At 38.8% G+C, this 1,035,140-nt stretch overlaps 6 protein-coding genes, 7 long non-coding RNA genes, 1 other non-coding gene and 5 pseudogenes across 47 annotated transcripts, besides 63 other annotated features; 9 read left to right on the top strand and 10 right to left on the bottom strand.

Moving 5' to 3' along the window:
- Positions 41,173–41,818: an enhancer, noted in NCBI's record as "NANOG-H3K27ac hESC enhancer chr4:124521451-124522096 (GRCh37/hg19 assembly coordinates)". NCBI's record gives its function as "activates a minimal SCP1, AML or CMV promoter by ChIP-STARR-seq in naive H9 embryonic stem cells {active_cell/tissue: H9 hESC(naive)}" and the evidence as "EXISTENCE:reporter gene assay evidence [ECO:0000049][PMID:30033119]".
- Positions 41,786–42,080: an enhancer, noted in NCBI's record as "tiled region #12612; K562 Activating DNase matched - State 5:Enh". NCBI's record gives its function as "activates a minimal TATA promoter and a strong SV40 promoter by Sharpr-MPRA in K562 cells {active_cell/tissue: K562}" and the evidence as "EXISTENCE:reporter gene assay evidence [ECO:0000049][PMID:27701403]".
- Positions 53,233–53,282: an enhancer, noted in NCBI's record as "active region_21881". NCBI's record gives its function as "activates an Ori minimal core promoter by ATAC-STARR-seq in GM12878 lymphoblastoid cells {active_cell/tissue: GM12878}" and the evidence as "EXISTENCE:reporter gene assay evidence [ECO:0000049][PMID:35858748]".
- Positions 56,554–57,071: an enhancer, noted in NCBI's record as "NANOG hESC enhancer chr4:124506198-124506715 (GRCh37/hg19 assembly coordinates)". NCBI's record gives its function as "activates a minimal SCP1, AML or CMV promoter by ChIP-STARR-seq in naive H9 embryonic stem cells {active_cell/tissue: H9 hESC(naive)}" and the evidence as "EXISTENCE:reporter gene assay evidence [ECO:0000049][PMID:30033119]".
- Positions 76,908–77,409: an enhancer, noted in NCBI's record as "NANOG hESC enhancer chr4:124485860-124486361 (GRCh37/hg19 assembly coordinates)". NCBI's record gives its function as "activates a minimal SCP1, AML or CMV promoter by ChIP-STARR-seq in naive H9 embryonic stem cells {active_cell/tissue: H9 hESC(naive)}" and the evidence as "EXISTENCE:reporter gene assay evidence [ECO:0000049][PMID:30033119]".
- Positions 93,893–94,476: an enhancer, noted in NCBI's record as "H3K27ac-H3K4me1 hESC enhancer chr4:124468793-124469376 (GRCh37/hg19 assembly coordinates)". NCBI's record gives its function as "activates a minimal SCP1, AML or CMV promoter by ChIP-STARR-seq in primed H9 embryonic stem cells {active_cell/tissue: H9 hESC(primed)}" and the evidence as "EXISTENCE:reporter gene assay evidence [ECO:0000049][PMID:30033119]".
- On the top strand, positions 95,598–113,961 carry LOC105377405 (uncharacterized). Its single transcript, XR_939171.3, has 4 exons — positions 95,598–95,869; positions 101,832–101,934; positions 105,579–105,750; positions 108,256–113,961. It is a non-coding gene; the product is annotated as an uncharacterized LOC105377405 (long non-coding RNA).
- Positions 105,614–105,814: a silencer, noted in NCBI's record as "peak5100 fragment used in MPRA reporter construct". NCBI's record gives its function as "represses an SCP1 promoter by STARR-seq MPRAs in K562 erythroleukemia cells {active_cell/tissue: K562}" and the evidence as "EXISTENCE:reporter gene assay evidence [ECO:0000049][PMID:32103011]".
- A 570-nt stretch (positions 113,962–114,531) lies between the features above and the next one.
- Positions 114,532–120,195, bottom strand: LINC02435 (long intergenic non-protein coding RNA 2435). 2 transcript variants are annotated; one of them, XR_001741811.2, is made up of 3 exons: positions 120,001–120,195; positions 115,613–115,751; positions 114,532–114,930 (listed from the first exon to the last, which is right to left on the bottom strand). It is a non-coding gene; the product is annotated as a long intergenic non-protein coding RNA 2435 (long non-coding RNA). The 2 variants fall into 2 exon arrangements; XR_001741812.2 differs by lacking the exon at positions 120,001–120,195 and adding an exon at positions 116,535–117,169.
- A 12,997-nt stretch (positions 120,196–133,192) lies between these two features.
- TRC-GCA2-1 (tRNA-Cys (anticodon GCA) 2-1) lies at positions 133,193–133,264 on the top strand. Its single transcript has one exon. It is a non-coding gene; the product is annotated as a tRNA-Cys (tRNA).
- Positions 135,726–136,573: an enhancer, noted in NCBI's record as "OCT4-NANOG-H3K27ac-H3K4me1 hESC enhancer chr4:124426696-124427543 (GRCh37/hg19 assembly coordinates)". NCBI's record gives its function as "activates a minimal SCP1, AML or CMV promoter by ChIP-STARR-seq in primed H9 embryonic stem cells {active_cell/tissue: H9 hESC(primed)}" and the evidence as "EXISTENCE:reporter gene assay evidence [ECO:0000049][PMID:30033119]".
- Positions 139,931–140,432: an enhancer, noted in NCBI's record as "NANOG hESC enhancer chr4:124422837-124423338 (GRCh37/hg19 assembly coordinates)". NCBI's record gives its function as "activates a minimal SCP1, AML or CMV promoter by ChIP-STARR-seq in primed H9 embryonic stem cells {active_cell/tissue: H9 hESC(primed)}" and the evidence as "EXISTENCE:reporter gene assay evidence [ECO:0000049][PMID:30033119]".
- Positions 176,815–179,841: an enhancer, noted in NCBI's record as "VISTA enhancer hs1582". NCBI's record gives its function as "enhancer in: hindbrain (rhombencephalon)[6/8] | midbrain (mesencephalon)[6/8] | facial mesenchyme[4/8]" and the evidence as "EXISTENCE:transgenic organism evidence [ECO:0001131][PMID:17130149]".
- Positions 205,975–206,474: an enhancer, noted in NCBI's record as "H3K4me1 hESC enhancer chr4:124356795-124357294 (GRCh37/hg19 assembly coordinates)". NCBI's record gives its function as "activates a minimal SCP1, AML or CMV promoter by ChIP-STARR-seq in naive H9 embryonic stem cells {active_cell/tissue: H9 hESC(naive)}" and the evidence as "EXISTENCE:reporter gene assay evidence [ECO:0000049][PMID:30033119]".
- Positions 223,250–223,807: an enhancer, noted in NCBI's record as "OCT4-NANOG hESC enhancer chr4:124339462-124340019 (GRCh37/hg19 assembly coordinates)". NCBI's record gives its function as "activates a minimal SCP1, AML or CMV promoter by ChIP-STARR-seq in naive H9 embryonic stem cells {active_cell/tissue: H9 hESC(naive)}" and the evidence as "EXISTENCE:reporter gene assay evidence [ECO:0000049][PMID:30033119]".
- SPRY1 (sprouty RTK signaling antagonist 1) lies at positions 238,354–245,319 on the bottom strand. Of its 6 annotated transcripts, none has more exons than NM_001375410.1 (3): positions 245,182–245,319; positions 243,601–244,503; positions 238,359–240,577 (listed from the first exon to the last, which is right to left on the bottom strand). In NM_001375410.1, exon 3 carries the CDS (start codon positions 240,520–240,522, stop codon positions 239,563–239,565), a length of 960 nt encoding a protein of 319 aa, NP_001362339.1. In that variant the 5' UTR covers positions 240,523–240,577; positions 243,601–244,503; positions 245,182–245,319; the 3' UTR covers positions 238,359–239,562. The 6 variants fall into 6 exon arrangements, with proteins under 6 accessions (NP_001244968.1, XP_047305448.1, NP_001362339.1 ...); NM_001258038.2 differs by having other exon boundaries at positions 244,258–244,503; NM_001258039.1 differs by lacking the exon at positions 245,182–245,319 and having other exon boundaries at positions 238,354–240,577; positions 243,601–243,728.
- Positions 243,335–243,884: a silencer, noted in NCBI's record as "silent region_15667". NCBI's record gives its function as "represses an Ori minimal core promoter by ATAC-STARR-seq in GM12878 lymphoblastoid cells {active_cell/tissue: GM12878}" and the evidence as "EXISTENCE:reporter gene assay evidence [ECO:0000049][PMID:35858748]".
- Positions 262,751–263,469: an enhancer, noted in NCBI's record as "OCT4-NANOG hESC enhancer chr4:124299800-124300518 (GRCh37/hg19 assembly coordinates)". NCBI's record gives its function as "activates a minimal SCP1, AML or CMV promoter by ChIP-STARR-seq in naive H9 embryonic stem cells {active_cell/tissue: H9 hESC(naive)}" and the evidence as "EXISTENCE:reporter gene assay evidence [ECO:0000049][PMID:30033119]".
- Positions 290,151–290,652: an enhancer, noted in NCBI's record as "H3K4me1 hESC enhancer chr4:124272617-124273118 (GRCh37/hg19 assembly coordinates)". NCBI's record gives its function as "activates a minimal SCP1, AML or CMV promoter by ChIP-STARR-seq in naive H9 embryonic stem cells {active_cell/tissue: H9 hESC(naive)}" and the evidence as "EXISTENCE:reporter gene assay evidence [ECO:0000049][PMID:30033119]".
- LOC124900774 (uncharacterized) lies at positions 290,893–292,960 on the top strand. Its single transcript, XR_007058263.1, has 2 exons — positions 290,893–291,900; positions 292,397–292,960. It is a non-coding gene; the product is annotated as an uncharacterized LOC124900774 (long non-coding RNA).
- Positions 291,564–292,094: an enhancer, noted in NCBI's record as "NANOG hESC enhancer chr4:124271175-124271705 (GRCh37/hg19 assembly coordinates)". NCBI's record gives its function as "activates a minimal SCP1, AML or CMV promoter by ChIP-STARR-seq in primed H9 embryonic stem cells {active_cell/tissue: H9 hESC(primed)}" and the evidence as "EXISTENCE:reporter gene assay evidence [ECO:0000049][PMID:30033119]".
- Positions 301,486–301,780: an enhancer, noted in NCBI's record as "tiled region #14026; HepG2 Activating non-DNase unmatched - State 6:EnhF". NCBI's record gives its function as "activates a minimal TATA promoter and a strong SV40 promoter by Sharpr-MPRA in HepG2 cells {active_cell/tissue: HepG2}" and the evidence as "EXISTENCE:reporter gene assay evidence [ECO:0000049][PMID:27701403]".
- On the bottom strand, positions 313,658–315,385 carry LOC124900772 (uncharacterized). Its single transcript, XR_007058261.1, has 2 exons — positions 315,296–315,385; positions 313,658–313,935 (listed from the first exon to the last, which is right to left on the bottom strand). It is a non-coding gene; the product is annotated as an uncharacterized LOC124900772 (long non-coding RNA).
- Positions 315,386–315,598: 213 nt separating this feature from the next.
- On the top strand, positions 315,599–316,455 carry LOC105377404 (uncharacterized). The gene is made up of 2 exons (XR_939169.1): positions 315,599–315,675; positions 316,036–316,455. It is a non-coding gene; the product is annotated as an uncharacterized LOC105377404 (long non-coding RNA).
- Positions 322,681–719,036, bottom strand: AFG2A (AAA ATPase AFG2A). Of its 20 annotated transcripts, none has more exons than NM_001438322.1 (17): positions 718,809–719,036; positions 714,356–714,480; positions 712,917–713,074; positions 708,617–708,675; positions 707,376–708,017; positions 706,271–706,400; positions 705,958–706,014; positions 703,865–703,988; positions 694,626–694,881; positions 689,844–689,915; positions 662,728–662,882; positions 613,719–613,928; positions 585,674–585,727; positions 584,826–584,905; positions 551,409–551,535; positions 385,934–386,098; positions 322,681–328,226 (listed from the first exon to the last, which is right to left on the bottom strand). In NM_001438322.1, exons 1-17 carry the CDS (start codon positions 718,969–718,971, stop codon positions 328,050–328,052), a joined length of 2,754 nt encoding a protein of 917 aa, NP_001425251.1. In that variant the 5' UTR covers positions 718,972–719,036; the 3' UTR covers positions 322,681–328,049. The 20 variants fall into 20 exon arrangements, 17 of the variants coding, with proteins under 17 accessions (NP_001425251.1, NP_001424842.1, NP_660208.2 ...); NM_001437913.1 differs by having other exon boundaries at positions 714,356–714,477; NM_145207.3 differs by lacking the exon at positions 689,844–689,915.
- On the bottom strand, positions 616,024–618,380 carry COILP2 (coilin pseudogene 2; annotated as a pseudogene).
- Positions 696,266–696,792: an enhancer, noted in NCBI's record as "H3K27ac-H3K4me1 hESC enhancer chr4:123866477-123867003 (GRCh37/hg19 assembly coordinates)". NCBI's record gives its function as "activates a minimal SCP1, AML or CMV promoter by ChIP-STARR-seq in naive H9 embryonic stem cells {active_cell/tissue: H9 hESC(naive)}" and the evidence as "EXISTENCE:reporter gene assay evidence [ECO:0000049][PMID:30033119]".
- Positions 696,793–697,320: an enhancer, noted in NCBI's record as "H3K27ac-H3K4me1 hESC enhancer chr4:123865949-123866476 (GRCh37/hg19 assembly coordinates)". NCBI's record gives its function as "activates a minimal SCP1, AML or CMV promoter by ChIP-STARR-seq in naive H9 embryonic stem cells {active_cell/tissue: H9 hESC(naive)}" and the evidence as "EXISTENCE:reporter gene assay evidence [ECO:0000049][PMID:30033119]".
- Positions 718,675–719,044: an enhancer, noted in NCBI's record as "active region_21880". NCBI's record gives its function as "activates an Ori minimal core promoter by ATAC-STARR-seq in GM12878 lymphoblastoid cells {active_cell/tissue: GM12878}" and the evidence as "EXISTENCE:reporter gene assay evidence [ECO:0000049][PMID:35858748]".
- Positions 718,675–719,373: a biological region, named in NCBI's record as "NANOG-H3K27ac-H3K4me1 hESC enhancer GRCh37_chr4:123843896-123844432".
- Positions 718,837–719,373: an enhancer, noted in NCBI's record as "NANOG-H3K27ac-H3K4me1 hESC enhancer chr4:123843896-123844432 (GRCh37/hg19 assembly coordinates)". NCBI's record gives its function as "activates a minimal SCP1, AML or CMV promoter by ChIP-STARR-seq in naive H9 embryonic stem cells {active_cell/tissue: H9 hESC(naive)}" and the evidence as "EXISTENCE:reporter gene assay evidence [ECO:0000049][PMID:30033119]".
- NUDT6 (nudix hydrolase 6) lies at positions 719,146–749,537 on the top strand. 2 transcript variants are annotated; one of them, NM_198041.3, is made up of 5 exons: positions 719,146–719,313; positions 724,410–724,613; positions 729,491–729,546; positions 744,436–744,490; positions 748,889–749,537. In NM_198041.3, exons 4-5 carry the CDS (start codon positions 744,445–744,447, stop codon positions 749,284–749,286), a joined length of 444 nt encoding a protein of 147 aa, NP_932158.1. In that variant the 5' UTR covers positions 719,146–719,313; positions 724,410–724,613; positions 729,491–729,546; positions 744,436–744,444; the 3' UTR covers positions 749,287–749,537. The 2 variants fall into 2 exon arrangements, with proteins under 2 accessions (NP_932158.1, NP_009014.2); NM_007083.5 differs by lacking the exon at positions 719,146–719,313 and adding an exon at positions 719,517–719,779.
- Positions 735,006–735,300: an enhancer, noted in NCBI's record as "tiled region #4593; K562 Activating DNase matched - State 5:Enh, and HepG2 Activating non-DNase unmatched - State 23:Low". NCBI's record gives its function as "activates a minimal TATA promoter and a strong SV40 promoter by Sharpr-MPRA in K562 cells, with weak activation in HepG2 cells {active_cell/tissue: HepG2 | K562}" and the evidence as "EXISTENCE:reporter gene assay evidence [ECO:0000049][PMID:27701403]".
- FGF2 (fibroblast growth factor 2) lies at positions 743,878–815,432 on the bottom strand. Of its 2 annotated transcripts, none has more exons than NM_002006.6 (3): positions 814,762–815,432; positions 765,690–765,793; positions 743,878–749,903 (listed from the first exon to the last, which is right to left on the bottom strand). In NM_002006.6, the coding sequence occupies exons 1-3, from the start codon at positions 815,336–815,338 to the stop codon at positions 749,718–749,720; spliced, it is 867 nt and encodes a 288-aa protein (NP_001997.5). In that variant the 5' UTR covers positions 815,339–815,432; the 3' UTR covers positions 743,878–749,717. The 2 variants fall into 2 exon arrangements, with proteins under 2 accessions (NP_001997.5, NP_001348594.1); NM_001361665.2 differs by having other exon boundaries at positions 814,762–815,283.
- Positions 756,834–760,239, top strand: LOC124900773 (uncharacterized). Its single transcript, XR_007058262.1, has 2 exons — positions 756,834–757,745; positions 758,872–760,239. It is a non-coding gene; the product is annotated as an uncharacterized LOC124900773 (long non-coding RNA).
- Positions 794,617–795,129: an enhancer, noted in NCBI's record as "H3K4me1 hESC enhancer chr4:123768140-123768652 (GRCh37/hg19 assembly coordinates)". NCBI's record gives its function as "activates a minimal SCP1, AML or CMV promoter by ChIP-STARR-seq in naive H9 embryonic stem cells {active_cell/tissue: H9 hESC(naive)}" and the evidence as "EXISTENCE:reporter gene assay evidence [ECO:0000049][PMID:30033119]".
- Positions 795,130–795,643: an enhancer, noted in NCBI's record as "H3K4me1 hESC enhancer chr4:123767626-123768139 (GRCh37/hg19 assembly coordinates)". NCBI's record gives its function as "activates a minimal SCP1, AML or CMV promoter by ChIP-STARR-seq in naive H9 embryonic stem cells {active_cell/tissue: H9 hESC(naive)}" and the evidence as "EXISTENCE:reporter gene assay evidence [ECO:0000049][PMID:30033119]".
- RPS26P23 (ribosomal protein S26 pseudogene 23) lies at positions 801,424–801,765 on the bottom strand (annotated as a pseudogene).
- Positions 813,327–813,852: an enhancer, noted in NCBI's record as "OCT4-NANOG-H3K27ac hESC enhancer chr4:123749417-123749942 (GRCh37/hg19 assembly coordinates)". NCBI's record gives its function as "activates a minimal SCP1, AML or CMV promoter by ChIP-STARR-seq in naive H9 embryonic stem cells {active_cell/tissue: H9 hESC(naive)}" and the evidence as "EXISTENCE:reporter gene assay evidence [ECO:0000049][PMID:30033119]".
- Positions 813,751–813,800: an enhancer, noted in NCBI's record as "active region_21879". NCBI's record gives its function as "activates an Ori minimal core promoter by ATAC-STARR-seq in GM12878 lymphoblastoid cells {active_cell/tissue: GM12878}" and the evidence as "EXISTENCE:reporter gene assay evidence [ECO:0000049][PMID:35858748]".
- Positions 813,841–813,980: an enhancer, noted in NCBI's record as "active region_21878". NCBI's record gives its function as "activates an Ori minimal core promoter by ATAC-STARR-seq in GM12878 lymphoblastoid cells {active_cell/tissue: GM12878}" and the evidence as "EXISTENCE:reporter gene assay evidence [ECO:0000049][PMID:35858748]".
- Positions 813,841–814,620: a biological region, named in NCBI's record as "Sharpr-MPRA regulatory region 10032".
- Positions 813,853–814,378: an enhancer, noted in NCBI's record as "OCT4-NANOG-H3K27ac-H3K4me1 hESC enhancer chr4:123748891-123749416 (GRCh37/hg19 assembly coordinates)". NCBI's record gives its function as "activates a minimal SCP1, AML or CMV promoter by ChIP-STARR-seq in naive H9 embryonic stem cells {active_cell/tissue: H9 hESC(naive)}" and the evidence as "EXISTENCE:reporter gene assay evidence [ECO:0000049][PMID:30033119]".
- Positions 814,326–814,620: a silencer, noted in NCBI's record as "tiled region #10032; K562 Repressive non-DNase unmatched - State 1:Tss". NCBI's record gives its function as "represses a minimal TATA promoter and a strong SV40 promoter by Sharpr-MPRA in K562 cells {active_cell/tissue: K562}" and the evidence as "EXISTENCE:reporter gene assay evidence [ECO:0000049][PMID:27701403]".
- Positions 814,661–814,740: an enhancer, noted in NCBI's record as "active region_21877". NCBI's record gives its function as "activates an Ori minimal core promoter by ATAC-STARR-seq in GM12878 lymphoblastoid cells {active_cell/tissue: GM12878}" and the evidence as "EXISTENCE:reporter gene assay evidence [ECO:0000049][PMID:35858748]".
- Positions 814,961–815,440: a silencer, noted in NCBI's record as "silent region_15666". NCBI's record gives its function as "represses an Ori minimal core promoter by ATAC-STARR-seq in GM12878 lymphoblastoid cells {active_cell/tissue: GM12878}" and the evidence as "EXISTENCE:reporter gene assay evidence [ECO:0000049][PMID:35858748]".
- Positions 814,961–816,424: a biological region, named in NCBI's record as "FGF2 promoter region". NCBI's record gives its function as "regulatory_interactions: FGF2 | LOC116158507".
- Positions 815,106–816,073: a promoter, noted in NCBI's record as "-650 to +314 promoter; NsiI/XhoI fragment". NCBI's record gives the evidence for it as "EXISTENCE:reporter gene assay evidence [ECO:0000049][PMID:7929563]".
- Positions 815,242–816,424: a promoter, noted in NCBI's record as "-1001 to +179 promoter; HindIII/BamHI fragment". NCBI's record gives the evidence for it as "EXISTENCE:reporter gene assay evidence [ECO:0000049][PMID:1764264]".
- Positions 815,262–815,293: a protein binding site, noted in NCBI's record as "+130 to +159 HoxB7 probe". NCBI's record gives the evidence for it as "EXISTENCE:protein binding evidence [ECO:0000024][PMID:8756643]".
- Positions 815,474–815,497: a protein binding site, noted in NCBI's record as "A1; -74 to -51; site E". NCBI's record gives the evidence for it as "EXISTENCE:protein binding evidence [ECO:0000024][PMID:8702507, PMID:9178905]".
- Positions 815,474–815,497: a protein binding site, noted in NCBI's record as "A1; -74 to -51; site E". NCBI's record gives the evidence for it as "EXISTENCE:protein binding evidence [ECO:0000024][PMID:8702507, PMID:9178905]".
- Positions 815,574–815,594: a protein binding site, noted in NCBI's record as "A2; -172 to -151; site C". NCBI's record gives the evidence for it as "EXISTENCE:protein binding evidence [ECO:0000024][PMID:8702507, PMID:9178905]".
- Positions 815,574–815,594: a protein binding site, noted in NCBI's record as "A2; -172 to -151; site C". NCBI's record gives the evidence for it as "EXISTENCE:protein binding evidence [ECO:0000024][PMID:8702507, PMID:9178905]".
- Positions 815,650–815,686: a protein binding site, noted in NCBI's record as "TRE (TPA responsive element); AP-1 binding site". NCBI's record gives the evidence for it as "EXISTENCE:protein binding evidence [ECO:0000024][PMID:7499402, PMID:7622586]".
- Positions 815,673–815,694: a protein binding site, noted in NCBI's record as "proximal Hoxa10 site; -287 to -266". NCBI's record gives the evidence for it as "EXISTENCE:protein binding evidence [ECO:0000024][PMID:22493287]".
- Positions 815,836–815,857: a protein binding site, noted in NCBI's record as "distal Hoxa10 site; -448 to -425". NCBI's record gives the evidence for it as "EXISTENCE:protein binding evidence [ECO:0000024][PMID:22493287]".
- Positions 815,940–815,978: a transcriptional cis regulatory region, noted in NCBI's record as "GFRE (growth factor response element); -555 to -512". NCBI's record gives its function as "stimulates expression in response to carbachol, growth factors" and the evidence as "EXISTENCE:reporter gene assay evidence [ECO:0000049][PMID:9582440, PMID:9693381]".
- Positions 815,979–816,049: a transcriptional cis regulatory region, noted in NCBI's record as "PKC/cAMP stimulation region; -624 to -556; includes DSE (dyad symmetry element) from PMID:16739027". NCBI's record gives its function as "stimulates expression in response to cyclic AMP" and the evidence as "EXISTENCE:reporter gene assay evidence [ECO:0000049][PMID:9693381]".
- On the top strand, positions 825,997–826,332 carry RPL34P12 (ribosomal protein L34 pseudogene 12; annotated as a pseudogene).
- Positions 842,808–844,007: an enhancer, noted in NCBI's record as "MED14-independent group 3 enhancer chr4:123719262-123720461 (GRCh37/hg19 assembly coordinates)". NCBI's record gives its function as "activates an origin of replication core promoter dependent on BRD2, BRD4, P300/CBP and CDK7 cofactors, and independent of MED14, by STARR-seq in HCT116 cells {active_cell/tissue: HCT116}" and the evidence as "EXISTENCE:reporter gene assay evidence [ECO:0000049][PMID:35650434]".
- Positions 842,808–844,344: a biological region, named in NCBI's record as "MED14-independent group 3 enhancer GRCh37_chr4:123719262-123720461".
- Positions 843,177–843,760: an enhancer, noted in NCBI's record as "H3K27ac hESC enhancer chr4:123719509-123720092 (GRCh37/hg19 assembly coordinates)". NCBI's record gives its function as "activates a minimal SCP1, AML or CMV promoter by ChIP-STARR-seq in primed H9 embryonic stem cells {active_cell/tissue: H9 hESC(primed)}" and the evidence as "EXISTENCE:reporter gene assay evidence [ECO:0000049][PMID:30033119]".
- Positions 843,761–844,344: an enhancer, noted in NCBI's record as "H3K27ac hESC enhancer chr4:123718925-123719508 (GRCh37/hg19 assembly coordinates)". NCBI's record gives its function as "activates a minimal SCP1, AML or CMV promoter by ChIP-STARR-seq in primed H9 embryonic stem cells {active_cell/tissue: H9 hESC(primed)}" and the evidence as "EXISTENCE:reporter gene assay evidence [ECO:0000049][PMID:30033119]".
- Positions 844,726–845,020: a silencer, noted in NCBI's record as "tiled region #4773; HepG2 Repressive non-DNase unmatched - State 23:Low". NCBI's record gives its function as "represses a minimal TATA promoter and a strong SV40 promoter by Sharpr-MPRA in HepG2 cells {active_cell/tissue: HepG2}" and the evidence as "EXISTENCE:reporter gene assay evidence [ECO:0000049][PMID:27701403]".
- Positions 852,777–853,704: an enhancer, noted in NCBI's record as "OCT4-NANOG-H3K27ac-H3K4me1 hESC enhancer chr4:123709565-123710492 (GRCh37/hg19 assembly coordinates)". NCBI's record gives its function as "activates a minimal SCP1, AML or CMV promoter by ChIP-STARR-seq in primed H9 embryonic stem cells {active_cell/tissue: H9 hESC(primed)}" and the evidence as "EXISTENCE:reporter gene assay evidence [ECO:0000049][PMID:30033119]".
- Positions 854,633–855,560: an enhancer, noted in NCBI's record as "H3K27ac-H3K4me1 hESC enhancer chr4:123707709-123708636 (GRCh37/hg19 assembly coordinates)". NCBI's record gives its function as "activates a minimal SCP1, AML or CMV promoter by ChIP-STARR-seq in naive H9 embryonic stem cells {active_cell/tissue: H9 hESC(naive)}" and the evidence as "EXISTENCE:reporter gene assay evidence [ECO:0000049][PMID:30033119]".
- Positions 854,633–856,030: a biological region, named in NCBI's record as "CDK7 strongly-dependent group 2 enhancer GRCh37_chr4:123707239-123708438".
- Positions 854,831–856,030: an enhancer, noted in NCBI's record as "CDK7 strongly-dependent group 2 enhancer chr4:123707239-123708438 (GRCh37/hg19 assembly coordinates)". NCBI's record gives its function as "activates an origin of replication core promoter dependent on BRD2, BRD4, P300/CBP, MED14 and CDK7 cofactors, with strong dependence on CDK7, by STARR-seq in HCT116 cells {active_cell/tissue: HCT116}" and the evidence as "EXISTENCE:reporter gene assay evidence [ECO:0000049][PMID:35650434]".
- Positions 855,658–855,717: an enhancer, noted in NCBI's record as "active region_21876". NCBI's record gives its function as "activates an Ori minimal core promoter by ATAC-STARR-seq in GM12878 lymphoblastoid cells {active_cell/tissue: GM12878}" and the evidence as "EXISTENCE:reporter gene assay evidence [ECO:0000049][PMID:35858748]".
- Positions 856,803–857,798: an enhancer, noted in NCBI's record as "H3K27ac hESC enhancer chr4:123705471-123706466 (GRCh37/hg19 assembly coordinates)". NCBI's record gives its function as "activates a minimal SCP1, AML or CMV promoter by ChIP-STARR-seq in primed H9 embryonic stem cells {active_cell/tissue: H9 hESC(primed)}" and the evidence as "EXISTENCE:reporter gene assay evidence [ECO:0000049][PMID:30033119]".
- Positions 874,946–875,240: an enhancer, noted in NCBI's record as "tiled region #2230; HepG2 Activating DNase matched - State 5:Enh, and K562 Activating non-DNase unmatched - State 5:Enh". NCBI's record gives its function as "activates a minimal TATA promoter and a strong SV40 promoter by Sharpr-MPRA in HepG2 cells, with weaker activation in K562 cells {active_cell/tissue: HepG2 | K562}" and the evidence as "EXISTENCE:reporter gene assay evidence [ECO:0000049][PMID:27701403]".
- Positions 892,261–892,402: a transcriptional cis regulatory region, noted in NCBI's record as "candidate enhancer chr4.2649 targeted for multiplex CRISPR interference". NCBI's record gives its function as "positively regulates BBS12, FGF2 and SPATA5 gene expression with high confidence in K562 cells {active_cell/tissue: K562}" and the evidence as "EXISTENCE:mutant phenotype evidence [ECO:0000015][PMID:30612741]".
- BBS12 (Bardet-Biedl syndrome 12) lies at positions 897,175–941,672 on the bottom strand. Of its 5 annotated transcripts, none has more exons than NM_001178007.2 (3): positions 909,230–909,410; positions 908,023–908,210; positions 897,175–900,231 (listed from the first exon to the last, which is right to left on the bottom strand). In NM_001178007.2, exon 3 carries the CDS (start codon positions 900,219–900,221, stop codon positions 898,089–898,091), a length of 2,133 nt encoding a protein of 710 aa, NP_001171478.1. In that variant the 5' UTR covers positions 900,222–900,231; positions 908,023–908,210; positions 909,230–909,410; the 3' UTR covers positions 897,175–898,088. The 5 variants fall into 5 exon arrangements, 3 of the variants coding, with proteins under 3 accessions (NP_001171478.1, XP_011529982.1, NP_689831.2); XR_007096379.1 differs by lacking the exons at positions 897,175–900,231; positions 908,023–908,210; positions 909,230–909,410 and adding exons at positions 928,811–933,144; positions 935,415–937,710; positions 941,548–941,672; XM_011531680.3 differs by lacking the exons at positions 908,023–908,210; positions 909,230–909,410 and adding an exon at positions 941,548–941,672.
- LOC727709 (DNA damage regulated autophagy modulator 1 pseudogene) lies at positions 901,395–902,741 on the bottom strand (annotated as a pseudogene).
- Positions 908,951–909,160: an enhancer, noted in NCBI's record as "active region_21875". NCBI's record gives its function as "activates an Ori minimal core promoter by ATAC-STARR-seq in GM12878 lymphoblastoid cells {active_cell/tissue: GM12878}" and the evidence as "EXISTENCE:reporter gene assay evidence [ECO:0000049][PMID:35858748]".
- Positions 909,521–909,740: a silencer, noted in NCBI's record as "silent region_15665". NCBI's record gives its function as "represses an Ori minimal core promoter by ATAC-STARR-seq in GM12878 lymphoblastoid cells {active_cell/tissue: GM12878}" and the evidence as "EXISTENCE:reporter gene assay evidence [ECO:0000049][PMID:35858748]".
- On the top strand, positions 909,656–911,925 carry CETN4P (centrin 4, pseudogene; annotated as a pseudogene). Its single transcript, NR_024041.1, has 3 exons — positions 909,656–909,695; positions 909,921–910,062; positions 911,479–911,925. The product of NR_024041.1 is annotated as a centrin 4, pseudogene (transcript).
- Positions 926,446–926,740: an enhancer, noted in NCBI's record as "tiled region #12847; K562 Activating DNase matched - State 8:EnhW". NCBI's record gives its function as "activates a minimal TATA promoter and a strong SV40 promoter by Sharpr-MPRA in K562 cells {active_cell/tissue: K562}" and the evidence as "EXISTENCE:reporter gene assay evidence [ECO:0000049][PMID:27701403]".
- Positions 952,958–1,023,131, bottom strand: IL21-AS1 (IL21 antisense RNA 1). Its single transcript, NR_104126.1, has 11 exons — positions 1,022,622–1,023,131; positions 1,021,949–1,022,146; positions 1,021,043–1,021,246; positions 1,020,793–1,020,919; positions 1,017,397–1,017,444; positions 1,015,301–1,016,898; positions 1,013,118–1,013,229; positions 993,886–994,013; positions 993,272–993,386; positions 992,403–992,490; positions 952,958–953,577 (listed from the first exon to the last, which is right to left on the bottom strand). It is a non-coding gene; the product is annotated as an IL21 antisense RNA 1 (long non-coding RNA).
- Positions 1,020,762–1,021,961: an enhancer, noted in NCBI's record as "CDK7 strongly-dependent group 2 enhancer chr4:123541308-123542507 (GRCh37/hg19 assembly coordinates)". NCBI's record gives its function as "activates an origin of replication core promoter dependent on BRD2, BRD4, P300/CBP, MED14 and CDK7 cofactors, with strong dependence on CDK7, by STARR-seq in HCT116 cells {active_cell/tissue: HCT116}" and the evidence as "EXISTENCE:reporter gene assay evidence [ECO:0000049][PMID:35650434]".
- Positions 1,021,048–1,032,006, top strand: IL21 (interleukin 21). 2 transcript variants are annotated; one of them, NM_021803.4, is made up of 5 exons: positions 1,021,048–1,021,270; positions 1,021,378–1,021,413; positions 1,026,277–1,026,432; positions 1,029,186–1,029,263; positions 1,029,354–1,032,006. In NM_021803.4, the coding sequence occupies exons 1-5, from the start codon at positions 1,021,103–1,021,105 to the stop codon at positions 1,029,402–1,029,404; spliced, it is 489 nt and encodes a 162-aa protein (NP_068575.1). In that variant the 5' UTR covers positions 1,021,048–1,021,102; the 3' UTR covers positions 1,029,405–1,032,006. The 2 variants fall into 2 exon arrangements, with proteins under 2 accessions (NP_068575.1, NP_001193935.1); NM_001207006.3 differs by having other exon boundaries at positions 1,029,186–1,029,486.

The raw sequence follows: 1,035,140 nt of genomic DNA, 5'->3' as shown, positions 1-1,035,140 counted from the left end.
AACCTGGGAGTCAGAGGTTGCAGTGAGCAGAGCTCATGCCACTACACTCCAGCCTGGGCAACAGAGAGAGACTCCGTCTCAAAAAAAAAAAAAAAGTAGTTTATAAAAATAATTCTAAAAGAAAACAACTTATATTAATACTTTTAACAATAGGAAATTTGTTCAGGCATTTCATTAAACAAATTTTTTGCACATATACCACATCACAGTCTTCTGAAAATACAATAGTAAATTTTAAAAGTTCTTTACTTTTAAGAGTAAAAGTAAGGAAAACTCAAGCGAGGAAAACAGACAGAATTTAAAATACGTAATTTATAAAGAGAACAGGAGCAGTTGATTCTATTGATATGGGATTTAAGAGAGGATTCAAGTGTGAGTGTGAAGCTTTTGTCCTGAGCAACTGAGTGAACAGCACTGGTGAAATCTCTAAGAAAAAAAAATAATCACTTTATCTGACCCTGTGCTGTACCCCTGGGAGAAGGGACGTAATGAAGAGCCTAAAGACGTTTAAGGGACTCTAAAGAAAGAGGAAATGTGGGCCTAACTCCCCAAGGAAGCTGGAGGAAACACTAAGGAATCCAGCACACAGAAATAATAACCACGGAGCTAAGGTGGCTGGGCCAGGCTAAGCCCATCTGGAAGCGGGGAGCAGAGGTAGCCTTTGGGCCGCCAGAGATGAGTTTCTGAGAAAGAGTAGGGAGGCCCGACAGAGTCTTGTGATCCAGAAAAGGGGGCTATAGAGTAACTTAAGAAGGCCTGGTGACTGGGCGTCACAGCAGGAGGGCTGTGAACAAATCAAAAGAAACCCGTTAGAGGTCTGAGAACAGAGTGGGCTGGAAGTCTGTTGCCCGCTAGTGTCATGGCACAGCTTCCAGTGTTCAACACAAAAATAAAAGATAGGGAGGTGGGAGCCTCAACTATGCTTACTCCCTGGAATGCTGGATGTTACGGAATTGACAGTGTACCAGAAAAAGATCAAATTTACCATTCAAAATAAAGGCCCAGATAAGTCCAGGTTGAGTTATAGAAAAATTAATATTATTCCTTTTCCTTCCCTCCTTCCCTCCCTCCCTCCTTCCTTCCTTCCCTCCCTCTCTCCCTCCTTCCTTCCTTCCCTCCTTCCCTCCCTCCCTCCTTCCTTCCTGCCTTCCTTCCCTCCTTCACTCCCTCCCTCCTTCCTCCCCTCCCTCCATCCCTCCTTCCTTCCCTCCCTCCTTGCCTCCCTCCTTCCTTCCTTTCCCTACCTTCCTCCCTCCTTCCCTCCCTCCTTCCTTCCTTCGTTCCCTCCCTCCCTCCCTGCCTCCCTTCCTTCCCTCCCTCCCCCTTTCTTTCCTTCCTTCCTTCTTTTCTTCCTCACCCCTTTCAGTCTTTTTTACTTTTTGCACACTGGAGTTTGAGACTGATAAATCCATACCCAAGATATGAAACCCAAATATCATCTAGGCACTCTAGCTTGTGGGCCCTGGGAAAGTCCTGCTTGATAATTGTCCCCTAACACTTCTGGATTAATTGCTGTACTTTCAAGTGACAAAATTTGAGCCCACCTCTATCTGAGACTTGGGGACTTCCCAAGGAGGTGAACACAGGTGGCTCTGCAGCCAGGTGCCCTCACCACACCTACCCCACTGACCTGTCTAACCCACTTTCAATTGGCCAGTGTATGTGCTCAATTGTACATGTGCTACTGATGAGGCAATGTTTTAATAGAAGGAAATTTTCATGACTCAATATTTGAAAAAAAAAATAGACTGATTCATAGGAAGAAAGCATCAACATCCTTAACACTGACTAAAAGGTATTTCTTGCAAATCAAAACCACAATGAGATACCATCTCACACCAGTTAGAATGACAATCATTAAAAAGTCAGGAAACAACAGGTACTGGAGAGGATGTGGAGAAATAGGAACACTTTTACACTGTTGGTGGGACTGTAAACTAGTTCAACCATTGTGGAAGTCAGTGTGGCGATTCCTCAGAGATCTAGAACTAGAAATACCATTTGACCCAGCCATCCCACTACTGGGTATATACCCAAAGGACTATAAATCATGCTGCTATAAAGATACATGCACACGTATGTTTATTGCTGCATTATTCACAATAGCGAAGACTTGGAACCAACCCAAATGTCCAACAATAATAGACTGGTTTAAGAAAATGTGGCACATATACACCATGGAATACTATGCAGCCATAAAAAATGATGAGTTGATGTCCTTTGTAGGGACATGGATGAAATTGGAAATCATCATTCTCAGTAAACTATCGCAAGAACAAAAAACCAAACACGGTATATTCTCACTCATAGGTGGGAATTGAACAATGAGAACACATGGACACAGGAAGGGGAACATCACACTCTGGGGACTGTTGTGGGGTGGGGGGTGGGGGGGAGGGATAGCTTTGGGAGATATACCTAATGCTAGATGACGAGTTAATGGGTGCAGCACACCAGCATGGCACATGTATACATATGTAACTAACCTGCACATTGTGCACATGTACCCTAGAACTTAAAGTATAATAATAATAAAATAAAATAAAAAAAGAGAAAAAAAAAAGGTATTTCTGCGCCTAGAGCATTTTTCCTACCTCTGTACCGGGAATGTCCATGGTGAGAAGGATAATCATGACGCTATTATGGGTTAACAGAAATTTCCCCTGAAAAACCCAAATGCTTTGGTTCTAGCTCAGTCCTAACCTTGTCAGAGGCAAGATATGTCCCAGGGTCAGATGTGTCTCCAGTTATACATTAAAAAATGAGATTCTGATTTTTCCCTAAATCCCTAGTAAAGCCAGTGACTATGAACAAATCCCGCAGAGTGAGAAACATCTGTGAAGATGAATACCAAAATGACCCACATCTGTCTCAGCAGTCAGGCTTACTGGTACTTCACAACAGATCCTTTTTCCTAAGATGTTTTTGGAAAGGAAAGGTAAGTGGAGCCTGCTGGAACACCACCTTGAAAGTACAATTTTACCTATAAGCCCCTAACTGGGGCTGCTGCCTTTATTTCAGAGATGCCCTGCCCAGAGAGGAGGTAGTTTTCCCTCACAGTGTAAACAAAGCCCCCCCGGAAAGTTCAGACTGGGCAGAGCTCACTGGAGCACCACAAAGCCACTGTAGCCAGACTGCCTCTCTAGATTCCTCCTCTCTAGGCAGGGCATCTCTGAAACAAAGGCAGCAGCCCCAATCAGCAGCTTATAGATAAAACTCCCATCTCCCTGAAACAGAGCACCTGGGGGAAGGGGCAGCTGTGGGTGCAGCTTCAGCAGACTTAAATATTCCTACCTGCCATCTCTGAAGAGAGCAGTGGATCCCCCAGCACAGTGCTCAAAGTCTGCTAAGGGACAGACTGCCTCCTCAAGTGGGTCCCTGACCCCAGTGACTTCTGACAGGGAGACACCTCCCAGCATGGGTCAACAGACACCACCTCATACAGGAGAGCTCCCGCTAGCATCTGGCAGGTGCCCCTCTGGGATGAAGCTTCCAGAGGAAGGAACAGGCAGCAATCTTTGCTGTTCTGCAGCATCCGATGGTGATACCAGGCAATCAGGGTCTGGAGTAAACCTCCAGCAAACTCCAACAGACCTGCAGAAGAGGGACCTGACTGTTAGAAGGAAAACTAACAAACAGAAAGCAATAGCATCAACATCAACAAAGAGGACGACCATGCAAAAACTCCATCAGAAGGTCACCAACAGCAAAGACCAAATGTAGATAATTCCGCTGAGATGAGGAAAAACCAATGCAAAAATGTTGAAAATTCAAAAAGCCAGAAAGCCTCTTCTCCTCCAAAAGATCACAACTCCTCACCAGCAAGGGAACAAAAATGGACGGAAAATGAGTTTCACAAATCGACAGAAGTAGACTTCAGAAGGTGGGTAATAACAAACTCCTCCAAGCTAAAGGAGCATGTTCTAACCCAATGCAAGGAAGCTAAGAACCGTGATAAAAGGTTAGAGGAATTGCTAACTTGAATAACTAGTTTAGAGAAGAACATAAATGACCTCATGGAGCTGAAAAATACATCACGAGAACTTCGAGAAGCATACACAAGTTTCAATAGGTGAATCAATCAAGTGGAAGTGATTGAAGATCAATTTAATGAAATAAAACGTGAAGACAAGATTAGAGAAAAAAGAATGAAAAGGAATGAATAAAGCCTCCAAAAAATATGAGACTATGTTAAAAGACCAAACCTACATTTGATTAGTGTACTTGAAAGTGATGGAGAGAATTGAACCAAGTTGGAAAACACACTTCAGGATATTATCCAGGAGAAGTTCCCCAATTAAGCAAGACAGGCCAACATTCAAATTCAGGAAATACAGAGAACACCCAAAGATACTCCTTGAGAAGAGCAACCCCAAGACACATAAATGTCAGATTCACCAATGTTGAAACGAAGGAAAAAATGTTAAGGGCAGCCAGAGAGAAAGGTTGGGTTACCCACAAATGGAAGCCTATCAGACTAATAGCAGATCTCTCTGTAAAACCCTACAAGCCAGAAGAAAGTGGAGGCCAATATTCAACATTCTTAAAGAAAAGAATTTTCAACCCAGAATTTCATATCTAGCCTAACTAACCTTCATAAGTGAAGAAGAAATGAAATCCTTTACAGATAAACAAATGCTGAGAGATTTTGTCACCACCAGGCCTGCCTTATAAGAGCTCCTGAAGGAAGCACTAAATCTGGAAAGGAAAAACTGGTACCAGCCACTGCAAAAACAAACCAAAATGTAAAGACCACCAACACTATGAAGAAACTACATCAACTAATGGGCAAGATAACCAGCTAACATCATAATGACAGGATCAAATTCACACATAACAATATTAACCTTAAATGTAAAGGGGCTAAATGCCCCAATTAAAAGGCACAGATTGGCAAATTGGATAAAGAGTCAAGACTCATCAGTGTGCTGTATTCAGGAGACCAATCTCATGTGCAAAGACACACATAGGCACAAAATAAAGAGAAGGAGGCAGATTTACCAAGAAATGGAAAGCAAAAAAAAGCAGGGGTTGCAATCCTAGTCTCTGATAAAACAGGCTTCAAACCAACAAAGATAAAAAAAGACAAAGAAGGGCATTACATAATGGTAAAGGGATCAATGCAACAAGAAGAGCTAAGTATCCTAAATATATATGCACCCAATACAGGAGCACCTAGATTCATAAAGCAAGTTCTTAGAGACGTACAAAGAGACCTAGACTCCCACACAATAATAGCAGGAGACTTTCACACCCCACTGTCAATATTGGACAGATCAACGAGACAGAAAATTAACAAGGATATTCAAGAGTTGAACTCAGCTCTGAACCAAGCAGACCTAATAGACATCTACAGAACTCTCCACCACAAATCAACAGAATATACATTCTTCTTAGCACCACATAGCACTTGTTCTAAAATCGACTACATAATTGGAACTAAAACACTCCTCAGCAAATGCAAAAGAATGGAAATCCTAACTGTCTCTCAGACCATAGTGCAATCAAATTAGAACACATGATTAAGAAACTCACTCAAAACCACACAACTACATGGAAACTGAATAATCTGCTCCTGAATGACTACTGAGTAAATAACGAAATTAAGGCAGAAATAAATAAGTTATTTGAAACCAAAGAGAACAAGGACACAAAGTACCAGAACCTCTGGGACACAGCTAAAGCAGTGTTTAGAGGGAAATTTATAGTACTAAATGCCCACATGAGAAAGCGAGAAACATCTGAAATTGATACCCTAACATCACAACTAAAAGAACTAGAGAAACAAGAGCAAACAAATTCAAAAGCTAGCAGAAGACAAGAAATAACTAAGATCAGAGCAGAACTGAAGGAGATAGAGACATGAAAAACCCTTCAAAAAAAATCAATGAATCCAAGAGCTAGTTTTTTGAAAAGATTAACAAAATAGACCATTAGCCAGACTAATAAGAGAAGAGAGAAGAATCAAATAGACACAACAAAAAATGATAAAGGGGATATCACAATCAATCCTACAGAAATACAAACTACCATCAGAGAATACTATAAACATCTCTATACAAATATACTACAAAATCTTGGAGAAACGCATAAATTCCTGGACACATACACCCTCCCAAGACTAAACCAGGAAGAAGTTAAATCCCTGAATAGACCAATAACAAGTTCTGAAATTGAGGCAGTAATTAATAGCCTACCAATCAAAAAAAGCCCAGGACCAGATGGATTCACAGCCAAATTCTACCAGAGATACAAAGAGGGGCTGGTACCATTACTTCTGAAACTATTCCAAACAATAGAAAAAGAGGGAGTCATCCCTAACTCATTTTATGAGGCCAGCAGCATCCTGATACCAAATCTTTGCTGGCAGAGACACAATAAAACAAGAAAATTTCAGACCAATATCTCTGATGAACATCGATACAAAAATCCTCAATAAAATACTGGCAAACCAAATCCAGCAGCACATCAAAAAGCTTATCCACCATGATCAAGTCCACTTCATCCCTGGGATGCAAGGCTGGTTCAACATATGCAAATCAATAAACATAATCCATCACATAAACAGAACCAATGACAAAAACCACATGATTATCCCAATAGATGCAGAAAAGGCCTTTGATAAAATTCAACACCCCTTCATGCTAAAAACACTCAAGAAACTAGGTACTGGTGGAACATATCTCAAAATGATAAGAGCTATTTATGAAAAACCCACAGCCAATATCATACTGAATGGGCAAAATCTGGAGGCATTCCCTTTGAAAACAGGCACAAGACAAGGATACCCTCTCTCACCACTGTGATTCAACATAGTATTGGAAGTTCTGGCCAGGGCAATCAGGCAAGAGAAACAAATAAAGGTATTCAAATAGGAAGAGAGGAAGTCGAACTGTCTCTGTTTGCAGATGACATGATTGTATACTTAGAAAACCCCATTGTCTCAGCCCAAAAACTCCTTAACCTGATAAGCAACTTCAGCAAAGTCTCAGGATACAAAATCAATGTGCAAAAATCACAAGGATTCCTATACACCAATAATAGACAGAGAGCCAAATCATGAGTGAACTCCCATTCACAATTGCTACAAAGAAAATAAAATACCTAGGAATACAACTTACAAGGAACATGAAGGACCTCTTCAAGGAGAACTACAAACCACGGCTTAAGGAAAAAACAGAGGACACAAACAAATGGAAAAACATTCCATGCTCATGGATAGGAAGACTCAACATCGTAGAAATGCCCATACTGCCCAAAGTAATTTAAAGAGTCAACGCTATTTCCATCAAACTACCACTGACTTTCTTCACAGAATTAGAAAAAACTACTTTACATTTCATATGGAACCAAAAAAGAGCCCATATAGCCAAGACAATCCTAAGCAAAAAGAACAAAGCTCGAGGCATCACACTACCTGACTTCAAACTATACTACAAGGCTACAGTAACCAAAACAGCATGGTACTGGTACCAAAACAGATATATAGGCCAATGGAACAGAACAGAGGCCTCAGAAATAACACCACACATCTACAACCATCTGATCTTTGACAAACCTGACAAAAACAAGCAATGGGGAAATGATTCCCTATTTAATAAATGGTGTTGGGAAAACTGGCTAGCCATATGCAGAAAACTGAAACTGGACCCCTTTCTTACACCTTATACAAAAATTAACTCACGATGGATTAAAGACTTAAGTGTAAAACCTAAAACCATAAAAACCCTAGAAGAAAACCTAGGCAATACCATTCAGGACATAAGCATGGGCAAAGACTTCATGACTGAAAAACCAAAAGCAATGGCAACAAAAGCCAAAATTGGCAAATGGGGTCTAATCAAACTAAAGAGCTTCTGCACAGCAAAAGAAACTATCATCAGAATGAACAGGCAAACTACAAAATGGGAGAAAATTTTTACAGTCCATCCATCTGACAAAGGTCTAATATCCAGAATCTACAAGGAACTGAAACAAATTTACAAGAGAAAAACAAATAACCCCATCAAAAAGTGGGTGAAGGATATGAACAGACACTTCTCAAGACATTTACGCAGCCAACAAACATGAAAAAAAGCTCATCATCACTGGTCATTAGAGAAATGCAAATCAAAACCAAAATGAGATACCATCTCACACCAGTTAGAATGGTGATCATTAAAAAATCAGGAAACAACAGATGCTGGCGAGGCTGTGAAGAAATAAGAATGCTTTTACACTGTTGGTGGGAGTGTAAATTAGTTCAACCATTGTGGAAGACAGTGTGGCAATTCCTCAAGGATCTAGAACTAGAAATACCATTTGACCCAGCAATCCCATTACTGAGTATATACCTAAAGGATTGTAAATCATTTTACTGTAAAGATACATGCACACATATGTTTATTGCAGCACTATCCACAATAGCAAAGACTTGGAACTAACCCAAATGCCCATGAATGACAGACTGGATAAAGAAAATGTGGCACATATACACCATGGAATACCAAGCAGCCATAATTAAGAACGAGTTCATGTCCTTTGCAGGGACATGGATGGATGAAGCTGGAAACCATCATTCTCAGCAAACTAACACAGGAACAGAAAACCAAACACCACATGTGTTGAACTCATAAGTGGGAGTTGAACAATGAGAACATATGGGCACAGGGAGGGGAACATCACACACTGGGGCCTGTCGTGGGGTGGGGTGCAAGGGGAAGGATAGCATTAGGAGAAATATCTAATGTAGGTTATGGGTTGATAGGTTCAGCAAACCACCATGGCACATGTATACCTATGTAACAAACCTGCACATTCTGCACGTGTCCCAGAACTTAAAGTATAATAAAAAAAATGAAATATAGAAAAGAATGAATGCTAGAATACTATAGATAAGATGTCCATCTTCCAGTAATCCTCACTACATTCTCACTAATCACATACTTACAATTAATACCTTTGTGCCAGGTGATGCCTTTAGAAGGAAACAGTTCATTATAAATCACTAAACTCTTTTTCCAACCCAATATGAGATGTTCAACCACTTTATTTGGAGTGGGGTAGCGATATTTTCTTGGATTGAAAATTTAGTTAAGATAGTTCCTTGTATAGAGTACCAATTCAGCTGAACTTTTTTTTTTAAGTAGAACTTTCCACATGCCTGTTTTTGAGCTCCTGAAAAAATGGAAAATAGGATTTGAGGCTATGATATAACTATCAGGAATCCAAAAATCACTTTGTATCTATGCAGCGCAATCCTTGGAAGTATTCAGTCAGATAGTCTGGTCGAGGTTATAAGACGCTACAAACACTCAGCACAACCATCTGAGAGTTATGTGCTGTTGTGTGGTCTTAATTACATCACAACCATAATAAGTTGCATGTAGGTCTTTTGTGTTTGTTTGTTTGTTTTTTTCTACCTCTGCTCTAACTTTTCATTTAGAGCCAAATAAGAACATCAAATTAAAACATTAACTCAAGAGACAGAGCAGCAGGAAATTCCGAGGTTAAGTTTCTCATTGCAATTTTAACTTTCCCATGATAGACATTTTCTGTGCTGGTTAGCATCTTACATGTATAGCTTTGTATAAAGAGTCAGATTCTAACTTCAGTTACACCCATTTTATTTTTACTGAAAATGTAAGGGGGAGCAATGAAGAATCAAAGTAGTGCCAGAGGTGAGCAGGTTGGAAAGCAAATGCTGAAGCAGACAGTTATGGGAGGCCCACAAATAGGGGAGCCGGAAAAGGAAATACGAGGCACAGATGGAGTTGTGTTTGTGAATACGCGATTGCATTTCAAGATTTCTTCACATGCATGTTTTCGTGTACTTCTTTTCAAATAACTGTTAAACAACAATTTGAACCACATTAATTTTATTTATTTTTTATTTATATAGAACTTGAGTGTTTGGTTCACTTTGATTTCACCTCTTGCTTATAAATCTTCTGACCAGTCATTAACTGCTTGTAAAGTCCTGGCACCTCATATATTGTCACTTAATTATGTTATGCTACAGTGGGCTTCCTAGGAGGCAAAAATTCCACACAAAAACACTTATAAAGAAAGCCAGGGCAGACAGCCTGACTAAGCCAGTAAGAATAAAAATTGTTGCTGACAAGGGAATAGAATTGACAACTAAAGCTTTCTGAACCAAAGGGGAAAATGAATAGCCAAGACATTTGAATTGTTGAAGGAAAGGATGTTTCAGATCTAGGCGAGGGGGAGGAACACAGCATAAAACTGGAAATAGAAGATTAACCACTAAGCCTTCTCAGAATGAATCATAAAGAGAGAAAAAGGATTATTAGCCAAAAGGATCTAGGCAGGAAGGGCTCAGGGCAAAGCCTCCTGGTGCATCCTGTCTTCAAGCCTAAGATGTTGGAAACCGTTCCTTGTTGGAAGAAGCACCTCATTGGTAAAGTCTGCCCAAGACATTAGGGAATAAAAAAGAACTGAAGAAAAACTCATTTGAATTTCAGGACACTATTAAATTTTTTAAAACTCTTTATTTCCATGATAATACTTGATACCAGTGAAGATGTGGTAAAACTGGCACCCACATATTACTGGGAGTAGTATCAGTTGATATAATCCTTTTGAAAAATAATTAAACAATATAATACAAATCCAAAGCCATAAAACTGTTAATAGCTTTAATGTAGAATTTTCTTTTCTGGTCATCTATTCTATAGAAATACTCTAAATATTAAAAAGTCTCTATTCACAGAAATATTCGTGACAACACTCGATATGAAGTGAAAAAACAGTAACAAGCTAAATATCCAATAATAAAAGAAAACTTTAGTAAAAATATGCTTGTACATTCACTCAATGAAATAAAAATCGATCACAAAAATCCTGATTATTGAAATACACAGCACCACCTATGAAGTATTCCTGCCTCCCCACAACTCCCACAAAACAGTAAAACTTTAATCAAACTTTTCAATGAAACTTCTAATTTATAGGAAAAACCAGATTGAAAGGAATAAGCCAAACTGTCCATAAGTAAGCAACTCAAGAACTATGGAAAATTGATTTAGCTTCTTTAATAATTTGGTGATCTAGGGGAAGGGAAGAAGGAGTTCATCTCTCGAAGAGTTCCCTGTTTCATTGAACGTTCGGCGATGACGGAAATGTTCCGCATCTGTGCTGTCCAAATAAGGCGGTCACTACGGAGCACTTGAAATGTGGCTAGTGTGACTTATGGTCTGACTTTCTTAATTTCATTTCATTTTAATAATTTAAATTTAAAAATCCACTTTTGGCCAGTGGCTACCATACTGGATGACACGGTTCTAGATTTAAAAGATTTAAGAGACACACAACTATATGCGATGTGTAGATTTTGTTGGATTCTGAAGCAAATAGACTTGGAAAGACCTATCTGAGTCTTTCAGGGAAATTTGAATACAGCCTGAGTTAGATGTTAATTCTGTTTACTGTAATAAAGGTATTGTGGTGGTTATGCCATAAACTTAACTGATTTTTTAGAGACTCATGCTGAAATGTTTAGAGATAGAATGTCAAAATGTCACAATGCCTGGGATTTGCTTTAAGATGGTTCTACCGCCAGGCACGGTAGTTCACACCTGTAATCCCAGCACTCTGGGAGGCTGAGGCAGGTGGATCACTTGAGGTCAGGAGTTCAAGACGAGCCTTGCCAACATGGTGAATCCCCATGTTTACTAAAAATACCAAAATTAGCTGGGTGTGGTGGCGGGCACCTGTAATCCCAGCTACTTGGGAGGCTGAGGTGAGAGGATCGCTTGAACCTAGGAGGCAGAGGTTGCAGTGAGCCAAGATCACACCACTGCATTCCAGCCTAGGCGACAGAGGAACAGTCTGTCTCAAAAAAAAAAAAAAAAAAAATGCTTCTACCAAAGAGAGAGAAAAGAGAGGGATGAGTAAATGTTGTAAAATGTGGATAACTGTTTAATCTGGGTGAGGTGTATGTAGTGTCATTATAGTTTCCCTTTTTGTGTGTATATTTGAAATATTTTTATAATAATAATTTCTAAAACTCATAATTACATAAAAAATGCTTATGAAAAATATTAAGTGAAAAGGCAGAATATAAGCTTGTCCATTCAACATTACTATGACCATTAACTAGTGATGCATTAACGTGTTGATGCCGAGTTGCAAGTCATCTGTTAAGATGTTCAAATTTGCAATGATTTTACTTATATTTTAGTGAAGAGCTAAAATACAGTTTGATGCTAGAAAATGTTTATGGGACTATTTTAAGCATGTTTAAGTGTGACAGGAAAAAGAAAGTGTGAGAATCACTGTAACAAACACATACACCTATCCATACACACCCATATACCATTAAAAAAAAAAACCCATTACATACAAACACATAGTATCATTTATTCCATAATGGTGGTTTGGTTTTGTTCATGGGATTGAACTAGATAAAGAACAGACAAATTTTTGTAATGTGATTAGGTTACTTTTAGAATAAGATTAAAACCACATTTAAATTAAATTTAACTTTTTAAAAAGTGAGATCTGTGGTTTGATATATGGAATTATTCTTAATAGACCCCCAAACGTTTATTGCCAAGACCCAAATCTATTTCGCCAGAACCCTGCCCCTTTTTCAGAGGCATATGAATAGAATAGGATAAGGATATTCACATATTTGCAAATTTAACGTCATATAAAGATAAATATAATGCAATGTGAAAAGAAAGGGGATGTTTATATTACCTTAGAACTCAAAACAAATTCTTCCTTCTGACCTTAGTGGTAATATTTAATGATAAAAATAACATCATTTAAATAATGTTTAATATAGCCAGGCATTGTTTTAAGCACTTTATTTATGGTAACTCATCTAACTCTCACAGCCCTTTGTGGTATGAAATATTGCTGTCTCTATATTAAAGCTGGCAAAACTAAGACACAGAGAAGTTAAGTAACTTGTCTAAGATCACACAGCCAGCAAGTAGTGAAGCCAAGATTTAAACCCAGAATTTCTGCTCCAGAGTCCATGCTTTTAGGCACTATGCCACACTCAGGTAATAGTTCCAATGACTTCATTCACTCACAAGTTGAGAATCAAATATCTGTTTCTCACTGCCATGTGCACCCCTCCTCATGCAGGCCAGGGAGCCATGGACTTTCTATCACCTCATTAAAACAAAAGTAGCTGGGTGCAGTGTCCCATATCTGTAATCCCAGCACAATGGGAGGCTGAGGCAGGATAACAGCTTGAGCCCAGGAGTTCAAGACCAGCCTGGGCAACATGGTGAAACTCTGTCTTCACAAAAAATACAAAAAAATTAGCTGGGCATGGTGGTGTGTGCCTGTAGTTCCAGCTACTCAAGAGGCTGAGGTGGGAGGATCGCTTGAGCCCAGGAGGTCAAGACTGCAGTGAGCTGAAATCATGCCACTGCACTCCAGCCCATGCAACAGAATGAGACAAAAAAAAGTAGTTGAGCCAAAGAGAGGCATGTTAGCCGCCATTATTGCTATTACTATATTATTATATTATATTATCACTTACATCTGAGCCAAATTCCCACTCAGTCCTTGGTAACTAAACCTCCCCTCCATGAATAATGAATCATTCTCATAGTCTCACACTCAGTGGGCTTCAGTTACCTTTGAAGACAGATCAGTTCAGGTGATGCAATATTGGTTTGTAGGGAAGCAAACTAATGATTTCTAACCTAGTCATGCAACAGATGCTTTACATGTGGTGCTTTTAAAAGAACAAGTAAGGGTCTTCTTTCTGCTAAGTTAGTTTTTTGAATACTTGAAGTTCAGTCTTTTAAAGAGAACCATTTTGGGGATAGGGAAGGGGACATATTTCTAACTGATAATAAACAGAACACTGTCCTGTTAGAGTATGTGGAGAATAGTAGAATCTTATTTTACTGTTGAGGTCATTTTAAGACAGCAATCATAGCACCTTGCTACTTCTTGGATCAGAGAGACATGTAGAGTTTTTTGGCCCTGTATATATGGTCTTAGGTAGCTGTGCTTTTTGAGTTCCCACACTTATCTTTTTAATGATAGTCTTCTGGTGTCCTCAATGGAGTTCATCAGTTGTCACATCTGTTGACGTTCTTAATGCCCTTTGTCTAGCAATCATCCCTCTCCTAATTTGTGGCTTCTAATTTGCTACAGTTTGGAAAACCACTCATGCCATAAGTATGAATCTATAAATGTACTTATGCATAAATTTACAAATGCATATACACTTATCCCTTTCCACAAAGGATGTATGGCAGCTTTTTAAAATTATGCAATTACAAAAAATAATTTTTGAAGGAATTTGAACAAAAGGAAAATAAGAATATATTAAAGAATAAGAAAAATAATAAAGCCAAGGTAGGTAACACACGCAGACTGCATGCTCTGTACCTCTCTGTAATTGCTAGTGCTAGGTAGCAAACAGCTCTGGATTTCCTGGAAGCCAAAGCAAAGATAAAAAGGCAATCCATTAGTTACAGGTTCACAATGCTCAGAAAATAAAAACAAACCAGCTATTCAGAAAAAGTACTACCACTCTTAACATTAAGACCTAAGAGAATTTTTTCATCATATTCATAAAGAAGGGTAATATAGGATAGAATAATGTCTTCAATGGCATTCTGACAATAGCTAATGTGATACATTCCAAATAGTGCTTGTTATGAAATCGCTTTAATATAAGCCAAAAGCAAAAACCCAAGCAAATAACATCTTTAAAAAGCAAGCATAGTAAGGAACTAAGAGACTTTTAGTAAGTAAAATGCACAAACTTCACTATATGGGCTGTGTAGTCACTATTTTCCTTGATGGAAGGCTGTTGGCATATACTTCCTAATTGGTGGCCATATTCCAGATATGTAGGTTTATAAACATGTATACATATTTTATGGATAAGTCTATTTCTTTTAGTTACTATCCATTTAGAAAACATTAAATACTCCTAGCCACTAGATTTAGTTAGTCCTCAATTCCAGTCTCGTTGCTATCTTCATTTTATGAGAAGGGACAAAGAAGTTATCATTTGAACTCTTGTTATAATCGTCAGATTCCAAACCTTCAATAAAAAGATGACTGCCAGTTTACAAAGAGAATTTCTAAATTCGTAAATTAGTGAAGTGAATTGAAGAGAAGACATACTCTCATTCACACGGTAACTAGGAGATATTCTTTCATTGTGAGCCCTTCTCTGAAGTGAATTTAATCAAAGTTTATTCAATGAATTTCAAAGCAAATCCACCAGCCCACTTTACCTTCCATTTAGGTCCCTAACAACGGGATTTGAGGACTGCTCTTTACTTTAATTCTTTACTTGTGCGGTACCTACTGTATGTAGAGAATGTTTGCATGTTTGGAGTCTCTGAACAACACAATGAATTCCCTACATGATACCACAACACAATTTCTCGGCTATCAAGTAAAGCTTTTTTATCCTGCTGAGTTCAAAGTTCAAAATTTATTTCTTAGCTTAATGCAATGCTAGTGCAAGTGTGTTTAATATATTCATTCTAAATGCCATCAGAGGACGGTGGTGTCAACATTTTGGCTTTGTTTGGACAGCTTTTGTGCAAGTGCAAACACAGAGTGTATGAAATCTAATGAGATTAGGCGCTTACTGCAAAATTAAAGGCAGGCGACTAGACTTCAAAGACATTACCGCAGTTCAAATCCCTGACTATATTTCTTGGGCCACTTCAGCAAACTAAAGTTTGAGAATCACCTTTACCAAAAGTTTTTCTTCATAGCAACCCTTTATTAGAATACTTAATATTCAACACCTTCCAAAAAATACATGGTTTCTTATGTTTCTTTTTTAAAATCATCATTCAAGAACACTACAATTAAGGAGGATGAAATTAAATCAAGATGAGCAAGAATTAACCAAAAGTTTTTCATAAACCCAGAATTAAACATAAATCTTTTAAAAGCTGTGGGTTTTGAGGTGTTTTTATTTTTTGGCAAAAACATAGAAAACAATAAAAGAAATCTGACCTCATCACAAGATGATAATGAATTTTCTGATTTTTTCAACATTATTAACAATTAATAAGGGCTTACTACGTCCCAGACACTATTCTAAGTGATTTGTAGGTATTAAATTAATCTTAACCACAGTCTTATAAGATTGTTAATATTATTAGTACCAATTTACAGATTTAAAAACCAGAGCTTACCAAAATTAAACTGTGGCTTATTGAAGTAGAATAATAAACTGAGGGTACAATAGGAGATATAGGCCAAAAAATCAAGTAAGAAAATAATCTAATCACAAGCATTTTAACTTCAAACAAGAGATGACAAAAGACTCTTCAAGGAAAGGACAATGAACAAACCAGTACTACCTAAGAATCGCTGCTTCAGAGCATACATCAGAATATAAAAACGGGCATGCAAGCTTCATTATGGCAATCCAGGGATAGCATGGTTAGGAAGAAGAAAAAAAAATCAGAGATCAGTTAATAGCCTTCTCACTTACAGGAGAAATGGAGGTATGAACCAAGGAGGAAGATGTTACAGATGACTCCAATATCATAAGCCTGGTAAACAAGTGTCCAGAGTTGTCAATGATAATAATAGGCTAGTTGGGGAAAATGCAGGTTTGGAGAAAAACAACTGACTTCAGTTTGGGAACATAAATATTAGGTTGTATCATATACAATTGCCATTTAACCATTAAATTAATAATTTCATATGACACAACCTAAGGTTTTGGGTGGAGAGGCTTCTGATAAGTGGTATGTCAGACATGTGTCTGCTGCACTAAGAGGTGTATATGTGGATTTAAGAGTCATCTAGACAGGGCTGATAACATGGAACCATGTCAGAGGTTACATTTCCAAGGGTAGCAAAGAGGAGGACTGTCAGGGATACTCACTGCTAGAAAACAGAAAGAAGCCAGTGACATGAGGATAAAGAAGAAGCTCTGCCATCACTGACACTGAGGCCATAAATGACTAATGTTTCAGAAGGCAAAATCGAAAGCAAAAACATTGGGTACAGACCATGGTATAAGTGGTTACTGTCAAATGGCAATTGCAAGGCTGAGGCTGACAGGGATTGGGGGAGCAGGGGGTAAGGAAATATGGGTATAAAAATGTATATACATGTTCCATGAGTTTATCCTTGAAAAGAAGATAAAGATGCTTCCTTTTCTTTCTTAATGAGATGACATTATAAATAAATGGGAGTGGAGACCACTTGGTACTTTCTTAAAGAAAGAGACACAGGTATTTTTAATAGCAACAAAAAAAAAATCAGCAATAGAGCAGCAAATAGTACCAAAGAGAAAAGGGTAAGAACACAGTATCTGTTTACAGGAGACAGGATAACCCCCCACCTAATGAGAACTCACAGCCCTAGAATGAGTGGAAATACTGCTGGATGACTGAAGATTCCCCAGGAGTGGGGGTATTTCTGCTCTGTGACTTCATGGTGCCGGAACTTTAAGAAAAATGTTTGACAGAAACTTCCAGTGAAAACAATCTGTCCTTTTCCTTGGGTACTTACATTCTCAGAAATTATTATAATTGATAACGTCCATTAGGTAGTCTTGCTCCTGTGTGCAGGTAGAAAGCAGAAGACAGTTCAGATGAAGGAAGGAGGAGTAATTGATGGTCTTAACAGACTCCCTGAAAATAGGTGGGGGATGAACCTCTGTTAGAGGATGACCAAGAGTTGTAAGAGGTCACTGGAAATTTTCAAAATTCAGTGAAGTTGCTGGGAGAGAAACTCTTAAAGGACAAATGGTAAATTACATGCCACTAGCAGGAAGCGTAGAGACAGAGCAAGTTAATAATCATTAGTAAAAATCATCAAACTCTACTTCTACCACTTCTTTTATCCCCATCGCATGTTACTTACATACACACACACACACACACAGAGGGCCAGAATTACTTCTTATTCATATTTCTATTTTGCCAAGGACTCAGCACAGTGTCTTACACATAGTAGATGTTTAATAAAAATATTGGATGAATGGGGCGAAATCCTAGGAGGTTACTAGGTTGATAGTTAGAATTTATAACACAATGGTTTTAAAACAGATTAAATGATTAATGAAATTGAGCCCAATAATAACTAACATTTTGAGAGTACTTACTATGGGCTAAATTTTTTACATCAATTGCCTGATCTAATCTCCACAATGATCCTAAGAGGTAGAGATTATTATCATACTTTTACAACTGAGAAAATAATGAGGCTTAAAGAGGTTCAATATACTTGCAAAGTCACATTGCTATTAAGAGGTAGCAGAAGGATTCAAACTGGGACTCTGTCAACGTCATCTTATCTATAAAACATCTGGCCAAGTACCAGGCTTCTGTGAGGTGTGAGCTTCTTTACATAGATACTGTCACATAGTACAATGCAGGTCCCAATATGACAGCTAGCCTGCAACCTGGCATTCACACTATGTGGCTTTATCTGAGACCCTTCACCTTTCTCTTTTCTTATCTGCATAATAATAAATTAGACAACATCTTTAAAGTAGCTTTCAGGTCTGAACTTCTGAGACTTTAGATTTATTCCTAATAATGGAATTAAAGATGGTTAAAATTCTTGGCCCATCTTGGTTGGCTAACACCCAAAAGCACTGATAATCATATTCCACAAAACAGAGAGGTCTGAAAAAGCGTGAGCCTTAGAAAAGTTAGTTGCTGGTCTTAGAAATTTTTGTCAATCTCAGACAACTATTAATGTCACCAGTGGACAATAAAGCAAAGATTCTATAAAATTGTATGGTTTTCATTTGTCCAAACAAGCAGAGTACAAAGAAGTAGCCATAGAGAAAGTATATGTCACTCTCACCATATCCTCTGGAGGAACAGAATCACACATGAAGTAAAACTGGGGGGTCTAGGCCAGGAGCGGCGGCTCACGCCTGTAATCCCAGCACTTTGGGAGGCCGACGTAGGTGGATCACTTGAGGTCAGGAGTTCGAGACCAGCCTGGCCAACATGGTGAAACCCCATCTCTACCAAAAATATCAAAAATTAGCCAGGCGTGGTGGTTCGCGCCTGTAATCCCAGCTACTCAGAAGGCCGAGGCAGGAGAATCGCTTGAACCCAGGAGGTGGAGGTTGCAGTGAGTCAAAATCATGCCACTGCACTCCAGCCTGGGTGACAGAGTGAGACTCTGTCTCAAAACAAAAAAACAAAACAAAAAAAAACCTCAGGGGTCTAATATGTATGAGCACCTGTCCCCAAACAGTCATGAATTCAGTGATGCAATTTAGACAGTTTCTCTTATGAGAAGGCATACATTTTTAAAACCAAGGGACTCATATGACAACAGTATTTTAAAACATAATACCAGACACCTATTAAACTACCTCCTTCCAGCCACCAGGAGGTAGAGGCACAATATCCTGTCACCTAAATACAATATACTTGGACAGAAAAACACTTTCTTCACCCTTGGGCTAGTCAGAACATCAATTATCTAATTTTTCACAGCTCTCTACCACAGTCTTTCAAATGATGTTCAAATACTTCACAAGACTGGAACAATAAATAGGAGACGTAACTCTTCAGAGGAAGCAATGCACCTCCAGCCAAGAAAGTGGGAAAATCAAACTCAAGTATCCAGGCGCTGTAGGTTCACACTTAGTTACAGAATCCAGTCATTGAAAAGGGGTCATTGCACTTTAATATAAAATAAAATGGGTGAGTGGATTCTGTTTAGTTTGCCCTGAGGAAATTGGTCCCCCCCAATAAAGAGTGTCCCCCAAAGATAAAGTTACTTCTTATTTTGGGTATTTTTTTCTCTTTTTTTTTTTTGTAGACAGATTATCTCCCTGTCACCCAGGCTGGAGTGCAGTGGTGTGATCTTGGCTCATTGCAGCCTCCACCTCCTGGACTCAAGCAATCCTCCCATCTCAGCCTCCCAAGTAGCTGTGACAACCAACGCACACCACCACACCTGGCTAATTTTTGTATTTTTTGTAGAGACGGGGCTTTGCCATGTTAGCCAGGCTGCTCTTGAACTCTTGAGCTCAGGTGATCTACCTGTCTCGGCCTCCCAAAGTGCTGGGATTACAGGCGTGAGTCACCATGCCCAGCCAGGGAGGGTAGATGGCTGCAGGAATTCTTATAGCAACTGATTATATATTGATTGCATTTAATATGTATTGAAGCAGATTGTCATCAACTAGAAAACTATTATTATCCTTGTTGTTTCTCCCTCTTTTAGCCTCTCCAGATAAACTCAGTCTGACCCAAACCTACAAGTTGCAACAAATTTCTCTTTCAGGAATTCTAAAGCCTTTTTAAATGATAGATTACTTCTTCTGTTTATTAGTAGAAGGGGGAAAATCCTGCTCTTCGCCAAATCCACCAAAAAGTATTTGGTAAATCACTATAAAACACCAGAGAAAATGTAATGACTTCTCATCTTCAGAAACTAATTAGCACTTTGCTTTGCAGTTAAACCATAGGGCATTATTTGCAGAAGCGAATAAGGATGAATAGTCTATTTTCTCATTAACTGATAGAGGGAGAAATGTAACAGCTCCCATGACCATCTGAGTGTTAAATGAAAGGAAGTCTCACTTTCACAGGAAAACCGCCCTCAGTAATAAAGATGATGACTCTGACCCACTAGGTTGGCAGCTGGGTCCGGATTCTTGGGAAACCAGCCCCTGTGGTTCACCTCACTCCCTGATAATGACAGGCCCTTGCTTTCCCCACAAGCCTGAAAAGGAAATAAAGGAAAAAAAGAGAACACTCTAAAAATAAGAAAGAAAAGGAGAGTAGTGTCCTTGCCAATGCTAGTAACCAGGAGGCCTAGAAAGAGATCACTGGATACCCTGCCATTTATTGCCCATTTCCAACCATAGGAAGCTGGGAGGCAAGCTTGCCAAAGGGAGAAAAAAAAAAATGTTCTCCATCCTTCCTGTTGACAGGAATAGAACAGAGTCACGTACCTCATTCCAGCTCCATTATTTTTCCTCTGCTGCGTAGGGTAGCTTTTTTAGGTCAAAGTTTTTAAGAAAAAGAATTTTAATTATATCTTCAAGTTTTAAACCCCCACCTTTTATGTATCTTCTACTTTCTTCCATTACCTCAAATGAATTTATAGAAATAAAAGACTGTTTTAATCACCTAATCTAAGAAGTCATGTTGTCTTCCTTAAATGGATCAAAGTTAAATAATTAGAAGTTCCCTTCGTCCACTATTCCAGGGTGAGCCAGCTATTTCTTGAGATTGAGCTTGCACTTAAAAAAACTAAAACACACACAAAAGAACCCACTTCTTCCCATAGGGAAAATAAGGTCAAATTCCTAGAATAAGAAACCATAATAAATTTAACTTTACTAAAAAAGCCAGTGGTTTGAGGAATGCTCAAACCCAATCCCCAATCCACTAATTCATTACATCTCTAAAACAAAGAAAGTAAACACTGTTATTAATACATAATTATTTGTATATTCTTCTCTAAGTAGAAATTTTACAAAATAGAAGGCTTTCCCTAAAAACAAAAGCTTTGACTTATTATACACTGGAAATTCTGCAGAGAGATGAGGTGCTGTCAGGGTGCACTTTCTCAAAGCTTTTTATATACAATACTCAATAATTTCCCCCACTGTCTGCAGGCTCAGCATTCCACCCTCTTCTCAGTCGCTGCAAAACTTCTAGATCCTTTCTTCCTTTCACCACACTAATCCCTCTGCCTGAATCAACCCTTCTTCTTCCCTCATCCACTCTCTTTGCTTCTCCAACTTGATCTCATTCTTCATGTTTTGGTGGAAATGGAAATTCTTGCTTGAGAAATTCTTCCCTGAATTCCCAGTCTACATTTTAAAGCCCACTCTTACCCAACTCCTCACCATTATTTGCTCTCATGCACTCTAACTTGTGTTTCATAGCCCTTAAAACTCTCATTTTGTGGTAAATTCATTCTTTGTATAATCATATATTTAATGGCTATGTAATTTTTATGTAATGCCTCCCTTCTATGTTTATACATTCAAGATAGTAGGAGCCATATCCTTCTTGGTCACCACTTGAGCATAATGTAAATACTCAATGAAATGTTTTGAATGAGTGACTAAAGATTTGTTGAAAGGTTACTTATTGGGTACAATGTTCACTATTTGGGTGATGGGTACACTAAAAGCCCAGACTTCACCACTACACAATATACCCATGTACCAAAACTGCACTGGTACTGCTAAAATCTGTAAAAACAAAAATTAAAATTAAAAAAAAATTTAAAGATGTGCACCAAATGTTCATTACCATTCTATCAACTCCATATTATTTTTTATTTTCTGGAAGCTCTACAGAATGAAGATTGGAGATATTTCATCAGAAATCATACTGTCTGAAGCAATAAAATTAAAAAAGGAAAGCAGTCAATAAATCTCTGACCTGTAAAAAAGAAAACAGTAAATAAAATAAACTTTACCAAATAAAGAGCCACTGATTTTGCTGGACACTAAATCTAGAAAGGCAAGTTGAAAGGGTGAGAGGGAATCAGATTATGGAGAGTTAAATTTGGACTTTAATATAGTATAAACAATCAAAAGTATTTGCATAATAAAGTGACATGATAAAGTTGGAGATTATTCCAGAAGTAAAGTTCAATACTGATTCAAGGGGTAGAGCAACCGATTGGGAAACTAAATAGTCTAGGCTTTATGTAAGTAAGGCTCAGTTATTGAGATAAGAGTGGAAATGGGAAAGAAAGACTCAATTATCAGAGATCATGAAAGAGGATTGATAAGACTAGGTGCAGGAGAAGTGCTCACAATTCCTAGGGATATCAAGCCCAGGTGAAATAGGCAGAGAAGAATGGAGAGGGGCCCACCATAAAGCAGGGTCCTTCAGCTACCAACTCTTTGAGTGACCTTAAATAAATCCCTTAACCTCTTTAGCCTCACTTTCTTTATCTATAAAATGAAAAGGGTAGACCAGATGATCACCAAAATTGAGCATTCTCTGAATGTGGGTATTCATGGAAACCAGGGAGTCAGCAAGAGCCTTTGATTGGGGGAAAAAAAAAAATGTGTTTCATGCTGGATATTGTGAAATTGTGACATAATAAGAAATATATATATATATATGCCTTGTTTCTGGCTCCTGAAACAGCTCTGGAGCTCATTAAGGTGAAAGTAGCATCTTCTGTTTTTCAGAACAAGCCCCTTTTAATCACACCTGAGTTTATGTTAATAAAGTAACTTTTGGGAAGTCCATAAGGGGTGTGGGGGAAGCTGTTTGCCAGAGGAACTAACCAAGTGATTAGAGAGTTGCAACTTTCAGCCCTACCACCTGACCTCTGGGGAAGGGAGAGGAGCTGAAGGTTGTGCTGATCACCAATGGCCAATGATTTCATCAGTCATGCTTATGTAAGGAAGCCTCCATAAAACCCCTAACTGAAGGGATTCAGAGAATTTCCAGGTTGGTGAATAAGAACAAATCCCTTTGTCGAGAGGCTGATGCATCATGAGGACAGAAGCTCCTGTTCTTGGGACCCTGGCAAACCTCACCTTATGTATCTCTTCATCTCATTATTCATTTATATCCTTTAAAATATTCATTGTAATAAATCTGTAAGCATAAGTAAACTTGTCCCTGGGATCTGTGAGCTGCTGTAGTAAATTATTAAACCTAAGGAAAGGAGTATAGGAACCTCTGATTTGTAGCCAAGTCAGACAGAAGTCGTGGGTAATCTGGGGACCCACCACTTATGATTGGTGTCTGAAGTGGGAGACGGTTTTGTGGGACTGAGCTCTTAATCCGCGGCTTCCATGCTAACTTGGGGCAATTAGGATCAGAGTCAAGTTAAATTTTAGGATACCTAGTTGGTGTCCACTGAGAATTGGAGAATTGGTTAGTGTGGGGGGAAAAAAACCCACACATTTGGTGTTAGAAGTGTTGAAAGAGTATACAAGCAGAAACAGGAGTTTTTCATTTGAATCTGTTGAGTTTGAAGCAAAATGAGACATCCAGAAAGAGCTCTCCAGCAGGCAGTTGGAAATACAGGACAGCTGAGCCCAGAAGAAAAGCAGGCTGGAGACATAAATTTGAGAATCAGAGGCCTCAGGATTTAGCTGAGATGATGGGGGTGCATAGGATAGCAGAGTGAAAATGTGAAAACAGAAGCACATGTGGTCAGCTCACACCCCTTTAGTCTAGGAAATTCTTGTGGCCTTACATCTCCCTGGGGGTACAGGGGTTCATTTATGGTCCAGGACAGGGCTTCTGATCCAACGGCACACTTGCACCTTCTTTATTTCAGACTGGTGGCAAACTGTAACTGGTAAGGTGGGAATAAAGGGAGCTAAGAGCTTTTATTCCCCATTGGTTCCTTTGGCAAGTGGAGAATACCTGAAGTTGTGTTACAGAGGTCTTAGGTCTCCACTTAAAAGCCATTTACCTATTACACCCCCCGCCCCCGCCCCATCCCGTCCCAATGCCTCCCTGCCCTGGACCACTTGAGAGTTACCCAGAAGCAAAACTGACCACAACATTCATGCAATGCTGCAGTGGCCGACTTGAGAGAGACCCTGGTCCTCTGTCTTTCAATCCAATTCTCTTTGCCAGTAATCACCCCACCTATTAAAAGCATATGTGCGACACCTTTAAAATTCTCTTTGCCCTTAACTGTGAATAGTGTTTCATTGTCTGCTGCCATCCTACCAGAGAGGGAGCATTGTGTAGTCGGACAAAACTTACACCCCTGAGCAGCAGAGAGCTCAGTTTCCTCTAATGATCCCCAGGCAGGCGAACATTGCCAAGGGCATGATTGTATATGGGTTCTTCTGGAATTGCATATGGGAATACTGTTGCTATGTGACCTGAGCCAAACAATCCTAGAGTCACCTGACATCCTCCATCCAACATTTAGGAGTCATCAAACTTAATTTCCCCTTTGTGCAATAAAACACCAAGAGGAAGCTTTAATAGATTGTATTATGTAACGGTTCTATAAAAATAGCAGGCCAGCGCTGGAGCACTTCCTTCCTGGGGCCCAGTAACCTATGCTGAAAGGATACACACTGGTTGCCCAGGCAACCATGAGAGATGACACTAGGGAAAAAAAAACAGCAACAAAAGGACCATTTTTTGGCTCCGTCAAATGAGGTCTGGTTTCAAGCTTGTGATACAGTGAATACAGACGGCCTAGCACAGAGCGAGGGAACCAGTTAGTGATTCTACTCAGGCATCAGTAGCCTTGCAAAGCTCCCCCTGCTTTCATGGTTTTTTTTTTTCTCTCTCCCTTCTTAAAGAGAGGGAAAAAAAGCTTTCCCCTCGCAATTTCATTTTTTATTTAAGCAAGCAAAATCTTTTAGTGATTTTGAACTGTAGCAATCAGGAAACAATGTTTATTCTAGTCTTTCTTTCTCTTCCCAGGAGTTTGAAAAATAATTTCAGTTACTTGCAATTGTCTTTTATTTTCTCCTAGTTTGTTTGGGGTTTGGTTATGCAAGAAGAACTGGTTTAAAGGCAATAACCTTTATAAACAACAAAAATAAAAAAGTAAATCACAGATGCTCAAGCAATAATGCATTTTAAAAGTAAATAATAACCATTTATGAGATCCCTCTTCACAGCAGACATCAAAGGACTTTGTTTTAATAGATTGAAATCTTCTCTCTCCTGCTGTACTGAATTAGAACCCCTAAGTTTTATTACCAACATCATCATCATTATTATTGCCTTGCAAAATGGACTGCCATTTTAATTTCAGAAAATTGGTTTTCCCAATATACTGAGAATAGTGGCAGAAGGTTTTTAAATTCCTGACATGTGCCTAAACATTTTTCCTCTCACAGGGAGGAAAAAGACCCTCAGGGATTTACAAACATGATTTGGAACCTCAGAAAAATAAAATCAAGGATGAATCAAATGAGATTAAGTTCCAGATCTCTAATATAAAGCAACATCAATAGTTCTTTCAAAGCGATTCTTGAAATCAGTGCTCATAAATATGTAATGCACTTTTTATCTAAAAGACCTGTTTAAATCCTCATATAGTAAATTATTTATTTCAAGATTAGGTACTCAGCACAATGCAGACACCCTCTGATCAAGTGGGAATAAAATCTGTGAAAGCAAATGGTAAGGCATTATGCAAATGTAAACTGCTGTGATTATGATTATCCTGTGAATGGGTAGGTTTGAAGGAAGAAAGCCAAAAAAAAAGAATCAATTATGTATTCTTCAGAAAAAAAAAAAAAAATCTATCCTGTCGCTTCAGGCCCTGAGCCTGCCTCTTGTGCCTCTCACAAGTGAATTTAAACCCTCACAGCATCTTTTAATCATTTGCTTGCTGGCAATTAACTAATATTAAGACATAGACCAAAGGGAAATGGAGATTAAGAAATTATTCATTTATTTTTATCAATGTATGTTGCCAAATTGGAGGTTCTGGTCTATGAAAGATCCCATTTAAGGCAAAACTCCAGTCCTTCCCCATAAAATTGGTCTGATCATCTATTTACCAAATCTGGGGTCTCCTCAAGACAGATTTAGAGATAAATTAATCCATAAATATCAAATGCTGTGTGAAACACCAAACACCCTTTATTATCAAAGTTGCAAACACAGGCTTGGGACCCTGTGTCTTTGGAGAGAATATATGCAGAACATATGTGCCCTAAAGTTACGGGGCCTTATTTTCCTTTTGTGCAAAAGGTTTTGAAATACACAGGACTAAGTTACAGATAGTTGGGTTTTATCCAGATCTTTATTTTGACTCTAAAAAAGGACTGAAGAAGTCTTTGATAAAACCAACTAGAGATAGCATCAAATAGTAGCTCAACTCGAAGGGAGAAGCCTGACTTCGAAGAAATAGAATGTTATCTTGCGTGGTCGGCAATGTATCTTTCTGATCTGTGATTTTAACTTACTGATGCTTAAGTACATGGCACAAAATAAAGTATACAAGAGTTACGAAGCATGATATGTGCCATTTAATGGAAAAAATACTAAATAAAATTAAGCTTGGGTAAATATTTCCCAGGCTGAAAGTTCTGATTTAGCTTCCTGCATGAACTATATCAATATGAACAATGAGATAATCATGTGGTCATTCCTTTTAGAGGTTGAAGAGTATACAGTACTTTTTATATATTTATATATGAGGAAAGGTACATAATGAAGTATAAGTACCAGTGTTCCTTAAAGCTTGCTATACACAAGGCTGTTCTGCCTTGTAGGAACTTACACTCTAGATTGGGGTTTAACACATAAACTTTTACAAAAATAATTACCACTACTAAGCACTGGGTAAGCACTGCCGCTAACAAATACAAGAAGAGATATTCCTGTGACAGAGATCTCTGTGAGCTAGACAGACCAGGAAAGGCTCCACAGAGGAGTGGGAACTGAGGTCCTCCTGAGAAAACAAGTAGGATTTAAGCATATAGAAAAGAGTAAAACAGAAGGGCAAAGGTGTAGCCAAAGAGGCCCAGATAATAACATCCACAGCATGTTCAGAGGATCTTGAAGAGATAGCGGGATTGGAGGTGAAAATAGGGTCCGAAGGAGAGAAATGGTGGATGGCAAGGCAAGAAATATCATTATTTGGATATATAGGAAAGAAAATATAGATCACTAAACATGAAATGTTGAGTTACAAGGAAATTTAAACATCATTTTCACGTGATTTGGGGCAAGACACTTCTTGCCTCAATTTCCTTGTAAAATGGAGATAATAATAGTAATAATGACAGTAATGTACGATGCTTTACACAAATTATTAGTTGTCATCTTGCTCAGCTCCCTCGGTTTACATTTTAATTTCATTTCATATACCATTTCTATGTTGATTTATTTGGTCTCAAGTTGTGATGTCTATTTGGGGAGATTAGATACCGCCAATCCAGGTCACAGCCATGTCTTTTTTTTAAAGATCAACAGAGGAGTCGAAGACGTAAATTCTCTCCCACTGCCCAGAGGCAGGAGAAATGTTGAGTCATAAGCAGGGTTATCTCCAGATTGAGTCAGTCCCCAAAAGAGATCCCATCATTTACCCCTTTACCTTCTCATCCATGGGTGGCCAAGAGGAGGATAGCGTCGTGGAGTCAGATCAAAGGGAATGCCCACTGGCGCCCTCTCCCCATGGCTGCCAGCTCTCCAACCTACTTCTTGAGAAGTCTGATTAAATGCATGAAAGGTAAAGGGTACCTGCTACCAGACACCAGTTTCTCAGGCTCCTAGAATGGCTCTGACAGCAACAAAAATGACTCATTTTCCAAACTTGATACTCTGTCTAGCTCCTGAACAATAGGGGAGATTCTCCCCCTTTGCCTATTTCTTTCAAAGTATCTTGATTTTCCATAACACCTCTCTCATCCTTGTTGCACGTCAAGCCATAAACTCATGGAACCGCTTACTTGTGGCCACTTCATTTTGTTTACTTAAAGATTGTTTTCGTGACTTTTAAAAAGCCATGCCTGCATCTGGAATTTGTAATTCTAAGTCACAGAAAGACAGTTGTTATGTATTGTTTAAAATTTGTTTAATAAAAAGGAATTTCTTTGAAAACATCAGGCCAAGCTTATGATGTAAATTTACTGTCTGTAAATTTACAATGTAGTGACAGAAACTATAACACAGTATGTTAATTGATCAGTGCTGTAAGAAACATTCACTACAACAGTGAAAGAGTAGATGATATTTCGTTTAAAAGACATTAATCCAAGACAGGAATTAAGATGTTTTTCTTATAGGTAATTTCTCCTTTTACGGTGCTTTTTTTTTTCTTTTCATTCATCTGTATTTGCTGACTTTTCTATAAAAACAATATAAATGTCTTACATAATTAGAAAAGAAAAAGCAAGTAAGATGTTGATATATGACTTCAGACTATTCAGTAGGTGATTTTCAACTAAAAATCACTTAACACCAAAAACTTTCTTTTTTTCCAGCCCTTCCTGCAGATCCAGATACATTGATTTCAAGCATATTTCAGAGGCTGATCAAGCCCAAGTTCTGAAACAATGTGCTCACCTCTTCCTGAGCCATATTGTTGCTTAAAACAAATCAGAAATCGATCCTGGCCTTTGACTATGGTTCTTTAGAAGAGGAAAAATGAAGCATTTAAAGAGTAGGCTCTCTTAATACCTCCAGGTTCACAGTTGATATTTCCATATGGGCTCAAGCAAAAAGACAGCAGGAGATGATAAGGTCCTTTGCAAGACCTTACCTTGATTTTGAGTTACATTATATATATTCTACTAAAGACTTTCCTGGATACAAAAATTATATATATCCTGGGAGCAGAAACCTAAGTTCCTCTCCAACACTTGGGGAAAAGCCACTTGGGGTAGTACTCTGTTCACCTTATGTACCAAAACATTAACTGAGGACCTGTCCTGATCACTACGTGGCAGACAGGGTAGTGAACTCACTCTGACTCCAAGGAGGCTATGCTGTAGAAGGACAGATAAAACTGGAAATGTACCATAAGAAAGTTGCCAAAGAACACAAGTTGTGATATGGTCACCATTAGCACCATTCCCTGATGTTTCTGGGCCTTGTTCTTTGGAGTATGTGGTAGGATTGTTCTTCCCTGCCCCTTTGAAGTTAGCTGTAGCCATGTGATTTGCTTGGCTAATGAAATGTGAGAAGTGATGTGCATCACTTTTAAGCAGAAGCTTTAAGAACCAACACGATTCACTACAACCCCTTTCGCCTGCCACAGTGACCTGCGTTATTCCAGACAGTGAAAGCTCTGGCAGACGAGGACCCTGAATATGGACAATATGGAGCAGAGTTCCTGCCAGCCTGAGATGGATGTGCAAGAAATAAAGTTTTGTAGTTTTAAGGTACTAAGATTTGGGGTTAATTTTTACTGGATCATAACCCAACCCATCTTGATTAACACATAGTTAATTCTCACACCAATTCTATATTAGTTACTTTTATTATCTCCATTTTACAACTTAAGAAATTGAGCTGCCGGGCGTCGTGGCTTATGCCTGTAATCCCAGCACTTTGGGAGGCCGAGGCGGGCAGATCACGAGGTCAGGAGATCGAGACCATCCTGGCTAACATGGTGAAACCCCGTCTCTACTAAAAATACAAAAAAAAAAATCAGCCGGGTGTGGTGGCACGTGCCTGTAGTCCCAGCTACTCGGGAGGGTAAGATGGGAGAATCGCCTGAACCCGGGAGGCAGAGTTGGCAGTGAGCCAAGATCACGCCACTGCACTCCAGCTTGGGCGACAGAGCGAGAATCGGTCTCAAAAAAAAAGAAATTGAACCATAAGGAAGAAAAGAAGCTTGTCTGTGGTAAGTCAAAGGGAATAGTTATATATCTTACCCATTTTCTACTTCAGGAAACTGAGTCTTATATGTAAAGTGACCTGCTTAAAGTCACACAGATCATAGGTAAGGAGGTCAGACCTGTTCTCTTTTCATGATTCTTTGCAGTAAATGGTTATGGCAAGCAATTGGATTAGACAATAGGAAGTGGCCTAAATGGGAGAGATCTCTTCACCTCAGAGCTAATAGGAGTGGCTTTCAGAGAAGAGCTAACATCAGCATTGAGCTCATGATGGTCAGATTTGTTAAGTTCCAAACCGGCAGAAGAAATAGCATCATGCACAGGTGGAGATAGAGAACACTGGACCCAGGGTCAGATAGGGGAGTAGTGGCAGGTGATTCTAAAAAAGAAGGTTGGGTACAGATTGTATACATTCTTGAGTGCCATCCTTAGACATTTTGACATTTTGACTTATCTGTAGGCAACTGAAAGACTGGATGACAGTGAAAATGGTGATTAGATATATTCATTTAGCCACCTCTCTCCACACGGTCCAGACTCGACAAGGACCAGTTAACAGTTCAAGTGATAATTTTTTTTTTTTTTTTGAGAGAGAGTCTACAAAAAAAAAGAGTGCAGTGGCACAATCTCGGCTCACCGCAATCTCCAACTCCCGGTTCAAGAGATTCTCCTACCTCAGCCTCCCAAGTATCTGGGATTACAGGCACATGCCACCACGCCCAGCTAATTTTTGTGTTTTTAGTAGAGATGGGGTTTCACCATGTTGGCCAGGTTGGTCTTGATCTCCTGACCTTGTGATCCGCCCGCCTCGGCCTCCCAAAGTGCTGGGATTACAGGCATAAGCCACTGCGCCCGGCCTCAAGTGAAAAATTTTAAGGGCATGAATTGCAATTTAGCCCATACAGCAGACAGGAGAAGATGAATCTATCATATCTCATAAAGGAATAATTCCAGGACCAGCTTAGCTGATTGATAGGGGACAGGCCAATGGTGATGGACATGTAAATATATATGTTAAGAATAATAGAATGCTGCTTTACAACTGTATGTGAGGAGTTTGCTTAAATATCTGATACTATAAATTTGACAAATATCATACATTTCACTATCAGCAAAGACCTAGCGATGCTAGAAAAAATAGACAGTAGTGGTGTAGTCAGAAGAGCACGGACTTTCAAATAAGATTGGCTTACCACTTACTACCTGTGTGACCTTGGGAAAGTTGGCTAAGTCTTTCAAAATCTCAGTTCCTTCATCAACCTCAAAGGATTAAATGCTCCAGTGTATATTAAGAAATTTGCAAAGTGCCTAGTTCATAGTGGGCACCCAAGAAACATCAGTTTCTTCCATTAGCATTCCAAACTAGATGCAGATACGTATTATACAATGTTGTTTAATAATCCCTGAGAACACCCAGTGTGCATTTATAAATCCTAAATTAGCTAAAATACGCTGCAAACACATTTTCTTATTTTTCTCAATATATCTTTTCCAAAATAACTTACCATTAAATTATGTTACTATCTGTACTTTAAAAGTTTTTAAACCTGCTCCCTGGGTGACATTGAAAGAGCTGAATTAAGAACCATAAAGTGACTTTAAGCCTTTCCCCCAGTTTAGCAGACACTCCATACCGAACAAATATTAATCATCCAGAGCAGAATGAAGATTTAGGAGAAGATGATGGAATTTCCATAGCTTCCTTCAGCTACTCATTCAAGACTAACAGCATTCATTTGTCAAAGATAGCTATCTCTCTTATATTTACGATAACCTCTGTTACTGTTTGCTCCTTCCCCAACCCTGACAAACATAAAGTTGGACAGAGAAACATTTAAAAGAATGGTTGGCTACAGCATATCAATCCTGGCTCACCCTCTAATCCAACAGCAATATAATCACAAACAAAGCCTCTTTCCAAGGATGTGGTACCTGGGGAAGATAGTCTTTCAACAGTAGAAATATACCTATCCAGGAAGACACTAAAGCTCATTTACTAAAGACAGAATCCAAGTTTATATGTACTAAGTACTAAGTAAATATACATTATAAGTATTTTGTGTTCCTGTGCATTTTGTATTACACATAATAACATCAATAAATAGTTGTTATACATGTTTTAGAAACTACTTTTAGGCCAGGCGTGGTGGCTCATGCCTGTAATCCCAACACTTTGGGAGGCCGAGGCGGGCAGATCATATGAGGTCAGGAGTTCTAGACCAGCCTGGCTAACATGGTGAAACCCCATTTCTAACAAAAATGCAAAAAATTAGCGGGGTGTGGTGGCGCCCATCTGTAATCCCAGCTACTCGGGAGGCTGAGGTAGGAGAATCACTTGAACCCAGGAGGTGGAGGTTGCAGTGACCTGAGATCACGCCATTGCATTCCAGCTTGGGCAACAAGAGCAAAACTCCGTCTCAAAACAAAAAAAAAAGAAACTACTTTTAGCTCTTACAAAATAGATGTATTTTTAAATTCTCTGGCAATGTAGGAGGGAATTCTAGATACATTGCTTTGTTGTATCAAGTATAACTTTCTTAAAGCCATGAGAAGTTCTCAGCTTTTAGTTTAGGGCTATAGCGTAAAATAGCTCCCAAGAAATATTACAAACTTAATTCATATTTGAGCCATCAATTGGCATCAAGAAGTGAATAATTTGGTAAATACGTATTTTTTCTACACAATTATTTTTCCTCCAAAGGATCCTCATGCCAGAAGTGAAAATGGTCAATGAACAGGAATGGTACATGCATTCAGAAATGCATCATGTGCACCTTACATATTAGAACTGACCTGCAATCTGGTCTTTCCTAAACATAACAACCTTTGCTTCACTAGACCTTGACATGCTCAAGAATAAGAATCAGGATAGTGTATCTTTTGAATATGAAAATTTCACAGCCTAATCACTCTTGTTCACTGTGGTCCAAAGCATAGTTAAAAACACAGTAAATTCTATCAGTGTGGCCGGGCATGGTGGCTCACGCCTGTAATGCCAGCACTTTGGGAGGCCGACATAGGTGGATCACTTGAGGTCAGGAGTTCAAGACCAGCCAGGCCAATATAGAGAAACCCCATCTCTACTAAAAATACAAAAAAATAGCCAGGCACGGCGGCAGGCACCTATAGCCTCAGCTACCTGGGAGGCTGAGGCAAGAGAATCGCTTGAACCCGGGAGGCAGAGGTTGCAGTGAGCTGAGAGCATGCCACTGCAGTCCAGCCTGGGCGACAGTGAGACTCTGTCTCAAAAAAAAAAAAAAAACAAAAAAAAACTTCTGTCAGTGTTTCTCTCAGACATTAGTGTCTTCACTCCTTAAAAGAATTAAACTGTCTCAACCTAGAATTTAAATGACAGCAAAAACAATATAGTTCTGAATAGCCAAGCAAGTTATTCAATATCCTTATTTTAAAAAAAATAGAGAATCTAGTTAACTGGGGGAAGAGTATGTTTTTTAAAAAGTAAGATTCTTTTGAATAAACCAATTGTAATTTAATGAGGTTTCCTTGTAATTCACTTTCACTGAGTTTATTATAAAAGAACATCTGGCCGGCAACAGTGGCTCACCCCTGTAATCCCAGCACTTTGGGAGGCCAAGGCGGGCAGATCACTTAAGGTCAGGAGTTTGAGACCAGCCTGGCCAACATGGTGAAACCCCATCTCTACTAAAATACAAAAATTAGCTGGGTGTGGGGACACATGCTTGTAGTCCCAGCTACTTCAGGAGGCTGAGGTGGGAGAATCGTTTGAACCCAGGAAGCGGAGGTTTCAGTGAGCCGAGATCACACCACAGTGCTCCAGCCTGGGCAACAGAGTAAGACACTATCTCAAAAAAATAAAATAAAATAAAAGAACATCTGCAAAATTCTGACTTTTAAGAGTTTGACTATTCTTATCACTATCATATTGGTTGTTTGTTATCACAAGTTTGCCATATTTTTTATGAAAAATAACTACAATACAGTTGGTTACTAGGAAAGGGAATGGGGAAAAAGTCAACCATGGGACTAAAGATTTGTAGCTAACTAACAGCATTATTACTAATAAAGCATACAAGAAGGAAACCAGAAAATATCTTGTTAATTAGAATTGCTTCCAAGTAAGAATGTTCCAAAGGATATCATAGGCCTCAATCATGACTGGTTCTTAAATTATATATGTTTACACGCACTGTGGTATTTTTTAAAGTTTACCAATAAACCAAAAATCTCTGGGCACATATACAGAAAAATAAAATAACCACAATTAAATTAGATTTCACGGTAAAAAGAACATCTAAACCTTAAAATACCTCATAAAAGAAGAGGAAGAAAACAAACTCAGCTGGATTGTCACAGAATGCCAAACCAAAACTATATACTTTTGTCTCATGCCCTGAATGTCAAAGAACTTGAGATAAAAACAACCATAACTGAACATCATGCCTCCTTCCACCTTACAGAGCCACATGATTGGCATACACACCCTCCAAATGGTGTTGCAGAAATAATCTCATGTATAAGCCTGGTCAATCATTTTTTCAAACATAGGAATGACCTTTAAATTTTATCCCATTTTCTCTCATGAGAGAGACAAGCCCCAGATCTGAAACCACACTCTAGCCACTTTCTATCTTCAAACACCCTGGCCAGCAAAACCTCTGGGAAATGAGCTAAATGGTTACGAAAAACCTACAACTTCAACTTCCTTCTGTGGTCCAGTCATTTACCAGACCTAGAACCAAGTAGCAAAATTGCTAAAACTCAAACTGGTTTGAGTTGCAGCGTTTTTTGATTTCCCTCTTGCACCATCTGGTAGAAATGATATTGAGCAGTCAAATATCCAAGAGGCAGCCATGCTGATCTCCCTTCAATCCTGAAGAGATAACTGGGGCTCCTGGAGGAAGCAGAGAACATAAGACACACAGGTTCCCACAAGAAGAGCTAAGCCACAGCTATAGCAGGACTCGAAACACTTTGTGGAAGACATTATGTTGTAGTACTGGATATCTAAAGACAATAAAATATATGCATTCTAAATGCCTACAGTCCTTTTCAATATCAGATCATAAAGCAGCCATGGCAGGACACATTTCATCAAAGTACCTTGGAGCAGAGGATATGGAGAAACAGAGTGAAAAAATCTGACAATGAACATACTTTTTACATCTATTTTTCATTTTTTTCTTTTTTTCAACTTTTAAGTTCAGGGGTACATGTGCAGAATGTGCAGGTTTACACAGGTAAACGTGTGCCATAGTGGTTTGCTGCACAGATCATCCCATCACCCCAGTAGTAAGCCCAACATCCATTAGCCATTCTTCCTGAGGCTCTCCCTCCTCCTACTCCCCATGATCCAACAGGCCTCAGTGTGTGTTGTTTCTCCCAATGTGTCCATGTGATCTCATCATTCAGCTCCCACTTGTAAGTGAAAACATGTGGTATTTGGTTTTCTGTTCCTGTGTTAGTTTGCTGAAGATAATGGCTCTCAGCTTCATCATCCCTGCAAAGGACATAATCTCATTCCTTCTTACAGCTGCCTAGTATTCCATTGTATATGTACCATATTTTCTTTATCAAGTCTGTCGTTGATGGGCATTTAGGTTGGTTCCATGTCTTTGCTATTGTGAATAGTGTGGCAATGAACATACACATGCATGTGTCTTTATAATAGAATGATTTATATTCCTTTGGGTATACACCCAGTAATGTGATTGTTGGGTCAAAGGGTATTTCTACCTCTAAGTCTTTAAGGAATTGCCACACTGTCTTCCACAATGGTTGAACTAATTCACACTCCCACCAACAGTGTAAAAGCATTTCTTTTTCTCCATAACCTTGCCAGCATCTGTTGTTTTATGACGTTTTAATAATAGCCATTCTGACTGGTATGAGATGATATTTCACTGTGGTTTTGATTTGCATTTCTCTAATGATCAGTGACGTTCAGCTTTTTTTCATGTTTTTTGGCCACCTGTATGTCTCCTTTTGAGAAGTGTCTGTTCGTGTCCTTTGCCCACGTTTTAATGGGGTTTATTTTTTTATTTTTTTCTTATAAATTCAAGTTCCTTGAAGATGCTGAATGTTAGACCTCTGTCAGATGGATGAATTGCAAAAATTTTCTCCTGCTCTGTAGGTTGTCTGTTCACTCAGATGAGTTTCTTTGCTGTGCAGAAGCTCTTTGATTTAATTAGATCCCACTTGTCAATTTTTGCTTTTGTTGCAATTCCTTTCATACATCTATTTTTCTAAAGTATACAAAGAACATTTTTACTTGATGTATATCATAATAAATAAAATAATGTAAATAGGAGTATACCTAAGAAATAGTGGGGGTTTAGTTTCAGACCACTGCAATAGAGTAAATATTGCAATAAAGCGAGTAACAGGAATTTTCCCAGTGAATATAAAAGTTACATTTACACTACACTACAGTCTAAGTGTGCAATTGCATTATATCTAAAAAATGTACATATCTTAATTTTTAAAATATTTTATTGCTAAAAAATTCTAGCAATCATCTGAGCCTTCAGCGAGTCATGATCTTTTTACTGGTAGAAGGTCTTGACTTGACGTTGATAGCTGTTCCTTGTATAGGGTGGTGACTACTGAAGGTTGGGGTGGTTTTTTTTTTTTTTTTGAGACAGAGTCTCGCTCTGTCACCCAGGCTGGAATGCAATGGCGCGATCTCGGCTCACTGCAAGCTCCGCCTCCCTGGTTCATGCCATTCTCCTGCCTCAGCCTCCCGAGTAGTTGGGACTACAGGCACCCGACACCACACCCAGCTAAGTTTTTTGTATTTTTAGTAGACGGGGTTTCACCATGTTAGCCAGTCTGGTCTCGATCTCCTGACCTCATGATCTGCCCGCCTCGGCCTCCCAAAATGCTGGGAGTGAGGTGAGCCACCGTGCCTGGCCAGTTTTGGCAATTTCTTTAAGACAATAATAAATGTTGCCAAATCAATTAACTCATCCTTTCGTGAAAGATTCCTCATAACATGAAATGCTGCTTGATAGCATTTTACCGCAGTTGAACTTCTTTGAAAATTGAAGTCACTCTTCTCAAACCCTGCTACTGCTTTATCAACTAAGTTTATATAATATTCTAAATCTTTTGTTGTCATTTCAACAATGTTCACAGATTTTTCACCAGAAGTAGATTCCATCTCAAGAAACCACTTTCTTTGCTCATCAATCCACAAGAAGCAACTCCTCATCCATTAAAGTTTAATATGAGATTGTAGTAATTCAATCATATCATCAGGCACCATGTCTAATTCTAGTGCTCTTGCTATTTTCATCCCACCTACAGTTACTTGCTCCACCCAAGTCTTTAGCCCCTCAAAGTCATCCATGATGTTGGAATCAACTTCTTCCCAATTCCTGTTCATGACATTTTGACGTCCTCCTCTGAATCACGAGTGCTTTAAATGGCTTCTAAAGTCACGAATCTTTTCCAGAAGGTTTTCAACTGACTTTGCCCAGATCCATCCAGATTCCCTCAGAGGATTCACTGTCTATGGCAACTATTGCCTTACAAAATGTATTTCTTAAATCATAAAACATGAAAGTCTAAATTACTTCTTGATACCTGGGCAGCAGAATGGGTGTTCTATCAGCAGGCATGAAAACAAAATTAATGTCCTTGTACATCTCTATCAGTGCTTTTGGGTGGTCAGGTCCATTGTTAATGAACAGTAATATTTTGAAAAGAATCTTTTTTTCTGAGCAGTAGATCATCAGTATACATAAAATATTTAGTAAACCATGCTGTAAGTAGATGTGCTGTCATCCAGGCTTTGTTGCCCCACTTATAGAGCACAGGCAGAGTAGATTTAACATAATTCTTAGGGGCCCTAGGATTTTCAGATGGTAAATGAGCATTGGCTTCAACTTAAAGTCACCAGCTGCATTAGCCCCTAACGAGAGAGTCAGCCTGTCCTTTGAAGCTTTGAAGCCAGACATTGACTTTTCCTCTATAGCTGTGTTAGCAGCTGCAAATCCATTTGGGTCTGCAGCAACCTCAACTCTCACATCCTCAGAAGACTTCGACCAAAAGTCAAAACACAGAGTAAGAGACTAAGTCGAGTTTTAGAGCAGGAGTGAAAGTTTGTTTAAAAGTTTTAGGGACCAGACGCGGTGGCTCACACCTGTAATCCCAGCACTTTGGGAGGCCAAGGCAGGCAGATCACTTGAGCTCAGGAGTTCGAGACCAGCATGGCCAACATGGCGAAACACTGTCTCTAGTAAAAATACAAAAATTAGCTGGGCATGTGGTGTACACTTGTACTCCCAGCACTCAGGAGACTGAGGCAGGAGAATCGCTTGAACCCAGGAGCCTGAGGTTGCAGTGAGCCAAGATTGTGCCAATGCACTCCAGCCTGGGAGACAGAGTGCGACTCCATCTCAAAAATAAATAAATAAATAAAAATAAAAGGAAAGAAAATAAAAGTTTCAGGGCAGGAATGAAAGGAAGTACGCTTGGAAGAGGGCCAAGTGGGCAACTTAAGAAAATCAAGTACGTGGTTTGACCTTTGATTTGGGGAGTCATATGTTGGCATGCTTCCAAGGCTGCATTACATCTCCCATTTCTTCCCTTGGGCAGGCTGTCCGTATGCACAGTGGCTGCCAGCACTTGTGAGGGACTGCATGCACGGTGTGTTTACTGGAGTTGTATGTATGTGTGCTCACTTGAGGCGTTCTCTTACCAGTCGAATGTTCCTAGAAGGTCAAATACCAGTTAAACTCCAATATTTTGCCTCTTAGTGCATATGCTTGAGCCCACTCACCCAGCCCCTAGATTTTATCAGGAAGCTGCTGATCACCAGTTTCAGATATTTCTATCTATTGGGAGACTGCCTTTCCCTGGCGCTGGCTGCAATCAATTATTATTTTAGAGAGACTGTTAACAACCACCTGACCATCACCTGATGGTAGCCTGACATTCCTGTTGGGAAGGAGGCCCTCTCCTGACCTGCTCATGTCTGCCTGACTACCTACTGTAACACTGTGAAAGTCCTAGGTGGCATCTTCTTCCAACTGAAGGCTGTTTTGTCTATAGTGAAAGCCTATTGTTTAGTGTGGTCACTTTTATCAATTAGCTAGTCCTTCTGGATGACTTCTACATCAGCACTTACTGCTTCACTTTGCACTTTTATGTTAGGGAGAGGGCTTCTTCCCTAAAACCTCAGGAACCAACCTCTGCTAGCTTCCAATTTTTCTTCTACAGCTTCCTCACCTCTCTCAGACCTTCATAAAATGGAAGCGAGTTAGAATCTTGCTCTGGGGCTTTGGCTTGTGGGAATGCTGTGGCTGGTTTGATCTTTTATCCAGACCACTTAAACTTTCTCCATATCAACATAAGGCTGTTGCACTTTCTTTTCCTTTCTTTTCTTTTTAAATAGAGACAGGGTCTCACTATGTTGCCCAGGCTGGTCTCAAACTCCCAGGCTCAAGTGATCCTCCTGCCTTGGCCTCCCAAAGTGCTGGGATTAGAAGAGTGAGCCACCATGCCCGGCCTCTGTTGTGCTATCTTATCATTAATGTGTTCATTGGAATAGTACTTTTAATTTCTTCAAGAACTTTTCCTTTGCACTCACAACTTGGCTGTTTGGCACAAGAGGCCTACCTTTTGGCCTATCTTGACTTTAACATGCCTTCCTCACTAAGCTTATTCATTTCTAAATTTGATTCAAAGTGAGAGACTTGCAACTCTTCCTTTCACTTGAACACTTAGAAGCCATTGAAGGGTTATTCGTTGGCCCCATTTCAATATCGTGTGTCTGACGGAATAGGGAGGCCCCAGAGAGACGAGAAAACCATTGGTATGTGGAGCAGTCAGAACACACCATCTTGTATGGGGGCAGTTCATGGTGCCCCCACCAAAATTACAATAGTGACATCAAAGATCATGATTACAGATCACTATAACAGATATAATAATAATTGCAGCAAACCACCATGGCACATGTATACCTATGTAACAAATCTGCACGTTCAGCACATGTATCCCAGAATTTAAAGTAAAATTTAAAAATATATATAATAATAATGAAAAAGTTTGAAATATTGTGAAAATTACCACAGTGTGACACAGAGACACTAAGTGGGCACATGCTGTTGGGAAGAATAGGGCTGATAGACTTGCTCAATGCAAGGTTGCCACAAACCTTCAGTTTGCAGAAAACGCAGCACCTGTGAAGCACAATAAAACAAGGTGTGTCTCTAAAGCTCTAACACAGATCCTGGCTTGGGTAGATGGTTAGTGAATTATATCAGCTTGATTCATTCATTCTACAATTCTGACAGAGCACTACTATCTACCAGTCAGTATCAGCTTTTCTGAAAGATTAGGGAAAGATCATTAACTTTTAGTGAGTGTTTTTTTCTTTTTTCACATCATAATGGTCCTCAAGATTCAGAATCAGCCGCAGTTGAAATTTAACAAGGACAGTGAACCGACTTCTTCTCCAAAGAGGCAGTTGTATAAAGAGCAGCATTGATAAAAGTCCTGACCGTCTCATTCTCCACAAGGATTTCTACATAGGTCTAATTTTCATTTTCACAATAAGCCTCAGTATTCACCACATGCAAGTATTTAACTTCGAAACCTCAAAATAATCAATCTCTATCATATTATTGTTCTTAAGCAGCCAGAAATCTCTTCAGAGACTTTATTAGAAATGTTGGTAATCCTTCAAAATGCCAATTGGCGTCTTTTTCAAACTGTTCTGTAACATCATCTCTATCATCATCCTCCACAGATACCTCCAGAAGGATTCTAGTCAATAAGTTACTTAAAGTGTTCACCACACATGTGGGATTAGATACAGATGAGTGGTTGTAATATATTTCAGAGGTCACTGTAAATGCAGAAAGGAAATAGCTGCATATTCTATTTCCTCAAGACAAAATTTGTTTATAGGAATTATTGATTAAAAACATTAAAACAATTTCTGTGTTCACAGAGTACCTTCCTTTCAGTGATTGCAGTCACCAATAAAATTTGTGGTTAAAATATGTCTTAAAATATGTACCACATTTAGATTTGAAATAAGCAGAGAAGGAAATGTTGAATTGTTTTGAGAGGAGAGAAAAAGAAAAAAAAAACAGTAAAACGGAAGCATAGATGGATTTCTTACCTTAACTGCCAAAAATGAGACTGAGTCTCAAAATCTTTTTCTTTCTATAATTTACCAAAGTGAAGGGAGTCAGAGAAATTAGGACTCAATTATCCAGATTCCTAAACAATGGGTCCTGCAGTCACCAGTTAATTGTTTAAGCCTCCACTTCCTTTTGTCTGTGTTTTCTGGGGTGGGAGGGAGGAAAAGAGAAAGGAAACACATAGAAAACAGATGTGGAAAGAAATATTTATCAACAAAAAGTCTTGGTAAACCACGATTTTTATATCGCCCTTGCACTATATTTTCCAAGTTTCCTAGTTTTCTCAAACCCCAAAGAATTTGTAGCTAGAGAGGAAAACCAAAGCTTTTTATATGTTTTCCACAGGATTAGGAAGGCATATTTGGAGAATTCTGATGCTTTTCCCTTAACCTAATATTAATACATGTTTTTGACTCAAGGAATTTCTGTCAGAGAATGGGAGAAATAAAAGGTTCATTTAGCTGGTTTGTTCTGTCCTTGGACTTCCAGGCAGAATAAACAGCACCTTGTGACAAAGGCGGGCCACACGCTGGCTGAGCTCCAGGCAGACACTGGGGGATGCAGTCTGTTTATCAGACAGCACATTGTCTTAACCAGGATGTGGTTGGCTTTTGTAACAAGAAGTATGCAAATAAGTTTCCCAGAGACCCAACACCCTGTTCCCCACCACACTTGTTCCTTCAGTAGACACATGCTAATGGTGGCTGCCCTGAGAACAGAAGAGAGAGCCACAGAAAGAGGAGAGGAAGAGGAAGTGTCCTGAATTAGCCAGATTAGCCAATGGATCTTTTCAAGAAATACACCACAAAGAATACAACTCCAAGCCACCCTGATTCCCAAAAAAAAAGCATTCTAAAATAATATTGAATATTTTTTAATGTTCAAAAATGTTAAAACTTCTGAATCTGGGTTCATTTATTCTCAGTACAGAGGAAGGCAATGAGGCTTTGAAATGCTGCATGTTCTCTCCAGAAAAATTGCATCACCAGACTCTTCATCAAACCTCTGCCAAAAACGTCTTTCTCAACTTCAGTTGCCTCATATATAAAAAGGTGCTAATAATAGTACCTATGATGTATGGTTGCTGGAAGGATTAAATGAGGTAATTAATAGAAAACAATTTAGCACAATGCCCAGCACACATCTGGGCTCTGAAAATGTTAGCAGGTTGTATATTATGCTTTATTGAGCTGTGTATCATAAAAACACAAAGAATGAAAGAAAAGTACCAGAGGGAAAGAACTTGAAGTGGTAAACATAATTACTGAGAAGGAAGAACAGTATCCCACTTGCTACTAGAAAGAGTTTAATGAATTACTAGTTTCTATAGACTTTGGAGTCAGACAGGCCTGGTTTTACATAACCTTGGGAAAATTTCCTAATCCTATCTGTGTCTAGGTTTCTTTATCTGTAACATGAGTTTAACACCCACCAAGCAGGGTTTTAGGAGTAAATGAGACAATACATGAAAAGGTTCACCTTCTTTCAGTCTCCTCACATCACCTTTACATGAAAGTGACTAACACAGCACCAGGCAAACATAGTCACTGAATAGTGGTTATTATGTGTTTGCTTTATTTACACAATCGTACGGTTGGGTTTAAATTCCAGCTCTGCCACTTTATTGCTGTGTAATTTTAGGCCAGTTGCTTAACCTTTCTGGGCTTCAATTTCCTCCACAGTAAAATGGGGCTCCATAATAATACCTATCTCAACAGGTTTGCTGTGAGGATCAAGTGAGCTAATTCCTACAAGGCCCTCAGAACTAGCTCATGGCACTAAATAAAGACTGGCCACTATTGGTTGTAATCATAGTCTTACTACTTGATGCCAACAGTTAATTTCATTTTACTGCTACATTCTGTAAGGCATGGAATGGCTATTTGGCATAACTGTAATCAGACTGCCATTTCTGGCCATTAGAATTGCACTGGATATCTTTGCAAACGTTCATATAATCCAAAGCACTGACATTAATTATGTCTCATTATTTCAAAACGATTTATTCAAAGTAGGCAAAGAATGGTTTTCTCCTGATGGTTGGGTTCACCTTCTTTCAGTCTCCTCACATCACCTTTCATTCATGAAATAATCTCTCTCTTTGCCAGGGCAAATGAATGGGAAATCAATATCAAAATGATTTCAGAAAAAGAATTCAGTCTTACAGACTTCAGTTACTCAATATACTTTAAACTGGAAAATGTTTCATTTGCTACTTCCACATTTCTACAATTTCTACTCCTATATAAGCAAATGCAGATGACCCAGCAGTGGCCCTCCTCCGATGCCTGTAATATGTAACTTAGGTTTTGTTGTGATTTTCCTTTCACTTGCCTGTCTTCCCAACTGTTGAGTATTTGAAAGGAGTATTACTCCTCTCTTTCAGATCTGTAACTTCTGTAACTAACACATAGCACTGTGGTGTCTGAAGCCACTTCACCTGTGTTCAAATCCCAACTTTAACATTTAATAGCTTTGTGACTATGGCTAAGTCACTGAAATTCTCTATGCCTCAGTTCTTTATCTATAAAAATAAGGATGATAATAACAACCTCATGAGATTTCAGTGAAGATTAGAGATCCTAATACATGGAAAGGGCTTAGAACAGAGTCAGACTGAGGAATCATAGTTAATACTGTATTATTTTGCTGTTATTAATATTGGTGATAACTGGCTGGCATGTTCTTACTCTCATACAGCTTATGTATCACTGCTTGAGGCAAATTAATGAATATATCAATAAAATTAATCAGGTAATAATATGTGCTGTGATTGATATAGGAAAGGGTACTGTGATAAAGTGTGACTGAAAGACTACTTTAGATTGGATGGTCAGAGAAGGCCTCTCAAAGGATATGATGATTGAAGGTAAAACCAGGAAAAAGCCAGCCTTAAGAAGTCATGGAGAAAGAGCATTCCATAGACAGAGAAAACTACCCAAAAGCCTTAAGGCAGGAAGGAGCTTGTCTTGTTCCACAGCAGAAAGAATGTCAGTGTGGTTTGGCTGGAGTGTAGTCAGCAAGGCAGAGAAGGATAGGAAATGATGCCAGAGAGGTAGGCATTGGCTAGAAAATATAGACACCTAGAACCTGAGAGAGAATTTAAACGTATTTCAAGTATAAGGAGTTACCTTTGTTGAGTCTTGCAAATTTACATGATCTCATTTATATTTTCAAATAATCACTCTGGCTGCTATGTAGATCGGAATCAAGGAGATAAACTTGGAGGCTCTTGCAGTAATCCAACCAAAACAAAACAAACAAAAAGAGGAGGTAGCTTATATTAGGATGGGAGTGGTGGAGACAAAAAGTAGATGGAGTTGGGATAGGTTTTGAAGATAAAATCAACAGGATGTGCTGATGGATCAACAATATAGGTAATTGAGGTAAATATGCTTTCTAAAGGAAAAAGATGTTCAGATGATGCTGCACCTTTTTAATGCAGTCATGCGTCACGTAATGACAAGGATGCATTCTGAGAAATGCAGTGTTGGGCAGTTTTGTTGTTGTATAAACATCATGAAGTGTGCTTACCCAAACCTAGATGGTATAACCTACTACACACCTAAGCTGGTATCGCTTGTGTGTCCTGGGCTGCAAACCTGTAAGGAATGTCACTGTTCTGAAGACAGCAGGCAATTGTAACACAAGATGATTATTTGTATACCCAAACATATCCAAACATAGAAAAGATACAGTCAAAATATGGTATTATAATCCTATAGGACCACTGTCACATATGCAGTTCAATGTTGACTCATATGTCATTATGTGGCATATGACTGTACTGTGCTTTAGATTTAGCTCTAATTTAAGGCATAAAATGACTTATAAAAGTTCTAAAATGGACATAAAAAGGGATAGGACTATAAAAACTTTCCAATAAGTATGGAGGAAACCTGAAAACATCACGGCTAGTAGCCCTCTTCCTCCACACAGTCTGCAGAAGGCTGCAAGCCGCTAGGGAAAATCCTTCTCACTGCTTAGTGCCATATCAGTATGATAAGAAAAAAAAAAAAATAGGCAATATGAACTGACAGAGGGGAGGAGATGCGCTCATGAACCTGGGCTAGTAAGTGGGTCCCCATAGCCCATGTGCAGTTTGCAAGGGACCCAGAAGGTCATATGTGCCATAGCACTGGACCCCAATGAGCAAGACCACCTGGTGGAATAATACAGACCTGACATCAGAAAAAATAATGAACACACAATGTGAGTATTTCTCAACCCCATGCCAGAACACCTGAAAGCCCAGATAGGATCTGTTCTACCTCAACAGACACGGCACAACAGAGACCAATAAGGAACAGGAGAATGGTGTCAGATCCTGCCGTGTTACTTTAACCAACCTCATACACTACAATGTCATCTTGAGGAGATGCAGGGAGAGGAGAAGGAATTCAAAAAACCTCTCTCGAAAAGAGAATAAGTAATCCAAAGGATATGGATACCATTACTTGGCAAGCTTCAGTTTGTCTTTCTTTTTCTTTCTTCCTTCCTTTTTCTTTCTTCCTTTCTTTCTCTCTTTTTTTTTTTTTTTTTTTGACAGAGTCTCACTCTGTCACTCATGCTGGAGTGCAGTGGTGCAATCTCAGCTCACTGCAACCTCCACCTCCTGGATTCAAGTGATTCTCCTGCCTCAGCCTCCCAAGTAGCTGGGGCTACAGGCGCACACCACCACGCCCAGCTAATTTTTGTATTTTTAGTAAAGATGGGGTTTCACCATGTTGGCCAGGATGGTCTCGATCTCTTGACCTCATGATCTGCCTGCCTCAGCCTCCCAAAGTGCTGGGATTACAGGCGTGAGCCACTGCGCCTTGCTAGTTTTCTTTCTTTCTAACAAGGTAAAGGCTTAGGAAGAAAATTAGCTGTGATGTAAAAAATATAGAAGCTACATTTTCTTTACTCATCTAATTTATAATTATTACATTTGTAATAGTATCATAAATTCAGTTCACAGTATTAATATTGGACAAGGCTAAATTCAAGCAAAAGTGTTAAACAAAACAAATAATAAACTTTATGATATAGAATATAATCCACAATGAGATTATAACTTTCTTGGTGCACAAAAGTTATATTAATTTCATAATGCAGAGACTATAGGGAATGCAAGGGAAAATAGACTACAACATAAGATTAGAAAACTCTAAATCATAATTTTAGTCCATGGAAAAATCAATTAGAGAAAAAATAAGAATGTTTGATATCAATTCTATAATTGATTAATATTAACATAATAGATATGTAGAAATTGCTATCCTAATAAAAATAATTCACCTACTTTACAAGAATTCGTGGTACCTTTATAAAATTTTGACTATAAATCAAACCAAAACAAAACAACAACAAACTAGAAATGCATAGAACACTTTATTGACTATAACCCCATTGATAAACTATAGATGAAGAAGAGGAGGAGAAGGAAGAGAAGTCAAGAAGGAAGAGAAGGACATGAAGAAGAAAATCAACCACATAAATGTTAAGAAACTTGCTTTTAATCAATACTTGGATCAAAGAAAATATCAAAACTAAAGTTTCAAAATATCTACAAAATAATAATGAAATGCATTACATATTTTAAAATATGGGCCAGGCTGAAAAAACTACTTTGAATTAAACTCATAATCATGAGCACATTATTAAGATAAGAAAGAAAAAAATAAATTAATATTCAAGTCAATACATTAGGAAAAAAACAAAATTAGAGAAAGTGGAAGGAAGGAAAAGGAAGAACAAATACTATGAATTAGAAAAATAAAATCAGTTAATTATACTAAAATACAAAAAAGTATTAGTGATTAATACAAAAACTGATTTATTGAAATAATTAATAAAATAAACCAGTAGCAGGCTTAGTCCAGACAAAGAACATTAACACAATTATAAAAAAGAAATAGCCACAAACATGGAGGAATTTAAAACAATCATTAGAGACACTCAGATAAATATGTTTTTATCCATAATTTTTTGGAGTTGATCTAAAATACTCCATTTCTTTTTGCTGTTCATAATATCAATGTCAAAAAATGTTATAGCAAAGCAAGTGAATTTTAACGTTGTTAAATCATGAAAATCTTCAAGACTGTTTAACTAAAACATCTATAGATTTTGGGTTTCCACTGTCGTCGGTGGCAATTTTTTTTTTCTCAGGGCATCTCTCAGTGACTGGGCTCATTATTTCATGACCAAAACAGTCACTGGGGCTTCATTTCTTAAGTGATTTTATTCTGAATATAGAACCTTCCAATAGGGGCTAAATCTTAGCATTAGCAGGAAATTATAATGTTAAGTATACTTTCATGCCTCCAACCATCCCCAAAACTACCAGTCAAGTAAATTTCACAAATTTACTCTAATTAAATCTAAAAAGTGTCATATGTGCTTTAAATGTCAGTCAATTTTGACGTAATTATACCTGAAGGCAGGAATCCATCAGGGACTCTTTTTTAATAATTAATCTCAGATGGGAAGTGAGGGAGTCAAGGAATATTTGCAGATAATTAGTTCCATTCCTATCTTTCTTGGCTGACAGTGAAAGTATAGGTGCATTTTGGGAAGGATACATAAGGATGGTTTTGTTTCTGTCATCTCCATTGCATTTTTTTCAATGGGGTCAATTTCATCGTGAATTTATAAAAAACTGAGATTTAATTTGAGAAAATATGCAACCTACAATACAAGAATAAACCTTCACATGTGTAGAATGCTTTTGAAGGGGCTCAAGATATGCCATCCGAAAATATGCCACTTTAGCATAAGAATTATTTTTATCTGAAGGCAATTGGGAATCAATAGACATAAGAAGAGTTCTCTGCTCTCCTCTTATCTGCCTAAAATCAGGGCCAAGATTTCGCTTTATGAGGGTGCACCATTACCACCACCACCACCACCCTTACCAGGAAAGGAAGCACAGCTCTTATCATTGAGATGCAGAGTCAACATCAAAATGAGTCTGCATAAACAGATCTTACTAAAATATCCCTTATCTTCCATTCATTCTCCCATCTATTTCCTAGTCACTTCCCACAATTTATCACCCCTTGAATCCCAAATGCTTTCCTTTGTTAAAAAGGTATATAAACCGCTAAGTCTAACTACTTCTTTGAGTTTCACTTCTTTTTTATGAATTTCCAGGCATGTGAATATTAATAAAAATTGTGTGTCTTTTTCCTGTTAATCTGTCTTTTGTTAGTTTAATTCACAGGTCCCCATGTCTTGAACCTAAGATGATAGGGGAAAAGTTTTTTTTTTTTTTCCTCTCCAACACTTTATAGTTCTCAAAATGCTTTCACAGTTACTCTCTCATTCCATTCTCACAACAGGTCTCCAGGTAAGTAGGCCAGGTATCATTGTCTTCATTACAGATAAAGAAATTAAGGATTAGATATCAAAAAACTTGCTATAAGATTGTACCTCAACCAGAACTAAGCAAATTTACTGGGCATGCACAATGACTTCCCCCTCGCACACCTATAGCAGACATCACTAATTCATCAAAGTACTCTTTTCCCTGAGGACAAACATCTCCAGAATCCTTCCCAACACAGTTTCCATGAAACCACTTTGCTATCCCTGAACTGTGACTTCGTAGTGATATCCAAGAATATTGGTAGTTTTCTACCTTTGCTCCATGGATAGGCTTCTCCGGCATCAGAGTATCTCTGAATCCCTTTCTTCGAGAATCTTTACCCATATTACCTTTTTCTAAATAATTTTCTAAAATTAAAAACAAAATGTTCCATACATATAAACTTTCTGATACTTCATAGTCTTCTCTCTCAGAGTCTGCAATGGACCCTTTTCTCAGGATCAGCATGAGACAAATTCATGGACTTTGTCTCTTTGAATCACCCTATTGCCTGGCTGACCATTCTTAGTATTAGCCAGAGTACACTCTTAACTTCTGGGGAAAACTAAAGTGGTCTGGCAAACACTCTTTGCAGTGGGAATTCTCCCTTGAGTACATGTCAATTTGCACATATCCCAGGGTTCACCAGCAAAACAATCTTAATATCTACATCTCAGTTGCCACAGCAATTTCCTCAATACAGGAGAGCTTAGGGAATGAGAAAAAAAAAAAATGAATCAGACCTGAGAACTACTGACATGGTTTCTTACTGCAAAACTGTTTTATCTTTAAATATACTACATAAAAAGGTCAAATAAAGTTCATGTAACCTTTCCAATCATTCCTATTTTCTTGGTATGTTTTGACTGGCCATCAGAAAAGAACTTTTCTCCAGTAAGTGTAAGGTCTGCCATTCACATTGCTGAAGTTTCTCTGCATCAAGATTATACATGCTAAACACAAAATTTGATAAAATAAGGCAATTGATTATTTTTAACTTAATATTTTTATTTGAGCAGCATGTTCCCGAGAACACACATTGAGTTTGCTGCAGAAGCTTTGTATATTTGGTGTTATCGAGATAGAGGGAGAAAATGAGATCATAAGAGGGAAAACAAACTGCCCCTTTTTCCTTCTCTTTAAAAGTATCTTTCTGGGGCCTCATTCCCTTAAGACCCTGTCTCTACTGGCCATGATATCAACAAATGTGTGATGAGAAGTTAATGGCTGATAATACCCCTCTATCATATAAAATACCTTTATTTTAATAGGCCCAAAGGCAAAGAAGCAGGTTTTCCAAACACTAAAGAAAAAGGATAATATTGCACAATAGATGCTTTTAGCACCCCTACATATCTGCCTATGTGTGAGTCTATCTCTCACTCCTAAAATTAGAGCCTCGCTAGAAGCTAAAATGTCAATAATCAAACTCATGAACCACACTTTTACTTAGCTTTCTACTAGGAAGGACAATTGAGAAGTCAAAAACAAAGCTAAAAATGAGCAGTTATAGTAAGACGACAAGACCACCCATCTCCTAAATTTTCTAAAACAATGTGAGTTGGATTTTGTCAGTTTACCAGGGAAAACTAGATGTTAATCTTGAAAGTAGAAATAGGACAAATGGATCTGATAAAATTAGTCTTACCTCATCTTAGGTGGGGTCAATCCTATGATACTAAAGAAAGAAGTTATATCTATACCCTCATTTTCACCAATATTTGCTTACTCAAACACACATAAACCATAAGAAAAGCCATGGCTTAGCTTAGAATGTCACTTAGAATGTAGATGTCACTCAACATCTTGGGATTTCTAAAGCATTCTATAGGACCAACAAGATACTCCCAAAAGAGAGTTTAAATAGAGGAGTTTGATTTTAATTTCAGAAATTTGTCTGTCGTAGAGTGGAAAATAAGAAAAGGCATGTGATAATTAAAAAGAAACATATACCTGTGAACACTTAAAAATTTGGGTTACAACTGAAGAGTACACCTGAAGAATAAGAGAATCTGTCTTGAGCATCATACTATATAGTACTGGTTTTCTCTTTTAAAAACTGCTCTTTATTTGATAGGTAAAGTTGACGCTGATTTGTGGCCCACAGGTGTCAAGTTCACATCCTTGTCTTCTTAACATTAACACTGATCCCAACTCCACCAAAGATCACAGGGGTCCAATAAATATTTCTTATTGATGTTAATAATGATGTGGATGGGCCGGGCACAGTGGCTCACACCTGTAATCCCAACACTTTGGGAGGGTGAGGTGGGCAGATCATGAGGTCAGGAGTTCGAGACCAGCCTGGCCAATATGGTAAAACCCCGTCTCTACTAAAAGTACAAAACTTACCTGGGCATGGTGGCATGCACCTGTAGTCCCAGCTACTTGGGAGGCTGAGGCAAGAGAATTGCTTAAACCCAGGAGGCAGAGGTTGCAGTGAGCTGAGATCACACCACTGCACTCCAGCCTGGGTGACAGAGCAAGACTCCATCTCAAAAAATAATAATAATAATAATAATGATGAAGATGATGTGGATGATCAAAATAGACCAGGGTTCAACAAACTAAGGCCCAACAGGCCAAATCTGACCCACTGCCTGTTCTAGTAAATAAAGTTTCATTGAACACAGCATATCCATTCATTTGCATGTCGCTTATGAGTGCTTTCATGCTATAAAAGCAGAGTTGAGGCCAGGCGCAGTGGCTCACACCTGTAATCCCAACACTTTGGGAGGCTGAGGTGGGCGAATCATGAGGTCAGGAGTTTGAGACCTGCCTGGCCAACATAGTGAAACCCCATCTCTACTAAAAATACTAAGAATTAGCTGGGTGTGGTGGCAGGCGCCTGTAATCCCAGCTACTTGGGAGGCTGAGGCAGGAGAATCAATTGAGCGCAGGAGACAGAGGTTGCAGTGAGCCGAGATCACGCCACTGCACTTCAGCCTGGGCGACAGTGTGAGACTCCGTCTCAAAAAACAAAAAAAAAAAAACAAAAAAAAAAAACAAAAAAAAAAATGCAGAGTTGGGTAGTTGGGATAAAACCACATGACTCACAAAACATAACATATTTACTATCTGTTCCATTACAGGAAAAGTTTGACAGCTCCTCATTTAGAAGATCCCTAAGGAGTCATTAAGTGGTAATTGTCACAAAGTTTTCACGTGTAACAAATATTCTTCAGAATCTGCTGTCGTCTTATAAATCCACCAATCTCATTATCAACCCTCCCCTGTGACTGAGGCCCTGATTTCTTTCTTATTTGCCATTTCTCCGTGTCTGCAATTATTCACAAGATAACTGGGGCATCTACTACCATTGATTCTTCTTCTTTAGTAAACACAAAAAAATGAATAATCAGAGAAAGATGTGGTAAAGACTCTAACAATGCATTCAGAAGTCAACAGCAGGGATTGTAAGCAATCTCTCGTTGTCATTTTAGTTGGGGTATTTGACATAACCCATAAAGCATCCCTCAGTGACATACCTGAAGGCTGTTACTTGGAAAGTTGAGCCAGTAAACTCAAAGAAGAAATATGATATATAGCACAGCTTATTATCAAAAAGGTTTGCACCTCTGCCTTAACTAACATATCCCAGTCAAATGAATGATAGTGAAACTGAAATAACATGAAACAGCCAAAAATATATTGTTTATCATTTCAAAGTAAAATGCTAGACAAGGTCAAGGATAATGTATAGTATCTCACAAGAAATATTATCCCTAGAGCATGACGATTTTCCACATGATATTCTGGAATTTTAAAAAAAATTAAAATATTGATTATATGGGTCTTCTTTCCTCTGTAGTTGCTGTTTCATTTGACATATGATTAGAATTATGCAATTTATCTTTCTTCCTTCCGAGAAGTTGAGAAATATCAGAATTTTGAACTGGAAGGATCTTAGTTCAACCCTTTGAATTTTATTGGATGAAATTGAGGCCCAAACCACACACCCAACGGAAGAAAAACTGAACTAAAACTAAGATCTTCTGACTCTTAGTCAAAAATTCTTTTTTACACCATGATGAGTCCATTTATCTTCACCTGTTGGATATGTCAGTAGATAATTACTTGGTGAAGAAATACTAAGAGGAAGCTTTGTTGTATATACTTCCTTCGTGGTGATTTAAGTTAAATTCTGAGGCCCTAAGCAAAACTTTTAGAAAAGGTCCCATCACTGTTGATTAACTGCAGAAGAACTGAAGAGTAAACAGCTGTTCAAAGGAAAGTCCTCATCTTAGTGAGGTCAGTCCCACTTGGGCTGACCTCACTAAGACGCAGGCACCGCTCTGCTCAGGCAGTAGTTACGACCAACCGCCTTTGGAAAAACTTGTAGTTCTTTTTTTGGTTACTCCCACTGCCCCTCCTGTTCCCTAGAGTGCACAGTAAAGACTAGATGGCTTCTGTATAATGACTGTGGTCAGCTATAAATATAAGGAAAATGAACATGCAACGTCTTGATGTCAAGCTAATTTTAGCTTAACAGTTTCATTTTAAGTATGCCCAACCAAGACTGGACACACCATGGTTCAAGTTTTAAAAATAGAAATTACAAAACCACAGCGTGGAACCCAAATTGTTCAGATTGTAGTAACAGTGACTGAAATGCTCTTGGTGATGTTGCCAACAGGAGGCCCTTCAATGCACAGTGGTGAGCTCCCAAACCACATGGATAAATAGATTCGGTCACCCCTATGAGGTGAACAATAGACCCTATGTTGTGGCTTCGGTTCTGTTGTCATGAATGTAAATAATTTCTCATCATTCATATGTGGACAATGCTCTGTGTGTTACAGAACACATTCTGTGGGCAGGTGTGGAAAAGTTTTCTTACCAAGTTTTATATACTGCCATCTCAATCTTTTACCTTACCTTTTGGAGTTAGCAGCGTGTCTGACTACTGTTTCAATCCACAGAACAGCTACAGAATCTGTCTGAAGATTCCAGCCTGCTATTTTTCTTCAAATCTGGGTTTCAATCTTGGTTAATGTTTGCCCAGAAATATGTAATTGCGGACTTCCTCCTCATAAACCCTTCCAGAGTGTAGGCTGCCAGTCTAGCATGCTATTATTATCTCTTTGCCTCAGGGCTAACGCAGGGTGTGCCCTCGTAGTCACAGGATAGATGATAACCTGCTCCCTGCCAGGAAGCCAGGATGGTTAGCAGCTGCCGCTAAGAAAAAACACATCTTGCATGTGTCCAGTATTGTTTGTATTTCTTCTCCTTTGGATAAACAAATTTTAACTGGTTTATTAAAAACTCACAGGCTGGGCACGGTGACTCACGCCTGTAATCCTAGCACTTTGAGAGGCCCAGGCGGGTGGATTGCCTGAGCTCAGGAGTTTGAGATCAGCCTGAGCAACACTGTGAAACCCCCATCTCTATTAAAATACAAAAAAATTAGCTGGACGTGGCAACATGTGCTTGTAATCCCAGTTACTTGGGAGTCTGAGGCAAGAGAATTGCTTGAACCCCAGAGACGGAAGTTGCAGTGAGCTGAGATCACGCCATTGCACTCCAGCCTGGGCAACAGAGTGAGACTCGGTCTCAAAAAAAAATAATAAAAAGTAAATAAATAAATAAAAATAAAAACTCATGCTCGCCTTTTTCTTTCTTTTTTCTTTTTCTTTTTTTGAGAACTCATTTACTCTATTCACATTAGTGACTGTGATTTGGATGTGCCTGTTCTCTGTTCCTCACTCAACCTAACTTACAGAGGAATTATTTTCCATTCATTGAATGTCACTTCCTTGTGAGGCTCTGTTACACACCTGCCCCCCACCCACCTGCCCCCAGAACATGAGCACACACATACAGACAATATTAGAGTTTAAAGCAATATTTTTTGTTTTTGAGACAGGCTCTTGCTTTGTCACCCAGGCTGGAATGCAGTGGCACGATCATAGCTCACTGCAGCCTTGACCTCCTGGGCTCAAGTGATCCTTCCACCTTGGCCTCCTGGGTAGCTGGGATTACAGGTGTGTGCCACCATGCCCAGCTAATTTTTGTAGTTTTAGTAAAGATGGAGTTTTACCATGTTGTCCTGGCTGGTCTTGAACTCCTGGGCTCAAGCAATCTGCCTGCCTTGGCCTCCCAAAGTGCTGGGATTACAGGTGCAAGCCACTGTGCTCCACTTACTGCAACCTTCTTTAGGCTACCCTAGTACTGTATTACATCTCTATTATAAAATACCATGGGCTGACTTGTATTATATTTGCCTATGTCCCTTCACATTTACTTCTTCAGCTAGATTGACCTTCTTATTGATCTCTGTATTCTCAGGGCTTACCAGTTAGTTCAGGCCTAAAATAAACTTAATTAGTAATGTCTTTTGTACTAAAGTATGATTTACATATGTCAAATTCTCCCTTTTTCATGTACAGTTCCGTGAAATTTGATAAATACATGCAGTCATGTAACCACCACCACCACAATCAAGATATAGACAAGTTCCATTACCCCAAAACATATCCCATCCTATTGCAGCTAACCCCTTCCCCTCAGCCCCAGTCCCTGGCATCCCTGTTTTCTGTTCCTATGGTCCTGCATGTTATATATATATGAAAGCATTCAGTCTGCAGTCTTTAGAGTATGGCTCCTGTCACTTAATATAATGCATTTGAGATCCATCCAAATTATTACTGTTATTACTGTAGCAGTAGTTCATTCCTTTTTATTGCTAAGAAGTATTCCATTTATAAATCTGCCACAGTAATTATACCCATTCCCAGTTGAGAGACATTTGAGTTGTTTCCAGCTTGAGGAGATAGTGAATAAAGTAGCTATAAATAATCACATTCAGCTTTTTATGTGAATACACATTTTTATTTAATTTGGATAAATAACTAGAATAGGATTACTGGGTCATAGTAAGTACAGGTTTAACTTCATAAGAACCTGCTTAACTGTTTGCCAGAGGCTATATTTCCTTTCACATTCCCAGCAGCTATCTATGAATTCTAGTTTCTCTACATCCTCACCAACACGTAACATAATCAGTTTCTTTGTATTTTAGCCATTTTAATAGATGTAATTTTAATTTTCATCTCCCTAGAAATTAATGATGTTGAGCACATTTTAGTGTGTCTATTTGCCGTCCATACTTCTTTAGCAAAATGTCTACTCAAATATTTTATTCATTTTGGGGGGGTTGTTTGTTTTCTTGGAGTTTTAAAAGTTTTTTTGTATAGTCTGGACATGCATTCTCCACCAGATATGTGAATTACAAATATTTCTCCCAATCTGCTTAATAAATATTTTTAAATAAAAAAAAGTAGAAAAAAAACAGTTCTTTTGAAAAGGGTTTATGAGATTTGAATGCACAAATGATGCAGATTTATACCTTCACATCTACAAATGAGTATGCAAGATGCTTAGAATAAGGTAATAAAAAATGGTAATAGCAAATCTAAACCTACTACTGGGAAATTATTTAAGTGTAGCACACAGGGAGATTTGTTTTAGAGGGTATGCACATTTCTCAGATTGCTTTAAAAAATTATCATTTAAAAACTTTTTTTAAAGAAAACCATAATAGAAAATGTGTTACATACATTTTAATGGGAAAATCAGATATTAGTCTTTCAAATCATTGGGTTTTGTTGTTGTTGTTTTTTGTTTTTGAGACAGAGTTTTGCTCTTATTTCCCAAGCTGGAGTACAATGGTGCGATCTCAGCTCACTGCAACCTCCGCCTCCCATGTTCAAGCGATTCTCCTGCCTCAGCCTCCCGAGTAGCTGGGATTACAGGCTGGGATTACATGTGCGCGCCACCAAACCTGGCTAATTTTTTGCATTTTTAGTAGAAACAGGGTTTCACCATGTTAGCCAGGCTGGTCTCGAACTCCTGACCTCAGGTGATGTGCCTGCCTCAGCCTCCCAAAGTGCTGGGATTACAGGCATAAGCCACCACACCCGGCCCAAATCATTCTTATGATAGATAGCAGTTATTAGAATAGGTATGTATATTTACCAAGACAAATCTGACAGGTAAACTGTTCAGTACCGAAAGCCTCCTCCTGACTCCCATTGAATTAAGTCTGTGAAAAGCATATTAAAGGATTATGCAGTCAGCCTTTGTGTGTGGACATTCAAAGAAGGTTCTTTACTATGTAGACTGTGAACCTAACATTCCTAAGAGGATCTTCAGTTCCATAATAAAGTGTTTCATTGTCAATCCTATTGAAAGCAAGATTTTACAGGAAGGGAGAAAGTTTTGTTACTGTTTCTACAAATGAGGTATTCTGACTTCAAGTGAACACCAACTTGGATCAAAGGATCCAAATATACCAAATGTTGCATTTTTTAGGCATACTTATTCTCAACCAATCAATGAATATGTACTGTTTGCACCATTTTATAAACATCACAGAAGAAGTACTAGATATGGTTGCTACCTTCCTCAGGAATTCCTTCTGTTAAAGAGACTAGAAAATACAAAATAATAGCCACAACACAGTATTGACTATCACATAAAAACCAAAGACATAACAAGAAGGACAGGTTGGATGGAAAAAGAGGAAGCTATAAATACTCACTGATTTCTGTCTTGTAGGCTATTTCTCTATTAACTATCCAAAAATGCCACCAAATACAATGTTAGCTACAACAGTTTATGGGCACAATAAGGGTCAGGGCTAATGATATGAAGTCAACTTCTGAATATTATATTTTCACAACTCATTCTGGCTGTAAGTAATGCTCAGAGGAGGGATAAAATGAAAGACTAGCAAAGTCAGAGAAAATTCCACAGATGAAATGGGATATAAACTGAACCTTAAAGGGTGGGTAGATTTTGCTTAACAGAAGAGAGAGAGAAGAAAAATATGAAAGAACCAAAAGAACAGTTGTGGAATTTGTCACTCTTTGGCCTCCTGGGTAATCTAATGCCCTTGTCCATTGTGGGAACTAAGATACCAGATATTTGCATTCTAAGTCTCCCTGACAATTAGTCTAACACATGACCTAGGTTCTGCCAATTGGAATCACCTGCCCTAGACTTGAAATCAATGTCCAGTGCCATGTCGGGAAGAAGCAAGGAGCATGCAGCATGCATGTGAACCATGGATAACTGGATCTTCATCCCAGAGGCAGCCAGGGCAGGGGCTCAAGAAGCAGGACCCATGTCATAGGGGCCCGCGGTATAGTCAACAGCACAGAAATATCTTCACTGGGTCTGTTTTGCCCTGTAATATGGGGCATTATTCCTGGATACATGACCTCCAAGTCCCAAATCTTTCTGGAAATTCTATGAGCCATCTAGTATATTTTTAATGTTTCTTTTCTGCTTAAATCAGCTAAAATTCATTTTAGACTAGTGATAGGTATTGCTGTTTATAGTAAGAACCTCTTTATCGAGCCTCATATCCTGGTATAATACATCAATTAGCATCCTATCCTCACTTTTCTTAGCAGGTAATGTAGCATAGGAGTCAGGGCATGGTTCTGGAATCTGATGACCCTGGGCTCAAACCCCAGCTCCATGTGAAAGCAAATCTACAGGGAAATCTGAGGCCCTCAGCCAAGTATATGATCACACCATACACTTCCATACCTTCCTCACCCATGGCCAATAAATATGTGATTGTTGAGTGTGAATTCTAGGGTCCAAGGTCCTTTCCTAAGTCTCATTAGAATCAATATGGAAGCACTTCGAGAGGCCAAGGTGGGCAGATAGCTTGAGCCCAAGAGTTCAAGACCAGCCTAAGCAACATGGCAAAACTCCGTCTCTACAAAAAAATACAAAAGTTAGCCAGACGTCACTCATCCGTAGTCCCAGCTACCTAAGCGGCTGAGGTGGGAGGATAGCTGGAGCCCAGGAGGCAGAAGGTACAGTGAGCTGTGATCACACCACTGCTCTCCAGCCTGGGTAACAGAATAACACCCTGTCTTTAAAATATATATATATATATATATATGGATTTTCTGCCTCTGAGTTACAGAATTATAAGATAACAAGGTAAAAATCAATGACCTTTTATATAACCCACATTTCTAAGCTCATAAAAATATAGCCCAGGTTTAGCACCCATTAGCACATCACATTTCTTCTTACGGTACTTAACGTTTTGTTTGCTATTTAACTTTTCACCAATTGCCTCACAATAAACTTGTCTTCTGGAGGACAAAGACTGTCTTTATCTGTATCATACCACTATACCCAACACAGAGCTGGGCATGTAGCAGCTCCTCAACACATATTTCTTGAATGAAACAAAGCCTGTGGAAGTGCCTCAGTCACTGTGAAATAAACTAAGTTGCACTCACATGCTGAAAAAAAAGTATCTATTCCTGTATTTGTGCCACTTATGTTTCTCAGCCTAAATATGCAGCAATAAAGGACTTGTTCAATGCATTGTGACAGCCACATAATGGGATGTTTCTCAGCCATGCATAATTACCTGCTTAGGTAGCCACATAGAAAGTGGCAATGATACATTAAGTTTAAACAAAAGAATATAATAATGCATGCATATAGATGAGCACTGTTAGAGAACACAGTGAAATGAAAGCTTCTTACTTGTTAAGGTAAGATGATTTGATATTATCTTTTTCATTATTTAAATTTTATTTTAATGTCTAAAAAACATGCCAGTATCCCTAAGAAGAAGGACTTTGTGTATACAGATCCTTTAATTCCATAACAATATTTGGTCCAATAAATAAAAATAAAGAGAAAAATGTCCTTCTAAATAATATTTCTGTAAGGTAAGGCGAGCATAGTACAGTAGACACTGTTGATGTCCAGCCATATTCTCTCACCCTAATCCTGGCCAGATTTCTAATGGCCAGCACCTGCATTTCTTTGCCTACAGGCTTTCTCTGACTGCCTAAGCCCACTTTTTCCACATGTGCAGCTGCCCAGAAATACCAGGATATTAGTACCCCCAGAAGCAGCTCTTTACCTATGACAGTATCGATACCCAAGTTCCCTCATTGCTTAGGGGAATAACCCTGAAATGTATTTTAAATCATGTCCCAGAGTCTTCTGGGATTAGGCTGCAGATGCCCAGAATGGAAACTGGCTCAACAATGTACCCGTTATTGCTCCCGTTCTTCTCTATTTCATATCTGCACTCTCCTATCAGTATCTTCTGAGGTCACCCTCAAATAAACCACACTTGAATCCTTGAGGTTGATTGTGTACAGGCCTTGGAAACAGGCTTAGGTTCTACTCCTGTCATTGCTGCTTATTAGCTGTGCAGCCTTGGATACATTTCTTAAAGTCTAAGCCTCAGTTCCCTCATGTATATAATGGGGATGATATTATCTATATTGCAATGTTATCATGAAAATGGAGTTACATGTGGCAATGTATTTAAGTCGCTAGCACATGGTACAACAAGTGGGAGCTCTCCTCAGGTTTTGAGAGGTAGTGACGTAATAGAAGCAGTAATAATAGTGATCAGTAATGCTGAGATCAGCATTCCTCCAACATTAATGTTCATTGGTATCTCTTGGGATCTTGCTAAAATGCAGGTCCTGATTCAACATCTGGGGTGGGATCTAAGATATTATTTTGCTAACAAACTCCCAAGTAATACCAGTGCTGCTGGTACTCAGACCACACGTACTCTGAATAGCAGGGATTTAGAGTATTATCTTCTGGAGAGTAAAAAGTAAAGAAGACAAATCATCTGTATAATAATTCACTCTAGAGCTCGTCTTTAAGAACTATATAACTAGTACTACTACTACTACTGCTACTGCTATACACACACACACACATACATGCACTTCTTCAAGTTTTTTCAGATCAGTGGAGACATTTCTCTGTGCACCTAGACATCACTCAGGTACTACTTAACCATTAATGCATAAAGACTTCTGTCAGGGAGGCACGGCTGAGCAGGCAGCTAGGCCTCCTGTGAGGATGAGCCGGACCCCAAGTGGATGCTTCTCGATCAGGCCTCTGGGGTTGACCAGCTGCTGGCTGTGAGCTCCAGACTTAGCTGGCCACTTGCCATGTCCCAGGTAAACCAGCAGGCGGCCAGTGGCAGTCCCAATTTAGGGTGTGGCACAGGGATGCGAAGGCAGTTATCCCTGTTCTCACACGGGTGGCATTCCCCCACCTCAGCCTTCGGTGTGAAATTTTTTCTACTTCTAGTACCAAATTCTGTTCAACTTACCCATTTCCAGTTTGTACAACAAACTACCTCCAAACTTTGTGCCATTTTATTATCTCACAATTTTGTGGATCTATAATTTGGGCAGGGCTCAGCTGGGTGATTCTTCTGTTTCATGTGGCATCAATGCAGGTTATTTATTGATATTCAACTAGTAACTGGACATGTCTGAAGAGTCCACAACAGCTTCACTTCCATGCCTTGCACCTCGGCAGGGATGGCTGGAAGACTAAACTCAGCAGGAACTATTGACCAGAACACTTACTGGAGGCCTCTCCAGGATGATGGCCTCATGGTGGTCACCTCTTCTATGACAGTGCAAGGTTCCAGAGCAAGTATTGCAATGAACAAAGCACAAAACACTCAGTCTTCAATGACCTTATCTTGGAAGTCACACAGCATCATTTCTGTCATACTCTACTTTTTAAAGTAGTCATAAGCCTTCCCAGATTCAAGGACAGAGGACAAGACCCATCCACCTCTTAATGAATCTGTAGCCATGTTTTAAAATTGCCACAGTCCTACCTCTGGCCACAGATTACTAACATTCCTCCTACCTGAAACATAGACTCACTCTCTCCCAAGACCTGTCATTATGGCATCTAGCTGTGGCTTAGACTCTGGATAGAAGTCCAGGATCTCATCATCCAAATTAGATCCTTATCAGATGTTTCCTACAAGCAACTGACTGACAAACCTTAAATCCTGTTTCTGTGAGTTCAGTTGAAAGTCAGGAATTAAGCTGTAAGTTAAACTTGGAACTACATATTAAGAAAAAAGATGGGAGACATTAGAAAGAAGTAATTCAAGGAATGCTTTCAATTTACTTCAAATAACATATCAAATATTACAAACGATAAAACTCAAGGAGCTAAGGTCTCCCCCAGGCTTTGCCATAAATGAGGCACTTAGTAAAGCACAGTGATTCTCAAGTCACTAGGGGATCATTTAATGTTCCATTTTAGGCACATTCCTAAGCATCCTTCTTATTCCCAGGAACACTGTTCAACTAACATTTATTCAGCATTTAAAGGTTCTGACCTGTCATTGGAAATGCTACAGGGGTTCACTCAAATATGTTTAATCTAAACATGCCTACATTCTCTTCTTAACTCAATGCCAACAACAATGAGCAAGTAATTTATGATGCAATTCTCACTGTCATTAGAAGAAACAGAAAACAAAAAGGTTTGGTGGATGATTAACATAGCCTTGATGAAAATGGTGAACGGGCCACATTAGTAAACAAATTCATTTTGTTGCGCATTAATGGGTCATCAAGTACAGCTGAGGAAGCAGGCTGTGGACAGGGCCCCTGTAAGCAGAGATTCAGGGTCTGGTTTCTGTCACCAGTATGCTCTGGGAAAATTACTTAACCTCGTTTTGCCTCAGTTTCTATAAAATGAGGATTCTAAGAGCTACCTTATAGAACTACTGTAAAGACTAAATTCCATTTTTAAAAAGTGGGGGATCAATGTTAAAAACTGTGATGTGCTGAATAGAGTGTTATTAGGCTTTGTTGGCTTCAATAATCATCTTTCAATTAAATCTCTAACCCAGATCTGTGAATTTGTGGTAGCAACTTCTCTTCACACCCACCTAACAAACATGAATATTTCTTGAGCACATTTCTCTCTTAGCCTTGGACTTAATGTAAGGCCTCTGTTATTTCTATTAATAGGTTAATTTATTAATAGGATCTTTCAGTGACATATGTCACCTTGTATCACAAGCATATAAAGTATAATGTGGCAAAATTAAGATAATCTGTCATTATGTGCTTCCTGTTGTCACTGCTACCCTATTCAAACCTTATCACCTCTCCTCTAGGTCACTCCAGGGGCCTTCTTAGAAATTTCTTGAACATGTGTTTTATCAGATGAAAATGGATCCACATTGCCTAAAAATTAAAAACCAGGAACTCAAAGCCTTCCAAATAGGTCCCCAAAACACCTTTCCAATATTATTTCTCAGAGAACCCCTAGATACAACCTAGACTCCAACCAAACTCATCATCTTGCTTTTCCTAGGACACGCTCTGCCTCATTTTCTCCTTGCCTAAGCTGTCTGCTCCACTTGAAAACCTCTGCACCTATCTCCATTAAAATATGACCAATACTTTAAGGCAAATTTCAAACATTTTTGCATGTAAAAATGAAGTCACATCAGGAACAATAATGTATTACACAGAAAGTCACAGGAACTAATTTGATGTGCCAGGGAAAGACCACAACTTATAGATATCTATAAAGTAGGAAGAGAATGTCAGTCTCTGTTACAGCAAAAGTTTGTGTCGTTCCTGGCATAAGAATTTTGGAAAAGCTTCTGACCCCTGGGACTTTACTATACTGAACAACTAGACAGTACCCAAAAATCTGTCAACTACGACAATAACTGGCTGTCTTTTATGTACAGTTCTCATCACATAAGCTCAATCTAAATGGTGCCAAAACAATCCATCATTTTGTTTTAGTTGGTATTTTAATGCAAAACAGGTCTCCTGAAAAATCTATCCAAAAGTCGTATTTTCCAGACCTTTGACAGAGACTTCTTAATTGTTTCATTTTGTTTTTATTTCTTTTGAAACCTTGGTAAAGCAATTGCAAGCACATATTATCTTGTATCTTTTATCTTCACAAGGGCTTTAAAAAATTTAAAATTTCTTGGCTTTATAAAATGTGAGCAAAGAATCCATAAGCAAGAAAAAGTAAAGTTAGATTTTAAACCATCTATTACTCAAAGAGAAGTTGCCATATATTGCCCAAGACAGATTTATTTTCCAAAGCTTTCATTGGCTCCAATCATTTAAAAGTATGCTAGCACTGAGTGGTTGACTCAATACATGAAGTACTACAAGCTCACAAAAGAAACCCTCAAACAGAGGCTACATGCAAAGGGCTATCCTCTGAGGTTAACTAACCAAAATCCACAGAAGATGGTTGGAATTAACCATCAACTGCTGAGCCACTCAACTGCTGAGGAGGCAAAGAGAGTCCCAGCAAGAACTACTGTGATTTTTATGTCCATAAAACTTCCCAATAATGACAATATAACAACCACTGCCCTCCTCATAAATGAGTTTTTCTTTTTTTCTCTCTCTCTGTGTTTCTCTGTCTCTCTCACTCTCATTGTAGCTGCTACAGGCAAAAGATTTAAAGGTGCTAGTTTACAAGACAATTTTCCAATAGCAATCCGTTATGCAGTGTGATTTGGAAATAATTTGCCACCAACGTGAAGAGTTTTGTCTATATTATCAAGAAAAAGGCCACCTAAAACGAGACAATCTACCCAGTGCTTACTGTGTATAGTGCCTTACAAAGAAGATCAGACAAGACAAGGCAAAGAAGTCGACCTGTGTTGAGCACTTGGTACCAGGTATTCAGCCAAAAATGCTTTCACTAATTAGAAGAGTTTTGTCTATATTATCAAGAAACAGGCCACCTAAAATGAGACAATCTACCCAGTGCTTACTGTGTATAGTGCCTTACAAAGAAGATCAGACAAGACAAGGCAAAGAAGTCAACCTGTGTTGAGCACCTGGTACCAGGTATTCAGCCAAAAATGCTTTCACTTCTACCGTAATTACTCAATCCCCAGGAAACCTTGAGTTAGTTATTCATCTGTTTACAGATTAAGAAACAGGGTCAGAGTAATTAAGCAATTCTCCCAGATCACACACATGCACACAGATTATGGTCAAATTAAGCCACAATTTGAACCCAGGACTCTCTACCCCAAAGCCCATACCTCTTCCAGTACACTGTGACTGCCTGAGACACCGCTCTTGCCTTCAGGGAATTTACTGCTTGCTACATCTGCATTTTTAGAGAAGCGTAACATATAAAGCACGTTGAAATGAAATCATTTGGTGCTATAATGATGTAAGCAGATGAACCTTAAGTATAGAAGAGAGAGGATGAACCTTAAATATAAGAGAGAGAGAAAAAAGAGAAAAGAAATGTAGTCGTGTTTTGCTGACACTGTCAATGAAAGGAACCCTCTTATACCTCCCTTGGGGCTAATTAAAACAGATTGCCTGTTTGGAAAGTATTTCTTTTTAGTGGAGAAAAATGATTCCAGAGAATAGCACAAATAAAAGAAAATATACTTTTAAGACCATCTATTGAAACTTACTCAAATCATATTTACTATAGTTCTATTCTAAGTCAGTTCCTCAAATAGAAATGCCCTAGCCAGCTAACCCAAACATTGCATTCATAAAGAGGTAGATTTTGCATAGTAAATTCATACATTGGCTTTTCTTAAAGTAACATTTAGTCTCTTAAAAAATATTTAAGATTCATATGCCCCTGTCCCATTATCTCTGGAGGAAATAATAAAACCAAATATCCGTATCTGCCCAATGATGACCTTCACCAAAGCACAGCACAGACTCAAAACTGCAGCTTTGCTGCTGCAAAGCACAGAAGTCTAAGCACCACCACCAGACAGAAGGCCAGCCTCAACTTCCTTGCTTCCCTTGGCATTGTCAAGGTACCCTGTGGAATCTAATGCTCTTTCTGTTTGCAGGGCCACATTCATGCACAAAGGGACAAAAATCACCTTCTAACAAACATCCTAAGAAACCTGAGGAGTGTGTATGACTTAAAACACTCTCGGTGAGGGAGTAAATGCTAGGAGACTTTGGATTGTGATCTAAATCAGGATACTCTAATTTTCTTGTCCAATAGAGTGCATTTTCTCATCCCCTTATAACAATGTTACTTAACTGTATTCACTCTTAATTTCACACTCAAGGAAGCTTGGATCCATTAATGACAAGGACAGCTGCTAAATGTATTTTAAATTATAACATATCTTCAAATGGTTAACTATGGGCTATTTCATATGATTCAACCTCCACATTTCATATGGCTAATAGCCAATAGTTAACCATTTTTTAACATATGAAAATAGCAATTTCATATGTATCAAGCTAATAAACAAACAATTCCAAGGTTTTCTGGTATATTCAGATGTCTTTAAGCAGGACTCTTTCTCTCTTTAGGGGTTTCGATGTTTTCCTGAAAGATGTCTACAGGTTCCTTCCCAACCCTATGTCTATACGTCCCATGTCAATCCTGTAATTGCCTTGGGAAGTTTTGTGTCGGAGAAACTATAAAGCAGAAAAATGCAGCCTTCTTTCAGTGGATAACTCCAAATCCATAAGAAACAAACAGGGGGGGAAACAGGACCTTTTAACTTGTGAAGGCAATAAAAATGTGTTCCAAGTATAAACAATTTAAGACCGTATAATACCTGACTCTTCTACCTCAGCAAAGGAGTCAGTTCCATCTCTGCTGAAGAAAATCTCCATCAAGACATTACAGGTGATTTAGCTTCCAAACTAGTTTGGTCCTGTATGATCTCCACCAAATTGTATTTATGGACTTCCATAAAGTGAAAGCATCAAAGACGCTTCACCTAGGTCCCCAGGCTGGGCTGGCACGAGGGCCAATGAAAGCAAATGCCTGATCCCTTAATTCACAGGGCCTCCCTGTTCTCCAATCGGTGCATCCTCACCTAGCTGGGAAGTGTAAATGAAGGGATTTGGTTTGATCCCCCAGGAGGCACAGTACAAAGACACAGTATAAAAATAAAGTATGCAGGATAATATGCTTACTCTTGGGCATAAAAATGTTTACAATACACTGCTCACAGCAGGTCCTGCTCTTCCTCTTACATGGTCTCTCTGAGCTGGCGTCCAATGGTGCTGATTAAGAAGCTAACCCAGGCTGTCTCTTGCAATAGCACAAAAATAAAGTTCATCTTCACAAGAACATGTAGTGGAAATGCACATATGTGGATACATACATGCGCATAAGAACATGTGTGCACAAGCCTTTTTCTCTAGGCGACACCCATTCTGGCCAGCATTATGAAGTTTTACTTATTCTTCAAAGAAAAGGCAATGGCAAAGAGGGTAAGAGATCTGGCTTTCCCCAGATGAAGAAATGAGCATTAAGTAGCCATTAACGTCACAAACAGAAAGACCACAGACACTAAGCACCACTTTTGGATTTTTCTTGCTAAAATAAATAATCTATCCTGAAGGGGATCAAGTCTCTAAATCTAGCTACCAGTTCACAGAAAATAGAGGGGGACAGAGAAACAGAAAGTTGAGTGCACAGCCACAGATGTAGGTAAATGGATACATTTGATGGTAGCAGCATGTAGAAGTTCTTTTTTAACTTTGGGCAAAGTAAATTCCCAGTGCTTGAGTCCATTTACACCTGCCCTGCCATGTGGTCACTCCCTCATTATCTCTAGAGGTACCTCACACTTGGACAGATTCAAAACCATCTTTTTCTTTCTCTTTCATTGTGTAAAATTCTCCCTCTGTTTTGTGCTGGGTATGCTGTAGTCAAGTTGGTTAGTCTGGTAAGGACATCTCTCATAATTCCTTTCCCTCTAGGATTGTGTCAAGAGTAGCCAGGCCAGGCATAGTAGCTCATGCCTGTAATCCTGGCAATTTATGAGACCAAGGTGGGAGGATCTCTGAAGTACAGAAGTTCAAAACCATCCTGGACAACATAGTGAAACCTCATCTCTACAAAAAATGTTTTAAATTAGTCAGGCACAGCATCATTTGCCTGTAGTCCCAAGCTACTTGGGAGGCTGAGGTGGGAGGATTGCTTGAGCCCAGCAGCTCGATGCTGCAGTGAGCCATGCTTGCACCACTGTACTCCAGCCTGGGTGACAGAGTATGACTCTGTCTCAAAAAACAAGAGTTGCAGAAAAGGAACTCAGGCAAGATTTGAGACAGAAATGAAGACTTCATTCTCAGACATACTGACAGAAAGACGCAGAGGAGTGTGGCAGGATCCACGTGGTCCTCTCTCTCCTCAGACCCATATTTAGTGCTTTCCAATTATTAGCCCTGCTGACTAGCAGCTGTCCACTACCAGTCACTTGGGTACAGATTCTCAGTAGCTCCCCTGAGGTTACAAATTCTCAGTAGCTCCCCTGAGGCAACAGCTTCCCAAAGACACTGCACCGATTCTCTCTTCACAGTCCCATGTCAGCAGCTGGAAGGGTTCATCTTCTCAGATTTTCCTGCAAGCTCCAGCTTGCCCACCCAGGCCAATGCTTCAGTCATGTCTGAAATGAATGACTTCCACTCTGATCCTCCAACTCCCCTTTCTGGGCCTTCCTTTCCCCGATCCTCCCACAATTGAGTAAGGTTTAATTCCTATAATAAATATGTCAGCCCACACTCAAAGTGGCACTGCTTCCCTGCCGAACCTGGATGACACATCTCTATCACCTACTAGTGCTGGTTCTGCTTCCTACAAAACCTCCCAAGATTGACGGTTCTAGTACTTCTAATGACAGCCTTTTGAGGACTGGAGGTTGATTTCTCGTAGCAGAACTCATTCCTGCTGGCCGTCACACCTGGCCCTTCAGTGTTTCTGCTGGGTGTGGCTTCAAGCCCTCTCACATCTGGGCACTCTCTCTCATAAAAGCACATGGGATATTTAATCAGTTTCGTTTGTTTAAGTGGACCTCATTAATACCAGCTTTTGAAATCATTTTTCTTATTCCTTTATTCCACATATTCAGTATTTCTTCCAAATAGTCACATTTGACCCTATGCCTTTAATATCTTCATCTGACACAGTGATCCATGGGAAAACGGCAAAGACAAATTGCTGCTATTACAGACTTTTTTCCAAAAGGTGTCTTTGGGGTATGATTGTCATGACCAAGTTTTCATGTGGCCCAGGTAAATCAATATCTAACCTAGGAGACTTGGTCAAATTAGATAGCACAAAGGCTAAATAAATAAATAAGGATATAGCACCAGTGGCTTTAAACCTGGGAGAATGGTTCCATTATTGAAAATAGGAATAGACAATAGGGCAGATGTTTTCACATTGTATGCAAAATATACAAGATGATGCATTTCATTTTAGATGACTTGGGCTGGAGGTGCCTGGAGATATCCCTGAGCTGAAGATGATTATTTTGAAGTCATCTGCATATAAGTGATATTTGAATGCACAAAGGTAGATTCATTCTTTAAAAGATAATAAAGACATTTTTATTAAAAAGATAATAAACATTTAAAAAGATAAATATTTAAAAGATAATAGATAAATAAACAGAGGGGCCAAGAATAGTACAGTCCTCCCTACATATCTGTGGGGAATTGGTTCCAGGACCCCAACAGATACCAAAATCTGCCCAAGTCCCTTATGTAAAATGAGGCAGTATTTTCACATTACCTATGCACATCCTCACATGTACTTTTTTTTTTATAATTGCAACTTTTATTTTAGATTCGGGGATACCTGTGCAGGTTTGTTATATGGGTATATTGGTGAGGTTTGGGGTACAAATGATCCCAAATAGTAATGCTGAGGTTTGGGGTACAAATGATGCCATCACCCGGGTGGTGAACATAGTAGTCAATGGTTTTTCAACCCTTGCCCCTCTCCCTGCCTCCTCCCTCTAGGAGTCCCCAATATATATTATTGCCATCTTTATGTTCATGTTTACCCAATATTTAGCCTTCTACTTATAAATAAGAATATGTGGTATTTGGTTTTCTCTCCCTGCATTCAATTGCTCAAGGTCATGGGCTCCAGCTGCATGGTGCTGCAAAGAACATGATTTTGTTCTTTTTTATGGTTGCATAGTATTCCACAGTGTATATGTACGGTATTTTCTTTATCCAGTCCACTGCTGATGGGCACCTAGGTTGATTCCATGTTTTTGCTATTGTGAATGGTGCTGCAATGAACATATGAGTGCATGTGTCTTTTTGGTAAAACAATTTTTTTAAATATATATACCCAGTAATGGGATTGCTGGGTCAAATGGTAGTTCTATTGTAAGTTCCCTGAGAAATCTCCAAACTTCTTTTCACAGTGGCTGAACTAATTTACATTCCCACTCAACAGGGTATAAATGCTCCCTTTTCTCCACAGGCTCGCCAGCATCTGTTATTTTTTGACTTTTTAATAATTTCTGTTCTGACATATGAGATGGTATCTCATTGTGGTTTTGATTTGCATTTCTCTGATAATTCATGATGTGGAATATTTTTTCATGTTTGTTGGCCATTTGTGTGTCCTCTGTTCATGTCTTTTGCATACTTTTTCATGGGATTCTTTGGTTTTCGCTTGTCCCGTTATTTAAGTTCCTTACAGATTCTGGATAGCAGACTTTTGTCAGATGCATTGTTTGCAAATATTTTCTCCCATTCTGTAGGTTGTCTATTTATTCTATTGATAGTTTATTTTGCTGTGCAGAAGCTTTTTAGTCTAATTAGGTCCCACTTGTCAACTCTTGGTTTTGTTGCGATTGCATTTGAGGACTTAGTCATAAATTCTTTCCCAAGGCCAGTGTCCAGAATGGTGTTTCCTAGGTTTTCTTCTAGGATTCTTATAGTTTGAGGGCTTACATTTAAATATTTAATCCATCTTGAGTTAACTTTTGTATATGATGAAAATTGGGGTCCAGTTTCATTCTTCTGCATATGGCTAGCCAGCTATCCCAGCACCATTTATTGAACAGGGAGTACTTTCCCCACTGCTTATATTTGTCAACTTTGTGAAGAACAGATGGCTGTAGGGGTATGGCTTTTCTTCTAGGTTCTGTTCCATTGTTCCATATAATTTAAATCATCTCTAGGTTACTAATAATACTTAATACAATGTAAATGCTATGTAAATTGTTGTTAAGCATGTTTTTTAAAATTTGTATTATGTTTTGTATTTTTTATTGGCTCTTTTTTTGGAAATACATTAATCTGCATTTGGTTGAATTTGTGGATGCAGAACCAGAAGATATGAAAGGCCAGCTGTCCATTGGTAATATTTGTGTCATTTAAGCATATGAGCTTTTGAAAATTTAGCTACTCCTAGCACATTACCATCTACACATGAAAAGTTAAGGTCAGGGAAACACACCAATCTGAGTATTCAGGACTAAGAACCACCTGGCTAGTTAAAAATCCACATAGCCTTGATTCTCCTACTGTTGTTTCCCTAAGCCTGGTATTATTGAACAAAGAAGATTCTCTTATTTTATACATGCTATGATGAATAAGAGAATACAACCCAAACTGTAGAAGTCATTTTATCTAATTTTGCCCCTTTGCTGGAATTAGACTTTTATCCAATGTAAATGTCTTTAGGCTTTGGTCAGTAGATACAGAAATCTTTAAGTGAGACTTGAAACAGCTCAAATGTCCATCACTTGGGGACTGGTTGAATAAACTACGCAACTTAAAAGGGATGAGAGATAGCTGCACCTGCTGCTAAGCAGTGAATGCTGAGATAAATTGTATAGTTAAAAAAGATAAGGTGGAGGAAAATGTGTATAGTAAACTTACATTTATCTAAGAAAGTAGATGTGAACGAGATGCAAGTATCTATACATATTTGCTCCTGTAAAATAAAATTGAAAGATAAACCATGAAGTTTTTAAAAATTACCTATGGGAGAGGGGAGACAGAGATTGGAGGCCAACTTCTCTGAATATACTTTGTTTTATATAACTTTAAAACAAAAGTAAGGCTATTATCAAAATGATGAAAGATTAAGTGTTGGTGAGGATGTGGAGAAAAGGGAACCATTTTGTACTGTTGTTGGGAATATAAATAAATATAGCCATTATACATAAACAGTATGGAGGTCCCTCAAAAAATTAAAAATAGAGCTACCATATGATCCAACAAGCCACTACTGGGGTATATATCTAAACAACATAAAATCAGTATATTGAAGAGATGTCGTCAGCCCCTGTTCATTACAGTACTATTCACAATAGCCAAGACATGGAATCATGGTAAGCGTGCATCAAAGAGTGAATGGCTGAAGAAAATATGGTATGTGTGGCTAGACGCGGTGGCTCATGCCTGTAATCCCAGCACTTTGGGAGGCCGAGGCGGGTGGATCACGAGGTCAGGAGATCGAGACCAGCCTGGCCAACATGGTTAAACCCCGTCTCTACTAAAAATACAAAAAATTAGCCAGGCATGGTGGCAGGCGCCTGTAGTCCCAGCTACTTGGGAGGCTGAGGAAGGAGAATGGTGTGAACCCGGGAGGTGGAGCTTGCAGTGAGCTGAGGTGATGCCACTGCACTCCAGCCCGGGTGACAGAGCAAGACTCCATCTCAAAAAAAAAAAAAGAAAAAAGAAAATACGGTATGTGTACACAATGGAATACAATTCAGCCTTATAAAAAAAGAAAATTTTCTCATTTGCAACAACATAGATGAACCTGGAGGACATTGTGATAAATGAAATAAACCAGGCACAGAAAGACAAATACCACATGACCTCACTTACATGTAGAGTATAAAAAATCAGTCATATAAACAGGAGTGAGGCCGAGGGGTGGAGAAATTGGGGAGATGCTGGTCAAAGGAAACAAAATTTCACTTAGACAGAAGGAATAAGTTCAAGAGATGTATTGTATGTCATGGTGACTGCAGCTAATAACAACATATTGTATATCTGAAAATTACTAAAAGTAGATTTTAAGTGTTCTCACCACAAAAAATAAGTATGTGAAGTAATGCTTATTTAAAATCGCTTAGTCATTCCACACACGTATGTGTGTGTATATATATACATCATATTGTACACCATAAATATATATACATCATATTGTACACCATAAATATATACAATTTTTACTTGTCAATTCTAAAAAATAATTAAATTTTTAAAAACAAAATTAAATAAATCTAAAATAACTACACTACAATGCTAAAGCAAAATGAAGCAAATAAATTTAACTATTTTTTTCAAGTGACTTTAAAAGACAATGATTTCTACATCCCTATTGGTATATACTCTAAAGATGAAAAGAACTGCAAAATAAATTCAAACGGTTGTTTTACAATTGTATTTTAATAATATTTTATATTATTCTAAACCTATTATTAATTAGACACAAATTTATACAGAAAGATAAAACAAGTAAGTAATTCTCAGTAAGAACTAATCATTTATTTTCTCTTTAAAATGAAAGAAAAAGAAGGAAGAGAGGAAGGAACGGAGGAAGTGAGAAAAGAATGGAGGCAGGCTAAAACATAAACCAATTCAGTATCAATGAGCAGTCGTCATATCTAGGTTGTGGTTTCTAAAAAATACCATTTCCCATAAGGAAACTCAAGCTCCTTGGAAAAATAGCTAATTTCTGGTTTAGGGCCAGAAATGTACAAGATAAGCCTAGAACATCCTGTCATACCAGAAAATTAGAGAGCTATTGAAGATGACTGAAAGATTTATAAGCCTAACTTGAAAAGGCTCCCACTGGCTTCTTGGAGACAATTTGAGCATGGATTTTTTAAAAGATGCATCAAATAAATTCAAATAGGTTTAAACATTCATAACTTCATTACGACATTTAAAAACTAAGTGACTGACTTGGCCAATGTTAAGAAACCAACTCACTGAAACTAGTTTTAAAAAAGGGAGTTGGTGGCCGGGCGCGGTGGCTCACGCCTGTAATCCCAGCACTTTGGGAGGCCGAGGTGGGTGGATCATGAGGTCAGGAGATCAAGATCATCCTGGCTAACACGGTGAAACCCCATCTCTACTAAAAATACAAAAAATTAGCCTGGCATGGTAGCAGGCGCCTGTAGTCCCAGTTACTCGGGAGGCTGAGGCGGGAGAATGGCGTGAACCCAGGAGGTGGAGCTTGCAGTGAGCCGAGATCACGCCACTGCACTCCAGCCTGGGCAACAGAGCGAGACTCCGTCACAAAAAAAAAAAAAAGGGTGGGGGGAGTTGGGGGTCAATATAGATCTAGCATCCATCTGGCCTTCCCTATGCAAACTGTCCCTCAGAATAATCAAACAGCTAATATGATAGAAAGTATTCCAGCAAATAAATGGAGAAGAAATGATAAAATGGAATACCACCAATCTAGATAATAATCATCAAAGCTACTAATGTCACAAAATGGAGAAATACAGATATTATGTGCATTCTATGAAGAAGAGTGTGATTCTTTTTAAGTCTTTTTAGCAATATTTACAGAAATATTTATAAATAATATGACAGAATATCTGTGTGTTGTGAGGTAATGACATAACAAAAAAGGAAACTACAGACTAATATCCCTGATAAACATAAATATAAAAATCCTCAACAAAATACCTGCTAACTGAATCCAACAGCATATCAAAAAGATAACACACCATGATCAAGTGGGTTTCATACCACGAATGCAGGGATGGTTTAACACATGCAAGTCAATAAATGTGATACATCACATAAACAAAATTTAAAACAAAAATAATATGATAATGTCAATAGATGCAGAAAAAGTATTTGACAAAATCGAGCACCCCATTATGATTAAAACCCTCAGCAAAATTGGCATAGAAGGGAGATACCTCAAGGAAATAAAACTCATCTATGACAAACACACAGCCAACATTATACTGAATGGGGAAAAGTTGAAAGCATTCCCCCTGAGAACTGGAACAAGACAACAATGCCCACTTTCACCACTTCTATTCAATATAGTACTGGAAGTCCTACCCAGATCAATCAGACAATAGAAAGAAATAAAGGGCACCCAAACCACTAAAGAGGAAGTCAAACTGTCAGTGTTCGCCAATGATATGATTGCATACCTAGAATACCCTAAAGACTCACGCAAAAAGGTCCTAGATCTGATTAATGAATTTAGTAAAGTTTCAGGATACAAAATCAATGTACACAAATAAGCAGCACTGCTATACACCAACAACAAGCAAGCTGAGAAACAAATCAAGAACTCAATTCATTTTACAACAGCTGCAAAATAAAATAAAATAAAATACTTAGGAATATACCTAACCAAGGAGGTAAAAGATCTTGACAAGGAAGTCTTCAAAACGCTGGTGAAAGAAATTATCGACGACACAAATAAATGGAAACACATCCCATGCTCATGGATGAGTAGAAACAATATTGTGAAAATGGCCATACTGACAAAAGCAATTTACAGATTCAGTGCAATTCCTATCAAAATACCATCGTCTTCATTCACAGAACTAGAAAAAACAATCCTAAAATTCATATAGAACAACAACAAAAAAAAGCCCACATAGCCAAAGCAATACTAACAAAAAGAACAAATCTGGAGGCATCACTTTACCCAACTTCAAACTATACTACAAGGCTATAGTTACCAAAACAGCATGGTACTGGTATAAAAATAGACACATAGACCAATGGAACAGAATAGAGAACCCAGAAATAAAGCCAAATACTTACAGTCAACTGATCTTTGACAAAGCAAACAAAAACATAAAGTGGGGAAAGGACACCCTATTGAACAAATGGTGCTGACATAATTGGCAAGCCACAAGCAAAAGAAGGAAACTGAATCTTCACCTCTTGCCTTATACAAAAATCAACTCAAGATGGACCAAAGACTTGAATCTAAGACCTGAAACTGTAAAAATTCTAGAAGACAACATTGGAAAAGCTATTCTACACACTAGCTTAGGCAAAGAGTTCATGACCCAGAACCCAAAAGCCAAATGCAACAAAAACAAAAATAAATAATTGGGACCTAATTAAACTGAAAAGCTTCTACATAGCAAGATAAATAATGAGCAGAGTAAACACACAACCTACAGAATGGGAGAAAATATTTGTAAACTATGAAGCTGACAAAGGACTAATATCCAGAATCTGCAGCAAGAAAAAAAACAAATAATCCCATCAAAAAGTGGGCAAAGGTTAAGACTAGACAATTCTCAAAACAAGATATATAAATGGCCAACAAACATAGGAAAAAAATGTTTAACATCACCAATTATCAGGGAAATCCAAATTAAAACCACAATGAGATACCATCCTACTCCTGCAAGAATGGTCATAATTTAAAAATCAAAAAATAATAGATGTTGGTGCGAATGTGATGAAATAGGAACACTTTTACACTGCTGGTGGGAATGTAAACTAGTATAACCACTATGGAAAACAGGACGGAGATTCCTTAAAGACCTAAAAGTAGAACTACCATTTGATCCCTCAATCCCACTACTGGGTATCTGCCTAGAAGAAAAGAAGTCATTACATGAAAAAGACACTCGCACACTCATGTTTATAGCAGCACAATTTGCAAATGCAAAAATATGGAACTAGTCTAAATGCCCATCAACCACCCAGTGGATAAATAGAATGTGAGATAGATAGATAGATAGATAGATAGATAGATAGATAGATAGATAGATAGACAGATAATGGAATACTACTCAGCCATAAAAAATGAATGAAATAATGGCATTCACAGCAACCTGGATGGAGTTGGAGACTATTATTCTAAGTGAAGTAACTCAGGAATGGAAAACCAAATATCGTATGTTCTCACTTATAAATGGGAGCTAAGCTATGAAGATGCAAAGGCATAAGAATGATATAATGGATTCTGGAGACTTGAGGGCAAGAGTGGGGCAGAGGTGAGTGATAAAAGACTACAAATTGGGTACAGTGTTCACAGCCCGGGTGATGGGTGCACCAAAATCTCAGAAATTGCCACTAAAGAACTTACTCATGTAACCAAAAACTACCTGTAGCCCAAAAACTATTGAAATAATGACCAAAAAAAGGGGTGTGTGTGTGTGTGTGTGTGTAATAATCCAGGAAAGGGGCTGGGCAACCAGGGAAGTAGGTAGAAATATAGATAAAATAAGATTGGCCATGAGTTAATGATTGCTGTCAGTGTGGGAGATGGGTAAATGGGGAGGTCCATTGCACTATTCTCCTATCTTTATGTATGTTTGAAATTTTTATTACTAATAATAAATTTTTAATTGATTAGGCTTTGGAGCCAAATTGCCTGGGTTTGAATCCCAATTCAACTATTTAATAGCCATATAACCTTGAGCAAATTAAAGCAAGTTGTGAAACCTCTCTGTAACTCAGCTTCCCTATCTATAAAATAGGAGTGATACAAAGTCATTACTTCAATGGGTTGTTATGAAGATTAAGTGAAGTAATGTATGTAAGGTACTTAAAACAATTCCTGACATATAGTAGACACTTAAATGCTAGCTATTATAGTGTTCAGGGTCCACAAAATTGGTTGAAACCCTGACTTAGAATTTCTGGGCATTCAAACCCGTAAGACTGGCTCATGAGAAATCATTATTACTTCTCAATGAGGAGCACAATATAAATCCAACAACTTCCTTCTCTCACACACAACAGCTAAATAAGACTACGAAGACTGGTCAATCTTTCAATGCTCAACATTTTGACACTCTCTGCTGCTCCCAGTAGAGGCTTCAGGTCAATGTCACATTCTTATCTGTACTCCCCATGAAACGGCTGGGTTTCTTCTCTCACCACCACCTTTAGGGGGCAGCCCATAAGTATCTCGCTGAGACCTCTAGTGGTTGTGTTGGTTAGCAGAAAACACAGTGGACAGGAGTCAAAAGCCCTAGCTAGATTCTTATACTGTCTTTGTTCCTGAATCGCTGTATGACCTTGAAGAATCGCTTGCTCTTCCCAGAATTTAGATAACATAATGTTGACAACATTTTTGGAACTCTTGTCTGAAAATTCTCTTTAGAGACTATTAGAAAATTATTTGGAGCACCTTTTGCTAACGGCTAAGTCTTCAGCCTTTGAGGGTAAAATCATACTTACAGACAAGATCATTTGAATGAAATGCACAATAAAGCTGTCTCTGGTTTAAAACCAGGTGTAACTATTAATAAGGGAGACAATTTATTTTAAAAAGCATAGATTGACTTTTTAAAACATTCTAAAAGAAAGGCAGTAACAGAATTCTCAGATCAAATGTAAATAGTTTCTTTAGAAGATGTCTGCAGAGAACTTTTGGGGGGTGATGTTTATTAATTTTTCTTTAAACCAAGTTCATTAGTTTTAAATCTCACCTTAAGCAGAATCATAGTCTTTCATTTACAAAACACTTGGATGTATGGGTTTTGTCCTTTGTGCAGATGTAGTTATATAGGTTAAATTACAAATCAAAAATCATCAAATTATTTGTATTTCAATTAAACAGCTTAAAGAAACTCATAGGTACAAGTAGGAGCTAGGGCAGTTGTGTTGCACCCTGTGTGAAATGGAACTAATAATAGTGTCTCTACGGCCGGGCACAGTGGCTCACACCTGTAATCCCTATGCTTTGGGAAGCTGAGGTGGGAGGATAAGTTGAGCTCAGGATTTGGAGACCAGCCTTGGCAACATAGGGAAGCCAAGTCTCTACAAAAAAGAAAATGTAATAAGCCAGGTATGGTGGCATACACCTGTGGTACCAGCTACTTGGGAAGCTGAGGTAGGAAGATTGGTTGGGCCCAGGAGGTCAAGGCTGCAGTGAGTCATGACTGTGCCACTGCACACCAACCTGGGTGACAGAGTGAGATCCTATCTCAAAAACATTTTAAAAATAGATAGGTCGTTGAATGTGGGCTAATTTTTTTAATTTTTTAAAAATTAAAGGTTTTTTAAGGATTAAATGAGTTAATATATATAAAGTATTTAGATAGCTTATAATAAAAGTCAAGTAAGTATTAACTACTATGAACTTTATGAATATTTCACTGTTTCCAGTTCTCAAAAATGTAAATATCTCATTTAGTTTCATTTTTCATTCATCCTGCTTATGGCAAATGTGGATTCATATCACTGAGTGCACACACATTTTTGAGGATTTGAAATGCTCTTGAAGTTTTTTCCATACTTAGGCAGAGCATTCTTATCTAGATAGATAAGCTTGTATGCAAATAAATTGGTTTCTACTAAAGGGCTCCAACCCATCCATTAATCATGGGATAACTATATACTTCCAGTTTTCAAGAAAACAGCTATAAATATCTATCCATCAACAAATATTCACTGCATGCCAGCTATATCCAAGGAACATGTTGGGAGCTGTGGAAATACAAGGAAGGAAAAGTCATGAGCCCCATCCTCAAGAAGTCTGCCAGTTGAAGAAAGGAGGAAAATTTGCATACGGAGATGAATGGCTGTTTAAGAGAGCACATGGTAAGTGCTAAGTGACCAGGCACAGCGTCCATCCATAATGATATATTTAGTAGAAGACAGGCACGTAGGTAAAGAAATCCCTGAAGATTAGGGTGATTCAAACATCCTTTCAGAGGAGATGGACTTAAGCCAAGGATTAAGGGATGAGTAAGATTCCAAAAAAGGAGGGAGAAAGGCATGAACAAAGGTGAAGATAGATTTTTAGTTGACAAGGGGAGGTCTACACTGCCAAGGCAGAGCTGGTTTAAAGAAATTGTGGGAGAGTCAGCACAGGTATTGAGACTCTTGAAGACCAACCTAAAGAATTTCGACTTTATAAGTGATATGGAATAGCGGTTTTTGAACAATGCTTTGACATGAGTAAAGTGGTATTTTATTTTATATTTTTTAATTTTTTTTTGAGATGGAGTTTCACTCTTGTTGTCCAGGCTGGAGTGCAATGGCGCAATCTCGGCTCACTGCAACTTCCGCCTCCCAGGTTCAAGCGATTCTCCTGCCTCAGCCTCCTGAGTAGCTGGGATTACAGGTGGCTGCCACCACCCCCAGCTAATTTTTTTGTATTTTTAGTAGAGATGGGGTTTCACCATGTTGGCCAGGCTGGCCTCGAACTCGTGAACTCAGGTGATCCACCAGCCTCGGCCTGCCAAAGTGCTGGGATTACAGGTGTGAGCCACCTCTCCCAGCCATAAAGTGGTATTTTAAAACTTTTTCTAGATTTGGGGTCCATATAGTCTCCTATGGCTGAATCATCTGTGGATATAGGTATTTATATTCCCTTCTCTCCAATTTTCAAGAATTTTGTGGTCCATTTGCCTATGTTTACAGCACCTTTGGTTCATATAATCCCTCAGATTTGAGTTCATCTTTCCAAAACAGGAGAAGATTAAGGTAACAGACATGAGATTTGCTGCAAACTCTCTTCCCACACCCAGATTGATATACCTAATATATATCTTCCATAAATTTACGCTCTTATAAACACAGCAATCATATACATATATATGAGATTATTTTATTATCATTGTCAGATTTACAAAAGCAACATGCAATACATGTGCTTTACCATTGTGTGTTGGCCACTAACTTATGCACCATGAAAATGCCTCCAAGTGATTTTTAAGTCATTCTCTTTACTATTTCATGAAGTAATAATAACTACTATTTATTGAGTTACAATGTGCCAGGCACTGTTCCCACATGTTACCTATATCATTTCATTTGAGTCTCACAAAACCTTATGAGATTGGTGTCATTATTGTCCTCGTTTTATAGATGAGAAAACTAAGACACAGGGGCTAAACATCTTCCCCAGGACCATTCATTGTATGTTTAAGATGAACACAGAAATGGATTACAGCCCAGGCATCCGACACTAAAGCCATACCATTAACCACTGTGCCACACCGCTTAGCCCAGTAGTGGTGTAGGTCCTAATCAGCCCCTCACTAATGGACATTCTCTTTGATTCTGGATTTTTGCCACCATAATACTGCTGCAATAAATATCCTTGGTCATACATCCTGATCTATGGGTGTTTTTATTTCTTTCATTCAACTAATATTTACTGAATGCCTCATCAGTGCCAGGGACTATTCTGGATGCTGGAGTTCCAGTGATGAATAAGACAGATGAGGTCCTTGTTTTCACAGAGCTCACATTCTGGTGGGAAGACAATAAATGAATGAATCAATCAACAAATGAGGGAATAAATGAAGAATATGAAAAATAGGAGATAATGGTAAGTCATATACAGAGAGTTAAAATAGGGTAATGCAATATAGGCAGCCACTTGGTAATAACTATAGATATTTTTAATATGATATAGACCTCCAAATATGAGATTGCTAGGTTGAAAGGATATATTTTCAGTTTTTAATAATTACTGTTACTTTGCTTTCCAAAAGGCTTAATAATTCTCATTTCTACCAACAATAAAAATACAGATTTTATTATTATTTCTTTTTCTTTCTGGACACAGAGTCTTGCTCTGTTGCCCAGGCTGGAATGTAGTGGCACAATCTCAGCTCACTGCAACCTCCACCTCCTAGGCTCAAGTGATTCTCTTGCCTCAGCTTCCCAAGTAGCTGGGACTACAGGCACGTGCCACCACCCTCCATTAATTTTTTGTATTTTAGAAGAGATGGGGTTTCACCATGTTCGCCAGGCTGATCTCAAACTCCTGAGCGCAGGCAATCCACCCGCCTCAGCCTCCCAAAGTGCTAGGATTACAAGTATGAGCCATGGCGCCTGGCCAGAAATATAGAATTTTTAAATAAACTTTTTTTGTCTTCCTTCTATGATACTAAGAGAACTTGAAAAAATTCTTCCTTCTCAATAACTATACTGACCTATTTCAAATTCAACATAAATGTATATCAGCTACAAGGTAAATCTCATTTTCTATACATATATATATATATGAAATCAAGAATGTGCATCTCACTGAACACTCTCAAAGAAATGTATGTGCTTGCTGCTTGTCGATAAGTCGGGGGGGTAGAGAATGGTCTTGTCTCATGTTCTTAGTACAGACAGTGGAAGAGTTAACATTTCTTAAAGATAGTGGATCACATTTAATTTTTAGAAAACAGCAAGGAAGCAAGTCTAATAAGTTGAAAGGGACTCCTATAAAGAAAAATCTTGATAAACATTAAAAACAACCCTTGAGAGGCTGAAGTATTTTCAGGAGTAGCCATCAAAAGAATACCACAGAATCTATCTTTCAGGAGTAGCCATCAAAAGAATACCACAGAATCTATCACCCATAGCCTACGCAGTTAGACTTTCCCATCACATCCCCTTTCCTTGTTTATAGACCTGCCTGGTTATCACCAGTTCTAGGGGACTGTCATTATTTCAAGGACTCGTAAATATGCAACAGGTATTTCATGGGAGAAAATGCAACTGAATAACTTCTAACCACCCTAAGAAAGAGACAGGAGAAAAATGCAACTGAATAACTTCTAACCACCCTAAGAAAGAGACAGGAGAAGCGTCTGTCTGGCTCTCACCAGTCTCCCGACCCCTTCACCCATTCTAAGGAAAAGCAAGGAGGCAGCACTCAGACCTGGCTTCTCTGCAGAATACCCTGCCAATCCAGAGAGAGGGGATGACAGCATCCATATCTAAATCTAACCTCTCACTTTAAAGGTCTGCACGTTTTTTGTGTGCAGGAAGGCAGGGTTTTATTTTAACCATGTTTCACAAGCAAAAGCAATGGAAAGAATTCCATGCCTAATCTTTGTTTTTCCTCCCTTGAAATTTGATCATATTCCTAACTTTAGTCATACTGCCTGGTTTCCTTTCCTTAATGGAGTGAAATTTATGTCTGTGATTAGAGAATTGGCTTGGGAAAACCATTTGCGTTTTAAAAGTTATATGTTTTAAGAATAATAGATATGGAAATCCTAGAAGAAACCCAGTGTGCTTTGGATGTTAATACAGACATCATAATGACTTGCTATTTCTATCCCCAGTTAGTAAGTAATGGGCGTATTAAATTTATTGAGGATGGGGAGGAGGATGAAACTTTGAATTGAAAAATTTTCACAAAGAGCATAGTGATAAATTTAGTTATAGCCTACATGTACAGCTTTTTGACTAAAATATCTGAGGATTATTTTGAAAATAAAGAATAAGGTGACAGTCATTAAAAAGTTTTGCTGGAAGTGCATTTACTGTGTGATCCTTGAACTCTAGCATTCATAGTCACAGGGAAAAAGTAATCAGATGTTCCTTGCTTTATGCCATAGATATAGTCCTTAATTCAAACACATTTTCAATGTATCAGGGAAAGTCACTAAAAATGAAGCAATGTGGTCCGTCCTTAAGGGGACAAGGGACAAGGCAACAAAATGACCTTCACCAAATCACAAACAGGCTAAATTCCCCCTAGTTGGAAGCTGCAGGGAAGGAGCAAGAGCTCCGTCCTCATAGCTGCACAAACCAGGGTGTAAATCCCTCTACATTCTTGCTGTGTGGCTTAGAGCAAGTTACCTAATATTCCTGAGCTTCATCTGCAAAATGGGGTGTTATCAGTACCTCACTTCTGAGGGGTTTATGAAGGTGAAATGAGATCATGTATGTAAAACAGGGAAGGCATTTATTTCATTTTGGTTCCCTCCTTCTTCCCACCCAGTTTTTAGCCTGGCTTTGAGATCACTGAATCGGAAGAAAGGAGCCCAACAGAAAAAAAAGAGTTGGATATGGGGTAAAAATGAAGGGCTGCTTGGGAGTGGTCAGTACTGATTTGGCAGAACAAAGAACCAAAGAAATGCCACCCATACCTGAAACACAACCTGCAGCCAGCCCTCTGCTGCAGAGAGAAAATGCTTTAGTAATATGAATAATTGGCTCCTAATGCTTTTCATTTCTGAGTTTTTCTAATCAAGACACACCCATTCATTTACTACCTGCTGCATATAGCTTTGTGCTACTGTAAATATACTGTTTGTCACTCACTTCAATACTGATCATTTAAATGTTAAAGGTCTGTGATAGTCCTTACCCAAAAAAAGTCAAAATATTTATTAATTTTTTTACAACATGATAGTTTCAAAAATATGGTCCATGATATCCTAAGCATAACAAAAAAGAAAAACTGTATGACCCCAAGCAGTTCATGTAACATAAAAATTTTCAAATTTTCAAATATCACTATCACATAACATCCTCTTCCTTATAGGAAAGTATATTTGAAAAGTCTAGGTGTAAGTGACCCTGTAGGTTTTTGTTCTTTGTTTTTTTTTTTTTTTTAAGAGACAGAGTCTCACTCTGTTACCCAGGCTGGAGTGCAGCAGTCGTGCAATCATAGCTCACTGCAACCTTGAACTCTAGGCTCAAGCAATCCTCCCACCTCAGCCTCTCAAGTAGCTGAAACTACAGGCACTCGCCATCATGCCTAGCTACATCTTATTTTTTGTAGAGAGGGGGTCTCACTATGTTGCCCAAGCTGGTCTCAACCTCCTGGGCTCAAGCGATCCTCCCACTTTGGCCTCCCAAAGCACTGGGATTACAGGTGTGAGCCACTGTGCCCAGCCTTAGGCCTGTTAATAAGTTAATGAAATTTAAAATACAGAATTTAAAAGTGTGTAAAAATATTTTCTCACTAAGAACTTTCATATCTTCAGCCTTCATTTGTCATTTCCATCGAAGAAAGTCAAGTGACTTTGTTTAGAGGTCACTTTTCACAAAGGAACCAAATGTTGATCACTCCAGCAGAGTACTGGCTGCATCTATCAGGATGTGTGAAGAACAACAGTTGTGCTGAGGTGTGACCACTAAGGTGGCTGGGTAGTTTATTCACTGCACAAGGGCTTGCTGCCACACACAAGATGAAATTTCAGAGTTTTGGGTGCCATGGATATTGCAAATTATAATATGATGGACCTTTAAGGATGCCTTATGAACAGATGAAGCTGCCAATGTTATCTCCATAAATGTCAAATGCCTAACATTATAGATATAGGAGGCAGGATGCAGTTAATCTTATCCCCCAATCACGAGCACATACAGGAACTGGCAGGAAGTAATACATGCTTTAAACCAATTTTAAGGCCACGATCTTTTGCAGATAGATGTCTGTATTCTTCTGAACAGAGATGTGTAGTAGTCAGATATACGTTGGGAAATCCATGTCCCTCCTCAAGAGACCTGTCTGATGATGAGAAAATTGTCTTTACTCAAGAATCTAAATTACCCAATTTCATTACACCATGGTGTGGACCATCAGCGGCCAAGTATAATTTTTAAATTCATCTTTCTTTGCTCTCCTTTTCCCTGAAACCTACCTACAGAGTCAGCTAGGTGCTTGGTTTTATAGGCAATTTGTCACAGTTTTTTTTTCATAGCTAAAGATTACTGAAATATTTGAGACTTTTTTTTAGACAGGGTCTCGCTATGTTGCCCAAGCTGGCATGCAGTAGCTATTCATAGGAACGATCACAGCAGCCTCAAACTCCTAGCCTCCAGTAATCCTCCTGTTTCAGCCTCCCAAGTAGCTGGGACTACAGGCTCACTCTGCACCCAGCTGAGACTCGTTTTTTAACTTCACATTGTAAAAAGCAAATAGTCAATTCATTCACGTAGGTTTTTTAAAAGCCAATTAAGTACATAAACCATTATTTGTGTAATACAAGTTCAAATAATGAAAAAGTCTCCTTTTTTAAAACCTTTAACTAGTTCTTTTGGCATCACAGATACATATATAGATGGTTTCACATGGTTCCAATCCTCAAATAAAAATATTTAAATAAGATTTCATACTAACATGGCTTTATCCTGGCATTTCTTAAACAGATGCAGAAAAATTCCCTTCTAATAAATTATCTGCTCCCACTGCCGCCAACATCCACTCCATCACTACCACCAGCCCCAAATTGCTTTATTGCAGTAGAATTATGTTATAATGTTAAATTGCTATAATTCGGTTTCCAGGCTAGAGGAAAAGCAGCACATATAGTCAGTCTTTCAGAGGCACATTAGCGAATGAAAAGTATATTGCAGGAGAACTAAGGAAGTAAGTCAAGGAACTTTGTCGGGGAAGAAGGAAGTAACTCCTACAGGCTATTTACCCCTTTTACGCCACCCTCTTTGTGTATTCCTGGGGTTTGCTTTGGTTTGGGTATACAGATGTTTGAGGTAGTGAGTGATCATAATAAAAGGTGACTGCAACTTGATGACAGGGCTAAAGAATCTTGGAGAGTTCAGCTGTGCTCCACTACCTCTCTGTTCTCTCCCCAATTCCTAATGTCTTTCATGCTCAACTGAGTCCTTTCCATGTAAAGAGTGACTGATATGGGGACCACAGCAAACATTTTTGCAACACAATTTCTTGCTGTAGAAAAGCAGTTGTAATCAAAATCAATAAAGCACTATTCCTGTGAGCCTCTACGAGACATAGAAACGATATCATTCTACCCAACCCTTCTTTGAAGTGAGATTCCACCACTACCTACCCCTTCATTTAATAAAGATTCATTTTGAATTATTATGCATCGAGTCCTCTGATAGACACAGGGCAGGGAGAAGGGGAGAGACAAAGAGGAAATGACAAGAATGTGGGCCTTGCCATCAGTGTTCTGGGAAGGGGATGGTTGAGGGAATGAGGCATTGTAAGAGAGGAATGTAAAAATCTAACTTTTTGCAGTTCTTTTTCCCCTTTAATCAAGCCCACATGTTTAACACCAGGAACTAAATGTGGTGAGGAGAGAAGGATTATAAAAATGTTCACTTTCATCCTACAGATATGAGAAAACAAGAACATATTGCCATTACTCGACAACTTTATAGCTCCAAATAATGCTAGCATGCAGTAAATCAATGCAGGCTTTCGCTGGCTCATGGAATGCATACCTCACGTTTGCTCTGAGAGGGAGCCCGTGTGATTCCATCTAGTGCCAGGCTGCCAATGGCCCTAGACGGGATTGAGGAGAAGGGGCTGGGGTTGACAGGGGGAAGTGGGGGTCCGATCTGCTCTCAGAGCCAACAAATTCTCCAATCCCTAGTCCCTCAACAACCTTCCTTCTCTTCTTAAGGAATGACAGAAATCAGGAAATATTACTTCGGCTTGCAGGCTTCTGTCCTGGCCTATCAAACCCACAGAGAAGTCTCAGCAAATTACTGGAAACTGCACTTTGAACTTAGTCCCTGGCAAGCAGCCCAGTCAAACAGAAATGTAAAAGTTCCTTTCCTCCGCGGGGCCCCTGCACCAGGGTGTCCCTATAGACACTCTAGAGCTGATTGCAACAGGTTGGAATGAGGCCCCACGCCAGGAAAACAAGCCCTGACCAGTATGATTTCCTACTGCCTGTGTTGTTTCTTAAAAAGGTTTTTTTTGGCTTGTTCTCCCTCGTTTTGTTGGACTAGGTTACAGGCTCAGGTCCCATCGAGGAAAAGACTGGCACCATTTTCACAAAATGCTTAATCCTTGTTTAGTTCGAAAACTGCTCCATCAGCGCCACCAGTAAGTGTAGTCATGTTGGGGGGCAGCTGGGGGAGACTGGTCAGGCCAGTTGCTAAGCAAATTCTTAGAACTCCCAGGGAATCGAGAAGTAATTAGCTTGTAAACCCTGCAGATATTTCTACCTCCGACAAGGGAGACAATATTTCTCTGCCCACAAGGCTTCACTACGTGGTACTAAAATAAACCAACAACAGGGACTGGCATGGAATGAACAGCCTCAGCCGTGCCCGGTCCCATAGCTACTTCTCCTTCATAAGGGGAAACAAAACATTGGCCTCTTTCTAACTGTTATATTTCTAAGAAAACTCAATTTGTACAAGCAAATAAACTGACTCATTATAAAACTAAGAGGTCAACAAGAGGCAGATAAAACTAAAGGTTAGACAGCTGGAGAAACAAGCCTCTCTTCCAGCTGTAATGGGGAGCTCCTTTGGAGGAAGCAACAAGTGCCTTGGGGGATCCATCGTCAACCTGGGAAGAGGAGGGGGCAGGAGAAGAAAGAGGAGCTCTGGCACACTCAAAGCCCATTTTCTGTTGGATCAAACATTCCTTTCGGAAAAACTAAAACTGATGCAAATCATAGCCAGATCTGGCCAGCAGTGACCTAACTCTCTTAATGTGCAATTATTTTCACTGCTTTCTCATAATGGGTTATTTTTCTACATTTGTATTGTTGCATATGCAAAGTGTAAACAGGGCAGTGATCTACTCTTCTGATAATTTTATAAAGAAAATTTCCCAAATGTGTTTTTTAAAGCCCTACATTCTCCCTAAAGGTTTCACATGGATTGGTAGAACCGCTTGTTTCATCTCTCAGCCCACAGCTTACCCCTTCCCTGCCTCCCTGACCTCCAACTGACCCAGTTCTGTAATAATCAACAGTCAATGAACACCACACAATTCAAAAAAAAAAAAAGAAAATGCTATTGGGCAAAGTTGCAGTTAGGGCACTCCTGGTTAGCCCTGTCATTTTTGAGGGAGGTTCCCACAGGTTTTTTATTCTCATTGTTAATGCAGAACTTTTGCACAGCATTTTTCATCTCTTTCCCCCTCTCCTGCCTCCCAGTGGTTCTAGTAGAAGTAAGGTAAGAAAGAACAACAAACCCAAGTTTCATATCAAGTCTACAAAGATAGTATATTCAAGGTGAATCATTCTCTCATCCAAGTATTCAATGTACATTTATTATTATTCCCTCTAACAAAGCAAATATCACCATACATATATCCCTCTTAGTCTCTATGTCCTCATTTACAAAATAACCTGATACAAAAATACCTACCTCCTGGGGATGTTGTTCCAAGAGATGACAAGTGTGGGTGGTCACACCCAGCATGCAGGAGATTCCCTGGGAATAACTGCAAATAGAAGGCTGGATGCTAGATAAGAGGTGGGAGCTGGAGGGGGGCCTCTGGGTAGCAGAAGAACAAAGCCTGCTGGAGAGTATGAACTCCCTAAGAGAAAGGGCAAAGGGTGTAAAGCAGAATCAGGAACTTAGCTGGGTGGGTATCAGGAATTAGAGCAGTGTGAGCCGGGCACAGTTGTTCTGCCTGTAATCCCAACCACTCAGAGACTGAGGCCGGACAATAGCTTGAGGCCAGGAGTTCAAGACCAGCCTAAGCAACATAGTGAGACCCAGCCTCTAAAAGAAGAAAAAAAAAATTAGAGCAGTGCCTCTTGAACTCTGGTGAGAGAATCTCCAGGAGGGCTTGAAAAACAAACAGACCCCTCTGCAGCTCCCACCCCTTTCAGATCCAGTCGGCCTGGCCAGACCCCAGGTGGTTCTGATGCGGGACATCCACAAACCCCACTGAGAAACACCAAATGAGAGAGTGCGAGAAAGAGGAAGAGGGTTAGGGTGAAGTGGAGGGGGATGGAAGGCAGCAAGAGACACCCTAGGAAATGGGCGAGCCTGGTGTGTAATAGCAGCACAGGCTCAAAGGAGGAGAGCACTTGCTAAGGGGCTGGAGTTGGGTTAGAACCAGCAGCCACAGGGAGGGCAAGAACACAGGACTCAGACAAGGCCTTGACTCTCTACAGGTTCAGTGGAGAGGTGGAAGGAGAAGATTATTTTGGTTTATGTTGTTAAATGCTAAAATTCTATTTAAAAAATACAATACCCAAGCAAGCATTTTAAAATTTGAATTATGCTGACAGGATATTCAAATGAAAGTACTCTGAAATTCAGATGAATCCAAGCTCCTTTCAGGAAAGAAGCTTCATTCAAGTAATTTAGGTGGTTGGCTGCCGAAGCCACACAACCAAATCATCATGATCTACATAGATCTAAAACCACCCTATGTACACTACTAACAACAGGTTATTCATTTGTAATCATCTACTTCTTCAATTTCTTACTTACATTACTGACCCAAAACATGAACTTCTGTTCTAAGACACAGAGAAACAGAAAGCTAGAAGAGCTCAGGTTGCAAAGAAGGCCTCCATTTCATTTCAGCAATCCAAGGAGCCACTGAACTTCAGTTGTGTCAAATCACATGGAAAACTAGAACCATGTGGGTGATGACTAGCTACAAGTGAGGGGAAAATTCAGAATGCTTCCAAGTCAAACTTTCCAATTCCCATCTCCACTCGTGGGGGACCATAGCCATCCTTCTGATAACAATAGGGGGAAAAACTGCATTTATAAGGCAACTTAAAACCTTATAGAGAAGGCAATACTAAGATCCTCAGAATAAAAGGAAAAGGGATGAAAATTTGGAGAAAAAAAATGTCTAGGAGATGCAGCATGTGACTAACAGGATTCCCAGAAAGAGAGAAAAGACGATATCATGGAAGAAATTATCAAAGAAATAATGTGAGAAAATTCCCCATCAGGCCAGGCACACTGGCTCATGCCTGTAATCCCAGCACTCTGGGAGGCCGAGGCAGGCGGATCACCTGAGGTCAGAAGTTCGAGACCAGCCTGGCCAACATGGTAAAACCCTGTCTCTACGAAAAATACAAAAATTTGCTGGATATGGTGGCACACGCCTATAATCCCAGCTACTTGGGAGGCTGAGGCAGAATTGCTTGAACCCAGGAGGCAGAAGTTGCAGTGAGCCGAGATCACACCATTGCACTCCAGCCTGGGTGACAGAGCAAGACTCTGTCTCAAAAAAAAAAAAAAAAAAAAAGAAAGTTCCCCATACCTAAGAAATATGAGTGAGGGTCCATTAGGTGGAAAGTATAATGAATAATAAAAGATTTACAGCAAAGCACTTCCATGTCAAATTGAGATGGTCCTGAAGCTTCTGAAAGAGAAAAAAGGCCACAAATAAAGGACAAGTAGTCAGATTGCTATCCCACCCCTCAGCAGCAATACCTGGAGCCATCAGGCAAGTGAACAACATCAGGCAAGCAAAATTTGAATGCCTTCAAAAATCTGAAGGAAAAGGCTATTCCAACCTACATTGGATCTATAGTGTTAGTATCTAGGATCTATAGTGTTATTATCTAGGCATACTAGTAACTAACACTATACATTACACACAGACTGGGCAGAGACTACTCTCTCTTCTCTTGCTGAACATGTCTTTTTTGAGGCCTTTCCTTGGCATTATCTGACCCAGATTTTCTCACTTAAGGAGCTGCTTTTACCTAGGCAAGATACACTAGAAGATTTCTCCATAATGCCCCATGTTCATGGACTTAAAGTCTGCTGCCAGAGCTCAAGAGCCCTTGCCTTAATTCTTAGTCTCTTGACCACCATTACTATTAACCTTGCTATGTGTCCCCAAGCCCCATCCAATTTCACCCTCACTTCCATATTTCCATTATAAGCTTTTCTCCTGGACCTAGGGATGCTGACTATGACTCTCTACTTACATCCCTCTTTAATACATGGGGCAGCCCTCACTTAGTCTGTTGCACTCAAACAATGGGTCCGAGACAGGAAAGATCAAGTGGAGCCAGGTTGAGGCTCAGAGCAAAAAGGAAATAAGGGATGCTACTAAGAAATGCCTCTGGACTACAATTGAAGAGCTTTCTGCTTTGTTCACATTTGAGCTCATTGGGGTGGAAGAACACATAGGTATTCTGGGCAAAAGTCCTTTTAAGAAATAGGCATTTTCCTGGAACATCATCTTTGTCATGACTCTCAGGATCCTTAAGCCCAATGGTGGGAAAGAAGTTCTCTGGAGTTTGGGTCCAGCAGAGAAGAGAAAAGGTAAACCTATTGCCTTACTCCATTATGATTAACAGAGTCCCCTAAGTAACAACTTATGAAGCCCAATAAAGCATCTGAGACATTAAGATTAAAAAAAGGTCAACTTTATATTTACTTAGAAATGTACAATACAAATTTCCCCAAGCTCCAGTCCTGGTGCAAATAAACTGCAGTTTGTTGGACAAACTCAACATGTCCAAAACCTAATTCATTACCTTCTTCCCTAAAACTCCAACGTCCTTACTTTAGTCAATGGCATCACCAGCATCCTCTTCACATGGTTCCCAAGCTAGATGTGATTTTTGTATCCTCCCACTCCCTCACGCCAGCTGGCAAATCCCATCACACCTGGAGAATCCTGTCGGCCCTCCTCTGCATTGGCTTTCCCTTCTGTAACCTACCCATGTTCCCATGGTCACTCCATTTCAGGCCCTCATTCCCTCCAGGTAGACCATAGTTTTCCATCTACTGCCACTGAAGAAATGAATCCAAAGCTGAGTTCCAGTCATTTCTCACCTGTATGGGAGACCCCAGAACAGAACTCTTACTTTCAACTGAGTCACACTGCTGCTCATAATAAAGTCTATATTGGCCAGGCGTGGTGGCTCATAATCCCGGCACTTTGGGAGGCCGAGGCGGGTGGATCACCTGAGGTCAGGAGTTCTAGACCAGGCTGGCCAACATGGTGAAACCTCGTCTCTACTAAAAATACAAAAATTAGCTGGGCATGGTGGCACATGCCTGTAATCCCAGCTACTCGGGAGGCTGAGGCAGGAGAATCACTTGAACCTGGGAGGCAGAGGTTGCAGTGAGCCAAGATTGTGCCATTGCACTCCAGCCTGGGCGACAGAGCGAGACTCTGTCTCAAAAAATAAATAAATAAAATAAATAATAACATCTATATTGTGACTCACATTCTGGCCAATGAAATGTAAAAATAATAATAATGATAACTTTTTTATTTTGAGATGAAATTTCACTCTTGTTGCCCAGGTTGGAGTGCAATGGTGCAATCTCAGCTCATCGCAACCTCTGCCTCCCAGGTTCAAGCGATTCTCCTGCCTCAGCCTCCTGAGTAGCTGGGACTACAGGCATGCGCCACCACGCCCAGCCTTCTTCCTCCTTCTTCTATCCTGCAATGCAAGCATGGTGGGTCGGTCCAGCAGTCATTTCAGACCATGAGGTAACTGAAGTTTAAAGCCTGTTCCACTAGAACAGAAAAGCAGAAAAATAGGAGAAGCCTGGATCCCTGCATGACTGCATGGAGCTGACACACCTGCTCTGAACTGCCCAACTCCAGAGTCTTGTACATGAGAATAACTTATCTGTACTTCAGCCACTATTTCTCAGGTCCCTGTACTCACAGCTGCATGTAAAACATAACTGACAAAATTTTGCTCTCAAAAATCATTGGTGGCTCCCAAATTCCAATGAAACAATGCCCAGATTCCTGGTCTCACAGCACCATAGCAATCCCAAATCTGGACTTAAATTTCATTTCCAATCTTGTCTTCCACTCCTTTTCCTCTTGCAATTAATAATCTAGCCAAATGAAACAACTGTGATTCCCAAGGCACATGGCTATCACCAACTGTGTTAATAGAATTGCAGATCTTTCAAGCTGAAGAGGAACAGGACCTCAGCAAGCCTCTAGAGCAGGGGCTTTATGACAGTGTTTATCAGTGAACTGTAAACTAAAACCTTACACAAAACTCCAGATGTAAAAGATTTTTAAACAGCAGGGTACTCTGATTTTAAAACCACAGGTCTGGTCCAAATCTTATTTTATTTCCTTATAGGTGAGGAAACTGAGGCTCACATGGGTGGAAGTGGGTATAATTGGTCCAAGGCTGGTTAGTAGCAGGCCTAGAACTAGAAAACAGGCTTCCCAATACCTACTCTGTCTTTTCCATTATTTTTAGTAATAAATGATGCCAAGAGAGGTGCTCAAAGTAAAACTTAGTAGCAAGTCTTCCAATGCCCATCTTTCCAGTTAAGAGAAGAGGGACTTATAGTAAATAGGGATTTCCAGGCCTTTTCAATTTCTGCCAACTAGGGTAACTAGGGATACATCATAAAGCATCCTGGGGTTAAGTCCTATCAATCTGGAATTTTTCAAACACTAGAACATTTCCAATTTAGACCCATGCCCAGCGGAGCTGATGTAATTAGCCCAGCATCCAGAGAAGTGAGATTATATGCCAGGTCAGAGGATGCGTCTCCCCATGATACTCATAAAATCCTATTGGCAGGTGTTCACACTATTAAAAAACATCAAAATGTTGCCTTGCCTGGAAAAACCAGGCAAGTTTGGTTCTTTAGTCATCATGAGGGAGTTCAACAACCATATGTGGCAAGTTGAGCTGAAGATGCCTGTGCCGTCAGACCTGCCAAAGGGTACTGGGAAAACCTTGATTCTACCTGAGTGCATGTAAGGAAAGTCACTACTCTATGTAAATCAGAGGATGAATGTATCATTGAAGACACTTTCTTCAGTGAATCATTCAAGAAAGGATTTCAGAGAAGATCAAGACCCATTTCAACAAGGTGAAGTTCTGCTTTGATATTTATCTGTTTCAAATTAGGTCTCTTCTCTCCACTTGGATTATAAAACCACAAAGGAGAGGACAAAGTGTATGCCACAAGATAAACATTGTCTAAGGAGAAATTAAATGGGACGCGTTGTTGAGGACAGAACAGAGGAAGGGGAAGAAACAGAACTTCTGTAGGGTACCTGGGGGCAACGGTGGCTGATGAAAGTTCTCACATGTGACCCTCGACAGTATCCCTGCTTCTCAGAGAGAGGGCAAGGAGAACTGAGGCAGAATGAAACCGGCCGCTCACCTTCACTGAATAGTACCTGATTGGGGCATGCACAGGCTGCTAGTTCCTCTGGAGTCTGACAGATCTGCATCATAACCTGACTGCTGCACACTATGTGACCTGGGGAGAGTGACCTCTCTAAAACGTCTGTGAAATGGAGATGATAATATAGTACCTACCCGATTGGGTTGTTAGGAGGAATAGCGCCTGGCACACGGGAAGTACTCAATGCATCCCCAATACATGCTAACTACTGTCATGATTTACACTCATATATCCATCTCCCCAGATAACCCATAAATACCTTAAAAGCAGACACCATGCCCTTACTTCCCCACAGTTCACAGAATCCATACTAGATGCTTTAAAAGTGTTGGTTGATTAATGGACACTGGAAGAGGAGACTGAGCTCCTTAGATTACATGTGACAGCATGTTCCAGTTCTCAAAGAAACTCCCTACAAGCCCTTTATTTGGGCAGAAAGCAGCAAATTCTTGCACCCTTAAAGTATATCAAAGTGTCCCCCACTTTCCCCATTTCATAGATCAAAGAAGAAATCTGTCAGGAACAAACGAGGGACCGCGAGAGCCAGGGAAATGGACAGGAGGGACAGGCTTCCCAGCCGAGGCCTGCAGCTCGGGCTCCTGCCAGGGCGGCTTTGCCCTCCCCGTGTGCAGCCTCCGCGTTCAGACTTGTGCAGCAGCTCCCATAAAACCCGCTCCGCCTTTTCCTCCTGGAGATCGTCCTTCCTTTGTCTTGCAGCTCAGTTCACGCCATAAAACCCCATGGCCAATCGTGCCTTTTCATTTGGAATGATCAAAGTGGTAGCTGTCTGATGTAGAAGCAAGCACCTTTTAAATAAATACATGTTTTTAATTCTGATTCAAAACACTACCTTGGGCTCACCTGTCCCCTAGTTTTCTGAACAAGGTATGCATTTCCCCGGTGCAGGCAGGAAAGGTCACGTGGTCGCGCCTTCGCAGCAGCAGGCCGCCGCCTATCCCGTCTGGGGAATCAGGTTACCTAGAATGTCGGGCCACTTCTCAGAGTCTGGGTAGAGGCCAGAAGGACTGGGTGCGGGGAGTGGAGGACTGTGGGGAGACTGGGTGAAGAAACCAGAAACCTGGGAGGAGGAAAACAGGTTTCCCTTTCTAGGGCGCCTGTGCTGCAGGCACATGTAGTTGGGGGCTGGAGGGGGGAGGGCGGGGTGAAATACCAGTTACTTTTGTTTGTCTTGAAACAAAGAAAGAAGAGGAGGGAGGTGCATTTTTTGCCTGCAAATATATGTGAAATGCACACCTGAAGTTGTACTGGGTGAGGACCTAAGTCATTGGCACCCACACCGTAGTGGGACAAATCAGAAGGGTCATTGTATAAGCAGTGGCTACTGAGAATGGCTGTATAATAGGCGTATTATAAAATGCACACCTGGCTCCTGCAACACTGGGGAGTGAAAAACTACTCTCAGAGAGCCATCGAGTGAGCAATAGGATGAAGGTCTTCCGTTGTGTCAGAACAAGGTTGTGCACAATATACAATTCCAGGCATTGTGCAAGTTCTTCACAGAGCCCCACGTATGCACAAGTGCGCCTGCCAACCATTTACCAACCACCAAGTCATCTCAGTATCCCCACGATTTTTTCTTAAGACAAAGGGGGAACAATTTGCACTCTGCCCTACAGAATTTGTGAAAAATCACACGCTAACAGGGAAGTTCCTCCATGGTTTGCTTCTGAGTTTACCGTGGACAGTCTGGACTAAGGCAAGGGAAGAGTTTACCCTTTTGGGAAGGCAGATAACTCTGCAGGGGAAATAGGGGATCTTCAAGATTAATCCTTAACTGGAAATGGAAGAAAAATCAGATAATATCTTTTCTGCCGTCCCCTGATACCTTCAGGAGTTCAAACGTTTTCCAAGCCCGCGGCACTTGGCAATTATAATTACACAGTAAAATACCTAAGGTTAATGAATAACCTCTAAAGGAAGTTACTTCACATAATGACAGCAATTTCTCTGAACTAAATGTTAATTAATAAGGCCTGTAATACTATGAGAAGGAAATGGTGGCAATTGGCAAATGGAACTCTGTTGCTTGGTAACAAAACCTGAGGTATGAACATTTTCTTTACCTGACGGGAAAGGGGTGGGTGGAAAGATTACAGTTCCAGCCTGAACAGTTTGAAATGCAGGCAGCTTTATGAAGCCCATGGCTGTCCTGCAGCACATAAAGTGGAAGCATATGTGGCAGATCATTTTGTTAGCAGAGAGAAGTTGGAGGGGGAATAATTCCCTAAGAATTACTTAGCAGCACAGTAAAGGAAATGGGGTGTAATCTGTAAAGAGACTGAGGGCAACTTAGTTCACATTACCTGGTACAAATCACTGCTCAACAAATAGAACATTTCAGCAAAATCCACCTAAGAGCTAAATCTTCTCCCCTGCCTCTCTGCTTCAGTTTGTTCCAATGGAGACAGACACTTTGATCCTCCTGTTTGCTTTTTTCTGTTTTAGAGCAACTGTGGCATTTGAGAGATGAATTAGAAAAGGAATGCAATTAAGACAACCTAACAGTGCAGTGTTCCTTGTAGAGGAAAACTTTACGCATTTGAACTGCAGGCGCAGATTTAGTTGAGTAATTATTGGCAGGCTGAATTGAAAAAGCCTAGAGACAACTTCTTCCAGCTGGTCATTAATCAACAGGAAATAGCCTACAACAAGGTCATTATTACCTTAAACCATTACAAGAGCATATTCAGTGAGAGGCTAAGATAAAATTGAGGGCTTTAAATCCCTGTTTGTTTTATGGCAGTGGTTTTCAAATCTGCCAGAATATCTACATCACCTCAACAGCTCTTTTTAAAATGCAGATTCTGGGGCCCCACTCTTGGAAAGTGATACAGTAGATCCAGGATAGGTGCCTGGGAATGTGTACTTTAAATTCTCCATGGTGTTCTCATCATCAGCCAGGTGTGGAAACTGTTGCTCTAAATTATGTTAGCAGTAGAGTTTTTTGCTTTGACCAAAGATAGAAAGTGAGAGTGAATACTCTTTTGCACTTGAATATATTTTCATTTCTGCTCTAAGAGAAGTTTATCTATACAATTAAAGATAAATATTCTAAGTGCATTATTTTTTCATTTTTTAATATTAAAAAAGTGTTAAAACTGAATATAATACCAAAAACAGTTGACTTTCTGACTATACCATCATTTAATTAAAAGCTATTTTCTGTAACTTGAGCATCTTCCTAAGCAGCCAAATAAAATCATCTGCCATAGGAGTCTTAAAAGGCTCACCCTTTGCCCACAAAATGGGCCAAGTTTGTCCCCTAATCTTGGTTATTTTTTCATGGTGTTCCCTATGAAGCATTGGCCAATGCTTTTAGAAGCCCTTGGTAGACTTCTTTCTTCCAATTTTCGCTTCACCACATGCTACCTCTGAGTTCTCTCTCCAATTCTTTGATTTCTTTAAAAATAATAATCTGCTATTATTTAGCTGTGGGTCTTAATGGACTAGTATTATTTTGGCCAAATAACACAAGTAATAGACAAATAACTAGGTGGGTGGGCAACTTGATTCAAAGGAATGACTCTTGAATAGCAAGATGTTTGGGACAGATTAAAATTCTGGTCCTGAAAATGATAATATCTTATACACAGATGGCATTCTGAATCTTTAGGGTCTCTGCATTCTAAAGATCTTTAGGATCACTATGCACAATGTAGGGAATTACATATTAATAAGGCTTTCTAACTATATTCAAAGAAATTAAAAGCCATCATCACAAGGTCAAGAGATTGAGACCATCCTGGCCAACATGGTGAAACCCTGTCTCTACTAAAAAACTACAAAAATTAGCTGGGCGTGGTGGCATGCACCTGTAGTCCCAGCTACTTGGGAGGCTGAGGCAGGAGAATCGCTTGAACACAGGAGGTGGAGTTTGCAGTGAGCTGAGATTGCGCCACTGCACTCCAGCCTGGCAACAGAGCAAGAAAACGTCTCAAAAAAAAAAAAAAAAAAAAAAAAAAAGAAAAGAAAGAAGAAATTAAAAGCCATCGACTAAATAAATAAAAGAAACACCATCAAAATAATTAAAAATAAACACTACCAGAATGTGTAGATTGCCTGAGCCACAAGAAATGGGTGCCTCACAAAGGGTAGAACTGATGACAAAAGCTATTCCCATTTTCCCCAAATCCCATACAAGTCCTTAACATGGACATTTAGAAGCCAGAATTAGGTTCACCTTAACCCCAAATCCTAATTTATGAGAAAGTTCTTTAAAAGAGATAAAGTCTCTACCCTTACCGCCAAACTCTGGGACTAGCAGGAACTTCTGAGTACCTCCACTATGGTACTGATAATTCTCTGGACATTTAGAACAACTCTCTTCATCCCCAGTCCTGCCCCAAAAGACATACAACACCTTAAAGATTACTTAGAAATTCTGATTCACCAACCTGCTTGAACTGAGGCTGCCCAACATTGTTGAAAGCTGGGAGAGCTGTTTACCCTCACATCTTGCAGTTCGAATGTGAGCCTTACGGAATGTGATTGGCCAGGCAGAGAAAAGCTACTCTTCCCTGAACACTCCTGGCCACTCCCAACAACCTCCCTTTGCTCTCACAGGACTTTTGCGGGTAATCCCAGTGACACCTTTCATGAGGCATTGTGATAGTGTTGACTTATCTGTCTCCTACATTGGAATATAAACTCTCTGAGGGCAGAAAGTGGATTTTACTCAATTACTTTCCAGGGTTGAGCTCAATACCAAGTATATTAAAGGGTTAGATACTGATGACTAATAAATGCATAAAGATTGTCAAAGAAAACCAGAGCTAAAAAGTAAAATAATAAAAAGAGATTTTATTCAGGACTATTGCAATCTGGAAAAAGTACAGAACTCAGTATAGAACGATGCTCAATTCTTTTTTTTTTTGAGATGGAGTTTCGCTCTTGTTGCCCAGGCTGGAGTGCAATAGAGCGATCCCAGCTCACTACAACCTCCGCCTCCCAGGTTCAAGCAATTCTCCTGCCTCAGCTTCCTGAGTAGCTGGGATTACAGGCATAAGCCACCATGCCCAGCTAATTTTGTATTTTTAGTAGAGATGGGGTTTCTCCATGTTGGTCAGGCAGGTCTTGAACTCCCAGCCTCAGGTGATCCACCCACCTCGGCCTCCCAAAGTGCTGGGATTACAGGCGTGAGCCACTGCACCCGGCCGATGCTCAATTCTAAATACAGCATGAGGAAGTAGGAATTTATAGCCAAGAAGACTGGAGGTTGGAGGATAAAAAAATTACTAAGAGGAATATCAGGGCTAAGGGGAGATTCTGACCAAACTAACCTAACAGCATTTTGCTGAGGCAGGCCGGGGTGATCAGACATCACCTGAAAGATGGTGGAGGATGAAGAACCCATCTAGGCATAGAGGGTGGTCAGACATGGAGGATGGGAGATTCATGCTAAAGTTAGCAGGCTTCATGCTAAAACTGGATTTTATAAGGAAGTGCACAGATGGGCCTAGGAGAAGTTTCAGGAGCCTGACTAAAATTTGATCAAGCAAATAATCTTTGTCAAGATCTATGCTGCTAAGGATTGCTTTCTCTGTGTTAACCATTATCTTCTCATTTCTCTTTTTTTTTCTTTTTTTGAGTGACACGCTAGAGTGCAGTGACATGATCACATGTCACTGCAGCCTCAGCCTCCAAGGTTCAAAAGATCCTCCCACCTCAGCCTCCCGAGTAGCTGGGACTACAGGTGTGCACCATATCCAGCTAATTTTTTAATTTTTTGTAGAGACGAGGTCTCACTATGTTGCTCAGGGTGGTCTTGAACTTCTTAACTCAAGTGATCCTCCCACGTTGGCCTCCCAAAGTGCTAAGATTACAGGCATGAGCCACCGTGCCTGCCATCATTTTTTTTTTTTAAAGAAGACAAAATACTAGTGATGCACTTAGTCACTGATACATTAATAAGAATTGTTACAGCTGGTGATTCTTTTGCAGATCAGAAACTCTGGTGGACTTGAGAATATAGTCAGAAAGGCACACAAAAGTCAGAGTAAATAATAATGGGAAGAGACCTTTTTGCCAATATTTCACCCTGTCCACAGGTTGATCCCAAACAATTCATTTTTCCCACCCCAGGGGACAGGCGGCTGTATAATGCTTGGTGATTTGCTTGATATGGGTTTGTCCCATAACCCACCACTAGGATACTGAAGACAAAATATGTACCCTACTTGAGGCCTAAAATGGATAGTGATAATTTCTTGGTAAATTACTTACCTGGTACAAAAATGCACTACTCAAAATAAACTTATGGCAATTCTGACACTAACCTATAATAGATCAGCAAGGAATGTAAGATAGGTATGAAGAAGGTCTGGAGGTTTAATCATGGAATCTGGAGTCAGAGAGACCTTTGTTAAATTTCTGGTTCAGTCATTTTACAACCTGCATTTCCTTGAGCTGGTAACCTAACCATCAGATTTCTCATATGTAAAATAGTAATAGTAACACCCCTACTTTCTCACAGGATTGTTTTGGATCAGCAATAAAACAACTGGCCACTGGCATATAACAACAGTAGGTTTGATGCTTTTATCATGTGCTTAATAAATGTTAATGAAATAAAACGGAATGGAATGGAATGTACTAAGACAGCATAGCCCATGGTTTTTCCTCCTAGGATACACAGCCTACTTTAGACTCTTCATTATTTCTTTTATTTTTTATTTTTTTTGAGACAGAGTCTCGCTCTGTTGCCCAGGCTGGAGTGCAGTGGCATGATCTCGGCTCACTGCAACCTCTGCCTCCCGGGTTCAAGTAATTCTCCTGTCTCAGCCTCCTGAGTACCTGGGATTACAGGCACGCACCACCACGCCCAGCTAATTTTTGTATTTTTAGTAAAAATGGGTTTTCACCATGTTGGTCAGGCTGGTCTCAAACTCCTGACCTCATGATCCGCCCATCTTGGCCTCCCAAAGTGCTGGGATTACAGGCATGAGCCACCGTGCCCAGCCAACAATCTTTATTCTTAGTGCACAAGAGAGTATTAGGATTTGCTAGAAGTTGAGTCCCCATAACACAAAATGAATGAGAGATTAAATTGTTTTCCAGTTAATTTGATCACTAAACATTGTTAAACTCCATAATTTTTTTATTTTTATTTATTTAATTTAGATGGAGTCTCGCTCTGTCGCCCAGGCTGGAGTGCAGTGGCACGATCTCAGTTCACTGCAACCTCTGCCTCCCAGGTTCACACCATTCTCCTGCCTCAGCCTCCCGAGTAGCTGGAAATACAGGCGCCCGCCACCATGCCCGGCTAATTTTGTGTATATTTAGTAGAGACGGGGTTTCACCGTGTTAGCCAGGATGGTCTCGATCTCCTGAGCTCGTGATCCACCTGCCTCAGCCTCCCAAAGTGCTGGGATTACAGGCGTGAGCCACCGCACCCAGCCAAACCCCATAATTTAAATTATCATACTTCTTGGTTTGACTAAATGTGTATGCTCAAAACTGTAGAACTGCTTCTACTGGTGCGCATCAAGGACATAGTATTATGAAACCTTAATCTTTAAAATCATGGACCTTGAAAAACCTGCCCTTTTTAAATCTCATCAGGGATTACAAGTCAAAATGAAATAGCTTTAAGCTGAGTAGGTTAAAGCAGCATAGCTTTGGTCCAAGAGCCAATCAACATTATTCCCTACTTCTGTTAAGAGATAATAAAGGCCGGGCGCGGTGGCTCACGCCTGTAATCCCAGCACTTTGGGAGGCCGAGGCGGGTGGATCACGAGGTCAGGAGATCGAGACCATCCCGGCTAAAACGGTGAAACCCCGTCTCTACTAAAAATACAAAAAATTAGCCGGGCCTAGTGGCGGGCGCCTGTAGTCCCAGCTACTTGGGAGGCTGAGGCAGGAGAATGGCGTGAACCCGGGAGGCGGAGCTTGCAGTGAGCCGAGATCACGCCACTGCACTCCAGCCTGGGCGACAGAGCGAGACTCCGTCTCAAAAAAAAAAAAAAAAAAAAAAAAGAGATAATAAAAAGTTTTCTCTTTTCTTTTAGAAATAATCAAAACCCTCTGCACTCACTCAGAAGTGTCCATAAGTCCTGTTCAAGTAATCTTAAAAGAGACTGTTCCAATATTCGATCTGCCTCGTTCAACAAGGTAAATTTAGCCTTTTCCCCTAGAATTGACAGTCTGTTTATCTGAACAACAAAACCCATAGTATGTGTAGTCCTTAAAGCCTCTTTGAGGAAGAAGCCCTGATCTGAATGTCCACTTTTAGGTAACTTTATGCCATTACCATTGGAGAATTGAGGCTTCTCTTTTTTTTTTTTTCTTTGAGACACAGTCTCGCTCTCTCGCCCAGGCTGGAGTGCAATGGCGCGATCTCGGCTCACTGCAACTTCCGCCTCCCGGGTTCACGCCATTTTTCCGCCTCAGCCTCCATAGTAGCTGAGACTACAGGCGCCCGCCACCATGCCCGGCTAAATTTTTTTGTATTTTAGTAGAGATGGGGTTTCACCGTGTTAGCCAGAATGGTCTGGATCTCCTGACCTCGTGATCCGCCCGCCTCAGCCTCCCAAAGTGCTGGGATTACAGGCATGAGCCACAGCGCCCAGCCGAGGTTTCTCTTTTAAACCCATGTTCCTTAAACATTTTTATTCCTGTAGGGTACTTACCCCTGTCTTATGTCCTCTAAAACGTAGCATATGTGGTTTCTGCTCAGAGTAAATTCTCAACACTGGTGATATCAAAGGATACAAATTGGGTATCTCCAGGTGCCTGGGATTTTTGAGTTTGACTTGATGAACACCGATCAGAATGTTAATGATCTGTCCAATGCCTATTTCTGGTTCACCTTCAAATTGACTTCTCAGGGACTAATAGTTCTCTTACTGTGTCCGGAATTGGTGGGTTCTTGGTCTCACTGACTTCAAGACTGAAGCCGCGAACCCTCGCGGTGAGTGTTACAGCTCTTAAGGTGGCGGGTCTGGAGTTTGTTCCTTCTGATGTCCGGATGTGTTCGGAGTTTCTTCTTTCTGGTGGGTTAGTGGTCTCACTGGCTCAGGAGTGAAGCTGCAGACCTTTGCTGTGAGTGTTACAGCTCTTCAGGCAGCGCGTCTGGAGTTGTTCATTCCTCCCGGTGGGCTCGCAGATCTTGCTGGCTTCAGGAGTGAAGCTGCAGATCTTCGCGGTGAGTGTTACAGCTCATACAAGCAGCGTGAACCCAAAGAGTGAGCAGTAGCAAAATTTATTGCAAAGAGCGAAAGAACAAAGCCTCCACAGTGTGGAAGGGGACCTGAGCAGGTTGCCCCTGCCGAATAGGGCAGCCTGCTTTTATTCTCTTATCTGGCCCCACCCACATCCTGCTGATTGGTAGGGCCCAGTGGCCTGTTTTGACAGGGCGCTGATTGGTGAGTTTACAATCCCTGAGCTAGATACAAAGGTTCTCCATGTCCCCATCAGATTAGTTAGATACAGAGTATGGGCACAAAGGTTCTCGAAGGGCCCACCAGAGCAGCTAGATACAGAGTGTCGATTGGTGCACTCACAAACCCTGAGCTAGACACAGGGTGCTGATTGGTGTGTTTACAAACCTTGAGCTAGATACAGAGTGCCAATTGGTGTATTTACAATCCCTGAGCTAGACATAAAGGTTCTCCAAGGTCCCACCAGAGTAGCTAGATACAGAGTGTTGATTGGTGCACTCACAAACCCCGAGCTAGACACAGGGTGCTGACTGGTGTGTTTAAAAACCTTGAGCTAGATACAGAGTGCCGATTGGTGTATTTACAATTCCTGAGCTAGACATAAACGTTCTCCAAGGCCCCACCAGAGTAGCTAGATACAGAGTGTTGATTGGTGCATTCACAGACCCTGAGCTAGACACAGGGTGCTGATTGGTGTATTTACAATCCCTGAGCTAGATGTAAAGGTTCTCCACGTCTCCACCCGACTCAGGAGCCCAGCTGGCTTCACCCAGTGGATCCCGCACCTGGGCTGCAGGTGGAGCTGCCTGCCAGTCCCGTGCCGTGCGCCCGCACTCCTCAGCCCTTGGGTGGTCGATGGGACTGGGCACCGTGGAGCAGGGGGTGGCACTCATAGAGGAGGCTGGGGCCGCACAGGAGCCCACGGAGGAGGTGGGAGGCTCAGGCATGGCGGGCTGCAGGTCTGGAGCCCTGCCCCGGGGGAAGGCAGCTAAGGCCCGGTGAGAAATCGAGCGCGGCGCCGGTGGGCTGGCACTGCTGGGGGAACCAGTACACCCTCCGCAGCCGCTGGCCCGGGTGCTAAGCCCCTCATTGCCCGGGGCCGGCAGGGCCGGCTGGCTGCTCCGAGTGCGGGGCCCGCCGAGCCCACGCCCACCCGGAACTCCAGCTGGCCCGCAAGCGCCCGCGCAGCCCCGGTTCCCGCTCGCGCCTCTCCCTCCACACCTCCCTGCAAGCTGAGGGAGCCGGCTCCGGCCTTGGCCAGCCCAGAAAGGGGCTCCCACAGTGCAGCAGTGGGCAGAAGGGCTCCTCAAGTGCCCCCAAAGTGGGAGCCCAGGCAGAGGAGGCGCGGAGAATGAGCGAGGGCTGTGAGGACTGCCAGCATACTGTCACCTCTCATTACTTCTCATGGCCCCAAAGGGTGAGGGTAGGGGAGATGGGGAAGGAAAACTCTTTGTGCCTGAATTCCAGGCCTACCCCTTGATTCTGATTAAAACCAAATTCCTTCCAGCCACCCAAATCCAAACTCTGGGGCTTTCTGGATTCCACTCCCTTTTTCATCTTCCTGGGCACAGAGCCCCAGGTCTGTCACCATGAGCTGCCTCTGCTCCATAGCTTCCATGTGCAATCTCCGAACCCACCATCGTCTGTCAAGCTTCAAGTCCCCTACCAGCTCTGTTCCCCATACAACTTCCTACTGTAACCTACTCTAAAACCTTATCTAAAGTTTTAGTCTTACTTTTTTTCTGACTTTTGGCTATCACCTCTTGTAAACTCAACATCTCTCCCAAGTACCATTCTTAGCATAAATTTCCAAAACCAATCACATTTCATTACTCTCTGAGGATGGGGTAAGGCTCTATCTCATGATTTTGAAGCAAAGCCAATATCCTGCCTTGTCAAATTATCAATGGGATTTTCACTTCTTTTCTGGGAGCCCCCCACTTATCACCTCTGGGTGTATGTGAAATAAACTATTTCTCCTGTTAACTTGTCCTTTGTAAGTATAATTCACAGGCTCCAATCACTGACCCTAACTAAGAAGGTAGAGGAAAAGTTTTTTTTCCTTCTTCTATGCATAGCTTACAGTGTGCTGCATACAGTACATGCTAAATAATTTTTGAGGAGATAAAATTATTTCATTTAGTCAATCTTGATCTCAGTTATGTCCAGACTAAGTGGAAATCCAAAAACATTTAGTTAATTTTAGCAGGTGAATGGTCAAATTAGATAATACAGACACTGCAAATGAATTCAGTTTTGGTATTTTGCTGCTGTATCTGGGATATTACCTGAAACTACCAACCCCAAAGAAGTGGTTAGATGCAGGAGCTTATGTATTATCTTAACAAAGAGTGGTGAGGTGTGGAGAAGAGACTAGACAAATGAATGGTGTTGGGCCTCTGAGGTGGGGATAAGTTGTGGAAGGTAATTATAAACTATATGGTAAATAAGGTTTATTTTGCAGTTTGAAGTCCTCTTAGGTAATAAAAGGCATCTCCAGATGAGGGGAGATTTACAAATTGTCTATATAAATACAAATTTCATTTACAAATGTAAATTTCCTTTACAAAAGGAAAATTTCTGCCCTGATTTTAGGCAAAAAGGTGAGGAAGCAGAGAATTATTTTTGAATGGCTACTGCTTAAAGAGTTGCCTGCGTGAGGTTTGGTGGCAAGAAGCAGAAGTCAGAGCCTGTGGTTCCTGTTGCTCTTCGGCGGTATGAAAGAGAGAAGAAGGCGTGCTTCATTATATGAAGCTTTGCTCCTAAGGTACAACTCTTGTAGACCTCCCGGACTCACCCAATTTCCTCATAGGCTTTTGCATTATCTTAAAAGATGTTTCCCTTAGTAATATGGAGGAGACAAAATCAATAATGTGCAATACATTTAATCAACACGAAAACCTGATTCTATCAGGAGAACAGATTAAAGGAGTCTTGCTTAGACTCCAGGGTAATTGACAGTTTTTCTGCCTTATATGTGGAATGATTATAACAAGTTGTAATTCAGATAATGAACTTCTTAATGCAGGAAGTTCTTCATTCAGGAAATAGAAGTTGGTGAAATTGAAACAAATTTATTAAGTAAATAAAGGGAAAAGCACAAAATACTTAGTGGCTAGAGTATTATCAATTGTAAAGAAGATTTGGAATAGAACAGTTAGGGAGCTATAATTCTTCAGTTTTTATACTGTTCTACCACTCTAGTATGTTGCTATAATTCTCTGAATTAATTTTTTTAAAAATACAACAGCTGTCTGGAGAAACCAATTTGATCTCACTTTTATTTTATTTTTTAAATGCATTTGATTATGTATATTTGAGGTTTACAACATAGTGTTATGGGATACATATAGTAGTAAAATGGTTACTATAGTGAAGCAGACTAACATATCTATCATCTCACATAGTTACTTTTTTGTGACAAGAACAGCTAAAATCTACTTATTTAATAAAAATCTCCAATACAGTATAATTTTACTAACTTTATTACTCATGTTGTACATTGGCTCTCTAAACTGCTTTGTGCTGCTATTTTGATCGCTTGACCTACATTGCCCCCATTTCCTTTCCCTCCCACCCTGCTCCACATCCCCACCCCCATCCCACCCATGGTAACCACTGTTTTGTTCTCTGTATCTGTGTATTTGAGCTCTTTTTAAATATGTATATATTCTACATAAAGGTGAGATTATATAATATTTTTCTTTCTGTGTCTGGTTTCTTTCACTTAGCATAATGTCCTCCAGGTCATATTGTGGTAAATGGCAGAATCTCCTTTTTAAGGTTGAATAATATTCATATATATATATATACCATGTTTTCATTATCTGTTTATCCACTGATGAACATTTAGGTTGTTTCCATATCTTAGCTATTGTGAATAATGCTGCAATGAATGTGAGAGAGCAGATATCTTTACAAGGTAGTGACTTCATCTTCTTTGGGTGTATACCCAGAAGAGGGATTGCTGGGCCATATAATAATTCTATTTTTAATATCTTTAGGAACTTCCACACTGTTTTGCATAAGGGCTGTACCAGTCTACATTCCCACTAATAGTGTACTAGGGTTCCCATTTCTCTACCTCCTTGCCAACATTTGTTATGTCTTGTCTTTTTTATAATAACCATCCTTACAGGTGTGAGGTTGATATCACATAGCAGTTTTAATTTGCATTTCCCTGATGATTAGTAATATTGAACATGTTTTCATATTCCTCTTGGCCATTTTTATGTCTCTTTAGAGAAATGTCTGTTCAGGTCCTTTGCTTATGTTTTAATTGGGTTGTTTTTCTGCTATTGAGTTATAAGAGTGCTTTACAAATTTCTGATATTAACCCCTTATCAGATATGTGGTTTGCAATTGTTTTCCTAGTCCATAGATTGCCTTTTCATTTTATCAATTGTTTCCTTTGCTGTGCAAAAGATTTTTGGTTTGATGTAGTACCATTTATTTATTTTTGTTATTGTTGCCTGAGCTTTTGGTGTGATATCCAAAAATTCATTGCCAATACCAATGTTCAGGAGTTTTTCCCCTGTGTTTTCTTTCAGGAGTTTAATGGTTTCAGGTCTTAAATTTAGGTCTTTTATTCAGTTTGAATTTATTTTCATGTATGGTGTAAGATAAGGGTCCAATTTCACACTTTTGATGTAAAAAATCCAGTTTTACCAGCACTGTTTATTGAAGAAATTATTCTTTCCCCATTATGTCCTTTCTGTGCTCTTGTCAAAAGTCAGTTGATCACATGTGCTTAGGTTTATTTCTGTGCTCTCTATTCTGTTCCATTGGTCTATATTTCTGTTTTTATGCCAGTACCATACTGTTTTGATTACTATAGCTTTCTAATATAATTTTGATTCAGAAACTGTGATGCCTTCAACTTTATTTTTCTTTCTCAGCATTTCTTTTACTAGTCAGAGTTTTTTGTGATTCCATGTGAATTTTAGTATTTTTTTCTATTTCTGTGAAAAATGCCATTAGACTTTTGATGGGAATTGTGTTAAATCTGTATATTGCTATAGGTAATAAGGACATTTTAACAGATTAATTTTTCCCACCCATGAACACAGGATAATTTTCCATTTATTTGTGTCTTCTTCCATCTCTTTCATCATGGTTTTATAGTTTTCAGTATACAAGTCTTTCACTCCCTTGGTTAAATATATTCTTAGATGTTTAATTTTTTGCTATTATAAATATGATTGTTTTCTTAATTACTTTTTTGGTTAGGTCATTATTTGTGTATAAAAATGCTACTGATTTTTTTTTTCAGGTGGAGTCTTGCTGCATCACCAAGGCTGGAGTGCACTGGCACAATCTCGGCTCACTGCAACCTCCTCCTCCCAGGTTCAAACAATTCTGTCTCAGCCTCCCAAGTAGCTGGGACTACAGGTGCCTGCCACCACGCCTGGCTGATTTTTGTATTTTTAGTAGAGACAGGGTTTCACCTTGTTGGTCAGGCTGGTCTCAAACTCCTAACCTCAAGTGATCCACCCGCGTCGGCCTCCCAAAGTGCTGAGATTACAGGCGTGAGCCACCGTGCCCCACCAATGCTACTGATTTTTGTATCCTGCAACTTTACCAAATTCATTTTTTTGGTTCTAAATGTTTTTTGTGGATCTTTGAGGCCTTCTACATAAAGGATAATATCTCAAATAGGGATAATTTTGCTTCATCTTTCTGAATTTAGATGCCTTTTTTTCTTCTCTGATTGCCCTTGTTAGTACTTCTAATACTACATTGAATAGAAGTGGTGAGAGGGGGCATCCCTGTATTGTACTGATCTTATTAGAAAAGCTTTCATTTGTACCTGTTGATTATGATCTTAGCTGTGAGCTTTTCATAAATGGTCCCTATTATTTTGAGGACCTTTCCTTCTATATCTAAACTGTTAAGAGTTTGTATCAAGAAAGGATACTGAATTTTGTCAAATAGTTTTTCTGCATCAATTGAGAGGTTCATGTGGTTTTTCTCTTTTAGTCTTTTAATAGATGTGTTACATTGATTGACTTGCATGCCATGCATAAATCCCACTTGTACACCACAGGGAAATCCCACTTGGTTCCGATGTATAACCTTCCTGATGTGTTGTTGAATCTGGTTTGCTAATATTTTATTGAAGATTTTAGTATCAAAGTTCAAGACTTATTGGCCTGTAGGTTTTTTTTACTTGAAGTATCTTTGTCTGGCTTAGGTATCAAGGTGACACTGGCCTCATGAAATATATTTGGAAGTATTCCCTCTAGCTCTATTTTTTTTTTTGGAAGAGTTTAAGAAGTATTGGTAATAATTCTTTTTTAAATGTTTTGTGAACTTCTTCTCTGAAGTCATCTGGTTCAGTGCTTTTCATTGCTGGAAGGTGTTTAATTACTTTAATATCTTTGTTATTGGTTTGTTCGAGCTTTCTATTTCTTTTTGAGTCAATTTTAGTAGGTTATATTTTTCTAGGAATGTATTCATCTCTTCTAGGTTATCCACATTGTTGACATATAATTTTTCATAATAATCCTTTATGATCTTTTTTATTTCTGAGGCATCTGTTGTAATGTCTCCATTTTTATTTCTAATTTTATTTATTTGAGTCTTCTCTCTTTTTTTCTTAGTCTAATTAAGGGTTTGTCAATTTTGTTTTTTTCCTCAAAGAATCAACTCTTGGTTTTATTGATTTTTTTTCTATGGTTTTTCTGTTCTTTATTTGATTTATTTCTGATCTTTATTATTTTCTTCTGCTAACTTTGGGTTTGTTTTTAGCTTCTTCAAATATAATGTCAGGCTATTTATTTGGGATCTTTCTTCTTTTCTAATATAGGCGTTTTGAGTTTAGTTTGTTCTTTTTCTAGCTTCTCAAGGTATAATGTTAGGCTATTTATTTGGTATCTTTCTTCTTTTTAATTTTTAATTAATTTATTATTTTATAAAGACAGTGTCTCATGTGTAATCCACGTCAGTGATGACCATGAGTGCCTCAGAGGCCTAGGCTGCAGGAGTTTCTGGCAGCAGTGATGGCAAGGTAGATTTTGTGAATTCCTAGTGGTAAGGGATCCTCCTGTTCTTATTTTCCCCAATAGTGGAGAGACTTGGATGAGGGGATCCCTCTTGGCCTTGGGTCTGACATGAGCCACAGGCAGCCACAGCAGTGCTGTGTTCCAGGGCACAAGTGCTCAGAGTGGCTATGGAGCTGAAGTCCTGAGCTGATCCCAACCAGGGAGACGGTATGACAGAGGCAAGGTGTTCTGCTCCCTTCTCGATGTGGCCATCTTGAGTTTCTGCACCCTGCAGGGTTTCTGCCACACCCTTGCTATGCTCCAGCACTCTCTTTTAGTCATTCGGGTTGAAATGTAGTTGTTTGTTCATTGTTTTAATCCATCTTTTGAAGGAGAGTGATAGTCGACCATCTCACTGACATCAATTTGACCTCTGTTTTTAAACTTTTCTCCAAGATTTAGCTACAAGCTAAATTTAATTGCATAAACTGGTCACAGCCTACATAATGGACAAGGCTTATATTTACCTTCATAGCACCATATTTTCCAGTCTTCTGGGACTGGCCTCCCTCACTTCCTATAAGGAAAAATAAAACTGGGCTTCCCTGCATTTTGATGGGTCTATGTATTCTACTGGTCTGGCTCTCCCCTTGACCACAGGGAGGCCCATGACTAAGGCCCAGGTAATTGGAGTAACTCCCAATGGCTCTATCAGTTGGTCCGGGAGTGAGCACCTGCCTAAAGGTAAGCCTTTCTGAGCCTTTCTTTTCTGGAGATTTCCCAAATGAAGCTGGAAAAAGGAGGTTTCTTTCCTTTGGCATTGCTAAGCCTTCCCCCAGGAATTGCCTTGTAACTTTGGAGCTGCCTACAGCCATCTCCATTCACAAAGTCATTCGAAGTGATGGAGAATGAGTGATCGCAACAACAGAAGAAAGATTTAAGGCAGAGAAATGGAAAGACAGTCGTGATGCTTCCAGCTCTGCATCCAAATGACTCAGAAGCCCACCCCATCTCTTCCTCTCCGATTATAACAGCCACCAAATTCCCCTTTGAGGGTAAACTTATTTGAGGTCAGAATGCATTCTGACCAATACACCTATATATCCAACAGGATTGGCAAGCAAACTATGGTACAGTCATAGAGTCAAAATTGTATGGCCATTAAAACGATCTTACCAAAGTATAGTTTTCAATAAAAGTTACATGAACAGATAGTATGCAAAGATGATCTGATATATTAAGTGAGAAAAGCTAGTTACAAGGCAATATTCATTGTATTATCTAATTTTGTTAAAAATAGTTTAATAACTAGAGACAATAAAATTTTAATGGCTTTTTTCTGGATGGTGGAATTACACATAATTTTTTATATTTTATAATTTTTACTTTTATGATAAGAAAAGCAATGCTAAAAACCAAGCCTTTGGCCTAATCTTTTTATAGGCCTATGTACAAATTAAAACTTAATCGCCCACTCATTCATTTGAATTTTACCATGCCCCTTTCTTTCTAAATAAGTTTCCTTTAACATGGTGACACATCATCCCTTTCCTTTTTCAAGCATCGGCACTTTAAAAGATGACATTTATAAGGATAGTAAATTATCAACACCTTCCGTCAGCATAGTTTATGGCTTTTTAGCTAGTGTAGGAGTTCACAAAAGAAACATTTTCATCTAAATGAAGTCACTCATTTAGAAGTAACTTTCTAATTATTTTCTCCATGGTAACACATATAACACATATAAAATATGAAAAAAATATGTTTATTCAAGTTTTTTTCTCTTTCATAACTATTTCAAAAAGCCTTAAGTGTGTTTTATACCTCCTTAAAAATTTCACCCTGTAGATGGGGTTCATTTTAACACTAAAGTCTGGGGCTTTGCACCAATAACCTGACTCTATTACTGCATTGCATTCCTGATGAAACGCACTAAGAGTTTAAAGTTTCTTTATTAAAATTTTTTCTCAAGAAAATGACTCTGAGCTTTGGAAAGCACTTCTAAAATAATGTCATATGAAAAGTGAACCTTTTATTAGACCTCAGACCACAGAAGAATCCCATGGAATTTTTTCTAATATAATTAACCCCTTCATTCGAGAACATAAGAGCTGGAGTATGGTTTAATAGGTAGATTTAGAGGCTTCTGTGCTTCCAGTAATCCTCCTTTCATCAAAACAATGGCTATAATTAATATTTATGATTTTGCCTTTCTCCTCAAAGGACTTTACAAATTGTTACCACTTACTAATGACACTTACTAATGAAGTACTTACTGCTCAGTCCAAAAGAGAAATTTACAGTCTTCTCAAGTTTGTTCCACAATGATGTGGCTACAAAGGAGGGTTGGTTGTGAGTTGATGGATTCAACTCCCCATTACCAAAAGAATGAGTCAGGAATGGGAAACCAATCAGTCAGTTCCAAACTGATTCCCCAAAGTTTGTGTGGCAGGATCACTGAGGATCACTGTTTTGATTTGTATTGTTTTATTCAGGATCTCCCACTATGATGTCCTATAGGGGTAGGTAAATTACAGCTGAGGGCCTGTGGCCTCAACCTAATTTTATAGCTACCCTTCTCCCTCCACCTCTCCTATCCCACCCACAGTGAGTTACTTTTACATTTTCAAATGATTGTTTAGAGGACAGAAGAAGAATATGTGACAGAGACTGTATGTGACCTGCAAAGCCCCAAGTATTTATTATCTGGTTCTTTAGCGAATAAGTTTACTCCTCCCTGAAAATCTAAGGCACAATAAGAAAAGTCGAACTGTAAAGCTGTTGCAATTCCAGCTATAAACATTGTCTAACATTCATGAAAGTGTCATTTAGAAACTTGGACTTAGTGTACAGAGATAAATATACTTTGTGGAAGCACATTTCAGGTGTCAGCTTTTTTTGGAGTCAGCACATTACTCTGGACTGACAGGATATAGACCTAAAAAGACCAAGTTCATGTACCAACATGCATATAGGAAACACTATACACACACAGGATATTCATCTACAACTTGGAGCTAACATCAAATAGGCTTGTTGGACTTTAGCACCACTCAGCAATAGTACTGAAAGAAAAGAATAAAAAGGAAGAGAAACCCAGCTCTTGGTGCACAACAATTTGGGAAGACCTACAGGCAAGACTGAGCCCATTCAGGCCAAACAGAGTCAGCACAATAGCAGCATGACTGTCCCACTGTATACCATTTGCATAGACTTCTACTTAGTTTTAGTTTTATCAGCAATTTGTCTGTTATTTATAAGCCATACCTCTTCTTAGCAACAACAAAAAAGGTAACATTATTAGATTCCCAATATATTAGCAACAAAAGCTACTTTTTGTGTGAGACACTGTCCTAAACTTGCTACATATATCATGCCCTTTGAGCCTCCAGTAAGACAGACATTGCTCTCCTCATTTTACAAGGGCTCATAGTGGCACGCCCCACATAATGGAAGCCATCTGAAGTAAGGTTAGTGAGGCTCATGGGAACAGCCTCTGGTTCATGTCAGCCTTTCTGCCAAGTTCATTACTGAACGCAGATCCCGTGTGACAGACTTTTCCATCAAAAATCCAGAATCCTATTGGAAAATGAATCAGATACAATTCAAAAATTGGTCTTTGTTGTCCCTATCTTTGGAAGGGGTAGTTAAAAACTAACCACAAAAATGTACCCCAATGTGGTGACGACACTATTTACAATATGATGCAAAAGGCTACCTCCTCTAACCCCACAGTGGGTACCTGAGCAGATGGCTAATGGTGAGTGGAAGCCAGAAGAAACCAAATTAAACGCAGGGACCAGACTTACAGAATTCCAGAACCAAACGATTGGAGCTGCTCACATGCCTTGGAAAGGGACCTAACACCATGAGATTGTGGGTCTGAATGAATGCCACTGGCCCTCCCAGTTGCTGTTGTTTCTTCTACACAGAGATACAACAACATTCACGTACATGTTTGCCACTCATCTGGCTAGCACTTAGCATTTTGAAAGCGTGATCCATTTCTTTTTTTTTTTTTTTTTTTTTTTTTTTTTTTTAATGAGACGGAGTCTTGCTCTGTCACCCAGGCTGGAGTGCAGTGGTGCAATCTCGGCTCACTGCAACCTCCGCCTCCCGGGTTCAAGCCACTCCCCTGCCTCAGCCTCCCAAGTAGCTGGGACTACAGGCACATGCCACCACGCCCAGCTAATTTTTTGTATTTTTAGTAGAGAAGGGGTTTCACCATGTTAGCCAGGACGGTCTTGATCTCCTGACCTCGTGATCCGCCCACCTCAGCCTCCCAAAGTGCTGGGATTACAGGCGTGAGCCACCGCGCCCAGCCAGTGTGATCCATTTCTTACTTTGGCACTCTAAGCCAGTCTTTGTGCTTTCCCATGTGTGTGTGCTACCCAATGTGACATCTAATATGGTATTTGACCTGTTTTCAGCACCTATTGGGTAGCTTTTCGGTTTTATGAGGAATTCATGCAGAGATAACAGCCCCTTCAGTAGCATTTAGATTTTGGGGTTAGCACCCAAATTCCTATTTTATCCACAGTTTAGCTGTCCAAGGAAACTACAACTAGAAGCATGAATGTTTTATTCTTAGAATTAAAGTTGCATGGCTCAAAAAAGAACAAATTTGAAAAGGGGAAAGATTTTTCCCACTCTTTTCTAGACATTGAGGCCGCTTCCAAGGAAAATTCTAAAATGGGTGGAGTTTACTTTAACAGCCACACAGCATCCTTTCTACAACCCTGTTCCAATTTCTGAACACAGAGCGAGCCTCCTCAGCCCACTGCCTCTTTAAGGCTGCCATGCTCTTCGAGTGTTCCCTTCTCCTTCCCACTCACCAGAGCTCCTCAGGAACAGACAGGGAGTCTCACCCACCTTGCATCCCTGAGACCCACCACACCCACTGGCACGCCATAAAATGTATTTCCGTGTCTATGCTGTCCTTCAATGCTGGAAATGTCATTCACCTAGATGGAAGGGAAGGTGAGCAGATAACACTTATTAAGTCCATTTTGTACTAGAAATGGAGTTAACATTTTTAATTTACTGTCTTAGTTAACTCCCTTTTTACTTCTTATTGTGGAAATTTTTAAACATACACAAAATTAAAGATAATGACGTAATGTACCTGCCCTACCCAGTACCCAACCTCTCACAAACCATCAACCCATGTCCAAAATTGTTTAATCTGTACCCTTCACAGTGGTTATAATCTCAATCCATCTCTACTTTGGTTAGAGATGATATTTTAAAACATGATATTTCTTCTTTTCCTTCCCAGGCCAAGTCCTTTAACCTCATGACCATCCCATTTCTGAACCCATACATTTTCCAGGAACTCTCAGTTTTTCACTGAGAACAGCAAGTGTGGCAAGAATAAAGAGCACAACAGTTGCCGTGAAGGCCATCCCCACCACGTGGGTGTTTCCTGAGTGAGATGACTTGCACACACAGTGCCAGGTAGGAGGAGAGAAAAAACCCTCATTAAACAGCTATCACTGACAAGGATTCAAGATAATAGGATTCTCACAATGAAACTACCATTCAGTCATCAAAGCTGAAAGCACTGGAGGGGAAATATCTGTCACAAAGGAACTAATATCTTTAAAAGATTAGATTTATTTATGCATCTAATTTGAAGTTTATTACCTCAAAGCATCTGCTCCATGGTTACATCGTGAATCCTAGACTGGCTCAAAGGCCAAAAGTTGGTAATAATCCAAATCCATCAACAATAGAAGGATTAAAATTTGTGGTACATTCATCTTGTGAAATGTTATACAGCTACCTGCAACCAAATGGATGAATCTTACACAACATTGAGCAAAAACAGCAAATCAGAAGAATAATTCATTGTGATTTCATTGATATAAAATGTAAAAGCAGGCAAAACTAAACAATGGTAGAACAAGAGGGAAAAGGAAGGAAATGATCATCTTCGAGTTATAATGATGGTTACCGTTCTGTGGCAAGAACAAGATTGAAATTCCATAAGGATAGGTGGGAAAGGGTGGAGATTTTCAGGTGTTGGCAATGTTCTATTTCTTAAGTTGGATGGTGGTCCCATAGAAGTCCAATTTTTTTAAGCCTTTTTTTTTTCTTTTTTCTTTTTTTTTTTTTTTTTTGAGATGGTGTCTTGCACTGTCACCCAGGCTGGAGTGCAATGGCGCGATCTTAGCTCACTGCAACCTCTGCATCCTGGGTTCAAGCGATTATTCTCCCTCAGCCTCCCGAGTGGCAGGGATTATAGGCACCCACCACCATGCCCAGCTAATTTTTGTATTTTTAGTAGAGACAGGGTTTCACCATGTTGGCCAGGCTGGTCTCAAACTCCTGACCTCAAATGATCCACCCGCCTCAGCTTCCCAAAGTGCTGGGATTACAGGCGTGAGCCACCACGCCTGACCATTAATGTTTTCTTCTTTAATGTAAATATATACGTATTATGTTCTTTTATGAAAGTATTTTATATTCTACAATGTAAAATGTTTAATTTTTTAAATTGCATGATAATTTTCCCATAATTTGGTTTTATAAAGCTCTAGAGAGAAAAGGAAAAGAAGCAACTTACTAAAAATATTCCCAAGGCAAAGACAAGGAACTGTGCCTCCACTCCTTCCTTTAGCTTGTAAGTTGCTTTGGGGCCCTGGGTTGCGATTCTTAACCCACAGTGGATGTTAAATAAATATTTGATGGTGTTGAGGGCTTAAGTAATGGTTTATGTAAACATCAAGAGCTGCTGCTCAGAACATATTCTCATGGCACAATACTAAATTGACCAGAGAGATTTCACTGTGGTGTGCCTCAGACTGTAGAATATAAGGAAGTCTCATTAACTTGTCAAGTTGACAGAGTTTGGGAATTTGTTTTGTTGTTGCAAACCCACTGTTTGCAAAATGAGTATTCTCATATATGGTCAGTAGGTCTGTAAAATAGCACATGTAAGAAGGGCAATTTGGCAATACTCATTAAAAGCCTTCAAAATAATAGTCTTGACTCAGCAATTTCACTTCTAAGAATTAATCGTAAAGAAGCCATCATGGAGTTTGTATGTAAAGATTTAGCTATAAGGACATTGTTTGTAAGAGTAAAAAATGGGAAGCAACATAGTTATCTGACAACATGGGACTTGTTAAACAGATTGTGGTACACTCCAGTTGAATTCCAGGCTGGGCGCGGTGGCTCACGTCTGTAATCCCAGCACTTTGGGAGGCCTAGGCGGGCAGATCACCTGAGGTCTGGAGTTCAAGAAGAGCCTAGCCAATATGGCAAAACCTCGTCTCTGCTAAAAATACAAAAATAAGAAAAATTAGCCGGGTGTGGTGGTGCGTGCCCGTAGTCCCAGCTACTCAGGAGTCTGAGGCCTGTGATGGCTTGAACCAGGGAGCCGGAGGTTGCAATAAGCTGACGTCACACCACTGAACTCCAGCCTGGGCAACAGAACAAGACTCCGTCTCAAAAAAAAAAAAAAGAGAATTCCATGTAACCATTAAAATTGATGTTGTACAGAAATATTTTAAAACATGCAAACATGTTTGTAATATACAGTTATTTTTTAAATCAGATTACAAAGCTATGTGTATAATTTAATAGTGAGAGAGGAAGGAAAGGAGGGAGGAAGGGAGGAAAGGAAGAAAGAGGAAGGGAGAAAGGGAGGCAGGGAGGGAACCAAACCACCCCAAAACTTAGTAGCTGAAAACAACCATTTTATCTCATGTTTCTATGAGTTGCCTGGGGTTACTGGGTTCAGATGGTAGAAGACTACCATAGGGTGATCAACTCTTCCCACTTTTCCGAAAACTTTCCTGGTTTTAGCACCGAAAGTTCCGTGTCCAGGAAACCGCACTCTGTCCTGGGCAAATGGGACCATTAGTCTCAGACTAGCCGCCACTTATGTATATCCAAAATGACACTGACAGTAAGTCGTGGGATTGTGGATAAAATATATTTTCCTTTACTTCATTCATCTGCATTTTCTATATTATATCTATGTATGCTTCTGAAACAAAATACATTTTTTAACTAAAACCTCATTACTTGCCTGTAATCTCAGCACTTTGGGAGGCTGAGGTGGGTGGACCACCTGAGGTCAGGAGTTCGAGACCAGCCTGGCCAACCTGGTGAAACCCCGTCTCTACTAAAAGTACAAAAATTAGCTGGGCATGGTGGTGTACGCTTGTAATCCCAGCTACTTGGGAGACTGAGGCAGGAGAATCACTTCAACCTGAGAGACAGAGGTTGCAGTGAGCCAAGATGGCGCATCTGCACTCCAGCCTGGGTGATAGAGTGAGACTCCATCTCAAATAAATAAATAAATAAACCCTCATTACTTATAAATTCAATTATGTATAACCATTTTAGTTCAGCAGCTGACTGAAGCTTACTTTTATACCACATATAAGTAGTTGAATAATAAAAATAAAATTGTCTGGAAGATGTTTTAAAATCTCACAGTTTAGGCCAGTAGTTTCCAATCTTGTTTCCTGCCCCACCCAAATGCAGATTTGACACACTCCCATCACCAGCAGCTCACCTGGCAGTGATTTTAAACCAGGTGTGGAGGGTGGAGCACTGTAGACTCAAAAAAGACCCCAAAGTCAGTCTGATGTGTTCCCTCTCATGTCTGGTTAAGAATAATTAAAACTTTTTTTTTTTTTTTTTACAGTCAGGTTTAAAAAAAAAGTTGGGTTTTACTATTCCATGCCAAAGTTGTTCTTTCTTAATTTAAATCTATGAAATTTTGCTTGGTTTAATATGCTCACACATTCATTTCAAACCTTCATGTCCTACAATTCAAGTCCATTAAAGAATAGTGTAACGTTTCAGTCACATGGGCTGACTGCGGTAAGGGCTTCGAGTCTTTTCTATAGTCTAGCATACTTGTTACATACATTCTTCTTTCACCAGTTTGAAATTATCCTGTTTTCACTATTCATTAGTTGAGCAGCCACAGGCTAGACTTATTTCCTTTCCATAATGAATGTTCTTATAACTTTAATCAGTCCAAGTTGTTGATTATATAGTCAGCTGCAGTAATTAAGATGATAAACTTAGCTAGCATAATCCTCTTTTAGCAAACTTCAGTCATGTTTTTCTCCCTTTCGGAATTGCATGTACTCAAGTATATACACACAGGATTTTGTTTTCTGGGAACTTGCCTTTCTGCATAAAATGTTTCTGCCATAAAAGATTCCCTAATGCCTTAAGAGAAATGCAATAAGAGGTGAATCATAAACTGTGATGGAGACGGGGAGAAAGGCAGGCATAATATTCTGGTTCTACTAGTGAAATAATTGTTTTACAGTATGTGAGCAATTTGATGCTAAAGCCATAGCCTGTTCAGAATCAACTGTTTCTCTTCCTGTGCCAGCAAGTTCTCATAAGTTACTGTAAGCCAGTAATTAAAAAACTAGCAACAGAGCTCTTCCTTACTAATGAGGCCGTGTAATTCTTATTCGTGGGGCAAAGACATGAGTCTTTACATTCAATGTTATAAAATAGAATATTCTCTTCTTCACGGTTCACAAAAGAATGTCATTCCAGAGGCATTATTAGCTTCACTGGGGTTATATTCTTATTGCTGGGGAAGTAGAAAGTTAAATTAGAAAAAAAAAAGTATTTTCTTAAGTAGCATTTGATTCTCCCTTGTTGAGTTTTATTTTACATTGCCATGTCTTATGGATTTAATTTCCACTAATACAGAAAAGAGGTCCTAGCCTTCTGGCAAGGAGCAAATAGAGGAATTATATCTCTGTCCACATGGGCTTTGGCAGGACAGTCTGGAATTGCTCAGGCTTAGCCCCGCAACCTCCTAGGGTCTCTGAATCAAATCCTCTGCCATTGCTATTGGGTGTAACTAGAACTAAGCAAGAGAAAACCAATACTTTCTAAAGCAAGCAGCACTTTCTCTTTATTTCACAAAAACCTTCTGATTAGTTGTCAGTGGATCTGCCTCATCCCTTTTCAGGTGGTGATTTGACACAATGGAAAGGAGGCACGTTTGGCCGTAACACACTGAGCTGTTTTATAAAGCTTACCTCATATGCCTTTAGACTCTGTAGAACATGTGGGAATCACATGTAAGCAGGAGAAATACAGACTGTGAAGAGTGACACAAACTCACTGGAGGGACAACTAGGAACAAAGAAGAATGGCTAAAACATTGGTTTCCTTTATAAGAGACTTTCAAAAGAAGTTTTCTTTTAATTGATTAAGTTTGATATCATGAGGTCTTTGAAGACACATATATATCTGTTTTGTAGGCTCATATAATCTTAGAGTTTAAAAAGATTTTATAGGTCACCAAACTCAATATTTTACAAATATTGGTACACACCAGCCACCTAGGTGAGCTTGGTCAAAATACAGATACTCTTGAGCCAAGATATCTGTATTTTTAACAAGCTCCCCAGGTGATTCTGTGGTATCCCAACATTTGAGACTCACTCATCTAGTCTAAGTTTCTATCTTACATAGGCACCTCATAAGTTACTGATATACCATTCTCCGTTGTCTCAGGCAGACAGCTTCAAATGTGAAATAATATTGGGCTGCTGGTAAATAATAGAGGTTCACAAAGTAATGTGCACGGTAATGTATGTATATGCCTAATGGCTGCATATGCCTTTTTCCTATGACTAAACAAATAGAAAAGTATTAAATAAGTAGGAAATACATAAGTTGCTTTCAGTTTTATCTTGATTTTCTTTTTTTTTTTTTTTTGAGTCAGTCTCGCTCTGTCACCCAGGCTGAAGTGCAATGGCACAATCTTCAGCTCACTGCAACCCCCACCTCCTGGGTTCAAGCAATTCTTCTGTCTCAGCCTCCCAAGTAGCTGGGATTACAGGTGCCTGCCACCATACCTGGCTAATTTTTGTAGTTTTAGTAGAGACGGGGTTTCACCATATTGACCAGGCTGGTCTCGAACTCCTGACCTCAGGTGATCCACCCACCTCAGCCTCCCAAAGTGCTGGGATTACAGGCGTGAGCCACCATGCCTGGCCTTTATCTTGATTTTCAAAGCAAATCTGTTATTAGGATTTGCTAAGCATGCCATACTTGGATAAACAGCAAGATCCATGAAAATCATCCAACCTTTCATTTACCACACACTTCTAATCAATTTAGATATTCTAACTTATGTAAATTAGCCTAATAGAAACCTAAAAAATTGGGGACTTTTTCAGTTATTCATCTCACCTGTGAATAACTGTTAGTATTTGTTCTTTAATTCTAACACAGATTTACATTAAGTAACTGAATATAGTTCTTGCCCATGTTAATTAAACCTTGTATGAATTCTGAAAACTATTTTGATGATTACATTTTTGTTACATAAATGAACTATTGTTTGTTTTAATAAATGGGTTTTTTTCTTTTTTTTTGAGAAAGGTCTCACATTGTCACCTAGGCTGGAGTGCAGTGGCACAATCTCAGCTCACTGCATCTTTGACCTCCTTGGCTCAAGCGATCCTCCAACCTCAGCCCACCAAGTAGCTGGGACTATAGGCAGGCGCCTCCGCACCCAGCCCATTTTAATAAATGTGAATTTAAACACGTGAAACGAGAGCAGGTGTTTTGTGGTCACTACTTGCAGATCTGACAATAGTTGTTAATCATTTCAGCAGAAATCCCATCTGTGAGTCTACAAGCTGAAAGTTTTCCTTGCTCTTTATGCTATCTGGCTGCTATTCACTTGTTCCAAAACACCAGCAAACTCTTCAATGGCAATGCTGCTTTGCAGATGTTCAGAGGCTACATGTATATGTTGGGAAGAACGTGCTTATACAGGGCTGACATTTTGACTTTTTTTGATGATGCAGAAAAGATTCTTATGAATTTTTGTTGCTTTAACATGGAAGAAATACAGTAAAAATTCATGAGTCCCACACTTGGCTTTCTCATGGATTCAGTTATGTTGCAAATCAAATCATATCCCCAAGTACATAGTGGTGTAAAGTGAGCCCTCTCATTGTGACAGAGGAAGCCAATAATATGGGTGTTTTCTCATCTCTGGACAACAGGTTACAATGGGATTCCACTATCTCAGCACTAGTTGTTTTACACTAGAAGTCCTGGTTAAGCACAGGCTTAGAGCTGGGCCTGATTTTCCTGACCACTAGCTCTTTAGGTTTGCCTTCATAGCTACGCACCAGAAGACCCTATATGCCCGCAAAAGAGCAATGTATTTTTCCATGGCATTCAAATAGGACACAACATCTGTTAGCAGTAGCTCTGATTCTGTCACCACAAGCTCTTGCCTCTGTCAACCCATCTCCTGTCCTCCAGTATAACCTACTTCATGATAGCCAAGTAAAGTCAACTAGGCTTTACTAATAGCCACAGAAGAGCCTGAACAGAAAGTGCTTTCCCAGAGTGGGTGGCATGGCTTGGCTTTCGAAATGTGACCTTCTAGAAATGGCATCCAGCTTCTGGAGTATAATGTGGAATACTGACACTAAGCATGTACTTAGGGGCTATAGAGTGGGAGAGGGAAGCACTGTGAAAAATCATTAAATTAATGTGAGAGGTGTCGGTTAAGCAGAGGTTTGTACCATCCCCTAGATCATAATCCCACTCCTGGTGTTATACTTCATATTACACTGGTGAAAGATAGCTAACTTTGAAAGGAAATGTTAGGACTAAGTAATGAGGGTCTTGTCCTTTGGAACCATCTTCAGAGTTTGCCTTTGGTCTGAAATGGTAATACCCACCACCATTCATTTTAGTATTTTCCTTATTCACCTAAGATTCTTGGTTGTTTTAAAAAACAGAACCTACTGCCATAGTATAGAAATGTATTCTTATTTAGGACATTCATTTATTTGTTCATTTATACATTTCTTCATTCACCTAATCAGCAACTGCTTAATGAATACTTACCAGTTGCCACAGGCACACATACATGAGTAAGTCCTTCCAAAAGGAACACACAGTGCAGTAGAAGAGATAGACGTGCACACAGCTAATTAGAGTACAAGAAGACACAGGTCATAATCAAGATATAAAATAAATACTATTTATGGGAACACAAAGGAGGGAGCAATAATTTAGCTTGGGTGGTTAGAGAAGTTTTATTGAGATGGTAAATCTAAATATAAGCTTGATATAGTTAGATGAAGGTTATACTTAAATGTCAATAGGAAGAATGATAGAAAAGAAAATAATTCTAAGTCAAAGTAATAACATAAATAAGGACATTAAACTATAAAAATACATAGGGGTAGAGGGACAAGACAATTTAATGGGGGAAGAATAGTCTTTTCAGCAAATGGTGCTAAGACAACTGGAAATCCACATGACAAACATGAATTTGGACCCCTAACTTCACACCACACACAAAATTAACTCAAAGTGGATCATAGACCTAAATAAAAAATCTAAAACTATAAAACTCTTAGAAGAAAATTCAGGAGTAAATCCTTGTGACCTTGGGTTACACAATGATTTTTTATATATGACACCAAAAGTACAAGCTACCAAGAGACTGGTAAGTCAGGCTAAATCAAAATTAAAAATATCTGTGCTTCAAACGACACTATTGAGAAAATGAAAAGAACCCACAGAGGGCAATAAAACATTTGCAAATCATATATCCAGTAAGGACTTGTACTCACAATATGTAAAGAAGTTTTAAAACTCAATAATGAAAAGACAAATAGCCTAATTTAAAAATAGGCAAATGATTTAAATAAACATCTCTTTAAAAATATGTAAATGGATAATGAACATATGAAAAGATACTCAACATCACTAGTTATTAGGAAAATGCAAATCAAAACCACAGTAAGATGCTACTTCACACATTGAGATGGCTATAATCAAAAAGACCAACAACAAGTGTTAATAAGGATGTGGAGAAATTGGAACCCGCAAGCATTACTGGTGGGAATGTAAAATGATGCAGCTGCTCTGGAAAACAGTTTGGCAGTTTCTCAAAATGTTACACACAGTTACCATATGACCAAGCAATTCCACTCCTAGGTATATACCCAAGAGAAACAAAAACATACAGCCCCACAAAGACTTGCACACTAATGTTCATAGCAGTATGATTCATATGGAGGGGATAGGGAGAAGAAAAGCCTGGAAAATAGAACAAGACCAGATGGTAGAAAGCGCTGACCATCACGTTAAGGGATATGGTCACAGGAAAAAGATCCCTCTAGCAACAACAAGAAAAATTAATTGAAGGGGTGTAAACTGGGCATAAAACCAGTGAGCAGGCCAGGCACGCCTGTAATCCCAGCACTGTGGGAGGCCGAGGCAGGCAGATCACAAGGTCAAGAGATTGAGACCATCCTGACCAACATGGTGAAACCCCATCTCTACGAAAAATACAAAAATTAGCTGGGCGTGGTGGCACGCACCTGTAATCCCAGCTACTCAGGAGGCTGAGCCAGGAGAATCACTTGAACCCAGGAGGCAGAGGTTGCAGTGAGACGAAATTGCACCACTGTACTCCAGCCTGGTGACAGAGCGGGACTTCCTCTCAAAAAAAAAAAAAAAGTGAGAAAATGTTTCCATATTCAAGATTAAGAGATGCTAAGTATCTTAATTAGGGCATTGGCCATGGGGTGACCAAAAAAAACTGATAGACTTAGGAAATATTTTGAGATAGAAAGCCTGAAGGTGTTTCTTAAAGAGGAGTTCCAAAAAGAATCTTCAGTATTGGCAGCATCACTGAAATAAGTATAGAGCTTCCCAAAGTCACTCCTGTGGAAGAACACATTCCATTCCCTTATGTCTTCTACAGACTCTGCACCACATGTGCTGGGCTGAACGTCTGCAGCCCAGGGACGTACTCCCTGAATGTGCTCACTTCTTATGAAGTTATTTGTTTTTAAAGGCTGACCTGTATTGTTCACGTTTCTGCATAGGCTCTTGTCAGAGAAATGGAGGAAAAGCAGGTAAACAGTGGTCCAAGTGGATAAGTTTGATAGTGTTTTTTTGTTTTGTTTTGTTTTGTTTGATTGACAGTGTGGCCTAAAACTCAGCTGTCTGAAATCGTTTACCAAAATCTTCCCTAAAAGTAGGAGTGGGAGTGAACTTCCATTGCTATGGTTCTCAGCAATTAAGAAAACAACAACAACAAAAAGCTCTATTTGTGTAAAATTAATCAGATTTTAAAATTTCATAATAATGTAAACCAAGTTGTATCATCCTTATATACTATCAATAACTTTACCTGAAATAAATTGTAACTATGAGCTCATGTAAGTGGCTTGCACAAACTTAAGGCATACCTTAAATCAGATCACCTGAGCACTTATTGAGAGCCAGAGGATATGAGAAAAATGATTAACTACTCCCCTGGCAGATAGGGATCAGGGGCTAGAACTGGAAATAAATGGACTCAGAAGAGAAATCAATGAACCAAATCATCTCCCTCCTTCCATCTCCCTCCTCCTTTCATTCCTAGCCGGGCTATGGAATGAAATCTTTGCCCCAGTCGCTCATAAACTCCTTTGCTTAAATTAGAAAGTTTAGACTCTATTCCCAGCCAAAAGACACGAAGGGTTTAAAATAAACAAGGTAAAAAACAAAATATCTGTGTTTTTGATCCTATTATACAAACAAACGATGGGAAAGACTGATAATGCAGTGAACACGATGCAGACGCCCCCAAGGTTACAGGCCTCTCTTCATAATCTGAGCTTCAGGCAGTGTGCAACATCTTGTATTAGATAATCATAGGGGATTAATCATGTAAAATGCTTGAAAGGTTTGTGCAAAATTTATGGATGTTTAGAAGGCCCCACAAAATACATTTTTAGTCAAACTGAGCTGAAGATGTATTTCACTATTACCAGTTGAAAGTGTAAGAAAAATTTGTGGAAAAGGGATGGTGGCCAGCTGTTTTTCATCTCCACCAAGAGAATAGGTTGAATTCGTGTTTAAATACTAGGGTTGGACAAAAGAAAGAACTTTCCAGCCATAATATTCCATCTACTGCTAAAATGGCACATGAAAGATGTTGTCTATCTCCATTAGAGAGTTTTAAAAGACAAATATGTTAGCTTGTTAGATGGATTATCTTTGCATAGGAAGGGAAGAATTTATCAGGCATGAGAAACATGAGGCTATGAATTCTGTCCTGAGAAACTAGAGTGATTAGCTTAAAAATGTGACTGTCACTGGACATCAGCTATTGATGTGGTTTCTCCATTATCTGGTTACTCTTAAACTAGCAACTAACCAACTTCAAGATGCGAAAATTATAATTAAAAAACGTTCTGCTTTTTCAAAGATAATGTTCAGTATTGCATAATTACTCCAATTAAAACTCTTAAAGGGATTTTTCTATTAATATTAAAAATCAACATAACATTCAATACCAAAATATATTTAGGAAAATAATCATGGACAAAGCTCAGAGAACATTCTGGGCAGTGGGGGTTGAGGGGGAGTGTAACTGAGGGAGTTACTGGTACAGGAATGGATATGTAAATCAAGAGAACAAAATAGAAAACAGGAACTATATCCAACTATTTGTTAAAATTTAATATATGACAAAGTAAATTTTTCACATAAGGGTGTAGAAAGGACTTTTTTTTTTTTTTTTTTTGAGAGATACAGTCTCACTCTGTTGCCCCGGCTGGAGTGCACTGGCACAGTCAGGGCTTACTGCAGCCTCAACCTCCTGGACTCAAGCAATTCTCCCACCTCAGCCTCCCAAAATGCTGGGATTACAGATATGAGCCACCTTGTCCAGTCAGAAGGATTTTTTTAAATGATGTTGGAATAAATAGTAGGCAAGTAAAAAAAAAGTCATTTAAGATCTATATTCTATCCGATATAACAAAGTAATATTTAGATGAGTTTATACACATTCAACAAACAACATGGAGCGCCAACTGTATACTGGGTATGCAAAATGAAAGACCCAGTTTTTGTCCTCAGAGGTGCTCACAGTGGCATGGGGGAGAAAGGTAAACAGAAAATTACAAAACAGTTTGATAGGCAAGGAAGTTCAAATTGCTCCTTCCACTGAGGTTGAACACATAAGGAGAATTCGGCAGGCAATGGTAAGGTACAGCTGCATTTAAGAAGATAGATGTTTCCCACTTGATCATGGTGGATAAGCTTTTTGATGTGTTGCTGGATTCGGTTTGCCAGTATTTTATTGAGGATTTTTGCATCGATGTTCATCAGGGATCTTGGTCTAATATTCTCTTTTTTTGTTGTGTCTCTGCCAGGCTTTGGTATCAGGATGATGCTGGCCTCATAAAATGAGTTAGGGAGGATTCCCTCTTTTTCTATTGATTGGAATAGTTTCAGAAGGAATGGTAACAGCTCCTCCTTGTACCTCTGGTAGAATTCAGCTGTGAATCCATCTGGTCCTGGACTTTTTTTGGTTGGTAGGCTATTAATTATTGCCTCAATTTCAGAGCCTGTTATTGGTCTATTCAGGGATACAGCTTCTTCCTGGTTTAGTCTTGGGAGGGTGTATGTGTCCAGGAATGTACCCATTTCTTCTGGATTTTCTAGTTTATTTGCATAGAAGTGTTTATAGTATTCTCTGATGGTAGTTTGTATTTCTGTGGGATTGGTGGTGATATCCCCTTTATCATTTTTTTATTGTATCTATTTGCTTCTTCTCTCTTTTCTTCTTTATTAGTCTTGCTAGCGGTCTATCAATTTTGTTGATCTTTTCAAAAAACCAGCTCCTGGATTCATTGATTTTTTTGAAGGGTTTTTTGTGTCTCTATCTCCTTCAGTTCAGCTCTGACCTTAGTTATTTCTTGCCTTCTGCTAGCTTTTGAATGTGTTTACCCTTGCTTCTCTAGTTCTTTCAATTGTGATGTCAGGGTGTCAATTTTAGATCTTTCCTGCTTTCTCTTGTGGGCATTTAGTGCTATAAATTTCCCTCTACACACTGCCATAAATGTGTCCCAGAGATTCTGGTATGTTGTATCTTTGTTCTCATTGGTTTCAAAGAACATCTTTATTTCTGCCTTCATTTTGTTATGTACCCAGTAGTCATTCAGGAGCAGGTTGTTCAGTTTCCATGTAGTTGAGCGGTTTTGAGTGAGTTTCTTAATCCTGAGTTCTAGTTTGATTGCACTGTGGTCTGAGAGACAGTTTGTTATAATTTCTATTCTTTTACATTTGCTGAGGTGTGCTTTACTTCCAACTATGCGGTCAATTTTGGAATAAGTGCGATGTGGTACTGAGAAGAATGTATACTCTGTTGATTTGTGGTGGAGAGTTCTGTAGATGTCTATTAGGTCTGCTTGGTGCAGAGCTGAGTTCAATTCCTGGATATCCTTTTTAACATTGTCTAGTTGATCTGTCTAATGTTGACAGTGGGGTGTTAAAGTCTCCCATTATTATTGTGTGGGAGTCTAAGTCTCTTTGTAAGTCTCTAAGGACTTTATGAATCTGGGAGCTCCTGTATTGGGTGCATATATATTTAGGATAGTTAGCTCTTCTTGTTGAATTGATCCCTTTACCATTATGTAATGGCCTTCTTTGTCTCTTTTGATATTTATTGGTTTAAAGTCTGTTTTATCAGAGACTAGGATTACAACCCCTGCCTTTTTTTGTTTTCCATTTGCTTGGTAGCCTGGTTCAACATACGCAAATCAATAAATGTAATCCAGCATATAAACAGAACCAAAGACAAAAACCACAGGATTATCTCAATAGATGCAGAAAAGACCTTTGAAAAAATTCAACAGCGCCTCATGCTAAAAACTCTCAATAAATTCGGTATTGACGGGACGTATCTCAAAATAATAAGAACTATTTATGACAAACCCACAGCCAATATCATACTGAATGGGCAAAAACTGGAAGCATTCCCATTGAAAACTGGCACAAGACAGGGATGCCCTCTCTCACCACTCCTATTCAACATAGTGTTGGAAGTTCTGGCCAGGGCAATCAGGCAAGAGAAAGAAATAAAGAGTATTCAATTAGGAAAAGAGGAAGTCAAATTGTCCCTGTTTGCAGATGACATGATTGTATATTTAGAAAACCCCATCGTCTCAGCCCAAAATCTCCTTAAGCTGATAAGCAACTTCAGCAAAGTCTCAGGATACAAAATCAATGTGCAAAAATCACAAGCATTCTTATACACTAATAACAGACAAACAGAGAGCCAAATCATGAGTGAACTCCCATTCACAATTGCTTCAAAGAGAATAAAATACCTAGGAATCCAACTTACAAGGGATGTGAAGGACATCTTCAAGGAGACCTACAAACCACTGCTCAACGAAATAAAAAAGGATACAAACAAATGGTAGAACATTCCATGCTCATAGATAGGAAGAATCAAAATCATGAAAATGGCCATACTGCCCAAGGTAATTTATAGATTCAATGCCATCCCCATGAAGCTACCAATGTCTTTCTTCACAGAATTGGAAAAAACTACTTTAAAGTTCATATGGAACCAAAAAAGAGCCTGCATTGCCAAGACAATCCTAAGCCAAAAGAACAAAGCTGGAGGCATCACGCTACCTGACTTCAAACTATACTACAAGGCTACAGTAACCAAAACAGCATGGTACTGGTACCAAAACATAGATACAAACCAATGGAACAGAACAGAGCCCTCAGAAATAATACCACACATCTACAACCATCTGATCTTTGACAAACCTGACAAAAACAAGAAATGGGGAAAGGATTCCCTATTTAATAAATGGTGCTGGGAAAACTGGCTAGCCATATGTAGAAAGCTGAAACTGGATCCCTTCCTTACACCTTACACAAAAATTAATTCAAGATGGATTAAAGACTTAAATGTTAGACCTAAAACCATAAAAACCCTGGAAGAAAACCTAGGCAGTACCATTCAGGACATAGGCGTAGGCAAGGACTTCATGTCTACAACACCAAAAGCAATGGCAACAAAAGCCAAAATTGACAAATGGGATCTAATTAAACTAAAGAGCTTCTGCACAGCAAAAGAAACTACCATCAGAGTGAACAGGCAACCTACAGAATGGGAGAAAATTTTTGCAATCTACTCATCTGACAAAGGGCTAATATCCAGAATCTACAAAGAACTCAAACAAATTTACAAGAAAAAAAATGAAAAACCCATCAAAAAGTGGGCAAAGGATATGAACAGACACTTCTCAAAAGAAGACATTTATGCAGCCAACAGACAGATGAAAAAATGCTCATCATCACTGGCCATCAGAGAAATGCAAATCAAAACCACAATGAGATACCATTGCATACCAGTTAGAATGGCGATCATTAAAAAGTCAGGAAACAACAGGTGCTGGAAGGCTTGTGGAGAAATAGGAACACTTTTACACTGTTGGTGGGACTGTAAACTAGTTCAACCATTGTGGAAGACATTGTGGCGATTCCTCAAGGATCTAGAACTAGAAATACCATTTGACCCAGCCATCCCATTACTGGGTATATACCCAAAGGATTATAAAGCATGCTGCTATAAAGACACATGCACACATATGTTTATTGCGGCACTATTCACAATAGCAAAGACTTGGAACCAACCCAAATGTCCATCAATGATTGACTGGATTAAGAAAATGTGGCACATATAAACCACGGAATACTATGCAGCCATAAAAAAGGATGTGTTCATGTCCTTTGTAGGGACTTGGATGAATCTGGAAACCATCATTCTCAGCAGACTATCACAAGGACAAAAAACCAAACACCGCATGTTCTCACTCATAGGTGGGAATTGAGCAATGAGAACACTTGGATACAGGAAGGGGAACGTCACACACTGGGGCCTGTCGTGGGGTGGGGGGAAGGGGGAGGGATAGCATTAGGAGATACACCTCATGTAAATGATGAGTTAATGGGTGCAGCACTCCAACATGGCACATGTATATATACGTAACAAACCTGCACGTTGTGCACATGTACCCTAGAACTTAAAGTATAATTAAAAAAGAAAAAAAGAAGAAAAGATAGATGTTTCTAGCAATTCCAAGTATTCCGTAAGGGAGCACAAAGACTATGTGTTGGCTGGGGAGGCAGGGTAGAACACAGGGGCAGGAAAAGAAAGGAAGTAGGCACAGGAGGCTCAGCAGCAGATCACAAGGGCCTTCTCATCTACAAAATTTGGATTGGATCTTCAAACCTATGGGGCTATGTGGAAGGAGAATAAGGTAAAGAAGTGGCATGATCAGATGTGTGGTTTAGACAGCTCCCTTCACAGCAACATGGTGGAAGTTTCCAACAGAAAAGGCAAAGTATTTGCAAGATCAGTTGAAAGGTGAAGGCAGTTTTCCCTGGAGGCAGGGAGGAGGGCCTGAATGAGAGGGCAGGACCCTAGGGATGGAGATGACCAGGGCAGAAGTTATTTCCCGAGCAACTTGGCAAGCCTGAGTTACCACATCTCTAGCATTTTGATCTGAGCTGCATGTAGGTGCTATTCATCTGAAAAGAGAATTCAAATGGGAGGTAGGTTTTTGGCAGCAGACGGTATTAAACGCAATTTTGGATATGCTGAGTTTAAAAAGCTTGTGGGGCATCAAGGGGAGAGGTCCATTTACAAACCTTGTTTTTGCAAATTTGAGAGCCATCAATAATATGAATGGTAGCCATTTATACATTATATTTAATTAAATATAAACATATACTGAATACTGACTATGTCCTGAGCTGTTCTAGGCTCCAGGGATACAGCAAAAACTAAAACAGACAAGGGCCTGCTCCCACAGGGCTCACACTGTCATGGCGTGGGTGGGGCAAGGGTGGGGAAACAGACAGTGATCAATTATGTACATATGTTAGGGGGTGATAACATCTGTGAAGAAAAATAAGGAGACTGGAGAGTGACTGGGTACAGGGCCAGATGGCTTAGGCAAGCGAGGTACTCAGGACACTAAATGTAGAGAGGCACTCATTCTCAGGTGCTCACCCTGCCCTTGCATGAGAGTGGGTGCCTCCTTAAATTCTGTACCCTGGGTATCTTGCTTGCCTCCGCCTAGTCCCAGCCCTGACTAGATACCTGCTATTTTCTATGGATAACCAGGAAAGCCTTCGTCTAAAGGTGACACTGGAGAACTAAACAACGAAGCAAGCCACATATCGCCATATGTGAGGAAAGAACATTCTAAGCAGACAAAATCATATGTGCAAACGCCCTGAGGCAGGAGAGTAGAGGTGTGTTCAAGAAATATTTCCCAGAAAGCTCACCAAGGGAGAATGTAGGAAAGAGTTCTCTCCCAATGAGAGAACTTCTCAGAGAGCACAAGTAAGGGATGGGCAAAGGGGAAAGGCCAAAAAAGACTAAGAAGGACAGGCCATGGAGGTAGGAGAAAAACAGGAGTGTGTCCTGTCACCACAGACAAGGGAGTAACTTTCCAAAGAGGTAGCAGTTGATACTGGCAACCACCACAGATACCAGATAAGATGCGACAGAAATCTTTCAGAGGCAGCAACTGGGGCTCTGTGCTGACTTTGGGGAAAACAGATTCTGACTTGGAGAGCTTTCCTAAACTAATTCCACACCTGAATGCAAATTTTGGTGTGCACTTGTAAATAATCTTCTTTCTGGTATGGAGAATCACCATAATTATTTCCATTTCAAACCCAAGCAAGCAATGCAGAAACTAAAAATTACAGTTCAATTTGAACACTTTCAATCCAGACATAATAGTCTTATGGGAACTGATTCATAATTAAAGCCTTTGAATTCATGTCCCAGCTGGCCGAACCCTCTCATAAGTAGAGTCAGTTGCTAAAGTATCCCTTCCCTATGGGAATACATAGTCTCATTCTCTGACCTTTAATCGAGGTCCCACATAACACACTGGTCTTAGGCACTCTAGGAATTCTTCACCCCATAGAATGTGAGCATCCCCAATCTCGTCCCCTTGGGCTAGATGAATGGGCATTATTTATTAACTATGAATGAACACAAAGCTCCGGGTTCAACTAAAACCAAAACTCTTCGCTGGATGGAGTAGTTTCCTTTTAACTGAATTCCAGTGCTTTAGGGAATTTGTGGCTTCATAGTCTCATCACCAAAACTTACTTACTAACCAAAACAAAGTAAAAAATATCAGTGAGTGTGTGAGGTTTCACGGTTTAATCAGAAACAGAGGGGGAGGCCATCACTGTAATGAAGTCCAACAAAAGACACATTACATAAAATCAAAAGAAAGCCAAAGAACATAATATGCTCAAGCTCACACCTGTCCATGGAATAATAACATTGTGTTCCATTTTTCACTATGCAAAAGGAAAAACCTATAACATTTTAAAACTACAAGCAGTGGTGGGGGTATAGCTCAGTGGTAGAGCATTTGACTGCAGATCAAGAGGTCCCCGGTTCAAATCCGGGTGCCCCCTCTGTGCTCTGGAGTTTTGCCGGGCGCGGTGGCTCACGCCTGTAATCCCAGCACTTTGGGAGGCCGCGCCTGTAATCCCAGCACTTTGGGAGGCCGGGGCAGATCACGAGGTCAGGAGATCGAGACCATGGCGGTGGCGGGCACCTGTAGTCCCAGCTACTGGGGAGGCTGAGGCAAGAGAATGGCGTGAACCCGGGAGGCGGAGCTTGCAGTGAGCCGAGATCGCGCCACTCACTCCAGCCTGGGCGACAGAGCCAGACTCCGTCTCAAAAAAAAAAAAAAAAAAAAAACTGCAAGCAAAGCTGTCTCAGGTTAACATTTGTATTTCTAAGCAAATTGTTTACCAAGCAACACTTAAGCATGTTTTTTTTTTTTTTTTTTTTTTTTTTTTTAAGACAGAGTCTTGCTCTGTTGCCCAGGCTCGAGTGCAGTGGCGCGATCTCGGCTCACTGCAAGCTCTGCCTCCCGAGCTCACCCCATTCTCCTGCCTCAGCTTCCCGAGTAGCTGGGACTACAGGCGCCAGCCACCACGCCCGGCTAATTTTTTTTCTTTTTTGTATTTTTAGTAGAGACAGGGTTTCACCGTGTTAGCCAGGATGCTCTCGATCTCCTGACCTTGTGATCCGCCCGCCTCAGCCTCCCAAAGTGCTGGGATTACAGGCGTGAGCCACCGCGCCCGGCTGAGCATGTATTATAAGAAAAAACACTGACCCTCGCCACTCCCAAATTTTTTATTTTATTTTTATTTTTTTCTTTAGAGATGGGGACTTACTCTGTTGCCCAGGCTGGAGTGCGGTGGCCTGATCACAGCTCACTGTAGCCTCAACCTCCTGGGCTCTAGTGATCCTCCCACTTCAGCCTCCTGAGTAGTTGGGCCAACAGGTGTGCAACACCACACCCAGCTAATTTTTTTTTTTTCCTGTAGAGACAGGGGTCTCACTTTGTTGCCCAGGCTGGCCTATCTTTTTTAAAAAATTTATACTAATAAGTTAACTTTGAAACCAGCTTAGACAGATTTTTTCCCCTCCAAATGATGCTTCTGTGAAAAATATGAATTATGAGCCACACCTGCTGGCTGACACCTGCTTCTGGCTTTTTCCTGCTCTAAAATGGCTGAGTGAAATGGAAATGAAGCAGGAATTCATAGTTAAGGGTCAATTCTTGGACCAAGGCCGTGATGAAAGAATGTACTTGGATAAGAAACAGAAGATCCTTGCACTTGGCCACTTGGAAAGCTTCTTGGTGGTAGCCTAGGCAGTAATTAATTCACAGATCCAGGTGTTGTATGTATGTTGTGTGTGCTCTCAGAGCATGTCAGGACAACTTGAGAGCAAGAAGTCTGCAGCCACGTGGTTGGGAAGAGAAAGTGCCTTTTAAGAAAAATAAAAAATGGATGTGAGCATTTCACATAGTCAAGTGTTTGCATTAGAGACCAAACAGACATCTACCTCTTTACAGAAATGTATTAACATGCCCGACACTGAAACACCTAGATTAAAATACTTCAACATCTATTTTATAATGTGTCCTCTTTATTTTACCTTCAAAACCACAAGACAATTACCTGCTTCCTGTTTAATATGTACTGAAAATGGAAACGAATTTGATTTTTACCTGACAGCTGTCCCTTCAGATTTTTCCTTTGTTTTGTATTACTATGGCTAGAACAGCCCAGCAGGACCATGACTGTATTTTTTTTTATTGTTTTTTTTGAGACAGCTCACTCTGTCGCCCAAGCTAGAGTGCAGTGGCACGATTTGGGCTCACTGCAACCTCCGCCTTCTGGGTTCAAACGATTCTCCCATCTCAGCCTCCTGAGTAACTGGGATCCAAGCCCGGCTAATTTTTGTATTTTTTAGTAGAGACAGGGTTTCACCGTCTTGGCGAGGCTGGTCTCAAACTCCTGACCTCAAGTGATCCGCCCGCCTGGGCCTCCGAAAGTGCTGGGATTACAGGCGTGAGCCACTGCGCCTCGCCTGACTGCATGTTTTAAACAAAAACTGAGACTTATATGTGTGGACGGTTGGTTGAATTCATTTCAGACTGACTGGGGGTGGGATCTGATGGTCCTAGTGTATCCCCAGTCCCGCTGCAAGTGGAGTCCTCCATGTCGTTAGGAAGATCAGAAAAGCTATCTTGTGAAATGTCACCATGCTCCAGGGCTCTATGGGCAGTCTTCCACTTTTCTACAATACCCCAAACCTATGTGTACCTTTCCCCAGCCTGATGTTGAACACACTCTAAATTACAGCTGTGGACACAGAAGCACAGGTGCGGCCCAGCTGCAGTGGCCATCCTGCCCATCAACCTCTCTGCTTACAAGCCCAAGAGGTCAATGCGAAGCAGCAGGGCCCCCTGAGGACAAGACGTCTCCCTTTTCCCGTAGTTGCACGGGAAGCAACCCGAGACCTCCGAACTTGATGTTTAATGTGAAAAAAGGAAAGAGAGGGAGCCCATGAAAAACAATCTTGCAAGAATTCTGAACACACTTCTTTCGGCTACTCTCTGCCTAAGTGCAAAGGGCACCAAAAGGGTACGTGGGGTCTCCACTGTACTCATGGCTCACCAAAAGAGGCGACTCCCTTCCAGCAATTACTTTTTCTTAATACGGAGGCGCTTCGGCAGGGCTGACCAGACCCATGAGTCTCTCATGCCCTCTCCTTGACAATGCAGCAAGGGGGAATAGCAACAGTTAAAAGAGCGGACCACCTTAAGTAAAGGAAAAAGCGTATTTCCATATTCTTAAACAAAGGGGTTCTGCACCATCTGTCCCTGTCTGGGTGCCTCCGCTCCACACTGAGAGGATTTGCGAGGGATTCAAGTGCACCTTATAGATTAAATAGTCACTCGGCTGCTTAAGCCCGGTTGCCCAGACAATGGCCGCGCAGAGCGCCCCTTCCTCCTTCCTTCCTGTCGAGCGTTCTGCCTGACTACACAAACTCAATGCGCGCGGCTCCCCCGATGCAAGAAGTGGACTTGACCGGAGCTAAAACCAACAAAGGCAGATTCTGGTGGGAGCTGCGGAAGCGCCGGGCACTGAGTCAACAAGCGGGTCGCATTGAAATGCAAATGGCGCGGCCGCGGCCCCGGCGCACCACCTCCCGCTCCTTAACTTCTCAACCCCCGGGCCTCGCCGGGCCTTGAATGGCTCCTTTGACGCGCGGTGGCCGGCTCGGGCCGTGGTCGCGGCCTCGGCGGCGGCGGCGGCAGCGCTGCGTCCCTGCGAACTCTTTTTTTTTTTTTTTTTTTTTTGCCGTAGTTATAATTGCCCTAACTCATCATCACATCATCATCATCACCCTTCCAGACTTGCGGGTGTACACAGCCTGAAGCGCAGAATTCCCTGATCAGTGACCGAGGAACTGAAAATTTCAGCCTGCTGCTAAGGGGGGAAAAAAGTTCCAAAGTCCAATTGTGGCGGTTAGGTTTTGTTTTTTCTAAGAATTTACTCACTTAAGTATTTACTCACTTAAATCCTGTGCGCTTTCTTTTATCCAGAAAGAACCAGACTTAAATTTTTTCAGGTGCTAGATGACATATTTAGCTTAGAAGGAAGTTCTCGCGGATGCTCTGTAAACGTTTAAGTAAAAACAAATCCCGTTTGGCACTTAGTTACCGCCCGCCGTCTCTCCCCACGCCTCCATCCCTTGTTTTACTTTGGCGAGATAATATTATCAGTTTGCTGTTTATTTTGTGCTTTCCCTAAGGTCTAAAGTTAATGCATGTCCTGTTAAAATTCCTACAGGACAGTAAAGGGAGAGTAAAGGTGAGTTTTCTTTACAGAAATAAAAGGCTAATTTAATTTTTTTAAACGATGAGTTACTAGTAGTAGTTTAAAGCTACGTGGTAATTAAAAGTCACCTGAAAACCTAAGATGACCTTCTACAGGAGCTATATTTGGCTGCTATTTCAGACTGTTAGGAAATAAGGACTGATATATCTATAACAAATATAATGAAGTAAATAATTTTTCAACTCCTAATTTTGTAAGTTAACCAGAATATAATCGTATTTGAACATCTAATAGTTGTGTAATTCACTGAAATACACAGATTATTTTGCTAAAAAGCAACTAAAGAAACATGCTACCATCTTTAATTTTGCATAATTTTTAATTTATTTGGTATAACAGAGTCGAATTTAAGAAAAACTTTCATAGTTGGCGTGGCTTAAAATCAGAATACTTTATGCTTTTTGAAGGTAGGTCTTTTCTTTTGGTAACACCTCCCTACCCAGCACACAGGTGTGTGTGCAAACACACACACACACACACTTTGGCCTATAAAAAATAATTGTTGGATTGCGTTGAGCTGAGTTGAGTAGACTTAAAGAGTCGAGTTGCTCTACAAGGCAAGATTCAGAATTACAGTAATGGCATTACTTTCTGTAATGTATATCCAATAGTTCTGCTTGCGCATCCATTCTCCCTTATAGAAGGTGAACCTAATTTTCATTCAGAGGACTATCCCTCTCCCACTCACAGTCTCAGTGGTTCAGTGAGGCCGACCCCATCCACATACATGGCTCCAGGGCCACAGCTAGTCCATACAATGTCTTCACACAAGTTAGAAAAATGCACTGCTTCCTTCAGGCAAATGAAGTCCAGCACCAGAGCACCAGCCTTGCCCAGAAAATAGCCAGGGTTGCACTGCCTTGTCAGCTGGGGCTTTGTACACTTCACATCACATGCAGTCCTTCCTATTTCCAGCAGTAAACATGTGACTGCCATCAGCCTATTCAGTCTATAGTGGTAAGTTTCAGGAACAGGCATATGAACCAAGTTGATCTCATGATAGCCGGGAACTTTTGCTGAAATTATTAGAATAAAGCCATTCTTGCTTTCTAGTGGAACTGAATAACTCAGGGGTTCCCAACCCCCAGGCCACATACTGGTACTGGTCCGTGGCCTGCTAGGAACTGGGCCACACAGCAGGACACTGCTCCCCATTGCTCACATTACCACCTGAGCTCCGCCTCCTGTCAGATCAGCTGTGGCATTAGATTCTCATAGGAGAATAAACCCTATTGTGAACTGCACATGCAAGGGATCTAGGTTGCCAGCTCCTGAGAATCTAAAGCCTGATGATCTGTCACTGTCTCCCATCACTCCCAGATGGTCCCATCTGGTTGCAGGAAAACAAGCTCAGGGGTCCCACTGATTCTACATTATGGTGAATTGTATTGTTATTTCATTATATATTATAATGTAATAATAGAAATAAAGTCCACAATAAATGTAATGCACTTGAATCATCCAGAAACCATCCCCCACTCCCAGGTCCATGGAAAAATTGTCTTCCACAAAACCAGTCACTGGTGCCAAAAAGATTAGGGACTGCTGGAATAAGTGGTAGCATACAGACTTGGGGCTGCACTCTACCATCCTGTCATCAGTGAGGAACAGTCATCCATAGGAAAGAAAGAGAAGGAGAGTGAGAGATTAACCATATCATATGAGCACCCAGATACAGCCATATCTAAATCAATCACCTTTTCAGTGATGTAAGCCAATAAATTCCTTCTTTTAAATAAGCCATTTTAAGGCCGGGTGTGGTGGCTCACACCTGTAATCTCAGCACTTTGGGAGGCTGAGGCGGGTGGATCACCTGAGGTCAGGAGTTCGACCAGCCTGACCAATATGGTGAAACCCCCGTCTCTACTAAAAATACAAAAATTAGCCAGGCCTGGTGGCACACACCTGTAATCCCAGCTACTCAGGAGGCTGAAGCAGAAGAATCGCTTGAACCGGGGAGGCAGAGGTTGCAGTGAGCCGAGATTGCGCCACTGCACTCCAGCCTGAGTGACAGAGCGAGATTCCTTCTCAAAAAAAAAAAAAATAAAGTAAAATAAATAAGCCATTTTAATGATTTTTCTGTCATTTGCAATCCAAAAGAGTTTTGACCAATACAGTTGCCGCAGTAGGAAAATGTAAATCTCACAGTAAATGATAAGTATGTAACCGAATTAATGTTGGGGTTTGATATCACTGCACTTGATAATTATTTCAGTAACAGGTAAATCAGTGTAAGTCAACTTTTATAAACAACCATTCTATTTCCCCTGCCTTTTTGTCTTCAATATATAATATATTAAATTAAAATATATAAATGAATTTTATTTTCTTTGGTGGTTTGAACGGTTTTCTCTTGGCAGTGCCCATTGTTGAAAACAGTTTGAGTACTGAATGGGATGTTTAGACAGAAAGGTTGAAAACTACCCAAGGAACAAATCCCCTTGATATGTTTAATTCTGATTGTAAGTGGAATTTTTAAAAAAAATCTTTTCACATCTATTGAGCAGTCTAATAAATCTGAAATTATATTAGTAAATAAAAGAACAAACCACATAGGATATAAGAACTTAAAAAAAAAACAGTAATCCCTGGATATCAGCAAAATTTTACTAAGAAAGAGTTATACCAAACTACATTTATTTATCATTTGATGACCAAGATGGCAGCTTGCTCTTTGTTCCCAGAAATAGTCAAGTGGAAGATAGAAGATGAATCGTTTGTTAGGGATACAGAAGAAATTCTGCCTGCAGGGAGAAGTTCAACTGGTTTCTAGGTTTCTTTTAATTTTCACATCTTGAGTTTATAATTCTAACATTTTGTACATAGCAGATATGAACTTTCCCCCAAATTAATTACTATCTTCTCATCTCTTTACCATGTTGTCCTCCCCCCTCACTTATCATTCATGATTATCATTTCATTACTTTGAATTGCATTTATTTGAACCTGAAAAAATTAAATTTTGTTTTCAAAAAAGTATAACAACCTGAATTGTTTCCAGTTTTAGCCCAAAGCTAAGTTCCTGTTGCTGTTTTTATTTGAATATACAAGAACAGAGGATTTAGATATGAATGAAAATTAAGAGAAACTGCAATTCATTTTTTCTAGTTCCTGTTCTTTGTTATTCTTGGCTGCACCATTGTCATACCTTAGGAGATTGAAAAGAAATGCCATTAGTTCTTTGTTTTGTAAATACGGACTTCTTTTCCTTTTTTGCTGTAATGTCTGACACATCTGCTTTCTATTTTTATATCATAATTACAAGTACCTCTTCCATAGCTCCACTCTTCCTTTGAAATTCCTCATCTTTAAGAAGAAATCACTCACAGCTAAAATGGCCTCTCTGACTCCCACCTGTGACCTGCCTATACTATCTGCTAAGTTTCATTAAATGGAGAATAGGGCCAGAGGTTTGACAGCTCCTGTAAAAGTGAACAATGAGTTGTGTTCCTCAGCATTTCTCTTTTCTTTTCTGTGTTTTTTTTTTTTTTTTTTTTGAGACGGAGTCTCACTCTGTTACCCAGGCTGGAGCGCAGCCGCACGATCTCTGCTTGCTGCAACCTCTGCTTCCCGAGTTCAAGCAATTCTCCTGCCTCAGCCTCCCAAGTAGCTGGGACTACAGGCACATGCCACCATGCCCAGCTAATTTTTGTATTTTTAGTAGAGATGGAGTTTTACCATGTTGGCCAGGCTGGTCTTGAATGCCTGACCTCAGGTGATCCACCCACTTTAGCCTCCCAAAGTGCTGGGATTACAGGTGTGAGCCACCATGCCCAGCAAGTTCCTCAGCATTTCTAGACCCTCTTGTAGCTTGACTTCCTGTGCTTCACAGGCCAAAAGATGAACTCCACACTTTCCAGACTCCCTTGCAGTGAAGGTCCGTATGAAATCTAGCTTCTGCCAAGCCAACATGACCACACAGAACTCGAAGGTGGAAGTGAACAAGGTGAGGAGATCAAGTCTCCCGGAAAGCAGAAACCTCCAATTCTTCTTGGGCAGCTGTGGAAGAGTTTCTGAAGCTCAGTTCCTAGAGTTGTAGGTTCCAAGTGACCAGGAGGCAATGCCAGGAGTGTTTTGCTCAAAACAGTCCTTTGTTGGACTTAGCAAATTTCTCAGGGCTGCTCCATTCCTAGCTGTTGTAGCAACCACTTGGGCATAGTTCTTTGGCCTCCTTCTTTAACTACCAAGTATCTGGTATCTGCTTGAACCAATTAGAGTGAATTCTGCTGCATAAAGTAATTGGTAACAGAGGTACTTCAAGTGAGGGAAATAGAAATCTGAGATTGGTTGTCTGACTTGGTTGGATGTGAAAGCACTGAGGATCTGGTTACTATTGGGAGGGAGCACAGTGATGGAGGTTGCCTAAACCTTTACTGGCAGTCACCAGAATACAGTCACTGGGACCACCAGGATGCTTCTTAGTGAAGACAAGGTTTTACAGACCAAGTGGCCACCATTATAGAACAGAATGGAGGGACATAAGCCAGACTACTTCCATTGTACTGGAGCACTTAAATAAAGAAAAGGATGACATCAAGGTTCTTAGTTCTTGTTTAAGGCCTGATCAGAGACCAAGGAATTACTATAATTACCCTAAAGACATTTTATCTTTTGTCAGCCACATTTTTTGTCTGACATAGCCAAAACTGAGATATAGAGTCTGATTCCATGAGTCCCTGAATTATGACATAGATGAATTTACATTCATATTAGGTCTCTTATGTGAAACTTTGAATCGCTTGTTACACTGCCAACCCCACCCTTAACTGGAATGGAGATATCTGGGAGGATTTAGCTGCAATGAGTGTCTAAACTGCCAAGCTCTAATGCACTAGTTCAGCTTAATCGGCTCCTCCTCTTCTGTATGTTGAAGTTGTAACTATCTTTCTTTAAGAGTCTATAACAATCTCACTTCACATAAATAACTTGCAATGAGTACCAATTCTCCTTATCCTTCTCTTCTACCACCATTCATTGCCTCAAGACTTATAACTACAGTCATATTCCAGCATTCACTAGATTATAAAATTAAACCAAAGAGAGAAAGACTCAAACACAATTGTATCATTTTTCTAATTTAGAACATCAAGAACATAGATTATATGTGTTGGAACAGACTCTAAGGTTTCTAAACAAAAGAGAGGGTAAATAATTTTAGATCAGGTTGAATTAATCAACATGGCTGCAGTTATCAGTGATTTCATCTTAAACAATTGGCGCTTGTTCCATTTGTTCACTTGGTTTTCTGAAACCTAGACTCAGAGTTGTTTCAGATGCCAGAAATTTCTTGATACCATGTAGAGGAAAGAACCTAAAGACTTAAAGAAATAGCTAGGTTGAGACATATTTTCATGTGCAGTCTGCTTACCCAGTTCCTAACTACATATACCAAGAGGGCCTAGAGGACACTCATTGAACCTTGACATTACATAATACATTGGCAAGGGTAAGTACCAACATTTTTTTTAATGGAGTGGTGGCTTTCCTTTGTAGGTCAGTAATGAAGGTCAGTAGTGAAGATTCCTCTTCAAAGGAAGCTTTAAATAGTCAGGTTATTAAGATTGCCTGTTTTCTAGATATTGGTTTGTTCTCTTTACTTAGCTATGTTTAGTTGGCTTATGAAATAAGAGACTGTAGGTATGGGGTTATATATGGGCTCAACATGGATTTTTCTCAACCACAGCTAAACTATCTATCTTCTGCAGTTTCTAATCTGCAAGCAGCAGAAAATCAATATTGAGCCTTTAATAGAGCAACCTGACCATGAAGGAACTAGGCAGTCATCAGGTAAGGTAACTTACATCGGATCCTTTCATCCTTTCATCATAGAGGGAATAGTTATTGTCCTCACAGATAGTTTGTTTTGGATATGGATTTGACCACCCTACTGCAATTGCTTCTTTATGCAGTAATTTACTTGTGCCAAATGAATGCCTTATTCACCAACATGGTCCACTACATACATCATTTCTTCTAATCAAGAGGATAAATGCACTGAAAAATAAACGTAAGGCAATGGTCACATGCCCATAGACTTCACTGGTTTCATTATCTACTCCACCCCTAAATAGTTGACCTGACAAAAATAATTGTGGAATGGCTTGTTAAAGACTTCATTACAGTCTGGCTGAAAGATATTTTGGAGATATATCTATCTCTCTATATCTATCTTTTGGAGATATATCTATCTCTCTATATCTATCTTTTGGAGATATATCTATCTCTCTATATCTATCTTTTGGAGATATATCTATCTCTCTATATCTATCTTTTGGAGATATATCTATCTATCTCTATATCTATCTTTTGGAGATATATCTATCTCTCTATATCTATCTTTTGGAGATATATCTATCTCTCTATATCTATCTTTTGGAGATATATCTATCTCTCTATATCTATCTTTTGGAGATATATCTATCTCTCTATATCTATCTTTTGGATATCTATCTATCTCTCTATCTATCTTTTGGATATATCTATCTCTATATATATCTTTTGGATATATCTATCTATCTATATATATCTTTTGGATATATCTATCTATCTATATATCTTTTGGATATATCTATCTATATATCTTTTGGATATACATATATCTATATATATCTTTTGGATATATATATATATCTTTTGGATATATATATATATATATCTTTTGGATATATATATATCTCTCCAAAGTATCTATATCTAAAAGATATATAGATATATATATACAAAAGATGTATATATATTCAAAATATATATCCTATATATATAAAGATTTATATCCAAAGGTATGTGTGTATATATATCCAAAAGGTGTATATATCTCCAAAAGGTATATATGTGTGTGTATATATATGTATATATATCCAAAAAGGGGGTGTGTGTGTGTGTGTGTGTGTGTATATATCCAAAAGACCTGAAAGCAAGAAGTCAAAGGTCAAAGAGATACTTGTATGCCAGGTTCATAGCAGCATTCACAATAACCCAAAGATGGAAACAGCTTAAGCATCCATCAACAGATGAATGGATAAACAAAATGTGGTATATGCCTGGAATGGAATATTATTCAGTTTTAAAAAGGAATGAAATTCTGATACATGCTACAACATAAATGAACCTTGAAAACCTTATACTAAGTAAAATAAACCAGACACAAAAGGGCAAATATTGTACAATTTCACTTATATAAATAATCCAAAATATGCAAATTCATAGAGACAGAAAGTAGAACAGAGGTTACCAGGGACTAGGGTGGGGAGAGGTGGAATGGGGGAGATATTGCTTAATAAGTGCAGAATTTCTGTTTGATATGATGAAAAAGTTCTGGAAATAGATAGTGGTAATGGTTACACAACATTGTGAATATGCTTAAAGTTACTGAATCATACACTTACAAATGGCAAATATGGTATATTTTATGTTGTGTATGTTTTACCACAATTAAAAAATAAATCCGCCCGGAAACCATAGAAACCTCATACTAGTAGGGTCGCCAAGAGTTCAGACCCCTCAGGCACAAAAATGATGATTGTTTCACCAGGAAAAGAACTCAGGCCAGCTGAGATGTTGAATGAAGGCACAGTAAACATTGAATGGGTAGTAGAGGAAACTATAAACGTCCACAATAAACTTGTGATCAGTTCAAAAAGAAGAGGATGGTTGGTTACAGCGGCTTATCATTTCTTTCCTCGTTTTAAAAATCCATTTTCATTATCTTAAATAGGGTGAATTGCTGGTGTTACTTTTATCATTTTAATCCCTAGGATACAAGCTAAGAAGATGGGATTGTGACTAAATTGGAGTAGAAATGAACATCACTCAGAGATAGATTCAGTGACTGACTTTTTTACTCCCTTTTTAGGGAGAGGGTGAGAATGTATTTGTAGGAGGATTCATTGCATTATGTTTGTCAGGCGCATGTTGCTCTTTCTGTTATTATTTGTATGGAAAGAATAAATGATATAGGGTACGACTGTGGCAGATATTGTAAGTTGTCTTACCCAATTTGCACCCATCCAAACCCTCTTCTAGCACAACATCCTCTATTATAAAGGTTGGAAAACTAAAAGCTAAATTTCGAAGACTCCCTTTACCTACAGTTCTTCCAAACAGACACACCTACCTGAGGTTTACATGTAGAAGTGAGCAGTGTTAGGTGGTGGCCATACACAGGATATCAGATCTTCTGGCAAGGACAGTGGCCCATCTGGTTCTTCTGGGCAGCTGCTAGCATCAAGTCCTGTTTCAGGTTTCCCCAGGAAGCGGACTCGAAAACGGAGGTCAGCATGGAGAATGTTTTTTAACAAAGCACTCTCAGGATCAACACCTGTGGAGGAAGGGAAGGCAGTAAGATTGTGCAGAGGGCAAAGTAGGACTGCAGCTTAGTCTCATGAAAGGCCTCAGTTGACCCCATGGGAAGCCATGAAACTGGGATGGCCCTGGAGAGTTGTCCTGAGTTGAATCAAGAGGGCTGGGTACCTTCAGTTGGAGCAAAGGTAATTTCCAGACAGTGCTGACAGTTGAGCAACACACCCGGCAGCACTTCCAGCAGATAGTGGAATAAGTCCTTCCATACTCACCAGGGGATCTGGGTGGCATATCACAACATCCACTAGAGTATACCCTTTGCATTGCTTGGATCCACAGCCTTCACATACCTTCCGGAAGTAACTCCTCCAGGACTATGGTGGCCTCTTTTCCTGGGACAAAATTCTAAGAAAAAGGTTAGCGGTGCAAGCTAAAGTCCCCACCACTGCAGTTGGTCACGTCGTATCTCTCCTCTACTCCATATTCTAGATCTCTCTAACCTTTAGGTAGCTCTTCTGGTTTGAGTAAAGTGTCTGGTTGGATGGGGCTGTCATCAGTAGATTGCTGAAAAATATTCCACAACCAGTTCTCCAGGGGAGAAAAGAGTCCTGATTTACAACATTTGCTGCTTTCTGTAGTGACAATAGTCCTACTGTGGCCATTACAAGCTCCCAGTGGGATATCTGTGTTGCAGGATTGGGTAGAGATGCATACATTCAGCACTCAGAAGCCTGTGTGAGCTACCTTCAGCACACCTCTGGCTATAATGCAACCACTGTACATTTTCAGTTTGCATCACGTTCCAGGGTGACTCAGGTAAACCAAGCTTGAGTTCTATCCTCCTTCAGCTGGCCGTATAGATCCCCAATACGGCAATAGGTTCACAGTTGTGACCCAAGAAAAGGACACTAGTGTAACATGGTAGATACCTGGGGTTCTCTTCTAGCTGCTCATGCAGCTGCCTTGTGCCCATCAGCCCTCATGTGCCTGATCCTGAATGTACTATTTCTGTCTTAAATGGATTGCTTAAATGGATTGCTTGTCTTGCCTGACTCATAACTCTTGCAGAACTCAGTTGATGACAGGCAATTCTGGCTTCATGGTCACTTGATGACCCATGGTCAGGTGTTCTATCTCTACCAGGACTTAGTTGCCAGTCAGCAGCTGATTTTCTAATGCTATAAAATCTTTGCTTCAGAATCCTAGAGGTTTATATTGTGATTCCCCTATTGGGACTTACTTTCATCTCCTCACAACATATTTTCCCACCACAGATTCCTCCAATATTATAGGTTCTGCTGGACTGTATTGCCCAGATGAGAAGGCCACTTGCTTTGCAGCCTGGACACACTGCAAAGCCCTTTTCTGCTCTAGATCCCACTTACAGCTGGAAGCATTTGGAATCACCCCAAATAGGAACAATATTGCCAGATGTGGACTATGATGCTTCCAAACCCAATTAGTTCTACCTAGTTTTGTGCTTCCTTCTTTGTGATAGGAGGTGTGAGGTGCAGTCATTTGTCCTTTGCTTTGTAGTTGGTACAACCAAAAGTTGTTTCAGCATGTCCCAGACCACTGGATTCCTAAAAGTGTTACTGATAAAGGCCAGCCCCTGATTTATCAGAGTGTTTATCTTCTACCTCCTGGAGGAAATTTTTCTTATCAAGGTTTCCAACATATTTGCCACTTACTGACCACCAAGTCCAATTAGCTGATATCCCCCTAGAGTCTCCATGTGCCTCCAGTCTCACAGGGAAGCCATAACAACTCTTCAAATTTCTGAGTATCAATGTCAAGTTGAAACAGCTCTTGAAAGGTTGGGTGTTCCCCTTTCCTCGGTGTATGTTCTTCCAGGTAAGTGACTATAGACCCCTTGGATAATAACTGGGTGGGAATCATTATCATGTATGTTTACCACCTTGTTGCAAGGTCTTTCTTCCTTAGGATCTGTTCCCTCTCCCCTAAGACTCCCCTACACCTCGCGTAGCTAGCTACTACTCATCTTTGAAGACTCAACTTGGACATCATTTCTTCTGAGAAACCTTTATTGAAAGATCACACAAAATTTCCTCTATCTCAATGCAAATGAGTCCAAATAAGGTACTCCCTAGCTCCCAGTCTATTTATGTCTGAAATATATCACTTATCAAAAGAACCTACTGGTGGGAATCAAATTATCACCTTTCAGAAAATAGTGTGCTGCTATATATTATGAGCAGTGGATCACTTCCTATAGCTTTTTGACCAAACAATTATCTCTCTGTAATCTTATCTCAGGGAAAGAGTCAGACACGTGGGCAAAGATTTTGTACAACAGTGTTTAGTTAGGCTCTGTTTTATATTGATGGGCTAGAACTACAACGAATCCCTAGAAAACATATAAAATATATTTTAACATAAACATGCACAGTCAAGAGACAAAACGTAAAGAGGAACTCAGCGAATCAGAAACTGAAGGCCACAAAATTGAATAGAAGAAGGAAGACACAGGCCAGAACGTGGTCAGGGAGCTACTACTTTGGAATGAAACAGCAGCCTCCTGTTTGGAAGTATAGGAAGAAGGGTCAGCCTGCACAGTGATGGACAAATTGGGGCACTGCAGTGGGCCATCCAGACAACATAGACAAGGATGGGTGGGCAACAGAGACAAGGATTTCTGCCTCCAGGTAGAAGCAGTGAGTGTGGGGTTTGTGTTTTAGGATGAAAAGAAAAAAATGATAATAAAAGTAGCTGAAAAAGTCTGGGCAGGCTGGGCCACGCGCAGTGGCTCATGCCTGGATTCCTAGCACTTTGGGAGGCTGAGGCAGACGGATCACTTGAGGTCAGGAGTTCAAGACCAGTCTGGCCAACATGGCGAAACCCCATCTCTACTGAAAATACAAAAATTATCTGGGTATGGTGGTGCATGTTTGTAATCCCAGCTACTCAGGAGGCTGAGGCAGGAGAATCCATTGAACCCAGGAGGTGGAGGTTGCAGTGAGCCCAGATTGTGCTATTGCACTCCAACCTGGGCAACAGAGCAAGACTCTATCTCAAAAAAAAAAAAAAAAAAAAAAAAAAGTCTGGGTGGACTGAAAAATTCTCCAACTGGCAGATACTTGTCTAGTTAAGCCTGGGATCAAGGTCTATTCTACATATTAATACCATTGGTGTATACCACACATACCCAGAAACTGGGATTTATATGCTACTGACATAGTCTTAGTACTCAAACCATGAAATTAACATAGAAATTGGACCCCTGACTTTAAATCCCTTGAACTTCTGGCAGGATAAATATAAAATCTGTGGAGTAATACACCTTCAACTCAAGATGCACAAACTTCACATAGATACAGCCCTTCTGAAAATGGTCTCACACAATTCACAATTATATAAGGAATCCACCACATTTAAGAGTTAGCAAACACAACCAACAACAGAATTAAGCAAAGAATTAAAACAATTATAAACTCTAAGATAATATCAAATAAGTATATTTAAATTGATTAAATACATTTAAAAGCACCTTATGGGAAGACTACTCAGAATTCAACACAGAGAGAAAGACATTTTTAAAAAATCAAAAAGCTTCTAAGAGACATAGAATGTGGAAAGAGAAAGCCCATAAGAATTCCAGAAATAAACAGAATGTGGAGAAGTAACATTTGATGATCTAGCGGCTTAGGCTTTTCCAGAATGAATGAATGACATGAATTTTCAGGTTCAGGAATGTGGTGTCCTGAACAGTGTAAATAAATATAAATTTACATCTAGATGAAGTGGAACTCATAAAAGCAAGTAAAGACAAAAGCCAGCTACCTAAGAACAATGATAAACAGACTTATCTCAGCCTTATTAATGAAATGACTTGACAATTTAATATCATTTCAATACGCGGCAGAAAAATACCAGATAACTCAGAATTCTATTCCCAAATACATTTTTATTCAACAGTAAAGATAAGACATTTTCAGACACACAGAAAATCAGAGCCTTAATATTAACACACTCTCAATGGAAAACTTCTAAAATATGTATTTCAGAAAGAAGATATTTAACCCAGAAGGAAGAAATAAGATGCAAGAGATAATTTCACGCCAAGAAATGATAAATATGTGTGTAAATCTTAAAAACATTTGTTAGTATAAGAGTAAAACTTATAGAACTAAAATGCTAACGCAAATGTAATACGTGTGTGTGTGTGTGTGTGTGTGTGTGTGTCTGTGTGTGTGTGTGTGTGAATGTAGAAGGCAGAAGGCATTATTTCCAAACCAGAATTGGTGGAGAATTGGGGGGGAAATTCAATCAAGTACATAAGGCAGGAAAAGTGATGGGAGAAGGAAAGGAAAGGAAAGAAAAAAAAAGTATAGTAAATAAAAAACACCAAATAATAGGTAGAAATAAAGGCAGATATGTCAACAATCATATTGAATATAAATAGATTAAATTCATCTATTAAAAGACAGAGATTTTCAGATTAAACAAAAGATGAAATCCAATTATACACTGATTTCAACAGAAATACATATAATTTAAAGACATGGAAACTTAAAGTAATGTGGTAGAAAAATATATCAAGTAAATATTAACCTGAAGGAGGCTACTGTAACTGGATTAATGCCAAATGAAATAAAGTAATAAATGAAATTAATAGCAAATGGAATAAAGACCAAGGGCATTTTTAGATATAAAGATAGATTGCACATATTGAGAAAAATAATTTTTAGCCTTCTCATTTTAATGAGGCAATGAACAATTTGCCTCTAAAATATAATAATTTCAAACTTGTATGTACTTAATAAAATAGCCACAAAATATGTAAAGCAAAAAATTACAGTATTACAAAGAGAAATCAACAAAACCACAATCATAGTGGGTGCATATTTATATTTATGTCTCTCTGAAACTGATGAGTCAAGCATACAAAAATCAATTAAAAAGATGGAAACAAGGGTTACCAAAAACAGAAAGGTTTCCTTTCCTTCTCCCATAACTTTTCCTGCCTTTTGTACTTGCCTTTTTGAGGCAAAACATTCTAAAGCTGTACTGTAGTGATCATTGCACAACTTTGTAAATTTACTAAAAACCTTAAATTGTACAATTTAAAAGGGATGAGTTGTATAATATATAAATTACACTTCAATAAAGGTGTTAAAAGAATATAGAAAACCTTGTGAGCCTATATAGTATCCTGAATCCGCTAATTAGGAAAAAAAAATTCAACTCAAGCACAAATGAAATGTTTAGAAAATTTGACTTCACATGAAACCACAAAGTAAATCTCAACTAATAAGAAAGAATTAGCCTGGGCAACATGGCGAAACCCCATTTCTATAAAAAATTCAAAAATTAGCCAGGCATGATGGTATGTGCCTGTAGTCCCAGCTACTCAGGAGGCTGAGGTGAGAGGATCAATTCAGCCCAGGAGATACGACTGCAGTGAGCCGAGATCATGCCACAAGAAAGAATTGATATCTGGTAGATTATATTTCCTGAATATAATTTAATTAAAAGTTAAAAGTGATTTTTAAAACTCATGTCTGAAAATGTTAAATGTTTCTAAATCATGGGTTTAAGAAGAAATAACAATGTAAATTTGGAAATACTTAGAAGTGACAGAAAAATAAAAGTGCTGTCATTTATATCAAAATACATGGGATAAGCTGAGGTAGGTACTTAAAAGGACAAATTAGTTTTAAATGTTGATATTAGGAATACATGAAAAGGGGACATAACTACAGATACAATGGGAATTTTTTAATCCTAAGGAAAAAATATGAATAGCTCAATTTGAAAACTTAGGCAAAATAGGTAATTATCATAACAGACCCCACAAGAAAGAGAAAATCTTATAAGACCTATCAAAGAAACTGAATCAAGTTAAGTATCCATACACAAAATGAATACCACCACATTCAGATGTATTTATAGGGCAGTTTTACCAAAAGAATAAAAAAAATACATTATTCAAAAATTACACCAGCTTTTCCAACTTTGACCAACTTTATAGCAATTTTGACAGAAGTAAGAAAAATGAGAATCACTTCCCATAATATTTTATGAGGGTAATATAACCCCAATATAAAAATCAGACAAAGATATACAAGAAAAGAAAATTATAGGCCAGTCTCACTTGTGAACTTAGATTCCAAAATCCCAAATAAAATACTAGTCTATTGAATTTAGCAGGAAATTAAAAAGAAATGCTAGCAAGTACAGTTCATTGCAAGACTGTTTTAACATTTGAAAACTCCTGACCACATACCAGATTAAAGAAGAAAACTCGACCGGGCGCGGTGGCTCACACCTGTAATCCCAACACTTTGGGAGGCCAAGGCAGGCGGATCACGAGGTCAGGAGATCAAGACCATCCTGGCTAACACAGTGAAACCCCGTCTCTACGAAAATGCAAAAAAATTAGCCAGGCATGGTAGCGGGCACCTGTAGTCCCAGCTACTCTGGAGGCTGAGGCAGGAAAACAGCGTGAACCCGGGAGGCGGAGCTTGCAGTGAGCTGGGATTGCGCCACTGCACTCCAGCCTGGGCGACAGAGCGAGACTCCGTCACAAAAAAAAAAAAGGGCCGGGCGCGGTGGCTCACTCCTGTAATCCCAGAACTTTGGGAGGCCGAGGCGGGCGGATCACTTCAGATCAGGAGTTCAAACCATCCTGGCTAACACGGTGAAACCCCGTCTCTACTAAAAATACAAAAAATTAGCCAGGCATGGTGGTGGGCGCCTGTAGTTGCAGCTCCTCGGGAGGCTGAGGCAGGAGAATGGCGTGAACCCGGGAGGCGGAGCTTGCAGTGAGCAGAGATCACGCCACCGCACTCCAGCCTGGGCGACAGAGCGAGACTCCATCTCCTGGGCGACAGAGCGAGACTCCATCTCAAAAAAAAAAAAAAAGAAAAAGAAAAAAAAGAAAAATCATCACCTCAATAGATTCAGGAAAAACCTTTGGTACAATTCAACACTTGCCAGGCACAGTGGCTCATGATTGTAATCCCAACACTTTGGGAGGCTGAGACAGGAGTTCAAGACCAGCCTAAACAACATAGGGAGACCATGTCTCTACAAACAAAGAAACAAACAAAAAATTAGCCAGGCATGGTAACACACGCCTGTGGTTCCAGCTATTCAGGAGGCTGAGGTTGGGGGATCACTTAAGCCTGGGAAGTCAAGGCTGCAGTGAGCCATAATGAAGCCACTGTACTCCAGCCTGAGTGACAGAGTAAGATCCTGTCTCAAGAAAAAAAAAAAAAAAAGAAATCAACTCTCATTCATGACAGAAGCTCACACAAAACTAGGAGGACAAGGAAATGTCCCTCACATAATGATGACTATTCTAACAAAACCCATCAGCAAACATGGTTCTTAATGCCAAAGCAGTTGAAGCAGTCCCTTTAAAGTTAAGAACAAGATAAAAAATAATGCTCCCTATCACTGTTTTTACTCAGAATTATGAAGGATTTCTAGATTGTGCATAAAGTATGAAAAACTGGTTGTAGCAGTCAGGCTGGTGGTAACATACAAACCCCAACATCTCAGTGGCTTAAGACATTAAGTTTGCTTTTGCTCAAAGTTCATTGTAGATCTTGCTGGTGATGACTCAGTTCTAACAAGTGTCCTTTGTGGCTGTACTTCTCAAAATGGGAACTCCCGGTTATCGTACAGAGGCAAGGGAGAAATGAAGGATGACACATCAGCTCTTTATTCCTTCAGTCTCGCAGTGACATACTTCTCTTCCACTTCCACTCTATTGGCTCAAACAAGTCACACGGCTTTAACTGTAAAGGGACTGGAAATGTGGGGGAGCACAGGAATATTCAGGGAGCTGCGAATGTTCCTGCCACAACTGGAAAGGAAAAAAAATAAATTGTCATGGCTTGCAAATGATATGACTATATAAAAAATTTAGGAGAATTTATACTCTATTAAACTGATACAGAATGTACTCTTAGAATATGCTAGCAAAGTTACTTGTAACAATATCCCAGAATCAATTTCATTCCTACTCACCAGCAATAACTAGTAAAAAAAATGTAATTTCTTAAAACACAATTTAAGAGACTTTGGAATAAACGTCATAAAAGATGAGTAAGACTTTTGTGAGGAAAATTTAAAACTTCATTAAAAGGCATAAACTAAAACCTAATTGTGTGTGTGTGTGTGTGTGTGTGTGTGTGTCTAGTATAGACAGAACTATACAACATCAGAAAAATATTAACTTTCCCCAGAATAATCTGTAAATTTCATGCAATTAAAAAAAATAAATTTTTGAGCCAGGCGCGGCAGCTCATGCCTATAATCCTAGCACTTTGGGAGTCCTAGGCAGGCAGATCACGAGGTCAGGAGATCCAGATCATCCTGGCCAACATGGTGAAACCCCGACTCTATTAAAAATACAAAAATTAGCTGGGTGTGGTGGCGCACGCCTGTAGTCCCAGCTACTCAGGAGGCTGAGGCAGGGGAATCACTTGAACCCAGGAGGCGGAGGTTGCAGTGAGCTGAGATCGTGCCACTGCACTCCAGCCTGGTGACAAAGTGAGACTCCATCTCAAAAAAAAAATAGATTTCTTTCTTTTTTTCCTTGATGTACATGTGTATAACTTCTTAAGCTGTTACTAAAATTCATATGGAAGAGCAAAGATCCAAGAAAAAATTTTTAAGTCAAAAGATAACAGAGAAATACCAGGATTATGTTCAGCTACAGAGTAACAAAGAAAAGAAATCATCTACAATGGCTTAAACAATAGGGTATTATTTGCATCACATAACAAAAGAACATTCACCTATAATGAGAAAAGATAAAAATATGCTAGTTGGATATTTCCAGGTAGCATTTGTTGTTCTACCTGCCTTCTGAATTTGTTCTACCTGCCAATTATTGGATTTGTTCTACCTGCCTATTATTTCTTTTATTTTTATTGAATTTTATTTTTTAGAGACAGGGTCTCATTCTGTCACCCATGCTGGAGCACAGTGGTATGATCACAGCTCCCTGTAGCCTCAAACTATTGGGCCCAAGCAATCCTCCTGCCTCAGCCTCCTGAGTAGCTAGGACTACAGGCACACACCACCATGCCCAGCTAATTATTTCTTTTTTCTTACTTTTTTTTTTTTTCCTTTAGAAACAGGGTCTTGGCCGGGCACAGTGGCTCACACCTGTAATCCCACCACTTTGGGAGGCTGAGGCAGGCGGATCACAAGGTCAGGAGATTGAGACCATCCTGGCTAACATGGTGAAACCCCATCTCTACTAAAAATACAAAAAATTAGCCGGGTGTGGGGGCAGGTGCCTGTAGTCCCAGTTATTCGAGAGGCTGAGGCAGGAGAATGGGGTGAACCCAGGAGGCAGAGCTTGCAGTGAGCCGAGATCGTGCCACTATACTCAGCCTGGGTGACAGAGTGAGACTCTGTCTCAAAAAAAAAAAGGAAGAAAGAAACAGGGTCTCACTCTGTTACCTAGGCTGGAGTACAGTGGTGCAATCATGGCTCACTGCAGCCTCAGCCTCCCAGCTCAAGTGATCCTCCTGCCTCAGCCTCCCAAGTAGCTGGAACTACAGGTGTGTACTACCATGCCCAGCTAATTTTTTTTTAAATTTTTTGTAGAGATGGGGTTTTGCCACGTTGCCCAGTCTGGTCTCCAAACTCCTGGGCTCAAGCGATTCTCCTATCTCAAGCCTCCCAAAGTGCTGGGATTACAGGCATGAGCCACTGTGCCCAGCAGCAATTATTTCTTAATGTTAATTAATAAACTGATATTGTGGTTATACATCAATCTGTATGATCTTGACTAATGAGTCAACTCCTACAGAAGGAACCATTTTACCCAGTGATAAATTTTAAGTTTCTGATTCTATAAGATCAGATTACTATGAATTCATGAAAGTAAAGACCATCCTGTGAGGCCACCTGATAGACAACCATTTGATCTTCTTCAGGAAGCTACTCTTCTACTTTGCCACATTTGAGCCCTTCCATTTTAAAACTAACTCCCCTTATACCAATTCCATGATTATTCACTGTCCTTCTGATTTGAAACTCAGCTTCCCATATTAATCTACACAAAGGAAGATTATTTCTTCATCTTGTATGGTACTTTCCAATCAAAATTCCTAACTATGTGCTAGACACTGTTCCAAAGTTGGGAGGCCAGGGAGTGTGAGTTTTTACATGTCCTAAAGAAAAAAGAAAGAATATACTAGGTAACTAAATGATCACTGCCATTCCAGGGTTCTGGGGGTTGGTGCTGTTTTCACAGTAGCATGTGGCAGTATGCTTTGCCTAGAGTAGATGCCTGATAAATATTTTGATTAATTGGTTATCACAGCAAACAATAAAACCAGTACTCCATAATTTTTTGATATTAAAATTCCCCAGAATGTGTCCTTACCATATTACCCCCATCATATGCCTGGTAGAGACAAATTAAGTCAAGCCAAATGAATAGGTTAAATAGTTCAGCATGGCTCAATGAGACACGCAGCACAGGGATGCAACGGCCTACTCGAGTGACATGCTGCTTTTGTGTCTAAGGTGATCTTTTTCAGCATAATTATCAGCACATCTTAACATGACACTGAGAGGTAATTAAATGCACTTTGGACTGAAGTAGGGAGAAAGATGTGGGAGAGGGAATAAGCTTTTTTTCTTTCACAGTCAAAAAATCAAAGAAAACCATGGTTTAATGCTCCAAGACCCTCTCCTGGTGGCATGGAGGGAGCTCTTGCGGCTCTCCCAGACTGTCTCTTCAGTCTGAGACAGATTTTTCTTCTTTAAAGATACTACATAAATCACTGATGGGAAAATAATTTACAGCCACAGTGGAAGAAAGGAGCAAAAAACCAAGAACATGTCTTCTGGATTACAATGAGAAGACCTGAATTTTCAGCAGGCTTTATAAAGATGGAATCAGGAGCTGGGGAAGAATCTGAGCCCTTCTGTGCCCAAACAGATTTCCCATCTTCAGGCTGCCGCTGGGATCCATCTGTTCAACACTGGCTGCAACACAGGCTGGGGCAAAATGTGCCATTAACAGCTTTGGGGAGGTGGGAAGTAGGAAGGGGAAATGGTGAAACACAGAAAGGTCCCTTAGAATTAGCTGGCTTCTAACTACCAACATTTAACTATATGTTGACAGGCAGCAGTAAAATTTGCTACCTAGTCTCCCCTGTCAATCTGGGCATCAAGACTGTTTCTTACCAAAGGGACTCAAACACAGGGAGAAGACATAATTTGGGATAGGTTTCTTGTTTTGTTTTGTTTTGTTTTTTGAGATGGAGTCTCACTCTGCTGTCCAGGCTGGAGGGCAGCCGCACGATCTCGGTTCACTGCAACCTCTGCCTCCTGGGTTCAAGCAATTATCTTGCCTCAGCCTCCCGAGTAGCTGGGATTACAGGCGTGCGCCACCATGCCTGGCTAACTTTTGTATTTTTTAGTACAGATGGGGTTTCACCGTGTTGGCCAGGCTGGTCTCTAACTCCTGACCTCAAGTGATTCGCCCACCTCGGCTTTCCAAAGTGCTGGGATTACAGGCATGAGCCACTGTGCCTGGCCAATTTGGGATAGGTTTCTATGGAGAGATACCCAAAAGACTAGAAACTTAACACTTGGCATAGTTTCCCTTGCGATTATTTCAATTTTGATAGAATACAAAAGAAGAGTAAGAAACTGTAAATCTCATTTACATCTGTACAGATTCTTAAGCCAGTAAGAGGACATGATTAGCATGATTCATTATATGATCTGCTTTTTGGGAAGATATGGACTTTCAACATCATCCCCAAAAGGTAACCTTGAACAAACCTATGTTTGTCCTACTCATCACTTTTGTCCTATGGGTCATTTTCTGAAAGTTAAACAATTACTCCACTAATAGATTACTGCAGTCAATGTAGACCTTTAATTTGAATAACTTAAAAACTAAAATATTTATCTCTGGAATTTGTGATGAGGTTTAATTTTCCACATGTATCTTTTTTGAGGAGCATGCTGCTCAGGGAAAACCTCTCTGAGAAGATAACCTTTCTGTAGAGATTGGATGGATGCCAAGTGTAATGTAATCCTAGTTGCATATATTAATTGACATGTTTTCCCTTCTGATAATCCTGTTACCCCTGACCCTGCCCTTTTCAGGCAGTTAAACTGGAGAAATCCATCCCCTCAAAGGAGGGCGGCTTTATCAGAACTCTTAGAACCAGAGTGTCAAGGCCTAGATCCCAGCTATCAGACAAAAGAATCGGAGGGATCTGTGCCCAGTCCCTACAATGTAGCCTTGTCTACATAAGCAGTGAATCACATGCAAAACTAAAACAGTCTGCCATCTGACTCGTATGAAACCACCTGCCTATGTTTGGAATTCTGAACCGTGGGCCACATCTGTACAACTAATAGTTACTTGGTGCCTACTGTCCTACTCTGTACAAGACTTATAAAAAATATAGTTATAAGTGATCTATCTTTCCTGTTCTCCAAGAGCTTAAAACCTCACAGAGGAGACAAGAAATATATCCAGATGGGGCCAGGCACGGTGGCGGTGGCTCACGCCTGTAATCCCAGCACTTTGGGAGGCTGAGGCAGGCGGATAACAAGGTCAGGAGATCAAGCCCATCCTGGCTAACATGGTGAAACACCTGTCTCTACTAAAAATACAAAAAAAAAAAAAATTAGCCAGGCGTGGTGGCCGGCGCCTGTAGTCTCAGCTACTCGGGAGGCTGAGGCAGGAGAATGGCGTGGACCCGGGAGGTGGAGCTTGCAGTGAGCCGAGATTGCACCACTGCACTCCAGCCTGGGCGACAGAGTGAGACTCCATCTCAAAAAAAAAAAAAAAAAGAAAAGAAAACAAATATATCCAGATGGCCGGGGGCGGCGGCTCATGCCTGTAATCCCAGCACTTTGGGAGGCCGAGGCCGGCGGACCACGAGGTCAGGAGTTCGAGACCAGCCTGACCAACATGGTGAAACCCCGTCTCTACTAAAAATACAAAAATTAGCCAGGCGTGGTGGTGGGTGCCTGTAATCCCACCTACTCAGGAGGCTGAGGCAGGAGAATTACTTGAACCTGGGAGGCGGAGGTTGCAGTGAGCCGAGATCACGCCATTGCACTCCAGCCTGGGTGACAGAGCGAGACTCTGTCTCAAAAAAAAGAAAAAGGAATATATCCAGATAAGTTTAATACAAGGAACTATGAGAAATAGTTGCCAGAGAGCTGCCACTCCATCCAAAACGCCCCCCATAGCCCCTGTGTCCTTCATATCATCAAAAGCTATGATTATTTTTGAGGGTGTTACTTGTATATTCACTGTCTCCCCAGGTAGAATAAGCAGGGATGAATCTATCTCTACACAATAGTTTTCCCAGTACATACCACATAGCCCAGCTATTCAAAGGATACTTTGTTAAATGAATGAATGAGTGAAGGAATGAAGTCATGTTGGGGTCTATTTTTGTTCAGTGATTATATCACATTTCATTTTTCTGTGAGAGTTTAGAGAAGCAGGCCTCGTTGCTGGATAGTCTGCTGCTAACTTGGCACCACCAACACCCCCTCCTAAGTGTGGAAACTTCTACACAATCGTCTTGCAGAGTCACTTCACGGGAGAAGACTTGGGGTAGATGTGGAGTGTGAAGCCTATTCTCTGGAGGCATTTGTACACAAATGCACAGGCAAGGTTGCACAGCAGACTGAGACAGCGAGAACTTCTCAGAGGTTCTCAAGAGGTGCAGCAGCTTGCAGACAAGCTTTTGAAAATTACTCCAAGTGTTTGGAGCTGTAGGCTTCAGTGTCAACCACTCTGACCTTTGGGGCTGTTCCCCTGATCTTCAGGGGTAGTTTTATGACCTGTGCACCAGTGCAGCCCTCCCTCCCAGCTATTCAAAGGTTGCATGAATTCCTAATTCTCAATTAAACTCTTTATATCTGGAATACATAGAGTGGCTTCTGTATTCCTGAGCAAGCCCTGATTTGTCCACTCGTTTAGGAAGTGTGAGTTTACCCTGTCCCTGCATCTGACCACACTCACCTGAATAGTCTCTATCTCTGGGACAATTCATTTGAGTGATTTCAGATTACCTTTCCTTTGGTACAAAAAGAAACCAGTGGACATAGAGAAATCCTTTTTGGTTTTTTTTGAAATGGAGTCTCACTCCGTCGCCCAGGCTGAAGTGCAGTGGCTTAACCTTGGCTCACTGCAACCTCCACCTTCTAGGTTCAAGCAATTCTCCTGCCTCAGCCTCCCAAGTAGCTGAGACTACAGGCCACCATACCTGGCTAATTTTTGTATTTTTAGTAGAGAGGGGGTTTCATCAAGTTGGTCAGGCTAATCTCAAACTCCTGACCTCAAGTGATTTCCCGGCCTCAGCCTGCCAAAGTAGCTGGGATTACTGGCATGAGCCACCACGCCTGGCCGTGGCTTTTTATTTTCACATAAGCCAAGTGATTTTCAGTCAACTATTCTTCAAGATATAAGTTTGTAAACATTCTATACTTTTGAAAATCATGCATTTTAATTTTAAGATGATAGGTTTTGGAGCATCTCCAATAACTTAAAATGATACCTCTTACCAGGTATGTTTTTACTCCCATTTATAGGTGGAAAAGCTTAGACTTGTAAGAGCCAGTTGTAGCTCTGTCTGATATATCACATTCTTTACTTTGGAACATTTAAAAACCAACATCATTTGAAATAGAAAGTTTCAAAAATAATGGCAATTTTTTATAGCCAGTCTCATGAATGTTACAAGGGGCCACACCTTGAAACTCAACTTTAAACTTAAAAATATAGGCCACACATATTCAAGTGATTAATTTTAACTTTCAGGAACATTTTATTGTACTTTCCTGAAGATTTTTACTCAAATTTTCCACTTCTGGTTTTTCCCAATGCACGCTGGTCCTAATCTCTGCCAAATTCACTAAGATTGCTCACAGATAATGCCAAAGGTGCAGCAGTAGCAACAATTTTTTTTTAAGACGGAGTCTTGCTCTGTCTCCCAGGCTGGAGTGTAGTGGCATGATCTCGGCTCACTGCAACCTCCATCTCCCAAGTTCAAGCAATTCTCCTGCCTCAGTCTCCCAAGTAGCTGGGACTACAGGCATGCACAACCACGCCCGGCTAATTTTTGTATTTTTAGTAGAGACAGAGTTTCATCATGTTGGCCAAGCTGGTCTTGAACTCCTGACCCCAGGTAATCTGCCTGTCTCGGCCTCCCAAAGTGCTGGGATTACAGGCGTGAGCCACCGTGCCCGGCCACAACAATTTTTTAAAAAGAAAGATTACCCCAAGTTAAGAGCTGAGTGGCCTTCCCATCATGGATATCAGAAGTAGGCTTCTCCAAGCAGCATGTCAAGAACACCAGGGTGTTATAAACACACAACAGTGCAGCGATGAGAACCTGGCTTTTCTGGAGTCCACACTGGCCTCTTCTCCAAGGGAGCTGCTGTATGACAACAGACGGCTGCTGTGTTCCTCACCTTCTTGTCGTAGGCTCTGCTGTGGTTTATTCCCCATGTATATGATTCAGAGCTCCTTACCAAGCACCTCTGTGGCAGCCAAGGCTCCACCACTGATGAGTTATGCCCAAGTTATTCACTTTCTTCCATCTCCATTATGCTCAAGCAGAGCCCATTTCAGCCCCAACAGGCAACATGAGAACAAGGAAAGGAATCTAACATTTAGTGAGAGAGGCAGGTTGGTGTTCCTAAATGTGGTATAGTATATGAAGCATCAGAGTTACATTATATGACCCAACTCCAAATGAGAAGACTCTGTCTGGGGGACATAAGTCTCAGTTTCCTCTTCTGTTGTAATTAATGCCAACTCTTGCACTTGTGGTGGATATTGAGATAACGTACATAAAGCACCAAGCACAGTGGCTGGCACATGGAGATAACAACTATAATAGCTGGGTGCGGTGGCTTATGCCTGTAATCTCAGTACTTTGGGAGGCCAAAGTGTGAGGATCACTTGAGTCCAGGTGTTCAAGACCAGCCTGGGCAACAAAGTGAGACGCTGTCTCTGTAAAAAATAAAAAATGGGCTGGGCACAGTGGCTCACGCCTGTAATCCCAGCACTTTGGGAGGCTGAGGCGGGTGGATCACCTGAGGTCAGGAGTTTGAGACCAGCCTGGCCAACATGGCGAAACCCCGTCTCTACTAAAAATACAAAAAATTAGCCAGGCGTGGTGGCAGGCGCCTGTAATCCCAGCTACTTCAAAGACTGAGGCAAGAGAATCACTTAAACCTGGGAGGCAGAGGTTGCAGTGAGCAGAGATTGAGCCATTGTACTCCAGCCTGGGCAACAAGAGCAAGACACCATCTCAAAAATAAATAAATAAATAAATAAATAATAAAATAATTAAAAAATAAAAAATAAATTAGCTGGGCGTGGTGGCACACGCCTTTAGTCCCAACTACTTGGGAGGCTGAGGCAGGTGGATTGCTTAAGCTGGGGAGATCAAGACTGCAATGAGCCATATTTGTACCACTGCATTCCAGCCTGGGCAACAGAGCAAGACCCTGTCCCCGAAAGCAAAACAAACAAACACAAAAACCAACCACAATAATAGACACTAGCATGATTAAGCAATAAATGCTTTTTGCAGGAAAGTAGACTTGCTATGCCACTTACTAGCTGTGACTTAGACCAAACCCCTTCACCTCTCTGAGCCCTTGTGGTGGCCTCTTCTGTCAGCTGAATCTAATAACACTTGTGCTGTTTACTCATGGGCTATTGCGCAAGTCAAATGAGAAGACCTATGTGAAGGTGCACTGTAAGTTGCAAACCCCTAAATGAAAAAGATCCTGTGTAAGTCATTCCCTTACCAACCAAGCTTGCTTTGGTCGATTGGAAATTTTACAGGGCCACAGGATAAAATGTATTAGGAAGAACTGGTGTACAATCGTGATTATCGATTAACTTGTATTCAATCGTAATGCCTTAAACCAACTCATTTTGAAAACCTCTAAATACAAATAAATCAAGGCAAAACCAATCAGCATTTTTGTCAAAAAGAAAAAAAAAGATTGGCAGGAAACAAAAGCTATACCAAATATAAGAAGTTGCACATGCCTTCTTAATCTCCTACTGGGAGCAGGAAGTGAGTGAATGAAGGTTCATACTCCTGAGCACCCAGTTTCCCCAGCTATATGCACATCATAATATCCCTCAAAACTCCATTAGCTACTCCTCTGTTACAATTCCAGAATCACACAGCAGTTCCTATGCTCCTATATAGTAATTCAAAAATACAGACCTTTGGTCATTTCTCAGCCTTTTGGCTAAGATCAAGTGCAAAAATATACACATTTTACACACACACACACACAATTTAAGAACACATTGTAGAAATCGATCACAGCTATTACTCCTTTTTTTTTTTTTTTTGTTAACAATTCAATAGAATTACAAGAGGAAGAAGGAATGTCATTATGAACCTGGGTGTCTGAGAGGGCCAGAGAAGGACTGAGGGCAAACAGAAAGCTATGCTATCAGGAGGAATTTACACAGGTAGTCAGGTTTCTGAGTATGCAGAGGAAAGAAGTTTCAGTTGGATCACATTCAACAGGACATGAGCCCGGAAGGACTGCTTTAGTCTTATGATGTAAAAAGAAGTTATATAAGTTGAACAAATGCTCCTCTCTTTCAGGAATGTCTTACACAAGTTGCACAAACTGTCAGAAGCCTCAGGGAAATAGCCAGTGGTAAAAATGTTTGTCCAGCACTCAGCTGACAGGCACGCATTGCAAAAGTGTCCCTGGTATTTATTACCCTTGCCCTGCCCCCAACATATGCACACCACAGTACAGCAACGGGGCTGCAAGCGAACCACATCAAAGTGGAGCCTCACTCCCCTTTTGCCCTTCTGAGTTCCAGCCAGCCGATCAGGCCTGCTGTGCGGAGGTGAGCCTTTGAGAGGTCTTCCTCGTTCCTCCCTAGGCTAGACCTGTTCTAAACACAAACAGAGGGCTCCATCTCCACCACGGTTCATCTGATAAAAGTCACATTGTTCAAAGCCACACTCAGAAAAGCATTATAAATTGTACTACAGGAATAGCTCCTCATCAGCAGAAAGATAGCTTAAATAACCTAATAATTCCTATCTCTAATGCTGTGATTCTTTAGAACTGTTCAAGGGAAGAAATTCCCATTGGGCTGAAAAGATGGAAGGCATGGAGAAAAAAATAATAAAACATCTTTTCAAATCATTGGACCTTGTATATTTGCCCCCACCCTAAAAATTGGATCTTCGTTTACAGAAAATGACTATGGAGCATGCCACAAGTGAAATCCAAATTACCCTTTCCAGCTTGCTTTGGTGTGATAAAACGCATTCCAATTTTTTGTGTTGTAAAAGTCCAGAAAGATTACCACATTTCCCTCACAAGTGTCATCCAGGATATATTTGCACAAGTGTTATTTAAAGGTTGAGTTGATTGGATTAATGGAGCAGGCACCTCCACCATAAATGGAGGGCTTGTTAATCTAATCCTTACCTCCTCCTTCAAAAAGGCTACTGTTTCTGTCTTGTGTGTCTGAGAGAATGGTCCACATGAAGAGAATACCAACAGTAATAACAACCTGTACCGAGCGCTCCCTATGTGCAGACGCCACTTTATGCATCCTGCATTGATCAAATCCTTTACTCCTCACAGCAGCCTCAGAGGCCGGGCTGTTGTTGGCCCCATGCTTCCTTCCTGTGCACGTCTCACAGCTGGTGACACACGGTTTTTCCCTCATGCAGTGTTCTCTCTGTGGCCTGGCATCTGTGGCCATTGTTCACAAGGACGTCAGCCACCACTTCTTCACGTCACAGGATGTAATGTCTCTGCTTCTAAACCACAAGGTTTCCCCACTTTTCTATTTTTGTAAGTCAGTACAGATGCTGCCTTTCTGGGAGTTGTTTTTCTGGGAATTTGGACCTTCTTTTTTCCTAGGCTGTACTCACATACTGTTGTCATTCATCTTCCAGCCACATCTAGTATCTAGTGCAGCTGGATGAATGAGTTTTCCAACTAGTGGCTAATTGTGCCCTAGGGCAGCATTTTATAAAAATAGGGAGTGTGTGTATGTGTGTGTGCGTGCACACACGCATGCATGCATTCTCCAAATAAAGCTACTATAGAAGCTGCTATAGTGTATAAAAACATGAGCTTTGGAATCCAACAGTTCTAGGCTATAATCTCAGCTTCATCACTGGTTTCTCGGGGCCCTGGGAAAGATGACTTAACTTCCTTGAGCCTCAGTTTTCTTATTGGTAAAATAGAATAATGGCAACACCTACCTCAAAAAAAGTTATAGACTTTAAATATAATTTTATATAATATACAGTTATTGTATTAGGCTGTTCTTGCATTGCTATAAAGAAATACCTGAGACTGGGTAATATATGAGAAAACAGGTTTAATTGACTCATGGTTCTGCAGGCTGTACAGGAAGCAGAGTGGCATGTTTCTTTCAGGGGCATCAGGAAGCTTCCAATCATGGCAGATGGCAAAGGGGGAGCAGGCACATCACATGGCGAAAGCAGGAGCAAGAAAGAGTGGGAGCAGGTGCAACATACCTTTAAATGACCAGCTGTGAGAGCTAGAGCTCACTTATCACCAAGGAGATGTCCAGACCATTCATGAGGGATCTGCTCCCATGATCTAAACACCTCCCACCAGGCCCCACCTTCAACACTGAGGATTACATCTCAACATGAGATTTGGAAGAGATATCCAAACTCTATCAGTTATCATCACTTTAAAAGTGCTAGCTACTACTATTGCTATTTCTTCAAACTTTCACTGTGTAATTATCAACATCATCATTCACTTAATAGTATTGTGTTATATGACCTGACAATTCCATACTTAGCTGGATTCTCCAGGGAACTTTCCCTTATTTGCACAAGGAGACCTTTACAGGGATGTCACTGAAGCATTGTCTATAATAGTTGTGTGCTGAAATGGGTCCCCAAAAATGTGTATGTTGAAGTCCCAGCTCCCAGTACATCAGAATGTGGCCCTACTTGGAGATAGGGCCTTTGAAAGGTAATTAAGTTAAAATGAGGTGATTGGGGTGGGCCCTAATCCAATATCAGTGGTGTCCTTATAAGAAGAGGAGATTAGGACACAGGCATAGAGGAAAGACCATGGGAAGATGCATAGAAGAGACATAGCCATCTACAAGCCAACGAGAGGCCTCAGAAGAAACCAACCCTGCCAGTATTTTGATCTCAGACATCTAGCCTCCAGAATCATAAGAAAATAAATGTCTGTTGTTTAAGCCACCTAGTCTGTGGTACTTTGTTATAGCAGTCTTAGAAAACTAATACAATTACCATTTTTAGTATCAATCTGTTGTGCATTAATTTGATTAATCATGATCATTGGTTTATGGCACATATTATCATTGGGCTGTGAATGTTCAACTTATATTTAATTATTAACTTACTTTAAAAAATGTAATAAGCATCTGTGTACCTCTCTCCCAAAGCAAAAACAGGACCTGAAAATAACTCACATGTAATCACACATTCCACCACCAACCTCACCCATCTCCTAAGTGCACATCAATTTGAAAGTAGGTAAATAAATTACTGTATATTCATATAGTGGAATTCTACACAGAAGTGAAAATAAACGAATTGAAGCCATGATTGTTAACATGCATAAACCTCAAATACATATCACCCCTGGGGAAGAGGGAAGATGAGAATAGGATTGGGGTGGATATAGAAAGAGTTTCCATTGTATTTCTAATGTTTCATTTCTTAAGCAAAATTCTGGAATGCCAATATTTATTGCAAACTTGTCCAACCCATAGCCCGTGGATCACATGCAGCCCAGGATGGCTTTGAATGCAGCCAAACACAAATTCATAAACTTTCTTAAAACATTATGAGTTTTCTTTGTGAAGTTTTGATTTTTAGCTCATCAGCTATTATTAGTGTTAGTGTATTTTATGTGTGGCCCAGGATAATTCTTCTTCCAATGTACCCCAGGGGAGTCAAAAGACTGTATACCCCTGATTTATTATATTATCTATGCTTTTCTATATGCCTAATCATTTCACAATAAGTTTTAAAAACATAGTTTTTAAGGTACTTTTTCTGCAGCTTTAGTGTCATCCTCAATTATTAAAAAGAGAAAAGGAACAGGTGTTGTGGCCTGGAAGGGACCCCACTCTTCACTGCTATCCCCACCACCATGACCCCTTCTGAAAAATTAGGGGGATTCTATAGCTTTAGTATCTGTGACACCCCTACCTTGAAACTGGTCATGGCTTTCCTGGTGGATCAGCAGTCAGGCTGTTTAGAAGTCGTATTTCAGATCCTACTGGTTGATCAGTATTTTTCCATTTGCCATGAAAGGTGAACATAGGTAGGTTACTCTATGTGAACCTCAGAATTCTATGTAACCACCGTGACATACAAACAGAAGACTGTCATTGCTCTGAGAGTTAATGAAAAGTAAATACTGCTGAAGTGAAAGCATTAATGACATGCTAAAAATGCTAATTCTAATATGCCTGATCAAGCTAAGAAAGAATCAACTGAGCTTTTATTCTTTTAGAAGAGTTAAACAAAACTACATTGTGTAGCAGAAAGAGCTCAGGGAGATCTGGAGTTGAATCCAGCTAACGTATACACACTATTTGACTTTGACAAATTCTTTAACTTGTATAAGTCTCAATCTCCTTTTCTTAATATGAGAACAATGATCACCGCTTGGCAGGGTTTTTGTAGAATTCTATGAAGTAATACACGTCAAGCACCTTGGACAGTGCTACCACATGGCATGCTCCTGGCATATATAAATATGTCCCATCTCTCTCTGACAGTTAAATCATCCAAGATAAACAAAAAAACTGCAGCTATTACAGGGATCCCCTTAGAGTCTTTAATACTGCATCAAAGGTGAGAAATAAATGTGAGGGAATAAGAAGGGAAAGGGGTTCATGACAAACAGCGGAAATTTCTGCTGCAGGTTCCTCCTGATGCTTCTTAAGGTACAGTTAGCAGTACAGTTTCAAGGGAGAAAATAACATTTAAAAATTGGTAAAATGTTAAATCATAAGAAAAGAGTAAAATAAAGTTATTAGTCTTATAAAAGAGATGGCTAATGTGATTTTAATAGTTTCTCCATATTTTTCTCTAAGGAAAAGAGTGTTGAAAAATATTCTTATTCATAACTTTAAAGACCAGACAAGAAGACATGGATTTAAATTTGGAAGATTTCAACTAAACTTAAGAAAAAAAACATAGCTAGAGTGGCTATGTTAATTTCAGACCAAGGAGATTTCTACTAAAAGAGTATTATAAGAAATAAAGACATTATATGTAATAATAAAAGAAGAAATCTGTCAGAAAGACAACCATCCTAAATGTTTGTACCTAATAACAGAACATCAAAATTCATGAAGCAAAGACTCAAAGGGGGACAAATTCATACCCCTCTCTCAGTGTACTTATAGAACAAGTATAAAAAATCATGATACATAAAAACGATCTAAATATACAACTGATCAAATTAACTTAATTGATGTTTACTAAACGCCACACCCAACAACTGTTAAACATATTTGTTTTCCAGTCCACATAGAATGGTCACCCAGATAGGCCATATGCTGAGCCATAAATATGACTCAATAAATTTCAAAGGATTTAAGTCTTAAAGCACATATTCCATGACTACAATGGGGAAAAAATTGGGTAATTATGTGGGCAGATAATGAGAAAATCCAAGACAAGTGTTTCTAGGAAAAACACAACACCAAGATTAGGATAAACAATAAAAACAATCAATGAAGGTGAAAAAAAAGAACTAAAAAGACTGGGGAGTCTTCAAATGGAAAAAATTGTAGCAAATAATCAGAAAGTAAGGTATTACAAGGCACAACAGCCATTATTTTTATTTTTCTTAAAATTGATCCTAGTAGTGAGACAGCTGATGGCAATTTAGGTCACCGGATCCTCTAGAGTCCTCAGGAACACCTGTTTTAGAATAGCTTTGAAGTTTAATCCGTGTTCCTCAACTTTTATGGGCATACAGAAGACATGGGGCTCTTGGTAAACTGAGGCCTACCATTCATTACATCTGGGTTGTGACCTAAGATTCTGCACTTCGAAAAGGTCCCAGATGATGCTGACACTGCTAGTCTATAGATCATATTTTGTGTAGCAAGTTTTAGAAGAGACCATGTCATCATGATCTGCTCATCCAGTCAAGAAAAATAAAATAAAATTGCATAGTCAAGACCAACAACTTTTTCCCATTTCATAGCCCTTTAATCACTCACTTTAAGCTGATTTCATAAAAAGCATAAAATATTGTTTAATGCACTTGAATCTTTATAAGCAATTTTATCACAAATAAAAAAACAGGAAAGACATGCGGAGGAGATAGCTGAGCATGAAGCAATTGGTAAAACAAAGATAAAGAAGGAAGCTAGGTGAAGAGCTTCGCTTCTTGCATCTTGTAATAGGAACAACACTGTCTGTATATTTTTTAGGGGAAGAGAGTATAGTAAAAGACTTTGGGTTCCTCAATTGGCAATTCCAAAGTAATTTAAAATACTTAAAATGTGCTCTCATGAAATACGTTATAGGTGAAAACTTTAATAAAATTGTAAAGAAGTTGTGACCATAAGAAAAAAATTACCCATTTCCCCTGGAGAGAAATCTGTGAGCTACTAGGCTTTTTCAAGATTGATGACCAACTGAGTGAGCCTTCAAAAGAAAAATCCAGCCGGGCACAGTGGCTCACGCCTGTAATCCCAGCACTTTGGAAGGCCAAGGCGGGAAGATCACCCGAGGTCAGGAGTTCAAGACCAGCCTGGCCAACATGGTGAACCCTGTCTCTACTAAAAATACAAAATTTAGCTGGGCATGGTGGCGGGCATCTGTAATCCCAGCTACTCGGGAGGCTGAGGCAGGAGAATCACTTGAACCCAGAAGGCAGAGGTTGCAGTGAGCAGAGATCTGTGCCACTGCACTTCAGCCTGGGCGACAAGAGCCAAACAGTGTCTCAAAAAAAACAACCAACAACAACAACAACAAAAAATCACACAAAACAAAAGAAATCCTTTGAAACTCATAGCACAACAAAATGAGGTATACAGTACAATAAACTTGGTCACTAAAAGACTTAGTCAGTGACCCTGCTTATTTTTTCATATCCATTACCATGGAATTTGAAACCAAAATCTAAAGTAATTCAACACACCAGTTGTATTCTTTCATTCAGTCAGAGATCATTCAACCGATATTTAATAACACCCAGTGGTTTTAGCATATTTTTTCTATGACAGCATTTATCTAAGAAGAGTTTATGGTCCCCAGAAATCAATCTTTCTCAAGTAAGCTAATTTTTATATTTGAAAATAAATTTGGAAACAAATTCAGACTTAATGGAAAATAAATTCAGACTTATTATTGTTTAGAAATAAGTTCAGACTTAGAGAAAAGTTGCAATAGTACAAAGAACACCCATATGCCTTTTACCCACATTATCTTGTTAACATTTTGCCTCATTTTCTTTATTATTCTGTAAAATTTGAGACTAAGTTGCATTCATCATGGCCCTTTACCCCAGCTTCAGTGCATATTTCCTAAGAATAAGGATATTCCCTTACATAACCACAGTGCAGTTACCAACTTCAGTAAATTTAACATTGATGCAATACTTCTATCTAATCCATCACGTGTATTCCAGATTTGTCTCTTTACCCCAATAATATCTTTTATAACATTTTTTCCTTTAGAATTATATCTAGCCTAAGATCAGGTCTTGCATTTTGTTGTCATGTCTCTTTAATGTCCTTTGATTTTGAAAATTCCCTTAGCTTTTCTTTGTCTTTTATGACATTAGCTTATTTTTTTCTTTTTAAAATAGAGTCTCACTCTGTTGCGCAGGCTGGAGTACAGTGGTGCAATCATAGTTCACTGCAGTTCAAACTCCTGGGCTCAAGCAATCCTCCTGCCTCAGCCTCCTGAGTAGTTGGAACTACATGTGTGCACCGCAACACCTGGCTAATTTTTTGTATTTTTTATAGAAATGAGGTCTCCCTTTGTTGCCCAGGCTCATCTCAAACTCCTGAGTTCAAGCAATCCTCTGACCTTAGCCTCTCAAAGCTCTGGGATTATAGATGTGAGCCATCACGCCTGACCAACATTAACATTTTTGAAGAATTCATTCTCTCTTTCTTTCTTTTTTAAGTGGACTGTTCCTCATTTAGAGTTGTCTGATATTTTCTTATGAACTCAGATTATGCATTTCTGGCAAGAATTCTACATAAGTGATGTTACATCCTTCTTAAGGTATCACATTTAAAAATAATGATTTTATTTTAGGTTAGAGAAAGTTCATAGTGTCTTCATAAATTAAATGTTCAATTTTAAAATAAGTTCTTGTTAATTTAATATACCTTTACTAAATTAAGAGAAATGTTTTTATTAAATAAAATAAATGTTTGTTTACAACAGATAGATAAGCCATGCTACATTTTATGCGTATATTTTCTGAGGCACATATTTTCTGAGCTTTTCTGCTCATTGCCTTTTCTATGATCTTGTATAGTGGTCAGGCATTCACTCCAGGCTTCAGTAGCCATGGAGAGAAATGTCCAGAATCATCTCTATAATATTCATTAAAACACTTCAAATGAATTTTCAAAAAGTCTGTCCTTTGTAAAATATATTTGCAACTAAGACACTCCAAAATGTAATATTTGCATTTGGCCCCATGTCACTTGCTTGAATCATAATCTTCACTGAGTTAAATGAGATATTCAGGTCTTGTTGCAGCAAGCATCAATACTTATATCTCTGAATTAATGCTAAAACAACCACTAAATATGGCACGATTTCCGGAGACTTAAGTGCTGGTTTACTACACTTCTGTATTACAGATGAATTCTAGAGAAAAAGTACATCCTGACAGCTGTTTTCAGTTCATTGTATTTTTTTGAAAAAAACATTTGTTTTCAATTTGTCTATAAATAATGGAAGAAATCACAGCTGAGGGGCCCAGTGTGATTTTTATAGAAGGTTCATTTTTGGAAATCTGATAAGCTTATAACCACATATGTTTAAAATAATTCTAGTATAAAATTCAGAAACTTGAGGTGGGGAATTCCTACTTGTCAGGCAACTCAATGTTTATTTTATCCATCTATTACCTAGCTCAATTTGTGAAACATTTTGTGTTTTTAGAAATTTTAAAGCAAAAATTTTAAATACATGTTAAACTTCACAATGCTCATTACAAAACTTTAGCATGTAGATGTAGTATATTGATTCTACTTTGAGATTATAAGTACATGAGCAAATAAAAATGATAAATGTATGAATTAACAATGTAGAATGAGATAATTATGCACGTGTACATCTACCTACTGGAAGTATAGCAACATATGTGCACATGTGGGCTTACTGACTGGTATATTTGTATCATTACAAGGATCTGTCCTATACTATTCCTCTAGAAGGGTACAAACTTACCAATACAAAACAAGAGATGTTAAAGGGTCTTTAAAATATACTTTTTGTTGGGCAATAATCTGGCCAACAGGATTTAATTTTATGGGCGTTATAAATTCTCTCTCTTTTTTTTTTTCTTTTTTTCTTTTTGGAGACAGGGTCTTACTGCTGTCACCCAGGTTGGAGTGCAGTGGCATAATCATAGCTCACTGCAGCCTTGACCTCCCAGGCTCAAGCTATCCTCCCACCTCAGCCTCCTAAGTAGCTGGGACTGCAGGCACTCTCACACCACTATGCCCAACAATTTTTTTAAAAATTTTTTTGTAGAGATGGGGTCTTGCCATGTTGGCCAGGCTGGTCTAGAACTCCCGGCCTCAAGTGATCTGCCCGCCTTGGCCTCCTGAAGTGCTGGAATTATAGGCATGAGCCACCAGGCCCAGCATAAATTCTTAACTAGATAACAGCTGACCAAATCCTTATATATGCCAGACATAATGCTCTGGTTTGGAAACTCAACAAGCAACTTCCAACTGATATAAGTTTTCATATGTATCAGTCATTCTGTAAGTTAGTGTGAGCAATTAAAATCAGTGTCCTTAAATGAGAATGAACTGAATTTTGAACACTGGCTTAGGTATTTAAGAACATTTGATAAAATGTAAACTATAGCTTTTAAAAGTCTTAGAGAATTATTCTTTTACAAAAAATTTTATTAATATTATGCCTCCTACAGTCCAGTCTATAAAGGCAGACTTTCACAGATTATCATGACAAAATACAAACTTTACATTAATGTTCCATACTGAATCTAAGTCTCTCTTAGTCATCTCTGAATAATACACTGAAGACAGGAAGAAGCCATCAAGAGTTATTTGTTAGTCTGTACTTATTGATGTGAGAAACTAAACATGAGACAGTATCGCTCCTTCAGAACTACTCCAGCGTGTCTTCTGTTCTTTGAGTATACAAATGTGAAGATAATCCAACGGTAATATCTCTTCCAATTTAAGTCCTAGGTAAACATGACATGCTTCATTATTCTTTTGATAAGGAATTATTTTACAATGGTCAGCAGATTAAATTCCTTTTTAAAAGATTTCACCAATGCCATTTCTAAAGCCAAATGAGGGGAAACTGGTCAAAGCTGAAAGAGGGGAAATCTGACAATGCGCAGACTTAGCCTCGCTGTTGTTTATGGAAAGACATATGAAGGCAGCCTTTGTCATCGTAGTTTTCTTTAGGTTTTGAACATTTTTGCCAAAGAATCACTGAGGTACAAATGTCACATAAATGAGTAAGAAAGAGGATTTCCTTCTGAACACAATTGACAGGACAGGTGTAGAATAAAAGGAAATTTATCTGACCACCAAGAATGGATGCACTTCAGATTTGTTAAGGGTTGCTCATATTTCTCATCAAACACTAAGAAGCTACCTATACCATAACATCAAAAATGTCAGAATTTGGAGAATGGCAAAGTAGTTAGGAATGTGGACTTACAAGCCGACCATCAAGTGTACATTCTAAATTTGCCACTAATTTGCTGTTGCTCTTGGGCATGCTACAATACTTAACTTCTTTTGTCCTCAGTTCCTTATCTGTACAACAGGAATCATGATAATACAGCACTTACTTCTAGGGTCCTTATGAGGATTAAATGAACTAGAGCATGTGAAGTACTTAGAACACTGCCTGACGCAAATAAGTACTGTTCTCCAAAATACTCATAATTATTATCTTCCTTCCTAGAGCAACACAATATAAGGGAGCAAATCAGCCAAAAGTCTTGTTTCACCAAAGACTGGCTATTTGATTTCCTGCAGTTGGTTGGATCCAAGCATGTCTATTAAGCCAGATTTTCCTTCACAAAGAGCCTTATCATTATTATTATTATTATTATTATTATTAATTAAATCTTCCTTTGGCTTAGTAGCATCTTAATAGGTAAAGTGCATCAACACCAAAACAATGTTGGATTTAGTTAGCACAAATCTCCATTTTAATATCAGTTCCCACATTGTTTTGTGTTGACCATTTCACAAGCAGTCATTAAGTGTTGAATGAGTCCTTAATACTTTGTAAGGCACAAGGAGAGGCTTCCAATCTTGTTAAAGAGACTAGATTTAGCAACCCGAAATAATTAATGAATATCCCCATCAATGCAATTGTCCTTGGTTATACCCTCCTCACTTAATCTTCTTCTATCGTATCAGGCACAAAGCCTGGATTTCCACTGTTTTTGCTTGCTCTATTCTTCTCAGAGTTGTAGAACATACTACCTCGGGTTTAAGCAAGATGAAGCTCACTCACCTTCACTTGACCCTTGCTGCTGCTAAATATTTGTCTTCATCTCTCAAATCCTCTACACACTTCCTACAACTACTCTAATAATGGGGCATACGGAAGGAAGTAGGTTTTGTAGTCAAGAGACTTGAATTTTAACATGGGCTTATAAATAAGTGTATAGCTATTTCAGCCTCGGTTTTCTTATCAGCAAAATGGGAATAATCCTAACAACTTCCTAGTGCTTCATTGTGGGTTTCAAGGAAGTGTATGCAAAGTGCCTATTCAGTACCCTGCTCATAGAAGACATTCAACAGCTTTCTTCAGGCCCTGCTATCTCTCCTACTCAGAAAATCTGCTTGGATACTACTTTATTAAAGAAATAGAAATCATCTTGCCTGAATAGCCTCTTCCTTTGATTCGAGTTTTTAAAATTATATCTCTACAACCCTCTCTTCTCCTGCCTTGCAGGAAGGCGGGGCTCGCCTCCTCTCCAGAGCTAACCCCCAAACACACACTCCCTCCCTAATTTATTTAGCAGGCAATATTGATTGCTTATTATGTGCCAGGAACATATAAGGTATTCTGATTCAGAGATGAGTGACTTAGGTTTTGAGGAGCTCACAGTTATTTGGGGGAGATCAGATTGGCAAGGAAATGGACCATCACCACACAGTGAGGTACGCATAAGAAAGTAGGGGAGCATAAGAGAACCAAAAAAGCAAACTGAGATTCAACATGATGTTCTGTCCTTCCATCGTATCTCACCCAAAAGACAAAATCACTTACAAATGAAATTTTTGCCTTTGAGGGTCGTCCACTCACTCAGATTCTGTTTGCAGCCTAAGGACACATCAGACTTGCCATTGTCACAAGGCACTAAGAACTGGCATCTGTAGGTACAAATGATGTCTTAACTCTCTTCAAAGCTTAGGAAACCTGCTCCACCTATCATTAAACATTCCACAGTGATTTGTGCTACCATCTCAGTTGAATTTTAAAATAAGTTCCTGGGCCAGGCCCGGTGGCTCATGCCTATAATCCCAGCACTTTGGGAGGCTGAGGCAGGAGGATCACTTGAGGTCAGGAGTTTGAGACCAGCCCTGGCAACATAGGGAGACCCCTGTCTCTACAAAAAAAGAAGAAGAAGAAATTTAAATTAGCTGGGCATGGTAGCACATGCCTATAGTCCCAGCTACTTGGGGGGCTGAGGTGGGAGGATCATTTGAGTCTGGAAGGTCAATGCTGCAGTGAAGATGTGGTCATGCCACTGTACTGCAGCTTGGGCAACAGAGGGAGACCCTGTTCAAAAAACAAGCAAATAATTTGCTTGACTTTAATATGAATTTAATATGCTTTTACTAAAATATACACACATGCACCCCTGCAAGGACATGCCCTGCCAAATTTCAATAGTCACCTCAAACATCACATTCATTCAGTTACTCATATGCAGGAAACAGTCATTTATTCATTCCTGCTTTCTCAACCCCATGCCTCTTTCTCTAACGCTTTCAGTCCTTCACTTCTCCTGGCTTTCGATTCTCTGCCTTTTAACAGTAACATCCCTGCCCCATCTGATGTCCTTCACACAAACTGGGTATCCTGCCCACCCCCATTTTTCTCCCTCCATTTAGCACAAAAATTCACAAGTTTTTACTGTATCCCCCTCTGCTTTCACATGACACATTGTCTCCTCAACAACTTGCAATGTGGCATCAGGCCCCACGCTTTCAAAAGCCAACTATGGTCTTTCAGTTTACAAACCCAGCAGGCTGTCCTCAGGCTTCATTTGCTTTACTGTGAACTTCTCTGTAGATCTGTGTTCTTTGCTGGTGTCATCCTCCTTTCTTCCACTGTCTCCCCTTTGCTTTTATAAAACAATCTTCACCTGGGTTGTACCTTACTCATCTTTCCTTGCTTTCTCCTTTTTCTCCCTCATCTCATAAATAAGAGTACTAGCCAAAATCTAGTCATTGTTGAGTAATTTTATTCATTTCCAAGGCTTCAACTAGCACTCAATTAACGTGGCTCTCAAATGTACATTTCTAGCCAGGACTGTCGCTGGAACTCCAATCCTGCATCCCAAACTGCATACGTGACGTTTTCAAGGAAATGAACTGCAGCTATTTCAAACACCATATGTAAAAACCCATCACATACTCACAAAACCTCAGATTCTTCTCCTGGCTGCTCTTTTTCTCCTAGTCTTCAAACCTGAAATTCTAGAGTAAGTTTTTAATGCTTCCCTCATACCTGTTTAATTTCCTAATTCTCTAAGTAATTTCTTCCCGGTATCTCCACTTTTCTCGTTGCCTTCACCCTAATCAGGACCTTAATACACACACCTAGATTACAGCAACTGTCTTCTAACCAGTTTCTCTGCCTCGGGCATTCTATCCCTGTCTTCTAACCAGTTTATCTGCCTCCGGCCTTCTATCCGCAGCCAGTCTGTCCTGTACATTTCCAGTGAGTGAGTCTTCCTAGATGATAATATCACTACCCTGCCCAAACATCTTTCATGGCTTCCCAAAATCCAGAGGACAAAGATGTGTAAACGGATAATCATGGCCAGCCACAAGCAAATCCTAACCTACTTTTTAGATTCATCTCCTATGACATGCCATGCTAGCCAAACTGCTGTATTAGCCATACTCGAAAATGCTTTTATGTCTTTGGTCACTGTTCCCTAAAAGAGGACACATGCTCCATTGTCACTTCTCACCAAATACTCCCATTTCTTCAAGGCTTGTTTCAAGCCCCACCTCATCCCAATTCTAGGTCACTCTCACTTCCATTGCTTTCTGAAGCTTTCTGGGTCATGGCACTCCCTATCTCTACATATTTTCATTCAATCTAGTTTGATTATGCCTTATCATAATCAATTATACATTTATATTTAATTTCGGGTTTGGAGGTATTTGAGGAAGAGTGTCATATGATCTCTTAGAATGGTTACTCTTGTGGTGGCACACAAGAAACTATTGCAGGATCAGAATATAAGGTGATGAGGGAAAAGCAGAGATACGTGTATGGAAGCGCTGTGTACCAAACCAGATTGCGGAGCATGGTACAAAGTAAAAGAGAAAATACACTTGGATTTCAATATGAGAAAACATCACTAAGGCTTTATTTCATATGAAAAAGTGGGAATTAGCATGATTTTAGGAAAAACAGTGAGAACATTAATGCGGCCAGAAAAGATTGTTCCCTTAGGAATTTTGTGGTGAGATATTGTCAGATAAAACTGTTGATAACGAACTTCAGTGAGAAACTACACATTTAAATATGGCTATGTTCCAACACAAAATTATTTAATTCCCTAATAATTTCTGTGATGGGAAATTATAATTCAACCGAAGCACTGGCAAACAGAGCTGACTTTTATAGAACATTATCTTTAAATGATAATAAGCATGAGCATACAATCCCTTTGCTATTCAAATTGTCTACATTCATTTACTGCTTAATTCAGCTCTGCTAAGCATCATTATTCAAAATTCTACTTTAGGAAATGGAGAAACCAAACCCAGTTACTATAATAATCTGAATTTCCTCCATTATATTTCCCACAATTTTTTATGTTAATAATTTTTTCCAAAGGTGAAATGTCAATGACACTGATTTTAGCAGCCTGTATTTGCTAGAGCTGGTCTTTTTTCAGAGCCCCTATCTCATCAGCTTAAAAGTTCAAGGGGGTGTTAGTCTTGATATTTGCAGCAATGAAATGCAATGTTCCTGCACGTTTATTCTTTTCCTCTTTTCAGGTTTGCTTTTTTTGTGTTTATTTTCTCATGGTTTCAAAACTTACTCTGCCAAATTGTCAAGTCTGGAATTATTTTCTAGCACTGCAGTCATTGAAGCATAGTATTGTTTTGTTTGCCATCCGGAACATCCTCCAGTTCTACTCAGAGGGGAAGAAGAGGAGAAGAAAGGGGTAGCAGGTGCTGAAGTTCTATTCACAAGGGCACTGACCCTTGGCAGGGGCGTGACAGGGCTTTAAAATAGGATTAGACACCCAAACAAGAAAAAGGTCACACTTGACATTTCCACTGGAAATACCAATGCAAATAGAGCTGATCCTAGGGACATTTTTCACATACACACACACACACACACACACACACGAAATTTTGAGTTGGTTTAAGAGAAAAATGATAAATTTCAATGAATTTTTTTTAAACGCTTAAACAAGCAACTATAGGAAATAGAGCACAATAATAGCAACAAACATGCGTCAAAAATTCATGAGAAATGTCTTCTGTCTTCTGTTGTTTGTTATTTTTAAGGGTTCATTCTTTATTTTGTCATAAGAAGAAAACCAAGGATGGAGTTGATGGGGGAAGTGACATGAAGATCTGGACATGTTGATTTTGATAGATATATAAATTCTCATTATTTTTAAAAACTTAGTCCCTAATCATTGTCATCCCCATTTCTACTTGCAAATTGTCCCATCTGTCTCCTGAATAATAATAGAATAATGATAACATTTTATCTTCCAATTTTTCATTTCATATTAAAGTAGCTGGCCAGGTGCAGTGGCTCACACTTGTAATCCCAACATTTTGGGAGGCCAAGGCTGGAGAATTTCTTGAGCCCAGGAGTCCAAGACCAACCTAGCCAAAGAAGTGAGACCCTGTCTCTACAAAAAAAAAAATTAAAAATTAGCCAGGCATTGGGGTGTACACCTGTGGTCCCAGCTACTCAGGAGGCTGAGGAGGGAGGATCGCTTGATCTTGGCAGGTCAAGGCTGCAGCGAGCCATGATTGTGCCACTGAACTCCAGCCTGGGCAACAGACCAAAACCCTTTCTCAAAAAAATAAAAATTAAAAATTAAAGGAGCTGACCAAATCATCTGATACCAAACTAACATTTGGAGGCACCTGGAAGAGGAAATCTGTCACAAGCTGCTTCAATATCCACCAATCCCTCTTGAAGATTTCCACATCATCCACCAAAAAGGAGACTGTCCGTAAACCCACTGCATAATTCTGAAAAGTCATGAGCCTTCCAGCTCCAAAATTTTGTGCCTTCGTTCGCACAACTGAGACATGTATGTCCATTAACAACATTCCCAAAGTAAGCCAGACCAACACAGGTTTATTCCCAAAACAAAGAATTCTTAGAGGAGTAAATAAATTCTAGAAGCGTGCATGATACAGTTATTCAAAGAAGTCCAAGAAAAACATATCTGCTGTGTAGATTTCAATTTTAATATATTAGACATATATGAAGGGAAGTTCCATCTATACACAAATTGTTTGTTAAGATTCTTGAATGTGTGACTATGGAAAAAATAAAAATCAAATCTACCCTAGAGAAGCTAAAACTCCTGAAGTAAAGAACTGTCCTGAAATGGTATGGTGGGACATGAGGTTTGAGGTAGGGGCAGTAGATTCTACTTCACTCTCGTCCAGTGACTACAGGTTTTAAAACTGCCTACCATATTGAAATGATGTAATTTGCAGTATTTTATTAATCACAAGTCAACCAAGTTGTCAGAGTGTCTGGTATAAGATTACCTTGAGTTTTAACCAAAATCAAAAGTAGAGAAAAACAAAAAAGCAACCCTCCCCGGGGAAATATATGATTCCATTAAGTTATTTGAAATTATTGCAACACATTCAAAGACACTTATAAATACCTAGGTAAGCACCTAGGGACCCTATATCTCAAACTGTTAGAGCTTCTATAAACAGAAGCAACAACCACAAAGTTTGGCTGCACTGAGCCTAGAACATGCTTCACCACATTCCATTCTCACAAATTAAGTGTAATATAGTCATGCATTGCCTTATAACAGGGTTATGTCCGGAAAGATGTGTCATGAGACTGTTTTGTTGTTGCATAAACATCAAAGTGTCCTTACGCAAACCTAGAGGGTGTACACCCTACTACACACCTAGGCTACTGCTCCAAGGCTACACACCCGTACAGCATGTTACTGTACTGAAGACTGTAGGCAGCTGTAACTCAATGGTATGTGTGTTATCTAAATGTAACTAAATATATAAAAGGTACAGTAAAAATAAATATAAAAGTATACAGTGTTTTTAGAAAAACAAAACAGAAAAACAGGCTGGGTGTCGTGGTGGCTCACACCTGTAATCCCAGCACTTTGAGGGGCTGAGGTGGGCAGATCACAAGGTCAGGAAACTGAGACCATCCTAGCTAACATGGTGAAACCCCGTCTCTACTAAAAATACAAAAAAATTAGCTGGGTGTGGTGGCGTGCACCTGTAGTCCCAGCTACTCGAGAGGCTGAGGCAGGAGAATCGCTTGAACCAGGAGGCGGAGCTTGCAGTGAGCCGACATCGCGCCACTGCACTCCAGCCTGGCGATAGAGCGAGACTCCGTCTCAAAAAAAAAAAAAAAAAAAAAAAAAAGTATAAAATGGTACACTTGGCCAGGTGGCTCATGCTCATAATCCCACAGCTTTGGGAGGCCAAGGCAGGTGTATCTCTTGAGCTAAGATGAAACTTACCAAAGTTCAGGAGTTCCAGTGCAGCACGGGCAACATGGTGAAACCCCACCTCTACAAAAAATACAAAAATTAGCCAGTCATGATGGCATCTATAATCCCAGCTACCCGAGAGGCTGCTGAGGTGGGAAGGTTTGAGCCTGAGAGGCAGAGGTTGCAGTGAGCCGAGCTCATGTCATTGCACTCCAGCCTGCCTCAAAAAAAAAAAAAAAAAATAGGTACACTTGTATAGGGCAGTTACCATGAATGGAACTTGCAGGACTGGAAGTTGCTGTGAGTGAGCCAGTGAGTGGTTAGGTGAATGCGTAGGCCTAGGACATTACTGTACACTGCTGTAGACTTTATAAACACTGTACACTTAGGCCACACTAAATTTATTTAAATTTTTTTCTTTAATAATAAATTAACCTTAGCTTACCATAACTTTATAAACTTTTTAACTTATTAAAATTTGACTTTTTTGTAGTGACACTTAGCTTAAAACACAAACATACTGTACAGTTGCATAAAATATTTTCTTTCTTTCTATCCTTATTCTATAATTTTTTTTCTATTAAGATTTTTTCCTTTTTAAACTTTTTTGTTAAAAATGAAGACACAAACATACACATTAGCCTAGGCCTACACAGGAACAAGGTCATCAATATCACTATTTTCCACCTCCACATGCTGTTCCACTGGAAGGTCTTCAGGGGCAATAACACGCATGGAGCTGTCATCTCCTATGATAACAATGCCTTCTTCTGGAACACCACCTGAAGGACCTGCCTGAGGCTCTTCTTGAGGAGGTGTCACTCTTCTCAGAAATACATCCATGGTGGTTTGCTTGGTTTGTTTCTTTTTTCATGACAGATTTGCTTGTAAACAGATAATGATGCACCAAAAACATTCTTCTCTATGAATGAAAACCTTCCGGCATTGGGGGTCTATACTTTCAAATGCTTTAAGGAGTTTGTTGGAGTCTGCAAAAGCTTCTGCTAAAGGCTTCGCTGTGAATTTTCATGTGGGTTCTTCTTTTTCTTCTCCTGCAGTTTTCTTTTCTCTTGCCTCTTCTTCAGCTATGGGTTCCTGCTCCATCACAATCTTATGTATGGGACCACCATCATATATGTGATCCCACCTTGAAGTGTCATTATGCAGCAGGTGGCTGATATCTAAATTGTTCCTTTATCCTTAATGAAATCCAAGAGCTTGTAGAGGAAAATATCTTTTATTAAACATCAGTTTTAAGGTCATAGTTGCTATCTTTTTAACTACATGATATCCAGATTCTGTGGATATTAACTGTAATGGACACCAGGAAGAAAGTGAGAAATTGACTTTAGATTAAACTGAACTTTGGTAAGTTTCACCTTAGCTGCCATTATTGAGATTTACCAGTCTGGAAAAAGAATTTGTGTAAATTACCTTTAAAAATATTCTAATAGCAATAACTAATTTTGGATATTTGCCAAAATAATCTCACCTAAGTATTTATGTGACTATTATCTCTGGGATCACTTAAGTGTTTAGCTGAAGACACAATATTTAACTGAAATGTGAGTTGAGAACTCTTGATAATCATATTATACAATGCAGTTAAAGCAAAAATTCATAATTATATGATTATCATTTCTTTTTCTTAACTGAAGCGTTATAGGACTTTATGAGAAAATGTAAAACATGTCTTGGGAGATAAGGTGAAAAAAACAGAAAAAGAGAGATCATAGCACTTAATCACAGCCCTTAAATTACAAGGAAAGGGAAAAGAATATTCCTTTCACTTTTTTTTAAGACGGAGTTTTGCTCTGCTGCACAGGCTGGAGTGCAGTGGCGCAATCTCGGCTCACTGCAACCTCTGCTTCCTGGGTTCAAGCGATTCTCCTGCCTCAGCGTCCTGAGTAGCTGGGATTACAGGCACATGCCACCACACCCAGCTAATTTTGGCATTTTTAGTTGAGACGGGGTTTTACTATGTTGGCCAGGCTGGTCTGAAACTCCTGACCTCATGTGATCAGTCCGCCTCAGCTTTCCAAAGCGCTGGGATTACAGGCATGAGCCACCATGCCCAGCCATATTTTTAACTTTTAAATATAATGTTCAATTGTTTTTCCAATTATAAAAGCAATACATGCTGAATATGTAAAATTTGAAAAATACAAAACTTAAAATCCCAATTATCTATATAATAACCACTTTTTCAGTGCTTTTACCATGCATATGTGCACATATATAAATAAATAAATACACTCATTTTTCAAGGGGGTTATACTGTTTCTGTAATTGTGCATCCTAGTTGCTTCCCATACACTTTCCAGTCCATCTCTGATCATTCCCCTGGGAGGAGAAATTACTGAGTTAAAGTATATAAACATTTTTAGTGTCTTGCTACCAAAAGTGCAATTGCTTTCCAAAAGTATTATCTATGTATATTGCCTCATTTCTTACTAATAATGCCTATTAGATATTTTATATTTAGATACATATAATGTATAGCTATCATATATCTATATATTTTAAAGGCATAATTTTTGCTTTAATCTGAATCTTTTTGATTACTATTGAGACTGAAATATTGTATTGGTTTCATAGTCATGGTTTTCTTACTGATTTATAATGTCCCTTTATATTCTTTTTATAACTAACATTGTGACAGTATGTTTTTTGCAAATATTTTTCTTATTTCATCATTTTACTTATGCTTTTTAAACAAAATTTCCATTATAATTTATTCCATTGCATTTACTACATTGCTTTCATGCTTAAAAAGTTCATCCTTTGCTGGGCAAGATGGCTTATGTTTGTAATCCCAACGCTTTGGGAGGCCACGGCGGGAGGATGGTTTGAGCCCAGAAGTTCAAGATAGCCTGGGCAACATAGGGAGACCCTAGCTCTTCAAATAATTTTTAAAAATTAGGTGGAGGTGGTGGTGCACACCTGTGGTGCCAGCTACTCAGGAGGCTGAGACAAGAAGATTGCCTGAGCCTGGGAGACTGAGGCTGCAGTGAGTCATGACTGTGCCACTGCACTTCAGCCTGGGCAACAGAGCAAGACAAGACCCAATCTCAAAAAAGGAAAAGAAAAGAAAAGAAAGTTCATCCCCATCTCAAAATTAAACACATACATTTTTCCTCTGGAATTTTTATAATTTTAATCTAATATTTATTACACTGTATAGTAAAAGAATGAAACTATTTTTTTCTCCAATTACTTAACCAGGTCTCTCAACCAACTTGAACTGTAGCCAAGGCTTTTTTATTTTTTATTTTTTTCTGAGATGGAGTTTCGCTCTTGTCACCCAGGCTGGAGTGTAATGGCGTGATCCTGGCTCACTGCAACCTCCACCTCCTGAGTTGAAGCGATTCTCCTGCCTCAGCCTCCCAAGTAGCTGAGATTACCGGCGCCTGCCACCGTGCCTGGCTAATTTTTGTATTTTTAGTAGAGATGGAGTTTCACCGTCTTGGTCAGGCTGGTCTCGAACTCCTGACCCTCAGGTGATTCACCCACCTCGGCCTCCCAAAGTGCTGGAATTACAGGTGTGAGCCACCGCGCACGGACTCCAAGGCTTTTTTTATTTTTTTAATTATGAACTATCATTATAAATATGAAGAACTTTTTCAGAGCTCTCTACTTTACTATTGACTTGTTTATTCTTATTTCAGTACCTAACAGTTTAAGTTTTGTCCCTCCTCTTTGGAGAATTACAAAGTCATTAGTCACTCTTTTTAAAAAAATATAAGTCATGACATTTTCACATGTTTAGTCTTCTAGAAAAACTTTGGAATAATTTGGTCAAGTTCCTAAAGGAAACTATGTTGGCACTGTGATTAGGAATGTATTAGATCTATAAACTAATTTGGAAATGACTGTCAACTTCATCATATTCAGTCTTTCCGTCCAGAAGTAGAGTACATCTTTATGTTTCTCTAACATTCTAGAAAATATTTTTATTATTATTATTGATTAAATATTTTCCCCTAGTATATCTCCTTGGTGGTTATTGCTGCAAAATAGAAAGTCTATTGATTTTGGATTGATTCATTACCTGGCCACTTTATGAAAATTTCCTATATTAAATATTTCTAAGTTGATTCTCTGTATTTTTCTAAATATAAGAAATTATTATTATTATTATGTATTTATTTATTTATAGATGGAGTCTCGCTCTGTTGCCCAGGCTGGAGTGCAGCGGCGTGATCTCGGCTCACTGCAACCTCCGCCTCCCAGGTTCATGCCATTCTCCTGCTTCAGCCTCCCAAGCAGCTGGGACTACAGGCGCCCGCCACCAAGCCTGACTAATTTTTTGTATATTTTAGTAGAGACGGGGTTTCACCGTGTTAGCCAGGATGGTCTCGATCTCTTGACCTTGTGATCCGCTTGCCTCAGCCTCCCAAAGTGCTGGGATTACAGGCATAAACCACCGTGCTCGGCCTATAAGAAATTATTATTATTATTATTTTTGAGACAGTCTCACCCTGTCGCCCAGGCTGGAGTGCAGTGGCACAATCTTAACTCACTGCAACCTCCACCTCCCGGGTTCAAGCAATTCTCATGCTTCAGCCTCCCAAGTAGCTGGGATTACAGGCACGCACCACCACGCCTGGCTAATTTTTTGTATTTTTAGTAAAGACACGGTTTTGCCATGTTGCCCAGGCTGGTCTCAAGCTCCTGAGCTCAGGCAATCCGCCCACATCAGCCTCCCAAAGTGCTGGGATCACTGGCATGAGCCACTGCACCCAGCCAGAAATTATTCTTATTTCTTATAATAATAACTAATATAATTATTATAAGAATTATTATCATAAATAATAATTTGGCCTCTTCCTTTTCTATATACTTCCCACTTCTACTTCAGATGAAATAATGCTAAATAGTGAGTTATTGATGCAACCCTTATCTTATTCCTGATTTTCTTCCCAGTGGTTTATTGTTAAACTCAATCTTGATTTTAAGTTAGGATGGATTTTCTTCATCATTTAGGGTTTCTGACAGATTCAGGACCAAAACTCAGAAAAGTCATTATGTGGTGTTAAACAATATTCATTCTATGATGGTATCCAACTTCACTGTCTGATTTATATCAGGCCTAAAAATCTCATTTTAAAAACTAAACCTTGTATATAATTGAGGCTAACCATATACAAATATACTTGAAGGACTGGATTGGGAGGAGGAAAAGTTAAACAACAGAAACTCAATTTCAGGGAGAGACAGTAGGAGCCCTGAGATTAAAGAAACTCGGCCAGGCGCGGTGGCTCACGTCCATAATCCCTGCACTTTGGGAGGCTGAGGCGGGCAGATCACCTGAGGTCAGGAGATCGAGACCAGCCTAACCAACATGGTGAAACCCCACCTCTACTAAAAATACAACAATTAGCCGTACATGGTGGCGTGTGACTGTAATCCCAGCTACTTGGGAGGCTGAGGCAGGAGAATCATTTGAATCCAGGAGGCAGAGGTTGCAGTGAGCAGAGATGGTACCACTGCACTCTGGCCTGAGCGACAGACTGAGACTCTGTCTCAAAAAAAAAAGGAAACTTACAAAGAGGAAGCGTGAGGGCCGAATTTAATCACAGTCTATGAGGAAAAGGAATCGTGGTTCCACCACAAAATAAAACTATTCTTGAATAAAGTATTTATTATAGTTCATTTATTTTCTTTCTGTTTATAACAAAAGCAATTTAAGATTATGAATATGCCTCATTATATAGCTTTGTTCATATACCATCATCCTGATAGCAGTTTTGCTTCTTTTTCTAATAATTGGTAAATTTTTCATTTTCATTTTACCTAGAAGTTAAAGTATTTCATGAATTGTCAAACACACTTTTTTGCACATTTTACAACTCTGAAGTTGAGATGCATCTGAAAATCAAAGGTGTATCCATTTCACAGATAACTGGTATTTATTGCCATTACAATTAATCCTTTTTTTCTCTCTCTCTCTTTTTTTGAGGCAGGTCTCACTCGGTTGCCCAGACTGGAGTGCAGTGATGCAATCTCGGCTCCTCCTGGGCTCAAACAATCCTTCCACTTCAGCCTTCCCCATAGCTGGGACTACAGGCACACACCACCACATCCAGCTAACTTTGCATTTATTGTAGAGACAGTGTTTCACCATGTTGCCCAGGCTGTTCTCAGAACTGCTAGGCTCAAGTAATCCACCCACCTCAACCTCCCAAAGTGCTGAAATTACAGGTGTGAGCCACCACACCCAGGCAATCATTTGTTTCAGGTTTTGTGTTTCATTTTTATTTTATGGCATTGAGGTTAGACAATCTGGTCTATTCAGCTTCTACTTGGGAAGAACTTAATGAGATTATCTTTTCTCAATGTAATCAATTTTTGAAAATATTTCACAAGCATATAAAAAGTGTGTTCTCTGGATTACACAAAGTTCAACAATTAACTGTAAAGTCAACTTAATTACATGCAAAATTTCCATGTCTATATATCAGCTACTTGATTTGTCAAAAGCTCAAAAAAGGTGTATTATATTCCATAATAATTTATTTGTGTCCACTGCTCTATGCATTTCCAGTATTTTTTACTTGATATGGAGTTTGACTCCTATTATTATAATACCTATATGATTCAGCTTATGCAGGTTTATAGATTCTTTTTCCATAGCACAAGCAGTACTTTTTATCAATGTAAAATGACCCCAAATGACAATTTGATTCCTTATTTTGCTCTATAAGTTTTGTGGTGTTTGTAAATTCCTCCCAGATTCTGGCAATAGGATGGCTATTAGTCTTATTTTTCAGTATTGCTAAAGAGATTTCATTTTATTTTGGGCCTCTGGGTACATGTTTTTCATGGAAATTTAGAAGAGGCTAAGTCAAATTTAATTTGAAACAGAAGCCATCCCAGAACAAAAGTATGCAGAATGCCTACAATCTACCAATCTCTGTGCTAAGTACTTTACAAACACTAGCTTATTTAAACATCTCAGTAACTTCATTAGATGGACAGGTGTGCGTCTAACATCTGCAGGCGGGAGCCACTGCACAAATGGAGGTCCCGTTCCCACACCCGGCTCTGTCCAGTGCCACAGGCATCTCGCACACAGGAGTGAACACTGCAGCGCAGCTCTGCTCCATCTAATTTCCATCCTCCTTTGCTGACCCCTTCTCTCAGTGGCACCATTATGGCACCAGGGCCCACCCTGTGAAGACAAACCTGAGAAACAGTCCTATACTGGCCCTGAAAGTAGGCCCTGCTGTTTGGGTCCAAAATTCTGGGTTCCAGAATCCCCAGAACATGGGGAGGCACAGGCCTTGGGAGGATGGGCCATATCTCCTTGGACTTGCAGACTCCCAGCCCCATAGGAAAGATGAAGTCAGAGAAGGGGAGGCGCAGGGTCCTCTAAGGCAGGGAGGGGCAGTGCACCAGGATAAGGCCTGGTTGCCTAGGTCTAAGGACGATACTGGAAGTAGATGGTGTCCCCTGCCAGTGTTAGAGACCTGCATCATTAAACCTGTATTTGTCCAATCCTAAACCCATTCTTTCTAACTTTAGTACTTTAATTTATGTGGATTATAGAGGTACAATGATTTCAAACAATGGGCTATAGTATTCTGAAAAGGACCTTGAGATTTCTGAAGTTAAAAAAAGAAGATATAGAAAGCAGTTCTCCTCCTTATACTGGTTGCCTTATTTCGCTGAGGAAGGAAACTGAGCTACCAAATCTACTGTTATTAAATTTACACTTATTTACCTTCATTCAGATGTCGTCCTATGAACTTAGATTTTAGATGGACTCAGAGAAGTACCCCGATTGCCTTTCCTGTCAGAAAGCAACATTGGAAGTAAGTACACAAGGTGCTGCACTGCCAGGCAATGCCTTCTTGTCCATCGTCACGGTGCCTAGGAGGAACTGGGATTCCTTGTCCCAGGGGCCAATTTCTCAAACCAAAAAAAAAAAAAAAAAAAGATTCTAAATAGGTTTGCCTCCTGCCTCCCGCAAGGGAGACTGGCACACAGCTAATGGGCTCCAGCAGGACCCTCAGAGCCTGAAAGATGTACCATAATTTCCCTTTTGTGACTAACAGCAGTTCCCTGGTGCGTCACACAGCATTTTACATGTAGCGATGAATGGTTCATTAGCTCATTCCTCATCCTCTAAGCTGTGTGTAAGCTGGATTCCTTCTTCAGTGTGTTCATTTAACTTTTCTTCTTTTTTCCTCAATTTTTCTTTTCTTTCAGTTTCATTTGGATGCCTTTAAAAAAAAAGTCATTCTGTACTTTTGCCATTCTAAAGTCACCACAATCTCTCCATTCTCATTGTTTAATAAAGCCATTTTCCTTCTTGTGAGTCTCTCCCCTTCAATTATTCACAACACTCTCCTGTAGGATGATGTGTGTCACTATCAGCTGACCTGACCTCACTGTGGTCATCTTTTTTACTCCATCTGCCTTGTGACTGAAAAACACTGTAACACCTAAATTACATTATAAATTATAGATGGAGACAATTGAAGATTGTGATATAGGCTAGAAATAAGCCTTTGTTTGTTTTAGCTTAGATGGTCGTGGAGGGGTGGATGGGCTTATGATGTGTAGTTAAATCAAACATCCAAAAATGCATGATAACAACTGCAAAGACTGAAATAGAAGCTCCAACAGACCAGCCCACCTCTGAGGAGAGCCAGAGAAATGAAGGGATCAGAGAGAATGGAGGAGGATGAAAATACCAGTGAAAGAGCTGCTTCTGTTTATGTCTACTCACCAGATATACAAATTACTAATGATGAGCAACACTACAAGCAAATCTTTTAATCATGCCTTTTTCTAGCTACCAGTGATGACAGCAGCATTGGCAAGTCTCCCAGAATGGCACATGTGAGAGTTCCTCTATCTGATAGTAGGTAGTGTGGATATCAAGTACTATCTGATGTAGCAAAACTTCTTTTAATTTAGGAAATTATCATTTAATCAGACACAGTTTGTTCCATTCTGAATGGTTGTATTTTGTTCTTGGTTGAGTTCATGGATTAGAATAACCCAGGACATGAAAACCTAACCCATGATAAGATTTAGAATTGCTTGCTGTTAAGGATCTTCAAAAAAGTTTCACCTACTTTGAATGTACCTACTTTGAAAATTTAAAACACAGGAAAATTAAAATTAAGTATACAAAGTAAATATATATAAAAATTCTTTCCTGCAGTTACTTTCATCTGAGTTTTTTCCCACTGAACTATACATGGATTCTTTAATTTTTTTTAACTTAGGAGAGTTTAGTAATTATGAACTATGAATTTTTTCTTCCTTTTTAAAAAAAGTAATTATAATTCAAAAGAATCAGGAAAAAATCCACCAGCAAATAGAACTGAAATATGTTCTAAAAGATTAATGTTACTTCTCCAACATGTTTAACTATTAATGTGATATACAGTTTAAATTAATTTATTTCACCTCTAAATTTTGAATATTTTAAAATTACTCTTTGTTCACTATAACTAATAGTAGCTGCTGGCATTTCCTTCTCCAAACATCACTAGACTTTAAAGTTCTAGTGATTCAGACAAGGCTTTTTTCTCTATTTGAAAATACCAAAACTATTTGCTCCCTGAGAGAGGGGATATTGTCTTACTCATTATCTGTCTCTAGTACCACCTAATTCAAAGTGGATAGTCAATAAATATTTTTTGAAATCAAATGAAAATTTTTTTAAAGACAGGGTCTTGCTCTGTCACCCAGGCTGGAATGCAGTGGTGTGATCAGGGCTCACTGCAGTCTCAATCTCCTGGGCTCAACTGATCCTCCCACCTCAGCCCCACTAGTAGCTGGGACCACAGGTGTGAACCACCATGCCCAGCTAATTTTAAAATTTTTTTTGTAGTCAATGTATTGCCCAGGCTGGTCTCAAATTCCTGAGCTCAAGCCATCCTCTGGTTTTGGTCTCCCAAAGTATTGGGATTACAGGAGTGAGCCATGACCAGGCCAAATGAAATTTAAAATCAACTTTAAGCTCTCAAAATTTGCCACTTGTGAATAGCAGACTAAAAAAACAAAAATAAAACCTCATTCTCCCTATGACAATGGAAACCCAAATGCCTAGCATCACCAAAATATATTAACATCTTAAATACCTAATTTATTATTTAAGGCATAACTCAGATACCAAAGGAATATAGTGTTCTGGTAAAAATAAGATCTTAATAATTTAGGCCAATAAAGGAGCCTACCAGCTTGACTAAGTACAATGGCGCATTATTTTACTACAGTACTGTTGTTCTAATTTATTCAGCATCTACATATGCAGACCTTAAAGGTGTTTTAATGTATAGCAAGTGTAACTTCCTAACTTTTTAGAGTTTGGTTGATTTGGATATATCTTTAAAGGTCATTGGTTTAGTGAATAAAATAGTATCTCATTTATCTAGTAGTATCAGAAATAAGATATTTCAATTTTGTATATTTTGAGAGAACTCTTTCTAAATCTAAATCTAAAGTGACCTACACACTTCCCTACCTTGTTAAGGAAAGTGAACATAATTTAATTTTCCTGATGGCTCAGAGATTTCCTCATGAGCCTCCATCCCTACACAATTTCACTACAATGGCTGTAGGACCCAGAGCAGGTAGGCTGCTTTTCCCTTACATAACACCATGTATGTATGTGATATTACACAGTTCACAGAATTGTTATGAACACATCAGTGCATTTAATTTGTATTAAGTGGTTCCAGACTGCCATACTTTTTAGTTTCTTCAGCAGTTTTTCTACGTTCTAATTTGCTTTCAGATTGTTTGGCTGTCACTGCTTGCAGCTAATAGTGCCTCCTTTGGGTTCCTCCCTACAGATTTCTAATTATCAGTCTCCAGTTTCATATAACTTAAATAGGAGATAGGCAGATGTGTTAAAACTGTCTCTAAAATAGGCTGGGCATAGTGGCCCATGCCTATAATCCCAGAACTTTGGGAGGATAAGGAGGGAGGATCACATGAGGCCAAGAGTTTGAGAACAGCCTGGGCAACCCAGCAAGACCCCATCTCTGTAAAACAGTAAAATTACCCAGGTGTGGTGGCATGCCCTTGTAGACCCAGCTACTCAGAGGCTGAGGCAGGAAAATTCCTTGAGCCCAGGAATTTGAGGCTGTAGTGAGCTATGGTCTCATCACTGCACTCTAGCCTGGACCACAGAGTAAGACCTTGTCTCTAAAACAAACAAACAAACAAACAAACAAAATTATCTCTAAGTGAACTTAGAGTTGAAGTGAAGCTTTGGGAAATTCTATAAATATTAATGTTCATAAGCCATGGCACGTGGATTTTCTGATAGCCCTTTAGTCTTCACAAAGCCAGTATTCTTAAAGCTATTAATCATATTCCATCCATCCATCCAAATAATACTTACATGCAGAGTGCCTCCCAGAGTCAGAAACTAATATATAACAGGATTACAATGATTAATAAAACAAATATGGTCATTACCCTAATGGAATGTACAATTTAGGAGAGAGAAAGGCAATAAACAAGTGAACAAGCAAATAAACACTTAACTGCAACCCTGGTATGTATGTTCTCATTGTGATTATAGTAACCACAAATCCCCAACATGATCACTGTAGTATAATTACCTTCTATTTATACTGCTTAGTACTTCGTGGCATTTTCATGTTAACCACAAAAGTTAGGAAGTGAAAGCCTTGACAAACAGGAAACTAAGATTCAGAGAACTTTATAAGGTCAGTGGTCCAACCAGAGCTTGAACAAAGTAAATCTGATTCCCCCAACCCCCATCTTGTGTTCTTTCCATTTGATGAAAGGACATAGCTTGGAACAAGCTCCATAGAGGAGCTATCTTTCCTTCACTATCCCTAGGTTTTATCACCTACAAAGCCCACCGCAATCTTTCGAGGCTGGTTCATTAACAATTTGACAAGTTTGTATTCGTTCTTTAAAAATTCGACCTCTACCCAGCAAGTTATTGAATACCCTTAGCAAAGTCACTCAATAAACAATGATAGTGGTTAGAATAGGTTCTCATGGGAGATAAGGTTTCATTTCAGGGATGTTTTCTTTCAGTCACCAGTAAAATATCTGAGCAGCACCATCTTGCAGAACAAGATACAAGGCACTCAGAGGGGCAAGGCAGTAAAGACATTTTAGTGATTTTAATTAAGAAGGTAGTGAATTTTAGTCGTGAATACCACAAAGGAGGGGTAGCAGAGGAAAAGGACAAAGAACAAGGACCAGGACTTGGAAGTCATCAGCATTAATAGGTTATAGAAAGTACAGTGCTCAAGAAAGACCCCTGTGAATGTGTGAGCTGAGTTATATAAAGAGGCAGAGACCCTGGTGCTGGTAGGACCAAAGTCACATGCCTGAAGACCAAGAGATCTGAGATTGTGCCAGCAAAAGAATTTCAAGAACTTCAGAGAGCCACATTTCAGTCAAGGGAATTAAACTCAAATTTTAGGGTGGCATAGGTGAAATTAAATATTAGTAAATATTGGCAAATATAATAATTCAACAAATGTCTTGTTTATTTAATGACAAAACAAATATCCAGTTAACTGAAGACAGCCATTGCCATATGATAGTTTACCATGGCTTTATTTATTTATTATTATTATTTTGAGTTGGAGTTTCACTCCTCCACCTATTGTGTTCAAGCGATTCTCCTACCTCAGCCTCCCAAGCAGCTAGGATTACAGGAAAGTGCCACCACGCCCAGCTAATTTTGTTGTTTTAGTAAAGATGGGGTTTTGCCATGTTGGCCAGGCTGGTCTCGAACTCTTGACCTCAGGTGATCCACCCGTCTCAGCCTCCAAAAGCACTGGGATTACAGGTGTGAGCCACCACACCCAATCAACTTTCAATAAATTTTTAAGAAAATATTTTAATGGTCTTCCTAATTAAAAGAATCTGACCAGGCGCTGTGGCTGTAATGTAATCCCAATTCTTTGGCATGTCAAGGCGAGCAGATCACTTGAGGCCAAGAGTTCGAGACCAGCCTGGCCAACACAGTGAAACTCCTTCTCTACCAAAAATACAAAAATTAGCCAAGCGTGCTGGCACGTGCCTGTAATCCCAGCTACTCCAGGGGTTGAGGCAGGAGAATTTCTTGAACCCAGGAGGCAGGGGTGATGGTGAGCCGAGATCATGCAACGGTACTCCAGCCTGGGGGAAAAAGCAAGACTCTGTCTCCAAAAGAAAAAAAAATCTACTTTGGCTTACTCTAATTATTTTTTGTGATTATATACATAATAATCATCAAATTGGTTTTGTGGCCTTTTATTACCACACCTCTGTGCTCTCTTTAAGATTAACCTCATCGGTAATTTACTATTATATTATGTTTTTCAGTGAAAGAATAATTTTATGTTTTGTATTTACATATCATTCCCTATAAAAGTGAAAAGTAGACATTGCTATCTTAAGTATGCAAAAAATTAGCTTCCTAGGCATGACAAGAAAAGAATATATTTTCATTTTTAACATATATTTAAACTTTATATAGCATTGCTATACTAATATGCTAATAATAAGCTAATAAATGTTTGTTGACTTGAGCATCACAACTACATAGTTTTTTGTTTGCATGTTTGTTGTCTTTTTTGTTGTTGGTGGTGGTGGTTGCCAGAAATATGATACAATACATCCAACTAACTGCTTTAATAACCAAGTAAATTAGGGGAAGGTTTTTAGCCCCTTTTGGAAATGATCAACAGAAGAATCTTGGTCTCCAGAGTCCTATCTCTACTCTTTTTTAGTTAATATATAAGCTAAATTCTTCTAATAAAGAATTTACTATTCTATATTCCCATGAAATAAAAAGAGAAGCATTTTCAGAAAGGAGGAGTTTAAGGAAAATAAAGTTGGGCTCAGTAGCTCCCTGCACTTTGGGAGGCCAAGGTGGGAGGATTGCTTGAGCTCAGGAGTTCAAGACCAAGCCTGGGCGACATAGTGAGAACTCATCTCTATAAAAAATAAAATTCTCTACAAAAAATAAAACTCATCTCTACTAAAAATAAAATTAGTCAGGCGTGGTGGTGTATGCCTATAGTCCCAGCTACTTGGGAGGCTGACGCAGAAGGATTGCTTGAGCTGGTGAGACTGAGGCTGTAGTGGGCTGAAATCAGACCACTGCACCACTCCAGCCTGGGTGACAGGGAAAGACCCTGTCTCAAAAAAAAAAAAAAAAAAAAGGTAGGGGAAGGGAGGGGAGGGGAGGGGAGAGGAGAGGGAAGAGGAGGGAAAGGGAGGGGAGGGGCACTGCTATGACCCAGTCTCCTGTTGTCTGTAAGTCACAAAGATAAACAGATTCAGTATTTTCATTGCTACCCACCCAAAAGCCCCAAAGGAGATTTCCAGTGTCCTCCCTTGTCATCCATGCAGGCCGACCGATTCTCAAAACAGTCCCAAAGCTAAGGACACCCTTGTTTGAAAAAAAAAAAAAAAAAAAAAGTCGAAGAAGAATGCCACACCATTTTGGCATTTTTCCAAAACTCAATTGCTACCACTCACATTAACACCACAGCCCTACAGAGACATAAAGAAGTACGCCCCTGCTAACAGGAAGATGCATTGAAACCAAACGAAATCTACCAACGCTTGAATGGCATGTTTTCATTTCACTCAGTGATCTCTGAACATTGATCTTCCCTTGATCATTTCCCAATTTCCTAGGCTCAACCAGGGAAACCCACTGAATAGCAAGTAATCTAGCAAATTCTTTACCTTCTCTGTTAGTATAATTGATCAACAATATCCATTGCTCTTTTAAAACACATGGATGTAGATGTATATATATATACACATTTATGTATCACTGTATTCTTTTTTTTTTTTTTTTTTTGAGACGGAGTTTTGCTCTTGTCACCCAGGCTGGAGTGTAATGGCTCATTGCAACCTCCACCTCCCAGGTTCAAGTTATTCTCCTGCCTCAGCCTCCCGAGTAGCTGGGATTACAGGTGCCCACCACCACACCTGGCTAATTTTTGTATTTTTAGTACAGACGGGGTTTCACCATGTTGCTTGGCCAGGCTGGTCTCGAACTCCCGACCTCAGGTGATCCACTCGCCTTCGCCTCCCAAAGTGCTGGCATTGCAGGCATGAGCCACTGTGCCTGGCCTATCACTGTATTCTCAAAAGTATTTTTAGAAAATTTGGCATGTTTCATGCTGATTTTTTGAGAGAAATATAGTTAACTAGTAAAGCACAAATTAAAATTGAAAAGGTAGAGCACACCAATCATTTTTCTTTGTGATATACACACATGCATAATATTTATGAAAACAACCATTCTTAAGCATTGAAACAAGGCCATTGGGAACCTTGGACTTGGTTTGGGTACATCTAGAACATTTACATGATGGTGAGTTCCTGCTGCTTCATCTCTAAAATGGAGCTGGTAATACTCACTCTGCAATTTATATCTTTAACTTCCTTTGTGTATAGGCTAATGTACATATTTTCCACATTGTGTAGCAAATATAGCCCCCCTGTGTGACACTGAAAAACAATTGTGATTTTCCCCACCCTCCCCACCCACAAAAGAGTCAGTACCAAGTAGACTATGTCCTCAATTCTCCTACCTGTGATTTTTAAATTTTTTTTTTTTTTTTTACTACTGAGTAATCACCAACTCTCTGTTACATCCCAACACTGCAAACCTATGAAACAAAACACGGACCAGAACTTCTGAAATAAAGCAGAAAGGTAGAATTCATTTTAAGCCACCACAATTGGCAGGCCAAGAGTTAAGAAACAGTGTGGACATTAGCATTAAGTATTACCTACAACAAAAATTTAGGGTTGCGTGGTCTGTAGGCATTTTCCCCCTCACATGGAGAACTAAGAAACTTCAAATTTTTATTTTTATTTTTATTTTTTTGAGACAGAGTCTCACTCTCTGTCACCCAGGCTGGAGTGCAGTGGCGCGATCTCACTGCAACCTCTGCCTCCCATGTTCAAGCGATTCTCCTGCCTCAGCAAATTTTTATTTTATTTTATTTTGAGACTGGGTCTCATTTTGTTGTCTAGGCTGGAGTGCAGTGGTGCAAACACTGCTCACTGCAGCCTCAACCTCCCAGGCTCAAGCAATCCTTCTGCCTCAGCCTCCTGAGTAGCTGAGACTACAGGCATGTGCCACCATGCCCAGCTAATTTTTTATTTTTTGTAGAGACAGGGTTACCCAGGCCGGTCTCAAACTCCTGGGCTCAAGCCATCCTCCCACCTTGGCCTCCCAAAGTGTTGAAATGACAGGTGTGAGCCATCGTACCTGACCAAAATTTTAGATGTTAATGTTAATAAACTTTTAAAAGAATCCCAAAATGCTGCTATGCCTGTATAGCAGAATATTCATCTCCTGGGTGAAACTGAAGGTGTTAAAACAAAAATTTCAAACTCACCCACTCTACTAGTTCTGGCAGATATTCCTGAGAATTTTAAATCCAAAGAATTTAAGGACTATTATGAAAGATACAAAGTCACAAATACCGTTTTACCTAGGAAGCATGTAAAGTCATGAATATTTTTCCCTAATTTTTAAAATAAAAAATGAGTTAGCTTTCAATAATTAAACTCATTCTTTGTTATATGTTTTATTATTATATTTGTTACTTAAAATAATTGAGACCTGGAAAATTGCTGTGAGAAACTCAATAGTCCATTTGATTAATATTCTAATGTAAGGTTATATTCAAGTCAGTTTAATTGTAATAATATTTGTATGCTTAAATAATATATACTGAAACCCTGGAGTAATCTTCTATTCCTCTGAAATACATGGTTATTAAGGAATGAGTTAAATATGTACAAGTGAATTTTTTAAAATGCCATTTGTTTTTCAGTTTACTAAAGAAAATGTATTTTTGCAACCAGGATCCACTGGGCTGCTTTATTCAACCCCGCGTCTCCCCGCCCCCACCTGTTCCACATGAGGCCTGAGCTATACTAAAATTTTGCAAAGCCTTGCATTGTTCTCCCTGACACCGGATCAGCCCACACAAAAAAGCAACTGCCCGCTCAAAAGCAATCCGGTGATGGAGCCTGGTGCTATCTAATCAAGGGCAAAAGGTCACTTCCGAACAACTGGGCAATAAAAGATTATTTCTAGCGACAAAACAGGGAGGCCCAGTGGTGGGGGGTAGAATGTGGGGAGGAGCTGGGGAGGAAGGAGGGCAAAAGGGCTCCAGTCTGTGGGAGGAAGTGCATTGACTCAAGGCAGCAGACGGGAACCATCTGGCTCCTTCTGAGGTCTGTTTTTTAAGACAAGAGAGAAAGCCCCCTTTAAAGGGGACAGTGACTCTGGGCTGTGCGATTCACACTTTTGCATAATATAAAACCAGCTTTCCCAGACCTAGAAAAATCAGGGAGAGAGGGAAGGAGGGAAGAAATCTTTCCCAAATGGAAGGATTTGTCTTAGCAAATGTTAACCAGAGGAACTGCTGCTTTTGGTCTCAGCAGATCAGTAAATAAACTCTCTTGATAAGCACTAAGTAGACGATCCAGCAACTGGTGTTTAATTATTATTTGAAGTTAACCTTAACTTAAAACACATGCACACACAGTTTTTAAAGAATATAAAATTCCGTTTTGGTGATACTGCTGTGCTAACATCTTCCGTCCTCCCAGGAGCTACTTCTGCTGCACCACTCCCTTCCCCCATCACCAATCTTCTGGCTTCCAGAGTCTTTTCACTTGTTCTTATTGAAGCACCTTTGAATGGGTGCGAGGAAATTAAAGGGCCTATTATATTCAGCCTAGTTGCTTTGGTCTGGGGAAAACTAGAATTACAGATAGTGTACCCTATTTTCCCCACCCTCCCCACCCACAAAAGAGTCAGCACCAAGTAGACTATGTCCTCAATTCTCCTATCTGTGATTTTTAATTTTTTTTTTTTTTTTTTTTTTTTTTTTTTTACTACTGAGTAATTACCAACTGAAATAGAAAGTGCCCAGGCTGAGAGATCACCGCTGGCTGTGTGGCTGCAGACATGAGATCCTGATTACAGTAATTCAAAATCTACAGAACAGGAAGCCTGATCATCTTCAGACTTGTTTCTCTTTTTTGAGGGGGTGGAGGAAGAGAAGTGCAGCATGGCTAACAGACCAGCAGATCTGGGACTGTTCAGGGTGGGCCACTGTTTGATATTCATGTTTTTCAATATAAGCATCTTTTTTTTAAATGGCTGTGTCTGAAAATTGGAATTTGGAATAAATATCTGCTGACCAACCCAGCAGCACTGCTAGGAAGGAAATAGAGCATTTAAATGTCTATTTCTCTGAGGACAACCAAACCTTTGTCCCAATAGAACACATTCACAAACTGTTCTACAGAGGAAATTTCATGTAAGTAGGAAGCAGAAATGGAGATAAGGAAACTAGAACTTGCTTTTTGACATCCACATAAGCATGAGAAAATATTATGACAGAAAAATAATAAAATGACATTATAAATGTCAATAACTTTTATTACTGTCTACTACATATTGGTCACTGGACATTAGGTATAATGGGACTGCCACAGAAAGGTACCTAACCATTTTCTCAAGGTGTTTATAATCTAAAAGTGGGTAGGATAAACCCACTTGGAAAACATGCAAAAGAATATATACATCAGTCCAATACTAATTGTTCCTTCATGCTTAAGGGATACTGGAATAAAATGTTCTTAGATTAGGCTGGGTTACTTTGAGAAGACTTTAATGGTGAGATGAATTTCAAACAGAATTTAAGAGAAGGGTAGCCAAGCGTGGTGGCTCACGCCTGTAATCCCAGCACTTTGGGAGGCCAAGGCGGGCGGATCACAAGGTCGGGAGTTCAAGATCGGCCTGGCCAATATGGTGAAACCCCGTCTCTACTAAAAATACAAAAAATTAGCCAGGCGTGGTGGCACACGCCTGTAGTCCCAGCTACTCGGGAGGCTGAGGCAGGAGAATGGCATGAACCCGGGAGGCAGAGCTTGCAGTGAGCCGAGACTGTGCCACTGCACTCCAGCCTGGGTGACAGAGCGAGACTCTGCCTCAAAATAATAATAATAATTAATTAATTTTAAAAAATAAAAGAAGGGTAGATATGCTTTGGGAGAGTGAAAAGAACATAACAGTCTCTCCCAGCCAAGCAAGTTTAAAGGTGGAATGACAAATTCCGAGTCTGCTCAGTAGTATTTGATGTGCTGAACTGAAGAGATTAACAGATGAGGACATTTCAGGGAGCAAGGAACTGCCACACACAAAGGTTACGAGCTCCAAATGCAAATCAAAAACCACAAAGAGATACCACTTTACACCCATCAGGATGGCTATTACCAAAAAAAAACCTCACCAAAAACAAAAAACCTGATAAAATAACAAGTGTTTGTGAGGATGCAGAGAAACTAGAACCCTTGCACTGTCAGTAGGAATGTAAAATGTTACAACCACTATAGAAAACTGTATAGAGATTCCCCAAAAAAATTAAACACAGACTTACCATATGATCCAACAATTTCACACAAAAGAATTGACGACAGGGAACTTGAAAAGAATGTTCATTCAACCATGTTCACATCAGCATTATTCACAATAGCCAAAAGGTGGAAACAACGCAAATGTGTATCAATGAATGAATGCATAAACAAAATGTAACAGATACATACAACGGAATATTATTCAGCCTTAAAAAGGAAGGAAATCCTCACACATGGCATGACATGGATGCACTTTGAAAACGTTATGCTAAATGAAGTAAGCCAGACACCAAAGTACAAATATTATATGTTTCTACTTATATAAGATACCTAGAGTAGTCAAATTGTTAGAGACAGAAAGTAGGATCCTGATTACTAGGGTCTGGGAAGGAAAGGAATGGGAGTTATTGTTTAATGGGTACAGAGTTTTCATTTCAGATGATGAAAAAGTTCTGGAAATCAATAGTTGCACAACAATGTGAATGTACTTAATGCCAGTGGACTGTACGCTTAAAAATGGTTTACATGGTAAGTTTTACATTATGTATATTTTAACACAAAAAAATACACTAAGATTTTGTTAAAAAGAAGAAAAAAAAGAGGATAAGCTTAACATCAGTGAGGTTGGCTTTAACTACTATTTCTGCCACTTAATAGCCATGTGATGTTAGTCAAGGTACTTACTCCTTAAGGCTAACTTTTTCAACTATGGAATTAGGGTAATGACATTCACAATCCAGCCTATAAATACAAGAAATAATGTAAAATGGCCGACAGGAAAAGGATTAACTAGGATTCTTGAATGCAAGAAACAGAACCACAAACTGAAATAGGTCACAGAATTTATTGGCTTATTAAAGCAAACCAAGGACTTCCATTTCTTTCAATCTAGCTTATCATTTCTACATTGTAGTTTCTGTGACTGCTAGAGACGTAACCAATGGGATTCCAGGCACACATCCCTACATTTTCACAACTAAACAGGGAAAAGCTCTTCCTTTGATCCTGTTTGAAAAAAATCCTAGGGAAAGATTCTGATTAGACTATCCATGGTCACATGCCCCCTCCCTTGGACCAATCACTGTGGCTAGGCTAGGAAAGTGAGAAGACCCCTCATAAAAAAGTATGTGTTAAAGAGAGAGGAAAGTAATACAGCCACTGGGAGAATAGATGTGAACCAAGTAGACATGTTATTGGGCGACTATTACAGCAAACTCTGGAAACGGCAAGCTAGATTTTTATGCACAAGATTAACAGAAGCCATGTTAGATATCTGAGCAGAGAAATGATCATTTACCCAAGAAATATACATTTTATATTATTTAGAACTAATTGGTTAATTCAGTAGTTCATTTATTAATAATGTCTTAAGTTTCTACACATAGTACAATTTTCCAAATAACTGGAATTTACTCTCCCAAGTAGTAAACTTTTTATTCTTTGAATTTTATCTAAAATATATTGTATTCTTCTTATGATAAAAAACAAAAACAAATTTTTGTAAATTCAAGATCATTATTATTAAAATTAAATATCATACTATGTCATACTACACCAGTAATTTCAGGAACACTTTTGGTGCTTAAAACTGCTGAAATCCTGGCCAGGCGCAGTGGCTCATGCCTGTAATCCCAGCACTTTGGGAGGCCAAGGCAGGTGGATCACCTGAGGTCAGGAGTTTGAGACTAGCCTGACCAACATGGAGAAACCCCATCTCTACTACAAATACAAAATTAGCCAGGCGTGGTGGCACATGTCTGTAATCCCAGCTACTAGGGAGGCTGAGGCAGGAGAATCGCTTGAACCTGGGAGACAGAGGTTGCGGTGAGCTGAGATTGCACCATTGCACTCCAGCCTGGGCAACAAGAGCGAGTCTCAAAAAAAAATAAATAAATAAAACGCTGCTGAAATCTTTTAATCCAAGGCCCAGAGTGTCTGCTTCCAAAATATCCTCTCTTTTCTATCGTCCTTCATCCTGCCCCTAATTGCTGAGTAACAGACATCTAGATAATTAATTACTCTAAATAAAATAAGACTCTCATGGTGTATTTTATAGGAAAAAAGTGGATTGACTCTTGTCCAAATAATGGTTAGTATAGATGTTCAAGGATTTGTTCTCTTTGGGTTCACAACAGTGTTTAGGAAAGTTGCAAGTCAATCTCTGCCTGAAACCCAGATGCTTCAGAACATTAAGTCACGAAGTTTTCAACTTTGTGATAGAATCAAAGATGGCTAAGGCATTAAAAGTTTTTTTTTTTTTTTTTTTTTTTTTTTTTTTTGAGACTGAGTCTCGCTTTGTCGCCCAGGCTGGAGTGAAGCGGCGCCATCTCAGCTCACTGCAACCTCCGCCTCCTGGGTTCATGCCATTCTCCTGCCTCAGCCTCCCTAGTAGCTGGGACTACAGGCGCCTGCCATCACGCCCAACTAATTTTTTGTATTTTCAGTAGAGACGGGGTTTCACCGTCTTAGACAGGATGGTCTCGATCTCCTGACCTCGTGATCCGCCCGCCTCGGCCTCCCAAAGTGCTGGGATTACAGGCGTGAGCCACCGTGCCCGGCTGGCATTAAAAGTTTTTAATATGGTTATTGAAACATATTTTATGAAAATGAACTATATGGAGATTATCACCAGGTTTTTTTTGTGTTGTTGTTGTTGTTTGATTTTTGTCTTGAGACAGTCTTGCTCTGTCACCCAGGCTGGAGTGCAGTGGCACAATCTTGGCTCACTGCAACCTCTGCCTCCCAGGTTCAAGCAATTCTCCTGCCTCAGCCTCCTAACTAGCTGGGACAACAGGCACAGGCCACTATGCCTGGCTAATTTTTGTATTTTTAGTAGAGACAGGGTTTCACCATGTTGGCCAGGCTGGTCCGGAACTCCTGACCTCAAGTGATTCAGCCTCCTCGGCCTCCCAAAGTGCTGGGATTACAGGCGTGAGCCACTGCACCCGGCCGTCACCAGGTTTTAAACTGTGAGTTTTGGATTATAGATATAATAGGAAATCAGAAGAAATTTGTTTGAATATTGACAAAGTGAATTCATTTGGCTTAGGGTTTATTGGCTATTGAATTTCTCAACTGCATATTCTGAAGAAGTATCAGTCAGATTAAGAATTTCTTGACTCTAAAAGAGGTCACGAAATTAGCTGGGCATGGCAGCGTGCACCTGTAGTCCCAGCTGCTGGGGAGGCCGAGACAGGAGAATGGCGTGAACCCGGGAGGCGGAGCTTGCAGTGAGCCGAGATCACGCCACTGCATCCCAGCCTGGGCGACAGAGCGCAACTCTGTCTCAAAAATAAATAAATAAATAAAAATTTAAAAAAGAGGTCATGAATTGGCTTACAAAGTAGCAACTAAAACAAAGAAATCTGTCATAGTAGTACAGTAATCCTTATTAATACTTAATGATTTCCTCAATTTCTCCACAAGATGACTCTAATTCTGCTACTCACCAAAGTACTGATGGTACAATAGCAATGTGTCCAAAACAAAACGACCCAGAAGAAGCCTGGAGAACATGCATGCTTTCTTTTCTTGTTTTGCAGTCATCAGGAAGATGTGTGACATTATCACCCCCACCCAGTATTTTCAGTAGCAAATGCCCAAATACTTAAAAATGTAATCAAATCAGTGATTGCACATTCTCGACAGGAGAACAGTGTGTTAAAGGGAAGATCAAGAAGGGCAGGAGAAATCCAGGGGAGCTTTTTTTTTGTTTCTCTTTCAGAAAGGCCAATAGTCATCTAAATTATTATTTTCTCATGTCATTAAAAGAAACAAGTGATAACATAGAGTAACAACAGGCAAAAAGAACACAGTTGATACATATACTAACTCCTGCCACTCTAAGAGGGCAAACCCACAGATAAAACCTGGTGCTGCTGCCAAGGCATTGAGTCTCTCCAGCTATGTAAACTGTAAAGAGTTTGCAAAGGAACAAATCCACGACATAACCCCCTTGAGAACAACAAAAGGGATACTTGTCCGGACATTCACATTGCATCATGCCACTTCACAACTTATAATGAGTCTAGAGAAAGAAGCATGATTTTGGCATGGCCCAGTCCTGTTGTTCTCATTCCATAAGACAAGGCAACCATATCCTTATTTTCTGGTTTACGTTTTATCTGTTTGAATCCACCTAGTGAGGCATTGACAAACCTGTTAAATCAAACTAAGCCAAGTCAATGCAGTGCAGCCAAATAGCTTACAAAACTTTTTTAAAAAACAAAACAAATGTTGCTATAAACTGAAAAGCATATTAGCAATCAATCCAGGCCTGATACTTTACTTTAGGGGTTTATCTAAGCACCTTTTCCTTTCCTTCTCCCGTCCATCTCACTGATAACTGACTTCTAATATAAAGAGCCTAAAGGCTTTTGTGATGCTTTCTATGTATTCAGTTGACACTACCCTAGATGCTTACCATGTAAAATATTTTACTACTTCACAAATACTTAAACCCAAACCTCTCATGGTGAAAACAAGAATTTTTCAAATAAAAATTTTGATTAGATACACAATCAACATGCCTTTGGCCACCATGAGATATAGGGCATAATCTTCTACTTCTAAGTCTTCCATTTTTTAGCTATCAGACCAAATATTTATAACCTGCACATTTAAAATAGCTACTGTACAAAGGGCCATACCTGACATTCATAAAGTTAATAATGCAGTATCTAAAGTGTCAAAACACACCAATTACATGAATTTCTCCCCCGGAATTCTTGAGTTTGTCTAAAAACATTGCCAGATTTAACACAATTTTAGTTCCAATTCTGTATATATTTTGATTCAAATTCTTTTTCGTTTTCTTTTTTTTTTTTGAAGACAGGGTCTCACTCTGTAGCTCAGGCTGGAGTACAGTGGCACAATCTCAGTTCACTACAGCCTCAACCTCCCCGCTGAAGCAATCCTTCTGCCTCAGCCCTCTGAGTAGCTGGAAACACACGCACGTGCCACCACACTCAGCTAATTTTTTGATTTTTTATCAGTAATGCGAGATAAGGGTCTCACTTTGTTGCCCAGGCTGGTCTCACACTCCTGAGTTCAAGCCAAATTGTTCTATTTGAGGTACATTTGGGGAAATTTTCCCCAATATCAATATTTGTAATATAAAGTAGTAAAGGCAACAAGTTATAAGATTTTTAAAAACATAGTATAAAGGATCTCTTGTACATTGTTTATTCTTATTTCCTTTAACCTATTAGTTAAAAGATGAGAGAATAATTAAGATGACCAAAAGAAATCTAAAGTCATAACCTCTTGACTATGAACTGCTTTTACCTGCTTTCATCTCTTTTGTCTAACTACTTACATTGATAAAAATATGGGAGGAAAAATAAACTATTCACCATCTTAGTACTTGAACAATACGGAAGACATGCAGTTCAATAATCTGATGTTTTTATCTCCTGCTAAATAGTGAAATGTGATATTTAGCAAGGTGAAGAGTAGTTATGCATGGCTCAGAGCCATTGATGGGAAGGAGTTTATAAGCTCGTTGGAGAGGTAAGACTAACCTACAGCACACATTACAATGCTGACTGAAGGCACCGCCATTTGCTTTGGAAGTCAAGAGTGTTGGGAGGGCTGGCAAGCTCTTAGTGATAGAGGCAGGAGACAGACAGATTCCTAGGCAGACAGGGACAGTACCCTGGTAAACCTGACTTTCACGACCAAAACAGCCTGAAGCCTGAAAACTGAGCTGCCAGTTCCAGGTGGAGTCCACAACCCTGTGAGAACTTCCTCAATGCCTTTTAGCCAATTGAATGGTGCCTTTTCCAGGCCTGCCCATGGACCAGTCAGCACACACTCCCCGATTCTGAGCCCATAGAAACCCTGGACTTGGCCTCACAGACCTGCTTTTGGGCCCTGCTCACACAGAGAGCTACCCACTTCCGGTTCCCACTCATTGTTCAGAGCTTTTCTATCGCCAATAAAATTCTTCTCTGCCTTGCTCACTCTCCAGTGTTCATGTACCTCATTCCTCTTGGTTGCAGGACAAGAACCCAGAACCTGCTGAACAGCGGGTGTAAAAGAGCTGTAATACACGTTCCTTCTCGCCACGCTACCGGAGTGAAAAATACTGCTGGGCACCACACTCCCGTTTACCGAGCAGGCAGTGGGACCAAATGAGTGTGACACTTCCTGGGGGCTCAGATCTTCAGACTGGACTCCTTGAGTGGGACTCCCTGAGCAAAAGCTGTAACACCCCTTGTGGCTCCACCATTGCTGGTGAGAGGTGACAGCGTGCTGGCAGCCCTCCCTCGCTCTGGGCGCCTCCTCGGCCTCACCGCCCACTCTGGCCATGCTTGAGGAGCCCTTCAGACCGCCGATGCACTGTGGGAGCCCCTCTCTGGGCTGGCTGAGGCTAGAGCCGGCTCCCTCTGCTTGCAGGGAGGTGTGGAGGGAGAGGCGTGGGTGGCAACCGGGGCTGCACGCAGCACTCGCGGGCCAGCGCGAGTTCCAGGTGGGCGTGGGCTCGGCAGGCTGGCACTCGTAGTGGCTGGCAGGCGCTGCCCACCCCAGGCAGTGAGGGGCTTAGCACCTGGGCCAGCAGCTGCAGAGGGGGCACCAGGTCCCCCAGCACTGCCGGCTGGCCTGCGCCACACTCGAATTCTCGCCGGGCCTCAGCTGCCTGCCTGCGATGCAGGGCTCGGGACCTGCAGCCTGCCATGCCCAAGCCCCCCTCCCTTCCCTGCCTGGTGGGCTCCCACACAACCCAAGCCTCCCCGACGGGCGCTGACCCCTGCTCCACCATGCCCGGTCCCATCGACCACCCAAGGGCTGAGGAGTGCAGGTGTGCAGCCCAGGACTGGCAGGCGGCTCCGCCCACGGCCCTGGTCGGGGATCCTCTAGGCGAAGCCAGCTGGGCTCCTGAGTCGGGTTGGGACTTGGAGAACTTTTATGCCTAGCTGGAGGATGGTAAATGCACCAATCAGCACCCTGTGTCTCATTCAAGGTTTGTGAATGCACCAATCAGCACTCTGTATCTAGCTAATCTGGTAGGGACTTGGAGAACCTTTATGTCTAGCTAAAGGATTGTAAATACACCAATCAACACTCTGTGTCTAGCTTAAGGTTTGTAAACATACCAATCAGCACCCTGTGTCTACCTTAAGGTTTGTAAATGCACCAATCAGTGCTCTGTGTCTAGCTAATCTAGGGGGGACTTGGATAACTTTTGTGTCTAGCTCAGGGATTGTAAACGCACCAATCAGCACCGTCAAAACGGACCAATCAGCTCTCTGTAAAACAGACCAATCAGCTCTCTGTAAAATGGACCAATCAGCAGGATGTGCGTGGGGCCAGATAAGGGAATAAAAGCAGGCTGCCTGAGCCAGCAGTGGCAACCCACTTGGGTCCCTTTTCACACTGGCGAGGCTTTGTTCTTTCACTCTTTACAACAAATTTTGCTGTTGCTCACTTTTTGGGTTTGCACTGCTTTTATGAGCTGTAACACTCACCGTGAAGGTTTGCAGCTTCACTCCTGAGGCCAGCAAGACCACAAACTCACCTGGAGGAATGAACAACTCCAGAAGGGAGGAACGAACAACTCCAGACACGCTGCTGTAAGAGCTGTAACACTCACCGCGAAGGTCTGCAGCTTCACTCCTGAAGCCAGTGAGACCATGAGCCCACCAGAAGGAAGAAACTCTGAACACATCTGAACATCAGAAGGAACAAACTCCGGACACACCACCTTTAAGAACTGTAACACTCACCGTGAGGGTCCACGGCTTCATTCTTCAAGTCAGTGAGACCAAGAACCTGCCAATTTCGGACACACTGGCATCTCTGAGTTTTTGGGCGCTGCCACATCCCCCTCATCCAGACACCAGCGCCCAATGTGGAAGCTGGTTGTGCCATACCTGGAGTAGCTGTGGGCCAAGCACACAGCCATGGCGGGCAGGGGCTCTGGGCTGGTAGCACGGGCCGAGCGCAGCCTCCCAGATTGTGGGTGGTGCCAGCCCAGCAGGCTCAGGTGAAGCCGGGACAGAGGCACTGCTGGCTATGAGATTTCCAGCTGGCGAAGTGGCACCAAAAGAATCCTGTGTCATTAGGAAAGCAGAGGAGCTGCCAGGTGGATATGTGATGTGAAGCCAGGTCTGCATTCAGTTAAGCCGCTGAAGGTACTTACAGACCAAGAAATCCTTATGATAAAGCTTGAAGGATTATCATTTATGTAACTAATTCTGAAGGCCATATTGTACTATTCTGCTAGAATCGTCATAACAAAACACACCAAACTAGGAAGCTTAAACAACAGAAATTTATTTTCTCACTGTTCTGGAGGCTAAACGTTCAAGATCAAGATGCCATTGGGGTTGGGTTCTGGTGAGGCCTCTCTTCTTGGCTTGTAAATGGCCACCTTCTCACTGTGTCACTGTGTCCTCACATGGCCTTTCCTCTGTGCTTGTGCTGAGTGTGTGTGTGTGCATGCATGTGTGAAACAGAGAAAGTTCTTGTGTTTTTTCCTTCTCTTATAAGGACACCAGTCTATCGGGCAATCTGCCCCGATATTCACGTAGGTTCTTTTCTATTTTCCTTAAGCGTCGGCCAGCTTGAGAAATAAAGGGACAGAGTACAAAAGAGAGACATGTTAAAGCTGGGCGTCCGGGGGAGACATCACATGTCAGTAGGTTCTGTGATGCCCCACAAGCCGCAAAAATCAGCAAGTTTTTATTAGGGAGTTTCAAAAGGGGAGGGAGTGTGCGAATAGGTGTGGGTCACAGACATCAAGTACTTTACGAGGTAATAGAATATCACAAGGCAAGTGGAGGCAGGGCGAGATCACAGGACCACAGGACCGGGAAGAAATTAAAAGTGCTAATGAAGTTTCGGGCACTATTGTCATTGATAATATCTTATCAGGAGACAGCGTTTTGAGATCAACTGGTCTGACCAAAATTTATTAGGCGGGAATTTCCTATTCCTAATAAGCCTGGGAGCACTATGGGAAACTGGGGTCTATTTTACCCCTGCAGTCTCGACCATAAGAGACAGGTGCACCTGGGGGGGCTGTTCATAAGCCTATACCTCCAGGTGCGTATTCTCTTTCCCAGGGATGTTCCATGCTGAGAAAAAGAATTCAGCCATATTTCTCCCATTTGCTTTTGAAAGAAGAGAAATATGGCTCTGTTCCACCTGGCTCACCAGCGGTCAGAGTTTAAGGTTATCTCTCTTATTCCCTGAACAATTGCTGTTATCCTGTTCTTTTTTCAAGGTGCCCACATTTCATATTGCTCAAACACACATGCTGTATAATTTGTGCAGTTAATGCAATTATCACATGGTCCTGAGGCGATATACATCCTCCTCAGCTGACAGGATTAAGAGATTAAAGTAAAGACAGGCATAGGAAATCACAAGGGTATTGATTGGGGAAGTGATAAGTGTCCATGAAATCTTTACAATTTATGTTTAGAGACTGCAGTAAAGACAGGCATAAGAAATTACAAAAGTATTATTTTGGGGAACTAATACATGTCCATGAAATCTTCACAGTCCACATTCTTCTGTCATGGCTTCAACCGGTCCCTCTGTTTGGGGTCCCTGACTTCCCACAACACCAGTCCTATCAGATTATAGCCCTACTGTTATAACTTCGCATAACATTGATTACCTCCTTATAGGTCCCAGTTTCCAAATACAGTCACATCGAGATGATCACTTCAACATATGAACATTGAACTGACAAAATTCAGTCCGTAACACATACCATAAGTTGAGCTGTAGAAGACTACAACTACGAGAAGACAATGATACTTGGGCCACTACGTTTAAGCCCTTGTAAGTTCCCTTGAAAAAAACTCAGTTCTTTTCGCAAAAATATGCTTTGCTTTTATATCTTTGGCTTTTTATTGGTTTACTACAAGGACATAACCATATGAATTATCCACCTTTTTCGAGGACACTGTCCATCCCCAATATTCAATACCCTTTACATAAGCTCTGAGTGAGAATCATCCTTAAGATTTTAGTGCTGGGGCAAAAATTATCTTCCATGAGCGCAACCCATGATTTCTAAAAATGCTAAGAACCTCATCCTACAATATTTTCACTTTTTCTTCTAGTCTGGTGAAAATTTTGGATCATATTGGAAACTCAAACCCAACAAATTTATTAATTTCAGAGATATTTACAACCGTACTATTACATTTTTCTTTTCATCCTGATCCCTATTTATGTTTTAGTAATACTTCTCTCATTGTTTTTTAACTGTGCGAAAACACTTTTTTATAAAAGAGATAGTGTCTAAATAAATACCTGGCACAAGTTCTTCATTAGACTAAAGCAAATATTTAAAAATCAAGTAGCAGCCATTGATTTCTGTGAAAAAAATACCTAGATAACAAAAAAGAGTCACCACCAAAAAAGAGAATCCTAAATGCCCCTTACATTTTCATTCGCCATACCCAGGAGAAGGAACACCTGGCAATGAATATGAAAATAAAACTTCAGAAGTTTTAGCTGGGCGAGGTGGCTCACACCTATAATCCCAGCACTTTGGGAGGCCAAGGTGGGCAGATCACCTGAGGTCGGGGGTTCGAGACCAGCCTGACCCACACAGAGAAACCCCATCTCTACTAAAAATACAAAATTAGCCGGGCATGGTGACGCATGCCTATAATTCCAGCTACTTGGGAAGGCTGAGGCAGGAGATTCACTTGAGCCTGAGAAGTGGAGGTTGCAGTGAGCTGAGATCGCACCATTTCACTCCAGCCTGGGCAACAAGAGCAAAACTCCGTCTCAAAAAAAAAAAAAAAAAAAAAGGATAATTTTGAGCTATTATATGCAAATTAACTTTCAGACTGGCTGGTAGATTTTGAAGTAAAACAGCATTTTAGCTAGCAACAATTGCTAGGGAATAGATAAGCTTTACCCTGCTGTTGATGAGATCCAACTGTTTTCTGCACGGGCTCTCTTAAGAGGTGGGGTGCTACTGGGTAGTGCAGTTTGAGGATGAAATGAAAGAAGCAGCAGCAGCAGCAGGGCATTTTGTAGGAAGAGGACAGAAGGCCCTTCTGATTCTACACATTTGCTAGGATGTGACTTCAAGGCCTCTCCCTGAGAAGGTTAATGCCTAGGGAAAGGAAAGGTCAAAGAAATCAGGAGCAAAAATATTTAGTTATTTTATTATGGCACAAAAATAGTGCACTGAAATAACATGTTGCATGAGGTAAAAGCCCAGAGGATACATGTACAAAATATCAGCAACAAGTGTTAGGATAATACTTAAAATCCATCAATCATGTATGGATGTTGGAAAAAAAATATGTTATTAGATTTGCTAACTCAAAAAATTGAGTAAGGTCTTCCTGAAATTCTTCACAAATATAACAGACCTCCATAAAAACTCAATCTTGTATTGTAGAGTCAATTAACTGGGGAGAAATAAGTAAAGCAACATTCTGATAGGGGAGTGATAAGAGGTCTCTGGAGAAAGAACTTTGCACCGAGTAGGTGGAGCAGGAGTAGGCTAAACCTTATATGGAAGGTGAGATCAAGATGGGGACTGAGCACAGGTATCTACCTTCCCTTCTACCTAAAACCTTTTGAAAGAATAGAAAAGATAGTATGGGGAAGGATAACTCCTGAAGCGTTATTAGAGTACAAGAAAGGATAAAACTGACAGAACTGTAAGTAATTTCTTAAAGAAAAATCAAGAGGGTTTGGATGGACAGAGAAGACACAGCTTAAATGCTGTAGGCCCAGATGAAGAAATCGTAAAGACTGTGATCCCCCAGACTTCCCCTCCCTGGAAGAGACCTAGACATATGCCTTACAGGGTTTGAATACTTGTCCCCTCCAAATCTCAGGTTGAAATGTGACTCCCAGTGTTGGAGGTGGGGCCTCGTGGGAGGTGATTGAGTCATGGGGTGGAACCCTCATGTATGGCCTAGCACCATCCCCTTGGTGATGAGTGAGTTCTCACTCAGTTCATGCTGAGTTCTGGCTGTTTAAGAGGTCTAGGACCTCCCCCTTCTCACTCTTGCTCCTGCTCTAATCATGTGACACACTGGCTCCCCTTCACCTTCCGCCATGAGTGTAAGCTTTCTAAGGCCCTCGCCAGAAGCAGATGCTGGCATCACACTCCCTGTAGAGCCTGCAGAACTGTGAGCCAAAATGAATCTTTTTCTTTATAAATTGCCCAGCCTCTGGTATTTCTTTATAGCAACACAAGAATAGACTTACATAATGCCCTATGGAAAAGGAAGGGTAGGGACTTCCCAGATAGCTTCCACATGGAATATATATACAATTATTGATATGGTTTGGCTGTGTCCCCATCCAAATTGAATTGTAGCCCCCACAATTCCCACATGTTGTGGGAGGGACCTGGTGGGAGGTAATTGAATCATGGGGGCAGATTTTTTCCGTGTTATTCTCATGATAGTGAATAAGTCTCATGAGATCTGATGGTTTTATAAAGGGGAATTTCCTACACAAGTTCTCTTCTCGTCTGCCACCATGTGAAAGTGCCTTTCACCTTCAGCCATGATTGTGAGGCCTCCCCAGCCAAGTGGAACTGTGAGTCCATTAAACCTCTTTCTTTTGTAAATTGCCCAGTCTCAGGTGTGTCTTTATTAGAGGCGTGAAAACAGACTAATGCAATTATTTTTCCATATGTCACGATAGGAAAGACAAGCATCCCAGAAAAAAAACTGTTATTCATCTGTTTTAGCATGTTCATATCACACATTACTTCCATAGCACCATGGCATTAACTATAGCATATTATCATTGCTTGTTTATAATTGTCTGTGTCTCTACTTAGAGCATCAGCTCTGTGAGGGAGAGGACTGTAGCTACCTATTCACTGTTGTATCACCAGAACTCTAGCAGAAACTTTATAAATGTGTTGAACTAAATGATCAAATCCAACTGAAGTGAGGAGGAAGTGCCATATCTGAAAGAGTGGTGATAATATCCTGTAGCCATCTTCCCTCCACTTACCCTAGTAACCCAAGTCAATTTTTTTTTTTTGAGATGGAGTTTCACTCTTGTTGCCCAGGCAGGAGTGGCAGGAGTGCAATGGTGTGATCTCAGCTCACCGCAACCTCCACCTCCCGGGTTCAAGCAATTCTCCTGCTTCAGCCTCCCAAGTAGCTGGGATTACAGGCATGCACCACCACGCCTGGCTAATTTTGTATTTTTAGTAGAGACAGGGTTTCTCCATGTTGGTCAGGCTGGTCTCGAACTCCTGACCTCAGGTGATCCACCTGCCTTGGCCTCCTGAAGTACTGGGATAATAGGTGTGAGCCACCACGCCTTACCCCAAGTCAATATTTTATAAGTGAGTTTACCACCTAGCTTACTGCCCTTCAGAGAACATCAGTGATCCCTATTTGATACAGGACAATTTGGTACCAGGAGTAATAAGCATGCTAAATTAATCTACATATGTATATTAATTTTGCAATAGCTTTCAAAGAAGAAACAGAACACCAGAAATAAAGAACCAAGCTGTATATACTCTGTAGTTTCCCAGTATTCCTTTACCTGGCAGTACGGAAAGCCCAGGGATCAGTTAAGCAATGTTTGAGCATCACACTATGTGAAGCTTTAGAAAATATCTATTTTGGTTAGAATGTTTTTTTAAAAAAACCATTGGTAAACTTCTGGAAAAAGCACACATGTATGGGTATGAAAGGCGTCTTGCACTTGTTATTAAAAAGTCTTGAGATTGTGTTTCTTTTTCTATAGCAGAGGATTATTTGGAAACTGAAGATTCAGGTAGATCAGGAACAAAAAATTCTGGGCCAAATTCAACCACAGAAAAGATTGTGAAGGAAGTACCATCTGACTGCTGTGTGATAGTAATCCAGGTGAAATGGTTTAATGGTTCCAGTCTAGTTTCCAATTGATAAGGGGCAGCATCTAAAAATCATGCTTGTGTTTTTTTACAAAGTATCCAAACTTCAGTAATTGCCCACCAAAAAAAAAAAAAAAAAAAAAAGCTTATGCATAGTGCATAGAAAGAAAGTACCTTTCCTGTATACGGGAGGGGTGGGTCTTACCCTTTTTTTGGGTCAAAGATTCTTTGATAATGTGAATTGTCCTCAGGAAAGAAGCACACACACACTTTTTTGCATATCGTTCAAAGGTTCATAGGTCCCCTGCAAGCACTCCATGAATGACTGCACATTTGGTAATTAGATCCGTGGTTTTACCACTATTCCTAGGGGTTGTGGGGAAGGAAAAAAGGAAAGGCTGAAAAGGTCAGGGAAAAAGAAGGGTTCCCCAGTACCCCTCTTTCTTCAAGTGGAGTGACTACATATTAATCTCTTTCATATACTGACTTTCAGGTAATACCATTTGGTCATAAATTGTTCTATTAGAAAATAGGTTTGAGAACCTCTGCACTGGGCCAAGGGACATTAACCTGGTTGGTCATGGGAATTATCTGGGGAGCTTTGTTTTAAAATCCATACTTCCCTAGAAATGAAAGATCTCTGCAATGAAAACTATAAAACATTGATGCCAGCCGTGCGCGGTGGCTCACGCCTATAATCCCAGCACTTTGAGAGGCCGAGGCAGGTGGATCACGAGGTCAGGAGATCAAGACCATCCTGGCTAACACGGTGAAACCCTGTCTCTATTAAAAATACAAAAAATTAGCCGGGCGGGCGTGGTGGCGTGTGCCTGTAGTCCCAGGCTGAGGCAGAAGAATGGCGTGAACCTGGGAGGCGGAGCTTGCAGTGAGCCGAGACTGTGCCACTGCACTCCAGCCTGGGGGACAGAGTGAGGCTCCATCAAAAAAAAAAAAAATTGATGTCAGAAATGGAAAAGATACTCCATGTTCATGGATTGGAAAAATCAATATTGTTAAAATGTCCATGCTACCCAGAGCAATCTATAGATTTTATGCAATCCCTATCATAATGCCAATGACATTCTTCACAAAAATGGAAAAAATAATCCTAAAATTTATATGGAACCACCAGAGAACCAGAACAGCCAAAGCCAAAGCCATCCTGAGCAAAAAGAACAAAACTGGAGGAATCATATTTTAATCATAATTTACCTGACTTCAAATTTCCTACAGAACTATAGTAACCAAAACAGCATGGTATTACCATGCAAACAGGCAATAGACCAGTGAACAGAATAGAGAACCCGGAAACAAACATGTATCTATGGTGAACTCATTTTTGACAAAGATTCCAAGAACATACATTAAAGACAGACTCTTCAATAAATGATGCTAGGAAAACTGAATATCCATATGCAGAAGAATGAAACTAGACCCCTGTTTCTCACTATATACAAAAATCAAATCAAAATGGATTAAAGATTTAAAACTAAGACCTGAAAATATGAAACAACTAAAAGAAAACATTGGGGAAACTCTCCAGGACATTGGTCTAGGCAAAGATTTCTTGAGTAATATACCCAATGCACAGGGAACCAAAGCAAAAATAAACAAATGGGATCACATCAAGTTAAAAAGCTTCTGCACAGCGGCCGGGTGCGGTGGCTCACGCATGTAATCCCAGCACTTTGGGGCGGGCGGATCACGAGGTCAGGAGATCGAGACCATCCTGGCTAACACGGTGAAACCCTGCCTCTACTAAAAATACAAAAAAAATTAGCTGCGCATGGTGGCGGGTGCCCGTAGTCCCAGCTACTCGGGTGGCTGAGGCAGGAGAATGGGGTGAACCCTGGAGGTGGAGCCTGCAGTGAGCCGAGATCGCGCCACTGCACTCCAGCCTGGGCGACAGAGTGAGACTCCGTCTCAAAAAAAAAAAAAAAAAAGCTTCTGCACAGCAAAGGAAACACTCAACAAAGTGGAGGGGCAACACACAGACTGAGAGAAAATATTTGCAAACTATTCATCTCACAAGAGATTAATAACCAGAATACATAAGGAGCTCAAACAACCGTATAGGAAAAGATCTAATAATCGTATTTTAAAATGGGCAACATTTCTAAACAAACATTTCCCAAAAGAAGACATACAGATGGCAACAGGTATATGAAAAAGTGCTCAACATATTGATCATCAGAGAAATGTAAATCAAAACTACAATGAAATATCATCTCACCCCAGTTAAAATGGCTTATATCCCGAAGATAGGAAACAACAAATGCTGGTGAGGATGTGGAGAAAAAGGAACTCTCATACACTGTTGGTGGGAATGTAAATTAGTATACCTACTATGGAGACCAGTATGGAGGTGTCTAAAAAAACTAAAAGTAGAAATACCATATGATCCAACAAACCCACTGCTAGATATATACTCAAAAGAAAATAAGTCAGTATATTGAAGAGATAGCTGCACTCCTATGTTTACTGCAGTACTATTCATGATAGCCAAGATTTGGAATCAACCTAAGTGTCCATCAACAGATGAATGGATAAAAGACAATGTGGTATATATATATATATATGCAATGGAGTACTCTTTAGCCATAAAAAAGAACGAGACCCTGTCATTTGCAGCAACATGGATGGAAGTGGAGGACATTATGTTATGTGAAATACACCAGGCACAGAAAGACAAACTTCACATGTTCTCACCCATTTGTAGGAGCTAAAAATTAAAACGGTTGAACTCATGGAGATAGAGAGTAGAATATGGTTACCAGAGGTTGGGAAGGGTACTAGGCAGGGGGTGAAAAAGTGGGGATGCTTAATGGGTACAAAAGTATAGTTAGAGTGAATAAGATCTAGTATTTGATAGCACAACAGCATGACTACAGTCAACAATAATTTGTTGTACATTTTAAAATAACTAAAAGAGTATAATTGGAATATTTGTAACACAAAGAAATGATAAATGCTTGAGGTGGTGGATACCTCATTTACCTGATGTGATTATTATGCATTGTATGCCTGTATCAAAATATCTCATATACCCCATAAATATATAGGCCTACTGTGTACCCATAAAAATTAAAAATTAAAAGATAAAAATACATACTTCACTAGATGTCATACCATAACATTTATTGGTTGTTGTCTGTATATTGGTCTCCTCTCACTCAATTAGATTGAAGACTCCTTTAGAGCAGTGTCTATTTATTCAGCTAATATTTTGAGTGGCAACAATGCTATAGTCCAAGCACAGTTTTAGGTGTTGGAGTTTCAAAAGTTAATGAAGAAAATCCCTACTCCCACAAAGCTTACTATCTAATTGTTGATTCTTCATGGTTCCTTATATAGTTTTCAGGAAATGAACTTCAATGTTATTTACTGACTAGCCAACTATTTGCATGATCTTAGATACTTCCCCAGAGTTGGGGTTAGCCATTAGTAAAAGCAAAGGCGGCCAGATGCAATGGCTCACACCTGTAATCCTAGCACTTTGGGAAGCTGAGGCAAGAGGACCACATGAGATGAGAGGTTTAAGACTAGCCTGGAAAATAAAAGCAAGACCTTGTCTCTACAAAAAATAACAAATTAGCCAGGTGTGGTAGCACACACCCATAGACCCAGCTACTTGGGATGCTGAGGCAGGAGGATCCCCTGAGCCTAGTAGTTCAAAATTGCAGTGAGGTATGGTTGATGATTGCACTAATGTACTCCAGCGGGGGCAACAGAGTGAGACGCTGTCTCAAAAATAAAATAAAATAAAAATAAAACAAAGAAAAGAAAAAAGAAAAGAGAAGGCAAGTGGCCTACATAAAGCTCATATAATATAGCACAGTACAAATTTAAATCAGAATCAAAATAAGCCCTTTCATGGTCATTGCTAGGCTGGAAAGATCAGCCATCGTCCAACCTATTCCCCCATCTCCCATCACGGTTGGATGGCTCAACTCAATTTTAGAATCTTATTAAACCTGGTATCATTCTGTATCAACAAAGTTAAGACATTATCCATTTGTATTAATAAAAGATACTTTAAAATTTACCCCTTTCCACCCACCCATCATCTCCATCCCCAACCCAAGGAAGTACAGGCCAAAGTACAAAAACACATTTGCATTGTTTTTAAGTTAGGAAAAAGGAAAAATGTTAAGTCCTTTTAAAATAAAAGATACAATCATTCTCGTTTTCATTCAGAGTTGGTCTTTGTTTCTTGATTTCTGTTTTCGTAGAAAAGTAGCACTGGCCACTCTCCTAGAAATTTGTGGCTACAGCAATCGGAGGTAGTTTGTAAGCTCAAATTATGCACAGGCTTTGCAGTCAATTAACCACAGTTAACATCCTGGTTGGCTGTGGGAACCTGGGCTAGTTATTTCACTTCACAGTGCCTGGGTTTCCTCATCTGGAAAAGAAAATAATAATGCTAGCGACCTCATATGATTTTTGAGAAGATCAAATAAAATAATTCATGTAAAGTTCTTAGAACGGTGTCCAGCTACTCCTGGGTATAATAAGCTCAGTGTATAGTGAGCTAGAATTTTGGTGAAAGGATAGAAAAAGAGAGACCTCAAGCCTTTGGGGGAACTTATAATACAGTGAGAAAAACAAACCATAAGTAAAGTAAGTTATCTGGGACTGAGTATTAAGTTCAGGGAATGGAGATTACAGAAACAATCCTAGCAGCCTTTGGTTGAAGAGGACTCAATCACAAAATAAGCAGGAGTTCAAATCCCATGTTTTGGCACTAAGAATTGACATGACAGGAACCCCAGCTGACGACTGCACTACTTGGTGACCTGGGCTCCTATGTGGAAAATGGGAAATGACCAGACTTTTTGAGTTTCGTAGAATAAACAAATCTCACAAGAGAAAAATCTCTTTCCTCTCTTAAGGGAGCAATATCTGGAATACAGAGCTAGGAGGGTACTAGTACTGAAAATACGAACGTTCCAAAACGGTTTTCTGCCTATGTAATTAGGAGAAAAGAGGAGAAAGGACTGTAAACTCCATGTCTGTCTTGTTCACTACCATACACCGGGAGCCTGGCCCACAGTCTCCACCCACCCTCCCCTTCCCACCCTCCATCCTGCCCCCAACCACGTTTGCTCCCTCCACTCACCTCAGGAAATGACCATTTGTTCCTCCAAAGGCTCAGGTATTTTAGATTGCTTCTCTGAGAGAATTTAGTGCATCCTAACTCCTTATTATGGGTGTATATAGATCGGGCTTACAAAACATTTCTGTTAAATTGCTCATTTAAAATTCTTATTTTCCGTCTTTAAAAATTACTGTAATTTATCATTTCAATTTAACAGTCATATATGTATCACTTCCTCTCTAGGAACTGAGTGTAACTCTTAAGAATTATCAGTGGTTTGCATGGATCTCAGAAGTATCTTCTTTTCTGTAGAACCGTTTGTTGTTGCTTTTTTAAAAAGTAATTAAATAATATGTACACATACACAAGAGTTATGTGTAGTGTCAAATATCTTTTCTTAAATTCCCTAATAATTGAAAAAAAGTTTCAGTATTTTTTCTTTATTTACCACATTATTAAACATCCCAGTCCCACCTTCACTATCACCACTAAGTTCTAAATACAAGTAATTTATTGAGCCTTAAAATTTAACTGTACCTTAAATTTCCCTTTCTCAATTGAGAACATGAAACACAATTTTGCCAAGACACAAACTGCTACATTGGTTGTGATTAGGGAGGAAAATTTTTTTTTTAAATGCTGAGAGCCCTTATGAGTGAGTGACAGGCTTAATTAATGATCTCCATCATTCAATTTCTCCCATTTTCACTTTTCTCTTTCTTTTAGGGGATAAGTGGGAGGGAAAGCGTATGTTTGTTTGGCTCATCAGTATTGTGGTTTTAATTCCCTTATATAATTTTAAAAAGCCACTATGCTTCTGAGACTTCTTTTCAGGGGCTTTTTGTCCCCAGAGTTTCAAAACTCACGGCAAATAGTTTTCTCCAACCCTGCTTATTTCAAATATGAAACAGGAAACTGTGATGTCGTGTCTAGTAAACCATCAAAAGCACTCTGTTTAAAATAGAGAAATTAAATGAGCTCATTGCTGCTTTAAAATACCTTAATTTTTGGCAGAACACCTACCTATCTAGGAGTAAAAGGTTAATTAAATAAAAAGATCGTCACTTCTTCCTAAGTACATCAGTTGTTTTAGCAAATGAGTTCTTTCATCGGAAAAGATGAAAGATGTCATCGTTCTAGTACGAGAATGATGTGCACTGAAGACACTACTTACAACTAAAAAGTTCGTTTAATGCATGGAACAAGAGAATAATAGAACTTGAGCATTCTACTGATATCATTTTCATATTTTTTAATATCAATAACTATGTGGATATACGCATAGCCAATCACAACTGTATGTAACTGAGCAGCCATTTAGAGCACTTAAGGAGAACAGAATACTTCTCTGAGGCTTTGACATGATAAACATATAAGTTCACTATCTAAACATTAAGTCATATTTTAAATGGATACTTTAAGCAATCGCTTCCTGTACAACCAGAATGAGATATATGCTGATTTTAATGACAGTGATAATAAAGTTGGTTACGTAATTCCAACCCAGTCACTGGGTAAAATGATGAGCATTAGTGTTCAGAGGCAAAGTTTCTTAAGGGAAATTATTATCATGATTAATGTGGTTAACATAAAAAGTGGTAGGCTAGTGGGGCGCTGGGAGGGATGGAACAGCTGCTTGACTCTCACAGCAAAACAAGGTTCACTTTTTTTAAAGTTTTTCTTTACGAGGTTATTTTGTCGTAATTGTTGGCAATATTAGATAGTAATAGTTTCTTTTAAATAGAAAACATATATTCTTGCCACTGAATTTCTACATTTTCACTGGCAATCCAAACTTCCTTAGTGCTCTTTTGCTTATCATCAGTGTTAGTTTTCCTGCAATAAATGTGCTTAGCTAGATAAGTACTAGAAAGCTTAAATGGACGAGTTGAGTTTTTCTCTTTTTCAACTCTCTGAAAACAACTTCACTTTATTAAGAAGATAGAAAGGTGGGAAGTAAATGAAACAAAACACAAATTTTGGTCTTCAGAGTGACTGTTTCCTGAAAGATTACTAAAATCCTCAATTCTAAAGATTCAATGAGTTTTAGAAGATCATAAAAAATAAAAGTAGAGGAGTGTTCCCCTAAATTTTTATTTTAGAAAATACAAGACATGGCTGGGCGCGGTGGCTCACACCTGTAATCCCAGCACTTTGGGAGGCCAAGGCAGAAGGATCACGAGGTCAGGAGTCTGAGACCAGCCTGGCCAACATGGTGAAACCCCGTCTCTACCAAAAATATAAAAATTAGCCGGGCGTGGTGGCGCACGCCTGTAATTCTAGCTACTCAGGAGGTTGAGGCAGAAGAATTGCTTGAACCTGGGAGGCAGAGGCTACAGTGAGCTGAGATCGCACCACTGCAGTCCCGCCTGAGCAACAGAGTGAGGCTCCATCTCAGACAGAAAAAAAAAAAAATGGAAAAGAAAGTTCAAGACACTAGGAGACAGGTAAATAATGTATCCAAATGATTGTTAAAGCCCATTTGTAACTAAGAAATGGGTAGCAGGATTATGTGTCATTTTTAATTCATTATACTCATCTGCATTTTCAAAAACAATGTTACAATAAACATGTTACTTTTATCAGCAGATAAGAGGATTTAAATGCTTTCCCATTTCCGGCTGCCAGGTCAGCCTCCTGATCCAGCTCTTAGTGGAGATCAAGAGCTTATACTTTTTTCCTAAATCCACACCACTGGCACAGCACTGAACGCGTCCCAGGTGCTCAGCAAGTCTGGACTGACTAATTAATTGATGTAGGGGTCCTTCACCTTTGTACACCTCTGTACTTAAAACACTGTTCTCAAGGGTGTCTAAACACACTTAGAAAAAGCTGCTCTGGTTTTAAACGACATATAAATTCCCTACTAAAGCAACTTCTCTCTGTTCATCATTACTCAAAAGCAGATGAGTAAGGTGACATTTCACGTTGCTAGTTAGAAGTGGCTTGGAACAAAAAGCCACTAACTTCTGGTTTAGACTTTGTTCACTCTAAAAATAAGTTACTTGGGGTATCAGATATGACCTAGTCTTTCCTTTTTTTTTTTTTTGACGGAGTCTCGCTCTGTCGCCAGGCTGGAGAGCAGTGGCACGATCAAGGTTCACTGCAACCTCCACCTCCAGGGTTCAAGGGATTCTCCCGCCTCAGCCTCCCAAGTAGCTGGGACTACAGGCACGCGCCACCACACCCATCTTTAGTAGAGATGGGATTTCACCATGTTGGCCAGGATGGTCTCAATCTCTTGGCCTTGTGATCCGCCTGCCTCGGCTTCCCAAAGTGCAGTGGCGTGAGCCACTGCGCCCAGCCTAGTCCTTAACGTTTTTATCAAGAGTGCTGCCTACACATTTCAATTGTAGATGTATTAAAATTGAGATTACTCATTTTTTCCAAAGAATGTGGGAAAGCGATTGCCATAATCTCCTTAAGGACAAGGTCTCCATCATCCTTCCACCTCTAGTGCTGGGGCCAGGATGTGGGGCAGAGTAGGTGCTTGGTAACTGTTGAGGATTTAATGAATCAATCAATCAGTACTCCTACACACCTACCTTGTCACAGGTGGACACAATATGTTTCACAGAGAAGAGTGGTCTAAAAATATTTATTCCAAGTATTAAGGTAAACACCCTATCACTACCCAAGACACAATAAAAGGGCAATAAAACATTGTTTTCTACACGTTAAGCACCTGAAATCTTTTTTTTTTTAATTTGAGTTGGAGTTTCACTCTTGTTGCCCAGGCACTTTTGTTGCCAGGCTGGAGTGCAATGGCGTGATCTCGGCTCACTGCAACCTCTGCCCCGCTGGCTCAAGAGATTCTCCTGTCTCAACCTCCCAAGTAGCTGGGATTACAGGTGCCCGCCACCACGCCCAGCTAATTTTTGTATTTTTAGTAGAGATGGGGTTTCACCATGTTGGCCAGGCTGGTCTCGAACTCCAGACCTCAGGTGATCCACCCGCCTTGGCCTCCCAAAGTGCTGGGATTACAGGCATGAACCACAGTGCCCAGTCCCTAAAACCATTTCATAAGAATATTTGTGGCTAATGATTAAATGTAATGGGAAATAAAGCCTTTTTAAGCTGAAGCTATTTTAACAAACAGGAGAATTCTAGAGTTGAATTATGTGTAAAACACAAAAAGACCTTGAATAAATGTCAACAAGTTATGAAAATTGTTCACCTCATAAAACATATAGATTTACAGCCTGAGTCAAAATGCATGGCTTAAAATGACGCTGTTTCTCTAGCATCTTCCAGGGAGTGCTTTCTTGGTTACTCTTCAGTGTTTTAATAATACTCTTTTTTCTTCTGCTTTTTAAAACTTTTGTGCTGTCAGATATATATGATACTCCATGCCACCTTGCTAATGCTAAGACAGCTATTGTATCCATAAAACCACTGCACAGTGTCTAAATCAGGAGCTGAATATGTTCTTCTACCTTTTATCGGCTCTAAAAAATGCAGAGCAAACATTATCTATTGTTAATTACCTGTAAAGTAGGGCTTTAGCCACTTCCCCTGTTTCTAAGAGCCCTGAAGTGAAACCTAAAAGAAGTCACCCATTGTTTTCAATTGTGCAAGGGCCAGGAGCAAACAGGGCTCAAATTGCAGCTCTGAAAGGCCACAGGAAATTGGCATACCACTAATCTGCACTCAACTATTCAAAGAAACAAAGCCTGCATTCCTGCTGAAAAACTCACCAGCAGAAACCCAAGGCAGATCTGTTCAGTAAGGACCACAGAATAAATCTGCAGAAATAAAAGTTTTTAATTAGAGTGCCATGAGACCTGGCTCTAGTTTCCTAGCTCTGAGAGTAACACACATCGTTTAGATTTCTACGTAGTCTTCCCAATTTTCTCCAAAATGAGACTACATAATTAGAATCCTTCCTGTTTAATGATGTCAGCAGGGATGGGGTTGGAGGAGATAATAAGAGGTCAACTGTTCACTATAGATAGCTGAGTTATAATAAACTAGAGTACTGAAATAATAAAAATGTAAGGGGATTTAAATTTACTTTTGTGTATTTGGGCTTTAAACATTCCCTGTAAACACAACAACGTTGTTTCTAAAGCATAGGAGTTGAATACAGTTAAGAAATTGGCCAGATTATCTTTCATATGGAACAGAGCAATTTAAAATGAGCTTCCTATAACATTCAAGTATGAAAATAAGGATTGTTTTTTTCAACTGGATATTCCATCACAGCAAAAGTCATGAGCCAAACCCTGATGCTTCAGCTGGTTTGGCCCATCTGCTTGATCTTACATAGTGAGAGCAGAATGAACTAACAGAATCAGGGAGTTTAGGTTCTAGTCCTAACTTTATCAATAAATGTGAAAATCATAATCCTCCCTGTGTTAGATTTTATCTGCAAAACTAGGCTAATAACTTGGCCCCTCTTTCACTCGTAAGTATGTCAAAAGCCCAATATGTTATAACCTAGGTACTTACAGAAAATGTGTGCAATATACAATCTGAGATATTACTGTATTTACTAATAATAGTGCTTTGAGTGATAGATTCCATAATATTATAGATCTATCCCCAAGACCATTCAAAAGTATTTACAGCCATAGTACATATGAAAAAAAAGAATGTTTTGAGGGGTTTCATGCCTATGCCAAGTTCAGCAAGAAGAGTAAACAATAGTTTAGTATCCAGGAGAAAGAGCATTAGCATCTAAGAAGCTGGGAAGGGCCCTGGCATTTTTTTTTTTTTTACTTTTTTAATTACTCTTAAGGATACTTTGGACGCTTAACAGAGAAGACCAAGTGGTTTGCATTATCAATAACTAAAAATACATTAGTAAAATGAAGGAGGAGTTGATTCCAGGCATTTCCATGTCAGGCCTATCTATTTGGGATGTTATAGAAAGGATGCATTATTATATCCCGTGAGAGGTGAGCCAATTCCACAGCCTTGAACATCTGTCTCCTCTAGTGCCAGAGGTTTTACTGCCACAATTCTTAAAATTAGTCTCCCCTGGAAACCTTAACATGATCAATGATATTACTGAAATTCTCTGCAGCAGATAATTACATATCTTTTTTAGAATTCTATTTACTAGTATTTGCTAGACAAAAATGACTTTAGGCAGGAGACACATCATGTCAGAATATATATTTTATTAATGCAGTGAATGGCCCTCTGGCCAGAAAAACAGAAGCCAAATATGGGCTTTTATGACTCGATTGTAAAATGCAGGGAAAAATATCAATGAATATTTATTGAGTGCCTACTATGGGCAAAGCACCTTAGGAGTACAGGTAAATCTACAACATAAACCCAGTCTGAAAGAATTATAATATGGAAGGGAGACAAGACATAAACACTAAAAACTCAACATTAAAAGTAATGATCAGTTTACAGAATGTTGTTACTAAAGAATTTCTGAGAGAGATTATTTTGCCATGATCCAGTCAGAAAAGTAGGATTTAAACCTTGTTGCAAAGAATAGGATTGAAAAGGCAAAGACAGTGTCTCAGGTCTGGAGTTGAAGGTGTGTTGCAGGGACAGAGAGCGAACCAATTCCACTGGATAGAAGATTTATGTTTCAGAAAAGTAGGAAAGAAGGGTGAAAGGGCAGGGTAGGAGTCTGAAAGCGCAGCCACAAATACGCAGTGCATGAGTTTTAACTTAATCCTAGACTTAATGTAAAGAGTGACTGCAGGAAAAGACGGCAGGGCAAGAGGCAAAGACAAGACTTGGGGTGTCAAAAAGACATACAGTCTGATGAACTGGAAAAGATTAATTTTTAATATGGTTATTTGTTATGCAGTCATGCTGTAGACCAGTAACATCATATGATAAATGACACAAATGTTTCCAAGTGTAAATCATCATATTCCAAGTAGGCAGCCACCAGTAGACACACATTTTCCATTGGGTCAAAAGGACCCAAAATTTTATTTGCACACAAAAGTATAGTTGTGTGTTTTTTCCCCTTGAGAACGGATCCCATAGGTAACATCTGAACAGCCCCCATCACGAAATCGCCGCTCTATGCTCCCCGCTGCCTGCGGTTGACTTAGTCATTTGTTGTGCCATAGGAAGGAGGTGACAGTTACTGCTTGGATATGTTTGTAGGGCATAACCTCAAAGGAACTTCCTCACACTCTATAGTAGAAAGAAATAAATGTTTGTTTTGAAAGATAAGTATGGGTAAGTAGAAAAAAATGCTCAAGGGCAAATACTTTTAAAAAAATGCTTTATGAAAGAATGTTGGGTTTTGTTTTTTTTCAAAAAAGGCAAGTTCAAGCAGACTATTTTTTTCCAAGAGTACTGCCTGCTTTTCTTCTTTCCAAAATTTGCCAGATTTTACAATCCACACAAAGCATATTTTCCCTAAGGATTAAGAGATCCTTTCTCCCTCATTAAAATTTTTATTTAAGAAATTAAGGGACCACAGGGTACCATATCCCATTATTTACATAGAGTGTGAAGTAATTTTGGACTCTCACACTTGACTTTTTTTTTTTACCAAACTTTGGAAATCAAGCAATGCCAGGTTCCTCAAATTCAAGTTTTGCTATTTTATAAAGATCACCTTAAAAAATTTTTTTTCCCAAGTCTCTACATGTGCCTCGTATATACCACCTATAAAATAGAAAAAAATTTAAATTCCAATACTATTATTTACAAGTATTTCAAATTAAAAGAAAAAAAAAAATAGCCGGGCGCGGTGCTCACACCTGTAATCCCAGCACTTTGGGAGGCCGAAGTGGGCGGATCACGTGAGGTCAGGAGTTTGAGACCAGCCTGACCCACACGGAGAAACCCCATCTCTACTAAAAATACAAAATTAGCCAGGCTTGGTGGCGCATTCCTATAATCCCAGCTACTTGGGAAGGCTGAGGAAGGAGAATCGCTTCAACCCGGGAGGTGGAGGTTGCGGTGAGCCGAGATCGCGCCATTGCACTCCAGCCTGGGCAACAAGAGCAAAACTCTGTCTCAAAATAAAGAAAAAAAATGACCAATTCCAAACCCAAACTATTTTGCCCTTCTTCTGTGTTGCTTCTGTAAGAATTCAGGTTTTATTGGATCTGCCTATCTTTATGCTATATTCTCTTCAGGAATTGTAAATTAAACTCCCAAACTTCAAGTACAAACAAGGTCCACATAATGAAAACAGTACAGGCCTTTAAAAGTATTGTTCATGTCTTTTTCTCATTCAGTTGGTTCTATTTCCTACTAGATGCTTATCCTTGAGCATGTCATTTCACCTTTCTCGGGTTCAATTTACTTTATTTTATTATTATTATTTTGAGACGGAGTTTTGTTCTTGCTGCGCAAGCTGGAGTGCAATGGCGTGATCTCGACTCACTGCAACCTCCACCTCACAGGTTCAAGCGATTCTCCTGCCTCAGCCTCCCAAGTAGCTGGGATTACAGGTGTGAGCCACCACGCCTGGCTTTGTTGTTGTTGTTGTTGTTTTGAGACGGAGTCTCGCTCTGTGGCCCAGGCTGGAGTGCAGTGGCATGATCTCGGCTCACTGCAAGCTCCGCCTCCCGGCTTAACGTCATTCTCCTGCTTCAGCCTCCCGAGTAGCTGGGACTACAGGCGCCCGCCACTACACCCAGCTAATTTTTTATATTTTTAGTAGAGACGGGGTTTCACCGTGTTAGCCAGGCTGGTCTCGAACTCCTGACCTCAGGTGATCCGCCCGCCTCGGCCTCCCAAAGCGCTGGGATTACAGGGATTACATATTGCCCAATCACCTTCCTTCCTTTCTCTATCATCATCACCACCACCAGCAGGCAGAGAAAAATACAGGGAATAAGGAAAACCAAGACTCTTTATGTTGCAAACATTTTTTTTCTTTTCTTTTTTTTTTTTTTGAGGCAGAATCTCGCTCTGTCGCCCAGGCTGGAGTGCAGTGGCGAGATCTCGGCTCACTCCAAGCTCCGCCTCCTGGGTTCATGCCATTCGCCTGCCTCAGCTGGGACTACAGGCGCCCGCCACCACGCCTGGCTAATTTTTTAATTTTTAGTTGGGAGGGGGTTTCACTGTGTTAGCCAGGATGGTCTCGATTTCCTGACCTCGTGATCCGCCCACCTCGGCCTCCCAAAGTGCTGGGATTACAGGCGTGAGCTGCCGCGCCCGGCCTGCAAACATTGTTTTTCAGGATACTTCAATGATTCAAAATGTAATGACTGGATTAGGAGGGTGGAGTAGGGGAGTAGTGGAAGAAATGTTTTAGCAGTTAAAGAGAAAAAGGCTGAATTGGTGAATTTTATTTTTTTGAGATAGAGTCTCACTCTGTCTCACAGACTGGAGTGCAGTGGTGCCATCTCAGCTTACTGCAACCTCCACCTCCTGGGTTCAAGCGATCCTCCCACCTCAACCTCCTGAGTAGCTGGGATCCATGCCCAGCTAATTTTTGTATTTTTGGTAGAGACAGGGTTTCACCATGTTGGCCAGGCTGGTCCTGAACTCCTGACCTCAAATGATCTGCCCACCTCGGCCTCCCAAAGTGCTGGGATTACAGGTGTGAGCCACTGTGCCCCACCAAGCTTGGTGAATTTTAAAGTTCTGGAACTTGGGTGTTTCTGACAACAAAGTTCAGATACATAAGTCACTGAAAAGTGTATACAGTGAAGCTGTATACAGTGAACTCTGGGAGGCTGAGGTGAAAGAATGAAAAATTTAGTTTCTGTTTGATTTACAAAGCCTTTGCTTCTTTCCTGTCTTCTTGCTTCCTGCCTTCTGTCCACTTCATTACTCATTAACCATTCCAGGAGAGATGGGGGTTGGGGGGTTGGGGGCGGGGAGAGACTCTTAAATCTGCACAATTAGTAGAATGTTGAGTGGGGAAAATTTTGATCTCCTTCTATATTTCATTTACACAAATGTCTCTGCCTTCCATTACCAGAGATGAGTTAACCCGGTACCAAATGGCCAAGACTTCTCCTCCCCCACCTTCTACAACCAATCAGATCAAGCTCACAACCTCCTTTCAGCCTCTACTGTCCCTGTCACATTAATCACCTTGGCTCCTATATTATTTATCCAGCTGGTCTCCCTCTTGCCCCCCAGTCCATCAGCAGCATGCAGTGTTGCCTAAGTATCCTTCTGAAACTCTAATCTGTTCATGCCATTCTCCTTATTATCATCTGTCAATGACTATCACCCACAGGATAGAGCCTAAACTTTTAAACATGACATTTCCACTTTCCATGACTGGCTCCTCTTTTCCCCACAGGCATCTTACACTCCAAACATACTAAATTACTTGCAATGTTCTCATCATGCCATGATCATTCCCACTTAACATGCCTTTGGACTTTTCCAAAATGCTTTTCTCTCCCTTGTCTACTTGACTCATTACTACTCATCTTTCAAGGCTTTTTTTATGAAGGCTTCTCTGATTTACAAAGACAGATTTGGCTGCCTCCTCCCAGAGTGTTTCCATGGCCCCATTTACCGCCAGTGATAGCATCATTCACATTGCTAAAAAGTTACGAATTACTATTCAAAGATACAGTTGTTAAATTGATGAATGCATAGTTGACAAAGCCAAGTTCTTATTTTCTCTCAAAAATTGCCAATATTGTAGACATTAGAAATGGTATCAAAAGACCCTGCAAACATTAATCTCAGCATTTTTCCTTATTCTGAAGCTTTTAATAAATCTACAAAGTTGATCAACAACAAATATTTACTGAGCTCTTCCTCTGTTGTATAATCACGATTCCAGGTACTAGATAGCAAAATGTTAAAACCGATAAATGTTGGTTTCATCCTTTTTTGTCTTCCCTAATTGAATTGTTTCTGGTACTAAAGGGTAAAACCTAAAAAGGCAGACACAAAGGGGAAATTATAGGCAATTCAAAGAACAGGTTTACAAACCACAAAGTGACAAGTTAAAGTTTCACATGCTCTGTAAATAACTCTGACACCAACAGTTTTCTTTATAAAGATAGGCCTCTCTACATTTAGAGTAATAGACAGATTCTGGGTGGCCCAGAAGAATAAAATGTACTTCTGTGAGGGAATCAAATTTACTCACAGCTTCCACTGCAAATCTGCAACGTGCAAACTCTGTGAAGCAGGCAAGACTAAGATCTTGGACTGAATCTCTTTGCTTCCTCAAGTGCCTCTGAAGTGCACAAAAGCTGAAAGAAGGGAATGTGGAAAGCAGAAGGTCTTTTGGCTGTGTGTATTATTTTGACTGAATTGACAGGTCAATCTATTTCATGTAGATATTTTCTTTATTCAGTAACAGATTTTGTTAACAGATCGTTTGTGCTATAAATGGAGCACATCCGTTACAATAAATTCTACTCCACTAGTTCATTTCTTATTAAAATTATCCTTATTAAGAAATCCTACATTTTTATCAGCTCTTGTAATCCATTAGTTTAGAAATAAGTTAGAGCACCTAAAAATATTCCTCCCAAACATAAACAGCTTCTAGATATTTTTTTCTCCACCTATCATTCTAGCATTTTTTTTTTCTTTCTGAGACAGGGTCTTGCTCTGTCACTTGGGCTGGAGTGCAGTTGTGGGAACATGGCTCACCACAGCCTCAACCTCCTGGGCTCAAAGGGATCCTCCCACCTCAGCCTCCTGAGTAGCAGGGACTATAGGCACAAGCCCCCAGGCCTGGCTAATTTTTTGTAGATGTTTTGGCCAATGAACGTTTTTCACTATTTTTTTTTTTTTTTTTGGAAGACAGAGTCTCACTCTGTCGCCCACGGTGGAGTGCAGTAGCACGATCTCGGCTCACTGCAACCTCTGCCTCCCAGGTTCAAGCAATTCTCTGCCTCAGCCTCCCAAGTAGCTGGGATTACAGGCACCCACCATCATGCTCAGCTAATTTTTGTATTTTTAGTAGAGACGGGGGTTTCACCATGTTGGCCAGGCTGGTCTTGAACTCCTGACCTCGTGATCCACCCACCTCAGCCTCCCAAAGTGCTGGGATTACAGGCGTGAGCCACTGCACCTGGCTGTTTTTCACATTTTATGTAGACATTTATTTTCACATGTATCTTGACATTCCCTGCAGCTCATTGTGGGGGGCAATTAAGGCAGAGAATAAGTGTTACCTGCGGCCAATAAGAAATAATGAATTTCTGGCCAGGCGCGGTGGCTCACGCCTGTAATCCCAACACTTTGGGAGGCTGAAGCAGGTGGATCATCTGAGGTCAGGAGTTCAAGACCAGCCTGGCCAACATGGTGAAACTCTGTCTCTACCAGAAATACAAAAGTTACCCAGGCATGGTGGTGGGCACCTGTAATCCCAGCTACTCAGGAGGCTAAGGCAGGAGAATCTCTTGAACCCTGGAGGCTGCAGTGGGCTGAGATCGCACCACTGCACTCCAGCATGGGCAACGGAGCAAGGCTCCATTTCAAAAAAAAAAAAAAAGAAAGAAATGATGAATTTCTTTTAGGGGCCTTCCAATTTGCCCAGGCTGGTCTCAAACTCCTGAGCTCAAGAGATGTTCCCAAAGTGTTGGGATTACAGACCACCGCCCAGCCAACTTCCAATATTTTAATACCTAAATTAACAACTCTTCTAACACATTGGCCTCCATTTTCTCCTTATCTTCATCCTTAGTTCCATATATCTCTAACTCTTATCACCTGAGCTACCTGTTAGCACAGAGAAACTCCAGGTTTCCTCAGCATTTAAAAATGGCCTGCCTGGCCAGGTGTAGCGGTTTATGCCTGTAATCCCAGCACTTTGGGAAGCTGAGGCAGGAGGATTGGGACCAGCCTGGGCAACATCATGACGCCCTGTCTCTAAAAAAAAAAAAAAAAAAAGTTTTGTTTTTTTGTTTTTTTTAATTAGCTGGGTGTCGTGCTGCATGCCTGTTGTCCCAGCTACTCAGGAGGTTGAGGTGAGAGGGTCATTTGAGCCCAGGAGTTTGAGGTTGCAGTGAGCTATGACTGCACCACAGCACTCCAGCCCTGGCAAAACAGCGAGACCCTGTCCCAAAACAAAAAGGCCCACCTTCTAGGGTCTTGACTTGGAACTGCTCCTATGTCCTCAGCTGTCCTCAGTTTTCCTATTGCCTTGCTCTCAGTAAACCTGTATCTCACCCTCGTTGAGATACAGTTTTTTCTGGCTAGCCATTTTAGCAAACACTCAGGCTACTGCCCTAAAATCCCTGAGCTCTGTGAAATTCACCATTTCTTACTGGCCCCAGGTAATAGTTATTCTCTGCCTTAATTGCTCCCCACAACCAGCTGCAGACAATATCTAGATAAAATCTGAAAATTGGCTCCTAAAACATTCCCTGTCTCATGTGAGCTTGAGCTCTCACTATTCTTCACTTCACCTGCTTTGGTCTGTTGACTGAGCCATGAGCAGTCCCCATCTCTAGCCATTCTAGACCTCTGCCCTCAAGAACCAATTTGGGTCTGTCATGTGTCTTAACTATCAGTAGAAGACCATCCTTCTATTTACCAAAAACAGGCTGTGTTTTGACAATTTCCTCCTCTCTCTTAAAATTCTATTACATCTGTTTCTTCCCTCTTATTTTTTCCTTTACTCTGGGAGAAGAACTGTCTTGCCAAGGTTAAAGTTCCCCTTTGTGTTTTCTCTTCCATCTCCTCCTCCCTCTTCCAGGATTGTGACCCTCCCGCTCTTCCCTCTTCTCCCTTTCAACTGCCCATGCTGTCTTTCTGCAAAAAGGCTCAAGTTTCTGTTATTCTAAAAATACTCTCAGCTGTTTACCTGCCTCTAGTTACTTTCCCATCATCTCAAAATGTCTAGAGTGAACAGCCTGAAACTGTTACCCTGCATATCCTTACTTCCCACTCATTTCCTAATCCCATGCAATCTGGTTTTCATTACAACTTCACCTAAATACCACTCACTAAATTTAGTTGGGAGTTTCTGCAGCTTTTGACATTCGATTACTAATTTCCACCTTAGAAGTCTTCTCCTTTAGATTCTAAAACATACCAATCTCTTGGTGCCTATGCTTCTTCGACCATCTCTCTTACTGATTGGCTCTATATCCTCTCTCTGCTCCCTAAATGTAGGTATGTTCCTCAAGGTTTGTCTCTAGCCTGCTTTTAATTCCATTGTTTTCCTTTGGGATCTACACTGTGGACCTCCTATCACTTGTATGTGAATGATGGGCCGTCACTAACCTCTCTTAAACTCTAGACTTTTTTTCATAATTATCTGTTTATCCCAATAGAACTAATAACATTTCCTACCCCACATACCCCAAACAAATCCCACTCATTTAATGGAACTGTCATTTTCCCATTTGCCTAAATCCAAAAGCTCAGTATCAATTCTTTCCTCCAACTGAAATCCACATACAAATAACCGCAAAGTCCCATAGATTCCCCATGGACCATAGTTCTCTCATTCACACCCCGCCCCCTTTCCCTTCCTACTAACCTACAAGCTGTGTCAGGACCATAATACCTATGGCTTTCTTTTTCTAAATTGGCCTTCCTATCTTAATCTCTGCTATTTTAATCTCCCACAATTCCCCTATACATACCTATGATCTAACTCAGAGGGTTTCGACTAGCTGTAGAATCATCTGGGGTGCTTTTAAAACAAAGGAAAGCCAAGGCCCACTCTCAGAGATTCTGATTTAACTAGCTTAAGGCGGGGTCTAGGCACAGACTTTTGTTCATTGCTGAGGGTGGTGTCTTTTGCTCTCAGCTGCTTTTAATGTGCGGCTAAGGCTGAGAACCACTGCTAGCCAAACTGGAACTGAGTTTTCTCAGACTTGCATCTTGTTTGCTTTGTCTGGCTCCCTCCTCATGGCACTTATTTCTCTGCAATGGACTATCATTAATCCATTGTGCTTTAACAAATGTGTTCAATTTTATAACACAAATAATCTGAAATTTTGTTCAACCTCCACTCCCCTTAATCAACGTCTCTTTCCTTCCTTCCAGCCATTTACCACGTGTACAAATGCAGCAAGTAGTTTTTATTTTTATTTTATTTATTTATTTTTTTGAGATGGACTCTCGTTCTGTTGCCCCGGCTGGAGTGCAGTGGCATGATCTCGGCTCACTGCAACCTCTGCCTCCAGACTTCAAGAGATTCTCCTTCCTCAGCCTCTTGAGTAGCTGGGATTAAAGGCGCACACCACCACGCCCAGCTAATTTTTGTATTTTTAGTAGAGACGGGGTTTCACCATGTTGGTCAGACTGGTCTCGAACTCCTGACCTCCTGATCCACCTGCCTCGGCCTCCCAAAGTGCTGGGATTACAGGCATGAGCCACCGCGCCCAGCCCAGCAAGTAGTTAATACAATTTACTTCATTTTCACAAATAGATCATGACTTTAGGCAAGTAACCTCTCTTAACCTGGACTTCTCATCTCTAAAATAAAAAGACTGGATTAGATGACCTTTAAGTTTCCTTCTACTAGGAAGGAAATAATGATTCTATGATTATTTTATCATAAAAATTACTATTCTGATTTTATCAAATTATAATTTTGATTATTTTATATCGACTAAGTAGATTCTTGGACTAAAATATTATTGGACTAAACAAAGCATCATTGGTGAATGATGCTTCTAGTATACTGTACCTAAATATCCAGTTCAAACAGTTCTAGCTTCTCTGATAGTTTCTGCAATAGAATTATTGCCATATCTATTGTGATTCTGTCTGCAAGACGACATCCATCTCTTTAATAATGCAAAATATACAATTTAAAGCAGCTTCTAATCACTGTAATCTTACTGCAGCCAGAAAAATGATAAGAAATACCATCACATGAGTTCTTAAATCTAGATGCCAAGTTACTGTTCCTTTCACAAACTGATTAAATCCATTTGTTCTATTATTACCATATAAACCCAGCCAGAGGAAACACAAGCTCCACTTTCAAACTGTTAATTTTAATATTAACATATGAAAAATAATCACGGCAATGAAGTCATTTACTACTTATTCCTGATAGCTAAGCATGAATAATATATGCAGAAAAACATTTCATTTCCTAAATTATGGTCAAATATATTATGAAGGAAAAATTTTCTGGTAAAGAGGATGGAATAGTAAGGGCTAATTGCAGCAGAAAGACACTGATTGAGTTGGCTGCTGAGAAATGAGGACAGGTGCAATGGCTTGCGCCTGTAATCCTAGCACTTTGGGAGGCTGAAGCAGGACAGCTTAAGCCCAGTCTGGGCAACATAAGGAGACACCTGTCTCCACTAAAAAAAAAAAAAAAACCAATAGCTGGCCATGGTGGCGTTTGCTTGTGGTCCCCGCTGCTTCACAGGCTGAGGCAGAGGAGGACTGCTTGAGCCTAGGAGGTTGAGGCTGCAGTGAGTGGTGATCAAGCCACTGCTGCACTCTAACCTGGGTGACAGATCGAGACCTCATCCCAAAAAGCAAACAAACAAGAAATGAAGAAAATCCTGTGTCAGATGAAAGAGTTCAGGCTTTACCCTTGCTAAAACATGGACAGTTTTTCTTCTCAAGCCATGACTTTGTTTGTACATCTTCAAAATGAAGACAGTGAGCTACATAAATCAGTTCCAAAGTTGCCTGATACAATCACCCAAAAAGCTTTTTGAAAATAACGAATACCAGGCCCCCACCCCCGGAGATTATTCTAATACAGGTCTGAGCTATGACACACACTTCTGAATTTTTAATTTTTAAACTAGATATCTATTTCTTTTCATACATGATTGAGAAACATTAAGATAAACTCTAAGATATATTTCTAGTTCTAGAATTCTACTGTATACAGAATAATGCCCCTATGAGGTGTTCAATAATAGCAAAATGGCTTAGTAATAATCTGAGAGACTACTATAAGAATCAATAGCTATCAGGTAAGTATATACATGGCTATTTTGATTATAGCTAATCAGTGAAGTAATGGAAAAAACAACCATCCAACCATCAATTAGCCAAAAGGACTTAAAAATTTTGTTTTCAACATATTTAAAAACACCAACACTCTTGCCAATTAAAAAGAAAATGTATAGTGAGAGTTTAGGATGAGAACTGCTTTTAGACACTTTTCCAGTTTGTTTCAATATTTCAATATATTTCAAAAGGGATTGTTTTTTAATGAGATATCTATCTATAGATATCGATAGATAGTCTGCTACGAAATACACCACTCCATTAAAAAAAGATTTAGGAAAAATGGATAATTTCAAAAATTAAATCCTCTGGAAATTAATCACCTGAGTCTGGTTTCATTATCGATTTTAGGATAAAAACATAGTTTTAAACTTATTTTTCACTTTAAAGACCATTATTTTTAAAGCTTTAATTTTTATTTTTTAGTAATAATGGAAATATTTTGTGGTTTGAATTTTGGAAACCATGTAATTATAATCCTATATTTGCAGATTCACTTTAGGTCTTCACACACAAAAAAGTCTACTTTTTCACATTCCATTTTTTCTGCTAGGTTACATTTTATAAACTCTGTAAACAGGAAACTACTCAATTACAAAAGTCCTATGTTGGTTTATTCACTATTAAACTATCTAAATAAGGCTTGTTTGAAATGAAAAAATTGGCAGTCAGAAAATATACTGGAAAGGAACCAGGTAACAAAAACATCCATTCTGTCAAGCTGTACTAGTAGGGGAAGAGGGACAAATGTGTGGAATAAAAAGGTTATCCCATCTGTTTGGCATGTTGTTTTTCATTCAACAGTATTAAATAAGTGGCAGCGGCATTGTAAAAAATTTCAGCTGATGCTTTCAAAGTCTAAGCACTTTAAAATGATGATCAGCATTAGGTTCAAGAGCCTAGGGCCCATAAGCTCTTATGAGGACACACTCTTATATTTCTTCTTCCTAGGTTTAAACCATCACAAAGGAGGACATTTCGAATCAGTGTTTATGCTTTGCCACCTGACAAGCCTCTTAGAAATCTGAACCTCTAACCGATCGTTCCTTCCAAGTACAGACTTGCCATTATGCCAGAGTTCATATACAGTCCTCGAAGCAGCAGACCAGCATCTTAATATTTTTCATGTATTCTGCATATATATAGCCAGAAGTTAAAACTCCACAGCATACTTCATTCTCATAAAAGTTATAAATTTCTTTCAGTAAAAGCTACTGCTTCTTAGTCTGGTTATTACAGCTAAAGACAGCTCTGACTCCAACTAATTATACTAAGGGTCTGAATAATACCGGAAAAAAGCCCCAAAGAGTATTTTGAAGAAGTCTGTGTTCATATACTTCATTAAGAAGCCACATCTCAATGAAAATACTCTATAAATATGAAAGGACCAGTGATAACATCACATAACTTGAATATCAGAGGAAAACACTCAAGTTCACATTTTTAAGTGCTACAGATCATGAAGTAGCCTCCAAAACAACTATTTACTTTTAAAAATCCTCCTGCTTTCAAAGCATAAAGGAAATATTTGATGGATTAAATATCACATTGCCAACTAATAGGTTTAGCGGCTTGATGGAAAAGGACTAAAACAAGTTTCTACCAATTATACCTTGTCTATATAAAACAAAGTCAAAGCCTATTTACAAAGAACAAATACGTAGTCTTAAACTAACAGCCGAGCCATCCATGAATAATGACCAAAACAAAAAGCTGGATAAGAGCTTTGATAACCTGGGTTCAAATTATGTCAGTATCTTATTCTCAAATGCAAAGAATTATTTTCAAATGCAGATAATGACTGATGTATCACTTAGGGAGTTAGTGAGACTGAGGACTCACATGAATAAAATTTTATCAAACTTAAAAACGGTGTATTCTGAGGACTCAAATGACCAAATATTTTATCAGACCCAAAGATTCCAGCTATGTAGTGGTTTCACCAGCCTAAAAAATAAGATTTAAAACACTTTTTCTACGTAAAATTTTAGGCCTTCAGGTTTCTTATTGCACAGGACTTGATGAGGTGTAATTTGGTCAGGCCACATTAGACTTACGAAACAAGTGAAAAGACAGGGACAGGAATGTTTTTGAAATGTCTCTGATACTGTGAATTATTCCCTTGGTAACTTCTAGAATGCTTTATTAAAGTGACAGTACCAGCGACTCCTAGCATATCTACAGAACTAAGTTCATTAAGTCTAGCTGATAAATCTAACTTTTTATTAACTTAAAAGTTAGGATAAACATTTAAAAAAGCTTCTACTGTAGATATGCCCCATTTCAAGAAACTATAATATACACAAAACCTCATGCTTACAAAATAGTCAAAGTAGGGAGAGAGTATTACAAAAAATTTTTACTGTACAAAATAACTCACTTGAGCATTTGTTAAAAGATAATTTGGATTACAAAATTTTGATTAATGCACTTTCCAGGAAATACTAGGTTGGTGCAAAAGTAACTGTGTTTTTGCCATTAAAAATGACCCAAAACTGCAATTACTTTTGCACCAACCTAATTATCCAGTTCATAATTTGGGCTCACCTATGTCTAGATTCAACATCTATAGGGAAAGAAGTAAAATGGGTGTGTAAGAAGAAAAAGTCAAAGCAAATAAGCAAAAATCATCATAATAGTACAGGCTAATAAATGAAGAAATCGAGAGACAGTTTCATTAATTAATATATTTTCTGCATTATAGTTAACATATGTACTTTCTTCGTGTCACCTTATTTTCCGTTAAGTATTGATATTTTGTTATATTCAAACATGAGTACATTTCAACAGTCTTTTGCAATAAATACCATAAAATAATAGAGATTCGCATAATAAATATTCTTTACAATAAAAAAGTTTAACAGACTTTTGTCTTAAAAATAGTCAGAATTCAACTTTGTGATTTATACATAAAATATACAAAAAGCACCACAATTTGTGGTTAAGGCAAGGAAAACACAGAAGAGATTAGAATTACTCAGCTGTTAACTATCCAAGGGGCCAAAAGGACCATTAAGGAGCCAAGATCACTTTAGGCAGCATAGTTCTGTGACACATATAGATTGATCAGCTATAAATATCAACTTGAGTTATCCAAGTGCCCTCAATGACAACAAAAATTTGGTGAGAAGCATGGGGTGAAGAAGGAAGGTGGCTGAGTCCTTCACAAATACGAAGGCTAGAGTGAAGATGGGCAAGGTCCAACCAATATTATCTCCAATGTGAAGATTTACATTGTAAGGCGAATCTAAAATTACATAGAAAGAAAAAATACACTTGGCATCTCCAGAGTAAGACAACAACAAAACTGAGGGGGAAAGAACCTTGAAGGAGAAAGAAGGAGAGGGCAGTGGTTAAAGGAAAATTTTTACGTTATAGCAAAAAATATATCCCCCATGCTACTTAAGGGGCCTATGCTAGGAAGATAGCCCTAACTGGAGACAGATTTAATACATAGCTTATTTAAGCAATTAAACAGTTGCTTTTTAAAAAACCAATTTCCCTGCTCCCACGGTACCCAATCAAAACAACTCTAAATCACTGTAGTCTGGATGTGGGTGTATGTTCATGTACACAACTTTAGAAAGTTGCTTGCAGAACAAAAAGGCTACACAAAAGCCCACTGGCTCTCAATACCCTCAAGTGGATGGCAGAGGCTCTTGTTGAAAGTGGGAGCCAGGTGCAGCTTCCCAGTCCACTCTTGCTGAAGATCATCCATGAGGAAAGAGAAAAATCCATGAGTTAGACCTTGGCAACAGGGGAAGAGAAGGTGGGAAACAGGGAAAAATTCTAAAGAAAACAAAAACAAAAACAAAAACAAAAAACAGCCACAACTTGAAAGCTAAAAGTTCAGGAGGTACAACCCACCTCCAAAAATCATGATGGTTTACCCTGACCCCGGGAGGGGCAGCTCTCCAGCTTACAATAGACAGTGTTGGAGTTCTTACATCTGCACCCTGGGCGATGGATCCAGTCATAACACCTCCTGCACAGCTTCAGGCATCCTTTAGCAGGAGGATAACAGAGTAAGCAAGGTAAAAATAAAGACATGGCTCCCATACACAGGTATCTAGAGCAGCAGTGTGATTGTGAACAGGAGCAAGGATTATCTGAATAGGAATCCCCTTCGTCGTCATTGGAGCAGTGGTAGAAGATGCCCTTGACTAAGCACATGCAGGTTCCATATTCCACCATGCTCTCAGCAGAGCAAAGGCACTGCCGGTTACAGGCCAAACAGGATGGTAGGGTCCTGGGAGCAGTGCATTCTCCACACTTGCACTTCCCACACTGTTCACAAATGAACTTGTGCTGTGTCAGGTCCTCTTTCAAGGAACCCTTCAAGTCATCCACAATCAGTTGCTTGGGCTGGGTCCGGATTGCCCTTTCAGACCTATGACCAGGGACTGGTCTGGTTGGTGGTGACCTTCCTAACAGTCCCTGTTCAGAAGAGGCACTGCTGTTGCTCCCAGAGCTGGCTGCACTTCCAGTGCTGGTTGATCTGCTCAAAATGGGGCCCCTGGCATTACTTGGGAGTACTGCATGTCCCAGGTGGCTTGTGTGTCTGTGCTCGTAGTTATTATTCACATTAATTGGTATGATTTCATGAGTCCTTTCATGCTTTTCTTGTCTTGGTGCTGTCCGAGGAGCAGGTCTTTTCACCACCGAAGGCCCTTCTGTGTATTCATTGCTGCCTCTTATGGCCTTGATCTGGTCTAAGGACAAAATAGCAGTAGGCTGAATCTCTCTCTCATAGTCTAATCTCTGACGGCTATCCAAAGAAGGCTGCTGGATCACAACTAACGAACTGCCACTGCCATGTTGATTTTGGGGATCCATGTGTAGTGATCTCGAGTTCTGGCAATCAGTGGAAACCTGGCATGCATCTGAAATCCTAAAACGAAATCAAAGATGAAAAAAACAGAAAATAAATGACAGGAAGCATTTTTTTTGGGGGGGGGGAATCCTGTCAAATCACAAATTGCCTAAACCGCCTAGTAATGACCTCCTTCATCAGTGGATTACAATGATGCTGGGGTCCTGGCCAGAGTCCAATTCTAGGAGAGGCTGGGGACCACATCATAGAGGAAGACTATAAACAAGAGACCCCATGCCATGAACATTATAAGTTTTTCCAACTTTTAAGAAGCAGAATCAGGAGAAAGTAATGCCTTCCTGTTTGTGAATCTAATAATTAAAATGGAGCATGCCTTCGCAGGGAATACTGAGTATAAGCAGGAGAATAACTCTCATCTAAAGAAAGCTCAGTTATCAGTTCATAGGTGGCTTCCATAAAGGAAAATGTCTACCTTTTAAGAAATTGAGAATGGCTTTGGTGCTACAGCCTTTTTGTTGTGTGCTGTTATATGCATTAGATTAATGATGAAAAAAATTAAGGCATTAAAAAATTGAGACTCTTAAAATGAAATCGCAAAATAATAGGTAATTTTCTATATAAATCAGAATTTTAAAACTACCTTATTATTCATCTATGAGATGCAAAAATAAATGTATCAGGTACACAACGATTCTTGGTGTTTTGGAGCTACAAACACACACACACACAAGACTCAATGTATAGTCCAGTGAATGATATATAACAGTACTCATATTTGAAATCCTGAGAGGATTTTTTTTAAGCTGAAGGGCTCACTCACAAAACAAAGTAAGTTTTATGCACAAATAAGTGTGAGGCCTTTAACGCAGTGTAGGGAAATCCTGGCAGTTTTAATTATCTGTATTTCCTCTGATTTAAAAATCTGTATTTACATGACAGACCTTGATTTTCAAACGCACTGCCAATTCTGATTCAACGTTCTTCTTGTAACAAAATCAGCACACTAATATCCAGATAAAAATAAGCAGTTGTGTTTCCATACTAATAGTAAGTTATTTCTAATTTATGTGTTCTTCACAAACTGCCAAAGATGAAAGTTTCTGCTTTCAGTGGTGAACTAGAGTATTTTTCACACAAATTCCTTCTAAAGTCTACAGAGTCGACCCAATTCAAGAATGAAAAGAAAAAGAAATGTCCATTCTCCACTACCAACCTGAGGCAAAAAACATGGTTTAAGGAACAACGCAGAAAGAAGTCCATTTCCTATATTTCCTAAACTAATGTCTCTAAACTATGTCTTACATGTTAACTTCTTGGAGCTCCCCCTCGTTTTCACAACTCAGCTCTCTCGAGTTTCTACTTTATTCTACCTTCTTTGCGCATGAGGAGTAACACATTCATAACCTGCGGGGATTTAGTCTCGGAGTCCTCAACATCTAATCCTGACTCCTGCACAATTATTCCTCTTCTTCAAGAACTTCTTAACTCAGTGCTTTCAAAGCAAAAGGTAGCTAAAAGTACTAAGCCAGATTCACAAAACCGCAGAGGATTTGAATAGTGTAACCCATAACACCAGGCACAACTTCAATTTGCATTTCCAATGATAGTTGTAACAAACTTCATACTGGCTGGGAAATAAAGTTGCCAGACAAAAAAATTAAAAGCAAAGAAAATTCGCCACCTCCGATCCGAAGAAAAGCCCATTTTCAAGCAGTGACAGTCTTGGACAAGCCCCAAACACGCTCACACGCGCTCGGCACACTGCCTTCCCCAAGAAAACGCGAATGGAAGTAGAATACCTTTTCGGACAATCCCATCACCATATTAAGGATCACCGTGGATTTCCAACACACTTTTTGGGTGGCCCACCAAGGTTTCTGAGAAATCATGAAGAGCCTTCAGCGTCCACGCGGGAGCCCAAAGCAAGCCCACGGTCTGGCTGACCCTAAGCAAGGATTTGTCTATGCTTTAAAGGAAAAGCTGGGTTCACCGAGGGCCGAGGAGAAAGAAGCCAGCGCAGGGGCGGCCACATTGCAAGTTACCACGGTGGAGCTGCGCCCTCTGCAATCCGCACTGAATAAATAGTTGACGGAAGAAGGAAAAGGAAAAAGTTATGAATGAAAACAAGTTCTTTCTCCCTCTCTCTGTGGTAGGAGGAGGGGAGGAGGCTGAGGTTACCATGAGCTCAGGAGGGCGGACTTCCCCACTTTTTTTTTTTGAGCCGGAGTCTCACTTTGTCTCCCAGGCTGGAGTGCAGTGGCGCGACCTTGGCTCACTGCAACCTCCGCCTCCCGGGTTCAAGCGGGTCTCCCGCCTCAGTCTCTCGAGTAGCTGTGACTACAGTCGCGCGTCACCACGGCCGGCTAATTTTTGCATTTTTAGTAAAGACGGGGTTTCATCAGTTGGTCGGGCTGGTCTCGAACTCCTGACCTCAGGTGATCAGCGCGCCTCGGCCCCCCCAAGTGCTGGGATTACAGGCGTGAGCCACCGCGCCCAGCCGACTTCCCCACTTTTAAAGTGGCAGTGCCCTCTCCCTTCCCCTGTCTTTGCACTGTGCTCCAAACCAGAAGAAAGTTGCGGCTGGCTTTGGGGCTGCCTAATTCTATCGAGGGGGTAATCGGCGAATTCCGGGGATGTGCCTACACACACACACGCACACACACAGCCTTTGTCGTCCCCCTGCTTGAGGCACACTCCTCCAAAGAGGGCCTCCGGGGACATCCCCAGAGCCGCCTGAAATCCCCCTTGGGCGTGAAGGGCTCTCCGAGAGGACAACCTGGGCCACCGCGCCGCCGCTCCGGGTAATCGGGGATGGAGGAGACCCTGTCCTGTTACGTTCCGCAGCCGCAGACCGTCGCCCACCCCGCCACCCAACCTTGAGCCCCCAGAAGCCGCGGCCCCCAGGGGGCAGGGAGCGGCGGGAGGGGCCGCGCCGAGCGAGGTCGTCCCTCCCCTCCCCTCCTCTCCCGGAGTCCTGGCTCGGGCAGCAGCGCCGCCGAGTCCGCACCTGCCGCGCCGAGCGAGCCCCGCCCGCGCGCCTACAGCCCAGCGGGCCGAGGGCGGCCGCCGCACACACTCACCTAGGCCGAAGCGGTGGCCGGGGGCCAAGCCGTGCGACCCGGCCCAGGTCCTGGTGCGGGCGGCGGCGTGCACGTGCCGCATCAACCGCGGCGGGGAGGGCGAGGCGGCATCGCCGGAGTTGGAGCGCCTCGGCTCGCGGCCTCCCCCGCCCCCGCCGCCACCGGCCAGGAGCGCTCCCCGCGGCCCCCTTCCGGCTGCGGAGGGCAGTTCTCCCGCGGCTCCGCGCGGCCGGGCCCGGACCTGTCACGGCTGGTGCTCGCCGGGCGGCTCAGTAACATCCACCTCGGGAGGTCTTCTGCAGCCCCTTTCCAAGAACCAGTTTTTACAAATCCTTTCAGGAAGGCTTCCCAAGTCTCAGAAAAACAAGTAGGGGAGTGGCGGAGTCGAGTGCGTGACGGGCCAGCTGACGGCACGGTGTGCTCAGAGAACTCGGGTTCTAGTCGCTCCTCGCAAGGAACGAAGGAAGGGATGGCGGCTTCCTGACGAGCGAAAAATCCACGTCACGGGCGTTCGAGACTCCGCAGCGCCCGGGTCGGGGCCCGAACCGCCGTCGGCGGGTGGGTCACGGAGCCGCGCAGTACCCCGGCGAAACCTCGGAGCACGCGCCTGCCAGGCAGAGGCTGCCGCGGCCGGGAGGGGGAGGGGGATTTTTTTACCCTTTTCTTTTTTTTTTTTTTTTTAGCGGGGAGGAGTGAAGAGAGTGAGGTTTGGGGATCCTTCTCGGAGAGAGAAAGGCGGGCGTCGTCCCTTGTGCCCCGCGCAGGCCGACGCGCTTAGCCGATTCCGCACGTTGGGCAAGTGGGGGCACAGCGTCCCCGGGCACTCCGGTCCCGGCAGGTCAGCCTCTCCCGGGCAGCGCTCACACCCAGTCCTCCGAGCCTGGGGTTCCACGGCCGAAATGCCTGCGACAGAGAATTAGAGATAGAAGCTCGTGAATGTCCCTTTCTTCGAAGGGCTGGGACCCCGGGCGGGCCGCTGGCCAGCTCGCCCGCAGCCCGTTGCCATGTGCTCCCTGTTGCTGCTCCCGGTGATTGACAGGCCGGCGCACAGTCGGCGTGTCAGCCGCGAACCAAAGTAACATGCAGTCCTGCACGTTTTTGCCGAGGTGCTTTTGCCCCCTGGAATGCCTAGGAGTTCAAACAACGTTCAAGCAACGCCTCTGCGCGTTAGGAATCAATACACAGAGACGGGAAATTCAGGTTTTAAACCAATGCTTCACTCGGGATTCGGTCGCCAACAATGCCTAAACAAACACGCATTTGGTCCACACACCGAGTGCTAGCCCCTCTTCGCATAAAGGCATTAACGGCTCTGTGTTTCACAAATTCGATCGTTTCAGACTTTAAACGTCTACTGTTCGGTTAAGGAAAGGTGAAAGGGACCCTGCTTTTTCTTTTAGCGGTAGCATTTACTTTAAGAGCATTAGTTTTAGCAGTGGGAATGCTACCGGTGTTTTGAAATGCAACCAGTAACCTTAGCTGGAAAGCAAGTTCAAATAAATAAATGTTCAGTTCCTTGCAAAAGTCAACATTTCTCACCTTATCTTTCCTAAAATGTCTACGGAAGGAAACGGTACTTACCTAATGCAAAGATTGCAAATTGCTTTTCAGGCACATTTAACAGCGACTGTAGCTGTTCCTTATCCAGGGCAGGGAACTGTGCTGATAATCACTCTGCAAAGCACGCAGTGGTTTGCAGAGCGGTCTCACTCCGGCTACGCAGAATTTCAGCTCCTTGCCTCCACCTCCACCTCCACTCCAGGACACGCCTCCGGTGATATCATGTGTCAATCACTCGGGCTGCCCGAAAACCTGGAACAGGATTTCCTTAACTATCGTTTCCTCTTTCGTTTATGTGTACCAACTTGGAAATGTTGCCCTACAGACTCGTGTAATAAACATCCTCTTAAAACTTCGGGAGTGCCTCTAAAAATTCTGCAAATGCAGTTTGTCATAGAGGAATACATTCGGATTTAGTTAGCAATCTTCAGTTGTCGATCTCAATTAAAAGGATTGGTGGACTCTACTCTTAAGTTGAATTAGAAAAGAATTGTGAAGAATAAAAGAAAATGAAAAAAGTTGTATGCCAAGCCATCACTTCTGACCAACTAGAGGGAAAACGTATATTGACACAAAAAGATGATTATATAACATTACAGTTCCTATTTACAACAAAGTTCAGAATATGTGAAACCTAAAGTTCAAAAGGTGGCACTCCTTACTGCAAATGTAATATAAGCATATGTAATAAAGGTGAAATTTTCTGCTGTGGGTTTTTTAAATAATTGCTTTACCTTGGCTTGTTATATGATTTCCCAAAAATCAAGCACATGGAGAAAAAACCAAATTCTTTCAATTTTGTAATATAGTTGTATAATTTTGCAAAAAATACAAACCCGTATATTTTTTAATTAGCTAAAAGTCAATTAATTAGAATAGAAAAAATTTATCAAGAAGTTTTATAATTCTTAGTAATAGCTGATATGACTGGAAAAAAAACACTTTAAGTAGGAAACTTGATTTCTACTTTCTTACAAACTATGGGATTTTAGGCATTTATTATCAAAGTTGTGCCTTTTCATGCTGCAGTGAGGATAACTTTTTGTGGAATTGAAGGTTCCGTAGAAACTTTTAAAAGCCACCTAAAGACCAAAAACTTAGTGGAAAGGAAATATTTTTCCAGGTACTATATATCAGGAGTAGCTTAAAGTCTGGCAAAACAAAGCAAACAATAACAAAACTCTAGAATCTAAATCATATAAACATATAAGTATGGAAATTTTTAGTTCAAAGTACATTTTTAGTCTCATTTACAATAGCAAGTGGTTCTGTTGAAACTATAAATATATACATACATAACACACACGCACACACACAGGACTTTCAAATGTCTGAGCACTTTCAAAAATTAAAGTTGTGTTTGGAATTGCCTCTGAAGAACACAGAGCATTGTTAAGAACATGAATAACAATAAAAAAGCATCATTAGAAAATAGCATAGAATAAGAATCAAGCCAAAAAGCTACATATTCACTCTTAATATTATGAATTGTATTAAAATAGGCTATTTAAAAGAATAAAATTGATTTCATTGTATTTTTTTCATAGATCTCATTAGATTTGGGGATGTAATGAAATTTTACTAGTGATGGATAGGTTTCTTGTGAATGTATTTGGAATAGACAAATCAAAAATAGACTATCCTATCAGAGTATCTTATTTGGTTCTTCAAAACTATTACCACAGTTGTGAGCTGAGAGGTCAGTTCACCAATATGATAAAACCTGGAGAGGGAGCACTGAACATTCTACCTTCATAAATCCTACAAAATATATTTGAAAGATTTCTATTGCAAATACACTCTATTTCAACCAGAAATGTATTAAAATAATTTTCATTAGATCAAGTATTTTTAAATTATAATAATCAAATCCATGAGATTTTTATCTAAAACACCATCACCATGGGTCATGTTGTATTAAGAAATTAAATATGCTGTACAGAGTTGATCAATAACCCTCCATGTCATTTAGCACTAAAATGCATTAATATGTTTTTCTCTAAATATTACATTACAAATAAATGTACGTATAGCTCTGTCACCTTGGTTCTAAAAGACATTGAATGAAACTTGCCTCTCCTGATTCCCCGCAACTATAAGACTTTGTAGAAATTCTAAATTTTTAGCTTAAAGTATACATTGTTTTTCACTTGGTAAGTTTAATTACATTGTAACTTGACTAAAAATGGATAACGGAAGTATGAAATTTTTCCAAAAATGAAAAACAATGCAAATATCAATGGGAAAAATCTTATAATAATTTTTAGTTTATTAAGATATGTCTAAATAAAGTGGAATGGAAAGTGAGCCCTGACTTGTCCTTAATTTTCATGTGAAAACAAGATTAGCCATCGCTTGTGTTAATTTGAGTTTTGAAAAAGAATAAAGTGAAATGAAAAAAATTCAGTAACTCCTCACAACTTCTAGTGATTAAAAAAAAAAATGGCCAGGCATGGTGGCTCACGCCTGTAATCCCAGCACTTTGGGAAGCTGAGGTGGGCTGATCACCAGAGGTCAGGAGACCAGCCTGGCCAACATGGCGAAACCTGGTCTCTACTAAAAATACAAAAAATTAGCTGGACATGGTGGTCTGTGCCTCTAATCCCAGCTACTCAGAAGGCTAAGGCAGGAGAATCGCTTGAACCCGGGAGGCAGAGGTTGCAGTGAGCCGAGATCGCGCCACTGCACTCCAGCCTGGGCGACATAGCTGGACTCCGCCTCAAAAAGAAAAAAAAAATTAATACAGTTATAGGAAGCTTAACTTATTCATGTATCTACTTTATTTGCCAAAATAAAAATAACAATCATGTGTTCCAAGCTTTTGAAAAATAATACGTTATTAATTCTCCTAATGTTTCTGTGAAGTCATGATAAATAAATGTATCACAGTCTTTTTATCTTGTTGAGAAACAAACACACAAACTAAATAATCACAGACATTGATGAGTTAGCTTATAAGCATGTCATAAATCAATGAAGACCGGTAATGGAAACTAAGTTCTCTTTACTTTCCTTTTAGGGCAATAGTCACTATATTACTATACTTCCCAAGAAAAGCTGGCAAGGATAGGCCATTTTATTTTCAGTTTCCTTTTGTAAACAATCTTTGTAGTTGACAGAAATAGACCAACCTATTCTGTAAATTTTCCATAAACATTCTCTTCATTTTCATAAGCGTAATTCTCATCCTTCTGCCTTATTTGAAATACGAATGTTCCGTATTGGTTTCAAATTCTGGAAGTGGGCAAATCAAGCAATACGTTGAGTAAATTACACTGAATGATTTGTAGTTTGTGTCAGCTCTATAATTCAACTAATCATTTGTGTACTTTGTCACAGGCGATTCTATTTTTCTGCAAGTTGTCAGAAAAGAAAGAAATATACCTGGACGTGTCCTAAATTGGTGCGCTTTATTTCTTAAGTGCCATATTCCTTTGGAGAGAATAAAAGTGACAAGAGTTCAGATAAACTGCATCCCTACTATATATTAAAGATTTTACTAATTAAACCCACATGGTAAGATTGTCTAAGGAAACATTTTTGCCCTACGTACAAAACAGTCCTCATTCTTACCTAGCTAATTGCAAAATAAATCCTGTCTTCTTTCCTCTTCCAGTGATGTCAGATGTTCCCCCCAAGCCTTGACTTGTTCTTTATTTTCATGAGAAAACAAGATTAGCCATCTCTTCCGCTGATTTGTATTTTGAAACAAGAAGTGGAATGGCCCTTATAATGATCACCTGGTATCATCTTTGATTCTGGTCAACAAAATTTATCAATCTCTCATTCCCACAACTACCTACTGCTATCTTAATCTTCAGAGACAAGCACGTAAGAATCTACGTTAAGTTAAACTTGTAACTGTCCCCCAAAGATAGCACAGTAAGAAAATAAAAGTGTGTTCTCATTAAAACAAAAACAAAACAAAAAAAGCATCTCTTAGGGCTTCCTCACTATAATATTTCCTATTGAAATAACCTACGTCAAAGGCTACAGTTTATCCTTTATTTGAACGGAAAAAAAAGTAGAATATTGATTTGATGAAACAACTATAGCCATACCCTTTAAGAACAGAGAATGACTAATATTGAAAAAAGAAGGCTGGACACGGTAGCTCACGCCTGTAATCCCAGCAGTTGGGAGGCCGAGGCGGGTGGATCACCTGAGGTCAGGAGCTCGAGACCAGCCTGGCCAACGTGGCGAAACCCTGCCTCTACTAAAAATACAAAAATGAGCCGGGCATGGTGGTAAGTGCCTGTAATCCCAGCTACTCTGGAGCCTGAGGCAGGAGAATTGTTTGAACCCGTGAGGCAGAGGTTGCAGTGAGGAGAGATCGCACCACTGCACTCCAGTCTAGGCGACAGAGCAAGACTCCATCTCAAAAAAAAAAAAAAAAAAAAAAAAAAAAGAAAAAGAAAAAAAAAAGAAAAAGAAAAGAAAACATAAAAAACTTCCCAAAAGAGTTTTTTTAAAAATATGTTTGCCAGGTGCGGTGGCTCACGTCTGTAATCCCAGCACTTTGGGAGGCTGAGGCGGGCGGATCACGAGGTCAGGAAATCGAGACCATCCTGGCTAACACGGTGAAACCCCGGTCTCTACTAAAAAAATACAAAAAAATTAGCCGGGCGTGGTGGCGGGCGCTTGTAGTCCCAGCTACTCGGGAGGCTGAGGCAGGAGAATGGCGTGAACCCAGGAGCCGGAGCTTGCGGTGAGCCGAGATCGCCCCACTGCACTCCAGCCTGGGCGCAGAGCGAGACTCTGCCTCAAAAAAATAAAAAATTTAAAAAAGTTTATACTTAGAGTTTCCCTTGATTTGTAATTTTCTTGTCACATTTCTAATAACTCCATTTATATAAACATTTCAAGTGGTCTATAATAATTGATAGGATACATGTATTGAAGACCTGAGTTCTGACGATATTATCCTTGTATATCATGGTCTATAACTTTAGCTTATGTGTCATATTTAATCATAATGCCCCTATGTCCAGTATTATAACTAGGAAAATAGCATGGTATTATGAAAAGAGTACCAGATATAGGATCAGATGATATGAAGTCCCAACTTTGCCACTTTCTAGCTAGGTAACCTTCACTTAATTTCTCTGAACCTGCTTTCTCATCAATAACCTGAAGTTAATAAAAATACTTGCTCTTCCCAAATCCTAGTGCTACTGAATGACTCATTATATATGCAAGGACTTTATAAGCTTTAAAGTTCTGTACAAATTATTAGTTATCATTGCCTCAATCACATTGTATGATGAGGAAATGTTTAAGGCCCCCTTTTTCTAGGTTCTTCACCCCAAATAATGATTTTATTTGCCTTATAACTGTTTTGAGGCAATTCTATTTTACTTTTGTTTTTCTGAGCCTGAGAACTCTGATTTTAATAATAGTATTGCTGTATGTGTGCATGAGGGGGATTTTGGACCAGCTATCTGCTAATAATTTGAGATTACACACCTGCTGAGCCCTGCTCACCTTATCATTTATCTGGAATTTTCAATCATTAATATTGTACTTCTAGTTAAGATAGAGATCATTATAAATAGTAAAAATCCCTTCTATAAAATTTGTAAACTCTTTGTGATCATTGAGTAAAAAAAGCAAATGCATATTTTAAAAAGTGATTGAATAACATTTATAAAAGTTGAAAATAAATAGAAAAGTAAAAAAACAGAATCCTACATATTTTCAAAAGGTATATTTACTGCTGCCTTTTTTATAATCTCTTAGAATGTTAGTTTTGATGCTCCATAAATACGGTAAGTTTAATAGCAATAGTTTCCATTACTTACCAATGTATTATATGAATCAGTGTTCTTGTATTAACTTAAAAAATTGATAGCACAGATATATTTCATATAGCCAGTGCATTTAACCTCACACACAAAAAAACCTGTGAAGCGCCACCTATTGTTAAAAATAAGTCATTTCAAATTTCAAACAAAAAATGTACTTGAGTCTAGGAACTGGGTTTTCACAGTGATCACCGCTTTACATTAGTTTCTTTTTTCTTTTGCAATACTGCCATATGGTTTAGAATAAGCTTTTAATAAAACTGCAAAAAAATTCATAATATATATTGGCTACTTTTTGAGGAATCTAAAGACATGAAAAGGCTTTATCTGTCTATAGGAAGTTACAGTATTGATGGAGAAGATAAAGTAGTGGGGACATTGAGTTTTAGCTAATATATAAGAATTAATATATCGATAAAGGTGTTTGCCCTCTTGAAGTAGTTACTTAGAAAAGGTACTTATTCCAATAATACTACAACTGTACAAATCTCTCTTTATATTCATATTGTATAATTGTATGTATATTGTGTAATTGTAAATATATATTTACAATACGAGTCCTTGTAAATATTCCTTGTATTGTTAATATCATCTGGGCTTACATCACATTCTCTCGAAATATCTCAATATTGTATATCAATATTGTATATGGGATATTGTATATATGGTAAATAATCTCAATATTGGAAAATGTCTCCCTTTTCAAAATGGATTTGGATTTTTCTAACACATAAATCAATAGAAGCCATGTGTATGGAGTAAGATGAGTGCTCAGGCTGAGTTAAAGTCTGGGAAGAAAAACAAAGCATCAATTTACATTTTTACATATATTAAATAAGACAACCAGCCTCCTAGAGGAAGACACAAAAGAAAGAGGACAGTGAGTAACAGGGGAAATTGTAAGCAGCTGAGAATAACAGGAATGTCTTCTACTTTGGCTTGTTTCCTTCACTGGCTATGTTACTTTCACAAATCTCTTTCCCTCCCGAATCCCAAATGGTCACCTGTGAAGTGGCTACACTACACAGAATTAGGTTTGGAGATCAAACCTAATTCAGTTTTTTAATTCATACTCTCAATAATTTATGCATTTGTTTAATAAATATTTACTAAGCACCTACATCATGCCAAGGAAGATGAATGCATTATGAACAAGACAGAAAAAGCCCCTGTCCTCATTCCTTATGAGAGTTCACATGTAGGAGGAAGAGACAGGCAATAAACAAACTAATATTTTGTGACAGTAATGGTAAGTACTGCCATGAGAAAATGAAGCTTGGCTGGAGTGATAGGGGTTGAGAGGTGATGACTGCTTTAGCGAGGGTGGCCAAGAAGGGTCTCTCTGAGGAAGTGAGATTTGGGCAGAGCCATGATGAGGTGAGGGAGTGAGCCACTAGTGGGGAAGCAGGAATCCAGCAGGAGAAATGGCCAGTGAAAAGGCCCTAGGAAATATCACGTGGAACTAGGGAGAGGAAACATGGTAAAGAGGAGGTCAGAAAGGAAGGCTACAGCTATATCATTTAGAGCCTTGTAGCCCATAATAAAGACTCTGGATTTTTTTCTAAAGTCATAAGAGGTTTTGCAGCTGATGGTTATCTGTTCAAAATGTTTAAAGATCTGCTATGGGCCGGGCACGGTGGCTCACACCTGTAATCCCAGCACTTTGGGAGGCTGAGGTGGGTGGATCACCTGAGGTCAGGAGTTCAAGACCAGCCTGACCAACATGGCAAAACCCCATCTCTACTAAAATACAAAAATTAGCCGGGCGTGGTAGTGGGCACCTGTAATCCCAACTGCTCAACTACTCAGGAGGCTGAGGAAGGAGAATCACTTGAACCCGGGAGGTGGAGGTTGCAGTGAGCTGAGATCCTGCCACTGCACTCCAGCCTGGGTGATAGAGCGAGACTCCATCTCAAAAAAAAGATCTGCTATGAAAGATCTGCTATGTTAAATGTTAAAAGGGTGCTGTAGGGAGAATTAAGACCAAAGAGAAATATTTATGTTAACACATAGCATAAATTATATATTGCTATAAAATATAAAGTATTAATCATTATAGGAAGAAGAACTTGAAACTTATCCTAAAATAAATAGGATTCGTAGAAGAGGAAAAGAAAAAGACAGCTTACCCTTAGTGCATGGCACAAGGAAATACTGGAATGTGCAAATAGGTGTAGGCACATCGTGATTGTGGTCAATTTACAAGACTTACATGAGTGGAAGGGAAGATTTCTTGTCAAAATTGGATAAGTAAGCTAAGGACGAATTACAGAGGGACCTTAATGCCAACATGATGATCTGGGCTTGATCCCAAAGACAATAAAATTGATGAATCTATATTCATCAGAAAAGTTAGAGGCATTGCAATCTCTTCCATTCACTTCTGTTCAATTTTGAAAGAAGTAAGAGGAGAAAAAAAGCATTTTTAGGGAGAAAAGTGTGCATAAGAGATCACTAATATTTTATAGCTATGTCTGGCCAACTCAAGGAATGGAATATTGATTATAATTTGCTGCTGTGGCCCAGAGATATCAAGCAGTATTTATGTTCCATTAAAGAGTTAATCAATTAGACCATCAAAATGATTGCTGAAAAATTCCCCAGTGAAGATAATGTATAGATACTAAGAAACCTTAATCCATGAAAAAATTGCAAATACTACACTTATAGAAAATTGAGATCAAATATTTGTAATAGCAAGTAAGGTAGGGATGCTATTGTGATTTGAAAAAAATTAAAACTTTTCAATTCATTGTCCAGCTCTATATGGTAAGTGAGTCATGGACTTCACTTGCTTCCAAGATCATTTTGGTTCATACACCCATCAATCTAACAACTGCGTATTGGTACTAGGTGTGGTACTGTGCTAAGTATTAGGGATACAAAGATGAAAACAAATTCATGGGCTAGCTGTAGGCAGTGCCTCAGTTGATGGGAATAGGGATGAGCTCAGGCTCAAGATCTAACGACAGCCAATCCATAGCCTAGGCCATAGCCTAAAGATGTCTTGGTTTCTCTCTCTCTCTTTTTTCTTAATTAAAAAAAAAAGACTGTTAGAAAAAAAGAATGAGCTGGTCCAGCCTGGAAATTATGGAAAGAATAAGGCAGTTACTTTATGAAATAGAATCTTCAAAGTCATGAAGAGAAGGGCGATGCGGGACCATGAGTTAGTAAAAGTGATGACTAAACACAAATCCTTAGGTAATAATAACAAAAATATCATCTTTCTTGTTTCTTTTTTCTTTTTTTTTTTTTTTTTGAGACAGAGTCTCGCTCTGTCATCCAAGCTGGAGTGTGGTGGCACAACCTTGGCTCACTGCAACCTTCGCCTCCCAGGTTCAAGGATTCTCCTGCATCAGCCTCCTGAGTAGCTGGGATTACAGGTGTGCGCACTACGTCCGGCTAATTTTTGCATTTTTAGTAGAGACGGGGTTTCACCATGTTGGTCAGGCTGCTTTTGAACTCCTGACCTCGTGATCCGCCTGCCTTGGCCTCTAAAGTGCTGGTATTACAGGCAGGAGCCACCGTGCCTGGCCAAATATCACATTTCATCAAATCTAAGATGTCAATTGTATGATGCATTTTTCTTTTATGGACTACTACGAAATTTTTTTAAATGCTGCTAATTCACTCTTGACACAATGCTTCCTTATCACTTATAGTTTTACATTAAATACTTATTAATATGGCTTTTTAATGCTGATTTATGCACAGATTTTGTCACATATCATTCTTGTGCACACCTGAAAAGAAAAATGTAAGCAAAATAAATATATTAGGGTCCCTAAAACTACTTCAGAGTCTGATTCTTCTGAATTACTTTTTGACTCAGTCATTAATGCTTGTGTTTTTCTTTTTTTTTTTCCTTTTGGCACGGAGTCTCGCTCTGTCGCCCGAGCTGGAGTGCTGTGGCACAATCTCCGCTCACTGCAAACTCCATCTCCTGGGTTCAAGCAATTGTCCTACCTCAGCCTCGTGAGTAGCTGGGATTACAGGCGCCTGCCATGACGCCTAGCTAATTTTTGTATTTTTAGTGGAGATGGGGTTTCACCATGTTGGCCAGGCTGATCTCGAACTCCTAACCTTAGGTGATCCGCCTGCCTCGGCCTCCCAAAGTGCTGGGATTACAGGCGTGAGCCACTGCGCCTGGCGATGCTTGTGTTTTTCTGTAGAAGATAATCTTATGGCCATCAAGAGCATTGGGCAGCATTTCTTAAAAGATGTAGCAGTTCTTAAAAGACTGCTGCATCATTGTTCTCTGGATTTTTTCCAAAACCTATTCTGTGTTTTGATACTGGAATGTTCTTGATCTTATCAAAAAGTGTCAATAAAAGGTTTTCAGACAGCAGCCAGGACTCATAGTCCTGCCTCAAATAGTCCTTAAATAGTTTCCTGAGTCAAACATGGAGAGGCTGCAGTTGTTCAGTCATGCAGCCAGGAATAACAAGCACGTTTGCACATGGACAGGCAATAACAACTACCTCACAACTTGACTCCTGTCTGCCAGACAGCAATTGTAAAATCCAACCCGACTTCAGAGGTATTAAAATGTGGATGAAAATGTGCATTTGGGAGTTGATGGAATACAATAGCTAACATATTCTCCTTCGATAATCTTATGCTTTTCCTATCTCACCTTTGTACAGATGACACACAAAGTGATTTAGTAGTTTGCCCAAGATTATATAGCCGGCATGTGGGAGAACAAGGATTTGAAATCAGGTATACAGAGTAGACGGTGAGGAAGTTATTTGGTAGAAAGAAGAGAAGTAGACAGAAAAGGATAGCTGAACTGCTCTGACAATAACAGGATATTCCATTGAAGATCCACCCCCAGCCTGTTGCTTGAGGTCTCTAAAGCTCTTTGACACTTCAGGTGGCACAGTCTTATGATGGTTTATTTTTGTTGATTCTCATGCAATTCCTATCTCTCTTTTATCATATTTGATGGCTTGACTCAGTTTCTGCTCCTTAATAAGCAATAAGCCTGATAAATATAAGCATCAAAGTCTGTCTGGGAGAATTGGGAATATTGCACAGAGAAGGGCACACTGAGCTTAGCTTTGGTGGATGGCAGACAACATTGGTGGTGGGTGGAGCTAGAAGGAGGACATTCTAAAAGCTAATTGAGTGTGCAAAGGTATAGAGGGCAGAATGGTCATGGCACATGATATGGTTTGACTGTGTCTCCACCCAAATCTCATCTTGAATTGTAGTCCTATAATCCCCACGTGTTGTGGGAGGGACCTGATGGGAGGTAATTGAATCATGGGAACAGTTAGCCCCCTGCTGTTTTTGTGATAGTCAGTGACTTCTCACGAGATCTGATTTTCTTTTCTTTTCTTTTTTTTTTTTTAGATGGAGTCTTAATCTGTCTCCCAGACTGGAGCACAGTGGCACCATCTCAGCTCACTGCAACCTCTGCCTCCCGGGTTCAAGCAATTCTCCTGCCTCAGCCTCCTGACTAGCTGGGATTACAGGCGCCTGCCGTCATGCCTAGTTAATTTTTGTATTTTTAGTAGAGATGGGGTTTCACCATGTTGGCCAGGCTGGTCTGGAACTCCTGACCTTGTGATCCGCTCACCTTGGCCTCCCAAAGTGCTGGGATTACAGGCGTGAGCCACTGTGCCCGGCCGGATCTGATGGTTTTTCCCCGTTTGCTCGGCACTTCTCTTTCCAGTCACCATGTGAAGAAAGACATGTTTGCTTCCCCTTCCGCCATGATTTTAAGTTTCCTGAGGCCTATTCCCTAGCCGCACTGAACTGTGAGTCATTAAACCTCTTTCCTTTATAAATTACCCAGTCTCGGGTATGTCTTTCTTAGTAGCATGAGAACGGACTAATACAATATATATGGAGTTCAGAGAGTAAGAAGGTAGAAGTGAAAAAGGGAAGGCTAGATAGGAAAGCAGAGATCAGATCACATTCCATGTAAAGAAGTTCTATAGTATCCTGTAGAAGAGTGGTTTTCAAGCTTGTTTAGCAGTGACCTATTTCCCCCTGCCCTCAAAAAGTGCTGTTTGAAAACCTAGACTATAAAAGAGATAAGATGGAACTGCACTGAAGGAAGCAAGGATGGGTCAGTGGGGCAACTGCACACAACACAACTTTAAATACATTTCTAGAGCTAAAATGCATGCCTAGCTGGGCACGGTGGCTCACGCCTGTAACCCCAGCACTTTGGGAGGCCGAGGCGGGCGGATCACTTAAGGTCAGGAGTTTGAGACCAGCCTGGCCAACCTGGTGAAATCCCGTCTCTACTAATAATACAAAAATTAGCTGGGCATGGCGGTGCACGCCTGTAATCACAGCTGCTTGAGAGGCTGAGGCAGGAGAATTGCTTGAATCCAGGAGGCAGAGGTTGCAGTGAGCTGAGATCGCACCATTGCACTCCAGCCTGGGAGACAAGAGCGAGACTCTGTCTCAAAATAAATAGGTAAATAAAAGTAAAAATAAAAAATGCATGCCCTAGGAGTAATAGGAGAAAGATCACCTTGGCAGTAGGAAAGAGGATGAAGGGGCAGAGGCGGTCATTTCTCTCAGCTGCTAGGAAGCCACGGCAGTCATCTGGGCGAGAAAACTGAGAAATAAGAAATGCCATGTGTTAATCATGGTTAGATTGCAAGGTAAGTTTAGGTGATTCTTTTTTTTTTTTTTTTTTTTTTTTTTTTTGAGACGGAGTCTTGCTCTGTCGCCCAGGCTGGAGTGCAATGGCACGATCACGGCTCACTGCAAGCTCCACCTCCCGGGTTCAAGCTATTCTGCTGCCTCCGCCTCCCAAGTAGCTGGGGCTACAGACATGTACCACCATGCCCAGCTAATTTTTGAAATTTTAGTAGAGACGGAGTTTCGCCATGTTGGCCAGGCTGGTCTCAAACTCCTGGCCTCAGGTGATCCGCCCACCTCAGCCTCCCAAAATGCCGAGATTACAGGCATGAGTCACGGCACTCGTCCCGGGATTCTTATAAATGTACAGTAGACAACCACACAAATATCTAAGGCTAGAAAACGAAGTACAACTAGTTATACACAAAGTGGAACTGGGAAGACACAAAATGGCTATAGATGTCTTTTTTTCTGTGCATGTTTTCTGATGTGTTTATATAATGAGATGACAATGGATATTTAAAACATTATTGAAAAAATGCTCAATATTCCACTGTAAGAATATATCACATTTGCTTAAATATTCTAGTCCCAAATTTTAAGAAGAAAAAGCACTAATTTCTATAGTACTGGGTCTCACCTCTGATACCAAGCTTCCATGGGACTGATTTTCACTGTCTTACCAGGGCCCTCCCCACGTCCTGCTTGCTAAGCCACATGTAGCAGAAACAATAATGTCTTTGGGAATGGCAAATCTCTCACATCAAAGACCACGCACCTGGGGCTTTGGTTCTTCTGATTTTTCGTGTACACCTGCTTCTTCTGCCTTGTGCATCACAGGGAACCTTCAGAGAATTTCACATGCAATCTTCTTGTGAGGCAGATCCCAAGTACAACCCACATTTCTGAAGATATCTTATTCCTATTCAGTGCTCATAACACACATGTGTGTTAGTGGTTGAAATATTGTACTTAAGGCCCCAAATTTATCTTTGAATTGGACACTATTTTTGTGGGACCTAATACAGAAAACAATCAGAAAGTTTCAATCAGGACACATGAAGGTAAAAATAAAGGAGTTATTCCCCTTATTAATTAAATCTCTTCACTAGGCTGGGCGCTGTGGCTCACACCTGTAATCCCAGCACTTTGGGAGGCCGATGCAGGTGGATCACTTGAGCCTAAGAGTTCGAGACCAGCCTGGGCAGCACGGCAAGACTCTGTCTCTGCAAAAATTAGCTGCGGATGTGCGCCTATAGTCTGAGCTACTCAGGAGACTGAGGTGGCAGGATCACCTGAGCCTGGGAAGGTCAAGGCTGCAGTGAGTGGTGATTACACCACTGCACTCTAGCCTGGGCAAGAGTGAGACCCTGTTTCCCATTCCATACACACAAAGCTCAAGTGTAAATATAGATCAGTGTTGATAATCAGATGCAGAAAATTATGAGCTGCCTTAAAGTTTTTTTCTGCATGGCAATTAAATGCATAAGAAACCTGTTTTTTTTTTCTGACTAAAAGGTACACCGTATAAAGCTCCTTTTCTTGTGCCATACTACTTACTAGTGGTGTCTTGATGAAGATGTGTCCAAAGAAATGAAATATTCAGCATCCCCTGTAATATAGAACTTTCCTCCCCCCATCTTCAATTTCCCACATTGTCACCAGGAGCAAAATCTTCAAGCATTTAGAGCCATTGCATTGGCCTTGAAATGTCTTGTATGATTTGTCAAGCAAGAAACATTTTCAGCCTCCAAGGGATTTATGTGATTAATAAAATTTTTCAAAGAAAAATGTTTATTAAAAATAAAGAAAAATCAAATGCCAGGGAATTTTTTTTTTTTTTTTGAGACGGAGTCTCGCTCTGTCGCCCAGGCTGCAGTGCAGTGGCACGATCTCGGCTCACTGCAAGCTCCGCCTCTGGGGTTCACGCCATTCTCCTGCCTCAGCCTCCCGAGTAGCTGGGACTACAGGTTCCTGCAACCATGCCTGGCTAATTTTTTGTATTTTTAATAGAGATGGGGTTTCACCACGTTAGCCAGGATGGTCTCCATCTCCTGACCTTGTGATCCGCCCGCCTCGGCCTCCCAAAGTGCTGGGATTACAGATGTGAGCCACCACGCCTGGCCCAGGGAATGTTTTTACATGGACATGTGGCTTCACTTTTTAACATGCATTTGTACCTTATTCAAGCTTTACCTCTAATTTTATATAGAAAACCTCATTAATACAGTGTAGATTTGCCTCCTTGCTACCTTAACTTTCTTTGCCTGTGGATATAGGTGAGTGTGTGTCTGTGCCTGTGTGCACTTGGGGATTTGAGGTTTGTGGGTGAAGGTATTTTGGTCACAGTCATTTAACCAGTCTCTAAGAGATTCCAAACATTCCATCAGCTTCCCGTCTTCTTCTGAGCCCACGAAACTCTTCCAGCGTCTGCCTGTTACCCAGTTCCAAAGCTGCTTCCATATTTTCAGGTATCTTTATAGCAATGCCCCACTGCTCGGTACTAATTTTCTGTTAGGCCGTTCTTGCACTGCTATGAAGATATACCTGAAACTGGGTAATTTATGAATATAAAGAAAATAAGTTCAATTTGCTTATAGTTCTGCAGGCTTTACAGGCAGCAAAGTGCTGGCATCTGTTCAGCTTCTACGGAGGCCTCAGGAAGCTTACAGTCATGACAGAAGGTGAAGGGAGAGCAGGCACATCATATGGCAAAAGCAGGAGCGAGTGAGAGAGCGGGAGTAGGGAAGTACAAGTGCCACACGTTTTTAAACAACCAGATCTCATGTGAACTCAGAGCAAGAGCTCACGTACCACCAAGCATGCATGAGGGGTCTACCCCCATGATCTAAACACCTCCCACCAGACCCCAACTCCAGCACTAGGGATTATACTTCAACATGAGATTTGGGTGGGGACACATATTCAAACTCTATCAAGGGGCACAATTAATGATTGTGCTGGGGCAATGGGTGTTGACTAGGACTATCCCAGGCACACTGGGATCTATGGTCATACTGCTCTGTCATCTTCTGTCACACCACACTGTCTTTCTAAGTGATCTCAGCACTCCCATGGCTTCTTTTTCATAATCATAACCAAATATCTCCAGCCTGGATTTAACTTTTCAGCATCAGACCCTCATAAATAAGTGCTTATTCTGTTTAGATGTTTTACAGTCACCTGTAACTTAGTAACTCCAAAAGAATACACATGATATCCTCTCTTCACATACACACTAAAATCTCCTCTTCTAGTGTTTCCTGTCTCTGTATAAGACACTACTGTTTACCCACTTGCTCAAATCAAAAACCTTCTCCTTACTCTTCATACCCCATCAGTTACCAAGATGACAGTTCTACTTTCTGTATCTCTCACAAGCTCTCCAGTAACACCACTGCCACAAGTCATATCAATGCTTACCCGAACTAGTTTACATGCTGTCGATAGTGTGATATTCCTGAAACACGAATCTGATCACTATTTTTTTTTTAACATAAAAACTCTTCAGTTGCTTCCCACTGTCTGCAGAATCCAATCCCAACTTGGTAACATGGCCTCAGATCACTGTGATCTGGCCCCTGCCTCTCTCTCCAGCCACACCTCAGTTCTTTATGCTGCAGCTGCATTGGAACTTTTTCAGTTCCTGGAGTGTGTCAAGGTTTTTCTAACCTCAGAAACTTTGCATGATATGTCTCCCTCAATGATATGATTATTAGATACTTTGTACTTCTTTGTAAAATTTTTCACAGTTGCAATTAATTATTTATTTAGAATAATTTGTTTAAAATCTGTCTTTCCTTCTAGACTATAAGGCTCCAGGATGCATCTGTTGTGTTCACCATTATACCACAGTCCCCAGCACAGTGCCCGAGGCTCAATCCATGTATGTTGTGTAATTAAACAAAGGATCTCTCTAATTCCTGGACTGAGTGGGGAAATTCAAATTACTTCTGTTTTCTATAATGATCAAGTCAACAAAGTAGCAACAAGAATTGTTAGTATATTTCTCTATTCAAATACATTTTTATGTCTTTTTTGGATGGGCTCATTGTCCCATCAGCAAAATAAGAGGAAGAATATCTAATACCTTCCCATTACACGTTATTTCCTCATTTGAATAAAGTTAAAAACATAAAGGTAGAAAGTGAGACAAGTCACAATCTAATTTCCAGATACTGAATTTTCACAAGCTGGAAGAATAAGATGTAACACGGTGATTTAGTAAGTCAGCTGTTTCCTTCCAGATTAGAGACAAATCACAAGAGTAAATGCTAAGAAAATTTTCCAATCAAATATTGCTAATCCTGTTGATTTCTAACATTCAAGAAGCCCAGAAAAAAAATCTAACAGTGGAGTTCTTTGTGTTTCTTCTTTAATGAGTATTTGGCAAAAAACAATGAAGTTGGGGAAAACATTTTTGAAGGCACAGAATCCAGTGTCCCTTGCTTACAAAGCAACCGTTGGGACCTGAAGTGATTGAGCATCTGTTTTCAATCTTGGGTCAAAATTTCTTTTAATCCAGGATGCAATTAAATCTCTAGTATGTGCAGAGATATCTATTTCACATATATAATTCCCTAGATGTTTAATTATAAAGTAGTTGCAATCATTTGCACAAATCAGTTCATATTATCTTATTTGACATCAGTTTACATGTTTGGGAAGGAGATAGATGTATGGAGCTCTGAGGTGGTGCTGGGCTGGGGGAGGACTTGTTTAATATCTAGGAGTTTGTCCCATTTCCTTCTTTTTCATCTCCCAACAAGGCTGGCTCTCTATCTTGCTTTTTCTTCTGGTACTAAGATAGGAAGTGGTAATTTTGTCAAATGTATGCATACTGTATTTGTAGTCACCCTAGCTAGGTCTGAGTTCTAAGGGAATTTCTTAAATTCTTTGTTAAAATATGAGAATTATTTTCCTTAAGCTATTAGTTATGCAGAAACAAACATTTACTTTAAAAATGAAAATTCCTTAACCCTGAGTAAGACAGGAGGAAACAGATTATATTCTCCATGTTACAACATTTATTTCATGTAATTTCCTCCTGTGAACTATTGTCAAGTATCTCGGGTTATTTTCAGAAGAAGAAAAACCTGAGACTGTTCTTCCTAATTTCATTTTCTCTAAACCCAAAGTGACATAAAGATATATATCCTCTATTACCACCTACATATTCCATAGTTATATCTTGGTATTCTACACTGTGGAGGCCAAGGCCCTTGGCCCCCTAACAATTCACTAAAAATCACTGCCACGAGTTAGACTGACTAAAAAGAGAAAAGGTGTACAAATTTATTTAACATGCATGAGAGCCTTCAGAATGAAGACCAAACTCCTCAATGAAGTACAGAAGCTTATATACCCTCCTGAGCTTACAGAAAGAATGCTGGCTCAGAGCATGGCCAAAAACAGTTGTTAGTGGCAAGACAGGTTATGGGAGGAAGAAAAGAAGAGGCTTGGTTAGTGAAGATGGCCTTGTTATGTAGATGAAGCCTCATAGGTAGCAGCCTTCAGAGAGTGTAGATGGTAAATGTTTCTTTTCAGACCTTTAAAGGTGTCAGACTCTTAGTTAATCTCTCCTACCTCCAGGAAAGGCCTAGAAAGGGAAAGTCTGGCTGCATTAATGGAGATTCTCTACTGATGCAAATTTCTCCCACAAAAGATAGCTTTGCAGCACTCTTCAGTCTGCTGGCCACGTGGCAGCCATTTCAAAAGATGTCAAAGAAATGTATTTTAGGGTAAAATATTTTGATTTCACTCAACACAAAGGTACAGAATCAAACAATATAACTGTGATTGTAGTAAAACTAACAAATAATAAAACTAAGAACCAGATATATTTCTGCTTGTGTTTGAAGCAGCAGCAAGAAAAAATGGAAATAGCAGCAAAAAATTCTTTTGCAAAGACAGTATCATCTGAAAGTCTCATTATACATTCTGTACACAATTATTTTATCTTGGTAAGGGATCTAAAATATCAAGTGAGCAGAGTTTTTATGAATACACTTTTCTAATTCCTGGTGAAGTCCTGAAACTCCGGAAGAAATAAAACAGAATAAAACAAAAAAAATTTGTGAGAGGGCAATTCATGAGCCTTGGCAAGAGATTGGACATGTGATTCGAAAAAGAGAAAGGCAACATGAAAGTTTTGAGCTAATAGAAGGTAGAGACAGTGTTAACCTGAATTTTAAACAGGGCTTATTTGGCAGGAAAATTTTAAAAATTATATTTGGTACACAGTGAGTCTGAAATTATATGGTGAATCCCATGAGAATGAGGTCTCTCCAGCAAACGCCAAAAATTTGGGAAAGTGGTAACACGTGATATTTGAGTCCTATGCATAGAGCAAAGTTGGATAAATCAGCAGAACCCATGAAGCAGAAAACAAAAGAAGTTGAATGCAAATCTTTAGGATTAAGGGGCTGTTCGTATATTCAGCAAAATACTGAGTGCCAAGTTTGCTCCAGAAATTGTGCTAGGCATTGAGGATATAAAGTAAATAAAAACTCAATCCCTACTTTCATGTACCTTACTGGTCTAATGGAGATGTTGTACAATAAACCAGAGTTTATAGCACAGTGTGGAAACATTGTTAGCAGGGTGCAAAGGGTCCTAACGGAGACACCAGCATCTGCAATAAGAATCATAGGGCTAGGGGTTTGGAGGGAGGAAAAGGAGAGGGAGGGGGCAGGCTTTCCTGATTAAGCAGAAGGGGCCAGAGAGTGACAATCTAGGAAACACAAACATGTTCCAAGTCATGCAAATTTGAGAAACCTTGATGGATTTCAAGAACTCTAAGTAGCCCAGTACTGCTTGTGAAAGGGAGTGTGTGAGATTTAGTGCCAAGAATAAAAAAACTCTTGAAGTGAAGACAAATGCTTATTTGCAGCAGAGAAAACTAAGCTGAGGTTAGCATCTTGCACAGTGCCTGGCACATTGTTAATGCTCAATACATATTAAAAGAGTGCATTAAAATTTGCAAAACACTCTTACACACATCATGTGGTATACAGAATCATGCTGCACCCCCAAAGAGGTCCATGTCCTAATCGCCAGAACCTGCGAATATGTTATGCTATATGGCAAGGGAGAATTACAGTTGCAGATGGAATTAATGTTGCTAATCAGTTGACCATAAAATAGGGAGACCATAATATGGTCAATAGGAGTTTACCATAAAGCTAGGTTTTGTAGTTGGGAGGGAGGGTGTAGTGTATTCAGAAATATCCTGGCCGGGCACGGTGGCTCACACCTGTAATCTCAGCACTTTGGGAGGCCAAGGCAGGCAGATCATGAGGTCAAGAGTTAGAGACCAGCCTGACCAACACGGTAAAACCCCATCTCTACTAAAAATACATAAGTTAGCCAGGTGTGGTGGTGCACGCCTGTAATCCCAGCTACTCAGGAGACTGAGGCAGTAGAATCACTTGAATCCAGGAGGCGGAGGTTACAGTGAGCTGAGATTGCATCACTGCACTCCAGCCTGGGTGACAGAGCGAGACTCCGTCTAAAAAAAAAAAGAAACTTCTTTAAAAATGGAATAGGGGCACAGCAGAAGAGGTCAGGATGATGCAACGTGAGAAAGATTCAACCAGCCTCTGCTGGCTTTGAAGGTAGAAGTGGCCATGAGTAAAGGAATGAGGGAAGCCTCTAGAAGCTAGAGAAAGCAAACTGATTGCCCTCTAGAACTCTCAGGAAGCAATACAGGACCCTGACACCTTGATTTTAGCCCAGTACGATCCATTTTACACTTCTAACCTCCATAACTGTAAAATATTAAAAGTATTAAGCCACCAAATTTGTGTTAATTTGTTACAGCAGTAATTGGAAAGTAATACAATCATCTTGTTCCACAGATAAGAAAATTAACATGAAAAGAAGCATCCAAATATGAAGATCAAAAGAAAACACACAAACCGTCAATATTGTAAATAAAACAAGAGACAAATGGGATTTATTCCAGGTTTGCAAGACTGATTTAGCATTTAAAAATCAATCAATATAATCTAGGCTAAAGAAGAAAAATTACATGATCTATCAATCAATGCAGAAAAAGCATTTGACAAAATCCAATACCCATTTATGATAAAAAGAAAAAACAAACAAAAACAGAAGACAAAAACACTCTCAGCAAGTTAGGGATGAGAAAGTTAGTAAAGAGCATCTATAACAAACCTACAGTTTACATTGTAATTAATGGTGAAAACTGAATGCTTTCTCTCTAAGACTGGAAACAAAGCAAGAAGGTCCACTCTCACTACTTTTGTTCACACAGTTCTGAAAGTTCTAACCACTACAATAAGGTAAGAAAACATAAATGAAAGACATGTAGATTAGAAAGGAAGAACTAAACCTGTCCTTATTTGAGGTGACATGATTCCCATCTGGGATTTTTAAGGAATCTACAAATAAACTCGTAGAACTAATAAATAAGTTCATCAGAGCTGCAGGATAGGACACAAGATTAACACACAAAAATCAATTGCATTAATATATACTAACAGTGATGTGCAAAGAACAATTTAAAACACAATACCACTTAAGAGTACTCCAAAGAAAAATTAAAGGCTTGGGTATAAACTTAACAAATCATGTGTAGGATCTGTATGTTGAAAATTACAAAATGCTGATGAAAGACATCAAATAAGACCTAAATAATGGAGAGACATGCCATGTTTTTGGACTTAAAAACACGACATAGCAAAGATGAAAATTCTCCCCAAATTGACCTATGGGTTTAATGTTATTCCTATGAAATTTCCAGCAAGGTGTTTTGTAGATATAAGCAAACTTATTCCAAAATATATGTGAAAAGGTACAGGTCCTAGAATAGATCAGATATTTAAAAAGAATTATAAACTAGGAGGAATCACTCTAGTTGATATAAACATCTACTATATAGCAATTATAATTAAGACAGTAAGGCATTGGCAGAGGGTTAGACACATAGACCAATGCGAAAGAATAGAGATCCCAGAAATAAACCCACATAAATATACCAAACTTGATAAAGGTGCAAAAGCAATTCAGTGGAGGAAGAGTAACCTTTTAAACAAATGATGTTGAAATGATTGGACATTCATAGGCAAAAAATTAAAAGTGAAAAACAAAAAACCTAAACCTCACACCTTATCCAAAAATTAGCCGAACATGGTCATGGACTTAAATGTAAAACATAAGACTTTTAGAAAAAAAATAGGAGAAAATCTTAAGAATCTACAGCTAGGTAAAGAGTTGTTAGACTTAACACCAAAAGTATGATTCAAAAGAGGATTTATTGATAAATTGGACCTTATCAAAATTAAAAACTTGTACTTTGTAAAAGTCCATGATAAGAGCATAAATAGGCAAGTTATAGAATGGAGAAAGTATTTGCATACCACATATCTAACCAAAAACAACGAGTATCTAGAATATATAAAGAACTCTCAAATCTCAACAGTAAAATACCAAACAATCCAATTAGAAAGTGGACAAAAGACATGAACAGACATTTTACTAAGGAGGGAACACAGATGGCAAATTAGCACATGAGAAAATGTTCAGCACATTAGCCACTAGGGAAAGGCAAATTAAAATCACAATGAGATCACTACTACACACTTGAAGGAATGGCTAAAGTAACAAATAGCGACAACACTAAATGCCAGCAAAGATACAAAGAAACTGGATTATTCATATATTGCTGGTGAGAATGCCAAGTGATACAGCCACCAGAAAACAGTTCAGCAGTTTTTCATAAAACGTAACCATGCAACTACTACATGACCCAACAATTGTATTCTTGGCCATCTATCCCAGAGAAATGAAGACTTCTGTTCACACAAAAGTCTGTACAAGAGTGTTCAGAGAATCTTTATTTATAGTAATCCAAAACTGGAGACAATCCAGAGGTCCTTCAACAGGCAAATGATTAAACAAACTGTGGCACATACTTAGCATGGAATACTACATGGCAATGAAAAGCAATGAACTATTGGTAACACAACTACTTCAGAAAGAAATTATGCCAAGAGAAAAAAGGAAGGTCTTTATCAGGATTAAGAGACATTATAGTTCATCAGTCTCATGGTTTTTACAGATAAGGACACATAATCCCTGAAAGTCTACATGAGATAGCTTTAGGGGCATACAGACTAGAGCCAGATTTGAAACCCATTTCTGGCATCCACTATCTGAGTGATCTTGGCAAGTGACTCATCTCTCTGAGTCTTTGTTTATAAAATGGTGGCTTTGTTTATAAAATGAAAAGATTAATTATGCCATTCTTCTCAGAATTAAATTAGGTATATGTGTAAATTGCCTGAAATACATATTATAAGTGTTCAATAAATTCTTATTTCCCTCCTCAGCAAAAATAAAACTTTCTTACAGTTATTCAACCAGTAAGTATCAAAACTGGGATGAGACCCAGTTTCTGAATCTCAGTACAATGGTCTTTCTAGTCTTTTAAACCAGAATTTCTAAATTTTAGGTATAAAAACAAAAAGTTAGAACAGAAATTATAACACATAGAAAATGTTCAAGTATACTGCCTTGCTGATCCATGAGAGACAATCACATAGTAACTATCCCATATTCACTAACTATGTTTATAATTTTAGGCATTATTTATCAAAATTAGAAGACTAAATTGACATAGGTATTAGTGTATTGTCACACTGCTATAAAGACATACCTGAGACTGGGTAATTTATAAAGACAAGATGTTTAATTGGCTCATGGTTCTGAAGGCTGTACAGCTTCTGCTTCTGGGGAGGCCTCAGGAAACTTCCAGTCGTGGCGGAAGGGAAAGGGAAAGCAGGCCCAGCTTCACATGGCTGGCAGGAGAGAGAGCGAAGGGGAAGGTGCTACACACTTTCAAACAACCAGATCTCCTAAGAACTCACTCACTATCACAAGAACATCAAGGGGAAGTCTGCTCCCATGATCCATTCACCTCCCACCAGGCCCTTCCTCCACCATTGAGAATTACAATTCAACTTGAGATTTGGGTGGGGACACAGACCCAAAACATATCAACATGCATGCTTTTCCTTTCTTTTCCCTTCCCTTCCCTTCTTTTTTCTTTCATCTTACTCTGTCGCCCAGGCTGGAGTGCAGTGGCGCAATCTCGGGTCACTGCAACCTCCGCCTCCTGGGTTCAAGCAATTCTCCTGCCTCAGCCTCTCAAGTAACTGGGACTACAGGCATGTGTCACTATGCCCGGCTAATTTTTTGTATTTTTAGTAGATAAGGGGTTTCACTGTGTTAGCCAGGATGGTCTCGATCTCCTGACCTCATCATTACAGGCATGAGCAACCATGCCCAGCCTTTTTCTTTAAACTTAAACAGAAAGCCAGCCAGCCTTCCTTCCTTCCTTCCTTCCTTCCTTCCTTCCTTCCTTCCTTCCTTTCTTCCCTCCCTCCTTTCTCTTTTTCTTTCTTTCTTTCTTTCTTTCTTTCTTTCTTTCTTTCTTTCTTTCTTTCTTTACTTCTCTTCTTCTTTTTCTTTTTCTTTCTTTTTCTTTTTCTTTCTTGAGACAGCCTGTTGCCCAGGCTGGAGGGCAGGGGCATGAACATGGCTCACTGCAGCCTTGACCTCCTGGGCTCAAGCAGTCCTCCTGCCTCAGCTTCCTGAGTAGCTGGGATTACAGGCATGAGCCACTACGCCTGGTCTTTCAACTTCTTAAATGTAGAGTGGGAGTCTTGTGTGACCAATAAAGTCACAGATGAAATAAACCTTTGCCCGTTGGAATGAAATAGTGTATTTTATCCATGGATAGCAAAAAGGAGATTTGTTAATAGTTTCTAATTCCTTTAGCTCATTTGATTAAAAACCAATGGGTGATTTCATATTCTCATTTCCTAACCTTAATAAACTATCTTTCACAGATCTTCATTTTGCAGTCATTTTAATACATTATTTAGTAGTGTCACATTTACAAACACCTGTTATTTCCCTTTTGCTAGAAGTTAAACATTTATTTCACTTTTGCCAAAATTTAGAACAATTAAAATACATACTTAACTAAACTTAAACTAAATTACCTAAGGCTTCATGCACGGTCTTGTTTCCATCGCTCAATAATGTGAAAGCACCTCAATTTGTTTGGCAATTACTTACTGTAATTTTTAATTTAGTTTAATTTAACTAATTTATTTACTTTGAGATGGAGTCTTGCTCTGTCACCCAGGCTGGAGTGCAGTGGCACGATCTTGGCTCACTGCAACTTCCGCCTCCCAGGTTCAAGCGATTCTCCTGCCTCAGCCTCCCAAGTAGCTGAGACTACAGGTGCACACCACCATGCCTGGCTTTTTATTTTTTTATTTTTTAATTTTTTTATATTTTTGGTAGAAACAGGGTTTCACCATGTTGGCCAGTCTGGTCTCAAACTCCTGAGCTCAGGTGATCCACCCACCTTGGCCTCCCAAATTGCTAGGATTACAGGCATAAGCCACCACGCCCAACCTGTTACCTCCTTTTAAATGTAGGTTTTAGTACTAGAGAAATGTGCTCATTTAATCTAAATCTCCTCTAGGAAAAGTACATGAGATCCACGCTTATGACAATACAAAGCATAAACTGTGTTCTCAGCAAATTTTAGCTGAGAGTCACTATTATTATTCCTAAGAAGGTTTGTTAGTATTAAATTCATTTTCTCCAACATCCATAGGGCAGAGATAAGAATGTTTAAGATTCACAGACCCCACTCCCAGAGATTATGATGATGGTGGAGGCACAAGAATCTGCATTTCTATAATAAGCACATCCAGAATTTGGATGCAGGTAGTGCACAGTCAACTTCCTGAGACAGAGCGGCAACCCTCTTCCAGAGCTGGCATCCACCTTCCTATGCCGTGGGGCCTGGTGTGCTCAACTGGGCATTGTCTTAATCCATTTGTGTTGCTATAAAGGAATACCTAAGACTGGGTAATTTATAAAGAAAAGAAATTTGGCTCACAGTTCTATAGGCTGTTCAGGAAGAATGGTGCCAGCATTTGCTGCTGGTGAGGCCTCAGGAAGCTTATGATCATGGTGGAAGGCAAAAGTGGAAGTCAGTGCATCACATGTCAAGAGAGAGAGTGAGAGAGGAGGAGGAGGTACCAGGCTCTTAAAACTAGCTCTCGTTTGAACTAATAGAGTGAGAATTCACCCATCACCAAGGGGATAGCACTACCACATTCAAGGGCATCCGTCCCTATGATCCAACACTGCCCACTAGGCCGCACCTCCAACCCTTGGGATCACATTTCAACATAAGATTTGGAGGGGACAAACACCCGAACTATATCAGGCATCTTTATTACAGGACTGTCTTATTCTTAAGTTTCTAGCTGCAAAGACTCAAAATACAGCTCATTTGACAGTGTCCAGACTCCACCCCTATTTAATTTGAGTCTCATCCTACTGATTGACTACTACAGACACTGGTGCTGATCATCTGTTTTGTATACATATGTATTTGTATTAGTCTGCTAGGGCCGCCATAACAAAATTCCACAGAATGGGTGACTTAAACAACATAAATTTTTTTTCTCACAGTTTTGGAGGCTGCAATGTCCAAGATCCAGGTTCTGGCAGGGTTCAGTTTGTGGCAAGGACTCTATTCCCAAGCACCTACTTGGTGCTTCCTCACATGACCTTTCCTCTCTGTGTGTACATGGCGGGGAAAGAGAGACAGAGAGAGAGCTCTTTTCTTCCTGTTATAAAGTCATTGATCCTATCAGATAATGGACCCTTCCCCATATGACTTTATTTAGCTTTAATGATCTCCTAAAGGCCCTGTCTCCAAATACAGTCATATTGGGGGTTAGGGCTTCAACATATGATTGATTCTGGGGGGATACAGTTCAGTCCATGGCAGTATTTATAAACAAACCATGGGGGTGTATATCAACTTATTAAAAAGTAGATGAATATGGATATGTAAAATAGAGTTCACATAATGTTTACTGATATTCACAATTATTTTAAGATAATGTTTAATCTTCATATTCCATCAAGAGATCCATACCTTACAGTTAAACTTCCAGTTATAATTATTACTAAGAAATACTATATCTGGGCCATAGACTCTTATCATAGAAGAAATAAATTGCAAAATGATATGCTATGAAGAAGATTGCCTTTTCTGGAAAAAATATTGTTAATCTGTGCTTCAATCTAGCATCACATAGCAAATTTCAAAACTTTATAGTTTTTTTAGAAATTATTTTTTACATTTTTTGACTGGGTAATATTTTTACGTGTCAAAATTAAAAAGTATTAAAACATACAAAAATTCTTCATCTACCTAGTTCCTAATCCTCTCAAGAGGTAAAAAGCAACCACAGCTATTAGGTTCTTGAGTGGCCTTTCAAAATTTTTAATGTTCAGACCAGAAGTTATTAATATATGCATTTTTCAATTTATTCCACCATTTTAATATAAATGGTAACATATTCTGCTTTTTTACCTTGTCTTTTTGACATAATATTATATCTTGGACATATTTTCACATCAGCAGATAAATATCTTCACTCCTGTTTACAGCTGCACAGTATACTGTATGTAGTTCATAATTTATTTAACAGTCTCCTACTTATGGGCATTTAGGTTTTTTCTAATCTTTTTCTATAACAAGCAATGCTTCAATGAGTAAACTTCCTCACTGTTATATGAATGTATCTTCAGGATAAAATCCTTGAAGTGGATTGGCCAGGCTTATGTTGTCATTTTGCTATCTCTATTTCCAAATGCCCATCTTTAGGCATCGTACAATTTTTCACAGCCATTAGAACAGTTAAAGACAGTTTATTTCCCCAAAGCCTGACCTACACAGTGCAACATCAAGTGTTTGAATGTGTGTCAATCAGATAAGTAAAAAAATGGTACTTCTGTGTGGTTTTAATTTACATTTGTCTTGTAGTAGTACAAGAACATATTTTGAGATTATATTAATGATCATGCATATGTCCTTATCTGTGAACAAATTGTTCAGCTATCAATTTGTCTATTTTATTCCATTTATCGAAAACTCATTTTGAATGTATTTATATTTGTTGTTGTTTTCTGCTTTCCAATTTATTATTTTCTACTTTTATTTTTCTACTTATTTTATTTTATTTTCTACTTTTGCATTTCTCAGTATATCGTCTTGTTCTTAAGACAATTTATAGTCACTCTTTTTTTGCTTAATGATATAAGCATTTAAGGATAGGATGTTTCACTCTAAAAATTGTTTTAGCAGCCGGGCGTGGTGGCTCATGCCTGTAATCCCAGCACTTTGGGAGGCTGAGGCGGGCGGATCACAAGGTGAGGAGATTGAGACCATCCTGGCAAACATGGTGAAACCCCGTCTCTACTAAAAATACAAAGAAATTAGCTGGGTGTGGTGGTGGGCGCCTGTAGTCCCAGCTACTTGGGAGGATGAGGCAGGAGAATGGTGTGAACCTGGGAGGCGGAGCTTGCAGTGAGCTGAGATCGCGCCACTGCACTCCAGCCTGGGTGACAGAACAAGACACCATCTCAAAAAAAAAATCGTTTTAGCTGTATCACCTATGTTCTGATATGTAGTCTTTCTAATCTTTGTATTTTCTATATATTTTCTAATTTTCAGTTTGTATTGTCTAATTTTCAGTTTGTATTTTCTCTTTGAGCCAAGAAGTGCACATTTTATTGCTTTCTGCTTTTAATTTCCATGTGGTAGAGGTTTTTATTGTTGTTAATAAATGAATTGTTTTCATCAAAATTGGACAATTTTATCCATATTCTTTTTTTTAAATTATTATTTTGAGATGGAGTCTCGCTCTGTTGCCCAGGCTGGAGTGCAATGGCATGATCTCGGCTCACTGCAACCTCCGCCTCCCAGGTTCAAGCAATTCTCCTGCCTCAGCCTCCCAAGTAGCTGGGACTACAGGCACATGCCACCACCCCTGGCTAATTTTTGTATTTTTAGTTCAGATGGGGTTTCACCATATTGGCCAGGTTGGTCTCAAACTCCTGACCTCATAATCCACCCACCTCAGCCTCCCAAAGTGCTGGGATTACAGGTGTGAGCCACCGCACCCAGCCATATATTCTTTAAACTTTTAGGAATTTATTGAGGTTTCCTTTGTGGGTTAGTATAAGGTTTCAGTTCAGAGCACTTTAAAAAAAGATATGTTCTCTATTCTTTTTTTTGAGATGGAGTCTTGCTCTGTCACCCAGGCTGGAGTGCAGTGGTGCAATCTCAGTGCACTGGAAGCTCCGCCTCCCGGGTTCACGCCATTCTCCTGCCTCAGCCTCCCAAGTAGCTGGGACTACAGGTGCCTGCCACCATGCCGGGCTAATTTTTTTGTATTTTTAGTAGAGACGGGGTTTTACCGTGTTAGCCAGGATGGTCTCGATCTCCTGACCTTGTGATCCGCCCACCTCAGCCTCCCAAAGTGCTGGGATTACAGGTGTAAGCCACTGTGCCCAGCCCGATATGTTCTCTATTCCTAGGAGGGAAAGCTTTATATATTACAGATCTATCTACTTATTCATTATATTATTTAGGTCTTCTGTACCTTTTCTCTTTGGAATTCTTGATCTCTTATGAACTGAAAGCCAACAAATCTACTAGTAGCATACTTCCATCAACTTTTTTGAATTTTTTATCATTTCTGCTTTATGAAAGTTGAGGCAATGTTATTTGGTATAGTGAAGCCATGACTCTGAGGGCTTTATTCTGAATTGTACTCTGTAGTATTCCTCTTTGCCTCAAATAATGGTTTTGTCTTGAATTCCTTCCCCTCTGATGATTGCACCTGTGCTTACCTTGCATTTTCCTAACATGTCTTTCCTCATCCTTTATTTTCAACATTTTAAAATCATTTTCTTTCAGATATATCTCTTGCATATAGCATGAAATGGAATTTTGCTTTGTGGTTGTATTTTTTGTTGTTGCACAACAACGTAGAACTTAGAAGCATATATATTTATTATCTGATGGCTTATGTAGGCCAGGAGTCAGCTGTGCCTAGCTGGGTACTGCGCTTAGCATCTCATGGGGCTGCCCTCAAGGTTGTTGGAGCTGGAGGCTTGATTGAGGAAGCACGGTCTCCAAGCTCACTTAGATTATTGGCAGAATTTGTATACTTGTGCTTATAGTACTGAGGGTTCCAGCTTTTTGTTGGCTGGAGCTGGAACCCGCTCCCACTCCTAGAAGACAACAGTTCCTAGGGGCTGCCGAGTGCAGAGATCACAGGGGCTTTCCCGACATGGCTGCTTAATTCATCAAACCAGTAAGAAATGTCTCTAGAGAGAGCTGGCTAGCAGGATGGAGTCTTATGTAACTTACGATTAAGAGAGTTACATCCCATTATCTTTGCCATATTCTACTGGTTAGAAGTAAATCATATTCCCCTTTCTCCCAAAGTGGCAGGCACTATACAAAGGCATGTATTCAGGAGGCAGAGGTCACAGAGGGCCATCTTAGAGTCCATCAACATAGTGACCAAATCAGAATCTCTTTTTCTTTCATTTGTAAGTTTAGCCTATTTTTGTTTGGGCATTATTCTGAAATATTCCTTTGTGTTTTTTGTTTTCATTGCGTTTTTAGGTGCGTGTCTCTCTCTCCCTCTCTCTGTGTGTGTACGTGGGTGTGTGTGGCTTTTTTTTTAGAGACAGGGTCTCACTATGTTGCCCAGGCTGGCCTTGAAACCTGGCTCAAGTGATCCTGCCAATTCAGTTTATAGTGTTGTTGGAAGTCTTCCATTATGTGAATTCTTTGTTTTGTGTTTTTTTGCATGTTATTCTTCTAGCATTTAGAAAGGTTCTTATTTTTGTTGTAGTCTTTTGATTTTTGTTATTGTTACCTCATTTACTAACCTTAGTCTTTTATTCTTTAGACAACATCTACTGGTGCCCTACTATAGGCAATGGTGAAACGAGTATATTTCCCCTTAGTTTTCCAGGCTAGTTGCTGCCTCTCTGCTGCTGCTGCTCTAGAGATAGATAGACTTCTTCCTGCACACGTGGCTTTTTGCCTGTAACTATCTTTTCTGCTCTTCTGAACCAACCCGGATCCAAGGAGTCTCCTGCTACAAACCCAGCTCATCATAATCACTGTACCTCCTATTGAAAACATTTGTATCAGTTTGCATAGGCTAGGTTATGTTGTGCTAACAAATGTCCCCCAAATCTTAGTGACTTATAAAAAGGTTTATTTCTCACTCATTTCACTGCCATTGAAGGTGACCTGAGGGTTGACTGTGCTGTATGACGCAGCATCTTTATTCAAATACCCCTCTCTGGGACACTGCCGGTCTTTGGCAGGAAGAGAGGGGGTAGAATCATATGCTGGTTCTTTAAAGCTTCTGCTCAAAAGTGGTACCTGTCACTTCACTCACTTTTCACTAGACAAAGCAAGTTTCATGGTCATGCCTGAGGCGATTGGGGTGGGAAAGATCAATCTTTAGCAAGGATATTTCTGTCCATGGAGGGGCAGAAGGGCCAGGATGACAGGAAAGAGACTAGTGGGGTGGATCAGTCAATATGTTGAGCAAATAATACAATCTATTACACAGGGGGAAAGCTTTCACCCCTCAGGATGTGCTTCTCACCTTCAGTAAGTGTATTTTTGCTGGCACTAACTTAGATCTTTCACCCTGGGCCCTCTTACCCAATAAAGTTTCTCTCTACTTTTCCCCTTCTTCCTCCTACTAACAGCTGCATTTGGTGGCCTTTTACATATTTTAGAGTGTGGAGAATATACCTGTCTCCTAGTTTCACCAAAAATGGAGCATGCTTTCTTTTTTCTTTTTTTTTTTTCATTCTCCTTGTTGCCTTTGGATGATTTCCAGGAGGCAAGGGGGGAATGCTGATGAGTGCAGCTACATTCACACAGAAATCTCCATCTCTTCTTGAGCTGCGTTTCTTTGACATGGCAGGGTATAGTGGAATATGAAAGCCCACAAACTGTAACTTGACCAGTGGATTACATACATGAAAACATTTAAAAATAACTAATGAGTACTAGGCTTAATACCTGGGTGATGAAATAATCAGTACAACAAACTCCCATGACACAAGTTTACCTACATAACAAACCTGCACATGTACCCCTGAACTTAAATTTTTAAAAAAAGAAGAAAGAAAGAAAATTGTATAGTTTTATATTTGTAGAGTAAAGTCAGGCCTTTCTTTTTAGGTGAGTAGGAACTGGTAACTTCACTCTCTTACATTTTCTTGTTTGTACAGTTGGGATATTTGCGATAGACCAATACCACGATGGTTCTGTGATTATAGCAAGACTACAAAATATCCAGGAAAAATGATTACCAGCATAAAGTCAATTACTTGTCCCTCTTTTTTTCCCATTTTTTGTCTGTCCTCCTAGTCCTCCCCTCCAGTTTTGGTGAGTAACTGATGCCACTGGGTTTGCATAGTTCACCTGGGCCATCCTAACACCTGTGTGCCTTTCATAACACCATCATCTCCACTCAGCCTTGACTGCCAATCGCTCTGGGCTATGAGTCAATCTTCTGGATGTTACCTCTCATGTTCACTCATTCATTCAATTAACAAATATTTACCCTATGCCTAATTTCTTCAGCAACTACCTTTCTCTCACTACAACCACATATAGACAGGCATTCAAATAAAAAAATTGTAACGTTGGACGGAAAGAAATATGGCATATTTTTATCTTCAGCTCATTCTCAAATAAAAGCTTTAGAGCCTGGTATAGACATAGATGGATTCAGATTTCTTTCTCAGTTGTAATCACTTTGCAACTATAAACTCAAGCAATAAAAACAATCCTTAGGACATGAAAACACCCAATATTTTAATGAGTAAATAATAAATATGAATATTGTGCCACAGATCATGGCAGACAAGATGATTCTGTGCATCCGTCCTTCTTCCTGCTCCCACACCCCACCCTGAGGATGCTTTACTTTTGCCAAATCACTTCTCATTGAGTGAAGCTGCAGGTGCCAGACTTTTTAACATATTTCAAATATCCATCCTACTTTAAAATCTCAAATTTACTAATTTGAAAAAATAATCTGTCTCAGTTAGGCAGGATTTTTGTTATGTAGGGACTGCAGAATTAATTGGTTGGTAAGCAAAATACTTTTTATAATAATTAGACAATTCTTATGGGGTAGAGGAGGCAGGTATGATGAACAAGAAACTAGAGATATCTGGCACTAACAATAAAACAAAGTGTTGCGGCCGGGCGCAGTGGCTCACACCTGTAATCCCAGCAATTTGGGAGGCTGAGGCAGTCAGATCACCTGAGGTCAGGAGTTCGAGACAAGCCCGACCAACATGGAGAAACCCCATCTCCACTAAAAATACAAAATTAGCTGGGCGTGGTGGCATATGCCTGTAATCATACTGAGGGAGGCTGAGGCAGGAGAATCACTTGAACCCAGGAGGCGGAGGTTGCAGTGAGCTGAGATCACGCCATTGCACTCCAGACTGGGCTTCAAGAGCAAAACTCTGTCTCAAAACAACAACAACAAACAAACAAACAAACGAAAACAAAGTGTTGCATGGGGAAAATGTCATGAGGACATCTTAGGCTGCAGGGATGAGGCAGGCAGGTGGCGAACACAGGTGAAGGGCCCCAGGTATAAGAAATACACAGCCCTCTCAGTCTACTTTCACTTCTCTTTTTTCAGAGATATGGGTACTGAGATGGTTTTCTATTCTAACAAAAACAACATGAGCATTCTGATAAGTGACAGTTCTGCAGCCTCAAGGTAAGTTACCTAATCTGGAGTGATGGGGCCTATGGTGAATTTGAATATGCCTTAGTCTGCTGTCTAAAGGAGGCAGCTGCCACCAGCTCCTGCTGAACACCATCTTGTGGGAATATGGGCCCAGTGTGGGCAGGAAAAAAATGTAAATTAAGGTTACTACTAAGAATATTGCACAAAAAAGCTTCTGTGGGCCCAGGCCCCTTTACAAGGATGGGGCAATTTATTGGCTCTGGCCTTTGGTGAGCAACCTGTGAAATTATCTTCCTAAAGATCACAGTAAGTACCTGGCTCTAATTCCCCACTTGCAAGCATAATGTTTACAATGGGGCAAAGGGTGGTTTTATTTGAAAGAGAAGAAAACTCGCCATCTTGCATTTTTGGGTATCAGACAATAGCAGTCAAAAGTTGCTCTGTGCTCCAAGTGCCCCTCATGGGCCAGGGGATACTCTCTGTTTAAACAGGAGCTTCCCTAAACTTTCAGTCCTGGGCTGGAGGAACTGCTCCATCAGAGTGGATTGGGTGGTCTCCCAGGGACGAGGGGTGTCCATCATGCTCTGCCCCAGTCTCCTGCCAGCTTTCTCTGCAGCCTCCGGGTTTACTTACTTCTTAGCAACTTTTGCTCCATTCTCTCTGCTTTCAGATGTCTTTCTTGGTTTTGGCATTTTACAGGAAGTCTTGGGGGCTCCTCCTGAACAATGCCACTGGGGGAATTATATGCAAAGGTTGATCCTATTTCTTTCCCTGAGGTTTACCAAAGACTGTTTTCTTTACATGATGCTGATAAAATAGGCCATCCTTTTGAATCTATCCTCTCTGCTATTTGCAGCCCTCTCCTTTCATGTCTTCTGGTTTCCACCACCCTGGGGAATTACATTGTTTAGCATTTCCGAGCAAAAAAAGAGCTGTCCTTTTGTTAGATTCTGCCTGTCACTAACCCCACACAGAATGCATACAAATCCATCCCAGCCCTGCTGTCCTTCTACTATGGCCTTCAATGGCCTATATGCAAAGCATGCCCTTTATTTTTCCAGAAACTGTCAGAGTACCCTAGTTCTCCTCCAAGTTAATTTCACATTATGTTACAAAGTGGGCAATGCCAAGTTATCAGAGACTTTGTTACCCACAGCTCTATGGAAGCTGTACCTTATATAAAGGAATTACCTGCCTGTTCCAAACTAGCTCTCTACAGCCTCAGGAAACATGGAATTTACATGTTATATTAGTCAGAGATCTCCAGAGAAACAGAACCATAGGATATTTATGTATTTATTTATTATGAGAGATTGGCTCCCATGATCATGGAGGCTAAGAAGTCCCATGATCTGCCATCTGTCTGCAAGATGGAGGCCCAGAAAAGCCAGTGATGTAGTTCCAGTTCAAGGGCAGAAGAAGACAGATGTCCCAGCTCAAAGAGAGAGTGAATTTGCTCTTCCCCAACCCTTTTGTTCCATTCAGGGCTTCTTTTCTAAGTCTACTGATTCAAATGCTAATGTCTTCTGGAAATACCCTTCCAAACATACCCAGAAGTAATGTTTTACCAGCTATCTGGGCATCCCCTAGTCCAATCAAGTTAACACATAAAATTGACCACTACATGCATAATACCCATTCATTTAACTAGATTAAAAACTCCACTGAGGAAAGAATGATAACATACACAGATTTTTTTATACTAGATCATTTAGCAGAATACATGCATGATTCACGGCACTCAGTAGATTTTAGCTATACTGCTTATTATAAAAGCAAGGGTTATGATTCTGATCATTCAAAACAGGATATGGTTGCAAAAAGTTAATGGAGTCTTTCCTAAATGAACACTTTGATTAACTAAACCTAACAGAGTGAAATTGATATAGGTTGAAGGATACCTAAATGTTCTTATTTCTGTGTTCTGACCGATTCTGACTGTGGCTGTTTGGAGCTATATAAATTAATAATTTGTAAAAAACAAAACCTTCAAATTTGTCTTCTGGATATCCTTCATTTGTCCTTTCTGGATAATTCTTTTTTGGATTCATACAATTTCCTTATTTTGTACAGGATGATTAAGATAACATGTGTTTGGCATTTGTTTACCATGAGTCATGTACCATGATCTTCCTGTCCAATTCAGTTTATTTTTTTTTAAGTAGAAAATGTTCAGACAGCTGGAACTTTTAAGTTCTATTTTTTTCTTTCAGTCCAAGGAAACTCACACATTGAGGCAGTTTTTTAAAGCTTCTACAAATGATCCCACAGTAAGGAAAAAGCTGATAACTCATGCTACTTGGCCAGTGGCCAGATTTGGGCAATCTTTGTAGGAAATTAAATATCTACATGAAGAATGGTCAACTTCATGGCAAAGATGTCTTGTGGGGTCACCTTGCTGTAAGAACTGTTGCTACCATGTCACTTTATCAAGCCCAGGAGGTAGTGTGTGAATTCTGGATGTCTTAATAGTCAAACTAGCAGCCTACTCCACACTCTCCTGGAGGCTAATCTTTTTTTTTTTTTAATGTTTTTTTTGAGACAGAGTTTCACTCTTGTTGCCCAGGCTAGAGTACAATGGCACAATCTCAGCTCACCACAACCTCCGCCTCCTGGGTTTAAATGATTCTTCTGCCTCCGCCTCCTGAGTAGCTAGGATTATAGGCATGTGCCACCACCCCTGGCTAATTTTTTGTATTTTTAGTAGAGATGGGGTTTCTCCATGTTGGTCAGGCTGGTCTCGAATTCCTGACCTCAGGTGATCCGCCCGCCTTGGCCTCCCAAAATGCTGGGATTACAGGCATGAGCCACTGTGCCTAGCCTCTGGAGGCTATTCTCAAAGAGTGGCCAGCCCTGACAGAGGTGGGTAAGGAAGTAGCTCTAAACTTTCAATAGAAAAATAAGAATTCAGGAAGCCCCAAACCATTATAGAAATTCGAAAGGCATCGATGCATTAGAGACTCACCCCCAAAAGCCAAGTGTCTAAGAAACTGAGCATAGACACAGTCAGATATAAATCATGGCCACCACTGGTGGTATTTAGAAAGGGGAAATGCTGGCAAGTGTGTGTCAACAATATTACCCAAATGGATGGCTCACCTGCCACTGACTAGGGAAAACAAGGAGAGTCATAACACTTATGTTTAGCCAGCCACGGTGGCTCTTGCCTGTATTCCTAGCTACTTGAGAGGATGAGGGGAGAGGACTATTTGAGCCCAGGAGTTCAAGTCCAGCCTGGGCAACATAGTGAGACTCCATTTCTTTAAAAAATTAGTAAAATAAAAGCACTCATATTTATATATTGAGGTTTCTTTTATCCTATGAGTTCAAGTATTCACCAATATGGTTTCAGTCATCTTCACAATATTAAAGCTAACATTCCCTTTAGTCAACTTAAGCCATCTCTCATTGCTTGTTCTTAATAGAATTTCATTTTCATAACGTCAGAGCTGCAGGCCTTCCATGTTTCAGCCACCTAAGGGAGGAAGGAAACTGACACTATGGGAGCATCTTCCAATTCAGGCCCCCATACTAGGCACGGTTACTGTTCTGGCAGCTTAGAAGGCCCCCTAGATTTATGCAACCATGGTTTTCTGCTCATGACCAAGATGGCCCACCAGCAGCTGCATTCTTGGAGATTGTAGATGAAACATTTTGTCTGTGGTAGGAAGGAAGCTTGTTGCTGCCGTCTGGCAGGATCATGCTGTTACAGTGTTCCACCTGCTTAGCAGGCTGGTCCGGCTGCAGCAGCTATTTGCAATTCCTCATGTCACTCATGACCTGCCACTACCTCAATTCACACTGCATGGACCTCCCCTTTCCTGCTCTGGGACTTCTGGTTGCCACTGAGCTGTGAGATTCAGTGATATCTCTTGGTGCCCATGCTCTTGCAAGAGCTCATCTGGCCAGCCCATCATGCTGCAGACTGCAGAGAGGCAGGTAGGGAATGCTGATGACTTTTTGTGGCTCACATTGCGGAGCCTCTTGGGTCAGCTTCTAGAAAGATTAGGTCATACACCCGGAAGTGCAGAAAGCAGACACCCTGTGGGCAAACTTTAACCAATGAGAGTGGTAAATAATGTGTCCTCCCTTCCACCACCCAGACAAACCATACTGAGAGTAGGAGAGCTGCAGATGGTTGGGAGGCAGAACTGTGAGAACAGGTAGGCTTGGTTGTACCTGATAGTGAGCTGTGGCTCTCCTGATGATGCACTCTGGTGTGTCTGTCCCCTTCCTTCCCGACCTCTCTGCCCTTTAACCCCCACACATGATTTCCTGGATTGCACTCCCCCATACAAATGTAAGTACATAAGCCTTTGCCTCAAGCTCTGTTTCCAGTTATACACATTATCTCAAAAAAAAAATCCTCAAACAGTTCTAGGAAATAAGTGGTTATTATCTTCACTTATCTGGATGATAAAAATGGAAGTAAGGTGGTAGATAACTTGGCCAAGCTATTAAAAAGCTGAATCAGAATTCACCCAGATCTGACATGACTGTATACAGAATTTAGAAAGCTGCAACAAGCCCCTACTAAACCCAGAGCTGATGCTTGCTTTCTTTGAGTCCAAATTCTTCCACCTGGAAAATGGAACCATAAGAAGTATACTCTGTACTCTACTTAAAAGTAGCCGTTTGCATCTATTTTTTCCCTCCATCACTACTGACATTGCTATTATCTTATGTTGCTCGTATAGATTATGCTGGGCCACATAATCAAGTATCAGATGCACTGTTTCCTGCAATCATTATGAAAATATGGGGAAAATATACTGTATTGAATTACCTACAGCTTAGAATATGAAATAAGTCTATATTCAACCAAATGCATGTATTGGCCTGAAAATTAAAAAATATAAAGTACAGGACAAAGACTTTCCATGTTACATGTGACAGAAACCTAACTCAAACCAACTTAAGCAAAAAGGAGAACTTTTTGGAAGGGTAGCTTATGGAATGAAAGGACAAGCTACAGGAACCTGAAAGGTTAAGTCTTGGGAAAGGCCTCGAACCTCCCTTGGATGGGTCGAATACTCATTCTTGGCCATTCTCTGTGGCCAGGGTATTGGGGTTCTGTAATTGACCCAAACTGGGCCTTGTGTTCACCTCTGTGGTCTGGGGGAAATGTTAGGTGGGATGAGGTGACAGGTATATTTCTAGAACAAGTGGGGAAGGAAGTTTGTTGGACATCCACACACAAACACAACAATCCTACAACACAGAGAAACCAAACGAAACACATGAAACAATTAAGGCCTGATTAAGCGCTAAACAGATCAAAATGTATAGGCATTTGCAGGGAAAAAAAAGGTAGTGTGAGGGAGAACTTTATAGACCAAATGAAATTTCACTTATTTATTCAAATATTTATTTAATGTTGTTCAATATCGAATATGTTAAATATTGAATATTGTTCAATAATATATATTGAATATTGTTCAATAATATTTATTGAATATTATTCTAGGTCCTGAAACTATAGCAGTGAACAAAATAGTAAAAACCAAAAAATAAAAAATAAAAAAAACAACAGAAAAAAGTCCCTGCTATCATGGAGCTTCCATTCTATGGGGAGAGACAGACAATAAACAGGATGAATAAATGAAGTACAGCACAGGGTGCAGTGGCTCATGCCTGTAATCACTATGCTTTTGGGGCCAAGGAGGGTTTCTTGAGGCCAGGAGTACGAGACAAGCCTGGGCAGCAAAGTAAGATCCCACCTCTACAGAAAAATTTTAAAAAGTAGCTAAGCATGATGGTAAACACCTGTAGTCCCAGCTACTTGGGAGGCTGAGGTAGGAGGACTGCTTGAGCCCAGGAGTTTGAGGCTGCAGTGAGCTGTGATTGCATTACTGCACTCCAGCCTGGGTGACAGAGTGAGAACTCATCTCTTAAAAAAATAAATAAATGGCCTGTAATCCTAGCACTTTGGGAGGCTGAGGCAGGCGGATCACCTGAGGTCGGGAGTTCGAGACCAGCCTGACCAACATGGAGAAACCCTGTCTCTACTAAAAGACAAAATTAGCCAGGCGTGATGGTGCATGCCTGTAATCCCATCTACTCGGCAGCCTGAGGCAGGAGAATCACTTGAACCCGGGAGTGGAGGTTGTGGTGAGCCAAGATAGCACCATTGCACTCCAGCCTGGGCAATAAGAGCAAAACTCCATCTCAAAAAAATAAATAAATAAAAATAAATAATTGAATAAGTGAAGTACAGTATATCATATTAGATAATGAGAAGTGATGAGAAGAAGAAAATGTAATTTAAGACAGTCTTTGGAGTTCTTTTTTAAGTAATGAGAAAGGAAGAAGGAAAAGCAGGAGGGGAGAGGAGAGCCTAACCTAATGTTTTTAAAAAGCAAGGACCGGCGGGAAGTGTATCATAGTAGGGAACAGGAGAGATGCAGGCCTCGGCGCTGGGAGGAGTGGGGAATAGGCTGGGGCTGGGTTTCAGGAGGATTTGAAAAGCAGACAGAGGAGTTTGGATTTGATTTGGAAAGGAACACGTAGGCTTTAGAGATGCCCAAACAAGGGAGGGGCCGGTTGAAAGTGAAGTTGTAGGAAGATCATCCTAACAGCAGCAGGCAGAATGGGTTGGAGGGGATGCTGAGGGCCACAAAGAGGAGGGAGGTTGGGGAGCCAGCTGGGGCGAGGGCGGCGGGACTAGAGAAAGTGGGACCAAGCCTGACTGCAGAAGGACCGGCAATGTTTGGTGGTTATGAGAGATAAAGGAGGGACATGCCAGAAAGAGCTGGAACCAGACACCGTGTGCTGCCTGTAACCCTAATAAGCTTTGTGTCATGCAACCTCTTGAGAACTCCAGTGCATTTCAACCATAAAATAAACAGATGTGTAGGTTCTAAGATACATTTAAAAATAATAATTTATCTGGCAGAGGCCGGGTGTGGTGTCCCACGCCAGTAATCCAACACTTTGGGAGGCTGAGGCAGTAAGGTCAGGAGTTCGAGACCAGTCTGGCTAACGTGGTAAAACCTGTCTCTACTAAAAATACAAAAATTAGCTGGGGGTGGTGGCAGGCACCTATAATCCCAGCTACTCGGGAGGCTGAGGCAGGAGAATCGCTTGAACCTGGGAGGTGGAAGTTACAGTGAGCCGAGATCGCACCTCTGGACTCCAGCCTGGGAGACAGAGTGAGACCCCATCTCAAAATAATAATAATAATGATAGTAATAATTATTATTATTTATCTGGCAGGAATAGCAGAGTTGAGAAAGGTAACCAGTTTAGAAGATAGACAATGAATTCAAAAAATCATTATTCCTGAGCCTTATTTTTTAAATGAGTTTATAATTTTGTAAGTGTATTTGTCACAGTATCCACTGGAATAGAATTAATCTACACTTTTAAAGATATTGAAGACATAATCTTCTCGAGTAGGGGATGGTCTTCAAAGTTTACATTTGTTAATTTTTAGAATTTTTTTCATCTTTATTATCTATTGCTGCATAAGATATTACCACGAAATTAACAGCTTGAAACAACACACAGTTTCTCACAGACTCACATAGCTGGGCCAGTCAGAGTGTTAGCAGGACTGGGGGCTCATCAGAAGATGAGGGAATCAGGGAAGGATCCATTTTCAGGATCATGTGATTGTTGGTAAGGCTCAGTTTCTTGTGAGCTGTTGGCTGCCCTCAATTACTTGCCATGTGGTCCCCCCTAACATAGCTGCTTGCTTCATCAAAGCCAAAAAGACAGTCTACCGGGAAGGCAAAAGGCACAGCCTTACGTAGTCTAATCACAGAAGTGATATCCTAGTTCTTTTTCTGTATTCTATTCACAGAAGTAAGCCAGTAGGGCAGCCCACCCTCAAGAGAAGGGGACTAGATGAAGGTGTGAACACCTGCAGGTGGGGATGGTTGGGGGCCACGTCAGGGGTTGCCTGGCAAGCCTTACTTGGAAACTGTCCCACTGTGCTCCTTGTTCTCACCTATCTGCCACAAGCTTGTCTTGGGGCTTATGATGGCTATGCCAAGGATGCCCTCAGTCTTGATTAACCTCTCTTTAGTTATCCAGGTTATGTAGGTAAATATGTCTTATCAAAACTGATGGATTACCCTGGCACAGTGGCTCACACCTGTTATTCCAGCACTTTGGGAGGCAGAGGAGGGAGGATTGCTTGAGCCCAGGAGGTCAACGCTGCAGTGAGCTATAATGGCATCACTGCATTCCAGCCTGGGTGACAGCAGAGTGAGACCCTGTCTCAAAAAGCAAAAAGAAACAACAACAAACAAAAACACCTGATAAGTTTGAGATTATATTATTGAAGGTAAATATAATGCATAGGTTAGTGCTTGGGGCAGGCCAGCATCAGGGACTCAAAGTCAAGCATGTGTCCAAGAAGAGTAAAAGGGAATAATAGAAGGGGCCATGGAACCCTTTACTGGACTCAGGGCATAGATTTCAAATCATATGTCAGTGTAAATTCTAAATTATGACTCAAAAAAAGAGAATGAATTGAGTTGAAAGAACTCAGCTGGACAGTTAGTACATGCAGATATTTTTAAAATACAAATGTTTCTTTAAGAAAAAACACAAGCATATCTGGATAGTCCTTACAAGTTTACAAAATATTTTTACGTATATTATCTCGTATTAATTCTGACAACATCTTGTGAGTTTTATTGAGTATTATTTCTATGCCCATTTCATAGATAAGGAAACTGGGTAATGTGGTGGCTAATAGCATGCCCAAAGACATGTAAGTAGCAAATAGTCAAGACTGACCTGAAGACATAGATGAGTTCTACAGTATCATACTTCTTTACTAATAAGACCCCACAAACATACCTTTCTTTTTTTTTTCTTGGGGTCATAGCAGATCATTTAGGAAATAAGGAGTGCAAGGGAAGACCCTGGGAGCAAGAAGGCTGATGCACGAAGCCCTACCTTGGTAATCTTAGTAACATCAATACCTCCCTTCCACCCCAGAGAGCCGGGCCCCACGCCACAGGCGGTCCTGCACTTTGGAGTGGCTTCCTGGAAAGTTTCTGTCTCCTCGTGGTTCCTAAGACCTGCCAGAGTCTGCAGGGCCATTCAGAAAGGGAAACCCAAACTCAGATCAGGAGGCATATATCCCTCTTTCTTCCCTTTGGGCATTCTCTGATCCTCTGCTTTGCTCTTGGGGTGGGCCAGATGGTATGAGGAGTTTTGGGACTCACATGTATGGTATCAAACTGGAGCCCTGTGGTGGGCAGGGTATTTTATTATGAAATCATCCCTGACTGATCAAGCAGAATGGTATTGACACACTGATTTGGAGCGACTCTCACTCATGCCAGACACAGGAAGAGTTCAGGACTCTGAGCTACTGAGGGTCCTTGGGCTTGGGCCATATGTGCGGACCTGAGCGTTGGCTCTTGCTCACCCATATTTTCACTGCGGAACTGCCTTTGATCCTAAAGGCATTGGAGATGGCAGCAGGCATCCTTAACCCTATGCACTGCTGTTACCTAGGGCAATCCCCCACACCCTCCCACATGTTAGGCAGTCTTCCAGGGGTGACAGCACCTATCTCATCCAAGAACTTTCATTGCCCTTGCAAAGTAAAGCCAACAGGTCTTGCTGATAGATGTTTTCTTTTGCCTCCAATTGATGTGGTAACATTATGCTCTTCTGGGTTGGTATTAAGCTGTGCCAGAGGAGGGACAGACATTACCTTGAGAATGAGACCCTTCTCTCTGCTCATGGCACTTGACTATCCTCCCTGCTGGTGGGCATGGGTAGAAGGCAGGGGTGTAGTCAGCATTGAAAGAGATCTCATTTTATAAATGCAGTGATTATGGTCTTAGAGTTCAAGAAAATCAGGGTTGGAAGATGCATCGTTCTATGTGACTGCTGTAAAATTCCTAACGGTAAATGTAACATGACCAGAAAACAAGTCATCATTCACAACTTCCCACATTTGCGGATACCATCAACAAGGCACAGGAACTTGGAGGGTGTCATTGTAAGCCGGTATGCACAGATGTCATGGTGGATGATGCAGCATCACAAGTAATAACCTCACTGGAATTAAATAAATGACATTCGAAACAAGCAAGAAGAGTTCTATTGTTTCATGATTCAGTCTGGCACAGTCCTAGGATATTGTGAAAAAAACAGCATTACTACCTTTTCTTGTGAGGGAAATGCGAAATTTGCCAGAAATGGGACTCTTGACCATAAAGAACAGGAAGAGATATTTCCTGGACCCGAAGAGGAAGAGACAGTGCCCGGACACTAGTAAGAATTGCCAGGTGTACTGGCTAGGAAACAAACCAGCCCTTCAGTACTTCTCTAACCATTCTTATAAAGCTTTATGATTAATCACTCTATCTCATATGGCACCATGAATTTTGCAGTACACTTAAAAAAGTAAAATTATTTATATAGACAGGGACCTGGCAAAAAACATATGCCCAACTCCTGCATGTCCTAGGGGTGGCCCTGACCCCCACCCAGGTTACAGCATCTGACTCAGTAATGTGACCAACACATGCTCCCCAACTTCCTGATCCTGTTTTAAAAACATGGTTAAAGTAGAGCCCTTCTAGATCACTATGGAAAAACAATCAGAACTTCGGTTTAGAATCAGAGAAGTCAATGAAAACTCTTCCATAGAGGTGTTAGTAGTCACCTTTGGGGAAGAGGGGTGGTTGTAGTACCTGGGCAAGGCTGTGAGAGCTTCAGGTCATGTGCACTTCCTGACCTGGAAGTGGTTAAGTGGGTATATTCTTTTTGTGGTAACTTTTTAAGTTGTATACTTATCATCTGTGCACTTCTCTAAGTGCATGTTAGACTTCAATAAAAAGTTTACTACATAAAAATTGAAAGAATCACCCATAGACATAATTAGATTCTGGAGCAAAGTTATTTACCAATACAGAGTCCAGTGGTCTGGAGGACCTGGGCTTACCTACAGACTAATGTGGTAGATTTCAGGATAAGATAACCTCTTCCCTTTAGCTCCCCCATAACAAGTCACCTTGCAATTGGACTCAGCTCTGTCTCTGGGCATTTCCCCACCCTGCTTTATAAAATAGAAATTCTTGTAGAGGTTGTGTCCAGACAAGCACAATGGAGACTGACACACAGGGCTTGGAGAACTTCCCAGAGGTGGTTTAAGAGTGATTATATAACATGTTAAGTCTGTGTTCCTTTTTGAGGCATAACTGAACCTTTGCCAAAATAACTAATTGCTAGCCCTTTCCCACTGACCCAAATAAAAACATGGTAAATAAATTACACTTCTGAAGCATACTCTAAAAAACAAACAAACAAAAATCTCCCACAAACCTGGTACTCTGAGGACATCCCAGCTTTCTGTGTGGGACACCACACGCTCACTGAAGGGCATGATACTGAATTATGTCTTTTTAAGTCATGCCACCTGTTGTGGGAGCTGCGGGAAGAAAAGAAATGAATGTAGTGAAATAAAAGAAACCAAAACAGCAACAAAAGAACGACTTCCTTTTTCCCCACTGATTTTGGCCAGAGGAAGAAAACAAGTAATTGTAATAAGCTGACGTGTTTCGGGGAAGCCATGAAAGTAGGCACGTGTCCATGTGCCCAAAGGCCTAATGAGAAGCAGGCAGTAGACCTACAAGAAATTTAGTCCCCTCTTCTTCCCTTCCCACTCCCCTTATTTCTGTGTGTGTTTTTTTTTTTTTTTTTTTTTTTTTTTTTTTTTTAAACTCTGGATTTATAGGGAAGCTCAGGGTGGGCATGGGGCAGACGCATGGGTTCTGCCAGGTGCTGTTTCTCAGGGAACACGGGAGGCTGTTGTCTATGGGGACGGGTGGGGCTGGAGCAGGCTCTGTGACAGTCAGAGGCTCTCCCCAACCCCGGCCAGCGACCTCCCTTGGGTACCTTGAAATCAGCCACGGCGGGAGTATTTACGCCGCGGAGATGGCAGCACGACACAGCCCTGCTTTGCGGGTGGGAGTGAAGAGAGCCGCTCACTAAACATTAACTAGCACCCCACGGAGCTGGAGTCCAGGCAAAATCCAAAGCGACTGGAAGGGCAGTTTGTTAACTCATTCAGCCGCCTCCTCGCCCCACAGCTAACGAATTCTTGGGCGCCAGCCTGGACAGAAAGGGGAGGAGACAAGCCTGCTGTGATGATACTTTAACGATGATACAGGAAAATGACAGGATAGGTACCATGTCATAGGAAGAATACTTGGAAGACCTGGGCTCATTTTATTGAGGCATCCGTCCACAAATGCCTATGGAGCATTCAGGCTTTCCAGAAATATTCATGGAATACTTTCTGTGTATAAAGTGGGCATTCGATGGTGAGTAAGGTGGCACACGGTCTACCACCTGAGTTTACATTCAGGGGAGGAGAATGTTAAAACAATAAGCAGATATATACTTTTTTGTGTTTTTGGTTTATTATTTGTTTATTTATTTATTTATTTATTTATTTTTGAGATGGAGTTTAGCTCTTGTCGCCAGGCTGGAGTGCAGTGGCGCAATCTCAGTTCACTGCAACCTCCACCTCCCAGGTTCAAGCGATTCTCCTGCCTCAGCCTCCTGAGTACCTGGGATTACAGGCAAGTACCACTACACCCGGCTTATTTTTTGTGTTTTTAGTAGAGAAGGGTTTCGCCATGTTGGGCAGGCTGGTCTCGAACTCCTGACCTCAGGTGATCTGCCCACCTCGACCTCCCAAAGTGCTGGGATTACAGGCGTGAGCCACCGCGCCCGGCCAGCATATATACTTTTAAAACAAGAGCTTAAAAATTTGGGGATGGAAATAAACAAGAGAATGAGATAGAAAAGGCCGGAAGAGATAGGAAATGCTGTAGGAACACTTAAGGATTGTGGCTAAAAAAGCTGTGATATGAAGTCAGGGCGTCAGTTCACTTGAGGGAGGAACTTTTTGTGTGTAACTCCCAGCCCTGCCACTTGCTGCCATGTGCCTACCATGATGGGTTGTGTGGGTGAACTTAGGTAGCACATGGCATTGGCGACACCCAGCCACACAGATCTAGGAGCTGCCATTCACGTCCTCATCGCTGCAAATGCAGTGTGCACCCTGTGCAGGACACCTTGCAGCCCAGGATGACACAAAGTGGATGCTAGATAAACATTAGCGGCAATCAGTGACACTGTATGAAACTCCCCATCATGGTGGAAACTTGTACTGAGAAAAGATGGCCACTTCTCAGGGTCATTGTAGCAAACAGCAAAGGTAGAGGCTTGAATGTGATGTCCTTGGAGTGGCCATCCCATGATAACTTATAAATCTTTTATTTTATCACTGTTATTACCCCTTCTACCATATTCCCTATTTCTAACTCATTGTCCCTTCTTTCTTTCCTGTTAAAACCTTTCTGCCCTTGAGCAAAGCAAAGGTAAGTTCTCACTTGTTTTCCCACTTAGTTCTATGTCAACCAAGACCTGTTTGTTTCTGCCAGTAAGTTACTTCCTAGGGCCTGTGAAATAACGTGGACTTTGAGTGTGGCTCTTTTGACAGAGCAATAGCACCACCTGCTACCACCTACTAGAAATGTCGTCTTGTAGAACAAAGAAATACGCACGCCCTGCTGTTCTGCAATCAGGCTCTGACAGAAGCTTTCAGGTGTGGTGCTTACAAGATCAGACTCATTGACTCACTCACTTCTCCCTGCTCCGTCACTACACTCCCAGTGAGTATTTCTTGAGCTACCACTGGGTCCTAAGTCTGCTCTAGGTATTAAGGACACAGTAGCACCATCGTGACCAAGGCATGGAGCTGAAATTTTCTAGATGGAGAAGACAGAGATTAAACAATAAAATGGCAAAATGATTTCAGATAAGGACCAATGTTTCAACAAACAAAATAAGATGAAGAGTTATGGGTCACTGCTTTAGATAGGGTGGGTATAGAAGTTCAAGTTTGAAGAAGCAGCTAGGTCTAGTGCTAGGAGAGAAACAGAATAAGACTGTGACAGTAAAGGTACCAGAGAAACGGGATGAAGCAGATGGGGGAAGCAGTTTCAATTCCATGGTGCGAATAAAATTGGTGCACACTCAGAGATGTTTTGAGAACTATTTGGTAAGCTCAGTAAATGGGCATGGTATAGAGCATCCTTGACATAAGTAACTCCATCTTAGAAAAAAAAAACTGTATCTTATACTTCATATGACACTTTTTGCCAACAGGGACAAGATATTTTGCTTAACAAATAATGACTACATCCAACCAGATAAGGATACAAACAAGCACATTCTTCCACTATCAGTCCTCACCAGAGGACTCTGTGGCCATAAAAAGAGTAAGGCTTCAGCAGCTCAACACAACTGACGCAGTCCTGCTATCAGTTGCGATAAGCACCTGGCATCTGCCTACAAAGGCTCTGCCCACATCAAAGACTCTTCCTTGCGAGACTGAGGGACTGCCCAGGCCAAGCCAGGAGATTCTTTTTGTCTTCGTTGTTCTCCCTGCAATGGTTCATTAACTCTTTTTTCTCTCCCTTTTCTCTTGATGTTAAATGTTACTTTGTGAGCTGTGGAATGTTTAACATGTATATAGTGACCACGTATTCTATTACATATGGTTTTCAGTATTAACTGACTTGTGGAGTGGCTTGAGCCTGTGTGCCCGCTATTCTCACTACCGAGTGAATGGGAAGTTCTGAGGAGAACCTCTTTCTTGGGAACTCCATTGAGCTCATGGTTTTTGTGATTGAAACAGTATCAATAAAAGTCTGACCTTGTGGCAAGATACAAATGTATGTGGACCTTGCACGGCTCATGAGAGGCATAACTCTGAAACATGGGTCAGAATTCCTGTCTTTCTGTTTCAAATTGCTCAACAGTGCTAAACATATTGTTTTAGACATAATAGGAGCTTAGCAAATGAGTATTTCTGTATTTGCTGGCTTCAATTGCCTTGAATTAACACAAGAAGCAGACCAGACTGGGGAAGAAAGTTATTTGTATAGAGAAATTCTTAAATGGCGAATCTGTAAGGGGCATTATCCTTACATTCTCCCTTCTCTCTGCATGCCTCTAACCAAAGACAGACCAGTCCGGACAGCCAAACGGGACCATAGAATAGTCAGGACGCATGGAGGGAAATAAGGTTGCCCAAATATATGGACATACTGTCTGAGAGCCATAGGGTATTTGCGATTAGCCGTCTGCAGAAAGCACCCTCTTGGAGATAGGAAGCATCAAGTCTAGATGATCCAGATAATAACCAAGTGTAACCCTGACAACTAGAGCATGAAATCAGGCCTGGAACCTGGTTTGGAACCCTTCTTTCTTCCTTCCCAATAGGAACAGTCTTCAAAATGTAGTGAAAGTGGGTCTCACTTAGGAAGACTATACAGTGCATCTTCAGGAGACAAGTATGTGTGGACCCGCCAGGGTAGTTATTATTCTATTTGGAAAGTCTATGGCTCTAGTGAACACCACTATCCAATGAAATTCCCTTGCTCAGATTTCTTGCTCATGAAACAGCCTTATGATGATAATTTCTGGCTTCCTATGCAGCTTTCCCATGAAGAGAGTGTACTGATTAGCCACTATGACCGTATGGCTGCCCATGACGTGTCTATTCTTACTAGAGAGCAATCATCACATTCTAGTTTATACATCAAACTTGTGTGATGTTTCCTAATGGAAATCAGTTGTTTTGAATCTGATAACCTCTGAAGGCACAATCAAATCAAGTTTTTTTTCCTATCTTTTTTTTTTTTTTTTTTTTGAGACAAGGTTTCACTCTGTCACCCAGACAGGAATGCAGTGGCATGGTCATTGCTCACTGCAGCCTGGAACTCCTGGGCTCAAGTTGATCCTCTCATCTTAGCTTCTTGAGTAGCTGGGACTATAGGCACACACCACCACACCGGGCTAAATTTTTATTTCATTTTTGTACAGACGAGGTCTCACTATGTTGCCCAGGCTGGTCTCAGACTCCTGGACTCAAGTGACCTGCCTCCCAAAGTGCTGGGATTACAGGTGTAAGCCACTGCACCCAGCCCTCAAGTTTCTTTACGTGAGTGCATTTGAGGGCCACATCTCAGTATTGTTTCTTTAAAAGACCATTCTGGGGTCAGCTGGCCTTATTCTACAACATTTCCAGTTTGGCTCTTTCTAATTTCACCACCTAGATTTGATTCATTGTAGTAACTGTCTTTTCTCAAGTACAACAGCCAGATGGTCTCTGCATAATGGGGCTTGAGGATAATAATCCAACCTGAGTTCTAGGTGTCATCTATTTCAGAATGACAGGGTAAAAGTTTAAACATAATAGAGATTACTTACATCTCCAAGGAACATGATTAAACAGTTCTGTTAAATTACTATGATTTCCTTGAGCCTTGAAGGTAGCTAGGATGCTTTAGGACAGCAATTCCCAAAGCCCGTTCCAGGGACTACCAGTGTTATGCAACAAATGAATACAAATTATCTGGAAGTTCTTGGTGAGATGAAGTTAAACCTAGTTTAGTGTTTGCTGTTGTTGTGGTTGGTTGGTTATTTTTTAAGCACAGGGCCCCTCCCAAGCTTATTTTAACCTTGATTACTGAGATCAGTTGACTACCCAAAAGTGAGATGTGTTATGAAGCTTGTCTTAGTCTGTGTGTGTTGCTACAAAGGAATACCTGAGGCTGGGTGATTAAAATGATAAAGAAAAGAGGTTTTTTTGGTTCTCAGTTCTGCAGGCTGTACGAGAAGCAGGATGCCACCATCTGCATCTGGGGAGGGGCCAAGGAAGCCTCCACTCATGGCAGAAGGGAAAGGGGGGGCCATGTGTGCAAAGACGACATGGTGAGACAACAGAAGCGAGAGAGAGAGCGGAGAGGTGTCCGGCTCTTGTGGGAACTAATAAAGCAAGAACCCACTCACTACCAGAGGAGGCCAAGCCATTCATGAGGGATCTGACCCCATGACCCAAACACCTCTCATTAGACCCCATCTCCAAATTGGGGATCAGATTTCAACATAAGCTTTGGAATGACAAATATCCAAACCATAGCAAAGCTTTTTCCCCAAATTATTTGACCAGAAATCCTTTTCATTGAGAAGCATTTCTCAGAACTTAGTTCCCAAGGTAGACACTTTGTCAAACATGACTGTTTCATGCTTTTCTCAAGTCTCATGACATTCGAGTCTCATCTAAGGAGAGATGCAGTCCAGCTGGGTTTCAGTGAAGACTGCCAGTCTGTCATGAAAGGGGAAACTTCACACGAGGGAAGGAAAGAATAGTTATGTGGGGCTTCGTAAGTCATAAGGGAGTAGGATCAGAAATAAATCTCATGGTAGGGAGAGAAAGGCAATTGCCCCTGTTCACCGTTAGGCTCCTTGCAGAGCTGCACAGCACAGAGACACCACGCATATGGAACCAACTGGGAGCTGTGCCCTGGAGCTGTGCAGCACAGTCACCCTGCAGAATGGGCAAGAAGAGAGCTGAGAGAAACATTTGAGAAGGAACGTTAATTTAAAGTTCTAGCGAAAAACACATAAAAGACCTCTTTATCTTTTATTAATTACCAAATCAAATAATCCCTAACAGAGAGAGGGGTACCCCCACATCCCCCAACCCCTCTCCACCCCCCCAGGAGTTACTCCCATTGTGCGATCTGCCTGAGCTGCTTCTGTGCCTAACATGAGCTGAATGAAATAAAAAGCAGAACATTCTGTTTAAAAAGTTATTGTCTAAAATGTCATATCTCCCTTTTATTAGGAGAGTAGAGCTCATCGTGAAGTGTGTTTCAATTTCTATAAATACACAAAGAAAAGCAGGACACATTTCCCACAATAAGCAACTCCAGCATTTGGCCACATCAATCAAAAGAGCAACTAAAGAGGAAAATGTAAAGAAAAACAAAGAAAACCCCTGTAACCCCAAAAGGAAGTTTCCATGTGTACAATATAAGCTGAACAACTTTTGACCTTTTTTGAAATCCGATTAGTGAAACTTTGTAGAATATTTAAAAACCAGCATATGTGCTGCTGAAGTCTGTCCCACGCAAATGTTTTTGTCACTTTTTTAATAAAAAAAGATAATCTTGGAGGAAAGTGCTGCTCAGCAATCTGCTCCTCCTAATTTTGAAACCATTAAAGTGCAAGCCAAGCTGTTCCCAGAGTCCGGACACCCCTTCGCTTGTTTATAGATCAATATTTAGAAACTTTCTCAGTTTCAGAGAAAAAGAATGATCTCAAGCTGAAGTTCTGCAGACCAACTTTCAGTCTAGTTAATTTTTATTTATTTGTTTGCTTGCTAGCTAGAGAGTTATAAAAGTCTTGAAAAGGCTCGGCATGAAAACTGATGCAGCCAAAAGACACCAGCTCTGAGCTCTTGTTTCAGGTAATTCCTGCCTGGAATCGGCCTGTACCTGGTCCAGACAGCTGTACTCCCTTCACCAGGCCTGATTCCTGAACGCATGAACTGTCTTATAAAGTCCGAGTGGACATTTGCATCAGGGTGTCTTAATCACTAGCAGGGTGTGAAAATGTGCACACATGCTCACTCACTCCAAAACCAAGGAGAAAAAATCCTACAAGAGTAAAACTTGGGAGAACATAATCCAGTTCTGTCCTCCTCCTCTTAGAGGGAAATCCTCAGAGCCAGAGGTCAGTACAGTTGCCCAGACAAATAAATTTTCCCTTTACCTCTGGCTACACCAATCTTGTTTGCTTTTAATGTCATGCATGTCCTGGTACAGCCAGGACGGGGAAAGCTCCGTGGAGACAGGTGCAGTTTCTTGTCACTCTTGCTCTAGGAAGTGCTCAGCCCACCCTGCAGGAGGGCGCAAAGACCCTCTAGGAAAATACCCTCGGCCCTGCCCCATCCCGGCCCCATACTGCACTTGGAGGGAAAAAGCATCTTTTACCCAACACAAACCAGGACAGCTGAATTTGCTTATGACAAACACGTATGTGCTCCACAGCTATTTATTGAGTACTTGGAGTGAGGCTCAGTACTAAATGTTGAGAGAACTCAGGAAAATTCAAACTATGGCTCTTGTCCTAGTAAACGAGCTAGACAAATAAAACAAATACATGTAGAAATACTATATTTCCTTGATTCAGAGATGGCATTTATAGAAAGACATGCTATCAAGTAATAACTTTTTGGGAAAAGCTAACCCTCATCAAATGTATGCATTGATTATGAGATGGAACCTCAGCAATTATGAGATAAAAAGTGATTTCTGAAATACTGGCATGTGAAGGGCAGGTGCAGTGGGGGAGTGGGGCCATGTGGCGATGGTGGTGATGCTCTTCTGGCAGTTGCCTGGTGCCCCTGCTCTTCACTAGGAATGGTGCTACCTGCTTCCTAAACGCGATAGCATTTCATTTGCATAACAATCCTGGTGGTGTTGATACTGTGATTCTCATTTTTACAAATGAGAAAACTGAGAGACAGGGAGCAACCTTCCCAAGGTCAGAAAGCCCCTAAGTTAGGGAGCTGGCATGCGAGCTCATGTGTGAGAAGCAAGAGCAGACAGCGGGTAGAAGACAGGCTCTAGGGTCAGAACCCTGGCCTTCCTACCTGCAAGCCATGTGGTTTTAGGCAAAGTACATAATCTCTTTGTGCTTCAGTTTTTATATCTGTAAAATGGGAACTAAGAATAGCCCTTACCTAGTAGGGCTGTTTTAAAGTTTAAAAATGACAATGTCCTCCAAAAGCTTAACTGGGTACCCTGTACATTGAAAATGCACAGTAAATATAAGCTAGGGCTGTTTTTCTATTCTGATGCAGGAAAATGCTTAATCAATTTTAAATACTTAATAGGCCATGTAGGTGGTAATGGTGATCAGGTTCAGAGGTTCAGATTTTACTAGGAGTCTTGTTCCGCTCAAAGTAAACCATGTAATAAATCCTTGCCCGTCTTCATGATACTCTCGTCACTAAGAAGGCAGAGGAAACAACAAGGGAACTTCTATTCTTGACTTCATTCTGATGAAAAAGAACCTGATGGCTATTGTGTAACTTCCAGGAACCTAGAGAAAAACATGACTGTGTCATTCTGCATTAAATTGAGGAAAGGAACCACCAGGCTGAGGTGACCTGAACCTGGACTTTGGAAAATAGGCTTCAGAAAGTTCAGAAATACGATAAATGTGCCCCGCTTGGCCAAGGATATGATTCACACGAAAGGGAAATTCTGAAAGAACAAAACAAAACAAAAGAATGTTAGATTGTACACTTAGAAATTATTCCTGTGAAAAAGAACAGATGACGGCAGCCACAGAAAAACCTCTCAGGTTGTTCAGATTTCAACAGGACACATGTAAAAGGCAGAGGATGTGCGCTCCGGGAGGCCGTGCCCTGTGTGCTTGGAAGGAGGTGGGAAGGGTAGGCCAATGAGCCCTCGTTAAAGACAAGCCCTGCGTCACACTTTATAGACATCAGTTCATTTTATCCTTCACATTTTATCCTGAAAAGGTAGATGTTATGAGCTTTGTGTTTCAGAGTAAGAAATTTGTACTGAGAGGCCGGGTGATTTGCCGGGAATCACACAAATCGTCGACGGTAGAGCTGGGATTGGAATCCAGAACGGTGCGGATGTGAAGTCCAAGCTCTTCTCCCTGGCTCTGTCATCTTCCTCCTCAGCAGAATGACCATCCTAAATGTCTGGAGTAGGGGGCCAGGAGTGCTTTGGTGCCACATAGAGATTTCTATTCCTGTTACTTGGGTAGGTGTCCTCTTCACAGCATATCAACTAGCTAGGATGGGTTGAGCAGACCGGGAAGGCCAAAAGTCAAGGTGTCTATGCTTGGGGGTAGAGGGCACCCCTGTCCCAGTGCTGCAGGCTCAAAGCCGAGGCCCGGCCTTGGCTCCCTCCTGGTGTGCTTGTTCTCACCACCGTGGTCCCTGCCCTGACTCTAGATATGTTCACCCAGTGAATTCAGGCTATCCTATGTCCTTTCATTAAAAGAATGTCCTATCTAATCCTGAGCCTATACGCGGTGGCATTTTGAAGATTGTCATGGAATGACTGTATGTGACACAGAGTAAACAAGTCAATGTATCCATCTTGATCAACATCAGCAGACAGTGTCACACTAACTCGGGGAGTGACTACTCATCTTTGTGTGAAGGCCAAGAGTGCCTCATACAGCAAAATAAATTCTACTTTACCAAGCCATGCCCATCTGATAACTGTCTCTGTATTTATTTATTTATTTTTAGAGACAGGGTTTCACTCTGTCACCAAAGCTGTAGTGCAGTGGTGCAATCATAGCTCACTGCAGCCTTGAACTTCTGGGCTCAAACAATCCTTGTGGCTCAACCTCTTCTTGAGTATCTAGGACTACAGACACATGCCACCATGCTGGGCACATTTTTAAACTTTTTTTTTATAGAGATGAGGTCTCACTATGTTGTTCAGGCTGGTCTCCAACTCCTGGCTCCAAGCGATCCTCTCACCTCGCCTCCCAAAGTGATAGGATTATAGGCGTGAGCCCCCATGCCTGGCCCGTCTCATCCTTTATTGAGAAGATATCTGTTATCTGTCTTCCTTTAAGCCTCCCTAGCAATCTCTTTTGTAATCTTTGAAAACTTCTGGTTGTTCTATTTCCTCCAGTCTAATTAAAGCAATGGTCTGGTTTCTGGCTACGATTGCTCAGAGAGGATCAGGAGTTATAAAGGCCAAACTATGTACTGTTGGGATGGTTTTCTGGGAATACTCACAGAGAAAGGCAAGGTTCAAATGCTGGGCATGCGACTAAAGACAGAAATGTGTTACTAGAGATTTCCATAATTCTCTGCCATGAATCTCAAAATAGGTATGAAACCAGGAGATAAATCTGTATAAGGAAGGGATAGATGGAGAATAATACCATTAACTCAGGTTTAAACTTAGTCCACTGGGAGGCCAAGGCAGGCAGATCACGAGGTCAGGAGTTCCAGACAAATCTGACCAACATGGTGAAACCCCATCTCTACTAAAAATACAAAAATTAGCTGGGTGTGGTGGTGGGCACCTGTAGTCCCAGCTACTCGGGAGGCTGAGGTAGGAGAATAGCTTGAACCTTGGAGGCAGAGGTTGTGGTGAGCCGAGATCATGCCACTGCACTCCAGCCTGGGTGACAGAGTGAGACTGTCTCAAAAAAAAAAAAAATTAAACTTAGCCCAAAAATTCAAAAGTGAACCTCTAAAAAGAAGTCAAGGGTAACTGCTGTAGAAGTCCAGCCAGGCAGATGGTGGCACAAAGAATCTGGAGCAGCTGGCGTGGGGCCTCAGCCATGGAGACAGTTCAGTTCAAGGACGGGAAAGCCAGTTGTTGGGGAACTGGGAAAGAAGCAGGAATGAACGTCCCTTGGAAAAGAGGAAGAGACTTGGTTGTAGGAGAGAGCTAGGATACCAACGTCGACGTGATGAAATTGATTTTAGCCACTAACCCATGTCCCATCTGTTCCTTCTACTCAAACACTGAGGCATGACTGAACTTAGAGGTGAGAGCCTCAGTTAGATGAGCCATAAAGCTTCATCAAAGCATAGGAGGTCATTACCTCACAAACCTACCCCAGGTCAGGCCAACATTTACTATATATCATGCTCTGGGGGCAATGTTTGTGCTTTTTATTTTACCTTTATGTAAGCTATCTATTATTTTGTTTATGGTCAGTTTGTATTTTAAACATATCAGCCTGGCTGATGGTACTTTGTCACAGCAGCCCTAGTAAACTAATACAATCGTCAGTTTTGTTTTCAATTTGGTGTGTATTAATTGGCTTAATTATGATCCTTAAATTGTCATCATTGGGTTGTAGATGTCCAACTTATATTCAGTTATTGATTTATTTTTAGTAATATAATAAACATCTGCGAGCCCATCTCCTAAACAAAAGTCAGTCTGGAAAATAAGTCAGAGCTAATGACATGTTCCCCCAGCAACCTCACCCCATCCTCCCCAGCAGCATCCTGGTTTTCCTAGCTTTTCTGTCGATGTAGATTATTGCAGTCCTAAACTGCATGTATTTTAAAACATTTTAGCTACTTTAAACTGTATAAAAGGTATCGTGTAGTATATGTTTTGCGACTTTCGTTTCCATTACATTGCTAAGATTCACCCATCTGCATGTGGCTGTAGTTCATTCGTTATGCTACTTTGCTGTTTCGAAATAAAATCTTCATGACTGCTTTTTAGAAATATACTCACATTCTCATTCTTATCCCATTGTTTCTACTATTTTAATATAAAGGCCTGGCGAAGACCCTGTTTCGGGAAGGAGGAGACTCTCTGGCCCATGTGCCGTAAGGACATTTTGGGCTCACAACTGCAGGGGTGTTCCGGCCTTATTGTGACTCTCAGAGCTTCACCGACAACAGCCACGAGGACTTACTTCTTAAAATGAAGCATTTCCCTTTGGTCACCAACCAAGAGGATAGAACAGTAAGGTGACTCATGTTGCTCTGATTTCAAAGGGTGTGTAAAGGGAAACGTTAATGTGAGTCAGAATTTACCCAATGGTTTTGAGTAAATAGCCCTGAAATAGTCTTTTTCTCCTGGGGTTGCTGAATGAGAGCAGCGTGGCCATACTTTCCTAAAGGAAGCAGTGTGGCTTGGGAGGTGCAGTACAGCCCTGGAGGGCTGACAACCTGGTAGATGCAAGCCATCCGCCTCCTACTTTGTGACCTTGGGCCAGTCACTGAATGCAATGGTGCACAGATACCCAGTTCTAATTCTAGGGTCAGAGACTGCACTGCCTCCCTTCTGTGTTCACACAGAGCCATTTCTAGCTCTTAAAGTGTCTAAGCAGGGCCTGTGTTTTTCCTCATTACAGTAAACATTTTGTGAAACAGGTATTGGTGGCTGTATAGTACTGGGTTTGGCCATGATGTTGGATCCTCAAACCCAGGGCTGTGTGGCCAGACCCAGGCCAAAGCTCCCAACATGGCCACCTCACAGGCTCTGGAGAGGGACTTGCTGGGCCCAGTGGAAGGCAGCTTAGGCTCCACATCCTCTCCGTCTTCCGGCTTCTCTGTGAAGCACAGGTTATTGTTTGTACCCTTTGATGCTTTTCTAAAGGCTATGTAAGGAGCATTTTCAAAGGTAGAAAATGGAGAGAGCTGGAGATGCCGTGGGAGGGAAGACTGGAGAAAGAAAGTCTAACCAGTGCAAACATTAAAATCAAATGACCCTTGTGCCATAAATTAGGGGGTTGGGGAAATGGCTTATTATGCAGCTGAGGTGTTTGAAATGTAGAATTTGCTGGGTTGGCAGATTAATCCCATTTATACTGGGGAAAGTATTCCATGACATTAAAGGATTTATCTATTTGCTAATCTGCTTCAGACTCCACAGACCTTGTTTTAATAAGGGGGTTGGGGAGAGGAAAGGGTTAGAAAGAAGGGGGTTAGGAAAAGGAAGACAGGGATTTCGTTCCCATTTCTGCTATAAGTTTTGTTAACTAAATGCCTAATAGGGACTTCAAAAACACGGTAGAATCCACTCCTTAAATGTAACATGCATTACTTATAATATGGACAAAGTAGAGTTTTTTATTTGTTTTGTTTTTGTTTTTGTTTTTTGTTTAACAATGTTAATGCGATCATTCTCTGTAAATACATAAGCAAGAATATATTTCTTCTGCTACTTTAAACCTAGGATATAAAGAACTTTTTAGAGAGAAAAGCAAATGAAAAATGGGTGTAGGATTCTAACAAGCTTTAATCTTCATTACTAGATTTATTGGGAGCAACCACCAACAATTATTTTAATTTGGAGCAGTTCCCATTTTTCCCATTTTTAAAACCCCTTCCCCCAAAATGCAAACAAACATTCGCCTTTGCTGTTGCCTTTTTCCTCCTGGATGGACTACGCAGCGCAATAGCCAAACATCCTCTTAATCTCTTTTTCAAAGACTCTAACCTTCTTTTGCGTAAAGCAGTCATTTTGTTTTGTTCCACAGCACCTTGACAATGCCGAGAAAACATAATCCTTTACTTACAATAGAATCTCAGATTTGCTGTTCCATTACCGGGTAGCCTAAGCATTTGTATTAAAAGACGGTTCAGCCTTTTTTCAAGGAGGCATTTCCTTCCTTACCTTCCTCACAGAAAGTTCTGCTTTATTTTTAGTAATATCCTGGCTTCTGGTATTGTATTTGTGCACATAATCCCTTCACAATAATGCTTAGCACTGTGGTGGCACCTTCCCTCCACGGAACTCAAAGGCCTTTACAAACATTAATTAATTCTCACAGCACCCCCACGAGATGGGTGAGTATTCCCTTCCAATTGGTATATTATTATCCCCATTTTGTGATTTTGCCAAAATTCCTTTGCCTTCTTCCCCAGTGTTCTTTTTAATAGAATTCATCTTCAGTCCACTGGGACTGGCCAGTTAAGACCATGGTAAAGAAACGAACTAGCAATAAAAAGGAAACAAAAAAGAAGAATGTGAACTGTGATATAGGCAACCTCAGAGATATTGAGGGGTCAGTTCTGGATCAGAGCAATAAAGCAAGCATCATGATAGAGTCACATGAATTTTTTTGGTTTGCCAGTGCACATATAAGTTACATTTATGTTATACTGTAGTTTATTAAGTGTGCAATAGCATATGCATATGCCTAAAAAAAGTATGTCCTTTTGTTTTTTTTTTTTTTTTTGAGACGCAGTCTTTGCTCTGTTGATTAGGCTGGAGTGCAATGGCGCCATCTTGGCTCACTGCAATCTCTGCCTCCCGGGTTCAATTCTCCCGCTTCAGCCTCTCGAGTAGCTGGGATTACAGGCATGCGCCACCACGTGCAACTAATTTTTGTATTTTCAGTAGAGATGGGTTTTTGCCATGTTGGCCAGGCTGGTTTGAACTCCTGACCTCAGGTGATCCACCCACCTCAGCCTCCCAAAGTGCTGTGATTACAGGTGTGAGCCACCACGCCCAGCCAAAAAGTATATGTCTTAATTCAAAAATATTTTATTGCTAAAAAATGCTAATGACCATCTGAGCCTTCAGCAAGTTGTGATCTTTTTGCTGGTGGAGGGTCTTGCCTCCATGTTGATGATGGCTGACTGATCAGAATAGTGGTTGCTGAAGGTTGGGGTGGCTGTGGCTATTTCTTAAAATAAGACAAAAATGATGTTTGCCATACAGATTGATTCTTCCTTTTGCGAAAGATTTCTCTGTAGGATGAGATACTATTGGATAACATTTTACCCACAGTAGAACTTCTTTCAAAATTGGAGACAATCCTCTCAAAACCTGCTCTTGCTTTATCAACTAAGTTTATGGAATATTCTAAATCTTCTGTTGTCATTTCGACAATGTTCGCAGCATCTCCACCAGGAGTAGCTTCCATCTCAAGGAACTTCTTTCTTTGCTCATCCATAAGAAGCAACTCCTCATCTGTTAGAGTTTTATCCTGAGATTGTAGCAATTCAGTTCCATCTTCAGGCTCTACTTCTTATTCTAGTTGTCTCCTACTTCCACCTCATTTGCAGTTACTTCTTCCATTGAAGTCCTGAACCCCTCAAAGTCATCTAGGAGGGCTTAAATTACTTCTTCCAAACTCCAGTTAATGTTGCTATTTTGATCTTCTCTCCTGAATCATGAATGTTCTTAGTGGCATCAAAAATCACGAATCTTTTCTAGAAGGTGTTTTCAATTTACTTTGCCCAGATCCATCAGGGGAATCACTGTCTGTGGCAGCCTTACAAAATACATTTTATAAATCATAAAACTTGAAAGTCTAAATTACTCTTTGATCCATGGGCTGCAGAATGGGTGTTCTATTAGCAGGCATAAAAACAACATTAGGGGATCTGGCAAGATGGCTGAATAGAAACAGCTCCAGTCGGCAGCTCCCAGTGAGACCAATGCAGAATGCAGGTGATTTCTGCTTTTCCAACTGAGGTACCCAGTTCATCTAATGGGACTGGTTAGACAGTGGGTGCAGCCCATGGAGGGCGAGCAGAAGCAGGGTGGGGTGTTGCCTCACCCAGGAAGTGCAAGGGGTCAGGGAACTCCCTCCCCTAGCCAAGGGAAGCCATGAGGGACTGTGCTTTGAGGGACGCTGCTATCTGGCCCAGATACTACACTTTTCCTATGGTTTTTGCAACCCTCAGACCAGGAGATTCCCTCAGGTACCTACACCACCAGGGCCCTGGGTTTCAAGCACAAAACTGGGTGACCACTTAGGCAGACACTGAGCTAGCTGCAGGAGTTTTGTTTTTTTTTTTTTTGTACTCCAGTGGCACCTGGAACCCCAGCGAGACAGAACCTTTCACTCTCCTGTAAAGGCGGCTGAAGCCAGGGAGCCAAGCAGTCTTGCTCAGTGGGTCCCACCCCCACGGAGCCCAGCAAGCCAAGATCCACTGGTTTGAAATTCTCGCTGCCAGCACAGCAGTCTGAAGTCAACCTGGGATGCTCGAGCTTGGTGGAGGGAGGGGCGTCCACCATTACTGAGGCTTGAGTAGGCGGTTTTCCCCTCATAGTGTAAACAAAGCTGCTGGGAAGTTTGGACTGGGCAGAACCCACCACAGCTTGGCAAAGCTGCTGTAGCCAGACTGCCTCTCTAGATTCCTCCTGTCTGGGCAGGGCATCTCTGAAATAAAGGCAGCAGCCCCAGTCAGGGGCTTATAGGTAAAACTCCCATCTCCCTGAGACAGAGCACCGGGGGGAAGGGGTGGCTGTGGGTACAGCTTCAGCAGACTTAAACATTCCTGCCTGCTGGCTCTGAAGAGAGCAGTGGATCTCCCAGCACAGCGCTTGAGCTCTACTAAGGGACAGACTGCCTCCTCAAGAGGGTCGCTGACCCCCGTGCCTCCTGACTGGGAGACATCTCCCAGCAGGGGTCGACAGACACCTCATACAGGAGAGCTCTGGCTGGCAACTAGTGGGTGCCCCTCTGGGACAAAGCTTCCAGAGGAAGGAATGGGCAGCAATCTTTGCTGTTCTGCAGCATCCGCTGGTGATACCCAGGCAAACAGAGTTGGGAGTGGACCTCCAGCAAATTCCAACAGACCCGCAGATGAGTTAAAAGACCAGCAGACTGTTAGAAGAAAAACTAACAAACAGAAAGTAATAACATCAACATTAACAAAAAGGACACCCATGCAAAAACCCCATCCAAAGGTCATCAGCACCAAAGATCAAAGGTAGATAAATCCACAAAGATGAGGAAAAACCAGCACAAAAATGCTGAAAATTCCAAAATGCTTCTTTTCTTCCAAAGGATCACAACTCTTTGCCAGCAAGGGAACAAACTGGAAGAAGAACGAGTTTGACAAATTCATAGAAGGAGGCTTCAAAAGGTGGGTAATAACAAACTCCTCTGAGCTAAAGGATCATGTTCTAACCCAATGCAAGGAAACTAAGAACCTTGATAAAAGATTAAAGGAATTTCTAACTAGCATAACCAGTTTAGAGAAGAACATAAATGATCTGATGGAGCTGGAAAACACAGCACAAGAACTTCGTGAAGCGTACACAAGTATCAATAGCCGAATCAATCAAGCAAAAGAAAGTATATCAGAGATAGAAGATGAACTTAATGAAATAAAGTGAGAAGACAAGATTAGAGAAAAAAGAATGAAAGGGAATGAACAAAGCTTCCAAGAAATATGGGACTACGTGAAAAGACCAAACCTATGATTGGTTGTTGTACCTGAAAGTGATGGGGAGAATGGAACCAAGTTGGAAAACACTTCAGGTTATTATCCAGGAGAACCTCCCCAACCTACCAAGACAGGCCAACATTCAAATTCAGGAAATACAGAGAACACCACAAAGATACTCCTGGAGAAGAGCAACCCCAAGTCACATAATTGTCAGATTCACAAAGGTTGAAACAAAGGAAAAATGTTAAGGGCAGCCAGAGAGAAAGACCAGGTTACCCACAAAGGGAAGCCCATCAGGTTAACAGCTAATCTCTCTGCAGAAGTCTTACAAGCCAGAAGAGAATGAGGGCCCATATTCAACATTTTTAAAGAAAAGAATTTTCAACTCAGAATTTCATATCCAGCCAAACTAAGCTTCGTAAGTGAAGGAGAAATAAAATCCTTTACAGACAAGCAAATGCTGAGGGATTTTGTCACCACCAGACCTGCCTTACAAGAGCTCCTGAAGGAAGCACTAAATATGGAAAGGAAAAACCAGTGCCAGCCACTGCAAAAACATACCAAAATATAAGGACCAATGACACTATGAAGAAAATGCATCAACTAATGTGCAAAATAACTAGCTAGCACCATGATGACAGGATCAAATTCAAACATAATAATACTAACCTTAAATGTAAATGGGCTAAATGACTCAATTAAAAGAACAGTCTGGCAAACTGGATAAAGAGTCAAGACCCATCGGTGTGTTGTATTCAGGAGACTTATCTCATGTGCAAAGACACACATAGGCTCAAAATAAAGGGAGGGAGGAATATTTACCAAGCAAATGGAAATAAAAAAAAAAGCAGGAGTTGCAATCCTAGTCTCTGATAAAACAGACTTTAAATCAACAAAGATCAAAAAAGACAAAGAAGGGCACTACATAATGGTAAAGGGATCAATGCAACAAGAAGAGCTAACTATCCTAAATATATATGCACTCAATACAGGAGCACCCAGATTCATAAAGCAAGTTCTTAGAGACCTACAAAGAGACTTCGACTCCCACACAATAATAGTGGGAGACTTTAACACCCCACTATCAATATTAGACAGATCAACGAGACAGAAAATTAACAAGGATATTCAGGACTTGAACTCAGCTCTGGACCAAGTGGACCTAATAGACATCTATAAAACTCTCCACCCCAAATCAACAGAATATACATTCTTCTCAGCAGCACATCGTACTTATTGTAAAATTGACCACATAATTGGAAGTAAAACACTCCTGAGCAAATGCAAAAGAGTGGAAATCATGACAAACAGTCTCTCAGACCACAGTGCAATCAAATTCGAACTCTGGATTAAGAAACTCACTCAAAAAAAAAAAAAAAAGGAAAAGAAACTCAAAACTGCACAACTACATGGAAACTGAACAACCTGCTCCTGAATGACTACTGGGTAAATAATGAAATTAAGGCAGAAATAAATAAGTTCTTTGAAACCAATGAGAACAAAGACACAACATACCAGAATCTCTGGGACACAGCTAAAGCACTGTTTAGAGGGAAATTTATAGCACTAAATGCCCACGTGAGAAAGCGGGAAACATCTAAAATCAACACCCTAACATCACAATTAAAAGAACTAGAGAAGCAAGAGCAAACACATTCAAAAGCTAGCAGAAGACAAGAAATAATTAATATTGGAGCAGAACTGAACAAGATAGAGACACGAAAAACCCTTCAAAAAATCAATAAAGCCAGGAGCTGGTGTTTTGAAAAGATTAACAAAATAGATAGACCGCTAGCCAGACTAATAAAGAAGAGAGAAGAATCAAATGGACACAATAAAAAATGACATAGGGGATATCACCACTGATCCCACAGAAATACAAACTACCATCAGAAAATACTATAAACCCCTCTACACAAATAAACTAGAAAATTTAGAATAAATGGATAAATTCCTGGACACATACACCCTCCAAAGACTAAACCAGGAAGAAGTCAAGTCCCTGAATAGACCAATAATGAGGTCTGAAATTGAGGCAGTAATTAATAGCCTACCAACCAAAAAAAGCCCAGGACCAGATGGATTCATAGCCGAATTATACTAGAGGTACAAAGAGGAGCTGCTACCATTCCTTCTGAAACTATTCCAAACAATAGAAAAAGAGGGACTCTGCCCTAACTCATTTTATGTGGCCAGCATTATCCTGATACCAAAACCAGGCAGAGACACAGCAACAACAAAAAATTCAGGCCAGTATTCGTGATGAACATTGATGCAAAGATCCTCAATAAAATACTGGCAAACCAAATCCAGCAGCACATCAAAAAGCTTATTCACCATGATCAAGTTGGCTTCATCCCTGGGATGCAAGGCTGGTTCAACATATACAAATCAATAAATGTAATTTATCACATAAACAGAACCAAAGACAAAAACCACATCATTATCTCAATTGATACAGAAAAGGCCCTTGATAAAACTCAACACCCCTTTATGCTAAAAACTCTCAATAAACTAGGTATTGATGGGACGTATCTCAAAATAATAAGAGCTATTTATGACAAACCCACAGCCAATATCATACTGAATGGGCAAAAGCCAGAAGCATTCCCTTTGAAAACCAGCAGAAGACAAGGATGCCCTCTCTCACCACTCCTATTTAACATAGTATTAGAAGTTCTGGACAGGGCAATCAGGCAAGAGAAAGAAATAAAGGGTATTCGAATAGGAAGAGAGGAAGTCAGATTGTCTCTGTTTGCAGATGACATGATTGTATATTTAGAAACCCCCATTGTCTCAGCCCAAAAACTCCTTAAGCTGATAAGCAACTTCAGCAAAGTCTCAGGGTACAAAATCAATGTGCAAAAATCACAAGCATTACTATACATCAATAATAGTCAAACAGAGAGCCAAATAATGAGTGAACTCCCATTCACAATTGCTACAAAGAGAATAAAATACCTAGGAATACAACTTACAAGGGCAACTTGAAGGATCTCTTCAAGGACAACTGCAGACCACTGCTCAAGGAAAAAAGAGAGGACACAAACAAATGGAAAAATATTTCATGCTCATGGATAGGAAGAATCAATATCGTGAAGTTGGTCATACTGCCCAAAATAATTTACAGATTCAATGCTATTGCCATCAAGCTACCATTGACTTTCTTCACAGAATTAGAAGAAAGTACTTCAAATTTCATATGGAGCCAAAAAAGAGCCTATATAGCTATGACAATCTTAAGCAAAAAGAACAAAGCTGGAGGCATCACGCTACCTGACTTCAGACTATACTACAGGGCTATAGCAATGAAAAAAGCTGGTAATGGTAGCAAAATAGATATAGAGACCAATGGAACAGAATAGAGGCCTCAGAAATAACACTACACAAGTACAACCATCTGATCTTTGACAAACCTGACAAAAACAAGCAACGGGGAAAGGATTCCCTATTTAATAAGTGGTGTTGGGAAAACTGGCTAGCCATGTGCAGAAAACTGAAACTGGACCCCTTTCTTACACCATATACAAAAATTAACTCAAGATGGATTAAAGACTTAAAACATAAGACCTAAAACCATAAAAACCCTAGAAGAAAACCTAGGCAATACCATTCAGGACATAGGCATGGCTGAAGACTTCATGACTAAAACACCAAAAGCAATTGCAACAAAAGCCAAAATTGACAAATGGGATCTAATTAAATTAAAGAGCTTCTGCACAGCAAAAGAAACTATCATCAGAGTGAATAGGCAGCCTACAGACTGGGAGAAAATTTTTGCAATCTACTCATCTGACAAAGGGCTAATATCTGAATCTACAAAGAACTTAAAAAAAATTACAAGAAAAAAACAAACAACCCCATCAAAAAGTGGGCAAAGGATATGAACAGACACTTCTCAAAAGAAGACATTTATGCAGCCAAAAAACATTATTAAAAAAAGCTCACCATCACTGGTCATTAGAGAAATGCAAATCAAAACCACAACTCATGCCATCTCATGCCAGTTAGAATGGTGATCATTAAAAACTGAGGAAACAACAGATGCTGGAGAGCATGTGGAGAAATAGGAATGCTTTTACACTGTTGGTGGGAGTGTAAATTAGTTCAACCATTGTGGAAGACAGTGTGGCAATTCCTCAAGGATCTAGAACCAGAAATACCATTTGACCCAGCAATCCCATTACTGGGTATATACCCAAAGGATTATAAATCATTCTACTATGAAAACACATGCACATGCATGTTTATTGCAGCACTATTCACAATAGCAAAGACTTGGAACCAACCCAAATGCCCATCAATGATAGACTGGATAAAGAAAATGTATCACATATACACCATGGAATAGTATGCAGCCATAAAAAAGAATGAGTTCATGTCCTTTGCAGGGACATGGATGAATCTGGAAGCCATCATTCTCAACAAACTAACACAGGAACAGAAAACCAAACACTGCCTGCTCTCACTCATAAGTGGGAGTTGAACAATGAGAACACATGGATACAGGGAGGGGAATATCACACACCAGGGCCTATTTGGGGGTAGGAGTAAGGAGAGGGATAACATTAGGAGAAATACCTAATGTAGATGATGGGTTGATGGGTACAGCAAACCACCATGGCACATGTATACCTATGTAACAAACCTGCACGTTCTGCACACGTATCCCAGAACTTAAAGTGTAATAATAAGGCCAGGCACAGTGGCTCTTTTATTACACCTGTAATCCCAGCACTTTGAGAGGCTGAGGTGGGCAGATCATGAAGTCAGGAGATCGAGACCATCCTGGCCAACATGGTGAAACCCCATCTCTACTAAAAATACAAAAATTAGTGGGTGTGGTGGTTAGTGCCTGTAATCCCAGCTACTCGGGAGGCTGAGGTAGGAGAATCACTTGTACCCAGGAGGCGGAGATTGTGGTGAGCTGAGATCACACCACTGCACTCCAGCCTGAGCGACAGAGTGAGACTCTGTCTCAAAAAAGAAAAAAAAAGAAAAATAATAATAATAATAATAAAACAACGTTAACAACATTAACACCCTTGTACATCTCCATCAGTGCTTTGGGTGATCAGGTACATTGTTAATGAACGGTAATATTTTAAAAGGAATCTTTTTTGCTGAGCAGTAGATCTCAACAGTATACTTGAAATATTCAATAAACCATGCTGTAAATAGATGGGCTGTCATCGAGGTTTTGCTGTCCCATTTACAGAGCACTAGCAGGATAGATTTAGCATAAATCTTAAGAGCCTTAGGAGTTCTGGAATGGTAAATGAGCATTGGCTTCAAACTAAAGTAACCAGCTGCCTTAGCCCTTAACAAGAAAGTCAGCCGTTCTTTGAAGCTTTGAAGCCAGGAATTGACTACTCCTTTCTGGCTGTGTAGTTTAGTGAGGCCACTTTCATTAATTATCTTAGTTAGATCTTCTGGATAACTTGCTGCAGCTTTGACCTCACCACTTGCTGCTTCACCTTACACTTTTATGTTATGGAGATGGCTTCTTTTCCTAAACCTCATGAACCAAGCTCTGCTAGCTTCCAACTTTTCTTCTGCAGCTTCCTCACATCGCTCCACCTTAAGAGAATTGAAGAGAGTTAGGGTCTTGCTCTGGATTAAGCTTTGGCTTAAGGGAATGTCGTGGCTGGTTTGATCTTCTATCCTGACTACTCAACTTTCTCCAAATCAGCAATACGGCTGTTTCGCTTTCTTAGCATTCATGTGTTCACTGGAGTAACACTTTTAATTTTCTTGAAGAACGTTTCCTTTGCATTCACAATTTGGTTAATTGTTTGGTGCTAGAGATATGAGATATAACTTTTGGCCTATGTTGGCTTTCAACGTGCCTTCCTCGTGAAGCTTAATCATTTCTAATTTTTTATTTAAAGTGAGAGATGTGTGACTCTTTCTTTCACTTGAACACTTGAATATTGTAGGGTTATTCATTGGCCTACTTTCAATGTTGTTGTATGTAAGGGAACAGGGAGGCCCAGTTAGAGGGAAAGAGGAGCTGGTTTGTGGAGCAGTCAGAGCACACACATTTACTGATTAAGTTCACCATATCTTACAGATGTGGTTCGTGGGACCCCAATAAAATTACAATAATAACATCAAACAGCACTGATCACAGAACAACATAACAGATATAATAAAAATGAAAGAGTTTGGAATATTACTAGAATTACCAAAATGTAATACAGACACAAAGTGAGCAGATGCTATTGAAAAACAGTGCCAATAGACTTGTTCAATGCAGGGTTGCCATAACCTTCAATTTGTAAAAATTTAGTGTCTATGAAACACAGTAAGGCTAAGTGCAATAAAATGAGGTGTGCCTGTATACAGAAAGCTTGACAGCTAAGCTGGTGGTGGAGATGGGAAAGGCCCTCGTTCTCCACCTCCACTGAATCACCAGTGAAGGGGAGAAAAGAATAGGGGCGTGTGGACCTTCCCATTCACTAAAACCAGAGGAGAAACTGACACAGGCAGACAGTGATGGACAACTTCTGCCCAGAGAATTGGACAAATGTCGTTGATCCTACTGGACTGTTTCCAGCTTCTGCCCAGAGAATTGGACAAATGTCCTTGATCCTACTGGACTGTTTCCAGGGCTAGTGGGTTCTGCAATGATGAACTCGAACCCACCCCAAGAGGGTGAAAAGTATGAAGTACACCCAAAGCCTCTGGAAAAATCCTTATGATTCTTTGGGTTAGTACAGCCCGGCTCTGTGCTAAAACATCACTGTAGTATGTTTTCAGGTACATCAACTTTTTGTAACAAAAACCTACCCAAATCTCAAAATTTTACAGAAGTTGGGACCTTGTGACTTACGAAATGTTTAAAAATGTGTGCTAACGTTTTAATATCTGTTTGAATGATTCCTCCAACTCCTAGCTTTTACTTGATATTTTATTGCTAAAACGAGAGTGATGTGGAGGGATAAAGTGGTGACTTGTTCAAGGTGAACCCGGGAAACACAGGACTTGATTTCTCTCTAGACTGAACCTCGGAAGTCTTAGTTGGAGCAGCTGGAATGGCAAACCATCCTTCTTTGACTCTCAGCCAATGGGTTCTTTTCCATTCACTCATTCAGTCTCATCAACTTTTCTGAAGAACTCCTACTGAGAAGTTAAATGGAGGAGGTGAAGCAGAGAAGGCCACAGAAATATTTTTCTGGAAATATGCAAAGAAAAAAGAATGTCATGTTTTAAGATTTGGCATAGAGGCCAAATAACTTTCCTTCACTTATAATGGAAATTGGGGATGAAATTTGGACTGGTTTCAGGAAAACTGTAAAAAATGACATGAATTTGAGATGAAATGTAAGAATTTGATCAATGACAGGAAATTCTTTGTGCCCTAATTTCCTGACCACTGACCTCAGCGGGCCCTTAGTGCTGCCTGGCCACCTTCCTACACATTTGTGGGCAATTAACTCTCTCTTCTCAAACCTCCAAAGTCTCCTCTTTCATCCCTATACTCAGCTGAGAGCTCTGCTTCCTATTTCGTTGAGAAAAACAGTCCTATGTTTCTGCCAAATGCTCTCCATCTGCCCCATTACCATCTACCTTGCCTTTCCCACTGTAACCACAGGAAATTTCTTTGTGCTCCTATCCAGGGTCAAGCCCATCTGAGGCCCTGGACCCTGTAATCTTTCCTGTCTCTGCCATTTACTAGGTCTGGATCTAGGGCTAGCATCCTTTGTCTTCATTATGCCAGGAAAGCTCTGAGGTCTCAGTCTCATTAAACATAGGCCATTGTTGAGCCCAAGTTTCAGACAATCAACCAAGTGAACTCATGATCTTTCATGCGAATACCAAACTGACAACTGGCATCCTGGAGAGAGGAAAGAAATGCTATCAGCTAAAAGAATGTCGTGAGATTAGAAATGGGAGAAGTGCCATAGATGGTAGAACTCAGTACCTTATGCTGGCTTTCTATTGTAAACTGGATGAAGTCTAAAGGTTCAACGTGTTTGGCAACGTAGGAGGCACTGTTTGAGGCTGGTGGATTAAAGAAAGATGTATACTTATGGTGGAATCAGCTTATATAACTTACTTCCAAGTCTGAATATTGTCGAGTATATTTTTGTTTCTAATTTGTTTATGTCATGGGAGCCTTCAGAACAACTTTTGACCATGTACGTTTTAAAGGCAATATTTGAACAACTGATGAATGCAGGAAACAAATTACTTTCTTTTTTATTCCGTTTACTTTAAGTTCTGGGATACATGTGCAGAACATGCAGGTTTGTTACATAAGTATACATGTGCCATGGTGGTTTGCTGCACCCATCAACCCGTCATCTGGGTTTTAAGCCTGACATACATCAAAGTACTTCCTAAAATAAAAGGGCACATATATATTAAGATCATCACCAGCAATAATTATTACAGCCATATAGTTAATGTGGCATGACATTATTTGGCAAGCCTTTTAGAAATCTAGAACAGACCAAGTAAATATTTCCCCTAATTTTACTTTCAGCATAGTGTTCATTTACTTATTCCTTTAACAAATATTTATTACGTACTGTATATCAGGTGTGATTCTGATGCCAAAATGTAGCAGCAAATAAAACAGATAAAAATCCCTGGCCACATGCAGCAGTGGGGAAAAATAAGCAACAAACAAGTAAATAAGTAAATTAAAAAGTAACCTAATAGAGCCACTTGCAGCTATCCAAACTAAAACATTTAATCCAGAATCTCTGATGAATGCACGTATATCAATAAATTCAGCTGATTCCAGCGTTGCATTAAATCCACCTTGGTCTAATACCTTTAGAATCCACACCCACAAACATTCTGTCTCCCATTGTTGGCATGCGTGGGGGAAGGGAAAGCACAGTAAGGCTGGATTTGCAAAAGTTGGATTCAGTCGTTGCTGTGGGAAGGGACTGCTACTGTCAGGGTAAAAAAGGGGAAAAAAATACCATGGTCAGGGGATGCTTAGGAAACAAGCAGGAAAGACCCGTGGGGTCTGCAGGAAACAAAGAGGAACAAGTTCCTCCTTCCTACTCCATCCTTGAATTCCGCCTCTCCTGTTGGCACAGCCTATTAAGGCATCAGCCAGCAATGCAGAAATGGCTTGTCTAGTGACTGCTTTAGCAACCCAAAGCAAAGTTTAGAAGCTTGGATTTGGAGATAGAAGAGAACTTAATAACTGACACACTTATTATATTAACAATTTTTGAAAAACAAATTATGTAACTCATAGTGCAACCCCTATTTACCCTTTATTCATTATCCCATTGATACTGCTTCCTTAAAGGTCGCTAATGAACCACTAAGAACTACATACAAGGGTCTTTACTGGATTGGTTCATCCTCATGATCTTCTGTTACTGCTTCTTGAAAATGCCTTGTTTCTCAACTGACGAGGCGTCCTTTTGATGTGTCTACATTCTCTTCCTTTCCGTGTCCACTTTATGGAGACACTAGCTAAGAATCCAGCTTACTGAACTCCAGGGCTTGCAAAGGGAATATGCTCCTTTAAGACTGAAATACAAAATACATTATTTCTGGAACCGTGATAATCTGAAAGCAGTTTTAAAACTTCCTGATGTTGTTTACTGTTGTTCTCAAGATAGAGAAAAAATTTATCTTGGAGGCAAAGATTCTTAGTTTAAAAAGTCAATGTAAATTTTAGTTATTAAAAAATAAAAACAAAGATCTCTTTCTACAATGAAAATGCTTGAGACAATTGAATGAAATGACTCAGCACCATAACATTATGATGTTCATGGTGGGCAGACCTTGAGGAGCTTGTTAGCAGGCAGCACCAGGGGCCCGGGGATGCGGAGTGGCTTACTGGATTGGGAAAGAATGTGGAATGGGGGTGAAGTTGGCAGTGGAGAGCAGGTGTTAAGCTCCTGCCAACATATACTTAACAAACTGAAAGCACTAATCAGGGACTGAGTCCCGGAAAGTACTTGAGGAAGTGAAATTGGTAGAAGGGGCTTGTGGTTGTTGGTGGGAGAAAGACTCAAAGACATAAATTGAGTATGAAAGGAAATGTGACCTTATTTTGTTATAACAGTTAGGTATGGGGACATATTTACATAATCCCTCAGTTACTTATTTTGGGGTTCTGACTCTATTCCCTGGTTTGACTTCATTGACTGGTGCTCAAAGAAAAACGATGAACAAAAGTGGTGGTAATGGATCTTTGTTCTAGCTTCTGATATTTATGTTATTAGCTATTGGTTTAGGACTATTATTTTTAACATGTTAATGTTATCCTTACTTTTTTTTAAAAATGAGAAATGGATGTTAAATTCCAAGACTGACTTATTGTTTTCTACTTTGATTTATTCATGTTAAATGATCATTCGATTTGAGTAATAACTTTTTAGGTCCTTCTTTTAGAGATTTTGATACATAGCTACTGAAGGGGGGCTTAGCACCATTTTAGTCATAACAAGAACTAAAAAACTTGCTTTTTCTTTATGCTCATCAACAGTTAAAATAGCATAACAATGACTGGGTTGAAAATCTGAATAAATTTTTGCATATGAAGTCATCTGTGCTGAAGGATGTTTTGAGAAGTAGCTATATAAAAATCAATTTCAGGCCGAGCGTGGTGGCCCAAGCTTGTAATCCCAGCACTCTGGGAGGCCGAGACAGGTGGATCACCTGAGGTCAGGAGTTTGAGATCAGCCTGGCCAACATGGAGAAACCCTGTCTCTACTAAAAATAAAAAAATTAGCCGGGCATGGTGGTGGGCCCCTGTAGTCCCAGCTACCCAAGAGGCTGAGGCAGCAGAATCACTTGAACCTGGGAGGTGGAGGTTGCAGTGAGCTGAGATCGTGCCACTGCACTCCAGCCTGGGTGACAGAGCAAGACTCTGTCTCAAAAAAAAAAACCAAAAAAACCCAAAAACAAAACAGGGTTTTTATTAGCATAGGTAACCAAACTTTTTATTTCCTTCATAAATGTGGTTCCTTCCTAATAATTTTATTTGTGGTTTTATTGTCTTTATTTTTGTATAAATTTAGGGACTGTAAGTGCAGTTTTGTTACATGGATTTGCCCCTGGTGTTGAAGTCTGGGCTTTTAGTATAAACATCACCTGAATAGTGTACATTGTACCAATTATGTAATTTCCCATCCCTCACCCCCTCCCACCCTCCTACACTTCCAAGTCTCCAATGTGTGTGCTTTATTTAGCTCCCACTTAGAAGTGAGAACATGCAGTATTTGACTTTCTGAGTTTTCACTTAAGATAACAGCTTCCGGTTCCATCCATGTTGCTGCAAAAGATATTTCAATCTTTTTTATAGCTGAATAGTATACCATGGTAAAATATATGCCACAATTTATTTATCCACTCATCTGTTGATGGACACTTACGTTGGTTCCATACCTTTGCTATTGTGAATAGTGCTGCTATGAACATAATGAGTGCTATGAACATAACGAGTGCTATGAACATAATGCGTGAATACTTTCCTTTGAGTATATACCCAGTAGTGGGACTGCAGGATCAAATGGTAGTTCTTTCAGAAATCTCCATACTGTTTTCCATAGACATACTAATTTATATTCTCAGCAACAGTGTATAAGCACTCCCTTTTCTCTGCAGCCTCACCAATGTCTTTTTTTTTGGTCTTTTTAATAACAGCCATTCTGACTGGGGTAAGATGATTTCTCATTGTGGTTTTAATTTGGCGTTCTCTGATGATTAGTGGTGTTGAGCATTTTTTCATATGGTTGTTGATCATTTCTGTGTCTTTTTTTCGAAAAATGTCTATTCATGTTCTTTGCTCACTTTTTTATTTATTTTTAAAATTTTTTATTTCCACAGGTTTTTGGGGAACAGGCAGTATTCGGTTACATGAGTAAGTTCTTTAGTGATTTGTGAGATTTTGGTGCATCCATTTCCTGAGCAGTATACACTGAACCCAATTTGTAGTCTTTGATTGCTCACCCGCTTCCCATCCTTTCCTCCTGAGTTCCCAAAGTCCACTGTGTGATTCTTGTATTTTTGCATCCTCATAGCTTAGCTCCCACTTATGAGTGAGAACATATGATGTTTGGTTTTCCATTCCTGAGTTACTTCACTTAGAATAATAGTCTCCAATCCCATCCAGGTTGCTGTGAATGCCATTAATTTAATCCTTTTTATGGCTGAGCAGTATTCCATTGTATATATATGTGTGTGTATATATATATGTATATATATATGTGTGTATATATATGTATATATATATGTGTGTATATATATGTATATATATATGTGTGTATATATATGTATATATATATGTGTGTATATATATGTGTATATATGTATACACACACACACACCACAGTTTCTTTATCCACTCGTTGACTGATGGGCATTTTGGTTGATTCCACATTTTTGCAATTGCGAATTGTGCTGCTACATGCATGAGCAAGTATCTTTTTCGTATAATGACTTCTTTTCTTCTGGGTAGATACCCAGTAGAGAGATTGCTGGATCAAATGGTAGTTCTACCTTTAGTTCCTTAAGGAATCTCCACACTGTTTTCCATACTAGTTTATATTCCCATGGGTTTGCCCACTTTTAAATGGGGTTATTTCATTGCTGTTGTTATTCTTGCAAATTCTGGATATCAGTTCCCTGTTGGATACACAGTTGGCAAATATTTTCTCCCTTTCGTCAGAATGTTTGTTCACTCTGTCCTTTTGTGCTGCAGAAGCCTTTTAGTTTACTTAAGTCCCATGTCTATTTTTGTTTTTGTTGCTTGTGCTTTTGAGGTCTTAGTCATGAATTATTTGACTAGACCAATGACCAGCAATTTTCCCTAGGTTTTCTTCTGATATTTTTAGTTTCAGGTCTTACATTTAAGTTCGTGATCCATCTTGAGTTGGTTTTCATATATGGTGAGAGGTAGGGGTCCAATTTCATTCTTCCACATATGGCAATCCAATTTTCCCAGCACCATTTATTGAAAAGGTGGTCCTTTCTCCAGTGTATGTTTTTGTCAGCTTTGTCAAAGATTGTTGGCTTTGTCAAAGATATGTGGCTTTATTTTTGAGTTCTCTATTCTGTTCCATTGATCTGTTTTTATACCAATACTATGCTGTTTTGGTTACTATATCTTTGTAGTATAGTTTGAGGTCAGATAATGTGATGCCTGCAGCTTTGTTCTTTTTGCTTAGGATTGCTTTGGCTATTTGGGCTCCTTTTTGGTTACATATGAATTTTAAGATGTTATAATTCTGTGAAAAATGATGTTGGTATTTTGATAGGGATTGCATTGCATATGTAGATTGCTTTGGGCAGTATGGTCATTTTCACAATATTAATTCTTCCAATCTATGAATATGGCATTTTTCCCATCTGTCTGTATCATCTATGATTTCTTTCATCAGTGTTTTGTAGTTTTCCTTGTGGAGAATTTTCATCTTCTTGGTTAAGTATCTTCCTAGATATTCACTTTTTTTTTTTTTGTAGCTATTGTGAATGGGATTGTGTTCTCGATTTTCTCAGCTTGATTGTCATCAGTATATCAAAATGCCATAAATGGTTTTGTTATCTTTTAAAAAGCAATCTAGAAAGTGTAGCAATTTTCAATTTCTGCTGTAACTTATCACAAATTAGTGGATTAAAACACAAATGTATTATCTCACAGTTCTGGAGGTCAGAAGTCTGAAATGAGTCTATAAAATGGGGCTGAAATCAAGATGTTGGTAGAGCTGTGTTTTAGAAGCATTAGGGAAGAATCCCTTTCCTTGCCTTTTCCAGCTTCCAGAGGCCACCTGCTTTCTTTGGCTTGTGGGCCCTTTCTCCATCCTCAAATCCAGCTGTGGAGCATCTTCAAATGTCTCTCTCTGACCTTTGCATCATTGACCAATTCTCTTGCCTCCATCTTTCCCTCATAACGATCCTTGTGACTACATTGGGTCTACTAGAAAAATTCAGGCTATTCTCCTATCAAGATCCTTAATGTAATCACATCTGCAAAGTTCTTTTTGACATCTGAAGGCTACATAACAAACACATGCATAGGTTCTGAGGATTAGGACATGGACATACTTGGATAATCATTCTGTCGAACACAAAAAAGATTAATTTGTTTTGTTTTAGAGTTTGTTCTTCAAACAATGAGCTGTTGGACTGACCACTTCTGTTTTTTAATTTATTGATTTCAGCTTTTACATTTTTTTGAGATTAATTTTGTAGTTTTTTTTTAAAATATAAGTTTTTAGTAGAATGCTTAATTCAGTTAATCTTATTCTATTAAGGAAAGTGTTCAGGTGTACAAATTATCCTCTGTGTAGAATGTTAATTGTGTCCCACCAATTGTATATAGTACTTTCATTATTATTTTCTAGATATTCTCCAATTTTGTTTTCGATTTCTTCTTTGTTCAAGGAATCACTTAACAATTATTTTTGAGCTTTTAATTGGTTGATTTTTGTTGTAACTGTTGTTTCTACATTAGTTTTATGTCATGGTAGTTATAGGGTACATTCTGCACCATATCTACTTTAGCAAATACATTGTTATATACGTGTGTGCATGTACCCTATAATTACATGTATCATGAGTATAAAATGATGTGCATTCTCTATTTGCAGAGTTTAAACATATGTGTTATTAGTTATTATTCAGATCCACTGTATCTTGGAGATAATGTCTACACTAGGTCATAATTTTTTTTTTATAGCAGCATAATGTTCCATTATATGGATGTACCATACTTTATTTAAATAGCCCTTATGGATAGATAACTGAATTGTCTTTTTAACAAAGCTGTAATGAAAAAATTTTATACATACCATTTTGTAACTGTGAATGTATATCTGAATGATAAATGGTTTAATGTGGAATTTCTGAATCTAAGGCTACATGAGAGTATTATTTTTCTTCTTAGTCCCTTTCCTTTGCTCTGTTAATTCTGTTTAAATCTGACTCAATTATTTTATCTACTGAATCACATCATCCATGTTTTCTTAACTTTTTTTGAGACTTCAAAGCCATTGTATTCTAAACTTTTTTCCTCTTTCCTCAGAAAATGTTCCTTCTTCCAAATGTACCCCAGCTTTCTTTTGGTGTTTTCTCTCCTCCTCCCAGCCTTCCCCTTCACCCCACATTTTTGGCATAGTTCCCCTGCTATTTTCATTTGGGATATTTCACTTTGTGATTATTCACGGCCCCAAAATAATCTGCATTCAGTATCTTTAATTCTCCTATTTGCTTGTCGCAATTTTCATTATTACCTATAATTATGTTGGGTGCAAGTAATATTTTAATGGCTGTGGGTGTATTATAAAATATTTGAATGTATTATTACATGTTAATTTCCTTTGCATTTAACTGTATTTCATTGATTTTTATTATATATGTTGTTCACATTTTAATGCTTCTGGAATCAGGATGTAATACCATTAACATGCAAATCAATATTATAGTACTTTATCTTTTTTCTAGAAAAATATGTTTTTAAATAGTGAGGCTTACAATTGATGGTGTATTGAAACCAAGTAAACAAGGTATTTCCTGTCACACTGAATGTGTTGTCAAGCACAGTACATGTAAAACTTCCTAGATCCTTTTTAAGTTGGTGTAAAATTGAAATCTGTAATACGTGTTATATTTGTTCCCTATTTTAAGCATAGATGAATTCTATGTTTCTATTTTTTTTTCTTTTCATATCCTTGGGTTTTGCTGTGTGTGGGTGTGACACTTAACCGTCTTTCCAGAAATGTTTATCACTAAATCCTGAAAGAAGAGTCTACAAATTTCCATATGATTTTGTAGGACTCTCAAAACCCTGTAACATCTCTTTCTGCAAAAATTTGTTGGAGTAAGGGGTATATTTGATAAAGACATTAGGCAAAAGGCCTATGTGTGCACACAACTGTTATAATGAAAATCCAAGGAAGAAAGGCAAATTTGTAACATTAGAATTTCTATGTGGACCACATTTGGAAAGCAGTGTTAATTTAATCCATACATAATATCAAAGGATGCTTTGGTGTGTGCTCATCTTCAAAGGAAGCATTCAGGAAAACATGACACAATAAGCCAAGACTCTAATAACCTCACATTCTGGAACTTCAGTAAAAACAGACCAGTACAATACCTTTATTCTATCTTTACAGCAACTTTTTCTGTAACCTTCTGATTAGGCTAAATTAAACATATGTTCAAGTTTGGTTCTATAAATTAAATCTTTTTTTATAAATGCAAAATCTATATATTATTTTTAAAACCTGTTTTACACATTAGAAATAAGACAGAACTAAATATTTATCGAGATAAGTTAGGGTAGTTTCTTGGCCATGAAGAAATAAGTTAGAAGCCGTTCTAAGTTTTGTTGTAAGAAGAAAAAATTGTACTATTCAAACTAAAATCTCCTGGAACACTAAAAAGACATGTCAATGTGAATATCCCTGACATCCGAAAGAATCTGGATCAAAGGCAAACTTTCAACCAAACAGATGCCAAAAAGTAAATTGTCTTCCTAAGACAGGAAGCTGGCCATTTTCTTTCCTTGCTGAGCTTAAATTTTCCATGAACTATATACCATGTATTCGATCACACACAAACCCAAATAATAGGATCATACACTGTTCCCCCCTTTTTTTTTTTTTTTTAAGAGATAGGATCTCGCTACATTGACCAGGCTGGATTCAAACTCCTGAGTTCAAGCGATCCTCTCACCTCAACCCCCGACCGAGTAGCTGGGACTACTGGTGTGTGCCACCATGCCCAGCTTTCATACACTCTTGTAATACATAAACATGAGACTCTGGGATTAGAAGTAAAACCTTCATGGAGATGAAGCTGAGGTAAACTGTTATTAGTGACACCTGACCTGCTCTTTTGTATGACTCAGATTTTTACTAGTACTTTTGTAAAAAGGGAACAAGCTTCAAATAGAAGAATTGCATGCCTTTTCAATGGTAATAATGGGCTATGTGGAGATATAAATAATTGGCTTATGAGAGACTAAAGATATAATGTTCTAAAATCTTTAAAAATTCATAACTTCCAACTCCTTTGCAGGACTACAGTGCTATGGAAATAGATGTCTTATTCCCAGACATAATGTCTCCCATTGTGTCAGGTAATGAGAGTGTCAGCTACACATTACTTTCAGCAACAAATTCCTCTTTATTTGTTTCCTAGGTCCTAAAAGCCTGATCTCTTATTTGCCTTCTTGCATTTTATTCCATTGTACCCAATACTCCTGATTTTCCAGAAACATGGGGTTGTGGGCACTGTGGATTGCATTGTAAATTCATGGAATTGAGTTAAATGATATGACTGTATTGGTTTAAGGCCCATCTTTTAAAAATTATCACGAAATATTTAGGTACACAAAAAGTACAGACTATATTAAATCAGCACCTATATTCCCATCACCCACCCTAAGATATGAAACATTACTGACACAATTGAAGCAGCTCAACTTTTCTCCCCTGAGGAAATTCCTCACCAGTATTTGGTGCTTTTCTTTTCTATTCATTTATTCTTCCACTATATATGCCCCCATAAACACATATTTTTCATGCTTCAAATTTTAAATATCATATTCCTCTAAAACATTCTTTGTTCATCCATGTTTCATCCCTATTTCATATGTAGCTCTAATTATTTTTTATTGCCACAGTATTCCATTGTATGACTATCACATATATCTATTACTGATGGATATTTAGATTGTTTCCGGGTTCTTACTACTTAAAAATAATGGTGCTATGAACTTTCCTATTCACTATCTCACTGCATCAATGTGAGACTTGCTCTGGGATATGCACCTAGGAGAACTGTTAGATTGTAGGGTCTTCAACTTTGCTAGATAGCCAGTTGCCTTCCAAAGTGGTTGTACCAATTTATGCTCCCATCAGCAGATCTGAGGCCCCACCCATCACATCCTGTGAGATTACAAGCCCTTGGTAAGCAAGGCATTAGCTTTTGGAATCCTCTGAGACGAAGCTACATTCCTGTAACTAGTCCAAGTGCTAGTTACCCCCAGGGCATTTTTAGCTTGGCTCCATGTTTTTAGGTTAATTTGTAGGTTTTGAGGTTTCATGAATTTGAAGGTAGTGTGAATTCAAATCATTCTAAAGCCATGGGCAGGTAAGCTCATAGTCAGAATTCTCAGAGGTTTTTTTTTTTTTTTTTTTGAGACGGAGTCTCACTCTGTCACCCAGGCTGGAGTGCAGTGGCGCAATCTCAGCTCACTGCAAGCTCCGTCTCCCGGGTTTACGCCATTCTCCTGCCTCAGCCTCCCGAGTAACTGGGACTACAGGCGCCCACCACCATTCCCGGCTAATTTTTTGAATTTTTAGTAGAGACGGGGTTTCACTGTGTTAGCCAGGATGGTCTTGATCTTCTGACCTCGTGATCCGCCTGCCTCGGCCTCCCAAAGTGCTGGGATTACAGGCATGAGCCACCGCGCCCAGCCCAGAGAGGCCTCTTTTAAAAAATGTTTTAAAAATCAAAAGCACAGGCCAAGTCAGAAAGCCTCCTTGTGGTCTTCCTGGCCAGCAGGAGATTTTTCTTTTCTTGTCTACCCTTGTGCTGAGAGTGTTGGTTATTATAGAGCTTGAGCATTATGTGCAGAGCTCAGTTGTCACTTCATGTTATATGGGCTGAAGGCTTTGAGTGGCTATTAATATCTAAACTTGTTGATTGAGACTGCTACCCTCCTCCCCACCACCCAGCCTCCTGCACCAGAGTCATTTCAAGCTTCTGGTTTTTATTCTATTGGGAATGAGATTTCTTTCATTTCCTTGTTTAGGCCCTGAAGGATAAGTTTTCCTCTTATTTTCTTGTGCCCTTAGCCATATATTTAATAGGGAAGAAGGTAAGTTCCTCTCTTGTTTCATAATTTTCTATGTAGATAACAACTAAAGGGAACACAGAGCATAAAAGTTTTGAGGTTGTATTTATTTCAATATGGAAGTCTTGTTTTCCAGATCTGCAGCGTCCAAGAGAACCTTCTGAATGATGGGAATGTTTTCTACTCTGTCCAGTGTGGCAGACCCTTGCCACATGTAGCTATTGAGCATTTGAAATGTGGCTGATATGTCTGATAAACTAATTCTTAAATATTATTTAATTGTAATTAATTTAATTAAAATGGTCAGATACAATTAGTGGTTATTGTATTTGACAACACAGTTCTAAGTGGTAATATTCTTTGTCCCCTAGGTGGGTTTATGTACTGGTAAACCAGTGTTGTCTTGAAAATCTGATATTTTTGAGGATGTAAATATATTTGAGGATTAAATATTTGAGATGTGACTTCAGAATATATGTCACCACAGGCTGGGCATGGTGGCTCACACCTGTAATCTCAGCCCTTTGGGAAGCTGAGGCAGGAGGGTCACCTGAGGCCAGGAGTTGGAGACCAGCCTGGGCAACACAGCAAGACTCTGTCTCTCTGTTTAAAAAAAAAAATTAGCCTGACATGGCAGTGTGCACCTGTTGTCCTAGCTACTCAGGAGGCTGAGTCAGGAGGATCACTTGAGCTCCAGGAGTTTGAAGGTGCAGTGAGCTACGACTGTGCCACTGCATTCCAGCCTGGGTGACACAACAAGATCCTATCTCTAAACAAACAAACAAGGAATGTATGCCACCACAAAACTGTATAGCCCATTATTTTGATAATCAGGTATTTCTTGTCTGATTTGTCTTTCTGGGAATTTTCAAAGATCTACAGTGATCAAGTTTAAGTGCACATTCTTCCCATTGCCAGTTTCTGATCTGAAGTCAGAGAATCACTTTCTGAAAGCTTTTTCAAGAGTATTTATGAAGTAATAAAGTGTGAAGAAATCCTGAGGATAAATAACAAGAAGCATAAATATACATATTTAGAATGCAACATAATATGTTTAAGATTACAATTTGGCGGCAGGGCGCAGTAGCTCATGCCTGTAATCCCAGCACTTTGGGAGGCCGAGGCGGGCGGATCACGAGGTCAGGAGATCGAGATCATCCTGGCTAACACGGTGAAACCCTGTCTCTAATAAAAAAAAAAAAAAAAAAAAATTAGCCAGGCATGGTGGTGGGCACCTGTAGTCCCAGCTACTCAGGAGGCTGAGGCGGGAGAATGGCGTAAGTAAACCCAGGAGGCAGAGCTTGCAGTGAGCCTAGATCACGCCACTGCACTCTAGCCTGGGCGACAGAGCAGCGAGACTCTGTCTCATAAAAAAAAAAAAGTACAATTTGGCCTATCTTTGAACTAAAAAGTTTACTGGTACCCTGAAAATATGTATAAGTAAAAACATGAATGCTTCATATGATTTATTAAAAGCATTTTATGAAAAAAAAACAAAAACACAAAACCTCTCCAGGTATGGTGGCTCACGCCTGTAATCCCAGCACTTTGGGAGGCTCAGGTGGGTGGGTCACCTGAGGCCAGCAGTTCGAGACCGGCCTGGCTAACATGGTGAAACCTTGTCTCTACTAAAAATATAAAAATTAGCTGCGTGTGGTGGTGCACACCTGTAGTCCCAGCTACTCAGGAGGTTGAGGCAGGAGAATTGCTTGAACTCAGGAGGCGGAGGTTGCAGTGAGCCAAGATCGTGCCACTGCACTCCAGCTTAGGTGACAGAGTGAGACTCTGTCTCAAAAAAAAAAAAAAAAGACAAAACAACAACAAAAAAAACCCAAGCCTACTGATCTAGGCTTAGAGTGGGCTTACACTTTCAAAGGGCATTGTATTATACAAAATATCTCTCAAAAAAAATTTTTTTGGCCATAGGTAGAGATTAAGAAGGCTAAAACAAAAATGCATATATGAATTTTAATGATAACACATATATGTATATTTGAAAACAAGGCCACATAAGCCTGGCTGGCACATTGGGCCATTTTACTGGCTGGCCTTCAAAAATAAAGATTACAAAAAATTTATCCACATACACTTTTTTATATCCCTAAAGATTACAAAAAATTTATCCACATATACTTTTTTATATCCCTGTATAAAATTGATGCCAACATGTTTGGCATTTTAGAAAGACACTCAAACAGATTCTGGAAAAAGAAATCGCTTCATGGGATGAACAGACTAGGTCGCAAATGAAAAAGCTAAACATTTGTTTTTTAAACCACACCACAAATTTCCAGGTAAAACTGATTGAAACTTATGCTCAGAGATATTTTCACTGTACTTACATGACTTGAAAATCTGTAAGAACCAAAGCCCCTAAATTCTACTGAACATACTTCAAACATTTTGCCTAGTAAAATTTTTTTTAACACTCTCAAAAAATTTTAAAAAGAAACAAATTTTCTCTGGAAAGGATTTTCAGCATCTTGAATATATATATTTTCTCAGAGTGTATGCAGCCCACTCTTCTCTTGATAATCTTCATAAAAACGTCTCAATGACTCAGGAATTCTAGGTGTCACAGTGCTCAAGGCCTGAGTGAAATGTCTTTTCATGATGAGATTGGCTTGAATGTCTTCTTCCAGAGCCAGAAGAGCTGCCTCTCTGCAGACAGCTACAATCTGAAATTTTAAAAAATAAGTAAATAAAAGGAGGTAGAAAACAATCAGTACTCTTTTAGAAACATAATATTCCAAATATTCATCTGTGGTACCTTCTACAACTAAATGCCCATTGCTAAAATTTATCTGCAAGAATTAGTCCACTCAAGTTTTCAAAAGGATAAAAGGTAATCATATACAGAGCATTCTGTTCTTTCCTTCATCCCAAAGCAACGTATTAAGTACTCAGAACCAGGAGTGCCAAAAGATATCTAAGAAGTGGCATTTGCTTTTAAGGGCATTTGCTCTTAACTGTAAGGGTAGGTAGCTGTGCACGCACATACTTTTAACAAGGGATGGCAAAGGATGCATGTCTCTATGTGGTGGAGGGAGGCGGGAGCCAACGGTCAAGGGAGGGCAGAGGGGGAGATATTCTGATACAGAGTGAGGCCTTGCTCATCAACACACCGTGTCATAGCACAGAGTTTCCACATTCCTTTCAACCTTTGATGTATTACCAACATGTAAAAGCATTTCTTTATGTGTATCTCTTTAATGAGTTCTTAAATCTCAGGAATATCAGATAGGGTTGTCAACATTTACTTTGGAGAGCTGCATTAGAACAGAGAAGTGAATGCTGTTTACTCAGCCAGGAAAGCTGGAAGAATTGAAAAGAATCTGGGGAGGGGGCGGAATGGATGCAGAGGGAGGAGGGAGGAGGCAGTAGGAAAACGGAAGGGGAGGAAGGTTCAAGAATCCCGAAATGTGTTTTTAAGCTCTCTGGACTTCAGACAGCGGAAGCAGGCTGATGCCAGTGTCATTCTAAAGACACATTACGGTAGTGAAAAGAGCTTGTGGGATGAAAAGAGATATTGTGATTTTCAGGGCAACAGGGAAAACAGTGATTGATATTGACTGCGCCCTTATATTGGTAAATGAAAGGGCCAGCTGAAACACATTTGTCCATCCATTCAGCGTATTTTCTCTGTTTGTTCACTCACTGAAAAGAGTTCCTCTGCTTATGCTGGGCTAATGGCTGCCAAAGCAGTTTAGTAGCTTTTTAGGGGATTTAGCAGCATGTTTAGGGAGCTTTCAAAAACATGCATAGATTTAGATGGCTTTGTCAAATTACGACAATGTAACTATTAGTTCTGGGCTTCATTAATGAGCGCCGAAGTTAACTGTAGTGGTTATGCATGTTAATGTTTTTCTGAAAAAAGAGGGTGGCTATCATCTTGTTGAAGGAAAAAACAAAACTTCAAGGGATTAGTAAAACCACTTTATCACATGTTCTGGTGCAAAAAGAGCTCTTTTGAAAACAAGAATGTGATAATTAATAAGCACAGTAAAAACCTGTGAAATGACCAGCATGGTAAACTGGCTATCCAATGGTTCCACTGTGTTCTAAGGGGACCTTGGAGATCTCTACAAAGGGAGGTGAAGGGACCAAGTGGGAAGAGTCCCCACCCACACCCTTCTGAGCAGCACTTCTTTCATCTGGACAAGAATTTGAAGCAATGGTTGCAAGGCTAAGAAGTCTGAAGAATCACTGGAAGAGGCAAAGAGCACTACATTTCCTGCCAGGTGACGGAGCTCTCTTTCTCTCTCCTGCATACCTCCCCCACCCCTCATAGCTGAGACTCCCTCAGAGAATAGAGAGCCTGGCACATAATGGTTGGGAACATTTATTGAGCACCTACTATGTGAGTGGACAAATATTAATTACTGTACTATTTCATTTGCTATATGACTGATATCTCCCTGTTTTTGCACAGTGCAGTGATCTTGCTAATAGGGGTATGTGTAAAGTCTGATGGAAACACATCCAACAGAGTGGCCAGATGAGCATGTGTACCATGGTGGCCAGGGCGGGGGTTGGAAAAAGAGCAGGGTTGAGAAAAAAAGAGGTAACCAAAAGGCTGCCTGGAACCTCTCAACGTTTCTGGGTTTTGATTCACATGGCGAGATGGGCGGTTTGCCCCGCTGGCACATCCGAGGAAGGGAACCAATTGTCAGACAGGCTTTCACTCTCAACACACAGTAATCAAACTGGCAGAAGAAGAAATGGTTGTACTCCTGTAATCACTGGAACCTCAGGGAGCCTAATACAGCACAGTAAATAAATGTAGGTAGTGGGAAATGTTATATCATTAGGGCCTAGAAGGCTGTCCTTAGGGTCAGTTCCCCTGGGCATTCCTCTTTGCAGAATCACTTACTTTCCTTCACATTTGCTTCTATAGATTTTCTCTCTCTTTTTTTTTTTTTTTTTTTTTTTTTTTTTTTGAGACAGAGTCTCGTTCTGTCACCAGGCTGGAGTGCAGTGGCGTAATCTCGGCTCCCTGCAACCTCCGCCTCCTGGGTTCAAGCGATTCTTCTGCCTAAGCCTCCTGAGTAGCTGGGACTACGGGCGCGTGCCACCACGCCTGGCTAGTTTTTTGTATTTTTAGTAGAGATGGGGTTTCACCATATTAGCCAGGATGGTCTCGATCTCCTGACCTTGTGATCCGCCCGCCTTGGCCTCTCAAAGTCCTGGGATTACAGGTGTGAGCCCCCGAGCCCAGCCTGCTGCTATAGATTTTTCTATGAGCTATAAGTTGTTGTTTTGTGGTGGCTTACATGGTAATGACAAAGCGGCTTTAGTGATCAGTTATGGTCAGAGAAGTAGTGACCACCTGAAATGTGAATGTTTGTAACTTGGGGCCTCTAGTATATGTCAACATTTGGGAAAAATTTCCCTACTATATTTAGTACTCCCCTGTCTCTTAAACAATTCCATCTAGCTTGGAGAACTACGAAACTTGAGATATAGAAAACTTGGACAGAGTTTTGACCAGATCACTAATGGTTGGATGAGATAGGGATGACCTAGAGAACTTCTGAGTGTTAATGAAAAGAGAAACATGGGTACTCAAGGACCTCAATATGAACGTGACTTCTTCTGTGTAGAGGAAGGAGTGCAGCTGTCTGTATGTCCTAGGGCGGGAGAAACACTGCCTGAATTCAACACTTGCTTCAATAAACATTACTCTGTTTCTTTTTATTTATAAAGGATGCTCTGAAGAACTAGTCAATAAGGTCATCTTCTTCTGCCACTCTTACTTTCCTATCACATTTACTTAGCAATATACTGCCAGTAACTGAGGGAAATGTAACCAGGACACTACAAATAATTAGCCAGTCATTCTTTCGTCAATCAACATCCACTGAATAGCTACTCTGTGCAATAACTATATTAAGCCAGGTGGAAGATCCAGGCATGTCTAAGATATAGCACCTGTCTTCCCCTGCTCACAAACCAGTAGTGGATGCATGTAAGGTAAATGCCGTGTGTACCATGGTATTAGAAGTACTTTCAGGGAGGCAAATGGAAAGGGCTTTAGTGTGGAGAGAAGGAATAAGTTACAGCTTTGGAAACCAAAGTGTGAAGAACAGAACTGAGACATGCATACAGGTAAGGGAAAGGAATAAAATGAGTAGAGAAGCAGCAAGGTGGGAAGAAAGAAAACACGGATTACATTGAACTAGCCTCAGTAGACAGAATGGAGAAATTTTTTTAAAAGAATAATTCTACCATCAAATATAACTAAAATTCACAATGATAGTGTTTTCAAAGTCATGTGGGCCACAATGACAGTGAAAGCTAGTCAATGCCAGTCCTCTCTAAAGCTCTAAACCAAATCCACAAGCAGCTGATGCACAAGCAGCTGACAGAGCGCCACTCCTAAAAGTTCCTTTTGTTTTTATTTTTTCCTCATGAAAAGGCTTCTTAGTAGAAATTCCAAAAGCAAAAGCATTGACTGGATTATTGGTTCTTTTCTCCTACCGCGAATAAAAAGGTAGATTTGGAAACAGATGTATTCTTAGGATGTCCATGATGGCTGGTTTCTATTTGCTCTGGGAGCCACTTACTGTGGTATGAGTTCCAAGATATGATATAATATCTCCCAAGAAAAGTGCAGCTCTCCTGCTCTTCTCATGGTCCACGCCAGCATTTCCGTTAAGAAATCAGTGTGTTCAGGAGAAGTATTCCATGGTCAAATAAGTTTTGGGCAACACTATACAGGTTGAGTATTCCTTATCTGAAATGCTTGGGACCAGACATGTTACAGATTTTGGAATATCTGCATTCTACTTACTGGTTGAACATTTGTAATCTGAAAATTTGAAATCCAAAATGCTCCAATGAGCATTTCCTTTGTGTGTTATGTTGGTACTCAAAAGTTTTGAATTTTGGAGCACTGTGGATTTCAGATTAGTGATACTCAACCTGTATATATTCTGTTCCCCATGGTGCACAATAGAATTTTAAAGGTTTTACAAAGGCTACTAATGATGGTCAGTTTGATTTTCTTTAACCCAGTGCAATGGTCTGAATGTTTTTCTCCAAAATGTATATGTTGAAACTTAATCTCCAATGCTACTAGTATTAAGAAGTGAGGTCTTTGGGAGGTGATTAGGTTGTGAGCGTTCTGTACTCACTGACAGAATTAGTACCCCTATAAAAGAAGCCTGATGGAGCTGGTTGGCCCCTTCCACCATGTGAGGACACAGCTAGAAGGTATGTCTATGAGGAATAGGCCCTCACCAGACACCAAATCTGTTGGCACCTTGATCCTGGACTTCCCAGTTTTCAGAAGTGTGAGCAATAAATTTGTATTATTTAAAAATTGCCCAGTCCAAGTTATTTGGTTATAGCAGCCAGAATGGACTACGACACTCGTTGTTTCCCATAGAACTCTTCCCCTCCTATTTCTGGCAGAATATCTATAAATGGTTTAATGGTGATCTTTGGCACATACTTTGGGAGATACCAAACAACTCAATCAGGGCACATTATGGCTCTTGCTTATTAGCATAGCTTTTTACTTTTGCTCTCCCCATTCCAAAATAGAAAAAGGAAGCGGGTGGAGGACAGAAACACAAGGAATAGACATATAGACATATTCCTTGTGTTTCTGAGAAGATGGGGAGAGGACATGAGAGACAGAAGGAAGGCCAGTGTGTTTAATGGGTCAAAGGGCAGCAACAGTGGTAGCAGCCAAAGCACTTACTTGTGCTCTGGCTATGTAAATAGTCAAGGTATGTTTGCTGAACTGAATAGTTACTTAACTACAACTACCTTTTCAAAAAGATGCATGCTATGTTCATCTTCCCCAGATTTGGCCAATCTATAGTATTTTTAGTTACTTATGTTTCATATGATCTAGATAAGCAGTCCCCAACCTTTTTAGCACCAGGGACTGGTTTCGTGGAAGACAATCTTTCCATGGACAGGGGGCGGAGGAGTGCGGGTGGTTTCAGGATGAATCCGTTCCATCTCAGATCATCAGGCATTAGACTCTCATAAGGAGTGCACAACCTGGATCCCTCACATGCACAGTTCACAATAGGGTTCCCACACCTATGAGAATCTAATGCCGCCGCTGATCTGACAGGAGGTGGAGCTCAGGTGGTAATGCTCACTTGCCCACTGCTCACCTCCTACCGTGTGGCCTGGTTCCTGACATGCTACGGACCAGTACCGGTGCATGGCCTGGGGGTGGTGGGAACCCCTGATCCAGATGTTGTCAGGTCTTCTTAAGTTCTTAGAATGAAGAGAAAGTAAATAACTAAAATTGTTTAATACTGTGATGTATGTTCATCTCAAGCTATGTTTTCAGTTTGGAGCACTACTCTGCATTTAGTTCTTTCTGTAGAACTAATTTCTAACATAAATTAGAAATTCTAGCAAGAATACAGCTATGCTTTTGTTATTTTTGAGAGATGCTTTCTTCGGTATCAAAATGTATCCCACAGGAACAGGAGCTTCTTTGTTGTATTGTCATAGAAAAAAACTGCACTGGAATGGAGCACAACTTCAGAAAATTTACAAACAGTGCAGTAACATATAGTCACGTGTTGCTCAACAACAGGGATATGTTCTGAGAAGTGCATTGTTAGGTGCTTTCACTGTTGTGTAGACAGACTGTCCTTACACAAATCTAGATGGTAATAGCCCATTCCACACTAGGCTATAGGGTCTATTCTATTGCTCCTACACTACACACCTGTACAGCATGTTACTGAATACTGTAGGCAGGCAACTGTAACACAATGTAAGTATTTGTGTATCTAAACATAGAAAAGGTACAGCAAAAATATAATATTGTAATCTTATGGGACCACCATTATGTATCTGGTCCATTGTTGACTGAAATGTTATTATGTGGTGCATGACTGTATATTATTTTGGAGAATTAGAATGGAATCTTTGCTAAAAAAAGAAAATTATGCAAATGGCGATTTATTGTCTCACTTGATGAAACTAACCTAAGATTACGGGATTTTCCTTTCTGTGTTAAGCTTTGGAAAAATGAGGTCTTTTCAGATAAATCTGTCAACATATCTCTCTATTTAGGAATGAATACTACAGAAACTGAGGGAAAAAACCCTTCAATTTAAACTAGGACCTTTCTCATTACTAGCTATAAAGTTTATAGGAAAACCTAATGAGATAAGTATGTGTGTGTTTGTGTGTTTGTGTGTGTGTGTGTATCTACACTGAACCCAGGGACCACCACAAAGCTCATCACTCTGCTGGCATCACATTCAAAATGCAGATGGAGCTGGGTGTAGTGGTGTGGGCCTGTAGTCATGCTACTTAGGAGGCTGAGATGGGAGGATCATCTGAACCCAGGAGTTCAAGGCCACGCTGGGCAACACTGCAAGACTCTGTCTCTAAAAAACAAAAAGCAAAAGTAGATAAAGTCTGGAACAGTTTCAGTGATGGGGGAATTCAGCTGAATTGTTCCTATGAGGCCATAAAGAACTCTGCTGAGTAGATGTATAGGTGAATAGACAAGTTTGAATCACAGACTGTCTGGAATGTTAAACTAACCCATTTAGAGAGAAAACCTGGGTCGCTCAAGCTCCTTAACTTCTTTGGCAAAAAGGATTTTGGAAGCTTTCCCCTAATCCCTTCACCATCTTGTCCTCTTCCCCCATAGGCTGCAGACTACATCATAGAAATGAATTACTAGCCAACTACCAGCAAGATTGCTTTTGCTATTAGGCTGTAAAAACAAAAACGTTTTGGCCAGCTCTATAAATCTGAGTATTTCATCTTATTCAGTTTTGACTAAAAAATGGATACCTGACCAGCCTGGCCAACAGGGTGAAACCCCGTTTCTACTAAAAATACAAAAAATTAGCCGGGTGTGGTGGTGCATGTCTGTAATCCCAGCTACTTGGGAGGCTGAGGCAGGAGAATCACTTGAACCCGGGAGGCAGAGGTTGCAGTGAGCCAAGATCGTGACATTGCACTCTGGCTTGGGCAACAAGAGTGAAGCCCCATCTCAGAAAAAAAAAAGAAAAAAAAATTGATATCCAAGCTTTAGAATATATATATATATACAGCTTTTTGCAAAGGTAAAACATTATCTGTTTGTGAAAATGAGAAAATAAGACAAAAAAATAGCAGAGTGGGCCCAAGATCTCACTGTCAGAGCTAGACGAAGACATGCCTTTGTTTCAGTGGCTATGACACTAATTTATTTGGTGCCAACATGTCACAAATTTTCTTTCCATTTGTTCAGCAGTAATAATAGATCTGACGATCGAATATCTGACAAAAACATAAAACAACAAAGGCAGGATCTCACAATGTGAAGGATTTAGGCATATTTGAAATGAATTCCTAGGACGTAGGAAAAGATTTTTAACAAAAATGTTTAGAAATCCTCACAGACACTGAATAAAATAGTAATTAGTTTCAAATGTGGGGAAAAAAGCAATGAAAGCAAAGGGACATGTGAGTATAAAGTTTCATGCTATGCTAGCTCTCTGAAAAAGCAGTTCCTTTATAACAACAATATAGCAATAACTGGATTACGCGAGACAGCTCCACTTGTGAGCAGTGTGGGGAAGCAACTCCGCGGGATGAGAAGGCTCTTGACCATTGAACCTTGGGAAATCTAATTACCTCACTTTTAAATGCAAAAGGGCAAAAGAGGCAATTGTGCAGAATTCTGAATGCCATGAAGAATAAGAACAATGTCTTACTTCACTGTGGAAAAAAATGAAACCTCTTATACATTGCCTACGGTTCTTTCCCCCAATTCATGAGACAAGAAGAGTTTAAACAGGTGGCTCAGCTTAGCAAAACAGAAACAGGCGTATTGTGAAAATTAAAACCAACATGGTTTCTAAGCAAGCAGTAATAATTTAAAAAAATGACGTGATAAAAAGTAACAGTCAAGGCAAAGACTGTTTACCAAAAACTAATCAACAGGAAGGAAAAGCTGAAAACGTTGGGCCCTATTCTGGGTATTCATTCCCGCTGTGCTTTAACTCTTCCCATGTTCTTTTCAGTTTCACAGTAGTACTAGGGGCTTTTCTGGTGCGTTGACAGATTAGAAACCCAATTGTAAATTTAAGCAGTTGCTTCCATTTCCAGATAAGACCTGGGTAGCGTCAGCATGTCCTCGCTATTGGCTGTAAACAGGTTACAATAATGACAACAGGCAAACATACCCATGAGAGTGGCACACAGGCGTGGGAAGAAGGGATGCTGCTGTAAGTGCGCCTGAGGAGTAGGGGAACCAAGAACCGCTCCCTTCCAATAGGGATGCCGAAATTCTAACTTGACCTTCCCCACTACATTCTTAACTGCCTCTCAGAGATTATCGATATCCTCAAAGAAAGGTGGAAGGGTAACAAAGGTCCGAAGGTGACTTAAACAACTACCTAATTTCTGCTTGGATCCTGTCATCCCCTCCCCACACTTCTGGCAGGCACAGGGAACACTTGGATCTGTGGAGAAAATGAAGCCAGCACTTTAAAATGTGTCAGAAGATGAAAAGTAGTTCCTGATAGCTGAATTCATTCACCTAGTTTAACCAGCATGTGGCAGGGCTGCTTAAAAGTTCATAGGAAAACTACAACTGCATCCTAGAGATTGTAATTTAAGAGTACACACAAGGTCATGGCTATGCAGCAATTTCTTGTGTGAGTGAGTGAACTGCACAGTTCAGGCTACAGTATCAGACGCGACCAAGCTGGAGGAGGGAGACACCCCTCACGTCCTTTTTCTGCAGCTGCACACTGAATCCACGTATTGGCAGAGATGCTGTCTCTGCGCTCGGTCACGGCAGCCTGGCTGCTGCCCCCGCTGTTCTGCATGAAGCAAGCACGCCTTCCACTGAGGCCGAAATGTGCTTCTCAGCTTCTTTGTATTTGAAGGGTACTAAATAGCTTTAAAGAATCTACCAAAAGAAATGGGCTGCAGTGCTTCAAAAAGTCTTAGGTATTTTCAAGAAAGTGGTTTTGTTAAAAGCATCTTCTGTCTGGAACACCTGTGACCTGTTGAGCTTAATTGGGCTGCAGCTGGCGATGATTGTGGTGCAGCCGCTGGAGGGCCCAGGCGCTGACATTGTGTTGCCTCTGCTCACCCGCCCCCTCGCTTTTCTTTTCACTTTCACAGCCTTGCGACCTCCTTCCTCTGTGTGTCTGAGGGATTAGGAACCCAGTAGAGAGTGATGTCCTGCTGTTTGCGAACACATGCACTGGAGGTGCTTCAAGGAGGAGGCTACCTGGGAGATTATGTGCTCATGTGGATGCAGGGGGAGGGCCCTTTACCCAGGCCCATTGAGACCTGATGAAAGGTGCTTGAATGGCCAGGCATGAAAGATGTGACTGAAGGGAGCACAGCAGGCTCCTGGCTGCAGAGCAGCAGATGGAAGTCAGACTATCACAGGCACAAACAGCAAGGGGTGCCCCAAACTGCCAAGAAAGCAGCTCAGGGAGTAAAATGGCATTGGAGAAGGGAATTCAGAGGTAAAGCAAGCAGCACTTATTTTTAAAATGCCACTTCACTGAAAACCATTTAAGCGGTGAGTAGAGTAGTATTTCAGAGGACAGATTTCAGATTTAAGGAATTACCTAACTTTTGCTCTTGGGCTAAATTCCCTTGAATCGTCTGCAAAATAGGCTTCATGATAATTAATCCATCTGGGATTATGTTAAAGTCATACAATCTAGGATGCCATACATAAGAAAATAAAAATTTCTGTAAAGACACACTCAAAGCTTAATGACATTAGAGAAGGGGAACACACTTGGTTGCTTAATTTTGCTGATTCAAAGTTGTTTTTGTTTGTTTGTTTTTGTTGAAGACAGGGTTGCTCTCTGTCACCTAGGCTGGAATGAAGTAGTTTGAACATGGGTCACTGCAGTCTTGACCTCCTGGGCTCAAGTGATCCTCCAGCCTCAGCCTCCCAAGTAGCTAAGACTACAGGTGTATGCCACCACGCCTGGCTTTTTTATGTTTTATAGAGATGAAGTCTTACCATGTTGTCCAGGCTGGTCTCTAACTCCTGGCCTCAAGTGGTCCTCCCCAGCTGGCCTCCCAAGTGTTGGGACTATAGGCGTGAGCCACCATGCCCGGCCTTAACGTTATCTTGAGGTCTTTGAAATATATAGCTAAAGTATATATTCAGTGTATAACCTTTCATTATAAACTTGCATGGTGAAGCCTAGTTTTTCCTTTTTAAAATTGTATTTACTTATTTGTTTTAGGAGACGGGGTCTTGCAATGTTGCCCAGGCTGGTCTTGAACTCCTGGGCTGGAGCAATCCTCTTGCTTCAGCCTTCCAAATAGTTTTTGTTTTTTAAAAATTTATAAAATTGATTATTCCACAGAGCTTTGGGGGCAGAAAAAATCTTGAGCTTTTATTTCATTGTTCTAGCATTTGCATCTATGGGGATTTTAAATGTTTCTAACTTTAATTGAATAATAATATGATAAAACAGAGTATTTTTAGTTTTAAAAATAACATACCAGTTGGTAAGGGAATGGAGAGAACAGGAACCACTGGGTAGGGAAGGAGAGGGATAAGAGAGCAAACAGATGTTGGGAGCCCCTTATTCTTTCATTTATTCAAGAAATCTTTATTGATCACCTACAAGGAAGCAGACACTGGGGAATACAACAGTAAAAAAACAGTCTTGCTTTCATGGAACAAGGTGTGCAAAAGCACTGGCTCATCTACCTAATCTTCAAGGTTCAGTGCAAATGTTTCCATTGAGGAGGCATTCCTAGAGGTGACCTCACTACCTCCTCATGCCTGCTTGTTTTAGGATCAGTTTTATAGTCCCATAGGTGCCTGTACTTTCCTGCCATATCGCAAATGTCAAGATATAGAGATATTTGTGTTAAATGTCTATCTCCCTTCCTAGCACAGAAATTCCATAAAGGCCCTGCAGCCTTGGTCCTGCTCTGCTTCCCAGACATACCCAGACAAGCCAGGTTAGCACATGGCTTGACCTACCGATCAACTCCAAAAAAAAAAAGGTCTCCTGCTAAGGTCATCTTTGAACAAAGATATAAACTAGTTTTTGCCTTAGAAAAAAAAAATACACACGCATATACACAGACACAGAGGCAGCTCCTGCTGGGACAATTATAGTCAAGATAATTGTCTACTATGGACTAAAAAGGCAAAAACGTATCAGGCACAGTAAGTCATCCTATGTTGAGGTTTGTATTTGTGGGTCCTTGTGGGGCTGATATCCAAGCTATAGCCAGAAAGCTGACAGCTCTGGAAGAGGCACCACACTTTGGGTAAAAGCACTCATGTAATGGGAGAGCTTGAGGTTGGTCCTGGGCAAAGAGGAGAGGAGGACAGGGGATGTCCTTGGGAGAAGAAAGCAAGCAAAGTTCCTGAAAAACTTCAAGACTCCTCCCCAAGTCTAGAGTGTCTCAACCTCCTTGCTGGTGCTCTGGGAGCTTGGGAGGAAGCGGCTCGGGGGATGGTGTGGGCAAGTGTGTTAAACTGGTTTTAATATTCCCCATGTTTCCTCATCTGTCAGACTTCTTTACTGCCAGCCCTCACATTTTGCCCCATTGACACACACATAAAGCTGCCTCCTGTGAAACTCTGTAGTTTCACCTGGGTAGTCTAGTTTGGGACTCTGGTCTCTCTGAGCACTTGTGTGGCATATTTGGTGGGGGTGGGTTGTTAGAGTCTTCTCTTTATACCCAGTCTTAATCTGTAATGCGTGTCTTTCACTACTTTCCCATTCTCCAATCTGGTGTAGGCTGGCCTGAGCTAATCAGCAGATTTGCTTGGCATCCCTAAATGATTTTACATTTAAAGAAGATGACATGGTGTTAATGGCTATCTGTGTTAAACAGGGGGAAAAAATGACTTGACAATCTGTAGCTAGCTAAGGGGCAGATGAAGATAGGTCCTTGTGAGTAACCAATAAGTATACCATTAGCACATAACATAGAGTGAGAAGAAAATAGGATTATTTATATTACACTTATTTTATGCATGTCATACTCATTGACAGTGGTATGCTTTTTGGAAGAAAGTTCTTTTTTTTCCCATCTAGCATATAAATAAATAAGGATGTAAATGAGGTGAAATCACATCATCCCAATTACATAAGATATTCTGAAAATACCCAGTATACACTCATGTATCTTTTTTATTTTTATATTTTTAAGGTGGTCTCTGCTTCCTCTGACTTGTAATACTTATGTTGTTTATAAGCCATTTATTTAGAAGCTCACATTATATTATTTTGTTTTAATTTCAAATAATAAAGCAATCTTTGTTACATGAACTAGATACTATTTCAATTGGTATTTCACTAATTTTGTGTGTTTGTTGGCCACATAGTAAAGATTCTTAACTGAGAGTCTATGGATATCTAGATGGATCTAAGAATACATTGAAACTTATGAAAACATACACCCATGTATACATATTATATATTTTTCTATAGCGAAGGTTCAAAACTTTCATTATAGTCTAAAAAGGATCCAAAACCAAAAAGGGGTTAGGAATCACTGCTCTATAGTAACTATATTTCAAATCTTCTTAAATCCTCTGAATGCTTCATAATAACACCTGCTTTCCCCCTTTCCAGATGACTTAGGCCAGAATACAGTTTGGCTGGAATTATCACAGTTGGGGAGTACAGAAAATACAAAATGGAGCTAATCATGCTAGAGGTGAGTGGGTTTTATTTTGTTAGATCCTTCTTTTGTACCCTAGAAAATTTCAACAGCTGCTCCTAAGTATAACTAAATGCTTGTTTAGATCTTTATCGACATGAAGAGAAACCTAAACACCTGTGTCTTATTTTCATCTACTAAAAAAAAAAAAAACAAAAAAAACATAGGATAATACAACTGAAAATTTAAGCACACTAGTTAAGGAATGCAAAATCCAAGTTCCCAAGATAAGATTAGACTTTACAAGTGGCATGTATTAACTATGTGTAATTTCATTTAAACTGTGAGTGAATTTAAATGCATACAGGTGTTGATGTTTGATAACAACACTATATACTGGGTATTTAGAAACTGAAGGAGTTGTTTCCTTATCTGCAAAATTATATGGGCTGTTGTCTTGTAAGGAGTGAGGTACACTCTGAACTCTATTTCCTGCAGGTCCACTAAAAAGGAAGCAAAGAAAGGGCAATCTCTGATTTTACTGATCTGAAAGCCAATAGCGAGATCCAGCTGTTGCATTTTAACAACAAAAAATTATATATGTGAGGTAACGGAAGGAAATAACACATACGTGTAAAAGCCACATAGGCCAAATTTTCATTATAGTTATTCTTTGTTCAGGCCAAGGTGGAGAATAAAGATGATTTAGGTTTTGAAAACCTTAACCAAAATACCCATGCATTTTTTTCCTCTTCTGATCATTGTCTATTATTTAATGTACTATCAAACTTAAACATTCTTTCTTAACTATTATTACCTAAACTCCCTTGCAAGAATGCTAATAAGAGAATAAGGTTTGTGTCGAATTCAGCAATGAGAAAAGCCAGAAAGTCTCCTAAAGAAAGATTTAAAACTATATGCTTGTTAAGCCTACACTAAAAATTATGAGAAAGGCTGTAATAAATAGCAGGCCACAGATATGCAAAGAGTTGTAGAAAAAGAAGGGTGGATGAAACTACTTGTTTTTCATGAATAAATCATGTTTTAAAATTTCATTTAAAAGGTGTAATTAAATTATCACTTGATAAGGTTGTTTTGGTATTAGAAATGCAGCAGTTGGTATACTTGAAGAATTAATGGTGAATTTTTAAAGGATAGATTATTCATCTAGTTTTTAAAATCTGAAGACCTAAAGTTGAGTAAATTTGAGTATGTACATTTAGTAAATTTTAGGACTGTACTCATATACTTTACATCACCATTTTAACTAAGTGAACTTTCTTCAGATTTCCAACCATCAAACAAACAAACAAAGTATCATTGGAAAGAGACCAGCAGACATTTGTAACTGAGCAGAAATTTTTCAGAGATGTGAGTCAACTGGACACAAGGGGATTATGATACAATGGAAACTATTTTGCAATCTTAGTCAATGTACTCTCTACTATGAATGATAATACATACACATGAAAGCACCCTATAATGTTGTAAAGAGGAGATAATTGAAACAAGTGCCAAGAATTTCCTCTTTAGGCTGTACTTTTTCATTTGGAGATCTAATCACTAAACTTTAGACAAGCTACACCTTGGTAGCAAGCATCTCCATTTTAGCATGCTGGCAACTAACTGGAAATGAAACCAGACCAGTTTTGACACAGTGTATTCAAGATATCTTTTGTACACATTTTAAGTTACACTGAAGAATGTGAGAGCCAGTAGAAATTCTTAATTACTTCACAAGTCTGTCCTACTTCCCACCAACTCTCTTCTCTTTGAAATAAATATATGTGTATCTACATGCATGCGTGCACAGACACACACACACACACACACACACACACACACACATTGGCAGATGCATATAAATTCACAAGATGTGGTGTAAGTTTAAGCATTATACTAAAATGTGATGTACATGTTGCCATCAGTAGTTCCAAGGCCTACCACTTGTGAGTCTTTTAAAATTAACTGGGCTGTTATGATCCTATCACTCTGGCAGCAACCTGGCATAGCTGTGCCTTTAACAAAATAATTCTGTAATAAAACGAGATTTTACATGCTGAAACAAAATATTTTAAAACATCTTGCTGCTGATTGCTCATTTTAATAATATTTGTGGAATTTAAACCCCCCACACACATCAACAAATGTTCCAATGGAAGATTACATTAAGTTTTGGGTTAACTTCAGAATTATTAATTTTTTATATCAATCTTTTAATGAACACTCTTGATTTGTTTTCTTTAAGAAAAATCCCAAGTCCTGAAAAGACTTTAAGGCTATGTACCTTTACATGCTGTAATAAACATGACCAGGGTAACTTTAAGCAAAGGGGACTCATGAGTGGTTTTCACACTATCTGTGAATGTCTCTGAGCAAGGTAGACTAAATTCTGTCTCAGCTACTCCTATTTCTCCAAATATGTGAAATCAGTTGTGACATCTGCTGTATATTAGGGCTGAACTGCTAGGGATGGAAAGCCAATTTGAATCCAAAAGGAGGAATTTATTGTAATGATATTATTGGGTCGAACTGAACTTAAAGAAAGCAGTGTGGCTGGGCCTCAGCGGACCAGCTGGAAGCAGGGCCTGGGATGCCATCGGGATTCCGTCTCGATGAAGAGAGTTTTTGTCTCTGCTTCTCTCCGTACTTTGGCTTCACATGACCAGGAACAGTTGCTGTGTTTTACATCTCACAGCTTCACCCACCAGAAAGCCCTCATTTTCTCAATTCCAGTAATCAAAACCCTACAGAAAGTCTCTGATTGGCTCAGTCTAGTTGTCACTATGATGAGGACAAACTGAATTAGGTCACTTCCTATGCACCAAATCAAGTGTGTGTGTGTGTGTGTGTATGTGTATGCACGCATGCATGTGTGTGTGTGTTTTCACACTGTGACAACAGAGCAACTCTGTAGTTTTCTAGGGGGAGGAAGTGAAGATCCTTAGGAGGGCTGGATAGGTAATCTGAGTCAGGCCGATTGTTGGTTGGTGGAGGAAATGAGAGAGAGGATGTAAAAACTGCCCTCTATCCTTTTCTATGTATATGTAAATTTGTGGTGCTTATACACTGCTTCCTCTCTTCTTTCTGTCTTGGCAACACAATGCCTCAAAATGTACTATTGCAAAGGTGCCATTTTGGAATTCCTGCTCAGTGGTGCATGCTTCCAAAAAACGGTGTTCAGCGTGCTGCAATGGGGCTGCTTGTTTCTAGTTGCCATTTTCTTTTTTCTTTTCTTTTTTTTTTTGAGATGGAGTCTCACTCTGTCCCCCAGGCTGGAGTGCAGTGGCACAATCTCGGCTCACTGCAAGCTCCGCCTCTGGGGTTCACACCATTCTCCTGCCTCAGCCTCTGGAGTAGCTGGGACTACAGGCGCCCGCCACCACATCTGGCTAATTTTTTGTATTTTTAGTAGAGATAGGCTTTCACCGTTAGCCAGGATGGTCTCGATCTCCTGACCTTGTGATCTGCCAGCCTCGGCCTCCCAAAGTGCTGGGATCACAGGCATGAGCCACCACACCCGGCCTCTAGTTGCCATTTCCTTAGACCTTGCTGTTCATTAGTAGTCTAGGTAACATTTTGGGCTATACAACTGATTTCTAGGCCACAGATATCATCCAAAATAGGATAAAGTTGAAAAGCCTCAAGGGCCACCAATGAACTTCTTTGAAAATGATTATGAAATTTGTAGGAACAATTAGGCCATTATTTTTGAATGATGATTCCAGTATGGATTATGGTCAAAGTTAGAAAATGCTATCTTTGTGTTAAATCTATTGGCAAAGAAAGAAGTCTAAATGAAAATCAGAAGAGAAAGCAAACAAAAACAACTTTTTTTGTGGGTAGGGGAGGGGTCATGAATGGCTAATAGATTACAAAACTCCAATCTGGGGCGGTTCAGTTTGGAAGTTTATGGAAATGTTATTTGAAGATAGTCCCTACAGTCAATTAAAATTGTGCGTATAACTGGAAATATGTGTTGGAGGGGAAGAATGAGGTACACAGCATTTCAAGCCTAGAGAACTTTGACTTCATGCTATAATTCTGAGTAGCTAAAAAATGATTTGAAGTATCTTTCACAACAGCTCCACCCCACTTTGTAAACTTGCTCAATTCTTTCTCCTTAGAAAATAGGAGAAAGGGGAGACAGAGGAGATTGTGAACACTTAGGGAAAAGATAATGCTATTTGTTTTCTTCTTAATATTTTTTAACGATAGAAAATTCAAACACATACAACAGTACAGAGAACAGTATACAGTGAAATCACTCGCCTGCTACCCAGCTTTAACAATGACCAACTCATGACCAATTTTGTTGCATCTACACTGTAATCCTATCTCCAACACTGCACTGAATTTTTTGAAGCAAATCTCAGAATCACAATATTTAACCCATAAATATTTTAGTGTATTTCTAAAGATATACTGTAACACTTTTATGCCACATTAAAATTAGCTACATTTCCTTAACATTATCAGTATTTAGTTAGTGTTCACATTTACCAGTCAGTATATTTCACAGATGGTTGGTTTGAATTGGGATCAGAATAGGTGTGACACATTACATTTAGTTACTATATCTCATATCTAAGGGATTTCTCTTTCTCTTTTCCCTTAAAATTTATGTTCAAGAAACAGAATTATATATCCTATCCAGTCTCCCATATTCCTTATTTTGCTTCCTGCATCCCTCTGGTGTTATTTAACATCTCCTGCCTCCTGTATTTCTTATTAACTTGTATTAAGATCTAGAGGCTTGGGGAGTTTCAGGTTTGATTTTTTTTTTTTTTGAACAAGTACTTCATAGGTATTGCTGAGATGCACATAATGTATGGCTGCTCTTCTTTTCATGTGTTAGTAGCCACTTATGATTGTCCAGGTCTTTTGATTCATGAAGGGCTGCAAAATGATGCTATCCTATTTCTGTTATTCCTTCTTCATTCATTAGCTGGGATATATTGATAAAGGGACGCTTTCCCACCTCTCCTGCCACCTTCCCGAAAAATGTTAGCATAGTATTCACGCTTTTCTCTGCTTTATCTTTTTTTTGTTTTGTTTTGCTTTTGAGACAAGATCGTGCTCAGCTGGTGAGGTGGTGTGATGCTGGCTCACTGCAGCCTTGATCTCTTGGGCTCAAGCCGTCCTCCCACTTCAGCCTCCCAAATAGCTGGGACTACAGGCACGCATCACCATGCCTGGCTAATTTTGTATTTTTGGTAGAGACAGGGTTTTGCCATGCTGGCAGGTTTTCACCATGTTTGGTAGAGTGCAGGCTCTGAGTCCTAGAACTTTCTGTTTCTCAACTTTCTCAGACTCCTGGGTTCAAATGATCTGCCCGCCTTGGCCTCCCAGAGTTGGGATTACAGGCGTGAGCCACGGCGTCTGGCTCTGCTTTGTCTTTTTCACTTAACAATTTATGCTAGAAACAACTTCACGGCTATATAGAGAGCTATTTCTCATTCCTTTTATAGGAGCATAGTTTATTTAACCCAGTTTCAAGTAAAAGATATTTGAGCTGTTTTCAGTCTTTTGTTCCCTTTTCGTCTTAAGATTTATTTATGTCAGTCAAAGTCTCAAGACAGGCAAGTAGGACAAAATTCAAATTCCAGTAAAGAGGAAAGAACCTGGTAAAATTTTGCCTTTTCTGGCTTCTTTACCTGCTTCTGTCCTTCCCATTTTTCACCTTGCCCCAACCAGCCTTCCAAGGCTTATGCCTCTGCCAGCTCTAGTCACAGCTCTACCTTTCCACATCTCCAAGTGGCTTCATGCTATCGAACTGACCTGCCTTTTCTCCTAAGCTTGGCTACTGGAGCTGACTCACACTCAGTCTTCTGGTGATCACCACTGCTGCTGATACTCTGTTGTAATGGTAAAGGAGGTAGCAGTGCTAATGGGGCTGGTCATGGTACTAAGATCAGCTCAGACACTGCTTCTAAAGTGTCAGAAGCAGCAATCATGGGCTTGAGGAAGTGATAATAGGAAAATTAGGATGGTTGTATTTATACAGGTGCTGCAAACCAGTATGGTTCTCTTACATCAACTTTTCATGTACATGATAATGTGCTAGGACTAGCTTCTAATTCTCCTAAGATCATATACTTATATGCCATAGACATATGATGTATTATCCTTGGCCCCTGGTTTTTAGTCTTTACCTATAATCTCTCAAAGAATGAATTTACTCTCATGTCTTTTAAGTATCACTCCTATGCAAATAACTGTGAAATATTCATCTTTAGCTCAGGTTGGGTACTTACAACCCACAGTGTTCAACATTAGATGTGTCATCTTGATTTGAAAACTGCCTGCCCTACTAACTCAGTGTTTCAGAGTATAGTGTTTCAGTGATACACTATACTCCCAGGCATGTTGGCTTCAACACACTGGAAATATGCCCCTTTTTCTTTGCCCCATACCATTTAATCTGACCAAGTCTCCTGGTTTTGATGTTGATTTACCTGGGATCATGTGAATACTTAGAAATTACAATCCTGTCTAGATGGGGTTAACTAATGGGTAAAGATAGGTTTGGAAGGGATTCTTTGATGGTTGTACTTTGTCCTTGGCCTCATCCTAAGGATAAACACATTAGATAAAAACTTAATGGTGAGACTGTTCATGTGCCCAGCACATTACTTCCATAGCTGGCATCTGAGAACTATATTCAGTGAGTTCTCACTCACTGAGCCACACTAGGGCTATTTAAAACCAAAGAAATCTTACAGAGTTTATGTCGCTCCCCTGCCACCCTCATCAGAGCTGGTGCTTGCACTTGCTTTTGGGAGACCAGAGGAAGTTCAGTTCAGCTCCACGCAACATCACTCCCCTCTGAAGCTAAGAGCAGAGCCCAAGCCACTGCACATCCTGCAGACCTGTCCACAGCCTGTGGCATCAGAAAACTTCTCCAGCTTGCTGATAAGAGACACGGGTGACCAATTCTCCTCAGAAGGAAGAACCAAAGTTATAGGTGAATAATCATAGCCCAAATGGAGTGTTAAGGGGAGAGTGCTAGAGCCTATCACAGAGTTCACTGGGAGAATCTATGATACAGCCACAAAATAAAGTGTGCTTTATTTTACAAGAAGCTGGCAGAGGTCAAACCCCCAGAGGCTCAGTAATCTTTGGAAAGGGTAGGTGGGAGTGCTCTCAGCATCTCTAGGTCTTGTGGCAGACTGCTGGCATCTGAACTCAGGCAGAGTGTCTCTGCCCTTGTAAGCACAAGTACAGGAGTGGATTGCGATTTGGGGACTTCTTGAGGGCACTGCCTTGTCTGCATAGTGTCCCTTCCCTCTTGCCCTAGGCCTGAGCTGTAGTAGCGGCTGCCATATTCGTGCACATAGGTTGTGGGACTTTGTTCTGCTCAGGATCCTTCAACCCTTGTATCTTCACATCACTGGATCCCTTGTAGACATTCCCCAGCACCAGCCTGGATTGTGGCAGCCCCCACAGGGTGGCTATACCTAGAGAAGCAGCAGTATTTACAGTAGTCTTGCCCTAAGGGACTGTCACTCCTAGGGGAAGGGAAAGGGTACCATATCAAGGGAGCACCCTGTGGGACAAAATTAATTAGAGTGCAGCCTTTGAGTCCTAGAACTTTCTGCTTGTGGGAAGTTTCTTTCAGCAGAGGCACAGATGCAGTGCTGGGCTAAGTGGTAGAAAGACTGTCATTCTACCCCAGCAGTTGGGCAGCCCCAGTGCTCGTGAAGGGACCTGGAGAAGGGGACTTCTACCCTTTGCCTATCACTGCAGACGTGGCTGGGACTCCTCCACAGGAGCTTGGCTTGGGTGCACCTATGGATGGCCTTTCTGGAGCACTTTGGGGTAGGTTCACAATCCCTCTCTACATGAATGTCAGCATTTCTGCAGATCCACAGAAGTGCCTCGTCTGATCTGAATATCCAGAACATTGCGACATGAGTGTGACAGGGAGGCAGATTGCTTTCGTGCTGGTCTGGAAGAGGAGCTGAGGTGGCTCCCTCCCTTTCTCCTGCAAAGACCTCAGTGCCTTTCAAGGAGAGCTCCCCCAGTTGCTTCTGTCAAGGCTGGGACTTCTGTCCACCACTGGGGTATTGCATATATCCATCTGCTTAAGCTGCAGCTGTTTTTACCTGTGGGTACCTCCTACTGGCCCAAAAGCTGAACTGTTCAACTCAGTGAAAAATATTATGGGAAAAAAACTGAAAAGTACACACCACCGGAGAATGATGTAAGCTTCATGGGACCTCTGCCATTCCAGCCCCACGAGACAGTGAACCTGTTCACACACCCAGCACACTGGTACTACAACCAGCATATGAGAAAGCCACTGTGCAAAGATGTTTTATAACCAAGGAACTTGGAAAGTCTTTGCCACTGAAAGCACTCAGAGCCTAAGCTAGGTGACTATACCGCAAACATTAAAGTCACATTCTCAAGGGGAATTTTTTTTAACCCAGTAGAATAAAAAATAAATTCAAAAATAGTAAGAAAAAGTAGTCTACCCAAATGATAAGGAACCAGAAAAATAATTCTGCAATATAAAAAGCACAGTTCTACAACACCCTCCAAAGATCTCACTAACCTCCCAGCAATAGATCCAAACCAAAACAAAATCTTTGAAATGCCAGATAAAAAAATTCAAAATGCTGACTATTAAGTTGCTCGATGAGATCCAAGAGAAAATTGAAAACCAACATAAAGAAATCACAATAACAATTTAGAATATGAATGGAAAGTTTTCTAAAGAGACATATTTTGAAGAAAAACCAGAACTTCTAAAAATGAAGACATATTTTGGGAATTACAAAATGCAATGCAAAGTTTTAAAAACAGACTAGATCAAGTAGAAGAAAGGATGTCAGAGCTTGAAGAGAATGCTTTTGAATCAACCAAATCAGAAAAAGATAATGAAACAAGAATTAAAAGAAATGAACAAAGTCTCCAAGAAATATGAGATTATATAAAACGTCCAAACCTAAGAATCATAAGTGTTCCTGAGAGAAAAGAAAAGCAAATCATTCAGAAAACCTATCTGAGAGAATAATTGAGGGAAACTTCCCTGGTCTTGCTAGAGACTTAGACATCCAAATACAAGAAGCTCAAAGAACTCCTAGGAGATTCATTGCAAAATGGACATCAGCAAGGCATATATTCATCAGGCTATCTAACGTCAATGTGAATGAAGGAATTCTAAGAGTAGTGAGACAAAAGCATCAGATAACTTGAAAGGAAAGATAAAGGAAAACCTGTCAGAGTAACAGGAGATTTCTCAGCAGAAACCTTATAAGCCAGAAAAGATTGGTGTCCTATCTTTAATCTTCTCAAAAGCAGAATAACTGTCAGCCCATCACTGTAGACACAGCTGGTGCTTCTCCCATGGGGAGCCAAGAATTTTCTATCCTGCAAAACTAATTTTCATAAATGAGAGAGAAACTTTCCCAGACAAGCAAATGCTGAGGGAATTTGTCACCACTTGACCAGCCCTACAAGAGATGCTAAAAGGAGTTCTAAATTTCAAAATGAAAGGTCAATATGCACCAGTATAAAAACATTTGAAAGCATAAAACTCAGAGCTTATAAAACAGTAACATAATGAAGAAAACAAAACAACTAGATAACAATCAAAATGATCATTAGAATTGTACCTCACATATCAATATTAATGTTGAATACGGGTCTAAATAGTGGATCTAAATGCTCCAATTAAAAGATACTGACTGGTGGAATGGATAAAGAAACACAAGCCAAATATCTCCTGTCTTCAAGGGACCCACCTAACTGGTAAAGATTCTTATAGACTCAAGGTAAGGGGATGAAAAAAATATTCCATGCAAATGAAACCAAAAGCAAGCAGTAATAGCCTTTCTTATATCAGATTAAACAGTTTAAATCAATAATAGTACAAACGAAACAAAAACAAACAAAAAACCCAAAGAGGGTCATTATATAATGATAAAGGGATCAGTTCCACAAGAAGATATAACAATCCTAAATAAATATGCACCTAACTCCAGGGCTCCCAGATTCATAAAACAAATGCTCTTAGACCTAAGAAAAGACAGAGAGCAATACAATAATAGTGGGAGACTTAAACGCTCCACCAACAGCAGTAGATGGATCATTGAGGCTGTGTCCCCACCCAAATCTCATCTTGATTTTTAACTCCCACAGTTCCCTTGTGTTGTGGGAGGAACCCGGTGGGAGGTGATTGAATTATGGGGGTGGGTCTTTCCTGCACTGTTCTTGTGATAGTGAATGAGTCTCATGAGATATGATGGTTTTAAAAACAGGAGTTTCCCTGCACAAGCTCTCTTTTTGCCTGCTGCCATCCATTTAAGATGTGAATTGCTCCTCCTTGCCTTCCACCATGATTGTGAGGCCTCCTCAGCCACATGGAACTGTGGGTCCAATTAAACCTCTTTCTTTTGTAAATTGCCCAGTCTTGGGTATGTCTTTATCAGCAGTGTGAAAATGGACTAATACATATCTATAGCCAACAATCTTTTATGACAAAAACGTACACTGGAGAAGGGACACCTTTTTCAATAAATGGTGCTGGGAAAATTGTATTGCCATACACAGGAGAATGAAATTGGACTCTTGTCTCTCACTGTATAAAAAAAGAACTCAAGATGGATCAAATACTTAAATGTAAGAACTGAAACTGTAAAAATACTAAAGAAAACCTAAGGAAGATTGCTGGACATGGGTCTGGGCAAAGAATTCATGACTAAAACCTCAAAAGCACAAGCAACAAAAGCAAAAATAGACAAATGGAACTTTAATTAAACTAAAACACTTCTGCACAGCAAAAGAAATTATCAAGAGAGTGAACAGACATCCTGAAGAATGAGAGAAAATATTGTCAAACTATGCCTCTAATAGGGGACTGATACCCAGAATTTACAAAGAATTCAAACAACTCAACAGCAGCAACAAAATAACCCCATTAAAAAGTAGGCCTATTGGAGGGCAGGGAGAGAGAGCATCAGGATAAACAGTGAATGCATACTGGGTTTAATACTTAGGTGATGGGTTGGTAGGTGCAGCAAACCACCATGGCATATGTTTACCTATGTAACCTGCACAACATGTACATGTACCCTGGAACTTAAAAAAAAAAGTGGGAAAGGACACAGATGGACATTTTTCACACAAAAAAAGACATACAAATGGCCAACAACCGTATAAAAAAATGCTTAGCAGCACTATTCATCAGAGAACTCCAAATTAAAACCACAATGAGATATCATCTTACCCCGGTCAGAATAGCTGTTACTAAAAAGACAAAAAACAAAAACAGAAAAACAACAGATGTTGATGAGGATGCAGAGAAAAGGGAATGCTTATACACTAGTGGTGAGAAGGTAAATTAGTACAACCTCTATGGAAAACAATATGGAGATATCTCAAAGAACTAAAGGTAGAATTACCATTTGATCCTTCAATCCCACTACTGGGTATCTACTTAAAGGAAAAGAAATCATTATATAAAAGAGACATCTGCATGTATATGTTTACTACAGTACAGTTCACCATCACAAGGGTATGGAATCAACCTAAGTGCCCATCGACCAATAAGAGGATGGAGAAAATGTGGTATATATACCATGGAATACTACCCAGCCAGAAAAAATAACAAAGTAACGTCTTTGACAGCAACTTGGATGGAACTGGAGGTCATTCTAAGCGATGTAACTCAGGAATGGAAAACCAAATACTGCATTTCTCACATGTTTAAGTGGGAGCTAAGCTATGGGTACACAAAGGTATATGGAATTGTATAATGGACACTGGAGATTCAGAACGGGGTAGGGTGGGAGTGGGGGTAAAGAATGAAAAATTACCTATTGGGTACAATGTATACTATTTGGGTGATGGGTATACTAAAAGCCCAGACTTCACCACTATACAATTTATCCATGTAACCAAAAACCACTTGTACCCCTAAAGCTACTGAAATAAATAAATAAATCTTAATGGCATGCTGGTTCAATGTTAGTATTTGTGAGAAACACTAAATATGTAGAAAAAAGCCTGGGAGAAAAACAGATACCAAAGGCCGGGACCAATGAGGCCTGATTAGCAAATGAAACTGATTAAATACCCTGGGCCCTGTTAGATGAGAGTGTCTGAATGTGACAGGGGTTGAAACCACACATGCCAGCAGAAACACTGAAGGGCTAGGTGTTAGAATCAGCAGGAATGAGGTCGGCCTTGAGAAACCACATCAGTCCTCCAGTCCTTCAAAGGCTCTTCTATAGAAAAATTAGAACTGTCCATCTTGGGAGGCTATGGGAAGCAGAACTAGGATCAATGTTCTAGAAGAAAGGTTTTTGCTCAATAAGAGGAAGAGATATATTAACAATTAATAAGCTGGCCAAACATAAGACAGCTGTAGAGATAATATGCAAATGACCATATGAGAAGGATACTGCAGGTGTTGTTTAAGCACTGGAAAGAAAGTTTGTTCATGTGGCAGAGAAGAACTTTCAACATGCTATCACCATTGAGTCTACCCCTTTCCCTCTACTTGTATGTACATACTCAACTTTCTTTCCTGTTTCAATAGATGAAGTATCTGTGCTGCCAAGATCAATCCTTCTATTTATGCATGGGGTTCCATTTCCTTTTACCTGAGTCAAGCTTTACCACCACCATAAAAACACGTTGTAATTTCTCACCTTATAGATGTAATCTAGTCCCTTCCTTGTCTCCATATCTGCTTTCATTCCCATTAGCAACTCTCCTTGGAAGAGCTCTCTTCATTTTCCATTTTCTATTTCCTCTCTTCCCATTCTCATTTAAACCCATTGAAATGACACTTCTGAACACTCCCCCACTGAATTGCTCTGTCAAGGTCACTAATCCTATGGTCAATCCTCAGTTCTCAATCTATTTAATCTATCAGCAGCATGCGACACCAATCACTTACTCCCACTTTTTTTCAACTGGGCTCTAGAACCCCCTCACACTCTTCACTCCAGTGACATTGGCTTCCTGGCTGTTCTTGAATGTGCAAAGAACACTCGTGTTCGGAGCATGTGGACTTCTTGTTCCCTCTCCCTGAAATGTGCTTCCTTTGGATAATTGCAGTTCACTCGCCTCAAGTCTTTACACAAATGCCACCTTCTCGGCAAGGTTTTCCATGGCCACCCTATTAAAACCTGCAGCTCTCCCTGTAATCCCATTCTCCTTCCCTGCTTTATTTTGCTCCTTCTCTCTTATTGCCACATACTATATTTTATTTTGTTGATGGTCTGTTGCCTCTCACAAAATAGACTTCTTTATTTTCGTTGCTAATATTAGATGCTAGTGCCTAGAACCTTATCTGGCACATAGTACATGGTCAACAAATATAGGAAAGAATGAAAAAGAACAATGAAGGAAAGAAGGAAAATATATGAAGAGCATAAAATAAGATATCTGACTTAATGTTAACTAATTTAGGACTTTAGTCTTAACAAGTTGGTTTTTAACCGAATGTGGAATTTATATGCCTTATAGCAGGTGTCACATTTAACTTTACATTGTATATACTGCTTAGGCAGATGAACATTTATCAAGAACTAAAAAATACCCCCACAAACTTCAGAACCACACAATTTGTGTGCTCATGTGTTCATGTAGGTTCAGTAGAGCTGGATTTGACTACTATTGAGTTGAAGTGTGCTCTTGGCCAGCCTTCCACAAAAATGGGGTTACACTAAATAGCTAGTAGCCAAATAAAAACAGTAGAGATTAGGTAAAGATTATAACTAAGTGGAATGTTAAATAAAGCTCTCAGCTGTGATACTAGTTTATATTCCTGAGTGGCTGCAAGTAGTTCCTGAAAGTATTCAAAGTGTGGACTCAATCTGCTCTTTGGTCACACCCTCCCTTTTCTGACCCCATCAGTACCCTGAGCCACTCTCTAGGGGCCTGCCGGTAGAGGTGTCCTTAACTCAGGTGAAGCATGTCTGGTTCAAAGCTGTGAGGACACCACCAAATACCGAGCCCTGCAAAACTGGTGATCCATAAAGGCTTTCTGAGTGATGAATGCTTGATTTGGGGAGTAATTTTAGTGACTTTGGGGTGCTGGTACTTATTCAGAGGGACTCCATGTGAACATATACTTTTTTTTTTTTTAAAGGCCTTTCAACTCCTCACTGCTTTGCTACTCTCCTATTACAGAAGTTCAGATCGGAATAGCACAACCACTCCTTCCCTACTTTAGCCTTCAGAAATCCACAGCAGAACCTAATCTACAACTCTGGCCCTCAGAGCAACAAACAAAGCAGTTATAGGTTTTTATAACCAGGTCGATGTGTGATTTGTGAAAAAGTGATGTTTCCCAGAAGCAGAAAATCTGTTTTCCAGAAATATGTTGAGAGATAGAGGATAAAGGTTTTGTAAGTAAAAACATGTAAAAAGAAAAACTGCTGGTTATTTAAGCTAAAAAACTTTGCAGTTGGCATTGATTTTACAAAATCAAAAATAAGATGGACACAGAATCAAACATATAAAATCAAAAGCAATTTAATGTTTGTATATTAATTTTTCTTCTCTGAATATTTTACTACTGATATAATTTATGCATCAAATACAAAAGTAGTTCTTTTAAAAATAATTACTTCAGACCACCTATATCTAAATATATAAGTCATTAACTCTTGGAGAAATTAAAATTTAAAATTTAAAGACTACTTAGTTTCAAGTTTTAGAGTGACAAAATGTAACAATGATTTTTTTTAGTGTGATAATGTTTGATTAAAATATGAAGAGACAGCTACAAACTTACCAGCTCTGACTTTTAAGAACACTGTGGAGTCAGTATTTTCCTTTAGGGGAGAAGAGCTATTCTATGCAACTCAACTCACTTAGGAAAACCTATGCTTAAGTCCTTGTTCTATGCTCTTGGGGAACAGGGGAATATAAATAAAACCTCGAGGAGTCTGAAATTCTGAAATGAGAACAAGACAATAAGTACAGTGACGTAACTGACATATGAGAAACAAAATGCTGCTGTGGAAATAATTATATTGACGATGGTGATAATAGCACTATTAGCACTACCACCTCCACCACCACTGATTTCCAAGTGTTCTCTGCCTTCACATAAGTTACCGAATCTATCCAACAATCTAATGTGGTAGGTAAAATCCTTCCCCCTACCCCCAATTTATAAATGAAGAAACTGATTTGAAAGCCTTTAGGTAAATTTGTTCAACATCACACACAGGTAAGTGGTGGATCCATATTTAAATCCATATCTGTCTGACTCTGGTACCTTTTCTTTACCCACCATAGCTCAGATGAGGGAGGGAAAGCATCTACTGGGAGCCTGGTAACATAAAAGAGTAGATGCTTTAGGAATAAGCTTTAGAAGAATGTGAAGAGATGTACTGGTGGTGTTGGTGGCAAGGCACTCCATGGGAGTGCACACTCCCACACTAAGGTACACTCTCATGTGAAGGCACAGAGGTGGCATAGGGTGGGCTGTATTAAGGACTCAAAAGTAGTCTGACAGGACCGGGGTGATTTTCAAACTGTGCTCTTTGCAGCCCTCTGAGTTCTCCTGAAGTGTCTCAGGTAATGAGAAAAAATGAGAAGGGAAAGCCTAAGAATGTAGGGAGAAAAATGGTCCAAGAAACAGAACCTGGGGGACACTTAAGCCCAGCTCCATACTAGGGAGATGGGTCTATAAAAGACAGGAAGAAGTAGAGGAAATTAGGACAGTCCCACATAAAAACTGAAAGAGGGCTTTAGGAAGAGGGTACGAATTCTGACAGATGGAGCAAAAAGGTCAGGAAAGCTGAGGACTTAGAGCTGGTTATTATAATTGGAGAGAAGGAAATAGTGAGGTCAGCTTAGCAGTGTGCAGAGGGAGGGAAAGCCCATACTGCCAGGGTTTGAGAAGCGAATTATGAGTGAGGAAGTAGAGGCAGTAGGTGTGCTAGACTTTTAAGAACTTTGGTGGTAAAAAGGAGACAGGTTGTAACCCAAGAGTAACAATGATCTAAGGAAGGTTTAAAAAGGAACACACTATCCAAAAGTGGTTGTAAAACATGAAATAGTATTTCCAGAGTTAATTTTTAATTTCCTGAGTTCACTGCTGTTAAAATCTCAAACTATTTTGGCATTCACATCCTGGCATTCGTATGAACTTAATTGTGAAGACAAATGCAGTAGCAGCTGACAGAGAATCCAAAAATCCTCTGTAAAATTACTGGAAGGGTTACATTACATTTTCCTCAAACTTCTAATCCCCCAACAATTGCAACTATAACATAATAGACATCTTTCCTTCAATGGGTAAAGTGAAGACAGGTGCCCCAAAATGTAGTACCCCCAAAACCTAATAACATATACAATAATGATTATTCAAAAACTTCGGAACTTCTCCATTGTCAAATAATTTTCCTTTGTATTCACATTTTATTTGCTTTACCTTAAGTCACCCCCTAATCATGCTGACATCTACCACTGATGATTATATTACACCTAGAAGTATTCTAAAACAAATGAAAAATACTGACTTCTATTCCTGAAAGTCCTGCTTCCAATTTTCAGGAGGAAATTAAATAATGTATAAATCAAATACTGGGCCTAAGCCCAGACAGCTGAACATCGTTTTGTCCTTTCAAGGCAAAGAGGAAGTGTCTGCTGTGGTAGGGACATGCCAAAAGAAATAAAGCTTAACCTCAGCCCCATGTGAAAGTGATTTTAGATAATCGGGGGTGTCTGCAAATAGGTTAAAAATGGGACCACATACTAACACAAAACTTTCCATGGAAGTCAAAAAATGTACCAAGATCTAACCCCCACCTTAAAACAAAATATTTTGGGAAAAGGGCACAGCCCTCAGACATTCTATATAAAGGCAGTAGAGGAAAGGGAAAGCAGACAGGGAGGAGAGAAATGACAAAGGAAAATTAAAATGTATTTCCGCTTACCTTTACTGTAAGTGATCATAATTGCCAAATTCAAAATGAGGTATGTGTGTGTGAAGAGGAAGAGAAGAAGGGAAGGAAGGAGAAAGAGATGATAGGAAGAATATGTGTGTCGGTGCAGAGGTGGGAAGATGGTGAAACAATTATTTACATCAGGGGTGCGCAAACTTATGCTGTAAAGGGCCAGACAGCAAGTGTTTTGGTCTTGCGGAGAACACAGTTCCTCCTGGAACTACTCAAATCTGCCCTTGCAGTGTGGAAGCAGCCATGGGCAATACGTAAATGAATGAGTGTGGCTGTGTTCCAATACAACTTTATGGACATTGGAATTAGAATTTCATACATTTTTCATGTGTCATGAGGTATTATTCTTCTTTTGATTTTTCTTCAATCCCTTAAAAAGGTAAAACATTCTTAGCTTGTGGGCTTCACAAAAACAGTTTGTGGGCCATATTTAATCCTCAAACTGTAGTTTAATGATCCCTGATTTAGACAGTTAACTCCCCATTACATAGGAGGACATTCCTATGAAATTGGCCTTGACTCAAATTTGGGATTCTGGGTAAGAAAACTGCTGTTCTTTTTTTGCATTAGCTTAACAAGATGGTAATGGTAGAAAACATTTACTTGGAACATACAGCAGATTCTCCCTAACCCTATAAGAAAGACAAACATCTCTCTCTCTCTCTCTCTCTCTTTTTTTTTTCCTACCGGGTCACTTATACTAGTATGAAATCAAAGTTTATGTTGTGAAAGACTTTGAAGTCAAATGATATCTAACCATTAACATGCAGCATTATTCAGGAATTAAGAATGACTTAAAAATATTATTCCCTTTATCAGAATTTAATATTTTATAAACATCATTCGCAGCACAATGCTAGTCTGAAATTATACATAAGTTTCCATCATCACCTCCATGGAAACCAGAGAGATGGTGAATATAGAAAGACTTCTTGGTGGAACATATGCTTTAGAGATCACATCCAAAACCTTTATGGAGCATCTGACCTAGACTTCCAGGGACAAAACATAAAAGTGCAAGACACTTATATTCACAGTTTTTGTGAAGCAAAATCATTTTCATATATTAAGTGTTCCGATACAGAAGAAACACTGACTTTCCCCTTCTGTGTCAAAGAAAATCTTATAAAACATCCTGGTAGGTGTCTTGATAGGCTTGATACAAGAAACATGGTATTTTCCCCTCATCTTTCCTTTCTTTTCCCTTCCTTCTTCTTTTCTCCCCCCTGCTTCTTTCCCTTGTACTTTTTTTTTTTTTTAATTTTAAATAACAAGACTTCTTAGTTCTTTGAACAAGTGAACTATTTCTTTGGGGAACTGCCCCTCAGCTATGCCAACTCTTTGATAAGCCAGTCATAGAGCCCTGTCTCACAGCGGTGGCTGTGTGACCTTGCTGATCCAGACAGGGTGTATTCTTAAGGGTAACAATGATCTAAGGAAGGTTTAGAAAGAAATACAGTATCCAAAAATAGTTGTAAAACACGAATTGATACTTCCAGAGTTGGATTTTTATGGACCAATCACTCATGTTATACTGGATCCCAGTTAATGTATTGAGTATATTATTTGGATCATACAGCAGATTCTCCCTAACCCAGTAAGAAAGACAAACATGCTTGTTTTAGTGAACTTAGAGCATACTGTATCCACTAGAGTGAAAAAGCTGTCCTAACTATCCACGTGAAAGTGACTAAGGTTGGAGGAGAGGAAAAACTACAGACAGTGAAAAGGCCAAGTGTGTGAAACAGGCAGTGGAGATGAGGAAAGGCTCAGTGAGTAGCCTTTTTATTTTCTCCCCTTCCATTTCCTCCCACCCTGTTTAATTTTTAAAATAGACTTAATTTTTAGGGTAGTTTGAGGTTCACAGTAAAACTGGGCATAAAGTACAGAGTTCCCAGATACTCCTTGCCCTCACATACACACAGCCTGCCCACTATACTCAATAACTCACATCAGAGTGGTACATTTGTTATAAGTGATGAACCTACATTGTTACATTGTCAAGTATATAGTGAGATGTACCCAGCACTGTAGTGAATACAGTAGTTACACTGCCCTAAAAATCCTCTGTGCTCTGCCTATTCATCCCTCCCTTCCCCTAATCCCTGACAACCACTGATCTTTTTTAGTCTCCATAGTTTTGTTTTTTCCAGAATATCATATATTTGGAATTACAGAGTATGTAGCCTTTTTGGATTGGCTACTTCCATTTAGTCATATATATTTAAGGTTCTTCCATGCACTGTCATGGCCTTATAGCTCATTTTCTTTTTAGCACTGGATAATCTTCCATTGTCTGGACTTCCCAAAGTTTATTCATCCATTCACCTGTTGAAGGACATCTTGGTGGTTTCTGTTCTGTTTTTAGTGTCATTCATTTGTTTAAATTTCTTTCTTCTACTTTAAAGAACATCAAAGGTAGATGGGTGTCTTAATTAGCAACCCACATAATCCACAAAATAGGTATGAGAAAACTGAGGCCCAGAAGTGAAGTGACTAGCCAGTGGCACTGTTCTCTTCCCAGTGCATTTGTCTATGCCTAAACTCCAACATCTGACAACACCTCACTGGCAGCCTGTAGGTCTAAAGATCAGCTACTCTCTGGATTAGGATGTTCATCTCAGGTTTAATACCCCAAATGTCACTTTTTTCCCCCTTTATCCAGTGTTATAAAAGAATATGATTCACACTATCTTTGAGAATTTTTGCGAGCCATTTGCTTTCTAATATTAGGGACAAATATTCAGGTTCCTTTTATCTTAGAAGGGAGACATATTTTCCTGTTAGCTTTGTAATTACTCCTAAAAACTGATGAAAAACATCCGATTCCTACCCTTTTTCCCTTTATCCACAAAATAGTTCAAAAATTTGCCCACATATATTCTTGCAGTTGTATCTTTAGAGTTTCAACTATATCAATTTAAATAAAAAACACAATACAGCTATAGTGGCCAAAAATGTGAATTTCCAAAATGATAGTACTTTTAACCAAGATACTAAAATAACATTAAAAAAAAGAACAAAAATGAAAACAAAAAAATGGTAATATCTGAAAATTTATGGTACCAGCTGATCTTTATTTGCCAGTTTCTCATGATTATTAAGGCAAATACAATACTATGCAACAAATGCTTTTTTTGATTATTGTGGTAGACAGAATAATGCCCCACCCCCAAGATATCCACCTTCTAATCCCTGGAACCGTGAATATGTTATGTTACATGTCAAGGGAGAATTAGGGTTACACATGGAATTAAAATTGCTAATCACCTGACCCTAAAATAGGGAGATTATCCTGGATTATCTGGATAGGTCAAACGTAATCAGAAGCGTCCTTTAAATGTGGAACAGGGAGGCATAGGTCAGAAACAGAAGGATACTTGAAGATGCTAGGCTGCTAGCTTTGAAGATGGAGGAAAAGGCCATGAACCAAGGAATGCAGGGGGCCTCAGAAAGCTGAAAAAGGCAAAGAAATGGATTGTTCCCAAGAGGCTCCATAAAGGATTACAGCCCTGCTGACATCTTAATCTTAGTTCAATAAGACCTTTGTCAGATTTCTGGCTTCCAGAACTATAAGATAATAAATTTGTTGTTTTAAGCTACTATGTGTATGGCAATTTGTTACAGCAGGGATAGAAAACTAATGTTTATTTGTAAAGGAACCGAACTTTATTAATTAAAATGGTGGTAGTACACAGTTTATTAATTTAAAAAAAGTAGTGGTAGAATAACACCAATAGCTATTATTTACTAAGTACCCTATATATTATTTCCAATCTTCATAATGCCTATGAAAGTATTACTTCATAGTAATGAAGTATTACTATTGCCATTTTACAGAGTCTCAGATAGGTTCACTAAATTACTCAATGTAATACAGTTGATAAATGGTAGAGCTAGGATTGGAACCCAGGTCTACTAAATGCAGCTGCTTGTGCTTCTTCTACCTGAAGAACCTGACACTAAACCTCATAAGAAAATATTACTTAGCATTGCACATGGTATTGTCCTCTGCAATATGTATGGCTCTATCATAAATGCGAACTAACTTAATTAAAAGAAATTGGAGTTAAACACTTGTTCTTAGGTAAATGTATACGCATTTATTCCCAATCCCTTAGTTGTATCACTTTTATATTGTAATAAACCTTTAAAAAATATTGCTTTCTAGTAACTCATGTATTGATTGCTCAATTTGAGCTAACTGATCAGTTCTACTTATTGATGATCTACTGATAACAGCAGTGATAATTACAACTCTCATTTCTTGAACCCTTCAGTATGTGCTGACATCTACATTGGACAGTCACTTCCATTTTTCTTCAGTGAACTGAAAAATTGGATTAGTTATAATCTTTGGTTCATGATATGTACAAGTGCTTTCTATAGGTGATATAATTTAATCTTCACAATGACCCTAGGAAGAAAGTACTATTATTATAACTACTATACCTATTAGAAAACTTTCCAGAGTCATAGAGTTAGTAAATGGCAGAGATGGGATTCAAATTTACCTTTTCCTAATTTCAGAAACTGAGTTATTTATCTCTTTGCTATACTTCCAACTTGTATGTATATTTTATATACATTAGTTCTATAAAAGCTTTTTTTTTTTGTTTTTTGAGATGGAGTCTTGCTCTGTCACCCAGGCTGGAGTGCCGTGGCATGATCCTGGCTCACTGCAACCTCTGCCTCCTGAGTTCAAGTGATTTCCTTGCCCCAGCCTCAGCTGGGATTACAGGTGCCTGCCACCACGCCCGGCTCATTTTTGTATTTTTAGTAGAGATGGGGTTTCACCATGTTGGCCAGGCTGGTCTCGAATTCCTGACCTAAGGTGATCCACCCGCCTTGGCCTCCCAAAGTGCTGGGATTACAGGCATGAGCCACCGCGCCTGGCCTAAAAGAAACTCTTCATTTTTCAAGTAGAGATGAAGCAAACTCACAGTAGGAGAAAAATTAAAACATTTCAGATTTCTTTGACATGGTCCTAAATTCTGGGGTCTATTACTGTGTCCTAGAGATATATGGTGCCATTTACGTTAGAAATATACAGATTAAGGTTTAAAATTTCCCCTTAAAGGCTCAGCACATGACTCACCCTAATGTGTAAACATAACTAATTTCTGGAATGTACATACCAAAGAAAAAGCATCAGTATTGTACTTCATGCATTTATCACATGCATTATATTTATATTTTTTATATTTTCATAAATGAAAATTAAGGCAAAAGACAATAAAATAGAAACCAATATCAAGAAAATTGCTAAAACCATACAATTAGATGGAAATTAAACAACCTGCTCCCAAGTGACTTTTGGGTAAATGATGAAATTAGGGCAGACATCAAGAAATTCTTTGAAACTAATGAGAACAAAGATACAACATACCTGAATCTCTGGGACACCGCTAAGGCAGTGTTGAGAGGGAAGTTCATAGCATTAAAAGCTCACATCAAAGAGTTAGCAAGATCTCAAATTAACAACCTCCTATCACAACCAGAAGAAATAGAGTATCAAGAGCAAACAAATCCCAAAGGTTGCAGAAGACAAGAAATCACCAAAATGAGAGCTGAACTGAAGGAAACTGAGATATGAAAAACCATACAAAAGGTCAATGAATCCAGGAGTAGCTTCTTTGAAAAAATTAAGACAGATAGACTGCTAGCTAGACTAATAAAAAGAAAGAAGATCCAAATAAACACAATTAGAAATGACAAAGGGGACATTACCACTGATCCCACAGACATAAAAAAAGCTCTCAGAGAGTACTATGAAGACCTCTATGCATACAAACTAGAAGATCTAGAATAAACTGATAAATTCCTGGACAAATACAACCTCCCAAGACTGAACCTAAGAAATTGAATCCCTGAACAGACCAATAACAAGTTCTAAAACTGAAGCAGTAATAAAAAAGCCTACCAACCAAGAAAAGCCCAGGACCAGACAGAATTCTACCAGATGTATAAAGAAGAGCTGGTACCATTCCTACCGAAACTATTCCAAAAAATTAGGGAGGAGGGATCCCTCTCCAACTCGTTCTATGAGGCCAGCATCATTGTGATACCCAAACCTGGCAGAAACACAACAAAAAAAGAAAACTTAAGGCCAATATACTTGATAGACATCGATACAAAAATCCTCAACAAAATACTAGCAAACCGAATCCAGTAGCACAAGAAAAAGCAAATCCACCATGATCAAGTAGGCTTTATCCCTGGAATGCAAGTTTGGTTCAGCATATACAAATCAATAAATGTGATTAATCCTATAAACAGAGCTAAAAACAAAAACATGATTATGTCAATAGATTCAGAAAACGTTTTTGATAAAATTCAACAATGCTTCATTTAAAAAACCCTCAATAAACCAGGCATGGAAGGAACAAACTTCAAAATAATAAGAGCCATCTATGACAAACCCACAACCAACATCATACTGAATGGGCAAAAGATGGAAGCATTCTCCTTGAAAAACAGCACAAGACCAGAATGCCCTCTCTCACTACTCCCACTCAGCATAGTACTGGAAGTCCTAGCCAGAGAAATCAGGCAGGAGGAAGAAATAAGATATCCAAATAGGAAGAGACAAAGTCAAACTATCCCTGTTTGCAGACAACATGATTCTATATCTAGAAAACCCCCATAGTCTCAGCCCAAAAGCTCCTGGATCTGATAACTTCAGTAAAAGTTTCAGGATACAAAATCAATGTACAAAAATCAGTAGCATTGATATACACCAAAAACATCCAAGCTGACAGCCAAATCTGGAATGCAATCCCACTCACAATAGCCACAAAAATAATAAAATATGCCTAAGAATATGGCTAACCAAGGAGGTGAAAGATGTCTACAAGGAGAATTATGACACTGCTGAAAGAAATCAAAGATGACACAAAAATAGAAAACATTCCATGCTCACAGATAGGAAGAAATCAATATTGTTAAAATGGCCATACTGCCCAAAGTAATTTACAGATTCAGTGCTATTCCTATCAAATTACGAATGACATTCTTCACAGAATTAGAAAAAACTATTTTAAAATTCATGCAAAACCAAAAAAGAGCCCAAATAGCCAACATAATCCTAAGCAAACTGAACAAAGTTGGAGGCATCATGTTACTCAAATTCAAACTACACTACAAGGCCACAGTAACCAAAACAACACGATACTGGTACAAAAACAGAAACATAGACCAATGAACAGAATAGAGAACCCAGAAATAAGACCATATGCCTACAACTATCTGAGTTTTGACAAAGTCAACAAAAACAAGCAATAGAGCAAGGACTCCCCATTCAGTAAGTGGTGCTGGGATAATTGGCTAGTCATGTACAGAAGATTGAAACTAGACCCCTTCGTTACATCATATACAAAAATCAACTCAAGATGGATTAAAGATGTAAATGTAAAACCTAAACCTATAAAATCCCTGGAAGATAACATAGGAGATACCATTCTGGACATGGGGCCTGGCAAAGATCTCATGATGAAGATGCCAAAGGCAACTGCAATGAAAACAAAAATTGACAAATGGGACTTAATTAAACTAAAGAGCTTTTGCATATCAAAGGAAACTATCGACAGAGTAAACAGATTATCTACAGAATGGGAGAAAATATTTGCAGCTATGCATCCCACAAAAGATATAATATCCAGAATCTATAAGGAACTTACATTTACAAGCAAAAAAACCTCAACACCATTAAAAAGTGGGCAAAGAATATGAACAGACACTTTCAAAAGAAGACATACATGTGGCAACAAGCATATGGAAAAATGCTCAACATCACTAATCACTAGAGAAATGCAAGTCAAAACCACAACGAGATACCATTTCACACCAGTCAGAGTGGCTATTATTAAAAAGCAAAAAAATAACAGATTCTGGTGAGGTGTCAGGGAAAAGGGAATGATTATACACTACTGGTGGGAGTTTAAATGAGCTTAGCCATTGTAGAAAGCAGTATGGAAATTCCTCAAAGAATTCAAAACAGAATTATCATTTAAGCCAGCAGTCCCATTACTGGGTAGATACTCAAAGGAATATAAATCATTCTACTATAAAGACACATGTATGTTCACTGTAGCACTATTCATAATAGCAAAGACATGGAGTCAATCTAGATGCTCATTAATAGTAGATTGGGTAAAGAAATTATGGTACATATATACCATGGAATACTACGCAGCCATAAAAAACAAGATCATGTCTTTTGCAGCAGCATGGATGAAGCTGGAGGCCATTATCCTAAGCAAACTAATGCAGCAGCAGAAAACCAAATACCACATGTTCTCACTTATAAGAAGGTAAACAACAAGAACACATGGACACAAAGAGGGGAACAACAGACACTGGGGCCTACTTGAGGCTAGGGGGTTGGAGGAAGGAGAGGATCAGAAAAAATACCTATCAGATACCGTGATTATTACCTGCATGATGAAATGATCTGTACATGAAACCCCCATGACATGCAGTTTACCTATGTAACAAACCTGCACATGTACTCCTTGAACCTAAAATAAAAGTTAAATTAAAAAAAGGAAAACCAAGGCATATGTCAGTTAAGTCAATTACATAAGAATATAAGCTGGACTGCCATAGGACTGTCCCTCCAGGTCATTTTCCTTGCTCCAAAGAGACCAAAGTCATAAAAAAATTTTTTGTAGTTAAGACAGTGTTTAAAAGAACAAACCAAACACGAGCAGAAGAGGCCAGGAGAACTTTATGCAAACATTGCTTGCAAACTCCTCTTCACCACCTACAGGGGTCTCATCATTTGGTTTCTGCAGGCCCCCAAAATCATTTACCAGAAAAGTGAATGCATTGACTCAAGGAAAGAAATGGTATGTTTTACAGAGTGTAGCTGTTTGCTGTTGTTCACATTTAACTTGAACACATAAAATGAGAATGGTGGAAATTGGAGGAGGTAAAAAAGACAATCACTCAAGGGTCTGCCTGAGGGAAAAGCACTGCAGAGGAAATTAAGGTGAACATAATTCAATCAGAACACAAACTTTTTCCAGCACACTTGGATGTGAAGGTGAATATATGGGTACAACTCAAAAAACAACACCAAAGCAGCTGAATCATGTAGTGTATAAGTCATATTTTTATTCCAACCATCAAATAACTTCCTCTGGGATTCTTTTTATTGAAAATTATGGCCCTCAATAAATCTGACTTTGGCCAAAACATTTTCAGATCACAGTGTTGTCAGAACTCTGGTAAGACAGACTAATGGTTCTTCATTCTGGATTCTTGCCTCATGTTCCTTCATATAGGAATGACATCCTCTCATTCCCAGACAGCCTCTCAAAACATATGGGCTAATCTAGTGGGAAGTCCAATTATCATTTCAAGATTAAATCAGTGCCTAAAGCTCTTGTACCAGAGAATTGGGTAACAGGATATGATAGGTTTTTTTTTTTTTAATTATGTGCTCTTTTATATAATTAATCCGAACCTTGCCCAAACCAGCAACGATCCAAATCTGTTATCATCAAATATCAAAACTCATACCCAAGGTAAAATGAAGTAACTAGGTCTCTTTATCTCTAGCTTGGGACTCATAAAAATTATTTGTTATTATGGTTAAGAGTCAATGTTTTCAGACAGTCCAAAAAGAACATGTACTATTTCTTTAAAAAAAAAAAATCAGAGTTTTTAGGATGGTAAACTTTCACAAAAATGAAATTGTATGCATTCGGTCTTTCATTCATCAAACATTATTAAGTGCAAACTGGGGGCCAGGCACTATTAGTTTTCTTTTATCAATCAATTCACTCTGAAGATTCCAAAGCTTTAACACTGAACTACAAAGCCATTATGTATAGAAAATGAAAATCGTTCTCAGATTATTGCAGGTCAAATATTAAAATAATTGAGGAAACCCTTTAAGAATACACTGAGTTATAACTAATACACTATATAGACTAATTCACTGTGAGAATGAATATAAGAATAGATTATCAAGCAGGTCAGAAAATAAGAAAAAGCTACAGTAGAAGCTTAACTTGGGAAAAAATGTGGCATGGACAAGGCCTCTAACATAGACAGGTCCTTAGCTAACCAGTAATCATATAAAGCCAGAAGACTAAGAGATTACCTGTCACCTCAGTACAGGTTAAGTAACCCTATTCCAAAATGCTTGAAACCAGAAGTATTTGAATTTTGGATTGTGGAATATCTGCATATACATAATAAGTTATCTTGGGGATGGGATCCAAGTCTAAACATGAACTTCATTTGTGTTTCATCTACATCTTATACAGATAGCCTGAAAGAAATTTTATACAATAAATAATCGTGTGCATGAAACAATGTTTTACTGCAGCCCATCACATGAAGTCAGGTGTGGAATTTTCCACTTGAGGCATCATGCCCGTGCTCAAAAAGTTTTGGATTTTGGAGCATTTTGGATTTTGGATTTTCAGATTAGGGATGTTCAACTTGTATACTCAATCCTACTGACTTGTCTAGGAAACAATATTAATTTACAATTTAAAAAATCTTCCATTAGTATGTGATCATCCATATGTATAGAGCTTCTCCTTTGTCTTTATGTAATATATCTATATTAATTACAATTTTATATAGTGAATCATATTTTCAATGAAATAGGGAGAAATTTAAAAATGAAAACTAATCTGTATGACATCTCCATTAAGCTGATCTATAGACACCTCAAACTCAGTATGTTTACACTGATAAAGTTTGGATTTCTATATATTATTTAAAAAGAGGGATCAGACTTTCTATATATTATACTACGCATAATGTACAGTAAAACCCAATGTTAACGTAGCTCATTATATATGCATTCAGTAATACAAAATAAAGATTAGTGGAACAGACTTTTAAGTTGAGGATCAGCGATGACTGAGTTTAACCACCCTTTTCACCTTTCTAGCCCTCTACCTAAGAAATTGTCTATATTTACAATCATTCTTACTTCTTTCTGAATAATATAAGAGAATAAAGTCTCCTTCAGCTGAAGGCAAAACCTTTCTTTGTGTCCATGACCACAGTCCTCTGTGATCTTCCTTCATTAGTTATCCCCTTTCTCATTTTTCTCTTGGATATTTTCACTCTATTCTCTCTGCTGACTCTCCCTCTTCAACCTATAAACATGTTCAAGTCTCTTCCATTCTATGAATATACCCTGCCCCCACCACTATCTCTCTAGTTACCAATCTAATCTCTCTCCTCTCTTTTTCATTCAAAATTCTTGAAAGGAGATATCCACAATAAATCTCAACTATTATTTTGACTTCAGTTCTCTACGATCTAGTTTTTGCCCTTACTGCTCCTTCAATGAAACTGCTCTCAGTGCTCAATGAAGTCACTGATGACCAGAATCTGCAAGTAGATGTCAATCTGAGTAGGCTACGATGCCTGTATCTCATGTGCTTTTATAAGCTTCTGCAGGTGAATGTCCCTCCTTTGGTTGTAACTTGTCTCTAATTCCTAAAGGTCTACTTCTGCTGAAGCACTTTCCCTGAGAATCATAGAAACTGCTAAGTGGGGTTCTGAGGTGAGATGACTGTAAGCAAAGCAATCCCAAACCAATTTGTACAGCCATATAGCACCTAATGCTGGAGTCTCAAGGGGAATCATATTGGTAAACAGCAAATGAGCATGAAGGGGGAACTTTATATGTTCATGATATTGTACATAACCAAGTTTCACAAATAACAAACACCTGAAAATGGACTTTTGTGTACATTTAGTAAGGAGGGGTTTACTGAGCTCACGGTGGCTATTTTCATTACATACATACATACACAAAGAGAATGGATTATCTGTCAACAACTGTCTTTGAAAAATGGAAAGCAAAACATTTTCTACCAGTCAGAAGCACAACAGTGTCACCCTGACTACTCTGGTATTATCTGAGCATCAGGACTGAGTGATGAAATTTTGAACTACCTTTGCTGATCAGTGGAAGCATTTATAAGTTAATAGGAAAGATCATTGGTGTCTTTTCCTCAAAGAATTTCACTGTGTATTACAGTGTATTATTGTTAATGTTTCAAGTCTTAGCAAGTGAAATACTGATTATTCTAAACCTTTCAAAACCAGCGTAAGTAAATCTTACTCATGTGCCAGTGAGAAAATGTGAATTATAAACATCATTTTGGGGCATGAAAAAAAAAAAAACATATTAGGAATAATACTCAGGGGAAAATTTTAACTGTAGGACCAGGGTAGCTTTCCAGTGTAAGTTACAAACGGCAAATAAAAAACTTAAATGTATTCAAATGTATGTGCATCACAGTTCCATCACGTGAACAATGGGTCTCAAGCACCCAGGTAATTTTCTGCTCTCACAAGTAAGTCAGCTAGAAACCAAAGAAGAACAAGAGGAAAACTTAACCCAGAGGAATAAACATCCTACAAGCCATGAACCATGCATGATAAGCTACATAAAATGGGGCTGGCAGGCAGAATCACCGAACAAGCCACAGCAATGGGGCTTTCCCTTAGTCTAGGGACAATATCCACATGGAATCCCTACTACCTCACACCAAAGCTGTGCACTGCTGGCAGCTATCACCCTGCTGGCAGAAATTCACAGAAGCCTTCAATTCTTGATAATAAAATGATCCTCATCTAATTAAAACAAAACGAAAAAACCCCAACAGATTGATACTGTTTTCACAAGTGAAAAGAACCAGAAGATGGCAAAAAAGCATAGAAGAACATCCTCAAGCCATTCCAACTATTATTTTCTTACAAAGTTGGGAAATCACAATTTATCTTTGGTAAACGGCAAATGAGCATGAAGGGGGAAGTTTATATGTTCATGATATTGTACATAACCAAGTTTTCCCTGAGAATATCTAAGTAATTCTTTGGCCTTGAACTTGGCACCTAAGTGAGAGGCTTTTCTGGAGTGCTATATTCACTCTCTAGCATTGTTCTTGCTATATTCAGTCTCCAGCATTGTTCTGCAGTTGTCTACAATGGCATCATCAGTAGTGAAAATTTGGCATATATGATATACCTTCATGGCTTTGCTTCTTCATAGGTGTCACAAAAAATACCCTTAGAGAATGACTGAGGGATAAAAATGATGGATTGCTGTTGATTTCTAAACGTAGCTGGCCTTTCATCGTCTTTAAGATGAAAACAAATCCTTTGAGTTTGAAATGCTAACCTGTATGTACACTGGCTTTTTAGGTTGAACCTAAGAAGATAATAACATTTCCAGCTATGATTCTGAGTTTTCTTCTAATTGTACTTTGATCAAACTTTATGTCAAATAATTTGCCTGCCAAGATAGGCACTTGCTCAAGGTTTCAATTCTTAAAATTATAAGTAAGGATATAAAAGGTGAGGTTTTTAAGATGTTATATTCCTCTTTCTTTTTAAAATCTTTATTTTTTTTCCTGCTTAAGTATTCCTCTTTAATTCCATGAGCTATGTTTTTTGCATTATTTCGCTGAAGAACCTAAAAAGAATAAGTAAATGGGAAAGCAACATGCACCTAAATTCCTTGATGCACAAAGCACACAAGGTTTATAGCTATTTCTTCATTACATTTCTAAGCCTTGCAAATCAATATTAAACATTAATCAATTCACAAAATGTTCAGTTAGGGAGTACCCTTCCCCACAGAAGGTATACATGTAGTAAAGGCCACAGAGTTGGCATTTTTTAAATATCCACCAATGATAAATCATTTTTCAGACTAAATAGTTATTGTCATGCTCTACTATTTTATCTTTTACATTTTCATGGTGCACAGGAAGATTCAATTCTGATGTGACAGACATCCCATAATGACCAACTACATAAAAAGTCAAATTCCTGTAGTATTGTTAGTCTGTTTTTGTCCTTTAGCCCTATCTCTTAGTTTTATTTACCAGAAAAGATTATATCTGGAAAGTTATTTAAAACTATAAATCTGGCTGGGTGTGGTGGCTCACGCCTGTAATCTCAGAACTTTGGGAGGCCGAGGCGGGCAGATCACGAGATCAGCAGATCGAGACCACCCTGGCCAACATGGTGAAACCACATCTCTACTAAAATACAAATAATTAGCCGGGCGTGGTGGCGGGCATATGTAGTCCCAGCCACTCCGGAGGCTGAGGCAGAAGAATCGCTTGAACCCGGGAGGCAGAGGTTGCCGTGAGCCGAGATGGTGCCACTGCACTCCAGCTTGGCGACAGAGCGAGACTCCATCTCAACAAAACAAAACAAACTATACATCTTTGAACAGCTTCTTTTACAAAGGTGACATCGGAAAAAGAAAAGATGCATTAAGGGGGACGAAGGATGTATTACAAGGAGCAGTTGAAATGCAGGTTCCCCCACCCAAAGTACAGTGCTATTTTGGTGCTTCATGTTTGTCTCAGCTCATACTTACAAGGGAAAAGAAACATGAGTTACTAATTTCAAACTTTAAAATGTCAGGAATGTAAAAACTAGAGGTTCCAATTTTTATTTGAAACCAAGGCAATGACTTTTCATTTAAAAGGAAACTAATATATTCAGATAGGTGCAAACTTGTCAAGATGGACTTTTAGTGTTCATTTCACAGATACACAGGTATACAACCCACTATGCAAGCCATGTCACAAGAATGTTTTGTTTCTGTGAGTTCATGAAACTAATGGGTACTCATGTTATGTTTCTGAGAAATAAGAATGAAGCCATGTGTTCAGCAGTGTTTTTGCTACAGTAACAGTTTTTAAACTGCTCTGTGGAATCTCCAAGGTGCCTCACAGGATGCAGCATGCCCGGGCAGGAGGAAGAGGCATGCAGGACAGGGACCCCACCAAAGTAGATCCAATATAATAGGCTTCCCACATACGGCTTTATTTGATGGAGGGGAAAGATTCTGCTATTAAAGTATTTCAGGAACTACACATTTGAAGTTTTAAAAATTATAGAAAACAGTAACACTGAATTCTAAAATAAAGCTTTCATGGAGAAACAGTTCTGGATTGGAATAAAGAGGTGAAAAGAATATATGATGGTTTCTTCAGACAATACTTTGCTTTTATAATTCCCAGTGTGGCTGATTCAATTTTCACCTACTAGTCTTTCTTATTATTTATTCTCAATTGAAAAATAGAGTCAAATAGTGACAACTTGATAAGAATGAATTTCCTTGCCAGATTTATAGAAAAGCTTAAAAATATCTTTTCCAGGATTTCTCTTTATTGCTCTGGGAATTCTCTTCACTATTCTCATGTGCTGAACGACCTGCTTCCTGGATCCCATGTTTTTTCCTTGTTTTTTTGGTGGAACACATTTACTAGTAACTTCCTAAAAAGACATGCATGAAGATAAACATGTTTTAGGTCTTGCATGTCTAAAATGAATTTATTCCATCTTCACATATGATTTCATGGTTTGGCTAGATATAGAACTCTAGGTTGGAAATAATTTCCCCTCAGAAATTTCAAGAATAGCTCTCCTGTCGTACAGCTTCTGCTGTTGATAAATTTGTGGCACTCCAAATTTTTAGTCCTTTGAATGTGATGGTTTGAGGCCAGACACTTGGTAGAGGCTTTCAATCTAGAAATTTAATGTTCAAATCTTGGAAAGAAGTCTTGATAGTTTTCTCTCTTCTGATTTCTTTGTTCCTTCTGAGACCTCTATTAGTCAGATGTTACCATGTCTACAATTCTCATCTCTTTGTCTTTTTGTTTGACTTTCTGGGAGACTTTCAACTTGATCATCCAATTCTTCCATTTATTTTTTATTTCTACCTGAATGTTTTACATTTTCAATTAAGGAACAATTGAGCCTTCTATTTTAGAGCTTCTGGTGCTTGTTTTGTGGCCATATTATTCTTGTCTCTCTTTTCATCTGCTCCCTAATTATGTCTATCCTCCCTGTGCTTGTTTTAGACTGTCTATTTTTAGCTTTTTTCAAATATTAGTGGTCCTTAGTTTTCAATTCATATTTAGGAAAGAGGCATCGAAATACCAATTGGAAACTGTGTGTGTCTATTAATATAAACATAAATTATATATTGATTGTCTAACATACTGGCATTAAGAAAGACAACATACACTCTTCATGGGTGATTAGCTTATAAGCCATGATCAGTTTAAATATAGGGATATATTTAAACATAGCTTTACAGACATACTCAGTTCAGATAGTGAGTCAACTGATTCTTCAAATACCTGTGTAAACTTATGTTTAGGCCCCTTGGAGTTCCTCAAGATGTATCACTACTTAGTAGCAGAAATAAAAGTTCAAAATAATACAGAACTTAGTTATATACTATTTTATGTCATAAAATATAGACAAGTTATTATAATGAAATCTTTTGATACTAATTTGTTTTTATCTAACAGTGTTTGACTTACGTTCTTTTACATATTCAGGCAAGAAATTTACCCTAGGCAAAGTAAATACAATTCTTGCTTTCAATCATAAAACCGCTCCTTAAGGATTCTTTCAAAGTGAATAAAAATATGCCAAAAGGCTAATTTTGCTGTCACTGAAAGATTGTCCTGTCCAAGTGCCAAAAGTAGTGTGACTTCATTTTGAAGGAAAAGGGAAAATATCTAATTTATGATGTGGAACTTCCACAATGGTAAAGTAGCATGTTTACTATACCTAAAGTTCTTTTGCTCCTAAACAGGGAAACTTTGCTATAAATATAAAAGCAAAACCCATTTTCCAGAATTTAATAGTAAATAGGGAGTGAGCTATTATTAAAGAACATCAGAAATAATCTTTGGAAATTTGAAACACAAATAAAATAAAAAGAGAAAACCCTATGAATCTAAATTCTTTCTACTTTTCTTTCTAGTCAGTCTAAGGCATGGTTAAATTCTGTTCTTCAGTTTCCAAAAACTAGTGGAGGGTTTCCTTAAGAACAAGGTAACCACTGCATTGCAGCTCTGAACAACCATTTTATAAAGTTTAATAACATTCTAATAGAATGACTTCTTTCAGAACTCTTCTCAGAATTATGGTCATTTGGGGATGAAGAACGAGAACATGTCAATTGTGTCTTTCATACACTGAATAACAGATATGTGGTGCTACTGTCCTCAGCATTAGACTTCTCAGCCTTATTACCTAAACACTGGGGTCCAATCCTAACTTCAAAGAAAGAGCAAAATAATGAGGTATGCTTATTTCCTAAACAATTATTCTAGTGGACACAGAAACCCTCAACTTTCTAAAGTTGGGTTACTATTTTTTTCTTTTTAATTAACAAGACATGTAAAAAAAGTTAGGAATAAGCTATAGGTGAGAAAGTAGCAATTAACTAAAGAATATGCCGAAATAGGGATATTACACAGGGAGTTTATAAAAAAACATTAGCTTTACACATTTGAAAGTGTAAAACATTAGCTTTACACATTTGAAAAGTAAAAAATAGTATACATCTTTAACAAGGAAAAAATAAAAATAGGATTACAGATGTTTATAAATATAAATCAGATGAAATAAATGCTGCATGTAAACTATGAAATATAGTTTAAAGAACACACCATTAAAACTAAAAACAAGACATATACATGAAACATTTATTATGAGTATTCATAAAATCTATGGCAACACAATGTGAAAAAATTAGGCAAATTGTAGATTTTTTAAACTAGATATCAAATTAAATTTGCTGATTATAACAAAATTTATTTACTGAGCACTTGTTATATGCTTACTAGGATAAGCACCTTATATAAATTATGTCATCTAATCTGGACAACTGTGAAGTTAAGGACCTCTCTTATCCTTATTTACATATGAATAAAAAGGTCACATAGCTAGGAAATGGAAGACTTGGCATTTGGGTTCACAGCTTTCTCATTCCATAACCCAGGGTACTTAACCATAATTCAATTTCATATAGTAAAAAGAGTTCCTAAAAGGAGAAACAGCTTTTACATGTGTATCTTTTCATATACAGATTAGGTTGTTATTAGAAATCAGCCTTCCATCACTTCAAATAACCAAACAAAAATAACTGTCACTATCAGAATCTATGCTACAGAGTTAACAGCATGCTTTGCACATCTCTTTTTTAACATCATAAGCTCCTCTCAGGTTAACAGAACCTAACCCCCACCTCCATTTTATCACTCTTCTGAAGATGAGGAAGCACAGATTAAATGGTTTATATAAAATATTGGAGAAAAAGAATGAGGAAATAGAGAGACTGAGAATTTGGAAGAAGAGAAATAAGGTGGAATGTTAAAATGCTCAAATCGGCATTATCATTGGCTTGAGTAATTCTCCACAGATACAGATTTACTCTGGATATCAGCCTTGGGGACTAGATTATCTGGTAGGTCCTGACTAACTTGTTCACTGGATATACTTCTTCCCTATAAAAAGGCTTCCATGTTTGGGTGTAAAAAGTTCTATTAAGTTTGTTGCTAACCAGCCTCTCATTCATATCCATTTCCTTTCTGACTAATACTTCTTGTAAACTCACAGCACTTTTAAATACCTGGCATAGAGTTAGCAATACAGGTATGGCAGCACAAGGTGTTCTGGAGTATGATTAGCTTTGGTGTAAACATCCTATCTAAAATAGCCTTCAGGTAAGCTGAATGTACTTTTGTTGCCAATTTAAGCAGAAGGTGAAGTTTGGAAATACAGAGAATCTCCATACACTGTAAGTACATTGTATCTCCATACATTGAAGTTTTAAAAATTGTTAAGTTAAAATGAACAATATTATAATTTTGCAACCTTCATTTATTTTCCCAACAAAGAGTTTAAGGAAAAAGTCGGCTGCTGTATATTTCCATTCTATAACGCTTTTTATCCAAGTATCCCCAAAATCATAGATAGTGAACTTGATTAGCTGTTCTTAAGGAAGTTGAAAAGCATAACAACCAAAGATCTCAGGGTAAAAAAATCACTAGGCCTTCAACTCTCTGAGCATGTAAAATTTTCTTTTCTACTTAGTGGAAAACTGTTAAAGTTTGCTAAGGAGAATTTTATTAAAATCCAAGTTCTGTGCACTGTCAGAGTCATTTAAGGTCCCCATTCTTCTGGTGCCATAATTAATATCTTTTGGCCACAGAAGAAAATATTTAGAGGCATTGACTAAGATCCCAAGATCCCAGCTTTCTGGACAGACTGTAAGAGAAGCATAACCATACTACATATCCCTGGAGGTCCAATCCCTAAGGGATTCCTTATACAATTAATTTAATTTATGACAGGTATATAACCACACAGATTTTTAACACTTGAAAGGATTATAAAAAGACCATCTTCCTATCCCCTTATTACAAGATGAAAGTGAGTTCTACAAATGATAAATGATTTGGCTAAACTCATATTGTTCTAGGTGGCCATGATGGGTCTTGGCTTTTACCAAATTTCTTCACTTAGCATGTAGATCATAAAATGCTGAAGAAGGGAAAAGGGGAGTGGTACAGGACTAGCTCAAAAGTTACAGTCCTAAATATCTACTTTTAGCACATGCTGATTTTTGCTCTGAAAGATCCCTTCATAATTCATTTACAACAGAGAGCCATATTTTAGCCACTAAACAGGTGCAGAGATTGTGCTTTTGTCCTTAGAGTTTATATTCAAAGTTACATAATATGGCTCAGAGGATATAATCCACCTTACTTTTAATATTCTAGCAATTTACAACAAGTGCTGTACCTCATGGCAGGTTAAAGTTTGCACAAAAGACCTTTTATTATTATTTTCATTTTTTATTTCAATAGGTTTTTGGGGAACACATGGTGTTTGGTTACATAGATAAGTTCTTTAGTGGTGATTTCTGAGATTTTGGTGCACTCATCACCCAAGCAGTGTACACTGTACCCAATGTGTAGTCTTTTATCCCTCACTCCCCTCACACCCTTTCCCCCAAGTCCCCAGAGTCCACTGTATCATTCTTATGCCTTTGCATACTCATAGCTTTGCTCCCACTTATGAGTAAGAACATAAGATGTTTGGGTTTCTGTTTCTGAGTTACTTCACTTAGAATAATGGTTGCCAATTCCATCCAGGTTGCTGCGAATGCCATTATTTCGTTCCTTTTTATGGCTAAGTAGTATTCCATGGTGTATATATATGCCACAATTTCTGTATCCACTTGTTGATTGATGGGCATTTGGGCTGGTTCCATATTTTTGTAATTGTGAATTGTGCTGCTATAAACATGCATGTGTAAGTATCTTTTTCATATAATGACTTATTTCCTCTGGGTAGATACTAGCAGTGGGATTGCTGGATCAAATGGTAGTTCTACTTTTAGTTCTTTAAGGAATCTCTACACTGTTTTCCATAGTGATTGTACTAGTTTACATTCCCACCAGCAGTGTAACGATGTCCCCTTTTTAGCACATCCACGCCAACATCTATTATTTTTTGATTTTTTGATTATGGCTATTCTTATAGGAATAAAGTGGTATTGCACTGTGGTTTTGATTTGCATTTTCCTGATCATTAGTGATGCTATTTTTTCATATGTTTGTTGGCCATTTCTGTATCTTCTACAAAAGACATCTTTAATAGTCCCAATTTATTTTTATCCAAGGGCTCATGAGGTAAATGTTAAAGTTACAGAAAGTAGTTTATATATTTGAGATGTAAAATCTCCATTTGTTTATTTAGTGACAATAACTCTATATAAGGTGCTATGCTAGGCATTGTGAGGGAGATAAAGGTGGAGAAGACAAAAATAAGACACCTTGTACAGATGTAAAGCTTGTATCTACAAAAGGGTGCCCAGCCAAGGGGGGCAAATAGGGGCTGAAATGTTGCTCATGCTCTGACAAGCTTTTTGCTGTAACAAAAAGCTGTCACCAAGTGGGGTGAAGGAACACCTTTTTCTAATTCGTGTAATGGTGCTTGGAAGGCTAGCTAGTGGTGGCTTTGGACACAAATGCCACAAATCTTTCAATAATACAAATCTGACCACAACAGTGATCACATTTTTCAATGGTTTTCCATTGCTGAAAGGAGAAAAGCAAGTTCGGATGATATTCAAGTTCCTTCATATTTAAGTCTGACCTACTTTTTCTGCTTCATCCCCTACTACTTCTACATGAAGACTCTTTCTGCCAATCATATTCAAACTTTAACTGATTTTAGACCACACCATGTTCTTTCATTCATCTCTGCCTTTCCATCTGCCCATCAAAACTCAGAAAAAAATTCTTCTGGGTATCATCTATCTCATTTAATCCCAGGTAGTGTGAGTTACTCCTCCTCCTTTCTCCTATAGCATTCTGCACATCAGTAGATCATGCCACATAAATACATTATATAAAACTTCGTTGTTTATACTTTTCATTCTAAATTGCAAACATTATTCACAATACCTAGGAAATAAAAGAAATTAATTGATAAAAACAAGGTTCCTAACTTTAGGTAGCTTATACTTTTTTGGAGAAGATGAAAACAAGGTAGGTAAAGACAATTACTGTAAGAGAAAAAGGTATAAAAATGGTACAGATGTTTCATAACTGCTGTTTAGTTTGCTAAGTCACTATTCACAGGAATTGACAAACTTTTATCAAATATTCAGAGACGTCAAAGGGAACTATGAAAGTTTCAAAGAACGTTGTGTTGACACAGAGGCATTAGGAGATCGTGGAGTCCTTCAAGTGGAACTGAGAGACCTGGTTTCTGGTCCCAGGTTTGTCACTTATTTGCTGTGGGATCTCAGACAAGCCAATTTCTTTTGCTTGACTTTAGTTCTTTCGCTACAGCACTGCTCTCATAGAGTTAGGGTACTCAAATAGATAATGTATATGAAAATATGATTAAAACTAGAAAGTGCCACTTCAGCAAATGTTAAAACTGACATTTTTGGTTGGTAAAATGACTTAGAATCAATACATAAATGTACCACCCATCTAATATTAATGCCCACCGAGTGTGTGTGAGACAGCTGTTTTGCCAGACTTTAAGAAGTACAAGAACTGATCTCTGCCCTAGAGAATCTGTGTTTGGGGAGATGAGGCAGCTGCTCATATTAAAATATCTACAGAGGCCAGACACAGTGGCTCAGGCCTGTAATCCCAACACTTTAGGAGGCTGAGATAGGAGGATTGCTTGAGGCCAGGAGTTTAAGACCAGGCTGGGCAACATGACAATGTCTACAAATTTTTTTAAAAAAATTAGCTGGGCACAGTGGCATGCACCTCTATTCTGAGCTACTCAGGAGGCTTGGGCAGGAGGACCACTTGAGCCCAGGAGTTCAAAGTTGCAGTAAGGTATGATCATGACACTGCACTCCAGCCTGGGCAATAGAATGAGACCCTGTCTCTAAAAAAATAAAATAACTACAAAATATGGTAACAGCTAAACAAGGAAAACAAAAATAAGTGTAAAAGAGTACAAAAGAATAGGCTATTTATTGGTGGGGTGGTCATTATGGTTTAATGACAAAGTAGTTATTTCAGTAGGTCGTGTAAGGAAAGAATATAGTTGTCCCTTGGTATCCAAGGGCAATTGGTTCCAGGAGCCCCTTAGATACCAAAATCCAAGGATGCTGAAGTCCCTTATATAAAATGGCATAGTATTTGCATATAACCTGTGCACATCCTCTTGTATACATCATCTCTAGATTACTTATGACAACTGACATAATGTAAATGCTATATAGTTGTCATGCTATATTTTCAAATTTGTACTTTTTGTTGTTGTATTGTTATTTTTTGTTGCTTTTTTCTGATATTTTCTATTCCCAGTTGGTTGAATTTGCAGATGGAACTTGCAGATACAGAGCACTGAGTATTTTGAAATTCTGGGGCACAGATACAGAATTTTAGTGTAAAGACACAAGGAAGAATAGAGAGATAGCAAAGAAGATCTCAAATATAGTAGACTACTTGGTGATAGCAGCATGTTTTCATAGGGCAGTTTCTGATTAGGCAGGAAAAGTAGGTTGCAGACAGTCCATAGCAGCAGTCCCCAACATTTTTGGGACCAGGGACTGGTTTTGTGGAAGACAATTTTTCCACAAATGGGGTGGGGGGATGGTTTCGGAATGAAACTGTTCTCAGGCGTTAGATTCTCATAGGGAGCACACAACCTAGATCCCTCGCACGCATAGTTCACAATAGGGTTCGTGCTCCTATGAGAGTCTAATGCCACTGCTGATCTAACAGGAGGCAGAACTCAGGCAGTAATGCTCACTTGTCTGCCACTCACTCATGCTATGCAGTACTGGTGCTGGTCCGTGGCCAGGAGGTTGGGGACCCCTGGTCTGTAGGAGAGTGCTAAGTACTGTGCTGCTCTGCTTCACTTTGGAGACAAGTACACTGCTGCTAGCTGCTTTCTAACAATAATAAGTAGAGCGCTTAAGACCAGGTCAAATGGTCCTTCCTTAGAATCCTTATTCCTATCTCACATGTGTTGTTTGACTGGTCAGATGAACAATCTATGCCAGATTCTAATACAATGACTGATATTTTAGTTTGGGGAATACTATCACAAGAGATTTCACATAAGAAGAGTACAGACATTTTAAGTGGCTATAATTGCTCCTTCTGTTTTCACTGTGTGGGAGAAAAAGAGATGTCAGAAAAAACGTTAATCAGTGAGACAGAAAAGTAATTTAAGGCTCTCCTTTTATTAGCTATAATAGCTCAAGCATAGTGAATAGGACCCTTCTTGAATTAATGAGGCAAACTAGAAGGTGATTTTTTAAATGTCAAGCTGGCATGAAGATCTTGTGCTATTATTAGACCCAGGAAGGCATAGACTACAAAACAGAATTCAGGGCATGACAGATCATTTAAAAATAAAACAAACAGACTAAGTTTACATGAAGTTAAAGCTTTTTGAAAACTCAGTGTGAAATGTATTTAACTCTAATGAATTGCTTTAAAAAGATCTTCTAGAGCTACATTCATAAGATTGCAATAAAAAAACCACTATAGTAAGCAAATTTTTACATTTTAAAGAAAAGAAGGTGTTTTTTTTGCTCCTGACTGCCACATCATGAGTTGCATGCCTGCTCCCAGGAAGGGCCTGTCCCAATCGGCTCCTCCCTGTCACTGCAGTGTCCCCACTTGGCTGAAGCTGGCCTCTGAAGATGTAAGGGAGGAGATTTACAAACTGGCCAAGAAGGGCCTGACTCCCTCACAAATTGGTGATCCCAAGGGATTCACTGAAAGGAGGATAATATCCAAATTCAAATAAAAATTCAACCCCAATTTTACAGATATCAGTCTTTGGCCTATGTCAGCAAATTCTGATACACAGAAGAAATTATGCATCTTACTCATCACCTGTGTTCCCAAGCATAGGGCATATGGGGTAATGAGCCCAGTTATTGCTTTTTTTTGTAAATATATTTGTGACAGTTGATTTTCTGTTACAGATAAAACTCTTCCAAAAGTAACCAGGATAATTTGATAAAAGATAAATGAATAAATGAGGTGGAATTGCTACAAATAACTTAAAAAACAAAAATCAGAGCAAAAGAAAACAATAGTGATAACCAAAAAGACTTACTTCCTCCTGAGAGAAATTCCCTTCTGCTTTTAAATGGCACATGTTTTTTCATTAACTGACAGCTACAGTCAAGAAGCCAGGACAATGAGGGCCATAGCCACAGGGACAATGAGTGGCAGGTGGCAGAGATGGCTAAAAGACGCAACCTGCTTCAGTCTCCCCTCAGAGGCTGCTCCCTAACGGCTGTATTCCCCTTCCAGCTGGTGACAGACTTCCTCTTGAGAGCCTCCTGAGGCTTACAAAAGTGTTTCAATTCTCTGTATACCCTCTCCACGAAGGAAAAATGGAGTAACTTTGACCAGAAGGAGCTATTTCAAACACTGAGCTGGTCTAAGCTTTCATAGAACAATGCTGATTGGGCAAAATAAATAACCAAGTGAAAAGAAAATAATTTTTTAAAGTAACCTCTTCTCATCCCTGCCATTAAAAGTACCAGTGGTGGGCACAGAGGCTCATGCCTGTAATCCCAGCACTTTGGGAGGCCAAGGTGGGCGGATCACCTGAGGTCAGGAGTTCAAGACCAGCCTGGCCAATGTGGTGAAACCCTGTCTCTAATAAAAATACAAAAATTAGCTGGGCGTGGTGGTGGGTGCCTGTAATCCCAGCGACTTGGGAGGCTGAGGCAGGAGAATTGCTTGAACCCGGGAGGCGGAGGTTGCAGTGAGCCAAGATCGTGCCACTGCACTCCAGCCTGGGATACAAGGGCGAAACTCTGTCTCAAAAAAAAAAAAAAAAAAAAAAAAAGTACCAGTATCATTTCCATCTTAATCATCCTCTACAACTTTTTCACTAAAAATAAAAAATGCTCACTACACTTCAACATTTTGTTTCTAAAAAACAATTAGAGTGCCAGGAAATTCCTCGTCTCTGGCTTTCCTGCCCAAATTCTTGTTCATATAGCTAATAGTATACACTTAAATAAAATTAATTTTATATAATCTTGAATATAATATACTATTCTCTTGTGAGGACAATAAATTGATAGTAGTTTCATTTTTATACCCAAAGTGGCCAAAGAGACACTCCAACTCTGAGAAAATGGCTGTGTCTACAGCAGGGAGTTAGAGGGCTCCTCTTGTAACAAATGAGAACTGAAGTCTATTTTTCCTAAATCTAATTTAAAAATCTTTTTTCCCCACAGTTTATCAAGTGCTTGTTAAACACACACCATGTAGAAGGTTCTGTGTGAAGACAGAGAAACAGAGAGAGAGAAATGAAACCTTTTATCTTAAGCATTACTTAACGTCTCCTAAATCTCCTGTTTATTAACTTTAAGACTTTTAAAGAAATAATAATTTTCCTAAAACAACTGTGTGAACTGCCTACCTATTCAGACCAAAACAAAACAAAACAAAAACCCTCAACAGGGAACAAACCTGCCTCATCTAAATTAGAAACCACAGAACTACTAAGATGTAGCTGTTAGCAAAATTTCTATGAAGTTGTAATAATATACTAATTATAAATAGGACCACAATGGGATGCCCTCCCCAATCCAAGCATTATGGAACACAACAATATAATTTGAGGAAAGATAGAATTTTCTGCTACTTTTCCTGTGACGATTTTCAGAAGATCTCATATAAAAATTAATCATAAATGTGCTTACATGTTAGATTAAATAAGAAGTGCACTACATAAGAATTAGCAAGCCAGTACAATAATTGCTGGCACCAAATGAGGTTTTTTTCCTTTTAGCCAGATAGAATCTCACTGGGTTTTATTTTTGTTTTGCACTTCGATGTTACTACCATGAATTACTTCAAAGTGAGAAAGGCATATTTATATCTTGCTAACTGCTCTTCTAGTTTACTCGGCTCAAGTGAGAGATTTATGGTTTCTTCGTCTTCCTCTTGCTGTTTCCTGCAAATTGCCATATCATCATACAAGATGCCAGCCCTCGTCTCAAATCAAAAACTGAATTCTAGAAATGTTGGAGCAGTCAGTTAACCATAACTGTATGTTCATTTTAACTTTATGGATGGTCATAAAGATCACTGTTTCAGAGGAGTTAAAGGTGAGCGCACTTCAACTGCTTCTCAAGCTACTTTCCACATGGCTTTTTATTCCAGTGGACTTGAAAAATATAAAGGAGGAAAATCAAATACAAATACTCCTCAACTTATGATGGGGCTATGTCCTGGTAAACCCATCATCAGTTGAATATGTCTAAGTCAAAAATGCATATATGTTTTTGACTTACGATATTTTCAACTTGTTATTTTCAACTTAAGATGGATTTATCCAGATGTAGCTGTATTGTAAGTTGAGGAGTGTACTGAGTGTGTACCACTTTTGCACCATTGTAAAGCCCCAAAATCTTAAGTCAAACTGTCATAAGTTGGGGACTGTCTATATCTATATCTATGGTTCTTGGGGCAAAACAATGAATAGATCTGGGATTTATTTTGGTTGTTGTTATTAGCTATGACTGCATGATACACTAAGTTCAGTTCCAAATAGACTCTCGGAGTACCACTAATGATCTGTCATATGGTAATCTCTTCGGTGTTTACATAAGACGAATGAAAACAATAGCAAGCAAAACAGAATGTGGAGTCCTAGCCTACTGAGTAATTCAGAATAAAAATAATCTGTAACCTTGTACTTAAAAAAATATTAATCTCCCATTAAAAGTCTACATCATTGGTGTGACAGATGCTATTTCTGTGTCGAGGTACATAGTTGGTCCTTTCCTTAAGAAATGCAGCTAGAAAAGTTGCAGAATTATTTCATGGAATTTTATTTGGTAAATAAAAATAGCATAAGTAAAGAGTTGGTAAGGAGAGAAAAAATGTTAATCTGCCATACATAAAAGTCATTTTCATATTTTCACAGAGGTCTTGCTGTTCTTGTCAAGAGTTTATCTTCAGAGGTAAGGGCAGATGGTCCCTTTTACTGTGAGAGAATGTTTAATACAAAATTAGACTGAGATAACTTGCCAAAATGACAAAAAGATGATAATGATACAATCTGTTTGCTTTGCCCTTTATACTCATGATATCCTAATTTTATTTCTATGCTCTCCATGAGGAAACAGGAGGGAAGGTAGTAGTATCATTTCCATTTGATGGGTAAAGAACGCAAAGTTAGAGAAGTGTGTGATTGGTTAGAAACTGCTGTATTAAGAAGCCCAGTGGAAGAATCTACTTCTAGTCTAGTGTTCTTCTCACTATATTATGCTATTCCTCTGAAGACTACATTTTGAGAAATAATAGGAGCAAGTAAAAAACAATTGTGATATAATAGAAGCCACGTAAAGTGCAATTTAACTTAGTGACTATGTCATGTACTGCACTTCCTGTTTCAAGATTTCTTAGTATGGTCATTTAAAACACCTCAGGGCAAGCAATTTATTTTGCTTAATGACCCTGAGCCACCGCTTTCCTCCCACTAAGGTATTTTGAAGGGAACTATCTTACCTCTGCTCCTGAGTATGCGTCGGTTTGAAGGATGAGTTCATCCAGGTCAACTTCATTACTGACAGGCATGGAGTGAAACTGCAGCTTAAATATTTCCCTTCTTGTTGCTGCATCCGGTAAAGGCACATAGATGATTCTATCAATTCTTCCAGGCCGCATCAAAGCCTATAAAGAAAATGAGGCAACATGAATTAACTGGGCTCAGAACTGACATTCCATCTCAAAGATACCTAGGGAAAGATGTCTGGAATTTCACGAACAATCCACTATTATTCGTAATTGGTAAATAAAACAAGTACCAGAGATTCCATAATCTATGTCACCGATACAAACAATGTCAAGAGTACTTTTGAAAATAGAAGGCTGGGCGCGGTGGCTCACGCCTGTAATCCCAGCACTTTGGGATGCTGAGGTGGGTGGAGCAGGAGGTCTCTGTCTCAAAAAAAAAAAAAAAAAAAAAAAATAGAAAAGCAGTACTTATGGGAGGTTTGCCCTTCTCAGCAATTATCAGGTGAATAAAAGATGACTATTCTCTTTTCAAAAATGTGCAAATAATTTGCACTCATTATATCAAAAGGAATTTTTTTTGTAACTTCCTTAAATAACTACTAAAATATGGTTTAAGGACAGGTATGGTGGCTCACGCCTATAATCCCAGCACTTGGTGTTTTTTTTTTTTTCTTTTTGAGACAGAGTCTCACTCTGCCACCCAGGCTGGAGTGCAGTGGCGCAGTCTCAGCTCACTGCAAGATTCTCCTGCCTCAGCCTCCCTAGTGGCTGGGACTACAGGCACATGCCACCACACCTGGCTAATTTTTAGTAGAGACGGGGTTTCACCATGTTGGCCAGGCTTGTCTCGAACTCCTGACCTCAGGCGTTCGATCTGCCTGCCTTGGTCTCCCAGAGTGCTGGGATTACAGGCGTGAGCCACGGTGCCCGGCCAATCCCAGCACTTTGGAAGGGCAAGGAGGGCAGACTGCTTGAGTCCAGGAGTTCGAGACCAGCCTGGGCAACATGACAAAACGACATCTCTACAAAAAAATACAAAAATTAGCTGGGCACGGTGGTGCATGCCTGTAGTCCCAGCCACTCAGGAGGCTAAGGTGAGAGGATCACTTGAGCCCAGGAGGCGGAGGTTGCAGTAAACCAAGATAGCACTACTGCACTCCAGTCTGGGTGACAGAATAAGACTCCATTTAAAAAAAAAAATCTGTAGCCATATATATATATCTGTATCTATATCTGAGTTAAGCTGTTAGCTGTTTCAGAGATCCCTCAAAATAGCAGAGTTCTAATAAAAGAATAGTTCTAGAGCTGAATGCAGTCAAATGAGCCTTCTTAATATTTTACTAGAGGCTAATGCCTACATTATTTTACAACTAATGGATTCACTTATTCAGAAAAATTTGGTGAGCATGTATTACATCCCAGACATTGCTCTTGGTAATAGGAGAAAGCATGAATAAGATGTGTACAATTGACTATGGTGATGGTTATACATATGTGTGAATATACTAAAAATCAATGAATTAAATATTTCAAATAGTGAATTTTATGGTATGTGAATTATCTCAAAGTGGTTAAAAAGAGGTATGTGTCTAAATCTCTCTCTGTGTGTATCTACAGAGGCAATGTGGCAACTTTTAGCAACTTCTAAAAAGAACAAATTGGAAAAATTTACACTACTTGACTTCAAAACTTATAATGCTAAAGAAACAAGATAGTGTGAGAGTATCTAGAGGATAAAGATACGGATAAATAAAATAGAAAAAGGAAGTCCATACTGATTTTAAGGCACTCAAAAAGGAAATTATCTTAAGAAATGGTACTGTGAATACTAGAAATCCATATGAAAAAAATGAACATTGACCCTTACCTCACACCATACTGAAAAATAAACTTGAAATGTATGAGCTAAAACTACAAAACTTCTAGAAGTATAAAAGAAAAACATGGACAAACTGGTCTTTACAAAAATCAAAACAAAATTTCTCTTCAAAAGGTACCTTTAAGAAAACGAAAAGACAGGTCACAGACTGGGATAAAATATTCACAATATGCATATTTGCAAAGGGCTTGTATCCAAAATATATAAAGAATCCTCATAATTCAATAATAAGAAAATAACCCAAAGTAACTGGACTAAAAATTTGAACATACTTGCTAACCACACAGCTTCCTTTGTGAGGTAAGTATGTGAAAAGATACTTAACATCATTAGTTATCAGATCAATGCAAATTTAAGCCACAATGAGATACCATTACATTATAAGAATGATGAAAATTAAAGACACTAACAATACCAAAGACCGATCAAGGACATGGAGCAACTAGAAATTACATACACTGTTAATGGGAATATAAAATAGAACAACCACTTTGGAAAGCTATTTGTCAGCTTCTTAAGAAGTTAAACCCACCACATCATAACAACCCAATTATTGTGAAATAATCTAGGTAGTTACCTAAGAAGAAAAAACCCATATCTACACAAAGACTTGTATATGGAAGTTCACAAATTTTATTTTTTTGAGACAGAGTCTCACTCTGTCACCCAGGCTAGAGTGCAGTGATGTGATCTTGGCTCACTGCAATCTCCACCTCCTGCACTCAAGTGATACTCTCTTCTCAGCCTCCCAGGTAGCTGGGACCACAGGTATGCACCACCATGCCCAGCTATTTTTTTTTTTTTTTTGAGGTGGAGTTTCGCTCTTGTTGCCCAGGCTGGAAGTGCAGTGGTGCAGTCTTTGCTCACTGCAACCTCTGCCTCCTGGGTTCGAGCAATTCTCCTGCCTCAGCCTCCCAAGTAGCTGGGATTACAGGCGCCCACCACCACGCCTGGCTAATTTTTTGTATTTTTAGTAGAGATGGGGTTTTGCCATACTGGCCAGGCTGGTCTTGAACTCCAGACCTCAGGTGATCTGCCTGCCACGGCCTCCCAAAGTGCTGGGATTACAGGCTTGAGCCACCGTGCCCAGCCCCAGCTATTTCTTTTGTATTTTCAGTAAAGATGGGGTCTTGCCATGCTGCCCAGGCTGGTCTCAAACACCCATGTCCAAGTGATCCACCCACCTTGGCCTCCCAAAGTGCTGAGATTACAGGTGTGAGTCACTGTGCCCAGCCCACAGTAGCTTTATTCACAATAGTAAAATTGTAAACAACCCAAATGTCTACCAACTTATGAGTGAATAGTCAAAATATATAATGGAATACTACTCAACAATAGAAAGGAAATACTGAACACTCAACAATGTGCATGAGTCTCATCATGCTGAGTCAAATAGAACAGACATAAGAGAGTACATACTGCATTTATATAAAATATTTACAAAGTCCAATCTAATCTATAGTAGCAAAAAGCAGACTAGTGGTTGACTGCAACCTGAGGAAGAGGGAAAAATGGACTGCAAAAGGGCAAAAGCAATCTTTTGAGGGTGATGGGGATGTTCTGCACCTTAATTGCAGAGGTGGTTTCACAGGTTTACACAAGTCTAAATTAATTGACTTGTACATATAAGTTGATACAATTATTGTGTGTAAACTGAAACTAAATAAAAGGGATTAATAAAGAGTAGTAACTTGCATTTGTTAGACTCCCAGTATTTATAAATCAGTAAATTTAAAGAGGAATAAAGATATTTTAAAATTTTCTCTATCTGGAAAGATTATCTTCTTTGACTAAGCAGTTTGGAAAAAATCACGTAAGAAGTCATGTAAGAGAAAGAATACTTATTTAACAAGCTGTGACAGATCAATTTCTATGATTTAGCCATGAATTTGGTGACATATATTACAACCATTTCACAATCTCATAGTTAATTTGTTTTATTTTTGTTTGTTTTGTTTTGTTTTAATGTACTTCACCATGTTCATACTTAGAGTTCCAAACAGACTGTTCAAATCCATGGGGTCATATCATCATATCTCATACCAGTGCTTTATAAAATACTCGAGTGAATGTTAACAAATGTAATGGAAAAAAGGGTTTTCTTGTTAAATAAATTTGGATAACACTGTGTAGAAACAAAATAAAAGGTTTGTATAGGTTTCTATATGAAGGAATTTTTGGAAATTATATTAATGGGTAATAAAAATATCTAGGAGAAACCTATGGTAGTATGTAAAAATTCTATTTTAAATTCCCAAACTCTAATCATGGAACATCTCAAAAACTAATATTTCTTTTCCACTTTGGAAAATGCTGTTGTATACTTTTTGTATATGTTATAATACCTAGAAGAGGGTGATTGTCTATCAAATATATATCAATCAATCCTTAACTTACGTACAAATTAGCTGGCAAAAATTCAATTAGGAAAATCATAAAATAAATATATTTCCCTTGCTTAAAAATGAGTGTTTTAATTCTTTGCAGACAATTCTGTACACCTTAAAATGTATTTTATCAAAGAATTCAAAACTCCATTTCAATCATGGAAATCACTTCTTTCTACCTAAAACAAATACAGGACTTAGGAAATAAAGATGATTTCAGTAAATACATATTTAAAAAATTGAAAATGTTATCTAAGACAAATAACATTAATATTTATATAGCACTTAAGGATCTATGAAGCATCTTTCACATACTGTAGCTCATTTAATATTCCCCCAAATTTTGGGAATTAGATATTATTATATCCTTATTAAGACAAAGAAAATGAGGCCCAAGGTCGTACAATAACTTACAGAAACTGCGCTGAAATCTGGGGTTTCTAAATGTTGAAGCAGTCCTTTTTAATTTTACTATTTTGACACTACATGATACTCATTATTGATGAACAAACAAAATTCTCTTTCTGAAATATAACTAACAAACTTCAACAATTCTCTCATCAAAAAAATTATTAAGCATCTACTATATGCCAGATTGATTTACTTGCTGGGGATACAGCCTTGGAGAGCTTGGTTATTTTTTTAAAGTTGAAGTTGTCCTTTTCACCCTATTGGAATAATAAATTCTAGGCTATTTTAAAATTTCCTTTCTAATAGTTGAAAGAACACAGCAAAGGATATACAGCATACATGTCAGCTAAGTCACTGGAACACTCAGCATACATCTGTGTGTGCTTATTTATTTATTTTTTTTAGCTGTAGCTATCCTCAGGCAGTGCAGGTTGAGTATACTTCAATGATTATTATAACATTGTCTGGGCCAACAGCCAGCTAGGCTTTTTCTGGCCTGGTCTTGTCAGTGAAAGTTATGCTTAAAAAATAGTAGGAAAGAGCCTTCCTTCCTGTAGAACTCTGAATGAGTAAACACCCTTCCTAGAATTTCTTTAAAAATACTGTTTTGGGATATTAGGGTGGAAGAATGTATTCTGAATAATAGCATGTTCTATTATTATTAAAATCACTATATGACAACTCAATGAAAAAAGAAGCCAAGGCTTTCTAATATTCTGAACCCTATGGCTCCAAGGCCATGTTGGATATCGTGGTCTGTCCATTAAAACTTTATTAAAAAACACAAATCATAGAACAAACTCCCTTTCTGAGAAGTTATTCAAGACCTTGGGCAAGTCTCTACATCTGTAACAGCCTCAGTTTCCTCATGTGTGAAAATGAAGGCGGCTCTTTAATTACAGGTGCCTATGTGCATTTGACAGAAATTCCCCTCAAACTATACATACAAAAAATACTCCCAATTTTGCAAATAATTCCAGGGAGTTCACCTGAACTCTGCTTGTGTGCTCCAGACTAAAAATTATCGTATTGGATGACCTTTTAAATGGGCCTTCCAGCCCCCAGTTCTAGGACCCCCTGCCATTCTTATATAACAAAATATCCACAGCTTACACTGCATAGTCATTACTGTAAACATGTTAGTTTATTATGAAACCAATATCCTTCTTTTCTTCTGACCTTTATATCAAGGACTCAAAACATCTGGTATTTCACATGAAGGAGTCTTAACTATCAAACCTTATACCACAATTATAAGGCTGCCTTTTCTTTTTTATAAATTCTGAAATTCAACACTTATAGTTTCATGTTCTATCAAATGCTCAAATCTAATTTCATTAACATAGAAATACTTGTTCAGACAAAAGTATTAAAATAGACACCTTGAAAAATCAGGTCCCATTGGCTCCCATTCATTTAAAATAATCAACAAGGGTGTGTATGTGTATATAGGGAGTGCCTTCCTCTAGGAAAGGAAAGCAGCACTGAGCCTTTATACTTTAATAAAAACATATCAATGAATCATGATTCATGGAGAGAATAGTTCCAGAAACCAGGGAGAAAGGTGGATCTTTGGTAACGGCTCTGAATTATCTCAAAGAAACCTTGGATTTATTCTAGGTATCTATTTCTTCCTCTAAATCCAACTAATGCATAGACCTGGCTAACACTACTTAAATCTCTCTTAAACCTGTCACTTCTACCCATTCTTCTTTATTGTGTATTTGTGTGTTTGTTTACTGTCTGTCTTTCCCAACAGATTGTAGACTGTATGTAATGGCAGGAATCATATTCATTTTATTCAACACTGTAAGCTCAGCTATGGCACATATAAGGCACCCAATAAATGTTTACTCAGTGATATCAAGCCAACACAATCATTTGTCTAGAATATCATAACTGCTGTGCTAGTTGTTTTTCTGCCTGCAGTCTTATTCTTTCCTTCTTTTTCCTTGCTTTATCTACATCATGGCTAATGTGATCATTTTAACTGCAAATACCTTAACTTCCTATTTTCTAATCATTTAATTGCACATCAAAGAAAAAAGTCCAAGTTCAAGTATAGCATTTCTCACCCTGTGAGAAAAGAAAAGGAGCTGTAGATAAGATAGGAGTTACACTAAAATCATAGAAACTTGAAATGCTATACTTGAACTTGGACTTGCTTAGGAGCACCTAAACACCCAGTTAGTAAAACTCACCACGCTGCTTTCTGCCTCCCTGTTTTCGCACATATTTCTCCCTCTGCTCAGAATGACATTTTATCTCTTTGTCTATCAGGGAAGCTCCACTTCTTGTTCAAGTCTCAGCTTAAAAGTCTTCTCTTTTATTGAAACTTCTATGACTCTTCCAAGTACATAAATGAATTTTAAACTTGTAATTTGGCATACAAGGTTAAAAGTGAGGGCAAAAGAATCAGCTTAGCTGGAGGAAAATTCTAGCTCAAAAACTTATTAGCTGTGTGTTTGGACAAATCAGCAGGTGTTTTTATATCTATATTGATATAATGTGCTTAGCTCAGTGTTTGGCATATGGCATGTATGCTTCAGTAAGTATTAAATGCTATTATAGTGATTACTCTTCTTGTATAATTATCCTCAGTACTTGATTATGAGATCCTTGAACATAGGCAATGTTAGCAATCTCTGAATTCCTAATATATGGCAGATGTTAATGTTCTTTGAATAAATGGAACAATGAGCTACGAGGTTAGAATAATAGATTGAAAAGTCAAGTCAAAATACAGATTCTTGATTTTTATTTCTAAATCTCAATATTTAAAAAGAATTGATATTCAGCAATTCTCTACTTGCCCCCTTCTCTCCCTGCTTCTTACCATAGCCTCTGAAATGCTCAATTCATAACCCTTTCCTAATAGATAGAAGAAACATGCTTGTCTGCACAGAAACCTGATAGAGGGATCAGCTCTTACAGAGGCCCAGAACATTCCTGTATATATTAAATCTTTCCATGTGTGGGTTCACATTACTCAGCCAAGAGATGTACAAAGCTAACTTTTGAAAATGTTGCTGTATCTTTGACTTTAGCTGCTGTCTTTTAAAGCTTGAAATTCTCAATGTTCCAGGAATACGATTTCATAATATCTCTTATGCAATTTAGTAATTTTTAAAAGTGTAATTACACTGGGAGAAGAATGACTTTAGAGACTAATAAAATAAGCAGTAGTATGTAAAATCCATGAGAGCCTATGCAAGGAGCAGTCTGCATTATATTATTTGCTAATTAAGCTTTTGGGACATTGAAAAAGAATGTAAACTACTTCAGTCTGGGTAAGCATCTGCTGAACAGGCATCAGAAAACAAAAACAGATTTTATATAAAATTTGAATAAAAAAGTCTTAACTACCCACAAGATACTTTAAAAGTAACTAAAAAGACACCTACTAGACAATTTTTTTTTTGTGTGCAAAGCACTGTGAGGAAAATACAGAAGCATATGACTTGGTCCTTACCTTTAAGAACACTAAAAAGTAGAGAAAGATCAACACGCAAACAACTAACTGCAGCAAGCTTTGATCAACAGGCTAAGACACTAGTAGAAAATGATAAAATACACAATAATTACCAAATTAAGTAAGAATTTAAGGATGAGGTAAGTCAAATTATACTTGATTCATGCTGATACTAAAAGCCAATCATTTAATGAGATAAAACCAGAAACATTTACCTAACCCATACATAAAACTTTTTTGGAAAAGCAGAAATAGTTATGAGAGGAATGTGTTAGAGATCAAAATCAATCAGGCTAGGCACAGTGGCACACACACAACTGTAATCCCAGCACTTTGGGAGGCTAAGGCAGGCAGATCGCTTGAGCTCAGGCATTTGAGACCAGCCTAGGCAACATGGCGCAACCCCATCTCTACAAAACAAACAAACAAACAAACAAACATAAAAATTAGCCGGGTGTGGTGGTACACACACCTGTAGTCCCAGCTGAGGTGGGAGGATCACTTGAGCCCAGGAGGTTGAGGCCTAGGGAGGCATCCACCACTGCACTCCAGCCTAAGTGACAGGGTGAGACCCTGTCTCAAAACAAAAGATCAATTACCCTTAAAATAAGCAATAGGCTCTGTTAAACAAAGGAAACCAATTTTCATAATTTTTCTCTTAGAACTTTGGGCTTAGTAAACCTTTTCACAAGAAGTATTTTGAGATCTTTTAACTTTAGAATATAGCTAAGTGGGTAGTAATGATATATATATTTATGTTAGTATTAGTAGTAGTGATACACACACACACACACACACGCACGCAAGTAAGCACACACACCCTTTACATAAGTAACCCATTTGAGATGTGTATTTATGAAACCATGGGCAATATAATTTACGGGGGAAAGAAACTGTTTCCAAAAAGCCAAGGAAGGGAGATTTTTATTTGTATTTTTAAAAACAAAATCATTATTGGTACAGTAGGTGTAACCTTAAAATTAAGTTATTACAAATGGGTCAGAAAATGGAAAGAGAATTTCTAAGAGTCAAAATTAATTGATTTAAGATAAGGCTTTAATTGGAAACAAAGAGCTTCACATATTCTTAAAAAAATTCCAGAAACATTTCCCAAATCCAAATGAGCCGGGCTTTAAATGACAAGGAGGGGAAATTTACCAGATTGAGAAACTGTGAAAAGGCAGAATGAATATTATAAGCAAAGAAGAAAAGCAGTGCACAAACCATTCCTGGGAGGCGAAAAGGTTTACTGTGGTCACATGTAGGGCAGACTTTCCCAGTGGTTGTACTGGGAATGGATTAGAGGGTATGCTTAAGATATTGTTTCCTTCAGATCTCAGAAGGGCCAGAAAGCTCAGAGAAGCCAGAGACTTCAGGCAGTCAGACAGTGGTATCATCTGGTTATTATTCCATGTGTGACATGTCATGAAAAATTTTGGGAAGCACTGGTAGAGGATGCTTAGAAACATGGGGACATGAAGGTAGATTGAGAAAAAAAATCCACAGGTATAATTACATTACATATGGTATGTAATGCCAAGGAGTTTGGTCCTTATCTCACAGTCCGTAGCAAATTGCAGGTTTTTAATGAGGAAAGAGACAGGCTTGATTTTCTGTTGAAGAAAGTAAATGATTCTGGCAGCAGTGTGGAAGAAGCACAGGAACGAAGTGCAACTTCCAGTTAGGCAACTAATACAATTTCGAGGCCCTAAATTAGAACATGAATAATAGCAGAGGCAGTGAACCTGAACAGGACAATTTAAGAGATGTCTTTGAAGTATAACTGCACAATGTTTTCAACTTATTATTAGACACTTTCCCCTTTTGACAATGCCACTCCATTGTGCAAAGGGAGATAAAGATAAAAAAGCATTTATTTTAAATAGATTCGTAATTATTCTGCAAAGAGAACAATATCTGCTAAATTAAAACCTGGATCTTAACAATGTTCCATGACTTGACTTTTCAACTGGTGGACATGCTTTTTAAACAATAATTCAATTTGCATTAAAACTATTTAAGATAATCACTTCCCCATAAAGCTGAAAAAGTTGTGGGAGTCTTTAGTGCTTAGCTAGGCTTCACAGAGCAGTTCAGTCCCACAGATATTTGCTGAGTATCTACTATGTGTCAGGCATAGGATTAGGTACTAGGGTTATAAAGTTCTTTGTTCTTTAAAAAATAATTCATTTGAAACAGATTTCTGTATGTCAACATGTTAGCGTATATTTGTATTAAAACAAATAAATCAATCAGTCTTTAGGCTATCTGTCTAATGTTGGGCTTGCTCAGTTCTGCAAAAACCTGTAGCACTGTGCAAGAAAAGACTTGATGCATTTGACAGCAGGTGTTCAGGAAAAATGCACCACAGTAAATAGCAGCAATTGATGATGAGCACAAAATGAAGAGAACAGAAGAAAAAAAAATTTAGCATGCACACACATACACATACTTAAGTTATTTTATTAGCATATTTTCTTTGTCCATTTCTATTAAAGAGTCATTTTACAAGTCAAAACAGTATGTATCCAGCACTAATCCAAATTCTTCCTCTTGTAAAAAGTGAATCTGCTTTTTAAAAAACTATAGGGGCAAAGTGAAAACAATGCAAACTAACATTTCCTATGTCTCTATAAAATTCACTCTTTAAAAAGGGTCTCCATAAGATAGAATAGGAGTGAAGAACTTCCTTAGATATTTACATATTTTAAGATATTTAAAAATATATAAACCCATGGGTTCTTAATGGGGGTAAGGGAGTAGTGGCAGTGGGGACAAATGGCCTGTCCTCTGCTTCTTTTCCCAGCATCGTCTCCTGTTATTTGACCCCTCCAGGCCCTTTACTTTCTACCAATACTGAACTCCTTGTACTTCCCCTAAAATTGCTATGAGCATATTCTTCACACCTCTCTAATTTATAAATAGTGATCTCTTTATCTGAACAGTCCTGTCTACTCCCAGGCCATGTACTCCAGGAAAATCCTAGTTATTCTTTCAAATCATTTCTATACAAAGAAACTGTCATTTTCTTCTCTATATTACTCCTAAACATTGTTCACATTTCTTTTGCACATATCACACAACAGTTGTTTATATTTTCTAATGCCCCTGCTGAACCATAAGATATTCAAAGGACATATATTTTTTCCCAATTTAAAAGAAATCACAATGTAAGGTGATCTGCCTACAGACACCTACTAGGTATACAGAAGCATGCAGACAAGAAATATATAAGACAGCAGGTGGTACCAAAAACATGTTGCTCAGAATATGTTTCTGGATAACTAAGGTTTTTAACTCATTACATATAAACGATTTTTAAAAACCTAAAATGAAAGTCTTCTGATATATACTACAAAGAATGGATGATATGGTAAATGTAAACAAACAAAGGTTTTGTTGACTCAAAGTCTTCTTTTCCCTCTCCATCATTCTTAAACAATATTCTGTGCTAAAGTTATTAGATGGTGAGGATACAGATGCCGTAGGACAGATTTATACAATGTAACTTGAACGGGCACCACAGGACTGATGGGTTGCACAGTGGTGACGCCGAGTGGTGATGCAGAGCTGTGGATACTGCCTGCCTGCACTTGCAGAGGTCATCAATGTTTCCACATCCTCTGAGAGGAACAGCGTGTTTCTGTCTCTCACCCCAAAGAGACATTGTTTCTGTTTTCTATTCCTGCCACTCCTCAATTTTTTTTAAGGTACAAAATACCAAGATACAGAAGCTATTTCTTATCAGTCCCACCAGAGTGCAGCAGGGCTGTTTTATCCTTTTCTTTGCCTTGCGTTTTCTTTCTCCCAGGCTGGTCCCAGCCCATTTCTGAGTTCCGTCAGTCCTGCTTTGGCTGTTCAGTGCACCTTTCTTTTTCCTTGTCTCTGGTACCTTGTCTGATAATACAAGACATTACAAAATAATGTCTTTTTTTTTAATCTTACCTATTCATAGTTCAAAATTCTGGCTCTATTACTTACTGAGTTTTATTTATTTATTTGAGATGGGGTCTTGCTCTGTTGCCCATGCTGGACTGCAGTAGCGCGATCATGGCTCACTACAGACTTGACCTCCAGGGTCCAAGCGGTCCTCCCACCTCAGCCTCCCGAATAGGTGGGACCACAGGTGTGTGCTACCACATCTGGCTAACATTTAAATTTTATTTTTTTGGACAGACGGGTCTCCCTACGGTGCCCAGGCTGGTCTAAACTCCGGACTCAAGTGATCCTCCTGCTCAGATTACAGGTGTGAACCACCACACCTGGTTGTAACTGAATTTTTTTTTTAATTACAGGGTACATGTGCACAACGTGCAGGTTTATTACATAGGTATACATGAGCCATGTTGGTTTGCTTCCCCCATTAACTCATCATTTACATTAGGTATGTCTCCTAATGCTATCCCTCCCCCAGCCCCCCACCACCTGACAGGCCCCAGTGTGTGATGTTCCCTGCCCTGCGTCCAAGTGTTCTCATTGTTCAATTCCCACCTATGAGTGAGAACATGTGGTGTTTGGTTTTCTGTCCTTCTGATAGTTTGCTGAGAATGATGGTTCCCAGCTTCATCCATGTCCCAACAAAGGACATGAACTCATCCTTTTTTATGGCTGCATAGTATTCCATGGTGTATCTGTGCCACATTTTCTTAATCTAGTCTATCACTGATGGAAATTTGGGTTGGTTCCAAGTCTTTACTATCGTGAATAGTGCTGCAATAAACATACGTGTGCATGTGTCTTTATAGCAGCATGATTTATAATCCTTTGGGTATATACCCAGTAATGGGATGGCTGGGTCAAATGGTATTTCTAGTTCTAGATCCTTGAGGAATCACCACACTGTCTTCCACAATGATTGAACTAATTTACACTCCCACCAACAGTGTAAAGGCGTTCCTACTTCTCCACATCCTCTCCAGCATCTGTTGTTTCCCAACTTTTTAATGATCACCATTCTAACTGGTGTGAGATGGTATCTCATTGTGGTTTTGATTTGCATTTCTCTGATGGCCAGTGATGATGAGCATTTTTTCATGTGTCTGTTGGCTGCATAAATGTCTTCTTTTGAGGGATGTCTATTCATACCTTTTGCCCACTTTTTGATGGGGTTGTTTTTTTTCTTGTAAATTTGTTTGAGTTCATTGTAGATTCTGGATATTAGCCCTTTGTCAGATGGGTAGATTGCAAAAATTTTCTCCCCTTCTGTAGGTTGCCTATTCACTCTGATGGTAGTTTCTTTCGCTGTGCAGAAGCTCTTTAGATTAATTAGATCCCATTTGTCAATTTTGGCTTTTGTTGCCATTTCTTTCGGTGTTTCAGTCATGAAGTCCTTGACTAGGCCTATGTCCTGAATGGTACTGCCTACGTTTTCTTCTAGGGTTTTTATGGTTTTAGGTCTTACATTTAAGTCTTTAATACATCTTGAATTAATTTTTGTATAAGGTGTAAGGAAGGGATCCAGTTTCAGCTTTCTGCATATGGCTAGCCAGTTTTCCCAGCACCATGTATTAAATAGGGAATCCTTTCCCCACTTCTTGTTTTTGTCAGGTTTGTCAAAGATCAGATGGTTGTAGATGCATGGTGTTATTTCTGAGGCCTCTGTTCTCTACATATCTGTTTTGGTACCAGTACCATACTGTTTTGGTTACTATAGCCTTGTAGTATACTTTGAAGTCAGGTAGTGTGATGCCTCCAGCTTTGTTGTTTTTGCTTAGTACTGTCTTGGCTATGCGGGCTCCTTTTTGGTTTCATATGAATTTTAAAGTAGTTTTTTCCAATTCTGTGAAGAAAATCATTGGTAGCTTGATGGAGATAGCATTGAATCTGTACATTACCTTGGGCAGTATGGATATTTTCACAATATTGATTCTTCCCATCTTCCATTTGTTTGTGTCCTCTTTTATTTTGTTGAGCAGTGGCTTGTAGTTCTCCTTGAAGAGGTCCTTCCCATCCCTTGTAAGTTGGATTCCTAGGTATCTTATTTTCTTTGTAGCAATTGTGAATGGGAGTTCACTCACAATTTGGCTGTTTGTCTGTTATTGGTGTATAGGAATGCTTGTGATTTTTGCACATTGATTTTGTATCCTGAGACTTTGCTGAAGTTGCTTATCAGCATAAGGAGATTTTGGGCTGAGACGATGGGGTTTTTAAATATACAATCATGTCATCTGCAGACAGGGACAATTTGACTTCCGCTTTTCTAAATTGAATAACCTTTGTTTCTTTCTCTTGCCTGACTGCCCAGGCTAGAACTTCTAACACTATGTTGAGTAGGAGTGGTGAGAGAGGGCATCCTTGTCTTCTGCCGGTTTTCAAAGGGAACGCTTCCAGTTTTTGCCCATTCAGTATGATATTGGCTGTGGGTTTGTCATAAATAGCTCTTATTATTTTGAGATATTTCCATCAATACCTAGTTTATTGAGAGTTTTTAGCATGAACGGCTGTTGAATTTTTTCGAAGGCCTTTTCTGCATCTATTGAGATAATCATGTGGTTTTTGTCATTGGTTCTGTTTATGTGATGGATTACATTTATTGATTTGCGTATGTTGAAACAGCCTTGCATCCCAGGGATGAAGCTGACTTGATCATAGTGGATAAGCTTTTGGATGTGCTGCTGGATTCGGTTTGCCAGTATTTTATTGAGGATTCTCGCATCGATGTTCATCAGGGATATTGGTCTAAAATTCTCTTTTTTTGTTTTGTCTCTGCCAGGCTTTGGTATTAGGATGATGCTGGCCTCATAAAATGAGTTAGGGAGGATTCCTTCTTGTTCTATTGATTGGAATAGTTTCAGAAGGAATGGTAACAGCTCCTCTTTGTACCTATGGTAGAATTTGGCTGTGAATCTGTCTGGTCCTGGACTTTTTTGGTTGGTAGGCTATTAATTATTGCCTCAATTTCAGAACCTGTTATTGGTCTATTCAGAGATTCAACTTCTTCCTGGTTTAGTCTTGGGAGGGTGTATATGTCCAGGAATTTATCCATTTCTTCTAGATTTTCTAGTTTATTTGAGTAAAGGTGTTTATAGTATTCTCTGATGGTAGTTTGTATTTCTGTGGGATCGGTGGTGATATCCCCTTTATCATTTTTTATTGCGTCTATTTCATTCTTCTCCCTTTTCTTCTTTATTAGTCTTGCTAGCAGTCTATCAATTTTGTTGATCTTTTCAAAAAACCAGCTCCTGGATTCATTGATTTTTTGAAGGGTTTTTTGTGTGTGTCTATCTCCTTCAGTTCTGCTCTGATCTTAGTTATTTCTTGCCTTCTGCTAGCTTTTGTATGTTTCCTCTTTCTTCTCTAGTTCTTTTAATTGTGATGTCAGGGTGTCAATTTTAGATCTTTCCTGCTTTCTCTTGTGGGCATTTAGTGCTATAAATTTCCCTCTACACACTGCTTTAAATGTGTCCCAGAGATTCTGGTACGTTGTGTCTTTGTTCTCACTGGTTTCAAACAACATCCTTATTTCTGCCTTATTTTGTTATTTACTCAGTAGTCATTCAGGGGCAGGCTGTTCTGTTCAGTTTCCATGTAGTTGTGCGGTTTTGAGTGAGTTTCTTAATCCTGAGTTCTAATTTCATTGCACTGTGGTCAGAGAGACAGTTTGTTGTGATTCCTGTTTTTACATTTGCTGAGGAGTGCTTTACTTCCAATTATGTGGTCGATTTTAGAGTAATTGCGACGTGGTGCTGAGAAGAATGTATATTCTGTTGATTTGGGGTGGAGAGTTCTGTAGATATCTATTAAGTCTGCTTGGTGCAGAGCTGAGTTCAAGTCCTGGATATCCTTGTTAAACTTCTGTCACGTTGATCTAATATTGACAGTGGTGTGTTAAAGTCTCCCAGATTGCTTTATGAATCTGGGTGCTCCTGTATTGGGTGCATATATATTTAGGATAGTTAGCTCTTCTTGTTGAATTGATCCCTTTACCATTATGTAATGACCTTCTTTGTTTCTTTTGATCTTTGTTGGTTTAAAGCCTGCTTTATCAGAGACTAGGATTGCAACCTATGATTTTTCTTGCTTTCCTTTTGCTTGTGAGATCTTCCTCCATTCCTTTATTTTGAGCCTGTATGTGTCTCTGTACATGAGATGGGTCTCCTGAATACAGCACACTGATGGGTCTTGACTCTATCCAATTTGCCAGTCTGTGTCTTTTAATTGGAGCATTTAGCCCATTTACATTTAAGGTTAGTATTGTTATGTGTGAATTTAATCCTGTCATTATGATGTTAGATGGGTATTTTGCCTGTTAATTGATGCAGTTTCTTCAAAGCATCGATGGTCTTTACAATTTGGCATGTTTTTGCAGTGGCTGGTACTGGTTGTTCCTTTCCTTGTTTAGTGCTTCCTTCAGGAGCTCTTGTAAGGCAGGCCTGGTGGTGACAAAATCTCTCAGCATTTGCTTGTCTGTAATGGATTTTATTTATCCTTCACTTATGAAGCTTAGTTTGGCTGGATATCAAATTCTGGGTTGAAAATTCTTTTAAGAATGTTGAATCTTGACCCCCACTCTCTTCTGGCTTGTATGATTTCTGCCCGAGAGAGCCGCTGTTAGTCTGATGGGCTTCCGTTAGTGGGTAATCTGACCTTTCTCTCAGGCTACCCTTAACATTTTTTCCTTCATTTCAACCTTGGTGAATCTGAGAATTATGTGTCTTGGGGTTGCTCTTCTTGAGGAGTATCTTTGTGGTGTTCTCTGTATTTCCTGAATTTGAATGTTGGCCTGCCTTGCTATGTTGGGGAAGTTCTCCTGGATAATATCCTGAAGAGTGTTTTCTAACTTGGTTCCATTCTCCCCGTGACTTTCAGGTACACCAATCAAATGTAGATTTGGTCTTTTCACATAGTCCCATATTTCTTGGAGGCTTTGTTCTTTTTACTCTTTTTTCTCTAAACTTCTCTTCTCGCTTCATTTCTTTCATTTGATCTTCAATCACTGATATCCTTTCTTCCACTTGATTGAATTGGCTACTGAAGTTTGTGCATGTGTCACGAAGTTCTCATACCATGGTTTTCAGCTCCATCAGGTCATTTAAGGTCTTCTCTACACTGTTTATTCTAGTTAGCCATTTGTCTCACCTTTTTTCAAGGTTTTTAGCTTCCTCGCAATGGGTTAGAACACGCTTCTTTAGCTTGGAGAAGTTTGTTATTATTGACCTTCTGAATCCCACTTCTGTCAGCTCGTCAAAGTCATTCTCCATCCAGCTTTGTTCTGTTGCTGGCAAGGAGCTGTGATCCTTTGGAGGAGAAGAGGCGCTCTGGTTTTTAGAATTTTCAGCTTTTCTGTTCTGGTTTCTCCCCATCTTTGTGGTTTTATCTACCTTTGGTCTTTGATGTTGGTGACCTACAGATGGGGTTTTTGTGTGGAAGTCCTTTCTGTTGATGTTGATGCTATTCCTTTTGGTTTGTTAGTTTTTCTTCTAACAGTCAGGTCCCTAAGCAACAGGTCTGTTGGAGTTTGCTGGAGGTCCACTCCAGACCCTGTTTGCCTGGGTATCACCAGCGGAGGCTGCCGAGCAGCAAATATTACTGCCTGATCCTTCCTCTGGAAACTTCATCGCAGAGGGAAACCCGCCTGTATGAGGTGTCTGTCAGCCCCTACTGGGAGATGTCTCCCAGTTAGGCTACATGGGGGTCAGGGACCCACTTGAGGAGGCAGTCTGTCCGTTCTCAGAGCTCAAATGCCGTGCTGGGAGAACCACTGCTGTCTTCAGAGCTGTCACACAGGGACGTTTAAGTCTGCAGAAGTTACTGCTGCCTTTTGTTCAGCTATGCCCTGTCTACAGAGGTACAGTTCATGGAGGCAGTAGGCCTTCCTGAGCTGCAGTGGGCTCCACCCAGTTTGAGCTTCCTGGCCACTTTGTTTACCTACTTAAGCTTCAGCAATGGCGGATGCCCCTCCCCCTGCCAGGCTGCAGCCTCGCAGGTCGATCTCAAACTGCTGCACTAGCAGCAAGCAAGGCTCCGTGGGTGTTGGATCTGCCAAGCCAGGCACGGGAGAGAATCTCCTTGTCTGCCAGTTGTTAAGACCATGGGAAAAGCGCAGTATTTGGGCAGGAGTGTAGCGATATTCCAGGTACTGTCTGTCATGGCTTCCCTTGGCTAGGAGAGGGAAATCCCACAACCCCTTCCAGTTCCTGGGTGAGGCAATGCCCCACCCTATTTCAGTTCACTCTCCGTGGGCTGCACCCACTGTCCAACCAGTCCCAATGAGATGAACTAGTCACCCCAGTTGGAAACGCAGAAATCACCCAACTTCTGTGTCGATCATGCTGGGAGCTGCAGACCAGAGCTGTTCCTATTTGGCCCTCTTGGAATGGAACTCCTTTTTTTTTTTTTTTTTTTTTTTTTGAGACAAGGTTTCACTCTGTCGCCCAGGCTGGAGTGCAGTGGCATGATCTCAGCTCACTGCAACCTCCACCTCCTAGGTTCAAGCGATTCTCATGCCTCAACCTCCCAAGTAGTTGTGATTACAGGCAGGCACCACCACACCTGGCTAATTTTTGTACTTTTAGTAGAGACACAGTTTCACCATGTTGGCCAGGCTGGTCTTGAACTCCTGGCCTCAAGTGGCGTCACTATGATCTCCTCCCAAAGTGCTGGGATTATAGCCATCATGCCCAGCCCGTAATTGAATTTTAATATGGTAGTTTTCCACCTTTACTTCAAACAACTAGAAACATCTCAGGTTTAGAACACAGTCTAACAGCACCTTTGAGGCACATGGCAGGGACTGTACCCCCCTCTGTAGGGTTTGGCAAACTACAATCTGTCCCACCAGCTGTTTTTATAAATGAAGTGTTAGAACATGGCCCTGTTCAGCCATTTGCATATTATCTATGGCTATTTCCATTCTAAGTCAGCAAAGTTGAGTAGCTACAAGGAATAACAGATGTAGCCTATAAAGTCTAAAATATTTACCATCTGGCCTTTTACAGGAAAACTTTCTAAATACTTTAGAGTAGTGGTTTTTAACCTTCACTGTGCATCACAATCACTTGGTGAACTTTAAGAACCTAGGTTACCTCCACCTCCTTGCTCCAGTGACAATCAATCAGTCTAGGTCCAGGCAAATTATTTTCTTCGATTCTAATGTGCAGTTAAAGTTAAACCAATTTTCAGGGTTTCTCAAACCTCAATGTGCACAGGAATCATCTGGCTTATCTGCTCATCTAGAAGAATCTTGTTCCCCATTTACATCCCATTTGGTCTGGAGGGAGAGGTCAGACCCTGCATGTTTAATAAGCTTGCCAGCTGACTCTGACAGAGAAAGTTCCTAGACTAGACTTTGAGAGATATGGCTTGTACAAGTTAGTTTAAAAAAGCCTCATAGGTGAACGTGGACAGTCCCTTACCTCATAAATGAATCAAATCACTCTAAGTGCTCTTAAGCCTTAGCTTTCTCATCTGTAAAGTGGAACTCTATGTCTTTGCTATGAGATGCACTATTTTTGTCATTTTAATTCTGTGGCAGAATGTAAGACAATATATCTTTGGGAAGATTCAGATTATAACTTACATGGTGGCCTCATAAAAATTTAAATAATTAAAACATAATAAGCAAATATCACACAGCAAAGAGATAATGCAGATGCCATCATTTTAACACTATTTCAAGCGTTAAAAAACAAGACGTAACTATGTAATTAAGAATTGCACCAATGACTTTTGAAGCCAAACCTAGAAAATGAAGGGTTTACAGAAAGCTTATCATAAACTGCAATGATGACACAGTGGCTTATGGGTTGGAATGTATATGTAGCTACATCCCTTTCACATCCAGAAGATCTCAGTTACCTAAAGGTTCTTGAATGCGTTTAGGGAAAACAGTATCTATGAAGCCTTGAAACTGTAGGCTAAATTTTACGTGTAAAAATTTTGTATTTGTATTTTCAGGAGAGTGTATCTATCAGATTCCCCCCAAAAATACATTACCCAAAGGAGGTGGGGGCATTTACTCCTAGGTATCTATGTACTAACACATGGGTCATATCAACCCATTATGAGAACTTCTTAGAGAGAAAGAAGTTCATTTTGAGTTATTTTCAAATACTGGTAACTCTGCTTTAAAATGTATCCACTTAAGAAAGAAATTTATTGATTTTCCTTTATTTGTGGTATTTTCTAAGCAGAATAGTTAAAAAATATAATTTCCTCACTTCCGTGGAGGTAACAATATTTATAACAAAAAGTTTAAAATCTATTAGAAAAGCCCAGTTGCACTGCTGTTAAACATAAGCAGAAAAGGAATTTGGTTATTCTGTGGGAATGTGGTTTTGTAGTCCCTGGGCACTGAGAACAGCAGTATTTTCTTCCATGGTGAAGTCCAAATATGAGTACTGAAAAGGAATGATTTATTTGACATCTCTCAGGTATTTGATTATTCAGTCACACCAAGTAGTTGACATAGTCAGAATAACTTGGATTCCATACTACACTTATTCTATCTTTAGCAAAGGACTACTCGTTGTGGTCTTTCCAGACTCTCTGGAGTCATGAAAGTTTGATTTGCTTCTTCAATACATGTTCATCTCCATCTAGTACAGGGCAGACAACTGAGACTGATGGCGAGGTCAAGTTAACACCACCTTTGGAAGACACTGTCTCCTAGGACAGCTGTCTCCAAAGTTTTTTGATCATTCATTCATATTAGTAAAAACTATGTGAGCACTTTTCCCCCATTTTTTAATGTTTAGTCAGAAAGCATACACATGCCTTCTTGTATTAGTATATTGTATACAACACAAAAGTGTACATTAAAAAGAATGGTACATAAAATAGTCATGAGTATGTTTCTAAATTTTCTTCCCTCACTCTATTGGTATGTGCATGCATATTTAGAGATCTGTCATTAGTAAGATACTTATCAAAGCCTATGGTGCTAGAACTGCATTTCAGATAGTCAAACTCTTATTCATCTATTACAGTATTCCCATGCTATGGTTAGAGGCAATTGATGTTATTCCAGACAATGACAATGATGACAACAATAATATGTGCATGTGAAATGTACAATATGCTTGATATTGTTCAAACTCTTTTACATAAAATTCATGAATGAGTTTACATAAAACTCCTTTAATCTGCACAACAGCCCGGAAGGCGAGGTACTATTATTAGTCTCACTTTATAGATAATAAAACTGAGTTAGAGAGAGGTTAAATAATTTGCCTAAAGTTACATAGCTGGTAAGTGGTGGGGAGCCAGAATTGAAATATTGGCAGTCTCGCTCTAGAGACCATAATCAACACCAAAAGAAGTCTTATGAATACTCAGTCAAAAGTAAAGCAGAAATTACATTGTAGAAGCCATATTCCTTGCTTTGTCAGTTATGGGGATAAGAATAATTTGTATCTAAAATGAAAATACTTTTTCTTCATTTGATATGAAGATAATTAGAGAATCACAGGACATTAGTCTCACAAAAAATTCTTCCATTTCTAAACTCCTGTATTTACTGAGAAGACTGAGGCCCATGGAGGTAATATTGATATTGAGTCATACATGATTAAGTGGCAGAGCTTAGAATAAGCAAACTAATAATGTTTAAAATGGTAATGTTATTGGGTTCCTACTATATTTTCAGAACTGTAATAAGTGCTTTACTATGGTAATTAGTGCAATCCTCACAGTAACACTCAAAAGGAGATATGTATTCTTATAGTCAATTTACAAAAAGGGAAATAAAAGCTTGAAGACGTTAAGTAATTGTAAAAGGTCAGAGTGGTAGTAAGCATTAAGGATAGAATGTGAACTAAGGTTTAATTTTATACCGTCAGATTGTATAACCAAAGTATATTCCATTATTCCATACTGCTATCCCAAGACTAATTTCTAAGCAAGTTAAAATATTATTAAAGTTTTGGTAAAAATGAGGAGAAAACTGTCTGAAGCCAAGACAAATATGCTTTTATCAGTGGATTATGTTAAAGTTTTCCTCTTTCTTTTGTAAGAAGTGCTAAACATCAGGCATGTAAGACGTGTGCTTATTTTCCCCTCTTTTATGGTGGGAGCTTAATAAAAGAACACCTTTAGAAAAGAAAATAATTATATGTAACAAAATATAGAACCAGATTCTCCTGGCAATTAATCACCTAATGCAGACCTATAAGCTGTTTCTGACAGATCCAAAGGTTTTGCTTGAATTGTTGAGTAAGATGTGCCTGGGCTGGCTTATGAGAAGAGATTCTATGCTTAAAGTCTTGGAAAGTATTTTCACATATATTTACATATACTGAGGTATATATGTATACATAAACACTGCAAATGGATTTCTGCATTATACACACACACACACACACACATACACCCATGTATGAAAATGCAGAACTCATTTATTATTGCTCAAAAATGTAGAAAGAAATAAAAGAGGCCTTCCTTTCCAGCAACAGGGAGCTATTTATCACTTAGCAGAGATACTTCCTGTTTTTAAGCAGTTGGAAAGGCATGATTTCCAACCTAAATACTTAACTTGGCAAGTCAGTGCTATGATGATAGATGCTTTTATAACCACTTTTCTTCCACCTTAAATTTCAATATAAAAAGAGGTGATTTGTTTTTACTCTCAACTTTTTTTCTTTTAAAGGCTGGGGAGAATGGAAGAAAAAGAGAGGAAAGGGAAGGAAAATATAACCAGAACAGATGGATGACATAGGTTAGCACAGCTCTGACAGATGTGGCTGTATAATCTCAAACTTTCTCTGAGGGTGCGGGATAGGAGTGACTGTGTGTGTGTGTGTGTGTGCGTGTGTGTGTGTACATAATTTTTTTAAAGAAAATAAATGGAACTCTAGCCAAATATTACAAATCTTTAAAAAAGAGTTTGAAAACTTTAACGACAAGTCTATTACATTTTCTAACAAAGCAATTTTTAAAATCTTTTCACGTGGGTCATGCGATTAACACTGCTTTAGGCATTAAAATTAATAGGACTGTGCAAATAAAAGTTCTTAAATAGGCAGTTCTACTTTAATGATTTGAAGTCAAGGAATAGATTTTATTTTTGAATATTCAATATTACTCCTTGCTGTTGGTCGGTTTGGTGTCTTCTTTTGCTTTGTTGTTGTTGTAACAAGGAAGATTCCCTGTAGGAACTGCGAAGCACCTGCGGGGTTTTCATGATTTCATTGTGATGCTAAGAATTGACAGTTAGCTTTAATAGTATGTTTTAAAATATTTTGCCTAACTTTACATCAGACCAGCAATTCTTCTTATCTAAGAGCAATCTCTCCCAATCCCACCTCATTCTGCCACGACATAACATTGCACTGCAATCATCCCCCAATGCAGTATCTTCAAGTTCTCTATTTGCTCTTTTCCATCAGATATCTCCTGCCTACTAAAAACCCTCGTTCAACACATTATCCTGTCTTAGCTATTGCCCAATCTCTTTCTTCCACACTCATAGCTAAAGAATTGTTTAAGCTCTGTCTCTGGTTCCTCATTTGTCACACTTTTCTCAGCTGACTCAAATCTGTCCCTCTCACTCCACCAAAATGATTCTTGTTAAAATCACGAATGAATTCCAGGTTGTTAAAATTTTAAGAAATGCCTTTTCTGTCTGTATCTTGCCCTAATTTTCAGCAGGATTGGAAAAGATGAACTACACCTTTGTTCTTAACACACTTCGCTTTTGGCTTCTGACACTCCACATTATACCTCTTATTTCTCTAGATATTCCTATTCATGCATTGTTACTTGCTGGCTCCTCCCCCTCTGGCTAAATTTAAAAGTTGAAGTGCCTCAGAGCTTATACTTAACTTTCTTCTTTTTCTTCGTCTTCACTGTTCCACCCATTCTTTGACTTTAGATATCATCTATAAATACAAGCACACCTCATTTTATTGCACTATGCTTTACTGGGCTCTGCAGATATTGTATTTTTTATAATACAATGTATTATATTGTAAATTGTGGCAACCCTGCATTGAGCAAGTCTACTGCAGCCATTTTTCCAACAGCATGTGCTCACTTCTTGTCTTTGTGTCACATTTTGGTAATTTTGCAACATTTTAAACTTTTCATTATTATAATATTTATTATGGTGACCTGTGATCACTGTTCTTTGATGTTTTTACTGTAATTATTTTGGGTCACCACAAACCATGCCCATATAAGATGGTAAACTTAACTGACAAATGTTGTGTGTATTCTGATTGTTCCACCAACTGGTTGTTCCCTGCTTTTCTCCCTCTCCTTGGGCCTTCCTATGCCCTGAGACACAATAATAATGAAATTAGGCCAATGAATAACCCTACAATGGCCTTTAAGTATTTAAGTGAAAGGAAGAGTCCCACATCTCTCACTTTACATAAAAAGCTAGAAGTGATGAAGCTTTGTGAAGCAGGTGCATTGAAAACTGAGAAAGGCCAAAAGCTAGGCCTCCTCTGCCAATCAGTAAGCAAATTGTGAATGCTAAGGAAAAACTCTTGAAGGGAATTGTGCTACTCTAGTGAACACATGAATACTAAGAGAGCAAAACAGTCTTACTGATGATATGGAGAAACTTCGAGTGATCTGGATAAAAGATCAAACCAACCACAACATTCCTTGAAGCCAAAGCCTAATCCAAAGCAAGGCCCTAACCCTCTTCAATTCTGTGAAGGCTGAGAGAGGTGAAGAAGCTGCAGAAGAAAGTTTGAAGCTAGCAGAGGTTGGTTGATGAAGTTTAAGAAAAGAAGCAGTCTTTATAACATAAAAGTGCATGGTCAGGCAGCAAGTGATGATACAGAAATTGCAGCAAGTTATTTAAAACATGTTGCTAAGGTAATTGAGGAAGGTGGCCACACTAAACAACAGATATTCAATGTAGATGAAACAGCCTTATATTGGAAGAAGATGTCATCTAGGACTTTCATAGCTAGAGAGAAATCAATGCCTGGCTTCAAAACTTCAAAGGATAGGCTGACTCTCTTGTTGGGGGCTAATGCAGTTGGTAAATATAAGTTGAAGCCAGTGCTCATTTACCCTTCTGAAAATCCTAGGGCTCTTAAGAATATGCTAAATCTACTCTTCCTGTCTCTATAAATGGAACAACCAAGCCTGCAAGACAACACTTTGTTTATAGCATGATTACTGGATATTTTAAGCCCACTGTTGAAACTTACTACTCAGATAAAATGATTCCTTTCAAAATATTACTGATCATTTTCAGTGTACCTAGTCAGCCAACAACTCTGATGGAGATGTAGATTAGTGTTGTTTTCAAGCCTTGTTAACACAACATCCATTCTGCAACTCATGAATTAAAGAATAATTTAGACTTCCAAGTCTTATTAAGAAATACATCTTGTAGGGCTACAGCAGTCATAGATAGTGATTCCTCTAATGAATATGGGCAAAGTAAACGGAAAACTTTCTGGAAAGGATTCACTATTCTAGATGTCATTAAGAACATTCATGACTCAGGGGAGAAGGTCAATTCATGATTCAGGGGAGGTCAAAATATCAACATTAACAGGGGTGTGGAAGAAGTTGATTCCAACCCTCAGGAATAACTTTGAGGGGTTTAAGACTTCAGTGGAGGGAAGTAACTGCAAATGGGGTGAAAATAGGAATAGAACTAGGATTAGAAGTGGAGCCTGAAATTATGACTGAATTGCAGGAATCTCATGAAAAAACTTGAATGAAGAATTGTTTCTTATGGATGAGCCAAGAAAGTGGTTTCTTGCGATGAAATCTACTCCTGGTGAAGACGCTGTGAACCTTACTGAAATGTCAACAAATAATTCAGGATATTACATAAACTTAGTTGATAAAGCAGTGGCAGAGAGAATTGACTCCAGTTTTAAAAGTTATATTGTGGGTAAAATGTTGCCAAGCAGCATCACATGCTATGGAGAAATCTTTCCTGAAAACAAGAGTCAATGGATGTGGCAAACTTCACTGTTAATCTTAAGAAACTGCCATAGCCACTTCAACCTTCAGCAACCACCACCCTGATCAGTCAGCAGTCATCTTTATGGAGGCAAGACCCACCAGCAAAGACTATGATTTGCTGAAGGCTCAGATGATTGCTAGCATTTTTTTAGCAATAAAGTATTCTGAAACAATAAAAAAAATTGTTTTTTTAGACATAATTCTTTTGCACATTTAATAGATTGAGAAACTCACTTTATTTTGCTGATCTGGAACCGAACATACGATATCTCTAAAGTATGCATATAAATGATTCCCAAAATCTAGATATTGGGTCCAAATTTCTCCTCAGAGCACCAGTGTGTCAAACTGCCTACTTGATATCTCTCTAACTGACACAGCATACAGGTATATCCAAATAAAGATATCTAATAATTTTCTCTCAAAACTTGCGATATTTCCATTCTCAGGAAACGGCATTTCCATCATCCCAGAAACCTAAGAACTGTGCATCTTCTTTCTCCTTTCCTACATCCAAAATTGCCAAATTTTGTATATTCCATGTAAGTAGCTTTGTCCACTTTGTTCTGTTCCCACTGTTTGAACCACTTCCTCACATTTATCCTCGTGTCTACTCTTGCCACATTCCTCAAAGACTGTTCTTAGAGGTTGCTGGAATGATGAAATGATTTTTTAAGGCTAACATGATTATTGCCAGCAACCCTCCACCCACATCCTTAAAAAGCTTCATTTGTTTCCCACTGTCTTTAGAATAAGAACATACTATGCTCTCTTCAACCTCTGCAATGTCTTATCAAATGTGCAGCCCTTTGAATATAATGATCTTTTGTGTCCAATCTCTTTGCTCTGGCTAACAGATTATTCACTCATCAGATTCTGCTTAAAAATCAATAACTCAGGGAAGCCTTTCCTAATCTCCCAGACTATGTTAGCTTTTTCCCTCCAATGTCCTTCCACAGCACTTGGCACTTATTCAGAACACTTAGACTACTTATAACTATTTTTTTAAATACTTAAAATTATTGAACATAAATGTTATATGCCAGAAATTGTGCTGGTTTTTTTTAATATATCATTTAATCCTTAGAACCATCCTCAGAAGTACCTAGAATTACCACATTTCTTTTCCTTAGACATTTATAAGCTCCATAAGGATAAAGAACCATACTTGTATTGTTCATGATTCCATTCCAGTTCCAGCCTGGAATATCTAATGTGCTTGATAAATACTTGCTGACTGACAGCAATTTTCAAACATTCGTACCACAACAAATAGCCTCCAATCAGCTTACCTATCAAATTTAAGTTATGTATATGTTCTACCAGTTATGGTTAATAGTAAGAGGAGACATGGCTTATGTTAATCATATCTGGTTTGAAATCCTGAATTTTCCATTTGCTAAGTGTGTAACATTTATTAGCCAAGTCCCTTGGCTTCTCTTAGCCTCATTTTCTTCACCTCTAAAATGTGTTAATTCTAGTTGCCTCTCCGGGTTGCTGTAAGGATTAAATGAGATAATGCATATTAAAATAATCAGCATAATTTCTGGTTTACAATATGTACTAAATAAATGAACGCTATTAGTATTCCGAATAATCTGACTGAGATTCATCCACTTAGCACTTGAAATATGTCATTTCCTTGTGTTCTGCTTTGCATGGCTTCTATAGGGAATAAGAATTATTACCTTATTAATCTGTATCTTATCTTTTTTTTTTCTCCAGTTGCTTTTAAGATTTTCCTCTTTAATAAATGGTGCTGGGACTAAACATGGAAAGGAACAACCGGTACCAGCCACTGCAAAAACATGCCAAATTGTAAAGACCATCAAGGCTAGGAAGAAACTGCATCAACTAACGAGCAAAATAACCAGCTAACATCATAATGACAGGATCAAATTCACACATAACAATATTAACCTTAAATGTAAATGGGCTAAATGCTCCAATTAAAATACACGGACTGGCAAACTGGATAAAGAGTCAAGACCCATCAGTGTGCTGTATTCAGGAAACTCATCTCAAAATCTCATGTACAGAGACACACATAGGCTCAAAACAAAGTGATGGAGGAAGATCTACCAAGCAAATGGAAAACAAAAAAAGGCAGGGGTTGCAATCCTAGTCTCTGATAAAACAGACTTTAAACCAACAAAGATCAAAAGAGACAAAGAAGGCCATTACATAATGGTAAAGGGATCAATTCAACAAGAAGAGCTAACTATCCTAAATATATATGCACACAATACAAGAGCACCCAGATTCACAAAGCAAGTCCTTAGGGACCTACAAAGAGACTTAGACTCCCACACAATAATAATGGGAGACTTTAACACCCCACTGTCAACATTAGACAGATCAACGAGACAGAAAGTTAACAAGGATACCCAGGAATTGAACTCAGCTCTTAACCAAGTGGACCTAATAGACAACTACAGAACTCTCCACCTCAAATCAACCGAATATACATTCTTTTCAGCACCACACCATACCTATTCCAAAATTGACCACATAGTTGGAAGTAAAGCTCTCCTCAGCAAATGTAAAAGAACAGAAATTATAACAGACTGTCTCTCAGACCACAGTGCAATCAAACTAGAACTCAGGATTAAGAAACTCACTCAAAACCGCTCAACTACATGGAAACTGAACAACCTGCTCCTGAATGACTACTGGGTACATAATGAAATGAAGGCAGAAATACAGATGTTCTTTGAAACCAACGAGAACAAAGACACAACGTACCAGAATCTCTGGGACACATTCAAAGCAGTGTGTAGAGGGAAATTTATAGCACTAAATGCCCACAAGAGAAAGCAGGAAAGATCTAAAATTGATACCCTGACATCACAATTAAAAGAACTAGAGAAGAAAGAGCAAACACATTCAAAAGCTAGCAGAAGGCAAGAAATAACTAAGATCAGAGCAGAACTGAAGGAAATAGACACACAAAAAACCTTTCAAAAAATCAATGAATCCAGGAGCTGGTTTTCTGAAAAGATCAACAAAATTGATAGACCGCTAGCAAGACTAATAAAGAAGAAAAGAGAGAAGAATCAAATAGATGCAATAAAAAATGATAAAGGGGATATCACCACCGATCCCACAGAAATACAAACTACCATCAGAGAATATTATAAACACCTCTATGCAAATAAACTGGAAAATCTAGAAGAAATGGGTACATTCCTCGACACATACACCCTCCCAAGACTAAAACAGGAAGAAGTTGAATCTCTGAATAGACCAATAACAGGCTCTGAAATTGAGGCAATAATTAATAGCTTACCAACGAAAAAAAGTCCAGGACCAGATGGATTCACAGCCAAATTCTACCAGAGGTACAAGGAGGAGCTGGTACCATTCCTTCTGAAACTATTCCAATCAACAGGAAGAGAGGGAATCCTTCCTAACTCATTTTATGAGGCCAGCATCATCCTAATACCAAAGACTGGCAGAGACACAACAAAAAAAGAGAATTTTAGACTAATATCCCTGATGAACATCGATGCAAAAATCTTCAATAAAATACTGGCAAACCGAATCCAGCAGCCCATCAAAAAGCTTATCCACCATGATCAAGTGGGCTTCATTCCTGGGATGCAAGGCTGGTTCAACATACACAAATCAGTAAATGTAATCCAGCATATAAACAGAACCAAAGACAAAAACCACGATTATCTCAATAGATGCAGAAAAGGCCTTTGACAAAATTCAACAACCCTTCATGCTAAAAACTCTCAATAAATTAGGTATTGATGGGACGTATCTCAAAATAGTAAGAGCTATCTATGACAAACCCACAGCCAATATCATACTGAATGGGCAAAAACTGGAAGCATTCCCTTTGAAAACTGGCACAAGACAGGGATGCCCTCTGTCACCACTCCTATTCAACATAGTGTTGGAAGTTCTGGCCAGGGCAATCAGGAAGGAGAAGGAAATAAAGGGTATTCAATTAGGAAAAGAGGAAGTCAAATTGTCCCTGTTTGCAGATGACATGACTGTATATCTAGAAAACCCCTTCGTCTCAGCCCAAAGTCTCCTTAAGCTGATAAGCAACTTCAGCAAACTCTCAGGATACAAAATCAATGTGCAAAAATCACAAGCGTTCTTATACACCAATAACAGACAAACAGAGAACCAAATCATGAGTGAACTCCCATTCACAATTTCTTCAAAGAGAATAAAATACCTAGGAATCCAACTTACAAAGGATGTGAAGGACCTCTTCAAGGAGAACTACAAACCACTGCTCAATGAAATAAAAGAGGATACGAACAAATGGAAGAACATTCCATGCTCATGGGTAGGAAGAATCAATATCGTGAAAATGGCCACACTGCCCAAGGTAATTTACAGATTCAATGCCATCCCCATCAAACTACCAATGACTTTCTTCACAGAATTGGAAAAAACTACTTGAAAGTTCATATGGAACCAAAAAAGAGCCTACATTGCCAAGTCAATCCTAAGCCAAAAGAACAAAGCTGGAGGCATCATGCTACCTGACTTCAAACTATACTACAAGGCTACAGTAACCAAAACAGCATGGTACTGGTATCAAAACAGAGATATAGACCAATGGAACAGAACAGAGCCCTCAGAAATAATGCCACATATCTATAACTATCTGATCTTTGACAAACCTGACAAAAACAAGAAATGGGGAAAGGATTCCTTAGTTAATAAATGGTGCTGGGAAAACTGGCTAGCCATATGTAGAAAGCTGAAACTGGATCCCTTCCTTACACCTTATACAAAAATTAATTCAAGATGGATTAAAGACTTAAATGTTAGACCTAAAACCATAAAAACCCTAGAGGAAAACCTAGGCAACACCATTCAGGACATAGGCATGTGCAAGAACTTCATGTCTAAAACACCAAAAGCAATGGCAACAAAAGCCAAAATTGACAAATAGGATCTAATAAACTAAAGAACTTCTGCACAGCAAAAGAAACTACCATCAGCGTGAACAGGCAACCTACAGAATGGGAGAAAATTTTTGCAATCTACTCATCTGACAAAGGGCTAATATCCAGAATTTACAATGAACTCAAACAAATTTACAAGAAAAAAACAAACAACTCCATCAACAAGTGGGTGAAGGATATGAACAGACACTTCTCAAAAGAAGACATTTATGCAGCCAAAAGACACATGAAAAAATGGTCATCATCACTGGCCATCAGAGAAATGCAAATCAAAACCACAATGAGATACCATCTCACAACAGTTAGAATGGCGATCATTATAAAGTCAGGAAACAACAGGTGCTGGAGAGGATGTGGAGAAATAGGAGCACTTTTACACTGTTGGTGGGACTGTAAACTAGTTCAACCATTGTGGAAGTCAGTGTGGTGATTCCTCAGGGATCTAGAACTAGAAATACCATTTGACCCAGCCATCCCATTACTGGGTATATACCCAAATGATTATAAATCATGCTGCTATAAAGACACATGCACACGTATGTTTATTGCGGCACTATTCACAATAGCAAAGACCTGGAACCAACCCAAAGGTCCAACAATGATAGACTGGATTAAGAAAATGTGGCACATATTCACCATGGAATACTATGTAGCCATAAAAAATGATGAGTTCATGTCCTTTGTAGGGACATGGATGAAGCTGGAAACCATCATTCTCAGCAAACTATCGCAAGGACAAAAAACCAAACACCGCATGTTCTCACTCACAGGTGGGAAATGAACAATAAGAACACATGGACACAGGAAGGGGAACATCACACACCGGGGCCTGTTGTGGGATGGGGGGAGGGTGGAGGGATAGCATTAGGAGATATACCTAAATTAAATGACGAGTTAATGGGTGCAGCACACCAACATGGCACATGTATACATATGTAACAAACCTGCACGTTGTGCACATGTGCCCTAAAACTTAAAGTATAATTTAAAAAAAGAAAAGAAAAAAAGAAAAAGGAGAGATGACTCAACAAAACAAATAAATAAATAAATGGTGCTGGGAAAACTAGATACCCAAAAACAAAACAATGAAATTGGACCCTTATCTTACATCATATACAAAAATCAACTCAAAAAGGATTAAAGATTTAAACATATGACTTAAAGCTGTAAAACTCCTACAGAAATCATAAGGGAAAAGCTTAATGACATTGGTCCTGGTGATAATTTCATGAATATGACAGTAAAAGCACAGAATGCAAAAATAGAAATAAACTAGTGGGGCTGTATCAAACTAAAAAGTTTCTGCAAGGCAAAGGAAACAATCGACAGAGTGAAAAAGCAACCTACTGAATTGGAGAAAACATTTGCAAACCATGTATCCAATATTAGGGGTTAGTCTCCAAAATATATAAGGAACCCCTACAACTCAATTTAAAAAATACCCCAATAACCCATGATATGGTTTGGGTCCCCGCCCAAATCTCATGTTAAATCATAATCCCTAGTGTTGGAGGTGGGGCCTGGTGGGAGGTGATTGGACCATGGGGGAGAATGTTCCCCTTGGTGCTGCTCTTGTGGTAGCTGTGAGATTTGGTTGCTCAAATGTATGTGGCACCTTCTGCCTCTCTCTTCCTCTTGCTCTGGCCATATGAAGATGTGCCTGCTTCCCCTTTGCCTTCTGCCATGATTGGAAGTTTCCTGAGGCCTCCCCAGCCATGTTTCCTGGATAGCTTGTGGAACCATTAATGAATTAAACCTTTTTTTCTTTATAAATTACCCCATCTCAGGTATTTTTTTATAGCAGTGTGAGAGTGGACCAATACAACCCAAATTAAAAATGGGCTAAGGAGTTGAGCAGACATTTTTCCAAAGAAAATATACAAATGGGCAACAGGTATATGAAAAATTACTCAATGTCAGTACTCACTGAGGGAATGTAAATCAAACTTACAATGAGCCTTCACCTCAGACCTGTCAGCATGGCTATAATCAAAGAAATAAAAGGCAATAAAAGTTGGTGAGGATGTGGAAAAACTGGAATCCTTGCACACTGTTGATGAGACTGCAAAATGATGCACCTGCTATGGAAAAGAGTAAGAACGTTCCTCAAAAAATTAAAATAGAATTACCATATTAATCCAGCAATCCCACTTCTGGGTATTTGTCAAGAAGAATTAAAACCAGGATCTCAAAGACATATTAGCACCCTCACGTTCATGCAGCACTATTCACAAGAGCCAAGATGTGGAAACAACTTAAATGTCCATCTACAGATGAATGGATTAAAGAAAATGTGGCATATACATATGATGGTATATTATTCAGTCTTTAAAAAGAAGGAAATTCTGCCATATGGGATAACATGGATGAAACTTGAAGGCATTATGCTAAGTAATATAAACCAGTCACACAAAGACAAATAGCATGATTCTACTTAACTGAGGTATCTAAAATAGATAAATTCATAGAATCAAAGAGTAGAAAGATGGTTACCAGGTGCTGGGGAGAGGGGGAAATGAGGAGTTACTAATCAACAGGCATAATGCTTCAGTGAAGCAATGCTTCAGTTAAGTTCTACACATCTACTGTATGACATTACACCTACAGTTGGTAATACTGTATTATACACTGAAAAAAAATTTTTAAAGGTAGACCTCATGTTAAATGTTCTTACCATAACATAACTAAAAAAATTTTCCTCTTTATCATTGGTTTTATACAATTTTATCATGCTATGCCTTGTGTGATTTTATGTGTATCCAGCTTAGGATTTGCTAAGAAGTACATTTTTCATCAGCAGCTACATACCAGAATATTAGTGTTTAAGAACTTTTGGTGCCTGAAAATGACACCTTTTAGGTCAAGAAGAAACATGTGAAACATCTATCCCAGAGTTTTAAAGGAGAATTTTGATACTTAAAATAACAGACACACAAGAAAGTGTTATGAGTGAGAAAGAATCATTCTTGACATAGTGTTCTAAATTATTTTACTAGCTCTCCAGAATTGAAGGTAAATCATGTTCCTCTATTAGCTCAGGACAAACTGTATTTCCAACAAAAATTTATTTTCGGGTACAACTGAGGCCAGAAATACAAATAAGTAAAAGCCAGAAGCCACATCTGACCCCAGAACATTTTAGTTCTAAAACCCATGAGATCTCTAGTCTAATTACATCATAATCCATTTAAACGGACAATGAAAAACATAGCACTTTAGATCAGTGTTGTTCAAAAGAAATATAGTATGAGCTACAAATATAATTTTACTTTTTTTTTTTGAGATGGAGTTTTTGTTCTTGTTGCTCAGGCTGGAATGCAGTGGCGCAATTTTGGCTCACTGCAACCTCCGCCTCCCGGGTTCAAATGATTCTCCTGCCTCAGCCTCCTGAGTAGCTGGGATTACAAGCACGTGCCACTATGCCTGTCTAATTTTTTTGTATTTTTAGTAGAGACGGGGTTTCACCATGTTGGCCAGGCTGGTCTCGAACTCCTGACTTCAGGTGATCTGCTCACCTCGGTCTCCCAAAGTGCTAGGATTACAAGTGTGAGCCACTGTGCCTGGCCATTTTTACATTTTTTAAGAAACTATATTTTAAAGGTTTTTAAAAAAGTAAAACAAATGTAATATATTCAATCCAATATTCCAGAATATCATCATTTAAAAATCAATGTTAACAATTGTTTAAAAATATTTTACATTGTTTTTGAATAGTCTTCAAAATCTGGTGTATAAAAGACATCTCAGGCCAGGTGCAGTGGCTCACGCCTGTAGTTCTAGCACTTTGGGAGGCTGAGGGAGGAAGATTGCTTGAGCCTACGAGTTTGAGACCAGCTTGGGCAACACAATGAGACCACATCTCTACAAAAAAATAAAAATTAAAAAATTTCCCGAGTATGGTGATGCATGCCTGTAGTTCCAGCTACTCAAGAGGCTTAGGTGGGAGGATTGCTTGAGCCCAGGAGGTCTAGGCTGCAGTGAGCTATGATTGTGCCACCGCACCCCAGCCTGGGTGACAGAGTGAGACCCTGTCTCAAAATAAACAAAACAACAACAAAAAACTCACATCTCCATTTGGAAAAGCCCCACTTCAGGTGCTGGAAAAGCCACATTTCAGGTGCTCAATAGCCACATGTGGCCAGTGGCTACCAACTAGACAGGCAGCTGCAGTGCTACGGAGACAATCACTAAAGAAATTTCCCAGAGATACACACTACATAGGATACTACATAGTTGATGTAAGACACTATGTAGGTTTTTTAAAATGTCCTATGTCGTTCATGTATCAAATTTATGAAGTTAGGACACCACATAAATTAACCTCATAAAAACATGTGCCAATCTTACACAATATTATGACTACCTGAGCCTCCAAAATGATTGATTTTGTTTAATTACAAAATTGGTAAATTCATTTAAAAACTGATTAACCATTATAAGCTGAAGAAGTTTTTAGCTCATTAATAACACAAGAATCACTGCTAAAAATCACTAGCAACTAGAATATGTGACAACAGAGGTAATTTTAAGTTGTTGTTAAGTTATATGCTAAATTTAATTTTAACTCCAGGTTTTTTTTTTTTTTTTTTTTTTTTGAGTTGGAGTCTTGCTCTGTTGCCTAGGCTGGAGTGCAGTGCTGCCATCTCAGCTCACTGCAACCCCTGCCTCCCGGGTTCTAGCACTTCCTTTGTCTCAGCCTCCCAAGCAGCTGGGATTACAGGCGTGCACCACCACACCCAGCTAATTTTTTTTTCTATTTTTAGTAGAGGCAGGGTTTCACCACATCGGCCAGGCTGGTCTGGAACTCCTGATCTTGTGATGCGTCCACCTCAGCCTCCCAAAATGCTGGGATAACAGGCATGAGCCACCCCACCAGGCCCAGATTTTTATTAGAAGCATTACTTGTTAGAGAAAGCAAATAAATCTATAAATTACATGGACTTTTAAAATGTTACTTGTTAAGATAAATATGTAATAGAATTATATTGCTTTTGGGTCCCAAATTCTTGTCAGACTCTATAGTATAGATTTAAGATTTTCTGCCGGGTGCAGTGGCTCACGCCTGTAATCCCAGCACCTTGGGAGGCCGAGGCAGGTGGACCACAAGGTCAAGAGATCGAGACCATCCCGGCCAACATGGTGAAACCCCGTCTCTACTAAAAATACAAAAAATTAGCTGGGCATGGTGGCATGTGCCTGTAGTCTCAGCTACTCGGGAGGCTGAGGCAGGAGAATCGCTTGAAACAGAAAGGCGGAGGTTGCAGTGAGCCAAGATCTCACCACTGCACTCCAGCCTGGGCAACAAGAGCGAAACTCTGTCTCAAAAAAAAAAAAATTTTTTTTCAACTCATTACAGTTAAATAGTTCAGAGATTGAACAAATGTCTATTTATTAGAGCTTATATTCATTTGAAGAAACAGGGTCAAGGTTTTCTTGTTACAGAGTACTACTTTGAGAAATATTTTATACACATGCACAAGTAAAATTATATTTTAACTGCCTGAAATAGATTAAATATATTTCCTTAAACTCAAGAATATAAAAATCACAAGTGTTTGTTTTTCTATGTTTATGTTTATAAATACTTAAGAGCACACATATTATTCACAGGAATTAAAATATAAAAAGAAATTATGTAAATTAAGTGTCCCACATTTTGCACTGACTTAGCACACTAAGTACTAATATGGGGAATGGCGGTTGTGACGGTTAGTTAATATTAGGTGTGACTGAACCGAGGGATGCCTAGATGGCTGGTAAAGAATTGTTACTGGGTGTGTCTGTGAGGGTGTTGTCAGAGGAGACTGACATTTGAGTTGATGGACTGAAAGCAATACCCTTCAATGCAGGTGCCATCCAATGGCCGCCAGCAGCTACAACAAAACAGGCAGGAGAAGGGGTATAAGCAGTTTGCTGAGACTTCTGGCTTTCTCTTTCTACCTGTGTCAGACGCTTGCCTCCTCTCTTACTACTCCTGAACATCATACTCCAGGTTATCCAGCCTTTGGACTGTGGAATTGTACCAGCGGCCTCCTGGAGGCTCTCAGGCTTTCAGCCACAGACTGATAACTGCACTGTCGGATTCCCTGGTTTTAAGGCTTTATGACTTGGACTGGGCCCCCTATCAGCTTTTGTCTTCCCCCAGCTTGTAGATAGCCTATCATGGGACTTCACAGTGTTATCACATGAGCCAGTGCTCCCTAATAAACTCATATATAGATCTAGATAATAAATGGCTCCTATTGGATCTGTCTCTCTAGAAAACTTTAATACAGTGGTTAATTCACTTTTGTAATAGATTTAGATATGCTAGGGTATAGGTCTGGCCATAGTTAACCATTTCCTATTCTCCAGCATACAGACATTTTAAAAATAGCCCCAATATTATTGCTCCTTCCAATTCCCACTCAACTTAGAGTGATTTAATCCTTTAATGCAAAAACTTTGTAAATAGCTATAGCAAAAATATTCCCAAGCTTAAGTTGAAAGCAGCAGAAAATAGAAGGTAGGCCCACTGTATGTATGTATGTATGTATGTATGTATGTATGTATGTATGTATGTATGTATATGTGTTTATGTAAAACTATTTTTAAGCAAAATTATCTGCATTAACAGGCAAAATTAATTAATTTGCTAATTATCCAACCAAATAAACATTTATGAGTCTGGGATTGGACTTATCAAACATAAGCAACACCATCTCCACCACGAAGGAGTTCATAGTCAACAGAGAAGACAGACAAGTAAACAAAATAATTGCCACTCAATACTAAACCTCTTAGAGAGATTTAAAATTTTGTTCTTAAAGGCAAAATCTGTATAACTTTTCCAAACAAAACACTCTAACAAAAACCTCTCAATACTTCAAACGATAAAAGGAGGTGAAATTCACTTCACCTTAATAAAGCAAAAGTCTCTGTTTTCTTCCATCCATTGCCTACTTTTATTTTGCCTGCACATAAGCCAGTACAAATAGCAAATAATTTCATTTCTCCAGTTGCATAATTTTTGTAAGATTCACTAGCATACTTGACAACCACACTGTTAAAGAGAGCTAAAATTTCTTAGGAGAAGAAATTGTAAAGGAATCTTAAGCTAAAATTCCTAATACACCATCCTGCTCCTGTATTCTTGCTTCTCTAATTCCTGCTTTTTGGAAAGGAAATACTTTGAACAAACTTTCTCGAATACTTACACTGCAGGCCCCTGACACACAGACTTCAAATTTTACTATCCTGGGAAGAGGGAGTCTGATATCAGCTCAGATGTAATCCTGAGTCCCAGGGAATTGATGACCTATGCAGCCACAGCAGTGAATATTATGTCATTTCCTTCTCAGTGAATAAATTAAAACGGGTTTATGGCCTAGTGTCTACTAAATGGAAAAGTAAAGAGAGGAAAAAAACAAACAAACCTGTAAATGCTGAGCAGACATATGCTGCACTCCAGGATACCATGTCTCACTCATTTTTAAACCCCTCAGAGTTCATTATATAAAAATGTGATTGCTTCTAAGACTAGCCAGGGAAAAGCACCCATGTCTCAAAGGAAAGGATCTGGTATGGGTGGAAGGGGTATGACACAAGTCACTAACTACAGTCTCCCCACAGATACTTCAGAGTACCATTCACTTCAGCTGTGTAAGTTTTCCTTTTTTATTTTTAACCAAGAGAATTCTCCTCTGTATATACCTAAAAATAAAACTGTTGAATCAAAATGAATCAAAAGAGACATTCCCTCTTTCCTGAAACTCATTAAGTTAATGACAATAAAACTAAAGACAGTCTTAAAATAGCCACATAATTCTGGACTTTGCAAATACTCCTTTAGATCATCATGCTAACTTCTCTTCTAGGCTCTGTCAACATCTTGGTTTCCCTCCACCTTTTCTATTTAACAACACTGCTTCTGCTAAGGAAGTTGCTGATGAGAAATCTGACCCTCACATCTGTCAAAAGGCATTTACTCCAGCTGTTAATGGAGCCAACAGGGGCTCAGGATTCATAAATGGGGAGGAAGATGGGATGGGAATATGACTGACATTTACACCCTTTTACAAATGAGGAAGTGTGTAACAAGTTAAAAGTCATACTGCTAGTAAATACCAAGGCTATGTACATTTGGTTTGTTTTTAAAATAAAAATAATTTCATTGCTTTCTCTGACTATAAAAGTGGTTCATATTTATTATATACAATATTGCTATAATGTTGATTAACATTAATTAAAAAGTAAAAATTGTCTGGACATGGTGGCTCATACCTGTATCCCAGCATTTTGGGAAGCCAAGGTGGAAGGACCACTTGAAGCCAGGAGACATGAGACCAGTCTGGGCAACAAAGTGAGCCCCTCCACTTCCCCACCTCTACAAAAAAAATTTGAAAAAACTGGCAAGGCAAAGTGGTGTGCACCTGCAGTCCCAGCTACTCAGAAGGCTGAGGCAAAAGACTAGGAGTCTGAAGCTACACTGAACTATGACTGCACCACTGTGCTCTGGCCTGGGTGACAGAGTGAGGCTTTGTTTCTTTAAAAAAAAAAAAAAAAGTAAAAATAATAAACGTGATGGCTCTGTTAGCAGTTTGGGGAACAATTTTCCAGACCATTGTAACATACATAGTTTTACATAAATGTTGTGTTATTTATAGTTTTGTAATCTACTTTTCCAGTTAATAAATGCATGAACTTCTTTTAATGTTAATGCATACAGATATATGTATCACCATTTTAATAGTTTCTCATTCTGTTATGTAGATATAGTGTATATGCAATAATCCTTAAAGCAACTCTCTAAGGCAGATTCAATCTTGGATTATTTGTCTTATTATCTAGGACAAAGTTTTAAAAATAGAATTTATAGGACAAAAGGTGAGTACTTGAAGTTTTTATATTATATATTAACCACCTTCCAGGAAGACTGTGCAAATTTATGTTCCACATTCACTTTTATCTACATACGTTTAAAAAAGCATAATATGGTGATGTCTGATATTGAAAAAAAGCCAGTGGAATACCTCCTAGAAACATTCAAGAAAAACCTGTCATAGGTCAAATCTCATGACATTGTGCTGCCTATATTCTTTTTTTGTCTTGAGATATAAAATTCTGGGACCTCAATGTCTATAATACTTAATTACCAATTTTAGATTCAGTAGGTAAGGCAGGCATAAAAGGACAAGACTTTAAACATATGTATACCTTGTCCTTTTATACTTGCCCTACTAGGAGATCATATAGTTAAAACCAAAAATAACCTAAGTTTTTAGAGAACCCATGTAGTTCAAGAGTGAAGTAAAAAACAAGAGAGAAGAAGAAAGACTGTAACTAGGGCAGATTCATAGACAGAATACCTTTCGTATTAGTAAAGCCCTAAAGAGTTCCTCTGACATTAGAATGTCCTTTTCATCTTGTCACACTTTTGAAAATGCTACTGAAGAGATTCATTCAGGCAATAAATATCCCTAGAGGCTGAGAGGAAATAGGCACTAGGAATTTTTCTTTAGTTGGTGTGGAGGGAAGGTAGGAAAAATAGTAATTAACAGAAGGAGCACTTTGGGAAGAAGAGTGAACTGGTAGGAAATTAAAAGTTAAGAGGCATTGTGGCATAAGGGGGAAAAAAGGATGGGCTATTGAAATAAATGAGTTCACTTTTGCAGGTCTGTTCTCATATACTGATGATAATGGCAAAGATATTAATTTCTAGAGCTTCACGTTTTCTTATCTGTAAAAGGAGAGGGACTGGACCATGACATCTAGGATTTCCTTTAGCTCAAACATTCTGATTAAACTTTATTCTACAAATGAGGTCTAGAAATAATTAAAATTTCCACAATTTATCCAATAATTTCTAGCCTTTAAAAAATACAATAATTGATCCATATTACCCCAAGTCATACAATTAGCATTAGCAGGTAACTTGAGGGCCTGATTAGGGATAAAAATATTTAATGGAAAAGTGGGCAAATCTGTTATGTCAATTTTGTCTTAACTGGTTCAGCTCTAGACTGGGTTTAAAAAATCATTACATGTATTTGTGATAGTCAAGGTAAATGGAAGAATTAAAATTTTTTCAATTTTAATTACAAATGGAAATGGAATGTTTCTATATCAACATGATATTATTTTGAGTCTTCAAAATATATCTTAAAAAATAAGCAGTTATCATGCAGGCAAAATGAATTACAGTTGATGCACAAAAAGCATGGGGGCTAGAGGTGCCAAACCCTACACACATCAAAAATTCTCCTTTAACCTGAGACTCTCCAAAAAATTTAACTACTAATAGCCTATTATTGACTGGAAGCCTTACCAATAACATAGCCTGACACATATTTTGTATTTTATATGTATTATATACTGTATTCTTATAATAAAGTGAGCTAGAGAAAAAAGGTTAATAAAATCATAAAGAAGATAAAATATATTTACTATTCATTAAGTGGAAGCAGATCATAAAGGTCTTCATGTCTTCATCCTTATCGTCTTAAGGCTGAGTAGTGTTTGTGTGTGTAGGTTTTGATAATTTTAACTTTTTATAATAGATTTGTGTATATTTCATGTTAGTAAATGGTAAAATAGACTAGTATATACATATTTAATACATTCATGACATTTTTTCTTAATTTTTTTTATATTTCTAGGCCACATGGTTTTTCCTCATTATCAAAAATGTCCAAAAATTTTTCCAATATATTTATTGAAAAAAATCCACATATAAGTGAACCTGTGCAATTCAAACCTGTGGTGTTCAAAGGGTCAACTGTATTTTAATAAGATCAATGTTAATGCCCTATTGCTAGGTTTACTCTGATATGAGATCTGTCATCTGTTTTATTTACTAAACTTTCTACTAACAGTAAAGCAACTGAGGGCATTAAAAGTAGTATTTGTGTTACTATTGTCCCACACGTTTCCTTGACTGCTTAATCTTACTTCTTTGAACCCCAGTGACCTTTGTTGGTATTAAAAATAAATGTATTTGATATTATAAATCATTGGTCTAGCATCAAAATGCCCAAGAATACTTATATCTATGTAATCTAAGACAAGAGTAAGCCCAGTGGAATTACTCATAATTTCTACTATTTAAAGAATTTATTTCATGTAAGCTATTGTATGCTAATTACCAAATTATATAAAATCTAAATAGATACAGCTTATTCCACATAGCTTCTATAAATAATTTGCCAAAATAACTGATACATTACTTTCTTATCCCAAACTAAATAGGACTAAACTGAGTTAGACTGGGATACTAAAGATTTCTATTTGTTATTAAGATTATTTTTAAGAGAAAGAGATAGACTTACTTAAGTTTAATGTCAATTAAGCAATAAGTACTTCTGCAAAAATAGTCTAGTCATAAAAATTGTAGTATTATATGGACTTGCTGGCAAGGAAGTCTCATTTCCTAGCTGGAAGGTTGGTTGTCAAGTGTTCCATGCTAGGCATCACTGAAATGGTTTAACTTTAGACAGTACCAACCCTCAACAATGGAGCAAATGCCTCTACAAGAGAAAGCTACCCCAGCTACAGCTGTCTCCTAAATAGTTCTTTTTAAAATTAGAGTACAAAATGTTTTTTCCCATTATTTGTCATTCCTAGCCTTGTAAGTCCCACATTTAATATTCACTGACTTCACTAATGGTTCATTTTTAGTAGCAGCTAATTGTACCCACCTGAACTCAGAAAGGATGTGTGCTATGCTCAGAGGTGCAGTGAATACTAGTTTTGTTGGAGTGTCCTCTTTTACTTAAATTAAAAATATATTTGTAGTTTTGGGACTAACCATATGATTTTAATCAAAAGAAGTCTAAACTTATAAGATTTTTGTTGTTGTTAGGGCACAGAGAGGTGTGCTTGTGTGTGTTTCCATGAGCATGTATGTATAAAATTCTGGAAAAGGAAAATGAAATTCAGGAAATATTTTATTCTATACAGGATATATACCCATTAAATATTGTTAGCATGGTTTAGCTTTAGCTTGTACACGAAGATCAATCTGCATATAAGAAATGGTATCAAAACTTCAAATATTGGTAACATATTTGATAAACACCACTACTATAGCATTCAGCTTTTTGAAAATAAAACTACTTATTTGGAAGGTATATGAAGTCAAAAAGACTGCCACTGGTGACATAGCTTCAAATGCTGGAAGGTCCAAGTAAAAACTCTTTTGAGGAGGTATGGAAAGAATCTCTTGCAACTTTATAATGTGATATTTTATGATTATGCTGTTAATGGCTAAAAGTAACCATATAACAGGCTCTGTGTTATTTTATATGCATTGTCTCATTTAATCATGTAACAAACTAGTGAGGTATTTTAAATATCCTGATTTTTATGCAAGATAACATTAAAGCCAAAAGAAGCAAGTAACTTGACTGAGGTTAAGCACAGTGAAAGTGCAGTTTGATTTGAAGCAAGCAGTCGGATCCAGAGGGCTACCTCTAACCATGCTGTATTTCCATGCAAACGGCTCTCCAGGTGAAAGCAATTTTGCCTGATCCCTGTAATACAGATGATCTCTTGGAACTATCTATCTATACCTACTTTAGTTTGGGACTACAACTGCAAGCTGTGGCTCTTTTTGAATATGACTCACAATTCATATTTTAAAAAATCAACCAGTATCGAATTTTGATCATTTTCTAGCTAAGATTGGAAGCCAACATTCCCTAGTTAGCTTTCAGTGGAATTTTGGTATGTTCTTACGGTGTTTCTTTTGCCTATTATTATCTTTTGAGGGTAGCTTAAACAAATAAACTAAAAATACTTTAGTTCTTTGTAAACAATAAATCCTCAAAGGCATAGAACAAAAATCACGGAACAACTGAAACAGTTAAGACAAGAAAATGATGCGTGATCTGTGTAGAGGGGTGAATAGGTAGAAGGTTTCACGTTCAATAGGAGGGTCTGAGTTGTATGCAGGCGATGAGAAAATAAATTGGGAGGCTATTAATCAGGACAAGAAAAAGGAAAAACTATGGACAGACCCCACAGATTGTTAAAAACGAGTAACTGGAAAATACTGTAAGGAAATGGAAACTAAGGAACCAAGGATGAGGCAAAAATAATCTACATAGCAAGAAAAGGTGTCCTTCCTGATCTCACCATTTTTGTTATTTTATTGAGTAATACAAACTCATGGTAAAACAATAGCAACAACAAACAGTACAGAAATGTGTATGTAAAAACCAAAATCTTGTTCCCACCTTCAATACATTAATTTCCCTCTGCAGAAACCATTTTCTTCCAGACGTCTTCTATGATTAGAAAGATATATCCAATCCTGTCCATTAAAAATATAGCAGAATGGGATTACACTTTCTTGCTTGTTTGTAATCTGCTGGTCACAAATATATGTCTTCGCCTGCAGTATCTTAAAGCTACCACCTAGAACTGGACAACCACAGGTTTACTCTTCTAGGTCCAGGAAGCAGGTGGACAAAGTGCTTCTAGTGATGTAAGGTAATGGGATTTTCAAGATTAATCTCCATTTCACTACTCGTTAGGACTCTAGAAGCAAAATTATGAGTTTAGGTGAAAAAATTTACATGACTTATCTAGACATTTACCCCAAATTGTAAACAATGTAACTAAAAGTTTTAAAAGATTTCAATCATTTACTCTTAGCTGTGGCCAATTCACATATAATAGGGTGCTTTCCAGCTTGTATGTTGTGACAGCACTATAAAATATAGGTCTTTCTGATCTGCTTCACTGGGTGGTATATATCCAAGGATTGAGGATCTCTGTGCTCTCCGATACTGATTTCTTCCTACAGTTCTTTTTCTGTCTTACTAGCACCTTCTAAGGCCTTTTCTACCTCACCAATAAAACTGGCACTTGTCACAGAACATTCTTCTCCCCTGACCAAACATGTCATGGAAATTTTTAAAAACAGTTAACACAGGTATTCTCACCCTAGGTTTCTGGATGAGTATCAAGGGATACAGGTTGAAAATGCAAACAAACTTTTACATATATAAGCACTTTTATGAGAAGATGGTCTTCGGAGACTAGGAAATGAAGATACTAATAAACTATAAAAATTAAGCTCAGTTGTTGGTAAAATACTTTATCTTCTGAGTACAATTCTAAATAACGTATACAACATTTCAAACTCTTTGGAGACATTGAGAAAAATGCAATAACACTAATATGAAAGATCCTTTTAATCTACCTCTATTTATCTGACTCCCCAGATTTAATTTCTGTTCTACATTTCCTCTATAAAACATTCTGGCTTCTACTACAGTGGTACTATTCACAGAATGTCTACCATGATTTGACAGGCCAAAGTTGTATTAGCCAACAGGAAAAAAAAATTAAGTTGGAAGATAAAAAAATTAGGGTTGGCAAGGATGTAGAAAAAAGGGGTCCCTTTTTCTACATGGGAATGTCAACTAGTCAATTTCTATAAGCAATTACAGAAAACAGCACAGAGGGTCCTCAAAAAATAAAAAATATAACTATTATGTAGTCTAGCAAACCCACTGCTGGGTATATATCTAAAAGAAAAGAAAAGAAATCAGTATATCAAAGAGCTATCTGTACTCCCATGTTTATTGTAGCACTATTCACAATAGCCAAGATATGAAATCAACCTAAGCGTCCATCAACAAATGAACGGATAAAGAAAATGTGCAACAAAATGGAATACTATTCAGCCTAAAAAAAGAAGGAAAGTCTGTTATGTTTTGACAACATGGATGACCCTGGAGGACATCACATAAAGTGAAATAAACCAGGCACAGAAATTCAAATATCCCATGATCTCACTTATATGTGGAGTGTAAAAAAGTTGAACTCAGAGAGAGTAAATGGTGGTTAGCAGAGAGATTAGGTAGTGCTGGCCAAAGGGCACAAAATTTCAGTTAGACAGGAGCAATAAGTTCAAGAAACCTATTGTATGTCATGATGACTACAGTTAACAATATATCATGTATTTGAAAATTGCTAAGGCAGTAGATTTTAAATGTTCTCATCTTCCAAAATAAGTATGTGAGGTAAAACATATATTAGGTAGCTTGATTTAGCCATTCTAAATGTGTATATATATCAAAACATCATACACACCATAAATATATACAATTTTTACTTGTAAAAATAAAATAGAAAATTAGTCAGGGTCCTGTTAGAGACTCTGAAGATAAATCAACTTAGGGAATATTTCCCAAAGTGCTGGAAAGGTTAAGGCATGCTGACGGAACCAAAGTCTAGGGACTGCAGGAAGCTATTACTGCTTAGGACCTGGAAGGAGTAAGTGGGAGGAGACAGTATTATCAAAACCCAAAGCTGAAGCTGTTGAAGAAGTGGGGTGAAGGCTCAAAGGACAAGAGATACAGTTATAAAGGGATACAGCCAATACTAGAATTGAGGTTCTAGGGCAGGGAGGGAGAGGGAATACATATCCTGACCTCTTTCTCCTTCCACCTTCTAAGTTCCTGTTGATAGCCAGGTGCAGGGGCACATGCTGGTAGTCCCAGCTACTCAGGAAGCTGAGGTGGAAGATCGCTTAAGCCCAGGAATTTAAGGCTGCAGCGAGCTATGATTGCACCACTGCACTCCAGCCTGGGTGACAGTGAAACCTATCTCAAAAAAAAAAAAAAAAAAAAAATTCTTGATGCATCCCGTTGGCTGAACTCAATGGAATGGAATCCAGGGCTACGCAGTTCATAGGGCCACCTCAATCTCCTTTTCTATCCTTATACAGACTTTCACACACAACACTGATAAAGGCAAGAGCAGCTATGGGGAGTGGGAGGATATGAGTTGAAAAAAAAATTTTTTTCCCTCTGCTCTCATACCACAGCAATCAATACAGAAGACTTTATAACCCTAAATATATGGGGGATTTCTCCCTACTACCAAGTAATCATTCATTTCTGCAACATACACCTGATAGGTGTCCTCCAATTCAGTTCTGAAACTGTCTACCTAGAGACAGTGTCAGGACCCCAGGAGACTGACACCCGACAGCAACAACCACAAGCCCCAGGTTGTTTTACCTATGTTTCTGACTGATGAGCTATAAATCAGGGTTCCCATGACCCCTGCTTGGGTTCAATTAATTTCTAGAGTGGCTCACATAACTCAGCAAAAACACTTAATTTACCAGGTTATTATTAAAGATATCACAAAGGATACAGATGACTAAATCATTGGTCATCAGTGATCAACTCAATCTTTAGCCCCTCTCCCCTCCCTGGAGTTTGTGGGATGGACTTCAAGTCCCAGTCCTATAATCATGCCTTGTTCTCTCCTGTGACCCCACCCTGAAGCCACTAGTCAACTCATCAGCATAGAAAAAGATACTACTTTGGAAATTCTAAGGATTTTAGGAGTTGCATGCCAGGAAAACAGAGCTGGAAGACAAAATATATATTTTACTATATTATAGAGGAGAATAACATGCACAATGAACTACAGAAGAATGGCTATTTCTTAATGTTGTTGGATAAGAACCAATTTAGTATCCATCTGGAGACTATTCCTAACACCTCTATTGTCTAAATATGTTACACTAAAGACTTTGGTACCTTCTATCCATAACGACATTGATGGTTAGCTTTGGAAAGTTTGACAAAACTTCTTAGATGCAGACTCTACAGGTTAGTTACTGTATATAGGTTAATTGTCAACAAATAAAAATTTGGTCTCATATTACTATCCAAATCAGTGGCTATATAGTCTGCTTACATGGGTCTAATTTGATTTTTATAATAGTTTTGACATAGTGGTCTGGGTTTATGGTTTATAAGCCAAGAGGTTCCATTAAATGTGTTCCTTCCTTGTGCTTTTGGTGTCATATCTAAGAACCCATGGCCAAATCCAAAGTCTTTAAGATCCCTACCCCATGATTTCCTCTAAGAATTTTATGGCAACTGTTATATTTAGGCCACTGATCCATTTGGAGTTAACTTTTATATATGGTATAAGGTAGGGGTCCAACTTCAATTTTTGTATGTGAAAATCCAGTTGTCCCAGCAGCATTAATTGAAGAATCTATTATTTCCCCATTGAATGGTCTTAGTATCCTTGTGGATATTCGATTAATTCATAAATCCATGTATTCATGGATTTAGTTCCAGACTCTTAATTCTAATTCCATTGGTCTACATATAGTCTATTCTTATGCTAGTAGCACACTATTTTGAATATGGTAACTTTGTAGTAAGTTTTGAAATTGCAAAGTGAAAGTCCTTCAGCTGTGTTCTTTTTCAATATTGTTTTGGCTATTTGGGGCCCCTTGCATTCCATATGGGTTTGAGAATTGGCCTTCTCACTTCCGCAAAAAATGTCACTGAAATTTGGATAGGAACTGCACTGAACCCATAGATCACTTTGGTTAGTGCCTACATCTTAACAATATTAAGTCTTTCAATCCATGAACACAGGATATCTTTCCATTTATTTAGATTTTCTTAATTTCTTTCTGAAATGTTTTGTAGTTTTCAGTATACAAGTATCTCACCTTGGGTAAATTTACTGCTATGTATTCTATTCTTCTGGATGACAGTGTAAATGCAACTGTTTTCTTAATTTCATTTTCAGATTATTCACTTCTGGTGTACAGAAACACAACTGGGCTAGGCGTGGTGGCTCACACCTGTAATTTCAGCACTTTGGGAGGCCAGGATCACTTGAGTCCAGGAGTTCGAGACCACCCTGGGTAACATGGCGAAACTCATTTCTACCAAAACAAAACAAACTAAACCAAAAATTAGCTGGGTGTGGTGGCGTGTGCCTGTAGTCCTAGCTACCCAGGAGGCTGAAGTGGGAGGATGGCTTGCGTCCAGGTGGCAGAGGTGGCAATGTGCCGTGTGATTGCGCCACTACACTCCAGCCTTGTGCCACTACACTCCACCCCAGACGACAGAGCTAGACCGTGTCTCACAAAAAAAAAAAAAAAAAAAAAGGAAACACAACTAACCTGAAAGTAATTTGAGTGCAACCTATGAAAAAGGATGGCCAGAATGTGACTTAACATTTGAGGGGATACCCTATCACTTTTACGTAGAACAACTGATGCAGAAGTGACCTAGTAGCTAATTTTAAATATAATTCTCTAGAATGCCTAACCATCTACTTATGATTTTCTTCCTCATTAATTCGTTTTCCTCTCTAATATAAATTAAAAGATTCATTGCTTCCATGAGGCTGTCAGGATATGCTTGGTTCAACTACCTTACTGAAGTAGACATTCTTGTGAGTACAGTTACTCAGTGAATGAAATAAAATAAGAAAGCCCAATTTTCCACTTGATTCCATGAGAGAAGCAAGAGTAGAAAGAAAGCTCTAGCAAACTTCTTGATACTTTTCGTTAATTCTTTTGCAGCAAATCCTGATATCAGAAATATTTTAAAAAGGATGGGTGAAAAACACAGTGAAAGGTAACTGATTGTATAGAAAAAAGCTACTGTCAGATGAGAAAAAAAAGAATTTATAAATTGTATCTCATATAATAGCATCTGAAGAAAGAGAAGAAAACTTCCTATAGGGGAAGGGGGGATAGACAGGACATTTACTAGAAAAGAAGACACTGGATCGAAAGGAAAACACACTTCAGTAGGCTTTCCTTGATGCTTTTCCAGTTTTCTAATAGCTGTTCCTGGACAGCTATTAGCTACTGCAGTAGAACTGAATTTCAACTCAGAAATGAAGGAGTTGTACAGCTTTGCAAAATTAATTTAAGGTCTTTTAACTTCCAAAGTTGTATGAGAATTAAATAAGAACACAGAGTCTGCAGCACTAATCAGGTGTTTTCCTGTTAGTTACATCCACTTCATCTAGTAAATAAACCAGGAAATAAAAATCGGGCACACTTACAGAGTCTCCGTGGTTAACATTTTCTGATAGAATTCCTCTTGGTTTTAACACCCATAACTCAGGCAATATATGTCTCTAAATTCAACATTTTCCTGCTGATGTTTATATGGGAAAAATTTATACTTACATTCCTCAAATTTAACATAACATTTTAAACAAAAGAATGTATGGAGGGAAGTCTCCTGTTACATTCCAAACACAACTGGTAGAAAGGTCTGATCATGTGTAGACATTTCGAAAAGTCCTCTGAGTGTATCAACCTAGCAATGGTTCCTTAAGGCTAGATTTGTTAGGTCATCAGGAAACCACTGTTTAAGCATTTTACATCCCCAAATTATAATTTATTACTTTAAAGATATTTCACTGCATTTAGTTAGCTTTTAGGAAATTGGTTGGGGATTTGGGGGAATGGGTTCCTGGTTAGAATTTTCAAGTAGGACATCTGATTTCCTAGGATATTAAGTGTTAAGCAGGGGATGCCTGAATACTAAAAAGGTATTTTAATCAGCTGTGATTATGAAAGGCTTTCCCTGTTGAGATTATAATGGTGATAGTTGTAATGATATAACAATTAAAACACTTATTGAGACATTATCTGTTAAATGCTTTATGAGTATCATCTTATACAAGCTTTACAAAGTATATACAGTTGTCTTGGTATCTGCAGAGGATTGGTTCCAATCCCCTCCCTAACCCCCACCAGGATACCAAATTCCACAGATGCTCAAGTCCTTTTTATATAAAATGGTGTAGTTATTTGCGTATAACCTCTGCATATCCTCCCTATACTTAAAATCATCTCTAGATTGCTTGTAATAGCTAACACAATGTAAATGCCATGTAAATAGTTACTATACTGTATTGTCAACATTTGTGTTAACATTTAAATTTTTGATTGTTGCATTATTTTTTACTGTTTTTTTTTCTTAAAAATTTTTTTGACCCTTGATTCGTTGAATCCACGGATTTGAAACCTGTAAATTTGGGGGGCTGACTGTATTATGTATAATAACTGTCATAATTTTACATATAAGACAATATTGCCAGGTTCATACAGCTACTAAATTGAGGTGGGATGTAAGCTAAGTCTATCTGATTCTGAAATGTATGGTCTAATCTACACCATTAAACTATACTACTTATATACCACTGTACTCCCTGACATTCTGAAAAATTGTAATTAGAACAGGACAAAATTGATGAAACACAAATAAAAATAAAATAGCAAAAAATACAAAGCAAATATTATAAGCTGGTGAAGAGAATACCCTGACATATTTATTTATGATATATCTCAATGGGCACTGACTTAAAGGAAAAAAATACTCAATTTCTTGACAAATTCTTTGCCAGTCTCACTGGTAGAGAGTTGGTAAATATTTAACTACCCACTCTCCAGTGAGGAGGGGAGCACTGATTTATAGTGATTGCCAATTTCCATTGTATACATACTCCCAACATAGCTACTGACTGTTTAAAAACTAACTTGCAACATTCTTGGACTTCAAAACGTGCCTCTTGCAAACTGGGAAGAGCCAGTTCAAGCACATCACTGGGTCCAACTCTAACTACATCCAAATCAGCACAAAGTCTTACTTCAAACACAGCTTTAAGTAATGACTACTGTCTCATATGAATGTTTTCTTTAAAACCCTATGAGATATTCATGACTGTAGCATGTGGCATCACTCATGTAAGGCAAGAACTGAAATTTTATAAGGTTTCTCACAAGCAAAAGTCCCTGTTAAGAGAATTAAAAACAAGCTACAGAATGAGAGAAAATATTTGCAAACCACATATTCAGAGGACTTGTATAAACCACATATCCAAAGGAAAATGTGCAAAAGTCATGAGCGGACATTTCACCAAAGAAGAAATATGTATGGCAAAGAAGCACATAAAAAAAGTTCAACATCATTAACCATTAGAGAAATGCAAATTAAAATCACAATGAGGTATCACTACATACCTACTAGAATATGAAATGCTGGCAGGGATGTAGAGAAACTAGATTTCTCATTCATTACTGGTGGGAATATAAAGTCACATGCCACTCTGGAAGATAGTTTGGTAGTTTCTAAAATAGAACTAAACATGAATTTATCATATGCAGTAGGCAGAACAACATTACCAACCCCTAGATGTTCATATTCTAACCCCTGGAACCTGAAAATATGTTACTTTACATAGCAAAGAGAAATAAAGGTCGTAGATGAAATCCAGGTCGTTGATCAGTTGACCTTAAAACAGAACTACCTTATGTAACATTACACAAGAATTAAAAGTGGAAAAGGGAGGCAGAAGAAAGTTAGCAGATGAAGATGTGACTTCGAAGGAAAGGCACAGAGAGATGCAACATTGCTCCTTTGAAGATGAAGGAAGAGACTACAAGCCAAGAATAACAGGAGAAACTAGGAAAGGAATAGATTCTTCTCTAAAGCCTTCAGAAAGGAATGCAACCTTGCCAACACTTTGATTTTAGCCCGATGAGACATATGTTGGATTGTTAAGCTATACAACTGTGATACATTTGTGTTGTTTAAGCTTCCAGCCTGTGGTAATTTGTTATAGCAGCAACAGGAAACTAATATATCATATGATTCAACAATTGTACTCTTTATTCTAAAGAAATGAAAACTTATGTTCACATAAAAGTTTGTATGTGGATGGTCACAGCAGCTTTATTCATAATAGTCCAAAACTGGAAACAACCTAAATGTCCTTAGACAGATAAATGGTTAAACTCTGGTACATCCATAAAGCAGTGTAACTACTCAGGAATAAAAAAGGTACAACTGGCTGGGCGCAGTGGCTCACGCCTATAATCCCAGCACTTTAGGAGGCCGAGGCAGGTGCATCACCTGAGGTCAGGAGTTCAAGACCAGCCTGGCCAACACGGTGGTGGGTGCCTGTAATCCCAGCTACTCAGGAGGCTGAGGCAGGAGAATCACTTGAACCCAGGAGGCGGAGGTTGCAGTGAGCCAAGACTGCGCCATTGGACTCTAGCCTGGGTGACAGAGCAAGATTCCGTCTCAAATAAATAAATAAATACAAAAATTAGCTGGGCGTGGTGGAGAGCACCTGTAATCCCAGCTACTCAGGAGGCTGGGGCAGGAGAATCACTTGAACCTGGGAGCGGAGGTTGCAGTGAGCTGAGATCATGCCACTGCACTCCAGCCTGGGCGATAAGAGCAAGATTCCTTCTAAAAAAAAAAAAAAGTACAACTATTGATACATACAGCTTGGCTAGATCTAAAGAACAACGTGCTTAGTGATAAAAGCCAATCTTGGAAGGTTAATACTCATTGCATGATTGTATTTATGTGACATTTTGATTTATGTATTTACTTAAGAGATGGAGTCTCGCTCTGTCATCCAGGTTGGAGTGCAGCAGTACGATCACGGCTCACTGCAGCCTCGAACCCCTAGGCTCAAGGGTTCCTCCCACCCCAGCCTCCCGAGTAGCTAGGACTACAGATGCAAGCCATCGTGCCCAGCTGTGACATTTTTAGAATGACAAAACTGTGGAGATGGACACAGACTAGTGGTTGCCAGAGGACAGAGAAAAGAAGATGGGAGAATCCAACTATAAAGGAGTACGCAAGAGAGTTTCCTTGTGGTGATCAAATATATAATGCTCTACCTTGATTGTAGTAGTGATTATATGAATCTGTAATAGGGGTCAAATTGCATTGCACACACAGAAAAACATGAGAGTGCAGGTAAAAACTGATAAGAACTGAATAAGCTATGTAGTCTAATTAATAATATTGTACTAATGACAATTTCCTGGTTTTGATATTGTTCTACAGATATAAGATATCACCATTGGGGGTGCTGGGCTATGGCTTATGGGGTACTATGTACTATTTTTTTCAACTTTATGTGTACGTATCATATGTCAAAATTAAAAGTTACAAAATAAGAGGAAAGAAAAAAGTCATCTGCTGGCCATAAAATTATTAGAATAGATTTTTAAGACATAAAATCACATCCTTTTAAATTCCTGTTTTATATGTTTATATACATTGCATAAAACCTGCATATAATAAAATAAATAAATATGCACATATTAGTAGTATATGCTAAAAAGTACTCAGGTATATGCAATGAAAAAGTTCAGAGATCACTGTTCTGAAGTATTATTTACTTACCTTTCTTAAACAGTGAAAAACAAAATGTGTGATATAGAATTCTGATGTAATATTATCTCCAGAATATTAACCCCAGCATAAACCACTAAGACAAGATATACTAAAAATAAATTTTAAAAGATGCTATGTAGAAATGGAGTAAAGCATTAAATTACTAGTTTATATTGCTTCTTTCCATAAAAGGCATTAGCAGTCCTATTACATTTTTCAATCAGCCACAAAAGACTTTGAACTTTCATCTAATGCACTGTTTCTGTTATTATTATTGTTTTGTATATTCTTATTCACTTTTTTTTTTGAGACAGGGTCTCACTCTGGTTGCCCAGGCTGGAGTGCAGCGGCATCATCTCAGCCCACTGCAGCCTCGACCTCACCAGCTCAGATGGTCTTCCCACCTCAGTCTCTCGAGTAGCTGGGATTACAGGCATATGCCACCATGCCCAGCTAAATTTTTTTGTATTTTTAGTAAAGACAAAGTTTCACTATGTTGCCCAGGCTGGTATTGAACTCCTGGATTCAAGCAATCTGCCCGCCTTGGCCTCCCAGAGTGCTGTGATTATAGGCATGAGCCACCGTGCCTGGCCTCTTCTTCATTTTTTTAAGATAACTTGTTACCCAAGATTAACTCGGCCACTATTTTTGAAGGTTAAAAGAACACCTGAAACTAAAACTCAAACACCCCATTTTTGCTCAGCAAAGTATGTCACTCTACAAAACACATTTGAGCACTGGGAATTACTTGATAAAGATTAGCAAATTCAAGCTTAATATATTTGTAGAACAGTTTGTTTTCAATCAAATATCTCTATTCATCTAGTGATTGGTGTTTTTGTCGATGTTCTGAAACAGTACAACTTACGGGTTTGGAGTGAAACTTGGGAAACGTAGATTGTTGTTAAACATCAGCCAGTTAACACAGTTAAGCCATAAAGACTCTTACGTCCATATTTTCCAACTTGTCAGGTAGTGTTCTATAGAATGAATTTAGAATAATTCCTGGAAATTTGTAAGTCTAAGGTGAACTTACATATAGCAAATGTTTAATTGTCTTACAAAGTATTTGAAACATTTAAATTCACTCTCTTAAATACAAGGATGTTCACACTACAGCTACACTAGTATTTCCTGATTTGGTAAAGAACATAGGCAAGGAAGGTTAAATTTCAAACAAAACTTTAATGTTTTTGTTTCTTAGCTTATTTTATTAAAGATAATTCACTGTTCTTTCCTTGTGAGTTAATAATCTTCCTCTCAGGGAACCTGGCTCTCTAAACTGTATTTTTAAAACGCTTTACTTTGAAGGTAGAGCATTTGCCACAAAAAAATATGATTCAAAATTGTGGAATGAGAAACTCATGTGAGGACATTGGATCTTTATTATTATGCTGAAACTCAAAGGCTGTGATTTATTTACTTTTTGAAGGTAACTGACATCTTGTCACAGCTACGTTGCCTTGGAGAGGTTAAAAAGTTGTCCACGTTCCAGCCAGCAAAAGAGCAGCCTCTCAACTGCCAACATGCAACAAGCTTGGACAAGCACTTTATTTTTTACAGTAAAGTAACAAGCTTGCCTTCTCAGTGCAACCAAACTCAAACAATGAAAAGAGCTATTCCAAACTGAAGGCCAAGCTTGTGGTATGCATAGGAGCACTCTCCACCGAGCAACCATGGTCAAGCACAAGCTTTCTCTTCAAAGAAATGTTTTAACAGATTGCGTATGCCATCAGTCCCTCAGCTACTCTCAGCTATGTCAACTTATTATCCCTAAAGATTGTTAAAAAACATGTATTAATAAGTAGCATAAATTGCTCTTTTGAATATAAAATTCGCTTGGGCTCCCAAGATGACATACAGGAAGAGTAGAGAAAAGAAATGCAACTTCCCGCATGATTCTGAGTACCATATGAAATAATTGCAGTAGAAAATGTATTAACATAGAAAATGTGGACTTTCCTTTTGGAATAGAGTAATCAGTGCTAGTGTTTTACATATTCAGTTTATTCAGGGCTGATGTTTATTAAAGCCCTGTGAATTTAAGTTCATCTCTAAAACAATCATAATATGTGAATTGCCATACCTCTTACCTCAAAATTTGGAACAGAGAAAAAAAGAAGGCCTTGTTCCACATTATGAATTAAGAAAAACAAAAAATATGTAAGGGCACAGAATTAAACAAAAGTAGTTCTACGTTCTGCAAAGGCATCCAAAGATATCTTTTACTTCCTTAGAACATGTTTTATAATTAAGTAAATACATACATACATATGTATATCTGAAAAATTTAGTAAAGATGAAAACTAAATCCTGGTTTAGGTAAATATTCCACATAAAATAAAAACTACATGAAAGCAGATATTTTTATACATTCTGCCATGGGATTAACTAATCTGTATATAGCTCTGGATTTATATGAAAAGATAACAGATAAAACATTAGAACTCTGAGTATATCGGCCGGGTGTGGTGGCTCATGCCTGTAATCCCAGCACTTTGGGAGCCTGAGGCGGGCAGACCACGAGGTCAGGAGCTGGAGACCAGCCTGGCCAACATGGCGAAACCCCGTCTCTACTAAAAATACAAAAATTAGCCAGGTGTGGTGGCACGTGCCTGTAGTCCCAGCTACTCAGGAGGCTGAGGTGGGAGAATCGCTTGAACCCGGGAGACAGAGGTTGCAGTTAGCCGAGATCGTGCCATTACACTCCAGCCTGGGCGACAGAGCAAGGCTCCATCTCAAAAAAAAAAAAAAAAAAAAAAAAAAACCTCTGAGTATATCATTGAAAAGATTCCATAATTTAGTTTCTTTCATTACTGCTATGTTCCTTTCATAAATCCAAAACAATGATGTTATCAATGATTCTGAAAATCAATTTCTGTGGGTCATTAAATTTTCCAAATGTATACTGCATAAAAATCATTTTGCATAATGTAATTAACATTATTTTATATTTAAAAATCAGGATTTGGATCTACTTCATACTCCTAACCAGGCTCTATGTCTATGCCTATGACTATGTCTATATCTGTATCTATATCATCTATTTACTGACCCAGAATATCAGGAACTCACAGAGGTCAAGGAGTAGCTCTGATGTGGAGGAGTCTGCCCTTTTCCAAAGAGGTTAAGTATGAATTCTGTACACTTGGACTTAGATTCACTTCCCCAGACCGCCAGCCTTCATCAATGGGCTCAAGAGACCACTCCTTCTCTACCACTCACTCACAGCATCACCAGTACTATTGTGCCTCAAGTCTGCCAGTATTAATTTTATGTTGGCCTTTAACTATGTTAAATCAGGCTACCACAAGAAGCTCCAGAATTCAAGTTCATGCCTCATCTAGATTCTAAACCTTGCAAATGTCAACACATTCCTGAGTCTGTTTCTTCCCACCACAATCTTACTCCATTATATAACGAGTAACAGAAAATATATTAAGAAATACATTGCAGGTCAATTTTAGCAAAGGTAATTTCAGGTCAAGGAAAGGCTAGGGCAGGAAGATATTTTGGATTTTAATGGTCCTAATCATTGGGAACTTTTAGGATTAAGTCCTAGCTTCAATTAAAGGACCCAATCCTAAGGCAGGAAGATGTTTTGGCTTTTAATGGTCCTAATTAATGGTAATTTTTAGGACTGTGTTAAGTCCTAGCTTCAATTAAGAATGTGTATCTGAGAAGAAACAGAATCAGAGATGCAATTCTAGGGAGAGGCTGGCAAGATCCCTTCAAACAGAGTAGTGGTCTCAGAAGGGGTTCAACCAGGCAGTTAAAGACCGTAGGGGAGACAAAAACACTTTAGTAAGACAAATGCATACGAATTTGTGTGCCAGTGTGTGCACATATACATATACACACCCTTCACAATATGGAACAAGCTACACACATGATGTAGGGAGGAGGCTCTGGGCAGCTACATGCTCGGTGACTCCAGCTGGTTGCTCTTTTTTTTTTTTTTGAGACGGAGTGTAGCTCTGTCGTTTAGGCTGGAGTGCAGTGGCACAATCTTGGCTCACTGCAACCTGCACCTCCCGGGCTCAAGCGATTCTCCTGCCTCAGCCTTCTGAGTAGCTGGGATTACAGGCACCCACCACCATGCCCAGCTAATTTTTGTAATTTTAGCAGATACGGGATTTCACTGTGTTCGCCAGGCTGGTCTTGAACTCCTGACCTCATGATCTGCCCACCTCAGCCTCCCAAAGTGCTGGGATTGCAAGCGTAAGCCATCACGCCCGGCTCGTTTCTCTTATGCTCTTAATGCACCATGATGTTAGAGGCTTCAAAATCTGTTTCTATTAACGTTATTTAAATGGAATGTGTTGTTCAGCATTCAAAAACTCTTAATTTCTAAAGTTAACACTTTGTATTTTTTATAAGTTCTTAACACCTGCCTTCCCCTTAAAACATCCATGAAGGTAAAGTATGTATGCTTATTTATTTATTTATTTATTTATTTTTTGAGATGGAGTCTTACTCCGTCACCCAGGCTGGAGTGCAATGGCGTGATCTAAGCTCACTGCAACCTCCGCCTCCCGGGTTTAAGCCATTTTCCTGCCTCAGCCTCCCAAGTAGCTGGGATTACAGGCGCCGCCACTGTGCCCGGCTAATTTTTTGTATTTTTAGTAGAGACGGGGTTTCACTACGTTGGCCAGGCTGGTCTCGAACTCCTGACCTCATGATTTGCCCATCTCGGCCTCCCAAAGTGCTCGGATTACAGGCGTGAGCCACTGTGCGCAGCCTAAGTACGTATGCTTATAAAGAGGAACTAGAGTGACACTAGAGAGCATGGTCAGTGAGCCTAACAGGAAATTTGATGTTTCTCTTTTTGTAAAAAATCTTATTTGTTTTTGTAATACTTGCTACTTACAAATGCCTATGTTCTCTTAACCCGGGGATGATTTAAGAAGTAACGGAAATTGTTATTAGAGATGAATAAGGAAAAAATATAAAATTATAATAAACATTGGTAGTTATTCACATTATTTAAACAAACGTTTTCTATAATAAGAAGACTAATGTCCCCCATAAATTGCTGTATGTCTGGATTCATGGGTTGTAATATTTATGCTAAATGAATTTGGCTCCTTACCGTAAACTTAGGTAGGGCAAATGTAAAGTATGTAAATCCAGTGGTTTCAGAAAACCCTTTCAAAAAGATTTATTATTGCAATGAAAACTTTGTTTGTAGTCTTGCTTAGAGTTCTAATGAAAAACAAGAGTAGGATATTTATTCTTTTAAAACAAGTGCCACTGTTAATACTGGTAACATCTTTGAACTGAAGGACATCATTCTGTGTAAGATTATTAATAATCTTTTCAACTCATTTTATACAGTGTTTTAAGTTTAACAGAGAGCTTTGGATTGCCATAAAAATGGCTCCTACTAATCTATAAATAGTAAAGAGACTCATGGCAAGAATCTTATTAACACTATACATAGGCCTGAAAATGGAAATTACAGTGACATTGTTTCTAATACTATCAAACGGTAACAAACTTGGGAAGCCTTAAAAGTTTTCTGTAATTTTACTTTACTCTTCCCTCATCCAATCTCTATACCTAGTTGCATCTGATCAACAAATGCAAATAAGCCAAGATCCTATTACAGCAGGCACCATACGAAATTCCTCAAACATGCACCATATGAAATTCCTTAATATTCAGAAGTAATGGTCTCATGTGGAAAAAAAAAATGTTTTGTGTGTGAAATGCTCAGAAAAACTATGTTAAATCACTTAGTATTTAAATAATCCAATGAGTTTAACATGTGAAAGAGGTACTCTGAATTTATTTTTGTTTTTTGACTAACTGGCATGATGTCTTAGTGATAAGAGAAATATGTCAAGTATTAATGCTTTTGTTTTATTAACTTGTTTAACTCCTCAAGTCACCATTTGATGTTTAAGAAACAAGGATGTGGCCGGGCGCGGTGGCTCACACCTGTAATCCCAGCACTTTGGGAGGCCAAGGTGGGCGGATCACGAGGTCAGGATATCAAGACCATCCTGGCTCACATGGTGAAACTCCATCCCTACTAAAAAAAAAAAAAAAAAAAAAAATTAGCTGGGCATGGTGGTGGGCGCCTGTAGTCCCAGCTACTAGGGAGGCTGAGGCAGGAGAATGGCGTGAACCTGGGAGGCGGAGCTTGCAGTGAGCTGAGAATGCACCACTGCACTCCAGCCTGGGTGACAGAGACTCCGTCTCAATAAAAAAAAAAAAACAAGGATGGTAACAAATGAAAGAATGAGGAAATGAATGGAAGGATGAGGAAGATTTGACTTGTATTTGGCTTAATTGTATTTGGCTGCATTTTATATAAACAAAGTTTGCTGGTAGGATGGGGAAAAATATAGGGAAGCTGGGGATGGTGAAATAAATTACCAGCATTTCCAGGTTGGGAAGGGGTATTGGTTTCTTTTCAGGTCAGACTGGCTGTCACCACCAATACTGACTGGAAGAGTTATTGAAGTGATGCTCTACCTGTAATCACTGAGGGACAGAGAGACAGCAGAACAAGAGGGAAATCATATCCCTAATACCTTGTAGATCACTACCAAAAGAAACCTGTTATCTGGGCTTTGTTTTGTTTTTCTTTTCATAGTGCATTAAGATTCTTATCTTAATAAGATATGTTGTTAAACTCGAATTTTATATCAGTTTTATAATCTAGATTTTAAAAACATAACTGTATATCTGCACATAAATAAACTCATAATCCCTTTTTCTACAACCATTGTATTCTGAAATATCTACTGCTGAAATTTTCCCATCTACTACCTTTTACCTGAATGTGGCATTTTTAAATAAAAGTTTTGAATAATTTAATGTTAGAAAAAAACCCAAAATTTGAAATTAATAATACTGACCTCATGAAGTTTTATGTTTGTAATACATTTTGGTATATATTTTATCAATAAATTAGCTTCAACATAATTCTGATTGCATTCTATTTATCCAGGTAAACTTGGATAGCGTGGATAGTATGGACAACAGCAAATAACTTCGAGAAAAGGGAACATTTGGGATCAAGTCTTCTCCACATAATACCACGTGGTTTGATACATTTATTTTTGTTTTTTAATTGACTAACTGGCATGTTGTCTTAGTGATGAGAGAAATATGTCAAGTATTCATGCTTTTGTTTTATTTTATCAACTTGTTTAATGCCTCAAGGCACCATTTGATGTTTAAGAAACAAGGAGGGTAATGAATGAACGAATGAGGAAATGAATGGAAGGATGAGGAAGATATAAAGTGACTTGACTTGCATTTGGCTTATTTTCTTTATTTGCTATTTAGGAATAATAATATTATGGGGATATCCTGAAAGAAAATTGGTGAATAGGTGTAAGAAGTGTTGTTCTGATAATAAATCATTATTTTTATTACTACTTCTACACCTGCTAGTATGTGTCTCACCCAAGTACCTAGAAACTGTTTTTGCCATTGCCATGAAACCAGGAAATTTTATTAAGGTCATGGGCAGATCATCAATTCTGAATTAAGTATTCAAAAACACTTTATTCAAAAATCTAGATAAATAAATCTGTTAACTGAAATGCAACCAAAATTCTGATGTATTTCCTTTAAATCTTTTTGAAATTTTCAAATCCCTTAGATTTCATATAACTTCATATCATTTCATGTAACTCATTAAGACAGATTTGCTTTTCCTCACAGAGAAAATACGTTTTTTAAAAATGGCTCAACCTTAATTTAATAAGTATCCCACAGAAAAGATACTATAAAAAATATGGAGGCTTCAGTGAGTTTTTTTCTCTAGTCCAAGGTCATCCAACATGTGGCTCAGGATGGCTTTGAATTGGGCCCAACATGGCTTTGAACCTGGGCCCAAAACAAATTAGCAAGCTTTCTTAAAACACTGAGATTTTTGCAATTTTTTAAAAAGCTCATCAGCTATCGTCAGAGTTATTTTGTTTTTTATGTGTGGCCCAAGACCATTCTTCTTCCAGCATGGCCCAGGGAAACCAAAAGATTGGACAGCCCTGAAGTCTAGTCCTTATGTCCAAACTTGCTTTCTCCCTGCCAATACTACTGCTTCCTATGGCCGGTAAGTAGGGATTGAAGTCATTTCAAGTTGTTGCTTCATAAACACTTATAATTCAATAAGTACAGAGAATTAATTACTTTCTCACCCTAGGACGCAGTGGAAAGTAAACTGAGACTGATGGAAGAATTGGAAGAACATGTTCCTTATTACACAATACCTTTCCTTTCAATCAATACTCAGGGGATGTTAGTTCTAATATGTCATTAAGTCTCATTTTCTCCCCTTTTACATTTTAAAGCCCTCTTGTCTTAAAAATGTAAGGCTGTGTGTGGTCTGTTTTCAAGAATGATTTAGATGGGCTATACATGTGTTATTTTTGTCTTATATAAGTGATGACATTCTTAAACTTCTAATTTTTGAAGCATATTTTATAGATGTTAAACTCTGGTTTAAGTTGTAATGAAAATAAAATTCTGTATTTTATGTTCTTTTTCACATTCTGATTAAGAAACAAAAAATACATTGCATATTAGATGTTAAAATACATCTTCTTCGCTTTTACTCTGACCTAGTGAACTTCTCCAGTAATTGTACACCAGAGAACAGCTTTGCTGTGGGTTTCAGTCTTATTAAATACTTTAAAATGTTAAATCATTTATTTATTGGTGCTAAATAAAAATTACACTTTTGTCTATAGTGCTTTAAAAGTAAAGATTGTTATTGTTAACATTCAGCAACTAAAAGTTTATTAGGAATAACCTGTAATAATAGTTTATCTGCAATCTTATATTCAATATTACATTGAAGGTCAACGTTTCATTTGGATAAATATATAAAATCTTGTACACTAGGGAATGTTCAGAAAACAGAGGAACTTTAAGAATACTGTTTTCAATATCTTAGAAACTTTCTGAGTGTACTCAAATCTGGAGCATTTTTTAAAGTTGGTAGCACTATGGATGCTAATGTGTACGTGCATAAACAACAGCCTTACTGAAATCACTATCAGGCAATTTAGCTTTAATTCTTAAAGTTGGGTTGTTCTCACTGGGTTAATGTGCAATGTTTATAATTCTCCTGACAAATCATGTTTCAGCAAAGTTGTACTAGAAGCTTCAGGTTTCTAAGAACTCTCAGATACACAAGGAGTTTACTAATATTCTCAGAAGAATTAAAGCCACTTGATGATCGAGCAAGCAAAACATATACAAATAAATAAACAAGAGATAACAAGTTAATGCCTACTTATTTCTCATTTATTCACATGAGTACCTTAGATACATAAAACAAACTTTCTTTTATAATTTGTTTAAAGTTAACGCTGAATATGACATATTTTTAAATAAGCCAGTTTATTTACTTGATAGACCAAATCAAAGGTAGAATAAAAGCTAGATTTGGATCTGGGAAGAAAAATATACTGCCTGTGGGCAAAAATTCCTTGAAGAAGCTATTGAGGAATAGGAAGGCAGCTGACTTTTCAATACACTTCTGGGCCACAGGGGGAGAGAAGCTAGACTCAAAGCCCGCTAAGAGGAGAGTCCTGGTAAAGGTCCTAGGGGACCACAAAAGACTGCTTACTTCAGTGAAGGAGATGTTCTTTACCTGCATTATTCGATAGAGTAGTCATTCACTACCGTGGCTATGGAGCACTTAAAATATGGCTACTGTGAAACTAAGGAACTGAATTTTAAATTCTATTTAATTATAATCAGTTGAAAATTAAACAGTTAAATGTAGCTAGTAGCCTCCATCTTTAGATGGTGCATATCTGCATGAGGAGATGTATGAGTGTGTTCACTGTACACTGAATGTCAGGTCGAAAACTTCAGATAAGGACCTAAATATAAAAGGTAAGACTTTAAAGTACTTAAAATAAAATACGATTTTAGCAGCGGTGGTGGCTCACACCTGTAATCCCAGCACTTTGGGAGGCCAAGGCAGGTAGATTGCTTAAGCTCAGGAGTTAGACACCAGCCTGGCCAACATGGTGAAACCCTGTCTCTACCAAAAATACAAAAATTAGCTGGGTGTGGTGGTGGGTACCTGTAGTCCCAGCTACTCAGGAAGCTGAGGCACGAGAATCGCTTGAGTCCAGGAGGCGGAGGTTGCAGTGAGCTAAGATCACACCACTGCACTCCAGCTTGGGCAACAGACTGAGACTCTGACTCAAGAAAAAAAAAAAAGAAGAAAAGACTATATGATTTTGTGTGTACTGAAGGATTTCTTTAGGAAGACATAAAACCCACAAATCATAAGGAAACAGACTGATAAATCTGATGATGTTAAACGCTCCTACAATAAAAGGCCACATGGAACATAAACAAAGTATAAAGATAAGAAATAGGACTGGGAGAGGATATGTGTGAACATATAACTGACAAAGGATTAGTAGTCAGATTATATAAAGAACTACAAATTAGTAGGAAAATGACAACCACTCATGGAAAACAAAAAATGGAGAAGGGTGTTGTTAAAGTTATAGGGAGGCCACAAAATAACCCTGTTTTCCTTATCTAAATACAATAGGTGATGGGTAGGATAGAAGAGAGAGAGAAAGATGAAGACAGGGAGAGAGAATATGGATAGATGAGAGAATGAGAATACAGAAGAGAAAGAAATACGAAGATAAAAATATCAAAATACAAATTTTATTACTGGAGAATGTACCTTGTATGTATAGTCACAAGAATTTCCTAATACTTAACCTTTTATTAGATGTGGCTATCTACTCACTCACATGAGCTAATTACAGGTTCCTTTTCTGGAGCAAAGCCCTCCCTAAGCTTATAGCATGGTAGAGCAGGCACTATGGAACCACTGTGCGTCTAGGTAGTTGCCAAAAAAAAAAAAAGAGTCCAGAGTGGGTTTAGCTGCATATGCTCAATTTCTTTACCTAAACCAGCTATGACATTCCTTCTCATAGGAATATGAGAAGGAATAGGAATATCCTTATATTTCAGAATTGGTAATATTTGACAGTAATATCTAAACACAGATTTATATTTCTTCTACATGGTATCACTTATATGAATCAAAGTATAATTTCACTTTTTAATTAACCAAATGAATTAATTAACCAAACAATGTTCCTCCCCAGCTTTACATATCAGAATTACCCTGCCAAACTGCTTGTAATTGATACAGCTCTAACAGAAGTTAGCAGTCCATGAAAAGTGCTTCCTAGACAGCAAGATGAGGGCATTTCTTAGAGCAATGGGTAATGAGTGACATCACTGCAAGTTTTGCTTGGAAGTAGTTTTTAAAATCTCTACACTGTTCCAGGCAATTTTCAGGTAACAAATAGATGGAGCCCCTCTGTAATACTGCAGTGAAAGAGTTGAATCCTAACTTTAAGTGCCAAGTTTGATGAAACCTGAGGCAGTGTTTACCTACAAACTGGCTTAATAACATTCTTCACAATACTCACAAAACCAAATAGAGTGTTTTGTTAAAAAATATGAATAATGAAATGCCTCAATATACAGTACACTATGGAAGTCATAATTCTGATAAACCTACCCCATAGTAGCACCTAATCTCCTTCTGTCTTAGTCAATTCTTCTTTCATTCCTGTGAATACCTTTATTATTAACCTCTGTCCATTAATCTATTAGAGGAAGTCCTTTCACTGAAGTAGGAAGAGAAGATAGAGGTACCCTTCAGGCCTTTCTCATTCTTCTGGCTCGATTAAATATGCACAGGAAAGATGAAAATCTAACTAGAAAAGTGATACTTCAAAGTCCTCTATTCATCTCTGTGCAATCTCACCACAACCATGAAATCAGATGAGGTTAGATACAAAAAGCACACTGCTTTATTTTTTGCCTTGATCATTAATGCTGAGATGGAAAGCTGATGAAACAAAATGTGACACATATGTTTCCGGAACTAATTCAAACGCTAGTATGAGGCCAAAAGTGTTATTACCTAAACAGAGATACAGTCACCACATCACCTGCTACCGTGGTGCATACAATGTCATCAGGAACTTCTCTTTCCCATCTCTTAAATATTTAAGCCGATACACATTTTTGAAAAGAGAATAGTCACAGTACTGTTGTAAAGTTCCCAGGACCATTACTTAGGAACAGTGTATTTCCAATATTCAAATGAAGCTGGGCGTGGTGTCTCACACCTGTAATCCCAGCACTTTGGGAGGCTGCAGTGGGAGGATCAATTGATTCCAGAAGTTCAAGACCAGCCTGGGCAACACAGGGAGACCCTGTCTCTTAAAAAAAATAAATTAGCCAGGTGTGGTGCACGCCTGTGGTTCCAGCTACTTGGGAAGCTGAGGTGGGATGATCACCTGAACCCGGGCTGCAGTGAGCCATGATCTTGCCACTGCACTCCAGCCTGGGTGACAGCAAGACCCTGTCTCCAAAAAAAAAAAAAAAAAAAAAAAAGCAAATGACCTTAGCAAATGGATTAAATTAAAATTAACTCAGACTAAACTAGTACAATTAATCTATGCAAAAGTGGCTGTAGGCAAATGGAAGGCATCTTTTCACAGATTAGAAATGAAAGCTAAGGCAATACTCAAAGAGAGCAGTCAAAGTCAGGGAACTGGAGTGAAACAAACAACAGTAAACCTGTTGTTCTGGGTACAGCCACTCTGGATGGCCCATTCTTAAGATTCATGAGCAAAGTGAAACATTTTACCTTGTGGTTAAAAACTTGATCTGATTAAGACCAGTGTACATTGAGGGTTAACGGAGATTCTGTGTTTCAACTAAGTTGGAAGAGTCAAATTAAAAAAAAGAAAAGAAAAAAGGCATCCAAAGGGCTCTAGCTGAAAAAGGAGGCTTCTCTAGGAAACAATTTATGAGAAAATGAGTTATGGGGTGACTCTGGTCCCTGGGTGTACATCCCAGGTCTCCACTTGTGGTAAACTTACAACTCTGAGCAGATGATAAAGAATGAACAAAACATAAATGGAAAATCTTAGGTGAAAAAGAGTTCCTATAAAAGGCAGGGAAATATCAAAGAGAGAATTCCGCAGAGCAGGGTTTCTTAATCCCAGCAACACTAACATTTTGGGCCAGTTCTTTCCTGTTGCACACATATTACCTCATATACTTATAATGAACCTGCGAGATAGACAGACAGCACTGGCACTAAGAAATTAAGGCTTTTAGGATACCAGTTTTAGATAAGAGCCAGTTAAGTAGTAGCATCAAATGTCAAGGCCAGACCCTCTAATGTCCAAATACTATATTTCTGTCCCAACACCCAGTTGCTTTTCAATTGTGAGAAATTTGGGTACTAAGAAGAAAATGCATTTAGAAATAATCAAAAGAAATTCACTTGATAAACTTGTAAGTTTAATGACTTTGACAACTGCTTCAACATTACCCTACAATGACTAGCATATTTATAGAATTCTCGGGCCCAATAAACCAATACTATTAAGACGTCTACCTACCAAATGATGCCTTCATGATTCTATCCTTTTATGATTAATCCTATTTATAATAGATAAAACAAACATTAAAACAATAATCATCTTTTATGATCAGCATTTTAAAACAGAAGTGATGTCAATCAAGACTTTTGGAAAAGATCAGTACATCTCAAGGAAAGAAAAAAGCTACGGGGGAAATATTGCTAACTTGGAAATAAATTTGAAGCAATAATGTAGTTCCACACTAGCAAAAAACAAGTGTAGTCTAATCACTAAGCTTATGTGATTGCTCTATGATCGACGAACAGTTTGTGAAGAAAAATGAGAATGAGCCTCCTTCTAGTCAAAGATTCTGGTTGTTCTTTAGGGTACACTGCAGAAATGTTATTAATATTTCAAGTTACTGTTAATATTTTATGGAAGATATACTACTTTTAAGAATATAGATATTTACAAGCAAATAAGGTTTTATGACATTTAGATGTCAAAAGTAGAAAAATGGCTTATAGTTTTAATATTATAATGAAAATCACTGGGAAAAAATCACTACAATAAATAGGAAGTTCTTACAGAACAAACTTTGTAGGAATGCATCTATTAAGGAGGCAATACTAAAATATATAAATCTTTAACAAAATATAGAATTATAAAAATATATATGGTCTACCTAAGATGTGTTCCATATGTTTAATGATAAGAATAAAAATGAAAGATTAAGAATGAAAGAGCACACTTCATTATCTTTCTTCTGTTTTTATTTAAATCCAGAAATATAACATTAAAAGACTAAAGTTCAGTCTTTTTTTTTTTTTTTGAGATAGGGCCTCACTCTGTCACCTAGGCTAAAGTACAGTGGTATGATCATGGCTCACTGCAGCCTCAACCTCCCCAGTGCTCAAGTGATCCTCCTGCCTCAGCCTGCAGAGTAGCTGGGACTACAAGCATGTGCCACTATACCCAGCTAATTTTTGTATTTTTTGGACAGATGGGGTTTTGCCATGTTGCCCAGGCTGGTCTTCAACTCCTTGGTTCAAGAGATCCTCCCACCTCAGCCTCCCAAAGTGCAGGGATTACAGGTGTGAGCCACAGTGCCTGTTTTCTTTTTTTCAAAATTTTTGGCATTATATCCTTACAAAAAAAACCTAGAGTATAAAGGATTAGAGAGGATCACTTTAGCTTAGATATAAAAATAACCAAATGATACAATTATGTCTAATCAGTAATAAATATAATTTTGATGTCAGAATTTCCAAGTTTCAAACAGAATACCAATATTCTTAATAACTAAATTAAAGACTATATTGTCTCCATATATATTTTAATTACAAAAAAATGATGTGCTTTTGAACGAAGACCAAAGTATATTCCTGGTTAAAAGTAGAATTCAGCGATAACAACTAATACGTTGGGTAACTCAATGCCCTTAATACTTTCTTCTTTATAAGTGGTTTCAGCCATTCCAGAATGAACTTAGGGAACAACTAAAGATTCAAGTTGATGCAAACAACTTCAAAAAAGTTCCATTAGATGTGACAAAGAGCTTATACATAAAGTAGCTGTGAAGAGCTATTTCGGAGAGTACCGTAAACACAAATGCACACCATAAAGAACAACAGCAGAAACCAAGCTAAAGTGAGCATTGACTTCTCCCTTTAGTGGTTATTTATAATTTTGAATGACTGGATTTGCTACCTATCTTATTTACAAAACAATAGTAACAAAAGAGGCACTATAAAAATCATGGATGTAGTTTCTTTTTCCCAAGCCTTTCCCTTTGTATCTAGGCTCATCCTCTTTCCTCTTTTCTTTCCTCATAAAGCAATGTCTAGGAGCCACTGCAATGACAAACTAGTCTTTTGGGTAGCTCAGTGAGTTCTCAAGCTCCACCATGTAGTGGCATTCATTAGAGCTTTGCAGGTACAAAGCTGTCCCCCTCTCCACCCCACATATCTATATTCCCACTTTGAATGGCCAATGAATAGGGTATTCTCTTTTTAATTAAGGTAACTTCTTAGAAACAACCCTCCCCACCCGCCAGCTTTACACTGCACACCACCAACCTCATATATATTCAGTTCTTTTATCACAAAACTGTATATACAGTTTTTATTTTTTCCTTTTATGACCCTAAAAGTCATATTTTTCAAAAATGAAACCTTAGAAAACCAGAAGTCATCACTGAAGACATTCAATAAGACATTCCAACTACATTTCAAATTTAAAACGATGTACCTTTTATAAGATTATTAGACTGTAGAAAACTAAAACTTACAAATGAGAAGAGCATTTCCTACCTTTTAAGAAAAGAAGGCATTCAGCTTCAACATGTCACCAACTTCTATTTGAACAACTTCTAGACTAAACTCTAAAAGCTGTCTTAGGCAAAAACAATGATGTCAAATTGCCTCATTCTGAAAAGGCACTATCTTAAGAAGTAAAACTTTTACACTTAATAATTTTTATTCAAACTTTCCATTGCTGGGATTCTAATTATTCTGTAGTCATAATATTCATATTAGATGAATCAATATTACTACACTATTTTCAGTTGTAAACGAAAACAGAAACACATAAATGATCTATTTCCAAAATAATTCTTATGCCAGAATTCCTAGACTAAGATATTATTATTAAAACCTATAGAATTTTTGTCATTATATCCTTATCATGAATGCATGACTAAGCTGTTTAATCAGATTAACTACTTATGATCCAAAGCTTAGCACTTTGAATGATATACTGTTGTAATTTCGTTTAGCTTCAAAGAAAACAAATAATTACCTATGTGACACCATGATATAGTCCGTAAATATCCATGTTCCAACTTGACCTAACAAAAGTCCCCTTGAAACATAGTGGGAGATTTCTAATAATTAGAAACATCAATACAATGCATATTTTCTTTCTTTCTTTTTTTTTTTTAGACGGAGTCTCGCTCTGTTGCTCAGGCTGGAGTGCAGTGGCGCGATCTCGGCTCACTGTACAATGCATATTTTCTAAGTAACTTTTTAAAGCCCCCATATATTGTGGTACTTAACTGATTTTTACATTTTGATAACAATGGAACAGGAACATATTTTTAGTTTAGAAAATCAGAGCGTGAGAATCATAAGAACTCCTTCATGTATAAGAAAAAAACATATCTATCATGCCTACCCCACTTCCTAGGTAACACTAGTCTTATTTTGGTAAGAGGTAAAATTATATATGTGAAGTAAGATAAAGTAGCAGGAAAGAAATGAAATTTGAAATCAGACCTGAGTTAAAACTTCACTTATTTCAGCTATTAGCTGTGTGAGTTTGGGCAAAATTACTTCAACCTATTTAGTGTAAGGTGGTACATATTTAAAATGTAGACATTCATACTTAGACTCTCACAGAGTTGCATGACAAATAAAATGATATGTAAAACAGAGTAAAGGGTAGTGTCAAAAATAAGGATCTACAGTAGCTATTGTAACAGTTATTATGACTTTTTTGATGTTATGAACCTTTGAATACTAGATAGATAATAAAACACAGTAAAATGGGCATAACAACATCTACCTCATATGAGATAGAATAAAAATTAAACGAGATAAACAGGTACAGCACCAACTCAGTAGCTAAATAAAGGTTAACTATTACTAATATTCCTCCAATTTTTCAGATACCTGAACTTAATACTTTCAAAAGAGCCATCAACCAACTTCATTTCTGGGAAGGGGTGAGTGAGCACCAAATTGGCTTTGCCTAGGTTTCACCTACAAAATAAAGGGATAGTCTTGGCAGGCAGTTACGAGACCTGAGTTTTAAGATTGACTCTGCTACAAATGAAGCATAATTTGGCCAAATTCATCTTAGCAACATAATGCTATAATTTATGTGACTGCCTCTGGGAAATTTGATTTATCACGCTAACCAAAGAATCAACATTATTGGCAACTTACTAATGGCTTTTCACTGTTTATTTTCACTTTAGAAATGATCATGCTGGGGCCGGGCGCGGTGGCTCACGCCTGTAATCCCAGCACTTTGGGAGGCCTAGGCGGGCGGATCACGAGGTCAGGAGATCGAGACCATCCCGGCTAAAACGGTGAAACCCCGTCTCTACTAAAAATACAAAAAATTAGCCGGGCGTAGTGGCGGGCGCCTGTAGTCCCAGCTACTTGGGAGGCTGAGGCAGGAGAATGGCGTGAACCCGGGAGGCGGAGCTTGCAGTGAGCCGAGATCCCGCCACTGCACTCCAGCCTGGGCGACAGAGCGAGACTCCGTCTCAAAAAAAAAAAAAAAAAAAAAAGAAATGATCATGCTGGACCTTACTAAAAGGAATGCACTTTATATATATAACTGGCAGAAATATCATAGAACAATTCCAAAACATTGGGCAAAAGATTTTTCTTCTTAAGTCGGACAGCACTTTAGAAAAGTATGAGGAGTGGAACATGAACCACAATCAGACTTATTTTCTCAAAATATGTACAAACATAAAAGTCTAAAAAATATTTTTAAAAGATCTCAGAATACTTAGAATGCCAAAATCATAGTAGTGTGTATAGATACTTATTTTAACACAAAACAGACCAGTATCATTTGTTTCAGGTAGAGTTATTTGATATCAGATTTTCAGAGAAACCTAAATGTTCGCTAAAATCAACATGTATATCTCATATTTTTACATACACCAGCTTCCCTTTACTTAGTTATGGCTTTAGTTTAAAAAAAAAATCAGGTCGGGGCCAGGTATGGTGGCTCACGCCTATAATCCCCACACTTTGGGAAGCCAAGTTGGGAGGATCACTTGAGCCCAGGAGTTCAAGACCAGTCTGGGCAACATGGCAAGACCCCATCTCTACCATAAATGAATGAATGAATGAATGAATGAATGAATGAATGAATAAATAAGCAAGCTGGGCATGGTGGTGAATGTCTGTAGTCCCAGCTATTCAGGAGGCTGGGGTGGGAGGATGGCTTGAGTCTGGGAGGTGGAGGCTGCAGTGAGCTGAGATCATGCCACCACATCCCAGCCTGTGTGACAGAGCCAGACCCTATCTCAAAAAAACAAAACTAACAAACAAGAAAAACCAGGTTGGGCCTCATGTAAATCAAGCAGCCAACATAAAAAAATTTTATACTCTTTCTTTTCCATTTTTCTTTTATTGTGTTAGATTAGAAATCTAAATAGTTTTTGCCAAATGAATGTGACTATCATCTTGGCCTATGTGCAACATGTACATAATACTCTAAAAAGTGTCAAGTCTTGTAAGAAAACTACAGAGTGAATACTCTATACCTGCATATTTCTATTAATAAAATGCTGATAATGCACATGTAGCATAACTAATTTGAGACTGTCATGAAATAAACTTTTATTCACGTTCTATTTTAAAGAATTCTATTTAAAATTTAAATTTAGTCTAACTTTTTTCCTAAGGAAATACCATCTGTCAGAAAATGATAATACAATCATGTAAAACAATAAACAATGATTTACTGAGTGATTGTTATGTAGCAAGCATTTACATGTTATATTATTTCATTTAATCTCAAAATACCTCAATGAAATGAAGCTTTACTACCTGTATTACCTTTACTTTTTTGAAGGGTGGTTAAATAAATTGCTGAAATTCATACAGGTAGTAAGTAACAGAACCAGATTTCAAACTCACATCTGTCTTACTCTAAAAACCATGGTACTGACTGGTTCTCAAACCTGGCTGAATCTTCTGAAATTATAGATTGATAGCTCTGACCCCCTCCAAGATTCTGATTTAATAAGTCTGGTTCATGGCCAGGAAATCCTTGGTTTTTCAAAGCTTATCTGGTGATTCTGATGTACAGCTAGATTTGGAAAGTACTGTACTAAGTTATTTCTGTTTTCTTCCCCCCTTAAACTGTGTATAACGCAAAACCAAATAAAACTGAAAAATCCATCTTAGATTTCTAGGGAGCTTCCTTCTTTGCTTCCTTCTCCCCAACAGATGAGCTACCACTAGCCAAAGCACAGCTTTTATTATATGAAATTTGGTTTCAAGTGGCTTTTGTTGGAAATAACTAACTGAGGGAAGAAGGGTCAAGAAAAAAGTAAACTGGGAATTAACTATCTTTCAATTGGACAGAACCTATCCAGTCCCCAGGGAATATTTTTCTTTTTATTCTTCTGTCACTGACAAAGGAGATAAAGAGAACTACTGAGGGAATGGAGCAAATGCAAACTAAGAAGGAAAGACAACAGTTTTATACTTTAAGCACAAAAAATGCAGTATTTACAGCTGAGAGGTAAATGGAAACATCTAATACCTAGGCAGATGGAAGTCCTAGAATTAGTCAGCAAATTTCTGAGTGCCTACTATGTGGGAGGCACTATGTTAAGAGCTTCATTATCTATATTCCAGAGAGCATTTGATACCATTGGGTTAGTTAGAAAGGAACAATATAATTAAAACCTAGGTATAAGTTCTAGTTGGAAAAGCTACTGACTTACCTTAGATAACTAGCCACTGAGTGTCTATTTGCCAGATGCTATACTATGAAGAATTATTGGCCTTACTAGTTAGTGGTTTTTAAATTAAAATTTTTTCTCCATAATAAAATTTATAAGGGGAAATTCAGTTATGAAAACATGTAGTTTAAAAGAATGACTCCTAATGATGATTTAATGTTTTGTGCTTTATAACGGTATCTTAGTTTCACATTTCAATTAAAAAATAATTAAAGAATTTTAAGAGGTAGGCAGAGTTAGTGTCATTTCATCAATTTGATGAACAGGAAGTAGAAACTCAGAGTTTCAGAGCTTACCTGCAACCAGAGAGTCTAGTAAGTAGCAAATCAAGGACCCAAATTCAGACTTTCTGACACTGAATTCACATGCCATATAGCTTGACCTCAGATGATACTAATCTTAGCATTAATCAAACTTAACATGACTAAATTATTTTCTGTAGTAAAGTGTGTATCTAAAATTAGAAAACAAAAGCAAATATATAGGTATTTCATAAATTCTTCACATATGAAGTGACTACTAGATTATCTTCATAAAATAGCCAGAGAAGATAAAACCAATTATACAAACTACCCCAAAGCACACAATTAGTTTGGGGCAGAACTTGATCTAGAACTAGGCCCCAAAACAGCCAGTGGGCCAAACCTATTTTCATAGAGCACTTTAGCTTGGAATCATTTCTACATTTTTATTAATTTATTATTATTTATTATTACTATTTTCTTTGAGACAGGGTCTGACTCTCTGCCACCCAGGATGAAGTGCAGTGGCACAATCTCAGCCTTGATCCCATGGGCTCAAGCAATCCACCCACCTCAGCCTCCTGAGTAGCTGGGACTACAGGTGCATGTGACCATGTCCAACTAATTTTTGTATTTTTTTGTAGAAACAGGGTTTTGCCATGTTGCCGAGGCTGGTCTTGAGCTCCTGGGATCAAGCAATCTGTCCACCTTGCCTCCCAAAGTGCCGGAACTACCATGTGTGAATCACCGTGGTTGGCCAGCTTCTACATTTTTAAAGGGCTGTAAAAAAAAAATAGAGGAGGAGGGCCGGGCGCAGTGGCTCACACCTGTAATCCCAGCACTTTGGGAGGCCAAGGTGGGCGGATCATGAGGTCAGGAGATCGAGACCATCCTGGCTAACACAGTGAAACCCCGTCTCTACTAAAAATACAAAAAATTAGCCAGGCGCGGTGGCGGGTGCCTGTAGTCCCACCTACTTGGGAGGCTGAGGCAGAAGAATGGCGTGAACCTGGGAGGCGGAGTTTGCAGTGAGCCGAGATCGCGCCACTGCACTCCAGCCTGGGTGACAGAGTGAGACTCCGTCTCAAATAAAAAAAAAAAAAAAAAAAAGAGGGGGAGGAGGAAGAGAGTATAGAGGGTGGTGAGAGAGGAGATTCCACAGAGATTATATGTGGCCTGCATAGCCTAAAATATTTACTACCCAGACCTTTACAGAGAAAGTTTGCTGACCCTTGTTTTATCAAAAAAACAGAGATACTGAATGAGACCTAAAAATAAAAAGAATATTACCCACACAATCCTGGTACACCAGATAATAAAAAATAATTTTAAAGTTTAGTTAAAACTTCTTTATAAAGGAGGAATTAAATACAATATCCTTTTCTCTTTCAAAATACTGAAATGTTTTAAGGTAGCTTTAGTTCATCTTTTAAACATCTCTATTCTCAGGAATTTCTGATTTAGAATCATGTCAAGTGGGATTTTTAATATTTGTCTACAATGTGCAAAAACACAAGAATCAGGATAGAGAATTACAGTATGAATGCCAAAAATAAGAATTTAGCTTACCTAACAGAGATATAATTCCCTCCTCACAAAAACAAATCACACTCTAGTTTATACCTACTAGAAACATCAGGGATTTAGATATCAGTAGTGACCCTACTGTTACTTCCCACTACAGTGTCAACCACAAGTTTTAAGTAACATATGTACCACATATGGACCTCTATGAATATGAAATCTGTCTCCTACCACCAAAGAGGGTAAAGAGGTTTGAAAAAAAATCACTTTTGTTCTAAAATGTGCCTGAAAAATAGCTAAATAAATAGTTACATACTAAGTTTTGTTGTTGTTGTTGTTTTTTCTGAGACAGAGTCTCACTCTGTCGCCCAGGCTGGAGTGCAGTGGCATGATCGTGGCTTACTGTGACCTCTGCCTCCTGGGTTCGAGCGATTCTCGTGCCTCACTCTGCCGAGTAGCTGGGATTACAGGCACTTGCCACCATGCCCAGCTAATTTTTGTATTTTCAGTAAAGATGAGATTTCACCAGGTTGGCCAGGCTGGTCTCGAATGCCTTACCTCAAGTGATCTTCCCGCCTCAGCCTCCTAAAGTGCGGGGATTACAGGCAGGAGTCACTGTGCCTGGCCATGGTTATACTACTAAGTTCTTTATTAGCTTTCCCTTTCCTTTGTAATCACATGTTCAAACACCTTATAAATTTTTTGATAAAATTCCTCTAGAAAGAACACATTTTCTGTTAATGATTTTAAGAGAATATCCAATGATAAAGGCACTAATTCTTATAGTATTGTCAAAGGGATGATATTTATTATGTGTGTGTACATGTATGGAAAACCACATCAAGTTCTATCGCTGATATGAAGATATTAAATAAAGTCCCACTTAAAGTATGTGTGAGTTGGTTGGGGGCAGTGGCTCACGCCTGTAATCCCAGCAGTTTGGGAGGCTGAGGTGGGCGGACTGCCTGAGCTCAAGAGTTCCAGACCAGCCTGGGCAACATGGTGAAACTCTATCTCTACTAAAATACAAATAAAATAAAATGAAATAAATTAGCCAGGTGTGACTGTGCACACGTGTATTGCCAGCTACCTGGGAGACTGAGGCATGAGAATCAAGAATCACTTGGACCCAGGAGGCAGAGGTTACAGTAAGCCAAGATCATAATACTGCACTCCAGCCTGGGTGCCACAGTGAGACTCTGTCACGTACTTACAGACATATATAAGTAAGTAAGTAAGTAAGTAAGTAAGTAAGTAGTATGTGTGAGCTGACAATTTTAAGAACTGCAGAAAACCACACTCAGTTATCCAGGTGGGGAGGCAACCTGTCTGCTCCCATCCTACTCCTCCTTCTAGATTGCTGGCATCTGAAGGAAAAACTGCCTATGGTCCTCATCTAATTAGGTACACTAGCTTGAAAATAGTTCTTCAAAAGGTATTCATTCTTTTCGGCTTCTTACTATGCTCTATAACCCTGGACCCAAGAGTGTAGGTGATGTAGAAAACGTAAATGATATATCTAGGAATGGAAAATGGGCTGCATGTGCATGTACAATTGTGACACTGTCCATTAGCTCTATTTCTTAAGCTCAAAAACAGATCAAGTACCTTTCAATAACCTTTTTAGTGTAAATGAGCTTTAGAATCAGGAGTAGAGAAGCCTATGTGCAGGGACTGATGGAAGCACAGGAGCATGTGGAATTAAATACCATTTGTACACTTGCAGCAGTATTGTTTTTCCAATATTCTTTATTGCAAAGATAATATGTCAGCATATTATGGATTTAAAAGAGGTTGCAAGCTAACATTCTTAATATATTTTTTAGGAAAATGTAAATTTGGACAATTTATAAAAAACAGCCCAATTTTTAGAACACAGTTCCATCTTAATCCTATCTACATAGAACAAACATGGAATTTCTACATATTCAGAGAGAAAACACATAGAAATTTTCAAGAGTTCAAACCTGCAAGTCTGAAAGAATAAGTTCCTGAAGAAACAATGGGAGTGATTTCTCTCAGGGAAGCAAAGGTCTTATACAATATACAGATTTCATAACATGTTTTCATCAGCAAAATTTCTGAGTAATTCATTAATTAGAGGTGTTGTTCAAGAATATGAATGGAGATACATTTGTTTCTTAAACAAAATTTTTTAAACAGTTCCTAATAGACAAGGAAAAAACCTGGGGATCTGTTATGGATTTACAGAAGTAGTATATAAAGAGTAACTATCCTTAAAAATTAATGTCGGCTACAGAGTGGAATAACAGACATCAGAGACTTGGAAAGATGGCAGAGAAGGAGACGGGTAAGGGATGAGAAATTACCTAATGGGTTCAAGGTACAGTATTCCAGTGATGGTTACACTAAAAGCCCAGACTTTACCACTAGAGTATAGCCATGTAACAAGTGCATTTGTACCCTCTAAATCTATTTCAAAAAAACTCAGCATTTTCAAAGCTTTATAGAAAGAGTCTTGTATTTCCTCCTGTATTATTAATGAAGATTCATGTAAATTATAGAGATGATTAAACAATTTGATGACATAAAACTAATGTAGTGTACTTTCTCCTGGCTGACTATAAAATGACATAAATTACGCAAAATAATGTTTTAAAACATAACACCAAGACACCATTCCAGAACACAGCCCATTAAGAAAGAGAACAGTAAGACACAAGGAGGCAGTGCTTCACAAATGCATGAGCTGATCTTCATAGTCCCCTATGCGGCCATGCGGCTCAATGTGGTTGAAACACTGGAAAGGGCACTGGAAAGGGCAAAGTAAAGCATAATGAGGACCCCGGGAGACAGAGACCTACATATTCACGTTGGAAGAGCTGAGCAGAAAGTTAGAAAAATCAAAGTTAAGTTTTCTTCTTTCCTAAATTAAAGAATCTATGCTGTTAATATCGAAAATACTGCCTCTAAATACTTATTAAGGAAGATGAAGTGAAGACACAAGGACATTTACTTTTTTAAAAAGAAATCACTGATAAGAGGACTAGAGTGGAGGTAGGAAGTCTCTTTACTCCTAAAAAAATCAAGGTCTGGCCAGCACGGTGGCTCACGCCTGTAATCCCAGCACTTTGGGAGGCCAAGGTCTCCCAAATCAGAGCACTTTGGGTGGATCACAAGGTCAAGAGATTGAGACCATCCCAGCCAACACGGTGAAACCCCGTCTCTACTAAAAATACAAAAATTAGCTGTGCATGGTGGTGCATGCCTGTAGTCCCAGCTACTCGGGAGGCTGAGGCAGGAGAATTGCTTGAACCTGGGAGGCGGAGGCTGCAGTGAGCCGAGACCGTGCCACTGCACTCCAGCCTGGTGACAGAGTAAGACTCCGTCTCAAAAAAAAAAAAAAAAAAATCAAATCAAGCTCTTTTCTACAGTTAAAAAGTAAATGACAAAATAACATGATTACACAGACACTAAATTTAAGGTTCATGAAGAAATCTTTTCCTTAAGATATAATAAACTTGGTTTCTCTGGAGCTAATATGAGGGCTTTTGTACTTCGAAAGCTTTTGGGTACATTTAAAGCTAAATCAAGTTCCCACAAGAAATATTAATGCTATCATTTTACACTGGTGGGCATGTTTTATTTTAACCAGCATCAACATGCTATCATTACAACAGCTCATTCCTTTTGGGGGAAATGTAAGACATTTAGGAAAAGCTTAAAGAAGGTATTCCTCCTCCTCCCCCTTCCCCCACCTCCCACAAGGCAAGAGTAGTAAATATAGATAAGATGCTGGGCTACAGGTCCTCTCCCACTCTTTCCCTTACCACTTTTCTGCAGAAGTGTAGACTTGTTTTAAGACTTTAGCTGCTGAAAATGAATTATCATAGTTTTCAATCTACATAGCACACTATCACATTGGTCCATACAAGGCTCTTCTCTTATTTAATATTTCCTTTCACCCCCAATATTGGCTACTGGCCCCTTCCGTCCGACCACACTAGAGATGAAAACCCTTGTATTTGGTATAGGGTCTTGTATACATATATTCATCCTTGAATAATACATACTACTGTTTTATTTATTATGTCTGTAATTTATATAAATAATATTATGTTATAGGACTTGCTGTAAGCCCTTTTTAATAATCACTACTACATTTTTAAGATCTTGTGTATTGTTGTAGTACTGAAAAACAGAAGGGATATTTGAGAGCTGCTCTGGTATTGTATTACTAGCATGGCCTTTATGTTATCATGAGCTGGTCTGAGACTCACTTGGTATTCTGTTGAACATGAACAATTTCACAGAACAGCAACATTAGACGAGGCCACTCTGTGACAGTAACAGATCAAGACAAAAACAAGACCGCTGCATATTCAGGTATGGACAAAATATGAACACTCTCCAAGCCACAAAATAAACATATATTCCCAGTTCCAGCTAGTAAGAGTGACTGCTTCTTTACCAATTACACCATTAGCTTCACTCAATTCTTCCCTCCTTACAGATGATTTAATTAAGATAATCAATCATGGTGTTGTCTCTGCCTCCTGAAAGTAAGCAATCCAGTACAATGCCCACTTTCTTAAGCTCTCCCCCATATCATCTCATACAAGCTCAGCTCTTATAATTCCCTCCTAACATCCTCTTGCTAAGACACCCCCAGTTCTGCAAGGTGTGCATTACCCCTCCATACAAGGAGGAATAAACCCAACTTGTTCCACTCCAGGTGTATGTTCCCAGGAGTCTCTGGCTGGAGGGCATTGCCTGAACATTTATTTTATTGCTCTGTTACAGAACGTTCCACAGGATGCATCCGTTGCATTTTACTTGACCATTCTCATAGTGATGGACACTTAAGTTGTCCTCAACCCCACACTACCAGAAACACTTCCACAGTAAACATCCTGGGATACACAACATTATCAAGCTGAAATGTGTTTCAATAGAATATGTACACGAAATGGCACTTCTGGGTGACAAGTTATAAACATATTTACTTTTACAAAGGACTGTGACATTGCTCTTCAGACCAGCTGTGTCAGCCTGCATTTCAACCAGCAGTGCATGAATGTCCTCATTACCCCAAATCCTCACCTATATTTTGATTTACCAACTGATTTTTCAAAAACTTCTTCCCAAATAGATGGGAAGTGGTATGTTGTTTCAATTAGCATTTCTCTAATTCCTCATAAGGTTGAACATCTCTCTTTATACACTTAGACAGTAAGGAGTCCCTTCCATGAATTGTCTAGTAACAACTTTTGCTTTTGTATATATTGGTTTCTTCTTGATTTGAAAGCATTTTTCTTATGGTCTACATATTTATCTCGTCTGCTTATGACACTGCAGATATCTTCTTCCAATCTGTCACTATTCTGTTAATTTTTTTACTCTTTAATCATTGAACAAAAATCTTTAGTTTTGACAATGTAAAGCAAAAAAAAATGTATCCCTGATAGTTTGTGCTTTTGCAGTAGGGTTTAAGAAGTTCTTCCTCATATCAAGATTAGAAAATAGGCTGGGCATGATGGCTTGCCTGACCCCAGGAGTTCAAGACCAGCCTGGGCAAAATGGTGAAACCCCATCTCTACAAAAATCAGCCAAGCATGGTGGCATGCAGCTGTTGTCCCAGCTACCTGAGGGGGATGAGGTGGGAGGATTGCTTGGGCCCAGGAGGTTGAGGGTGCAGTGAGCCGTGATCGTGCCACTGCACTCCAACCTGGATGACAAAGCAAGACTGTGTCTCAAAATAATATATATATATATATTTTTTTTAAAAAAGATCAGAAAAATATTCTCTTACATTTTCTTCTATTAGCTCTGTGGTTATACCTGTCACTTTTAAGTCCTTGTTCTCTGTGGAGTTCACATGGTATGTGATGTGAAGTAGGGGCCCAACTTTATTTTTAAAATTTTGTAAACCAGTCTTCAAGAACCTACTAAGCAACATTCCTTTTCCCCACCATGGTTCTGTTTTTGACCTGTCTCTTCTGTTTCGTTAGTGTAATCATCTGTTTCTATGCCAGTTCCATATTACTTTTACAAATATGGATTAAAATGTGGTTGAAAAAAATCATCCCTCTTCCTGATACATTTCAAAATAGACTTAGCTATCTAAGAAACTTTTTCTACATCAGAGTCAGTTAACTGAGGCTCCCCAAAAGTCTTATTATAATTTTAATTGGAATTGGATTTGGGGAGAATTGGTATCTTTATGTTGTTATGTGCCCCACCAATAGACATGTTATAGCTCTTCATTTAACCAAGTTTTCATTTACGTCCTTTAGTAAAGTTCTGTAATTTGTTCCATAAAGCTATTATAATTTTTTGTTAGGTTAATGTTTAAATGCATTATACTTTTTGTAATTGCTGTGAATTTTGAAGTGTAGTCACTGCTAAATCTGGAAAAACAAAACTACTGAAAGTATACTCAAAGTATATAGCTTGCTTGAAAGTATATAGCTTGAAACTATTGACAGTATATAGCTTGCTTCTTCTAGTTCTAATAATTTGCCCACATAGACAATGTATAACTTCCAAGTAAGGACTATTTTATCTATTTTAGTTTCTCTTTTCTGCTCCACCATTTCTCTGTCCACCTTTATTTCACTTTTTTTTTCTTATTGGACTAGTCAGATCTATATCAAGAATATATATTTGTCTTGCTTTGTATAAAGTTTGATTAAAGCTTTGGTATTGATATTTGTTGTAGGCTTTTGTATATAACTAGTTTGTAAAGTTTCCTTCTATTCCTAATTTTCTAAACTTTTAATTATATAGTTAAAGTTTATCAAATGCTTTTCAAAGCATACTTTTAGACAATTATATAATTTTTTTGCCTATTACATATTTTCACCATTAATATAGTGAATTTCTTTGATTTTTTAAATGTTAAACCATCCTTAACTTCCTTAGATAAAATACTATATTAAAAAATTACCAGCTGGGTGCAGTGGCTCAGGCCTATAATCCCAGCACTTTGGGAGGCTGAGACAGGCGGATCATGAGGTCAGGAGTTTGAGACCAGCCTGGCCAACATGGTGAAACCCTGTCTCTACTAAAACTACAAAAATTAGCTGGGCGTGGTGGTGGGCGCCTGTAAGCCCAGCTACTCGGGAGGCTGAGGCAGAAGAATCATTTGAACCTGGGAGGCAGAGGTTGCAGTGAGCAGAGATTGCACCATTGCACTCCAGCCTGGGTGACAGGGTGAGAATCCGACTCAAAAAAAAAAAAAAAAAAAAAAAAAAAAAAAAACCATTGGACTTATTCACTAAATTTGATTTAGAATTCCCACACTTGTAATGATAAGTGTGGTGGACCTATACTTTTCTGTTCTTGTGCTATCTTTTGGAATTAGGGTTGTACAAGCCTTGCAAAATTAGCCAGATAGTATCCTGGCTTTTTTTTATTTTTAAAGCATCCATATGAGACAGGAGTTACATCCCCTGAAAATCTGGTAACAATGTCCTATAAAATCTATTTGGCTTAGGAAAGTGTGTCTGTTTATTCAAGTGTTTGTGTTTAGTTTTTGGGGAGGGCTTTGACTACCATTTCAATATCTTTGACAATTATTAACCTATTTAAGTTTTCTACATTTTTACATATTTACTTTCCATTTTCGGCCTTGTGATTTAATGTAAGAAAATTAATTACAAAGAGGTTTTGAACAACCAGTTCTTAATACAGATGAGATTCTTCAGAAACTGTACCTAGACTTCATAATGAGTCCCAAATTTTAAGCTTAGAGTGTCTCTAAGAAATGAGCTGTCTAGCAGAAAGTTCTGTTCCTTGTCTCTAGAAAAAATGATCTGTTCCTATATAGTAGTCCCAGTATTGTAAACCAACAAAGCAACATCTTAATGGGAAAATCTTTAAAGTATTTATACTTCAAAAATAGGAAGTAGTGGTCTTCTGAAATAACAGACTTAAGTAACAGTGAACTAAATGAAAGAAAATTTCCTAAAGGCCCCATAAAATGGGTGAGAAATGTTTTGCCTCTGAACCCAGTTCCTGAATCATTTCATTTTGATGGTCTAAGCTAATGCTCTTTTTCGCCTATAGATTATAGGAAGATAGTGAAATTGGTTTAGGTACAGATTAAAGAGGCAACATTTCACTAAAGATGTAAAACGTTATTAGGGATACACTTTGATGGCTAAGTTTATGCTTTCTGGATAATTAAGACTAATGAAGCCTTCAAAGCTAGGAAGCTAATTTATCATGCAAAGACTATTAAATAGACAGACAAAACTCCTTCTCATGGTCTCAACTACTACATTATTTAACTTATCTTGTGTATGCTGCCCCATAGGGCTATAACAATTTTTATAAAGTGTTAGGATGAATGCTGACACACATCTTACTTTGTTTATCATTGAAGCCAGGCCAAAAGGCACTAATTAGGGTAGTTCTGCTACACAGTGTTTATGTACTAATTACCCCACTTCCTAAACCAAATATTCCAAGAAGTATTAAGAATGCATGGCAAAAAGTCACTGGTTGCAGCATCAAGTATGCTGCTTTACAAACAAAAAGAACGATACACTCTGAAAGGAAAAAAATATAGAAAAGTTCACACATGGTATATAAAGCATGGTGAACAACTATGTTTTCCTAAAGGTGTAACAAGTATTATTATATTAAATAGCATAAGCACTTAATTTTAATAAGAATGGAGACTTCCAAATTAAAAAGAAAATAAAAATTTTAGAAAAAGGAAAATTTTAAACTACGTCACACACAGTCAAGGAATTCTATATATATATAAAATATCAAGGCATATTTGTGGAAAATTTATGGAAAATATTAGAAAAGCATTTATGGAAAAATACAAGTTAGTATTGCAAAACCCTATTTTTAAATTCAATTTAAATATTGAGAGCTTTCTACATGCTAGACAGTAGGGTTCCAAAGATGAACAAGACATAATGTTTCTTACCCTCAAGAGCTTGCAGGGGAAGATGGATAATTAACTGAGCAAACAAAATACAATGTGAAAATGCTATGATATAGGAAATAGCCCAAAGATCACTTACTATAGTCTAGAATTTCATTTCATGTGTGTGTGTGTATAAACAAATTTTAGAAATAGGAAGAACTTTCTGATCTGTCCTCTCTCCCTGGAAGTGTATGTATGTTTTTTAGTACTTATCCTTCTGCCTATTCCTGTTTGCCTTCTTTCTGTTTCCTCATTTCTTGTGCTTTTACCTTATCTGCTTTTGTTTCCTTAGTTGGCCATTACATAGAACAAATGTATATTTATAGTACTTTTATGCATTGCTTTAAAAAAACCCATCCTGACAAAAACAGTCATAATGTTGAAAATATTTATAACAACAGACTTACTATGTGCCAGGGTGTTCTGAGAACTTTTATAAGCATTAACTGCTTTAATTGTTACAAAAATCTACAAGGGAGGCATCAGTATTACTTCCGTGTTCCAGACATGGAAACTGAAATACAAAGAGGCTAAGTAACATTTTTAGGGTCACACAGCTAGCAAAGGGCAGAGCTGGGCACACCTGCCAGTGTGGTTGAAATCCTACTGGTTTTATTTAAAACAATAGCTAATACTTACTCACTAAGTAACTATGAGGTACCGTTCTAACTGTTTGAATCATTCCACAGATATGATCTCATTTAATCCTACCAACCACCCTGTTAAATAGGTGGGTTAATAACCCCATTTTAGGGATAAGAAAATTGAGGCCGAGTAGGTTGCCCAAGTCACAAAACTAACGGTTTTTTTAAAAAGTGAGAAAAAGTCCAACAAAAAGTTAAGAAAGAAACTGAATTTTGAAAAAAGAAGAAAAATCATAAACTAAATTATCTTTATTTTTATATAAGTCCACATTCTCTAAGTCAACACTCTGGGGAAAAAAGCTGTTTGCCTCATGCTAATAAATCAGACTAAATATTAATACGATGTCACCAATCAAAAAAGAATTTCCTGGTTTTTTAATGAAAAAGGAACAAATAGCCTTTACCCTAAGTTAACTTTTTTTCTTTCTACCTTTAGTGTTACCAAAAGAAACTCAGGTAATAGCACATTTAAAAGATATAGGATCATACTGTCAGTTACAGACAGAATCTGACAACCAGGAGACAAAATGAATGCTTTTCATAGTCTCCATGTTTTCTATCAAAAAGTACACATATCCCATGAGTAAACTGTTATACTTATCTCCTTCTTATATGCAGGCAATGACGATAGGGGTATAGAAAAATAAAGACACTGATTAATTTATTTGTGCTACTGCGTGAAAAACTCCTCTAAAAAACTTTAATTCAAAAATCTAGTTTTCTGAATGCTGAAGTAAATGTCTCCCCAGTGATGGGGTAAGTCTTCTTAGAATGCCAGAAGACTTACTAGTTCAAAAGCACATCAAAATTCAGATTAGGAAAAGGAGGTAATTAGCGCCTCCAGCTTTGTTTAGGGTTATTAGTGCCAAGAACTGTAGTCAAAGAGTACATGCAATCAGTCTTTGCACATTATAATTAGATGATGGGAATGACAGAGCTCTACTTGTAACTACTAAAAATATTACAATTGTTAGAACCTCCAAAACGAACCCTAACTCTGTTTCTACCCAGAGTTCACAGTCCACCTCAAGTTGTATCCTTATATAGCTTTTCTTGATCATTCCAGTCCAGAGTAATCTCTCCTTTCTTTGTTCCAATCATTTAGCACTAACCAGAAACTATACCAACCATACTCTCTGTTACGTTTATCTATTTTACAATTAGGTTACATATATTACAGATGTCTGCTTGTTTAAGAGGAAAGGGTTTAGGTTTTAAAATAATATAGAACAGGCCGGGCGCGGTGGCTCACAACTGTAATCCCAGCACTTTGGGAGGCAGAGGCGGACGGATCATTTGAGGTCAGAAGTTCAAGACCAGCCTGACCAATATGGTGAAACCCCGTCTCTATTAAAAATACAAAAAAATTAGCTGGGCATGGTGGCACACGCCTGTAATCCCAGCTACTTGGGAGGCTGAGGCAAGAGAACTGCTTGAAGCCCGGGAAGCAGAGGTTGCAGTGAGCTGAGATCATGCCACTGCACTCTGCCTAGGCTAGAAACAAAAAAACAAAACAAAAGAGAAAATGAAAAATAATCAGACAGAACAATGCGCATAGCCAGGCTCTATCTCTTTGAGACTGTAATACGTCGGACTAATCCTTCCTAGGCTTATGGGTTACTGGATGATTAATAGTTTAAAATATAGGCATGCCGTAGGTTGGTATTAAATATAAATTCCCTTCCCCATTTGAAACTCATTGATTAAAATCTTATAGCATGTGAACATAATTTACTAAGAATTTACTAAGCCCATATTTCTAAGTTCACGTTATTTTCATTACATATGCAAGAACTGAAAGCAAAAAAATGGAAAACTATTACCTTTTAAAGGATCATTCAAGGAACTAAGAGATCTTCACTTGAGCCCTCACTTACTGTAATCCCAACAAGAAGCTATTACTTTGTCCTTCCCCCCATCTGCATTGAAAGTGCAACCCTCTGAGAATGTTATAAGCTGACACGACAGTTTCTATTCGCATCACTGGCATCTAAGTAGACATTTACCAACTCAGGACAGACACTAGTTAACCAGGCTGACATCTAAGGAATGTACTTAACTGCAAGCAGGTTATTTCTCTAAAACAAATCATGTCATAAGATTCTAAACATGATAACCAGAGACTAAATTAAATCTCAATAACCTACAATTAGCTTCTAACTACTCATATAAAGAATGGATCCTGTTCATGGTAATACTGAGTTTCCCTTTTCCATAGGGAAGTATAGGACATAAATTAATAATATTTACAGCTTTTAGTATACAACAAAATAATCTTTGGCTTTCCTCTTAACAAACTTTAGACAAAAGAACTTACAAAAGGATAAAATGCTTGTATCTTAAATGACTTCTATACTAATATATCTGAAATATTCTATGCATAACTAATCCCCATTTGAAGTGGTATCCAATTAACAATTTTTTATCATCATTTCCTTTTTATAAAGAAAAAAGGGGGAAATGAGGACTACTCTGTCCAGGAGAAAAGGCAAAGTAGTCCTCACTTCCCCCATTTTTACTAGGAGAAATGGCATGTTTCTTGGTTTGCAAACATAAAAAATTATATAAAAATATATGTACTTTTATTTCTTCTTATTGAACTCAGAGTGTTAGAAATTTCACTTTAAGAGATTCTAACAAGTCTTGAGGTATTTCAGGGACTTAGATTTGCTTTATTAAAACACAAATATGCTGGGAAAAGTAACATGTCAAGCATCTCAGTGAGGAGCTTTTGGGGTTAGGGGTAAGGGCACTGACAAAGGGCACAGTCAGGAGGAAGGATGACAGAATGTAGTAGGGTAACAGAAGGAAGACAGAAGTCTCAACAACTTTTAGCATTCTACCTAGAGCTGGCCCCAAACTGGCATTATCCTGGCTCACTCTTGATCTGATAAAAATCAGCTTCAGTTGCTACCACCACTGGCAGCAGGCCTGTTATTACTCTTAAGTAATTTCAACTGATCAAAACAAATAGTGATACTGGAGTTTTGAATATAAAACAATCAGTTTGGTGTGCATAGGTGTGTTATTTTTACTTTTGAAGCAACAGTTCTCAACTAGGGTCTGCTGAAATAGTCTCAAGATATTTCATATGCTTAAAATTTCTGTTTTTGTTTTGATGATGACCTAACAAAATTAAAATGCTCAATCAGCTGAAGATCTTACAATAAAGTACTGGTTACCTGATTTCAACATCAAAAATTGCATTAGAGTTTCTGATTGTGTTGGAACCAAGCTACCATGGAAGGTGGCAGCATTTAATTAATGTAGTTCTTCAACTGGAATTTGTAGGTATATTCATAGAAGTTTGAGGTATTTTCTTTACAATACATTTATTCATTACTTAAGTTTAAGAAACACAGCTGTGGCCGGGCACAGTGGCTCACGCCTGTAATCCCAGCACTTTGGGAGGCCGAGGTGGGTGGATCACGAGGTCAGGAGAGCGAGACCATCCTGGCTAACATGGTGAAACCCCGTCTCTACTAAAAATACAAAAAATTAGCTGGGCATGGTGGCGGGCGCCTGTACTCCCAGCTACTTGGGAGACTGAGGAAGGAGAATGGCGTGAAACCAGGAGGCGGAGGTTGCAGAGAGCCGAAATCGTGCCACTGCACTCCAGCCTGGGCAACAGAGCGAGACTCCGTCTCAAAAACAAACAAACAAACAAAAAAAAGAAACACAGCTCTACAATTAAACCTATGGAGAAAGAAAGGCTAAGTAGGACCCCCCAAAAAGCTATATATATAGATACCTACATATAAGTATATTATATATAGATATCTATATGTAAGTATATATATCAAATATATATAATATATAAATATATAATGATATACTTATATATACTATAAGGCCCTGAAACCAGTTGGTTTGAGTTATATTAATTATTCATCTTATTATGAGTTCCTATTATATTCAGTGGACTATTTCAAGCATGTATTAATTCATTTAATCCTCACCAGTTTATGAAGCATTTTATTCTCCCCATATTGAGGGGATAATAACCTGTCCAAGGACACAGTGTAAATGAGTGGCAGAACCAATACCCAAACCCAGGGAGTTTAAATCCAGAGTGTGTGCTTTTACTAATATAGTATATACTCCTTTCTATAAAAAGTTCAGGGAGCCAGGCAGATAGGATCCATACGTTATAATCCAAGATTAATGATAGCTGGACTATGAGAAAGTGAAGGTAGACATAGTTAATTAAGAAGAGTAACATCCATAGCATTATATTTGACATAGTTACAGTTGATAGATTTATAGACTTCTAGAGTTCAAGGAACCGAAAATTAATCTAATTCTTTTCTCCCCAACTAGGTGAGGAAAGTCTGCTGGTTCATCATGACTATTCCTTGGCAATTAAGAGCTGAGTATATAACCAACGAAATCCATAGATCCAAACAAGTTCCCTAACCATTTAGCATCCCCTATCAAAAGTATAATTTAATAAGTTGCACTGGATGATTTCTAAATTCTCTTGTAGCTTCAAATTTTGATTGATACTTCAAATTTTGATTGATACTAGAGGGGCAGAACTAACAGGATAGATATATACATAAAGGGGAGTTTATTAAGTAATATTAACTCACATAATCTGAGGAGCAAAAGGAAGCCAGTTCGAGTTCCAAAGCTGAAGAACTTGGAGTCCAGTGTTTGAGGGCAGGAAGCATAAAGCACGAGAGAAAGATGTAGGCTGGGAGGCTAAGCCAGTCAAACCTTTTCACGTTTTTCTTCCTGCTTTATATCCTGGCTGTGTCTGAAGCTGATTAGATTGTGCCCACACAGATTAAGGGTGGGTCTGCCTTTTCCAGCCCAGTGACTCAAATGTTAATCTCCTTTGTCAACACCTTAACAGACACACTCAGGGTCAATACTTTGCATCATTCAATGCCATCAAGTTGACACTCAGTATTAACCATCACAGATACTATGTATTTATGAAGTAAAAAAATCAGCATCAATGCTCCATTGGACATAAGAAAACAAATCCAGAAATAGAAATTAAAAATATGAAGCCAAAAATATCAGGCATAGGGGAAATTCTTATGCTATGTGAATGGAATAGTGAGCAGATATTAACAAATATTTAAGGCAGTAGTTCAATCTTGCATTGCCAAAGTTCACAGCTTACTAAATTTGATTTTCCCCCCAATGTGAACATCTCTCAAATTTAATCTTAAGAGATATATGAAAAATTTAAGACTTCCTTTGAAAAAATTCACTTTATAGTCAACTAGGGTAGAATACTTGACTTAAAAAGGCAAGTAATTGATTATATTATTTTCAGAGCAGGATATCATAAATATCAATGAGAAATCATCCGAATTTATATGGATATAAAAAGGTCAGAAAAATAAGAAGACCATTCCAGTAACTTTTACATATGAGTAGCCATATTTTTAAAAATTCTACTTAGTTCAATATAAATTTATTAATAAATAAATCACATACAAGACCTACAGATAGCCATACAACTAAAGAGTAGCAATAGTTTTTCTAATGAAATAATTTCAAGCAACATATTTACTTTCATAAATGGATACTAAGGACAATTTATTATGTTTATTATAAAATAAAATTTAACCCTGTAATTTCATAAATTATTTTTAATAACTTTATTAAGACATAATTTACATACCACAAAATTCATGAATTATTTAAGCATACGATTCAATAATTTTTAGGAAATATACAAAATTGTGCAACCTCCACCATAATGTAGTATTAGAACATTTTCACTAACCCAAAAGTTGCCTCATGTCCATTTATACTTAATCCCCAAGGCATCTCCTAACTCTAGCCCAAGGCAACTAATAATCTACCTTTTTTCTCTATAATTTTCCTTAGCTGGACATTTCATATAAAGGGAATAATAATATTTTCAGTCATTTTTACACTAAAAGGAATTTTTGTAAAGCCAAAGTATTTTTTTTTTACAGTTCACTCCAAATAAAATTAACCTTAAGGTGAAAATGAAAAGTCTCAGCTGTCTGAGATTATAACCATCTATAACTTGAATGAAAACACTAATTTTAAGTCTTTTTAGAGACTGTAAAAAGGCCTTCAAACTTCAACAAACTCTTATTGCCATGAAATATATATTCAGAATAGCGGAATCACTAATTAAGTAGAGGTGTCATTTGTTGTTTGCTTTAGTACCATCATATCTAAATGAAAGAAAACTGGCTAGGAACCAGAATACTTGGTCTGTTTTTTACATGAAATGATTTCCTGTCATAATCGCTCAATTATTAAAGTAAATTAAAAATGCTAAGAAAATTCTCAAAGGCAAATGAACCAAAAAAAGTAATAAAGTATTGGCATAGAGACTTCAATTAGAATCTAAAAACTTAAAGCATTTCAATAAATCTTAATTAGATAATTATACAATTACATTTTTTGCTAGACATAGTGGGGGATATAAAAGCCTGGCCAACATGGTGAAACCCCATCTCTACTAAAAATACAAAAATAAAAAATTAGCTGGGCGTGGTGGCAGGTGCCTGGAATCCCAGCTACTCAGGAGGCTGAGGCAGGAGAATCACTTGAACCCAAGAGGCGGAGGTTGTAGTGAGCCGAGATCGTGTCACTGCACTCCAGCCTGGGTGACAGGGCGAGACTCTGTCTCAAAAACAAAAAATAAAACAAAAAATATCCAATAATACAGTTTCCTCTCTTCAAAGACTTAAATTTCTATTGGGAAAGTAAGTTACACACATGAAATAATTAGAAAATAACTCAAAATACAAAGTAAGTGACAAAATATGGAAGAACTGGGGCTGTGAAAGCTCAAGGTAGGGAAAAATCACTATGGGTTAGAAGGATCACTAGAGGTCACAAAGAAGGCAGATCTTGGGGTGACTTGAAGTATAGCTCTGAATTTATATAAGAGCCCAAAAGGGGTGGTTTTCTCAATAAAAAGAACACCATGGTTAAATGTGCAGAGAAAGAGCAAAGTAAGTTACCTCAATAATAAGAAAACAAGCCTGATCAGAACACTCAATGCAGACTGTGGTATTTTGATGAGAAGTTAAAAACCAGGTCTAAGTGGTAGACTTTAAACCTTACCTCTGATCACTACACCCTCTTGAAAGATGTAGGGCTTTAGAAGTATTACATAAGGTTTAGAGAGGAGTAATTACAGTAAGTGTGCCTGGACATTAGTCACTTAAACTCTTTACTTCTGCATAAAACAAGAGATGGGTCTCTGTCCTCTCTTCATTTACTAAAACTCAGAAGTTTCCTTTCAAGGGTTGCCTAATAGAGAGCAGTTAGGTGAATCAGTCCCTGGGGTTTGGATGTTCAAAAAAGGGAAGCTCTCCCTTCCCTCAGGGACTGTGGAGCCCAGCCAGGACTTCCAATCCACGTAAGTCTGTAAAATACATGTTAAGAGGTCATAAGTGGGGTACAGCCTGTTCATATATTTGGGGAAATAAAATGAAATTAACACTGAGGTTTTACTACATACCAGACTATCCTAAAAACAAAAATAATAAGCATGACCTAATTTACTACTCTGAACTTGTGGAGTAGACAGGCAGTGTTGGGTTTTTTTTGTTTGTTTTTTTGAGATGGAGTCTCACTCTGTAGCCCAGGCTGGAATGCAGCCGTGCAATCTCAGCTCACTGCAACCTCTGCCTCCTGGGTCCCGGTTCAAGCAATTCTCCTGCCTCAGCCTCCCGAGTAGTTGGGATTACAGGCACGCGCCACCATGCCCAGCTAATTTTTTTGTATTTTTAGTAGAGACGGGGTTTCACCATGTTGGCCAGGCTAGTCTTGAACTCCTGACCTTGTGATCCACCCGCCTCGGCCTCCCAAAGTGCTGGAATTAAAGGCGTGAGCCACTGCACCTGGCCCAGGCAGTGTTTTTATTTTACAGATAATCTGAGTTCAGCTTGGTTAATCACGTTACTATGGATGTACAGCTAGTGAGTGACAATGCTAGCCTTCAAAGCTAGGTCAGTCTGATTCCAAAGTCCACATTGTTTCCACTTTACCATTTGCATCTATGTAGCATGCTTGTTAAAACCTTTTCAGATAATAACATTAATAATTGCCATTTTAAATATCAAATATGTATGAGGTTCTTTTTATATACTACATAAACATTATTATTAATCTGTATAATAACCCTAGAGAGAGGAATTATATCCTTGTTTTATAGATGATTAAACCATGACCCAGAGGGGCCAAATAACATGCTAAAGTTAAAATAGCGAGTAAGTAGCAGAGCTGGTTTCAAATTTGGGTATGCCTGATGTCAACCCACAGCTCTTCATACTATGCCATGATGACTCCTTATAAAATAAAATTTGGTATTGGTATTCATTTTAATAAAGAGATTTAATTATTTATACATAGGTAACCTAAACTTCCTGATATGTCTCTCTATATTTTGTATTTATTTGAGACTATGAATTCTGAAATATTAATGCAATAATATGAGTAAATTTTATAGACATAAGTTCTAAGCCATCAGTGGGCCCATTGATTCTCCTTTCTTTTCCATCTGATATTAGAGATACTAATAAAATAAATGTAGTGTACACTATTAATTTTCCCTTTTAAAAACATTTGTCACTGTCAACATTTCCTTCCAACATACTCATGTACTCTATAATATTTGACAGATGGCCCACTATAATTGGTAAAGAGAAAAGTTGCTTATCTATAAATTAGATGGTTCTGTTATATGGAGTTAACTGAATGTTCAAAAGTCCCATTTTTCCTTGCATGTATTTGAAGGTGGTGTTCAAGTTCCTTAAAATTCTCCTTTATCATAAAAAATACTTTTATTCTTCTTGTGTGACACAGTTTCCAAATCATTCCATATCTTGGTCACACTCTTCCGGACACAATCCACTTTTATAGTGTCTCTTCTTGCCTCTCTGAAGTAACAGAATAAGGATGTTGTCTCTTCTAGAGGACAGTCCTTTGAATAACTGAAGCTGCCTATCACATTCCTCCTTCCTGGTCTTTTTTTTCCCCAGCTGATTAACCAGGAACTCACCACTTGCAGACCCTCATCCCTCCCTCCCCGTCAAATCCTGATTACTCTCCTTTGGACTTGCCTTGGCTTGTTCATGTTTCTCTAAAAATATGATCAAATGTAAATGGACCAGCTTGCAAGTCTAATGAGACACTTTTCTTTATACATTACAATATCACTCATATATATCCTTGTCTTATTTTTATTTAGTTTAACTTCTTGTCTTATATTTCTTTCCTGAAGAACCCTGCACCCCTGGCCTACAGTTTCTGTTTCTTCTAATCCAGTCAGAGCAGGGATTAACCTTTGTAAAATCTCATGACAGTATTTTTTTCTATTCAGAAATTACGTCTCTCTACTGCCTACTAAATTCTAAACTTTTCCATAATGTGATTTCAACTTCCTTGCCTAGCTCTATTAGCCACTGACCTCCTATTTAGAATTTTGAACTATGCAATTAGAAGATACCATCCTTCAAATACATTCCTTGCTTTCATGTCTGTATCCCTTGCCTAGAGTATTATTTCCATATGGAATAACTACCTATTCCTCTCCTCCACCTCCTGAAATAGCATCCTTTCTTCCCCAAGACTTAGTGTAATTATTATCACTTAGTCACCCCTGCTGGATGCGGTATATCCTTCCTAAATGTTCTTGAGTTTCTTTTTAGAGCACTTATTTCATGCTTCCTTGTCATCAAATTAGTTTTATGTCTTAAGCTTCCTATTAGGTTCTAATTTTGAGGCCAAAGAATATCTTATTAAGCCAATATTGTATATGATAAACATAAACTTTATAGCTAGACATACATAAATCTCCATCATCTAATCAATCAAAAAAAATTCAGTGACCACTGATTATGTACCAGGCACTCTGCTAAGTTTTTGGGATAAGATTCTGAAGAAACATGGCTTTTATCCTTAAGGAGTGTACAATACAATGCAAGAATTGAGACAGAAAGTCATCCTAGACTCAGTTTCTCTTTCCGCAGTTTCAGCTGCCCAAGGTCAACCTCAGTCTGAAAATCGGTGAGTATAGTACAATAAGAAATTTTGAGAGAGACAGAGAACACATTTACATAACTTTTATTATAGCATATTGTTATAATTGTTCTACTTTATTATTAATTATTGCTGTTAATCTCTAACCATGCCTAATTTATAAATTAAATGTCATCATAGGTATGTATGTATAAGAAAAAAACCTATATATAGCAGTTAATATAACCCATGGTTTCAGACATCCACTGGGGGTCTTGGAATGTATCCGCTGCAGATAAGGGGATACTACTTGTATTTAAAAAAAACAAAAGAAAAAGAAAGAGGTAACTGCTCTATGCATAGAGCCCAAACTCCTGCTGGAGGTGGTCGGAAGGTCTGATTCTTAAAAGATGAGTAGGAATTTAGCAAGGGACAAATAGGAAGGCATTTTCTTGTTCACAGTGATAGGACAGAGGTGATAAAACACAGGCAGAGATGAGAGAATCTTGTAAGAGGGAGACATGTCAAGGATACTACAGAATGACAGGTTATCACAGAATACCACCAAAGGAAGCCTGGTCTTTGGAAGGGGCAGTGTTTACATTGTAGTATTAGGTGATTAGCAGTTAGGGATGAGCTGATGTAAAAATTATAATATAAGAAGCTGGCCACAGTAATTTGTGTTGTCTGTGTTTTCAGGAAGAGGTGTGTCTTTATTTTGCCTGCAGTAAAACTGATGGCTACGGGCAGGTCTGTACTCCACCCCAAGTGAATTATTATTATTATTTTTTAAGGATGTAACCTAATTTAGCATGCTGTGTTGTGGCACTGAGTCTAAGGTTAGGGTGGGTAAAAATCTCATATAAATAACCACTGGCTTCTTTACTATTAAGTGTAAAACTTGGATTTTTCTCAGAGAAGTAGCACAACTTGGTAAAATAGAAAGAAAAAAGGCTAGTCATCACACCAATATTGTTACTCTAGAAGGAGTCTCTGAACAACAACAACAACAACAACAACAAAAAGACAAGATTTTTGGCAGACCATAATTATTCACACCCATGTTAGATTCATATTCTAAAAACTTGTTTATTTCATTGCTTTTCAGAGGCCCACTGTTGCCTAAAAAATAAAGCTGAAATGCTTTTGGCTGGCATTTAATCACTTCATTTCTCTTCTAAATTCTAGGAGAGTCTCAAGATTTTGAATGCTGCTCTCCCACTTAAATTGTTAAGATTGATTCTGATACATTATCCTGTTCACTAACTAAATGGAACCAGGAGACTCAGGACAATTGGCTTAGGTCTGGGCACTGTCCTCACTTCCTGCACCTCCCGGTCCTAGGTCCTGCAGCCTTCCAGTTAATATCCCACTGCTTCCCAGAGGAGCCTGTAACCCAGGCTCTACATGCTATGCACTCTCACCTCTACTCTGCTTCTTCCCCTTTAGAAAGGTCCTTACCTTTCCTAACCAACGACTTACTGTATTTCAATGACTATAGGAAACATATTTCTTCATTTTTTAAATGCAGAAATCAGAGACAATGCATATCATAGTTTAATTGGCTGCATTTTCTTTCTTAGTAGTCTACAAAGTAATGATGCACCTTATAATCAAACGCCTCTTGACTGCAACACTTCTATGACTTCTATCTGACTTGGCTCCTATGTGTCCTAAATACTCCCCCAACTAACATTACCCAGGCTGCTTTATTAAAACTGTAATTAAGTGAGAAATATGACTTTCAGAGCAACATCTGTTAGCTTCCAAAAGCATCATAATATCAGATTAAAAACTTGCCAAAACTTTTACAAAAGAAAACGAAATAATAAATTATCTATAAATCCTTCAGAATTAGTTTTTCAGAACCATTTAACAGCTATAAAAGACATACTTTTAATCAGGCCTGATTTACCTGGCATTTGGAAGTAATTTGTTAGAATTATAATTCTTCCTAACAAAATGTAATGGACAGAACACTGGACTAGGAGTCAAATAAACACTCTCTAATCCATGTTAACCTCATCTGAAAATAAGAAGGTTAGACATAATTTCTGCAGTCTCTTTTACCACATATCCTCTGTGGTTTTCGCTATTAATATTTTAGATTAAGATCACCTTTACTGGTAGAAAAATTGATTCTAAAATCTAGGAGACCATTGTAATTTTAGCAGCTGAATTTGAACTTTGAGTTTTAGGAATCTGCTCTTAGTCTTGAATTGCAAATGATGGGACCGTTTGGTATTTGCAACCTGGCATTCTTTCCCTTTCTTGCTGACTTCCTTCCTCTGACTGCTGCAGACAGGTTGCAGCAAGTAATAACTCTCTTTAGGGGAGATTTATTGTGCTCAAATGTTCTTTCTGTATTTTTTTTCCATAGACTAGATGCAATAATAAGTATGTTTATATACTGCCTATGTACTCTGTATTTCTTGACCCGAAGTTCTTTGGGGAGCCCCTACATAATAGATATTACCACACCTGAACTTCACTTGTCAAGATGAAGAGAGATGAAATACTGAAGTGATGTTTTATTCATCTCTACTATTGTTATACCTATTTAAATTAATACATAGCTTAGTAAACTTAGACTTTCTAATGAGTTTATATCAAATTGCATTGATACTAAAACTGTAAGTGTCCTTTCACCCATACATACAAAAAAAACCTTTGCTCTGAAATTCCTGAGATTGACCTTTCAATGCAAATACATTTCACAGGCTAATTCCAAGAGGATCCCCACACTTTTAAATGTACAAAAGAAATAGAGCACAACTTGACCTGAGATTCAGGTTATTTTCTCTGCCAAAAGTAATTTGGAACAAGTCATTTTATCTTCTCAAAGCTGTAATGGTCATATGTGTCAAATGAGGATTGGTATTGTCAGTGATTTCAATCTATTTTTTGGCTCAACACACCAAAGACACTACTCACTTTCATCATTCACAGAGGCTCACTACCCTAGTAATGCCACAGTGAGAGGTTAAGGTGTAAAGGTGGGTGTGTGTGTGTGTATTTGAAAAAGCTGCCTGGTGTATCTGGCAAAATAGAGTGGTATATGTGCGTATGGGGAACAAGGAAGATGTCATTCCTAGCCACTCTTTACACCCACTCCCAATGCTATCGACTTAGTTCAAACTTCCTTTTCAGTATCCAGTTTCTGTGACTCTAGGATTCTTTTAACAATAACATATTTCATTATTTAAGTTGAATAGGTTTTGTTCTTTTATAGAGGGGGGAGGTATTTACTTTCACTTGATGATGACATAGAAAGCTATGTTTTTAGGAAATACCACACATTTTGTGATATTGAAAGTTGGAGTGAATGTGGCTAGAGATTTGTTTTACGTGAACTAATTAAGATGCTGTTACTTGTCTACTGCCATACCACCCCGAACACGCTCAATCTCGTCTGATCTTGGAAGATGCTGTTAATTAATACTTTGCTATGTAAATCAAGAGTTACAATTTTTTTTTGAGACTACTTTTTTGAAAGGGATCTTTTATATAAAACAATAACCTCATCCTAAGGGAGCTAGCAGTATTTGGGAGATAAAACATGAATGCAATAATCAAATGATTCACATAGAAACCAATGTAAACCATACAAAGTAGGGGGTAGAGGTGGCCTAGTCCAGAAAAGGCTTTTAAAGCTTTATGCTTCTTATGGTATGCAACAATAAATGTGTATGGTTATGATGAATAAAAGCTTGTAGAGGCTGGGTGCGGTGGCTCACACCAGTAATCCCAGCACTTCGGGAGGCCAAGGTGGGTGGATCACTTGAGGTTGAGAGTTCAAGACCAGCTTGGCCAACATGGTGAAACCCTGTCTCTACTTAAAAAAAAAAAATACAAAAATTAGCTGGGCGTGGTGGCAGGCACCTGTAATCCCAGCTACTCGGGAGGCTGAGACAGGAGAATTGCTTGAACCTGGGAGGTGGAGGTTGCAGTGAGCCAAGATTGCACCACTGCACTCCAGCCTGAGCAACAGAGCAAGACTCTGTCTCAAAAAAGAAAAAAAAAAGCTTGTAGAGAGATCATTCAGTGTTGTTGCCAAATTTGCGTCTCACCCCATGGGTTAATTTTTATTTTGAGGAAGAAAGAAACCCTACCTGCAGGTTAGGATTTCTGGTAATAAGTTCACCTTCCATATGAGTCCCTCCTTTCATATGTACTTGGCATCTCTATGAACAGCAGCCTACACTTTATCCAAAAAAAAACTATCAGCATGGGATCATTAAGAACAGGAGTTTCTTTTTTTTTCTTTTTTTTTTTTTTTTTAATCTTCTTAACTATCTTAGAGAACATAAAGCCTTTGGAGGGCAGAAGTTTTACAAAGAGGTTGGTTTGTGTCCTTTTAAAAACTGGAGATACTGGCAATTAGAAACTTAAAAATAATACTCAGACATATGTTGTAAACAATACCAGCTGTCTTGGTGATAAAAAACATGACCAAGTTGAGGGTTTCCAATCTGAGTAGGTACTGAGGCAGTTCCCAATTGCTAAAGGGATTATTTTCTAAGTTTTTATTTGTAATTTCATGTTTTGGAACTTTTTGGCACATTTTCCTGACAAGCTAATGTTTAAAAATGGTGACTAGGTATCTAGGAATTTTGTACTAAGAATTCTATTATTGACATTAATTGAAAAGCTACAGCATAGAGAATAGGCCCTTGAAGGGTTACGTACGTAATGTGAAGCCTAGACCCCATCTTTTAACATGTTTGTTTCAGTATTCTACCCCTGGTTCAAACTTCTATATTACAACTTCAAGATTTTGCTCCATTTTTTTTTTCTGTTCAAAACAGAAATGACAAGCATACTTGAAGGAACTATGATGAAGAGATAAACTTGCAAACTAAACACAGCCATGTAGCTGAGAGTCCTAACTTAAGGTCTAGCCATATCCTGGGTGTTAGTCCCTTTAAATTACATACACGAGTTTAACATTTATAATATCTGTTCCCACTCTGCCTTCTACCGTAAGTAAAAGCTCCCTGAGGCCTCCTCAGAGGTAGAAGCTGCCATGCTTCCTGTACAGCCTGCAGAACCATGAGCCAATTCAATCTCTTTTCTTATAAATTACCCAATTTTAGGCATTTCTTTAGAGCAGTGCAAGAACGGACTAATACAGGTACCAAGATGAACTTTTGTTTAAAACAAAATCAAACTATGCTTTAAAACTAACAGAAAAACAACATTTTAGTTGCTCAAAAAATAAAATACTATTCTCTGGTATTCATGAGGGATTGGTTCCAGGACCTCCTGCAGATACCAAAATCTGAGGATGTTCAAGTCTCTTATATAAAATGGTATCTACTTGATTATGACCTACGCACATCCTCTTGTATACTTTAAATCATTTCTAGATTACTTATAATACCTAATACAATGTAAATGCTACAGATAGTTATTTTTTTAACAATTTAAATTTTGAAAATGCTGTATTGTTAATTTTTGTTCCCCGACCCCAAATATTTTCAATTCATAGTTGGTTGAAACTGTAGATGCAAAAGCAAAAGATACACAAGGCCAATTGCATATACTAAAAAATGTAACTCTGTTCACTATTTTGACTAGCAAGAAGGAATGTGGAGGAAAAGAAGACAGGGAAAAAAAGACAATGAGAAGAAAGGAGAAAAAAAATTACATAATAGGGATAAGACTGGGTGCAGTGGCTTATGCTTGTAACCCTAGCACTGGTCAAGGTGGGAGGAAGGCTTGAGCTCAGGCATTCAAGACCAGCCTGGACAACATGGCAAAACTTTGTCTCTATAAAAATATAAAACTTAGCCAGGTCTGGTGGTGTGCACCTGTAGTCCACGCTACTCGGGAGGCTGAAGTGAGAGAACTGCTTGAACCCAGGAGTTCGAGGCTGCAGTGAGCCATGATCATGCCACTGTACTCCAGCCTGGGCGAGAGTGAGACTCTGTGTCTAAATAAATAAACAAACAAATAAACAGAAATAGGGATAGATACTCAACAGGAAAGAAACATTCAAGAGAATGTTCACAGATCAAGAGAACAATAAGGAGGAGGGGCAGAGAGGGAGGGAAGAAAAGAGGGAAAGAGGGAAGCAGGCAGGGGCAGAAGTGGACAGAAAAAAATGTTGGCAAGAGATTCAGATTTTCTAATGTTTGTCAAAATCATCTGTTGTATTGCTTCCTCACCTTTACTGAGGTCTCCAAAGTAACTAACTTTGACCTTTTAAATTTCTTTAACAATACGTGTTACATTTGTTAAATTTCTTATATATATGTCAAGCACTAGGCACTATGCTTTTCTCTTAATATATTTTTTTCTCTAATCCATCCCATAACCTTCCTTATAGAGTTGATATCAATGATCTCCTTTTGGAAATTAAGGTCCAAAGAAATTTAAGTGCTGTGGTTACACAGCTACTAACTGACAAAGCTAGGATTGGTTGAATATTCACTGTTTCAAAAATTCAACTGTTTCTATTTTTTTAGTTTTTAATCCTTAAATTCAGACAGTTTTTACTCTTAAAATCTCACTATGGACACTTATCATACACTTTTGGTAGCCTGTATAGGGCAGTATCACCTTAGATGTGCAGTCAATTGTCTTGGGAGCTAGATGCTGTACTCTGCTACTTTAAACTGTTGACCTGTCTACAAATATTATTTTATCACTTTAAGAGCTTATAAGGATATGTTTCCATTTTCCTTTCTCTTGTCATCTGTGGCAATATTGTCATGTATATACTTTGATGAATATTACAGAACTCTATAATATCGGTTTTAACATTAAACAGTAAAGTATCTTTAAATAAACTGGAAAATGAGAAAAAAAAAAGCTCCCTTATTTTTATTCAAATCTTCACATTGTCTAACCCTCTCCTCCATTTCTTTCAAGCTTCCATCTAGTGAATGGATTCAGGTTCCCATCTGCTTCATTTTCCTCCAGCCTCAAGAACTTGGTATCATTTCTCATGGTGTTGTTCAAGTTGGCTAACAAGAAATTCTCACAAGTTTAATTTGTCCGATAATTTTGTCTTTCAAAAGTCTTTGAAAGACAAATGTCTTTACTACACTTTCATATGTTAAGGGATATTTTTGCTTGAAAGGGAATTCTAGATTAACAGTTTTTTCTTTAAGAACTTTAAAGACAGCATTCCACTGCCTCCTGGTTTGCACTGTTTCTGCCAAGAAGTTAATGACAATTATTACTTTTTTTCCTTTGTATTTAATGTGTGGGTTTGTTTTTTCTTTTTCCATTTGACTGCTTTTAAAGTTTTCTTTTTATCACTGGTTTTCAACAGTTTCATTAGGATATGCCCTACTGTGGTTTTATTGTGCTTATTTTGCTTGATTTTCTTTGTGCTTACTAATTTTTGGAGCTACCTTTACATGTTGCATTGGTATTTTTTATGTTCATGTTATTACAAGTAAAAAAGGCAGTTAACCCTTATAAATATAATTTTACAGTAATAATAACAACACAGGAAACTATCATAATATCTGTAGTGGGTTAAAGACGGGTGCAAACACGTTTACCTATGTAACAAATCTGCACATCCTGCACATGTCCCCTGGAACTTAAAATAAATGTCGAAGAAAAAAAATGGGTACAAAAAGTTTTCTTCTCTACCCATCAAGAGGTTGAATCTACATGAAATTTGGGCTAGCCCTGTGAGATGCTCTATCAAAACAAAGGACAAGAGAATTGGCAAAGTGACATAGTATAAATTCAGAGTGAGCCTTCAGAGATCTGCAGCTTTTCCTTTCCAAGGCTTGAAATGTTCTGCCTTGGAACTCGGCTGCCATGCTGTGAGAAGCCCATGCTGTAGAAAGGCCATGTGGAAGAGTTCGAAGGTGCTACAGGAGAAAGTCCCAGATAAGCCAGACACATAGGTGAGCCACTGTGGACATTCTAGGCCTGTCAAGTTTCCACCTAAAAGAGGAAGCTAGGACATGACTCAATTGCCCACTGAGATAATGGAAGAATTAATAAATATCTGAATGACAAAAGTAATCAAGAGGAAAATTCTTTGATAATCAGATACATGTGGTTGTTATTGGGAAGATATATAATTTAACATAAGCATTCAAGACACTGCATGCCACTTAAGTATTCAATAAATGTTAGCTATTATAACCGCTGTTAAAGAAATCTCAGTCTCCCAAGTTTCTCTTCTATTTATTATTTTATCCATCAGATGTCAGCTATCCCTTGCTTCCAACTTTTGGCAATTATGAATAAAGCTCCTATAAACATTGTATGCAGGTTTTTGTGTGGACATGTTTTCAACTCCTTTTGGTAAGTACCAAGGAGCGCAACTGTTGGATCATGTGGTAAGAGTGTTTAGTTTTTTAAACTATCCAACTGTCTTCCAAAGTGGCTGTACCATTTTATAGTCCCACCAGCAGTGAATGAAAGTTCTTGATGCTCCACATCCTTGCCAGAATTTGGTGTTGTCAGTGTTCTGGAATTTGACCATTCTAACAAGTGTGTAGTGATGTCTCGTTTTAATTTGCATTTCTCTTTTGATGTATAATGTAGATTATCTTTTCATATGCTTATTTGATATGTGGATATCTTCTTTGGTGAGGTGTCTGTTAAGGTCTTTCACCCATTTTTAAATCCAGTTGTTAGATTTCTTATTGTTGAATTTCAAAAGCTCTTTGTGTATTTTGGATAACAGTCCTTTATCAGATGTGTCTTTTGCAAATATTCTCCCCCAGCCTGTAGCTTGTCTTCTAATTATCTTTTCTTATTATTATACTTTAAGTTCTGGGATACGTGTGCAGAATGTGCAGGTTTGTTACATAGGTGTGCAGGTTTGTTACATAGGTATACATGTGCCATGGTGGGTTTGCTGCACCCATCAGCCCATCATTTACATGAGGTATTTCTCCTAATGTTATCCCTCCCCTTTCCCACCCCCATCCCCCAACAGGCCCCAGTGTGTTATGTTCCCCTCCCTGTGTCCATGTGTTCTCATTGTTCAACTCCCACTTATGAATGAGAATGTGAGGTGTTTGGTTTTCTGTTCCTGTGTTAGTTTGCTGGGAATGATGGTTTCCAGTTTCAACCATGTCCCTACAAAGGACATGAACTCATTCTTTTTTATGGCTGCATAGTATTTCATGGTGTATATGTGCCACATTTTCTTTATTTCAGTCTATCATTGATGGGCATATGGGTTGGTTCCAAGTTTTTACTATTGTGAATAGTGCTGCAATAAACATACGTGTGCATGTGTCTTTATAGAATGATTCATAATCATTTGGGTATATACCCAGTAATGGAATTGCTAGGTCAAATGGTCTTTCTGTTTCTAGATCCTTGAGGAATCGCCACACTGTCTTCCACAATGGTTGAACTAATTTATACTCCCACCAACAGTGTAAAAGCATTCCTATTTCTCCACATCCTCTCCAGCATCTGTTGTTTCTGGACTTTTTAATGATCACCATTCTAACTGGTGAGAGATGGTATCTCATTGTGGTTTTGATTTGCATTTCTCTAATGACCAGTGATGACCTTTTTTTCTTATGTTTGTTGGTTGCATAAACGTCTTTCTTTGAGGAGTGTCTGTTGATATCCTTCGCCCACTTTTTCACCCACTTTTTGATGGGAATGTTTGTTTTTTTCTTGTAAATTTGTTTAAGTTCTTTGTAGATTCTGGATATTAGGCCTTTGTAAGATGCATAGACTGTAAAAATTTTCTCCCACTCTGTAGGTTGCCTGTTCACTCTGATGATAGTTCTTTTGCTGTGCAGAAGCTCTTTAGTTTAATTAGATCCCATTTGTCAATTTTGGCTTTTGGTGCCTTTGCTTTTGGTGTTTTAGTCATGAAGTCTTTGCCCATGCCTACTTCCTGAACGGTAATGCCTAGGTTTTCTTCTAGGGTCTTTATGGTTTTAGGTCTTATGTTTAAGTCTTTAATCCATCTTGAGTTAATTTTTGTATAAGGTGTAAGGAAGGAGTCCAGTTTCATTTTTTCTGCATATAGCTAGCCAGTTTTTCCAACACCATTTACTAAACAGGGAATCCTTTCCCCATTGCTTGTTTTTGTCAGGTTTGTCAAAGATCAGGTGATTGTAGATGTGTGGTGTTATTTCTGAGGCCTCTGTTCTGTTTCATTGGTCTATATATCTGTTTTGGTACCAGTACCATGCTGCTTTGGTTACTGTAGCCTTGCAGTATAGTTTGAAGTCAGGTAGTGTGACGTCTCCAGCTTTGTTCTTTTTGCTTAGGATTGTCTTGGCTATATGGGCTATTTTTTGGTTCCATATGAAACTTAAAGTAGTTTCTTCTAATTCTGTGAAGGAAGTCAATGGTAGCTTGATGGGAATAGCATTGAATCTACAAATTACTTTGGGCAGTATGGCCACTTTCATGATATTGATTCTTCATATCCATGAGCACATGGGATATTTTTTCATTTGTTTGTGTCCTATCTTATTTCCTTGAGCAGTGGTTTGTAGTTCTCCTTAAAGAGGTCCTTCACATCCCTTGTAAGTTGGATTCCTAGGTATTCTCTTTTTAGCAATTGTGAATGGGAGTTCACTGATGATTTGGCTCTCTGTTTATTATTGGTGTATAGGAATGCTTGTGATCTTTGCACATTGATTTTGTATCCTGGGACTTTGCTGAAGTTGCTTATCAGCTTAAGGAGTTTTTGGGCTGAGATGATGGGGTTTTCTAAATATACAATCATGTCATCTGCAAACAGAGACAATTTGACTTCCTCTCTTCCTATTTAAATACGCTTTATTTCTTTCTCTTGCCTGATTGCCCTGGCCAGAACTTCCAATACTATGTTGAACAGGAGTGGTGAGAGAGGGCATCCTTGTCTTGTGCCAGTTTTCAAAGGGAATGCTTCCAGCTTTTGCCTATTCAGTATGATACTGGCTGTGGGTTTGTCATGAATAGCTCTTATTATTTTGAGATATGTTCCATCAATACCTAGTTTATTGAGTATTTTTAGCATAAAGGGGTGTTGAGCTTTATCGGAGGCCTTTTCTGTATCTACTGAGATAATCATGTGGTTTTTGTCATTGGTTCTGTTTATGTGATGTATTATGTTTATTGATTTGCATATGTTGAACTACAGGCGTGTGCCTGTAGTCCCAGCTAACTTGGGAGGCTGAGGCAGAAGAATTGCTTGATCCTAGGAGACGGAGGTTGCAGTGAGCAGAGATCATGTCATTGCACTCCAAACTGGGCGACAGAGTGAGACTCTGACCAAAAAAAAAAAAAAAAAAAAAAAAAAGCTATTTCCTAAAATAATGCTTAGGAAATTCAAAAGTTTTAAATGTTTGCTACATGATGAAAATCACATTAGTTAGGCTTCAACACCATTGAAATGAACAGCACAGTTCCATCTAAATATCCAGTGGTTTTTGTGTGTGCCTATGTGAGGTGGGATTGGGTAAGCATTTTTTAAGATCATTAAGTTGTACCAGAATCTTATGAAGAAAAGAGAACATTTGCATATTCTGATGTACATGCATAATTCTCAGATGCACACCTTAGAGCCCTTTTGATAATCACTGATTTAGACAAACATATTATGAAATTGAAAAGTACAAATCGAAGCAGAGAAAAAGCTTCGGTCTTCATTTTCTATTTGTTTTATTATAGACAGCTAAACCCCATTTCTCATTTTATTCCCATCCCCAGACATTAACTTTTTCCTCACCTTTTTCTGTAATTTCTCTTCCACAGTATCTTTCCTGTATTTCTTTTTCTTTCCAGTCCATTGGCCTATTATAAATTTTATGAATTAGATGGTTTTATCCTTTCTCCCAGGATTTTGTCAAGTGTTGCAGCAAAGACTCATCTTATCTAGTTTTATCTCCATCTCACTTTAGTCACCTGATTCTTGATTTCTCCATTTGTAAGCCTGTAACTTATCAAATTTATTTACTAAGTATAAGTGCCATCTCTGTCATAACTTGGGCAAACTGTAAAGTAACAGTGGTATAAAAACAGTGTGTGTGTGCCAGGCGCCGTGGCTCACGCCTATAATCCCAGCACTTTGGGAGGCCGAGGCAGGCGGATTACCTGAGGTCAGGAATTCGAGACCAGCCTGGCCAACATGGTGAAACCTTGTCTCTACTAAAAATACAAAAATTAGCCGGGCATGGTGGCACCTGCCTGTAATCCCAGCTACTCGGGAGGCTGAGGCAAGAGAATTGCTTGAGCCCGGGAGACAGAGGTTGCAGTGAGCCAAGATCGTGCCACTGCACTCCAGCCTGGTCGACAGAGCGAGACTCTGTCTCAAAAAAAAAAAAAAAAATAGAGTGTGTGTGTGTTCTGTACTGACTTCAATTCTATCATGTTGCAAATTTTTGGCAAGGTATGTACCTCCTATTTGTAATCAAAGAAACATTGTTGGCCTCCTATCCCACGTTAGAAATCTATAATAGATTAGAAAAGGCTCTGGTGGTGGTATCAGTGGGCCAGCTAACTAACTCTAGTTACAACAGTAAGCCATACTGGCAGAAAGCAGAAGCAATCAAGAGACACACTTAATGGCACATATTAAAATATAGTAAAGGCAGTTGCTATAGGCTAGCTACAGATCAACTCCATTATCCACTGCTATATTTGCTTTCTGATTCTTTCACCTTTCCAGCTGATCTGCTTCCAAGTCATTTTATAACCACCCACTCTTCACTACTCCCCGGAAAAGTTTCATTGTTTAATTTTAAAAGCATTTCTCTCTCTCCCCCTCACTCCCCACTTTTCAACAAAATGTGGAGTTCTGGTCTCAATCATTATGCACACGTAGCTCTTAGTGCTAAAAAGGAACTGTATGTATACTTAAAAAAGAAAATTGAGATTTTTGCCTTCTCACATGTACCCATGTTTAAATAGTGGTAAAGGATGTAATTTCCAGAGTTTTGTAAATATTGAGATTTTAAAATAAGACCTTTACATCAACTCTTTCAACATATTCAACAGATTTAAATATACAGTGATTTAACACTACCATCTATTTAAAAGATATCTTTGAGAAATTTTACACTGCTCTTTTTTTCTCCTTGAATTTGTACTTCTACTCTACTATCCCAATAGAATTTCCTTCTTTCTCTGATCATCTTGTAATAATTCTTAGAAAAATATGCACATATTTTGAAATTTTAAAAAGTGTTCACTCATATGAACATAAGGTTCTAAGTATTACGTTTCTTCTGGATTGAATGAGCATTACAATGATTCATGTACAATTACATAAATGTATTAATGATTTTTGGAAAATATAATTAAACATTAAGGTTATAGAAAGTTCGTTTCTTAATGAGACAGCTGGAATCCTCTTATTAGTCTCCCTCCCCAGTGAATTTTTATAGACATTGTAAACTATTACTTATTGCTACAATTCAATTTTTTAGATTCTATTTCAATTTCTAAAAAAAATTTGTGGAATAAAGTACAGAGAAACCTTGTTCATACAAATAAGCGAGAAGTAATTCTGTTCTAATCATATTCCTCAAGTATTTGAAATCTGTCTATATTATATATCAGGAATGATGACAGATAACAACTGAAAATCTTTTTTAATTGTAACTACTGAGAAAATAAGAATGAAAAAGGCAAATGGTAATTATTATGATCTTCAGACCACACTCAGTAAACTGGTACTGAGTACCAGTTTAATAATAGATGGCTTTAGTGCCATCTATTCTCTCAAACGTAATACCTGTATTTCCCACTGCCCACTTGTTTGATGCTTCAGAGGTAAAGAGGAGTTTGGAGAAGAGAAACTTCCACCCCCATCACAAGTGAATTCTCAAGCAGATCAGTTTTAGGCACTAAAGATCTAGAAATGGGTTTCCTTAAACTATCATTCCTATGTATACCATGCACAACCAAGACATGACATCTCCTGGTTTAAAGAGATTCATTAAATTTAAGAAATTAGTTAACTTTGATCATACAGCATTTAAGTGTTAGAGTAAGATAACAGAAGAGTGAAATGGGAACACAAATATATAATATAAAATAAGATCAAGTTTATCATAAAATGTTATAGATCTTGGAGTTTCCAGTATAAAGGAAGGAAAAATTGTTTAGGATAGAAAATAACTTGGAAGTGAAAGGAGTATGGGGCATTTGTTGGGACAGATCTTTGCTCACGGAAGACTTATGAACAATGTGACATGACAGCATAGGTTGCCCTAGTAGTCAGTCCCTAGGTGTATGTCCCTAGCAACTGCAACGAACTCAAACCCTGTGCGCTTTGCCTTGTAGTGTAATCATGAGGGAAAAAAATGAGAGGTTTGGCATCCACCCCTTGTGATCTGAAAGAATAAAAATATTGGAGGCTTGGTTAAAGTGACACAATGGTTCCAATGGTGCTGCAACATGTTCAGATAAAAAAGCACCTGGAAATCTGTGTTCTTTGTTTCGTTTGGTACTGAAGCTCTTTTCTCAATTTATCAGTATCTGTTCATGTTATCTCTGATGTCTATTATTAAACAGAGAGCTTAATTTTGAGTTTCATAACTATGCATATTTTTCACTGTTAGTGTCTAAAGTTCATAAATACTTTCCCTGATGAATACAAGAACCTCAAAATTTTCACCTACTCTGATCTCTAACTGACTTCCTTACCCATCTTGTCCCCATAACTGCTGAAAGACTAATATTACCTGGAGTTTTAATTCTAAGCCAACAAATTACTTGGCTCTTATTTCTTTTCTTCCCCTTCTTTTCCGTTTTTCTCCCCATTGTGTGGCTATAAAACTATACCCTTTCTTGGGTTCTTTATTTCCTTTTACTAACTATATCTCACTAGTTCCTTCTGGACATACTTTTCTTGCCTGGTGCTTTTCAGAAATAGTGTTGGTACAGTAAGTTTTCTGAGATCTTGTATATGAGCAAATATCCTTACTTCTCCCTCATATTTAAATAAGTTAGTTGGATAAAATCTTAGGTTCAAAGTTAGTTTCCTATTTAGTGGCCTCTTGCATCTAGTGTTGTTGAGAAATCTGTCAGTCTAATTCATGACAGCAAATCAATCTCTTTCTGTTGGCATTTATCACATGTGTTAACAGGATTCTAGACATTAAATTTGCATTAGAAGTACAAATATGTTCTAAATTGTTCTGAAGTACTGCTATAAGTATTCAGAGTATACACAACCTCCAAAAAGAAAAAATAATCCAAAGATTAAGAAATAACATAAAAATACATTAAATTACTGTTAATTAAACTTTAAAAGTTCGTAGTCCAGTTTTCAGTAATTAGGATGCCACTCTCAAGTAGACATATTATTCTTTAACCAATATACCAAAAGGATATACCTCATTGGGGATCAGTTTCCTAATCTATAAAATGAGTAAATATTTGGAAGAGAATTTTATGTAGTGAATTCTCAAGGAATGATACTAACATTTTTCACTTTTGTTATTATCGTTTGGAAACTGTTAATGTCACCGGCTTTGGATTTAAACAGATTTAATACTAGTATATAAACTACTGACTACTAACTTTGTGGAAGTTTTAAATTCCCTAAACTTCAGATTCCCCTCATGTAAAAGGAAGAGATAATGAAAAGTGCTTAACATATTAGCAGATTGAAAGTGCATTATTTGCTACTATTATTAGGTGTGCAGTAATCTAATTGCTTAATTTGTCATATAACCAGTGAGTTTTATCTGAAGGACTCCTGTGTAATTTACAAGATGAAATGAAGAAACTGAAGCCAACTTTAAGGCTTTTATGTCTTTTACTCTGTATGTTCCTCTTCCCTGATGTATCTGTCCACAGTTTTCAGTTTCATTCAAAAATTGGGCAACTGAGTAAAAGAGCTGGCCCATGTATGCAAGTTCCATCAGTGTGGCCAGGTAAAATTATTCTCCAAATTGAAAAATGAGTAATAGAAATGGTAAGAAAAATAATTATTAATTATTTTTTAAAAATTAACTCTATGCAAGGCACAGCCTCTAGAACCACCACAGGAAGAGAGTGAATCTCTGCCTTTTAGAAGCTTCCAATTTCGGGATAAACAAAAAGATAAACAGCAATGTAAAGTCATATGCATTAAATGCTGAGTGGATCTTCTAGCCTGTATGTTCTAAAGAAAATGGAAAAGAGAAAAAAAATTATTGTCTTAGGAAAATAATTGCTTCCAGTACATTTTCAAAGCCAGTTCCACTTTTCCACAGGTCCATCTACTGAAAGATGAAACCAAAACCAACAGAAGACTACAAGGCCATTCAGAACTATTCATAAACTAGTATGACCAATTTCATCAAGTAATCAAGAAACAAAGTTCAAGTTCCTATGACTCTGAAAATTTTACAACACAGGTTCTTTGAGGTCACTTTTCCTATGTTTCAAAAACTGACTATAAAAACAAGTACTTTTCCCCCAACTTTATTGAGAGAAATGCTTTTGCTTTTAATCATATCTAACATTTAAGACAGGTTAAAGAAAGGAAATATCCCTTTTAATTATGGAGCTTTTTAATTACTGTGTGGTTTACAACAGTCTCACTTACAAGTCATCGTCCTTTCAAAACTAAAGCTAGCATCTCTCTTTATAGTATTATTTACTGGCTTCCCTTGCATCTGGCACCCAGGTCAGTGCATAGCAGATCAAACTATAATCTGAGCTCAGATCACAATGAAACAAAAGCCAAGGAAAGCCCAGTTAGCATTACTATATTACTTACAGCATGTAAATAAGCTGAATTAGATAATTTACATTTTATCCTTACATTAATTGAACTTTGCTGTGCAAGCCAGAAAGGTATCTATTAGAAAAAAATATTAAAAGCAAATGAAGCCAACAGATATATAGAGCTAAACAATGAGAACACGCTCTTTTCAAAATTTCCATCAGATCTATAAGGCAGTATAACAGAAAGAAAATGATTACAGTAATTCCTAGAGCAACTGGAAAAGTTGTCAACCCCATAGGTGTAGATTATTCTTGAGTTTTTCTACCCATTTACTGCCTTTTCCCCAGGTATACCACACAAGTTAATTCATTTATCCACTCACTCAACATCTGTGGAAATACTTCCTAGTACTAAACAAAAAGTCTGGGCTAACGAATACAAAGATGAAAACATTATATAGCATTACGATGAAAACATTATATAGCCCTTACAAAACACCAGTAGTCTGTTGCTGGTGAGGCCTGACTTTCTGACTGAAAAGAAGGAAAAATAGATTTAGCTTTCTAAATGTCCTTTCAGGTTAAAGGAAAAAAAAAAAAAAAAGAGAGAGAAGTTTATGCATATCCCTGAATGAAGTCAAGCTTTGGGTTCAGGAGTATTTTTATTTTCTCCCCCATGTATGAAATTTTAAAATCATTCATCCACCGAGAAATGCAAAGCATTACATTCTATTCTTCATGTTTCCACAGATTGGAGACTAACTTTATTAGTATATAATGCCAATTTATTAACATAATTTCTCCTTATTTCCTCTTAGTAACACTTAAGTCATGCCTTCTTTAAACTCTTGTACCTATATCAGCACAAATACTGTACTTAGTTATTTGCCCGAAAATTGGAAAAGCTCATAAGAAGGTGGGTTACTGACAATGGATAAGAGCCATATATACATCAACCATTGCAAATTCCATCAGATCTTGGAAATCCCTAGAAAGAAAGGCACAGATGTGATATACGTTAATTATCAAATTGTGAAAGAGAAAGTAGATGTTGATAGGTCTCCCAAAAGATTATTTATAGTTAATGTAATAGCGACGACTGCTGAAAACTTGCTGAAATATTTTGTAAAACAGGATTACATTTTTTAACATTAGAATTGAAAGGGAAAAATAAAGCAATTGAAGGTACAACAACTTAAAAATTTTAGTGCTAAAGTCGGGTGTGTATCTTTGATAATCTTTCTTTTTTTTTTCTGGAAAAACTAATAATACAGGGTGAATACCCCTTATCTGAATTGCTTGGGACCAGAGTGTTTCAGATTTCAGATTTTTTTTGGATTTTGTAATATTTGCATTATACATACTTACTGGTTTAGGGTTGAGCATCCCAAACCTTAAAATCCAAAATCCTAAATGCTCCAATGAGCATTTCCTTCAAGCATTATGTTAGAACTCAAAAGTTTCAAATTTTGGAGCATTTCAGGTCTTGAATTTTCCAACTTAGAATGCTCACCCTGTAATAGCTATTGCGTCTCAAGGCCTCACTTTACAACAAATTGTAAGCCAAATGATTCGTATAAATTATCTCTTCTGATCCCCTAATATTTCTACAAAAGAGTTATCATTCCTATTTTAAGATCCATGTATACTGCAGATTATTTTTAAGGGAAAAGCAAGTAGTTATGCAATCCTGTATTAGGTAAAGAAGTACTTTTCACAGCCATTCTTGGTTTTCCAGCTGTTGGGAGATTAACCCTGAGAGAGCATCTAAAGAACTACCATTCTCTTAAATTAAAGGCCACAGAATGAAGTGAAGTCTATGACAGATTACCAAAGTTAACGTATCTCAAGTTGTTTAAGAGGGACATGAAATCAACAATGAATAGATTCCTTGGAAATATGACAATTTAAAGATGAAAGAAAATTACTCACATATATAATACAAAATTATATCTGCTTTATCCAAATGTTAGTTTTTCTGATGCTTTCTAAATTAAATATATTTATTTATATGACGAACATTCACCAAAACTTAAGAGTACCAGGAACCATGCTAGACTAGGCCATGAATAAAACATGACTGCTGTCTACCCAGGCCTGTGAAAGACTTTACATCTATGATAGCACTGTAGTAACTACCAAGGCTATATGCATGTGTACTTACATGCATGCATACATACATTCATTCCTACATTTGACAAATGAGTAACTCTATGTAATAAGGTATTGTTCTAGGTCATGTTCAGTGATAATTAGTATCCAAAAACAATTAAAAACTTCACAGTGATACAGATATTTAATGCCAAACAGCCAACCTCTCTTGCTAAATTCTTCGCAAAAATATAACCTATATTCACTGTCAGCTGTCCCAGTTGTGTCTATATAACATTAAAGAAAGGAGGAAAACATCAAGGAGTTTTAGATGATGAGATGAGTCAAAGACCATACGAATTCAAATAGTCAACCTAAAGCTCTAAGGACAATACTGCCAAGGAATGGTCTTAAAATACATATATCCCCCCTTTTAGGAGGGGTCACGTTTGCTACAAAAAAGTGGCAAGTGAGTAAAAAGGCAACCCACAGAATGAAAGAAAATGTTTGCAAATCATCTATCTGATAAGGGATTAATATCCAGAATATATAGGGAATACCTAAAACCCAACAACAACAAACAAAAAACAAACAACCCAGCTCAAAAGTGGGCAAAAAACTTGCATAGACGTTTCTCCAAAGATGCAGATCGAGCCTCTACTTACAACGGAGTTCCATTCTGATAAACCCATCAAGCTCAAAATATTAAATCAAAAAAATATTTAACATACCTACCCTACTGAACATCATAGCTTAGCCCAGCCTAACTTAAACATGCTCAGAATACTTACATTAGCCTACAGGTGGGCAAAACAAATCTGGCAACACAGTACACTATAGAGTAACACTGTTTTTTTGTTTGTTTGTTTTGTTTTGTTTTTGAGACCGAGTCTCGCTCTGTCACCCAGACTGGAGAGTGCAGTGGGGCAATTTTGGCTCACTGCAACCTCCGCCTCTGGGTTCAAGCGATTCTTCTGCCTCAGTCTCCTGAGTAGCTGGGACTACAGGCCCACGCCACCATGCCTGGCTAATTTTAACTTCCTAGTCAATGCAGCAGAAATGTAATATAATTTTTAAAAGCACCCAGAACAACTGGGAGATCAATGCCTACCAGAACAAGCAAGTCCCCTAGTGAAAAATTCCAATTCACCACAAAGTTATTCTTTTTGTTTTGCTAGAAACTTTCTTTTAAAATCATGTCTTTTCTAGAGAACAGACTTTTAAACACATGAAAACAGTAACTATTTTACATTCTATTATCCATGGTAAAAATATGCTGTGGACCTTGCCTGTTATGTCCAAAATTAGTTGCAAATCATGAAATCTCAAAATTGTGTGTTATATTCTAGATGTCATCTCACCAGGACAGAATACTATGAAGTTATTAGTTATGCAATCTAGATGCTATAATTAATGTAGGCTAAAATGACACGAGCATTTTTTTTAGTAGTTTCATGACAATGTTAACTTTTGTTCCATGTGGGGTCAAATTTCCATGTACCACCAAACAAGTAAAATCTTTCTCATCCTACAAGTGTTACTTTAGTGAACTTAAATGTAAAATTTTAGATTTGTTTTCAGTAAACTCCATATTGTGAAAATGTTATATAATGTTAAGATTATTATTACCATGAATATAAAAATTAGTATCTTGTCAAAGTTTAAAAAATGGGAATACACATAGAGCAATGTGATAATAAGCAATCAACTTTAAAAAACAAGTATACAAAGGGTTACCCTTAAGTAGTTTTAAATAAGAAGCAAATTTAATTCAGTATTTTTCAATTGAGAGATTTATAATGCCTGTGGCATTACAAGAAAGAATCGCTTTTTTAAAAAAAAAAAAACCTTATCCTCTAAGGGAGGTGTTGTGACACAGAACAGGTGTGAAGCATTGACTCAATAAATAAGCCTAACATATCATCATATATCAATCATTTAGAAGGCTATTTGCATTATTTTCTATTGTGATGTTGGAATGTAAGTAAAAGAAGAAAACCAGAATTTTAAGCACCAAATCCATTAAGCTATGTACATCTAGCACTCCCAACTACTGAAACTGAAAGCAGATTCAATTTAAAAAATAAGAGTGGTTGACAAAGGATGGATTTTTTCACTTACTCATTCTCCCGTATCAACAGCTTTATTTCCTACCTGTCATTTACTCAACTAAAGGTTAGATATTCTGAAAACAGGTTTGTTTACTTTACATATCAGGATTGAAGGAAAGAAACGAAATATAGTACAGTATTTATTTTCCTGAAACAGTTACCAAAATTTTAGCCTTCAAGAACTATGGTATACCAAAGAAAAGAGTAAATCCCTTGATCTCTCAGTGACCTATCTGTTGATATTTGCCTACTCCTGAGGGCTGCTTGAATACCTGAACAATTTGTTTTATCCTGGAAACCTATTTCTCTGCTATGACTGAAAAATAATGGGTATCAGTCTGAAAACAGAAAAAGCTCATATTAAATAATAGGCTTATAAAATTTAATAGAATGTAGAACTTGAATGATTCAGAAAATCAGTAACCATTCACAAAATAAATGGTTCCCAAAATTGCTCCTATTTATGGCCAAACCATAATGTAATAATGTGGCAATTTTTGTAAAGCATGTAATGCAACATAAGTTTTGACTTAAATGAAAGATAAAAGTACACCTCATAATGACTAGTCATTAATCCAGGTATTGCTTTATCAATCTAATACCCTGAAACTTACTGAGTATCTTAATTCACTAATATGAAGTTTAAATTGCCACTGAAGTATATTCTTTATTACTACATTTGTAAAACTAGAATTTACACTGTTACCTGTGGCTTTTCCAAATCAAAATTCTAACTGACAGATGGATCAAGTTTTAATCTTCAAATATTGGTGCTGATTTTCTCAAATCTTTAAAAGTTATTTGATTCCAGAAAGAAAGAAAAAATAAATAAAAGATGGTTGTGTCTGAGACCTGAGGCTATTAAGAAAGAAAACAAAACTACAGGTTGGTTAAAGGAAGTCTGTAGAATTATTTCCCTACTGGTTTTAATGAATGTTTCTGAATGACCTTTGAGTACCAGTTCATTAAGAACAAGACAGTGATTGCTACAGAATCAGGAAAGGGAATGCAAAGAGAAAGTTGCCAAATTCAAAGGCTTTTAAAGTATTTTCACTCTATGTACTTGGAAATAATTTGTTTCATAGGCATCAAGCTTTTGTCTTAATATTTACATCTGTTTTATCTCCTCATTCAAGAAAAGCTATAATATAATCAAAGTTACAGAAGAAACAGATAGCTATTAAAAATTCCAAAATTTAAATACCTCTTAAAACCACATGGTTAATAGGAACATTTTAGGTGGATAATGTAAAGAGTATTCCCATTTCACTGGTAAGGTTTGAGTCTGATTAAAAATTCTAGTTCTTTGATATACATATATTTTATACATATACATGTATATGTGTTTCTAAATTTGAATTTATTCAACTCTGGTATCCTAAGAAAAAATGTAAATCTTATTTTTGTTATTATTATTCACTAATAGTATAAAGTATGGTTCCCAGTCTGTCGGTTGTAGGCTCCTGGGCTTGAAGACCTATAAATACCAAATATTACCTTAAAAAAATGAAAAAGTATATTTTGAATATATTTATTTTTTTTCCAAATGTTAAGTGTACGCTGTTATGATTACAAAAAATAGATAATTAAAGTGTTACACAACTTGCAGTAGTATTTTCCCATAAGGTATTTTTAAAATTACACTGAAAAAATTTAACTGCAATTATGTGGGAATCACAAATTGTTTTGATTCCAAAACTAGTTCAACAATATCAAAAATGTTTAAAGTTTCTGGAATACATTTAAGAGCTATCTTAAGAAGTATGAAATATGTCTTAAAAATGAGAAAATAGTAAGCTTTTATGACAATGAAATTAGAACACTCAAAGAATGTGTAAATTTAGAAGTCATACATACTTAGAGGTTTGTCATAAACATAACTATTATCTTAAGTAAAATACAGGCAGTAGCATTGTGGTCAAATGTGCAGACCCCAAAACCAGACTCAGAGTACAAATTGCAGCTCTGCCACTTAGCTGTGTTACCTGGGGCAATGAAATCTCTTTGCAAGTCAGTTTTCTTATCTATATCAACAATCTCATACTGAATTTAGGAAATATCCCAAGAAAGGAGGCATGGACATAACGTTATTTTCCATATAATTGCACACTATAGGCTGAAATTAATATAGAATAAAACAAATAATTAAAGGATGCATAACAAGCAGTACAGAAAAGATTAAGAGAAGTGTGGGCTAAAAGGCAACTTAATGTTGTCCTTTGTGGCAGACACCCAGCTGTCATCAAATATCCATTTTCCCTATCTTCTTGACCTAGATCATTGTAAGGGTTCTATACTAATGTATAGAAACTTCAAGTGATAAAATATTAACTCTAAGTAGACTGTGAAAACTTAGATGTGAATATTGTAATTGCTAGAGCAACACACAAAACAAAGAAATTTTAAAATGCCAGTAAATGAATTAAAGTAATAAAAAATATTCCAATAATTCAAAAGAAGGCAGAAAAAGGAAAACCGAAGAATGAAAAACGGAAGCAAACAGCAAACAATAAAGTCACAGACATAAACCCAAACATATGGAAATTTATACTAAATGGTATAAACACAACTTTAAGAAACCTGATTAAGACTGTACAGCAAACAAGATACAAATTGAATGCTATCTATATGAAAGTCAACTGTAATAAAATAATACATACATGTTAAAAGAATGTAAAATGAGACCACGTGATCACCAGCAAAAGAAAAGTGGATTGATTGTGTTAAAATCTGAGGAAGTTAGATGTCAGAATACAAAAATTACCAAGAGATGTAGAGGGTGCAACAATTGATAAATGTGAATGCATCTAAGAATAGAGCTTCAACACAGATGAAGCAAAGCTGAAGAAAATGAAAGGAGAAATAGAGAAATCCACAATTACACTTGGAGACTTCATCATTTCTCTCTCAGGAACCAAAAGAATAGACCAAATAGAAATTCTTCAAGAATATCAAATACATGAATAGCAGCATAATCAACCAAAGTGACCTAAATCAGGGGTCATCAACCCCCGGGTTGTGGATCAGTACCAGATTGCAGCCTATTAAGAACTGGTCTGCACAGCAGAAGGTGAGCAGCAGACAAGCAAGCAAGCATTACTGCCTGATCAGCCGCACCGTTAGATGCGCACTCATAGAAGTGTGAACCCTACTGTGAATTGTGCGTGCAAGGTATCTACGTTGTGTGCTCCTTATGAGAATCTAATGCCTGATCTGAAGTGAAATAGTTTCATCCCGAAACCAACCCCCGCCCCACACCTGTGGAAAAATTGTCTTTCACAAAACTGGTCCCTGGTGCCAAAAAGGTTGGGGACCACTGACTAAATGACCTCTATAAAACACTGCACCCAACAACAGACTACATTCTCTTTTTTTCTTTTTTTTTTTTTTTGAGATGGAGTTTCACTTTTGTTGCCCAGGCTGGAGTGTAATGGCATGATCTCGGCTCACTGCAACCTCTGCCTCCTGGGTTCAAGCGATTCTTCTGCCTCAGTCTCCCAAGTAGCGAGGATTACAGGAATGTGCCACCACGCCCAGCTAATATATATTTTTTTTTTTTGAGACGGAATTTTGCTTTTGTTGCCCAGGCTGGAGTGCAGTGGTGCGATCTCGGCTCACTGCAAGCTCCACCTCTCGTGTTCACGCCATTCTCCTGCCTCAGCCTCCCAGGTAGCTGGGACTACAGGCGCCTGCCACCACCCCAGCTAATTTTTTTGTATTTTTTTTTTTAGTAGAGACGGGGTTTTACCATGTTAGCCAGGATGGTCTCGATCTCCTGACCTCGTGATCCGCCCGTCTAGGCCTCCCAAAGTGCTGGGATTATAGGGGTGAGCCACCGCACCTGGCCTAATTTTGTATTTTTAGTAGAGACCGGGTTTCTCCATGTTGGTTCGGCTGGTCTAAAACTCCCGACCTCAGGTGATCTGCCTGCCTCAGCCTCCCAAAGTGCTGGGATTATAGGCGTAAGCCACCGCACCCGGCCAACAGACTACCTTCTTTAAAAGAGCACACAGAACAGTCGACAAGTTAGGACAATGTCGTGGGTGATCATAAAACCCACATATTAATTTACATAAATTAATAAATGTAAAGACTAAAATCATACAAAGCATGTTTTCTTACTAGAATGATTAAATTATTAGTTAAAGACACTGAGTTACTGAAAAATTTCCAAATATTTGGAAATTACAAATCTTTTACTTCCTTGTTTACTAATTGTTTTACTTATTTTTTCATACTATTGTAAATGAGATTGTTTTCTTAATTTTTTTCAGACAGTTTGTTGTTAGTGTAAAACAAAATGCTACTGGTTTGTGTAGGTTGATTTTGTACCCTGCAACTTTATTGGGTTTATGAATTCTAGCAGTTTTGGGTGGAGTCCTTAGGATTTTCTATATATAGCTGTCCCTCAGTATCTATGAGGGATTAGTTCCAGGCAACCTGGAGGATACTAAACTCCATGGATGCTCAAGTCCTTTATATAAAATGGCATAGTATTTGCATATAACCTATGCCTATCCCATATACTTTAAATGATCGCTAGATTACTTAAAATACCTAATACATGTAAATGCTATGTAAACGTTGTTATACTATATTGTTTGATGAAGAGTGACAAGAAAAAAGTCTGTAGATATTCAGCAGGCATAACTATCCATTTTTTTCTGAGTATTTTCAATCTGTGGTTGGTTGAATCCAAAGATGCAGAACCCACAGATACAGAGGTGTAACTGTATAAGATCATGTAGTCAGCAAACAAAGATAATTTCACTTCATCCTTTCCTATTAGGATGCCTTTTATTTCTTTCTCTTGTCTAATTGCTCTGGCTAGGACTTCCAGAACTATGTTCAAAAGAAATGGTGAGAATAGGTAAGCATCTTGTATTGTTCATGATATTAGAAAAAAAGCCTTTAGCTCTTCAGTATTGAGTATGCTGTTAGCTGCAGACTTGCCATATATGGCCTCTACTGTGTGGAGGAACATTCCTTCTGTACCTAATTTGTTAGATTTTTAATCATGACAGGATGCTGAATGTTGTTAAAGGCTTTTTCTGCATCTATTGAAATGATCATGTAGTTTTTGTCCTTCATTCTGTTAATATGGTAAGTCACATTTATTGATTTGCTTATGTTGAAGCAATCTACATTCCAGGAATAAATCCCACTTGATCTACTGGTAAATGATCCTTATAATGTACTATTGACTATGGTTTGCTAGTATTTTGTTGAGAATTTTTACATCAATGATCATCAGGAATACTGGCCTATAGTTTTGTTTTGTAATGTCTTTGTCTGGCTTTGGTAAGAGGGTGATTCTGGCCTCATAAAATGAGTCTGGAGGTATTCCCTCCTCTTCAATTTTTCAGAAGAGTTTGAGGAGGATTAGTATTAGCCCTTCTTTAAACGTGTGGTAGAATTCAGCCATAAAGTCATGTGGTTCTGGGCTTTCCACTGATGACAGACTTCTACTTACTGAGTCAATCTCCTTACTAATTATTGGTCTGTTCAGATTTCCAATCTCTTGATTCAGTTTTGTTATGTTAAATGTTTCTATCCATTTTTCTAGGTTACATGATTTGTTGACATATAATTGTTCATAGTAGTTTCTTATGATCCTTTGCAAAAAAAAAAAAAAAAATCCTAAAATTCATATGGAATCACAAAGGCCCAGAATAGTCAAAATAATCTTGACCAAAAAGAACAAAGCTGGAAGCATCACACAAACAGATTATAAAATATACTGCAAAGCCATACCTAGCATCAAAACAGACACATCAACGAATGGAATAGGACAGAGAGAGCAGAAATAAATCCACATGTCTATAGTCAATTGATTTTTGATGATGATGCCAAGAACATACAATGGGGAAAGGACAGTCTCTACAATAAGTGATGACGAGCAAACTGAATATCCACATATAGAATAAAAATGGACCCTTTTCTCACCCCTTATACATGAATCAAGTCAAAATAAATTGAAGACTTAAGCAGAAGACCTGAAAATAAAACTACTAGAAGAAAACCTAAGAGAAAAAGCTCCACAGACAGAGATTTCTTGGATATAACCTCAAAAGCACAGGCAATGAAAGCAAAAATAAACCAATGGAACTGCATTAAACTAAAAAGCTTCTGCACACCAAAGAAACAATAGAGTGAAGAGAAAAACCCCAGATTGGGAGAAACATATGCAAATCATACATCTAATAAAGAGCTAATATCTAAAATATACAAGGAACTCAAACTACTCAATATCAAGAGAACACATAACCCTATTAAAAACTGGAAAGAACTTCAATACACATTTCTCAAAAGATACACAAAAGTCCAACAAATACAAGTGCTCAATATCTCTAATAATGAGAAATGCAAATTAAAACCACAATGAGATGTCACCTCACATCTGTCAGACTGGCCATCAGAAAGATGAAAGACAGTAAGTTTTGGCAAGGATGTGAAAACTAGGGAATCCTTATCCACCGTTAGTGACACTGTAAATTAGTAAAGCCATTTAAGAAAACAATATAAAGTGATATTGTAAATTAGTATAGCCATTTAAGAAAACAATGTCTAGGTTACCCAAAGAAGTAAAAACAGAATGACCATATGATTCAGCAATCCCACTACTGGGTATTGTAAAAGGTATCAGAATCAAAATGAAGTCACCTGTGTCAAACTCAAACAAAAAATATATATAAATAAAGCTAGGAGTTTACAAAGGGAGGCCACACACACACACACACACACGCACACGCCTATGATAGGAACTATAACAGACACTGTATGAAGGACTCTTAGGCACATATGCCTGTAACCACAACGTTCTAAACTGCAGATTGTTACAGGAGTCACAAGGACAGCTAGCCAGATGCACAAGAACACTTGCCTGACACAGTTTCCACTAAAGAACTGGTGTCAGCTCCTGTGATAAGCCCCGTAACCAATGTTGTCATTGTTTCAAAATAAACTACTACTTTTCTCCTTTACCTTTAAAAGCATCCCCTTGCCTGAACCTCTTTGGATATGCCTGTGGTCCCCATAGGCTGCATATCCCAGAACTGCAAATCCTCTATGCAGTCTCGAACAAACCCATTATCTTCGGAGAACCTCTCTGCCTGCTATTTAGGTTGGCAATGTATACACAAAGGATTGAAATCGGCTGGGCGCAGTGGCTCACGCCTGTAATCCCAGCACTTTGGGAGGCCTAGGCGGGCGGATCATGAGGTCAGGAGATCGAGACCATCCTGGCTAACACGGTGAAACCCCGTCTCTACTAAAACTACAAAAAATTAGCCGGGCGTGGTGGTGGGCGCCTGTAGTCCCAGCTACCGGGGAGGCTGAGGCAGGAGAATGGCGTGAACCCAGGAGGCGGGGCTTGCAGTGAGCCAAGATCGCACCACTGCACTTCAGCCTGGGCGACAGAGCGAGACTCCGTCTCAAAAAAAAAAAAAAAAAAGGATTGAAATCATTATGCGGAAGAGATGCGGAAGAGATGCCTTCACTTCCATGTTCATTGAAGCATTATTCACAATAGCCAAGCTATGGAAACAACCTGTGTCCATTGACAGAGAATGAATAAAGAAAATGTGATGTGTGTGTACACATGCAAATATATATGCACATATATATATATATATATGTACACACATCATGTTTTCTTCGTCCATTCTTCTATCAATGAACACTGGTTGTTTCCATAGCTTGGCTATTGTGAATGTACATATATGTATACACACACACACACACACAAATATAATTCAGCCATAAAAAAGAAGGAAATCTTGCCATTTGCGACAACATGGATGAACTCTGAAAACATCACGCTAAGTGAAATAAGCCAAACACAGAAGGACAAGTACTACATGATCTCACTTATATGTGGAATCTAAAAAACAGCTGAACTCCTATTAACAGAGAATAGAATGGTTGGGACCTAAGGGTTGGGAAAAGTGCGATATTAGTCAAAGGATACAAACCCTCAGCCACAAGATGAATAAGTATTAAAGACCTAATGTAGAGCATGGTGGTGACTACAGTTAATAACAATGTATATGTGTCTGTGTATATAAACATCATGTTGTACACTCTAAAGATATGCAATTTTTGTTTGTCAATCATACTTCAATAAATCTGGGGGGGAAAAGGCCAAGAAGCACATGAAAATATAGTGAAAATCACTAATCATTAGGGAAGTACAGATCACAATCACAATGCATGTCGCCTCATACCCATTAGGATACATACTATCAAAAAAGAAAAAAGAAAAGAATCAGAAATTTAAAACCTTGTTCCCACTATTGGAATGAATATAAAATGGTGCAGCTGCTGTGGAAAATAGTATGGCAGTTATTCAAAACATTAAAAATAGAAATACTATATGATCTAGCAATTTCACTTCTGAGTACATATCAAAAAATTGAAAGCAGATCTCAAATAGATATTCACACACCATGTTTGTAATACCACTATTCATAATAGCCAAGAGGTGGATACAACCTAACTGTCCATCTACAGATGAATGGATAACAAGATGTGGTATATACATATAATAAAATATTCAGCCTCAAAAAAGAAATTCTGATACATTATATAACATAAAATAATCTTGAGGACGTTATGCTAAATTAAAATAAGCCAGTTACAAAAGACACATACTGCACAATTCCACTTATATGAGGTATCCAGAGCAGTCAAATTCATAGAAACAAAGTAGAAAGGGACTGGGGGGAGGAGGTAATGCAGAGTTGTTTAATGGGTACAGATTTTCTGTTTTCCATGATGAAAAAGTTTTGGAGGCTGTGCAACAATGTGAATATACTTAATACTACTAAACTGTAAACTTAGAAACTGCTAAGATAGAAAAGAAAAATAAACAGTTAAGATGGTATCTTTTATGTTATGTGCTTTTTTACCGCAATAAAAAAATAATTTTAAAAATCCCCATAGGAGACATTATACATAAGTAAAGAGTTGATTTTAAAAAAGGAAATTGTACTTCTTCAAAACTAAAATTTTTTGCTCTGTGAACTACAGTGTTAATAAAAAGAAAAGACAAGCTACAGATTAAGAGAAGGTTTGTAATATGCTCGATAAAGGATTTTGATCCAGAATACGTAAAGAAAACAACCCATTGAAAGGGTAAAAATTGATCCAAAGAAAACATTTCACCAAAACAAAATGTTCAAATTACAAATAAGCAAATGAAGAGATGCCTGATATTGCTGGTAATAAGAGCAATGCAGATTAAAACCACAATAAGATAATACTATATAACTAACAGAATGATTAAAACTAAAGAAAAAAAAAACACTGACAATAACAAGCACTAGCAAGTATGCAGGGCACCTGGAATGCTCATATATTGTTGGTGGGAATATAGTTCAGGCAATCTGGAAAGTAATAGGGCAGTTTATATAAAATTAAGCATACAGTTAATTACCCTATGATTCAGTAAATCCACTCCTAGAATCATATTAGATATAAGAAGTTTTGTTCACATAAAAACCAGTCTGTGAATGTGTACTGCAACATTCTTCATAGCAAAAGCTGCAAACAATCTAAAATGTCCTTTATTGTTTATTATGTATAAACAAACTGTAGTGCATCTATATAGCGGAATAATACCCAATAATAAAAAAGGAACAAACTACTGATACAGTAACACAGACGAATCTCGAAAACATGTGAAATAAAAGAGGTTATACTCAAAGATGACATGTGCATGATTACATTTATATGACATTTGGGAAATGGGCAAAACTACAGGACAGATCAGTAGTTGCCAGGGGTCAGTGGTGGAAAGAAGACATCCCACCAGTGGTGGCTGCAAGAATAAATTTTTGGAGTAAATAAATTGTTTTGCATTGTGATTGTGTTGGTGGTTACCCAATTCTATGCATTTATCAAAACTGACAGAACTGAACCTGGCATCGTGTCTCACGCCTGTCATCTCAGTACTTTGGGAAGCTGAGGTGAAAGGACTGCTTGAGGCCAGGAGTTTGAAACCAGCCTCAGCAACATAGAGAGACCTCATATCTACATAAATTAAAAAATATATATATATTAGCTGGGAACTGTGGCCTGCACCTATAGTCCCTGCTACTTGGGAGACTGAGGTGGGGGATGGTTTGAGCCCAGGAGTTTGAGGTTGCAATGAGCTATGATTGCACCACTGCTCTTCAGTCTGGGCAACAGAGTAAGACCCTACCTCAAAAACAAAACAACAACAAAAAACCTCACATAACAGTTACCAGCTATGTTGGTCAAGTTTCTTAACCATCTGTGTTTCAGTTTCTCACGTGTATGATCAAGGATGGTAATAGAATTTACTTCATAAAATTAAGATTATATAATTATATATATAATTTAGAACAAAATTTAAAAACATGTTGAACTGCAAGTGCCTTTGAGACATGTAAGTAGATGGTTGAATCGGTCAGAGCAAAGATCTGAGCTGAATTAGGCACTGAATCACAGCTGACAACTGAAGCCATGGATGTGGATGAGAGAAGATGGGTCCCGTGCCCAGCCTTGACAAACTGCAACATTCTGTGGCTAGGCAGACCAGAATAAATATGTAAAGGAGTCAAGGAGGACAAAGAAATAGAAGAAAAATTAGGTATTACTGTGTCACGTAAAACAAAGAGGAATGTTTCAAAGAGGAAGGAGTGGACAATGACAGCTGATGGTGCTAACAGGTAATCGCAGAGACTGTTAGTTTTTCTCTTTAGTAATGAAACCCCTGAGTTAAAGCCAAATTTAAATCCCAGCCCCTCAAAATAGAGAATATATTTATTTTACAGCCTCTCTTGCAGCTGAATATTACCTTGTAGCTAAGATTAGCCAATGGGATGTAAATGATAGCTGCAATTTATGGGTTATGCTCTTAAACGGCAGGGATGAGCTATTACCTTATCTCCTAATTCTTGTTGACCTGAATGAGAACCCAACTAATGTGACAGTGAGATACTTTTTACCATGTGGCCTAAGGGATGGCACAGAAGTAATCTGAATTTCTGATACCATGAAACTACCATATTAGTTAATACTTGTTTGAATTACTTAGCTCTTTTGTCTTAAAGTATTGCCTTTAAGATTTTTAATTGAAAATGCAGTAGCCTCCATATTTCAGAATTCATCAGAGCAGATTTATGAAAACAGGTCTATATGAAGGATAATGTCCCACATATTTTTAAGCAAATACTTTAACAAAGGATACAACATATGACATGCATTAACAATGCAAGAACTTCAAGATGAAAAAAAGCATATAATACTTTTCTAAAGTTTGAAAATTATTAACAAGCATTTTAAACCTTGTATTTGGAGACTCTTACAGATAATTCTCCATTTTGCTGGGTTTTAGAGTGAGAGCTGAAGTACAAAATCACTGTAAGTAATAATGATGGGAGTACTAAAGAAGAAGAAGAAAAAGAACCACTGACCCAGAAATCACACACAGGTCTAGTCTGTGATGTCTGTTTTGTCAATTATTTAAGGGTTTAACCATAATCATTTTTTTTTCAGTCACTGAACAGAAACATCAGTATAATTTTAAGTGAACTCTCAGCTATAATAATTAAGTATATAAAAATCCATTCACTAGAATATTCAATGTTAACACTACACAACAGCTTTTCATATGTCTTAATGACTCACATTAAATAATAAAATTTAAAAACTCCAACTCTAACTTTAAAAAAAATTTGTGTTCTAACAACAATCTCCCCAAATTACTTCTTGGGTAGATGTTTCGGATGGTTGTTGGAGATGCTGCATTTTTTTAAGCCTGTAGAGAATTACCAAAAGCCTGACTCAAGTATCAGAAAAAGTTTAAACTAAGAAAACAAAAAGCAACAATTATTAAATCTGTTTTTATGTTTACCCTGAGATACTTCTACCAATAATTTCCCACAAACTACCAGGGAGATACTTCTTTCTCAGACACAATGGTTTTTTTCCCAACTAAATGCATTTCTGAACTTAAACGCATGAAAAGTTAATAAACGGAAGGAAAAGCAAATTCAGAGCTGTCATTTTAAAATTATATTCTTAAAGGGTTTAAGGGTATCATTTGTGGAACACAAAGAGATTTCCTTCTCAACAACATTCCAGGACATCACTCTTTCCTGCCTACCAGCAGACAAGATTATACTTGTCTGGTATGTCAGTAAAGTATTTACACAAAGACAGTTTTTCAGAATCTTCTCATTGTGAACACAAAACAGGAAATACAGTAATACCATCAGTATATGTTAAACACTGTTTAGTATAAACTGTATTTTTTCCTTAATGAGTACTAGCTTAACCTCCAGGAGGAAGAGGTGAAAATAAGCACATCTAAAAACACATTATCACTAGTTGTTTGCAGCCAGCCAAAGAAAAGGTTAAGGAAGAAAAACTCAATAAAACTTTCCAAACTACATTTTAGTTAGTGTTATACTATAGCCTCTAATAAAAACTCATTTTTCTCAAGTTCATAGGGGAAAATAAAGGTATTCCATAAAAGTTAATATTTTTGAATAAAAAATAGCCTAATTAATAACAGGCAATTTAACAGAAATACTGCTTCTGAGGCAGAAAAAACAAATTTCTATGTAAAGTGGCCATCCATCAAAAACACCAAATAATAAAGCATTTCATGATCTAAAAAAATTAATTCCTTTTATTTAAATTTATTAAAAAAAACTGTTTACCTTCCGTGGCTAAACAGTAATACAATTCTATCAGCTTACCAACTGAAGAGCTTTGAAATGTATTTACAAACTGATTATATAAAGTACAGCTTGTGTCCTAAGCAGAAAAACACAGAGAAAATTTTAATTTCCCATAAGATAGTTGAATGAACTATGGTTTGACTGCCCTCTGCTGATGTGAAATTTTTACAACTATAAAAACTGATATGATAAAACTGTGATATTATGATTTTAAAATAACTGTTTCTACTCAGATCCTGGTTTCATTATTGACTTCCTGTGAAAACTAAAGAGATTTAAATATTTAGCTTCTGTGTCTTATGTTTATTTATTTTTAGAGACAAGAGTCTCACCCTGTCACCCAGGCTACAGAGCAGTGGCAAGATCACGGATCACCATAGGCCTCAACCTCTAGGATCTAGCTAGCAATCCTCCTGCCTCAACCTCCTGAGTAGCCAGGGCTACAGCTGATTTTTCAATTTTTGTAGAGACAAGGTCTCCCAAAGTTTCCCAGGCTGGTTTCAAACTCCTAGCCTTAAGTGATCCTCCTGCCCCAGGCTCCCAAAATGTTGGGATTACAGGTGTGGGCCACTGCACTTGGCCATGTAGTCTTATTTTTAATTAACGGGCAAAATTCATGAAACAACTATTATCTGACGGCTATCAAAAATATGATTTGATCTCTGTATTAGTTCCTTCTCATGCTGCTAATAAAGACATACCCAAGGCTACTGGGTAGTTTATAAAGGAAAAAAGTTTAATTGACTCATAGTTTGGCATGGCTGGGGAGGCCTCAGGAAACTTACAATCATTGTGGAAAAGTAAGCAAACACATCCTTCTTCACATGGTGGCAGGAAGGAGAAGAATGAGAGCAAAAGGGGAAAAGCCCCTTATAAAACCTTCATATCTCATGAGAACTCACTGACTATCATGAGAACAGCACGGAGGTAAGCACCCCCATGATTCAATTACCTCCCACCAGGTCTCTCCCATGACATGTGGGGATTATGGGAACTATAATTTGAGATGAGATTTTGGTGGGGACACAGCCAAACTGTATCAATCTCTCTGACCTCAAGATACTTACATGTTATTAGAAAGACAGGAAAAACCTGGAACACATGAACTATTAGAGAACATCAAGAACTAAGCTAGGTGGTACAGAAGACAAGTAAGCTAGAGAAAAAAGATTTGTAGAGCCAATTTAGTAAAAACTAAACAAAACCTCAAAAATAAAAAATTCATGGAAAAGGCTGTTAAGACAGGCAGTCAAGGAAAAGTAATGAGCATGGTTTTAGATGAAAGAGGAGGAGACAAAATAAGCAAAAGCCTGGAGAAAATAATGAATGTATAATAGTACGTGCATATCACATGACTACCAGAAGACATAATTGCCAAGATAAAAGGTAAATGTTCAGTGAAAACAGAAAATACTATAATGGTAAGATGCTGCATGGGGTATGGGCAACTTTTGCAAAGTGAAAAAGCCAGAATGAAGAGCTGGACTTGATGAGGCAAACAAGGAGTCCCTGTATGTTCCTTAACAGTATATCACTCCTTTAGGAAGAATACTATAAAACAGAATGAATATGAAATGGTGGAGAAAGAGACTGAAGGCAGAGAAACGAGTCAAGAGGCAATGGCAGTAATAAAGGAAATAACTCAACCAGAAGAGTAATGGTAATAGAGCAGAAAAAAGAAATTGAGATAAAATAATTGAGATTTCAAATTTTGAATTATAAAACAAAACCGGAGGCTGGACTGGATTCAGATTTTTGTTTAAATATTTGCCATATTAAGGTGATTATTAAATTCCACTGAAATAAAAGAGTACTAGACTCAGAGTCAGCAGAAGGGAAAAGTGTCATGTCATCAAAGCTAATAGGGTACAGGGTTTCAAGATACAGGTACTCAGCAGGATAAAATTTATGGAATTGAACACAGTAAGAAAGGAAACCATTAAATTTTGTTCAGTAGTCACTGGTGACTTTCACAAGTTCACTTTTAATATATTTGGTCTGTGAGGAGAAACTAGGGAGCTAAAATTTTTAAAATTGAGATGAGCTACAGAAACTAGATGGAACAATTAACTTTAGGCAAAAAATGTCCTTCTCTGACAGTGTAGGAAAGGAGCAGCAGATAATAATAGAGCCAAGTTATGTCTTGTTAATGATGGGGATACATAAGGAAGTTCATGGCAAATGGTCTTAATTATCTCTGTAAATCAGTTTCCAAGCTCATCTGGAAGCCCTGAAAGAAGAATGATAAATTAATATTTGAGAACAATTTGATACTGTCTTTCTAGCTAGAAGTCAAATTTCTACTGGAGATGTCCAGTCTCAAGAGATGGCTCCATCTAGACACGACTTCTCATTTTTCTGTACGTGTCTAGAAAAATCTATGTACATTTCATAAAAAATTTCAAAGCTGACCCATTGTTTCCTATACATACAAGTATAGACTTTCCATACTTTGTTTATGTGAACACATCTGGAATAAAGCATCCAACTCAAGAGCAGGCCATTTTCATATACCCAAGGTAAAGGTGTTCGTAAGAACTCATGGAAAAGTAATATGTTTCCTGGTGATTGTTTTAGAATCGCCAAACAAAACCAGAGAAATAATAATTTCTTAATTTTATGTTACATTTTCTTTGTAAAATAATTTCTGTCAAAAGAAGTATAATACTCGAAGTTAGATTTCAATTCATTCATTCACTTACAGAGCAAATCATTTGGAATGCCTCTGACCCAAGTTAACTATTTTGTGACACTGTAATTTCAGTTTTAAAAAACTTCATAATAAAGAAATTTCCTCTTAAAGTTCATATTCACCAAATAATGAAATACATGTCAGGTATGCAGTGGTCCAATAAGAACATGGTTTTTTTTGTTGTTGTTTTTTTAATACTTTAAGTTCCAGGGTACATGTGCACAACGTGCAGGTTTGTTACACATGTATACATGTGCCATGTTGGTGTGCTATACCCATTAACTCGTCATTTACATTACGTATATCTCCTAATGCTATCCCTCCCCTCTCCCCACACCCCACAACAGGCCCTGGTATGTGATGTTCCCCTTCCTGTGTTCAAGTGTTCTCATTGTTCAATTCCCACCTATGAGTTAGAACATGAGGTGTTTGGTTTTTTGTCCTTGCAATAGCTTGCTGAGAATGTTGGTTTCCAGTTTTATCCATGTCCCTACAAAGGACATGAACTCATCATTTTTTATGGCTGCATAGTATTCCATGGTGTATATGTGCCACATTTTCTTAATCCAGTCTATCACTGATGGACATTTGGGTTGGTTCCAAGTCTTTGCTATTGTGAACAGTGCTGCAATAAACATACGTGTGCATGTGTCTTTATAGCAGCATGATTTATAATCGTTTGGGTATATACCCAGTAATGGAATGGCTGGGTCAAATGGCATTTCTAGTTCTAGATCCTTGAGGAATTGCCACACTGTCTTCCACAATGGTTGAACTAGTTTACAGTCCCAACAACAGTGTAAAAGTGTTCCTATTTCTCCACATCCTCTCCAGCACCTGTTGTTTCCTGACTTTTTTTTTTTTTTTTTTTTTTTTTGAGACGGAGTTTCACTCTGTCGCCCAGGCTGGAGTGCAGTGGCGCGATCTCGACTCACTGCAAGCTCCGCCTCCCGGGTTCACGCCATTCTCCTGCCTCAGCCTCCCGTGTAGCTGGGACTACAGGCGCGCGCCACCATGCCCGGCTAATTTTTGTATTTTTTTTTTTAGTAGAGACGGGGTTTCACCGTGTTAGCCAGGATGGTCTCGATCTCCTGACCTCGTGATCCACCCGTCTCGGCCTCCCAAAGTGCTGGGATTACAGGCGTGAGCCACCGCGCCCGGCCGTTTCCTGACTTTTTAATGATCGCCATTCTAACTGGTGTGAGATGATATCTCATTGTGGTTTTGATTTGCATTTCTCTGATGGCCAGTGATGATACTTTTATTGCAGAGTATACCAGATATTTTGAGGTAAGCCCTGTTCTTCTTCATGACTACACATTCTGAATGTTACAAAAAAATTGATATGAGATGTTATCACTAATATTTCCTAGAAAAACATAAAAGATCATCAAGAACTTGTATTTGTAAAATAATTAAAGTGGTAAAGTTAAAAGATTAAAGTGCTACACTGACTACATGTCTAACTTAATAAACCAAACTAAGTTCTCTCTAAAGTTAAATAGGCAGGAACTTGATAACATCTTTTTCCTTTTCAAATGAAAAACATTATATGATATTATTAAATAAAATTTCAGAAAAAAAAGCAGCAAGACTTATCAAGAATTTAATCACTATTTGACTACCAGTGTTGGTTGCCTGTGGATCTCCAACCATTGTTTTATGCTCTGAATATTATCCTCTAGTCTCTTATATGAACACATTTTTATAGCAGTAGTTATATTTTATGATTTTTAAACAGCTTGTGCAATTAAATGTCAGTTTTCCACTTTCATACTAAAGTAAAATAGATTTTCTTGAGGCAACTGCCTTTTGAAAAACAATAATAAAAGTTCCTCTGACAAAAGCTTTCCCTGCAAAAATACAAAGTTAAAAGGTCAATTTTCAGAAAGGAAAATTGATAAAATAATGGAAAACACAATTTTTAATCTAAAATACAAAGCACATTTTTATCTACACTGCAAGTAGGATAAACACATGTGGATAAAGAGCAGATGTGGATTTCCAAATACTATCCACAACCTAATATGCTGTCAAAAAAAAAAAACAAAAAAACAGATGACATGGCCAAAAAAAAAAGTAGTTTTCTATTCCATTTATTAAAGGAGATTAGTATAAAGGCAAAAAGATAGCCCTATGAATAGAAAGAACAGTTTATCAATACACTGTCAATTTCTGGTATTTTCCTTCATTAATTACCACTGCATTAGAAAACAAAAGTAATGAACAGTCCCTGACTTACAATGATTTGACTTTGGAGTTTTCAGCTTTATGATAGTGTGAAAGTGATACATGTTCAGAAGAAACCTTACTTTGAGTACCCATACAACCATTCTGTTTTTCACTTTCAGTACAGTATTCAATTAATTACATAATATATTCAATAGTTTATTATAAAACAGGTTTTATGTTAGGCTATTTTGCCCAACTGAAGGCTAATGTAAGTGTTGAGCACATATAAGGTAAGCTACGCTAAATTGTGATGTTTGGTAGGTTAGGTGTTTTAAATCCATTTTTGACTTATGATATTTTCAACTTAAGATACCTTTAACAGGAAGGAACTCCATTGTAAGTTGAGGAGTATCTGTATATCTGGGGAGAGAACAGTTAAAATAAATTTAAGTATCTCAGAACAAATCTATCTCTTTCTCATCAACATAACTGATTATCTAAATATTATCCTAGATAGCAAAACAGGTAAGTTTTGAATTTACATATTGAAACTACAGGGTGATATGTGTAAATCGGTGAGGCAGCAAAACAACAAATAATCAAACAAAATCCAGCAGGGAAATTGGGAGAGTGCAATGAGGGCTGGGTCAGGGTTTCAAGACATAAGGTGATAATATCCTTGTGACAAAGCTAATTTAAAATAAAAAGTCAAATCTGCCCAGACAAAGTTTCTGAACAATCAATCTTGAATACACTCATCTTTTTATAAGTTAAAAGGAAAAGGTTCATTATACTTCAAGAGGAAACAAAAAGGTCTATGGAATTTGACTCAAAATAGTACATTTGGCCAAGAAAGTTACAGAACAAAATACAGTCATGTGTCACTTAACAATGGGGATATGTTCTGAGAAGTGCATCCTTAAGTGATTTTGTCATTGTGCAAACATCACAGAGTGTACTTACACAAACCTAGATGGTATAGTCTACCCAGGCCATATGATATAGCCTGTTGCTTTTAGGCTACAAACCTGTACAGCATGTTACTGTATTCAACACTGTAGGCAACTGTAACACAATGGTATTTGTGTCTAAACATATCTAAACAAAGAGCAGGCACAGTAAAAATAATGTATAAGAGATTAAAAAACGGTATGCCTGTATAGGGCACTTACCAGCAATGGTACTTGCAGGACTGGAAGTTGCTCTGGGTGAGTCAGTGAGTAAACTCTTTGCTCTGGGTGAGCAAAGAGTGAATGTGAAGGCCCAGGACATTACTGTACACTACTATAGATTTTATAATAAACACGGTACAATAAGACTATGCTAAACTTATTTTAAAACTTTTCTTTCTTCAGGAATTAATCTGTAACTTACTTTATAAATTTTTTATTTATTATTTTTTTTTTTTACTTTTTGACTCTTATAATAACACTTAGGTTAAAACAACATGTTATACAGCTGCACAAAAATATTTTCTTCTTTATATCCTTATCCTATAGGCTTTTTCCTATTTTTAAATTTTATTTATTATTTTACTTTTTAAACTTTTTTGCTAAAAACGAAGACACAAACACATATATTAGCCTAGGCCCGTAGGTCAGGATCATCAATATCACTGTCTTCCACCTCTACATCTTATTTCCCTGAAAGGTATTCAAGGGCAATAATATGCATGAAGCTGTCATCTCGTACGTTTACAAGGCCTTCTTTATGGAATATCCCCTGTAGGACCTGCCTGAGGCTGTTTTACAGTTAATTTTTTTTTATAAGCAGAGTACACACTACAATGATAAAAATGTATAGTATAGGTAATACATAAGCCTGTAACACAGTTGTTTATTATCAAGTATGATGTACTATACAAATGGAATGTGCTATACTTTTATATGACTAATAGCACAGCAGGTTTGTTTACACCAGCATTGCCACAAGAGTAATGCACTATGCTACCACATCATAATGGTTATGACATTATGATGGCTACAGTGTTACTAAGCCATAGGAATTTTTCAGCTCCATTATAATCTTATGGGACACATTTGTACATGCAGTCTGATGTTGACCAAAACATGGTTACGCAGCACATGACTGTGTCTAGAATGTGACTGCAGTAACAACCCTCACTCACCAAAACTCAGTCTTGCCAGAAGGGCACATAGATGATGCAGCACACATAATGATATTATATTAACTAACTTTAGTTAGGTAACTAATATTAACTAATTTTTAATGGTTAATTATAACGGATAAAATGATGTCACAAGTGCACTGAAGCTCTTTTTTTTAGCCCTTAATTATTACTGCTTTTTCTAAGAGTTTCTCTGAGAAGTTATTTGGAAAGAAGACAGACAATGTGAAAAAATATAATGGCAGAAATTTAAATATGGAAACTATGTTAATGATTCACCGGAGAAACTCAAATGTTATAAATTATTTCCTCAACATAGATGATTAATTTCCAATTTCCAAACACGTTCTCTTGACCAGTCCTTGCAATAATTAAGATAAAACTGAAATGGCTCGTCAGTGTTGATGATAAATTCTGTTTGGAAGATGATATGGTTTGGTTGTGTCCACACCCAAATCTCATCTTGAATTGTAATCTCCGTAATTCCCACATCATGGAAGTAATTGCATCATGGGGGCAGCTTCCCCCATGCTGTTCTCATGATAGTCAGTGAGTTCTCATGAGATCTGATGGTTTTATAAGTTTATGGTATTACCCCTGCTTGCACTCATTCTCTCTCTTCAGCCCTGTGAAGAGGTGCCTTCCGCCATGATTGTTAAGTTTCCTTAGGCCTGCTCAGCCATGCTAAACTGTAAGTCAATTAAACCTCTTTCCTTTATAAATTACCCAGCCTCAGGTATGTCTTTATTAGCAATGTGAGAATGGACTAATACAGAAGACATAAAAATTACTGGTCACTACAAGGAAATATCCCATAATTATTGCCTCAAAGCACATTACTATCTAAACTGAACCTTCATCATTATAACTGGTCTAAAGCTCTGTAAGTTGCAGCACATCTAGCCAATCAATTTTGGCAAGACATGTTATAATTTTCCAGAATAAACAAGTTTGAAAATGACAGCAAAATGAGGGAAAAAGATGGACCCACACTGTCTCTATTTGATATAAATTTTGTATGTCTAAGAAGAGAAAGTTAGGAGACTGGAAAGCAAAATATGTCACTTCCTAGACTCTTCAGCCATGGGAGGTTAAATATCCTGGCTGATAAGAAGGCCCTCTGCTATGCGCACCCTCCTCCTGCTCTCGTAACCTTTGCTTTCTTGTTTTGGGTGCATAATTAGAATCAGTTGAGTCTATTTCCATACTACCTCTTTTCCTTCTATTCCATTCAATGAAAATTTACTAAACACTTAATACGTTGAGACACTGTAATAAGCAAGGTGACTTACCGGTAAACAAAACATGAGTAAAAAATACTGATTCCAAAATTCTAGTTTAACAATTACTTGACATTGAAATTATGTGATTCAAATAAATATATTATTTTTTAGAAAAAAAAACCTAAATAGGAAAGATTCAATAAAGATGAGTAACTCTCAACTGTTAATTTGGTTTGGCAGAACAGCTGTAGATGAATGGGGATACTCAAGGTACCTCAGAGTATCTTAAGTTATCACTCTACTTGATAGATGCCAAACACTAAAATTAATAAAATATGGTTTAGAAAAGAGGTATTACAGAGCTCCAATGAGCAGACTATTCTTAAAAAATTATTTGCCCTAAGACAAATGAAATCAATGTATATTTATGTTTTATGTTAAAATCATTAAACATAAATATAAAACATTAAATGATTATTTACTTACCCTTTTAAATTAACTACTAACTACTGATACCAACCTGGAAACCCCGACACATTCAAAATTACTGGTGAAAGTAAAAAATGGTAGAATCACCATAAAAGGAAATACGATAATATCTAACAAAATTACAAATGTATTTACCCATAACACAACAATCCCACTTTTACAACAAACCAGCACAAGTACAAAATGACACCTGGACAAGATTACTCTTTGTAGTACTGTTAATAGTGGCAAAAGACTGACAATAGCCTAAGAATCCATAAAATAAGGCACTGGTTGAATAACTATGGTAGTTCTTCATCCATGCATCCTACAAAAGGATGAGGAAAATGCCCATTTACTGAGAGAAAAAGATCTGCAAGAAACAGAGCTAAATCAAAAAAGCAAAGTACTGAAGGGTATACATAGTTTCCTGCATTGTATATAACTGGGAGAAATGGGTATTGAAAACATATATATATATATAATATATATAATATAATATATATATTATATATAATATATATTATATATACACACACATAAACATATATTTATATTTGCATATATATTTGCATATTTTTTTGTTTGTGTTAAAAAATTGGAAGAAGAAACAAGAGACTAATAAAAGTAAGGTGGAAAGGTTGGGGTACAGTGGTAGAAGGAACAAGGAATGAGCATGTATATCTTTCCATACAGTTTTGATCTCTGAATTATATACATATGTTACCAATTCAAAATACCATCTTAACAAAATATCTTTTAAAAAATGAAACAGTAATTAAAGTTGTATATAGAATAACATGAAGTTTATTGCTTTGCTTCCATTTATAAGTGAAACAATTTATTTTATACACTGCAATCTCTAAAAGATGATCAAACTTTGCAGTTTCCACCTCCATCTGAGATCTAATTTCTTGTCTGAATTTTTCTCTATATTAGTTGCGTAGCCCTGGCTGGTCCCTTAGTTAAAAAAAAAAAATTAAAAAAATAACCCCAAGGACTTTTGGTGGTGACAGAATACAGATCTCATCTGTCTCCACCAAAGAGACACCTTCTTAAACATGGAAGCAAAGGTAAAGTGACTTGCTATGATTTGTGACTCCAACCTGCATTTTTTTTTTCTCCCTCTCCTCCTTTACAGAAAGTAGAACTTTTTCGACAACATGCATTCAGTTAGTTAATGGACTGTGGGTAGTATGGCAGACAACATAATCATTTAAAAAATAAAATCAACTGCAAATTTTTAAGAGTGGGAATAAGATCATTTACATTTACTCTCCAATGTCTGTTTCTGTTGTAGCACAATAGATGAGTATCATTAAATATGTTTATAGGTTATATGCTCTATCTCGTATGCTAACTCCACATGATTATGGTTCCATAATGGGTACTATCAGTATGCCAGGTTCCAAAAACCTCAACCTCAATCTCTGGAAAGCAATGTAAACACATTTTGTAAATCCTTAACTTCTCTACCATCAAGTCACTAGGTGTGTATGTGTTTACACATGTGTGGTTACATATACATCCTTCCACTGCAAATTATTGTGACTGAGCAGACAATGCTTGAAAACGGAGGTTCAAGAGCTCCTTTATGAAATGAACAAAGAAATACCTACTCCTTACACTGAAGTTCAGCAATCAAAGACTGAACAGTTCTTTTAACATCTGATAACAGTTTAGTGTCAATACAAATTATCAAATACAAATTAACTAATGCCCATCTGACAAGTTTATAAAAACTACCTTACTTTTCAGATGTGTTAACTGAGGCTTGGACATTAAATAAATTAACTTTAGTCACAAATGGGAAGTGAATCCAGAGCTTCAGGCTCTTGAATATTCTACCAAGATAATTGATTTTTGGATATTGCAATTACTTTATTATATGATTTAATTCACAAATATAGAAATAATTCTGTACAACACCAACACCTACAAAGTAGAAGTTTCATTTCATGTCCATGAAAGAGTAAAAAATAATACAAATTTCTCATGTTCTTCTATAATAAAATGTTTTCCATTTCCCTGTATCACAAGATCACCATATTGTCTCCATGAACATTTTTCGAAGACTGTGTTTATGTGTTTATTGCATCTATAAATCCCAAAATCTGTCTCTAAAGCCTCTTTTATCTCTTATTAGTAATTCAAACAAACAGAACAAAACTTCCCTTTATTTATAAAGCATTGTAAACATCAATGTAGCTATTTGGAAAAACTCCCATCAAGATAAAAATCCACACTTTACAGCAGGGTTTCTCAATCTCAGCATTACTTGGGCTAACAATGTTTCATTGTGGGTCAGGGAGGGTTTTCCTGTGCATTATAGGATGTCTGGTAACATCCCTGACCTCTACCCACTGGATGCCAGTATCATTCCTCCAGCTGTAACAACCAAAACTGACCTGGAGGGAGGTTGAGAAGAATAAAGTGTAAAATTCTCATTACTAGCAATCATTAATAAAAGAAAAATCAACTTTCTGTGTAGCTCATTCACTGCTTGAGGTAAAAGCTGGTTCCAATAATTTTTGTTTGGTTTAAAAAAATCTTTTGAGGCTTTCTGTTGTTTTTGTTTATATGATTCCATCATTCCAAACTTTCATGCAGGGTCAAAATACTTATAACTTTTCTGAAAAGAGAAACGTCCTCAAAATAGCCTGGGTGTGGTGGCACTTTGGGAGGTCAAGCCAGGAGGACTGTGAGAGCCTGGGAGTTGGAGACCAGCTTGCACAACAAAGCAAGACCCTGTCTCTATAAAAATTTAAATATTAGCTGGGAGTGGTGGCACCCGCCTGTAGTCCCAGCTACTTGGGTGGCTAAGGCAGGAGGATCACCTGAGCCCATGAGGTCAAGGCTGCAGTGAGCCACGATTGCCCCACTGAACTCCAGCCTGGGAGATGGAACAAGACTCTGTCTCAAAAAATTTTTTAAAAAATGTCCCCAAAATGATTCTTAAGCTGCTAGTCCATCCATCACTGTATATCTATACATCCATGTTTTTCTTCTCAACAAGGACGGCAAAATATAAACCATTCAAATTGATGGCAGCAGCGGGCCATCCAAAGTAGTCACTGCCACTTTGGCAGCCGGGACCGGCTGTGGTGGGGCACGGGTGTGGGTGCAGGTGGGGTTGCAGGCTGTGGATCCTCAGGTGGACTCCAAGGCGAACGGTACCTGGGGCCTGCTGCCCTGGAAGCCCAACCCTGGGATCCACTCAGGTGGGGCCGGGCTGACCTACCTGCAGGCGGGGGAAGAGCACGGTCTGGCATGGAGGGGTCTCAAGGCAGAGTTGGACCCAGGGGTGCTGCAGTTGCGCACAGAGTGAAGGGAGGTGGGCCTGAACGCACAGTGGGGCCGTACTTCAGGGGTGTGGGGTGGAAAGCGGGAGTGGCGCCCGCTTCCCAGACCTGGCAAGCGACTCTGTCGCCGCACCCACCCTGCTGGCGGCTCCAAGTTCCTGCACCTCAGCTGGAGGCTCAGCCCGGGCCACCGACGCTGCAACCCCAGGATCCACCCCACGTCGGAGTGACTGTTCAGCCTGGCGCTCCCGACAACTGGGTTTGGGGCCCGCGATCTGCCCCAGAGGTGCCCCCCGGCAGGGTCTCAAGCTGTGCGAGGAGGAGCCCCAGGCTGCCACCGAGAGCCGGGTCCACAGGGGGAACTTGCGGCAATGTCATCCTTGCCTTGGACGGCAGCCCAGCCCAGCGATGGCCTGGAGCCCTGCTCCAGGCTGCAAGGAGGCAGACAGGATAGCAGAAGCAACTGTGAGAGCAGCAGTGGCAACAGTCTCCTGTGTCCCATGTCCTCAAGGTGGACTGTGCCACCTCCACCCTCGCACAGGTAGCAGGACCTGCTACTAAGTTCGGAGCCGCCATTGCAGCCTCAACCTCGCGCCCCACCATGTCTTGAAAGCCCACAAGCACCTGGCCAAAGGTGCTGCCACTGGGACTCACAGGACTAGCCCTGGGAGCATCGGGTTTGTTTGTGCTGGGTTGGCCAGGGCCACTATGCCACCTGCACCTCACCTGCCACCACTGTGGGAGATGCAGAGAAGGCAGCACAGTCAATGCTGCACACTCTGCAGAGCCAGGGACTGGCGGGAGCTCTGCCCCTTATGAGTTGGTAGGGTGAGAGCTCCCCAGGCACAGCTGCAGCTGCCTGGGTTGTGGCTGTGGGCCTGGGTCTCCTGGTGCTCTCGAGTACCCAGGTGGGTCCCCCATCATCAGCAGACTCAGGGGTATCTGCTCCCATTGCCTGGCCTCTTCCTGGTCCCAGCGTTGTTGTGGCCCAGCCAGGTGTGTGCTGCTCCAGGCAGCACTGACACACCAGCCTCCTGCCACCTTGGCCCTTCTGGACTATGGATGCCAAGTAGGAGAGGGAGGCCAAGATGGAGCTGAATGAGGCTCTGGGCTGGCCTGTGGGTGCTCCTTGGCACGGGTGTGAGCAGCCTGGGTGTGATGGGCAGCAGCAGGATGCAGACAGGTTCCTGGGTGGGAAGGGGCAGGGCAGGTCCCTGGTGAGGCCTCATCTTCAGAACAGGGCAGGCCTGAAGGCTGGGGGCCAGGCTGCCAGCCCTGCGGACCAGAGTGGGGACTTGTGGTGCCTTTACCGCAGGCCCATGGACCAATCGGCATGCACTTCCTCCCCTCTGAGGCTCATAAAAGCCCTGGACTCAGCCAGAGCAGAGCAGAGCCAGTGGAGGGACCGACTGCAGAGAGGAGCTACCCTCTCTGCTGAGAGCTGCTGAGGTCAGGATGATCAACATCAGAGAGGAGTCTACCCTCTTCAGGGCCTCCTCTCTGCTAAGAGCTGCAGACAACAGGATGACCAGCAGCAGAGAGGAGCTACCCTCTCTGCTAAGAGCTGAACATTCGTCGGGACAACCTGCCTGCAGAGAGGAGCCACCCACTCCAGGCCTCCTCTCTGCTGAGAGCTCAACACTCAACGAGATGACCTGCCTACAGAAAGGAGCTACTCACTGCAGGCCTCTTCTGAGCTTTTCTAACTCAATAAAGCTCCTCTTTGTCTTGCTCACCCTCCACTTGTCTATGTACCTCATTCTTCCTAGATGCAGGACAAGAACTCAGGCAAAGGCGCCACTGGCCACAGAGGTTGCTGGTCAGAAAAGCAACAGCCCAAAGATCCCATAACAAAATCAGGCCCAACCTTGGGGAAGGGCTGCAAGAATTTACATATGAAAACTGAAAATAAAATCCAAGTCATCTGTATTCCTTTAATTACTGACAATCTTGTTTGATTAATCAGCACAATCACTCTTGCTAAAGGTTGATTTGGTGAGGATTTTGTAACTATTTACAGCCAGATTTTTTTTTTTAATATTAACTGGATATGACGCTGCAGCATACTGAAAGTTATCGCAAATGCAGGAGGAAGCTTTAATCCCTGTAGAGATCGTCTGGGTAAGTGAGCAAAGGCTCTGACAGTACAGATAATACAATTCAGTTCCAGGCCAAAAAGCTGTATTTGTTTTTGTTGTTTTTCTCCTATCCTATTAGCAGCCTGTCTCCATGGATTTGTCTGGGAAAATAAACAGTAAAGCAAGCAGCCCTCTCCATCCATTAACTCATCCTCCTAGCAAAGATCCCAAGCAAAGCTTTTGGAAAGATCATCTTTTTAAATGCACATGTGTATATTAAGTCAAACTCAAAACCAATGAAAATAAACACAAGAAAATGCACACACAGAAAAATAAGTATTTATACAGACCCTTAATTCCTTGAATCCAAACACATTGGAGAAAAAAAGCCAATGATACTCATCAAATATTTATAAACATATGAAACAGGAAATATAAATATATGAATGACTCCACACTAACCTCTATTAATTAAATTACACTAGATTAGTTATAAACCAGATTTAACTACTAATGGTCATCTTAAGTATAAGCCTTTAAAATCTAATGTTCAAATTGCCCTCCAAATCCAAGAAATAAAAATCTTCAGATTTTATATAGATATTTACTTCATCAAAAGTAAACAGCAAACTCATTTTGGAAAAAAATCAAAATATCAAGAAAAGAAAGCACATAGGAAAAATCTAAACAGAGCTTCTGTGCCTGTGGATACTTTTGGAAGAAGCTTTTATGGTCTGGAAACAGAAAAAAAAAATGTCAATGCTAATGGGAATCAGATATAAAAAAAATTCATTATCCTGTATTTAAGTTTCTACCTTCTACAGTATGTACTTTTAGCCAACCATTCAGACAAAATGATTCCATATCACTATTCTCTCTGATGGAAGAGAAACTGATATGTGAAAGAAGGAAGCAGTTAAGTTTTAAAAGACTCAAATGTGATATGTTAAAAATACTGACTATAAAAGAAATCACATCCTTAAATCAAGAACCATTTTGGTAGCATTTCTGCTTGAGATAGAGAATGCTAATGTCACAGACTCTAACATGTAACTCAAAAGAAGACTGCATCCCTGCTTGAATTTTAATCCCAAGAATCTGAGGATCACATAAAACAAACAAAAATTAACAATTTAACTCAATTATTTTTGTTTTTCTTTATCTCCTTATTTGTCTTTATGAGGACACTATAACTTCTTTTTGACAATTATAGAAAGGAGCAACACCAATATTAAGCTATCTTTTAATTTAACATTTCCAAAATCAAGGAAGAGTAGTTTCCACTCAAAGGGAGACTCTAAAAGATTTTGGAGTCCAGAGTTCTGAATGTATGCATTCATTCAGTCAGCCAGCCATTCATTCACTCAATAGATAATAATTTAAAGCAATTTTATTATTAATAGTGTTCATAAAGTTCTTCTAAAATAGTAAGTATAGCTGGGTGCGGTGGCTCACACCTGTAATCCCAGCACTTTGGGAGGCTGAGGCAGGCGGATCACCTGAGGTCAGGAGTTCAAGACCAGCCTGGCCAACATGGTGAAACCCTGTCTTCACAAAAATACAAAAATTGGCACATGCCTGTAATCCCAGCTACTCAGAAGGCTGAGGCAGAAGAATGACTTGAACCCAGAAGGCAGAAGTTGCAATGAGCAGAGATCATGCCATTGCACCCCATCCTGGGCGACAGGGTGAGTCTCTGTCTCAAAATAATAATAATAATAATAAGAAGAAGAAGAAGAAGAAGAAGAAGTATAATACAAAACTAATACTTGTATAATATTAAAGTATGAATGAAACATCTTCACTATATTACCATAACTGACCTTTTACTCTTTCCTGGCTATCTATATTTGATCTACTATTAAAGGGAAAAAAATAAATTCATGATAAGACATAGAAAGGGAGGCATTTGATGAAGTGACAAAACTTAAGTATAATACAAAACTTGAATCTCTCAATTTTTCCAAACAAGCTCTTTTTCATAGGCTACCATAAGACTTTAATATACAAACTTTATCAGAAATGCCAATATCTTCATTGCTCTGTGGTTTCTGTCTTTCATCAAAGAAAGGCTTAATGAATCATGTTCATCATTCTATTAAATGTAAAATACGAGGGGTGTCCAAAAATATATGGGTCTATGCTACTCAGAAAATATAAAACTCTATGCTAAGTCAGAATACAAGTGTTCATAGGTCTCATATGCTCAAACCAATTTGTACAATCAATTTTCACAGCTATATAAGGCCAAATACATGTTATGAAGATGTGAAAGGTAAAATGAAAAAAAAATACAGGTTGGCTTAAAATTAGAAGCAATGGCTTCAACTTCAAAATGAAAACAGGTAGGCATTTATTACTCCACGGAATCAGCAAGCCATCTCCTTTTGTGTAACATTCTTCTCAGGTTATTCAGAAGCATACTATGTTATGAAAATTTAAATTTTAAATGTCTAGAGTATAAGTTTTCTAACACATAAAATTTTTAAATAAAGTATGGATAAAAAGTATAGTCATCTGATGACACATCATGACAATACTGGAGAAAAATGACATGCTACGGGATAAAGAATAAGGTATCTGGGGAGACAGAAAGTCCTGCCTTACAATACTGCCTTCATTACTTACTAGTTCCTGAATCATGGCAAGCTATTTAATCTCTTTGAGCAGTAATTTTCTCATCTTCAAAATGTAAACAGAGGTACTACTTTGCAGGGTTGTCAGGAGAGTTACAGATTATGTACATAAAGCACGGTGTGCTGTGCCTGGTATAGTGCATGTGCTCAAATAAAAGTGGTAATAATTGTTATTATCTTAGAGTAATATTTCTGGGTTTTTCTGATTTCCCTTTATGTATTCAATTTTGTATTTTATTTTTTACTTCAAATATAATACCTAACAAAATAAACTTGTAATAAAATGCATAAAAGCAAATATTAATTTTCTGTAGATATACCTATAAAATTCAGTATATACATGATAGTTTTGCTTGGATTACATTTTTACTTCTTTGTTTTCCATGAAGAAAATCCTTGCTGCTTACGAGAACATTTGGCTTTTCTCACTGTCTGCCAGAATACAGGTTTAGGTCACAAATGTGAATGTGAAATATCAACTCATGGAAACTTGGCTGCAGAATACTGTTCTCCTTACCAATTTTGCAACTATGTAAGCAGGGCAATCAACTATCACCAAAACACAGTCATGAATATAACTGGAAGGAAGAGAACTTTTATGAGAAATTATTCTTAATTACTTAATGGTGATTAAACTCTCAGCATTACTTCCTCAAGGCCATCAGAGTAGTTAACATGAGCTTTAATCTTAGTGTTCGTTTTGCTATTCAGTAAATATATTACTGAACTACCTTCTACTAAACACATATCACCCCCAAGAAAAAACTACATGTAGCTAAAGTGAGAAGTTAAAAACAGAAAATACTAACTTTCTCAATGAAGAACAGAGAAAACAAATTAAAAGATATACAATTTAGCTCAGCAAATTATTTGCATTTTGAATTAGCAAAATATAGCCAGCAAGTGAAAAGCTGATGCTTTCTAAATTGATTAATATAGTTAATAAGAAGGCAGGTTTATTTCATACTAACTGCTACTATGTGTTCCAGGTACCTGAATATACCAGTAAATACGACAAAAATCCTTGCTCAAAATAGACAAAAATGCTTCCCTTGCATTAGAGCAATGGGAGACAGACAATAATAAATACTGTGTATAAGTAAACTATGTGGTAATAATATTCACTACACTACACTAATAAGCACTCAGAAAAAAACAGCTGAGTAGCATAAAAGGAGGTATGGAGAATCAGAGTGAGAAAATGGGTTGGAGCACCTACAGTGTCAGATGATTGATATAATCTTTTCCTATGAGGCTCAATATTATTATTGCTTCAGATAAGAGAGATCTATCATATGAGTATTTCTTAGTTCTAACAATTACTAATACCTTTCTATAAGCCATATTATAATTAGTAATAAAGGGCCAGATGGTACACATTTTCAGCTTGTCAGCCATACCGTCTATATAGCACTATTCAACTCTCCCATTGCAGTGTGAAAGCACTCACAAGAGAAAAAAAATGAATGTGGCTGTGTTCCAATAAAACTTTATTTCTAAACACAGGCATAGAGCACAGTAGTTTTCCAATCTTGGCTTAGTTTAGCTAAATGCCTTAATTCTAATGTTAAATTTTCCTGGGAGTATAGAGATAAACTTATCATCTATTTCCTAGTGTTTAACTTCAATTCTAATTGTCTAACAAGCAAAGATAAAACATAAATACAACAACCGACACACATATACCACTTCAACCTCCCTCTACCCTCCTCCATCTTCCCTCTTTCTCTTTTTCCCCTCTGTCTTTACCCAAATCACTTAGTAATATAATGCAATCATCAAAGACTGAATTCTGGTTTATAAATGCAGTAGCAAAAGGACATCAAATTATTAAATACACAATTCAAAGACATTAAGTCTGATACAGAATTTAAGAATAAACCTTATAAAGTTGTTAAACTCAAAATGTCAGGCCTCTACTAGCCTCTAAAAAAACACACATATTTAAAAAAAAATGCGTTAAGCCCCAAACTATAGAATTAAAGAGGCTGAACTCTTAGAAATTCCCAAAATATCCTAAACATTCATAAAAATATAATTTTGCTCACCTTCTCCAACATTAGCATTCTATTTTCTTCAACTTTCTACTTAGATAGAATATACTATACTTTTATAAAATCCTATGACAAATATTCTTTTTTGTACTCTAATACAAAAAAAAAAGTTCCGGAATCAAGATTTCCAAAAGGCACTCGTTTTACAACTGGCTTATCATTGTCTTTTTCATAACAAAACATACCTCTGACTAAGTCTGTCATCAAATATCTTGATGTAAACAGAAACAACATGTAACTTTTAGGCCATAAATTGTACTGGCATAACAAAAAGGTAAACATTATTACTTGGTATGAAACATAATTATTGATACAAGGCACTGGTCTGGTTTACCTGCACTGTCCCTTCTAGGAGACAGGAGTATAATCTAGCTTTTTTTTTTAAGTACATTTTCATAATTTTAGTTATATTTATGAAAATTAGATTAGAAACTGTCAATACACACATAACTGATTTTTGTTGCTGAATAAATTCTCTAAAAGATTTACATGTAAAATATCTAGTTAGCCAAATTTTTATTAAGAAATCAAATTCTCTAAGAATCTCTCCAGCACTAAAATTCTACTTATTTCTGACCCGAAACTTGGGAGTAATGATGGCAGCAGCGGCCCGTCTGGAGCGCGGCTGTGAGGACGCCCGCTGCACTGGGTAGGTGCGGCTAGAGTTGCAAGCTCTGCCAAGCCGTCAAGGCTGCGAACGGGCAGGAGCCCTGGCCCCTACTGAGTTGGGAGGGCGGGGCTCACTGCAGTTGTCCAGCCGTGACTCTGCACCCAGGCATCCTTGTGTTCTTGGGGGCCTGGGAAGCCCTCCTGCCCCTGCAGGCTCAGAAGTGACTGCTCCTGCTCCCTGGCCACTCCGATTGTGGCGCAGGCTCTGGGCAGAGCAAAGTTGTGGCCAAGCCTGGGTGCTGTCACAACTCAACTGGGTGTGCCTGTGCTCAGGGAGACACTGAGATGCCAGCCCCCAGCCACCTTGAACCCCTCTGGACTTTGGGCACTGGTGAGCATGGGAGGGAGGCTGAGGAGGGCTGAGGGTGGTTTGCCATAGGGCTTCAGGCACTCCTTGGCACAAACAGCCTGGGGGCCATGGATGGCACATTCCTGGTGACAGAAGGCAGACAGGCTCCTGGGTGCAAAGGGGTGGGTCCCTGGTGAAACCCCACCTTCAAGACATGGACAGCCTGAAGCCTGGGGGCTGGGCTGCCAGTTCCATGTGGAGACCTCGGCCCAGAGTGAGAACTTAGGGTGCTTTCACTGGGCCTGCCCATGGCCACCCATGGACCAATCAGCATGCACTCTGTCCCTTCTGAGCCCATAAAATCCCCTGGACTCAGCCAGACTTGGAGAGACTTCAGGACTACTAGCTGCAGAAAGGAGCTACCTATGTTGGGTCTCCTGAGAGCTGTTCTGTTGTTCAATTAAAGTCCTTTCCACCTTGCTCACCCTCCAGTTGTCCACATACCTCACTGGTCCTGGACACGGGACAAGAACTCAGGACCCACCAAATGGAGGGACTGAAAGAGCAGTAACACAAACAAAGCTGAAAAACACCCCCAACCCTGACTTGCCACATTGAGGGTGATGAGAAGGAGAAGAGTTGCAGCCCTCTGGGGAGCCCAGACCTAGGGGCTCCCTGAGGCAGGGCTGTGACACCCTCTTTGGGGCTCTGGTTCCTGGCTTCTCCAAGCTTCTGGGCACCACTGTGTTCCCCTCGTCCAGTCACGGGTGCACAGAGTGGAAGATGTGTGCAGTACATCTGGTCCAGCCACAGCCTTGCATGGAGCCAGCACCTGTTATCAGTGTGTGGAGCTGCCCACCCCATGCAGCAGCTTGTGTGCCTGACTGTGCATAGTGGCAGGAACCTGGGCTCACTTGCCCACACAACCCTCACCGCTCCACGCCTCGCTCGCCCTTGGCAGGTGTGGGATTAAGGCCAGTAGCACGAGCAGAGTGCAGCCTGCTGGGCTGAGTGGGCAGAACAAGCTCAGTGGGTGCGAGCAGTACTCAGGCAGAAGGAGCCACTGGCCATGGAGGTTTCCAGCTGGTGAAGCAACACTCCAAGTCCCCTTCTTTGCTGAGGTAGTTCTGAGCCCACTGAGGCAATAACAATGCAGGTCTGTGTAAATGGGTTGTAAAAGATAGTCAAAGGTTGGTAAAAGAGCGGAGAAGCAGGAGGCCTTACCTCCAAGTGAAAAGAAACTGTTGCTGAAGTATAAAGCTGACATTTTCCTTTGTGTTCCGAATTAAACAATTTTTTTTAGGGTGGTTTGGGTATACCCCACATATTGTAAAATTCAATCTCTTTACTTTTACAGCTAGAAGGGTTCTGACAAATACAGGCATACCTCCAAGATACTGCAGGTTCAGTTCCAGACCACTACAATAAAGCTAATATTGCAATAAAGCTAATATCACAATAAAGCAAGTGACAAGAATTTCTAATTTACCAATATATATAAAAGCTATGTTTACAGTATATGATAGTCTACTAAGTATGCAATACCAATATGTATGGGGGAAAAATATATATACCTTAATTTAAAAATCCTTTATTGCTAAAAATGCAAATGATTATCTAAGCCTTCAGCAAGTTATAATCTTTTTGCTGGTGGAAAGTCTTGCCTTGATGTTGATGACAGCTAACTGATCAGGGTGGTAGTTGCTGCAGGCTGGGGTGGCTGTGGCAATTTCTAAAAAAAAAGACAACAATAAAGTATGCCACATCGACTGACTCTTCCTTTCATGAAAGATATCTTTGTAGCATGTAATGCTATTTGATAGGGTAAACCACAGTAGAACTTCTTTTAAAGATGGAGTCAATCCTCTCAAACCCTGCTGTTTTAACAACTAAACTTACACGATATACTAAATCCTCAGTTACCATTTCAACAATATTCACAGCATCTTCACCAGTAGATTCCATCTCAAGAAATCACTTTATTTGCTCAGCCATAAGAAATAACTCCTCATCCATTCTAATTTGTTCATGAGATTGCAGCAATTCAGTCCCAACTTCACACTCCACTTCTAATTCTAGCTCTTTTGCTGTATCTACCTTATCTGTAGTTACTTCCTCCACTGATGTCTTGAAGCCCTCAAAATTATCCCTGAGGGCTGGAATCAACTTCTTCTAGACTCCTGTTAAAGTTGACGTATTTTCACCTCCTCCCATAAATCATGAATGATCTTCATGGCATCTAGAATGGTGACTCCTTTCAAGGAGGTTTACTTTGCCCATATCTACTATTACAGCAGCAATAGCCTTAAGAAACGTATTTCTTATATCATAAGACTTGAAAGTCAATATTACTCCTTCATCCATAGGCTGCAGAATAGATACTGTTTTAGCAGACACAAAAACATTAATTCTCCTTGTGCATTTCCATCAGAGCCTTGAGTAACCATGTGCATTGTCAATGAACAGTAACATCTCAAAAGGAATCTTTTTTTTTCCTCAGCAATAGGTATCGACAGTGAGCTTCAAATATTGAGAAAACTGTGCCGTAAACAGATGTGCTGTCAACCAGGCTTTGTTTTTCCATTGATCGAGCACAGGCAGAGTAGACTTAACATAACTGTTCAGAACCCTAGGATTTTCAGAATGGTAAATGAGCACTGGCTTCCACGTAGTCACCAGCTGCATTAGCCCCTAACAACAGAGTCACCCTATCCTTTGAAGCGTGAAGCCAGGCATTAATTTCTCTTCTCTAGCTATGAAAGTCCTAGATTACCATCTTCTTCTAATATAAGGCTGTTTTTGCTACATTAAAAATCTGTTGTTTAGTTAACCACCTTCATTAATTATCTTAGCTAGATTTTCTGTATAACTGGCTACGGCTTCTACATCAGCACTTGCTGCTTCACTTTACATTTTTATGTTATGCAGATAGCTTCTTTCCTTAAACTTAATGACCCAAGTTCTGCTAGCTGCCAACTTTTCTTCTGCAGCTTCCTGACCTTTCTCCGCCTTCACAGAATTGAAGAGCATTAGGGCTTTGCTCTGGATTAGGCTTTGGCTTAAGAGAATGCTGTAGTTGGTTTGATCTTCTATCCAGATCACTAAAACTTTCTCCATATCAGTAATAAGGCTGTTTTGCTTTCTTATCATTCATGTGTTCACTGAAGTAGCACTTTTAATTTCCTTCAAGAACTTTTCCTTAGCATTTACAACTTGGCTAAACATTTGGTGAAAGAGGCCTAGCTTTTGGCCTCTCTCAGCTTTTGACATGCCATTCTCATGAAACTTAATCATTTCTAGCATTTGATTAATGTGACAGATGTGAGACTCTACCTTTAATCTGAACATCTGGAAATCATTGTAGGGTTATTCTTTGGCATAATTTCAGTACTGTTGTGTCTCAGGGAGTAGGGAGGCCCAAAGAGAGGAAAAGAGACAGAAAAATGGCTGGCTGTTGGAGCAACCAGAACACAAAACGTTTATTTATTAGGTTTGCTGTCTTACATGGGTGTGGTTTATGGTGTCCTAAAACAATTACAATAATAATGTTAAATATCACTGATCTCAGATCAAGATAACATAATAATAATAATGAGGAAGATTGAAATATTACAAAAATCACCAAAATGTGAAGTGAGAATATGCTGTTGGAAAAATGGCACCAATGGACTTGCAGGGTTACCACAAATACTCAATTTATAAAAAATACACTACTTGCAAAGTGCAATAAACCACAATATAACGAGGTATCCCTGTATATGCAGTCCTGTAATCACCACTACAGCCAAGATATAGAATATCTACATCATTCCAAAAAGTTTCCCATTGCTGCTCTGTGGTGAAATTTCCTCCCTCAGATCCCCGAACTGATTTCTGTCCCTGCAATCCTCACAATGTCAGTATAGTGTATAGTCTTTTATATCTGACTATTTTTACTTAGCATAATGCTTTTGAAATTTATCCATCTTTGCATATATCAATAATTTGTTCCTTTTCATGACTGAGTAGTATTTCACTGTATGGACATGTTGCAACTTATTTATTCATTCACGTAGGTAGACATTTGGGTTGTTTAGGTGTTATAAATAAAGTTGCTATAAACATTACAAACAGGTCTTTGCTGGACAATTTATTCATTTTTCTTGGGTAAATACCTAGGACTGAGATTGTCGGATACTATGTTAAATATATATTTAACTATATGTAAGAAACTTGTGTATTTTTAAAAATGAAACAGTATCACTTAAATTATGAATAAAGCTACTACACTGGCTGATGATACGTCATAATTTTTTTAAGAAAGAACAAACACACACCGTACTTCTAAACTTGCACAATTAAACAAGGAATGCACTAGTATTGTGTAAAATACATGTAAAGTGCTCATATTTGACTAAAATTAACTAGACATCATATGTAAAACACATAGCATAGACTTAATGCATACTGCATACCTAATGACTGCTAATTCTCCACTGTTCAACTTTCCTTTTTCCCAGTGCTCTCCGCTCCCCAGTCCTCAACTCACACAAACCCACACTTAAATTTGAATCATTATTTGTTAAATCAGTTATAAAAGAGGACACACTCTCTTGCTTTTCTTCAACTATTATCTCTTAAAGCAAAGCCAGTTTCATTCATTTCTTTAAGCTGCTCTTTGGATAAATAAGGGGGAGCCTCTAAACGCAGTAGAGCCTGTACTCAGGAAACATTTCAGGTGAACATCACCATCTTGTGTCAAAAAAGAGTAACTGCAATACCAAAGTTATCAAATAGAAAACAGAGAAGTCAAAATGTATGAAGGTTCATTTTTTTCCAAACTTATTCTGACGCATGTGTCAATTAAGTGTTGCAAAGCTTAAACTCTTCATGTTTTATGAATTTAATGCATTAAAATTTCAAGCTAGATTGTGTATATCATAAAGGAACTAGGTTTTCTATTACAGGCCCCTTCAGATACTTTTTTGACACCACACACACACACACACACACACACACACACACACACACAGAATGCCAGGAACAAAATGACACTTCATTATTGTTAATACTCTTTATGTACTTTAAAATTAGCCACCAAATTGCCCTTCTACTAGTGACTTTAAAACATTCAACATATAGTCCCAGATTTAGGTTTTGGCTACACTGAACATTCGTTCTCAAACATGAGATTCTAGGAGCATTAACAATAGAAGACAAGAAGCTTTTTCAAATTTATAAGTGATTCAACTTTAATCATACAGTTAGATATTTCTATTCTAACTCAACATTATTTTTACATTCATATTCATTAAAAAATAGTTAAAAGTATATTAAATAGAACCAAAATATTGCAGGCTAATCAGACATCTGTGAAAAAAGAAAATATGCTGCTCAACAAGTTCTCCTTTTTCAAAGAGTAATAAATTTTAAATGAAAAAGTTAAGGTGTACTTCAACTGTCAAGCAAGGTTTTTATTACACAACAACAGCCTTAAAGGCTGATTGATTGCTTTTTCTTTTTTTTTTTTTTTTTCTGAAAATCACATGGTTAATCACTTTTGCACACCTGGATAATATCTGCTTGCTTTATGATCTGTTTGAAGAAATAAACGTTACAGTAACAAGAAAGTCTGGGAAGGTGGTACCTAAAAAGAAACAAAACAGAAAACAAAAAACAAAAACCTCAGAAACTTGTTTGGTAAGTAACATCCTTTTATATAACATTGATAATCTCTATTCTTGTCTGTCTCTGTGTCACAAAAGAAGATAATTGTAGAGCTTGAATGATATATCAAAGATTATCTAGTACATTTTTCACAGGTACAGAAACAGATGCTCAGTGAGGATAAATTATTTCAAATAATACACAGTCTGTTAATAACACAGCTAGCATCAGAAACTAAGATCTCTGCAACCATCTGTCTGCCTTTACTCTTCCATTGCTTGTTTCTGTTAGTTTTGAGCTTTCCTATCACACTCTGTATAAGGCACTCTGGCCCCTATCATATTTATCCTCTGTTACAGGTGTCAAATCTCATTTTCCTCCAGACCCATTTCCTCAGCTACATTGCTGGCATTATGCAAAAGCTCCTTTCCAATGTTGTGCACTCTCAAAAAATTCATCCAGAAATACTAAGGTTTGGGAAGGTCTGTGCCCAAAGCACTATAAGCAAAAAGTTCAAAGAAGAAAAATACAAAACTCCTCATACAATAAGTCTAATATCACAAATTCATGAAACGGCAACTATAAAGAGCAAAGTATTCAGAAAATTAAGTACATATTTCAGCATTGTCTTAAAGCTAAAAGAAATTAAAATAGCTGGTTTTAAATATCTATGGAGTTCAAACTAGATTAGTGTTGAACTCTTCACCTTATCAGTATATATATAATAAAACTTTGGTTATGAATTTATCTGAATTTCAATGAATGAATATAAGTCTGCTCACTCTTATCTATTTCCACCAAAGAAAGCAGAAAGCATTTCTTTACCCAGATAGTATTCTTAATAGCAGAATTTTACTTTCATCTGTTCTTCCTCCATAAATAATCTCAACCATCTAGTTTCTCTTTAGGAGTTCTCTTTGGTAACTCTTCAGAACATCCCCTAATTATCTCCATGTCAATTAAATGTTCCATGAAGTTCACCTAGATTGGGGATCTTGAACTAGATACTTTAAACAATTTTTCAAAAAGAAAGCTATATAAATTCTTCTTGGTATTTAAGATATATAGTGCCTTTGCTATCAATGAATAAAGAAATACATAGAGAATGACAGAAACAAGATCCCACAGTTGACAAGTTGGGAAGATTAATCAAATCTAATAAGATGAATTTAGTAAGAATAAATTCCTCTATTCCTATGGCCTAAAGCCTTTGTAGCCATAGCCATGGAAATAATTGGGAAATCACTTGGACTTAAAGAAAAGAATATCTGGGAATCATGTGAAAAGTAGGAGAAACTTAGAGGAGCTAATTTTGGAGGATAACTTCTATATCTGGTATATATTGTGCCTCAGTTGCTGAAACTTAAATCAAATTAACTGCACAAGCCCAAGGCGTGAAAACTATTATTTAGCAGACTTTGAAGAAAGACCTGGGCTTTTCACCTTTGTTGTTGTTCCTGATGACTTTATTCAATAGCAATCTCAATGTGCAGCTGACAACAAAGCTAACAAAATCCTGGAATGCATTAGGAGAAGCAAGGTATTCAGGGTAGAGGCAGCAGGAGTCTCACTAAGTTGTGTACTGATAGAACACAACCAATCAATATATATTTGTTGGTGGATGTTACAACTTCAGAGCAAAAAGGACAAATAGTTCACAAGAAAAAGATGAGAATGCTTTAGACGGAAAAACAATGGCATATGAAATAATCCAAAATGTCAAGCCTGAAAAACAAAAGACTGGTTAGTGAGATAAAGTGTAAAGACAAGATAACTAACAGTTTTAAAAAATAAAGGAACACCATATAGAAGAAGGATTAAAAACTGTTCTTTACAGACTTTGGAATAAAATCAGGTAGAGGTATAGAGGGTTTAGGGAGACAAACAGCTGCTTGTTCATCGGATTAAAGAACTTCTTAATAGTCTGACACAAAAATGAAATGGTCTATTTCGTGAATTAATAGTTCCCCATCAGTGTGGGTGAATAAGCAAAGGATGAAGAAATGATGGGTTGGGATTTTACAACAGGTGTCAGTGTATCAGATGGGTCATCTAGACCATGGAGCCTTCTATGTCCTCTCCAGTCTTGAAAAACCAAATTTCTTTTAGACCTTGGGTATTGACAGCAACATGTATTTTATTATGGTATTACTTTCTCTAATATTAAACATACTTCAATTCACGTTGACAACATCAAATATTATTTACTAAACAAATATATCTAAACACAGAATCTTTCAAAATTTAGAAATCTAAGCCTGAAAATCCCAATGTTGCTAAATACTAAAAAGGGCATACAACTCATAACTACAAAAAGCTAATAACCAATGGAACTTTAAGATTCAGGTGGCATGAATAAATATTTACATTACTCATGTAATAACAATTGTAGATTTATGAGTTTTCGGGAGTCAGTTGGAAAAAATAAGTATTTAGTGGAAGAAAATGTATTTTAAAAAATTAAAGATTAAGAGAGCTTTCAAGAGGGGATGGTGTATGCTTGAAATAAGTTAATTCAGCCTCCCTACTATTATTTAAGTTCAGTATTATATTTTTTACTCAAATACGACTTATAATGTATCTTCAGAAAACGTACGTGTTAAACATTTTAAACAATCTTTAAAAAAAAAAACTCTGTGGCTCATTCAACTCAAAATGAATTAAAGACGAATAAAGAGCTAAAACTGAAAAACTACTGAAAGAAGTTATAGGGAAAATGTTCCATGACACTGGCCTGGACAATAATTTTTTGAACATGACCTCAAAAGCACAGACAACAAAAGAAAAAATAGACTAATGGGATTACATGAAGCTAAAAAGCCTCTGCACAGCAAAGGAAACATTCAACATAGTGAAGAGACAACCTATAAAATGAGAGAATATGTTTGTAAACCAAACCTGATAAGGTGTTAAAATCTAAAATACCAAAATTTATAAGGAACTCAACAGCAACAAATGACCTGATTAAAAAATGGGCAAAAGACCTGAATAGACATTTCTCAGAAGACATACAAATAGCCAACAGGTATATTTTTTAAGTGCTCAACATCACTAATCATCAGAGAAATGCCAATGAAAACCACAATGAGATACCATTTCATACCTGTTAGAATAGCTATTGTCAAAAACATGAAAGATAAATGTTGGTGAGGATGTGGAGAAAAGAGACCCCTTGTACACTGTTGGTAGGAACATAAATTACTTCAGATATTAGAGAAAATAGTGTGGAAGTTCCTAAAAAATTTAAAATAAAACTATCTTATGATCCAGCAATTCCACTATTGAGTATATATCCAAAGGAAATGAAATCAGTATGTCCAAGAGACATCTGCACTCCATGTTCACTGCAGCATTATTCACAATATCCAAGTCATGGAATCAACCTAAGTATGCATCGAAGAATAAGCGGATAAAGAAAATGTGGTATGTATACAGAAGGTAATCCTATTCAACCTTTATTAAAAGGAAATCCTGTCATTTGTGACAATATGGATCAACCTGGAGGACATTATGCTAAGTGAAATAAGCCAGACAAAGAAAGGCAAATAGTGCATGATCTTGCTTATATGTGGAGTCTTAAAAAGTTGAACTCACAAAAGCAGAAAGTAGAATGGTGGTTATCAGGGCCTGGAGGTCTAAGGGAGTTGGGAAGATATTGGTCAAAGGATACAAACCTTCAGTTAAACAGGAGAAATAAGTTCAAGAGGTCTATTGTACTGTAGGGTGACTATCGTTAACAATATATTGTATACTTAAAAATTACTAAGAGAGTTGGTTTTAAGTGTCCTCATCACAAAAAAATAAGAAGTATGTGAAGTAATGCACATGTTAAATAGCTTGATCTAGCCATTCCACAATGAATACACAATTATCAAAACAACATGTTGTACTCTATAAACAGATACAATTTTTATGTCAATTAAAATAATCTTTTTTAAAAAGAAACAAAAACGTGAGGTTCATATATGAACAACAGACATTAAAGGCTACTAATCTTCTAAAAACTTACAAGGACAAATCAAGAGTCAGGAAACTTTTTCTGCAAAGGTCTAGAGTATATAATTTAGGCTTTATAGGCCATAAGTCTGTACTGTAACTACTCTACTACAGTAGTGCAAAAGGAGTAACAGACAAAACATAATCAAATTAGTGTGGATGTGTTCTAATAAAGCTTTATTTATGAGGACTGAAAGCTGAATTTCATATAATTTTCATATGTCACAAAAAACCACTTTTAAAGTATTTTCCTAATCATTTAAATATGTAAACACTATTCTTAGACAATGGGATATGCAAAACCAGTTGGTGGGTCACGTTTGGCCTAAAGGCCATGGTCTGCCAACCCTTGAGATAAAGCGTCTTTATCTTATGAACATCGAAATGAAGTAAGACCCACATATGCATACAACCTCTCACCAGTCTCTCTTCTCTGATCTCTCCCAATTCTCTATCCCCAAAGCCAAAACTTGGAAGGGGCTGCCATAGAAGATAAGAATAATAACTGTCATAGAAGTTAAAACACCTGGAGTTTTAAAAACAAACAAAAGAAGAATCCAGCAACAATAACAAAAACACTTATGAGAGTCTTGTGTAAAGATGGCAAAGCTGAAATTGGAAAACAACCGTACAGGACGCTTTCCAGCTTTAATCTTAATATGGCTCACCAAAGACTATTCACATCATTTTGATAAACAATGTGAAAGATTAATAGGCATCCATTCCTTAAATACTTTTGGGAAAGTAAAGAATTATGATTCATTTGAACTATTAATGTCAATTAGTCCTTGCAGCTTTTTTTTTTTAGTTCTGACTTAGCTAAGAAGAGTAATATTAGAAGAGCAATAGTTATAACTAGGAAAAATGGAGAATGAAGAAACATTTGTAGCCTTTCTTCTGAGGGTATTTTTGGAATACTAGTCATTTGAATATCGAAAGATACGTATATTTAGCTTTTTATTTGTGGACATTCCTAAATATTGTTAATTAACTTTTCCCCATGTCATAAAACTTTCTAGAAAACTAAATTTTAAGCTGGATGCTGTGGTGCACACCTATAATCTTAGCTACTTGGGAGGCTGAGGCAGGAGATTGCTTGAGTCCAAAGGTTTAAGGCTGCACAACTTAATGATCTGTGAATAGACACTGCACTTCAGCCTGGCAAAACAGCCAGACCTGCATCTCAAAACAAACAAACAACAAAACCCAACTTCAATTTGCAACAATGTAAGAAAACAAAATGTTATGTCTTATTTAGCTCATTAAGCACATTTCCTCTTCCAGAAAAACTGTAAGGAAAATTAATGCCAATTTACTACCTCCATGAGTCTAACACAACAATAGAAAATAATCCTGAAACCAAAATTATTTAAGACTTCTACATATCTTTCACAATTTTTCTCAATTGGGCAATCTTTTCCATAGATGGCTTAAAGTAAAATTTTTGAAGTCCTTCAAATTTCCTACTACAAGAAAACTAGGTTTATACGCTAGGGATAATGCTTATAATTTAATAGTTCTTATTAGGAGCTTGTTATATAGTAGGTATCCGTACTAAAAGTACCCAAATAAACTGAATTCAAAGATATTCACAGAATTAAAACTATTTTGAGGCATGCTTATCACCCGAGAAAGAAGACATGATCATGTTTTCCTTAAGATTCAACACAAATGTATAAAATGTCATGGACTGGACACTTCTAAAGGGGCCACACAGCAGTTGTTAACAATGAACAACATAAATTCCAAAAGTTTGGGCATTTAACTATTATTTGGGCATCATTAATAAATTAGTTGTTTGTTTCTAAACTCTCCTGATGCTAAGCAAATCCAGACCATCAGCAATCAATCTAAAGACAATGAGCCTACTTGATATCACACAATCTCATTAATCTTCATCTGTCCTACCGCATCCTATCACTCTTACGCAAAATGAACACTAGAGGACTCAACTTCAACTTCTCTTCACTATCTAAGCAGGAGGTAGAAAAAAGCCTCGGGGACTTAGGGACATCACAAGCAATTATTTCACCAGCCTAGTGTGCTACATCACAGCAAATGAGTCTGACATGTAAATGTGACATAGCAAGGAGTAAAATAACGCAGTTCTTGAGCTATGTGTCTCACTGTCTTTGCTAAAACACCAGAATCCCCAAGAAACTTTGGCTTTAGTCTCCCCAGAAGACATGAAACTGAAATACTGTCAAAAAGAGACACTAAATATGCACAACACATGGGTAACATAATGATATCAATTTCACTCCTGTGACAGTCCAGGAATTCTCCTTGTTTTAACATACTAACCTAAAATCATCATAACATAGAGGTTGTGGGGTAAGAGGCAACAAGATTGTAAAATATGCTAGCTAATTTAAAAGGCCAAATGCCTGGATTTAATGTAGCCAAAATTACACTATATATATCAATTTCTTTGACCCTACAATGATCTTTTTTTTTAATCAGTTTTAGCCTAAAAACATAAAATGTACTTTAACTCTTCGTCGCCTCTTTTATTCCTACTACAGTTTCTTCCAGACAATAAAGATGGTAAAAACTGTGTCTTTACTTCATAACAGGATGTTGTTGTTTTAATTGTCCTTAAAACTGTTTTGTTTCTACCAGCACATTCATGGCACAGTTTGAACATTACGTGCTAATCATACAAGTGTGGAAACAACTTTATAGTACTATTAAACAATATAAGTAATGTTCCACAGTAGTTCTTCAGAGAAAAAGTATCTGGAAAGGAAACAGACTTAAAATTTTACTGCATATTCTCTTGTATTTCACAAACTTTAGAGAACTTGACAAGGACATACACTTTTGATACAGTATATATCATCTGAGTAGTAACAAAAGTATAGTTAAAAAAAATTCATGTTCCACAGGGAGTTCTACCTGAAAGAGAAATGAATTAAATATTAAACTTTTTTATAATTATCACTAAATACTGAAGGCACTTTCCCCACCATAACTACAGAATATATACAGCACATTTAGGCCATGGTTCAAAATAAGAGGGAATCAATGAATAAAAAGAGGGATGTGAGGAAAGTGTGGATAAAAGATATATATATATATATATACACACACACACACACATATATATATATATATATATATATTTTTTTTTTTTTGTGGGGAGGGATATAAAGAAAGTGATTTTGTATGAGGGACCTTGCATGGTGGATTCTTGTCCTAGAGTAAAGTAACTGGTTGTTTGAGAGGGAGATGGTGTAGGACAGGTCACAAGGTCCAGACATGTCATGGATGGTCTGTGTGGGTGATAATGGGGTTTGTGAAAGGGAATTTGTGAGGGGAGTTTTGTGTGTGATTAAGCTGGCTGTGACTGAAGGAAAACTGTTCGTGGTAGACTTTCTAGAAAATGGTCTAGGTGTTAGAGCCAGCTTTTCTTAAGGTATTAATTTGCTAACTTACCAGAATTTTTGCTTTTTCAATTCTGTGATTTATTTCTTTTGAAAGCTTCTCAGATTTGTGTAACTCTTTCCTTTAGCTTTTTTGTCAGCTCCTGTAACTTGTTTCTCCTCTGGTTCTGACTGCTGTTATGGCCTGATACTAGAGTGTTTTGCCTTAGAGATCTACAGGAACACTTTTCCCCCAGTATAGCTTGATTTGATGCTCTTGGTTTTTCTTGATATATAATCTTATTTTTGGCTTTTAATATTTGACTCCTATATTGCTTAAAATGTTTTAAGCCACCTCCATTCCTCTCTGGCCTAAAATGTTTAATTGGCTATAAGTCTTTTGACTTACACGTTCCCCGGCCAAAGGAAATCCTACAGAAACCTAAAAAACTAATTCAAGCCATGATGGGAAATAGGGGGTTGGACAGACTTCACTATGCCACCCCGGCTCTTGGAATTTAGGCCAGGTTCAAAAGGCCTTTCAAAATTATGAAAATAAAGTGTTGCCGTTTCCCACAAAGAAAAAAATAGTTCCTCTGTTTAACCAGACTTAGTCTTACTAAGAACTTAAAAAGAAAGATCCCCTGATGATCAATTACAACCCAAAATGGAAGGACCCCTATCAGGTATTGTTAAGGACCTCCACTGCTGTCAAACATTAGAGAATCACTAGCTGGATACAGCTGTCCAGGATTAAACCTGTTTCTTGTAAGTCGCTGCAGGCATAAGAGGAAGACACCATAACTTACAAACCTCTAGAAGACTTAAAGCTATTATTTCACAAACACACAGATAAATAATGTGATGCTGTGGGTGGGCATAGGAGCATTAAGTTTTCTCTTCCTTATAATTGTAATTTTCTTGTTTAACCTCCTACTAAAGTTTGTATCTTCTAAAGTCAACATAAAGATGATGCTGGCACAAGGCTTCCAACTCATCTTATCTTCTGACCCAGAAAATGAAAATATCCTGCTGTTGGGCTCCTTAGATCAGGTATCCAGAGATTTTTACTCCTCCCATGCTAGGCAGAGCCTATGTTTATAAAATCAGCAGAAAGCACTTACAGAAGATAGACCTGTGCCCATCTGCAGCCCTTTAAGATTAAGGAGGAGTTTCTAATCTCTGAGGGGGGAATAAGGTAGGAGACCAACAAGACTTGTTTTCTGGTGAAAAACTCTGCTGAACAAAACAGGATCTAGTCCACATGGGGCAAAGTGAAGAAACTGGCCAAAGCCAGCAGATGGCAACAAAAGCGATCTCTAGCTGCGCTCAATGCTCATTGGCCTAAGACACTGCCACCAGAACCATGGCAGTTGACAAATGTCATGGCAATGACTCAAAAGTTACCACCCGTTTCCATGGCAGTGACCCAGAAGTTACCCTTTCATAGAATCAATTTGTGTTAACTCACCCTTTAATTTGCATGTAAATGAAAGTGGGCATAAGTGAGTATAAATACAGTTGCCAAAAGCCCACACCTTGCCAACTCTGGGTGCACTGCTTATGAGTTAGCCCTGCACCACAACGGGCAGTACCAATCAATAAAAGATTGCTGTCTAACACCCCCAGCAAGTTCTTGAATTCTTTCCTGGGGGTAGCAAAGAACCCTCCTAGGCTATGTCCCAATTCTGGGGCTGGCCTGTCCTGTATCACCCTGATAGAAACATATCTTCTCCCACTTATTCAATCAAATGCTAATCTAGGTGCTACTGCGAAGGGCTTTTGCAGGATCCTTAATCAACTGACTTCAAGGTCCAGAGATTTTTCCTCAATAAGGCTAACCTCATTAGATGAGCCCTCCAAAGGGACAAATTTCCTGGCAAAGGAAATTTGAAGTGTGACAGGGATAAAACATAATGGAGTTTTCCATTGCTGTTTCTGATGGAGGAGGGGGCTGTGTGGCAAGGAATGTGGGTAGTCTCTAGGAGCTGGGAGTGGCTCCTAGCTGACATCAAGTAAGGAAATTCAGTCTTTAGTTCTCAGCCCCAATCACAAGTGAGCTGTGCCACAATCATGTGAGTTTAGAAACATGAGCTCCTAATGCGAATGCAGTCTAGCCAACACTGTGTTTTCAGTCTTTAGTTTAAATCCTGAGCAGACAAACTAGTCATGCTGTGCCCACATTCTAACCTAAGAAATGTGAACTAACAAATGGGTGCGAAGCTGCTAAATTTGTGGTAATTTGTTACACAGAAAGAAAACAACAATACAAGCACTAAACAGGCCAAGTCAGACAGCTTGATTTAGAAAAATGCAGTTAAGTTTACTGTAAGCCTTACATCCTACTTCAAGAAATATATCTAATATCGAGGACACCCAACATTAGGAAGCCAAAGAAGGCTACTATTAGATTAAGCCGTAGTGACAAAAATCCTAAGACATTTTAGAGCTTATTAACCACAGGGAAACCAGGAAATAAATATCATAAAAATACAATGAATTCTTACCAGGAGAAAGATTTTTCTGGATTCAGCACCCTTTATTTGTGAAACCAGAGGCAGAATTAGGTAAACTTTAAGGGCTCTTTCAGCAGTTTCTACAGTCCTTGTTAAGATACAGTCTTATACTTTGTATAGACTTCAGAGATGCCTTAACACCAACCCAGATTCTATAAATACTCAGAACTCACCTATCTTCTAATAAAATACTGCATCAGGAAGGGAATGATTTTTTAAGGTCCAAAGCTTTCCTGAATTTTACCAAAGGATCTTTATCACACAGCAAAATACCTAACCAAAGCAAGGCTTTCTTGCCACATAATAGTTACATTCAAAGGGGTCTTTTTTAAAAATCACATCTTTTAAAACTGAAAGAATGTGTATATGTACACAGGAAGAAAGTAGCTCATAAAGTCATACACAAGGCAATAATGCCAGCAACAACAAAAAAGAGAAACTGGTTCACGCTCTGAGAGCAAATGTTTACTCAACTTAAATCCTTATAAAATATTACATATTAGATATAGATGAGGAACTTAAATTACTGAACTCCTTTATTAAATTATGACCTAGGGAAAAAGTGGTAGTAATAGTTTAAAAGGACTGGTTTTGCACCTATACTACTTAATTTAATGTGACAGCCTGACTAACTTCTTAAAAAAATAGAAGAATCCATTATTTTTATTCTAATTACTTTAAAAACAACAATTAGGACAGTACTTCTTCAAAGTTCTTGTGTTGATGGCAACTGGAGTCTAACTAGTACTTGCTAAATAGCTAGAATGTACCTTCGTATAGATGAAAATGTTGAAAACTCTGGAAGAATAAATTAGATGAAACAAAGAATTTCAAAACTTCAATTCTCTAGAGAAATATGCTAAAAGTAAGATACAAGATTGGGGAGTAGATATTGAAGAGTTATGAAATAGTTTCATTAATACTGAATCATAAGCAATAAAAATGTAAATAAAAGCTTTCCTTTGTTCTCTTCATTTCCTTTAGTTTAAGATCCTTTGTAGGACAGCTCTCTGGGTGGTCTTGGAATGACCAAGTTCTCTCTCTCCCATCGTAGCTCTCAAGAATAACTGTAGCATGTGCAGGAAATGCAACATCCTGAGACAGGGAGGGACCGGCTGGAACAGCCCAGGTTCTACTCCAGTCCTCCCCTAAAAACAGGATGTCCTCCAACACTTTAGCCCAGTGAGTCTCACATACTCAGTGTATAAAACCTGGAACAGGGTGCTTTCCAGAGGCCCTCAGCTGCAGTGCAAGTGGGGCATATGCAGTCAAGATTCCATTCACCCAGGGCAGTTTTCCTGAACCTTGAGAGACTAGCTTGCAATGAATCCTAGGCTTCTGTTGTATCTTGCTGCCTATCCAGAAGTGGTAAACTTGCTTTGTATAACTTGTATGCAAGAATGTTCTGTCTTACCAGACTCAGACAAGATGGTAACCAGTCCACAGTGAACCTGCTTTACATTCTTCAATATCCTCTAAATGAAATACTGATTAGAAAGTAATTTGACAAAAACAAAAACCTGATAAAATCAAACAAGCCAGTTCTTGATTTTATAATATCCACAATGCCTTCTCTCTTACCTTGTCTATCCTATCTGGACGGTTAGTAGCTGCCAAAATGGTCACATCCTTTAGCTGTTCAATCCCATCCATTTCTGTTAAGAGCTGAGCCAAAACACGATCGGCTACATTCCCAGCACCTAAAGAACTGATTTTGAAAGTACGGTTTAAAAAATATCTTTACTTATCTTCAAATACTATTATCTATTAATTTTTAAAGGTTCTATAGTCTATAACAAGAGAAATCATGTCTATTTTCAAATATGAAGTATGCATTTGAGACTTTATTTACTGCATTATCATATCTCAAAACAAACTGTATTCAAATCATTTATTTTCCTCTATCATCAACCATGTTCATTTTCATTCCAAAACAAAAATATTTAAATAAATGTCAGAAATAAAAGCACTGGAAAACAAGATATAAGATTATTTAAAATAGTTCATCAAATACATAGAGAATTGTTCAATCAATGTTTATATTCTACATGGTAAATATGTTGACAGAAATTAGAATAAAAAACTGAGTAAGATGCAAACCCATTCCTCACATGAAACCTAAAGTCTATGTGAAATAAAAAACTCATTACGCATCCACAGCAACTAGGATATTTCTGATGTTTCTTCATAAATATTAAGAATATTTTTAAAACACATCAGAAGGTAGGTAATCACCACAATCCCGATTTCTTGAGAAACAGGCAAAGAAAGCAGGCTAGTTTTTTTTCCTTTGGTTTACGTACCAAGTCCATTACAAAGCCAGTTCTAAACACACTATCCTCTAACTTCATGTCCTTTGACCACAAAAAAATTACTAAATATAAGTTTTTAAGAAATAAACTCGGGCCAGGCGCAGTGGCTCACGTCTGTAAAACCTTTGGGAGGCCGAGGCAGGTGGGTCACTTGAGGCCAGGAGTTCAAGACCAGCCTGGCCAACATGGCGAAACCCCGTCTCTACTAAAAAAAATAAAAAAATTAGTCAGGTGTGGTAGTATGTACATGTAATCCCAGCTACTCAGGAGGCCGCAGCATGAGAATACCTTGAACCTGGGAGGTGGAGGTTGCAGTGGGCGGAGATCACGCCACTGCACTCCAGCCTGGGCAACAGAGTGAGATTCTGTCCCAAAAAAAGAAAAAAAAAAGAAGTAAACTCAACAGATCCTACTAATGAACAAAACCCTGTATCACACAGTCAAAATGTGCAAAATAATTCTCATTAGCAATAGCTTGGATTTCCTCCAAGACCTATTTGGAATTGATAAATATGTAATAAACAACTGAGTGGACAATTATAGAGTAACACAGCATTGTAAGCGTATTAAACATGTAAATTCAATTAGATGCACTTGGGTGGAAGAGGACGTAAAGTAGAAGGAGATACACACCCAATAACTTTGTTAGCACCTGTGACAAAGAAACACACCTCAGTATAATCATCATGTAATATATTTAATAATAAGGTAATCAGCATCTCTAAATGACAGTATTTAGACTTATAAGTTAAAGTATTTAGTTAAGTATTTAGACTTATAAGTTCAAAAATTTGACTTAGTGTATCCACAGGAGAATAGCCTCTAACTCACACTAATCAAATGCACATGAGGTTGTCATACAAATCACAACGCTAATTTATTAATTTAACATGGTCTTCTCCAGTATTTAAAATATATGGGACCAAAGAGTACTTGCAAAGTCAATGAGAACTGTTTTGGGCACTAATTCTTGCAGGTAGCTACTCTGCCGGTACACAAATTTGCTTTTTTGACTCTACGTAAGAATAAACATTGAACACTATAAACAAATGGATTCTATATCTGTATTAGACCGTTCTCACACTGTTATAAAGAACTACTGAGACTGGGTAATTTATGAAGAGTACAGGTTTAATTGATTCACAGTTCCACTTAACAGCAAGCATGACCGGGAGACCTCAGGAAACTAACAATTATGGCTGAAGGAGAAGAGGAAGCAAGGACTTTCTTCACATGGCAGGAGGAGAGAGAGAGAGAGCACGAAGGGGGAAGTGCCACACACGTTTAAATCATCAGATCTCATGAGAACTCACTCACTATCATGAGAACTGAAAGGGGGAAATCTGCCCCCATGATCCAATCACCTCCCACCAGGAGTCTCCTCCAACATACGGGGATTACAATTTGACATGAGAGTTGGGTGGGGACACAGAGCCAAACACTATCAACATCCTTCAAAAGATTCTCCATAATATAACTTTTCCACGTGGGAGTTTAACTGTCAAGTAGAAACACAGTTGGCAAAAGCTTTAGGAGGTCTTTCATAATTACTACAAGCATAGTAAATATTTCAGGCTGCCAATAAATTACATCGGAGGCCTTTAATTGTATCTACTCTGCTAATCACTTGTGATTCTATACCAGAAAAAACTCAGGAAGGTAATATGGACAGGTCTCAGGAGAGTCAAGGTGGGCTGTCATAAGAAAGATGGTTTCTAAGGTAAAACCTAAAAACTTGGTGGGTATCAGGCAAGCAAAGGGTGAAAGGAGGGAAAGAGAGAGAACACAGAATACTAAAAACTGGATAAAGTGCACAATGGCTCAGCATAACAGTAAAGTGAAAATGTATTATAAAAGATAGTACAGAAAAATAAACCAAGGCTGAAAACAAAGACCTTGTTATCCAAATCATGGAGTTTGGATTTTATGCTACAGTTAATGGGATGTTTCAACTAGAGACATGACCTAATCAGATTTGTGTTTTTGAGAAACACCATGGCTGCCTGCAGTGTAGAGAAGAGACAATAAAAGGACAGCATTGTTCCAATTTCTGGTCCAGAACGTTAAGAGCTCGGAAGTCTTCGCTCCGTCCTAACAGCAAGTAAAAAGCTGAACAAACTGAAAAACCAACTCTTCTTAGATACATCATATTAGTAAGGTCACAGGGCAAATCACTGCCCCCAAAATTGGAGAGACAGACAGCCCAGGTACAGAAAATCACAACTTTCTGGAGCGGAAACCCACAAAGAGAAACCTCCATGAGAGCCAGTGCCAGGGTAGGACAACTGGAAATGCAATTAACAAACTGCTGGGGGTTCAGTGTTTGACAAGTCTGAGAGTCATAGAGCGGGGTCCCTCACACATTTGTGAGTTTTATCTTCAGCAACTACACCAGCTTCTCACAGTGAAGATCTGAGAAAAATTACCCTGTGCTTCTGGCAGGAGGAAGGAAAAGTACCCATTGTGAAATACACTAGAGCATTCTCTTCTTAAAAAGGCCTGCTCCTCAAGAGAAAATATTTTTTCCCAGAGCTTATGTTATTGAGGTTTTATTAGACACCAACTGACCCAGAGGAAGAGAAATACCCAACTTCAGCCCTCTCTAGCCTTTCCCATGGGAGAATGAAAATAAAAAACTCCAGCTCCATCTAGCCATCCTGTCCCACCTAACGGGAGAAAATTGTGAAGTTCACAGTCCAAGGGTATAGACTCACTAAAAGACTCAGACCTAATCACAGGACCATGGAACACTCCTTCCCATACTCCCCCCAACACCTTACCATTATATAACTAAAGCCTCATTTACTGCAATTCATTTTATCCCATATATCATGTCTGGCTATCAAAGAAAGATTACAAGGCCTACGAAGACAGAAATAACACAGTTTGAAGAAATTGAGTACACATCAAAAGCAAAGTCAAATGTGGCAGAAACACTAGAAGTGTCAGACCAGGAATTTTTAAAAAACTATGATTAATATGTTAAGGATTCTAATGGACAAAGTAGACAACAAGTAAGAAAAGATGAGTAATGTAAGCAGAGTGATGGAAATTCTAAGCAAGAATCAAAAAGAAATGCTATAAAAAAGAAATGCTAGAGATCAAAAACACTGTAACAGAAATAGAGATTACATCTGATGGGCTCATTAGTCAACCGGAAACAGCTGAGGAAAGAATCTCTGCACTTACGGATATGTATATACAAACTTCCAAAACTGAAAAGCAAGGATAAGGAAAACTTTATGAAAACAAAATACTGGACTAGATTTAAAAAAAAAATAATAAAACCACACAGAACAAAATATCTAAGAACTATGAAGCAAATAGGTGTAGCATGTGTAATAGCAACACCAAAAGAAGAAAGAAGAGAACCAATATTTGAAGAAACATTCACTGAGAATTTCCCCAAATTAATGTCAGATACACATCCAGGAAGTCCAGTGAACACTGAGCAGAATAAATGTAAAAACAAACAAACAAACAAAAAGCTACACATAGGCAGAAAATCAAAGATTTTTAAAAAACCTTTAAGAAGTCATATGTCGAGGGGTGGGGACCACCTTACTTACAGAAGAGCAAGAATTACGTTAACTTCTCCTCAGAAACCATGTGAGCAAAAAGAAAGTGAAGCGAAATATTTAAACTATTGAGAGAAAAAAACCCACCAATGTATAATTTTATATCCTGCAAAAACATCCTTCAAAAATGAAGGAGAAAATTTTTCTCAAATAAAAATAAGGAATTTGTTGCCAGTAGACCTGCCTTGCAAGAAATGTTTAAAGTTCTTCAGAAAGAAGAAAATATAGGTCAGAAATTTTGATCTATATAAAGAAAGAGAAAGAAGAAATAAAGAAGATAAAAACTTTAATTTTTCCTACTTTTAACTGATCTAACAAAAGCTTGTTCAAAATAACAACAATGTATTTGATACCTATAGTTTACGGACAAGTGAAATGAATGACAAAAATGATACAAGGGACATGAGAAGGATAACTTAGGAATTTTTTTTATTATAAGGTACTTGCACTACCTGTGAAGTGAATAGGGCTATTTGAAAGTAGAAATATATTGCAAAACTTAGGGTAACAACTGAAAAACAAACAAACAAAAAAACCCAAAAAACTTAACAGTCTAAGAAAAGAGATAAAATAAAATAACATAAAATGCTCAATTAAAGCCATGAAAGAGAAGAAGAAATGGGAATGAAGAACAAAGGCGACTAATAGAAAACAGTAACAAATATCGTAGATATTAATCCAACTATATCAATAATCACTTTACACATCAACGGCCTAAATGCACCAATTAAAGAACAGAGATTGAATGAATAAAAAAAATAAGACCTAACTATATATTGCCTACAAGAAACCCACTTTACCAACAAAAACAAATATAGCTTAAAAGTAAAAAAAATGAAGAGAGACATACAATGCTAACACTAAGCCAAAGAAAGCTGGAGTAGCTATATTGATTCCAGACACAGTAGACTTCAAGCATGCAAAATTCTCAGAGACCAAAAGGGGTATTATATAATGATAAAAGGGTAAATTGTCTAAGAAGACAGAACAATCCTTAACGTGTATGCATCTAACAACAAATCAGCAAAACGTGAGGCAAAAACTAATAGAACTATAAGGAGAAGCAGATGAATACGCTATTATAGCTGAAAACTTCAACATCACTTTATTAGAAATAGATCCAACAGGCAAAAAAATCAATAAGAACATAGTTGAACTAAATCACAATTCAACTGGATATAACTTATATCTACACACTAATTCATACAGCAACAGCCAACACATTCTTCATAAACTCAGACAGAATATTCATCAAGATAGACCACATTCTTGTCCATAAAACACACATGAACAAATTTAAAAGAAATCATAGAATGTCTGCTTTCAGACCAAAATAGAATTAAACTGAAAGTCAACAGCAAACAGCTAAAAAAAAAAAATTCCAAAATACTTAAAAGACTGAACAACACACTTGTAATACAAAGGAAAAAAAAAGAAACTTCAAGAGAAATTTTAAAATATTTTTAGGCCGGGTGCAGTAGCTCACGCCTGTAATCGCAGAACTTTGGGAGGCCGAGGTGGAAGGATTTCTTGAAGCCAGGAGTTTGAGACCAGCCTTGGCAACAGAGTGAGACCCCATCTCCATAAAAAATAAAATAAATGTAGTCAAGCTTGGTGATGCATGTCTGTAGTTGTAGCTAGTTGGGAGGCTGAGACAGGAGGATCACTCGAGCCAGGGAGGTTGAGGCCTTAGTGAGCTGTGATCGCACCACTGCACTGAGGTGTGGACAGCAGAGCAAGACCCTGTCTCTGTCTCTGTCTCTCTCTCTTTATATATATATACACACACACACACACACACACACATATATATATACTATTTACATATATACACTAGTTTTATAGATATATATCTATAAATATATAAATAGAACTTATCAAAGTTCTATTGTCTATAAATATGCAAAGAAAATAGAACTTATCAAAATTTGTCAATGCAGAGAAAGCAGTACTTAAAGCAAAACTTATAGTATTGAGAGTATATATTAGAGAAGATCTAAAATCAATACTAAGCTTTCACCTTAAGCAACTAGAAGAGCAAGCTAAAGTAAGCAGAACGAAAGAAATAATAAAAATTAGAGCAGAAATCAATGAAATCTAAAATAGGAAGTCAAAAGAGAAAAAAACAATGAAACTAAAAGTTGGTCCTTTCAGAGAATCAATAAAATCAATAAGCCTGTAGCCAGGCTATCTACGAAAAAAAGAGAAAAGACATAAATTCCTAATATCAGATATGACAGAGGACACATCACTACAGATCTATATATATTAAAAGGATAATTTTAAAAAACTAAGACATCCTATGGCCCAAAATTTGATAACCTAGATGAAATGAATAAATTCCTTAAAAACTTCAATCTGCCAAAACCCACACAAGAATAAACAAATTGAATAGGCCTGTGTCAGTTAAAGAAATTAAATAAATAATTAATAACCTTTCAAAACAGAAAGCACAAAACCCAGATCGTTTCCTGGTGAATTCAACCAAACATTTAAGGAAAAAATTACACCAGTTCTCTAATCTCTTTTAAAAAATAGAAGCAGAGTGAATACTTCCTCATTCTATGAAGCCACAATTAGACGAATACCAAAACCAAACGAACATATCACAAAAAAAGAAAACTACAGACAAATATTGCCCATAAACATAGATGCAACAATCCTCAACAAAATCTTACCAAATCAAATCTAACAACATGTAAAAATAATTATGAGGTGGGAGGATTACATTAGCCCAGAGTTCAAGAATGCAGTGAGCTATGATTGTGCCACTACACTCCAGCTTGTGCAACAGAGTGAGACCCTGTCTCTTAAAAAAAAAAGAAAAAAAAAAAAAAGAATAATTATATACCATTATAAAGTGGGATTTATTCCAAGTACCCAAGGCTAGTTTAACACTTGAAAACATTACATTACAATTGATGTTACAACTGATGTAACATTATATCAATTAATTTAATCCATCTCATCAAGACTGAAGAAAAAAATCTCATAATCATATAAATAGATGAAGAAAATATTTGACAAAATCCAATACCCATTATTGGTAAAAACAAACAAACAAAAAAACACCTCTCAGCAAACCAGGAATAGAGCAGAACTTCCTTAACTTGGTAAGGAACAGCTACAAAAAACCTACAGCTAACATCACACTTAATGGTGAGAAATTAGAAGCTTTTCTGCTATGATTAAGAACAAGGCAAGGATGACCCTTCTGCCCATTCCTTTTCAACATCACACTACATAAGAAAGGGAAATAAAAGGTACAGATAGGGGAGGAAGAAATAAAAGTGTCTTTGCAGATGATGTGATCATCTATGTAAAAAGTGTGAAATTATCAACAAAACCACTCCTGAATCTAATAAGCAATTATAGCAAGGTTGCAGGATACAAGGTTAACCTATGAAGTAACTGCATTCTTATATATCAACAATTAAAAAGTGTTTCAAATTAAAAACACATTATCATTTATATTAGCACCCCAAAAAAATGAGTTATAACTCTAACAAAATGTGTACAAAATCTATATGAGAAAAAATACAAACACCAATGAAAGAAAACTGAAGAAAATCTAAATAAATGGAGAGATATTCCACACTCATGGAAAGGAAGACTCAACACTGTTAAGATGTCAATTCTTTTCAACTTGATCCACAGATTCAATGCAATCCCAACCAAAACCCCAACAAGTTATTCTATGAATATTGACAAACCCATTATAAAGTTTATACTGAGAGGCAAAAGATCCAAAATAGCTAATTCAATATTGAAGGAAAAGAACAAAGTTGCAGGACTGACACTATCCAAATTCAAGACTTCCTATAAAGCGACAGTAATCAAAACAGTGTGGTAGTGACCAAAAAAAAAAAAAAAGAAAAAAGAGAGAGAGAGACAGAGACACACACAAAAAGTACCAACAGAACAGAACAGAGAGCCTAGAAATAGACCCACATAAATACAGCTGGCTAATCTTTGGCATAGTAGCAAAGGCAATACAAGGGAGCAAAGATGGTCCTTTTAACAAATGATGCTGGAACAAGTGTACATCCACATGCAAAAAAAATGAATCTAGACACATCCCTTACACTTCTTCCAAAAACTGACTCGGAGTAGATTACAGACCTACATGTAAAACACAAATTATAAAACACCTAGAAGACAGCATAAGAGAAAACCAAGATGACCTTGGGTATGGAAATGACTATTTAGGTACAATGGCAATGACATCATCCACAAATAAAACAACTGATAAGCTGGCCATTATTAAAACAAAAACCTTCTGCTCTGTAAAAGACGACATCAAGAAAATGAGAAGGCAAGCCACAGACTGGGAGAAAGTGTCTACGAAAGACACATGTGATAAAGACTGTTATCCAAAACATACAAAGAATTCTTAAAACTCAACAAGAAAACAAGCAGATTAAAAAATAGGCCAAAAACTGAACAAACACTTCACCAAAGAAAATACACAAACAATAAGCATATGAAAAGATGGTCAACATCATATATTATTAGGGAACTGCAAATGAAAACAATAAGATACCATTACACACCCACTAGAATGGCCAAAATCAGGAAAGTTGCCAACACCAAAGGCTGATGAAGCTGTGAAGCAACAGAAACTTTTATTCACTGCTGATGGGGTAAAAAATGGTACAACCACTCTTGAAGACAGTTTGGAAGTTCCAAAAATAAACTCTCAGAAAACTAAAAATACTCTTACCACAGGTTCCAGCTATTGCATTCCTGGATATTTATCAAAAGGAATAGAAAACTTATATCCACAAAAAACTTGCACACAGATGTTCCCAGAAGCTTTATTCACAGTCTTCATAACTTGGAAGCAACCAAGATGTCCTTCAGTAGGTTAATGGGTAAACTGAGGTAGGTCCAGACAATGGAATATTATTCTGTGCTAAAAGGAAATAAGCTATCAAGTTATGAGAAGGCATGGAGGAATATTAAATGCATACTACTACATGAAAGAAGCCAATCTGGAAAAGCTACATATTGCATTATTCCAACTACAGGAACACTGCATAGGAATGTATAGGATATTCCAAAAGAGGCAAAACTACGTAGACTGTAAAAGGATCAGTTGCCAGGTTAACACCTGGTTACAGAGGAGGCAGAAATGAACAGGGATGGCACAAAGGATTTTTAATGCAGTGGAACTATTCTGTACGACAGTATCATGGTAGATATATGTTATTACACATTCATCCAAACCCACAGAATGTACAATACCAAGAGTTAACCCTAATGTTAATTATGGACTTTGGGTGATAATTATGTGTCATTGTAGGTTTATAGATTGTAACAAATGTATCACTCTCCCACAGGATGTTAACAGCTGGGGAGGTTGTGTGTTTCTGAAGACAGAGTATATATGAGTACTCTGTACTTTCCACTCAATGTTGGTGTGAACCCAAAACTACTCTAAAAAAAAAAAGTCTATTTAGAAAAAATAAATAAATTTAAGAGTATTATTGATGTCAGTCAATTAGAAAAATGTTGGAGCGATCCAGGACGGATAGTTAGCTGTCTGAATTAAAATCATGGCAAAAGAGACAGAAGTGGATATATGTGAGAAATATTAAGGAAATACAATCAATAGGGCTGATAAACTAATGTCTCCATGGAGTCACCGGATGAAAAAAACTTTAACTGTAAACATGGTGGGTTGTCCTGTGGGACAACTGGAGATTTAGATATTTAGAGTTAGAAAGAGGTACAAAATGGAAATACAAATTTTACCAGTCCTTGTCATAAAGATGGTACCTGGAGAATGGAAATAGATCACCGAGAAAAAATACATAGTTAGAAGAAAGGTAAATGCATAATGAAGAGAATGCTAACACCAGTATTTTAGGTACAGGAAGTGATAGGGGAATTTGCAAAGGAGAAGGGGTGTGCAGTAGTCAGATGGGGCTGCCAGAGCAAAATAACATAAATTCAGTAGTTTAAACAACAGAAATTATTTTCTCACATTCTGGTAGATGGAAGTCCAAGGTCAGCATGCCAGAATGGGCAAGTTCCAGCAAGAGTTCTCTTATTGGCTTGCAGGTGGCTGCGGTCTCGCTGTGTCCTCAGATGGCAGAGAGAGAGTGAGAGCACAAACTTGAGAGAGCGCTAGCTCTCTGCTATCTCCTGTTATAAAGGCACTAATCCCATCATGTGGGAACTAACCTTACGACTTCATCTAAACCTAATTATCTCCCAAAGGCTTCATCGCTAAATACCATCACATTCGGGGTTAGGGCTTCAATATATGAATTTTACGGGTATCAGAGAAGAAGAAAGGAAACCAAGGAATAAAGGGGATAGTGTATCAAGAAGGTTGGAGTTGGCCAGGTGCGGTGGCTCATGCATGTAATCTCAGCACTTTGGGAGGCCAAGGCGCATGGATCACGAAGTCAGGCGATCGAGACCATCCTGGCTAACACGGTGAAACCCCATCTCTACTAAAAATACAAAAAATTAGCCGGGTGTGGTAGTGGGCGCCTGTAGTCCCAGCTACTCGGGAGGCTGAGGCAGGAGAATCGCTTGAACCCAGGAAGCGGAGGTTGCAGTGAGCTGAGACCTCGCCACTGCATTCCAGCCTGGGCAACAAGGGTAAAACTCCATCTCAAAAAAAAAAAAAAAAAAAAAGAAGGAAAAGAAAAAAAAAGCTGGAGTTAACTGTGTCAAATATTTTCGAGTCAAGTAAAGAAATAAAAAATAACAACTGGATTTATCAATAGGAAGGTTATACTCCTAGCATTGGCGAGGGTTACACATCAACAAAAAAATGTTAACCTGACTACACTACTAGATAAAACAGAATTCTTCTAATTTTTGTGCCCTACCTAGAGGAGTTCATGGAACATAACTAAACAGTTCCAAAGGAATGGCCTACTTTCATCAAAAGACAAAATCCTGGGCCATGCCACATCTAATTTATGCATGTTATTGCTTGCTTTGCCTTCTAACAGGAGCTACATCCAAATAATGTCAGATCCTATCCTTAGTTATATATATGCTCTCTATTTCTCCCAATGAATTAGTAAGATGGCCAAGTGTCTTACTGGAAAGTGTGAATGTATTACTTGAGTTTACCAAGCAGTAAAAAAATAGCTAAGTAAGTTTTATCTCATGTTAGGCAAAGATCATTGTGGCATGGCAGGAGGAAGACTGGAAGAAAAATAAGGGGAATAATTTCATTAGAATGTATAACAATTCATTCAATTCAATTTATTTGTTCAATAAACACTAGCTGGCAGGCACTACTTTAGGAAACAGAAATGAGAAGATTAAAGAAGACTGTCCCTATTCCCTCAAGGAGTGTTATAGAAAGAGAACCCCTCATTCCTAACACCATTCCCCTCATAAAAACAGTAATAACAACATAACTTCTCAAACAATGCAAAACAGAAGAAAATCAGAGCACAAAGGAGGGCACTGGACACTTCAAAAAGTTCCTAGGTGAAGGTAATCCTTATGCTAAACAAAGAACTGGTCGGAGGTAGCTGTTAGAGGACTGGGGGCTTTAATGTCTCATCTCTATGTTTTTCAGCTATCCTGAAATAAAGGTTCAGAAATCTAGCTGTGCTTTAGATTACCCATGGGTAACCATTTAGTGTTACCCATGAATCCAGGGTAACAATCAAACCCACTGAGTCAATCTCTGTGGGTCCTAGGAATCCAAAGATACTTTTTGGTAGCCATCTCCATTCTAGATTGAAGTTGGGGACTGCTGAACATTACCTGACATGGCCTTGCAAGTTACAGACACTTATAAATATTTATTGATAACCTGACTTAGGTCTTATGATGTGACCATTTATTTTAAAATTAGTTCTTCTACTAAGCCTACGTAAATCCATGCTCTTTACCTCTATACAATTCTAGACAAAAGTCTCAGTTCCAAACACTGACTAGCTATTATTAATGCACAAAAATAATATGTGCACATTCAAAAGCAGCAAAATCAGTGTTTTGTTCTACTGGGTATATGATTTCACAAACACGCTAATACTACACACCTCATATGTACAGTCTTTTATTCCTTGACGTTCATTAAGGTTGAACTATGACTTCAGCAGAACAGGCTAATCTTGTGCTGTCTCTGCCTTCCAACAGTCAAAACAGATTTCTCTTGTTTGAAACTTTTTGGTGGTTTAACAAACAAATGTTCAATGTCAAATATATTAAAGATAATGTGCTAGATGAAAAAAAGCATAAAATCAGGTGCACATAGAGAAAAAAAACAGGAACAATCTAGCAGAAAAGACATGAAAACTCTCACCCAATGCCTATCCAAGTGCCTTAACTAGAATGTTCCCTGCTTTTAACGGAATCGTCCAACCCACTTCTGTGACCCTCTCCCATGCTACTTTGCCATTAATATAATCTGTGTAAGATATGATTTTCTCTTACAAATAATGTGTGTTTTGGGAGACAATTCTCCACGGGTCTTTCACATTTCTTCAGTCTTATGAGCAAGGCACTAACTGGGGTGATGGAAATGTTCTGGAATTAGTGGTGATGGCTGCATAATATTGTAAACATACTGAAGTACCACTGAATTGTACACTTAAAATGGTGAAGAACAAAAACAAGAAACAACGTCCCCCTCCAGAGCAAAGAGTAGGTTTGGTTAGAGCTTCAGAAGCTACACAATTCATCTACCTCCCTCAGGGGCAAAGGGCAGGCAAGCTTACTGCCCAAGATAAAAGATCTGAGTTAACCAAGAGTGGGATTCCTGTCCTGTAATGCAACCTACCAGATGTGCAGATATCCATATGGCCCATATGCATCACCTCTTTTGGATGCAGTGTAAAGGAGGAACTGATACAAACATACAGATATTCTTGCTGCTTGCTGTGCTGTGAATAATGAAGTCATTCGTTTCTGACCCATGAGCCTCATGGTTTCTGCCAGTATCCATGCAACTGTGGAAGGCTACTTGTTAGCCTGCAAGTAGAAAACCCCAGATCTTTCACAGTTCTTGACTTAGACATCATGCAGGTAACAGAGCCAGTAAGTGGTTTTAAGATAGGAAAAAAAGGGGCCAGGCACGGTGGCTCACACCTGTAATCCCAGCACTTTGGGAGGCCGAGGCAGGCAGATCACGAGGTCAGGAGATCGAGACCATCCTGGCCAACATGGTGAAACCCCATCTCTACTAAAAATACAAAAAATTAGCCAGGCGTGGTGGCATACGCCTGTAGCCCTAGCTACCCAGGAGGCTGAGGCAAGACAATGGTGTGAACCCAGGAGGCGGAGCTTGCAGTGAGCTGAGATCGCGCCACTGCACTCCAGCCTGGGCAACAAAGTGAGACTCTGTCTCAAAAAAAAAAAAAAAAAAACAACAACAGGAAAAAAAAATTTCACTTACACACATGCACACACCACACAACCCCCCCGCCCCACCACCACCACACACACACACACACAGCACAGGGCTTGAGTTTCCCCAAAATGATCTTGGGTAGAATAACAACTGCACCAAAGAGAAAACAAGTATAAATCTGTGGTACTTCTGAAACATCTAGATGGGAGTATTCTGAAGATAGACCTGAGCTCAGTAGATAGTAGATAGTACTCAGTAGATAGGTCTGAGTTCAAAATAAGGCTAAAGACAGTGTTGCAGTTATCTTTATTTCTACATTGATTTCTTTTGGGGGTCAAAAGCAAAAAGTCTCCTTTAAGAGGGGAAAAAAATCCCTAACCCAAGACATAAAATGTCACTGAATATATACTGACTGGTAATCTCTTCTATGTTTACTTGTTTATCACCCCCCACCCCCCAAAAAAAGGCTAAGAGACTGACTCACCCCATCTCTAAAAAAAACAAATAAAAATAAAAATAAAGGCAATCTAAATGTACATAAATTTTCATCATATAATTAAAAAATAATTTTATATCTTAAACCCTAGGATGAATGTTGCAAACATAAATAACTGTACACATCAACAGATAACTAAGTTAAAAGAATATCATATCTAAGCTTTATTATAAGCAGTTTTTACATGAGAACTCATCAGAAAATAAGGAAAAACTAAAACTGTATAATTGTTTTTTATTTTGAATTTGTTTTAAATCACAGGTAAGGAAAAAAAAAACTTTTCATGCAGCCTTTTTAATCTGAGACAGGGTCTCACTGTCGCCCAGACTGGAGTGCAGTGGTGCCATCATGGCTCACTGCAGCCTCAAACACTTGGGCTCAAGTGATCTTGCCTCAGCCTCCCAAGTAGCTAGAACTATAGGTTTGTGCCATCGTGCCTGGCTAATTTTTTTAAATTTTTTATAGAGATGGGAGTCTTATGTTGCTCAGGCTGGTCTGGAACTCCTGTGGCCTCCCAAAGTGCTGAGATTATAGGCATGAACCACTGCACCCAGTTCAGGGAGCTTTCTTTTTTTTTTGTTTTTTTTTTTGTTGTTGTTGTTGTTTTTAGAGATGGAGTTTCGCCCTTGTTGCCCAGGCTGGAGTGCAATGGCATGATCTCGGCTCACTGCAACCTCTGCCTCCTGGGTTCAAGTGATTCTCCTGCCTCAACCTCCCCAGTAGCTTGGATTACAGGCATGTGCCACCACGCCCAGCTAATTTTGTATTTTTAGTAGAGATGGGGTTTCTCCATGTTGGTCCGGCTGGTCTCAAACACCTGACCTCAGGTGATCCACCTGCCTCAGCCTCCCTAAGTGCTAGGATTACAGGCGTGAGCCACCATGCCCGGCCAGTTCAGGGAGCTTTCTAATGCCATTTTTTAAGTGCTCACAGCTCACTGACACACTATCCCTTTCTATTAACATGTACTCATCTAGTTAATTTAAGAATGGGTAAATCAGCACTCTGCGAGGCCGAAGCAGGTGGATCACTTGAGGTCAGGAGTTTGAGACCAGGTTCACCAACATGGTGAAACCCCGCCTTTACTAAAAAATACAAAAATTAGCCAGATATGGTGGCAGGCGCCTGTAATCCCAGCTACTCGAGAGGCTGAGGCAGGAGAATCGCTTGAACCTGGGAGGCGAAGGTTACAGTAAGCCAAGATTGCGTAAATCATTTCACAAACAGAAACATTACCAATATCCTAATTGCTTTAGACGCTCAACTCAACACAAGGCATTAAGTAAGCTACAGTAAAAATAATGATTATAAAGTGATAAAACAGGCTGGGCGTGGTGGCTCATGCCTGTAATCCCAGCACTTTGGGAGGCTAAGGTGGGCGGATCACAAAGTCAGGAGTTCGAGACCAGCCTGGCCAACATGGTGAAACCCCGTCTCTACTGAAAAAATACAAAAATTAGCCGGGCATGGTGGCATGCACCTGTAATCCCAGCTACTTGGGAGGCTGAGGCAGGAGAATTGCTTGAACCCAGGAGGCAGAGGTTGCAGTGAACTGAGATGTCGCCACTGCACTCCAGCCTGGGCGACAAAGCAAGACTCCGTTCCCACCGCCCCCAAAAAAGAGATGGAACAATTGAGAAAAGCCCAAAATACCATGTTATCAACAAAAGCATAGACATCTCTATTCATCCCATTCCTCGAAACCCTAAATTCTATAAATGAAAGAAGAAATTTTTTGAAAAAGGCTTTCTAGAGTATCATTTGGCTTTAATCCCATCTCCCTTTTAATTTTCTCTTAAGAAGAGGAGAGATCCTAGTGAATTACAATCTGTGAAACAAGTTAAAATACAATCTGGCAAGAGATAGTGCTAATATAGTAAAAACAAAAATCCACATGAACTACAGCAAAATTTTTAAAAAGTTGAATTTCACCAGGGACTTGGAATCCATTAGAAAACCATCAAAGGGAAATCCTAAACCTAAAAACTATAATAAAAATTAAGAACTCAAAAGATAGTCTTAATGGGAGATTAGTGAAAACAGAACAGAGGATTCTTAAAATGGAAGACTGGTTACTAGAAAGCATCCAAATGAATACACAAAGTGACAAAAAAAAAAAGAAAAAAAGAATGGAAACAGAATAGAGTGCAAAAGACATATGTAATCCAGTGGAAAGGCCTAAAAAAAAAGTATAGAGTCCCCTTATGAGAATGGAAGGCCAAGATGGATGGATCACCTGAGGTCAGGAGTTCAAGACCAGCCTGGCCAACAGCTGAAACTCTGTCTCTATTAAAAAATACGAAAATTAGCCAGGCATGGTGGCGTGCGCCTGTAATCCCAGCTATTCAGGAGGCAGAGGCAGGGTGAATTGCTTGAACCTGGGAGGTGGAGGCTGCAGTGAGCCAAGTTCGCGCCACTGCACTCCAGCCTGGGCAACAGAGCGAGACTCTGCCTCAAAAAAAAAAAAAAAATACTATCTGAGAATGTCCCAAAACTATTGAAAGAAATCAAAGAGATCAAGAATGGACTCAAAACTCTGAAATGTTGAAGGCAATAAAATTACTTCTAACTAAAGATAACTGTCTGTGACCACCATTTACATTTAAGATTTATTCCAAAAGTCATCTATGCAAAATAACTTCTGCAATCAGTGACTAATATTAAAACAGGTACAAACAGGGCATTTCTGAGTCCTAAATATGAATTATCCTAGAAACAGAAACTGTAAATGTTATGGTACTACTTGTTTGCATACACACCTGTAAATGCTCACTCATTAAAAATGTCAACAATACATCTAAATGTTTTAGATTCTGTTTTGCCTTTCCTTTTCTTTAGTTGACCTGACAAATCCGACGTGAACTTCTTTCAAAATAAATTACTAAGATTAAGAAACCTATATACTTGAGAAAGAGTCAGTTTTCTTTGACGAAGAAGTAGTAATGAGTACAACCACCTGAGAGAAAATAAGTTTGGACAGGAACAAACACATAAAAAGAGATTCTTTCTAAAAATACTCCCCCTCTCCATAGCAAAGTTTGGGAGGAGTATGAATTACATTTTCACCGCATAAATACCTTGAAGATGATAACATTATTCTAGTTCCTTGATATTTTGTAAAAATAGAAAAAGAGACAAATTTATATTTTTAAGAATTTTAAGCATGTATACAAATAAAACAAGTTATAATTCATGAAGAATAAAATTATTTTAAAAACATCATTTTTGTCAATGATTTTTACTGTTTCAAAAAGTAAAAATCTGTAATAAAGATACAATTTATAAGTTATGAAAAAAACTAAAATGTTTTAACATCATTTCCTTAAGTGAAAGAAGAAAGAAAAGGAGATAGGCCGGAGAAGGTAACCATATTTTTTTTCAGTTTAAAAAAAAAAGAATAGGAATTCATGTTTTAAACATCTTAAAAAGTTTGATATACAGCATGGTTATGATAATTAATAATAATGTATTACATATTTGAAAATGCTAAGACAGTAGATTTTAAATGTCCTCATCACACAAAAAGTGTCAAATATGTGAGGTGCCAGATATGTCAGTTAGCTTTATGTTATCATTTTATGTGTATACATATAGCAAAACATCACATTGTACACACAATTTTTGTCAATTAAAAAATGTGAACACAAACATTACATATCACTCCAAATAAAACAGGTTAATATTATAGTAATAAATTTACCTATAGAATACAATCTCTATCCCTAGGAAAGAAGTTTGTTCTTCCATAAACAAATGCATTTGAATAAATCATTTCCAATATCACAAAACTCTTGAACTAAAGAAATCCATGTTAGACTGGACTTCTTGAAAAACAACTCTAGAGAAAAGCAAAATTATATTGTGTTGCACATACTGCATTTTTCCCTAGTGTTTAAAATTATGGGAAATTATGGATGTTTAAAATTCCAGCTATGTTATACAGCTGGCAATTACATTTTGACAAATATTTAAAGAGTCTAACAACATCAAGGATTTCTTAAGGTTTCTTGCTCACTTTTTTGGGCTGTTTTAAAAATAATCTCCTCAAAAGATCTCTGATTCCCATAAACAAAATTAAACCTCCTTGTTTCTGATAAACCATTTGTTTACAGCATTACTAAAGCTCAGTATATAATTATGTTTACACCAGGAAGTTTACCTGTGCCTCACTTCTAGCCTTGAAAATGGAGAATTCTGACTTCCCACACAGTGCTGTGAGGCGAAATTAAGTAATTATGAAGATTATCTATTGTTCATTGAATACCTACTTCCCAGACACTGTATTAATAAGAGTTGACACATGTGTAAGTTGCTCTGTGTCATGCATTACAGGTATTAGTTAAGTAATCCCAATAATAGTGCTGTGAGGTAAATACTGCTGTGAGGGCCATTAAAAAACTGAGACAGAAAGGTTGAATGGCTTAAGATTCCACAACTAGCAAATAAAAGAGTTGGGATTTAAAAGCACATTTACTTGATTCCAGAGCCTATACTCATTCCATCATAAATAATTTTTAAAAATTTTGTAAGCCAAATACACCAATGTGCCATGGTAAAGCTGAAATATCTACTACAGCCATCTTTTAATCAGTACTCCAGAAGAAAAATAAAAGTTCCTTATTTATTACAGTTGAAAGGAAGCTGTACTGAAGAAATATTTAACAATGAATAATCAACAAAACTTGAAAAATATGAAAGCAAAAACCATTTGATAAATGTCCAAAATCAATAATGTCTTGAGTAATCTAGCTTATCACCTACATGATAAACTAGATTTTAGATTATGATCAACATTCAGCAGGAACCTATTTTAGATTAATAAGATATCCTATAAATGCAGAAAGACACACAAGTTACCTTTGTCAGCTATTATACAGATGTATAAGCTGCATGTGCTCTATGTAACTGCAGATTTGTATAAACTGTTAACATAGAGAGTGACATAAAAGCATGTATTTTTCCATCTTGCCATGATTTCCCAGTAAAAATTCCACACTAACACAGACAATATTCATTACATTTGTATAGTTTTGATTCAAACACAGAATAAGAGAAACAAGTGATTCTTTTTTTTTTTTTTTGGAGGGGGACGGAGTTTCGCTCTTGTTGTCCAGGCTGGAGTGCAATGGCGCCATCTCGGCTCATCGCAACCTCCGCCTCCTGGGTTCAAGTGATTCTCCTGCCTCAGCCTCCCGAGTAGCTGGGATTACAGGCATGCGCCACCACGCCCGGCTAATTTTGTATTTTTAGTAGAGACGGGGTTTCTCCATGTTGGTCAGGTTGGTCTCCAACTCCTGACCTTAGGTGATCCACCCGCCTTGGCCTCCCAAAGTGCTGGGATTACAGGCGTGAGCCACCACACCCAGCCCGAGAAACAAGTGATTCTTAAACTCACAGTTCAATTTACCACCTGACAAAAGCAATTTTTTGAAAAGAATTGTTTCCCAATCCTGAACCTGCAGGCACTGATATCATAAACATAATCCAACACAAGAAATAATAAGGAAAATTAATATGTCAGTTCAAACTTACTTTCTGACAGCCAACTACCTAGAAATTTAAGCAGATTAAATGCTTTTAAACGTGTGCCATTTTCCTAATATCACAGATCTAGAAATAGTAAAATAAAAAATAAAAATCTATAGTAATCGTAAGAAACAACAACCCAAAGAAAACCAATAAACCTTCATTGACTAGTACTCATTGGGAAGGTTGCTTTGAATTTGGGAAAGGACTTTGATATTTAATATGCTTGGGTTCAAACGGCAACTTTTCACCTTGTTTGTTGTCTGTGAGGCTCAGTTTTCTCAGTCAAAACATGCGAAGGATCATACTTGCCTGGTGATTGAATATTTGCCTCTTCCCAAAATGCATATGTTGAAATCTAACCCCCAAAGTGATGGTATCTGAAGGTGGATATCTAGGAGGTAATTAGGTCATGAAGGTGGAGCCCTCATGTATGGAATTAGTATCCTTGTAAGAAAGCCCCCAGACTGCTCCTTTGCCCCTTTCACTACGTGAGGACACAGTGAGAAGATGGCATTCTATAAAGAAGGAAGCAGCCCTCACCAGATATCAAATATGACAGCACCTTGATCTTGGAGTTCACAACCTCCAGAACTAACAAACTTTTGTTTCTAAGCCACTCAGACTAAATTATGCTGTTATAACAGCCCAAGGGGACTAAGACACTTCCTCAAAATTAAATAAAACATATAAAGGATCTAGCACAGTACTTAGCACAAAGAAAATGTCACTAGATAGCAGTTTGGGGCATTATAATAATTATAATTATAAAAATTAATTAAATATTAATTTTTAGTCATTGTAAGTGTCAGCACTATAATTGGCATAATGAAGATACCTTTTAAATCTTTTAAAGTTATAAATTAAACTAACGGGTGTGTGATACATAAATATTTGCTGAAAAGAGCAAGAATGTGATGTCTGGTAGAAGATTTTCAGAAGCTTCAAACAGCATAGGTCAACAGATGCATCCAGATTAACAGTCAGTTCCTTACTTAGCCTTACTTACAATATGGTTCAAAGTATCAAATTTCCTTAAATTTTGCCATGAAAACCACCAAGCGAATACTAAGATCAGAACTGCTCCTCTGAAATCCTTCATAACTATGAGGCATGCCCAGAACAGTCAGCCTTTAATACACTCCTAATAGAGATTTTGTTGCTGTATTACTAGGAGATTGTTAAGACATTGGTAATTAGAGTACTTTACGTTTTAGTCTTAACAGTCTTAACTGTTTTAGTTGTTCAAATGTAGTAATTGCTTAGCTTCTCAAATTCCTCAAGTAGTTATTTATTTTACATAGCTAAAATTTCCAGATAAGAATATGTTTATACTTTTCGGATATTTTTATAATTAAAAATAAATTTAAGTAAATCCTTCTAAAATAGACAAAATATTTTTAACAACATACTGTAAGATTCTGTGCTCAGATGCAGAAATGCTTGGCTCAGGAAATAGGCCAACAAAAAGAAAATCCGTATTTCTTTGGTTTCTTGAATCTATACCAAAAGTTCTCTTCATCTGTTTTTTTCTACCTACACTCCTTCTTTGTGTATTCCCAGTCAACTCAGCTTTTGTTTGGGAAGAGGGTGCCACAGGATTCTATACAGCATTTGTCCTTGATAATACAGGATCATCATTTATATGCTCTAAGTATGGTTGTAGAAACACAGGATTTGGAACCTACTGACTTAGGTGCTTGTTTACGCAAAAAAAGACTGTTAAATTACCCTACAATAAAATAAGTGTGACTGAATGGCCTTTTGTGCAGAGAGTAACATGGAGACCTTTCTACACATTAATTAATATATCATGGATGGCAGCAGTCTTTTTCAAAATGTGTTCTCACTGGCCTAAAATGGATAATGCTCATCACTGCTGCTATCCTTTGTTGGCCTTTAATTACGGCTGCTAACAGCTATATTAAAAAGAATATCTATCATTTCTGTATACTTGGCACACTGACAAAGTTTTGTGAGTCGAACCCACTTTTAAATTTATTGTGTTCAAAAACCATTAAATGTTTTTAGCACGGCTTAGCACTTCAGTAATTCTTTTTGGAGTTCTTTGAGAGGTAAATTATTCCAAAGCTTACCAATGATTCTTTACCATGAAGATGATGATGCTTCTATAAACATTAATGCAGGAGATAAAATTATGTAAGAGTCTCAGTTTAAATTTTACAAGTCTCAAATTTTAAAAGAAAATTTGTTCACACGTGGCACTAAGTCGAACTCTGAATAACCAGTGGAGTGATCATAATCTCTAGTTTCTCTGAGTTTCTATTCCCTTATTCAAAAAAACTATCTGTGTGCATCTTTGCTAGGCACTGTGGTGGACATCTGAGGTAAGAGAATGAAGACATTTTCACTTCCTTGAAGATTTCATTCTTGTTGGCAGGTATGAATGAGGGAGCAAATTTAGGTAATATATACATAAGTCTTTTGAATTTTAATAAAATTGTGATTCTATGCTGTTATTATGTAGCATCTATGTGGAGCTACTTGATTACTCTTAATAAAATATTCATATTTAGAAATGTTTTATTGACACCTCCAATCAGGTACTTCTAAATAAAAGGCAGTGAAACTCAAACTTTTCCAATTTGCTCTTTGTTGTAGGATGAAACAGTGGCTGTAATTAATGCTGAAGATTAGGTGACAATAATTCTTTGCATTCCTATTACCCATACGGCCTTTGCTCTTTATTTCCACAGATCATTGAAAGCTAGCTGGAGAAAAGCATAGTGAAAATGTTTTATGAACTGAGAAATATTCTTGGCTGACTTTCAAAGCTTCAGTAGGAAACAAAAACCATAAAACTGACATCCTAGGAAATCAAAAACAACTCTATGAAAAAGTTTAAATACAAATGCTTAATCACTAACATAATGAAATGATTTCATAAGACTTTATTATCTGCTAGACATAGGCAACACAATAGGGGAAAATGTACAGCTAATATATAAGCCAGACATTCCCAAAGCATTAACTCTCTTTTCCTTTCAAAAGTCAAGCCCCCTTTCCAAATTATTCCTATTCAAAAGACATATAGGACCACAGATCAAAGGGATATTACGGTATCTTAAAACTGGGGTAGGCAAACTATAGGCACAGACCAAATCTGACCAACCAATTGTTTTCGCATTTGATTATATATTTTCCATGCTGCTTTTGTACTATAGCAACAGAGATGAATAGCAGTAACAGAGACTACATTTACTAACTGAACTGTTTCAGAAAAAAAATGTGCTTACCCCTATCTTTAAGAAACTTCACTCCCATTATGGTAATTATTATACTGATTCTATTTTCCAGTACTAAAAATTTTCACAGAATACATGAATTTCCTAACTCCTCCAATAAAATAAAATGCCCTACCCAAATTATATACCAGCATCTTATATACTCATTTTTAATTTTAAAATATTTTTCCTAGTATACATTTTAAATATCATAACAAGTTCCAAATGGTAGGCATGTAAATTTGTTCATTTTCTTTTCTCTCTTTCTTTTTTTTGGGGGGGATGGAGTCTCGCCCCGTTGCCCAGGCTGGAGTACAGTGGTGCAATCTTGGCTCACTGCAACCTACACCTCCCGGGTTCAAGCGATTCCCCTGCCTCAGCCTCTCGAGTAGCTGGGACTACAGGTGTGCGCCACCATGCCAAGCTAATTTTTTGTATTTTAGTAGAGATGGGGTTTCGCCATGCTGGCCAGGATGGTCTGGATCTCCTGACCTCGTGATCCGCCCGCCTCAGCCTCCCAAAGTGCTGGGATTACAGGTGTGAGTCACCGTGCCCAGCCTCATTTTCTTAAAATCTCACACACCCACAGTCAAAATTGGCTTGTAAGAAACCCCAAAAAAGAAGGCTAGCCAACATATACTGCTCTGAGTTAAAGCATTACTTATGATAATTTTCATGGTACACGTAAAATGTAAGCAAACTTTGATTTTAAAGGTGAGATAGCTACAGCAAGAAATCTATGTGTCCTACACATAACAAAGAATTCCCAGTTCCTAGTAAAATGCTGCAACAGGCCATCTCTCTAAGGAAACTCATCTCATGCCTTTGAAAAATTATGCTATAGTACTTAGTTACAACTTATAGACAAAACACAAATAAAAAAACTCATAGAACTCTCATACCACATAAAACTATTATAAGAGAAAATCTGTTACACATTTTCCATTTCGTCTCTTGCTTTGTTTTCCTCAGCATTTGTTTACTGTTTACTATTTAAAATTTACCAATATGAAATTATGTTATATGTGAGGCAATTAAGTATAAATTGGAAAAAACTGTTTACCAGAAAAATGCCATTGATTTTAGTAACTTTCAAAATGGACATAAAAATAATAGTGGCTAAAAATATCTAAGTTGTGACTACTAGAGTTTCTTAAAACATAAAAAAATTCTTCATAAATATTTAGATACATGAGAATTTTTACCCTGAAATAAATGTACTTTTTCTATCCTAAATCCTGATAATATATGAAACAGCAGTAGTATAGTTCAAAGAGCATTAAATCAGAAGACATGAGTTCTAGTCTTGTCTAGGCCACAAAAGAATTACATGTTTCTTCTGAAAAATAAAAGGTTGTACTAGATGACTTCTAAGAACTTTTCCATTTATAAAGTTCTATGATTTTATGAAATTTTATAAACCACCATAAAAATCACATTAAAAAATTTATAACCCTTCTTGAAAAGTGTCATTTAGAGAAATGATGCCTACAAAAATTTCCTTTACAGTACATAACATCATGAATGTATTGAATTTACCTCAAATCTGGATATGCTGCTGCTGCTTAAAAGAGGGTACCTCATTTCCTGATTATTATTTTAAAACGCAGACCTCTTTTCAGAATGCCGCTAAGCCTGAGATCTTCATTTTCAATGAAAGCTAGCTTAGAACTTTTTTATTTTTTTCCCTAACCACTCTTAAGTGGAAACCAATTCTGGACTATAAATGCAGAAACAGCTATAGGAGAAGCAGTTATTAATATAGATTCTCTAGTGCCACACAGAAGATACCAGTCAGCTTTTAACTGAGCACTTCACCTTTTTCATTTTTTTAAATATATTTGATCATGTTTTTATGTTCTAGTCATAAAACAATACCCCAATACATTATATAAAGCTTTAGTGTTACAAAACAGAATAAATCATTTCCCTATCTCCTAAACAACAAAATTTTCTCCTATATCTAGGATAATTTTTTTTCATATTTTAAATTTGTCAGGTCAGAATGTCTCCTGTAGTTGGTGATTTCTCAGCACCATTTTCTCAGCATATTTCTTCAGTAAGTTACATAAAATAATGATGTATCTTATAACTGATGGCATCTTAGAGTGACAAAATGCCACACTGTGTGTCAACTGTAGAATATTTTTTCTAATTCCCAAATGTTTTATTTAATCAGTTTTCTTTCACTAGTGTATAAACTCTGTCGAGGTAGATTCATTTCAATCTCAATTACTATATTTCAACCTATATGGAAATCATTATTATTTTAAGAATATCTTGCAAAAATTACTGTAAGAAGAAACATTGAACTTTTCTAGTAGTTATTAAATACCAGGTATTATGTTAAGCGCTATAAATGTATTTACTTCCAAAAACCTAGAATTTACTATTATTAACTCCACTTTACAGATGAAGAAACTAAGGCTTAGAGAGGTTAAGGAACCTGTCCTAGGTTCTGTTCACTGTTTTATCCCCAACGCAAAGCCTATTGGAGAATGTTCAATAAATGCTTACTGAATGAATGAATGCTTTCAAAGGAGACTTACAACAGCTCAGTTAGATGAACAGAATCATTATAATGTAAGTCACAGAGAAAATGCAAGATAAACATTATAATGTAAGTCACAGAGAAAATGCAAGATAAACAAGCTTGAAAGGTTAGTTAACTACCTACACCTGGAATCCTGGGCTATGTGGTACCGTAGTTGAACAAAAAAGTGGCTCAGGGTATCTGCTCTATAGTCAATATATCTAAATTCAAATACAAGCTCTGTTATTAGTGATGCATGCCCTTGAGTAGGTACTTAGGTGTCTACAGCCCCGTTTTCTCACCTGTGAAAGGAAGATGAGAATAGCACCTAAACACAACGATTAGGAGTTAATACACTAAGTGGGGTCCAAACAAAAGGAGTCACATTACTTGGAAGTTAAGTAAAAAAGATGAGCCTCTCTAGCTAATGACCCTAAGTTTCAGGAATATGTTCCTAGTTCCAAATCTGTTCTAGTCCTACTTGAAGTTTGGCACTACTAAGTAATCACTGTCAGCTAAGGAGTATGATTCAGGATCTTAGGATCCTATGAAATGTCCTGGACAATAGAAGTTGTTATGGGAAATCTACAGGTTAGTCAGTACTCATTTCGTCAGTCAGAGGAGACTGGGCCAACCCTACATGTCTGCACTTTTGATGACAGGATTGTTGCCTAAGACAAGGTTGACTAATAATTTACTGCCCAGTTTGCTCTACTCACCACATCATAACCTTGAAAAAGGTAAAAATGTAAGCTAGTCAGGAGGTAAGACAAAGTACTAGAGTCAACTGCCAATTGTATAATATCCTACTTTGCATTAATGCAGGGACCTTTCTGTGAGTTTTTCTTTACTGTAAAGCAATGTAAGTAGTTTCTAGTATGTAATAAGCACTAAAGGAATGTTATCTAATATTATTATTAGCCCAGTATAATTCAACTCCCCTTCCTCCCTCAACGTCTCACTCCCTATCATATTATCCATTTTCCAAAGAGCTATGTTACCCTTAACAGCATTTTTAATTTTCCCAAATGTAGTAAAATACTTTGAAAAAAGAATCATGCAGCATTTCCTCTTACAATATAAAATATGACAAAAATTCTTATTCAAAGGTGCCGTAATTTAAATGAACATACAGAAGAGAAGTAAATATCAGGCTTATTTATTCTTCAAGTCCCAAAGAATCTATTAAACAGGGCAAAGAAGAGATAAAATATTGGTTATAATTAGATACTTTCATAAGCACGAAATATACGATTTTTTTGAAATACAAAGACTTCAATGACTAACAAGCAAATAGTATATCTATGCTCTACTTACAATGTGCTGGCTGCAATCCTCTGCTTCATGGCTAATTACCATGTCTTATCTTTTCAGTAATTTTAAGTAGTCAAAATAATTTGATTTAGCATGAGCAAGACAGTAAAGACTAGCAAATATCATGATTCTTTGCTCAATTGTGAAACATCCTGAATTTAGAAACTAAATTCTTGAAACCTTCTTCTTCTTCTTTTTTTTTTTTGAGACAGTCTCGCTCTGTCACCCAGGCTGGAGTGCAGTGGCGCGATCTCAGCTCACTGCAAGCTCCGCCTCCTGAGTTCACGCCATTCTCCTGCCTTAGCCTCCCAAGTAACTGGGACTACAGGCGTCTGCCACCACGCCCAGCTAATTTTTTGTATTTTTAGTAGAGACGGGGTTTCACCATCTTAGCCAGGATGATCTTGATCTCCTGACCTCGTGATCCGCCCACTTCGGCCTCCCAAAGTGCTGGGATTACAGGTGTGAGCCACTGTGCCCAGCCCAGAAACATTCTTCTTTATGCATTGTCACTTTGGGACTAATTATATGATTTGATCTGAATGTTATCATAGAAAACAGATGATAGCTTTGGACGAATTAAATCAGTGACTGTTTACAGCCTAATATTACATAGAAATGCCTCCTAATTTATGAAATTTTTCTCTGTTTTCCTATTCCATGAGTAGTTTAACAATGCATAAAATTAGTTTAGTATCTTGGGAATTTTATACTTCTGGTATATCTATCAGTAGTTCTTTATCAGTTTCCATTGTGTTCAATTCAAATAGCCAAAGAACAAAAAAATGAACAAAATACCTTTTGTTTTAGATTTCAAGTAACAGCAAACTAATTAGATAAAACAATCACTTATAGGCAATACTGATCCATCATATAATTAGGAAAAAAAGACGAAGACCTGAAAACAGAAAGTCACTTTATGAGAGTTTTATGGTTACAAAAAACAAACTACATAAGATTCAGTGCAAATAGAGTACAACCAAAACTCTTTAATTGGGACCCATCAGCACTCTATTTCCTTGAATGGAACTTCATCTTTGCTTTCCGAAATGCCAACTAACTTGATAAATTATGACCAGAAATGTTTCTGTACAAAACAAATTGCATAGAATTTATTTCTACAGTCATGTGCCACATAATGAAGTTTGGGTCAATGGCAATCACATATATGAAGCTGGTACCATAAGATCACAGCACTGTCTTTTTACTCTAACTTTTGTATGTTTATATACACAAATCTAAGCATTTTGTTACCACTACCTACAATGGTATTCAGTACAATAACATGCTGTATAAGTTAGTAGCCTAGGACCAGGCTACCTGGTATAGGTAATATAGCCTATTGCTATACCATATGACTTATTGCTATACCATATGGCTTATTGCTATATATATCTTACATAGTAAGAGCTCAATAATTGATAGGTATGATTAAGTAACAGTAACAACATTGACTATGTTAACAGAAATACTGGCCATTATTATCAGAAAAAAATGATAGTTTTAAAAAAAATCTTTATTTCATAAAAATAAAGGCTGGTAATATGATGTTTAAAAACAAAATCAAAGTACTGCAGATGATTGTTATACTATCTAGCAATAGGCCATATGGTATATAGTGTAGAAGGCTACATCATCCAGGTTTATAAGTAAGTATACTCTATGATGTTTACATAACAATGAAATTGACTAATGACTGAATTTCTCAGTATGTAAACTGCCTCCCTTCATTAAGTAACACATGACGAGCCATTGAGAGAGGGAGGTATACACTAAACACATGTGTTCTCTGAAAAGTTCAATTTGATGAAGACTACCAGAGGAAATAACATCTAGAAGCTGCAAATCATTAGCATCTCTTATGTATCTGGTAATTCCTACTGAGCTAAACTCCTATGAAAGCAAGATATTACTACAAAGTGCCTTGTCTGGTTTCTCACATCACTTTATTTCAGAGACATTTTAAGAGAACTTTGCTACATATTCTACCTCCCATCTGGTTCATATTTAACAGGATATCCCTCCCACCTGTTCCTTTTTAGGGTCCAAAACCAGATGTCTCTGATGTCACATAACTGTGGAAGGTCACACTACTTCAGCAAAATTCTCTGGCTTTTCTTCTCTTGTAGTTAGGTAAACCTGAGTTTTGTAACACTCTGTGCCATCTTAAAACGTAAGTAATAAAAGGGCTTGAGTGCTTCACTTCACAAAGCAAAAAGACTGGTAAGTATTCATGGAATACCAAATGTGAGGGGGGTGGAAAGCAGGGCAGCTGGTATGGTTTGACTGTGTCTCCAACCAAGTCTCACCTTGAATTGTAATAATCCCCATGTGTCAAGGGCAGGGCCAGGTGGAGGTAATCGAATCATGGAGGTGGTTTCCCCCACACTGTTATTGTGGTAGTGAATAAGCATCACAAGATCTAATGATTTTATAAAGGGGAGTTGCCCTGCACAAGCTCTCTTGCCTGCCACCACGTAAGACATGCCTTTGTTCCTCCTTCACCTTCCTCCATGATTGTGAGGCTCCCCAGCGATGTGGAACTAATGAGTTCATTAAACCTCTTTTTCTTTATAAATTATCCAGTCTTGGGTATTTCTTCATAGTAGTATAAAAATGGACTAATCCAGTAAACTGGTAACGGTAGAGTGGGGTGCTGCTGTAAAGATACCTGAAAATGTGGAAGCAACTTTAGAACTGAGTAACAGGTGAAGGTTGGTACAGTTTGGAGGGCTCAGAAGAAAACAGGAAAATGTGGGAAAGTTTGGAACTTCCTAGAGACTTGGAGGGCTCAGAAGACAGGAAGATGTGGGAAAATTTGGAACTTCCTAGAGACGTGTTAAGTGGCTTTGACCAAAATGCTGACAGCAATATGGAACAATAAAATCCAGGCTGAGGTGGTCTCAGATGAAAATGAGGAACATGTTGGAAACTGGAGTAAATGTTACTCTTGCTATACAAAGAGACTGGTGGCATTTTGTCCCTGCCCTAGAGATCTGTAGAACTTTGAACATGAGAGAGATTATTTGGGATATCTGGTGGAAGAAATTTCTAAGCAGCAAAGCAGTCAAGATGTGACAAGGCATAAAAGTTTGGAATTTTGTAGCCTGAAGATACAGTAGAAAAGAAAAACTCATTTCCCGGGGAGAAATTCAAGCCAGCTGCAGTAATTTGCTTAAGTAACAAGGAACCAAATGCTAATGCCAAGACAATGGGGAAAATGTCTCCAGGGAAGATCAGAGACCTTCCCTGCAGCCCCTCCCATCACAGGCCTGCAAACCTAGGAGGGAAAAATGGTTTTCTGGGCCAGGTCCAGGGCCCCCCCTGCCACTGCTGAGTGCATCCTCAGGACTTGGTGCCCTGCATCCCAGCCGCTCCAGGCATGGCTAAAAGGGGTCAAGGTACAGCTTGGGCCATGGCTTCAGACGGTGCAAGCCCCAAGCCTTGGCAGCTTCCACATGGAGTTGAGCCTGCGGTTGTGCAGAAGTCGAGAATTGAGGTTTGGGAACTTCCGCCTAGATTTCAGAAGATGTTGGAAATCCCTGGATGTTCAGGCAGAGGTGTGCTGCAGGGGCAGGGCCCTTATGAGAACCTCTGCTAGGACAGAGTGGAAGGGAAATGTGGGGTTGGAGCTCCCACACAGAGTCCCCACTGGGGCACCACCTAGTGGAGCTGTGAGAAAAGAGCCACGATCCTCCACACCCTAGAATGGTAGGTTACTGACAGCTTGCACCATGTGCCTGTGGCACCATGTTGCTGCAGATACTCAACACCAGCCTGTGAAAGCAGCCAGAGGGAGGCTGTACCCTGCCAAGCTACAGAGGCAGAGCTGCCCAAGACCATGGGAACCCCTCTCTTGCATCAGTGTGACCTGGATGTGAGGCATGGATCAAAGGAGATCATTTTGAAGCTTTAAGATTTGACTATCTTTACAAGAAAAAAACAAACAACCCCATCAAAAAGTGGGCAAAGGACATGAACAGACACTTCTCAAAAAAAGACATTTATGCAGCCAAAAAACACATGAAAAAATGCTCACCATCACTGGCCATCAGAGAAATGCAAATCAAAACCACAATGAAATACCATCTCACACCAGTTAGAATGGCGATCATTAAAAAGTCAGGAAACAACAGGTGCTGGAGAGGATGTGGAGAAATAGGAACACTTTTACACTGTTGGTGGGACTGTAAACTAGTTCAACCATTGTGGAAGTCAGTGTGGCGATTCCTCAGGGATCTAGAACTAGAAATACCATTTGACCCAGCCATCCCATTACTGGGTATATACTCAAAGGACTATAAATCATGCTGGTATAAAGACACATGCACACGTATGTTTATTGTGGCACTATTCACAATAGCAAAGACTTGGAACCAACCCAAATGTCCAACAATGATAGACAGGATTAAGAAAATGTGGCACAGATACACCATGGAATACTATGCAGCCATAAAAAATGATGAGTTCATGTCCTTTGTAGGGACATGGATGAAATTGGAAATCATCATTCTCAGTAAACTATCTCAAGAACAAAAAACCAAACACTGCATATTCTCACTCATAGGTGGGAATTGAACAATGAGAACACATGGACACCGGAAGGGGAACATCACACTCGGGGGACTGTTGTGGGGTCGGGGGAGGGGGGAGGGATGGCTTTAGGAGATATACCTAATGCTAAATGACGAGTTAATGGGTGCAGCACACCAGTATGGCATATGTATACATATGTAACTAACCTGCACATTGTGCACATGTACCCTAAAACTTAAAGTATAATAATAATAAAATAAAATAAAATAAAATAAAAAAGAAAAGAAAAAAAAAAGATTTGACTGCCCTGCTGGATTTTGGACTTGCATGGGGCCTTTAGCCCTTTAATTTTGACCAATTTCTCCCATTTGGAACGGGTGTATTTATCCAATGCCTGTACCCCCATAGTACCTAGGAAGTAACAAATTTGCTTTTGATTTTATAGGCTCATAGGTGGAAGGGACTTGACTTGTCTCAGATGAGACTTTGGTCTGTGGACTTTTGAGTTAATGCTGAAATGAGTTAAGACTTTGAGGGACTGTTGAGAAGGCATGAATGATTCTGAAATGTGAAGACATGAGATTTGGAGGGGCCGGGGCGGAATGATATGGTTTGGCTGTGTCTCCACCCAAATCTCATCTTGAATTGTAGCCCCCATAATTCCCACATGTTGTGGGAGGGACCCAGTGGGAGATTAACTGAATCATGGGGGTGGTTTCCCCCATACTGTTTTCATGGTAGTGAATCAGTCTCACGAGATCTGATTTTTTGTTTTGTTTTGTTTTTTGAGATGGAGTTTCGCTCTTGTTGCCCAGGGTGGAGTGCGATGGAGCAGTCTCAGCTCACCGCAACCTCCACCTCCTGGGCTCAAGCAATTCTCCTGCCTCAGCCTCCCAAGTAGCTGGAATTACAGGCAACCACCACCACGCCCAGCTAATTTCTATATTTTTAGTAGAGACAGCGTTTCACCATGTGGGCCAGGCTAGTCTCAAACTCCTGACCTCAAATGATTCGCCCACCTCGGCCTGCCAAAGTGCTGGGATTACAGGCGTGAGCCACGGCGCCCAGCCCGATCTGACGGTTTTATAAGGGGTTTCCCCTTTCACTTGGCTCTCATTCTCTCTTGCCTGTCACCACCTAAGAGATGTCTTTCGCCTTCCACCATGATTGTGAGGTCTCCTAGCCACGTGGAACTGTGAGTCCATTAAACCTCTTTTTCTTTATAAATTACCCAGTCTCGAGTATGTCTTTATCAGCAGCACGAAAATGGACTAATATAGCAGTCTACCTCCTAATGATAGGTTCCTAATGACAATTTATACTCTCATCACATGAGGCAGCTCTAATTAAGAAGGATGATAACAGCAATGTTTCATATCACACTTACTACTGACACCTGTAAGTTGTCTTCACCCTTCACTGTAATTACCACCAGCAAAAATTTTATAATCAATATACACATCAAGAAGCTATGCACAAAGTACATGAATTTACATTACCCAACATGAACCACTTGTAGAACATATTAAAGGACCGCTATACATTTGTAGAGGAAAAAAACATACTTATGAACAGTTCTGATGTGTGTGTGTGTGTGTGTGTATATATTTGTTTGAAATGACATCATAGATAATCCTCTTTACTGCCTGAGATTTTGGAGCAAAACTATTAATACTAATTTATATTCTATTTAATTTTACTTTAGGAAACATTTATTCCAGAGAATTTTAAAATCTGTGTAACGTATTTTATAATTTTGTTCTACTACAAGAAGTAATTATGATTAATCCAGTTTTGTTTACAGTTTTAATTATATGTTTACAATAACCCTAATTTTGATAGACAATACTAAGAAGTATGTGTTGATATAAACTATAAAAATTAACTCAAATGCCCAGACAGGTATCAGTGGTTTTTATCCAATATAGATAAAAGTACTATACAGTAATTACATGAAATAATTTAATGGGTATAAGAGGAAAAAATTACAAAAACTGAAAACTTTTTTAGGCCAAATGTATTAATAGATAAAAGTTGTATACAAAATGCTATTTATACCATAATTGCTATTATTATGTAACATCATATTATTATGTAATAGCAGTGCTATTAAATACTTCTTACCTGCCCCTTTCAACTGCTAAGGCATCCAGTTCATCAAAGAAAATAATGGAAGGCGCCACTGCTCTTGCTTTTCGGAAGGTCTGGTGGAAAGAGTGCCACATTAGCTAAAGATGAGCAAACACTAGAAAATTCTGTAGTTGGTTTGTTTTAAAACTATATTTAGAACCAAACCTATTAGGTACAAGTCAACAAGCCCAGTCACTTTGTATAGACCTTGTAATAGATGTTCAGAACTTTATAATGGATGTAAAAGTATCCCCTTCAATAGTGCTTAAAGAGACAAGACTATCAATACATATTCACATAGGTGTGAAGGAGGCAATTCAGTTAAGCAATCAGAAAATTTCAGTTAAAATCCCAGCTGCACTACTAGTAACTGTGTGACTTTCAGCAGTTAACTTCACTTCTGTAAGCCTCGATTTCTACATCTATAAAATGGAGATAATAAACACCTACCTCAGAAAGTTATTTTAATAATTGAATTTTAAAAAGAACACAAAGCATTTGGCACAATGCCTGAAACAGTAAGAGCTCAATAAATGATAGGTATTATTAACTATTAGTAACAGCATTAACTATTTTAACAGAAATGCTGGCTATTATTATCAGAAAAAATGATAGTTTTAAAAGGGCTGGTAATATGATGTTTAAAAACAAAACTGAAGTATTGCAGATGATCAAAACTGCATTTTTAAATAATAAAATAATATTTACCTGAAGAAAAAAAAATACCACTAAGATCTGACTTCGGAAATGCCAAAGTCTGTTACCTAAAACAAAAGGGAAGCTGCACAGGACAGAAGTGTGATTCTCCTGTGCTGAGTGCCACTAAAGGCACAATTTCTTACCTCTCTAACTGCTCTTTCAGATTCACCAACATATTTATTCATTAATTCAGGCCCCTGCATGAAAAGAAAACAACTGTTCAGTGTCTTTATAAATGCAATCATGTATATTTCTTCCAATGAAGTAGAAAAAATATACACAAAAGAGAAAATAAACAAAATCTGCTTATTAATCCCTTTAGCATGCTTATTTTCTCTGTTTGTTATTTGTGCCTTAAAAGTTAAAGCCATTCTACATTCCAAAAACCACACATCAATACAAAGGAAAGGCTGTGACTAATCATAATATTTTAACAACTTATTCATCATCTGTCTATAACTCTATCCACATTTTTACACTATATCAGATGTGGTGCTAGGCACAGAAGATGGAACAGCCATTTCTCAGGCCTAACCACTGGCTAGCTCTAAGCAGGTCTACTTACCAGATCTGAAGATGCACATTTTTTGACATTAATATTTCTGAACTTTAATATTTCTTATTTCTCAAGTACCTAGAATATCAAATATTGTAAGAAACACAGCAGACTTTCTTTTTTACCACATACATATCTACTCTCTTAAGATAAACAGTCACCACAAGAAGTTATGAATTAAATTGTCCCATAATGATAGATGACCTCAGTTGTGGGGATGTTTCTCCGAGCATCTGGCTATTCTGACACAGTTCCTCATACATCCCGAAGAACAAGAGACATGTGTGTGTGTCTCTCTCTCCCTCTCTCTGTGTGTGCGCACGAGCATGCATGCATGCACAAACACATACACACACCCCTTACTTTGAACAAGATTCATATTCTATTCCATGCAGATCACGGGTCCAGCCAATTCCGAGGATGTAACAAGACACTGACTTAAGTATTTCCTAAACAATTTATATTAATTTTTAAAAATCTGACTGACTGAAACACAAAGGCAAACCCTAGCAGAATGTTAACTAATCCCAAACTGGTATGGGCAGTATTTGGCTTCATATAAAACACCATATTACAAGGAAAATTAGCATACTGTATGACAAGTACTATGATAGAGCAATGCACAGGTACCATCAAAACATACAGAAGAAACTCCTTAGAGTCAAGAAATGTTCCTAGAGAAAGTAACATTTCAGGTTAGTCCTCAGTTGATTTATTTCACATCCTCAAAAATATGAAATACATCAAGACCCAGGAAGAAATCAAAAAGGTCTCTGATGAGCCAAAATAGATGTTACTATATGAACTTTGTTGTAGAAGAGCTCTTAAGGTCTTTACGCTGAGTTCATTGACTTTTAAATTACATACAATGAATACACTTGAACAGAACTGATATAAGAATTTACTACACGTGAATCATAGGGTGCAGGGAGATTGTGGCAATCAATAAAGCTACTTAAAGTGGGAGGCAGGGGTTCAGATTTTATCGTGTAAGCAATAGGAAGGGTTTTATGAAAGTTAAGTGATAACAGAGGTATTAATGAAAGATGATTCTGGCCACAGTATAAACGATGTTTAGGAGGAATATTAAGAGTCCAGAAGTCGAGAGAACAGTTATAAAATGCTTAGAATAGTAAAGGGGAAAAATAATGAGGAACAAGTTTAAGGCAAAGGAGTGCAATGGAAATGAGAAGATAGCCACAAAAACAATTAAAAATATAAAATTAATGTGTTGTGGATAGCAAAATGTGAAGATGAGAGTGGGGTGTAGAATAATTCAAATTTGACTTAACATTACTAATTTTTTTTTTGAGATGAAGTCTTGCACTGTCACCCAGGCTGGAGTGCAGTGGCGCTATCTCGGCTCACTGCAAGCTCCGCCTCCTGGGTTCACACCATTCTCCTGCCTCAGCCTTCCAAGTAGCTGGGACTACAGGTGCCCGCCACCACACCCGGCTAATTTTTTGTACTTTTAGTAGAGACAGGGTTTCACTGTGTTAGCCAGGATGGTCTCAATCTCCTGACCTCGTCATCTGCCTGCCTCGGCCTCCCAAAGTAACATTACTATTTTTGATGTTCACGATAATGACTTAATTCATAAAAAAAAAAAAGGATGCTCAATATATTCTGTGTAGCAATTTCTCTTAAGTATGTAGTTCATAGAGTGACACCACCAAGATGGCGAAATAGAAGGTAACCTGCTCATATATGCCCACAATAAAAAGAATTATCCATCCATCCACAATTGTGAAACCCTAAGACACAGGAGGGTCACTTTGAGAGGGTACACTAACACCCAAGTGACTGATCTGCTCCACTGAGCTTGCTTTTGCATTCAAGCCCAGAAGTAGCCCTGTCTCTCAAGGGGCTTGACTATAGCCCCATTTGACCTTGAGCCTGCAACCAAAATCATCTGCCAAAGGGTTCAGAGAAATCATGCACACTAATGCCTTGGCAGAAAAGCTCATCAGCCCACTGATAACTGGTCTCAGTAGTGAACCTGGAAGTTGAACTGTGACACTGCTCCAGGCCTCCCTAGCTGAGGTCCCAGCTTATAGTTGCTTACACAAGAAACCAGGGGGAGATTCACACAAATCTCATGGCCTGGGACTCTGATCCTCCCCGACATGCTCACCAGCCTCTATCCCACAACATATCCTGAGGAGACCCAGTCTAAGCCCCGCCCAGTGCAGTAGAGGAACTATCCTATCTGTGCTGAGACCTGCTGGGAGATGCATGCCACTCTGAGCCAACAAGACAAGCTTTCCAAATCCGTCCCTACAGCAGAGTCCAAGGGGGCCCAGTCTTAGCTCCAGCCCCTCCTGCTGCAGTCTGGGAGCTATCCCATCTATGTACGGACCTGCTGGGAGACACATGCCCATCTGAGCCAATGTGACAAGAACACCAACCTCCATCCCACAGCAGATTCCAAGGGAGCCCAGTCTCAGTACCAGACCCCCCTGTTACAGTCAAGCACTTTTGCAATGACCAGCTGAGTGATGCATGCTGATATGAGCAAATAAGTCGGGGCCAGTCTCCTTCACACAGCAGATCCCAACGCAGCCCAGTCTCAACTCCAGGCCCTCTCACTGCAGTTAGCAGCCCATCCTGCCTGTGCAGAAATATGCTGAAAGGCACACTCATCTGGGTGATTGGGACAGTCTTCTGGACTCAGATCCCTGGCCAGCATTTCCACGCAGCCGGAGTATCTGCCTTGGGTCTACCCCAGGTCCATCTGGGCCAGAAAGCCATATCAACCAAAGAGATCCTGTGAGATTTGTGGCAAGCCTGGGCTCAGAGAGTCTCTGTGATGGTAAATATTAATTGTCAACTTGATTGGACTGAAGGATGCAAAATATTGTTTCTGGTTGGGTCTATGAGGATGTTGCCGGAGGAGATTAACACTTGGGTCAGTGGACTGGGCGACAAAGCCCCACCCTCAGTTTGGGTGGGTACCATCCAATCTGCTGCCAGTGTGGCTAGAAAAAGCAGGTGGAAGAAGATGAAATAAGCCGGCTTGCTGAGTCTTCTGGCTTTCATCTGTGCTGGATGCTTCCTGCCCTTGAATATCAAACTCCAGATTCTTCACCCTTTGGACTCTCAGACCTACACCAGTGGTTTGCCATTGGCTCTCAGGCCTTCAGCCACAGACTGAAGGCTACACTGTCAGCTTCCCTACCTTAGAGGCTTTGGGACTTGAACTGAGCCACTACTGGTTTCATTGCTCCTCAGCTTATAGATGGCCAACTGTGGGATTTTCACTTGTGATCATGTGAGTCAATTCTCCTTAATAAACTCCTTTTCATATACACATAATCCTATTAGTTCTGTCCCTCTGGAGAACCCTAATACAGTCTCCTAGTGTTTAGATAGCTGAAGTGGTCACAGGCTCAGGAAACACAATACTCAGTTGGCTTAGAATTCTTGGAAGGTCTCTAAAGAAGGACAGGCACAAACAAAGGAAGACTGTGAAGAGTAAAATAAATACTTAATCCCTCAATGCACAGACAGCCTGCAATTTCACAAGCATCAAGAAGATTCTGGGTAATATGATCTCAACAAATGGACATGAGGCACCAGAGGCCAACCCTAAAGTGATAGAGATATGTGACCTTTCAGACAAGGAATTCAAAATACCTGTTTTAAGAGAGCTCAATGAACTTCAAGAAAACAGACGGAATCGATTCAGAAATGTATCAGGGAAATTTAACAGAGATACTGAAATCATAAACAAAATCAAACAAAAATTGTGGAGCTGGAAAATACAATGAGCAAAATGAAAAATGGAATAGAGAATATCAACAGCAGGACTGATGAAAAGGAAGAAAGAATCAGTGAGCTTGAAGCCCAACTATTTGAAAATACACAGTCAGAGGAGAAAAAAGCAAAAGGAATGAAAAGAAATGAACGGTTTATGGGAGCTATGAGACAACATCAAAAGAACAAATATTCAGGTTACTGAAATGAAAGAAAAAAACTGAGAAAGACAAAGGGGTAGAAAGCTTATTCAAAGAAATACAAAAAACTTTCCAAAGCTTGAAAAGATATAAATATCCAGGTACATGAAGGTTAAAGGTCACCAACCAGGCTCAACTTTCCCTCTCCAAAATAAGAAACAACCCAAGATTTATAATTAAACTCACACAGATCAAAGATAAAGGATCCTGAAAGCAGCAAAGGAAAAGAAACAAATAACATATAAGGGAGATCCAATACACTTGGCAGCAGAATTTTCAGTGGGAACCTTAGGGTTGGAGGGAGTGAAATTATTCAGAATGCTGAAAGAAAATAAAAAACTTAACGAAGAATAGTGTACCCAGCAAAACTATCCTTCAGAAATAAAGGCCAGATAAAGACTTTCCCAGGCCAAAAAAAAAAAAAAAAAAAAGCTGAGGAAATTTATCACTACTAGACCTGTCCTATAAAAAAGGCTAATCAGAGTTCTTCAAACCAAAAGAAAAGAACATTAACGTTATTGTTATACTAATATGATAATCATGGTTCTTAAATCACTTATATCTTTAGTAAAAAGAAAATACAAAACAATTAAAAATAATTACAAGTACAATTTGTTAAGAGGCAATATAAAAACAGCAAGTTGTAAAATCAAAAATTCAAAATGTTGGAGGAGAGGAAGTTAAGGTGTACAAATTTTTCTTTTCATTTGTTTCTTATCTTGCAATCAAAGTTAAGTTGGTACCAGTTTGAAATAATTAATATAATATTTTTATAAGACTCAAGGTAATTACAAAGCTAAAAACTATAATATATACACTAAAAATAAAAAAGAACAAATTAAAACATGCTACCAGAGAAAAATCACTCAGCCACAAAAGAAGACAGTAAGAAAGAAGGAAACGAAAAGAAGAGTTACATAATACCAAAAAAAAAATGTATCGAAATGGTCAAAGTAAGGCCTTGCCTATCAATATTAAAATTGAATGTAAATAGACTAAATTCTCTAGTTAAAAAAGACCAAGAGTGGCTGAATGGATTAAAAAACAAGACCCTCACACCTGTAATCCCAGCACTTTGGGAGGCTGGGATGGATCGCTAGGTCAGGAGTTTGAGACCAACCTGACCAACTTGGTGAAACCCCATCTCTACTAAAAAAAAATTAGCTGGGCGTGGTGGCAGGTGCCTGTAATCCTAGTTACTCAGAAAGCTGAGGCAGGAGAATCGCTTAAACCCAGGAGGCAGAGGTTGCAGTGAGCCGAGAGAGTGCCACTGCACTCCAGTCTGGGCGAAAGGGCGAAAGAGCGAGACTCCATCTCCAAAAAAAAAAAAAAGACACAACTATATGCTGCCTAGAAGAAACTCTCTTCACCTCTAACAGCACATATAGACTAACAGTGAAGGAATGGAAAATGATATTCCATGCAAATGGAGACCAAAAAAAAGCAGGAGTAGCTATATTTATATCAGATAAAACAGATTTTAAGTCACAACTTGTAAAAAGAGACAAAGAAAGTCATTATATAATGATTTAGAAAAGTCAAATCAGCAAGAAGATATAACAAAATTAAAAACATGCACCCAACAGTGGAGCACCCAAATATATAAAGCAAATATTAATAGCTCTCGAGAGAGACAGACTGCAATGACTGCAATAAAATAATTGCAGGGGACCGCAATGCCCCACTTTGAGCAACAAACAGTTCAGGCAAAAAATCAACAAACAAACATTGGAGTTAAACTATACACCAAGTGGACCTAACAGACATTTACGGAACATTTCATCTAACTGCTGCAGAATATACACATTCTTGTTATCAGCACATGGCACATTATCCAGGATAGACCATACATTAACCACAAAATAAATCTCAACAAATTCAAAACAGTCAAAATCATATCAAGCATCTTTTTTGACCACAACCACCACAACAAAAACTAGAAATCAGTAACAAGAACAACTTTGGAAACTGTACAGTTTCTGTACAGTTCATATTTCTGAATGCCCAATGAGTCCACCAAAAAAAAAGAAAATTTTAAAATTTCTTGAAACCAGTGAAATAAATCACAAAATACTAGAATCTACAGATACACAAAAGCAGTACTAAGAGGGAAGTTTAAAGCCTTAAACACCCAAATCAAAGAAATATGAAGACTTCAAAGAAACAATCTAATAATGTACTTCAAGGAACTAGAAAAGCAAGAACAAACCAAACCCAAAATTACTACAAGAAAACAAATAATAAAGAGCAGAAATAAATGAAATTCAGACTAAAAAAATAAAAGATCAACAAATGAAAAGCTGATTTTTGAAACCATAAAATCAACAAAGCTTTGGCTAGACTACCTAAAAAAAAGAACACCTAAATAAATAAAATCAGAGAAGAGAAAGAAAAAATTACAACTGATACTACAGAAATACAAAGGATCATTAGAAACTATTATGAACAACTATACTCCAACAAATGGGAAAATCTAAAAGAATTGAATAAATTCCTGGACACAACTTACCAAGACTTAACCATGAAAAAAACAGAAAAGCAATAACAAGAAGATTGAAGCAATAAAAAGTCTCCCATCAAAGAAAAGCACAGGATTTGATGTCTTCTCTGCTGAATTCTACCAAACATTTAAAGAATTAACATAAATTCTGCTAATTATTAATATTTCAAAAAAAATGAAGGGAGAATACATTCAAATTTATTCAATGAAGGCAGCATTACCATGACAGCAAAACCAAAGACAAAACAAATAAAAAAAACTATCAATATCCCCGATAAACACAGATTTAAAAATCTTCAAAAAATACTAGCAAACCAAACTCAATAATACATTAAAAAGATCATTCACCACAATCAAGTGGGATTCATCCCAGGGATGCAAGGATGAACCAACATATGCGAATCAATAAACATTGAACACTGCATTAACAGAATCAAGGACAAAAACCATAGGATCATTTCAACAGATGCTGAAAAAACTGGGTAAAATTCAACATCCCTTCATGATAAAAACCTTCAATAAACAGGGTATTGAAGGAACATACTTCAATCTGATAAAGGGCATATATGACAAGCCCATAGCTACTATCATATGGAACAGGGAAAAATGGAAAGCCTTTACACCAAGATCTGAAACAAAGCAAAGATGTCCACTTTCACCACTTCTATTCAACATAATACTGCAAGTTTTGGCCAAAATTAGGAAAGAGAAAGAAATAAAGGGCATTCGAATTGAAAAGGAAGAAGTCAAATTGTGCTTGTTTGCAGATGACATAATCTCATATGTAGAAAAACCTAAAGACTCCACCAAAAGACTCTTAGAACTAATGAACTCAGTAAATTCCCAGATACACAATCAACATACAAAAATCAGTAGCACTTCTATACACCAATAGCAATTAATTTGAAAAAGAACTCAAGAAAGCAATTCCACTTACAATAACTTCAAAACAAACAAACAAAAACCTAGGAATAAATTTTCTTTGACCAAAGAAGTCAAAGATCTCTACAAGGAAAACTATATAAAACATTGATGAAAACAACTAAAGAGGACACACATAAAAAATGAACAGATATCCCATGCTCATGAATTAGAATAAGTATTGTTAAAATGTCTACACTACCCAAAGCAATCTACAGATTTAACTCAATCCCTATCAAAATACCAAGGGCATTCTTTGGTAGAAATAGAAAAAGCAATCCTAAATTTCATATGGATCCACACAAGACCCTGAGTAGATAAAGCAATCCTGAGCTAAAAGAACGAAGCTGGAAGCATAAAACAAAGTTATTTTAAATTATACTACAAAGCTACAGTAATAAAACAGCATGGTACTGGCATAAAAACAGGCACACAGACCAATGAAACAAAAGAGAGAACCCAGAAATAAATCCACATTCATTACAGTCAACTCATTTTCGACAAGGGCATCAAGAACACACACTGGGGAAAGAACAGTCTCTAATAAATGATACTGGAAAAAGTAAATATCCATATGCAGAAGGATGAAACTAAATCCACATTTTTCACCACAAACAAAAATCAATTCAAAATGTATTAAAGGCTTAAATGTGGCTAGGCACATGACTCACTCCTGTAATCCCAGCAACTCAGGAAGCAGAGGTGGGAGGATCACTTGAGGCCAGAAGTTTGAGCCTGCGCAACATATCAAGACCCCACCTCTACAATAATAATAATTTAAAAAAATAGGTGTAGTGGTTCACACCTGTATTCCTAGCTGCTCAGGAGGCTAAGAAAGGAAGATTGCTTGAACCCTGGAGTTCAAGGCTGAAGTAAGCTAAGATCACACCACTGCACTCCAGCCTGGGTGACAGAGTGAGACCCTGTCTCAAAAGGAAAAAAAAAAAAGCACTTAAACATAAGACCTGAATCTATGAAACTACTAGAAGAAAACTTGGGGAAATCACTGAGGAAATGCTATACAACAGTGGTCTGGGCAAGACCTCAAAAGTACAGGTAACAAAGGCAAAAAAAAAGACAAATTACCTCAACAGTGTCTGCACAGCAAAGGAAACAATTAAGAAAGTGAAGAGACAATCTACAGAATGAGAGAAAATATTAGCAAATTACCTATTCAGCAAAGAAATAATAACCAGAATAACAAAAGGAATTCAAACAACTCAGTAGCAAATATAAATAATCCAATAAAAAAATGCGCAAAAGAAAGATGGCCAATAACTATATGAAAAAATGTTCGACATCATAATCATCATGGAAATGCAAATCAAGACCACAATGATCTCTTATCTTATGCAAGTTAGAATGGTTATTATCAAAAAGACAAAAATAAGAAATGCTGGAGAAGATGCAGAGAAAGGAAATCATGTGTACACTGTCGATGGGAATGTAAATTAGTATAGCCATTTACGGAAAGCAGTGGGGAGGTTCCTCAAAAAACTAAAAACAGAACTACCATATGATCTAGCAATTCCACTACTGGGTTTACTACCAAAAAAAAGGAAAGCAGTCTTTCCAAGAGATATCTGCACTCCTATGTCTATTGTAGCACTATTTACAACAGCCAGGGTATGGAGTCAACCTAAGTGTTCATCAATTATTATTTAGCCATTAAAAAAATGAGATCCTGTCATCTGCAGCAACGCAGATAAAATGAGAGGTCATTATGTTAAGTGCAATAAGCTAGGCACAGAAAAGACAAATACTTTATGTTCTCACTCATATGTGCAAGCTAAAAATGTGGATCTCATGGTGGTAAAGCGTAGAATGGTGGTTACCAGAGCCTGAGGAGGGAAGAGAGGAGGAGGGAGATGAAAAAAAATTGGCTAATGGGTACAAAACCACAGTTAGAAGGAGTAAGTACCAGTATTCAGTAGTACAGTAGAGACATCATAGTTAACAACAATTTACTGCATATTTCAAGATAACTAAAAGAGGAGAATTGTAATGTTCCCGAAACCAAGAAAAGATCAATGTTTGAGGTGATGAAGACTCCAATTATCCCAATTTGATCAGTACATATTGTATACACATCAAAATATCACATGTGCCTGCAAAATATGTACAACTATGATACACCAATAAAAAATACAAAAATAAATGCGTAGCTCATTAAAAATACTGTACTCCAAAATGATTAAAATAAAAAATGTATAATTGCAATCATAAGTACTAACATATATTGAACCTTGACTATGTGCCATGAACTGTTCTAAGCACTTTATTAACTCAGCTATGTAAAATGTCAAAGCTGCACAGAGTTACAACTGACTTTCCATCTGCGATTAATTAATGCCAAGAGCACACAAAAGACAGCTTAAAAGAGGGCCTGCTAGCCAAACTGGTGCAACTGAGACATCAGTACAAATAGTGATACTGAGAAATCATAAACCACTGAATAGAAAGGAATTTATGATCCCATAAAAACGAAATAAATTTAAAAATCTCTTAAGAAATAGGGTATTTATTTCTTTTTCTTTCTTTCTTTTTTTTTTTTGAGATGGAGTCTCACTCTATCACCCACGCTGGAGGGCAGTGGTGCAATCTCCACTCACTACAACCTCTGCTTCCCAGGTTCAAGTGATCCTCCTGCCTCAGCTTCCTGAGGTAGCTGGGATTACAGGTATATGTCACCACGCCTGGCTAATTTTTGTATTTTTAGTAGAGACGGGGTTCCACTATGTTGGCCAGGCTGGTCTCAAACTCCTGACCTCAGGTCACCCACCCATCTCAGCCCCGCAAAGTGCTGGGATTACAGGCATGAACCACCTCGCCCGGCCAAAACAGGATATTTATATAGTCCCAAAATAACTTCCCACAAAATATTAACTTAACAGGAAAAAGAGTAATTTTACAATGAAGAAGCCTGGCTGACACCACCATAATCAAAGTTAACATCACTAGAAATACGACAAGTTAAAATCAAGTATCACCTGATAGAATGCAATGAGAAGAATGCAGCATCCTTTCTAAGAATAACCTAAATCTAATCATGAGGGAATGTCATGCAAATCTCAATTTAAGGATATTTTTCACAATAACTACCCTGTAATCTACAAAAATGTCAAGGTCACTAAAGTAAAGAAGACTGAAGAAACTGTTACCAACTGAAGAAATCTTCACGGATGTGACAAATAAATGCAACACATGATTCTGGACTAACTTATTTTGTCATAAAGGAAATTATTGGGACCGCTGACAAAACTTGAGTGACAATAATAATGCTCATTTCTAATTTTATGGTTACACTGTGGTTATGTAAGAGAATTTGATTTTGTAGAAATACGCACTGAAGTATTCAGCTGTGATGGGGCATATGGCAGCAACTAAATTCAAATGGTTGAAGAAAAAAATGTTTGTGACTGTTCTTGCAAATTTTCTGTAAAGTTTAGAGATCTTAAAGAAATAGAAGAAACAAAAACTTGATCCAAATATAAAAACATTGGAGAAAAAAAGTTCAATACAAATAGATATAGAAATAAAAGAAGTGATAAAATTGGCAAACAAGATCTTAAAAACAGGTATCGTAAATATTTTCAAAAATTTTCAGGAAAACACTATGCAGTTATTGACCTGGCCAAAAGAAATTTTTAAAAAAAGAAGAAGACAAAAAAGAATTTTAAGGAAAACATTAAAATTATGAGGAAAAGATAGAAAACATAAAAAGAACCAAATGAAGCTTCTACAGCTAAAAGATATAATATTGGAAATTTTAAAGTGCACTAAATAAGCTTACAAGCTGAAGAAAAAAATCAGTAAATTTGGAGACAGAACAACCATTCAAAGTAAGCATAGAAACAAAAAAGATTGACAAAAAAAAAAATGACATCCTCAGAGACACAGGTCCCTTAATAACAACAATATTAAGAGGTTTAATATATGAGGGGTCTTCAAAAAGTTCATGTAAAAGATGTATTATTTTAAAAATTATGCATGGATTTCAGTTATTTTTGCACCAAAATAAATTCATACTAACTTGTTAAAACATGTCTGAACAGAGTCCAGTTTGAGGCACTAAGGGTAAGATACCAGTTTGAAAACAGTTTGTCAGAGCCACATGAATTTTGTTAAAATTGAAGCAAGAAGAAGCAAATTTATGGTGAAGCTTGGATAGAAAAATGGTAAAACTATTGATGCTTTATGAAAAGTTCATGAGACAATGCCCTAATGAGATAGCAGTTTACAAATGGATAACTGAAAGAACAAGACTATGTTGAAGATGAAGACCCCAGCAGCTGACCTTCCACATCAGTTTGCAAGGAAAAAACTCATCTTGTTTGTTCCCTAATTGAAGAAGATAAATGATTAACAGCACAAACAATACCCACCACCAGAGCCACCGCAATTGGTTCAGGTTAAACAATTCTGACTGAAAAATTAAAGTTGTGCAAACTTTCCACATGATTAGGGCCAAAATCCTTATGCCCAGATCAGCTGCATACAAGGGCAGAGCTTTCAATCAAAACTGTAAACAAGTGGGATCAAGATTTTGACGTACTGCTTCAAAGAATTGTAACAGGAAATGAAACACAGCTCTACAGATCTTGAAGACAAAGCACAATCAAAGCAATGGCTACCAAGAGATAGAAGTAGTCCAGTCAAAGCAAACATGGACTGGTCAAGAGCAAAGGTCATGGCAACAGTTTTTCTGAATGCTCAAGATATTTTGCCTGTTGACTTTCCAAAGAATAATAATATCTGCTGACTGCAAGTGTTTTGAGAAAGTGAGCAAAAGCTTTAGCACAAAAATGCCCAGGAAAGCTTCACCAGAGTCCTCCTTTACCACAAAGTTTATGCTTATTTGTCTCATCAAACAAGGGCAATTTTGCAGGAATTTCAATGGGACATCATTAGGCATTTATCTTACAATCCTGATTTAGCAACTTCTGACTTCTTTTTGTTTCTTAATCTTTAAAAATTTTTAAAGGGCACCCATTTTTATTCAATTACTAATGTAAAAAATATAACACTGATATGATTAATTTCCCAGGACACTCAGTTCTTTAGGGATAGACTAAATGACTGGTATCATCACTTACAAAAGTATCTTGAACTTGATGGACCTTATGTTGAGAAATAAAGTTTATATTTTTTATCTTTTAATTCCATTTTTCCATGAACTTTTTGAAGTCCCCTCATATATACAATTGAAAAGTCAGGAAAAAAAAGTGGAAGAAGATGACAAAAACATAGGCAAATTTGATTTTTAAAAATATTAACTAGATCCAAAAAAGCTCAGTGAAATCCAAGTAAGGAAACTACATCAAGATGCATCATTATCAAATTACTAAAAACTGATAAGAAAGAGAAAGTCTTAAGAGAAATGAGAATATAAGAACACATTATATATCTGTAAGCAAAGAACTACTGCTGACTTCTTATCAGAAACAATTCAAGCCAAGTGACAATGGAGGACAAGTGCTGCAAGAAAAAACCTGTCAAGCTAGAATGGCATATCCTTAAAAATGAAAGGTGAGGACAAGATATTATCAGACAAACAGAAGCTGAGAGGATATGTCACTAGTAGATCTCCACTACAAGAAATATTAAAACAATTTCTAAAGCTTGATGGGAATTTATATCAAATGGAAACCTAGATCTATACAAAGAAATGAAGAGGGTTAGAAACGGCAAATATATGAATAAATATAGAATAGCTCTTTTTTCAATTAATTTCTTTAAGAGGTAACTGACTAAAAGTTTTAACTCTACAATATAAAGTTTATTGTGTATTTAGAGGTAAAATACAGAATACAGCACAAGAAAACAAAAGTATATTGATGTAAGAACTTAAACTATAAATAAAGTGGTGCAGTGTTATTTGAAGACAGAATGTAAGTATGTATAGTATAGATGCTTGAGCAAGTATTTTTTTAAGTAAAATAAAGAGGCTTAGCTATTAAGATAATAGAGGAGATAATATACAATATCAAAATGCACTGAATGCAAAAGAAAAGAGGAGAAAAGGGAAAAGAACAGAAATGGCAAACAGACAAAAATTATGGACATTAACAAATCTTTCAAGTTGGAAACATGCCTGATGAAAACGAGACCACCTTTAATACTGTTTTTGTATGGTGCTGCTATGGACCAAATTTGTCCCTCCCAAATTCATATGCTGAAATCCTAATCCACAATGTGATATTAGAAGACAGGGCCCTTGGGAAGTAATTAGTTCATGAGGGTGGAGCCCTCATGAATGAGATTAGTGTCCTTATAAGAAGAGACAGGAGAGCTTGATATCTCTCTCTCTCTCTCTGCTTTCCACTATGTGAGGCTATGTCAAGATGACCACATGAAAGCCAAGCAGCAAACCCTAAGAAGACACCACATCTGCCAGCACTTTGATCTTGGACTTCCCAGCCTCCAGGATTGTGAGAAATAGATTTCTGTTGTTTAAACCACCCAGTCTATGGTATTTTGTTATAGCAGCCTGAAATAAGACAATTACCTTCACAATGCTGCTTCAAAAATATTGAAATATGATAATATGGTAATAGATGAGTAGGTTAGAAGATATGAGAATCAGGGTAGAAAAGTTAAGAGCAAAAATAAGAAAGGGATAGGAAGAACATCTCAAAGTTCAGACTGACAGAATCCAGCTTCCACCAAGGACACTGCCTTGCATCATATTCAATTAAGATGAGGGAGATACCTAATAGCATAAACACAGGAATCCTTAAGTAATGACAGAAGTAGTTTTATCTTTCTGCCTGATTTTTTTCTATTAACCCAAGATGATTAATCTTTTTGAAAAACTGTTTCAGGCCAGATGCAGTGGATCACGCCTGTAATCCCAGCACTTTGGGAGGCTGAGGTGGGCGGATCACCTAAGGTCAGGAGTTCAAGACCAGCCTGACCAACATGGAGAAACCACATCTCTACTAAAAATACAAAATTAGCTGGGAGTAGTAGCACATGCCTGTAATCCAAGCTTGGGAGACTCAGGCAGGAGAATCGCTTGAACCTGGGAGGCAGCAGTTGCTGTGAGCCGAGATCACGCCATTGCACTCCAGCCTAGACAACAAGAGCGAAACTCCGTCTCAAAAAAACAACAAAAACAAACAAACAAAAAAACCCCAAAAAACTGTTTCAGAGTAATAGATTATACATAGTCTAAAAATCAATATTTGAGGCTAATTAGGAGACAGATACATGAAAAGAATAATCATAGGCCGGGCGCGGTGGCTCACGCCTGTAATCCCAGCACTTTGGGAGGCCGAGGTGGGTGGATCATGAGGTCAGGAGATCGAGACTATCCTGGCTAACACGGTGAAACCCCGTCTCTACTAAAAATACAAAAAAAAAAAAAAAAATTAGCTGGGCGTGGTGGCGGGCACCTGTAATCCCAGCTACTTGGGAAGCTGAGGCAGAAGAATGGCGTGAACCCGGGAGGTGGAGCTTGCAGTGAGCTGAGATTGCACCACTGCACTCCAGCCTGGGTGACAGAGCAAGACTCCGTCTCAAAAATAATAATAATAATAAATAAAAAATTATAAAAAAGAAGAGTAATAATTAAAAATATTATCTTTCATTTAAGACAGATAATATCATTACATCACTGACTGAAATCTACAAACCACAGAATACACAAATAGACAAAGTGATTATGTATCCATAAGTAAACAAGGATTTGCTTGGCACAGTGTTTTGGATGAGTAATTATTTATAATTAGTATATCAATTATTTGTACATTGGTACTTAAACTGTAAGCAATCATGTTTCCACAATAAAATTATTGTTAAGCTTAAGATACTACAGAGTGACTTCATAATTACAATTTAATCACCAATACTTCCATATCTCAATTTTTTAAATAATGCAACTACCAAACAGATTTAACTTAAAAAAAGACAAACAATGAAACATTAATTATGCTGAGGCAAAATGTTCTCATACTTCTAAGGATTTTGAAGAAAAAGAAACAATACCAAATCAATTTTACAAGCTTATTTTTAGATACAGGTTAGACTATGTAACAGCGACACAATGTTTACACCCACAGCCGTCACTGAGGTAAATAAACTTGAAGGCAGTTTTCCACGTATTGTGGGATCTAAAAAGACGAAATATAAAGAGCCAGAGAGTAAATATTTTGGGCTGTATATGCCACATAAAGTCTTTGTCACATATTCTTCTTGTTAATATCCCTTTAAAAATGAAAAATTCATTCTTAGCTAGGGAGCTGGACCAAAATACACTGCAGGCCAGATTATGTCTAAAGACTATGACCTCTGATGTAGATTAATCTCATATAATTTGAAAGAGTTCACTTTTGTCTATAAGATCAAAAGTCATCAAAAATGTCAATGACATAATTGCTAAGGAGTGAACAATCTTCAAAATATTTAAAAAATTGATTGATACAAATTAAGCAAAAAAAATTAATGACACACAAAAAAAGCAATTTCAAACTATCTAGTAATGTTGAAGCGTACATGTCCAATAACAATAACAACTTCTTCTAGATACGTATACCCTACAGAAACTCTTACCAATATACAAAAGAAAATGAATAAGAATATTACTGAGCACTGTTTATAACAACAATAAAAATAAAAGGTGGAAGTGTCTTAAAAATTCATTAACATAAAAATGAGTAAATAAATTGTTGTGTCCTCATAAAATGGAGTACTAGGCTGTCAGTGTGTGAATGAAGGGCTAGTCAAAGAAATAAGTTAAGAGGTAGGGAAACTAGCAAGGGATCTGTTATACAGCCAAAATGCACTGCCTCAACATTTATAACCAAGAATGAACGTTCTTAATGTTTTGACAAAATGTTTAAAAGTTATGTAACACTTGTAATTTTTCCCACTGATTAAGATCATTCTGCATAATTTCACCTTGCACAATCATTTTTACAGCCCTATACTACAGCCCTATACTTGCTTTGTACTAGACTGCAAAGCAAGAAATGCCTGTAGTATAGGGCTGTAAAAACGATTGTAGTACAAAGCAAGAAATGCCTATTCATAACATAATATAAAGTCAAATAAACAAAACTAGTACTTTTCATTTACATGTGGTAAATTAAGTTTTACACAAGGGGGACTGTGGACAAGGAATTAAGAAAGTGAACACTAAAACAAGGATCAGGGCCCACCCAATAAAACAAGCTTTAGATAAACAGCAGAGTGTGTTTTTGTTGAGGGGTTAGGGGTGGTAAGAAATTTGTATGCAGATTTTATTCAGTTTAGAGCAACTACCTAGGCAAACTGTGGCCTGACAATAATCAGAAAGGAAATTGCTGGGGTCACTGTTTTTATTGCAATTACCATCATGCCAACTCTACATTATTGCTGTTGTTCTTACAGCAATTGTCTGCAAAAGCCAAGGATATGGCATAAAATAATAATCCAGTGAAGAGATTTCTTTATTCAGGCAATGTAACTGAATGTATATATACTGCTTTTTAATTATCTGGCTTAACTGAAGGAAAGAGATTAGAGAACCTGGAAAAATGGTCATTGTTCTCTGTAGATGATGAAGATAACCTAGGCATTAATGTTAGAAAGTACAAGATTATGGTCATTTCATGATTTTTTTCTCTGCTAAGTACAATGTCAATATCTTGGTATCAATAGAAAGATTAATATGGTTTATTAATAAATATCCAACATACAGGTAAACATTCTTGATACTTTGTTTGAAAATGTGAAAATATAGTATAAAGCCTCAACCAATTGAAGGGTCACTCCACTGCCACAGAAAGGTGGACTACAGGACCTGTGGATAAGAATGAAACAATGCTTCTTCCTCCAAAACAAAACAAAACAGAAAGAAAAAAAATTAAGACATTTGAAACTCTAACTTGAAAATCTGGCACTGTGAAGAAAATACGCATTGGAATAATTCAAGTCAAGTGTTACTAATAAGGCATAATGAAAAGACTGCAGGGTCCCTAGAAAATATGACTTTGTACAGGACTATGTACTGATGAATCTTACCTAGATGGCCTGCAAAATGCAACCCAAGTAGCTGAACTCGTATGTTGCATTGGTCTCGAGTTTTATGAGAAGTCACAGCAATTTCATTACCAAGGGAGGTTATTTTAAGCTTGAAGTTTAAGTTGCCAAAAATCACTGTATTTTGGTACAAAGAGTTTAAAAGTCTATATTCAGTTTCAAAGATAAATATTACACTTTACTACTAACAGAAAACTTAAGGAATCATAAGCTGTGATGTCATATTTTTGCTCCATTTGAGGTCAAACATACATCAATTTCTTAAAAATGGAAGAGAGCAGCAATCAGCATGTACTAATTTTGTGGAATCTTTCTATATGCTTACTATGTCTTATCCCTTTTACTGCTTGCAACAGTCTTCTGAGTTGTACACTGTTACTACAATTTTACAGAAAAAAATATTAAGTGCAAAGAGGTGAAGTAATTTGTCCAAAGTCACACAGCTTAGCAAATGGCAGAACTGGGATACAAGTCTTTTAACTATTACACTTGACAGTTAGAGAAACTGCCCCAAATATTTGGCCACCATTGGCACAAAAGATATGCAACAGATTAAAGTACAAGTACTGTGACCTACTCATAGAATGTTATTAGCAGAAGGGCTTTAGGAGTCACTTAGTCTAACCTACTCACCTAAAACTGAGGCAAAGTACAAAGAGGCTGAGTAATATGCCAAAAGTCCTAGAGCTAGTTAAATGGCAGAAATGATAAGAATGCAGAATTGTGGTTTCCAAACCAGCACTCTTTCTAAGAATTATGATGTCCTGTTCTAAGTCCTTAAAAGAGAAATGAAATGTCCCGTTAAGATTTTAGATGAAAGTTAATTTGGGGCTAGACAAAGCTGGCTGCTAAAAATAATTTTTTAAATTTAAAACAAGATTTTACACAGTACCAGCAATTCAAATTCAAATGTATTTCTGGTGAGCAGATCGAGTGGCAAAGGTGAAGTATAATTCTTTCTTAATAGATAGTAGCATAGGCTAATTTGAAAATAAGAATTTTATTAGTACCCGTTATAAACAAGAGACCATTTATATCTAACTACAGAGTTTAGGTATATATAGTATAGTCTCAGTCCCGTATTTGCTCATAAGTTATGTTACTTTTAAGAATGTATGTTAGTCTTGCCACATATTTTACCTCCTAGATAGCATGTGCTTTACTGATAAGAATGATCAAGAAAAACTGCCATTAATAAGTACCATTAATTGAGTTATTTTTAATAGCATTACTTTTAACATTCCATGGCCAATATTTCAAGTATCCAAGTTTACAAAATAACAAAAATATCATAAACACATGTGAAAATATTTGTCCAGCTGTTCTATTAATCTAGTGAGAAGTAAACCTGACTTATCTTTTTACTGTGCTTCATTATTTTACATCATATCAGTCACAAACTCGAGTATAACATTTACACCTCATGTTCTTACAATTTTGCCCCTTTAATCACTACTGGGTTTTTTTCAGTCCTCCCAAGGGCTTTTTAAATGTGTCTGACACCTGCCTGGTGCTTTTAGTTATTACAATTCAAATGAAGTTTTTATAAGTTCTAAAGTGTCTGGGGAAGGCACGTTAACCTAAGTGTTAACTATGGTTAAATGTTATGGAATATGCTCATAAAAATCCAAACTCACATAAGATAGAATTACATATATGTAATGTGAGTAAAGGAACTTGAAAATTAATAAAAAGTACAGTATCAGCACATACAGAAGGCCATTCTGGGAAAGCACTTCAAAGAGTTTGAAAATAGGTTTTAATTACTAGGCAAGAATGCTGTGGGCAAGTAAAAACCCTGAAATGCAAGAGGGGCTGGCAGGGAAGAGAACAGAATTCGAGCTGTTCCTCTCATAAAGTATAATACAATCCTTCCCCAAATTCATTCATTCTATTCAGGAAAAAGAAAAATGACACATTTCTTCAGAACTTACATTGCAGGGACCATGCTGGCTACAATTAGGCAAGTTGTAAAATGTGTATTTACACATATTTACATGCCCATGAAATCCCCTTCTGCTATTAATGACTACTTTTGTCACTCTCAGTCTCCTTTGCTGACTTGTCTGCAGAATCTCAAACACTGATTTCCAATTTCCACATTTTCATCTCAATTTCCATATTTTCATCTCTCGAAATAATCATCCTCTTGAGCTACAAATCCATATATACAACTGCCTTTAGGACATATTCAACATTTTGTCCCAAAGGCTTTTCAAACTCAACACTGGTATTTTCTCTCTCACCTCCAACCTGTTTCTCCTTTTCTCCCTGGAGTTAGGATACTTCCATCTGCCAGTCATTGACAGTAAAAATTTTTATCACCTTTGACTGCTTTTCTTTCTCATTTCTCACATACAATCAACAACCAAGAGCTGCAGATTCTGTTAACTGTTTCTTCATGTTAGTTGTTGAGTCAAATATCTCTCCCACTAAATAATGAGTTGATACATAACGAGGAGCCCATCTAATATATCTTTGTTTACTATGCACAGTGCCTGACACACAGAAGGTGTTATTTTTGCTATTCCAATTGTAAAACTTTTACAAATATTTTTAAAAGTATTACAGACATGACATTGTAATATTTATTTCACCTCTAAATTTCATTCAAAAAGGAATTGAGATAGAAAGAAAAAACTAGTTTCTCTACATCAGCTAATTTATCCATGAATAAAAAATTAAACCCAACAATAAAATGTGCTTATTTTTAAACTTCTTATAAGTTTAAAATTATCCTTTTTCTTATAAAATTCCTTATAAAATTATCCTTCTTTTTCTAAATCTCTCTAGGTCTTCTTAGATTCCAAATGCTAAAGGTTTTGTTATAGTTCTTATTGTCATTTTCTGCTTTTAGATAAATGTTATTTATGGAATATTTTCACATCAAGACTTTTTTTTATATATCAGCTTTATCAACTGATAAAAGCCCAACTCAAAAAAAATAACATATATATAGTCTTAACATATGATGCCACAACTTTAACATAGTATACTGTACAAATAATGACAAATGTAAGTAAATCTGATCTAACTTCTTCATAACCTTGTAAAACTGACAATGGCACAATAACTATTCCACTTGTCCCAAGAATAACAGGTTACTATTAGTTATTCCCTAATAGTCATTCAAACAGGGATAAAACTAAGTATATGTCTTTGTTTAATATTGATGTTAATAACTGCCGATTTAAGCAAATAAGGCACATAATACAACACTATTTGCTGAAGTCAAGGGAATTTTTAAAGTTAAAAAAAAACAAAACTCTAAAGGAAATTAAATAGAAACTCAAAAGGTTTCAGACTCTAGATGAGCCCAAACAGTAATAAACCTATAGAAGGAGAATACAGACTTAGGATCCACAAAAGGCATGAAATGACATAGTTCCTGGTGAGACTAAACTGGAAGCTGCACCCAAGGTGAAAGAAAAAATAACCAAAACACTAAGAGAAAGAGTTCTTTATAGTGTTGGGGTCTGGGTTTGGGGCCAGAACTAACACACACCTTTATAGGCTTCAACTGAGAAGTGCAGTGAAACAGGCAAGTTCAGGGCAGCCCCAAACCCAGGTTCCCCAGCCAAGTTCCTCTCAGGGCTTTTCCCAGTAACTTTCCACTATCATTATGGGCAGGGGGACTATGAATAGGAGAGGTCATCAAAGCCCTCACCCATGAAATCCACAATCTTCTTCATGACTCTTCTTTGCCTTACTCCATGCATCCTGTTCACTGCAGTACAGAACTCAGAGTTAGCCTTTTAAACTTCAATTACTTCATCTACAATATGCCCAGATCTATTATACTGACCTCAAAATTTATTTAAATATATTTTATTTTTTAGCAAAGTTTAAGATTTACAGAAGAATTGAGCAGATAGTACAAACAGCTCGCATATGCCCACCCACCCATGTACACTGTTGCCCTTATTATTACTATCTCATATTAGCATGGTATATTTGTTACAATCAGTGAACCCAGATTGAGATATTATTATTAAACTAAAGACCATAGTTATTCAGATTTCCTTAATTTTTCCCTAATGTCCTTTTTTTTTTTTTCATTCCAGCATCCTACACAGGATATTGTAACATTACATTTAGCTATCATGCTTCCTTGGGTACTGTCTTGGTGGTGACAGTTTCTCAAACTTTCCTTGTTTTTGATAACCTTCACAGTTTTGAGGAGTACTAGTCAGTGATTTTACAGAATGTCTTTTAACGTGGGTTTGCCTAAAATTTTTCTCATGGTTGGAGAGGGGTTATGAGCACTCAGGAGGAAGACAACAGAAGTAAAGTGCTATTATCACCACATTATCCAAGGGTATATATAGTCATTTATCAGTTATCTACGGGAACTGGTTCCAGGACCACTGTGAATACCAAAATGCACACATACTCAAGTCCTGTAGTCAGCCTGTGGAATCTGAGGACACATAGTTAGCCCTCCTTATTTGGGAGTTTCCATATACCACAAATATTATATTTTCAATCTGTGTTTGGTTGTGGAACCTACAATAAGGAAGGGCAACTATACTGAAAAAAAAATGTATTAAAAAAATGTGTTGTTCAAAGCATCAACTGTACTGTCAACATGACTTATCACTGAAGATGTTAACCTTGATCATCTGGCTGTGGCACGGCTTGTCAGGTTTCACCATTGTACAGTAGCTCTTCCCCTCCCCTCTTTTGATATTAAATTCTTTGGAAAGAAGCCCACACTCAAGGAGTGGGGAGTTATGCCCCCCAAAAACTTTTTCATTTGCCTTTTTAAGCATAATGCTCCCCAAAGCTTATAATGTACAAATGTTATACTTTTCTGGATGAAAAAAATGAGACTTACAGAACTTGCTTAAGGCTGCAAAACTAAAAAGTGCTAAGGTTAGGAAGTAAATCCAAGCAATGTGAATCCCAGCTTAGTGTTCTTTTCATCGTGACATACTCAATATCAAGGGCACAAATTATATACTAACAGGTAAATTTTAAGCTCCCCATTATCCCACCATCAGTCTTTTTCCAGGCACTTCTATTTCATTGAACAGTTTCCTGTATCTTTGGCTGTGATTGCCCTTTCCTATTAACTTTTACTCCTAGACCAAAGCCATGTTATTTTTCTGTTTTCTTTGTCCTAGAGAAACAAAATTATTTTTCAAACCAGTTCCCAGAAACATCTTTCCACTTCTCTAAACCTACCCTACAGAAACTACTTAAACTATCTTCCCTGGTAACTTTGTGTAATTAATGAAAAAAGCCATTGGACACTAGTTCTATTTTTTTAAAAAAAACAAAAAGGGAAATGGAAGAGCATATATATAATACAGTGGTTAAGAGCTCAGACTCTTGAGTCAGAAAGTTCTGAGACTAAATTTCAGTGCCATCACTACCACTTAGACCTTCGAAAAGTCACTTAACCTTCTTAAAATCATTATCCTTATTTGTAATCTTAAAGCATTCTGTAATTAAAAGAGCTATGCAGCTTCCCATGCAAAAATTAAAAAACAGAAGCCTAAAGATGAATTTGGAATTTTTAAATTTCAGATTATCTTGTACCTTTGATAAGAGAATATTAATATATCTAGTTAAATGACAAATAGTAATTACAGATGCTCCTTGATTTACAAGGGGGTTATGTCCTGATAAACTCATCAAAAATTGAAAATATCCTAAGTCATAAAGCATTGAATACTCCTAACCTACTGAACATCATATTTTAGATCAGCCCACCTTAAACATGCTCAGAATGCTTACACTGGCCTACAGTTGGAAAAAGTGACGTGGCAACACAGTACATTCTAGAATGTTGGCTGTGTACACTCATGATCACAATGGCTGACCGGGAGCTGTGGCTCACTGTTACTGCCAGGCATCATGAGGGAGTACTGTACTGCATATCACTAGCTCAGTAAAAGATTAAAATTTGGGCCTGGCGTGGTGGCTTATACCTGTAATCCCAGCACTTTGGGAGGCCAAGGCGGGTGGATCACAAGGTCGGGAGTCCGACACCAGCCTGGCCTACATGGTGAAACCCCGTCTCTACTAAAAATACAAAAATTAGTCGGGCATAGTCGTGGATGCCTGTAACCCCAGATACTTGGGAGCCTGTAACCCCAGATACTTGGGAGGCTGAGGCAGAGAATTGCTTGAACCCGGGAGGCAGAGGTTGCAGTGAGCCGAGATCGCGCCACTGCATTCCAGCCTGGGCGACAGAGTGAGACTTTGTCTCAGAGGAAAAAAAAAAGGATTAAAATTCGAAGTATAATTTCCACAGAGTGCATATCACTTTCACACCATTGTAAAGTCGAAAACTTAAGTAAATCCATCTTAAATTGGGGAGCACCTGTACTCTGAATTGTGCACTACTTTGAATAAACCACAGGTTTTTCTGGAAATGAAATCTATTTTATACAATTCCTCTCTGAGACAAGTATAGAGAAGAAAATTTCCCAAAAAGTCAAGGATATACTAAGCTCATTACATTCCTGTATTTACCAGAATAATTATTTGCTGAAAATCCCTGTCAAAGACCTAACCACATTTCTTGCAGAATTAGTGACAGTTCTTCATATAGTAAAGCAATGCAGCTATCCCAGGGCAATTAATCTATTGTAGCACTCCAGACAAAAGCAAGAGAGAAGCAGAAAGGAAATTTCAACTGGAAAGTATTTTACGTAACTGTCCCAGATAACAAACTAAACTTACACAGTATGTCAAATGTCACAATCTACACAAAAACACATATATATGCCAGAGGGCATTAAGAGCTCACACAAGCCAAGCTGAAGTCTCCACCCTGAGTACAGTACGTATCTTTTAATCCCTGTTCAGAAAAGATGCATAGAGGAAGCTAAAAGGTTCTTTCATAAACTTAGAGGAAGAAGTGTAAGTCTATCAAAATATCTTGAAGATTAAAAGTAGTAACTACCATTGTGAAAAGTGATAGGGAGTTTTTCCTTTCAATCTGTTTAAAATACTTGTGTTTCCTAACTGGCTAGAGAATTCTAGTGTATGTCTACTTTTTCTGATCACTTTCAAAATGTGTAAGATTTGTTATTTCAAAATTTCAAACTAACTTTTAACACTTAAAGCTTGTAGAAAACAAATATATAGGTTGAAACCAAACATTTGGGTTGAACAAAAGTTGCCAAGTTTTTTAAACAGGAAGTTAAAATTAAACAGAACAGGACCAGGTGCAGTGACTCACGCCTGTAATCCTAGCACTTTGGGAGGGTGAGGCGGGCAAATTGCCTGAGCTCAGGAGTTCGAGACCAGCCTGGGCAACATGGTGAAACCCTGTCTCTACTAAAAATACAAAAAATTAGCTGGGCGTTGGGGTGCTTGCCTGTTATCCCAGCTACTCGGGAGGCTGAGGCACAAGAATCTCTTGAACCTGGGAGGTGGGAACTGCGGTGAGCTGAGATCGTGCCACTGCACTCCAGCCTGGGCGATAGAACAAGACTCTGTCTCAAAAAAAAAGAGAACAGAGTATGAATTCCCAACTTCTTTGGCTCCATTTTCTCATACATAAGCTGTATGGTATTGTTACTTTAAAACTTTCCTCACAAACACTGAATAGATGAAAATAAAAGGACCAATGAAAATGCTAGTAGAAGACAAATTATTTTCATATTCCCAACTTTGTATTTAAAAAAATTTTAAACCTATAGGAGAGTTGAACGAATAGTACATGTTGAGTATCCCTAAATCTAAAAATCCAAAATGCTCCAAAATTCAAAACGTTTTGAGCTCCAACATGACACTCAAAGAAAATGCCCACTTTAGCATTTTAGATTCCAAATTTTCAGATTAGGGATGCTCAACTGGGAAGTATAATGCAAATATTTCAAAATGCAAAAAAATTCAAAATCTAAACACTTCAGGTCCAAAGCATTTTGATAAGGGATATTCAATTTGAAAAATAAAAACCCATCATTCATTAAGTATATCCTCCATACAGATTCAAAAATTGAATAATACTGTCGAACCACACTAAATTCTAAACTGAATAAAAATCCACACTAAATCAAAATTAGTAACTAGGACATGTAATAATCTCTGAGTTATGAACTCAATTGATGAAGATAATTTGTTAACATCATGTGGCTTTTCTGTCTGTGACCTAAAAATCTAATGAAAAAGCTCAAATAAATGAATGTGTGCCTGGTTATTTTATATAGCAGTGTACAAAGTTAAACCTTTCAAAGAATCATTTACAATTTCCTCATAGTGAAAAAAAGACTAAAAATGAAATTGTCTAAGGTTATGAAATGTTTATGTTCAAAAAAGATAATAAATATATTTCTAAGTAATTCTAGGATAGTCCAGAAAGCAGTCTTAGTAGTATCTAAAATTATTACCTTGGATCACAGAAAAAGTAAGATACTAGTTTGTAAGAAAATAAGTGTGCTCTTAAGAGTTAAGTCGAAAACTTATCTGATGAGGACTTCGCTCACAGGTTCTTAAATAAATTTTAGATTTCCAGTAGACAAGAAAAATTCTAATACTATGAATATACAATTGTAGAATATACAAGGTAAGAACAGAAAAAATGGAGATGAGAGTAAAAAGACTAGAAAATGCCAGTAAACACAGCCATCCCCATTACCACATGATAAAAGGACAAGGACCAAGGAGAAATCAAGTTGTCCTGGGAAGTGACAAAATCACTCATTACTTCAACCCTTAAAACCGCAACCTTTGCTGTGTTGCAGCAGCTCACTCCTATAATCCCAGCACTTTGGGAGGGTAAGGTGGGAGGGCTGCTTGAGGCCAGGAGTTTGAGACCAGCCTGGGCAACACAGTGAGACCCTGTCTCTACAAAAATGTTAAAAAGTTAGCTGGTGTGATGGCTCACACCTGTAGTCCTAGCTGCTCAGGAGGCTGAGGCAGAAGAATAGCTTGAGCCCAGGAATTTGAGGTTACAGTGAGCTATAATCACACCACTATACTTCAGCCTAGGCCACAGAGTGAGACCATGTCTCAAAAAAATAACAAATAAACCTGAAACCTTTAAAACTGTAGTTGTGATTCCCCATAAGTGATCATGCTGTAAATGGTCTCCTCCCCCATCTTTACTCTCCAATATCTTCCAGAAAATAAAAAATATGTTGAAGATACTGATTCTTAAAGAACAAACAGCTTAATCACACCTAAGTATCATTCTATAAAAATCTTAAGTAAAGCCAAAAGTTGACAAACTACTCTGAAGTTTTGTGCTTTCAAACTGCCAATGATTTCAATGTTCTAAGACAGAAAATGCATTCTGGGCCAGACGCAGTCGCTCACGCCTGTAATCCCAGCACTTTGGGAGGCCGAGGCAGGCGGATCATGAGGTCAGGAGATCAAGACCACAGTGAAACCTGTCTCTACTAAAAATACAAAAAATTTGCCAGGCACCTGTAGTCCCAGCTATTCGGGAGGCTGAGGCAGGAGAATGGCATGAACCTGGGAGGCGGAGCTTGCAGTGAGCCAAGATCACGCTAAAGAAAATGCATTCTGTTATGTAAAAAATTCCCTGGTAATATCAAAACAGATGATCATGTGCCTTTTCTGAAATGAATTGATAGTTAATCTATTTAGGTATATATTTTTGTGATACAGTCCACAGAAATGGATTTACAGTTTTATATGTGTGGATTAAGTATCTGGATATATCATAATGTTACATAAAATTAATATCTGGTCCTAAAGTAAGTGTACAACTACATATCATGAAAGATTATCTATCCCAGTTAATCGGGGCGAAGCAATGAACAAATAAAATGTGTGTGTGGTTCAGAATAAAAACAATGCACATATACTTTCTGAATGGAAAAGTATTTTTAAAGAATTTAGTGTACCATAACAAGTGTCTTGTTCATTTGAAAATTCTAGGTATGTAAATATTGAATTCACTGTCATGTTTATCTTTAAGTCCTGGTTAAGCAAAAGTCTATAATTAAAAATGTAGAAACAAACAAAAAAAAAGATTAGCTTCTGTTACACATGGATATAAGAAATACCAGAATCAAGAAACTAAATAAAGCAGTCTTCCCAATGTCTACCATGATTTGCTGATTACATGCACGAATTTATTTCTTATCACTCATCTCCCTATATTATATTGCCATCAACATCAAATAAAAAAAAAAGAATCACTGCTCCTTAAGATGCCTTTATTCGTTCTCCTAAAGGTAGGAGTCAGAGAATGGGGGTTGGGGGAGGCCAAGAGAGAGTAGCGATTAAAAAATTTAACACCCTACCTTTATAGCTAGAAAATTCAGTCCACTCTCATTGGCCAAAGCCTTTGCTATCATTGTTTTAGAGCACCCAGGTGGCCCATAGAGAAGAACTCCTTTAGGTGGCTGAATACCCATTCGAATGAAAGACTCTGGATGTTTTAAGGGCCATTCCACAGCCTGTTCCAACTTCAGTTTGATACTTTCCAGTCCTCCTATATCTGACCAGGATACCTGAAAAATAGAACATTTTCCAAATATAAGTTTTGCCAGGACAAACAGAGAACTAAAAAAAAATAAAAAACATATCATTAACAGAAGAACTGCAAAAAAGAATAGAACCATTTAAGAATCAGGAAAATCCTTTAAAAAATTCCAAGAATAACAAGAAGTAAATTAGGAGTACATAAAATGTGAACTGCATATTGTAAAAATACTAAAAAAAAAAAAATTCTGCTTGTAAGTCTCATATAAATAACTGTTTAAATGATTGAGCATATCGTAAAATCTAACCTTCTAGAAAGATTTAGAAGTTACGTTTCATCTGTCTGAAAGTGGTTTGAGTCAAGTCATCCAAGGTCTCATCTATATATCTAATTTCTTATACCTGTTTTTTAGCAAAACTACTTCCAAGCATATTTTTGTAGATCTTTATAGAACACACAATCATTTTTATCTTTAGCATATAAAGTATCCCCAAGGTTTTATTTTTCTCAACTAAGAAATACCCCCAGAACAAGACAGCTCTTTATATGTCTTAAGAATATACGTGTACCAGAAAACGTACACAAGAAATAGAATAATGAGACAGGAATCCATGCGTTAAAGAACTAACTATAACAACCAGTAACCATGAACAACCACAGTTCAACAGAAAGGATACTAAGTACAATAACAAACTGAAAAGGCCATTGGGAGTTCCCAGGAAGAAAAGACTACTTCTAGCTGGAAGACAAACGTAAAAGCCAACTCTCGAAGGATAGATGAGATTTGGAAATGCAAGAACAGGGAAATGGCTAGGTACAGGCCAAAAAGTGACAGAAAGCTCAGAAGGAAAGAAGTATAAAAAGGAAAAGAGAAAAAATATTTGAGGGAGGGAAATAAAGAAAAGTTGAAGTCATAGCATAGGGCCCTGAAGACCAGAGGAAGGAATTCAAGAGAATTCTTTGTACATTCTTGGAAGTCTTTGAAGTTTTTTAATCTAGAAAGCAATATGGTCTGAAATGTCCTTCTGGAAGATTTCTCTGACAAGATTCATCAGAGAGATCAATTAATGACATAAATATCAGAAAAAAAAACACACCTTGAGCTAGAGTAAACACATGCAGATACTGAAAACTCACTGGAAGGATACTTCAGAGCTATAATTGTGGGTTCTGGGAGTAGAAAAAGAAACAGGAAAAACTTAAAGCTACATTTGGAGAGGGGTGGTGAAACAAAATGGTATCTAGGGTAATATTCAGGATTCAGACTCGGACAAATGAGTAATTAAAAGTTACATGAAAAGAAATAAGGGAACATGTTTGGGAACTAAGGAATATGATGCATAAGGTGTCAACTGGGACTTGAATATAGTAGAAAAATATGGACTATGTGATGACTAATCAATCTATATGAATGGAAAGATTGGGGTCTGAGTGATGCATTCTCTATCCTTAATTTCTTTACAAGTATGTATAGACCCCATGTTGTAACGAATACTCCACCATAAATATAAATCCTTAACAAAAGTATTTCTTAGAGCACGTAAGGTCTCACACATAAAGTATATTACTCATATTGCTTTATAACATAAGTACAGTACAAATTTAAAAAACCACTTTCACTCTTCAAAATACCGCAGAAATCAACTCAATTCTGTTGTACAAATAATCCATATAACTTAAGCTAAACCAAGCTTGGCCAACCTTCAGTCCAACACAAATTGGTAAAGTCTGTTAAAATATTATGAGATTTTTTTGCAATTTTTTTTAGCTCATCACCTATCGTTCGTGTTAGTATTTTTTTTTAGTTCTATATGATTTTATTTAAAAATGTGTACAGCTGAAGGAGGGATCTGATCTTTTGTTAAAAGAAACCAATTTTCACAGTATATATTTGGCCACTTAAGCTTTGTAGTGAATAATAACAGAAAAGGAAGTTTCTGTTCAAATCCTCACTCCAGCACACTCAGCCAGGTGCTTGGCAAGATGACACATTTCCTGGTCTGAGGCTCACAGCCAACCCTCTCACCCAAGTGGAACACCAATCAATTCTCCTCCAGACAGACAGACAGACACACATACACACACACACACACACACACACACACACATACACATACACGAGGTCTTATTTTTACTGCTCTACACAGGGCCCTGAGAATCCTTAATTTTAAAGTTGGGAAAAACGTGAAAGGATTCCTTAACTCATTGTCTGTGACAAATCCAACTACCTTTTAACTCTTAACCATTGCCAAGTATAAAATACTTGAAATTTACGAGATGCTCCATTTAATGGGACAACTCAAATGCTATAAAATTAGGTCAAGTAACATGCTTTAATATTTTTAAATGTTACTTAAAACTTAATGAGACAAGATATGCAGCACATTCTTGGTATTATAAACTCCTACTGACAACTGCTGCTTGATGGTCAAAAACTTTTAAAAAAGAGAAGAAACCATACATATTGGTATACAACAACGTTTGCAGGGAATGTCATGTTTTACATTTTGTTAACTGAAATTGAACCTGACAAAAAAACCAAAGGTCTACAAAACCGACACCCATGTCATTTTAAATGATGAGGTAGATTGTTTCCTATGCAGTAAAGTGAAGATAACAAAAAAACCCATACAACTTTCAAATCCTCTTAAAAAAAAAAAGTTCAAGTTATAGTCACTTTCACAAACAAGACATTCATAAACTATAAGATGGAGCGGTCATATTCAGACAGGTTCTGTACTTGATGTGTTAATCGGAGATTCAATAATCAGTCTTGGATCAATCAACTCTCCCCAAAATACAGTGATCTTGCTCTCCTGCATCACAGCATACTCCACTACCTCGGTTCCATTTTCAATGTGATAAACCAAATCAAATTTCCCAGGTTCTCTCAAGGCAGGTAAGGATGAAAGAATTTCTGTATCTACTTGCTGTGTCTCTGGATTGTGGCTTAATATTTTTCCTTGTAATCAGAGACAACAGAAGAGTGTAACTGGATGTTAGTTCCAAAGATTAAATGCAATCTTTTCTCCAACTTGAGGGGCAGCTGTTAACAGCGGTAACAGACCATACAGTCCTTCTAGTGTGTCTCTACCGGATTCTGGAAAACAGTAGATGAATTTGTTACCACTTTATTTAATTGCTGTTGTCTCTGGTTGTCAGTGCTTCTATTTACAACACAGGAAACAGGATGCCCTTGTCCTCGACCTCTCCCCCGCATTCCCCGTCCCCTAGCTCCCTTCCAAGAAAAAAGGTTCTCTCCTCTACCCCATCCTCTTTCTAAACTGGGGAGAGACACACTGGGAGAAGGACCAGGAGCCTGTCTGCCACCATTTAACCCAGAACGCTTCCATCCAGTAGCACCTGCAGTCTGTGATGACAGCCCAGGGCCTGGACAACCTCTTCCTGCAAAAAGGCCTACTGTCTTTTAGAAATCCACAGCACACTCCGGGGTGCTCGATGACATCAAGCATTCACCTCTGACTCTGAACCAGAATCTGAACTAGAAGATGATGTTCCAGAGGTCTTGCCCTTGCTGGGGGTTAAGGCTAAAGCCAGATTTTGTAGCCAGTTTGTCTGCAGTTGTACTTTTGGTAGAGGGTCCTTCCTTTGATTACTTAGTTGGTAATTTCTCTGAGGAATTTCTGGCCTCCAAAGTGACTTTGCTGGGACCATCATGATTGATTCATGACAAGACTCAGACTCCGAGGAGGAACTGGGACTCTCGTTTGAGCAAACGCTTACACCACCTTTCCTTTTGGTTTTAACAAGGCTGTTTCTAGCAGAGCCTTTTGGAGAACTACATCTCTAATTGGCCCAGTCTTTTACTGCCTGTACTTTAGGTGACTTGGGATTCCTGGCCTTTTTTTCATATTCACATTTCTCCTTTTTCTTTGGTGATTTTTTTTTGGGGGGTCTGTTCGTTATCATCACCCGTTGTGCCACAGGTTGCTTTATTTTTTCTTTTGTTTCTTTTTTTTTTTTTTGCTTATAGTCTGATCTGTGACCGCTTTTCGTTCTAGATCCAAGACCTTCTCATTATTGTTATTGTACTCTTGCTTCTTCCAATGCTTCTTTGAATAGTTGTAATCTGGGTTAGTTTCTTCATCCTCCTCTAACTTAAATGCCCACTTCATTGCTTTTCTAAGTGATAAATGAGTACTGTCACCATTACTGATGACTACAGAATTCTCAGCAACTCCTCTCTCTTCTAATTTAACTCTGAGGCAGTCATTGTCTCTCATCAGGCATGCGCTCTCGGTGGGGGGCAGGAACCCCTGCTCCAGGTAGAGGCCTCGGAGGGCCCCCAGAACGGAAGCCAAATCGCTGGCGGATGAGACTAATGAGATCTGTGACAACTCGGCGCCTGTTCAAGTCAACCAGAAGCCAGGAAGGCCGTACAGTGCAGGGTAGCTGGCAGTGGGTAATCATATTGAAGCTGTAGCCTAACCGGCTCGGAGGCTGCCATCTTGCTCGGAGCCCGTGTTAGTATATTTTATGTGTGGCCCGAGACGATAATTCTTCCAATGTGGACAAGAGAAGCCAGAAGATTGGACAACTCTGAGCAAGACTGAATTTATATGACTATCAAGGCCTGTGTGGAAAAGGTAAATAATTTATTAAAATGTGCAACTCTCAAGATGTTTTTGCATGCCAACTCTCCTAGTGACAATGGCAAAGAAAGAGTTAGAAGGAAATATTATAGGTATAGGATACTCAGTTTCACTTCTGCATTTCATTACTAACTGGTGGAGGAAGTTCTTTCTCTCAATTTAGGAATCTCCAATCATAATAAACAAATATTCTACAGGCATTTCATTATTATTTTTTTCTTTTTTATTTGAACTTTTATTTTAGATTCAAGGAGTACATATGCAGTTTGTTACACAAGTATATTGTGTGACGCTGAGGTTTGGATTACAGTTGAACCCCTCACCCAGGTAGTGATCATGGGACTTCATCAAAGAGTTCTGAAAGGAGTTTTAACCCTTTTTTTTCCTTCCTTTTATTATTATTATTATCATTATTATTATACTTTAAGTTTTAGGGTACATGTGCACAATGTGCAGGTTAGTTACATATGTATACATGTGCCATGCTGGTGTGCTGCACCCATTAACTCATCATTTAGCATTAGGTATATCTCCTAATGCTATCCCTCCCCCCTCCCCCAACCCCACAACAGTCCCCAGTGTGTGATGTTCCCCTTCCTGTGTCCATGTGTTCTCATTGTTCAATTCCCATCTATGAGTGAGAACATGCGGTGTTTGGTTTTTTGTCCTTGAGATAGTTTACTGCGAATGATGATTTCCAATTTCATCCATGTCCCTACAAAGGACATGAACTCATCATTTTTTATGGCTGCATAGTATTCCATGGTGTATATGTGCCACATTTTCTTAATCCTGTCTATCATTGTTGGACATTTGGGTTGGTTCCAAGTTTTTGCTATTGTGAATAGTGCCACAATAAACATACGTGTGCATGTGTCTTTATAGCAGCATGATTTATAGTCCTTTGGGTATATACCCAGTAATGGGATGGCTGGGTCAAATGGTATTTCTAGTTCTAGATCCCTGAGGAATCGCCACACTGACTTCCACAATGGTTGAACTAGTTTACAGTCCCACCAACAGTGTAAAAGTGTTCCTATTTCTCCACATCCTCTCCAGCACCTGTTGTTTCCTGACTTTTTAATGATTGCCATTCTAACTGGTGTGAGATGGTATCTCATTGTGGTTTTGATTTGCATTTCTCTGATGGCCAGTGATGATGACCATTTTTTCATGTGTCTTTTGGCTGCATAAATGTCTTCTTTTGAGAAGTGTCTGTTCATATCCTTTGCCCACTTTTTGATGGGGTTGTTTGTTTTCTTGTAAATTTGTTTGGGTTCATTGTAGATTCTGGATATTAGTCCTTTGTCAGATGAGTAGGTTGCGAAAATTTTCTCCCATTCTGTAGGTTGCCTGTTCACTCTGATGGTAGTTTCTTTTGCTGTGCAGAAGCTCTTTAGTTTAATTAGATCCCATTTGTCAATTTTGGCTTTTGTTGCCATTGCTTTCGGTGTTTTAGACATGAAGTCCTTACCCATGCCTATGTCCTGAATGGTAATGCCTAGGTTTTCTTCTAGGGTTTTTATGGTTTTAGGTCTAACGTTTAAGTCTTTAATCCATCTTGAATTAATTTTTGTATAAGGCGTAAGGAAGGGATCCAGTTTCAGCTTTCTACATATGGCTAGCCAGTTTTCCCAGCACCATTTATTAAATAGGGAATCCCTTCCCCATTGCTTGTTTTTCTCAGGTTTGTCAAAGATCAGATAGTTGTAGATATGCGGCATTATTTCTGAGGGCTCTGTTCTGTTCCATTGATCTATATCTCTGTTTTGGTACCAGTACCATGCTGTTTTGGTTACTGGCATTCCATTATTATAGAGGTCCCCTCTCCTGGGCTGTTTAGGACTGCTGACTATATGGAGACTTTGTACTACTGGCATTTAACAGAAAAGATTAAAATAAATTAAATGATCTGACTTATTTTGAAGACAGGAAGAAATATAAGAAAATGCTCAAAGAGGAACATTTCTTTGTGGGATAATCTCTCTGTGAGACACACTGAGAGAGCTTTTATTTATTATGGAAGTTCTCTAAAATGTAAATGAAACACATCAATCAAGTGATTCTTATAGTCTATTAAGATCCATGTGTTCGTAGAAGGGCTATCATTAAAGAAGGAGTAGTGGGGTTTAAGAAGAGCAAGGAAGTAGACTTAATGGAAAGCAACACACAGTAACTGAAGTTCTATTTATATCTCAGATGGCAACAGTGAGCTATAAATTTAAGATTCTGGCTTCTTGGTGAAGACTGTTTGTCATGTAATTAGATATACCTTGTTGTCTTCCTAATAGGTAAGAATAAAAATCTTAAAAAGGGAAAAGGTAAAAAAAGAAAAAAAAAAAGCTCAAAGAGTCCATTTCAAAAATCATTAAAATTTTTTTTTAAAAAAAGCTTAAATAACTAGCTTGGGAAAGGTACCGTTACAAGTATGGAATATAAGAGGAAATGGATGATACAAAAAAGAAATGCAAAATCAAACTATGGGGGTAAAAAGCTCAACTCTCTACTAATCAAAGCCAAAACATCCAAATTAAAATAGTGAAAAGCTGTTTTCAGCTTATAAAATTAGCGAAGAGTAAAATATGGACTTCTCAAGGCCAGTGATAGACAATGAGTCAACACTGTCACACACTGGTAGAAGAAAAAAATCGTAATGTTTATTAAATGTACTTGGCAACATATTTTAGAAGTTCATACATTTTACCTAGTAATATTACTTCCTAGACTATCCTCCCAAAACAGTTCAGGAAATACAAAAAGATTTCTTCTTCAAAGATTCATGGCACAACACTCTGTATGACAGAAAATAACCTAGAAACAACCTCAATGCTAAACATCAAACAACTATTAAATGAATTATAGAATACTTAAAGAATGGACAATCATATAGAAATTAAATAAATTTTAGAAGATATTTTATATTTTCTGAAAATTTATGTAATAAAAAAGCAGAATATAAAGATTTTAATACATTATAATCCCAATTAAAACACACACACAGGTCAGGAGTTCAAGACCAGCCTGGCCAACGTGGTGAAACCCCGCCTCTACTAAAAATACAAAAATTAGCCAGGCATAGTGGCCGGCACCTGGAAACTCCGCTACTCGGGAGGCTGAGGCAAGGGAATCACTTGAACCAGGGAGGCGGAGGTTACACTGAGCCGAGATCGCGCCATTGAACTCCAGCCTGAACGCCAAGAGTGAAAGTCCGTCTCAGAAAAAAAAAAAAAACCACATACACATATATGTATTTTCAAAAATTGTTATTTTTAAAGTGATAGGAATACAAGCAATTTCTATATTATCCATAATAATTTTTGGTATTACGAAAATTTTCTACAGTGAAACTGCATTACTTTTATCATTTGACATACTCGTGTGTGTGTCTGTGTGCATGTGTGTGTGTGTGTTTGTGTTTGTATGTATATATAAAAGCATGAGGACAAGGAAGCAGACTAAGATCCTAGAAGCTGTGGTCAAGAAAAAAAGAAAAGCATGACGCAGATGGGGAGTTAAAAGGTTCAGCCAAAAACAAAAACAAAACTAAACAAAAAAAGCCTTGATGGGTGCCCAACGTTGTCAGGGAACCACCCATTCACCTAGTAGAACTAGGTGACAAAGTTAGAGAAATGACTGATTAACAAATCTAGGAAATTTTCTTAACCTAAGTTTCCTTTATTATTACAACTGTAATTCGTTTATTCTTTCCAACTATTGTACTGTGGCTAAAATTTACTACTGAAATAAATTCAATCAATTTTAAGAAATGTCTTCTATGTGCAGGATTTGTCCTAGAGACTGTAGGGGCACAAAGATGAGTGCAATAATGTCCAAAAAATCTGAAATCTAGAAAGAGAAATAAGAAAAGTATCCTAAAAGAGAGTCTCTAAATATATAAAATATCTGTCTTTACACAAATTAATACAAAAGCTACTGAAAAACAGCTTTATAATTCTCAAATAAGACAGTGAAGACAGATTTGAAAATTGCATACATGTAAGATGTCAAGTTTTTAGAATATAAAAATAGCAGCAATTCCCACCTTGTTGATTATGAGAATAGCAGATATAAGAAGTATAGCCTACAAGAAATTATAAAGAAGGATGTAAGAATTATCTGTATGCCAATACCTAAAAGTAATCCTTGTTAATATTTTGGTGTAGGACCTTCTAGCCTCTCCAAATGCAAACACACATGTGTGCATGTGTATGTATGGTTTAACATATTCACAATTTTACATTCTGATTCTTTTTAACTTCATACTTTTTTGATATAGTAAATATCTTCTAAAATTTAGAACTTGGTAAAAAAAAAAATGGTCTTGGGTTCAAATCTCAGACCCAGTACTTACTATGTGACTTTGGGTAATTTACTTCAACTCTCTAAACTTTTTCCTCTTCTATAATATGGGGATAATAAACCCTAAGGTCTCAGGATCACTGTGAGAATTAAACAGGAGAGCATATGTTAAATTAATTGTACTTTGCCTGGCATGTGGTAAATATTTAATAAATACTAGATACTTTATTTAAATGTCTGAGAGATGATTATAAAGTTTGTATTCTGGAGGACTACTGAAAAAGATAAGCCATTAAATTATCTTCATTTTTTTTTGTTCTGATCACTTTAAACTAAAGGCAAACCAATTTTGCATTTTGATTTTAGTACCTGAAAGCCAAAAAAATGATAACTCTTTCTATGGCTATGATAATAATTCACAAATAAATATGAATCAGCTTAAAAAGCCTGGCCAACATGGTGAAACCCCATCTCTACTAAAAATACAAAAAAAAAAAAAAATTAGCTGGGCGTGGTGGTGCATGCCAGTAATCCCAGCTACTCAAGAGGCTGAGGCAGGAGACTCGCTTGAACCTGGGAGGCGGAGGTTGCAGTGAGCCAAGAGCATGCCACTACACTCTAGCCTGGGTGACACAGCGAGACTCTGTCTCAAAAAAAAAAAGCTTATTATTACACAGAAGAGTTCTAAAGCATAGGAAGTCATGGGAAAAGTTAGTCTGTAGAGAAGGATAAACACTACCATGAAATCATAAAATCCTAGAACTAGAAGAGGAATTCAAAAGCTAGCTGTTTCACTATCCTACCTTCAGACAGTATATCATCTTTCAACACCTCTCATCTTTCAACAAATAGTACTTTATGCTTAAAATTGTTTTTAATTCTAGAACCTTCTTTTTAATAACTTACAATATATCATAACTACCGTAAAATTATTCCTACAATATAGTCTAAATTATTTTTACAATATAACCTAAATCATTCCTGATAATATTTGCATCCGATCTTATTTTGCCCTAATGAAAACAGTGAACAGCTGCTCACATATGGCTTTATAACTTTTTGAATTAAAGTCAGAAGTGCAAGAACAGCTGTCAAACAAGCACAGAGCAGTGAGATAAATTTCCCAAGGAACATGTCCCTGACAAACATCCTATAGTTAGTTCTTCCTAGCCAAACACCCCAAAACAAAATAAAACAACAACAACAAAAATTCAAACTGTACACCCATAGAAGCCAAGGAACTTGATGATCAGGTTAAAAATAAATAGAAAAAAAAATACTTTTATGGACAAATTCCAAGGCAGCAAAATAAAAATTAATGAACTGAGCTACAGACATTAGAAAAATTACTATGAGAGAGGAATTCCGTAGCTCCAGGGGCACTGACAATGTTTTTATACATCTATGAGTCAAGATCCTCTTGCTTGCTGGGTGCCAAGTTTTTTACCACCAGGGACAAAAATTCTTTTCAAAGTATTATTTTAGAGAAAATGCCATGACATTTTGTTTTTTCATGCTAACAACTCCCAGTGTAAGGACAAGAAGTCAGGCAGTCACAATTGGGCTGGCACCTGTTCCAAATTCTTTGTGGGGTCATACACTAACTTTTCAACAATGTTCAAAAGACACATATTTTGTTTAGAAATCATAAGTGTACCAAATTACTAAAGATACTGCATATTGCAGGAAAAAAAAGGTTGAGAAAACCAACCTCCAAGGTCAAGAACAATTATAAATTTCCAAATGCTTCTTTAATACAGATAAAGCAAGATTAGGAAGCAGTAACTGTTAAAATGTGTTCTTAGATCTAAATGAAAATAAGTAAAAGCCATTAGCTGTATATAGTGAAAAGCAAAAAAAAAAAAAAAAAAAAAAAAAAAAAAAAAATTTCCCATGCTGTAAAGACACATTCTATGAAGATTTAAAGAAAAAAAAAAAAAAAGAAGTCAAAAGTTCCAGTTTCACTATGGTGCCATAAGGCAACTATAGACTCTCTCCCGTTGATTAAAAAGAAAAATGTCAGCTCTCGCTCTCGCTCTCGCTCTCGCTCTCCCTCTCCCTCTCCCTTTCCCTCTCCCCCCTCTCCCTCTCTCTCTCCCTCTCCCTCTCCCTTTCCCTCTCCCCCCTCTCCCTCTCCCCTTCCCTCTCCCCCCTCTCCCTCTCCCCACGGTCTCCCTCTCCCTCTCTTTCCACAGTCTCCCACTGATGCCGAGCCGAAGCTGGACTGTACTGCTGCCATCTCGGCTCACTGCAGCCTCCCTGCCTGATTCTCCTGCCTCAGCCTGCCGAGGGCCTGCGATTGCAGGCGTGCGCCACCACGCCTGACTGGTTTTCGTATTTTTTTGGTGGAGACGGGGTTTCGCTGTGTTGGCCGGGCTGGTCTCCAGCTCCGAACTGCGAGTGATCCGCCAGCCTCGGCGTCCCGAGGTGCCGGGATTGCAGACGGAGTCTGGTTCACTCAGTGCTCAATGGTGCCCAGGCTGGAGTGCAGTGGCGTGATCTCAGCTCGCTACAACCTCCACCTCCCAGCCGCCTGCCTTGGCCTCCCAAAGTGCCAAGATTGCAGCCTCTGCCCGGCCGCCACCCCGTCTGGGAAGTGAGGAGCGTCTCTGCCTGGCCGCCCATCGTCTGGGACGTGAGGAGCCCCTCTGCCTGGCTACCCAGTCTGGAAAGTGAGGAGCGTCTCTGCCCGGCCGCCATCCCATCTAGGAAGTGAGGAGCACCTCTACCCGGCCGCCATCCCATCTAGGAAGTGAGGAGCGTCTCTGCCCAGCCGCCCATCGTCTAAGATGTGGGGAGCGCCTCTGCCCCGCCACCCCGTCTGGGATGTGAGGAGCACCTCTACCCGGCCGCGACCCCGTCTGGGAGGTGAGGAGCGTCTCTGCCCAGCCGCCCTGTCTGAGAAGTGAGGAGACCCTCCGCCTGGCAACCGCCCCATATGAGAAGTGAGGAGCCCCTCCACCCGGCAGCCACCCCGTCTAGGAAGTGAGGGGCGTCTCTGCCCGGCAGCCACCCCATCCGGGAGGGAGGTGGGGGTCAGCCCCTCTGCCCGGCCAGCCGCCCCGTCCGGGAGGGAGGTGGGGGGATCAGCCCCCTGCCCGGCCAGCCGCCCCGTCCGGGAGGGAGGTGGGGGGGTCAGCCCCTCGCCCGGCCAGCCACCCCGTCTGGGAGGTGAGGGGCGCCTCTGCCCGGCCGCCCCTACTGGGAAGTGAGGAGCCCCTCTGCCCGGCCAGCCGCCCCATCCGGGAAGGAAGTGGGGGGGTCAGCCCCCCGCCCAGCCAGCCGCCCCATCCAGGAGGAAGGTAGGGGGGTCAGCCCCCCGCCCGGCCAGCCGCCCCGTCCGGGAGGTGAGGGGCGCCTCTGCCCGGCCGCCCCTACTGGGAAGTGAGGAGCCCCTCTGCCCGGCCAGCCGCCCCGTCCGGGAGGGAGGTGGGGGGGTCAGCCCCCCGCCCGGCCAGCCGCCCCATCCGGGAGGGAGGTGGGGGGGTCAGCCCCCCACCCGAGCCGCCCGGTCCGGGAGGTGAGGGGCACCTCTGCCCGGCCGCCCCTACTGGGAAGTGAGGAGCCCCTCTGCCCAGCCACCACCCCATCTGGGAGGTGTACCCAACAGCTCATTGATAACGGGCCATGATGACAATGGCGGTTTTGTGGAACAGAAAGGGGAGAAAGGCGGGGAAAGGATTGAGAAATCGGATGGTTGCCATGTCTGTGTAGAAAGAGGTAGACACGGGAGACTTTTCATTTTGTTCTGTACTAAGAAAAATTCTTCTGCCTTGTGATCCTGTTGATCGGTGACCCTACCCCCAACCCTGTGCTCTCTGAAACATGTGCTGTGTCCACTCAGGGTTAAATGGAATAATGGTGGTGCAAGATGTGCTTTGTTAAACAGATGCTTGAAGGCAGCATGCTCGTTAAGAGTCATCACCACTCCCTAATCTCAAGTACCCAGGGACACAAACACTGCGGAAGGCCGCAGGGTCCTCTGCATAGGAAAACCAGAGACCTTTGTTCACTTGTTTATCTGCTGACCCTCCCTCCACTATTGTCCTATGACCCTGCCAAATCCCCCTCTGTGAGAAACACCCAAGAATGATCAATTAAAAAAAAAAAAAAAAGAAAGAAAAATGTCAGACAAAATACAAAAATCACTCGAGGACTCTGAAAACCAATGAAAAGCAGACAGATTGTGCAGACAAGTAAAAATGTGAAGTGCTATGCACAGGGTGAGTGGGAAGGGCTGAGTGTTCAAAGAGGTCTTTGCTTCTCTTTTCTCCCAGCCTTTCCCCTCTTTCTGTTTTATTTCCATTTTCCATAAGCAAGCTTAGGTTGAAAACATCTAACAATTTCACAGATGGGAGTACAGAAAGCTAAAAAACTAGATTAGAAAGAATATAAGAAACTATACACCAAAACTGGGCCACTAATTGCTCTTGATTTGTTGGGATTTGTTGCTCTTTAGTAAATAACATTGAGAACCTCACTAAACATATAATAGCTAAGAGGGCCAGATGTTCATAGATGTCATATTTAATAAGTAAAGACATTAAGATGGGAATTAGTCAAGTTTAAAAAATATAGGTATCTGAAAAAAACATGAAAAATATTATCAACTTAAAGGTAATTTTTTTTCAAACTGTATAGATTTCAATAATCAGTTTAATGGTTATATTAAAATCTTAGCTCAATTTCTAAAATATAATTACATTACAATCACACTTAGCACTGTCCTCAGATCTGGCTATGCATGAAGTCAAACCTTATAAATATAATAAATTATCCAAGTAACTTCCCTTAGATTACAAAAATGTATGTCTTAATTCACCTTAAAAATGGTTAACCATTTACACAATGAGCTTTTAAAAAACTACCTACTTTTGTCAGATGAACAAGTATAAGAAAAAAAACTCATAAAAAATGGAAACTTAAAAAAGTAACAAAAATTAAGACTCAGATATGACAACAGCATAAAACTCGCCTACAAAATTCTTCATACATCATGAAAATATTTTGCTTTTTCTAATTTACCAAATTCCTTGAATAACTTCCCTATAATCACCAGCAAATGCTTTGAATATTTAAGAAAACTGCTTAGTAACTCCTGCAATTCTTACCATGGCATAGCAGAACTGGGAAAGATAAAGGAATATGGAAAATATAGAAACTAAAAACAAGGAAACTAAAAACAGAGGGAAGACAGAGGGGATTCTACTGATTGACCCCTAAGCCCAGGAGCTAAGTATATGTTTAACAAGCTTCTTAAGTGAATTTTAAGTCAATCATATGGAATACTACATAACCAAATGACCCAAAACTAGAAGAAATCATTTTTAATAGTAAAAATGTTTAAATGAGTTTTGATTACTTTTCTTGATAATTTGAGGCATGAGTAATTAATAACTAAACTATTTTTTCTATATGTGTGTATGACTAGGACCTTCCTAACATAGTACCTTCTATATTACATATGTTTGGTGCTTGGTAAAGAAATAAATTAATAGGCAGACATATATTTATCTTGTATTATCTTACAAGTAAAACAACAGAAGGGGTAAAAGTGACAGAGGGACAAGCTGGTAGGAGGTTAAGATGGGCAATATAGAAAAAAGTTGGAGATTTGCTGCACCTACCAACCCATCATCTAGGTTTTAAGCCCCACATGCATTAGGTATTTGTCCTAATGCTCTCCCTTCCCTTGCCCCCCAACCCCGACAGGCCCTGGTGTGTGATGTTTCCCTCCCTGTGTCCATGTGTTCTCATTGTTCAACTCCCACTTATGAGTGAGAACATGCAGTGTTTGGTTTTCTGTTCCTGTGTTAGTTTGCTGAGAACCTGCACATTCTGTACACGTATCCTAGAACTTAAAGTAAAATAAAATAAAAATAAAGAAAAAAGTTGGAGAGTTAGTATTAAACCCATACATGTGGTCAGGTGAAAAAGGTTACCAATTGTCAGGCCTCTAAGCCCAAGCTAAGCCATCATATCCCCTGTGACCTGCACCTATATATACATCTAGATGGCCTGAAGTAACTGAAGAATCACAAAAGAAGTGAAAATGGCCTGTTCCTGCCTTAACTGATGACATTACCTTGTGAAATTCCTTCTCCTGGTTCATCCTGGCTCAAAAGCTCCCCCACTGAGCACCCTGTGACCCCCTGACCCCTGCCAGCCAGAGAACAACCCCCTTTGACTATAATTTTCCTTTACCTACCCAAATCCTATAAAACGGCCCCACCCCTATCTCCCTTTGCTGACTCTCTTTTCGGACTCAGCCCGCCGACACCCAGGTGAAATAAACAGCCTTGTTGCTCACACAAAGCCTGTTTGGTGGTGTCTTCACACAGACACGAGTGAAATTTGGTGCCGTGACTCGGATAGGGGGGCCTGCCTTGGGAGATCAGTCCGCTATTCTCCTGCTCTTTGCTCCATGAGAAAGATCCACCTACGACCTCTGGTCCTCAGACTAACCAGCCCAAGGAACATCTCACCAATTTTAAAGTCGGTAAGCGGCCTCTTTACTCTCTTCTCCAACCTCTCTCACTAACCCTCAATCTCTTTCTCCTTTCAATCTTGGTGCCACACTTCAGTCTCGCCCTTGTCTTAATTTCAGTTCCTTTCCTTTTCTGGTAGAGACAAAGGAGATGCGTTTTATCCGTGGACCGAAAACTCCAGCGCCGGTCACAGACTTGAGAAGACAGTCTTCCCTCGGTGTTTAATCACTGCGGGGATGCCTGCCTGATTATTCACCCACATTTCATTGGTGTCTGATCACCGCAGGGACGCCTGCCTTGGTCATTCACCCACATTCCCTTGGTGGCAAGTCAATTGTGGGGACACCTGCTTTGGCTGCTCACCCACCCCTTCTCTCTGTGTCTCTCCCCACCCCTTCTCCACTTTCCTGGGGGGCAAGCATCCCCCACCCCTTCTCTCCGTGTCTCTACCCTTCCTTCTCTCCACTTTCCTGGGGGGCAAGCACCCCATACCCCTTCTCCACTTTCCTGGGGGACAAGCACCCCCACCCCTTCTCTCTGTGTCTCTACCCCTTTTCCACTTTCCTGGGGGGCAAGCACCTCCCACCCTTTCTCCACTTTCCTGGGGGACAAGCGCCCCCCACCCCTTCTCTCCATGTCTCTACCCACCCCTTCTCCACTTTCCTGGGGGGCAAGCATCCCCACCGCTTCTCTCCATGTCTCTACCCTTCCTTCTCTCCACTTTCCTGGGGGGCAAGCACCCCACACCCCTTCTCCACTTTCCTGGGGGGCAAGCACCCCTCACCCCTTCTCTCCATGTCTCTACCCACCCCTTCTCCACTTTCCTGGGGGGCAAGCAACCCCCACCCCTTCTCTCCATGTCTCTACCCACCCCTTCTCCACTTTCCTGGGAAGCAAGCACCCCACACCCCTTCTCTCTGTGTCTCTACCCTCTCTTTTCTCTCCACTTTCCAGGGGGGCAAGCACCCCCCACCCCTTCACTCTGTCTCTACCCTCTCTTTTCTCTGGACTTGCTCCTTCACTATAGGCAACCTTCCACCCTCCATTCCTCCTTCTTCTCCCTTAGCCTGTGTTCTCAAGACCTTAAAACCTCTTCAGCTCACACCTGATCTAAAATCTAAGCATTTTATTTTCTTCTCCAACACCGCTTGACCCCAATATAAACTTGACAGTGGTTCCAAATAGCCAGAAAATGGCACTTTCGATTTTTCCATCCTACAAGATCTAGATAATTCTTGTCATAAAATGGGCAAACGGTCTGAGGTGCCTGACGTCCAGGCATTCTTTAACACGTCGGTCCCTCCCTAGTCTTTGTTTGGTGGTCTCTTCACAGGGACGCGAGTGAAACCAATATGTAAAAGTGTACAAAGTCTATACATACATGCCTTGCATTACATTTCCTAGCCCTAATCTGTCCAAATAGTTGGGTCATAAGTTCAAACCATTTTCTCTGATTTCCTTTGATGGTTAGCTGATAATAAAGTTTTTGTATACATGGAAATAAAAAGCCTACTCTGCCAAGACTGGCTGAAGGGATGTTCCAAATGTTTATTAAATGCGAGGCAAAGACAGAAGATATCTCTGGGTCAGAAAGCTCAGCAAACTCATATAAGCAAACTTTAAAAGCAGTTCAGATTCTGTGTCCTGAGGTATAGACTAGAAAGTAAGCTCCCCCATGGGGAAGAATAATCAATGCTGGCCAGAGAACAAAGATGTTGGGGAAAGAGGACTGTTACTGATGTTTTGGTTTGAAGGCAAAAGGTAGGAGGACAAACCTCTGATAAAGAGTGAAGAAAGTATTAGAAAACAATCCTTAAAACACAGTCTTAATGGGCAATATTTAGAAAAGAAAAAAAAAGTTTAACTTACATCAAAGTTTGTCCCTGAATGTTGAATGTGCTACATGTAATAGCTGGGGGTATGAGTTTACTGGTACAGAACCAACTAGGGAATTGGCTCAAAGTATGTCACAAGACAATTCTGGAAGAAGAACTTGCCTTGAGAAATTGGACATGTATCTCAGGCACAGAGCGAGTTCAATGAGATAGGTCAAGCAAGTCTCAGAAGTAAGCAAGCCTACGTGGTTAGATCGCTGAGCAAAAACTGACTGTCTTAGGGTAGAAATTACCTAATTGTACCATTTTTATAACTTAGGGTAAGTGTGGGGCCCATGCGTTACAAGTGTGTATTTATGGTTAACTAGAGTCAGGCTGCTATAAGTAGAGTTGGTAAAGGTTTTAATATCTAATATCCATTCATTTTCTCAATTATTTATGTATTCACTCATTGATTCAGATATATTCATATTACTGCATGTCTGTTTTGAATGCTTGGCCTGGCTCTAAGAATACAAAAATGAATAAAACTGACACGGTCTCTACATTGTGGAGCTTACAGTCTGGGAAAAAAAAATACATTAAAACATACACTAATACTTAAATTAAGGACTAGACAAAAAATTATACGGAATACTACAAGAGCCCATGACAGGCCTTGAGGGTCCTCTAAGTCAAGTATAGCTTCCTAAAAGGTCTGACATTTAAGCAACAATATGAAGAATGAGTAGGAGTTAGGCAATTAAAGAGAATGAATGAGTTTGTATCATTTGGAGTCCCTAATACTAAATTTTAATTTGGCTTGTAGAAGGAAGAGAGGCATATGTGAATAATGGAAAAGTTATGCTGAAGGGCCAGACTGGAGTTTTACTCCAGATTCTAATCTAGTAAAAGAGACCAATTTTAGCTTCCCTAATCTGCAACTTGACCAATTACTGTTCTCCCTTCTGGCTTCCTTTCCCTGTTGTCTCCAGAAAGATATGAAGTTGTGCACAGCGATCTTGACACCACTGCAAAGAAGGCTGCCTATTAATTAAAAGTTATCAGATAAGAAAAGCCACTGAGAACAAATCTGGCATATAAGCACCATAATGGCCTAAAATCTGATTAAGTATTTCTGAAGGGCCAGGAGATTTTTAAATTAGATAATTAAAGGTTCAAAATATATATTATACCTTAGTTAGACTGTGATGAAAATTGGAACTTCATGTCTGGTTTTCCTCCCAAAACCGTCAATCCCAGTCAAACCGTAAGAAAACATCAACCAAACTCAAATTGAGAAGCATTCTACAAAAGACCTGACCAGTACACCTTAAAATCGTCAAGGCCATCAAAAATAAGAAAAGAAATTGTCACAGCCCAGAGAAACCTAGAAACATGATGACCACATGTAATGTGAAAATCTACAAGGGATCCTCAAACAGACAAAGGACATTAGAGGAAAAACTAATTCAATCCAAATAAAGTATGGAGTTAGTAAACTAGAGAGGTATGTACTGGTGCATATAAAAACAAGTATCAGGCACAATATCCCAGTATGTATGTACCTTGGGCCATGCTGTACCAATCTGACCAGATAAGTTTATACTGACAGTGTGATTTATGGTGAATGCTTGCTTTTGCCCTGGGAAGTACTGGAATCTGGATAGCTGAGGTCAGTCACGCCAGCACTGTAGTATACCAACGTGACTAACCTCCAGTAAAATTCTGGACACTAAGGCTCAAGTGAACTTCTCTGTTTGGTAGTGACTTCACACCTGTTGTCACACATAGTTGCTGGGAGAATTAAGTGTGTTCCCATGTGACTCCACTGGAAAAGGACATCTAGAAGTGTGTACCTGGTTTCTTCTGGACGTTACCCATGCACCTTTTCCCTTTGCTTATTTTTATCTGTATCCTTTCAGTGTTAACAAATCATAACCATGAGTGTAACAGCTTCCAAGTCCAGTGAGTCCTTCTAGTGAATCATCAAGCCTGAGAGTGGTCTTGGGGACCCCAATGAAGACAGATGCACAGACAGATAGGTAATAAAATTACAAACAAATTAACAGTTCTCCAGAACTCACACCTCCCCCCACTCTCCATCTACATTCAACCCAGGACATTAAAGAAAACTTTATACCAAACCTTTAAACTTATCCTTAAATTTATTTCAGGCCTATGATGGAGTTCTCAAACATCTGCTGCTAGTTTTCAGATTAAGTTTCATCAATCTACCCTACTTTTCCCATTTTAGCATCATGCCCCATTTTACCTTAGAGCATTCCTCTTTCTGTAGGATCAAAACGAGAAGAAATTTCATTCTTAATAAGCTTTTTTTTCCTAAAAATGTATACTTAAAACTGCAAAGCAGTTCTCTAAAGAGTACATGAAATTCAGACAGCAATTTTAACACGGGACATGTGAATATGTCCTATGCTGTGGCATGGCTGTAAATCATTAAATATGGGACTTTCAAAAATGGATAAATAAGGACCTTTGTTTCTGATCATAAAGTAAAAAAGGTAACATTTATTTACCTTTCTGTCTTGCTATAGTTTGGATATGGTTTGTTTGGTCCTGCCAAATCTCACTGAAATTTGATCCCCAATATTGGAGGTAGGGCCTAGGTGAGAGCTGTCTGGATTGTGGCAGCAGATCCCTCATGAATGGCTTGGTGCCATTCTCCAGGAGTGAGTAAGTTTTCACTCTTAGTTCCCATAAGAACTGGTGACTGAAAAGAGCCTGGCATCTCTCTCTTGCTGCTCATCTTGCCGTGTGATCTCTACATGTAAGCTCCCCTTCACCTTCTACACAAGTGAAAGCTTACTATAGGCCTCAGCAGAAAGAGATGCTGGTGCCATGCTTCTCGTACAGCCTGCAGAACCATGAGCCAAATAAACCTCTTTTCTTTATAAATTATCCAGCCTGAGGCATTCCTCTATAGCAATACTAAATTCTATAGCAATACTAAATGGACTAAGACATGTCTGGAAAAAACAAAACAAAAAAACTAAACTAAAAGAAGTAAACAAAATATATAAAGCATCAACTTTCAGGACACTGAACATCTGAATCAAAGACAATGACCCTTGAGAAAAGGGAAACCAATAAGATGAGCCCTATGATTGCTCCCAACTTATTGACTGGAAAAAGTTCACAGGTCACAGCAATGGAAACCTTAGGCAGAACCTACAAACTCCCTGAGTTGAGAAGACAGAGCTAGGAGTATGGGAAAGTCAAAGTGGCTACAGTTTGCAGGGTAGAGTACTGGAGATAATAAATAAAGTTCCCAGGGAGAAAACCTTTAAAATTTGCAGAAGGTCCATATATGTGTGTGTGTGTGTGTGTGTGTGTTGTGTGTGTGTGTATATATATATATATATATATACACACACACACACACACACACACACACACACACACACACATATACACACACACACACATACATACACATATATATATATAGGCATGGAGAATTTAATAGGCAAGAAAGAAGAATAAAACAGCTCCCCTGTACAGAGACAGAGGGAGTGGGGATTCAAACAAAGAGAAAACCCTGTGTGTGACGGAAAAGTGGCTGCCAAATATTCACACGTGAAGAAAACACACAAGACCAAAGAAAAGCACCTAAAAAGAATGGAGCAAATAATACTCAAAGCTCACAAAGGGCCAGGAATAGTGCCTCCTCCGAATAGCCAGAGTGGAAACTCATAATTCATAGGGCATTAGGTAGAGTACTAAAAAGGGCCCTACCTCAATAGAGTGGAAAAATCAACCCTATTCAAAACACTGCCTTAGTCTCACCTCAGAAAATTTAAACACAAGACTAAAAAGGATCAAACTGTTACCAAAACACTTAACCACACCTCAAAATTACACTCAAAAATATTTTTATAAATACTAAAATTCTTATGAATATTTAAAAAACCCACCTCCCAACAAGGTAAAATTTACAATGTCTAGAATTCAATCAGAAATTACCAGGCATGCAAAACTCCGCTCTAGCCCCCAAGACCATGGTTTCCTTTTACAAAAAGAGAAGAAAGAAAAAAAAAGAGAGTAAAAGAAAATAACTTTGCAAATGGAAAAAAAAAATAACAAGCATGCAAAGAAACAGGAAAATATACCCGTAAGGAGAAAGAGAAAAACCAATAAATTGAAACTGATCCAAAAAGTACACAGATGATAGGATTAGTAGACAAGGACATTAGAAGTTATAAATGCATTACCTTTGTGCAAATAAAGGAAACATTGAAAACAGTAAGTAGAAAAGTATAACATTTTAAGAAGATAAAAATCAAACTTCTAGAGAAGAAAACTACAATGTCCACAATATTAAAAGGCACTGAATGGAATTAACAGCAGATTAGCCATTTCAAAAGGGGAAAAAGGCTGTGAACTGGTAGGTGCAGCACTAGATAGAGATTACCAAAAACCAAACAAAAAAAGTAAAAAAGAAGACACAATCTCCATATATATGTGTGTAATTTGAGTCTCCAGTGAGAGAGGAAAGAGCAAACACTAAATATTTGAAGAAATTTTTTTTTTCAAATTTGACTAACACTGTAAGCTCAAATATACAAGATGAATAAACCGAAAGCACAAGAAACATGAAGAAAACTACCAAGGCACATGATAACCAAATTGCTTAAAACCAATGATAAAATGTTAAAAGCAATGAGGTGGGGCCGGGGGACATGTTATATAGACAAGACAAAGAAAATGAAGAAAGCAGATTTCTTTTCAAAAAAAATACAAGACAGAAGACAGTGGAGCAAAACCATTAAAGAACACAAGGAGGGAGGAATGTCAACCTAGAATTATTTATTCAGTTAAAATAGCTTTCTAAAATAAAAACAAAATACGTTTTCAGATATTAAAAAAAAAAACTGAAGAAGTTCATGACCAGGACACCTGCATTATAGGAAATGTTAAAGTAAGCACTTCAAGAGTAAGGAACATGATACCAGATAGAAACTTGAATCTACACAAAAGACTAAAGAGAACTGGAAATGGTGACTACATTGAGTACATATAAATATCACTTTTCCTTAATATTTAAACTCTTCAAAAGAAAATACTCTGTTTAGTGCAAAACTGATGACAGTATGTTTTGAAGTTTACAATATATGCAAAAGTAAACATATGACAACAATAGCACAAAGGCCAGGAGGGGAACAATAGAAATATATTGTTCTAAGGTTCTTATACTGTACACATGGTATAGTAACACTTAAAGGTAGACTGTGATAATTTAAAGATGTACCAAGGGAAATTCTAAAATATACTGAACTAAATGGAAATGAAAATACACTATATCAAATATGTGTGATGCCGCTAAAGCAGTGCTTAATGAATGTTTATGGCTTTGAATGCCTAGATTAGAAAAGAAGAAAGATCTAAAATCAGTAACCACACATCCCACCTTAAGAAACTAGAGGAAGAAGAAGAAATTTAGCATAAAGCAAACAGAAGGAAAGAAATAACAAAGATTAGAGTAGAAATAAATAAAATAGAAAACAGAAAACCAATAAAACAAGGCTGGGCGCAGTGGCTCACACCTGTAATTCCAGCACTTTGAAAGGCTGAGGTGGGCAGATCACTTGAGGCCAGGAATTTGAGAACAGCCTAGCCAGCTAACATGGCGAAAACCCTTCCCTACTAAAAATACAAAAATTAGCCAGGCGTGATGGTGCATGCCTGTAATCCCAGCTACTCAAGTGGCTGAGGCATGAAAATGGCTTGAACCCAGGAGGCAGAGGTCACAGTGAGCTGTGATCATGCCATTGCACTCCAGCCTGGCCAACAGAGTGAGACTCTGTCTCAGAAAAAAAAAGAAGAAAGAAAGGCAATTTGAAAAGATCAATACAAATGACAGACCTCTAGCCAAGGAAAAGAGAAAGTAAACACACATTACCAATATCAAAAATGAAAGACCGGACATACCACTGATCCAACAGATATTAAAAATATAAGGAAATACTATGAATGACTCTTTGGCCATAAATTCAACAACTTAGGTGAAACAGAATTCTTGAAAAAATATAAACTACCAAAATTCACTTGAGAAAAAAAACAGATAATCTGAATAGTCCTAGATTTAGTAAAAATATTAAAATTTACATAAGCCTTCCAAATAATGAAAATTCCAGACCCAGATGATTTCAATGGAGAACATATAAGGGAAAAATAATACTAATTCTACACAATTTCTTCCAACAAATAAAAACTAAAGAGAATACTTCCCAACTCATTTCACCGTGCCAACATTATCCTGATATCAAAAGCAGACAAAAACATTCTAAGAAAACTACAGAACAATATTTCTCATGAACATATATGCAAAAATCCTCAACAAAATATTAGTAGACAGTATTCAGCAATGTGCAAAAGGAATACTACATTCCAGTGGAGTTCATTCCAGGACTACAAGACTGATTCAAACATTGAAAATCAATTAATATAATTCATATTGACAGACTAAGAAACACTAGATTATCTCAAAAGATAACATAGAAAACATTCAAAATAGTGGGGAGGAGCCAAGATGGCTGAATAGGAACAGCTCCGGTCTACAGCTCCCAGCGTGAGCAACGCAGAAGATGAGGGATTTCTGCATTTACATCTGAGGTACCGGGTTCATCTCACTAGGGAGTGCCAGACAGTGGGCGCAGGACAGTGGGTGCAGTGCACCGTGTGCCGGCCGAAGCAGGCCGAGGCATTTCCTCACTCGGGAAGCGCAAGGGATCAGGGAGTTCCCTTTCCTGGTCAAGGAAAGGGGTAACAGAGGGCACCTGGAAAATTGGGCCACTCCCACCTGAACACTGCCCTTTTCCAACGGGCTTAGGAAACGGCGCACCAGGAGATTACATCCTGCACCTGGCTCAGAGGGTCCTACGCCCACGGAGTCTCGCTGATTCCTAGCACAGCAGTCTGAGATCAAACTGCAAGGCGGCAGCGAGGCTGGGGAAGGGGCGCCTGCCATTGCTCAGGCTCGCTTAGGTAAACAAAACAGCCAAGAAGCTTGAACTGGGTGGAGCCCACCACAGCTCAAGGAGGCCTGCCTGCCTCTGTAGGCTCCACCTTTGGGGGCAGGGCACAGACAAACAAAAAGACAGCAGTAACCTCTGCAGACTTAAATGTCCCTGTCTGACAGCTTTCAGGACAGCAGTGGTTTTCCCAGCACGCAGCTGGAGATCTGAGAACAGGCAGACTGCCTCCTCAAGTGGGTCCCTGACCCCTGACCACCGAGCACCCCAACTGGAAGGCACCCCCCAGTAGGGGCAGACTGACACCTCACACGGCCGGGTACTCCTCTGAGACAAAACTTCCAGAGGGATGATCAGACAGCAGCATTTGCAGATCATGAAAATGCACGGTTCTGCAGACAGCGCTGCTGATACCCAGGCAAACAGGGTCTGGAGTGGACTTCTAGCAAACTCCAACAGACCTGCAGCTGAGGGTCCTGTCTGTTAGAAGGAAAACTAACAAACAGAAAGGACATCCACACCAAAAACCCACCTGTACATCACCATCATCAAAGACCAAACAAACATAAAACCACAAAGATGGGGAAAAAACAGAGCAGAAAAACTGGAAACTCTAAAAAGCAGAGCGCCTCTCCTCCTCCAAAGGAACGCAGCTCCTCACCAGCAACAGAACAAAGCTGGACGGAGAATGACTTTGACGAGTTGAGAGAAGAAGGCTTCAAATGATCAAACTACTCCGAGCTACAGGAGGAAATTCAAACCAAAGGCAAAGAAGTTGAAAACTTTGAAAAAACTTTAGACGAATGTATAACTAGAATAACCAATATAGAGAAGTGCTTAAAGGAGCTGATGAAGCTGAAAGCCAAGGCTCGAGAACTACGTGAAGAATGCAGAAGCCTCAGGAGCCGATGCGATCAACTGGAAGAAAGGGTATCAGTGATGGAAGATGAGATGAATGAAATGAAGCAAGAAGGGAAGTTTAGAGAAAAAAGAATAAAAAGAAATGAACAAAGCCTCCAAGAAATATGGGACTATGTGAAAAGACCAAATCTGCATCTGATTGGTGTACCTGAAAGTGATGGGGAGAATGAAACCAAGTTGGAAAACACTCTGCAGGATATTATCCAGGAGAACTTCCCCAATCCAGCAAGGCAGGCCAACATTCAGATTCAGGAAATACAGACAACAAAACAAAGATACTCCTCGAGAAGAGCAACTCCAAGACACATAATTGTCAGATTCACCAAAGTTAAAATGAAGGAAAAAATGTTAAGGGCAGCCAGAGAGAAAGGTCAGGTTACCCACAAAGGGAAGCCCATCAGACTAACAGCGGATCTCTCGGCAGAAACTCTACAAGCCAGAAGAGAGTGGAGGCCAATATTCAACATTCTTAAAGAAAAGAATTTTCAACCCAGAATTTCATATCCAGCCAAACTAAGCTTCATAAGTGAAGGAGAAATAAAACACTTTACAGACAAGCAAATGCTGAGAGATTTTGTCACCACCAGGCCTGCCCTAAAAGAGCTCCTGAAGGAAGCACTAAACATGGAAAGGCACAACCGGTACCAGCCGCTGCAAAATCATGCCAAAATGTAAAGACCATTGAGACTAGGAAGAAACTGCATCAACTAATGAGCAAAATAACCAGCTAACATCATAATGACAGGATCAAATTCACACATAACGATATTAACTTTAAATGTAAATGGACTAAATGCTCCAATTAAAAGACACAGACTGGCAAATTGGATAAAGAGTCAAGACCCATCAGTGTGCTGTATTCAGGAAACCCATCTCACATGCAGAGACACACACAGGCTCAAAATAAAAGGATGGAGGAAGATCTACCAAGCAAATGGAAAACAAAAAAAGGCAGGGCTTGCAATCCTAGTCTCTGATAAAACAGACTTTAAACCAACAAAGATCAAAAGAGACAAAGAAGGCCATTACATAATGGTAAAGGGATCAATTCAACAAGAAGAGCTAACTATCCTAAATATATATGAACCCATTACAAGAGCACCCAGATTCATAAAGCAAGTCCTGAGTGACCTACAAAGAGACTTAGACACCCACACAGTAATAATGGGAGACTTTAACACCCCACTGTCAACATTAGACAGATCAACAAGACAGAAAGTTAACAAGGATACCCAGGAATTGAACTCAGCTCTGCACCAAGCAGACCTAATAGACATCTACAGAACTCTCCACCCCAAATCAACAGAATATACATTCTTCTCAGCACCACACCATACCTATTCCAAAATTGACCACATAGTTGGAAGTAAAGCTCTCCTCAGCAAATGTAAAAGAACAGAAATTATAACAAACTGTCTCTCAGACCACAGTGCAATCAAACTACAACTCAGGATTAAGAAACTCACTCAAAACTGCTCAACTACATGGAAACTGAACAACCTGCTCCTGAATGACTACTGGGTACATAACGAAATGAAGGCAGAAATAAAGATGTTCTTTGAAACCAACGAGAACAAAGACACAACATACCAGAATCTCTGGGACACATTCAAAGCAGTGTGTAGAGGGAAATTTATAGCACTAAATGCCCACAAGAGAAAGCAGGAAAGATCCAAAATTGACACCCTAACATCACAATTAGAAGAACTAGAAAAGCAACAGCAAACACATTCAAAAGCTAGCAGAAGGCAAGAAATAACTAAGATCAGAGCAGAACTGAAGGAAATAGACACACAAAAAACCCTTCAAAACATTAATGAATCCAGGAGCTGGTTTTTGGAAGGATGAACAAAATTGATACACCGCTAGCAAGACTAATAAAGAAAAAAAGAGAGAAGAATCAAATAAACGCAATAAAAAATGATAAAGGGGATATCAGCACCGATCCCACAGAAATACAAACTACCATCAGAGAATACTACAAACACCTCTACGCAAATAAACTAGAAAATCTAGAAGAAATGGATAAATTCCTCGACACATACACCCTCCCAAGACTAAACCAGGAAGAAGTTGAATCTCTGAATAGACCAATAACAGGATCTGAAATTGTGGCAATAATCAATAGCTTACCAACCAAAAAGAGTCCAGGACCAGATGGATTCACAGCCGAATTCTACCAGAGGTACAAGGAGGAACTGGTACCATTCCTTCTGAAACTATTCCAATCAATAGAAAAAGAGGGAATCCTCCCTAACTCATTTTATGAGGCCAGCATCATCCTGATACCAAAGCCTGGCAGAGACACAACCAAAAAAGAGAATTTTAGACCAATCTCCTTGATGAACATTGATGCAAAAATCCTCAATAAAATACTGGCAAACCGAATCCAGCAGCACATCAAAAAGCTTATCCACCATGATCAAGTGGGCTTCATCCCTGGCATGCAAGGCTGGTTCAATATATGCAAATCAATAAATGTAATCCAGCATATAAACAGAACCAAAGACAAAAACCACATGATTATCTCAATAGATGCAGAAAAGGCCTTTGACAAAATTCAGCAACCTTCATGCTAAAAACTCTCAATAAATTAGGTATTGATGGGACGTATCTCAAAATAATAAGAGCTATCTATGACAAACCCACAGCCAGTATCATACTGAATGGACAAAAACTGGAAGCATTCCCTTTGAAAACTGGCACAAGACAGGGATGCCCTCTCTCACCACTCCTATTCAACATAGTGTTGGAAGTTCTGCCCAGGGCAATTAGGCAGGAGAAGGAAATAAAGGGTATTCAGTTAGGAAAAGAGGAAGTCAAATTGTCCCTGTATGCAGACAACATGATTGTATATCTAGAAAACCCCACTGTCTCAGCCCAAAACTTCCTTAAGCTGATAAGCAACTTCAGCAAAGTCCCAGGATACAAAATCAATGTACAAAAATCACAAGCATTCTTATACACCAATAACAGACAAACAGAGAGCCAAATCATGAGTGAACTCCCATTCACAATTGCTTCAAAGAGAATAAAATACCTAGGAATCCAACTTACAAGGGACGTGAAGGACCTCTTCAAGGAGAACTACAAACCACTGCTCAAGGAAATAAAGATACAAAGAAATGGAAGAACATTCCATGCTCATGGGTAGGAAGAATCAATATCGTGAAAATGGCCATACTGCCCAAGGTAATTTATAGATTCAATGCCATCCCCATCAAGCTACCAATGACTTTCTTCACAGAATTGGAGAAAACTACTTTAAAGTTCATATGGAACCAAAAAAGAGCCCGCATCGCCAAGTCAATCCTAAGCCAAAAGAACAAAGCTGGAGGCATCATGCTACCTGACTTCAAACAATACTACAAGGCTACAGTAACCAAACAGCATGGTGCTGGTACCAAAACAGAGATATAGATCAATGGAACAGAACAGAGCCCTCAGAAATAATGCCACCTATCTACAACTATCTGATCTTTGACAAACCTGAGAAAAACAAGCAATGGGGAAAGGATTCCCTATTTAATAAATGGTGCTGGAAAAACTGGCTAGCCATATGTAGAAAGCTGAAACTGGATCCCTTCCTTACACCTTATACAAAAATTAATTCAAGATGGATTAAAGACTTAAACGCTATACCTAAAACCATAAAAACCCTAGAAGAAAACCTAGGTATTACCATGCAGGACATAGGCATGGGCAAGGACTTCATGTCTAAAACACCAAAAGCAATGGCAACAAAAGCCAAAATTGACAAATGGGATCTAATTAAACCAAAGAACTTCTGCACAGCAAAAGAAATTACCAGCAGAGTGAGCAGGCAACCTACAAAATGGGAGAAAATTTTCACAACCTACTCATCTGACAAAGGGCTAATATCCAGAATCTACAATGAACTCAAACAAATTTACAAGAAAAAAACAACCCCATCAACAAGTGGGCAAAGGATATGAACAGACACTTCTCAAAAGAAGACATTTATGCAGCCAAAAGACACATGAAAAAATGCTCACCATCACTGGCCATCAGAGAAATGCAAATCAAAACCACAATGAGATACCATCTCACACCAGTTAGAATGGCGATCATTAAAAAGTCAGGAAACAACAGGTGCTGGAGAGGATGTGGAGAAATAGGAACACTTTTACACTGTTGGTGGGACTATAAACCAGTTCAACCATTGTGGAAGTCAGTGTGGCAATTCCTCAGGGATCTAGAACTAGAAATACCATTTGACCCAACCATCCCATTACTGGGTATACACCCAAAGGACTATAAATCATGCTGCTATAAAGACACATGCACACATATGTTTATTGCGGCACTATTCACAATAGCAAAGACTTGGAACCAACCCAAATGTCCAACAATGATAGACAGGATTAAGAAAATATGGCACATATACACCATGGAATACTATGCAGCCATAAAAAATGATGAGTTCATGTCCTTTTTAAGGACATGGATGAAACTGGAAATCATCATTCTCAGTAAACTATCACAAGGAGAAAAAACCAAACACCGCATGTTCTCACTCATAGGTGGGAATTGAATAATGAGAACACATGGACACAGGAAGGGGAACATCACACTCTGGGGACTGTTGTGGGGTGGGGGGAGTGGGGAGGGATAGCATTAGGAGATATACCTAATGCTAAATGACGAGTTAATGGGTGCAGCACACCAGCATGGCACATGTATACATATTTAACTAACCTGCACATTGTGCACATGTATCCTAAAACTTAAAGTATAATAATAATAAAATTTAAAAAAATGAATCAAAGATCTAAATGTAAGAGTTAAAATTATAAAACTCTTAGAAGAAAAAACAGAGTAAACCTTAAAGCCCTTGGATTTGACAACAGTTCTTCAAATGTGACACCAAAGGTACATTCAACAACAACAACAAAAAGATACTGGACTTAATCAAAAATTTTTTTTAAACTTTTGTGCTTCAAAGGACCCTATCAAGAAAGTGAAAGAGACAACTAACTGGAAAAATAAATGTGCAAATAACATATCTGATAAAGGAATCATATCTAGAATACATAAAGAACTGTCACAACTCAATAATACAAAGACAAATCACCGAATTAAGAATGGGAAAGGATCTGACTAGACATTTCCCTAAAGCAGATGCAATAGAAATGGTCAATAAGCAAATGAAAAGATGCTCAACATCATTAGTCATTTAGGAAATGAAAGTCAAAACCACAATGAGATAATACTTTACACCCACTAGGATAGCTATAATCAAAAAGATAAATAATAACAAGTGTTAGCAAAGAAGTGGAAAAAATGGGAACTCTGTATATATTACTGGTAAGAATGTAAAATGGTACAGATACTTTGGAAAATATCTAGAAGACCCTCAAAAGGTTAAAACACAAAGTTACCATATGACTCAGCAATTCCACTTCCAGATATGTACCTTAAAGAATTAAAAGCAAGTATTCACACGAAAACTTGTACATGAATGTTCACAGCAGGATTATCATAATAGCCAAAAAGTAGAAACAACCCAATTGTCCATCAACTGATGAACTGATAAATCAAATGGGCTATATCAACACAATGGAATATGATCTGGCAGTTAAAAAAAATTAAATACTGATACATGCTGCAACATGCATGAACCTGGAAAACCTATGCTAAATAAAATAATCCAGTCACAAAGAGCCACATATTTTATGATTCCATTTATAGAAAATGTACAGAACAGGCAAATCAAAGTGATTATCTAAGTGAGATGGGCAGGTTGGGAGGTAGTAAGTACAGGGCACAGGGTTTCTTTTTAGGTGGTGAAAATCTTTAAAAATTGACTGTGGAGATGGTTACTTGATTCCATAGATATACTAAAGACCATGGAATTGTACCCTTTAAATGAATAAATTGTTTGGTATGTGAATTACATCTAAATAAAGCTGTTACCCAACAAAAACATTTGGTGTGATGGCTAATTTTAGGTGTCAACTTGACTGAATAAAGGGATATGTAATAGCTAGTAAAGCATTATTTCTGGGTGTATCTGTGAGGATGTTTCCAGAGAATGGTGTGAGTCAATGGACTCATTAGGAAAGATCAGCCCTCAATGTGGGCAGGCACCATCCAATCAGCTAAGAGTCCAGACAAAATTAAAAGGCAGTAAAAAGGCAAAATTTGCTCTTTTTCCTGGAACTAGAATACCCTTCTTTACCTGTCCTTGGATATTGGGACTCTACGTTCTCCAGCCTTTGGACTCTGGGACTTATACCAGCAGCCCCCTGGGTTCTCAGGCCTTCAGTCTCACTGAGAATTACACCACTGGCTTCCTTGATTATGAGACCCTGGGACTTGGACTGAGTCACACTACCTTCTACAGGCTTCCCTACATCTCCAGCTTGCAGGCAGCCTATGAGGGACTTCTCAGCGTCCATAATTGTGTGAGCCAATTCCCCTAATAAATCTCCTCTCCTATCTATCTATCTATCTATCTATCTATCTATCTATCTATCTATCTATCTATCTGCCTACCTACCTAGCTATCTACCTAGCTACCTCTTTACCTACCTACCCATCCATCCATCCACCCATCTATCCATCCATCCATCCCATTGGTTGTTTCTCTTGAGAATCTTGACTAATACATATGTAAAGGCAAAAGAACTATTTCTGAAAAAATAGGAACTACCATAAACTGCTTCACAAAATATCCACTCAGCCATTCAACTAAAATTAAGTTAGTTGTTTTTATTTGCCAAGCACTAGGGATACAAAGGTACACAAGACACAATTATGTCCACAAAGCATATATGTGTATTTGGAGTCCATGTGTATGGAAGGCATGAGGTGTACACATTACAGGATCTTTGGTAACTGAGAGGTCATAAAATAACTTTTCAGGCAGATGGGAGGACAGCATGTGCAAAAATATGAAGTGGTTCAACAAGACTAGAGCATAAAGTGAGATGCAAGTGGAAAAGGAGGCTAATGAGCACAGATTTCATACTAGAGATGATCAATAGGCAGTTAGGCTGATAGATTTTAAGCTATATTAGTAATTTCTTTTGGAAAGATCACACTATGAAGTAATGGGACCAATGAACTAAAGGGCGAGATAAATGAGTATACAATTACTTCATATCTGTATATAGTAAAGTGATGAAGTGTGGTACCACAAAAGAACCACGTTAACCCTACTAGTGGGTACTAGTCTTTATGCGAATTATTATCTCCTTTACTCTGTCTGAAAATATGTAACTGTAGCAAACACTCATGAAGTATTTAAAGAGCACTGATCAAATATACAAAGAAGCGTAGCATAATGCCTCTATCACAACTTCAACATTATTTCTAAATACAGAACAAGATAACCATCAGAAATTGCAAATTAAATTTTCCATTTAGAGTCTGAGAGGAAGGCTATTTGATTTCACCAAAAGTTAATCAGGATCAGAGCTGAGGATAGAAATTGATGATCCTTCCAGTAACTTTTGCTATCTCTCCCATTTTTCCTCCTTTATAAAAGCCCAACAAAAGTAAGGTATAAAAAGAAAAGTGAAATGAAAGAGTTAACCTTCTGAAATATTTAAGGAGATTAAAACTACAATCTTGATTCTGGCACTATTTCCTGGTAAAAAGTAATCTACTTTCCCAAATGTGCTTTCCTGTTCAATTGCTATTACTTAAAACTATAAAAATGCACAAGAGAAGCTGGCAAGAAAGACTGGGATCTTGGGAGTGATAGAAGACACTTTTCTGTCTAGACAACAAGAAGCAAATCAAAAGAAACCAAATTTAAAAGCCCTGCCAAGAACCAATATGGAATTAATAGCATTTCCACAGGTTATACTATTTATTCCAAAAAAAGCAATCTTTTATTTAATAAAGCATCATAGAAACCCTCAATCTTTGAGCCTGTAAAAAAATAAAATATAAAATGCAGTACTGTATTTAAAGAATAAAAACTAAAATGAATTTCTTCTAATTATCCTAAGGGGATATGAAGAATGAAATATAATTATAGTCAATTAAACTACTTCACTCAAACCTTTGCACCAGAAATGTACTGCTAATGAGCTCATCCTATGAAACTCAACTGACTGTCACATTCTGATGTTCTAGGCTCATCTGAAAAGGTGCCAGGTGAAAATATAGTAGTAAATTTTAAATATATAATTAGTGAAAGAGACAGTTGATTATTCATATAATTAAGAAAACTGCTACATTTTAAAATGGGAGTAAATAAATGTTTATTTAACTAATGATATGTGGTATACACTCAATTTGATAGCCAACGACCTCTAAGTTTAACCTGGATCGGAGTTTACTAAGGGGTTTGGGTTATACAATTAGTCCTGAGGCTCTGGCTGCAGTTCACTTTACAAAACTGCGTTCACAAGAAAATGGAGTACTACCTCTCTAATGGTTTATACATTAGCTCATTGTGAACCAAATGTCCAAATTCTGAAAACTAGAATCCAAAGGCAAGATCAAAAAGTATAAAGATGAATTACTTCCAAATAATAAGGAACAACCTAAAATGCTACATAAAATGAAACAGAGAAAGCATGGAGGTGAGGAGAGGCAGGTTTAGATGCATAAAAGAATTAAACTTGATGATACTCCATTTGTATATATTTGGTTAAGAATGCCACTTATCACTGAAAATTGTTATGGTGTACATAGAGAAACTTATCACAACGATAATATATGAATACAAATATTAAAAGCACTATTTTTTGTTTACCTTACTAAAATAAGAATTTTTAATAGTAGATAAAAGCAGCAAAATGTTTCTGCAGAAAACATAAAGGACTTCTTTATATCTTTCCAGAGTAGATAGCACAGTACTATTATAGGCATTTTTATTCTAAAAATGTTAAATTCACTGAACATGGATTAAAAATCATAGAAGAAATCAGCTGCTTTATAAAATATGGAAAATCTAAAGGTGCTTCATGAGGTTAATAATAGACTATTGTACTTTGGTAAAGAAGAAAGATGAGAAATTCATTTTCACATATATCTGAAATTTATCATTTAATATGGGGTTTATTCATGAAAATTACAGTTATTCATTCACTCACTCAACAAATATTGATTGGGTATCTACTATGTGCTATTCATATGCTAAGTACTAAGGATATAAATAAAAGGTAAGAACCTGCTGTCATGTACTGTAAAATCCATTAAAAGTAATGGCCCAGCTATACCCTTTTATCTAAAAATTTAACACTTTTATAGAAAGGAGAAGATATATAATTAATAATTATTTTTCATTTTCTTTTTAAAATCTGTATTTATCTAAAGATTATTCAATATCAATTTCTGACAATAAAGATCTTTCCAAAAGTTAAAAAAATAAACTCTAGTGAAAAGTAAAAAGAAAATAACCAAAGTGAAAATTGAGTTCCTGCTTAAGGTTGTTATAATTTTAAATTTTTGTCATATATCATAAATTAGAATAACCTTTCTGAAAACAAAAGCTTGATATTTGTCACAAGCTTTAAAAATAATACATTTTAGTCTTATACTTTTATTTCTAAAAATCATAAATGCAAAGATTTACACACAAATATCTTTATAACAATGGTATGGAAAAATAGACAAAAGCCTAAATATTTGAGACTAAAGAAGGATCAACCAATTACAGTTTATCCATATAAAAGTCTTTGGTGTAGTCATTTAAAAAGTTTTGCCAACAAATTCTAATGTAAAATGTTTACTACATAATTTTAAGTGAAAAAAGCAGAATATAAAACTACATATATCTTAAGATTAACTACATTAAAATATACAAAGACGGCTAGGTGCTGTGGTTCACACCCGTAATCCCAGTACTCCAGGAGACTGAAGAGAGTAGATCACCTGAGGTCAGGAGTTCGAGACCAGCCTGGCCAACATGGTAAAACCTCATCTCTACTAAAAAAAAAAAGCACAAAAATCAGCCAGGCATGGTGGCACGTGCCTGTACTCTAAGCTACTTGGGAGGCTGAGGCAGGAGAATCACTTGAACCTGGTAGGTGAAGGCTGCAGTAAGCTGAGATCGTGCTGCTGCACTCCAGCATAGGCGACAGAGTGAGACTCCATCTCTAATATACATACACACACACACACACATACACACACACACACACACAAATCTTACAGGAACTATAACAAAATGTTAACAGCTGTTATCTCTGGATAAGAAAATTGGAATTTCACAATGAATATTAGCATATTCCTAGATTGTAAGGATTCATGCTGTAAAGAAAACGCATTTGACCTTAATGTCACTGTAATCACCATTCAGAAGCTCCAAAAGAAGGAAACATTACATTTAAGTAAGTGGCTAACACTTGTGGTCTCCTAAAATTAGTAATGTATTAACATTTATATTTTCACTGGCAATATTTCCATCCTAGCACCTTTCTTGCAAACTTAAATATAACTAGGCAAGTGTGATTTGGAAATTTTAACTTTATGCACTAAAATCTTTTCTGAAAACATGCTAAATGCCCACTATACTATTTTTTAAATGTTGATAATTAACTAGCCATTTGAAACAGGTTTTCTATACCAAAATAAGTATTAACCATCTGCAGAAATAATCTGGAGAAATTTTTGTAGATGTAATTGCCAGAAATCAGGAAACTGAATTTTTAGGAATCTAATTACAGAAATGTTGACTTCTCAGGAAAATTTTTATTATCTGAAGCAAGCATAAAATGCAGTATAAGAAAGTACTTTCACCAGTGTTAATCACTCCAGAGCTCATGAGTAACATCACAGCACACCATGGCCTTAGGCCAAATAATAAAGTGCCAAATGGAAAATGGCACAAGTCCATGGATTGTAAATACTGTATTACAGGAAAATAAAGAAAAAAAATCTTTCATTAGAGCAATTAAATATGCAGTTGTAGTACCAGTTCCTATGATGAATAAATCAGTTTAGCAATTCCAAGAGTGGATGCTGTTTAAACACATTCCCCACTGGCAGTAATTTTAAATTCAAAATGTTACTGTATGTTCTGTAGTTCCAAATTGTTTTAAACTAGAAAGTGTTTTTGATTGATGTAGTTTGTAACTATCACCTGAAATTCTGACATGTGGCATTTGATGACTGGGCATCTACCTGACCCATTATTTTATGCAACAGTATGCAATAAAATACAGATAAATATTGCAGATAAAAAAAAACTCATAATAATCAGCCAAGGTTTTATAACATCGATTCTAGAGAAAGTTTCTACTAGCCCAACATCAATCATCCATTATTACATAATTCCATTTGTCAAATTATTTACATTAAATGAGCATGTTCTGCTATAGAAATTTTTGGAAATTAAGTTAAAATTCAATAGTAAATTTGAAAATGTCTCAAAAAGAATTCAAAACCACACTAAGTAACCTAAGCTACCAATAAGTCCTTAGAGAATATTCCTACCCATAGAGCACTGTTTCTCAGCCTAAATTTACAAAACAACTGCATTATATAAAAAGTTAACAAGTATATGCATCCTTTAGCTTTTGATAGTTAATTACCCCAAAAATTAGCGACTTAAAACAACAGACATATATTATTTCTGACAGTTCTGAGAGTTAACTGGGTGTGGACAAACTTCAATTGGGACAGGATAGTCCAGCATGATGTCACATGTCTGGTAATTGGCAGGACAGCTGGGTAGAAGGATTCTCAGCTAAGGGGGCTCATTCTGTTCCACAGGGTCTCTCATCCTCCAGGAAGCTAGTAAATATTTCTTAATATAGATAAGGTAGGATTTAAAAGAGCAGCAAGGGAAGGCAAGCCTCAAGCACTTTCAAGCCTGTGTGCATCATGATTGCTGACATCACACTGGCCAAAGAAAGTAACAGGGCCAGGCACAGACTTAAAGCCTGCAAAAACTGATTCCATTTCTTTTATCATAGGAGTACAAAACTGCACACAAAAGGGCAAACACACAGTGATGGAAAGAACTTGTGGTCATTTATTGCATTCACATTGCAAAATACAAAAAGTCGCTGCTCCCCAAGCCATGGCAACTAAGTTTCCATAAGAAATCCTTTTGATCACTTCATAATGATAAATATTTGCATATTAAAAGACTCTGAGGAGTCCAGCAGAAAAGAAACTATTGGTTTTATTTAAACCAACAATCCCAAAACTTATATGACCACAAAACACATTGTTCGAGGAATATAGTCACTTTTAAAAGGGAAAACAGGTCCAGCATGGTGGCTTGCGCCGGCAATTTTAGCACTTTGGGAGGCTGAGGCAGGAGGATCATTTGAAGCCACGAGTTCCAGACCAGTCTGCGCAACAAAGCAAGACCTCGTCTCTACAAAAAATAAAAAATTTAATAAGGTGCAATGGCATGTGCCTGCTATTCCAACTGCTCAGAAGGCTGAGTCAGGAGGATCGTTTGAGCAGAGAAATTTGACGCTACAGTGAAGTGAGCTAGGACTGCACCATTGCACTCCAGCATGGAAGACAGAGAGAGCTCCTGCCTCTTTAAAAAAAAAAAATTGAAAACAAATCCTTATCATTCCACATTGTCTACTTCATTTATCTAATATCATTTTAGTTTCCTTTGTTTTGTTTTTTGTTTTATTTTTAGCTAACAATTTAAAAACATTAGTTAATGACCAAGAGAACTATGGATACTGAAACGCCTATACACAGTGAGGTAAAGGATACAACTAGGCCAGACTCTCTAACAAGGCTCTAAGTTTTCAAATAATTCTAATGGTAGAGTTTTTGCAAGAAAGAGTACAACTGTGATGAAACTGATGATGGAAAGGTGGCAGAATAGGAGTTTTCTACTGCTCTTTCCTCACAGAAATATCAGCTTGAACAATTGCCCACACTTGAAAATACCTTCACAACAGCTAAGGAATCCAAGTGAGATATTAGAGTACCTGGGTGGAGAACAAAAATAAGGAAACAGGCCAGGCACAGTAGCTCACATCTGTAATCCCGGCAATTTGGGATGCCCAGGTGAGAAGACTGCTTGAGCCTAGGAATTCATGACTACTCTGGGCAACACAGAGAAAACCCATGTCTACAAAAAATAAAGTAAAACAAAAAATTAGCTGGGTGTGGTGGCGTACACCTGTAGTCCTAGCTATTCAGGTGACTGAGGTGGGAGGATCAACTAAACTCAGGAGACTGAAGCTGCAGTGAGCCGTGTCGCACCACTGCACTCTAGCCTGGGCAACAAAGAGAGATTTCGTCTCAAAAAATAATAAATAAATAAGAAAACATGCATTGAAGAATCTAGGAAGTAAAGTTTCTCACTAAATGCTTCATCCCACCCCCAACCTCTGGCAGCACAATGTGGAGAGAAATACTGTCCACATGGAAGAAGGATGACATAAGCATCCAGCTCTCCCCACAGATTCCAGTACTTGCCCTATCCCAGCCCAAGGTCAGCCCCCACAGCCCAGGATGGATCCCTGCAGACTTAGGCTCTAGGCCTACACAAGAGCCAGGCTTGGACCTGCAGCCCCAAATTCCGAACCAGCCACTGTAGACCCAGGCTGGTCTCAGGCTCTAGACCCACCACTATGGTCCTGAATTCAAGGCCCACCTCAGTGCCAGGTGGCATCCATGAACTCAGCCTTCAGGATCACCCCCATAGACACAGGCTCCAGGTCAGCCCCAGTGGACAGAGGCTCCAGAACTGTCCCTGTGGCCTCAGGCTCCAGCCCCATCCCAGCACTAAGACTGCCCTCCTTGGACCTAGACACCAAGACCATCCACCTGCTGACCCAGACAACAAACCAAGATACCCAAGGACTCCAGCAGCAAGACAGCCTACCAAGAACTACTAGACAAGCTGACTAGTGAAGGGCTTTCCCTACAGAAACCAATCTGTAAAGACAAGAAGTGTTGTTTACTTTTTCACATGCACAGACAATAACACAAGTCCACAAAAATCACTAATAATTAGAGAAACAGGACACCAAAGGAACAAAATTAAGCACCAGTAGCAGACACTAAACGACTGATGATACATAAACTGCCAGATAAGTATAAAAAATAATCATCTTAGCTACAAGAGAATTCAAATAACATGAATCCAGGAAAACAATGCATGAAAAAAATGAAGAATTCAAGAAAGAGATAGAGAGTATAAAAAAGAACCAAACAGAAATTCTGGAACTGAAGAATTCAATGAGTGAATTAAATATTCAATGGAAAACTTCAACAGCAGACAATACAACAGAAGAATCAGCAAACTCAAACACAGATCTTCTGAAATTATCTTGTCACAAAAACAAAAAGAAAAAAGAATGAAGAGTGAAAAAAGCCTAACAGGGACTTAGAACGCAACATTAAGCGAACCAGTGTACACATTACAACAGACCCAGAAGAAGCAGAGAAAGGGGCAGAAAATTTACTTAAAGAAATAATGGGCTGGGCACGGTGGCTCAGGCCTGTAACCCCAGCACTTTAGGAGGCTGAGGCGGGTGGATCACGAGGTCAGGAAATCAAGACCATCCTGGCCACATATGAAACTCCGTCTCTACTAAAAATACAGAAATTAGCTTGGTGTGGTGGCGTGTGCCTGTAATGCCAGCTACTCAGGAGGCTGAGGCAGGAGAATCCCTTGAACCAGGGAGTCAGAGGTTGCAGTGAGCCAAGATCACACTACTACCCTCCAGCCTGGTGACAGAGTGAGATTCTGTCTCAAAAAAAAAAAAAAAAGAAAGAATGACAGAAAATTTCCCAAATCTGGAGAGGGAAATGAATATAATTTGTTTTAGTGTATTTGGAGTTCTTTAGGCTTTATGGATTCAAATCTAAATCCATAAAGCCTAAAGAACTCCAAATAGATTAAAACAAAGAGAGCTTCACCAAGATATGTTATAATCATATTCTCAAAAGTCAACAAATTTTGAAAGCAGCAAGAAAAAAGCAACTCATTACAAATAAGGAAACCATCATCAGACTACGACCAGATTTCTCAGACAATCCATTGCGGGCCAGGAGAGAGTAAGATGATATATTGAAAGTGCTAAAAGAAAAAGGGAAAAAAAAAAACTGCCAACAAAGAATACTATACCAGAAAAGGCTGGCCTTAAAAAATAAGAGAGCAATAAAGACATAACCAAATAAAAATGTGGGTATTCAGCACCACTAGAGCCAGTTCATCAAGTTAAAATGAAAGGATGCTAACTAATATGAAAGCATATGAAAGTACAAAACCCCCTGTAAAGGTAAGAATACAAACCCAGAATACTGTAATAGTATAGTACTAGCACATAAATCATTTTTAGCTACAAGTGTAAAAGTTAAAAAAAAATTACAAATAGCAATAGCCACAATAATTTGTTAGGGGATACACAACATATAAAAGATGCAAAACGTGACATCAGTAACATAAAATATGGGGGCAGGAGAAATTAAAGAGTAGAGTCTGTGTGTGGGACCAATGTTAAGTTATTAACAGCTTAAAATAGACTGTTTCAACTAGAAGGTGTTTTATGTAAGCCTCAGAGTAATCACAAAGAAAAATCATGTAATAGATACACAAAGGATAAAGAGAAAAGAATCAAAGAATATCACTAAAAAAAAAAAATCACATCACAAAGGAAGACAGCAAGAGAAGAAGAAAGGAACAAAGGTACTACAAAACAGAAAACAATAAAATAGCTCTAGTAAGCCCTTACCTATCAATAATTACTTCAAATGGAACATTAAATTCTCCAGTCAAAAGACAGAGTGGCTGAATGGATTAAACAACAAGATTCAAAATTATGCTACCCATAAGAGACTCTAATTTAAAGATTTTAATTTAAAGTATTCTATATGCATTGTTAAAGCTGAAGTGAAAGTATTCTATATGTGTTCTTAAAGAGTCTGAAGACTTTCAAAATAGAGTCTTCAGCTCTATTTTGATTGCTATTTGCATAAATAGCAATCATGCTATTTCATAGCAATTTTCATGCAAATAGCAATCAAAATAGAGCAGGGGTGGCTATACTTATATTAGACAAAATAGACTAAGTCAAAAACTGTCAAAAAAAGACAAGGTCATTATATAATGATAAGAGTCAATTCATTAACTGGATATAGTGATTGTAAATATATATGCACTGAACACTGGAGCATCTAAATACATAAAGAAAATTTTAAAAGAACCGAAGGGAGTAACATACAGCTATACAGGAACAGTAAGAGACTTCAATAACCCACTTTCAACAATGGCAAATCATCAAGATAGAAAATCAATAAGGAAACAGCAGACTTGAAGAGCACTATAGACTAAATGGACCTAACAGACATATACAGAACACTACAACCAATGGCCGCAGAATACACGTTATTTTCTCTTTTTTTAATTATTAGTATTTTTAATTTTTCCACAAGTTATTGGGGGTACAGGTGGTATTTGGTTACATGAGTAAGTTCCTTAGTGGTGATTTGTGACATTTTGGTGCAGTCATCACCCGAGCAGTGTACACTGCACCTTATTTGTAGTCTTTTATCCCTCACCCCCCTCCCATTCTTCCCGCCAAGTCCCTGAAGTCCATTATATTCTTATGACTTTGTGTCCTCATACCTTAGCTCCCACATATCAGTGAGAACATATGATGTTTGTTTTTCCATTCCTGAGTTACTTCACTTAAAATAATATGCACCTAACATTGGAGTTCCCAAATGTATAAAACAATTACTAAGAGACCTAAGAAATGAGATAGACAGCAACACAATAATAGTACGGGACTTCAGTACTCCACTGACAGCACTAGACAGGTCATCAAGACGGAAAGTCAACAAAGAAACCATGGATTTCAACTATACCTTGGAACAAATGGACTTAACTGATATACACAGAACATTTCATCCAACAATTGCAGAATACACCTTCTATTCAACAGCACATGGAACTTTCTCCAAAACAGACCACGTGATAGGCCATAAAACGAGCCTCAATAAATTTAAGAAAATTGAAATTATATCAAGCACTCTCTCAGACCACCATGGGACAAAATTGGAAACCGACTCCAAAAGGAACCTTCAGAACCATGCAAATACATGAAAATTAAATAACCTGCTCCTGAATGAGCGCTGGGTCAAAAACAAAATCAAGATGAAAATTAAAAAATTCTTCGAACTGAATGACAATAATGATACAGTCTATCAAAACCTCTGGGATACAGCAAAGGCAGTGCTAAGAGGAAAGTTCATAGCCCAAAGCACCTACATTGGAAGGTCTGAAAGAGCACAAACTGACATTCTAAGGTCACACCTCAAGGAATTAGAGAAACAAGAACAAACCGAACCCCAAACCAAGCAGAAGAAAGGAAATTACCAAGATCAGAGCAGAAAGAAATAAAATTGAAAAAAAAAAATACAAAAGATAAATGAAACAAAAAGCTGATTCTTTGAAAAGATAAAATAGACAATTAGAAAGATTAACCAAGAAAAGAAGAGAGAAAATCTAAATAACCTCACTAAGAAACAAAACAGGAGATATTACAACTGATACCACTGAAATACAAAAGATCATTCAAGGCTACTATGAACACCTGTATGCACATAAATTAGAAAACCTAGAAGAGATGAATAAATTCCTGGAAAAATACAACCCTCCTAGCTTAAATCAGGAAGAATTAGTACCCTGAACAGACCAATAACAACCAGTGAGATTGAAATGGTAATTTAAAAATTACCAGCCAGGCACGGTGGCTCACACCTATAATCCCAGCACATTCAGAGGCCGAGGCCGGTGGATCACTTGAGGTCAAGAGTTAGAGACAAGCCTGACCAACATGGAGAAACCCCATCTCTACTAAAAATACGAAATTAGCCAGGCGTGATGGCACATGCTTATAATCCCACCCAGCTACTTGGGAGGCTGAGGGAGGAGAATCGCTTGAATCTGAGAGGCAGAGGTTGCGATGAGCCGAGATTGCACCATTGCACTCCAGTCTGGTCAACAAGAGCAAAACTACTCCGTCTCAAAAAAAAAAAAAAGAAAAAAAAAATTTTCCAACAAAAAGAAGTCCAAGACTAGATGGATTCACAGCGGAATTCTACCAGACATTCAAAGAAGAACTGGTACCAATCCTTCAATCCTTTTGACACTACTCCACAAGACAGAGAAAGAAGGAACCCTCCCTAAGTCATTTTATGAAGCCAGCATCACCCTACTACCAAAACCAGAAAAGGATATAACCAAAAAAAGAAAACTACAGACCAATATCCTTGATGAACACTGAAGCTAAAATCCTTACTTAAAAAACTACTAGCTAACCAAATCCAACAACATACTAAAAAGATAATCCACCATGATCAAGTGGGTTTCATACCAGGGATGCAGGGATGGTTTAACATATGCAAGTCAATAAATGTGATACACCACATAAACAGAATTAAAAACACAATCACACAATCATCTCAACAGATGCAGAAAAAGTACTCAACAAAATTCAGCATCCCTTTATGATTAAAACTGTCAGCAAAACTGGTATACATGGGACATACCTTAATGTAATAAAAGCCATCTATGACAAACCCACAGCCAATGTAATACTGAATGGGGGAAAAGTTGAAAACATTCCTCTGAGAACTGGAACAAGACAAGGATGCTCACTCTCACCACTCCTCTTCATCATAGTATTGGAAGTCCTAGCCAGAGCAATCAGACAATAGAAAGAAATGAAAGGCATCCAAATCAGTAAAGAGGAAAAACTGTCACTGCTGACGATATGATCATTTACCTTGAAAACCCTAAGGACTCCTCCTTAGGAGTAAAGCTCCTAGAACTGTTGAAAGCATTCAGCAAAGTTTCCAGATACAAGACTAATGTATACAAATCAGTAGCTTTCTATACACCAACAGCAACCAAGCAGAGTATCAAATCAATAACTCAACCCTTTTACAATAGCTGCAAAAAAAAATACTTAGGAATACACCTAACCAAGGAGTCGAAAGACCTCTACAAGGAAAACTACAAAACACAACTGAAAGAAATACACGACACAAATGGAAACACATCCCTAGTGTGATTTTTGAGGGGTGTTGAAGAGCCTTGTTTTGGCATGTTACCAGGGTTGGTTTTCTGGCTCTTTCTCATTGGGTAGGCTCTGTCAGAAGAAGGTCTAGGGCTGAAGGTTGTTGTTCGAATCCCTTTGTCCCATGGGATATTCCGTTGATGTAGTACTCTCCCCACTTTTCCTATGGATGTGTCTTCCTGTGAGCCTAACTGCAGTGATTGTTGTCTGTCTTCTAGGTCTAGCCACCCAGCAAGTCTACCCAGCTCTGGGTTGGTACTGGGGGTTGTCTGTACAGAGTCCTGTGATGTGAACCATCTATGGGGCTCTCAAATACATATTCTTTTCAAGTGCACATGACACATTCTGAAGGATAGATCATATCTTAGACCACAAAACAAGTCTAAAAAGTTTAAGAAGACTAAAATCATATCACGTATCTTTTCTGTCCATAATCATACAAACCAGAAAAGAATAACAGGAAAAAAAAATTGGAAAATCCACAAATATCTGGAAATTAAACAACATACTCCTGAACAATCAATGGGTCAAAGATGAAATCAAAAGAAAAATAAAAAAAAGTCTTAAGACAAATGGAAATAGAAACACAACATACCAAAACTTTGATACAGCAAAAGTAGTTCTATGAGGAAAGTTTATAGCAATAAATACCTATATTAAGAAAAAAGAAATATCTCAAATGAACAACCTAATTTTACACAACAAAGAAATAGAAAAAGAACAAAATAAGTTCAGAGTTAGCAGAAGGAAGGAAATACTAAAGATCAGAGCAGAAATAAATGAAATGGAGACTAGAAAAATAATTTAAAAGATCAATGTAAGAATATAAAAAGATCAACATTAGTTGTTTTTTCAAAAGATAAGCAAAATTGACAAATCTTTGCCTAGACTACTATAAAAAAAAGAAAGAAGATTAAAGTAGGCTGGGCGCGGTGCTCACACCTGTAATCCTAGCACTTTGGGAGGCTGAGGTGGGCGGATCATGAGGTCAGGAGTTTGAGACCAGCCTGACCAACATGGTGAAACCCCGTCTCTACTAAAAATACAAAAATTAGCTGGGCGTTGTGGCGGGTGCCTGTAATCCCAGCTACTCAGGAGGTTGAGGCAGGAGAATCACTTGAACCCAGGAGGCGGAGGTTGCCGTGAGCCAAGATGGTGCCATTGCACTCCAGCCTGGGTAACAGAGCGAGACTCCGTCTCAAAAAAAAAAAAAAAAAAAAAGAAGAAGATTAAAGTAAATAAACTGAGAAATGAAACAGGAGACACTACAATTGATACCACAAAAATACAATCATAAGAGACTAATATGAACAATTACATGGCAACAATTTGGCCAACCAAGAAGAAAGAAAGAAATTCCCAGAAACATACAACCTACCAAAAATGAATCATAAAGAAAATCTGAACAGGCCAATAATGAGTGAGGGGAATAAACCAATAATCAAAAAGCTCCCTAACAAAGAAAACTCCAAGACCCGAGAAGTTATGCTTCTCAAGCATTAGCATCACTTCTTTAAATTCTTAGTAGAATTCACAAAACTTCCAATAAACTGAAGAGGAAGGAACACTTCCAAACTCACTTTATGAGGCCAGCATTAATGTGATACAAGAATGCTGTAAGAATAGAAAATTACAGGCCAATATCCTTGGTGAACATAGATGGAAATATTCTCAACAAAATATTTGCAAACCAAATTCAATAGCACATTAAAAGGATCATACACCATGATCCAATGAGATTCATCCCTAGGATGCAAGGCTGCTGGTTCAACATATGCAAATCAATAAACATGATACGCCACCTTAAAAGGACGAAGAATAAAAATCATAAAATCATATCAATAGATACAGAAAAAGCATTTGACAAAATTCAACATCCTTTCATGATAAAAACTCTCAATACATTAGACAGAATGTATCTCAACATCATAACGCTATATGTATGACAAGCTCACGGCTAACATCATACCCAACAATGAAAAGCTAAAAACTTTTCCTCTAAGATGAAGAGCAAGACAAAATGCTCACTCTCGCAACTTCTATTTAATATAGTACTGAAAGTCATAGCCAGGGAAATTAGGCAAGAAAAAGAAATAAAAAGCATCCGAATTGAAAAAGAAGAAAAAAATTGTCTGTTTGCAGATGACATAATCTTATATAAAGGAAACCCTAAATATTCCACCAAAAAAAAAAGATTAAAACCAATAAATGAATTCAGTAAATTGGCAGGATACAAAATCGACAACAAAAGTCAGTAGCATTTCTATACTCTAACAACTATCCAAAAAATTAAAAAAAGAAAATCCCATTTACAATAGTATTTTTTAAATATACCGAAAAAACTTAACCAAGACGGTGAAAGACCTGTACACTGAAAACTATAAAATACTGATGAAATAGAAGACACAAATACATAGAATAATGTCTAATGTTCATGAATTTTAAAAATTAACACTATTAAAATATTCATACTACCCAAAATTGTCTACAGATTTAATGTAACCACTACCAAAATTCCAATGGCATTTTTCTCTAAAATATGAAAAGCAACCCTAAAATTCATAAGGAAACATAAAAGTCACCATATAGTCAAAGTAATCTCAAGCAAAAAAAAAAAAAAAAGCTGTAGGCATCACACTATCTGATTTCAAAATATACTACAAAGCTATGATAATCAAGACAGCAATATACTGGCATAAAAACAGACATATAAATAAATGAAACAATAGAGAGCCCAGAAATAAATCCACGCATGTACAGTCAATTGATCTGCAAAGGTACCGAAGAACACGCAATGACGAAAGCACAATCTCTTTAAAAAATGGTGTCAGGAAAACTGTATATCCACATGATATCCATATGATAAACTGTATGTCCACACATGAAACTGGCCAGTCTTCTCACACCACATACAAAAAATCAGTTCAAAATGGATTAAATATTTAAACATAATATCTAGAACTGTAAAACTACTAGAAGAAAACATAAGGAAAAGCCTTATGGCATGGGTCCAGGGCAATGAATTTTTGGATACACTCCAAAAGCAGAGGCAAGAAAAACAAAAACTGACAAACAGGACTGCATCAAACCAGAAAGTTCTGCACAGCAAAGGAAACAGAGTAAAGAGACAACCTATGGAATGGGAGAAAATATGTGTGAACCATATATGAGGTAAGGGGCTGCTATCCAAAATACTAAAATATATATTAAGAAACTCAAACAACTCAAAAGCAAAAAAAAACAAACAATCTGATTAAAAATGGGCAAAGGATCTGAGTAACATTTGTTAAAAGAAGACGTACAAATGGCTAACTGGTATATGAAAATATGTTCAATACCACTAATCATCAGGGTAATACAAATCAAAACTATAATGAGATATCACCTCACATCTGTTAGGAAGGCCATTACCAAAAAGATGAAAGATAAGTGTTGCCAAGGATATGGAGAAAAAGAAACCCTTGTACACTGTTGGTGGGAATGTAAAGTGGTACAGACATTATGGAAAAATGGTATGGTGGTTCCTCAAAATATTAAGTTACCAAAAGATTCAGCAATCCTACTACTGGGTACATATCAAAAGGAAATGAAGTATCTCAAAGCGATATCTGCACTCTCATGTTCACTACAGCACTATTCACAACATCCAAGATAGGGAATCAATCTAAGTGTCCCTCAACAGATGAACAGAGAAAGAAAATGTGGTATAATGGTACAAAGAAATGTGGCATAATGGAATATTATTTGGCCTTATAAAAAGAAGAAAATACTGTCATTTATAATAACATGGATGAATCTGGGGAACATTATGCCTACTGAAATAAGTTAAGGTACACAGAAAGACAAAAGATCTTACTCATATGTGAAAAAAGCTAATTCCAAAAGGTTGTATACAGTATGATTCCATTTATATAAAGGTTCTGAAATAAAAATTTAGAAATGAGGGGAGGAATGAGGTGGGTGTGATTATAAAAGACAACATGAGGGATCTTTGTGGTGATGGAATTACTTAGTATCTGTGATGAATATGCAAACCTTTTCATGAGATAAAATTGTATAAAACTAAATAAACACATACACACAAGTAAAACTGAAAAAATATGAGTAAGATCAATGGATTGTATCAATAGGGGTATCCTGGTTTTAGTATTGTAATATAGTTTTTTGGGTGTTTTGTTTTTTGTTTTTGAGACAGGGTCTCGCTCTGTCACCCAGGCTGAAGTGCAGTGGCATAACCATGGCTCACTGCAGCCTCAACATTCCCCAGGGCTCAGATGATCCTCCCACCTCAGCTGTAGCTGGGACTACAGGTGTACACCACCACACTCAACTAATTTGTACTTTTTGTAGAGATGGGGTTTTACCATGTTAACCAGGCTGGTCTCAAACTCCTGGGCTCAAGTGATCCGCCCACCTCAGCCTCCCAAAGTGCTGGGATTGCAGCCATGAGCCACTGCACCCAGCCTGTACTTCAGTTTTGCAAAATGTTGCCACTGGAGGAAACTGGGTATAGGATACACAGAATCTCCCTACATTACTTCGTATAACTGCACTGAATTTACAGCTATCTCAATAAAACTTTCAATTAAGAAAAATATTTTTTTAAAGTTTAGCCTAGGAAGTCAGTCTCCCTGAACTCTAAATTTTTTTCAGAGTTTAATTCAAACAGTGTAGCTAGTGTGGGACATAAATGACTTACATTTGGGACATCAATTGCTATTTCCCTCATGGCACTGGGTCTGATATCATTCATTGCCTGCAAGAAATCCTTCAGAGTAATCTTCACCAGTCCAGCCACCTTGACATCAGGGAGGTTAGGCTGTTTTTTCAGGATTCTCCGCAAGGCACAGAGACCTATAAAGAGAGGAAAGTAACACAAGATTTGTCTTTTCCTTCATAAATACAGACTGAATTGATGGCTCCGGTGGCCCATCTGGAGTGGCAACAGTGAAGACACTGGCTGCAGTGGGGGAGGCGTGGCCAGGGCTGCATACTCCACGAAGCCAGTGGGAGCTGGGAACAGGCAGGAGCCCTGCTCTTTTCCAAGTTGGTGGGGTGTGAGCCCCACTCACCCAGGCACAGCTGCAGCTGCCCAGCCATGGCTGTGGACCCAGGTATCCCTCCACTCTCGAGAACCCAGGAAGCACCCCCTGCCCCAACAGGCTCCGAAGTGCCTGCTTCTACTGCCTGGCCTCTCCCCAGTCCCAGAAAAACTTTTTGCCTGCTCTGATTTCAGACCAAAGTTAAGGCTGAGCCAAGCCACTGTCATGACCCACCTAGGTGTTCATGTGCTCAAGGTGGCACTGACAGTCCAGCTCCCTTCCACCTTGGTCCCCTCCAGACTTTGGGTGCCAATGAGTATGTGAGGGAGGCTGAGGGTGGCTTGGCGCAGTCCTGCAAGCGCCCCTCAGCATGAACAGCCCCAGCACCATGGACGACATGATTGATGGCAGCAGGAGGCAGAGAGGCTCCTGGGCAGAAAGGAGTGAGTCCCTGGTGAAGCCCCACCTTTAAGCCAGGGACAGCCTGAAGCATGGAGGGCAGGCTGTCAGAGCTGGGTAGAGTCTGCAGCTGAGACCAAGAACTTATGGTGCTTTTTCTGGGCCTGCCCATGGCCACCCATGGACCAATCAGCATGCACTTCCTCCCTTCTGAAGCCCATAAAAACCCGACTCAGCCAGACTCACTGGGATGTCAGGACTACCAGCTGTGAGAAGGAGCTACCCACCCTGGGTCTCCTCACCACTAAGAGCAGGACATTCACTGGGACACCCTGCCTATGGAAAGGAGCTACCCACTCCGGGTCTCCTCTCCGCTGAGAAGTAGACACTCGTTGGGGCAACCTGCCTGCAGAAAGGAGCCACCCACTCCAGGTCTCCTCTCTGCTGAGAGCTGGACACTCATCAGGCTGACCAGCTTGAGGACAGGAGCTACTCACTCTGGGTCTCCTCTCCGCTGAGAACTGGACACTAGCTGGGATGCCAGATAGGAGCTACCCATTCTGGTCTCCTCTCCACTGAGAGCTGGACATGCACTGGGACAACCTGCCTACAGAAAGAAGCTACCCACTCTGGGTCTCCTCTCCACTGACAGCAGGACACTCATCAGGATGACCTACCTGCAGAAAGGAGCTACCCACTCCAGGTGTCCTCTCTGCGGAAAGCTAGACATTTGTGAGGATGGCCTGCCTGTGGACAGCAGCTACCCCCTCCAGGTATCCTCTCTGCTGAGAGCTGGACGCTCATCAGGACGACCTGATGGCAGAAGGACCTACCCACTTCAGGTCTCCTGAGAGCTGTTCTCTTGCTCAATGAAGCTCCTCTCTGCCTTGCTCACCCTCCAGCTGTCCACATACCTCATTCTTCCTAAAGGCTGCACAAGAACTCAGGACCTTCCAAATGGCAGGACTGAAAGAGCTGTAACACAAACAGGACTGAAACACGCCCACTGGTCACCACATTTTGGGCAATGAGAAGAAGAGGAGCTGTGGCCCTCTGGGGAGCCCAGATGCAAGGGCTGTGATCAGAGCTGTGATACCAGAGCTGTGACACTCTCTTTGGGGCTCTGCTGTTTCCAACATCTCCAAGCTTCCAGGTACCACCACGTTACCTGGTGCCCACGGTGGAAAACACTTGTGGTATGCCTGGTCCAGCCACATCCTCACACAGAGCCGGTGCCTGTGCCTGCACCTGGGGCTGTCCACTCCACTGCAGCCAGCATGCCTGGCTGTGTGCAGTGGCCGGACCTCGGGCTCACTCACACCCCCTTCACTGCTCTGCGCCTGGCTCACCCTTGGCAGGTGTAGGATCCAGGTCAATAGCACAAGCCAAGTACAGCCTGCTGGACCAAGTGGGCAGAACAAGCCCAGTGGGCCCGAGGATATAACTCGGGCAGAGGTGCCACCGGCCACAGAGGTTTCTGGCTGGAAAAGTGACACCCTAAGGATCCTGTGACAGAATTATCACCAATAAAAATATTAAAAAACCCAAACCCCATGCAAGATTACAGCATTTAAAACATTTTGTCCTTGTAGGGGAGGGGATGAGAGGTTGGAAGAGAGGTGGAAGAATGTGAAGAATAAATGTAAAAATCCAAGCACTTAGTTTTGGCAATGAAAATATGACAAATACTTAATATGAGAAAGCATTATTTACAAATATAAAATAGAATTTACAAAACAACATCCATAAAAAAAGCCAAAAAGATTTATCAAAATAATTTGTTTGGGGAACTTCTTTTAAAAGAGTAAAATATTAAAATTAAAACATGCTTTTGCCCCTGCCCTTTTGGTAAATACATTCAAACTAGAATTACAAAGTTTTAAGGTACTGGGAAAACACCTGCAAGCAAACATTCAGGTGGCAGTTGGAAATGTGATTTTGAAATACAAGAGCGAAGCAAACTTCAGAGTGATGTGCATACATGTAAGATTTGATATTATAGCAAGGGAGAGATCTAAAAGGGGAGGCTAGTGAGGGGTCAGGGATGGAGGAATAAGTGTAGAAGGCTCAATCTTAGGAAAGCCCATCAATTGAATAGCATAAAAAGAAACGATGTTTTAAAAGGGAAAGAAAAACTAGGATGACGTAGAATAAAAGGTACTAAAGCAGCCAGGAAGATAGTCAACAAAGTCAAATTTAGAGAGATCCAAAATAAATTCAAAGATACCATGCTGACTTGAGAAGTTAGATACTAAGTTCTTTGTCTTTGCTATTTGCTTGAAATTTAAACATTGACAAGAGTGAATGTCCTCTCCATCAGGCTGTGAGATTTAGAGCCCTTTGATCTGTGACGACCTTTAGTCTAGAAGACAGTAAGTCACTATATGCTCTTTGTGTTAAGAGTGTTTAATAAAATTCCACTTTGAAGGAGTTTAATCTCAGAGATCTCTCAGAAATCCAGTCTGAATATCTAAAGTTATCCTGGAACACCAGCTAGCTCCCATGATTTTTTAACCTTTCTTGTTCAAAACACTATACCTCAATACATTTTTACTAAATTAAAATGATACCACTCCATCATTTTGTTTTCACTTATTTGAACTTTTATATATAAACAGAAGCATTAATAAAAAGAAGATACAAAACTCCACAAAACAGAGGGTTGAGTATCTTTCTCTACCAAGAAAAAGCAGTGAATAGTACAAACATACACCAAAAATAGATCCCCTGCTTCCTAAAGACAGCAAGTCACTTCTTTAGGACATCTTACAAATACCCACTTGCTTTATCTGCCTTCCAAAATGCTGAAAGATGGTTCTTCACATCTCTTGCACTTCTGCTTGAGAGTAAAATCACTGACTGCCTCTGTTCAAGACTATCTTTTAAAGGATGTTGGTATGCAGGAAAAGAAAGTGTCTCTCTCCAAAGCAAAGGATAGACATGCTTACTGTCCATTATAAAAGATTCAGGTTCTACAATTCAAGGCTCCCCTACTGTGATGCAAGCCTATAAAGGCTCAGGTGTCAGGTAGCCCTCTGTATCACTCCGTGAAAACTGAGGCTCAGGAACTGGTGCAAATGCTGCTACTCTAGCTAATTATGTTGCTGCAATATTCTTTCCTTTGACTCTTCTGCAGCCACTCACAAAATTTGTTAGAATAGAGTAAAAGTAGAGTAAAATCTCAGACCCTTTACAATTCTTGACATGTTTATGTTTGCTATGGTATGAATGTTTTTGTCTCCTCCAAAACTCATGTTAAAACTTAATCCCTAATGACACACTGATGGGAGGTGAGGCCTAATGAGAGGTGTCTCCAGCCTCATGAATGGATTAATACAGCTATAAGAAAGGCTTGCCCTTTTTCTTACCCTTCTGCTATGTGAGGACACAACGTTCCTCTCCTTTAGAGAATATGGCATTCAAGGCACCATCTTGGATGCAAAGAGACTGAGCCCAAACCTGCCAGCACCTTGATCTTGGACTTTCCAGCCTCCAGAACTGTGAGAAATAAATTTCTGTTCTTTGTAAATTACCAAGTATGTGGTATTTTGTTATAGCAGCAGAAACTGGACTAAGACGATGATAAATTGGGTCGATTTACTACTCGACATCCTCATTAGTTAAATGGAGCAGAAGCATTAAAAAATATTCAGTGATAAAGACAGTCCCTGACTTAGGATTCAACTTAAGACTTTTCAACTTTATGGCCAGGTGTGGTGGCTCATGCCTGTAATCCCACCACTTTGGGAGGCCAAGGCAAGCGGATCACCTGAGATCAAGAGTTCGAGACCAGCCTGACCAACATGGAGAAACCACGTCTCTACTAAAAATACAAAATTAGCCGGGTGTGGTGGTGCATGCCTGTAATCCTAGCTGCTTGGGAGGCTGAGGCAGGAGAATCGCTTGAACCCAGGAGGCAGAGGCTGCGGTGAGCCGAGATCGCACCATTGCACTCCAGCCTGGGCAATAATAGCAAAACTCCGTCTCAAAAAAAAAAGAGTTTTCCACTTTACAATGGTACAAAAGCAATATGAATTCAGTAATTTTCTTGCAACGCTGGGCAGCCACAGCAAGCTACAGTTCCAAGTCAGCCACACACATATTTTGACTCACTAGTTTTTTCAGGACATAACCCCATCATAAGTTGAGGAGTATCTATGCAGTGCCATGTTGTATCAAACAGTACCTTGTGGCCTGGGAAAATTTAAGCTGTTCCTAAAATATCTAACATAAATGGATGTAATCAAAATACTTCAATGCCAGATAGTATCTGGCAATACTTGCCAATATTTCTAATTTGGACCAGATACATCACCCTACTGAGACAGAAAAACTGAAACAGGGAAAATGGTCTAGTAATTTTCCTGCCACTTTTTTTTATATCATGCAAACATAAAATCTGACACTAAATGATACATTATTTTCATTTAAGGAAGGGGTCTAGAAAACACAGGCAATATGTGGTTTTTAAAAGTATATTTAATATTATAATATAAACATATTTATAAAATAACAAAATCTCTATTATTTCTAATACAAACTACAGAATTTAAGCTGGATAAAATCTCCACTCCTCTGAACATAGAAAGAAAATAGTAACTCACAGGAGGAAAACAAAGGCAAGAGAAACATGGAATTTTTCAAAAGTTAAAAAATAGTAAAGTACAAGTTGGGCACGGTGGCTCACACTTGTAATCCCAACACTTTGGGAGGCTGAGACGGGCGGAGAGCTTGCATCCAGGAGTCCGAGACTAGCCTGGGCAACACTGTGTGTCTTCATCTCTAAAAAAATTTCAAAAATTAGCCAGGCTTCGTGGCATGTGCCTATAGTCCTAGCTACACGCAATGACTGTTTGAGCCCAGGAAGTCAAGACCGCAGTGAGCCATCATCATGCTGCTGCACTCAGTCACTAAACTTGGGTGACAGGTGAGACCCTGTCTCCAAAAAAGTAAAGTACAAAGACTGATTCTGTAATAAACATAGCACAACTTAATGTACCCAAATAATAAGTAAACATCTGTTGCAATGTTTGCAATGCATACTAGCCCCTAATAAGCCAAGGAGACAAACATAGGATATTCACTAAAGGCCAAGTTAAAATGTTTAACTAAAAAGACAATGGGAAGAGGATGAAATAATAAAAATACTTGCCTATTCCAAAAGAATGAAAAAAAAAACAGGAAAAAAAACATACAAGTGGGGCAAATAAGGAAGTACATTAAACCTAAGTATTTTAAGATATTACCCTAAATATAAATGTATTAAGTACTTGAATTTAAACAATGACAACAGCAGATGGATTAAAAAAATAAAACCCCAATTTACCCTGCATACAAGTGATGTATCTGAAATATAAGAATATACAAAGGTTGAAAGTAAAAGAATAAAAGGAATACTATGCAAATATACACAGAATGAAATATACATGGAAGGATAACAGTGCACCTATATCTACTATCAAATAGGCATTAAGTAAGAGGCATCACCAGACACTCGGGGTAATAAAAGGGTCAATTCACCAAGAATATACAAAATTCTAAATTAATACATGCCTGATAACAAAATTCAAAATACATAAAACAAAAGTAAACAGAACTAAATGGAGAAACAGACCTTGCCTGCAGGTTTTAACATACTTCCCTTATTAGCCAAAATTTTTAAAAAGAATATATAGAAGATACCAGAAGATACGAAAAACAAAGTTAACTCACTTATCCTAATTGGTATATATTAAAAAACAACATCAAAATAATAAAATAACTCTGTTTTCCAGCATACCTGGAATATCTACCAAAACTGACCCTATGCTAGGACACAAAGCAACTCTCCATGTAACTCAAGGATTGAAATCATAAAGTATAGTTCTCTGACCTCAGGAGAATGAATAACAAAATCAGTAACAAAAAAATGCTAAGAAATACACAAATATTTGAAAATCAGTTAATTCATTTCTAAATAACTCATGGCTCAAAAAAAATCACAATGAAAACTGAATTTTTTCAACTGAATAATAATACAAATATAATATGAAAATCTGTAGGATGCTGCTACTGCAGTACTGAAGGGGACACTGGTAGGCTTAATGTAGATAAAAAAAAAAAAAGACTGACAGTCAGTGAGGCATTCATCTTAAGAAATTAGAAAAAGAAGAAATTAAACCTAAAAGAAAAAAGAAGGAGGGAAATAATGAAGAAAACAAATGCACAATTAAAAAAAGTAACCAGTAAAGCCAAAGGTTGGTTGTCTGAAAATGAGAGAAGAGACACATTTCCAATACTAGGAATGAAAAAGCAGACATCATTACAAAACCTACTGCCATTAAAAAGATAAGAGGATAGTAGGAATAACTTTATGCCAAATAATTTGAAATGTAGATAAAATGAACAAGTTTCTAGGGGAAAAAAATTTACCAAAACTAATATACAAACAAACTATACAATTTGAATATTTCAATAGATATTAAAGAAATTAAATCTATAATTAAAACCTTTCCTACAGAGAAAATTCTAAGTACAGATGGCTTCACTGATAAATGTCACCAAATACTTAAGGATGAATATGACATTAATTTTTAAAAAATTGTTCCAGAGAAAAAATAATTCCCAACTTGATTCACAAGGGTAGCATAATCTTGCTCCTCAAATCTTAAAGGGACATTACAAGGAAAAAAAATTACAGGTCAATCTCTCATGAACATAGGTGCAAATATCTTAAACAAAACATCAGCCAAAAGATCAATACATTAAAAAGAATTACAAAATTGTGACAACTTGGCTCTATTACAGGAATGCCAGATTCATGTAACATTTAAAAATCAATCAACATCATTCTTCCCATTAATAGAATAAAGAGTTCATATGACTATCTCAATAAATGTAGAAATGTGATAAAATATCATTAATTATATTTTTTTAAAAGCTAGGAATAGATACAAACCTCCTTATCACGCATACAACAAAAAAAATTCTTAATATTAAGTAACAGTTTGTAAACTTTCTATTAAATCAAGAATGAGATAAGGATTACTATTGTTACCACTTCTATTAAATACTGTCAGAGGTCCTATGTAGTATAGTAAGTCAAGGAAGACAAAGAATAGGTGTAGAGTTGAACAAAATAAAATTTAAAACTCATTATTTGAAATGTATACATAGAAAACTATAACATAATTGATAGATAAAAAACTCAAAAGAACTTACATACACACTACTAAAATTTTGTTTTTTGTGGTTTTTTTGAGACAGGGTCTCACTCTGTCACCCAGTCTGGAGTGTAGTGGTGCAATCTCAGCTCATTATAGCCTCAACCTCCCACACTCAAGTAATCCTCCTACCTCAGCCTCACAAGTAGCTGGGACTACAGGTGCATACCACCACGCTCAGCTATTCTGTAAATTTTCTGTAGAGATGGTGTCCCACTATGTTGCCCAGGCTCGTCTCAAGCTCCTGGGCTTAAGGGATCCTCCCACCTTGGCCTCCCAATGTGCTGGAGTTATAGGTATAAGCCACTGTGCCTGGCCCACACTATTAAAATTAATAAGTGCATTTGGCAAGGTAGGTAGACACAGTCAATACAAAAAAAATTACTTTTTCTATTGGGAGGCCAAAGCAAGTGGATCACTTGAGGTCAGGAGTTCATGACCAGCCTTGCCAACATAGTGAAACCCTGTCTCTACTAAGCTACTTGGGAGGCTGAGGCACAAGAATTGCTTGAACCCGGGAGGCAGAGGTTGCAGTGAGCTGAGATAGTGCCACTGCACTCCAGCCTGGGTGACAAAGCAAGACTCCGTCTCAAAAAAAAATTTTTTTTTACTTCTTCTAGATACAGACATGCGTTGCTTAATGACAGGGATACGTTCTAAGAGATGTGTCTTTATGCGATTTTGTCATTGTGCAAACATTATAGAGTATACTTATACAAATCTAGATGGTATGGCCTACTATACATCTAGGCTATATGGTATAGCCTATTGCTTCTAAGCTACAAACCTGTGCAGCAAGTTACTATACTCAATACTGTAGGTAACCGTAACACAATGGTATTTGTATACCTAAACATAGAAAAAGAAAAGGTACAGTAAAAATACAGTATAAAAGATTTACAAAGATCGTGCCACTGCACTCCAGCCTGGGTGACAAAGTGAGATTCCGTCTCAAAAAAAAAAAAAAATTTTTTTTTTACTTTTTCTAGATACAGCCATGCATTGCTTAATGACAGGGATACATTCTGAGAGATGTGTCTTTATGTGATTTTATCATTGTGCAAACATCAAAGAGTCTACTTATGAAAATCTAGATGGTATGGCCTACTATACAGCAAGGCTACAAACCTGTAAGGCATGTTACTATACTCAGTACCATAGGTAACTATAACACAATGGTAAGTATTTGTGTATCTAAACATAGAAAAAGAAAAGGTACAGTAAAAATATAGTATAAAAGATTAAAAAATGTTATACCTGTGTGGGCACTTACCATGAATGAGGCTTATAGGACTGGAAGTTGCTCTGGGTAAGTCAGTGAGTATGTGCTGAGCAAATGTGAAGGCCCAGGACATTACTATACTCTACTGTAAACACTATCCACTTAGGCTACACCAAATTTAAAAATAATAATACTAATTACACTACTACTTTACAATGGTTATGATGTCACTGGATGATAGGAATTTTTCAGCTCCATTATAATCTTACAGAGCCACTGTAGTATATACCATTCATCCTTGACTAAAACATCGTTATGCAGTCCGTGACTATACTAACATAAAATAATTACAAGTGAAACTTTACAAAATGCCATTCATAAGTGCATTCAAAAAACCAAAGTACCTAAGAATAAATCTAATTAACAGTATGCAAGACTTTTCACATAAAACTACCAAACTACCTGGAGGGAAATTAAGGAAAATCTAAAATAAAATGAAGGAATCTAAGAAGTTCATGGATTACAAGGTATTAACTTCCCAAATCTCTCCAAATTGATTGAAAGACTTAATAATTCCAATCAAAATGCAAGCCAGTTTACTGGGTGGGGAGAAGGAAGAACCCGACACATTGATTTTAAAACTTCTATGGGAATGCAAAGTGCCAACAATAGTCAAGAAAATTTTGATGACCATTTTTTTAAAAAAATATCACTTACCCTCCAGAAATTATGACTTTTTATAAGGCTGAAAGTATTGAAGACATTTCAGTATTGTGGACAAGGATAAAAGACCATTGAGGCAGAGCAGAGAATCTAAAATGAACACAAACCCTTGATTTATGTACAACAAAGGTAACACAGAAGCAAGGCAGAAATTGATGGTCATTTCAATAACTGGTATAACACATCTATATGAAAAAAAGTGAAGCAATTAAAGATAGCAACATGAAAGGAAAAACAATAAAAGCATCAAGAAGGTAAGAGAAAATATACCTAACAGTAGATTTGACCAAGATTTCTTAAGCTAGCTACAAAAATCACCAGCCACGAAGAAAAAGACTGATGAACTGGATCCTTTATATCAATATATATTATAATAAATATATAATTATAAACTTTCTGTTCCTCAAAAAGATACTACAGAGAATAAAAATGTAAGCCACAGAGTAGAAGATATTTAAAATACATATATCTAACAAAGGTCTCACAACTAAGCTATATTAATAACTTCCACAAATCAATATATTTTTAAAAAGTAACCCTACAGAAAAATTGAATAGATACTTGACAGGCACATCACAAAGAAAGACATCTAAATGGTCAATTCAAATATAAAAAGTACTCAGACTCAGTCATCAGGGAACTAAAACCACAATGAAATACTGCTATAAACTCCATGTCAGCACCCACGAGAAGAAACTGGAATTTTCACGCACAACAGGTAGAAAGGTAAATTGGTAAAATCACTACAAAAACGTTTTGGCAGTATTTAGTAACAAGAATCCTATAACCCAATAATTCCACTCTTAGACAAATAATAGACAGAAATGCATACATTTGTGCAGCAAAAGGCATGTGCAAGAATGTTCATGGCATTACTCATAATACTTAAACAATCGAATTCAGCAATAAAAATGAACTCCTGCTATGCAGAATAAAATGATGAAGCTCCCAAACCATAAAACAAGTGAAAGAAGAGAAGGCAAAACAGGCAAAACTGATCTATGGCATTCGAAGCCAGGAGAGTGGTTGCCTTTTGGGTTGAGGTGAGCATGTAGGGCTGGGAAAGGGTCTGAGAGAGGTACCAGGAAGCTAGTAATGCTCTGTATCTTGATCTGAGTGGTGGTTACACAAGTGTGTTCACTTTGGAAAACACATGGATATTTTAGCTTATGCTCTCTTATGTATACATGCAATACATTGAGAAAGAAGTTTATTTTAAAAAAGTATGTAAAAAGTGTGGCGCAAGTAAAAAAAAACTATAAATAAAGCAACAACACAGAGCTGGTTTAAATAACATTGAGGGATGGTAGTTTTAGAAATTATAAACTGCAGTTTAAAATGAAATATCATTGTATCAATATTAGCTCATCAATTATAACAAAGGTACCACACTAACTCAAGACAGTAATAATGGGAGAAGCTGGAAAAAAGGGAAGTTACATGGAAATTATCTGTACTTTCTGCTTTATTCTTCTGTAAACCTAAAACTGCTCTAAAAAAAGTCTATTAATTTAAAAAAATTTTAATAAAATGAAAAAACTCAGTTCTAAGTATCCATATGTACATATACAATGAAGTTTATTCCTTAATATTTTATTACTAAAACAGGAAAATATCTTTATTTAGAGTACTTTCTAATCAGAATAATTAAAAACATGATGATCTAGGAAAATAAATCCATAAAAAAGGTTTTGGGGCTGAATGCAGTGACTCACACCTATAATCCCAGCACTTCAGGAGGCCAAGGTGGGAGGATCACTTGAGGCCACGAGTTTAAGACCAGTCTCGGCAATACTGCAAGACCCTACCTCTTTAAAAAAATAATAAAAACAGTTTTGGGAATTTTCTATACAGAAATCCTGATCAGGCTCAGAATCATTGCAGGACATATTTATAAGCTGACTAGTGTGCAAAATATACTAGAATACAAAATATAGATTATATGATTTAAAGTATTCACAAAGAGTTTTGATTTGCCAGAATATTTTATACAAACGAATATGGTTGGTATGAAAGGCAGGGTGACTAAAGAAGAAAAACAAAACTTGAGGAGAGAGAACAGCATTTTTTACATGCCGTTACTCTGATTTTTTTTTTAAGAGACAAGGTCTTGCTCTATTACCCAGGCTGGAGTGCAGTGGTACAATCATAGCTGACTGCAGCCTCAACTCCTAGACTCAAGCAATCCTCCCACTTCAGCCTCCCAAGTAGCTAGGACTACAGACACACACTACCACCACCGGCTAATTTTATTTCTCTTAGAGACAGAGCCTTGCTACATTGCCCAGGCTGGTCTCAAACTCCTGGCCTCAAATTATTCTCCTGGCCTGGCCTCCCAAAGTGCTAGGATTGCAGGTGTGAGCCACTGCACCGAACTGGTTTTGAAAATATTTTTTAAAAATAGTTCTCAGTAATGGAACCCCTGTTCTTGTATTTCTTGCCAATTCAGTTACAATTCATGTTAAAGGAAAGCAATTAAAGTATTATTATATCATAAAGCCACTGAGAAGATATATTCATTGACCACAGGAGTTACTCTTTCATGGGCACTCTTTTCAATATTAACTCATCTATTCACTCAAAATATTCAACAAGAACCTCCTAGACATAATTACTTCATTAAACAATTGTACTGAGCTCTTACATATGAGGGTACACAAGAAGGCAAATCAATCTCTCACAGCTAACAGTCTAATAGGAGAGATACATCATAACGCGTAGTTATTATAAACTATGCCAAGTACTGTGACATGGAAAGAACAAAGTGGCACAAAAACACGTCAGGAACATCGAACTCAGTTTCAGGAAGGATTAGTTTACCTAATGACTCTCACAGAAATCATTTAGTACATTCCTTTATTTCACAAATGAAAAACTGAAACATATATCTAAGTTCAAGTAATTAGCCCTGAAAAGTGAATCGATGTTAACCTGATAAAATAGGAATTGGGGCCAAAGAGGCAGCCGACTATTCCAAGCAGGGGGAACAGCATATAAATAGAGACAAGAATGAGCATAGCACTTTAGAGATTAGGAGGCCCTATAGAATAATAAAAGATAAAATCCTAAGTCTCCAGAGTTCAGTCTTATACATATGAAAGAACATGTTTAAATAAACCTACATCCAACTCTATTACTTCGTTTGTAGGTATGTGAGGATATAAAGTATGGTGGATTGTTAGAAAGGAGAAAAGAACAATAGGTAAGTTTACTGATTTGCAAAAGCTATAAAAACGTAAGAGATCCTGGAGACCCCTGCCACAGGCCTTCAGATTCTTTCCCACTCTGAAGTATTGATTCTGGACTCTATATAAACGTATCCTATTTTACACAACAAATGCTATTCTTGAAAATAACATGTAAGTTGAAAAACAGAATTTGTATGAATTAAATGTTAAATATATTATCAAGAGCTTACAGAAATTAAAGATCCTTGGAGCTATAATACTAATGCAACCAATCCTCCATGGCTCTAGGTCTGCCATTAACTAGCTCAGGCACAACTTTAAATAAGACTTAGCCCTTTTGGCCATCAGTTACCTCATTTATTAAATGAAAAGATTAAAATGTATTTTGTCTAATTATTCAAATTTAAATAACTTAAAATTCTATGATGCTAAGTTTAAATTATTGGCCATCACCATTTCTAATAAGGCCATACTGGAACCCATAATGAAAGATTAAATTTTTAAAAATACATATATTTTTAGAAACCTGAAGACAATTAACTAGAAGAACAAATGGACACATGTACATCAAGGAATATGGTTGAAAGTAAGCCATCAACATTTCCTCTTCTCACTAACTTTGGAGTTAATTTTTTAAAAATGTAAGCAAATGCAGAAGCAATACTGCTATGTTAAGAAACACAATTTTGAAATAAAAAAGAGGTGTGGCTAATTCAACAAAAAATGTATCATCTTCTTTTCATTATTTTATTTTCCAGTGCTCTTAAAATTTTTAAGACTGGAAAACAAGATACCTTGAAGGGAAGAAAAGGCAAAATGCTTTAGAGAGCCAAATGTCAACACACTGTTTCCAACGTATGACTTGTATATGACTTGCTCCACCTCAAGCTCTACATCAATATTTCAATATAACCAATTCTGGACAAGAGCAATTATTCTAAACCCATGCTCTTCAAAACCATCTGCTCCAGATGCAAACAACAAACATCATCTTGTCCCCATGTTTATAAAATCCTACAATTTTATACTCAGTGCTTGCTAAGTTATATGTTATTTTTGAGATCACAATTAAGCTCCTTCATTAGAAACTAACAATAAAATTAAACTGATCAGAGAAGTTAACAATCCCTTTTAGAATTACTACCTGCCTACAGAAACTTAATTATATGAAAAGGTAACATAAAACTTGGACATCTGGATCTCATATTTAAATTCTAAAAGTTGAGCATAAAATTTGCTAATGATATACTCACATATATGAAAACAAAGCAAGTATAACAAAAATCTAAGTCTCCTTTTTTTAAAATGTACTTTCCTCAAAATATCAGAACTCTAAAAAATTTGTTTTATTTGGAGTCTTTATTCTCCCTCAACTCTGTATTAAGTATAGACAAGGTGCTAAGTATCACTTGCTGTACCACTAGGAAAGTTTCATTTCTCACTGCCCATTAATAAATAAATTTTTAAAAAATCAAATAGAATATCCTTAAAGGTTATTGTAGTTCTCACCTTATTTATATTATAAGTGACTGCTGTAACTTAAACTGATCAAAGGAGCCAGTCTATTCCAAACCCTCTATCACTTTCAAAAGTTGCTTTTAAAGGTAATGGCACTGTGGAAGGCACATTTGTCTCCAGATCTGAACCTTAAGCCAAGGCTTATTTCTCACTAACTGCTTGAGTTTAAATGTATCACATAGTCTCTCCTCATCTGTGAAATAAGGGAATGTACTAAATTATCTCTGAAAGAGTAGTCGATTATTCTATTCTAGTTGCAGTTTTTGCAATTACTTTTTTTTTTTTTTTTTGAGACAGTCTTGCTCTGTTGCCCAGGCTGAAGTGCAGTGCCATGATTTTGGCTGACTGCAACTTCCTCCTCCTGGGTTCAAGCAATTCTTGTGCCTCAGCCTCCCAAGCAGCTGGGACTACAGGCATGTGCCACCACACCCGGCTAATTTTTGCATTTTTAGTAGAGACGGGGTTTCACCATGTTGGCCACACTGGTCTCGAACTCCTGACCTCAAGTGGTCCACCCGCCTCAGCCTCCCGAAGTGCTGGGATTACAGGTGTGAGCCACTATGCCCAGCCGCAATTACTTTTGCACCAACCTATAGTTGTAAAACATCAAGATTAATTCACTTCACCAGTCCTAGGTTTCAAACTGCCCTAAATACAGTTTCCATTTTCAAATTTTTCATATTTCATTATTTACCTACCTGGCTTAACAACCTTACTAAAATACTGAGTTTTGTTTTTGTTTTTGTTATTTGAAAAAAGGTGATTAGAGTACAATTTGTATGCCAAGAGAAGCTGAAGATTCACAGCTGGGTAGACTAAGTCAGGGCCCAGGTAAGAGAAGAGTAACCAGGAAAATAATAAAGAAATATAGTTAGATTTGGTTTTTACTGGAGACAGGGAGGGATGACAAGGAGGGAGGACTAACTATATTTATCCCTCTTTTATGGAAAGCATAAAAACTCTAAATATTAATAATAATACATCAACAAAACTAAAAAAGAAATTGACAATCACTATATCTGCTTCTTCAACTCTCAATCAATCACCCTTCAATTTATTGCAATCCAGCAGCTAGGCACAAGACACCACTAGAATGTCTCTCTTCCACACTCCCATGACCTCCCAAGTAGGGAACTAAGCACTTTATGTAACTGTGGTCTCTACTGTGATCAACACTGTTGATCCTAGTTCCACTATTTATTACCTGTGTGATCTTGGGAAATTTCCTTAATCTGACATAAGTTTCCTCAACTACAAAATAAAGAGAACCTCAGAGAGCTGCTGTGAGGAAGAAATGTGTTAGTACATACAAGGTGCTTCAAACAGTGGTTGACATAATCCAAGTACTCAATGAGTGTGAACCAATACCCATTATTTCCTCACTGAGTGCTTACCTCATTTCATCTGAGTCACCACTTCTTTGGGTTCTCTTCCCATCTCTCTAGCCACTCCTCAGTTTCCTATACCAAATATTTTTTAACAACCCAACCTTTGAATGACAGTATTTCCCAAGACCTTTCTACTGTATTAGCATTCTGAATGCACCCTGATCATTCACATAACACCCAACACACTGTATTGTACTTATCTTATATACTGTTCCATTTCCCTGTGAGTCTTAGTTTCATGAGGAGAGAGCCCAAGTCTATCTTATTCATTGAGGTAGCCCCACCATCTAGTGCAGTACCTGGCTCAATGAGTGAAGGAACTCTACTCACCTTCTGTTAGTGATTTCATTCTTTCTACAGCTTCACCATGTTAACTACTAACAACTCCCAAGTCCATATCTCTAACCTAGACCTGTCCTCATCTTCAAAACCTATAATTCAAAGTCTTCCAAGTTAGACAATGTAAAAAATAAAGATAGATGAGAGGTGAAAAAGAAACAGTAGGCAGGAAGAAGGTATTTCAATAGTCCAGACAAGAGCTGATGATGGTGTGAACTGTGGTATAGCAGTGAAAGTAGTTAATTTTTTTAAGAGGTCAAATTCTGAATAAGTATGAAAACAGAGCTGACAGGATTAGATAAAAAAAGAGTAAGAGAAAAAAGAATCAAGAATAACTCTCAGAAATAACTTTTATTTAGATAGCCTGGTTTTATTTTTGTGATTGTTTTAATTAGAAAGAAAACCTTTCCTCAAGTTTTATATTTTTATAGTCTTGGCAAAACAACCCAGAAAATCTTCTACTAGCAAAGTAAATAGTATATGTCATTTAGAGCTTAAACAGAATCAAAACTACCACCTCTTTTTCTGAAACAAACCATTCAGTTCCAGTCATCTCAAATGAGTAGCAAAAGTAATACTAAAATACCCACTTCACTGATAAAAATAATTCCATCTCTATATAATATCCATAATATTTACACAGTAGGACAAATCCCAATATCACAAATATAACATTCTATAACTACATTTTAGAATTATAAAACAGAGGAGAAAATTCATTGCCTTATGAAATATGCTGCAAAATTACTGCTTATTTATCTAGCTACAATAATACGTCCCTTGTAAAATGCATTAATTAGAGCAGGGGTCCCCAACCAATGGCCCATGGGCTGGTACTAGCCTATTAGGAACTGGGCTTCACAGCAGGAGGTGGGCAGCAGGCGAGCAAGCATTACTACCTGAGCTCCGCCTCCTATCAGGTCAGCAGTAGCATTAATTCTCCTAGGAGTGTGAACTCCACTGTGAATTGTGCACGTGAGGGAAATAGGTTGTCTGCTCCTTATGAGAATCTAATGCCTGATGATCTGAGGTGGAACAGTTTCATCCGGATATCATCCCCACCCTCTCACCCCAGGTCCATGGAAAAACTGTCTTCCACAAAACCGGTCCCTGGTGCCAGAAAGGTTGGGGACCACTGAATTGGACTGATTATCATGACATATACATCAATTTAACTTGTATTCCTACTACTGTTGCTCTATGACACGCCTACAGCGAACTCACATCTGGGATGACCCAAAGTTCAGCAAGAAAATCTGTCAGCCAGAACAGTGGTTCATGCTTGTAATCCCAGCACTTTGGGAGGCTGAAGTGAGCAGATCACTTGAGGTCAGGAATTCAGGACCAAACTGGTCAACATGGTGGAACCCCGTCTCTATTAAAAATACAAAAATTAGCCAGGCGTTGTAGTGCATGCCTGTAATCCCAGCTACTCAGGAGTCTGAGGAAGGAGAATCATTTGAACCCAGGAGGCAGAGGTTGCAGTGAGCCAAGACTGCGCCACTGCACTCCGGCCTGGGCAAAAAGCGTAAGACTCCGTCTCAAAAAGAAAGAAAATCTGTCAAGGAGGCTACCCAAAAACAAGCCATATCTCTAGTCTGCATATTCTTACTGACGGGCAAGATTTTTACTGATTCAGATTCAGTGAAAATCACTACTTTAGCAAAGCAAAGGATTCTGCCAGAGTTCCCTATCTTTTATACTAGGATAATCAAGAACACTTCATATCAGAAAAATTGCCAAAATCCAAACAAGCTTCTACCAGAGAAATGCATAAATATACGTAAAATACAATTTTTAGAAAATGTTTAAATATCAATTTTCCAGAGGCGAAAGAAGAAAAGGAGAAATTAAGTGACACTTATCAAGGGCCTATATAAACCATCACCACTGCTGCCAGGCTATATTACTAAACCTCATAAGAACTCTTAAAACCATATAGTGTTATCCCTACTTAGCTGGTGAGGATATAAAACCCAAGAGGTTGAATAGCTTGCTCAATGTTTATCAGCTGATAAAGTATAATGATAGCATCTGAATGTAGAGCTCACCATAAGCTTTGCAATAAGTCCCATTATTTCCCTGGACTTTATTTTAAAATATCAAATTTCTACAGTATCAATATTTTAATTCTAACTTAGAAAACAACGTTGACAGAATTGAAAAAATAGTAAAAAATATTAGAAACAGAACCTTTCATAAGAGTTGGACTATTACATACATAGCAGATGCTCCATAAATCCCTGTTAAAGTAAGCTAGTTGGGGGTGGAGGGACAAATGAGCTAAAAATATCTCAGAACACTGGACAAGAGATAAAATTTTCCATCTCAGAAAAAGTTACAATTATTAGATTCGGTATTGCTACTAGACAGATTTAAGTGCTGTAATAACAAAATAATTATTTAAATATGAGTTTTAATTCTTCCTGTTCTGTTATGCTACCTTATCAAGGCCTGAGAATTTGGTAAGAACATGTTGAAATGATGTGTAATTAACAAGGATGCTAAAGACAATTCTTAGAGACGCAAAGCAAATACTTCCTTTCACCATAAACAAAATGACTAAGTCCACTTCTTGAAGAAATCAAGATCTATTTATATTCACTCTCCTGAAATGGCACAGGCAGCCTTAGAAGGATAAGTTTATAATAAATCCCTATATTTGGAAAACATTGTTGTAAGCATCTTCTAACATTCAACAGAGTTTACGAAACTTATGTCACTGCTACATAATTAATATTTCATGTTTTCCCAAAAAATGCAGTATGCTTATCTATGTTGTTAATTTAAAACATTATAAATTTTGAGGGAATTAATAAAAGGCTATGCAACTAATTAATTAGAAAGGCAGCCTAATCCCAGCAGGAATACAAACACAGACACTAAATGTCAGGATGTGTTAGAGTCTAGCTTGTAAACAACTTGCCCATTTGAGATAAAACATTTCAAAATGCAGCTGCTCTTTGCTTTAAAAAGGTGAACTACAAAACATTAGCTCTTTGGACAAGTCACGACATATCAAACCACACTCTAGCTAAAAAATTAATTATAAAGAAAATATAACTTTTGAAAATAAGCTTCACACCCAATCACAAACACCAAACGTTGTTATCTGCTCAGATAATGTGAGATCTAAGGGTTGAAAGCAACACTTCCTATTGTAGTGCTTCCAATTTTCATATTCATTATGGGAACAAAGTTAAAAGATATGGAAAATACTTAGTAACCTGGAATAAAAGATTAGAGATGTTGAGAGTAAGCACACTGTAAAAGACGCATTATCACTCTCACAAAGTATGGATTGTAAACCTTCTATCCTCTGAAAAGGCATGTACAATCTACACAAACACTACAGAGGTTTTGTATTCATATCCTACAAACAATAACCTTTAGATTACAGAAACAATCAGGAAGCATAGCTCACTATGTTCTAAGAAATTCTGAATCACTTCAATTCATGCCATTACTAGACATACGTGCACAACTTTTGTTAAAAAGTACAGAGCTTCCTTCACTATGCGGCAGTCCAGAAGAGGGAAAATCATCAGAGACACAACATATAAAAAGCACAAACATGCAGGTCCACAATCTTAACTAGGAAATACACATGTCTGTACTCTTACTTGTATTCTGAATTGTTAATTAACTGTTTTACTTGTGACTTTTTTTCAGAATTATTTGCCACTTTTAAAGTTTTATTCGGAACCATTATACATAACTGAAAAACTTAAGACATTCATTTTCTCTTGAGTGGCAAAGTTAAATGATAGTTTGGAAGAGCACATTACTATCACAAAAAACTTCTGGGAGGAAACGCAACAACACTATTAGAGACGGTCAAAGAATTTCAATCCCTAAATTTAATCCAGTTATTTAAATCAGTTAGAGAATCTCCAAAAACTGGGTAGTTGGTTGCCCTAGATCAGTGATTCTCAAAGTACAGTTCTTGGACCAGCAGCAATGACATACCTGCAAGCTTGTTAGAAATGCAAATCTGGGGCCCCACTTGGACCTTCTGGACCTACAGGAATCAGCAGGATAGACCCCAGAACTGTGTTTTCACGAGCTCTACAAATGCTTCTTACATAGGTTGGAGAACCACTTGCCTAAATCAGCGAATCAAATGTCCAGTCACAGACAAGGGCAAGACTGGCTGCTTCAAAATCACTTGGAAAACATTATAGATCCTGCCTCCAGCTTCCTAACTCCCTTAAACACTTAATTATGAGTGGGAATGTGACTGTGAGCATGAGTGAATGTGTAGTTTCCCAGGTGAGCCTGATGCATAATGAGGTTTAGGAACTAATGCCCTATAGGTCAATAGCTCTCAAAGTGTGGTCTCCAGATCAGCCGCATTAGCACCAGCATTAGCATCACCTGGGAACTTGTTAGCATTCTCAGGCACCAGCTCAGACCTACTGAATCAGAAACTCTTGTCAGGGGGATTCAGTAACCGAGTTTAGTAAATTCTACAGGTGATTCTCATATAATAATGTTTAAGACTCTTTGCTCTAAGTGATTGGTCCTGAATTAAAAACATGTGAAACAAACCTGAATTCCGTGGGGAAGAATAAATAATAGAAAGAGATAGATTTAACCTACATACCCAGAAATACATCTGGAGATGGAGTCTCTTAGTGTCAAACTCACGAATCTGGTCAAGATGCCTTAACTACCCATATATGCCAGTGGCCATTTACAAGCACTCCATTTAAACATAGCACAACTGGTGAACAATGAAAACACCTCCTGAAAAGCACTTGTTTTAAACAAATGTAGTTAAAGGCCGTATCAGAGCCAAAGCTTGGAAATCTGTCAGTGGGAAGGCAAAAATGGACTAAAACCAGTTATTTAAAGCAGCCTCACTGTCCTACATTTTTGAAGATTACACAGAACATATAACTTGCTCATTGCTACTTATAAAGGCAGGAATAACCACTTCAGAGTTCTTTCCTCAGCGCAAAGCAGAGATTTCTGAAGGCAACAAAGAGTGGAAAAAAAGAGATGATTCCCAAGGTGTTTACAAACAAAACTAAGCTCAACTCTAAAATTAATAAACACTATTCCTTTATCAAGGGTGTATAGGGTAATAATTATGTCTCCTAGATTTCACACATATTTCTCAAATTATTCTTCAACTAATCAAATACTTATTGAGCACCTATAATATACCAGAAGTCATTAATATTGCCTCCAAATATTAAGATATTACCATGACTCTTTAAAAAAACAATTATTCTAACTTTCTGGGTAATTCTAAGATCAGTGTAATGATTGTGACTGCTTGCACCTGCCCAAGGAAACTTATCATGTTTAACAACAACAACAACAACAAAAAACAGATGTGAGTTCAAACTTGTGTAGGCAGTTATTTCAAAGGACTGAGAGCAACTCAAATTATTCCCTAATAACTGCTGTAACCTGAGGTGGAATGCAACACCAAATGTCCAATTCTTTTTATTTAAAGCTAAGAGAGTAGTTCAAATCTACCATGCAGAATGAATGTTTTTCCCTATGCTCAATGCACACATCATAGTAAACAGGAATGCTGCTGTTATGTTCGATAAGTGGGATACACTTATGCCTATTCTATAGCACTTGGAACATAGTCCTACTACTTCAAATGCTTATAGTTTCCCAATTGTTTCAGCTTTCTAAGTCACACTACTAATCAAACTGGTAATTTACTCTGTCTTTAGTCAGAAATTATAAAACTGTTCCAATGAGAAAATGCAGTGCACTTCACAACCAACATTAGTCTGCTTTATAGCACTGTTTCTAAGAACACCATGGGAAAACCCTAACTACATAAGTGTAAGTCATTCACACAGATACAAAAGAGAAGACCACTGAAAATAGCCGATGAGGCCTGAAGAGGCTTAGGGCTTTTTCTTTACCTTCTTTCTCCCTTTCCTTTTTCTAATTCTTCCTATCCTTCTTTTTCTTCCATTTTTTTCTTGTTCTCCCTTACGTCCAGGGAATGTCATAATGCATTATGACACTAAAATATCATCTACTCCAATCTCCTCAATTTACAAATGGAGAAAACTGAGGCTCAGATAAGGCATAGAACCTGTCTAAGATCACAAGCCTGATTTTAAAAGCAAGTCTGTCCAACTCTCAAAACCTATTCTACACTATACCACCCTGCCTCATTAGAAAATTCTCTTGCAAAAATTCCAGCATACTGTTTTCAAATTTTATTCTGCTATATAAAGTTAAGAAAATGATACTACATAATACAACATACACTAGTATTTGGGACAGTATACACAAAACCAAACATATTTTCCCTACTGGATTCTGTAATTAGAACACTAATCTTTTTAAAAACTACTCCTCATAGGCGGAGCTTGCAGTGAGCCGAGATCACGCCACTGCACTCCAGCCTGGGCGACAGAGCAAGACTCCATCTCAAAATAAATAAATACATAAATAAAACTACTCTTCATAATCTGATTCATTGCTAGATTAGGGGAAAATAGATCAGTTCAACACCTGCATATTTTCTACTTTATCAACTGATGCTCTCCTTACTTTATCAACTGATGCTCTCCTTAGTATCATACGCTAAAATTAAATTATAAAGTCTTATACCCCTCTAAACAAGATCCACCTTTTATTAGTTTTAATTAAGAGCATGAAGTTGAAGTAAGATGACCTTGGCTTTAAATCCCAGCTCTGCTGGATACTCGCTCTGAGGCCTTTCTTGAGTCTGTCTGATACTTCTATCACAGGGTTGGTAGGAGGATTCAATCAAATAATGTTTTCCTTTTCTCACTTTCTCACTGTAGAACTCCTACTCTAAGCTTCTTCTTAGATGTCATTTTTTCTATTTAACCACAGTATTTGCTTTCCTCACAGAAGTCACTACATTTTTACATTTTTATGAGTAGTTTATCATTATATTTGTAGTTGTTTACAAATCTCTTTCCTTCATCAGACAGTGTATTTCTGGACAGCAAAAATTCCAGAGCCTTCTAGAGTGCATAAAATGTATTAGAAAGTCAAAAAGTCTCTAGTAAGGCATGCTGAACATGGCAAGTCCTACAGAGCAACACCTACACAGCAATCCAGACTCTTCATTACCACCTTATGCAATGAAAGAAGCAAAGCTATCTACTGATACTTCTGCTTTTTGATCCCTAGGTAATCCATTTCTACGACCAGGCCCACTAATCCCTGTGACGCTAGAAGCAGCTTCACAGAAACTAGACAGAGTGAGACCCAGTCCTAGAGCAAAATGTACCAAAAGAATGTTTGTATTTGCCTTGATAGTCTACATAACCTGCAGTCTCTCCCAACTGTGATTCCTATAACCTAGAAATTGTGGTAATGATCAAATAAAATGAAAGAAAAACGATTTTCTCCACCAACAGTAAGATATTCAAAGATTCCTAAATATCTCTTCCAAGTTTTCTTTTCCTAACTGTTTTTCCTTCTTGAGCCTCTTTCCCTACATATATCAGTCCAGATAAAAGGTCAAAAAGACTAAAGGCAGGGTCTTCAAAGCCTACTAAATTAGACAACTATGAGTCAATGATTTGGAGGTAAAAGTTATTGCATTTGTATTTCTGAACTAAAGCTCTAAAATAACTGCAATGGTTTGAATGTCCCTTCCACAACTCATGTTGAAATTTAATTGATATTTTTATTGTATTAAGAGGTAGGACCACTGGGAGGCGATTAGGCCATGAGACCGTAACAACATTAATCCTCAGGAATGGATTAATGCCATTACGGTGGGAGTGGGTGTATGGCAAATGCACCTGAGAGCAATAACTTAAGAAAGGAGGGTTGCCACGTGAAGGCTGCTGCACGGAGGGTGCCAAATAAAAGTGCTATATAAGCTGCATGCTTTTTGCAAGCAGTTGAGGTTCTCCTGTCTAGTCCACCACCACTGGACTGTCCCTGTATGTTAGTTCTCCCTAATAAAACCCTATGTCTTGTTTGCTAGCTCCAGGTCTCTTTTGCCTCTTGAACCTGGTGCCATCCTTACAGAAGTTAACACGGACTCAGTACCACAACTGGTGAACCCAGCAGGAAGGTGGAGAAAAATTTCATGAGCACCGAGACCGTAAGATCAGGAAAGGGGAAATCCAAGGGGGGGTCCCGGGCTGACCATCACATTTATGTGGTGCCCAAAAGCCACTATCCTTGATGGATGGGACCCAATGTATGAGTACAGAACACCCCAAAAACACCGAAGGGTCTGGAAGAGCTGTTGCAGGGGGTGGATCTAACTAAGCAAAAGTTAGATGCCTGAGCTGTGGCAGCCACAATGGCTGGCCATTCTTGACTGTGCTCCCAGCAGCCACTGAGGCTGAGCTCCCAGCACAGGCCAGGGGTTGTCTGTTATAGGAAGAACTATGAGTAGAAAGAGATGCCAGACTAGCTCAACCTAAAACATCAGAGACCCTACTGTCCTACCTGCAGAAACAGGATGACAAAATGGAAATCCCAGCTTGTCAGGTAGCCTGTTTGAAGGGTCGCCAGCTCCCATGCCAAGTTAGGACTATATGACTAAATCTTCCTAAGTCCAGGGACCCAGTGGAGAGCTCTAGTGAGGAGCAGAGTGAGGACTGGGATAAGCCCATAGAGGTCCTGTTCTCTCTACCAAGATAAAGTCAGACCAATGGTGCCTGCAGGGAGTAGACCCACAAAACTTGTCTCTGCCTGAAAGATGGTAGCATACCACAATGCAGCACTACACCACTATGGAACTAGTGGAGCTGGGCAGAAGGTGGGTTCAGGAAGAGAGACAGTTGATTGAGAGGTGGCTTCTCTGTCTATGGGACACGGGGATGGAGGGTGTTATACTCTCCAGACTCAAGATGAGTGGAATGGCATACATCGCATGCCACCCAGCCCTGAGGCAGCACCTCTATGGTGCCAACAATGAGGATCAGGCCATGCCCCTCCTTAGCTGGGTGGTTGTGGGCTGCAATGAAGCGTGGCCAGATGAGGGCAGTATCCCCATATCTCCTTTGTGATGGCAGACTATGGAGGAATTGCAGGACATCATCTGGAAATTAGGGATGAAACATGCTATCTATGCTGAACATCACCAAGGTCCAACAAAGAGCTTTTCACTGCCAACATGAAAGACACCATCTTAGTCTGCACTCAACCAATGGTATGGTGTGCTAGTGTCTACCCAGAGCCCCCTAGTAGGACAGCCAGTGTCTCAGGTGGCCCAAGCAGCCACCAACTTATGAGAAATGGAGAAACTGCATAGGCAAAGGGTACGTGCTGCTGGGATGAAAGACAAGGGCGCCAAAGGAAAGGAGATGGCCAAGGGGCCCATCAGGGTGACTGACCAACAAATGTGGCACAACCTGGTAGTGGCAGGAACAGCTACTATGAAAACAGATAAACAGCCTAATGCTGTTCTGGTCAGACTGTGGCAGAAGCTCACACCAGAAGAGTGCTTCACTAAGGAGCCTCAGGTTCAGCCCGCCACCCTTCCTGCAGAGGGATAGCAAGTGTCAACCCTGTTAGACTGGATGAAAGCCAAGGCCCCAGAACCCTGATAAGAGTAATGGTGGCCAGGGTACCTGGGGACCAGAGGCCACATGTAGAACTAACTATATATTGGTCGCCTAAGAATAAACACACTGTGCGTGCCCTAGTGGATACTAGAGCCAAATGCACTTTCATATATGGTGACATTCGTTGGTTCCAAGGGGCTAAAATGGCAAAAGATGGTTATGGATGGGGATCAGAAAGGTTGAACTGTCTGAGTATTACAAGTTGAGAGACTGCCACCAAAACCCTATTTAGTATGTATAGCTCCCATCTTGGAATACATCTTGAGAATGGATATCTTATCAGGCTTGACCCTCCAAACAACTGCTGGGGAGTTCTGACTGAGAGTGGTGAAGCATGTGACCAAGGGGAATGCGAAATGGACACCAGTCTAGTTGCCAACCCCACACAGCAAGTAGTAGCACTGAGGCAATACTGCCTGCTGGGGGGACATAATGAAACCACAGGGATTGTTAAGGAGTTAGCCCAAGGAGGCATTACAAGGCCAGTGCACAGCCCATACAACAGCCATGTACGGCCCATGTGGAAGCCTGATGGGACATGGACAATGACACTAGATTACTGGGAATTAAGTAAGGCAGTCCCCCCAATGTATGCACATGTTCCCAATATCACCTCCCTTCTAAAGAGGGCGGGAGAGGCACTGGACACATACCACTACCACTCTGTTACTGATTTAACCAATGCCTTCTTCAGCATCCCCATTGCCGCAGAGAGTCAAGACCAATTTGCATTCACCTGGGAAGAACAATAGACTTTTACCATCTTGCCCCAGGGATATTTATATAGCCATGGAGGTCCTGGAAGGGGTACACATTTTCCATTACAGTGATGATATCGTGCTAACTTCTGAGTCTTTTTCCAGCTTTCAAACTGCGCCCTCACACCTTGCTGCCTCATCTGGCAAACAGGATGAGCTATAAACACAGACAAAAATCCAGAGTCCAGGCTTATCAGCCAAATACTTGAGTCTGCCATTATGGATAGGGTGCAGGCCTACTCACATCGTGTGACACCAAAGCAGCTATAAATCTTCTTAGGACTCCTAGGGTATGGGCATCATTTTATTCCTCATTTGGCCCAACTCCTTAGACCCCTATACTGTTTAGTCAAGAAGGGGGCCCACTGAGACTAATCCACGAAGAAGGATGAGGCCTTTGAACCAGCTGAAGTCACAGTGAAATAAATACAAGCCTTGTGAGTTCAGGTGCAGAGACAGCCTGTGAACTAGATGTAGCCAGTTACCTTGAGGGGTTTGGGTGAGGCCCGTGGCAAAGGCAGAGACATACATATGCGCCTTTAGGATTCTGGTCCCAGCTACGGAAAAAGGGTGCAGTTAGATACAGTGTGATGGAACAACAACTCTGTGCTATACATTATGCCTTACAACAAGTAGAGGACATTACAAAAGGGGTCCTGATGCTAGTATGCAGCCAGTACCCCAAAGCAGGTTGGCTAAAGGGTATCTTCCAGAAACTGAAGTCTGGGAATGCCCAGACACAGACTGTGGCCAAATGGCTTACATACCTGCAACAAAGGAGCACATTAATAGCCCCTTGAGCTCAGAGCTCCATTCAGTGCTTGGCCCTGTCATCTATGTAACAACTGTCACATAGTCTTTTAGGGAGGCTGCTGAGCCTCCACAGATGCTCTCCTTCATACAGGATAGACAGGGCCCAATGTCTGACCGCCCAATGACTGACCAGGCCTGGTACACAAACAGCTTGTCACGAGGCAATCCTTGCACTTGAGCAGGCATAGCCATCCAGCCATCCACTGACAGGATCTGGATTGATGATACAGGCCAAGGACATAGCAGCCAATGAGCTGAGCTGCAAGCTGCCAGGATGGTCCTCCTCTATAAGCCAGACCCAGCAGTCCTGTGTACTCACAGGTGGGCTGTCTGAAGTTAACAGGCATCCGGCATGACATTCCTTAAGGAAAATTGTGATTCTCCAGTACACATTTCTCCCTGATTTCCACAGCACGATATATCAATAAATATTGTCTTCATCAATACTGCCAACAATGCATCTGATTACATGTGTGTGCGTGCGTGTGTGTGTGTGTGTGTGTGTGTGTACTTTGGAAAAGTCTGATAGGATACAGTCATCCCTTAGTATCTATGGGGTATCGGTTCCAGGACCCCTAAGATACCAAAATCTAAGGACAGCTCAAGCCTCTTATATAAAATGGCACAGTATTTGCATGTAGCCTATGTACATCCTCCCATATAATTTAAATAATCTCTAGATTACTTTTACCTAATCCAATGTAAAGGGACTCACCATGTGGCTACTACAATGGGAAGCACAGGACTAGACAGTAGCAGGTCACCTCCTTTGGTGCCCTGACATGTAGAAGGACATTCCCCATTGCATCTGGGGGATGCATAAAATGATCTACCATGTGGATCCCCACACTGCATCTACACCAACCTGGAAATCAACAGGCAGACAAATTAACCTGCATTCGTCTCCTCAAGGGAGTCCCCACAGACGATGTGGTCAACTGGTTACAAAAGAAGACAGGACATAGGGGACAACTTACCCTTTGGGCCATAGCAAAGAATTGGAGCCTGCCACTATGATACAAAGACACAGTACACATCTGTCAGCAATGTCTTACCCGTGCACAGGAACACCCCAGGCCCTTGCCACCTGATACCAGAAAGATCACCCAGGGCCAGAGCCCAGCACAATGGTGGCAGGTAGACTACATAGGATCTTTGCCCCTATTGGATGGCTGCCACTATGCCTTAACTTGTGCAGAAACCTGCACAGGGCTACAACGAGCATAACCCAGCAAGCATGCCACCATAAAAGGACCAGAACAGATGTGTGCAGCCTACAGCGTCTCCATCAATAGTGACAATGGGCCAGACACAGTGGCTCACGCCTGTAATCCCACCACTTTGGGAGGCTGAGGCGGGTGGATCACCTGAGGTCAGGAGTTTGAGACCAGCCTGCCCAACATAGTGAAACCTGTCTCTACTAAAAATACAAAAAATTAGCCAGGTGTGGTGGTACACACCTGTAATCCCAGCTACTCAGGAGGCTGAGGCAGGAGAATTGCTTGAACTCAGGAGGCGGAGGTTGCAGTGAGCCGAGATCGCGCCATTGCGCTCCAGTCTGGGCAACAAGAGCGAAACTCCATCTCAAAAAAAAAAAAAAAATTAACAATGACTAGGGCTCGTACTTTACCAGATATAAAGTACAAGAATAGGCAGAGGCCCTGGATATCCACTGGCATTTTCACCTGCCGTACAACCCTACAGCAGTGGGGCTGACTGAACAAATTGAATGGACTGTTGAAACAACTCCTATAGGAGTTGGCTCTGTGGACACGCTGCTTACCAGCAGCCGTGCACAAACTGAATAAATATGCACATTCTCATCACCCCATCATGTATACTCTTCTAACACAAGGATGTGATACGACCATCAGGATACAGGTAGACAGGGTAAGGGACAGCAGACCTTTGCCCCCAACCTGGGACACAAAGTAATCTGCTATGGCCCTTGCCACAGGACCAACCTACTGGGGAGCACATCATTACGTGGTTCTGGGAAATGGCAAACCAGCCCGATGGTTCAGTTTTTCTGCTCCATGGGGGAAGGGCCTAGAACAGGATATATATGTCACACCTATTTCATACCATACTCTCCACTGTAATTCTAAAATAATGAATCCTAGTCCTCCCTTGTGCAAGGGGATGAACATCCTCTCATGAAACACTATACCTCCACTGTCTTCCTCTGGCCTCCTGCAACACATTACAGAGGGGAGCCAGTCCATTTGGTATTGTAAACCAGGCATCAGGCTGCTGCCAGGGGTGGTGCTCTCTCAGAATGACACAACTCCCCATGTCTTGTTAAATGGCCAGGACTTGTCCTTTCTTGTACCCACTAAACAACTCACCTTTTGCCCATAGATGGTGTGCCGCAAACCTCTTTGCTGACTGGGTGCAGATGGTTATCTCTCTCCAGAAGAAAACAGACTGCTGGGTCTGCGGAGAGCTCCCCCTCTCCTCCGCTGTGGGCCTGCCATGCCACACCAAGGCAGTTAACATGAGTACCTGGGGCCACTTCGATACTTGGTATAGTGACCTTCACCTATTCCCCTTCAGCGACAACAGCACCTCATGCAGCAAGTTTCCCACCACCAACAACGTGAGATGGCATATTTTCCGCCTGGTAAAGGAGCAAGTTAATGTCACTCCCCACTGTAGGTAGGCTGTACACAATGATGGGCTAGAGTGGATGACAGCAGTGAGACAGAGATAGTGTGTCATGCACCCTTCTTTGTAAAATTGCATGGCCCTGGACATCTTAACTGCCCCCACAAGGGCGGAACCTATGGATTAATTAAAACCTGTTGTGTATGTATTCCTGATGACTCTCACGATCTAACCCAGGCCATGCAGGCCTTAAATACCCATATTTCCACTACAGAATCTAAGTCTTAAAACCCTATAACCACGTGTTTTAATCAACTCCTAAGCCCTTGAAAAACTTTCTATACAGTATGATTGTTATTATATTTGTTATTCTTTTTTGTTATTGTAGTTTATATTGCTACTGCAGCATCTGGCTGCAATGCTCCTCCACATACCTGGCCCCAGGGATCTCATGACAGAAAGGCATAAGAATGTGAGGGCCACGCAAGGGTATGCTGGTGCGGAGTATATGGCAGATGCACCTGAAAGCAATAACTTAAGAAAGGAGGTTGCCATGTGGAAGTTGCTGGGGGGAGGATGCTAAGTGAAAATGCTATACAAGCTGCATGCTTTTTGCAAGTGATTGCAGTTCTCCTGTCCAGCCCATCACCACTGGGCCGCCCTGTAAGTAAGTTCTGCCAAATAAGCCCTAAGTTTCATTTATTGGCTCTGGGTCCCTTCTTTGGCCTCTCAAACTTGGTACCATCCCACTGAAGTTAATAGGGGTCCAGCATGACACTCAATTTTAAGGAAAATTGTGATTCTCCAGTTTACACTTCTCCCTGATTTCCACAGCACAGCACAATATATCAATAAATATTGTCATCATCAATACCGCCACCAATGGATCTGATTACATGTCCGTGTGTGTGTGTGTGTGTGTGTGTGTGTGTGTGTGTGTGTGTGTGTATACTCTGGAGAAGTCTAGTAGGATATAGTCATCCCTTAGTATCTATGGAGTATTTGTTCCAGGACCCCTAAGATACCAAAATCTAAGGACTGCTCAAGCCCGTTAATGGCATAGTACTTGCATATAGACTACACACATCCTCCCGTATAATTTAAATAATCTCTAGATTACTTTTACCTGATCCCATGTAAATGCTATGTAAATACAGTTGACCCCTCAACAACTTGGGGGTCAGGGACACCAATCCCTGTGCAGTCAAAAAACTATGCATAACTTCTGACTCCCCCAAAAACTAACTACTAATAGCCTATTGTTGACCTGAAGCCTTGCCAATAATATAAACAGCTGATTAACCATATTTTTTATATGCATTATATGCTGTATTCTTACAATAAAGTAAGCTAAAGAAAAAGCAAGCTTTTTCAAATTGTTGCAAATCTCCAAAAAATTTTCCAATATATTTATTGAAAAATATTCATATATAAGTGGACCCATGCAGTTCAAGCCCTCATAGTTCAAGGGTCAACTGTAGTTGTGATACTATATTTTTTAAGTTTTTATTATTTTTTACTGTTTTAACTTTTTTTTCCTGAATATTTTCAGACCACAGTTGGTTGACTCCTCAGATGCTGAGCCCAAGGATATGGAGGGCTGACTGTATACACTATAATGGTGGTTATCCTTTAGAGGTAGGATTGAGTGATTTTTATTTTTTTTTATAGTCTTCTGAATCATCTAGGTTTTTCCAATAAAAATTTTTTCAAATAAAAATTACACATTTTATAATTAGAAACAAAGCTACTTCCATTAAGAAATCTGTAAAATATAAATTATTTGTATGTAAGTAAACTGGAGATAAGTGCATCAATAGAGACTCACCATAGCAAACCACACTCACCTGCTTCATTACACAAGACTTTCAAGTCTGCTCCAACGTATCCATGAGCACTATTTGCCAGCTGCAGCAGCTCAGCCTCAGTGAGCAAATGGGGTACCCTTCGAAGCAGTTTCTGGAGAATATCTAGCCGGTCCTGAGCATTGGGAACTCCAATCTCAATCTCTTTATCAAATCGCCCAGGTCTTCGGAGAGCAGCATCCAAGGCATGAGGGCGATTTGTGGCCCCAAGAACCAACACTTGTCCTTCACTTACTTCCTAACAAAATAAAATGAAAATAAATTTATTTTTCTGAAAGTTAGAAAAAAAAAAGTGAGAGGCACACACTGGCTGTATAGACAAGGATGAAACATCTAACTGTCCAGGCTACTAAGTCCTATTTCTTACGCTTTCATTACCTATCAATTACTTTTATTAGTAATACATTTTTATTATACATTTATTACTTTTATTATACATTTTTCAGTGTTCAGCCTAAATGCTTCCTCCTGTAGAAAGTTTTACAATACTCACCTCTCCATCTACTATGACATCTCTCTTACTTCTCACATCTTAACTGTATCATTCTCATAAAAAATAACATATATATAATATGTACCATATAATTGTTTTAATTGTTTTAAACAGTCCTTTTCCCCTACTTGAAAGTCAGGATTCTGACACATATAATACTCAAATAGAACAAGATTCTATTAGAAAGTTATCTAAAAAGTCTTCGCTTATAGACTAGTTTTTTTAATATGGATACATTTTTAAATTCCTGAAAATAAGAGTCAACAATATAACCAATATCCAAGTATCAGCCACATTTGAATATATAGGTATTTTTACTCTCTGAAAATGAAATTAGGAAAACCAAATAATAAAGAACTATGATCATGATCAGCCACCTGTAGAAATTATCCAATATTCTATTCAGATGACCCAGAGACAAGCATAACTGGAATGCAATTTATGTTAAAAAAAAAAATTTAAAAAAAGCTCAAACCTAATCAATTATACTGAATGTGCCAACAGACAATGCATGGACTACAGCGAATCTATGAATTATAAGTTTAGAAGTACAAAAACAGACCCTTAAAAATATTCAGACTAAAACATCAGTATCACATGTTTCCATTCCTTGCCCAAAGGCAAGAATACTAATCCACAACAGGCTTATCCCAGTGGCAGAGAAAGAGACAGCAGATTGAAATAATTAAGATTCTCCAACACTAAGCCTTTCATCTGATTTCCTACCTACCAAGAACCCTTGTAATTATAAGACAGCTCTCTATATTTGCCATCAAGGTGAAAATATGGTCATCCATAAACACAAACATTTGGTCTGCTTAACAGTCACATCTCTTACTGTAAATGGACAAACTAGGACACTATTTTATACATGATTCTCTTGTAAGTGTTATTATCATGGGTCAGTCTGTCCTCACAACTCTATCATCTCCAGCCTACTAATAACACTGAATTCTTCAACTTTATAACCTGAGAATCAACCTGGGACATGAAAATCACTCCTAGGTACTGTTCCAAGACTGAGAACCAGTTAGTCAGGCAGCCTCCACCAGGTGACAACCCTTCTCTTACAGACTCTTAAAATTACTAACACGTTAGTATATAAGTGACTTAGTGCCAAACCTTTATATTATTTTCACATATTTACTTTCTGCCACTAGACAGTAAAAAACAAAAAGTTCGGGGAGGAGCCAAGATGGCCGAACAGGAACAGCTCCGGTCTACAGCTCCCAGCGTGAGCAACACAGAAGACAGGTGATTTCTGTATTTCCATCTGAGGTACCAGGTTCATCTCACTAGGGAGTGCCAGAAAGTGGGTGCAGGACAGTGGGTGCAGCGCACCGTGTGCGAGCCGAAGCAGGGTGAGGCATTGCCTCACTCGGGAAGTGCAAGGGGTCAGGGAGTTCCCTTTGCTGGTCAAGGAAAGGGGTGACAGACAGCACCTGGAATATCGGGTCACTCCCACCCTAATACCGCGCTTTTCCGATGGGCTTAGGAAACGGTGCACCAGGAGATTATATCCCGCACCTGGCTCGGAGGGTCCTACGCCCACGGAGTCTCGCTGATTGCTAGCACAGCAGTCTGAGATCAAACTGCAAGGCGGCAGTGAGGCTGGGGGAGGGGCGCCCGCCATTGCCCAGGCTTGCTTCAGTAAACAAAGCAGCCGCAGCCCGGAAGCTTGAACTGGGTGGAGCCCACCACAGCTCAAGGAAGCCTGCCTGCCTCTGTAGGCTCCACCTCTGGGGGCAGGGCACAGACAAACAAAAAGACAGCAGTAACCTCTGCAGACTTAAATGTCCCTGTCTGACAGCTTTGAAGAGAGCCGTGGTTCTCCCAGCACGCAGCTGGAGATCTGAGAACAGGCAGACTGCCTCCTCAAGTGGGTCCCTGACCCCTGACACCCGAGCAGCCTAACTGGGAGGCACCCCCAGTAGGGGCAGACTGACACCTCACACGGCCGGGTATTCCTCTGAGACAAAACTTCCAGAGGAACGATCAGACAGCAGCATTCGCGGTTCAGGAAAATCCACTGTTCTGCAGACACCGCTGTTGATACCCAGGCAAACAGGGTCTGGAGTGGACCTCTAGCAAACTCCAACAGACCTGCAGCTGAGGGCCCTGTCTGTTAGAAGGAAAACTAACAAACAGAAAGGACATCCACACCAAAAACCCACCTGTACATCACCATCATCAAAGACCAAACAAAGATAAAACCACAAAGATGGGGAAAAAACAGAGCAGAAAAACTGGAAACTCTAAAAAGCAGAGTGCCTCTCCTCTTCCAAAGGAACGCAGTTCCTCACCAGCAACAGAACAAAGCTGGACGGAGAATGACTTTGACAAGTTGAGAGAGGAAGGCTTCAGACGATCAAACTACTCCGAGCTACGGGAGGAAATTCAAACCAAAGGCAAAGAAGTTGAAAACTTTGAAAAAAATTTAGGCGAATGTATAACTAGAATAACCAATACAGAGAAGTGCTTAAAGGAGCTGATGGAGCTGAAAGCCAAGGCTCGAGAACTACGTGAAGAATGCAAAAGCCTCAGGAGCCGATGCGATCAACTGGAAGAAAGGGTATCAGTGATGGAAGATGACATGAATGAAATGAAGCAAGAAGGGAAGTTTAGAGAAAAAAGAATAAAAAGAAACAAACAAAGCATCCAAGAAATATGGGACTATGTGAAAAGACCAAATCTACGTCTGATTGGTGTACTTGAAAGTGACGGGGAGAATGGAACCAAGTTGGAAAACACTCTGCAGGATATTATCAAAGAGAACTTCCCCAATCTAGCGAGGCAGGCCAACATTCAGATTCAGGAAATACAGAGAACGCCACAAAGATACTCCTCGAGAAGAGCAATTCCAAGACACATAATTGTCAGATTCACCAAAGTTAAAATGAAGGAAAAAATGTTAAGAGCAGCCAGAGAGAAAGGTCAGGTTACCCACAAAGGGAAGCCCATCAGACTAACAGCGGATCTCTCGGCAGAAACTCTACAAGCCAGAAGAGAGTGGGGGCCAATATTCAACATTCTTAAAGAAAAGAATTTTCAACCCAGAATTTCATATCCAGCCAAACTAAGCTTCATAAGTGAAGGAGAAATAAAATACTTTACAGACAAGCAAATGCTGAGAGATTTTGTCACCACCAGGCCTGCCCTAAAAGAGCTCCTGAAGGAAACACTAAACATGGAAAAGAACAACCGGTACCAGCTGCTGCAAAATCATGCCAAAATGTAAAGACCATTGAGACTAGGAAGAAACTGCATCAACTAATGAGCAAAATAACCAGCTAACATCATAATGACAGGATCAAATTCACACATAACGATATTAACTTTAAATGTAAATGGACTAAATGCTCCAATTAAAAGACACAGACTGGCAAACTGGATAAAGAGTCAAGACCCATCAGTGTGCTGTATTCAGGAAACCCATCTCACGTGCAGAGACACACATAGGCTCAAAATAAAAGGATGGAGGGAGATCTACCAAGCAAATGGAAAACAAAAAAAGGCAGGGCTTGCAATCCTAGTCTCTGATAAAACAGACTTTAAACCAACAAAGATCAAAAGAGACAAAGAAGGCCATTACATAATGGTAAAGGGATCAATTCAACACGAAGAGCTAACTATCCTAAATATATATGCACCCAAAACAGGAGCACCCAGATTCATAAAGCAAGTCCTGAGTGACCTACAAAGAGACTTAGACGCCCACACAATAATAATGGGAGACTTTCACACCCCACTGTCAACATTAGACAGATCAACAAGACAGAAAGTTAACAAGGATACCCAGGAATTGAACTCAGCTCTGCAACAAGTGGACCTAATAGACACCTACACAACTCTCCACCCCAGATCAACAGAATATACATTCTTTTCAGCACCACACCACACCTATTCCATAATTGACCACATAGTTGGAAGTAAAGCTCTCCTCAGCAAATGTAAAAGAACAGAAATTATAACAAACTGTCTCTCAGACCACAGTGCAATCAAACTACAACTCAGGATTAAGAAACTCACTCAAAACTGCTCAACTACATGGAAACTGAACAACCTGCTCCTGAATGACTACTGGGTACATAACGAAATGAAGGCAGAAATAAAGATGTTCTTTGAAACCAACGAGAACAAAGACACAACATACCAGAATCTCTGGGACACATTCAAAGCAGTGTGTAGAGGGAAATTTATAGCACTAAATGCCCACAAGAGAAAGCAGGAAAGATCCAAAATTGACACCCTAACAACACAATTAAAAGAACTAGAAAAGCAAGAGCAAACACATTCAAAAGCTAGCAGAAGGCAAGAAATAACTAAGATCAGAGCAGAACTGAAGGAAATAGAGACATAAAAAAACCCTTCAAAACATTAATGAACCCAGGAGCTGGTTTTTTGGAAGGATGAACAAAATTGATAGACCGCTAGCAAGACTAATAAAGAAAAAAAGAGAGAAGAATCAAATAGACGCAATAAAAAATGATAAAGGGGATATCAGCACCGATCCCACAGAAATACAAACTACCATCAGAGAATACTACAAACACCTCTACGCAAATAAACTAGAAAATCTAGAAGAAATGGATACATTCCTCGACACATACACCCTCCCAAGACTAAACCAGGAAGAAGTTGAATCTCTGAATAGACCAATAACAGGATCTGAAATTGTGGCAATAATCAATAGCTTACCAACCAAAAAGAGTCCAGGACCACATGGATTCACAGCCGAATTCTACCAGAGGTACAAGGAGGAACTGGTACCGTTCCTTCTGAAACTATTCCAATCAATAGAAAAAGAGGGAATCCTCCCTAACTCATTTTATGAGGCCAGCATCATCCTGATACCAAAGCCGGGCAGAGACACAACCAAAAAAGAGAATTTTAGACCAATCTCCTTGATGAACATTGATGCAAAAATCCTCAATAAAATACTGGCAAACCGAATCCAGCAGCACATCAAAAAGCTTATCCACCATGATCAAGCGGGCTTCATCCCTGGGATGCAAGGCTGGTTCAATATATGCAAATCAATAAATGTAATCCAGCATATAAACAGAACCAAAGACAAAAACCACATGATTATCTCAATAGATGCAGAAAAGGCCTTTGACAAAATTCAACAACCTTCATGCTAAAAACTCTCAATAAATTAGGTATTGATGGGACATATCTCAAAATAATAAGAGCTATCTATGACAAACCCACAGCCAGTATCATACTGAATAGGCAAAAACTGGAAGCATTCCCTTTGAAAACTGGCACAAGACAGGGATGCCCTCTCTCAACACTCCTATTCAACATAGTGTTGGAAGTTCTGGCCAGGGCAATCAGGCAGGAGAAGGAAATAAAGGGTATTCAGTTAGGAAAAGAGGAAGTCAAATTGTCCCTGTTTGCAGACAACATGATTGTATATCTAGAAAACCCCACTGTCTCAGCCCAAAACTTCCTTAAGCTGATAAGCAACTTCAGCAAAGTCCCAGGATACAAAATCAATGTACAAAAATCACAAGCATTCTTATACACCGATAACAGACAAACAGAGAGCCAAATCATGAGTGAACTCCCATTCACAATTGCTTCAAAGAGAATAAAATACCTAGGAATCCAACTTACAAGGGACGTGAAGGACCTCTTCAAGGAGAACTACAAACTACTGCTCGAGGAAATAAAAGAGGATACAAAGAAATGGAAGAACATTCCATGCTCATGGGTAGGAAGAATCAATATCGTGAAAATGGCCACACTGCCCAAGGTAATTTATAGATTCAATGCCATCCCCATCAAGCTACCAATGACTTTCTTCACAGAATTGGAAAAAACTACTTTAAAGTTCATATGGAACCAAAAAAGAGCCCGCATCACCAAGTCAATCCTAAGCCAAAAGAACAAAGCTGGAGGCATCATGCTACCTGACTTCAAACTATACTACAAGGCCACAGTAACCAAACAGCATGGTACTGGTACCAAAACAGAGATATAGATCAATGGAACAGAACAGAGCCCTCAGAAATAATGCCACATATCTACAACTATCTGATCTTTGGACAAACCTGACAAAAACAAGCAATGGGGAAAGGATTCCCTATTTAATAAATGGTGCTGGGAAAACTGGCTAGCCATATGTAGAAAGCTGAAACTGGATCCCTTCCTTACACCTTATACAAAAATTAATTCAAGATGGATTAAAGACTTAAACGTTAGACCTAAAACCATAAAAACCCTAGAAGAAAACCTAGGCATTACCATTCAGGACATAGGCATGGGTAAGGACTTCATGTCTAAAACACCAAAAGCAATGGCAACAAAAGCCAAAATTGACAAATGGGATCTAATTAAACTAAGGAGCTTCTGCACAGCAAAAGAAACTACCATCAGAGTGAACAGGGAAGCTACAGAATGGGAGAAAATTTTCGCAACCTACTCATCTGACAAAGGGCTAATATCCAGAATCTACAATGAACTCAAACAAATTTACAAGAAAAAAACAAACAACCCCATCAAAAAGTGGGCAAAGGATATGAACAGACACTTCTCAGAAGAAGACATTTATGCAGTCAAAAGACACATGAAAAAATGCTCATCATCACTGGCCATCAGAGAAATGCAAATCAAAACCACAATGAGATACCATCTCACACCAGTTAGAATGGCAATCATTAAAAAGTCAGGAAACAACAGGTGCTAGAGAGGATGTGGAGAAATAGGAACACTTTTACACTGTTGGTGGGACTGTAAACTAGTTCAACCATTGTGGAAGTCAGTGTGGCGATTCCTCAGGGATCTAGAACTAGAAATACCATTTGACCCAGCCATCCCATTACTGGGTATATACTCAAAGGACTATAAATCATGCTGCTATAAAGACACATGCACACGTATGTTTATTGCGGCACTATTCACAATAGCAAAGACTTGGAACCAACCCAAATGTCCCACAATGACAGACTGGATTAAGAAAATGTGGCACATATACACCATGGAATACTATGCAGCCATAAAAAATGATGAGTTCATGTCCTTTACAGGGACATGGATGAAACTGGAAATCATCATTCTCAGCAAACTATCGCAAGGACAAAAAACCAAACACTGCATGTTCTCACTCATAGATGGGAATTGAACAATGAGAACACATGGACACAGGAAGGGGACCATCACACTCTGGGGCCTGTTGTGGAGTTGGGGGAGGGGCGAGGGATAGCATTAGGAGATATAACTAATGCTAAACGACGAGTTAATGGGTGCAGCACACCATCATGGCACATGTATACATATGTAACTAACCTGCACATTGTGCACATGTACCCTAAAACTTAAAGTATAAAAAAAAAAAAATTCTAAATGACCAGCTTTTTAATGTGCAAAAGAGGCTTGATACTACATAATTTCTAAAATTTATTGTGGTTCTAACATATTATGATTCTAAAAACTTTACTTATTCATAATCCAGCATGAAAAGTGTATTTTTCTAATTAATGGATGTCAGGAGTCTTAGAAAATTTTTGTTCATGCCTATTCTCTTATTAGTCCTATGAATGTTCCTTCCATAATTAGCATATAGTTTTTATTAATAAAAGAACATATCCCGGCTGGGCGCGGTGGCTCACGCCTGTAATCCCAGCACTTTGGGAGGCCGAGGCGGGCGGATCACCTGAGGTCAGGAGCTCGAGACCAGCCTGAACATGGAGAAACCCCGTCTCTACTAAAAATACAAAATCAGCCAGGCGTGGTGGTACATGCCTGTAATCCCAGCTACTCGGGAGGCTGAGGCAGGAGAATTGCTTGAACCTGGGAGGCAGAGGTTGCGGTGAGCCGAGATTGTGCCATTGCACTCCAGCCTGGGCAACAAGAGCGAAACTCTGTCTCCAAAAAAAAAAAAAAAAAAAAAAAAAAGAAAGAACATATCCCCTATGAGAGAATCTGGTAATATGAATAAGTTTTTTTTTAAATGTTATACAAAACATTTCGCATTATTCTCACTTTCTTTCATTTCCCTAGTACAAAGCCTTGAAAGAGTCCATTTGTACATGGGTAATAAGACTTACTCATGACATTTCTTAATAAAAACCCCTAAGGCCAGATGTAGCGGCTCACACCTATAATCCCAGCACTTTGGAAGGCCAAGGCGGGTAGATGACAAGGTAAGGAGTTCGAGACCAGCCTGGCCAACATGGTGAAACCCCATCTCTACTAAGAAGATTTAAAAAAAAATTAGCCAGGTGTGATGGTGCATGCCTGTAGTCCCAGCTACTCAGGAGGCTGAGGCAGGAGAATCGCTTGAACCTGGAAGGTGGAGGTTGCAGTTAGCTGAGACTGCGCCACTGCACTCCAGCCTGGATGACAGGGCAAGACTCAATCTCAAAAACAATAATAATAAATAAAAATAAAATAAAATCCCCTAAAATTTAACTGCTAAATCTTCCTTACTGATCTTTGCTTCAAGTTTTAAAGCTAACAGCATTTATCACAAAATAAATCCATCATGGTATAGTATTTTATATGCTAGAAAAAACCTGCCAGGTTATGATGTTGTCCTAGCAGTTACTAAGTAATCTACTAAAGCAAATTATTTTACAGATCTTTCCCCTAGTTGCTATGGCTAATATTTTTCCTTTATCCTAAAATATCCAAAGACTCTGACACATTCAATAGTTTTTACCACTACACATAAGTATTAAGAATTAACCCTACACAGAATCAATACTAGTGCTATACTTACTGAACCAATGCCATCCATCAGTGTTAAGAGTGAAGCCACAACTCTTTTTTCCACTTCATTCTGGGCCCCCTCTCTTTTCGGACAAAGTGCATCCAGCTCATCAATAAAAATAATTGATGGGTGTCTAAAAACAAACAAGTAAAATGAAATCTCTCATCTATATTTGATTTTAAGTTTTACTTAGTTTTAATTTTTTTAACTGAAATGCAACATATCAAATTTAGAATTCACTTAATATTATAAAGATATTATAATGTTAAGCTAAAAATCCTTAGATTCATTCTAGCCCAAAATACTAATTCACTAACTTCATATTCTATTCTATCTGCCCTCCATTAAAAGGCTGGGTAATTGAGTAGAGTATGCTGCTTAAAAGATAAGAGTCTCTTAAGAACTCTCCCCAGTAATGCCCATTAAGTTGTTATGACTGGATCAATTCAGAAGCTGAGGCCAGAGATACTATCCCTTGGAGCAGGTTTGAAACCAAAGGACATAAACTAGAAATGCCCTGTTATTTTTAAACCATTAAAATAAAAACTTGCAAGATGATCAATTCTCCCATAAACAGATGTGAATTCTCTCACAGAAGGAAATCTCAACTGCCATGAACACAACAACAACAAAAGCATACTAAACAATAAGGTGTACCACTAGTTTTCAAATTTTCAGTACAGTACTAGGACTACAAACTGCTTACTTCATCTACTATCATTGGGGGAAAAAAATAAACTTCAAAAATGGTGGGTTTTCTGATTCAAGAGCAGTAGTTATGATATTAAACACCAAGACAGCCAGCATTTTGGGAGGCTGAGGCAGGAGAATGGCTTGAGCCCAGGAGTTCAAGACCAGCCTGGCCAACATAGCAAGACCCTGTTGCTAGAAAAAAAAATACAAAAATTAGCTGGGCATGGTGGTGCTCACCTATAGTTCCAGCTACTTGGGAGGCTACAGGGGGAGGATCACTTGAGCTCAGGGAATTTAGATTTCAATGTTACACTGTAATGAGTATTAGGATATTGGTCTATAACTTGGTCAAACATAACGTCACTCATAATATGGCTATGTCTCTACCACTGTTTTGATTTTGCTTGTTTGTTTGTTTTTGAGACGGGGTGTGTGTTGCCCAGGCTAGAGTGCAGCAGTGAAATCATGGCTCACTACAGCCTTGATCTCCCAGCTCAGTGATCCTCCTGCCTCAGCTTCCTTAGTAGGTGGGACTACAGGCATGTGCTACCATGCCCAACTAATTATTTTTATTTTTATTTTTTCGAGTCAAAGTCTCGCTCTTGTCCCCCATGCTGGAGTGCAATGGCACGATCTCAACTGACTGCAACCTCCACCTCCTGGGTTCAAGAGATTCTCTTGCCTCAGCCTCCCGAGTAGCTGGGATTACAAGCACTTGCCACCACACCTGGCTAATTTTTGTATTTTTAGTAGAGACGGGGTTTCACTATGTTAGCCAGGCTGGTCTCAAACTCCTGACCTCAGGTGATCTGCCTGCCTCGGTCTCCCAAAGTGCTGGGATTACAGGCGTGAGCCACCGCACCCAGCCAATTATTTTTATTTTTAAACAGACAGGGTCCCACTATGTTGCCCAGGCTGGTCTCAAACTCCTGGGGTCAAGCAATCCTCCTGCCTTGGCCTCCCAAAGTGATGGTATTACAGGCATGAGCCACCACACCCAGCCAGAGTCATTATTTAATGGGCAAAAGATTTGTCCCTTTGAAGCAAAGTATAACATAACAAAGTTCTAGTATAAAGAGCTACATACAATAATACAGTCTACTAGAAAAGCTAAGCATATTAGAAACACCTAAGCACCTAAAGAAAGTCATGGATTTCTATGCTCAAACAAGGTCACATGACTTATCAAACACTATGTCTTAATTCTTCTACTTTATGTAATTTAATAATATTTATCAAACTTTTAAAGATTAGATAGAAATAGAATTTCATTAGATCTATAATCTACTTCTACCACTATCACTATAATTTTTGTACTACTGTTTATGCTTTGTATAAGGTGCTAGTATCTCACTTTGACTAATACAGCCTTGATTATTAATTCCAAAACATTTAAAAATAAAGAGTACCGTAGAGTGGCTTCAGCAAATATCTGACGTAACTTTGCTTCAGTCTCACCATAGAATCTGTAACAAATAAAATACATTTAAAGACCATTTCTTATTGTTTTTAAAGCTTTGTCTATAAAAGCTAACCTAAATTTTCAATATTTCTATAATACTTAAAATTACTTTCAAAAAGAATTTTCCAAACAATTTTTATTAAGAAGCAAAATATTTCAGTGTACAAAATATCACACAGAATACTACACAATCATTTTTAAAAACCACATTTTAGAAATATATTTAATAGTAAGTTTACTCTATTAAATCATGTACTTACTTGCTTATAATTTCAGGACCATTAATTACAGAAACATAGGCTCCAACTTCATTAGCAACAGCCCTGGCGATCATTGTTTTTCCAGTACCTGGAGGACCATAAAGTAACACTCCTCTAGGGGCAGGAATTCCTGGAAGAAAAAGTAGAAAACACTAGATTCACCATTACTAGGTTTCTTATAAATGTTGTCATACAAGTTCAAACATGAGTTATAAAATTTAACTTTACCTTGCGTCACAAAAAGAGTCAAGAGTTTTTTCTCCCCCTCCAGAAAGATGTACTAACTAGCCCAAACACTGATACCCAGCAATGACTTTCTCTCTCTGTAGACCACAGAACAGAGGAAGCATGTTGGTTAAAAAAAAAAAAAACTGGACACCCACATTGTTGCAACGCCCCATCCCACACAACACAGATCAATGATCGAAAAACCAAGCACAGACAACACAGGTAGACAAGCCACCAATCCCAGTTTTTTTCCAACTAACCATCTTGAAGAGTACATACGTTTGCTAGTATAAAAGGTACATAAGTATGAGCAAAATGCCAATCTAAGGGTTCATTTTACACATACATATATATACATACATGTATGTATATATAAGATTTATGAGAAAGGAAAAAAGCAGAGAGATCAGACACAGCAAATATATGCAAAGGATCTTGGCAATAACAATGCAGCAGAAGCCCTGAGTTTCCTGAGTCAAGCCATTCCCGTAATTACCTGCTTCAGTGCAAAGAGATGGGTACACAGTTACATTTCCTAAGAAGTTTTACCTAATGTATTTGAATGGTTTATCCCTTCAGTCATTACAGATGACCCAGCATGACAAGATACTTATTCTAGATCCAATACAGGTAATTGTGGAAATATGCTATTAGAAGAGACAAGGCTGTCACTAATTCACATTACAACCTAAAAATACCAAAGCATAGCAAATGGCCCATTTAACTGGCATCTCCCAAAGCAACTGAAATCTTCTACCATACCTACTACTCAGAAAATAAAAACAGGAAAAGAGGATGAGCAATCATTACATAAGTGTCAACTGTCTTTTAATTTGAATTTAACATTTTTGGGTGCAATAAACTGAAGACATCATACCATAACTCTTGAAAAGCTCAGGCTGTTTGAGGGGCAATTCAATTATTTCTCTAATTGCTTTCAGCTGGCTACTTAATCCTCCTATCATGTCATAAGTTACTTTGAATTGGTTGTCTTGCTCTTTTGAATTTTTATCAATCTCTGTAAAATTGACTCTTGTTGTTGAAGAAATAAAATAAAAAGTATCAGTATTGCACTTTGCTCCTATGCTGAACTTTAGCAGTCTCTCTTCTTCAGTAAGTTGCTCATTTCCTTCTCTGGCAGATTCAAAATTACATTTAAGACCTGTGACTTCCTCTAGCATAAGTCCACTGCCATCTCCAGGGCTCTGTGTAACATCCAGCAAAACATCACTGGCTTTATTTGTAATTCTGTCATCAATTGGTTTATAAGGAGTACTTCTTGATGTTGGGATCTGGGTATCCTCCAGATCTAACTGGCTTAGCTGTAAGGATAACTCCAGGCTACTGGTTTCCATGCTGGACTGTTCAAAGGCCATTCTTTGGGCATCAGTGTCAGAGTCACTCTGAGGCCCTCCCAATATCATGCCATCTGCCCCTTTCACTCGCAATACTTGCAGCTTGTACGGTCGTCCATAGAATGTACAATACAGAAAGTTGCCTGGTAAAACAATCTTGCCATCTAGAAAACAGTATATTAAATATACATGTTAGCATAATTTTTTTTACCAGTTTAATGTTTAAATAGCAATATATTTCATCTATTATCTGAAAAGACTAAATCAAAGACAGAGTATTAATAAAATAATTGTCATAAAAAATTGAGGACCTAATATTCCCCTATAACACCATCTGGAGACAGAAGGAAATGATTCTCTGAAATCCTCCACACTCAGTAGATCTCAGATTCTATCAATCACATCAACAAATAGCCAGGCATTCCATATTCAATAATAAACTAAATGAAAATGGCACACCCAAACCAACACTCCAAGATAGCATCTGTCACTGGAAAGGGCAAGAATGCAAAGGTTAAAAGTCTCAATTCTACCACTGACTCTTTCCACAGACAAGTCATATATTCTTTCCACTGCTCAACTGCCAATTAACCAGGAAAAGTAGCACATCCCTATCTTAAAAGTATATTCATTCATTGAGGGGAATATTCTCAAAGCTATTTTGAAGAAAACTACTATGCATATATAAGCCCTCAAAGACACTTTATTTGCTGATGCCTTGCAGCTTAAAACTTAAGAAAACAATTTAAAATATTTGTCTCACCTAGTTTTCTCAGGATACAACCAGTCAGTTCTTCTTCATTAATTTCCATATCTTTGTCACTGTAAAAGGATAAGAAGGGAACAGAAATCAGCATTAGGTACACCAGAAACTAAACTGTGATGTAAAATTACATGTATATGGTTATAATATAGACTTAATCAAAAGAATAATCCACCTGCAACCTTAAAATAAATAATGTATACAATTTTGAAATGATGGGCATTTTTCAGAAACATATAGCCATGAAAATATCATTTGGAATCTGGTGCCTTAGTGGCCTAAATCAATGTTCTTCAAAACACAAGGGTAATGAAATCATTTCAGTCAGCCTCATTCAGCACTTTGTTAATAGAATAAGAAATGCAGGGTACACTGAATATAGAAAGGGTAAATACTGCTTTGTAAAACATTAACTTCTAACACATACATACACACATGCACACATATGAGCACTATTATCTATGGATGTGTATATACAAAGAATCTGATGAAAAATCCATTTTTTATTGTCATAGGCAAAAACATTTTTAAAATGCTGACCTAAACTAATAATTCCCTTTATAAAGTTGCCTAGCTTGGAGAAAGACTCTAATTAATAACTTACTTCACTCTCTCAGTATAACTTACAAATTATTTCTTCAAGAAAATTAAGTCCTATACAGTATGTTACTTGAAAAGGCAGAAGTAGGAAAAAGAGGAGTAATGGTTACAATGAAGGTTTTTTTCTGGAGAAAGGGCATGACCAAGGAAAAATGAGATCCCCTCCTTCCTAATGATAACTGTGTCACCCCAGAGAGTTGCTTAAGTGCAGGAAGTGAACACACCTAAATATCATACATTTATAAAGAAATCTGCTCTTGAGGAGTTCTCAGAACATGAGCATTTTTCCTCCTCCTCTTGTGCATAAGCAGCCCATATCAGGAGGGGAGACAAACAGCTGTCTAGTTCTGTCAGTGACCAGTGGAGGGGGGACAGTTTAGCTCAAGGGGAAGTGTAAGTGATTGGAACTGAGCATGGTGGCTCATGCCTGTAATCCCAGCACTTTGGGAGGCTGAGGTGGGTGGACCGCTTGAGCTCAGGAGTTCAAGACCAGCCTGGGCAACATGGCAAAAATTCATCTCTACAAAAAATACAAAAGAAAACTAGCCAGACGTGGTGGCATGTGCCTGTGTGCCCATCTGGTCAAAAAATACCTTGTTCTCCAATCACTTTTTTTTTTTTTTGAGATGAGGTCTCGCTCTGTCACCCAGGCTGGAGTGCGGTGGTGTGATCTCAGCTCACTGCAACCTCCACCTCACAGGCTCAAGTGATCCTCCCACCTCAGCCTCTGGAGTAGCTGGGAACACAGGCGCTCACCACCACGCTCAGCTAATTTTTATACATATATATTTTTTGTAGAGGCGGTGTTTCACCATGTTTCCCAGGCTGGTCTCGAACTCCTAAGTTCAGGCGATCCACCCACCTCAGCCTCCCAAAGTGCTGGGATTACAGGCGTGAGCCACTGCGTCTGGCTTCCAATCACTTTTATCAGTAATAATACAATATAGTCAATCCTCAATACCTGTGGATGCTGTATTTGCAAATTTACCAACTCCCAAAAACTTATGTGTACCCCAAAATCAATACTCACAGAGCATTTGTGGTCATTAGTGACATGGAAGAGCAGCAAAAAATTTGGGTGACCCAACACCCATGTTACCATGTAGGATGAGGTGACACTCTGCCTTGTTTCAGCTTTCATTCAGAGATGACCAGAGAATGGAAGTGATAGGGGACACAGCAGTGTAGTGAAGAAGCTCCAGGCCTGGGGTCAGTTGGAGGGAGTGTGAATCCCAGCACTAGCACCTCAGGCAAGTCCCTTAACATTTCTAACACTTCTAAATCTCCTCTTCTGTTTTGTAAAATAAAGAAAATAAAATCTACCAGAAAGAATTACTTTGGAGTTTTAAGGTTATAATCTATGTAAAATGTGTGTGTATGTATATATATTATATATATACATACGCTACATATATTGTGTGTGTTGCATGTATGTATATACACACACATACGTATTTCCCTCTAGGAGAAATGGTTCAGTATTTGCTAACGGTGTTCAAGGCAACTTTAATAGAACATAACTAACCACAAATAATGAGAATCAACTATATATTCATATAAAAGAGAGAACAAGAGAGAAATACAATGAGGGGGAAATTTCATGAATCAAATATATGTATAAACTAATGAGAAAATTGCATGTATCTCCTTAAATGCTTACATTTACTTTTGTTTATGGAACTCTAAACCAAGTTATACTTAAATTGCTTTTGTTAAACTCTGAATAGAAGGTATTTACAAATACATGTAAAAACAGTAAAAATATCAAACCAATTTTGCTTTTAAAAAAATAATAGTTGCACATAAAATAATTTCCACTAGAAGGAGCTCTAACATTACTATTAATAATAAAATCTTACAGTTGCAACTGAAGGATTTAAGCAGACTAAAATGACTGATTTTCCCAACTGGAAGTTAACTTTCTTGTCTATACTCTGCTGCCACATTTAAAACATAAGATTTTTTAAAACATAAGATTTTTTAAAACAAAATTTTAAAACCTGAGCTTTCATTTAAAACATATCCAGTCCTCTCTAATAAGCAATCATTACTCACCTAAGACTGCTGTGCGCTCAAGAGGTCTGACTAGTTTGTAGGTCATCATAAATGCTAATTCCAGTCAACGAATTACTGCTACCTGTAGCACCATTTTAAGACATAGTCTGAGGAATAATCCAGTTTAATCTCAACAGTACTATTAACTACCTCATAAAATATTAGGCAAGTTCTCCTCAGACTATTTCATCTGTTTAAAAAGAAAAGGGTAACTGTGTGTGTGTGTATACATACATGCAATATATACAAAGCTTCTGTATACAGCCGGTACTCAACATATTGTCTCCTGTCCCTTCTGCTTTTTATTGTTCATTAAACTGTTACTATAAGCTCTGAAAACATTCTCCTGTTATAAAGGAAAAAATATGCCAAAACTCAAGTCTAAAATCTACAATAGTAGCAAAAGAGAACATATTAAAATCAAGCTGATGACTAGAAAATGGTTTGTAATTCTCACATATAATGTAAACACATCCCCCAAACTATTACTAAGGTGACATTAAAGTATAAAAAGATGCTTTTTGTAAATGATTTTTGAGAAGACTTGTATATGCAAACCAAGTCGATATCCTATTAGATAATAGAATATCCAGGAGGATGGATGATATACCTTAACTACCTTGATAGGTAGATTCAAACAATTACCCTGTGGTGAGGGATTATTTTAAAATCTGATAGTAATGACGGTTTGTTTTACTAAATCGAATAATCAACAAGTTAAAATATACAATCAGGTTCTTTGCTTGCATAGTCTTAATTAAAACTTGTTTCTGTTTGACTCACAGTAATCTACTCTTTTCTTTACAACTGTAAAATAAGAAGCCCTGATTACACTGCAAGTCAAGGTGAAAAACACTGCTAAATATGCATCAATGAAAATTACTCTCACCTAAAATGTCAGGGCACACTCTAATCATGGAAAATCAAAGTCCTTAGTCTATAAATTATATAGCACTCATTTAGCTTGGGTTGTCTAATATAACACAAGTGGCCACTAGCCACTCAGCACATGTAGCTATCAAATGTTTAAAATGGGGCTAGTCCAAACTGTGATGTGCTACAAGTGTAACATACACATTGATTTTGAAGACTTAGCTTGAAAAAAAGGATGCAAAATATCTTATTGGTAACTTTTTTTTTCTTTGAGACACAGTCTCACTCTGTCACCCAGGCTGGAGTGCAGTGGCGCGATCCCAGCTCACTGCAATCTCCACCTCCCAGGCTCAAGCAATCCTCCTGTCTCAGCCTCCCAAATAGTTGGGACTACAGGTACACACCACCATGCCCAGAAATTTTCTTTTTTGTATTTTTTGTAGAGACAGGGTTTTGCCATGTTGCTCAGGTTGGTCTTGAACTCCTGAGCTCAAGTAATCCACTCACCTCGGCCTCCCAAAGTGCTGAGATTACAGGCATAAGCCACCGCGCCCAGCCCTTATTGGTAATTTTTTATAATTACATGTTAAAATACATTTTTATATATACTGGTTAAATAAAACATACTATTGTAATTCATTGTACCTGTTTCTCTCTACTTTTTAAAATGTTACAAGAAAATGCAAAATTACATATGTGGTTTACATTTGTGACTCTTATATTTCTACTGGGCAGCTTTGATCCAGATAGTCACCAAAGAAAAGAGCCAAACCTCAGTGCCACATCCATTTCCTCAGCCTGTAGCACAGCACCCACAAGAGGCTGGACCTGGATGGCATCACCAGGCCTCACACCCACATTTTTCTGTGCCATTTCACTCAGGCCGACCTTGCCTCCAGGAAATCCTGCCATAGGCCAGGCTGTATACACCTGCCAGACAGAGGAAATAAAAATGTTAGAAAATAAATATTCATAGAATACCATCAATTTATAAGGTAGAATGCTAAGCACAGTCAAGCACTTAAGATATGCAAAATACAGTCTTTACCCAAAAAGAGTTACAATCTGATACCAATTGCAATAAGATAAATTGCATTTTTTAAAAAATTTAAATACTACATGGGCTCATGAAAAATAAACTTTTTAATAAATATTACATCTTTTTCTAAAGATCAAGAATGATCCCACAGTGAAGACGGTAGAAGATATGAAAAATATATGAAAAAAGATAAAGGCATTAACAGGTGATAATGAGAAAATGACAAAAATATTAAGGCAAAATAACTTGTAAAGTAATCCAGCCTGGAAATTAAACTACATCCAGGAAATAGTGAGGGACACAGAACAAGAGCTTTGTCAGAACCTGGGTCTTATCAGATTTAAATGTTAAGAGGGAGGAGCGAAAATTTCTAGCTTAAGCTCACACATTTATAGTCCTCTCTTCTAAAAGACACAGTAAAGGACCTTTAAAGCATAAGCCAGAAAAATGAAAAGAATAGGAGGGGTGCCATCAGCAGACAAAAAATTTCAAAGTATTTCCAAAGGATCCCCAGCAAATCAGAGAAGCATCAAAGGAAGCCATGAAAGATAAGGGGCTGGTAGCAGAAAAGAAAGCCAAGCTGCCAAAAATGATCCAGGAAAGGTTCCAGGCTTAGAATCTCAGGTATGAAAAATGACAGCAAGGAGAAACAGCTGAAACAAGGGAGAATAGTAAAATATTTATATACAGAACAGGTGACCTTCTTACCCCCAAAATAATATTTTTATAAAGAAATATAACTAACTGACAGGGAGAAATACTGTCACTATCGCCGGAGGCAACACTTCTCTCTACATAACATTTTAGGGGCTACTATGCCCAGCAGAGTCATAGACAGCAAAGGAACAGAGTTAATATACATGTTAATGTCTTTTAAAATACAGTTTTTCATTTATTCCTGCTTGTGTTGAAAATTAAAATCAGAAACATCTCAAACACAGGTTGAGTATCCCTTATCCAAAATGTTTGGGACCAGGAGCGTTTTGAATTTTCCATTTTGGAATATTTGCCTTATGTTTACTGGCTAAGCATCCCAAATCTGAAATCCAAAATGTTCCAATGAGCATTTCCTTTGACTACCATGGCACTCAAAAGCATTTCAGAGTTTAGATTCTTGGATTTGCAATGTTCAGTTTGTATTTCTAAACTAAGGAAATGAAAAAGACTCTTACCTCTTGCTTTCCGTTCAAACTAGTAAGCAACACTGGTCGACCTATACATATATTTGCAGACTTCATAGTGTTGAGTCCAAGATGAATAAGGGAATTCTGGAATGTTTTAGGAATTTTGTCATCTACTATGAAGGAAAAGAAAATTATTTTTGTACTACTTTGTAACAGAAGTTAAGGCATGCTTTCTTTTGCAGTAAATAAAAATACTCTAACCATATAACCACATGAATGTACTTACCATACCCTGGAGAAACTAGTGTTCCAACTTTTGTTATAACAAAACAGATTTAAAATCAAATGCTTTTGAGGGTCTACTGGCAACATATTAAGTATTAACTAAAAAGAAGATGTTTTATGGGGTGAGTATTGGTTTCTTTTTTTCTGAGTCTCTAATTTCATTAAGAAGTAAACATAATTGCAAAAGAGAGTCTCTGAGCTTTAAGTTCAAAGTTGAGTCAGCTACTAGTATTCAAAGGATTGAACTGGGAACTGGCACATCTATCTGGCTCTAGAGGATTAAGTTATGTTTCTACTTCTGCCCCACATTATGGTCACCAGATCTTTTTCTTTTGTATTACCAAGAATACGTAAAGAGAGTAACAGAAGTCGTCTTCCTTATACGAACACACACCACTAGTGATTTCAACTTTTGGCTGAAAAAGGGGGTCCAGAATTCAGGCCAGTTAACAACACCTCTGAAAATGATGTGCTGTCATCTCCACTCCTTTCTATCCACCCCACCCCCACCAAGCTCCATATTTAGTTAGGTGTCCCTCCTCTAATTCCTCCAGCACTCTGTGCTGCCAGTTAATAGCATTTACCATAATATTCATTTGTTTTAGTCTTTCTCCTTAATTGTATACTGCTTTGAAGCAGGAATTGGGTCCTATTTCTCTCTGTATCTCCAATGCTTACAGTGCATTAAATATAGCAGTTGCACAATAAATAGCCATAAAATGAATAAATGTAGTAAATAAGTATACAATGGTTTTCTTTTCAGCACAAAATCTATGAAACACTTAGAGAATTTAAAAATGTCACAACTTCATTATAAAATTTATTGTAAACATATATACCATAATCACAGAGCTCTACCTAAGTTTTCCTTAATAATCAGAAAACAGATATTCTGTAATAAAAAAGAAATTAAATCAAGGAAAGGAAAACCATAAGGTACCCATATGATTTACATTATTCTGTCACTACAAAACAACTCCCCAACACATTTCTTTTCCTTCTTATATGAGGTGCAAATCTAGAAAAACAAAGCATCTCACAGAGCTAAGATGAACAGCACTGAGTATAAAACGAAATGAACACATACTGCATAATACAAGAAGCTGGACAGAAATTCAACCTTCCAATGAGCATTAGTTCTCTTACATTGTTTGCTGGTCATTAACAGTAAAGCATACTGCTGTTAGATGATCTCATAATATTCAGTTCCTGCCTCTTTCTTCCTAAACCTCAATGAACTATCTTTCCCTCTTGACAATTACCACACAAGTGTTCTCAGTCCTTCCCAAGACTTTAGTTTTCTTCTTCTCCTTCCACCCTATCCAGCACATTCTCCATGTCCCAGGATTTATTCTCCACCTTGTCTTTCAATGGTAATCATGTTCAAATTCCCAGCCACTGGTCTCATTTTCCAAAACATCACCAACGTGTTCTCTGCTTACACTATATAGGTCTACTCAAGTTGTCCACACAGTTCCCTTCTCACCTCACTCCTCCAATACTTTAAAAATATGTCAACATCTAATTTCCCCATTAACTACTTTCACATTTATTGAGCACCTTAAGTATCACATTAACTAACAAGATAGTAAAGATAATTTCAAACAACCATCCACCCTTCATTTATTCATTCAGCAAATATGTACTATGTGCCTACTATATGAAAGATACTATGCTAGGCACTTTTGTTCACAAGTCCTTGGTCTCACAGAGTTTATAGCCTTGTAGGATGAGTGAGTTATTAAACAATCAGTGGATAGCTGTAAAATAATAAACTAAGATTAATACAATGAAAAAATGACTTAGAGTGCCAGGAGAGCCATGTGGGATCTGACCTAATTTCAAATAAGAGAATGTTTCTCAAAGGAAGTGATGTTAAGATCAGGTCTGAAAGAAGAGTAGGAACTAACTAAATGAGGAGAAGAAAAAGATAATTCTCAGCAAAGAGGACAGCATGTACAAAGTTCCTGGGCAGAAGGGGGTATGGCGCATCCTCAGGAGAGTATAGGCAGAGTGGTGGAGACATAGGGAAGCCATGTAAAGAAGGTCAAGACCACCCAGGACAATAGTGCAATAGGCTGCATCAAGATGCTGGTCATTACTCTGACAGCAGTGGGAGCCCAGAAAGGGATGAAAAGCAATGTCATGACAAGATCTTCATCTTACAAGATCATTCTGGCTGCAGAATGGAAAAGGAATAAGGGGCAAAATTGGAAGCTGGAAAATCAGTCAAAAGGCTGTTGTAGCAGTCCAGGTGAGAGATGATGGTGTCTGAAATTAAGGTAGAAACAGTGGGAATGGCATGCAGAAGAGGAATATGTAAAATATTTAGGTAATAAACATGATTTAGTGGTGGACTAGGTATGTGAGATATGGGGGGGAGAGTCATGGATGACTCTTAGGTTTCTGAATTTTGCAGCGGGAAAAACTGAACAGAGTTGAAGTTTATTTTGTTGGAGGAAATAACGGGCTCATGAAGTTAGTCCTGAAGTATCTTTGGGACACTCATGAGAAGAGTTATTGTACAGTGCTATTCAAAATATGACCCACAACGATTTGTTACTGCTTCATGACAAGTACAAAACAGGAGAATAAGTATATAGAAGCTTTTATTGAAATTTACAGAGTAATTTCACATCTGTTTAATAAAAATTTTTCCTTATTTTTCTAGAAAATCATTTTTACTGTATTTTAGAAAAGTGCTGATCTGTGACCTATTATAAATTTTAAAGTCTTCACCACAGAGAGCTTGAGAAGCATTTGGCTAAAAGGCAACCACATCAAGGCGCAAAAACAAAAGATTTACAAATATAAATCTGACACTGAAGAGACTATAGATGGGAAACTCTGGGCACTGGATGAACTTGCCAAGGAGACAGGATTTATTGAGAGGAAAAAAAAGGTTTTGGACTAAGAATTGACGAACTTCAACATTTAATGGTCAAGGGAAGAGGACGAGCCTGCAAAGAAAAATGATGAAACATCAACAAAGATGAAGAAAACCAGGCAAGTTTGACAACACATAAGAAGTTAAGTGTTTCGAGAAGGAGGGAATGGTCAACAATACCAAAAGTTGCTGTGGTCACGTAAGGTTTATCAACACGGAGATGCTCGGAGACCACACCAGGAACAGTTTCCATGGAATGATGGGGTGGAAGTCAAAGAGGAATAGGCTAGGGAGAGTATGTAAGTGGTGAGGCGGCAGAGACCACTCCATTTAAGAAGCTTGGCAATGGATAGAGAGACGGTTGCAGGAAGAAAATGTGGAGCTTTTGTTCTGATTTAAGATGGAAGAGAAATGAGCATGTTTACATGTCAATGGGAAGGATCTAGTTCAAAAACAAGTTGAACCTTCAGGACAGAACAAGTTGTCCTCTGATACCTAAGGCAGAGTGAAAATACCATGTGAACTCTAAATTGTCTTTAAGGTCTGATTAGACATAAAAGTTTTTGCCACTAGTCTGGTCCATTTTTCAAAGCTATTACACATCAAATATAAATTTTCAATTTTTAATTCAATTTATAAGACTTTTCAGTATAAATACGTTCTCCCAAATCAAAGGAGCTGTCATCTAGGAATGGCTTTTAAGTCAAACACATCTGGACTCAAATATCGGCTCTGCCACTTAGCACCTGTGTAGCCTGAATGGAATCACGTTAACTTTCCTCCCTCTATAAAACTGTCATTACTATACCCATCGGTCACGGCTTCTGTAGAAATTAGATGAGCTATATATACTGCTAACACTAGTGTGCAGTTACTAGCAGTTATTAAATATCATAACCTGCGTAGTACTGGAAGAAAATGCTATCATCACTCCTAAAGGCAGAGTGATCCACATTTTTACTGAATTGGTTATTTAGTTTTTTAGGATAAGTATCCCATGTTCGCTAGTTATGAACAATTTTGCAATTAAATGTGTCGTTAATGTTAAATGAGACAAAGCGTTTCAAGTGCAACTTAAAAATTCAAAATAATTTACAAAAGAGAAACCTTGGACACGGATAAACCATTTCAGCCTAACTTCTCCAGTGCAGGCGCGGCTACGTTTGCATGCTTCTTACATACAGAAGTCTTACACGCTTCTGTGCCGCTCTCAGACCCATGCCACGCCCAACTTTCAAAAGTCTCTGCACCCCAAGTCAGTATCACTGAGTCTCCCGCCCCTCAGGTTGCGCCCCCTCGGCCTCTAGTCTCCCACCCGGAATTCTTTACCCTTTTCTAATAAGTTGGTCACCGTCAGAGTCCCGGAGGTTGCCGCGAAGTCTGATCCAGCAGAAGGAGCCCGTGCCTCCGCACAAGAGGAAGCAGCAGAGGGCAAGGACGAACCATTTTCCGCGCTTTGGTTCAACCGCTTTCTATTCTTCTTGGAAGACATGGTCACAAGGTACCCTAGCCGAAGCAGTAGAAAAGCCGACTCAATGTGCGCGCTTCAACTGAGAGAAAAACTTCCGGGGCAGAAGTCAGCGAGGGTCCGCCCCTGCGCCGTAATCCCCTGAGTGGAGCGCAGCAGTGCACAGCGTGGTGGGAGGGACTGAGCGTTTTCAAAACCAGCAGTCTTTGAAACAGCTGTAACGGCATCTGTGAAAGAAGATAGGTTCCAGGAACGGAACTGCCACTTAGATTGTAAATTCCTGAAAAACAGGACGTTTTTGCATCTCCTCCCGGCTTCCCCATCCCTAAACCAACGTCTGTTGAATTAAACTACCAAACAAAATAAGTGAGTGGCGGTGGGGGAGGAGGTTTTCCCCGCTTAACTGGAGCGGGGCAAATTGCTGAGAAGGGCTGGTGGACCACTTCGCGGTCTCCTTGGCATAGCTCTGCAGAGTGGTAACCCCAGCTCAACTCTGAGGGTATTGATGGCACTCTTCTAAAATGTACGGCCGCGATCTCCGCTCTGGAGCGCGGAGGGGTCATTTGGGCAACGGACGAATTAAGCGGCGTGGAGATGCGGCAGCCACTGAGCTGGGGCCGCTGGCGCGCGATGCTTGCCCGAACCTACGGCCCCGGGCCTTCGGCGGGTTACCGCTGGGCCTCGGGCGCACAGGGTTACGTGCGGAATCCGCCAGTTGGAGCGTGCGATCTGCAGGGCGAGCTGGACAGATTCGGGGGCATCTCGGTGCGCCTGGCGCGGCTCGATGCGCTGGACCGCCTGGACGCTGCCGCCTTCCAGAAGGGCTTGCAGGGCAAGTGCGCCTGGGACGAAGGGCTCCCGGGGCTCCAGAGCTTTTCTAATGAAATAACCGCGGCCCCCACTCCCTAGTCGCTCTGTGCACCACTGTCGAGCCCAGAGGGAAAGGGAGAAGGCACGCGTGACCTGGACCTGTTTTCTGGAGCATTCGTGCTTAGACCTTTTGCTGGGAGGTCTCTAAGGCGGTTGGGTGAAATGGTGAAGATCCCGGACTTTGGGATCTGCAACCCTGGTTGCTGGTCCACTTTCTACTGTGCGACATTCGGAAATTGCCGTAAACCACCATTTCCTCTTCCACAGACCCCGGTGATAAGAACTCCTGGAATTACTGAGAGTTAATTTGGATAATGCACATAAAGTGCACAGCACAGTGCCTGCCACGTATTTAAAGCTCAGTAGATGTTTGTTAATATTATATTATTACATTATTAGTATCCTTTACCGAGCCTTGGTTCTGTCGGACACTTTTCCCAAGGAAAAAAACTCTTACATTCTAATACGGGTGGTGGACTGAGTGGACCAAAGAGGCTTTTCTTTTTTATTTTTAATTTTTGTGGGTCCATAGTAGGTGTGTATGTTTATGGGGTATATGAGCTATTTTGATAGAGGTATAAATGTGTAATAATTACATCAGGGTAAATGAGATACTCATCACCACAAGCATTCAACCATAATCCAGTTACTCTTAGTTATTTTTAAATGTACAGTTTGTTTTTTTTTTTTTTTTTTTTTTTGAGAGAGGGTATCATTCTGTCTCCCAGGCTAGAGTGCAGTGGTAGGATCAGGGTTCACTGCAGCCTCCAACCCCTGAGCTCAAGCAATCCTCCCACCTCAGCCTCCTGGGTAGCTAGGACTACAGGCGCGCATCTGGCTTTTTTCTATTTTTTCTAGAAACGGTGTCTCACTGTGTTGCCCAGGCTGGTCTCAGTCTCCCGGGCTCAACTGATTCTCCCGCCTTGGCCCCTCAAAGTGCTGGGATTACAGGCAGGAGCCACTGCACCCAGCCTGAATCTTTATTGAATATAGTCACCCTGTTGGGCTATCAAATACTAAACCAGAGAGGTTCAGAGTGTCACATTTGTATACAAATTGGGTCAACAGCTGTCTCAGCGAGAACTGGAGTTTTTTAGAATAACGCTTCTTTTATGATTAACCAGGGACGGTGGTGGGTGGTTTCAGTCTTCAATAAGAAAACTTTTTACTGGCTTTCAACCTTGAGCCCAATGATAAGAAAGCTTGGATGGAGGAGCCTTCACTTTGGAAGAAGTCGATTTAGTGGTGCAGCAGTTTTTCAAACGGCCTCTGAGGGTTTTATAATCTAATTGAAGGCATAGCATGCAAATTCAACTATGGAAAAATCTCTCACACTGGAAACTCAAAATAATCTTTATCCTATTGAGCAATATGGCAAGAAGCATATCTGTAAATATAATTGAGCTAGTTATTTCAATGTTTACTCATCCTCATTCCCAGACTTCTTACCTCTTCACATTATTTTCTCTCCTACTTGCTAGTAATTGCTGACAAGCCCGCTTATACTGCAACAGTGTCACTAATAGGAGAATCAATCGTTTTATCTTCCAGTGTGTGGGTAGACACAGGTGTTGTACCCACTGATACTTATCAATGACCAAACAGGTGATCAAAGCACTACCCCAGTCAGCATGACAAAGCAGAAAGCTGTGCGATTTGGAGGTGCACATTCTGGGTTTAAGTACCAGGTTCTGCCATGTGCTTAGCCAGGCATTAGGCAAATTGCCACCAAAAATATTTGCTTCTTAGCTTGCTTTTTGTGAATAACGCCAGCTCTAATTACTGGATAGATGCGTTGATCAAAGATGAAACTAATTTGTAAACTTAAGTACCAAATACTTGTTATATTTTTTCAATAAAACAAATTTTGTTGCACTTAATGGTAGATGTTTTAGGATCTTTATAAATAGTAATTAATCCTCCTAACAACCCTTTGAGGTAGATAGCATTATTATTCCTATTTTAAAGATGACAGTAGTGAGGCACAGAGAGAAAAATTTACTTGCCCTGGCTCTACACCTTTCTTACTGCACTATGCTACCTTGAAGAACTCCTGCTGGTTCTGTTGTTATAATTGAACAAAACTAACTGAATGGTAGTGCCTATAAAGAGAGACTATTTACACATGAAGTCCGCTATTCTTAGTCTTTATGGACTAAGAAGTCCATATTCTTGGTGGAATAAGAAGTCAACTATTCATATTCTTTTAGAACATGAACTATTGATGTTTTGTTACCAACAACTGAAGTTAGAGGGATAAACAGGCAATATGTTGTTAGCTTCACACATAACATATCTGCATCAGTAATGAAATAGCACTGGTTCTGGTCCCTGCTATGCCACTCACCAGCTATGTGACTTTAGGCAAGCCAGTCATTTCATTAGTACAAATTGAGCCCCAGTGCATAATGTAGGGTTACCCTGGAGGATTGCAAATGCATGGAATATTAAATAGAATTGGAAAAAATAGCTAATGGAAGAGATATCATTAGGTCATATGTAATAAGTTCTAATAAATTGTACAGACATAGTAGTCTTTAAATTCATAATGGTGAGCTCATGAGCAGTGGTTAGGAAAGACTGGTCAAAGATGTGGAATATGAGCTGGACTTTAAAGGATAGATATTAGCAATGGGAATGGGAGGTGAGGGAAGAAAAAGCAATAAAGCTTATTAGGGAAAAGAAGAAAGCAATTTAAAAATGATTCTAAGGTTTCAAGCATTGGTGCCAGAAATAAATAAGCTTATAAATGAAGCTAGTTTGGGGTGTAAGATTCAGTTTTGGCCAGGCGCGGTGGGTCACGCCTATAATCCCAGCACTTTGGGAGGCCGAGGCGGGCAGATCACGAGGTCAAGAGATCAAGACCATCCTGGCCAATATGATGAAACCCCGTCTTTACTAAAAATACAAAACTTAGCTGGGCATGGTGGCACGCACCTGTAATTCCAGCTACTTGGGAGGCTGAGACAGGAGAATCGCTTGAACCTAGGAAGCAGAGGTTGCAGTGAGCCGAGATTGCACCATTGCACTCCATCCTGGTGACAGAGCAAGACTCCGTCTCAACAACAACAACAAAAGATTCAGTTTTGAACACACTTTGTGAAGTCTGAAGTGGTAACCTTCAGGACAGGAAATGTCTGGGAGCAACTGGAGAACAGAAAGTTTAGTGTTCAGTGAGGTCAGGGCTGGGCAGCCATCCTCATGTATGTATCAGCTGAAGCAGTGAGAGTGGATTCTCCAAGACACAGAGTGTAGATATAAAACAGCAAGCAAATAGCATTGCTTTTAGAAAGTAGCCTTTTAATTTGATTGGAAGGATTGCCTGGGAAGGAGCACATGTGAAATGTATGGAGTGATAGAAATGTTCTATAATGTTAAAGTGTGTTACGGGCATATGCATATGTCAAATCGCATGAAATGTACACTTAAGATTTGTACATTTCACTTTATGTACTTTACCTCAATTTTTAAAAGATGTCATCAGACAAAGAGAGCAAGGTGAGAAGGACCTGATCCCATAATTCCACTGCATGCTAACTCAAATCAGGAAGTCTTTATTAAAGGCCCCATGTGCCTGTCACTGTGCTAGGCACAGCAACTTTCAAAGAGGTAGAGAACATTGTCCTTAAAGAGAGGAGCTTCCTGCAGAGCTAGGGAAAAGAGAAGGGAAAGTTAATTAACTATTTGATATATAATCAACCCCCAAAGACAGACACACACACACGCTTTATAGCGTTATTATAAAGATTAAGTGAGATGATGGATGAAGAAAGTGATCTGAAAAGCTTTTCTAAAAACTCTAAATCTGAAGTATTTATTTCTTCACCCATAAACTTAAGGTAGTAATACCTTTCATGGTTGTGCACTTAATGAGATAATATATATAAAGTGCTTGGAACTTAGTAAGTTTCAAATAGATATTAGCATCTTTTTCCCCTGGCTCAATCTTAAGTAGTAAAGAGAATTTAAAGAAGGCAAAGATAGAAAACCTATAATTATGTTCACCATGATATTATCTATAATAAGGAAAAATTAGAATTTTATTCCTATATGCTAGTAAAATGTGAAGTTTGATTTCTTCATATTTTTTATTTTCAAAATTTCTACAACCAGCATACATTATTTAAAAACAAAGTTTAACTACCTTGAAATTTATACATTAAAAACATTATAACAGAACTCCTAAAGGAAGAAAAAAATAGAAGTCCATAATTGTCTTTAAGATTAAACCTAAGGATGTTAAAAGGAACAGCATTCAAATGGTATTTGATTCGGTTTAAATCCTTTTATTTGTCCACTCTAAAACTACAGAACATCTGTTACGTGCCAAGCATTGTCTTTGGTGGTATGGATATAAAGGTCAGCAGTGTAATGACTTTATTCTGAAGGAATTCAGTCTGATGGAAAAATCATATAAACAAGGTGGTTACTATAAAACATGGTACTTCCAGTGCCAGCGATGTGAACAAGACATTTGGGGACCTCTTTTGCTTAAAGATGGTTTCCTGGAGGAGGCGAAACCCTGAGGTGAGTTTTAATTTATTCCACTCGTCTCTTTGGAAATTATTTAGACTTTTTTCTTCTGCATTTAGCTGCAGTACAGCAATGGCGATCAGAAGGTAGAACAGCTGTATGGCTGCACATTCCCATCCTCCAAAGCCGATTTATTGCCCCTGCTGCTTCCCTGGGCTTCTGCTTTCACCACGCAGAATCGGATTCATCAACGTTGACTCTGTGGCTGAGAGAAGGGCCCAGCAGATTACCAGGATATGCTTCACATCAAGTAGGAGTTGCAGGTCAGTTTCAAACTCATGATGAGCAGAATTAACTTTTTAGACGTTCACCCAATTTCTTGCTTGTTACAGCTAAGCAAATAGTTTATTCATGTGGAATGAGTTATTTGATTAAATGATTACGGTGGTTCCACCCTATCTGCACAGGATGTGTTCCAAGACCCCCAGTGGGCACCTGTAACCGCAGATAGTACCAAACCCTATGTATATATACCATGTTTTTTCCTATCACACATATTTATGATAAAGTTTAACTTATAAGTTAGGCACAGTAAGAGATTAACAGTAACTAACAATAAATTAGAACAGTTATAAAAGTATAGTGTAATAAAAGTTATGTGAATGTGGTCTCTCTCAAAATATTGTTTTGTATTCACCCTTTTGTATTCACCTGCACGATGAGGTGAAGTGAGGTGAATGACAGGCATTATGACCTAAATGGAAAATTCCAGAAAAAAACTCTTAAGTTTTAAATTGCATGCTGTTCTGAGTAATGTGATGAAATCTCTCACCATCCTGCTCTGTCCCACCAGGCCGTGAATCTTCCCCATATCCAGTGTATCCATGATCCATAGGCTACCTATCCATTAGTTACTTAGTAGCCTTCCCTGTTATCAGATCAGCTGTCCCAGTATCACAGTACTTGGATTCAAATAACCCTTATTTTCCTTATTAATGCCCCGAAGCACAAGAGTAGTGATGTAACACTTCGAGACTATGGTTGACCTTGTATAACTGAAATCACAGAAAGCAAAACTGGACAAGGGGGACTACAGTATCTATTACATAGTGCTTTTAAATAGGACTATTACATAGTGCTTTTAAATAGATGAAGTTTGCCTCAATCAGTAGACAGACGCACAGAGAACAACTTTAGTGTTTAGTTTTCCAAAGGATATGCTTGAATATATTTTACACATATAATTAAACTTCACTACTCAAATAGTAGCACTGAATTGGGATCAGGGAATAAATTTATTGCAGAGTAAAACATGTTGGCACTAATTATGTAAATTTGTAAAGTAAATGATCATTTTTATGTTGAATTTCAGGTAAAGCAAACCAATTTTTCAATGATTTGAACAATTACTTCTTAATAATATTTACATTATTGTGCCAAACAGTTGTTTAAAATCGTGTAATTTAAGTGTAGAGTAGAATTTTGAAGTGGCTGATTAGCTTCAGAGACATAGGAAAGTTGAGAGAAGACTTCCCTCAGAGTAAGACACAGATTCTCACATTGTAGATTGCATCAAAATCACCTGGAATCTTAAAACAGATTGCTGGGCCCTATCCCCAGAGTTTCTGATTCAGTAGGTCTATGGTGGGACCTGAAAATTCAGGTGATCTTCCTGGCTGTTTCTGTTTTTGCTGCTGCTGCTGCTGCTGGTGGTGGTCTCAGTACTACCCTTTAAGGACCAAAATTCTTAGATTTCTAGAAAAACTATAATAGTAAGGGATCCTTATGACCTTAATAAATGAAAGCAATGAAGCATATTAGTTATTTAATTAATAATTTTATTTGCCTTTATATAATTTACAAGAGTTTTTAAGGTAGTTTGCTTTTCAAGGCTTTTCAAGGAGTTGTTCAAGAATGCCTAATGATGTCTTCTCTGTCCCTGTCTTACTTCCCTGTAGCAAGTAGACATTCAGAAACTCTCCGTTCAGCTCTATTTCAAAAGATTCTACTCAATAATTTAGTGACAGCCTCACACTTCAATGGAAAGTTATGCAAATAATTATCATTCACGGGCACAGACTCTTAAGAGTTCCCAGTTATTACTACAGAATTGGTAATATATGCAAAAAGAGTATCCTATGAAGGGCCTGTTGATAACTAAGTACTATATTGTATATTGTACATTATAGTTTAGAGTGTCAGAGCAGTTCAAAGAATAAGAGATGCAGAACTTGACCAATCTTGAACACTAACTAGGATTTGAAGCCACTGTTGGGGGTGTGGACGAGGTAATGTAAGAAATTGTTCTGGAAAGGTGCAGAGTTGTTTTTTTTTTTTTTTTTTTTTTTTTTTTTGAGGCAGGGTCTCACTTTGTCACCCAGGCTGGAATGCAGTGTCATGATCTGGGCTCATTCCGACCTCCACCTCTTTAGCTCAAGTGATCCTCCTGCCTTAGCCTCCCAAGTAGCTGGGACTACAGGCATGCGCCACCATGCTAGGCTAATTGTTGTATTTTTTGCAAAGATAGGGTTTCGCCATGTTGCCCAGGCTGGGGTGCAGAGTTTTTAGGTGGAAAGAAAAATAATTGGCATTTGTTATAAACTACCGAAGGCAGATGTGGCTGGAATAGCTGGAGCCATTGCTTTCTTTTGCTTTTCAAACTTAGCAAGCTTGTGTCTGACTCAGAGCCTTGACATCTACTGGCTCCTCTTCCTGCAGCATGCTTCTCCAGAACTTTCTTTATCTAGTTCTTCATAGCCGAAGTTTCTGCTCAAGTGTCTCCTTCTCAGAAAAGCCCCTGACCCTTCTGTTAGAAGTGACTTCTCCCTGCACACTAGTGCCATCATTCCTTGTCCCTTTATCCAGCTCTATGTTTCTTTATGGCATTTATCACAGTCTGAAACTCTATTATATCATGTATGTAAATTAATTATATTGTATCACTTAATCTCCCCCACAATAATATAAACTCCATAAAGGCAGATATTTTATCTGTCTTGGTCACCACGATATCCTCAAGCTAAAGACAGCGAGTGACATAAAGTAGATATTCAATATTTTTTTAATGAATGGGATGGAAATGTGAGTCTTCTGAGAGAGAAGTTTCAGTATTGTTGAGGGGCAGCATTGCACAGTGAGAAGAGTGTGCCTGCCTAGAATCCAGACAGACTGGCTATCAGTCCCAGTTCTACCAGTTAGAGCTATATGAAGCCAGACACTCATATCACTCACAGGATTATTGTGACTTATACCTGAGCTAATGTACGTTGAAGCACAGTGCCTAATCATAATAATAATTTTTATGTTGTGACCAGCAGAGGTCGCTCAAATTGTGCTTTAGTGGTGCTGGTTTTGTCTCTGATACTGTGCTCATGTTTACAGTGAATTCATTAGGGACAAGTTCAATTTGAGTAACCACAAATTATTAAAATTTAAGAGTAAGTTTCCTTGGCATTTCTTTGGCAGTCTACCTCTTGTAAAGTCCAGTTAAATTATAGCTTACATTTTCTAATAGAAGCCAACATTAATGTTAATTATATCTCACTTGGTGATTTTCCTTCCTGCTTTAAAATAGTCAAGTGTGGTGTTTTCATTTCAATTGCATTTCAATTACTTTTCCCCATGTTACACATATTTATTCCTTCTCTATATTCTACATAGCATTTATCACCTTCTAATATTCTATATAATTTATTTTTTGTTTGTTTTGGCGCCTCCCCACACACATACCAGAATGTGAACCCCATAAGGATAGGGAGTTTCATTTGTGTTGTTCACCACTGTATCTGTAGCACCTAGAAAAGTGCCTGGCACATAGTAGGAGCTCAATTAATATGCACAGGATCTATGTACATTATATAGAGGAACTCAGTTAATACTGAAAGCATGGACAAATATGTAGAAAGTATCTTTTAAAAAATGTCATCCCACATTATTTAAATACAAGTAATGTTTAAATCATAACATCTAAAAGATCATAATAAAAATCACTAATACGTCATTTGTATTTTTGACCCAAGATTGCCCAAAGGGAAATATTTTTAAAAAGAAAGAGAGAATATGCAATGTGTATGATGAATGAATAAACAAAAAAAAATGAACTAGAACTTAAAACATATATAAAACAAAGAACTCTTCCAAAGCAGTATATTAGTAGATTATAAAGTTGTGTATATACATAATAAGAAAATTTAATTGGCTTCAGAAAGGTCTTGAAATGAATATTGAGATATTTGAGATTTGGATCATCAGGGGGCACAGCCTGTGTTGTATGCATAGTGATTCAAGGAATAAAAATGAGAAGTCAATTCATTTATTCAATAAATATTGTAAGCACATCTGTTGTCTGAATGTTTGTTCCCCCTAAAATTCATATGTTGAAACCTGATCCCCAATGTGATGGTATTAAGAGGTGGGGCCTTTGGGAGGTGACTAGATCATGAGGGCAGAGCTCCCATGAATGGGATTAGTGTCCTTATGAAAGAGGCCTACAGGAGCTTGTTTGCCCCTTTCACTATGTGAGGACAGGGCTAGAAGGCATCGTCTGTAAAGAATGAGCCCTTATTAGACACTGAATCTGCCAGCACCTTGATCTTGGACTTCCTAGCTTCTAGAACTGTGAGAAATAAGTTTGTTGTTTATAAACTATCCAGTCTGTGGTTATTTTGTTATAGCAGCCCAAATGGACTAAGACAGGCACTTAGTGTCTTCATGGATGAGGTGGTGGTACAGCTTGACCATCCCCAATCTACAAATCTAAGATCCAAAATGCTGCAAAATCCAAAAGTATTTGAGCACTGGCATGATGCCACTAGTGGAAAATTCCATACCTGACCTCATGTGACAAGTCACAGTCAAAATGCAGTCAAAACTGTTTTCATGCACAATATTATTTAAAATATTGTATAAAATTGCCTTCAGGCTATGAGTATAAGGTGTATATGAAACATAAATGAATTTCATGTTTAAACTTGGGTCCTATCCCCAGGATACCTCATTATGTATATGAAAATATTCCAAAATCCAGAAAAATCTAACACTTCTGCTCTGAAACATTTTAGATAAGGAATACTCAACCTGTATTTGAACCAAGGCTTCAAGTATGGGTAGAATTTTTATCACCACAGATAGAGAGTGTGGGAGGAGATTAAGGTGAATGAAATTAATATTTCTCAATTATCTTTTCTTTTTCCCCTAATAGGAGCTGTATTTGATGAAAGTACTAGAAAAATACTGGTTGTACAAGATCGAAATAAAGTAAGCTGCTTCTGTTTTATAAATTGCTTCCTAAATGTTTATTTCTTTCTAGAGAAGAATAAAATATAGAAATTTTAATATGCCTAAGGGGTTATAGAAAGGTATTTTAAAAATCATTTCTAAGCAGTTATGGATCACCTTAGATATTTATTTAAACCAAACTACTTATACAGACCTTGAAAATTTCCAGGTAACACTCAGTGTTACTATCTATTACTTTATGGCTAAAGGAAAATTATAAATGACTGTATTTAATTGGGAAGACAAGTCTGCTTTAATATATTACCAAGATATTCTTCCATTCATTCAGCATTCAATGAGTTTCTACTCTGTGCCAGGTGCTGAGAATATAAAAAGCAGTAAGACGATATACCTTATGCCCTGCAGCTTACTATTTATTTGGAAAGACAGTCATACAATAGATGACAGCAATTAACTTTGCCTGAAGAAGTCCCCAAAGACTTCTCAAAGGAGGTGAAATTTAAACTAGGTCTTGAAGAATGAGTAGGAGCTTTCCAGGTGCAGAAGAAAAAAAATAAAAAACAAACTGATAAAATTCGAATTGCTTATACAAAGGCACAGAGCTCAGAAAGGGACTGACATAGTTTAGAAATAATGGTAAAAAGTTCAGTGTGGCCCAGAATATGGACAGTGGTAAGATATTTGACTTGAGAGCTAGATTGGAAACAATGTGAAGAGGATTGGATACCAAGATAAGGAGTCTAGGTGACTAGAAGCAACAAATATTTCCCAGAGAAGTACCGTGATTAGGGATCAGATGTTTTCATGCTCAGGAGTCAGAAGTAAAAGTGAAAGAGAATAATGATTTTGATACTTTCTGAGACTTCAGCAAATATTAGTGGACATAGTCAAACATTTTTCCCCACCACATATGTTCTTAAAGTTTAAATTAATGTTTGTAATGATAGCTGAAAGCAGTGTCACATATTTCTTGGAAATGCTATCTAAAACTATTCTTATGGCTCCAAGTAACTTTGAAGTTTTCATTAAGGCAGGATCTCTGATTCAAATTAAGCTTTTTGTCCTCAACAGAAATTTATAGAACACCTAAAGTAGTATTGTACCTAGCCCTCAATAAGTTTTATATTTGAATTGGGACATATATATGTAACGGTTATGACCAGAGAGTAGGAGGCATTATTGAGTGGTAAAAGTAGGGCCTAGTCATGAGAACCAGGCAGATGAGTTTAGACTTGACATGGAAACAGTAACTATTAAAAGATTTTGATTGTGATGACAAAATGATGAAGATGATATATGGACAAAATTAATCTAATAACAATATGCAAATTAGCCTGACAACAGTATGCCCAATGAGAGGGAGCTGATATGAACAAAATGGACTTGGGAGCCAGACTGACCAGAGTTCCAATCCCTTTGCCACTTCTACTTTGTAAAGTTGGCTTCAACCCAGAGTGGATATTATAACTCTCTCCAATATAGCAGATAGATGATATGCCCGAAATACTGTATGTACAAGTAACATAAATTGATTAATTTCTTTTGTTATGTTTAAAACAAAACTATACTTTGGTATGTAGCAGTTACTTCTAAAGAGATACCATAAAAGGGTTTTACTGTCTTCTAAGTATATCCCTTTAATTATCTCTCTTTTCATTTAAAGAAGAAGTAGATCACCAGAATTTATTTAATCTTTCCTGGGCTCATGTGAATGATGTTAATGAGACAAAACGGAATCAGCAGACCCGGGTCCCTAGGATTTGGCCATGCCATTAACTGTCTTTCTGACTCTGGGGACCTAAGTTTCCCCATTTATAAAATTTAGGAGTTAGACTCAATGGTCAAACAAAATATTGTAATACTTAATTCTATGTATCTTCCATGTACATAGCATAAATACTTATACAATATATGGATAAAATGTGATCTAAGCCACTTTGGTAGTATGGAAAGAAAAGGGTAAACCATGAAGGTTTTTTAAATAGCACACTGGGTTTCAGAAGTGATTTTGTCAAATAAAATTTCATTATGGACTTTAACAGAGGCTGAAAGACAGCCAGATAACATGATTGTGCCACTCCAAGCAGTCCTTCAGGGTTGGTTAATCTACCAAATAAGAATCTAGCCATGTTATTATTCATGTCATAAAACACAGAAATTCATAGAAAACAAACTTGGGTATGTTAATGTTAAAAACTGCATTGGAATCTGGAAAAAAAGGAGCTTTCCTGGCAGATATAGCTGAATTGTCTTACTCCAAACCTAGACAGCTTTATGTTTTTTGAGTAGATTTTTTTGTTTCTTTATAAAACCTGCAAAGACAAGTGACTTAACAGGTTCAGCTTACAGAAATCAAACTCCCAGAGCAATCTGTACTTGAAATATGTAATTGAAAAGGAAAGAATTGAGTTGGGCTATATTTTTAAAACAGGGTAATAGTGAAAACTATGTTTAATAAATTTGCCTGAATTCCAGGTAAACCACTAAAACTTTTATGGTTCTCTGTTAAATCATGGTTGCACTTAATGCGTCTCTAGTTTTATTCATCTTAGTTTCAAATAAGTGAAAGTGTTTTCTGAAATGTTTCTTAGTGTTTTTCAACATAGTCAGAAAACAAAGGGAGATCCAGACCTAATGACAAAACAAATAAATAGGCGTCATCCCATTGTAGGGGAAAACTCAATCCACAGTGGCACTGTTTGCATCATTCTTTGGAATAACTGAGTTCATCCTGTAATGTTTACTTACAAAGATTCAAGTGGAGAGTTTTCCCTTTTTCCACTCTGAGTTTCTTTTGTATGGCCTTTACAGTCATTTGAAGGTCATACCTTTAGGCTTGGTGACTGTTGAGTAATTAACCCTAGATAGGTTCATGAATGGTTTATTTGGTGGCTCTTAGAACCTGTAGTCATCTCTAAAGAGAATTAAAAACCTTAATAAAGTGGTAGTACCAGCCTGTAGTGCACAGAAGGCTCTGTTCTGGCCTTTAGCCTCCTAAGAAGTCATAGCCAAACATTTGCTAATACTTATTCCTCTGTTATAGCACACATTCCTGATCCTAGTTTATGAGGTTTTCGGGGTAAAAAAAAAATTTTAATTCTATCATGTTTTGCTCTGTCAGTAGAAATAAAACCAGATAATCAAATAATTTGTGATGACATAAAATACTTGCATGAAATAATTTCCATGAAATGTTTCTCATTTAATAATCATACTTATTATTATCTCCATTATTTTAGGACTGAGATTTAGAGAGGTTACAATAACTTATTCAACATTATGCAACTAGTTAATAGGCAGAATCAGAAGCCTATAGGGTAATCTTTTCACTAAACCTAGACTAAAAAAACAACATAGGCAGGAATGGTGGTGCGCACCTATGGTCCCAGCTACTTGGGAGGCTGTGGTGGAAGGATTATTTGAGCCTGGAAGGTCAAGGCTACAGTGAGCCATGATCAAGCCACTGCACTCCAGCCTGGATGACAGAGTAAGACCCTGTCTCAAGAAAAAAAAAAAAGCTGGGATGGCGGGGAGATGATTAATTTAAGGAGATATAGAGTAATTATCAGTTCTTCTCAAAACCTAGGATGATGATCTATTTTTACAGTTTTTAGAAGACCCAAATAAAGACTGTAGACTGTAAGTAAGAAAGAAAGAAGTTTTTATTAAAAATCCTTTTGTTTTTTGCTCACTGAGATGGCTGAACTTTTCAGAGAACACATGATTCAGCAGTTGGTCCTTTAAAAGTTAACAAACTTTAATTGTTTTCCTTTACTCAGAGTTGTTTGGATTTTGAGTAAGATTAAGTCAGGGTAATAAGAGATTAATTTATAAATCAGAATGCCATTTTATTAATTCTGTTAATGGAAAAGTCAGACTCTGTAAAACATTTTTAAAAGGTTTATTTTGAACCAATGAATGACCTTGGTCTGGGAAATGCATCTCAAGAGGTCCTGCAAACGTGTGCCAGTGGGCAATTGAATTACAGTTTTGTTTAATAAGTTTGAGGGAGGCAGGAGTTACAAGCAGAGACATAAATCAATATGTGGATGGTATACATTTATTTCGCCTGAAAAGGCAGGATGTTTTGAAGAGGCAGGATGTTTAAAGAGGGGGCTTACTGGCTATAGGTAGATTCACAGATTCTCTAATTTACAATTGATTAAGGAAGTGAAGCTTTGTCTAAAAATTTAGAGTCAGCAGAAAGAATGTTTTAAGTTAAAATAAAGAAGTCTGTCAACCAATATTACACTGGGTCAGAGTGACCTGCAGGGTTGTGTGACTTAACCCTTGTCTGGCATGGCTTTAGATCCTGTTTATAATTTGGTATCTTATTGTCACAAAGAGTCCATTTTGTTACCTTATGTTAACATAATAATGGTCAGTTGTGACTAAACTCCAAAAAGGAAGGGGTATAATGCGGTGTGTCCAACCTCCCTACACATCATGGCTGGGGATTTAGTTTATAAGATTTTTTTGGGGTCCCCTTGGTCAAGAGGGGGTCCATTCAGTTGGGAGGGGTTTAGGATTTTATTTTTAGTTACAATTCACAGTAGGAGGAAAGGATCCAGGCTTTTTGTTAGTAGAAATGAATTGGAGAGATATTCCCAAATATGATATATGCTGCTTCCAAAATGTAAAAAAGTATTGCTCCAAGTGCTGTGAGTGGGGATAGTTGCAAGGTGCACCAAATCGCCCATACCTTAGAGATCTACAGATTACTGTTACCAGAAGGGGGTCCTGATCCAGACCCCAAGATAGGATTCTTGGATCTCACACAAGAAAGAATTTGGGTGAATCCGTAAAGTGAAAGCAAGTTTTATTAAGAAAGTAAAGGGGCCGGGCGCAGTGGCTCATGCCTGTAATCCCTGCACTTTGGGAGGCCGAGGCGGGCAGATCACGAGGTCAGGAGATCGAGACCAACCTGGCTAACACATGAAACCCTGTCTCTACTAAAAATACAAAAAATTAGCCGGGCGTGGTGGTGGGCGCCTGTAGTTCCCGCCACTCAGGAAGCTGAGGCAGGAGAATGGCATGAACCCGGGAGGTGGAGGTTGCAGTGAGCCAAGATCGCGCCACTGCACTCCAGCCTGGGTGACTGAGCGAAACTCTGTCTCAGAAAAAAAAAAAAAAAAAGAAAGTAAAGAAATAGGCCAGGTGCGGTGGCTGGTGCCTGTAATCTCAGCACTTTGGGAGGCTGAGGCAGGTGGATCACTTGAGGCCAGGAGTTTGAGACCAGCCTGGCTAACATGGTGAAACCCCATCTCTACTTTAAAAAAACACAAAAATTAGCAGGGCATGGTGGCGCATGCCTGTAATCCCAGCTACTCAGGAGGCTGAGGCAGGAGAATCACTAGAACCCAGGAGGCAGACGTTGCCGAAACCTGAGATCATGCCACTGCCCTCCAGCCAGGGCGACAGAGTGAGACTCGTCTCAAAAAAAAGAAAGAAAAGAATAAACAATGGCTACTCCATATGCAGAGCAGTGGCTTGGGCTTCTCCACTAAGGATACTTAGAGTTATTTCTTGAGTATATGCTAAACAAGTGTTGGCTTATTCATGAGTTTTCCAGGAAAGGGGCAGGCAATTCCCGGAACTGAGGGTTCCTCCCCGTTTTAGACCAAATAGGGTAACTTCCTGATATTACCATGGCATTTGTCAGCTGTCATGGTGGGAGTGTCTTTTAGCATGCTAATGCACTATAATTAGCATATAATGAGCAGTAAGGATGACCAGAGGTCACTTTCATCCCCATCTTGGTTTTGGTGGGTTTTGGCTGGCTTCTTTACTGCAACCTGTTTTATCAGCAAGGTCTTTATGACCTGTGTCTTGTGTGGCCTCCTATCTCATCCTGTGACTTAGAATGCCTAACCTCCTGGTAATGCAGCCCAGCAGGTCTCAGCCTTATTTTACCTAGCCTCTTTACAAGATGGGGTCACTCTGATTTAAACACCTCTGACAACTATACTTCTAAACACTTAATAGGGGCATCTCCTATCCTCTAGCACCTAGATGTCTTACTAGGACATCTAGAATACGTGACACTTCCTACTTTCCAGGTCCAGTCAGCATGCTGGCATCAATAGAGTTGGGTAGTGATAAGCCCTGGCATATAGTAACATAGCAGCTACTAAGATTCTTACATATGGAAAGGAATGAGGTACAGATGGAAACAGAAGTATTGAGTCGTTTGGTAGCCATGGCACTTTAAAAGTACGTAATAATAATTATATAGCTTTGGAGATGGCTAGCTTTTGTTAACTTGTTTAGATGCCTTGGCAAAATAAAAATGACAAGCTCAAGTCAGCCTGTCAATTCAAGGCACAATATGAATACCCCAAGACCTCCATGGCACCATTTAAAGAGACCCCTATATTCTCCAGCCACAAAGGCAATATTGAAAATCAGGCCTAGATCCAACTGTAAGAATATCAGAGCTGCAAAGGAGACTGAATAGAGTTTGACAAGTGTCCTATGTCAAAGCCAATCCCCTAACAGGAAAAGAGTGGGGATCCTGCGACCCTGAGTGAATGGACATAAGAATTTTGAATTTCAAATTCTCTTGAACCCTCTGAGCCAGTAGAAGCAGCACCCTTCTTCTGGCTACAGAAAACAGCCTCCCCTTGCCTGAGGGCTCTGCAAAAGATAGAGTATTTAATAATATTAGGACAGTGTACTTAAAATCAGAAATAGTCTGGAATATTCAGGATGGCAACCAGAACTGATGACCTCTTAGGAGTCATCAGTGCACAAGGAATCAGATGCACAAGAAATCCTTGTGCATCTTTACTGACTAGCCTGCAGTCTTAGCCTCCAAATATTTGTTAAAGGATTTGAAGAAACTGTGGAAGCCAGGAAACCATTTGTCATAGATGTGTTAGGCACTGAGTGACTTATCAGAGAATACCTGAATGAGAGATGACCTCTCGAAGTCCTAGTTCTGTCTGTGACTCATGGGTGAGAATATGGGCATAGCACTCCTAAAATTTCCTATGTGGAAAAGACCACTTTTATGTTGGCAGAGGTAAAGTATAACAGCACATAGAGGGGTAAGCAAATAATGGGACTGTCTCTGTGTAACATGTATACACACAGACATACATATGAATGATCATCCTCATTCGCATTCAAATAACAAAAGATCCAAATGTAAAAAGAACCTACTGAGTAAAATATGCTATGATCTAAAACCCTGGAAGATGCAACTTTAATGTTATAGTGTGACAAAACTACTGAGAAAATCAACTTAATGTAAGACATTAAGAAACTTGATTTTATTAATAATACCATTTAGCATATAGTGAATGTTTAACCTGTGCTTCACACTATCATATTGAGGGGTGAAGCCAGCTGGACTTCCCAGATCGAGTGGGGACTTGGAGAACTTTTCTGCCTAACTAGAAGATTCTAAACGCGCCAATCAGCACTCTGTAAAATGGACCAATCACTGCTCTGTAAAATGGACCAATCAGCAGGACATGGGCAGGGACAAATAAGGAAATAAAAGCTGGCCACTTCAGCCAGCAGTGGCAACCCGCTGGGGTCCCCTTCCATGCTGTGGAAACTTTGTTCTTTGGCTCTTCATAGTAAATCTTGCTGCTGCTCGCTCTTTGGGTCTGTGCCACCTTTAAGAGCTGTTAACACTCACCACGAAGGTCCGCGGCTTCATTCTTGAAGTCAGTGAGACCAAGAACCCACTGGAAGGAACCAACTCCAGACACACTATGTGCTGTATATTAATTACCTACTTTAATCATCATAGCAACCTGTCCTCATTTCACAGACTGGGAAAGTCAACCAAAAAGGTTAAGTCATAAAGTAGGTGAGGAAGAGGCGAGGCACGGTGGCTCACGCCTGTAATCCCAGCACTTTGGGAGGCCGAGGCAGGCAGATCACGAGGTCAAGAGTTCAAGACCAGCCTGGCCAACATGATAAAACCCCTTCTCTACAAAAATACAAAAATTAGCTGGGCATGGTGGTATGCACCTGTAATCCAAGCTACTTGGAAGGCTGAGGCAGGAGAATCGCTTGAACCTGGGAGACAGGTTGCAGTGAGCCAAGATCATGCCATTGCACTCCAGCCTAGCTGACAGAGCAAGACTCTGTCTAAAAAAAAAAAAATTATAGAAAGTAGGTGGGGAAGAAAACTTTTCATCTACCAACTTAGAACTGGGTGGAGGGGATGTTGCTACAAATTAATTGACAACAGATAGATTAACAGGAGAAAAGTTTAAGAGTACTCTATAAGGAATGCCTTGGCCAGGGGTAAGGGTTTATATACTGTATAGTATATCATCTTAATAAAAGGGGATACAGGGGTATAGGACTTCTAGTGAAAACATGCAGGCATAGTAGCTTCTGACAAAGTTTTGTTATGCAATTTCTCATCTAGGTGCTAATGGTCAGTCTCCTTCCTGGCTGAAAGCTTCCCCAACCCCCTCAATCCCCCACTCCTACTCAGGGGATTAATGGCAGCTTCATTCTCAGAAAGCTTTGCCTTTAGTCAGATAAGGGAAGCTCACAAATGCTTCTTTCTGCATCTGCTGTATCTTAAATATCTTCAGTTTAGAGTCATCATTATGCCATTCTGGTGGGTTGTGGGTCCCTTCATGTGGGACCATGCACAGTTAAAACTCAAACCTCTTGCTCTTCAGCTGGTGCTGGTTTATCTGGACCCAGATCTCTGAGAATGAGGCATCAGCTTGCTGGTGTCTCTTGGGAAGGGGATGCAAAATGAAGCTTCTTTTACAAATGTTAGGAAAACTTCAAACTGGATTCTGCTGATACTATGGGAAGGAAATGCTGCTGCTAGAGTGAAGCAGCCTTGAAGCAGTGATACTCACAGGAACCACGAGCACACAGAAGGCCCACATTAAGGAGCTAGTCCCTTCCTCCTCCAGCCTTGCAGTCTAATGGTGGAGCATAAAAGGGAGTCAGCTGGCAAAGCAGAAACTGGTTAGCAGAATCCCAGCTCCAGCATCACTAAGCAAGTACAGAAGGGCAGATTCGGAGCTGAGAGACAATAACAGCATCAACTTATTAAAAATGCAAATTCTCAGGCCCCACCCCAGATCTGTAGAATCTGAAGCTCTAGAGGATAAAGCCCAGCAATTCTGTGTTTACAAGCCCTCCAGGTGATTCTGATGTAAAGTTTGAGAACCACTAAACTAGCACATTGAGCTTCCTGGCTCTGCTGATTTTCAAACCTGCCAATAATTGGTCCTTTAAGACCAAGAAAGTGATGCTTTTCAGAATCTAGTCATGTTCACCCTACACTTTTAGGCAGTTGGTACTGGTAGAAGCTAAAGAAGTTCAAATTATATAAGAAAGTTTATTTGTGGATTAAGTAGGAATGACACTCCTAAGTAGGGTTTTGATTTTTTTAAGTTATAAACAGAGATCCATCAAAGAGAGCAAAAAAATATGAAAATTAAGAATTAACATATAGTTCAATGTTGTAATAAAAATAAGAGGAATAATTTAATTTCTGTAAATGTTTGGTGTTAGGTGATATTTCAATATAACTGATAGCTATTAATGATATGTAATTTATATTTAATGTTTAATAAATTAGATGTAGATTATATATACTTATTTACTTATTATAAACAACTAATTGGCATTCTTTTCAGATATCCAAGCCAGTTGCTCTCCTTTCTTTATGTACCTCACTCTCCCCAGGCATTAATGTCAAGTGTTTTTTGCAGAGGAAAATTTAACCCTCAACACGAGCATATGCACAAATTCAAACACATATCTAAATTGACATTCACATGTCCTTTCTCTTTCCCTACACACATATTCCAGTCCTTCATCCCTACCCCAATATTTTAGGTAATAAAGGACCTAACAGTGACTTAAACCCATAAACTGGGTGTTCAAGAGTTAAGGGTAGGGACCCATTAATTCATTCACTGAATATTACTGAGTTCTTATACATACTCTGCTGTATACACTGTTCTAAGCACTAGGTACACATCAGTGAACAAAGTAAAGTTTCTGCATAGGGAGCTTACATTCAAATGCATAAGATACAAATAATAAAACGAATGAATATTATATAAGGTGGAGATGTGTTATTAAGAAAAATACATGGTGCACTAAGCACTAGGTATACATCAGTGAACAGATGTATAGTTTCCACATATGGAGTTAAGCAAAGTTTCTACATATGGAGCTTACATTCAAATGTGTAAGATACAAATAATAAAATGAATAAATGTTATGTAAGGTGGAGATAAGTGTTATTAAGAAAAACACATGGTGCCAAGATAAAAAGAATGACTGGGTTTGCCATGTACATTATGTTCGGTATGCCCAATATACATTAACTTCTTTATGCTTGCCATATACATTAACTTCTGTATGCCCAACACCTAACAAGCAATAAATTTCTATTGAATGAATGAACAAACTTATGAGACACTCTGTGGTAGCTTCTGTCTCATTGGTAACAGTGATAATATTGTATCTAATGAGATTTATCTAAATACAGTAGGTCTGAATTATAAAAGGCGATAGGATTATTAAAGACTAGAACAATGAAAAATAAAAGATAACCAAATTTCTGGCATCTGACCAAGTTGGAGTAAAGACAGAACAAGAGGGTCACATATATATGAGAACCAAAGGGAAAAGGCTAGCAGGTCTGTGCCCTTGCTCTGAGTTCTGGAGATATGGCTGAAAGAAATTAGTAGTCTTTTAAGGGTTGTGTTTATACAAACTTCTGGTTAGGATTTCAGTAGCCATGCCTAGGGAAGGTCTTAAAATGAATCCTCTGCTTAGGAAAGCAGATGTCTGTGGAACGGGGAAAACAGAAAAAGAATCAGAAAATGAATCATTCCTTTCACCCATTCTAGAAACCCTCAAATAAACGAGTTTATCTTCAGGATAAGTTTTCAAAGAAATAGTGGTTTTAAACTTGAACATGCTTTAACAGAGAAAGTATCTTACATTCTGTTAATATCTCTAAAAAATGCATCAGAAAATTTACCCTTTCTTAGTAGCCAAAATGATTATTTCTTGGGCTAGCAATTTCTAACAGTGGGGAAGGAAGGATTGCAGAGTGATAAATGAGACCACCCTTACATCATCCACACTGTCTTCTGTTTTCCATTTACTGCTACACACACACAAAGAACATCAGACTTGTAATTGGCAAATGTATAGGAAAATTGTCATACCATTCACCATTCCAAAATATGATGGAACTAATCTAAATATGGTTTAAAATCACATATTTTTATAAGTTAAAAGGATACTATACCTTTTGTAGTATGTGAAAATCAGATATGCTTTAATATGGTTAAAATCACATATTTTTATAAGTTAAAAGGTTACTATACCTTTTGTAGTATGTGAAAATCAGATATGCTTAAAGGAACTAGACCTCACCAACTCAAAGCAGGGAGGGGTCATATATGTGAATGTTGAGTAGCACCCAACAAAGCAGCTAAGCACAAGAGCATTTTAGAATACTTGTTTCACAAGAGAGTGGAAAGTTCCTTTTTTGAGATTAGGAAAAAAAAGGATCATGGAATTTTACACTTGAGGCATAGAGATATCATCTTCTTTTATAGGAAGGGAGAACAAAGATGAAAACATAATCTCATAGGCTACATTTTCAAAACCAATCCTCAGTAATTTTTTTGCCATAAAACAATATACTGGAAAGAAAGAATAATAAAAGATCACTAGCTAAGAAATAAATTCCATGCCAATCAGAACATTCTAGATGGGGAAATCACAAGCAACAGATAGATACAAAGACATTTGGCACTAAACTGTAGTCCACATTCGTGAGCCCTGGAAAAGTGTAAGTCTAAGACACAGAATCTAATTGGATTTACATAGAATGTTCCAATTAGGTCCCAGGAAGAGATTAAAAGGTATATGAAAAAGCAGTGGACAGTCACTAAGGATTAGTGAGAAAATATCAAATCGACTTTTACAATTTCTTAAAAGATGGTTAGAACCAGCCTGCCTGGATTTTAACACTGAGTTTATCACATACTAGATGTGTGACCCCAGTCAAGTGTTTCATCACCTCTAAAGTGGGAACAAATTATAGCCTCTCATGGGAGTATTGTGAAGTTTAAATGTGCATAATTCTTATACAAATATTTAGCATAGCATAGGAGATTGGTCAGGGTGGTGGGAAAAATTGTAGAAAGATGCAAACCTTCTTGGAAGGCTGGAAGGTTTACAAAAGCTTCGGAAAAGGATTTCCGAAGGAAAAAAAGGAAGTTTAAATGTGCATAATTCTTATACAAATATTTAGCATAGTGTAGGAGATTGGTCAGGGTGGTGGCAAAAATTGTAGAAAGATGCAAACCTTCTTGGAAGGCTGGAAGGTTTACAAAAGCTTCGGAAAAGGATTTGGATGAAGGCAGCCAGATTCTCTTACCTGGTGCCTGAAAGCTTAGTTTAGGTAACATGGGGATGTAAAGAACCTGATCTAGGTAAGTTAACCGTTGGCGCACAGGACTAATCTCTCTGGGGCAGTGGTGGTGGGGGCCGGGGGGGGGGTGGCGGGGGTGCATGACCATGTTAATTACCCACAACTGTGTTGACTCAAGGCCTTTGTCATTAAATCTGTACTGAGTAAATGCCCGCAGCACTGGCTTGTCAGGGCCGTGGCTACTGCAACTCTTTCTATGAGTGGCCCAGTCCCCAGCCTGCTCTTTCATTGGATATCTGTGATCTGTGCCTGAGTGCATTTTTTCATCCGTCATTCAGTCAGAGACTGTGGGTCAGACCTGGCATAGCGTCTGGGGTCTCACTCTGTTGCCCAGGCTGGAGTGCGGTGGCACAATAACTCACTGCAGCCTTGAACTCCAAGGCTCAAGTGATCTTCCCATCTCAGTCTCCCAAAGTGCTGGGATTACAGATGTGAGGCACTGTGCCCAGCATTAGTATTTTAATGTTGTTGTTATATTGCCAAACACAGCTAATGGGAATTGTTTGATATAAAGAAAAAAAAGTGGGAAGACATGCTCATCTCACTACTGATCATATCTAGGACATTAACTAGATTTTTCACAAACCACATAGCTTAGGACTGTCTACTGCTTAAGACTATACTCAGGCTCAAACTTTTTTAGGGGAGAAGTAAGCATTTTAAAAACCTAAGTGGTGCCATAAAATGTCACAAAATACTTACCAGCATAAACATATACCTAATATTTCCATATAAAAGGTTTATGAAATAGTCAAAATCAAATTTGTGTGAGCTGTTTTCAATCCTTATGTCTAGCATTTTCCCCCTTCTAATAAGTTCATCTCCAGATTTAATTAACAATCTCTAATCATTTATGGTCAAAGATTTTTAAAGTTGACTTTTATTGTTTTTAGGAAACATTGGTCTGCTCCATTATAACTTTTCTTTTGTTAGAAACAGAACTTGCAGGCTGGTTATGGTAGCTCACACCTGTAACCCCAGCACTTTGGGAAGCCCAGGTGGGAGGATAGCCTGAACCTCAGGAGTTCAAGACCAGCCTGGGCAACACGGTGAAATCTCATCTCTAAAAAAAAAAAAAAAATTAGGTGTGGTGGTGCACACCTGTAGTCCCAACTATTCAGGAGGCTGAGGTGGGAGGATCACCTGAGCCCAGGCAGGTCAAGACTGCAGTGAGCTCTGATGGTGCCACTGCACTCCAGGCTGGCCAGCAGAATGAGACCCTGTCTCAAAAAGTAAATGGAATTTATGGTGGTAAAGTTCAACATCTTGTCAAGACAAAGACTGCATAGTTTCTGGAGAAATAAACCTTCTGGGAATATTTCCAAATGGAATCTAGAAGACAGTGCATTGATATAGAGGTATATTTACAGATATATTTCTACATTAATAAAGTAAAGCATAATATCCTTTATAAATTAATGTCAAGCCTAGCCCAGACACTGAAAGCCTGAATTCTGTACCCACATAATCAACAGTCTATGGAAACTCTGGGAACCATGCCACTGGTCTCCAACCTAGCATAGTTGAGAAATGACACATTCTTTTAAGAAGCATTCATCCAGGAAATGAGTGTGTCACAAAGCAAACCAGTAAAAGGACCATAACTTATTTTATGAATGAAGAATATAGGGTACTAGCCAAAGGTACAGCTCCCTTATGAGTATGTTATAATTTCTCATTCTTTTCTTTTATCACGTGATGGATAGATAGAACTCTAACAGGAAGAAAAGTAATCATGTCAGCCATAAGAATATTGTCCATGTCATCTCATAATTGTTTTTAATCCATTTTTCTATATTTATCCCTATTCCAAGATCAGATCTTTCCACCTGCCCCTCCCCAACAAAAAAAAAGAAAAAAGAATTCATAGACAAGAAGACACAAAGAAATGGGAGACAAGAAAACACAAACTAATCAATTTTATTCATACTACTCATGAAAAGCAATTACATTTTTACATAAAATCATTAACACATACAATAGAAATAATAAGAGTAATACATCTGATTAGAAATACAATATAGGAAATAGATTTTAAAATAGCATATTTTAGTGATGAAATTTATATTTTCTACTTATTTATAGCAGCATCTGTAAGATTCTTCTATCTGTTCATAGTTAACTAGCAGCAAAATATTTTAAATTACAGAAATTCAGTAGATGTTTCCCTCCAATGTTTCATTCATACAGAATGTATCACGTTAACCAAACAAAACCACTTATATTTCCTGAAGAGAAAAGGTGGGAAAAGATTTCATCAGTTACCAGCTCCCCCAAAAAAAGAAGAAACGAGGGAGAAAGGATGGAAGCTAGAAAAATTTTGCATGCAATTACTAAAAAATATATTCTCAACCACTTTGACCAATTATAGGTGGATTTTGTGAAATCTACATATGTGTGTGTTAGTGAAAGTTATGTTAACTTTATTTTCTGACTTTATACTGCAGTTGAAAAATATGTGGAAGTTTCCAGGAGGCCTGTCAGAGCCTGAAGAAGATATTGGTGTGTATCTTTTATATTTTTAATTGGCTTAAAAATGTTGAGGAAATTAATGTGTTTACTTTCTTGCTTTATAGCTAAGAATAAAAATTTAAATTTTCCAATTTGTTCCGACTGAGTCTGAACATTTCAGAAATTACCTCAGAGCTGATATAATTAGCAGCATAATTTCTAATATTACAGTTTATTCCATTAGTAGAAATAATATCATTAGGAACATACCACCTATTCTTCTGTTTATGACTGCTTCTGGATTAATCTGTCTGAAAATGAGAAGCTTTGGATATACATCAGTAAAGTTTAGCATTAAAGGTTATTTTGGATACGACTAATATTGTTGTTGGAATTAAACTATGAGAAAACAAATTCCTGACCATTCCATCACAGAGGATGAATAGTAGCCTTTAAATGAACTTTGAAATAAATATAATAAAGTCAGTTATAAAGCAGTGATTATATAATTCTTCACTTTATGAAAATTGTATCTACTATTTATTTTTAATAGTCAGGTAGTCAAAACATAGTAAAATGTCATATAAGAAAGTCTCAACTGAGAAATAATCCCCTAACACAACTTACTGAGCTCAGTATTTAAGACAAGGAAATATAAAATAAGCTAAGAATTATTTATGTCACTGATTTACAGGAAATCGAAAAATAGAAACCAAATTTTCCTACCTATTCCTTAAACTATTGGATCAAATTCAATGTGTATCATGACAAATCAATGTATTTGTTTGATACCAATATTATTTCTCCATGACCTTTTCCTTAATATGCATGTCCCCTATTCTATTTAGCCAACAATGATATTAAGGCAATTTTCTAAATTGTCTTTAAATATTTTATTTAAAAATGTCCATGTACTTAAAGCTTGATTTTTAAAACTTTTACACAAATCAAAATACCATACATACATTATATAGCCAACTCGTAACAATCCATCAGAAAATGGATTGCATTAAGATATATCTCTAGCCAATCTTGGTTTCAGGTACTTATTGACCTTTTGCTTAGTTTATGCTTATTCTTCTGTTGATATAAAAGATGATTTTGTAGTGGTGTGAATGCTGAAAGAGAAGGCCATTTGTTCTACAGCCTAATTCTCTCACACTATCCACTGGTGCCACGTGAGAGCAGAGCATGTGAGCTAATTAAGCTTATGTTTTGCAGCCTTACCCAATCTATATTGGGCAAAAAGCAGTCTGCAGGTTTGCAAGGCTTCCTCTCTCCTGCATCTTGCCTTTTCAAATAAATTGATTTTTTTCATGTGAACTCTTATGGGTCCTCTGAATTTCAGCTGTACTTACTTGTAGATGTAATTGAAGAAAAACACATTTCCAAGCCAAATATATATAATTTCAGGCCTAAGTATACTCCAGAATCCTTCTTAAAGTCCAGATGATTAAAAATTCACTACCTTTTTTTCTTTAAAAAAAAAAAAAGTGCTTGTGGTTGTCACAACAACTCACCTACCCAGAGATCATATATGCCTCAGTCATGTGGAATTAAGAAGAAAAAAACTGCCGTTGGCATTAGCCATACTTCCTAAGCTTAGTGTAAATTAAAGCTTTGCCTGAAAATTCATAAAACCCTGAAAGCAGCTAGAAATGAAAACTGACAGTAGAGGTCTGAAAGACTATGTCTATATGAAGGCATTTCTAACTCAACATAAAACAAAAGATATTCTTAATGATGAAGCTGAATCATCTAAGAATTACTGAAATTATTTAAACTCTGTATTTAGGAAAACATGCAATGTACTTTAGGAATACTGCCATCACAAACAGTTAAACATTTATATTGGCTCAAACAGTAAACCCTAGTTAACTGGGAAACACATTTGTTTGAACTCCTTCATTCTTTCATAATACTAGGTAAATGAAGAATTGTTATCCATAGTGTTTTTTAAATATCAAGAGGGTCATATAGAAAATAGAATGCAATCCTCAAGGCTTTTGTATAAAATAATACCCTAAGAGTATAAAGGTATCCACAAGATTAAAATTGACAAACTGCCTTCTTAAAAAATCGTATTACCACTGGCAGGAAGAGTATCTGCTGCATTAGCCAGAGAACTATAAAGCAGCTGAGCCTTATCAGAGATCATCAGTGCACTAGAGTCAGAGGGAAACACCAGGAAAACCCACATTCTGCAGATTATTTCCCATTATATTTTATTTCAATCTAATTCTATTATTAAATATAACAAAATAGAAATAACAAATATAAACTCCATTTCATTATTGTCCTGTAACTAAACAAAACAATACAACATATTTAAACATATCTCTTCATCAGCAAAAATAAAAACAAAACCTCTTAGTTTTTCCTATGTTCTTCAAACCTATAAAACAGCAAATGTTATTTCAGTTTGGCTTACAGTATATTAAAATAATAAAAAATACAACAGAATAAAGCACACTATCTTGATTAAAAATTTCAATTCATCTTGAAATCCTTGGGGAAGAAATATCCATCTTGAGGTGGAAGGGTCTCCCGCATACTCTGGAGACAAAAGCACTTATTTGCCCATTCAATTTTCAGTCAGTTAGTGATTCAAGTTAAACTGATCAAAACTACTCAGGCAGTGCTGATTTTCAGTCAGCTGCTATGGTGACTGCTGAGCAGGGCAGATTTGCTCACTACCCCCATCCAGTGCTTCCACGACATAGAAACAGCATAGATCATGAGCTACATGCCGAACTTTTGATTAGTGGTACTAAGAGCTAAATAGGATCCCCATAATTTATTTTCAAACATAAAGAATAAAAATGGACATTTAAACAAGTTAGGAGATGTTATATCAAATTTAAGACTAGTGCTACTATCTTTAATAATAAATTTAATAACAAACATGTATTTCCCCATAATTATTTTTCAAAGCATAATGAATAAAAATGGACATTTAAACATGTTAGGGGATATTTTATACAATTTAAGACTAGTGCTACCATCTTAAATAATAAATTTAATAACAAATGTATTGCACATCAGAGTAAAAATTACTTTTCTTATTAAGGAAAATTTCTCTTTTTTTGAGACAAAGTCTCACTCTGTTGCCTAGGCTGGACTGCAGTGGCACGATTATGGCTCACTGCAACCTTGACCTCTCAGCCTCAAGTGATCAACCCTCCCACCTCAGCCTCCCAAGTATCTGAGACCACATGTACACGCCACCATGCCTGGCTATTTTTTGTGTTTTTTTGTAGAGACGGGGTTTCACCAGGTTGGTCTTGAACTCCTGGGCTCAAGCGATCCTCCTGCTTTGGCCTCCCAAAGTGCAGGGAATATAGGCATGAGCCACTGCACCCGGCCTAGATTTTTCTTTTATGCTTTCAGTTGTTTCTAACCATGTTTAACCTATGGGCAAATCTCAATTGTAAGGGAAGTCAGCATGTAATTGAAAAATGGCAGACAAATGCCTTATGTTTTAAAACATTATACTCTTTCTATGCATCTTTCCATAGCTATTAGAGGGAAAAAACAAGAGCATATCCAGGGGATGGGTAAGACAGTCTATGGTAAGACAGTCTACAGTCACAGCACATGGGAATTGAGACATGTTTCTGTGACTTCCTCTTCTTTGCATGTTTTTCACCAGTAGAATTACTGCAAGGGCAAATATCATTTACTATTTGACAAACAAGAAAAATAGAGGCAAAACGAGTATTGGAACAAAAATCTTTGTCTGTGACAATTGTGAAGCTTTCCAGCAAAGTGGTAGAGGAAGGCAGCTTTTTAAAGGGCTTCTCCTAAATACTTTGGGAGACAATGACAGAACATCACAAAATTAGAGAAAGCCCAGTTAGAGGGACCATCTGGATGTGTAGAAAAAGCAGCCACAAAAATATGTTAATGGCAATAAAAATCCTGCCACACAAATTTGCATTTAATTGAAAAATCAACCTTATAAAATGTGAAAACCTTTGTTGAATTATAAAATTATTTATATTCCAAGTTTCTTGAAAACTGATCAAACACCTCCAGCATTTCGGTGTTGAAGAAATGAATCTAAGTTCTTTGGAATCTTATCTCAAGAAACAAAGGAACTGCAGCCATGCAAAATGTTTTAACTTTTCAATCTATATTTTTACCTTTTGGGAAAAAGAGCAGCAAGAAGTTAAAAAGAGCTGACCCCAAAAATGTACAGGTAGATAAGCCTCCAAGTAGCAGCCAAAGAAATATTCAGCATTTCAAAAGCTTCTTGAATTTACAGTGGTAAGAAAATATTTTGGGATTTCTTGATATCCACAAGGCAAAGAATTTGTATTGAAAACTTTACTTTGTTAGGGTAATGTTTTGAGCCTTTACATAATGCTACTTTAACTGAAAATCTTTGATGATACAGTTTCTAAAAGTGTAATTATTATTGATTTGTACATCTCTTTTTTTACGTAGGAGACACAGCGGTTCGAGAAGTTTTTGAAGAGACTGGTATAAAATCAGAATTCAGGTCCGTCCTGAGTATTCGGCAACAGCACACAAATCCTGGAGCTTTTGGGAAGTCAGATATGTATATCATCTGCCGCCTAAAGCCATATTCATTCACCATAAATTTTTGCCAGGAAGAATGCTTAAGATGTGAGTGGATGGATCTCAATGACCTGGCGAAGACTGAAAATACAACTCCCATCACCAGCAGAGTTGCTAGGCTGCTGCTGTATGGGTACAGAGAAGGGTTTGACAAAATTGACCTGACTGTGGAAGAACTTCCAGCAGTTTACACAGGACTGTTTTATAAACTCTATCATAAGGAACTGCCAGAGAATTATAAAACTATGAAAGGAATTGATTAAATTCACATTTATATGTTTAGAAACATGTAGACTAACGAATGACATAAGAAATAGTGGACATTTTGGATTGATTAAACATCTGACTGTGATTTTCTAATGTATATGATTTCCATGAAGAAATTTTGTTTCTAAACATGCACATTTTAAAAGCCTCTTTTCGAATAAAGCAAATGCGTGAAAAAGATCATTGCTCTAGGTAAGCTTCACTGGGTAACAGCAGATGCAATATAAAAGGGAGAATATACATTTTACAACTTTTGTTATTTTTCTTTACTGGGACAATGGTTACATATTTTACTACTGGATAAAAAATTGTTTGACCAATTATCCAAACTGAGCTATACACATTTATTTTCTTTTACTCTCATTAACAAATTTCTAAAATATACTTCTTCTTTCATGTGAAATGAGATTAGATGTGGCCATTAAAATCAGCTCTTAGCAGACATTGGAAGAAAAAGTATAGCTTTCTGCCCAGGTCCTGTTTTGGATCCAAGTTTATACTGCCCAGTTCGTTTCAGTGCCACATACCAACTGGTGTATTTCCTTGACCGGTAAGTATTGTAGTTATTAGATTCCAATCGTTCAAAAAAGAAACACTCATCCGTAACACATTTCTGAAAAATAAAGGAAGAATTACCTGTTATTATTATCATTATTATTATTACACTTTTCATATTAAATATTTATGATAGTATAATGCCTATTCTGCTCAACCAGCAGCAGTGATGTTGGGTTCAGCAGGGCAATCAAACTAACAAGATTCAATGGGCCAAAATGTGACACAGACTAGTTCTGAAGAAGGATGCAGGCCAGGAACACAGCATGTCAGCAGGACAGCATCAAGTATGTCTCTTCAGTAGGAGTTCAGAGACAATTCTCCAGCTCCAAAACAGACAGGTCAGGTGTTAAACACAAGGAGGGACATACCCAGTAAGAAGAAATATGCTATGGGAAGCCCAAAGCTATAGCTCCCAGCAGTATTTATGATCCATCCACACTCTTCCCAGTCCCAAGGTAGGTTACCAATCAGGGATCATTTTTACTTTTATCAGAAGCAGCAGTAGAAGGCTAACCCATTGTAATCTTTCCATACAGAAGGAGGTTTGTTAATACTTTACTCACAAGAAGAGTTAATTCCCCAAATTTTAACAAAAAGTTTTAAGTGGCTAATGTTTTTTAAGGCATAATAATGAATAGTTTATTGTACAGAAAATAGCTATTGGTATATAATGCCAAAAATAATATTGGAACATTATATTACATATGATTAACAATCTCCAAACACTGTTAGACAATGAGGAATAAGTAAGTATCATACTGATTTCTGGCAGTCTCTTTCAGGAGGGAGGGACTTTGCCTTTTAATTTCAATTCAACTATTTATCAAAAAAAAAAAAAAAAGGATAGCTGGCTTTCAAAAAGACCTGGAAATAATACTCCAAGTAATGGAATTTAATAGCTACCACATTATTTAAGATAAATGTTCGGCCGGGCGCGGTGGCTCACGCCTGTAATCCTAGCACTTTGGGAGGCCGAGACGGGCGGATCACGAGGTCAGGAGATCGAGACCATCTTGGCTAACACGGTGAAACCCCGTTTCTACTAAAAATACAAAAAATTAGCCGGGCGTGTTGGCGGGCGCCTGTAGTCCCAGCTACTTGGGAGGCTGAGGCAGGAGAATGGCATGAACCTGGGAGGCGGAGCTTGCAGTGAGCCGAGATCGCGCCACTGCACTCCAACCTGGGAGACACAGCGAGACTCCGTCTCAAAAAAACAAAACAAAACAAAACAAAAAAAAAAAAAAGATAAATTGTTCAAAAAGCAACTTCACAGGGTAGCACTGAAGATACTTACTGACCTCAAAGGGGAAAAATTAATTTATTCACTTCAAAAGGAAAAATCATTTTTACATTATAATTATGTGTATATATATCAATCGAATGATAAACTTATATAGAAAACACATGTAAATTTTATCTAAACACATAAATATAAGATGTATACAGAGACATAAATATATGGTTTTGTATTAATACCACATTCCAGTTTATTTCTATATACTCATATCTAGGAAACTTCAGGTTTGGAAAAGCCCACATTAAAAAGACTTGAACCTTTTCCCAGATTCCTTGGTTCTAAGATAAGGCAAACAATGGCACAAACTGTGACAAAAACATAAATTAATTGGCAAAACAAGGAAAAGAGCTGGCATAATAACAAAAATGTAAAGTAAAGCCTGGGAAAGAACTAAAAGTGACTAATGTGTCTCAGCCATCTAAAGTAAGGGTGTGGTATTAGATCCTGTAATCTTCTAGAGATAAGAATTTTACTGGATATTTACTTGGTTTTAATATTTTGACCACTGTTAAATGGATTTTTAAAAACTGAAATACAAACTTAACTAATTTGCCTATTATGTAATACGTTACTCATAAAGAAACTCAATTCTTCATGATGCAAATAAATCACAGCCTTACAGAGAAGCACACATTGACAGGACCCAGCTATATGAAACACAGGACTGTCTTGTGCTGTTCATAAAGATTCAAATGTGATAAGAGTGAAACACCTAAACTTAGAGTAATATAGACCAATATATTCCAAATCCAATACTTTTACTCTACCTCTAGTGAAATTTAGTACCCCTCTCGTGTGAACTGAAGTTAACCTGTTACTTTATTCTGTCATCTTCATTGCCACTGATAAAAGAAAAAAAAATCTTCCCTTTTCTCTATTCCAGGTTTATGATCAAGAATAGAAGCAGAAGGGAAACAAAGAGTGAAAGGAAAATTCATAGTAACCATAAAGACAACATGAAAGGTCACCATGGAACTTCATAGACTGATTCCCCAGAGGTAAATTTAAACAACAGCATTTAGTCATATGTTCATTTGTTGGTGTTCTATCAGCTTCCCGGATGCCCCACCTTGCTAGCTGGCACTCCCTACAATGCTTGGCATACTAGAATACTAACTATTCCAATAACATTTGCCTTTTCAGCCAGTTCCTAATATTTCAGAGAAAAGAAACAGTACCAGGGACTAAGTGGATACATGATAGAACCCACAGCTTATTAATTAATTAATTTACTTATTTATTTATTACAAAAGTTATTTCTACTTTTGAAAAAAAACAGTGGAGGGAAGGAAACTTACATCTGTGCTGAATGTTCAGCAATGCAAATTTACTAAACAACTGTTTTGCTCTTGAAAACAAACTGCATTTTTTTAAAAAAATGAGTAGTAGGGCCAAAATTTAGTGGTCAAGAAAAGTAGATGTCTAACAGAGCAACATATGTACAATTTTCAATTGTCTCCATTCTGAGTTTCCAAGTCATCTTCAGTGACTGTGATCTCAGTGTGCCTATTAAAAACTGGTGCATTATAATTTTATTAATCTTTATAAACATATTTAAAGAACTGTTTTCCTATTATCAGTGTTTGCTCACCATTTCAAACTTCGGATAAAAAGGGGTCTTCAGAGGAATGCCACCACAAAGAAAGTGGCTTCTAAGGGCTTATAACAACTTGTACCTTGTTTCCAAAGCCTTATTTTATATAGGCCTAAGAGCTGAGAAATCCCTTAATGCATGATTATTGACTGCTTTTATGCATATACTTTAAAAGTCACAACAATATTTTAACATTATTATACTCATTAACAAATGAGGAATTTAAAACTCAGTGCTTTTGGTAACATTTCAGATTTTGGATACCTTTTGCCCTTACATCTACTTGATACCTTTATATCAAATTAAGTTTTTGTTTATGTGTTGCTTTTTTAAAATTGAAGAATAATTTAGAGGTACAGGAAGCATAGAGTTTAAATAATACACTTACTCATTCAATCTATATATTTTTTTCTTCTAGGCATCTAAGACACATCAATGAACAAAACTGAACAAGATCCCTGCCTTTATGCCACTCAAATTCTAGCTGGGGGAGACACACAATAAGCAATAAGCTTAAGTGAATAAATTATATTCTATGTTAGAATATAAGAAAACTTAGAAAAATGTAAACCTGAACAGGGTAAGAGGGACTAGGAATGGTGAGTGGTAGAAGCTAGGTGCAATATTAAATAGCATGGTCACAGTAGGCTCCATTGAGAAAGTGACATTTGAGCAAATGCTTGAAGGAGATGAAGGCGTTAACCATCCAGCTATCAGAGAAGAGCATTCCCATCAGAGGAAAAGCCAGTGCAAAAGCCTTACAACAGGATCATATCCAGAGTATTTGAGGGGTAGCAAGTAGGCCAATGTGGGAAGAGTAGCAGGAAATGAGATCAGAGAGGTAATGGGATGGGAGAGGGGGCAGACCTCATAGTTTTGTAGGCTATTGTAAATATTTGGCTCTTATTCTAAGAAAATGGAGAGCCACTGGAGTCTTTTCAGCAGAAAAATAACATGATCTGACATCTTTTTGTAGGATTATTCTCGCTGCCAAGACTACAGAGGGCCAAAAGCAGACTTAGACCAGTTAAAGGGTTATTCAGTAATACAGGCAGAGAGAATGAAGGTTCAGATCATGGAGGTAGCAGTAGAAATGGTAAGGAGGTGTCTGCTTTTGTACATATTTTGAAGGTAGACTTAATAGGGTTTCCTGATGGATTGGTTGCATGGTATGAGAAAAACAGGGGAATTAAGAATGGCACTGAAGTTTCTGTTCTAGAATGATAAACTTGCCATCAAATGCGGTGGGGAGGGCTATGAGTAGGAACAGATTTTATAGGAAAAGGTTAATAATTCAGTTTTGTATGTGTTGAGTTTGAGAGGAATATCAGACATCCAAATGGAGACAGTATTTACTGAGCACCTACTATGCAACAGACACATCATTTAACTTTTTTCCTTCTTTTTTGCTAATGCTAATAACCACAGAACTAGAAATTAAAAAGTACTAATTTATTTGGAATACCAGGAAGTGTGTTATATACAATAATGCCAGTAAACAAGTATTCTCAGGTCTAAAAGGTATAAACCTAAAAAAGAAATGTAGATGTATACATATGATAGTGATATAAATTTGTCATGTGTTAGTGATGGGGCAACACCTCAAGGTTCCCCTGGAGGCTGTCCACATAAACCAGCTTAGTTTATGGTTCTATAAGAGGGGCCCAATAACCATTTATTGATATTGATAATGATGCTAATAATGTTAAAGATAGTGCTGGCAGTTTGACCCCTTGTAGGGAGTATTTGAATAGAGCAGACTCTAATGTAGCATGAAAAAGCATAATCAACACTTTTAAAAGTTTGTTTTTTGTCTGGATAGTTAATTTACTTTGGAATTTCAAAAAGAAAATAAGGTTATGTGAGATATTTCTACATAATGAAAAACTGATCCCAGGAGATGGCGGGAGCCATGTTTCTCACTGTTGGGGGTGGCAGGTTACACACAAGCAAGTGGGGGGGACTGCTAAAATATTCATTTGTTATTGATGGATTAAGGTTGGAGATATCAGTATGAATGAACTCATATTTAGATGTTTTTGTTTTGTTTTGTTTTGTTTTGAGACAGAGTCTCCCTCTGTCACCCAGGCTGGAGTGCAGTGGCACGATCTAGGCTCACTGCAACCTCTGCCTCCCAGGTTGAAGTGATTCTCCTGCCTCAGCCTCCTGAGTAGCTGGGATTACAGGTGCGCACCACCACACCTGGCTAATTTTTGTATTTTTAGTAAAGACAGGGTTTCACCATGTTGGTCAGGCTGGTCTCGAACTCCTGACGTCGTGGTCCACCCGCCTCAGCCTCCCAAAGTGCTGGGATTACAGATGTGAGCCACCATGCTCTGCCTCATATTAATATTGATACAGATGGCCAAATATAGAAATATTTATAAATACATGTATATACCCAGGCTAGTATGTACCACCATTTCTTGCTCTGTCAGCTTAAGCTTAGAGGGCTTAGAAGCAAAGATACTTCAGTAGCAACAAGCACACCCAGCATTCCAGTTTGTGGTTTCTAATACCATTCTCTAATAAAAGAAACCAATGCTCTTTGGAGAAATGGCTCATTCTAGGGTGGAGTAGGGAATATACAAAATGAGCCTGGAGCATCTTGTAGGCCAAAAAGTAATGAAGTACTTAAAATAAATGCATTGTTGAGAGTATGTCAAAGAGGAGGGCACAGGAGCCAACTGAAAGAGCTCCCAATGGCCAAAGCTGGAACTATTTGAGCAACAAAATAAATAATGTAGTATTGGATTGTAACTCAAAGTATAAAATAAATATCTGTGAATACATATTGATATAAATGATTGAATAAATAAATAAATGGAGGAAAATGAACACATTTCCCAGGCAAAAGAATGACGATTTATGTAGATACTACCCCTCAAGGAGGTGGAGCATAACCATCATCTCCATCTCTTAAGTGTGGACTATGCATGGTGACTTCCTTCCAAACAGTATAGTATGGAAAGGAAGTGAAAGAGTAACTTTACAGTGGACACAAATACTACCTCAGCCAGGTAAGCAAGGATTATATCATGAGTTATCAGTCATGAAGATAACATATACCATTATATGCCACAAAAATGGTACTTTACTTCTATAGTCTTCCTCTCAAACACTCAAATCCCTATCTGGCCATGAAAAAAACATCAGGTCAGGTGCAATGGCTCACACTTGTCATCCCAGCACTTTGGGAGGCCAAGGCAGGAGGATTCTTGAGCCCAGGAGTTCGAGACCAATTTGGGCAATATAGTGAGACCTCATCTCTACTAAAAATAAAAACAAATTAGTAGAGTATGGTGGCATGCATCTGTAGTCCCACCTACTTGGGAGGCCAAGGTAGGAGGATCGCTTGAGCCCAAGAATTCAAGATTGTGGTGATCTATGATCACACCACTGCCCTCCAGCCTGGGAGACAGAGCAAGAACCTGTCTCAAAAAAAAAAAAAAAAAAAAAAAGGAAAAAAAAAATCAAGCAAGTTGAAGGACATTCTAAAAAATACCTCAACAGTACTCCTCAAACTATCAAAGTAATCAAAAATAAGGAAAGTCTAAGAAACTGTCACAGTCTGGAGGAAACTAAGGAGACATGATGACTAAATATGGTATCCTGGAACAGAAAAAGAATATTAGGAAAAACTAAGGAAACATGAATAAAGTATGGACTTTAGCTAATAATAACATATCAGTATGGGTTCATTAGTTGCGACAGGTGCACCAAACTAATGTAGGATGTTAATAAAAGTGAAACTCAGTGTGGAGTATATAGATACTCTCTGTGTCATCTTTATAACTTTTCTGTAAGTCTAATACCATTGTAAAACTAAAATATATTTTTTACAAAACTGACTCTAGGGCTACAAGTACCATCACAAAAAAGGATTTCTCAAGTCACTAGATACAGCAACTCTAGCTATAATGTGAAAAATAAAAGCACCTCATGCATTCCTGTGCTCTACTATGCCCAAATACAGATGATTCATATATACATATCACTTTATTTCACCAGACTGTCAACAGCATGTTTGTGAAGATATTCATCTATTCTGTCTACTGCTGTATCAGTGCTTGGCACATAGTAAGTCATCAATAAGTATTTGCTAAATTAATGAACAAATGGAACTTTTTCAGATAGCTTACAATAAAAATATAATTCAATGACATTTACAAAATCTAAATAAGAACTAGAGAACTAGGACTGGGGAAAATCCAGACTAGGAACTGAAATACAGAATATGGTTTAACTTTATGAACTATTTACTCCCTAAGGAAAATAGACCAGATGACCTTTCCAAGAGTTGACTATCCAAACTTGACATCTGTGAGGATCTCTGAAGGGCCAAGAAACCTAGCTTCTAATATCGCCTTGATCCCTAACTAACTTGTATTTTCAATCAAGTCCTTTAACTTCTCTAGGCATCACTTTCCTCCTCTGTAAAATAAGAAGATTGGATTAGATGGTCTTTAGAATCCCTCCTAATCTCTAGTAGCCTTAGTACACAATAAGGAAAGAAATAAGCACATGAGCCAAGTTCTCCTCACATCCCCCCAGCACCTCCTCTCACCCCAACTCTCCCTTCCTTATGCATCGGCCTCACAATACTAGTCCACTCCTAATTTTAGATTTGAACCTTATGACCATTTCCCCATGCTCTGTTTACTGGGTTGTTTATTCTTTTACAGTACATTGATTTTTCAGTTTTGGCTTTTGAGGGAGCTTGCTCAATAGGAATCCAAAAGTGCTTTTGCTTATACCACTTCTGAGAATTAAAAACAGACATGATGTAAGTATCAATGTTGACTATTTCAGAAAAAAAAGAAACATCCAAATAGTGAAAAGTTAAAATTAAATTTGATCTTTTTATTTTTTATTTTTTTGAGATGGAATCTCACTGTGTCGCCTAGGCTGGAGTGCAGTGGCGTGATCTTGATTCACTGCAATGTCCACCTCCCGGGTCCAAGCAATTCTCCTGCCTCAGCCTCCCAAGTTGGCTGTGATTACAGGTGTGCATCACCATGCCCGGCTAATTTTTGTATTTTTAGTAGAGATGGGGTTTCGCCATGTTGGCCAGGCTTGTCTCAAACTCCTGACCTCAAGTGATCCACCTGCCTTGGCCTCCCAAAGTGCTGGGATTACAGGCATGAGCCATTGTGCCAGGCCTAAATTTGATCTTAAACCTGTAATACCTATAGGTTGCATAACAGTTTTAAGATTGAGTTATAAAAGAACAGTAATTCTCATTATGCAATAACCTTTGTATTTTTTCTAGTATTTTATCTCTTAAAAAGGATATATATTCCTCTTCAATTACTGTATTTTTCTCACAAATTTCATCAGTATAGATTGTCAGTCTGGATAATTGGGCTCTCAGATATCTATTTTCTCTACTTTACTTTATTATAGATTTCATGTCATTGTGAAGGCCCCTCAATTAAGAAAGTTATTCTGTAGGTAAAATGTATTTTACTTTTACAGAAATTACATGTATATCCTCAGAGAATATACATTTTTTCATATTTCACTATTGTGGATCAATGCAAATTACATTCTAATACTGAGATATTAATATTTTGTTCAGGGTATATCATGATCTATATAGCATTATATAGAAAACAATGTGCAACTTTCTGGCAGATGAAGATCAGTAAAGTTTTTTCATACCAATGCTAACATTGAGGTCATTTGGTGATTTAAACTTAAAACTACAATTAACTTCACTTTATGCAATTTTCTTAAAAATCTGTAATTTTGTGAACACTTAAATCATCAATTCTAATATTTGTTCTGGACTTCTGTTGCTCATAGCAACAAAATTTATCCTGCTATGGAATGGAGTAAGAAGTCTGTTGTGCATTAAAGAACTATTTAACTTCAGCTTCCAAATACAGGCTTTGGCAATTAAATATAGTTATTTTTTGAATTTTCCTATTTCCTAGCTTCAAAAGGAAAGGAAAGACCCTTAAGAAATGTTTTCAAACAACACAAAATCGGTAACCTGAAAACATGCATACCATTAATATGTGAAGGTGTTGGGGAAAAAACGGTATACAAATTAGTCTTTTTTCATACTCTAATTGGTAATCAACCTAACATAACTCTTAAAAACCAAAATGTTTTTTGTATCCACAGCACTCTTCTTTCTGGGAGGAAACTAGACTGCTTTAGAAATCACTGCAGGAATCACAGAGTAAAATGGAGAAGAACCCAGGGATGTGTCATAACACAGTAGTCTGAAAAAGGGCCAGGTAGAAGAGTGGGAAGGACTATGCCTCTGGCAAGTGCAAGTTCATAAATTCCAGTTTCTTCAAGTTACGAGGCACATCTGCATCCCCAGATGATGGCTACTGGTCAGAACACTGAACTCATACCAAAAGCTGCTGTTGTTGACAGTTTAATGTCTATGGATCTGACTCGGAGAGAAATGTGCCACTTACTGAATCACCAACACCATATCTTTGGTGTTGAGGTGGGGCACGCTTACTTTTTCATCTGAAGATTGACACAGCCCACCAAGAACATTTGAAAGAGACAGGATTGCTGCTGAAAAGGCATGACATCAAGCCACACAAATTGGATGGTAAGACTAGAGATTAACTTGTGAACAGGTCGTATGACGAGAGCTGAAACGTACAACTGGATCTTGGTCATGCCATTCCTCAAAGGAGACTAAGAAATCCTGAATTTTTAATTTATGCTTAATAGCCATGGCTTTGTCTCTACAGAGTGTTTGTGATACATTTCTAAGCATTGGTAAATTAATTCTTACTGCACCAACTTGGTGGAAATCTGTTCCATCAGAAAGAGTTAATACATCCAAAGAGATAGAAACACATTTAAGACTAACTTTCACAAGTTCCTGCTTAGCTAAGAATGAAACTAGAAAACTTTATTTTGAGTATTTTACATTTCTGATGGTACAGAATCAACAGTTTGGGAAGCTTAATACCTATTTGCCAAGAGAAAAAGTCAGAATTCTCTTTTCAGGTCTACATTCTTTTAACTTGTCTCATCTTTTTATGTACCCTAGTAGTTTCAGAGATACACTTGAAGATAGAGCAATTTCTGTTTTCATCACTTTTAACAACAATGGGTCTTTTTATCATTGTCAATGAATCAATATTCAGCCAGTGCTCCTGAGGAGATGAAAAATTCCACCGGCAATTATCTTACAGAGTCACCATGATTACTAGGTTATATGGTTTGGCTGTGCCCCCACCCAAATCTCATCTTGAATTCCCATGTGTTGCGGGAGGGACCCAGTGGGAGGTAACTGAATCATGGAGACAAGTCTTTCTTGTGCTGTTCTTATGATAGTGAATAAGTCTCATGAGATCTTATGGTTTTATAAAGAAGAGTCCCCCTGCACAAGCTCTCTCTCTCTTTGCCTGCTGCCATCTATTTAAGATGTGACTTGCTCTTCCTTGCCTTCCGCCGTGATTGTGAGGCTTCCCCAGCCATGTGGAACTGTAAGTCCAATTAAACCTCTTCTTTTGTAAATTGCCTAGTCTTGGGTATGTCTTTTATCAGCAGCATGAAAATGGACTAATACAGTAAATTGGTACTAGGAATGGGGTGCTGCTGAAAGATACCCAAAAACGTGGAAGTGACTTTGGAACTGGTTAACAGGCAAAGGTTGGAATAGGTTGGAGAGCTCAGAAGATGACAGGAAAATGTGGGAAAGTTTGGAACTCCTTAGAGATTTGTTGAATGCCTCTGACCAAAATGCTGATAATGATATGGACAATGAAATCCAGGCTGAGGAGGTCTCAAATGGAGATGAGGAACTTGTTGGGAACTGAGCAAAGGTGAGTCTTGTTATGTTTTAGCAAAGAGACTGGTGGCATTTTGCCCCTGCCCTAGAGATTTGTGGAACTTTGAACTTGAGAGATATGATTTAGGGTATCTGGCGGAAGAAATGTTTAAGCAGCAAAGCATTCAAAATGTGATTTGGGTGCTGTTAAAGGCATTCAGTTTTATAAGGGAAGGAGAGCATAAAAGTTTGGAAAATTTGCAGCCTGACCATGGAATAGAAAAGAAAATCCCATTTTCTGAGGAAAAATTCAAGTGGGCTGCAGAAATTTGTGTAAGTAATGGGGAGCCAGATGTTAATCACCAAGACAATGAGGAAAATGTCTCTGGGGAATGTCAGAGACCTTTGCAGCAGTCCTTCCCATCACAGGCCCAGAGGTTTACAAGGAAAAAATGGTTTCATGAGCTGGGCTCAGGGTCCCTCTGCTATGTACAGTCTAGGGACTTGGTGCCTTGCTTCCCAGCTGCTCCAGCTGTGACTAAAAGGGGCCAAGGTACAGCTCAGGCTGTTGCTTCAGAGGGTGCAAGCATCAAGCCTTGGCAGCTTCCACATGGTGTTGAGCCTGAGGGTGCACAGAAGTCAAGAATTGAGGTTTAGGAACCTCCGCTAGATTTCAGATGTATGGAAATGCCTGGATGCCCAGGCAGAAGTTTGCGCAGGGTTGGGGCCCTCATGGAGAACCTCTGCTAGGGCAGTGCAGAAGGGAAATGTGGGGTCAGAGCCCCCACACAGAGTCCCTATTGCAGCACCACCTAGTGGAGCTGTGAGAAGAGGGCCACCATCCTCCAGACCCCAGAATGGTAGATCTACTGAGAGCTTGCACCATGCACCTAGAAAAGCCACAGACACTCAATGCCAGCCTGTGAAGGCAGCTGAGAGGGAGGCTGTACCCTGCAAAGCCACAGGGGCAGAGCTGCTCAATATGATGGGAACCCAGCTCTTGCATCAGCATGACCTGGATGAGAGACATGGAGTCAGAGGAGATCATTTTGGAGCTTTAAGATTTGACTGCTGGGCCAGGTGCAGTGGCTCACGCCTGTAATCCCAGCACTTTGGGAGGCCAAGGGGGGAAGATCACGAGGTTGGGAGATCAAGACCACCCTGGCTAACATGGTGAAACCCTGCCTCTACTAAAAAAATGCAAAAAATTAGCCGGGCATGGTGGCGGGTGCCTATAGTCTCAGCTGCTCGGGAGGCTGAGGCAGGAGAATGGCGTGAACCCGGGAGGTGGAGCTTGCAGTGAGCCGAGATCATGCCACTGCACTCCAGCCTGGGCAACAGAGCGAGACTCCATCTCAAAAAAAAAAAAAAAAAAAGATTTGACTGCCTCACTGGATTTCAGACTTGCATAGGGCCTGTAGCCCCTTCATTTGGGCCAATTTCTCCCATCTGCGATGGCTGTATTAGCCCAATGCCTGTACCCACATTGTATCTGGGAAGTAACTAACTTGCTTTTGATTTTACAGGCTCATAGGCAGAAGGGACTTGCCTTGTCTCAGATGAGATGTTGGACTGTGGACTTTTGAGTTAATGCTGAAATGAGTTACGACTTTGGGAGACTGTTGGGAAGGCATGATTGGTTTTGAAATGTGAGGACATGAGATTTTGGAGGGGCCAGGGGTGGAATGATATGGTTTGGCTGTGTCCCCACCTAAATTTCATCTTGAATTTCCATGTGTTATGGGAAGGACCCAGTGGGAGGTAATTGAATCATGGGGACAAGTCTTTCCCATGCTGTTCTTGTGATAGTAAGTCTCACAAGATCTGATGGTTTTATAAAGAGGCCTTCCCCTGCACAAGCTCTCTCTGCCTACTGCCATCCATTTAAGATGTGACTTGCTCTTCCTTGCCTTCCGCCATGATTGTGAGGCTTCCCCAGCCATGTGGAACTGTAAGTCCAATTAAACCTCTTTCTTTTGTAAATTGCCCAGTCTCTGGTATGTCTTTATCGGCAGCATGAAAATGGACTAATGCACTAGGTTACTGCATCTTCTAATCTCAACAACACCACAGGGTAACAACTAATCTCAAGGCATTCACTGACCCAGATTATGGCAGACATATAAAAGGCTGGAGCTTTAAAACCATTTTATTAGTGCTGTCCATAGTTAGTTATAACAGGAGCAAATGTTGTGTGCAACTCCTTTTTTTTCCTCTACCACCCTCACTGTCTGACAGTAGCCAAACCAATTCTACTGCAGAAGCATAGTGATTTGTCACATCCTAAAGTGAAAGGGGCAGGAGGGTTGGAAACTCATCTTCCTCTCACTAATAAAATGTCAGTCATCCAAAATTACTTATTGGTTCACTTTCATGGGAGATATTTAAAATGCTACTTTGGTAGATTCCCAAACTATTACATCACCTCTTGAGCTGACAATAGATTGGCAGAATAAAAGGCAAGTACAGAGTAGAAGAAGTGAAAGTCCCAAGTAGTTAATGTTTTGAGCTGTATTCTTTACCTAGGAAACTGCATACATTCCCCCAATTTAACTACCACCTATATGCTGATCATACCCAAATCTATCTAACAATCAATGTAGACTGTTCCTCTAAGCTCCAGATTTATAATTTCAACTACTCACTGAACATCTTTACCTGAATTTCCCTTAGGCAACTCAAACTAAATAGGTCTAAATTCGAACTTACTACCTTTTCCCAAACCTTGCTCTTTTCTTCCTTCCCCTTTCTCGTCTACCTTCTCACCCAAACCAGCAACCTAAAAGCCATCTTTGACTTTTCTTTCATCTTCAGTCCTAAATCTAATCAATCACAAGTGCTAGCACTTTCCTCACTCCTCTCTGACCTACTGTTATTGCCAGGATCAGAACATGACTTGCTTGGACTATTACAGTGGCCTTCTAACTGATCTCTCTCCACCAGTCTTGGCCCCCTCAAGTCCATTCTCTACACTTCTGCCAGGATGATCTTTCTCAAATTTAAATCTAATTAGATCTCTTCTTAAAACTCTTCATGGCTCTCCACTGCTTATAGTCAGCATGGTGTATAAAGCCCTTCAACAGATTCAGCAGACAGTCTATCTACCTCCCCAGCCTTCTCTCCCTTCCCTTCCACCTAGTTACTCCATTGCACTATACATTCCAGCATTAGTTAATTACTTGTAATTCTAGAGATACATCAAGTAGATTTTTTATCCACACCTTTTCATGTCCTATGTCCTAGAGTTATCTATACCTTCATCTCAATTTCTTCTGCCCCATGACTGCCTGCTGAACTCCTTCCTTTACAACGTCTAAAATTCTACTTATAGGTCATCTCCCCCAATTCTAGAAAAATGTAATTACCTCATTTTCTATATTGCTTCCTATATCATAATACTTCTTATCCTTTCCTATATTACTATGCATGTATGCAAAATATAGAAGTAGCATATCAAAACCCTTATACATTATTATAAATACTTATTTACACTTCTGCCTCCCCTGGATTGTCACTCATTAAGGGCAGAGACAATTTGATATTCAATTTTATAAGCTCAATGCCTACCATAGCATCTGGCACACTTTCACTTAATAAGTATTGGCTATTCTTAAAGAGAATTCTAAAATTTATTCAACTACCTCCCCCCAAAATTGAGAGCCACTACACTCAAACTTGTGATTTATCCTGCAAAAATTACATAAACTGGTAATATCAATGTAAGTATATCTTTGTCATACAGTCAGTCTGAAATTGGGATAGTTTAGATACCCTTTTTCTCTGTAAGCCTTGTTTTGGTGCTTTTAGAAATCCAAAGGTCTTCATTCAGAAGAAATTTCAAAAACTATTTGTATAGCTCAAAATACCACAATTTCTTAGTACTGTTAGATCCTTTCTGTGGGGAGGTTATATAGAGATGTCATAACTGGCCAGTGGCATTGGTGTAAGAGCTGTGAAACACACACACGCACAAACATTTACATACATGTCCTATCTACTCCCTCACGGAGACAGGAATGAGATCTGTCTTTTATATTTATTTTCCTGCACCATTCTTTATACATCATATGTTCAACAGATATGCAGTCCCGTTTCTAATAATAATGGTGAAGTTGACAGGGAGCCTGTACTAGTGGAAAGAATACTAGCCAGGAACTAGGACCCCTGATAAGCTGTGATAACATGTAAAAAAGAAAAGTTCCTCTCTACAGCCAGGCACGGTGGCTCACGCCTATAATCCCAGCACTTTGGGAGGCCAAGGCAGGCGGATCACCTGAGGTCAGAAGTTCAGGACCAGCCCAGCCAACATGGCGAAACCCTGTCTCTACTAAAAAATACAAAAAAATTAACCAGGCATGGTGGTGCATTCCTGTAATCCCAGCTACTCGGGAGGCTGAGGCAGGAGAATTGCTTGAACCCAGAAGGCAGAGGGTACAGTGACCCGAGATTACGCCACTGCACTCCAGTCTGCGCAGTGGAGTGAGACTCCATCTCAAAAAAAAAAAGAAAAAAAAAAGTCCCTCTCCTGACATATATGTAAATGAGAAGTAATGTGAGGAAGAAGTAACAATTTTCAGGATCTATTACGTGTCAGATGCTGATTTGGGCACTTGATGTGTAGTATCTAATTAAATTCTGATAAAATCCCAATGAGATAGTATCATTGTTTCTATTTTACAGGTAAGAGAACTAACTCAGAATCATTTGCCCAAGAACACAGAGCTCATAAGTGGCAGAGTCGGCATCTGTACCAGGCAGAAAGCTTACATTCTCAACTAGTGTTCTACATTGCTAGTGTTTTGTACGTCACATTCTAAAGAAGAAACTTAAAAACTAATAATCAAAATTGTATACATTTATTCCCAATGATCTTCAAACAACTGCATAATAGAAGAAAATTTTTTTTAAATTATAGCTTAATAGTTTTGCAGAGTAAAAGCAGTGACTTAGAGGTCAGGAATGCCTCCAGCCCAATCCAGTCTCTACTTTATATGAGCTGTGTTTTCTTACTTTACTTACTCCCTCAGCACATCAGTTTTTGCATCTGTGAAATAAAGAAAATACTCCCTATTTTACAGGGTGACTATGACGATGATACACGTAAAATCCTTTATAAAGATTTGATAAACAACAATGCTGGTAAATTAACAGCAATAAAAGCTAACAAAAAACGTGTGAAAACAGAAAGTATGCTTACAGAAGCCAGTAATCTTCCATCTTCCTTCATAGCCAGGTAACGGTTAGCACACACTCCTTTGATAGACACAACTCCTCTCTCTTCTGCTTGAAGTTGTAGCTTGACTGTAACGGGAAAAAAAATTATCTTTGTAGCACCACAGAGGAAAGAGCCTTCTTCACAATATTTACGCAATATAAAGACAAAACACACCTAAGCAACAACTAATCCACTTTGGAGGATTGGTGAGGTTGGGGGTATGGGTGAGTGACAGGGAGCAGATGTCAACTAAACTGTATGAGAGAGGATGAGATGCAGAACTACTAGGGCACCAGTGCCTTGTGAGTTCCTTGTCGCTCCTGTGTCACAGGGTGAGCAGAGAAGGTGTCACAGGGTGAGCAGAGAAGGGGGACACACGGAGAATTGTTTCCTTTGTTGGGCAGTTAGCTTTCAATCGCCCCTGTTAACTATTTACATTTTTTAAAGTGAACATATTTTAAGGGTACATAAAAGTGTAGGAGAATTCCCATGCTACTGCCTATGTTGAAACTATTTAAAAGTTATTTGCCAATTCTTCACAAATGAAACAAAATCTAGTTATTCACTGTTATAATTTGAGCTGTATTTCCTTGACTTTTTGAGACGGAGTCTCTCTCTGTCACCCAGGCTGGAGTGCAGTGGCACAATCACGGCTCACTGCAACCTCTGCCTCCCAGGTTCACACCATTCTCCTGCCTCAGTCTCCCAAGTAGCTGGGACTACAGATGCCCACCACCACGCCCAGCTAATTTTTTGTATTTTTAGTAGAGACGCGGTTTCACCATGTTAGCCAGATGGTCTCGATCTCCTGACCTCGTGACCCACCTGCCTTGGCCTCCCAAAGTGCTGGGATTACAGGCATGAGCCACCGCGCCCGGCCCTATTTCTTTGACTTCTACACATCTTATTTCTAGCTTCCTCTTCAATGAACTATAGATGCATTTAGCTTTCTATATGGGATTTTGATGTCTATTTTTTTGTGTGCAAATATCTATCTAGTGGAAACACAAAATGCTTATACTTAATTTGCTTACACAGCAAATGATTTTCATAAAATAAGTGTGATGAAAGATTTTCATAAAATAAGATCCTGAGAAAGATGACTTGTCACACCACATTATCAATATTAAGCAGATTACAGAAAAACAAAAAAAAATTACTTAATTATGATGATAATGTAATATGGACAAATAATTACCTAATTAATTGAAATAAAAATGAAGTAAAGATTATTTTGCTATTCAGAGGCAGCATTCTCCTGCCTAGAACAATATTCCCCCAAATATATTTTTGCTAACAGATGTTAAATAAAAAATAGGTTCTGGTGTCAAATAATTTAGGAAAATCTTAGTTAAACCAAGTTAACTCTTTATTACCAAACTTCTCAGAACTCTGCTTATCATAAGATAAACAAGATAAATGTTTGTCCAGACTATTTTCATAGGTCATCCCACATCCTATGGATATGTTTAGGATATTCTTGAGAGCAACAGAAAAAAATGCAATTTTAGAAATCAGCATATTATCATTTGAATAACATTAGAAATATAAAATAAATATAATTTCCAGGTGTTTATAGGTAGCTAGGGAAACGGCATGAAAAAGCAACTTTTGAAAGTTTCTTAAATAATTAACTTTGTTAGATATCATTATGTCATAGTAATTTATGTTTTAAAATTTTTCCTACCAAGACAGCAACAGACATGCAAAATGAAACATAATATCTGGGATTAGCTTTAAAATAAGCTAATATATTATTTTAAATAATAGATAACTAAATTTTTAATAAAGTGGATAGGATAAATAAGATTCACTTGTGTTAACAGTCATTAGAAGCACAGGATTTCATTATTCTAATCTCACTACTTTTATGAATGTTTAAGAATTTACAATTTAAAAAAAAGACAATCTTAGAATTTTGTTGAACATTTCATGTCTGAGTCACCTCTGTGTGTCAGTCACCCCTGGATTCCAGAAAGCATTGCATCATTTAAGCCTACAGTTACCCAAGTGAAATTCTTCTACAAAATCTTAAAAGATAATACGAAGTAAAAGGAATGTAATGAAGACATGAAACCCAAACAATGAAGGGTATGAAGTATTTTTTACAATATTATTGGAAAATGCAGAAAATAAGCTTTGTTTTTAATCAACATAACCAAACTTATCTTAATGAGTATAAGCAAATTATTGCATACAGCTCTAAAATGATTCAGATAAGCCATTTTAATGAAGAATGCATTTGCATCTCACTTTAACTCATAAGGATGTACAAATGCCCATGAGGCAAGGCTGAATAATCAATCGCTATACTTTCTTTCTGTCCCTTATCAATCAACGCTAGCCCAGCTCTGGTCCACCATCTTATAAATGTGTATTACTAGTCATGAGGGTGATTAGGGATATTCGTGTATGGCCAGATCAGTACCAGTGACTCAATACCCAAAGTAAACATAATTCATTTACTCATTAACCTTTTGTAGACCTCAACTATTCCCACACTCAGGGATTGTTGTCATTCATTAAACCACTAAGCAATAAGCATTACATGTAAGATTCTTGAAGAGTGTTTCCATTGGCATATAATTTTTAAATTACAAGTTTTAAAAATAACCAGAGTCTACAACAAGAAGTTGAGGAAGTCACAAAATCATAGATTTTCTATAAAAACTATCTGAGCTGAGATGCATAAAAAACCTAAATAAACTAAATTCAATATACAGATGATCTCTTCCCAAAATAGAGATGCATAGCTGCTTCATCTCCTAAATAAATTCGATATACAGATGACCTCTTCCCAAAAAAGAGATGCATAGCTGCTTCATCTCTGATAGAAGGAGGAATAAACTTGCCAAAAATGGGACCACGAAGAAACCAGCTGAATTTTTAAGAAACTTTTATTAGCTGCTGATGTGAGGAATTAGAATTCTGAAGAGCCCTGATCAAAGAGCAACTCCATATCCACCTGCCAGTTCTTTCCCATAGAGCTTCCACCCAGTGCACAAGTACCACACACCAAAGGCTAGGAACAGAACAGAAGGGCTAAGAGATCCTCTTCAAGTACACTGGGCCTTTGCAGAATGCAAGGCAGCAGTCCACTGAAGGCTGGGAGCAGGTCAAAGGGCTGAAAGTGATCCTTCTGAGAAGCACTGAGCCTTCACCAAATGCAAAGCCAATGACCAGCAGGATAAAGAGAGATCTTCCAAGATGTGGAAAGCCAGGAGTACAGTTCAAGAGCAAGGTTAGCTCCCCACCAACCCAAACATTTGGCAGCTGAGTTATAAGGGCAAAATGAAATATTTTAAAACTACTCAATTAACCCAAGAAGGCAGAAAGGGAAAGACAGAAGGTAAAGGACAGATAGGATAATTAGAAAAATAGCAAAATGTGTGAATTTGATTCTGTCGTCATGCTGCTATTTGGTTATTTTGCACACTAGCTGATGCAGTTTCTTCATAGTGTCATTGGTCTTTATATTTTGGTGTGTTTTTTGCAGTGACTGGTACCGGTTTTTCCTTTCCATATTGAGTGCTCCTTTCAGGAGCTCCGGTAAGGCAGGCCTGGTGGTGACAAAATCCCTCAGCATCTGCTTGTCTGGAAAGGATTTTATTTCTCCTTCGCTTTTGAAGGTTAGTGTGGCTGGATATGAAATTCTGGGTTGAAAATTTTTTTCTGTAACAATGTTGAATATTGGCCCCCAATCTCTTCTGGCTTATAGAGTTTCTGCTGAGAGGTCTGCTGTTAGTCCGATGGGCTTCCCTTTGTAGGTGACCTGGCCTTTCTCTCTGGCTGCCCTTAACAGTTTTTCCTTCATTTCAACCTTGGAGAATCTGACGATTATGTGTCTTGGGGTTGATCTTCTTGTGGAGTATCTTGGTGGTGTTCTCTGTATTTCCTGAATTTGCATGTTGGCCTGTCTTGCTAAGTTGGGGAAGTTCTCCTGGATAATATCCTGAAGTGTGTTTTCCAGCTTGTTTCTGTTCTCCCTGTCTTCTTCTGGTACTCCAATCGATAGTAGGTTCGGTCTTTTTATGAAGTCCCATATTTCTTGGAGGCTTTCTTCATTCCTTCACATTCTTTCTTCTCTAGTCTTGTCTGCATGCCTTATTTCAGCAAGGTGGTCTTCAAATTCTGATATCCTTTCTTCTACTTGGTTGATTTGGGTGTTGATACTTGTGTATGCTTCACGAAGTTCTCATGCTGTGTTTTTCAGCTCCATCAGGTCATTTATGTTCCTCTCTAAACTGGTTATTCTAGTTAGCAATTCCTCTAACCTTTCATAAAGGTTCTTAGCGTCTTTGCATTGGTTTAGAACATGCTCCTTTTAGCTCAGCGTAGTTTTTTATTACCCATCTTCTGAAGCCTGCTTCCGTCAATTCGTCCATCTGATCCTCCATACAGTTCTGCACCCTTGATGGAGAGACATTGCGATCATTTGGAGGAGAAGAGGCACTTTGGCCTTTTGGGTTTTCATCATTTTTTCGTTGATTTCTTTCTCATCTTTGTGAGTTTGTCTATTTTCAGTCTTTGAGGCTGCTGACCCTTGAATGGGGTTTTTGTGGGGGATTTTTTGTTGTTGTTGATGCTGTTGTTGTTGCTTTCTGCTAGTTTTTTTTTTTTTTTTTGTCTTTCAATGGTCAGGTCCCTCTTCTGAGGGCTTCTGCAGTTTGCTGGGGGTTCACTTTAGGCCCTATTCTATCTGATTTGCTCCTGCACCTGGAGATGTTACTCAAGGAGGCTAGAGAACAGCAAAGATGGGTGCCTGCTTCTTCTGTGTCCTCTGACCTCGAGGAGCACCAACCTGATGCCAGTAGGATCGCTCCTGCATAGGGTGTCTGACAACCCCCTGTTAGAGGGTCTCACCCAATTGGGTGGCACGGGTAATAGGACCAGTTTGATGAAGCACTTTCTCTCTTGGTGGAGGGGGTGTGCCTCTTAGAGACCTACAAAGAGACTTAGACTCCTATGAAATAATAGTGGGAGACTTTAACACCCCACTGTCAGTATTAGATCAATGAGACAGAAAATTAACAAGGATATTCAGGACTTGAACTCAGCTCTGGATCAAGTGGATCTAGTAGACATCTATAGAACTCTCTACCCCAAATCAATAGAATATACATTCTTCTCAGTACCACATGGCATTTATTCTAAAACCGACCACGTATTTGGAAGTAAAACACTCCTCAGCAAATGCAAAAGAACTGAAATCATAACAGTCTCTCAAAACACAGTGCAATCAAATTAGAACTCAGGATTAAGAAACTCACTCAAAACCACACAATTACATGGAAATTGAACAACCTGCTCCTGAATGACTCCTGGGTAAATAATGAAATTACGGCAGAAATGAAGAAGTTATTTGAAAACAACGAGAACAAAGAGACAATGTACCAGAATCTTTGAGACACAGCTAAAGCAGTATTAAGAGGGAAATTTTTAGCACTAAATGCCCACATCAGAAAGCTTGAAAGATCTCAAATCAACACCCTAACATCATAATTAAAAGAGCTAAAGAGGGAAGAACAAACTAATCCAAAAGCTAGCAGAAAACAAGAAATAACTAAGATCATAGAAGAACTGAAGGAGATAGAGACACGAAAAACCCTACAAAAAAATCAATGAATCTAGGAGCTGTTTTTTTGAAAAGATTAACAAATTAGACCACTAGGTAGACTAATAAAGAAGAAAAGAGGGAAGAATCAAGTAGACACAATACAAAATGATAAAGGGGAGATCACCACTGACCCCACAGAAATAGAAACTATCATCAGAGAATACAATAAACACTTCTACTCAAATAAACTAGAAAATCTGGAAGAAACTGATAAATTCCTGGACACATACACCGTCCCAAGGCTAAACCAGGAAGAAGAATCCCTAAATAGACCAATAACAAGCTCTGAAATTGAGGCAGTAATTAATAGCCTGCCAACCAAAAAAAGCCCAGGACCAGACAGATTCACAGCTGAATTCTACCAGAAATACAAAGAAGAGCTGATATCATTCCTTCTGAAACTATTCCAAACAATTGAAAAGGAGGGACTCCTCCCTAATTTATTTTATGAGGCCAGCATCATCCTGATACCAAACCAAGAAGAGACAGAACAAAGAAAACTTCAGGCCAACATCCCTGATGAACACTGATGTGAAAATCCTCAATAAAATGCCGGCAAACAGAATTCAGCAACACATGAAAAAACTTATCCGCTGCGATCAAGTCGACTTCATCCCTGGGATGCAAGGCTGTTTCAACATACACAAATCAATAAATGTAATCCATCACATAAACAGAACCAAAGACAAAAACCACGTGATTATCTCAATAGATGCAGAAAAGGCCTTTGATAAAATTCAACACCCTTTTATGCTAAAAACTCTCAATAAACTAGGTGTTGATGGAACATATCTCAAAATAATAAGAGCTATTTGTGACAAACCCACAGCCAATATATTGAATGGGCAAAAGCTGGAAGCATTCCCTTTGAAAACTGGCACAAGGCAAGGATGCCTCTCTCACCACTCCTACTCAACATAGTATTGGAAATTCTGGCCAGGGAAATCAGGCAAGAGAAAGAAACAAAGGGTATTGAAATAGGAAGAGAGGAAGTCAAATTGTCTCTGTTTGCAGATGACATGATTGTATATTTAGAAAACCCCATCATCTCTGCCCAAAAACTCCTTAAACTGACAAGCAACTTCAGCAAAGTCTCGGGATACAAAATCAATGTGGAAAAATCACAAGCATTCCTTTACACCAACAATAGACAAGCAGAGAGCCAAATCATGAATGAACTCCCGTTCACAATCGTTACAAAGAGAATAAAATACCTAGGAATACAGCTAACAAGGGATGTGAAGGACCTCTTCAAGGAGAACTACAAACCACTGCTCAAGGAAATAAGAGAGAATGCAAACAAATGGAAAAATATTCCATCCTCAAGGATAGGAAGAATCACTATCGTGAAAATGGACATACTGCCCAAAGTAATTTATAGATTCAATGCTATTCCCATCAAACTACCATTGACATTCTTTACAGAATTAGAAAAAACTATTTTAAATTTCATATGGAATGAAAGAAGACCCCGTATAGCCAAGACAATCCTAAGCAAAAAGAACAAAGCTAGAGACATCACACTACCTGACTTCAAACTATACTACAAGGCTGCAGTAACCAAAACAACATGGTACTGGTACCAAAACAGATATATAGACCAATGGAGCAGAGCAGAGACCTCAACAAAAGCAATTGCAACAAAAGCCAAAACTGACAAATGGGATCTAATTAAACTAAAGAGTTTCTGCACAGCAAAATAAACTATCAGCAGAGTGAATAGGCAATCTACAGAATAGGAGAAAATTTCTGCAATCTACCCATCTAACAAAGGTCTAATATCCAGAATTTATAAGGAACTTAAACAAATTTACAAGAAAAAAACAACCTCATCAAAAAGTGGGCAAAGGATATGAACAGACACTTCTCAAAAGACAACATTTACATGGCCAACAAACATAAGGAAAAAAGCTCAACATCACTGATCATCAGAGAAATGCAAATCAAAACCACAATGAGATACCATCTCACACCAGTCAGAATGGTGGTTATTAAAAAGTCAGGAAACAACAGATACTGGCAAGGCTGTGGAGAAATAGAAACACTTTAACACCGTTGGTGGGAATGTAAATTAGTTCAACCATTGTTGAAGACAGTGCGGCAATTCAAGGATCTAGAACCAGAAATACCATTTGACCCAGCAATCTCATTACTGGGTATATACCCAAAGGAATATACATCATTCTACTATAAAGACACATGCACATGTGTGTTTATTGCAGCACTATTCACAATAGCAAAGACATGGAACCAACCCAAATGCCCATCAATGATAGACTGGATCAAGAAAATGTGGTACACACACACCGTGGAATATTATGCAGCCATAAAAAGGAATGAGATCATGTCTTTTGCAGGGACATGGATGAAGCTAGAAGCCATCACCCTCAGCAAACTAACACAGGAAAAGAAAACCAAATACCGCATGTTCTCTCTCGTAAGTGGGAGTTGAACAATAAGAACACATGGACACAGAGTGGGGAACAACACACACCAGGGCCTGTTGTGGGGTGGGGAGTGAAAGGAGGGAACTTAGAGGATGGGTCAATGGGTGCAGCAAACCAGCATGGCACACGTATACCTATGTGCACGTTCTGCATATGTATCCCATTTTTTTAGAAGAAATTTTAAAAAAAGAAAAATAGCAAAATGTCAGATTTAAACTAACCATATCAATAATAACACTGAATATAAATGTCCAACACACCACTAAAAGGAAACAATTGTCAACAAGATGAAAAAACAAAACCTAACTATGTTGTTTACAAGAAAAGCACCTTAATTTACTAGGCAAGTTAATAGTAAAACTGTGGAAAAAATGGGTAAAATGCAGACCTTCAGTATAAGAAAGCTGATCTGGCTATATTAATATCTGACAATATAGCTTTGAAGGCAAGTAGTATAACCAGAAATAAACAGGGTCACCATAATCATCTTAAATGTTTAGCAGCTAATAATAGAACTCTAAAATATCTGAAGCAAAAACTGACAAGAGAATAAATCATTAAGAATATGGAAGGTGTGAACAGCATTACCAATCGTGATTTAAATGATACTGTTGTTTAAATCAGGTAAGTTTCATTTACCTAAGACTTCATCCTCCTAATATAGTCATTTGAAAACTATGTTCCAAAACATTAATTGTGGCTGAGCACAGTGGCTCACACCTGTAATTCCAGCACTCTGGGAGGCCTTGGCAGGCAGATCACTTGAGCCCAGGGTTTGAGACCAGCCTGGGCAACAAAGTGAAATCCTGTCTCTAAAAAATTAAAAAAATATATATTTTTAACAGAAAAAAATTAACTGCCAGCTTGGGAAGCCATCTATGGCAATTTGCCTACTGGTCTTGAATTGTTCAAATCAATTAACTCCATCTGAGAAATTCCTTTTCCAAAGACACCATAATACTAAGTAATATCGAAGGCACTTATTCTGAACTGTTGGTACCCATGGTTCCTTTGTTTGTTTTACCTGTTATAGCCTTATTGAGGTATAATTCACATGCCATGCAATTCACTCATTTAAAACATGCATACAGTTCAATGTGCTTTACTATAATCACAGCATTGGGCAACCATCACAATCAATTATAGAACATTTTCGTCACCCTACATTCTTTAGCAGTCATTTTACACGTCCCTAATACCACTCATCCCAACCCTGGGCAACCTGTCTGTATAGATTTGTCTATTCTGGACATTTCATATAAACAAAATGTGACTGCCTCTTTCACTCAGAATAATGTTTTCAAGGTTTATGCATGTTGTAGCATGTATCAGTACTTCATTACTTTTTATCACCAAATAATAGTCCATTGTATAGCTAGACTTTGATTCATTCATTCAGCAGCTGATGGATATTTGGACTGTTTTTACTTTTTGGCTACGTAAATAACGTTGCTATGAACATTCGTAGACAAGATTTTGTGTAGACATGTTTTCTTTTGGGGGGAGTATATACCTAGGAGTCAAATTACTGGGTCATATGGTAACTCTATGTTTAATCATTTGTGGAACTGTCAGACTGTTTTCCAATGCAACTTTACATTCTCATCACAATATATGAGAGTTCCAATTATTCCACATCCAGGCCAACACTTGTTATGGTCTGTTTTTGTTTCTCAATTATAGGCATCCTAGTTGAGTGTGAAGTAATATCTCACTGTGGTTTTGATTTGCATTTCTTCGATGGGTAATAATGTTGAGCATCTTTTCATGTGCTTATTGGCTATTTGGTTACCTTCTTTGAAGAACTGTCTACTTAGATCTTTGATTCATTTTTAGATTGTCTTTTTATTATTGAGTTGAAAGAGTTCATTATATGTTCTAGACACAAATCCCGTTCAGACATATGATGTGAGAATATTTTCTCCCATCCTGTGGGGTATCTTTTCACTTACTTTTATTTATTTTTTTTTTTTTTGAGACGGAGTCTCGCTCTTTCACCCAGGCGGGAGTGCAGTGGCGCAATCTCGGCTCACTGCAAGCTCCGCCTCCTGGGTTCACGCCATTCTCCTGCCTCAGCCTCCCGAGTAGTTGGGACTACAGGCGCCCGCCACCACGCCCGGCTAATTTTTTGTATTTTTAGTAGAGTCGGGGTTTCATGTGTTAGCCAGGATGGTCTCGATCTCCTGACCTCGTGATCCGCCCGCCTCGGCCTCCCAAAGTGCTGGGATTACAGGCATGAGCCACCGCGCCCGGCCTCTTTTCACTTTCTTGATGTTGTCCTTTGAAGCATAAACACTTTAAATTTTCATGAAGTCCAATTTATCAATGTTCTTCTTTTGTTGCTTGTACTTTTGGTGTCATATCTAAAAAATCACTGCCTAATCTAGGGTCATGAAGGTTTACACCTATGCATTCCTCCAAGTTTTAGTTTTACCCCTTCTATTTAGGTTTTAATACATTTTGAGTTAATTTTTGTATGTGGTATGTGGCACAACTTCATTCTTTTGCATGCAGATATGCCCAAAATGACACTTAAAGATCACTACACCCAACATCTGCAGAATCTACATTCTTTTCAAGGGCACATAGAACGTTCCCAAGAATAAATTATATGCTTGACCATAAAACAAGCCTCAATACATTTGAAATGACTGAAATCATATGATGTATTAAAGTAGAAATGTTAGCAATATGATATCTGGAAAATCCCCAAATATTTGGAAATTAGGCAATGCATTTCCAAATAAAACACAGAGAAGGCCAGGCGTGGTGGTTCATGCCTATAATCTCAGTACTTTGGGAGATGGGTGGATTGCTTGAGATCAGGAGTTCGAGGCCAGCCTGGCCAACATGGCAAAACCCCACTCTACAAAAAATAAAAAAAATTAGCCAGGCATGGTGGCATGCGCCTGTAATCCCAGCTACCTAGAAGGCTGAGGCACAAGAATTGCTTGGGCCTGGGAGGCGGAGGTTGCAGTCAGCCGAGATAGCACGAATGCACTCCAGCCTGGATGACAGAGAAGACCCTGTCTCAACAACAACAACAAAACAAACAAACAAACAAAAAAAAACAGAGAAAATAAATCACAAAGAAATTTAGAAAATATTTCTAGTTTTATGATAATGAAAACTCAGCATGTTTAATGGGAAAGTTACAGCTTTAAATATTTGTATTAGATAAACAAAACATAAAAATCTAAGCTTCTACATTATGATCTAGAAAAATAAGAGCAAATTAAACCCAAAGTAATAGCACAGGGAATATTTAATATGTAAAAACTGTACATTTGAATATGTACAGATTAGTAGGAAACAATCCCAAAGGGTTACCAATTATTTGGGGATAATGAGATAAAAATGATATTTTACTTCCACATGCATTGTGATATTTAAATTTTTTTCTCAGTTGTGCATGTTACCTTTATAATAAGCATGTAACAATGTTTGCATTGTTAAAACTTTAAAACAATCTAGAATAAAATACCAACTGTGTGTCATATTAAACACAACTGAAAATAAGCACATTCATGAGTGAGTTCAAGGAGGGAGAGAGAATTTCTCAATTAAAAAGGGAGTTAACTTTGTTACATCCATATGTAACAATGTTAGCATTGTTAAAACTTTAAAGCAATCTAGAATAAAAATACCAACTGTGCATCATATTAAACATGACTGAAAATACGCACATTCATGAGTTCAAGGAAAAAGAGAGAATTTCTCAATTATAAAGGGAGTTTGGAGACGTATCACCCAAAAGGGATATGTGAACCTTGTTCAACTTCTGATGGAGAATAAACCAACTGTAAAGAAAATATGAGACCATCAGGAAAATTTTAACACTAGCTGGATATTTTATGCCTTCAGGTAATTTTATACCACTCACAGTAATTTTATACCATACCTGTCTGTCCCCCACCAACTGACGGTGAGCTTTTTGAGGGTAGGGAACTATACCTTATCCATTTCTGTATCCCTAGCAGTGGCACACTGCCCGACACACAACAGAATCGAGTGAATGTCTGTTGGATCAAAGTACCTCAGGGAAAAGAGTGACAGGTAAGATGGTGAACAAGATATTGTGAAAAAATATCCCAGTATTAAGTCCCTCACAATGCTAAAGCATGAAAAAAATGAAAGGTTTACAGAGGCCAAAATTAGGAAAAAGAAAAGCAGAGATTCAGAAAGAAAATCAAAAGATGCAGTGTGATTTTTTTTTAATGTATCAACTTGGCTAGGCTGCAGTCCCCAGTAATTCAATGAAACACTAATCTATGTGTTGCTGTGAAGGTACTTTGTAAATGTGATTAAAGTCCATAATCAATTGACTTCCAGTAAAGAAGATTATTCTTGAAAATGTTGCAGGCCTGTTTCAACAATTGACTTCGAGTAAAGAACATTATTCTTGAAAATGTTGCAGGCCTGTTTCAATCAGTTGAAAGGCCTTATGAGCAGAGCTGAAGCTTCCCAGCAGAAATTCTGCCTGTGGACAGCCACTTCAGCCTATGCCAGAGAATTCTAGCCTGCCAGTTCTGCCAGCCTGCCTATGGATCTCAGACTTGCCTCACCAGCCCCCACTATGGTGTAAGCCAACTCCTTCCAATACATCTCTAAACATATATATTTTTAGAAAAAGAAAGAATTGCAGCCATGTGATTGGTGTCATACTGGAGTTTTTTACAGGTGCTAGGAGACTACAGAATAGGACATATCCATTATTAAATGAAAAGGCTGGGAATATTTCTAGGAGGGGTGAGTTTTGAGCTAAGTTTTGGAGTATAGATAGAAGATAACCACATGAGCAAGGTATTGGCAAGGGAGAGACAAAAGAGAATGATATTCTGGGTAGAATGTCATTCCAGGACTGAGGCATGAAACAGCCATGCCTGTTCTAAACACTTAAGTCCTACACACCTAGAGCAATCAAGAAAACCCAGGCTGAGAAACTCTATAGATCAAACAATCCAATTTCTTTAGCAAGTAATTGCAAGGGAGAAAAAAGGATGGAAGGAAGACATGACATGAAAACAGCTAAAAATTCATATATTTTCAAAGGCCAAACTAAAGTAGACTATTTTAGAATACCTATTTCTATGACAAAAACTATTAAGAAAAATAAAGAAGTGACTGAAATAAGTCTACACTTTCATTGGGGAAGACAGTCTGTGATAGAGACAGGGCATAGAACGCTTCTGAGGTGGCTGGCAAAGTTCTGTTTTATGACCTGAGCAACAGTTATAAGAATGTTCACATAGGAATAATTCCCTAAAGTACAAATTTTTAAACGTGATTTTCTGTGTTTGTATTTTACATTTTTATAAATTTTTTAAAAGGCTGTGCTAAGAGACCTTTCTAAATTGGACTTTAGACACTGACTTAACCCAGCTCATTTTAACAAGCCGGAGATGACTCCCTAGAGTCAGTTTTTGGATGCATGGAAGTCAACAATTTTGATAAACATAGACTTCTGGTAACTTTCTAATGTTGATATTAAATCCACTAAGACCTAAACTTAGACAAATAAATAGTATGTTATCCAAGCTTTAAATTCAATTTTTTAAAATATTGTAACATAAAAGCAAAAGCTCTAAACTACAAAATTGAAGCATCTCATCATAAAGCAAAATCTTAGTGGTCACTTAGCCTTATCATTACACAATTATATCTTAAATCACATCTACAATATCCATGACAAACAACTGTCCAACTTTGACTTGAAAATCTTCAGCAAAGGAGAATTGACACAATCTTTCTAAAATGATTTAGATATGTCAGCAAAGGAATAGAAACTCTGATCACCATAAGTAAATCACTTAAATGTTCAAGTGTTCAGATCATTGGCACTCAACACATTAGTTAAACAGTAGGACCAAAAAGCCAAATTATTATTTCAACATTACCACCATTGCTTAAAATATTTTGGAACTCCTATTTTGGAATATCTTCCACAATCCACATCATTTTCTTTTGTATATGCCCCAGGATGATGAATCTTAGAATCATACAATACCAATTTATCAGCAGTGTAAGGGATCATCCAGTACACCTTCCCTATTTAGAAATAAGGAAGCTGATATTTAGAGAGATCTGTCCCTGGTGAAAGAATATGGTTTTTGGAAACAGACAAGTCAGTGTTTCCATAAATGGTGAATACATTTACTCATTAATTCAATTAACATTTATGGGTAACAGCTATGTGCCAGGTACTGTGCTAAGCAATAGGAAGCCCAAAGGAAAATATAACATTGGTCTTTAGCCTTAAGGAACATACAGCATGGTTGAGGCGATGAGGACTGGTACACGGATAACTAAAGCTCAATACTGTAAGTGCCATGAGAAAAATATACACAGGCTACTTTGAGAGCACTCAGAGAATACATCTAACCCAGCCTGAACAGAGAGGTTTCCTGGAAGCAGTGACAAATGATTGGAGACTGAAAGAATTAGCAATAGTAAGGAAAAGAAAGAACGGGAACAAAAAGAAAGCATCTTATATAACTTCCAAAGGAGAAAGGGAGAGAAAGCCTAGCACATCTAAGGAACTTCCAGCAATTAGGTAGCATGGAGTGTAGGGGTATGTATGTGTGTGTTGTGGAAGGGGGTATGGGGGACTAAATGAGGCTGGAGATACCAGAGGCTCTGAATACTATGTTAAGGAGTTTGGTAGTGTGTAATAGCATGAAAGAATGAGAGCTTTTAATGAAACAGTGGGGACAAAGGACAGAATCCAAGGAAGCACCAACTGTGGGAGTGGACAGAAGGTAACAAATACGGGAGACATGAAGGAAGCAGGATTCACAGGGGCTATGAGGAGAAGGAAGGGAGGGAGGTAAAAAGAGGGCAAAAAGGAAGGAGAGAAGAAGGGAGGAAAGAATAAAGCAAATAGTTCAGAAATAGGTCCCAGGTTTTTCTGTCTTGGATAACTTGGAGGTGGTTGGAGCAGCAGGAGGGGAAAGTTGGCAAGAGAAGACAATGATATATGTTCCCTTCAGACACAGTGAAATTGCAATGCCTGTGGAAAATTCAGACAGAGATGTCCAGAAAGCAGTCAGCTATATGAATCCAGAGTTCAAAAAAGGAATCTATTAGAAATAAAGAGGTAATAATCAGAGCTAACAGTGGCTGCCTTGGGAGTGCAGGCTGTGCCTAATCCCTACAGGGAGATGTAAAGTGGCTGCGATCTTCTCAAAAGTGTGTAGCCAGCGCAGATTAAAGGGCAAAGGACATAATCCAAGGAAGCACCAACATTTATGGGAGAAGTATAGGATGTAGAGCAAGAAGAGCCTGGATGGAGTGGTCAGTACGAGCTAGTGCAGGAAGATACGTATATGCACACCTAATACCTACACACACACAATACTTGGAAACTAAGGTATCTAACAGTTATTATTTGCAGACAGTACCATTTTCTCCATTAAAAAATCAAGGGACTAAATGCACCATGATATTCTGGATTGGATCTCGGAACAGAAAAAGGACATTAGTGGAAAAAGCGGCAAAATCCAAATAAATCTATACTTTAGAACCAGCGTTGTAACCAGTATCAATTTCTTAGTTTTGACAAAGGTGCCACAGATATGTAAGAAGTAAGGCTGGGTGCAGTGGCTCACGCCTGTAGCCTAGCACTTCGGGAGGCCAAGGTGGGTGGATTGCTTGAAGCCAGGAATTCGAGACCAGCCTGGTCAACATGGCAAGAACCTGTCTCTACAAAAAATACAAAAAAATAGCCAGGCGTGGTGGCATATGCCTGTAATCCCAGCTACTTGGGAGGCTGAGGCACAAGAATCACTGGAGCCTGGGTGGGTGGAGGTTGCAGTGAACCATGATTGGGCCACTGCTCTTCAGCCTAGGCAACAGAGCAGGATCTTGTCTCAAAAAAAAAAAAAAAAAAAAAAAAAGTTAACCTTAGGGAAATCTAGGTGAAGGGTATAGAGGAACTTTGTAAAGTCTTTGTAAATCTTCTGTAGATCTAAAATTATTCCAAAATAAAAAGTTTCTTTTAAAGTTAGGAGAACATACAGATGAACTATTGAAAATAATTCAGCAACTTGCTTGATACAAGAATATATAAAAATTCGGTTTATTTACACCTACAACACATTATTAGAACTGTTAGTTATTAAAAAAATATTTATGATGATAACAAATAGTATCTAGGACTTTTATGGAGAAAATTTTAAAACTTTATTGAAAATCATTTTTAAAAGACTTAAAAGGGGAGCTATGCATGTTTACAGATGGGAAAACTCGATATAGGTAAGATGTCATTTCCACCCCAACCAAATAGTTTACAAATTTAATGAAACCCCACAAGAGTGGTCAGAAGTAGGAAACCAGGAGTTAGAAACCAAATGCAGATAGGATCTCAAGTGGGACCTTCAAGAAGACCTTCAGTATCAAATGGTACCAAAAATGACAGGTAATATAAAACTGAAAAGTATTCACTAGATTAACCTCAGTAACAATTTGGGAACAGTAAATGCGAACAACTCCTTCAAGAAGTTTGTGAAGTAAACCGCAGATGTTAAACTGTAGTACTCAGAGTAAATAACATGGTGTCAAATGCATGAATTTTGGAGTCAGACCTGGATTCAAAATCAGCCTTCATCTCCAAGTAACTGAGCTTACCTTCTCACCTGTACGATGGGAAACAGTTGTTATAGATCTTTTGTGTGTGTGTGTGTGTGTGTGTATATACATATGTACACACCCATATATAAACTTTTAGTATATAGCACTCAAATATGTTGGCTTTGCACCCTACCTGCTTTGTTTTGAGATTCAGGAAATTATGTTTTTAGGAATCCTTGTATTTTATCAAAGATGAGAATATCTAGAAGAGGGCAAGTATGAATGTGGCTGAGGCATCTTTTTAAAGTATATTATTTATGCTTATATAATGTCTTACCATAGCGAGCCCAGTTCTTTACCTACAGAATAAATAAATTTTTAGTTTTATTTTATTTCCCAAGGGAAATACTGCAAAAAAGACTAAGACCTTATATAATTTCTCAATCTATTATCCTATTCATTCATTCAGTAATTGATATTGGTGTCTCTTATGTGTCAGGAAACTATTCTAGGATCTAGAAATACAACAGTGACAAAGACCTACAAAGTCTCCACCCTCATGGGGCTTAGTGGCAATTGCATAATTTTTCATTAGTTGGGCCAGTGTTAATATTATTTCTCATTTAAGTAATTTGAAACCCAAGCAAACTGAAACTCTCAATTTAGGGTACTAAGATAATCAGAAAGCAGTTGTCTAATACTATATTTCAAGGCTCACTATATTAGTCTATAGAGAACAAGTACTCACATAACCTGACATCTTCAGCTCAGAACACAATGCTCACATTTTAACTTCTGGCTGATTCAAAAGACCTTTTTTATTTAAAATTGGTTGATAGAGTGTGTTCGCTTTCCAATAAAATTATGTTTTGGTGTCCAAAAATAACTGAGCCAGGTTTAGTAGTCTCCTTGGATCTAAAATTCACCAGTAACTGAAAACTAAATTCCAAGGTATAACCACTGTTTTTTTTTCTTCCATCAGCCATCATCCAATCCAATGCTGAAGACCAGGCACTGAAAACCGTTTAATGCATAGATAACTGACAAAGGAGGCTAGGTAACAAAAGGAACTAATTTGGCCAGGCACGGTGGCTCACGTCTGTAACCCTAGCACTTTGGGAGGACAAGGCAGGCAGATTGCCTGAGCTCAGGAGTTCAAGACCAGCCTGGGCAACACGATGAAACCCCATCTCTATTAAAATACAAAAAACTAGCCAGGCATGATGGCATGCACCTGTAGTCCCAGCTACTCAGGAGGCTGAGGCAGGAGAATCACTTGAACCCAGGAGGCGGAAGTTGCAGTGAGCCGAGACCAGACCACTGCACTCCAGCCTGGGTGACAGATCGAGACTCTGTCTCCAAAAAGAAAACAAAGTAAAAGGAAAAAAAAAAAGGAACTCATTTGCTGAAAATGAAAAACTTTACATCTTCATACATGTATATGGAGTACCCATGGTAATAATCAGATAAATTACAAAGATCAGATACAAATATGACTAACACATTTCATATTGCCCCTCTCAGTAAACTTTCTTTTTTTACTATTTTATTTTGCATATCATCCCAGAAGCCCAAAACCACACATTCCATTCTCTTCACAATTCAACTGGCTAATTAAAGTTTATAAATAAGAACATTAGACACCCAGATAGTTCATTAAAATTCTTAGCAACTCCTCAGCTAGCAAACAAGGTTAAAATTGGGCATAATATGAAAGAAAGAAAAATTAAAGAAAGAAAGGAAGGGAGCTAGCTTAGAAATCTGTGCATTCCTTCATTACTACCCAATCAGGACATGGCTTTACGAGTCCATTAAATCTTTCTGTGTATCAACTCTTATAGCCATAAAGTAAAAATGGTTTTTATTATGAAACTTAAGATTGTAGATGATGACAAAATAATTAAAACAATTTAATTAAAAATAAGTGCAACATACAATGTCTGAAATACTAAATCTCTTGCCAAAATTTTACTTCTAAGCCATACCATTTAACTTATGTAATTTAAAAAATTTAAAGATGTACAGCTGATTTATGCCAAAGGTAGGCTGTTAGAAACAATTTCAATCCATACAAACTTACAATTTCCTCCAATATCTTATGTACTGGCTTTATTACCTCATGTTCTAAAAGAGATATGTTTGGGCTGGCTGAGCTACCAATACAAGCAACTGTAACACAATGCCCAAATAGCTGTAAATATCAGGTGACTCCTGATTCTTCTAACAGCACAGCTGCTTGTTTAAGAATGCCAATGGCTTTTATTTCTATAGTGACACCATCAGATAATTAAGTCAGATTGATGGTAAGAAAAGGAAAAGGTAGGAACTATTTAGCATCTTGTGGCATTCCAGAAGCTCCAGGCGCAATACAGGGGCAAAGAACTGCACAGCAGCAAAGATAAGCTTCAGAGATAGAGAGAAAAGGGGAGTTCAAAGTCCCAGTACTCATCAGTAAATAGTCACAAGTTGACAGGTAGAGAGGACACCTTCCCTCATCTGTTCTGTAGCTATTAGGGATTACAGACATTATCTGACTATCTGAGCATCACGGAAAGGCTAGAAATGCTCTGCCACTGAGGACACTTCTTGGCCTGGTTTGTGGAGGTATTGTAATTCAGGTGGGAAAATTCCATCCACTTTTGGCTGGGGCATTTTCTGGTAAGAATAATTACAGTACTAACACCTCAGTAATCTGGATTTCAGGACCCCACACTGACTCCTGGCACAGCAACACCAGGCAACACTGACGACATGCATCTATAAATACCTGGCTTCCACCTACAAAACGCATCAACCCTATATGTGTTAAATGGTCTTTTCTTCTCAGGGGCCAGCTGTTGGAGAAATGTTTCTAAAAATAAGTTGCCCACAAAATTATAGAAATGGAGAACAGATGGGTAGTTTCCCAAGGTGGGGCTGAGGGAGTGAGTGCACCTATAAAAGGGCAACCTGAGGAATCACCGTGATGATGGAAATGCTCTGTATCTTGAATGAATCAATGTCAATATCTGGGTTATGATACTGTACTACTGTTTCACAAGATGTTACAATGGGGGAAAATTGGGTAAAGAGTACAAGGAATCTGCCTGTATTATCTTTTTACAACTGCATGTGAATGAATCTATAATTATCTCAAAATTTTAAAATTTAATTTAGAAAATACCAGCCAACTAGTTCAAAGTCTCTACTTCTAGCTTAATAATTAATATTTTAAATCTGTGCTTTAAGATCTAGAAATTACTTGAGAGAAAGAAGCTAAGCAATATAAATAAGATTCCTTTAAATATTACTTTTAGTGTAACTTCCATTTCCATGTTAGAACAGAAAATGGAAGAAATTGAGAACCCAAGGGCAGAAGAGCCCGCAGACCAAATAGCCTCCACTGTATTTAGATTTTTTCATTTTACAATTCATTGTTGACTGAGTACCTGAACTAGGTCCCATTCAGGTACAAGGGATAAAGCACTGAAAGGAACCAGACACTGTCTCTGCTCTTGTGGATTTTACATTCTAGTGCAGTCTCTTAAAGCCAAATGAATATTGTGTCTTGAACACAATATAACACAATGTAACACAATATAAAAATCTGATGAGAGGTTTCAATTAATACTAAATTTCAATGATTTTATTCTAATAATTATATTAGAGAAAATATGTAAAATGTTTTGAAGAGGAATCACTATTTGAAAATTTTTTTTTCTGATGGCTTATTCTACTTATCAAATTCTCCCTTATTCAGAGACACATATGGTCTGTGGGCTATCCTGCCACCATGAGCTCTCAATTTCTTCCAATCCCTATTCTTCATAGTCTCTGAGTAATTTCACTAGAAGGTGAGGGTACGGGGACAGAAGAAAAGAAGGATGAAGCTCAAATATCACTTTTGCTACCTGTTGGTTGCACTTTTAGTAATTAGAAGAGGGGAGAGGATTATTTAAAGACAAAAATTGTTCCTCAGATAGCTGAAAATCTACAGATTTTTCTCATTTCCATTAGTAAGGGAATGTTAAGAACTTCTCTGGTGACCCCAGAACATTTGGTCACCTGACATTTCTTTGTATTTCCTGCAACGCTTACTGAATAAACAGGAAGCTCATCAGCTCCTAGGGCACCATCTGCACTACTTATGAGAAAATGTCTTCTAGCAGAGGCCTTCCAAAGCTGGAGGTGGAAGTGCCATGGTTTAGACAACCTGCTCTGTTGTCTGAGGAGGCAGCAGCAGACAGGCCTTTGAGGAAGTCAGTATCTTCATATGGAACAAGTTGTTGGAAGTCAGACCTTCAGTCAGGGTTGGCAATACTTTCACAAAAACAACTGAGAAATACTTCAACAAAACTGCTGATATTTTGAAATGTGAGTTCTTCAATATAAATCAATTCTTGAAAATTCCTCTCAGTACGCTGAAATCATAAGCAGCTCAGAAAGAGATTAAACAAAAATATAAGCTGCCTTAAGTAAGTATTTCTGCAACTAATCCAACATACTCAAGAGATGGAACACCTCCTGAATATAGCCTTTTCTTGGCAAATTCTTCCTTTTCGAAATGCTTCTTGGGTGATTTGAGAGAGCTTGAGGTTTCTCCTCAAAGTTAATTAAGTAAGTGCCTCATGGAGATAATGCAACCAGCTTGTTGGCCATGTTACTTTCCCTAGGGGTGAATGCCAATTAGCCGGGCTGTTTGTGTTCCTGGCACCTCTTTCTGGATTAAAGAGTTCACATTCATCCACAAAAATCACACAATTCAGGCAGCTCCAGAACAGAAAACAGAGCGGCATGTGTGTGCCCGGAGGAGGAGGAGCTTTGGGGGAAAGGCAAGTAGGGGCACAGGGTGGGGAAGGGAAGCTGCCCAGAGTGTTCCAGTTATTTAATACACTCTCCCACACAGTCATTCTATTTGACTGTAAAATCATTAGGAAAACACCTTTCAAAGCAGGCTTAAGACAAGAGAGTTTTATTTGACTCCCATGAAAATAGCCCCGGCAGCACGTCTCTCAATCAATGACGAGCATTACTGCAGCCTCCACTTTGGAAAACCACGCTTCCAGCCAAGAGCTCAAGGCCCATCTCCAAAACTTCTGAGAAGGCCCTTGCAAGGAAAATTCTTCCCCGCATCCCCTGCATGACATATGCTGGGTGGACTTAGTAGGAAGTTGGAAACGGCTCCTTTGCCTGAAAGTCTTCAGTAAGAAAACAGGACCTCTTCTTCAGCTGTGCTGAGTATTTAAAGGAATAAAACAGGATCACAGTAAAAGAAGATCATGGCTCCACCCTCAAGAATGCAGCTGCCTCTAAGTAGAAGTTAATAATTAGGCAGACTCCAGAGCTGAGTTCTTTAAAATATGCTATTTGAAATTGTTGTTAAAAGCCTGTGAGGTGCGGGAGACTCTTCTCCAAAAAATGTTTACCATTTCCTTACACAATCTTGATTGCCAGGGTCGAATACTACCACTGGTTTCACAAAAATATTGTGTTTTTGGAAAGGAAATGCACAGCCATCAAAAGAGTATCAGTGAATAACGAATATGCTCATTAGAATTCTGTAGGCGAATGCCTTTCTATGTTTACTACTTTAAAATATTGTATCCTTATGTGAAAAAGAAGCTATTTTTTAATGTCCTTTTAAAAAATCTTCTCACATCCAAAAGGCTTGCAGATCTAAAAAAGAAAATATATAATGGCTTTTCCCCATGTTCCTAGTATATCTTCTATGCTCTATCTACAGAAGAAACAGGTACTCTCATTGTGCAGTATAACCAGCTAAGCCTTCATCCATCCCAGCTCCTCTCTAGACGCAGCAAATACAGCACATATACTGATGCTTTACAAATGTCTATTTTTAATAGTGAAGATAATTAACAAAACTGCATTCTGCATCTCTCTCCATTTAATATATAAGAACGTTCATTCTTTCATTTAACTCCTATCAATATTGTCCATTTTAGTTTATAAAAGATAAGGAATTAGGTAAGTTTTGCTTATATTCTTCATCCAGCAAGCATTTATGAAGCACTCATTGAGTATCAAGCACAGCATTAGTATATACACCCTCGCACCATTCCAGTAACAACTACAAAAACAGACCACGTGGGTATGGATGCGTAACCCAAGTGCAGCAGGAGTAGTGTGGTGAACAAAAGACAGTTCAAGATGTTTAAATATTGGGGAATTCCGTGAAGGGGATCTAATTTCTAACTCCCTGAAATATTTCCTGATTCCCCTTTTCCCTCCTTCCTAATTCTCAAAAGTACAAATAGCAACAACAAAATCCCTTCCTCCTTACATCTTGTCTTCAGGGTTTTTACTCTACCTCAGCATTGTCTCCTCTGTTCCCCTCTGTGTGTTAAGATATTTATAATATACATGAACTTAAAACTCTCTTATTAAATAACTTGCCTCATCACACTCTGATTCTGGAGGGTGGAGGGCATACAATAGTAAAAAATAGTTTTTATTTTTATTTCACTTTATTTTATTTTTGAGACAGGATCTCACTCTGTCATGCAGGCTGGAGTGCAGTAGCATGATCATGGCTCACTGCAGCCTCAACTTCCCTGGCTCCAGCAATCCTCCTGCCTCAGCCTCCCAAGTAGCTGGGACCACAGGCACCCACCACCACACCTGGCTAATTTTTGTATTTTTGGTAGAGATGGCATTTTGCCATGTTGCCCAGGCTGGTCTCCAACACCTGAGCTCAAGCAATCCACCTGCTTCTGCCTCCTAAAGTACTGGGATTACATGAATGAGCCACTGTGCTCAGCCAGAAAATAGTTATATAAATGGTGCAGAGCAAGATAAATAAGGCCTCAGAAAAGGGCCCTATAACAGAAAGGTTAGGTTTAATGCAATCTGGACTATAAACATACCGTAGGTTCTTGAAAAGAAATGCATCAGGCTAAAAGTGGTGTTTAAAGAATTAATAACTGGAAAGGTTATTACAGCTGTTCACATGTAAGATAATAAAGATGTGGACTTTGATGGTGGCCATGAGGATGGAAGGCAAAGGATGAAATGCCAGGGTTTCATGAAGTTTGAATTTTGGTAAAAAATGAGCAGTGGAAAAAAATGTTGTGTTTAGGGGGTTTCAACTTGGAAATATGAAAAACTGACACAGAAAACAATTAAGGGAAAGTTGGTAAAATGAGGATAGTCAGTTTATGATCTAGCACCAATTCCATGCTCATAAAAGCGAGGAATTAATTGTTTATCTGATGGCAGACTTATTTTGGTGGCTCCAATGTACCACACCACCTGATATTTATATCTTCTGTAGCTCTTCCCAAACTGAATCTAGTCCTAGACATGTTGACTGATGTGACATTGGCAATTTTGATATTAGCAAACAGGATGCAAACAGCGGCTTACACAATGGAGCTTGCTCTCTTGGAACCCTTTCCTCTTGAGATCCAGCCACTGAAAAAGCCCAAGCTAACCTGAGAGAGACAGCACCTGGAGAAAGATATCATTAGGATTCCAGTTATCCCTGCTAAGGTATTGGACATGTAAGTAAAGCCATTTCAGATATTCTTGTCCCCGTGACCACTTGACTGCAGCTGCATGACACATTCTAAATTATACCAGGGGAACTATGCAGTTGCACCCAGGCCAACCCACAGAATCATAAAATATAAAATCACTATTTTAGACCACACAGCTTTGAGATGTTTGTTACACAGCAATAGACAACTGAAGCAGTGGAGGACAGATAAGATATAAGCTTTGAGAGATTTAGGAATAATAAATAACAGTAAAATGGTTACTTATTATTTGACAGTACTATCCTAAACACACTGCCTATATTATCATGTTAATCATCACAACAATACCAACATAGTAGCTATTATCAGCTAGTATCCCTATATAATAGATGAGGAAACTAATATTTAAATAAATTAACTTACCCAAGAGCATAGAATTAGTAAGGCACAGCTGAGACATAAACCCAAGTCTACCTGTTACCTGCACATATGTGAAAGATGAAACTGTGAGAATGAGCTCACCAGAGAAATGAGAAGAAAGAAAGAAAGGGCTGAGGCTAGGGTTAGGGCCAGGAAGAAAAGCCACATGATTGCACTTTTGCATTTTCTCTACTTTTAATAATAGCTGTTCAACACATTCTAGCTAAGAAATCAATTCTAGCCCCTATTTAGACAGTCAGTTCCTGCTTGTCATTCTATCTATATACTTTAAAACTCACAACACTATCTACTAGAGCCACATTTAAGCCATATTTCGGCTAACAGAATTTAGCTTCACATGCCTATTTGCTTTAGGATCAAAGGGTTGTTAAACAGTCTCTGACCATCTCCAGTGACAGAGCTGGTGTGAAGTACCCTCTTTTCTGGGATTATACTCTTTTCTATTGGCCATACCTACTTCTAATGATATTATCAGCCTTCCCCAAAAACTGAACCTCCAGCAGAATTTGAGTCAAAAATCCTTAAAATTTGGCCCTGAGAAATCATCTAGTCTGGACTTCTCTGCTAAAGATAAGAAATCTGGGTCACAGGTTGGTAAATTGTTTTGCCTTAAAGTTACCCAGCAATCTAGGGTCAAGATCAGCAGTCCTAATCCTCTTCTTTTGCTGAATGCTGAACCACACTGCCCCTTTGAAGCATGCCACTCTGTTATCTCTTCATTTGCCATCCAACAAGACATAGCAGGTTGAAATAATACTAAAATTGTGCTTTGATCCAAGCAATTGGTTGGATGCAAGGATGGGGGAGCAGGGGAAGTAGGGGAATGGATGAAAATACCAAGAAGTCTTCTCTCCCCAAAGAAAGTCTTCTTATACTATGTGTTCTTATTTCTTACACTAAAAAGACATAGTTAATAGCTATAGTGTATACATTTTCTAAGCGTCATAAAAGCAAGTACACAGGTAGTAAAGGAAATAGTTTCTGGCTCCAGTACTGACACTTCCATCCCAAAAAAGAAGCCTAAAATCACAACTATTGAATGTGTTTCCTTCCCCTGTGCCACAAAAAACTGGTCATGTTGGTTTTTTTGCTCCCTTCTTCTTGTGAGATTTGGAACCGCTCTCTGAAGAGAGCGCTAAGAGTCCCATACAACTAGCTACTTGGGAGTTTTGAATATGAATGTCTGTTTCAACCTAAATCTTCTCTTGCTTGTTCTCACTTTATTTTGTTTTTGTTTTTTTCTCTTTCTTCCTTTCCCTCTTCTACTTTCTACTTCCCTTATCCTGTCTGCTCCCATGACTTAATTTTTTTCTTTCTGCTTCCTCCAAAAAATATATGAGGCTATGTAAGAGAAGAAAAAAATCAGACATCTATAAAGTCATCCACCATCGCTCAATGTTATTTCTGGAAGAATAAGGAAAAGTTTAAGGCACAGAAATTAATTCTGTTTAAGATGCTCTGAATCGAAATCTCTTATCTCAGGCAGAGAAAGGAGTCTGGCCCTCCCAAGTACATTGTTCCAAGACCAGAAACAAATATATAACATTTTGCTCAACTCACAACTTTTACTGTATCTTTTTTTTTTCTTTTTTTTTTTGAGACAGAGTCTCACTTTGTTGCCCAGGATGGAGTGCAGTGGTGCAATCTTGGCTCACTGCAACCTCCGCCTCCCAGGTTCAAGCAATTTTTGTGCCTGAGTCTCCCAAGTAGCTGAGATTACAGGCATGTGCCACTGCATCCAGCTAATTTTTGTATTTTTAGTAGAGATGAGGTTTTGCCATGTTGCCCAGGCTGGTCTCAAACTCCTGAGCTCAAGCAATCCACCCACCTTGGCCTCCCAAATTGCTGGGATTACAGGCGTGAGCCACCGCGCCCAGCCAGCTTCTGCATTCTTGAACATACATTGTTGAACATACACAATGTTCAACATACACAATGTTCTGGAAATGATACATTCATCCAAACTGGTGTTATTAGCAATATGAGGTCTCCAGCCTCAAGTGGGCCCTCAGCAAGTGTTAGCCACTTGGGCATATCCCTGGTTAATTTCCTTTCCTATTCTCTACACCATGCTCTAAGGCTACCCAGCCAGCAGTCACAACTCTCTCAGAGACAGCATTCCCTCCTACTTCAAAGAAATTACTGAATATCACAGACATGAAGTCCCTCAATGTTCCTATACCTTAAAATGTATCTACCCACACTGTGCTAGCCAAGCTAAGCTCACCATTTAGTAGAACATTTGTCTTTTTTTTTTTATTTTACTTTAAGTTCTGGGATACATGTGCAGAACGTGCAGGTTTGTTACACAGGTATACACGTGCCATGGTGGTTTGCTGCACCCATCAACCCGTCATCTACATTAGGTATTTCTCCTAATGCTATCCCTCCCCTAGCCCCCCACCCCCTGACAGGCCCTGGTGTGTGATGTTCCCTTCCCTGTGTCCATGTGTTCTCATTGTTCAACTCCCACTCATGACTGAGAACATGTGGTGTTTGGTTTTCTGTTCTTGTGTTAGTTTGCTGAGAATGATGGTTTCCAGCTTCATCCATTTCCCTGCAAAGGACATGAACTCATCCTTTTTGTGGCTGCATAGTATTCCATGGTATGTATGTGCCACATTTTCTTTATCTAGTCTATCATTGATGGGCACTTTGGTTGGGAACATTTGTCTTTTTCTATAGCAACTAAGCCACCAAAGAGATTTTATTGTTTTGCTGCATGTTAAAATGTCTATGTATTTGGTAGGATTCTGATATGGTGTTTTAGCTTCAAAGTGGAGAAGCACCTTGCCCCTAAGGACACAAGGATAGACCAAGAGACCCAGTCCGGAAGAGCCAGTTGTCCAGGAAGCAAGTAAGGGAGATCCACAGTACAAAGAACACTCTCTGCTCCTGGCCCAGCACCTAATCCCACTCTCATGAATCCCAGCTCTCTCCTAGCAGTGCCAGTGATGTATTCTAAAAAGTAGCCAAGGCATCTGGTATCCACCTTCCTTTACTTCAGTGTCATCTTGGACCTCTCATGAGGCTCAAAGAACCTAAAGCACAAGTGCTTCTACTGACGATGATACTCCTGCTTCTAATCAATGGCAGTTTTCTTCCACATGAAAGGGGAATAATGCTCTGACAGAAGCAGCAGACATTTGCAACCACAGATCAGAACATGACTTTAAAAGAAACTACCACCAGTGCTATGTAATCAGCCTGCAGCCTCAATTCCCCTCTGTGGCCCATATCCTCAGAAACAGGCTCTGAGGCCCAGGTCAACTAAAGGGACAAGCGAAGAGTAGGGGGTGCTTTGGAGCAGATGGCAGCTGACAGACAACAGGCCCAGCAGCAATTGTTTACTGCTGTGACCACAAGTCTCCAGAATACAGGCAACAGCAGCCCACAACATCTCCACATCACGATCACTGTGATCAAGTTGGGAATGTTCCCTTTTTGTTTAACATAATTATGTCCTTTCTTCTGGAATAAGATTATTATTCCTATTTTCAGAAATCCTGAAGAAGAAAAACTAACCCACACACCTCAGGGGAAAGACAAGAGAAACCAGAAGAAAGAACCTGGACTCCATGTGCCCCTGGAAGGCACTAGCCATGGAAGAAGGAGACTCCTTAGGGTCTCAGTGTTGAGCTGAGGCTCAAAGCAAAACTGAACCTCTCAGTGTCAACAGGAGGCCAGTCTAGTACCTCTGTTAGGAAGTCTCTGACCCGTGTCCTTGGGGCATCATAGTGAATAAGTTGGTCTTACCCAAGCCAGGGCTTATTCACCACCCTCTTTGGACAGTCAGGCCAGTCTAGGGTTTATGTCAACAAATGCCTTGTGATGGTTAATTTTATGTGTCAGCTTGGCTGGGCCATAGTGCCCAGCTATTAGGTCAAACATTATTCTGGATGATTCTGTAAGGGTGTTTTAGAATGAAATTTACATTTGAATCAGTGGACTTTGAGTAGAGTAGATTGCCCTCCATATTGTGGGGGGCCCACATCAAATCAGTTGAAGGCCTGAATAGAACAAAAGGCTGCTTTCCTCCAGCAAGAAGGAATTCAGCCAGCAGACGGCCTTTGGTCTTGAACCACAACATTAGCTTTGCCCTGGGTCTCCAGACTGCTGGCCTGGACTTGGACTTGCCAGCCTCTGTAATCACATGAGCCAATTCCTTAAAATAAATCCCTCTAGGTAGGTAGGTAGATAGATAGATTAGATAGACAGATAGATAGATAGATAGATAGATAGATAGATAGATAGAGTGATCTCCTATTCATTCAGTTTCTCTGGAAAGCCCAGACTGAAACAAGCCTCCTAAAAATCGAGTTGCTAGGTCATCAGGTCATCAGTCCCAGCCCCAGGCAGCCTATTCCACATAGCAAGGTCATCCTCTGTGATGAGACTCCAAAGCCAGGTTGACTTCCAGTGAATACTGCTGCTCATAGACCAAACCCAGTCCATGGGGTCAGTCCAAGATACACCTGTAGCACTCCCACTCCACAGACTCCTAGCTTCCATTAAGCTTAATCTAGTCCTCTGTGTTCTGATCCAGGCCTTTCCTGTCTCTCCCAAGTCATTGTTCCGTGAGTATAAGAGGACATTCCCAAAGAATACGGTTATAATTCTCTCACCTTAGAAAAGTAAATACATCATGGAGAATATATTTGATTTTAGATTTTTGGTGTGCTTTGCCTTAGAATAGACAGTGAATTCAAGATAATGTACTGCTTTCAAATACTAATTAAGTATCATTTCCTGAAGGAAAGTAAAGCAGTTGTGCTGATAATGATCAAGGCCTTGCTTCTCTGTGTGGGACTTGAAAAGAAATAAGCCAAGGGGCAGATGAATGAGTGAGGAATGCGCCCCTTGTAATGCGCGGGCACAGGCCTGACCATGCCCCCTTCCCAGGAGTGCTCCACAGCCCACCCGTGCATCCATCGTGTGACTGACGGCAAAAAACCCCAGTCCACAAGTGTTTCCCGAAACAGGAACTTCTTCTGGCTGCTATCCTATCTCTCTCCTTCCCTTCACATTCATGCACCTCAGAGAAAAGTATTCAACATCTGCATCCACTTCCTCACTTCCCATTCATTCTTCTCAGAAAATTTTGCATAAATAATACATGGATACATTCTTTTAAAAAATTCACAAATACATAGGTAAAGAAGTGACCATTCCCCTTGATCTCGTCTCTTTTAATCCCATTCCTTTCTCTAAAGCTGTAAGCACTTGTTAGCAGTTAGGTATACATCCTTTTCAGATCTCAGTCTTCCTATTTACTACACAAGTATATATCTTGTGTTGGTGTGTGTGCATTTTCATAAATGGACTAATATTTTCAGCATTATTCAATAGTTTCCTTATTTCACTTAATAAAATGGAGACCCTTCCATTCTTGCACATATACAGGCATGCCTTGTTTTACTGTGATTTGCATTATTGCTCTTCACAGATACTATGATTTTTAAAAATTAAAGTTTCGTGGAAATCCTGCATCGAGCAAGTCTATCAGTGACCTTTTTCAAATAGCATGTGTTCATTTCATGTCTGTCTCACATTTGGGTAATTGTCGCAATATTTCAAACTTTTTCATTATTATTACATGTATTATGGTGATCTGTGATCAGTAATCTTTGATGTTACCACTGTAATTGTTTTGAGGGACCACAAACTACACCCATATAAGACAGCAAACTTAATAAACGTGTGTGTTCTGACTGCTCCACTGACGAATGTTCCCCTGTCTCCACCACTCTTAGGGCCTCCCTGTTCCCTAAGACACAACAATATTAAAGTTAGGCCAATTAGTAAACCTACAATGGCCTCTCAGTGTTCAAGTGAAAGGAAGAGTCTCATTGTCTTTCACTTTAAATCAAAATCTAGAAATGATTAAGCCTAGTGGAGAAGGCATGTTGAAAGCCGAGATAGGTCAAAAGCTAGGCCTCTTGCCACAAACAGCCACGTTGTGACTGCAAAAGAAGAATTCTTGAAGAAAATGAAAAGTTCTACTCCAGTGAACACAAGAATGATAAGAAAACAAAACAGCCTTATTGCTGATATGGAGAAAGTTTGAGTGGTCTGGATAGAAGATCCAAACAGCCACAACATTCCCTCATGCCAAAGCCAAATACAAGACAAGGCCCTAACTCTTCAGTTCTATGAAGGCTGAGAGAGGTAAGGAAGCTACAGAAGAAAAGTTGGAGGCTAGCAGAGCTTGGTTCATGAGGTTTAACAAAACAAGCCATCTCCATAACATAAACATGCAAGGTAACACAGACAGTGCTGATGTAGAAGCTAGCGCAAGTTATCTAGAAGATCTAGCTAAGATCACTGATGAAGGTAGCTACACTAACAACAGATTTTCAATGTGGACAAAACAGCCTTTTCTTGGAAGAAGATGCCATCTAGGATTTTCACAGCTAGAGAGGAGAAGTCAACGCATGTCTTCAAAGCTTCAAAGGACAGGCTGACTCTCTTGTTAGAGGCTAATGCAGCTGGCGACTTTAAGTGGAAGCCAATGCTCATTTACCATTCTGAAAATCCCAGGGCCTTAAGAATTATGCTAAATCTACTCTGCCTGTGCCCTATCAATGGAATAACAAAGCCTGGATGACAGCACATCTGTTTACATCGTGGTTTACTGAATATTTTAAACCCACTTTTGAGACTACTGCTCAAAAAAAACATCCCTTTCAAAAGAATACTGTTGGCTAGCAACATAGCTAGTCACTCAAGAGCTTTGATGGAGAGGTACAAGGTTAACATTTTCATGCCTGCTAACACAACATCCATTTTGCAGCCGATGGTTCAAGAAGTAATTTCTACTTTAAGTCTTAAGATTTAAGAAATGTATTTTGTAAGGGTATAGCTGCCATAGATAGTAATTCCTCCAATGGATCTGGGTAAAGTAAATTGAAAACCTTCTGGAGGCTGGGCATGGTAACTTATGCCTGTAATTCCAAAATTTTGGGAAGCCAAGGCAGAAGGATGGCTTGAGCCCAGGAGTTCAAGGCCAGACTGGGTAACATAGTGAGACCCTGTCTCTACAAAAAATTTTTAAAATAGCTGGGTGTGGTGGTGCATACCTGTAGTCTCAGCTATTCAGGAGGCTGAGGTGGGAGGAACACTTGATTCCAGGAGATCAAGGCTGCAGGGAGCCATGACTATACCACCGTACTCCAGCCTGGGTGACAGAGTAGGTCCCAGTCAAAAAAAAAGAAAGAAAGAAAGGAAGAAAGGAAGAAAGAAAGGAAGGAAGGAAGGAAGGAAGGAAGGAAGAAAGAAAGAAAGAAAAAGAAAGAAAGAAAAAGAGAAAGAAAGAAAGAAAAAAAGAAAAAGAAAGAAAGAAAACCTTCTGGAAATAACTGACAATTCTAGATGCCATCAAGAGTATTTGTGATTCATGGGAGGAAGTCAAAATATTAACACTACTAAGAGTTTGGAAGAAGTTGACTCCAACCCTCATGATGACTTTGAGGGGGTTCAAACCTTCAGTGGAAGAAGTAACTGCAGATGGGACAAAAATAGAAAGAGAACTAGAATTTGAAGTGAAGCGTGAAGATGTGACTGACTTGCTACAATCTGATGATAAAACTTAAACAGATGAGGAGCTGCTTCTTAGGGAAGAACAAAGAAAGTGATTTCTTGAGATAGAATCTACAGCTGGTGAAGATGCTATATGTATTGTTGAAATGGCCACAAAGGATTTAGAATATTACATAAACTTAGTTAATAAAGCAGCAGGAGGGTTTGAAGAGTTTGCCTCTAATTTTGAAAAATGTTCTACTGTAGGTAAAATGCTATCAAATGGCATCTCATGCTACAGAGAAATCTTTCGTGATAGGATAAGTCAACTGATGCCGCAAATTTCACTGTTGTCTTATTTTAAGAAATTGCCGCAGCAACCCTAACCTTCAACAACCACCACTTTCATCAGTCAGCAGCCATCCACTGAGGCAAGATCCTATACTAGCAGAACAATTACGACTCACTAAAGGCTCAGATGATCATTAGCATTTTTTAAAAATACAGTATCTTTTCACGAAGTTTATACATTGGTTTTTTAACATATATAATGCTACTGTACACTTAACCGATTACAGTACAATGTAAACATAGCTTTCATATGCATTAGGAAACCAAAAAGTTTATGTGGCTCGCTTTATTGTGATATTTACTTTATTGCGGTGGTCTGGAACCAAACCCACAATATCTTCTTTGAAGATATGTCCATACATCACTTACTATGTTCAGGAAAATAGTCTGAGAGAGATTTACATTTCTCAATTGGATAACTGAAATCATTTCCTAACTGTACTCCCTGCCGCCAGCTTCACACCCTCCAATCTATTACACACACCCGCCAGAGTGATCTCATCAAAGCCCAAATTTAATCCTCTTATTCTCTGATTAAAACCCTCCATTGACTCCCCACCACTTCTAGGATAAAGACGAATTGTTCAGTATGGCTTGCAAGGCCCATCATAATCCAGTCCCTGCCTAGCTAGCAGGTCTTACTTCTTGCCATTCCAAACTTCTTTTGGTTCCCAAAACATGCCAGACCTGGCCCTGCCTCCTTGGCCTTCCTGCCCTTCCCCGCCCTGTCTGCCTGGCAAACATCTACTTGATTCCAAACATTCTGTTCAGTGTCACTCCTGTTTGAAGCCTTTTATGACTTCCCCATTAGAACTTACTGCTATCCTTGCTATGATCTCACTGTCCCATGGAAAACACCACAAGCAAAGCAGGCAAAACATTTTATTGCCCTTATTGATTTATATCTCTTTCTTGTCGTGCCAAACAAAACACATTTTAAGGGACAAGGGCCTTGACTTTTTCATCTCCAGCACCCAATGCTCTGTATAATATAGTGGTACTTTGTGGTTAAAAATAGCAAATTAATCAATATATTATTTTTATTGAGGTATAATGTGTTTGATCCCAAGTAATATTTAAGGTGAGTTACAAAGATATTGACAATATACCAAAACAAAAAACTTTAAAAATGGCTTTTTAATAAGGCAAATACAAATGAAGGGTTTAAAACTGATGAAGCCAGGAGTGAGATTATTATACTTGCTAGAAGCAGGCCATATATTTGGCTTTCTAGTAGCCAGCAGCAATAAGAAATTTCCCAGAGACCATAAGATAAAAATAAGCTGGCTGCTAAGGAAAAGCATAACTAGACCCAACATAGTTACCACAGAGAAGTTTCTCCTAAGGAACCTCAGAGTGGACACTATGTAATGAGATCAACAACAGTCCTCAACATTTCTTTAATGTTTCTGTTAATTATACACAGAGACGAGCTTCACAGAGATGTTTCTCACAAAATCACTCACCATAAACTAAAGTTTCACCCCAACACACAATTCAGTAAACTCATTTTCACTGTCATGTGGTTCAAATTGGTTCTCTCCCAGATGTCAGATTAATTAAAAGACATATTTTAGTGTTTCTAGTGATACTGTCCTTAACATTTTGGACCACAGATAACCTTTTGAGAATCTGACAAAATGCTATGCACCCTCTCCTCAGAAAAACAACCTAGCATTTTGCATCTATTTTTAAGGGAAACCTAAAGCAAATCCATGAACTCCCAGGTTAAAACTCTCTGTCTGGAGGAAAGATGCACTCCATACATCGTTGAGGCAGGCTTCCATAAATAGTATTTCCCCCAACAGGTCTTTAGAAAGGTTCTGCTGTCTGTCCTACCTAACCTAGAGAGCAGAACTGTGTGCTTTAACTGTCAGCCATGGTGGGCATTAGGCTTCTTCTAGAAAAAGAGAGGAATCCAACAGGAACATTCATCCACTTCTGGAGTGATACCCATGGGCAGAGCCAATATTCTCCAGAATTCTTTAACATAAAAGCTCTACAGTTCTACATCATTAAGCATAGCCAAAAATAATTTAAGTGAGGAAAATATTCAAAGTAGGTGTAACCAAATATCCAAACTGTTAATTTTTTAAAATTTCACTAAAACAGAGAATATCTAACTTTGAATAATGTAACTTCCTGCAGTATCTTCCAAGAAAAATTAGTTGAGTTGCAAAATATATATGGAAATAACTAAGTGAATTTTCCTGCTACACAGGAATTAGTTACTTTGCTGTTAAAAGTTGGGTGGACGGTCTAGCAAAAAACATAACTTTGGTTTAGCATAATCATCTGAAGCATGACGTTTTACTAGTAATTGGAAAATAGGATCAGCTGTCTATTAAAATAGTTTTAGATTATGATAATGCATCTATATCACCTTTATTTTTTTTCTTTTAGAGGAAAAGCATAATTCCAGTTTATTAAAAGTGATATTAAATCATTAATAAATACATTTTTAAATAAGAGATCAGCCTGGAAATAACAATTCCTGTCCAAAGGTTGGAGGAATATCCATAAAAGCCATAGACAATATTATACAGTTTCTGACATCAAGTGTCAGGAAATTAGTATTAAATGTAATAGTGCGGAATAGCAGAAATGCCATGACTAAGGAGTGTCCACTCCTCATGAAAAATATGGCCTAAGCCAGGGGTCAGCACATTTTCTGGGGTAAAGGGCCAGGAAGTAAATATTTTACACCTTGAGGGGTATCTGCCATTGTAGTGTGAAAGTGGCCACAGACAATGTTTAAACAAAGAGGGTGGCTGTGTGCCAATAAAACTTATTTAGCTGTTGGAGCCTGGCCTAAGAATCCTAAATACGAAAAACTCTAGACTCTCTTGAAGAAAATACACATCTTTTACAGAAGGTTGCTATGAGAAATTCGGTCAAATATTCCATGGAAATTAACACACGAAGGCTATGTATATATTATGACTCTCCCATTGTAGCACCCTAGTTACTACTTACTCTGTTATCTTCTTTTTCAGTATTCTCAAACCTCTTGGAGTTTTTTTCAGAGATCTGTATCAAGCTTACTACTTACCTAGAGTTTCCAAAAACACCCTGTATCCCACTTTTTTATATCTATGACAACCACACATCTGCTGGTAACTTTCCTATGTTTTCTGATTTTTACAGACTTGAAACATCTGTGAGCTCTGGGGGCAATGTGCGTACCAGGAGATTGAAGTCTTTCAAGTCCACGATGTTTTTCTCTTTTTTTAAATACAATTTTCATTTTATTTTTTTCCAGAAGATAGTTTTTCTTCAGACCTTAAGGACTCAGCTCCTTACCTGGGCTTTAGTGGAGGTCGTGGGGCAGCACCCACAGGTCTAAATCGGGATCGGGGTATTTGGTTCGTGTGGGCTTCACAAGATCAATTCCTGACTACCTTGCTATGAATGGCACAACTGACACAGCAATGTAGCTTCACATACAACTTGAGAAGCACGGAGGTGTCAAAGACACTCGCTTTGGAAACGTACCTGATAGCTGCAGCCTCTACTATGTTTCAAATGACAAACTTCTTAATAGCCTTGTACTTGGCCATGCATCGGGCACAGTTCCTGCCACAAATAGGCTGTACGTGGCTATGGCCTTTTTTGGCATGACCATTATTCCTTCTTTTCTTTTGCGTTTTGGAAGCAAGGGCCCAGGAGAGTTTCTGAGAAGTAACATGATCAGAGTTCCTCTTCAGGAAAAAACAATGTCCAACTGCTGAACAACTAGACAGAGTAATTAACTCACTCTGGCAAAGAATAACATCCTTTATTATGGGATACTATGGGCTGAATTGTGTTCCCCGAACTCATGTTGAAGCTCTAATCCCACTATCTCTGCATGTGCTCCTGTTTGCAGATGGGGCCTCTAAAGATGTGATTACGTTAAAATGAAGCCTTCAGGGTGAGCCCCCATCCAATCTGACTGAGGTCTTTATAAGAAGAGGAAACCTGGACATACAAAGAGACAACAGAGACACAAGCACAGTGGAAAGATCTTGTGAAGAGGCAGCTAGAGAGTGGCCATCGACAAGCCAAGGAGAGGGGCCTCGGAAGAAACTAAACCTGCCAAAACCTGATCTTGGACTTCCAGCCTCCAGAACTATAAGAAGATAAATTTCTATTGTTCGAGCCACCCAGACTGTGGTATGTTTGTTATGGCAGCCTTAGCAAACTAATACAGATGAGCTCAGTTAGACAGCAGTTGCAGTAGTCAGGGTTAGAACTAGACAAGCTGCAGCAAGATTGCAGTGACCGGCACAAGTGTGAATGTGCTGCAGAAATGAAATGGACAGGGCCTGAGAAGAGAAGTGAGGAGTGGGGAAAACGACATAGTAGAAATTCACTCTAACACCTGGGCCTGGTTGGCAAGGAAGATGGTGATACCATTTGAAAATACAGGAGAGTCAATAAAGGAAAGAGGAGTTTAATTTTTAGACACTTTTCCGGACGTGTCTTGCTACATGCTTTCTTGGTATCTCTTTATCTATCTTGGTCTTTATTCCCTCACATAGTAGACACTCAGAAAATTATTGATTAATGGACAATCTCACTCAATGAAGAAAATTAAACCCAAGCCCATCTGCTTTTGTTGTTGTTGTTGTTGTTTTAAAATCTTACACCACATGTCCTTAAATACTGAAAAGATACCCTCGATTTTTTCTGGAAGAGCCTAACTATACTTTGAAAACATCCTTTTAGTTATCTTTATGACAGTGGTCCCATAAGACTATAATGTCATATTTTTACTGTACCTTTTCAATGTTTAGATATGCTTAAATACACAAATACCACTGTGTTACATGATCATGTGTCACTTAACTATGGGGATACATTCTGAGAAATGCATCCTTAGGTAATTTCATCATTGTGTGAACATCATAGAGTGTACTTACACAATCCTAGATGATGGTATAGCTTATTGCTCCCGGGCTGCAAACCTGTACAGCACATTACTGTACTGAATACTGTAGGTAACTGTAACATGGTGCTAAGTATTTGTGTTACCTAAACATAGAAAAGATACAGTTAAAATACAGTATTATAATCCTATGGGACCACCATCATACATGAGGTCTGCAATTAACCGAAACATCATGATGCAGTGCATGGCTGTATGGTATTCATTCTTAATTACATGCTACGCTATTTTTGTATATGCCACTCAAAAATCTTAAGAAGCCCTTAAATACTAAAGAAGAATTGTCTCATACTAAATCATGACAGAAGTCTTTCCTAAACAAAGGAGAGTGGAATAGACGAAGGGGCAGAGGAATAGATGGCACACACTTCAACTTTGCTGGACATGGCAAAGCCTCTGAAAGAGTTTAAATTATTTGCTTAAATCATTATTTCTGTTCAAATTTCTGCTAGTTTGTCCATGCGGAATTCTGGCCATGAACTTGTATTCTAAACACTAAGAAGTCTAGAATGCACAATCACCAGTTGTTATGGACAAAGAGATCATGTTTTGAAAAGCCAATAGGAAAAAAACTATTTTCTTACTTGTCAAATGAAGATAACAACACCTGCTTCATAAGTTTGTATTTAAGATTAAACAGATATTATTTATAAAGCTGGCATAGAGCATGTTCTCAAAAATTTCACTCACTCATTCATTCAATAAGTACTTGGTAAATATCAGGGTCCTAGGAACATAGTGCAGTGGTAAAGGCCAAACACCTGACCCTTCCTCTACCACAGAGCAAAGGGACTCTGCCTAGTCACCATGGCAGTCTCCCTCATTGTCTGGACAGAGCTGGACAGATCCCATGAATACTTCAGGGCTTTCATACCACCCTCCAAAAAATAATCTATGTCTCACTTTTCTCATCCTTTAACAGCTGAGGGTGTCTCTGTAATTCGTTATTTTTCAATCCAACACCTTCTGTCTATGTCTTTATACATTAGTACACTCAATTAAAACAGTTAACAAAATTATCTTCCCAATCTCACTTCAATTATACTCCCATTACTGAGTTCAGAGTAATGTAGATATATATAAATATGTAAGGAGAACTAACACTTAGAAACACATTCAAAATAGAATATTTCTCTTTTCACTTAGCTTTTTTTAAATAAATGCCTTACCCCAAAGAAGATAAGGAAATAATGTTAATAAGTCTTACATTTAAAGGTAAAATATGACTCGGAGAAAAGCTTAGATGAAAAGTTAACAGAAGAGGACCCACAATGCAAAATGCAAGATGATACCATCCCAGAATCAGAATTTCCAAAATCAAAGGGACCTTTTTCTCTTGAGTCCCCATCCAATTCAAGTAGTCATCCAGCCAGTGAGTAAATGACACCTCTCCCCAACACACAAACACACACACCCCATCTCCAAATGAGCCAACACTAGAAATAGCTATAAGACGAAAGGTCAAATGACACTTGGTAGAATAAAAAAAAAATCTAGGCAAGAAAAGTAACATAATTAATAGAAAAAGTAAGAATACATGAAGACATGCAGCAAGTATTGGATTAAAAGATATATAGCAGGCAGTAGAAAGATTATTTGCATTTCTAATTCAAAAGCAAAGTGTTTATCAAGTGATATGTTTCCAAAAGTAATTTTTTAAATGGAAGCATTATTTGACCGTTTTAATCTCTTCCATTTCCTATTGATGTAAGGCCACCTAAAAACTTATGAATTGTTTTCTATTTACAAAATGATTCAGCTTAGAAAGGAGTAGAATGAGACTGGTCATTCAGTAATTTCTCCCACCCACCCTTGCAGACATCACATCACAAAGACTGTGACTCACTTTGTCATACAATTTCTATCCTCTTAAGAGTTTTTCAGATTGTTGTGATGAATACTGGGTCATAAATCTGAATAAATTTTCAGATGAAACTATCCATGCCATTTCATCACAGCCCAAAATATTAACAATGGTACCAGACAGTCCCCAATACTAACTTTTACAATGATTCACTGGTTTTAGACCTGAGTAAGAGAGAGACACACTGACGTAAGGATTGAAGTGTCTGAATCAGGTATGAATTCCCAGGTCTGCGTTCCTTAATTAGAGTACTATAACCAGTTCTAGAACTGAGCATTAATGTTGGCTAGAAATATTAATATGTTACTTAACAGCTGAAAAGTTTCCAAAATAAAAAGTGATCCAACAAATGACTACGCTTTGCCTTTATTGCTTCCCTTGAATAATGTTAAAGGTGTTTGCAGAAAAGAACTACAGTGCTGTTGCATTCAATTTACCATTTTATATGCCTCATACTATAGTATTTATACTTATTTGAAGTTGTTGCCCATTCAACAAATATAGAGTGAACCTTTTCATGGGACTCAGACTGGTCACTCATTCAGCAATGAAGCCAAAAGGACCCTGGGATGAGTAAATTCAGCCTCAGACCCTCAGAATAGGAAAGAGTAAAGAACTACTGGGTAATGTGGTCTGGATTTTTTAAAAATAAAAATTTCTTGCCAGCTAGGAATTTCCAGTAAAACTGGGGGACATAAAATTAAAATACAACAAGCTATTAGAGAGAATTTTTAGATAGCACACAGAAAAGGAAAGATGGATACAGGATGATGTGAAAGAAATAAGGCCCAAAGCATGACTGGAAATGGGATAAGGTACGAGGACAGACAGGACATTTCAGCTTAAGGAAAACTGCCTGGTTAAAGGCTAAGATGACAAGGAAGACAGGAGACGTGAAGGGAAGGTCAGAAAGGAAGTTAAGAGACTTGGCTAATTTATTGAGTACATCTTCAATTTAACAAACATTCTTTGAGTGGCCACTGTGTGTGAGGATAGATGCAGCAAATGGGATCCAGTGCTTGCCTACAAAGAGTTCACAGTCCCAGTGCAGAAGCCAGACACATAAACCACTAACTATTACAGAAAGCATGAAGTTCTGTGTTCAGACTATGTACCAAGTATATGGGAAAACAGTAAAAACCATTAATTCTCCCTGGGAAGGTAGAGGAAAGTTTCACAAAGAAGTCTGTTGGGCTGGATCTTAAAGGATTTTTCCAGAGAAAGGTGAGGATGGGAGGAGTTGTGAGAGAGAAATTGATAAGAAAAAGAAGGATTTTTCAAAAACAAGAGTCACATGAAGAAAGGCCAATCATTGTGACAGTAATCGTTATGACACATTAAAGAGACTATAATTAAAGCACAGAGTGCTACAGCTTCAGGAAGGTATGGATGGTAAACAGTAAGAAATAAGGTAGGTCATGTTTAAGAAGGAAAGCCAGGTAGGTCTGGTTAGTGCTTAAAATTGCAGGAGAGTAGAGGTCATTAAATCAAGAGGCAGGGCAAGGAAATCACTATGGCTGGGAAACATTTTAGAGAGATATATACGAAAGAAGTAGAGAAAGGCATCAAAGACAATTCCATGGTGTCTAGCTTTGGAGACAAGAATAATAATTCACTACAAGCAGAAATTCAGGAGGAAAGGGTGCTAGTTTGAGAAAATGGTGTTAAGTTCTGTTTTATGTATGTTAAGTTGAAGCTATGGCAGTGTGTCTGCCCTCCAAGCAGTGGGAAATTGAGATGGGGAATCAAGACAGAGACAGAGACAATACATGATCTTCTGAAGGAATACAAGTACACAGAAAGAAGAGTAGAAGGCTAAAAACAGAACCTTGGGGGAATACAAATGCAAAAAAAAAACAGAAGAAAGTGGAAAAAAAGACAGTTGGATGGGCAAAAGTATAACCGCCTGAGGAGTTCTTCCAGCCTGCTGCACAAGGAAAGACCACAGCATTGCAGTAAAGAAAGAGTTTAATAAACACAAGGCCGGCAAAGCCACATGGGAGATAGAGTTAGTACTCAAACCAATCTCATCCACAGCTCATGGGATAGGAGTTTTTCAACAGCAGTTTGGGGGAAAGGGTGAGGATTGCTATGCAATGGGTGCTTACTGATAATTCATTGGGCTGAAGATGAAATAATAGGGGGTCAAAGTTGTCCTCTTGAGTGGAACCATTCCTGGGTGGGGCCACAGGAGTGGTTTAGCAGGTCCAGCTGGAGCCATGGGTGTCAGACATGCAAAAAACCTGAAAAGATATCTCAAAAGGCCAATCTACAATAGTGGTGTTATCTGCACCACTATTGGTGCACTAGTGGCAATCTATTAATACGTCTACACCTTAGCACAACTCAGATTCCTGTCCTCCCCTGAAGCCTGAGGGCCTTTCATTAGCTTTATAAAGGCAGTTGAGTTTTGGGGAAGGCTTATTATCCTTTAAACTATCTCCCAAAGTTATCTGGGCCTAAGCCCAGAAATGATTAAGGCAGCTTGAAAGCTAAAGGCAAGAGGAGGGGAGTGGGCTAGGTCATATCTCTGGCAGTGTCATAATTTTCTCAGATATAACTTTTGCAAAGGCAGTTTCAAAAGGAGAACCAGGTTGATGTGATGTAATAGAAGCCAAGGAATTATCAAGAAGTCAGAGGCAGACAATACTGCCACATGTCAGAGTAGCATGAAAAATTGGAAAAGGCCACATGATTAAATTAGAAGACTACTGGTGCTCTCATAAGAATGATTTAAGTGGAATACTGAGGGCAGAATCTAGAATTTAAAAGAGTTCAAAAAAAGAAAAGGAGATGATGTAGAAGAACGTACTGATTCCAGGATATTATTCACAAAAGAAAATAAGAATGAAAAACAATGCACAGCATACCTGAGAAAGTTTTATATTGCATAGTGAGACAGGACAGCCAAGTATAAAGGGGTCCCTGGAGAACCTCCAAATGGCCTGCACACTGGGAGAATGGGGTGGAGCCACAGAAGTTCACGCCCTTTGCAGGGAGGAGACTGGTCTCTCCTGTTCGGGGTGGTAACTTGGGAATCAATCTGTGAGATGGGGGCCTGTTAATATGAACCCCTATTGCTTTGCTGTGTTGTTTTTCCTTTTTTCTTTCTGACCAATAAATTCCATAACCCCTCACCCTCCAAAGTGTCTGTGAGCCTAATCTTTCCTGGGCGTGTGACAAGAACCAGGATTTTCCTACAACAATAGTACATGATAAAAATCTTAAATACTTTTAAGGAAATCAGAATTCCCAATAAAAGTTCTAAACAATTTTTCCTGAAAAATGATTCATCTTTCTCTAGATTATTCTAAGAAAAACTAATAGCCAGTCTCCAAAATTCCGAAATGTTTCCCAAATATAACTTTGCTATATATAATTATCTTCATTTAAAGATTGACCAAGTATCTAAACACAGATGTCAAGACACCAAGAAAACTGTAAACTTTGACCAAGCTTTATACAGCATATGCCTCATGAGTAGTTATTTCACAGCAAGTTCCACAGAGAATGTTTTCCTCATCAGCTGACATTTAGTGAGCACTCTCTGAGTAAAAAGTACTGAGCTTTTTATGATGTTTATTTATATAAAGAAGTCATGGTTCCTACCTTAAGGTGCCAGCATCTTAAGGTGCCTAAATTATGAACAGAGAATAATCTGTTCACAGAATGCAGCCAGATCATTACTACTCTGTACAAATTTCTTTTAAAAAATACTTTTTTCTTGGCTAATTTGAGTTATCATTTAATTACAAGTTTTCATTATAAATTAATGTATAGCTTAATTATAAATTAAACCAGGATCATTCCTTTCAATTGTTCAATTATATCTGGAACATACACTTAATATTCACATAGCTTCTCTTCAATTTTTAAATCTCCAAAATACCTTGAAAATCTGTGAACTTTTCATTTCAGAATTCTATTGGATAATTCATCTTAGAGGTTAAATTGCAGAAGTCAATAGCTCTATAAAAATACAAATACACACATACACACACACACACACACACACATCCATTATACATTTCTGTAAATGAGTAAGTATCAAAGATACACCGGTCAAGTCAAAAGTCACCTTGTGCAGGAAGAGTGACAGAAGACAGCTGGATGAGACATAAACACTGAATATTGGCTGTCTGTTGCCTCCAGGCCCTTCCAATTTCTTCAAACTAAAAATATTCTGAAGGTGTTTAGAATGAGACTGGTCTGGCTTCTAAGAACCACAGTCTATGGCTCAAAGGGTGAGTTCCCCTGGAAGTTGCCACTTTTCTTTTCCTCCTCTCCTAAATTCCTGTGGCTATACATAACCTAGCTTAAAAGGCCTTGTTGGCGGTCATTATTAAAGGGAGAAAAGAGAAAGCAGGAGCTAACTGAACAGTGGATACAACAAGGAAACACTTAAAATCACAGTGCCATAAGTGCATTTTCTAATGATCCAGCTAAAACTCTACACTGATAATCATTATTCCAAATTATTATGCAAACAATCAAGCATTAACTATTTATTGAGCACTGACAATATACAAATTAAGTACTAGACCAGATCCTAATTTCAGAGCACAGAAAAGGACAAACTCAAAAATAAAACAGAACAAAATACATTTGTTTGGACAGAATATCCTGATGAGGTTAAGATTTGTGCCCCAGGCTGGGCACGGTGGCTCACGCCTGTAATCACAGCACTTTGGGAGGCTGAGGTGGACAGATAACCTGAGGTCTGGAGTTCGAGACCAGCCAGGAAAATTCATGGTGAAATCCCGTCTCTACTAAAAATGCAAAAATTAGCTGGGTGCGGTGGCAGGTGCTTGTAATCACAGCTGAAGCAGAAGAATTGCTTGAACCCAGGAAGGAGAGGTTGTAGTGAGCTGAGATTGTGCCACTGCACTCCAGCCTAGGTGACAGGGTAAGACTGTGTCTCAAAAAGAAAAAAAGAAAAAGATATGTGCCCCAAAGATACAGATTTGCCTTGCTCCGTTTCATGGTCATAGACTTTTATCCCATGCCAGCCTTCTTACAGACGTGTGCTACGGGACATAGGGGCCCAAGTAGGGTATCTGGAAAATCAACAAACACTAGAATTGGAAAAACAAGCAAAGACTACAGCACATGTGTAATTACCAGCTTGTACAGGCATCTCGTGGTTTTAAAATAGTAGTTCCAATAATGTGAGACCTTAAATTGTCTTTTCAACATCACTGATGATGAGTTCTCAGAATCAGTGTATAGATGAAGAAAGTCAATTTTATGCTTATGATATTTAAAGAACCGTTCTTGTTTTGTTCATTACATCTGTAACATTTTATTTTCTAATTAAACTTTAAAATTATGTCCTTCCACATAAAATGGCATCATAAATCAAAATGAGAATACTTAAAACCCAATTGTTACACCATTGTCAAAGTCTAATTACATAACGGTCATTTTATAAACAAATGAAACCCCTCAGGGCATGTCATGAGGGGATATTGCCTTTTCTAGGCTGAAGTCACTTGGCATCAAACTCATCTTAAAAGGCTCCTAAGGTGTGGTAATATCTATGACTCATGAATTGTCCTTTCATTGCTGTACTGATTACATGATTTCCAAGATTAAATGAGCTATTAGATTCTGACTTCATTTGTTTACTGCACCCAATATTTATTACAGTAAATATCACGTTCATTAAGTAAAATTATTGCTATCCACTTGCCAGATATTACCAAAGAGAGGTGGGGGGAGAGAATCTAGTACGTGTATTATTAAATCAATGGTTCTATTTACCCCAAAGGCAGTAGTGAAGAGATGGAAAGGTGGCTTTATCCAAAACCCCAGGAAATCAACCTGAGGCACCCGTAAACTAGTAAGAACTCTTCAAAGGGGCTAGCAGCTCACTACCCTGAAATGGAGGAAGCCTAACCAAAGTGGGGTCCAGCAGGGCACACTCTATGGTGGAATGAAGAGCGCACTGAGGCTGAGGGATGGCAGGAAGAGAAGGCAAGGGACCAGGTGGTAAGAAGCTCATTCAGGATAAAAAAAGAGGAAACCCACAAGTGAACTTGAGTAATTGGTGACTTTTCTGAGCTTCAGTATCCTCTTCTGTAAAAAGAGATGGGTAAACCAGAAGGTCTGAAGCCTCCCTTTGATTTCACAAGTCCATGTTTTTATGCTTGGGGTTGCATGGAACACATGCAGTAGCAAAGAGCCCAGGGGTCAGGCCCACCTACAAGCCACCCCTGCTCCACACTGGGGTGGGCAGGTCTGCCTTTCCAAGTCTCAGCGTCCTCTGGAGCCTGCAAGCAAAGAAGTGTGGCACACAGGCAGTCACCTCCTGGGAGAAGCCCAAGGGTAGATACAGTACTTCTAACTACTCTCATTTTTTTTTTTTTTTTTTTTTTTTGTAAATAAGAGCACCTGGAATAAATTGAATACTAAGTGTACATAAGCAGCATACATTTCACTTACTATACTCTACCACATGTTGTACGTGCTGCTTGGGATAAAGTGTTCTCTCTTCTGAATGTTTTTACACAGCTTGCTACTTTAGAGTACATACTTAATATTATCCATTCCCACCGCATTGAAAGAGGCCTGCCAAAAGTTAAGGATGCCAAAAGAAAGGCAGGAGTGCAGCGCACATGCTGGAGAAGGAGAAACTCTCTAACCACTTTTAACATCTTGTTTTTATCAAGACTCTCATGTCAAATGAAGATTATTCCAGGACTATGAGAAAAACGCCAGAAAATGGGCCCTTTTGAGTGCAAATTCAGGAGAATGCCCAGGTGTGAAGCACAGTTGACCTTCAGCAACACTGAAAAATTGGAAACATTTGTGTTGTGTCATCTTCTCCTACCTCTTCTTTTAGAAAATTTTCCTCTCTTTCCTACCTCACAGCTTCCCACTCTGCCTCCTCTTCCCCTGCACCTCTCCAGGACCCCATCATTTATATCACAGTCTTCAAAGCATCCCTCCCCAAACTCCAGTCCTTCTGGCCAGCTTTTGGGGAAGAAATTGCACTCACAATTTAATCCATACTAAATGTTAAAATCTGATAATGGTTGAACTTGGCCTTTCAAAAGTTACCTGCAGTTTAGAAAACATGTAGGCACAAAGTGTCATGCCAAAGGAAAAAAAATTCCAGTGACAGATGTTCAGGTCAGTTGGACAAAACAGTCTGAGGAATGAGACCATAGATTTTTCAACTTTTCAAACAGGTCTAGAAATCTGAGCCATAATGTAGTAGGAAACTGTGGCTACTATTAACTCTTCTCCATGTTTTCTGGTCAGTTTTATTTGTTTTGGGGGGTCTCCTCATGGTTTGGTCAACTATCAGTAAACATCCAATATGTGAGAAAATAATATACTGTACTTAAATTTATGTCCAGGTTGGGCTACATAGAAATAGATGAAATTTGTCATTTTTAGATTTGTATTCTTGTCAGTCTATTGCCTGGTACAGGTATCCTTTAAAAAAAGAGTAGTCTCTTTGGGGACTTGGGAAGAAAGGGTGGGAAGTTGGGGAGGGACAGGACTACAAACTGGATTCAGTGTATACTGCTTGGGTGATGGGTGCAACAAAATTTCACAAATCACCACTAAAGAACTTACTCATGTAACCAACTACCACCTGGTCCCTAAAACCCTATAGAAATAAAAAATTTTAAAAAAATTGGTAGTCTCCACAAGTCTGGATGAGTTATTCTACATTTCCCTTTTAATGTCTTGTCCTTAGCTAGTTATAAAGTTAGCAGAGTTCTCAACCTGAGTACTAGTGACATTTGGGGTCAAAAATGTTTTTGTTGAGGGTATTATAATGTGTATTGTAGGATGTTCAGCAGCATCCCCGGCCTCTACCTGCCAGATGCCAGTAGCACCCTTCCAGGTTACAGCAACCAAAAATGTCTCCAGGCATTGTCAAATGTCCCCTGGGAGGCAAAATCGTCCCCATTTGAGAACCACAGAGTTAAAGTAAGATTACAAAAATGAAAACCCAACTCACAGTTAGGAAGAAAAAGTTAACGGTTGTTTTTACAACGGTGGTAATGTGGTATGCAATTCAAAATTATGTCCACTGGCTAACCTCTACATAGTTTTATTCTAAGGCGAATCGGGTATCAAAATCTTCAAAGAAAAAATGATTCAGCAACTAATAGAGTCTGAAAAAAAAAGAGTATTAGGGGAAGCCCCAAATATTAATTTAATTTAAAGGGAAATTCTTCTGTCTTCTGGTCATAATACATGCTTTTTAATAAATAATTTGTGATACTAGAAAGAACAAAACCAATTGGGACACACAGCACCTTGCCCTTGTCAGCTGAGATGGCGTAGCAGACAACTGCAGAACAAACTTCAATCACAAAGATAATTTTTTGAAATAGATGAGTTCAAGTTACCAGAATAGAGAACTAGCACTAACCCATCTAATAGGTTACAAGCATCTTTTCAGTTTTACGGGATTAAGTGATTGATAAAATTTTTAAATTATGGCAAGCCTGAAAAAAATTAAATACTTGCCTCTCTTGCAGGTTGCTATTTTGGAAGCAATAAAGACTCAGCTCATATGAAAGTGTATTGCCCATTCTTCTGCCAATTCACGTTTGGTTGTAGAATTTTCTTCTCTTCCAGCCCCCCTCCACCTCCCCTCATGACATCCCATTAGCATCCCAAGACAAAGGCAGAACTACAGGGGAGTGGCGCTGGGACCCCTGTGGGTCTTTTCTCAGGCAATGAGAGAATCAGATTCTCCACCTGGAACCCATAAAGGAAGGAACGCCATAACACACAGCTTTTAAAACACATGTTTACATACACTTACAGGAGGACAGGTTACAATATATTCTAGTCCTCTTTCTCTCACTTCAAATTCCATCAGTGTTGTAAATCGGCTCATCTTATGCCCCTTTCTTTCTCTTTCCTCTAGACCAGTGGCTCTCAAAGTGTGATGTGATCAGCATCCCCGGGGAACATGTTAGAAATGCAAATCTTCAGCCCCCACTCCAGACTTAGGGAATCCCCTAAAGTCCAAGCACTCCTTATTTAGGCCAGTGTTCTTTCTAGAACCACAAACATTGTTTCTTACAGAAAGCAAAACTGCAATTCTCATTTCATCCTCAAGCCTGCTGCAAGGTAGTAATATATTAGCCCCACGTGAGCGATGAGGAAACCGGCTCTGGGGTTAAGCGTCGGCTCAAGGTCTCAAAGCTAGTCACTGCAGGTGGAAGATTAAAGTGTTTGCACTTCTTTTCACTACTGAAACAAAGCTATGGCACTTTATTAACAACATCTGGATTTTTTGCTGGTTGGCTGGTTGGTTTTTGTTTTTGCTCTTTCAGCTTTCGTCAATTCGGAAAAATATAAAACAGAGTGGGTGAGAGTAGTGTGCCATATGCCTCGGGTCGTCCCGAGTCGGAATTTAAGGGCAGGACTCTAGAAAGGTGTTTTTCCAGTAAAGACCGTTTCGTTCTGCTGCGGTCCTTCCTGTCTTTGTCCCCGGGACAGCACGCAGCAGATAGAAGCGGCCAGAGCTGCATGGCGGGGCCGCGGGCATCCCCGACGCGACAGGTTGTCCGCGGGAAGACAGCCAGTCCGCGAGGCCCCGGCGCGCCGCGGCTCCGGGCCGGGGGTACTGGTTTACAGGGCAAATTGGCACACCCCAAAGCCCAGGGGACACCCGGGCCTACGCCGCAGCCCGGAAAGGAGGGGGTGAGTGGTGAACCCGAAACCGCCGAGGGCCGCGCGGCCAGAAACCACACGGAGCGCTAGGGTCGCAGTGAAGATCCGGGAGGAGGGTGCAGGCTGGAGGGGAGAGAGCGGGCGAGAACCCACGAAATGGAAATGAGGCGGAGAGAGCGGGTCGGCACTCACTGTGAGGGTCGCTCTTCTCCCGGACCCCGTCAACTCGGCCGTCGGGGTGGATGCGCAGGAAGAAGCCCCCGTTTTTGCAGTACAGCCGCTTGGGGTCCTTGAAGTGGCCGGGCGGGAAGGCGCCGCTGCCGCCATCCTCGGGCAAGGCGGGCAGCGTGGTGATGCTCCCGGCTGCCATGGTCCCTGCGGGGCCCGGCCGGGATCCCCGAGCCGCTGGAGCCGCGCGGGGAGCCGCCGTCCCCCGGCCCCGGCCCCGGCCTCCGACCCGCTCCGGGGCACGGCCCCGGCCCCGGCCCCCCAGCCTCCCGCCCGGCAGCGCGCGGCCGCGCCCGCGGTCCCCCAGCCTCGAGCCGCTCGGCCGCTCTTCTGTCCGCCGGCCCCTGGTGCGCGGCGAGCCGGCGGCCCGGGACCTGGGGTTCACGGATGGGTGTCTCCGCGGACGCCGCCTGGGGAGAGCCGCCTCCCAAGCTGCAGCGCCCGGGATCCCGTTGCAACCGCGGGCACCGCGTCCGCTAATCTGGCACCCGCCGGGCCGCGGCGTCACATCTTCTACATCTCCACCCCCCACACCCACCAGCCTCCCGCGCCCCCAGTTCTCCTCCCTCCTGCGCGCCGCCCCCTACTCGCTCGGGTTTTCTGGGGCCGGCCTCTGAGTTCGGCGGTTCGGCCACAACACGCAAGCGCGCGACATCAGTCCGGCGGGGAGCCCGGCCTCAGTCGGGGGCGGGGGAGAGGCGAGGGGCGGGGGGCGCGCGTCGGAGGCCGCGGCAGGGCTTTGGCATTCCCTGGGCTCCACCGCCCCTTATCCCCCAAAAGTCACCCCCGCCCAACCCCCGCACCACCCAAACCACGTTTAGGCTTTCTCCACACTGCGGGGCTTTTGCTGCGCAACCAGCCGTGACTCAACTTTTAAAAGTTTAAACTCAACTTTCTCCCCCATTTTTTCCCCGCTAGCGTTTCAAAACGGAGAAGCCGTTTCCACCCCAAAGTAGAGAAGTTGCAATCCAAGGAAGAGTCTGTGTCAGAGCAGGCTTTGAAAATCTCTAAATCACCAAAAGACGAGGGGTACAAGTGGGGCATAAACTTTAAAATTAAAGGACAGAGGCTGAAGTCGTCTACCAACAAAAGGAGAGAAAGAGGCCAGAGAAGGGGAGCAGATTGGGTTGCTAAAACGAAAAGGTTTCCTTTACTGACCTATCTTGAATTAGACGACGCAGAAAGATGAGGATGGGGATAAGGATAAATCCTTATCGCGATCGAAGCGCATTAATGTCTTAACTCGGACCTGGCATTTGCCCTAGCTAAATTGTTATGCATTTCTTGGAGAGAGAGTTATTTTCTGTAAATCCCAAATGTAAAATTGAAGTTAATTGCATTTTGGTAATTTTCAGTAGGATATAGCAGGTGCCACAGATGACTAGGAAAATATCTATTCAGAAAACTTGCATGTATTGAGTACCTACTGTGTGCAACACATAATGTTGAGTGTGTGGGAGATGCCAAATCTGATGCCAGCGTCTCACACACTGAGGGAGATAAGATGGGTAGCATGAGTAACACAAATAGCAGTAGAAAGTAGGCCATAGAAGAGTAAGACTAAGTGCTGTGACATTTCAGACATCGGATAACTCAGCGTGGGGAGGCAGGAGATTTGGGGAAGCTTCTAGAAGGAGTTGCAAGTATGGACGTGCCTCCTTGTAGAAACATTAGGTTTCAAAAGGCCATGCATAAGTGCATTTGTTCTTAAGTCTCCAAGAAGGCTTTAACTCCAGATGCATTTCTAGAATGTTACATACAGGAGAATGAGTAAATTCTTTGAAGCTTTAAAACCAGGCATACTGTTTTTATTTTTATTATTTATTTATTTTTTTTAGACAGAGTTTTGCTCTTGTTGCCCAGGCTGGAGATCAATGGCACGATCTCGGCTCACCGCAACCTCCACCTCCTGGGTTCAAGCGATTCTCCTACTTCAGCCTACCGAATAGCTGGGATTACAGGCATGCGCCACCACCACGCAGGGCTAATTTTTTGTATTTTTAGTAGAGACGGGGTTTCTCCATGTTGGTCAGGCTGGTCTCGAACTCCCAACCTCAGGTGATCTGCCCGCCTCAGCCTCCCATAGTACTGGGATTACAGGCGTGAGCCACCGCGCCAGGCCCAAAACCAGGCATATTCTTCTTTCTTCTTGCAGTTGGTATATGTTCTATAGAGGAGGAAAAAAAAAATTTCCCCATTCATTACTAGGTTTATGGCTGAAGCCCCTGTAACAAAAGACACATTAACAAGAGAAAAACATACTAACTTATTTATGTGAGTTTTACACAAAACAGGAGACTTCAGAAATTAAGACCCAAAGTTAAGAGGGAAGCCTGTGTATTTTTAAGGCTAGGATTGATAAAGAAGTGGAAGTCATGGAGAAGTATGATTGGACAAATCTGTGATCTAATGGTAATAAACTGGGGGGACTTACTTAGCAAGGCCTATTTGCTCAGATTCTTTTCCCTGTCCGTGTGTCTTCAGAGATAAGGATGTCTGTTTCCTCCAGGTATAGGGAAGGCACCTCTGGAATGAAGGTCTTATGGTCTGCCTCAGAAGAGAAGATCTGGGGAAAGTGAAAGTAACCCTCTTGCTTCTGCTCTTTTCTTAAGTGCCAAGGTACCATTATTTTTGGGTAGCATGTCCTGAACGCCATCAGTTCTCTAACATCTCTCTCCAAAATGGATTTGTTTCATCTTCATTGAAGATCCGTCTGTTGAGACAAAATCACTCCCTCCAGATGATCTCTGTAGGTGCTACTGTGGTGCTGAGTAGTCCCTAGAATGATTGAACTCTCACTTGAACTCTGTGTCACAGAAACCTGAGGATTCCAGGAGCACGGGGATAAAATCTAAGTCATGATATTTTTTAACAATGGCATCCAGAAACCTGGGGAGCAGCTACACGCAGTAAAATAACTTGTATTCCCTACAATTCAAACAAATAATCTAATTTTCAAATGGGAAAAGATTTGAACAGACACTTCTCCAAAGAAAATATACAAATAGCCAATAAACACATGACAAGGGGCTCAACATCATTAGACATTAGAGAAATACAAATCAAAACAACAATGAGATACTACTTTACACCCACTAGGATAGCTATAATTAAGAAATAACAACAACAAAAAATAATAAGTGTTGAAGATGTGGTAAAAGTGGAACCCTCAAACATTGCTGGTGGAAAGGTAAAATGATGTAGTCAATATAAAAACAGTCTGACAGTTAACTCTAAAATTAAACAGAGTCACCAGACAACCCAGCAATTCCACTCCTAGGTATGTAGCCAAGAGAATTGGAAACATATATTCACATGAAAACATGTACATAAATGTTCATAGCAGCTTTATTCATAATAACCAAAATGTGGAAACAAGCCAGATGTCCATCAAATGATGAATGGATAAATCAATTGTGGTATATCCATACAATGAAATGTTATTTGGCAATAAACAGAAATGAATTACTGATACGTGCTACAACATGGATGAAGCTTGGAAACATTATGCTCAGTGGAAAAAGACAGAAAAGGCCAGGTGTTATATGATTCCATTTATATGAGATGCCTAGGGTAGGCAAATCCATAGAAACAGAAAGCAGCTTAGTGGTTGCCAGGGCTGAAGGAGAGGGAAATGGGCAGTGACTGCTAATGAGTATGGGATTTCCTTTGGGACCTATAAAAGAGTTCCGGAATTAGATAGTGGTGATGGTTATTACACAACTTTGTGAATATACTGAAAACCATTGAATTGAACACTTTAAAATGGTGAATTTCATGATACATGAATTGTATCTTCAAAAAAAGAGAAAGAAAAATAATAGATGTCAAAATGAAAATGAGTTTTTTTCTCCCATAAAGTCGGGAGGAAAAAGATATCATCCAGTGCTATTAAGGATGAGGTGAACCAAAGACCTTATCGACAGTCAGAGGGAGGCTAAATTATACAGCATTTTGGGAAAACTATTTTAAAAGGTACATCACAGTTTTAATTTTTGATTTTTTTTCTTTTTTGAGACAGGGTCTCGCTCTGTCAACCCAAGCTGGTGTGCATTGGCAGAATCGTGGGTCACTGTAACCTCGACCTCCTGGGCTCAGGTGGTCCTCCTACCTCAGCCTCCCAGGTTTGCTGGGACTACAGGCGCATGCCACCATGCCTGGCTAATCTTTTGTATATTTTATAGAGACAGGTTTCACCATGTTGCCCAGGTTGGTCTCAAACTCCTGGGGTCATGCGATCTGCCAGTCTCAGCATGCCAAAGTGCTGGGATTACAGGCATGTGTCACCATGACTGGCCCAATTTTTGAAATTTAAATAACCATTTGAGGCAACAGTTTTGATGTAAGAAATTTATTCTCAAGAAACGATTATAGATGTACACAAGATTTATTAACCTGGATGTTCATTATATCCTTGATCATAATGAGGAAAAATAAGGGATAATCTAGGTGATTAATGTGAATAAATTACATTATATTCATTCGAAGTAGTACGTTCCATGTAGCCAAATAAACAGTTTTGTGGGAGAATATATAATAACATGAAAAAAATTCTTGCAATATTGTATATTGTTAATTGAAAGAAGTAGGTTACAAAACTGTATAATAGTATCTCATTTATTTAATATGCTTTCATACACATAATAGAATGAGAAACACTAAAGTATTTGTAGTGATATTTTGGAAGGTAGAATTTTTTATGCAAACAACTAATTACTCACTATCACATAAACTTATCATCTAAAATTGTATCTTGTTTGTTTTTGTATTTATTATCAGTTTCCTTCCCCTAATATAATACAAGAAAACTTAGAGCAGAGATCTTTCTGACCTGTACATTGCTGTATCCCAAGGACCTAATGGCACTAAGTGGGGCCTCAGTAAGTTGGTTTGCTTGTTTGTTTCTTTTTTGACAAATGAAGGAATGCATTATTTTCATCACCGAAAACTGTTTTTGAAAGCTAAGTTCATCATCTACATTATGGAAGGGCAGGTATCAGTGTAGTCAATGTCTGTGGAAGTCTTTCTTTTAACCATTTCATAATGAAAATCACATTAAACCCATTTCCTTATGAAAATCTCACAAAAAATGCACAAATTACTGTTTTCTAAAACCTAGTACATCAAAAATAATCTTATTAGTTCTCCAGATCATCATCATACTATCAGGTATGAAATAATAGAGTGAACCACTCTATTTTATCTTCACAAGAGGTAGTAAAGATTACTGTCTAACTTTTGTGCTCAGATGACAGATTCTAATGTCACCTAATTGTGCTTTAGCACAGAAAATTATTTAGGTGACTTGTGTCCTTGACTTTTAAAAACAAATAAACAATAACAAACATACAAAACTTCCAGAAATATCCAATGGCTTTTGTTGCATTTGGCTATTTTATTTTTAAATATTGTATTGTCACTCGAATAGATCACCACGCTTCAATTATTTATTGTTCTCAGAAGGTGAGTGGCCTCCTGCTGTGCATATTACCACTGGAATGGCAATTCCATCTCCTGTCAGATCAGCAGTGGTATTAAATACTCACAGGAGGCTGGGCGCAGTGGCTCACACCTGTAAACTCAGCACTTTGGAAGGCCAAGCGGGGCGAATCATCTGAGGTCAGGAGTTCGAGACCAGCCTGGCCAACATGGTGAAACCCTGTCTCTACTAAAAATACAAAAATTAGCCAGGCGTGGTGGCGCACTCCTGTAATCCAGCTACTCTGGAAGTTAAGATGGGAGAATCTCTTGAACTCAGGAGGTAGAATGGCCCGAGACCATGCCACTACATTCTAGCCTGGGCAACAGAGTAAGACTCCATCTCAAAAAAAAAATACTCATAGGAGCATTAACCTTATTGTCAACTGCACATGTGAGGGATGTAGGTTACGCACTCCCTATGAGAATCTAATGCCTGATTATCTGAAGTGGAGCTGAGGCAGAGATACTGGTGCTGGGGAGTGGCTGCAAATACAGATTAACATTGGCAGAGAGATTTGGCTGCACAGAGACCATAATAAATCAATTGCATGCAGACTCATACCAAAACCCTATCAGTGAGTGGCAAGGGACAAGCTGCATCTGGTGGCAGGCTTTAAGTCAGACTCTGAAACTTATTTTAGTCCATGCATGGCCTTCCCATTATTTTATTTACCACTTTGGTCCTTGCCTCTTTCCTGCACTGCATACTTGTCTCAGGCACAGTTTTGGTAAACCCACAGGCTAACCCTAGCCAAAATGAGTGAAAAACAAACGTCACTGGAAAGGTTCTTTGAAAAGGGGGAAAGACCGAGTGATGTGACAGCAGAAGGCTCTAAGACTGCCAACAGAAAGAAAGCTGCATTTAAAAGAAAATACCAAGAGTCTGACTTAAATTACAAGCTCATTGCAACAGGGTATTGACATTCTCTGAGCCCACTTTGTATAATATGTGGTGACTGGCTATCCAACGAAGCCACGTAACCGGTAACCTTAAAAACTGCTTCGTGACATGGAGACCAAGCATTAAAAGACAAGTCTTTGGAGTTTTTTTAAAAAAGAAAGCAATGTGAAGGCTGAGGCGGGTGGATCACCTGAGGTCAGGAGTTCAAGATCAGCCTGGCCAACATGGAGAAACCCCGTCTCTACTAAAAATACAAAAATTAGTTGGGCATGGTGACAGGCACCTGTAATCCCAGCTACTCAGGAGGCTGAGGCAGGAGAACTTCTTGAACCCAGGAGGCAGAGGTTCCAGTGAGCTCAGATGACGCCACTGCACTCCAGCCTGGGCAACAGAGCAAGACTCCGTCTAAAAAAAAAAAAAAGAAAGAAAAAAAAAGAAAACAATGTGAACATGAACAGAAGCAATTTTCGAAGGCCACCACGTCATCAAATGTGTCTCCACTGAGAGCTTCATTAGTGGCTAACTGCATTGCTAAAGCTAAGAAGCCCTTTACTATTGGTGAAGAGTTGACCCTGCCTGCTCTAAGGATATTTGCTGTGAACTTTTAGGAGAGGCTGCAGTTCAAAAGGCGGCACATGTTCTTCTTTTGGCTAGCACCATAACTAGACGAAATGATAAAATAGCAGACGATATTGCGTCACAATTTTAGAGAGGATTAATGAGTCACTGTGGTACACAATCCAGGTTGATGACTCCAGAGATATTGACAACAGGGGACAATGCCATGTTTTTCAAGAGGATGTGCATGAAGATATGTTGTATGCACTTTTGTTGCCAACCAACACCATGGCTGCAGAACTATTAAAGTCTTTGAATGATTACATATCGGGAAAACTGCATTGGTCATTTTGTGCCAGCATATGTATGGATGGAGTGGCTGCCATGACTGAATAGCTTTCTGATTTCACTACTTGGGTCAAAGATGTCACTCCGAATGTGAGTGTGTCACATTCAGAAGACACTGTGTCATCCATACAGAAATGCTGGCTAGTCAAAAACTGTCACCTGAACTTAACAACATTTTGCAGGATGTTGATAAAATTATCAACCACATTAAAATACATACCCTTAACTCACATCCGTTCACACAGCTCTGTGAGGAGATGGACACAGAGCACACAAGTCTTCTCTTATACACAGAAGTGAGATGGCTTTCTAAAAGTAGATCACTGGCCAGAGTTTTTGAGTTACAAGAGCCGCTGCAGGCATTTAGAAAAAAGTCACCACTGGCAGCACATTTTAGTGCCACAGAATGGGTCACAAAACTTGATTACTTTTGTGACATATTCAGCCTGCTTAATGAACTCAATCTGTCACTCCAAGACAGAACAACAACTTCAAGTTGTAAGGTAAAGTGGCTGCATTCAAAGCCAAACTAGGGCTGGGCACAGTGGCTCACGCCTGTAATCCCAGCACTTTGGGAGGCTGAGGCGGGCAGATCACTAGAGGTCAGGAGTTCGAGACCAGCCTGAGCAACATGGCGAAAACCCGTCTAGACTAAAAATAAAAAATTAGCCGGGCGTGGTGGTATGCACCTGTAGTCCCATCTATTCGGGAGGCTGAGGCAAGAGAATTGCTCGAACTTGGGAGGGTGAGATTGCAGTGAGCCGAGATTATGCCACTGCACTCCAGCCTGGGTGACAGAGTGAAACTACGTCTGGAAAAAAAAAAAAAAAAAGCCAAACTGGAATTATGTGGGCAACAGTGAACATTGGGATTTCTGACATGTTTCAGACATTAGCAGAAATTTGGAAAGAGACTGAGCCAGGGCCTTCTTTCTCCCAGCTGGTGCATGATCACCTATCTCGGATTTCAAAAGACTTTGAGCATTACTTCCCAATCACAAAAGACCCCTGAACTGGGAAGGAAAGGATCTGCCACCCATTTGTGGATAAGCCAGGGGAATCGACTTTGTCCATGCTGGAAGAGGATCAGCTGCTGGAGATGGCAAATGACCGTGGCCTTAAAAGTATGTTTGATCTGACTTCAAATCTCCATACGTTCTGGACTAAAGTCACGGCGAAATATCCTGAGGTTGTCACAAAAGCAATGAAAAGCCTGCTTCCATTTCCATCATGCCATCTTTGTGAAATAGAGTTTTCTGCAGTGACAGCAACCAAAATGAGATTACAGAGTAGACTGGACATAAACAACACATTTCAGGTGTCACTCTCTCCTGTCATCCCTAAATGGGACCATCTAGTTGCATGAAAACAAGCTCAGGGTTCCCACTGGTTCTACATTATGGTAAGTTGTATATTTATTTTATTATATATTACAATGCAATAATAATAGAAATAAACTGCACAGTAAATGTAATGCACTTGAATCATCCTGAAACTATCCCCCACCCCACCCCCTGCCCCATGCTATCCATGGAAAAATTGTCTTCCACAAAACCGGTCCCCTGTGTCAAAAAGGTTGGGGACTGCTGATCTATGTGACTATAATAATCAAGTGACTAGTCTCAGCTCATAGACTGATTTTGCCTTCCCAAGATCAAACCCTAAGTTCAGAAAAGTGAGAAAAATGAAAACTTCATGATGTCTTTTACTCTTAAATCATCTTTGCAGCTTCCTAGAGGGCCATTAGGTAACCACAAATACTTGGGTTTTTAAACTTTCTTTCTTTCTTTCTTTCTTTTTGAGATGGAGTCTTACTCTGTTGTCCAGGCTGGAATAGAGTGGCATGATCTCGGCTCACTGCAACCTCTGCCTCCCAGGTTCAAATGATCCTTCTGCCTCAGCCCCCCTAGTAGCTGGGATTACAGGCATGTGCCACCATGCCTGGCTAATTTTTGTATTTTTAGTAGAGACGGGGTTTCTCCATGTTCGCCAGGCTGGTCTTGAACTCCTGACCTCAGGTGATCCACCCGCCTCAGCCTCCCAAATTGCTGGGATTACAGGCGTGAGCCACCGCACCGGGCCCAGGTTTTTTAACCTTTTAATGAGAATGATGCTAGAAGTAATTATGTTTATTCATATGTTCTATATTTTTTTTAATTAGCCCAACACTTTTCTAAGAGTTGCATTGGAGGAGCTATTGAATCAAAGGAGCTGAGTGTTTCCTACATTAAGTTCATTCATATAAATTGTTATTTATAATAAACATGTTACAAAGATGGCCCTTTCCAGGAAGGCCCTGTTATTCTTTATCTTCTGTGTAACGTACTCAGATTACAGAGATTCTGATCTCATTGTTCATTTGTTCTTATTTAGATATTAATTAAAAGGGGCATCCTGACTCTGAATTCAAGGCTTTTTTTTTAAAAATATGCCAATACTAGGAGGAAAAAACTTACCATTTTAAAGCAACCTTGCAAGAAGCAAGAATTTGAATTTATCTTTGGGGCAGACTGCTCCTTGGTTGTGGAAAGCAAGTCCTCACCACCAGTGTTGCCCTGCTCTAAACAAAGTAATAGACAAAGGACAAACTGGGAAAATACACAGTGTCTTTGACATCAAAGCTAATCTTCTAAATACAGAAAGAGATCTTAACTGTCAATGAGAAAAGATCCATGGGCAAAGGTATATAAAGAGGTAGTTTGTAGAAAAAGAAATGTAAATGGATGTTTAAAATGTGAGTAAAAAAAGTACAAATTAAACCTAGAATGAGATCTATTCTTCTTCTACTCAGATGGGCCCAGTTAAAACGTTTAATAATTATAGCAGTAGTATAAAGTAACAGTTACTCTCACTGTTGGTGGGAGGTCTAATCAGCAATAACTTTCAATATTTGAGATAAGTATACCTTTAGATCCAGGATTTTCCTTTCTGGAAATTTATTCTACAGACATATTCATACATGTGCCCAAAGATGTATGTACATATGTGCTTGAACTTTGCTTGTGGTTGCAAAAGACTGAAAATAAGCAATATAAATGGTTATCAATAGGGGCTAGTAAAAAGAAATGATAGTAGATACATTTATTTAATAAATTATTGAAAGCCTATCATTGCCAGATATAACTCTATAATGAACTTTGTAGTTTTTTAATACATAAAGTAGACCTATATGTTATGGCTATGAAATGATCTCTAAGATATGTTGAAAAAGTAGAAAACAAGTAAAAAAAGTAAGATATACTGCAGTGTCCATAATATACTTCTATTTTTTGAAGGAAGACATACATACATACAGTATATATGCTTGCATAGACATAGATAATATTTCAGGAATGTCCGCCTCTAGGGAGAACTGGGGACTGGAGTCTACAGTCAAAGGAAGACTTCTCATTGTACTGTTTTTTGTTTGTTTTTGGTTTTTTGTGTGTGTTTTTTGGAGACAGAGTCTTGCTCTGTCACCCAGGCTGGAGTGCAGTGGCAAGATCTCGGCTCACTGCAACCTCCGGCTCCCGAGTTCAAGTGATTCTCCTGCCTCAGCCTCCTGAGCAGCTGGACTTACAGGCACACACCACCACACCCGGCTAATTTTTGTATTTTTAGTAGAGACGGGTTTCACCATGTTGACTAGGCTGGTCTTAAACTCCTGACCTCAAGTGATCCGCCCACCTCAGCTTCCCAAAGTGCTAGGATTATAGGTGTGAGCCACCGTGCCCAGCCTCATGGTACTGTTTTTGTACTCCTTGATTTGTTTTCACCATACGCATGCATTTTTTTCTCTACTTAAATAGGTTATTTTAAAATATACATAGTGAGAAAAATACAATAATTTGATATGAAATTTGTCAAGAAAAAAGAGAAAATGCTTTTTTTTTTTTTTTTGTCTTCAGGGGATGGTGTCTAGAGGTACTCAGAATGGTCCAGCTTTTGACCTAACGTTGTGGGCTTCCCCACAATACAGCCTCTAACACAACTATGCCGTCCCGAAACCCTGGTAATGTAATTGTCTACTTTTATACCAACAAGGTTGAAAAAGCACCAAAATCTGTATGTGGTGTGTGCCTAGGCCGACTTCATTGAGTTGGTGCTGTGAGACATAAAGTTCTTATGAGATTGTCTAAAACAAAAACACATCAGCAGGGTCTACTGTTGTTCCACATGTGCTAAATGTGTCTGTGACTGGATCAAGCATGCTTTCCTCCGAGGAGCAGTGGAGTGAAAGTGTTGAAGGCATGAGCACGGATTCAGAGAGTTACATTTAAAAATGAAGATTTTTGAGTACTAAATAATATTTTTTTAAAAAGAAAAGAAAAAAATAAGTAAATGCAGCAGGTCCAGAAAGTAAAGATGCCATGTATCATCTCTGGCCGTGTCCTGTAGGAGTCCAGGGGACAGCTCTCTGGTGACATCTGCACTCCTATCTTATCCTTCCCACTGGAAAAATGGCTACACTCGTATATTGAGAGAAGAGCTTGGGAAGAATCCCTTCATCTACTTTTTGCCTTGCTCCTCCAAGTTGGGCTATCAGGTATTTTAGATTTCAGTTCCACTATTAGAGGTGAAACCGAAATACATACGGTACTAGAGCCTACTGAACATGAAAACATGAGGGCCTAGAAATTGGCCACATCATGGTATATAGGAGATAGCATAGGTTGATTTAATGCAATTCGCCAAATATTCACAAGTGCACATTGAGAATTCTCCAGTGAGAAGACGTCCCCGGACTTTCTCATGCAGGTAGTCCTAAAATTGGTTTCTTCTTTTAAATGCATTATTTCTTTTCTTTTCTTTTTTTTTTTTTTTTTTGAGACTGTGTCTCACTCACATCGCCCAGAATGGAGTGCAGTGACACCATCTTGGCTCACTGCAGCCTCTACTACTCACCTCAGGGCTTAGGTGATCCTCCCACCTCAGCCTTCTGAGTAGCTAGGACTACAGGTGTGGGCCACCATGCCTGGCTAATTTTTAAAATTTTTTTGTAGAGATGGTTTTCACCATGTTGCCCAAGTTGATCTCAAACTCCTTGGCTCAAGCCATCAGCCCATCTGGGCCTCTCAAAGTTGCTGGGATTACAGATGTGAGCCTCCATGCCAGCTGTATTTTTTTTTTAAGATATAGAAATACTTTTTAATATGAGTTTAAGGCTGTTTTTCTTTTGAACACTTTTATTGACAACTTGAATTAGATCTGTTTTTATTCTTTTTTGTTATTAGCTTTTAATTAGTTAAGAAACATATGAATTCAATATCTTTGTAAAAAAAATAAAGTATTACAGATAATAGTGAGAGTATCCTTTAGACTCCACCCCCAACCACTGTCACTTCTCCTCAGATGAAACCACTTTTCTCAGTTTGGTGTGTGTCATTTCAGACTTTCTTTGTGCATTTACATACATATATGCACCCACAGAGAAGAAACTATTGTTTTGTGTGGGTGTCCATGTTTGTATATATAAATGGTATCATAGCGTTCTTATCTTTCAGCAGCTCGCATTTTCACTCAGTATATATAAGTTTTTCCATGTTAGTTAAGTCTGGATCTACCTTGCTCATTTTAACTGCAACAGAGTATTCCAGAGTATGATATATCTGTGCTACATAATGCAGCATGGATGTACATGCAGGTTGCATACAAATCATTGCTGTTATAAACAGTGATGCAGTGGCCATCTTTGCACTTGCCCCTGTGTGCATATATTTGAGTTATTCTCCAGAGGCACTACTCACTAATGAATTCACCGGGTCCTTGCATATTCCATTTTAAGAGACGCTGTCAAATTCACCTCCAAAATAGCTGTACTGAGTTATAGTTCCACCAACAGTGCTCACATCTTTGTAGAGGTGTCATTCTTGCCAAAATCTTAATGTCATAAATCTGAGAATGCTAATTAGTAGAATAGATGACAAAATTAAAATGTAAGAGCCTTTCTACAAGTTAAAAGGTTAAGATAAAATTTGTGATGTAGATATAAATAAAGTTCTACATCTAAGTTAAAAAAAATCAGTTTGGCAAGTATAGCACGGCAGAAACTGGCTTGGTAAAAAGTCATATAAAACTGATCACATGGTTAATAGAGGCCAAAAGGGTAAAGCTACTACCTAAAAAGCTAACATAACTGGGTTTCCTTAACAGATGTTTAGTGACCAGATGATATGATGTTGTAATTCCTCCAAACAGATCACATTTGGAAGATCTACATCTTAAGGGGACATTGACAAGATAGGTGGTTTTCAAAAGAGGGCAACATTGGCTACCATATTCATGTTTTGTGATAATTGTGCAGATTCCCACGTATCATCAAGTGCTTTTTTTTCAAAGACTGAATAAGAAGAGTACATTACAGCACAGCCAGGTGCAGTGGCTCACGCCTGTAATCCCAGCACTTTGGGAGGCTGAGGTGGGCAGATTATTTGAGGTTAGGAGTTTGAGACCAGCCTGGCTAACATGGTGAAAGCCCGTCTCTACTAAAATACAAAAATTTGCTGGGCCTGGTGGCGGATGCACGTAATCTCAGCTACATGGGAGGCTGAGGCAGGAAAATCACTTGAACCCAGGAGGCGGAGGTTGCAATAAGCCGAGATTGCGCCACTGCATTCCAGCCTGGGAAACACAGCGAGACTCCCTCTCAAAAATAAAAATAAAAATAAAAATAAAAAAGTGCATTACAGCAAAAAGTCATAGAAACATTTCAGAGCTCCAGATACAGAATCTACTTATTATGGACACTTCTTTTTTTTTTTTTTTTTAGATGTAGGATCTCCTTTATTAACAATAACACATAGCAAACAAAAGGAATATTTCTAGAGTATTTATGCTAAAATTATGCATTTTTTTTTTTTATTGATCATTCTTGGGTGTTTCTCACAGAGGGGGATTTGGCAGGGTCATAGGACAATAGTGGAGGGAAGGTCAGCAGATAAACAAGTGACAAAGGTCTCTGGTTTTCCTAGGCAGAGGACCCTGAGGCCTTCCGCAGTGTTTGTGTCCCTGGGTTCTTGAGATTAGGGAGTGGTGATGACTCTTAACGAGCATGCTGCCTTCAAGCATCTGTTTCACAAAGCACATCTTGCACTGCCCTTAATCCATTTAACCCTGAGTGGACACAGCACATGTTTCAGAGAGCACAGGGTTGCGGGGTAAGGTCACAGATCAACAGGATCCCAAGGCAGAAGAATTTTTCTTAGTACAGAACAAAATAAAAAGTCTCCCATGTCTACTTCTTTCCACACAGACACGGCAACCATCCGATTTCTAATCTTTTCCCCACCTTTCCCCGCTTTCTATTCCACAAAACCGCCATTGTCATCATGGCCCGTTCTCAACCAGCTGTTGGGCACACCTCCCAGACGGGGTGGTGGCTGGGCAGAGGGGCTCCTCACTTCCCAGTAGGGGCGGCCGGGCAGAGGCGCCCCTCACCTCCCGGACAGGGCGGCTGGCCGGGTGGGGGGCTGACCCCCCCACCTCCCTCCCCGACCGGGCGGCTGGCCGGGCCGGGGGCTGACCCCCCCACCTCCCTCCTGGACGGGGCGGCTGGCCGGGCAGAGGGGCTCCTCACTTCCCAGTAGGGGCGGCCGGGCAGAGGCGCCCCTCACCTCCCGGACGAGGCGGCTGGCCGGGCGGGGGGCTGACCCCCCCACCTCCCTCCCGGACGGGGCGGCTGGCCGGGCAGAGGGGCTCCTCACTTCCCAGTAGGGGCGGCCGGGCAGAGGCGCCCCTCACCTCCTGGACAAGGCGGCTGGCTGGGCAGGGGTCTGACCCCCCCACCTCCCTCCTGGACGGGGCGGCTGGCCGGGCAGAGGGGCTCCTCACTTCCCAGTAGGGGCGGCCGGGCAGAGGCGCCCCTCACCTCCTGGACAAGGCGGCTGGCTGGGCAGGGGGCTGACCCCCCCACCCCCCTCCCGGACGGGTCGGCTGCCGGGCAGAGAGGCTCCTCACTTCCCAGACGGGGTGGCTGCCGGGCGGAGGGGCTCCTCACTTCTCAGACGGGGCGGCTGCTGGGCGGAGGGGCTCCTCACTTCTCAGACGGGGCGGCTGCTGGGCGGAGGGGCTCCTCACTTCTCAGACGGGGCGGTTGCCGGGCGGAGGGTCTCCTCCCTTCTCAGATGGGGCGGCTGGGCAGAGACGCTCCTCACCTCCCAGACGGGGTCGCAGCTGGGCAGAGGCGCTCCTCACATCCCAGACGGGGCGGCGGGGCAAAGGCGCTCCCCACATCTCAGACGATGGGCGGCCGGGCAGAGACGCTCCTCGCTTCCTAGATGGGATGGTGGCCGGGAAGAGGCGCTCCTCACTTCCTAGATGGGATGGCGGCCGGACAGAGACGCTCCTCACTTTCCAGACTGGGCAGCCAGGCAGAGGGGCTCCTCACATCCCAGACGATGGGCGGCCAGGCAGAGACGCTCCTCACTTCCTAGACGGGGTGGAGGCCGGGCAGAGGCTGCACTCTGGGCACTTTGGGAGGCCAAGGCAGGCGGCTGGGAGGTGGAGGTTGTAGCGAGCCGAGATCACGCCACTGCACTCCAGCCTGGGCACCATTGAGCACTGAGTGAACCAGACACCGTCTGCAATCCCGGCACCTCCGGAGGCTGAGGCTGGCGGATCACTCGCGGTTAGGAGCTGGAGACCAGCCCGGCCAACACAGCGAAACCCCGTCTCCACCAAAAAAATACGAAAACCAATCAGGCGTGGCGGCGCGCGCCTGAAATCGCAGGCACTCAGCAGGCTGAGGCAGGAGAATCAGGCAGGGAGGCTGCAGTGAGCCGACATGGCAGCAGTACAGTCCAGCTTCGGCTCGGCATCAGAGGGAGACCGTGGAAAGAGAGGGAGAGGGAGACCGTGGGGAGAGGGAGACCGTGGGGAGAGGGAGAGGGAGAGGGAGAGGGAGACTGAGACTGAGACTGGACACTTCTTTTATTAACCTTTCTAGATACAGGAGAATTGGTCACCACAGGGTTCTTCCATCTCTGCAGCACTAAGTACCAGATTCAGAATATCATTAACTTCAACCCACCAGAAGTGGCTGATTATAGTCAATGTTGGTCTGTGTTCAAAAGAGAGGACTAATTTTTTTCTCTTTCATCACTGAGGAAGCATTAGCTTTGTCTGCAGTCCAAGTTTACTATACCCTTAGCCAAAACTATGACTTTGTTTGTGACTCTCCAGCCAATGACCTCAAGCCTGACCTACAGCAGTCACTCCCAGGAAGGAAAAGGTCATTTGACCACCTCAGCCCCTAGTCATTAGGGGAATATGAAATTTCATCTCAACTTAGTGTTCTTAAGGTTAAGGTCTTCTCATGAAAGTAACACAGAAGGAATGAGTAGTGATTTTTTAAAAAGCGGGAATGGGATTTGGCTAGACTTGAAAATATCAAATGTTTTCACAATATCCATTCTTTGATAACACAATACATTTCATTAACTCTCCAAAACAATAAGCTAGCTGAAAAGCTAATGTTTTGACCAGTAGTTTACTAATAAAGTAATGAAGTTACTGTAAAGATTACATTTAGAACACGTTGGAATTCAAATAGGCTGAGCTAAAGTTAATGTTTTCACTATCTATGTAAAAAACAAAACAAATGAGAAAAAACACTTCAATTACTACAAAGACTTCTTTTTTTTTTTGAGATGGAGTCTCGCTGTGTCACCCAGGCTGGAGTGCAATGGCGTGATCTCGGCTCACTGCAACCTCTGCCTCCCGGGTTCAAGCAATTCTCCTGCCTCAGCCTTCTGAGTAGCTGGAATTACAGGCATGCGCCACCATGCACGGCTAATTTTTGTATTTTTAGTAGAAACGGGGTTTTGCCGTGTTGGTCAGGTCTGTCTTGAATTCCTGACCTCGTGATCCGCCTTCCAAAGTGCTGGGATTGCAGGCATGAGCCACCGTGCCCGGCCCAACTATGTTTAAACTCTAGCAATATACATATACGTGATCAGCAAAGAATTCTAATTTCTAGTTTTTGTTATTTATTTATTATAGAACATATGGAAATCTCTCTACTTCACATGTCTATTTTTTTAAAATTTGGGATGACTTGCCTATTAAAAGACATAAGAAAGAGAGTTTTAAAATTAAAATGAGCAGCATAAAGCACTTACAGGACAAAATTAATTGTACCAGGAGCCAAATCGTTACCTTAATTGGTCACTAAAGTTAGCTCTAATATTCCTGGCAGACAAGGAAATAAGGAAAGTAAGACATGTTCTAAAATTTATACTGTTTGATAAAAACTCACTGGAAAATAAACTCTTTCCTAGCATCAATTCTCTTATAAACTTGTTGAATGGCTCCTTACAAAAGAAGTAGTAACATAAGGGCATATGTCTTGGACTATAAATTTGCAAAAGATTAAGAAAATATTAGTCACATCATCTTAATAAAAGCCAAAGATTCAACATTCAATCATAACTTTGTAACAGCATTTCTTCAGGGGATTAAAGTAATGAATTTCGAGAACATTGCATTCTGTTGATCTAATTAAGACAAGGACAGACTATAGGTAATGCAGAAGAGTAGTTGATTATATGTCCCTTAGATTATCTCTCTCAAACATTAGTTACCTTGTGTCCAATTATATACTTGTTATTTTTATGCCTATAAGAATGTTCATGAAGATAAACACAAAGAAGAAAATATTGCTATATTAATCCCCAGCCAAAAATTATCATTAGAACATTTTGCTGACATATTCTTCATAGATAGATGAATAGATAGATATATATAGCTTTTTATGAAACTCCATCATATTGAATACACTGTTTTATCACCTTATTTTCTATTTATCAATATATTATGAACATTTCTATTGTTTTTCTATAGCTTTATTCTTAATGCCATCATATTATTTCAATACATGGATATACCATAGCTTATTTCATACGCTGTCTGTGGACATGTAAGTAATTCTAAATTTTTTTCATTCTATCTTACTGCATAATTTTGATTACTTCCTTAGGATTAATTCCTTGCTTTTTTTTTTTTTTTTTTTTGAGACGAGTCTCACTCTGTCACCCAGGCTGGAGTGCAATGGCACGATCTCAGCTCACTGCAACCTCTGCCTCCCAGGTTCAAACAATTCTCTCACCTCAGCCTCCCAAGTACCTGGGATTACAAGCACCCACCATCGTGCCCGGCTAATTTTGGTATTCTTGTGGAGATGTGGTTTCACCATGTTGGCCAGGCTGATCTTGAACTCCTGACCTGAGGTGATCCTCCCACCTCCGCCTCCCAAAGTGCTGCATGAGCCACCACACCTGACCTAATTCCTTGTCTCTATGTCCCTTTGATTTTTCTTTCACAGGCCTCATTGTACTTGTAATTATTTATGTAATGTCTAGTCATTTGATAGAATGTAATTTCCAGCCTTTGACATAGATGTTCTATAAATACTTTTGTTAAACAAGTGAATGTTTTTAAACTTTGGGTTACATTTTATCAAGTAGTCTGAAGAAGGTGTGTCGACTTAAACCTTCCCCAAAATCATCATGAGAGTCTCTTTCTCCACATTCTCTTCACCATTAGGCATTGTCTTAAAACAATCTTCAGACAACTTGACGTGCAAAAAGTGGTAATTCATTATTGGCTTAATTTGAATTTTAAAATTACTATAGAATTCAAAAATTACTTAGAACTTTTTTTCCTTGGACATTTATATTTCTTGTTTTGTGATTTGTTAGGTTTAAGTCTGCCAAATGCTAGGAAATAGTCATTTCAATGTTATCCGAAAAGTGCCTAAAACACCAATGTTCAAAGCAATACTCCCTGGTTTAAGTTTCCGTAGAGACAGGAAACAACTTTAGGCTATAAAAGTTTAAAATTTTGACTTGCAGTCTTGAAGGGAAAGATTGTCATTTTGCACAGAGATGGACCACTGTGGTTTCCATGAGCTGGATAGCTGAAGAATAGATAAGAAATCTCAGTCAGGTACTCTTACCTTCTACTCATTCTTTTCTGCTCATCACATTCATCATGTAACATGTATCTTTTTTTTTTTTCTTTTTTTTTGAGATGAAGCCTCGCTCTGTTGCCCAGGCTGGAGAGCAGTGGCACGATCTCAGCTTACTGTAACCTCCGCCTCCCGGGTTCAAGCGATTCTCCTGCCACAGCCTCCCAAGTAGCTGAGAACTACAGGCACCCGCCACCATGCCAGGCTAATTTTTGTATTTTTAGTAGAGACGGGGTTTCACCATGTTGGTCAGTCTGGTCTCAAACTCCTGACCTTGTGATCCACCTGCCTTGGCCTCCCAAAGTGCTGGGATTACAGGTGTGAGCCACAGCGCCCGGCCTTGTCGTGTAACATATATCTTTAAAGGAACAAAGGAGAACATATATATTGACCATTTTCTTTGTGAATTATTTAAAGCACTTATTTTAATTTCTTTTGTTTTAATGTGTTTTTTTCCTTCAGAGTTTCCTGTTTTCCCCCATTTCCTGATCCACTTAGAATAAATCCTAGCGTGCTCTCATTATCCACCTCATTGATACTAAATAGTACTCATGACATCAGTGTGTAGGCTGCAAATGGCTGCAAAAAGTACCTAACTCTTGAGGAGTTAGTCATGCAATTTGTGTGGTCCTGTCTTCACTTAAAACCATCAAATGAAAAAAAACAAAAAAAAAAACACAAAAAAACAGACTACACTCATACAGAGCAAAACAATACAGATTTCTTTATTTTGTGCAGTTGCTGAGGAGCATCATTTCCCTTGAAAATCTACAATCTAATTCACACCCATAAATCATAGATTATGGCTTCTGATGGGTGGGGCGTCAGTGTCTAAGATCAGTTCATTCTGCTGTTTCCGGAAGATGTTCTTGCATAATGATAAAACACTCCAAGAGTAAATGCAAACTGACACTCCAAGATGGCTTCCTAGAGGTGTACTTTCAATCTCACTGTTCACATAAAATGAAAAAGGTGGATAATTGCAATTGCCCAACTCCTTTTACAAACTAGGAACAATTCATGATGCTGAAACAAAACTCTTTTCTTTAAGAGTCAGGGAAAGAAGGAAGGCTGTGTGTTCAAGGAATTGACACTACATAGTTAAGACACATTCACAGGATATGGCAATAAGATCTGTTACTGCCCCCTTGGTTCTCTCAGGAAATTCTACCATAGTGTCTTAGTCCATTAACTCTTTCATATCGTCTCCAATTTCCTTAAACTTCCAATAACCTTCACTCTTAGTTGACCTCGCTTTACTTCTTATTTTTTTTCTTTTTTTTTTTTTTTTGAGACAGAGCCTCACTCTGTCCCCCTGGGCTGGAGTGCACTGGTGCCATCTCAGCTCACTGCAATCTCTGCCTCCCGAGTTCAAGTGATTCTCCTGCCTCAGCCTCACAAGTAGCTGGGATTACAAGTGTCTGCCACTACGCCCAGCTAATTTTTTGTATTTTTAGTAGAGATGGGTCTTCACCATGTTGGCCCGGTTGATCTCGAACTTCTGACCTCATAATTCGCCCGCCTCGGCCTCCCAAAGTGCTGGGATTACAGGCATGAGCCACTGCGCCCGGCCCCCCTGCTTCTTATTTCACTGAGATAACGGAATCAATCAAAAGAGAATTTCCTCAACTTTCCACCATCAAATAGCTAACCCACTGCATCTGTTTCTATACATTCGACCTGGCCCTGGACCTGCCCTCTGTTACTGCAGATTGAGACCTCCTGTCCCTACCAAGGCCTAAATCCACTTAAGTGTTGGGTACACATTTTCTCTCCTTTACTGAAGGACTTTGCTGAGCAGCTCTGCTTTCTCTACCATCAGTTCTTTCCTTCTAATAGCTCATTCTCATCAGCATAAAAATATGTACCTATTTTTCCTATTTTCAACAAAGCTCCTCCCTCCCCTGACCTCACACCCCTCCTCCAGATAGTACCCCATTTTGTGCGTCTCTGTACAGCAAAATTCCTCAAGAGTTGTCTAATAGCTGCCTATTCTTCTTCCACCCATTTGTTTAGCTTTTTTAGGCCTTTGATTTCATTTACTGTGTAAGCAATTTTATAACAACAGAAGTAATGAATACAAAAAAGACATCACCCACATTCCACTAGCCTAAGACATCAGTTATTCTTGTTTTATTTGTACATTGGTTTATGCCCTTTTTTGCACTATTACAATCATAGTCTAGGAATATTTTCATATGCTACTCTTCTTACTTAACATTATAATTTCCTTTCTTGCTACATAATTTATAGAATTTGTATTTTAAGAATTAAATTTTGTCAAGTTGATATGTGTATAGTTCATTTCACTATCCTCGTATTTTAGGTCATTTAGATAGTATTTTGCCAGTGCTATAAATACTGCTGTGGTTAAGCACATCATGTACATAATTTACCAAATAGCTTCTGTGCAAATTGTTTGTTCATATATATTGTAGAGGAATCTTTAAAAAATATTTTTAAAAGTGGTATAACTGCCCCATGCAATAGTGGCTGGTATTCTATCTACTATTGAAAAGGTAGTTAAGAACCTATATAGTAGGCCAGGCACAGTGGCTCATGCCTGTAATCCTAGCACTTTGGGAGGCCAAGGCAGGCAGATCACAGGGTCAAGAGATCCAGACCTTCCTGGCTAACACAGTGAAACCCCATCTCTACTAAAAATACAAGAAATTAGCTGGGCGTGGTGGCATGCACCTGTAGTCCCAGCTACTGGGGAGGCTGAGTCAGGAGAATCACTTGAACCCTGGAGGAAGAGGTTGCAGTGAGCCAAGGTCACGCCACTGCACTCCAGCCTGGGCAACAGAAAAAAAAAAAAAAGAACCTATGTGGTATCACATCCCGTTGGAGCCAGGATGGGGAGGATGGTTACCTTGTTTTATCTTGTTTCCTTCCTAATTACACCTCACCACCGTTCCTTCAAGCCCTGCTGGCATGGGTCATTCAGTGGTGACCTCTACCATTAAGGTTCTCTAGGCCAGAAACGGACTCAGCATCCATGTTCCTGCATACCCCACACTTCAGGAGACCACAGCACTCTCCCAAGAACTGCCTGACCATGCATTACTTTGGTAGCATCACCTAACTGGACCTGTGTATTCTGCAACTCGGCAAGCATTCAGCCAAGAAACTAGATGCAAGTCACTCTATCTTGCAAGCACTTTTGATCTCTGTACATCTCTTCAAGCGTTTCTCATCAGGAATACTGTACTCCTTAGGGCCTAAAAATCACCTTTCCACTTTCCCAGTTCTCTCTTTCTGTACACTGGGAGGAAGGGGAATGTTGGTTGGTGTGCCCATTATAAGTCCTGCAGGGATATTCTGACAACTTGGCTTTCTGGTGTCTATCTTAGGAGATGACATTTAATATCTGTCCCCCAAACCCTAAGTTTGGGCCTAGCATAAATTCCACAACTTCTGACTAATAAGATAAGTTATAGTTAGAGACTGCTGCAGTTTGAATATTTGTCCCCTTCAAAACTCATGTTGAAATTTAATCCTCAATGTGGCAGTACTGAGAGGTGGGGCTTCTCATGAATGGATCAATCCATTAATAGATTAATGGGTTGGAATAGGAGAGGGGCTGGTAGCTTTTTAAGAAGAGGAAGAGAGAACTGAGCTAGCACACTCAGCCCCCTCACCATGTGATGCCTGCCCTGTGCCACCTCTGGTCTCTGCAGAGAGTCCCCATCGGCAAGAAGGCCCTCAACTGATGCAGCCCCTTGATCTTGAACTTTTCAGCCTCTAAACTATAAGAAAGAAATTCCTTTATATACATAAAGAGATATATATACACACACACACACACAATATGTTTTATATAATATGTTATTATATATATTCTGTTGCATATATAACAACAGAAAAGGACCAAGACAGGTACCTTTTCCCATCCCTACAATCAAAGCTTTGTCACTCTAATTTAGGTGCAGTTTCTGTAAATAGTTGATGTGGCAGGGGTCTTCCGTTCACTTGCTCCTCTGGATCCACTATCCACCCTTCTGCTGCCTGCTCTCTGCCTGAAGAGGGTGACCTGGAGGGACTACACCAACTTCTACCCTTGCACCCTAGCTAGACCAAGTGGAGAAGAAGAGCAAGGTCAATTCTCAGCTCCTTCCCTGTGATGTCCCCTAGGGACAGCTGTGACGTCAACTAAAGGTCACGGCTCCTCTCCGGATGGCCTTCTCTGTAAGAGCCTTTCCTTCCAGGTTCTAGTAACCACATCCTCCCTTTGTGCTTTGGGGCCTAGGAGAGATAACAATTCTGCTGGGATTAGCCCCAGTATAACACTATGCTTTGTAGTTCTAGTGCCTGCTCATACCTTCCTAAGTAAACCTTCTTGGAATTATCCTATTTTTGATTATGTAATCTTGTTGAGACCCTGTCAGTATATAATTATATTTACAGTATATAATTAAACTGGATTTTCAAATTCAGTCAGAGAGTTTTTGCTTTTTGATAGAATTGTACTTACAGTAAAAATTTATACAATTTTATTTCCTGTACATTTTTATACATTATTTTCTTTTTAGCTCCTTTGCTTACTTTTTTATTTTCTTTTTATTTCATTTCTCCCATCCTGATAAATTGGAATTTTTACTATTCACCTCTATTTTGTTACTCATAGCTTTCCCAACTTTAACAGTTATATTTATATTTATATATGAAAATTAAATAATTATGATCTCCAACTTGCTCACTCGCTGACATATACTTTTCAATTCTAATAATGGTTGTCTTTTAGCTTCTAATTGTCATAATTAAATTCATGTATTTCTATTGATACGTACAAATTAAATAACAACTTTGACTTCTTACCATGCTAGATTACTAGTTCTGTGTTTCTCCACTCCTTCCACTGAAAAAACCTTTAGAACATTTAGCTACTCATGTCTCCCTATTGCCCAAATCTCAAGTTTGGATAAGATAATGATAGGATTTCAATCCCTGACTATTAGCAAGTTTTCCCTCACAAAATGTCTCCGCTCTTTCAAAATTCTTTACATAGTATAATTCCCAGTTAACTATCATCCATTTAGTTTTTTTTTTTTTTTTTTTTTTTTTTTTTTGAGACAGAGTCTTGATCTGTCACCCAGCCTGAAGTGCAGTGGTGCAATCTTGGCTCACTGCAACCTCCGCCTCCTGGTTCAAGAGATTCTCCCACCTCAGCCTCCCAAGTAGCTGGGATTACAGGTGTGCACCACCATGCCCTGCTAATTTTTGTATTTTTAGTAGAGATGGGTTTCACCATTTCACTATGTTGGCCAGACTGGTCTCGAACTTCCAACCTCAGATGATCCGCCCACCTTGGCCTCCCAAAGTGCTGGGATTACAGGCGCGAGCCACCATGCCCAGCACATTTAGATTTAATTGTAAATATTATGAGTCATTATTCATCAATGTTTCTTGAATTTCTTATCTTTCCTTTCATAAAATTTAATTTTCACTTGGTTAGAGAATTTTCTCACAGAGATATACGGGTAGAATATTTTTAGAACCCTTGTAATATGCAAAAACTTTTTTAGTTTGATCTCACATGTGATAACTTTCGTGATATAGGGATATTGCCAATATACCATGTACTGTAAATGTAAATGCAAATTATCTGGTTCAACCAAGGTTGTAGATAACAAGTCTGTTACTAGTCCAGTTATTTTTCCTTTGTAAATTACCATTGAAAGTTGTCTGTTCTTTGCATAGAAGCATATATGATTTTCCACTATGATGCCAATTGCTTTTTTTTAGTTCCATCATTCCTACCCTGTTTATTAGTTGGCATATTATATTGTAAAGAAAAGCTTTCTTTTTCCTTTAGTTATTAATAGTATAAATTCATAGTATGGATTCATGGATTAATAGATGATTATTTTATTCAATAGGCAATATCTATTTCTGTCATTCTTTTTTAAATCAAAAAAAAATTTTCTTTGTTTCTGTTTCTTTTTTAGAATTTTTAAATTTTAAAAATTTTTTTGAGACAGAGTCTCACTCTGTCGCCCAGGCTGGAGTGCTGTGGCGTGATCTCGGCTCACTGCAACCTCTGCTTCGCGGGTCCAAGCAATTCTCGTGCCTCAGACTCTCAAGTAGCTGGGTGTTTCTGTCATTCTGTATTGATGGTGAAATTGTCCCAGATTTGGCTAGTAGAGACTCCTTCAGGATGGCTTTTATGTTCTTTTGACATATTCCCAACATCCTTTGAATACTCCTTTACTTTCTAATACACACACAGATGTTCTACGCTTATCTTGTACTTTTCTTACCCATCTGTGAAATCAGGTATTTCTTCAAAGAGCCCTGGTGTTTTGTTTCTTTTCTCTCTTTTTTTTTTTTTTTTTTTTTGAGACGGTGTCTCCCTCTGTCGCCAGGCTGGAGTGCAGTGGCGCAATCTCGGCTCACTGGAACCTCCGCCTCCCAGGCTCAAGCGATTCTCCTGTCTCAGTCTCTCAAGTAGCTGGGACTATAGGTGTGAACCTCCCAGGTTCAAGCGATTCTCCTGCCTCAGCCTCCCGAGTAGCTGGGATTATAGGTACCCACCACCACGCCCAGCTTACTTTTGTATTTTAGTAGAGACGGGGTTTCACCATGTTGGCCAGGATGGTCTCGATCTCTTGACCTCATGATTCACTTACCTTGACCTCCCAAAGTGCTGGGATTACAAGCGTGAGCCACCGCACACAGCTGCTTTTTTTTTTTTTTTTTTTTTTTTTGAGACGGAGTCTCGCTCTGTCGCCCAGGCTGGAGTGCAGTGGCGGGATCTCGGCTCACTGCAAGCTCCGCCTCCCGGGTTCACGCCATTCTCCTGCCTCAGCCTCCCAAGTAGCTGGGACTACAGGCGCCCGCCACTACGCCCGGCTAATTTTTTGTATTTTTAGTAGAGACGGGGTTTCACCCTTTTAGCCGGGATGGTCTCGATCTCCTGACCTTGTGATCCGCCCGCCTCGGCCTCCCAAAGTGCTGGGATTACAGGCGTGAGCCACCGCGCCCGGCCTTTTTTTTTTTTTTTTTTTTTTTAATTGCAGAGAATGGTGTTTAAAAACTGAGATCTGGGCCAGGTGTGGTGGCTCACACCTGTAATCCCAGCACTTTGGGAGGCCAAGGAGGGCGGATCATGAGGTCATGAGTTCGAGACCAGCCTGGCCAACATGGTGAAACCCTGTCTCTACTAAAATACAAAAGTAAGTTGGGCATGGTGGCGGGCACCTATAATCCCAGCTACTTGGGAGGCTGAGGCAGGAGAATTGCTTGAGCCTGGGAGGCAGAGGTTGCAGTGAGCCGAGACTGTGCCACTGCACTCCAGCCTGGGCAACAGGGCAAGACTCCGTCTCAAAAAAAACAAAAAACAAAAAACAAAACCCCTGAGATCTGGACACTAGGTATGCTCAGTGTTATTGCAATGGCATTGCTCTCAGGCCTGCCCAATGGAAAGAGCTAGAAAATACATAATATATGTCTACATATATGTATGTATACACACATATTATGGAAAAGACAAAACCACTGATTAAAATATTTCTATTTTAGTCTTACATGCCACCGAGTTTATTCCACTTTTCTCCTTTTCCATATTTGTAACTCCTTTTTCTAAAAATGAGAAACTTTGTTCCCATTACTTAAAAATATTTATTGGATCAATCCTCAATGTGACCAATCTCCTCCCACCATCAGTGCTCACCTCATTCAGCCTCCAGCATCCCATCATAGGTGGCTGCCCCCTGCCTGGATGCTTTCCTTATCTTGCGTGGGTGCACATGCCATGACAGCACTGCCTGCCCTACTCAATGCGGATGCTGTTCTCATTCCTCCTGGGCTCCACCATCTGGTGCTGGGCCACTAACCTACTCCCCAGGACCAAATTATTTAGGCAAGAAATAAAGAGGGTAGGCAATGAGGAAAAAAATTATCTATCTCTTTATATCTATATGTGTATGTTTATGTATATCTATATTTATACGTATATATTCCAAAACTCTCATCACATTTGATGCCCTTTCTTTTCTTAGTTTATCATTTTTCTTATTACCAAAGTAAGACGTACAAGCAATGCAATACTGACAAGCAAAAAGAAGAACATAAACAGTACTACTAATCAGGGCCAGCTTCACAGGTGTGTGACTTGTACAGCTGCACAAGGACCTATGCTCAGAAGGTTTGTGCTCTGCTGTCATCCTGAAATTCTTCATAATTTTTGAACAAGGATCCCTGCATTTTCAATTTGCTTCTATGTTCCTTTCTAGGAAAGTATACATATGTTTATGATTTTATCTTATTTTATTTTTTATAGAGACACAGTCTTGCTCTGTCACCCAGCCTTGAGTGCAGTGGCAGGATCATGGCTCACTGCAACCTCGAACTCTTGGGCTCAAGTGATCCACTCACCTCAACCTCTTGAGTAGCTAGGATTACAGGTGTGTGCCACCATGCCCAGCTAATTTTTAAATATTTTGTAGAGATGGACGGGGTCTTGTTATGTTGCTGGGGCTGGTCTTGAACTCCTGGGCTCAAGGGATCCTTCTGCCTTGGCCTCTCAAAATGTTGTGATTACAGGTGTGAGCCACTGTGACTGTCCTGTTTATGTATTTTAAAATGAAACCATATTGTGCATATTTTCTTAGCTGCTTTGTTCAGCTGAAAGTTTTGCTTCATATATCAATATGGTATATCTTCAGCATCATTATACGAATGTATCTTTAATTAGTTTAACTAAATTACTTCTTATTGGATATATAATTTCTAGCTTTTCAACATTACATGAGCAAGGGATTTGGGTATCAGGTAGATTTGGTTTAAATTTCATCCTTCATCACTTACTAATTATGTCATCTTAAAATAAATTCAACTCTGCGAGTCTCAATTTCCTCATCTATAAAATGGAGAAAATAATAGAGCCTCATAGCTATTTTTTAAAAGCATTAGATGAAATACTGCATACAAAGCACTTAATTCCTTGTACATAGTAAGTGTTTAGTTAAATTTTCTTCAGTTTCCTCAGTTGTAAAACGGGAATACTCATAATATCTATCTCAGGGGTTCTTGTGAGAATTAAATGAGTTACTATATGTAAAGTACATATAATAAGCACTCAGCAAATGTTAACAATATGATTACAACTATAACCTGATTCAGAGCTTATTGACTGATAATGAACTATCAGTTAAAAGGCCAAAAAGTTTTTAAAAAAGCAAACTCTAAACATTTATTTATAAACAGCCAAAAATGCTTACCAAAAACAATTTTTTTTGGAAACGTTTCTTTGACCCAAAAATCTGGAATCAAGAGAGATCATGTGGCCAAGCCTCAGTTCACTCTGGTGAGTTTCCGGAACACACTGGATAGCTGTACCTCTTATTTAAATTACTAAGCCCTTTTCAATCATGCCACTAATTCTTTTTTTTTTTTAACCAGAATAATATTCCCTCTTCATCTGTGTTTCCTAGAATGAAGAAAAATAATATTTTCCTTTTACCAGTTCCCTATTACTCCTTTTATTTCGTTGTCAGATGTATTTTGAAATAAATTCTTATGTTTTAAAAATTCTTCTCTAGCAGTAGGCATTTAGGATATTTGTTGGTGTATCTGAACCTAGGCCAACGTTTTCATTGCTGCATATTTTGAATATCTTGAATAAATTTTAAATGGTTTCTTTCCATCCTATTCTCTTCTCCGGAGCCAGATCCTGCAAGTCCTGACATGCCCTCTGCAGGGAGGCCCTGGATGGGGGAAGTGATCTAGGGATTGCCCTAACAAGACTGAAACTGAAACCTCTAAAAACTCATCTTGATTTTCCATTTGCCTTTCTGGCACCCTTCCTTCTCTTTACTGAACTTCTCATCCTCCAAGTGTCCCCAAGATAGGGCCTAGACTTTGCCACGCCCTCTTGACTGTGGCAGGGGTGTGTATTTTCTTCTGAAAACCTCCTTGTTTCAGAAGCTCCAGTCAGAGGCATCCGTTGCCTCAGGGAGGATTAGAATTATTAAATCAGGAACGCAAAAAGAAAGAAATAATTATTGTTTAGCTTTTGTGTTTTAAGAATAGACTTTTGAAACCCACAGCTGAGACAACAGTTTGTGAAGGAAAAACAAAAATCAAGGCTGTTGAGAAAGAAAAGGTTTTTTTAGTTTCAAATAGGAAAATCACCAGGCATGAAGTTTAACCTGAACAATACACTGTAAAGAAGGTAGATGAAGAAGCATTGCCCAAGCAGAGGGAGGAAAGCAGCTCAGGGGAAGTGGCTGGCATGGGAATCTGAGGGCACATAAGGGGCACATTTGTTTCCTTATGGGGTTGAAACTCTGGAAGGTACCAGAAGAGAATCTCCCAATAAGTTTGCCGAATTCCAAAATTGAGGGAGCCTCATGTCCCAAGATGTATTTCAGGAATGGTTGTAAGTCTCAAAAGAAGACCCACACACAGCCTAATGTAATCTCATAACCCTGTTCACCCACCAAGTGATAGGAGAGTAGTCAATGCTTTCCAGGCTCCAAGAGAGGAGAGAGTGACAGAGACAGGGAGAAAGAGAGACAGAGAGAACCTATGGGGATCTCAAGGCTGGGATGTGGAGGTGCTACAGCGTTGGCTACATTTGTGGATCAGATGAATTGTCAGGTATGTCTCAGCTGATGATGGCCAGCTGAGGACCAAATGGGTCAGCACATCTGTGCAGCATTTATCCCTTTATCTGCTGATAAATGGATACTGTTGAATGACATAGTAGTGACACAGCGATGGAAGACCAAATATTCAGAACACTGGCCCAATGCCTGGACATCTTGAAAGCTCCTTCTAGTAGACACTATTTGTCTCACCCATTTCCTTTATTTGACCAGCACACCCATCCCCAGCTGTTGTAAGTGTTGGCTGATAATAGCTGACACGGCTACTCTTCTCCAGAAAATTGCCCTCAGCTGGGATCTGCCCAAAACTAGCTGGGAGGTTACATCACTCCAACCCTCGCTGGGAGTCAATGACTAGGACTGAGATGGGGCACAAAAACCTGGCCACCTGACACAGGTGGGCTCAACTTTGTGATTCCATTCACATTCCAGGGTTCCTTTGCAAGCTGAGGCTAGATTTCGGTTGAAATTTCATGTGCTTAACTTCTTCCCCTGAGGAATCCCACTGCCTCCATTTGTTTACAGCTTTGTTCTGAGAGCACTCCCTCAATCAGTCACTTGCATAAGAATCTCTGCCTTAGGCTTGGCTTCTAGAGAATCTCACCTAAGACATTCCCTCCAACACCAGCTACTATTTTGGGAGAATGAGGAGTTGGGGAAAGTTCTTGAATGACTGGCCATGTTTAAATCTGAAATAAGTAAGATACACACTGAAATGATTGTATTTATGTAGAACCAACTCGATTATGTTTTGAGACATCAGGAGAAACATAAAGACTAAGTTTAGCAGATGCAGTGGCTCATGCCTTTTAAGTCCAGCTACTTGGGAGGCTGAGGAGGCTGAGGCAAAGTAGGAAGATTGCTTGAGCCCAGCCAGGGATTTGAGGCTGTAGTAAGTTCTGATCACACCACTGCCTTCTAGCCTGCGGGGCACAGAGTAAGACTCCATTTCAAAAAAAAAAAAGGCAAAAAAATTTTAAATGCTGCATTTCTTCATCAGAGATTATGGCCTATAAAGTATTGGATCCACTATACATAGAAAGCCCTTTTTCTCCAGATCAACCGCAACTTCTTCACAACATTCATTTTGTTGGCATTGTTTCTAGGGTCAAATCAAAATACAAGGATGAGGAGAGCTGGCCAAAAAAACCCACAAGACAAAACAGTATATTCCTGACCAAAAGAGGAAGAACCATGTGTTAAAAGAAAAACTTCAGAAAAATTAAATTTAACCGAGTTTAATTGAGCAAAAAACAATTCTCAAACCAGGCAGTCCCCAGAAATCATAATGGGTCCAGAGAGACACTGACATTGTTGTATGGTCAGAGAGAATTTATGAACAGACAAAGAAAAGTGATGTACACAAAATGGAAGTGAGATACAGAAACAGCTGTATTTGTTACAACTCAGCATTTACCTTATGAACATGCTTTGAACATGGCTTAAACAGTTGGCCACCTTTGATTAGCTACAACTTGGTGATTGGTACGAGAGTAGGTTGCAGTCTATTTACACATCCAGTTAGATTACCATTCACTACGTGTCGAGAAAACTGTTATGCTGAATTTGAAATATATTCAGGAGACAGCTTTAAGCTAAACTTAATTTATTTATTTTTTTTATTTTTTATTTTTTTTTGAGACGGAGTCTTGCTCTGTCGCCCAGGCTAGAGTACAGTGGTGCGATCTCGGCTCACTGCAAGCTTCGCCTCCCGGGTTCATGCCATTCTCCTGCCTCAGCCTCCCGAGTAGCTGGGACTACAGGCGCCCGCCACCACGCCCGGCTAATTTTTTGTATTTTTTAGTAGAGACGGGGTTTCACCGTGTTAGCCAGGATGGTCTCGATCTCCTGACCTCGTGATCCACCCGCCTCGGCCTCCCAAAGTGCTGGGATTACAGGCGTGAGCCATAGCGCCCGGCCGCTAAACTTAATTTAATAATTCCCTCCTTTTGTTCAACCACTCAATAGGTTATGGTGTCCTCATGATCATCCATTTCTTTGAGGTTTTGTTATTCCAGTTGAAGAGATAGCATTTGATATTCTATAGATGGCTGCATGAAAACATTTGAAACTTTTGAGAGAATACAATGCACCAGAGAAACTACTATTATGATTATCAGGAGGATAATACCAAGAGTTTGTAGTACGCTCCTCAGCCAGGGTCCTCATGAGCCAAACCAAGTAAAACCGAATATATCAAAGAAAGAGCCAGATAAAGAGTCTACTTGTTTCAACCAAGCAGCCTGTTTATTAATCCCCTACAACTGAATGTCTATAATACCCAATGTATTTATACATTTACAAGTAGTGTCAGTAATTGCGCAGATTCTTCCCTCCCTGCTTAGCCCATCAGTAATCTAGAGCAATTTTATTATCTACCACAACATTATCAAGAGAATTTAAAGCCTGTTGTGCAACTATAGCCTTTGCAGTAGAATCTGTTATAGCCTATTACGAGGGCTAAATTTCTAATTATTGTTTCATTTACTCCGAACCAAGGAAAAAAGAGACCTAACAACTGATGCCTATCCAGAAGAGATAGGCCTCCAGCAACATTCTCTTTAACTTATGATGTAGGCTAAGAGGAGTGGACCAATGTTCTGACTAATTATAGAACAAAAAGTTACCATTAAAAATTCTCACTCGCATTGGTGCTTCATCTTCCATCCACCAAGGCATAAGGGTGCCCATGTATAAGGCTGGTTGCAAAATCCTCTACAAATAAAATATACCCTGTGAGTGCACACAAGTCCCCTTTTCCAGCTCCATTATTCACAGAGGCATAAGCAGAAAAAAAAATTAAGAGAGGTAAGTGTCTCATGATAGCAGAGAAGTCTGATTTGAGATCCTGGGAAAGCAGTCCACATCTAGGATGCCATCTGCTTCTGGGGAGAAACTTGCCTGGTTAGCTTTTCCTTAAGGTTTCCAATGGGGGTATAGTTCCATGAGTCTGGAGGTGCCTTCTGAGTTGTGAGATTAAGGACCCAAGGTTTGAGGTCTCAAAGTTTTGCTGCAGTGTGAGTGGCAAGTGCAGTCTTTCTCTGGTGTTGTTTCCACAAGATCCAATCTATGGGTTCTAGATTGTGAAAGGTTTGATTGTCCTCAGTCAGTGGATCATGGAAAGCTTCCTTTACCTAGAGGAAATACACTTTGTCATAATGCATTAAGTCCTTGTAGTATTTAGTCAGATCAGAGTTTAGGGGCAGAAGATACACAAGGTTCTATTATTAGGAGCATAGGCCCTCCAGTCACTATTTCATAAGAGGCCAACTTATGTTTTTTCACTGGAAGTGGATCTGATCATCATCAATCTGCAATACCTTTGACCAAGGCAATCAAGTTGATTTAGTTTAGCTTTTCCTAATATTATTGTATCTGTAATATCTTATTTAGCTGTTTTGCAACTTGCCTAGTAAAACAAGTACCTTTGTCACTGGAAATTTCTCCAGGATTGCCCTACAAGGGAAACATATTTCCTAATGGTGTCATAAGCATCAGCCTTCTTGCATGAGAAAGCTTCTATACAACCAGAAAACATGCACTGAAAATAACAATTGAATGAAATACCTCTATAAGTGTTCAAATGGTCTATCAGGCAGCAGAAATATACCCAAAGTTTTGATTGTCTTCCCAGGATTATGGGTTCAACAAACCAAACATTGGTCATAAACCATTTTAGCAATTTAGAGCAGTCCTCACACCAATATATGTTTTTATATAATTTGATAATTTTTTCTCTGCCATGATGAGTCATGGGGTGTAGACCTTTTAATAAGAGAAGGCTTGAGGACTGGAGAAAGACTAGGTGGCTCTCTAGGCTTTTCTTGAGTCCATGCTTAACACTGGATTTATATCCTCTTAAATATCAATTTTGTTTTTCCAAATCCTGTGTGTAGCACTGTTTATTAGATGGGTTATTACAGGTAATTTGACTTGGACAATGGAGTTCATTCAACTTGCATATCTAAAGGATTTTAGTACTGGCTGATTTAGCATGAAAATCTGGCAGAGTATTTCCTTTGTATTCAATTAATTCTTGTCTCGCTTGGGTTAGCAGTTTTATAAATTAGTCCAGCTCTTCATTAGAGTTCTGGGAATTCTTATCTCATCCATATTATATTATCTAAAAATTATCAGAAGCCTATATTCAAGGATGCTCGTCAGTGTCTTTTCCATCCTTTCCATGAACCTCCTTGAAGATACAACACTGTAGGAATTTATTTGTTTGTTAAGAACTTTCAGAAATTGCATCAGAATTAAGCAATTAACTGCAGAAATGACTTTAAATGGTTATAAAGACACAATTGAAAAGGAAGTTTGGTTATTTCCATGGCCTACAATAACAACATAATCATAACTATGAATGATAACATACCAAGACATATCAGAGTTTTAGGAATCTCATATAATTTGGAACATATATTAAGAACATACACATAAAAATATAACTCAAAGAAGGTTGAACACCATTACTTATTTTACAATGCTTTCCATGCAATTTAACATATCAAATAAGCCAATTTATTATCTTTTTTCTGAATGTTGCAGGGGACTTCTAATATCCCAGAGTTAGTTTGAGGCCAAACAGATTCAATTTTGAATTCATGATTTGATTTTGGGAAGACTGCCAAATATGTCAAAGGTTTACAATACTTAATCAAAATAGGACCACAAGTCAGTTTAAAATAACAGTCATTCATCTAGCCGAAGTGGTAATTAAAAGGTTTTGAAATGCAAAAACCTTTATTTTTTGATAGAGAGGAGATAGTTTTCCAAATAATCAAAATACCTAATAAAGTCAGCATGAGATAAAATCTGTCTCTCCTCTTTCCTCTTTTTTTGTAGTTTACTCGAAAGGTGAAAAAAAGTATTTTAATGTCTCTTATTAATGGTATACAAAATTCTTGTTCCAATGAGAAAACCAAATTTTACTTTTGTATATGTATATTATCAATACTAAAGCTAATTTTAATAAAACTTTATAAATAAGTCTATCCAATCTCAGTCAACTTTTGACCACACAAGATTTCCATAAGCCTTTTATATCTTAAACAATTTTTTCTATTGTATTTGTCTTCCGAACTTTCTATATTTACTAGTTTTATCTTTATCTTTTTTTACTCACTCAATTTGAAACAACTTTTAAGTAACTTCTAAATTAGGCAAAATTACTTTTTTTCAACAAATGCACATTTTCAACCCTTTACAACTTTCCTCATCAAAGACATATCTTGCTTTTCTTTATACACCCTGTATACAGAATTATTTCTCTTATGTCCAGTAGTTTTTTTTTTTTTTTTTTTTGACAGAGTTTCACTCTTGTTACCCAGGCTGGAGGGCAATGGCACGATCTTGGCTCACTGCAACCCCTTCCTCCCAGGTTCAAGTGATTCTCCTGCCTCAGCCTCCTCAGTAGCTGGGATTACAGGTGCATGCCACCATGCCCACCTAATTTTTGTATTTTTAGTAGAGACAGGGTTTCACCATATTGGCCAGGCTGGTCTCAAACTCCTGACTTCAGGTGATCCACCCACCTCGGCCTCCCAAAATGTGGGGATTACAGGAGTGAGCCACTGCACCTGGCTGTCCAGTAGTTTTAATTACATATATTAACTACAATTTCACCTCTTACTAACCCTAATTTCTAGTGAAAACCTTAATTTTGAACTGTTTCATGTCAGTATTTGTAGATGAAAAACATTTTATAATTTTTTAGAAATACACTCTTTTTTGTTTATTAATAGATCTAAACACATTTAGCTTTTCTATATCATACTAAAATAATATGCCAAAGTATGTAAATTAAACTTATTTTAATAATTAATGTTTCAGCATTTTAACTTGCTCATAAATGACTGAGGCATTTTATAATTATATGTTACTAAATTTAATATAACATGACTTTAAGATTTTAAACTACTGAAAATAATTTTGAAACTATGATACAGTTGTATTCCCTAGTCATCCTAGATCTCAAGTAGCCATGTGTCACCCAGGATGGCTATGAGGGGCAGGCCCTGTCTGGGTCCTGAATTTACATACCAGGTATAGAGGTCAGGACAGAGGACAGTGCTATAAAGATGATGCCTGGAGGATCCAACTCCTCCAAGAATGGATAGGAGGAAAAGCTGACCCAGGGAGGAAGGGGTCATATTGGGTTTGACTGTGCCTTGCAGCTGGTGGTGTAGGTGCTGAAGACGTGTTCCCAGGCCTTACCATAGCCATCTATCCAGACTCTAGACTCCAGAGCCTCATGACCAAAATATGAGTTCACAAAAAAATCAAGCAAGTATCAAGAATATTAAAGCAGCAACAGTTTTATGACCTTAAAACTTGCATTAGAGGCTGGGCGCAGTGGCTCACACCTGTAATCCCAGCATTTTGGGTGGCCGAGGTGGGAGGATCACCTGAGGTCGGGAGTTTGAGACCAGCCTGACCAACATGGAGAAACCCCATCTCTACTAAAAATACAAAAAATTAGCCCAGCATGGTGGTGCGTGCCTGTAATCCCAGCTACTTGGGAGGCTGAGGCAGATGAATTGCTTGAACCTGGGAGGCGGAGGTTGCAGTGAGCCGAGATTGTGCCATTGCACTCCAGCCTGGGCAACAAGAGTGAAACTCCATCTCAGAAAAAAAAAAAAAAAAAAAAAAATGCATTACAGATAGCATAAACCTGTCCGTCTGTAGGCCCAGGCAAACATTTCTTTTTTTTTTTTAATTTTTAAATACTTTATTGCTAAAAATGCTGACAATCTGAGCCTTCAGTGAGTCATAATCATTTTCCTGGTAGAGGGTCTTGCCTCAGTGTTGATGGTTGCTGACTGATAGGATGCTGGTTGCCGAAGGTTGGCATGGCTGTGGAAATTACTTAAAATTAGACAAGAATGAAGTTTGCTACATTGAGTGACTCTTCCTTTCATTAAACATTTGTCTGTAGTATGTGATGCTGTTTGATAGCATTTTACCAACAGTAGAACTTTCCTAACTGGAATCAATCCTCTGAAACTCTGCCACCGCTTTATCAACTAAGTGCATGTAATATTCTAAATCCTTTGTTGTCATTTCAACAATGTTCACGGTGTCTTCACCAGTAGATTTCATCTCAAGAAACCACTTTCTTTGCTTATGCTTAAGAAACAACTCCTTATCTGTTCAAGTTTGATCATGAGATTGTAGCAATTTGGTGACATCTTGAGGCTCCTCTTCTAATTTTAGTTCTCTTGCTTTTTCTGCCACATCTGCAATTACCTCCTCCACTGAAGTCTTAAACCCCTCAGAGTCATCCATGAGGGTTGAAATCAACTTCTTCCAAACCCCTGTTAATGTTGATATTACAACTTCTTCCCCTGAATCATGAATGTTTTTAGTGGTGTCATTATAGAATAGTGAATTATTACATGCAGGTTTTCAGTTTACTTTGCCCAGATCCATAAGAGGAATCACTATCTATGGCAGCTATAGCCTTACAGAATGCATAAAATGTTTTTCTTAAATTATAAGACTAAAAGTCAAAATTACTCCTTGATCTAGGGGCCGCAGAATGGATGCTATGTTAGAAGGCTTGAAAACAACAATCTCCTTGTACATCTCCATCAGAGCTCTTGGTTGACTGGGTTAATTGGCATCAGCAGTGATATTTTGAACCCAGGCAAACATTTCTGAGTTATAGTTAGCTGACAGTTTTGAAGCCATTCCTATTTTATTTTACTAACAATTTAAAAACCAGCTTTATTTACCAAATATTATTCCTTATGCTTATATGCATAACACATATAGACATATAGACATACATAGAGGCAGATCTTTTTTTTTTTGAGACAGAACTCCTGACCTCAGGTGATCCACCTGCCTTGGCCTCTCAAAGTGCTGGGATTACAGACATGAGCCACCACACACAGCCAGAGGCAGATCTTATAGCTTTCATAAAGAATTTTCATTTGCTGGCTTTAAAATTATTTTCCCCAAATTTACACTATCAACCTTCCAATTACCTGTATCTTTGCCCTAAGCCACTGTTAGCTAGGCAACTCTAAATTTACCCTTCCAAAAGGATTACTCTTTGGTGAAGCAAAGTAGAAATTTATATCTCCAAAGCACAGAGCTGAGACTTCAGGCCTAAATATTGTACCATCATTTGCATATCTCCAAAGCACAGAGCTGAGACTTCAGGCCTAAATATTGTACCATCATTTGCCAAAACAAGAAAGAAAGATGTAAAGGCCCAGTTAAGACAAGCGGACCAGGAAAAGCACCTTAAACAAAGGTAAGACTTGTTATGGAAATTTACGTCATTGGTAAGAGTTTCTAGTGACACAGTTCTTTCTGTTTTCTGAGCGCACAGAAGCAGACAACCTTACAAATGTAAATTTCCTTTATAGATGAAAAAGAAGCCTACTTTACCTGAGGGCTTACCTTGATAAACTCTACCCAGGATAGCTTTCTTTTAGCCTTTAGGGCAGGATAGTAACTAAGCCAAAAGGTTAGCAGATTTAATCAACTAGTCACTTAAGCTTTTTACACGCCTTTTATAAAGTCTTTTAAAAAGCAACAAAATATTGAGACCTTTTTACAGGCTTTTACATATCCATATGCATCACTGGTTGAAACTAATTCGGAGCTTTCTTTTTTTTTTTAGATGGAGTCTTGCTCTGTCTCCACACTGGAGTGCGGTGGCATGATCTCGGCTCACTGCAACCTCCACTCCTGGGTTCAAGCGATTCCCCTGCCTCAACCTCCCGAGTAGCTGGGACTACAGGCACGCACCACCTTGCCCAGCTAATTTTTTGTATTTTAGTAGAGATGGGGTTTCCCCATGTTGGCTAGGATGATCTGGATCTCCTGACATCATGATGTGCCTGCCTTGTCTTCCCAAAGTGCTGGGATTATAGGCATGCGTCACCATGCCCAGCCTTAAAGGCACTTCTTAAAGTTCAGTGTTGTCATTTGGAATGTTCCACTATAATTTTAAATTACCTTTAGTAAGATTTTGCTATTGCTATAAGTGTTACTGCTTCCATGGTCTAACATTTATACATGCACAGGTAAATGTAGCCAGAGGGTGGAGCAGTCAGTTATTCAGAAATTAAAGATTCTAATTTTACATTGAATCTTGGCTGTGGCTCTTAGATTCCATTGACCAACTAAGCCAATCATTTTTCTTTACCTAAGTGCAAAAGAAAAAGAAACAAAGAATATGAAAATCCCTGCAGATTTCCAAAAGTCAGAGTTTGTACCCCTGCAGTATTGCCACTTACTGCCAGTTTCTGTCTGACCCAGCTGGATATCCAAGGCTTCTAAATGAATCCAGTCCAGTTAATTATCAGGTCAGATCCAATCCTGGACCCAGTCCACAGTTTCTGTTGCAACTTCCAAACCCAGTTCAGATTAAAAAAAAAAAATTGCTCAGACAAACACAGATAGTTGAAAGCACAAATCCATGAAACTTCAGAATCTGAGTGAGAACTTAACCCATGATCCCTAGTTACTCTGAGAGAGCAATGGCCACGATAAGCCTGGGTACCTTGCTTGGTCACTTAGTGCTCCTGGGGGCTGCTGGAAGCTCTACTTCATGTCCCACTGTTTTTTTAGGGTGGTTCTATGGATCTATTTATTCATTTATTTTTATTTCAATAGGTTTTTCGGGAACAGGTAACGTTTGGTTACATAGCTAACTTCTTTAGTGGTTATTTCTGAGATTTTGGTGCACCCAACACCCAAGCGGTGTACACTTTACACAATGTGTAGTCTTTTATCCCTTACCCCCTCCCATCCTTTTTCCCTGAGGCAGGACAACAGGGTCTGGAGGTAGGGAACATAAGGCCAATTTGCACTTCAGCTGTGACAGGAAATATCTTCTCCATAGCCTGTAGGCCAAGTAAATAACTTTGTAACTTTACTTCATCCTCTTTATTTACATAGGACATACCCCATGTAACCAGTGGAATCCTCTAGAGGGTATTTAAACTCCCCAAATTTCTGTAATGGGGCCTTTAAGCCACTATGCTTGAGCCTGCTCCCACACTAAGGAGTGTACTTTCATTTTCAATAAATCCTTCATTCCTTCCTTGCTTTGCTTGTGCGTTTTGTCCAATACTTTGTTCAAGATGCCAAGAACCTGAGACACCCTCCACAGGTGACACCCAGAGTCCCCAAAGACCATTGTATTATTCCTATGCCTTTGCATTCTCAAAGCTTAGTTCCCACTATAAGTGAGAAAATAAGATGTTTGGTTTTCCATTCCTGAGTTACTTCACTTAGAATAATGGTCTCCAACTCTATCCAGGTCACTGCAAATGCCATTATTTAGTTCCTTTTTATGGTTGAGTAGTATTCCATGGTATATATATATACCACATTTTCTTTATCCACTCATTGATTGATGGGCATTTTGACTAGCTCCATATTTTTGCAATTATGAATTGTGCTGCTATAAACATGCATGTGAAAATATCTTTTTCATATAATGACTTCTTTTCCACTGGGTAGATACCCAGGAGTGGGATTGCTGGATCAAATGGTGGTTCTACTTTTCGTTCTTTAAGGAATCTTCACATTGTTTTCCATAGTGGTTGTACTAGTTTATATTCCCACCAGCAGTGTAAAAGTGTTCCCTTTTCACCATATCCACACTGTTATAAGTAAAGTTTTGGTGCCGCAAAAGAAATAGCACCCGAATATAAAATTTTCTTTTTAATTCTCAGCAAGGCAACTTACTTCTATAGAAGGATGCGGCCTTAACAGATGGAGCAATGGTGAGCGCACATGTGGACGAGGGAGGGAAAGGGGTTCTTATTCCTGACGCACGTGGCCCCTGATGCTGTGTCATTCCCCTATTGGCTAGGGTTAGACCGCACAGGCTAAACTAATTCCGATTGGCTAATTTAAAGACAGTAACAGGGTGGTGGTTTGATGGGAGAAAATGGTTATGAGGGGTGGAGAATGAGTAAGGGGAAGCAGGTAGCAGGTAATTGGAATGAGTCAGAGTGGAGCAGGTAATTGGAATGAGTCAGGGTGGAGCAGGTGATTGAAATGAGTCAGGGTGGAGCAGGTGATTGAAATGAGTCAGGGTGGAGCAAGTAATTGAAAAAAGTCCCTTTATAAGGAAGTTAAGTTTAAAAGTAGAAGGCAAAGAATTGAACATACTGACATATTGATTCTTTGAGAAGAAATTTAGAACTCATATCTAACATGCCAATCTCCTTTTTTTTTAAATTTCATTTTTACTATGGCGTTTCTTGCAGGAGTAAGGTGATATTGCATTGTGGTTTTGATTTACATTTCCCTGATCATTAGTGATGTTGAGCATATTTTTATATGTTTGTTGGCCATTTGCATATCTTCTTTTGAGAATTGTCTATTCATGTCCTTAGCACATGTTTTGATGGGGTTATTTTTTTTTTCTTGCTGATTTGCTTGAGTTTCTTGTAGGTTCTGGATATTATTCCTTTGTTGATGCAGTTTGTGAAGATTTTTCTCTCACTCTGTAGGTTGTCTATTTACTCTGATCATTATTTATTTTGTTGTGCAGGAGCTTTTTAGTTTAATTAAGCCCTATCTGTTTATCTTTATTGTTGTTGCATTTGCTTTTGGGTTCTTGGTCATGAAGTCTTCGCCTAAGCCAATGTCTAGAAGGGTTTTTCTGATGTTTTCTTCTAGAATTTCTGTGGTTTCAGGTCTTAAACTTAAGTCTTTGATCCATCTTGAGTTGATTTTTGTATAAGGTGAGAGATGAGGATTCCAGTTTCATTCTTCTACCTGTGGCTTGCCAATTATTCCAACACCATTTGTTGAATAGGGTGAACTTCCCCACTTTATGTTTCTGTTTGCTTTGTTGAAGATCAGTTGGCTTAAATATTTGGCTTTATTTCTGGGTTCTCTATTCTGTTCCATGGGTCTATGTGCCTATTTTTATACTAGGACCATGCTGTTTTGGTGACTATAGCCTTATAATATAGCTTGAAATTGGGGAATGTGATGCCTCCAGATTTGTTCTTTTTGCCTAGTCTTGCTGTAGCTATGCGGACACTTCTTTGGTTCCATGTGTATTTTAAGATTGCTTTTTCTTGTTCTGTGAAGAATGATGGTGGTATTTTGATGGAGACTGCAATTTGTAGATTGCATTTGGCAGTATGGTCATCGTCACAATATTGATTCTACTTACCCATGAGCATGGGATGTGTTTCCATTTGTTTGTGTGGTCTATGAGTTCTTTCAGTAGTGCTTTGTAGTTTTCCTTGTATAGGTCTTTCACTTCCTTTCACCTTCCTTGGTGTTTTTTTTGTGGTTTTGTTTTGTTTTGTTTTTTTCAGCTATTGTAAAAGGTTGAGTTCTTTTTTTAGTTTGTTGTTGTTGTTGTTTTAAGATGAGTTTCACTCTTGTTGCCTAGGCTGGAGTGCAATGGCGTGATCTCGGCTCACTGCAACCTCCGCCTCCTGGGTTCAAGTGATGCTCGTGACTCAGCCTCCCAAGTAGCTGGGATTACAGTTGCCCACCACAATGCCCAGGTAATTTTTTGTATTTTTAGTAGAGATGGGGTTTCACCATGTTGGCCAGGCTGGTCTCGAACTCCTAACCTCAAGTGTTCCACCGCCTCGGCCTCCCAAAGTGCTGCAATTACAGGCGTGAGCCACTGCACCTGGCTGAGGTTGAGTTCTTGATTTCTCAGCTTGACTGCTATTGGTGTATAGCAATGCTACTGATTTGTATACATTGATTTTGTATCCTGAAACTTTAATAAATTCATTTATCAGTTCTAGCAGGGGTCCCACTTTTGATGACATCTGTTAAAAGAGAAAACTTTAAACAAAAAGAAAAAAAATGTAGACAAATCAAATTTAACAGAGTTTAATTCAACAAAGAACAATTTGTGAATTTGGCAGCCCCCCACATCAGAATATGTTCAGAGAGACTCCAGTGTTGCCATGTGATTGGAGAGTATTTACAGACAGAAAAAATGTGACCTACAGAAAAACAACTGGATTGGTTACATCTTGGCATTTGCCTTACTTAAAATCGGTTTGAACAGTTGGCTGCCTTTGATTTGCAGAAACTTGGTAATGGTACAAGAATAGGTTGCAGTCTCTTTACACATCCAGTTAGGTTACAGTTCATCACTTGCAGAGAAACCTTTAGGGTGAATTTAAAATATGAAAGGAGGCACCTTTAGGCTAAACTTAATTTAACATGGCATTTAAGAAATTACTTCAGCTGATTTCTAGGAGCAGGAATTTAAAGGGCTAGGTGTGGAGGAGGAAGGAGGAAATTCACCAAGTGAAGCCAGATTCTGAGTTCATATCTCTGGTTGGCTCTAAAAAGATTTTAAACTCTTCTTTTTAGCTGATCATCACACTGGCTTCAGTTGCTGAAGGGAGGTCCCATTCACAGAGTTCTCACAGCCTTCATGGTTCTCAGAGAGGTCCAGGATGAAGTGCACAGGGCTTTTTTGCATGGTCAGGCTTGCACAGTGGCCAGATTGGTTTGGTAACATGTTTACTTTAATTGTAGGTAGCAGTGCTCATGTTTATCTTCTTCTCCAGACTGAAGCTTGTGAAGATCGCTCCAATGTCTCACACAATTTTAAATGCCCCCAGCAAAGCTTAGCACGGGGCTCTATTCACAGTGAACTGCATAATTGCTGTTTCTTTTTTGCATGAGACAGATTCAATTAACAGCACTGTCACATAGCTCCAGAAGGTTGCTGTGAAGTTGGGCCCGTTTGCTAGGATAGAGGAAGGCTCATTTTACTTTTCTCATTAGCTTATTAACTCCAAAGAAATTATCAGAATTTTACACTGCCTAAACCACAGAGGCTGGCCTGAGGAGGAAGTTTCAATGGGGTGAAAAGGAGATGATAGCAGCAAGACCTGGCAGGCACACAGCAAGGCGAGGGCCCTGGGTACTGAGGGGAAAGCACGGGCAGCACTAGCTGCCTCTGTGTCACTAGTTTGGCATCCTTGGCTCTGGATCCCTGGTGGAGCTAGAGTCATTAGGATGACAATAGCTCCTATTAGTGTGGACAGGAATTTTAGGAATTTTGGCAATGGCAACAGTGAGGAATGCGCATTTGACTTTTTATGAAACCTCTATACAGAAGAACTGACCAATACAGAGTGTAAACTGGCCAGCAAGCTCTAGCACAGTGCTTTGATAAACATTTTAGTCCTTTGAGTTACAAATTTTTCTAAGGTGTGTTACATATTTTCTGCCCTTTTCTTTTCTCCTTTCCTTTCCCTTTCCCTTTCCCTTTCCTTTTTGAAACGGAGTCTCACCCTGTCACCCAGGCTGGAGTGCAATGGCGTGATCTCGGCTCACTGCAACCTCTGCTTCCCGGGTTCAAATGGTTCTCCTGCCTCAGCCTCCTGAGTAGCTGGGATTACAGGCGCCCGCCACCACGCCTGGCTAATTTTTGTATTTTTGTATGTATGTATGTATGTATGTATGTATGTATGTGTGTATTTTGAGACAGAGTTTCGCTCTTGTTGGCCGGGCTGGAGTGCAATGGCACGATCTCTGCTCACCGCAACCTCTGCCTCCTGGGTTCAAGCGATTCTCCTGCCTCAGCCTCCCAAGTAGCTGGGATTACAGGCATGTGCCACCATGCCTGGCTAATTTTTGTATTTTTAGTAGAGACAGGGTTTCTTCATGTTGGTCAGGCTGGTCTCAAACTCCCAACCTCAGGTGAGCTGCCTGTCTCAGCCTCCCAAAGTGCTGGGATTACAGGTGTGAGCCACCACGCCTGGCCCAGACTTTGGCTTTTCATTTTTACATGTTTAATACACAAACTGTGTGCTTGCTGTAGTACCTCTTCTAAGCGGAACCCCCTAGGAATGAGACACAAACCACAGACCATACTCCCTGTGTCTGTAGGCATCTGACAATTTGTTCTTGTTTTCTTTACCTTCTTTTATACATACCCTGTTTCTCAAAAGAGGTTTTTGTTTGCAAACACTAAGAAAATAAATAATTTATCATGGCCACTGATTTCTTTCCAGTAAAATGGTATTTGTAACAACTCAAATTGCCCTGAAGTATAAATTGAGATTTCTATGGAATGCATGCCATTTTATGGAATTTTACTTCCATGGCAGTTTTAATGACAGCAACAAGAACAACAAAAGAAACTCATAATCATTAAAACTGAGGAGAAAAACTACTTTTTAGAAAATGGCATCTTTAGATTCTGTTTTCTGATCTTTTTTAGCACATCAGCCTCGATTGAGGGTAAAAATTTGCAATGTTGAGTACTTTTGTTAGTTTTACTGAAAGCCAAAACCAAAAATGTTCGTTTTCAACCTAACTGAACTTCAACATAGCAGTTTATAATTCCGACATAGCAGTTTTGGTTATTAAGAAAATAGTAATGGAATAAAAGAGAAAAATGAAAACAAAAGGAAAAAATCCGCATATTACAATGTGGCTTTGGTAATACTATTTGTCATATATTTGTATGATTCTTCGTATGTTTAAAAGTGCTTGCATATACAGTGTCTTTTTGATCTTTACAACAACCCTATCTACCGGAGAGTTTCAAACATGGAACCCAGAAGAAATAACTTGTTTAATTTTGTAACAGGGCAAGAAAAAATCTAGCTGGGAAAGGGATATCTAATGAAATGTTCATTTAGTGACAGTATTTGTTGTTGTTCTGTTTTGTTTTGTTGACTTGGGAAAGGATGTACTACAAACCTTAAGCTGGACTAGATCAGCTTGGCTAGGAACTTGTAATGGAAGGCTCATGATTAGCTCTAAAAGCGGGAACTGACATTGGTAAATGGTCCAATGATAGTCTCATGGAAATGCTGTTTGCTTTCCAACACTTAAAATTGCTTTTAAATCCCATGTTCCCCTAAACTGTTTATATTACAACTTCATCGAAGTCAAGAATCTTCTGAGCTTGGACAGTGTCCTTCTTTTTCTCTTTTTTAACTTCACTTTTCTTTTTCTTCTAAGTGTGTTAAGAAACTTCTTGCCATATTTGCTATAGATGAGAAGGAAAATACATTTTTCTCCTTTTTTTTTTCCTGATAATGGATCTGAATACCAGTTTTTTTTTTTTGTTCTTTCTGTGTAGATATTATTGTCTTAATCATAACAAGATACTATTACATAGTAATTATTAGGGAAGGTACAAAATATTAATTTGTGGTTTTGAGAAAAAAAGACCAAAACACAGAAGTTTCAGGATTGTCACTACTATTTTAAATCAGAAAACCCCTCTGGCTCCGCATATCAGAAACACTGTGAAGAGGGAGCAGCCAGCACCTGTTTGAAATTAGAAGGATGGAAAATGATGACAGTTTATTCTTTGTGATTTTCTTACATGTTTATTTTCAAAAAATCCCAGAAAAACAGAACAGAGAATTGAACTTATAAGGAAAGAGAAGCTGAATACAGGCATACCTAGTTTTATTGTGCTCTGCATTATTGTAATTTACAGGTATTGTGTTTTTTACAAGTTGAAGATCTGTAGCAACCCTGCAGTGAGGAAGTCTATTGGTGCCATTTGCCCAACAGCATGAGCTCACTTCATGTCTCTGTGTCACATTTTGGTAATTCTCATAATATTTTAAAGTTTTTTATTATTATTATTTCTGTTATGGTGATCTGTGATCGATGATCTTTGATGTTATTATCGTAACTGTTTTGGGGACACCATGAACCATGTCCATATAAGATGGTGAACTTAATTGATAGATGTGTGTGTTCCGATGGCTCTACCAACCAATCATTCCCCCATATCTTTACTTTCCTTGGGCCTCTCTATCCCTTGAGACACAACAATATTGAAGTTAGGCCAATTAGTAACCCTCGAATGGCCTCTCAGTGCTTAAGTGAAAGGAAGAGTTTCATGTCTCTCATTTTAAATAAAAAGCTAGATATAATTCAGCCTAAAGAGAGAGGCATGTCAAAAGCCAAGATAGCCCAAAAGCTAGGCCTCTTGTGATAAGCAGTTAGCCAAGCTGTGAATGCAAAAAAAAAAAGAATTCTTGAAGGAAATGAAAGGTGCTACTCCAGTGAACACAAGAATGATAAGAAAGCAAAACAGCCTTGTTGCTGATGTAGAGAAAGTTTGAGTAGCCTGGAGAGATCAAACATTCCCTTAGGCCAAGCCTAACCAAGAGCAACACCCTAACTCTCTTCACTGCTATGAAGGCTGAATGAGGTGAGGAAGCCGCAGAAAAATAATTGGAAGCTAGCAGAGCTTGGCTCATGAGGTTTAACAAAACAAGCAGCCTGTATACAATAAACGTGCAAGGTGAGGCAGCAAGTGCTGATATAGAAGCTGCAGCAAGTTATCCAGATCTAGCTAAGATAATTGATGAAGGTGGCTACACTAAAGAAAAGATGTTTATTTAGATAAAACAGCCTTCTCTTGGAAGAAGATGCCATCCAGGATTTTCATAGCTAAAGAGGAGAAGTCAATACCTGACTTCGAAGCTTCAAAGGACAGGCTGACTCTCTTGTTAGGGATTAATGCAGCTGGTGAATTTAAGTGAAAGCCAAAGCTCATTTACTATTCTGAAAATCCTAGGGCCCTAAGAATTATGCTAAATTTACTCTGCTTGTGCTCTCTCATTGGAGCAATAAAGCTTGGATGAAGCACATCTATTTACAGCATAGTTTACTGAATATTTTAAGTCCACTTTTGAAACTATTGCTCAGAAAATAAGATTCATTTAAAAAATTACTGCTTAAGGCCAGGCGCGGTGGCTCAAGCCTGTAATCCCAGCACTTTGGGAGCCTGAGGCGGGCGGATCACAAGGTCAGAAGATCAAGACCATCCTGGCTAACATGGTGAAACCCCATCTCTACTAAAAATACAAAAAATTAGCCGGCGTGGTGGCGGGCGCCTGTAGTCCCAGCTGCTCGGGAGGCTGAGGCAGGAGAATGGCATGAACCTGGGAGACGGAGCTTGCAGTGAGCCGAGATCACGCCACTGCACTCTAGCCTGGGTGACAGAGCAAGACTCTGACTCAAAAAAAAAAAAAAAAAAAAAAGAATTACTACTTAACTTAATGAACCTGGTCACCCAAAAGCTCTGATGAATATATACAAGATTTATGCATTCATGTCTGTTAACACAACATCCATTCTGCAGGCCCATGGATCAATAAGTAATTTCAACTTTCAATTCTTATGATTTAAGAAGTACATTTCCTAAGGCTATAGCTGCCATAGATAGTGATTCCTCAGATGGAGGTGGGCAAAGTAAATTGGAAACTTTCTGGAAATAATTCATGATTTTAGATATCATCAAGAATATCTGTTATTTGGCTGGGCGCGGTGGCTCACGCCCGTAATCCCAGCACTTTGGGAGGCCAAGGCGTGCGGATCACGAGGTCAGCAGTTCAAGACCAGCCTGACCAAAATGGTGAAACCCTGTCTCTACTAAAAATACAAAAATTAGCCAGGCATGGTGGCGGGCGCCTGTAGTCCCAGCTACTTGGGAGACTGAGGCAGGAGAATTGCTTGAACCCGGGAGGTGGAGGTTGCAGTGAGCCGAGATTGCTCCACTGCACTCCAGCCTGGGTGACAGAGCCAGACTCCGTCTAAAAAAAAAAGAAAAAGAAAAAGAATATCTGTCGTTCATGGGAGGAAGACAAAATATCAGCATTACTAAGAGTTTGGAAGAAGTTGATTCCATCCCTCATGATGACTTTGAGGGGTTCAAGACTACAGAGGAGGAAGTAACTGGAGATGTGATGCAAATAATAAGAGAGGAGCTGCTTCTTATGAATGAGCAAAGAAAGTGTTTTTTTGAGATGGAATCTACTGGTGAAGATGCTGTGAACATTGATGAAATGACCACAAAGGATTTAAAATATATTACATAAACTTAGCTAGTAAAGCTGCAGGACGGTTTGAGAAGATCGCCTTCAGTTTTGTAAGTTCTTCTGTAGGTAAAACGCTGTTAAACAGAGAAATCTTTTGTGAAAAGCAGAGTCAACTGATGCTGCAAGTTCATGATTGTCTTATTTTCAGAAATTGCGACAGCCACCCCAGCCTTCAGCAATCATCACGCTGATCAGTCAACAGCCATCAACATCAAGGCAAGACTCTCTACTAGCAAAACAATTATGACTTGCTGAAGTCTCAAAGTAGCATTTTTAGCAGTATGTTTAAAGTATGTACATTTCTTTAGACATAATGGTATTGCACATTTAATAGGCTACAGTATAGTGTAAACATAACTTTTTTATGAACTAGGAAACCAAAAAGTTCATGTGACTCACTTCATTGCAATATTCATTTTATTACAGAGATCTGGGACTGAATCGGCAATATCTCCAAGGCATTCCTGTTGTGTTTTTGGGAAATTTGATGGTGTAACATGTCATTTAAAAATTTCAGCATCCTAGTACTATATTTTGAATGAAATCATCATAATGAACTATTAAAACTGCCACTTCTTTCCCAATAGCAATTGCATCCATCTGTCATCAGTTTGGATTCCTTTTGTGTGCGTGTATGTCTGTGAATGCATTAGAATGTTTTCCTTTGAGTAAGACACTGGAGTAAGCTATCTAACTCATTTGTGCAGAAACTTTTAATGAGTGCATTCTTTAGATATATTATATTCTGTCCCATTAATCATTTAATCAGGCTTCTATTGTATTTTGCAAATCTCCAAACAGAAAATCCTGTGTGTGATGCCTTTCTTTGGTCTATGTCTCCTTGCAGTATTATACTTCAAAAGTACTTCCTAGTAGTTAGATGGCTAAATCAGAACCAAGTTCCGGAATTAAAAGAATACATTAAAAGCCTGTAATCCTAGCACTTTGGGAGGCCAAGTTAGGCAGATCATCTGAGGACAGGAGTTAGAGATTAGCCTGGCCAACATGGCGAAACCCCATCTCTACTAAAAATAAAAAAATTAGCCTGGTGTGGTGGTGCACACCTCTAATCCCAGCTACTCGGGAAGCTGAGGCAGAAGAATTGCTTGAACTTGGGAGGCGGAGATTGCAGTGAGCCAAGATCATGCCACGGCACTCCAGCCTGAGTAACAGAGCAAGACTCCGTCTCAGAAAATAAAATAAAATATAAAATAAAATAAAATGAAATAAAATGATGGAATACAGGATTAAATCATTAAGCTAAAATACTAAGGAAACTAGGCCAACCAGGGACTAATTTTTCTGTCCCAGGGCCTATATGAATTTCTAAACTTTTGGTAACACAAAGAGACCAACATGGAAATAAAGGATCTACTGGAGAAAGTAGAAGAAAAACCTTTCACTTTTATACGTATGTTATGTAGAAGACTAACACCATTAACTATACTAAATTACAAGCTGTAGAATATTACATTGTTTCAACATGTCTGGGCGTGTTTGGGAGACTGGATTTGTGCCAAGACAAGCTCCTGATAATCCAATGGCAGGCGAGGGTGGAATTGTCAATAAAACTATAGAACTTTAAGTTCAAGCTGGAATCTCTGCTACACACACATACATAGAAGCTGCTATCATACCAACATTTATTACATCTTGTCATATTCTGACTGTATGCACACAGGTAGATGTTATTATATCTAAATAAATGTGACCAGAACTAGTAACGGGGAGTTTGTTGATTCTACTATCATCTTAATTGTTAATGTGATGTAGGCTCTTGACAGAGATTCAGGTTCTTGAGAGGGAAAGATACCCTGAAGATTTTTAAATGTGTTTGTTTGTAACACTGTTAAATGTTGTTAAATGTTGTATTTAAGCTTTACTGTCTTACTAATTGATACCCCATTCTCATAAAAGAGTAAATGCCACTGGCATTATGAGTCCTAAGATACAAGAAACACAGCCATTCAAACAATGCCCTGGTGAAAAGCTTAAATTTAAAACAGACCTCATTTATCAGCGTCTCTCATCATTATCATGGTAAATGTCTAATGTGTGTATGTGTAGTGAATTCTTATAATTTCACGTTGCCTCAGAATCCATTTTGAATAGATATTGAACTTTCTCATATCAGAAGCAGGGCTCAGTCTCCCTTGACACAAGTTCCAGTTCCCCACCTCCTCCCAGTTCCTCAGAGTGGTGGCTGATCCAGGCATCTGCTTTATACAACTGCCTCCTGGTTACCACCTCCCTATGGGAGGTAGATACAGTACAATCTACTTGGCTGCCCCCACAGACTCCCACACTCTGCATGGCCTGCACAGATATGCTGCAGCAACCACCTCTTCCACCTCTCAGTCACAGTGTGACTCCATGAACTTGTACCTACTTGCTCTAAACCCACCTGTTAGAATTCCCCGACAAGTTCCTTGCTCTCGTGCTCTCCCTCTGTCTTTCTCTCTCTCCCTCCCTCCCTCTCTGGCTCCCCACCTGCTGGTTGAGCGTGCCTGCGTGTCCCAGATGCCCCACCTCCTTCCTACCAGCCCTCTTCTCTCTGGGATCTGTAAGTGATACACTGCTTTTGTCATGTCATGTATCTTGTTGGCACTGCTTCCCCTGTGTCTCATCTGACCAACACATCCTGAACTTGGCCCACCCCCTGGTCAGGGCTCTTCCAGAGAGTGGCTATCTTGGTAGGAATAAATGACACGGGTCAGACAAGAGCCACTGGGTCATCTTTCAATGTGAGAGGGACACCTGGTCATGGTTGGACACTTAGACATTAGTCTGTCCACCAGGTAGACATACTCTGTGAAAGGCACACTGTAAACACCCACAACCATCTTCCCTGAGGCCCCATCAGGAAATAGGAAAGGCTCAACGTTATAACAACTCTCCAGAGAGAAATCTCAAGACCAAATTAGAGGAAAAAAACAACTGTGTGTGTGTATGTGTGTGTAATCGTACATTCTATTGTATACATATTTTTATATAATACTATAGCATACTGGTATATGAATTACATGATAATATTGTAAGAATTGTATCATAGTATAGGAATTATGAGTAGAAAAAGGTTATTTAAAACTTTGCTTTCAATCTAGAACATCTATGAAATTTGAGGATATTGAAGTGAAATTCTATCACAAGGCCCACCTCCATAAATTTGCTATGTTGCTGGTATTGTTTAACTGAAATGAGAATGATATAAAGCAATCGATGGAGATCAGGACACACTACCCCAAAATATGGCACCTTGGCATTTGACAGAACAGCAGAGGCAGGAAGCTTACTCTAGTCTTTCCCACACTCCTGCTCCCATAAAGCAGGCCATAACACCAGGTTGACCTTCCCCTATAGTAGGTCATAAGACCTTCCTGTGAAAGGTACGAACTCTATAATTGGAGGAAAGGAATGTCCTTATCTCTGAAGATGCAGGCAAACAGGCCTTGCTGTTTCCCCCAGTTTATTACTGTTAGGTCATATTCCCTTTTGTCCAATCATCCTGCACAACTCTGCAGTTTTCATCAAACCTAAACATAAAAAATACACGGCTTCCCTATTTCTTTGGGTTTTCATTTCCTTACAAAGGCTCCTGTGTCATGTGAAACATATTAAATAAATTAGTATGCTTATTTCTTATTAATCTTTCTTTTGTTACAGGGGTCTCAGGCATGAACCTGAGATGAGAGAGAAAAGAGATCTTTTCTCCCTACACAGTAACCCTAGCAGAGAGGACCATATTGTCCAGGTTAGAGCTTTGATGCTGACATGGTAGAAGAGTTGCCACAGTGTAAATACATATTTTTCTGTATGGGTACCTTTATCTTCACAAAAATGGAATCATAGTATACGTATTTGGTGATACCAATTAGTGGTAGGTTGAATCTATGTTATGTGTCCTCCATACCTCTTAGGACAGATTGTATTATTATTACATAAAGATCTACCACATTCTTGTTAGTGGCCTCATATGACAGTGTATGAATTGTCCTAATTTATTCCAGTGGTTTCTAGTTAATGGACATCTATGTTACTTTCCAACTTTATCACAAACAATGTTACAATGAGTAATCACATACATACATCATTTCACACACGAATGACCTATAAGACAAAATCTTCCTACTGGCACTTATCGTTTTTACAGATATTGCCAAATTGTTTCCCATAAAAATGTCATGGTATTATTTTTGTCTTTTTAAAAAAAAATCTACATTTTTCGATAATTTACTGTGTAAATTATCTACGTTTTAGTATCTAATTATCTACATGTAGTTTAACTATCTTTTTTCCTCTAATCTCTTGATTCAGATATAAAATATTTGCTGATTCCTATGAATATGCACAGAATTCAAAGGTATATTCTGTTAAGTAACTAATAGGCAGACACTCCGTATTATTGTTTGAGGATAGAACCATAAGCTTTAACAGTCAGCCAAAGGATTTGTGTTCTATTAGGAAAGTATAAGAAGCCTAAACCAGGGTATGTGCCTCTTTGTGCAAGCAGGTCTAGGGAGTGTCTGCAGAGAGTTTGGCCAATATTCTTTAAACACGCTGGTGGTAGAATGCATTATTGGCTGAAATTCTTCATCTCTTTCTATAACTTGGAGCTTGCCCTGTGATTTGCTAGGTAGTTCCTCTCACTAAAGGTGAAGTTGGCCATTCTATTGGCTTGAGTGGAAGTGACAGTGCGCCAGTTCTGAACCTCGACCTTAAGAGAAGCTGCATACTTTTGCATCCTTTCACCATGAGAAGAGCTTATTGAGGGTACTTGCTGCCCCTTTAATCTGAGCCTCAGAATAAATACACATTGAATAGAGCTATTCCACCCTATCTATAGACTTGCAGTATGAAGCAGAGCCAACCAGGTGCCACAGATCGAGGCTGAACTGCCCTACCCATGAGCAAAATAAATTCTTTTGTTAATTAGCACTGAGCTTTTGGTGATTATTTGTTATATAGCAATAGCTGACTCTTGTAATTGTGCTAGATCAGTTTTCATCATATGGATAAATAGAAAATGGACATTCCCAAGTTTTACCCTATACACTATGGCAATGATAATTTTAGCTTGTAAAGTTTTAAAAGCAAGTTTATCAAGCACCCATTTTGATCATAAAAATATATTAAATACCTAATAGAATGTCTATTGTTGAACAATGAAATTCTGGGTGAAGGCCTGAATAAAACAATAGTAGCAACTATTGGCAAAGGTAAGCCAGGCATTACAGCAGGCATATTACATTCATGTTCTCATTTAACTCTCATCAGTTATGCAAGGTACATGATAATAAAAATGCAAACTCCTGTCAGTGAATGTTGGCCAACTGAGAGAGTTAATTTGCAAATTCCCTTTTCAGTTATGAAATCTTTACCTGGTCTTCTCCATTCTGTTATTAACTAAAGAGGCTTGGAATGAAATTGGCATAACTCTCTGAGGTTTGGAAAGCACACTTGTCAGGTCACATTGCCTAGGGAAATAAGACTTAGTGCCTCCACTTCCTCTTGCAAAAACTTTCTGGGCTTATGACAACTTTTGTAGTTTCCTTTATTTTTTAATTCTTGTGACCTCTTAGTGTTACAGTGATTTAGAAATGAACAGTGATTTAGACTAGAACTGAAGATGTTCAGTCTATTGGCATTCTTACTTACCTGAATGAAAAGCAAAGTCATATTTTATTTGGGCTTCAATGAACCTATTCATTTCAAGTAGTCAATTTTTCCTCTTTTTGCATTATTGAAAAACATGGAAACACTCTTCTGTAAATCGTTCTGTATAAAAAGGGAGTTTATTTCTCATACTTTGATTCTGGGCTGTCCTTATCATATGCATTAACTAAAAGAAAATGTGGTAGAAGTAAAGTTGTGTGACTTCCAAACTAGACCTTAAAAGGTCTCAGGGTTTCTGCCTTTGTTCTCTGGGAATGCTGCCCTGAGACTGACATTGTAAGGCAGCCAGTTTACCTTTCTGAAGATGAGAGGCTACGTGGAGGAGAACCAACATGCCCCAACTGATAGTCATCACCAACGGTCAAATGCGTGCTGGAGGCCATCTTGGACCTCCCAGCAGTATGCCAAGGCAAAAACAGCAGAGGAGCACCCAGACAACTCACAGAATCATAGGAAATAGGAAATGGTTGTTGTTTTAAGCCACTACGTTTTGGGGTGATTGATTACACAACAGTATATAACTCATACTTTTTCTTATTTCTCATAGCATAGTAAAAGGCATTACGTAATTTGGGAAAATGTAGTTAACTAAAGAGAGCAGGCAGGGAGTTCTATGCAGATGGATCATACGGCTTTACTTCACAAACAGGAAAGGGGAAAAGTGAAGAAAATCTTATTGCAGATAGGAAGATGTGAGGGATTCTGCAGGTCACGTAGGTGGCCAATGAGTTGTAGGGGGACAGCTCTGCCATGATGCCCTAGTGGCTTTGCACCTTAGAAAGATCCACATAGCCATGTGGGAAAGGTTTGAATTACTGTCTGACCTACGCCTTGGGAAATCTTCCCTATGGCCTTCCTGGAGCATAAGAGCATGGAGGCTTGCAATGAGCTGCTACAAGTATATTTCTCACTCACTTCCCTAGCTACCTGGGAAACTGACATTGAGAGTTTCTTGTTGCCTCCCAAGTTCAGATGAGGTGTGAGGCTTTCTGCCTCACCCGTTTTAGACAGAGTTGCTGGCTATAGAACTGCTTAGTTACAATCTAGAATTCCCTCCTTGGCAACAGAGTGTACCACAACTCATTTTGCTATCATCCTGCCCTTTTGTTTCAGTGTCATTCTTTCTGCTGTGTGGAACAAGGACCAAGGAAAACTGGTGCCTTTGCTACTTTTTCTTTGCTGTCCATGGAAGCAATAAACAGTCTAAAGCTAAAATGGGCTTACTGTGTCTTTACTGGCCAAATGTCTGAGGCCTTGGACTTGGCCTTAGCCTTGCCTGCTATGTGCTTGACACAAGTTAGTAATGAAATAAAAAAAACTTGTCATTAAGAATTTTAAAAAGAAAAACCATAATTCTATAGTTAAGATGGGAAGAAGATTCAAGTATTTTCTAATATCAGAATAAGTAGATTACATTTTCCCTTCTTTAATCTTCTTTAAAGTATAGAGAATATTACGTGATAGCTATAGCAGAGAAAATAGAAATAATAACTGCAAAATTAAATAGAAATTATTGTATATGTTTTGTTTATCAATTTAGGTTTTTGTTTGTTTGTTTGTTTTATTTTTTTTTTAAGATGGAATTTTGCTCTGTCGCCCAGGCTGCAGTGCAGTGGTGTGATCTTGGCTCATTGTAACCTCCACCTCCCGGGTTCAAGTGACTCTCCTGCCTCAGCCTCACGAGTAGCTGGGACTACAGGTGCCTGCCACCATGTCCAGCTAATTTTTGTATTTTTAGTAGAGACGGGGTTTCATCATATTGGCCAGGCTGGTCTTGAACTCCTGACCTTGTGATCCACCCGCCTTGGCCTCCCACAGTGCTGGGATTACAGGTGCGAGCCACCACACCTGGCTTATCAATTTAGTTTTAAGTGACTTTCTTATTGATTTGTATAATTTCTTTATACAGTAAAGACACTTTCTTGTCATATTTGTTGAAAATGTATTTTTCCGGTTTGTTTAATTTGGGGGCTTTCAGATATCCACATTTCCACAGTTTTATATAGCCAAATCCATGAATCTTTTCATTCAACATTTTCTTCATCTTTATAATTTTAGAAAGCTCTCACTACTCCAGGGTCTTAATAAATCTCTCCTTTTTTATCTTATGACTTAAAAAAATATTGAGTTCTTTAATTCTCCTGGAATTCATTTTGGTAGATAGTGCAAGTTCAACCTCTTACCTTTTTTTTTTTTTCTCTAATGAGCTAACGAACTTTCCTAACACCATCTGTCTCTTAAAACTTAACTTTTCTGTTGAACTTTTAAAAGTTCTTAAAATTTCTTTTCAGATTTACGTGTAGTATAATTTACCTTTTTGATGTGCAGTTCTATAAGGAATATGTTTTCTCTATAAAAAACCTGATTCTCAGAAGTACACAAATATACCTCTGATATTAAGATCTTTAGGGAAGTGCATGGAATTTACAGAAACTTCTAGTGAAAATTCCTATTCCAAGAAGGTTTATAAAACTTAATCAATTTTCTTTTTTTCATTCTCTCCATCACCCATGAATGAGATAGAATACTTAAAGGGTGAAAAATTGGACATCAGAGGGAATAAGAAGAAAAGCAAGGGATCTGAATTATAAATAAGTTAGAGGCTGGTAATCAAAAAGTACTTATGAACACATCCTCTGTTCAAAACCAGAATTTTGTCCACTCCTGTCGGATAGAGAGCTACTTTTGCTCCAAGTAAAAAGCAAACTAAATGAGCCCATTTTTATTAAGAGAATATTTGAGCAAGTAGAATGTGAACAGTGAAAGTCTGGCCTAACTGGTATCTACCTTATGCAGAAATCATTTGATTTTTTTTTTTTTTTTTTTTTTTTTTACAATTAAAGATTTTTAGATTTGTGGCGGCTAATATGGGAATGGGATCCTCAACCATGAATACAAACATAACAATTCAACTGACATTCAGAGTGACCAAGAGCCAGGCGCTATGACAGGCCCAAGTGTCTCCCTGACTCCAGAGAACACCTTTGAAGAATTACTCTCACCTTCACTGTCATAGGTATTTCCACTGCCTCAGCTCACAGTGTTGTAACATGTATCTTTTTTTTTTTTTTTTTTTGAGACGGAGTTTCACTTTGTCACCCAGGCTGGAGTGCAGTGGCACGATCTTGGCTCACTGCAACCTCCACCTCCTGGGTTCAAGTGATTCTCCTGCCTCAGCATCCTGAGTAGCTGGGACTACAGGTGTGTGTCACCACGCCCAGCTAATTTTTTGTATTTTTAGTAGAGACGGGGTTTCACCGCGTTAGCCAGGATGGTCTCGATCTCCTGACCTCATGATCTGCCTGCCTCGGCCTCCCAAGGTGCTGGGATTACAGGCGTGAGCCACCACACCCGGCCTCCAACATGTATCTTAATGTTCATTATTTATCCAATAAGCTTTTTTTGGCTGTTATTCTGTGTTAAGTGCTAGAATCACAAAGATGAGGGAGGGAGGGAGCATGTACACAGAGAAACAAGTGTTGGCATAGTCATATGCAGATTATACTGTGGAACAGGCTAAAGAAGGAACATTTCTCCCTTGGAGAAAGGGTAGGAAGCCAGGCCAGGTGACGCCTGTCTTTGATTCCAGCTACTCCAGAAGCTGAGATGGGAGGATCGCTTGAGCCCAGGAGTTTCAAACCAGCCTGAGCAACATAGTGAGAACCTATCTGAAAAAAAAAAAATGTGTTTAATTAAAAGAAAAAACACAGAAAGAAGGTCCAGCAAATGCAAAGTCATGGAAGTTAGGGTCCATTAGGGCCACTGCAAGTCTGTGTGGTGCTGGGCATCCAAGATAGAAAGGAAGACAGAGGGAAGCAGCCCTGAGAGGCTGGCAAGGGCCAGACTGCCTTCCCCAGGTGCAGGGGTTTGAATTTCATTCTAGAAGCACTAGGAAGCCTCGGGTTTTAAGCAGTGAAGTGGAGGATTAAAGTAGAGAAAACTGAATTTCTTTAGATCTTCTAACGCTAAATCCAATATTCTGTGATATTGAGGTTCCCTCTTTACCCCGTCCTCCTTACTCATCTCTTGAAGCCATTTCTAGACTTCTATTTAATTCATAGCACAAATGTTTAATTCCTTTCGAAAAAAGTTCTGTGGAATCTTTATGGTTCCAGAAGCTTTAGCCTCATTTCTCCCAGTATAATTTTTAAAGCGTCATTTCAAGCATTTTTTTTTCCAGGCCCAGTATCAGGGAAAAATTAGAGCACTGAATTCTTAGATAACTCATGAAAGCTAAGGTTTACTTAGCCCTCTGGCTTTAATCTCTCATAGCCTGATATGAGGCCATGTGTATCTTGTCACCTTTATTCATAAGTTCACATCTTCTTTTACCATCACAAAGAAGAACCAGTCTCTGGACTTTCATGAACCATGCATGAGAGCTTGCAACCATAGCCATTGAGGTAATTGGCTTTTGAAAAATTATGCCTCTATGCCATTTTTTTTCATGCACTGAAGATGAGAACAATACACTCAAGGAGAATAAAATAGGAAAAGGGCTTAGATTTTGAAAGCAGGTGAAAGTTGACCATTATTCATTGTTGTCATAAATGGCCTTATATTTATACCATCATTGTAAAATGGGTTGCTATGGTCCGAATGCATCCTTCCAAAATTTGTAAGTTGAAACTTAATCGCCAATGTGATAGTATTAAGAGCTCGGGCCTTTAAGGGCTAATTAAGTCAGGAGGACAGAGCCCTCATGTATGGGATTAGCAGCCTTATAAAAGAGCTGGAAGATATTAGCTAGGCCCCTTTCCCCCTCCCCCCAGCTTTTTCCCTTCTGGTATGTGAGGACACAGCAACAAGGTGCCATCTTGGAAGTAAAAATCTGTCACCAGATACCAAATCTGTTGGTACCTTGATCTTGGACTTCCTAGCCTCCAGAACTCTGAGAAAATAAATTTCTGTTGTTTATAATTACTCAGTCTAAGATATTATAACATTTAGCCCACTTGAGCTGGGTGTGGTGGTTCATGCCTGTAATCCCAGCACTTTGGAAGGCCGAGGCAGGTGGATCATTTGAGGTCAGGAGTTCAAGACTAGCCTGGCCAACATGGTGAAACCCCAAATCTACTAAAAATACAAAAAAATTAGCTGGGCATGGTGGCGCATGCCTGTAGTTCCAGCTACTCAGGAGGCTGAAGCAGGAGAATCGCTTGAACCCGGGAGATGGAGGTTGCAGTGAGCTAAGACCTTGCCATGGCACTCCAGCCTAGGCGACAGAGTGACACTCCGTCTCAAAAAAAACCCCAACAAAACAAAACAAAACAACAACAAAAACATTTACTCCATTTGCAACACAAATGGACTAAGACACAGATCATTAAAGAAATTTACATCTTCCTAGAACTTTAAGAAGAAAATAGGTAATCATTTGCTAATATGGCCTAGACTAATGGGCCCAACATTTCTGTTCATAGCTACCAAAACAGAGTGTGAAAGAACCCAGGTCCATAAACACTTCTGACCCCAATTGCAAGTTCAGGTGGTCCCCAAGACCACTTTCAAGTTCAATAATTCACTAGGACTCACAGAACTCATTCAAAACTGTTGTTATACTCAGTTATGGTTTATTACAATGAAAAGACGCAGATTAAAATCAGCCAAAGGAAGGAGTGCATAGGGCAGGGTCTAGGCAGGTTCCATGGGCAGGGTTTCCAACTGTCCTCTCCCTGTGGAGTCATGGACAGCATTAACTACTGCTAAGAATGATGTGTGACAATACACACGAGTATTGCTAAACAGGGAAGCTTACTCAAACCTTGATGTCCACAGTTTCTAGTGGGGCTTGGTCATGCCTTTATTCTCCAGTCCCACCAAATGTCACACTGATATTGCATGGCCCCAAGCCCCCACCACACCATACATCACACTGTTAGACTATCCAGTGTGGCCCAACGTCCCCAGGTAAACAAAGATACTCTTATCAGGCAGGACACTGCAAGGGCTCAGAGATCACCTCCTGGGAGCTGAGGGCAAAGACCAGGCCTCTCTTTGGATGAGGTTAAATCTTGCTTTTACAAATTTATAAATTATACACAAGTACTATATACAAGTATAGAATGCACATTAAGCAACACGTAAAGTTGAATTTATTAATGGGATATATACAATGTTAAATAAAAATGCAGTTTTGATATTTCTCCCTGTGCTCCCATGCATCTTTTTGTGCCCTCTGTGGAGTGGGTGCACACCACTTCAGATGCTACTAGTCATTACTATGTTTGAGCCTAAAGCTAGAGAAAATGAATTTAATATCTTTTCCACATTTATAGCCTTGGTAATTTTACAAAAATAAACTTTTTATGATTTACAATGGTGTTTATTCAAAAATGAAGTTTGTCAGCAATATTGAATCATGTTAACCAAATTGCTGCAAAAAAAGTAGAAAGAGAATTAGATCTAGAACAAGAAAGCCTAGGCTTCCTCCCGCCGTGTCACGAAGAGCACTTCTGTGCCTCAGTTATCTCATCAGTAAAATGGGAGCAATAAACATAATGCTTAATATAGGTCAGCTGTTGTTATCATCCAAGGTGTATCTTTAAAAAGAAATCAAGCTTGATAATGTAGAAAAATTGATGTTTTCTTGGAGTAGACTTGGAAAATTCAGTAAAGGGGGGGTAAAAAGAAATTAATATATTAAACACTACCCCCAACAGAGAAAGGTGCACCACCTTGAGAAAGTTCTTAAATTTGTGCTAATATAATAATGTATTAAACGGTGCAGAAATAGTTAACTTGAACAGCTAGTACTAAAAAGGAGGTAATGATTTACCAAACAGTTTTAAAGAAAATAAACATGAGGAAAGCTAAACTGGCTCAGTGTGCCCATGTTAAAAATATTATTAACATTTTAAAAAATATTGCTTAGAGGCCAGGCGCGGTGGCTCATGCCTGTAATTCCAGCACTTTGAGAGGCCAAGGCGGGTGGATCACTTGAGGCCAGGAGTTCGAGACTGGCCTGACCAACATGGGTCAAACCCCATCTCTGCTAAAAATACAAAAATTAGCCAGGCGTAGTCATGGTGAGGCACACTTATAATCTCAACTACTCCAGACAGAGGCTGAGTCACAAAACTGGCTTGAACTGAGGAGGCAGAGGTTGCAGTGAGCAGAGATCACGCCACTGCACTCCAGCCTGGGTGACAGAGCAAGAAAGAGCTTGTCTTTTCAAAAAAGAAAAAAAAAGTATATATATGTTTATATATATGCACACACACATATACACATACACACACAGATATATACATACACACACATATCTCAGAAAAAAAGATGTAAGTTAAGCACGATAAAGTGACAAAGAATTGTGAAATAAAAATCACTTTATTAGTAGTTAACTATGTGAATTTCTCTGGGTCTCAGTTTCCTCATCTGTAAAATGAGGTGATTCAAAGAGAAAATCTATAAAATTCATTCTAGCTAGAAAAATTATCTGCTACTGCAGGGATTTGATCCTCAATAAGGGGATACATACATACTCAGTAGCTGGTAAATAAGACGCACTTTTTCTGTTATTTTACTTTCCTTAAGTGAAAACAAATAGCATCATTAATAAAAAGCTGACATAAGATTTGTCAATCAATGAAGAAACAATTGGAAAAATTGAGAACTAGAAAAAAAATTAGGCATTTTCTCTGAATCTGGCTAATATTATGAGAACTTATAATATGGTGATAGCCTTGGAGAAATTAGAACAATTAAGAACAAAGCAAATTTAAAACTGCTGTTTGGTTTCTTTATAAAAGAAATAAAACCTTAGATGTAAGAATACAAAGGCATAGTCTTGGAATGGGATAAGTAATGGAATAAGAAGGGGCTCTGGAAATTCACAAAAAGATTTCAAAGGAAATGGATTGCATGCAAAAAGAGAGATTATGAAATCAGTGGCAATGCTAAATGACTCAATTCTAAAGAGGTAATCCTGGAACCAGAGGAGTCAATGTTGAACAATGTTGAACCATACTGTCTTAGCTTACAAACATATTGCAAATGAAGTGGACATTTTCTAGAGCCTCACAATATCGTAGTCATTTCTGGAAATGAAAAGTCTTAGACATATGAGTGAAACTAGAGAAATATTAAAAGAGGCAATGAAGTGATAAAACCCCAGAGCATATAAAGAAAGTGAGAAAGAACTAAATTCATAGAGCCTGGAAAAGCAGTAAGTAAAGAAAGAAGGAAAGAAGAGTCTAGGACTGTCAGCATATTGACAGCAATTAAGAAAAATGTGGTGGCAATAAGAGAAAGACAGAAAAAATTAAATTGAGTTTAGGGAAATTCAGCTTGATGACTGGCTTACTAGATTACAATAGTTTGCTATAACTAAAAATATATGCATTACCTAAGTCTTCTTGGCAAGTATCTTCCTGGTAGGAGGAATCAAGGATCTCCGAGTTTTTGTTTTGTCTTATTTTTTATTTCCAGAATAAAAAGTAGATATAATTTAAATGTAGACTGGATTAGATCTCAAATAGTATCTGACCAATTACTACAAGATACTGTCCCAAAACAGAACTGATTTTACAGCAAGGCTATTTTTCAGAGAACTCTGAAGACAGAGATTCCATAGCCTTCTTTGGTAAACTGTTCCAATATTAAATGACCTCTACTGTCAAAAATTATCGTCATGTCTTAGGAGACTTGCTTTGATTATAGGTTAAGATAGAAATCTTAGTCAGTCTTTCCTGCATTCTCAGGAATGCAGGAAAATTGAGGAGCTTGAATATTTTTTAAGCTTCTCTCGATGACTCAGAGTCTTCCCAAAGCACAAATCATAAATATACAGCTCAAAAATGAATGCTCGCAAAGCAAGTTTGCCCCTGTAACTAACACCCAGGATAAGGAATAGGAACGCTGTCAGCATCCCAGAGCCTTCCTTGTTCTCCTGGCTATTCACGACTTCTTCCCTCTTCCCCAAAGATAACCACTAAACTGAATTCTAACACTTTGGTTAAGACATGCTTGTTTTTGAAATTTGCAAACATGGTCATACAGCATGCTTACTATTTTTAATAACATTTTAAAATTAAGATTATATATACTTTATATAACATAAAATTCACTACTTTAAAATGTATGCGTCGGCCAGGTACAGTGGCTCAAGCCTGTATTCCCAGCACTTTGGGAGGCTGAGGTGGACGAATCACTTGAGGTCAGGAGTTCAAGACCAGCCTGGCTAACATGGTGAAATCCTGTCTCTACTGAAAATACAAAAAGTAGCTGGGCATGATGGTGCACACCTGTAATCCCAGCTACTTGGGAGGCTGAGGCAGGAGAATTGCTTGAACCTGGGAGGCGGAGTACGATCCTTAAGACTGCTGTTTGTTTTCTTTATCTCGGTGATCAGTGGCCGAGATCGCGCCACTGTACTCCAGCCTGGGCGACAGGGCGAGACTCAGTGTCAAAAAAAAAAAAAACAACAAAAAACAACAACAAAAAAACCCAAAGTACATGTCAGTGGTTTTTAGTAAATTTACTATGTTGTACAAACATCACCACTATCTAATTCCAGATATTTATAGGGTTTCTATGATCCCCAAATGAAACCCTGAATCTATTAGCAGTTAGTATGTTCTCTTTTGTGTCTCGCTTCTTTTGCTCAACCTTATGCTCGTGAGATCCATATGGTGTGTTCGGTAGCCAATGTGTTTTAAATAAAGCCTGAGGAGCAAAGTACAGGTTTTTCTGATTAATTTTGGTTCCAAACACAAGACTAGTGGTTTTTTACCCTGGCTACACCCTAGTACCAACCAGAGAGCGTTAAAACCCACTGGTGTGTAGGCCCCATCCAGTAAAAGAAATGAAAATCTGGGGTATAAAAGGGGTAGGCTGGGACATTAGTAGCTCTCCAGGTGATTCTATTGTGTAGCTGGGGTTAAGGATTACTACAAAAAACTTAACTGATGAGAAGGCTCTAATTAAAAAGACGGCTTTTAGGTCTGGAAATCTGCATTTTGACAAGTGGCGCATGTAATTCTTACAAGGCAGTTTTAGAAATACTACAGGAAGCCAATGATTATTTGTAGGAAAATAAATGACTTCAACAGAAGTTTCTATTGCTTTCAAACAAGAAAACACTAATGTTAGTTTAAAACATTTTGAATCCATTAACAAGAAACTATTTTAATACATGATTTAATTAAGTGGTGAGGGACAAATGTATTACATCTGTTTCACTTCTTTTAATTTGATGTTTAGCCCAAAGTGGAAACCTATCGGGAAGTGGCCTTTTCCACCTCCTGCACTGAGGTTAACACAGGAAACAAGTCTACTTTTTTTAGACATCAAACCAGGGCTCAACATTGTCAACAGGCCGGGAACTTCCCAATTTGCTTTCATTCATAGTAGACAGTGTACAAAGACTCTTCTTCACTTCACTAGATAAACATATTGGGAAATTTTAAAAATAAAACTGCCAGGAAAAATGGCAAAATAAATGGAAAAGGAAAAAAAATTCAGAAAAGGAAAAGAAACCTCAAAATAGTCTGAAATAGATTTCATTAAATATTATAGTATAAAAGTAACAACTTGACATAATGATAGATAAGAAGGTTTTGTTAGAGGCTAGAATTGGCAGTCTGCTCTTGGGATGTATTCCCATCATTTGTTCCTTTTGGAAATAACTTACATATGCCTGGGGTAAGGATGTTTCTTTCCTGTATAGAGTACTTTCTATATTCTCGGCTTTTAATAATGTATCTTTCGCTTTACTGAAGGGTATCTTCTGTTACTGATGTGTTCTTTTGAACCATTACATGATTATAGATATGACCCAGTAATTTTTTGCCTTATTAGCTTACTACTCACAGAAAACTAGGTTCAATTATTTAGTACATTAATTTCAATACATTAGGTACTGTTAGTCTGAACACACTAATGTGTTTTTAAAATAAATTTATAATTTTATTAGAATAGCTTTAGACTTACAGAAACATTGTGAAAATAGTCCAGAGAATTCCAATATACCCAGGTACTTGGCTGCTTTGTGCTGCTCTAACAGAATACCAAAGACTAAGTAATTTATAAAGAACAGAAATTTATTCTTTCACAGCTATGGAGGCTGAGAAGTCCAAGATCAAGGTGTTGGCATCTGATGAGGGCTTTCTTGCTGTGTCCTCACATGAAGGAAGGCAGAAGGGCCAAAAAAGGGACAAACTCTTTGTCCTCATATGGCAGAAGAGAAGAGAGAACCCACTCCTGAAAGCCCTTTTTATAGCAGTATTAATCCATTCATGAGGGCTTTGCCCTCATGACCCAAACACCTCCCATTAGAGCCTACCTCCCAACCTCATTGCATTGGAGAATACAGTTCCAATACATGAATTTTAGGGGGCACATTTAGACCATAGCACCCCACATCTATTTTCCCTTATTAACATCTTACATTAGTATAGTATACTTGTCACAATTAATGAACCAGTATTGATACATAATTTTAACTAAAGTCCATACTTTATTCTGATTTTCTTAGTTATCACTTGATGTTCCTTTTCTGTTCCACAATCCTATCCAGGGCACCATATATATTACCTTTAGTCCTTCTATCTCCTTGTGCTTCTCTTGGCTGTGACCATTTCTCATAATTTCCTTGTTTTTGATGGCATTGACTGTTTTAAGCAGTATTGGCCAGGTATTTTTGAGAATGCCATACACGAATAAACTTTTAAAGATATCTAATATAGTCCTATATTCAGTTAGTGCACAGGAAAAATGTAACTTAAAATAAATCTAGTATGGGCTGGGTGCGATGGCTCACGCCTGTAATCCCAGCACTTTGGGAGGCCAAGGCGGGTGGATCACCTAAGGTCAGGAGTTCGAGACCAGCCTGGACAACATGGTGAAACCCCCATCTCTACTAAAAATACAAAAAGTAGCCAGCCGTGGTGGCAGGCACCTGTAATCCCAGCTACTTGGGAGGCTGAGGCAGGAGAATCGCTTGAACCTGGGAGGCGGAGGTTGCAGTGAGCCGAGATCGTGCCATTGCACTCCAGCCTGGTGGACAAGAGTGAGACTTTGTCTGAAAATAACTAACTAACTATCTAAATAAATAAATAAATTCTAGTATGTAGGAAACTTTGGTTAAGGTAATTCTAGAAGGAAAAAAATCTTTTGGAAATGGCTTAAACTATTAAAATCAAGTCAAATAGGCTGAACAATTGGTCCTAGTTTTCATAGAGATATAATACTAGATAGAATAATTATGACTAGTAGTTGGAATTGTCATTTCAAAAACTTGAAACAACTTTCCAAATTGAACAGAAATTGAAATTATTTATATTCTTATGAGTTGTAATCTTTGTTGTTTTTAAATAGTAATAAAGTTAATATTATCTTGGGTTCTGTTTTAATTGATCACTGTTTATAAACATTTTTAAAAATTTTTTATTTTATTATTATTATACTTTAAGTTTTAGGGTACATGTGCACAACGTGCAGCTTTGTTACATATGTATACATGTGCCATGCTGGTGTGCTGCACCCATTAACTCGTCATTTAGCATTAGGTATAATAAACATTTTTATGTGTTGAAGTAAAATACATATTTGACATTAAAAATACTATGCAGTACTCATTTAATCATATTAATATATCTTATTTGTCTAAATGTCTCCCATTGTGGATTATTTGGGTTGCTTTCATTTTTTAATAATACGCCCATAAACATTTTTGTATAAGAATTATAAACATTTTTGTATAAGAACAATTTAAAATTGAACCAATTTTTATTTTTTCCAGCAAGGTATATAAATGCATGCTTTTCCACATGCCCACTAACACTGAGTTCTATCTTTTGTGTATTTTCACTAGGATGTAATGCTGCTGTAAAGTGTTTTGCTCTATACTGCTCCTATAGAGCAAAGTCGTGCATTTTCCCAAAATTTCTTGTGTAAATTGTTTTTCTTTATTTGTTATTAAATGGAATTTAAATGCCAAACTTATAGATAAAATTAGACACCCAGTAGGCCTGTTAATTAGGAAGGGCTGTGCTTTTTAGGAAAATGGCAGTTTGTGTGGAGGGTGAGTATAAGAACAGCTCCTCCTGAGACTAGGGATTATTTTCATTAAGGAAAAGGGAAAGAGAAGAGAAGAAAAGAAGGTATAAAAGCAAAAAAGGAGGGTGTAATGAGGAAACAGTAAAAGGTCACCACTCCACATTTTGAAAGTTGTCACCTCTATAACTTACTAACATTTTTAATAAAGTAAAAAGCCCAAGAAGTGCTTGATACAAAAGGTGGATTGGTTATAGTCACTAAGATTAGGGAAATAAAGGGTGATGACGGCAAAAAAAGTGGCAATAAAACACTGACGACAAAGAGAAGTAAAAAGGTGTGGGGTGGGGGTGTGTGTGTGTGAGAGAGAGAGAGAGAGAGAGAGAATGAGGCACAATAAAATTTTGAGGAGGGGAGTTACTGGATATAAGGTTTGGGTCAGGTATAACCTGGGATCAGGGAGAGCCCAGCTGAAACATATTTATATATATAAAATAGTAACCTTTTTATGGTGTGTCACATTTAGTTCTTCCTGTCATTTGATGGTGTTTTTATTCTTGTAATATGGAAATATGTATTTTGCATTTAATAACCTATTTTTTAAATAGCCACTAATTTATCTCGCCATCCACAAAAGGGATAAATATGTTATTCTGGTTTCTTTGAGTATTACATTGTATAGTCTAGTTTCTGGTAGATTCATATTTTATGTTCTATTTTTGAACCCATTGTAATTTACTGATATGGCTCTAGTGACAATAGATCTAAGTTAATTTGTTTCGATATAATTGAAAAAGTTATTTCATTCTCTATTGTACTACTCCAGTTTGTAATAAAATAAGTCATTATAATGGCTTGAATCAATAACTGACCAATTTTTGAAACCCCCATTTTTTTTTTTTTTTTGAGATAGTCTTCTGTTGCCCAGACTGGAATGTAGTGGCACAAACACAGCTCACTGCAGCCTCACCTTCCTGGGCTTAAGCGATCCCCTTGCCTCAGTCTCCTGAGTAGCTGGGACTACAAGCGTGCATTACCACACTGGGCTAATTTTTAAATTTTTTCTAGAGATGGGGTCTGTCAACATTGCCCAGGCTGGTCTCAAACTCTTGGGCTCAAGTGATCCTCCCGCCTTGGCCTCCCAAAGAGCTGGGATTACAGGTGTCAGCCACTGTGCCCTACCCCGTGTTATAAACATGGTATAATAAATTTTTGACAATAAATTTTATTTACTTAAAATTACATAAATTTTATGTTATGTATATTTTACCACATAATTACGTAAATTTTGTTGTTACATAAATTTATTATAACATTTATGATCTTAAACACTTTTAAGTGTGTAGTTCAGTAGCATTACATACATCCACACTGTTGTGCCCATAATAAAATTGTAAAGCCTGGCCTTACCATTATAATCTTTTAAGGAGCCATTATTTGTCATATTTCTCCCTTTCAAATGGGTTTCACTATCACTCAAAATCTGTCAGGGATATAATTTAGCAATAGGAATCATAGAATTTAGAGTAAAAAAGTATAAGAGGAGTGACCTTGTTCAACTTTGTCATTTACATGCGACATAACAGGCCAAGAGAAAATGAATCACTTTCCCAAGTCACCTTTAGTTAATAGCAGAGCCAGGACTCTGACCCTGGCCTATGCTGACTAGCTCCAAACATACAGTAATAAAAAAGAAACTGCCCAAAGAGTTCCTGTTACTTTTAATCCCTTACTTACAGATTTATGCTACTCCACACTACAATAATCTTTTATTTTGTGGATTTTAAAGCGGCAGGTCAAAATTTTCAAAGGGCATAGGAGTAGAAGTTTGCCACCTACAGGTCAAAAGAAAGAAGACATCTTTAGATTTTCAGAGCTTCAAAGTTTTAAAGAAGTGAGGTGAAAGTGTGTTTTAAAACACTTTTGAGAGTAGCTGTCAATATAACACAAGAAGATTTTTATAAAAAGAGATAGTGGCGTAATTCTCAGCACTTTTAGTGCAACAAGTTTCTACTATATTATTTTTTCAGTAATATATGGCACTAGGGTGGCAGAAAAAAATGATAAGAGTGTGGAACAGTATGAATCCATAATTAGAAAGAAATGAAAATGTTTCTCAGCAACTGAGAACTAATTTCTCTTTTTCTGCTGGCATTCTTCCTCCCTGCTAAGAAAAATCTGGATGGGCAATGAAAGCTCTGTAATGATGCTGGGACAAGTGTATAACCATTTAGAAAAAGTTCATTTACAGTCTTAACTCATAACCTCTGCCTACTAAAACAAATTCCAGTTAGATGAAATATTTCAATGTGAAAGGTAAGATAACAAAAGTACTAAAAAGTCTATATAGAAGATTGTAACAAAATCTTGGAATTGGGAAGACCTTTCTAAATCTAACACCAAAGGAAAGAAAATAGACATTTTACAAGTCTTTTTTTTTTTTTTTTTTTTTTTTTTTGAGACGGAGTCTCGTTGTTTCACCAGGCTGGAGTGCAGTGGCACGATCTCGGCTCACTGCAACCTCCAGCTCCCTGGGTTCAAGCGATTCTCCTGCCTCAGCCTTCTGACTAGTTGGGACTACAGGCACGCGCCACCACGCCCAGCTAATTTTTGTATTTTTAGTAGAGACGGGGTTTCACCATGTTGGCCAGGATGGTCTCCATCTCTTGACTTCGTGATCTGCCCGCCTCAGCCTCCCAAAGTGCTGGGATTACAGGCGTGAGCCACTACGCCCGGCCCAAATCTTTTTTTTAAAATAAAGAAAAGTCACTGTTTTGTCTCCCTTACTAATAATCAAAAAAAAGTTTAATTAAAATTAGATAGCATTTTTACTCAAATTGGTCCAAAAAAATGTTAATGATAATATTCAGTGTTGACAAGGGTTGGGGAAAAGACACGTTCATTTGCAGAGCCTTCTGGAGAACAATTTGGCAAAAATATATCGCAAAGGGCACAATCCACCTAACTGTAAATGGTGGTGCTGGCTTCTAGCCTAGGCTTTTTCCTTCACGTTTTGGGACTCCTTATACAAATCTACTGTTTGCCCAGTTTTGTTCCCAGGGGTCTCAGGGAGCATCTAACTTGGAAATAAGAATAATGAATTATACATGAATCTCAGGAAAATGTTTTTTTCCCCCATGAGTGAACATTGAAAACTCAAAGAAGATTATCAAATAATTCTTTCATAAACAAGGTAATTTGTGGTTTTTAAAATTCAAACCTGTAAGAAACTGGAATTTTCATCATTTCCTTAATGGACAGACTATTTAAATATTAATTCATGTGGGAGGATTGCTTGAGGCTGAAAGTTCAAGTCTGCAGTGAGTTGACTATGCCACTGTACTCTAGCCTGGTGCAACAGAGAAAGACTGTGTCTCTACAATAATAAAAATAAAAATAAAATATTAATTCACACCTCTCAAAAAATACATATATATCAGAAAAGCTTAAAAATGCCTAGCTACCTATTGACCCGTTATCCATTTCTAAGAATTTATCCAGAAGAAATAATCACAAATAATAGGAAAGATTCCATTAGAATCTATTTATGATACCCTTGTCCGTAATAGCTCCCAAGCTGGAATTGACCTAAATGTCTGATAGGATATTGGTTGAATAAATTATAGTAGGTTATTGCGCTGGAATGATATGATACCATTGAAACTATTTTACTAAACTCTAATAATATTAGGGGAATTTCTTGATATATTAATTGACAGAAGTAGATTATATGGCCGCATGTTTAGTATGACCCCACTTTGGATTGTAAAAAACACATCTACATCTACACACATAGAAGCAGCCTTGGAAAGCCATACCCCCAAATATTAATAATGGTAACCTTGACGTGTGGGGAAAATAACAGAATAAGAAGTTCCTCTAAAAATGTTCTTGAAGAATAATGGAAAGAATTAAAGGATGAATGTGTTCCAATGACAGTGTGAATAGGTGAAGAGGAAAAGGCAATCCATAGTTAAAGACAAAAAAAAAAAAAGAGACCTGACTCAGTATGTAAAAGTACTTAGGAAGAAAGGAGGTGCCAGCACATGCAATAAAATTCGTCGAGGATAAAGTCACATGCAAAGTAAAAGCTTGTACAACATGATCTAGGAGCCTAGAAGTAAACCACAAATAGCATGGGCAATTTGGCATGGCTGCTGCTTGCAAAATGTGAATTTTGTTATCCCAAGAGTCGATCTAAAACTGTGAATACATTTTCTAGTCTAAATAAAGATCTAAACTGTTTAAAAAGCTCCACAATAATATATGACTAAGTGGCCACGGGTGAAAACTCATTTAGAAATAACAAAGAAACTAGATTTTTAAAGAAAGAATCCTTTGAAAAGTATTTTGACGCTTTGAAAGTATTTCTTTAGAATGCATTACATTTTTTAAATTTTTTTACTCATAGACGGTAGAGCTAATTAAAATCAGTTTTTCACTTTTTATTGAATATATGCTCCTAGATTACTTTATCAAAGCAGAGTTCATATTCTGCCACATGCAGAATTTGCTCATGGAGAAGTCTTCAGGTTTTTTGATCATGTGCCCCAATACATGCATTTATATTTATAAATTAAATGCATCTGTCCTACTAAACTAATAGGATACATAAATTATATGTAATCAGAAACTCAAAAGAATGCAACCGTTTTTCTCTTATCTACCTATGACCTGGAAGCTCCCTCCTCACTTTGAGTTGTTGTCCCGCCTTTGCCTTGAGTTGTCTCACCTTTCTGAACTGAACCAATCAATATACATCTTATACATATTGACTGATGTCTCATGTCTCCCTAAAATGTATAAAACAAAGCTGTGTCCCTACCACCTTGGGCGCATGTCATCAGGACCTCCTGAAGCTGTGTCACAGGTGTGCTTCCTCAACCTTGGCAAAATAAACTTTCTAAATTAACTGAGACCTGTCTCAGATTTTCAGGGTTCACAGTTTGCAGCCTCCACAGGGCAAGTCTGAAATATGATTGATTAAAAACGCAGTGTGTATTTAATTATCTTAATTTCTGAATAAAGAATACACAACAGACGTCGTGAGCAAAGATCTTGCCTTACTGGTTAATGGTGTTCCTGAAGAGCATGTCTGACTAGTAGCTCTATCAGAGGACTCACTTGGCTTCAATTTCAGCCTCAACAAACAATATTCCTAGCTTCCCAGAGAGACTTTCTTACATGGGAGGACATTCTTGGCTCGGTTCATATGAGTATTCTGATCTTTTGGGTAGTTACATTACAAATATAAATATGAAATTAGCATCTTCTCTGTGAGTCTGGTTAACATGAGTTAGTTCTGATGATGATTATCTTCTGCTATTCAGATAAAGCTATGATCACAGGAAACTTGCCAGGGGACACCAGTGTCTAAGCACTGCCACCCTGTGGGACCCTTGACTCCTTTGACCCACCATTCCCTTTCCCTCACTAAATTGAGCCTTTTAGAGTAGAACAATGGCATGAACTCATGAGCCAAGAACTGCACCTAAACTTCATGGCTTTGAAATCCAGAGGGTGCTCTAATGTTTGAATGGTCCATCTTTAACATAGGAAAGTAGTTCTTTGAAAGGTTGTACATTTAAGTAATCATTTTAAACAATAAATGGTATAATGCAGATCTCTGTTATGGCATTTCAGGAGAGTTTGTGACAGAGGAAATTCCTCTACTGTGTTCCTGGGATTGAAACTTACCTCCATTACTGTGTTTTATGTGGAGTCTATTTATTCCTATATTTCTTGTAATTTAGTCCAAAGTGTTTCTTGGCAACATTCCCCCACAATTCTTTTGAGTTGTGTGAGTTCCCATTTCATAACCTGTTGTTTGCCATCTAATTTCTGATATCTTCTGATATCTTCTAATATCTGATATTTCTAATGTGCTATTCTTTCAAAAACATCAATCTAGATGATTTAACTCATTTACAAATATTAATTGTCATCAGCTGTGTGGCTGCATTTTTTTCTGGTGAGTTTCTGTTGCGTTTTCATTGTCTGTTAGAATATTTGGTCGGTGCGCTATGGTTTGAATGTTTTTGTCCTCTCCCAAAATTCATGTGTTGAAATTTTAATCCCCAATGCAACAGTGTTGAGAGGTGTTAATTAATGCTGTCATAAAACAACCTTGCTGGAGTGGGTTTGCTATCTCTTGCTCTTCCACCATGTGAAGAAGATACAGTAAGAAGGTCTGTACAAGACGCTGACACCTTGATCTTGGACTTCCCAGCTGACGGAAATGTGAGACAATAAATTTCTGTTCTTTATAATCCCCCAGTCTGTGGTATTCTGTTATTGCAGCACAAAAGGACCAAGATAGTCGTTTTAATCTTTTTTCCTTTTCTTTCTTTTTAACTTTTGTGGGTACATAGTAGGTATATATATTTGTGGGGTACATGAAATGTTTTGATACAGGCATGTAATGTGAGATAATCACATCATGGAGAATGGGGTATCCATTCCCTCAAGCATTTATCCTTTGTGTTACAAACAATCCAATTACACTTTTAGTTATTTTAATATATACAATTATTACTGAATAGTCACCCTGTTGTGTAACCAAATAGTATGTCTTATTCATTCTTTCTATTTTTTTTGTACCCAGTAACCACCGCCACCTCCCTACTACCCTTACCAGCCTCTGGTAACAATTCTACTCTCTATGTCCATGAGTTCAATTTTTTTTTATTTTTATTTTTAGATCCCACAAGTAAGTGACAACATGCGATGTTTATCCTTCTGTGCCTGGCTTATTTCAGTGAATGTAATGAACTTCGGTACCATCCATGTTGTTGCAAGTGACAGGGTCTCATTATTTTTTAGGGCCAAATAGTACTCCATTGTGTATATGTACAATTTTTTCTTTTCTTTCTTTCTTTTTTTTTTTTTTCGAGACGGAGTCTCGCTCTGTAGCCCAGGCTGGAGTGCAGTGGCGCGATCTCGGCTCACTGCAAGCTCCGCCTCCCGGGTTCACGCCATTCTCCTGCCTCAGCCTCCCGAGTAGCTGGGACTACAGGCGCCCGCCACCACGCCCGGATAATTTTTTGTATTTTTAGTAGAGACAGGGTTTCACCGTGTTAGCCAGGATGGTCTCTATCTCCTGTCACTTGCAACAACATGGATGGAAACGAAGATCATCATATTCACTGAAATAAGCCAGGCACAGAAGGATAAACATCGCATGTTGCCACTTATTTGTGAGATCTAAAAATAATAAAAAAATTGAACTCATGGACATAGAGACTAGAAGAATTGTTACCAGAGGCTAGGAAGTGTAGTAAGGAGGTGGCGGTAGTTAATGGGTACAAAAAAGTGTGATCTACCTGCCCACCTCAGCCTCCCAAAGTGCTGGGATTACAGGGTTGAGCCACAGCACCCGGCCACCATTTTTTCTTTATCCATTCATCTGTTGATGGACATTTAGGTTGCTTCCAAATCTTAGCTATTGTGAACAGTGCTGCAACAAACATGGGGGCACAGATATCTCTTTGATATATTGATGTGCTTTCTTTTGGGTATATACCCAGCAGTGGGATTGCTGGATCATATGATAGCTCTATTTTTAGTTTTTTTGAGGAACCTCAAAACTGTTTTCCATAGTGGATGTAATAATTTACATTTTCACTGTGTGTACATTGTTGGTGAGAATGTAAATTATTACAACCACAGTGTTCCCTTTTCTCCACATCCTCAGCAGCATTCCTTACTGCCTGTCTTTTGAATATAAGCCAAAGACATGAAATAACCAATGCTTTGATATGCATTTCTCTGATGATCAGTGATGTTGAGCACCTTTTTGTTTGCCTGTTTGCCTTTCATATGTCTTCTTTTGAAAAATGTTTATTCAAATCTTTTGCCCATCTTTTGATCAGATTATTAGATTTTTTTTCCCTATAGAGTGTTTTGAGCTCTTCACATATTCTGGTTATTAATCCCTCGTCAGATGGGTAGTTTGCAAATATTTTCTCCCATTCTGTGGGTTGTCTCTTCACTTTGTTGATTGTTTGTTGTGCAGAAGCTTTTTAACTTGATGTGATCTCATTTGTCCATTTTTACTTTGGTTGCTTGTGCTTGTGGGGTACTACTCCCAGAAATCTTTGCTGAGTCCAATGTCCTGGAAATTTCCCCCAATGTTTTCTTTTAGTAGTTTAAATTTGAGGTCTTAGATTTAAGTCTTTAATCCATTTTTATTTGATTTTTGTATACAGCAAGAGATAGGGGTCTAGTTTCATTCTTCTGTATATGGATATCCAGTTTTCCTAGCACGATTTATTAAAGAGACGGTCTTTTCTCCAGAGTATGTTCTTGGCAACTTTGTTGAAAATGAGTTCACTGTGTGTGGATTTGTTTCTGGGTTCCCTATTCTGTTCCATTGGTCTATGTGTCTGTTTTTATGTCAGTACCGTTCTGTTTTGGTTATTATAGCTCTGTAGGATAATTTGAAGTCAGGTAAATGTGATTCCTCCGGTTTTTTTTTTGTTTTGTTTTGTTTTTTTGCTTAGGATAGCTTTGCCTATTTTGGGTCTTTTGTGGTGCCATATAAATGTTAGGATTGTTTTTTTCTATTTCTGTGAGGAATTTCATCGGTATTTTCATAGGGATTGCATTGAATCCATATATTGCTTTGGGTAGTATGGAGTATGAACATTTTAACAGTATTGATTCTTTCAATCCATGAACATGGAATATTTTTCCATTTTTTGGTGTCCTCTTCAATTTCATTAATCAGTTTTACAGTTTTCATTATAGAGATCTTTCACTTTGGTTGATTCCTAGATATTTAATTTTATTTGTGGCTTTATAAATGAGATTACTTTTCAATTTCTTTTTCAGATTGCCCACTGTTGGCATATAGATATGCTACTGGTTTTTGTGTGCTGATTTTGTATCCTGCAACTTTACTGAATTTGTTTATCAGTTCTAATCGTTTTTTGGTGGAGTCTTTAGATTTTTCCAAGTATAAGATCATATCATCTGCAAACAAGGATAATCTGACTTCTTTCATTCCAATTTAGATGCCCTTTATATCTTTCTCTTTTCTTATTGCTCTAGCTAGGACTTCCAGTATGTTCCTGTATGTTGAATAACAATGGTAAAAGTGGGTATCCTTGTGTTAATCTTTTTTCTTATACCAAGTTCATTTGATATTAAATGGTTTTTCTTTTTTTCCCCATGTTCAAATTACAAGGATTTTTGTATATTCCATCGAAAAGAAGACTCCTGTGAAGGAGGTGGAGATGGACCATGGTCAATTTCTCAGCTTCATGGCTCCAGGGCTTTCTCCTATTGTTAATAAAGGACTGAAAATACAGCGTTTTTATGTAACCTATCTCCGCTTGTCAAAGTCAAGTCTGGTTGGCAAGATTTTCTATCTCTAGTTCTGTGTTTTCTAGAGGTCAGTGAACCTTGTCTTCAAGATTACATTTATTTTCAGTGATTTTACTCCCCTGGATTATTCCACTGGGTCTACCACCAACCCCAGTCTAACACAAAATGATGTTTTACCATTCCCAATCTAAATCATCCTTCTCCCTATTATAAATGATCCTGCTCCGCTCTATTTTACTACTTTCCAGCAATCTTCCCCTCAAGCGTGTGAATCAGTCTTCCTGGAAGGACACATGTGCTGAATATTTCTGATATTCTTCAGGGTTTAAATCACCACAGGACATTGAATTCTCCTGCATCCACACATGCACATGCAGATGGGCTTTTGGTTGTTTTTGGTGGTGGTTGTTTTGCATTCATCCAGAATGTGTGGCCCATGAGTTAGTTCTCAAAACTGCTTACCCATATTTCCATTCAGGTAGAGTCCTCTCTTTTTGGAAGCACTTGTTAGTAATTTTGGAAACTGTAGCTCATAATAGCCTGTTGGTAACCCTTTCACTCTTGCTGCTTCCCACCTTCCTTTCTGATGATTCTGTATCTCTCCCGTTACTGGGTAGAGGGGCACATCTGCCCATATTCTGGGAATTGTAGGAATTCTACTGTTTAAATTTCTTAAAGATTATTTTTGAAGAGCTAGTTAATACCTGGTCCAAGAGGAGTTATTCATCCTTCTGAAGACAGGCTTCTCTTGGGTGAAAAAATGTAGATGTAGAATGCCAGCAAGCGTTCTTATAGTCATATTAAAAAGGCAGTTCAGTCTCACAAAGAGGTCAACACTGCTCTGGTCTTCTGGGAAATGTGTAACTGCTTATAGATAAGGTTTCCTCGAAAACCCACTTACTTACATGAACCAAATTTAGTCCAGGGACTGCCCTCAGTTTGCAAGGACAGAATAGTTCCTGGAATAGTTAAAACTTAAAGGTATTTCTTGTTATTATAAGAATTTTTTAAATGGCTAATAAACTCCATGATAGTATAAAGTTTTTTAGGATGTAGAAACAAAACAAATTAATAAAATCTCTATTAGGGTGAGACTTCTAATTTCAAAGGAAAAAATGCATGAATTTAATAAATATTTAGCACTACTAATATATGCAAGTACCAACTTCATAAAAATTCCATTATATAAACTGAATTGAACATCTGTCAATTAATATTAGTAACACTCATGATATATATATAATATTTTAACAAAAATAAGTTTTAATGTTATACAGAGGGAAAATAAAAGTATCAGTATCTACCTAGGTAAAATCATATATTTTATTTTTAAAAACAGTTTAACAGTCAACATTGCTATTATTTCAACTTAGAACAAAGACTATATGTATAACTGAGATGACTGCCTGTGCAAGGTTTTCATGTGGTCACATTTAAGACAACCACCAAAGCAAAAAAATTCATTATTTAGCACAATGCAAAATGAGATTATTTTACCATTCCCAAGCACGAAAATAATCAAGGTACATTTCTAACACATTTAAATTAGCCCTATAAATAAACCAGGCATTCTCTTTTCTTCTTGTTTTGTTGTTACCTTACAGGAAAAAAAGTTTCATATCATAATTAAGGCTTAGGGACACAGACTTCAGAGCCAATAAAATTTTGGTTCAAATTCCAGTGCTACCTCCTACTAGCTGTGAGATATTGGGCTAGTTTCTTAACCATGCTAAGCCAATTTCCTCATCTATAACATGGAGAAAATGGATGTTGCAAAGATCGAGATAATATATGTATTATGGGTTTAATTGTGACCCCGTAAATTAATATATTGAATCCCTAACTCATAGTATCTCAGAATGTGACTGTATTTGGAGATAGGGCCCTTAAAGAGGTAATTAAAATGAGACCATTGGGGTGGGCCCTAATCCAGTCTGACTGGGGTCCTTATAAGAGGAAATTTGGACACAAAAAATAGATGCCAGGGATGTGCACACACAGAAGGAAGACTGTGAGGACACAAGAAGGTAGCCATCTACAAGCCAAGGAGTAAGGCCTCAGAAGAAACAAATCCTGTCCACACCTTAATCTCAGTTTTCTTTTCATCATAACTTTGACAAAATAAATTTCTGTACCCAGTATGTGGTACTTTGTTAAAGCAGTTCTAGCTAATTAATACAGCATGTAAAGGATTTAAAACAGTTTCTGGAAAATGGTAGATAATCAGTAACTGTTACTACTATTTTAATTATTTTCCCAGGGCTCTTCTAATATTCAATTCCAAAAATTACACATGAAACTTAATTTTTAAATATTCAATTTATGGCTAGGTAGCAAAAGACAAAGAATTTGTTGGGAGAAGCAGTCCAGTATGGGCTCTGAGCATCCCTGCACATTCTTGCTGGGTATTGCCCTTTCTTTTTCTAGGCCATTTCTAAGGGTTGTGTTTGCAGGGAGAAATCTTAAGGAATGGTGTAATATCTTCCTCCTGATGAAAAATAGGCTTGCTTGTGCTTACTATAATAGTGGTGACTCATCCAAGCTTGGTGTTCCTCTCCTGTAACACAACCCACTGTGTGTGCAGACATTCATTCTGGGCTCTTTGTGTCATACAATAATATTTGGGAAACACATGGGACTGACACAAATCAACATGAAGCTCTGGATACTATAAAGTCCTATGTCTCTGACCCATGAGTCTCATGTCTTCTGCCAGCATCCCATGAAATTTTAACAGGCTAATTTGTTAGCACGTGTCTTAGTTCATTTTGTGCTGCTATAATAGAAAATTACAGACTGGGTATTTTATAGAGAACAGAAATTTATCTCCCACAGTTCTGGAGCCTGGGAAGTCCAAGATCAAGGGTTTTGATGAGGGTCCAGTCTTTGCTTCCAAGATGGTGCCTTGGATGCTGCATCCTCCAGAGAGGGAGAACACTGTGTCTTCACATGGCAGAAGGCAGAAAGACAAAAACGGACAAACACTGAATCCCCACATGGCAGAAGAGCGTGAACCCACTCCTGGAAGCTCTTTTAATAACGGCATTAATCTATTCATAAGGGTGGAGCCTTCATGAACTAGACACCTCCCATTAAGCCCCACCTCTCAATCCTGTTGCATTGGGGATTAAAACCCCACACATAAATTTTGGGGGGACACATTCAGACCAAAACATCTTGTAAGTAGGGTAAAATCTCAGACATTGCACAGTTCTTGACAATGTTGGCTAACAGAGCCATGGCTTTCTGATGTTAACGTAATTAATTGGGAGGCCAATAGACTGAGGTAGCTCTAGTACCCTGAGTTGCTACATAAACAAACTGAACCCCAAATCAGGGTGAAAGGCCCTAGCCTAGGAAAATGAAACTTAAGCATAACCTATCAGAAACTGCCAACTAAGCTCTAACTAGGGACTTTAGAAATTGCCAGTAAACCTCTCACTAGGGAATTTAAAGCTACTGCTCCACCTTAACCAATCAAATATTTTCTTTGTCTTGCCTACATGAACACATTATAAAAGTTTTCCCCTTGCATCCCTTCATTGGAGCCCCAAACTGCCTGCAGTCTGGAGTTGTTCCATTCACAAATCACTGACTGCTCAAATAAACTCTAAAATGTTAATGTACCTAAGTTTTAATACTGGAAAACAGGAAGGCCTCAATGGCTAGATTAGGAGATATGAGAAGACTCTGGGATTCAGTAGTGAATGCTCTCATTCAAGTAGTGGGAAAAGAAGAGGGGAGTAGGCTTCCCTCTTATCTGTTAATGAATGTTCAGAGGCTAAACAGTGTGAGGCAGGATTAAAACAAGACACCCAAATGGTGTCTTGGTTGTTGCTCATTCACTTCAGGGTGGGAGGCAGAAGACATTGACATGACAATGAAGCAGCATTCTCCAGAGCCCTAGAAAACAGGAAATTTGGCTGTGGCTGATGAGTCAAGGAGTCCACAAAGCTGAAACAAATGGTATCAGCAATAAGAAAATAAAACTTTGACTAGATTAAAAATACAAGTTTGTTGCTGAGTTGGGCAGTCAATCAAAACTGAAAGTATAGGCCTGTGTTGCTTAACCGAGGGGATACATTCTGAGAAATGCATCATGAGGCGATTTAATTGTTGTGTAAACATCAGAGGGTGTACTTACACAAACCAAGATGGTACAGCCTACTACAAACCTAGGCTATATGAGCCCACTGAACCTAGGCTACAAACCTGCACAGCATGTTATTGTACAGAATAACATAGGCAACTGTAACACAGTGGTAAGTATTTGTGTGTCTAAACATATCTAAACACAGAAAAGGTACAGTAAAAATATGGTATTACTGTCTATGGGATCACCATATATATGTGGTCCATAGTTGACCAAAATGTCATTATACAACATAGGTTTGAGCTGCATGGGTTCACTTACACATTAATTTTTTTCTGCTTCTGCCATGCCTGAGACAGCAAGACCAGCCCCTCTTCCTTCTCTTCAGCCTATTCAATATGAAGATGGTGAGGATGATGACCTTTATGATGATCCACTTCCATTTAATGAATAGTAAGTGTATTTTCTCTTCCTTGTGATTTTGATAACATTTTCTTTTTTTCTAGCTTACTTTATTGTAAGAATACAGTATGTAATACATGCACAAAATATGTGTTATTGGTAAGGCTTATGGTCAACAGTTAAGCTATTAGTAAAATTTTGGGGGAGTCAAAAGTTATATGCAGGCTGGGCGTGGTGGCACACACCTGTAATCCCAGCACTTTGGGAGGCCAAGGCAGGCGGATTGCCTGAGCTCAGTTTGAGACTACCCTGGGCAACATGGTGAAACCCTGTCTCTACTAAAATACAAAAAATTAGCCAGGTGTGGCAGCAGGTGCCTGTAGTCCCAGCTACTTGGGAGGCTGAGGCAGGAGAATTGCTTGAACCCAGAAGGTGAGGTTGCAGTAAGCCAAGATCACGCCACTGCCCTCCAGCCTGGGCAACAGAGGGAGAGTCTGTCTCCAAAAAAACCAAAAATGTTATATGCAGATTTTTGATTGTGCAGGGCGTTGTCATCCCTGTCCACTGTTGTTCAAAGGTCAACTGTAGATGATGTTCCAGTGGTTGAAATCAGAAGCCACTTCCAACAGCTTTGACTGTGGTGTTTTCATATCTCTACCAGTAGGAATGGCTGGTAAACCCAGACAAAATTTAGGGCCCTGTTTGACCAGTCGTTTTTTGAGACTGGAGAGATTTACAGCACTCAATTCCTTTGGCAATGAAACAAATAAATGCTGTCTCTTTGGCCTCACCAGCAAAAAGGAGGCTCAACACCTTACTAAGACTCTACCAGTATAGGAGGCAGTACATGATGCCATCATGGGTGGCTCCCATATGTGAACATGTAGAAACACAGGGACCAGCACAACCTTGTTTCATTCTGATTGAACTTATGCTTCTCTAAATTTGTCAGAGTGGCCTTGGATTATACCATGTATAGCAACCGAGGCTGCAACTACTCAGTGACACTACTTATGTGACTGAAATCCACATATGATGATTTAAATCAGATTTGACAATACTTCTGAACTAGAGTAACCTGGACCCTTTGGGCTTATGTACTTGTATGTGGGGAAAATAAGCCATAGAAGGGCTCTCCATAGGGAACAGGTTTGTTTTTTGGCCCAGCTATTGCACCCATAATTATTGATAATAACACCACATATCAGTACGTCAGTCAAAGCTCCCTTTATTGGGTCATAAAGTATAATAAATTGTCCTTCACTACATTCTGGCTGCCTAATAAAAAGACCTATTGGTCCTCCCTTGGAACTTAGAGTTGATTGAGTCAAGACCTTGGGGGACAGGACTGAGGTTAATACTGCAGGTTGGCTTCATCCTGCTGCTGTGTCTGATAATAGCCTGCATTAATTGCTATATGAGACCAAATGAACAAATTTGGTACTGACTAAACAACCCGACTGTCAGGTTAATCAGAGTAGCTGATAGAGTGGCATACTCATGTGAAAATTCAAGTTTGGCCAAGAACATCTCAGGCTGAGGAGCAGACTGTTGGAAGAGACTATCCACTATGGGCTCTGAGTGTCCCTGCATACTTACTGGGTATGTCAAGAATGCAAGGACTTTGTCTTTACCTAGTCCATGTCCTAGGCTTGTGTTTACACTAAGCTATCTTCAAGTATGGGGTAATAACTCCCTTTGGACAAAGACCAGGATTTTTTTGCTTACTATAAAAGCAGTTAATAACCCAAGCTTACAACATAACCCACTGTGTGCAGGCTTTCATCATGGGCCCTTTGTGTTCCTCCTGTGGGAACTAGAAAAATGAGGAACTGAATAAAACCAACATGAAGCTCTGGCTACAGCTTTTGCTGTGAGCGATAAGTCCTTTGTTTCTGACCCAGGTGTCTTATGCATTCTGTAGCATCCCACGAAACAGTAACAGGCTAACTTGTTAGCTTATAAGTAGGGTAAAATCTCAGACCATGCACAGTTATTGACAGACATCAACTATTTTCTTCTTGGCAATAGCTGGCATTTTAGGCACCATGACTTGGCTATCAATATATTTATTATTAGCATGACATATTATGAAAAATTATTTTCCAAAGACTTAGCCAGTAACACTACAAAAATAGAAAGCCCGTTAATTCCTGTGAATTTATCTGTGTGTGTCCATGTCCAGTAATTATTTCACTGTCTGTCTGAAGTACTAACAATACTAAATCCAATGCTCGGCGCCACGCCTCAATCTTTGGTGTAACAACGTCATAAACTCTCGGAATCTGCTCCAGTTTATTTGAAATGTCTGAATTAAAAATTCTACTATTTAGTTTACTATATTCATTCAAGATGTAAGATGAAGGAGAGCCAGAGTCTGTGGCATTTTGCAGATGATGTTGAATGTATGTGCTGGCTTCAAATTCTGATGAGTAATTGGCAGTGTTATATAGGAGAGTTGAAAGGTATTTCTGCCATCCATTTGCCAGGAATTTAAGCACAGTTGGTCTGTATATTGCCAGAGATGAAGCCAGCCAAGAGGAAGTATTATGCAGCCACCCTGAGCAGGCATGGTTTTCTTTTTTCAGAGATTGCTCTGCAAGAATATGAAGACAGCTAAGACACAAAAATTCAACTGCACCACCTCCAAGGAAGACCTTTTCCTCTTTTAGAGCATAATACAAACGATAGGCACATGTCCAGAACCTATCTTCTTTGATTTGCATCTGTGCAGTAACTGGGTTAGTGAGCACGGCCGTAACCAAATTAATTCCTTCTGTTTTTAATAAGATTGCGATTCTGTTGTTCCTATCTACAACATCCAAAGGGCTGCTTCTCCAGAAGGTCACGCAGACCCCGTCGCCCACACAATCTTCATTCACTTGTGTAATGTAGGCCACCTGTACTGCTCCTGCAGCCTCTGCAAAAGCCTGCATCACACTGCCATTCACTGAGCCGATTACCAACCGCTTACTGTTTATACATTTTTCAATTAAGCGTTCGGACACATTTCCTTGTACCAGGACAAGGTTCACCTTGAACTGGATTAACACCTGTAACACGTGATTTGCCCACAGTTCTTCTGAGCTGTCTTCTTGAAGCCGCATGCTATCTAATACTGTTTTAATATTTGCAGACTTATTAAATCCCAGGTGGCGGTAATTCTCTGTGAGGTCACCCTCAATGAGAACTATTCGCACAGGCTGATTCTGCAATTCCTTGATCACAGGATTATTAGATACTGACACAACAGTGATATATCCTGGACAAACACAAGAAGAAGTTTCAGGTAAGCCTGGTAGACAGCAAGTGAAAATTCTTGAAATGTCAAACATAAATGGTTTTGTACAGTTGCCTTGTTGCACACAAGCATTCTGATATTGCAGCTGTACTGCTTCTTCTACTAACTTCATGCTGCTGTGATCTCCATGACTCAAGCCTACTGCCAACTCTACCAAATCATTACATCTGTAAGTTTTGTGAGTAGCTGTAACATGTTCTTGAAATCCATCTGGTTTGCTTACCCCTTCAGTATTATCTGTCCTATTAAAATGCCTACTGTGGATTAGTATTGACTGTCTGCAGCAGGTATCTGCAAGCAGGCTGTTTTTCAGAGTTCGTGATGTGTTGTTATCTGCTTCAACCTTTGTCTGAGGTTTAAATAATTCATATGATTTAAGAGGTCTCCCAGAAAGGTTGGAAATGGTCAGTGTTTGAGAGGCAACATCTTTGAGACCATGCAATTCCTCTATCAAATCAGTATCTGAAGGGACCTGTAGAAAAGGACACAAACTTACACTAAATGTTTCAAGTTGAGAAAATGTTTTTGTGCTGTCCATACAGTCAAATATATTGTGAACAGGTACATGAAGAGAAACTACCTCTTCACTACAAAAGTTTAAGCCTTCTGACATTACTGATACTATTATGGAAATGGGGACACCAAGATGAAGACATTCTTCAACTGCACTGCTCCAAGCACCAACAAGAAACAAAAGAGTACTGATTCCAGTTCTATATGTGTTGTTTTGTGCTTGAACTGCTTCATTGAGAAGTTGTCCCACTGCACTGGTTAAATCCAAACTTTCAAGAAGCCTTACTGTTGAACTGATTAATACACTTTCATGACATTCTTCATCTATAATAAATTTGGATGATTTTAGTGGGCCTAGGAAAGTTCTTCCTGTTTCCGCGAATGATGAAAGTTGTTGAAGTCCCATGTGTCTTCTTTTGTTTACGACTCTGCAAGCCATCACCATGTATCATGATCTGCAAACAAAATAAAAACTTGTAACTTTATTCAGTATAATTCATAGTTATAAATGCTATATAGAAATAAAAACAAGATATGCTCCCTGCTTTTGAGGTACATATAATTTCCATGAAAAGTGGTCAGTGCAATGATACAGTATTATTATTCTATTAATGATAAAGGTATGGGGGAATGGAAGAGAAACACTCCACCCAACAGAGGAAATGAAGCATGAGGGCTGTAGGCAACGTTTCCAGAAGAAAGCAATTCTTGGAATGAGTCTTGAAAAATAACTGGAAAGAGTTACAAGTTGAAGGAGGTAGTAGTAAATGTACATATATGTGAAAAAAACATAGTGTATTCAGGGAAATAGAAGTAGCCTGGTTTTATGAGAATATAAAAAATGTAGTGGAGCGGCTGGGCGCAGTGGCTCATGCCTATAATCCCAGCACTTTGGGAGGCCGAGGCGGGCGGATCACGAGGTCAGGGGTTCGAGACCAGCCTGGCCAATATGGCGAAACCTCGTCTCTACTAAAAATACAAAAATTGGCCGGGTGTGGTGGCACGCACCTGTAGTCCCAGCTACTTTGGGGGCTGAGGCAGAAGAATCGCTTGAACCCAGGAGGCGGAGGTTGCAGTGAGCCAAGATGGCGCCACTGCACTCCAGCCTGGGCAACAGAGCAAGACTCAGTCTCAGAAAAAACAACAACAACAAAAAAAAACATGTAGTGGAGAACAGTAGCAGATGAAGCTCTAGAAGAGGAAATGAGCTGGTTTACGAAGGGCATTATGTGCCATAGCAAGTAACTTAAACTTGATCCTGTAATGGGAACCGTTAAAATGTTTTTAATAAAAAAGATCAAGAAACAACTTGATGTAGTGTTTGAAAACATGTACTCTAAACCTAGAAGTCTGGGTGTGAACTTAATCCTACCGCTTTACTAGCTATATAGCCCTCAGCAAGTTATGTACTTTATCCCTTAATTTCCACATCTAAAAAACAGGGATAATAATAGAAGCTATTTCATAGTCATTATAAGGAGTGAATATAGTACTTAGAACAATGTCTGGCACCATGTTTTATGAGTTCTTGTTTTAATAACAATAATAATTGTAATGTTTTGGATATATTACCACTCTGATAACACCGTAGAGGACTGACTAGACAAGTACCAGACTGGAGTATATCCCATTATATATTATAGCACTACAAACATTCCTAGTCATTCCTTCGTTTCATTCATTCATGCATTTAGTGAGTATTTCTTAAGCACCTACAATGTACCAGGAGGCACTGTGTTAATTGCCGGGATTACAAAGACAAAGATTATACATACTCTGCCCTCAAGGAACTCCCAATCTAATTGTGCAGAGAGATATGAAAATGAAGCATAAAAATCCATCGTGAGCAGTGCTCAGAACAAAAGTCTGTTCAAAGCAAGACACAACCATGGATTTATTCCACCACAGGTTCAATGGGAAAGGTATGTGGCATTTCTCCTCCTCTTCAGAATAATGAATGCTTGACATAGCTTTCGTCAGTCTTTCAGTTCCAGTGTTACAAGGGAGATCCCCAGTATTACAAGTCACAGCGAACTCAGAAATGATTAGCATTCTTTTTATTTTTATTTTTTAGACAGGGTCTCGCTCTGTCACCTAGACTGGAGTGCAGTGGCATGGCTCACTGCAGCCTCGACCTCCTGGGCTTAGGTGATTCTCCCACCTCAGCCTCCCAAGTAACTGGGACTACAAGTGCATGCCACCATACCCGGCTAATTTTTCTATTTTTTTTGTAGAGATGGGATTTCGCCATGCTGCCCAGTCTGGTCTTGAAGTACCAGGCTCAAGCGATCCTCCTGCCTAGGCCTCCCAAAGTGCTGGGATTACAGGCATGAGCCACCACACCCAGCCAGCATTCTTAATGTTTGCTTACAAAGATATTTCTCTGTCAAAGTCTTCATTCACTTAAAGAAAACCATTTATGATGCATCTTAGAGAAAGCATGCTCACATTTGCCTTTTATTGCCAGATTTCTCTACTTGGCCTTAAAGGGAGCGGGGGCATGGGACGTGTTCTAATAATATATGCTAAACATGTAGGGGAGAGACAGCTTGTCATTGCAGAGGTGGCTGACTGCCACTGAGCTTCGCCCTTATACTCACCCAACAAATAGTTAATGAGGAGCTACCCCTAACTCCCCACATCCCCATACCCTCCGAAGCTGTCTACATGGGCTGCTCTGTCCTTGGCATGTGCCCTTGAGGGCTGATCCCACTTGGCCACACAAAGGTTTGTGCTCTAGGGTCTTTGAAAGAGAGAATTCCTGCTCTTCAACTTTCAAGCCCAAGCCTTAACATTTCAAGGGCTGCTTCTTCCTCTGAAATAAGTTGCTTTTCACTGGTCATTCATGATTTGGGTGAAAAGGTGGAGTCTGTAGTTCTTGGTTGCTTAATGCAAAAGGCCTGACTCACATTTCCTATAGTGCTGTGGGACATCCAGCCACAGGCATGAAAAGGAGGAGCAAATATCTTTAACTTTTGAATGAACTGTCTGTTTTCCATAACAGCTGAACATTCCCACCAACAATGTATGAGGGTTTTGATTTCTCCACATCCTCACTGCATCAGCTTCCTAGGGCTGCCATACCAAATTACCACAAACAACTGGGTAGCTTAAAACAATACTTATTTATTCTTTCACAGTTCTGGAGTCTAGAAGCCCAAAATCAAAATGCTGGCAGGTCCATGCTCCTTCTGAAGGATCAAGGGAAGAATCCTTCCTTGCTTCCTCCAGCTTCTAGTTGCTCCTAGTGGTCCTTGGCTTCTGACTGCATAACTCTAACCTCTGCCTCTGTTTCAAACAGCCTTCTTATAATCCAGTGATACCAGTCATTGGATTTAGGGCCCACCTTAATCCAGTATGACCTCACTTTAGCTAATTACATCTACAAAGAAACTATTTTCAAATAAGATCACATTTTGAGATGCTAGAAGGACATGAACTGGGGGGAAATATTCAGTCCAGTATACTGAACACTTTCCATTTTTGCTTTTGTAATATTTTGTAATATTATAGATATCCTAGTGAATGTGAAGTGGTATTTCATTGTGTTTTTGACTTGCATTTTCCTCATATTGAGCATCTTTTCATGTGCATTGGCCATTTGTGTATCTTTTTTGGAGAAATGTCTATTCAAGTCTTTTGACCATTTAAAAATAGAGCAGTTAGTCTTTTTTTGGTAAGTTGTAAGAGTTCCTTATACATTCTGGACACTAGATCCTTATCAAACTATGATTTGCAAACATTTTCTCTCATTCTGTAAGTCAGTTTCCACTTTTTGGATTATGCATTTTGATGACCAAATGTTTTTAGTTAGAAATTAGAAATCTAGGCCAGGCACAGTGGCTCACGCCTGTAATCCCAGCACTTTGGGAGGCCAAGGTGGGCAGATCATGAGGTCAGGAGATCGAGACCATTCCTGGCTAACACAGTGAAACCCGTCTCTGTTAAAATACAAAAAAATTAGCCGGGCATGGTGACAGGCACCTGTAGTCCCAGCCACTCAGGAGGCTGAGGCAGGAGAACAGCGTGAACCCGGGAGGTGGAGCCTGCAGTGAGCCGAGATTGCACACTCCAACCTGGGCAACAGAGCGAGACTCTGTCTCAAAAAAAAAGAAAAAGAAATTAGAAATCTAATTTACCTATTTTTTTGTTGTTGTTTGATGAAATCTAATTTACCTATTTTTTTGTTTGCTCATATTATTTGTGCCATATCTAAAAATCCATTGCCAAATCCAAGGTATGAAGATTTAGCCCAATGTTTTATTCAAAGAGTTTTATAGTTTCATCTCTTATATTTAGTTTGTTGACCCATTTTGAGTTAATTTACATATAAAGTGTAAGGTAGGAGTCCAACTTTATTCTTTTGCATGTGGATATCCAATTGTCCCAGTACCATTTGCTGAAGAGACAATTCTTTTCCCCATGGAGTGGCCTTAGCATCTTTGTCAAAAATCAATTAGCCATAGATGTCTATGGATTTCTGGACTCTCAATTCAATTCCACTGATCTATACATTCATCCTTATGCCAGTACCACAGGTTTTAAGTACTATAGCTTTGTAGTAAGTTTGGAAATCAGGAAGTATGAGATGCCAAATTTGTTCTTCCGTTTGTTTTAGCTTTTATATTTATGTCCATAAGTCATCTTAAATTAACTTTTGTAAATGGTGTGAGGTAGGGGTTCCTCTTTCCTCATGGATATCCAGTTGCTCCAGAATAATTTGTTGAAAGGACAAGCTTGAAAAGATTGACTTTTGGGTTTTGTTTTTCATTTCGAACATGTTATGAAAGCTTACTAAGTATGAGGCATTTTACAAGTATTATGTAATGTAGTATTCATTCACAACAACATGAGGGAGGTACTATAATCTATTTTAGTGATGTGGAAAATGAAGCAGAATAGTTACATAACATATACAAAATTTCACAGCTAATTTGTAAAAGGCTATGGACTAAAACCCAGGTTTGTCTAATGTTAAAGCCTATGCTATTAACTACTATATAATTCTGCCTTTTAGGTGCCCCTTGCCCAGTATGATAGTAATTCACCCTCTCTTCTTTAGAATCTTTTACTGTGTTTCCCTTTTCCAAACCTTTCTGCCTTCTTCCAAACCTTATTCATACTCTTAACTTGTACATGTATCAGGGTCTCTGCTTATGATCTCCTTTCTATACTATGCTTAAATCACAAGATATTACTACGAGTAGAAAAGTCAGAGAGAACTTAGAGCGAATGGAAACAGTCATGGGCTATTTCAAATTTAATCTGTATTTAATTTATGTGAAAAAGTTTCCTAGATACAAAAGGCATGAAATTATTTAAAGAAAACTAATGTATAAGCAAAAAGTCACATAAAACTGATATCAAAATCAATATTCAAGACAAATCTGCTTTGGCATTTGAAAAAGCTATTCCAAGTTTTAGTAATTTTTAAAAATTCTCAGCATTCCCAACTCTAGAAGAGCTCCTAAATTATTATTTTGAACAGGTTACAGTCGGCTATAATTAACATAATATAAAAACTCAAAACAAAAATGCCCCATCCTCTAAGAGATGGGGTATAAAAAGGCAAAAACAGCAAAGGGGATAACAAAGTGGATAATTTCAAAGATGATAAGTACTTCTGGCAACTCTTCTTGGCATTACACAGACACAATCTGATTCTTGTCCTGCTATGCATGTCCTGTTATGCACCAATGTTTTCCACAAACAGTTCTCTGTTTTCAGTACTTGCCAGCTTAATGTTTCTTTGAGTTTCTAAGTGTGTAATGGAAGAGCAGAGTCAGACAACTTAACTGGAATTTTGACATCAGAATAAGTTTTTTTTTTCAAAAGATTATGTCCAGTTTTGTCTAAGGTACTCAGTTTAGAGTAATAAGACATGCAATGCTTTCAGGAGCTGCATTTTGAAAAATTATAATATTTTCTTGATGGGCATGATTAGCCTTTTATTATCTAAATCAACTGTTTGCTCATCTCCAGTCTATTCCCAATACAGAAGTCTAATCATGTCACTCTACTGTTTAAAAACCTCTAACTCAGAAAATAAAGCTTTATGCCTTTGACACAGGAGTCCCTTTTAAAAATGAACTCATATCCTTTCACTCCTAGGCTCAAAATCTTGCAAGGCCTACCCATTTCACTTGGAGTCGAAGTCAAAGTCCTTACAATGCCCTAACTATTTGCAGTCCTTTCTTTACCCTTCTGACTTTATCACTTACTATTTTATCCCTTGGCCACTTTGTTCTGGCCTCTTTTTGTAATGCTTTGCATGTTCCCTATCTTAATGTTTCTGTTCTAGTTGTTCCCTCTTTCTGGAATGCTCTTCCCTAAGAAATCTATTGCTGCATCACCTTCAAATATTTTCTCAAATTTTCTGCTTTTCAATGAGGCCTACCCTGAGCACTCTATAGAATACCACAAATCCTCTTTTCCCTCTGTACTCTGGATTTGTTCCATCTGTTATACTTTCTTTTTCCCATAACACTTATTCCCTTATAAAATAGGATATAGTTTACTTATTTATTTTTTATAGACTACATCTCTCTCTTAGAATGTAATTTCCAGGAAGGCAATTTTAGTCAATGATGTATATCCCGAGTACCTACAATATTGCCTGACACACAGCAAGTACTCTATAAATATTTGGTAAGTGAATGAATTTTTTTCACCATATTTGTTCCCCCAAATTTAAGTACAAAACTGAAGCAAGAGAAAACAGACGGTACTTTTAGTATTTCTCCAACATGAATATAAGTTTTAACCATCCTTGGAGTTGACTTGATTCCTATTTGGCACCGCCTTAGTTGAGGCCCTTTAATTGCTTCTAATGAGAGTTCCTCCTTCATATGGTGGTCAGAATTAGCACTGAAAAAGCACAAACCTAAACAGATTACTCCACTGCCAAAAAACATCTATTTATCTTAAAAAAGAAAGTCTTTACTCCTTGGCTTGATATATGTGCCTTATAATCTAACCTCAACCTAATTTATGACTCTTCTCCCACCTTTCCTTATAAACCTCATGATCTTGTCACGCTAGAACATATTTATTTTCACTAAGCTATACTGATTTGAATAGTCTATATTTTCTTCATCTCCATAGATGCTATAGATCTTTCATGACCCAACGCAAATGCCTCATTTCCTATCAGGACTTCTCTAATGCCCTGGGGTAGAGTTGTCCCTCCTTTCTGTGCTCCCAACGCACTTTCTATACCCATCTACCAAAGCAGATTAAAAATACCCTGTATTAAAAACATTGTATTATGTTTGTGTCTAGCTCCCCCACTAATCTGTAGATTCCTTAGTTATTCATCTTTTATATTCTATTTTTATTTCTTTCGAACTCACCCAGTAGTTGGCATAGTGCATGACATATAGAAAACATTAAATACATTTGGGAGATTTAAGAGTGCCTATGTGTTTAATGTTTTCCTGGATAATGATGATGATTAATGTTCTAAAGTGCAGTTAGATTCGTTAATAGCTAGTTTTCAAAACTAATTACATCCTATTCAAGATCTGGGAGTTGGAATCTGAGCCTACAATTAAAAAAACATTTTAACTAGCAGTAAATATTCCAAATATAAAAGCCTAAATCATAGTGATATAAAAATAGGTTAATATACTACTCCGCCATTTAATTGTCATTAGATCAAACATGATCCAAGAGATCCTCGAAATTAGGATTGGGTTGAGTATATACTTGGTCACTATTCATTTCTGGGTCTAAGAAATCCTTTTAATATTAGTATTAAAAATGAAGTATATGGCCGGGCGCAGTTGCTCACGCCTGTAATCCCAGCACTTTGAGAGGCCGAGGCGAGCGGATCATGAAGTCAGGAGATGGAGACCATCCTGGCTAATACGGTGAAACTCCGTCTCTACTAAAAATACAAAAAAATTAGCCGGGCGCGGTGGCGGGCGCCTGTACTCCCAGCTATTCGGGAGGCTGAGGCAGAAGAACGGCGAGAACCCGGGAGGTGGAGCTTGCAGTGAGCCGGGATTGAGCCACTGCACTCCAGCCTGGGCGACAGAGCAGGACTCGGTCTCAAAAAAAAAAAAGTGTATGACCTTGAAACTGATCAAGAGCAACTTTCCAAGTGAGATAAATGACGTGAAAAATCATATATTAAAGTGACCACATTTTACTTAACTCAAAAATTATCTTGGATTTGTGCCATTTTAATTTTCACTGGGTAACTTTATATGGAAAAATCACCTGCAATATGAGGATAAACTTACCTATTTTCCAGAAGCCTAATGAGATTTTTATCAATGATTACAATACTTGCGTGTCTGTCTGGGATATAATATGAACAAGACAGGCTGATGGCTTTGGAAAATGTGCCATGTTTCTACTCAATGAAGCATGAAAAGTGATTTGACAGAGTGCTTCAAGAATGCACTTTGCACTTGTTTTCCTCTCCTGCCTTCAGGAAGATAAGTGAGACAAAAAAAAAAAAAAAAAAAAAAAGACTAAAGTTAGTATTCTTCCTGAATCCATTTTTGAAGAATCCAGTATAATTTTTAGAAAATATTTCCTCTAGAGAAGACATTGTAGGAGGCATAAAAGGGGTCCGCATGTGTGAGCAATTAAAGGTTAGAAGTTTTAAGATTCTCTCATTCCTTCATTCCCACCAGGAAGTCAGTGGTCCATCCTACCTCAGTCTTTCTCCCCTGTCCTTTAAGCTGATTCCTGGCCAAATTCAGAACGGGCAGAAGCAGTAAATCTGGCCCTCTGGACAAGAGATTGAGTTGGTTTACAAAAGTTTCACAAGTATCTAAATCTAGGCCGTTACTGAATCAACTGGATAATCAGACTACCTGTGTCTGACTCTGAAGTGCAGATCAAGTTGATATCGTTGACAACTGGCCAAATCTTAGGACTGGGCCAAGGAAATGGCTGGATGTGTGTGTGTGTGTGTGTGTGTGTGTGTGTGTGTGTGTGTGTGTGTGTTGGGGTTGGAGGGCGGGGTCCGATAGTAATTATGGGTGGGGCCAAAGTCCTACCTCGTAAACAAATGCTACACGAAACATGTAAAAACGTTTATCTATGTATGTAGTGAAGCTTTAAATACATCCCAAGACCCATGCTTATCCCAATACCCACGTCCCTCCAACGACACTGTTACCCCATGCCACTGCTATACAGAATTCTGGTGTCTACCATGCCAGAATCCCTGCCCAAAACAGGGAGGAGGTAAATGGCTGAAGGCCCAGCTCCAGGCACTGTAGAAAATGAGGAAAGTCTAGCGGCAAAAAGAAAGGGCAGTCCCCTCTTCCTCTAGTACTCCTAGCCACATGCTGGACCAATTCACCCCAGGACCTCCAGGCCCTAGATTCTCATTCTTTCCCTGGCCCGAAGAGGACAGAAAAATCAAACACACGGGCTCCCACGTCTTCAGGAAAGACTTAGCTTAGCAGTCAGCGGAAGCACCTCACTACTAACCTCGCTCCTTTCTCCTCTCCTACAGGGGGCTGGAGTTCCCGGCTTCCCACCGGCCAGACGCGATTCTGGCTGGGACAGCAACACCAAAAACGCCAGGGCTAGGGAGCCCAGTTCCCCGTCCGCAGTTTGCGCATGTGCGAAGAGGGGCTTCTGGAGGAGCCGGGGGCTTAGTTGCTAAGAGACACAGCTGGAGAGAGAAGTTCCGCTTAACGCCGGGCTGCGAAAGGCGGGGACGTCACGCTATTGGTAGGGAGTAGAGAGAAAGGGCTGGTTTAAAGGCCTTTTTTTCTGTCCATTGGATGAACTGGATGTCAATAACTCAGGCTGGGTGGGCGGGGCTGAGAGAGGTCGGTGAGAGCGGCCTTAGCAACCGCCAGTGAGCTGTGAAGACTTGGGTTGGGCGGGGCTGCGGGAGGTGACGCCGGGAGGTCCCGGCTGAGAGCGCCGGCTGCCGGCTGGGGACCTGGTGAGTGTGAAGCTGTAACCTTCTGCTGGGGCCGGGGCCGAAGTTTTTCCGCCAGAGCAAGGAAGGCTGCCCCTGGCAGCAACTGCACTCCTTCCTTACTCCTGTTGAGATTCATTTTATAGTAGGAAATAGGTACTTTAATATAGTTTATCATCAATTATTCTGGTTCTGCTAACTATTCCAGTTATATAATTTATCTTTCACCCATATGTGTGTGTATTACAGGCATCTAACTACCATACAAGTTCAGACCAATGGAAGAAAAGAGCAGCAAAAATTGAACTGAATGAATCCCAAAAGCAAGAAATTAAAGACGCCTTTAATTTATTTGATATTGATGGGTCTGGAACCATCGATGTAAAAGAAGGTTCTGAAATTATTTCTAATTCTAAATCATTTTAAAAACCATATTATTTGTGGCAATCTTTAAGGCTTTCTTTAAAAGTAGTCTTCTGAAAGCTTAATATAAAGTCTCTTCAGTGCATATGCCTGCCCTGCATTAGCAAAACGATATCTTGTTAAGCATTTTAATTGTGTTTTATAAATGAGTAGGCAAAAGCCCAGGGTGTAACAGTGATGTACATGATGGCACAGTAGGACTGAAACACAGGCCTGCTGACCTAATTTTCTGTTTATGCTCAGTCCATAATAGAAAAGAGAGAAGCTCTTAATAGGGAGTTAAAAAGCTTAGAAAGAAATCATGGCATATTATAATTCCTTTTCTTCCTATTTCAGATTGCAGTGTGGGCCTTAGGATTTGAACCAAAGAAAGAAGAAATTTAAAAAATGGTAGCTGAAGTTGATAAAGAAGGAATTGGCACCATTAGTTTTGAAGATTTTTTTTTGCCATTATGAGTATAAAAATGATATAGTTATGATTTTATTTTTCAAAGAAATACTAGCAATAACCTGCTACATTTTAGGGCTGGAGCAATCAGAAGTTTTATAGAGAAGCAATTAGAACTAGGTTTTTAAGGATGGGAGATAGGAAGAGCAAGATTAAATATGTTTTCAGGGTAGTAATGAGAAGACTATGATGTGGAGAAGAGGTTTTTGTCAGGAAATAATGAGGCTATATTGCAGGATAGAGAGAATGGGGCCAGAATTTGGAAGCCTTTAATTCAGCAACATATATTGAATGCCTATTTTTGCCAGGCACTATTCTAAGGAGCATTGAAAGATACAACCTTCCATTTTGAAGCTTACATTTTTGGTAACGGATCTGAATTATGAGGTTTAATAAGAGATGCATTCTGGACCACCCTGTGCCTTCTCCACCTTAGCAAGCTCTACCTTTAAGCACCTTGAGGGCAGGTGTGAGTACATAATTGTTAAAAGACCAATAAATAAAATCAGAACACAGCTACTTGGCACATTGCTGCTTTAGACCCCAAAGATCTAATTAAGTCCAGCTTGATAAAATAAATAAATGAAAGACTGGATAGTTGCTTCTTTTTTAAAAGAGTAAAAAAGATGAAAAAGAAGAAATATTGAAGACTTTCAAATTATTTGATGATGATGATACTGGAAGTATAATACTAACCGGTATCAAGAGGTTTGCTAAGAAACCAGGGGAAAATTTAACATGATGAACTTCAGGTAGATTTTGCTTATTTTTATAATTATAATTTATATGTAATTATAACTTATGTGATAATTTAGGATTATAATTCTAACTTTAGTTGCACTTATGCATTTAAAATAAAATTTGGTTTTGAATATGTGTTTGACTTCATTTATGTCATTTTAAATGTATTTCATATATTTACATTTTGTTTTACAGGAAATGCTTGATGAAGCTGATCATGATAGAGATGGAGAAATAAACGAGGAAGATGTTTTGAGAGTGATGAAAAAGACTACTCGTTATTAATAGCGTTGTTTTAGTCCTTGTGGAAAATTAACAAATTTGTATTTGTTATGCAGTTTTATAATTTAATATCTGAATGTATTCATTTTCAGTTTTTAGTTTATATGTACACATTGGCTTCTTGATGTCTAATCCATGTAAGAAGTTACACATCTCTACCAATATGATGTTAAATCTACAGCATCAAGAAACAAAACATAATGACTTCTTTGAGCCATTAATCCAAGAACAGTATTGATTCTAGCTGCTCTTTTGAGAACCTTAGGTCACAAAGACTTAGAATTTTAAAGTTTGATGAAGTTGGCTTCACATCCAAATGAATTTGGCAAACAAAACTTATATTTTCCTTTTGTGCAACCCAAAAAAACCTGATGAACATTTGCTTTTTAGTCAGTTACTCAAATACATAAAGTATTAAATAGAACTGTCTGGAAACATTATTTGCTAATTTTCTTCTTTTAGTTATAAAGAAAATTCAAAATAGCACTTACATCACCCATATTTCCCTGTAAGTTTGACTCTATAGTGAGCACTTAATACCTCTGTGCTAGGACAGGTGGTGTAGAGTTTTATTTTTAAAAAATTTTATTTATATATTTTTTGAGACAAAATCTCCCTCTGTCACCCAGGCTGGAGTGCAGTGGTGCGATCTCGGCTCAATGCAACCTCTGCCTCCTGGGCTCAAGAGATTCTCCTGCCTCAGCCTCCCGAGTAGCTGGGACTACAGGTACCTGCCACCATGCCTAGCTAATTTTTTGCATTTTTAGTAGAGACGGAGTTTCACTGTGTTAGCCATGATGGTCTCAATCTCCTGACCTCATGATCTGCCTACCTCAGCCTCCCAAACTGCTGGGATTACAGGGGTGAGCCACCGTGCCTGGCCGAGATTTTATGTGTTAACCTCAGTAAACATATTACAAGTTGGAAGCTGATTGTATTAGCTCCATTTTACATACAAGAAAACTAAAGTTCAGAGAAGTTTTAAAAATTCCCCAGTTGCCCATTGATAAGAAATAAAACATGGATTCCAAATCTTAAGTTCTTATTCTTCATTATGCTGCTTCCCTATGGATAAAACTTTCAAGATAACTGTGTATTTTCTAACTCATTTTCAATTCTGTGACTCTTGTGATTTCTTCCTTGTGAAAGAGCCAAACTGTTGGGAAACGGAATCTCATACATACAGTCTTTTAACTCCTACTCAGTTGTTTGAGAGTGGGCCTTGGGCCTGGAACACTTCTTTTGAAGAGACTAGGAGTCCACAGAGCCTGTGCTGAACTTACCACCCCGTATAGTAATATCTTCCTCTGTTTCAGAGTCAATGTGTAGTCCTTTGCCCTGCTTAAGTGTGTGCATCATATGGCATCTGACCAACCCCACTGCTCTGTCTCCTGTGGGGGAGGGGATGGGGGTCCTTCAGCACAAGAGGAGTGTTTGCAGGCCACCTGCCCTGTGTCAGCTGCCAAGAGGGACCCTCTGGTCATGGGAGACTGAAGTCCACTAGGGAAGCTGATCTTGCTCTGTCTCTTCTGTATGTGAGTAATGTGTGTTCCACCCAGTGTTTCACTGCATTGTTTTCCTTGGCGACTTTGAAACAAGATGCAGTGGACAGAAGTGCTCAGACTTCTGCTCCTGACAAATAGGCAACAGATGCCACTTGCTCCACACAAACACTTTCTGATAACCAAGTTGTCTTTGGAGCAAGAAAGACTCATAGAAAATTAACTATAGTGACACTACCTGGTTCATTTTTAGCACAACTGAAATGAAAACTGAAGGTTTTAATTTTGTCTTGTCAACACAAGAGGTTTTATTTGATTGAAACTAGAATTGTATGTGCTCATGAGCATTCTCAAGTGTTTTCACAGTGTCTTTGATTTCTAATTATGTAACATTTCTTCTAGACCAGGGAAAAACTTGCCTATTAAATGTGCTTCATATGTGAAAATGTTAGCCTTCAAATGGTTAAAAGTATACATGAACAAGTTCCAAAAGTTCTGAATAAAAGTCTCCTTCCTATCCAAGCCCCAGTTCTTCCTAAAGACAAAGATTTTTGCCACTTTTTAATGAATCATTACAGAGAATGCATATTCATATACATATGTATACAGAATAGTTTTTTCACAAATGATAGCATATTATACACATTGTGTATATATTTGAGAAATAGTTACATAACTTGAGAAATAGTTGCATAACAATACAAATAAAATATCTGTATAATATTCCATTCTAATGGAATGGAATGGCCATATAATTCATTATATCAATTATTATATTTGACAGTCTTCTAATGGGAGACATTTTAGTTTCCAACGTTTTGCTTAAATTAATATCCTTATACATATGTTTAATTTGGGAATACCTGTACAATTAATTGTCACAAATGAAGTGATTGGGTTAAAATCAATATGCATTTTAATTTAAATATTTTTATTTTTGATAGATATTGCCTTCTAAAAAGATTTTTGCCAAATTACATTTCCAAAAATACTATATGAAAATGCCCAAAGTATTATCAAACTTTTTTGATTTCTGTCAGTCTGGCAAGTTGCAAATCATACATTTTTCATGCTCATTTCTCTTATGAGAGGCATTGAGTGTTTTTTCACATGTTTAGACTCTATTTGTCTATTCCTTTTTGTGTATTGTCTAACAAAGTCCTTTGCCTATTTTTCCATTGGATTTTAAAATTTATTGGTTTGTGGCTGGGCACAGTGGCTCACACCTATAATCGCAGCACTTTGGGAGGCCGAGGGAGGCAGATCAGAGTTCGAGACCAGCCTGGCCAACATGGTGAAACCCCGTCTCTACTAAAAATACAAAAAAATAGCTGGACGTGGTGGCAGGCGCCTGTAATCCCAGCTACTCGGGAAGCTGAAGCAGGAGAATTTTTGAACCCCGGAGGCGGAGGTGGCAGTGAGCAGAGATCGCATCATTGCACTCCAGCCTGGGCAACAGAGTGAGTGAGACTCCATCTCAAAAAAAAAAAAAAAAAAAAAAATTGGCCAGGGGCGGTGGCTCATGCCTGTAATCTCAGCACTTTGGGAGCTGAGGCAGGCGCATTACGAGGTCAGGAGATCAAGACCATCCTGGCTAACATGGTGAAACCCTGTCTCTACTAAAAATAAAAAATATTTGCTGGACATGGTGGCAGGCACCTGTAGTCCCAGCTACTCAGGAGGCTGAGGCAGGAGAATGGTGTGAACCTGGGAGGCGGAGCTTGCAGGGAGCAGAGATCGCACCACTGCACTCCAGCCTGGGTGACAGAGCGAGACTCCGTCTCCAAAAAATAATAAATAAAAAAAATCACTGGTTTGTAAGAGCATTTTATATACAAAAGAGATTAATCTTTGTCTGTCATATATGTTGCATGCATTGTACCATTTGTTATTTGCCTTTTGATTTGCATTGTGTTTCAGCCTTTATATTTTTTTCTTTAAAAAAATGTTTTTATTTCCATAGGTTTTGGGGGAACAGGTGGTATTTGGTTATATGAGTAAGTTCTTTAGTGAGATTTTGGTGCACCCATCACCTGAGCAGTATCACTGAACCCAATTTGTAGTTTTTTGTTTCTCACCCCCTCCCACACTTTTCCCTGAGTCCCCAAAGTCCATTGTATCATTCTTATTCCTTTGCATCCTCATAGCTTAGCTCCCACTTATGAGTGAGAACATATGATGTTTGGTTTTCTATTCCTGAGTTACTTCACTTAGAATAATAGTCTCCAGTTCCATCCAGGTTGCTGCAAATGCCATAAACTCATTTCTTTTTATGGCTAAGTAGTATTCCATATTATATATATATGACAATTTCCTTATCTACTTGTTGATTGATGGGCATTTGGGCTGGTTCCATGTTTTTGCAATGGCGAATTGGAATTGTGCTGCTATAAACATGGATGTGCAAGTATCTGTTGCTATAAACATGGATATGCAAGTATCTTTTTTGTATGATGACTTCTTTTCCTCTGGGAAAAGTAGTGGGATTGCTGGATCAAATGGTATTTCTACTTTTAGTTCTTTGAGGAATCTCCACAGTTTTTTCCATAGTGGCTGTATTAGTTTACCTTCCCACCAGCAGTGTAGAAGTGGTCCCTCTTCACCGCATCCACACCAACATCTATTATTTTTTGATTTTTTGATTATGGTCATTGTTGCAGGAGTAAAGTGGTATCGCATTGTGGTTTTTTATTTGCATTTCCCTGATCATTAGCGATGTTGAGCATTTTTTCATATGTTTATTGGCCATTTGTATATCTTCTTTTGAGAATTGTCTATTCATGTCCTTAGCCCACTTTTTGATGGCATCGTTTTTTTTCTTGCTAATTTGTTTGAATTCCTTGTAGGTTCTGGATATTGGTCCTTTGTTGGATGCGTAGATTGTGAAGATTTTCTCCCACTCTGTCGGTTGTCTGTGTACTCTGCTGACTGTTCCTTTTGCTGTGCAGAAGCTCTTTAGTTTAATTAAGTCCCACCTATTTACCTTTTGTTTTTGTTGCATTTGCTTTTGGGTTCTTGGTCATGAAGTCTTTGCCTAAGCCATTGTCTAGAAGGGTATTTCCGATGTCGTCTTTTAGAATTTTTATAGTCGCAGGTTTTAGATTTGTGTCCTTGATCCATCTTGATTTTTTTTTTTTTTTTTTTTTTTTGAGACAGAGTCTTGCTCTGTCACCCAGGCTGGAGTGCAGTGACATGATCCCAGCTCACTGCAACCTCTGCCTCCTGGGTTTAAGCGATTCTCCTGCCTCAGCCTCCTGAGGAGCTGGGACTACAGGCTCGTGCCACCACACCCAGCTAATTTTTTGTATTTTTAGTAGAGACGGGGTTTCACCATGTTGGCCAGGATTGTCTCAATCTCTTGACCTCATGATCCTCCCACCTCAGCCTCCCAAAGTGCTAGGATTACAGGCAAGAGCCACTGCACATGGCCTTGAGTTGATTTTTATATAAGGTGAGAGATGAGGATCTAGTTTCATTCTCTTACATGTGGCTTGCCAATTATCCCAGCACCATTTGTTGATTAGGGTGTCCTTTCCCCACTTTATGTTTTTGTTTGCTTTGTCGAAGATCAGTTGGCTGTAAGTATTTGGGTTTATTTCTGCGTTCTCTATTATGTTCCATTGGTCTATGTGCCTATTTTTATACCAGTACCATGCTGTTGTGGTGACTATGGGCTTATAGTATAGTTTGAAATCCAGTAATGTGATGCCTCCAGATTTGTTCTTTTTGCTTAGTCTTGCTTTGGCTATGCGGGCTCTTTTGTGGTTCCATATGAATCTTAGGATTGTTTTTTCTAGTTGTGTGAAGAATTATGGTGGTATTTTGATGGCAATTACATTGAATATGTAGATTGCTTTTGGCAGTATGATCATTTTCACAATATTGATTCTACCCAAGCCTCTACATTTTAAGTTTACTTCATGAGATGATTTCTACAGATATTTGTGCTATGTAACAGTAAAATGGCAATGCTTTGTCTTTTAACAGTATTTAGTCTCATAATGGCCATATGACTCTTACCAGACTGTAGCCTAATTCTAAGAGTAAAAAAAGAAAGGATATTTAAAAAAAAATCATGGCATTGAATTTTCCTTTTGAAACATAATCATCTTTACCTTTTAGTTGAGATGATCTGGATTTAAGCCCATACTGGAGTAAGGGAAAGTTTTGTAAGTTTTGGATCTATTTATTTAAATCTATCCCTCTGTGTTTTAGGGATAACTTCTTGTATACCCAATTAAAATGCCTCAAATCCTAAGAATGGCCCTGGGAATATTACTAGAACACAAAAATCAAAGACCAGGACAGAACTCTTGAGCTATTCTGGAACATATTCAGGACTTTGTGATTGCCTTGTAGAAACTGACCCTTTTATGGTAGATAAGTTGGAATTTGATAGAGTGCTTACATCTCAAAATGCTTCCCTACTCAAAATACTGTTGAAATTTATAAATTTTATTATTTAAAAAAGGGAAAATTATAACTATTTTATGGTTTCACAGTCAGGTAAAGGCAGATAAGGTAAGAGTCTGAGACTGTATCTTATATGTCAGATAAGAAGGGTTGGAGAATTTTAGTCAAAGATCACAGAATTTACTTGCTTTAATTCCAAAACAAATTCAAGCATATCTAGTTCTCTATGTTTCTCCTCCTCTTTTCAGAGCAAGATCAAATTCATCAATATATGGACAATTTAAGAGGCTTTTATTCCAACCATTCCTGAGGAACCAAATTCTGCCAACAACCATGTGAACGAGCTTTGAAAGTGATCTTTTTCCAGTTGACCTTTGAGATAGTACAACTCTAGTTGACACTTTGATTACAACAAGTGAGAGACCCTGAAGCAGAGGAACAAGTGAAGCCACCCCTGGATTTCTGATTTATAGAAACTGTGCAATAACAATTATTTTAAGCTACTGAGTTATGGGACAGTTATGCAGCAATAGATTACTGCTATAGTCCTCCATCTTGAGACTTGTGTTAACTTCTCCCCTATTGAATGGCTAGATATACAAGGAACCAACTAAGAGTTCTATCAAATATTAAATAAAGATGAGATTAAATAGACTTATTACATGATGGCATATTTAAAATAGCAATATCATCTATTAGGGTGATGCTCTTTTATAACTATTTGCTTGTCACACACGCATCTGAAACTCAGTGAGTTTGCTGCCTCTTTCTGTAGCTTAGATATCATGGGGACTTTAGTTCACCAATGAGAGGGCTATTAAGAACTTTTTTAAACATCCCATTTTGCAGTTCCTGCCACCCTGAACCTGCCACTCAAATACTTTCTTCCTCTAAGCTGTTGTTTAGTATAGATGTCCTGGAGTTCTGATTTATATTTTAGTTGCAATAAGCAGATTGTTGGCAATGAAATTAACCACCTGCCAGGTTTCAGGTAGTATCAGAAGTGGGGAAAATTTATGGTTTGTGCTGACAGAACTTTTGCAACTCCAAAGACAGACTGATAACAAACACATCAAAGAGGCCACAACACCCAATTTCAGTTCTTGCTTTCATTCCAGAATGGATAAAAATTCATATTGGATGGATCACAGTCAAGTCTGAGAATAAGCAGAAAACTGGGGATATAAGGAAATGGAGCGAAAGCTAAATGCTTCTGTAATTATTTAAGAAATTGAATCTGAAAATAAACACTTTTCCACAAAGAAAACTCTAGGCCCAAATAATTTCATTGGTGTCTATTACCATTTAAGGAAAAGCATTTTTAATTCTTTCAGAGAATAGAAAAAGAGATAACGCTTCCAAACTTGGTTTGTGAGGTAGGCAACAACTTGTTACCGGAACCTACAAGGATAGTTCATTATTTCTACAAGGATAGAACCTACCAGGATAGTTCAAACCTAATTTGGTTTGTTCCAGGACAACCAAATTGTTCAGCATTTGAAATTTGATTAATGGAATATATCATATTTTCAGAATTAAAGAATCATGTAATAATTTTAATAGGAGAGAAAACCCACACTTGATAAAATTTGACGTCCATTTATGATTAAAACTCAGGGCAAACAAAAAACAAGAGAGAATTTCTGTGAACAGCGTAAGGGTATTTTGAAAACCTATAAACATCAGTTAAACTGTAAAACATGGAAAACTTTCTAAGATGAGGAATAAGAACAGAATGTCCTTTATTCAACATTGTACTGAAGTGCTAGCCAGTACAATAAAGTAAGAAAAGGAAAAATATACATAAAGACTGGAAAGGAAGATATAAAATCTTATTTGCAGGTGACATGATGATACATACAATAGAAAATCCAAAAGAATTTATATAGATTGCTGAAAGTAAGGTTGTGATGCAAATACAAACATCGACACAATTGTATTTTTAGGTATCAGGTACAAATAATAAAGAGACCATAACATTGTTAAAAATATAAAAATTTTAGGACTAAATCTAATGAAGATACACAGGTCTTCTACATTAAAAATCTATTAAGAAGTATTGAGAGAAACTAAAGAAGACATAAATAAATGGAGAGCTATTATGTTCATGGGTTGGAAGTCTCAATGTTATAAAGACATTAGTTGTCTGCTTATTGATCTACAGATATTGTGCAATCAAAATCCTAGCTTGTGTTTTTGTGTAGAACTTGACAAGTTGATTCTAAATTTTACATGGAAATCCAAGGGGACAATGCACAACCAAAGCACAGGTAAGAGGACTAGCTTGCCTGAATAACAAGACTAAATATAGATCCACAGTTATCAAAATAGTGTGGTATGGACTAGGATAGACTAGTGGACCGGTGGAATAGAATAGAAAGTCCTGAAACACGCCCATACTTACATGACTTGATTTAAGACAAAGGTGGCTCTCCAGAGAAGAGGGACATTTTCATAATAATGGTTCCAAGTCAATAGTATATCCATAAGGTATAAAAGAAAATTTGACCCCCAGTCTCACACCATACATAAAAATCAATTCTAGAGGATTGTGGATTTAGATATGAAAGGTAAAAATATAAAGCTTCCAGGAGAAAATGTAGGAAAATATCATTTTTATAATGATTTGTAACTGAATTGCATTGTTGTCAGAGAATTTGATCTAAAAACAACTCTTTGAAATTTGTTGAAACTCTGTTTTTAAAGCATGTCCACAAGTTATTTGACATTCCTCTCATCAACAGGTAGAGGCTTAATTTCCCTCCCCTTGAATATGGATGTCTTCAGTGACTTGCTTTTAACCAATAAAATGTGGTAAAGGTGACACTATATGACTTCTGAGGATAGGTTAGAAAAGGAGATATAGTTTCTGCCTGGCTCTCTAGCCTGGCACCCAGCCTTGGAACCTAGCCACCATCCCAAGTCAGGGAGCTATATAGAAAGACCACATTTTGGTGTTCTGGACATAGTGCCATGGAGATTCCAGCCAAGAGCTAGCATCAACTACCAAACAGACAAGTTAGCAAGCCTTTGAGTCATCCTAGCTAATGCTGAGTAGGGCATAATAGACAATCTGCTCCCACTAAACCCTGCCTAAATTGTAGATTCATGAATAAAATAAATGCTGTGATTGTTTTAGACCAGTAAGTTTTGTGGTGGCTATTTAAACAATAGAATATTACATGCATCTTAGAGTTATTACGGTTAACATTTAATTCCTACTTGTAACAATTCCCTAAAGATGGAATAATTTTACAACAGATTAGCTCTGTTTATCTCCCTCATCTACTGTGCTATTGTCATGTATTTTACTTCTAAATATATTCAAATCCCTACAAGGTATAATTATTATTTTTTGTCTTTTATAAACTGGTGCTCTTCATTCTTTTATGCTGGCTTGTTGTTCCATCTGGGATAATTTTCATCAGCCTAAATAACTCTTTGGTATTGTGGTGAAGATCTGCTGGTGATAAATTCTCTGAGCTTTTGTCTGAAAAGGCCTTACTTTTTGCCTCCTTTTTTGAATAATATTTTTGCTGTGTATAGACTTCTAAGTGGCAAGGTAAGAAGTTCTTTTTTCTTTTAGCATTTTAATTCCATTTCAGTATATTCCAATTTCCATAATGTCTGTTGAAAAGTAAGCTAATATTAGGTTGGTGCAAAAGTAATGGCAAAAATTACTTTTGCACCAACCTAATAACTTTATTGTTGCTTCTTTGAAAATAACATGTGGCTTTTTTTTTTTTATTCTGAGTGATTTTAAGACTTGTCTATTTGTCTTATTAGCAACTTAACTATGATGTACCCAAGTGTGGTTTTCTTCATAATTTTATTTTACATGAGATTCATAGAGTGTCTTGATTCTGTGGTTTCATGTCTTTTAGCAACTTTGGAACATTTTTAGAGCCAGTATTTCTTCAAATGTTGTTTCCGAATCATCATATCCTCTCTATTTCTAAGATTCCAATTGTGTTAGACTTTATCACTGTTTTTCATGTATCTCTCATACTCTTTTCTGTATTTTCCATCGTTTTGCCTTTCTGTGCTTCAAACTAAGTAAGTTTACTGGCTTGCTTTCCAGTTTACTGGAAGTTCTCTGTTCTGCTGCATCTAATAGATTCCAGGTCTTTGTTGAAATTATCAATATTTTCCTCTGTTTTTTTTGTTTGTTTTCTTTTCTTTTGAGATAGAGTCTCGCTCTGTTGCCCAGGCTGGAGTGCAGTGGTGTGATCTTGGCTCACTGCAACCTCCGCCTCCTGGGTTCAAGCCATTCTTGGGCCTCAGCATCCTGAGCAGCTGGGATTACTGATGTGCACCAGCATGCCTGGCTAATTTTTGTATTTTTAGTAGAGATGGGGTTTTGCCATGTTGGCCAGGCTGGTCTCGAACTCCTGGCCTCAAGTGATCTGCCCGCCTCAGCCTCCCAAAGTGCTGGGATTTCAGGCATCCTCTGTTTTATTGAACACATTAATGATCTTTATTTTCAGCTCCCTGTCTGATTACTTCAATGTTTTCATTATCTTTAGGTCTATTATTATTGTACTTTTAAAAGTGTAGCTTTTAGTTATTTGGTCTTGTTTTTTAGCCAGATATGAGTGAAAAATTGTAGAGCCTATAAATACTGTTACTTTCCTCCAAAGAAGATTAAGTTTTCTTCCAGCAGGTGGATAAGATATAAGAGGATCATTTTGATTCTTTGGCGGAATGGGGAATGGTTTTAGTCATTATTAAGGTTTTCCTCTTTCAGATTTGTCCTTACTCATAGGGTAAAATACTTCTGCATCTCAATTGAAAGCCCAGGATATCTTTACTGACATACCCTTCCCCAAGACCCCTTCATCTAACCTGGGCTTGAACTCAAATTTCTATCTTTGCAGCATTGCACAACTGTCTAATTAAACTTTTGCTCAGCTCTTTGTTCTCACAGATCCTGTTTTCTGCTAGGTTTTTCCATAGTCTTGTGTCGGGAATTGGTTCCTTCCAGTGGGTTCATGGTCTCGCTGACTTCAGGAGTGACGCCGCAGACCTTCTCAGTGAGTGTTACAGCTCTTAAAGGTGGTGCGTCCGGAGTTGTTTGTTCCTCCTGGTGGGTTCATGGTCTCGCTGACTTCAGGAATGAAGCTGCAGACCCTCACGGTGAGTGTTACAACTCATAAAGGTAGTGTGGACCCAAAGACTGAGCAGCAGCAAGATTTATTGTGAAGAGCAAAAGAACAAAGCTTCCACGACGTGGAAGCCGACCCGAGTGGGTTGCTGCTGCTGGCTCAGGTGGCCAGCTTTTATTCCCTTATTTGGCCCCACCCATGTCCTGCTGATTGGTCCATTTTACAGAGTGCTGATTAGTCCATTTTACAGAGTGCTGATTGGTGCATTTACAAACCTTTAGCTAGACACAGAGCACTGATTGGTGCGTTTACAATTTTTTAGCTAGACAGAAAAGTTCTCCAAGTCCCCACCTGACCCAGAAGCCCAGCCGGCTTCACCTCTCAGTCTTGGGCATATGAAACTAAAGAGAGGCCAGGCGCGGTGGCTCACGCCTATAATCCCAGTGCTTTGGGAGGCTGAGGTGGGCGGATCACGAGGTCAGGAGATCGAGACCATCCTGGCTAACATGGTGAAACTCTGTCTCTACGAAAAATATAAAAAATTAGCCGGGCATGGTGGTGGGCGCCTGTAGTCCCAGCTACTCGGGAGGCTGAGGCAGGAGAATGGCGTGAACCCGGGAAGGCAGAGGTTGCAGTGAGCCGAGATTGTGCCACTGCACTCCAGCCTGGGTGACAGAGCGAGACTCCCTCTCAAAACAAACAAAGAAGAAAATAAAGACAGAGTCGGGAACCTAAAAGAGCAGTGGGGTGGGGCTTGGATGACCTTTTTCATTTCATTTCATTTCATTTCATTTCATTTCATTTCATTTCATTTCACATCGAATCCCTGTTCTCTATAATTTTTTTCCTCTCAAGTCTTAGCCCAGTTTAGCAGCCCCAGATTCCAATCTATTTCTCTTCAATCCATTAAAATTTCAGCTTGGATCTATTCCCCTATTTTATGAATTTGGAAATGCCGTCAGGGAAAAAGTCCTGTTGAGAGTAGAGTTCACTGCCTGTGCTTCTCCTCTCAAGTATTGTAGCCTGTCCTTTCCAACCCTGCAGGAATTGGGTGATTTCCAGTTTCTTCACACAGTTGTTTTATATATTAGTTTTTATACTTGTTTGCAGCAGGAAGTTAGTTCATCATATCCTGAACTAGAAATGTTAATATTATTTTTAGGAAAATAAATCTGACTGATGACAGTAGATGAATGGGAGAGACTGCTGGCTACAAGGCTAGGTAGGAGGTGATCGCAATCATTTAAACAAGGAATGGTGGGGTTTGGCTAATGAACAGTTTGCCTTTGGTTTTGAAAAGAAAGGTTGGATTAAAATCTTTCATTCCTGGTGTCTTATTTTTATTTACTCTGATGAAGTAGTAATATCAAGTAACAGTTATTGAGTGCTTACTATGTTTTATGCACTGTTCTACCTCCTCTACATGGATTTTCTTACTTAAGCCAAATGCCTATTGGATGCTATTATCATCATTCTGATTTTACAGTTGAGAAAACTGAGATGCATAGGATTTAAACGACTAGCTCAACATCACATGGACAGTAAATTGCTCTTCTGGGCTTTGAAAGCAGGCCTGCTGGCTCCACACTCTATGCTTTTAACCACGATCCTCTACTACCTCTCATTATGCCATGGAATAGGAGTTATCTTTTAAATGGGAGAGGCTGATAGCTCACATTCTCAGGGGGAGAAAAGCAGAAAAGTGGCTCGGTGTGGTGGCTCATGCCTGTAATCCCAGCACTTTGGGAGGCCAAGGTGGGAGGATTGCTTGGAGCCAGGAGTTCAAGACCAGCCTGAGCAGTGAGACCCCCATCTCTGCAAAAATTAAGAAACTAGCTGGGCACGGTGGTGCACAGCTGTGGTCCCAGCTACTCAGGGGGCTGAGGTGGGAGGATTGCCTGAGCCCAGGTGGTCGAGGTTACAGTGAGCCGTGATCACGCCACTGCGCTCCAGCCTGGGCAACAAAGTGAGACTTTGTCTCCAAGAAAAAAGAAACAAAAGCAGAAAAGTGAATTAAATGGTGATTTTTTTTGTGGTTGTTTGGGAAAATGAGTGAAGTAATTCTTAAGGAAAAGTGATAAATCCAGAGAAGTGAAATTAAAGACAAACATAAGCTAAGCACTTAAAAAAAAAGAAAGAATAGATTTAAATCTCTGTAAATTCAGTAGTAAAGAGTTGCGATGTGGCCAAGAGTAAGAAGTCAAGACAAACAGATACTTGGAAGATCAGAGACTGATTTTCTATAGTGATAAAGTTATTATTTGGTATCTTATATGTGGATATTTCCCCTCATAGTTTTTTCTTGTTTTCTTGGTCATGGCTCATTTTAACTTAATTTCTTTTAAAGCAAGTTTAGCTATTTGTTAAATGAATGAAAGAGGGAGTACCATTCTAACCTTGACGAGTTATAATCTCATCCTCATTAAGAGCTCATTCACTTTGGCTTACCCACTGGAATAGGGGTTGGTCCCATACAATGGAGCATGGAGGCCACTCCACTAGAGGGCGTTGAGGTCTTGTCTGTTCGGTGAGTGAGGGTGTGGTTTGATTTATGCTTATTTTGATAGTTTGACATAAATTAGTGAAGGGTTTAAAGAAAGACTAAAGTTAAAGATTTAATTTATCTAGCATAATTTAGGGGAAAATGTAAAGAAATTATATATTCTTCAACTTATTTTCTTGGTAACCACTTATGTTAATGAAAAGTCAGGAGTTTCACCTAAAACCAAATCTGACACTATTTGAAATGTAGCCATTGAATTACCAGGGAAATTATATATATACACACACACGTGTGTGTGTATATACACACATATGTGTATGTATACACACACATACACATATGTGTATATATACACATATGTGTATGTGCATATACACACACGTGTGTATATACATATGTGTATGTGCATATACACACATGTGTGTATACATACATATGTGTATATATACATATGTTTATATATACATATGTGTATATATACACATATGTATATATAAATATAATTTGAAGATATCTTTTACAACTTTTTTTCTAATCCAATTTTGAAGATGTCTGTTGTTTTCCTCAGATGATATGAAATAGTAACTTGATTGTTTTGCATAAAAGTGACTTAAAAAGAGACTCACCAAACTCTAGTCAATGGTTACTTCTGAGGGAAGAGAATGTGATTCTGGGGAGGGTGAAAATGTTTGCTTTTTATTCACTATACTTCTGTGTGATTTGAATTTTTATGAATGTAAATTTCATAATTTAAATAAAAAGAAGTACAAAATTCAATTGTATTTAAAAATGAGGTTAGGAAGCTAATTATAAAAATGGATTTGAACAATAAATCCAAGGGATTTGAACTATAATCTGCCTAAATATGAAAAAATACAGAATCTGTGACATCAATAAGCATTCTATAATACAACATTGAAAAGGAAGTGAGGGTGTTGTTACACTGTATACTTTAGCATCTCTTGGGGTTTCTAATGTAGAGCCACATATAGCCTCTGAGAAAGTCTTCAAAAGTGAAACTTATTGAATTTGGTCTAACCCCAATTATACCCGTTTATTTGACATTGAAACACTTTTTTTCTTCACACTTAACAAAAGAGTTAATAACAGTTGTATAAAAGTCAGTTTGGGAAAAACTGACATAAACAAAAGAACAAACTGTATATAAAAAATTTGACCCAAGTCAAAGTAAATTATGTCCTGGGATAAGATTCTTTATATTAATTTTAAGCGGATGGAAAAAATAGGTGCACTGTATTATATTTTTTCTTTCTGTGTTTTTATTGGAAATGTGTAGGTTTCTTTTACTTCTCTTGGAAGTATATCATGGATAAATAAAAAATGAAACAATATAAAATGATGTAAAAATCTACAAATGCAAGTAGTGATTCCAGGATATCACTTACAAAGCACCCTTGAACTGCTGTGCCCCGAGGAGTGTTTCGTGGTGGAAGATAAGAAATCACAAACGTTCATGTTTTCACTGCTAGCCCAAATGAAAACGCACTCTTCCTGCCAAAGACCAGAGTTAAAACACCCCTTCAACCTACCAGGTAGGGGAATATCAAACAGGCACCCGGTCAGAGAACCACAAAGCATGTTGAAAGTCAAGAACATCCTTAGAAATACTACTTGTCAAAGCAGGATTTTAAGTGAATTTTGGACAATCAGATAAGCAGGAGGCTGAGCTTTTTTTTTTTTTTTTCAAATAGAGATAAGGACTCTGATGGTGAAAGTGATGGATGAGAATGGTTTAGGACATGCTAGAGAATTCACAAAGCCTGGATAATGAAAAAGACAGCAATCTAATTTGAGCAAGTGTAAAGACCATTTTCTTATCTATGCTGGCTAAGCATGTAGTTTGCGTGTGTGTGTGTAAATATTATCTAGTATCATGCCTCCAACTGTGTAGTATGAAATTATGCACACATAAGTTGTGTATTTAGCCATTATTCCTCAGAATAATTTGTCATTCTCCTTCAAGTCTTTATTTATTTTTCATGAACTATAGGTTAAAGAATCTCATCGGGTATCTGGTGTTGGGTGGCCCTAACTAATTAAAATAGCCAAAATTCTGTTTCCTCAACTATGTAAAACATGATAGACATGTATTGTCATGATAAGCATGTACTAAATAATGCTTATTTTTGTTTATACAAGTATGTTTCCAAAAAATTATAAACTATTGTTTTATGTTTTAAATTTTACACGATAGCATGTATAAGCATTCTTTTAAAGCTTGACTTATTTCTTGACACTATATTTTTGAGATTTATTTATATGAGTACCTGTTATTAGAGTTCATTCATTTCAACTGTTGTATGGAATTCTGTTTCTTTACAGGAAGTTAGCTTGTTTATACATATGTGTGTGTGTGTGTATATATTTATATATATTTATATTTATTTGGTAGAGACGGGGTTTCACCATGTTGGCCAGGCTGGTCTTGAACTCCTGACCTCATGTGATGCGCCCGCCTCAGCCTCCCAAAGTGCTGGTATTATAGGCATGAGCCACCACGCCTGGCAGTTTCTGTAATTGTATTATTAGGAACAATGGTATGATGAATATGTATTTTGTATTTTGTCTTCTTGGACACACATAAAAGCTTTTCTAGGATAGCCACCATCTTGGCCTGCTCAGGCTGCAAAATACCATGCAAATACAAATACAAATACCGTAGACTGAGTAGATTAAACAAGCAAAACTTATTTTCTCACAGTTCTGGAGGACGGAAGTCTGAGATCAAGGTACCAAGGATAACAGGGTTCTGGTGAGGCCCCTTTTGCCGCCTTGTAGGTGGCCACACACTGTGTCTTCATGTGGCAGAAAGAGAGAGAGAATGAGATCTCTTTCTTTTTCTCTTCTTAGAAAGACACAGTGCTATTGAATTAGGGCCTCATCCTTATTACTACATTTAACCTTAAATATCTCCTAAAGACCCTGTGTCAACGTATATTGAAGGTTAAAGCTTTAACATGTGAATTTGAGAGGACACAATTCAGTCCATAGCAGCTACTTGGAAGTGAAATTGCTGGGTTGTGTGGAAAGTGCATCTTCAACTTTTCTAGGTATTTCCAAATTATTCCCCAAAGTAGTTGTAAAATTTACATACCCACCAGCAATTGTATACAATTGTATACATGAGATATTTTTACCTGGAAGAACTTAAAAATCCCAAATGAAAAAGGGTATAATCTTTTTAAATTGCAATTTCTCCTTCCCATTGCACTAATATCTGGCAAGTCTTCCAAGCAGTTGTCTAAATATTGGCTTCTGCCAATCAAATCTCATCTTTTACAGCCATGACACCACAAGGAGTGATCTGTTCTCTAATCCCAGCATGAAAAACACTGATCTTACTCAATCCAATAGACTCTCACTAGAGGTCAATGACATAGGATAGAGTTGAGTTGGGGCATAATCCCAAAAGATACAATCCCTATTGCCTTAATTCCAAATGTTGAAATCCTGAAAGATCAAAATACCAAATATGTAATTTCGAAGAAAAACTTATTTATTTAGAGATAGGGTCTTGCTTGTTGCCCAGGCTGGAGTGCAATGGCTCTTCACAGGCACAATCATAGCATATTGCAGCCTTGAACTCCTGGGCTCAAGTAATCCTCCTGCTTCAGCGTCCCAAGTAGCTGGGTGGGACTACAGCATGTGCCACCAAACCCAGGTAGAAAAAATAATTAAAAAAAAAATTAAAAATACATTTATTTACATTTTAAAGGGAATTTATTTGAGAAACATATAAAAACATGACAGAACACATCATTGGCCACTTTACACCATAAAATAGGCAATAATAACATACACATTTTCGCAAGCATAAGCACTCAAGTATTCTAATGATAGCCACATATATATAACAGTTATGAGCAGACAAACCATATTCATTAATAAATAAGTCGAAAAGTGAAATGTATAAACACATATCACTATGATTGGTAACTGCGTGCACCCAGCTTTATAACTGCAGTCATCTGAAATACTATGATGGACAACCTGCATGTTTCAATGAGACCCATCAAAAACCACAGTGAGTCACCACCACATATGCAGTTGCCCAAGTAGCTGACATCTTGAGATATTTTATCTTTCACAAATTCAGATGTACAGAAAGGACATCTTTATTAAGGAAGTTTTGATATTTTCATACACACACACAGTGCTTACACACAAAGTCAACGTTCCGATAACACACTTTCATAGAGTCAAATTTGCAAAAAATGCATAAAACAAATTAGAACTCTACAGAAGTCTTTACACAACTTATACCTCCAGTATTGGAAATGAAGCAAAGATGAGATATGTAGCATAGGAAATTGGCACTATATGTGAAAGGGCAGAAGTCTTATATGATTGAATAATTTGGCAGGGGAGATTTCTGTATTTTTCGTTTGCATTTTCACTTCTATGATTTTTGAAACACTCACTGCATTTGTACTTGAAGAGTGACTGTGGTCTACAAATTTTGTAAGTATGTGCAGTCCATTCGAAAGACTGGTTATTGCTCAACCATTGCAATTAAGTGATTTTCTGCTTTCAAAATGCCAATAGTAATTAGCTTTTAAAGTTTTATCTTTCACTGTTAAGAGGCCTCATATGCTTAGACCATCATAGCCTTTTGTGAGGGAACAGTTTCACAGATCTCTCCCATTATGCTGCAAGTAATAAAGTAAGGAGGAATGACATTTGGCTTCCTTAATATCAAATCTATTTTAGTCAAGGTTCTCCAGAGAGACAGAACCAATAGGATATGTGTATAGATAGAGGAAGGAGCCTTATCAGTAGGATGGGCTCACACAATTATGGAGGCTGAAAAGTTCCACAACAGGCCATCTGCAAGCTGGAGACTTGGCTCAGTCCAAGTCTGAAGTTCACAGAACCAGGAAAGCTGAGGTTGTAACCTAGTTCATGGCTGGAAGCCTCAGCACCTAGGAGACTGCTGGTCAAAGTCCTGAGTCCAAAGACTGGTGAACCTGGAGTTCTGGTGTCCAAGGCAGCAGAAGGTCTACCCCAGCTCTGAGAGAGAGACCAATTTGCCTTATGTGTTTCTTCTCTCTCCTGGCCTTCAGCTGATTGGATGGTGTCCTTCAACATTGATAGCAGATTCCCCCACACCTGGTTAATCCACTCAGACTCACACAATAATCTCCTCTGAAAAAGCCCTTACAGACACATCCAAAATAATGCTTTACCAGGTTTGTAGGCAGTACACAAGTCCACCCTTTGTCATTCATATGCATCTCCTTAAACCACATTTAATTTCCAAATAAAGACAGCAAGGTAATCGTTTTGACTAACTTGATACAACTAACATGATACAACTATCCAGCATGCAATGAAAACACACTAATCCTGTCCCAGAATTCAGCATTCAGGATTTTAATCTTTTGTAGTTGTGATTTTGGGGATTTGGGGACTGCATCTTTCAAGATTATAATTGGCACTGGATAGAACTACTCAGTGGATTCAAACTGGCAGCTGGAATTCTTTCCCAGAAAAGCCAGGTTCCATTTGCTGGGACCAAATGACACAAATGAAGTTTCAAGTCTATTGCAGTGGAGCCCATCAAGCTCCAAATTGTCTGTGATTCCAGTTGTGGAAAGCCTGTGTGTTCTTTGACATCCACAGTGACTTCCTTTTTTTTTTTTTTTCCAATCAGGATGTTTAGTTTTCCTTAAAAATGATTTAAACGGCATCAGATGCCCTCTCTTTCACTCACTCTGCCACCCTCTCTCCTCCAGGTTAGCATTTTGTGTTCTCATTTCTACAGCACTTTCTCATTTCTACAGCACCTTATTTTCCTTCTGCTAAAGTGATTCCTCCTCATGCCTACACAGAGAAGTTTTATTTGCCCCTGAGGTGCTTGTATGTGAATTGAGAAGAATCTGCTTAGAGAAAGAGATGGTTTCGTATGTTTCAATCATGTAGACAGTTTATGAATCAAAAGGGATTTTTCAGACTGAGTTAAACAATCTATTTTTCTTCCTGTATGTGTCACCATTTTTCTGGAAACTCTTACTTATCAGGTACAACTTTCCTTCAGGAGGTTCTCTGACAGCTCAATCATGTTCTATGCTGGATCCCACAGTGAAGCCAGAAAGCTGAAAGTGTTTGCAGCTCTCATTTCCGTGGCAACTGTCTGAAGGACCAAATACGAGATATTGATTCACTGTAGGACCTAGCAGAAGAAGGAACTGAGTGGTGAGGAAAACCCCTTTTAGTCAGAAATTTTTCATTAGGAGGTCAAGACCTTTGAAAAATTAATGGAAAAGTACTGAACAATACCTTTACGTATTAAAAAAAAAAACGCACAAATGCTGTACTGTTCTTGACTAGGGAATTTTACATTTGTGTGTCATAACGAATCCATTTCCCCTTCACTGTCCCCTGCTCCGTCTTCTTTCCATAACTGTCAGTCTATCCATGCCTTTTTCTTTCCACTGTAACACGATACCTCTCTAACCCAGCAGAACTGGAAAAATACTTAACAGCTAAAATGCGCAACTGGATATGAATAATTCCTTACATTTATGGGGCTCTCTGAGCAATGGACCAGTAAATACTGCCCCAGTTGTGCTATGCAGATTCCCTGCATTATCTTGGGAAAAGAAAGTTTCCTGAGTAGGAGTCAACACGGGAAGTTGAATGGCTTTCCAGTTTCTCCTGCCTTAGATCTTTATTATTTAATTTCAAAGACTGAATTTTTAGAGCATTTCTTTCATAGTCAAATACAATTGTAATATGCATTGGAAGGTCAAATAAGATTTTTTTGGATAACCTACCATCGCCTTTGGCATGAAAAATCAAGAAGTCACTAAAATGTCCCCCACTCTGAGGGCAGAGGGATGATGTGCCTACGCCGCAGTTAGGCAGTATACATAATATCCATGAAAAGATTTAGGTTTAAGGTTGTTGCAGCCTTCAGAGGAAAACTGATAAAAACTTGAGCACTTTTATATATCAAGCTGTTTGGCTTTTTTCAGCCACATCTCAATTTCTATTTCATAGCAGCTGTGCTATGTAAAAAGGATCTGAGAGTTTTGAAAAGAATGTATTGCCAGGCACAGTACCTCATGCCTGCAATCCCAGCACTTTGGGAGGCTGAGAGGGGTGGATCAGTTGAGGTTAGGAGTTCGAGACCAGCCTGGCCAACGTGGTGAAATCCCGTCTCTACTAAAAATACAAAAAATTAGCCAGGTGTGGTGGCATACGCCTGTAATCCCAGCTACTCGGGAGGCTGAGGCAGGAGAATAGCTTGAACCCAGGAAGTGGAGGTTGCAGTGAGCCAAGGTCACGCCACTGCAACCCAGCCTAGGCAACAGAGCAAGACTCTGTTGCAAAAAAAGAAAAGAAAAGAAAGAATATATATATATGCACAAATGTAATTGCAAAAATCCATCATTTTTATAGCTAGCAATTAAATTGAGACACTTTTTATTATGATCATTATTAAGACATTTCTTTCAAAGTCACTGAGTAACCTATTAGAATCCATGTCATCATAAACTTCTTTATTAGGGGATCAGAGTGAGACAGAGAATTAAGGTAGTTATCCAGCAAGAGTGAAACCCCTAATTTGTATTATTGCAACATAGTTGTCCTGTAGTCTATGTTTTTAGCTCCCATCTATCATTTCTTAGTGTTCATTTATCAAGTTTCTTTATTTCTCATAACTTCTAATAATTTTTTAGAAACACTGAGTAAACTCTGCCATTATAAGTCCTGAAGGGAATTTCCTACATAAATGGACCAAAATCACAAAACCCTGTAAGCAGTTAGGCAAAATTCTTCCTCAAAGTTATGTCAATCAAGATGTTAACATAAAGATCTACCTTTCTTTAGCGCTCAGACACTAAAAAGGAATTGTATGTTTGTAATATCGTCCCTATGTTACGTTTTTGTTGATTATTATATGTATATTAGTATATATATATACACACACACACGTCTACACAGACACTCATAAAACAAATCGTTTGCATCTTCAGTTTCTTGGTGTTGTTTTGCTTTCTTAGGCACATGCTTTTTTCATCCTTGTAACCTCAAAGGACAAAGTATTTTACATGCTTTATCATTGTTCGTTAATACCGTTGATAGTTATAACAATGAGCCTTAGTTCAATATTAACATATTTATTAATTGACAGCTTTTTGACTTGCTGTATGATTTTTAAAAATTATTATTAATATCATTTTTAATGGACAAATTATAATTTTATACATGTACGGGGCACAATGTGATGTTTTGTTATACAGCTTGTATAGAAGGTGGCAATGATTAAATCAAGCTAATTAACATATCCATCACCTTGATTACCTATCATTTTTTATGATGAGATATTTGAAATTTACTGTTAGTGACAGTTTTTTTATATTTATAATACTACATCCCAAATTTTAGAAGACATTTAAAAAAATTTTACTATGATTTATAAATTACTACTACTGTTATGACTTTTGCTATGATTTCTAAAAGAAATATACCATATATGTCAGGTGAAAGTTGAGCAGTGCTAGGGCCAGGGTGTTATCCCCATCTCCTCCAAAGCTTAAGAGGGTGGGCATCTCGAAAGTGTGTATGCTGGTGTCCAGGGACTCTAGGGGATTTTGGCCTGTACCTGGGACCCTCCTTCCTGGCCTCCTAACAGCTGGTAGCTCTCTCATAGGAGAGCTCATGAAGTGGCCAAAAGTAGTGATCAGGGTCAGACACATCCCCATTTCTGTAATTCAAAGAAAGGGGTATCTTGCTGAGGCAGGTGGATCACTTGAGCCCAGGAGTTCAAGACAGCTTGGGCAATATGGTGAAATGCTGTCTCTACTAAAAATAGAAAAATTAGCCAGGTATGGTGGCCTGTGCCTGTGGTCCCAGCTACTCGGGAGGCTGATGTGGGAGGATCACTTGAGCCAGAGAGGTCAAGGCTTCAGTAAGCCATGATTGCCCCGCTGTACTCCAGCCTGGGCAAAAGAGCAGGACCTTGTAAACAAAAAAAAAAAAGGAAAGAAAAAAAAGAGAGAAAGAGAGAAAAGAAAGAAAGAAAGGAAGGAAGGAAGGAAGGAAGGAAGGAAGGGAAAGGAGTGTCTTGATGTGTTTTAAAGAGAATGTAACTGTGGCAGGGGCAGTGATGTATCTGGCCTTTGGGTACGTGGAGCTAAGATCAAATTCTCCTAGTGTTTTCCCCTTTCCTCTCTTGCCCCTGCTTCTCTCAGAACACTTATGCTCTCCCACAGCAGAGCAGGGGAACTTCTTCCACACAGGAGAAGTCGGCCTTCTACTGCACCAGAGCCTCCCATCTCTACCTACCTCTAAGAAGAGCCAGCACCTGTGCAACTGGCCTGGCTAGGGGTGGAGGCTTCCATTGGCCCAGAGTGAGTGGCAGTTAGCCCTGAGCCACTCAACAACGTGTAAGAGCATGCATTTCTGAGAGAATATTAAAAGTGGTTTTGGTAGTAGATACACAGAATTGATTCACGTGGTGGTCTCAATTTGTAAGCCCATGGTTCAAGCCACTATTATCTGAAGGTGAAGTCTTAAAAAGTATTTGAACTATATGTAAGATGTGATATATAGATCTATATTCATTTTTAAGTACCAGTTATATTAAAGGAAGGCTGGAAAATCTCAAAGTTTAAAAAATTTTATTAAATTTTTATAGTTAAGATACATGGTTTCAATGATGTATTTTGCTGACTATAAAATTTGTGGGGAAACAAATGATAATTTACATGATCTCTTTTAGGATGTGAGACATAGACTGTGGAGGGAAATTGCTTTCAGAATTGAAAAAGAAAATTCTAGTGATAAACAGGGAGACTACATGTCTATATTGAATACTTTGGTTTTTAAAACTGTGAGATAAGCCACATGAGGATTGCTTGAGCCCATGAGTTCGAGGACAGCTTGGACAACATAGCAAGGCCCCATCTCTCTCTCTCTGAAAAAAAAAAAAAAAAAAAAAAGAGAGAGAGAGAGAGACAAAATGAATACAGTTATAAAGTTTTAACTGAGGAAAAAAGTTAGTAAAATTGATGTTACTGAACAACCTCAGAATTATCTCAGAAAGGTAATGTTGAGAGTTTATATCAGAATAAATTTATATCCCAATGTTAGAGAAAAGTTTAATCTCTGAGCTCTGAACTGAATAAGTTAATGCACGTTTATGGAATTTTCAAAGAAATGGAACATGCACATGGTTTCTACTGCCTTAGTTTCTTCAAAATCAACTTTTCTTCTAACAAAACATGACCATTACTTTTCCATGAAAGAACTAGAGATTCTTCCAAAAGATAAGTCATTGCGAAATGAGAGTCTTACCTTGAAGACATGAAAGAAGGTTGCATTCAAGGTGTATCCAGTCTTCCACAGTTGGAACATAGGAAAAATTTTTCCCAAAGAAATCATGAACAGAAGAGGAATGAGTCTTAGGAATTTTTTTTTCTTTTCTGAGATGGGGTCTTGCCATGTTACTCAGGCTGGTCTTGCAATCCCGGGCTCAAGGAGTCCTCTTGCCTCAGCCTCCCAAGAAGAGTCTTAGGAATTCTAAATGCTGGTTACCCCTGATCCCTCCAGCATTCAAACTGATGCTGCATCCAGCAAAAGATCACCAGCCAAATGAGAGACATTAAGCATTGATTTATTAAAAATCTGCACAACTCCCTGAATAAAGGATTTTCAGTATTTTGAGATGGAGAATTCGTCTTAGGCCTGAGACTACAGTAGAATTTTCTTTGCAAATATGAATCATGGGAACCATAGGCTCAGGTATGTCTGGGAAGGAAGGAGAGGGAGGGAGGGTGGAAGAGAGAGAGAAAGAGACAGAGAGAGACAGAGAGAGAGAAAGTGCAGAGCAGACTCCAAGTCCATGAAGACAAACGTTGTGTGGGAGGACACAGACCTGAAAGATAGTGGCAGGTCCTCACAGCCTTTCAATACAGCAATTCTGCCCACTTAGGAAAGGAGGCCCAATAAAATTTAATCAACTAGCCCTCCTCTTCCTCTGAAAAGGGCAAACAAGGAAGAGAAAGCATAAAGGGAGAAGGAAATCCAAGCAATGAGGAAGAAGTCGTCTCCCAACTGACTACTGATATCAGTCAGTTATATTTTGGGGTTAAATGGGTTTTTGTTGTTTGCCTGGAAACATTATAATATTGTTTCTATGGGCAAGAGTGTTCTGAGTTCTAAATAAATGACTCATAAATGAAGTTTTGGACTGCAACATATCAGGACAATTGAGCTTATTTTTCACATTAACTGTACATGCCCCTCATGTACTATGATGATATGTAGGACTGGGCTTTGTCAGCAATGACTGGATGGTCCTCTCAGAGTTCTACAAAATGAGAGTGTAGATACATTTTCTTCTTAGGCTATGCCAGGAAACACACACATTTCAGCAAATAATACAAACTAGGATTAATTTAATCACTTGCTAATTTAGCAAATGCAGTCCAAGGGGAAATTATTTTAGAAATAATAGCATTTTTTTCTGTTTTAACTTCTACCACACTTATTCACTGAACTAGATAAATGATTTTATCAGTTAGCTTTAGAAATTTTTTGTTTTGTTTTTGGTAGAGGTAGGGTTTTGCTGTGTTGCCAAGGCTGGTCTGAAACTCCTAGGCTCAAATAATCCTCCCACCTTGGCCTCCCAAAGTGCTAGGATTACACGCATGAGCCACCGCACCTGGCCTCAATTAGCTTTTGGTACCTTAAGCCCTACCCCAAAATTCAGTGGCTTAAAATAAAAACTATTTATATGACTCACGTGTCTGAGGGCTGACTGATTGAGGCTGAGCTATCTGGGCAGCACCCTTTCAAGTTATGTATCCAGGTAGTCTTGGCTGCTCACAATGATTTGGGCTCAGGTTGGCTTCCAATGTGCTCATTCTTGTGCTTAGGCTGAGGGGACAGAATGTTCGCAGAAGTTCTTCTTATGGTGAGAGCAGATGTGCAAGAGGGCATGAAGCAAATTCAAGGCATCTTAAGGCCTAAGCTCATCATGGTACTTTGTCATTTCCACTTCCTTCAGTTGCCCAAACCAAGTCATATGGCTGAACCCAAAGTTAAGGTGTGAAGAAATATATTCTGCTTTGTTAGTGGGAAGAATTGCAAGGTTCACTGAAATGGCTGTGGACACAGGAAGGGGCTGACTTGATGGGAAAGTTCCTGGCTGGCTTGGAATTGAAGTCAATTATGCAATCTACCACAATGATTATGAGCCCAATGGACTCAAATTAGTTCTACCTGGAGAGTCAGGTGTCCATGTTTGGGGATAAGGGCAAAGAAACAGGGCAAGCTCTTTGTAACTGAACCCAGCTTTGGCTGATCAAAAGCCAAACATGAGAGAGAAGAATTAGTGGCAGAAAAAGCAGGCTTATTCATAAAGCCAGCAAAACGGAGAAAATGGTGAACTAGCTTAGAACTTAACTTCTAAAGTACCGTCTTATATTTTCCTGCCTGGCAAGAGGGTTTTTATGGGAGGCGAATATGAGGAAGAAAAGGTGGTTTGGATCAAGAGATGATGATGATTGCAGGCATCTGGGCGCCAGCTAGGGTCCAAGGAAGTTGGGATCTTCTTTGTCCTTGGTCAGGTCACAGTGATCCTGTAAGTCTTTAACAAAACGTAGCCAATTGTTTATATACTTTTCCTTTAATCCCAGAGTTAGTTTTTAAAACTGCATGATTATTGTTTTTGCATTTTATCTCAGTGCTCTAAAATTATCCTAGTTTACATGTAAGAATGGGGAAGCCCCTTAAAAATGGAGTTAGTTGTGTTAGTTCTTTTGCTGTTTTACTGTTACCTTTTGAGTGGCATGCTTTGCAAAGGCACAGTGCTTAACTCTGCCATTTAAAGATTCAAGACCTGGCCAGGCATGGTGACTCACACGTGTAATCCCAGCACTTTGGTATGCTGAGGCAGGAGCATCACTTGAGCCCAAAAGTTAATGACCAGCCTGGGCAACACAGTGGGATACCGTCTCTACAAAAACAATTAAGAATTTTCTGGGTGTGGTGATGCAAGCCTGTGGTCCCAGCTGTTCGAGAGGCTGAGGCAGGAAAAGGGCTTCAGCCCAGGAGTTTGAGGTTGCAATGAGCTATCATTGCACCCCACTCTCCAACCTGGGCAACAGAGTATGACTCTGTCTCAATAAATAAATGAATAAATTAATTAATACATGCATAAATAAATTAATTAATTAAAAATAAAAGACTCAAGATTTTCCTGAATTTGAATTTTAAAAGTTTGATCCACTAGTCCTGCAGTGGTTGCTGCATCCCTATTTCTTCATCTCAGAGCTGTGGCAAGTAGAGCTAGCTAGGAACTTTCCTATTAAGTCAGGTTAATGGGTAGTGGATGCCCAACAGAGACAGAAGCACCAAGGGAGGTACTATGGGAAGCATGTGCACCTTCTCACCAGCTTTGAAAAATTCCAATTAATTGGGGAAGTCTATTTTTAATTTTTATTTTTTAAGAGATGGGATCTCACTCTGTTGCCCAGGCTGGAGTGCAGTGGCACCATCATAGCTCACTCTAACGTCAAACTTCTGGGATCAAGTGATCCTCCTGCCCCAGCCTCCTGAGAAGCTGGGACTACAGCTATTCACCACTACCCTTGGCTTGGAAAGTCTTAAGAAGGGCCATGAAGTGCTGGCGATATACCTCTGGCTCCCTACCTAATCAGGATTACGAGGCAGAGAGAGAGAGACTGCAGGGCAATCCAAGTCCATGAAGACAAACATTGTGTGGGAGGACACAGACCTGAAAGATAGTGGCAGGTCCTCATAGCCTTTCAATACAGCAATTCTGCCCACTTAGGAAAGGAGACCCAATAAACTTTAACCAACCAGCCCCTCCTCTTCCTCTGGAAACAGCAAACAAGGAAGAGAGAGGGAGCTGGCGATATGCCTCTGGCTCCCTACCTAATCAGGATTGCAAGAGGAGAGAATGATAAGTAACTGGTTTGGTGACTATGCTTGCTTTTATTGGGATGGTATAAATATAAAAGTTTTATACTTTACTATAACAATTGTGGAACAAAATTTTTACAAATTTTTAGCCCGTTTTGGTTATTAAAACATTCTAATTCTCCTATATAATATTCAGTCCTGTCCTCAAACTCATTGAAAGTTTGTCTTCTTCTTCCTCTAACTCAGGGTAGTTCTGCCTCAAAAGATCTGTTCTGTATCCATTTTTCTCCTCCTCTTTTCCTAATTTCAAGTGGGGATGAGGGAGGAAGGGCAGACTTACAGACCTCTTCTTGGTTGGCCATGATGCATTTCTATTCAATGCAGTCAACATCCTGATGAGGAGGTGCTAACATCCTTTGCGAATAAAGGGTTTATTTGGGTGAAGATTCCTTAGGCACTGGCTCTCCTTTGCCAGGCTTGGCCTTCTATTCCAGGCAGGCCCAGTTGATGGCATTTAGCCTGCAATGCATGTGCCTCTTAGCCAGCATCCTCTTTTCCAATATACACATAGCCTACCCTGCAGACATTGTCCAAGACTAGCCCTAATTCTCATTTTTCAGCAAAGTGTTAGGTCAGCAGGCACATATAGGATCCATCTTCTAATAGAGACTGACAAATTAAGAACAGAGTGGTCCTTGGACCTCACCATGCTCTCTCTCTCCAGATCTCTTTGCTCCTATTCCAGTTACATGGGGGTTAAGCAACATGTCCACTCTTGAAGCAAATCCCCATTATGATGATAAAAATGCTGGTCTCCAGTCTGGATAACAGAGCAAGACTGCATCTCTACTAAAAAATTTGAACAACTTAGCTGGTGGCATGTGCCTGTAGTTCCAGCTACTGTGGGTGCTGAGGCAGGAGGATCGCCTGAGCTCAGAAGTTCAAGGCTGCAGTGAGCTGTTATTATGCAACTGCACTCTAGCCTGGGTGACAGAGCAAGACCCTGTCTTAAAAAAAATATATTGTTTCCTCTTCTTGTAGGCACCTGGATCTTTAGAAGAAATTCTGGTTGCTTTTTTTTCTCCCTTTCCATGAGCTTTGGGGAGAGGAAAGCTATACCTCTTTTCCTTTCAGTCCTTTCAGCGGACAGGAAGCAGAGATGGGAGAAGCTTGGGATTAGTGGCAGGAGCAATCATGCTGCTTGAAGCCCCAGGAGAATGTGATAAGCTCCAGCTTCTGGCAGATCTCTGATTTTAAAATGTGGAGGTACTCACTGGATTTTTACTTTAGTTTGGGGTCCTAGTTGCAGTTCAGGAACAACAGGAAAGGTCTTATGATGTGTCCTATCTGCTTTGGAACCAGGCTTATCTTGGTTCAAAACTGGGCTCTGCTACTTACTATTGAGTCTCATTCTCTTCATCTATAAAGTGGTGTCACTAGTGCCTACTTCTCAGGGTTATTTCAATGATAGAATAAATGAATAACTGTCACTTGACTTCCACATTAGAGGTATTCATCACTATTAATGAAAAATCACTATCTTCTCTCACCACCTCATCCTCCATGTCCACTTCCTGCTCCTTGCTTACCCCACATTTGTGCATGTCTAGATCTATGCAGACAGACATAAATGTGTACATGTGCATGTATAAAACGTAGGTCTTTTGACATTTTTCTCCTTGAATCCGTAAGTTATGTTATAGGTGCAATAAAAATATATTTGGAATGTAAATCTTCAACACTCAGTCTCAATGCTCCTAAATTCTTCTATGATTCATCACGTCATAATTATCGGGTATGGACTCGCTATTTCCTGCAGCACACTGTGTAGGTGTTATTATTACCAGAAATCCTCCATAATGCTACCCAGTCATTTCAGCCTCTGTTTCTACAGAAATGACTAGGATGAAAGAAAAGGAAGATTAAAACAAAGAAATGTGATTGTTTTCATGTTTTACCATCAAGAATATCCTTTTAGTTAAAATGAGATTATTTAAATGAGAATAAACAAATTTAAATAAAAAAGTTTTGATGTTGATTTCTAAACTGAGTAGGGTTTTACCTGACAAAATCTACAAAGCAGAAGATTTATCCTCAAAATATATCAGCCACACAGCATCACTACTCATGCTTTTATGCCTTTAACTATGGTAGGTTTTCTAAAAGCTTAGTAGATCAAGAGCTTTTTAGGTTACATGGGCTCTATGTTTAGAGAAAGGAAGAAGTAGTTCAATCATTCAACAAACATTTATTAAGCATCAAATTACATAACTTATAAGCTTCTGACCCTCTTCTCCACTGCTGTAAAGTTTAGAGCTTAGAGTCTAATAGAGGAGAAATAAACAACAACAAAATCACACTTCCATCTCCTTCCATCCTCCTTCATTACCTAACATGGGCTCCACCAGCTCCAACACCAATTTGGACATCCTCAACTGTGAAGCAGTTTTACTGCGCACCGGTTACCAACTTGTCTGAGCCCAGTGAGGCAGAGCACCCACACACACAACGAGTTATGTGAAGAGGGTTTATTACTCACCAACAGGCAGCAAAGGACAACAGAATCCGGATTCACTGTGAGCTGTTCCCTCAAGGCCCAAGAAAGCTGGCCAGGATGGACGGAACATGGACTGTGCTCCCTTACTTGCAACGCAGGAAAGGGACTCTGAAAGGCAGCCTGCCCCAGGTGATATACTTCAGGGTCACATGACACACTGGGCTGAAGTGTGGAGGACATCCTGTGCTGTCCGTGGGAAGGCCTGGAACAGAGCCCAGGCTGTTCCGGCCAGCTCCTCCCTTATCTCAGGATGGTGCATTCCCAGCACATTCTGCAGTTATTATTGAGAACTGCAAGTGAAAAAGGGAGAGAACTGGGCCAGTCCAAGGCTGCCTAGAGAACTGTCCTGCACCAACACTACTATGACCACCTCAATTATCCCAAAGCAGTCTCAGGAAGATCTGCTATATTTGCCCTGCAGATCAAAGCCTATAAGAATTAGAGAAATCTTGATTAACTGCATCCTAAATTTTACCATCTGCAAAGTCTACATAATATTTTCCTGGTTTGTCATATTAACCAAGTTACCAAGTGTCTTCCTTAGGTAGCAGTAGGTAAACAAATACACCTGGAATGCCTGCTCTCAGGCTCTGCTTCCATTGACACTTGTGTGGGCACACACACAGACCCTAAGAGTAACTGGAAATTAAGTAGGATCTTGGTTTGATTTTATTTTTACACAGAGAAAGCATAAGGAATGCATTCATAGTTATGGCTGATTTCAACTAGTACAAATGACTACAATAGTTCTAACATAACAACAAAAGATTCCACGAGCCTTTATGCACACAAAAAGACAATGGGCAAGGAATCGGAGTCAGCATGTTGGAACTGAAAGGGTCTCAAAAATCACTACTCCAAATCTTTCATTTTACTAATAAGGAAATTTAATCCTTTATATCAGGAAAAATTGTGAAAGAATGGAAAAAAAGTAAAGATCACTGGACATCCTTTCTAGCACACCTTCCAGGTCATCTGGTTCTACAGGGGGTCAGAGACTTCAGTCTTTTAACAATTTTATAACTCAGTAATGAAAATGATTTTTCCTCAAAGAAAAGCCAAGGAATATTTTCATGTAGAATAAAACTGGCTATGGCTCTGTGGATATTGACAGTTTTCTATCTGTTTGCAAATTCATTTCAGCATCCCCAATAGCCGATTAATGTGTACTTTTGAGCTGGTTATATCTTCTTACTGGTTTCTTCATTAATGAGTTAAATAATATATTTGATATGTGCTTTTTTTCTTCTTTTTTTTTTCTTTTGAGACAGAGTCTCGCTCTGTTGCCAGGCTGGAGTGCCGTAGCACTATCTCGGCTCACTGCAACCTCCACCTCCCGGCTCAAGCGATTCTCTTGCCTCAGCCCCCTGAGTAGCTGAGATTACAGGTGCGCACCACCACGCCCAGCTAATTTTTGTATTTTCATTAGAGACAGGGTTTCACCATGTTGGTCAGGCTGGTCTCGAACTCCTCACCTCGTGATCTGCCCGCCTCAGCCTCTCAAAGTGCTGGGATTACAGGCGTGAGATATGTGCTTATTTTATATTTGTATGGGAGTCATGACTTTACTTTTTAAAAAAATCCTTTAACATCTACCTGCAACATCTGATTGGAATACTAAATGAAGGCTATCAGTTATTTTTAGCAATGATCAAACTAGGTTTGATCATTAGAAATCTTAGAAATAGATTTACTATTTCTAAGTGCTTTACATATATTTTCTTATTTTAGTCTCATAGTCACACCATGAAGTATATATTATTAGTCTTAATTTTATAGATTAGGAGATTGAGGCTTGGGTGAAATAAGTGGTTTGACCACAGCTGGACGTGATAGAGCCAGAATTTGAACCTAGATTGGTCAGACGCCAAAGCCGCTACTCCTAAGTATGAGGCCACAGGAAATTCCTGCTTTGCTTTGGGCCTCATTTTGTCTACCTATAAAATGGATTTTTAAATATCTGTTTACCTCCAGAATACAATAAAGAGATTGCCCTTTGTTATGGACCAGTTGAGTCCCTCCAAAATTTATATGTTGAAGTCCTAACCCACAGAACTCGAAAATGTGACTGTATGTGGAGATAAGGTCTTTAAAGAAGTAATTCAGGGCCGGGCTTGGTGGCTGACACCTGTAATCCCAGCATTTTGGGAGGCCAAGGCAGGCGGATCACGAGGTTAGGAGATCGAGACTAGCTTGGCCAACATGCTGAAACCCTGTCTCTACTAAAAATACAAAAATTAGCCAGGTGTGGTAGTGCACACCTGTAATCCTAGCTACTCACGAGGCTGAGGCAGGAGAACTGCTTGAACCTGGGAGGCGGAGGTTGCTGTGAGCTGACATTGTGCCACTGCACTCCAGCCTGGGCAACAGAGAGACTCTGTCTCAGAAAAAAAAAAAAGAAAAAGAAGCAATTCAGTTAAAATGAGGTCATAAGAGTGGGCCCTAATCCAACACGATGGGTGTTCTTATAAGAGGAAAAAATTAAGAAACAGTCACATACAAAGAGAAGACCATTTGAAGACACAGTAAGAAGGCAGCCATCTGCAAGCCAAGGAAAGATGACTTAAAAAGAACCAAACTTGCTGACACCTTATCTCCAACTTCCAGCCTCCAGAAAATAAAATTCTCTTGTTTAAGCCTCCCAGTCCATGACACTTCATTGTAGCAGCCCCGGAAAACTAATACATCCTGAATGTGCTTTAATCACTAAGAATATAGGGTAGAGGGCCAGGGTGGTGGATGGGGACATACTCCCTTGGCTTAAAGACTTGGCAACCACATAACACTTTTGTGTGAAGAAGCAGGTGCACCTTCGTCTGGGGACAAGGCTTAGTGAGGGAAGAATGGGCTGGATTTGGGCTTCTAGCCCCTCTCACCCCCTTGGCTGGCCTCGATGTAAAGCAGTAAATGCACAGCTGTGCTCACAGGCCCTGTGAGCACAAGGCCATGTGCCACCAAGACATGAAGATGGTTCCTTAGTAAGACACAAACTCCACCGGAATTAAAGGCCAGTCATTCCCTTCCCTCCTTCTTTCCGCCCAACTCCTCCAGCTGCCTACCAAAATCACATTACTATACCCTCAACCTGAGCTGCCTGAGAATTAAGTAAGGGATATCCTGGCTGAGGGGGCTGGAGGGCATGAGTGAGGACTGTGAGTGGGCAAATGCTCAAGGACTTCATGAGATAACTATAACTATAACAACTCTTTGTTGTAAGAGTGAATAAAATCACAAGTAAGAAAGAGATTTAATTCTCCCCAGTGCAAGAAAGAGAAAGAAGTGCCCCTTCCAATCTCTTTTCCTAGAGCATTTACTTACAAATCTTGTTTTTTGTTTCTTTTCAATTTTATTTTTTGTGGGTACATAGTAGGTGTACATACATGAGATGTTTTGATACAGGCATGCTATGTGTGCTATGTGTAATAATCACATCATGTAGAAAGCAGTCTCCATCTCCTCAAGTATTTATCCTTTGTGTTACAAGCAATCCAATTATACTCTTTTAGTTACTTTTTAAATGTATAATTAAATTATTATTGATTACAATCACCCTGTTGTGTTATCAAATACTAGGTCTTATTCATTTTTTTTTAATACTCATTAACTAACCCCCTTCCCCCCACTATACTTCTCAGCCTCTGGTAATCATCCTTCTGCTTTCTATTACTTAAGAACACTTGTAATTGTGAATTCTTTCTTTGCCCCCATTGAGATGTATGTAAATCTTTTTAAAAGCTAAATAAGCCTCTTGCCAATTTTACAACCCAAGAATGTTTCCTCAAGCACCTGGAAGCCATCTCTTTGAAATGTACTATCCAGAATGATAGAAAGATAGAGCTCCTACATCCCAGGTTCTGTGGGAAAATCAGAGCCTAACTCCACCAGATGCCTTGCTCCAAATTGCAAAACTATCTCCTGTGATAAAGTTTTAAGAAGTTTATTTTTCCTTTGTATAAAGCCAATTTAGCTCACACAGATGGTCACCCCAAATACCAGGTGAATTTAAGATGAATTATGTGTGACAAATAATAGGTGTTGTTTAGTCTTCTTACTTGAAGGCTAGTGATCATTTATCTTGAAAACATGTACATAACGGGTTGTTTCTGCCTGGCTATATAAAAGGGTGAGATTTGTTTCTGTTTTTGCAATCTCTTAGTGGATTGCCTGTGATACACATCACATTTTGGTTTAATGATTATTCAATAGTAAAACTGTTTTCTTTCTTTTCTGTTTTTATGGAGAACTTTTCTTCGTTGCCAGAAGATTTTGTTTTTAATTTATATTTCCCCAATTTTATCCTCAAACTCATTTACATTGTGTTATTTGGCATGTTCTCTGTTACAAGAAACAAAAGTCCCTACTTAACTAGTTTACACAATAAGGGAAATATATGCTCTTATACAGAAAGAATTCAGAGATAGGGTGTCTTCAAGACTGGTTAATTTAATACTTCAACGATATTATCAGGGACCCAAGTTCATATTTCTATCATCATTAATGTGTTGGCTTGTTCTTAAGATAGTATTCCTTATTGTCATAAGATAGTTATGTCATGTCCAAATTTAACAATGTCAGGAAGAAGATATCTTGCTGCCCTTTTAATCAGAAAGGTAACTGTATTAGTCCGTTTTTACACTGCTATAAAGAACTACTTAAAACTGGGTAATCTATAAGGAAAAGAGGTTTAATTAACTCACAGTTCCGCATGGCTGGGGAGACTTCAGGAAACTTACATTCATGGTGGAAGTCAAAGGGGAAGCAAGACATGTCTCACTTGATGGCAGGAGAGAGAGAAGAGGGAGAGAAAGAGAGCAAAGGTGGAAGTGCCACACATTTTCAAACATTCAGATCTTGCAAGAACTCACTAGAACTCACTTGCAAAGGAGAAGTCCGCCCATAATTCAGTCACCTCCCACCAGGCCTCTCCTCCAACATGTGGGGATTACAATTCGAGATGAGATTTGGGTGGGGACACAGAGCCAAACCATAACAGTAACCTTTTCCAGAATTTCTCCAGCAGACTCCCATTTTGTTTAACTGGCCAGAACTCGGTTGCAAAAAACAATCATTGACAAGGGAAATGAAAGTACTGTGACAAGCTTTAATTAATCAGTGTCTACTTAAGTCATGCTGGGGAGAAGGAAACAGCCTCCCACCCCTATCCAAATGAAAGTTCTGTCAGCAAGGACTAGAGTAGGCAGTCAAAAAACTCTGTTACATATTGCACCAGTAATTTATATTAAAGGGGCAGGTTACTGAATCTGAATTAAAGAGCAACATTTTATTAAGACATCAAGTGATTTGTAAAAAAAGATATTTAAGCAGTACACTTAACCAAACATTTCTTGAGGTTTTTGCTGGGAAAGCATCTTCCAAAACATCACTTTGCTCAGACTTACTAATAGCTAATTATTGATGACACTACTGCAAACAATCATATGACCTTTACTCACAGAAGGGCATTATGATATAAAATACCAGAAATTTGTTCTCCCTGGAATTTTTCAATGTATCGGAGAGATCATCATTTCTTGGATTTTAGGTAGAGCAATGTCAATTAATGAAATCAATAAAAGATGAGCTAGTAGAAAGACTTTAGAAACATCTACATTTTAATACAACATTTTGACATCTAAATGAACAAGAGAGAAATGAAAAATGCTACCTTCCATGATAAGTATATTTGGTTATTGCACTAGTGCTGTTTCTATTTACCATGTCCTTTCCTCCCTACCTGCCCCTACCATATAAAATAAGATATGCACAATTCATTGTACACATACCCAGAAACAAGAATCTTTCTTTCATGACTATTTTCTCTGTTCTTTTTTCCTCCCAACTGTAAATATCATGGAACTATTTCTTTGCCCACTGGAAAAGAAATTCTGTGAAATTGGACTCACCATAATGAAGATACTTTCCATGAATAACAGCTGTTACTCGACTTTATCGACTGCCTTAGTCAATTACAATGGCCTCTAACATTTTTTTTCCTTCTGGTTCCTCTAATCATTTTTTTTTTCTTCTGTAGGGAAGGTCTTGCCATAAAATGCCAGGTCTCATTGAAGTATCAACAACCTTTTTCTCAAGAATAATAACAGTGGCACTACACTAAACACACAAAGCTTGATGAAGAAACCCTTTTGGTAACTTTCATTGTTATTCCTCTGGCAAGAATATGCCTTTGCTCTGAGGTTACCACTTTCGCAGTTCTAGAAACTTTTGCTGGATGCATATGACTATAGGGTCATATATAAGCCTAGAAATGCTGATGCCTTGAGTCATTGGACACTAAAGATCCCAGATTACATTGCACTGGCTCCATTAAAATGCTTTTAAAACCTTCATGACCTGCTTCATCAGGTTGATAGAAATGAACAACAAATTGCATAAATACTAGATGGATCACATAAATGATGTAGATGATGAATCTGAGTCACTTAAAACTCCGGTGTAAATTTTTTACCCCAAAAGATATTTTTATGGCTCCAGCCATATTGGCTGCTATCTCTGTTGATTTCTGCCACATGAGTCTTTGCCCATGCTATCCCCTCCTCCTGTAATATTTTTCCTTGTATGTTTACATAGTTACTCCCTATTTTCTGATCTCAGCTCAGTTGCCATTTCCTTATGGAAGCCTTCCCAGACTTTTCATATAACGTCAAAACCCTCTAGTATATGCTCATAGTTCACCATTTACTTTTGCTTTATATACTTACCATAGAGATAATTATATATTTGTTTGTGCAAATTCAATTATTCCTTATTCAACTAATGTGTGTCTATTTCATAAAGATAATACCTAGCAGTGTTTAGAATATAAGGGACATTTAATGAATATTTTCTAAATAAAAGAAAAAATTAGCTTGCTTTCATGTTTTAGGTAATTATAGTGTTAGCTTAGTCATATTCCATCCAAATTTTCAGGGAATTATCTCCACGAAAATGTTGTCTGTAAGCTATGAGATTGATTCTGAAATTGAAGAGATGATACTTGAGCAAAGCCCAGGTGACAGCTTTTAGGTAGATATTTGGCATAATTTGCAAAGGTATTTCTTCTCCATGGAGAGTGAGTGTGAATTCTTGGGTAATAATTCAGAGTTACTTAATAGGATTATTACAAAAAGATATGTGCTTTAAGGATTTCTCTAGGCTCAAACCGCTGCAATTTGACACAGAACTGAGTAAAGCTTTATCTTAGCTCATGTGACTAAAGCAAACAGTCAATGAAAGGAAAAAGTGAGATTTTTCTGCAGAGAGACATTAGTAGGTATTAGCTGCTTTCAAATTCTTGGGTGATGAGTTTTGAATTCAACATAAAAGCAAGTGAGATTCTTTGTATCATATCTTTTGTGGAAATCTGAGACCCAAACCTTTGCTAACACTCTAGCAGCCTATTTTAAAAAGAACAACTCTTTTGTGGGAAAACAATTACTTACTTGTGGATAAAGATGCCAGAAGTTGCAGTGACCAGCCAAGGTGAAAACCTCCATGTGGCCCAAAGTTTAGAGTCTCTTGTCTAGGCTGCAGGAGTTAAAAGCCATCTCTGTGACTGCAAAACCTAGCTGTATTGCCCAATACAGGCTGAAGACCACAAAGTTAAGAAGTCTGCTGTTCCCCTGAATGTTTGTGTCCCCCCAAAATTCGTATATTGAAGCCCTAACTCCCAGTGTGATGTGGTCTGGAGGTGGAACCTTTGGGAAGTAATTAGGTTGAGATGAGGTCATGAGGGTGGGACCCCCATGGTGGGATGAGTGTCCTTGTACAAAGAAGAAGAGACACCCGAGAGCTCCTAACACCTCTCTCTCTCTCCCTCTTTGCCATGTGAGGACACAATGAGAAGGTAGCCATGTGCAAGCCAGAAAGAGGGCCCTTACCAGCAACAAAATCTACCAGCTCCTTGATGTTGGACTTCTCAGCCTCCAGAACTGTAAGAAATAAATATCTGTTATTTAAGTCACCTAGTCTATGATATTTTGTTATAGCAGCCAAAGCTGACTATGACACCCCCATAGACTTGACTTAATGTATTAATTTCTTAGGGTGACCTTAGCAAAGTATCATAAACTGTGTGGCTTAAAACAATAAAAACCTATTGTCTCACAGCTGTGGAGGTAGAAGGCTAAAATCAAGGTGTCAGCAGGACCGTGCTCCTTCCAAAACCTGTAAAAAAAATCCCTCCTTGCTTCTTCCTAACTTCTGATGGTTTGTTTGCTGGCAATCTTTGGAATTCCTTAACTTGCAATGACACAACTTTGATTTCTGCTTTCATTGCTCCCTCTGTCTCTGTCTTCATGGCCATTTTCTCATAAGGACATCAGTCACATTGGATTAGGGCTCCACCCTACGCATGACTTCATCTTAACGAATTTTATCTGCAACAACCCCGTCTTCAAATAAGGTCACATTCTGAGGTACTGGGGATTAGGATATCAACACAGTGTTTCTTTGCCAGAGTGTGGGAGGCACAATTCACAACCCCTAACACCTAGCACGACCTACAGAAACTTAAAGTTACTCTCCCTGGCCCTGCCAAATGCTTTTATCTCCAGGTGTTAAGATGAACTCCAATATTCTATCGTAGTTTGTTTTTCAAATAATAAAAAAAATTCTCCCTATACAAGTTCTGAAGTAATAAAAAACAGATATAAAGGAGTTTGTTGGCATCTGAAGGTAAAACGAAGCTTTCTTTTTAAACTGATAAAATCTTGGCTGGAAGACATGGTTTCTACCTATGTGCGGTGGGGGGGCTTCCTAATACTGAAGCCCGAATTCAATTTACCCACCCAGTGGCAGGCAACCACACCACACACACATCACTGATTAATAAGGATGCTCCGAAGTTCTATCATGGCTTTTGCATTTTATCAAGGGGCTCACTGACAGATCCAGCTTTCAGGTTATTTCTTACATCCTGGAACTTACGGGTAATCAGAGATCATGTGATATCATCATGAGGTAACCATCGGAGCTAATCAGTGTAACAGTAACAGTAACACAAATAAGAGATGTGAACAGGAGGTGCCATTTGGATTTACCCTGATTTGAATAAATATCTGAATATTCAGTTTCAAATTATGGGCAAATAGTCTACATTGAACTTATGTTTAAACTTCTTAACAAATTCTGAAAAGATGACGGTAGAAAAGATGGTGGTAGAAGTGGCATAGCTTTTAGATCTTCTCGAATTCCCACATTTAAAAAGACGGTAAAATTAAAAAACCAATGGACAACATTTACAACACAACCAAGTGACAAGGTACTTACTGAGCCCCAAAATATAAACCACTAAGAGCCATAAGACCTGTGCATTGTCAGCATCTATGCAGGGGAAAGCAGGAGGAAGCCACAGGAACAAGTGACAGCCTCACAACGGAAGACCCCAACATGGTCAGCAGGTATGGGGTCAGCAGGTATGGGCCCATGTGAGAGCAGCAGCAGGAACAGGGTTGGGTTTGCCCTCAATTAGCAGGAGAGACAAAGGACCTTTGGTAAGCCCGGCTGCACCAGCTTCCCACCTTCCTGACCGGGCCCCACACTCAGGCAAAACAGTGGGAGCTGAATCAAAATGGACCAGGAAGGAACAAGAGATGAAGAAAAAAGAAGGTCCAGATGAAAGTGAGGCAGGCAAATAGAGTAAGAAAAATTCAGAAAAAGAAATCACTTTATTTTATGTTATTTTTCTATACAGAAATAATCGGAGTTGTTTGGACAAAATCTCCTAAGAATCAGGAAGATGAAATTCACATGAGTAACTGAAAGTGTCATGGCCAAATCCTATATAAGGATACTACGTGTTTTCAATAAAAAGTCCTATTTGGGAATTTTTTGCATCTTATAAGGATGCATTAAATTCTCATTATTGACACCTTAAAATTTCATGAGGAGGGAAAAATTCAAAATCTTGACAACTTACTTTCAATTCTGTCATGCAAAATGGAATACATTGTTAGAAGCAAATTAAATATTTAAAACATATCTTAATTTTACTAATAGAATTTCAAAACTATGACTACATAATTAAAATTATTACAATAATTTTACAGGTTGTATTTTTTTCATATTGATTCTTGATTCCTAGAAGTTTTTAATGGCAATATTCGGTTTTGGCCTTGGCTTCAGTCAAATATTGACTTTAATTTCCAGCCCTTTAGCACTTGGCAAAATATATATATCAGTGCATCAGTAGTGATGCACTGTAAGATTATGGTCTGGGGGAGGAAGAGAGAACTTGGATTTTCAGTGGGCTGCCTCCTGTCAAACAGAGAGTGAGAGAAAGGGGTTGGGCTGTGCACCCTCATTCTCTTTCTGATCACCAATCAGATTAAGTCTGTATCCATTATCTACTGCTGCTTAAAAACCACCTGAAAACTTAGTGGTTTCAAACAACCACCATTCTCTCTGTTCACAATGTCAGCAGTTTTCACTGGGCCCATTTGGGAGGCCATTCTGCTGGTCTTGTCTGGGGCACACATGTAGCTGCAGTCATCTGCAGCTCACCTGGGGCTGGAGGGTAGAAAGTAGGTAGAAGCCCACATATGGCTATTGGTTTTGGCTGTTAGCTGGACCCTTTCTCATGCAGCCTCTCATCATTAAGAAGTCTAGTCTGCGCTTCTTTACGTAGAAGCAGCACACAAGGTTGAGAGCAGAAGCTGCAAGGCCGCTGGAGGCTGAGAGGTTCTGAAGCGACAGCCCATCACTTGCACACATACTGTGGGTGAAAGCAAGTCACAGTACCAGCCAGATGGAAAGGGTGGAGAAATTAATTTCACCTCTTGATGGGAGGAGTGCCAAATCCACATTGTAAAGGTCCTGGGGAGGGAGGAATTATTGTGATCGCCTTTGCAAACAATCTTCCACAAAGCCCATCTTCCTCTAATGGACAGATGAGTAAAGGGGTAGCGTGCGAGGGGAAAGGTACTCTCTCCACATGGAAGGATACAGGAGTAAGGGAGAGGTGTCTGTTTTTCCCACTCACCCAAGAAACTGATAATACTGATAGAGGATTCTTATGAAACAAATAAAACCCCACTCCTTCCATGACACTCCAAGACCAGAAGGAAAAACAAAACAAAACAAAGCAACCTTACCCGCAAGTAGCAATTATAGACATTGGCAGAAAGTGACATTAATAACAGTACTCTCTTCTTATATCTTCAAACACATAATCAATATATTGAGTAGTGATTTTTGAATTCAAAAATCTACATATATATTCACACATATTTGCAACATATATATGTGTGTGTGCATGCATATATATATACACACATACATATTTTACACATACTTATTTTAAACCCTGGCATAACTCAAGAAAGTTCAAACACATTTTTCTCTTGATTTAAAAAGAAAGTGAAAGAATATACTGGACAGTGAGATGAGATTTTCATACTACAAAGTTTATTGTTAAATATCAGCATAATTAAGGAAAGTTTCAAACTCAGTTTTTCTCCTTAGGGCTTTACAATTGGAACGGAGTCTTCTCTATTTTCAGATAGTTAAATGATGGCATTATACCAAGGGAGGGAGGAGATGGAGATTTCTAACCACGATTCATTTTGCCTCTTGAGGCCACAGGGCTTCTTGCTAATAAGAAAGGCTGCTAATCCATCACAACCCTGTGGATTTGGGTGTTGATGAGTAAAAGGAGAAAACGACACCAGGGTCATAGGCAACAGCTAATGAGACAGGAGAATCATGGCCAGTGAAGGAGACAGCTTCAAAGAGCAGCAGCCTGTGAGTGTGCATTTCCAAGGAATCCAATCAACTCTGTGGCAGCCAGGAAGTTCGCTCGCAACAGCTCCAACCATTCCCTTGGAGAAAGCCCAACACTCACAGAGCAAAACCGGACTCAGGTGTGGAAATGAGTCTGTCATGAATGGCCAGGCTTCAGTACACGCACTCTTTGGAGCCATGGCTTGGGTATCGTGCAATCTGGTCACAACTGGGAAAGGAGCTGGTGCCGTCTCTTTGTATGTGTTTTTATCTTCTTTCTCTGAATCAAGGAAACTGCAAAGTGGAAACACAGAAACAAAGAGAGGAAATGGAAAAGCCAGACTGGCACACCATTCTCGCCCTCTCTCTGTGGGTTCTCCCTGCAGCGAGCTCCAGCTCAACCAGGATGGAGCTAGAGAGAAGGAGAGATGCCCCAAAACAGCTTCTGCTATTTGGGGATTGTTTATATGCTGGAATGTCCCAGAAAGACTATCCCCACCTACAGTTTCTGTTACTTTTCACTTATGGTAATAATGGGCAATGAATCTCCCTCCCTTCCTCCCTCCCTCCCTTTCTCCTTTCCTTCCCACCCTCCCTCCTTCCCTCTCTTTTTCTTTCTTTTTAGATTTCTCCTCACTGTTCACTGTGAAACTTGGTAAGATACAGAACCATGTCCATGACTGAACGTTGTGAAAACTGACCAGATGAACTGGGTCATTCTTCTGACACCTAACTAACCCAGAGTCCAGAAGCCAGTGGGGAAAAGCACTCAGGGCACATAAAATTGCTCCAAGAATGTCATTCTCTGTAACCCTGGCTGCTGAAACTGTCTTCTGTAATCATCTGAAACAACGTGCTGTGATTCTAAGAATAGTTTTACCCACCACTTTCATCACTCACCACTCAGAGCAAGCCAGCTCCCCAGAACCTTACTAGTGTCAATCAATTTTCTGGAAAAACAATACACACCACTTCTCCTTTTCATAAAACTTCCAACCTCCTCTTTGTTCTTCAAACATACCAAAGACCATCTGGTCTGTGGGGTCTGTGTGTATGCCCTGAATTGCAATGCTTGAATTTTGAAATGTTAAATTTAGATCTTCATCTCTACATATTTTATTTGACTGACAATGTGACAGATATCCACACAGCTCAGGGACTAAAAATAAAACTCTTTTTCTCTGCTATTCACCACTTCACATTTGACATCAAATGTGTGCGTCTTTCTCTTACATTAAGCAATTTTCCAACTCTTGAGACACCAAGTGAGTATCCTTCAATTCAATTATGATGCTACCCACCCAGAGCTAGGGCAGGCCCCAAAGGTTAAGGGCTTAGTCCCACAAGACTGCCTCCTCTTTCAGAAACGAGTTGAAAGTCCCAGGTTGTGACCTATGTTTCTGACCAATCGGCTATAAATTAGGGTGTCTCATGACCCCCTCCTTAGGTCTGATAATTTGTAAGAACACCTCACAGAATTCAGATAGAGTGCTTTATTTACTATTACCGATTTATTACAAAGGATATTCTAAACGATGCAAATAAACAGCCAGACAAAGAGAAGCATAGGGCAAAGTATGGAAGAGTGGCAGGAAGCTTCCAGGCTCTCTCTGGGCATGCCACCCTCCCAGCACCTCTTGTATTCACCAAGCCAGGAGTCCTCCAAACTCCATTGATTAGGGTTTTGTGGAGGTTCCAATAAGTAGGCATGATTGATTAAACCATAGGCCATGGGTGGTTGAATTCAATCTCCATTCCTTCTCCCTCCCCCCAGAGGTGGGGTAGCAGGTATAGGGGCAGAAATTTCTAATCTTCTAATCACATTGTTGGTTGCTCTGGCAGTTAGCCCTCATCCTGAAGATATCTAGGGGCTTTCAGCCACCAGTCATATCATTAATATAAACAAAAAGACACTCTTACCACTCTAGAGATTCTAAGGGTTTTAGAAGTTCTGGTTTCAGAAACCTGAGACTAAGACCAAAAATAACAAAAGATACTCCCATCACTCCATCACTTAGTAAGTTATGAGAATTTAGAAGCTCTGTGCCAGGAACCAGGGGCAGAGACCAAATACGTACTTCTTATTATGCTACAGGAACATTCATAAAAGCCATTTTAACCATGAAAGATGAAGGACACGCGACTCAGAATATCTTTTTAAGGATGTGAGGAGTTCTGAATTTTGCATGTCTTTTATTCTGTATATGTTAATGTGCATATGTAAGTCCATGCACACACACACACACACACACACACACACACACACACACACATATGAACGTTCAAAAGTATTTCTGAGTCTTGGAGAATCATAGCAAGACTGGGTCCTCAGAAAAGTCAGTATTTTGTTTTTATTTTCAATTTTTTGTGGGTACATAGGTATTTATTTATTTATTTTGAGACAGAGTTTCGCACTTGTTGCCTAGGCTGGAGTGCAATGGTGCGATCTCGGCTCACTGCAACCTCCGCCTCCCGGGTTCAAGAGATTCTCCTGCCTCATCCTCCTGAGTAGCTGGGATTACAGGCACGTGCCACCATGCCCGGCGAATTTTGTATTTTTAGTAGAGATGCTATTTCTCCATGTTGGTTAGGCTGGTCTTGAACTCTTGACCTCAAGTGATTTGCCTGCCTTGGCCTCCTAAAGTGCTGGGATTACAGGCGTGAGCCACTGTGCCTGGCTGCTATTTATATTTATTGGGTACATGAGATATTTTGGTACAGGCATGTAATTTATAATAATCACATCATGGAAAATTGGGTATTCATCTCCTCAAGTATTTTTGTGTTACAAACAATCCAATTATGCTCTTTTAGTTATTTTAAAATGTACAATTAAATTAGGATTGACTATAGTTCCTGTGTTGTGCTATCAAATACTACCTCTTATTTATTTTATTTTATTTTATTTTTTTGAGATGGAGTCTCACTCTATCACCCAGGCTGGAGTGCAATGGCATGATCTCAGCTCACTGCAACTTCTGCCTCCCAGGTTCAAGCGATTCTCCTGCCTCAGCCTCCTGAGTAGCTGGGATTACAGGCACGCACCACCATGCCCAGCTAATTATTTTGCATTTTTAATACAGACGCGGTTTCACCATGTTGGCCAGGCCAGTCTCGAACTCCTGAGCTCAAGTGATCCAACCACCTCAGCCTCCCAAATTGCTGGGATTACAGCCGTGAGCTACCACGTCCAGCCTTATTTATTCTTTCTAACTACTTTTTTGGTACACATTAGCCATTCCAACTTTTCCCCACCCACCCACCCACTGCCTTTTCTCTGGTAACCATCCTTCTATTCTCTATCTCCATGAGTTCAATTGTTTTGAGAAAAATCAGTATTTGCATATATTACATTTTATTTCTGAAATCATCCCCATAAAATTAATAAAACTAAATTACTAGGTTTTTAACAAAAGCATAAGATTTGAGTAGAAGCATAGCAGCTTGCCCTATAGACTGCTTCCTTATAGCTGTTTACTGCTTAGAAATCACCTAGCCCCTGTTACAAGGTCCTAACTTCTATAGATAACATCTTTAACATTAAGGAACCTCAGATTTCCATTTTGAGATATTTTCCAGATCCGGCATTCCAATGGATTCACTGACACAAGCCAATCTGAAGACTCCCTCTGAGGAACTGACCCAGTGCAAGAATGCAGCTTCTATATCCTTATGATTTCATTCCCCACACCCTAACCAATCAGTGACTTCCAGCTCCTCAGCCCCTTACTCATCAAAATTCCCTTAAAACCCCTGGCCCAAAACTTCTCAGGGAAGCAGATTTGAGGTTACCGCCCACCTCCTCATTTGGCTGTCATATGATCATTAAACTCTCTGCTGCAGCTCTCCTTATTTTGGTGTATTGGTTTGTTATTGTGTAATGGGCAATGGAAACTGGTGGTCCTATAAAATTTATTTACTGAAAACAATCTGGTATTTTTTTCTGCTTTTTAAGTAGCTGCAGCATAGTAGAAAACTTTGCTTTTTACTTACAATGTGACCTTCAGCCAATGACAGATTTTAGTAATTGCTTTTGACTTACTAAATAATTCTCTTCTGGGCTAAAGTTTATGTAGGACATCTGTGTCTAAAATAATACCAGAGAAAAAAATGGCCTCAATATAAGAAGCTGGGGGAAGATCAAAACTTCATTGGCCATGAAGGAGACTCCCACTTGACTAGATCATCCTTGTACAAGAACAGATGCTCAGAGGAGCTGAAAATTGGCCAGTCTGGTAAATAGTAAAGCATCAGGGTGATAAAGTAGTGTTTTCTGGGGGTTTGTGTGTTCACTGTATGGGGTTATTTTCTAGTAATATTTTATTATAGAAAGGTACAATGCAAATTCACCAAAATCCTTACCCTCTTATGTTAGGCACAGTATTATATACTCTTGAGTCTGGCATGAGTATCTTTAATCTTTGCCCCACTCTGTGATCAACAGACACATCTATCCTGATTTTTCTTTAATAATAACAGTAATAGTAAAAGTGTCTGCTTCATTCCTCTTAAGTAGGTTCTATTCTTATCCTCCTTTAAGGCATGAGAAACCCGAGGCAAAGAGAGGCCAACTAACTTGCCCAAAGCCAAACCCTGGTAGGGGGGTGTATTAGTCCATTCTCACACTCCTATAAAGGCATACCTGAGATTGGGTAATTTATAAAGAAATTAAGTTTAATCAGCTCATGGTTCCGTGGGTTGTACAAGCTTCTGCTTCTGGGGAGGCCTCAGGAAACTTACAATCATGGCAAAAGGCAAAAGGGAAGCAGGCACATCTTCACATGGCTGGCAGGAGAGACAGAGATAGAGAATAGGGAGGTGCTACACACTTTCAAACAACCGGATCTCGTGAGAACTCTCTCACAAGAACAGCAAGGGGGAAGTCTGCCCCCATGATTCAATCACCTCCCCGAAAAGTGAAAAATAACTCCAAAATCTAGAAAGGAGAATGAAACCAATCAGCCTGTGTAGCTGGGACTGGCTAGGAACTGGAAGGTGAGTCCCCAGTACAAGAGAGAGTGAGTATGTTTCTTTGGTTCACTTTCCCACTGGAGAAATGTATAATTTAGGCCATGGGAGAGCACAGTGACCCTCTCAACCCCTTAATCGAATATGGAGAGCACCTGGAAGACTGTGAGAAGGAACTGTTTCAGGGAGGGAACACACTCTTGGCCCCATTCCCTTCCTGAGATCTAAGTGGTCACAGCAAGAACCTATTGTTGATTGTATTAGTCCATTCTCACACTGCTATAAAGACATATCTGAGACTGGGTAACTTATGGAGAGTAGAGGTTCAATTCACTCACAGTTCCACAGGCTGTATAGAAGGCATGGCTGAGGAGGCCTCAGGAAACTTACAATCATGGTAGAAGGTAAAGAGGAGGCAGGCACAAGCTTCAGATGGCAGAGAAGGAGAGAAAGAGAGCTAAGGAGGAAGTGTTACACACTTTTAAACCATCAGATCTCATAAGAACTCACTGACTATCATGAGAACAGCAAGGGGGAAATTTGCCCCCATGATCCAATCACCTCTCACCAGGTCCCTCACTCAACATTTGGAATTACAATTCAGCATGAGATTTAGGCAGGGAAATAGAGCCAAACCATAACATTCTGCCCCAGTGTCAGAGATGTGCATACCAGAGCAACTTCATCTTGAATAGAGGCTGGGCAAAATGAGGCTAAGACATACTGGGCAACATTCCCAGGTGGTTAAGGCATTCTAAGTCACAGGATGAAATAGGAGGTCAGACCAAGATACAGGTCATAGAGACCTTGCTGACAAAACAGTTTGCAGTAAAGAAGCCAGCTAAAACCCACCAAAACCAAGATGGCAACAAGACTGACCTCTGATCATCCTCAGTGCTATACTCCCACCAGCACCATGACAGTTTACAAATGCCATGGCAATGTCAGGAAGTTACCCTATGTGGTCTAAAAGGGAAGACATGAATGATCCACCCCTCGTTTAGCATATCATCAAGAAATAAATATAAAAATGGGCAACCAGTAGCCCTTGGGGTTGCTCTGCCTATGGAGTAGCCATTCTTTTATTCCTTCACTTTCTTAATAAACTTGCTTTCACTTTACTCTATGGATTCACCCTGAATTCTTTCTTGTGCAAGATTCAAGAACTGTCTCGTGGGGTCTCGATCTGGACCCCTTTTTGGTAACACTGGCCCCTCCCAAATTTCATTTCCTTTTCACATTTCAAAACAAAATCATGCCTTACCAACAGTCCCCCAAAGTCTTAAGTCACTCCAGTATTAACCCAAAAATCCAAGTCCAAAGTCTCATCTGAGACAAACCGAGTCCCTTCTGTCTATGAGCCTGTAAAATCAAAAAGAAGTTAGTTACTTCCAAGATACAATGGACATACAGGCATTGGGTAAATGTTCCCATTCCAAAGGGCAGAAATTGGCCAAAACAAAGAGGCTACAGGCCCCATGCAAGTCTGAAACCTAGCAGGGCAGTCATTAAATATTAAAGCTCCAAAATTATCTCCTTTGACTCCATGTCTCATATCCAGGCAACACTGATGCAAGAGGTGGGCTCCCAAGATGTTGGGAAACTCCACCCCTGTGGCTCTGCAGGGGTACAACCCCCATGGCTACTTTCACAGACTGGCGTTCAGTGCCTGTGGCTTTTCCATTCTGGGGTGTGGAGAATGGTGGCCCTCTTCTCACAGCTCCAGTAGGCAGTGCCCCAGTGAGGACTCTGTGTGGGGGCTGCAACCCCACATTTCCCTTCCTCACTGCCCTAGTAGAGGTTCTCCATAAGAGTTCTGCTCTTGCAGTAGACTTCTGCCTGAACATCCAGTTGTTTCCACATGTCCTCTGAAATCTAGGCAGAGACTTCCAAACATCAACTCTTGCCCTCTGTGCACCTGCAAGCTTACCACCATGTGGAAGCCTTGGTGGCTTTCAGCTTGGTGGCTTGCACCCTCTGGAACAGCAGCATGAACTGTACGTTGGCCCCTTTTAGCCACAGCTGGAGTGTCTGGGACACAAGATGCCATGTCCTGAGGCTGTGCAGAGCAGTGGGGCCCTGGACCTGGCTCACAAAACCATTTTTCTCTCCTAGGCCTCTGGGCCTGTGATGGGAGGGGCTGCCGAGAAGGTTTCTGAAATGACTTTGAGGCTTTTTCCCCATTGTCTTGAGTATTAACATTCGGCTCCTCTTTACTTTTGCAAATTTCTGCAGCTGGCTTGAATTCCTTCATGGAAAATATGTTTTTCTTTTCTACCACATGGTCAGGCTACAAATTTTTCAAACTTTTATGCTCTGCTTCCCTTTTAAATATAAGTTCCAGTCTCAGATAATCTCTTTGTGCATGCATATGAGCCTATGCTGTTAGCAGAAGCCAGGTCACATCTTGAATGCTTTGCTGCTTAGAAATTTCTTCTGTCAGATTACCCTAAATCATCTCTCTCAAGTTCAAAGTTCCACAGATCCCTAGAGCAGGGGTACAATGCAGCCAGTCCCTTTGCTAAAGCATAGCAAGAGTGACCTTTACTCCAGTTCCCAATAAGTTCCTCATCTCCATCTGAGACTTCTTCAGCCTGGACTTCGTTGTCCATTTCACTATCAGCATTTTGGTTACAATCATTCAACAAGTCTCTAGGAAATTCCAAACTTTCCTTCATCTTTCTGTCCTCTTCTGAACTCTCCAAACTGTTCCAACCTCTGCCCATTACCCAGTTCCAATGTTGCTTCCACATTTTCAGGTATCTTTATAGCAATGCTCTACTTCTCTGGTACAAGTTTTCTTTATTAATCCTTTCTCACACTGCTATAAAGACATACCTGACACTGAGTATAAAGAAAAAAGGTTTAATTGGCTATGGTTCTGTGGGCTGTACAGGCTTCTGCTTCTGGGAAGGCCTCAAGAAACTTACAATCATAGAGGAAGGTGAAGGGGAAGTAAGCACATCTTCACATGGCCAGCAGAAGAGAGATTGAGAGGGAAGGGGAAGGTGCTATACACTTCACACAACCAGATCTCGTAAGAACTCTATCACAAGAACAGCAAGGGGGATGTCCTTCCTCATGATTCAGTCACCTCCCACCAGGCTCCTCCTCCAACACTGGGAATTACAATTCAACATGAGATTTGTGTGGAGACACAGAGCCAAACCATATCGGTGGTAATGCCAGGATTTAAAGCTATTAGTCAGCCTTCAGCACCTGAATTCTTACCCACAACGTCTTGCTGTCTTCATACCTTGATTTCAAATCAAATTATGGAAGGAATTCTATTTAAGTCATCCTTCAAGTGAACATATTTTCAGTTCTCCTGTATTGAAGTTTTCATGTTGAAAGGCAGATTAATTTTTTTTTTAAGAGACGAGGTCTCATGCTGTTGTCCAGGCTGATCTCCAACACCTGGCCTCAAACAATCTTGCCTCGACCTCCCAAAGTGCTGGGATTACAGATATAAACCACTGCACATGGCCTAAAATGTTTAATAATTAGAAATAAATTATACCTTAATTGTCTTAAATATGTCACTTCCTTGCTTGAAAATCTTTCGTGGCTTCTCAAGAGATCAATAGAACATATCAGTTAAAATAGAGAATCATAGAAATGCTGTGTAAACACCCTAATATTTTATATTTGATGTGAAACATGGGCAGCCACATGTGCTAGGAGCCAGGGCCCAGTCTTGAGCATGAGTCCTCTGGTGGAGTTCAAAGGTGCCTCCTTATCTAACCACACTCAGATTCCATCATCTTATGATCTGTGGTTTCAATTGCTTTAAAGTGGAATAAAACTTTAAAGATAACTGTAAAGCAATCTAAGCCCAGAATGCTTCTGGGGTTTTATTTTTATTTATTATTATTATTTTAAAATATATTGGCGATGGGTCTTGCTATGTTGTCCAGGCTGGTGTTGAACTCCTGGGCTCAAGCAATTGGGCTCAAGAAATTCTCCTGCCTTGGCTTCCCAAGTGGTAGTATTATAGGCATGAGCCACTGCACCAGGCCTCTTTCTGGAGTTTTAGTTATTTTCTCCAATTAAAAAAATAACTTTCTTATTCACAGTTAATTTGACATCAATTATTTTAGGTAATCAATTTTTATCAGTTATCTCCAAAGCATTGTACTTACGTGTCACAGAAAATCTTCTTCCATCATTTCCTCTACATTCATAATTTATCAAGTTACATAGCATTAAATTACGTTACATAATTCCAGTTACAAATACAGAAGGCACAACAGGCTTAGGAGCAAAGGCAATGGATTCTTGGTAAGCCTTGAATTCAGATAATGGGATCAGAAATGCCAGCAGCTGTGGAGAAAGGCTGACTAATCTCCCAAGCTCAGGCACAGGGGGCATCAGTGAACAAGTTCTACAGACAGAATGAGAAGCATTGATTATCTAAGGAGCGAACTGATTGGGCATCCATTAAAAGAGCTTCTGCTGTACAGATTCCTCTGTCTGACATTCACAGTCCTCAATTGTGACCTAAACTTTCCTTTCTAGCCCCCATCTCCTACTATTCCCCTACATGTGTCTCATGAACCATCAATGAAGCCCTTATGAACTCCTTCTCTTCCAGAAGTATCCATACTTCCCTGTGTCACAAGATACCTTGTTCAAAACCCTCCCTTCTGGGTTCAAGGTATCCCTGCCCAAAACTTCACTGTGTTACAATAACCCCTGAAGACACCAAAGAGTTTCTTGGGAAGACAAAAAATTCTTGGATAAAGATTCTGGATGGCTTGTTTGCACTGTTAGGTTAGTTCTGCATATTGATTTGCATAAGAATACACACAATGTCATTTCTAACTTTAAGGCAAGCTGAGAGTATAGAGCTGTCCACTCTATCTATCTAGGGGATTTTTAGACTCTCTTCTCCTTTCTGCATGGTAAGCCACAACTTATTAATTTGAAAATTCTATTCTGTATTTCTATAACATCATCAAACTCTTTGTGCTCTGAAACTCTCAGGGCTAGCTTGCTTTCTGCTCATTTGTCTATATTATCTTTCCACCTGGAATATCCTCACTAGCATATGTTCCTGTTAAAAACCTATCAATTCTTCAGCTCTCTCCAGAGACAACAACCAACCAATGAGATAGTATATAAAACATAAACCTACATATATACCACTCACTTTCCCAAAGGATCTCCAAAGAACTTAAGAACTTAAAAATAAGCATAAAACAGGAAAAAATGAAAGAAAAACAAAGTTGCTGGGGAATACATATGTTTGAGTATTGGAGTCCATCTCTTATCTCAGCAGAGTAATTAATTTGGTTTCTGGTTTTTCCTAATTTAAAAGGCAAAAAGATTATATATTCTTTTATCTGATAAAAGAAAATAAGCTTGCTTACCTTCAAACTAATTTATTCCTGATACAAATTTCAAGGCATATCTAACTACATGTTATCACCTATAGTAAATGGGCACAGAAGAGAAGCCTCAGGGGACTTCATTTTGCTGAAATAAATTCTTAGGGCTCTTATTAGAAATCTCTGGAAATCTTTTTGGATTATATCCAGGCTCTTTCATTTCATCTATCATTTCCTGAGGAGTTTCTGATAGATTATCTCATGCCAGCACTATTGGCATTTTGGAGACTGGGAGGCATAATGGAAAGTGAATGCACACCAAGTAGCAGATTCTCTGCTCCACCATTTAACAGATGGCTGATTTTTGTCAGAATATGCCCCTAATTTTTCATTTCCTTATCTATAAAATAGGTACAATAATTGGTAAAATATAAGTGAAAAGTATCTATTGCAGTGCTTGACACATATTAGGTGGCAATAAATGGTAACATTATCACTAGTTTTCTGAAAAACAAAACCAAACAAAACCAAAGAAACGCTCAAAAAATCAAAAAACCCTAGAATATCAACAGCTAAAGCTCTCTTCTGTGGCTTCTTTTCCTCTCACTTAAAAATGCACAGAATTCCTTAGTTCTGCAGAAACATTTGTTTGAGTGTAGTATACCTTCAATCTACTAATTTATTTCCTACTTGCCTTTTAATGCTATTTCCTTACCAGTTGCCATCTCATTAACACTTCAAAATTTGGCTTTCCTGAAACTTCGTTTTCATTCTATTGGAGCTTCAAGATTCCAGTGACTTCCTTAGTGTTACCCTGCAGCATTTGGCAATTTTAAGAGATCTTGAGATTTTTCCCATTCCTTGATTCCACACTATTTTATTGTCTTCCTACTTCTCTTTACTTCTGTCTTCTTCAGTCAATTTCTCCTACCTCTACTGGGTCACAATGGTGGTTATTGCCCAAGGAGTTATTCTTTTTTTTTCTTCTAATTTTTATTTTTAGTTCTGGGGTACAATGTGCAAGATGTGCAGGTTTGCTCTATAGGTAAACGTGTGCCATGGTGATTTGCTGTACCTATCAATCCATCACCTAGGTATTAAGCCCAGCATGTATTAGCATTTTTCCTAATGCTCTCCCTCTCTCCATCCCACCCGCTGACAAGCCCAAGTGTGTGTTTTTCCCCTCCCTGTGTCCATTTGTTCTCATTATTCAACTCCCACTTATAATTGAGAATATGCGGTGTTTGGTTTTCTGTTCCTGCATTAGTTTGCTAAGGATAATGGCTTCCAGCTTCATCCATGTTCCTGCAAAGAACATAATCTCATTTCTTTTTATGGCTGCATAGTATTGCATGATGAACACGTACCACATTTTCTTTATCCAGTCTATTGTTGATGGGCATTTGGGTTGATTCCATGTCTTTGCTATTGTGAATAGTGCTGCAATGAATGTATGCGTGCATGTAACTTTGTAATAGAATGATTTATAGTCATTTGGGTATATACCCAGTAATGGAATTGCTGGGTCAAATGGTATTTCTGGTTCTAGATTTTTGAGGAATTGCCACACTGTCTTCCGCAATGGTTGAACTAATTTACATTCCCACCAACAGTGTAAAAGCATTCCTATTTCTCCACAACCTCGCCAGCATCTGTTGTTTCTTGATTTTTTAATAATCACCATTCTGACCAGTGTGAGATGATATCTCATTGTGATTTTAATTTGCATTTCTCTAATGATCGGTGGTGTTGAGCTTTTTTTCTTATGTTTGTTGGCTGCCTGAATGTCTTTTTTTGAGAAATATCTGTTCATGTCCTTTGCCCACTTTATAATGAGGCTGTTTGTTTTTTTTCTTGTAAATTTGTTTGAGTTTCTTGTAGATTCTGGATATTAGACCTTTGTCAGATGAATAGATTGCAGAAATTTTCTCCCACTGTGTAGACTGCCTGTTAGTTCTGATGGTAGTTTCTTTAGTTGTGCAGAAGCTCTTTAGTTTAATTAGAGCTCATCTGTCAATTTTTGCTTTCATTGCAGTTGCTTTTGGCAATTTCATCATGAAATCTTTGCCCATGCCTATGTCCTGAATATTGCTTAGATTTTCTTCTAGGGTTATTACAGTTTGGGGTTTTATGTTTAAGTGTTTAATCCTTCTTGAGTTAATTTTTGTATAAGGTGTGAGGAAGGGGTCCAGTCTCAATTTTCTGCATATGGCAAGCCAGTTCCAAGGAGTTATTATTAGACTTCTGCTTTTCGTCCACACTCTCATTAAATAATTTTATCAACTAATATCTTTATGTAGATGACTACCAAATCTATGTCTCCAGACCACATTATTCCCAGATTCCAGCTGCAAAACTACTGGTCTTCCATTTGAATATCTAAAAGGCATCTTAGACTCAACATCCTGAAGCGTATCATTTTCCCCAAATAAAATCTCCCTGTGAAAGTTTCAAACCTTTGAATCTTGTTTCCTGCTTATCTCCCCACAAAGACCCGTCAATTCTTCCTTTCTTATATAACTCAATATGCATCAATTTCCTCTACAATCACTACTACTATCACTCATTCTTGCATTCTCAAATTATTATAATTTTCTAAACTCCAGTTTTCCACCATCTCAAACTACCACCAAGTTATTATTCTTAAATAAATCCTCTCATCAAACTCATCAAATTACTGCTCAACGCAAAAACATACATGATTTCCTAAGAATAGAAAACCTACCTTAGTTTGGCATTCCAGGGTTAGAATTTTAAAATTGGATTTAATTTGACCTTTCAGACTTACCTAAAACTAATTCTTACCATTAATATTTATTAAAATAGCCTACTCATAATTCCTGAAAGCTTACGATATTTTTAGACATTAGTGTCCACTCCTTGCCCTCTCCTACTTCTCAAAAAACAAAACCAAAAACAACTCCATGATTTCTTTCTGGCATATCAACTTTTACCTCAATATCAATCCATTTGTTTGTCAAAGTTCATGTTCATCTCCAGGAATAGAACATGTGACCCAAGCTTGGCCAATCAATGCATCAAATTTTTCTGGCCACAATGATTATTTCTGGAATGGACATATGACCCATGTTTGTTCCATTAAAATTAATCTAGGACTTGTGAGGATGTTCCTGAGAAAAGTGTCAGACTAGGATCAAATAGTCTGCAGTAACAAACATGAAAGCTCAATGGCTTAACCAAATATGTTTTTTGCTCATGTCACAGTCTGATGGGCTAGAGGATCCCCTTTGGGGCTCTCCTCTAAATGGTGACTCAGTGATCCAGCACCCTGTACACTGCCATCTTAAACGAGGGGTGGAAAAGAGGGGTGAGCATATGGTGGCACGTGGCGAGGTTTTATTTATGTCCATCAGGCAAAACCCAGTCACATGGCTTCAACCTAGTTCCAAGAGAGGTGGGAAATACTGTCTTTCTATGTGCCTAGGAAGAGGAGAGGAAAATGAAATAAGATTTGATAAACACATATGATTGTTTCAGTTACATGATGAGGGTGGGGTGGGGTAGTATAGAAAAAAGTAAAGTTGTAGAGTCACTTAAAGACATGAAAATATCAGGATTAATATTTTATTTCAATAAACATGCAATATATGGCCTTTTTCCCCCCAGAAATGTACAGTAGACTCAGAAAGAATCACAAGCACGTCTGTGTCCACTCAAAGTATCCAGTGGTTCAATTCCTAGTGAGATGGAACAAGGCCCCTTTCTGGGGCCAGCTGGCCCTCCTTCCTAAGCATGGAAATTAAAAAAAATAAAAACTTTGAATCCCTTCAAAATAAATTCCAGGCACCTAGCTAGTTCTGCAACCAGCAATTAGAAAAGTGAATAAGTAACTTGGGAAGCAAGAAGGTAATCACAGCATAAACAATAGTCATCTAACAGTAAGTTAGAGCCACAGGATGTTTGGTTTCCTGTAAAAACTAAAGATAACATCTTTACATATGTCCTTGAGTTGCTTTTCAGAAACCAGGACCACCACCAGATGGAAAATGGAAAATACCAACCACTGTAATATAGACCTCAGACAGACTGAGACCAGAAAATGGAAAAAGAATTCCAGAAATTCCTTAACCCCTAACTCACTTTGGAACGCCCCTCACACCTGATTTATAAACACTTGTAAGTCACTGGGGAGCTCAGGTCTCAAGCATTGGCCATCCATTCTCCTTGTTTGAAGCCCTACAATAAACACCTTGCCTTCTCTGTCTACAAATCCCCGTGTCAGTATTTGGTTTTGCTGTGTACTGTGTGAGCAGTCCCAGGTTCAGTTTGATAACACCAGGGATGTAAAACTCTGCAAGATGAAATTCTAGTCCATTTCCTTATTTTTCCTTTCAGGCACACTCAGCACCCTGCCTTATTGTGGACTGTCTAAAAAAGGGAGAAACCAAAGAGAGAAGTACAGAGGAAAAAGGGGAGAATGAAAAAGAGCAGGGAATAAGAAGAGATGGGGACATATAGGGGGAGAGAGGGGAGAGGAGGGAGGAAGATGTCATAGTGATAAGACCTATGACATATGTGTTTTGAGGTTTTAGATAAACTATTTAAAATTCAAGCAGCATTTCCTTAATTCTGCACTTCTTGCAAATAGACTGTGGCCTCACACACATAGAGAAGCATAGTTGGTCCTGCTAACAGTAATAGACCCCCAACCTTTGCGAAATGATTTGCATGATTCCAAGACACATCTCTGCTGGAAACATACTCTCTTCTCCTTGGCTTCTTTCACTATATCCTACCCTCTTCAGTATCTGCCATTGCCTGCCACTGTGTCCTTCTTTTTGGTTTTGGTCCTTGGGAAAAGTAATATGTATCTGGGGTAATATTTTTTGAAATATTTTTTCTTTGCATTCTCTTGTACAGACTGCCCACCCACCCCATTTTTCTAGAGGTATCTATTGCCTAACAGAGGGTTAGTACTGTTCTAGCAGGAATGCAAAGAAAACAGAAGCACTAATGAGACAGTCAAGTAAAAAGGGCTTCCCAGAGAATCTCCAACCAGCCTGTGTACTTGGAGGATGGGTGGGGCCTTGGGAAGTTCGTGCTGTTTGCAGCAGGGAGGAGCCTGTTCTCTCCTGTTCCTGTGTGGGAATCTGGGATTCAGTCTGTGAGATGCGGCCCTGTTAACAGGAACCCCTGTTGCTTTGCTGAGAGTCTTTTTTTTGCCCAATAAATTCTGTTTTTCTCACCCTCCTATGTGTTCATGAGCCTAATGTTTCCTGGTCAAGTGACAAGAAACTGGTTTTTAGCTGAACTGAGGAGAAAGTCATACAATGCTAATATTCAGTTTATCATATCTAATAGGGATTTATGTGGAAGATAGTGTTGGGCTAAAGCGAGGCTTTGCTGAAGGAGATAGAATTTTCTAAATTCACTTAGCTCCCGATGGAAATTCTTCTGGGGGCAGAAAAAATACCTTCCACTCATGCCTTATAGGTCATGAGACTTACTGCCCTAGGGATGTGGCAGGCCAGGTCTCACTAATGCAGGCCTCCATAACAACTGTTTCATTATTGACTGAGTGGTTAAGTTAAATGTTAAAAGCTAAAAAAAGCCAGTGCCCTTATACAAAGGCTGGAATGTAACAAAAGCCCACCAAGAGTTTTGCCTAGGCCCTTCCTGGGCCTTAAAGCATGACAAAATAACGAAGGAATTATTAACAGGACCAATTTGGGATTAAACAAGTTTTATTGTGGGTCTGAAGAAGCTCCTTGGGCCTCCACAAACAAGTTTATTGGGGGTCTGTAGGAACTCTCCAAACCTCCGTGATTTAGCAGGAGACAAGATAAGGGTAATCACCCCAGCACCTGGACCCATTTAGATTAAGTAAACTTACTGAGGCTCCAGAGGAAGGTCTTCAGGACTCAGACCTTAGTTACAGACTAAAAGAAGTTAATCACATATGTCTTTAGATGAATGCGCACTTACACAAAGACATATAGCTTAGAAGGTAGGTAAGCTCTGGAAAACTTTGTGATCTTGAGTTGGTCTGGCGATAATTTCCAGGCCTTCTCCCTGCAGCTGGTTACAGAAATAAAAACTCTCTTTCTCTCCAGTTCATCGGCATCTTGTTATTGGGCCATGAGAAATAGCAGCCCCATCCTCAGTTTGGTCCAGGAACAGAGATAGAGAAAGATACTTACTCACACATTAAACAACTTCCTGTCTATTATGTGCTGGGCATTGTTCTAAGTGTTAGGAATACAGCAAGTGAACAAAAGAGGCAAACATTCTTTATTTAGGAACATGCATGCAGTGGCGTGTTGGTAAAGGTTTAAAACTGGCCTTATGGAGAAAAGGGCTCTGCTGTGCAGTCCTTGCTAATTATATGTTGTAAATATTCCCACCATGGCTGATTTCAAGTTACCAACATGATCTCACCAGAGTTCAGAAGGGACGCATACACTTGGTTCTCTTGAACTAGTATGAGCTGGTTATAGTACACAGATGCCTATATAAGTGATAGAACTGTGTGTGTGAGAGAGAGAGAAAGAGAGAGAGAGAAAAATAGTGTAAAATTCAGGATAATAATTACTTCTAGAGGACAGGCAGAGGGGCAGGATGACGGCAAGCACAGAGATAGGTATAAGATACTGGTAATGTTTCAGTTTCTGGACTGGGTGGTGATTTCATGATGGCTCATTATATTATTTAATTAATAAATGAACAACTGAAAATAAAAGAGGAACATGCATGAAACCAATGAAAGTAATACATTATGAATGAAAAATTCGGATTAATCCAATTCTGTGTGACTGAGAACCAGGTAAGAAAGTGAGATATATCATACAGAATGTCAAAAGCTCAAAATCTCTCTTTAGCTGGAGAAATGATGGGAAGGAGAAGATCCAGAAGCTGTCAGTAGAGATGGGCACAGGGCAGATAGACAGGTTCTTGCACCCCCACATAAAAGCCTAAACCGGCCAGGCAGAGTGGCTCACACCTGTAATCCCAGCACTTTCAGAGGCCAAGGTGGGCAGATCACGAGGTGACAAATTCAAGACCAGCCTGGCTAATATGGTGAAACCCCATCTCTACTAAAAATACAAAAAATAGCCGGGTGTAGTGGTGCGCACGTGTAATCCCAGTTACTCAGAAGGCTGAGGCAGAAGAATCACTTGAACCTTGAACCTGTGAGGCGGAGGTTGCAGTGAGCTGAGTTCATGCTGTGTCCAGAATTGGTGGGTTCTTGGTCTCACTGACTTCAAGAATGAAGCTGAGGACCCTTGCAGTGAGTGTTACGGTTCTTAAAGGCGGCGTGTCCGGAATTCGTTCCTTCTGATGTTCGGGTGTGTTCAGAGTTTCTTCCTTCTGGTGGGTTTGTTGTCTCGCTGGCTTCAGGAGTGAAGCTACAGACCTTTGTGGAGAGTGTTACAGCTCATAAAGGCAGCGTGGACCCAACGAGTGAGCAGCAGCAAGATTTATTGCAAAGAGTGAAAGAACAAACCTTCCACAGTGTGGAAAGACACCCCAGTGGGTTGCCACTGCTGGCTCCTGCAGCCTGCTTTTATTCCCTTATCTGGCCCCACCCACATCCTACTGATTGGTCCATTTTACAGAGAGCTGATTGGTCTGTTTTACAGAGAGCTGATTGGTCCGTTTTGACAGGGTGCTGATTGGTGCATTTACAATCCCTGAGCTAGACACAAAAGTTCTCCCAGTCCCCACTAGATTAGCTAGACACAGAGCACTGATTGGTGCATTTACAAACCTTGAGCTAGACACAGAGTGCTGATTGGTGCATTTACAAACCTTGAGCTAGATACAGAGTGCTGATTGGTGTATTTACAATCCCTTAGCTAGACATAAAGATTCTCCAAGTCCCCACCAGACTCAGGAGCCCAGTTGGCTTCACCCAGTGGATCCGGCACTGGGGCCACAGGTGGAGCTGCCTGCCAGTCCCTCACCGCAGGGCGCCTGCACTCCTCAGCCCTTGGGCAGTGGATGGGACCAGGAGCCGTGGAGCAGGGGGGCGCTCGTCGGGGGAGGCTTGGGCCCTGCAGGAGCCCACGGTGAGGGGAGGCTCAGGCATGGCGGGCTGCAGGTCCTGAGCCCTGCCCCATGGGGAGGCAGCTGAGGCCCAGCGAGAATTTGAGCGCAGCGCCGGCAGGCCAGCACTGCTGGGGGACCTGGTGTACCCTCCGCAGCCGCTGGCCTGGGTGCTAAGCCCCTCACTGCCCGGTCCGGCGGCACCGGCAGGCAGCTCTGAGCACAGGGCCCGTCGAGCCCACGCCCACCTGGAACTCGCACTGGCACGCAAGCACCCCGGGCAGCCCTTGTTCCTGCCCACGCCTCTTCCTCCACACCTGAGGGAGCCGGCTCTGGCCTCGGCCAGCCCAGAAAGGGGCTCCCACAGTGCAGCAGAGGGCCGAAGGGCTCCTCAAGCACGACCAGAGTGGGCGTGGGGCCCAGGAGGTGTCCAGAGCAAGCAAGGGCTGCGAGGGCTGTGAGGGCTGCCAGCACGCTGTAACCTCTCAATGCCACTGCACTCCAGATGGCAACAGAGTGAGACTCTGTCTCAAAAAAAAAAAAGCCTAACCTGGTAGCTGCTTTTGAAGCATCAGTACACATGACCCACTTTCTCAGGTGACCCAGAGAGGAGCTGCACCAATCACAGATTGATGGGGATTCAGTGTGGAGTGTGGGGACAGTGGAGACAGGGTTCAGTGGTACAGGCAGTGCCCACAGGTCACCGTGGAATTCGGGGGACTGAATGTTTCTCATGTGCCCCAGTAAGAAAATATGGAGGTGCCAAAAGCACTGGTGGACTGGTTTGTCCTGCCCTGGCCAAGACTGTGCCACTGAAGTAAAGTGGTTGGACTCACAGGCTTCAGCAAGGGGAATTTATCAAGGGGAATTTGTATCTGTTTTTAGGTGGGAGGGGGTAGAATAAGGCAGATATCTTGTCTTTATAATTCTCTGTCCTGTTTTTAAGCAAACAGAGGGAAGACAGAGCTCTCCTGCATCTGCTTCTTAATTGCTTTAGTGTAAAAAAATTATGTTAAAGAGGCATATTTTGAGGTGGTGTAATCTGGTTTCCTTCAGAGTCAAGGAAGAGACCAAGTCTTGTGCCACTAACTTTTTTTTTTTTACACAATTTTTTTTTTATTGCTTGAAGACTGAAAGCTTCTTGAAAAGACAGGCCACGGTTTACCCATGTTTGTATTCCTAACACCTAGCATTGTGGCCAGTCCAGAGCAGGAGCTTCAAAATCCTTGTGGAATTGAACTGAATGATCTTCTTTCAATCCTACTCTCTCCCCTTGCCTGCAGCATCCGACCTGCCTCCTAACTTCAGAGAGAAAAATCAGACCTGGGACAACATACACACACCACCACTCTCCTCCTCTCACACTGCAGGAGCAGGTTTCCCGAAGTTCTTTCTTTGGCCTTCTGTTCATTCCTTCTCATTCCACCCATCTCCCCATCATGTCTCCTGTCTCATGGCAACACTGCTGTGACAAGTTTCATCTCTGTGGGGCTCTGGAGACCCTTCAAAATGTGGCTTTAGGCTGCCTGTTCAGCCTCATTGCTTGCTGTTCTTCACTCTGGCCAGGCTGCTTTCCCACAAAGTGGCTGCTTTCTTCACCACTCCTGTGCCTGGGATGCCTTTTCCTCTTCTGACTCCAACCTTTACATCTCATTCTTCATGGCTCCAGCACAATGTCAATCTTGATGGTGAAAGATTTAGATGAAAGCAAACATATGTTTTCAAAATCTTACGTCTTTTAAATCCTAATTTTTCAGGCATTTAGGGACAAAGAGCTAAGAAAAAGAAAATATCAATCTCCTCTTTCTTCTATGTCCTCTGCATCTTTCTCTTAATTTCTGCTCTCCTCCCTTCAAAACACAGACACACACAGACACACAGGCACACACACACACCAACACGCACGCACACACTCAGAGTGGTAACTTTCATGGGTGGAATCCCTGGTGCCAACAAGATTATTTAGGATCAGGGGAGTTAGGACCCACAAACTTCTCATCTTTCCCCAGCTCTGACTCAATTGCTGTTGGGCTCTTCTTACATCTGTTAAGAATAAGACAGAGTAGGGAACAGAGTAAGGGATGAGTCAATATTAGAAGTTTAAAGAAAGGAATTAGAGAACTGGAATTGTTTTAAAATGCTGGGAAAGTGACTCCCATAATCCCAGAGATTTATGCCGTTGTTTATAGTGACTAGCAGGGAAGGAATCGTCAAATCTTTGGAGCTTGAAGAAAATAATTTTCCCACCTATGCTAGCAAAGAAAATTGCTATTGATTTGTAACACTACGGTTAGAGTTGAGGCAATAATTTCCCTTCTAAATTCTCAAAAATGTAGCAAACCAGATTTTAGTTTGTGAAAACCATAAAAATTTCTGACTAAGCCAGGGAGAGAAAAAGAGTGTGTCTGGTAGAGTTTATTATGCGACCAGGTTGAAAATGGGACATTTCGAAAATTGAAAATTATTCTGACCAGGTTGAGAATGGGACATAGGGTAATGGTTGATTTCATGTGTCAACGTGGCCAGGCTGCATTACCCAGATATTTGATACATTATTCTAGATGTTTCTGTCTTATAAAAAAGTGTTTTCTAGATGACATTTACATTTAAATTGGTATATTTTGAGTGAAGTAGCTTGCCCTCAATAATGTGGATGTGCCTCATTTAATCAGTTAAAGGCTTTAAGAAGCCTGGTTTCTGAATTCTGTGGGCAGTCGGCCTTCTGACTTGAACTGCAGCACTGACTGTTCTCTGGGTCTCCAGCCTGATGGCCTCCTTGCAGATTTTGAACTTGCCAGCCCTGCAATCATGTGTGGGTCAATTCCTTAAAATCTCTCTCTCTTTTTCAATAGACACATAGACAGATGAAGATCAATTGATCTATCTATCTATCTATCTATCTATCTATCTATCTATCTATCATCTATCTACATCCTGTTGATTCTGTTTCTCTGGAGAACCTTAACTAATTTATTGTTCTACATAAGCTTGGAAACTTCCCTGAAGAGTGAATTCATAACATCTCAACACCGACCTTACTTTCATTCTACCTTTAGAAGCAGATCATTCTAATATCTTTATCTCCCTTGGAAAAAAATTATAAGCATTATCTGTGGACAAGGAGAAAGGGCAAATGAAGCCAATATAAAATTCAGTTTGATAGATATTAATTTTGTAGCACAATATGTGATTTTTTTTGTATGAACTAATTTTAATTACCCTCCCCCCATGCAAAAAAAGAAAAGGGAGGAGGAGGTAGAGAAGAAAGAAGGAGAAGAAGAAGAAGAAGAAGGTGAAATAAACAATAGTTCTTTAAAAGATATGTAAAACAAAAAGTGGCATCCGTCCAGGATGAATCAATAGGTTGGCCAACCCCTTTTCTAGTAAAATGATATTCAGCTGTAAGAAAAGCAACCACAAAGGGTTTTTTTTTTTTAATCTTTACTCTCTCTCTTTTTTTTTATAATTTATGAGTCGTACACAGTCTATTTCAAAGTCTCATTTAACTTTCTGTAGTGAATCATCCCCATTGCAGTTTCTTAGGAATGCTAGTGAATCACTCTTTTAAAATGTTTTAAGTACTTAATGTTCCTTAGTATTTAACATTCAATAAATTTGCTGTTACTATTTATGAATGCTTGTAACTATTTTTATAAGATAAACATTTTCCAGAGAATTGAGTATTTAAATGAGATAAGAAAGGATACTGTCTGATTTCTGAAATTCCTGGAAATATATTGAGTGGACAAGATCAGGAAACAGAATAGCATGGTATAAAAAGCCCTGAATTTGAAGTCTGTGTTCTAGTGCTGGCTGTAATTACCTGGGTCATCTTAGGCAAAGCTATTTATCTTTGAATCTCAGTCATCATCTTATCTATAATATCAGAATTTTATTATGGGCATGAGAGATTATTTTACATTAGAGGGCTTGCTGCAGAGAGGGATTCATCTGCCTTGGTGTGATTTAGTAGAATCAATAGTGTAACATGTAGCAAAAATGCATAGTGGGAGGAGGTGAGAGAGTCAAGAGGACATTGCAAGGGTCTTGCCCAGGAGCTCTGGGCTAAAAAGAACCAGGTGACCCCCCTGGGTTGACAGGAAGGTCTAGAATTGGGTCAACAGAGTTTTTCCTCCAACCTAGGCTTGAAGGAGGGGCCTAGAAAGTATAGCCATAGAGCATGGCTGAGCAGGATGAGAACTCACCACATGGCCTGGGTGTCAAGTGTTCTTTCTAATGGCAGAAGGTGTAAGAGATCCCTGCAGATGGGGGCACCTCTGGCCTGCAAAACCAGAATATCCAGGAAACTTGCTTCTAAGGAAATTCCAGCTCTTTCAGGAAGATTGCCTTGAAAGGGATGGTTCTTGCTATCAAGGAGTGCATGTGTGGATAAAAATACATACCTCTCTGAATTGTCTGAAGGATAATGTACCTAAAGGACTTAGCACAGTGCTTGGTATGTAGCAGGCCTTCACTAAATGACAACTGTCATTGTGTTTACTGTTACTATTATAATTTTCAAATGGGAGAAGGAGGTGTGAGAAATGAAAGCCCATAGAAAAGGCAGACTCTGAATTATTTCTGAGTTACTCTAGAAAGTACTTAAAAACACTTGGTGTTCTCTGGATGAGCAGAACATAATCATAAACTGATGTAGCTCAGATAATTCATCTGAATTATCATGACAGGGGTGGGCCAGGGAAGCCTAGAGATGTGAGGTTTCTAGAGCTGCCTGGAGGGGGCTAATGCTACCCCACAGGCCCATGTCCACTGGGTGTGGGAGGCCTGAGTAAGTCATGGGTGCTCTTGTAAATGAGTAGGTGATTATGTTAAAGCATCAAATCAGCATACATGTATTCATTAATTTGTGTTAAGCAGAAATACTAGGAAGAGGAACTAACAAGTCCCGCCACAGTCCAGGCACTGAGCTTATTTTATACTTTGTAATGGTCTTAGGTGTATCCTTCCTCCCATTTTCTATTTGAGAAGACAGAGGTACAGAGAGCTTAAGTGACTTTTCCTAGCTGGGTCTAAAACTGGGATGGAAACCCAGGGCAATCAGTCCTCCAACTCCCTGTATTTTCCTCCACACGGTATTTTGATTGTGTAAGCTCCTTTCTGCGCCTTCTCTTTCTTGACAGCATTATTTCCTAAGCATTCCTCTATATGCAAGTAATTACTATTTGACATGGTACTTTGCAGTAAAACTGTCCTCTTGTGGGCACTGACCTACATTTTTTGAAGTGTTTTCCTCGTGGTGTTTGTTAACTGTTGCTGAGTAGCCTGCTATTTCTCAGGGTGCTGGTGAATTCGGTGATGGCACATAGCTAAGCAATTGGCATGTTTCATGGCTGCAAACCACCTGTGCCACCAAATAGGAGAAACAAAGGGAAATCAAGTGTACAATATGGTACAAATGTCAAATGCCAAGATTCAAAATTTCTTGTTTTACTGGATGATGGATACTTTTCTAAAACATATGCTTCTTCCTTCACTGTTTTATTTACAGATGGATCATAACTCATACAGCACTAACGTTAAGCATATTTCCTGTTCACTATATTGGACTAAGTTTTTTCTGCTTTTAAACAACGTATCTAAACTTAATATAACATTAAAATATTTACGGTAGTATTGATAATTTCTCCAACTTGGTGTACTGTAAAAATGCAACTAAGGAGAAAAAATTAGGTTATAGTTAAATTAGTAAGACTTATATTCTTTTTAAAAATGAAGAAGCTAGTTAAATTTGGATCTTCGTATTACTATTTTTCATTAATTCTCATTTCAATGTTACAAGAATTAGTTCTAATTCTTGTAATATTAATTACACAAAGAATTAGAACTAATTCTTGTAACATTAAAATCCTTAAAGGCATTCTGTCACATCAAATATATTCATCTTTAATTAGGAATATTTCCAGTTAACTAAAATTAGGTCATGCCAAACTTTCTAAAATACTACGCTCAAAATTCTGGTTGATTTTTGACATCTCCAAAGCATCTATATACAAAATGAAGAATAATCCTTATCAAAAATTTCAGTTTTTATTCAGAAAACACTCCCACATTTACTGTAGTTGCCAGTGCCCTCTACATGTTCACAAAATAATTACTTTTTGAGAAAAATGTTCGAGGAATGTATGAGTCGTTTTCCAGGCAATCACCCACTCCTTTCTCTGATGGTTAGGAGTTTTAGCATTTCACAAGTAAAAACATCACTTTTTGTTATTGATATAAAACCTGGATTTTGAACAATAAGTCCTAAAGCAGCAGAGTGCCGTGGTAAAGAGTGAGATGCTAGAAACCGTTCTGCTGCCTTTCCTTTCAGTGACTTCCCACTGCTTTTGTTCACTGATGTTGTATATACTATAGGGTCCGCCTTCACAACTTTCCACTTGCGTGGAATTCCATCTGTTTAATCAAACTGAAACAAAAGGTAGTGTCAATGTCCTTATATCTTGAAAGATTTCCTTCCTGATATATTATCTTGGTAACCCATTGCATCATTCAGAAGAATAAATACCCCAGCTCAGCACACAGGAAATGTAACAAGAAAAGGAAATAGACGATATTAAGATACGTACATGTGTATATCACACACACACATATACACATGTATGTGACACACACATATACACATGTATGTGACACACACATACACACATATGTATGTGACACACACATACACACATATGTATGTGACACACACATACACATACAATAAATGGAGAAAAACAGAAAGTGTATAAATGGCAAATTCCAATTTTTAATGAAATAAATAAGTAAAAAAGTTCTTATGAATAAATTATTAGCCAGTTCAAAGTAAATAACTGTGTAGCTTGTAAGTTTTTCTTCACAAAAGATGCAAAATCAAGTGAACTCCCTTCCATCTTAGTGACAACTGGGCAGAGTCCAAACTCCTTAGCACAATACACAATGCCATTTACAACCTGACCCTGTCTAGCCTTTTTAGATTTGTCTCTGTCACTTTGTCTCCATTCTGTATTTCAGCCAAACTCAACTATATTCCCTTTCTCCTGAATCTCTCATGCATTTTCAAGCCTCTCTGCATTTGCCTGCGCTGCTCTGTCTGTTCAAAATTCCTGCCTGGCAAACTCCTACCCATTCTTCAATGTCCCTTCTTCTTTCCTTTGCATAGTCACTGTCACAGTTCTCTGTGCATGTTTTTGCTATAATAGTCAATGGACTGAATTGCATTTAAAAAAAAATTTCCATGTCCTTATCCACTATTAACAGTGAATATCTCAATGACTAGGACTATATCATATTCATCTCATCTCCCCAGGACATGACAGGACTTATTGAGGAGAGACTCAATAAGTGTTGGTTCAATTAATAAATTAAACAAGAGGATTCCAGAGAGTCAATAAAGGGGAGTGAAAAAGTAGAGTGGGAGGTGGCTCAGCCTTTAAACAAAGAGACAATGAATTCACCATATTTGTATGAAATTCCCTAGCATGATACTTCGTTGTCCCAGCAGAGGTCTTCACTCATCAGCTAAGAATAGGGGGAAGGTCTGGCAGCTCAGGCATCACACAGGAGAGAAGCGTTCCTCCACAAGGAGACTCATGTTACAGTAGCACTTCTGGAGGCTTCCTACCCTCCCCTCTCCTACCTTAGCCTGTGGTAGTGTCCTCTTACTTCCTTCCAAAAATAGTCTAGGGAAGAGGACCAGGACCTAGATGATTTCATCAAGTTGGGTTCTGGGCACACTCCAACAAGCTAGGTTACAGACCTACATGTAGGAATTTATAGTTTGCAAAGCACTGTCACATAGGCACATATATCACCTCATTTAATCTTATTTCGGGCTAACTTAGGTCATCAGATGTAGAAGAAATCTTAACTTAAATAGTCTAAGGTAAGCCACCCTGATAAACCCAGCCTAATTGCATGTTAAAACTCACTTTGGAGTGTGAAGATAGATGATGGTATCCTTGTTATAACCAAATATTAATAAAATGTTTTGTTGTTTTAAAAGTAATAGACAGTGTAAAAAATTAAACTATGTAAAAGGCTACAAAATAATATACAAATGTAATCTTCCTATTCTAACCTCAAGAACCCCATTCTTACCCTGCTAAGGTAACCACCATGAAAACTTTCTTCTATATCCTTCTAGAAATGTTTTCAGTGTATATGTGTGCATACATATACATACATATGGGTTACATAAAAATATTACAAGTATTTATAAGTGTAAATGTATGTGCCTTATGTAAATATACATTTATGTATAAATTATGATCATTAACATATAAAACATGTAACAAAATCATACCTATATATGTGTGTATATATACATATATATACAATAATTCTATATAAAATCCTATCTATGTGGTGTGTGTGTATGTGCAACCATGAACCTAGCACTGTACTGGATATTGAGGGGAATGGTTGCTGGTGGAGGCTGGTGATTGTGTAAAAGGAAGAGATAGTTCTGCACAGATGGTAGCATTATTTCTGATTATATGCCAAAGTTAATATACTGGATCGGGTACCAGTTTTTTTGTGGGTAAAGCATATAGCTAGCTGTTCACACAGTGCCAACTTACTTTCTGGGCCCAGGCTGATTTGGTCAGAGAACCTTCTTCCCTAGGAAGCTTGATCTGTAGTTCCCCTTATCTAGTGACACGTAGGAGTTGCTTTGCTGTTACAGCAACAGCCTGTAACTGTTTGACTTCCAAGACTGACCTGCTGGTTCCTTTGAAAACAAACCCATTGGAGTGACCAGTGAAGTCATCTATGGTGGTAATTGACTGTTTATTGTCTCCACTTGGCCTCCCTGCCAGTGACTAGAGGGTAAACACAATGTTTCAATCATCTTTGTTGCCCCAGCACAGACTCCACACTTCAATGTGCATTTGTTGAACAGATCCAAAGCTGCAATTGGCACTTAACACAGTATCTCACCTGCAGAGTCTCCACTTTGGAGAGGTAGATGCCCTTTCTTTATGATACGTTATCAAAGGCATCCTCTCTTCTAGACACCATGTGGAAGTACATCATTGATCTTTAATGCTTCTGGTTTCCTCTTTTACCCTTAAACTGCTTTTGAACTGTCAAACTGAAGCAAGCCATTTGGTGATTTCTATGCTTGGCATCTGGGGTTATTTGGGGTGTGGATGAGGGCAATTGCTTTATATTCTGAAACACTCATGCAGAGCCTGAGTAATCTTTGCTTTTCTGGGGAAGGAATAGCTTACAGTCTCTTAGGAAGTATGCAGCGCAAAAAGAGAATAAAGCAATGACAAAACAACAACAGCAACAACAAAATGGAAAAAAGATAAAAGACTAAGAACTTAAACTCTACAAATTTATGCACACACATTCTTTAATGAATTAGTTTCTAGACTTGAAAGCAGTTCAGCTAGACCGGAATACATCAACAGTCTTAGTTCTGTCATGGAGTCTCCAGGGAGGACTGCTAACTCCAGCCTCAGCCTCCTCATCTGTGGCACGGGTTCACTGGGAAAGAGGAATTAACTCAAGACACAGTAGTTGGCATTGACTCTCTGATGAAGTTCCAAGTGGGAGAGTTAGTATACTTGTGTATATGGAGAGAGCAGAAGCTACAGGGATATGGATTTTGACTCCATTTAAGGAAGAACTCTCAAATACAAAGCTTTCCTAAGGTGGAATGGCCACTTTGTAAGGTGATATATTATTTGATACTGAAAATATTTGAAATGTCCTGGATATAAGAATGTATTAAGTGGATTCCAAGTTCCCTGACATCTTTTACAAATATGATTTTGTGTCTCGTTGATCGCTAAGGCAGCATTGTACTATATAACTTTCTGCAGTGATGGAAATGTTCCGTATCTGTGAGGTCCAAAATGGTAGTCACTGACTACCTGTGCTTATTGAGCACTTGTATGACTGAGGAACTGATTTTTTAATTTAATTTAATTCTAATTAATTTAAATAGCTACACGTGGCTAGTGGCTACCATATTAGACAGTGCTGCTCTAAAATCTCTACCAGCTCTATAGTTTGAATTTTTTAAGCTCTCATCATTATCATTTTATAATCAAATACTGTGTCCTGGACACTGCGTATAAAATTGCTCTATTTAGGATATGGTCCTGCTTTAGAAAAAAATCACCTTCTTGAGAGAAAAGTAGAACCCATGTAAAAACACTGAATTGGAATAAGGAATAAGGATACATAGCAAATAAACTACTGCCAAACTAGAAAGTGCCCATGTCCAAACACTCTATTGTAGAGCCACAATTAAAACACAGGTGTTTCTAAGAAGCATAAAGATACGAAGACCAGCTCCTGTCCTTTGCTGTCTTTGGGGTGGGAGGGAAGTAGCTTTAGGCTCGAGGCTCCCACTGATGTGTTATTGTGCTGAATGCAGGATTCTTCCCTCAGTACCTACTCAATGGTCTGCTAGTGTTTTCCTATACATTAAGAGTAATAGAGGCCGGGCACGGTGGTTCACTGCGCCAAAGCTTTGTATTTCAGAGTTCTTCCTTAAATGGAGTCAAAATCCATATCCCTGTAACTTCTGCTCTCTCTATATACACAAATGTACTAACTCTCCCATCTGGAACTTCATCAGAGAGTCAATGCCAACTACTGTGTCTTGAGTTAATCCCAGCACTCTGGGAGGCCAAGGCAGGCGGATCACGAGGTCAGGAGATTGAGACCATCCTGGCTGACGTGGTGAAACCCTGTCTCTACTAAAAATACAAAAATTAGCCAGGTGTGGTGGCGGGCGCCTGTAGTCCCAGCTACTTGGGAGGCTGAGGCAGGAGAATGGTGTGAACCCAGAAGGCAGAGCTTGCAGTGAGCCAAGATCGTGCCACTGTACTCCAGCCTGGGCAACAGAGCGAGACTCTGTCAAAAAAAAAAAAAAAAAAGAGTAATAGAGATGTAGAACAATGTGATAAAGTGACTTCAAGCTTCATGTTACTTCACCAGAAAGAAGAAGGTCTTTGAGTTGGATTTTATCATTTTAGATGAGGAAGAAGCCCTGAAATCTAATCCTCATATTTTACAGAGAAGAAAACTGACACCTGAAACCCAGAAAAGACTTGTGCGTTGTACAGTCATGTGGTTATTTAATAGTAGACTATTTCATTTGTGTAAATTAATAATGTAGTAAATAACAGTTATTCTTCTTCTAAAATGTAATCTTTTTCTAAAAAAAAAAAAAAAAAATGGCGCCTCCCAAGAGCTTCTTGGAGTTGAAGGAGAGTCAAGCACATCATCTAACAGCATTTCTCTGGAGTGTTTCACAGCTCTCCTGTTTCTTAAAGGGGTGACACAGACATTTATTGAAAACCTGGTTTGAGGACTGGACTGAACTTCTGCTTGTGTTTATTTCAGCTAAGACGTGGTCTCCCCAGACCTGGTCCCAAGAACAACTGTCATGTGCTCAAGGTCTGCTCTGGGACCATATTCTCTCCAAACAAGGCTCTTTATAGCAGTTGCCAAGAAGAAATTCTTTCTTCTTATAATTCATTGAACATCCTTGTAAGTCACCTAGAGAATGGCAAAATCTAAACAAACAAGTTCTGTTTTCAATTTGTCTTCCTGAAAACCAAACTTCACCCACATGAAACTAGCTAGCATGCCTCAAATACTGAAAGCTTCTAGGTACTTTCTGAGTTTGCTCTGACTCATGTCTTACCTACATATTTATTCTTAATTAAAAAGAATCAAATAAAAGACAGAAGAGAAATTGGGCGCTCTTTCAACAAATTGATTCTTCGTATACCTTCATTTTTTCTTCATTACCATGTGAACCTCTTTCTTTTTCCTTGGAATGAATAGAGAATTCAGATAACTAACATATTTGGAAGATTTTTTAATGGAACATTTAGATTTTACAAGTTCAGCAATTTAAGGAAAGCCACTCTATATCAAGTGCTATGATCTAATCAGATTTCTTTTCATAATGACTAGTAGATTTTCATGATGTCAGTTGCCCATCTAAAACCCATAATTGGTTTCCAAATGGGACTTTTCTGGATTAAATATGACCTCTTAAGCCTGGCAATCTATCGTTAACTTTTTCTTTCCCTCTACCTAGCAAACATCTTCAATTCACTCTTCATCCCCACCCCAACACACTCCCTTTTTCAGCCAGGCTTTTCTCCTTACTATGCTCCCTCCTCTATATTTTTCTTTTTTCTTTCTTTTTTTTTTGGTGAGGGGATGGAGTCTCGCTCTGTTATCCAGGCTGGAGTGCAGTGGCACGATCTCGGCTCACTGCAACCTCCGCCTCCCAGGTTCAAGTGATACTCCTCTCTCAGCCTCCCGAGTAGCTGGGATTACAGGCACCTGCCACCACACCCGACTAACTTTTTAAATATTTTTAGTAGAGACAGGGTTTCACCATGTTGGCAAGGCTGGTCATGAACTCCTAGCCTCAAGTAATCTGCCCACCTTGGCCTCCCAAAGTGCTGGGATTACAGGCGTGAGCCACCACGCCCGGCCACTCCCGACATTTTTCTTGTGTACAGGCCTCTCCTACCTTCCCTGCATAACATTCCATACCTCATTCCCACTATTCAGGACCATCATTTCTTCCAAGAACTGGCTTAAAGCTCTTTCTCCTTTAGAAATATTTCCCATCTAAGCCCATCCAAGACTCATGTTCTGTGACTTGCCTATTCTGAGAATCACTGAATGTTTGTTTGTCTTGATTTTGCATTACTTCTACGCAAAAAGCTTTAGAGCTGGGGAGTTGGGGTTAGGAGGAGACTACACAGATACCCTGCCATTCTCCAGATGAGGAAACTGGGTTTCAGATTGAGTGATTTGTCCAAGATCACAGGATTAGAAGCTGCATCTCCAAGACCAGGCTATTTTCACCTCATCATATTGCCTCTTAGTTTTATATGTGTCATGCTAAAAACTTGGAAGACTAGAAATAGTATTACATAGTATACAAATAAAAGTGCCCAACTGCATTAGAGTGCTGCTTATGTTTCTATTACTAAAAATTGTGGCTACTACCATTTGTGATCACTTACTGTGAAGGAGGAGCTGAGCTAATTACTTTACATGTATTTGTTAATTGGCATGCTGTGTCTGAGACTGCTGGACCATGTTCCCCAGCCTTCCCAGCAGTGAGATGCAACCATGACACTGAGTTCTGGCTAAAGGAATGGGTGTAGAACTGGTGTATGAAGCTCCAGGCTTGGCTCATAAAAACCTCCTTCATGCCCTCTCCTCCTGCTCTGTTGGATGGATGTTGGGCTCCAGGGTGACCTTGGAAGCCCAAGTTGAAGATGGTGGAGTCATTAAGATAAAATGAGCTTGGTCCCAAATCAACACTTGTTGGAGAGCTGTCTGGTGATCAGTAGGACCCCTTTGAACTGTGATGTGAGCAAGAAATAAACTACTCTTGTGAGGCCACCAAGATTTTGGCTAGCATTTACCTGAATACTCATTTTTAAACTTAATTCTTACAGCATCCCTATGAAATAGTTATTATCCCCATTTTACAAATGGAAAACCGAAAATGAAAGTGGCTACAATTCTTGCATGAGGCATAGCCAAGATTTGAATGCAGGCCTGTCTGACTCCACATGCCTCCCCCTCCCTCTCTATCTCTCTCTTTCTATCCTGAACGCAGAAGTTCCTGTGGCGAACTTCATCAAGGACTTTCACAGATAAGAACCATTTTCCCTAAAAGAGCTCCTGAAGGAAGCACTAAACATGGAAAGGAACAACCGGTACCAGCCGCTGCAAAATCATGCCAAAATGTAAAGACCATCGAGACTAGGAAGAAACTGCATCAACTAATGAGCAAAATCACCAGCTAACATCATAATGACAGGATCAAATTCACACATAACAATATTAACTTTAAATATAAATGGACTAAATTCTGCAATTAAAAGACACAGACTGGCAAGTTGGATAAACAGTCAAGACCCATCAGTGTGCTGTATTCAGGAAACCCATCTCACGTGCAGAGACACACATAGGCTCAAAATAAAAGGATGGAGGAAGATCTACCAAGCAAATGGAAAACAAAAAAAGGCAGGGGTTGCAATCCTAGTCTCTGATAAAACAGACTTTAAACCAACAAAGATCAAAAGAGACAAAGAAGGCCATTACATAATGGTAAAGGGATCAATTCAACAAGAGGAGCTAACTATCCTAAATATTTATGCACCCAATACAGGAGCACCCAGATTCATAAAGCAAGTCCTGAGTGACCTACAAAGAGACTTAGACTCCCACACATTAATAATGGGAGACTTTAACACCCCACTGTCAACATTAGACAGATCAACGAGACAGAAAGTCAACAAGGATACCCAGGAATTGAACTCAGCTCTGCACCAAGCAGACCTAATAGACATCTACAGAACTCTCCACCCCAAATCAACAGAATATACATTTTTTTCAGCACCACACCACACCTATTCCAAAATTGACCACATAGTTGGAAGTAAAGCTCTCCTCAGCAAATGTAAAAGAACAGAAATTATAACAAACTATCTCTCAGACCACAGTGCAATCAAACTAGAACTCAGGATTAAGAATCTCACTCAAAGCTGCTCAACTACATGGAAACTGAACAACCTGCTCCTGAATGACTACTGGGTACATAACGAAATGAAGGCAGAAATAAAGATGTTCTTTGAAACCAACGAGAACAAAGACACCACATACCAGAATCTCTGGGACGCATTCAAAGCAGTGTGTAGAGGGAAATTTATAGCACTAAATGCCTACAAGAGAAAGCAGGAAAGATCCAAAATTGACACCCTAACATCACAATTAAAAGAACTAGAAAAGCAAGAGCAAACACATTCAAAAGCTAGCAGAAGGCAAGAAATAACTAAAATCAGAGCAGAACTGAAGGAAATAGAGACACAAAAAACCCTTCAAAAAATCAATGAATCCAGGAGCTGGTTTTTTGAAAGGATCAACAAAATTGATAGACCGCTAGCAAGACTAATAAAGAAAAAAAGAGAGAAGAATCAAATAGACACAATAAAAAATGATAAAGGGGATATCACCACCGATCCCACAGAAATACAAACTACCATCAGAGAATACTACAAACACCTCTACGCAAATAAACTAGAAAATCTAGAAGAAATGGATACATTCCTCGACACATACACCCTCCCAAGACTAAACCAGGAAGAAGTTGAATCTCTGAATAGACCAATAACAGGCTCTGAAATTGTGGCAATAATCAATAGTTTACCAACCAAAAAGAGTCCAGGACCAGATGGATTCACAGCCGAATTCTACCAGAGGTACAAGGAGGAACTGGTACCATTCCTTCTGAAACTATTCCAATCAATAGAAAAAGAGGGAATCCTCCCTAACTCATTTTATGAGGCCAGCATCATTCTGATACCAAAGCTGGGCAGAGACACAACCAAAAAAGAGAATTTTAGACCAATATCCTTGATGAACATTGATGCAAAAATCCTCAATAAAATACTGGCAAACCGAATCCAGCAGCACATCAAAAAGCTTATCCACCATGATCAAGTGGGCTTCATCCCTGGGATGCAAGGCTGGTTCAATATACGCAAATCAATAAATGTAATCCAGCATATAAACAGAGCCAGAGACAAAAACCACATGATTATCTCAATAGATGCAGAAAAAGCCTTTGACAAAATTCAACAACCCTTCATGCTAAAAACTCTCAATAAATTAGGTATTGATGGGACGTATTTCAAAATAATAAGAGCTATCTATGACAAACCCACAGCCAATATCATACTGAATGGGCAAAAACTGGAAGCATTCCCTTTGAAAACTGGCACAAGACAGGGATGCCCTCTCTCACCGCTCCTATTCAACATAGTGTTGGAAGTTCTGGCCAGGGCAATCAGGCAGGAGAAGGAAATAAAGGGTATTCAATTAGGAAAAGAGGAAGTCAAATTGTCCCTGTTTGCAGACGACATGATTCTTTATCTAGAAAACCCCATCGTCTCAGCCCAAAATCTCCTTAAGCTGATAAGCAACTTCAGCAAAGTCTCAGGATACAAAATCAATGTACAAAAATCACAAGCATTCTTATACACCAACAACAGACAAACAGAGAGCCAAATCATGAGTGAACTCCCATTCACAATTGCTTCAAAGAGAGTAAAATACCTAGGAATCCAACTTACAAGGGATGTGAAGGACCTCTTCAAGGAGAACTACAAACCACTGCTCAAGGAAATAAAAGAGGACACAAACAAATGGAAGAACATTCCATGCTCATGGGTAGGAAGAATCAATATCGTGAAAATGGCCATACTGCCCAAGGTAATTTACAGATTCAATGCCATCCCCATCAAGCTACCAATGACTTTCTTCACAGAATTGGAAAAAACTACTTTAAAGTTCATATGGAACCAAAAAAGAGCCCGCATTGCCAAGTCAATCCTAAGCCAAAAGAACAAAGCTGGAGGCATCACACTACCTGACTTCAAACTATACTACAAGGCTACAGTAACCAAAACAGCATGGTACTGGTACCAAAACAGAGATATAGATCAATGGAACAGAACAGAGCCCTCAGAAATAATGCCGCATATCTACAACTATCTGATCTTTGACAAACCTGAGAAAAACAAGCAATGGGGAAAGGATTCCCTATTTAATAAATGGTGCTGGGAAAACTGGCTAGCCATATGTAGAAAGCTGAAACTGGATCCCTTCCTTACACCTTATACAAAAATCAATTCAAGATGGATTAAAGATTTAAACGTTAGACCTAAAACCATAAAAACCCTAGAAGAAAACCTAGGCATTACCATTCAGGACATAGGCGTGGACAAGGACTTCATGTCCAAAACACCAAAAGCAATGGCAACAAAAGCCAAAATTGACAAATGGGATCTAATTAAACTCAAGAGCTTCTGCACAGCAAAAGAAACTACCATCAGAGTGAACAGGCAACCTACAACATGGGAGAAAATTTTCGCAACCTACTCATCTGACAAAGGGCTAATATCCAGAATCTACAATGAACTCAAACAAATTTACAAGAAAAAAACAAACAACCCCATCAAAAAGTGGGCGAAGGACATGAACAGACACTTCTCAAAAGAAGACATTTATGCAGCCAAAAAACACATGAAGAAATGCTCATCATCACTGGCCATCAGAGAAATGCAAATCAAAACCACTATGAGATATCATCTCACACCAGTTAGAATGGCAATCATTAAAAAGTCAGGAAACAACAGGTGCTGGAGAGGATGTGGAGAAATAGGAACACTTTTACACTGTTGGTGGGACTGTAAACTAGTTCAACCATTGTGGAAGTCAGTGTGGCGATTCCTCAGGGATCTAGAACTAGAAATACCATTTGACCCAGCCATCCCATTACTGGGTATATACCCAAATGAGTATAAATCATGCTGCTATAAAGACACATGCACACGTATGTTTATTGCGGCACTATTCACAATAGCAAAGACTTGGAACCAACCCAAATGTCCAACAATGATAGACTGGATTAAGAAAATGTGGCACATATACACCATGGAATACTATGCAGCCATAAAAAATGATGAGTTCATGTCCTTTGTAGGGACATGGATGAAATTGGAAATCATCATTCTCAGTAAACTATCGCAAGAACAAAAAACCAAACACCGCATATTCTCACTCATAGGTGGGAATTGAACAATGAGATCACATGGACACAGGAAGGGGAATATCACACTCTGGGGACTGTGGTGGGGTCGGGGGAGGGGGGAGGGATAGCATTGGGAGATATACCTAATGCTAGATGACACGTTAGTGGGTGCAGCGCACCAGCATGGCACATGTATACATATGTAACTAACCTGCACAATGTGCACATGTACCCTAAAACTTAGAGTATAATAAAAAAAAAAAAATTATTAAAAAAAAAAAAAAAAAAAAAAAAAGAACCATTTTATGCCCTTATGCAGAAATGCATCAACTCTGTCCACCACCAACAGATGGCAGTAGTGGTTGCCTGTAAACCAGCACTTTGAATTTATGAACAAATGGACTTAAGAATATTATGAAATAAAACATAACCTGTGTGTGCACAGAGAGTTTCCAAATGTTTTGCTGCCTTTTCTCTGGTGAGGGATAATTTTACCTTTTTGAGAATTATCATTGCCAAGTTATTTAAATGCCCGGGGCTTGTATAGTCTAGAATCATGAAGAAATGGTCTAGAATGAGACCATTTGAAAAAATGAGGAAATTGGTTTAGAATCATTTAATAACCAATATGTTCCCTTCAGACTCTGACATTTCATTGTGCACATGTGAGAAAATATAAAAAACTGGACCCACAAAGAACTGGTAAGCTTACAGTTCACACTGGGCTGCCTGTCTCCCCAGGGGAGCCAGGGTAGGTAGGACAGGACTCCTGAAGTTATGTTCTGTGATTACTCTTGACAACAGGTAAACCAGGCTACACTAATGCCAAAGTTAAGCTGTCTGTATTTATTTATTTTGCTTCTCTATATTTTAAAACTTTTCCTTCAATGAACACATGTAATTGTAAAATTAAAACAATATTGAGAAAAAGAAATCACACACATGGACACTCAAAAACCAAGCAAGCAATGTGAAGGTCCTGTTATAAAGAATGACACAGTAGAGCAGAAAGGTTGATGAATGGGCTTTGGGTCATGACAGTTCTGGGTTCAAAGTCCGACTCTCCTGCTTACTTACAGTGTGGCCTTAGGTAAGTTTCACACCCTTGCTAAGACTCAGTTCTGCCATCCATTAAAAAGGGAGGGGGTAATGCATCAAAACCATCGGGCTTTGTGAGGAAACGCACATGAGCCAGAGGGTCTGGGATGGGATGTTGAAGATGGTGAGGGTAATGTACACAGGATTACATTTAAATGGTTTCCATTGACAATAAAATCATAAAGAGCAATTATGTACCAATTATTTTCTCTCACTTAACATATTAACCAAAGTTGTTTTTTGGTGTGTATGCAATTTGAATTCCCCAGATCATCATATGTTCCTCAAAACAGAAGTCATATCTTCTTTTTATTCTCCAGCGTGCCTGGTTTGTGGGCATGGGAAGAGTGTATGTCAGTCAATGCTTCTTGCTTGAGTAGGGGGATTATGATACTCCCTGGCTTTACCTGCAATCATTCAGCTTCAGATTGTTACAGAGCAGTTTTATAGCATCACAGATAGATATAAAGAAGAGGAAAAGAAGGTCTACTGGGATGCCCACCATGCTGTGAATACTATAGGACTGTCTTGAACAATATGTAGCTACTCACTACATGTGACTATTTAAATTTAAATTTATTAAAAGTAATAAAATTAAAAACACAGTTCCTCATACCAACCACATTTCAAGTACTCAATAGCCACAGGTGGTAATTGGCTACCCTGTGAAACTGCCCAGATATTGAATATTTCCCTTATTGCCAAGTTCTAGTGGATAGTGCTGCTCCAGAACTCCATAGAAAGCCCCTGAAAACTGGAGAAAGAGAATTTCCAGGGGCAGGGCCTTCTTTTTTCCTCAATGTCAACTTATTTAAAAAACTCTTTTTTTTTTTTTTTTTTCAGATGGAGTCTCAATGTGTCACCAGGCTGGAGTGCAGTGGTGTCATCTTGGCTCATTGCAGCCTCAGCCTCCTGGGTTCAAGCCATTTTCCTGCCTCAGCCTCCTGAACAGCTGGGATTACAGGTTCCTCCCACCATGCCCAGATAATTTTTGTATTTTTAGAAGAGACAGGGTTTCGCCATGTTGGCCAGGCTTGTCTTGAATTCCTGGCCTCAAGTGATCCATCCACCTTGGCCTCACAAAGTGCTGGGATTACAGGCTTGAGCTACCGCACCCAGCCTAAAAAAACTATTAAATGCAAACTATGTACCATATTAATGGCTACCACTTATTAAGCATTTAGTATGTGCAAGGCATAGTGCTAAAAACATTGTACACATTATCCAATTCTCACACTCTGAAAGGCAGGCATTATTAACTATTATAACAGTTATTACTACTGATAAATAATAATTGTAACAAATATTATAATTACTAAGTTAATTAATATTAACTTGCTTTTTAGAAATGAGAAAACATAGGCTCAGAGAGGTTAAATCACTTGCCTGAGATCTCACAGCCTTCAAATGACAGAGCTGTGATTCAAACTCAGCATTTATCTGGCTTAACCGTCTCTGTACTAACCATGACCCACTACTGCCTTTCTCCTTATCATACCTCTCAAAGGCACAGTTTAGGAGTTGTGGAGATTTGCAGATGTATGAATCAGTCCCTACCTTCAAAGCTTCTCAATCTAGTGTAGGAAATAAATGGGTAGAAATACATATAACCATTTACATGTAATCCCCTGTACATTACCCTCACCATCCCCAACATCCCATCCCAGACCCTCTGGCTCATGTGCGTTTCCTCACAAAGCCCGATGGTTTTGATGCATTACCCCCTTCATTTTTAATGGATGGCAAAACTGAGTCTTAGCAAGGGTGTGAAACTTACCTAAGGCCACACTGTAAGTAAGTAGGACAGTTGGGCTTTGAACCCAGGACTGTCATGACCCAAAGCCCATTCATCAACCTTTCTACTCTACTGTGTCATTCTTTATAACAGGACCTTCACATTGCTTGCTTGGTTTTTGAGTGTCCATGTGTGTGATTTCTTTTTCTCAATATTGTTTTAATTTTACAATTACATGTGTTCATTGAAGGAAAAGCTTTAAAATATAGACAAGCAAAATAAATACATATAACTAAATATAATTACAAAACAAGCTCTGTTAAAGAAGAATGATGTTAAAGAAGGCTAGGTCATAAAAGACATCACAGCTTCCACCTACTCTTGGATTGCTCACTCTGTGGGAAGCCAGCCGCCATGTTGTGAGGCCATTCAAGAAGCTCTATAGGGAGGTCCACGTGGAGATGAACCTGTGAGACATAATAAGTGCTTATTATTATTTTTAGTTACTAAATTTTGGGGTAATTTACTATGCAGTAATACATAGATAATAGGAGAGGCATTAGATTACTTTGTGATCTCAAGCTTGGGTGATGATGGAGCTGATTATCTATTTTTTTTTCTTTTCAAAACATAATCCATAACAACAAGCCAGTTTGTGATCCAATTTCATATGAACTTCCATTCAAGGAACAACTGTCTGGGAACTGAAAAGTAGATGAACACTATTTAAGCTTTTTTTTTTTTTTTTTTTTTTTTTTTTTTTTTTTTTTTGTGAGACGGAGTCTCGCTCTGTCGCCCAGGCTGGAGTGCAGTGGCGCGATCTCGGCTCACCGCAACCTCTGCCTCCCGGGCTTACGCCATTCTCCTGCCTCAGCCTCCTGAGTAGCTGGGATTACAGGCGCCCGCCACCACGCCTGGCTAATTTTTTTGAATTTTTAGTAGAGTAGGGGTTTCACCATGTTAGCCAGGATGGTCTCGATCTCCTGACCTCATGATCTGCCTGCCTCGGCCTACCAAAGTGCTAGGATTACAGGCGTGAGCCACCACGCCTGGCCTATTTAAGCTTTTACAACAATCTTTCCTAAAAGTGACATGGGGGAACTACCTTCAAAATTCTTAGATAAATGTCTTTCAAATCTTCTTTGCCATCTTATCCTATAGCCTTGATACCAAATTAGTGCCCAACTCAATCTCCAAGATCTTTCAGAAAACTATATCATAAACTCAAGTCAGGTAGGCTTTTGTTACCTTCTTCTTTGGACATATGTAAATATGTAGTAATGTTTGTCTTTTCAGCTTTCATATCTTCTCATTATAGTCAGCCCTTGTATCCACGAGTTCTCCATCCATGGATTCAACCAACCTCAATTTGAAAATATTCGGGGAAAATAATGGATGGTTACATCTTTACTGAACATGTACAGCCTTTTTTCTTGCCATTATTCTCTAAACAATACAGTATGACAACTATTTACATAACATTTACATTGTATTAGGTATAAGTAATCTAGAGATGATTTCAAGTATACAGGAGGATGTGTGTAGGTTATATGCAACACTATCCAATTTTATATGAGACTCAAGCACTTGTGGATTTTAGTATCCAAGGAGGTCCTGAAACCAATTTCCCTTGGACCACTGAGGGACAAATGTATTTATATTATATTATAATATAATATATTTAGTCCCAGAAACCATCCATGCTTTGAAGCATTGCCAGTCAATGCTCTTTGAGTAAGGGAATGGTTGCTTTTTGTTTTGGATGGGGAGGAAGGGAGAAGAGAAAATGGGAGTGTCTATGTTACAATTGCAAATAAGCAAACAAAAATTCCCTGCAGTTTATTTTTCATCTATATGCTCACCAAAGAAACCAGTTCCAGGAGGCAGCCTGGTTCAGGCCAGTCCATTTACTCTCTGTGTGACACTGAGGGTGCTGGATGTCATTTCTGTATCTCAGTTTCTTCATTTGCAAAATTATAATATCTTCTTGCTGGTTTGTGGGAATATTAAATGAATTGAAGCATGTAAAGCACCTTACACAGACCCTACTGCGTTGTATTCATTCAGCAGCTACTAAAGTCTAACAGCATTTAAATTATTGAAAATTCAGTGTCCCTAAATATTATCCACAAGGGATGACTGATTTCAGGTGACAGTATTTGAGCATCTCTTCTGAAACATACTTTGATTCTTTTGATGTTTTGATAGATAGAAAGCTGCTTCTATTATCGTTCAGGCAATACAGTGACTGTCATCACATCCAAGATGGATGTGAATAACATCCATCACCTCTGGACACAAAAGCAGTAAGCACTTAAAATCTGATTTATATCATGACATACGTATGAGAGGTAACTTCTATGACTGTCTTTTAAAAATCTTTTTGCACTTTTGTTTCTGGTTCTGAATGTATCATAATAAAGGCCATTATACTATAATTGATTAACTTCACTACCTAGTGTAAACGTTCAATTCAACTCCACCCCTATTTATTGAGCCCTTATTATGTGCCAAACACAGTTCTAGGTATTTTGGTTCCATCAGTATACAAAAAATCAAAGATACCTGCCCCCAAGCGCTTACATTCTAGTGGGAGGATACAGAAAATAAATAATAAATGTAGTATGTAATATATTACATAGGATGTTAGACAGTGATAATTGCAATGGAAAAAAGAAAAAGTAGAGTAAGGGGGTGACCGAAATTCCACACTAATTAATGTCTCTCTGGGCCTGATAAATTTTGCATACCTTACATAGCTCAGACTGTTCTAGGCTATTTTTCTTTTCTGAGTTGATTCTCAGATAACAATCAGCTGACCAAACAACTTTCTGGTACTCTAGGAACAAAGTTATAATATATTATCTTGTATATTTAGAAAATGTTCATACACTATAGGGCCATTCCCATCCAATTAGAAAAAATTACCTTTAAACACATGCAATGATTGTGAGTTATGTATGCCTCAAATCTTCGTGTTAAAATAAAGGATTAGACCAAATGCAATGTTGCTCTTTAAGCACATCTCTCAGATGCCCCCTTTCCTCTCCACTACAGAAGTATATAACTATGGTAGACAGTATAATTGATGACCAGTAGGAGAAAACTAAAGGAGGCCATCATGATATGCCTTAAAAATGGATCTTGGAAATAAACTGTATATTTCAAACTGGGTTAACCATTTCTTCTTAGAAATTCTCCCTTTCAAAAGAAGAGTGTAAGGACTATGGGTGGGAACTACCTTCCACTGCAGCCCCTTCCCCCAAAAGAATAAAGTTTAATCTCCTTAAGCGCACACAGTCACCCGGCAATACATCCTGTAAATCTTTTGTATCTATTAGGATTGTTGGGGCTGCATATGATAGACATATATATATAAAAGTAAAAATATCAAACAAATATACAAATGGATTATAAATAAACTTATATTAATATAGATCTAGGATAAATATTTTTGGCCATTATTCCTACAAGGACAGTGGTGGTCCGATATATCCAAAGTCAAATTCTTTTAGGGATAAATCTCTTTCTACACAGCTAGGTTAGCAGGGCAGATGAGTCTGTGACCTAGCAATGAAGCCTTAATTGTAGCGAGCCCCGGGTTGGGAATGAGAGCTTCCCTAGATCTCTGAGTTCTTTAGGTTAATCCGACTGTCTCTTTCATTCTTTTGAGAGCCATAAGGGGAGTCCTTCCAAGAGCTTTAGGTACATGTCTCTAGCTATCTTTTGGGCACTCTTCATATACATCTTCTTGGTTCATCTTCCAAGTCAGAGCTTAGAAGTCTTCCAACATCTCCTTCCCTTACTCCCTGTATTGGTCAGAGTACCATCAGGGAAGCAGAGCCACTATGGACAAAATGAACCAAGGATTTTATACAACTATGGGGAGGAACTAGGGAAATGAAGGCCTGAAAATGATCAAAGAAAAGCCACTAACCAGCTTCTGCAGTGGAACTATGAAGAAGGCTGGTGTTGAAGTCTATGAAAGGTTTTTGGGTCTTTGTGGCAACTGTCTCTGTGAATCCCAGTGAACCATCTGGTGGTGGGCCTGGGGTCACTCTTGGCCAGCAGGGCTGGAAGTCAGGATGGAAAGCTGGATGTACTTGGGAAAAAGTGAGGAAAAACTAGAATCATGAAGGTAAACTGGAACCTACAAGGAAAAACTGGAACTCATGTTTGTCTCTCACTGCATCTCACCTGGTGATGAACAGGAAAAGCTGTATCACTAGTCTGAGAGCTGTCCATATGGAGAAGCTGAAGGAGGAGGTGGGTAGGGGCTAGACCAGCTGTGAGCCAGCCCAGACCAAGTGAGCCAGCAGATCAGTGATAAAATAATGGCTACTGTTTCATTTCCACCTTCCAGATTACACCAAAATGTGTGGCCACTCCTAACCCAGAGCCATACAGACAAGGAAATCCTGGGAAATGTAATTCCAGTTTCACTAAGTTGATAGAGTAACAAACCAATATACTCTTTACATATCAATCAATTTTAATTTGTACAGATTTCTAACTATATCCACCCCTTCCTTTCTTTCTCTGTTATCACTGCTCCAATTCAGATTCTTGGCCCCTTTTTCCTGGTCTATCAGCACAGCAGAGACATAAGACATTTCACAAGTTTCAAGTCCTGTTTGTAGGCACTTCAGAAAGCCATCTGCTATGCCAAGGTATTGCCCATCTTGCTCTTTTGGGCACCCAGAAATCTCTGGGACATGGTTGAGGTTGTTTGGCTTTATTGGCCAATATTGCTGGCCTCAGTCTTGTCCCCTGCTGACATACACTTATTGGTACTGCGCCTATGTCCTCATTAATACTTGAGAAGGTATATGGGCCAGAAAGGAGAGGGGAAGCAGATAAGGATAGTAGCTAACACTTATTGTGCTATTATCTCTTACCCTCACAACAATATCTCAGTTAATATCTCCATTTTATAAAAATTTTACAGCAGCTAAGTGAACCATCCAAAGTTAAACTATCAAACAGATGAACTTAGACCTAGGAGTGTTTGTTCCCAAAGCAGATGTTCTATATATTGTACTAAAAGAGCCTGCAACAGCATAGAACCCTGGGCTGCCCTTCCTTTTGGGTTTTCACAACCAACAGCTGGATAGTCTATCTCTCTAGGTTTGGGCTCTTGTCAGGCTGGGCTGGTGATCCACTTGCAGTAGTTCTGGAGTTAGTGCCCAACACAAATGCCTCCTTGAGCCAGGCAGATACTATAAATGAGTGAAAAGATAGGGAGTTGGGATGGATGAGAAGTGGTGAGGACTGTGGCAAACTGGGGAGATGTGCTCTACCTAAGACGCACAGGAGTTAATCAACTCTGGCCAATGATTTTCTGGCTGGAATGAGGACCCAGCGTTACATAAAAGAAGTTGTGATATCTCTTGACTTTAAATATTGACTCAGTACCTTTGTTAAAGATAATGTGGTCCTAACAGTATTTTAAGCTGTTTTATGGGCTAACCAGAACACTGATTAGAGGCACTCAAAGCTGCTCATTTGAAAAATTCCACTCCAGAGAGAATTTTCCTGACTTCCATGGCTTTCTGCATATCACTGTAGGCTCCTCCAAAAGTTGATCCAAATACTACTGGGATGGAGAGGGTCACAGGTCAACCCAGTTCTGTGGTTGGTTGGGCTGCTTTGGATGCTAAGAAGCCTGCAGACCCGCAGGCCACTGCTGATGAGAATCAGGTAAGAGCTTAAAACCAAGGCATCTGTACAGAAATTGACCTGTTAGAACTGCCCAGGGAAAAATTGACAGTGAGAACGCATGTCAGTGGATGACATGTGAAGTGTGAGTTAAGTGTGCATATGAGATCAGTGTGTAGATGAGTAGAAAGAGAAAAGAGGGGAGAATGACAGCCAATAGTAAATTTTTTTAAAAAGGGGAAAGAAAGGCGAGAGAAAGGAGAAGCCACTTTCACTGAGTACATTCGCAGACATGTTCTATCTGCTAATGTTTATTTTCCCTCAATATATGCAGGGGCAATTAGGTGTTAATGCTCATTAGGCCAGAAATGGGCAATTGTATTACTAAGGGAACTAAATTCAGGATTTATTTTCTGGTCCCTGTTTTCTCCAGAATCTTTCTTTCCTAACAAGTTATAAACTGTCCCCTATTGTCTTTGTGCTAACTGCTTAGAAATGTCCTGGGCTTGGTTTGGGCATCTCAGAAACCTGACTGAATAAGAAAAGGGTGGCTAAGTAAATGTAAAGACTGTAATTAGGACCAAGTTCTGTGGTGAAGGAACTAGGACCAGCATTTTACTAAGTAAGCAAGTAAATTTACGAAACTGCATTCACTGGTGATCTAGCCTTGCCATGGAAGTGAAGGAACAAGAAAGTGGACACAGTAGGCAAGCTGAATGGCACCACATCACCACCTCAGAAGGGGCTCTGCCTTCAGGGCTCCTCAACTTCAGTAACCCCATTCTTAACCCACCTTGTCCCTATAGGAAGCTAGAAGAGGTTGAATGCATATTCTGAAACTTCTTTTTTCCACTTTATGAGAAAAAAATTATACAATTTGGGGTAATGCTCATATGGTGGATATGCAGTTTTCACATCATAAAAACACAGGTGCTAACTGAGCCTGGTGTGTGCAACACTCCTACGCAGAAACCAGCAGTGACAGAGAACCCCAGAGTCAGTTACACCAGCATAGTTTGCATTTTTAGAGGGTGGGAAGGGAGGACAGAAAGGATCTGAGATGCACAGAGCAGTGGTTTAGCCCATGGATTCTGCTGCACGGAGGCTTCAGAACCTGAATGTTATGGAAAAGATACCACCATGTTTTACTGAATTTGGTATGTCCCAGATTTTAACAAACTTCCCATTCCCAAGACCCACTGCCATCCCCAATTAAGAAAGATTTTTAAAAACCAAGTAAAGTTACATTTTCTCATTAAAAAAAATAAGGGGCTTTGTCTTCATCTTCTTGGGTCAGGAATATTTTCAAGGATGTGATGAAAAGTACGGACCACACTCTATAACAATGCATAGGCCCACAAAGACAAACCTTTCCAAACTTTTCCCTAGGACTTTGGTTTTCAACTTGTCAGCTCATTAGAATCACCTGGAGAACTTTAAAAATTACACACACCTGGATTCTATTCCCAAACAACTAAATCAGTATAGCTTAGAGTAGGGCTTGGGCACAGTATAATTTTAAAAAACCTCTTCAGGTGGTGTTAATGTATAGTTAAGGCTGAGAATAAGTGCCTGTAATTGAACACAATAGGAAAAAAATGCCAGGAACGGTGGCTCATGCCTGTAATCCCAGCACTTTGGGAGGCTGAGGACGGTGGGTCACTTGTGGCCAGGAGTTCGAGACCAGCCTGGGCAACACAGCAAACCCTGTCTCTACTAAAAGTACAAAAATGAGCCGAGTGTGTTGGCATGTGCCTGTGATCCCAGCTATTCGGGAGGTTGAGGCACAAGGATTGCTTGAACCTGGGAGATGGAGGTTGCAGTGAGCCAAGATCGCACCACTGCACTCCAGCATGAGCAACAGAGTAAGACTCTGTCTCAAAAAAAGAAAAGAAAAAAGTTTAGAAGAAAAGAAAACCCAGAAGGAATATACCCCTAAAATACCTCATTGGAAGGATGTACTATAGAAGTTACTAGAAATAAAGAGGAAAGAAGACAACTTGGCAAATGGCTTGCCCTTCGTTGCTAATTCCAGTCTATTGTTGCTCCCTTCACCTTAAAAATACAACACCTGCTTGGAGTTGCGTGCCATAAGCCCAACATGCCCAGCCACGTCTCCTTGTTTCAGTCTTCTACACTCCCCCACCATCAGAGTCCTTTTCCCTCAGTCCTTAAAATTTTAGCTCCTAACTGTCATTCCCTTCACCGTTACTCCTGACAATCCTTGGTGATTTAAATGTTCACATAATCCTTCTGGTATTCTGGCCTGTCAGTGCCTTGACTTCATCCATTTCAAAGATCATGTCTACACCATTCTCTGCCACCCACTTTCACAGTCATATTCCACCAGATCTTGTCATTATAAATTATTTAAATCCCTTTATAACCTCAATTCCAAGCATCCAACCCGCTGACCACTACATCTTATTGTTCCAGCTTACTCTCTCTAGTGCCCCACCTCCAAAAATCCTCCTCTTCACCACTTACAACTTATTGATCCTACTAGCTACGGATTGTCCCTTACTCCATCCTCATATCATCACTTCTCTCCTTATCTATCATTATCATTTCCTTTCTCACATCATTGTCTTTGCTTGACAAAAGTACAGCCCTGTTTAAATCCATATCTACACCTACTCTGTGTTCCTATGCATACAAATGCACTTGGCTGGAGAAAAATACCCATCCATACATGACCATCAGCCTCAAATGGGCCCTAGGGCTGCCTGTTAATCTCACTAAATTCTCTTGTCCATTTACTTTCTCCAACTCCCATATTATTTTGTATCTTACCCTCTTCTCCAGTACTTCCTTCCCTGCCCCACTTTCAGCTAATGACCTAGCTTCCATTTTCTCTGAGAAAAGAGAAGCAACCAGAAGAGAACTTGTTCATGCCCCCACCGTGATATCCTCTCACCTAGCTGTATCTGTGTCCATATATTCAGCCTTTCCTCCCGTTACACTGGAGGAACACTTTGTGCTCCTAAGGGCAAGCCTTCCAGCTGCACAACTAGGTCCCATCTTCACTTCATCACTCATAGTCATCACTGCAGAAATTCTCCGCCCATTCCTCTGTTATGTTCAGTTTTCCCATTTCTAATGGTCATTTCCATTAGCATAAAAACAGGCTATTGCTTTTCCCATCTGAAAAATAGTTTTGACTCCTTGACATTTTCTATTATTTAATTTCTCTGCTCCTGTTTACGGCAAAAGTCTTTGAAATAATTACTTCTTCCTGCTGTCTCTTCTTTCCTTCCATTCTCTCTTAAACCCAATTTTAACTTAATTTTTGTCCTAATTCATTGAAATAGCCATTTTCAAGTTCACTAATGACTTGCACATTGCTATATCCCAGCCAACTAGCAGACTACATCTTACTTCATCTCTCGGTATTTCATTGGATCAATCACTCTTTCTTCACCTGGCTTCCACTCTTGGTTTTCCTCCCCTGTCAGTGTATGTTTCTTTCCAGTTACCTTTGCTGATTGCTCCTCATCACCCCAAACTTTAAACTTTGAAGTGTTTAAACTTTGAGGCTTAGTTTTCATACCTCCTCTTTTCACAATCCACACTAGCTTCCTTGGTGATCTCAACCAGGTTCTCTGCTTTGAACATGCACTTTGAGCATGCTGATTGCTCCCAGATTTATGTCTCTACCCAGAACTCTCTCCCAAACTCCAGACTTGAACATCTAATTGCTTTCTCGGCACCCATATTCCCCATCCTCCTCTGCTTTTTTTCCTCCTAGGAAATCATCTGTCTGATATATTTCCTTTTTAATGTTATTATCTGTTCATTATCTGTCTCTACCCACAAGACTATAAGCTCCATAAGGGCTGGGATTCTTGGTCCATTTGCCCATTTGCCTGGCACAAGTATTCAATGACTATTGTTTGAATGAGTGAATGATGTAAAACTCTAGACTCTGAAAATAAATGGGAGAAAATAAATGGGAGATCTTGCATGCTAGATCACTAACAAAGACCAATTTAAAGGCATCTTATAGAATCTCCCCATTTGCCTGAGGGGTGGCAACTGAAAATCAGCTATTGAGGCCCAGTGACTGGACAAAAGCCTGGCCAGAGGGAGCTTGTTCTGTTTTAGCAGCGTCCCTTGGGAGGGCTACTCCTCATCTCTGCTGGGGATATGCCCGTGGCAAGTAGGACCAGAGTTCCCAGAATGGATCCTGGAGGACTTGTCCCAGTGATGCTCCATGAAGAGGAGCCTCCATGGTCACATTCGCACTCTTGGATAGTCATAGCTGAAATAGCGTATTAGACACTAAGAAAAGCCCTGCAATACAGGAGCCTACTTTCATTCTTTTCCCCTACACATTCAATGGTAGAGAACTTTTATTCATAACTCCTTACCATTTATTTGAAAAACACTTGTAGAAACTCCAAATTAGAATAGAATGAAGCAACATTCTAGGCAAGCATGTAAAGCTGGACCTGTAGGGATATCCTTCCTCAACATGCACACAACCAACCCACTTCAGCTACTTTTGTGAGAAAGTACTCGGATTTCAGTAGTGAAGGAAAGAAATAAGGAAAAAAGAAACAAGGAAAAAAAGACCTGAGAGTTGGAGTAGACCAAACCTGAATATAGTGGGCACTGGAGCACTGATCAAAAGAGAAACATGTGTCAGGCTGCATTGTTAGAAAAGTGACTTAGAAAAGCTGAAGTTTTTTGTGTATTTGCTTGTTTTGCAATTAAGAGAGTCATAACAGATATTGGCTATCACCTGGGGTCATTGTAGTTGGTGCAGTGAGACAGGTGTGGGCAAATCACATCATTTGGTGCTTTCAGTTTATAAGCAATCTCTTGTTTCAGTGATTATTAAGGATAAACTTAGAAGGAGACAGGAATCTTAATTAGACATGTCCATTCTGAAAGTCTGTGGAACGAGGAAAGGACTCTTCTACTATCTTTGTCTTTGGTGAGGAAGGAGGAGTTTATTAACTGAATACACATATATGAAACCCTCAAGTTTTTTTTCCACACTTGTGCTGAAAGCCTCCTCTTGTTCCTCCACACTCCACCTCTTGAGTCATTTCCTAGTCACCTGTCATTATATTGTGGGGAGAGGAGGAAGTGGCGGCGGGGGGAGGGGGCACACAAAATGTGGGGCCTGGGAACTATCCCAACTTACCACACCTGGGACAGCACTGTCACCACATTTAAGAGCAGATGTAGCAAAGTGTGATGTCTAGAGAAAAACTAGGGAAAAAATGATAGCATTATTGGAAACTAGGTCCTATAAAAGAATGTTGAGCCCATTTGGTGAAATATTTAGAGAACAGACCACATGGTGTCTTCAAATAAACAAGTGGAGGTTTATTTAAGGGTGTGAGCAATTGTGTTGCTGTGGCAGAGGGTGGAGATGTAATTAGAGGGTATATTTACTAATCTTGAGAATATTTTTGCAGCTCCTACAGCTAAAGTCCAATGAGAATTCCAATAGACAACCACCTTGGAAGACTTGTGGGTCATAATAACCGTGGGTTTGCAAACCAGCTGGAGCCAGCTCTTTGATTGGTGCCCTCTGCCCCTGCCCCTTCTTAGTTGGATGTTGCAGCCAATTGTGTGTAAACGGGAGCTCATCTTCCACACTGTCTTAAGTGGCATTCTCTACCAGGTGATTTAACTGCATAATTCATTGCTTGATTCATTCTTATACCAGTAGAGAGAAATTCACATTTTTATCAGCCTTAGAAGAACTTTGCTCGTGGATTTCCAAAAGTACAAATTAAAAGATCATGAAGAGAATTTGATCAATATTTCACTTTATCTTTAACATTCCTTAAATGCCTGCTTGTTTGCCTGCTTTCTGTTCTGCGTCTAAAGCATTCACAGAGCCCATAGGCTCTTTTGGGGCAACCTGTGGCTCTCCCAGACTGAAACTTCCATAAAGCACTGTATGGGGCACAGAGAGGTTGTTTAGCTGCTCTGGCAGTTGGCAATTAACATCTTCGTGAGATCACCTCAACTGAGGTGTGCAGAAAAGTCAAAAATAAAACAGAACTCTTCAGACATTATTTTATCATTTAATTAGAAACTAACACCTGTTCCTGGGTTTTGTACTGCTTTTCAGTTACATCTTCTATGACTAAAACAAGACATTCGAGTATATATCTATATTTACAAACCATAATAGTGTCTAAATTTTGAAACAATGAAACTACTAGATGAAATTATAAGCTAGAAATCTTTAATATTTACTGTGTAGTATTACATGGTGTATATGTACCACATTTTCTTTATCCAATCCACTGAATATGGGCACCTAGGTTGATTCCATGTCTTTGCTATTTTGAATAGTGCTGCAATGAACATACATGTACATGTGTCTTATGGTAGAACAATCCATATTCCTTTGGGTATATAACAAGCATGAGATTGCTGGGTCAAATGGTAGTTCTGTTTTTAGTTATCTGAGAAATATCCAAACTGTTTCCCACAGTGGCTGAACTAATTTACATTCCCTTCTATCCATAGCCTCGCCAACATCTATTATTTTTGGACTTTTTATTATTAGCCATTTGACTGGTGTGAGATAGTATCTCACTGTGGTTTTTATTTGCATTTCTCTTATGATTACAAGTGGGAGCTAAACATTGGGTACATATGGACATAAACATGGGAAACACTGGAGACTGCTAGAGAGGGAAGAGAGCAAAGGCTGAAAACCTACCTATTGGGTATTATGCTCACTACCTAGGTAGTGATCATTCTTACCCCAAAACACAGTGTCATGCAATATGCATACGTAAAAAACCTGCACATGTATCCCCTGAATTTAAACTAAAAGTTGAAATTATTTTTTAAAAATGACATAATCATCATCATGTGTGCTGGACTGCAATAATGGCCCCAATATTCATGCCTCCCTCTATCCTTACCCTTTGGTGCTAGCCCTCCGTGCTGACTCTGGGTTTGGCCATGTGGTTTGCTTTGGCTAATGAGACACCAGCAAAGGCTTGGAAAGGGATTTGCTTGTTTCCACTTTCTTTCTTGGACCCCCATCAGAGTATGACCAGGCTAGCCTGCTGGAGGGATGTGAGAGCCATGTTGAGAAGAACTGAGTTGTCTCAGCCAAGGCCAATCTGCCTTTAATCCCAGATAAATGAGCAAGCCCAGCCAAGATCAGTTAAGCCTACCCCAGATGAGCTGAGCTATGAAGCCAATCCACAGGCTCATAAGAAATAATAAATGTTGGTTGTTTTTAACCACTAAAGTTTTGGTGTTGTTGGTTACGCAACTGTAGCTAGCTGATACACTGTCTTCTTAGGTGCATTAGGATTTTCTTTGCTTGAGGGAATATTTTTTAAGAATCTCTAGAGGCCATTTCGGGGAGCATGCTGTAGTCTTAGTATAAATAACAATCATTTGTTTCAGGCAAAACTGTCTGCCACTGGACTTTCTCCTAGAAAGGCAGCAAACATCTGCAGGGTATTACAGTAGTGTTAGGAGAAAGAGGAAGTAGCCTTGTCAAGGCTTACAAAATGAATGCTCTTATTTACTATAGACAAATGATTGGAGGGTGTTGTAATTGGGTGAGTGGCAAATGCAGACAGACTGTGGGGTGGTGACATGAGTGATGCTAGAACTCTTAGGTAGAAGATGGGGCTTGGCCGCCCCTGGTTTTCTGGAGATACAGAATCACACTGACTACATAATAATGATGGTGATGATAGCTAACGATTATTAAGCACTCACTTCCAGTCATACTACATGCTTTACATGCATTCTCTCATTTCTCATAATAACTCTATGAACTGGGTATTAGGTAATATCATTAGCTCCATTTTACAAATAATGAAACTGAGGCTCAGACAGCTTCTTCAAGGTCAAATTGTGCTTAAGTCATAGAGCCAGGATCAAATTCAGGCAGTCTGACTCTTTGGAGTCATGCTCTCGACCTTTCTACTATTGTAACCAAATACTTATTTTTTCAGAAAAAGAGAAAAAGGAATTTAGTATAATTCCCTCATTTGGCAGATGGACAACTGAGAGCCAGAAGTGTTTGGTGTAGAGATTCTTTGACTAACAAGGTTTAAAGGAATTCTCCCCTCTAGGTCCAAACCACCAAAAGCTGAACAAAATTCACACTGATTTTTGTGAGGCTTCATCTAAGACCAGTTTGTACATACAGGTATGCCTTTTGTGTACTGCAAAATGGTGCCCAGGTGAGGGTTGGGTAGGGTCTGAAATCTACAGTGCACCCCCCTCACCAAGCCCTGTGTCCTAGCATACATCTTCCTCCTCGCAGAGGAAGAGGTACTTTTGAAGATAATTTTTTTGCACAGAAAAGGAGTTGTTTTGTTTTTTGCATTTCCACAAAAGCACCAGATGTGCTCGGAAGTCCCTGCTAAAACACTTGCAAATTGTGCCCAATAAAACACAGCTAAAGAGTGTCCCAATTTTTCACACACACACAAAATTATGAGAAGTGTGACTAGTTGGTGCTCAGTAAATACTTGTTGAATGAGTGAATTTTAAATGAGCAAAGATGCCCTCGTTATACACAGACACATAGGGACCAAAGCACATGGGACACACAAATTCACAGCCAGAACCCAAATCCATGGCACCAACTCATCCACGAGAAATAACTGATTTCCTGTGCACATTTATCTAATTTGTGCACACTTAAAAAAAAAATACGTACTGTTTCCATAAGACATCACCTCATTTCTATGATTTCTATATTAACATACATATTATATTTCTTACTTCTATTTTCTATTTCATGAAATTCAAACTACAAGAAACTTTAGAGCTGCATTATTCCCCATCTGAACTTACTCCCCAGTGACGCTTTTTCTCTTCTAGAACAAATAAAACTGATTGCCCTTGCCAAACTTGGTGGCTTGCAATTACCTATTTTAATGCTTCACAAGAAACCTAGGCAAGCCAATTGCTTCCTCCATTCTCACATCCTTCCCCACTGTGGCCCACACCTCTGCTGACTGCAGTGATCTGAACTGAGTACTCACAAAGGCCACTCTTCTCTCTCTGCCTCTAATAACCCGGTATAACAATTGTGGTGAGTAATTTCCTTACCACTTCTGTTGTTAACAAATGCTAATAATACTGCACGGTACAGATCAAGCCCAGCTACTGAAAAAGAAACTACACAAATTATTTTTTAAAGTTATCATCAAAAGAAATGCTTTTCTGCAGGAAATTTTTTTAACTGCTCAAGGCGTTTGCCTAGCCCTGCTTAACTGACCGCTTCTTTGTTAATTAACAAGTGCATCTGCTTCACGAATGAAAACGGTTCATCTTATCTAAAGCACACTTGCAGGCTTTTTTGGGTGGATGTAACTATAGGGAAGTCATCGTCATAATTTTCTAGAACCAAGGTCACCTATTTTCATGACGCCTGGGTGAATAGGCTGTGGGTGGTCTCCCATTCTGATGCTCACTAAATCTTATTCTATCTGCAAGAATCAGGATTCAGCTGGTGACTGGTTTCCTGCTATATCTAATTATATTTCTTGTACATGCCAATAATCAACTAATTAATCCAATCAATTTTTTATGCATCAAATATTTAGTAAGGACCTTTCCATGCCAGGCATTGTGCCAGGCCATGGAAAGACAGCAGTGGTCAAGACTCAGATGAGATCCTTGCATTACACTGTGACAGAAGGCAGTTATCTGAGGTTCTCCTCCCTAAAATAAAGTGAAAAAAATGACCAAATAATGTAACCCAATATTGTCAAGATGAATTCTACTGCAAAGCCTAACAAAGGAGTGCCAACAGCATGTTATATAGCTGAGCTCTTGTTCCATAATAATGTCTCCAATTAATTTTCTCCAATAGATGAATTCAAAAGTAACTAATGTCAAGATACCATCTCATGCCAATTAGAATGGCGATCATTAGAAGGTCATGAAACAATAGATGCTGGAGAGGATGTGGAGAAATAGGAAAGCTTTTACACTGTTGGTGGGAGTGTAAATTAGTTCAACCATTGGGGAAGACAGTGTGGCATTTCCTCAAGGATCTAGAACCAGAAATACCATTTGACCCAGAAATCTCATTACTGAGTATATACCCAAGGGACTATAAATCATTCTACTCTAAAGACACATACATATGTATGTTTATTGTGGCACTGTTCACAATAGCAAAGACTTGGAACCAACCCAAATGCCCATCAATGGTAGACTGGATAAAGAAAATGTGGCACATATACACCATGGAATACTACGCAGCCATAAAAAAGGATGAGTTTGTGTCCTTTGCAGGGACATGGATGAAGCTGGAAACCATCATTCTCAGCAAACTAACACAAGAATAGAAAACCAAACACCACAGGTACTCATTCATAAGTGGGAACTGAACAATGAGAACACATGGACACAGGGAGGGGAACATCACACACCAGGGCCTGTTATGGGGTGGGGGGTGGGGGAGGGATAGCATTAGGAGAAATACCTAATGTAGTTGATGGTTTGATGGGTGCAGCAAACCACCATGGCAGGTGTATACCTTTGTAACAAACCTGCACGTTCTGCACATTTACCCCAGAACTTAAAGTGTAATTAAAATAAAATAAAATAACAAAAAAGTAACTAATGTCATGACTTCCGTTATCTTCCTAGTGTTTTACACTAATATGTGTTTTATAAGCCTTTCTCCAAATTCATATAAGTCTAGGTTATTTTTACTGAAGCTTCAGTCATAGTATGACGCTAAGTATTTGCTCATGGTTTTAATTACTATGGAGATCTCAAAGACAAAAATCATTTTATGAGCAAAGGCTACCCTTTTACCTCTTGCTCATCGTATAAAAATCATGACATTCACATGGGTCACCAGCAGTAAATGGCCTACAGAAATTATGGAAGGAAAACTCCATGTAACTGAAAAATCATCTCAAATGCATATTGGTCTCATCATGATTTCTGTCATCTTCACACATAAAGGCCAGCATGCTTTCGTTTTCTCAAGCATGTGTGTAATTATGGTTTGGCTCGTGTCTTCACAGAGTAGTGACCTGATAGCATCTAGAGAAATACCAAACACACATATGCTCAATAAATGTTTTCTGATGATGTAATGCTTCCTATTTATTGTTTTAATGGCAAGTCATTTTATCTTTCAGATTGGCACATTTTTATGGTAAATGCTGAATAATGAATTTAAGAATCCTCAACTTAGAGTTTAAAAAATTCCTTGAAAGCAATTCTGTCACCTTACCTCCTAATTTTCAGAATGCTATTTAATCTGCCAGTGACTAAGCTTGTAGGAAAAACCTTTTTTGTTGTTAGGTAAAGGAAAATGTGGGTGGAGAGAATGAGGTCTGGTTTGTATCCACCTCATAATTTGGACTGTCCAAGATAGAGGAAAAAGGAAATCTCAGCCCTCCCCAGCTAGGGATATGAGGTTGCTTAGAATTCCATTTTTGGGGAAGTCCATTACCAAAGTTATGTAAATTCTCAAGTAACAAATTGACTCAGCATGTTCCTAAGCCGCAGACCTCTTAGGTGAAGTATGCTAAATACACGTCATTTGCCTATTTGCTCTCATTAAGTGACAGGGAAACCATGTATTTTCCCCACCTCATACACACACAAAGCGGAAGTACACTAAGCTCCCCTGTTGGTCTTGTTCTTATTCACCTTTCTTGCAATTAAGACATTCTGCACCTGACCTTAGCAATTAATTTAAATTACCTTCACCGCTCCCCTCCACCATGATATTCCAGTGAGCTTAAACAATTATAGCTACTCTTCTCTTGCCAAAAATGCTTTTCTTATCTTTTGTGTAGCTAGGAAAATTATTTCACGTTATAAATCTATTTAGAAATCGGCTGGGATTGTCAAAGTTCTAACCACCACATTCCCCAAAGCTTACTTTCTATCATCAGCGATAGCAGCCACTACTATCACACTTTTTAAAAAAGTGTGATCCACAAGAAAGCTTTTCCTCAATTTCTGAAAAAAGGCAGGGAACTAACATTTAATGAGTTAATCCCTGCTATTTGCAAGAAAGTTTTAATGGACTTACATATATCATTTAAAGTCAAAGTTTCTTACTTTTTCATTAAAGACTGATAGTTTTTCCTGTGAATAAAGGAGTTAGAGTGAGCAGAGTTTATAGAAAACATACAGATATGTGAGTCTTAGGCTTCCCATTGCCAACAAGGTGCTCTTCATTTTATACAATGCCAGGGATTTTCTGCCACCCTCACCACAGTTCCCGTATTAATCACGTCCATTCCTAACACTAACAGAAATCATCCTAGGCCGCTGTATCACCGTGCCAGTAGCAATATTCGTGTCTTAGCAGTAGCTATCCCATCACCATTTATTAAGTGTGACCTTGGGCAGGTTTCCTCATCCCTCTGTGTCTCCAGTTTCTCATCTCTAAAGTGGATGACAATAGTAGCTACCTCACAAATGTGAGGCTTAGGTTTATGGTACTTCATTGAATCTACATTGCCATTGATTGTGAGAGGCAGCTGGTTTCAGAAATATTAATTTATGAATATAATGTCCACGAATAGATGACATATAGTAATAGCTAAAAAATATCTAAGTACGAAATTAAGAATAGTGCCTGGCACAATAGGATGTGTCCAACAGATGCCAACTGAGATTATCTATTAGCGACCCATGGGCAACAGGGTAAAAGTGGGCTTGTCAAGCCTCCTGTGGGCCATGATATGGATTCTTCATCTGAGGAAGAACACCTGGAGTACATCCTTGTTGAGTTTTCCTGGGCAGGTCATGCCACTGTTCTGGGCCTCTGTAAATAGGGGGCTAGATTAGTCACCTTTAATTTCTTTTTTCCTACCAGGTAAACATATTTTTCCAAATGAAATCTTACATAGGACCCGAAGTGTAAAACAGATAAAAGGATTTGTTCTGGTTGAAGCAGGGCTGGAGGAGCACCAAGCTCTGCCTATCATCTTTCCTCCCCTTTACCTGCAGGGAAACCCCACCAAGAGTCCTTTCAGGGCAGTCATCTCACCTTGTTGTCATAGTAAGATCATGAGTCTCCCAACACGCCTACAGGTGTTTGTTAATTACTCCAAACTTTGTCATATTTCACCTTATTGGGCTGAATCATTTAGTACTTAATATGTGCATTGCACAGACACTTTCTATTATACTTTTCTTGCTTTCCTCCACTTTGGTCTCCAAACTCCTTCCAATCTGTCTAACATAACTGAGACCATATTTTCATCTCAGTCAGATCACCTGATGACCCTTCCCAGATTTAGTGTAATGCTCGCAGAAGACACAACATGAAGGGTGTTGAACTTTTATTCCATATAAAGCTTTCTGCTCTCAAGGACTTTTTATTCTAATGTCTTCTTCTTGAAACCCTCCTTGAGCTCCATCTCAGAAAGCCTCCACCCAATAACAGATTCAATTTAACTTTTTTTTTTTTTTTTTTTTGAGACAGAGTTTTGCTCTTGTCACCCAGCCTGGAGTACAAAGGCACAATCTTGGCTCACCACAACCTCCACCTTCCGGGTTTAAGCAATTCTCCTGCCTCAGCCTCCTGAGTAGCTGGGATTACAGGCATGCGCCACCGCACCCGGCTAACTTTTTGTATTTTTAGTAGAGACGGGGTTTCTCCATGTTGGTCAGGCTGGTCTTGAATTCCCGACCTCAGGTGATCCACCCACCTCAGCCTCCCAAAGTGCTGGGATTACAGGCGTGAGCCACCACACCTGGCCCAATTTAACTATTTTTGTGTATCCATTATGAGCTTATGGGAAACATAACTTTCTTTTCCTGGATTCTTCACATATAGCTTAGCAGATAAATGAAAACAGAATTACTCTATTCAGTATCCCACACAAATTGTGTAAAGTGTTTCTTCTCTGATGGTGCCTGCTGGATTTGTGTATATGTGAATAACTCAGGCTTGGTATGAGTTATGTGCAGTGTACAATAGGAGCTAACTGAAGGCAGTTTCCACAGAAGCCCATGGTTGTGGCAACTCAGAGAGCTTTGACACAGAGAACAATTGACAACATGTAAGAGAATGTTTTCTAAAATAAAATTACTCTTTAGGGATTCAGAAAGTAAGCAGGATATTCCCAAATCATCTTTCTCCTACATACTAAGCAGATATTGTCTCTTTATAACAGTTTTCCTTCACTTATATTTCCGTAAATTAGAAGAAGTCAAACAGTGTTATTTGTTTTTCTGCACAGGATCATTGATTCAAGGAAGGAAAAAAAAAACCCCAAAGCTCAAATACCAAAAGTCATTTAAAAGAGCCTCTTTCTAGTCCTTAGAGAGATTATAGTATTCAATTTGTTTTATTTTAAACAACTATTTAGAGGCTAGAAAGGTTTATTTAATAAAACAATTACAATTAAAATACGTTTTAGTTTCATGGTATGCAGATTTGAATATGAAACAAAGTGGAAGAAAAAAGTGAAGTAAAGAGGAGAAGAAATCTGGGAGGAATGAGCAACAAAAGAGGAAGGAGGAATAGAGAGACCCAGAGAGGAAGCAGGAGGGAGACGAAGGGAGAGGGAGGCAGACAAGCAGAGCTTTGCCATGTCTGTGGCTCCCTTGGGTGGTGGCTGCTAGCAGTCATCATTCTTAACGATTACTGTTGACCTTCCCCAGCCTCTATTAGGTTTCTAATAACCTAAATGTAAACATTTCTAAATGCTGACCTGAACACCAGCGCCATTAAAAATAATTCTCTGAAGACAGTAGCAATGACCAGAGCAGTGGTTCTGAGAGCTGGATAAGTCAAGTCAAGGGCCAGAGAGTCCCTCATCCCTGTCATGTCATTAAAGCTTCTGATTGATGCAGATCTTGATGACAGAACAGCTTTGACTAAATACGTTAATCTGACCTGTGATGACTTAACTGCCAATATCCAAAATCATTGAACCACCTATCTCTTAATTTCATGAAAATTTACTTTTAGTTGATTCTTGTTACAAGCATGTTTCTTTTGTATTCCTGGTTTTCCTTCTTCTTTTGCACTGATATCCCCCTTGGTGTGTATTTTAAAGTTCTGAGAGCTAAATGGAGCAAAAGGTGAGTGTTTCGATGTTCTCATAACAATGAAAAGGCTTGAAAAACATAGAAAATGAACAATAAGTAAATGTAAATAACTAAGTCATACTTTTGCCCTTTCTTGTTGTCAAGATAACTGATTTCCTGATTGATTTTTGTCTATGCTATTCAAGACCCAAATGACGGCAGAAGTTTATTCATTTCTTTCTCTCTTCTTTTATGGATATAAAACACTGGAAAATTATTATTAGGTCTTATACTGGACCAGGTTGTCACTAGTTAAAGTCAATGAAAGAGAAGCAATTGGATATTCTGGCCCAGATGGGGAGCTGATTAATTTATTTAATTAACCAAGAAAAGATATACATTTAAATTCTAGTTATTATCAATAATAATTTTGCAAACAGACTCTCCTTCTTACCCCAAACCCATGTCAGGAACGTCTTCATTAAGGTCCAGTCCCTTTATGGAATCCATGAACTAACTGCACAGGCTGTTCTGTTTAATCCAACATCAGCAATGGAGGCAGTTCCCTGCTGTAGAGAGAAGTCGTCAGGCTCTGGAGAGAGTTCCTCCAATCACTTCAATGTCTTACTTATCTTCTTTGTGCTTCGGTAGTAAAGAGGCACACTCAAAATACCTATTTCTCATGGTTGTTGCTTTAAATGAGATTATGTCTATAAACCACTTAGATACAAAAGTGTTTGCTAGAATAATCATTGATAGTATCTTTTTGATTGGCCCAAAGTCTTTTTTCAGAAAGAGCCATCCCATTTCCCTTTATTTGCAGCAACAGAGTCTATCAGATATAACTATTTCTCAGTTTAAAGGGTGACTTCAGGGTAGTCTTGGAGCCAATTTGGTAAATCTCACAGAGTCTGTGTTTTCCTGGTCTGCACTTTGTTAATTAGTCATTCGCGTTTTTAGAACTACCGTACACCCTGTATATGGAGAAACCATATTTAAAGAATTGAAGTAAAATAAAACATTCAGCACTGAAACTGTAGTGAGCACATTCTTTTGATGGCTCAGATGCCGTTTCAGGATTCTGTGGTCCCTTGTCCTCCCCACTCCTGAATGTGGTATATGATTGGATCTCTCTATATATAAGAAGTATATATTATATCCAATTCTTTTTCTAAAATAATGATGTTCACAGGGCTCATGAATTCATTGCTGCACAGGAAGGATGTTGCCTATAAACTGACTAAATCACTTCCAACCATAAATGTATTATTATATTTCAAAGAAGTATGTAGCTAATCTTGTGACAAATGAAATGCAAATTCATTTAAAAGCGCTCCTGAATTAAACATGACTCCTTGGCATTAGAATTCTTCAACCAAAAAGAACACTAAATTAATTACTGCCATTTTTGGTTTTGTTAGGTGAGACACCCTTTCTATTAAACGAAGGTCCATGACATAAAACATAAGATTCTCAGACACAATAACATGAAAGCTCAAAACCTCAGTAGGGCAAAGGATACCACAGAGAAAATAATTTCTACATGTTTAACATATCTTTAATAGAAAAAGAGCCTTTATAAGTAAATAAGAAACAAATGAATAAATTGGCAAATAATATGAATCAGACAATTTGTGGAAAAATAAACACACTGATGAAAATATAGCAGATCTAACTATTGATCAAGGAAAGACAAACCAATGAGAGGATACTATTTTTGCCCCAATATGTTGGTAGATATTTAAAATATTCATAACATAAAGTATTAATGAGAGGAAAAGAAACTCTATGTTGTTGGGAGTATAAACTGGTATGGCATGTCAGAGGGAAATTTGGCAGTTTCTACAAAGTTTTTCAAAGTATCTTTCCACTCAGGAAGTGAAATTCAAGACATGTATTTTAAAATACAACATTAAAAGAATATATTTCACATATGCTTAGAGATCTCTATGTCTAAGGATGTTCATTGCAGCATTGTTTGCAGTGGATAAAAACTGGAAACAATCTAAATGTTTATCAGTAGGGTTATGAATGGATAAATTGTGGTACTGCCATACAATGGAATATTAATCTAATGAGATATCCCTGTGTGTGAATCCTGTATGGACTCCTGTCCCTGACATAGGTTGAGTGAAAAAAAAATTTATAGACTACATATGGTGAGATTAAGTTTTTATGTAAAAGTACCAGTTTTCTATATCTATATGTCTGTGCTATTTATTTTTATGTTTCTATCTCCATACATAATTCTATTTCCTTAAGTGTCTATGTGTCCCTATCTATTCCTTTATTGTTCTATGTATATAGGAAAAGAGTCTAGAGTGATACACAGTAACATCTCTGTGAGGTCCTATGGCTGCCCCCTGGGAAAGCATGGGGAGGAGGCTCCCATTCAGGTGATAAATGAAGGTTCCGCAGATCTCTTGGGAGGAGGACACAGGACACAGCGAAGGCTAATAATTGGACTACTTTATTTTTATGGTTGTGTATTGGTGGCTGCAGGGCCAAGACAAAGGGTGCTATAGCCACCTGTCGCCTTAGGGAAGGAAACAGGGATGGGTCTTGAGTCCAGAGAGAAGAGGATTTCTCTGATCATATTAGACAGGAGGCTGGAGAGGCTGGTGGAACTTGCCTCACCTTGTGGGATGGAGTTGGAGTGGACTCAGGTTGAAGAGTGCAGATGTTCCACTTCTTTCTCTCCATCCTCTAGGCTTAGTGGTCAAGGAATGAAGGACATCTGATCTCTAGCCTCACTGCTGAGTATCCCATGTTGGAGCCAAGATCTGAGGAGAGGGCCCATGTGGCTGCTGCTGGAACTCCTCCAGACCTAGCATTTCAGAAGCAGGACTGTGCTTCCAAACAATGACTTTGTGTGAATGTTAGCAAAGAGACCTGTCCTCAATGAACCCAGTCTTAAGAGTATCACAGAGTGACACACCTGAGTCTACTAGCAGAATAGAGGCCCCCATTCCCCACAGAAAAGGTGCTGTGGATAAGCAGCATCGGTGAATGACCCTCTGCTGCGACACACTGACCACCAGACTGTGGGGCTGCCAGTGATACCGAAGAGGCCACATCAAGAGCTAGAGAACACGGGGCCCGAGAAGGCTCTTGTTTTTCTCTCGTAAGACAACAATGACCAGGATTGACCCTTTGGTCTCCATGAGTCCCTGACCTTCTTAGAATGCACAGTAGTGATCTAGAGTCATGAAATTTGAATATTGGAAGGAACTGTTCTTGTTATGTACATAATGGGTTATATATACACACTCTTACTTTTACATATATTCTAGAAAACAAACCAAGTCAGTGATATCAATACATGCAGTGAGTTCAAAAGAATGAGAGAAGAGAGAATAGGAGTGTTTAAACTTCCTTAAGGAAGATTTTACAGAAGGGACTTTAGCAAATCCTTGATGATTTTCCTCGTTCGAATTTTCTTCCTCAAGTCAAATAAGTGAGAATATTTTCAGCTGTTACCTGAACATCGTTGGAAAGTACAAAAATTGTCTTGAATTATTTTAGTGACATTTTTCTTCTAGCTTGACAGAGATCTATATAAAGCCCAGAGACAAGCCACCTGTCTGAATACCTTTAGTATGTATAATAGTAGTGGTACACATGATAATATCACTCTAAACACTGGAGGCCTCTCTTCCCACAGTTTGCCATGCAGAACATCTAATTCTATCCATGAGGGGCCAAAGCCAGTGAAAGCAGAAAAGGAGTATTCACCACGCAGGGATCACAGAAAGAACTATGAGGACCGGGCCAGAGAGTTGGGGACAAATAGTGTTCAGCCCAGTTTTAGACCTGGCACAGTTTTCCCATGCAAAACCATTCCTCTTCAGACTTCTACCCCTTTAGTTCCCTGGCCTCATTTCCGTCCTGACCAGGTGTTCTATAAACACAGTCCATTAAAGAAAATTCTTAATATATGTCCATGAATCCCCTTGGGTAAATGACTAAAGTTTCATACTTTCATGGTGACGACCTTGGCTATATTCCTGGAAAGTCCACATCTAGTAAAACTCATCACTGTACTCCAAGGTACCAAATAGACATGGAAACTAAGTAAAAGTGGTTTGTTTGCTATTCAAGTGTAGCTTCCAGCCAAGTTGCTGACTCTCAGCCACTCTGGTATAGACATTCTGGAGCTGCCACACTCATGGCTGATGGTGCTCACATGCTGAAGAAACACAGTTTGCATCATCCTTCACCGAAGTCTCTGGAGGCTGGAAAACAAACAGCAGTTGCATGACATTTCCATTGAGAATTTGATGAAATTTAAGGTTTTGTTTTGCTCACAATATAAATACAAAATTTTGCAAATAATTTCAGGAGGTTAGGGGATCTCTGAAACACATGTATGGAACCCGGGAAATCCACAGATGCCAAGCTAAGCCCCCATGTGCTAACAGGAAAGGATCAAGGAAGAAATGGACACTGGAGTTTTTTAATAACTCAGATGGGCCATGTGTAGAAATGACAAATTGTTTTTCATTGTCTCTCCCTTCCTCTTCCCTTTCTCTTCCCTTCCCTTTTATTCCCCACCTTAAGAATAAATTCTATATTCTAGTCTTGTTTTCTGCCTGGATATAAGTAGTTGCTGTTGGGGCTTAAGTGTGACACTTTGAGACAAAATACAGTGAGTTCTGCTATAATGTGACCCACGTGTTTCTAAAAAATCACTGCACTATACAAAATCATAGAATCAAAACTCACATGCTTACAGGAAAATGAGATTAGGAGCACAGCATTCAAAAACTTCATCGGTGACACTGAAAAAGAAGATAGCAACCTAATTTAAAAAGATAGCTGTTTTAGGCATGTTAAATGGTTAAGAAATACATAAATAATAAAATAAACACATTGTTTCACCTAGAAAAGGACTTTAAGTTTGTTCATGGAGGTGGGTGTTGGAAGGGTTACAGTTTGTGAGTTATTGAGACATGGCGAAGGAGAGTTCTCTGGGATGGAAAATTGTGACACCAGATGTCGATGGGTGTGGCTCATTACACATGCAGTGAACTGAGGATGCTGGTGGCTGTCAGAGGTGTGAGGACATCTTATGTATTCCTACATGGCTCAGTTCAGCTGGATGCAGTTTTCTGCATTCACTTAGCATTTCTTGCAGATGAAATTAAACATAAAGAAACACAAAGTTCTTGTTATACTCAAATTGTTCCTTGATATATTAACCTCATTGGAATACATTATCATTTTCAAGATGAGCCTTATAGCAGGACTGATTGTATCTAGATTATAAAAATAATTATAATTTAAAGAGTAAGCAGCCCTTAAAACGCCAATGAAATGATACTGTAAAGGTAGCAATAACGTTAATATTTCTGAGCAGTGACTAATTTACTTTGCCCTAGTGACTCAAATACTTTTGGGCCTCCTTGCTCCCACCCTAAGGTTCATCTCCACACAGTGATAAATTCAAATGAAATGCAAATTGGGATCCATAACTTTAAATGATGTTGTGAATCCTGAGTGAAGTTTTCTCAGGGCTAGGGAGGAGTTGTTACAATACACACAAGACTTCCTAGAACATCCTCATTATACATTTTTATCGCTGAGGGCCCATACCATGTGGCAGCTACACTAATCTTACTTCCTCTCTTGTCCACACTTCCTTATATCCTCTACCTGCACCTCCCAAAAGCCCAACAAAATTCCAACCTTTGCTGGATCTTTTCTTATTACCCTTTCCTCTCTTTCCCTCTTTTCCTGCCCTTTTCCCTGAGATTAAAAATCCCATACCTATGTATGTTACATTTCTATTGCTGCTGTAACAAATTACCGCAAACACTTCAAGGAGATGTGTATCTATTCAGGTAAGAACAAAACAGCATAAATTTATTATCTTACATTTCTGAAGGTCAGAATAATAACTCAAAATGAGCTTTATGGGACTAAAGTCAAGGTGTTTTTGGCTGGGCTGCATTCTTTCTGAAGGCTCCAGGGAAGAATTTGTTTCTTACTTTTCCCAGACTCTAGAAGCCATCTGTATTCCTTGGCTTCTGGCCCTGCATCACTCCAGCCTCTACTTCTGAAACAACAGCTCCTTCTTTTACTTTGACTCTCCTGCCTTCCTCTTATAAAGGCTCCTGTGATTGCACTGGGCCCACGAGATAATCTAGGATAATCTTCCCATGTAAAAAATCTTTAATTTTTTCACATCTGCGAAGTCCCCTGGGTCAATGTAAGGTAACATTTTCACAGGTTCCAGGGATTAGGGCATGGATATCTTTGGGGCATTGGTAAGTCTATCACACCAGAGATGATATCCAAAAATTCTTAACAACTGATGTGCCACTTAAGGTAGAAATTCTGACTTTCAGAAAGCCCTCTGGTCATAGTGCTGGAGCAAGACTCTGAGACCCCTGATGTACTGGTGGATGGATTATGGAGAGGGCTAGGATGTCTCAGGGAGGGACTGGGTTGTCTAACATAGTGGTGAGGCACTCCAGGGCCAGGAGCAATGGTTCTCTCTAGGCAGTATGAAAGATATTTGACTTTTTTATTTTTTGTTAAACCACCAGTACAACCACACAAGTGTATTCTGGCTGAACACTGATCTGTCCATTCTCCTCCTTCTCTGATCAGTTTAGCCTCCCCTAGGCTTCTTAAAGTTCTCCCCTTCACCCTCATCCACGATCAGCATGCAAACCTCCCGGGATGTTATGTGCTGTACTTAGCCCTTTTACTTGGAATGTCTCATTTAAGCCTTATCACAACCCTATGAGTAGATTCTGTACTTGCCTTCCTTTTGCAATTACACACACAGGATCATATGTGCTATTAATTGTTAGGACCTTGATTTGAACTCAAGCTTTAGAAATTGACCTCCTAACCACCGTGGTTAGTGTCTTCAAGGAGATGCACATCTGTTTAGGTGGATAAGGAGTGCATGTACAAAGACCATACAGGCAATGTGGAGGCACCAAGTGGCAACCCTTAGTCCACATGCATTCATAAGTTGCACAGAATCTTGTCATATAGAATTTAACTATTACAGGGAGGAATTCTTGATCATGTTGTATGAACTCTTATCTACTGTATAAGGCCAAACCTGTATACTCTTGAATAGATATTCCATAATAAAAAGATTACAGTCAACTTCAGAGCAAATCAAGTGAAAACTCCAATTTATGTTGGCTACGTAACAGTCTAGAATAAAGTATGGTATTCTAAAGTATGTAATGAAATGAATGAATGAATGAATGAATGAATAAAATCTATAGTCAAGAGTTTCACTTATAAGACCTATGGTCTTATATAGTACATGACTCTCTAGCTAGAATATTATATTCAACTTTCTCAAATGGGTTAAAAGAGTCTCAGGGACAAGAGAAGCAGAAGAAAGGAGGATGATAAAACCATTTCTGGGCTTTGGATCTTTAATTAACCTCTACCCGGTCACAGATGCAGTTAGAAATGTGTTGCTCACACCCAGAGGAAATAGTATCTAACAGAAATAAGTAACACTACCCTAAGAGAAAACGAATCATTTATGGGTATATTTTATTTTGCTGTTTGGAAACATTTTTTGGTTTGGACAAGAATGAGCATTAGCAAGTTTGACTCATTTAATTGATGTATTATATAGAAGAGATGGACATTAGATAATTTTTAAAATGATGGTAGAGTGAGATCTTGATTGGGAAGGATAGATTTTCTATCAACTCCCTTAGAATCATTTGTGATATTAATAAATCAGATTGTTAAATAACATGACAGAAGCCAAAATAAATGCTTAGTAAAGATGCTTTGGTGAACAGTTGGAAGCAAATTCTATTTTAAACCCTTGAAACTTGGTAAGAACCTAAAATATTCTTGCTAATTTGGAAAATACCTCTTTATTTAAAATTTCCTAAAAGGTAGCCTCTCCTCCTACTTTTATGATGGAATACTGGATGATTTTAGTCAAAAGACATAGTTATTACCATAAGAAAAAGTCCTGCATGAAAGCACATGTTGCCATCTTACTCATTATCAAAGTGCCCTTATGACTGTCAGAGAGAACAGGTAAGATGCCAGGGGAGGCCGAGAAAAAGAGATCAAAGTGTTTTTGTTTACTTTTTTGAAGTCTTGTAGTACCTACTGTTTATTATACATACTTCTTGATTCATGCTGAAAATTGGAATTCACCCATTCTCTCTTTTTCCTGTCAAAGATGCAGATGGGGCACATTTCGTTGACTCCATCAATCCCTGCCCCCACACATTAGCACATGCACACGTATACCTAGCCAGTGGAAAAGAAAAAAGAGTTACTCACATTCATCCATTTTACAAAGATTTCCAGGCTGCAATGGGAGGGCTTTACCTCTCCCTGAAGGATGAATAAATAGGTAGCTTAACTGACAACCTGTTCTCAGTCAAGCTGAAGTGAAAACGAGACCAAGGTCTAGCTCTACTGTTGGTACTTATGAGATCCAGTCCTGGCAACATGGAGAGGATTGTCATCTGTCTGATGGTCATCTTCTTGGGGACACTGGTCCACAAATCAAGCTCCCAAGGTCAAGATCGCCACATGATTAGAATGCGTCAACTTATAGATATTGTTGATCAGCTGAAAAATTATGTGAATGACTTGGTAAGACTATATTTGTCACAACAAAATCTAAATCATACTTTTCAATTAATATAAAAGGAGGGTTTGGCTTATAAAAATAACTCAGAACAAATTTTCTTTTGCTCTAGGTCCCTGAATTTCTGCCAGCTCCAGAAGATGTAGAGGTAAGACCAGTTGAATTTATTTCTGAAAATACATTGGACATAAGTTTTTAAATCCAATAAGAAAGACATTAGCATGATTATATAGGAGTATACTGAATTTTAATGAACTTAGCGGTCTAATAATTGATGAAATATTTATTTATATTTTGGTTAAATTCATTGATTTACCAAAAACCAACTAAAAAATGCTATATTATATTCCTCATAAACTATGTTTATCTTCAAGAATCTCTAAGAGTACTCCTAAGTAGTATTGCTGAGACAGAATAACAAAACTAGAAACGAAATCTATACTCTGATCAGTTTCTGAACAATGCACAGCTAGTTACTCTTTAAGAGCCCTTGGGCATGAAAGCTTTTGAGCCTTCTTTGTTATCCTACCGAAGAAACATAGATACATACAGTAGGAAGCAGAATTAACCTTTTAATAACAAACTTAAAAAAGAAAGAAAGAAAGAATTAGATTACAGGGACAGCATGGAGAAATGGTGGTGTGGAAATCAAAGCTGTCCTTCAGAATATAATTCACATATACCTTGGCCTCAGTGAGTCTTGTCTTTGGCCTTCCGTGAGGTCTTTTGAAAGAACCATTTTCAACAATTCATCCCGTCTCTTAAGCCATTTAAATCCATTAGAGTTCCAGGAAGAAGAGGCCTGGCATGTAGTTCAAGAGTGCTGTCCGCTGATCTTTTTCTCCAGTAACTTCTACGATCTGATCTTCTGGTCTGGTACCCTGAGAGTATAAATGCAATTGGGGAAATGTTTTCATTGTCACAGACCTTTAATTGCATAAATTAGAATAACTAAAAGTGCTACCAGTAATTAGGACACTACAAAGGGGGAGACTTAAGAAGATACATTGCAAAGAAAACAATTATCGTAAATGACTATGTGTAAAAGTTTAGAAAGTGAATGAGTCACAACTATTGCTTTTCTCTAAAATTCACTCTCTAGCTCTGAACCCAAACACTCTCATTTACTAGGTCCTTTTCTAATAAGCAGCATCTAAAATGAAAGTAGCACATTCAGCTTATTGGAAAGACTTTTCCAATAACTGAAAATACTTCTTAATCAATGTGCCTAATTATCAAAACATACATTTCTAGCATCTCATGCACCTTGTTTAACTGTTATGGTTAGAGTTCTTTCCAGAGTTTCCTGGCTGTAGTCTATAACTTGCAAAATAAGAAATAAGAAAGAGATTCCACCTTCTAACCTGAGTTGGTCCAGTGGGTACTTCCTTTACGTGTGTTGTTAATGAAAGATATTTTTTATCTTACATCATAATGAAAGGATTTTGTCTCCGTGATACTGTATCTATCTGATAATCTGATCAAGCAATGCTGGCTATGATATAAGTGAGTAATAGTGTAACTTGGATCTTTAAGCTATACTAGTAGGCAAACTCAGGAAGAAAGAAATCGTTCAAGGTCACATTAGCATTATATCAAGCTAGCTTCAAAGTAGGGTCTGTAAGAGATTTTAAAAGATTTAAAAGTTTAATGAAAATAAAACTATCTAATGTTGCATGCATATAGTAATTATCTAAGATCTCTAATTGGCCTAGCCAGGCATCTTTCTTTTTCTCTTTTTCTTTCCGTCTAATCATATAACCAGTGGTTCTCAACCGGTGGTGATTTTTGTGCCCCAGAAAACATTTGGCATTGGCTGGAAAAATTTCTGGTTGTCACACTTGGAGGTAGAATGGGGGTGCTACTGGCATCTAGTAGGTAGAAGCCAGGTACTAAACATTCTAGAATGCACAAGACAGCCCTGACAACAAAGAATTATCTAGCCCCAAATGTCAGTGGTATCACCGTTGAGAAACCCTGATATAAACCTAGTTTGTGTGTAGGACAAAGGTAATCCTTTTTTTTTTTTTTTTTTTTTTTTTTTGAGACGGAGTCTCGATATGTTGCTAGGCTGGAGTGCAGTGGTGCGATCTCAGCTCACTGCAACCTCTGCCTCCCAGGTTCAAGCGATTCTCCTGCCTCAGCCTCCCGAGTAGCTGGGACTACAGGCGCACGCCACCACACCCAGCTAATTTTTGTATTTTTTAGTAGAGACGGGGTTTCACCATGTTGGCCAGGATGGTCTCAATCTCTTGACCCCGTGATCCACCTGCCTTGGCCTCCCAAAGTGCTGGGATGACAGGCGTGAGCCACTGCACCCAGCCAGGACAAAGGTAGTCTTGCCCAATTAGCAAGACTTCTTAGTGTGAATGGCCAGGGCTTTCTTTGCAAAAGGAAAAAAATGTAAAAATAGGCCTCAGCTGGGTGAAGTGGCTCCTGCCTGTAATCCCAATGCCTGTAATCCTTTTGGGAAGCCAAGTTTGGAGGATTGCTTGAGGTCAAGAGTTTGAGAACAACCTGGGCAAAATAGTGAGACATCCTGTTTCTACAAAAGAAAAAAAAAAAAGCCCTAAGGAGGTAAAAAATTTCAAAAATTCAATTGCAAAACAACAAAGCCAAGTGTGACTCCTGGCAAAAGCAGCACTTGACTTGTTCTTCAGCTGAAGAGGAATGGTTTGTTAATTCTTGCGTTTGACTTTACTACCGCTCCTTCTAGTCTGCAAAACAATGTAGCAGCAGAAAACTCCTCATGTTCTCATATGTTAAAGCATGAGGGAAACAAAGTCTTGCCTTTGGAGTCTGTTGTCACCAAGGCATAGCAAAGGAAAGCAATGTTCATGCTTCCAGACAGTGCTAAATATGGAGTTGGCATCCTGTAGACTCCTGAGTGATAGGGCACCTGAGGCTGCCTAAATCAAGGTTAATCTTTTCACTCTCCTTCTCAATACATCCTTAAGGCAGTTTAGTGGCGACAGCCCTCTACTTCTTTTCCTCTTTTGAGGCTGCCTTTGATGTGCATATAAAGCCAATTCCCGCAGTTATTTATCCTGGACCACATATTGCCAGACACAGCTCTGCTGCTTGCAGAACAGAAGAAAACAAAACCCCATTGTCTGTTAACAGAGGTAAACAAGGAAGGGTGGGAGAGGAAGCACAGCCCCATCAATATGGGCGTCAGTGTCCAGGTACCATTCAAAGGCTTTCAGAAAAGATTTTCAGTTGTTTTTACAACTGAAATTGTAGTTTTACAATTTCAGTGCTTTGAGTACCGGTACTGACCATTCCTGGCAATATTATCTCAAGGGAGTTCATTTGGCTGGCAGGGCCCCTCTACTTCTTTGGAACCTAATTTTCTTTCAGCATACACATGTAAATGTTAACTCAGCAAAATGAGCCTCTGTGAGAAATGCTGGTTTTTCAGATCATCACGGATGAAGCAGTCAGTATTTTCAGTTTCAGCTGGAAAATTTACCTCTTTAAATATGAATATTATTTTTTCCAGTAAGTTAAGCCGGTTGTGGTCAAAAAGAAGAGAAAAGAAAAAACTTCAACAAACATGAACGTGTGGTTTTCAAGGAAAAAAAAGTGCTATATTGAACATTTATAAATAGTTTCTATTAAATAAGCATTTTGGCAAACATATGGAAAGGACACCACCTTGCCCTTATGAGAGGCAATCTGCCTTGATATAAGGAAACCAGATAAGCTGCTTCTCGGCTTGTGGCTATATATGCAAAGCAAACCTGATAGGTTTGTGTCTTAGAGATGCATATTATTAATCTACATTCATATTGGGTAAGCATATGGGTTGGAAAATGCAAAGCAGGCCAGATGCTGTGTTCAGCTGATTGTCCATAAGAAGATTCAGGTAATATTGTTACGTATAGGCCTGCCTTTGTAGGGACTGGGAGGGATTGAGGCTTCTGGTTATAAGGTAGTAGCTTCCATATGCATAGTGAAATGAAAATATAGCAACTTCAGGGGGAAAATAGCATCACATACACACGTTTGCTGAAAGAAAAAAGTAAGTTGGATACAAGTCACCTGGATATAAGCTTTTGGATCAGCATTAAAATTTTTCAACAAGTCAGTATATGTTTGGTTTTTCCAGTAAATTCCATTTCCTTTCCAGTTTGATGGCTAAGCTTTTGGCTTGTTAGTCATTAGCTATTTTTCCAAACCAAGAGATAAGTGTTTGATGCTTATTTTATCCGCTCCTCCATTCTCTGAGACCCTATTCTTACCTTCTAAGAAATGACTTTCCGTCTCATTGGTTGGACAAGCCTCAAACTGTTCCTCAACTGCTTGATTCAGGCAGAATCCTAACCCTAACTGAGCTGGGAGTATGAAAAGGGTTTTAGAAAAGTCATGTGTGATCTATGGCAAGTATATTGAATCTTAGATGTAAAATATGCTATCAGAGGGAGGTACCCACTTCCTTTCTCCAAAGGAGGGGCTTTAATTCATTTTCTTCATCTGTTAACTTTACAAATATATGTTGATCATTAACTGGCAAGACACTATGCCTGGCGCTGTACAGAATAAAATGCTGCTCAAGACATGTCATGATAGATACATTAACAGAAACCACAAACAAATGAAAAATGTTCTTCATCAGACTATAACATAATTTACCCAAAGCTGCCACTAGTCACAGTGTAAGTTTTAGAGCCTCATAACTCAGCAAATGTGTCCTAAACCGAACTAACTCTCCTTTATAAAACACAAAGGTCTTGTCCACCACCCAGACATCAAAATGGTCCTCTGTGTAGCATCAGGAATAAAGCATTGTGAAGAAGTGAGGCTCCTTTCTCTCTTATCTGCGAAGCAGGGGATTGTCCCTTTTTCCCATCCCAAAGATTAAGTAGGAGGTGAAATCATACCTCACTCATCTGTTGAAACGATGTAATGCACGACATTGCAGAAGAGATAGAAATAGAGGATTGGGAAAGCTATCTTTTACTTTCTGAATAATGTTTGTTAACATATATACAAATTGTTTATCTTTCAGACAAACTGTGAGTGGTCAGCTTTTTCCTGCTTTCAGAAGGCCCAACTAAAGTCAGCAAATACAGGAAACAATGAAAGGATAATCAATGTATCAATTAAAAAGCTGAAGAGGAAACCACCTTCCACAAATGCAGGGAGAAGACAGAAACACAGACTAGTAAGATTGTCATTTGTCATCTCTCTTATTTGTACTTATAAACTATATATCTTGCATTACATAAACATACACACACACCTGTAGCCAGGGCTGCTGGTGTCTTCCTTACCTATAGTTATGCCTTATTATACATGGTGCTTTTTTTTTTTTTTTTAAGACAGAGTCTCACTCTGTCACCCAGGCTGGAGTGCAGTGGCGTGATCTCTGCTCACCGCAAGATCCACCTCCCGGTTTCACGCCATTCTCCTCCTACCTCAGCCTCCTGAGTACCTGGGACTACAGGTGCCCGCCACCATGCCCGGCTAATTTTGTTTTTGTATTTTTAGTAAAGACAGGGTTTCACCATGTTAGCCAGGATGGTCTCGATCTCCTGACCCCGTGATCCGCCCGCCTTGGCCTCCCAAAGTGTGGGGATTACAGGCATGAGCCACCGCACCCGGCCTATACGTGGTGCATTTTAAGAAGTAGGGTCACTCTTTTAAGCCCACAGACTTGAAAGTATTCAAAAACCCAATTATAATTTCCTAGTAGTCCTTGGCAGCTGGAATATGTTAATATAGCTTCTCAAGGTGAGGAAGTCATTAGGCAGAGAATCCAACTGTGATTTTGGAGTTAAGAACTATTTCCTCTCATATGGTCACAGATAACTTGTATTCTTATTAACAGGAGCTAGATCCTAGCTTTCTAACAAGAAAAGAGCCTACAAGAAGACTAGGGCAAATCTTAAACTTTGCCTCCTCTCTTAAATCATATTACTATCCTGTACATCAGCAGAGTCAGTATTGAATTGAAATAGGGAGGCCTCATTACTTGGCTGGGGAATTTTAACAGTCCCAAGCTTTTAGGAGCCCTGAGATCCTCTTGTATATGCCAACTCATGAGCAATGCAGATACCCAAGAACATGAGTAATTCAAAGATTAAAGCCAGTGGGAAAATACATAAAATAAATTACTCTCAAAAAAAATTTTTTTTTTTGAGACAGAGTCTCAGTCTGTCGCCCATGCTGGAGTGCAGTGGCAAGGTCTTGGCTCACTGCAGCTTCCACCTCCCAGTTCAAGCAATTCTCCTGCCTCAGCCTCCCAAGTAGCTGGAACTACAGGCGCACACCATCACGCCTGGCTAATTTTTGTATTTTTAGTAGTGCCGGGGTTTCACCATGTTGGTCAGGCTGGTCTCGAACTCCTGACCTCGGGTGATCTGCCCGCCTCGGCCTCCCAAAGTGCTGGGATTACAGGTGTTAGCCATCGCACCCAGCCTCAAATTTTTTAAATTAGTTCTTTTGCCTCCAAAAACATTCCACATGTGATTCAAATGAAATCTTAATTATATTATCAAAATTATTCTTATTTCTTTTGATTGCTTGGCCTGGTGACCATGTGAAAAATATCCCTCTAAATCTTTCCTCAGAAAGAAAGGAGCTGAACATATTTTTGAAACTCATGAAGTGGTAGCTTTGGAGCTAAACTTAGAACTCTCCAGTTAAGCATGTTCATCTTATAGATGAGGAAAGTGAGATCTACAAAGGAGTTAAGTCACTAGCCCCAAGTTCCATAAATAGTGTCAGAATGAGAATTAGAACGTATATCTACTATCTTTTAGTGAAATGCTCTCACTACAACATCACACTGGCATTGAGATGCTAACTACCAAGCAATGGCTTGGTGTTTGGTATCTAAATAGGGATAAAGACAAAGAGCATAAACTAAGAAAGCTTTTTAAAAATCTAAGTGAGCAATCCATATATGAAAAACTGTTCAATCTCCCTAGTAATCACATAAATGCGAGTTAAAACAAGGAAATCCTGTTTTTTCCAATTAAACATTTTAAACAATACCCTATAATAATAAGAATGCTCCAAGTGAAAAGAGGTAAAACCCTTTATAATGTATATCAAAGCCTTAAAATTTTTATCCCTTTAATTTAGTAATTCTACTTCTAGGAATATATCAAATAAGCAAAGATATATATGAAAAATTATTTACAGAGATGTTCTTTGGAGTAATGTAGACAAAAATAAAAAGTTAGATACAGCTGGGTGTGGTGGCTCATGCCTGTATTCCCAGCACTTTGGGAGGCCGAGGCAGGCGGATCACCTGAGATCAGGAGTTTGAGGCCAGCCTGGCCAACATGGTGAAACCTGGTCTCTACTAAAAATACAAAAATTAGCCAGGCATGGTCGTGCGTGCCTGTAATCCCAGCTACTTGGGAGGCTAAGGCAGGATAATTGCTTGAATCCAGGAGGTGGAAGTTGCAGTCAGTGGAGATCGCGCCACTGCACTCCAGCCTGGGTGACACAGCAAGACTGTCTCCAAAAAAAAAAAAAAAAAAAAAAAGTTAGATGCAACCTTTGGGTCCAAAAATAGTAAGAGTTGCATCCTATGTTGGAATACAGAACAACCACTACATGTCATATTTTTGAAGATTATTTAACACTTAGGAAATCCTGTGATATGTTAAGTGTGAAAAAAAAAAAGCAAATCACCAACTGGTATAAATAATGTAAATGCACAATAATAATTAAAAATACCCAAAACACAGAGAGAATATACATTAAAACATTGCAGTGGGATTCCTATCTCTGGGAATGGGATTACAAGGACTTTTTCCATTGTTACTTTCCAAACAGTTTTATGTACTTCTCGAATGTTTTTCAGTGAACATAATTTATGTTTTTAATGAAAAAAAATTTTAAGAAACATTTTATTACGAAAAAAATTTTAAAGAAGACTGTTACTTTTTCATTGATTTCTAGACATGCCCTTCATGTGATTCTTATGAGAAAAAACCACCCAAAGAATTCCTAGAAAGATTCAAATCACTTCTCCAAAAGGTATCTACCTTAAGTTTCATTTGATTTTCTGCTTTATCTTTACCTATCCAGATTTGCTTCTTAGTTACTCACGGTATACTATTTCCACAGATGATTCATCAGCATCTGTCCTCTAGAACACACGGAAGTGAAGATTCCTGAGGATCTAACTTGCAGTTGGACACTATGTTACATACTCTAATATAGTAGTGAAAGTCATTTCTTTGTATTCCAAGTGGAGGAGTACAATATATTAGCGATGGGAAAAAAAAACTCATAAGTGTGCAAAGTCAGGATTATTTCCCCATAATCACTATACAATAGTCTGATTTCCTATGTTATTGATTTCTATGACTTCTGAAGTTTTTACTTTATCTCACTGCCCAACTTTGACATTTCTTGGTTGAAGGAGAAGGCTAAAATTTTTAACCAAAAATACAGTTTTGACATCTATTGATTTTATATTAACCTTGAGCTTGATTACCACCAGAATGAGGTCTATTATGATCATAACTTAAAACATATATACCTTCATTCCAGCTGATAATATAGAAGCATAGAAGCAAAATATATAAAAGCAAAATGAAAAGTTGACATCTTTATTCTTTTAAGGAAATGAAAACTGAGTGTTTAAAAACTTATATCTGAATAGTTTTTTAAATCTCAGAATGTCTAACATATAAATATGTAATTTATTTATGCACCGGGGGATACTAGATGGCTATAAAAGCCTTACTTCTTTATTGGGGTTTATAAAAATATTTAAATACTATAGATATGAATGTATTTATGGAATAGACTCTTAGTCAGTGGCAATAGAGTATTAAGAAGTGGATTTAATATTACCTTCCTCCAGCCCCCAGTCCCCTTATAAGCTAACATTTTAAGCTTGTGGAAATGGCAATTTAAACCTATAGAGGGACATATGCCAGGTTGTCTTCTGGAACCAAACATAGTTTTAAAAGTATTGTAGCTCTCTTCTCAAACTGTTATAATGATCATATTATGAGCAAGCTAGTAACTCCAAATATTTGTCTCCTTCTTTCTTCTTTCGTTTCTTTTCTTCCTTCTTTTTAAAATGAAACTTCTGCTTTGACAAAATTTCACAACATGTTTAACATTTTGGACACTTATAGTTACTATACTTTGGATAAGACAAATTCAATCACCTATATAATTTAAAAATCAGGAGACAAACCAAGAGGCCAGGACTCCTGTCCAAGTTGAAAACAGACTTTCGCATAAGCATTCCAATCTTTCAGACTTGGGTAGTAAAAACAAGCAACCTACTCTACCTGCCATTTCATATCAACTCCAGCACAGCTTGTTTAAACATGAAGTTAAAAACTCTAGAAAAGTAAAATGTTCGCTAGAATGGTATAAGCTATTTGAGAATCTCTTATTGTTAAAATAGTTGTGATTATGCAAGAGGATGTGGGATGAGAAATGCTTTATGCTCTGAGAAGAAAAATTATGTGCTTAAAACAAATACAGACTTAACCTACAGTTCTAAAAGATATATTGAGAATTATTTAATCAAATCTCAATGAAATGTTTTATCATCAGCAAGTAGACTCAGAAAAAAGAAAAAAAAATTTATCATCAGAAACAAGGTACTCTGTTTTAACATTTTAGAACATGTATGACAAAGGAATTATGTGCCTGATGATGATAATATATATCTAAAATGTGCCTCAGTTTCAAATACGCCAGCCCGGGTTGTTGTGACAAAATGTGGAAGCAGGCACAAAGATAGTGAGAAAGATGGAATCTGTATTTCTTGTTTCTGAATGTATAGCTATTAACTTCTTGGATATTGTATTTCATATTTAAAATAATGTATTTCTTTTGGCATGTTTATTGTTAAAAATTTCTGTTCCAATTATTTTGATCAGGGTCTCTATCTTAAAAGTAAAAATAACTCAGTGAGGGTTTGGCTAAGAGCCTTCATTAAACAGAGTTTAAACACCCAGATAAACTCTGCTGTTTAACCAGAGTTAAACCCACCAGCACTCCAGGAAAGGCAATGCATTGGAATAAACAAGATGAAGCAGTGAGACTTGAACAGCTCCATCTTCACTGCTCTATGTTCAAGATGGCCAGTTCTTAAAAGGAATATAAAGATAACCCATAAATATAACTGTTCATCTATGGACAGTAATACAGGAGACGTGAAATTTTGTTGACTATGAAATAGTGGTCACTGTTTAAACTCTTTGGGTTTCCATTTCTTTATCTGTAGAATGAGAGTGCTGGACTTAATCTCTAATGTCTATTCTTTCTTTTTTAAAGCTTTAAATGTCTATGAATATCTAAAGTTCTGGGTATTCTTACAGAAACATCTGATCATACTTCTGAGTAAAACTTTCTACTGAGTCTGATGTTCAGTTGCTCAGTATTATTTCAATAACATTTGTAGCAACACTCACTGCAGGAACAAGGGACATATTCCAAGAAAAAAAAGGAAGGAAGGAAGGAGGGGAGAAAAGGAAACATTATTATAGGTCATGAGAGTTCAGGGAAAATTAATCATGATCTTTATTATTTTAGTTCAAAGTGTCTTCTTGGAACACTTGTATAAAATTGTAGCATTATTATTCTATATTATTGCTCTGTTGTATTTACATATGCATCTGAGAATTTAGCTAATATGAACTATGTAGTTTATAACTTAATAATTATTTATTATATATTTGATTTTAAATGTTCATGTTTATGGCTTCTTATTTAAGACCTGATCATATTAAATACTACCCGCCCAGTACAACCGTCTTTTGTGATTCCCTGGAAACCCTTAATTCAATAGTCCTGACTGAAAATAAAAGATTATCCTTAGTCTCTGGGAGCATATAGTTTTTACATGTACATGGTAAAGATGATCTTCTCTTCTCACCTGTTCTCACTGAAATGGATCCTGTCTCTGCCTCAAGGATATCACCTCCTTTGCAGCCCTCCCAAATGTATGGCACATTCAGGAGGAGTTAGAGATATTCTTCCCAATGCCCACTGCCACCACTGCACCTACACTCTTGCGCAAAATTCTCTCCTGCGTTCAAGTTGATCCTATCTAGCTTTTCTGTCCTCTTCTTACTAATGATTGTCATTTCCTGGCCACTCCTCCATGTTCAGTGGGGACTGAGGATGCTCCTTCTCTCAAATCCAACGTCTGCCATCATCTGGGCGACTTCAGTGCCCACGGGGAAAATTCCACCAGCACTGCAGCGTCTCAGAACCTTAGCCTCCTCAGTTCTGAGCACCTGCATCTTTTTACCCCATCCTGTGGTCCACTGCCATGACTATGTCCCAGACTTTATCACCTGGGACACCTTTCTCTCAGAAATCTATGTAAAGATTTATATATGTAAATATAAAACCATCAGCTGCTAGTTTTTTAGCTCTCAAACTGCCCTACTTCTACTGTGTCTGTCCTGAGACTCCAAAGCTAGGCCTTAACCCCTCCCCATTCTCTCAATTTATTAGTTTTACTCCCTCCCTCACAGAACCAGCATCCCTGATCGGTCCCTTGAACTACAGGCCAAGCAGCACACACCATCCCCTGCCCTCCTCATTCTTCTTGAGTAGCTGCCTACAAACATTCTAGCTGGCTATCTTATCCTCGGTGCCCTAATCCAGCTTCAAACATTGGCTCCAGCCCCTCGCCTTTGGAGGTCCTTTCAAACTCCACTTCCTGGCATTCTGGAGTCAGTTTCCCACTTCACATTCAGCTCTGAATATTTACCTGCTTTCAACATCTGCCACAGCTTTGGATAAGAGACCCCTCCATCTACTCCAGTCCCCAGTCAGCCTGGGCATAGCCTCACCTGTGTGCAGGAAAGGAATTTTCATATTCACAGTCAAGCTCATTGAAAGAATAGTCTATACATGTGTCTAGACACTCTCTCACCTCCTATCTACTAATCAAACCACTATAATCTGATTTGTACCCATCTCACACACTGTCATTGTATCATTGGAATTGCCCTGTTTCTGGTCAACAATGGCCTCCTAATAACCAATTCACAATGTATCTAAGTCCTTAGCTTACTTGATCTTATCATGGTTTTTGCTACTCTCAACAACCCCCTCCGTTTTCCTTATGACTTTGGAGGCCCCTTTTTGTCTGGCTGAGGTCTTACTCTCTGACCATACATACTCAGTGTCAGTTGTTGATTTGCCTTCCTGTGTCCTCTCCTTAGAAGTTGATGTTCCTGACGATTCTGTTTCTGGTCATCTTTTCACTTTAAGCCTTCCTCCTCGATAGTCAAATGTGCTCCTGTTCTTTTAAATACCCCCTCTATGCTGTTGACCCCTAAATCCATAGCTAAAGGCTAGACCTCTCTGCTAATTCCCAGGGCCACATATCCAACTGCTCCCTGGAGATGTCCTCTTTATCTCCCAGGCTCTTCATCTCAACATGCTAAAAATTGATCTCTTCACTTTCCCCCACTTCCATGACCTTCTCCTTTTCAAGAGTTCCCTAAACTTAATTGAGGGGACTACATCCTCCTAGCCTCCCAGACTCTGCCTTCTCCTTTACTCACTATAACCATGATCACTAACTGGGCCTTGTTATTTCTATATTTTAAATTCATTATTTCTTTTCTACTACCTCTGCCATCACCTTAATTCAGGCTATCAGCTCTTGTTGCAATAGTTAAAATACCTTCCAACTGGATTTCTAGCATCTCATCTACTCTCTCCAATCCACCTCCACATGGCCGCTGGAGTGATATTTGATCAAATGTAAGCATTATCACAACTTTCCCTTATTTAAAATCTTTCACTAGCTCTCCTCTAGAACAAAGCCCAGGCCTGAAGCAGGGCATGTAAGTCCTTTTTTCTTATGCTGCACTCAGCTCCCAGCTTCTCTTCACCTTGGACTTCACATTCCAGCCAATCCAATCTGCTTCTAGTTCCCTAGACACACCATGTTGTTTCATTCCTCTGTAACTTCACACTGGCAGTGACCTCTCCCTAGAATATTATTCCTCCATCCCCTTGTAATGCTTAGAAAACACTCAGGTTTGACCCAGCAATCCCATTACCGGGTATACACCCAAAGGGATAGAAATTATTCTACTGCAAAGACACATGCACACATATGTTTATTGCAGCGCTATTTACAATAGCAAAGTCATGGAACCAACCCAAATGCCCATCAATGATAGACTGGATAGAGAAAATGTGGTGCATATACACCATGGAATACTATGCAGCCATAAAAAGAAATGAGAATATGTCTTTTGCAGGGACATAGATGAAGCTGGAAGCTATCATCCTCAGCAAACTAACACAGGAACAGAAAACCAAACACCACATGTTCTCAATTATAAGTGGGAGTTGAACATTGAGAACACATGGACACAGGGAGGGGAACAGCACACACCAGCATCTGTTGGTGGGTGGGGGGTAAAGGGAGGGAACTTAGAGGATAGGTCAATAGGTGCAGCAAACCACCATGGCACACATATACCTATGTAACAAAACTGCACGTTCTGCACATGTATCCTGGAACTTAAAGGAAAATTTAAAAAAAGAAAGAAAAAATATACACATAACCTGAAAAAGAAAACACTCAGATGTCCATCAATATTCAACTTAGTCATCATTCTTCTCAAAGGATTTCCATTGCCATCTTACTGTATTTCTGTGACAGTGTTGACCCCTTCCCACTTTCAGAACTTGAGCATACTTTGATTATTAGACTTAATATAGTATATGCAGATTTATTTATTTATATGTCAGTTTCTCTTTCCAGAGAAATGGAAAGAGAAATTACTGTATATGAGGCAAGCACAGTGCCTCATACACAGTAAATAACATATAGTAGAAAACAAATGTTGGCAAAATTAAATTGAACTAAACACAAAACACATGATTTATTCATTGATGTATTTC

This window comes from Homo sapiens, chromosome 4, assembly GCF_000001405.40.
Source record: "Homo sapiens chromosome 4, GRCh38.p14 Primary Assembly".
NCBI lineage: Eukaryota > Metazoa > Chordata > Mammalia > Primates > Hominidae > Homo > Homo sapiens.
The sequence above is the reverse complement of the archived record's forward strand: the minus strand, read 5'-3'. Positions and strand labels throughout refer to the sequence as shown.

Excerpts from the sequence above, each read along its gene's own strand:
- AFG2A (NM_001438322.1), bottom strand. The coding sequence starts at position 718,971 with ATGTCTTCCAAGAAGAATAGAAAGCGGTTGAACCAAAGCGCGGAAAAT. Across the intron at positions 694,882-703,864 it reads TGATGGATGGCATTGGTTCA|GAAGTAAGTGAAGGACAAGT; the intron begins GTAAGTATAGCA and ends TTATTTTGTTAG. Across the intron at positions 551,536-584,825 it reads TTAGCAGTTGAAAGGGGCAG|TTCTTTAGGTGCTGGGAATG; the intron begins GTAAGAAGTATT and ends TTTCAAAATCAG.
- IL21 (NM_021803.4), top strand. The coding sequence starts at position 1,021,103 with ATGAGATCCAGTCCTGGCAACATGGAGAGGATTGTCATCTGTCTGATG. Across the intron at positions 1,021,271-1,021,377 it reads AAAATTATGTGAATGACTTG|GTCCCTGAATTTCTGCCAGC; the intron begins GTAAGACTATAT and ends CTTTTGCTCTAG. Across the intron at positions 1,029,264-1,029,353 it reads TCAAATCACTTCTCCAAAAG|ATGATTCATCAGCATCTGTC; the intron begins GTATCTACCTTA and ends CTATTTCCACAG.
- BBS12 (XM_011531680.3), bottom strand. The coding sequence starts at position 900,221 with ATGGTGATGGCTTGCAGAGTCGTAAACAAAAGAAGACACATGGGACTT.
- NUDT6 (NM_007083.5), top strand. The coding sequence starts at position 719,542 with ATGCGGCAGCCACTGAGCTGGGGCCGCTGGCGCGCGATGCTTGCCCGA. Across the intron at positions 719,780-724,409 it reads CTTCCAGAAGGGCTTGCAGG|CTGCAGTACAGCAATGGCGA; the intron begins GCAAGTGCGCCT and ends TTCTGCATTTAG. Across the intron at positions 729,547-744,435 it reads TTGTACAAGATCGAAATAAA|TTGAAAAATATGTGGAAGTT; the intron begins GTAAGCTGCTTC and ends TTTATACTGCAG.
- SPRY1 (NM_001375410.1), bottom strand. The coding sequence starts at position 240,522 with ATGGATCCCCAAAATCAACATGGCAGTGGCAGTTCGTTAGTTGTGATC.